The sequence below is a fragment of the Pristis pectinata genome, chromosome 8 (assembly GCF_009764475.1).
Source record: "Pristis pectinata isolate sPriPec2 chromosome 8, sPriPec2.1.pri, whole genome shotgun sequence".
NCBI classification, from domain to species: domain Eukaryota; kingdom Metazoa; phylum Chordata; class Chondrichthyes; order Rhinopristiformes; family Pristidae; genus Pristis; species Pristis pectinata.
In genome coordinates, this window is record NC_067412.1 from 41,488,878 (window position 1) to 42,581,250 (window position 1,092,373).

At 41.2% G+C, this 1,092,373-nt stretch overlaps 7 protein-coding genes across 19 annotated transcripts; 3 read left to right on the forward strand and 4 right to left on the reverse strand.

Moving 5' to 3' along the window:
• Positions 1 to 3,388: 3,388 nt before the first annotated feature.
• On the reverse strand, positions 3,389 to 829,989 carry mad1l1 (mitotic arrest deficient 1 like 1). 4 transcript variants are annotated; one of them, XM_052022015.1, is made up of 18 exons: positions 829,896 to 829,989; positions 820,944 to 821,105; positions 816,394 to 816,534; positions 814,364 to 814,543; positions 812,589 to 812,713; positions 811,644 to 811,725; positions 810,371 to 810,501; positions 806,673 to 806,787; positions 805,869 to 805,930; positions 756,131 to 756,217; positions 630,796 to 630,940; positions 569,079 to 569,216; positions 524,997 to 525,053; positions 473,591 to 473,673; positions 448,450 to 448,540; positions 384,105 to 384,309; positions 310,240 to 310,430; positions 3,389 to 5,057 (listed from the first exon to the last, which is right to left on the reverse strand). In XM_052022015.1, the coding sequence occupies exons 2-18, from the start codon at positions 821,091 to 821,093 to the stop codon at positions 4,899 to 4,901; spliced, it is 2,142 nt and encodes a 713-aa protein (XP_051877975.1). In that variant the 5' UTR covers positions 821,094 to 821,105; positions 829,896 to 829,989; the 3' UTR covers positions 3,389 to 4,898. The 4 variants fall into 4 exon arrangements, with proteins under 4 accessions (XP_051877975.1, XP_051877977.1, XP_051877973.1 ...); XM_052022013.1 differs by having other exon boundaries at positions 3,407 to 5,057; positions 829,835 to 829,967; XM_052022017.1 differs by lacking the exon at positions 569,079 to 569,216 and having other exon boundaries at positions 3,396 to 5,057.
• A 13,317-nt stretch (positions 829,990 to 843,306) lies between these two features.
• On the reverse strand, positions 843,307 to 850,416 carry mrm2 (mitochondrial rRNA methyltransferase 2). Its single transcript, XM_052021863.1, has 3 exons — positions 850,170 to 850,416; positions 848,911 to 849,199; positions 843,307 to 843,964 (listed from the first exon to the last, which is right to left on the reverse strand). The coding sequence occupies exons 2-3, from the start codon at positions 849,182 to 849,184 to the stop codon at positions 843,540 to 843,542; spliced, it is 699 nt and encodes a 232-aa protein (XP_051877823.1). The 5' UTR covers positions 849,185 to 849,199; positions 850,170 to 850,416; the 3' UTR covers positions 843,307 to 843,539.
• A 637-nt stretch (positions 850,417 to 851,053) lies between these two features.
• nudt1 (nudix (nucleoside diphosphate linked moiety X)-type motif 1) lies at positions 851,054 to 855,303 on the forward strand. 4 transcript variants are annotated; one of them, XM_052021280.1, is made up of 5 exons: positions 851,054 to 851,075; positions 851,179 to 851,299; positions 852,851 to 853,056; positions 853,682 to 853,827; positions 854,282 to 855,303. In XM_052021280.1, the coding sequence occupies exons 3-5, from the start codon at positions 852,905 to 852,907 to the stop codon at positions 854,470 to 854,472; spliced, it is 489 nt and encodes a 162-aa protein (XP_051877240.1). In that variant the 5' UTR covers positions 851,054 to 851,075; positions 851,179 to 851,299; positions 852,851 to 852,904; the 3' UTR covers positions 854,473 to 855,303. The 4 variants fall into 4 exon arrangements, with proteins under 4 accessions (XP_051877240.1, XP_051877241.1, XP_051877239.1 ...); XM_052021281.1 differs by having other exon boundaries at positions 851,060 to 851,075; positions 851,176 to 851,299; XM_052021279.1 differs by having other exon boundaries at positions 851,063 to 851,299.
• Positions 855,304 to 855,522: 219 nt separating this feature from the next.
• On the reverse strand, positions 855,523 to 902,838 carry snx8a (sorting nexin 8a). Of its 4 annotated transcripts, none has more exons than XM_052021276.1 (13): positions 902,634 to 902,838; positions 892,165 to 892,292; positions 891,278 to 891,410; positions 888,791 to 888,978; positions 887,368 to 887,485; positions 880,745 to 880,866; positions 879,852 to 879,932; positions 876,788 to 876,948; positions 872,143 to 872,275; positions 869,437 to 869,505; positions 869,127 to 869,276; positions 864,423 to 864,572; positions 855,523 to 863,261 (listed from the first exon to the last, which is right to left on the reverse strand). In XM_052021276.1, the coding sequence occupies exons 1-13, from the start codon at positions 902,653 to 902,655 to the stop codon at positions 863,187 to 863,189; spliced, it is 1,530 nt and encodes a 509-aa protein (XP_051877236.1). In that variant the 5' UTR covers positions 902,656 to 902,838; the 3' UTR covers positions 855,523 to 863,186. The 4 variants fall into 4 exon arrangements, with proteins under 4 accessions (XP_051877236.1, XP_051877235.1, XP_051877238.1 ...); XM_052021275.1 differs by having other exon boundaries at positions 879,849 to 879,932; XM_052021277.1 differs by having other exon boundaries at positions 859,630 to 859,810; positions 879,849 to 879,932.
• Positions 902,839 to 914,595: 11,757 nt separating this feature from the next.
• Positions 914,596 to 964,534, forward strand: iqce (IQ motif containing E). Its single transcript, XM_052022224.1, has 22 exons — positions 914,596 to 914,714; positions 915,212 to 915,259; positions 916,783 to 916,825; positions 917,681 to 917,827; positions 921,751 to 921,882; positions 922,396 to 922,466; positions 924,409 to 924,522; positions 925,615 to 925,665; positions 930,045 to 930,115; positions 933,773 to 933,845; positions 934,090 to 934,139; positions 936,573 to 936,736; positions 939,064 to 939,119; positions 944,431 to 944,639; positions 946,576 to 946,668; positions 948,260 to 948,395; positions 953,678 to 953,701; positions 958,002 to 958,115; positions 959,547 to 959,674; positions 961,723 to 961,808; positions 962,979 to 963,098; positions 964,199 to 964,534. The coding sequence occupies exons 1-22, from the start codon at positions 914,679 to 914,681 to the stop codon at positions 964,273 to 964,275; spliced, it is 2,043 nt and encodes a 680-aa protein (XP_051878184.1). The 5' UTR covers positions 914,596 to 914,678; the 3' UTR covers positions 964,276 to 964,534.
• A 16,872-nt stretch (positions 964,535 to 981,406) lies between these two features.
• On the forward strand, positions 981,407 to 1,026,660 carry LOC127573740 (transcription factor 20). Its single transcript, XM_052022222.1, has 5 exons — positions 981,407 to 981,755; positions 1,005,560 to 1,010,901; positions 1,023,159 to 1,023,252; positions 1,024,419 to 1,024,468; positions 1,026,371 to 1,026,660. Exons 2-5 carry the CDS (start codon positions 1,005,586 to 1,005,588, stop codon positions 1,026,392 to 1,026,394), a joined length of 5,484 nt encoding a protein of 1,827 aa, XP_051878182.1. The 5' UTR covers positions 981,407 to 981,755; positions 1,005,560 to 1,005,585; the 3' UTR covers positions 1,026,395 to 1,026,660.
• Positions 1,026,661 to 1,028,332: 1,672 nt separating this feature from the next.
• On the reverse strand, positions 1,028,333 to 1,076,771 carry srebf1 (sterol regulatory element binding transcription factor 1). Of its 4 annotated transcripts, none has more exons than XM_052020885.1 (19): positions 1,076,491 to 1,076,771; positions 1,073,787 to 1,074,200; positions 1,070,365 to 1,070,534; positions 1,069,078 to 1,069,233; positions 1,066,322 to 1,066,540; positions 1,065,165 to 1,065,279; positions 1,064,159 to 1,064,343; positions 1,062,003 to 1,062,201; positions 1,056,736 to 1,056,917; positions 1,051,932 to 1,052,193; positions 1,049,158 to 1,049,324; positions 1,045,037 to 1,045,205; positions 1,043,987 to 1,044,095; positions 1,043,046 to 1,043,155; positions 1,041,285 to 1,041,417; positions 1,038,592 to 1,038,754; positions 1,035,671 to 1,035,856; positions 1,030,507 to 1,030,621; positions 1,028,333 to 1,029,838 (listed from the first exon to the last, which is right to left on the reverse strand). In XM_052020885.1, the coding sequence occupies exons 1-19, from the start codon at positions 1,076,621 to 1,076,623 to the stop codon at positions 1,029,618 to 1,029,620; spliced, it is 3,408 nt and encodes a 1,135-aa protein (XP_051876845.1). In that variant the 5' UTR covers positions 1,076,624 to 1,076,771; the 3' UTR covers positions 1,028,333 to 1,029,617. The 4 variants fall into 4 exon arrangements, with proteins under 4 accessions (XP_051876845.1, XP_051876846.1, XP_051876847.1 ...); XM_052020886.1 differs by lacking the exon at positions 1,076,491 to 1,076,771 and adding an exon at positions 1,074,895 to 1,075,199; XM_052020887.1 differs by lacking the exon at positions 1,076,491 to 1,076,771 and adding an exon at positions 1,074,895 to 1,075,198 and having other exon boundaries at positions 1,030,510 to 1,030,621.
• Positions 1,076,772 to 1,092,373: the final 15,602 nt, after the last annotated feature.

Here is a 1,092,373-nt window from a genome sequence, read left to right on the forward strand (position 1 = left end):
AAAGTTGGGTGGAGCATTGGCAGATAGAATTTCATCCTGACAATGATTATTCTATTTTGCAATATGATGCAAATAGTGGTAGAATATATGCAGTAAATGATAGAGACCTAAGGAATATTGATGAACACAGACCTAGACATTCAAGTCCATAGTTCTCTGAAAGTGCCAACACAGGCCGGCAGGGCAGTGAAGAAGGCACAAGGCATACTTGCTTTTGTAGGTTGGGGCACAGAATATAAAAGCTGGAACATTATGTTGCAACTTTACAAAACACTGGTTAGGCTGCACTTGGAGCATTGTGTGCAGTTCTGGTTGCCACACTGTATGAAGAATGTGGTTGCGCTTAAGAGAGTTCAGAGGAGATTCACTGGAACATTGCCTGGATTGGAGGACTTCAGTTACTGAGAGAGTTTTGATAGGCTGGGCTTGTTTGCCCTGGAATGATGGAGGCTGAGAGATAACCTGATAGAAGTATATAAGATTGAGAGGCATAGATAGGGTAGATTGTCAGAATCCTTTTTTCCTCTGGCAGAGGTATCAAAAACAAGAGGGCATAACTTTAAGTTGAAAGGACAAAGTTACAGGGGATCTGAGGGAGAAGTTTCCTTTTACAGAGTGGTTGATATCTTGAAGTCACAGCCAGAGGTGGTGAAATAAGATAAAATCACAATGTTTAAGAGGCATTTATATGGGCACTAAAATAGGCAAGGAACAGTGTGATACGGACCAGATTTGGGCAAATGAGACTAATGTAGATGGGCAAAATGGTCAGCATAGACATGATGAGCGGAAGGGCCTGTTTCTGTGCAGTATGACTCTGGGGAGATTATATGGAAGGTGGGGTGAGTGAGGGATGTCTAGTGATGATACTGCAGCCATCATGAAATGGGGCCGGCTCAATGGACTGGCCAATCTTTTCCTGTAATTCAATTCAGTATATTTGTGAGCCTAATATACTGCAATCAGTTACACATAAATAAGTCAACTAATTATATTCGCCTGCTCCAACTCTTGCAAATAAATCTCGTCCCCCCACTATGTCCGTAGATGAGCCCGTAGTTGACATCTGCTCACTTTCTTTATTGTTAATACATTCTTAATCTGTTCAACATCAGCACAAGAATGTTTCCTACCTTATATCTGCTCCAGCAGCTGTTTAGTGGATGAGAACGAAGAACCACATGATAGCAGATAAAAAATTTAAAGCATTCTCTGAGGGACTCGATACTGTTCTTTGTGAAGGGGTTTGATAAAGCAGTTGCAAAGTGGATGTTTCCACCTATGCCTGACTCCAAAACTAGGTGACATGAGATAGTCTATAAAAAAAAATGTGCCCAGAAACTAGATGACATAATACTGGTATCCTCAGCTTTGTCTGACTGAACATCAGTTTAGTAAATCCCGTGGAGTTACTATTTCTGGGTTGAATTATGCCAATTATGAAATTGTCTGGCACTTCCTGTTGTCCCTTGTAATTCTAATGGGAGCTCCGTATCAAGGCTGCACAAATTAACGTCACTCCCTGTGCAATGCACTGCTGGGGAACTTGGAAGCAAATTGTCCCGGGAACACCCAGTGCAGGGCACCCCTGGGAGAATGTGCTCTTAATCCTGCAGAGCCAGAAAAGAGAGCTGCAGGTAAAAGAGCCAAGTTCCTCAGGCCACACTTCCCTTCACTGGACCCAATCCAATCACTCCCATATCCCCTACTTTGCTGCCATTGCCGCCATTCCTGACCTCTACCTTTTCGAGCACCACACCAGCCTTCAGCCTTAGTTGGGGCTGAATATTAGGGCAACCCCTAGACATCAGTTGTAGTGTGAACTGAGCGGTTGAGATGGAAAGCAAAGATTTATTTAAATGGAGGATGGGTAAGTACTTGAGGGAGCAAAGAAAAGATATGCAGATGTGGTTAGATGAAGGGAGGTGGGAAGAGGTTTGCCTGGATGACAAGGTGGTCAAAAGGCCTGGCTCTCTGCTATATTTTCCATAATTGCTGTTGGAAATTGTGTCTGTTTCGATGTTAGCAGTTCTGCCTTTTATTATCCTTTGTCAATTAGGATGTCTACAAGGACAAACAGAAAGATTTGCAGTTATATAATTTTTCACCAGCTTGAGGCATACTAGAGTGCTTTAAAGTCATTTAAATACCTTTTGCGTTGTGTTCACTGTTGTTGTGTTGGAGGATTGAATGGAATATATACATGGGTATAAATCAGATGGACCAAACTGTTTCTGTCCTATACTGTAGATAATGTATAGAACTTGAACACACTATGAAGCAGATGTAGATCTAGATTACTGTTTCTGGCAGTCAGCATAATGATCAGAAATTAGGCAATTGCCATTATGTAGGAAGTACCACCTGTTCAGTATAGATTTATCACTTTAAGTGCTAAGGCTGCTGTTTGCTTTTGCAGTTATTTTCTCCCCTCCTGTCACTGGTGCTGTGAAACCTCCCTGCCTGGGGCTGTGGGCCAACAATCACACAATAAGCTCCAAAGCCTCTGCCAGTGCCATCTGAAGCCAACTGCAGAGTCTGGAGGCAGTTTACTCAGTCACTGCGAGCCATGTCTACAGCCCCTCTCACCTCCCTTGGACATCCCAGAACATTTTGCAGCCAATAAGGTGCATCTTCTCAAATATAGTCGTCGGTGCAGTGCAGGAAAGGTGGAAGACAATTTATGCACAGCAAACTCCCACAAACACCAGAGCAGCTGCTTTTTGTGGTGAAGTTGACTGAAGGATAAATAGTGACCACAGACTACAGAAATAACACCTGCTCTCCTGTGATGTAGTACTAAGGGTTATCTTATGTCAACTTGAAGGGGAAAAGCAGAGCCTTGGTTTGATACTGAAAGACAGCATACTGAACAAGTGCTTTGGGAGTGCAGAGACTGAGGGGACATGAATTCACCAGCTCTAATCTCAGAGGTAGGAGTGTCACCCAGTGAGCTGTGGCTGGCACTGGATAAGGTGATCCATCAGTCCTTTCCCACAGTTATGTGCTGCCATCACAACTCATGCATTGACAGGATGGGATGAGAATGACAGAGGACTCACGAGCCACCGCCAACATACTGGAACTGCACTTCCTACTTCTGAAGTAGTGTCTTAACCAGGTTTCCATCAGATGTTGCCAAACTTACCGGGTAACTAGAAACAAAACCCTTCTGACCATTTAAGATAACTCATAAAAGTAAATTACAGAAAATGAACACATCTGTTCGCCTGTAACAGTGCATGTTCTGTGTTTGGGAAGTCAGGCCATTACAGCTACATATACGCAGAAGTTAATTATCTGCTCAATCCTTTTAATTAAAAATGCAATAACCCATTCACTTGTAAACTTTCAATGTTATAGCGCTACTTAAATAAAAGAGTCATTCAACGTTTCCATCCCTGCATCTTTATTTGCAACTAATCAAACCTCCGAAAAATGACAGCAGTGTTTTATTGTATAATGTGATGTCCTCATAGAGCAGATAGATTCATCCAATCCTTGTATAAAGCAGACACACCACGAATTACAAACTTATGTATAATTTTGCTCCCTTCAATCAATCCTCAGGTCAGTTAGTTAACTTATTGCAGGCAAGGCAGAAGGAACCTTTGGGTCAGGAAGAGATGAGGGGAACGATTTCACTCAATCACTGTTCAGTGACCTATGATAAAATGGCATGAATCCGGTTGCTAGATCAGGACAGCAAGAGGATTTGTTTATCCCCATGTGGTTGAATTAAGTTGCTGACATTCACACAGTTGGAGGAAAAAACAGAAATTTAATAAAAAACCTTTTACACATTGTTGCCTAAAACTAAACATTCAAGTTAATAAAGTCACTAAGACTTACTGACACCATGATACTTAATCTGGATTGTAAATCAACCACAGTTCAGAGAAAAAAAGCAGTGATACTACTCTCCCTCCCCTGTTCCCTTCTCCACTCATATCTCCTGCCCCCACCTTCCTTTCCTTTCCCGTCCCCTCCCTCTAGCCCAAGCACAAAGTCTATCTTTAGCTGAAATATGCACAGTGAAGCAAGAACCTTTTTTTAATTTTGGTCAACTGGTACCAGAGCTTTAGTAAATTCTACCTTTGACTTCAATCATCTCTGCAATGTGCTTTAACCCCTAACTCCTGTGCTACCAACCTGGGCGCAGTTCCACATTATGGATCACCTGCCAACTTGGAGACAAAAACGAGTCAGAGAGAGAGCGAGAGAATGTATCCTGCATACCTCTGCATGGGCCTGACCTGTCAAACATACACACTTCCTGCATTATACTCAGGCACTGTATATAATCCTGAGCTATTAACTGGTGTGATTGGATATCTTTGTTCCATCACACAAGACAGAACAATGAGTAGTAAGAGGGAGTGCAGCAAGTATATCCTGATGGATGTTTTGTTGGTAAGAACTTATACCAACAACAACAGGATGCTCTGATTTGCACCGGGAGTTTTGCCAAGGACAGCAGGATAGCCTGGCACTGCAGTAGCTAAGCACTTGTGTTTTATGTCAATTGGTGAGAAGAGTTTCATCATTTCTTAATCATGTCCTTCACTCTGAAGTCCTTCCATCTGAAAAGCCAGCATCTGTCTCGCTCCCTGCATGAGAAGGAGACCCCTGAAGGCAGCATTGATATTGGCAGCTGCAAAGTTCATGCTCTGCTCACTCTCCTTTCCAGCTGCCAGGAGATGAATGAAGGCGAAGAAATTAATTAAAATCACAACTAAAGCAAAAATAAATGTTTGGAAAACATATTAAGCAAACATCCCGTCACAAATCTACTGAATGTTGAATCGGTCTCTAATTAACACTGCTAAATTAAGTTTTCTTGCAGTGTAACAAAGTATATTAAACAGTCTCTTCAGTGACAGAGATTTCCACCTCTACTATGCACAGGTCTGGCGACTGAAGAGGTCGAGGGTGATGGCACTGAGGAATGCCGGAATACTGTTCTGATGATGCAGGTGAAGGTTGATCAGCTCGGTGAGGGAACTGGAGAAGTCCGTCTCCAGGAGTTGCATCTTCGCTCCGAGACTGTTGGCGGCCTGTGGGGAAGGAGGAAGATAATTCAACCATTGACACAGTGAAAACGTTATTGAGTTTAAAACAGTTTCCTGCCCTTCTTCATTCATTGTTTCCCCTCTTATTTTACATCCCTCAGTCCCCCATCTAATCCACATGCATACAGACAGTACTTAAGTCTCCCTAAATGACAAACTCCAGTTTAAAGGGATTTAGAACTTTAATGGAAACCAGTGCAGACCTGGGACACACTATTTACTCTCTGAATATCACACCCAAAAACTGAGGGCACTCATAGTCATGTGTTCTGTTTAATATCATTTTAGGCAAACAATTACATTAATAAAAACTGGATTGGTGGTTCTGCTGACATTTGTTTGACATTATCTCCATGAAACACCAACCTGTCTTTGGACCAGTAATCACTGCAAGTCTGAGATCTGTTCCAAGGCAACTTCATTTGTCACTTCAATAGTGGAAAGCCAGCTCACAGCTCTCACCATCTCCAGTATTTTCTCATTGATGGCCCCTGGACCCTATAGTGTCGCAGTCCTGAAAATGAGTCATGAGCCTTTTTCTGTCGACATCTCCCTAAGGCCTTGGAAAATGCCACTAGTGAGATATCAGCTGATGTTGCCGGGGGGGGGGGGGGGGGGGGGGGGGGATAGTGGTGAAGGGGTAATAATCAGGAAAGAACACCTCCCTCCCTCAGCACCATCAGACTTATAATAAACGTGCAGAGAGACAGCCACCATCGTAGATGTCGTTTACAACATGCTCCATCCGCTGTGTATTGCTTTGTATGTGTGAAATCTGGCCAGTCCCTTTGAACTACTCATACCTTGTGTGAGTTCATTGAGTCTCATGTGAATCAGTTTGTACACTCTGCAGTGCCCTTCATTCCAAGGTTAGAACTCGTATTTTACACTGGCAATGAAGAAGAGGTGGCAAAGAATCACAAGCAGCAACAATACAGCTATTATGAGCATTGAATGGTGATATGATTGCATTGGGAGGGTGGGGCTGAGAAACATGACATGTCATAGCAAGTCCGATGTACAGTCAACCATATGGTGGATAGGGTGGGGAAGGATTAGAGGATACACTAGAACAAGATGACAGCTCAGTACCAAAGAGGTGATATTGGGAATGTTGGTGGTTAAGACCAAGAGCAGAAATGCTTCTGTTTGCGAGTGAAAAGAATGAAGATATTCTTTAGGGCAAATAATATTCAAGGGTGAGGGCAAAAATATTTGAAATGCAGCCAAATGTGAACGTCAAGAAACATTCATATTGATACTGATGCCTGCAGAGAGATTCATGTCTCATTTGAAGAAGGAACAGACACATTGTAAAAACCAATTCAATCCAGTGCCAGAGATTGTTGTACCAATGCCAGTACCAGAGGAATCAAAAAGTGTTTTATTATCTGAATGAAAGAGGCTGCAGAAGAGTGAAGCTCTCAGGCAGGTCCAACAAGTAGTGAAAGCGAAAGCATGTTAGTCTTTATTGTGAAGGGCTTGGATTTTAAGAGTAGGTAGGTTTTGCTTCAGGGTGTTTGGCAAGGCCAAACCTGGAATAATGTGCACAGTTTGTTCCCTTACCTAAAAAAGGATATGGCAGCATTGGAGACAGTCCAAAGGAGATTTACCAGGCTAATTTCTGGGATGAAAGCTTGGGTCTGGACAGTTTGGGTCTTTAATCCTTGGGGTTTAGAAGAATGAGGGGTGATGGGGTGACCTTATATAGATCCTAAGGGGTGCTTGACGGGGTAGATGTTTTCTTTCCATAGTGGGAGAGTCACAAGCAAGGGGACAGAACTTCTAAATAAGGGGTCGGTCATTTAAAACTGAGGTGCACAGAAATTTCTTCTCTCAGAGGGCACCAAGGGTGGTGGAGGCCAGATCATTAAATATATTTAAGGTTGAGATAGATGAATATTTAAAAGATTGAGGAACAGTGGATTATGGGGAACTAGCACAGAAGAGGAGATGAGGCCTGTTGCAAATTATACAATGGCGGGGCAGGCTTGAGAGGTCTGATGACCTACTCCTGCTCCTACTTTCTTGTGCTTGTGTTATAAAGTTTGGAAGTGGTAACTGGAGGTGAAAAGAGGCTATCTGCAATGATATTGTCACTCCAATAAATCTGTTGAAGAATTGTAACTTCGGTGATTTCTGGACTGCTCACTGCAAGGTAAGTTTGTTGTGGATTAACTGATAAGCACAGGGAATGTTCCATTAGATTGGAACATTGAAAACGTAACTCCTTTATTCAAATAAGGAGGAAGATAAAAAAGCAAAAAAGTAAAAGCCAGTTAACTTTAATGTCTGTCCTTGGGAAAATCTTAACTAAAATTAAAGTCATTACAAGAGGGCGCTTAGAAAAATTCAAAGTAATCAAGTAAAGACAACATGGTTTTGCAAAAGGGAAATCATGTTTGACCAATTTATTGCAGATTTTTGATGAAATAGCACAAAGGAAGATAGTTGTGTTTGTTGGAGGTCAATTATTTAGCCAAGGATATGCTGTAAGAGTTCTTCAGGGCAGTGTCCTACATCTAGCCATCTCTAGTAGCTTCATCAAAGACCTTTCTATAATTATACATATGGGAATGTTTGCTGATGATTGTATAATGTATTCAATTCTATTTATTTCTCCTCAGATAATAAAGCAGTCCCTGCCTGCATGCAACAAGACTGGATAACAAACAGGCAAAACCAACATGTGGCAACTAATATTTGCATAGCCCATCTCCAACAAGAGAGAATTTAACCACACCCCTTTCTGCAAGTCTTCGACCTGAACCATTAATTTGGTTTTTCTTTACACAGATGCTGCCTGACCCGCTGAGTTTCCTCCAGCAGTTTTTTTGTTGCAAGTGACTCACCTGGTTGCAAATCCAATTCACTGCAGTCAGGAGCACGATGAAATGCTCTGTATCTCTCAAAGTGATTACATGTCCAGCAACACATAGGCTTGAAACTACCCAGTTTGAAGCAGTGTGTATTCATTCCTTCCACTACGGGGACAGTGTGGATGTAATGTGTACCATTTACAAAATGCTGCAGCAACACACCGTCTCCTTCAAAGTTAATTACTTCCACCATCTAGAACAGAAAGGATGGCAGGTACATGGGAACACCTATATCTGTAAGTTTTCTACAAGCCTCAGTGCATCCTGGCATGGAAATATATTGCCATTTCATCATCATCATCACTCAGTCTAAATCATGGAACTCCCTACCCAACAGCACTGTGGGAGTCCCTTCAACATACTGCCTGCAGTGGCTCAAGAAGGTGGCTCACTGCCACCATTTCAAGGGCAATCAGGGATGGGCAATAAAAGTTGCTCTTGCCAGCAATGTCCACACCCTGCAAATTAATTTAAATAAAACTTGCATCTTTACTGTTAGAAACCGGTCCTGATAAATAATCAGAGGTGACTACTGATTTAAAAAGTTTAGTCTATGAAAAAATGCTAAAGTCACTTGGCAGCAGCTCACAAAGCTTTCAGAATGGTTGCTGCGTTCAAAGATGGGAATGAAATGAAATGAATGAAGGAGGGAACCAATAGAAAATAAGATGCAAACACAGTAGCCAATAAGCAGAGTTCATGTATTTACACCTGTGACTGATCTGTAATCCCAGCGACCGATGTCACCCTGCTTATTTTGGGCTTTTTGATTTATTTTGTCATGTCAAATAAACAAAAGAGAAGTTGGGCAGGGACGTAGTACTGTGGAAGAATTAAAGAACCTATACTGTGTATTTCAGTGCCTTTAAGTGTAACAAATTATTTTTGATATGAATTCAAGTGTGGATCTCAATATCAATTCAGCAATCTCAGATAAATAGCTTTCCTTGTCTATGTCAGAACTTACAAGTTCTGATGCAAGGTCATCCTCTTTAATGCAGTTTTTTTCTCTCCATAGATGCTGCCTGATTTGCTGAGTATTTCCAGCATTTGTTGTGTTCTGCCTCTCACAGTTCTAGCATATTTTGTTATCTCTCTCCTTACCTGGCCAACTTCAAAAACATTACATCACCTGGACAACTTTGGTTTCCACCCTATCACAGACTACCTGCTATTGTCTCCAACCATATCCCACCCACCCAACAACGCCTCTTCAACTTAAAACTGATGGAGGCTCACTGACCTGAAATGTTACCTCTTTTAAGTTTTTTTTAATTTCCAGAGTATTTTTCATTTTCAATTATGATTGACAACAAATTGTAGTTTTGGTGTTGGTTAAAAGCATAGTAAGAAATCTCCACTCCGAATAGTGCCACGAGTCTCACATTTGAGCAAATACTTCAACCTCTACCCTTCTGACTCAGAGACTGGAGTGTAGTCAAAGTTATACAGCATGGGAGTAGGCCCTTTGGCCCAACTTGTCCATGCCGACCAAGATGCCTAAGCTTGTCCGATTTGCCAATATCCCTCTAAACCTTTCCTATCCATGTACCTGAAGTGTTTTAAGTGTTGAAATTGTACCTGCCTCCACCACTTCTTCTGGCAGCTGCTTCCATAAACCCACCACCCTCTCTGTGAAAAACTTGCTCCTCAGATCCCCTTTAAATCTTAGCCCTGTCACTTTAAACCTATGCCCTTGGTTTAAACTTCCCTACCCTGGGAAAAAGACTGTGACTATCTACCAGACCTGTGCCCCTCATGATTTTATAAAGTGTAGGCAATGTGTTGAGCTGACTCTTGGTATAATTTTTGGTTTGCAGTTGATGCCAATCCATTAGTAATCTAATAAGTACTGTGCAAGCACATAGTGAGGAAGTGAAATGAAAAAAAGAAACCTTGATTTCATAAACGAAGTTGTTGCACATTTTACAAACTTCCAGTTAGTCCACCTGACAAAGAACTGCCCGGTTCAAAGCCTTTTTTTGTGCCTTCTGGTTTGTGAAACGTTGAAGCTCACTATCACTGCGGCGGTCACTTCTAGTGAATAAAAGCTATCTTCAAACCACAGTCTTCAGTATTACATTACTGCAAAGAATTCATAATTCTACTCAAACAGTTTGTAGTTGAACAAAGAAAACAAAAGATAAAGGGACAGAGCTTATTCTGGATCATTTTTTTGCTGTTGAAATATTACACAAAGGGAATAGTTATCAGCTCCCCACACTATTCACCTGCCTATCACAGCCTGCTTTAAGGACATGAAAGCCATACACTGGAGAACTGCCCTGATCGCTCTCTCTTTCTCTCTCCTGTAACCATCTGGAAGCAGCAGCAAATGAACAATGATACGGGATATTAAGCACTCAGATCTAGAAATCTCTTTTGTAGCCTTGAATGACGAGCTGCTGCTAACTGAAAGTCCAAAGTTTACTGGCAGAAGGGAACTATAATGATTAAAACCAAATTTAGACTTGCATGGGCGATCAAAAACCAGTCCCTTATATATCGAATAAGGAAAAAACTTTTTTTGTCTGGAGAGTGGTCAGCTCATGGAACTCGGCACAACAGGGGTAGTAGAGGTGAGTAGTCCAGAGGCATTTAGAGAAAAAGGAGAAGAATTGATATGCTGTTGGCATTAAAGGGATAGAGCTGTGATAATACTTCTGTAGAGCAAACGCAACATTAACTAGTTAGGCTAAATGGACAGTTTCTATGCCTTAAATATTAAGTAATCCAATGAAGTATGTAATTTGTGGAATGAAACAAGATGTATAATAGTTATAGAATATTAGAAAAATCCTATTAAAAGAAGTACTTGCACAGGGGGACCTTCTCCTTCTCTGTTAAATCACTCCAAGGGTGTTTCACATCAAATACCAACACAGCAATATGAAACATCAATTGTCCAGCTGCAGAGTGAGAAGTGTAAAAGTATTTGAAATTGAAATTGGTTTTCAAAATAGAAACTTCATTTTATAACTTAATTTTAATTCTGCACCTTATAACACAAAGACATTTGTTCTGCAGTCTGCCCAGACATCAAATTGCTTATCCCTCCTGTGCTGAAAATGAGAATCCAGGCAAACTCCCCACAGGAGGGAAATGTCCTAGATTATTCTCAAGCAAGACAGGCCCATGAACATCCTAGACCATGATTTATTTTCACTTGCTAGTGCTGCCTTTAGAAACTCTTCAACCTCTTACTGTAGCCTCTCTTCATTGTCAAGTGAAGCCTGTACAACATTCCTGGTCTGAAGACTGATAGGTTCATTCAAATAGGGAGCAGAATACACTCCCGGAACACACCATTACCAACTCAAATCACAATTCCCAAGAGGCATGAGCGTCATTGGACTACAACTCCCAGAATGCAACAGCACCACCTCAGCTACAAGTCCCATCTAATGTCGAACACATCTGATATTATTGAACAGACGGACATTTTAGTGGAAAAGAATGTAAAACAAAAAAAATGCAAGGAACCTTTTGGTTATAGGTGGTCATAAAGGTGGTCAGTCATAAAGTAGATTAAGACTTGTGAGCGACACACTTTCCTCCATCCAACTACGAAGAAGGGTGGGCTGCACTAATACCAGGTCAACAGCAGATCATGTGAGTAACTATGATAATTTGGGTAATGTTTAAAAGGAAGTTCACTATGAACTTTTCAATTCACTTTGAGGTAATTTCAAAACAATGTGGGCCAACCACACACATGATGGTGCCAGCACATCATACAGATGTTCTACCTCTGACATCAGAATCCACTACTTACCATCCCAACCAGTCACACAACCAACACACTCTCCACCTCAGCCCATTCACTGCATCCACTCCCCACTTCAGCCCATTCACTGCCTCCACTCCCCACTTCAGCCCATTCACTGCCTCCACTCCCCACCTCAGACTATTCATTACCTCTGTTTCACCTCCAAGCCAGCACTGCCACCACTCCTTACCTCAATCCCAGGATTGCTTCCTCCTCTAAACTCAGCCCCATCATCATCTCTGCTCTCCATTTAAGCCCCAGTATTGCCTCTGCTCCTTGCATCAGCCTTTAATGTGCCTTTGCTTCATATCTCCAGCTAAGAATGTTGCTGCTTTCAGTTCCCTGATAACTGAAAACATCTCAACACCTTGGCACCACTCACCTAATCTGTCCCCACTTAATCACGTCTTGGCTACAGGTAAACAATGCCAAAAGAGATCTTGTGGTAGTGTACATGGTTGGACCTGTGGTATTGAAACTGTAATCTGCAGTGATTCAGCCTCTCAGTCTCAAATCTCTTAGACTCAAAGTGTGAGCACCCTTCTATTCTTTACCTTTATCTTAACTCTGAAATCTAAGTAAATATAAGGATACCCAGTGAGCTATTGCCGTGTATAACTTTGAGTACCATGAACGGCAAACAGCATATTGAAATTTCCCATTTTACAGGTAGGCTCTAATTGATTAGTGCAGCACTGATGTTGCAGCGGTTTTTATGCCCCTATTGTTTGTTAACTGATTATAGTAATTACAACTTTATTATGGTGTTTTCAATTATTCATTGCTCTCATATTAGAACTTCTTCTGATTAATTAGGTGGCAATAGTGGCCATTTAAAAATCCATTTCCATAACGTGCACTAGAAGATGACTGCCTCTTGATGAAACAGGGAGCCAAAGTGGTGCCTGTGAACAGCTTCACTTATTGGACTTCAATATTTGGATAACAGAGTGACCATGAACTGGTTCGCCTCGAGACGTGAGATTTTTCTGCCAACATTGAATAGTTCACTCTGGGGGATTCATAACACAGCAGGTCGCAGTTGTGTCGTTCAACAGTGTTAACTGCACTCCTGGGACTGGACGGTGTCTCAAGAAGTGAATGTAATATTCATGATTCCTTGCTCATGGACTACACTATATTGTGCAGCACTGTCCAAATGTCTACACATGGGAATCAGTCTCGTAAAGAGCATAGACCTGCATTTAAATACGCATTTCAAATGTTCCTTTCACGAGCTCAGAGTACTGGAAACTGATTTACAGTTAATGGAGGGCAGGTCCCACTTCTAGTGTTGGAATGTGGGGAACGTGGAGGCTGATAGGTACACAGCAAGATTCCATAGTGGTCACGAGGCAAATTATAACATAATCTGCTTTAGGTGTTGGTTGGGGGGAAAGGTTGTCCAGAATAATGGGGAGAGCTTCTCTGAAACAATGTTATGGGATCTTTATAATCAACAGTTGGGATCTTGCATGTATCATTCAACAGAGCAGCATTGGCTCAGTGCCACACCACAGCTACCAATGTGGATTTTGGCCTCAGTAAGATGAAGTTGAATCATTCACATTTCTTACACAGAGAGGAGAGTGTTCCCACGGAGACATGGCTAGCAAATTAGAAAGGATAACGAGCTGAACCCCTTTATTAGATGTCAATAGCAGACAATCAATAGCAATAACAAAATGAAAATATAAAATGCCAGAAATGCCCAGCAGGTCTGGAGAAACTGTGCACAGAAGAGAAGTTAATGTTTCAGGTCAATGGCCTTTCATCAGAACTCACCGATTTGCAACGTAAACTTTGTTTCTCTCTCCACAGGCGTCCCCAACTGCTGAGCATTTCCAGCATCCATATTATTTTGCCTTTGTAACAGAAAAGACCAGCTAGGCTCTATTAACATGTGTTCCAGTGTGAAATGAAGCCTGTAATTACATAATGCTGTTGGCTGAGGTTCTGGCAAAGTGGTGCTCCAGCAAGGGGTTGTGACTAAGTCTGGATAAATACAGTGGCTTCTGCATGCATTTCATGGAATGTCAAAATGTTCCAAGGCCAATGAAGAACTTTTGAAATAAAAATGCTGTTGTAACGTAGGAAATACCGAAGCAAAATTAACACACAAGATCTCAAACAACAATATGGTGACAAGATTTTTTTTAACCTGTTTAAGGTTGAGGAATAACTTGGCAATAATGCACCCTTCCTTTCTCTTTGAAACAGTGTTGTTGGATCTATCACACCACCTCCAGGGGCCAACGTTAATGGCTCATCTAAAAGGCGGCAGTTCAACAGTGCAGCAATTCCTCGGCATGGGACTGGGAGGGGCGGCCTGGATTTTGCACTCATGACATTCTAACACAGAGGCAAGTGCTACCCTGCTGTATCATGGCCAACACAAGGCAGGAGAGTGGAGCTCAGTGGGAGAGCTAGCCAAGTAGGAGAATTGCAAAGCAGTTCAGGGAACCAGAACAGGGAATCAAACTATGAAGCAATACATGGACATTGAAACGATGGATTAGAAGACAAGCCTAATGCTACGGTGGGGGAAATTTACCATTGGGTGGGTTATCAACTCAGCTGAGCGCTGTTCGGCAACTTGGTCGGCATGGACCAGTTGGGCTGAAGGACCTGTATAACTCTGTGAGCAACACATGATACCTAACATTCAAAATTAATGGGTGAGTAAATCAAGTGAATGTTGCCATGGGAACCTGTGCTTGTCTTTTTGGGGTAGGTGGAACATTATTTGTTCCAGTTGTACTCTGTTCCCTTCTCTCTTGCAGTACATTGATGACTCTATCAGAGCCATTTTCAGGTACACTTTAACAAATTTTTAGTTTCACTCTTCCCTCCCCTTCACATGGTCCATCTCTAGCTCTTCACTTCACTTCCTCAACTTCTCTATCTCCATTTCTGGGAATGCAACAGTAGCCAATATCCTTTAAAATTTCACTTACTCCCACAACTATCTTCCCCACCGTGCTCTGCATACCTGACCTGTCCATGCAGTTTTCATTCTGGTGCTCCGGGTGGATCCTCCTCTTCCATCAGCTGAGGATCCCCTGCCACTGTAGCTGACAAGGCCTTTCACCATGTCCACCCACTTTCATGACTTAGATCAGTTGATTTTTGCCCAGGAGAGTCACCAGTTTTGAGTCTGGGCAGGAAAGTGGATGGGTTCCAGGGTCAGCCATGATCCCTGGCAGAGCATGTTCCTTGATCTATTTCTTATGTTCTTATTTCTGCACCTCTGCTTTTACTCTCTCCCCAAACCACAATTGGGTTCCCTTATCCTCACTTCCCACCCCACCAGTCTTTAGATTCAACAAATTATCTACTGCTAGCTTGGGTCATGCCACCATTAAAAATACCTTCCTTTCCCTCCACTTCCAATGATTCTGCTACATTCTGGCCCACCTCAAACATTCCAGCATCCCCTTCACGTCCCACAGCACCTTTCCACGCAAGTGCAACACCCGCCCTTTTACTTGCTCCTTTCCCACCATGAAAGCCCAAACATTCCCTCCAGGTGTAAGAGGTGTACTTCTTTCAGTTTAATACACAGCATTTACTGATCACAATGCAGTCACCTCTATTTCAGAAAGACTAAATCCTGATTGGATGGACTCTTTTACGAAGAACTACATCTCGTTTGCAAGTGTAAGCCTGAGCTTCCACTTGCTTGTTATATTTATTCTCCATCCCAACCAGGACCTCTCTGCCTGAGGTTGGGTCCTCAAGCTGAAACATTAACTCTGTTTCTCTCTCCACAGATACAGTCTGACCTGCTCAATATTTCTGGCATTTTGTGTTTTATTTCAGACTTTCAGCATCTGCAGTGTTTTGCTTTTAATCCCCCTCTGCTCTTCATTCTAGCAAAGCTCAAAGTGAACTGAAGGATCATCACCTCATCTTTTGATCGGATGGACTACAGCCTAACAGTCACTCAACGTAAGAGTGAGTTGAACAATTTCTGATCATACCCGGTGCTGCTATCTCTCCAGACAGTGCCTGTTAAAGCATGCTCTGGCAGTCCACATTTAAACCTCTGCTGAACCCACCTTTATCCTGCATCAAAGTCCATCCGACATTTTATTTCTAATGTCTTCTGCCCTCATGGCAGACCTTCCCTTTAATTCCCTAGAATACTGATTGACAACTCTACATCAGCTGATGAGTTCGAGACAGAGAGAGATTTACTTTAACCAAATACTCTATTCTGCAACAAACAAAAGCAATTTACTCAAAAAAATCTATTATAAGAGTGGAGGAAACAGAAACTACAGCAACATTTGCCAATAAAAGCAGGATAATTTCTCCAGAAAAATACAGTGAATGGAAGCAAGGTATTTATAAATTATGCCCACAAATTCAAAATCAGTCACCTATAGAGAAGTTCTTAATAAGCTTGACTAACAGGAATTATCCTATCGTCTCCACTCTATGTGGTCATAGCATGTACACCCCTTTGTGGTTCCCCTGTCTATATTCTGATTAATTTCTAATCTCTTTCCAACTGACTATCATTGACCTGTTAACACTATTTTTCTATTTTCATAGATGCGACTTAATAAACTGAGCATTTCCAGCATTTTCTGTTTTAATTTTGCATTCCCAGTATCTTCTATATTTTCCATTCATGGCCACAAACTCAGTTCCCTTCAATACCACAGACTCATGATTGCAATTCAATGCAAATTTATTAACAGTAGGCGTCCTGTCTATAAACTATCGATTGTTCTGAGCATTAAAATGGGAAGTTTGCATTTTACCCACCAATTTACAGAATGTTAATTAAACATTGATTAAAGTTGGAAGTGTATTAATTTGTTCACTAGATTGATTCCTGGTATGCATTTGTGTGTGCGTTTGGATGTGTGTGTGGGTATGTGTGTATGCTTGGGTGCGTGCGTGTGGACATGTGTGTGTGTGTGTGTGTGTGTGTGTGTGTGTGTGTGTGTGTGTGTGTGTGTGTGTGTGTGTGTGTGTGTGTGTGAATTCTCTATCATCGTTTATGAAGAACCTTTCACTACATTGAAATATCTGAATTGCTTTGCAGGCAATTAAATAACTTTTATATGCGTTCACTATAACACTGTATGAAGCATGGCAGCCAATATACACACAGAAAGATCTCCCAATGAGCTAATGACCAGATAATCTGCTTTGGAGAAGTAAAGTGAAGGACAATTATAGGCCAAGGCAAGTGAAAATTTAAAAAAAGGCAGATGCTGGAAACCTGAAATATAAACAGAAAATGCTGGAAACACTCAGCATATCAATGTAGATCTGTGGAGAGAGAAACAGTAAATGCTTCAGGTCCATTCCCTTCATCAGAACAGAGAGTTGTCAGGGTTGGTAGTGGAGGCAAATATGATAGAGGTGTTTAAGAGGCTCTTAGATCAGCACATGAATGTGCAGAGAATGGAAGGATATGGACATTGTGTAGGCAGCAGGGATTAGTTTAGTTAGGCATTTGATTACTAGTTTAATTAGTTTGGCAAAACATCATGGGCCGAAGGGCCTGTTCCTGTGCTGTACTGTTCTATGTTCTGTTCTAATGTTCTGAAAGCGAGTTCTGATGAAGGTTCTTGTACCTGAAATGTTAACTGTTTCTCTTTCCACAGATGTTGTCTGACCCATTCAGTGTTTCCAGCACTTTCTGATTTTGTTATTGGTGAAGATACCAGAGAAATCCCTGTCCTAATTAAAACATTACCACAAATTCGATTACAACCATTTATGACGGTGCCGTGTTCCCTCAGTTCTGCCATGGGAACGTCAGTCATGATTGGGTGCACAATTCTCTGAAATCAGTCCAAAAAAGTTGCAGGAGTCATTTCAAATGCATATTGACAAATCTGACAGATGGTTAATAATCCTGATACCATCGGTGCGGTGTGCAGAAAAATAATCTGCACTGATTTGCAATGAAATTCCAATGGTGTGTTGTAACAAGATTATAAATAATGCAATTAATCCAGTCCAGAAGCAGTTCACTGTGTGAAGCGACTGGAACCATTTTAACCACTGCTGTGGCAATATGTGAATGCAAGTGCGATTATTTTTGCAGCTTGTAACTTGAATCACTCAGGGAAGATTGAAGTTAAATTGTCTGCCTGCTTCTGTGCAAGACTTTTGATGACTGTTTTCATCACCAGCTGCAAAGGAAACAGGAGGAAACTTTAATAGGAACGGTGAAGTAACACAGCTGGAAATCAATGCCCTGTTTTTGTATTATGCTGCTGAGCAACAGCATGCAGATGGCAAGTTGCAGGCCAACAAGGATAGTTCATGAGACACAAGAAATCCTGCAGATGCTGGATGTATCTGGAGCAATACACAAAAAGTGCTGGAGGAACTCAGCAGGTCAGGCATCATCTACGGAGGGAAAACAGTCAACGTTTTGGGCCAAGACCCTTCATCACGAACTTATGGATCAGATCGTCGTGGGATCCCAGAAGTAACGGTGCAAGTGCACAAAGGAAGGCCAGTGCAGGTGACTAGTTACAATCTGGGTCAATAAGAACATGACCAAACCAAGGTGGCCCTAGCCAAGTGGATGATGATAGAAAAGTTCTGGGGGATGATTTTCAACGATTCAAAAGTTGGAGGCCACTGGCACCCAATGAAAGGGAACAACATTTGCTGCTTTATCCAAGCTCTCGCCCTTCTTAGATTTCTGTGGAAAGATAATCTGTGCATATAGATAGTAAAAACAGAAAATGTTGGAAACACAGTAGGTCAGGCATCATCTGTAAAGAGCAAAACAGGGTTAATGTTTCAGGTGAAAGATCCTTCCTTAGGTTTATGGAGCTGAAACATTACACTGCTGCTCTCTGCACAGATGCTGCCTGCCCTGCCTTGTCTTTGGCATTTTCTGTTTTTATTTCAGATTTCCAGCACTGGCAATTTTTGTTTTGATTTCTGTTTTCTGCACACATAGATATTTGCATATACATACACATTCACACCACTACCACTCATTAAGTATCTGTTGTTTTTCCTGGAGCCCATGAAAACATCTGACTAACTATCAAACATTTCACGCTCAGAGGAAAGAACTTTCAAGTTGAGTCCTGGAGCAAAAGTAGGGTTGTGACAGTCAGAGGCTTGTCTCCTCCCCTCAGTGGCATTCGCTGTGATAGCCTGCTCACTCTGCCCTACACGGCTGCAGCTAATGCCTCAATCTAATGCAAAGAACACTGCTCAGCACCAGGCACTTGGAAACTTTTGAAGATAAATATCTGAAAAAAAGCTGTTCTTTTTCCCCTCAATCTTCCTCACCATATGATGCTGTGATCCAGAAACTAATCAGCATTCAGATATAGTCTGATAACTTGTGAATTCTTCTCTTTCAGCTGTGATAAAAGAATTTTCAATGTACAACACTGGTCACATAGAAGCTACTTAAATATCAAGGTGGGCGACAACCTTTGCCTTTCCACATCAATGACAACTGTGTGAATGCTTCTGGAAGCTGAGCCAATCTTCCAGCAGGATTCAGCACAGCATGAATGCAACATAGAGAAATGACTCACATTTGGTGGTGGGAACAACTACAAAGGCTGTGCAGATCCAGGAGGATCCAACATCCAAGAGAATTCAAAGTATTAACAGCTCAGAAACAGGTCATTCAACCTCTGCAGTGTGGGTCCTCCATGCTAGCCTTTTCCCACTCTTTTTACTACTGCTCGTCATATCACTTTTCACTGCTTTTTAAATCTTTGAAGGATATTTCCCTCAACTGCTCCATCTGACAGCAAATTCCTCATTCTCACCACTCTCTGGGTAAAGAAGTTTCTCCTGAGTTGGTAACTGGATTTAATTTTGATTTTTTTATATTTATGGCCCCTCTTTCCCAGTTAAGGGAAATACCTTACTTCAGTTTGGCAAGTTCTTGTACAATTAAATGCAGCACTGTCAGTAAGGTATTCCCCAGAGTGACAATGGCATCAAGGCATGGAGACATACTCGATTTTTTTTCATCTATTGACATTCTCCCTATTGATTCCCCTTGCCAACATTTGATTCATGGGTGCTGCTTGCCTGAGGCAACTGGCCTAAGTGTCAACCTTAACACAAAACATGGGCCTCCTCTTCTTCGGCTCCAACTGTCCATCATCCCCTACCTCACCTGGTTCCACCTATCACCTATCAACCCTTGTCAGCTAGTACCAGAATGGGACAAGCAAGACTCATATTGTCCAAAGCCTTTACACAATCTACAAAGCACAGGTCATTGAATAATACAGTGGGAAAACGGGCCCTTTGGCTGACCAAGTCTGCACCATCAAACACCCATTCACATTGATTCCATTTTATTCTCCCCACTTTTTCCAGGTTTTACTAATCACCCACAAACTAGGGGCAATTTACAGCCGCCAAATAACCTACAAACCCGCACGTCTTTGGGATGTGGGAGGAAACCGGAGCACCCAGGGGAAACCCACACGGTGACAGGGAGAACGTGTAAGCTCCACACAGACAGCACTGGAGGTCAGGATTGAACCCGGGTTGCTGGAGCTGTGAGGCAGCAGCTCTACTAATTATGCCAGGTCTGTGATGAAGTTCTCTGGGTACACAACTGAGAATCAAAGTTTCTAAATGGGTTGCACTTCTTGCTTTTCCAGAAGTGATGGTGGGTTTAGATCCAGAAACAGAATGGTTCAGACTCCTGGACACTGCCAGTAGTTTCTGGACCCTCACCTTACTTCCAGAGGATCAGCATCAAACTCTATTGCTGTGGCCAGAGTGAGGTGTTGTAGGATGCCTTTGCCACAGGAATATCCACAACTCCCTACCCTGCAGTGAAACGGACATCATATTTTATCCTCCGTAAGACTACATCATCCATATAGAGTGTCCATCCAATTCTTTGTGACCATAATTGTTTCTCGAGTAAGAAAAATTTACAAACGGCAGGATGTGTGTGTGCCATTACACAGGGCCACAAAGAAACAATTGTAGAACTGAGTCTACAATTGAATCTATGTCTGAATCTATGGATTCAGACTGATTTTGATGGATCTTTGTCTAAGGTTTGGAAGAAAGGCCTTTGGTTGGTTGCGGTGGGTATTTTCACTCTGGGTAAAGGAGCTTTCTACATCAAACCAGACTAGTGCCATAGTTCTGGGTTTCAGCAAAAGAAATCCTTGCATGCCAGTGATTTTTGCAGCTGATTAACTTGAATGATAGGGAGGAGCTCAAAGAGATTAATGAATCCCATTGAAATGTCATATTCCGTATAATTTTCAGGCAGCTGAGAGATATCAACTGCACTCTTAAACCAGAGTTATTAAAAGTATGCAATCCAGAGGGGAAATGGGCTACCCTTTGACATTTATTCTCATGCAAATGAGGCCATAAGTGAATGGAATGAGGGAGATGTCACCACACGAGGCTTTGCTAGGCTGATCCATGCCAGTGTAAGAGAGATCATTTGTACCTTTGGGCCTGAGTCTGACAGTTGCGATGCCACTCAGCTAGTAGATGCTTTGTGAGCCGCATAGTCACATGCTGCTGATTTGTCCAGCTAGAACAAAGCAATGCTTTGGGCAATGCTCAATGCAAATTCTTAACCTAATATGACATGGGGTGTTTAATTTTCCCCCAAGCATGATCTCCAGTGCTGCTATACAGTGCTAATGACATGTTTCATAATATTTATTGGGGATTTGCCAGTTAACATTGAGCATATTTCTACAATATGTTGGATAGGTGATCAAGCTATGTCTAATTCAGGTTATTCCAAATGCTCTTCCAGAATAATCACTTTTTATTTTGTTCCTAATTCTGCCATATTCTCTCAGCAGTTTTACAGTGCTTTGATTATGTTGCAAAAGAGGTATACAGGGGGTCGCTGGGTTAGAATGAACTAACTTGGGGAAATCCAGCTTGAAGCAAATTCTCCCACACATTTCTAAAGCTTTTTTCAAGCTTGTAATAATAAAATGAAAATGGTATCCATTAATGACTGGATACAATAAATATTCCATTAGTTTAATTATGGGTAGCGTTAGGGTGATTATTCAATGAAATGCAAGTATATGTAGAGCAAAACACTATGGGTAGCTATAGAAAACGGACACTTCTAACACAGAGAAATCAATTTATGGACAGTTCTCAGGAACATAACCCCAGTGTAACCTGGGGACTGCCTGTATCTTTGAAGGCATGGTTTATCATTTGACATCACTTTGGATCCCTGGGCACTGGCACCAAATGTGTTAGAGGAGGAGATTTTTAAGAATAAGTTACTGGCAATGAATGAAGGCTGAAACAAAGGGACAGCAATACCAGATTATAATGATTGAGGACCAGAACATCCTAACCAATGCCTTCATTAATCTGATCTGAAGACCCACTCATTTTGATGGCTTTAGGGAAATTAATGATGCAAGTGTTTAAAGAGGCAGTGTGATCCAGCCTTTGCTGAAGTGTTTAAGTGGATGAGTTGGGAAGGAATATTCAATCAGAATTTGCTGCTGGGTGGCTTATACAACCCAAGGAACATCTGAGCCTAAATGGGTTAAAACTCGCTTAGGAGACTCAGTTCTACAGTTGTTTCTTTGTGGCCCTGTGTAATGGCACACACACATCCTGTTGTTTGTAAATTTTTCTTACTTGAGAAACAGTTATGGTCACAAAGAATTGGATGGACACTATATAAATATAAATAAATAAATAAATAAATTTAAAATAAATAAAACAGCTTGTGGGTCCTGCTCAGAAATCGATTTGAGATTTTGCTGATAGTTTGACACGCATATATGCGATAATATTCATCAAAGTAAGAGTAGTTTAATGCCCTTTATGGAATTATCTCACTTAAGCAATGCTGAAGATCATACATTAAGTGAATACGTGATTGTTGAAAAGGGTTTGAGCAATTGTTTCAATAATTTGCTATTGTAGGATGGCTTTGGTGTCACTGACGACCAAAGGCAGATATATATTTGTTGAAAGCGGCCCCCACACATTTATTCCATCCCCACTGGCCAGCAAAAGATGTGCTGGAACCTGTCAAGCCTCCCACAGTCTGCACACACCAGGCACCATCACGTGGGAGACTGAAAATGTCACCAAGGTTTTCTGGAGGATGTTTTTACACCTGGGGGACAACCTGGGAGAGGCTGAATGATGCGGCTAGTGGGTGGAGAGAAGGGAACAGCAAGCATGGGATAGTTAGAGAAAGAGGGAAAGGGAAGTCAGCCCAAGGGAGTAGATGAGTGAGGGGTGTGTGTATGTGTACACACATGTGTGCTCAGAGTGCATCTGGATGCACTCACTGTGTACAGGCGTCTGTGTATGTGTGACCACATACGTGCGTGTAAGTCCGTGCAGCAGAGACTAGTCTCCATTCGTCTTGGACCTTCTCACTCTGTCAGGCTGGCACAATAGCTGCTGTTCAACAGCCACTTTACATTAAATTACTTTGCATTCAGGCATCTAGCAATCATGATATTTGGATGTGGTATTTTATTGCTCTAATCAATCTCTTCTAATTGTTGAGTGTGGTAATTAGCAATTTTATCAACAGTCACAGATCAGTGCCTTTTAAAATGGCATCCGCAGAATCTCAGTTTTCTCTAACTTTATTTCAACCTTAATCATGCTGCTACTTAAAAGATAGATGTGGATATGGATCACAAACTTTTGACAGCTTCAGAATTTGAATCAAGCAATTTTTGAGGCCATTAATCATCTCAGCATTGAAAATGAGAATGTTTGCACAACTTTGGATTACATGAAATGTATATGCAAAAGACAGTCACTGTCTGGCCGGATCCCAACAGCTACCAGAGTGATAAATGTAATAGTACACTGACTTCTAACACCAGTGTTCCGTTCTGTATTTGTGCCAGTAGTTTGATTTCATTTGAATGGCATGTTGGGAATAAGGGCAACAACTGGGTACTGTTGTTGAATTCACTAAAATAAATGCACATCTTCCTTCAACTAACTCCCGGCCACAAGGACAGAGTGAAGAATTGAGGGAGGGTGTGAAGGAAAGACAGCATTACCTGACCTCTATGTCCTGAGCAACCTGCAGGGTCAATGCGTGGCGAATGGCAACAGCATTTGGATGGGCATGTATGATAACCTATGTTATTATCAACACTGTTTAAGACAGATGAATTTCTACAGCAATAAAATAGTTGGAAGAGACTGAAAGGGCAAAAAGGATCAAAAGGACAATATAACAATGTTTGTAAACTGATTAACAGAGATTATCATTCAGTGTATCATGCTTGCCCACAGCCACATTAATCTTTAATGGTCATGTGGCTCCCATCGACTCAGAGGCCTGTGCCACCAAGGCAGTGCTATGGACTAGCTGAGGGTCGCCCGACAACTGCCCAAGCTTGGTACCATTTCCAGGGGATCAGAGAGTTGTGGAAGCAGCTGAGAGCCAGGTATAACGGGAACCCGGACCAGGCTAGAAATTTCCATAATGCACCGGATTACATGTGGAGAAAGAGGTGAGGTGTGGAGAGTGAGGTGATGTGCGGAGGGAGAGGTGAGGTGAGGTGTGGAGGCAGGGTGAGGTGCGGAGGAAGAGTGTGAGGTGCAGAGGGAGAGTGAGGTGTGGAGCGAGAGGTGAGGTGCTGAAGGAAAAGAGAGGAGAGGTGAGGTGCGGAGGGAGAGGTGATGTGGAGGGAGAGGTTGAGGTGCGAAGGGAGAGGAGAGGTGAGGTGCAGAGGGAGAGGAGAGGAGAGTGCGGAGGGAGAGGTGATGCAGAGGGAGAGGTGAGGTGCAGAGGGAGAGCAGAGGTGCAGAGGGAGAGCAGAGGTGCGGAGGGAGAGCAGAGGTGCAGAGGGAGAGGAGAAGTGAGGTGCGGAAGGGGAGGTGATGCGGAGGGAGAGGTGAGGTGCGGAGGGAGAGGTGAGGTGCAGAGGGAGAGGAGAGGTGAGGTGAGGTGCGGAGGGAGAGGTGATGCAAAGGGAAAGTGTGAGGTGCGGAGGGAGAGTGTGAGGTGCAGAGGGAGAGAGGTGAGGTGAGGTGCGGAGGGAGAGGTGATGCAGAGGGAAAGTGTGAGGTGCGGAGGGAGAGTGTGAGGTGTGGAGAGAGGGGTGAGGTGTGGAAGGAGAGGTGATGCGGAGGGAGATGTGAGGTGCAGAGGGAGAGGAGAGGTGAGGTGCGGAGGGAGAGGAGGGGTGCAGAAGGAGAGGTGAAGTGCAGAGGGAGAGGAGAGGAGAGGTGCGGAGGGAGAGGTGATGTGGAGGGAGAGTTTGAGGTGCGAAGGGAGAGGAGAGGTGAGGTGCAGAGGGAGAGGAGAGGAGAGGTGCGGAGGGAGAGGTGATGCAGAGGGAGAGCAGAGGTGCGGAGGGAGAGCAGAGGTGCAGGGGAGAGCAGAGGTGCAGAGGGAGGGCAGAGGTGCAGGGGAGAGCAGAGGTGCGGAGGGAGAGCAGAGGTGCAGGGGAGAGCAGAGGTGCAGAGGGAGGGCAGAGGTGCAGGGGAGAGCAGAGGTGCGGAGGGAGAGCAGAGGTGCAGGGGAGAGGAGAGGAGAGGTGCGGAGGGAGAGGTGATGCAGAGGGAGAGCAGAGGTGCGGAGGGAGAGCAGAGGTGCAGGGGAGAGCAGAGGTGCAGAGGGAGGGCAGAGGTGCAGGGGAGAGCAGAGGTGCGGAGGGAGAGCAGAGGTGCAGGGGAGAGCAGAGGTGCAGAGGGAGGGCAGAGGTGCAGGGGAGAGCAGAGGTGCGGAGGGAGAGCAGAGGTGCAGAGGGAGAGGAGAAGTGAGGTGCGGAAGGAGAGGTGATGCGGAGGGAGAGGTGAGGTGCAGAGGGAGAGGAGAGGTGAGGTGCAGAGGGAGAGTGTGAGGTGAGGTGCAGAGGGAGAGTGTGAGGTGAGGAGGGAGAGTGTGAGGTGAGGAGGGAGAGGTGAGGTGAGGAGGGAGAGGAGAGGTGAGGTGCTCAGCTTCTGATCTCCAGCTTGTTCAGTACTTCCATCTGACAGTGCTGAAATGCACACTGCACCTAGCTGGCAGTTCTGTACAGATCACAGGCTAACTGACAGCTCATTCCTGCCCAGCTTCTCTGTTTCACCAGATATCTATGTTTTACTGGTACATTTGGAAAGCAGCAATCAAAAGGGAAGTTGGTATTTCAGATAGAGAACAATTTTTTTTGCACCTGTAGGAAGAATCACAAGAATGTTGTCCAATAACATCCAAGCCCTATACCACTGTGTAGACTCTGTCAAATACAAATTAGAGCAAGAATGCAGTCCAACAATATATAGCACCCAGCACAAAGCTGCCCAATTGACTGGCACCCTGATCTCTCACTCCCTCCAGCAATGGCACAGCACAGTGTGCACTATCTCCAAGAAGTACTGCAACAACTCACCAAGGCTTCTTTCACAGCACCTTCCAAACCTGTCACCTCTACCACCCTGAAGGACAAAGGCAGTAGGCTCTTGTGAACAGCAGCAAGTGCAAGCTTTTCTCCTAGATATGCACCACCTTAACTTGAAAATATATCACTGTTCTTCAGTCATGCTGGCTCTGCATTAACATTAGGTAACTTTACCTTTACCCCAGGGACTACAAGGGTTTGAGAGTGAACCACTGCCTGCTCAAGAGGAATTAGGGGATGGGCATTAAAAGCTGGCCTTATGACCATCGCTTCAAGCCCTTGGGAGAATAAAAACACAAACAGCAAGGTACGGTATGTGGGAGATCAACTACTCCTTGGCCTCAGTCTGTCAATGGATCAGTTTGTTGAGCCATTAGAAGATATACATGATCCGACCACTCTAATAATGTTGAAAGAACAGCAGGAGCTTCCTGCAATAACAGCAGTTCCAGAACAGTTCCTCCTTGTGACTGGGAAAACAAATTCCATCATAATACTCATTACATAAACAAAAGCTTTATTCTTCAGTAAAAACCATTCTCCACAATCGCATTTCTATTTTTACGGGATTTATTAACAGCATTTGCCTTAAAAAATCATCTATGCTGACACACATAACCAGTGTAATTACCACTTGTAAATTCTCATTCACTTGCCTATTTAATGGATTCCTGGCTGGCTTCCCTCAAACTACTTTGCACAAACTTGAGGTTATCAAAAGTTGTGCAGCCAATGTTCCAAGCCCATGCGTTTGATGAGTTACACTGGCTCCTCATCAAGCATTGTTTTCAGATTCCTCCAGGACCTCATGTTTCCCTATCTCAAGCCAGTTGTCCTAAGAGTCAGTGGTGAACAGTCCAAACTCATTGCTGACATAAGAGGTGAGATCAGGATTGCTTTCTGAAGTCATCCTGAAACCAACTTGCTGAAAAACACCAGCTCCCAACTAACTCACTGGAAAGGGAGGCTTCTTACTCATTAAGACATTGACTTTGTTTCTGTCTCCACAAATGCTGCCTGACCTGATGAATAATTCTGGCATCATCTGTTTTTATTTCAGATTTCCATAGCGAGCAGTACTTTTTTTTTGCTCTTCCACTCTGTAATCCCACCTCGTGGGTGGAATGTGGGGTGGTGATCAGAACATGTACCACACATAAAAATACTGAGAATAACTTGCACAGTGGTTAAGCCACACTCTTGCATAGTTTTCTGCCAATGCTTTCAAAGTGAAGTGAATATTCCTGACATTCAGAAACAGTTTAAAAAAGATCAGAAGAAATTTAAAAAACAAAAGCACCTTTAAATGAAAAACAATTAATAATCTAGAAATACTAACACAGCTTCATCTCTCACAAGTGTCTCCTCCACTGAGGTCCACTGGAGTCTATCAATGGAATATGATTGGGAAAGTCCCAAACAGGGGCCATCAAGCAACTACACCTTCAGCCACCACAGCCCTATGTTAAAGGATTTGCTCCCTGCCTCTCTCTGCTCTTTTAAGATGCACATTAAAACCTCCCTCTCTGGCAAATTTATTGATCACCAGCCTAACAGCTGCTTAAGTGGCCAGGTATCAAAGCATGGGATGTTGTTTGCTATGTTAAAGGTACGACCTAAACGCAAATTGTTGCTGATGTTAGTGACTGACATCAACTGTTTTGGGATAAGAAATCTGATTATTAGATGGATTCTCGTTAAACTGTTTCTTGGGTGTGCTGAAAGAGATCCTTTCATTCATAGTTTCCTGTTGAAACATACAAATACATTTGGTTGTTTTGATCTTAGATTTTGCTCTGGAATAACAGAAACTTTGATATTCATGAGGGAGAAAGGAATTAAAAGATAATGCTGAGAGGGTGAGGTGTAATGTGGAAAGAAGCTCATGAAGAGCATGCTCTCCAGCAGAGGGCCAAATGGCCTGTTAATGTGAGACACAAGAGACTGCAGATGCTGGAAGTTGGAACAAAAAACAAACCACTGGAGGAACTCAACAGGTAAGGCAAAAGGATAATGGACGTTTCAGGTTGGGACCCTGCATCAGGACTGACAGTGTAGACAGAAGATAGCTGGTATATAGAAGTGAGAGAGAGGAGTGAGAGAGGGGTGGTAGGTGATAGGTGGAACCAGGTGAGATGGGGGATGATGGGCAGATGGAGCCAGGTAGGGGAGGGAGGAGGAGGGGGTAGTTGAGAGGCATGGGGGGGGGGGCGTGGGAGGTGATTGGTGGAAACAGATAAGGAAAAGAAAAATTTGGCGGATGGACCCAGATGAGGGGAGGGGAGAGGGAAGGTAGAGACAGAGGCTGGAAGGTGACAAGTGGAATCAAAAATGGGAGGGATGATGGGCAGATGGAAGCAGATAGGGGAGGGGGATAGAAAGGGTAGGCCAATGTAGAAGAAACTGAGGTAGATAGGTATGTGGGTGATGGGTAGATGGAACCAGGGTAATGGGTCTTGGTAATGGGGAGGGGGCAGAGGAATGAAAAAGGTGAACAAAGGAGAGAGAACCTGGGGGGAGATTGGTAGGAGTGTAAAGGAACACATGGGGAGTGGGTTACCTGAAACGAGAAAATTCACGTTCATACCCTTGGGCTGTAAGCTACTCAAGTGGAATATGAGATGTTGTTCATCTAATTTGAGCTTGGCCTCACCGTGGCAGCTGCTCTGCAAAACGGTCACCTAGTCTACTTCTGGTCTTGCTAATGTTGAGGAGGCCACATCAAGAGCACCAAATGCAGTAGACGAGGTTGGAGGAGGTGCACATGAATTTTTGCCTCATCTGGAAAGTCTGCTTAGGTTCTTGGACAGCGGTGAGGGAGGTGGTACAGGGACATGTGTTATACCTGCTATGGTTGCAGGGGAAAGTGCCAGGGGACAGGGGAGGGTGGGTGGGAGGGATGAACAGACCAGTGAGTCACAGACTGGTCCCTGTAGAAAGCAGAAGGGGAGGGAGAGGGGAAGACATGACTGGTGCTGGGATCCTATTGCAGCTGGCAGCAATGGCAAAGGATGATGTGCTGGATGCAGAGGCTGGTGGGGTGAAAGGTGAGGACTCTCTGTTCTGTCTGGGAGGAGTTGGGGTCAGAGCAGATATCTGGGAAATGGAGGAAATGCTAGTGAGGGCTCCATCAACCCCGGCAGAGGGGAAGTCATGTTTCCTGAAAAAGGAAGACATTTCAGACATCTTGTAACAGAAAGGCTCACCTTGTCAAGGTAGCTGTGTGAGTCAGTGGATTTACATCCACGATGGAGACAGAGGGATCCAGTAAAGGGAGAGAAGTGTCAGAAATTACACTGACACTATTTACATTGGGCTACCGTGTACTCTTAACACACGAACTGGAAATCAGGTAAGGAGCAGGGGTAAACCATATGGCCCTCCAGGCAGCTTTGTCATTCATTCAAGTACCATTCTATACTAATTCCAAGCAAGATGGTGCCAGAGTGTGACGACTTGTTGTAAGCTGCTCTCTGCAGATCTACTCACTACTTTTATTATAGTTGTTCTACCTCAATGCACTGTTGTAATGAAATGATTGGTATGAATGGCATGTAAAACAAAGTTTTTCACAGTACCTTGGTACATGTGACAATAATAAACCACTTTACCATTTCTGTGCAAAAGAAACTTTCACTTCAAATCCCCTTTATAACTCCTTCCTCTCATAAACCTATGCACTCTTGTTTGGTACACCTACCATGGGAAAAGGTTTTGACCATCTCCCCTATCTATGACTCTTATAATCTTATATACCTCTATCAGGTTATCCCTCAACCTCCTTTGATCCAGGGAAAACAAGTTCAGTCTACTCAATCTGTCCTGATAACTAGTCTTCCAATCCAGGCACCATCCTGGTGAACTTCCTCTGCACTCTCTCCAGCACAACCACATCCTTCCTTTAGTGTGGCAACCAGAAGTGCACACAATACTCTGTGTGGTTTAACCAGTGCTTTATAGCGTTGCAGTATAACGTCCCAACTCTTACATTCTATGTACCAACCTATGAAGGCAAGCATGCCATATGTCTTCTTCACCACCTTATCGACCTGTGCTGCCACTTTCAGGGAACGAAGGACTTGAACCTCAAGATCCCTCTGTTTATCAACATTCCTTAGCGTGCCAAACCATTTACTGTATATCCCTGTCAGACTTCCACCTCCCACTTGTCGGGATAAAATTCTATCTGCCAATGCCTTGCCTGACTTTTCATCTGATCTCTATCTTGCTGACTTTCCTCCTGATCTATTTGTTCCTGTCTGATCACCGTGCAATAACTCCTTTAAAAACACACACACGTAGACATATGAAGACTAGTCAATGGGACCAAATTAGGATGAGATACTGGACAACTGTTAATGCTTCTGAAATCTGACCTGATTAAGCATGTACCATCAGGAGAGGTGGTGGGAAAACTGGCCATTGAGGAAGGATACACTGATACTGGTGGGGATATAGAAGAGAACTACACCAGCACCAGTACAGTTAAATTACAAGAACAGGCTGAACATTCTGGGCTTGCAATCCCTCAAGAACAGAATGGCTGAGGAGTGATCTAATAAAAATGCTTAGGACATTTGACAGGTTAATAGAAACAATTTCCTTCAATGTGACTGTGGTAGAGGGGAGCATATCAAAATTAGGGCAAGCCCACTCAGGAATATTGCAAAACCAGAACTCCCCATCCTCCGTAAAACTGTTGAGGCTGGGTCAATGTAGTAAAAAAACTAAACTGATACCATGCTTTTTACCACCTTAGCACATCCCAAGGTGTTCAACACCCTGAAGAGCTTTATGATGTAGTAAATGTGGTAACCAATTTGAGCACAGTAAGCTCATTCAAACAACTGTTTGATAATGACCAGATCATTTGATTATGTATTGTTGATTGAGGATAAATATCAGCTGGAACACTAAGGTGAACTCCCCAGTAGGTCAAGGGCAGCTGTTAATGCCCATGAGCGTTGACTCTAGACTGAATGCTCAATTCTCATTCCAGAACATTAAGAACATGTGATCATCTCCCTCTAAAACCTGGCAAATTCTTTCTGTACATGCACCTGACTATGGTGATGATACCGAAGGAGAGTTCACTAAGGTGCTTTATGTGTTTGCAGATTGTTGCAGGTAACAGCTCATTAAGGCATCAATGTTCTGGACACCAAAATCTGAGGAGAATGACACATCTGATCATGATTTGCTGTTCCAGGAAGTGTCCCCTTAGGCTTTAATGGGAGTTTTACTACAAAGGTTCGTCTGATGTTATTTGAGTCAGAAGATGAAGAGAGATTAAAAAAAATCAATAGGACCCAATGCCAATGAGATGAAACACTTTTCCGCTTTAATTATTTCTTTTCTGTGCAATGTGCATGGATAAAGACAAAAGTGGTTTCATAATTTAAGAGGACATAATACAGCCAACCATGTTATTTCCCTTTGGTCTAGTTTTTTTAAACACTTGCTGATTTTTTTTACATTAAAATTAATGAATAAACTGCAAACAGAGTGAAGGTATTTCATTTTAAGGTGTATTAATTACCAACAGACCACCCCAAAGTTTGCTTCTGCAGCAGTGTATATAGGATCTTGCTGCCATTTTGAAGTCTAAATATGCAGCAGCATGCTGAAGGGAATATGGCCAAACTAGGAAAGTTATAGAAGTAGTTGGAAGCCACTCAGACAAGGCCAATTAAAAATACAGACAATTATTGTTGCAGGTGTAGGGAGGTAACAAGGTTGGAAAAAGAAGCAAAATGTCTTTCCTGGCCTTGGAAATATTCCAGTCAGCTGCTCCATGACCTTCTGTTACCTCCCATCAGCCACCTGAGCCCTGCTGTCTGGGAGATCTGATGTCTTGGCTCTATTGCTGGATTCACTCCACCCTGTCACTCCTCCACTCAACTATCTGTGAACATAGTTATGGATGTCCAGAATCTTTCAGGTTTTAAACAAAAACTGCACCCCCATTTGCTCCTTTACATGAATTTAAAAGATTCCACAGAAATATTTTACACAATAATAAATGAATTATCTCCAGTGCCACCATCAATATCTTGCCTCCAAACAGTTTCAAAGACATACAGATTCTCTTTACACAGATGCTGCTTGACTTAAGTTTTTCCAGCATTTTCTGTTTCTGTCACAGAATATCTCGACGCCTTGAGTTGGAACTGGCCCTGTATAAATTGGCTGCTGTTTCTCCTACACTTACAGAAGGAGCTACAGAGCAAAAAATCCTTGATTAGCTGTAAAGCATTTAGAGATGTCTTGAAAGCAACATGAAAAAAATGCCATAGGAATAGAACTATTCCTCTTCACATCTAACAATTGGAAGTGCTCCCTTCCCTACCCCCTCTTCTACTTTGCAAAGAGATCTATACATCAAATGAATTGTTGAGAATTTTACAGTATTGCAAACATAAAGCACAGTGTGCAAGACGTTTCGAACTCCAACACAATGTATGCATTGCCTAGTCCATCAAATTCCCAATGACTGGCAGGCGTGTGTGTGTTGCAGCTTTCCATCAGCCAAAAAACAAGTGTCAATTTTCAATCCCTGTTACAATACTCCAGGGTGCCTGCCTTCTTTGAAACACCAACACATGCCATGGCAGACTGGTGCACTGCACTCCATTGCCTCTGGTGATTAAAGAACTCATGCGGGCACAATTTCTCAATTACACTGAGTAACCAAAGGCACACCAATATTACACAAATTGGTGTATTTTGCTCTTAGGGCTGAATCACAAATGCACAGCAGCATGCTTTACAGCTGTCATGTAAAAGCAAATCTGCTTTCAGAGAAACAGAAGGTTTTTGTTAATCCCACCCCCACCTCTATTTTCTCCTGCACACTATTCGCAAACATATATTAAGGATTCTTTGCCATTCTATTCCTTCTTCATGTGTCAGCACATGATTGGCGAGACTCCTGTGGGTAAGTTGAGGATATCAGCTGTCTCTGGACTGCCTTTGGCAGTGCGATTAAAAATTAATGTGATACTCCTTAGGCAATGCTGTGATAATTAGAGGCGGCTTCTGAAGAGAAGCACTATGCTAACAGGCAGGCTTTATTCATGATTTCGCTGCTAATCCAACCATGACAACACCAGGACAGACTGACAGACAATGACAGCAACTTCCATTTATATAGCATCTTTAACATAGCAAGACACCCCTAAGGCCTTCCACAATAATATTATGAAACAAAAACTGATGTTGAGCGATAAAAGGAGACATTAGAGCAGAGACCAAAAGCTTGGTCAAAGATCCAGGTTTAAGAGGGGTCTGAAATAGATAGGTTTACATATATGGTTGGTTCAGCCACCATAGGGAAGCAAGTAGATTCAAGAATGATCAAATGGCCAGAACAAGAAGATCTTGGAGGGCTGTAGGGGATTACAGAGAGTAGTACAAGGTGGTGCGATGGAAGCATTTTAAGGTAAAGGCAATGCTTAACAGAGATAAAGTAAGTCGACCACTTAATCTATGTGTCTAGACAATGTAGCAACATATACTAACTAAAGAATCAGAGTCATACAGCATGGAAACAGCCTACTGAGTCCATGCTGAGCATCAACCACCCTTTATGCTAATCCTACATTAATCCCATTTTTTATTTTCTCCACATTCCTAATTACCTCCAAATTCTACCAATCACCTACACACTAAGAGCAATTTACAGTGGCCAATTAATCTTCCAACCTGTATATCTTTGGTATGTGGGAGGAAACCAGAGTACTCAGAGGAAATTCACATGGTCACAGGGAGAACGTGCAAACTCCACACAGACAGAGTGGGAAGTCAGGATCAAACCTGGGTCTCTGGGGCTGTGGGGAAGAGCTGCACCACTAAGAACTCCTGTATAATTAATTTTTGATCACTGTATTCAGTTCCTATTTGAAAAAAAAACATCTTCATCAAAAAATCACTACTTCTACAAAAACTTCCCTTTTTAAAACAATGTAAGTTCAATCTAAGTATGACTTATATATCTGTGTTATATATGCACTACTAGAAAAGAGGTGCTATAGCCTCAATGGGATAAACAATGTAAGTTTGGCATTAAAACATCAGACACATAGCTTCTAAAATAATGTTGGATGAAATTCTAGCTAAAAGCCAATCTGATCTTCAGGAGCTCAGAATTCGGAGGCTGAAGAAAGGTTGGCACAAAACACAATTTTTCAATTTCCATATTGAGACACAGTGTTCACTAATTGTCAAATTAAAATATCATTACACAGAAAATAAGGTTAAAAAGAATAAAAACGGGAAACACTGGAAACACTCAGCAGGTCAGGCAGCATCTATAGAGAGAGAAATAGAGTTAACATTTCATATTGATCTGAACAGATTCCAGGTCCTCAGATGTTGCCCAACTTGCTGAGTATTTACAGGATTTACAGTTTTTATATCAGATTTCCTGTTTTCGCAGCATTTTGCTTGTAGATTAAAGAAAGGCATCAGGCTGTTTATTTAGGAAACTAAAACAACATGTCCTTGCTCTTATTTAAATTGAGAGAAACAATTCTCTCATCAAAGAGTTTTCGGGTTCATTTTATGCATAGGTAATGCCCCAAACATGCTTCTGTGGGCTTTAAATATTGACATAGAGCAAGGGGCATTCCAGTAAAGAACCAAGAGAGTTCTACACTACCAAATATCTTTAGAAGTGAGACATTTAAAAAAGGCTCCATCCCTCACTTGCGAAAACACCAAATATCCCATGGCTCTGTTTCAGGGGAAAGCTTAATTCCGGTGTCCCAGCCAACACCTCCCTCTTTATCAACATTACTAAGAACAGATTAGTCATTATCATGTTCCCTACTGTGGGGCCTTGTTATCCACAAATTATTTATTGTATTTGGTATTGGTATTGGTTTATTATTGTCACTTGTACTGAGGTACAGTGAAAAGCTTGTCTTACAAACCGATCGTACAGGTCAATTCATTACACAATGCAGTTACATTGAGTTAGTACAGAGTGCATTGAGGTAGTACAGGTAAAAATAGTAACAGTACAGAGTAAAGTGTCACAGCTACAGAGAAAGTGCAATGCAATAAGGTGCAAGGTCACAACAAGGTAGATCGTGAGGTCATAGTCCATCTCATTGTATGAAGGAACCGTTCAATAGTCTTATTACAGTGGGGTAGAAGCTGTCCTTAAGTCTGGTGGTAGGTGCCCTCAGGCACCTGTATCTTCTACCCGATGGAAGAGGAGAGAAGAGAGAATGTCCCAGGTGGGTGGGGTCTTTGATCATGCTGGCTGCTTCACCAAGACAACGAGAGGTAAAGACAGAGTCCAAGGAGGGGAGGCTGGTGTCCGTGATGTGTTGGGCTGTGTTCACAACTCTCTGCAGTTTCTTGCAGTCCTGGGCAGAGCAGTTGCCGTACCAAGCCGTGCTACATCCAGATAGGATGCTTTCTATTTTTCCCCATTACGACATAATTTCAGCTGCAGACCTGATGCTGCTGACTGTCGGCAGATCATGGTTATCTGGTGCACTGTGAGTGGGTTAGTGGATCCCAGTGCACGTTCTGCCGCTGATGGGACTGATTTTTCCTGTGTGATCAGGACCATCTCACCCGGCTGCTGCTATGTTTGCCGGAAGCCACCCTTTCAGATTGGAATGGCCATCTAACAGCTGAAAATCAGTAAGGCCCTTTAGCAGACAAAATCCACAATGATGTAGTAAAACAAAGTATATCTGGCACAAATTCATGATGTCTCTCTCATCTGTGAAGAGGTCTCTATTTAAGAAAGGAAACAAGTCTGACATTAGCAATTACAGAGGGGGTCTCTCTGTTGCTTGCCACAGGGAAAATCAGCATAAGGGTCTCTCAAATGTGTCCTCCTTGAGTTGCAATGCAGACTGTCAATCAAGGAGCATAATTGCACATGATTTTCGCAACAACTCTTCACATTAAAGTGCAGCACTAACATGGCCTTTCTCAAAAGCCTTCAACTCCATCAACCGAGAAGGATATGGAGAATCTTTCTCAAATCTGGCTGCCTTCAGAAACTCATTACCATTTAACATCTGCTATAAGATTGCATGCAAACAGGTCCACAACAGACCAATTTCGGTGTAGACAGAGGTCAAACAAAGCAATGTCATTGCTCCAACCCTCCCTCAATCTTCCTTGCTGCAACACTGTATCTCACCTCCAACAAACTTCCCATTGGAGTGGGGCAAATCTACAGGATGAACAGGAGACTGTTCAATCTCTGTCATTTCTATTCTAGAATTATGATCACTGAACGTGAGTCATTAAATTACAATATGAATCAATTCTTATGGCAGTGCATATTTGGAGTCCAACCTTCAAAACATCATTAGCTCCTCCAATGAAGAATATGAAGGAACAGGCCTTACACTAAACATCCAAACTACCTTCCCCCACTGCTGCCAACAATAAACACCCATACAGAGGACCTGGAAAATATGTGGGTCACATTGCACATCTCTGGACACATCTCACCGTGATGGCAGGCAGTGCATGTTGAAACTTAATAACACTCTCAATGCACTACACAGTCTGTTCACCCCAGAAACCTAACTGGGTGCATCATGGTGTGGTATGGCAATTTGAATGCACAGTAATGTACAAAGCTGCAGAGAGTAGTTGTTTCAGCCCAATACGTCACGGGCACATCCCTCCCCACCGTCAAAAGTATCTACATGAGGCATTGCCTCAAGAAGGCAACAACTATCATCAAAGATCCCCACTATCCGCACCATGCCATCTTCTCGCAGCTCCCATTGGGCAGGAGGCACAGAAGCCTGAATTCCCACACCATTAGGTTCAAGAATGGCTATTTGGTTTTTGAACCAACCTGCACAACTTTAATCACTACCTCTTATAGCAACACTATGACCGCTTTTCACTATAATGAAAATTTTTTTTGTTCGAGTTGTGCTCTTTCTTGAATAATTTTGTATAATTTATGTTTTTCTTGTGAATGTTGTGTCTGTAAAGTTATATGCCTGTGACTGTTGCATGCAAGTTTTAATTGCGCCTGTGCATACATGTACTTGTGCATCTGACAATAAACTCTCCTTTGACTTTGAAAAGCATGATCAAAGACCAAGATAAACCTGGCAACAAACTTATGGTTTACCAACGCGCAGTGACTCTCACCCTCAGGTACGGCTCAAAGACATAAACAACCTACAGTAGGCACCTCAAGCTACTGAAGAACCACCAGCAATGCTGCTTCCACAAAATCCCCCACAAATACACTGGCAGGCTTGGCGAAGTACCGTTATTGTCTTCAGCATCAAGAATCTGATCAGGCTCAACTAGCTCCAGATCACCACATGCCCAACATGGGTAAGATATTTTACACCAAGTGATTGATATCTGGAACGTGCTACCAGAGGAGGTGGTGGAATTAAATACAACTATGGCATTTAAGAGGCACTTAGACTGGCACTTAAATAGGCAAGGCATAGAAGGACATGGTCCTAATGCAGGCAAATAGGATTAGTGTAGATGGGCAAAAAGGTCAACAAGGAAGTGGAGGGCCATAGGGTATGTTTCTGTGCTATACAACTCTATGATCAGACTCCTAAAAAAAGGCTCTCTACGCTGAGCTCCAGAACAGAAAAAGATTACCAGGAGGACAGAAGGAATACTTCAAGCATATTCTCAAAAACTTCCTTGAACAAAATGTAACACTTATACTGACCCTTGTGAATCCTTGGCCTGTGACCATTCAAAATGAAGAAGGTGAATCCAGGAAACTACTGAGCACCTTGAGTTTCTATGACTGGAGCATGCAGAGGCCATGAACAAACAGTGGAAAGAATGCAGAAAATCCCACAGTTATGTACCACCTACCCTCGCCCTGTGGCTGAGTCTGTGGCCTTGCTTTGGATACTTCAGCCACCTCAGAAATGAAGTGGAAGCAAGTATCCTCAAACACAAGGGAGTGCTTGCGATGACAACGATATAAATTACATTTGAAAAAATGCTGCCTTGTAAAAGGCACTTTTAGTCTTTCTTTTCAGATGGTGGAAGAAGTGCTCTACTTAAGAAGTCATTTGCCTGGTGAGTATTTTGTATTTGTCTTTGAGTTAAAATGGTACCTCATTAGTAGAGTGGGGAATTGGCTATAAGGAGCCATTTGGTCTACACCACTGCACTGTGACAATCCATGCTTATTGGGTTGCAACGTTTCGCACTCAACCATTGACTGAGAATGGGTGCGTGCTTGCTCATTGTTATTCCTCCAGCATGCCTTTCCAGGTAATCTTTAGTTTTCAAGGTGCTGCCCTTAGTCTGGTAGCACAGCATCTTATCAACGTCTTTCAGTGCCCAAGCGAATTATCAACAACTTACCTTCTGCCCTTTTCATTCAATTGTTTTTCACATATTTATTCCTATGCATGCTCTGTAGTTTGATTCTTTAATTCTCAGAATTTTCCTTCTTTCTGCTATCCTCATTTTATGCCTTCTTTATTTTAGCTTTTTCAGTTTCAATTAGATATTCTCATCCCATAAGCCTAAAATATTCTTAGATCTCCCAGTGACAAATGATGGTGATTCCTGGTCCAGCAGTGGGAATCATGGTTAATTTTCCCATTGTATCTCTGTAGGCAATAAACTAGTGCAGCATTTCCACTGTCAATCGTGCAGGGATTAGCTATCTCCACACTGACCTGTGATCAACACAGCATCAATGTCAATTAAAAGCTCAGAGTGTCATGCACCTGAATAACTTTGGTGAAGGTATAGTGCAGGTGAAATCAAACAGACCAGAATCAAATCAAAAACCAGACAAGTACAAGACAAGTTAAATCATAAACTGGTGATAATGGGCTACATGGGAGGAATGGAAAATGGAGGGAGACAAATAGTTCTTGCAAAGAATGGTCTTTAGCTGGTATTGTTCTAAAGGACTTGATTTCAATGCTGAGAATGTAGCGAGGGGAAGATGACATGATATTATGTTTGTAGTTTAGGAGGAATAAGAGAGGAGTTCAGAGGATGATGAGCAAAGCTCATTAGAAATGGGCAAGTGAATTTGACTGTGCATTAAGGCCATCTGTGACATCTGTTTTGAGAGCCCATGCTCTTTACTGCATTGCAACCAGATAAAGTCAGTACCAAAATCTAATATCCTGAACTAATTGGAAAGAAATGAAGAGTGTAGCCTTTAGGCAGAGACAATATTACAAATGAATCCAATCTGAATATTAACAATCTGAAAAATATTTTTAATTACCATCTTTTAACGGGCAAAGGTGGCATAAGCCCTTTGGCTCATCAGCAGAAAGAGAGGGGCAGGGAGGAGAAATGTGGCTCTGCTGAAAGAGGAACCCAACAGATTAAAGTTACAAATCAAAAGAATAAAAAAGATTGAAGCAATGCCGACTTAATGCAGAGCGCAAATCTTTCTTGAGCAATGTAGGCTGCTACAGCAAAAAAATCAAACAGAAATATATGACAACTAAGAAGGCAAGGTTTAAATTAAAACACAGGGGATTTCAATCAGCCCTCTTTGATTTTGTACTGCAAGAAGAGGCAGATCAAACTAAACCATGAGAAGAAGCTGTTTAACCCCTTCAACCATCAGATAGGAAGTGATGACAGATGTTTTGTCACATATCTGTTAAACATGGACAAGCTTCACTTTTTTTTCTTGTTAACAGAGAAGATTTTGTTGGTGGCAAGGCTTAAATCCTTTGGTAACAGGTCTTGAATCCACTTGTATTAATAGACTGAAAAACAGTCTTGTTTCTGCTAGACAAGCTAAATCGATTTTTGGGCATCTTAAACCGAAGAGTACAGGCCCAGAATATAAAACTACCCTAAATTAGGGGTGGAATGGCAGTAGAGAGTTTGCATTTATATAGCATCTTTCATTTCCTCAGAAAAACAGAAAGCAGTTTACAGCCAATTAAATTATTTTAAGTGCAATCACTGTTGTAGAAAAGGTGGTTTGTAATTTGTGCTCAGTATGCTACCACAAATAGTAATGTGATACCGTTCAATCTATTTCTCATGATGTGAACTCATATACTCTACTTTGAAAGTATACCACAGGATCTTTTCTATCCATCTGTAGGGCAAACATGGTCTTAAATTAACATCTGATCTGGAGCACAGAGTTCAGAGATGGAGAATGTCCCACTGGCTGGCAGCTCTATTGACATCCCAAGATTGAAAAGAAGACAACAGGAATGAGAGATTCTGAAAAGATTCATGGGACAGATCAGAAGTTGGACGTGAGATAATGCATTTGAGATGCTTCAAAGTAATCGAAGGCTTGGTTCTATTGGTCAGGTTCTAAATGCTGTGAAGATCATACCCTTTAAATAGCTGCCGGATGCATAAGTATTACAGTAAGGAAACTTACAAGGAGTAGGGGTTTAGATGGTAGTAATACCTGCACAATCATTAAATTCAACTCCCTATTAAGAGCTTTATTGATATAAACTGCAACCATACCTGGTAACGAGATCAATGAACACAAGAGGGATAATTTTCCCACTGCCCGCTAACCAGCAACCTAACCATGAAGAAGTGGGAAGCAGATGAGAATGCATCACTTCCAAGCTATACACTATTCTGAATTAGATACAATGCAAAACTTGCATTACATATAAATTTCCAAGACTTCCATCACAGCCAATTTACACACAGAAGCTCCTACATACAGCAACATGATAATGATCAAGTAATCTGTTAGTTTAGGAATAAAATCTGGCTAGGATAACAGGCATAACATTTAGTCAGTTCTGATGGAAAGCCATCAAGCTGAAACATCTGTTTCTCTCTCCATAGATGATACCTCACTTGTTGATTATCACCTGCATTACCTGTTTTATTTCAGATTTCCAGTATCTTGGCTTTGTTCTTCAAAATTGTGCCAAAGAGGACACAGTAAGTGGCTTGCCATTCAGCACTGAGATGAGGATAAATTTCAATCTTAGTTGTAGAATGTGTTCAAGGCAAAGACCTATAGGTTGTTAGATATTAAAGGGATCAAGGGATATGGAGTTAGAGCTGGAAGGTGGCACTGAGGTCAGCCATGATGTTATGGAATGGCACAGCAAGAACCAGGACAAATGGGGCTTAGTTTCTTATGATCTTTTAAAAAACATCTGAGAAAATTGGACCACAGTTCAAGATCTCAACTAAAAGCACGTCATGAGGAAAGTGCTATTTGCTTAAATACAGCAATAGATGGAATAATAATACAGTAATAGATGGAAGCCCTCTTGCACAAAGTCCAGAAGAAGGTGAGATTGCTATCTGACATATCTCAACAAGAAGTGGTATCTAAACTATGGAGGTTAGATGATGGTGGGGTAGTGGGGGAGGAGGCTTGTTTAGCCAATAACTGTATCTGTTTGTACAAAGAAAGAAAGGGGCAAGTAGATTCTTTTGTTCCCTGCAATGCCCAAACCATTTCAGACGATATCACTTCAATCTGATTGCAGAGGCTTGGCATGCTATTTGGCTACCATTGGTTAGAGAAAGTTGCCAAAAAAAAAAATTCTGAGGTTGGAATTAACATTTTGTATTATATATGAACAGTTTAGGGATTGTTTTAAACAAGTTGCCAATGTAATGTGTACCCCACTACCAATATGTAAAACAGGATTGAGAGATGCCAGCACAATGAAGCCTAACTTTCTGTTCCCAGAATTACATTCACAACCTTGGTTTGATTTTGAATTTTATAATGCTGATCTATATTATATTGCTGGTAGTAAGAATTATTAATGACAATTTGTTGTTCTGAGCATGATCATCTGAGATACAGAATGCTGACACTCCCAGTGATGGAAAAAATAGTTGTCATTTTTTATATTGACATATTCAGATTCAAGAGGCATGACATTGACCTGTCAATGTTACAAGCGGCATTTATCATCAACAACAGGAGAGCAACCTTGTGAATAGGAATGTTCTTAATTTTTAATTTTAATTCTGAACTACCAAAATTATTAATTTTCTTGTTCTTTCCTGAATAGTCTTCCTTCCTATCATTAAATCACTTTGCACTAACATGGCCTGTTTTTTTTTGTTCTAATAGTGTTCTTTCTTGTAAAAATTGTGTATAATTTATGTTTTCTTGTGAATGCTGCTTATATGATGCTATGATGCTGCTTTAAAGTAAGTTTTTCATTGCACCTGTGCATACATGTACTAGTGTCTATGACAATAAACTCAACTTGACTTACATCAAAGTAAAGGACTAACACTCGCCTGAACTGTACATGTGAAGGATGAGATTTGTTGTATTACTTCATTAGACCCAAGGGAGCTGCAGTTTTCAGGCAAAAAAAATTACATTCAGGTTTATTAATCTGATAAGAACATTGGAGACCTGACAATTAAAAGATGATGAATGGACAATATGAAGCCAGGAGAGCACTGTTTTACCCTACAATGTGTCAAATTGAAAACAGGTACTTTGAACCTGTCACAGGGGACAGCAATAATTTTAGGCCATCATAAACTGAACTGGGACATCAGCTGTGGCTAATAACTGATTTCAATCATAGTTATGCTACACATATCAAGAAAGAATCCAGATTACTCACCCGGTCAAGACAAATGTCAAATTTTATTTGAAAGTGAATTAATATTCATCATTAATGCTTTTGTCAGTCAATAAATTTATAAGACTTGTCCAAAAGGAATAATGTCACACTCGTTTTGAGTATTTTGTTCGTTCTGCCCAGTGGATTCTTTGATGCAAAGGAGTGATGGTGTCACACAAGATCATGTCAGAACCTCTCTAACCTATACCACGACTAAACTTCAGAAATGCTTCTTTGACTTCAAAACATTCTGGGATGATCTGAGGTCATGAGAAACCCATACTATTATGTCCTTGTGCACATTTCATGGTGTGCATGATTTACCACATGGGTCTACTTGTTGACAATTCCCCATTCCTGTGTGCTGGAGTCCCAACCTCCTCCTAAGGTCGCCCAAAATTGAGAACTCAGTGCTTGGAAGTCAACACCTGCTCTAGATTTCTCAAAGAGCAGTCAGATTTATAGATGAATAAAACTATCTAGTAGTCTTGTTCCTCTATAAATCTTATCTTGCATCAAATGGGGTTAGGTTGCCAATCTCTTGTCCCTGTTGGAGCTTTGTGTGGGTTCAAGCCGATACAAATTGCTCAGGCAAGTACTGGGAGAATATTGTTCTAAGACTGAGACATAAATATAAAAATAAATATCAGCTTTTTTTTTACTTATCTAGATGTTCAGAACTGGACCACAGACTTGAGCATTACTGGTGTAGCCATGCACCACCAGATCTTGCTCCATCCCACTCCTCTGCCCAGAATACCACCCTCAGATTTACTAATCAGAGAATATGTTTTATTTAGCTTTTGTTTCAATTCCTTTTGTCACCATCATCCCATTTTCCACAGCAGCCCTTTCAGGCCTCTGTCAATGCAAGTCTGTAACCAGACACACAATAAAGCCACAGGAGTAACTTAGCTTGATTCAGCCCACCATGTCAGTCCCCAACCCTCCCTCCCCAGCTTCAGAGATGCTTTGTTGTCAGCTCCCTGCTACAGGGATCCTGAAGGAGTTGACTAAATTAATGAGTTCAATTACTTCAACTCCCTCTGCATAAAATGGGCAGAATTCAGATCTGAGGTATTAACCCCATGTGAGTGTATCTGCGTAAAAGAGGATTTATTACAACACCTGCACAATTCTAATGATAATGTTAGTTAACAATTAAAACTTGCTCTTTGTGGAATGTCAGGTCACAGATTACTAATGACACTGGCTATGGCTCAGTGGGAAACTGTGTGGCTCTGACTCAGTACAGTTAAACCCCACTCCTGGGATTTGAGTTTAGTAATCCAGGCTGACACTCAAGGAGGTGCTGCACCATCAGAGGTGCATTTAGCTGGATAAACTGTTAGATCAAGGCACGGTCTGCCCGCTTGGGTGATTTAAAGATCCCATGATACTGTTTCAAAGGACAACAGAGGAGTTCTTACAGTAAGGCCACGGTTGGGGGGTGGAGGTGGGGGGGGGGGGGGGGGGGGGGGGGAGAGTGTTGGAAACAGACATGAACCGTGCCACCTTCCTCACTCCCCATAATAAGCCATTCAGGAAACACTCATGTGTTTAACTTGACCCTCAAGAGAGGGCAAATTTAAATTCATTCACAGGTAGCTAACGCATTAGACTTTATTTTTTATACCTAATATTTATACCTCAAGCAACACCACTAAAGCCTAGTCATTATCACACTATGTGCAATGGAGACACAAGAGACTGCAGATGCTGGAATCTGGAGCAAAAAACAACCTGCTCGAGGAACTCAGTGGGTTAGGCAGCATCTGTGGAGGGAAATGAATAGTCAACGTTTCAAGTCCAGAGGAAGGGTCTTGATGTGAAATGATGACTGACACTGCCTGACCCACGGAGTTCCTACAAAAGTTTGTTTTGTGTTGTGTGCAAATTGGCTGCTGTGACTCCTACAACAACAATATATTTGTTAAGTGCATTTAATGGAACAAAATTTCCCAAATTGTTTCACACAAGGATTATTAAACAAAATCTAAAGCTGAATAACACTTGGCAATTTCAGTATAGATAGCTAGGGGCACAGTCAGAAAAATAAGGTTTAAGGAGTGAAAGAAATAAAAAGAGAAGATGCTGGAATCACTCAGCATTCATGGAGAGAAGAACAGGCAATGTTTCAGGTTCACTACCTTATGTCAGAACTGGGAATGAGAGAAAAATTTTTAAGGAATGTTGTGAAGAAGGAAAGATAGGTAAAAGTTTGAGATTTTTAGGACAGAAATTCTTGAAAAGATTTTGCCATCTGAAAGTTGTGGCAGCCAACAGTGCAGTGATCCTCCAGAGAACTGAACTGAAAAAGTCAGGTACCTCAGAGGGTTCCAAGGGTAGAGATTCTAGAGGTAAGGAAGGGTGAAGCTGTGGACGGATCTGAAAACTAAGACAGGAGTTTTAAACTTTAGGCGTTGCTTAACTAGGTACCAAAGTAGGACATTAGCGATTTAGAGCGAGTTTCGTCATAGGTAGCAGAGGTTTGAATGACTTGAACTTTACTGAGGGTAGAGTGTTAGCCTGGCCAGGAGCACAATGGAATAGAGTAATAAAGGCACAGACAAAGGTTTTGGTAAAAGATGATCTGAGACCAGCGTAGAGTCGGGCATATTTATGGTAATGGAAATAAACAGTCTTAATAATGATTCCATATATTGTCTCAAGCTCAGCTTAAAGCAGTTACAACACCAAGACTGCAAACAGTGTGGTCAGTAATTGTGACTATACCTCAATACACTTTAGAACATTCGGAGCTATAAAAGGTGCTGTATAAATACAATCTCTTTCTTGCTTCTTTCATCCCATCTCAGTGGAATACAAGACAGGGCTGATACAATGGAGAAACCAATATAATTCTAATTATAGAGAAATCAATTTACGGAGAATGTGATCACTCTCTGGTAAAACTCTCATAACCTCTGTCGTTTATCTCCCCGATGATTGTATCCCTGAGGAGAGTCAACATTTCTTGGTTATTATTCATTCACCACGGTTCATCCTGTGCTGGTCTCTAGCTTCCCACCTTTGGCTGTGACTTCTTTACCATTCCATTTGTTAGTGCCTCAGACAATCGATAACACAAGGCAACATAGCTCCTCTTAAAGACACATCTTTTCTAACACTTAAAAGCTTGTAAATGAGCAGGTGTGCAGGCAATTTGTTACTTCAATTGCAAAATGAATTTCTTTCTTTCTCTCAACAACTACCATTAGACAATTATGTAGCTTGCAATCCAGTTATAACATGCTAAATTCATTCATGTATGGAATAGGCATTCAAATCAGTCTGGTTAAATCATGATGTTCTCCAGGCATGTAACAAAGCCCAAGAAGAAGTCTGAAATCATCAAGACATGGTTGAAATGGCTCAACTGGGTGGAAGTCCTGAATAAAAGTTCAGGTGTTGGTAATTGGTTGTCTTATAAATGTATCCAACTGAAAAATGGAATGAGTTTGTAATATACATTCAGTGTATAAATACTACGCAGAAAGGATCAGTGCACTGCTTTTATTATGGAGACACAAGGGATTGCAGATGCTGGAATCTGGAAGAACTCAGTGGGTCAGGTAGCATCTATGGAAGGAAATGGACAGTTGATGGTTCAGGCCAAGACCCTTCATCTGGAATGGAAAGAAAGGAGGAGGATAGGGATGGAGCAAGAACTGGCAGGTGATAGGTGGATCCAGGTGAGGGGGGGGTGACAGGTAGATGAGGGCAAGAACAATGTCAGAAGCTGGGAAGTGATAGGAAGTGACAAAGGCCTGAAGATTTTCCTATAGATGGAAGTGAAAATAAAAGTTCCAATTCTGAAATGGACAGTACAAATAGATGAAATTAAAGGGCAGGGACAGTCTTTGAAGCCGGACCATTCCATGGCACGAGCAACCTGAACAGATGCTTTTTCTCTCTGCTCCGTCTCCCCTTCATTCAGACTCACCATGGATGCATGCAGTGATTGTGATTGAAAAATTCACTCTTAGTTCATAGTTTGTTAGTGATCTCTGAGTTGTCAGAATCAGATTTATTATCATGACACATGATGTGAAATTTGTTGTTTTACAGCAGCAGTGCAAGGACACAAAAATCTATAAATTACAAAAATAAATAAACAATGCAAAAAAAAGGAATAATGACGTAGTGTTCATGGACCGTTTGGAAATCTGACGGCCGAGGGGAAGAAGCTGTTCCTGAATCACTGAGTGTGGGTCTTCAGGGTCCTGTACCTCCTCCTTGATGGTAGTAACGAGAAGAGGGCACGTCTCTATGGTGAGGGTCTTTAATGATGGATCCCGCCTTCTTGAGGCACTGCCTCTTGAAGATGTCCGTGATGGTGGGGAGGGTTGTGCCTGTGATGGAGCTGGCTGAGTCTATAAACCCTCTGCAGCCTCTTGCGATCCTGTGCATTGGAGGCTCCATAAAAGACTGTGATGAATGCTCTCCACCATACATCTATAGAAATTTGTAAGAGTCTTTGCTGACATCCCAAATCTCCTCAAACTCCTAACGAAGTAGGGCTGTTAGCGTGCCTTTGTGATTGCATCAATGTGTTGGGCCCTGGATAGATCCTCTGAGATGTTGACACCCAGGAACTTGAAGCTGCTTACCCTTTCCACTGCTGACCCCTCAATGAAGACTGGTGTGTGTTCTCCTGTCTTCACCTTCCTCAAGTCCACAATCAGTTCCTTGGTCTTGCTGACGTTGAGTATGAGGTTGTTGTTGCGACACCACTCAACCAGCTGATCTACCTCACTCCTGTAAGCCTCCTTATCACCATCTGAGATTCTACCAACAATAGTGGTGTCATCGGAGAATTTATAGATGGTGTTTGAGCTGTGCTTAGATGCACAGTCATGAGTGTAGAGAGAGTAAAGCTAAGCACTTTGAATTTGAGTCACTGGAGGCGCATTATATCTGACTGAGGCAGAATTCACATCCACTCATCGGAAGGACGATGCAGATGTATACAACAATTAGCATTTAAGTACCATCTGTAGACTTGTGAAATACCCCAGGTCATTGCAGGAGCCTTATCAGACAACATCTGACATATCAAGCTATATGATATATTGAGTCAGTGGCCAAAGATTTGCTGAAAGAAACATCTTGAAAGAAGAAAGAGAGTAGGAGACACAAGAGACTGCAGATGCTGGAATCTGGAGCAATAATCATCCTGCTAGAGGAATTCAGCAGGTCAGTCAGCATCTGTTTGGGGGGGGGCAGGGGGTGGGTGGGGAATAGAGAGTCAATGTTTTGGGTTGAGGTCCTTCATCTGAAAGGCTGAGAGAGGATTTTCAGACCTTCAGGCATGAACGACTAAAGCCACCAATGGAGAGGCACAAAATCAGAGATGCAGATAAAGCTCAATTAGAAGAAGGCAGGGATCTTGAAGGAGTGCTGAGATAGGGAGATACAAGATCACTACGATAATTGAACACAATCTTGCATCAGTCTAATGGTCCATGATATCTTCGTGATGTAAAGCTTTTTGCATTAATCTGATATTTTGCAAACTATTTAATTAACTATCCACTGAATTTGGTCAAAGATCAGCTTCTTGTTTTGTAGTGTTCTAATGAAAGGTCTTTAACCTGTAATGTTAACTCTGTTTCTTCTTCCACAGATACTCCCTGATCTGCTTACTATTTTTATTTCAAACTTCCAGTATATGCAGTTTTTCTCATTTTCAACTCTTATTCTCTTGGTTAGCTGTTTCTAGAAGAGCTTTTAAATCCACGATGGACCATTTGGTCAGCTGAGCCCAATAAAGGCGTAAATCCAGACATTCCACACTAGATAGGCAAACCCATATGTATAAATTTCAATTAACATGTGCTTTATGTTCCTTGTTTTTCTTTTTAAGAGAGTTAGCAAAGTGCTGAGCCTCACATTACTTTTATTTTTGAAGTGGCTTATTAAAAATTCTGTAGCCCAAGTCAGATCAACTTAATTGTGGTTGTTTGACCTTCATAGATAATAAATGTAATTCATAATTTAAAACTTCAGCCACACAGTCTGATGAGTATTTATTCTTCCATTATCCAATGACTAGATCATAAGAACTATTCATCAATTTTGTGAGCAATTAAAGCACAATTTTTTCTTCAAGTGCAGAGAATGAGGAATCACTAAAGAAGGAAGCCTCATGTTGTTAATGCCTTTCACGTACTGTACCTTTCAGGATATCCATAAAGCAGTACTTTTGAAAAGTAGAAAGCATAGCATCTAATTTACACACAGGTAAAACAGTACAAATTTTGCCCAATATTGCTTTGGAGAGTCAGTCTGGAATTTTATGCTCATGTTTATGAAGTGGGACTTGAATCCATGGCATTCTTACTGAGATAGAAATACAAGAAACTGCAGAATCTGGAGCAAAGAAACAAACTGCTGGAGGAACTTTGTGGGTCAGGCAATGGATGGTTGACATTTTGGGTCGGGGCCCTTCATCTGGACTGAAAGGTCGAGGGGAAGTATAAAGAGGCGAGGGGAAGGGGTGGAGTAAGAGCTGGCAAATGATAGGTGGATCCAAGTGAGATGGGGTGATTGGCAAATGGAGGAGGGGAGTGTGGAAATAGTGACAGAGGATGGGAGGGGTAGGTTGAGGCAATAGAGGGCTGAAGATGATGGAATCTGATAAGAAAGGAAGGTGGAGCAACTCAGTTAAAATTGAGATTTAGATCATTGATCTTTGATGTTTAGCATGTAAGACATATCCAGTAGCACCCCTGAAAACACAGCACAACACAAATCATGTGCTCACAATTTAAATGAGAAGTCGTGATTAGTCGTGTCGTGCTGCCACACTGTGACCATGGGGACTACTTCATGTGCTGAGGTTATGTCCTTAGCTGATTGGTAGCATTGTGGTTGCTAAGGCAACATTTAATGTTTAGTGAAGCCTTTTCTGAGCCCTCTGCTGAATCTCAAGCACCATGCATCTCCTGCTGCAGCCTGTACAAGGAGGAGTTTTGGAAATTCTTGATCAGGCTCTTAAACAGTGCACCAGACAACAGTAAAAGTATGTTTTCCTTCATAGGACTAATTTCTGTATCTATTGAGATACTGCATAAAGAGACAATTTATTCCATTCCATTCTTATTCTCTAGAACTGCCTCAGTTAATATATCCAAGAGAGAATATTTTAATAATCTGCCAAAGCGCCAATGTAAATACCTACCTTTGAGACTCACTGACACTATAAATATATGTTTTAATTGGCAGGTCAAGAAAGAGATGAAGCAGAAGTGTCTCCGTCACTGATGGTTAACAGTCTGCTGCATGCTGGCACTGATAACATTGATTCATATTCATGTTAATATTTAGGGAGCCAAAAGTCAAGACAGCCAGAAATTGAAGTGAGCTCTTTGACAACTTCTTAAAATATATGACCAAAAGAAATATGCCAACTTACTAACTCAGCTTTAACTCCTGCTGAGGGAACTTGTGAGATGATGGAATATTCTATTGGAAACATCAGAAGTCTCTACACCTAAAAATATGTAATTAGGTACCTCTGATCAGAATGATTCACTTTAAAGCATTATTCACTTAATAGATTTTATTACAAATTTGTCTGAAAATTTGTTATAATCTGTCAATTTTCTCCTTAGTTTGTTGGTACCCAGCAAGCAGAAGATAATGATAACTGTATACAAATTTGCTAATGGACCAGTAACTCAAAAGCACTGGCAGAAAAGCAGTATTTGGGTTCGGTCTTGGGGCTGCAGGCCACAGCCACTGCACAGTAGTGTAGTGGTTAGTGTAACGCTATTACAGCGCCAGCGACCCGGGTTCAATTCCGGCTGCTGTCTGTAAGGAGTTTGTATGTTCTCCCCGAGTCTGCGTGGGTTTCCTCCGGGTTGTTGGATTCGACTGTTTTAATTTAGTCTTTTTAACATGTGTAGTGTTAAATACACCTCAAGTGGCTGCACAAGGAATGGCCGCTTACTAGCTTATTGGTTCGTCCATCAGGTGAATAGGTGGTTTTTTCATTGGTTGGTTTGGTCACAAGTGGCTAATAGGTTCCCTGATTGGACTATTGTTAGCTAAAGAGCATCTCTTATCTCAGGTATAAAAGGTGTCACTTTTTGTTAATCTTGCTCTTGCTCTTCCTCTCCCCTGGCCTGAGCTTTCATTTGTTCCTTTGTCTCGGCTCATCAAAGCTAGTGCCATGTGCTCTGTGACTCTTTCTTTGTTTTAAACTTTTTTGTGAAGCACCAAGTTGTTTTCAACTCATTCCTGGACTCCTGAAAGAACCTGTGGATTTGAAAATAGCCGGATCCGACAGGGTGCTCCGGTTTCCTCCCACATTCCAAAGACGTACGGGTTAGGAAGTTGTGGGTATGCTACGTTGGAGCCGGAAGTGTGGCAACACTTGCGGGCTGCCCCCCAGAACACACTACGCAGAAGATGCATTTCACTGTGTGTTTCGATGTACGTGTGACTAATAAAGATATCTTATCTTATACTTTTGATTATTCATTGACCATATGTGGGTAGCCTCAAGCCCCACACCACCAGGTTCAAGAACAGTTACTTCCCTTCAACCATTTGATTCTTGAACCAACCAGCAAATCCCTAATCACTACAGTTTAGCAACATGATGACCACTTTGCACTAAAATTGACTTTTTTTTTGTTCTAATTGTGTTCTTTCTTGTAAAAACTGTTTAATTTATGTTTTTCTTGTGAATGCTGTTAATATGAAGCTATGTGCCCGTGATGCTGCAGGAAGCAAGTTTTTTGTTGCACTGGTGCATACGACAATACGTGGCAAGGTAGTATAGTGGTTAGCGTAATGCTATTACAGTGCCAATGACCTGGGTTCAATTCTGCCACTGCCATTCTTCCCATGTCTATGTGAGTTTCCTCTGGGTGTTCCAGTTTCCTCCCACATTCTAAAGACGTACAGGTTAGGACCTGTGGGCATGCTATGTTGGCGCTGGAAGAGTGGCAACACTTGTGGGCTGCCCCCAGCACATTCTCAATAACGCAAAAAGACGCTTTTCATTGTGTGTTTCGATGTATATGTGACCAATAAATAAATACCTTAAACTCAACTTCGACTTTGATGTCCACTGCAAGAAGCCTCTGACTCGACTTGACTGACATGCCAAGCCATTTCAACAATAGTGCTGTGAGACTGGAGTCCCGAGTAGACCAGGCCAAGAGCAGCAGGTTTCCTTCCCTACAGGACCTTATGAGTGAACCAATTAAGTAGTCTCCCACTGTGTTTTTAACAACAATCCATCACCTTCACAGTCACCATTTTTGATACCATTTATTTTTTTTCATTTCTGAATTTATTTAATTAAATTGGATTTAAATACCCACATCTTTAGATATCTATTCAGGCTTATGGATTGCTAGGTCACTAACCAATTCCATTTATATGACACCATTGCCAACCTCTGGATGCCCCAGAATGCCTGAGAACAGACAGCAATGTCCTTTTTTAGTGCATTCACTTTTGCAATAGAGGAAATACAGCAGCCAATTAGCACATACAAGATCCCACCAACAACAATGAGGTATGTGACTGGATAATGAATGAAAAGGAAATTGATATTGGTATTAATATCAATTGTTACTGATTCTGATAGTGATGTTAGTTGAGACTTAAAGTCTCTGTGGGCCATAAGGTGCCAGACGTTGGGTTGTTAGTTGATCTGAGTTAAGGAGAGAGTCACACACACAAAATGCTGGAGGAACTCAGCAGGTCAGGCAGCATCTATGGATGGAAGTGAACAGTTGACTTTTCAGGCTGACACCCTTCATTAGGACTGAGTTGAGTGGTTTCAGCTGGTTTCAGAGCTACACTTCCAGCTGCTTATTCCTTTCCATGGTGAACCAGCCTGGGGACCTTCATTGCCTTTGCTCATAAAGAAAGAACAACCACTTCCACGAAACATTCACCCATGCTTGCAGAACTGTACTCCAGTAAACTTCACCACCTTTGACAGAATGAGCAAGGTTCAGGGCAAGAAAATAGTGGGGAAAACAAATATATGCAGTAGGATGCCAAGATATGCAAAAAACCATGGGCCAGAGACTTCTTCACAATGCTGCATGTTTTCTTTTCATTTTATTGCACATAATAAGTTTTAGTGCTCAAAAGAAAAAAGCCAAAATCGAAGAAAAACTCAGTAACTCACAGCCGAGCTTATCCAATTAAAAGGATCTCTATGTTCACAGTCCCCTGTAAGTCACCTAGTACTATCATGAGTTAGGGAAAAAACATCATACATAACGTTTGGTTCTCTCATTTCAGCCTGACCTGACCAGCTTTTCCAGGATTTTCTCTTTGGATTTCTGCTATATCATATGTGCTTCCCTCTTTCTCATTTAAATGAAATCAGGGAATAGGCTAGAACATTTCATTTGAACTATAAGTATCTAAAAGTATGCGAATCCTGAACAGTCACTTCTATGCATACATGCATTCCATCCTTTATAATCCAGTGAGATGGAATTATAATTGTAAACAGCCAACCTTTAGCTCTTTACAGCCAATTAGACAGTGGACTGGACCCAATAGTAAATAAGAGCAGCTGAAAAAATTAAATTCCAAAAAGTTTTTGGTTTGGAAAAATGTAATCAACACCAGTGTGCATCAAACCAACCAACCACTGTAGCAAGCAGTGGATTATTCAGAGACATCCACCCACCTATGCTATTAACTGACTGAACAAAAGTACTGACAAATACTGCCAACCACACTTAACCTGCAACATGAGAAAATGCCAGAATTTTAAAAGTGAGTCAAGATTTTTGGCTGACTTGTCTACATGGGTTAAAATAAAACAAGAAACTCAAAAAAAAGGGCACTTAATTCTGTTTATTTAGCAGTTTTATAACCAGATATTCCATCCTTTATAAAGGAGAAATGTTATTTATTCCATGTCCAGGTAGTAAAACAACTCCATTGCTTTATACATAAGGAAGAAGACTCTATCAGCTGTTATTAAGAAAAAAGACTTACAGTTATGTAGCATCTGTTGTCTCCCTTTCAGGACAGACCAAAGCATTTTAAAGCAAATTAACTCTCTTTGATGTGTAGTTGCTGGTGTGATGTAAGAAAAGCAACAGTAATTCACCAAAATAGCAAGCACCCAGCAATGTGATAAGGATTAGATCATTTGTTTTAATAGTGTGAGATGAATATAGGGCAGGATACCAGGGAGAATGTTCATTCTCTTCTTCAAAAGTGTGCTTTGAATCTTTTGCTTCCACCTAAGAGAGCAGACAGGTGTTTGCTTAATGTCTTACACAAAAGAGAGCATCTCCAACAGTCAGTGCAGTATTCTCTGTACAGAACTGGAAAGACAGCCTAGTTCCTTGTACTAAAGTTGTTGGAGTGGGATAAAACTACAACCTTCTCATTCATAGGCACGGGTTCTTCCCATTACAATGAACGCGATGTGAGTTGATGGCACAATCATAGTACTCTTCACTACTTGTAGCAGCCAAGCTTCTGTGAGCTTAATTTGGTCATTAGATAAAATAGCAGTATATACCTGTCAGAACCTCATTTATGGTGACTCGAAACTTGGCAAAGGAGCCAATCTTCCCAATACCAATTCTAGTAAGGTGACTGGATAATATTGTACCAGCTGCTAAAGTTTTGCCCACCTTTGATCTGGGGTCCACACCAACACTTAAAGACAACATCACATTGTTCACTCCCCTGAAAACCTCATCTGTCCAGACATTGGTATATGACGGATAGCCAAAAGAGAAAGATGTGTCAAAACAAAGGTTGCAATTTTGGCAAACCATCTGTAGTGCTTCTTTTTAAGAGGTATTTTTAGCATTTTCCTTTCTCTGTTTAACTAATCCAGCAATAGAATTTGTAGAAAACCAACTTCAAAGATGCAATTACTGCATCTTGTGAGGGATATTTTCAATATAAACATTTACGAACAAAGCTTCTACGATGGGTTCACTCAGGGATGCAACAATTACGTGGTCCATGTCAAATTTTGCCTGACGTACCTTGGAAATATCTACTCTTATAAGTATAGTAAAAATGCAAGTTACTATTGCCTTGAAACTATAGGGCATACATTGCGGCATCTTACAAAGACTAAGGCTTGGACACTCCCATGTTCTTGGAGCTCCCGGCAAGTAGCTATATCTGAATATGCATTAATTGGCCTTGATAGCAGTGAGTAAGGAGCTTCTAAAGGCAGAAGCGCACTGTGGCATGAAAATCTGGAAGCGCAGAAAACTGAGAAAGAAGAAATTAGAAAACTTTTAATCAATTTTAGAAAACAGAAAACACCTGGGTGTTTTGAAAAGCATAGTCAGCAGTGAAAATGTAAAAACATTTCCACTGACTGCTGACATCCTGTGATATCTTTCAAACTGTAGATCTGAGCCATCACTGTACAAGCTGTACTGTCACCCAGACTGACATGAAAGAAACTCAGACAATGACTGTGCTGAATCTCATTTCTATTACCCTGCACAGGCCACAGTGCTAACAGCAGGCTCTTGTTCACATTCACGATACAGGAAAACAGCATTATTGTATTTTAACCGAATTGAAATTACATGTAATAACCTTTTGCACAAATCTTCTAGCATGTATGCTAGAATGTACATCGTCGTCAAATATTTAAAAAATTAATTTCAATTTTTGGGACTTTTATGTACTCAAGGAGCTTGTCTGGGCATGAGGCTAACTGTGCCAGAAAATGGAACTTTTTTTCGTATCACAGTCACTGACAATATCAAATACTCACAAGTCAGACAAATGTGTGGTTCCTAATATATTGTCTAATAGCAATTTAGCACCAATTGTGGAGAGCATCCCTGTTGAACCAGTATTGCTTATTCCAGTTCTTACTTGTGCCAGCCTTAATCTTCTTTACAGGTAGATGAATCAATCCTTAAACTATTATTCAGTCCATTAATATGCTGCTGCCTGAAGTCTTCTCTCCTCTCATCAATATCTTTATTGAACACTTGACTATAAACAAAATTAAATCTTTGCTTTATTAACAACCAAACCTTGCTTATTTTACAATGAGAGCATTGATAGTTGGAGGCCTCCACAACAGCATTAAGTGGGAGAGGCTTCATCAGCTGGGAAAGGTATGCACGTATTCCCTTATTAGAATTTCCAAGGCAGGGTATGGCTTCTACAGTTGTCAGCAGGTCTGGCATGTTAACAGCATCTAAGACTAACAATATTGTTAAGGCAAAGCAGTTTTAATGAAGTATTTAATATGAGGTATGGTGGTACCTCTCAGCTCCAAGTTAGAAAGCTATGGAATCTGGTCCTACTCCAGAGATCCCAGCTCATGGTTCTAGGCTAGCACAGCTAGAGCAGGGCTTAGGGAGTGTTGCATTGTCAAATGCTTCATCTTTCTGATAAGGTATTTAGCAGACTTCCCTCTCGGGTTAAAGATCCAGGCACTATTTTGCAGAAAAGGTGACAAATTCCCTCCAGTAGACTGGAAAGCAAAGGCAATGTAGCTGAAACAGATCATCTGGGCGTTATCACATTGGTGTCTGAGACACCTAGTTCTGTCTACTGTCATTTGTTTTCCCCATGTTAAAACAATCTTTATTTCAAAAATTACTTCATTGGGTTCAAAGTGAACTGAAACCTCTTGAGGCAATGAAATGCAGAATAGAAATACAAAAAAAAGTTCTGTCCTAAAGTCACATTATCAAATATGATGAAGCTCAGTAAGATAAAACAGCCGAGAAAGAAAGCTAACTCTCAGATCTACAGCATTGGCAAACTAACTCAACAGTTTGCATGAAAACACCTTTATTAACTGGTTAGTACATTTTTGTTAAAATAGTAATCATAAAAGTTCACTTTATCTCAAATCAATGAGTAATCTTCCAGAGGAAGGCAATCCATTATCTCAAATCCTGGCTTTAATTGAATCTTACGTGGTTAAGGACCCACAATGGTAATCACAGACTCTCCTGCAATTGATTTTATCCTCTTCACCTTTAATTTCTGATACTCATCAGTAAATTTGCAGTCTTGACATTGGACTCATAGAAGATGCTGCTTAACCCACTCACCAGCCAACTAATTTTTTCTGATTTTTCTTCAGATTGCATGAAATTCCGCGAAACTCTTATCTGCCAAGTTTCATCAGCTCATTGCTAGAACGCTAAATGAATGTTAATACTGCAGTACCAAAGCTACCAAAAATGGGAGGATTGATGTTACGATGTAGTTAGGAGAAGTGCCAGATGATTGGAGGGTGGCAAATGTTGATCCTTTGTTTAAGAAAGGGAGTAGGGATAACCCTGGGAATTACAGACCAGTGAGTCTTACTTCAGTGGTGGGCAAATTACTGGAGAAGATTCTTAGAGACAGGATTTATGGGCATTTAGAGAAGCATAGGCTGATTAGGGACAGTCAGCATGGCTTTGTGAGGGGCAGGTCATGCATCACGAGCCTGAATGATTTTTTTGAGGATGTGACAAAGCACATTGATGAAGGTAGAGCAGTGGATGTGGTGTACATGGATTTTAGTAAGCTGTTTGATAAGGTTCCTCATGGAAGACTTATTCAGAAAGTCAGGAGGCATGGGATCCAGGGAAACTTGGCTGTGTGGATTCAGAATTGGCTCGCCCATAGAAGACAGAGGGTGGTTGTATGGAGTGTATTCTGCCTGGAGGTCGGTGACCAATGGTGTTCCGAGGGATCTGTTCTGGAACCTCTGCTCTTTGTGATTTTTATAAATGACTTGGATGAGGATGTGGAAGGGTGGGCTAGTAAGTCTGCTGATGATACAAAGGTTGGTGGTGTTGTGGATAGTGTAGGAGGTTGCTGTAGATTACAACAGGATATTAATAGAATGCAGAGCTGGGCTGAGAAGTGGCAGATGGAATTCAACCCAGATAAGTGTGAAGTGATACACTTCCGGAGATCGAATTTGAAGGAAGAATACAAGGTTAATGGCAGGACCCTTAGCAGTGTGGAGGAACAGAGGGATCTTGGGGTCCACGTCCATTGATCCCTCAAGGTTGCCATGCAGGTCGATAAGGTCATTAAGAAGGCGTATGGAGTGTTGGCCTTCATTAGTCGGGGTATTGAGTTCAAGAGCCGCAAGGTGATGTTGTAGTTCTATAGAACTCTGGTCAGACCACACTTGGAGTGTTGTGTTCAGTTCTGGTCGCCTCATTATAGGAAGGGTGTGGAAGCTTTAGAGAGGGTGCAGAGGAGATTTACCAGGATGTTGCCTGGATTGGATAACATGTCTTAGGTTTTTCTCTTTGGAGAGGAGGAGGATGAGAGGTGACTTGATAGAGGTGTACAAGATGATAAGAGGCATAGATCGAGTAGACAGTCAGAGACTTTTTCCCAGGGAGACAATGGCTAAACATGAGCGGACAAAATTTTAAGGTGATTGGAGGAAGATATAAGGGGGATGTCAGGGGTAAGTTTTTTACACAGAGAGTTGTGGGTGCTTGCAGAGGTTGTGGGGGCAGATACATTAGGGACATTTAAGAGATTCTTAGATAGACACATGAATGATAGAAAAATAGGGGGCTATGTGGGAGGGAAGGGTTAGTTAGATCTTAGAGCAGGATAAAATGTCGGCATAACATCGTGGGCCAAAGGGCCTGTACAGTGCTGTAGTGTTCTATGTTCTACAATGGGATACTGCTCAAGACATTTTTCTCCTTTGGCACAAACAACAGTAACTAACACTTCCAGAAGTGCTTTTTTTAAAACTAGTTTGCTATAGCCCAACTTGATTTCATAGCTCCCTTGTTTATGATTATAGATTAATTCTGCCCATCTTAACAATGGGAACCTTAAAAATACATTAAGTAGTAGTTAAAAATCAAAAGTCATGTTCAATACCTACCACAAACTTTGTACTTGGTTCCATTCTTCCCTCCCTGGTCACAGTCTCGGGCTGTGTCAAGGCTATTTGCAGCTTCAGCCAAGCTTGAGCTGAGTTTATGAATCCATCGAACACCACCTACCTTAACCTCCGTAACATTGCATGTACCTGGCCTTAACTCAAGCCTTCTACTACTAAAATTCTCTTAAGTATCTTTTTCTCCTCCTCACGCTTCTGTTCCAATGCCTTCCTACACGGCCTTCCACAGTCGAGTTTTAAACTCATCCAAAACCCTGCAGATCATAATCTATTTCATCATTACACTCACTGCTGACCAACAGTGGCTCTTGGTCACATAAATCTCAAACGTAACAATCCTTTTCTTGGATTTATAACTTTTCATTGCCTCTCCCTGTTTCTGTAACCGAAAGTCTTACCATCTTATCTCAAAATGTCTGTTGTTGGGATACTAAACTCTTATGGATCCCTCTAAACCCACTGTTAGTAGCTATATCTATACCCATCTAAATTGTGCACTCTAGAATTCTTTCCCTACACACTTCTGTTGTCCTTCAAGATCATTAAAATTCATGCTTTCAATATAACTTTTGGTCATGTCCCAATTTCTCTTTGCTTAGGTCAACATCTACTTTTTTCTGATTATATGTCCATGAAGATCTTGCAATGTTTTCCTATGATAAGGATGCTAAAAATAAGTGAATTGTTATTTTTGTTTGGATGTGCCTTCTGTTTCAATAGGTCTAATTCTTTGTTCCCACTCTCCTACCTTTCCTGAAGGTATTGACTGTTTCTGGGGAATAGTCCTGGTCTATACTGGATGCATCACTTAACCAGCCACTTTGTGTCAGCCAGAAGCTGAGTGTCATCAATCACTTCAAATGCAGTGAGCATCAATGTTAACTTCAGCTTGTCTTTCATTGGCACCCAAGCTAATGCAGTTTACAATTAAAGGCATGGACTGTCATCAAAATGATACAGCACCAAGGCAGACCATTTGGCCCTTTGTCCCTGTGTCAGAATCTTGGCTCCCATTCTCTTCTTGATCACAAGCATTAAGATCACATGGTGTGCAAGGTCTTCTCCACATTAAGTTAGATTATGTAACAAGGACCAACTGAACTGGTGCTCCTTGTAACCAAAATATCTCCCTACTTTCCCAGAAAAGAGGCTGCTTTACGTCCTTGAAATATTCTGCTGGACAACTGTGGAGAAAAACATTGCCTATGATTCGAACTAGGCACCTTGCAACAGGATGCACAGGAAGAGGATAGACTGCGCTTTTTAATGAAGTGCTTGAATGTTCAGTAGTTAAAAGGTTAAACCAATTTAAATCAATTTGTAGGAAAAGACTCCCATGTTTGGTAAATTTGAAAGAAAACAAAAGTAGCTGCAAAAATGTTGACAGGTAGAGAAGCAATTCTGTGAAAACTATTCATTAGCTCAAACCCCCATTTTAATCAGTCCATTGTACATATTTCAAAGACCTTACTACAGCACTAATTGCTGCTTTCTTGGATGTTAAATTCAGTCTTGTTTTGTTTATCTGAGCAAATTTTTGACAACAATTTCATTAAAATCTTGGTTCAACTGTGATTGATTTTAAAGCATTTTTCACAAAGATTTCACCTGCATCAATCGGAGAAGGTCACGTAGACAGCTTGGGACTGAACTGACACACTTGAGTAACACTTCCAGCTCTTTTCTCAGGCTGATCTGAGAATACATGTAAAGTACAAGCAGTGGGGTAACTCCATTCAGGAGAGAATAGTAAAACATCTGAAGAGATATACAAACGTAACAAGCCCAAGGACAGCCATGAAAGACAGTCTGTGGGAAATAGGCAGGGAGATCCTGGAAAGCATGGGAAATGAGGACATTTAGGAAGCATCAAGGAATACAAAATATAATGAGGCTGTCATTGAGGAATTTTGTTCAAATCTCTGTGTGCTGCCCCGGTGGTGGTGAAGTCATTGTTTTGTACTCAATGCACCCACGACAAAAACTAGGGACCCTAGGGCCAACAGTAGCCTAGATCCACCTCAGTTCCTGACCATCTCTGCTGTCCTATAATGACTTGTAAACTCAGATGGTATTAGTGCTGTTCTTGGTCTTGACTACACTCGACATCTTGTACATCCTTGCTATTGGACAAAGATCTTGCTTTGTCAGGACCATGAGGTAGCTGGCGTGCAACGGTCACCCTATGTTAAAAGGAATCATGCTCAAGGCAACTTCCACTCTTCACTGTAATGGAAGTAAGTCATCCTCGACTCTGAGAGATTGCCTGGATATCCCACAGTGACTCATGTCTGGCATACTTCACTGGTTATAAGGATCTTTCAGAAGATTTGAGATTCTGAAGGGCAGACAATAAATACTAATCTACCTTTTTAATATCATACTCATCTGAAAGCGAAACACCCACTTTGCAGCAATTGAGACCAGCTGTCCTAGTAGGAAACAGATAATTTAGGAGAGTCAGGAAATTGAGCAAGGCCCTTTATGACCTCCACATCTTGCTACTACATCATATGAAACATATGGCCACTGAGAGAACATATACTTCTATCAACAGTCACATCCAAAATGGTGGTAAGCATTTAAAAAACCTTCAAGGGAAGTTTTTGCCTAGTTTTCCACATAAAATATTCAATTTGTGGTAATAACTTTTTATTGGTGCCATCACTGTCCTGTTCCCCAACCTCAATGGAGAAGCATCACAAGATCAAAGGTCACCTAATAAATTTTGACAATTCCTAACTGCATCAGCCATAATTACCCAAAAGAAAATAACTTACACTGGCAGTGATTAGGAAGTCTGATAAATATCTGGTAATGTGACCTTAGAATCTGTGAGGACGTAAAATGAATGTTATGATTCAAGACAAACCAATGAAACAAACATTAGCTGTCTAGAAACTGGCTTGAGCGTAAACCTAAAAACTAACCTAACCACAGCTAGTCTGAACCTGACTGAAATCTGAGCACACAATTTTTTTGGGTACCCAAACCCAGCATCTACCATTGCATCCCACTGTGCTCCAGTGATGGGGAGAGACGCTAAACAAAATAATTATGGAAGAAAAACTGGGAAAAGGATTAGTGCATTTATTTATAAGCAGTTGGTTTGGTCTAATCTGTCCTAAGCTCAAGGACTTGTAACTCTTCCAATACCCAACCCAAACCTGACACAGACGCTGTGAGGTCCCGTCAGGCTTGAGTAGGGTAGCTGTGCTCTGGTAAAATCAATATAAGCTCAATCTGTTTTCAAAATAAGTTTGCCCATGAGAGATGACATATGAACGGAGCCATTTTCAAGAGATGCTCTGAACCACTATTCAGAAAACCTAATCTTGTGTGCTTATGAAAATATAAACTAACAACATGACACTGGAATGTATCATCGTGTCACTTGCACACAATGGCGACAAGCTGATGAAAATGACACAGGGCACTCAAACTCTGGCTCAGAAACCCAAATGAATTATGATAACATTTCTTTTGTGTTTTTGTCCTCTCCTCTCTTTCAACCTTTGTGTGGTGCTGGTCACCCACTTTGGAGGTATGGAAGTTGCAGAAACCATCGAGTGAATACCAATGTCAAGGCCAGGGCTGACTTTGTACAAATAATAACTTAGTCAAGGGCAAAATTACACATCCACTACAATTAAATACAGAATGAGTCAAGGTTTGTACTTTGGAGGAGTTACAGGGAAGCAGATTCCTGCCCCAGTAACTGTAGGGTTTGCTTGTTGAACTTCCCTTCCTCATTACATAGAACAAACAGTGCAGTACAGGAACAGGCCTTTTGGCCCACGATGCTGTGCCGAACTAATTAAACGCCAAACTAAACTAATCCCCTCTGCCTACACAATGTCCATATCGCTCCATTCTTTGCACATTCATGTGCCTATCTAAGAGCCTCTTAAACATCTCTATCATATTTGCCTCCACTTCCATCACTTGGCAGCACATTCCAGGCACCTACCACTCTCTGTATAAAAAATCTGCCCTGCACATCTCCTTTGAACATACCCCCTCTCACCTTAAATGTATGCTGTCTAGCATTGGACATTTCAACCCTGGGAAAAAGATACTGGCTCTCTATGCCTCTCATAATCTTAGAAACTTCTATCAGGTCTCTGCTCAGTCTCCACCACTCCAGAGAAAACAATCCAAGTTTGTCGACCTCTCCTTATAGCACATGCCCTCTAATCCAGGCAGCATTCTAGTAAACCTCTTCTGCACCCTCTCCAAAGCCTCCACATCCTTCCTATAATAGGGCAACCAAAATTTAATGCAATACTCCAGATGCTGCCTAACCAGAGTTTTATAAAGCTGCAACATAACTTCCTGACTCTTAAACTCAATGCCTCGACTAATAAAAGCAAGCATGCCATACACATGCTTTACCACCCTATCAACCTGTGCAGCCACTTTCAGGGAGCAATGGACCTGGACGCCTAGATCCCTCTGTACATCAACACTGTTAAGGGTCTTGCCATTCACTGTGTACTGCCCCTTTACATTTGAGATCCCAAAGTGCAACACCTTACACTTGGCCAGATTAAACTCCATCTGCCATTTCTCCACCCATATCTGCAACTGATTTATAATCCCATTGTATCATTTGGCAACCTTCTACACTATCGACAACACCACCAATCTCTGTGCCATCAGCAAAGTTATTAACCTACCCATCCATGTTTTCATCCAAATCATTTATATACTGTATATCAGAAACAGCAGAGATCCCAGTACGGATCCCTGTGGAACACCACCAATTACGGACCTCCAGCCAGAATAAGTCCCATCGACCACTACCCCGTCTCCTGTGGGCAAGCCAATTCTGAATCCAAACGGCCAAGCCACCGTGGATTCTATGTATCTTAATCTTCTGGAATCCTCATTGAAATAATTTCTCATGCAAGTCTCAAAAAGCATTTCCACCGCAAAGCCATCACAACTATTCCTTACACATACTTCTAGAAGAAAGTATTGGGTAGAAATCGAAAGTGGATTCCTTGGTTGATTTCCCCTCTTTAAGTCATTGAGATCAACTGCAAGACATCATCTGGGCTCAATGAACTCAATGAAGAGACCTGGAATGTTCTTGGTTTATGTGGCTGGGATAAATGCAACAAATTAATAACATCCACCTTAAGTCAATAATTACTTCTCAAAGTCAACAGTCTGAGGTCCCAAAATCCAGTAGGTAAAAGAACTATTCAACATTGAACCAAATCAGAAGCTTCTAAATTTAATTTCAATGAAACTGGAGCTCAGCAAAATTTGAACTGAGTATGTGAGAAAATGAGAGAAAAAAGGGTAAACAAGTAAATAGATTAAAAGAACAATGTGCTATTTTTTCCCCTCCTTCATTGACATTGCTGACCCATAAAGAACGATTCCTTAGTTCTCAGCTGCCTCAAAGTACCTCACCTAAATAAGCTGCTTCCTGCCTTGGCATGCTGCCTGAGTTTAATCCAGATGGTAAAAATAACAAAGAACAGTTGAGGAAAAAAATATTCCTCTACCACACCGCACCCCCCCCCCCACCCCCCCACCATGGCTGAGATTTCAAATATACTGCATCATTGCATTTAAATAGGGACCAGATAAACACCTGAAGTGCTGTATACGGGGTGGCAAGCTGGAATCTGGGAAGTAGGTCACCACTGAACACAATGGGTTGAATGGGCTCTTTCAGTGCTGTAAATACCCATAATTTCATCAATGTAGTTTATCACAATAACTTGGATGATAAATGAAGGCAATAAAAACAAGGATTAGGCATACAATCTGAGTACAATCTCAATCTCATGGCACCTCTTTGGACTGAAAATATAAACTGACCACTCAGATGCAAACCACAATTATTTCTCATTAAATATCTTGAGTCTGAGATTTGTTGCTATCAATGGAGACTCAGATATCTCTCAATTTTATATTACAAATTACATAAATATAGTTTATAGAAAAGCCAAGCTTTAATGAGTAAAATGCAATTTGGGTATTTATCTCATGAATTAAAACATTTACTGTTTCTCACTCCACAGATGCTGCCTGATCAGCGGAGTATCTCCAGCATTTGCCATTTATATTTTATATTTCCAGCATCTGCAGTGTTTTGCTTTTCAATTACATGCTTATCACTTGGCACAGTCTTCATTTTCTGAACTTTCTCATTTTTACAGTCATCTCCTGCACTCGAAATAATTGGAGCCAAAAACTAAAACCAGACTGTTGCCAACAGGACAATAGAAATATAAAAAATTCTTACAAGTGAATGGTAAAGGATTCTACTTGAAAGGAAACTGGTTCTAAAAATACATCCTCCTCCCGACCCCCTCTCTGCGGTGCAACAGGTCTAGCTCGAAGCCACACTGTTGCAAATTTAGGCAGATTAAAGAGCACTCAAACATGGAGAGTCAGGAAACAGTAAACAACAGTTAGCATGGACACATGAGTGTCTCCTTTGGGCAACATTAACCGCAACAAATAAAGAGAAAGCCCAGAGCCACCTGCATGTATCTACATTTTAACCTGAAACTAGAAGGGCCAAGTGAGGATCAGCTTGCTGCTATGAAAACAAACATAAATCAGGCCTTGCAGCTTCAGTGTGCTGAGTATCTTCTTGTTTTACTGAGGCTTGGAAAAGAGTACCTGAGAGTCCATCACCAAGCTCTCCTGCTTGTTCATTTCAGGCATGAAAGCTTCATATAGAAAACTCACTCATCCCCATTGCCCCCTACCCACCATCTCCACAGGAGCAACACTCTCTGTAGGAGAGTCCCTCAAATCTCAATGTATTTTTGATTAACTTAAAGAAAATGAGAGCTATGCACGTCTTGTTTAACTTGGCTTAATGAACAGCTATGCATTAGATATGATTAATCAATAATTTTGTAACATAACTTGCTGAGATTAAAATGCACAATGTAAATTTATGTCACAGGATTATTATAATATTGTAGAATGTCACCAATACTGTAATTTCCCATACATGTAATTACATCACTACATCAGAAAGGCTTAATTTTTGTTTAAAAAAGTATACGTCTTCGTGAAGGACTTCTGACACAAGGTGTTAAGAAATTGACTGGCAGAGAAATTGACAAGGCAGAGAAGCTTATAGCGAGTATCTTCATTTCCCTTTACATTCCAAATCCCTCAAATTTAGTAATGAATAGACCAGTGATTCAATGGTTTTTATTCATTGTCCACTGATAAAAATCAAGTATGGCACTTATAGCATCAATTACCCTCCAATTTTGCATATTTTTAAAAATTAAGGCATTTACATTAGAATTCCCAGGCCCTGCACCATACCTGGCTGACACTTCCAAGCTTCTCAGCAAACACGAAACTTTTAAATTATCAACAGCAATTTCTAACACAAATCCTGTGTCTTTCTAACAAATCACACTAGCTCTTATCAGAGATACTTACTACATTTAACTTGGTTTCTGTGAAGTGAAACAAAGTATGAGTCAGCTGAGTCCTTGAGAATTTTAATTTATTTTTATTAATACTGACTAAAGGATTACTTCAGGGCCCAAGATTAGCCATAGGCTCTTTGCTAGATTGTGTCAGAATCTCATTTTTTCAATTAGCTCGGCTCTGTGCAGCAGCGCAACAGCACTAACTACGGTCCATCTTTCACTGAACAAAATGCATACACTATAGATGGGTCGGGAGGGGCTGATAAAAGTTTGAAAAGGAGATGATATAAATCAAGAAGTGATGATTAAAAAAGGAAGACCTACAGCTTTCACCACCTCAGGGCACTCTAGTGGATCTTACGGCTGGTGTACCTTTGAAATTTTAGAATGTAAGGAACATGGTAAGTCTCCACAAAAACCAAAGTGAAAATGGCCAGATAAACTGAAGTGATTTAGATGTGGATATATATAGAACATGGGATCATTTTAGCAGTAAGCACTGAACTAAATTAAAAGCAAGACCTGAAAAGGACGATGAAGCTTTGGCTTAATCTCTCTTCTGAAATGTAGCATGTCAAGCTTGGTTCTCAGAAATCATAAATGTAAGGAGTAGGGTGAATGAGAGAAATGTCTGCATAGAATAATGTAACATAATATATCTCAACTTGAGCAGTGAAGATTCTGGAAAGAAGAGAGTGTTGTCATGGAGTAATACAGAATGGAAACAGGCCCTTAGGCCCAACTCATCCACGACAATCATTTGTCCGCATTGGGCCCAAATCTCTCTAAACCTCTCCTATCCATAGTCCATTGCTATTAGAGCTTAGGATGAACAAAAGTAAAAATCTCAAAACAGTGAAGAAAATGCTATCGACAAAAAAAAATAAGGAAAGATGTGAAGGGGAGAACTTTAAGGTAGCAGATGGAAAAAGAATTGAGTATTAATGAAAGTCCTGATGAAGGGTCTCGGCTTGAAATGTCAACTGTTCATTTCCCTCCATAGATGCTGCCTGACCTGCTGAGTTCCTCCAGCATTTTGTGTGTGTTGCTTGAGTATTAAACTATAAGCTGCTGCTGCTCTCGGTAGTGGGAGAGAGAAACAGGAGACATCAGAGGATCAAAAATTATACCAGGGAGAAAAATGAAATTTGAGATAAAAGAGGAAACTAAGCTGTCAGGAAGCACCTTCAAAATTAAAAGAGGGATGGGAGTTCCAATTGAGGACAGAGGGCATGAATGTCATGGATAAAAAAAGACAAAGAGTGAAGTCATTAAAATTGAGATGTGACACCTGATGGCTGAATTTGCAGGAACAATGCAGAAAATAAGTCTTTGAATTGATGTCCTTGGATTCTTTTAGTCCCCAATGGGCATTTATTAGGTTGCCAATCAGATCCAATATAAGACTTGACCTCATGAATATCACGTGAAGGGAGCAAGCAGAGTGGATTTCTGCAGGGCTATTTTCTCTAAAAATGGAATTACGCACAGCTGAAATATTTACTATCCCCCCATGGGCTTTATTTTGTCCACAACTTACTTGCTACATTACAGTTAATGCTGATATTTTCACAACAGCCTGTTCTTGAAGATCTGGAGTGTAATGGGAATTGTAGTAGAACTTTTCCCAAATCTCCATGCTGTTTTCTCAAGTAGTCTGGGCTGTCTTTATTTACTGGACTGGTTTGTGTGGATGAATGTATTTGCATCAAAACTCTGCTGTAGTTATACTGAGGTTTACACGAAAATGAAGCTGGTATAAAGCTAGTATAAAGCTGGTGTTGGAGAGGGGCCATCTTGTGTAGGATCCTGTTTTATTTTATAATACTGAAGGCACTCATATGCCATTCTATTTATTTTTATTCTTCAAAAGGCACGTAACCAAAATGATTATTTTTTTAAAAAAGGGATTTTGCTTGCATAAATTTTCAGGATTAGGGTTACAAATTGCGGGAATTAAATGTTTTCACAAGCAGCACCTGGAGGAAAAATCATTAGATCATTAAACAAAATTGTTTTTTTTTCTCTCATTTTTATATCTGTAATAAAGGAGAGATCACTTCTCCAACATTGCTCATTTCTGGCCCCCCTCAGCTCAGCTGCTGCTCATCCCCACCTATGTCATCTCCAGAACTGATATCATAATGGGCCCTTGGCTGGCTCCCCTCTTTCTAGAATATCGAACACTACAACACAGGAACAGGCCCTTCAGCCCATTATGTGTATGATGACCAGGACACCAATTTAAACTAATCCCATCTGCCTGCACGTGGTCCAAATCCCTCCATTCCCTACCTGTTCATGTGCCTGTCTAAACGTCTCTCATATGTTGCTTTCATATCTGCTTCCACCACTTCCCCTAGCAGTGCGTCCCAGGCACCTACCAGTCCACGTGTAAAAAAAATTTGCCTTGTAAATGTCCTTTAAACTTAATCCTTTTCTGCCATTTGCCAACTGAAATCTGACATTTCTCTGCCCGCATTTCTAACTGGTCTATATCCTGCTGAATCCTTTGACAACACTTTGCACAACTCCACCAATTTTTGTGTCGTCTGCAAACTTACTAATCAGCCCGTCTACACTTACATCCAAACCATTTATATATATCATAAACAACAGCAATCCCAGCACTGATCCTTGCGGAAAACCACTGGTTACAGTCCTCCAGTCAGAATAATGCCCTTTCAGTACTACCCTCTGTCTTCTATTGCTAAGCTAATTTTGAATCCAATCTACCAAGTCTCCATGAATCCTATGTACCTTAATATTCTGGATCAACCCACCATGAGGGACCTGGTTGAAAGATTGAATAAAGCCCATGTAGACAGCATCCACTGCCCTACCCTCATCAATCATCTTCATCATCTCCTCAAAAGACCCAATTGTTTGTAAGACACGACCTCCCCGTATCTGAAGTCATCCAGAACTCTGTAGCTATGTCCCAGCTCTCACTAAGTCTGTGCTGTATTGGCACTTGGTTTCAATACACTCACTCTTCAAATCCCCCTATGGATCACACCTGTAATTTCCTCCAATCCTGTAAAGCCTAGATATCTCCACTCCTTAAGTTCTGATTTCTTGCTTTAGCCCAAACTTAACTACTCCACTGTTAGCAACTGTGCCTTCAGTTGCGGAGATGTTAAACGCCAGAACCTCCTTTGCCTCTTTTCTCCTTAAAAATTACCCTTTAGGCCAAGCTTTCAGTCATCTGGCCTAATATGTGCCTTGTCAATCATTTGCTTGATAATTCTGCAAAGCACCTTGGGAAATTTTCATTACATTAAAGGTGCTATATAAATGCAAGCAGTCACGTTCATTTGGTGACACCTCCAGGAAGACACCCAACAAGGGGTAGGAACTCTATGTGCATACTATGCACTGAAATACCTTTCCTCTTTGCACACCTACATTATTTTGAGTACTCCTGGCAAAGAAATTGCACAAATTATATGCAGTCTGGCTTCGGGCTTATCAAAGCAACAGCATTTCTGAGGGCAACTGAAGGTTAGTTTGCGTAGATGGGATAAACTTAAACAAAGCGACGATTATACACAACTGGAAATAATTGAAACCCATCAGTGTGGGAAGGGGCGGAGGGTGTGCACAATACTGGTGTGAGATTATGTGAATGTGTTAGTTAACAAATGGGCAATAAAACTAATGCTGGAAAAATACTGGGTCTGACTCTGGTGCAGGATAAGTCATCGTATTTATTGGTTGTCTTTATTTGCCAGTTATTGCCTATTTTTGGAAGAGTGCTGATAATTGACCCAGGCAGTCTAGACTGAATAGTTTCTTTTGGTACTATATCATTCTGTGGTCAAAAGCATTAATAATTAGGAGCAATCAACTTTCCAAAGCCATAGCCATTTAACTCTGTACTAATACCATTTGCGCAGAATTGCATGTGATACGTTCTTTAGTCATTCAGCTTCCAATCTATTTTGAAAATCAGTTCTTCAAACTCAAGCATTAACTCTGTTTCTCTTTCCACAGATTCTGCCTGACCTGCTGAGCGTTTCCAGCATTTTCTGTTTTTATTCCAATCTATTTTGATTCTTTCATTAATTTCTACCTGGTAAACTTATCACCTGTGTGCTCGAGGCTACTGCATCAGCATTGTGAAAAATCACACACACACCTCCACATGACATTAGATTTTATAAAACATTGACTGGGGAGAAAAAATTTTAATACAAACTGACGGACAGCAGCGTTGCTTCACCTGAAGCTTGTAATATGGAACAAAAAGCCTCAAGCTTTTTGGAAACCTATGCGTCTCTTATCAGTATTCATTCATTGTCCTGGCATTCAAATGAACAACAGTAATTTATTTTTGCAGATACCTGGTATTTGCACTTGCTCTCTCTTTCAAACCTCATTTACAATTCAAGCTGCCCTGCATCATTTATCATTAAATGTTGTATTGCTATTTTTATTGTTGAAATCTTCTGCAAATGATCCTTTTAGTACAACAAAATAGACTGATAATGGGTGTTAAAAAAATGTTGTAATTATGTTAGTGTCATCTCTTTCCACCTTTAGGCATGATATTATGCTGTCTGTCCCATGGCAGGAATGAAAAAGGCTCATAAACGTGCACATTATTGTTACATAAATTAGGATTAGTAAGCACTCTGTGTTGGGACTACAAAACCTGAAGCTTCAGGCTGAGGGAGATCACTGTCGCAACAACTCTGTCTTCTATGAAAAGCAGAGAGTCTGTTCCACAATGCTTGCAGTTCTGGCTTACTATGCTGGAAGGCTTATTTAAAAAAAAGGTTGATTTTCAATGAAGAGCTTCCGAACACCCCAACTAACAAACAAAAGGTGACATTGCGTATGTGACACCACCATCTCATCTTTTTTGTGCCCAAATCTTACAGTTATGGTATGTGGAGTGTTCATGAGATCTGTACATTGTTAATTTTAATGTCCTTCACAATCTTTTTTACTTTTTGAAACTGTACATGGTCTTTTATTCCTCTTAAATTTGCTTAATTTGAAATTAAATCAAACAAAAATGTCTGTGCAACTTTATTTAAATTACTAAATGAGTGATGAAGCACAAATGTAGAGGCCCTCAATGTGAAATAGTGGCCCAGGAGTTTACTGAGATATTTAAACAAAACTCTGTTACGCTTTGAAAGGTTTGAACATGGAACTTGGTACCACCATGTGTAAAATTTGAAAAGTAGATGCATTGAAGGGGAAGCCAGATAAACCATGGAGAAAGGAAAAAAATTATCTGGTGCCAAGATGTGAAAATGTCGGGTGGGAAGAGGCTTGAGTGGAGTATTAACAATGTCATAGACCAGTTGGGCTCAAGGGCTGGTTTCTGTTCTGTAAATTCAATGACCTCTGCGTAATTCAAAATTTTGAAGACAGAGTTCTTTTAAATAGCAGGCGATATTCAAACAAAAGTAAACACTTTACACTGTTCAGTTGTTCTACATAAATGATTCACTGCGGGGATCTGGTTCTACCTCTTTCAGTCTGTTCCACTGGCGAGCTATCTTGTATATGATCCCACAAAAGGTGGTACATCTTCCATACCACTGTTATCTCCTCTGGTCCTATAACCCTCTGCCATCCTGGTGATTCTTCATTCTGGCCTCGGACATATCCTCATTTTCCTACTTCCACTTCCTGCCTATACCTTCAGCTGTCTAGACCTCAGGCTCTGGAACTTGCATGAGCCTCTCATTCTTCTTTTAAAACATTCCTTCAAACCTTCCACTTCAACTGACCTTTGGCCAACATGTCTAAGTATGTCTTTTCTATGGCTTTAGTTCGTGTTCATCTGATAATACCTCTGAAATGCCTTTAGAATTTTCTATTTAAGCTATTATATAAATTCAAGTTGTTCTTCCAGGGTTTAGATATAATTGTAATCGTCCAACTTATATATAGCCAAGGTATCCTTTCCAATCTGAAGACTTCATACAAAACATGGGAAATTGGAAATTGAACATTGGGAAAACTGGTGATGTCATAGATAGGGCTACAGCATGATACAGATCAACTAGAAAGTTGGGTGGAGCAATGTGCAATGGACTTTAATCCTGAGGTGATGCATTTTGGAGGATAAACAAGGATCGGACATACACTGTAAATGGTAGGGCCTGAGGGAGTTTTGATAAATAGAAGGACCTTGGATACAAATCCATAGATCTCTGAAAGTGGCAGCACAAGTGGATAAGGTAGTGAGAAAGGCAAATGGGATGCTTGCCTTTATCGGCCATGGCATAGAGTATAGAACTGAGATGTCACTTTATACACTATTGGTTAGGCCACACCTGGAGTATTGTGCGCAGTCCTAGTCACCACACTATAGGAAGGATGTGGTTGCACTGGAGAGGGTACAGAGAAGGTTCACTGGGATTTTGCCTGGATTGGAGCATTTCATATATAAGGAGAGACTGGATAGGCTGAGTCTGTTTTCCCTACAGCAGGTGAGGCTGAGGGGTGACCTGTTCTGAGGGAGGTAGATAGGGTAGATAGTAAAAACCTTTTTCCCATGCTGGGGGTGTCTAAGATGAGTGAGGTCATAGGTTTAAGGTGAGAGGTAGGAAGTTTAGAGGGGATCCGAGGGGGAATTTTTCCACTCCGTTGGCCGAGGAAATGTATTTCTTACTGAATTTACCAAGACAAGGCAGCCAACAACATTACACAGACAAAGAAACAATCTGAATCTAACCGTTATATTTACTCTTTTAGTCACAAGAACATAAACATAAGAACATAAGAAACAGGAGCAGGAGTAGGCCATCTGGCTTGTTCCGCCATTCAATAAGATCATAGCTGATCTGGCCATGGACTCAGATCCACCTACCTGCCTTTTTTCCAACCCTTAATTCCCCTACTATGCAAAAATCTATCTAACTGTGTCTTAAATATATTTAATGAGGTAGCCTCTGCTGCTTCCCTTGGCAGAGAATTCCACAGATTCACTATTCCCTGTGAAAAGCAGTTTCTCCTCATCTCAGTCCTAAATCTATTCCCCTGAATCTTGAGGCTATGTCCCCTAGTTCTAGTCTCACCTACCAGTGGAAACAACCTTCCTACCTCTATCTTATTTATCCCTTTCATAATTTTATATGTTTCTATAAGGTCCCCTCTCATTCTTCTGAATTCCAGCGAGTATAGTCCCAGGCGACTCAATCTCTCCTCATAGGCTAACCCCCTCATCTCTGGAATCAACTTGGTAAACCTCAACTGCACCACCTCCAAAGCCAGTATATCCTTCCACAAGTAAGGAGAGCAGAACTGCACGCAGTAACATTGTTCCTCATCCAAATGCAGCGTGAAGAAAGTCGTAAGGCCCTAGTGAAGTTGTGTGCACCACAGTGCTTGATCAATATTGTTGAACAAAATGTTGGCAAGTGAAGTGATGGTGAGTCAGATTAATTCATTTTTTGTGCAACTAAGATCAGTGTGTGAGCCAGCAAAGCTCAACAGTGGGAGGTTGTGGTAAACTTATGATTCAAGATAATTCAGAACCACTGAAGCTCATTGAAATTTAAATTCAATACCATGAATTGAAGTGAATTTTGATTTCAATGGAAATAAAGTGACAGCTATCACACAGGATCAAAATTTTCTGCCAAGTCTCTGCTAGGTTTTGGTGGCACTTGGATGATAGAACATGGTGGGCTCTTCACATTAGAACATAAGAATCGGGAACAGGAGTAGGCCACCTGGGTCCTCGATCCTACTCCACCATTCACCAAGATCACGGCTGATCTTCTACCTCAACTCCATTTTCCCACCTGATCCCCATATCACTTGACTCCCTTAATATAGAGAAATCTACTGAACTCCATTTTGAATGAACATGATTGAGTTCCCACAAACTTCTGAAGCAGACAATTTCAAAGTTCACCGCGTACTGAATGAAGAAACTTTTTGTTATCTCAGCCCTAACTGGTCTACTTTGTCAGCTCTGGTTCTAGACTGCTCAGCCAGGGGAAACAGCCTCCCTACACCCATTCTGAGGAAGTCTGTAAGAATTTTATAAACTTTAATGGAACCGTTTCTCACTTTTCCAAACTCTAAATAATACACCCCTCATCTACTCAAACCCTCCACATATAGCAAGCCTTCTCTCCAAGGAAGCGGTCTGGTGAATCTACCTTACACTCCCTCCATGGCAAGTAAATCCTTTTTCAGGTAAAGAGAACAAAACAGTATACAATATTCAAGGTCTGATATAATTAAGCAGAACATCTTTACTCCTGTACTCAAATCCTTTCATAATAAAGGTCAACATACCACTTGTCTTCCTGATTGCTTGGTGCCCCTGCACATCAACTTTCAAGCAGGGTCCTTTGGAAGAAATTAATCTTCAATCTTTTTTTAAAATTTTATTTACAGCATGGTAACAGGCCCTTCCGGCCCAACGAGTCCACACTGCCCATTTTAAACTCAAATGAACCTACCCGTATGTCTTTGCAATGTGGGAGGAAACCGGAGCACCCGGAGGAAACCCACGCAGACACGGGAGAACGTACAAACTCCTTACAGACAGCGACGGGAATTAAACCCCGATCGCTGGCGCTGTAATAGCGTCGCGCTAACCGCTACGCTACCGTCACCATTTAAAACATTTCTGGTTATTTCTGGTTTTTATGTATTGAAATATGTCATTTGTTCCCTTCAACCAAATTTGTTGATATGAATTGTGAATAACTGGGGCTCAAGCACCTATGCCTGCAGTATCCCACTAGTCATAGCCTGCCAACACGAGAAAACCCTTTTCCCACTCATTGGTTTCTGCACTCAACCTGTTCTTAACCCATGCCATATAATATCCCAATTCCATGAGCTCTAATCTTGTTTACCAACCTCCTGTGTGAGAACTAAAGGAAGTCTTCTGAAAATATAATTACACCACTTCCACTGGTTTCCCCCTACCTTTTCTCAATACATTAGTCAAACATGACATCTCTGTCATAAATTCGTGTTGACTTGACTCATCTCTAATATGCTTTTCAAGGTGTTCTATTGTTATCTATTGTATTCTGTGTACACTTCCCACTGCCTTGGGAAAGATGGCAACATAATCAAAGACCCCTCCCACCACAGACATTCTCTCTTCTCTCCCCTTCCATCGGGCAGAAGATAAAAAAGCTGGAAAACACGCACCACCAGGCTCAATGACAGCTTCTATCCCACTGTGATAAGACTCTTGAACGAACCTTTTGTACGATAACGATGAAGTCTTGACCTGATAATCTACCTCGTCATGGCCCTTGCACCTTATTGTATACCTGCACTGCACCTTCTCTGTAACACTACATTCTGCATTCTGTTATTGCTTTTCCCTTGTACTACCTTGATATGCTTTGAAATGATCTGAATGGATGACGTGCAAAACTTAGTTTTTCACTATATCTCAGTACATGTGACAATAATAAACCAATTACATCCTTCATTACAGATTGTAGTATTTTCCCTAATACTGATGTCAGGCAAACAGGTTGGTAGTTTCTAGTTTCCTCTCTTTCTTAAATAAAAAAGGGGTCACATTTTCTACCTTCCAGTCTGCAAGAACCTTTCCAGAATCTATAGAATTTTGAATGATAATATAGCATGCACTAATTCGCGAGCCACCTTTTCCAAAGCAGACCATCAGGTTCTTGGGATTTTTCATTTTCAGTCACACCAACTTCTTTAGTGCTTTTTTTAACAAATTATTTTCCTCGGTTCTTTATTTTCTTAAACCCTTGGTTCTTTAGTATTTCTGGTATATTTTTTAGTTTGTCTTCACAGAAGGCTCCTTTAGAAAAAAAATCATTGATTTAACCCTTTCTCACTGCATAATATTAGATCGAAAATAGCCTTTTCTCTGGTAGGATGTATTGATTCCATGAATTCGTTGTACACATTATTACCAAATTGTCTTCTTCAGTCTCTGAGTAGATTACATTCCTTCATGATTTCTATACTACCCTGTTACATGCACCTGTCCATCATGTCCACCTGCCTGGACAAAGTTGCATACAGCTGCAACATGACTTGCCAACTTTTATACACAATGCTCCGACTGATAAAGGAAAGTATGCCGTCTATCTTCTTTACCTCCCTACCTACTTGTGTTGCCACTTGCAGGGAGCTGTGGACTTGCACCCCAAGGTTCCTCTGTACATCAATGCTCCTAAGGATCCTGCCATTTACTGTCTACTTTCCTCTTACATCTGACCTCCCAAGGTGCAACACCTCACAATTGTCCAGATTAAATTCCATCTGCCGTTTCTCCGCCCATATTTCCAACTGATCTATATCCTGCTGTATCCTTTGACAACCTTCCTCACTATCCACAGCTCCACTAATTTTCATGTTGTCTGCAAATTTACTAATCAGCCCGCCTATATTTTCATCCAAATCATTAATAGATATCACAAACAATAGCGATTCCATCATTGATCCCATGTGGAACACCACTTGTCACAGATTGCCAGTCAGAATAACACCCCTCCACAGCTAACCTCTGTTTCTGTGGCCAAGCCAATTTTAAATCGAATCTACCAAGTCTCTGTGGATCCCATGTGCCTTAATCTTCTGGATCAGCCAAACATGAGGCATCTCATCAAATGCTTTACTAAAGTCCACATAGCCAACATCTACTGCCCTACCCTCTTCAAACATCTTCATTCTCTCCTCAAAAAACTTATTCAAGTTTGTAAGACATGACCTCCCCTGCACAAAGTCATGCTGACTATCCCTATTAAGTCCATGCTTTTCCGGATGTGAGTAGATCCTCTCTCTAAGGACCTTCTCCAATAATTTCCCTATCACTGATGTAAGACTCACTGGCCTATAATTTCCTGGTTCGTCCCTATTGCCATTCTTGAACAAAGGAACAGCATTGGTTATTCTCCAGTCATCTGGGTCCTCTGTGAATAAAGAGGGTACAAAGATCTCAACCCAGCAATTTCCTCTCTTGCCTGTCTCAATAACCTGGCAAAGATTCTATCAGGCCCTGGGGACATCCACCTTAATGTTCTTCAAAAGACCTAACATATCCTCCTTCTTGATATCAACATGCCCTGGAATATCAGCATATTCTAACAAGCTGATCTCACTATCCTCCACGTCTTTCTCCTTGGTGAATACTGATGTGAGGTACTCATTTAGTACTCGGCCCACTTCCTTTGGCCTTGAGTGGTCCTACCCTCTCCCTGGTTACCCTTTTGTTTTTAACATATGTGTAAAATGCCTTGGAATTCTCCTTAATCCTACTCACCAAGGATACTTCATGGCCCCTTTTAGCCCTCCTGATTCCTTGTTTAAGTTCTTTCCTGCTTCCATTCTTCCTCAAGCGTCCTTTCTGTTATCAACTTCCTAAACCTTACATCTGCTTCCTTTTTCTTTTTGACTAAATTTACAACATCTCTCATCATCCAAGGTTCCTGAACCTTACCATCCTCGTCTTTCTTCCTCACTTGAACATTTTGGTCCTGAATTCTGACCAGCTAAACGACTCCCACATGTTAAACTTGGATGTACCCAATAACAGCTGCTCCCAATCTAGTCTCCCCAGCCTTCCCTCAATTTAGCACTTTACCCTGAGGTGCAATCTTATCCTTATCCATAACTTTCTTAGATCACCTGGCGAGGCTCATTTCCCAATACAAGATCTAATATGGCCCCTTCCCTGGCTGGTCTATCTACATAATATTTCAAGAAACCCTGCTGGATGCACCTACCAAATGCTGCCCCATTTAAGCCTCTGGCACTAAGGAAGTCCTAGTCAATAGTGGGGAAATTAAAGTCACCCACTACAACAACCCTATTGCTTTCAAATCTTTCCATGATCTGCCTACATATCTGTTCCTTTATTTCCTGCTGGCTATTGGGAGGCCTGTACTATAATCCTATTATAGTGATTGCACCTCTTTATTCCTGAGCTCTACCCATATTGCCTCACTGAATGAGCCCTCCAGATATCCTCTCTAAGTGCGGCTGTAACATTCTCTCAGATCAGTAATGCAACTCCCTCACATCTTTTACATCCCTGTCTATTGAACTGGAAACATGTAAACCCTGGAATGTTGACCAAGTTTCAACCAAGTCTCTGTAATGGCCACAACATCATTGTTCCAGCACTAATCCAGACTCTGAATTCACCAGCTTTACCTGTAATACACTTCAGCCCATCAGTCCCAGCGTGTCCATTAACATGGCCCTGCCTGTCCTTCCTTTCAGAGTTACTTGACCTAACCTCTACCTTCCCCTCAATCCCTCCACTAGCTGACCTACTGCTCTGGTTCCCAGCTCCCTGACCTGCTAGTTTAAACCCTCGTAACTATTGGACAGGTTAATCATCCAGTGGTTGGGGTGCAGGCAATAAATCACATGCACTGACAGAAATATGCATCTTCTGCCACAGTTAATGTATTCTCTATTAGGACAAGTGAATCTACTAATCAAACTGAAATATTAGCTGTTAAAGGCCTTGCCAAATTATTAGGATAATCACAGGAGTGTTTCAGTGAAGTCAGGGATGATTAGTGCGGCATGTGTGTGTGTAAAAATGATCCACTTCTATCAGGTTTTATAAAGCACTACAGGGAAACTACAAATAATAGTATTTGTACTCCTGAAAAAGTTGATGATACTTGGCATAAACTGAAACATACAGAGAGAGGTGGGAGAATCAGTAGCATTCAGGGGCAAAGCATAAATGTTTCTTCAGAGGGCAAACTTCCAGCCACTGAGTGGGAGGACAAATGTTACCTGCTCTATCTAAAATTATATTGTTTAATAATGAAAGAATTTTTCATTTGTTACTGAGAATACATTAACTGTGGCTACTGTTACCCTACTATGATCAAACAATCACATTCCTATCCGATCACCTCCAGTTAATATTATGGAGATAATATCTAATCATTATCTTTGTGAAATACACACATAACCACACATGCAAAAAACCCAGATGTCTGTGATGCTGCTGCATGTAAGTTTTTCACTGCACCTGTACATTCATGTACTTGTACATATGACAATAAACTCGACTTTGAAAAATTGACACTGACGAAACATGAATAACACAGAACAGTACATCACAGGAATAGGCCCTTTGGCTCATGATGTCCACGCCAAGCATGATGCCAAACTAAACTAATCCCACCTGCCTACACATGGTCTATATCCTTCCATTCCCTACGCAAATGCCTCTTAAATGTCACTATTGTATCTGCTTCCACCACCTCCCCTGCCAACGTATTCCAGGCAACTATCACTCTCTGTATGAAAAAATTGCCTCGAACATCTCTTTTAAACTTTCCCCCTCTGACCTTAAATCTATGCCCTCTAGTATTTGACATTTCCACCCTGGGAATAAGACTCTGATTGTCTACCCTAGCTATGCCTCTCATCATTTTATAAACTTCTATCAGGTCACCCCTCAGCATCCGATGCTCCAGAGAAAACAATCCAAATTTGCCCAAACCTTGCCTTATAGCTAATACTCTCTAATCCAGGCACAATCCTGGTGAACCACTTCTTCACCCTCTCCAAAGCATCCACAACCTTCCTGTAATGTGGTGACCAGAAGTGCACACAATACTCCAAATGCAACCGAAGCAAAGTTTTATAGTTTAGAACGAACTGCTGTAAAAACGATTTTGTTACAAAGTTTAAATGGGGTGTGAATACAAATCTATGTACAATCACTAAATATCAAAGTTCCGTTGCAATCCTGGGAGAACTCAGACCGTGAAGCTACCTGGTAAAGAGCTAAAGGTTTGGCACAGGGTTCTGAATATTGCATTTCAAAAATAAGGGACAATTCTTTTGCTGCTGCTCCTCCTCCTCTCTCTTCCAGCCCCTCCCTCACTCCTCCAATGGAAAAAGCAGCAGGTAAATGTCAATATTTGGCAGCATCGAGAGCTGGTTTGATTAGGAAAAAATACACATTCCAGGACAAATACATAACATGAGCGTACCTTTAAGAACTGAGCATACCATATAGTATCAGTTTTGATGCACTGTTGTACCAGCCACTGCTGATGGTGACTACTGTTCATAAAGAATGTTTCTTATAATCCAGGATTTGTTAATGCCTTAGTGAACTGCAGCACAGAAGAGCCTAAGGATATTACAGTACTGTCCACAAGACGTTACACACGAGGCCAGTCCGGGATTGAATCTTTGTAGGCTGGGAAAATTACATAGAGAACAGACATATGGGGAATATGGGGAGAATAAAGTAGATGTAAAAATGCATGCTTAACGTCTGTGCAGACTCAGTGGGCCAAAGGATCTGTTTCTGTGCTGTATGTCTTTACTGTTCTACAATATTCAATATGGTAAATTCTTCATTTAAATTTGGGGCACTTTGGTAATTCCATGACTAAGAAGCAAGAGTTCACCAAAGGGTCAGTCCAAAAAGCAAAGGTTGCCTTGTCTGAGATGCAAGATTTCAAAGAAGCCTTAGGCATGCAGCTGAAGGACTCTTGGTTCGAAATGTGCTTGGCAGCCCTTTGGAGAATCATGCAGCTACTGCCTCAAGCTGACAGGATAAATTGTACCAAGCACATTTAAGTACCATGTGCTTGGCTCCATATCTGTAAGGTTCTTTAGAAAATGACTACCCAGCAAACCACATTAACAAGATTGAGCTGTCCCTGTCAGCAAGAGCCACACTTGCTGAATAAAATGAAAATGGAGGCAAGTATCATAACAAAGACTCTTACTGAAGCTTTACCTTAACACTGGTGAATACTGGTGAACTCCTAACAGTTACAAGCTTGGCTCTTGTCAAACAATAAAGGCATTTTACTCTCAATTGACTGCATCAGCTACCAATCTTATGCTCCCACCACCATGTATCCACCTAAAACTCTGCTGCCCCATTCTAACCCATCCATGTCCCATTCTCTCATCATCCATGTTTTTTTGTCCATTGGGTCCAGTTCCAGCTACACTTTTATAAAAAAAATTATTTAGAAATCATTCCATATCTTACCTGACTCTATGTAACTTCCCTCCAGTTCTATAATCCCCCGAGACCTCAGCATCGATCCAATGCCTTTCTCTTGCACATCCCTTATATTTATTGCTCCCTTAGTTCCTTCAGCTGCCTAGGCCACAAGCTCTGGAAATCATAAACACTGCAGATGCTGGAAATCAGAAATAAAAACAGAAAATACTGGAAACACTCAGCTGGTCAGGCTGGCATCAGTTCTGACAAAGGGTCTTCAACCTGAAATGTTGACTCTGTTTCTCTTCCCACAGATGCAGCTGGACCTGTTGAGTGTTTCCAGCATTTTCTGTTTTTATTTCACAAGTTCTGGAAATTCCCCTCCAAGGGCCTTTTCTCCTCCTTTAAGATGCTCCTTAAAACTTACATCTTTGATCAAGCTTTTGGTTACCTGTCCTTGTGTAGAGTTCAGTGCCTCTTTTTTACGTATATCCAGTGAAGTGAGTTGTTATTGTTTATTGTGAGGGAAATTGAATACAGAAGTAGGCAGATTATCCTAGAATTATATGGCACATTGATGAGACATCTGGAGTATTGTGTACTCTGTTGGCCTCCTTCTTTAAGAAAGGTCGTCAATGCAGTGAACGCAATTCAGAAAACTTCATTAAATTAATTCCTGGCATAGGTGGGTTATCTAATGAGGAAAGTCTGGACAGGTGAGGCTTATATCCATTGGAGTTTAGCAGGTTGAAAAGGGAATTGTTGAGAAGGGAATTGACTGAACTTATCACTCCTGAGGGGGATAAGGATGTGGAAAGGATGTTTGTGTGAGAAACTAGCACCGGGGATCAGTGTTTATAAATAAGGAGTTTCCTGTTTAACACAGCGATGAGTTAACAATTTTACCTGTCCAAGGACTGTGAATCTTTAGAACTCTCTTCCTCAATGGATGGTGGAAGCAAAGTCTTTAAAAATTTTTAATTTCAATTTCATCATTAATTGTAGTTGATGCATTTCTGTTAAAAGTTTAGACAGCAGCTGAAGGACCTTTCAATCAGAAATATATTTACAATTATTGAAAAAATACACTCAAAATTTAGCTTTTTGGTTGTCGTGTTTCTTGATTCATACCTCAACCTACATGCTCTCTGTCACCACTCCTGCCTTCCTTTGCCTCACCTTAGCTGTTTCCATGGCTAGTAACAGGAGAAAGGATGTGCTGACATCAACATAGTACACATAACAGCAACATAACAGCAGAGGGAAAGCAGGTGATACAGATTAGTATTATGGTGAGATTAATCACACACATGGGAAAGACCATCTGGTATCGGCAGGATGAGTGCGTAATTGAGTCAAGCACCTGAGCTGTGCGTGTTATTGTTTGTAGGCATTCAGAGCACAGACAGAGACACAGTTTCACAAAGCCTGCCATCAGCAAAGTCCAGTTTTTTGCATTCTCTTCTCCAGTAAACAGCGGATTAGGCAGGGAGACCCAATACTGTTTTGCAGATTTCTGCACGTCACTGATCTTCCAACCCCTTCCATTAAAAAGCTCAGACTCATAAACTACCCAGCCCAAAGGAGGGCTGTCATCTTTAATTCACGGTTTCAGTAAAAGCAGATGTTTCTCTGCCACCACAGGGACTGAGGCTCACTAATAAAGAAGGTGTCCCTCATGAACACTATCAATATAGTACTTTCTCAATTATACTCCTACAATGTCATTTTACTTAAGCTGCCTTATTGCACACAGACACTTTCTCCACTGAAGGTTAAGATATTATTCCAAGACAAAATTGAATAGGAAATTGAGCAGAACAGTAAGGTACCAAGGACAGCAATTTATATGAAAGAAAAACTCTTTTCTTGGTCTTTTTGGGCCTTTCCCAGTTCCCCATAGAGCTAAAATCTTTGCAAACCTCTATCAAAGTGATAAGCTATATTGTTTTGTGAATTGGGGTGTTATCTTTGCTGAATTTCTGAACATTTGCAAATAAACATTATCATATAAACTCATGTATAAAACCCCCAGCTTTGGTTTCCTTTCTCTCGCTTTGCAGAGAAGTTCAACATGTGACTGTGTGGGTTTCCCCCAAGCCTGGTTTCTTCCCACGTCCCAATGACGTTTAGGTGTATAGGGTCATTGGCCACTGTGTTGCTCCTATTGTAGGTGGGTGGTAGGATTGTGGTGAGAATAAGTTACAGGGAAAATTAGTCAGGGAGTGAGATTGCTCAGTAAACCAGCATAGACTTGACCGGCTGAATGGCCTACTTCAATGTCAAAAGGAAACGTGGAAAATAAGGCACATTTAAAATCTATTAGTGCTCTCAACTTTGAAATAACATGATTGTATGTATTCATCCACCCAAGAGGACAGATCAGGTCAAGGTGCAACTAAACTAACAACCTAAAAGACGTCATCTCCAGGAGTTCAGCAGTCCCACAGTACTGTACCCATGTCAAAGGGAAAAACTAGCAGTGCTTTCTTTGTTCTTTTTAATGTCAACTTTTTCTTTCCTACAAATGCATTAAAAAAAACTGCACTGATATAACGGAAGATGATCCTTTCATCAACTCAAATGTCGATAAAAAAATCAGATTTTTAATTTAAATATTTGTGTAATAAAGGTCACCTCAATTAGGTGGCATTTTAGAAATTAAATGCATCTTTCTTCTTCCAAATTGCAGCTACTTATTCTGAATGACTGTAATTAGAGTCAATATCAAGCACAGATTTTAAGCATCAATACAGCATTTAAATATCTTGTGCGCTTTTGCAATGCAGATCTTCTGCAGTTCAGGACATACATCCAGGTATTAATGGTCTTTAGCATTGATATCACGTGCCATGTTTCATATCCTCTCTGTCAAAGCCTGATTACTATGGTCATTGAGTGCTACTTTCGGCTGTTTACATGAAGTGTTGATAATGCAGTGTGAATATAAAATACAACCCCATCACTGTGGGGTCAATGACTTTAACTGGGTGAATCTCTGTACTCTTAAAAAAACATCACCTATGTCTCAGAATGGGCTATTAGCTCAATATTTTCCTCCTGGAACATTCAATACTGGTTAATGTTATTCCAGATAGGAGCTTGAAATGTTTATTTGAATTATCGTTATTATTACAATAAATGAAGACAACAAAAAAGTGCACTGAAGTAGCTTGCAAAGGCATCTCCTGTATTATCTGCCAGGCCCATGACATCCACCAGACGGAGGGAAAAAGGGACAGGGAAATAGCAACACTTTCAAGTTCACCTCTAAATCACACACCATCCTGATTTGGAAATATATCCTGATTCTTCACCTTCCTAGAACTCCCTATGTAATACCAATATTTTCACCACAAGGATTGCAGCAGTTAAAGAAGATGACTCAACCCCATCTTCTCATGGCTAATTAGAGATGGGCATAAAACGCTTGCCTTGGCAGTGACACCTCCTGAAACCCTTCCCCTGCCCCAACACCACATCCTACAAGTAAATAAAATAAATAACAAGAAATCATGAATGACAGGAAGGTAGAAAGAGAAGTCATGCAAACCTAGTAGCTTGGAATGCCAGAGGTAGTTCGTACATCCTGGCTAGTGAGTCTCCACACAATGAAGCTCCTTAAAGGGATCTGAATTCCTCTTGTGCACATGGGTCATCTCCTACTCTTCCCACTCATGTCACATAAACCTTGCAAAAATCTTTCTTCTGAAAACTAATGCCATTCAGCTATGTACTGGGGGATGGAATGAGTCTAAAAAGCCCTAGTGGTTTGTTATATGTCCAACAACAAATGGCAATTCTAATACCCGTCAGTTTTTTTAAAAATAAACATGATAAGAAACTATTAAAAAGGATGCTTCAAAACAAAACACATATTTCTTCGAAAACATTTGCAATATTCCTTAATTTCATTTCTCTATTTCGTAGTACGGCACAGTAGCATAGCGGTTAGCGCGACGCTATTACAGTGCCAGCAATCGGGGTTCGATTCCCGTCGCTGTCTGTAAGGAGTTTGCACGTTTGCCCGTGTCTGCGTGGGTTTCCTCTGGGTGCTCCGGTTTCCTCCCACATTCCAAAAGACGTATGGGTAGGTTAATATGGGTTTAAAATGGGCGGCGCAGACTCCTTGGGCCAGAAAGGCCTGTTACCACGCTGTAAATAAAATTTAAATTTAAAAAATTTATACAGCACATACAAACTAATTGCATTTTATTTCATTTCTTTCCTCTGTACTAGTTTGGACTGACTAAATGAACACAATGGTAACAACAGCAGCAATAAGTTGCAGTAATATAAAGTTGTTAAAATAAAATCTCATATAAGTGTTGGATATGACAGTGTGAAGATAAAAACAGAGAATGATGGAAACACTCAGCAGGTCAGGAGGCGGAAAGAAAAATAAAGTTGATGTTTCAAGTCAAAAGGCTAACTCTGTTTCTCTTTCCACAGACGCTGCCTGACCTGCTGAATGTTTCCAGCAGTTTTCGTTTTTATTTCAATTTTCCAGCATCTGCAGTTTATTTACTTTCACGCCGTACATCAGACTCAATGGAACAATATAATTACAATTGGACATGGAACAGTGGTGTTGCGTTTTACGATTAAAGAATAGTGGAGCATCTATGAATGAAGTGAGGGAGTGTTTTGTTCCACTTCAGATTTCTATCCGTATCATCTGCAAGGAACGAATATTGTATGAACATTTTGACTGAAACAAAATTACCCACAAGTGATTAATAAATAATTCAAGTGATTAATCTAATAAACATATGCAAAAGGAACAATTAACTACAGCAAAGAACCAATAAATCAAGAATCAGAATCAGGTTTATTATCACTGACATATGTTGTGAAATTTCTTATTTTGCGGTAGCAGTACTGTCTTATTTGTGCAAATTAACCTTGGAAGTGAACAATTAAGGCATGGGAAAATGGAGTTTTTACCAACTGCTGGAGAGCTCAGCAAGAGAAAAATGGACCTTCACATCCTCCTGTATGAAGATGTTGTACAATTATAGCTTTATACTGTATATATCAGGTATAGGGTGTATATAAGCTGTACAATAGTAGTTAAATTGATGGACTAGTAACTGTAGGGACACAAGACACGGCAGATGCTGGAGTCTGGAGCAAATGACTGCTGGAGGAACTCAGCGGGTCAGGCAGCATCAGTGGAGGGAAATGGACGGTCGACATTTTGAGTCGAGACCTGAAATGTTGACCATCCATTTTCCTCTACAGATGCTACGGACCCTCTCAGTTCCTCCGACTAGCATCTGTAGTCCTGGATAATTGATACAAACACTTGAATTTGAGTCCCACCAACATAACTCGGAACTTAATTTGAAGTATTTAAATAAATTTGCCACAAAATAAGCTAGTATCAGGAACAGTGACCATGAATGTATTGTATTATCTAAACCTACCTGGTCCACTAATGTCCTTTATGGAAGAAATATGCCCTCCTTACCTGGCCCAACTGTATATGACTCCAAGCTTACAAATGTTGTTGACTTTTAACTACCTTCTAAAAGTGGACCAGCAAGCCACTCAGTTCATAGAGCACTTAGGGATGGGCAACACCTAAATCCCATGATTGAATAAATAAATAAACTTAACCACGTTGTGAATGTCTTACTTGAAGTGCATCCCTGTGAACCACAGAAAGAAAGAAATGGTTCACAGGCTTGTATGGCTATCACAACTAAAGACAGAACTCCAGAAGGCGGGTGCAGAGTGGCTACTGAACAGCACCTGCAGGAGTGCATCACTGCATAAACAGCAGCAGTTCAAGAAGGCAGGTCACTATTATCTACTCAAGTGCATCTGGGGATGGACAACCAATGATAATCTTGCCAATACTCTAAGAATGAAAACGAACTGACTGATGAGCATTCGATAGCATGGCAGAATAATCCAGAGTATGAGGAATAGAAGGTGCTGTCATAGGTTTAAAACAGAAGTTTTGTTAAGAAAGGAAGGAATAGAACTGCAGATGGAAGCATAGGCAATATTCTTAAGATAATTCACTGGAAGTCAGAATAGCATGGTAAGGACCCACAGGGGGACTGGGGTTGTATTCAGCAGTCACCACAAGCATAACTGGACCAGCCACATGAACATTTTTATTACAAGAGCAGGTCAAAGGCTGGGCATCCTATGGTGAGAAGACTGGTGGTGAAAAGAATAAGTTGTCTCCTTGTTCAAAAATGGCAATAGGGATAAGCCTGGAGACTACAGGCCGGTGATAGGAAATCAGTGGTAGGAAAGTGATTGGAGAAGATTCTAACGGACAGGATTTATATTCACTTGGAAAGGCAGAAACTGATTAGGAAGAGTCAGCACAGTTTTGTGCAGGGAGGTGTCTCACAAATCTGAGTTTTTTGAGGAGGTAACTAAGGAAACTGATGAAAGCAGAGGGTAGATGTTGTCTATGTGGACTTTAGTAAGGTCCTTGACAAGGTTCTGCATGGTAAGTTGGTCCAGAAGGTTAAGGTACATGGGATCTGAGGTGTGTTGGTGAACTGGATCCAAAAATGGCTTAGTGATCGGAGGCAAAGGGTAGTGGTGGATGAATGTTTTTTTCTTACTGGAAATCTGTAACAAGTGGTGTACTGCAGGGATTGGTGCTGGGACCTTTGTTGTTTGTAATATATATAAATAATGGATAAGAATGTAGGGGGTATGATTAGTAAGTTTGCAGACGACACCAAATTGGTGGAGATGTAGATAACCAAGAAGGTTGTTTAAAGATACAGTGGGACATAGATCGGAGGCGAAGTGGAGGCAGATAGAACTTAATCCAGATAAGTGCAAGGTAATGCACTTTGGCAGGTCAAATTCTGTTAGGTCATTTAAAGTAAATGGCAGTGACCTTAGGAGCGCCTTGGGTTGCAAGTCCATAGCTCCCTGAAAGTGGCAACACAGGTGGATAGGGTAGTGAAAAAGGCATTTAGTATTAACCTTCAAAGGCTGAGGCATTGATCATAAGAGCTGGGACGTCACATGGCAGTTGTACAAAACATTGGTTAGACTGCACTTAAGAGTATTGTGTACAGTTCTAGTCACCACACTATAGGAAGGATGTGGTAGCAACAGAGAGAGTGCAGAAGAAATTTGCCAGGATGTTGCCTGGAATTATAAGGAGAGATTGGATACACTGGATTTACTCTCACTGGAACGTAGGAGGCTGAGGGGTGACCTTATGGAGGTTTATAAAAATTACGAGGAGCATAGATAGGATAGATAGTCAGAATTTTTTTTCCCAGAGCAGGATAGTTTAGAACTAGGGTACACAGGTTTAAGGTGAGATGGAAGAAATTTAAAGGAGACCTGAGGGCTAAGTTTTTTCACACAGAGGGTAGTTAATATTTGGAACGAGCTGCCGGAGAGGTAGTGGAGGCAGATACTATTACCACATTTAAAAGGCATTTGGACAGGTATTTGGATAGGAAACGAAGGATATGGGCCGAACAAGAGCAAATGGGATTAGCCTAGATAGGCATCATAGTTGGCATGGACAAGGGGGGTTGTTAGGTCTCGTTTCTATGATGTGTCTCCTATCTTTCTACCATCTACAATGCATAAGGTGCAGTGTACTGGAATACTGTTCTATCAACTTGGCTAAGTATTGCTCCAACAACACTCAAGAAGTTCAACAAGATCTAGGAGCAAGAGCTGGGACGTCACGTGGCAGTTGCACTTGACTAGCTCCCCAACTACCATATCAACCATTTGTTCCCCACACTTTGGCTGCAGTGTGTGCCATCAAAAAATGCAATGCAACAATTCACCAAAGCGTCTTCAATAACACCTTCCAAACCCACAATCCTAACAGCTAGAAGCACAAGAGCTGAAGGCGTTTGGGAACATTGCCATCTACAAGTGCCCTTCCAAGTAACACAACATTATGACTTGAAAGTATACCAGTGATCCTTGTTTCTTCAAAATGTTTAAACTCCCTACTTAATAACACCATGGGAGTATCTTCACCAAAAGGCTGTGGCAGTTCAAGAAAATAGATAACTACCACCTTCTCAAGGACAATTAGGCAAGTGCAATAAATACTTGTCTTGCCAAATCTTGCCATATCCTTTCAAAGAAAGAAAAGTAAAGGCTGAAAGTAGCAGGTGTGCAGGAGGATGAGGAAAGTGAGATATATTCACAAGCATAACAGATGTCTTTAGTATCTTGGTGTGATCAAATTGTGCAGATTATAAATAACCTAATAGCTGAAAAAATAAAGGAATGGAGGGTTGCTCTTTGAAAGAGGGTGGTGATGATAGCTTGGGTGGTTCTCTTCTCAGTCTGCAAGAAGCCAAGAGAACAAAGCTGGGCTCTTCACCAGCATAAAGTCAGCACAGCAGCAGGATGGCTTCACTGAAGAATCACGTTCAATGAGAACTGGGTGGGGAGATGCTGCAGAGCGTACAGTGTAAAGGAATTGAAGAAGAATGAAGAGATAAATGAAACTGGGAGGAAATGATGACAAGGGAGATCGGGAGTGCAGGTGGTGAAGCTGTTGGATTGTGGAAGGAAGCAGCTCATTAGTTCTGCTGTTATTATCAGAGGTAAGAATATGAAAGCATAACTAGAACATCAGTAGGCTAAATGGCCTCTTGAGCTTGTTCCATCATTCAGTTTCATAGCTGACCTTGCACCTCTTATACTCCCATCCCCATCTGCTGCAATTCCAAAAATTAACTGATCTTAGCCTTGAAAACACTTAGTGACTGAGCACCTGCAGCCCTCTAGGTGGAGAATTACAAAGAGTTACAACCCTTTGCATGAAGAAATTTTTCTTAATCTCAGTCCTAAAAGTCAGAGACCTCATCTGGAGATTAGCCCACAGTTTGAGACTCCAGCTAAAGGAAGCAGCCTCTCGGAAAAACCTCATAAATCACAGTGAGCTCACCTCTCACTTTACTAAAATTCAATGAGTTGACCTATTTCCAAAGATCAACCTGCTCATCCAAGTTAATTTTGTTAATCTACATTGCAGATTCCAGGGTACTTCTATCATTATTTATGACACGGAGGCAAACAATACAATGGTTCTCCATATGAGGCCCTGTGCAATCTCAGTGCGATGTTCTTAGTTTGGTAATCCAAACCTGTTTCAATCAAGGCCAACATACCATCTAACTTCCTAATTGCCTGCCATACAGGTATATTACTTTCTACATCTCATGAACTACATACTAAGATCTCTCTACGCATCAATACTATGCATAATAGTTTCCCACCACATAAAAAGTATTAAAATTTTTTATTATTTCTATCAAAGTCAATAACCTCATATTTTCTCACATTATACACAATGCTGTTTTCTTGTACACTCAGTAATCTGTCTGTTTAGAGTCATAGAGTAATACAGAACAGAAACAGGTCCTTCAGCCCAACTTGTCCATGCTGACCAATGTGCCCACCTAAGCTAGTCCCACTTGACCGCGTTTGGCTCATATCCCTCTAAACCTTTCCTATCCATGTACTTATCCAAATGTCTTTTAACTATTGTTATTAATTTCTTTTAAATGTTGTTATTCCCATTGGTGACTATTTGCTAGCTTCTCACAGCTCTCCTTCCCAATTAATGAAATATCATCGACCTAAAATGTTAACTCTATTTCTTGTTTCACAGATGCTGTCTGACCCACTGAACATTTTGGACACATTCTACCTAATTTCACTCCCAAACCCTCAAAGGCTTGGTACTGTCAGCAAACTTGGATAAGGTGAACTGTGTTTTCATCCAAAGTCATTAACATATAATGTAAATAGCTGGAGTGCAGAAAGCACTTACACAACTCCAGTAGTAATAGTGTTCCAACCTGAACATGTATTCATCCTTCAGTGATTATCCATGCTAATATACCGTCCTCAACATGGTGAGCCCTTGTTTTATATAATCACCCTTTGTATGGCAGGTTATCAAAAACCTTGCCAGTTACCAAGCTAGTTACATCCTTGAAAATCTCTTGTCAGACATGATTTTCCTTGCTCTCTGCCTAATTATTTTAGGATTTTCTAAGTGCCCAAGTACCACGTATTAAATTATGGATTTTAGCTGATATATAGTTCTCTATTTATCACTTCCTTTGTTTCTTCAATAATAGTGACACATTTGTGTCTTTTCAATCAATTACAAATGTTTCAGAATCTTGGAACTTTGCAAGATCATCACTAATGCATCCACTATATTAAGTCACCTCCTCATGTTGTTGCGACAAAGGCCATCAGATCGAGGACATTTGTCTAGTTTTAGTCCTCTTTCTCCAATACTTTCCCATTAGTAATTGCTTTAAATTCCCCATTTATAATTTGTGTCATTGTTTCTTTGGGACCCACATTTGTTTTGCTATTTTCTTCCTTTTTTCCATAGTTATAGATGCTCATGCAATCTTTGTCCTCTCATTTCATTTATTAATTGCTGCTTTCTAAAACTCCCCCAATGATCAGGTTTTCATTGTAAGACTTTAATCCACCACATCCTTAACCTTTATTATTCACAAACAGATCATTTTATTACTGGAAGTTTTACCTCTCAATGGAATGCAAATGTGTAGAAAAATCTGAAATAATTCTTTAAATGCTTTCCTTTTATTACCTATTGGCAAAATCCTTTCCCAATCTACCTATGCAAATTCACTTCCCTGACTTAAATTACTGCCTTTAAAGTTCAGGACTTTATTCCAGAAAACAATCCCAACTGCATTTTTAGAATTAATCTTTAAAACTACCTTTCACAATTTGATTTGCCTGTTATATGACATTTAAAGCTCCCCCGTGATTATTATATTATCTTTGCTACAATTTATTTTTAAATTCTCTCTCCAATTGTACTACCATTCTTCTTTGCTATCTCTTTCCACCCATGTTGATTCTACTTCCTCTTTCTCTGGGCCAAGATCATTCCTCACAGCTGCTCTTATGTCATTCTTTATCCAAAGGGCAAATGCCCATACCCACTTTCATTTTGTCTGTGCTATCTAAAAAAATAAATATCCATCCTGAAATATGTGATTCCCTATACTGGATATCATGCAGCTATATTTCTATGACAGTTATAGGCTATACCCAATTGTATTGTTCGTTCATCTAATTTGTTATGAATACTTCACCCATTCAGATCTAACATCTTTAATTTTAACTTTTGAATTGACTTTAGTTTTGAATTGACTTTGTTTGCCATACGCTGTTAAACTCTACTGTTCCCCTCTCACTCTGTTTTTCTACTTCTATGGTGTTTGACCTTTCTCTTTAAAATCCATCACCTGACACCTGTTCCTCCTGCCTTCTGCTATCAGTTTAATGCTTTTCTACTTCCTTAGTTATCTGATTCATCAAGATTTGATCCAAACCCAATTTAAGTGCAGCATTCCAATGGAAATGCTCTCTCCCCCCAAAGAACTGACGCCAATGTCCCAAGAATCTAAAACCTTCCTCTCACATAACTTTCTGTGTCAACATACAGATATAGAGTGACAGAACACAGAAACAGGCCCTTCAGCCCATCATGTCCACACAGACATCAAGAACCATCAGGTACCCACCTAAAGTAATCCTATTTCTTCAATGTTTAACACTTTGATCTGTTCAAACCCACGCCAATTTGGGCAAAGGTAATAATCCAAGGATTATTAACTCTGAGGTTCTGAGTTTTATTTTGACCCTTACTCCTCAAAGCTGTCAGCAGCACCTCATCCCACCTCATTTAAGACAAAAGAGACTGCAGGTTCTAGAAGAACTTTGCGGATCAAGCAGCATCTGTGGAGGCAAAAGGTCTAAGGCGACGTTTTGGGTCGAGACCCTGCATCAGGACTGGGAGGAAAGATTGCCAGTATACAGCAGTATGGGGGTGGGTTAGAGGCTGGTAGGTGATAGGTGGAATCAGATAGGGAGGAGATGATGGGCAGATGAACAAGGTGTATTGGTATTGGTTTATTATTGTCACTCGTACCAAGGTACAGTGAAAAACTTGTCTTGCATACCGATCGTACAGGTCAATTCATTACACAGTGCAGTTAGATTGGGTTAGTACAGAGTGCATTGATGTAGTACAGGTAAAAACAATAACAGTACAGAGTAAAGTGTCACAGCTACAGAGAAAGTGCAGTGCAATAAGGTGCAAGGTCACAACAAGGTAGATCGTGAGGTCATAGTCCATCTCATCCTATAAGGGAACTGTTAAATAGTCTCATCACAGTGGGGTAGAAGCTGTCCTTAAGTCTGGTGGTACGTGCCCTCAGGCTCCTGTATCTTCTACCTGATGGAAGAGGAGAGAAGAGAGAATGACCCGGGTGGGTGGGGTCTGGTTGGGACAGAAGCTGGTAGGTGATAGGTGGAACTAGATGGGGAGGGGATGATGGACAGATGGAACCAGGTGGGGGGCGAGGAGCAGAATGGGAGAGGTGAACAAGAGCTTCCAATTATATGTCACTTTAGCTTTCCTTCCCAATCCCACACCAACCTGTCTGCCTTTGGCTTTGTCCGTTGCTACAGAGAGGTCAAATGCAAATTGGAACAACCTCATCTTATACTCCAGTTGGGTAGTTTACAAGTGGTGTGAACACTGACTGTTCCAATTTCAGGTAACCCACTTCAGTCTCCTCCACACACACTCACCTGTCCACCTAGCTTTGTTCACTTCTCCCATCCCCTACCCCTCCTGGTTCAATCTGCCCATCATCCCCTCCCCATCTGGTTCCACCTATCACCTACCAGCCTCCATTCCACTCTCCCTTGTACTGCTACATACAGGCAATCTTTCCTGTTCCCTCTCAGTCTCCACCCAAAATGTCGACTTACACCTTTTGCCTCTGCAGATGCTGCTTGACCCACTAAGTTCTTTCAGTATTCTGTTTTGTGTACCACCTCATTTAATGGTTGCTTTGTGGATCACAATTGGATCTTCAGTTCTCACAGTTTGTCAGCAGCTCCTTGGAGATGACCTTAACCCTGGCACTGGGCAGGTACTTTGGGACCCCCACTAGAACTGAAATAATTAATCTCTATTCCAACTCCCCCATGCAACTATATTGCTCTATATAAATATCACATTCTTTTACAGCCCTACATTTCTGTACCAAAAATGCTAATGGTGTAATTGTTCTATATGTAACGAATATTTCTATTTTATCGTATTTGTTTTTCTAAGCAGCATCTATTGACAAGACTAAGATAGTATCTCAGAGTGTAACCTTGGTGTTACTAAAAGCTCAGATGTGATCAGTGGGGCCAGCTTTATCCAAATTCTTAACATATATGTAGCACCTCTGATCAGTTGTACTTAAAGGCAGCGCATAGTTACCGTTTAAAAGATGCAGAAAGCCGTTAAAAGGAAGCTGCCTCTAAATACACTGAAGTGCTATTTCAGGTTGTTTACTTTTATTTAGTTACACCCTTTGAAAATGATGACAATTACTGCAAAATATCTGAGGGGAAAAGGGGAATCCTTTTGTATAACAGACACTACGGGGGAAAATTGTTCAAAAGGATTAAAATAAATCAATGATACTGAAAATCTGAAGCTGCTGGGATTAACGAAGGGTTGCATGTAAAACAGGAGCCCTTGTGCTACTAGAGCTGATTCACGTGTACATTGAAACAAGAAGAAATTATGGAGCATAGGTGGGCTCAACATAGCTTGTTATCACTTAGCAACAATCTCATCTCACTGGCCGACATCGGTATAAGCACTGATAAATCCTGCACACCAGGTGCAGCAACAGGGCCAACTTGTAATATGCAGTGATTGAGTGGCAGTCAGCCGATTTCATTTGCCAAAGCTCAGGATTATTGCCTTACTGTTTGTCCTACAAAAGGAGCTTCAGGGATTTTCTTAGTTTACTCTCGTTCCTGATCCTTTAGGAAGATAACTCCTCATGGCACAAGGTCAATCAGAGGCTGGTGATGTTGGTAGTAACCTCACACAGGCACCAGTTTATCTCATTCACTTCAGAACAAAAGAAGAACACAGCCACATTGCCTCTGGGAGCTCAGGGGAAGAGTTTTATATGGATCAATGCTTTCTCATTGCCTTCTCTCCTCCTTACTATCACAGACACATGCAAAATGCGCTCATGGGACAGTGGCCCTGCCTGAAAGCTTGCACAAAATCTGAGATCTTAATATATTCTCCAGGTGGATATGTGCCTACAGTCTGAATGACAATCTGTTAGCTTCTGTGAAACGAAAGTTATTTTCAAACATGTTTCATAGTTTGTTTTGAAATCTCTCTCAAACTGTTAATACTGTGTGACACGCAACCTATAGGTAAAATTAGACAGAAACAGAAAGATTTCAGGAAACTCCAAAATGCTTTACAACCAATAAAATACTCTTGAAGTGTAAGCCTTATTGTTAGGTAACAAATGAGGTAGTACGTTTACTGCACCATCCACAAACTGCAGAGGGATAACTGAATAACCTAATGTTGCCTGGGGAATAAAAATTAGCCAGAAATCCCTTACATTTCCTTGAAATAGTACTGTGGGAGCTCTTGCATCCCTACCCAGAACCTTAGTTTAGCATATTATCCAAGAGGAGGCACCTTAGACAGTTGCGCACTGAAGTGTCAGCCTGATTTACAGGCTAAAGTCTCTGGAGTAAGGATTGAACTTGCAATCTTCTGACTCACAGATGAGAGTGATATCTTCTGATCCAAGAATAATATCAGTCATTATCACCGCCAGTGGATGCTGAGGGAGAGTTCGGCAATGTAATACTCAACTTTTGCGCTCTGCAGTCAAATAGCTGATGGACATTCAAGATCAAGGCTTGCCAGTTATAAATGGGCAATCACACAAAGAACCAGGGAGCTGCTGAAATCCACCACTAACAATAATCATCGCCACCAGGTGGGAAGAGTGGACCTTTATGTTTTCCCGATTGCAAGGAGATAATCTAACATTTTCCTGGTGAGTTGCTAGTCCAGTCAAAACTAAGGCAGAAAGCATATTTTGATATATCCACCTAATCCAGGATTTGACTGGGGCTGTGAAGGATGACATATTGCTGTAAACACAGACTGGCTTCAGTATGCTTCTGATTAAAAACTACAATGTTATTTAATGGGGTATTCTTTCCTTGATTGAAATGCCCACAGATAGAATGCAAAACTGAAAATAAAATCAAAACTCTGTATTCATGAACAAATTATACATTTCAACAACAAAATACTTTGCCAAGTATTAAATTAATCTGATGTGTTTGCACAAGAGAGAAACCTTATGGAGTTTAGAAATCTTTCATTGCACAAAAAATTGTGAAGTCAATTAAGGGCCATCTTATAAACATTACAGCCAACCACTAGTCCCTTGACATTGATATTGACACCATTGTTGGGACTGAAGTAGCTTAGCTTGTGGTCTCTGGATTGAAATCAATACAAAATAACACAGTTATGCACCAAAGTGCCACAGTCACTTCACATGCTCAGATTATGCAACACTCTCTTTTATTGTTGCCAGTTTTATTCCCCCTCAGTTAAACACACATTACTTGAGTGACCTAGTTGGTTAATTCAGTGAGCAATGGAGCCTTGAAGTCTACTAATACTCACACTTCATTCTCAGTCAGTGTGGCAGTAGAAACACAATGGCTTCTGGTTAAGGATGGCAAAAATAGGCCAAACTACCATTCAGAACGGTGCCTTTGTTGAGAGAACTGGGACCAGCAATGGCTTCAATGTTTACACTTAGAGTCATAGAGCTCTACAGCATAGAAACAGGCCCTGTGACCCATCATGTCTAAGCCGACCATCATGCCTATCTATATTAATCCCATTTGCTTGTATTAATTCTATATCCCTCTATACCCTACTTATTCGAGTACCCGTTAAGATACCTCTTAAATGTTTATACTGTTCCTGCCTCCACCACTTCCTCTGGCAGCTCATTCCAGATACCAACTACTCTATGTGTGTGAAAAATTTATGCCTCAGATCCCCTCTGAACCTCCTCCCTCTCATCTTAAACCTATTTCTTCTGGCTTTAGACATCCCTACCATGGGAAACAGACACTGCCTATCTACCCTATCTATGCTCCTGATAATTTTATATACCTCTATCATGTTACCCCTCAGCCTCCTTTGCTCCAAGGAAAACAGACTCAGCCTATCCAATCTTTCCAGATAACTCAAGCCTTCCAATCCAGGTAGCATCCTTGTGAATTTTTTATGCACCGTCTCTTGCTTAACCATGTCCTTCCTAATAGAGTGGTGACCAAAACTACTAGTACTCCAAGTACACCTAACCAACATTTTATAACTGTAACATGACGTCCCAACTCTTATACTCATTGACATGGCTGATGAAAGCAAGCATGCCTTATGCCTTCCTCACCACTTTGTTTACCTGTGTTCCCATTTTCAGGTAACTATGTACTTGTACCCCAAGGTCTCTCTTTCAACAACACTGCCCAGGGTCCTGCCATTCACTGTGTATGTCCTGCCCCGGATTAACTTCTCAAAATGCATCACTTGGCACTTATCTGAATTAAATTCCCTCTGACATTCCCTTGCCCACTTTCCCAGTTGATCTACATCCTCTTGTAACCTTACACAACCTTCTTCACAGTCCACTATACCACCACTTCAGGCAAACAGATGAAAAAGAAATATGTCGGACAGTACATTTTGATATGAAGAATAAGGACATGTATTCTTTAGAAAATATATCATAATGGGATACAGCACAGTAGCCCCAGAGTATGTTTGCTCAATCACTTAAGGAGTGATGCAACTTAAAAGAACGATATAAAAACAAAAATGAATTTATTTTTAGAGCAAGACAATTAAAAAGCAGAGGTTATATTAAGTTTATTTAGAACTTTGTTTAAGTCATACTTTAACATACTTGTTTAAGGTATCACGAACAGTTCTTTTCTCCATATGCCTGAAAGGTTAAAAAGACACTGGAGACCATGCAAGAAAGGTTGTTTATTTATTTGTATTAGGACTGTCAAGGCCGGTGGATGTTGTCCAAACTTAAACTGCCTTGAGAAACCTTGGCTGAGTTGCCTTGATCAGCTGCAGTCTGTTGGTGAAAGTACTCCCAAAGTAGAGCTTTCCAGTTTTTGCCCAAGAATTGGCAACATATTACCGAGTGCTGATGATGTGCAACCCGGAGGGGTATTTGGAAGTGATGAAGTCCCTGTACTTGCTGTCATTGTCCTTCTAGGAAGTAGAAGTTGCGGGCTTTGGAGATGCTGTTGAAGGAGGCATGGTGAGTTGGTGCAGTGGTAGGCGGCACAATGCAGCCAGGGAGACAATAGCCTGGATTGTGAATATTCAGGCTGATAGATGTGGGACCAATCAAGCTACCTGGTCCTGGGATCAGGAGGAGAGCCACTCCAGCTTGCACTCAAAGCTTCACTATTTCTGTGGCCATTCCAATTAAGTTTGTGATCACTGATGAACTGCAGCATGAGATGGTGGGGGATGTGACAATGGTAATTGTGATTAAAGCTGATCTGGACTCTCTCTTATTGGAGATAGTTATTACTTAGCACAATGTTGTTAACCATTGTTTGTTGCTTATCACTCTAAGCCTGAAAGTTGTTCATTCGGGCCTTTCTGTATGTGAGCACAGATTACTTCATCATCTGAGGAGTTGTGAATGGATATGAGGAGCTATAAATCTGGGAGAATGTTAGCAGGACTAAGCAGATATATCGATCAGAAAAGATCGACAGGCTAGGGTTCTTTTCTCTTGGGAAGGTAAGTCCAGGGTAAGACATGAAAGAGGTCTTTAAGATTATTAATGGGCATGACAGGGGACATGAGGAGAAGATGTCCTCATTTATGAGGAGAGCAAAATGTCATTAATATAAAAAATGAAAGCACTCATAAATCCAGTGGATAATTCAAGAGGAACTTCTTTACTCAGAAAATTGTTAAATGTGGAACTCATTATTGCTCAGAGTTATTGAGGCAAATGGCAGAAATGCATTTAAAGGGAACCTGGATAAGTTAATAAGGGAGAAAGGAACAGAAGGATATGCTGGAGAGATAGATAAAATATAATTAGGATATGTGCACTAGCAGTGGCATGTATTGGGTCTATCTTTAATTAATTTAAGGTGACCAATATTTGTAGAACCATAATCCATGAGCAGAAGGCTTGTGGAAAAGTGGGAAATATGAAAAGAAAAGCTTTATTAAAAATATTGACTGTGATATACTGTGAGCTAAAAGAGAGCCATATTGTGTATTCCTCTTTTGACTGCAATAAACAACTCCTCCTGCTAAACAATCAGAAACATTAAAGATATAACTGGAAAAAAGGTCTGAGGTCAGTCTGCAATTATTATGAGAATTATCTGTGGATTGCAACTTTGACTTGGTAGAGATCTTTCATGGTATCAATGAACCTGCCTGTGATGCACTCCTAAAAGGGTCGCTCACAACAGGAAGGTTAAAGAGGAGGGACAAATAGCAATCCAACTGAGACTGCAGTGGTAAAGTAGGAAGGTGATGAGGCTCATTTCTCAATAGCTGCAATAATGAATGAAGGCTGTAACAGAGGACCAATCTTTGATTGCTCTGGTTCACTCCTTCAGAGGATCTGAATTTGTCTTAGACCAAGGACTGTGGGATTTTTGGTGCTCATGAAAGAAATCACTGACAGACTGTTTCCATACTGTCAAACCCTTCTCCTGACAATCTTGTGGCAATGGATAGGTGGTGTTAACTGGGAATCCCCAGTCACAAATTCACACACTATTAGCGTTTGCTCAATGGTCTATGAGCTAGGCCTCCAGAGAGGAGTGCTCCTTAAGATCCCTATGACTCACCTCACACAGGGAAAGGGCTAAGATAACCTAAGCAGTCTCACTTATCCCCAACTGGATAACTGCCTCCAGCAGAATTACTACCAGCCACGGTCTGGAACAAGAGGTCTTCAAAACTTGGAATGTTTAAACTCTCAAGGATAACATCAGCAGCAACCTACCTGAACAAAGACAGCACAGTTGTACAGCATAACCTCAATGTTGCAACACTCAACAAGACAAGGTGTGTTGATGAGGGATAACTGACTGAAAGGGGTAGAGGCTGAACCTCCTCCCGGAAAGGAAAATCAGCACATGGGAATGCTTTTACTGCATAGGCGTTGTCATGAAGAACAAGCTCTTAAATTGGATGTTGGAACTATTAACGGGGAGATCAATGAATACCTCATGATGCTTACACTCAACTGGTCAACAATTTTAATGGTTACCAGTACATATGCTCCAGTTCGTGACTCTGATCTATGCCAGTCTGGAGGAACTTCTCACTTCCCACCTTTAGGAACACAAATCATCCTCCCCGGAGACCAGTGCAAGACTTGGTAATGACACAGACTTCTGGACCAGCAAAGAGGGAGTTGGCACCTCTTCCCTAGCAAATGCATTAATGTGACTTGTAATTACAAAAGCAATTTATGGACAATGTGACAAATACTAGACCACATGGAATCACCCATGTTTCAATCACTGGCATGTCCAAGACTACATCATTGTGAGAAGTTGGGACCCAGAGACGTTTGCATCACTAGAGTCATGAGGAGTTCTGGCAACTGCTGGACTGGTCATCAGTTTATATGATTCATTATGCCTTTCAGGGGGACTCCAATACAATGCGTCTCCAAAGGAAATTTAATGCTTGCTGCACCAAGATCCCAGAAAATACAAGGAACTTAAGCAATCCATGGGCAAAGAACTCTCCATGCTTTGGATTGATAATGGAGATCCTAACAGCAAGGTGATTGGAGGGTCCTGAAAACTGCCAGAACTGGCCTTCTCTGAGCCCTTCGACATCATTAGGATTGTTTTGATGACAATGATGCTCAGATCAAAAATACAAGCGAAAGAGGAAAGCCTCTTTCGTCTGACAAAATAACCCTGAATCTTTATAAACGCGCCTAATCCACTTTTAAATACAGAGACAAGAATCAGAGTAATCATGAACAAATGATGAAGCAGACTCCACACTCTCATGGTTAATATGACAGGAATTCCTGCTGATCTGAGAAATGGTGAAAATTAGAAGCTTCAAAAAAGGGGATTGATCTAATTGTGGAAACTACTATGGCTTGTCTCTCCTCTCCAATGCTGGGAAATTCCTTGCCTGAATTTACTTGGACAGACTTGTTGTTTCTGAAAAAATTCCTGCTGGATTCACACTACGATTTTAGTCTTGTGAAAATTGCTAACATGATCTCTGTGGCTAGCCAAATCCAAGAGAAATGTTTAGAGCAACACCGGGAAATGTTTGTAGTTTCCATTGATCTCTCCAAGCCTTCTGACACTGTTAACAACGTGGCAACTGCTGCTTAAGTGTGCCTACCAACAGAAAATCAAGAACCTCCTACATAATTGTCTGACCAGCACGGTCTTTGGCAGTAGTTCAGAGATGGACCCTTCTGTCATCTGTACCAGTCAAGCAAGACTATGCTATTCCCAAACTCTTTCTTGCATCCATCCTGTTCCTCACTGATTACCGCCGAGTACTAAGTAAATGGGAATCCCTTCAGCCTTGCCTGTCCAAAACGAAGAGAACATTGTTAAATCTAAGTACACTGACAATTCTGCCACTGAAACGCACACAAAGGAAGTCATGAAGAACACTATAAAACTCTTTGACAGTGTATATAAATGTCTGGGGATCAACATCAAAACAATGATGTTCTATCAACTAGCTCCTGGCCAACCAACACTACAACATGGATCAAGATTAATGCACAAAAACTGAAAACATGGCACACTTTGCTAACCTATGTAGCTTCCTTTCCCAAGAAGCAAATATTGACAAAGATATCTAGCACAGGATGAGCAGAGCAATTTAAAGCAATGGGAATCAACATGCTATTTTTTTCAACAATCAAGGCCTCCATACCCCCAGCAAACTTTCTATATACAATGCTGTGGTTACACCAACCCCACTCTATGGCTTACCAGACCACTTTGGAGGGAGGTAGTAAAGATTCAGCCACTTTGCTGCAGGCCCGAAGTTGCTTAAAGGCAGAGCAGGCAAGAGCAGAGGGTCTCTTAATGAATGACAATGAACCATAGAAATTAATTGACAGTGTATAAAAACTTACCCAAAACTAAATGTAAATTATATAAGCATCAACCAGACAGAGCTTCAGGCCTATACAGCTCAAGTATTTGCAACTAAATGTCAAGTAGGCCAATGTTAGCACAAAAGTATGAGAACCTAAGTAACCCTGAGCACAGACGAAAGTGTTCCAAATTCACTCTTATTTGCAAACAAGCTTTGACCAGTGGTTGAAGACCTGTGTGCCTTTTCATGCTTCTGACACAATGCTGGAGCACTGGGCTGTGCTGGCACCTCACTTCACTGCCCATCGGCAGGAGAACAGGTGCTGTCTGTCACCTCTGTGTGCAGCCTGTCATTATACCCAGCAGAAATTCACATTAAACCAGCAATGCCTCTCACATATGCCAAGTTCAATCACAATACAGCATTTATGAGTCCATCAAATTTGTTCTTATTACAACTATTGTACAGTTGGGTTTGACAACTAGGGCAAAAACGTTAATGCACCTAGAGTTTGGCAAATAATTCAGTGAAACAAACCATGCAGAAGGTTGTGAATGAAGATAAAGCAGCTAAGTGACTGTTTATTTTGTGGTTTCTCTGGGTTTATAAGTCATATGTCTTCTTAAAATTACTGGTGGATTAACAGTCTCTGTGTGTGCACAGTTGGATAATAAAAAAATACCAGTTGCATTACTGCATAATGCATAGAATTATATTGTGTAATACTAAAGTATTGTTTTGCTGCCAAAATGGAACTTTGCTTGCTGGCCTGTCCCTTTATAGCCCCAAAGGCAAATTACTGTTAAATTAACAATCTGAGGTCAATGCTCTTGATGCTTGGAAAGGGACATTTGCAATTCAGGAGCAAGTACATTTCCAACTACAGAAAAGCGATCTTAATTAACTGCCTTCATCTCCCTCATATTTAGTTACTTCAAAACACTGCAAATGCTTTTCGAGTTTGTGGCAAAGTCCAGAAGGAGTCATAGACACAATAGGGGTTTGGGAGCAGTTCATATATAAGAACATTTTTCAAAAGTATATGAAGCTATTTCAAAGATTTCTTCCCATTTATTGGTTAGGTTTGTTGCTCCCTTTTGTTTTTTCTTTACTGGCGCTTAGATTTCCTTGGAGCTCTCTATTTTATTGCAATTTGTCAATGCAGCAATCAATCAGACAAGGTGAGACAAAATACAGGTGCAATACAGCAACGTAATTTTCACTTACATAACCTCTTTAAAGAACATAAACTTAACAAGACCCTTTATGGGACCAAAGTACATGACCAGCCGTAAAAGTAGATAAAGAGCAAGTGATCTAAAGCTTGGAGGAAGAGTTGATTTTAAGGAGCATCTTAGAAAGAGGTGAGGTTTCCAGACCTGTGCCCCCTTCTGCATCACACCTCACTGACTTAAACTATTATTTAGACTATTACAAGATGTTATTTCTGCAATCTTCTTGAGTATAATAGGTCCCCTTTCACCCCATTCTCCAAACCTACAACTCTTTCTTCCTCTAACTATGGCCTTCTGTTCATTATGTCCTTTCACTGGTTTATGGAATGAATTTCAGAGTTTAAGGCCTCAGAAGCAAAATGTACCATTGACTCTGGTGAAGCAATGAAGTTCATGGATGACCAATTCAGATATTAACCCAGTACTGCACCATGATGGAACAGCCAACCCGCCTCACGCCTTGTTTCCAAACTGAAGATTTTCACTAAGTTTGGCAGAGAAGGTCAATTAATATCAATCTTTGCAAGAGATATGAAAACCAGTTTTCTCAATGCTGTATATTTCTTAATTTAGTTTCTTAGAAAGCACTTAGTACCACTAATAGTAATTACAATTGACAAATCTGTTGTCAAAATACTTTCTATTTGGCATTTGCTCTGCTACATGTAACACAGGAAGCACTTAATTAATTGCAAAGAACAATTAGCTTCAAAGAGGACAATACATTTTTCAAGGGGTCCAATCTGCATCTGCAGTAAATCTGTTATTTCATGAAGTTGGGGTACACATTAAAGCTCGTCTTTACATTGCTTTTAGGCAACACAGGAGAAATTCATTTGTTTCCGCTATCTCAGGGGCTCCATTCAAAAATTTATTGCATCATAATTAATGCCTTGGCACTTAGGTGTGCAATTAGGCAGAATAGAATCATAAACCAATGGAAGTCAAATAAAATGAAAGCAGGAATAAAGATGGAAGCAATCAGTTTTGATCTGATTCGTTAGAGTAGGGACCTGAATAGCCAATTAACTTCTATGTTATAGGAAAATATAATACTTCTAGATTAGCTTTCTACATTTAGACTTTAATAGTTTGGATTAAATAGTGCCTTTCATGTAGATAAATCTGCTTCACAGTTGCATAAGAAAAAGTGAATGCCAAAATCAAAGCAGCTAAAATGAGGAGGGCTGGTCGAAATCTTGATCAGCCAGCTAGACTTTAAGGGGGGCTTTAAAGCAGGAGAGGGAGGTGCAGGCAAAGAAATCCAGTCAGCAGGACTTGGCTGACTGGCTGAGAGAAGAGCCAGTCAGTCAAGCCCTGTTGTGGGCTGAGAGGTCAGAATGCTCAGAAGGCATGGTCAGAGGAAGAAAGATTTAGAGTTTTGGAGGTTGGAGTAGTGGCAGCCTGTTGGACTAATGAAGAATGGAGAAAAAGGGAAAGTCAAGATCTTATGGGGAGTAACACTTTTAAAGTGTTATTTTTAAAGTTAAGTCACTGGAACACAGTGCATGAGCGATCATGAGATAGGGGCCCCAGAAACCAACATAAAGAAAACAGGAATGATACATCAGAAGGACGAGGTAAAGATACAACAAAGTTGTGAACTTTATAGAGCTCGGAGGACAGATAGATGAGGGAGCATGAGCAAATAGTTGAGGACTAAGCATGAATGAATGAAGTGTTCAATGATGCACTAGCTAAAAGAAGTAATGTACTCCAATCTTATGATAAACTGCAAAGAGATACAAGGCCAGAACCTTCAGCAATCATTTATCCATTATTATGCTCAAAATATTTATACGCAAGCCAAATTTATGGTATGATGGGACATCAATACTAGTTCGGAGGGTATTAAAGTAAGTGGATAGAAACCAGAAACATAAGAAATTTTAGAAATTGGAAAAGTCTTAAAAGTAGTTTCTTTTTGATAGACTAATTCTATTTATTATCCTTCTCGCCCCCAAAGCATCCAATTAACTCCTAAATTGATTTTTACTGCAATTGCATCTGTTAGTAAAGCATTCAATTAGTCTATTATCCTTTGAGTGCAAGGAGGAAGAACTTGCATTCATATAGTTCCTTGCCATGCCCTCAGAAAATATATGCAATTGTTTCATACAGTGAACTGGATGAAATCCAGCCAGTCTGCACACAGCAGAGTGTCTCACTATTTTGCTGTTACTTGAAAAGGAAAGAACGTTGATGGGTTCCCAAGAGAACTTCAAGCTCTTCTTTCTTTAATGGCAAAGGCAGACACATATTCAGTTTTAATGCTTCATCTGAAATAAACCAGTCTGAGTAAGTAGAACTCATTCAATACATGACCTGAAGAAGATAAAGGTGTCACTGATCTAGCCAAGGTAACAATGAAAAGTCATATCCTTAAATGGTGGGATTTCTATTCCTCTTTTTCATTAAAAAAAACCTCACTTCCATTGGTGTTTGAATTCTGTAACACAATATATCTCTGGTTACAGATGTCAAAGAAAAATTCAAGCTCAAGTGGACATTTGTCCCAAATATTGCCTATTGCCCAATAGAAAGTGTTACTATGCACATACAATATGTGTATAGTATAGTTTGTTTGAGTTAGAGGTAACATAGAACTTTACAGCACAGTACAGGCCCTTCGGCCCACAATGTTGTACCGACACTTTATCCTGCTCTAAGATCTATCTAACCATTCCCTCCCACGTAGCCCCCCATTTCTCTATCATTTATGAGTCTATCTAAGAGTCTCTTAAATGTCCCTAATGTATCTACCCCCACAACCTCCGCAGGCAGTGCGTTCCATGCACCAACCACTCCCTGTGTATAAAACTTACCCCCTGACATCCCCCTTATACCTTCCTCCAAATACCTTAAAATTATGTCCCTTCGTGTTAGCCATTGTCTCCCTGGGAAAAAGTCTCTGACTGTCCACTCGATCTATGCCTCTTATCATCTTGTACACCTCTATCAAATCACCTCTCATCCTCCTTCTCTCCAAAGAGAAAAACCTAAGACATGCTCTCCAATCCAGGCAACATCCCGGAAAATCTCCTCTGCACCCTCTCTAAAGCTTCCACATCCTTCCTATAATGAGGTGACCAGAACTGAACACAATACTCCAACGGTGATCTAACCAGAGTTCTATAGAGCTGCAACATCACCTCGCGGCTCTTGAGGTAGTTCATACAGTACCAATAGGACAATCTTGGAAAACAAAGCTGGCCTAGTCCTTTGAAATTGGAGAATCCAGACACCAAATCCTATTTTATACTAGTATTAGGCCAACCAAAAAACACTTAAAATGTGTTACTAATTATTAGCTGGACAAGTAGAAGGAATTCTTGTGTGACTGTTACTGTTTGCGTGGAGGAAAAAGGGGGAAATTCAGAAAGGACCAATCACCAGTCTTGGTAATGTAGGCAGTTTATATCAGCCAATTGCAAGTACCAGAATAGGTAGGATGATGCATGATCAATAGGCCAAAAAAATCTCAGGAATATAAAATCTGAAGGAAATAGAATCAAATTCTGCTCTAGAGAAATGAAAAATAATAACTTAGCATTAATGCTCATAGTGAATATTTACACAATATGATCTGGAGATACTATTGGATATAAATTGTGTTGATTTTGAAAACTGTAAAGATTATTTGGTGTTGAAAGCTCTTGAGCAGAAATAAACATGACAATTTTACCACTGAATAGATAAGACAGTATTCTGTGTCAGTATGGCATGTATTTTTTAATTGATTTTTTAATGAAATCTGATAATGGGGCATGGAGGAGGAGGTTTGCAGTAGCACTGTTAATGTCACTGATTACATTTCCGTTTAATTTCAAGGATGACAGACATACAGCAGAAAGCACTCACCTGGTATACAGTTAAGGTCCAATAAAAATGCACTGGAGCATTCAAACAAATTTCAAATGGAGCTAAAAGGCACATTTTATCAAGAACAAATATTAACCATTCCAGTACTGAATTATCAAGGGCAGATTGCAGCATGTTAAAAAGTAAATTCTGTAGTGTTTGTAGACCTAAGGGAAATTAGAAACAACATTTAAGATGAAAAGAGTAAACAGTAACGCTGAAATAAAGATGAAAAGTGAACACTTGCTTGCAGGATAAATTCTAATATGCATTATGGCCTTTTCTGCTATAAGTTCGATGCATTTTTGTGAGCTCTCAGGGGCTTCTCTAGCTCATGGTCTGGAATGTACTGTCAGTTAAATTGGTCATAAAATAAACTGGTAGAGACAGTGACTGGCAGTCATCCTGGGTTTGTGTCAATTAATGGCCACTAAGGGGAAGTAGCACTTCCTGTTAATATGCTGGAATAGACCAGTATATTCCAGAGGGATTTAAATTGGAATCAGAACTGTAGGTTCTGTTCTAGCTAGCCCAAGGCCAAAAGAATGCCGGCAAAAATGAGCTTGAGGATCTAATTTTAAACATTAAAAAACAAGAACATCGCAGATGAGCATTGACCTTTTTATCTGACAAAAGGCACTTTACTTTGGAAAATAGGTATTATTTCTTGGTCATCTAACTAATTCTCTCTTTTAATTATTTGAGGGTTGTGCCAAACACTAGTGGGAGAACGTGGGGTGCCTGAATTGGAACCTCCAGGATTCATGACCAAAGTCAGGGTCAGAGAAAAAAATGCAGGTTCTTTCATTTTCAATTAAAATGTTATTTGTTTTAAAAATACTGGAGATGAGAAAGTTAGAGGTCAGAGCTGTTCAATTGGGTAGAGTGGTTGGAGGATCTGAGGAAACTTCCAGAGTATATCTGATCAGGAATGGCAATCCTATCTCAGTGTTATCACCATGTTACAAGCAGAGTTTTGTATGCAGTGGCCAATTTGTCCATGGATGCTTTGTCCATGACTTTCAGTGCAGTGACATGAATAGTTGGATAATATTAGGAGAGATGCCTGTGACTGATCAGCTGTCAGCTGCATGTGAGGCCCTGCCATGTGGCTGGAATGTTCTACGTATAATTCTCAAAACTGTCTTATACCAAAATTGTAGAACAAGTTGAGATCAATGAGAGGAACAGGACAGCTTCAGGATTCAGTGCAGTATTAATTCAATGAGCAAGCCTTAAGAACCCTTCAAATCTTCATTCAAACAACTTGAACCTTGGACTTGCACAAACTACACTATTGATCCTAAACTTACAACTTAGGATTTAAACATTTCACCCAAACTGGTAAAATTTTATAAGTATACATAAAGTCAATGCAAATCAGTAACAGTGCAACTAAAAAAGTAAGTAAAAGAGCAAAAATATTCAGCAACAAATTCATGGTTGGTCATATGGATAACATCCACATTGCCAAAACTGGTTGGTGAAGGGGTTACTGCTGAGAAACCTGCAACAATTTCTGTGGAAGTTGTTTATAAACCATCACTAACAATTTATCATTAGCGGTCAACTGGTGTTGTTCTCATTTATTTGTGCTATCAAGACTAAGAGACAGTTGAGATTATCCATCAAGCAAACATATTCAAAAGATGGTCCGCTTTAGACAATCCCATCAGTTAAAGGTTAAAACTGTCAACTTCAACAATGTGTTGGCTGACGGCCCTTACTAACAGACAGGAAATTCCTGCTGACAAAGATTTCTGGGCTACTGATGTTGTTAGAATTGTAGCATCTATGTACAAATATGACAATATACAGTCTGCAGTGTAATACAAGAGAGCAGAACTAAATTGGAAGGTTGAGATAATGTCACAGACAGTGAGATCAGTAGGCTTCCTGAGCAAGTATCAGCTGTGGCAGTTTAAAATGCTATTAACATGCATTCCTCATCCCCTTTAATGCCCTTAGAAACCTCAACTCAGTCAGTTTTTTAAAACTGTCCACAATGAGCAAAGAGTTATGTGGAATGACACAGATGTACGAAATTTCAATTTTAAGAGCAAAAAAACGTATGAATTGGCCAAGCTGCTAATTAACAACAAGCAATCCAGTTAACAACCTATAAGCAGATAGATATCAGAAATGTAGTCTTCTTGCTGTTTCTCTCCATGAGTAAATAAATTTATTGACCCAATCGGTGTTTGGTTTCTCCATCAAAGAGGAGACCACATCATGAGCACTAAATGTAAAACAACTAGAAATGAATCGCTGCTTCACCTGACATAACTATTTGAGTTCCTGGATGGTGGGAAGCGGGGTAAAAGAGCAGGTGTGGCGCCTCCTGTTAATCTTATTAAACTTTGTATCACCATGGAAACCCTGGCCTCACCCTTTTAGAAATGTTCCCTTTGTCCTATGCATCCCTCCCCCATACTCTCTGCAATTTAGAACAATCTAATTTTTCCAGTCCTGATGAGTTTCTTCAGCCTGAAATGTTAACTCTTTCCACAGATGCTGCCTGATCTGCTGAGTCATAGATATCATACACCATAGAAACAAGCCCTTTGGCCCACTAACACCATGCAAACATCAAGCACCCATTTGCACTGATCCTACACTAATCTCACTTTACTTGCCTCACATTCCTATTATCTCTAATGGGATTCTACATTCACTACTTGCTAGGAGTAAACCAGAGTACCCAGAGGAAACCCACACAGTCACAGGGAGAATGTTCAAAGTCCACAGAGACAGTACCAGGGGTCAGGAATGAACCTGGGTTGCTGGACCATGCTGCCCCAGCATATTCTGTATTCATACTAGATTTTCAGCATCTGTAATTTTTTGATTTTCTATTACTTTTGAACTCACTGCCACTTGTCTTGCGGGAAGGCCAAGCTTGAAGTAGTTCTGTTCCTATCTCTGATGGGATTTCCATGGCCTGCTTCACCCTCAGCAGTTTGTTTCCCTTCCTGACTTCGATAATCTGCTGGCTCAGACTCGCTTCCTCAGCCACATCTCTTTCCTTAGCAAATGTCTTCACCCCTGACTCATCTCACATGGACTCCAGCTGAAATTTCACCCTTCATAAATCAGATTCATCCAGGATCACAGGTATGTTCAAACTATCCAATATTTCTCACAGCACTGTTATCGCACCGTGAGATCCATGCCTATTGCCATGTGACAACACATACAAGTGCTTTGTCTCTTTCTGTAAAACATCAACTCACTCTATTTCAAAGTCTGCCGTTCTTTTTTTTAATCTTTCACCAGATTCGGAGCTGCAACCAAAGGCACTTTCTCCTTCCCTTCAAATGTCAAAGATTGCGAACTTCAAGAACTCTCTAACATGAATAATCATCCACCCACATCTTTCTCATTGGCCTTGCTTGTTCTCCACTTTCCTTGGACCCCATCTCTCCAGTTCCATCCCTTCTCGTCGTGAATGATCAATCCTCAGCAGAGGTCTCTGTTTTATTTCCCTGAGGTCTCATCTGAATGAATTCCGAACCCGACATGATACTGAACTTGCCTTCTGCCGCCTCTACCTTCGTGCCTATTTCTTTGACCAGGAGTCTTCTTCCCAGACTGTGGACCCTTTCTCCAACTGCAGTATTCCTGATCCAACCAGGCCCCTTCCTCTGGCACTGTTGCTACCTGCTGATGCAACAGTGACTGCCTTGATATTTGTACCCCACCCCCTCCTATTGACCTCTTTCTAAATTTGGAGCACTCCATTCACTAAGAATTGACCCCAATATCACCATGTTGTGGTTTGGCAAACCAACCTCTATCTCGCAGTGGCCAAATGTTAGATTTCTGACAGCATCTCATACGTCCCTCTGGATCATGATCCCACCACATTTCTTTGAGATATTCCCACCACAGCCTCCAGCCCTGTATTCTCCTGTCCCTGCACAGCCCACTTCTATCTCTTCTTCAAGGTATACAAACAGGATGGAGCCATTTTTTTCAGCTTGCTCTTGCCCCACCAAACTTAGTTCTTCTTCCTCCCACGACTCCATCCTTTCTCTCCTGGTGCAGTCCTTTCCCACACACGTTACTTTTACCATTGTGACCATTTCCATTTTCCCCTCACTTTCTTAGACTAATCGGAACTCACATGACCAAGCTGTGGCTGTCTTTTTATGGAACAGTCCTTGGTTCAGTCTTGCTCAAGCCCCCTCCTTCAACAGTGCATCAATGATTCCATTGGTACTGCTTCTTGCATTCATACAGAACTTAAGAATTTCATGACTTTTGTTGCCAATTTCCACCCTGTTCTCACTTTTCCAATGTCCATCTCTGACTCTTCCCTTCCCTTACTGGATCCATCTCCATCACAGATAAGCTACTGACAAACATTTATTACAAGTTTACAGACTCTCACAGCTAAATCAACTATACTTCCTCCCAACCTGCTTCCTGTAAGGACTCCATTCCATTCTCCCAGTTCCTCCATCTCCATGTTAATGATGAGACTTTTCACACATGTGCCTCTGAGATGTTCCTCTTCTTACTGAACTATGGTTTTTCCTCTACCATAGCTGACAGAGCCCTCAGCTGCATCTCATTTATTTCTTGCAATTCTGCTCTCACCCCTTCTCCTCCTGGCCAGGGCAAAGATAAAGTTACCCTGGTCCTCATTTTCCACTCCACAAGCCTCCACATTCAATTGATCATCCTTAACAATTTTTCCTTCATCAGGATTCCACCACCAGACACATAATCCTCTCTCTTCCCTTTTCAGCATTCTGATGGGACTGTTCCCTTCAGATCCCTGGTCTGTTCTTCTACGTCCACCGATTCCTTCTCTCACGCCACTTTCTCATGCAACTGCAGAAGATGCAACACCTGTCCTTTCACCTCTTCCCTTCCATCACCAAACAGTCCTTCGTCAAATCCAGCGCATTGCAAATGGTGTTCACAATGTTATCTCCTCTATGCTGACGAAATAAAGCACTGTTTGGTTGACCATTTTCCAGAGTACCTTCATTCAGTCCACTGAAGTTCAGACACTGAACATTCATGCCAGTCACTTTAATGCTCCATTCCAGTCACACTCTGATCTATCTGTCTGCAGTCTCAAGCACCATTCCCAAGAGGCCCAAAGCAAGCTTGAGGAACAGCACCTTATCTGAGCACTTTGCAGCCTTTTGGGACTCAGTATCAAATTCAACAATTTCAGGTGACTCACTTTCCCTGTTTGCAACAAAACTGACCAGTTCTACTCTAGATAGATTAACTATCATCCATCTGCAAGATTAACTCATTTTTTTCAATCTCCATAGACACTGCTTTGCTGGGCATTTCCTTTATTCTCCTTTAGGCTTCAGTTCTCTGCAATAGCTCTGACCTGCAATGCATAGCTTTTACATGTCTTTCTGTTTTGTCTTCCCTCTCTTTCTCCAACTGTTTTCATTAACCAAAGATAGGGCAAGGCCATGATTGTCCTGTTGATTCACTATTTTACATCTGTCCCTCCCTGACTCTCTCTGTGACTTAAAACTAACTTGTCTTCTCACTTTCTCAGTTCTGATGAAGGGTGTCCAACCTGAAACGTTTCTCTTTCCACAGATGCTGCTGCTCCCAGTGGACTTGTCATATTGCCACTGCTCTGTACAATGTGGATGAACTACTTTGCATTTGAAAACTACTACACATGTCAATGTTGATATAAGAGAGAGGGCTAAAAATTTGATATCAAAAATCTATACTGCCTGAAAAATTTTGTGCAAAGGGAAATTTTAAATGTTGCAACATGATATAGATCAAATGTCAGCTGGTATTTTGATGCTGCTCCCTTGGTTTACACACAAAAGTTCAAGTCCAGCTCCCTTTGTAACTAACAATTCTTTCTTAATACCTTACTGTGGTGTGAGAGCTGAATTACATCCAAGAAAGTTTTGTTGTGTAAGCTTGAATCTATCACAGGAAAACCTGGAAATAAAAAAAAGCTAACAGATACGAATCTGAAATGGACTGTGACTGGATTTCATTTCCTGGCATTGTTGATAAGCAGTTAATATTCCAAACTAACCCAGCACACCTGAGCACATTACAATAAGCAATGAATCACACATTCTCAGTACCAGATCTCTGGGGTTGGACAATCACAAGGAAAAAACGACTATGTAAAATATTCTCTGCCCTGGGATAGATACTGCAAAATGGATTATATACATCTGTACTCATGTTGTTGTTTTTCCTCTTGATAATTTAAATCCAAAAACAAAGCACTTAGTTTAACTCCCTGTTAATCCAGGGACTGGGAACTTTTATTAGACTTCCTCTCCTCAAGGCCACTGAGAACAAAGAAGCAACATCATCTCAGAGTAACTTCAGTTCTCAAACACAAGGAAGGTTTGCAAGGACAAATGCTGTGGGTATGGAAATCTGAAAGACTCAGCAGGTTAGATAATACTGTATCTGTCCCAAGTTAATGTTTCGGGTTGCTGACCTTTCGTCAGAGCTGAAAGTATGAAGACATTAAGATGTTAGTTTTTAAGTAAGTGCAGAGGTAAGGAAAAAGGAAGGAGTGATGTGGAAATGAAGCAAAAAGGAAAAGTCTATAGCTTGGTGGAAGGCACTGGGAGGGATAAGTAACAAAGGATGAAGCTGCAAAACTTAATTAAGGTTCCTTGGAGGGGAGGGTGAAAGAAGAGGTTTATGCAGTGGGATATAAAGAAACCAAATATAGCTCCAGAGAAGCTGCAAAGGTTAACAGCAAAACAAGAAGTGGGGTACAAATTACAACAGGAGATAGAAAAGGCATGTAAAAAGGGAAATAGTACGGTGGTCATGGGGGATTTCAACATGCAGGTAGATTGGGAAAGTCAGGTTGGTACTGGATTCCAAGACAAAGAATTTGTAGAATGACTATGAGATGGCTTTTCAGAGCAGCTTCTGATTGAGCCCACATGGAAAAAGGCAATTCTGGAGCTGGTGTTGTGCAATGAACCAGATTTGATTAGGGAGCTTAAGGTAAAAGAACCCTCAGGAGGCAGTTATCATAATATGATGGAATTCACCCTGTAGTTTGAGAGGGAAAAGCTAAAATCAGATGTATCGGTATTACAGTTGAATAACGGTAACTACAGAGGCATGAGAGAGGAGCTGGCCAAAATTGATTGGAAGGGGACCCTAGCAGGGATGATGGTAGAACAGTAATGGCAGGGGTTTCTGGGAGTAAGTCGGAAGATGCAGAATCAGTTCATCCCAAAGAAGAAGCATTCTAAAAGGAGGATGAGGCAACCGTGACTGACAAGGGAAGTCAAAGACAGCATAAAAGCAAGAGAGAGGGCAGACAATATTAAAATCATTAGTGGGAAACTAGAGGATTGGGAAGCTTTTAAAAACCAACAGAAGGCACCTAAAAAAGTAATAAAGGGAGAAAAGGTGAAATATGAAGGTAAGTTAGTCAATAATATAAAAGAGGATGCCAGAAGATTTTTCAGGTATATAAAGAGTAAAAGAGAGGCAAGAGTGGACATCGGACCACTGGAAAATGACGCTGGAGAGGTAGTAATGGGGAATAAAGAAATGGCGGATGAACTGAATAAATATTTTGCGTCAGTCTTCACTGTGAAAGACACCAGCAACATGCCAGAAATTTGAGAGAGTCAAGGGGCAGAAGTGAGCGTTTGGGAAGCTTAAAAGGCTGAAGGTGGATAAATCACCTGGACCAGATGGATTACACACCAGGGTTCTGAAAGAGATAGCTGAAGAGACTGTGGAGGCATTAGTAGTAATCCTTCAAGAATCACTAGATTCAGGAATGGCTCCAGAGGACTGGATAATTGCAAAATGTCACTCCACTCTTTAAGAAGGGAGGGAGGCAAAAGACAGGTAATTATAGGCCAGTTAGACTGACTTCAGTGGTTGGTAAGATGTTAGAGTCCATTATTAAGGATGAGGTTTCGGGGTACTTGGAAGCACATGATAAAATAGGTCGAAGTCAGCATGGTTTCCTTAAGGGAAAATCCTGCCTGACAAATCTGTTGGAATTCTTTGAGGAAGTAACAGGCAGGATAGACAAAGGAGAGTCGATGGATGTTGTTTACTTGGATTTTCAGAAGGCCTTTGACAAGGTGCTGCAGATGAGGCTGCTAAACAAGCTAGGAGGTCACAGGAAAGGTACTAGCATGGATAGAAGATTGGCTGACCGGCAGAAGGCGATGAGTAGGAATAAAGGGGGCCTCTTCTGGTTGGCTGCTGGTGACTAGTGGTGTTCCGCAGGGATCGGTGTTGGGTCTGCTACTTTTCACGTTATATGTTAATGATCTGTATGATGGATTTGATGGCTTTGTGGCCAAGTTTGCAGATGATACAAAGATAGGTGGAGGGGCAGGTAGTGTTGAGGAAGCAGAGAGTCTGCAGAAGGACTTGGACAGGTTGGGAGAATGGACAAAGGCGTGGCAGATGGAATACAGCATAGGGAAGTGTCTGGTCATGCATTTTGGTAGAAAGAATAAAGGCATAGGCTATTTTCTAAATGGGGAGTGAATTCAGAAATCGGAGGTGCAAAAGGACTTGGGAGCCCTAGTGCAGGATTCCCTAAAGGTTAACTTGCAGGTTAAGTCGGTAGTAAGGAAGGCAAATGCAATAATTTCAAGCGGACTAGAATATAAAAGCAAGGATGAGGCTTTATAAGGCATTGGTAAGACCACATTTGGAGTATTGTTAGCAGTTTTGGGCCCCATATCTAAGGAAGGATGTGCTAGCATTGGAGAGCATCCAGAGGAGATTTATGAGGATGAACCCAGGGATGAAAAGGTTAACATATGAGGAGCACTTGATAGCTCTTGGCCTGTACTCATTGGAGTTTAGTAGGTTGAGGGGGGGGAATCTCATTGAAACCTACCAAATATTGAAAGGCCTGCATAGAGTTGAAGTGGAGAGGATGTTTGCAGTGGAGGGACAGTCTAGAACCAGAGGGCACAGCCTCAGAATAGAAGGATGTCCCTTTAGAACAGAGATGAGGAGGAATCTCTTTAGCCAGAGGGTGGTGAATCAGTGGAATTCATTGCCACAGACAGCTGTGGAGGCTAAGTCATTGGATATATTTACAGCAGAGATTGATAGGTTCTTGATTAACAAGGGTGTCAAAGGATCTGGGGAGAAGGCAGGAGAATGGAGTTGACAGGGAAAAATAAATCAGCCATGATCGAGTGGTGGAGCAGACTCGATGGGCTGAATGGCCTAAAGTTGCTCCTATGTCTTATGGTCTTAAAACTCTTGTCAGCACCTGATCCCTGAGAAGATGGTAAGAAAGATTATGATCTGAGATTGTCAAACTTGACTCTGAAGTAGTTATAAAGTACCTCATCAAACATCGAGGTCCTTGAGAGTCCACAGAGCCTCAAGGAACAGAAAAGACATTCATTTTGTTTCTGTTTTCATAGATGCTACCTGGCTTACTGAGTATTTCCAGCATTTTCTCTTAACACTTAAAGGAACAATGCTAAGGGTGAGAGGAAGCGGAGTAAAGGATTAGCACAAACACTAGAAAAGACCAGCTGGACCAAATGGGTTGTTTCTAGGCTGTACTTTCTATGAATCATTGTGCCATTCTAAAGTAAATCACCTACTTCTTACTTAATGGAAGAAAAATATCAAGACCTTTGTTGCTTCCAGGCAATTTTTATAATGGTGTAATATTAATAGAGTATGTGAGACAGAACTGATTGCATTTATTCATTTTTTTTATGGGAAACAGAATTCTGAATGTTTCAAATTTGAGACACTTTGGATAAATTTGGTTTGTGTGACTTTGACAAGAATTATTTTATAAAAGTTCCCACATATAATCTGAACTACAAATGAATTATCTTCCAAAACAACAGGGATAATTTCAGTTGCAGCAGGCTGTCGAAGATCCTGCTGAAGAATACTGACACCAGAGATTTTGCAGATATTGGAATCTGGAGCAACACACACAAAATGCTGGAGGAACTCAGCAAGTCAGGCAGCATCTATGGAGGGAAATAAACTGTCGACGCTTCGGGTTGAGGCACTTCATCAGGTCTGGAAAGGAAGAAGGCAGAAGCCAGAATAAAAAGGTGGGGGGAGGGGGAGGAGCACAAGCTGGCAGGTGATCGGTGCGATAGTGGTTCTGCAAGGTACAAAGTAGCATTTGCCCAAGGTACTAGGGCATGGAGTAGGTGCCCAATGACTGCATTACAAGTGAGGAGAACAGATGTCTTTTACTTGGAAGTTATAGGAACACAAATAGGATATTTAACCCTATAGCTTGTCCTGCAATTCAAAGATATCATAGCTATTTTGTAACCTAACTTCATCTTCCCCACCTTCCTTGGGTTTTCAAAAGTCTATCAAAGTCAGGTGTAATGTTAACTTCATTTCAACTGCTATTTTCAGGAAGAAAGCTCTGAATTTCTCACATTTGCATGTAGAACTTTTTCCAAACTTCATTCCTGAAAGGGCTAGCTCTAATCTTTGGACCAGACTCCCTAGCTGGTGAGATACAAGAGATTCTGATGGTATCCGGAGCAACACACACAAAATACTGGAGGAACTCAGCAGGTCAGGCAGCATCTATGGAGGGAAATAAACAGTTGATGTTTCGGGTTAAGACCCTTCATCAAGTCCTGATGAAGGGTCTCAACCCGAAATGTCAACTGTTTATTTCCTGACTTGAAATCTTCAAAGACTTCTAACTTATAGACAACAGAAACCTAGTTTACAGGTGGAACAGACCAATGTAAGAATTATGGAGATTATGTGGGAAGAATAGTCTGAGTGCTCACCTGAAGGCCACTTCAGAAAAGTGAAGAAATAATAATATAGTTAATTCATTTCAGGAAATTAACAATGGTAATCATATACTGCCTATACCAGAAGTTCTTGTTCAGGTGAGCAAGAAATTAGTTCAATATCCAGTAGACTTCTAACCTTCATCTCTGATTTCTCCTGAATAGCAAATTTATAACTAGTCTTCCTACTTGCACTAGCACTGTCTTGAAATTAGGAATAATATCTCTTGGTTAGATTCCCCAGGAATTCAGAATCATAGACATCGTAGCCTTCTCCATCTTTCCTCCGAGTCTATTAAAATCCAAGCTTGATATCACCTGATCATTTCTACCTAGCTTAATTTCTTTCCTACCCTCTTCAACTCGAGCAGTACCAGGCGCTATGAAGACCTTGCCCTCATATCTAGATCTATCAGCATTAAAAGATATCACTACTCCTGATCCCTTACCCTTGTATGGAAGAGAGAATGTTTTTCAAATTAGCAATTTATTCTATGTAGATTATCATGTACCATTGACTCTGGAAAGATGGATCTTTATCATAATTTTTAATCATGAAACTGTGTACGTGGGGCCTGCATATTGTATAGAAAAGTGAAGAAATAACAATATGGTTAATTCATTTCAGGAAATTAACAATGGTGATCCTATACTGCCTATACCAGAAGTTCTGTTATATTCAACTAGACCAAAAGCAAAATACTGCAGAATCTGGAGATCTGAAATAAAACCAGAAAATGCTCGAAACACTCAGACTCCATGAAGAGAGAAACTGACTTAACATTTCAAGTTGAAGACCCTTCACCAGTTTGTTATTCTGCCAGGTCATGAAATGCCTAAACTTAAATATAACTAGGTCATTCAGGAGGGAAATCAGAAAACCCTTTTTAGCATGAATAGTACTTGGATCTCTCTCCATCAAGAGGATGCAGCTGCTGGGAGTCAATAAGAAATGTCAAGGCTAAATTAGTAGAACTTTTGTTTTCTGACAATATGAAAGTGCATAGGGAAAAAAGATGAGAAAATGGAGATCAGTCATGTTTCACAAGATTGCCAGTTCAGAGGGATTATTGGCATCCTCCTATGCCTTCATTACCTCAATTTTTTATATAACGGGGAAGATGAAGTTAGGTTACAAATCAGGCGTTAACACAGCAAAACATCCCAAGGAGCTCCAGAATAACATTGTCAAATAAAATCTGATAGTGATCTATGAGTTGGGGTATTTGATCAAAAGCTTGGTCAGAGAGGTAGGTTTTATGGAGCATCTACTGCCAGATCCTTGCTTTGGTTTATCTGCTGCTGAAACCCTTGTCCAGGCCTTTTGTTACACAGCCTCTCTTCTATTTTCTATAAATATGAGATCATCCCAAATTCTGCCCTTATCCTTTATCAAACCAAGTTTCATTTACTTATTACTCATACACTAGCTGATCTACATTTCCTCCTGGTTATGCGATACACTGGTTTTAAAATTCTCATCCCTGCTTTCAGATCCCTCTATAATCTTGCTGCTCTATACCTTCCTAATCTCTTCCATCCCCTAAACCCTTCACAATATCTCTGCTTCTCCAATTCTGGCTTGAGGACAAAGAGGTAGATATCAAAAATGCTCAGTAAGTAAACTCCAGAACTTAGGGCCTGGCAGTTCAAGGCTCAGCCACCAATGGTGGAGCAAATAAATTTGGCGATGATCAAGAAGTCAGAATTGGAGAAGCAGAGATATCTTGAAGGGTTTAGGAGTTGGAAGAGATTATGAAGGTATAGAGGAGCAAGATTATAGAAGGATCTGCAAGCAAGGATGAGAATTTTAAAACCAGTGTATCACTTAGCCAGGAGGAAATGTAGATCAGCTAGTGTATGAGACTTTGTTTGATAAAGGATAAGGGCAGAACTTGGGATGATCTCATAGTTATAGAAAAGAGAAGAGAGGCTGTGTAACAAAAGGCCTGGACAAGGGTTTCAGCAGCAGATAAACTAAGGCAAGAATGCGATCTGGCAGTATTATAGAGGAGGGAATAAGTGACCAATCTAATGTGCAGATATGAAGTTGGAAGCTCATCTCAGGGTCAAATATGGAAATAAGGTTGCAAACAGTCTGGTTCATGGAGTCGGTGACTGGGGAACCAAAACTGAGGGAGAGACCAAAGACAATGTCTTTTCAAAATTTAGCATCAAGACAAAATGGATTTGAAAGTGTGCACAGGGAGAAGAGGAAAGAAATCGAACACAGGCTGATCCGCCGTGCAGCATATCAAGTTCACAGAACATTTTTGTAAGGAGAAATGAAACTATGGCAACAGATACAAGTTTAAAAAAGTCAAGATAATTCTCTACCCACATGAATTGCAAACAGCATCAGATACCCTGCTGTGAATTTAAAGCACTAATCTAGCCTCAATGTTGAAACTACAAATGCTGACTTGCTTGTGTTTTGCCCTTGCGGTTTAGGATGTCATTGGAATGTATTGATTGGATTAATGCTTTGAAATTCACAGAAGGTATCACATGTTCTTTATGTATCTAATCTTACTGAATTACTCTTCAACTCACTGGCAAGGATGGTGGTTGTGCTGCAAGGTAGCCACTTTTTTGACAGGTGAGTTTGGTGATTACACACCCAAGGTTTCTGAAAATAATGAGTGCACTATAAAGTTTTTTTTTAAATGATATTTTTGTGTGAACCAGCATTCATTAATGGGAAGAAGTGCAAGGAGGTGGGTCAGAAGAAACAAAATTCCTAACTTTGAGCTCCCAGTGGTCCTTGGAACATGGTTGGGGGTCAGATATTCTCTTTGAGTTTATGGCAGCTTATAGAATCATTCAAGAATAATGCAATTCTTCAGTAAGAAAAAACACTGCATTTATCTGGTGTTGTAAAAGCATCCCTAAATGGTGACATACAATGAACTAGTATGGAGTGCAGTGACTGTTCTGTAGTTGAACATGGTATTAGATCACTTTGCACACAGATAAGTCTCACAAACAGCCACAAAGTGAAATAATAAAGGGTACACACCCTAAGTATCATTATCCATCTTTTCCCTTTACGAGTTGAGTGCATTAACTCTTGACTGCCCCTGGAATATTGTGTGCAGTTTTGGTTGCCATGCTATAGGAAGGATGTGCTTGAGCTAGAGAGAGTGCAGAAATGATTCACAAGTATGTTGCTGGGTCTGGACAGCTTGAGTTATGAGGCGAGATTGGATAGGCTGGGATTATTTTCCCTGGAGCAAAGGAGGCTGAGGGATGAACTTAGAGGTTTATAACATCATGAGGGGCAGAGATAAGATTATTGGTCACAGTTTTTTCCCCAGTGTAGGGCAGTCTAAAACTAGAGGGTATAGGTTTAAGGTGAGAAGGGAAAGATTTAAAGGGGAGCTGAGGGGCAAGTTTTTCCCACACAGAGAGTGGTAGGTATATGGAATGAGCTGCCACAGGAAGTGATTGAGGAGGGTACGATTACAATACTTACAATATATTTTGACAGGTTTATGGATAGGAGAGATTGAGAGGGATATGGGCCAAAAGTAGCCAAACAGGACTAGCTCAGGAAGGCACCTTGGTCAGGATGGATGGGTTGGGCCAAAGGGCATGTTTTGTGCTGTATAACTCTATGACTTTATTACTTTGCATGCCTGATGTTTATTGCTCAAGCGTTATATGAATGTTCAATTTGATAAATTTGAGATTACTTATCTCAAATAAAGTCTTTCATGGGAGGTCATAGCTAACAAGCAATAGGATCACGTTAAGATTGGTTAACCTGAGCATATTTTGCCCAGGTGGAACATTGTCCATTTCAGAACTAACAGATTGATGCTACAAACATGGACCATTTTGGAATTCCATGTTTTCCTCACGCTTGACAAAAAATATGGGTCCAGATAAATGGAGTGGAAGTTTTCTCATCCTACTGTTCAACAAGAGAGAGAAGAGTAACAATCCACAGCTAAGAAACCAACTTAAAGGGAATTATTTGATAGGCTTTACAGTACAAGATCTGGCCGTTTGGCCAAAATGCCAATAGCGATCCAGGCCCCCTTACACTCTTTAACTCATCCTTTTGAATATATCTTCAACTACTTTCTTTCTCATGTGCTTAGCTAGCTTCCCCTCAAGCACATCTAAGCTCATCAAAAGTCTTACTGAATTTCTGTATTTTCCAATGACTATATTATATTTATGGCCCCTAATTCTCCACTGCTATCTTCTCCTGGGCTACCCTACTAAGCCCCTTTATAATGTTAAAGACTTCTGTTAGGTCAATGCTCTGGTTCCAGGGATGGTGGTTCTGCTGTCTGAGGAGAGAGTGAATAGACGTGGCCTGTATACTATTGAGTTCAGAAGAATGTGGGGAGATCTCACGGAAATGTTCAAATTTCTAAAAGGACTTGACAGGCTGGATGCAAGGAGATGAGGAGTCCAAGCCAGGGGCCATAGCATCTGAATAAGTAGGCTGGTCAAGACAAAGATGAGGAGAAACTTTTACACTGAAAACTTTTAGATTTCTCGACCCAGAATCCTATGGAGGCTCAATCATTGAACGTATTCAAAATGGAGATCAATAGATTTCTAGACATAAAGGGAATCGAGGGATATAGGGATAGTGCAGGAAAATAGCATTGAGGTAGATCAGCCATGATTTCGTTGAATAACGGAGGAGGCTCAAAGGGTCCGATGGCCTACTCCTGTTCCTAAGTTCTTATGTCGGTGTTATTTTTTTCTAAAGAAAAGCACCACACAGTGTTCAGTCTTGTCTGCATTATAATCTCTTAGTTACTGTACCATCTTTGTAAACCTATTATTGCTCCTCTTCCATTTTCTCTCTACTGTTTATGTATCACCAAGACCAGTAGTGTGAAAAGCATTTCACAAGTGACACACAGATGTAGTTTGAATATGACGTGGTCCAAAGTGGTGCTATGTTGACTGTCTTCAACAAACAAGCTGTAACTGCTTGTTTCTATCATTAATTATCAATGAGTACACCTGCTCGGTAATTTAGTCTGGTATGACCAATGATAATCTTCCGAAATAATGAGGGGAAGAACAGTATAAATACCGTATGTAATGTAGAAATAATAAATGGATCTAGATAGAGTGTCACATTTCATTAATATAAGAGAATAAATTTTATTTAATACTTGAGCAAAGGAATTGAAAAATTCCAAATCATCATATCATGGTCTTAACTTGTTAAAATGGTGAAGACCAGGACAATGGAGAATTTCCTCACTTTTCCATTAGTAGCATGGAAATGAGATTATGCTTTGCAGCAGACAAGCCCTTAATTAAGCAGGTTGTGGGAGTCAATAGCTCCACTTTGAAACCACACCCCCACCCCCTCATTCCCTGACCACATTCACCGTGCTGTGCTGGAGGCTAACTCACTGCCTTGAGACACAAAAATCATTGGTATGAAACTATTCATTGGTTACACAAAACCAAATCACCTGCTACCTGTTACCTATAAGAAAGAATATCAAGCAATCTATCCACAACTAATTGAAGCAGCTTTGCTAGCATCACCCTTAAAACTGCAGCCCACATCCTTTTGTGCATTACAGCAAACAACAGAAGTAGGAGCTGCTCTGAAATTTAATAATATCATGGCTGGGTTGATTTTGGCCTTAACTTTAACCTTAGACTCCTTTGCAGTACAAAATCTACTTATTTCAGCTCTAAATACTTCCAATATTTTTGATGTCACTAAAATGGAGACAATTTTAAGTGACCCACAAAATATAAAGCAGATGGTTGTAAGAGTTCCTGAGAAAACTTGGTCACCATGCCCACTTATGTAGACCCAGTTCCACTATATATAAGAATATTTAAACATACCAAAACCAAGCAAAGACCTCATATTGGTGATAAAGAATACTCAATTCTCCAACAGGTAATATTGCAGGTGAACACCATTCATGGTGCTGATTATACAGCTGTTGACTAATCCTATAATCCTAATCCTTACCTTCCTCTGCCTCTTTGGAACCAGTTGTCTTCCACGTACAACCAGTGGACACCCAGCTGAATGCAATCATACAGATCACATCAGGAAGTGCCCATCTCACTCCCCCAGCCAACCATTTCTTCTACATCCATCCACTGGCATTTAGAGACATCACCAAAAGAAATGATGATCTGATAGCACGTGAGATCTTGCTCTACAAAATTTAGCTTCATTGTTTCCCTTCATTAGAATAGTTCCCAACCCTTCAAACATGCTTCATTAGTTATAAAATGCCTAGGGATATCCTGAGGTTATCAAACTCAATGTAAAAATTAAAAATCCTTTCTTCTTCTTATGTGTTCTTCTACTTGTTAGAAAATAAATTATTTCACTATGGATACAAAAGAAATCATTGAAGGAGGGCATCCTAAACAGAGATAACAAACGTTTGCCTGTTTTGAGTTGATATAAATAACTACTGCATCATTGTGACAAGGGGTCACAAGAAAGAAAAATTAGTTTACTCTAAAACAAATACTAGCTATGTATTCATGTAACTATCTGGTAATGAAGCTCCAGTGTTTGACTGCATGTAGCCTGAATTCAAATAGGAAACAGAGCTGATTAAATACACTGAGCTGTCATCTTGTGCTTTTAATCTGTGCTTAGTTCCTTCTTTCCACGCACGTCCCAATCAATCACACAATGCAGCCATCAGGAGGCAGTGTGAGCTCAGGGGTCAATCTGCATCAACTCAAACATTTGTTTTAACGAGGTTTTATTCTGTTACCTTACACAAAAATTTCATTGAAAAATAACATAATATGGAGTGATGATTCATTGCCAAATACCAGTTGCTGATTGCCTCACTTTCCCAGAATTAGATTGATTTAATCAAGGAATCAGATCAAGAAACAGCCTTAGTCTGTGACTAAAATCTAGTTGACAGATGAGCCAAGGTAAAACACACAACTGTATGCCTGGGCTGCATTTCAAAGCAATCCTAATAAACCTCTAGGTATATTATCCCTGCTCTCGAGCTGATTGAAGCAATCTACTCCATCTCACGGTGTAATCAGTTATCTGGCCTCATCAGAGTACAAACATGATGAAACATTTCAATGTGGATGGAATTGTTAAAAAGTGGCTAATTATAATAAGACAAATTCAAATTTATTTCCATGCAACAAGGTCATCATTTATTGCCCATCCCTTGAAAAGAACTGATCCAGTCCTCCCGGTGATGGTAATCTCACAATGTTGTTGGGGAGGGAGTTCCAGGATTTAGACCCAGCAAGATGTTTCCCATTGCACAATTCAAAAAAGCAGTTCTCCCAGTGCACCCTATGTTTCTTCCTGAACCAAAAGCATCAAAGACAGTTCAGCTGGTCCTCCACATCCTTTGCAATATCCAAAATTTCACAGGCTATGTATGTATGTATTTGGTTTGTTACTGGATGTAAAAATTAATCTAATTTGGGGTGCAACACAGCACCAAGGCCACAATAACTCTGCCTAATTATATCATGATTTTTGAAGTGCTCTATGAAATCCAGCATTTTTCTTGACAATAGGCTAACTGGCCTCTAGTTCACTACTTTCCGTTTTCCTCCCAAATTACATTTGTGTTTTACTTGCCCATGGGACCGTTCCAAAATTGAGGGATTAATAAAAACTCAACCAGTGCATTCACTATTTCTTCAGTCATTTCTTTGAGAATCTAGGATGCAGGCCATGAGATTCAGGGGGTTAGACGCCTTTATTTCCATTGGTTTACTTGGTACTTTTTCTCCTTAGAAAATGATTGTTTTAGATAATGATCCCTTCCTTTTGCCTCCTTATTTTCCATTATTGTTGTTTTGTTTCTAGAATATTTTATGGTGAAGACAAAAACAAAATGTTTGTTTAGTGTCTCTGCCATTTCCTTATTTCCCCTTGTTAATTCTCTCGCCTCAGCTACTTAGGGGTCCCCAATATATTATTTTGCTGCCTTCTTCCATTTTACAATCACACCATCTTCCAGCCCAGCACATTTCTTTTCAGGGCTCAAAACTGTGAAAATATGTTTTATCTTCACAGCTTTCCCTTTCTCCTACAATCTGCAGCTGTTTAAAAGCCAGGCTTTACAAACCATCACATTACAATTGATCCTATTTTTTTGAGTCTTCTCATGTATTGCACAATTCTCTGTTTAAGAGACCTATTGGACCTACCTCAGCTATGTCACTGAGACATCCACTATTTCCTGCATCATTAAATTTGAACCTGTCGCCTGCAGTTTTCTCAATACTTTGCCATCTGCTAAACCAAAGGAGTTGAAACTTTTGAAGAAGATCAAACATTAATGCCAGAGTAGAAATATGGATGCACAGCAATGCAGCAGGTGTTACACTGAAGCAAAAACAGATAGTTAATTAAAACAGATGATGAAAGCAATGGCTGACATCCCTGATGAATTACTAATTACATAGGTCAGCATAATCCAGAAGAAATAGCTTTTTTAAAAAAAGTGTTTTGATCTTTTTTTATTCACGGTAAAGAATTCATCACTTGTTTTTGAGAATGATCTTTTACTTCTCATCTCAGTCAGTCAGTCATTTGATAGGAATTGGATAAACGACTGTCTAATCTATGGTGGTGTTAAATGAGGGATAATTGTTAGTCCTGCTTTTCTTCAGTGAACGTCAAGGGACGTTTGCTGAACATTTCAGCAAGAAGACCTTCATTTGAAATCTCACTTAAAACAAATATTCCCTCAGTATCAACTGAAGCACTGACCAAGGCTACTGACAGAAAACCAAACCAAAAAATAGAAAGTAAAAGCTGTGGACTGGCCAATTCATCCCCGGTCTGTAGTGCTGAACTCAATGCACAGTAGCAGCCCCACGTTCAATTCTGCCTCTCTTCCACTTAATATACACATTTATCAGCATGTCATAAAGGGCTATGCAACAGATATTACTTCAAACAAAATACCTTTAATTTGTCAAGCTTGTGCCATTGAGGTACAGATGTTGGATTGGAACAACAGACAGAAAAGCACTCCGACCAGTTCAGTGCAAAAATGGCTTCCATTTCCCCGAGTGACTAAAATTGGGAACTCAGAGTGAGATTGAAAAGTTATGGGCTATTTTGTGTCCACAAGGAGCTGGGTTGGGATTAACTGCTCAAGATGCTTGGCTCTTTGATCTAGGCTTTGGTTATCTGCCTTAATATCTTTTTTGTAATCTGATAATTGCACATTTTGTCTGATAACACTTCTGTGAAGTGTTTGGAATATAATACTATTTACATGAAAACACAATAACATAAACATATAATTTGAAAAATTTAATTTAATGAGCTTGCATCCTTGAAATTTCACCACAGTTCAGTACTTCAGGGTGCAATGAAGAGTTAATCATAAAACTGTGGATACTTGAAGATGCTGCTCTTCAATACAGTTCCAAAGAAGACATTGCCATTCCAATGTTGATTCTCATTGGGAACAGTGGAAAAGAATAAAGGAAAGCTACAGCCAAATCCTGTCTTGGACTTCTCTCATTTGCCCCCAGAAGATATATTTCAAATTTTCTAACCACTGCAACCTCCTACTTACTCAGCTCCAATACACTGATGCTTAGTTGATGGCCTGCTTGTTACTGGGTCAGAATGCTGTGTGTTCAAGTGCTATGCCAGAGACTTAAGCACCAAAACCTAGACAGGCAGTATTGAGTGAACCATTGGAAGTGTTGTTAATCAGATAAGACATTAAACCAAGGCTAACTGTTATACCTGCCCCTACACCTCCTCCCTTTCCATCATTCAGGGCCCTAAACAGTCCTTCCAGGTGAGGCCGTCCTTCACATGTGAATCCATCAGGGTCATTTATTGCTTCTGGTGCACCCGGTGCAGCCTCCTCTACATTGGTGAGACCGGATGCAGATTGAAGAGATTGCTTCGTCGAGCACCTTTGCTCTGTCCACCGGAACAGTGAGGATCTCCCAGTGACCAGCCATTTTAATTTCACCTCCCATTCCCACACCGACATGTCTGTCCACAGCCTCCTCTACTGCAAAGTTGAAGCTAGACACAGATTAGAGGCACATATTCCACCTCGGTAGTTTCCAACCTGAAGGCATGAACATCAATTTCTCTATCTTCCTGTAATCACTCCCCTCTGTCCCCCTTTTGTTTTCCCTTATCCCACTGGCCCCATCACTCCTTCTCTTCTCCTCCCTTGCCCTCTCGATCTGCCGACACATTCCTCCCTCCGGTTCCCCTCCTCACCTCCTTCCCTTTATTCCATGGAAAACTGCCCTCTCCTATCAGATTCCATCTTTTTCAGCCCTTTTCACTTCAACCTATCGCCTCCCAGCTTCTTTCATTCTGACTCTCCCCCTCCCCCACCTGGATCAACCTATCTTGCTCTTGCTCCACCCCTTCCCCCGTTTCTTTTTACTGGCTATCTGCCCTCTTTCTTTCTAGTCCTGATGAAGGGTCTCAACCCGAAACGGCAGCTGTCCATTTCCCCCCATAGATGCTGCCTCATCTGCTGAATTCCTCCAACATTTTGTGTGTTGCTCCAGATTTCCAGCATCTACAGTCTTTCTTGTGTCTCCATTAAACCCCTCCACTCTCTTAGAAGGACATAAAAGATCCTATGGCATTATTTTGAAGAGCCACAAGTGAATTATCACTGGTATCCTGGCTAACATAGAGCCCTTAATCAGCACTGCTATGGCAGGTTACTTAATCAATTTCTTATTGCAGCTTGTGGTAGCTTCCTGCATGCAAACTGGTTGTCCCTTGCTCTACATCACAACAGTATTTCAAAAGTAAAATACAGAAGATCCTAGGAATCTGAAATAAAAACAGAAATGCTGAAAATATCCAACAGGTCAGACAGCAAACACAGAGGTAATTAACCTAAAAATGCAACCTTCAAATGCTTTATGAAATACTTCCCTGGCTGCAAAGCACCTGTAATGTCTTGAAATTGTGGTGGTTTTTCCTGCTTTGAAGAAAACTAAGCCAGGAGATCTGTTCAGAAAGAATACTATTACAGAAATGTGTTAAATATTTATTCTGATCCTTCTAAATACATCGCTCTAGGCAAAATTAAAAGATTTATTAGTTGAAATTTCCTTGGTGGTTCTGGAACTAGATAGTATTTGAGATAACTGTTAATAATTGTTTGTGGTAAAAGGTTTCTATTATTTTCATTTTTTTTCCTCTACCTTGTATTGCAATCTTCTAAGTATCCTCTTTGCTGCAGAAAAAAGCCTCAGCCTAATCAGACTTTTCTTATAGCTGTAGCTTTTTGGTTCTGGTATCATCCTTGTAAATGAGTTGGAAACCTGCAGCACACAATTTAAATTAGCCATTGGAATTATATGATTTAAACTCTCTGACAATGCTTTAAAATTGCTAGTCATTGACTGATTCTTAAGTAAACTGACTTCTCCACTGTTTCACTGGCTTGCAGTGGCTTGTATCAATGCATTAAAAGACCCTTAATTAATCAACAGGGTTCAGGAATACAAACAACAAAACTGTCTCACACTTTATCAGCACAGCAGTGTCAGGGATCATGAAAGAAAAGTTCTGATCACTGAAAACTGGACTGTGCACATATTGTTTAGTCCCAATGCAAGTATCTACACTTTACACAGGAGCTTGTTTCAGTGATAAGTCAGCATTGTAATTTATGGGGTTGCAAAAAAGTTGAGGCAAGTTGTAATGACTCAACTCTAATTGTTTTTGTTTAAGTTTTTAAAGAAACTTAAGGTTGATTTGATTTATATCTCTGTGGTTCCTTCTCACTGACAGTCATCCACTTCCAAGAATCAATGAACATACTGGGATAAAAAACTGGCTACATTTTCTACTTGGGAAAAAGACCCAAGAATTTGCGTGGGGAGCCCTTTGAGTTCACCCTATACCAACTGAGCTGATCTGGCTCTAATCTCTATTGCCTAGAAATCTGATCACATAATACTGTTTTCTTCAGTGTTACATGATGAGAATTGACTTGACCCAGAATGAAGCTCGGCATCACTCCAGAAATTTAAATGTGCACTTCCTGAAGTGATTCACCCTGACATGATATTCCCATCAGTAATGAACATGATGGCACTGTTCTCCATGCAACGCTCCTTAGAGTGTTGTGGGAGAATGTAGATAAGTGGCAACCCTAGGGTACTGTCAGGACAACTGGGTTTTAATCTACAATCAATACATTTTCCTAGCTTCTCTGCCTTTGTCATATCTACTTTGATGACCACAACCTCCACACCCTTGTTTCCAAAATGTATTCCTTTTCCTCAACAGTGATACCTCCCCACCCCTGCCATAGCTGATAGGGTTCTGTTCCATTTCCCAAACTTGGATACTCATCCCCTCTGCACTCACCCAGAATGACAAGAGAGTCCCTCCTGACTTCATCTTCTACCCCACTAACTTCCACTATCAAAGAATCATCCTTTTTAATTTCTGCCATCTTCAATGTTACATAACCACCTTTTCCCCCAATCCTAATCTTTCAGCATTCTGTTCATTCCATAATATTCCAATACCACAAAATTCTTCCATCTCTATCAACTATTCTCCCTCTCAATTCCTTCCCATGCAACTGCCTGCCCTTTTATATTTTCCCTTCACAACATGCAAGGACCCAAGCAGCCTTTTCATGTGGAGCAAATATGTTTTTCCAATCTCGTGTAGTGCATTCGGTGTTCAAGATGTGGCCTCCTCTACATTGGAGAAATCAAGAACTGAATGGGTGACCATTTTGCACAACACCTTCATGTTGAGCTTTCAGTTGCCTATCACTTTAATTCTCCACCCCACTCTGACTTCCTGTCTTTGGCCTCTTACACCTTACACTGCTCCAATGAAAACTAATGTAAGCTCTAGGAAGAGCATGCTATTTTCTAATGAGCATATTATAGGTCTTAAATCTGAATTTATTACATTCTAGTTTGCTTCAGAACTAGCCAGTTATGGTGAAAGGTCAACAATGTGAGACATTGACTCTGTTTCTTGACCTGCTGAGTATTTTCAACATTCTCTGTTTTATGTCAGACTTCCAGCAACTTTTAGTTCTTAACATGTTAGTGCTGGATTTTGATCCATTTGAGGTAAGTCCTATAGTTACCTTTGATCACTTGCACCCCCCCTCCCTCTTTCCATTGACCCAATCCTCTTTTCTCCCATGATTGACATGGCTGGACGCATGCAGTCCCAAACATTTTCATTTCCATGTGCCGACCAGATGGACCGCTGGTCGCCAAGTTCAGATGTATACCCACTTTTCTGCCCACGATTTCCTGAGGTCATTGATAAAGGCTCCAATTTACAACCTGCCCCCTGCCACCTAATTGATTCCCATTCCCTTACCACATGCCCCCATAATTCTTGCAGATCCCTCTCTTTAATTTAACTCTTCCTACAGACCCCACTGTCCCCATCACTTCTCCCCACCCCCTACTTTGATCCAGCTCAGGCACTAATCCTTGATCCACAACCTCTGGTTCTCTCCCTCCACCCAGACACAGTCTCAGTTATGGGTGGCACTTTTTCAGTTTTTTTTTATCTGCAGCAGTTTCAAGACAAAAACACCCAGTAAAACACAGCTGATTGTAAGGAAGAATTTTTATCCAAGAGATCTGCAGAAGGGAACTCTTTCCTGCCAAAGTTCAGCAACACACATAAGGAAGTGAAGGTGGATGAAAGCGCTGATAATTTCCTAATGGCAGGAGTTGTGCAAGAGCATTTAGGCATATGTACACTCAGACAGATTCCTATAACAGGTAGAATGAGTGATCAGCAAGGCTACTGGCAGTGTTTACCATTAACTCAAGGGTACTGGAATTCTGCAATAATGGAGTGATATATCAGTTGTACAGTCTTGTCCAGCATTTTTGTGCAGTGAAGGCCTGTACAGGGTACAGCACAGTTTGAAGAGAATGAAGCTTGAGCTAAAAGGGTCTTAGATCAGACTGCATAAATCTAATCTATATTTCCTTGAGTGGTAAACTAATCAAAATATTGAAAATGACAGAAAGAGATTACGGGGTATAGCCAAAGAAACAATTTCCTCTGGTGTGAAAATACAGAACCAGAGCACATAATCCCATTATAAGGGCTGGACCATTCAGTAGTCAAGCTGGGAAGGTTTTTATCCACATCATAGGGAATGGAAGTTTGTAATTCTCTCCCCTGAGAGGCTATGGATGCTAGGGGTCAACTGAAGCTTTCAACACTGAGACAAGTATTTGTTTCATAAGAAATTAAAGGATAAAGAGCAAAGGTGGGTAAATGGAAAGGTATTGATCAGACATAATTTTATTAAAGGGGGAAGAAGTTCAAGGGGCTGAATTGCCTCATGCTCCTTTGATCAATTGTACCGATGCTTGATAGATTATAAATTGCTTATATTCATAAATATACAGCAAATATATTGTTAAAAAAAACTAAGATTTCATCTCTTTTCCTCCTCATTTTATAATCCCTGAAAGTATGTTGGCAGCTTGTCTCAAGTTTAACCAAAAAGAATGCATTAGATATCCAACAAGACAAAATGTAACAAAGTCTATGCATCAAACTATCAAAAGCCTTAGCTCTACATCCCATGTGAATTGCATCTGCCACTGCTGATCAGTTCTTGTCACCAATGTTTCAAAATCATTTTCATCTTCTAACTCTAGTTCTTCAAAAGAAAGAGAACGGTAGAAAGAGGGACGGGGGGAAGACAGCACCTACTCAACCTACAAGATGCCACTCCTAAAACATGCCAGATTTTCACTCACGCCCCACCTAGATCTTGTTTCTTTTGCACCTTTAACAAGTGTGCATCAGAACCCGCCTAACTTCACAAATTCTAACTTTCAATATTGTCAAAGACACGTTGATGTATTCTGGCTGAACTATACTGACACAATAATCAAAATCCTATTTTTGAAAATATTCTCGAAATGGTCCTTTTGTGTGATCTGGTTTTCAAGACAAATATATGAGCAGTATCTAAAATGAGAAAGAAAACTGCAAAGGCTGTAAATCTATAACTGCTTTATCTGATTGTTTTTGGAGGCATGTTTCAAATTCTAGAGGTCTACAACGAGATGGGAATCTCTTACGTCAATGCAACTTTTCACACAGCACTCAAAATCATTAATAGCAGCTGAAATTGTTCATCAGCCTACCTGCAAAGGGACATTCATGAACCTTAAGGCCCAACAGGGTTTTAAACCCTTTTATTGACCAACACCCATATTTTAGGAGAATGCCAAATTTACTATCGAAGTAAGCTTGTTTTATGCAATACAATCTTTAAGCCTGCATCTTAACAATTGATTTGAAGTAATTAAATCTGAAGCACTGGAGTGCTTCTTTCAGTTGATGACTGCCTACCATGAACGAGCTGCTCAAGTGCAAATTTCCACTGCCTGTAAATCAATTGGTTTGTGGCTCTAAGTTACTGCTAGTGTGCTCACTCCCCTAACTTCAGAAGAATAATTGAAAAATTTGACAGGCTTTAATTTGTTCTTGTTTTTTAAACCTTAATGAAATCATTAATCTTACATGACTTTGATGGGTAATTTAATTAGTGCTTCTTTGTTATAAGTTAATATTGTCAATTACTTGGGCTGCCTCTTTCACATAGCTCATCTTCAGGGATTGCCAATAGGAAGCAGTGTATTTAATAATCACAACCTACTTCTATATGCCCCTGAAGCAAGTTTTGCCAGAGTGTGTTGCAGCTCACATTGTTCTGTTGATATATACAGGCATCTGAAGAGATTTAATTTTTACAACTATCAAGCAATAATTCTTCTTCCTTTCCTTCAGACTTGTATGTCAAAGATGCCCAACATCAATGAAAGGTCTGATACAATTCAAAATACTCTGTTCTTGTACCATGCATGTTTTTTGAGCACATGCAATTGCAAAAACATCAGCCGTTGGGCAGCAATAAAAGAAGAAACATGACCAGGGAGCTCCACAAACTGAATCATGTTGCTTTCAGCCGAAATGCAAAGTACAAAGGTGAGACAGCTCACCAGTGAAATTATGTCACAGTTTAGTTCAAGTTCTCTTGTACCCCTCTGCCTGACCCCATTCACCTCACCCCTTTGTCAAAACAGTGGTCCACAGGTTGAGCAGAGATATTGCTGACTGAAACTCATATACATCCTGACAAAGTCTCCCTCCATTCATGTGTACAGTTTCAGACCAATGCTCACACATTTTCCAATTCCTCCTTTTCTCTGACTCCTCTTGGCACTTGCTGTTCTTCTGAATCTCATCCAAATAATTATTTTCCTTAACTGGCTTTGACAGCAAGAATTTCAGGCAACCTCAGTTCTCTCATCACCTGATGCACATGGATACTTTCCAAAAGAACTCAAAGGCTATCAATCAAGACTGAAAGCCTATGTGATTTTCTCACTTTGCAGTCCAGAGAAACTGCTGCCATCTGTAACACTGTAATTGTTACTTCAGTAGAGATCAACTCATGCAGCACAGAACGTACCTTTCTTAAGGTTTTCCGGCCTTTTTAGTTCAGTATCCTGCCAGCAACAACTGGCATTTATTCAGTGCCTTCAATGTAGTAAGCACGTCAGACATCAAACTCCCAAAACAGAACTCTATCCTGAGCTCTGTCATGGAAGACATTACCAGGCGGACAGAAGAAAAGGTACAAGAATGTGGACAAAGCCTCCTGATCCCTGGGAATTCCTTGTCCATGAACACTCTAAGCAGAGAAGGAGCATTCCAGATGGATCTCAAGTCCATACTTTGGAAGCACACAAAGCCCAGCATAAATGGCAGGAGTGCACCACCTCACAAACTACCCACCTGCTCAATTAGGCATTCCCTGTCCCTCCTGTGGAAGCGTCCGCAGATCCCACAAAGAACTCATAGGTCATCTCAAAACCCAGTAGCAAGTCCCAAGGGACTACTCAAGAAGAAAATGAAACTGGAACATGGAGTTCAACAGGAGCATATTAAGACAACCTGACATTCAGCAACACAAGATAACCTTAGGACTTCTGATCAAAGAGATAGGTTTTAATGAGCGCATTGATTAGAATGATTAAAAGGAAGGAAATATCAAAACAAAGATATGGCCATCAGTGGTAGAGTGATGAATCATGTTGAATTATTCGCTGAGTCATTGAGATGAAATTCACCCTTTGCAAAAATGAATGAAAGAACATACAACATTGCCACAGAAATATTTTTTAAAAATCATACTATTCCTCTCTAACATAATCAATGCATTCAACTGATCAATGAAAATCAAAAATTGCAGGCGCTGGACATCTAAAATAAAAGCAGAAAATGCTGGAAAACTAAACAAGTCAGGAAGGATATGTGGAGAGAGAAACAGTTAACATTTCAAGTCCAAGACCCTATGTCATTTAATTGATCATCTGAATCTATCATGGAAGCACAATTGAATGAAACTCGATCATGTTGGTCAGATGAATTCTAGTGACATTATGCTGCATCCAGTACTTTCACCAATGATCCAATGACTTGCTAAATGCTATAATAAATAAGCCAAACTACCATGTTTGTTTTCTTTCAGATTCTAGAAATTGCTGTCTGTGGCAATTGGGTTAACTTTCCAAATTTAGAGGGTGAGAGATTTTATCGCATTTGGAGTAAAATACCTTGATCCCAGCAGATGACTGAGGCGATGTGCACCATTTGAACAACTGACAGATGAGTACTTGCAAGAATGAGAATGTGATTTCAGACTGACATCCAATAAGCATGAACAGGCTTCATACATTACTATTAGCAGTAAAAGATCACTTAGAAGTGGATTTTTTTTGAGTGAGAATTGAACAGTGCATAATATAACATCGCCTGGCTCTTCATTTCAAGGCAGGCACAATACTTGGCTTGAAATTTTCCCTATCTCTTACTGACAGCCGTGAAAGTCCAAACAAATGCATTTCACAAGTTTCAAACACCCACAGTCAAGCACACAGCCACCTGTAATTCGTCACTAATTAGTCAATCTCTTTTACAGACTGAATCAACTTCAGATATCAATTGTGGATAGGACATTTGCCTCCAAGTTAGAAGGCTGTAAATAAACAATCACTCTGGAGAATTGAGCACTAAACGCGTGCACCATCAAAGATTTAACCTCTTAACCTGAACACATCTAAAACATTTCTTACTGCACTGCTTTTTGGGCTATTTGTCTGCAAATACCTGGCTCATTTCATACAACAGCCAAAATGACTTCCTGGACTGCAAGGCACTTCTGGATGTCCTACGTTGGGAAAGGTGGTACATAAATACAAATCCATTATTTTTCTCATTTCAGTGAGAAAGATAAGTGATAAATGACAAACTTGTGTTAACATGAGAATTCATTCTCAAAGTGCTTCACATATAATGAAGTGCTACAGAATTTGATTTTCCAATGCAAAGGAAAATTTGATATTTATACCAGAAACATAACAAACTTAAGTTTGACAACAAAAAAATAACTCATGAAGTTTGATCATGAAAACACTTGGAACAGTCCAGCAGGTAGACAATTACAAGGTACAGAGAAAATGACAATAAACGTGCCTTGATACAATACTATTCAAATCATTTATTTATTTCCAGCAAACAACAGGGATTTATTCAACTTCAAATGCAAATATATAATATTATGGCATCCATCTAGTAGATGATCTATTTATAATATATGCACAAACTATCATTTATTTACTGATGTTTCAATCATAAGAGGAATTCCAGTTTAATTGTGTGAACTAGAAAAGGTTTCTCATTTAGATTCTTTCTTGCACATCTCCAGTTTCCCTTGATGCACTACCAACTCAACTGCCAGGGTACAAAGCTTGAGAATTCACCCCCCACAAACCTCTCTCTCTCTCCTCCTCCAGGACATTCCTTGACTAAGGATAGAATTTGCAATTAGCAGAGAGCCTATAAAAAAATTGTATTCAATTTTTGCAACTGCTCTGATGGGAACTTGCAAAAAGAACTTGGTCTGATCCTCATTAGTAATACAACATCTATGATATGGATCCCTTCATGTGGGTGGGATGGGGGCTGGTGGTTGATGTTAAGAATATTAAAAATAATTAAAATATGAAAACATTGACAAACATTTAAATAAGCTCAATTTAAGAAATAAATAAGTCTTTTGCAGCTATCCTCTTTTACCGAAATCAGTGGAGAAATTGCCCTTGTTCTAAATTGCACTGCATTTCCCACCATAAGTAGTGGGGTAGGTAGAGGGTTTTTGACAAGATGGATGTGGAGAGGATGTTTCCTTTTGTGGAGGTTTCTAGAATGAGGGATCACTGCTTAAAATGGGGAACGGGGATGCCCATTAAAGCAAAGATGTAGTGTTTTTTTTCTCTTGAGGGTTGTAAGTCTTTGTAACTCTCTTCCATAAAGTACTGTGGAAAAGAGTCTTTGAATATTTTGAAAGCAGAGGCAGATCCATTCTTGATGAGCAAAGGGTGAAACAATACCAGGATAGGCAGAAATGCTGAGTTGAGGTTACAATCAGATCAGCCATGATATTAGTGAACAGCAGAGCAAGCTCAAGAGGCCGAGGAGCCTAACCTTGTGCTTATTTCATTGCTTATATGCAACTTCATGTTTCAATGTTGGATTCCAATGAAGATTTCAACGCTGAAACATATTTGGGAAATATGCTTCAGGACTTACACATTTATAAAGAAAGCAAAGTACTGCAAAAATATAGGTGCAGCAATAGGCCATATGTTCCCTCAAGCCTGCTCTGCCATTCCATTAGATTATGGTTGATCTGATCTTTGTCTCCAATTCCATTTTCCATCCCCTTAAACCTTGATCGTCTTGGAAATCCATAAATTTATTTACCTTAGTCCCAAATATACTTAGTCAATTAACATATACAGCTCACTGAGGTAGAGTATTCCATACCTTGCCAATCCTCAGAGAAGAAATTCATCCTCACCTTAATCTTAAATGGTTCAACCCCAATGCTGAGACAATGGCCCATCATTCTAGAGTCCTCAGCAGAAGAAACATTCTCTAATGATCTACATTATCAAGCTCCCACAGAATCTTAAATACCTCTATAAGGTCACCTCCCATTGTTTTGAACTCCAATGAATACAAACTAATCTGCTCAATCTTTATTGATAAGATAACCTCTTCTTCCCACGAATCAATCTTGTGACCTTCTTCTGAACTGCCCCCGATGTAAATATATCCTTCTGTAAATAAAGAGAGCGAATCATACACAGTATTCAATGTGTGGTCTCACCTTCGGCCTGTACAGTAGCAGCAAAACTTCCCTAACTTTTGTATTCTATCCTCCTTGCATTGAAGACCAAGATCTGACCAGCTTTCCTAACTACTTGCTACACCTACACATTAACTTTCAGCATTTCTTATAAGAGGATACTTTGATCTCTCACAGCAGCAGCATTGAAATCATCTCAGTCCATTCGAATATTCTGCTTTTCCATTCTTGCTATGGAGAATCTCAAACTCTCCACACTGAATTTCCTCTTCTATTTTTTTCCCATTCACTTAATCTGTCTCTATTTGTCATAGGCTCCTTTTGGCCTCCTCACAACATCTAACCTTGTATCATTCACCCAAATGGATGAAGGGACCTTAATGTAAGGTGTAAAAAGCCAAGAATCCAGCACCAAACAATGTGGCATTACACAAGATACAGCTTTGCCAACCTGAAAATTACCCATTTATCATTACTGTGCTTTATGTCAATCCATCAATCCTCTATTCATGGTAATATACAAACTCAATACCCTGAGCCCTTATGTTGTGCAGTAATCTTTTAGGCAAGAGTGCCTCTCCCACATAGAAGCAGTAACAACCATTGTGGGGGGACGGGGGAGATCAGCATCTGTAACTGCTGACTATGTGAGAGCCCACTTGTTGGCAAAGCTGGTCGTTCACTCCTTTCTGTAGCTAAATATCCTCGCCCTCACAAAAGCAGCCTTTTTTCCAATAATGACCAAAGCTCCACCAAGAATTTTTGGGGCACCTGGATAACTGTGATGAGAGAGACTGAGTGAGATCTTGGGTAGGGAAAGAGGGTTTGGCCTGGGACCTGGTAATAGGGTAAGGGGTGGGGGAGTCATTGGGGGGGAGGGCAGGAGAAATGGTGTAGGGGAAGTGTGTGGTGGGGTTGTTTATCATAAAATGAGAAAGATGCTGGAATGTTTTAGAGTTATTCTTGTCTAATTTTGTCAAAGAGACTTCTGCAAAAAAAATTAGTTTTAACGATTTTATTTTAAATCAACGACAGTCAAATCACACCGACAAAAGAAGTGGTAAGGGTGGTTGGTGTTAAATGAACAATAATGCAGTTTCTCCAAATATTGCTAAAAGAGAGCAGCTGTTAACCTGTCTCAGCATTTGAGCTCACCCACTGTGTTGGGAGGTCTTGCTTCACAGCAGAAAAGAGGGTAGGGCAGGATCATACTCGAAGGCCTGGCATAAATGTCATATCTTTTAAATGTCCTTTTCCACTTGCGGATGAGATAACACAAACCAATGTTTATTAACCTATGTGTAACCATTAATATAACTCAGCAGAATGGCACTTATTGTACTTAAATGTGTTTAAAGATAAATCTTACTTAAGATTATTATGTTTCTAGCTTTTATCAATTTATCTAAATAATATAAAACAGCACAGTTAAATATTTTTGAACTGCATTATTTTATACTTACAAATTAGAAAGACACAAAGGGCATGCACTTAAGGTGAGAGGGCGTAGGTTCAGAACAGATGTGAGGGGTACATTTTTTACTGAGAGAGTGGTGGATGCCTGGAATGCGTTGCCTGATAGGGTGGTGGAGGCAAATTCATTGGGGGCTTTTAAGAGGGGCTTAGATGGGCACATGAATGTGAGGAAAATGGAGGGATATGGACATTCTGTAGATAGGAGGGAATAGCTATGTTGGCACAACATCGTGGGCCAAAGGGCCTGTTCTGTGCTGTACTATTCTATGTTCTAAAGTAAAAATAAAGTAAAATTCCATTGAAAATGCATTATGAGAGCAATCTATCTGTATTTAAAATTCTTTGCCATGAAAAGTTGCATTATCACAGACATTTTTGCCCATCTACATGCATCCCATTTGCCCAATTTAGCTCTGTATCATTCTAGCCCTTGCCTATTTAAGTGTTTGTTCAAATGCCTCTTTAACGTAGTAACTGTATCTGATTCTACCACCTCTCTATGTAAAAAACTTACTCCTTCAAAACTCCTTCCTCTCACTTTAAACCTATCCCTCTTATTTTTGTTACCCCTACCATGGGAAAAAGATTTTGACCATCTACCCTATCTATGTCTCACATGATCTTAATATACTTCAAGCAGGTCACCTCTCTGCCTTCTTTGCTCTCTGGAAAACAAGCTCATCCTTTGATTCCCATAATATCTAAAAATCTATCGACCTATTCAGTGTAGCCAATTCTATTTCTTGTCTACATCAACTACAAGAACGCCACATTGAAGCCAGAACATCATCAGCTCATATAGCATTGGTTGAGATAATATTTTCTGAAATACCACATTCTATTCTATAATCTATCCATTATATTATTCTATAATCTATCCATTATATCTTTGCTGTGGCTTTCAATTATATTCTTACCATTATAGATTATTTCAACACAATTACATATTTTGTTGCATTCCTTAGTCTGCAAGCTATTTACAATATTTGCTGTGCATTTCCCCTTCTAAACAGGTGACCGACCAGACAGCTGAGTAAAATTATACCAAGTCAGATGCCAGGAGTAACAGAAATGACCAACATAATATCTCACTTTGATTCCCTCCCGTCTTTTTAGAGGCACATGCCCATCTTTCCTTGGTGCCTTCACACTGCATGTTAGCTCTTCACTTCAGCCTTAATCTTATCATGAAGTTTTGGTACTTGGGAATCAACATGGCAAAATGTGTATGCTACTGGATTGAAAAGCAGAGAGGCAGTTAATTTAGCATGGCTTGTTTTATTTCATTGGCCAAAGCACAAATAGTAATTGAAGTTTAGTTTATTGTCTGGTTAGCTTTAAAGTGCTAATCTCAGGAGATCACTCTGACCATTACATTGATACTGTATCATCTCTGGGAGAGAAAGTAGGGACTGGGAGACAGAGGGAAGACTGGGAGAGAGAGGGAAGACACACACACAACACTGGAGCAACAAACAAGATGCTGGAGATGCATTTCCTCCACAGGTGTTGCCTGACCCCAGACAGGGGGGAGACCGGGAGAGAGGGTGGGAGACTAGGAGAGAGGGTGGCTGGGAGAGGAGGGAGACTGGGGGAGGGGGGGATCTAGGAAAGTGAGGGGATGCGACAGAGCAGAATGGGCGGTGGGAGGTGGAAGAGGTAAGAAGGGGGTTGGAGGGAGAAGGGTCATGGGAGGGAGACAGGGGAGTTGGGACATAGGGGCAAGCAAGGGACTTGGGAGTAAGCCAGATGGGATATAAAGAGAGCATACATCAGAGAGCAGTTAAGGGGATAGAGAATCATAGAATCATAGAACAGTACAGCACAATACAGGCCCTTCGGCTCACCATGTTGTGCCGACCTTTAAACCTCACCTAAGACTATCTAACCCCTTCCTCCCACATATCCCTCTATTTTAAATTCCTCCATATGCTTATCTAGCCATGTCTTGAATTTGACCAATGTACCTGCCTCCACCACCACCCCAGGCAGCACATTCCATGCCCCAACCACTCTCTGGGTAAAAAACTTTCCTCTGATATCTCCCTTGAACTTCCCACCCATTACTTTAAAGCCATGCCCTCTTGTATTAAGCATTGGTGCCCTGGGAAAGAGGCGCTGGTTGTCTACTCTATCTATTCCTTTTACTATTTTGTATACCTCTATCATGTCTCCTCTCATCCTCCTTCTCTCCAAAGAGTAAAGCCCTAGCTCCCTTAGTCTCTCCTCATAATCCATACTCTCTAAACCAGGCAGCATCCTGGTAAATCTCCTCTGCACCCTTTCCAACACTTCCACATCCTTCCTAAAATGTGGCAACCAGAGCTGGACACAGTACTCGAAGTGTGGTCGAACCAGAGTTTTGTAGAGCTGCATCATTACCTCGTGGCTCTTAAACTCGATCCCACGACTTATGAATGCTAACGTCCCATAAGCTTTCTTAACTACCCTATCCACCTGTGAGGCAACTTTCAGGGATCTGTGGATATGAACCCCCAGATCCCTCTGCTCCTCCACACTACCCTGAATCCTGCCATTAACTTTGTACTCCGCCTTGGAGTTTGTCCTTCCAAAGTGTACCACCTCACACTTCTCCGGATTGAACTCCATCTGCCACTTCTTAGCCCAGCTCTTCATCCTATCAATGTCCCTCTGCAATCTTCGAGAGGGCGGGGAAAGAGAGGGCTTGAAATCTTAATAACAAGAATGCCTCTATCAAAGCATTTCTCTTTATTCTGACAAGGATAATTTCAATGATAATAAGATTGGTGGTGTTGTTGACAGTGAGAAGGGTAAGACGACTACAGGATGACATTGATCAGCTGGTCAGATAGACACAGCAATAGTAGGTGGAATTTAATCATACCTTCTACATTCATATCCAAATCATTAATGTATATAACAAAGAATAAAGGCACTTTCTCTGTAAATGTAACACTATATTCTGCATTCTGTTATTGTTTTCCCTTTTGCACTAACTCGATCTGTTTGATCGTTTGATTGTTTGATTGTTTGAATGATCTGTTTGGATGGCAGGCAAACAAAATCTCAATACAAGTGATAATACTAGCACCAGTCCCTGTGGTACACCACTGGTCACAGCCTTCGAATTACAAAAACAGCCCTCTGCGTCCAATGCAAAGCCTATTTTGGATCCAATTTGACTACTTGCCCTGTACTCCTTAGGCTCTAACCATTTGGACAAGTGTCCTACATGGGAACTCTGAGGTCAATGTAGACTACATCAACCATGCTGCCTTCATCAATACATTGTTACAAATTTGAAAAAATTCAAAGTGGTCGGACAGGATCTTCCTCTAACAAAGCCAAGCTAACGATCTTTGCACTAACCTTGCCAAGTGAGGATTAATTCTGTCCCTCAGAATTGTGTCCAATAACTTCCCTACTACTGATATTGGACTCATAGGGATGTATTTACCTGGCTTATCCTTGCTGCCTTTCCTAAACAAAGGTACCACATTTGCTGTCCTCCAGTCATCTGGTACTTCCCCTCTAGCCAGCAAAGATTTAAAAATCTCTGTCATGGCCCTAACAATTTCTTCCTTTGCCTCCCACAGTGGCCTGGGATACATCAGGCCTTGGGGATTTATCCATCTTTAAGGTGCCAAAGATATTGAATACCTCCTCTGTACTAATGATAACCATGTTCTAGAATTTTATCCTCTCCCTCCCTGAATTTTCCAAAACACTAACCTTCTCCTTACTGAATACAGATAAACAGTGTTCATTTAAAATCTCACATGTCTTTTGGCTCCACACACAGTTTGCCCCCCTTGATCCCTAATGGACCTTACTCTTTCTCTGGTTACCCTCTCCCTCTATGCCCGCTTAATTTCTTATGAATTCTTCACATAATATTTGCAAAGAAGTATTGGCCCTTGAGAATCAAGTGAATCCCGAGAGGAGTATAAGGGATGCAGGAGTACACTCAAGAAGGAAATCAGAAAGGGAGAATGAGATAGCTTTGGCAGAGAAGATTACAGAGAATCCAATGAGATTTTATGTATATTAAGGGAAAAAGAGTAACTAGAGAGAGAGAGAATGGGGTCCCGCAAAGACCAAAGGGTATATCTTTGTGGAGTCGCAGGAGATGGGCGAGGGCCTCAATGAACATTTCTCCTCTGTTTTTACCATGGAGAAAGACATGAAAACTGGACCTTCAGATAGTTAATGGGGAGGTCTTGGGGATAGCTTGCATTACAGCAGAGGGGGTATTGGATGTCTCAAACCGCATGAAAGTAGATAAATCTCCAGGGCCTGATCAGGTATATCTAAGAACACTGTGGGAAGCTAGAGAAGAAATTGCGGGAGCCCTTGCAGAGATATATGCATCATTGTTAGTGATGAGTGAAGTGCCAGAAGACTGGAGGGTGGCTAATGTGTGCCTTTATTTAAGAAGGAATGCAAAGAAAAACCTGGGAACTAGAGACCAGTAAGCCTAACATCTATGGTAGGTAAGTTACTAGAGGCGATTCTGAAGGATTAGATATACAAGCATTTGGAAAGACAGGGGTTGATTAGGGATAGACAGTATGGCTTTGTGCATGGGAGATCACGTCTCACGAATTTGATTGAGTTTTATGAAGAAGTAACCAAGAAGGTTGATGAGGGCAGAGTGGTAGACATGGTCTATATAGACTTTAGTAAGGCCTTTCATAAGATTTTGCATGCTATAGAAAGTTAGATGGCATGGGATCCAGGGAGACCTAGCTAATTGGATACACAATTGGCTTGATAGTAGGAAGCAGAGGGTGAGAGTGTTTTTCAGACTGGAGGCCTTGACACATGGTGTTCCCTAGGGCTCAGTGCTCAGCCCATTGCTATTTGTCATCTATATCAATGGTTGGACGAGAATGTACAAGGCATGGTTAGTAAATTTACAGATGACGCTAAAATAGGTGGTGTTGTTGACAGTGAAGATGGTTATCAGAATTTACAGAGGGATCTTGATCAGTGGGTGAATGGGCTGAAGAATGGCAAATGGAGTTTAATTTGGATAAGTGTGAGGTATTGCATTTTGGTAAGACAAACCTGGGTAGTACTCTCACAATGAACTGTAGGGCCCTGGAGAGTGTTGTGGAACAGAGGGACCTAGGAGTACAAGTACATGGTTCCCCGAAAGTGGCATTGCAAGTAGACACAGTGGTGAAGAAGGCTCTTGGCGTGCTGGCCTTCATCAGTCAGGGCATTGAGTATAGAAGTCGGGATGTTATGTTGCAGTTGTACAAGATGTTGGTGAGGCTGTACTTGGAACATTGTGTTCAGTTTTGGTCACTTTGCCATAAGAAAGATGCTATGAAGCTGGGAAGTGTGCAGAGGAGAGTTACGAGGATGTTGCCAGGACTTGAGTTATGGAGAGAGGTTGAGCAGGTTGGGAACTTTCTCATTGGAGTGTAGGAGAATGAGGGATGATCTTAAAGAGGTGTATAAAATTATGAGGGGCATAGATAAAGTCAATGTGCATAGTCTTTTTCCCAGGGTTGGAGAATCAAGAACTAGAGGGTATAGGTTTAAGGTGAGAGGAGAGGGATTTAATAGGACTCTGAGGGGCAACTTTTTCACTCAGAGAGTGGTCAGTATATGGAATGACAAAGAAAGTGATTAACGCAGGTACATAAACAACATTTAAAAGGTACTTGGATGGGTACGTGGATAGAAAAGTTTAGAAGGATGTGGGCCAGACGCGGACAAATGGGAGTAGCTTAGATGGGAATCTTGGTCAGCAAGGACCAGTTGGGCTGAAGGGCCTGTTTCTGTGCTGTACGATTCTATGAACATCACTGCTTCCAATCCTCCAACCTGGAAAACTTGTAATGACTCTCCGTTTTATGTCCCTTAGCCAATGTTTTATATACGCTGGCACAGATCCTTTTATTCAAATTTGCTAACCCACCTTTTGTGTGGGACTTTGTCAAATACCTTCTGAAAATCTTTTCAGGCAGTACCTCTTTCATTCCATACATCAACCTTCTCCGTCACATCATCAGAAAATTCAGTTAGGTTAGTCAAACATGCAATAAAAACAGAAAATTCTAGTTCACCAACTAGAAACATTAATTGTTTCTCTCTCCATACATGCTGCCTGACCTGCTGAGTATTTCCAGCAAATTCAGCTTTTATTTCAGATTTCCTACATTTGCAATATTTTGATTTTTGGTTACCAATCAAATATGATTAGCCATTAATTGCAGATTTACTTCATTAATTTAAATTATTTGCTTTTTCATTTTTTCCCCTCATGATCATTTCTAAAAGCTTCCCCACCACTGAGGATAAACTGACTGGTCTGGAAGTCTTTTCATTCCTTTTTCATCAAGGGTTTGCATTTGTCATTCTCCAATCCTCCCCTGTACTTGAGAAGGATTGAAAGATTATGCCAAGCCCTTCTGCAACCCCTGCCCTGACTCTATCCAGCAGACTAGAATGCATCCCATCTTACTTAATTTTAAGTATAGCCAACTTTGCTAATAGCTTTTCTTTATCAATTCTCACCTCATCCATCATCACTACTACCTCTCCTACTGAGATTTTGGCAATATCCTCTTCTTTAATAAAGACTAATGCAAAGTATTGATTGAATATTCCAGCCCTGCCCTCCACCATTCAACCTTGATTACCTTCTTCGTTCCTTGTCAGTCCTAGCCCTACTCTTGCTATTGGCTTTCTATTCAAGTGCCTAAAGATCTCTGGGTCTCTTTGTCTGTTAATGGCTATTTTATCCTCCTATTCTCTCTTTGCCTGGACCATCACTTTTTTTCCCTCCTCTCTCAGATTATTACATTCAACCTGGTTCTCACTTGATTAATTCACATGATCACATATCCACTTTTTTAATTTCATCATATTTTCTGTCTCCTCCATTGTGTAACTCTTCGAGGTATTGTTCTCCTGTTCTATTGTTCCAGTACACTGTCTCAAAGGTATTTGTTCATGAATTGGTCCTCATGATTATCTTTGCTAAATTGATTCACCCAATTTAAATGAATATCAAAGTCACCCATGATTATTGCAAGACCCTTGTCACAATCTCCGTCCAACAGAAAAACAAGTGTTAGTGGTTCCACAGACTACCAATGATTTCTTTCCTTTGTTATTACTCATCAGTACCCAAACTGATTCCACTTCCTGATCTGCTGAGCCAAGATCATTTATCCTCTCTTCACGTTTATTAATAAGCTACCCCACCTCCTTCACTATTCTGCCTATCCCTTCAAGAACTCTATAATACTCTGTTCCCAGCTTGGTCACCTCCACAATGGCTATTTAATTATAGCTATTTATCACTGATTGTGCTAAAAAAAAATCCTTGTTATGAATGCTTCATGCATTCAGATACAGAACCTGTAATTCTAACTTTTTACCATTTCCCCTCTTTGCTGCTATACTCATATTATTTAAAGCTCCATCCCTTTTAATCACGTCCAGGCTATCAATACCCATATCTCTATGCTGCACAATAACATTGTCCTTTCCCTTTAAATTTCCAAATATCTCTCAACCCCAGACTCACCAACTCCCTACCCCTATTCCCAATTCATTACTTTATAGCCTTGGTTATTTGATTCCCCAGGAGACTGGCCCCAGCCCAATTCAAATGAAGCAACACACAAAATGCTGGAGGAACTCAGCAGGTCAGGCAGCATCTATGGAGAGAAACTGTCAGTCAACATTTTGGGTTGAGACCCTTCATCTGAACTAAAATGTCTTTCTACCACACCAGCACTGAGCTGCATATTCAACTCCCTGATCCTGTCGATCTGAACATGGCTTAGGTAGCAAACCTTTGTAGATTTACTTATTAATTTAGCTCCTCACACCTCATCCTCCCTCTTAGTTTCTTTCATGGTTTTAGAAATATTGTTGGTTCCAATATGAACCAATGACAGCTTGATCTTCACCCTCCATTCCAAGTTGCTCTTCAGCCTTGAGATATCATTAACACCAGCATATCATCATGCAGCACATAACAGGCCTTTTAGCCCATCAAGTCTGTGCCATCAACCACCCATTTACAGTAATCCTACACTAATCTCATTATTATTCTCCCCACATTCCAATTCCCCCCAGATTCATCCAGCCACCTACACACTACGAGTAATTTACAGTGGGCAATTAGCCTGCCAACCTGCACATCTTTGGGATGCGGGAGGAAACCGGAGCACCCAGAGAAACCCACACAAACAGCATCAGAGATCAGGGATGAACCCGTGTCACTATAGTTGTCAGGCAGCATGGTACCAACTGCACCACAGTGCTGCCCCAAATTGCTGCTACTTCCCAGCTGCTCTTTCTTGCTGCTATTTCCCAGCAATCCAGGGCCAATAGCTCTCTATGTGGCTCAGTACCAAATTTTGTTTGCTGATGCTCCTATGCAGCACTTTAAGAACATACAAACATTAAAAATATAAGCATGACTCATATATATGGCCCGATGTGCATGTGCCACCATTTAGTAAGATCACGGATGATCCCGTGCCTCCAGTCCACTTCTCCTGATCCTTTGTCCTCAGATTACCTTAATGTCCGAAAGTCTATTGACCTCAGCCATGAACATACTCAATGACTGAGAATTCTTCATCATCTCCTCTGAGATAAAGAAGATTTTAATCAAGATTTTAGTAAGGGGGGAGACAGTTAAGGGTTACAGGGAGAAGGTAGGGGAATGGGGTTAAAAAACTCAGCTATGACTGAATGGCAGAGCAGACTCGATGGGCCGAATCACCTAATTCTGCTCCTATATCTTATGGTCTTAATGCAGGTGTAAAGAAACTTCCCCTTTCAGTCCTAAATTACCTGCCCCTTATCCTGAGACGATATCTGTAGGTCCAGCGGTAAGAAACAACCTCTTTGTGCTCATCTCCGTTGAACTACTGACCTTCCAATTTCCCTGTATGTCAATCCTACCAGATCCTCATTGGGTCCTAACCGCCCATGCATCTCACTATCCTAGGGGAATTTCCCAGTCCTTGCACAGTGGATTGCAGTGATCCAACTTCACACATGCGAGTGGAGAAAAACCTCTGGTTCAGTAGGACCCTGAAAAGGGATATAGTGTCTCTGACTGTGCCTGAGCTAACCAGGGTCTCAGCAATCCTATTCATTTTGCATAAAAGTCTCTATTTAAATCCAATTAATTATTCTGAATATTTATTTGAAAACAGCTCCTCCTTGGTTTAAATTACTTTCTCTTCCCACAGGACTGTCCAACTCAACACATTCCTGTTACTGCACTGTTTAACAAGTCACTCTGTTTAGTAGTTCTCCCACCTCTGTCACATAGTTCTAGTTAACACAATGGGTTTATAAAAAAAAGCATACATAATGAACAGCATTTATCTGCTTTGGACAAAAGCGACCGGCGAGTGATCCAACTCTCAACCAACCATGTTCACAATGATGAATTGCACCACATCTGTTGGGCTTTGGTTGATTCTGTGATGCTGAAACATTCTGCTTGGAATGTTATCTAAAGTGCAGGTTTCATTCTAGTGAATGGCGTCTGACTAACGTAGAGAAAGGTGATGAGGTTCAACAAGAAAACGTCCTTTTTAGCCGTCAAATATATTCAAAAGAAATGGCATTGAGAGTGATTGTAAAACATAATTTTGATACATGAGGATTTAGGGACAAGAAAAGGACATATTAGTAAAAGTTCAGGACTGATGTCAAGAAGCACACCTTCACAAAACGAGAGATCAATACTTAGAATGATCATCAGTTTATGCAGTGGAGCCAAAGCTGGATGTTTTGATGGAAAGATTTTATGTTTCTATGGAAAGATGAGTTAAATGACGTGCTTTCATTGTACTTTGTGACAACTGTTAGCAATTGTTTTAATGTTCTATTTTAATAAAATTACACACATTAACTTGAGGACAGTATGCTACCTGGAAGCTTTCACACTATTGTAAAGTAATTTACAACCAAGTGTCTGAGTTTGAAAATAACAGCACAGAACCATGAACTAAAAAATTTGTCCAAATGAATGAACTCATTCTATGACTGAGTACGAGCAGATATTGTTCACTTGAAATTTTGTTCATTCCACTTAATTTGAAAGTAATTCTGTTGAATTGAGTCTTAGCTGATTGCTTTCATTTCAACCCTTTCCACTGTGACTGCTCACTTTCTACATCTTCACTCACAGGGAAAACATCCAAACCCTCATTAATCTTTCCCCTTATATTTGTCCACAACCTTTAATACGTCCTGGGACCCCTTTCCATACCACCAGTGTCAGAGAAACATACATGTAACATTACACACACCCACCCACACCCACATGTGATCAGCAATGTGAAAACAGTCATATGGTCCTGGGCAGCACAGTGGTGCAGCTAGTGGAGCCGCTGCCTCACAGCAATAAAACCTGGGTTCAATCCTGACCTCTGGTGCTGTCGTGTGGAGTTTGCACATTCTGTTGCCACATGATTTTCTTTGCGCATCCCAAAAATTAGTGTAAATGGGTGGTTGATGCCCTTGTGGACTTGGTGGGCTGAAGGGCCTGTTTTCATGCTGGGTTTCCGTCCCATGAGACACCCCGATCATGTTGGAGCTGCACTAGATTCAGCAGACAAGCTTACTACTGTATGCCATCAGGAGTTTGACGTGGACAGCAAAGGGCAGGTGAATAGTGAACACTGCAGATGTTAGTGCTCAAGAAATAGCTTGCAACTGGTGTTTCAGTAGATTCGGGCTCTTGTTTTTTCATCAGTAATAACACAAATTATAAACAGCTGACAGCCTAGGACTTAATTCTGTGGCATCCCATCAGTTATAGTCAACCAACATCCCATTTGTTACAGTCCACCAAACTGACAACAAACTCTTTATTAACATTTTGTCATAAGAATCCTCTGTCTGTACTAACATGTTACCCTCCCAATTCTGTTTGTCCTTTTTTTCTGCACTAATGCATCTACTATCTGTGTAGCCAGCTCTTTTAGAACCCTGAGATCCAAGCTATGTCCAAAGCATTTGTCTGGTTTTAGTCCTCTTAATTTCTATTCTACTTTGTATTGAATGATATTGTCGTTAAACTCTTTTTCTGATACACTTACTGCGGCTTCTCAAATGAAGAAAAACAAAAATAAAAAATATTTGCTTAAATTTCCCTGCTTGGTTTTTGTTCCCCACCACAATTTCTCCTGCTTTTGACCATTTGGGAAACACATTTTTCTTGCTGCTTTGTTACTTTTTACTGAATTGTGGAATATCTTGCAAAAGATTTTTTATATTTCTTGTTAATTTGCTCTCATAATCTATCTTCTCCCTCTTTATTAATCTCTTATTCATTTGTTGCTGCTTCCCAAAATAGAGACAAATGGCTAACATGGTCACCAGGCAACCTTCCCTCTGTATTAGCCATTTGTCTCCATTTTTGGCATTGATTCATCCACTTTGTAACAAATGCTTTGTGCTTTCATATTCAACCCTTTCAATTTTAACGACTCACTGTTTTACCTTGATTTGACTTTGTTTACTGATGCACTATTATGTTAAATGTTCAAGGATATACAGTATTATTACATTAAGTTGGTCTATAAAAACAGCAGCTTTTGTTGCAGATGCAAAATTAACCAAAGTTCAAAATATAGTAAATAACTGTACTATGGAGTCTACTCACCACATCTCTGCCTCAGCCTTCTACCTCTAGTTCCTCAACTGCCTATCTTACCTCCATATACAGTTTTAAGAATATTAAAGTACACAAATTCATCACAAAGGCATAGTACATGAAACTCTTTGAAATAGTTAGATCCAGCTCAATCACAGAAGGTTGGCTCTCATTTTATGTTGCAGACTCAACAAATGTATCAGAAAATGAGTCTAATGACAGATAAATGAGAAGTTTGCACTTATATTGCTTGAGAAGCATGTAGTACTCAGTGGGAGGTATCAAGTGAGGTCTACAGTCACTGTGACAACCTGAATTACCTCACTCTCCTCCCTATGCTCCAGAGAAATACTTGAAACTTCTGATCGCTATCTCTTGCATAAAGGCCTACAAAGATAACCGTAGATGTAAAAAACTCAGATTTTAAAAGAAAAACAAAAAGAACTTACTTGGCAAGTCCCAGGAGACTGGAAAAAACTTCTAAAATACCACATTCCTGCTCGCCTGGCTGTTTCATTTTCTCTGCCTGTCAGCATTTTCACTCAGGAATTCTAAACCTGATCAATATTCCTGCTTTGCCCACAGGACAGCAAAATGTTTATTTCATCAGTAACTTTTCTGCCGCTTTAACTCATTTTAATCGTAGAATTTTGTATTAAACTTACTTTTGAATTTCAAAGTATAAAGAATAAGGAGGTTATTTTATCACACTTCCTCACTTGCTTTGGGTGAAAGAAAATCAGGATTTACCCACAAGTCTAAGCCATAATAAGAGCATCGGCCTCACTATTTCATTACTGGGCTGCAGTCCTTAAATAACAACAGCTATATATCCACTGGAACTGCTTCCATTATCAATTTTTTTGTGTGTTTATCACCATAAAGATTTGAGGATATTAAAAATAAAATCCCTTTCCTGGATTTTGCATTTATTAGTGGTTTCTTGATGCAGCCAGCTCAGCAATTTCATAAAGCAATCCACTGTGTAATACATTAACATCAGAAAAAGTTTCAAAACATTTTCATTGGTAGCAAGACCCTTATGTCTCCTGGCTGAAATTTATCCCTCAACCAACAACATTTAAATAAATTATTTGGTCATTATAACATCGTTGTACACACACTGGCTGCCGCAATTCTTATATTCTGACACTGACTTCCTTGGCTTAAAGTACTTTGGAATAGCCTGAAGTTGTGAAATGCACAAGAATAACTTAATATTTTCTTATTCTATTCTCCAAAATCATTCAGAGCTCTGCTATGCTTAAGACCAGCACCACTGTGCTTGCTGGCTGACAATGCCTGCTGGCAAAGCAATGCTTTGATTTTAAAATTCTCGTTCTTCTTTTTCCAATCTCTCCCTGACCTTTCAACCTTACCAAATCTCCAGAAACCCCAACTTCTAATCTTCTGAAATCTTACCATCTGCCAAGATAGCTGTTGCTCCTTAATTCTAGCTTCTTGACCATCTGGATATTTGACCATTCCACAGTGGCCCTGCCTTCAGCTATCAAAACCGAAGCTCTACAGTTTCCTCCCTCAAACCTCCAGTGTTCTTACCTCTTTTAAAATGTTGTTTAAAACCCATTCCTGCACCAAGCTCTTGCTCATCTCTTAATATGTTCCACAGTGTCATTATTTTTTTCCATAAATTCTCTGAAACACCTTGACATACTCTTATATGTTAAAGAAACCCATTTGGATGGAAGCTGCTCCTATTATAGAGAGTCATACGGGTAGAGAAACAGGCCCTTCGACCCACCATGTCCATGCCTACCATCAAGTTCCATCTAGGCTAAAGCCCATGCGAAAATGTCCCCATGGTCACCCGGGTTTTACCACAACACCCTCCCCGCAGCTCAACAAGCTACTGTCTCCTTCCCAGTTCTGACGAAGGGTCTTCGACCTGAAACATTAATATTGTTACTCTTCACACAGATGCGGTCTGACCTGCTGAGTAATTCCTGCATTTTCTGCTTTTACTTTTATTCCATTTTCCACCACGTTGTGACAGGTGCTACAGAAACGTGCTTTTTTTGTTTACCTAAAATAATTGCTGCTGGAGAGGTGGTAGAAGCAAGTACGATAGCAACATTTAAGATACATTTTGACAGGCATATGAATGGGCAGGGAACGGAGGGATGCAGACCGAGTGCAGGCAGATGGGATTAGTTTTAGTCATCGCAGACATTGGGGAGGGATGAAGGACCTATTCTTGAACTGTTCTGTTCTATCTTCTAAGCAGAGAGACATACAGAGGAAACAAAAGGGAGAGAAAATAGAGAAGGTCAGCAAAAGTCAAGCCAAAAGTCCTTTACTGTAAGGGACTTTGATACTTCAAAGGGAAATAAGCTGTCGTTCTGGGATCAGCAGGGGTCATTATGTTGTCCTACAATTGAGTCCTGAGTCAGGAAAGATCCAATGTCCAGAATTTTGCAGTCAGCAGAGAAGATAAAATACTGTTGTCTTCATGCTGACTAAAGATACTTAGTCTGCAGGGATTCTCCAAGCAAATTTCTGGGAACAGCTGGGGAACCTTGCATGGGGAGGCAGGATAACCCTGTCCATGGAAATATTACTAGAAACTCAATAGTCACAAGTCCAGCTTTGACATCTGTGACTGTACTGCTGGGGCCTGCCGGAGCAGGAGGAGGAGGGAGAGGAAAGGAGAGGGGACCGAGGTGAATACAGGACTGATGAAGGGAGAGAGGAAACTGGGTTGGAGGGAAGAGTAGTTGCCAACAATCCCATATTGGACAGGATCCTTTATAGTTCAATGGGGAATTGGTTGCCACACAGGATATCTGAGACATCTAGTTCTCAGATATCCTGTGATATCATAAGAGACATCTAGTTTCTTATGAAATTTTCCTAACTCAGGCACCCAACCTACAAATATTGAGGCCAGGGTTTGATTTGAGATGAATGGTCCTGACTATTTGTTCCGAAGGGAACCTGAGAGGGCACTGTTGGTTCCCAAAGACCTCAATTAATTTAAACTTACGGATGAAGACTTTCAAGAACTGCCAGAATTTTTGGTGACAAAACAAAATCAGCCCTGCCCTCAATGTCCCACTCACAAGTGGTCCCTTGTGCTTGAAGTGTAATGTTGGCAACTCCAGGGACAAGGGACACACACAGAGAAGGAGAAAAAGGAGGGTGAGACAAAGTCGGAGATAAAAAGACAGGGTGAAAAAATATAGAGAGAAGGAGATTAGAAATTAAAAGAGATGGAGCTGGAGAAAAGAGAGAGTAAAGAAAACATGCCAACCAAAAGCAACAGAAAGGTAAGTGAAACATCCAAACCACTCCCAGCACTGCCTGGAGCAATCTGCCGGCATTTTAATTTTCACAACAAAAACATACTATTTTTAAACCGTCTGTGTGTACGATTCAGGCTTTAAAGGAGCTAGTCTTCATAAATACACTGCTGCTGGCCTTTTCTCTGGTGGTTATTTTATATCAAAGCTCACTAAGGACTGTTCTAATCTGAACCCCCTTGACTAAATGCTGTCACACATACATCTAGTATTTTGATATATCAATCACATATATGAATCAAAATATCACAGCAAAATTAGGAAGTGAGTGGTGCCTGTAAACAGTCAAAATCCTGGAGTACATGAAGCCTGAGGAAATGAGCCAAGTTCAGGTTTCTGTGCTGTCTTCCACAACTCTGGGGTCAGATGTGAGGCACTTGAAGAGGTCATTCTTGAGTTATCAGGTCAGGCAGGATCATCAGACGGAGGGCTGTGTGATGGTCTGACTGAGACACCGGTTGGGGAGTCAGGGCAAAGATTGGGAACGGTATCTTTTCAGGTATTAGGGTGGGCAGGGTCACTGTGGGAGTTAATTAGTGATCTGGCCAAGAGACAACTTGAGGAGTCATAGAGTAATACAGCACAGAAACAGGCCCTTCGGCCCAACATGTCCATGCCGACCACAGCATCCTCCCTGCTGGTCCCAGCTGCCCGCGTCCGGCCCATAACCCTCCAAGCCCCTCCCCTCCATGTACCTATCCAAATGCCTCTTAAATGTTGCAATTGTACCCTCCTTGACCACTTCCTCTGGCAGCTCATTCCAGGTACTCACTACCCTCTGTGTAAAGAAGTTATCTCTCAGCTATCTTTTAAATCTCTCCTCTCTTTCTTGTATCTGTCCCTTTAGTTTTGGACTCGCCTACCCTGGGGAAAAGACTATTACCATCCACCTTATCCATACCCCTCCTGATTTTATAAACTTCTATGAGGTCACCCCTCATTCTCCTACATTGCAAGGAGTAAAAATCCAACATGGCCAACCGCTCCCTATAACTCAGGCCTTCTAGTCCAAGCAGCAAGCTCGTAAAGACTTGTGGACAGCTTCTACCCCACTGTGATAAGACTATTGAACGGTTCCCTTATACAATGAGATAGACTATGACCTCACGATCTACCTTGTTGTGACCTTGCACCTTATTGCACTGCACTTTCTCTGTAGCTGTGACACTTTACTCTGTACTGTTATTGTTTTTACCAGTACTACATCAATGCACTCTGTACTAACTCAATGTAACTGCACTGTGTAATGAATTGACCTGTACGATTGGTTTGTAAGACAAGCTTTTCACTGTACCTCGGTACAAGTGACAATAATAAACCAATACCAATACTAATACCAATACCAATAAATCTCTTCTGCATCCTCTCCAGCTTGACAATGTCTTTCCTATAACAGGGTAACCAAAACTGTGCACAATACCTGTGCGGCCTCACCAACAACTTATATAACTACAACATAATGTCCCTACTCCTACACTCGATGCCCTGACTGACGAAGGCCAGCATGCAAAAGCCTTCTTCACCACCCTGTCTACTTGCACAGCCACTTTCAGCGAACTGTGCACTTGTACTCCCAGGTCCCTCTGTTCCACAGCTCTCGTCATTCACTGTATAGGTCCTACTCTGGTTTGAATGTCCGAAGTGCATCACCTCATACTTATCCAAGTTGAAATCCATTTGCCATTCCTCATCCCATCTCCCTAACTGATCAGGATCTCTTTGCAATTCATTTTAGCCTGCTTCACTATCAACAAGATCCCCTAATTTAGTATCATCAGCAAACTTGCTAATTGTGCCACATACATTCATATCCAAGTTATTTACATACATAATGAATAACAGAGATCCCAACACTGACCCCTGGGCCACCCCACTAGTCACAGGCCCCCAGTCGGAGAATCGACCTTCAACCATCACCCTCTGCTTCCTATCGTCGAACCAATTCTGAATCCACCTCGCTAACTCTCCCTGTATCCCATGCAACCTATCCTTCCAGATCAGCCTGCCATGTGGGACCTTGTCAAAGGCCTTACTAAAGTCCATATAGACAACATCCACTGCCCTACCTTCATCTATCCCCTTAGATATCTCTTCGAAAAACTCCAAAAAATGCATCAGACATGATCTCCCACACACAAAACCATGCTGACTATTCCTGATCAGGCCTTGACTATCCAAATAATGGTAGATCTTGTCCCTCAGAGTTCCCTCCAGTAAGTTCCCTGCAACTGAAATCAGGCTCACCAGCCTGTAGTTCCCTGGCCTGTACTTGCTACCCTTCTTGAACAATGGAACAACATTAGCCGCCCTTCAGTCTTCTGGAACTTCGCCAATAGCTAACAACGAAGCAAATATCTCTACAAGGGCCTCCGATTTCTTCCCTGGCCTCCCATAAGGTCCGGGGGTGCACTTGGTCAGGCTCTGCGGATCTGCCCACCTTAATGCGCTTCAAGGCTGCAAATATCTCCTTCCTCGTAATATGCATATGGTCAAAGACTTCACTACTTATTACCCTCATTTCTTTGGCATCCATGATATTCTCCTTAGAAAACACTGAGGAGAAATAGACATTAAAAATCTCAGCCGTCTCCTGCAGTTCCACACATAGGCGGCCCTGATAGTTGTTATGAGGACCTAGTCACTCCCTAGTCACCCTTTTACTGTTCATATAACTGAAGAACCTCTTGGGATTTTCTTTAACCCTGCCTGCTAAATCCATCTCATACTCTCCTGATTTCCCTCTTAAGCCTGTTCTTAAAGTTTTTATATTTGTTGAGGGATTCATTTGTACCTAGCTGCCTAGATGAGATGTACGCTTCCCTCTTTTGCCTGACCAGAGTCTCGATGTCTTTCGTCATCTAGGGTTCCCTGAACTTGGTATGTCTACTCTTCACCCTAACAGGAACATGCTGCCCCAGGACTGTTGATATGACAAGCCTCCCACTTGCCAACTGTTTCTTTGCCTTTAAATAGAGTCACCCAGTCGACCCCAGTTAGATTCTGCCTAATGTCCTCAAGTTTGGCCCTGCTCCAGTTTAGGACTTTAACCTGTGGATCTGTTCTATCTGTTTCCATAACAATTTTAAAATTAATAGAATTGTGGTCACTGGATCCAAAGTACTCCCCAACTGCTACTTTAGTTACTTGGCCCACCTTGTTCCCTAAGAGGAGGTCCAGTATTGCTCCTTCCCGAGTAGGTTCCTCTATATATCTCGTGAGGAAATTGTCTTGAACACACCGCACAAATTCCGCCTCATCCAGGCCCTTTGCTCTCTGGGTGGCCCAGTTGATACTGGGAAAATTGAAATCTCCCAGTAGGGAGTCAGGGCAAAGGCTGGGATCATAAGCAGTTTTCTCAAGGGTGGGTCTTGCGATCCACAGAGCATTGAGGCAAGAATTGGACTGGGATATCTGAAGTAGGCTCATGATGGGGTGGGGGGGAGGGGCTTCCTGAGGGAAGGCTGTTGTGATGGGCAACAAATACATTAATTACTGATTTCTAGTCCTCGCCTTCATCAGGTCCTCTGATGCAGTGTCCCAGACCTGAAAGGTTAACTGTTTTCCTTTCTGCAGATGCTGAGAGTTTCCAGAATGTTCTGTTTTATTTCAGATTTCCAACATCTGCAATTTTTTAAAAAAGTTCCCTCTAAGTAAAGCTGAGGTAGGGCTCACAAGCGTCCTAAGGACCTGCTTTCAGCTGAATAGACTATACCATACGAGTGCCTTGCCAGCATGGACAAAAATCATTGAGGTGACATCCAGTGAACATGCCCAGGTGTTTGTGCATTAGCTTTTGAGGTGCAGGGGGCCCAGAAGGAAAATGAACTTTGTAGAACTGAATGTCCACTATTTGGGTTTTGTGAATGGGCTTTCTATTTAAATTGAATTTCTTAGGACACAAAAACAGTTGAGACCAAACTGTTTCCTTTCTACAAAAGTGGGAGGACGTTATGGACCAGGTCCTAAACTGTTGACATGGCAGCACTGATAAACACCACCACAGGCCACTTCACACCTCCAGTTTTCTCTGCTTTTCTAATGTGTTCCATTGAACCTATCTATTGACAAAACTATTGGAAGCCTGTCCCAATGCTTTCTGCAGCGGCTTGATGATAATTTTAGGCTGATTACACTACAATGAAAGGTGCTTTATAAATGAAAGTTATTCTTTTTGTATACAATAATCAGACTCTAAAGCAAGTGAGTTGTACTTTTTAATGCCTGGATTCCAATCCACAGAACTAGTGCAGGGTGTTCAATTGGCCTTAGAACCTCCAGACTAAAGAGTTTGATATAACTAAGGTGCCTGCTCATAGTTTCTTCCCAGTAATTCTGGCTAGAAACTATATGTGAATGTTGGATGAGTTTAGGATCAGGCTCACTTGGTCTGTGTAATTCAGTCCTAACTGAGGAAAGACTACTTACTAGTGGCTAAGGGCAGCTGTACCAGTGGAACTGGAGTCAGTGTCTTCAAAAGGCAGCATGTGGATGCATGGGTTCAGGAAAACAGAACACTAGTCTACGATAACAGAGAAAGATTCCCTTGCATTTAAATTTCCTTTCATAATATCAGGACGTTCTAAAATGTTTTGCAGCCCATAAAATATTCTGGAAATTTGGTCATTGTATTAATTTAAGCAAGGAGGCACCCAACTTGCACACAGCAAGCTCCCACAAACTACAATGTGATAATGACCAGATGGCTATTTTCATGATATTGATTTAAGTCTAGATACTGGGCTGGATAATGGGAATAACTCTTCCGTTCTTCTTTAAAATAGCACATGGCATCTTTAATGTCCAGTTGAGACAACAGATTGGACTTCAGTTTAATTTCTCATTGGAAAATTGCACCGCCAAAAATACCACGTTCCCTCGGTACTGTATCCTTGTGATCAAATCTCTGGAGAAGAACTTGATTCAGAGCAAGCATGTTACTGTGAAAGAACTATTGTTGAACAAGGAAGAAACAGTGGTTGGCATTTATTGATTGTGCCTAATAGAAACTAGGACCAGTGTATAGTTAGTTTACAGGTCTGCACAACCACAATAGCCCAGCTTCAATATAGGCAATCAGTTTTTAATGGCTAGGTTTGCAACACCTTGACTTTAGTGGGCTGTTGTTTCAGTACACCCAATTAGCTCTATTTCTAAGTCAATCTGAACTGCTTCCAGTCCCCAGTGAATGCAGCGGGCTGGGTTAATCAGATGTGTGCTGCAGATGTCAAGTCAAACACCCACCTACGCGTCCATATAAATGCAATGTTTAAACAAGGCAGAATGCCAAGTTGAAATTTCAGATCATCTGGGCTCTTATTTCAAAGCAACTCTAATATTTCAGCATACGTTTCCATTTGTGTTGCCTTTATGAGAAAGAAATAACCTATAATGTCACAGGTAAATGCAAATTTCTTGTTTGACAGTCACTTTACAAAGGCTTTCAAGGAGAGGAAGCTTCTTTTGTTTCTCAAAGTACAATGGAACTGATATTCATTTAAAAAGCTCAAACAATGGCACATTTTGTTTGTACAAAGGAGTACAACAGAAAAAGAACAGAGTGAAAAGAAGAAGAGAAACATAGCAAAACTACACAGACTTTACAGGGCAGGAACTGCACTTCAGCCCATCTGGTCTCTGCTCATTTAGCTTGCACAAAACCCCTGCTTCCAGCTACAATTCCTTTAATTCCCTTCTCTCCCAAAAATTCATCTAACGTTACCCTAAATGCACTAAACCAGAAAAGGGTCTAAATAGCATAATAAACATCAAGCAGAATATTCTCCAATACATTGAAAATTTAATCATTTGAACCAACTTTTCACATCTCCGCACCATCATGAATAAAATAGTTTACTCTACAGGTAGGATTAGTTAATTAGATACCTTTACAGTAAATATTTTTATTTTCCCTGACTTTTTCTCTCTCTGATTTGGAGTGTTTGAAAGATAATGGTGGGGGAAAATAAAAATACACTTGGAAAATTAATTAATGATGGACTTCATGTGTTTAAAGCAGCATCCTGCATTGAATATTTTTCCTGAAAGGTGAAATAATTAATAATTGTGCATAGGCATATCTAAAGGTTAATCTGCATTCCTGAGTTATCTGACTGATTCTCTGTGAGGGAGGGTTTAAGAGTGAGAGAAGAGAGAGAAGGTGCATAAGGAGAAAGAGAGAATGTGTGACAGGCTATTGAGAATCAGAGAAACATTGTGCATAGATTACAAATTGTGGCTGGTGTAGGTTACACGTGAAACAGGGTGTGATGTGTGATGAGGAGGGGTGGATGGTATGTAAGAGACAACATCACACAAGAGATGGGTATGTGTTAGAGTATTGAGATGGATGGGGAACATGCAAAAGGATCAGGATGGGAGGATGTGTGTCAAAGGGCCATGGATGGGTTAGGGATGTTGAAGAGAGGCTTGTGTGGACAAAGGGGAGCTGTCCGAGAGAGGACTATGCTTAGGGTTGAAGGGGATGGTGGGGGGGGGGGGGGGGGGGAAGGGGGCCGGGGGAGAATCCCAAAGGGGAACAGAAGATCATAGAGGATTGGGGGGTGAGTGTGGGGAGGGACAATATAGTGAGCAGCTTATGGAGATTAGTACGTGGGCAGGCTTAAAGAAAGGTATCATGGTGGGGGAGAGAAGTGTTTGAATGGGTCACTTTGACAGATCTTATAAAAAAAAGATGGGAATAAGCCATTTGAATGTCCATATTTCCAAATCATATTTCAAGGTTATTATATTTTCCTTTGATTCTGACATTACCTTGGCTCTCTCAAGCAGCAGTAACCAACAGAACTGAGCTGCCACTGTCAACTAAGCCAACCTGTGCCATTTGCTTCATTAAATAGAATAACGCTGTTCTTAAAAAGCATTCTCCTTTCCTGCCTCATTGCTCCACACCATTTATTTTTCAAACCCCTGGAGTAAAACTTCCCACAGTATGTTATTCTTCTCATCAACGTTGAGCCATATAAACATGTATTAAGGTTAGTGGCGAAAAGCAAGGGCATAGATAGTGTTATAATGGATGAGAGGGAGCTCAGCAAACAAAATTGCATAGTATAGGGTCTAAGCAACTGAAAGAGCAGACCCGAGTATTAGAGTGACTAAAACTGGGGCTTTTACTCAGGGATGCACAATACTCTAGAACTATAAAGAGGTAGAGATCTCCAACGGTTGTAAGGTATGGCACAGATTTCAGAGATGAGGAATTTGAAAATAGGAAAACAAATTTTAAATGGTAGTGCTGATGGGCCTTATTGAGAAACTGTGGAACCTTTCAGAATTAAAGCCAACAGATTGAATGGCAGGCAGCTTGGGATCTCAAATTGGCTTCCATTTCTTTGGAAAACAAGCACTGTTGCAATTGCCACAGGCTGAATAACCGAGAACCAGCAATTGCTACAGCAAATGTTTTTCTACCTCATTTAGTAGATCAGAAATGTGATTTGCTTCCAATCCAAAGTCTGGCCAACTTAAACACATATAATAAAGAAATTTTCAAGTTTTAAGGAGGGTCAGGTCTCAATTTAACAAAGAAACTGCAACATTTACTTCCGTAATTCAAATCAGTAAAACTTAAATTAGTGGAACTCATCCACACATAAACCTTCCATAAGCTGTTGAAAACCCAGATTCATTTAATAATTAGCAGATGGAATTACAATCATTTGCCAAAACCATCCCATCTCTATTAATTCTTATGATGTAAGACCTAATTCCTGAATACTTAAACTAGCAATATTTTTGGTTCCTTGTGTTATCTTCAGTGATTGTTTTTCAATATTGTGTAATAGAAATGTTAGTTTTCTGAAATCTGTTTCACAAGAAACCATTTCAAAAAGAGCTGCAATGAAAGAATCAATACTTATATTTTCTTTTTGAGTTTTATTTATTTTTAAAATCTTCTACACAGAGATAACATTATTTAAAATCATATTTTGTGTTATGAGTGTTAGAATTATTTAATTTTTGATACCTCTTAAGTAACCTACTGTTTCTGAAAACATTTGATGAAGTTTCCATTCTTAATTGGCAGAAGTAAACAACTTCATTCAAGCCCAACCAGATTTCAGGCTACTTGCATTATATAGCACCTTTCATGGAGTAAAACACCCAAAGGCATTATGTAGGCATGAAGGAGACATGGGGACAATTGACTAAATGCTTTGTCAAACAGGAAGATTTTAAACAGTGTCCTGGGGTAAAAAAAAGTGGAGGCGGAAATGTGTAGAGAGAAACTTTGAGAGCTTAGGGCTGTGTGGCTAAAGGCAACAATACCAATTGTGAGATGAAGGACGTGGAGGATGCTCAAGAGGCCAGTGATGCAGTCCCTTGAGAGTTGTAGGGCTGGAGGAGCTCACAGAGCTAGGGAGGAAGGAGATTATGGAAGAATTTGAATACAAGGATGATTTGAGACCAATTTTGTACTCTGCTGCATTTGTAAACCGAGTAAAAACAGAAACTGCTAGCAGAATAGAAACCCATTAATGAAATGAGAAAGATACAATTAATGTTTCAAGCCTTACAACAAAATCTGAATTTTCCACTTACACTCAATGATCCAAATCTGTACATAACTATGGCTGAGATCAACAAGATCTAGGCCTCTGTGAACAAATAAAGACATTCCTGCATCCTGATTATACACCAAGCCAGCCAAACACACGTGTACATCTCTCCCACACCAGCCCTCCCATTTATTACATCCAACTGAGCAAATCATTCTGCCAGTTTAAGGCCAAAATGGCCTTAAAATTGCTCTTTAAACCTAAACTATCCAAAAAACCACCTCTTTTTATTTATAATCCTGTTGAAGCTTAATCCCATCCAACTAATGCAGATTTATCACAATTAGAATTTGCCATTGCAATCATGCGATCAGATTAATCTACTGCTGTAAAGTGGCCTATTTAGTCTATCCTCATCAGCAACGCATTATATCTACCTTTTGCATAAATTCAATGACTGGAAGTGTTGAAAAAGAAAATTGGCTTGCCAAAAAAAAAGCATTTAACTCATCGTAGTACGCAGGCAAACATTGGAAAAACAAATACCCATGACAACAACAGGAATAGTTTTTCTTTCAGGTCGATTGCATTTGCTGCCCCAGTAATAGTATGGAGCTGGAGGTAAGTGTAACAGGACAACAGCCTAAAGGGCAAGTGAAGAGCACAGAGACATGGGTATAAACTGCACTTGGGTTTACAATGGTTTTAGATGACAGCAAACAGGAGAGTCTGGACTGGCTACTTCCCTGAAGTTCTATCCATTCTTGAGATGAGGAAAACTAACTGAAATGATGGCTTACTAGCCAAGGTGTATTGAGCCCAGACCTGCTGGAAGAGTACAGTGCTCTGCTTCTGGCACACAACATGACTAAATCCATGGGCAAGAGCATCACCACCCTGCTCTACAAGTGGAAGGGGGAGAGGGAGGACATCAGAAATTGGCAACCCATCTCACTGTTGTATGCGAATTACAAGATTCTGTCCAACATCATCGCCAATCCATCAAGTCTGCTCTGGGGCAGGAGATCCACATAGACCAGACCTGTGCTATACCCAGTAGGAAGATCTCTGAGAGACTTGCGCTGCTCAGAGATACAGTCACCTATGTGTGGGACAGGAGGGTAGACATGTTTCTGGTCAGTTTTGACAGAATATGTACATGATGGATGGTGCTGTCCAAAATGGGCTTTGGGAAGCAAATCCGGAATTGGATACAAACACTTTGCATGGATATCAGTAGCACAGATCTAATTAATGGCGGTGGGGGGTGGACAGGAAATTTCCCCATTAAATATGGAGTTAAACAAGCTGCCCATTCTCCTCTGTCTTGTTCATGTGTTGTATTGAGCATTTTGCTAAATCTGTCAGGAAGAACATGGACATAAGAGAGGCAACAATCCCAGGCAGCAGAGACATGGATCAGAGCCCCCCTATACATGGAAAACATTGCCATCTTCTGCTGGGACCCACTGTTGGTCCACAGATTGGACAGCATCTGCAATCAGTCTGAACTGGCCTCAGAGGTCACAGCAAATTCATGGCCATGTTCTTTGGCAAATGATCCTTTGTGTCCTTTATAGTCAGGTCTGATTACCTGAAGGTGCTGGGAATCTGGTTCAGAGGAGGTGGGACGTGTAACAAGAGTTGGCTGGAGTGGATAGCCAAGGTGAACCAGAAATTGGGATTGTGGGAGCAGTGCTGTCTCCCAATGGAGGGAAGAAACTTGGTCATCAGGTACAAGATGCTCTAGGTATTGCTGTGTGTAGCAGGATTATAGCAGTCAACTGAGCCATCTTCCATTTCATCAGGAGATCCAAAGTGGATCGTGTCTATAGGGACATGATGTACAGGTCTCAAGAGAAACAAGAGAAAATCACCTTGAAGGCCACCTTTGTCTGTGGCTACATTAAGCTGTGCGTGAAGATAAGATACGCAAACACCAAGTGTCACTACATGCTGAGGTTCTACGTCCCAACGTTGCAAAGGATGGGCCTGTTCTCTTTGCTGCAGAACATCCCATTCAGTTGGACCATGCTGCATGACCTGTCCCTTGTGAAAAGGTCTCTCTGGAAAAACACATATGACCACAAGTCAACAAGGCAGTGGTCTGCATGGAATAACCTGAAGGCTCTGTATGAGGAGGAGATAATAGATCCTACCAAATGGTTCTCCAAGCATACTGTCAAAATCATTTAGGGGAAGGTCTTATCACCAGAACTCTCAAACAGGCACCAAGACCTTGCTTAGCTGGATGTGAGAAGGGCCCTCCTAGTCAGATCTTTCATGCACAGCTGGAGTATCAATCCTGAGGCACGGTCCCACTGAGGTGGCTGTGGTGCTGATGAGAATGTCATCCACATCCTTGTGGACTGTGTGTTTGCCAATGGTTCTAATGAAGGTTTGCCCCAAGCAACTACATAATATAGGACTCTATGATCTACAGTCTGTTCTTAGCGGCACACTCTGAGAAAAACATCTGCTGCTGTAAAAAGATCACCAACACAGTGTACGATGCGGTTTGATTTGCCTGAAACTTGTTAGTCTTCTAGGAGATTCCGCAAGCAACTGTTGCTGACTGGCACATTCATGTGCAGGAATACATGCTGAGGGATGCACTGATGCTCAGTTCAGCCAGCACAAAGTCTATGTGGCGAAGGACCATGGTCTAGGCTCCTATTGCCACTGGACACTGAGAGACAGAGCCCTGTGTAACCACCTCTCAAATGTTTCACTGATGCAATGTTTAGGGATAAGCACATTGTAAATGATTGCTTGGTACAATGTTTGATATTATGACATGTCCTGATGGTCTTACTGTATATTTTGGGGGAAAACAATAGACTGGCGCATTGCAGATTTCCAATAATCATCTGTATGCCTTGGTGACCTGGTTCACTATTCAACCATATCAATCACCCCAAAAGAAAGTCCTGCATTCTCACAGTAAATTTTAAGGGTCTAATGTGATTTGGCACTCTTGTCCCTTGAGACTCCTGGACTTTGAGTTATTTGTCTACTTCTAACCTATGTTTCCTGTAACTCTCCTGCATTCCTTCTCACAATTTGTCACGTCATCGAGTTCAGATGAAGAGTCTCGACCCGAAATGTTGACTCTTCATTTCCCTCAACAGACACTGCCTGACCCGCTGAGTTCTTCCAGTATTTTGTTTGTTGCTCCAGATTCCAGCACCTGTAGTCTTGTGTCTCCATTTCAGATATCCACTTGTTGCATAAAACTCCAAGAGGGAGGGACACTTAAAACACAATCACCTCAGCCCCATTAAACATTATACTTGCACAACAGGAACATAACCTCATTACTTTTAAATTCAGTAATATTTAAGTATAAAGCCAAGAAGCCATTTTCCTTCTTATGGTCTTTAGCTTAAACTACACTCTGACTTCTAGCGATCTTTGCTTTCACCTCTCAATTGCTCAGTGCTCTCATTCAGTTTGGAAGCTTATCATTTACATTTATAACAGAAAATGCTGGAAAAACTCAGTGGTTTAGGCAACATCTACAGAAAGAGAAACAGAGTTAAAGTTTCAAGTCAAAGGTCCTTTGTCAGAGCAAAATATCTGCACATTTCACTATTAATTTTTCCTTAAAAGGTAGTTCTCATCTCTCTGCAATGTTCTTTATCTTCTAGCTATTTGTCTGCTTCGAACCTCTGTCTTCCCTAACCTCCTGCATTCTTCCTCACAATTTATCATGTCTCCCGATTTGCTACTGGCAAAATGTAATGCATTTCTTCTTGAGGCCTTTTCATTTATACAGCAGATCTGGTGCTTAGGGTAGATGTGTTAAGAAGAAGTGAATGGCCAATATAAAATAATAGGGCTTTTATGGTTTTCAAATAAAAACAAGAATGCTCTTTCAGTGTAGTGACCTTTTATTTCTGGGAATTTCCATCCCCACTCATTAAACTGCTCAGCATAAACTATATCCCCTTCCTACTTAGGGGAGATTGCAAGGACAAGTACACAAAAGATAATTGAATGTTAACGAGGTATTATTTGCATGGGTTCCAGCATTCAGCACATCTTAAAAGGATGCAAAATAGTGAATAAGCAAAGCTGCTTCTTTTCTAAGCAAATTGAGCTCTTAAGTCAATGTAACTGGCAAGTCAGAAATTAATGTCAGTATCAGTAAAGGCCTATTTGAAACTGGAATGAAAACTGATGAAAGCTCATTGACCTGAATTGTTAGCTCAGTCACTCCAAATATGTTGCCAAACCTGATGACTATTTCCCACATTTTCTGCTTTTATTTAAAATAGGACCCTGCATGGATCTATGGACATATTGTTGCTGATGTTCCACAAATCTAAAAAAGCCAACAATTTTTCTACATTTTTGTTTAACCAGCTTTCTATTCATTCAACTTACATCCTTCAATACCATAAAATAAGGGAAAATACAAATTAAGAAAACACAGCAGAAATGTGAATGTAAAGGCTCCTCAGAAATCTACTGTTACCCTAGAAACCATGATTGCAAAAGGAGCCAACAAATGCCAGTTCTTTGACAAATTGAGGGAGATTGTGTAGCTGTGGGCATCTTGCAAGATAAAAAAGGCAACATTCATTTAAATGTATTAAGTATAAGATCAAGAAAACTTACTGAAGACTTGTATTCATAAAGCTCCTTTCACAATATGGGGACATTCCAATGAAGTTTTGAGCCAATTAATTTTTTTTGAACAGTAGTGGTGTTTGAAATGGAAGGAACACACGCAGCAAGATCTCACAAACAGCAATCAGCATGTGGTTTCCAATTAAGACAACAAAGGTTAAACACATATTCTACAGCTTTTAAGCGCATGTCAAAAACTGGTAAAATATTCAGAACTGAGTAGAATTGCCCAACACAAGATTGCACAGTTGTTTGGAACAACTGGTTGTTTAAATAGCAAAAGCAAAAGTGAAAGCTAGTGAGGTAAATCCAGAGACACTGACTGCTTCTTCAAATTCTGAACTCAGTGGAATCAGCTTCAGGGTTATTAAAATTACAATGTTAAATATAATATTGCTAGAATACCTGATTGATAGGTAGATGTAGATCAACTGAGAAAGTCTGCCAAGGAATGGCAGATGGAATTTGACTTGAACAAGTGTGTTGTTGCATTTTGGTAAGTTAACCAGGGCAAGACTTACAATGTAAATGGCAGGGTCCTGGAGAGTGTGGTAGAACAGGGAGACCTTTGGGTACAAGCACATAGTTCCTTGAAAGTGGCGACATAGGTAGACAAAGTGGTGAAGAAGGCATTTGACATGCCTGCCTTCATCGATCAGGGCATTGAGTACAAGAGTTGGGACGTCATGTAAACAAGATATTATGGAGACCACACCTGGAATGTTGTGTGCAGTTCTGGTTGCCCAGCTACAGGAAGGATGTCATTAAGCTGGAAAGGGTGCAGAAAAGATTCATAAGTACATTGCTGGGGCTGGACAGCTTGAGTTTTAAGGAGAGACTGTGGATAGGCTGGGACTGTTTTCCCTGGAGCAAAGGAGGCTGAGGAGTGACCTTATAGAAGCATATAAAATCATGAGGGACATAAATAAGGTGAACAGTCACAGTCTTTTTCCCAGGGTAGGGAAGTATAAAATATGAGGACATAGGTTTAAGGTGAGAGGGGAAAGATTTAAAGGGGACCTGAGAGGCAAGTTTTTCACACAGAGGGTGGTGGATATGTGGAACGAGCTGCCAGAGTAAGTGGTAGAGGTGGGTACAATTACAATGTTTAAAAAACATTTAGACAGGTACATGGATAGAAAATGTTTAAACGGATATGGGTCAAATGAAAGCAAATGGGACCAGTTTAGATCATCATGTTGTCGGCATGGATGGGTTGGGCTGAAGGGCCTGTTTCCGTGCTGTATTACTCTATGACTATAACTCTGTGTATAAAGATTCAAACAAATTGCTCCACCAGTAGATCATATGCTGGAGCAAAAAAAATAATTAAAATGCTTGCAACTGTTCAGAGAAGGTATTTCAGGACTCATACTGACACAATAGCGAAACCCTACAGTGCTCTAATTACTGGTAAAGCACAGTATAATATGGCATGGTTCATTGTTAAAAGCTGTTGCAAGCACTATTCGATCGATGATAAGATTGGAAAATTGCTAGCACTTCACAAGAAAATCATCTTATTCACAATTTCAAATGGATTGTTAAACCCAGAGTCCTGAATTATATGAGCTCAGATCATACAAACATTGGGGCAGAATGAGGCAATTCTGTCCCACAACCATGAGCCTCCATTTAGCATAACATGATTTATCTGTGACCCAAGTCCATGTGTCTTCCTTAGCCCCTCACCTGATGAATTAAAATTGATCAATCTCAGATTCAAATTAACAAATAACCTCGCCTTAATTTCCATTTGTGGAGGGGAGTTCCAAATCTCTACCACCTATACTAGAAATGTTTCATAGCTTCATTACTGTAAGGCATGGTTCTAGATTTTAGACTATGCTCCTTTCCCCTCCATTATAAACTCCCCAACCAGCTGATATCATTTCTCTTTATCTATCCAATCAGTTTCTCCTGATATCTTGAAAACTTCAATCAAATCATCTGTTAACTCTGGAGATAAAGCTTGAATTTCTGTAATCTCCTCTCATAAATACCTTTCCAATAAATCCATACTGCACTGCCTCCAAGGCCAACAATAGAGTGCCCAAAATTGTTCATAGCTCTCCAGATGTAACCTAACCAGGGCTTAAAAGTGCTGTGGTATAACACCTATCCCTTATTCTCTGGGTATAAAGACCATCAATACTTTCAATTATTTTCTGTACCCGTCCACAACATTTTAATTATCTTTATTCATAGGTGTCAACAAACTACTGATTCTAAGCTTCCCACTTTTTATAGGGTGCTTTGTTTTTACTATTTTAGGTTCATTGTGGATTACCTCACAAATGCCGCCAATGAAATCCATTTGCCACAGTTTTGCCCAATTTTAATAATTTAATCCTTCAGTCTCCATCATTTATAATGCCGTCCATCTTTCTCCATATAAGTAAATTTGGACAAATGGCTTTCCATCCCATCAACAAGCCATTTATACATTTGGTGCAACGCCAAATCAGATCCCTGTGGCACACTGCTAATGTACTGCCAATTGGAGTACCTGTTCATAATCCCTAACGTCTAGTGTCTGCCTTTCACCCAAAATCCTAATCATGTCAATAATATATCTCTAATTCTTTAAGCCACAATTTTAGCTAACGTACTTTTATGAGAGATGTTATGAAATGCCTTTTGGAAATCCTTGTAAATAACATGCATGGATATTCCCTTGTCTATAACTAAAGGAGTGACAATGGTTACCTCTTCAAAAATTTCAATCAGTGTCATCATCTCCTTTACATAAAAACTACCTCTCTCTGATCAATTGAAAAGTTTCAAAGCCTTCAGATACACAATCCTTTAATGTATTATCCACTAATCTCCAGAAAAAAAGATGTTGAACTTAATGATATATAATTCCTTGTATTCATCTCTCTCCTCTCTTTAATATTGTAGCAATATTTACAGTTTTCCAGCATGTAGGAACAGTTCTCAAACTTTGGAAAATTATAATTGGACAACTGCAGCATTCTTACCTTCTTTCTTTAAAATCCTCTTGCTAATTTTGTATTAGTTTTCTCAGTAAGCCTTGGAAATAAATACTAAAGTCATACAATTCCCGCTCTTGTCTGGGAACAATTAACAGGGAAAAAAATGGTCAAATTTGCACAACCAATATGCCACCCTTGCTAAATCCAAAATATGTAACATTAGATTAAAATAGATAACAATAAAATACCTTTCAAGATGACTGGTTGCATCACAGCCTGGTAATGGAGGTTCTAATACACAGGATCGCAAGAGACTGCACAAGGTTGTAGACTCAGCCAGCTCCATCACAGGCACAACCCTTCCCACCATCGAGGACATCTTCAAGAGGAGTGCCTCAAGAAGGCGGCATCCAACACTAAGGACCCTCATCATCCAGGACATGCCCTCTTGTTACTACCATCAGGGAGGAGGTACAGGAGCCTGAAGACCCACACTTAACGATTCAGAAACAGTTTCTTCCCCTCTGCCATTAGATTTCTAAACAGTCTATGAACCCATGAACGTTATCTCTTTATTCCCTTTTTTTTGTAACCTTTAATAATTTTTATGTCTTTGCAATGTACTGCTGCCACAAAACAACATGTCATATAAGTCACTGATAATGAATCAGTTTCTGATTCTAAATCTGATTCTGACTTATAAGAAAAAAATGAACAAGTAAAAATGTTTGCACCACATTAGTTTGAGTAGCTATTTTGTACAAATAAAGGACAGTGTGTCGGTAGGTTAATTTGTTTGTGAAAGAGTTTCAACACCGCAGTTGTATTCATAACATCTCAGAGTTGTGACACATTTTCCAACACTGAAGAAACTTACCAACACATTCAACAATGCAATTTTGTTGAATGGTTACTATAGTTTGTGCTGATGGAAATAGATTCCAAGGGTTTTAGGAGACTTGCAAATATACTGTAGATGCTAATGCAATATCTACTCATTTCAATGTGTTTTTTTAACAACAACTTTGGACTTAAGAGAAAGAAATAAGTTTAGCTTTAAACCATGCAGTGCAATAATGTACCACTGGAATACTTTGCTGTGGAGTGGTAGAACTTGACTTTTGTATGATGAGTTGCAAATTTATGTTGTTTCACACCAACAAGAATGTCAGTGAAGATTCATTTCCCAAGACATTTTGCCAGTACTTCCTTGTGGGTCACTACACAGCACATCTAGGGGCCTTGAAGGTGTACCCTAATCACTCAGATTAATGGATGATGGGGTAACTGCACAGGAAATTAAACTGCAACAACATCACTGATTCTTGTTCCCTCAAACAAAATGGAGGATTATGAGATGGATGGTGGAATGTATCATAAAAGACAAATGCAGTATAAGACACAATGCAGTTAATTTCGCTGGCGTTGTTAATAGAGTCAGGTTACCCTAAGCTGCCTGCTAAGAATATTAATGAAGAATTGTTTGTGCTAGTAACAGAAGCATCAAACATAGAGGGATGAAATATCTGCTCTGTAACAGTACAATAACCACTGTTTGGAAATTTGAGCACCCATCTATTGGAGTTTAGCCATGTTATTATTCAAGTCTGGTGTACTGTAGTTGCTGCGTACAAGATTCATAAGATACACTACAATAACCCAGTAAGGTTACTTCAACAGCACTTAAATAATTTGTACCATCAAGAAGAACAAAAACAGCAATACTGGGAGTGCAGCAACTTCTTTTACCAGTGGAGAGTAATCTCCCAAGGCATTTTGCCAGTATTCCTTTGCAGGCCACTACCCAACAATTCTGTGGAAGCCTTGAGATGTATCCCTGGTCTCTCAGATTAATGGAGGATGGAGGATTGCACCTCCAAGTCACCACCGACTTGACTGGGAAATACATGAGTGTTCCTTTCCTGGGTCCATGTCTAGGAAATTGCTTACCTCACTCCCCTGCAGGAGCACTTTCACCACCAGCACTCAAGCTCTGTCTTTGAATATTTAGTTCAACACTACACTTTGGATGAAGCAAAACTGCCTGAAGTTTATTTTGTCTCTCACTAGGTTTTTAATTCAATTCTTTATTGAAAACCAGCAGTGTTTCACATGCAGATGGACACTGGCAGAAAAGAGACAGCGTAAACCTTTAGTCCACCATTTCAGCCATTAGCCCCAGTTTAAGATAAGATATCTACATGTACATCGAAACACACAGTGAAATGCATCCTTTTGCATTACTGAAAATGTGCTGGGGCAACCCGCAAGTGTCGACACTCTTCTGGCGCCAACATAGCATGCCCACAACTCCTAACCTGTACATCTTTGGAATGTGGGAGGAAACCAGAGCACCCGGAGGAAACCACGCAAACACATGGGGAGAACATACAAACTCCTTACAGACAGCGGCTTCTGACACCAGTATTTTTTAGATGAGAGTTGAGTTAAAAACAAATGAAATGTTTGGCAGCCCAAGACAAATCTGAAATAAGTAAGCATGCTGGACAAGATTTCAGCAGGGTCCATTCAATGGTCCGGTCATGTGTGTTGCGTGACTGAAATGGGAAGTTTACAGTTATGAAAACATTTTTTTTGTTATTGATTAAACCAACTTAGAATGGACAAATGTAAAAAAGAAACAGATGATGAAAGTTTTAAGTTTTTTGAATGATCCACTGTTGGCATGGTAAACAACAATTACAAATTTCTACATAAAACTAGTCTTCTCACAGGGAACAACATAAACTGCTGGATTTCATCAAAGACGAATGAAAAACCAAGTGGCTAGAAAACCTAGTCTGATTTATCCAGATTTTGCAGGAAAATTGATGTAGGCCATTTGGCCCTTCATACCTGCTTTGCCAGTCAATCATGGCTGATCGTCCAACTCCATACCGTAATCCCGCTCTCCTCCCCTTCCCCTTGGTGCTTTTTCTGTCTAGAAATCTCCCTATCTCGTTCTTGTATACATTCAATGATCAGGCCTCTATTGCTTTTTGTGGTAGAGAATCCCACTGGTTCATCAGCCTCCGAGTGAACAAATTTCTCCTCATCTCAGACCTAAATGTTATTCTCTGGTTCTAGATCCCACAAACAGAGGAAACATCCTGCCTGTACTCCTGTCATTATGTTTCTATGAGAACTTCTCATTCTTCTAAACTCTAATGAATAGAGGCCTAGTCAACCCAAGTTCACCTCATATAGCAGTCCCACCATCCCAGTTACCAAGTCTGGTGAGCCTTCATTGCACTCTGTCGATGGCAAGTATATTTCTTCTTCGGTAAGGAGACCTAAACTGCACACTATACTCCAGGTGTTGCCAAGGCCCTGTATAATTGCAGTCTGCGCTCAAAACCTCTTGCAATTGAAGCCCAACACACCGTTGGCCTTAGCTGTTTGCTGCAGCTGCATGTTTGCTTCCAAGTCCTTTGTAAAAGAACATTTCCCAATATCACCATTTAAATACTCTGCCTTTCTGTTTTCCAACTGAAGTGGATAACTTTGCCTTTATCCAGGTTCAAGTTGTCTAACTCACCTTGAAGTTTCTTTGCATCCTCCTTGTAACTCACAATTCGACCTAGTTAGTACCATCAGCAAATTTAGACATATTGTCTTTGTTTCCCCTATCCGAATCACTGATATATATTGTAAGTAGCTGGGAGCTAAACACTGATTCCTGTGGTATCCTGCTAAAGACTCATTTATTTCCACTCTCTGGTTCTTTTGTCTGTTAACCAATTTACAATCCATGCAATCAATTTACATCCCATCCCACATGCTGAGGTAAATATTCAAAGAAAGTAGCAAGAATCTGTGAAAGGCTTCCTGGAGATAAAACTAACATGGAAAGTCTTTTCTTTCCTTCAAATTAACAGAAAATTATCATATCATTTCAATAGCTATATCAGTCTACAACTTAAAAAACGTATTATCATAGCACCATCTATTAATTCAACAATGCAAATTACTTTATAGCCAATTAATTTCCTCTTAGCAACAATTACGGCTGCAAAGGAGGGAGCACAGCAGCCAATTTACACACAGCAAGCTCTCACAGGCTGCAATAGGACAAATGACGAAATGTTTGTTTTTGGTTTTGGAATAAAGATTGGCTGGGATTCCAAGGAGAACTTCCCAGCTCTTCTTTGAATAGTATGAGGAGATCTTTCATGTTTGTACAAAAGAACAGACAAGATCTCAGCTTAACATCCCACCTGGTTGCTGCCAGAAGTCATGATCCACTCACTTCAGATTCAATAAATGAATTTAACCCCATTAGTGATTTGGTGCAGTGTGTGTGACTGACTGCAGAAGTGACAGCTTCCTCTTGTTAACATGGATGCCGTGTAAACACAGTCAAATTCTAGAGAAAGAAGATAACCTAGACCCATGAAAATATGGGTCCATTATTCTCCTGTCAGTCTAATGAGTACCAGTAATAGCAACAAAAGTACATGGAGTTACATTATTGTCTATGGATCTTTGTGAAAGTACAGAACCAGCTCTTCAGGGCAGAAGCACAGGTCAGGGAGAGAACAAAACTATTGCTAGATATGGTGAAAGTACAGAATAAACATTCTGCAAAAGTATCATTAATGCCACCACTACATCTTTAATGATTTTGTTTAATTCCTAACCATTATAGAACCATGATTTAATTTTCCCCGGGGGTTTGAAAACCATGTCGCACATCAATAATATTTAAAGTTGGTGAGTTCAGCATAATAGTGGTGACTGAAGTCTCAGGAAATAAGAATAAAATTTGAAACTAAACCACTTTAATACTTGTTTATAATTTTATCTGGTTTCAGTATGTTATAAATGAAATCCAATATAGCATAGCATTTATTAATTCATGGAAATTAAAAAACAGTGAGGCAAAAACAAGAGATCAGAATGGGAAAAACCCAGAAACAGGAAGCTCAATATAGCCATCCAGAAAGAATATACAGGCAGGGTGAGATAATTCAGATATCCAGCAAGGACATACTGTTAGAGAGAAGGGATTGAGTCAGAGGTGCAGAAAGGACACACGGGCAGTGAAAGAGAAAGAGTAGGTGTGTATGTCTGTGAGTGTGAGTGTGTGTGTGTGTGTGTGTGTGTGTGTGTGTGTGTGTGTGTGTGTGTGTGTGAGAGCAGCAAGTTGCAGAAAGGTAGTGGCAGAGGGAAGTTACAGACATAGCAAGGCAGAGGAGGAAAGAGGTGCACACAGAAAACAGCTAGGCAGAGAACAGTGAGACATGTTTACAGAGACAAAGGAAGAAGTGTGGCACATGTACAGAAATTATTACAGGCAGTCAGTGGAGTGTGACGTACACACTCATGGGCATAACAAGTCATTCGTCAGGAGGCAATGTGGACTCAGTGCAGCAATCCTGCTACGATCTGTTGTCTGACCATTCAGAAATCCTGATGGTTCAGCACCTGGCTCATCAAGTAATTTTGATGCACTCCCTTCCGAGTCCTGGGGCCCCAGTTCCCACACTCCCACCCATTCACCACGGCCCCAGCTCCCACCTCCCACCCATTCACCACGGCCCCAGTTCCCACACTCCCACCCATTCACCACGGCCCCAGCTCCCACCTCCCACCCATTCACCACGGCCCCAGTTCCCACACTCCCACCCATTCACCACGGCCCCAGTTCCCACACTCCCACCCATTCACCACGGCCCCAGTTCCCACACTCCCACCCATTCACCACGGCCCCAGCTCCCACACTCCCACCCATTCACCACGGCCCCAGCTCCCACCTCCCACCCATTCACCATGGCCCCAGCTCCCACCTCCCACCCATTCACCACGGCCCCAGCTCCCACACTCCCACCCATTCACCACGGCCCCAGTTCCCACAGCCTCTATCAAGTGACCAGGATCCTGTTTCCTACGCATCCTTTAAACTTACCCTGTTCACAGGGAAATTCATTATAATGTTGGATAATAACTAAGAAAAGTGATTTAAAAATTGTGTTAGGGTATGAATGCAAATAACATCTAACAGCCTGGAAAATGTATGAATCCGGCATCAACAAAGGCCAGAGGATGTCAGATTATCACAGTCTGCCTGGATATGGTATTCACCATTTACTCAGCCTCCTACATGCAGGAAGCAGCCCCTATTATGTTAGTACTCACATTGCAGGCACTGGAGGTATTTAAAAGGACATAAAGATGGTCTGATGGTGCGATGATCAGCAGCAAGCAAAAGGGGACTAACAGCTGGGCAAAATTTGTTGATCAAGAAGACGCTCAGATTCTCCCACTACTGGAAACATCTCAATATCTACCCCATCACGTCCCTTCAAAAAGATCACCTCCCATTATTCTAAACTCCAAAGAATATAGATTTATAGCCACATATTCATTTGAACTGTTCTCCTATTTCTACACTCACTAGTAGGTGGTACTGAGAGTAATCCAGAGATCCTGCTCCTTAATCTAATAACTAGCTCCCTAAATTCATGTTGTTGACCCTCATCCATGGCTATTTACCTCCCTTTTTTAAAATGTCCTACAACCCCTTTGTGGCATTCTTGATCCTGGCACCAGGGAGGCAACACACCATCATGCATTCTTCTATCTATTTCCTCACTATCGAATCGCAGTCAATTACTGTCCTTGGACACTTGTTCCTCCCCCTTTGTGCAGGCGAGCCACCCACAGTGGTTCCACAGATTTTGGCTTTGGCTGGACTCCTGGAAGGTCTATTCACCCCCACCAATTTTCCAACAGAGATATTATTCTGGAGTGAGGTGCATTTTGAACTTTCCCTGACTACTTACCTACCTCACTTCCTCTGAATGGTGAGGAGGATTGTAGTAGGCTGAAAGAGAATGTAGATAGGCTGGTGGAATAGGCAGACAACTAGCAGATATAATGCAAAGAAATGCAAAATAATTCATTTCAGCAGCAGACAAAACAAGGAGAGACATTAGGGTGTAAACAGCCTACTTCTAAAGGGAGAACAGGAATCGAGCTGTCTGAATGCATAAATCTTTGAATCTTTGAAAGATATAGGAGCAGAATTAGGCCATACAGCCCATCGAGTCTGCTCTGCCATTCAATCATGGCTGATTTTTTTCAACCCCATTCTCTTGCCTTCTCCCCGTAACCCTTAACCCCCTTACCAATCAATATAATCATAAAAAAATTTTAAATGAGGCACATGCTAATGATACAAACATGGATAAGGAGGGAAGTTTATGTTTATATGTTGAACATATAAGCATGGTAGCATAGCGGTTAGCATAACGCTATTACAGTGCCAGCGATCGGGGTTCAATTCCTGCCGCTGTCTGTAAGGAGTTTATAAATTCTCCCTGTGACTGCGTGGGTTTCCTCCCACATTCCAAAGGCATATGGGTTAGTAGGTTAACATGGGTGTAATTGGGCGGCGTGGGCTCATTGGACTGGAAGGACCTGTTACCGTGCTGTATAAATAAATCTAAAAAAAATTACATTTCTAAAAGTCTGGTCAGGGCCACAAATGGAGAACTGCACCCAGTTCTGGTTATCACACTTCAGATTAGATGTGAAGGTCCCGGAGAGGGTGCAGAGGATTTAGTAGAATGGTTCCAGAAACAATGTATTTTAGTTACGATTAGAGGGAGATGCTGGATTTTTCTATTCATGACAATGAGAATGGAAGGTAAATTTGATGGGAGGTGTACAAGATCACGAATGATTTAGACGGAGTGAACAGAGGGAAGCTTTACGTACTAGTAAGTGGTTTAGATTCAAGGAGACTGGCATTTAAAGTGATGGGCCAAAAACTTAGGCAAATATGAGAAAGTTCTTTTTCTAATGCAGAGACTGGATATGATTTGGAACACACTGCCAATAAAGTTGGTGGAAACTGTCAATCAGGGGAATGGGATTGAATGTATTGTTCTGTAAGATGCTGGCACAGCTTTGATAGGCCGAATAGGCTCTTTATGTGCCAAAACTATTCTATGATTCTACAGTACCACATTGCTGGATGAGGCTCTAATAGCCACTTTGGGTACCCCAAAGCTTTGAGTTGCTGCAAACACTGCACTTACTCTATTTGGATATAAGGAATACCAGTAAATGAAATAATGAGATATTTTCCATATTAAAATCCCTCTTTCTTGAACAAAATTATCCAGCTTCTCTTCAAATGCACCTGTGTTCCATGCTTCAGCACTTCCTGTTCTACGAGTTCAACACCCTAACCGGTATCTAGGTAGAACAATTTCCCCTGAATTCTTTCTTGGACTCATTAAAGACTATCTATAGTCTGTATCTTTAGAACGACTCACCACCAGAATGAACACAGAGAAATTTTGTCCATCAAACCTTTTCATGACTTATAGTGAAATTCCATTTGCTGGAGACTGGTGATCTATAAACTTCTGTATCCAAATAACTGTTGCTGCTTAATTCACAGATTTCAAAGACAAAGTAGGTGTATTACAAAGTACTTCAAATTTTTTGATTCATAAACTAATGTTAAATTAAATATGCAGCATATGCTAATGAGACAAACACATGGAAAAATTCATAAAATTTACTGCAAGGAAATCACATTAAGAACTCCACAGCACACCAGGGTCTCTCATTTCACTGCTGAGAGTATAACAATCAAGGGATTATTTTTGTTACACCAATCAGAGTCAGTGTTCCTGAAGCTCTTAACACAATGCCGATATTAGCTGTGTTTTTATCCTTAAGCAATCAGGTCATTTCAGTCTAATGTGTTTCTTCTATCAGTTTGTGGAGAATAAATTGAATATACTTCAACATCAATGAAGTTTCTACATTACATGTAATCTAAAAATGATGTTGTTTAATGTTAAAAGGCACAGCACCTGTTTTATCCTTTTACATATGGAGCAACAAACTGTCATGAGTTGTTTCTCTATCTGCATTAAAGCTTGTGAATCCAATAATAGGATCAATCACTCTTATTACACACATTTTATAATCAATAGAAAATGCTACATCCAAGTGGTTGTGGAAGGAATGGTGTTAACCAGTTCTTTATTGCACACACAAGGCAGAGATCAGTTCCTCAGCTTCACTTTCACATCTTCACACCGTTTAATGATTTAGCAAAGATGGCTGTGAAATTACAATACCACCTGGGGATGTGTTATGGCCAGGAGATAAGATCAGTGTAGCTGATGGTAAAAGAATAAAGAAAGCCTAGAAGAGAGGCTTTTCGTACAACTTACTCTTCTACCCTACTAATTGGAAATATCCTCGACTCAATAATGTATTTCTGTGGCCCAGGTACTTCTAGTCTCCTTGTCCTGGTCTTGCTCAAGTAAGTTAAATTTATAGTGTAGTCCACATACTTACTGGAGGTAGGTTTAGAAAATGGAACAGGGATTCGACTTGAATTAAAAGCTCTATCCTTCCTTCAACAACATCCTATTTAGAAACAAATTAAATGGAGTTGCTGATAAAACATTAACTCTCTCCACAGATGCTGCCTAACTTGCTGAGTATTTTTAGCATTCTCTGTATTTCTTTCACATTTCCAGATCTGCAGTGTTTTGATTTTTGAAACTGAGCGCTTCTACATAATAATAGATGTCGAGAAGAGAGAAAGAAGGAAAGTTCGTAAGAATAGTATTAAACTTTGTTTGATTCTTCAATATTCAAACAGCTTGTTATGGACACACAAAATAATATCTCCCAACAATCAATTGCAATTTATTTCTGGAGAACATGAGAATTAGAGCATATTTAGTAATCTTAAATGGTAGACAGTGAAAGGGAAAAGGACTCGCTTTAGCAGCATCATTAGAGGAAAAGAGCTAACCAATCATTCAACAACAGCAAATGGCACAGAACACCATTCCGAAATCCATTTCCACTGCTGTTAATTAAATAAAATATGAATAAGCTAAATATCAAAAGAGCAAAGTGTTGATTAAATTAAAGCTGCTGGGTGCTTCCACTTAAACATTATTCCTGAAGTCAGAATTACTTGAAATTTCAATCTCATAAAATAATTTTTAAAATTTTTACATAGAAGATGCCAAATTCAATTTATCATGTTATTGCATGGTCTTTAAAAGACCCTGAAGTTATACAGTTACACTTCTGCTTGAGCATTGTTTCTGCAGTCAGCATTATCTAAAATTTTAACCAGATAAAATCATTAAAAAATGCAATATTGAAGATGACAATGTGGCAAACAGTGCTAGGGTGAGCTTCTTATAAGAGCCTGCAGTTATACAGGGTTTTCCAGGACCTCAGCATATTCCAAAGTGCTTGACAATCTTAATGCACAGATTAACATGTGAAGAGCTACTGGAGGGCAGATTGTATGCGAAGAATCAGACTCCAACATGTCATAACAATATTGGATGGTGCGGAGGGATCACTGGATAGGATGGAGGATAACTTGGACAAATTCATTACTTTGTTTTACTCACTGCTGTTATCATCTATAACAAAGAACTGATAGCTATAAAGTGGTTGGCACAGTTTCAGATACATCAGATGCTTTACAACTCCAGATCTCTTGTAATAATTATCAGAATTACAATTAAGCAAAATACAGTCAGGTAGGACAAACAGAGATAGCAATCTTGTTTGTAAAATGAGTATCCTAAAAAAGGATCAATGAGACTTGAGCCAGAAAACTGCTTTATCACCAGTATTATGTTTAATTAAGCACCATACTTTTAATTCCCACTAAGTGTTTTGCCCTTGAGGTTTATTAAAATCAGAAAAAGGAGATCCCAGAGAAAATTAAATATAGCACTAAGCCTGCAGGTTGTTCATCAAACCTCAGATTCACAGATATGAAATATCTAAACCAAGTAATTAAAACAATCATAGCATATCATGCAATATTTCATACATTCTTTATATGCCATTAGTAAAAATTCTAGATTTAGTACACAGAGCAGTTAAATATTGATTGTTCACATGGCATTCAAAAAATAGCATTGCAGACACCCAAGACAGAGTGCTCAAAGTAATTAATTAACTAGTCTTAAGGACAAGGAAAATAACAACTGGTCAACCAGATCCAAGATGCTGAAATGCCCTATTTTTGTTTTCTCATACACAGGGCGAAGGTAGCTTGGACAAATAGAGAAGACGAATAGAGATTATGCTGTGTGCCTCATTCCACCAAAGGAAACACTTCAACTGACAATCTTGTATAGTATTGAGGGAGTACTGCACTTTAGCACGTAGAACCATACAGCGCAGGAACAGGCCCTTCGGCCCACGACGTTGTGCCGAACTAACTAGGCTAATGACACCTAATCCCTTCTGCCTGCATCTGGTCCATGTCCCTCCATTCTCTGCACATCCATGTGCCTATCCAAGAGCTTCTTAAACACCTCTGTCGTATCTGCCTCCACTACCACCCCTGGCAGCGCATTCCAGGCACCCACTACTCTGTGTAAAAAACAACTTGCCCCGCACATCTCTTTTGAATATTCCTCCTCTCACCTTAAATGTCTGCCCTCTGGTATTAGACATTTCAGTAAGATTCTGCCTGTATACTTTATCAATCCCTCTCATAATTTTATAAACTTCTATCAAGTCTCCCCTCAGCCTCCACCACTCCAGAGAAAACAGCCCAAGTTTGCCCAACCTCTCCTTACAGCTCATACCCTCTAATCCAGACAGCATCGTGGAGAACCTCTTCTGCACCCTCTCCAAAGCCTCCACATCCTTCTTGTAATGGGGTGACCAGAATTGAATACAATACTCCAGATTGGAGTTGGGCTGTAGGTCTGTCATTGTTTGTGTTCTCCCTCCTCTTAGACAAAGTGGGGTTGTGTCTCCAACATGCTTGAACTATTCCATAAGCTGTAGACTCATGGAAAATTTAACCAATACATCCACTGTTTCCGTGGTTTCCTCCTTTAGTACTCAGAAATGCAATTATCAGACGCTGGGATTATTATCCATTAATTTCTCCATGCTGTTTTCTCACTAATTTCCTTTAGTTTCTCACTCTCCATGGATTCTTGTCCTCTACCATTTCTGGAAAGTTCCTTTTGTCCTTCTGAAGATGGAACCAAGGTATTTGTTTAATTATTGCCTTTCGCTATTCCCCATGATGAATTCTTCTCTTTCAGACTGTAGGGGACCTACAATTGACCATTCTTTATAGCTTTTAGTCTCAGTCTTAATCGCCGGGGCCCCCGCACAACCCACAGCAGGGCCTCTGCGTAACCCACAGCAGGGCCTCTGCATAACCCACCCCGGGGCCTCTGCGTAACCCACTTGCAATCTTTTACTCTCTATGCAACAGTCCCAGTCTCTGTTGCCGTCTGTATAACACCACTGTCTCTGGTAATCTTTATATAACACACACACAGTCTCAATTGCTCTTTATACACCACACACCAATTTTCTGTTACTCTCCACATTACACTATATCATTCTGTTACCCCTCCCCCCATATACACACTCCCAGTATCTCTTACTCTCTGTATAAAATGCTCCCAATCTCTTTACTTTCTATATAACACTCCAAGACTCTGATACCCTCTAACACCTGTAAAATCCATTAATCTCCACATCACATTCCATCTGTTACTCTCTGTACATAACATGCTCATTGTTTGCTGTATTTTCTCTCTATATACACTTCCAGTCTCTCTTTTCCTGTATATAACATACTCTCTGTGACCCACTATGTAACACACCCACTGTATATAACTTTGCATATAATATTCCCAGCTTTTGTTCATCTCCATTTAACACTTCTCTAATTTCTGTTGCTTAGTACATAACGCTCCCATTCTCTATTCCTCTTTATGTAACATGTTCCCAACCTCCTTTACCCTCTATGTTATAATTCGCAGTGTCTCTCCATATACAGTGGCATGCAAAAGTTTGGGCACCCCTGGTCAAAATTTGTGTTGCTGTGAATAGCTAAGCGAGTAAAAGATGACCTGATTTCCAAAAGGCATAAAGTTAAAGATGACACATTTCTTTAATATTTTAAGCAAGATTACTTTTTTATTTCCATCTTTTGCAGTTTCAAAATAACAAGAAAGGAAAAGGGCCTGAAGCAAAAGTTTGGGCACCCTGCATGGTCAGTACTTAGTAACACCCCCTTTGGCAAGTATCACAGCTTGTAAACACTTTCTGTAACCAGCTAAGAGTCTTTCAATTCTTGTTTGGGGGATTTTCGTCCATTCTTCCTTGCAAAAGGCTTCTAAATCTGTGAGATTCTTGGGCCGTCTTGCATGCACTGTTCTTTTGAGGTCTATCCCCAGATTTTCGATGATGTTTAGGTTGGAGGACTGTGAGGGCCACGGCAAAACCTTCAGCTTGTGCCTCTTGAGGTAGTTCATTGTGGATTTTGAGGTGTGTTTAGGATCACTATCCTGTTGTAGAAGCCATCCTCTTTTCATATTCAGCTTTTTTACAGACGGTGTGATGTTTGCTTCCAGAATTTTCTGGTATTTAATTGAATTCATTCTTCCCTCTACCAGTGAAATGTTCCCCATGCCACTGGCTGCAACTCAAGCCCAAAGCATGATCAAACCACCCCCATGCTTAACAGTTCTTTTCATGAAATTTTGCACCCTTTTTCTCCAAACATACCTTTGCTCATTGCAGCCAAAAAGTTCTATTTTAACTTCATCAGTCCACAGGACTTGTTTCCAAAATGCATCAGGCTTGTTTAGATGTTCCTTTGCAAACTTCTGACGCTGAATTTTGTGGTGAGGACGCAGGAGAGGTTTTCTTCTGAAGACTCTTCCATAAAGGTCATATTTGTGCAGGAGCCGCTGCACAGTAGAACAGTGCACCACCACTCCAGAGTCTGCTAAATCTTCCTGAAGGTCTTTTGCAGTCAAACGGGGGTTTTGATTTGCCTTTCTAGCAATTCTATGAGCAGTTCCCTTGGAAAGTTTTCTTGGTCTTCCAGACCTCAACTTGATCTCCACCATTCCTGTTAACTGCCTTTTCTTAATTACATTACCAACTGAGGAAACGGCTACCTGAAAATGCTTTGCTATCTTCTTATAGCCTTCTCCTGCTTTGTGGGCATCATTTATTTTAATTTTCAGAGTGCTAGGCAGCTGCTGAGAGGAGCCCATGGCTGCTGATTGTTGGGACAAGGTTTGAGGAGTCGGGGTATTTATAAAGCTTTGAAATTTGCATCACTTGGCCTTTCCTAACGATGACTGTGAACAAGCCATAGCCTTAACAAGCTAATGAAGGTCTGAAACCTTGGTAAAAGTTATCTGAGAGCTCAAATCTCTTGGGGTGCTGAAACTTTTGCATGGTGCTCCTTTCCTTTTTTCACTCTAAAATTGTACAAAACAAAAATAATACACTAATCTTGCTTAAAATGTTGAAAAGAACGTTTCATCTTTAACTTTATGACTTTTGGAGATCAGTTCATCTTCTACGCCTGCTCCGATGTACCTGGTGCTCGTGGAATGGTGTACTCAGAGAAGCTGTTTTTTTTAGATGAGAAGTTAAAGTAAGATTCTGTCTGCTCTCTTACGTGAAGATAAAAGATCTAGTAACAATATCTGAAGAATATAGGAGATTCATACCCAGTCTCCTGGCCAATATTTATCCCTTATTTATCGTTTTTAAAAGAATAGATCATTGAGTCATTTTCATGTTGCTGTTTCTGAGACTTACTTTGTGCAGATTGGCTGCTGCATTAGATTTGTCTCTACATTTCTGAAGTACTCCATCAACCATAAAGTATTTTGAGACACACAAATAAGTGCCAGAAAGTTGCAATATCCATGTGCACAGCTCTGCCATATTCCTCTATGGCTGTTCCTGATTTCTCATTATTAAATTTTACAGTCAGTAACGATCTTTCCTTTGACAACTGAGTGATGCACAGACAGAATTTCTTCTCCCCCAACACAATCAGCCTCAAAACACATCCCTCTGTAGTTACGTTTCTTACCCAACATATGGCTGCTGTGTCATAATTTAAATGTTTGATCCATTTTAACTCAAATTCTACAATCTTGTCAAAGCTACTATTTCTGAAATGATTCCAGAAACAACATCTCCACCACTCTACCTGGAACTTCTACCCACTCTCTTTCCTGACTTGTCCTACTTTTAAGCACTTTGGGATATTTTTATTATGTTAAAGGTAATATATTAACAAAGTAGTTGTTGCAAATTTGACTTTTATGCTGAAGTACATTTTATATATTAGTAAAATCACCTCATGTTCACCTTCAAGAGTAATTTCTTCCAACTTCCATTTTATAATCCAAAACCAATGTCCACCTACAATTATTCTATTTATCATCAGCCCAAGTTTATGTTGCACAGCAAAAATTCTATTTTGCCTAGATGCAATCCTGCAATATATTTTCCCCACTACATTTGCCTCCTGATGTTATTAGTAATCTATTTTGTCATACTATATTAAATACAATGGACAGGGTATGTAGCACACAGGTGTTTCTGCACTGCAAGAGCCTTTCCCACCTTTATTCATCCAACCCCCTCAGCAAAATCATGATTTAGAAATCTTTACAAAAATACAAGTGGTTGCCACCAAGGCGGGTTCTGTTGAAACACTGACAAACTGGTTGACAGCAGAGTAGCGGCTGAATTAGCATGGCTCATAGAACAATATATAATAGTGGTAATGTCCCTCTCCAGAATCACCTCTGTCAAACCTATCACTGTTATTGAATGATATGTAAATCATAGAATGGTTACAGTACAGGAGGCCATTCAGCCCATCACTGGTTCTCTACTAGCACAACTCACTAGTTCCAGAACTCTACTCTTTCTCTGTAGCCTTTCACGTTTTGCTCACAGTGCATTTATCCAGTTTGCTCTTGAAGGTACTATGGAACCTGCCTCCACCACATCTTCAGGCAGTGCATTCCAGATTCCAACCACATGTTGCATAAAAAGTGTTTTTCCACATATCGCTCTTCATTCTTTTACTCTTTATTTTATACCCATGACCCCTGCTCCTCAACTCTCCACCAACAGAAACAGCTTCTCACTGTCCACCCTGTCCATAACCCTCATCATTTTATATTAGATCTACCCTCAGTCTTCTCTCCTCAAAGTAAACAGCCCCAGCCTCTTTAATCTATCTTTGTAACTGAGGCCCTTCATTCCAGGAACTATTTTGTAAATCTGCACTGGATCCTCTCCAGTGCTTCCATCTCTCTCCTATAACATGGCCAGAAATGAATACAATTGAGGCCTGACTAGTGTCTTATAAAGGTTCAGCATGACTTCCCTGCCTTTATACTCTATGTCTCTTTTGATAAAGCCAAGAATTGAGTATGCCTTGTAGACCACTTTCTCAACCTGTCACGTTCAATGATTTCTACACCCATATTGTCAGGTCTTCTGCTGCTGTACCCCTTTTAGAACAGTAACCTTTACCCTACATTATCTCCCTTCATTCTACCTATCAAAATATATCACCTCACATTTCTCTGATGCCTTCGACATTCATAAACATTCGAGAACTGATAAAAAAATTAAAAGATCAATTTTTTTTACATTCAACATGTTAAAACAAATGTATTTAAAAACAGAAAGGTAGATAACAAAAAAAAGCTGAGCATGAACTGTCTGGGCTGAATGTCCCACGTCTGTGCTGCTTTCTTCCTATAGTCCTATGCATGCGAATTCTATTTATTTGCTTGCATCACGTCTAAATGGGTAGGCTTCCCATTGATGGCAGAGAAGACTATGTTGCCATCTAGATCCACACTGGAAATCGGCACCCATGGGAAAGGTATAAATCCCCACATTAGCACTGGCGAGTTAGAAGATCCAGGCCATTATAAATGAGAAGAAAATGACAGTCAGATTAAATAATTATGTTTACAGAGGAAGAAGCATATCAGACCTACACCTTTGATAAGATTTTGGTCATCTGCCCGAAGATTTATAAATCCACAGGGAGTTTTTAACTTAATAAAGTGAGAATAATTCACTTCATAATATAATTTACATGGCATTAGTCTTTTTGAAATTACTTCAGGACTACAAATCAGAACCTAGACTGCATAAGTAACTAGCAACTAAATGTGAACATCCAATAATTGCTGAAAATGCTTCAGGTTTAATTGTATATGAAACACTCAGAGGGGCAGACTGCTGAAATGTGAATAGTGCAATCAAAGGGCATGTTCATTTTCACAGAATTTCAAATGTAATACTTTTTCAAATGAATGTTTTCTGAATACTGACTGTGATGCCTATTGCTGATATTCAGTCTTTACAGAGAATATGTTCTTCTTAAATCATGAATTCAATGAGATTATAACTCATTGACATGAAAGCTTTTTTTAAGGATTTATGTTCTGATGTTTGAATGGAATAAAAGTACTTTGTGTTCATGGTGCAGATTCTACTGAAAATTATACAATAACGTTAACAGTATTGTACAACTCTGAAGTAACATTATTTTAGAAATTCAGTAGGGGTTGCTTCCTGTATCCAGGCGATGTCAGTCATAGCTCAGAGGTAGCACCCTTCCTCTGAATCAGAGGTTGTAGGTTCAGCTTTGGAGATAAGCACAAATATCTAAGCTGATCTTCAGTATAGTGGTGAGGGACTGCTACAACAGTGAGGTGTCATCTTTTGAGTGAGATTTTAAACCAGACCTTCTTGCTCCCTCAGGAAGAATAAGAATATAGAACAGTACAGCACAATACAGGCCCTTCGGCCCACAATGCTGTACCGATCTTTAAACCTCACCTAAGACTATCTAACCCCTTCCTCCCACATATCCCTCTATTTTAAATTCCTCAGAAATGCTTGAATGGATGGCATGCAAAACAAAGTTTTTCCACTGTGCATGTGACAATAATAAACCAATTTACCAATTATTCAGTTAAAGAGCCTTCAATGTTACCTTTTTACGATCTTTTCCCAGCTCTGATTCCAATTATAAATGTTTGTAGCTTGTCTCTTCCTGTCAGACTATGGTTACCTTGACCCATTTCACTATCCTACACAATTGTCTTATACTTTAACTTTTTAAACTTCTCCCTCACCAGAACTCTCCTGCACACCCTCTCCAAACCTAATTATTAAGCTTAAAGCCTCCATTTCTCAGTGGAATACATTTTTACTGAGACTTTCCTTAAATGTCTGCCCTTGCTTGCCTACTACTTTACCCATCCATTCAGCCTCCTCTGCTTTCATATAATTGTTTTTCTTTCCATTACAGAGACTAGGTTTGGACCCAAGTTTCTCACGTTTAACTTGAATGTTCTGATATGATCATTTTTCCTTGATGATCCTTTCCTGTGAGATCACTAATTAATCCAGTCTCATTATATATGCTTAATCCCTGGTTGGGTCCACAACATATTCTTCGAAGAAACTGCTCCAAATTCATCTTATGGAGACAAAAAGACTACAGATGCTGGAATCTGGAACAAAAAAAAACAGAATGCTAGAGGAACTCAGTGGATCAAGCACCATCTGTGGAGATAGAAGGTGTATGCCGATGTTCAGGACTGAGAAGGAAGAGGAAAGATTGCCAGTATTCAGTAGTACGAGGAAGGGGTGGGACAGGGGCTAGTGGGTGAAAGGTGAAACCAGTTTTGGGGGGGGGGGGGGGGGGGAAGAATGATGGGCAGATGGAACCAGGCAGGGGGGTGAACAAAGGGAGAAGAAACCTTGGTTGACAGGGTGGGGAAGAGATCATTTTATGAACGTGTCCTGAAGATTAACTTTACTAATTTGATTTTCCCCAATCTAAAAAACTAAAGTTACTCACAATTATTGTAACATTTCTTGGAAATTTCCAAATTTCTTGACTTATACTTATGTGCACCCAAACTTTTTCTATACCTGATATTCCAAGCCAAAATAATTTCTCCCCACAATAATGTCATCATTTATTTACAGAGCTGCCACACCGGCTTTCCTTTTCTGCCTATCCTCTTGAAATATCAAGTTTCCCAAAATAGTTAATTACCATCTTTGGTCCCATTGCGACGATATCTCCATAATGACAACAAGATCATATTTCTATTTGTGCCATCAAATTGCTCTAATTGCTTTGTACATTCACGTACAGAGCTGTCAGTGTTTATCTTTTTACCATCTGATGGTGCACTCTTATCCCTTCCTGTCAAACTCTGTTTATCATTACCCACATTGCTATCACCCTACCTTCTTAACTTTCTAAGTTTCCCACCTCTTGAGCCAATCTAAACTACTATTTAGTTTAAAACCCCATCTACATCCCTAATTATCTGATTGGTCAGAACAATGGTCCTAACCTGATTCAAGTGAAGTCTGCTCCAAAAGAAAAATCCCCTCTTTCTCCAGTTTTGGTGCCAGGGCCCCACAAATTGAAATCAATTTTTCAGGGCACTGAATACAGAAGTAGGGAGGTTATGCTCCAATTTTATAAAACTTTAGTCATACCTCAGCTGGACTACTGCATGCAGTTATGGTCACCATGCTGTAGGAAGGATGTGACAGTGCTGGAACTGCAAAGGAGATTCACCAGGATGTTGCCAGGGATGGAGCAGTTCAGTTATAAGGAGAGAGTGAAGAAGCTAGATCTCCTTGGAGTGGAGATTAAGAGGGGATATAATTGAGGTATGTAAAATTATGAGGGGTATACCTGGGGTAAACCACAGGAAACATTTCCTCATATCAGAGGCAGACAGAACTAGAGGACAAAGATTTTGGGTAAGGCAGAAGACAGGGATCCAGAAGGGCAGTTTTTGAAGAAGAGCAAATCAATATTAAGCCCTAAACCACCTGGTCACTATCACAATACTGTGGGAGCTTTTGGAGTGCAAATTGGCTGCCATTCAGAATCAGAGAATTGTGCAGCAATTAGAATTAAGTGTATGGTAGCCAAATTTGCTGATGATGTAACAGTAAGTAGGCAAAGCAAGTCGTGAGATTACAAAGAGCCTGCAAATAGACATAAATATGTGAATGAGAAAGAAGTTGGCAGATGTGGCATAATGTGGGAAAATGTGGTGTGATCCAACCTGGGAGCAAGAGAAAATACAAATTACATAATATTGTGACACAAAGAGATCTGGGGTCCTAGCTCGTGAAACACAAAGCATTATAGCAGATAATTAGGAAGTCTAATGTAACATTGACCTTTATTGCAAGAGAAAGAGTATAAAAGTAGGAAGGTTTCAATGTAATCTTACAGGGTGTTGGCATGACTGCGCCTGGAGAGCTGCATACAATTTTGTCTCCATATTTAAGAAAGAATATACTTGCACTGAAGACAGTGCAGGGAACATTCACTTGGTTGATTCCTGGGGTGAAGGGTTTGGGGTGTATGAAGAGAAGTTGAGCAGGCTGGGCCTACATCCATTGGAATTCAGAAAAATAAGAGGTGATTTTATTGAAATACATAAGATTCTGGGGAGAACTGACAGGTTGAATACTGAGGGAGGTAACAAGAACTGGGGGGCACAGTTTCAGAATAAGGGCTCACCCCCTTAAGACAGAGATGAGGAGGAATTTTGTTTCTCAGAGTGCTGTGAATCTTTGGAATCCGAATCAGCTATCCAGAGAGTTGTGGAGATCGAGTCATTGGATATAGTCAGGACAGAGACTGGCAGATACGTGAACTACAAGGGAGTCATGTGGTGTTGAGGCCAAAATTGGATTAGCCATAATCTTACTGAATGTTTGAACAGGCTCATGGGGCCAATTGGCCAACTCCTGCTCCTGTTTCTTAACCTAGATGAAACAAGGACTAGAAATCTAGACTGATAGGTTGGATGAAAGGATTTAGGGGAAGGCTCACAAGGATATGCAACAACATGAATCAGATAGGTGTAAATACCATACAATTCTATGTAAGATTGGTCCATAATGTTTTTCAAAGGGAAGTCAAGGGATTTATTTCAACTGATTATACAATTTCTGAGATGAAAAAGCATGACATTAAAAAAAGAATGCAAGAATGGTAGAATTTAAAGAGATTGAATAATATTTTATGTAAAATTAGCAAGATTGAATATTTAACTCAATATTAAAAACATAAATCAGAGGATCATATTAGTGTGCAGTACTACTAAGTTTAGGACATTTGTATGTTCTCATCTTCTGACACTATTTTAATTATTGATCAAAAAGAATTGGAGTTTCATTGTAAGTAAGTCAGTGATTTGTGACTGAAATGCACATGCGAAAAAAGTTAAAGAAGAGAAAAGTTCCATCTGTACTATCCCATCAAAGACTCCCAGGGCACAAGTTAGGTAAAGAGTAAAGATCCCTCTGCATTGTCCAGAGCAGGCACAGTACCAGGGATGAAGGCTAACTTTCCATTGGTAATGAAATTTGTTAACAAGAAGAAAGCACAAACTTTAATCTTATCAAAACTTGCATCTTATTCTGTTCTGACCAAGGGCGGGGTGGTAGATATTGATATCATCTTATATGATGCACTGGAGATGGGGAGAATCAAATCCTAAAGTTCTATTGAGAATCTAAGCATTTTCATACTCCAGTGCACTATGGATGGTAGAGGAGATCCCTTGGTTATCATGGGGATGTAACACCCTCTTTTTGAACAACCTCCAGTCATTAGTCACTAGCTACTCTTGCATTTCTGTAACCACCATCTGTAATATCTGGGCACTCTATGACCCATCACCCCCTCCCCACACCAAAAAAAAATTCAAAATCTTATAGTGAGGACAGAGTTAATCCATTCCAAATCTTCAGGAGCATATACAACCACTGCTAATAGTTACAAACCAGGCACTGTATAAGCACAGCTTGAATAGTAATTAAAAAAAGCCGTACTGAGCCTGTTAGGACGCTCTCCTGCAATTGGACTGAGGCTCAGTAGAAGCAGAATCATTGTGCACTCAATTGAATTAGAGCTGACCGGGCTTTTATTTCCAATAAATATCTAAAATGAAAGCTATTCCACTTGGAAGAAATAACATCCTATAATATCAGGAATATAAATATTAAATATAATATAGTTTCAAGTTTTGAAAGCTAACATCCTTTGGTAAGACAAATGGGACACAAAAGAAAGTTTCACATTGCCTTGAAAACTAGATTGATTGGGGATTTTGCACTTGAACAATCTGTTCAATAGCAGGAGAGCTAACTGTGTCTGTAAGGCACTCCAGTGACACAAAACGTCATTAACCCAAAGGTTAAATGCTTTTCAAACAGCTGGAATTCAAACTGCCTAATTACAGACACACAGCATCTATAGTGAATCAATACTTGGTGAATTAAGATGTGGAGCTGGTAACTTAACACTGTGCCCTCCACAAGAAACACATCACGCACCTCTGCATCAGTTGAAATGCCGTTAATTTGAATAGAGAGAGCAGAGAGAGAGAAAGGAGAGAGAGAGGAGAGAGAGAGAGAGCAGAGAGAGACGGAGAGGGAGAGAGAGAGAATGTAATCTATATATTGCCATTCAAAAGCAAAGATTTCAAAAAGTGGAAGAAGAAAACTATTTTGACAATCTGTTCTTCAATATCAAACCCAGTGCCTTCGACATCATGACAGATATTCCGATTACAAAGCAGAGAAGTTGAGCTAAGCCAGCAACTTTCAGCAAAGTGATGGACCTGGTAAGTGTAACATTGCAGTAGCTTAATGCATCAGCAACCTTGAATTGAGAACTAGAACACCTTCAGCATTGTCATCATAACAAGAACTGGTTTTGTAGAACCAATAGAATTGACTCCTATTTACAGTACCACATGTAGATTTCTTGCCAGTTATTCTTGAGCTCCAGATGGAATAAATAAGAACATTCAGGTGACATGCACCCACAACAAAAAATGGGATAATTTCGAAGGTTGATGACTGATCACACAGTCTCGCGGAATAAATATGTTGTCAGACTGGTTAATACCAGAATAGTTCAACAGAAAATTCAGAGTACATTATGTCAAAATGATATGTTATACCAGGTGATCAGCCATACCTCAGAGATACCAGAAGGGGTTGGTTCAAGTCCAACCCCAGACACTTGAGCACATTATCTAGGGTGGCAATCTGGACACAGGGCTGAGGGAGTTCTGCATTGTTGTAGTTCCCAGCTTTTTAAATGATTTATTAAACACTCTGTTTCCCCTGCAGAAGGACATAAAAGATCTACAGAGTGATTTTGAAGATCAGAAGAATTCTCCCTTATGTTCTAGATAATATTTATAGCCTCACAGAGTTATGTAGCTCAGAAACTGGCCCACTGAGTCATGCTTTTCAAGCATCCAATCAGAGAAATCCTATTTTATTCTCCCCATATGTCCATAACCTCCCACCACCCCCCCCCCCCCCCACACACCCCCCTTGATTCTAATGCTCACATCTGCACTTGGGGCAGTTTACAGCGGTCAATTAACCTACTGACTTGTACATCTTTGGGATGTGGGAGGAAACCAGAGCACCAGGGGAAAAATACTCATGTGGAAACAGGGAGAATGTACAAACTTTACACAGACAGCACTGGAGGTCAGGTTGAACCCGTGTCACCGGAGCGGTGAGACAATAGCTCAAGTGACTGTTGTATTTGATTTTTTTTTATGTGACTAGTTTCAAAGAAGAACTTTGGGATCTTCTGAAGTTGTAATATGCATAATGTACACAACCAAGTCTGCATCAAGAAGTGTGAATAAACTGTACCTCTATTAATGAAGCTCTGCAGTTGAACAATAAAGACAGTTTATAGCCCACATACCCAAATTATGACCCAAGTTTAATATCTCAGCATGCCATATGACAACTAAGGGCTCTGTAAACCTGTAAAAGTATAAACTGTGATATGAGATAGAGAGAAAGGAAAGAGAGAGATGTGTACTTACTAAGATTAGCAAGGCACTAAGAACCTGGGCTCCAATTGTCCACTTCCAAATCTAAAGCCTTGAGAATTGTTAAATAATCATAGGTTGTTGACTTAACCACCATGTCAACTAGCCAAGCAAATAAAGAGCCACTACAATCAAATCCCCATATGTCTATGAACTATTGTTTACATACAGCACTTCATGTTCAATATGTGGTGATCTCATTTCAAAAAGGAATACAAGAGGAGGGATACTTTGGAATTTGTATTTTCCTATCTGAAATGTTACCCCATTATAACTACATTATAACAATCTTCCCAATTAAAGTGAAACACCTATTGTAAGTAGGCCTCATTATAACTTTTGAAATTATGTTTTACTGCCTAAAATGTAATTCAAAATTGTACCAAAAAGCTGACACAGATACCAATCAAATGAATTAAAAGGCGTTGGGGGGGGGGGGGGGGGGGGAAGAGGAGTGCAGTGTAAAACTTCGTGTTACATCGCATAGATCAAAGGGGAAGCTGCAATTACAGCTGATAGCAACTTGCACGATTTTACCTTAAAAATTAGTCATTTCAGCCATAAGGTCACTGCAGTTATTGAAGGATCACCTGACCAATGCCAGCCGAGGATGCAGTCAGGGAACCATGACCTGATCAATCACCATAAGTCATGCCACACCAGATTGTTGGTGGTCTGACCCCAGGGCATGGGGCTCAGCTTGTACATAGTTGGGCAGATTACTATAATCTCTCAATCTCAAGTAATGATATTTTACCAGAGAATGAGGAATCCTGGTCTATGGCCAATTATTTAATCCCTGTATTGGACTTTCACACAACCATCAATGGCTCATTGCTGGCTTGTTGTAACTATAGGATGGGGAAGAGGAAGACATCAGGCCTACACTTAAAAGCAACTCTTTCTTTTCCTTTTAATTTGATTTGTATGATGCTGACATCCTGATAGGATAAATGCTAAACTAGTGGACATGGCATCTTAAATCTCACCTATCTCTCTCTTTAGGCAATGCACTCTACTGACAGTTTTTTTGAACTAAAGAGCAATACTGACCAGGTTTAGTGTAAGGAATGTAACAAGTACAGATTGTTGGGGTGAAACCCTAGTACACTTACAACAGGAGGTTTTTCAATTTAGAAGATAAACACTGAGATTTTGTGTCCAGAACACAGTGTGCCAACTATCTCAAGCAGTCAGAATGATTATATTTAAGAGTTATTTTCTATTCCATAATTCTGTGGGTTTTTCCCCACTTAGTTAAAATTCTTTCCTTTTTTCTTCACAAATTCCCCCCTTCATCTCCAACAAATGCCTTTTTGTGGAATAAATTACTGTATGCAAGGCATCCTGACAGTTCCTCATCCAATTAGCCATGGTAAACGAGCCTCAGCAGGCAAGAGGAATTATGGCAGGATTCCATCCTTTAATGGAAGGCATCCCAAAATACTTCCCAGAAGTATTATCAGACAAATTATAACAGCAAGCTTCTTGAAGGGTTATTCGGACAGGAACCAAATGCTAGATCAAAGAGGCAGGTTTAGAGGTGGATAAAAGAAGTACAGAGGTTCGGGCAGGTAATTTCACAGTTTAGATCCTAGATAAGGACCTGCAATTGGTTCTGGCTTGAATGTTGCAACTACTCTGACTAATGTTTTCACTCTCTATTCCACTTGGGAACATTTAACCAACACCTCTCTATCACAGAGTGTACTATTCCCTGAGCAAGACAGCAACCAAATAATCTGCTCTGTTTCTGCCATTGCAGAACTGCATACTAGGCTAGGCTAAATATCCACATCGCTGTTTCCCATGCACCTTCTTCATCTTACCATATCCCAGCCTGAACCGGAACCTTGCAATACAGACATATACAGTCATAAAACCTTGGATTATCACTCTTTGGTGCAGTGCAGTATATTGAGATTCTACGTGATTAAACCACTAGTATTGTAAATTTTATTTCTTTAGAGTCATAAAGTCATAGAGTTGTACAGCACAGCGACAGGCCCTTTGGCCACCACATCCCTGCTGACCATTGTACTAATCCATACGTCACATTTACCGCATTCAGTACTTGGCCTTCTATGCTCTGGCGATTCAGGTGCTTGTCTAGATGCTTCTTAAATACTGCGAGAGTACCTACCTCCACCACCTCCTCAGAAGCACATTCCAGATTCCAATCACTCTCTTGTGAAAAATTCCCAGCCCCAGACCTTCTACCTCTCACCTTATATCTGTGTTATCCTGTTTAGATAACCCACACCCACCCCATGGGAATACGATTCTTATTATCAATGCTCTCACAATTTTATATACCTCTATCAAGCTCCCCCTCAGCCTCTTCCACTCCAGGGAAAAGAACTGAAATGCTCCAAACCAGACAACATCCTGGCGAATTTCCTCTCACGCTCTCCAGCACAATCACCTCCTTCCTAAAGTGTGGCCACCAGAATTGCACAAAATGTTCCAGGTGTGGCCTAATCAATGTTTTATAAAGTTGTAACATGATGTCCCAGCCCTTATATTTTATGCCACGACTGATAAAAGCAAGCATCCCATATGCCTTCTTCACCACCCGATGTATCTATGTTGCCATTTTCAGGGATCTCTGGAATTATACCCCAAGATCCCTCTATTCATCAAAACTCCCCAGGGATCAACCATTTGCTGTGTATGTTCTATCCTTATTTGACATTTCAAAATGCATCAATTCACCCTCAACAGGATTAAATTCCAGATTTTCTTCACTTAAAACCCACATATTTCATAGATATAGATGCACAAAAGGATGGGTAGTAGGGACGGTACAAGGGTGCTACAGAAGCATCAATTTCAGCTGATATTTAAAATATTTGATTTACAGATTGAGCCTGTCCAAATGTAGTTACGGGAGTATTTGCTGGTATTTACCTGTTCTGTTATTTTTGGGGGGATTTGGGGGTTTTGCACTAGTATTGTGAAGGTTAGGAAAACAGCTATGGAATTCCACAGCCATTGATAAGCTGTCTATGATTTTGAAAAGTGTATAGTTACTCTCTCCAAGTGAATTTTAATGTAGTTGCAACCCTTCTTGTTTAATGTAGGGATGAAGTTTCACTGCATACCTATTTAGAGATGAACAAATGAGTTACGACTATAAATTGGTTGAACAATCTCTGATTTCAAATGCAATGTTCAAAATTTGAATCTTAACATCAGATTACTACCCTACATTACCGAGCAGTATCCAACACCACTGACACTTGAAAATGAAACTTCAATGTGAAATATATCTTTATTTATTAATAATGGAAAATTATGTGCCTGCAGATACCACACACCAGGCATTACACCATGTGACAGATGCAAAGAATCTTTAACTGCTTGGTGCTTCTCAGCTCAGCCTGGGCCTTGCAAAAAGCCAGAAACCAGAGTTTCCTGACTAACAATTTCAAGCAAGTACTTGTATTCAGAGAGTGTCTCCTTAAATTCAAGATATGCCAAAGTGTCTACACACAAGTAAATTCTGAAAGGATCTAATTAAATCAAAGCAATCTGTGAATAAGAGAAACAGAAAAACTTAGTCACATTGTTTGAAGGATTTGGTCAAAATCGTGGAAGAAAAGCATATCGTTCTACTAACTTTGGCTTGGCCATCTTTTATATTCATCTGAGAAGGCAGGTAGGATCTTGTTTAACATCTCATCTGTAAGACGACATCTCCAGTATGAGAAATTGTACTCTCTCGATTGTGCATGGGGAGTGTTCAAGCCTCTGGAATTGGACTGGAAACCACATCTCCTCAGAGACAGGGGAATAATTCACTGAGGAAACTCCATCAGCCAGTTTGATTCATCGACCTGACCTTTAATTATAAAGGAGTGGCCTTAGTTATACAGATAATAATATCTTCAATGATATTATCTACCAGAAGCTAGAAGCTTTACAACATGATATTAAGAGTGATAATTATCGGCATTGTAGAAGGTCTCAGGGATCTGTGGAGTACTGGGAAAGACTTTCTGGGAGGGACTCAACAGAACCTGAACTATCCTTTGCTCCTTAAGAAGCAAATCTACCATTATAATTCCATCTGCCAGCCCTTTTTCCTTTGTTAATTGCAATCTCCTGATCTCCACTATTCCTTCACTAATTTTCTACCTTTGCATTCCTATCTTAAAGTATTCAAGGACAGATTTACTGCCTTTTAAAATTAACTGATAGAAACGCTTGGGCTGTGGATGAACCACTGCTCTTTAGTTAATTTGCTAAGCCTGTTAATAAATGTCAATTGCCATAAAAATCACATCACAGTTTCCAAACCTGTACATATAAAATTCTTTAAGCTCAAATTGCTCAAGTCTTTTTAGAATCATGTTTAATAAAATCTATTTGATAAACTATAATAATAGCACGGACCCTCACTGTAATTGTAAAAACAAATCTAATCAGAGTCCAAACTTTTTAAATAGGCTTTGACCTTGACGTATAAACATTTAAGGATGTTATCAAAAAATACAAGGCTGAGTCACTTTGTTAAAAAAAGTTTTCATGATGGAATGGTTTATCAAATATAACAGATACATACTGATAAAATAATTACAATGATAAAAATGGGACATGAAGAGAATTATAGGAGTGTACTGGATGCAATGGAGATTGTGCCATATATTTTCTTATATAGAGACATTGGTTAATCTTTCATTAGGTTCCTTTGATCTGAACATATACTGCAAAACACATTCACATTTGAGATATGTGTTACCAGTAAGTCGAGGAGGCCACATGACGGTGTAGTAATTCCAGGGAGCACAGTATCTGGGGATCTGCTTCCACTGGTATGAGAGATTTGGCATTTTGTAATAATGAGGGAGGTGCTGGAATTTGGGAACATCATTGTGGATTGATCTTACAGTGCATAGACTAGTCTACAGGAACGTCCACATTCTGAAAGAGATGTAAGGCAGCCGAGTTTAAGGAAGGTCAATACTGAAGTTCATAAATCTATGCATACTGGGGGAGCAGAGGAAGCAAGGGATGGGATGCTAAGACCTTGGTTTGGCATCTCTTTGTTTTATAAGACTTTGCTCAGGAAGTCATAATAAATGTGCATCGAGTTAACCCATGTAGTTTCCATTCTACTTGTATTCAAAGAAATTCATAATGAAAATATAAAAATAAGCACAGAAGGCATAATGTTAAAATGGAAAAGAATTTAATCTATTGTACCCAATCCTGTTGTTCCATCAGGATCTAATCCTTCCACATCTTAAGGGTGGGCTTGGTCTAGCATAGAATTTACAGTGCAGAGAGGCAACAGGTCTATATTGGTGTTTATGTTCCAGATAAGCTGCTAGCTCCCAATTTCATCTCACACTATCTGCATATTCTTCTTTCCTTTCTGCCTCATATGTTTAGGTTCACTGTTCTTCTTATCTACTCTATGTGGTTGCAAGTTCCACCTTCTAAGCTTCAGGAGTCAAAGAAGTTGTCTCTCTTAAATTTCTTATTCCATTTATTAGTTATACCCACTCTCCTAGATCTGAATTCCCACTGCAAGTGAATCAACTTCTCTATGTTCTCTATCCTTAGGTATTTAGTTCACACATACAGCACCACAGGAGATGAATGTTCCAGTTTTTCTTCATTTGCAAGATCAGGTACCATTCTGAGCTTAAGGACGATCATTTCTGGAATACAAAACCTGCTGTGTTGTCAGATTATAGTGATCTCCAGAAAATCCATTACCATTTATATTTCTAAATAAATAGTCTGCTTACATCTCAGTTTGAAAGCTGACCTATGCAAGGATTTCTGAAGTAAAATCAGTACAGTTATTTATGTCATCATTACATCGTGACTCAACAAAGCCAATAAAATGTTCAGAGAAAAGATCTAAGACTTCAGGGTCTTTCTGACATTATTAAACACGCATTTCATATCTATTTTGGGGAAGTGATTTACGGGCATGAGGTTAAGAAGAAGGGTAGCAGAAATGAGTTCCAGGTGTGCTAGCATAGGGTATTTTATTTTTGTGGTTGCATTTATTATTATTACTTCCAATAATTTTGTATATTCCTTTAAAACAAAGACTCTAATAAAAACAGGGAGCCCCCAAACTGATGGAAATTTGAGCAAAGTCATGGACAAGGAGGCTCAGCTGAAGGACTCGTGGAATATTACTGGGCTGGTTTCTGCCTGGGAGCAGGAGGTTACAGCTGGGGACCCTTTGTATGTTGGTAGAAGCATTGTAAATGGTCTTACTTTTGTGTTAAAATTAAAAGAGGCAGCACTGAGTAGCTTGATCCTTCCCTCCCATAAACTATTCATTGCCTTTTGCAGAGATCAAATTGATCTGCTGCTCCCAAAGTCATTGTCCATTCTTTTCGGTGAACATTTTCCAGGAAACTTGGCAACCTTGGATCTGAGTTGCCCGGTGGTTTGCTCCTTTACAGGAAGAGCATTCTCACAATATTTTTTCCAACAGAACAAAATGCTGTATTTTCAGGCAAAAGACACTTTACAGTGAACTTCTCAAAGGCATCTTCTTGACCCTCTGTGAAACTTTGATTGACAATATATTCTAAACTAACACTGGGGTCATATGGAATGGGAGCACAGAAGAGTAGCCTGTGTGCAAAATGTAGATTATGCCATATTCCATGTATGACTGGTATATTAGCAGAGGAGGACAGAGACATTCAACTCACCAACACATGTCAGCTGTCTGCAGCAAGTTTAATGAACGGGGAACATTGTTGAGGCACTGTCCTTCTTGTAGGAAAACTGGGGCATAAAGCTACCCTTCAGGGCTCATATCTAACAATCTCATGACAGTCATCACCAGTGGGAATCTCAATATGCAGTTGATCTTGGAGACACAAGAGACTGCAGATGCTGGAAGCTGAAGTAACACACGAGATGCTGTTGGAACTCAGTGGGTCAGGTAGCATCTATAGAGGGAAATGGTCAATCGATGTTTTGGGTCGACACCCTTCATCTGGACTGCCCTTGATCTTGTTCACAACTACTACCAGGAATAACCCAACACAGTGGCTCTCTACCTTCTCTGCATGTTCCCTATTAAAGATCCAGATCTGGATGTAAACCCGAGATGCTTTCTGTTTCTTTTAGCCTTCTAAAGTTACCCAGCACCAGCATAAATAACTGTACCTCCAGTTAGCTGCAATCAGCTATGTAAGATTAACTGCACACCTTTAACCCTTCCCAGTATTAACAAATGGTGAACGGCTGTTTGCTTTACTGCACTCATTATAGATCATTTCCAAGGTATCATGACTCTGGTAAGTCACACAATTAGAATCACATTGAATAATGAAAGCACAAGAACTCAAATCAATCAAAATGAAATAGAACACATGGCAAAGTTGCCACTTGGGAGAATTAGAACTTAGGGTTTCAGTACAGACATTGCTCTCCTCTGAACCTAATAAAATTGGTAAATCAGTGATGCTATGGTTGAAGGTAAGTCTCCTTTCTGAGAACGTGAAATCTGGGCAAAGAAGAAAATTATTAAGTCTTCCCACTGTACCACACAGGTCAGATAATTGATTCCTGTGTACTCTCTGTTGGTGTGCAGACCAACAGTTAGAAAGTAAAATAATTCTCAACGACAATGACAGCTTTTAAAAGATTTTTCCTTATCAGCTTTAATAAATCTGCACAGGATTAAATCATAAGAACAGATAAACAGCCAGCAGCTACTCTTTCCATAATGACTATTTAAAGGTAGGGTGAAGTTACTACCTGAAGGAAGTCAAGCAAAATCTACAGCATACAAGTCTAGCAGCCTGGTTTGGAGGCTCCAATGCACAGGATCGCAAGAGGCTGCAGTGGGTTGTGGACTCAGCCAGCTCCATCACAGGCACAAGCATCCCTACCAACTGAGGACATCTTCAAGAGGTGATGCCTCAAGAAGGCAACATCCATCACTAAGGACCCTCACCATCTGAGACATGCCCTCTTCTCGCTACTACCATTGGGGAGAAGGTACAGGAGTCTGAACACTCACACTTAACGATTCTGAAACAGCTTCTTCCCCTCTGCCATCAGATTTCTGAATGGTCCATGAACACTACCTTGTTATTCCTTCTTTTTGCACTATTTATTTGTTTTTGTAACTTTCTGACTTTGCATTGTACTGCTGCTGCAAAACAACAAATTTTAAGTCATTTAAGTCAATGATAATAAATATGATTCTGATTCTAACAATAAAACAAAAACAGAAAATGCTGGAAATACTCAGGAGATTAGGCTGCATCTGTGGGAAGAGAAACAGCCTTAAAGTTTCAGGTCAAAAACCCATTATCTGACCCAAAATGTTAACTTTGTTTCTCCTCCCACAGACACAGGCTGATCTGCTGAGTATTTTTAGCATTTTCTGCTTTTTTTATTTTAGATTTCCAGCATCTGCAGTTTTTTTGATTTTCAAACCTAACAATAATACATTATAACAATATAGCATCTACGGAGAAATAAAATATCCCAAGACACTTCACAGCACAATAACTAAACACTGAAAAACTGGATTGTACCCATGACTGGTGTCCCAATGAGTGTTGCTTGTATGATTAGCACCCACTGGGGGATCTCAAAAGAATTGCAGTATTGGTGAAATTTACCTTTAAAGATTATTAATTACTTTTTCCCATCTTGGTGCATTATAATGTGACCTGCTTGATACCTGAATGCAGCTGCCTGCAGAGTTTGCAGATTCCATAACTGTTGTTGCAGAAATAAGATGCATGTCAGAACCTTGAAGTTAATTACATGTCAGCTACATCAACTCTACAGAGGCTGCCTTGGAGGGAAGGGAGTTATAGAATCAGAGAGATATAGCACAGAAACAGGCCCTATGGCCCAGAGAGTCCACGCTGACCATCAATCAAAGGGGAGATGCAGAAGTGTGATTGTCATGATCATGTGTTGTCATGGTTTGGTTTGGTTTGGTCTGGTTTATTATTGTCACTTGTACCGAGGTACAGTGAAAAACTTGTCTTGCATACCGTTCGTACAGATCAATTCATTACACAGTGCATTGAGGTAGTACAGAGTGCATTGAGGTAGTACAGGGTGAAAACAATAACAGAATACAGAATAAGGTGTCACAGCTACAGGGAAGTGCATTACAGGTAGACAATAAGGTGCAAGGTCATAACAAGGTAGATTGTGAGGTCAAGAGTCCATCTCATTGTATAAGGGAACCGTTCAATAGTCTTATCACTGTGGGATAGAAGCTGTCCTTGAGCCTGGTGGTATGTGCCTTCAGGCTGCTGTATCTTCTGCCTGATGGGAGAGTAGAGAAGAGAGAATGACCCAGGTGGGTGGGGTCTATAATTATGCCCGCTGCTTCACCGAGACAGTGAGAGGTATAGACAGAGTCCAGGGAGGGGAGGCAGGCTTTTGTGAATGGGCTGGGCTGTGTCCACAACTCTCTGCAGTTTCTTGTGGTCTCGGGCAGAGCAGTTGAAATACCAAGCTGTGATGCATCCAGATAGGATGCTTTCTGTCGTGCATCGATAATAGTTGATGAGTGTCAAAGGGGATATGTCAAATTTCTTTAGCCTCCTGAGGAAGTAGAGGTGCTGATGAGCATGGTCCCCACCTGTGATCATACCCATGCATCCATTCTCATGCCCCAGGTGGCTCTGAGCTGCTGTGAGATACATGATCATAACGCAGGCAGAGACAAGAGCAGTAAAAACCTGCTGTAAACAGTGATACAAAAAACTACTCAATGATCAGTCAGGCAGGCACCATGAAGGAGCAATACATCCACGTCCCAGGGGGACCTTATTAAAGTACATTTACAAAGTTGGCAACTTGATGTGTGGTTTGTTTCTTGTTTGACAGCTCATAGGTTGCACATTTTTGCCCCAACATTGCGCACACTGATGGCATCATTAAATGCCAAATGACACCAGGGAAACACCATTTCCAGTAGGGTGAATTAGAAGGCAACTAGGGATGGGCAATTAAATGCTGGCTCAGCCTGTGAACTCCACATCCCTTGAGTGAATATAGATTCAGGAAGTGCCCTGTCTAATTTCTCAATGGACTAAACTTCAGCCAGAAATGGGTGCAATTGTACTAAAATATGTGCAAAATGATTTTCATGTGCTTTATATAAATAAAAAGATGCAAATAGGTCCATTCTAGGCAATAGTTTAACAGGCAGAAATTAGAATATGCGACCAAAAATTTGTTTAAATTGGTAAACTTTAAGAAGCAGCTTTAAAGGGAAGAGAGAAATAGAAAGACAGAGAGGTTTAAGGAGAATGATCCTGAGACTGGGTCCGAGGCAGCTGAAGAAATCAGCAAGAAGGTGGAGTGATGAAAATCCGGGAGGTTTAAGAAGCTAAAATTGGAGTTATGAGGATTCTTTTATTCACTCAATGGATGTGGGATTTGCAGGCTGAGTCAGCATTTAATTGCCCATCCCTAGTTGCCCTTGAGAAGGTGATGGTGAGCTGCCTTCTCGAACCGCTGCAGTCCTTGTATACCTACAATGGTGTTACGAAGAGAGTTCCAGGATTTGTACTCAGCGACAATGACGGAACAGTGATATATTTCCAAGTCACGGTACTGTGTGGTTTGTAGGGCAACTTCCAGTGTGTACTCACATTTTTGCTGCCCTTTCCTTCTAGCTCGTAGAAGTCATGGGTTTGGAAGGTGCTGTCTAGGCAAGTCAGAATGTGATCAAAGGGAAAGGGAGGCCTATGGTGATACAGAGCATTAAGAATGAAAAAGAGAATTTTAAAGATGATGTGTTGGCTAGATTATGAGAGAACATTGATAAGTTAAAGTAGTTCATTGGAGATTGAAAGAGAAGGGTGGGTTGGGGGGGTGGGGTGGGGAGAAGATGCATTTTCATTCCTATACACTCATGACTGTGTGGCCAGATTCTGCTCTAACTCCACTTACAAGACTGCAGATGATACCACCGTTGTAGGCCGTATCTCAAACAGCGATGAGTCGGAGTACAGGAAGCAGTTAGAAAACTTAGTGGAATGGTGTCATGAAAACAACCTCAATGTCAACAAAACAAAAGAGCTGGTCATTGACTTCAGGAGAGGGGGCAGTGTACATGCACCTGTCTACATCAATGGTGCTGAGGTCGGGAGGGTTGACAGCTTCAAGTTCCTGGGAGTGAACATCACCAACAGCCTATCCTGGTCAAGTCACGTAGATGCCACGGCCAAGAAAGCTCACCAGCGCCTCTACTTCCTCAGGAGGCTAAAGAAATTTGGTTTGTCCCCTTTGACTCTCACCAACTTTTACCGATGCACCACAGAAAGTATCCTATCTGGATGTATCACGGCTTGGTATGGCAACTGCTCTGCCCAGGACCGCAAGAAACTGCAGAGAGCTGTGGACACAGCCCAGCACATCACGGACACCAGCTTCCCCTCCTTGGACTCTGTCTTTACCTCTCGTTGTCTTGGTGAAGCAGCCAGCATAATTAAAGACCCCTCCCACCCAGGCCATTCTCTCTTCTCTCCTCTTTCATTGGGTAGAAGATACAGGTGCCTGAGGGCATGTACCACCAGACTTAAGGACAGCTTCTACCCCACTGTGAAAAGACTATTGAACGGTTCCCTTATACAATGAATGGACTATGACCTCGCGATCTACCTTGTTGTGACCTCACACCTTATTGCACTGCACTTTCTCTGTAGCTGTGACACTTTGTACTGTAATTGTTTTTACCTGTACTACATCTATGCACTCTGTGCTAACTCATTGTAACTGCACTGTGTAATGAATTGACCTGTACGATCGGTTTGCAAGACGAGTTTTCCACTGTACCTTGGTACAAGTGACAACAATAAACCAATACCAATACCATTAGGGGACCCCTCTACTGATTACCAAGTACTATACTGGTTTATCATACAGACATCTTATTAATATTCCACCCATTTGACAAGATCATAGGTCATCTCATTAATAGTTATTGCTATTATTGGTCCCTTAGGCTACAATTACACACATACTAACGCAGATAAAAAGCTATTTCTCTTTGTAACAATAGTAAAGTTGTTGTGCATACCAAGGATGGGTAACCATAGTGGTCTTGTAGTAAAGAACATTAAGATCTAATGTATTTCACCACTTCATTCAATCATAAGGACAGGCCTCAACTAGTAGATACTTGATGTGAAAAACAACACTGCTCCAGTTTCTAAATAAATAATCTGCACATTTTCTATATTGCAATAGTACTTCAAAAATTGCTGCATAATACTTTGTGAAAAATGCTTTCTAAATGTATATTTTCTTTATTGCTGTTTTCTGCCCATTGCAAAATTATTTCCTCTTTCCAATCCTATATGTCAATAACTGTGTCCCTCTCCAAACCACTGTCCAGCTAAAAAGTGCACTGAACCAGCCCTGTGCAAAGCAATTCAGCCTTGCTGGGAAGTGCTGATCCTGTGCTTGCTGCCACCTCATTATTTTATGAGAGCTCAGGATTCAAGGTGAGCCAAATGGCCAGTCCTTCAATAAGCATGCAAGTGTGATTTTGCAAGGACTTCCAAATTTGTTGAGACTGCAGTAAGGAAAATCATTTTTGTTTACGTGTGAAAAGAAAATTGTGAAGCATATTGCCTGTTCATCATCCAATGCTCGGCTTTGGGAGTATTTCTGTGATGAATTGCTGGGCTCTGGCGAAGAAAGTAATTCTAACAACCCCTGTGCATCACCACCACCACCCAATCACTCAGCTGATCAAGTGTGAATGAATCACGCAGCAGCTCTGCATATCAGCTGATCACAGCACCTGTCAGAATTTGATGGGATGATAGATTGTAACATCATAAACTTCTGACTTCGATATTTACAGATAGGATCACTTATCTTCCTTGGAGAGGATCTATTACCATTAATACCATATTTTGTTTTGGAATAAACCCATCCAAATAATTTGAAATAAAAATAATCAAACATAGAGAAGAGTAAAAAGATTATTTTGTTTCTGTTTTAACAGTTTAAGTTCTAAAAGCAGACATTAGATATTCAGATCAGATATCTAGATCTTTTTCATGAGCCTTCTCTTTTTCAAAGTGTGGCAGCATCCACAGGCTCATTGTGGATAAAGAGGGACATCAGTTATGCCATATTTTTCATTCTTACTTTCCAAAATAAATATAAATGATTGGATATAAATTAAGAAAGATAATAAAAAAGTTTGCAGATAAAAAATGGCCACGGGGTTATCAGTGCGGAGGAATAGAGATAGAGATGGCCTGGTCAGATGGCAGAAAAGTGGCAAATGGAATTTAATCCTGAGAAGTCATCTTCATTACAGACCATGTTAGGGAACTGGAGCTGGATGACCTTTGGATCATTCAGGAGACTGAGGGGCTGATAGACAGGAGTTACAGGGAGGCAGTCACACAGGGGAGCAGACAGGAAGTTCTGTGGATGAGAATGAGACTCTTGGATGGCATGTTGCCTCCCGGGTGCCAGGGTCAGAGACATCTCGGATCGAGTCCACAGCATCCTTAAGGGGGAGAGTGAGCAGCCAGTAGTTGTGGTCCACATTGGTACCAATGACATAGACAGGAAAAGTGACAAGGTCCTGCAAAGTGAATTCAGGGAGTTAGGTGCTAAGTTAAAAGACAGGATCTCCAGGGTGGTGATGTCAGGATTGCAACCCGTGCCACGCGCTGGTGAAGCAAGAAATAGGAAGATAGTGCAGTTTAACACGTGGCTAAGCAGAGGGAGGGCTTCAGATTTTTCTATCATTGGGTTCTCTTCCAGGGCAGTTAGTATATATGTACAAATGGGACGGTTTGCACCTGAACAGGAGGGGGACCAATATCCTTGCGGGAAGGTTTGCTAGTGCTGCTCGGGGGGGGGGGGGGGGGCGGGCAGGGGGTGGGGGGAGAGGGTTTAATCTAGAGTTGCAGGAGGGTGGGAACCAGAGCGGCAGGACAGCAAATGGAGAGGCTGTGGGGAAAGTAGAAGTTAAGACTACAAGCAAAGACAGAAACAGAAAGGTTGAGCATGGTGGGACTAATGTTCTGAGTTGCATCTATTTCAATGCAAGGAGTATTGTAGACGAGGCAGATGAACTTAGAGCGTGGATCTGTACATGGAATTATGATGTTGTAGCCATAAGTGAGACTTGGTTGCAGGAGGGGCAGGACTGGCAGCTCAACGTTCCGGGGTTTTGTTGTTTTAGTGTTTTAGCTATCTTAGAGGGGGAGGGGTGGCATTACTCATCAGGAAAAATATCACGGCAGTGCTCAGAGAGGACCTACTGGAGGGCTCAATTACCGAGCCAATTTGGGTGGAACTGAGGATTAAAAAAGGGACGACCATGTTAATGGGACTATATTATAGACCTCCTAATAGTCAGCGGGATTTAGAGGAGAAAATTTAGAGAGATATAGCAGACAGTTGCAGGAAATATAAAGTTGTGATAGAAGGTGATTTTAACATTCCACATATTGACTGGGACTTCCATACTGTAAAGGGACTGGATGGGATGGAGTTTGTCAAATGTGTTCAGGAATGTTTCCTTAATTAATATGTGGAGGTCCCAACTACAGAGAATGCGATGCTGGATCTCCTCCTAGGGAATGAGACAGGGCAGGTGACAGAAGTGAGTGTAGGGGAACACTTTGGATCCAGTGATCATAATTCCATCAGTTTCAAAATAATTATGGAAAAGGATAAGACTGGTCCTAAGGTTAAAGATTCTAAACTGGAGGAAGGCCAATTTTGATGGCATCAGAAGGGACCTGGCAGGTGTGGATTGGGATAGGTTGTTTTCAGGAAAAGGGATGCATGGTAAGTGGGAGACCTTCAAGACTGAAATATTGAGAGAACAGAATGTGCATGTTCCTGACAGGATAAAAGGCAAGGCTAACAGGTTTAGGGAACCATGGTTACCGAGGGATATTGAGGCCCTGGTAAAGAAAAAGGAAGTCCCTATCAGATATAGGCAGGTAGGATCAAATAAGGCGCTTGAGGAGTAAAAGAAATGCAAGAGGAAACTTAAGAGAGAAATCAGGAGGGCTAAAAGAGGACATGAGTTTGCTCTGGCAGACAAGGTGAAAGAGAATCCAAAGGATTTCTATGGCTATATTAAGAGCAAAAGGATAGCAAGGGACAAAATTGGTCCTCTTGAAGATCAGCGTGGTCATCTATGCATGGAGCCGAAAGAGATGGGGGAGATCTTAAATGGAATTTTTGCATCTGTGTTTATTTGGGAGACAGACATTGAGCAACTGAGGAGAAAGAGTAGTGAGGTCATGGACCATATCTGGATTACAGAAGAGGAGGTGCTTGCTGTCTTGAGGCAAATTAGGGTGGATAAATCCTCAGGGCCTGACAAGGTGTCCCCTCGGAGCTTGTGGGAAGCTAGTGCAGAAATTTCAGCGGCCCTGGCAGAGATATTTTAAACGTCTTTAGCCACGGGTGAGGTGCCGGAGGTCTGGAGGATAGCTAATGTCGTTCCGTTGTTTAAGAAAGGCTCTAAGAATAAGCCGGGAAATTAAATGCCGGTGAGCCTGACGTCAGTCGTGGGCAAATTATTGGAAGGTATACTGAGGGACAGGATATATAAGTATTTGGAAAGACAGGGCCCGATTAGGGACAGTCAACATGACTTTGTGCATGACAGGTTACGTCTAACCAATCTAATAGAGTTTTTCAAGGAGGTTACCAGGAAGGTTGATGAAGGGAAGGCGGTGGACATTGTCTACATGGACTTTAGCAAGGCCTTTGATGAAGTCCTGAATGGGAGGCTGCTCCAGAAGGTTAAGTTGCTTGGCATTCAGGATGAAGTAGTCAACTGGATTCAACATTGGCTTAGCGGGAGAAGCCAGAGAGTGGTTGTCAATGTTTCTCTCTGTGATTGGAGGCCTGTGACTAGTGGTGTGACGCAAGGATTGGTGCTGGATCTGTTGTTGTTTGTCATCTATATTAATGATTTCGATAATAATGTGGTAAACTGGATCAGCAAATTTGTAGATGACACCAAGATTGGGGGCGTAGTGGACAACAAGGAAGGCTATCAAAGCTTGCAAAGTGATCTGGAAAAATGGGCTGAAAAATGGCAGATGGAATTTTATGCAGACAGTGTGAGATGATGCACTTTGGGACGACAAACTAGGGCAGGACTTACACAGTGTGCGGTAGAACAAAGGGACCTGAGAATACAGATCCATAATTCTTTGAAAGTGGCATCACAGGTAGATAGGGTCATAAAGAGAACTTTTCGCACACTGGCCTTCATAAATCAGGGCACTGAGTACAGGAATTGGGATGTTATGTTGAAATTGTATAAGACATTGATGAGGTCAAATTTTGAGTATTGTGTGCAGTTCTGGTCACCTACCTACAGGAAAGATATCAATAAGCTTGAAAGAGTGCAGAGAAAATTTACACAGATATTACCAGGACTTGAGGACCTGAGTTACAGGGATAGGTTGAATAAGTTAGGACTTTATTCCCTGGAGCACAGGAGAATGAGGGGAGATCTTGTAGAAGTATACAAAGTTATGAGGGTTATAGATAGGGTGAATGCATGCAGGCTTTTTCCCCTAAGGTTGGGTGACACTAGAACTAGAGGTCATAGGTTTAGGGTGAAAGGTGAAATATTTAAGGGGATCTGAGGGTGAACTATTTCACTCAGAGGGTGGTGCGAGTGTGGAATGAGCTGTCAGCGGAAGTGGTGGATGTGGGTTGAATTGTAACATTTCAGAGAAGTTTGGATAGGTACATGAATGAGAGAGTTATGGACGGCTATGGTCCGGGTGCAGGTAGATGGGACTAGGCAGAAGACCAGCCTGGCATGGACTAAATGGGCCAAAGGGCCTGTTTCTGTGCTGTAGTACTCCAGGACTCTAAGTGTAAAGTAATGCACATGGAATATGCCCGAGGCAAAAAAGTATACAATAAATGGCAGGATATTGAATGGTGTGGAGGAACAAAGGGAGCTTAGAGTGTAATCCACAGATCCTTAAGATCCACAGCTCAGGCCAATGTGATTAGAAAGGCTTGGAGGAAGCTTTATTTTATTAGCCGAAGCACAGAAAAATGAGAGGGTAGGGGAGATTATGCTAGAACTTGGTACAATATTAATTAGACCATAGCTTGAGTGCTGTGCACAGTTCTGGTCACCACATCACAGGAAAGATGTGATTCGACTTGGGAGGGTGTACAGGGAGGATGATGCCAGGACTGGAAAAGTGTAACAATGTGGAAAGATTAGAAAAACTGGGATTGTTTTCTTGGGGACAAAGGAGGCTGAGAGGGAACTTAATTGAGATGTACGTATATAATTATGAAGCACCTAGACAAAATACATAGGAAGGACCTTTTTCCCTGGGTAGGAGGGTAAAAATAAAAGAAGGGGGCATAAACTTAAAATAATTGCAAGGATTAGAGGGGAGAAAAGGAAAACATTTTCACCCAGTGAGCAAATAGGGTCTGGAACTCACTGCATGAAAGAGCAGGAGAGGCAGAAAACAGTACTTGGATGGGTACTTTAAGAACCATGACCTACATGGTTATGGAACTAGTGCTTGAAGGCGTGGTTAGGCTGGGCAATTCTTTTACAACCAGCACAGGAACAATGGGCCAAATGGCTTCTTTCTGCATTGAATATTTTCCGAATGATTTTATTTAAGAACAAAACCCTAGAAACTAAAGTTGTGGAAGGCCAATTCTAGGTCGGATATCAGAATGTGGTTCTTTCTTTACTTAATGAGTATCTGAAACAGGTTGCCAGCTAGCACAATGGAAGCAGCCTGACTGAATTCTTCTCTTTGAGAAATGGACAAGACTCTAGCAAAGATTACAATTTTTAACAGGCAGGCAGTGTATAATATCAGTCAGAGACAGAATAATCGCTTGCACTTGTTATTCTCGAGAAAGGCTGGGGAGGAATGTTGTAGGTTATTTCCCTCACCACCCCCCTCCCCCACCGCATATTGGCCTGTTAATCCAGGTTTCCCACTTCTCCCAGAAACTACACAATTTATTAATGAATTAGAGAGTGCATATATTGTGAAGCACAAAGCATCAGAACACTGAGGGAAAGGGTGGTTGGATCACAGGGTCCTTATATATCCATAACTAAAATTTAGTTATTACCCAATCAGCATATCCTTCCATTCCTTTCTCCATCATGCAATTATCCAGCTTCACATTAACCACTCATTGTTTCTTAGCAATCCCTAGATCAAGAAGTTTATTCTGAATGCCTTATTAGATTTTAGGTTTATTAATAATGATCATACATTCAAAGTTCCTAGTTTTGAACTCTCCTGCAACTAAAAAGATATTTTTCTCTGTGTCAACCTGTCAATCTCTTCATTATTTTAAAGACCTGTAAGACAGCTCATATTTCCATTTGAAAACATATCATATAAATTGTTTTAAACATTTAACCTGCTGGTGGTAACCACCAATAGCAGACAATTTTTTTAAGGCCCCTTTATCCTGGATGGATAGTACTTGAATGGATAGTCTTTGTATCGACAGTAAAGACCGAACTGAATTTGCAGAATGTCTTGCGGACCTTCACAGTAGCAACTGCTCCAATATGCTGTGACCAAGAACATGAAGACTTGGAATTATAAAGCATCTTTCAGGACATCCAAAAGTGCTTTCAACAGCAAATTGTAAAGCTACATTTTAAAGTGTGGTAACTGTACTTCTTGTGTCCATCTATCAAACTCATCAATCCTCTCCACAGCACAGAGGTTCGATGAAGAGTGATGGCAGGGTCAACAGTAAGACTCACATGACAAAAGAGACTGCAGATGCTGGAATTGGGAACAAAAACAGAACAATGCAAGAACTGTGGCCAGGACTTGAGGACCTGAGTTATAGGGAAAGGTTAAATAGGCTAGGACTTTATTCCCCGGAGTGCAGGAAAATGAGGAGAGATCTTATAGAGGTATACAAAATTATGAGGGGTATAGATAGGGTGAATGCATACAGGCTTTTTCCCCTAAGGTTGGGTGAGACTAAAACTAGAGGACATAGGTTTAGGGTGAAAGGTGAAATATATGGGGAATCTGAGGGGGAACTTCTTCACTCAGAAAATGGCACAAATGTGGAAGCTGCCAGCAGAAGTGGTAGATGCGGGTTCAATTGTAACATCTAAGACAGGTTTGGATAGGTACATGGATGGGAGTGGTTTGGAGAGATATGGTCCGGGTGCAGGTAGACAAGACTAGGTTGAAAATCAGGTCAGCATGGACTACATGGGCCGGAGAGCCTGTTTCTGTGCTGTAGTACTCTATGACTCCAACTCACCAGGTCAGGCAGCATCCGTGGAGGCAAAGGGTGTAAGTTGATGTTTTGGGTTGAGATTCTGTATCAGGGCTGTGAGGGAACAGGAAAGATTGGCAGTACATAACAGTACATCAGGGGGTGGAATAGAGGATGGTAGGTGATAGATTGGACTAGATGGGGAGGGGATAGATGGACACATAGATCCAGATGGGGAAGGGGGTGGAAGAGAGACCACTTACCAGCCTCTGCCCCGTCCCCTCCCCCACCTGCTTCCATCTGCCCATCATCCTGCACCCTTGTACTGCTATATACCAGCAATCTTTCCTGTTCCCTTTCAGTCCTGATGCTTGGTCTCAACCTGAAACATCAACTCACACCTTTTGCCTCAACAGATGCTGCCCAGAGTTTTTCCAGCATTCTGCTTTTGTTGTAGTCAGACTCACAATGTGAACAATTCTAATATAACAAATGTGCCAGCCAAGTTGGATTTAAAACACCCATCATCAACAACAACCTGATATCTCTTTACTCAGGAGCAACTTCTTAATGATGGCAGGCATCAATAATAAAATTCACCATCTCCTTCAATGCCCCATCACATAGCCTTTGTTTAATTAAGGAAAATCAGGACCTCAGACCAAGCACAAACCTCAGTCTACCTGCCCTCTTCAGTACTTCTGAGATCTAAACTTCCTAGAGCAGACACCTCAAGGTACAGGAAAAATACCACCAACACTAGCTCTGCAAAATCCTCCAACCTCAATGGAAAGAGAGGCGAACCAATATCAGAGTGCTTCCCCAGGCTAACATCCCTACTGTCAAGGTCTTAACTACACACAGTCAGCTTGGTTGGGCATGCCACATTGTTTGCTCGACCAACACCAAACTCCTAAACAGACACTCTATTCCAAGCTCACTCTCTGGAAGAGATTATCAGGTGGATGGAGGAAAAGATTTGAGGAGGTACTCAAAGTCTTTTTTGAAAAAATGGAATACCCTCATCGACTCTCAGGAATCTCTGGCCCATGACCACTCAAAACAAAGAAGGAAGATTAGGGATGGCATTGAGCACTTGAAGTCATGCACACAGAAGCACTATGTAAATGGCAGAAGGTCTGCACAACCTCACTAGTTACCACCTGTCTGGCCCATTGGTTATCTCCTGCTTCATCTGTTGAATACTCTCTTGTTTCCACAATGGCACCATCAGTCAACTGAGAATACACAACGTAAGTCATGCCAAGGGACTGCTTTAGAAGAAGGATCTATTTCAGTGATGTTGGTTGAGGAATAAATATTGATCAGGATACTAAGGGTAACTTGTCACATTTTCTTCAAAATAGTACGATGTGATCCTTTGCACACATGCTAGAGGGCTGATATGGCAGACAGAGTTATAGACTCTTATAGCAATGAAACAGGCCCTTTGGCTCACCTTATCCATGTTGACTATGTGGCCCATCTACACCAATTCCATTTGGTATCCTGTGATGCCTATCTCATCTAAATATCTCTTAAATGAAGTAATTGTATCTAATTCCACCACCTCTTCTAGCAGCACATTCCAGATATCAATCATCTGTGTCAAAAACAACATTTTCCCCTGAGAACCCCTGTAAAAAGTCCTACCTCTCACCTTAACCGATGCACTCTTTACTTTTCTCCCCCTACAACGAGAAAAGGGTTCTAACTATCTACATTGTCTACCTTACAATTTTATATACTTCTATCAGGTCATCCCTCAGCTTCTTTCATTCCAGGAAAACGATCCCAGCCTATCCAATCTCTCCCCACAACTAAAGTCCTCCATTCCAGGCAACATCCCAGTGAATCTCCTTTGCACTCTCTCCAGCACAACCGCATCCTTCCCATGGAGTGGTGACAAGAACAGCTTTCACATCCTTCTCCTTGATGAATACAGATGACCAGTGTTCATTTAGGACCTCGCCCAGATCCACTGGCTCCATACATTGATTACCACATTGTCCCTAAGAAGCTTAGAGGGATATGGGTCAAATCAGGCAATTGGGACTAGCTCAGGAAGGCAACTTGGTCAGCATGAATGAGTTGAGCCGAAGGGTCTGTTTCTGTGTTGATTAACTCTGTGGGCATGCTATGTTGGCACCGGAAAAGTGGCGACACTTGCAGGCTGCCCCCAGCACATTCTCAGGAACGCAAAAAGATGCATTTCACTGTGTGTTTCAATGTACATGTGACTAATAAATAAATATCTTATTTTATCTACAGCACTATTTCCCTGGCTACACTCTTACTTTTAATACACTTATAGAATATCTTCTCCTTAATCTTACTTGTCAAGGATATTTCATGGCCCCTCTTTGCCTTCCTAATTCTTTGTTTTCTCCAACACCCACTATACTCCCTAAGAGACTCCCTCAATTGCAATTGCCTATACCTGTGTTATGCTTCCATTTTTTCCTAATCAAACCATCACTATCCTTTGTCATCCAAAGTTCCCTAATCATACCATCTTTGCTTTTCAATCTTACTGCAACATGCTGGCCCTGAACTCTTATTAACTCTCCTTAAAAAAAACCCACCAGCTAGCTATCAGTTGATCCACAAGCATCTACTCCCAATCTACTTCCATCAGGTCTTCTCTTACACTATTGAAATTAACCTTCCCTCAATTTAGGACCAACTTTATCCCTTTCCATAACTATCTTGAAACTTACGGAATTATGGTCACTGTTCCAAAAGTGTTCCCCCAGTGACACCTCTGCCATATGTCCAGTTTCATTTCCTAAGATAACATAATGCCCTGTCTCTAAAAGGACTATCTCAAAAAATTGTCTCAAAAAGTTCTCCTGGATGCACTTAACAACTTCCACTCCATCTAAACTCCCTGCACTGTAGCAATCCCAGTCAATACTGGGAAAGTTAAAATCCCCCATTGTTATGATAGGTTTGAAAATTGGCTGCAACGTTCGGAGACATTGAGGTTGTGAAAGGTACCATGTAAATACAAACCTTTCTTTGTTCTCACCTACTCTACTGTGTTTTCAATCTCACTGACATTTGGCACTGTTCAGCATTAGCCCTTCACCTGGACTACCAAATAGTAAGAAAATTAAAAACCCCAAACTTTTCTAAATCAGAGCAACTTATTTTGAATGAAGGAAACTGGAAACCTGCACACGCAGCCAAAGGAAATGAAAGGAGCAGCATCTTTCAAACACTTTCGGATATTAAGTTATGAGAGACTAGTGGACTTGTAAACAAATCTCTAAATCTGCTTCTCATCCTGACTTCCGAGAAAAATTCAGGTCTGATGACAGAAGAAAATTCAGACTGCTGCTTCATTGTTTCACTGAGTGAGTTCTGATGTGAAATTGCTAAGATTTATGCACATTTTAAAACCTATGTCACAAAGCTGTAAACTCAGAATATATCATGGTACAATATGCAGTAATTCAAGAAAGAAAAACACTGAAATTTTACTTGAGTTATAATTCAAGGCTAAAGAGAATATAAAAAGCATAAAACAATACCCTGCTATTGCATTTTCTATCAAAAGAAAGGAAAATCTGATCAACTTACCCCAAATCACACTGTTACAAGGAAGCCCTTGGAAGCTGAGCTTCCTAAATGGGTTGTGGCATTAACAACATGCCCATTTCCCAAAACCAAGCAATTATCATATTGCAAAGCTTAATGGGGATGGCAGGTTACTGAAAATCATTAGCGTAATATCGAGCATAATAAAGGATAAAACTTATGGAAACATCGCTCTTCACAATGTAACCATATCATGACTAACAGAGTTTCATAAATTGACTTAAATCTAAAGAACCCGGTTAAACATCTCTGCACTTGCTTCTTCTGACTTCTCAAGAAAAATGCAAGTCAGGTGACTTACCTACCAAGGCTATCTTCCTGTTATTTGATCACTTCAGATGGCCAATAAAAAAATGCAAGGGTAAAACTCACATTCCTATAGCTATTTCCCATCCAAAACTGCATTATAACCAATGAGGAAATTCTGAAGTGCGGTCACTGCTAAAATGCAGCAAATGCTTTTGCAAATCTGAACACAACTCCTCCCACGAATGGCAATCTGTTAATGACCAGATAATCTATTTTAGTGAGGTCAATTAAGAAGCAGATATTACTTGGACATGAGATAACTTCTCTGCTTCTGTTCTTAAATAGTGCTTTGGTAAATTTTACTCTCACCTGAAAGAACTTGGTTTAACATCACATTCAATCGGTACCACCTCCAAAAGCACAGCACTCCCTCAGTAATGCATTGGACTATCAGCCAAAACATTTAATTTGAACCAGGAATCAGTGCTACAAATTGAGCCACAACTTACACTTTGCTCCTTCTATTCTTCATCACTTACTTCTTGGCTTCATAGTCTAACTGTTAGAGTGTTCCCAATATCTTTGACTTAGAACCTCTTTATATCTTTAAAACTCTTTTCAATCATGCTTTTGCTACTGCCTTATCTTCCTCCTTACTCCTCTTCTTGCTCAGGGACCCTGAAATGCCCAATTCTACACAATAATTGCACCTCATTTGAGCCATAGTTGACAATTAAACAAAATGTTTACACACATTGCCCAATTCCAAGTATTGTAATTGGTCTTCTGTGGCATATGCCATGAAGTATTTCACAAAGCAAAAGATTTTACAATAGCTTCTTAAACAGAGTTTACAGATTTACAAAAGAAGACAGGACTCCTCCCCATGGTGCTCAGCCCTTGAGAAGTGATTCTATGATTTCTCTTTGCAGGGGGCGGCATGGTAGCATAGCGTTTAGCATAACGCTATGACAGCACCAGCGATCAGGGTTCAATTCCCGCCACTGTCTGTAAGGAGTTTGTACGTTCTCCCCATGACTGCGTGGGTTTCCTCTGGGTGCTCTGTGTTTCCTCCCACATTCCAGGGACATATGGGTTAGGAGGTTGATATGGGTGGAATTGGGCACATGGGCTCGTTGGGCCAGAAAAGGCCTGTTACTGTGCTGTATAAATACATTTTTAAAGCTGGGGTCATGCAATGAAAGCTGCAAAACAGATTCTGCGGCAGTTAGAACAAGTAGAGAGGATCTGTGCATTTATAGTTGGTTTGACGTTCTGATTCACAATCATGAGTATGATAGGTCTGCATTTATTGCTAATCCCTACTTTCCAGAAGATGGTGATTGTTCTTATTCTTGAATTTCTGCAGTCCATGCTATGAAGGAAGGTGATGGCTACAGAGTCTCCAGAGCTTGACCCAGTAATGATGATGTATTTTCAAGTGTGGATAGTGGAGGAAATGGGTGTCTCCATGCACCTGACACCCATGATCTTCTTGGAAGTGGAGTCTAAGGGTTTGGGAGTTGTCTAAGAATCCTTAGTGAGTCGATGCAGTAGACCCAGTTGATGGCGTGCACTGCCATGGTGATCAATAGTGTAAGGTGCGGACCTTTTAAGTGTTTCTTACTTACAACTTCATGTGTTTGTGGGGGGGGGGGGTGGTGGTGGGGGAGCAGTCTTTGCTGCTCATCTGCAAATGACCAGAAATTATGGCCATGTCTGGCAACAATGTTGGCCATGGGCAGAATCACCACTAAAAGCATGTGGAAGTCACTTACATACTTTGCAGTCAGCATAACTATCTTAGTGCCATAGTATTACTGAAGTCAAGTTTGCCATTGAAGATGGCATGAACAGAGCAATACAAGACAGGAAGGAATTGTGTAAAAAGCCAGGTGTGCAAGTTATACACGTTTAAAGGTTAATGTTTCAAAAAAATCAAATAGGGGTAGGACATATGCAGTAAATGGTAGGGCATTAAGGAATGTTGATGAATAGAGAGACCTTGGGTCCAAGACCATAGTTCCCTGAAAGAGGCAACACGGGTCAATAGGTTGTTGAAATTGGCATATGGCATGCTCGCTTTCATAGGGCAAAGGAACAAAACATAAGACTTGAGACGTTATGTTGCAAATGTACAAAGCTCCGGTTAGACCACACTTGGAGTAATGTGTGAAGTTCTGGTCACCACACTATAGGAAGGATGTGACTGTGCTGGAGAGAGTGCAAAGGAGATTCACCAGGGAGCTGCCTGGATTGGAAGACTTTAGTTATTGGGAGAGACTGGATAGGCTGGTCTTGTTTTCCCTGGAATGAAGGAGTCTGAGGGGTGACTCAGTAGAGGTATATACAATTATTAGAGCAAAGATTAGATAGAATCTTTTTTCCATGGTAGGGGTATCAAAATCAAGAGGGCCCAGGTTTAAGGTGAGGAGTTTTAAAGGAGATTTCAGGGAAAAGATTTTCCTTACACAGAGTTGATATTTGGAAGGTGCTGCCAGAGGAGGTGGTGGAATCAGATATCATCACTCTGTTTAAGAGGCATTTAGATAGGCAGTTGAATAGGTTAGTCATAGAAGGATACTAAATGAGATGAGTGTAGATGGGCAAAATGGTTGGCATGGACATGATGGGCTAAAGGCTTTCCAACTCTATGACTCCAATGCATAGAGTTATAGAGTTGTACAGAGCTCAGAGATTATGTAGAAGCTTATAGACTAATGGTACAAAAAATCATTGCAAGTTGTAACTTTTAAAATAATTGAGATTTTCTAATTTGAGTGAATGATCATCAGTTCTTGTGTGAGGCTATATCTCTCATGACCAATGATCCACACTTCTTCTGCCTGTCAAGCACATGAGGAATACTTTGCAGAAAAAGAGCCCTTCAGTAATCATTTGTGATAAAATAATTTCCAGACTTCACAGGTTGAATACAGAGAATTAACGAAGAATCCTTGTTTGTACTACTATTAGGAAGACCAAGTAAAGAAAGATAAGAATAAAGGAAGAGAAAAAATGTTTATTATAAATGGAAGAGATGATGATGAATAAGAGAGAAAAGAATAGGAATGAAAAGGGATAATTATGACAAGCACAGTATTTGACTATCCCCTGTGGTACATGAGGGACAAATGCTGCAACTACGAACCATGTTATTACCTTTTTATGTGAAGCAATGTCTCAGGTGTAACATTCACAGTTCAAAGTTTTGAGCTCAACATTTGTTCGCAGTTGACAATCCTTCAGGCAAGGCAGTTACAAGATTTTTTATTATTGACACTCTCTTTGATTAAAATCATTAATGTACCATGTAACTGCAAAATAAGGATGTTAAAGAGGGTGTCGTTCCCTCTGCATTCTAATCATATTGCCACTGGGGCTGTGCAACACACCAGCCATGGATGGGTGTCTGAATTCTTGATGAATGTAAGTGCTAGGGTGTCTCCTTCTCATTAAATCAGATTATTAAAAAGCAAAATGAAAATCAGTTATCCACTTTATAACATTAAATATTAAAGTTTTATCCATTATTAAAACTGTTATTCCACAAAGAATCCTCCATATTTTTTATGCCCCTGTCAGATTCAGCATTTTTTATTCATAAAAATTAAAACTTGTAACTAGAGTTCCCTCATGATATCCCTGTGAGCTTTTGGGCTCTTTTATTCTCCCAGACTGTAAATCCTTCTGAGGCAATGCTTGCTATTATTGTGTTAGGGCAATCCACTGTGGGTTTAGCTTCATTAAACAGAGAGGTGGGATTTTTCTACTGATTAATTAATTATAAATAAATAATTTCTCTTGACACTTGAGCTATGATCTTTGATTACATTCTTGATTAACACTGATGGAATTCCACACAAGAAAAGATTTGATCTCAAGAGCTGCCAAGTGGAACCAAAATTAAGAAAGCAAGAGGAAAAAAAATGATTGAACAAATGTTATTAGCTGGGATCCTGGACTGTTGTTAGCCCAGTTACCTCATACTTCACCTGTAATTATCTCTGCTTCACTCAAACACTGTGGTTCCAATTTGAATTCAGGCCAGAATCAGCGCCCAAAAAGGGCTGTCTCTCCAGTCGCTCTCTGCAGTGTGAAGGGAACCATAACTCTCAGGCCTCATTTGGAAGTGCCTAACCTCACCCAAAGCTGATACACATGTTTAAGACTTCCCTTTATACTTTTTATTTCTTTTTTTCATCACTTTTTAGTTTGATAAAGTGGGTACTGTGGAGGATAAGAAAGATTTACAGCTCCATGCAAATAAATCAATAAAAACTAATGGACAGATAAGCAGAAAAAGTAAACAAAAAACCAACTAGAATGTTGGCTTTTATCAGTCAGACCTGTCGAGAGAACTGCAATCAGTTCTGGACACTGCACATGAAGAAGAATATAGACCATAAGATATCAGAGCAAAATTAGGCCATTCAGCCCATCGAGTCTGCTCCACTATTCAATCATGGCTGATTTTCTTTCAACCCCATTCTTCCAGCTTCTCCCCATAACTCTTATCCGCTTTACCAATCATGAACCTATCAATCTCTGCCTTAAATACACCAAGTGACTTGGTCTGCACAGCCTATTGTTACGGACTCGGTGAATGTCCCTTTAAGATAGAACATAGTGGTGTGTGTGTGTGTGTGTGTGTGTGTGCGGCGTGCTTATGTCAACAGAAGATAAAGGACGTAATGACGTTGTTGAAGAAGTCAGTCAGAGAGAGAGAGAGAGAGAAGGGAGAGAGACACCAGCCTGCTAGTTTTCTCTATCGATGGATGAGAAACAATAACTGTGTCTGCCACAGAAATCCATGTATGGAAATTGGAAGTAATCCGGTGGAGTTCACTTTGTTGCTGACCTGTAGAAGGAAACAGGTATTTGTGTGTGGACGACCACGATTCGGATGCTTTTCGGGGTGAGGAAGTCACTACCGAGTAAACACTGAAGTGTCGTTTGGGTTCCATCGTGGAACATTTGGATTTCGTAATTACTCTCTCTATGTTTCTCTACATCTACGTCTTATCGTCAGACAAAGGTGGTTGTTGAAGAAGCCTTTGCTCATGTTTCACCTTATGGCTTGCGGAACTGAACTTTAAGAACCATTCCTGAACTTGGAGTTTGGGACTTTTTTTTTATTCACTAAAAGCACTACAAAAGACAACCAGTGTCAATACACTACATCTAATACAGAAAAGAAGAACCTACGCAACGACATACTACGATAGAGAATGCAAACTAATACTAACGAAACACACACACGACGCTACACCCGTTAAACGCGACACTTCAAATAAGAATCACGTTTGTACCGTCCACGACACACACGATCCCCTGAGGGGCCCACCGAGCGCGGGACTCAGCTAGGGTGCCCGCGGAAACCGCGTGCTCCCTCTCTAAATGCACCCGCCAGTGCACGTAAGCACGGAAGACGGGCAGGCAGGCCGACCTGCCGGTAGCCTCGGCCGCCCGCCGCCGTCAGTACCGCCCCTATTTTTTTTAAATAATAAACGTTTATTCACTAAAAGCACTACAAAAGACAACCAGTGTCAATACACCACATCTAATACAGAAAAGAGAAACTACGCAACGACATACTACGGTAGAGAATGCAAACTAATACTAACGAAACACACACGCGATGCTATACCCGTTAACACGACACGCGACACTTCAAATAAGAATCGCGTTCGTACCGTCCACGACACACGCGATCCCGAGGGGCCCACCGAGCGTGGAACTCGGCTAGGGTGCCCGCAGAAACCGTGTGCTCCCTCTCTAAACGCACCCGCGTGCGCACGTAAGCGCGGAAGACGGACGGGCGGGCAGGCAGGCCGACCTGCCGGGACCCTCGGCCACCCGCCGACGCGTCCCGTGGATGGCCAGCTTGGCCAGGCCCAGCAGGAGACCCACCAGGAGATCCGCCGCACGCCCCTCCCCGCGCCGCACCGGGTGCCCGTAGACCAACAGCGCCGGGCTGAAGTGCAACCAGAACTTCAGCAGCAGCCCCCGCAGATACTCGAAGAGGGGCTGCAACCTCTCGCACTCCGCGTACGTGTGGTACACCGTCTCCTCCCGGCTGCAGAAGTGACAGGCGGCCAGGGTGTCGGTGAACCGGCTCAAGAATCTGTTGCACGGCACGGCCCGGTGCAACACCCTCCACCCCAGGTCCCCGATGTACAGCGGGAGGACTCCCGCGTAGAGAGACCCCCACCGGGGACCGCCCTCGCCGCCCGCCGGCAAGATGGACCGCCATGGCGTGTCCGGCCGGCAGACCAGGGCGAGGAAGTGAAAGGTGTGCAGGAGCAGCCCATACAAGAACCACCTCGGCGCCTCGCGGAACGGCACCGTCGGCGTGTCTGCCAGGCGGCTCAGGTTGTGCCGCGCCGCCTCCCGCGAGAGACGCCGGGCCCTGGGCCTGACCAGCAACTCTGGCGGGGCCGGTGCGGGCGGGACACCCCCGGCGCCCGCCGCGAGTTTGGGACTTTGCCACACACACACGAAGAGTTTAGTTTTTGGGGTTAATGTTCAAGGTTTAACATTTTTGAATTTTAACATACCAACATTTTTACTTTTATTTTACGATTTATCATAAGTAGTGATTAATAAAATAGTTTTTAACACCGAATCATGCTCAGTATGTTTCTTTTGTTGCTGGTTCGTGACACTATAATAGCTTAACAGCTTCCAGACTAATATATCAGTCTTGAAGATGGCACTGTTAGGTTCACTAGAGTTATGTCAGAATGCAAAAAATTAGATAAAGGAATAGGCTGCATCAATGTGCATTTAGGCAATCTAGAAGTGGTGTAATTGGGGTATTTACAATGATAAATGGATTCTGTAGAGTGGATGCAGAGAAATTATGTTCTTATAGAGCCACACAGCATGGAAATAGGCCCCTCAGCCCACCATTTTCATGCTGACCATCAAAGACCTATCTATGCTAATCCCATTTTCTAGCACTTGGTCCACAGCCTTCACGCCATGGCAATTCTAGTACTCATCTCGATACTTAAATGTCGCCAGAGTACACCACCAACTCATGTGGTAAGTACCGTAGTCTAACCACTTTCTCAGTGGCAAAATTCTTCCTTAGATCCCGTTTAAAATTCTGCCCCTTATCTTAAAAGATTCCCCTGGCTTCATGCACCTCTATGAGGAAACGTTTCTTAATATCTTCTCTTTCTACATCCCTCATAATTTTGTATACCTCAATCAGATCCTCTTGCAGCCTTCTCTGCTCTGAGGAAAACAAACCCAGCTGATCCAGTCTCTCCTCATAACTGAAATCCTCCATCCCAGGTAACATCCTGGTGAACCTCCTCTGCACTCTACCCCATGCAATCACATTCTTCCTGTAGTGTGGTGACTGAAATTGCAGAGTATCCCAGCTCTGGCCAAACCAAAACTGTACTATAAACTCCTTACTCTTATATTCTGTGCCCTAGTTAATGAAGTCCAGTATCCTGTATGCTTTCTTCACCAACTTATCTACTTGTGCTGCCACCTTCTGGGATCCTTGGACATGTCCCTCGATTGCTCAGTACTCCCAAGGGCCCTCAAAACATTATTTAGTACGTCAAAACATTATTAGTTCTCCCAAAGTGCACTCTGATGGAGGCATCCATAACAAACGAATAGAATGAATAAAATCTTAGTTACACACAAGGGCAGTGAAATAATGGAACTCTTTCACAAAGGCTGTGGCTTTGAGGTTAATTTAAATGTTCAAGCCTTTTGACGGATTAGTGTTAGCTGAGGGCAGAACTGAGACAGACAACATTTTCAAGATCAAAAGAGACTTAGAGAAAGAAAATCATGGAAATGCTCAGCAGGTCAGGTTCTAATGAAAGATCATTGACCTGAAATGTTAACGCTGCTTTCTCTCCATCGCTGCTGCCTGACCTGCCAAGTATCACCAGCATTTTCTGCTTTTATTTTACTTTTCAACCATCTGTGGGATTTTGCTTTTGGAGCAGACTTGATAGGTTGAATAATAGCTGCTTCTATTCCCATGGGTTTTACACACTTTGTCATGCATCTCCTCCAACCTGGTTTATCACATTCGGTGCTCTCAATGTGGCCTCCTCTACATTTGTGAGACCAAGCACAAACTAGGCGACCACTTTGCTGAGCTTTGGCCTTCTGGAGTGCCCAGCTGCCAGTCATTTTAATTTCCTTCCCCATTCCCATACTGACTTATCTGTCCTTGGCCTCCACCACTGCCAGGATGAGACTAAACTCAAACTAGAAGAACAGCACCTTGTATTCTACCTGGGTAGTCTACAACCTGACGGCATGAACATTGAATTCTCCTATTTCAGGTAAACTACTCCCTCTCTGTCCCTTTTCTCTCTCATCCTGATCTACCCAGTTCCTCCTATACCCCCGCCCTCCATCATCCAGTTTCTTTCAACTTCCACACCCACTCCATCTGCCCATCACCTACACACTCCCCTCACTGTTCCCTTCTACCTATCCTACCTCCCTTATTTGGTTCCATGTTCCACATTCCTGTCCTATCAGATTCCATCTTCTTCAGCCCTTTGTTGCCTCCACATCAACTCCCAGCCTCTGTCACTATTTCCACTCTTCCCTCCTCAATCTGCCTCTCGCCCCTTCTCATGTGGATAAACCTATCGCTTGCCAGCTTTTGCTCCAGTTCTTCCCCTCACCTCTTTATATTGACCATCTGCCCTCTATCTTTCAGTCCAGATGAAGCGTCTCTACCGGAAATGTTGACTCTCCATTTCCCTCCACAGATGCTGCATGACCTGCCGAGTTCCTCAAGCATTTTGCTTGTTGCTCCAGATTCCAGCACCTACAGTCTCCTGTGTTTACACTTTGTCATCTCTTGGTTTGTGCGTGAATCCTTAACCAATTCTTTGATATAAAAGAGCATCCACTTTTATGTTACCTTTTTCCCCTATATTTCTTATTCTTTTCTTACCCTTTCACATGCTATCTTACTGCATGTCTTAAACCATGTTAATGAATGATCCCACTTATACATTCCAGTAACAGGGAATAAGCTATTCCAAATATATAGTCACACAGCACATAAAAGGGCCCTTCAGCCCATGATGTCTATGCCAAACTTTTACAACTTGCTATTTTGATGCAAGTGAGAACAAATGAACGAATAAAAAATATTACCCATCAACACTTCTTTCCAGCAATAATCAACTGAAACAACTGAGAAAAGTATAAGCATGCTGTATTCAATTACCTCAAACTCACCTGACTGACACTTCATCAATGGTGTGGAACTTTGTGTTTAAAAGTTTATGCAGAAAATTTCTCAAGGCACGTTTCCAAATTCAGCCACATTATTGTGGGAGGAAGATTCTGCTGAGCTTCTCCATAGCTTCCAAAGTTAAGTCAAACAAAACTTTGGAATATACTTCTCAAACTGCTGGCCACTTTAATGCAAACTTGAACCAATATCTGGTTTCTGAATTCTCAGCAGCGTGTGACAGAAACATCATTCAATTATCTTTGTGTGTGTTCATTTTCACAAGCCTTCAAGCAATTCTTCATCAAATAATCATCCTTTTGTTAGAAAGGGTAATAGTTGACACAGCACTAATTATTTATAGTTGGAGGTCAATTTCACAGATTCATTACTTTTGAAGGAAGGGTGAAATTCCTTCCTCCCAAGATCTTATTTGAATCTTGTTATTTTTATCTTGTGCCCTGAGAACCTGGCTTGGAGAAATGGGAAAAGCTCAATCTCGCTGTCTAGTTATTTAGACCAGAGTTGAAAACTCATTCATAATATTTTCCTCTCCTCATACTTTTTCATTGAGATCAAATCCCTCGAACTCAATTAAAATGCACAATCTGCCGATCCTTTACTGAGTGTTTTAACCAGGCCTGCAATCACAGCTTATTAAATTACACCCGTAAGCGTGAATTTCTCCCTGCTATTAAGTTGATGGGACTCTAAACTTTCAATTATATCCTCCTCGATTCCCCTCATCCCAGTGGAGATTTGCAATTTCCATCCCACCAATAACCTTCATAATCAGCCATCCAAATTCCTCCAGTTCCTGTGCTTGCCTTCAGAGTTTAACCACCTAAGACACAGAACCATAAGGAAAGTGGAAGATGTACATTTCTTCCCTTCTTAATTATCCACTTAGGACACTATGTTGGTATTTATTGCCCATCCCATTGCACTACAAGGACTGGCACTCCCATGCATCTGTTGCTCTTGTCCTTCTTGATTGCAGGGTTACTATCTGGGTCAACTTAGTAAGTTAACTGCAGTGCAACTTGTAGATGCTACACACTGTTGCGACTGAATCCTTAGGATGGTGGGTGCAACACCAATAAGGAGGTTTGCTCTGTTTTCAATCATATTGAGGCTCCAAAGTGTTGTCAGAGATGCACTTATCCAAGCTGACGGACAAATAAGAAATGCCTTGCAGATGGTAAAAAGGTTCTGGGGAACCAGGAGCTGAGTTACTCACCACAAGATACCCACCCTTGGACCTGTGGCTGGTCCACTTACATTTCTGGTCACAATGTTAACGATTGAGGAACTCAGTGATGATAAACCAGCTAAGTGTCAAAGCCTGTTGCTGAAAAATCTTCCTCATTGGTCACGGTCATCATCTAGCACTTGTGTGACACGACTGTTACTTGCCATACCTACATTGGCCTGAACTTTGTCCATGTCTTGTTGCACACAGGCACGGGCTGCAGCATTATCTGAGAAGTTGTAAATGGAATTGAATCATAAGTGAATATCTCCATTTCTGATCAATTAATAGGGCACTGATGAAGTGGCTGAAGATGGTTGGGTCTGGAACACTGCCTGGAGGAACACATGCTGTGATGCTTTGGCGGAGATGATTGACCCCAACAATTACAACTTTATGCAAAGTATGATGACAGTTTGGAGACCTGTCTCCTTTGTTCACTGACTGTGCCTCGATGTCAGATGCATTCACCCGCATCTCTGATAATAATTTGGATCACGGCTGTGAGTAGAGGAGCTCTGCCAAATCACAATCTGAGAATCTGAGTTTCAGTGAGCAGATTATTGGTAAATTAGTGCCGATTGATAGCACTGCTGATGGCACTTTCCATTACTGATGTTTGTGAGCAGACTGATGGGATAGAATTAGATTCATCTTGCTTTTTTGTGGACAGGACACACCTGGGCAGTTCTTAACATCATCAGGTAGATGCCAGTGTTGTGATTATAAGGCAATACGTGGCAAGAGGCACAGCTAGCTCAGGACCATTATTCTTCAACATCACAACAGGCATGTTCTCTGATCTCATGACCTTGGCAGTATCCAGTGGTCAACCATTTTCTGACACCAGCAGAAACTTGGTAGAAACAGGTTTTTCCGATTGTGGTGACCTCAGGCTGAAATGAATCATTAATTCACCACTTTTGGCTGATGATGTTTGCAAATGTTTTAGCACTCATCTGATGATAGGGTAATCCTTAGAACCCCTCCTTCCATCATACAAAGCTGTCCTCAACTATTTGTTATTCAGTGTGTAGAACTGTATGGCTTTGATCTGATGTGTTGGGTTGTGGGATCAGTTAGCACAATATATTCAGGCCGGCTTTTACAGTTTAGCACACGAATAGTCTTGCTTTGAAGCTTTGCTGTGAAGGTGTCTCATTTTCAGGTACATCTACTGCTGATCCTTTCATGCCATTCTGAATATGGTGAATTGAGGGATACATTATGCCTATGAGATAACAGATTGCACTGGAATTCGCTTTTACTGGTACTGATGGCCCACAGTAACTCAAGGTATGTTCTAACTCCCTCACACTTACCATCATTGTGACTAACTACTTTCAAAATTTTGAATAATTTAATTAACTGAGTTTAAATTTTCTACCTTGAATGTTGAACTCATGTCCCTGGATCTTTAGCCAAGGCCACTGGACTACCAGGCCAGTAATTTAGCCACAGTTCCTGATATGTAGTGCCTTCCACAACCTCAGGGTGCCCCCAAACCACTTGAAAGTCAACAGCTTATCTTGCAATTGCAGTCACATAATGAAGAAACCGCAACCAATAAACAAAAAAAACAGGATAATGATTAGTTAGTCTATTAACCTTTTGCATATTTATTGATAAATAATAGTCAGGGCATGTCCTCTGCTCTCCTTTGAAATAATGCCACCTAAGAGCGCAGGCAGGTTCTCAGTTCAATGATTCAACTGAAAGTCAGCACAGCAGTACTGCATTGCCCCAGTACTAGACAGGACAGTCACAGTTGTTGAAGATCCACTCTCAGAAAACCTGACTCTTTCCAGAGGGACATCCACTCTCAACTTTATATCTCACATAAAAATGTAGTGTCAGCTAAGTAATGGATTGGAGCATTATAATTTAATTATTAAGCACCACAGGTACATTTTACCTGCATGACTCTTTGAACATTAAAACAATTAAAACATAAAAAAGTTTCACAGTATTGCTCATTAACAGGTTGTTAGCATCTTGTTGAAGACAACAACTTGAATTTATTCAGTTCCTTTGATGCAGTAAAATGTCTTTGGAGAAACATTAACAAACAAAATTTGACAATAAAGCAGAAAGGGAGAAGTTAAGTGGGTGGATAAAGTAAACTTTCAAGAGGAAGGAGCACCTTAATGGAACAAGGAGACATTGAGAGGTGGAGAGGTTTAGAAAGAGAATTCCAGGGGCAGTTATCAGTGCTGGAGGGATTAAAATCGGGGATCCACAAGAGGTTAAAAACAGGAGTGCAGTAATCTCAAAGAGTCGCAGGGCTAGAAGAGATTTCAAAGGTAGCATGAGGCAAATCCATTGAAGGTTTTTCACACAAACAGTGGAATTATAAATATTGAAATGAAGGTGGACCAAGAGCAAAAGTAGATCAAAGAGTTTTGGGCTGGTGGGTGAACATGGCTTGGTGTGAATTATTCCATGGACAAAAGCCCAAAACTGAAGATCCACCTTCAAGCACACCAACCAGTTCAATAGTTACAGTGCTCTATTCCACCATAACTACTCCATTCATTTGTAATCGAGAGAGAGCGAAATACCATCAACATCATACACTGCTGCCACAGTGCTTGTTGTGTCCAAGCAATCAGTGATATTAATGGCTATTATAAACCCGTCTGCTGCCATAAACCCTTTCTCTCTCTTTCAGAACAAATAAATATTTAATGAACATGTTACCTCATGGAAAACTGTAGGATAAAAAGAAACTTTTTAATTCTAACACTATCCTTAACAAAAAATAAAATCATATCCCCTCTAGAGTTTTTCAACTCAGCTATCAAAATAAATTGAGGTGTCAGGTTTATACAGAACTGAACCTCAATAACTGTTTCTATAGCAACAATTGTCATGAATCTGCTGCTAATTCTTGTGCTAATTTCACTGAACCTTCACAGTAATTCCCACGAGCCTCTTCTAAAATAGAGGCCTCTCTGTCATTCAATACATTGGTTCTACTTTAAAATGATTGAAAGTCAAACTTGCAACTCTTTTTAATTGTGTGCCAAGTTTAATGCTCCATGTAGTACAACATTTTACATGTAAAATGCTAATTGTGACCTAGGGCCATCTTTCTGCTGAAGAATCATGTCAAGCAGTGAATTGTGCAAACCCCCTTGCTTTAAAATTACACAGATTTATTTTTTTTAAATGATGAGAATAGGTGAAGTCGTTATAACCTGGACATATGCCTAAAAAGTGAAGGTATTTGAAAGATTCTATAAAAATTCAGCTGAATACAAGAACTGACTAATCCTTGAAAGCTCAGAAGAACACTAAGGCAAGCTCTGAATCGTTTAAAAATAAAATTGTTACTTTGGTCAAATTTTCAATCAATTTCAACAGGAACGATTCAGGAATTAATCAACTGCACTTCCTTCGGAGAATACAGTAACAGAGAACAACCTATATAGGTATTGGCAGAGATTATGAGTTAATAAAATTTTAATAATATTTAATCTGTCAGTCAAACTTTAAGAGGCAATGGAATGCTGGTCCAAAATTCAAACATCTTCAGAGATGCACTTGATGTGATTCTATTTTTCCTTAATGCCGTTAAAATCGAATCGCATTCCATATCCCTGAGCACAGCAATTCATCCTCAATTGCAGCACTCAACATACACCAGAGCAGCTGCATGGAGTACTCCGCATCTGAAATCCAGTTCTACTGGAGTCTATGGAATCAAAGTTTAGAAATGAACTACAACCCACAGTCTTGAGTATGCACACGCAACCAAGGATGAATTCTACCTCCATGCCCCTTTCTTCACCTAAGGATCCTGATGCACATTGCAGAATTTATTAAAAAAAAGTAGTCATTTAGGGCAGCACAAGTGGCACAGGCCGTAGTGACCCAGGTTCCATCCTAACATCTGCTGCTGTCTGTGTGGAGTTTTTACCTTTTCCCTAGGCTCACACTGGTTATCTCAAGTGCTCCAGTTTCCACCCACATCCCAAAGGTGTGTGGGTTGGTAGGCTGGTTGATCACTGCTCTGTATGTAGAGTTGTGACAGGTGAATTGGGGGTAGTTGATCGGCAGGTGAGAGAAAATAGATTACAGGGAAATAAGCAGGGGAATGAGATTGATGGGGATTCACAGACAGCTGACTGAGGCTCAATGGACCAAATGGCCTCATATGAGAAATGTTACCATCATTATTTTCATCTGCCATTATCCACAGATTGTAAGCAATTTGGGAGGTTACCATTAAATATAACAATGTTTTAGTACCAGAAAAACACACATAGTTATACAGTGACTTTTATGGCTTCACCAGGCCCCAAAGCACTTTGCAAAATATTATTTTTTAAAAGTTTTTTGCACTATGGTTATGGGGGCAAGGTGGCAGACATTTTAGGTGAAGGAAGCTCCCACAAATATAATTTGACATTGAATGATCTGTATTTAGTATCTTTGATTGAGGGATAAACATTGGCTAGGGTACAGAGCAGAACTCCCCTGTTGCTCAATAAATTAGTGCTGGGGGTCTTTCACATCTCTCAGAGGAAGCAGTTAGGTCTTGGTTTAATGTCCCAAAACAAAAAGACAGTATGTCCATCTGTTCAGTTGCTCCTCAGTTAATGTCCAGGAGATTCAGGGTTGATTTTTACATTCAAGTCTCTAGAGTGGAACATGAGCTTAAAACTTACCAATGCACAGATAAGGGTGCTACTAATTGAGCCATGGCTGAGTGCTTTTGAACTGTATACTCATGATTGTAAATATGTTGCCTGTTTGTCCTTCTTTTGAGCTAATTTCAACAAACTTTTTTTATTTCTAAATATCTAAATAATGAGCTTGTACATTTCTCTGCATCATTCAGAAGCAAAGCAAATTGGAACAAATTAGGAGAAGAGGAGCAAATGGATTTTCTGCAACAGAAATATTCTTCTTTGCTTTCATAAAATAGGAATTTTGGTCTAGCTGTACACAAAGAAATTTGACATGGAGCAAAAAAAATGCAGATTATAACTATACAGGGGAGCTAGCCACTAATGTACGGAGTACTTTCTTTCATTTATTAAATGGGTATACATATAGCGATCAAATACCTTGGAGGCTTCATGCCATGATTATGATTCAGATGGCATAAATACAGTGAATGATTTACCTTTGTTTTTTTCTGTGTAGTCTGAGGCCTATTGAAAATATATAAAATTTTAAGCATAAGTAAAACTAAAAACAGCATGCTTTGTATTTTATAGCACACCAGCAGGTCTTGCAAAGAATTTTGCATATAACAAATTATTTTGAAGTTTATTTTATCAGGATGGATGCCAAATATTGGTATCACAGTTATCCTACGATACTGCATTGGTTACAATTTGAATACAAAGGTCAAGTAAAGAAGGAACAAACCTCTATTTATAAAGAAGCAAGGTAATGGAAACGGTAGGAACCAAAACTAACAAGAAGATGCAGAAATACTCAGCTGGCTGGGCAGTATCTGTGAAGAGAGATACACTGTATATGCTTCAGGTTAGCGAACTGTTCTTTCATCAGATTGAGAATTTTGAGATGCAAGCATGCACAAAGACATGCATTCTGTGTGCCAGATCCTGCCCAAGAGCTAGGAAACAAAGGACAAAAGGAGAGGTCTGTGATAGAGCTAACAGCAGGAATGGCCAAAATGACAAAGGGGATGATGGTACAAGACAAAAGAAGCTGGTAGTGAGACATGAAAGGAGATAAAAGATGGATCGAGAGGAAGTATGAATGGCAACACCAGGATTATTACTAGTCTGTTCAAAAACAAAATGGAAATAGCAGTAATTAATCTGAAAATTCTTGATTTAGATGTTGAGTCAGTAAGATTGTAACGTGTCACATTAGGAGATAAGGTGTGACTCCTCAGGATTAAGTTGAGCTTCATTGGAACAGAATGGGAGGCCAAAGTCAGAGTAGGAATGGGGGTGCAGATTTATTCTATTATATGTTTACTATGTACTACAATATGTATATTTACTATATTCAAGTTCTAATATTCAACTTTAATTGTTTATCAAGCAACACAGGAGCCTGTATTAGGGCCTGGAAGTGAAAATTGAGTTCTCAGAAACTGTTAGTGTAACCATCTTGAAAATTTCATTATTAATATACAAACAAAACCAACTTTTCTATACTACTTTTGACATTGTACATTGCCCTGATATATTGTGATTGTTGGACCACAGAGATAAATCTTGGAAAACCGACAATCTTCTATAAATCAATTAGAAGAGAGACTATATAGCTTCCAATCTTGTACCAATGAATGCAGTTTAAAAAAAGAACACTTTTGATGTTTATTACTTGTTCTTTTTACGGACTTCTGGCATCTAAAAAAACAAAAATCCTATGGAATCCTAAGTGGAAAGAACAAGGGAGTAAAATTAGCTGAATTGGTCTTATATTGAGCTTGTACAGAAATGATGGGCCAAATGACCTTCCTCCTTTCTGTAGGCATTCTGTGAGTCTGTGAAACTAATAAGACATGCCACGTGTATGCTCCAGCAACACTGTGCACTTTGCATTTCATCAAATCTACAGCTATGTGCTGGATCCACACCATCCCCTAACCCTTGGGCTGGATTTGTGTGATTGGTAAGCACTTGTCACACCAGCAGTCTCATGAGATCTGCTTCTTTCCCATCTGAATATCCACCACAGTATATGTCCCCACCATTGGCTTGCTAATAGTTCCCAAAGCTGCCCAGGACAACCTCAACTCTATAAAAGGACCAAGCCCTAATGTCATCTGACAAAAGCATATGGCATCCAGGGTCAGTGCTAGAGGCCAGAAAGCAAAGACAACCCATCCCAATGACCTCAAATGTATTGGGTTCAAGGACCATTCAGGCCCAGGATCTTCAGTGTAGAAAATGGCTGATCTTCAGTATAGAATATGGCACCTCAGCAGTTTTGGCTGAAAATCATCAGGGAATGGACAGTAAAGTCCTCCATCCAGAGTACATTCTGAGCTTTTGCTACTCTGTACTCTTTCCAAAAGATGTCAATCTGGAGGAGCAGTGATGCATCAGCTAAGAAAGGGCAGTCAGTGGCAATCAAGAGGAGGTATCCTTGTCAACTGTGACCTGATACCATGAGATTGCACGGAGTCCACACAACCAATCCCTCTTCCTTGCAACAATATAATATTGTGCCACCTTTAGAAAGGATGGAACAGTCCATGAAACCAATTTTTTTTCTTGTGATTGAGGCAAGCAAAGACAAACCAAGATTAAAGATATTTGGGACTGGTAGATGTCATTGATTTATATAGATGGAGGTGACAGAATGATTGACACAGAGGCCAGAACTTCAGAATCAATAAGATTAATGTTTGAACAAAAGAGGGATAAAGGACCATTACTTGGCAGGAGGGTAAAACCCAAAACAGCTAATCAATAGATCATTCCGATTTTGTAACACATGCCATGTTACAACATGCACCAGTCTACACTGGGGGATTGGCAGTGGAGAGGGTCAGCAGCTATAAATTCCTGGGTGTTAAGGTATCAGATGATCTGTCCTGGGCCAAGCACAGAGATGCAATCATAAGGAAAGCGCATCAGCATCTTTACTTTCTTAGGAGGTTAAAGGGGTTCAGCTTATCATTGAACACTCTAACAAACTTGTACAGATGCACTATTGAGAGTATCCTGACTGGTTGCATCATGGTCTGGTATGGCAATTCGAATGCACAGGAACACAAGAGGCTGCAGAGAGCAGTGGACTCAGCTCAATATGTCACAGGCACATCCCTCCCCACCATTGGTAGTATCTACAGGAGGCACTGCCTCAAAAAGGCAACATCTATTATCAAAGATCCCCACCATCTGGGCCATGCCATTTTTTTGCAGCTACCATCGGGCAGGAGGTACAGAAGCCTGAAGTCCCACACCACCAGGTTCAAGAACAGCTACTTCCCTTCAACCATTCAGTTCTTGAACCAACCAGCAAAACCCTAATCACTGGAGTTTAGCAACACTATGACCACTTTGCACTAAAACGGACTTTGTTTTTTTGTTCTAGTTGCGTTCTTTCTTGAAAAAATTGTGTATAATTTATATTTAATTTATGCTTTTCTTGTGAATGCTGCTTATATGATGCTATGTGCCTCTGATGCTGTTGCAAATAAGCTTTTCATTGCACCTATGCATACATATACTTGTGCGTATGACAATAAACTCAACTTTGACTTTGTAATTTTGGCATGATTCTGTCCGACCTTGCAAATGTTAACAATTCAGGACAAATATCTTTTTATGCACAGGCAAATTGTCAGACTTAAAATAATGTGAAAACCCCATTGACAAATAATATGAAAAGCCCCAAAACTCCAATGAGTCAGACTTGGCAGTGACAGCAGCTCACTCCTGCAACTTTCAATATTCTGAGAAATCTGCAGCAATGACTGTTTGAGAACAAGCAGTAAGGTGAAATATAGTGGCCCAATCCTGACACCGTTCTCTAGTCTAACTCCATCTCAACGATTTACTGCGGAACTTCAGTATGATAAAAAATCAATTATCCATATAGACTAATATACTGTTCTCTCTTTTGAGAATGATACTGCAGTGTGTTCTGCAGTGGTACTTTGGGTGCAACACATGGTGTTGGTGTATCATCCCACTGATACAAGCATGCATAGAATGAAAAACAGAATGAAAATCTAATTTATTTGAAGGATCTAGACAGCACTCAGATTGATTGCGACTGGTTTCTTAAGTCCCCAATTAAATTAACACTTCACATTCCTAACCTCCTAGCTATTCTCTATTATTTCTGAATTAACATTCTATATGGGCTGCCTTTAAATTTTAAATTAAGGTGTGTAAATTTCTGGAAAACTGAATTTAACCTTGCAGCAATATAAATTTTTAAAAAATCCCACACATAGGTACGAAAGTTCCAAAACATTTGAGAGGAACGGACATAACAAACCCATAGACATTAATGCTAGAAAAACTGGGCTTCTGCCGAAGGGTGGGACAATTAGATTTGGCCCAGCCCTGCCACAGGAAACCTTTTTTTGATATCTTCTGCAGCTACTTGAGAAGACAGATAGGACCCTCATTTAAAAACTCTTCCAATAGGCAACACCTTTGATGTTCACTGTAAATGACAACCTCAGTGCTGAGTAGCAGCAAGAATCTAAATTTGGTATTTATGTATGCTAAGCAGAACTTATAACAGAGACACAAGAGACTGCAGGTGCTGGAATCTTGAGCAACAAACAATCTGCTGGAAGAACTCAGCAGGTCGAGCGGCATCTGCAGGGGGAAGGGAATCATCGACATTTCAGGACTCTAATTCGGGGCTTCAACTCGAAATGTCAACAATTCCTTTCCCCCCCCCCCCCCCCCCCCACAGATGCTGCTTGACCCGCTGAGTTCCACCAGCAGATTGTTTGTTGCTTGAACTTACAACCTCTGATTCGGTGGCTACCAACTGTATTGAGCCTATCCTTCTGATGCCACACAACTGAGGGGAATACTTCATAATGCATTTCATGGTCCAGGTATATTGAACACTGCTTGAGATGCGGATGGGTCCTTGACACCCAAGGTGACATCGGAAGGTGGGCATGGGGAATGCAGAAGTTTCCAGAACGTAGAACATTACAGCACAGTACAGGCCTTTCGGCCCACGATGTTGTGCCGACATTTTATCCTGCTCTAATATCTATCTAACCTTCCCTCCCACATAGCCCTCCATTTTTCTATCGTTCATGTGTCTATCTAATAGTCTCTTAAATGTCCCTAATGTATCTGCCCCCACAACCTCTGCTGGCAGTGCGTTCCACGCACCCACCACTCTCTGCTTCCTCCAATCACCTTAAAATTATGCCCCCTTGTGTTAGCCATAAATTTATAGATTGAAAATAAAAAATGTGCATTTTATTAAAAAATTGCCAAGACTGTACCCAATGTCCCCTTGGTTAAATTACTTCACAGCCAGGCTCTGCCATAATGTCCTTCCTCTAAACTTCATCAGGCACTCAAGGAAAATGCCACATCAACACCTTAAATAACTGATTCTAGTTTAAAGAGATCTGGCTGCTGTCAGAAATGTACAGAATGGCTGCCTGGAAGGTCTGCCACTGCTGCACCTCTAACAGCAGAATAGGGTCATAGAGTAATGAAACAAGTCTTTCAGACCACTGCATCCATTCCAACCATCAAGCATCCATCAATACTAATCCTATATTTTCTCTTCATCCTTATTAACTCCCCTCCGTGACTTCTGCTACCCACCTATACTAGGGTCAATTAACCTACCAACCAGCACATCTTTGGGAAGAAACCAGAATATCTGGGAGACACCCACACTGTCATGGGGAGAATGTGCAAACTCCACACAGTCAATACCCAAGGTCAAGATCGAACCCATGTCTCTGGAGTTATGAGGCAATGGCTCTAAATTCTGCATCACTGTGCTGCCTTGGTCTGAGATATAATCCTTCAAATCTGACAAGTTCATATTTAGGAATTGGATGGCAGGTAAACTTTTCACAACTGTATTAAGAGGTGCGTTCTGTAGGACTGAATGGACAATTTCTTGCATTCCAAATCCTTGGGAATAAGAAGAAAAAGAGTGATATACTAAGAGGAGGAAACTGTCAGTTAAGGTCTGGAAAGAAAGCTCCGTAAAGATTTCCACCCATCCACCCCTCTCCTTCCTTCCCACCACACAACCAGATCAAAATATTACCATACCTCTCCCTTCAAATGATACCAAAAATTTACAGCTGTTTCTTGTTTGTATTGCAGTCCTACACATGGATTGTGCATGTGCTTTTCAGCAATACGTTTAGAATTTGGGGTGGGGTTGGGAAGAGGATGTGGATTGAAATTCTTCAAATCTGGATTAAATTTCAAGAAAACGAAGATAGAATATTGTACCTCATGTATAGTATTGCAATTATTGCTAATGCAATCACTGAGCCAGATCATATTTCCTTTGGTCAGCAGTATTTAAGTTGAGTCAGTTGGTGTGTAATCTTTGTTCTTACCATCATGGTGTGGAAAAACTGAAAGCATCCGAACTCTTGCCTTGCCACTGGACTCATCACTCAGTCTGTAGTTGGTCCAGATCATTCTCAACCATGGGGATGGAGATACTTCATATCTGGCCCCTCAGTTCACCCCAGTCATTTGAATTTGAATTATAAGGCAAATGAAGGCTCAATTTTATATTTATTTTTAAATTAAATATATTTAGAAATAGGATACTGGTTTGGCCACACCTGGAATAGAACACAGAACAATACAGTATGGAACAGGCACTTCGGCCCACAATGTCTGTGCTGACCCTGATGCCAATCTAACTAATCACATCTGCCTGCACATGGTCTGTGTCCCTCTATTCCCTGCCTGACCATGTGTCTTTCAAATGGTAGTGTAGCAGTTAGCATAGCGCTTTACAGTGCCAGCGACCTGGGTTCAATTCCGGCCACTGTCTGTAAGTAGTTTGTACATTCTCCCCATGACTGTGTGGGTTTCCTCCCAGTGCTCCGGTTTCCTCCCACATTCCAAAGACGTACAGGTTAGGAAGTTGTGGGCATGCTAAGTTGGCACCGGAAACATGGTGACACTTGCGGGCTACCCCCAGAACACTACGCAAAAGATGCATTTCACTGTGTGTTTCGATGTACATCTTATGTCTTTTAAGCATTGCTATTGTATCTGCTTCTACTACCTCCTCTGGTAGCATGTTTCAGGCACCTACTAATCTGTATAAAAAAACTTTTCTCACACATCTCCTTTAAACTGGCCCCCTCTCTCCTTAAAGCTATGCCCTCTAGTATTTGACTTTCCCTAATAACGCCATGCTTTTCCAAATGTGAATAAATTCTGTCTCTAAGAATCTTCCCCAATACTTTCCCTAGCACTGATGTAAGACTCACCAGCCTATAATTTCCTGCTTTGTCCCTGTTGCCCGTCTTAAACAAAGGAACAACATTGGCTATTCTCCAGTCTTATGTCACCTCACCCTGGCTAAAGAGGATACAAAGATCTCTATCAAAGCCACAGCAATCTCCTCCCTTACTTTCCTCAGTATCCTAGGATAGATTCCATCAGACCTCAGGGACTTAATTCACCTTTAAGTTTTTCAAGATACCCAACCCTTCATAGAATACTACAGCACAGAAAGCAGACCCTTCAGCCCATCTAGTCAATGCTGACTTGATCTCCTGCCTAGTCCCACCTACCTGCACCCAGACCATATCCACCATATCCTTTTTGAAAGTGGTAACACAGGTGGATAGGGTGGTAAAGGCATATGGCATGCTTGCCTTCGTAGGTTGGAGCACTGAATATGAAAGTTAGGACATTATGTTGCAACTTTACCGAACACTATAGGAAGGATCACCACACTATAGGAAGGATGAGGTTGCATTGGATAGAGTGCAGGGGAGATGCATTAGGATGTTGCCTGGATTGGAGGACTTTAATTATGGGGAGAAGTTGGATAAGCAGGTCTTGTTTTCCCTGGAATGAAGAAGGCTGAGGGGTGACCTAACTGAAGTATATAAAATTATGAGAGGAATAAACAGGATAGATAGTCAGAATCTTTTCCCCATGGCAGGGGTAGCAAAAAGGGTGACATAGATTTAAGATGAGAGGAAGGAGTTATAAAGGGAGTTCTCAGGGAAAGTTTTTTTTTCACACAGGGAGTGGTTGATATCTGGAACAGACTGCCAGAAGAGGTGGTAGAACCAGATATAATCACTATGTTTAAGTGACAGTTAGACAGGCACTTGAATAAGCAGGGCATAGAAGAGTACTGGCCTAATACAGGCAAAAGGGATTAATGTAGATGGGCAAAATGGTCAACATGGACATGATGGGCTGAAGAGTCTGTTTCTGTGCGGTACAACTCTATGACTCAGTATTTGAGCCCATCAAAAATGCTCCTTACAAAGACCAAGCACAAATTTATTTACCATGGAAATTATGAGTTATTTAATCTCCTTTAAAGTGATTGCAACTATTTCCTGCATCTTAAAAACAAGTTAAGCAAAATTTAAGCCTACATCAAGCACTACTGGGCACCAGTCAACTTTAACCAAATGACACAATACCCCAGGAATATCCTGGACAGCAAAAATAATGAGATTTTTTTTCTCAATAACCAATCTGCTTCTCCTGCCACCAATTCCATTCTCAGTCTCTGCATCTTATTCAATGTTGTGACCAGTTTCTGATCCCACTCCATCTTCACCAGAAATACCATCAATTTCCAAGTCCTTACAGCACCACTCCCCCACTTACATCCTCACCTCAACCAATATTACTGCTTGGTACTCTTACCATCTCACAAGCACACCAAACTTTGCCAATCTTGTTTTCTTTACCAGTAATCCTTCTCTTGAAGCAGATTCCCTTGGTACAAGATAAAAAAAAAATTGACTTCTCAGTGTTAATTTTCACAATCAGGAATGCTCCAGTTACAAGTTGGATTTATGAAATGCAGGTAATATTGTGGTCAAAGAATCAGAGATTTCAGTACAAAAGAGGATCATTTGGTCGTTGACATGGTGAAACTCTTTATCAGAGCTCTCCACTCAAACTCTATTTTCCCACTTACTCTCTGTACCTTGTAATAACTCTGTCATTAAGAGTTTCTCTATTTGCTTTTAAATGCTGTAATTGATTGTGCTTCAATGGACACTTGTGGAAATGCAATCCATATTCTAACTATAATGATTCTGCCATTAGCAATTTGTTTGATGTTATTGTTTTTGTTTATTTGGGAGGTTAAAATTTCAGGCTATGCTGGCCTGGCCTTCCATTTTAAAAGTTGGCACACTGCAGGGATTTTCAGCTGAGATGGTTCCAGCCATGCTTAACACACCTGCTACACAGAAACTCATTACCTCAAGCGTGTTGGGGACTATCTCTTTGAAAGTCCTATCCAGAGGTTCAGTGGAAAATTGTTAGGTGTGACATATCCATCATAACTAAATAATCTGCTGACCTACATTGTGAAGTCAAACAAGGGGAACTTGGAAATGTCAAATTAGTATTAGCTTAAGGTGAGAGGGAGAAAGTTTAAAGGAGATTTGTGAGGTAAGTTGATTTTTTTTACACAGAGTGGTAGGTGCCTGAAACGGCTGCCAGAGTTGGTGGTAGAAACAGATATGATAGCAACATTTAAGAATCAGTTAGAGAGACACATGAAAGGGCAGGGAATAGAGGGATATGGACCACGTGCAGGCAGATGGGGTTAGTTAGATTGGCACCATGGAAGGCATGGATATGGTGGACTGAAGGGCCTGTTCCTGTGCTGTAGTGTTCTAAATTTATGACCAGCAGCTGACTGGGTAACATACCAGACAGGACCGGATGCCTGTGAATATTATTCCAATTCCCAGCAAGGAATCAGTGTTTAGAAACATAGAAAAACTACAGCACGATTCAGGCCCTTCCGCCCACAAAAATGTGCTGAACATGTCCCTACATTACAAATTACTAGGCTTACCCATAGCCCTCTATTTTATTCAGCTCTATGTACCTATCTAACAGTCTCTCGAAAGACCTCCACCTCCGTATCCGCCAGCCCATTCCATGCATTCACCACTCTCTGAGTGGAAAACTTACCCCTGACATCTCCTCTATATCTGCTCCCCAGCACCTTAAACCTATGTCCTCTTGTGGCCACCATTTCAGCCCTGGGGAAAAGCCTCTATCTAACCCATCAATACCTCTCATCATCTTATACACCTCTATCAGGTCCCCCCCATCCTCCATCTCTCCAAGGAGAAAAGGCCGAGTTCCCTCAGCCTGCTTTCATAAGGCATGCTCCGCATTCCAGGCAGCATCCTTGTAAATCTCCTCTGTACCCTCTCTATGGCTTCCACATCTTTCCTGTAGTGAGGTGACCAGAACTGAGCACAATACTCCAAGTAGGGTCTGACCAGGGACCTATATAGCTGCAACAATACCTCCCGGCTCCTAAATTCAATTCCCCGATTGATGAAGGACAATACACCATATGCTTTCTTAACCACAGAGTCAACCTGCGCAGCCGCTTTGAGCATCCTATGGACTCGGACACCAAGATCCCTCTGATCCTCCACACTGCCAAAAATCCTACCATTAATACTATATTCCCCCAACATACTTGACCTACCAAAATGAACCACTTCACGCTTATCTGGGTCGAACTGCATCTGCCACTTCTCAGCCCAACTTTGCATCCTATCTATATCCCTCTGTAACCTCTGACAGCCCTCCAAACTATCCACAACACCACCAACCTTTGTGTCATCCGCAAACTTACTAACCCATCCCTCCACTTCCTCATCCAGGTCGTTTATAAAAATCACAAATAGTAAGGGTCCCAGTACAGACCCCTGAGGTACACCACTGGTCACCGACCTCCACTCAGAATACAACCCTTCAACAACCACTCTTTGCCTTCTGTGGGCCAGCCAGTTCTGGATCCACACTGCAATGTCCCCTTGGATCCCATGTCTCCTCACCTTCTCCATAAGCCTTGCTTAGGAAAGGTGGGGGGGGGGGGGGGGGGAGAAAAGGGTTAAGAAAATGCATCATGTTCAAATAATCTCATTCGTTCACACCATCTCTAGTATCTGCGTCATACTTGTGGCTAATTATGGAAGGCTACTTTATATTTACTAATTAAATTTTATGTTGAGGCTTTTTTTAGGAAAACTTAGGCACAACATTCATGGACACATCCTTAGAAGGGACCTTTTGATTCAGATTAGTTAAATGATTTCAGCCTATTTCCAAATACTCCTTTCTCCTCTCACCCAACCATTAGCCATCATCCTGAATCTTCCCTGAAACTCTTAGCAACCAGGAACTCTGTACAAGAGTTCAAAATTGTGTACTCCCTAATTGTGTTTACTTACAGCAGGAGGTAGAGCTGTTATTAGTTTATACATTTCCATGTGAAAATAAAGCAAGAATTTGATCCATCATTAAGCAGCAGTTTGATGTGCCAGGCTAATGACAGTAATATCAGCGTTTCAAACTATCAGTGCACAAAAGCAGCAACCTTCTGTTCCAAGCTTCCATTAGCAGCCAGAGATCTCATTTACAAATATCTGCTCAAATCAAAATACAGACTATTAGGCTGACTGGTACAGGAAATTGACACAACTGCAATGTGGGGTTCTACAATCTCATCTGCAACAAGACATCCATAAATACTGGATTAGCAGAGATAAACAGAATGTTGCCACTGCCCTACACCTACAGTTTATAATTTGAGTTATTATGGCATGGGAGGGACACCATATCAGGCACATACAATTAATGTCAATTCTGAGATGAAATCAGCAGGAGATTCACATATTAGCTTAGGATGAGCAACCATTAACATTTTCTTCCTTTTACAGCCTCAAATAATTTGAGGTCAATTTTTAGCAACAACAACTTGCAACATAACAACTTACATAGACCCTTGTAAATATGCCAAGGTGCTTCACAAGGGCTTTATCCTGACACCAAGCTGCATGAAATTTCTGGATGTATCCAAAAGCCTGGTCAAAGAAATACGTTTTAAAAAGCAAATTAAAGCTTAGAGAGATGCAGAGGTTCACAAAGAAAAGTTAAGGGCTGTTGTACTGAGTACACACAGCCCATGAAGTCAAATTAAATAAATGCACAGCAGAATCATTTTCTGAAACTGTAAAGCATCTTCACATAAAGAATGGTCAAATGAAAAGGCAATAATCAGAAAGCAGTATGAGTCTTCTCTTCCAACCTTAGCTGTGTTGATATTGCCTTTGGGCCTTTGAGACTTCTTCATGTGGCCAGACATGGTTCCGAGCAATGTCACAATACAAGGATTTATATATCAGAGCTGGTTTCCCTTGCTGACCCTCAATAATATCAACCTGCTCACACGAAAACATATTCAAGGATTACAAATATAATGACAGGGTGCCAATCAAGTCACCTGACCTTTGGACGATGATTTAGTCACCACAAGTCCCTCAGCTGGATATGATATGCAGGCAACTTTGTACTGCTCCTGAGGTAGAAAGCTGTGCGAGTTTTTAGTTGATGTTGGTGGAGATTTTGTGAGCCATGGAGTATAGATTTTATCTTCTAGTTAGATTAAAAAAGAACTAATATTTATACAGAACCTTTTAAAATCTTAGAATGTCCCAAAGAACTTTACAGGCAATTAAAAGGACTTTCTGAAGTGCATTTACTGTTGCAATAAAGACACAGTCAAATTGTGCACAGCAAGGTTTCTCATACAGCAACAACTGAATCATCTGACTTAGTAATGGAATAATTCCCATGCTCCATTCAAACTTTCAAGTTCAACTGACAGAACAGATTGGGCCTCAGTTTAACATCTCATCTGAAAGACGGCACCTCTCAAAGTGCTGCACTCCATAAGCACCACACTGGGAGTGTCAGTGTAGATTTTTGTGCTCAGGTCCACAGAGGGTATGATGTGTAATGTTCTTTAATCAATCCCGCCCTACTAGTATTCTACCTAACCTCTCAATGGATTGCTTGTTGGCAGAACCTGTGCCTCTGCACCTGAATGAATTGTACTTCAACACCCTTCCAACCAAGACAATCCTACACTGAATTAAACAGCACACTGAGCTTTTCAGACAAGTTAAACGCATAGGTTTGAAATTCTAGCAAAAGCAGACATCAACATAAAGGCAAAGTGTGTACATCAAAAAAATATTAACTGGGGCAGTGTGGGTCAATTGGATTCCAAAGGGATTGACAATTTTTTTTAAACCAAGGGAGGACAATAGAGTTGAGATACTGGTTGTCCGTTATCTAACTGAATGGCAGAACAGGCATGAGGAGTTTATTAGCCTACTCCTGCACCTACATATGATCTATAATTTTCTGCATGTCACTATATGCTTTTCTAATAAAATTACATTTGTTCCTTATCTTGAAGATATTCAGTTCTTGCTCGGGTCTTTATAGATATCTAACTTCTTTCAATGTCACATCCCTGGCTACTCTACATGTGTTGTAACATAAAAACATCAAATATATGAATAAATATCATGACCCTTCAAGTCTACTCCACAATTCAATAAGATTATGCCTGATCCAGTGTCTCACTCAGTCAACCCCATGATATCTATACCCTATGTCCTTATGCATCTTAAAATCCACTGACCTCAGCCTTGTACATGCTCAATGACTGTGCAATTCCAAGCTCTACAACTCACTGTGCAAAAATGTTTCTACTCAAGTCAATCCTAAATAGCTGGGCCCTTTGCTGAGATGGTGCCCCAAGTTCTAGACCCTCAAGCTAGAGAGAACAGTGTCTCGGCACCAACCTTGTCATTCCCGCTCAGGATCTATGATGTTCCAGTGAGATCACCTCTCATTTTTTTAAACTCCATTGTACAGATGACAATCTTACTCAATTGCCCATGGGTCTAATCCCAGGAATCAATTCAGTCAATCAACATTGACTCCAAGGAAACATATAATTCCTAAAACCGAGTGAGATCTCTTCAAAGTGCTCTAAATTCTCAGCAAAGCTTTCTTACATTTGTATTTAACACCCTTGCAATAAGAGTCAACAGACTCAATTGTCTTTCATCATCCTGACTGTATTTCCTGCATTTCATGAACCAGCACATCCAGATCCCTCTAAATCAACAATTACTTGTTTCTCACTGCAATTTTCTATTCTTCTTACCAAAGTGAATAACCCCACATTTTCACACATTTTACTACATCCACACTGAAAGAATTAGAAAATGTTTACAGCATGGAGGAAGGCTACATGGCTTGTTAAACCCAGACTGGCTCTATGTAAGAACAATCCAACTGGACTTACTCTCACATCCTCTCCTGATAGCCCTGCAAATTCTTTCCTTTCAGATACTTATCCAACTTCCTTTTAAACGCAAAGCAAAAAGGCCAGAAGAACTCAGCCATTTAGGGAGAGTCTGTGCAAAGAGAAACCAGTGTATGTTTCAAAACAGCAACCCTTCCTCAGAATGAGGGGAGAAGTGGAGGGCTGCTTTTTTGAACAAAGGGTCTCAACCTGAAAGGTCAACTGTCCATTTTCCTCCACAGATGCTGACTGGCCTGCTGAGTTCCTCCAGCATCTCATGTGTTGATGACCATTAGCAAGACATTTTAAAGAAGAGGGTGAGAAAAGGACCTAATTATGATAATGGAAAATGATGAGAGGAGAAGCTAAACAATGGAGAAACCAAACATAGATTGGGTGACCCAGATGTACCTGGATCCACCTATCCACCTTGCATCACCCCTTCCCTCCACTTTTTTTTTTATACTGATTATCTCCCTACTTTCCAGTCCAGATGAAGGCTCTTGACCCAAGACATCGGCTGTCCACTTCCCTCCAGAGATGCGGTCTGACCCACTGAGTTCCTCCAGTGCTTTTTGTGTTGCTACAGATTGGGTGATTGCTTTGCAGACTACCTTTGCTCAATCTGAAGAGGTGATCCTGAGCTTCTTCTTGTCCCCACTTTAGTTCTCAATCCCACTCCCATTCCAGATGTATGGTCTCAACCTGAAATGTTAACAATCCTTCTAACTCCACAGATGCTGCTTGACCCGCTGAGTTCCTCCAGCAGTTTGTGCTTTTGCTCCAGGTTACAGCATCTGCAGTCTCTTATACCTTTTTTCCATTCCGACCTGCCCGTCTGTAGCCTCCTCCACTATCATAGTGAGACCCAAAATAAACTAGAACTACATCTTATCTTCCATCTGCCACTTTCAACCTTCTAGAATGAACACTGAATTCTCCAACTTCAGATGAAATGCTCTCTCATCGTTTTCCATTGTCATAATTATGCCCTCTTCTCCCCCATTTCTTTAAAATGTCTTGCTGATGGTCAGTACTCATGTTCCTTATCATCTGACATATCACCAGCAAACCTAAGTATTGTTTTCATCTGTTACTGAGTGTAAATTAGCACAACTGTGACCAGTACTGACTGCTGTGGTCTCCTACTAGACTGCTAACCTGAAAGCCATGTTTATTATCAATTTCTGGTTTCTGTACCATGACAATGTACAGTGGTATGCAAAAGTTTGGGCACCCCGGTCAAAATTTCTGTTACTGTGAATAGTTAAGTGAGTAGAAGATGAACTGATCTCCAAAAGTCATAAAGTTAAAGATGAAACATTCTTTTCAACATTTTAAGCAAGATTAGTGTATTATTTTTGTTTTGTACAATTTTAGAGTGAAAAAAGGAAAGGAACATCATGCAAAAGTTTCGGCACCCCAAGAGATTTGAGCTCTCAGATAACTTTTACCAAGGTCTCAGACCTTCATTAGCTTATTAGGGCTATGGCTTGTTCACAGTCATCGTTAGGAAAGGCCAGGTGATGCAAATTTCAAAGCTTTATGAATACCCTGACTCATCAAACCTTGTCCCAACAATCAGCAGCCATGGGCTCCTCTAAGCAGTTGCCTAGCACTCTGAAAACTAAAATAAATGATGCCCACAAAGCAGGAGAAGGCTATAAGAAGATAGCAAAGTGCTTTCAGGTAGCCGTTTCCTCAGTTCGTTATGTAATTAAGAAATGGCAGTTAACAGGAATGGTGGAGGTCAAGTTGAGGTCTGGAAGACCAAGAAAACTATCCGAGAGAACTGCTCGTAGGATTGCTAGAAAGGCAAATCAAAACCCCTGTCTGACTGCAAAAGACCTTCAGGAAGATTTAGCAGACTCTGGAGTGGTGGTGCACTGTTCTACTGTGCAGCAACACCTGCACAAATATGACCTTCATGGAAGAGTCTTCAGAAGAAAACCTTTCCTGCGTCCTCACCACAAAATTCAGCGTCAGGGTTGCAAAGGAACATCTAAACAAGCCTGATGCATTTTGGAAACAACTCCTGTGGACTGATGAAGTTAAAATAGAAATTTTTGGCCGCAATGAGCAAAGGTATGTTTGGAGAAAAAAGGGTGCAGAATTTCATGAAAAGAACACCTCTCCAACTGTTAAGCATGGGGGTGGATCAATCATGCTGTGGGCTTGTGTTGCAGCCAGTGGCACGGGGAACATTTCACTGGTGGAGGGAAGAATGAATTCAATTAAATACCAGCAAATTCTGGAAGCAAACATCACACCGTCTGTAAAAAAGCTGAAGATGAAAAGAGGATGGTTTCTACAACAGGATAACAATCCTAAACACACCTCAAAATCCACAATGGACTACCTCAAGAGGCACAAGCTGAAGGTTTTGCCATGGCTTTCACAGTCCCAAAACCTAAACATCATCGAAAATCTGTGGATAGACCTCAAAAGAGCAGTGCATGCAAGACAACCCAAGAATCTCACAGAACCAGAAGCCTTTTGCAAGGAAGAATGGGCGAAAATCCCCCAAACAAGAATTGAAAGACTCTTTGCTGGCTGCAGAAAGTGTTTACAAGCTGTGATACTTGCCAAAGGGGGTGTTACTAAGTACTGACCATGCAGGGTGCCCAAACTTTTGCTTCGGGCCCTTTTCCTTTTTTGTTACTTTGCAACTGTAAAAGATGGAAATAAAAAAGTAATCTTGCTTAAAATATTAAAGAAATGTGTCATCTTTAACTTTATGCCTTTTGGAAATCAGGTCATCTTTTACTCGCTTAGCTATTCACAGTAACAGAAATTTTGACCAAGGTGCCCAAACTTTTGCATGCCACTGTATATAGGCAGTCTACTCAAGTATGCTTTGCCACATGGCCAGAAATGACAACCCAACATCCACAAACACACTTTTACCAACAGGAATCAACAGACATGATGGGCCAAATGGACTCCTCCTGTGCTGTAAATTTTCTATGATTCTGTATTCATGCTGAACTTCTCTCTGTAATCCCTTGAACACAGTGATTATCTGTAACATCCATCCTGAGACTATCTAATGCAACACAAGCCCTGCAAAACTCATTATCAAATGAATAAATTCAGTGAGCCATACAGTGGCATACTCACCCATTGAGAACACTGGCAAAACATGTTGAACATTGACAGCAGAGGTTGTAGTGAGCTGCAACCATCCTGCAGCACCTTCTGGTGTCAGAAACTGAGAACTACAACACTACACTTTTCAAGCTACTTTCCACCAATATTTTCAGCAATAAGCTTCTTTCTACTTCAGATTCAAACCATCTGCAACATATCATGCCCTGTACCTGCAGCATTTAAATCATTTACAGAGATTGCAAAAATAATGTTCTTTGCTTATTTCATTTAGCAGTGAAAGTAATAGTTTGTTCATTACATTTCATGACTTCAGAAAGACCAAACTGCTTTCCATCAGTTCTATGATTTTGGAAGTGTAGTCATTGTTGGCAGAGCATAATCCCACAAACAGTAACATGATAGTGACCAGATAATCTGTTCTTTATTTAAGTGATCTTGGTTGAAGGACAATTGTTGACCAAGACATCAGAGAGAACATCACCACTCTTTGAATAGTATGGTGTGATTGTTTACATCTACCTGAAAGAGTAAATAGGTCTCATTGGAGAGATGACAGCTCTGGCAGTGCTGCACTCCCTCAGTTCTGCTTAGAGTGTCAGCCTAGATTATAGCCCGTAACAGAGAAACTCACAACCTTTTGCTGCAGTCAATAAGAGACCGCTTATTGATTAATATGCCCTATTGCACATCAATTCTACCCCCAATCCCCCACACTTTCATGTCCCCAAGAATACCCTTCAGTGAGGACAATAACACAATTGGCCCAATGACCTTCTGGAAACGTGTTGCTTGGTTGAATTGCTCTATGATTTGTCAGATGTTCACTCATTATATACAAGTATTCTATTATTTCAGTTCAGGGATCAGAAAGAATAAAGGGCTGGTGTTTACAATAGCATTTTTAAGAAACATCTCTAAGTACTTCAACACATGCTATTTTTTAAATGACCTCACTGTAAAACATCATGCTACATAAGTAAATAACCCCTAAAAATCAAAATAATATCACTTTGTTTTTTGATTCTAGGATCCAATTTGTGAATCTGACATTCTGATCTGGCTGCAACCAATTCCTCATTCATACTGTCAGTCCTCATTATGCCTTTTTTTGCACTATTTGTTTACTTCTGTAATTTCTCGATTTTATTGCCTTTTCATTGTACTGCTGCTGTAAAACAACAAATTTCACATCATATATCAGTGATAATAAATCCGGATTCTGATTCATTCCCCTACACCTTCACAACATATGGGGCCATTTTACACAAAATGGCTGCTCTCAAGCTACTTTTGATCAATATTTAGGATCATTTGAAATGTAGATGCAGGATTAGGCTACTCAAGCCTGTTCAGTATAAATTAAACAGATTAAGAAGTGACAGAATGTCTATTTGGTGTGCAGCTCAGTTACTTTAACTAAAACAATGATTCAAAAGCATGGCCTACTAGACCTCAGAGGGAAAATGTATTAAAAATAGGAAAGAGTTCCTTTCAATTAGAAATTTGTTATTTGTTGTCATCCTAACAATCCTCATATACTGAAACCTCTCCATTCAGGAGCCAATAGATCAGTGGAAAAAACACAGACTTGCATTTGTATCACATTTTTCACAACCTTAGAACACTCTAAATAGCTTTATTGAGGGGTAGTTACAACTGCAATGTAGGAAGCACATCTATTAATTTGAAGCACAGGCTCCCACAAACTGCAAGAAAGTAGAAAACTTGTATGTTTTTAGCTGTGTTAGTTGTGGGATAAAGATTGACCAAGACACTGAAGAATGCCACTACTCATCAATGGCACCTTGAATGTTTATGCCAGTCTGAAAAAGGCCTTGATTCAATACTTACAATCACTGAAATATTCAGTACGGAAGGAGGCTATTCAGCCCATTGTCTGTACCAGTTCCCTGAAAGGATTATTAAGCAAACAGCCCCACTTGCCTGTTCTGTAGAGTAGCGGTCCAGTTCTTGCTTGTACATTACTACTGAATAAGATATCTTTATTAGTCACACGTACATTGAAACGTACAGAGAAATGCATCTTTGCGTGGAATTTTCTGGGGGCAGCCCGCAAGTTTCACCATGCTTCCGTTGCCGACATAGCATGCCCACAACTTCCTAACCTGTCATGGGGAGAATATACAAACTCCTTACAGACAGCTGCAGGAATATGCTCTCACGAACCTTTCAGGTAGAGCATTCTGGATCATAACAAAAAACTATTTAAAACAAAATGCCCCTCATTGACCCTTTGTGCTATTCAAAAGATTTTATGGCAGGTTGATGGGCAATACTTCAGGCAAGAAGTGAAACTGTGACTAATACTATTTCTCTCCAAACAATTCCATTTTCAATTTGAATTATTCATCTTTGTTCCACGTTCATCAAGTGATACCAGCAGCACAGCCATCAGATGGCACTGGAACAAGAATCCTGTCTGAATGAAATACTGCATGTAACTTAATAAAACAACATGCTCCTCCCATTATCAATTCTTCAATGGACAAACCAGTTTCACTGTTGTCCACTGCATGTGTCCGGGAATAGGTGAATTCTGAGCTTCATTTACAGGTTGCCAGTATGCTATCATTCATGTTCACAACAAAATGCCAGGCAAACACTAAAAATCTTTTTTTTACAGCATGGTAACAGGCCCCTCTGGACCAACGAGTCCGCGCCGCCCATTTTAAACCCAAATTAACCTACCCATACGCCTTTGGAATGTTGGAGGAAACCGGAGTACCCGGAGGAAACCCACGCAGACACGGGAGAACACACAAACTCCTTACTGACAGTGACGGGAATCGAACCCCGATCACTGGCGCTGTAATAGCGTCACGCTAACCGCTACACTACTGTGCCGCCCATCCCCTCTTCTGAGTCAATCACAGTTTTAATACCACTGTTGAACAATAATAATGATCACAGAATATGAACATTTTTAAATGGTACAAAGAAAATTTGTAAAGGAGAAGAAAGTGGGAGAGGAGAGGCAGTCAAGAGGGAGAGCAAAAAGGGGGAGAGAGAGATGGAGGGAGAGAGAAAAAAAGAGGAAGGAGAAAGAGAAAGGAGAGAGAGAAAGAGGAAGGAGAGAGAAAGCAGGGGGAGAAAGAGGGAGCAGGAAGTGGGAGCCAGGGGAGAGAGCAGGGAGAAAGAGGGTGGGTGGAGGAAGGAGCAGGAGGGAGGGAGGGAGGAAGGGATGGAGAAGAGGAGGTAGAGTTGGTAAGAATGATAGAAATCTGTAGAAAAGGATGAGAGTGAAAGATTGGGAAGGAAAGGGGGTAGGGGATGTAGATGGGTAGGGATGAGGGAGTGGAAGTGAAGCGGGAGGGATAATGAAAGGGACAAGGGAAGAGAAGGTGTAAGGGGCAATACAATGGGGAGAGGGAAGGGGGAGAGCAGCAGGGTGAGAAGTCAGGGTGATGGAGAAGGAGAAGTATGACAGAGATGGGTAATAGGGGAGGGAGATGGGGAGGAGGAGAGGTGATAGGGGAGGGGGATGGGTGATAGGGGAGGGGGAGAGGCAGTGGGAGGGCCATGAGTTAGAGAAGGGAAAGGGTACGTTAAAACAGATATGGGATGGGGGAGAAGGGGGTGGGGAAGAAAAGACAGTAGGGAAAGGGGGAAGGGGAGAAAGTGGAGAAGGGGAGGAAGGGGGGAAGAGGAAACAGAGGAAGAGGTAGTGCTCAATGAGGATACTAAGGAGGAAAGGCCAGGAGAAAGAGGACAAGGAAAGAGGGAGGATGAAGGGGGAAGGGGGGGTAGAGGAGGAGAGGAAATGGGCAGAGAGGGGAAAGGGGTGGTGAAAGGAGAGGGAAGAAAATTGAGAGATGGGGAAGAAGGGGAGGATGGGAGTGGATAAGGGGGTCAGGGAGAGGGGATGGGAAAGTGGGAGGAGGATTGGGAGGAGGATGGGGAAGGGGATGTGTGGTAGAGAAAGTATAGATGGGTTTTAAGTAGGGGGAGAGAAGATGAGGGAGTGGAGTGGGCTGGAGGAGGTCTGTCACTAGCCAGTGTCAGTAAATCAATTCAAGATTGGACTTTCAATCAGAGAAATTGCACTGGACTTTGTCCATGAGAATAGGACTACAGCATGTCAATTTCCTTCTATACATTACCCTCTGAACCTCCTTCCCTTCCTCCTACCTCAGCCCTCTTCACCCCCATTCCCTGTTCCATTTCCGTCACCTCCTACATCAACCTTGTCCTTCTGGGCAGGCATGGTAGTATAGTGGTTAGCATAACGCTATTACAGCGCCAGCGACCCGGGTTCAAATTCGGCCACTGTCTGGAAGGAGTTTATACATTCTCCCCGTGTCTGCGTGGGTTTCCTCCGGGTGCTCCAGTTTCCTCCCACAATTCCAAAGATGTACAGGTTAGGAAACTGTGAGCATGCTATGTTGGCGCCGTAAGCATTGCGACACTTGCGGGCTGCCCCCAGAACACTACGCAAAAAGATGTATTTCTTTGTGTGTTTCGATGTACATGTGACTAATAAAGGTATCTCTCTCTCTCTCACTCAGCCATATTCTTCCCCTCTCTTTAATCCCTTTGTCTCCCCTCTTTCTCACCCCACCCCCACCTTTTATCTGTTTCTGTTCCAACTCCATCTGCCCCAACTCCCCCCACCACCTTCCCTCTCCCCTTCCTACCCACTCTCTATGTGGATTGGGGAGGTTACCCGAGAGTCGAGGCACCACATCAGGACATGTTTGGCCTGTGGAAGGTGCTGGGAGGCATTTATTTAATTATAAATTCCTGTGCAGTTTTTTTTTACCCTGTTGCTGGATGTGGTTACTGTTATACAAATTAAGGCACTGATATGCAATCACAGTAATCATGCATATTAACACAATTAATTGCAGCTCGATGCATTACCTAGAAATCCATCATAGTGCTTTAATCCTATTATACTCAAGGAGATTATGCTTCCTGTCAAAAATGTTCACTCTTCCACTCTTTCCTGAAAACTTCAATCATCAGGAATATCTGTGTTACAGTCATGTAATTCACAAATTCAAGGAACAATCTTGACAGTTGATGTTACCTGAGAATTAGGCTGTGACTTTACCTGTTTGTTTGCTTTATGTGTTCATAGAAAAGAGAGAGTCGACATGGAAATCTGCACCTGGTGATTGAGTTTATTATTAAATACTGTCACTATATGTCTGGCTTTATTAAACTGCTGCAATACACACAAAATTTTTGCATGGCAAATTCAAAATTCCTGAAATAGTCTGTAGATCCCATGAGTCTGGCCTATTTACATGCATGATCCAGCAACTCAATACTTCCCTTAGTTAATATGAAATATAGATATGAACCACAAATGAAATCAAATTCTGCTGAAAAATTGATTGGTTCATTAAATTTTCAGAAACCAAGGGTAAGCACAATGAATGAATGGTGGAAACTGTGGCTTCTGACCATGAGACTCTTGGCCTTTTAAACAAACTTCTTTCTCCAGAGACCGAAAGGCTTCTGAAGCCAAAGTAAAAGTCTCCATTTTGTCAACCTCCTTTTGATACTCAGATTTGTATAATTAACTCAATACTAAAACAACAGGTGATTTCAGTCTAATGTCTGAGTGCTGCTGTTTGCTGACAACTAAAATTCAGTCACCAATCCACACATTCACAAATGACTCAGCACCACAAACCCACTGACTTACATCTTGAATCAACAGTGCTACTATTAGCTCTGTGTAGTTCATTACACTCAACAGTGTTATGGGTCTCCAACTCCTGATGTCTGTCTTCTTCTCCTTCTGCTTGCAGATGAGGGTGATGATGCCCTCCTTCACAGATTCTAACATGTTGCCAGCATCGTGTTGTACACTTCCAGCAGGTCTGGGTCCATCTAGTCCCACACAGCCAAGCACAATTCAACTGGTAAGCTGTCACTTCCAGGAGTTCTATTCCACTCAAGGGCATGGATGGAGTCTGTTCATTCCCCTAGGGTCAGTGACTGGTCCAGAGCCTCCTTATCACTGTCATCTAAGACCTCCGTGATAGAGGACAGGAAGGTCTGGGATGCTATGCTAGCTGTGTCCTTTCTGTCATACAGACCAGCATAGAAGGAGTTACAAATGCTTAATATGTCTGTCTGCAAGAATATTACTGAGTCATCCTCTTCCTTAAGGCTGTGGATCACAGAGCTCCTTGTGAACCTTTTGGAAGAAGTAACATGAATACATCTCATCCTGCTCCAAGGAGCAGACCCTGGATCAAAAGAAGATCTTGGAGGATTCAGAGGCAAAGAACGTCCACTCCCCTCGACCACAGAAGAACATTTTGCAAGGTTGTCTAGATCTCTGAACTTCTTTTAAGAAAGAAGAACATTTTGATGTTCTCCTTGGTTGCTTCCCACCAGTGCACTGTGGAGTCAAAGAGGGGCTTCACGGTCCTCCAATATGCATAGTCCCTCTTTAGCTCCCCAATGTTCTCTGGGGTCAGCAGCTTTACGTTCAACTTCCATGTTCCCTGCCTGCCTTCTAGTCTTCCTGTAAGTGGCAGTGAGCCCGAAGGAAGCAGTGGTCAGAGAAGAACACTGGCGTGACATCAGTGGATCTAACCCTGACTACCTTTCACTGCTGAGCCATCTGATCTCGACCAGGTGATATCAAGTGCTGCTGGAACATCATCAACTTGGTGAAAGATGAACTTTGGTCTGCCTGGAACCTGTTGGTCTTCCAGTACATCAGGATCTTTGTAATGGAATGCTGCCATATGTTACATTCTAGGCTGCAAGAGTACATACTGAAGGATGCACTTAAGCTTGGTGCAGCCAATGGAAAGGCTTTGTGAGGAAGGACAGCAGTCTACAATCCTTCTGCCATTAGACATTGAGGGGCTAAGCCCTGTTCAAAAGCCTCTCAAACACCATGTTTTGTATCACTCAAAGCAGGCCACAAGGGTGGTAGTGGTGCTCTGTATACATAATGTGCTCACACTACCAATGAATAGAACTGATAACACTAAATGTATAGATAGAGTGACACTATGAATGAAATGAAAGCCACGCAGTGTTCTTTTGTATTTCTTGTATATATTTTTATGAATAAAGTATGTAGTTCACTATAAATTTCCTCTCATATGCTGGATTAAAATACATTAAAGCAAAAGTCATTTTAAAAAGAAATATTTGGTCTGGAAGTGAATTTACCACATCCAAGATCAGCGTTCTATCTTCAATAAGTTGCGAATGTTACCCACTAGCACATGCCAAGGTGCAGGAGTATGTGCTGGAGCACAGTGCAGCCACCACAAAGGCTCCATGGGGAAGGACCACAGTCTAGGGTCTTGCTGCTGAGGGGCTGGGCCCTTTGTGATAGTTTCTCAAACACTTCATTGAAGTAATGTTTAACGATGGAATATTAATGGCATTGGTATATTGCAAGGGAATGTAGTGAATTCATGTACGGTGAATGCAGATAAAGACATGTCCCAATTGTATTCACATAGATGCCACGGCCAAGAAAGCTCACCAGCGCCTCTACTTCCTCAGGAGGCTAAAGAAATTTGGTTTGCCCCTTTGACTCCCACCAACTTTTACCGATGCACCACAGAAAGCATCCTATCTGGATATATCACGGCTTGGTACGGCAACTGCTCTGCCCAGGACGGCAAGAAACTGCAGAGAGTTGTGGACACAGCCCAGCGCATCACGGACACCAGCCTCCCCTCCTTGGACTCTGTCTTTACCTCTCGTTGTCTTGGTGAAGCAGTCAGCATAATCAAAGACCCCACCCACCCGGGACATTCTCTCCTCTTCCATCAGGTAGAAGATACAGGTACCTGAGGGCACATACCACCAGACTTGAGGACAGCTTCTACTCCACTGTGATAAGACTATTGAATGGTTCCTTTATACACTGAGATGGACTATGACCTCACAACCTACCTTGTTGTGACCTTGCACCTTATTGCACCGTACTTTCTCTGGAGCTGTGACATTTTACTCTGTACTGTTACTGTTTTTACCTGTACTACATCAATGCACTTTGTACTAACTCAATGTAACTGCACTGTGTAATGAATTGACCTGTACGATCAGTTTGTAAGACAAGTTTTTCACTGTACCTCAGTACAAGTGACAATAATAAACCAATACCAATACTGTATATATTTAACAGAGTACATTTTTGGCAAAAAAAATTGTATTGATTTGCTTTTCCCTCCTGAAAATTTGAAGCAAACTCGGAACTAAAATGTTAAGGTACTGCAGCTTGGTCAACTGAGAGCTTAAGCATATGTGTACCTTTCAAGTCAGCAGCTCTTTTGATATTCCAGAGTCGTATCAATTTGAATTCTACGCATCAACAGTTGAACAATAAAATACAGTAATTATGAAACTTCTAAAATAAAAGTGCTGATATATCATTCTTACACTCTTCCTATCAAGGAAAAAAATCATGAGCAGCTCAAATAACTGTACAGCCTTCCTTATTTTTCTTCTCAGTAATATACAGGCTGTCCACAGGTTACTAACACCCAACTTTTGGACACCCCTACGCATGAACGAGCTCCCATGATGTTGTTTCATTCAGAAGTCCAACATACCTACAAAAGGCAGAACTATTTTCCCCTCTCTCTCCACTTTTAGTAATTGTCTTTCTTATCGGTCTTATGCTTTTGACGCCATTTATTACAATACTGTGAAGGTATGGTTACCATATTGAGTGATTTTTGTGTACTTTCCAACTTAGGGACAAAATCGACTTATGGATGTCTGTAAAAACAGAACCTGCTCATTACTTGGGGACGGCCTGTAGAATCTACTCTTGTGCAACCCATCAATTCTCAAATTACTTTCTGCCCATTTTATCAGGATGAATCAAGGAAAAACTTGCTGCTGTGCAGGCCCCAAGATATGCAAATGCCATTTTGCCCAATAATGGGCTGATGAGAGCAACACTTGCTGATCGAGAGCCTCCAGTTCTACATCATTTACATATCCTTGCCAACCTTTTTAATTTTTATTAATAAACTATTCCAATGTCCAGGTGCCTCCTGTAAGATCATTAACTGATCTGAACTCTCTCCTTCTTTTCCCAATTTGCCTTCATCAGTCTTCTAAAATCGGCCACTATAATTAGTGTGTATCACTTTTGATAAGGCACCTCATCCAAGCGGTTAATGCATATTCATCTTTCAGATATCGAGGGAAGTGTCATGTTCTATTTTTGATTTCCTATATTTACAATGTGTACTTGTCTAAAGCAAATATATTCATTTTAAATCAGAATATTTTCTTGACAACTTAAACGTCCTCGTGGCCTCTGCTGCCTGAAATTAATATGGCTCTTCCCCTACCTGTTTTTCACATCTTTTAATGCTTGTACAATGTTTAAATCTTTCAATGCTTGTACAATGTAAAGAGCTCATATCCTCCAGCTATTTACCAACCCTCCAAATAGTGGGTTGGTCATCCAAGATCTCAGCGAGTCGATCTCCCCATTTTCTACCATTGTTAGTGACACCAAAGATATCTGAGCTATTGCTTCCACCTAAGCTTTCCTGCTAGGTTGGTGATCACATGATCTGGGAACAGATTAGAATTCGGAAAAATGCCAGTTATAATATTACTCAGTGCAACATTCCTTCCAATGTCAATTCTAGCTGCCGGCCCATATTTTACACTGTTCAGCAAGTGTTTGTGTGTAAGCTTACGTCTGCATTTTAACAATGTTACATAACAATTCATCCCTCCTCATTCTTACCCTGTCATTTTAAAAGTCTTTGAGCAATGAAATCCATTTTCCACTTTGTCCTTAAAATAGCAGGATTAGAGATTTATTACATTATTATATTCCACTGCTTTAGAAAACCAAGAAAGACACATTTCTACAACACCTTTCTTTTATCAAATGCTTTAAGAGATTATATATATCATGGAAGTAACCCTCAAGTTGGAGCTGAGGAAAAAGAACCAGAACCATACAAAAGCATGGAGTCAGAAAATGTTTTGCATTCCATATGTTCCACAAAAAATGTACAACTTGCCTGATCACTTTCTTTAATCCAGCTATTGAATTTCCTAAGTGGGGGGGGAGCGGCCACAAACCACAGCTAAAGCCCCAGTGAAGATAGAGCTCTTGCTTATGTTCTTCCCAGCCCTTAAAGTATCCTGGGACCAGGCATCCACACTTCTTTCTTCAATGACCTGCCTCCCTTCACAGGGTCAGAAATCCGTCTGCTTACTTCTGACTGCACAATGTTCACTTTCATCACAATTCCACAGAATATGAGGCAGTCTATGTCCATGTAACCAAGACCTAGACTAACTTTTCCTTAGTACAATCCCGGTTAAATACTATGAATATTTTGCAAAGCAAAAAATCAGTTCCTCTGGCAATGAAAATATCAAACTAAAATTAAACTGTCATGGGACAAGTAGCACAGAATTCAGGTCCATGGCAGCTCAGTTCCTAGAGAATATAAAACTTGGGATTTTGATGAGTGAGAGAATTTTAGGGGTTGAAAATTATTTCTGGAATTTAATTAAGTTTTGCAGTTACCCTTTAACTCAGCTGTGACCTTAACTTGCTGTTTCTCTCATCATGTTAGTCAGTGGTAAACAAGCTGCTTGCTTATAGATATTGTGTTGTTAATGTGGTGACTCGGTCTGTCATTCCATCTGGTAACAGGAGTGCAATGGCAATCTTGCAGTAAAAGAAATCATACACTGGCATCTTCCACTCCTCAACATAAAGTTCAGGATCTGTAACATTAGGACCCTCATGGGCAATCCCAACAGCAATAGACCTAAGTGTCATTGCTATCCTAGCACAGGAACTCAAATATTCTCACATTGACACTGCTGCCCTGAATTAACATCATAAGTTAGAAAAGGCTGAATTAAAGAACAAGGCAGTGATTCACCTCCCTCTGGAAGGGCAATTCAGAAGATGATTGCCATTTTATGGGGGTGGTTTGCACTATTATGAATGAAGTAATCTGGTGTCTCAGCAACTGCTGAGAGGGATAACCAAACTTCGCACAACTTTCTGGCTCACTCAAATGTGGAACCACCTGCCACAGCCATCAATGCATCAAGTCACTGATGAGGCTAAAGCGATTTCTACTCCATCATTGAGACAACAGAGGAACTTCAATACCAAGGTATGAAAGGACACAAACTTCTGCAAAAGTGTGACTACAAAGACTACAAAAGTGTTCTTGATAGAACATAACAGAAACTTGCCATAATCAATGCCCATTTCATCAGAGAGTCCCCCTTGTCTCTCACTAACTTTTATCGATGCACCATAGAAAGCATCCTATCTGGATGTATCACGGCTTGATACGGCAACTGCTCTGCCCAGGACCACAAGAAACTGCAGAGTTATGGACACAGCCCTGTGCATCACGGACACCAGCCTCCCCTCCTTGGACTCTGTCTTTACCTCTCGCTGTCTTGGTGTAGCAGCCAGCATAATCAAAGACTCCACCCACCCGGGTCATTCTTTCTTCTCTCCTCTTCCATCGGGTAGAAGATACAGGAGCCTGAGGGCACGTACCATCAGACTTAAGTACTATTGAACGGTTCCCTTACATGCTGAGATGGACTCTGACCTCACGATCTACCTTGTTGGGACCCTGCACCTTATTGCACTGCACTTTCTCTGTAGCTGTGACACTTTACTCTGTACTTATTGTTTTTACCTGTACTACCTCAATGTGCTCCGTACTAACCCAATGTAACTGCACTGTGTCATGAATTGATCTGTACGATCGGTATGCAAGACAAGTTTTTCACTGTACCTCCATACAAGTGACAATAATAAACCAATATCAATACCAATAATGGCAACATCCCCAAACCATGTGCTGGTGCCTATTAAACCATGTCATCAACTGAGCATAAAGTCACAAGGATGTCCACATCGCTCACGCCATCACAGGTGCTGTGACCATTGCCTGATCACCTGCGTTATCACCTCAATGTGATCCCAAAAAACATCTGCAGCAACAGAAATGCTGCTGCGAGAAAAAATGATGTTGAAGGTCTAAGGACACTCTGCTCAATCAATGCCTCACAGACAACCTGACAACCCCAGACCAGTAGGAGTCACAGAGCTTCCACAGTGCCCAAATGCCTTGAAGTCTACAGTAATGAGGACACATGAAAAGATTCTTGGCTTCCCTACTAGAAAATATAACTGGTTTGATAAGAATTTGCCACAAAAGTAAAATGTTCTCATAATGAAAATTTATCATGCCTCAAAGAGAAGGAAGCAGCTTTATTGGTATATGAGGCAGAAGTCAACTACGAAACATTTGACATAAAGAATACATGGTGAATGGAAAAATCAAGAGATAATCATACCATGTAAGATTCCTTAGTACTATAATGGCCCAAATGACCAAAGCCACATGAGAATTAAGGTAATTAGCAGAAGGATCAGTAGGGAGAGGAGTAAAATTCTTCTGATGTAGGTGGTGATGGAGTTTGGGAACTCACTGGCCTAAAAGCTGGTGGAGGCAGAATCTGTCATCGCATTTGCCTGAGAAACCGACCTGAGTGAGGACCAAGTGCTGGAATATAGGAATAGCCTAGGTAGCTCATTTTTGACTGCTGTGGACTTCATGGCAATGGCCTCCCATCCGTTTCTGAGATTTGCTGTTATTCTATGCCAACATTCAGGCAGGAGCTACAAAGTGAGAAGAAGCATTCATATAACAGAGAACCATCTCCAAGAGGGAAGGTCTGACCAACTAACATTGATTTTCAATGGCATAACTATTTTTGAGTCCTTCAGCACTGACCAGAAACCCAACTGAACCTGATATAAACAGCAGAATAGCAAACCAACACAAGAAGGGTTACAGGGTTCAAAGCAGTGGCTGACATTGCCTTCTCAAGGGCAATTAAAGATGAGACTGAAATAATGCCCTCACCAACAATGGTCACATCCCATAAATGAATGAAAAATAAACTGCTCCAATTTACCCAATTTTGCGCTAGTTAGTTATATTCCCTTAATGAATCATTCGTAGAAAACTACTTGTGGATTAGTTTTTTTTGCTTCATAAACATTTAAACCTCAAATTTAATTCTTAATCACACCTGTTCAAGGTCTGCTTTGTGTGTGGGGGTGGGGCTTGGCTATTCCACACTGATTCACAATTCTGTGCAGGGGCTAGCAGAGAGAAGATAAATCTGAATCTCTAATCTTGTTAATTGAATTTTGATTACCCGTAGCTCTCGTCAAAGGCTTGTGTCAAACCCCTCAACAAAAATCAATTGCATTCAATACCATGATCTTGTGACTTTCTAATGTTATCGTGGGATGCAGGGCAAATATCCATATTTTCCAAACAGATGTTCAGAGCTGATTAATTTTGACTTTTGCCATTCCTAATCTAAATGTGTTTTTAATGTCAGGATGGAATCAGTGACTCTATGCATATATTTTGCCATCCAAAATCAGACGCATTTTCCCATGGGTAGCACAGTTCATGCATTTAACCCAAGAATAGGGGAAAGCAGCCTGAATAACTTCTCCAAACGGTGAACAATAGCACAACGAGGTGATTTGAAGTAGAAATGTTGCACAGAATCAAAATTAGCTAACTAAAGAAGGGATATAAAAATAATATGTATACCTTCAGTGCATATTTAATATTTGGCAAGAAAGCCTCCATCTCCATATGAAAAATGATGTGACTGAAATGCTCCCGTAGTCATTCCATTCACTATAATGTACATATCTAATTTAAAGTACAGGCTGCCAGCACATTTATTGAATAATATTACTTTCTCAGGGATATAAAGGTTGCTCTCAACTGGTCAGCAGTTAAGCAATGATTTATAAATCACTATTTATAGCAAGTATGTGGCAGGACTGCTTTATTAGCAATTCCTAGCAGCCTTGGATTTAAACCGTCATCAGGCAAATTACAGCAAGAGGGAAATCTATATTGCAGGCTTGTCTGCAGTGTGCTTCCTTCCCTGACACATGGTTCACACAGCTCCCCTGCTGATACAATACTTCATGCCACATCAGATTGTACCAAAAATTGCAGTCTCCACCACAAAAGGCAATTCTGCGGAGCCGTTCTTTTTACATGCTCCCAACAGAATCACAGAATGGTTACAGCACAGAAGGAAGCAACGTGGACCATTGAACCCATGCTGCAATAAGATGGAAGGTTGACGATGAAATTACTCATCTTGTTTGCTCATGCTTGCTCCAAACTGCAACTGTACATTGTGGCAGCATGATGCAGAATGAAAATTTCACAGCTATTTTTATAATGGTGCTTGCTTGGGTCACATTGTGGGAATGTGACATCCATAACATGACACTTGGCAAGAAAATATTAAATCCAGATCTGTTATTCTGGTGGTAGATTGCAGATTTGGCATATCTATGGATGTTATTGGATTCAGCTGGACAGTCACTGGCAACTGACTGTCAATTGGCATAGATGTGTTTCCTCATGAGTTGTAAGTGAGACATGGTTTATTTTATAGTAGTCTATTTACTCAGCAAAAAGCAAAAGAAACAAAACTCTGTTTGCAGAGTCTATTTAAAGAATCTTCAGCAATCATGAATGAAACCTCTCCTGATAAAAGCAATGTTATTTATTAAGCAAAATATGGTGAATCATGAAATTAAATAAATTGGCATACGAGGGGGTTATTCAGCCCATCAGTCTGTGATAGCCATAAAAGAAACCAGACAGCTTAATCCCATTTCCCAGCCTATGGTCTGTAGGTTATGGCACATCAGGGGCCTGTGAACATGTAGTCTAAGATCCATCTATTCCTCTATACTTCTTAATAACCCACCATTTCATGGTTTCCTAGCCCTGCTCAAATGCATTACCTCACATTCCTCCAAATGGAATTCCATTTGCCACATTTATGGTCGCCTAATCAGTGCTTGCAGGGAAATTGTATTATATAAATTATGTGCATAAAATTATCCCATCATTTAAGAAATGCCATCTCCAGGCATGATTGGCAGGATATTACTTGATAATCTCCATTCTAGCCATGACTTGATCTCACAAATACACCAGCCTTAAACGTGTCCCTGGGAATTGAATCCAGAAAAGTATCTGAGTGAAGCAAAACTGTTTCAAGAAACCTGGCAGTTTATCACCCACAGTGTACAGTTAGTGTGATTGTTCTACAGTTTAACCTGACCTCATTTACCTCAACTTTTTCAGATCAGCCTCAGAGCACTCGTTTCACAGGATTCTTCTTCTTCCACTTAAATGTAAACTGCTATCCCAAAATGTGATAATACATCTTTCACAGTAAGAATAAATGTTTGATAATCTTAATGAAAGAGCTGGCATAATTAATAAGTACTTTGTTATTTGTTTTTACTAATGTAAAAATCATAACCAAATTACCATAAAATGCTGCTGTATTTAAACAAAACCCATCCAAAATGCTGAACAGATCCTGACCACATATGTGACTAAAACAAAGCAAGCCTCCATTCATTCTTTGCTGAAGTGACAAAGCAAGACTCTGTGAGATACCTTCGTCAATGACACTTGTCCAAGTAGTGGGTTCAGTGGTGGCAGCCCTAAACAGAAGTGGGTGTTTTTGTTATTGTATCAAGACTCCAAGCAGTCATTCTCAATTTACTATTAAAAGCAAACAATCTGTTCATGTTCACTAATAATTTCACATTTCTCTGATCTGCTTATACAATTAGTATAACAATAAAAGGGAAAGCATAGAGGTTAGCAACCTATATAAGACCTGCATTGTTTATAAGAGGAAACTTTTTGCATGCAGCTGCTTTTATTAAAATAAGAACATAAGGAATAGGAGCAGGAGCATCTGGTTCCTCCAGTCAGCTGTGCTTTTCAATAACCTCACAGCTGATCTCAGCATAAGCCTCAGCTCCACTTTCCTGCCTGTTCACCGTAACCCTTGATACCCACGCAGGCCAAGAATCTATTCTGGCCTTGAATACACAATAACTCAGCAGCACAGCTCTTTAGAATAGAGAAATTCAGATATTTGCAAAGAAGACAGAGAAGAAATTCCTCCTCACTCTTTATGGGTGCCCTGTTATCCTGAGCCTGCCCTTGAGTTCTAGCCTTCTGGAGGATCATGTCTAGCACAGGCAGAACATAGAAAGTGAAAAACAAAAGTGCAGATTGGAAGACTGAAGATATCTTGGAAAGTTTTAGGGATGGAGGAGATCATGGAACCGAATATGGAGAATTCTGAACCCAAGCATGAGAATTATGAAGTTAAGACATTCAAGGGCTGGGAGTTTTTGTAGGTCAATAAACAAGCTCACAAACTGATTAGCAAGTGGTTCTGGGAAGAACAAGAGAATGGGCAACAAAATTTTGGATGAGCTTAAGTATGAGATACATTTAGTTTGCTGATTCTATTGTGCATGATGTACCATATACTAAATACCACAGAACTTCATTCGGCACATTGAAGTGAAATTGTTGAAGGTAACATTTTAAATATCAAGGTAGATTTGTTACTTTTTTACATTTCCTATTTAAACAAATTTTCCCTTCTTTAAAGTTTTATATTAAATCTGTACATAAGCTATTAAAGATAAAATCTGATGAAAAAGCATCTGAATGGAAATAGAAAAGATAAACCTCTGTAAATAAAGGATACTGCTACATCAAAATTCGATCCCACCATACTGTTTGGATTCTGTAGGTTCTGAGGTGATGAATGAGGCCAATGTGGGAACCTCAAGACTCTTCCACAGATGGGGGCTGGACGTGCCTAACGGAGGGAGTGGGCAGGGGTGTAGCTTGTGACGGGATGGGCTTCTGCATGCTCCTGATGCATGGACTCGAGGTTGTCAACAATGTCCTGAATGCCAATTAATATCAATGTATACATTGGGAGAAGAGTAGGACTAAACAATGTGGAATGGCTACCTAATTTCTTTTCAGAAAGCAGCTGGCATATATCCAAGTTTCCTTCCCTGAACTTCCAATGCCAATATTGTTCACAGTCAATTTGTCCCATTGAATCGCACTTTAGTTCCCTGCCTAATAACCTCCTTTTATCAGCCTTGCTGCACAAATAATTTCAGATAGCACATTAATCAGACAACAGGTTCCAGCCAAGCACTCAATAAGCATGGCATTGTGCATGTAATTAGCTAGTCAATGGGTCCCAAAAATAAAAAATGACAATTTTATATAATTTGGTCAAGTTGCAAATTAAATTTAATGCATTTTTCAGAGAGCAGTGTAGTCAAATATTAATTTGAAGCCTGCTGTGGGCTTTAACAAAAAATTGTCTAACACTAGCTGCAGTGATCTCATAGCAGGTGAGTGGCGAGTCCATTCTCAATTTAATTGCTCTAATCATATCATTCACAACATGCTGAAAACAAGTCGGGTTTTGTAAAAAGCAGCAGCCCCTAATTAGATTAATCATTTTCAATCAGTAAGAAATCAAGCACCAATTGAATTACTCTGCAATTTATAAGGCTAGGCTTGGTGTTTTAACTGATAAAATTATGATCTAACAATGTTGCACATAAAATAACTCACCTTGTGCATGTCATCACACTCTCTGGTAGTCTTACCTTCCATTTTAGCACTTCAGGCCAGTTGAGAAGGCCGTTGGCAACCCAAATAGTTAAGAAGTTTGTACTTACACAGAAATATGTAACTTCAAGTTAGTGCCTTAGTTGGTAAGAGAAAGGTTCAGAATGTTTAAGGAGAGGAGTAAAAGAGAATTTAGGGTCAAGACATGGCAAACAATACTAGTTGCTTCCAACAACCTACTACTAAACACCCGTTTTTCCCCAAAGACCTTTCTTCTATCTGTGAAGTCCAAGTCCACACAAAACCTAAGAAGAGCTTCCATATCTCAGGAAACTCATGTAACAACCAAAATAACCAAGCTCTTGTCCTTTCTCACATCATGTCTCCCCCATCATAATCTGTTTCTACTTTGTGGATAGCACTTTATGGCGCTTTGGTCTTTTTCTCACAAGTTCAGAATAAAATATGGTGTCAGCTGTGGCTAAGTGGAGCTCATTTCTATATCAAAATAATTTGGGCTCAAATTCCACCACTGGACAAATTCCAGTGCAGTGCTGAGAACGTTGCACTGCTAGATGAAGAATAAAACCAAGGTCCAATTTGCCCTCTTATTAATAGATCCAATTGCAGTTTTGAATGTGCTCTCATGTCCAGGGCAATATTTATTCTTCAACTTATTAACAGAGTTAATACAGAAAATATTGAAATACTCAGGAGGTCAAGCAGCATCAGTGAAGAAAGAAGAGTTAATGTTTCAGGTCAATGATCTTTCATCAAAACTATGAAGTTACAAATTAATTTTGATAAAGTTGTATTGAAGGGGGAGTGGTGGAGAAAATCAAGGGAATGTCAATGATAAATTGGAGAACAAGAGAGATTGAATGAAATTAATGGTGGTGCTACCAACCAAGGGAGAGTGGTTATGGCTTGTTAATCACAGTTGATCTGGAGGTGATGTAAATAGAAGGAGATTAATGAGAACAAAGGAGAGAAAACAAAACAATGCTGGAAATGAGAGATACAAAAAACTGCAGTAGCTAGAAAGTGAAATTAAAGAGAATGCTGGAAATACTCACAGGTCAGGCAGCACCTGTGAGGTTATTGTTACAGGTTATGGCTTTTCACCAGAACCGGCCATTTCTCATACAGCCTGATTATCTGAAATTGGTGAATTCAATGTTGAATCTGGAGGGCTGTAACGTGCCAACTCAGATGAGATGCTATTCCTCAATCTTACACTGGGCTTCATTAGAACAGTTTAGGAGACAAAGGACAGAGAGGTCAGATTGGGAGTAAGATGCAGAATTAAAGTGATAGGCAACAAGAAGCTCAGGGTCATACTTGTAGACTGAAAGGAAGTGTTCTGTACACCAGTCACCCAATCTATGTTTGGTTACTCAAGCACAGAAGAGACCACTAAACTTGTAGTACAAGGGGCTGCTGTTTCACCTGGAAGGGGCATTTAGGTTTTTGGAAGGTGGAAAGGGAAGAAGTATGAGGCCAGGGGTTGCATCTCCTGCAGTTACATGGGAAGGTGCTGTGAGACGAGGGAGATGGAAGATTAATCCAGGGAATCCAAGAGGTAATACTGAAAGAGAAGGGAGGGAATGATTTGTCTGGTGTTGATATCATGATGAAAGGGATATAAATCACAGAGAAAGATCTGCTGAATATGGAGACTGATTGGGTGGATGGTGAGGACAAGGAAAACTGTGTCATATTTCAGGTTAGAGAAGAGTGGGTTACAGGGAACAGATGTGGTTCAGAGCCTTGTGACTGTACTGTATGGGAAGTCACAGCTGAGGGAAAAAAAGAGCTCACAGAAGCACTGGTGAGGAAGGTGTCATCATTAGAACAGTTATGAAAGAACCAGAGAAATTGCAAGAAGGCAATGGAGTCCTTCTAGGAAGCAGGGTGGAAGGAGAGGTAGTCAAGATAACTATGGGAGTGTGTGGGGTTGTTATAGATATTGGATGCTAACCTATCCCTTGAGGTGGAGTTAGAGGTCAAGAAAGGGAAATGAAGAATCACAGATGGAACATGTGAAAGTTGGAACTGGATGGGAATTGGCAAGAGATGTGATGAAACTTGAATTGTTCACAAGAGCACGAACCAGTCATCAATGTACCAGCAAATAAGGTGCAGGAAGGGGCATAAGTAGGAGTGAAATGAGTATTGTTCCATGGAGCCCAGAAAGTGACAAGTGTAGCTTGGATCGATGCTGGTACCACTTGCTACACATTAGTTTGGTGGAGGTGAGTGAAATTAATGGAGAAGTTGTTCAGGCAAGGAAGCTGCAATGCTGGAGTGATGGGTTTACATTGAAGAGAAAAGGGTGGTGTAGGTAGTGGGAGATAAAAGAAAGACTGGAATAAGGGAGACCTTATACAAGGAAAAGAATACTTAATAAGGAGGAGGACTGCAAAGCCAAGAAATCAACCCAGCAGAGTTTGGGTGTATAAAACACAAAATTTGAGCCTCTAACTTCCACTCACTAATTACTCCTGTTTGTCAACCTGTCTCTCTCTCTGTTCCATTCTTTCTGGCTCTCATATAATTGCTCTTGTTTCTATCTGCTGAATTCAAACATTGCTGACACAAGTGTAATCCATGTAGCTTTACTCAGATCGAGGGTTGCTATGGCATTGACTAGCAATTGGTCCAAACAGAATTTTGTTGGCAAATATGCACTGATACTGTTATCTGATCTCACTCCTCATCTGTCTCATTGCGACTTTGCTACAAACTAGGCCTATCGTCACCAGAATTTTAAATTGGAAGGATGGCATTGACACCTTGAGTCCAAGGTCTAAATCCATCCAAATTGTTCAAAAGATAGATTGCATAAACTATCATCTCTCTCATTATGTGTTACAGAACTGTCTTTCTGGAAGATGTTGATTCATTGAGCAGTCAATGCAGAGTTAATGGATCAAGAAATAACACAAAAACTAGTTGGACTGACTGGAAGGAGAAGACACACCATGGTCTGCATCATTCAGGGAAGAACTCACTTAATGTGAGGAATAAAGGCAGTTTACTCAGAGGGAGTATAGGGAAGATTAAAAATGGAATAACACCCAGGTGGAAAAAGGGACTTAAAACTCCTAAAAGTTCTGGAGGTAAGCTGTTTTACTGGGCATAGCACTTGCAGCAGGCATTGTGATGCCACCTGCAGAAATTAGTTCAATTGGTGTTGGTAATCCGTAGCCTGAACAAGCAGAGAACAAGAAAGTGCTGGACTGATGATGAGTTAAATCTTTCCATCAGAAGCATGATTAAGCAACAGTGCTGATTGTCATTTGCCACTGTGGGAATTTGATTATTACTGATACAGTTGGCACACTGATGCAACATACAGTTGGCATGGACCGATCAGCAATCAGTTGGAGGACCAATACAATACTGCAACCTTACCATAATGGAACACACAACCTAAACCATTTCTTTTAATGTATCTTAATATAGGTCATTAGCTTGTTTTAAATCTGATCCTCCAATGTTCAGAACCTAGGTGGCTTTTAAAGTTTTACAAGAACAAATCATTAAAAAGACAAAATGAAGGAATGAAATAACCACCATTGTATAGGAGTTAGACACAAAAATAATCTTTATACCATGCCCGAGGACTGAGAGGCTGGTAATAGATTAGCTGAACAGCTGTTGTGCAAAAAGTATTCATCTGTTGACAACACACTGTATTGGGAGGCATTACAAAACAACAAAAAAAGGTTTTAGCATGAAGAGAGAGTGGGATAACACTAGCTGCAGTTTTTTAAATAGCAAAGAACTGCCTTCCTCCCTCTCACCACATATGAGGGCTTCGAATGGACAGCAGTTTTGCAAAAAAGCCTCAGCAAATAGATGCAACTATACTGGTTCCTATAACCCTGGAAACAACAGTGTACTGCTGTAATCTGCAACTGCTGTTACTTGTATAATGTGTGCACCTCATTATACAAGTCACTTGCACTGAGACTGAAATAGCTAGGAGTGAAATTCACCCATTAGGCTCAGTGTTGGGAAATACAAAAAAAATAAGCTGCTCCTCTATCAAGCCTGAGCAATAATATAGTTAGAGAGAGCCATTTATTCTCCTGTCGAATATAATTCCAAAACATAAGCTTGCAGCCATTTTGTTAAGATTCTTCTCTCAGTGAGTGGAAAGACAGACCCCATTCCCCAATTGCTATTAATGTAATTTCAGGGATTGATTTCTGCTCTTGTAATAATAGGCTCATTAACTAGATGCATTACTGGGCCTAAGGTGCATGATGTTTTTTTTTGTTGCTGATACACCATTTATCTAGGTATTTTTTAAAGCTTTTTTGAAAATTGCAGAATAACGATCTGGCAGCTTGGTGACTTGTTTAAGTAGGCTGCTGCAGGAATCGAGACAGCCAGAAAAATCTCTAATGACCCAACATCGTCTCTTCCATAACACAATCAATCATTTTTATCATCTACTCTTCCATTATAATGGCAAGTAAAGTAAGTTTAAAAAGAAACAACTTTCACAGAAACTTCTCCAATTTTCACATTTGTTGAACTTCAAGTTCATCAATGCCTGTTATGCCAGCAGTTTATCTGCACACAGTAAGATCCCACAAGAATCTATGAGATAAATCTCAACTAACTGGTTCGTAATACTTTGTGAAGGGTTGTGTGTTGGTTAGGACACTAGAGGGACTCATTCTTTCCAATGTCATGGGATTTTTAAAATCCCCCATGTACAAGTGGATAGGGCTTCAGTTTATCTGAAAGATTATTGCTTGGAAAGCAGGTGGCATCTTTTTTTGTGATGCATTGAAGCAGCATCCCACACAATGAGGCAATCTTGCAAGAAATTTAATGACCTCTAAAGGTACGGCAAGGTGAGCTCCATTTGATATATATACTGCTCACTTATACAGACTCACATCCACTGAAACACACACACACACACACACACACAAAGTCAGTCACTCCACACCCCCATCCTCTAGTACCACTTACACATCCTCAACCCTACTATTAACATTGTACTAACTCCCACCGAGGTTGCGTCCACATATAGGACAGTGAACAAATTATTCAGTGTCCTTTATACACTTCCTTTAATCCCCATGGTACAAACTATCCAGCTGATAGGATAATGACTTGCCATCCTCACAGCCCTGCCTCTGTCCCAGCTCAATATCACAGCTCTTATCCTGGAATCCTCAAAAGAGACAGCCATTTAAATGGAGTGGCTTATAATGGCTTGAGGAATAACACGGGGGCTGTGACTGAAGACCCAGGGTAGGATGAGGCACTCCCCATCCAGATATGATGCTGGCCCTTTGGGCTTATCCAATACTGAACTCAACAATACCAGGATCTGAACCAGAAACCCAGGGACGAGATACCAAGGATCAGTGTCAGACCCAATCTCGCCCTGTGAAAGATAGCTGAGAATGCAGGGGTTAACGACTGGCAGTGTAAGGGTTAATAGTATGCTCTTTAGTATGGTTCTTTTAGGATTTTCAAGGTAAAGAATGATCTCATTATGGTGTGATTTAGTTATGTCTAGCAGGTGCAAGTGGGAAGAAGTAGTTTTTTCCTTATATTTTGTTATGTTCAAAACTTTATGTAAACAATTGCCTGTGTAAGAGCAGTTTCTCACCTAGCATTCCCACGAAAAAGGATACAAAAATACACTGTAGCCGAGCCTTCTTTGAGTGGGTCTCGGTATAGAGTTAGAGTTATATGGTTACCCTGTCTCTGTATTTTCCCACTCCCGCTAGCGAAAGCTAATAAAGCATTTATCGAAGTTCTTTGGTTCTGCTGTTGGCTGATTCTTTCCAGAAGCGCGGGTCAACTTTGACAGTCCAGATCCAGATGCATGTCCAGATCTAGACCCAGCTAAACTCTACTAAAGGCCACAGGTTTGTTGGCTGGGGCAATGAATGCAACAGTGACAGGGCAGTGAGCAGAGCAGCAAGGGAACAGGTATGCCAGTGAACAGGCAGAAACTGAAACGGGAGGATCCAGTACAGAGAGTCATGCAATGCTGATCTGAGGAAGCAGATGAGCTCCTACGTGACTGCTTTGAGACAGTGGACTGGTCCATGTTCAAAGACTCAGCTGCCAGCCTAGATGAGTATGCAACCACCATCACAGACTTTATCAGCAAGTGTGTTGAGGATTGTGTACCAAAGAGGACCATGCGGGTGTTCCCAAACAGGAAACCATGGATGAACTGGGAGATCCACTCCCTACTGAAGTTAAGGACGGCTGCACACAAATCTGGTGATCTTGATCTGTACAAGAAATCGAGATATGACCTTCGGAAAGCTATCAGAAATGCCAAGAGGCAATACCGACTCAAAATAGAGTCCAGACCAGCTGTCAGTTATGGCAGGGCTTAAATGCCACAACAGGCTACAAGACGAAGACGGGCTGCATAGTTAACAACAGTGCATCCCTTCTAGATGAGCTTAATGCATTCCATGCGTGTTTTGAACAGAAGGGAAGTGGATTGTCATCAGCTTCCAATGCAATTGAACCCATGGTCACTGTTAGGGATGAAAGATCAGTCTTCCGGAGAGTGAACATGAGGAAAGCATCTGGCCCAGATGGTGTCCATGGCCGTGTGCTCAGATCTTGTGCTGATCAGCTGGCAGGAGTATTTGCAGACATATTTAACCTCTCCCTGCTTCAATCTCAGGTTCCCACCTGTTTTAAGAAGACCACTATCATCCCGGTACCGAAGAAAAGCAAGATGACATGCCTCAATGACTACCGACCAGTGGCTCTGACATCCACCATCATGAAGTGCCTTGAGAGGTTGGTCATGGCACGCATCAACTCCAGCCTCCCAGACAATCTCGACCCACTGCAATTCGCCTATTGCCGAAACAGGTCTACAGCGGACACCATCTCCCTGGCCCTACACTTAGCTCTGGAGTATCCGGACAGTAAAGACACCTGCGTTAGACTACTGTTTATTGACTACAGCTCTGCCTTCAATACTATAATCCCAAGCAAACTTGTCACCAAACTCCGAGACCTAACACTCAACACCTCCCTCTGTAACTGGATCTTTGACTTTCTAACCAACAGACCGCAATCAGAGTGGATAGGCAGCAATACCTCCGGCACGATTATTCTCAACACTGGTGCTCCACATGGCTGTGTCCTCAGCCCTTTACTCTGCTTCCTATACACTCATGACTGTGTGGCCAGATTCTGCTCTAACTCCATCTACAAGTTTGCAGATGATATCACCGTTGTAGGCCGTATCTCAAACAGTGATGAGTTGGAGTACAGGAAGGAGATAGAGAGCATAGTGGAATGGTGTCATGACAATAACCTTTCCCTCAATGTCAATGAAACAAAAGAGCTTGTCACTGACTTCAGGAAAGGGGGCGGTGTACATCCTCCTGTCTACATCAACGGTGCTAAGGTCAAGAGGGTTGAGAGCTTCAAGTTCCTGGGAGTGAACATCACCAATAACCCGTCCTGGTCAAATCACATAGGTGCCATGGCCAAGAAAGCTCACCAGTGCCTCTACTTCCTCAGGAGGTTAAAGAAATTCGGTATGTCCCCTTTGACACTCGCCAACTTTTATCGGTGCACCATAGAAAGCATCCTAACTGGATGCATCACGGCTTGGTATGGCAACTGCTCTGCCCAGGACCACAAGAAACTGCCAAGAGTTGTGGACACAGCCCAGTGCGTCATGGAGACCAGCCTCCCCTCCTTGGACTCTGTCTTTAACTCTCGCTGCCTTGGCAAAGCAGCCAGCATAGTCAAAGACCCCACCCACCCGGGTCATTCTCTCTTCTCTCCTCTTCCATCAGGTAGAAGATACAGGAGCCTGAGGGCACGTAGCACCAGACTTAAGGACAGCTTCTACCCCACTGTGATAAGACTATTGAATGGTTCCCTTATACAATGAGATGGACTCTGACCTCACGATCTACCTTGTTGTGACCTTGCACCTTATTGCACGGCAGTTTCTTTGTAGCTGTGACACTTTACTCTGTACTGTTATTGTTGTTACCTGTACTACCACCATGCACTCTGTTCTAACTCAATGTAACTGCACTGTGTAATGAATTGACCTATACGATCGGTATGCAAGACAAGTTTTTTCACTGTACCTTGGTACAGTGACAATAATAAACCAATACCAATACCAAATTAAGGGGACAGGTGTGATGTAATGAGAGGCAGATGTGATACAGCAAGGGGTTATGAGTGAAGCCGAGTGAGGCAGAAAGTGAACAGTAGCTGTAGAGGGTCAGTAAATAGCCAGTAAGTAGCGCAACAAGGGGCCAGTGAGGGAACAGAAAGGAGAGAATGAGGAGGCAGTGAGCAGAGCAATGAGGGGGCAGCAAGTGGAGGAGTGAGTGGAGCATTGAGAATGATGGTCTAGTCATGACCAAAAATATCAGAATCTGGTCAAAAACAAAATGCATTCCTATGGAGTCCCAGAAATGGTTTGCATTGTAATTCCAAATATTTTGAAGAAGCATTGAAAGTAGAACGGGAGAACATACTGTGGGTGGGAATCTCGATATCCCTCACCAAGAATGGTCAGAGGCATCATCACTAACTGAGGTGTTCAAGTCTTTAAGAACATCACTGGCAGACTTGGCTTGTGGCAGAAGCTGAGATAAACAACATGAGAGATAAACCTATTGGAACTCATTCTCACCAGACTATCTCTAGCAGATCACCTGTCCATGACAGCATTGATGGAAGTGACTACCACACAGTCTAGGTGGAGACAAAGTCCCGTCTTCCCACTGAGAATATCCTCCACTAAGTTGTGTTCCCTACAATTGTGCTAAATGAGGTAGGTTCAGAACAGTTCAAAGTTGGGCATCCATACAGTGATGTGGAGCATAAGCAGTAGCAGTATGTATAGCACAATATGTAAACTCAAGACCTAGTATATCCCTCAGTCCATTGTTATAATCAAGACAAGGGATCAGTCCTGGTTCAGTGATGAGTATAGAGGGACATGCTAGGCGCAGCACCAGCATTACCTAAAAATGAAGTGTCAACCTGATTTCACTTTGTTAGAACCAATTTTCAAGATTCAAGTGAAGTTCAAAGTCATTGCCACTTTGGGCACATAGTATCTTTGTGCAGAGAGAATCAACAATGGTTTGGCAAATGCTGACAATACTGGGATGTTTCACCGAGTAAAGTTGCTAAAGTCATGCACTTCAGGTCAACATTCTTGAGGTAAGCCATAACTGCCGCTTGCTACACATGGATGCTGTTCAAATAAAGAATGGACATAATGGTAAATATCCACTGATGTTGACGAACAGGTTGAAGTATAGAAGTTTTCAACCACTATAAACACCTGCAAAGTGGAGCTCTTCTGAAAAAAATGCAAAGTGCTTTAACTGAGGAGCCGTTCATCAGGAAATATAGAGGCTCTGTAGTGAACCATTTAAGTAATTGGAGTTGGGATTAATTCATTGATTTTATGAGCAGAGGAGGTGGAATTGAAAAGTAACACATGGGGAAATGTAACATTGCATCTTGCCTTCCTTGTGTGTTAATTGATGCACTGTGTGGTGGTAACACATGGACTGTGGAGAGGGTCATTCAGTTTGCATGGGGGCAATCATTGTTCAGGCTGTTCAGAAGAATCATCTCTCTGAAGTAATCTCTTATTGCCAGTCTGGACATTCGTCTCCCTCTTTTAATGAGCTGGATGATGAAACGTCATAGAAAGCATCCAATCTGGATGCATCACGGCAACTGCTCTGCCCATAACCACAAGAAACTGCAGGGAGTTGTGGACACAGCTCAGCACATCATGGAAACCATCCTCCCCTCCATGTCTACACTTAACGCTGCCTCAGTAAAGCAGACAACATAATCAAAGACCCCACCCACTCCAGTCATTCTCTCTTCTCCCCCCTCCCCTCAGGCAGAAGATACAAAAGCCTGAAAGCACGTACCACTAGGCTCAAGAACAGCTTCTATCCTGCTGTTATAAGACTATTGAACAGTCCCCTAGAACGATAAGATAGACTCTTGACCTCACAATCTGCCTCATCAGGGCCTTTCACCTTACTGTCTGCCTGCACTGCACTTTCTCTGTAAAACTTGATTCTGCATTCTGTTACTATTTTCCCTTTGTACTACCTCAATGCACGGTCGTAATTAAATGATTTGTATGGATGGCATGTAAAACAAAGTTTTTCATTGTACTTCAATACATGTGACAATAATAAACCAATTTACATCCTGATGTTGAGCATGAATATTCCCCTTGAAAACTTCATCATCCTCCACTTCTTGATCCTGCTAGTCATGTGTTTTCTGGCCCTCAGGCTTTATATCTCCTGGCTGCCTTTCCCCAGGCATCAGCTTCCATCTTCTGTTTGGCAGATTATATAGAATGCAGGACACTACAGTAAAGTCTCTATACCTGTTAGGTGTGCACTGATGAAGGCAGCACAGTCTTATTTTCAGGAGACCAGCAGAATTTTTCACATACATCTGGTACTTGCACAGCAATTGTAATGTTACTCAGCTGGAGTGTGGACAGGAGTCAAAAGCCACAGAGGAGAGCACTTGCCTCCCAAGATCTGTCCCCCAGGGCTGTGCTGGCAAATGAAAACATAAAGCAATGCAGACTCTTGAAGGATAAAGGAGTTGTGAAAGCTGACAGAGATTGATACGCTGACCATCATTTTTCTAATAACCCAATGTCCTGGACAACCAGGAAGTGGAAACCCTTTCTATTGTGAACAGATCCAGATTATTCAAGAAAGCTGTTATGGGAATGTGAGGTCAGCCAATGGCTGCCTGCTTTCCAGAGAAGCAAGCAATGCTGGTAAAATCCACCACCCAAGGTTCTAACGTCTCTTCGCTGAAATGATAGCAAAGGAAGTCATTCCTCAATGAACACAGAGCCTGGTGACCTCTCTAATGCTGTAAACTGAGAAATGTGGTGATAATCAGCAGCAGCTGCTTGGAATGAGCTGAAGAAGATGAAATTGTGAATTGCCATGACTTTGACTTCTTCAGCGAGACCACCCAGGCATGAGAGTGCAGCCAGAGATTGTCCCCACAGAATGTCACAGATCTCTGTCACTACTGCTTTAGAAACCTTGAGACTGTAAACACATTGCTCATCAGAGAGGCAATTTGGAGTCTTCAAAGACTATCTGTTCGTAGTGGCTTTTCAGATGAACATTTCTGCTCTGTAGCCCTCAACCCACCATGAGTCACTTATCCCAAAGCCTCAGTAATTAAGTGCTGCCAATGGTATTACCTGTTGAATGAATTCCCAGTAGCAAATGCTCCAACAAGCATTTCCTGCTGGTATAAGTACACTCTGTTGACTTAAAGGAGGCTTTTGTGAGGCTGCAGCCAGTCCTGGAGCTGCCTTGTGAAATGGCCCAATGCTACTTTAACCCAAATAAATCAAGAATATAAGTATACTCTGCTTTTAGTCCTCCTGTGACTACTCCGTGATGGCTGTTTTCTGGAGCCAAGAGCTCTAATTTATGTCAAAAGGGGCTAAAAACGTGTGTTGCACGTAGACAAACATTATCAGGTGCATGTCTGGCATTGTGAAAATGTCACGTACAATAAAGCAGAAGTGCCTGGTCTAATTTCACAATTGGTATGATTTCACCTGGAAATGATCGCTAATGTTATTTGCTCTGCCTAAAATTGACCTTGGATTGTGTAGTGTTGGAATAAAACAGCGCTTCACAATCCAATTTCTGAACAAGTAATTTCAACGTTACGAGAGCAGATTCAACAACTTGTGACCATATTATTTTCTTATGTATTTACTCTGCCAGTTCCACTAATGTAGTATTCCCTTGGTCCTGCACTGGTGACATTGCCAGACTATGGTACTATTTGGAGGATCAAAGCCCTCATTCCCCTTTCCCACAGGTAAAGAACACTGGCTTCCGAGACAAGGCCTAATTCCAAGAAATATTTCAACAGCAAGAGTTTAGCATGTAACAGTGTTATTCGCATAGCAAAAAAGGACTGTAATTTAATGTTAACCTATTGACAGTACAATTCAGTTCTACCTAAGAGGAAACCTTCATTTGTTTTTCCTACAATTGAGGCTTTGCCATTGCTAACAAATTACAATAGGATTTGTATCAATATTCAACACAAGGTGTACTTTGATTATTTTTTACAGCTCAATTGCAGTGTTAGTACATTGGTTACATTTGACTTTATTCCCAGTTCTCCTCCACCATCTGCCCAAACTCTCACAGCAATAGCACGAACCACAAGAATACTATAATTGATTTACTGAGATGTTTGTTGAGTGGTTTGAAGAAACATAGCTAGCAGAATTTAAACAGCTGAGTTGTTTCTTGGACATCTTTATTAATTAATATAGTAATTAGACATCTTCATTGCAAACCCTTTGATTTTACCTCCTTTCTTTGTAGTCAGGGCTTTGAACCCTCAGTCAGAATTATCATCAAAAACATGTATGGTTGGGGTGCAGTGGCTGGTACCAGACTCATAACCCAGAGGCATGGACTAACAGTCCAGATACGTCAGTGCAAGTACAATTGTGGCAGTTGTGGAATTTAAATTCAATTAATAATCTGGAACTTAAAATAAACTCATGTTAGTAATGATGATTGTGAAACTACCAGATCATTGTTAAAACCCACCCAGTTTGCTAATGCCCTACAGGGGAAGAAATATATGTCATCTTTATCCTGTTTGGCCTTGGATGACACCAGGCTAGTGGCTGACTATTGAATGCCTTCCAACAAACCATTCAGTTGCGACACATTAAAGCTGACCAAGTATGAAACCAGATGGACCATTCAACATCAAATTCGGACTCAGCAAAGTCTTTCACAGTCCAGATGAGCTTGCAAGTTCCTCCTCACATCAGGAAGCTGTTGTCTAGATTGGAAGAGTTCTCCACACACTGTTCAAGCAACAGCTTGACATAGGTGTCCTCACAGAATCATGTCTTACAGACAACACCCCGGACTTGTCCATCACAATCCCTGTGTTCTTCCTGTTTCACAGCAGGACAGAATCAACAGATGGAACAGTACAGTGGGAAACAGGCAGGAAGGATTAGCACCAACAGTCCTCGTCATTGACTCCAAACCCCACAAACTTCCATGGCATTAGGGCAAGTGTGGGAATGGAAATCAGCTTCTTATGAGTACCTATATTCTTTTCTCAACTGATGGATCAGTGTTCCTCCATGCTGAACAATGTTTGGAAGAAGCACCAAAAGTAACACGAGGAACAAATGGACTCTGAGTGGGAGTCTTGAATATCCATCATGAAGAGTGGCTTGATAGCATAATCACCAAGCAAGCTGACTAAGTGATGGACATAACTTCCAGATTGGGTTGGTGGCAGGTACAGAGTAAAGCAACACAACGGATAAACCTACTGGAACTCATTCTCATTGATCTACCGCAGGTTTTAAGTGACACAGCTAGCATGAAAGTGTCCACCACGTAGTCTGTGTGATTAATTGGAATTGGTTTACTATTGTCACATGTACTGAGGTACGGTTAAAAACTTGTCTTGCATGGATGGGATTAAAGTCCCATCCTCACAGTGAAGGTACCACTGGGCTCATGATAAATCAGGTAGATTCAGGAGAAATCTGGCTGTTCAAAGTGGGCATCCATGAGGTGCTGTGAACCATCAAGCAGCAGATGATGTACACCACTATGACCTGTAACTCATGGGCTAGAGGATCGATCTGTATGGTTCAATGATAAGGGCCATGCTAGGAGTAGCACCTAAAAAATGAGGCTTAAACCTGGTGAATCTGTAACACAGAAATGCACGCATGTTGGACACTAATAACAGCATGCAATAGGCAGATTCAAGTGATTCCTGGTTCATTCTTCCACCTCCACTCTTCTCCCAACACCATGCCCTTGTAACTGCAGGTGAAGTGCAACACCTATCTTTTACCTCTCTCCCTTCCTCCTTCCAAGGACCAAATCACTCACACCAGGTGAAGCAGTGCTTCACATATTTCTTTCAATTTAGTGTAATGCATTCTGCACTTGTAATGTGGTCTCCTCTGCACTGGAGAAATCAAACATAAATCACTTTGCAGAACAATTCCATTCAGTCCACAAGGGCTACTCTGAGTTTCCAGTCAGCTGTCACTTTCATTCTCAATCCCACTCTGACATCGTCTTTGGCCTCTTACACTGTTCCAATGAAGCCCAACACAAGCTTAAGAAACAGAATCTTCAATGAAGCATATTACAGCCTTCATGACATCATATTCAAGAATTTCAGATACCCAGCCTGGCCAGAGGTGATGAAAGGTCATCAACCTGCATGGTTGACTCTGTTTTCTCTCTCTCTCGCTATGTTCTCTGATACTGAGTATTTCTGGCACACTCCTTTTATTTCGGATGTATAGAGCAACTGCAGTTTTTGCATCTCACAATTCCAGCACTGTAACAAGGCATGGGCTGCTAAGTGGCAAGTAACATTCACGCCACAAAGGGGCCAGGCAATGACCAGCTCCAACAAAAGAGAGACTATCCATCTCCCCTTGACTTTCAATGGTATTACCTTGCCGAGTCTTCCACCATCAATTTCATGGGTAGGGATTCGCCACTGAACAGAAACATAACTTGATATCACATACAAGAACAGGTCAGAGGCTGGGCAACCTCTACTGAGTGCCTCAACTCCTGCCATTGCAAAGCCTTTTCACAATCTCCATGTCACAAATCAGCGCAATGATACCCTCCACCTACCTGGATGAATACAGTTCCACAACATTCAGGAAGTTCTAACAACACTTAGGACTATCCACCATTCAAAGCATTCACTCCTTCCACACCGGTGTGCTGTGGACCAGCTACAAAATTTACTGCAGGTACTAGTCCAGGCTACTCTGACAGCAACTCCACCATCAAGAAAGACAAGGGAAAAAGATGCACAAGAAACCTGCAGGTTTCCCTCAAACTTGAACACCATCTTGACTTGGAAATATGTCACCAGTCAATCATCATTTCTGGGTCTAAATCCTGGAACTCCCTCCCCAATAGCTCTGTGGGAGTAACTTCACCAGAAGGACTGCAGCGGTTCAAGAAGGTAGCTCACCCCCAGCATTCTGAGGGTAATTAGGGATGGGCAATAAATGCTGACCTTGCCAGCAACAACCACATCCTGATAAAATGATAAAGAAATAAATCACTTACTGAAAGTTATGCAAGAACTGGTAAGGGAGTTACACCTGCTGATCTTTTGCCCTTCTGGTGCCTGGACCTGCGGACAGTAATTGATCAGCAGAACAGTGATTCCAAATAATCTTCAGGACAGTTATTCCAGATGGACCCTAGACAATATTTCCAGCTGATCAGCAAGGCACTAATCAGCAGTGTAGGAATTCCAGTTTCCTGTGGGCATGTATTTGGCATCAATACCAGAATAGATATCCGGAATGCAAATACTCTTCAGGTTTGATCCTGGATTCTTCACTCTGTATGCATAGAGACCATAATGAACATTCCCTTAATAATTCTGATTCTAAAAAGAGATTCTGTGCAACAATAATAACGAAACACAATAATAAAAATCGATAAAATCAAATGATCTAACCAGAATTTTAATATGTAAAAGTCTACACTCAAAAAAAAACTTTTGAAGTTAGAACTCCTGTATCATTGTCCACACTTCATTACAGACAAGGCACCTAGATGGAACCAAAGTACAACAATAATGTTCTGCCGGAGACAAATGTGGTTCGATTTGCAAATTGTATACAATACTACATTTGTTAAAAGAGCTAATGACAGCACATTGATGCTGCACTTCCTTTTTAATTTATAATGACAGGTTATCCAATTTGGATCACTTCACTTACTTCTATTATGTGTAATTAGAATGTCAAAAGAGTACTGGACTTACATGGCTGGATCTAACTCTGTTATTAACTGTAATCAAAATTGCCCATATCCCTGCAGCTCCACAATAATTAGATTTTTGCCTCCAAGGAACAGGGTCAACTTTTAACATATCTATTCAAGTCCATTATGAATTTTTGGGTTTAGCCAGCAAGAGATCCTGGTGCACAGTACTTAATTAAACCATTTTGCCTCCTGAAATCTCAGAGGCTAACTAAAAAGTGCAGTGTAATCCATACAATATCTGGAGGGTTGCAGCTTCAGAGTCTTTGATGGACTGAGTTAACAAGCCTTAGCTGCGGCAACTGTCCAGAAACCACAGGACTTTCCTTTGCCACATCCAATAGAATGGATAATAACATTTTTCTGCTGGCACAATTTGAACAACAAATCTGTTTCCTTGGAAAAGATATTAAATTACATTTAAAATACCCAGTAGATTTGAAGACCATAGCTTTGCGTCACAAGAAATATGACATTGGTTTGAGGATCTGTAAGAAGAGCAGAAAGGTGTGCAGCCACATTCTGTGCAGGGAAGCAGAGTGAGCTCAGCTGTATCAATAGCAGCTCAGAAGAGTTTGGTTCTTCAGGTGCCACACTATCCTTAGTAGACTTTTTACCCACATCGAAAAAAGGAAATGATGTAGGCCATTAAAATGCTTGCGGGATCTGTCATTCAGTTAAATCAAGACTGATCCGTGACATAACTCCATCTAACCATCTTAGACAAGCTTCCACAAATGGAAATCTTGAAGTCTGTCATGGTGACATCCAGAAGTGTATTAGAGGTAGGTAAACGACCTACCTCTGATTTTGATATGCCTTTTTGTTCTGGTCTCCCATTTAATAAATGATCAGAAATAGTTTCACCATGTTGACCCAACCAACTCTTTAAATAATCTTAAATAACATTAAAACTAGATTCAATCACTCCATAATCTTCTAAGTGAAGGGGGTAAAGTCATCATAAGTTAACCCTTCTGATCTCAGAACCTGCTCACCATTCACTCAAGATGTCTGTCTTGGTAATGAATGAATTGCCTGATTGCCTTCAATTTATGAGCTTGATCTGTAGCTATCGAGGGGTTAAGAAGAAGCGTAATGTGGATTTTAGTCAAAGCCATTAAGATGGCAATGAAAGGCAAACTTCGAAGTCACTAATGGAGCAAAGTAAATAATGATTAGTTATCAAATCATTCCAAAATGCAAGAATGACAATTTGGCTACATTAGAATATTAGATAAATATTCACATAACGTAGAACTTTTCAGGTTTAATGGTTAACCAATAAAGAAGAAGTGATTAAAAAGTTAAACAGGATAGGCTTATTAACACTGCAGGAAGTCAAAGAATTATGTAGTAATGTGCTGCTGAGTAAAAGCAAATCATAAGCTGTAAAATTCCTGCAATTTTCTCTTCAATATTTACTTTGCTAGTCATGGTATATATATGCCGGTATTTTCTTCCATGTAATCACCTAATCTAATTCCACAATACTACTTGATCCACATAATTTTTAATTTTTTTTATATAAGCCATTAAAAAAACACTGATTCTGCTTCAATGTTTTTGGCAGTGAAATGCTACAATCAAACCATCTGCTATGCAAAAACATTCCTGAAACCTCCACTTGGCAGTCTTTTTGTGATTATCTTCAATCTATGCACTCTTGTTGCCATTTCATTGAACATGACAACCCAGCAAAATCATAAAGGCTTCTGTCAGGTCAACCCTTAAACATCTCAGTCTCAGCAGAACAAAAACCCCTATTCCTCATCCATCTCTTCATTAGTGCAACCCTTCATCCTTGCTAATAACCTCATCAAACCTTTTCCATAAGGAACCTAATCCTGAATATAACAAGCAGTGAACAGGATCCTTTCAGATATCCAACCTGTTATCCCAAAGCAATTCTCATTGCACTTTGCCATTTTAGATTCATTGACCAATTTTACATTACAATCATTCCTTTCTAAAGTACATATTCTTTTCTATATACTAAGGATGGCCTACTCAACACATATCTGTGGAACATTACTATACATTAGTAAAATGTAATTCTGAACTCTGATTTACTGTACTTTCAATACATAACCTATAAACAGAAGGTAGATTAGGAACAGGAATGGGCCATTCAGTCCCATTTGTTTGCTGCATTATTCGAATGATCATAACTAATCCATGCATGAACACTACAGTCTAGAGGTTGAATCTTGAAATTCCATTCAATTAAAATAAAATACAATCAAAAATACTATATGTTTACTGAAACATAATTGACAGCAGTGCATGAACATTATGCAAACATTTTCTGGTAGACAAATGTTTTCTGGTACAAATTACCACAAAAATGCATGTAAAACACACTTTACACTAGCAACCTGTCAACTACACTAACAGATCATTCATGGATGGTTTATTCCAGAGTGTGACCCACTGGAGCAAGGGAAGGAATGGAGCCCAGACTGAACTGAAAGTGGGCAGCATGTAATTGCCATTCTCTGATGATCAAATGCATCTCTGGAAACGAATCACAAACAATCATAAATTATTTGTATTAAGGCATACTTAGCCACAGAGCAAAGGATCACAGGAACCGCATGAAGCCAAAGGGTAGGATAATTACCAGCAACTCAACTGGGAACTGCCAACTCAATAATGACCTCATAGACAGGACAGAAGACAATATTAAGAACAATGGAGCATAGGTGCCAAAAAAGAGAGTAATAATCTTTCTTGCTGGCTGACTTTCTTTCGCTAACCAACCTATTATTTGCAATTTATGATATACCAGTTGCAACTTTGCTCATAAAACGCTGACTGAAAAGCAAAAGTAATTGATTAAATGTCTCATGGATGTGAATGTGCTGCATAAACCAAAGACCCAAAAATTATTACGTGGAGGGATGGGGAATGTATGATGTCCTGCTGCAAAGTTCTGTTGCTTATAGATGGAGCTATGCACTCATTTCAGTGGCTTCAAATCCAGCTGGGCAATTTCACTTTCAGCCTACCTGAAGCAGACCTCATATTCATTGCAAAGACCAGCCGCTGCAGAAGTGGGTTATGTCACTTGTAGGCCATAGGTGAACAACAGAATTTGCAGATGTGGCATTAAACAACATTTTATGCCATTGGACATCTCTGCATATAACCAGGCCAAGCACATCATTGAGTACAAGGAACGTGAAGTAATTTAGTATCACTTGAGAGCTGTGCAGTAAATACTTGATCACCTTTCTTCTAAAATACTATAATGTGGCACACTTAAAAATTGTGCCTTGCAATAGAATTTCCAGGCTAACTTCTTTCTAATTCCCATTGAAACCCAAGTAACATGTAACCAACTGGCAAGGTTTCTCAATACCAGCTAATAAAAAAACATCAAATGTTCTTACCTTCAAAATTATGCCTTTGCCTCCTGTTAGAGGGAGCTTTAGAATGCAAAGTGTGGGCAAGTCTGGAATCTTTCATCCATTATTTTGAGATGATTTGGCAACATTGTAGAAGAGGAGGAGTGAAAGGAGTCTCAAATTAAAGCAACCTTCCCCTCAGGTGGTTTTCTTCCTCAACAACACAATTTTTCTTTTCACAAGGAACCTGCTGGAGTGCCATTAATTTTAGGCTGAATGCTGCTGGGGGGATAATACTCGACTAATATATTTTACTGGTCTTTAATGGGCAGAGTTGCGCCTTGCCAATCTTTAATGGTACTTCTGAAGACTCAAAGCAATTTTGAAATTTATACCACCTGGACAATTCCAGTATTACAAGGCTGGCACCTCCCTTTACAACACCACAGATGCTAATAAATGATTCCAGATGTTTCACAAATAAGCTTGAGGAGAACAGACGACAAGCCTTGACATGCAGAAGCAATGGCTGCAAGACTGATAAGAATCTTGAGCAATTTTTTGAAAGTGGGGACAGAGTGCTTTTGGGAGGGATTCTCAAGATTTAATATTGAAAAGACTAAAGTTTCTGCCACTGGCGGTTGGACAAAAAGTGGCCGCACGTTATTTAAAAGTCCACAGAAGAATAAAATATTTGCAATGGCAGATTAGGATACAGGGGATTGAATGGGGGCAAAGTCAGGGTGAGATTTTATAGATCCAAAAAAAAGACTTGCATTTCGATAGCACCTTTTAGGCCATCCCAGAGTGTTATACTGTAAATGAAGTACAATAATAATTACAGGGAAAATTAAATGTGGGATATGAAGTAGCCACTTTATGCAAAGCAAAATCCATCAAACATCAATGTGATAACAAACAAGTAATTTTTTAAAATCTTGTATAATAAGGGCAATTATTTTGAAATTAATGTGTTAGGGGACAAGGAGTCAATGCAGATCAAGAAAAACAGAAATAATGATAAATTGGCCAATACAAGGCAAGATGTGCGGAGGAATTATGGACCAGATTGTACCTGTAATGGGTGCCGGATGGGAGATCTGCAAAGATTTAGAGGATTCAAGTATTAAGGTGACAAATACTTCATCATTCTAAATGTTTAAGGATTACGTTCTATAATTCTTCTCCATGTTTTCAAATCACAACATGGACTTGCCAATTTGGCCTCTTATACATTCTATTTTTCATTATTCCACTATATTATGTGTACTTAGGCCCTAAGTTTTCACTTCTTCTTTAAGATTTGGCAGTTTGGTGTCAAATATTTTAGCTAACACTCCTGTGATACTTCATTATGTTAAAGAGGCTATAAAAATGGAAATGGTTGGCGTTTTAGCTATGATTGGGTCGATGTATGATTGTAAGTAAGTGGCTTTGACATTAAGATTCAAGTCATACATATAGCTGAGTGGCCAGTTGTCTCTGCTACCACCAACCTAATGACTTTCACAACAGATCCGAGCAGTAACAATTTACAGGTGTACTCCAGCCTTCTTGACATTTTTGCCAGGGAAATGGAATCAAATGAACAAAATGTAACTTTGGCCTTATTAATCACCATCTGCATTCTTGGAATACCAGATGGCGTGCATCCTGTTGGATCCCACATCCACTGTTCAAACATTACAGCCTCTGAGAAATACCACTGACTGGGACAACTTCTTGGTCAAGGCCAGTGAGCCAACAATTCATGTGAAAAAGACTATGGCTGGAAATAAATTCAGAAATCCACCTGGCCAGGTACATCTGGAACAAGTGAAGGGAGGGAGGAGGTGGAGAGAGGAGGGGATAGTCAAAGACAGTCCTCAGCTAGAGTGTGTTCCTTCACATTCAAAAGGTTCAAAAGCATGAGGAAGTAAAGGTGATTAAAATTGAAGGAGCTTCCTTCAGCTATGGGAATATGTAGAGCTTACAGTGCTTATTATGGTTAGCCTTGGCTGGTATTTATCCAAAAGGGATGCTATGTAACGAGTGTATATTGAAACTGATTTTGTTCCTGGATGCTCAGGCAGATGCATTTTCTCTGGGAACATCTTGTGCTCAGCCATGGATGGCAAACTTCCAGATTTACCATCCGTGTGCTTCAATGTTAGTTCAGTTTTCAGCTGTTCTTACATGGGGGGGGGGGGGTGGCGGGGGGAGGAAAAGGATGGCCAACTTGTCATCTGGGTTGAAAATCAAAGTAAGTGCAGATGTTGGAAATCTAAGATAAAAGTAGAAAATGATGGAAATATGCTAAGTTAGGCTGCACCTGTAGTCTTCACCCTTAAACGTTAACTCGGTTTCTCTTACCACAGATGCAACCTGACCTGTTGAGTATTTCCAGCATTTTCTCTTTTTATTGTCATCTGGGCTCATGGAAGATGTACATGGGTAAAGAAGGTGAAGGGTCAGAAGAAGTGTAAAGATAAAAAGGTGAGGCATAATTGTACTTTAACACATCAAATTAATTCTAAGAGTTAATTTCTTTGAAAATGTACAATAAAGTCTTGATTACAGACCACTGATAAGTATTCAAATGCTCTTTATGTTATCCTGTTATTTCTTTCTGATCAAAAAATTAAATTAAAACTAATGCTAAGCCTCATGCATAAAAATATTTAGTGGGGCACTCAGCCACATTGATTAAAAAGCTCCAGGCTCCTTCAGCTCTGACCTCTTACATATCCCTGATTTTCATTAGTCCATCATCAGCAGTTATTCCTTCAGCTTTCTAGACTATAAGCTCCATAATTTCATGAAACACCTCTCTCTCATTCTTCCTTTAAGATACTCCTTAAACTTGTCTTTTTGACCAAGTTTTAATCACCTGCCCCAATATACTGATGGAGCCTCAAATGGAGGATTATGTTCAATTCTAATTGGCTCATTATAGGAATGATGTGAAGACACTAAAGAGGGTTCAGAAAAGATTGAGAATGGCAATTGAGATGAGCGACTTAGGTACAGGGATAGATTGGAGAGGTTGTAGCTGTTACCTTTGGAGGAAAAAATGGATGAGGGAAGATCTTATAGAAGTATATAAAATGATAAGTCATCCGGACAGAGTAGATAGTTTCTGACAGGTGGAGGGGTTGAGGATTAGAGGTCACAGGTATAAGACGTAGGGGAAGAGAATTAACAATGACAAAGGAAAATCTTTCTCATGCAACATGTAGTTAGAATCAGCCGGCTGATGTAGTGGAGGTAAATTCCATTATGGCCTTCAAGAGAGAATTGGACTAGAATATGGTGGAGTAAAAAATATGCAAGGCTGCAGAGAAAGGGCCAGTGGGTGGAACTACAGCCAGTATAGACATACAATGAGCCAAACTGCCTCCTCCTGTCCTGTAACCATTCTATGATTAAATCTCTTTACATGGTTTGGTGTCAAATTTTGTCTGAAAACCTAATTTGAATTACCTGATAATGGTTTACTTTGTTAAAGATACTATTAAAAGGTAACACTGTCCTTTTGAACTACTGAATGTGTTAATTGATCTCAGCTTAACCAGGGGTAATAGAATCGTTATAAGTGCTCTTGAGGAAAAGAGTAGGAAGAAAGTTAAATCAGCGACGGACTCCTCTCTTGATTAGCGTCTATTAAATCATTAAATCTGGCCATGGAGAGTTAATAGAAAAGACTCGACTCCAACTGTGACATTACTCGTGGCTGAATGATCTTCATTTACCCTCAAATTCCAGACAAAGATCAGTTGTATGCATTGGAACACAGTTGAAATCTGCAAACCATATCCCAGAAAAGGTGAGAGAATAATGGAAGTAAATGCAGGCGATTATAAGAAATCAAAACATAATAAAAGGACAACTTGAGTGAGCTTGAAAAAGTTTCTTTATATTAAGCAGTTTCTTTATATTTACACCACTCAATATTTAGATCATATTTGCAAGGGAAAAATAATATTAAACACAATAGCCTTTTGCTCCAACATACCTCAGCACAGACCTATTATTAAGTTAATATTTTCAATTCTGCCTGGTAATTCCCCAAGCAGTGGGTTAAATTGGCAATCATCTATCTTACTGAGAGTCTACATACACCTGGAGTGTTATTAATTGAGATGACTTCCAACACATTTACTGGCAAAATGAAACTAGATTGCATATTTATTTTCATAACACTTGATTAGCTAAATAGGGTTAACAAGTTCTTCAGTTACTTTAATCTAGTGGATGTGAGGCTGTCTAGTTTGTATATTCGACTGATCTCTGAGGCATTCAGTATACTGCATAAGGACAAACTTTTATTATCATTAAGGCAAGAAGCAGCATTGGAGAAGCCACAGTGGGCATGTTATACCCGCTACAATGGTTAGTGACCATTAATAATTTAGTGATCACATTACAAGGTTTTCCAGGAGAATTAGATTGATTTATAAAGGCTTCAATTTCTCCTTTAGATCAGGGAATTTCAGCCTACATCACAAAAACAGATTCTGGGTCATCATCACATTGCTGCTGGGGGAAACTTCCTGTGTGCAATATAACTGCTGCATCTTTTTACATTATGACACCTCAAAAGTTATTCATTTGGTGATCAGAAGCTGGGAAAAGCATTAACTGGAAGTCTCACTTTCATTTCCTCATCACTAAGAAGCTTTTCTTTTCATCTCTGTCTCAACAAAATGCAGGTCATCTGTTTTTCTTCCCAGACAACACTTGTGAGGGTTACAACCCCAGCAAAAGACTTGGTCCTGTGTGCACTAAATCAACACAGTCAATTCCTGAATCTTTCAAGGACAGCAATGGGTGTTTAAATAGAACTTTGCACTTGAAGACTCCTCCCAATTCCCAAATTTAAAATTGTGGCAGAAGCAGAATAAAAACTGCAACTAATAAAATTTGGTTACTGGAACACAGAATGCTTTTCCAGAAAGAGGAAATTATGTCCAGAATTTCTACCAAGTTGTACTTGGTTTTCAGGAACTACACAAGCAAGTTATAGTACAAAGTATATAATGAACCATAAAGATAGACTAATCATAGAAATCACACTACGCAAAAACTTTGAGCATTTCTCTGTATGTGACATGCGAACATCAGGAGCATGCCAGAAATTGGTAATGTTTCACAGAATGTCGTCTTCAAGACCCTTTTGAAATTGTATCACATAACTGTAATCAACACACAGAGTAGGCCATGCAGGGAAGAAGGCTACAAAAGCAGGGTTATGCTGCATTAAAGGGATAATTAATCACTTGCAACTTATAGCAGAGTTATTTGGAACAGAGCTCAGTTTATTTCATAGGCCAGAAAAATGAAGTTGCCAAGCTGCTCCTGGTGTACAACACTTCATGGAATAGCTGGACCGATTCCCAGGTCTCAGGAGCCATCTTTCAATGAAGACAAGCGTCCATGATGAAATTCACTCTCTTTCAGCGTGCTAACATGGCCTATGACCGTCTAAGGATAGATAAACATCTCAAACCCAACACAAGCCTGTGGTCTACTGGTTAAGTGAATCACTATCAACATCCTCTATCAAACCAACATCCCCAGCTTTGATATCACATTTACACTCCATTGTACAGGCCACATCATTCGCATACCTGACACCAGATTCCAAAAACACTCTATGCCTAGCTATGTCAAGGCAAGTTGAACTTGTCGAATGAAGGAAAAGATTCAAGAGTGTTCTAAAAGTGTAAAAATTTCACTGACGCATGACCACTCAGAATGGACAAGGAGCATTCAGGATGACATTGAGGACCTTGATTTCATTCATTGGGAGCACACAGAAGTGCAATGTAAACAGCAGCAATGCACCAACTCCCAGTTACCCAGCCACCCCATCAAGAGTCTGCAGGTTGCGCAATGGACTCATCAGCCATATCTGAACACTCAGAACTGGAGAAGAAGAAAATCATCTACCTGAAGAATAAGACAACTATCACTGTACAGAGTAGGTCAACTTCTTTTAAGAAATGCAGCTTTGATGTCAGAGTTTACTGATTTCAGCAGAACCACAGAATCTGTTGCTTCACAACTCCATGGTCCACTCTTCCATCCTTACCTACCACTACCTGTCTTAGGGCATTTTTCCATGCAATGGCAGGAGGTGCAACACCTGAGCTTTCACCTCTTGACTTCCTACCATCCAGGGACCCAAGCAGTCTTTCCAGGTGAAGCAAAGGTTTGCAATGCACTCCTTCCAATCTAGTGTACTGCATTCAATATTCACAGTGCGGACTCCTCTACACTCGGAAAACCAAACACAGATTGGGTGATCACTTTGCAGAGCACCTGTGGTCAGTCTGCAGGTGTAACCCAGAGCTTCCAGTTGCCTGCCACTTCAGTTCAGCATCTACTCCCACTCTGATCTCTCTCCCTGAGTGCAACCTCCTGCACTGTTACAATGACACCAAACACAAGTTTGAGGAACATCTCGCCTTTTGCGTGGGCACATTGCAGCCTACAGGACTCGATATTGAGCAACACACAAAAAATGCTTGAGGGACTCAGCAGGTCAGGCAGCATCTATGGGGGGAAATGAACAGTCGATGTTTTGGGCCAAGACCCTTCTTCAGGACTGCAAAGAAAGAGGGCAGAAGCCAGAATAAAAGGGGGTGGGGGAGGAACACGAGCAGGCAGGTGATAGGTGAATCTTATCACCTCCAGCAGTTCCTCCAGCATTTTTTAAGTTCCTCCAGCATTTTTGTCTGTTACCCTCTCACCTGGATTCACCTATTACCTGCCAGCTTGTGCTCCTCCTTTTATTTGACTTTCTATCCACTCAACCGAGATCACCAACAAAGAAAAAAATCTCAGCAGGTCCTTTCATTTTATCAGTTAAAAATCTGGGAGGACATTGCAGTCCCAAAATGTAATGCCCTCACATCGGCATTAACATTTTGGGACTGGGATTGGCTGGCTGATTTAGTTAGAATGGAAGTCTGAAATTACTCACTCTCAAAATTTCCAAATTATAATAGTATTACATTGATATTGTTAAATTGAGACAGAGTTAAAAGCTTCCCTGTTTCAACTTGCAGAATTTCCATACTTTGTTCTTTCACTGAAATAACGTTAATGTTCTTGGTTCTATGTTACAATAACTACATTGCATTCCCTACTTGCAAAGTAACCACATTCCAAAAGTTCTACATTGGCTGTGAATGTTTTTTTTGATGAGCCAAGATTGTGAAAGGTGCTATTTACTGACAGTTACTTATTTCAGCTGTGATAGCTTCTGTCTGAGATCCCGTAGCCAAGTCAAATATATGTCTCCACCTGGATATAGAACACATTAACAACAAAGTAACAAATTCCTGGAAAGTCTCTTGGAGTGACCAATAAATATATACCATTTGGAATGAGCAAAATTACAAATTGCTAACTGAGTTAGGATTGCTCATGTCATCTTAAGGCGGAAAAGATTGGGAACAAAATATTAAGAGCATCTCTAAAACACTGTGCTTGGAAGGAATGTCAAAACTGCATTACATCAGGTGCAATAAGGTTCTGTTAGGATACGTTCTTGCAAGTTGTACATCTTGTATTTAATATCATCATAATTATAAATTACAACAATGACTCTTAATTAAAGAGCCATGCAAGCAAGAAAAGTTTTATTTAGCGCCTATGATAACCCAGTCCTTCCCAAATCATTTGATATATGGAGTTCCTTGCATTATCTTTTCCTTCTTTTAAATTTCAGGGTTCTGAAACTCTTTTTGAACCCTACTTAAGCACACTTCAGGATTCAGCTCATCTTTTCAGAGTGTGTTGTTCAATGAGCCTTAAACAAAACTGTTCTTTGCAAATGAAATGCATCACTTATTTTAGCATTATACCATATTGCACTTCAAGTGCTTCATGGCAAAAAAAAAGCCACCCAGCTTCTCTTCTGACACACTGCATGACAAGATGGCAAACATGTAGAGAGCCAGACACCAATGTCAGAACTCTGAAACAAAGGCACACAATGCTACAGGTATGTGCATGGGATACAGACTGCAAAGAAAAATACACAGCACTTTTCAGAACTTCAAAACATCCCACAAGCTTTTTTTACAATGAATGTGAAGTAATCACTGTTGTAATGTAGCAGCAAATTAACTGAAGATCAGGAAACTGCTAGACAAACTGAAAATGCTGGAAACACTCAGCAGGTCAGACAGCATCTGTGAAAAGACAAACAGAAAAAGGTCTGAAGAAGGATCTCGTACCTGAAATATTAACTCCTCTTTCCACAGATATTGATCTGCTGACTGTTTTTGAGCCAATTTACTGGATTCACCCTAAACATGTCAGGTCTGTGAAAACCAAACAGGTAAAACCAGCAGCCAACTTATTACAGCAGTGCTCCCCACACACCAACATGATAATGACCCTAAAATTACTTCTTAGTGATAGATAATAAAACGGTACCGAAAATAATGATTAACATGTTATACAGTTAAAACAAAGCAGTTAATGGCATATTAAACAACTTTGCAATACATTTACATTGTCTAGACATCACACTTAATGAATAACAATACATTCAATTGACCCATGGTGATGAATAATTAAACTGACATTAATCTCCTCTGTGCTCAATGCTGTACAGATTGCAAAAATTATATTTTACCATAATAATCATCCTTGTATGCCTAAAATAAAGCCTTCTTCAGAAAATGATTTTAACTGTCCAAAATTGTCCAGTTTATGTATTAAAGATGAGTATCACCTCAGGATATACACTCAGCAAACAAACAAATTACATTTGCAATGCTTCCTACATGCTTAAATTTCTTGGACCTGGGGGTTATGAAACTGCTGTTTTCAGTCCATTCACTCTAAACACTCGGTCTTTCCAAAGAGTTGGACCTGTGAGAACCCAACCAATAAACCAGGAAAGTAGCAAATGTGAATACTAAACATAAGTGGGGAGTTGGAGCCATGCCAGGCAGCATGGAGCTACCATGTCTCAACCTTTAATGTAATATTTCCCAAGATGCTTCACATGAGTGTAATCAGACCAAAAAGGGGGATGTTAGGATAAGAGACCAAAAGTTCCATTGAAAAGTTAGAATTTAAAGAGCAGCTAGGAGGGTTGTGAAGTCAAATTTTATCAGAACAACGCTCCAGAAGTTTAAAGGGACACCCTGAAATCAATGGGAGGAAGGAAAGTCAACAGACATCCTGAATCCTGGAGAACAGGTCATAAGTCAGAATCTAGGAGAGCAATTCAGGAGAATTAGGAATCACAAGCAAGAGGATGGGAAAGTTTGGGAAAGCTTGAAATTGAGTTGAGCCCTTGCTTACTTGGCTCATGCCTGATGTTGCAAAGTATCTCTATTTATTAAGACCGCTGGCAAACAGCCCCATTATACTTCAAGGTTACATTGTCAAACATCTTGTCAGATGCATTGCTACTAATAGCACTACTGTAACTAAATTCAGCCTTCATTTCTAAAACTAAATCTAGCCTATTTAGAATGCTTCTGTACTCCTTATAATCAATATCACAGCATTAATTCTGTATCAAAGAAGAAAACAAAGCAGAGAATTTTCAGAACAAAATGTTCATTAATCTCTAACTATCCACTTCTACAATTTCAGGAAGAATCCTGCCTGTATTGAGCACAATCAATATGCTGACCATTTCTATATATAGATGTTATCAATACCAAGATGAAACACTAAACCATTTTAAAGATTTACAACAATGAAAAAAAATCATTGGACAACTTGAATTGGTAGAAGTAAGAGCTGCGGCTTGTTCAATGTGGTAAAAAGCAAGCCTTGAACTTTTGGCTATTAATATTTGATATGCAGAAACATACCTGGAAACATACATAAAATTTAATGACAGTTCAAAAAATATTTTAAAATACAGTCGCATGATTCACAAGCAACAAAAAGATTCCAAAAAGCAGAATGAAAAGTGATCATAATTTGTTTTCAAAGAATATTCCCTGACGAGTGTAAGTAATTCTCCTTGTAAAAAATTGACACTAAGACTTATTCCTGCAGAGTCTAGACAATAATGAGAAAATAAAATCTGTTTGAGCGATTGAATAAGGCCTAAGGATAATGCTCAATCAAGCACTTCACAAACACCCATCATTTGAAACCTATCGATGTTCCTCCAGAGCAGATCGATTTGCAGAGATGCAGCTATTCACTTGAATTATTCTGTAATAGCCTGCAATGTTAACCAGTTCGCTGCATTAAGTGGAAGCACAGCTATCTAATCCAAAGACGTGAGGTCACAATTTGTTAAGAACCTTCGGGAAAACATCTATCTCCAAACTGAAAGCTATTCTGAAAAGGCTACTATGTTGTTCAACTTTGCTATGGGATCAGTACAGAAAAACTTTCTAATGCTTTAATCCAGCAGTTCCCTAACTCCAGCACAAAATCTACAAGAGAATGCAAGAAGTAACTAATTGAATGCAGGTTCCCTCATAGTAATCAGATCAATGCATTTTCATTAACGCTTTATGTCCTGACCTCATGAACTCCAAACCTGGCATTAACTCCCACCAATTTAGACTTCAGATTAAGCTTCGTTCTCATTTCTTTCCCACTAGTTGTAAAAGACAGAAAGGGTAAGAAAGGGTCATGTTACAAGCTTTAGGGGGCAGGCTGGGTGAGAGGATCAAGTTAAATGTAATTTGAGGGTGCAACAATTTTTAAAGTAGATTCTTTTTTGGCTTCCCATCTTGCCTTTTATTTCAGAGGCTCCAAAAGACAAGGTATAATAGCTTAGAAGAATTTTAATCAACGGCAACTTGGAAGGATTATACCCAGTGAATGAGTTTCCAGTAAATGACTTGAATGCTACTGTACTCATAAAAATTATTGATTTCAATTATTTTGGTGCTTGCAAGATCTAAATGACGACCACTAAAAGCACTCAACCAAATGAAGACTTGACCATAAAGTATCTTCTACACTGCACGCCAATTTATAGCTAGCTAGATCTCTACTTCACACTGGACACAACAAAGTCAGCGACAAAGATCCATAAAGCTTCATGCTATATTCCAACAGAAACAAGGAACTAAATGCAAGTCAGCAAGTTCCTTCAGCTAACAAGCCCGATCTATAGAAGTCTCAACAAAAAGAAACCTCTTTTTATGGAGGAGTATTAAGAATATGATCCTTTAAATTTTGTATGCAATTTTTACATTGGGTCAGGGATTGGAGCTAGTTTTTGAAGCACACTGAATAATCCTGAGGTACACATCTGTGGAAATGATCTCTCATATTTCCTTACAAACAAATGCCCCTTTCAAGAACTACCGTTCAAGTACATTAATGAGTCTCAAGAGACACAGAATCTTTGTGGAATTTGCCAAACAGAAATTTCACATATTCCAAGTGATTAGGCTCACATTCATTAAAAAAAAGACAAAAAATTGAAGCATTAGAACATTATTGGTATATTAATTACTTAAAGTGTGCTTTTTAACTGCACTTTCTGGATATATCTGCAGCCATCTGGCTAATTCTTGGTCTATCAGACCTCCAAAGCAAAACTTATCCCTAATTACACATTTATATTTCAAGACAGAGCAAGTCCCAGGACAATGATACTTGCCAGCACATTAATATCTTAACAAAATATGTCATTTATTTGAGAGACAAGATATTCTGCAGATGCTGGAATCTGGAGCAATACACACAAAATGTTGGAGGAGCTCAGCAAGTCAGGCAGCATCTATTGAGGGAAATAAACAATCAACATTTCGGGATGAGACCCTTCATCAGGACTGGAAAGGAAGAGGGCAGAAGCCAGAATAAGAGGTGATGAGGTTGGCAATGGTGCGGGAGACAATGGCCTGATGCTCCTTGATGGGGTCCTGGTTGAGGGGTAAGTAAGAGGAGGTGTCCAAGATTATTCTGGCTGAGGCAGAAAGAAGTAGGAGCAACATGACAGGGATAAATCACAACCATAAAGTGCATTATAGAAATGCAAAGAGGAGTATATTGATAATGGCCATATTTTCCAAAAGAATCATAGGACTAGAAATTGTCCAGCATAAAAATTCATGACAGGTGCACCCATGCTACTTTTATTAAAGGTCTCAAGGGACCAATATTCTGATATGGATAACATTTGTAACACAGTGAGCATTAGAATTAAACACTAGGGCCTGCAGCAATTCACTCTCCCTTTTCTTAACTTCATCCACTCCGATTCAGCAGGTTCTGAGGCGGCTGCTGAGACCAATGTGGGATTCAGACTCTGCCACAGGTCGGGCAGAGTGTGCTTAACAGGGTGGGGACAGTGAGTAATTTGGGAGGTGGTATGCCCTGCCCACTGTTCTCAATTGGCTTCCAATGAAGAGATTTGAAGTCACAGTGCTAACCCAGATGTTTCTTCACCATTTTGATTGGTCACAGCTAGAAATTCTAACAAGCCAATGAGGATGGTACACTTCTTCAAGGAGGTTTTAAGAATATTCTTGAAGCATTTCCTCTGTGCACCTGGTAACCTCTTGCTGTGATAGAACTTCGAATTGACTGCCTGCTTTAGGATCCTGCTGTTAGAGGTGATAATGTGGCTGCTCATCAGAGCCAGCTGAAAGCATCAGAGGCTCGATACTGGGGATGGTGGGTTGGAAGAGGACAGACATCAGTTTGCTTATCTGGACAGATAATTTGGAGAAGTTTGTGGAGATCTCTCCAGTGTTTTTAGATGTCTGCTGCAAGGTAGTTCATGTCTCTGAAGCGTACAGGAAGGCAGGATCACTGATAACCGTTAGATCATGAGCTTTGAGTTTGATCTTCAAACACACTTTTCCTCAGCCAAAGACTGTTGGTGTACTGAAGGCAGTGGTGAATTTCATTGTTGTCATCTGTCTTCACTGAAGTGGCTCCCAAGGTATGGGAAGTAGTTCTGGTTATCCAGGATCTCATAGCAGATCTTTAATTTTTTTTTGTGGGGGCTGGTGGTGGTTGTTGGGGAAGGGAAGAGTGCCAATGGTGGGCAATGGGCAGGTTGGTGGAGGACCTTTCTTAAATGTAAGGCTTCGGTGTACTCATGCACAAACTGTCAGTAAGCCCTGCACCTGCTCCCACTATGGCACAGATAGAGCAGACACTCAAGAATGGGGAAGGGAAATGATGGGGAGTGGGGAAGAAGATCTATGCAGCCAGAAAGATGCAGGGTGAGGAGGGAAGGATGGGGATTGTTGAGGTCAAAGTTAGGAGAGGATCAGCAGGAGATCAGTAGGAAGAAGGCTCTTGAGGGAAAGGTTGTCTACTTCCATTGCCCTCTCACACAGTGCAAAATACTCAAATATTGGGGATCAGTATGACAAAAATAATCTGGCAGAGGCTTGATCAGCCAAACGGTGCTGCAACTTGCCAGGGTGCTAAAACAATCAATTTTCAGCAACATATGTACTTTATTTAAGAAAGAACCACTACTGAAGAAGTGTCAGTTATGTTGTATTCATTTCATCTTTGCAATATTTTGAAGGTAATGCATATCATCTCAAAAAATGTAAATTAGAATCAACAGTTCTGCCACTGCACACTGTGACACCGCAATGAGATCCTTTCAGAATCGAGCTATTTATAGACACTTTTTAGAACATTTTTTTTTGAAAGCTGAAGTTAAATTGGATGCAGCTTGGATGCAGCTTCAGATCTGTACAGATGAATCCAATTCAACTGAATATTATTCAGTTGATATTCAAGTGGAGACAAGGAAATGTCATTATATTTTGTGGACTGCGAATTAGAGTCAGCACACTTATTGATGTCCTTAGAAATGACACCATAAAACAGACAGGAATAAAATGCAGGATGAATGATCAAATACAACACATTTCATTGAAGGAAGTTAATCTCTATGAAAATCAGGTTACCGACAGCTTTTCTAGTAGAGGTATAATTCTGGGAAAGAGAAAAAATGAGGCCATTTATTTAACTGAATAAAAGCAAAACTAAAATGACCCGCTCCATTGCTATAATTTATAAGGAAATACAATAGTAGGAGATTGTACAAATAGTACATCACCATGTGGGTTGATGCTACAATATTGTGATGCAAGTTGTTTGAGTTGAAAGTATTTCATTTCCATGGGACCATTTTAAAACACTGATACTTTCAACAAAAATGAAAACATGAAACATTCCAGTGTCAATGACCTGTGCCTTGGATTTAGACACTAACAGAAGACAAGCTAGCCTCTGGTCACTAGCACTAAAGCTCTTCCACAAGTATTGGCCATCAATTATATTCATTCTCACAGATCCAGCATCAATGAGTTCAATGGAGCCGAATGCACAAAGAGTACAACAGCAGTGAAACGTTTCAAGATATCTCACCAAAGCTTCGTAAGACCAAAACAGACACCTAGCCACATATGGAGACATTATGATAGGTGATCAAAAGCTTTATCAAATGGGGTCAGTTTCAAGGATTATCTTAAAGGAAGGAAAAGGGAAAGAATGATCAAGATTTAGGGAAGGAATTTCAGGGCTTGGGCAGTGGTAATTAGGGCTGTACAGGACCGAATTGGAGGAAATAAGAAATATGGCAGGCGTGACAATAGTGACTGCCTTCACAACTAAGAACAACATCTGGGAGCACACATGAGAGTCCTTTCCATCATCAGGGAATGTCTTCTGTTAGGAATGCCAACTATTGAGATCTTGTATCACATTTCATAACCCTGACAGATTTTTTAAGCAACTTCCTTGTTATATAATAGAAGGACCCATTAAGGGCATGGTGGTGGCTCAGTAAGAAACTACTTCATAAAAAAATCACCGGATAGTCCTTGAAAGCCACCTGGTGTTGACCTAGGCACTGACTTCAGAGACAGCAAAGTTACCCCCATACCTCCTCATGAACATCTAAGAAACTGGAAGAGTTGCCTCACAGAATGGTCAAGCAATAGCCTGACATACTCACATTCACAGAATTAGATCTTACAGTTAACGTGCCTGATTTCTCCATCACAATCCCTAGATATACCCCATCCCACTGGGTTAACACAGTAGTCTTGGCATGGGAGGGAGTGGGTCCGTAGCATTGGCTCGAGATGCAGGAATTCTCAAGGCATTAGGTCAAACATGGGAAAGGAAACCTTCTTATGACTAACGCCTACATCCTTCCTCATGAATCAGTGCTCCTCCGCATTGAACATGCAAGGAATACTGATAGTAGTAAGGACACAGAATGTATTCTGGGTGGAGACTTCAACGTCCACCACAAACGGGCTTGGCAGCACCACTACTGATCGAGTCCCAAAGGATAAGGCTGCCAGATTGGTCTTGTGACAGATACTGAGAGAACCAACATGAGGAATCTTATCTTCAATAATCTGGCAGATGCAACTGTCCGTTACAACAGTGGAAGAAGTGATCAGAGCACAGCTCTTATAGAGACAAAGTCCTGTCCTCAGACCAACACCCTCTATCATGCTACTGCAATCGTGATTCAGAAAAGATCTGGCAGCTAAAAGCTGGGCATCCATGAAACACAAAGGACCATCAGCAGCAGCACAAATGTACAGCAACCTCATGGGTCCAGTTTATCCCTTGACTTACCATTACAATCAAACCAGGTATCAACATAGCTCAATGAGGAGTGCAAGAGGGCAAGCCAAGGGCAGCACCAGAGCAACAAAATGATGTAGCGTCCTGGTAGAGTTACAACAGGACTGCAAGTGTGTGAAACACTAAAAGTAGCATGTAATAGACAAAGCTAAGAGATTTCATAAAACCATAAGACATAGGAGCAGAATCTGGCCATTCAGCCCATTGAGTCTACTCTGCCATTCGATTTATGGCTGATTTATTTTTCCCTCTCAACCCCATTCTCCTGCCTTCTCCCCAAAACCTTTGATGCCCTTACGAATCAAGAACCTATCAACCTCTGCTTAAAATATGCCCAATGACTTGACCTCCACAGCTGTCTGTGGCAATGAATTCCACAGATTCACCACCTTCTGGTTAAAGAAATTCCTCCTTATCTCTGTTCTAAAGGGACGTCCTTCTATTCTGAGTCTGTGCTCTCTGGTCCTAGACTCTCCCACTACCAGAAACATCCTCTCCACTACCACTCTATTCAGGCTTTTCAGTATTCAGTAGGTTTCAATAAGGTCCTCCCTAATCCTTCTACATTCCAGCAAGTACAGGCCCAAAGCCATCAAATGCTTCTCATGTTAACCCTTTCATTCACAAGTAATGGGTCAGATCAAAGCCTTGTATTCTTGCTATATCTAGTTGTGAATGGTGGTGAACATTCAAACAACTAATGGAGAAAGGCTGCCTGAGAATAACTTATCTTCAAAGGTGTTGGGCCCTGCATTGGAGCACTAAAGACAAGTTTGAAGCACTTGAACCATGTTCAGCCAGAAATGATAAGTGGATGCTCACCTCAGCTACCTCCTGAGATACCCACCATCACAACAAGGCAGCTTCAGCTCACTCCTCATGATATTATGAAATAGCTTTGAGCACTGGATGAAGTAAAGGATCTGGGACCAGACAATCTCCTGGATGTAGTACTGAAGGCCTGTATTCCAGTACTTGTTGTATCTCCAGCCAAACTCTTCCATTACAATTATAAAAGTGGCACCCATCCAACATTGTGGAAAATTGCCCAGGTATTCAGTTTTCACAAAAATCAGGACCAATTTGATTTAGCTAAATATTGCCCAAACAGTCGATTCTCAAAGGGTTGCTAGGTGCTATTGTCAGTGTTACCAAGTGTCACTTACTCAACAATAACCTGCTCACCGATGCCCAGTTTTAACTTGCCAAGACCACTTGGCTCCAGGTCTCATCACAGCCTTGGTCCAAATGGCAGTCAATGGGCATCAAAGGGCAAACACTGCAATGGTTGAAGTTATACTTCACACAAAGGAAGATGATTGTGTTGTCACAGACCATCACTGCAGGAGTTCCTCAGAGCCTAACCAACCATCTTCAGCTGCATCAATGACCTTCCTTCCATCATAAGGTCAGAAGTGGGTTAGCCTGTATGGAAGACCTCAATAACATTCAGAAGTCAGCTGACAAGTAATGTTTGCATGACAGAGGTGCCAGAAATATCTACATAATAAACTAAAAGTGATTATGTTAGGATACAACTCATCAACAAGAGAGAGTCTATCCACCTGTTTATGATTTTAACAATACTGCTATCAGTGAATTCCTGACCAACACATCCTAGGGGGTTAGCACTTACCAGAAACTGAATTGGACTGGCCACATAAATATCATGATTATAAGATCAGAAACTGGGTATCCTGTGGTGAGTGATTCATCACCTGACATCCTAAAGCTTTTCCACCACCTACAAAGCACAAGTGAGGAGGTAATGGAATACTCTCCACTTGTCTGGAAAGGTGGAGCCAACTCCACTTGAGAAGCTTGACACCATCCAGGATAGAAAAAGCCACTTGATTGCCATCCTAAAACATCTATTCCAGCGCACAGCTGGCTGTAGTGTATACCATCTATAAAACGCACTGCAACTTCATGAGCCGCATAAATAGAATGGTTACAACTGTAGGTCAGAGGTTGAATATCCTGCTGTGTAACGAATATCCTGACACCCCAAGGACTTTCCACTATCTATAAGGCAAAAGTGAGGAGTGCGATGGAATACTCTCCATTTGTCTGGATGAGTGCAACTCCCAACACTCTCACAGAGCTTAGCACTATCCAGGACAAAGAAGCCCACAAGGTTGGTACTCAATCTGCCATCCAGAACATTCAGTTACTTACCCTGGCTACTCCAACCAGCACCTTCAAAACCCACCTACTCTACCACCAAGAAGGACAAAGGCAGCAGCTACATTGGGACACCACCACCTGCAGGTTCAATTCCAAGTCACGCAGCATCCTGACTTGGAAATATATCAATAGTCCTTCATCGTCACGGGGGTCCATATCCTGGGACACCCTGTCCAATAGCAATATAGGAGTACCTCCACCAGAAGGAATGCTATGTTTCAAGAAGGCAGCTTGTGAACAACTTTCTTGAGGGCATCGAGGGATGGGCAATAAATACTGGCCTTGCCATCAACATCCAGATCCCAGAATTGAATATAAAAAAGACCTTTAGATTCCCCCACCAGAAGAAACTTCCTCTCAGCATCTACTTGTCAAGTCCCTGCATTTCAATAGAATCACCTCTTTTTCTTCTAAACTCTAGGGAGTATTGGCCCAATCGCTTCATCTTTCTGTAGATAACATCTTCATAATTGGAATCAATCTGGTGACCTTTCTTCACCTAGTAAGGAATTATATTCTACCTTAAATAAGGTTTCTAAAACTGTATTAGCAAAGTACTCCACAGTTACACTAAAGCGTCCCTACTTCTGTACTCTGCCACCCTTTTGCAAAAAAGCCAACATCCCAATTGCCTTTCTAATTGCTTGGTTTACCTGCATGCTAACTTTGTATTTCTTGTATGCAGACACAAGGATCTCTCTGAACACCAACATTCAATAGTTTCACACTTTGCTCTGCTTTTCTATTCTCCTCTATCCTTTCACACCTTCCTGAAAGATACAACTTTCAATTTTGATATCACCCTTGTGATTTTTTGTTTACACGTTCTTTAGTGCCTCTCTATCTTATATGCATGCACCTTAGCACTTGGACAGGTACATGGGTAGGAAAGGTTTGGAGGGATATGGGCCAAACATGGGCATATGGGACCAGCTGAGAAGGGAATCTTGGTCGGCATGGACCAGTTGGGCTGAAGGGCCTGTTTCCGTGCTGCATTAATCTATGACTCCTATGATCTGCTAATGCTGCACTCTTATTATAGAAAAATACATTTTGATTGTACAAAAAAATCTGATCAGACTGCCATGCTAGCTTCACTTCACAGCACATCATCCTTTGCCATTTCTACCAGGTGCAATGCAATCCCACCACGAGCCGCATATTCTTCACCCCACCAGCTTCTGCAGGGATCACACCCTCTGTGACTCCCTGGTCCACTCATCCCTACTCACCAACCCCTCCTTGACCCCTGGCACTTTTCCTCTGCAACACTGGTCCTTACACCTCCTCCCTCACCACCATCCTGAGACCTAAACACCATTCCAGGTCAGGCAAAGATTCACCTGCAACTCCTCCAACCTCGTCTACTGCATTCAGTGCTCCTGATGTGGCCTCCTCTGCATCGGCGAGACCAAGCGCAGACTCACAGTTCTGCAGAACACCCACGCTCTGTCACAGTGGCTAGCCCAAGCTCCCAGACGCATGCCATTTCAATTCTTCTTCCCATTCCCACACCGACCTGTCCATCCTCTGTCTCCTCCACTGCCAGGGTGAGGCCCAATGCAAATAAACCCCTCCCCTATCTGCCTGGACCTGCCTGTCATCCTTCACCCCTCCTCAGTCCACCAATCACCTTGGGCGTGTGTTTCACCACTCTTTATACTGGCGATCTCCCTTCCCCACTCTTAGTCCTGATGCAGGGTTTCAACCTGAAATATCAACAATTCCATTCCCTTCCCAGATGCTGTTCGACCCGCTGACTTCATCTGTTTAAAACTTTATCAACATTCAAGTCATGGAAGTAGGAAAGCTAAATCTAAGTAAACCATTATTCTCTGTTCAACTGACTTCCATCCATTGATCCAATAGTGGATCAGCTGCAATCCTGCCAAAGAATTGTGTTCATAAAAATGTAATAGCAGAACACATCTAGACTGTCCAAATAAATCTAGCTAACTTTATTGAACCCCTCAATGTTTGTTCTAAGCAGATGATCATGAATTCAGTGGAACTGGACCCAATCACATAGTCCACATGGTATTTACATCCACACCATCCTCATTGGTCCTTTCAGCTCCATTTGAAAATTTTTCCAATGGTAAAGATTAGGAAACAGAAGTAAAGGCACTATGATATTGATCCTTTCCATCAAAGCACAAGAAATTCCATTAATTCATTAAATCTTGTGCCGGCCATGAAACTGAACAGGTGGTTAAGGCTGAATTTACTCCGCTAATGCAAAGAAAAAATCCAGATCAGTGTGTTTAAAAAAACTCTTTAACAGGGCAACCTAATTAGCAGAGTTCTAAAATAGACTGGATTAAAATGGTCGGTGAGCTCACTAAATGTTTCTCAATGGATATGCTCCCGCTGACTGAGATACATTAATTATACAGCTACAAACTTACAAACTTAAGATTAGAATGTTGAAAAAAAATTACACTGAAAAGCCTTTTACCAGCTTGACTTGACAGGGAAATGGATGTATCACTGGTTGTGCAGGGGACTTATGTTGACATCATCATTCTTGTCATTTCAGTTGTAATATTTGTTCAGGTAAGCAAGAGCCGAGAAAGAAAAAGAGTGATAAATTTGAGAGTATTTAGTGGAGCACTACATTGAAGTGCCATTGTTGTATTCATGATGTGGTGAAATCCAGGTCTTGTCATTCATCCCACACATATTGAAATAAGCAAGAAGATTAAAAATCTTGATATCAAATTGAAGCCGTCAGTGAGGTCCATTGCCCAACATGTCCACGCCACCATCAAGTATCTATCTAAATTAATCCCACTTACCAGCATTTGATCTGGTAGCAGAGCAAGGGAATACAAATTTGATTTACCTCATTCTTTGGTTTTGTCAACGTTCACAGTTACCTGCTTCTCCCTCATATATATGTCACCTTGAACAAATTGAATAAATGTATCTGCAATACTCAGTTTACTTATACATTATATGAGATTTCTTTAACATAAAAAAGTCATTACACATCTGACACCACAAGAACTTGACAGAATAAGGTCTTGATCGAGGAATAGAGGAGTGCAAGACGATTGGAGCGACATGGACATTAGCACACATACACAAGTAGGCATGCAAGTGGTCATCTGTCAGAACATTCACACTCTTGTGCACACACGAGTGGGCCCAGGCACAGATCGTCTTACCCATGTCATACTCCTCATGGACAGCCCCAAGAGCTCCAGGACTGTACATGGCTCTGATTTTATAGCTCTGGAAATCGAACACTTTGACATTACTCCCCTAAGAGAGACATGATGCGCAGGAGATGGCCAGGTCAAAGGACAGGATGAATGATGAATTTAGGAGAAGAACTCCATCTTTCTAAGGTTGGTTTTGCTGTCAAGAATGAGTTATTTTGTCATCTTAGTTTCTGCACCTGTGCAATATGTCAATGTCTCATGACTCTCCAGCTCACCTGAATGAAAAACCAGCACACTACATTAATCAATACATAACCAAAACATTGGAAACAATGGATATGGGCAATGAGGAATTCTACCCCAATCTGGATAAACCCTCCCGCGCATCCCAGAGAGAGACAAATTAATCCTCCTCAGTGATTTTTAATGCCTTTGGAAAGATGTGATTGGCAAGAAGGAAGAGAGGAAGGCTACTCCAGGGGAGTCTACCTCCTTATGAAATGTTTAGAGCATGTTACTGTCATAACTAATACCCTGTAACACCAGAGAGACAAGCACAAGACCTCATGATATCAACTTTGATCTGGGTGCAGTCATCAGTTAAATAATAGCATCTTCTGAGCAAGTACGTCTACATCAGCTCCACCATGACAAGCACCTATGATTGTTGGATTGATCACCAGCTAATCCATTCTATCACTTCCATCAACCTGGCCCCAAAAGAATGGCAGCAATAGAAGCATTGCCGCAAGAAAATAAATGTTGAAGTTTCAAAGATCCCAGAAAGATAGCTCTTCTCAGACAGCCTTATGATACCCAAGCGACAAAAGCTAGAGTGTCCATGGCGTTTGGGCTTTTTGAGGTCTACCATAATTAGGATCTATGAAGAGATAACAGCATCCTCTCACAGGTCAATAACCCCAACATTGAGGGCCCTATTACACTCATTTCGTTCCAATGGACATACCACAAATTCGCAGCCCAACACCAGATACCCAAAACAAACATGATATTCCAAGCTCCATCTTGGCAAGAGATTACCAGGTGAACAGCGAAAAGATTCAAGGATGTAATCAAAGTTCTCACAATAAACTGCAACATCTCCATTGATTTGTGGAAACCCCTAACCCATGATTGCTCAAAATGGACAAGCAGAATTCAGGAAGACATTGAGAACTTCTGAGTCTATGTGTCGGGAGCATACAGAAGCTCAGTGTAAATGGCAGAAGGAACAGCGCCTCCCAAAATACCTGCCTTGTTAAACACCTCCTGCGCCTCAGCAGCCACACAGCCCACAGAACTGGAGGGGAAGCAAGTTATCATCAATATCCATTGACTGCCTAAGACAGTGGACTTTGTCCAAGTTACTTGGTGTTCCCAGAGTTGCTTCTTCAAATCAGCTGATCAAATTATTGGTAACTTCACCAATTTGCATTGAATATCTCAATCCAAGTCATTAATTTAAATCATGCTCCATGGTAGTCCCAAAAGCAATTGCTGGGACAATCCACCCATCTCAAAGGTCTTATGCTTTAAATTCCATCCACTTTATTTTTCATTCTCCGAGACGCATCTTTAATCGTCACCACTTTGAACTCTAAGTGCACCACATTGTAAAGATTTCCACAGCCCATATAGGTTGTCATTTCTTCAAAATGCTATGTTTGGTTAAGTGCAATTTCTTTCCTTTTATGAGTGTTTTATAAGGTTGCTGTTATACAGATAATCACTCAATTTCATCTGCTAAGTGGTGTCAATTTGATCAGTCCTTCCTCAGTCTAAAGCAAGTTTAGTTCATTCTGCCACCTTTTTTACAGGAGGAAAATGAACTAATTTTTTTCCAGGTGTAATATGATTGTATTAGTTAATTTCAGAAAGATGTAGAAATTTGATTTCAGATTTCCACTGTGAGAGGAGGTGTGTAGTGTCTAGTGAGTTACGAACCAAGCGAAAAGCTGAGTAAAGGACATTGCAGAATTTTAAAAGTCATTATTTCTTAGTTTCTCTTGCTGAGAAATGCTCTAACAATAAATCACCTTTTATTACTTTGACAGAATGGTCTTCCCACTCAATCCTCGACAAGTGGGATTAATTTTCTCTCACATATGTGCATCTGCTTCAGATTTTAGCTCTTCTAAGAATCAAACTTCCATGGATACGATTTTCAGAAAGATCACTTTTTAACAACAATAATTCTTGAGCACATGTTCCAGCATTCAACAAGCCTTAGAATCAGTCTCATCGGTGTCAACCACGGCTGAGTACTAATGTTGCTTAGATATATGCCACTTGATCCTTCCCTAACAATTGGTGTAATATAGACTGGCAATACTATTAGAATTAATAATTAATGAATTAAGAGTCATCAACTACTCCTTGGGAAACGATCAATGATGATAACGACAGTCAAGGATCTACGAAACATAGCAGAACCATGAAGGGTGGATTAGAATGACAGACAGCCTTGGGACTATAACTGGTGGCAATCCTGAAATACAAGCTCCCATGTAACAACCTGCCACTGAGAATCACAGAGCAATTTGAATCAACAGGAAAGGAAACCATAAACAAATAATCCTTATTAAAAATTAAATTCCACTATTTTGTGATAAGCATGATGAATCTCAGCTGGAAACTAGTCTGTGACAAAGAGAAATAAAAACATTGCTTCAAGTGCAACCTGTTCTGGCAATGCTGCACTCTCCCCACTCCTTGTGCTCTTACCTTGAACATCAGACAGTCATCCTGGTGTTCTGCATACATCGACGACAGCTTGTACTGGTTCTCTGTAGTAACATCAATCTTGTAACCCGTCAGGGTGTAACAGACAGCTCGGAATTCCTGAATCTTCTTCTGGAACACCTCCTTCAATCGTTGGTTCTTCAACTCTGCGCTGTTCACTTGCTTGCGCATCTCTGAAGACAAAAATTGGAAAATATTATTTTATCATTACTAAATGGTGGACATAAATCAATTTTGTGATTTAATGAAAGCTCCAATGGCAATCAAATCTACAACATTTCGAAGGAGTTATAAATCTGCCATCAAATTGGATGGGCTCTGATAGATTTTATGGAATAAAATGGATGCAAAGCTTTAACCTTATGAGCGGTTCAGATAACACATGAAGCAAAGAACATAGACTCATTAACCAACTCAGTGTTGTCAATAAAAGGTTATTGTTACATTTCAACAATAGGTTATTAATCACATTGCAGGACTTGAAAGCATAAAACATCCTCCAATCAGTCACAATTTTAATTTGGTTGCAGTTTCTACGGGACCCAACATCCTTCTAAAGAATAAATTTCTTCCATTTCAGCACTGTGCCTTCAAACAAATGTCACAGATGCTTCCACTCAAATAGTAAAAACTAGAATCATATTTTAATTACAGCCAAAGATGGTGATTACCCCAAACCACTGCAGAATTCCTTTATTGTTCGGCAACTTTGCGCATGTGCTAAGAAATGTGTGTTATATGAACACAACTCAGGGCTATAACAAGAAAGTGGTTCCTAGATATTAGAAACATCACAACGAGCTAATTTCCATGAATTAATCTTCGGATCCATAAATAAGTGATGATCATTAATAAATCCAAGAGGAAGTTAAAGAGAAACTCCTTTACCCAGAGTGGTCAAAAAATGGCCCTGATGCAGGTTCTTGACTTGAAACATCGACTACATCTCTGTCTCCACAGATGCTGTTTGACCTGCTGAGTTCCTCCAGCGGTTTGTTTTTTGGCTGGAATATGAAACTCAGTACCACAAGGCATTGCTGAAGCAAGCAGTATGGTACATTTCAGATGAACACATAAGTAGGAAAAAGGAATAGAAGTATATGCTGACAGTGAACAATGGGAAGGACAGGAAGCAACTTATGTGGTGCATAAAACCAAGGAGGACCACTTGGGTGGAATAGCCTGTGGGACACATATTATGTAATTTTATGCAGTAAAGTGACAGATAGATACAATCTGCTTTAAGACTACTTTCAACATGATGCTTCCAAGACCTTGATTGTTGTGCTGTTATTGATAGCCTGATAAAATATAAGAATCAGGAGCAGAAATAGGCCAAATTACACTGGATTCTCCCAGTGCCACGTGCTAGCAAGGTCAGAAATAGAAAGATAGGCCAGATAAATTTGTGGCTGAGGGGCTGGTGCAGGGCGCAGGGATTCAGGTTCTTGGACCGTTAGGATCTCTTCTGGGGTAGAGGTGACCTGGACAAGAGGGACTTGAATGAGAGAGGGACCAATATCCTTGCAGGGAAATTTGCAAGTGCTTCACAAGAGGCTTCAAACTAGATTGGCAAGGGGATGGGATTCTGAGCAAGAGAAAGTCATGGGATAAGGCTGTAGCCAGTAACAGCAAGCTTAGTAATCAGAATAGCCAGGGCACAGTAAAAGGAGGGAAAGGAATACCCAGTTAAACTGCATTGATTTCAATGCACGTTTAACACGTAAGGCGGACAAACTCAGAGCATGGATTGGCTCCGAGGATTGGGATTTTATAGCCATAACAGAGACATGGCTGAGAGAAGGGCAGGACTGGCAGCTCAATTTTCCAGGATACAGATGCTACAGGCGTGACAGAGGTACAGGTAAATGAGGAGGGGGTGTTGCCTTTTTGATAAGGGAGGACGTAACAGCAGTGCTTAGAGATGACATTCTTGGGGGATTGCCCAGTGAGGCCACATGGGTAGAACTTAGAAACAAGAAGGGGAGGGTCACTTTAGTGGGACTGTATTAATGGACCTCCCCAATAGTCAGCAGGAACTTGAGGAGCAGGTGTGTAGAAAAATTGCTGATAGTTGTAAGAGTAATAGGGTTGCATTAGTGGGAGATTTTAATTTGCCTGGTATTGACTGGACTATCCAGAGTGTTATAAGGGCCTGGACGGGGTGGAATTTGCAAAATGTGTCCAGGAAAGTTTCCTGAGTCAATATATAGAGGGCCCTACTCAGGAGTGTGCAATACTGGACCTTCTCTTAGGTAATGAGATAGGGCAGGTAACTGAATTGGCAGTCAGGGAGCACTTTGGCTCTAGTGACCATAATTACATTAGTTTTAAGATGGTGATGGAAAAGGATAGGACAGGTTCACAGGTTAGGGTCTTAAACTGGAGCAGGGCTAATTTTGAGGGAATAAGGCAGGATCTAACAGAGGTAGATTGGGTGAGCCTGTTTGAAGGGAAAGGAACGAATAGCAAGTGGGAGGCTTTTAAGAGTGTGATATCAAGAGTCCAGGAGCAGGGTGAAAAGTAAATCTGGCAAGTTTAGGGAACCTTGGTTGACAATAAATATTGAGGCTCTGGTCAAGTAAAAGAAGGAAGCATACATTGGGTTTAGGAGGTTGGGGACGAGTAAATCCCTTGATGACTATAAAAAAAATTAAGAGTAGTCTTAAGAGGGAAATCATGAGGGCAAAGAGAGCGTATGAGATGGATCTGGCAGGCCAGGTTCAGGAAAAATCCAAGAGATTCTTTGGCTATGTTAAGAGTAAAAGGTTGGCCAGAAGAGAGTAGGTCCCCTTAGAGATCAGCAGTGCCACCTATGTCTTGAGCCGCAGGAGATGGGTGGGATGTTTAATGACTATTTCTCTTCGGTGTTTACTGAGGAGAAGATGGTGGTTGCTCAGGAGATGAGGAAAACTAGTGAGGATGTTTTGAAGAACATTCATATTACCAGGGAGGAGGTATTTGCAGCTTTAAAGCACATTAAGGTGGATAAATCCCCAGGGCCTGACCGAGTGCATCCTAGGACTTTGGTGGGAGGCTAGAGGAGAAATTGCAGAGGCTCTTGTGGAGATTTTTGCTTCATCATTAACCACTGGTGAAGTTTCCGAAGACTGGAAGGTGGCTAATGTTGTTCCGTTGTTTGAGAAAGGTAGCAAGGACAAGCCAGGGAACTACAGGCTGGTCAGCCTGACATCAAGTAGTGGGGAAGTTACTGGAGGGAATTCTGAGGGACAGGATCTACCAGCATTTGGATAGACAGAGTCTGATTAGGAGGAGTCAGGATGGCTTTGTGCATAGAATGTCGTGCTTGATGAACCTTTTATGGTTTTTTGAAGAGGTAACCAAAAAGGTGGATGAGAGTAGGGCAGTGGATGTTGTCTATTTGGACTTCAGCAAGGCCCTCGACAAGGTCCCACATGATAGGCTGGTCTGGAAGGTTAGGTTGCATGGAATCCAGGGAGAGCAAGTTAGGTGGATTCAAAATCGGCTTGGAGGTAGGAAGCAGAGGGTGGTGGTTGAGGGTTGTTTCTCTGAATGGAGGCTGGTGACTAGTGGGGTGCCGCAGGGGTTGGTATTGGGACCCTTGTTATTCGCTATTTATGTAAGTGATTTGGATGCACAAGGCTTGGTTGGTAAGCTTGTGGATGACATGAAATTAGGAGGTGTTGTTGATAGTGAAGAAGGTTATTGTAGATTACAGGGGATCTTGATCAGTTTTTGAAGTGGGCCAAGAAGTGGCAAATGGATTTCAATACAGATAAGTGCGAGATGATGTATTTTGGAAAGTAGGACTTATACTATGAATGGTAGGGCACTAGGGAGTGTAATGGAACAGAGGGTCCGAGGAGTACAAGTACATAGTTCATTGAAAGCAGCGACAAAGGTAGACTGGGTGGTGAAAAAGGCATTTAGCACACTGGCCTTCATCAGTTAGGGCATTGAGTATAGCAGTTGGGACATTATGTTGCAGTTGTACAAGTTGTTGGTGAGGCTGCACTTGGAGTACTGTGTATAGTTTTAGTCACCCTGTTATAGGAAAGACGTGGTTAAACTGGAAAGAGTGCAGAAAAGATTTACAAGGATATTGCCACAACTAGAGGGCCTGATAGGGAGAAGTTGGCCAGGCTAGGTCTATACTCCTTGGAGCGTAGGAGAATGAGTGGTGATCTTATAGAGGTTTATAAAATCATGAGGGGCATACATAAGGTGGATGGTAGCAGTCTTTTCCACAGGGTAGGGGAGTCCAAAACTAGGGGGCATGGATTTAGGGTGAGAGGGGAAAAATTTTAACGGGATTTGAAGGGCAACTTTTTCATGCAGAGGGTGGTGAGTATATGGCTGAGCTGTCAGAGGAAGTGGTTGAGGCAGGTACAATAGTATCAGTTAAGAAATACTTGGATAGGTACATGCAGGGCTGGGCTTAGAGGGATATGGGTCGAATGCAGGAAATTGGGACTAGCTGGGTTGGCACCATAGTTGGCATGGACTTGTTGGGCCGAAGGGCCTGTATCCATGCTGTATTGCTCTATGACTCCAAATAGACTCTCAAACTGCACTGACACTGGAGAAGATCATGGCAGATCTAAACCTGGCCTCAATTCCACTTATATGCTACTCCCCATAATCCTCAAACCCCTCAATACCCCAAATCTCCTTTCTCAGTTGGACATATTCAATAACTTGGCCTCCATATCTGTAGGATAGGGATTACCAAAGATTCAGAACCCTCTAGAGAAGATATTCCTCATCTCAGTTTTAAGTAGAAAGCCTCTCGTTCTGATACTATGCCCCTTAGTTTTAGATTCCCTAAGAAGGAGAAACAGTCTCTCAGCATGACCTCAGAGCTTTCTATATTTCAATAAGATCAAACAGTATTGGTCCCAACAGTTATAGCAAGGCTTCTCTACTTTTATTCTATATCACTCTTGTAGTAAAATCCATTCCATTTACCTTTTTCATTATTGGCTGTATCATCATGGAAACACCGACCCTCCCTCAACTGCAACATTTTGTAGTCTGTTTCAATTTAAATTACTTTTCTCTATCTCCTACTGGTAAATTACGTCATCTTTCCCACATTACACCTCATTTGTCAAATTTTGTGCCCACAGTCTCCCTTTTCAGACCCTTTGTGACCTCCTCACCAGCTGGTTTCCCACCTATCTTTGTACTTCCAACAAATTTAGATACAATATACTCAGCCGCCTTAAGTCATGAATATAGATTATAAATAGTTGCAGATCCAGCACTGGTCTTGTAGGACCCCACTGGTGAGAGCTTGCAAAGCTAAAAATGACCAATTTTCCAACTTCCTGTTTTTTTATTGGTTAGCCCACCCTACATCCATGCTGTTACAGCCAATAACCTTTTATGTGGCACATCATCAAATGTGTTTTGGAAATCCAAATATACCACGTTTACTGGTTCCCTTTCATCCACCCTGCTCATTACATTCTCAAAGAACTCAAACACTATTTCCCTTTCATTAAATCACCTTGACTCTGTTTGTATTATGACTTTCTAAATGTCCTGTAATCACTTGCTCAATACTGCATTTTCCCAATGACAGGCTCCCCTACATTTTACTGCTCTCCTGTGCACTCATCCACCACCTTAAGTAAGGCTGATATATTTGCAGTTTTACAATGCCGTGACATCACGAGAACCAATGTAACTTTCTAAGGTAATAATCAATACATCCACTATTGTTGTAGACACTTCTTTTAAAACATTAGGATGCAGGCAATCAAGTCCAGGGGACTTGTTAGCCTTTAGACCCATTTGTTTGGTTAGAACCTTTTCTCTAATGATAATTCTTCAAAGTTCCTCTTCTCCTGCTTCCTCTGATTCTCTATTACTAGAATGCATTTCACCTTCTAACTTGATGGACACAAAATTCGAATTCTCTGCCATTTCCTTATTTCCCATTATTAATTCCTCATTCAACCTCTCACTCTCAACTTCTTATTCTCTTTTCTTTAAATATTCATGTAGAAGCTTCTTTTTTATATTTTGCTAGTTTACTTTCATAATCTATTTTAACTTTCTTCAGTTCATCTGAGTCACCTTTTGCTGGTTTTGAAAAATTTCCTAACCATCTGGTACACTATTAAATCTTCACAACATTGCATACCTTTACTTTTAATTTGACACTGTACTTAATTTCCTTTGTTAGTTACAGATGAATCACCTTTCCCTTAACAGTATTTCCCAATTAAATATTTACTTATATGTCTTCCAGTTCATCAACTTTTAATCTACTTTTCCAGTCCACTTTAGGCCTTTGCTATTACCTTTATTTAAGTTTAAAGCACTAGTTTCTCACCCTCAAAGTGAATGTGAAATTCTATCAGGTTATGATCACTCTTCCCAAGAGGACCATTCTCTGTAACTTATTCTGACTCGTTCCACATGACCAGATCTAAAATGGTCCATTCCATTCTGTAATGTATTTTTCTAGGAAACTGCCCCAAATACAATACCAACTCACCTTCGAGGTTGACTAGGCCAGAAACATTTATTTTAAATATAATACTCTGCCTTTCCATGCAATGTATAAACAATATTTAAACTCAATTAACATTTTTTGTAAAGGGGTTGCCCATTGACAGAAATGAAGAACAAATTACATGCATTTTTATATTGCAGATTCTGTGCAGTCCAAACATTGAATATTTTATTTCAAAGTACTATGAATTTTGTTTTCCATTCTTCAGATATTTGAAATGAAATATTAATGCAAGTGTTTTTTAATAAATAATTAACAAAACATAAACTGATCAAAGATATTTCCCCACATTCTTAGGATGCAAAATCCAGAAGAAAAATTAGTTAGAAACTGTGATTAGTAAACATAGGATTATATTTTACGACAATACACCATCACAGTGACAAGTCTGATGAAAAGAATTTATAATACAAAAACTTGACATAAATAATGTCAACAATGTGACAACAGGATGTACATAGACGAAAGATTTTAATATGTTATAAAAGCACCTGCATGCAATTCCAATTTGCACAAACTGATATTCTGTCACAATTTATTTTACAGTACTGGTGTCATTTCCTCGAATGAAAATTTTTATGTCTGGTTTACAGTGAAAACAATGCATTTAAGCATGTCAATTTGTAAAATCTTGTCACTGGGTTCCAAACAATGGTTGTTCCAAACAAACTTTTTCCCTGAGTAACTGAAATTTCTAATATCCACAGTTATAATTTAAACCAAATTGAACATTATGTTTCTAAAAGTCTAAATTGATTTATCCATTCAGTGGTCACAGCCTTAAGATTGTTTCATACAAAGTCCTCTTACGGTTTCCCAATTGTGAAGCTGCTCATGTGAAATTGGGGCGGAGACATGATATTTTGACAGACATTTACACTTTTGTGAGCAAATTTGAATGCAAATAAAACTTCACTGTTCTAAGTGGAATGGAGATTATGGAATTCTACCCCTATCTATTACGTCTGGATTAAATTGTGACGGGGACTGATTTTAAATATATTTCTAACATGTATCTAATCTCTGCTCACTCCATTTTGTTGGACATCCCCACTCCGCCTACCATTTATTTAATTGATACGATTGACGATAAGACATCTTTATTAGTCACATGTACATCGAAACACAAAGTAAAATGCATCTTTTGCATAGAGTGTTCTGGGGGCAGCCCACAAGTATTGTCACGTTTCTGGCACCAATATAGCATTCCCACAACTTCCTCACCCATACATTTTTGGAATGTGGGAGGAAACCAGAGCACCCGGAGGAAACCCATGCAGACACGGGAAGGATGTACAAACTCCTTACCGACAGTGGCCGGAACTGAACCCGAGTCCTGGCACTGTAATAGCATGACACTAACTGTTACACTGCCATGCAACAGAGAGAAGGGGAGTGGGGTGGAGCTTAAGGCAAGACAGCACAGAGGTGGAGAGTGGGGGTATGGATGAAGGTGTGGGGAGGTGAGAGGAAGGAAGGCAGAGAGGATTGAAGGGAGATTGGTACAAGAGGGAGGGGGCTGGCACACAGGGGAAAGGGACAATAGTAAGTGGGAGGGAGGTCAGCATCACGTGGGAGAGGGGGGACAGAGTAGGGGGAAGGAAAGGAGGACTTAGGTGTGGTCAGTGGAGGTATCAATCTAGAAGATTATTGTGTAGAAGCTCACATGTAGAATGCGTCAGAGAGATACTTGGATGGAGGTGAGAACATCATAGAATGATGGATCGAGGAACCAGTTGAGGTTGGGTGTCAGGGGAGGATAGGATCATAGGAAGACAGGTGGAGAGGATGGGGATCTTTCAAAGAACTGGGACATCAATTGGTAGGCGGAAGCATTCACTAAGAAAAAACAAAATTTGCAAGACCCAGTGGTCTTGCTGCATCTGACCTTCATTCATATTAAGTACCTAGAATAAAAAGAAGTAGCTTATGGAGAGGGTACAGAAGAGGTTTAACAGGATGCTGCCTGGATTGGAGGGCACGTACTATAAGGAGAGGTTGGACAAACTTGGGTTGTTTTCTCTAGAGTGTTGGAGGTTGAGGAGAGACCTGATAGAAGTTTATAAAATTATGAGAGGCATAGAGTAAACAGTTAGAATCTTTTTCTCCAGGTCGAAATATCCAATACTGGAGGGCATGCATTTAAGGAGAGGGGGAAAAGTTCAAAGGAGATGTGCAGGGCAAGTTTTTACACAGAGTGGTGGGTGCCTGGAATACGCTGCCAAGGGCGGTGGTGGAGGCAGATATAACAGAGGCTTTTAAGAGGCTCTTAGGTAAGCACATGAATATGCAGAGAATGGAGGGATATGGACCAAGCGCAGGCAGAAGGGATTGGGTGTCATTAGTTTAATTAGTTCGGCACAACATCATAGGCCAAAGGGCCTGTTCCTTAGCTAGTGCATTAAGTATCCGATTGCATTTAGTGGTGGGAGAAAGAAAAGTTCTGAAGCTCTTAATAGGCAAATCCTGTACCATATTATAATACTGATAAACTGTCCCATCCATAGAGCCACTGGATGATCAATGGTACACAGAGGTACAGACTTCTAAAAACTTATTTTTGTATATATGGATGACAGTGAGAGTTCATTACAGTTGAAGAACATTGAACTAATTGGCCTTAAATAGTTTATCTCAGTAACACATAGATGTGTCTCATGTCTCACATTTCATAATCTAGCTAATCAATGCAATCCATGGTGGTTCCACTTTACTGCAGAAGAAATCACCCGATTTGGCTTTCTTGTAAAACCTATACAATTTAGTGCTGCTGGTCGATGGGAGTAAATAACTGCAATTACATTGGAATCAAGATGTGATGAAAGAAAATATTACTCACTGACATTCAGCACAGCCATTTAATAGTTAATCAATCGGAGGTTTGGAGCCCATAATTTACTCTAATAGATCTTACTTCAGTCAACATTTCAGATGTTAATAGCTCCAGCCTTTTAAAGAGACTTTATCCATTTATCTTGTTCCTGTACTAATGATTTCTAACCCATTAAACACTTTTCCACAAAATCCAACAGCTCAGGAGGTACACTTGGCCCACTGTGCCTGTGCCAGCATTCTCCTCTTCTTTTCCTGGCTGCTCTTCTTGGGTCTCCAGACTGTGCTCCTACATTAGATATTCCAGCCCTCAAAGTCAGCAGCAGAGCTAATAGTTGTGCATTTCCCCAGCCCTTGCACACAAATCTGGCTGTAGAACCTGTGCCAAATTAACCTGGCACAGAACATCATCTCTATTCATTGGAATAGAAAGGGATAGCTGAGGGAGCAAGGAATTTAGTTGATGTATATTTTTTTTCCAATCAACTGAACCACATGATTTAATTGTTTAAAAGTGCTAGGTATTATTATGTTGCAGTTTTCTTTTACATTTCCAATAACTTTAAGGACTGATTCTTTGTTTTTCATAGCTTGTGGATGATTTTGAATGTTTCAGAAAATCAGAAACATTATCTTTTTTGACAGCTGACTAAGCCCAGGTGGTGGGGGAAGGGTTGATTGGTATGGAGGAGATGGCTTAGCCGTCTCTCAACATATTTTCAGCTGTCTTATGGGTAGAGTTATTTTTGCAATTCCTTCACCATCCACTCACCAGACTGATGGTGTTTACCACACAAAGCCTTGTCATTGAGGACTGGGCTGACTTGGGAATTCAAGCTGACAATGAATCTGCAAAAATTAATCCAATTGGCCACTGGCAAAGTCAACAGCAAGCATGGGTACCTAGTCAATGGCAACAAATTCTGGTCCACTAAGTTTTTCCTGAGTCAAGCAACAAAAACATACTGTTATTTCCCATGAAAAAACAAGAAAAAGAAAAGGATACAAAGCACGTGATTGCACACAATACTGGGTGAAGCCTCATTTGAGCATGTATTGTAATAGGTGACAAAATAAAATACTTGCAACTTTTGCTTCCTTATTACAAAGTACATTTCACTAAGATCATAGTCATCCATTTCTCCAAAAGACTGCATTAGCTTTATTTCTTAACGTTATCCAGATTCATAAACATACAGAAATATATACATATGACAATTATTAAAGTAAAATTAAACTGTGAAGTTCGACTACAGAGATGAAAAATGTAACAACTTTTAATGAGACAGATTTGGAAAATCATTTTTTTATTAGTCAAACCGAAATTTTGAATAATTATTCATTTCTGAAGATTTCTTCTGCCGTGAGAATAAATTGTTTCTCAAGGACATAATGGCTTTATCAGCTCCAAATTAATTATGATTTAAATTTTATAATGGCTAGTAAAATAAATGAAAGTTGGACCCAAATGAATACTAATTGCATTATTTTTCAGATTAGTATCTTATCACAAGTCAACTATGAGAACATTCAAATCCTCTTAAATAAATAATCAGCTTGCCAGAAATATTTTCCAACTTATGACAGGTAATCAGTTTATATTAATTCCCAATTATCGCAACTCCAAGTGCTACATTAATTAATTTTTAATACAATCCCTCTTTCAGAAAAAGTAAAGTTGAGCCTCTCTCTATTTATTTGTGCTGGTGAAGAATATTGACTCTCCATTCCAGAAAACCTCCTCATTTCAAGCACTTAAGGTCCCCACCAATTATCTCTAGAGTTAGTGAATGGGGTTATTCCTTAAGATGGTAAATTTCAAAAGCTTTTATTATCCATCATTGAGATAAAGGAAATGATAATGATTATTGACAGTAATGACACTGTTAGTTCACCTAATACAATAGCTCACTGGAAAGTTCACAAAATATTGTTCTCAGAATTAATAAGATGGCTGACGAGGTCATTCTGAAATACCATTTCCAAGTCTAGGTCAGACCTAGCAAAGTTTGCTGTAAAATAGAACAATTTCAGCTCTGAACCTAAAACACATCTCAAACAACACCTTCAGCAGTACAAGCATATTGCATTATATAGAATAGGGCTTACTTTTTAAGTGCACTCACTTCTATGGACACATGAGGAAAAAATGAGAAGTGACCACTTATCCAATTTCTGATGCAGTGAAATTTCTGCTTTAGGCTGGATTATACCTAGTCTTGTTGACAAAAGCAGTTATCTACCATTGAGATAACCAAGAATTCTTTATTTCCTATGACAATGGGCCCATTAATATGGCCTTAAGATTGACAGCATATATAGATGGACCCCAAATTATGAAGAATTATCGAATAAGGGTAGGTGAATAAGTATTTCATTATAGCTTAGATAAAGACCACAAAGGCAAAGAGAGGCAGGATGGGTTTGAAGAACTGCTCCAGACAGAGCAGAAATCTCTGCTCACAACTTGCCAGCTAGACTGGAATCCGCCATTGTTACTGGGTGAGGATTGAGGAAATTGAATCATGTTGTTGTGAAATATGCACTTTGTTTAACCACGTGTTGTCTTTTTTTCTTGCATCATAGCCACCATTTTCTGCTTTGAATCATCAATAAATCATTCCTGCCTCTCACCCTGTCACAGCATTATTCCATTGATTTTGTCCTGGCTCAGTAATGGCTGAAAAAGTTAAATCTTTTGGCTGTGGCTCAAGTTGTAGAATGGGGCTTGAACGCACAACATTCCTCTGATTCAGAGTAAGAGTTTTATTAAGTGAGCCAATTTGCTTCTGAAGACTGAAATAGTAATTGCAATAATTTGATGCTGCGCACCCATTTACCTGAGCTGAATCCAAACTCGGGTCTTAGAATTGTGAAAGAAAAATGTGTCAATTCACTGCATTAACTAGAGACTCAAAAGAATCTACCTGACTACTCTTCTTCATATTCCCATGCCTTTCAAGTTAATTATATCAATATGTTTCATTATATGGATTAATATTGGTAGAATCTGAATACACACTTCAAATAAAATTGTTCATCATTCTAAAGCAGACTGCCTGAAGAGTGAGTGAGATAATATCATGTCTTACTGAACAGAACCCTATAACTACCACGATCAGATTACATTAATAATGCATTTAGTCATAAAATCCTTTATTAAAAAATCATTTTAGTAGCACTGCCTATCAGGTAGGCTTGCTTCCTATCCCAGACTTGCACTCCTGCCAAATTTATCAACTGCTCTCTTTATTTAACCTGTTTCTTAGAGCTCTCCTTGTTTCAGGAAAGTCCAGCCATAGCAATATCTTAATAACACAGTCTTCAAGAACCATATCTTTATGTTGCAGTACAGAAACAGAACCTAACAATGACCATTAAATTTGAGAAAGCCAATAGCACTACAGCCATTTGATGCTTCTCACAATGGATTTAATCACAATCTCAAGTGATATTAAGGGTTCTGATGAAGGATTCCAAAACTGAAATGTCAACTGGAGATACAAGAGATTCTGCAGATGCTGAAATTAATCACATAAAAAGTGCCAGAGGAACTCAGCAGGTCAGGCAGCATCTATGGAGAGAAATAAACAGTTGACGTTTCGGGTCAAGACCCCGAAATGCCTAACCTGCTGAGTTCCTCTAATACTTTTTGTGTGTGTTGCTTCTGAAATGTTAACTGTGGCCTGACCAGCTGAGTGCTTCCAGCATCCTCTGTTTTTTGCTTAAGACTTCCAGCAGTATTTTCATTTACGGTTGAGTTCACTGCAACTTCTCTTCCAGGAATGCCAACTTGGAAATGCTCTCCTCTGTTCTCTGGTAGGAATTCCACCTGTTCCTCTTGCCTTGTTCATTCTCAGTGGTTTCTCTTACCCATCAAGTTTTCAATGAGGTGCTAACAAAAACTCCCTTCCATAGACATAGCTATGATGAAAGGTCCCGGACTCAAAATGTTAACTTCCATGGATGCTGATCGACCTGCTGAGTTTTTCTAGCATTTTGTGTTTTGTCTAGTGCTATTAATCTTGTTCTGCAATACTGGAAGTTTGATAACAGTCTCCTAAGGGTTCACCTTATAAAAAGATCCTTCTCATTAAGAATTCCAGGGCATTTTTCAGACTGTTTTCATTATGATGCAATTACACAACAAATCGTTTTACATTCACCGTTTTCCTGGTTGGGAGGTCAGGCTGTAGTTTAATACCCAGCAGCTACATCCCCCTGACAGCTATCCAGAATTACCCTACTTGGGTGGTGATAGTGGTTTTACAAGCCGTTATATACTACAAAAATGCAAAAAAAAACAAAGTAACATGCATGGAAGCAAAGCACCACCTCAAATATTTCAAAGTCAAAAATTCTCATTTTTCATTCATGGTCTGACATTGTGGCTGAGACCCACACTCTACCTCTTGCACGTTTCAGCAGGGTCATTATACATTCCTGGATCCTTACATTATGCTTACCTTATTTTCATCCAAAATCTCTCCTTCCTGTGATTTTCTTTCTTTCTCAGTGTGAAACCCAAGAAAACAATATAAATGGCAAAGTATTTATAATTTATCTGGCTTTGTTGAAGATTAAAAATTGCCTTATTTGGAATAATCAATTTGGCCTTGCATTATGCTACTATAATTTCATTGGAATGTCAAGCATTAGCTTTAATTAGATTTTGCAGAGGGAAGTATGTTCATTTATAAATCAATATTGAAATGAGGCAAAAAACTTTGACACATACTATAAATATAACCCAAAAACGTACTTATACCAACATTATTTTGCATAAGAACACCTTGTGATAAACAGTTCCAAAAGAACACATTTTTGGTTGCTGGTATGGAGTCTCAGCTTTTCGCTCTTGGTGTAATGAATTGTAATGAAATACATCCTTTGAAAAGAGATTGGAAATTAAGCATTTTTTTCTAACTGATTATAAGCATAGCATAAACTGCAATATTGTTTTGGAGAACTAGTTTTAACATTTCTGATACTTTTGGATATTGCTGTTAATTAAGAAAACAAAACAATCAGCAATCAAAATGTATCAGTGTCTGCAAGTGTCACTCAATGCATCAATTTTTTCAATAGGACCAAAAACAAAGGCTTAAGAAGCATTAACAATTAGAACAAAATTAATGACGTGGTCACAGGAAACCAACGCTGCCAATCATGGATCAGATGAGACCATCAGCCTTATTTAACAGTTTAGTTTATATTTTAAAAAATCATGCTTCAGTTTCCATTACTTCATACTGTGGTACAATTCAATACATTTCCACCTCACATCACATCACTGCCTCCAAATCACTACACTTGACAGCTTGACTATTTGAACCTTCTACTCACATGAAGCTTTCACTTAGTAATAACTAAAGTTCCTTTAACATTGTTTGTTTTAAAAACTCAGTTGTTGGGCATACCGAGGGAATTTTAAATAACCCACTACAGGTGAAATCTAAGGGCTAGTAGAACTCATGATTTACATTTTGCCCATTGATTTTAATGTAGTGTAAACTTAGATTGTTAAACCAACATTCACATGGGCAAGATTCCTTCTGGTTCCTTCAGACACACAGATTAGGATTTCTTGTTTGCCTAAGAAGAATAACCCAGATGTTCTATTATCAGTCCAATGCTTGTTGCTGAGCTGTTCTTAAAACATATTGTTGACTCATGACCAAATACTGCCATAAAGGTTCTCTCCCCAAACTACTGCATTTCCACTATTGAAGCAGAAGTTACCATGGACGCTCAAAAGTCATCACCAGGGTCCTCCACTACTGCCTCCTCCCAGTGGTAGCAGTGGTTCTGAATCACAGTGTGAATTCCATCCATCTACAGGCACAACAGGCAAGATCTTCACCATGCAACAACTCCAAGAGAAATGCAGGGAGTAGCATCCACCATGATGCTCGCCACTTTTGACCTCCTAAAAATCCTTGGCTCCGGCAATCAACACGGAGTGTAGAGTTTTCTACTCAAATTTCATAGACTGGAGAAATGTATCTCAATTTTACATCTAATCGTGTTGTGCTCTTAACCAGCAGGTTGACAACAGACCCAATCTCACTGTAGACTGGTGTCAAGCAAGGCTGTGTCATGGCCCCAACACTATTTTCATACATTCTCACATTTTCACCTCCAACAAGCTTCCCACTGTAGTGGAGCTAATCTACAGAACAAGTAGGAGAAACTGCTCAGAACAAGTTGCCTCACTTCAGATACAAGATTGATCTCCAATTTCAGTCATCAAGTTATCTGCACAAGTTTGGAGGCCAAGTCACTGTTAACTCATTCACTGAAGCATAAGAGAGAATAGGCACTTAAAAACTGCCAAAGGCCTCCAACAAACATGAGCCCACTGAATAATACTGCCCTCTGACAACAGAGGTCTACGACAAGAATCTGGAATACATGGACAATTTCCCCTATTTCAGGAGCCACCACTTAGCAAAGGTAGACACGACTGATGAAATATTCCATCACCCTCATTGCATCAGCAGAGTCTTTCGCCATCTGACAAAAAAAATGTTTTTGGAGAAAGAAAACTGAAAACTTCAAACTTCGCGCAAAGCCCATTGCTTACCAGGCTTCAATGATCGTTCCAGTACACACCTTAAAGCACTTAAGAGATTCCAGCAGCTCACTGTCTGCAAAAATCCATTGGTAGGATAAGTGAACCAATGTCAGTGCCCTTTCCCGGGCCAATGCATCCAGCATTGAGGCACTGATTACACAGAACTGGCTCTGGTGGTCAAGTCACATTGTTTCATGTCTGACGCCAGATTCTGGAAACAGACACACTAGTGCAAGCTCTGTCATGGCAAGAGATCATCATGTAAACAGAGAATAAGACTGAATGGTGTTCTCAAAGCCTTCTTGAAAATGTGTAACTTTCCCACTGATCCATGAGAAGCTTTAGCTCATGATCACTCAAGATAATATAGAGCATTCAGGCTGCCATTGACAACCTCGAGTCCATGTATCAGAAACACAAAACAGCCCATCCCATGCCAAAAAAGAACAGCCATCCCAAACTACCCTCACCCAGTAAAGCACCTCCTGTGATAGTGTCCAGGGTCCCACATTGACCTCATCAGCCACCTCAGAATTCACAGAAGTGGCATGGAAGCAAGTCATCCTTGATTCCAAAAGACTACAGAAGCAGAAGCAGAAGCAGAAGAAGAGAAATAAATAATGCAACTGCAAAAGTCCCTGCATGAAAGAACACCAAACTCCCAACCTGATGTTTATTTTTAAATCACAAAGGAACATTGACAAGAAAGAATAAAGTATGTTTTGGAGAAGTTGCAGGTTCAGAAATGCTTCAAATAGCATCGTGACAATGGACCAGTCATTGACAATGACACCCAGCAAAGAACATATAACTATTTCAAGACCCAGCAAGGAGTGCCGATGAAGAAAGTGGCCATTTGTGATGGGTTTCAATGCATTCCTTCTCACCCATCAAGTGATGTCATATATGGCTTTTGTCAGAATATGTTTTATTTTTCAGGAGCTAGCTTCAAAGGTGCAGCAAGAGATCCCAGCAGGTGTCGCAAAAGAAAGAAAAAATGTTACTGCTTTTCACTTTTAAAATCAAGAGCATCAATTAATTGTAAATATCATAACTGAAGTCATGATATTTTCAAATTTGCAGAGTTCTGGATCAGGAGGATTATGGTGACATCAAATTGATTATCTGTGCAGACTGTGGTTTGACTGTTTAGCACCATTAGTAGCATGATACAAACAAAATCTTTTTCACTTTATCACTGAAAACACTTGTAATGTTATTGATTTAGTCTTTGCAAATAAAGATTAAATGAATACAATGGAACACAATAATAACTGATCAAAAACAAATGCAAAAGTCAAATAAAAAATTGTAACAAATGGAATCTAATAAAATCCTGAAATAGAGTCACTGAGTCATACAGCAAAGAAAGAGGCCCTTCAGCACACCATGTCCATGCTGACCTTCATGTACCTATCTACACTAATCCCATTTACCAGCACTTTTTGGGTTGGCAATTAAGTGATCATCTAGATACTTCTTGAATGTTGTGAGAGTACTTGCCTCCACTACCCACTCAGGCAACATAGGCTAGATTCCAACTATTCTCTGGGTGAAAAGTTCTTCCTTAAGTCTCCTCAAAACCTCTTACCCTTTACCCTAAACCTATGTCCTTCAGTTTTAAACAACTCTAGTATAGGGAAAAGTTTCCTACTATCTACCCTATCTGTGCCCTAAATAATTTTATACATCTCTATAGTCCCCTCTACTACAATAAAACAAGCCCAGCCAATACAGTCTCTCTTCATAACTGATGTTCCAACTGAGGCAACATCCAGTCAATCTTTTCTACACCCTCTCCAATGCAATCATTCCCACAATAGTGTGGGGACCAGAACTGAACACAGTACTCCAGCTATGGTCTAACCAAGCATTTTATAAAGTTGTACTATAACCTTCCTGCTCTTATATTCTATGCCCCAGCTAATGAAGGCAGGAATTTCATATGATTTCTATACCACCTCATCTACCTGTGCTGCCACCTTCAAGGATCCTTGCATTTACTCACCAAAGTTCCTCTGTTCCTCAACATTCCAATACTCCCTAGCACCCTATTCATTGTCTATGTCCTTGCGTTAGTTTTTTGTGATATGTATTAATGATTTGGAACTGTGTGTACAGAACACTATTTCCAAATTTGCAGATGACGCAAAACTAAGAGGCAGAGTGAACAGTGAGGAGATGGTAATAGATCAGGGAGACACAGACAGGTTGGTGGAATGGGCAATTAAGTGGCAGATGGAATTTGATGCTGAGGAATGGGAAATGTTACGAGGAAAGTTTGTACAAGGAAAGTTTGTACAAGAAAAAAAGAGGCAAAATACACTTAAGAGCCTAATTCTAAAAGGGGTACAAGAACAGAGATATATAATGGCACAGTTTATTGAAAGTGGCAGGACAGGTTGAGAAAGTGGTTAAAAAGAGCATATTAGAATCCTGGACTTTACAAAAAGAGACACAGAGTACATGAGCAAAACCATCCTCATTTTAAGTCACACAGCATGGAAACACACCTTTTACTCCTCCCGAATCGACACCCACCATCATAATTGCCTTAAACAGTTGTGATTTTTGATATGCCTTGCAATGAATCAGACACCTGAAAATAAGAAATTCATCCCCAGTCATCAACATTAATAGTGTACAATGATATTAACTGCCAGATGTGCTCACCTCCACAAATTCAGTTCCAAAGAACTCAATGTGTAGAAGTGTACAACTGTCTGCTAATATTTGCAGTCGTCTTTAGCACCTCCTCACAGTTCACTCTGCCTCATAATTTTGCGTCATCTGCAAATTTGGAAATAGTGTCCTTTGCATATAATTTTATAATGTTACAAAAAGCAATCAATCCCCAAGGAACTCCATTGTTCACTTCTCTTCAGATGGATAAACAACTTTCATGGCGACTTTATTTTCTGGTACTTAGCCAATTTTCTGTCTATGCTGCTGTAATCTCTTTTATTCCATGGTCTTCAATCTTGACGTCCAACCCATTATGTGGTACTTTATTAAATGTCTTTTAGAAGTCCATATATACATTAATTGCATTTCCTTCATCAATTCTATGTTACTTCATTTAAAAAAATTATCAAATTAGTTATATAATCAACCATTCATGCTGGCTTTCTTTAATCTGCCCACATTCTCTAAATGATTGCCTGATTACTGTTTCTAGAATTTCCCCCACCACTAACATTAAGTAACCCTTTTTTGTTTACAGACACTGGGCTCATCCTTACATGCTTTTGTAAACAAGGACATAACATATGTAATTCTCCAATCCCAAGACATGACACCAGAATCAATATATCTGCAATTTTGGAACAAAGAGATTACAGAATTTTTTTTTACAGTTGATGTAATCAATTTAAATGCATAGATTCTTTGTCCTAAAGGTTCAGGATTTATCCTTTCAGAATGTGATCACTTTGCTGTGCATTATCCTATAGCTAAAATGAGTCTTGAAATAGGTGGTTGTGGCTAGATACGTCTATTTGTACAAGCAAGCTACTTTATGAAACATAATAAATTCAATTTCAGTGTAGACATGTAAACTTTAGCCAATGAATAGTGACAATTTCTTTGACCAGAACAATAAAAAAAATCATTATTGTGATGTTTGGCGATTCACTAAATAATGATTGGCGAATGAACATGTTTAAAGCACAAATTTACAAAGCCTTGATTATCATTTATTATGGAACAAAGGAACAGAATCCATACTTGCCCTGTCTCTTTGATTAAATTGGATAGTGTTGATTGCTTCATTATACTTTAACCTGGCGTGTACAGGAAAGGCAATAAGTTGTTTTATTATTGTCACATTCCAAGGTACAGTGAAAAACTTTGGAATACCTACATGTGTGCCCACCTATGTGGGAGCATTAATAACCCAGGCAGCAGAGGTTAGTTTCCAGTAGTCTTGGGTATCATTGCCACAGGACCACGAATTTACTGATGTGAAGCCTGTGGAGAAGTCCATGGAAACCAAGCACAGTCAACTTCCACTCCACGATATGAAGTTCATCATCAGGAAAACTCTTGGACAATCCCAAAGCAACAGACCTGAAGGTTACCATTGACCAGCAGCTGAACTGGAGGAGCCATATATACAATGTGGCTATAAGAATAGGTCAGAGCTTAGGAATCTTGTGGCAAATAACTCACTTCCTAACTCCCGAAAGTCTGCTCACCATCTACAAGGCTCAAATCAGGAGTGTGATGGAATACTCTCCACTTGCCCAGATGAATACAGCTTCAACAACACTCAATAAGCTCAACACTAATCAGGACTCAGCAGCCCGCTGGACAGGCACCCCATCTACAACCACTGATGCACAGTAACCACTTACAGGATGCGCTGCAGCAACTCACCAAGACCCCTTAGACAGCACCTTCTGAAGTGATGAAATCTACAGTTAGAAGGACTAGGGCAGCAAAAGCATGGGAACACTACCAAGTGGAAATTGCCCTCCAAGCCACACCCTATCGTGACTTGGAAATATATCACTGTTCCTTCACCACTGCTGGGTCAAAATCCTGGAACTCCCTCCCTAACAGTATTGTGGGTATACGCTAATCCCCAGACTGCAGCGGTTCAAGGTGGCAGCTCACCAACACCTTCACAAGGGCAATTGAGGATTGGCAATTCAGTGCTGGCTCAGCCTGCAAAGCCCTCATTCCATGAATGAATAAAAAAGACCCAAATACTGCTTTGCTATCAGAGTTCAGGAACTCAGATGATTTGACATCAATATCACTCTACTGAATGAGACACAACAGCCAAGACACTGCCAATTTAGAGCAAGTTCAGTGGTGAACCCTGCTTTTTGAGAAGCAAATGGGAAGCAGGATGTTGCCTTTATAGAGTGAGCTTCACCATCAAGGCTGAGCTAGTCCAGAATCTCTCAGGGACTCAACCTGCCAAGAGAACAGCTCATGACCCTTCAGTTCATTCTAACACAGAACCAGCATCCCACAGCCATCAGTGCATGTGCCCAAACCCCGGGAAGCTTCAGATAAGGCAGAGAGGACTACTACTATGACTATAGAAATATTCTGATTTACATCCCAAAGGGGAACTAACTGATCATCCTGGGCAAAATTCAATGTCAGAATGGGAAGGGATGCATCCTCTGGCAAAGCATGAGGGCAGGAAAGGTGAACTCCAACATGGCAAACTTCACAAAATGCTTGGAGCATCGCCTCATCATAACAAATGCCCTGTTTCTTCAGAGAGGCAAGCAGGTGGTGTCATGACAACAACACCGATCCATGAAGTAGCACCTGCTACATCAATAATGGGGGAGCCGCAAAGATGTCCACATCACCAGCCATGATGGACAACAATAACTTCTGGACTGTCCAGCACCTAATTCACTTTATTATCTCCTTCAATCTGGCTCTAAAACATCAGAAGCATTGTCACTAGAATATCAATATCAAAGATCTGAAGGACTCCACAAAGCTGACTGTTCTTAGAATCTCCTCACTCAAATTCTAACCAATAGGAACTGCAAAGTGTCTACAACTTATAGACTGCTCTGAAGTCCACTATAATTGACACCTGTGAAGAGACATTTGGCTTTTCTATCAAGAATCACTTGGATTAGTTTCTTGGGAATGACCAGGAGATTGAAGAGTTAATTAACGGCAAATGTAATGCATTTTAGAATTGGAAGCACCACCTTTCCTGAAGGAGAGAGAGACAGCTTTCTGGGCAACAAATAGCAGAGGTCCAGCAGAAACCCAAAGACCAAAAGAAGATGACTGATGGATAGAGTGGAGAAGGTTCAACAGCTCACCGATAGCCATGGCATGTGCAGATTCTTCAGCACTGCAAAAGCCATCTACACCCCCAACATGCAAGGCCTCCACCCCACTGAGAGCTGGGATCGGGGGCAAACTCATCAGGGCACAGAGGCAGTGAACAACTGCTGGAAGGAACACTTGAAAGACCACCTCAACTATGACTCTTTCCATGCACCTTGACTCCATCCCAAACTATCTGTCCAAGAAGGCCACATCACAGATAGTTCAGTCATACAACATGGTAACAGGCCTTTCGACCCAAGATGACGATCTGTGCTAATCCCATTTGCTTGTATTTGATCCATACCCCTCTAAACCTTTACTATCCACATACCTGTCCAAAATTCTTTTCAACACTGTAATTGCACCTGCCTCTACCACTTCCTTTAGCAACATGTTCCATATACCCTCCACCCACTGTGTGAAAAACATGCCCCTCAGATCCCCTTTAAATCTTTCCCCTTTCACCTTTAGCCTATGACCTCTAATTTTAGACTCCCCTACCTGGGAAAAAGAATGTGAATATCTACCCTATCTATGCTCCTCAAAATTTTATAACCCTCTATAAAGTCACCTCTTGGCCTCCTTCACTCCAGGAAAAACAGTATCCAATCTCTCCTTATAACTCCAGCCCTCCAGTACCGGCAACATTTCTGTGAATCTTTTCTGCATCCTCTCTAGCTTAATTACCATCCTTCCTTTCACGTAGTGACCAGAACTGCACACAATACTCCAGGTGCTGTCTAAGCAACATTTTGTACAATTGTAACATGACATACAAACGCTGATACTCAATAGCTCAGCTGATGAAGGCAAGTATACCAAATGCCTTCTTCACACTCTGTCTACCTGTGCTGTCACTTTTAAAGAACTATGTACTTGTACCCCAAGGTCTCACTGTTCAGTAACACTCCCCAGGACCCTGCTATTCAATGTGTATGTCCTGCCCTGGTTTAACTTCCCAAAATGCATCACTTTGCACTTGTCTACGTTCAATAACATCTGCCATTCACTTACCCACTTTCCCAGTTGATTTAGATCCTGTTTTAACCTTAGACAATCTTCTTCATTGTCCACTATGCCACTAATTTTGGTGTTATCTGCAAGCTTACTAATCATGCCACCTAATCTCTTCCAAATCATTACAATATATGATGAATAATAAAGGACCCAGCACCAATCCCTGTAGCACACCAGTGGTTACAGGTCTTCAATCTGAAAAGCAACCCTCCACTACCACCCTCCTACCACCAAGCCAATTTGCTATCTAACCCTGGATCCCATGTATTCTAATCTTCCGGACCAGCCTACCACGTGGAACCTTATCAAAGGCCTTGCAAATGTCCATATAGACAATGTCCACCACTCTTCCCTCATCAATTCTTTTGGTCACCTCCTGAAAAAACTCAATCAGATTTGTAAGACATGATCTCCCATGAACAGAGTTGTGCTGACTATCCCTAATCTGCCCTTGCCTTTCCAAATGCCTATAAATCTTGTCCCTCAGAATCCCTTCCAGTAACCTTCCCACCACTGAAGTAAAGCTCACTGACCTGTAGTTCCCTGGCTTGTCCTTGCAGCCATCTTCTTTAAGTAAAGCCATCTTCCAGTCTTCTGGTACCTCACCCATGGCTAATGAAGGCACAAAAATCTCTGCCAGTGCCCCAGCAATTTCCTCTCTTACTTCCTACAATGTCCTAGGATACACCTGGTTAGGCCCCAGGGATCTATCCACCTTTATGCGCTTCAAGACCACCAACACCTCCTTCTTCTCAACATCAATATGCGTCAGGATATCGCTATCTCTTCCCTGAGCTCACCCTCCTCCACGATAAATACAGACGGCAAGTATTCATTTAAGACCTCACCCATCTTCCACGGCTCTTCACATAGATTCCCAAACTGATTGTTAAGGGGACCTACTCTATCCCTAGCTACCCTTTTGATCTTAATATACATAGAACCTTTTAGAATTCACCTTTACCTTATCAGCAAGGGATACCTTATGCCTCCTTCTTACCCTCCTAATTTCTTTTTTAAGTGTACTCCTATATCCCTTAAAAACAGGTATGGTAGTGTAGCAGTTAGTGTGACACTATTACAGTGCCAGTGACCCGGATTCAATTCCGGCCGCTGTCTATAAGGAGTTTGCACGTTCTCCCCATGAATGCGTGGGTTTCCTCTGGGTGCTCCAGTTTCCCCCCACATTCCAAAGGTGTAAGGGTTAGGAAGTTGTGGGCATGCTATGTTGGTGCTGGAAGCGAGGCGACACTTACAGGCTGCCCCCAGAACACTCTACGCAAAAAGATGCACTTCACTATGTGTTTCGATGTACATGTGACTAATGATGATATCTGATCTTATCTTACTCAAGGGACTTGTATGACCCAAGCTGCCTATACCTGACATATGCCTCCTTTTTCCTGATGTTACAGACTCGGTGAATGTCCCTTTAAGATAGAGTTAGTTGTGTGTGTGTGTGTGTGTGTGTGCGTGCGTGCGTGTGTGTGCATGTGTGTGGTGTGCTTACATCAACAGAAGATAAAAGTACGTAATGACGTCGTTGAAGAAGTCAGTTGAAGTCAGTCAGAAAGGAGAGAGAGAGAGAGAGAGAGAGAGAGAGAAGGGAGAGAGACACCAGCCTGCTAGTTTCTCTATTGATGGATGAGAAACAATAACTGTGTCTGTCACTGCAATCCACGTATGGAAATTGGAAGTAATCCGGTGGAGTTCACTTTGTTGCTGACCTGTAGAAGGAAACAGGTATTTGTGTGGACAGCCACGATTCGGATGCTTTTCGGGGTGAGGAAGTCACTACCGAGTAAACACTGAGGTGTCATTTGGGTTCCATCGTGGAACATTTGGATTTCGTAATTACTCTCTCTATGTTCTCTACATCTACGTCTTCAGACAACGGTGGTTGTTGAAGAAGCCTTCGCTCATGTTTCACGTTATGGCTTGCTGAACTGAACTTTTAAGATTCCTGGACTTGGGAGTTTGGGATTTTGCCACACACACACGACGAGTTTAGTTTTTGGGGTTTTTTACTTCTAACATTCTAACATATTTACTTTTATTTTTCTTACTATCATAAGTAGTTATTAATAAAGTAGTTTTTAAACACTGAATCATGACTCAGTGTGTTTCTTTTGTTGCTGGTTCGTAACACTGATTAGAGCATCAGTGTGCCTCGTCAACCAGCATTCCCTAATCTTGCCAACCTTGCCCTTCACTCCAACAGGAAGATGCTGCCCTTGAACTCTTCCTATCTCATTTTTAGAAGTCTCCCACTTGGTAGACATCCCTTTACCTGCTAACAGCCTCTCCTAATCAACTTTTGCAAACTCCTGTTTAATGCCATCAAAATTAGACTTGCGCCAATTTAGGACTTTAATGTAGACCAGTTCTATCTTTTTCCATAACTATTTTAATACTAATAGAATTATGGTCTCTGGTCCTAAAGCTCCCCCCACCCACCCCCCCCCCCAACACATCAGCCACTTGCCCAGCATCATTTCATAAGAGGAGGTTGAGTGTAACCCCTTGTCTAGTAGGGCCATCTACATACTGCTTCAGAAAACTTTCCTGGACACCCTTAATAAAATCTGGTCCATCTAATCCCTTAGCAAATGCAGTCCCAGTCAATACTAGGCAAGCCAAAGTCACCTACTATTACAAACCTCTCATTCCTACAGCTACTTGTGATTTCCCTATATATTTATTTCCCTATTTCCTGCTGTCTATTGGGAGACCCATAGTACGATCACATCAAAGTGATCACCCCCTTCTTATTTCTAAGTTTTACCCATGTTGCCTCACTGCACTATTGTTAAGTTCTCCTTAATCAATATTACAACTCCCTCTCCTCTCTTACCTCCAGCTCTTCACCCATCAGACTTTCTATGCTCCTTTCCACTCGCCCTCCCCATTTTCTCCAACTGCTCAGAAACATCCTGGCACCAGGGAGGCAACATACCATCTTGGAATCTCATTTGTGTCACAGAATCTCCTGTCTGTCCCCTAAGTATTGATTCTCCTATCACTGCAGCTCTCTTGGACCCCACCCTCCCCTGCCGTGCATCAGAGCCAGTCATGGTGCCACATGGCTGTTGCTGCTCTCTTCTGAAAGGTCACTTCCACAAAACAGTATCCAAAAAGATATCCTTGTTATTGAGGGAAATGGCCACAAGGGTATCCTGCAATCCCTAGCTACACCTTCTACCTTTCCTGGTGTCATCCAACTACTTGTTGCCTTTATCCGCAGAATGACCGTCTTACTGAAGCTCCTGTCTATGATGCTCTCATATCCCAACTAAAAATCGCCTCAGGAGCAAATGGTATCCCTGCTAAAATCCTAAAACTCAGTGGTGAAGTGCTTCAAATGCATGTCCACCATTTCTTCATCCACATTTGAGGAGGATATTCCAGGGAATCTCAGATGCTGAAACATGCTCAAGAAAGAAGACAAGGTTTAATGTGGTAACAAAAAAGGGATCTTGCTGCTGTCTGCCACAGGGAAAGTCATCACCAGGATCCTCTCAACCAGCAACTTCCAGTTGCTGAAGAGCTACTCCCCAAATTAGTGTGGATTCTCTCCATCCAGAGACAGTGGATACGACTTTTACTGCACGACAACTCTAAGAAAACCACTGGGAGCAGCACCAGCCACTACAGTGCATTTTTTTGACCTCACTAAAGACTTTGACTCCATGAGATGGGAGGGATTGTGGATAACCCTCCTCAAATTTGCAGCCCACAGAAATTTGTTTCCATCTTACGCTTGCTCCGCAATGGTATGCAAGCCGTGATAGTACCAATGTGTGCACACATGAATCAGTCTCAGTGAAGGCCAATATCAAACAAGACTGTGTCATTGCCCCAACACTATTCTCAATTTTTCTTACTACAATGTTGCATCTCACCTATGACATGAGTGGCGCTAACCTTCAGAACTAATGGGAAGTTGTTCAACCTACAGTGACTAGACTTCAGAACCAGGGTTACCCAAACCTCAGCAGTCGAGATGCAAATATACAGGTGATGCATTCGTCTGTGCATGCTCCATACTGACCTGCTCCTGCTGCAATACACTGCCCTCTGACAATAAAGAATCACCAGGAGACACCGGAAAATGTAGACCACTTCCAATATCTCAGAAGCCACCTCTTAGTGAAAGTAGACATTAGTGACAAAATTCACTGTTGCTATCAGTACACCAGGATAGCCTTTGGTTCAATGAGGAAAAGGGTGCTTGAAATTGACATCTCAGATCTTGCAGAGAAGCAGTGATCCCTGCCCTCCTATACAGTTCTGAGACTACCTGCAGCAGGCATCACTGGAAAAATATCACCAATACTATCTCAACAAAGTCATATTTTCTTATGACATAAAGGAGCTCATTCAGCCTATCAACTATATACTGGCTTTTAGAGTAAATCCATCAATCCCATCCCCCCACATTTCCCTGTAACCTATTCTCCTTCACATGCCCATCAACTTCACCCTGATTGTCCTATTGCCCCTCCTATATTGGAGTAATTTATAGTGGCCAATTAATCAACACATTTTTGGGATGTGGGAAGAAACTGGAACACCCAGAAAAACCTGTATGGTCACAAGGATAACATGCAAACTCAAACAGACAGCACCAAAGCTCAAGTGGGAGAGCTGTAAGGCAGTAGCACCACAGATGCCAGATTTGCTGGAAGGATAAGCAACCAATGTGAATGCCCTCTCCCAGACTAACATCCCCAGTACTAAGGGCCTAGTTACTCTCAGTCAGCTTTGTTGGGCCAGCCATGGCATTCACACGCCCAACACCAGATTCCTGAGACAGACACTCTATTCCAAGCTCTGCCCTGGAAAGAGATTACCAAGCAGACAAAGGAAAGCATGTGCCCAAAGCTTCCCTCAAGAAATGCAAATATCCCCATCGAGTCCTGCGAATCTCTGGCTCATGTCCACTTGAAGTAGAGAAGAACCACATCATGCTTCAGGAGCATACCGAGGCCCTATGTAAGTGGTGGAAAGAGTACACCATCTGTCAAATTTACTATGCACCCACCAATCAGCCAACTCCTGTCCCATGTGTTCTCACACTGGCCTCGTCAGCACCTCAGAACCCACAAGACCAGATTTGTCATTGTTAACCCCAAGGAACTACCTGAGAAGTTGCTGTTTGATTATGCAGGGAAATATCGGCAGTTCTAGGCAAATGCCAGCAAATTCAGTGCTTGCATGCGTAAATGCAGAAGTCCCAAATTTGTCCCCAGATGTTTGCCAGCATTCCAATGACTGCATCTGATACTGAATTCCTCAATGAGGCTAGAGTGTAAAGTTGCATCAACTTCCTACCACTCATGGTTGGGCCTATCCTAGATGTTCTCTTCCATTAACTTTACAATAGTTTTGTAATTTTTGTGATAGATCATTTAAGATTACAATAGGGTCCATACGAACTGGGGAAGTGGCCAAGAAGTGGCAGATGGAATTTAACTCGGACAAATGCAAGGTGTTGTATTGTGGCAAGTTAAACCAGGGCAGGACTTGCACAGTAAATGGTAGGGCCCTGAGGAGTGTTATAGAACAGAGTGATCGAGGGGTAACGGTACATAGTTCCCTGAAAGTGGTGACACAGGTAGACAGGGTGGTAAAAAAGGCGTTTGGTCTTCATCAGTCAGGGCATTGAGTAACAGGAGTTGGAATGTCATGTTGCAACTGTAGAGGTCGTTGGTGAGACCACACTTGGAGTATTGTGTGCAGTTCTGGTCGCCCAGCTTTAGGAAGGATGTCATTAAATTGGAAAGGGAACAAAAAATTTATGAGGACATTACCAGGACTGGAGGGTTTGAGTTATAAGGAGAGGCTGGATATGCTTGAAAAGTAGGAGGCTGAGGGGGGATCTTATCGAGGTATATAAAATCAAGAGGGGTGTAAATAAAGTGGATGGTCAGTCACATTCTTTTCCAGAAAGTAGGGGAGTGTAAAACTAGAGGAGTAAGGGGAAAAATTTTAAAAGGACCTGATGCGAAACTGTTTCACACAGAGGGTGATGAGCATATGGAACGGGCTGCCAGAGGAAGCTGTAGAAGCGGGTACAATTGCAATGTTTAAAAGGCATTCAGACAGGTACATGAATAGTAAAGGTTAAGAGGGATATGGGCCAAATGCAGGCAAATGGGACCAGCTCAGAGAGATAGCTTGATCAGCGTAGACAAGTTGGGCTAAAGGGCCAGCTCCTGTGCTGTAAAAAACTATGACTCTGACTCCAGATTAATTAACTTTCAGTACTTCTGGGATGCTTCTGAATGTTTCTGAGGGAGCTTTGACAGTCAGCTGGGCCTGGAGTTTGGCTTAGCTGGACATCAAAAATGTTTTGCAGTGTCTTTTTTCCCAGAGAGTGCAGACCCTGTTCTGGACCCTTACCATCCCCACATGCTCAAGTCCCAATAACTCCATCACTGACAGCCGTGCTTTCAGCTGCTTTGATATGAAGTTCAACAACTGTCTCCCTTAAACTTTCCACCTTTCCTTTTCTTAAAACCTAATTACAGCGGAGAGTTGTTGGTGTCAGCAAGAGGCCACCAATCTATCCTGCCTGTGGGGCACCCTGATAGCACTACTAATTATTCACATACCCCTGGCTTTTCCTCATGGTCATGTTAACTCTTCCCGAGGTTTTCATCCAATCCCCTTTTGAAAGTTACTGAATGTGCTTCTACTGCCCTTTCAGGGAACTGTATTCCTGATCATAACAACTCGTTGCACAATGCATTGTGCACATAAGTAACAAATATCACACATTTTTGTTTTCCAGTTGTATTCGAGTGTTGTGTAAATTGACCAGTTTCATGGACAATGAAGCATTCACTGTCATGTAGCCATCACCAGCCACATCATTTTCATAGAATTGGAAAAAAAATAGGTACACATTTTATTGAGTATTGCTCGTCTTGGAATCCAAAGGTTGTGGATTCAAACGTCATTCACAATGTGATCAGATTATATGGGCCGACACCAAGGGGATTCAGTTAAAAAGCAAGGAAGTTTTGCTGCTGTAATAAAGGGCTTTTGTGAAACCACATAGGGAGTGCCTTGTGGTTTCTATGCAAGGATATACTTACCTTGAAGATGGTACTGTATAGGTTCACTAAATAGTCCTGGTATGAAGAGGTTATCCTGTGTAAGATTGGCCAAAGTGTGGTCTCATTAAGACACACAAGACCCTAAAGGGTAGATGTTGAAAGGCTGATTCAGGTTGAAATGTTTCAGACTGAAGAATCTTAAACCAAGGGCATGGTCACAGGTCAATACAGAACAGACATGACAGAAAATTTATTTGTAAGCCTTTGGAATTCCCCACTTCAAAAGCTTTGGATGCTATCACTGAGTATGTTCAAAGCCAAAATGAATACATCATACTCAAGGAACCAAGTGATGTGGGGATTGGGCAGGAAAATGGATGAAGTGCAGCATCACCTATGATTTTACTGAATGCTGAAACTGGATTAATGAGACTTGATGGTCTACCTGTGTTACTATAAATTTCATGTATTTCAATCCAACATTGACAGCTCAATCCACCATCACAGACGCCGACTTTCAGAAGATTGTTAAAACCATCTGCCAACGCCAACTACTAGGATGAAAGAGATCATATCAGGAGAAAACAGTCTGGGCTTTTAAATTACTTTGGTTTAGGAGACAGAAGGGTACGTTCTCCTTTCCAATTAAACATTTCCATTCATTTAGCCCAATGTGTCTCCAAGGAGAAAAAAAAGCAATATCTACTGGATTCCAGACAGAACACCTATTGGAAGCCATGTATGAAATTAAGACCTCTTCTTTAGAGCTGTCAGGCAGGGAGAACATTGTGAGGAAGCATCAACCTGTGTAGTTCCCAGCAAATGCTACATTATCAGCCCAACATCAACAAAAGAGCAGAGAAGAATTTCTTGACTGATCTTGTGTATGATGTACAAACAAATCTCAAAAAACATGGGGTGAAGAGAGCTTGATCCTTTCCTTTGAGTTTACAGAGTAGCGGCAAGGGGAAAGGAATTACTACAGCACCAAAATCAAAATGCTAACCATTTCCCTGTTTGCGACTTGACAGTGGCTTCATTTATGAGCACCAAGTCTTTCTCAGTGCTAGACAGAAGGGTGCACCAGAGGCCCGAGTTTAGCTGACACTCTGTAGAATACTGAGGGAAAGCTGCACTGATGGATGTGTTATCTTCAAGATGGTTTTTAAGACACAGATATAAAATATAAAATCTCCTATCTTGGAGAAAAAATCAGGATTTAGCGAGTTGGCTTCATCAACATTTATCATTCAGATAAACATTACTATATTACCTGATCATTGATTTAATTGTGCAAACTTGTTGTGCACAAACTGATTGCTGTGCTTCCCTACATTACAACAATTATCTCTTTGAAAGCCTCCAGCTTCCCATGACGCAGTTTAGCAGATCCTGAAGATACAGCAGATATTTTGAATTCCTCCTTTGAATCTGAATGCAGTCTGTATCAAAATGTTGCTCCAAAGCATAAGCTGAATTGATTCCAAAAACTTTTCCCAAAGCATTTGAATTGGCACTTGTGCTGAGTGTAATAATTCTTACAAAGAAGTAAAAGTAGCTGATTACATCATGCTTTGAAAGCAGCTGAAAAGCTCACTGATGTGAATATATAAGTGTAAATGTACACTCTGAGACATTGGCCAATAGATAACCTGAATAGTTACAGTAAACCCAAAATATGTGGACAAGAAAACCTTTTTAAAACCTCTCCCATTGACTTTCCCATCTCATTGGAGACCTGTCACTGCATATCTCTTCTCAGTAAAGAAATGCTCAGCTTATACCAGCCGTGGGAACATCAGCAGTTAGTTCCATGAGCAACTCTAAAGATTACCATTTTAAAGACCTGGGTGCCAATCAGGATTCAACCAAACCAGAAAAAAAAATCAGTGCTGGCTGAGAACTTGAGTGCACACTGTCAAAATTATCAAAAGTTGGGTGTTCAAATGTTGAATTTGAGCAGAAAGAGAAAAATTTTGTTCTTATTATTGATCCAAATCTTATGTTGCAGTAACAATTTACTTTTTCCTGCATCCTTACTATTGCTCTGTCACTGGACAGAACAATTGCATTTATAATGCAACTTTCATATTACCAAGGTGCTCCAAAGCATTTAAAAAAATTAATTTCTTGCAAAACATCTTTTTTGTGTGAAGGCAGTCAAAATGTGGATAGCAGGATCTCCAAATGTTTCTGAACAAACAATGAGAAAGGAAGAACTGCATTTATCAACATGCAACCAATTCAGTAATTTTGAAAGCAGACTGTTGTAAAGATAGAAAATATATTTTGCTGTCTTGGCTGAGGCTAAATGTTGATCAGGATCACAGGAAAAACACTTGCTTTTTGTTTGAAAACATTCTGCTTCCACTGTCAAGACCTAACAAGCCACTTTTAATTTGCTTCAAAGTCCTTGAAAGGACTATCCCCAGGTTGACTATTTTCTTACTACTTACTTACCTTTTAAAAAGTTTTTAATTGTCCTTGATGCATTTTGGTTATCCTCTCTTCTTCGTTAAACTTTGCCTAATTAAAACAACGCTACCTGCAGGTTGCACACATCTGAACTTGGAAATATGCTGCCATTTTGTCATTACTGGCCTAAATCCTGGAACTCCCTCCCCATTAGCACTGTTGGAGTACCTTCACCAATGGTTCACAGCTCACCACTACTTTCTCAAGGGCAACTTGGGATGGGTGATAAACGTGGCCTTGTCAGTGAAAAGTGGAAAAATAAAAGTCCGATCAAATTCTTTAATCGATATAGCATTTCAATAAAGTCACCCTTCAATCTAAAAGAAGAGGAGATTTGTCCATTCAATATTCACATTACTTAACACTTTCAATCTTGTTACCACTCTGATGACTATACAGAGCACCAAGACGAATCTATCCTGTCTGAGCTGTGACAGTCAGAAATTAATGCACTATGTCAGATGGGATCTAATCAGCTCTTTTGAGTCTGAGGCTACATTCTATTAACTTTGTTTGTTTATTTTTGTGCTTGTCCACATTTATTGATTTCTGTTCTTAGACCACCGACATGTAGCTGCTGATCCAACCATCCCATCTGCAAGAAACTACCTTGATCTATCAAGATTGATGACCGCACACTTAATCAGATTGAACTCAAATCAGCTTTAATTTTAATTAATGTTACAAATTTCTGCTACCACTTACTCTATTCACTATGCCACCTGACATAGCATTGCCAACAAACCTGGATAAACACCCATCTACTCCTTTATCTATGGAATGTTTGGACATACAAAAAAGCTATCGACTAGTATAGATTCCCAAGGATGGGTGGAGGGGCTGATGACAGTCCTCAATAATGTTCTTCCACTTTAACAACACAACCATTTTTCCCATCTATTTCTCCAAATTCCTAACCACTTCATTATGCAAGCCAATAGCCTGCCTCCAAATCCTAGTTCTCTTTTTCCCTGGGGCTTTTATGTGAATGTCTCCTGGAAGCCCACTGGAATAATATTTGCAGATACTCCCTTATCTATGTCAGTTACAATTGTAAAACATTCGACTTATCTTTTTATGTGATTTAGATTTTACAAATCCATTCTTATTCTTTCAAGCAGATTATATTTGTCCAAATGTTCAGTCATCACTTTCAACAACAGCTTGCCGGAACTTCCTTGCAACTGATGTTAGATAGAGAGGGGTATAATTTCTCCCTCCTACAGCTTTAAACAATAGAGCAATATTAACAGAATTCCAGTCTAAGGGACAATCCCTGAATCAAGCGTGTTTTGAAAGATCATAACCAATGCAACAGTAAGTTCCTCCTCTGTGCCTTTTCATTCCATTGGATGGAAGCAATTCAATTCTGGAGTATTTGCTCTTTTAAAAAGTTTTCTGGTTCCCGAACCAGAAGACCTGGATGAACCAGGAGATTCGCAGTCTTCTGAGGGCTAGATCTGTGGCGTTCAAGACCAGCAATCCAGAAACCTACAAGAAGTCCAGGTACGACCTACAGAAGGCCATCGTGAGAGCGAAAAGGCAATTCCATGTGAAGTTAGAGACACATTTGGATGCACGACAGCTATAGCAGGGTTTGCATGCCATTACTTCCTAAAAGGTAAAACCTTACAGCATAAATGGCAGTGATGCTTCACTCTCCGATGAGCTCAATGCCTTTTATACACGTTTTGAAAGGGAGAATAATATTACACCTGTGCGAATCCCCACTGCATCTGGTGACCCTGTGACCTCTGCCTTGGAAGCCGATGGCAGAACATCCTCCAAGAAGGTGAACCCATGGCGTCAGGCAAGGTATCAAAAATCTGTGCCGACCAACTGGCTGCAGTATTCAAGGACACCTTCAACCTCTCACCTGAGAGGTTCCCACCTGCTTCAGTAGGGCAGCAATCATACCAGTGCCCAAGAAGAGCAGGGTGAGCTGTCTCAATGACTGTCGACTGGTCGCACTCACATACATCTACTGTGATGAAGTGCTTTGAGAGGTTGGTTATGGCTAGAATTAACTCTTGTCTGAGCAAAGACCTGAACCCACTGCAATTTGCCTACCGCAACAACACGTCTACAGTGGACACAATCTCACTGGCTCTCCACTTGGCTTTGGAACACCTAGACAACAGCAAAACATATTTCAGGCTGCTGTTTATCGATTACAGCTCAGGGTTCAACACCATCATCCCCTCAGTACTAACCAACAAACTTCACAACCTTGGCCTCTGTACCTCCCTCTGCAACTGGATCCTCAACTTCCTTATCAGGAGACCACAGTCAGTGCGGATCGGTAGTAACATCTCCTCACTGACAATAAACACAGGCACACCTCAAGGATACATGCTCAGCCCACTGCTCTACTCTCTCTACACTCATGACTGTATGGCTAGGCACAGCTCAAACGCCATCTGTATTGACGCCGATGACACCACTGTTGTTGGCAGGATCTCAGGTAGTGATGAGGAGGCGTACAGGAGTGAGATAGATCGGCTGATTGAATGGTGTCACAACAACAACTTCACACTCAACGTCAGCAAGACCAAGGAATTGATCATGGACTTCAAGAAGGGGAAGTTGTGAGAACACACACCAGTCTTCATTGAGGGGTCAGCAGTGGGAAGGGTGAGCAGCTTCAAATTCCTGGGCATCAACATCTCAGAGGATTGATCTTGGGCCCAACACATCATGCAATCATGAAGAAGGCACGCCAGCGGCTCTACTTCGTTAGGAGCTTGAGGAGATCTGGTAAGTTACCAAAGTCTCTTGCAAATTTCTATAGATGTATGGTGGAAAGCATTCTGACTAGTTGCATCACCGCCTGGTATGGAGGCTCCAACGTGCAGGATTGAAAGAGGCTGCAGAGGGTTGTAGACTCAGCCAGCACCATCACCATCACCATCAAGGACACAACCCTCCCCGCCATCGAGGACATCTCAAGAGGCAGTGTGTCAAGAAGGTGGCACCCATTATTAAGGACCCTCACCACCCGGGACATGCTATCTGTACATTGCTACCATCATTGAGGAGGTACAGGAGCCTGAAGACCCACACTTAATGTTTCAGGAATAGCTTCTTCCCCTCTGCCATCAGATTTCTGAAAGGTCCATAAACCCATGAACACTACCTTATTATTCTTCTTTTGCACTATTTATTTACTTCTGCAACTTATAATCATTTTTATGTCTTTATGTCTTGCACTGCAGCCAAAAAACAACAAATTTCACGACACGTCAGTGATAATAAACCTGACTCTAATTCTGAAGTTTCTATTTTTTCCCTCAGTCAGAACCTAGTTAATTACTCTTTTTATTTTTACTTTAATCTTTATCCTTTACTGCAGGGCCACAGTATGCCTCATGGCAAGTCTCGCACTGGCATTGAACAGCCTTCAATATCATTGATTCAAGACTACATTGTTCTACAAATATGTCCTAAACAGCATAAGGAAAATCTGCTGCCCCGGAACTCAACTTAACTGACCTCCTAATCCATGTAGTAACTGAAGGCTCCTTTTATAACTATTGGGCTTTTGGAATAAGATATTTTGACTCCACTGTTAATTTTTCATGCTATCTGGAGATCAATAAACAACTTCTATATCTTGTACCTTTTTCTATTTTGAGTATAGGTTTCATTTCTATTATCTGTTTACACATTGATATCTCTCTTTCCCTCTAATGTAGGTTTTGTAATGTTTTATTTATTCATATTCCTGAATGGAAGGATGAAACCATGCTTTATATACATCCAAAGGCATATTTATAAATATGAATGACTCACCAGAAATACTGTGTGATGCATTGTAGCCTCAAAAGACTTCACAATGAAGAATTTTTACCATATTTAATCATATCCTGCAGCTATCGTTAAGCTCCTCATAAACAATTACTTGTTTTTGAAGAGCAATTGCATTTGTTATATGAACATATACATGAATTAGCAGCAGGAGTGGGCCACTTGGTTCCTCAAGCCTGCTCCAGAGTTTTATGTAATCATGGCTGATCTGATTGTAACCTCAACTTTGCATTCCTAAATACCCACAGGAACGTTCATCTCCCTTGTTTATCAACTCTCTCCCTTTGCCTTAAGAAATATTCAGACTCTGCCTCCACCACCCTTAGAGGAAGAGGGTTCCAAAGACTCAAGACCCTCTAAGAGAAAGAAACGTGCCTCAGCACTGTCTCAGAATGACCAGCCCCTTATTTTTAAACGGTGACCCCAAGTTCTAGATTCTCCCCCAAGAAGAACACCACCTCCACATCCACTCTTTCAAAAACCTTCAGGATATTATTTGTTTAAATAGCTTCCTCTCAGGCTTCTTTACTCCAACAGATACAGGTCCAGCCTGTCCAACCTTTCCTCATGAGGAAACTCACCCATTCCAGGTATTAATCAAGTAAATCTTTTCTGAACTGCTTCCAATGCTGAAACTTCCTTCCTTATAGAAGCAGAACAATATAGTACATAATACTTCAGATGTGGTCTCACAAATACCCTTTATAACCGAATCATAATCTCCCTGCTTTTGAATTCAATTCCCCTCACAATAAACATTATTCTGTTAGCTTTCCTAGTTATTTACTTCATGAATTATGCACTGGGTCACGCAGGTCCCTCTGCATCCTCCCTGTGACACTCGTTGCATCTTCCCAACCAGAAAAAGGCTCATTTATTCCTGTTAGCCACCCACTCTTCCATCCACCCCAATATGTTACTTCCGACATGTGAACTTTTATTTATGCAATGAACTTTGATGTTGCACCTTACAAACAAGCAAAGCCAATTTTTTTTTTAAGTATAAAGAGTTGTTCAGATTTTACTGTTCATATAATACTTTTGATTCGGTGAATTTACTTATTGCTGTGGGTATATCGACTAAGAATGAAGACTTCTTGTAGCATTCAAGAAACACCTGACTATTGTTTTGGTAAAAGTGAAAATGCACGATAGCATTCTCATATCATAACTACGGGATTTAGAAACAGGATTTTCCCCTCCACCATCAGATTTCTGCATGGTCCATGAACCCACAAACACTACTTCATTATTCCTGTTTTTTTTGCAGGATTCATTTATTTTGTAATTTATAGTAATTTTATGTCTTTACACAGATTTCACAACATACAAGTCAGTGATAATAAACCTGATTCTGATTCACGTATGAGAAACTATACTCAGGTGGACAATGCAAAATGAGGATCAAGTAATTTTCTAACATGAGCTAGAAGCAAAAATTCTATAATTTTTCAAAGGTATAGGAGATTAAATGCACCTTTCAACTCATTTTCTTCTTTCTGCAGCAGTCCCTCTGCTCACTATTCCTCTAGCTCTTTCTCCTTTTACCTTATCATCCAGTTCCATCTGTATCACCTCTTATATCCTTATCTCCATTATCTATGCCAGTACCAGATTCTGCACCAAATAACTTCTCATTCTCAACAATTTCAATCTTGATCTCAATTTATCTTAATATCCAAGTCCACTGCAACTCTATCCTTCCTCAAATCTTCCCCTATATGCATACCAACCCATATTCATGGACATACTCTAGGCCTTGCCACTAAACAAGCCTTGCTCAGAGAGGACAATATCTAATCAGTCCCTTGAATCACTTATTTGCCTCTGCCCTACTTTCTATGTTTACCCATATAGAATAGTCTCTCCCAATTTGTTAACGACTACATGTTCTAAACCTCAGCTCCCTTGTCAGTGATCCTCCATCACAACATTTCTACAACTAACAATCTGCTCAATTATCTGTGTCCACTTACATAAAGACCATTGCTCTCCCATCTTAGCCAGCAATAACACCTGTAAGAAGTCCAGCCTATAAAAGATTATGGCAGATAGATGGCTTAATTATTCATGGCCAGTTCTAACTGGACCATAGACATGGTTCTATTTTTATTTGCCAACACCACTAGTATCAATTGCTTTATTGCAAACCTTCCTTTTAATCCCTCTTTCCTTCCACGACCAAACACGGTGACTTCCTTAAGATCAACACCACCAGATGAGCCACTTTTGCAACTCAAGGCAAAGGTTCCTGCAAGTCTCCACCTATCTCTCATTTGCCCAACATCAGTTGCTGGCAAATGGAGGAATCCCTTATTATGGAGGTAGTAAATGGATCTTAAGAAAATCCTAATATGATCAAGCAAAGTCAACATGGAATTATTAAAGGAAAATTATGCACGACAAATTTAACAGGAAGATATGACTCTCAGAATAGATAATAGTAACCAGTGGATATTTGAAATATTGGAAGGTGTTTGAAAAGATGCCACATGAATAAAGTAAAATAAGGGACCAAGATTTAGGACCATGATAAAGAGAGGCTTCTTTCACTCTGAAGGTTGTGCAGCTTTGGAATCTTCTAGTCAAGGGCTATGGATGCTCTCTTCCTTAAATATATTCTAGGATTAGTTCAATAAATTTTAGACACCAAGGGACATGGGTATTGGGAAGGAAGGTAGCTGAGATACAGAACATGCCATGATTTTACTGAATGGCACAGTATGCTTAAAGGACCATATGGGCAACTCCTACTTCTGACTTTTATGTTAAAGTGTGGCATAATCCACAGAATATCCTTGTCAACTGGGCGAGAGAAGGAAATATTGGATTCAGAGGGAATTAAAAAGAAATTCTTGAATAATAATTAAAATCTTAGGGAGGACTCCACATAGAATAAGTTAAACTTCAATATCAGTTGTGTTACTTGACACTAATTACATCCTATCATGCTGCAAGAAGCTAAATCCAGCAGTGCACACTGTTTGATACATTTGGATGGCAAGTCAATTGACAAGATTCCACTTCCATGAAGGTTTTAAAATATGACCGTAACCTGGATAGCACACTTAATGGCAAGTGTGCTGTCATCAAACACTTCAGTTTGATTTCCACATCAATAACACTCAGTGCTATTAATACTAGAGCAAAATCCAGACCATTATCTTCCAATCCTCACTTATGAAGCATTTGGGAAATTGAAAGACAACCTGCAAGTGCAGAACATACATAAATGTTAAATGCACTGATATATTAAAAAAAAGGAATATTTTTAAAGTACTGGTGTACAGAAACTTTTACAGTTTCCTGCAAGTGAACTTATTCGGTACAGCTCACACATATTATTAATTTTTTGACAGATTTCAACAAAGCCTTGAAATGGAGAATGCCTCCCAGATTGACTTGTTAAATTTACAAGGGTTGTCTGCTCAATATTAGATGAATTTCTCAATCTTATTATCGATGTGGTGCCCCATTAAATTTACTAATAAGTCTAGAAATGTATTCATATTAATTTTAATGAACATAAGAACTGAGGAGATCATTCCCAATGGATATTTAATGCTTTTTGCCTGATGTCTATTCAAAGAGAAACCTACAAGAGGAATTAACTAGATAGTCTGCAACTGATTATTTCCAAGATTGCTCTTTCTACCATCATGGCGTCCCTTGCATGAAACTATAGTTAAAGTTTTCATTTGTCTCACCAACATTATGGAAAATGATATTCAACATGAACATACCGGCAATGCAAGGGGTCACATGGGGGAAACAGAAAGTGGCTGTAAAAAGAGAGGGAAAGCAAGCCAGGCTGGTGTTGGTTAATAAAAATGTTCAGATGTTAAACCCACACGAAGATGAAGAACAAACATAACATGGTGTCAGAAGTTGGAGTGAGGTCTGAACAGGGAGAGTAGATGAATACTGTGTGCAATTGAAAAAGAGACTCAGTGAGGTCGAACGAAAAGCTATAATAAGACGGAGAAAAAGCTGGCTGGCGTGGCAAGGGAGCACATTGTTCCTGAAGATCAGGAATCATGGGATTTGCCAAGAGAGATTCAGGTGAGAGGCCGAGAGTTCCAGTTATGGATAAGCTAAGTCCTCCCACGCCAATGCAGTTTACTGGCAATGATCGGAAATGTTTCAAACAGCGATTCAACATATATTTACATGCTAGTGGAGCGTGAAGGAATGATGAAAAATTGAATGCGTCTATTTTCTGCATGTGATTGGCGAAGATGCTTTGGACATCTATAACGGCTTTCAAATTAATGAGACAGCTTTTGAGTTGGGCACTTTGATGAAAAAATTTGAGAATTATTTTATCCCAAGTAAAAACATCACATTTGAGAGATATAAATTTTTTTTCCTGTGACCAGAAACAAGGTGTTAGCTTCGACCAATACTTAGCTGAGCTTCACACACTGAGTAAGTCTTGTGAATTTGGAGATTTGAGAAACTCACCAGTTAAAGATAGAATAGTTTGTGGAATTCCAGATAATGGACTCAGAGAAAGACTGTTGCGTAAATAAGATTTGACCCTGGAAAAGGCAGTGAATATGTGTAGGTCAGCAGAAACCACACAAGCACAAGCTAAGGAGCTGCACAGGGCAGACACAACAGTGCAAGCTGTGAAAAGAGAGAAGCAGCACACAAGGCATTTCCGACAGCAACAGCAAAGCAAAGAGGAAGGCTCAAACAGAAAATGCAGCAGATGTGGAGGTAGACACATTCCAAAGATGTGTCCTGCTTATGGGAAGTCCTGCAATAGCTGTGGAAAGAAGAATCACTTTGAAAGGTGCTGCAAAGCCGGGGCTAACAAGAGAAAGGTGCACACAGTTGATGAGGAAATGGAGGAATTCTTTGTGGATTCTGTACAGACTGTGGCTGCTGGTAAAACAGAATGGATTGTTCCAGTAACTGTGAATGAGACAGTAATTCCATTCAAGCTTGACACCAGAGCTCAGGTGAATCTGTTATCCATGGATGATTATAAGACTGTCACAGTAAAGAGTAAGATTTACCCTGTGAAGTTAAAAGTGACAGGCTCCACTGGAGAGAAAGTTCCAGTAAAAGAGGGTTGTATGGTGACCTTTAAGCACAAGGGTCAGCACTTAAAATCACAGTTACTGATTGTAGAAAAGAGAGTACAGCCAATAATAGGTCTGAGTGCATGTGAAAAGCTCAACCTAGTGAAAAGAGTTTTCACAGTAGCTTCACATACCAAAGGTGACCACACAACGCTCATGGAAGAGTATGCAGATGTCTTTGAGGGGTTCAGATGCTTACCTGGTGTACACAAAATTCACATAGATGAGGCAGTGGCTCCTGTTGTCCATGCATGCAGGAAAGTTCCATTTCAACTTAGAGATAAACAAACAAGAACTAGCACGCATGGAATGGATGAATGTCATTGAAGAACCAACAGATTGAGTGAGTTCACTGGTCATTGTGCAAAAGGAAAATGGAGCATTGCAGGTATGTCTCGACCCAAGAGATCTCAATAAAGCCACCAAGAAAGAGCATTTTAAATTGCCAACACAGGAGGAGATCATGTCCCGATTTTCAGGTGCCAAATGGTTTAGCAAGCTCGACGCATCATCTGGGTTTTGGCAGATGAAACGATGAGGCAAGTTCGAGACTGTGTACTTTTAACACACCATGGGGAAGTTATCGCTTTCTTCGGCTGCCATATGGGATCCTATCTGCACCAGAAGTCTACCATAAAACCATCCACATGATTTTTAAGGGCATACGTGGTGTTGAGACCATGATGGATGACATCATCGTCTAGGGGTCCACCAAGGAGGAACATGATACTCGACTGAGACAAGTGCTTGCTGTGACAAGGAATGTCAATTTGAAATTAAATAAAGAGAAATGTGAGTTTGTTCTTCATAGGAGATGTCATAGCTGAAGGGGGAGTGAAGCCTGACCCAAGAAAGACGTCAGCCATTGATAACATAGAGAGGCCTCAAAACAAAGAGGAGGTCAGACATTTCTTAGGGATGGTGACTTACCTGTCTAAGTTCATCCCTCGACTGTCAAAAGTGTCAACACCACTTAGGTCACTCTTTGAGCAATAAAATGAATAGATTTGGTCTCATGAGCAAGAAGAGTGTTTCCAGACATTGAAAGGGTCCTAACTGAAGAGCCCGTGCTGAAGTTTTATGATCCAGAAAGGCGTATCAGGATATCAGCTGATGCGTCCCGGCACAGCCTTGGATCAGTGCTACTGCAGCAGCATGATGGCACATGGCAACCTGTGGCCTATGCATCAAGGGCTTTAACAAGTGCGGAAGCTAACTATGCACAGATAGAGAAAGAGCTTCTCGCCAATACATATGCATGTGAAAGGTTCCATCAGTACATCTATGGGCAAGCTATTGAAGTGGAGACAGACCATAAACCATTGGTCTCAATTATGTCCAAACCACTGAATGACTGTCCCATGAGGATACAGCGCATGTTGATAAGGCTGCAGAAATATGATGTGAAGATGATCTACACACAGGGAAAATATATGTTTGCTGCTGATACGCTGTCTCGAGCAGTCAACAAGACAGAAAAGAGTGACCAACAGGTTAATTCAGATATACAGGCCTATGTTGACGTGATTGTCACCTCTCTTCCAGTATCTCAGGATAGAACAGAGCAGATTAGGAAAGCAGCAGAGGCAGATGAAACAATGAAAGTACTCAATGATAAAATACACAAAAGGATGGCCAGCAACAAAGGATGACTGTCCAATATGTATTCGGGATATGGTCTTCAAAGGGAACAGGTTTGTGATTCAAGCGTCACTACGCAAGGAGATGCTCCAGAAGATACACGAAGGGCATCTTGGGGAGGAAAAATGTAAACGTAGAGCATGTGAAGTGATGTACCAACCAGGAATGAACCAAGGCATCAGCTGGACCACTGCTTCATGTGAAATAGGCCTTACCTATAGACCAAAGCAGCAAGCAGAACCACTTACACCACACCCTGTACCAGACAGGCCATATTTCAAAGTTGGAGTGGATTTGTTTGACTGTAATGGGAAGAGCCATATTGTTGTAACAGACTACTTTTCCAATTACCCAGAGTTTGCGACACTGCAATCAACGCCCAGCAAAGCAGTTCTCACGTTCCTGAAAGCTGTGTTTGCGAGGCATGGAGTTCTACGTGAAGTAGTATCAGACAATGGTCCACAATTTTCGAGCTGTGAATTTGAATCCTTTGCCAATGTTTGGGGGGTTTTGACATATAACCTCAAGCCCACATCACCCAAAATCTAATGGCCTAGCAGAGAGTTCAGTTAAGGTGGTGAAGGGACTCATGAGGAAAGCGCAAGATGGACGAGAGAATTTCCACATAAGTCTAATGATTTACAGAAGTGCACCACTGCAGAATGGCCTTTCACCAACCCAAATGCTGATGGGTTGACGCATACGCACTAACCTTCCAATACATGAAAACCTGTTGACACCTGAAGGAGCACACAAGGTCAAACAGGCTACAGAGGAAGGGAAAGAAAAACAGAAACAGAATCATGACAAGACAGCAAAAAGCCTACTGTCCTGAAGCCTGGGGATCAAGTGCGAATCCAAGATCATGATTGTGGCACATGGTCCATGCAAGGAGTTATGAAAGAGGAAGTAAATCCACATTCATACCAAATCCAGATGGAGCGAGGGACACCTCTGAGGAGGAACCGCGTGGATCTATGACCACAAGCTCCAACCCATGACTGTGACCCGTCCCCTGTCAGGACACCAAAGGGGCCAGCATATGGCGAAAATGAACATGTGGACCAGAGTTCCCAGAAAAACACCAACAGCAATGCAGCAAATGAAAGCAACACACCTGTGAAAACAAGTACCAGACCAAAAAGGACCATCAAACCACCTTAGAGACTGATTGAAAGCTGCTGAGTGGACAAGGGTTCTTGGCAGGTTTATAAGGACAAAGTATTGTGTTTGTTTTTCTTTAAAGGGGGAAGATATGTTATTATGTAGTTATAATAAAGAACTACAGTTCCCAGTAGGCAATGCAAGGGGTCACATGGGGGAACAGGAAGTGGCTGTAAAAAGAGAGGGAAAGCAAGTTGTCTGTTGTTGGTTAATAAAATGTTCAAATGTAAAACCCACGCAAAGTTTATCTCTTGATGAAGAACAAACATAACAGCGGGTGCATTTGTTCTTAATTTTAAAATCAACTAAACATTAAACAGATGACCTTTGTCAGGGTTGCTGACTAAAACAAAATATATTTTGCCCAGAGTTTCTATGCAATTGGTAGATTTCATGTATTTACAAAGCCATGAGTATCAAGCAAAAGTTAAAGAAATGAAGAATACTTACATTTTTACAAAATGAATAATTATTTATAAAATAATTTTCAGACCAATCAGTGAAAGAGGATAGGTATTGTCATAGGTGTCAATGTTCCGTAGATCTTTCTGGTTTAGCATCAGTTCTGTTGATTTCTCAGGATAACATTGCTCAATTGTAAACAAATATTTCCCATTATCTACCAGGGTGACAGAGCTTCCATATTTTTCTTTCAACTCACTCAAAAGAATTTTACTGAGCAAATCAATTTCCCCAACACCTCGCAGCCAGTACAGTCTGTGAAATTTTGCTAGTCACAAACAGGTGGCTAGCCAGAAGAGTTCTCAGATCAGTAGTGGGATGCCTGTCAGCCAGCTTCATGTCACTGTTATGCCTTGGGCAATTCTAAAAGGACAAAGAGAAACTGTAGAAGGGAGATAAGGTTGGCAAGTGACAGCAAGCTTTCAGATATATATTAAAATATGATACACTGCTGACATATTTCTCTAACCAGAAATATGCTTGTTCTGTCATATTAGTGTACTCATGGGTTACCATGTAGCCTGGTTATATTCCTTTATCAAAGAGGTCAGGACAACTTAGTATCTGGCACAACACAAGTTTTCCATAGCATCCATTATTTGGGAAGAAGTGGGTGAGCTTTAAAAATAACTAAACTAAAACCAGAAAATACTGGAAACACTCAACAGGTCACAAAGCATCTGTGACAAAAGAAACAGAGTTAATGTTCCTGGTCAAAGATACTTCGTCAGAACCGTAAAAGAGAAAACACAATTTAAAACTAGCCTTCTTTCTATTTTGCTCATAATTCATGATTATTTTCAGATCTGACTTCCATATCTCACAGTTAATATATGGATCATTTACAGCTATGAACGGCAGAGCTTCCTTCTTTTGACAAAGTGCTGTGGCTAGGATGCGACATTTTCAAACTCTAGTTCTAAATAAACAGACAAATAAGAAATAAGATATCTTTATTAGTCACATGTACATTGAAACACACAGTTAAATACATCTTTTGTGTCGACTGTTCTGGAGGCAGCCCACAAGTGCCGCCACGCTTCCGGCGCCAACATAGCATGCCCACAACTTCCTAACCTGTAAGTCTTTGGAATGTGGGAGGAAACCAATGCCTGCTTTTTTATATAAAAAGTAGGTGTGGATGGGACTAGTCACCTGAAAAAATTCAGGAAAAGTGCTTAGCTGTAAAACAAGTTATCTAGGTAAAAGCAGTTTTATTTAAAAAATCATTTTTTTACAGCAGTAGCATTGCCATTAGAAGTAAAATTGAGCCAAGAATTCAAGAAACGTTTGTTTTAGTGAATGTTTTTAACAAAGTTAGAGAGGTTGAATAACTTTCAACTACTAGTGAGGTTTATAGAAGACTCAAACTATTTAAACTCCTTTGGTTTGGCTAAAAATTGCAACAGAGTGCTAGTTAGCTACTATTCTGTGCATCAAACAATCTGCTGGAGGAACTCAGCGGGTTGAGCAGCATCGTCAACAATTCCTCTCCTCCCCCACAGATTCTGCTCGACCCACTGAGTTCCTCCAGCAGATTGTTTGTTGCTCCAGATTCCAGCATGTGCAATCCCTTGTGTCTGTCACTATTCTGTGCATAATGTATTCGTAATTATAAAAGGAATCATTTCTCCTTAGATTACAGCAATTTCATTGAATCACAACATATTCATCACTCAGATTTAGTAAAAAAACTGGGCTACTTGCTTTTTGATTAAAGTTACCCTGATTACACTATAGATGCAGATCACCTAGTAACTTGGAAACTCCCAAGGCTTTCTACAAGAATCCCTGAGGTCTTCGCTGTACCACAGCCCAATGTGCATCTATGTGATTTTCCTAGATGGAAGACACTTCCTGGGCTTGTAAATAATGAAGTCAAAGTACAGAGAGGGTATACCACAGGATAAAAGGATCTGGAGAGAGCAATCCAAATTCTCTCACAATAAAAGACAGTTGGACAGGTACATGGTAGGAAAGGTTTAGAAGTTTATGAGCCAAATGCTGACAAATGGGACTAGTTTGGCTGGGCATCTTGGCCGGCATGCACCAGTTGGGTTGAGGAGCCTGTTTCTACGCTGTGTGACTCTATGACCTCTAATAGCTGAGAAATTTAAGTTCAGTTAATTAAACAATCTGGAGCTTGCAAAAAATATTTTCAAAAACATCTGGGGTTTCGCATCTAACTTGGGGTAGCTGTTCCACAAACTCATCAAACAACTGCTGATTCACAAAATCATAACTTTCAACCAACATCTCCAACATGATACACAATCCCTCAGTAAGTCTTATCCCACTAGTAGTGTAGGCCTTCAGGGGTAGTTGCACAGTGGCAACAGTCAAGGAGGAAAGGCCCAACAAATTCTGAACATTGACTCAGAACCCTTCAGATCTCATGGAATCAAGTCAAAAGCAGGAATGGAAATCTCCCACTGACTACCATCTACCCTCCTCCATCAGCCAATGAATCAGTGTTCCTCCATATTGATCTGGAAGAAACATCACAAGCAGCAAGGACATAGAACATATTCTGAGTGGGGGAATCTCATTGTCCACCACCAAGATCGGCAGAATGATCACCAATCAAGCTGGCCAGGTCCTGAAGGACACAATTGCCAAACTGGGTCTGTGGTGGGTGGTGAGGAATAACCTACTTGATCCTGACCCCACCAATCTACATGTTCTAAATGCTTCTGTCCATGGCAGTGTCAATAGGAGTAACCGTTACACAGTGCTTGTGGAGTCAAAATCAATTTTTGCACATAGGCACCCTCCATTGGGTCATCTGCCACTACTGGGTGTACTGAATGGGATAGACATACAACAGATCTGGCATCTCAAAATGGTCATTCATGAGGATCTGTAGGCCATTACCAGAAAGAGAAATGTACTCCACCATAATCTGTAAGCTCATGAGCTTTGTCTCCACAAGCACTGTTTGGCCATCAGTCCTATCATGACAGCTGTCAACAGATTCATTTGGAACAGTTAGATGGGTGAGGTCGAGGTTAAGATCAAGAAGATTCAACCTTCACCGACTGCCACAGACCCAGTCTGGCAGCTATGTCCTTCAGGGTATATCCCATATCAATTCAGGGAACAAACTCAGTGAGCTGGGTTTACGGTATAACTAGGAAATCAAAAAATGAGGCATCAAATTTGGCAAAGCTACATGCATGTTAAATAGTAAATGCAGCATGTAGTATTCAGAACTGAGCAATCCCCTACCAATGATTAGATCAATCCTCTGCAGTCCTGCCATATCCAGTTGTGAATGGTGGTAGATAATTAAACAGCTAACTGGAAGAAAAGTCTCCAAACAATTACCATCCTTATTGATGGTGGAGCCAACATTTGAGAGCCCAAGATAAAGCCAAAGTATTTGCAACTATCTTCAGCCAGAAGGATCCTGAAGATGGCCCATCTCAGCTTCCTCCTGAAATATCATCAAAGCCAATCAACATGATTCACTCCATGTACTGCCAAGCTGTGGGACCAGATAACCTCCATCAATGGCATTAAAAATTTGTGCTTCAGAATTAACAACACCTCTACTCAAGCTATTTGTATACAACCACAAAACTGAACCCTACCTGAACAGTGTAGAAAATTGCCCAGATATGTCTGGTCCACAAAATGCAAATCCATTCAGGTAGCTTAACACCTCATCAGACTGCTTTCAATCAAATCAATGAAAGGTATCACTGACTGCACTCTCAAGCAGCACATGCTCAGTAATAAATCACCCACCAAGGCCAGAGATTCAAGGCTGCAGTTCAATACCAACTCCTTGAGGGCAATTAGGGATGAATAAAAAATGGCCACCCCTTGAGTAATGCCTAGATCCTGTAAAATGGGAAAACATTACAGGCAACCCCTGTGTTATGAACATTTAGGTTACATAAATTCCCCCTCACAGAATTCACAAATCACTCACCAAAAACTTGAGAAATGGAATAAAACTTGCTCGAATTTGTGTGAAAAGGAAGTAAATAAATCAATGCAGAATGTATTTATTTTCAACTCGTGTTTCTTGTGCATGGGTAGATAGCATGGCTCGATATGGAGCATTTTTGTTAGGAACCAAAACTTCCCCTGTACACTTTGTTGGAGCTTGCTGCATAAAAAGTATGAATCATAAGGACAAAAAATGGCTAAACACTACGGCTGAGAAGTGCTTGAAATTTGTAGGGGACACCAACAGATACTGTAGAAACATATATTCTTCTCTTTCTCACGAATCTGATGAGCAGCCAGCATCAGAAATGCAGTACACACAAGATTGAGGAAATACAAGGTCAATGATAACATACAAATGATGACTAGACATTGGTGGAGAGGCCACTTAACTTGCACTGTGTTTGACAAATAATCGTCTCCTAGTGTTTTGGTTGGTAAGAAACTGACAGATGTGAGCCCAGAGGGTAGTGAGCCTCTTGAGTGGTATGCACTGCCTTCACCAAGCAGTTTGTGCCAGTTTAATGCATTAGGGCATTACAGATCCCGGATTGTTTTGATTGTCCAAGGGAGCTGGAAAGGAATTGTCAAGAGTGGCTTTCCCATCTTGGCCCCGGATTTATCCTTTTCCCAGCAGATTACATAGCTGAGGGCCAAAAGTTATAAGTGACATTGTTTCAGCTATTGAGAAGTTTGAAGGACCAGCAAATGCTTCAGACATTGAGAAAGTCTCCAGTTTCGATTTGCTGTAATCCTATTGAAACATACAAAATTCTCAGAGGTTAGGGTTAGATGGGGTAGATGCTGAGAGGATGTTTCTCCTCATGGGGTAATCTAGAACAGAATAAGGGATTGCTGATTTAAGATAGAGATGAGGATTTCTTCTCTTAGACTATTGTGAAGCTTCAGAATCCTTCACCACAGAGAGCTGAGAAGGCTGAATCATTCAAGGCTGAGCAGACAGGTTTAAAGGAGTTGAGGTTTACAAAGAACAAACAGGAACTACATCCAAAATCAGGACAGCCTCCATCTTTCTCAATGATGGAACAGGATAGCCTCTAATTCTGTATTTTTTAATCTATGCTCAGTTAGCTACTCTCACAGCTGGTACATTGTTGAAACTACAATTCATTTCAATGATCTAAAGACAAGAATCAGAATCAGATTTACTATCACTGTCTTATGGCATGAAATTTGTTGTTCTGCGGCAGCAGTGCATTGCGAAGACATAAAATTCTATAATTACAAAATAAATAAACAGTGCAAATAGAAAGGAACAATGAGGTAGTGTTTATGGATTCATGGATCATTCAGAAATCTGACAGCGGAGGGGAAGGAGCTGTTTCTGAAACATTGAGTGTTGGTCTTCAGGCTCGTGTACCTCCTCCCTGATGGTAGTAATGAGAAGAGGGCATGTCCCGGATGGTGAACGTCCTTCGTGATGGATGCCACCTTCTTGAGGGACCACCTCTTGAAGACGTCCTCGATGGTGGGGAGGGTTGTGCCCGTGATGGAGCTGGCTGAGTCCATAACCCTCTGCAGCCTCTTGCGATCCTGTGCATTGGAGCCTCCATACCAGACTGTGATGCAACCAGTCAGAATGCTCTCCACCGTACATCTATAGAAATTTGCAAGAGTCTTTGGTGACATACCAAATCCCTTCAAACTCCTAACGAAGTAGAGCCACTGGCGTGCCTTCATTATGATTGCATCAATCTGTTGGGCCCAGGACAGATCCTCAGAGATGTTGACACCCAGGAACTTAAAGCTGCTCACCCTTTCCACTGCTGACCCCTCAACAAGGACTGGTGTGTGTTCTCACGACTTCCCCTTCCTGAAGTCCACTATCAATTCCTCGGTTGTGCTGACATTGAGTGCGAGGTTGTTGTTGTGACACCACTCAACCAGCCAATCTGGGAAAGTATATTTAGGAAATGGGAAAATAAACTCGATCTAAGTTTTCACCTTGTCACTAGCTGGTGGGAAATGCTAGGATATTGCATGGTGAGTCAGCTAAAATAATCCTGCCAGAGGTTAATTAACATTGATCTCCGGAGACTCATATGATCATTACTACTTGAGTGAGATACTGGAAAGTTGACGCTATTATTGCAAAGAAAGGGAAAGAAAGATTTTTACAGACATCAGTTCATTTTGCAAGTAACATAAAGGCAAGGATAGTAAAGCAGATTAAATGTATTTCATATCCTGTACATGTAGCAACGGTTGCCTGGCAATAATTACAATTTACCACAAAAGGAAGAATTAGAGCATTCCTTTTTCCTAATGATAAATACACAAGGAAGAACAGAAACTTGCTTTCAACACTGACAAAGAGAAACATATTTGGAAACAAAACTGCAAAAAATTGAGGAATGTGGGTGGAGAATGACATTCTTCTCGATCAAACAAGAAACTTGAAAATAAAATCAAGTCTCACTCAATAAGAAATCTGAGTAGTCTCATGTGTATTAACCCCACTCTCCTTGCATGTTTCTGCTCTACTACTAAACTTCTCCTTTAATCATTTGTGAACCTGTCATTTCCTCTTAAGTATATTCCACCTGCCCCACAACACTGTTGTAATGTCTCCATCAGGTTTATGTTTCTCCCTGGCATCAAAATGGTCCAAAATGAAATCGTACACATTTTTTGTCACCGTGGCCATACCACGTCTTCCTATAATTTTGACATGATTGATCATGCCATACTCCAATTTTTTTCCATTGATCAAATTTGTGGGATTGTTTTCAATTGATTCCACTCTCACTTTATGGTTCATAGCCAGAGCGCCTTCTACAATATCTTCTATCTCCAGCCAACCCATTTACTTTTGGAGTCATTGAAGGACCTTTCCAAGGAACCCTTCTCTTTGACATCCAGACCAGGAGAGGTATAATTTCCTTAAAGAAAGCATTGGGAAGGAAGGAACTATCATCTTTAATAGACTTTTATCACTGATTTAATAACTCTGTACATCTAATACCTTAGGATAATCCAAATGGCTAGCAACCATGGCATTCTTATTCAACCATGACCTTCAAGACAAACATTCAAGCCTCTGACCCCAAACAGTTTCCATTACAAAGATTGCTTATTTCCAGCTCTATGGTATCACCAGCTCTACGTTTCCTTCAAAAGAAACACTTATCAACGCTTTTGCCATCTCTTGATTTGATGCAACTCTCTCCCAGCATTTAAATTTGCTTTGTCATTAATCTGCATTTCTACCAAAGAATTATTTGTCTGGATTACAGGTTGCACAAAGTGGCACCCACACCTTGCTCCTGACCTTTCCAGATGCAATGACAAGTGAGCCCCTAATGACCTTAAACTAAGAATTCTCAACCTTGTGTTTAAGATCACCCACTGTCTATTATAAGACACGGTTCCGGCCTTATACTTCACTTCCAAAATGCACATTCCTTTGCAAGGATCATGTGGCCACAACCCCCATTCCTGCCTTCAGTTTCCTCAAATTCATAACTTGCAATTCTCCCCACTGCACCCACCTCCCAGCCTCCTGTCCTTCATTTAAGACATTGTCAAAAAAAATTCAGCTTTCACTTACTTTGGTTACTCCTCTGGCATTCTTATTTTGATTATACTTCTATGAAGTAGCATGTTTTTCCAAATTAAAGGTGCCATGAGAATGTAAATTTTCATTTAAACAGTGCTCACTTTACTTTGGGAGTTTTGAAATGTGGAATCATGACAGTTCTGTGAGATTTTATCAGCAGCAGCACTGGAAATAAGTGTTTTTCTTGTTCTCTAAAAACTATATAACCATATGCTGCATTTGACAAACTAATAAGGGCAGATTGTGCACTAAATGTTCCCTGCTGATAAACTACTGGTTCAATATAGTTGACGGTGCTTAAGCAGCAACTTGTTATTCCAATGAAGCTGGAAGCAGACGTGCTAAAATAATTAAAATAAGTTGCTTTCTTTATGTACAATTCCCCTGCCTTAAATTAAAACGAGAGCAAGCATTTAATATAACAAATTCTTTAAGCTTTGTCTCACTACAATGATTAATACATAAAACACTTTAAAACATAAGAAAAAGAAAGCACAATTTAGAAGTTGGTTATGCATCTCAATAGACTGCCTGCTAATGCATACCATACTTCGGTTAAATGTCAAATCAATTTTTTTGCATTCACTCCAGTAATTAAGCAAACATTTCTAATTTTATTGTAAGTTTCGAAAAACCTAGTTTCTGGATAACTATCCTTTCAAACAAGAGGCAACTTGCATTTTCCACCGTTATATTAATGTTTACTACTCTACCTCTAGAAAAGATGTTCAGTAAATGACTTGTTCTTTTGTCATCAGGTCCACAAATTTCAAGTGACTATATTTCACAACAGAAAGTAAAAAAGAAGCAAGTCTTTGTCAATTACATTTTACTCCATTATTTACACAAGTTTTAAAAAAAGCTCTCCTTTCTTCCTCCAAATTTTGATACAGAATTTTTACTGAAAAAAACTTCTGCCCTCAACCACTACACCAATGACTTCCAATCCTCAACTTTCCTAAAAGTTTTTAGTTGATGCACCAGTCTTCAATTTAGACCTTTAAATGCACATGCCCGAATATCGTTCAATGAAGACGTCCTGACCAAGCCTCACCTGTCAGCCGCTTAAATTCTCATATTAACAGAACAACTCCTGGCAGATTCTCCGCTCCACCAAGCTGGGGGCCAGCGTAATGGTAAACTGAATCTAGCCAATTCAAAGTGCCTACTTCCTGATTGCTTGTTGATGATGCTGTGCATGATAAATGAGTTACTAGCCTTTCACCTTGGTTACACATTTGTCTTTTAATTCCAGCTAGAGTTAGCTTTCCCAACAGATTCTGGTATTTTTGTAATTTTTCCAAAAGTATCCAAAAGGATACTCTAGACAATATCAAGACCTTAAGAAACTCACCATGTAAATTAGCGATTCCAAAAGGTACGGTTTGCATTTCATGCTCAAGATTTAATAAGCAAACATAAGGGAAATGGATTTAGCAATCTAGCAATAGCACAAGATATGTCCATGATTCAGTGGTTGTGAGTTCACATTCCACTCCAGTAGTTGAGCACATAATTTAAAATATCACTTCAGGTGAGTAACAAAAAAATACTGTACTTTGTATTTTGAAGACCATGGCCAAGAAATTCTTATGCTACATTTCTGCATGGTCTGTGAAATAATTTAATCAAAACCTAATTACATACATACATACATATAATTCTTAGATGATGATAAATTGCTTCCAAGTCCTCGATGCATATGATCTATCATGTGGAGATGCCTGGGTAAGCAGTGCATTACAGGTGTCACATCCTTACATTCTTCTCCACATGTATGGCGAACAAAGAGCACTCACACCAAATCCAGCCCTTGGAAAATACATTATTTGTAATATATGTTATACAGTGTATTCAAATGCTGCCATTCATAGTACAAAATATATCTTTCCATTTTCTTACAAGATTTACACTATATCAGCATAATATCAATTCTTCTTTCACATACATTGCAAAAGCAAGAGGTTTCTACACAGGCTTCAGCCTCTTAGTGTGCAGTGGCAAGAGAGTCTAGAAATGGTTGGCCTTCCCTCATGAAGCCTTTACAGCAGCTATACCAGTTTCAGCTCAGCAATACCTTAGGACACAGTCCTGGAATTTGGAATGTGCTAGTCTGCTGGTTGTGGGCAGTTCCTAGCACCGGAAGACCAGCAAGTGTCAGGAGGCCAAGATGCACCTTTCAGTGAGTTGATGATCTTCCAGCAGCAGTTAGCATTTGTTCCAGTGTGTCCCCTGGGAACAGCCTGTAGAGTCTTGTGTTCTGCAGCCTTCAGAATGAACCTTCACAAAGAACACAGCTTCTCTTTCCAGATCTTCTTGGCAAGAGGTGATGGATAACAGTCTCATCCCCAATGATCTTGAGTGCAGTGGTGCTACACTCCAACTGTGTGTGAAAGATCTAACAAGGAGGGACCTTCTAACCAACAACCAAAGTCTTCATGCTTGCTTGAAAGTTCTGACGATGAGGCATTCTACCAAATGACTGCAGTCCGTTTGAGGAACCATACAAAAACTTCAACCATCTCTTATATATGCAGGGCCTTGAGAACATTCCACACTGACCACTGCCTGATTGTTTTATCATTTTTCTGCAAACACTTATCTACAAGGGGACAGCTGGAATGGCATGGTCTGAGGCAAAATGCTCTGAGGCAACATGGCCAGACCCATCCTTTGCATCACCAGCGACATCACAAAGTGACATTTATGCAGGGTCTATAAATAGCTTGACGTAGCCAAAAACAAAGATAGCCACCAGGATGAGGACCACGATGGTTACATTTTTCCCCCTTTCTCTTGAGTTTTGTACACTGCATCTCTGCAAGCACTATCCCCTTTACAAACTCCAGAGAAAACAGAAAATCGCTCAGGCGATTGTTGCAACACAAGAACAGGAAAAGGCTAAACCTGAACAACACCGAAAGCATCTCACAGCTAATGACCAGGTGCTTCCCCACAATTAAGAGGGCATCACTCCCAAAAATCGCAGTTTCTGCCTCACTTTGGCATAACCCATTCTGTTCTTGCTGCAAGCCCCAAATCCTCCAAACAATATCTGGTAATCAGATCTGAAGATGAAAGAAACAAAGAATCGGTTGAACCAGCTGCGAAAGAACATGGCCTTGTTTTTGCTGTGATTAACTTTGCTCCCACCCCAACACCCCCCACCCTCAAGGAAAATAGGTTCAACAGTTTACCATTTGTCCTGTTGGATAGAACATGGTACAGCACAGGAACAGGCCCTTCGGCCCATGATGTTGTGCCAAACTAATTAAACTAGTAATTAAATGATTAACTGAACTAATCCCTTCTTCCTATACAATGTCTATATCCCTCCATTCTCTGCACATTCATGTGCCTATCTAAGGGCCTCTTAAATGCCTCTATTGTATTTGCCTCCATTACCACCCCAGGCAGCACATTTCAGGCACCCACCACTCTCTGTGTAAAAAACCTGCCCCATACATCTCCTTTGAACTTTCCCCCTCTCACCTTAAGTGCATGCCCTCTGGTATTAGACATTTTGACCCTGGGGAAAAGATACTGGCTGTCTATCTATGCCTTTCATAATCTTATAACTTCTATCAGGTCTCCCCTCAGCCTCCCCTGCTGCAGAGAAAACAACCCAAGTTTGTCTAACCTATCCTCATAGCACATGACATCTAATCCAGGCATCCTGGCAAAGCTCGTCAGTACCCTCTCCAAAGCTTCCACATCCTTTCTATAATGGGCAACCAGAATTAAATGCAATACTCCAGATGTGGCCTAGCTAGAGTTTTATTGGTAGTTCCACTTTAATGGAAATATTGTTAGGTATACAGTGCAATACTTGTTTCATGCAAGATTGAGAGTAGTGCTGAAGGCATGCTTGACACCAATCTGCACTGACTGGGTCTGTTTATGCATTTGTTAGTTAAGATCATGGCTTGCACGCTGTCATGGAGCAGGTGTAAAATGAGGTTGAATTTCTCAAGGCAGCCACATTTGAAAAGGATACTTCACAAGCCCTCTCAATTGATGGCTGAATCAAAGGCTCTTGCGAGGTAAAAAGAAAACATTTATAGTGGTTGATGTAGCTTCGTGGATTTCTCTTGGACTTGTCCAAATCACAACACACAAGAATATATCCTCATATTTTAAGAAACCTACAGGATTCAGAAAAATACAGTTTCAGGTGTAAATACTTGTCTGAAGCAACTCTAGACACAAAGGTTAAATGGGTTTTTGGAATCTGGGAAATGGTAAGCTGCCAGCTTTGGCTGGAAGATGATTAATTTTTATTCAACTTGAACAAATATAAAAGTACTCAACAGGAAATAATGGTCACACTTCAGTGGAGCTCAGCACCCTCTACACTATTCTTTCTTAATCTTAAATGACTTGAAGCAGACACACTTGCTATGGAACATGGATTGTCACACACTGTTCAACTCTAATTGTCATTCTGACTTCATTACTTCCATTACTGTACTAAATTCATAAATATCTAATTTGGTTACTTAGTCTGAACTTCAAATCCTGATTAATTAGCTTCTGAACCCAATAGTCAAAAATACTACAGATTACATTTGGAATATACCAGAAACCACTAAGACATGGCATTTAGGTAATTTTATTAAGTGCACACTATAGAATAGATTGAATAAATGTTGGAACAAGTGTGTCTATGGATGGAATTAAAATGTTATGTTAATGTCTCTTGCAGATTTGACAAATTGCAAAAATGGAAGAAAATAGAAATTCTGAGGGGAAAATTTGGAATCATAGAAAATTTACAACACAGGAGGCCATTCTACCATTTGTGCCCATACCAGTCAAAAAGCTCTCCTATGTAATCCCATTTTCCAGCAGGTCACTGTTCTTCAAGTGTACATCTAAGTACCCTTTAAATCCAATGATAGTTTCTGGCTCTACTGCCCTATTGAACAGTGAGTTGCAGACCCCTACATCCTGTGAGTGAATTTTTTCCCCTCTTCTCTAATCTTTCAACCAATTATTTTAAATCTATGTCCCAGTTTCTGACTCTCTGCTGAAAGAAATAGATCCTTTCTATTTACCGTATCTAGGCTGCTCATAATTCTATACACAGATCTCCCCTCTGTTCCAAAGAAACAACCCCAGCCAACCCAGTCAGTCCCCCCAGCTACAATTTTTCAGTCAGCATCCTGTCAACATCTTAACAAATTCCATGTGCACTGTCTCCAGTGTGATCAGCTCTCTCCTGTAATATGGTGACAACAAATGTGTAAAGTACTTAAGTGTGGCCTAACTAGGACTGTACACAGTTCTACCATAACCTTCCAGCTGTTATATTCTATGCCTTGACTAATAAAGGAAAGCACCCACATGCCTTTTTAACCATCTTGTTGACTATTTCTGTTAATGATCTGTTACACTTCAAGGTCCCTCTATTGACCTACACCAGCAATATCCTCCCACTTATTGTGTATCGTCTTGTTTTGTTGCACCTCTCCAAATGCACTACCTTACACTTCACTGGATTAAATTCCATTTGCCATTTTTCAGTCCAATTAACCAGATCACCTTTTCCTCCCAGTAGTCTGAAACCTCCTACTTCACTGTCAAACATGCAGCTAATTTTTGTCTCATCTGCAAATTAGTTTATCATGTTTCCCTGAATTTAGGCCTAAATCATTAATATATATTACAAAAGTTGACTGAGTCCAGTGGAACTTCATTGCTAATAGTCTTCAGTCACAAAACACCCAACAACCATTACTCTTTGCTTCCTACTGCAGTCAACTTTGGATTCAATTTGCCACTCTCCTCAGGATCCCCTGGGCTCTAACTTTTTTGACCATCCTGCCACATGGGACCTGTCCTTGGTTTATCCCCAACTCCCTCTTTAAACAATGGTGCAACATAAGAATTTCTGCAAACCCCCAGCTGTATTCCCGCAGATAATATTAAATAAAAATTGCAGTCAGCACCTCTGTACTTTTTGCCCTTGCTTCTTTGAACACTCTAGGATATATTTCATCCAGGCCAGGCAATCTACTCATTTTCATAGACCTTTTACTGCTTCCACTTTACTATGCCATCACATACAATATTTCACACTACAACTTTGCCATTGCCCAATTCTTTTGTGATAAAATTGTAAAACCTGACCCAAATCTGCTGTCACAATGCACTGGTTAACTTTTGATCCCTAACGGGGTTTCCTTAGTTATCATCTTCCCCCTTATACCTTTGATTTTACTTCCTAATGTTTCTTCACACCCTGTCATTTGCTGTCCAATTTCCAGGCAATCTGGTATATTCATATCCCATAAGCTCCCTGCTTTTTCTCTTATCCTGTTCTCTGTATACCTTGGCATCTAGGGTCACCAGATTTGGCCATCCCACCTTTTTAAATTTGTGGGAATATGTTTGCCTTGAACCTTTTAAATCTCCTTCTTAAATATTTACTATTGCAAACAAAAATTAAAAAAATGCAGATCTCAAATAAAACTGGAAAATGTTGGTAACACTCAGCAAGTCAGGCAGCATCTTTAGAAAGAGAAACAGTTAACCTTCATCAGAATTGGAAAAAGAGAGTTTTAAATTGTAGACCGGATGTAGAAGCAATGAATCGGACAAAGGGAATATCTCTCAGGGGGCAAAGCCAGGGTTGCCAGAGGATAAGCTGTACAGATCATCTCGTCAATGGATTAACTGTGGCAAATGAAGAAAGATAGAGGGAGGGGGAAAAAAGTCTATGATAGGAGAGCTGTTGGAGTGAACACACAATCAAAGGAATGTAAACGTTGAGAAATGGCGAGTTCTGATAGAAACAGTTACCCAAAATTAGAGGATTTGATAATGAGTCTGGAAGGCTGAAATGTGTCTATATCGAAGACAAAGTTCTGTTCCTCAAGTTTACATTGAGCCTTATAAGAATGCAGCAGGCCACAGATAGGTCGAGTGTGAGTGGCAGGCAATAGGAAGCCCTGAGTCACCCCTGTAGACTGAATGTAAGTGCCCTGTAAAGCAATCAACCAATCTATGCCTGGTTTCTCCAGTGCAGAGGAGACTACATTGTGAACATCAAATGTGGAACACTAGATTGGAAGAAGTGGAAGTGAGTTGCTGCTTCACCTGGAAGTACTGTTTTGGGTCTCTGGGTGGTGTGAAAGGAAGAGATTAAAAAGGAGGTAAAGCATGGGAAAGTTGGTGGGATGGAAGAGCAGACCTGGAAATCACAATGGGAATGGTCCCTTTTATTGAAAATGGGAAGATGGGATCTCACTGAAACTGGCAGAAATTGTGAAAGATGTCCTGTTGAACGTGGAGGCTGGTTGGGTAGAAGGTGAATCCGAGAACTCTATTCTTGCTCTGTCCAGGATGACAGGGGGTAAGAACTGAAGTGTGGAAATTAGATTAGCTGTGGTCAGATCTCTGTTAAATATGGGAGGAGGGAAGCCACAGTTTTTTTTCTTTCTTCCTATCTTCCTTCTTTCTGAATCATGGCTCCCCCTCCACCATCGATAACTGAGCCCTTGACTACATCTAATCTATTTCCCACACCTATGCTCTCACCCCTCTCCATCTGTACTGTACAGATTAAATTAAATAACTGCTTTTCCTAAACATCTTCTGTTTAATTTGATGGTCATCTTGGTTTTATTTGAACCTTTCATCATGTTTCCAGACCAGTTTGTACTGAGTCTTATTCTGGTCAGACTGCGCCTTAAATACTGTGTTGTGTTTTGGTTATTAATACCAAAGAAAATGTTCAAACTTCAGGGTGACATGGACATTACTTCGTGATTCTGGGTGCTTTTACATAGTTTGATGCTGAAAAAAATTAAGCAAACGTGGAGATGTTGTCTCCTTGACATGTCTATCCATTAAAGAGCAGCAATCATCAAAGCCGATGGTTGGAATTGTTTTTGTTGCATTCAACCTCATTACCAGTTGAACAAAAGTACTGCTTTATGTGCTTTTAAAGCTGTTTGCATATCTAATGAGATAAGCATCATTCTTCATGTGCTGTCAGTTCTATGATAAATTACTTATCTAAGTTTGTGCACACTACATTTGATTCAAATTAAATATTTTCCAACAATGCTATTATTATTTTGAGGAAGTAACTTACGAATTGAATTAAAAATAGTATTAACTAGCATCAGTTTTAGAAGGCGACAAAAGACTTTAAAAAGTGTAGCTCAAGTAAAAGCAGTTCCAAAGTAGCTCCTGCACAACCATAACTGCCATCTTAGCTGAAGAGATATACTGCTTAGGCTTTGAAGATTCTCAGTTTATATTAATGCTATCTGAAACTCATGTCTGCCTACAATTCCTGGTAATGAGGTTGAATGCAACAAAAACAATTCCAACCATCGGCTTTGATGATTGCTGCTCTTTAATGGATAGACATGTCAAGGAGACAACATCTCCATGTTTGCTTAATTTTTTTCAGCATCAAACTACGTAAAAGCACCCAGAATCACCAAGTATTATCTATGTCACCTTGAAGTTTGAACATTTTCTTTGGTATTAATAACCAAAACACAACACAGTATTTAAGGCACAGTCTGACCAGAATAAGACTCAGTACAAACTGGTCTGGAAACATGATGAAGCATCCTATTTCTTATTATTGTTTGATAATTATTTTACATGGTTGGTGAATTTGTAACTACCCCTATACTGGTTTCCAACTTTACCTTGGCACACTAAACTTAAGACATTAGTTTTTCATTCCATTTAGTTATTTTGTACATTTCTGGATAGAATTTACCTTAAACAGATTTATCCATTTTACAGATGTTATCAAAGCACAGTGGGATTCACTGGGCTTGTCATCCAGACAGACACTATGAAGAAATTATTTCAAACTGCACAACAGCACCAGGGGAATTTAAATAAATAAATCTGGAATTAAAGTGATAGTATGAGTAATGGTGATAATGATGCTATCAAATGGCCATGAAAAAGCCATCAGGTTTACTAGTATTTACTGTGAGCAATTACGGGCCCCGTATCTAAGGAAAGATGCACTGGCCCTGAAGAGAGTCCAGAGGAGGTTCACAAGAATGATCCTGGGAATGAAAGGCTTAATGTATGAGGAGTGTTTGATGGCTCTGGGCCTGTACTCAATGGCGTTCAGAAGGATGAGGGGGGGATCTCATTGAAACCTACTGGATACTGAAAGGCCTGGATAGAGTGGACGTGGTGAGGATGTTTCCAGCAGTGGGAGAGACTAGGAGCAGAGGGCACAGCCTCAGAATAGAAGGATGTCCCTTTATAACAGAGTTGAGGAGGAATTTCTTTGGCTAGAGGGTGGTGAATCTGATATACTTTAATGGAGACTACAAAAGCATTACTCATAATATTTAACAAAGTCTGAAGTATTTACTAATAAGTTGGAGACTTCAATAAAAATGCAAGTCCCAAATAAAAATCAAGTAATACCGCGACACAAATTTTGTTGTTAGATACTTTTTATGATAAGTTTATCAAGGTTTCAAGATAGAAGCTGGAATTTACAGCACTCTGGTGCAAATGTGGTCGTAAAAATTCTAAACACTTTGGTTATCAATAATACGTTACTTGCTTTGTTTAAGTTTCCCACAACATTAAAAATAGAATTCTATCTATGAGGAGAAAGTGTTTTATTCAATCATTTTAAGCTGGGTGTTTGTTGAACTAATATCAGAAATAGGAAGCACTTTTGCTGTATCAACAATAATTTGCATCCCTTTCAATTCAGTATCTTAATTCAAAGTACTCAATGGAAAGCTATTCTTCTGAATTACCACTTGCAAGGGCAGTTTCATTTGAACATGATCCCATAATTTCTTGTCATAATGTGGCTACACCATAGTCCTTGATAGTTATCATATCAGACTGTGATCATCTCGTATAAGTGGTAAATTTTAATCAACTTCTTTTGACATTAGATTTAAGTGACACACATCCACAAACATTTGGAATTCACAGAGAAAATTAAAAATCTCAAGGGTTAATTATTCTGACTTTCCAGAAATTAATTCATTCATCTCTTTCCCATTTACCCAACGCGCTTCAGCAATCTGTCCATCCAAGCAATATAGAAACTCACAGTATCAAGTGAATATGTTGCTGATTGCAACATTTATTCAAGAACAATAGTTTGCAAAAATTCAACAAATTGCTTAATTTACTGTGGATACCACTCATATCCTCTATAAAAACCTGGTGGGAAGAAAAAGTGACTGGAGTTAAACATCAAATGCCACCTCTGCTGTAATTCCACTTTTATATTGATTAAGCAGCAGAAGTCTTACAACATTAAAACTGCATCTTATTACTGTAAATTTCTGCTTGGTGCAGCAGTTCTATTTGTCTATATTATTTTCTACTTCAATTTCTACAATGCTATGTTATAAATAGACACTTAATACATGAATGAGCTAAACACAAAAATTAAAAGGTAAAAGCATTCAAGCTATTTAAATTGCTATTTTTACCTATTAATTCACCAAAGAGATGCTTGATTTTGGCCCTTGCAAACATGCAGTCACCAACGTAAGTGGACAGCTCACCCACTATTGTGGGGGGTGTGAAGGAAGGAAGAAAAATATAATGACTTACCATAGAAAATAATTAATTCATGATGTCACCAAATAACTTGAAAGACATACACACAAGAGACTGCAGATGATGGAAATCTGGAGCAACACACAAAAAGCTGAAGGAACTCAGCGGGTCAGGCAGCACCTATGGAGGGAAATGGACAACCAACGTTTTGGGTCGAGACTCCTCATCTGGACTCAAGTTTGTGATTTGTAATTCTCTTTAGACTAAAAGTGCCAAAGTTTAGGTACATAGCACACAAGCCACAGATAAAGCTCAACTCATTGTTTGGAATGATGTACATGGTAGTTGCAGCTCTAAAACCCCCCAAGATCTATGTCCTCCTCTAATATCTGCTTCTTTCATCTCCCTATATCTGTTGTGCAACTACTGGAAGTTACGCCTTCAGATGGTTAGGTCTCAAGCTCTGGAATTCTTTTATTAAACCAATTCACATCTCCCTTCTCCTCCAAGATGCTACACGGGCCAAGCTTTTCTGTATTAACAAGAATTTGCATCCCTTTCGGTTCAGAATCATGATTCAATGTGCTCAAGGGTAAGCTATTCTTCTGAATTACCACTTGCAAGTGCAGTTTTGTTTGAGCATCGTCCCATAATTTCTTGTCACAATGATTAAAACCTGGGGAATCGAGGAGTTCAGTGCAAGTGGCATGAACAATCAAGAAAATCACAGAGTGAAGTACCTGCGCCCTTACAGCAGGTACTTCTGGGGTCCAGGAAGTAGATAGAAGGGGGACTGTCAGGGGAGAGAAAAGGAAAAAGAAAACGAACAGGCAGATAGTGCAGAGACCCCAGAGGCTGTTCCCCTCAGTAACAGGTTTTCTGCTTTAGAAGCTGTTGAGGGGGATGACCTGCAGGGATCAAGCAGCAGTAGCCAGGTCTCTGGCACTGGGACCGGTCCTGCTGCTCAGAAGGGAAGGGAGAAGAGGAAGGTAGTAGTGATGGGGGACTTGATAGTCAGAGAAACAGATAGGAGGTTCTGTGGAAGTGAGCATGAATCCCAGATGGTATGTTGCCTCCAAGGTGCCAGGTCCGGGATGTCTCTTATCAGGTCCACAGGATTCTTGAGTGGGAGGGAGAACAGCCAGAAGTCGTGGTTCATGTTGGTACCAATGACATAGGTAGGAAGAGAGATGAGGTCCTGAAAAGTAAGTTTAGCAAGCTAGGCAGAAGGCTAAAGAACAGGATCTCAAGGGTAGCAATCTCGGGATTGCTGCCAGTGCCACGCGATAGTGAAGGTAGGAATAGGAGGAGATGGCAAATGAATGCGTGGCTGAGAAGTTAGTGCAGGAGGGAAGGTTTTAGATTTTTGGATCATTGGGATCTCTTCTGGGGAAGCTGGGACCTGTGCAGAGAGGATGGGTTACACCTGAACTCGAGGGGGGGCCAATATCTTTGCAGGGAGGTTTGCAAGGGTGGTTCGGGAGGGTTTAAATTAGTTTGCAAGGGGGATGGGAACCAGAGGGGTAGGTCAGAGGAAGAAGTGGATGGGGAAAAGTCAGATCTAACATGTAGAGAGGCTTTGAAGAAGGAGAAACAGAGTACAGGGTATAAAAGTAGAAAGGTGGATGGGCTAAAGTGCATTTACTTAAATGCAAGAAGCATCAGGAATAAGGGTGATGAACTGAGAGCTTTGATAAGTACATGGGACTATGATATTGTGGCTATTACAGAGAGTTGACTGTCACCAGCCAGGAAGGGATATTGAATATTCCTGGATTTCAGTGTTTTAAAAGGGATAGAGAGGGGGGGAGAAGAGGAGGAGGGGTGGCAATACTGGTCAGGGATACTAGTACAGCTGCAGAAAGGGTGGACAATGTAGAAGGATCCTCTCTAGGGTCAGTCTGGGTGGAAGTTAGGAACAAGAAAGGAGCAGTTACTCTACTGGGAGACTGGGAGTATTCTACAAGCCCCCTGGTAGCAGCAGGGATACTGAGGAGCAGATTGGGAGGCAGATTTTGGAAAGATGCAAAAATAACAGGGTTGTTATCATGGGAGACTTCAACTTCCCAAATAGTGATTGGCACCTGCTTAGTGCCAAAGGTTTAGACGGGGCAGAGTTTGTTAAGTGTGTCCAGGAAGAATTCCTGTCACAGTATGTTGACAGACTGACTAGAGGGAATGCCATATTAGATCTAGTATTGGGTAATGAACTGGGTCAGGTGACAGATCTCTCGGTAGGTGAGCATTTGGGGGACAGCGACCACTGCTCCTTAACCTTTAGCATTGTCATGGACAAGGATAGAAGCAAAGAGGACAGGAAGATATTTAATTGGGGAAAGGCAAATTATGAGGTTATAAGGCTAGAACTTGAGAGTGTAAATTGGGATGACATTTTTGAAGGGAAATGTACTATGGAGATGTGGTCGATGTTCAGGGATCTCTTGCAGGATGTTAAATTTATCCCAATGAGGGAGAGAAAGAATGGCAGGGTGAAGGAACCATGGGTGACGAGAGGTGGAACAACTAGTTAGGAAGAAGAAGGCAGCATACATAAGGTGTAAGCAGCAAGGATCAGGTAGGGCTTGTGAAGAATATAGAGTAGCAAGAAAGGAACTTAAGAAGGGACTGAGGAGAGCAAGAAGGGGACATGAAAAGGCTTTGGCGAGTAGGGTTACAGAGAATCCCATGGTTTTTTTCTCGTACGTGAAGAGCAGAAGGATGACGAGAGTAAAGGTAGAACCGATTAGAGGCAAAGGTGGGAAGATGTGCCTGGAAGCTGTGGAAGTGGATGAGGTTCTCAATGAGTACTTCTCTTCAGTATTCACCATGGAGCGGGGTCTTGATGACACTGAGGACAGTGTTGGTAAGGTTAATGTTCTAGAGCACATAGATATCAAGAGAGAGGATGTGTTGGAGCTGTTAGAAGATATTAGGACAGATAAGTCCCCGGGGCCTGATGGAATATTCCCCGGGCTGCTTCATGAGGCGAGAGAGGAGATTGCTGAACCGTTGGCTCAGATATCTGAGTCCTCGTTGTCCACGGGAATGGTACTGGAGGATTGGAGGGTGGCAAATGTTGTCCCCTTATTCAAAAAAGGTAGTAGGGATAGTCCAGGGAATTACAGACCAGGGAGCCTTACGTCTGTGGTGGACCAACTGTTAGAAAGGATTCTTAGAGATAGCATCTATGAGCATTTAGAGAATCATGGACTGATTAGGGACAGCCAGCATGGATTTGTGAAGGGAAGATCTTGCCTCACAAGCCTGATAGGGTTCTTTGAGGAGGTGACCGGGAAGATTGATGAGCATAGTGCAGTAGATGTGGTCTGCATGGATCTTAGTAAGGCTTTTGACAAGGTTCCACATGGTAGGCTTCTTCAGAAGGTCAGAGGGCATGGGATCCAGGGAGGCTTGGCCGTGTGGATTCAGAATTGGCTTACCTGTAGAAAGCAGAGGGTTGTGGTGCAGGGAGTGCATTCAGATTGGAGGGCTGTGACTAATGGTGTCCCACAGGGATCGGTTCTGGGACTTCTACTTTTCGTGATACTTATTAATGACTTGGATGAGGGGCTGGAAGGGTGGGTTAGTAAGTTTGCAGACGACACAAAGGTCGGTGGTGTTGTGGATAGTGTGGAGGGCTGTCGAAGCTAACAGAGGGATATTGATAGGATGTAGAGCTGGGCTGAGAAGTGGCAGATGGAGTTCAATCTGGAGAAGTGTGAGGTGGTACACTTTGGAAGGACTAACTCCAAGGCGGAGTACAAGGTTAATGGCAGGATTCAGGGTAGTGTGGAGGAGCAGAGGAATCTGGGGGTTCATATCCACAGATCCCTAAAAGTTGCCTCACAGGTGGATAGGGTAGTTAAGAAAGCTTATGGGATGTTAGCTTTCATAAGTCGTGGGATCGAGTTTAAGAGCCGCGAGGTAATGATGCAGCTCTATAAAACTCTAGTTAGACCACACTTGGAGTACTGTGTCCAATTCTGGTCACCTCATTATAGGAAGGATGTGGAAGCGTTGGAAAGGGTGCAGAGGAGATCCACCAGGATGCTGCCTGGTTTAGAGAGTATGCATTTTAAGGAGAGACTAAAGGAGCTAGGGCTTTACTCATTGGAGAGGAGGAGGATGAGGGGAGACATGATAGAGGTATACAAAATATTAAGAAGGACAGATAAAGTGGACAGCCAGCGTCTCCTTCCCAGGGCACCAATGCTCAACACAAGAGGACATGGCTTTAAGGTAATGGGTGGGAAGTTCAAGGGAGATGTCAGAGGGAGGTTTTTCACCCAGAGAGTGGTCGGTGCATGGAATGCGCTGCCTGGGGTGGTGGTGGAGGCTGATACATTGGTCAAGTTCAAGAGATTGTTAGATAAGCATATGGAGGAATTTAAAATAGAGGGATATGTGGGAGGAAGGGGTTAGATAGTCTTAGGCGTGGTTTAAAGGTTGGCACAACATGGTGGGCCGAAGGGCCTGAATTGTGCTGTATTGCTCTATGGTTCTAAATCGGCAAGTTAGCTGAACTGGTAAAATTTGGAACTAATTCAGTTGGATTTTGAAGAAAGGGAAGGCTGCCTGAAATATTAACCGTGTCTTTTCCCACGGATACTGCTTGACCTGTTGAGTGTTTTTGTATTTTTATTTCAGCTTTCCAGCATCTGTACATTTTTTATTTCTTTAAAAAAAAATTCAAGGTATGTAGTACGTGTAATCATGGTTTTAAACAATAGTTGTTTCTAGTTAGGATTGTATCATGTGACTAACCTGTCTCTGAATGACAGCAATGCTTATAAAATGTTGCAGATAGCCATTCTGCAAGGAGCCCTTGAATAATGAGGACACACCTTGTGCACACTCTGTAAATGGATGACAGGAATCCATGCAGAACACATATCACAAAGTTTTGAAAGATTTCCAGGACACATGGATAGTACGGTGGCACTGGAGATAAGACATAGGAGCAGAATTAGGCCATTTAGCCCTTCAAGTCTGCTCCACCATTCAGTCCTGGCTGATTTTTTTTCCCTCTCAACCCCATTCTCCTGCCTTCTCCCTGTAATCTTTGACACCCTTATTAATCAAGAACCTATCAACCTCTGCTTTAAATATATCCAATGACTTGGCCTCCACAGCCATCTTTGACAATGAATTCCACAGATTCACCACCCTCTGACTCAAGAAATTCCTCCTCATCTGATGTTCTAAAGGGATGCCCTTCTATTCTGAGGCTGTGTCCTCTGGTCCTAGACTCTCCCACTACTGGAAACATCCTCTCCATGTCCACTCTATCCAGGCCTGTCAATATTCAGTAGGTTTCAATGAGACCCTCCATCATCCAAAACTCAAGTACAGGTCCAGAGCCATCAAATGCTCCTCATATGTTAACCCTTTCATTCCCAGGATCATTCTCATAAACCTCCTCTGGACCCTCTCCAATGCCAGCACATCCTTCCTTAGATATGGGGCCCAAAACTGCTCACAATATGCGGTCTGAGCAATGCCTTATAAAGCTTCAGTATTACATCCTTGCTTTTATATTCCTGTCCTCTCAAAATGAATGCTAACATTGCATTTGCCTTCCTTATTATCGACTCAACCTGAAAGTTAACCTTCAGGGAATCCTGCACTCGGACTCCCAATTCCTTTTGCACCTCCGATTTCTGAATTCACTCTTCGTTTACAAAATAGTCTATGCCTTTATTCCTTCTACCAGAGTGCATGACTATACTCTTCCCTACGCTGTATTCCATCTGCCATTTCTTTGCCTATTCTCCCAACCTGTCCAAGTCTTTCTGCAGACTCTCTGCTTCCTCAACACTACCTGCCCCTCCAACTAACTTTGCATCATCCTCAAACCTGGCCACAAAGCCATTAATTCCGTCATCCAGATCATTAACAGATAATGTGAAAAGTAGCGGACCCAACACTGACCCATGCAGAACACCACCAGTCACTGGCAGCCAAACAGAAAAGGCCCCCTTTATTCCCACTCTTTCCCTTCTGCCAGTCAGTCAATCTTCTATCCATGCCAATACCTTTCCTGTAATACCATGGGCTCCTATCTTGTTTAGCAGCCTCATGTGCAGCACCTCATCAAAGGCCTACTGAAGATCCAAGTAAACAACATCCATTGACTCTCCTTTGTCTATCCCGCCTGTTACTTCCTCAAAGAATTCCAACAGATTTGTCAGGCAAGATTTCCCCTGAAGGAAACCATGCTGACCTTGGCCAATTTTTATCATGTGCTTCCAAGTACCCCAAAACCTCATCCTTAATAAGACTACCAACCACTGAAGTCAGTCTAACTGGCCTATAATTTCCTGTCTTTTGCCTCCCTCCCTTCTTAAAGAATGGAGTGACATTTGTGATTTTCCAGTCCTTCAGAACCATTCCTGACTCTAGTGATTCTTTAAAGATCACTACTAATGCCTCCATAATTTCTTCAGCTACCTCTTTCAGAACCCTGGGTGTAGTCCATTCGGTCCGGGTGACTTATCTACTTTTAGACCTTTCAGTTTCCCAAGCACCTTCTCCTTAGTAATAGTGACTACACTCACTTCTGCCCCATGACTCCCTCAAATTTCTGGCACATTGCTGGTGTCTTCCACTGTGAAGACCGACGCAAAATACTTATTCAGTTCATCTGCCATTTCTTTGCTCCCCATTACTACCTCTCCAGCGTCATTTGCCAGTGGTCTGATGTCCACTCTTGCCTCTCTTACTCTTTATATACCTGAAAAAATTTTTGGTATCCTCTTTTATATTATTGACTAGCTTACCTTCATATTTCATCTTTTCTCCCTTTATTACTTTTTTAGTTTGCCTTCTGTTGGTTTTTAAAAGCTTCCCAATCCTCTAGCTTCCCACTGATTTTTGCAATATTGTATGCCTTCCCTTTTGCTTTTATGCTGTCTTTGACTTCCCTTGTCAGCCACAGTTGCCTCATCCTCCCTTTAGAATGCTTCTTCTTCTTCAGGATGAACTGATCCTGCGCCTTCCGAATTACTCCCAGAAACTCCTGCCATTACTGCTCTACCGTCATCCCTGCTACGGTCCCCTTCCAATCAACTTGGCCAGATTCTCTCTCATGCCGCTGTAGTTACCTTTATTCAACTGTAGTATCGTTACATCTGATTTTAGCTTCTCCCTCTCAAACTGCAGGGTGAATTCCATCATATTATGATCACTGCCTCCGAAGGGTTTCTTTACCTTAAGCTCCCTAATCAAATCTGGTTCACTGCACAACACCAAATCCAGAATTGCCTTTTCCCCAGTGGGCTCGACCACAAGCTGTTTTGAAAAGCCATCTCATAGGCATTCTACAAATTCTTTCTCTTGGAATCCAGTACCAAAGTGATTTTCCCAATCTACCTGCATATCAAAATCCCCCATGACCACCGTAACATTGCCCTTTTTACATGCCTCTTCTCTCCCCTGTTGCAATTTGATGAAGACATGCTTGAGCATAACTACAGCAAAGGTAGGGGTAGGCTTAAGCAAGGTTATGGAGTAAGTGCACAGTTGATGTATTGGTAAATGGCAGGGTTGGAAGCTCAGCATATAGCCAGATATGATGTCCATAATAACTGTCTCACTTGGCCTGAGATACCAGCCAGCGCTGAGGGTATGAAGTTTAGGGTGGGCCAAAAACTAGAAAAGAAATAGGGATTCAGTTTGCAAGACCTTTGGGTTTAAAGGTTTGTGAGAAGATAAGCCTTTACAGAATGGAGCCTACATCCCTTCTTAGTTTGGTATATACATGATTCTGGTTCAGATTAGTTTATTATGCAGCAGCTTAGCAAGACACTCAAAGTAAATAACAGCTGCAAAACAAAAGGCTCCATCACAGAGCAACATAAAATCGTCAATAAACATGCCTGGGCCACATTCTGTGAACATTATTGGTTACAATAAGCCTCTTGTGTTTGATCAATGGTTTCATGTAGGCCCTTGTTCATTTTCTGAAACTACTTTGTAATAACGCTATTCCCTTTCACATTTAACAGAGAGTAGAACGGTGAGATGGAAAACTAGCATTCCCCTAATCCCATTGGTTTCTCAATGCAGAGCTGAACTGAAATTACTCCCTTGGTACAGCAGATCTGTTTTACAAAATGTTGCCACATCAATTTCAGATGTAATATTTGAGTAGAAAAGAAGGATATTCCCATTTTAGATAATATATTCTAAGAACAGAATGTGTCTCCTTCAAATAATTTAGTTATTTATATGTGATTTCCTGTTTAATATAGTTTACAATGTAACAGTGTGAAGTTAGAGAAAGGAGAGACTGGGCAGATGTATGCATTACAGGTAGACCAACCAAACTGCTAAACTACACAAAAAATATTTATTTTGATAACATCATTTTATGTTTAAAATTAAGTGTATATCTATTCAAGGAAAAGGAAACATATAGCTATTGAAAATAGAGATTCAAGATTAGTTTTGGATTGCTCTAACAGAGAGCCTGTCACACATAATAGGCTGACCAACCTTCAATGATGCCAAAATCCTTAAGTTGTTATTTTGGCTTAGTTAGTATTATTTTTGCTTCTTGAGCTCCATATCCCATAATGATTAGACGTGCTAAAATGATAGACCTTTGAGGTACATTGGAGGAACATTAAAGATTCCATGCACTACTGAAAAGGATGGCGAGGTGTCTCACAATCTAGGTCAACATTGCTCCTCAACTGTTAAAACAGTATTGTTAAAATGGCTTTTGTTGTGTGCACAATGACTGCCATGTTTCCTCTCATAGATCACTGCACCTCAAAATAACTCATTGCAAATTGTTTCATGGAGTTCATGGAAGACATGATAAAGTGCAAATAAATGCAAGTCTTCCTTTCCAAATCCTTTCTTGAGCTTTCGTCTGTATGCCGACAATTTCATCTACCATCTCAACTGATACAAATCTCACAAATAGCAACTACCATAGGCAGTTCTATTTAAATATACATTGTTCGATGATTAAAATAGATGCCCATATTTATAATGACATAAATTAAATACAATTTAAAATCATTAAGATTGAATATTAATGTGATATCTGTAAGAGGAACTGTTCAAATGAAAGATAGCTTCTGAGCCACAGATTTACAAAGAATTTATCATACAAGTAACTTGTATTCTAAGAAGCAGTTAAAATTTTCTTTTTATGCCCAATTTGTAAATCCAAGGAGAACTTCTGTCACATATTCCGAAGTCTGAGATCAGCCGAGCTTCTGCATCACAACCAACGCACAAATCTTCCCTCAAATTACATATAGATGTGTGCAATAGAAGAGACAGTGAAATAAAAAAAAATGTTCACATCTGCTATGTATTCCAAGCAGTTTTCTGTTTCAGACAAGTATTAATGAATCATGTCAATCAATGAGCAAGGCCAGGCATGACTAAAGATGGGAATGAGAGATAACAAGGAGCAAACAGAGCCTGTGCACGACAGGAAACAGATCCCATGACCAAAAGTGAGACGATTCTGCAATGAAAGCTGAATTGTTTTTGTGGTAAAGTGCAGTAAATGGAGGAAAGATATAAAATATGCACTCTCCAAGCATGACTGATGAGAAATCCATATCAATACCATCTATCCTGCCATGTAAACTTAAGTTATTGGTTCTGATGTCAGATCAGTAACGCAGTATAAACTCACCAGTCACAGGCAATAAAGCATTGTCCAACTGATCATGATCGGATCTTAATAAAGAAAATGAGCAGTTAGCTAGCCTCAGTACCAATGCTCTTGGGCAAGTCAGGCTGTTTTGAATGTAAGGCTTTGACTACCAAACGGAGAATACTGCATTTACAGAGCAATGTCAAAGCTGCAATGGAAAGATGATTTATGTTCTAGAACAATGACATCAAGTGGCTGAACCTAGCCTGGTCCCTGTGTTTAAAAATAACTTCATTCATTTGCTATCTTTCATGTCAAGATAAATAAAAAAGATCATTAAAGTCATGTGGTATAAACCAAAAGAAAATGAAGCTTAGGAAATTAGAGGTACCTGAGCATTTCCAAATGTTAAAACTTTTCAGCCATATATAGATCTACAAATCACAGACATGTTCATTAACTAACTAACTCTGAAAATACTGATATTCAGCAGTACCTGGATAGAAATAATTATGACAAGAGCTAAATAATTAACAAAACAAAATACATAAGCTTACGTCTTGACAATTTTCTAAATCCTTAACAGTTTCCATGTGCTGTTTCTGTAAAGCTTTCACCAGTTTTGCTTTTGTTTGTCACTTTAAGCTGTTTATTATACTTACAATACAATGACTGCTTTAATCTGCATTGTGTCGATTCCAAACACGCTGTTGTAGTCCTGATTAAATGCTTTTCAATGCAGCTTATTAAAAACAATCAGAAAATGCAAGTTCATTTCAGAGTTGGATTTTCCTTTTAATCAGTATAAACCTTCAGCAATGAACAACTAATTGCTTATTTAAGAAAATATGCATTGACTCTTCTTTGCAAACAGTCAGTGCTGATAACATACACCAGTACCTCCATGACCAAATCAATAGCACAAATTTGCAGGTCGCACTCTCAGGTATCAAGCCATCTCTATGAACTTGACCTACTCAGATCCTGCAATGAATGGGATAAGAAGTATCATTATATTGCAGCTGAATGTGACCAAGTTTGGGGAAAATTTGGGGATCTGGTCCACAATATTTTTTTTAAATTTACTTCACATTTTCTCACATTTTTCGTTATTCGTTGTTTCCTGGATTATAGAGCTTTGCCCAGATGATTGAGTACACCAATCATTCTCAGGTCTCTTACAATGCCATTTCTCATCATCCAGTAGTTCTGTGAGAGTAAAGTGGTTCCTCTTCTGAAGAGGGAAACACTTGACTCTAATGCAACAAATAAGGTTGGGAAATCACTGTGTGGAAAGTTAAGGACCTAGGTAGCTGAAGATGGTCACTGATGTTGGGCGCATCAAAAATCCAGAATATATATGGTGACAAAAATAGAGAAACACAGAAGTCTCAGGGTTGTGGGGCTGGGAAGGTTTTAGAAATAGAAAGGGGTAAAGTAAGGCCATGGAGGAATTGGAATGCAAGATAGGAACATGAAAATCACATCATTACTTGTCCAAGGAGACCATTTAGGTCAATGAGTGCAGGAGTGCGCAGAAATTGGTGTGAATTAGAATATTATGCTCTGGATTATGTCAAATTGAAAACTTGTCAAGTGGAAAACTGGTCAAGACAACATTGGAAAAATTAAGCATGGTGTATGAAAGGCACAGCTAAGGTCCTCAGCAGCATATGGCTTGATGGCTTTTCTGATATCAAAAGATACCTGCAATTTCCTGAGAAGGCAGCAGATTGCTGACTGACCCCATCTGTTCAGGGGCTGCGCCTCCCTCCAGGATCCGCACTCTTTCTCTGAGTTGCTCACATTCTTCCTTCAGACTCTTTAGCTCTGCTATACGATGCTCCTTTGCCAAACTCATGGGGTTCATACTCAGGTGAAGCACCTTTGTTTTGCTGGGATCGTAGTCACCCTGAAATACAGGAAGTATCTTCATTAGCTTTATGAGTAAACTGGTTCTGGTGCCACAGCATAACAAATTGCCTTCCAAATGCATGTTAGGTATCAAAGTAATGCTGTCCAGAAAAAAAAAACAATGCGCATATTACAAGGATCATAGATTCAATAATTAACAAATGTGATTTATTCATAGCTCATCTTATAGTTACTTGAGTAATATGATTAGTTTCCAATTAGATTCTGAATTGATACAAAACTCTTTCAACCCACTTGGTAACCCTTATTCTTAAGTAGCCACATTATATTTATGTGTCAACGAATGAAGAGCAACTTTATTTTTTTTTGTAAATAATTCACGATATAGACCATTATTTATTGTAAATTTACTATTCTGCAGGTATTTACTTCAGGATGGCACAGGTCATCTGCTGAAACTGCACATCACAGTTAATCCAAAGGAAATGTAATTTAATCTAGAAACCCTGAAGTTGGTGTCACTGATTCAGCACAGGCTATTTTTCACTTTTTCCATTACAGTCAAAGGAAATCACTAGAATAGTTGTGACTTTAAAATGCACTAAAAATCTTGAACTTACTTTCATGAGGATCAAGTGAGTTTACAATGATATACTAAGTCTTAAGCACTGGTTCACAAATGTCTAAGAGATTAACTTTATTAAGTGTATATTAGTTTCCTCAATGAATATTTCAAAATCTGAGATGAAATAATTGTTAATTATAATAGTGTTATATTTTAAGAAAGCTTATTATATTTTATCTTTTAACATAATCACGTCCTTTTAATTTTTATTTAGCATTCTGTATAATATTTTAAAAAGTTAAGTAAATAAGCATTTCTTGAAATTGCTCCCAGGTGTGCTGTGTGATTTCTTTGTGATTGGCTGTTCTTCCAGCTTGATAAAATTACTGTTTTGGGAGTGCAATATTAATAAAAATATAGTGTTAATTTTACCATATTTCAGCCAAGTCTGTTGGTGTGACCAACAAGAGGCCTCTATCATTGCCAGAATAGCTCTGTAGTCAAGTGGACAGAGTCAGTGAGGAGGCATGAGAGTGAGTCACATCTTCAGCAGTTTAAATAACTTAAATATTTCTGTTTATTAATGGAAACAAAATGCATAAATAAGCACTTGTTAACTTAAGTTACAGAAGTAATTATAAAAATACACAGGGTAATCAATCAAAATGATAGCCCAGGCAATACCAGAGGTAAACAAGGAAAGAAATACCTCCCACATTTCAGAGAATGATCTTTGAACCACATGTGGATCCGGAGAGGTATTAGGGGAAGCAAATGAGTAGATATTCAGTTATGCTATTTTCCATTGTGCTTTAAAAGTACATTCTTCAGAAATTGCACTTAGATGCAGTATTCAGTAACCGAATGTTTGGATTAAACGTAGAGATGTAACTTTCATTCAAAGTACAAAAAATCATTATGCAACCCAATTCAGAGTGTCCAAACCATAGCAGTTCATCAACAAAGCAACAGAAGCATTCTCAGCAGTGCTCTGAAGTCACACCTACTCTCCAGTACCTACCAGTTCAATTTAGTTATGGCTGAGTCCACTTGGCCTCATCACAGCTTAATTTTTGAGATGATGTAACAGTGACTGCCCTTGACATAAAGGAACCCAGGTAACACTGAAGTTAATAGGCAAAGGAGAAACACCCCAATGGCTGGAGTCATACCTTGCATAAAGGAAGATGGCTGTGGTTGCTGGAGGTCAATCATCCTAGCCCCACCCAGGACATCATTGCAGGGCAATGTCCTGGACCCAACCATCTTCAACTGCCTTATCAATGATCTTCCTTCCATCATAAGATCAGATATCAGGATGTTCACTGATGACTGTACAATGTTCATTTCCATTCGCAACTTCTTAAGAAGTTCAACATGATTCAGAACTAAGCAGTCCACTTAACAAGTTCCTCATCAACTGCCCAACATGTCCATTTCCATCACCATTGGTACATAGTGTGAACCATCTACAAAATGCACTATGGTTACTTGCCCAGGCTACTCCAACAGCATCTCCCAAACCCACAACCTCTAACACCAAGAAGAGGAATGGCAACAGGAACATGAGAACATGACCACCAGCAGGTTCCCCTCCAAGTCACACACAATCCTGATGACAATATATTGCCTGTCCTTCATTATCACAGGGTTTAAATTCTGGAATTCCTTCCCCAGCAGCACTGTGGAAGCACCTTCAGTAGAAGGATGGTTCAAGAAGAAATCACCATCTTCTCAAGGGCAGTTAGGGATGAACAATAAATGCTGGCCTTGCTGGCAACACCCAGATCCCAAAAATGAATATACACAGATACTTCAGAGGAGAGGGTGGAGAGGAGATTTACTAGGAATTTGTCTGGGATGAAGTGTTGCAGTTATGAGAGGAGATTGGAAAGGTTAGGTCTGTTTTTCCTGGAGCAAAGAAGCTAAGAGGGGACATGATTGAGGTATTTAAAATTATGAGGGGTATACATAGGGAAGACTGCAGAAAATGTTTCCCCCTATCAAAGGTGAATAAAACTAGAAAACATAAATTTAGGGTAAGGGGTAAAAAATTTAGAGGGGATCTGAGGGGGACCTTTCTCATCCAGTGAGTGGTGAATACCTGAAATACACTGCAGGTGAGAATGGTGGAAGCAGAATTGCTGACAGCATTTAAGATGAGCACTTAAATTGCCTAGTCATAGAAGGCTACAGGCCAAGTGCTGGAAGATGTGATTAACACGGTTAGGTTTCCACTGGTCAGCATGGACATGATGGACCAAGTGGCTAGTTTTCCTACTGTATGATACTGCTACTTGATTTATTGTAAATGTTAACAGAAATAAATCTGAAAAAAACTCCCAAAGTCCAGATTGCTTCAGTTCTTAAATTATTTTCAAACTTCATTCATATTTTTTATTTAGGAAATATGAACAGATTATACTCAATTAGATTGACATGTTGTTCCAATTCAGTGTGTGATGTAACTTATTCGTCTATTCCTAAAATAAATCAAAGGAAGCAACTAAAACCTCCTCTTTAAAAAGTTAGAAAATTCCAACATCAATGCAACTATAAAACAACTGGGTGGTGATTCCACCAAGGTTAATAGGGATGTATTATTCAGAGTTGTCTGAAAGAACCTAATAGTAATAGGTATGGAGTTGGCCATTAACCATCAAGGATTTTGCAGATCCTTCATTTCAAATGAGCATGATAATCTGGGTTCCCTTCAAACCAAGTCACTTCAATGACAGCAACACTCAAAATTGGAAACAGATATTTAAAATTGATAAAGTAGGTTGAAGTTAATCAAAAAAAGTTGATGCTGCTTGAAATTCTCCAAAGTAATACAAAAGCCAAATAAGGTCTCTGGGAATCTGGGCAGTGTTCACTTTTTTTTAACAATACACACTGTTCCAATATAAACACCTGTAACCAGGAAAGATGCTGATTGATGTTAACAAAATGACAGCCATTTGCTGTGTGATCTGCTGCATACATCAAAGGATCCTGGCTTTGAAACTTTACATCTAAAGATCTCCAGCAAGCTGTCAGAAAAAGAGATTTCTCCTGAATAGTAATGTTTAACAATTTTTCTGCAACTGTATATAAAGCAATTCTTCCCTTTACCACCTCCACTATAAAACCCCTCTTCTTTAAAACCCATCTTAATTTTGATCATGCTCATCCCAACTATGGTTCCAAGCTAAACCTTAGACACTGGCTAGCTGATCAAGATTATTCTTACTAGTCAGTTGACTTTATGATTAGTTCCAATATCAAATGAACTTGGCTTTCGTGTTTCATTTGATTTGTTCTATTGTGATAATAAGTAGGTTTTTGATTGGAAAAGCATCCCAACTGGAAAGCACTTCCAGTTTAAGAAAATAGTTTAGGCTCCTTCAACAATCAGTAAGTCCTTTGTAAATTTTCACTGTACATTGTGCATGTTTGACAGATGGAATCAGCTGTTCAGAATTTCACATGGTAGAAATGATGCTCTTGTTTTGCCAACATGAGGAAAGAAACCCCTAATTTTGCTAAGATAATCATTACATAATTGATCACCCTTTCACCAGCTGTTAAATTCAAAACCTTCAAACAAATCCTTCACATTTACCAGACGTTCTATTTTTAGACATATCTCCATTTTACCCATTTTCTGCTCTTCAGTCTCCCTCACTTAAATTTAGTCTGGGACTTTTTAGCTGGCATAGCTAGGTCAAACAACACTACTCTTTATGCCATTGTTATACAATCTGCCAGTTACCCTTGGATACATCTCAAACAGAACCAGTGCTACCAACAGCCTCTGAAGTGCAACTACAGCTTGTGTAAAGAGTGATTCTCAATATATTAAGACATGACAGTAGGCCAAAGTGGCTCACTGCTCCATAAATAGTAGAATGGTAGCATGATAGTAATGTTACCAGACCTGAAGTCCAGAAGCATGGACCAAGTGATCTGGACAGATCCCATCAGGGCAGCTGTGGAATTTTTCAGTTACCAGAAACTTAGAATAAATGACCATAATTAGTAATGGTGACCACAAATTGTGACCACATTCACAGCAATAGTGTTGTTTCTTAATTGCTCTTTGAAATGGTCAAGTAAGCTACCGGGTTATAGCAAATATACCAGCATTGTGGGAATATCTTCCAATAAGAGGACAGGCATGGCTTCTGAATACCTTCTCAAGTGTAGCAAATTCTGATGGGTATTCAATGCTGGGCTTGCCAACAACATCCAGATTTTACAAATTAATAACAGATGATTTGAACCCCGGAAACTAATTCATAACCGCTTGACTATTATTTTTAATGGAATTCTACACTTCAGAAATAATTCAGACGATAAATCAAAATCATTTACTTTCCCTTTGCAGTGCACACTATGATGCTTATAAAATGAATGAAAACACATAAACCTTTGCAGATACTACTGCTGAACATTAAGATGCCAATGCTTTATTAAACCAAATTTTCTTTGCAGAAAATTAGTATGTTGCACATTATATGAAGAAAACCTCTGATAGTCTGAGGTTGTGAAAGGCACTGTCTCTTTACACTTGATAGCAAATGTTGAACATGAGAAATAGAAGCAGGAGTAGGCCACTTGGCCCTCATATCTGCTATGTCATTCAGTAAGATCATTGATAGATCATCGCTTTCCTCTACTAACTCCAGGTTCCCTCAATATCCATAAAGTTATCAACTTCTGTCAAATATACTCAATGACTAAGCTTCCACAGCCTCTTGGGTACAGAATTCCCATAATTCACCACCCTCTACGTGACACAATTTCTCCTCATTTCTGAGTGATTGACCTCTTATTTTGTGTGGGTCTAGATACTCAGTCAGAGAAAACACCTTATCTGCATCCACCCTGTCAAGCCCTAGAAAAGAAGATTGTGCATTCCAAAGAGATCACTTCAAGGCCCCTGATGTCACTTACTTAATAACTGATTCTAGCCTTTGACCTACTACTGATGTCAGGCTAAGTGTAATTTTCTGTTTCTATCCCTCCTTGTTTAAACAGTACAGTTACATTTGTTACCTTCATTTGGTGGGAACCACTCCGGAATCAATGGAACCAATATGCTATCTCCATTGCTACCTCTTTGAAAACCTAGCAAATAATTTTTTGTTGTTCTGTGCTGATTTTAAAAAAGGCAGCGATCCACCCAAAACTCCTTAACTAGATTTCTTCCTGTTACATGTTTACTTTTTTTTAGAAGATATCCTCATGCCATCATGAAAACTAGCTTGATGGAATTATTGAATTTAAAATTGTGGAAGAGTGTATCAACAGAAACAAACAACCAGACCTTACTAAATTCTATTAAGAGGATCTTTTTTTTTAAAATAGGAGCAAGATATAGCAATTGCTCCTATAGAATAAACATTAATTTTAAAGAATTTACTTTCTGTTATTCTACAGGAGCACAAAATATGTATAATGACGTACTAAACTAATCTTAGGGATAGGCTGAAAGTAGAAATGAAATAACGATTGTTTCAGCTTTCTGATATATTGAGTGCAATCTGTAAAGCAAGACAATTGGCAACACTGAACACACTCTCTGAAATTTCAATGGAATCCTGCAAAATTTGAAAGACATTGTTGAAAGAAACTATAAAATGGTCTCACAATCATTGCCTTGATAACATCTGAAATAAAACTAGTCAACAAATTCATTTAGAGACACAAGAGGTTGCAGATACTGGAATCTGGAGCAACAAACTCACTTAGCCTTCCCATGAAGGAAAGCTATGATGATTGACGTTACTCGTACAAGAGGTACATCAACAATGCAGATGTATTCATGTACAAAATACAAAATTAAGATCCCATTCTAGTGTTCTTAAGTGGTGGGGCAGACTCCATTTCACAGTCTAACATGTGAACCTTTCCCATCAAGATGACAATGAAAAGAGCTGGCTCTTAAAGGAATTCTAACAGATTTGAAGATTATGCTCCTCAGTGCTGAAAGTACTCTAAAGTGAATTGTTTTTTTAAAAAAATCCTTAAAGTAAGATATTTGGGCGTATTAATTTAATTGAAGTTGACAGTGCTGTGGGACTGTACTAAGCTTACTGTACATATGGGACACCAAGAAATGCAACAAATAGCTAGAGAAAAGAGCATGATTTCATTTAATAAGGTTTTTAAAAGGTCGATCATTTTATCCAATTACAAGTGTAAATGTCAAAACTGGAAAGCCTGAAATGTTAAATTCTCCCAATTGACTCAAATTTAGAACCCTGGTTTGATCAATACCCACCTGTTTGTGCTGATTTCCATGAAGTTATTTACTATTTTGGAGAGGTACAAAAGGTTCCAATATTCATTATTCATATTTTTGTGTTCATTAGCATTATTGATGCATATGACTTGATTAGCAGCTAGGAGAGAAAGATATTAAACTGGAAACAGCTACATCATTCTAATTGTTTTTCAACATTTGGACCATGTCTGGGAGAAGTAAGGGCACAGCTGGTTGGGAGTAATGACCTGGGCTACCAGCAGGGACATTTTCAATTCCTCCACTCTATTTCATCCATAACTTCACTGGCATATGAAAGGGAAGATATTTAATATGATTTTTTATTTTGATGAAATGAAAACAATAGTTAGGTTTCTGTTTAAAGATCCACATTGAAGCTACTTTGATAATGAACACTAGAATCTAGGGCACCAGTATGTTCTTTCAAGTGTTTCTCTGATCTCTATTACAGAATCTCTCTAAAATTCCCCCAGCAGTCTACTCTCTCTCAGAAATATCCAAACAGGTACAAATCTTATTGAAACTTTACCTTGCATATCTATACAAGAATGCAGAAACTTAACTCACCCTGATTCATCAAAAGTTTTATATATACACACACACTTCAGTAACAGAGATTTGTATAGGTCAAATACATTTCAACAAACCGGCTACCTAGTCATTAATATTTAAAGACAAAGAAAGCTATAATGGCCATAAAGAGTTAAATAATGAGGATAAAATGGAGAGACCAGTTGTATGGTCCCATGACTTAACTGAGATGTTTGATGATGAGAGAATCCCAGAACAGGGAGGAACACACCACAAAATCAGGAAGTATTTCTCACACAAAGCGTGATGCAAACTTGGAACTCTGCTCTCAGAAATCTGTTGAAGCTCAGCCAATTGAAAAATGTCAAAACTGAGAATGACTTTGTTCCATGGTGGTATTAAGGGATGCAGAGCCAAAGCAGACTGGAGGAGCTAGAATACAGGCCTGTCTGCATTTAAATGAATGTAAACTGCATCGGGGATCTGAGGGGTACACTTTTCACATAAGAATAGTTGGTATCTGGAATGAACTGACAGAGGAGGTGGTGGAGGCAGGAACAGTAACAACATTTAAGAGGCATTTGGACAATTATGTGAATGAGCAGGGCACAGAGGGATATAATTAATAAAGATAACTGGCAATATAAAATGGGTTAATGGGGGCCAGTTGTCCGCTGAGAGTGACATGATCTGCCAGCTGACATGCCCGCAACTGAGCTATTCTAGAGTGGAGGCTCTAGGGTTTAATAGGTTTTTTATTGGCAAATATATCCTTTGATCTAACTGAGATCCTATTTTGTTTTGAGTAATTATCTCAAGCTCACCAGCCCTACCCCCAGTAAAAAGAAGCACATTGTGGATGCTGCACTGAAGCTTCTGCACCAGTTAAAATCAATTTTCATCACAGTTTATCTTGCCTCATTCTCCTCAGGAGCTGTCTTTATTCAATACACAGATCCTGCTGAATATTCAAAATCAAAAGAAACTGCAGATGCTAGAAATTCAAAATACTAACAGAAAATGCTGGAAAATATCAGCAGGTCATGCAGCATCTGTGGAAAGAGAAACAAAGTTAATGTTTCAGTTGAAGATCCTCCTCAGAATTGGAAGAGAAAGAAAATAAGTTAGTATCAAGCTGTAAGAGGGTGGAATAGGGATGAATAGGACAAAGGGAATACCTTTGATAGGATGAGACCAGGATTTCCCTGGGAATGTAAATGAGGTCATCTGGTCAATGGGTAGTGGGGACAATTAGGATGAAAGAACACGGTCTTTTGTTCATAAAAGAAATGAAACAAGGCCAGCAGGAGATTGGCAGCAGGAGGGCAGCAAAAATGCAAGAATTGCAATTGCAGGACTATTGGACACGTGCAGCAAGTCAGGCTGTGCTAATAGGAAAAAAATTAAACTAATATCACAAATGGAAGTCCTGACCTATTCTGTTTCTCTTTCCACAGATGCTGCCTAACCTGCCTTGTGTTTGCTGCTGAATACTACTGCTTTTGCAACAGAAATACCATTAAAAACACAGATAATTGTGCCCATCAGTCCACAAAAAAATCAATTTTGGCTTGTTCATCTGTAACTCAGTGGATGTATTCTGCAAGGATTGTCCCCACCCACATGACTTCCATCGATATAAAGCCTGTCTTTCGACTTCTCCAGACAGAAGCTACTCTTCAAACAGGGAAAAAGTTAATGGCAGGGAACACAAATTCTCGAGTCAACACAGTTCATTGATTTCAGATAAACACCATCTTCTGTATTTTTATTTCAGAGTTGCAACATTCCCAACATTTTGTTGGATAATTTCAGATGATGATTCTACTTACTCTATTTAACCTCATCTGGTTCTTTTACTTGTCCATTACCATTCACTTTTACCCTTACACTATCACCTTTCCTACCTATCACAAACCTACTTTTTGTTCTCTGCTTCCACTTCCCTCTTCTCTTGCATTTTAAAACCTACCCTAACTCTTCCATTTATATAAAAGGATGTCAACCTGAAATATTGACTATGATTCTATTTCTACAATTCTGTGAAACCAGTTGAGTATTCCCAGCATTTTATACTTTGTTTAAGATCTACTATGCATAATATGCCTGCATCTTGGTTAAAAGTAATACAATAAGGTTAATGCAGTTGGGAAACATGTTGTTGAAGGGGAAAGCAGTTACATTTGATTACTGGATGTCTGCACACTGGAATCAAAATCACAGATCATTCTCATGAGAGAGTAGAAATTATGGCAGGGAAGGTAAGATTATGGTCACCAAGGCAAAGAGTTCTCAGCAAAGCAAAATGATTCAATTCCCACATTGAGCATCCAATATCAACGAGATAAATGCTCAGGTCAAGAACAAAACAGACTAGATGAAAAGCAGTGTTCGACACTGTCCATCTCAGCGCCAGTACATATCATCTCCCCTTCTTTCTGGCCTGTGTAACCAGATCCACATTTACATTGATCCAGTAACTGAAATACCAAAATCCTTACTGAAGATTTCCAATAAATGAAAAAAAAGAATGGCAGAAGTCTTATTCTGTGGTGAAATGCCTTTACCCAAGGTGAGGAGATTAGAGCAATGTTAACCTTACAGTAAAATATCTTTCCCTTTTTCTCTACCCATCTCTGCTGTAAGCTGAACCATGCAAATACACCCTACTGTGCTAGGGGGTCTATTCACTGACAATCCAATGAGGCACATCTTCTGCTGATTAACTAGGCCACCCTTTCGTGTGACTGTATCTTTGTGGCAGAGAGTATTATTTTAAAAGTAAACCTCTGTTTGCCATAAACAATTATAACTGCAGCTTCCCTTCAGATCTAACACTAAGTTTCACAGCACCACCCACTCATCCACCTCTGGCCTTGCTCTTTTCACTCTCCTGCCTAGTACCTTTGTCAGCCATTTGATGCAATTTTTCATGTTACTAAGTCATAATTTCTAAATTATATTCCAAGTGGTCAAACAGAATTTTAATTGTTACAATGGGGATACAAGTGAAAAATTAGATTTAATAAAATTATATATCCATATGCAGTCACATGTAAGATGTGTAAAATAAAAAAAACTTGTAAAATTTCCATGAACTTTTCCTCTGCTCAAACAAAACTACCCACATATTGACATGAAATGCCATTTGTAAACAAACAATTCCATTAAGCACTCTTTCTGAAGCTTTTAACTGACTTCACAAGTTTTGACCACTGACATTTTTAAACGTTCTAGGAGTGAACTCCAGATGTGAAATCTAAATTTTACAACAGTATTGCAAAAATTATAGCTCAATGGACAGTCAAAAAAACCACAAGGGGTTAAGGTTTATGACTATCCTCAGTTGGTACATACAGTGGCATGCAAAAGTTTGGGCACCCCTGGCCAAAATTTCTGTTACTGTGAATAGCTAAGCGAGTAAAAGATGACCTGATTTCCAGAAAGCATAAAGTTAAAGATAACACATTTCTTTAATATTTTAAGCAAGATTACTTTTTTATTTCCATCTTTTACAGTTTCAAAATAACAAAAAAGGAAAAGGCCCAAGGCAAAAGTTTGGGCACCCTGCATGGTCAGTACTTAGTAACACCCCCTTTGGCAAGTATCACAGCTTGTAAATGCTTTCTGTAGCCAGCTAAGAGTCTTTCAATTCTTGTTTGGGGGATTTTCGCTCATTCTTCCTTGCAAAAGGCTTCTAGTTCTGTGAGATTCTTTGGCCGTCTTGCACACACTGCTCTTTTGAGGTCTGTCCACAGATCTTCGATGATGTTTAGGTCAGGGGACTGTGAGGGCCATGGCAAAACCTTCAGCTTGTGCCTCTTGAGGTAGTCCATTGTGGATTTTGAGGTGTGTTTAGGATCGTTATCCTGTTGTAGAAACCATCCTCTTTTCATCTTCAGCTTTTTTTTTTACAGACAGTGTGATGTTTGCTTCCAGAATTTGCTGGTATTTAATTGAATTCATTCTTCCCTCTACCAGTGAAATGTTCCCTGTGCCACTGGCTGCAACACAAGCCCAAAGCATGATCAATCCACCCCTGTGCTTAACAGTTGGAGAGGTGTTCTTTTCATGAAATTCTGTATCCTTTTTTCTCCAAACATAACTTTGCTCATTGTGGCCAAAAATTCCTATTTTAACTTCATCAGTCCACAGGACTTGTTTCCAAAATGCATCAGGCTTGTTTAGATGTTCTTTGCAAACCTGACGTTGAATTTTGTGGTGAGGACGCAGGAAAGGTTTTCATCTGAAGACTCTTCCATGAAGGTCATACTTGTGCAGGTGTCGCTGCACAGTAGAACAGTGCACCACTACTCCAGAGTCTGCTAAATCTTCCTGAAGGTCTTTTGCAGTCAAATGGGGGTTTTGATTTGCCTTTCTAGCAATCCTACAAGCAGTTTTCTCAGAAGTTTTCTTGGTCTTCCAGACCTCAATTTGATCTCCACCGTTTCCTGTTAACTGCCATTTCTTAATTACATTACGAACTGAGGAAACGGCTACCTGAAAACGCTTTGCTATCTTCTTATAGCCTTCTCCTGCTTTATGGGCATCGTTTATTTTAATTTTCAGAGTGCTAGGCAGCTGCTTAGAGGAGCCCATGGCTGCTGATTGTTGGGACAAGGTTTGAGGAGTCAGGGTATTTATAAAGCTTTGAAATTTGCATCACCTGGCCTTTCCTAACGATGACTGTGAACAGACCATACAAGGTCTGAGACCTTGGTAAAAGTGATCTGAGAGCTCAAATCTCTTGGGGTGCACAAACTTTTGCATGGTGCTCCTTTCCTTTTTTCACTCTAAAATTGTACAAATCAAAAATAATACACTAATCTTGCTTAAAATGTTGGAAAGAATGGCCCAAAGACGGCCCAAGAATCTCACAGAACTAGAGGCCTGTTGCAAGGAGGAATGGGTGAAAATCCCCCAAACAAGAATTGGAAGACTCTTTGCTGGCTACAGAAAGCGTTTACAAGCTATGATACTTGCCAAAGGGGGTGTTTACTAAGTACTGACCATGCAGGGTGCCCAAACTTTTGCTTCGGGCCCTTCTCCTTTTTTGTTATTTTGAAACTGTAAAGATGGAAGTAAAAAAGTAATCTTGTTGAAAATATTAAAGAAATGTGTCATCTTTAACTTTATGACTTTTGGAGATCAGTTCCTCTTCTACTCACTTAACTATTCACAGTATCAGAAATTTTCACCAGGGGTGCCCAAACTTCTGCATGCGACTGTATATAGGCCCTCATTTCGCTTTGGGTGTGTTGGGATATTTCTGGATTTATGGGCTACAAACTTTCTTTATCATACAGCTGCCCTATTAGTATAGGTATACCTTGGCCATTCTTCCTGAGTTATTGCTATAGGTCTTAGTTTGTAATTTCACATTGGTGTTCACTAACAGGTCTCTCTGTGTGGTTAGATTCACATCAACTATGAACTGGGTTGAGACATCCAACCTCATTTAACAAATAACAACAATTAGAATTAGAGCAGATTCATAGAATTTTACATCACTGGGTGGCACAGTGACACACTACTAGTGCTGTTGCCTCCCAACTCCACCAACCCAGGTTCAATCCTGACCTCCACTACTGTCCGTGTGGAGTTTGCACGTTCTCCCTGTGAACTACATGGTTTTCCTCCAGGCACTCCAGGTTCTTCCCATATCCCAAAGACATAAGGGTTGGTAGCTTAATTGCCACAGTAAATTGCCCCTTCTGAACAGTACAGCCTAGGGGGCGTTGATAGGAATACAATAAGATTAGTGTAATATTATTGTAAATAGGCGTTTGATGGTCAGCATGGGCTTGGTGGGCTGAAGGGTTTGTCTCCATGCTTTATGACTCGATAACTTAATGAAGGAAGCCTGTGCTGGCTCTTTGAAAGAGCTTTTCTTCCTAATCAACCTGTAGTTAAACTCAGTAGTTAAAAAGAAATCATTAAGTTCCAGCCCATGAGAAATCAGAACATGGCAACATAAAATATTTTGATATCTTTTAAAATTACAGTTTTTATTTTTCCTTCTCTTTACTTTTCATGCTTATTACAATTGTGCATTCAAGCTAAAATCTCAACAGTTTTTTTACTCTGCACAGATGCTGCCTGACCAGCAAGTTACACGACCACTTACCTTTCTTCCTGTTAAAATGGCCTACAATGGTGACTTCTATGAATTCCCTTTGGCACACGGTTCTCACTCCTTTAATCAACAACTAACTTCTTGCATAGTCAAGTATAGTAGTTTATTTAGTATCAAGCCAGTTCAATATTTGAACAATGAGCAACTTGTGAATCTTCAGTACAACCAGAAAAAGGCAACGATTTAAGATGTCCGATTTGGTGACCAGAATCAAAGATATTGGCTTTCATAGCCTAAAAATAAGCCAAATGAAAAACCCTGCTGTTATCGTGTTGTGAAGATAGAGGGTTCATGCTGATTTCACACCATAAAACTATTCATAAACCAAACATTCTCTATTAATGTCACTGGCAATCACTTTCCCATTCTTGCACTTTGCTTGGAAAAAAGAAATAACAGAAACCTAAGCAGCTTTGCAGCAGGCAAATCTTGCAGTTATAAATGAAACCAAAAACATGGTGCCTCAAAAAATATTATTCTTTCAATACTACTCTTGAAATCTTGTTTACGCAGGCACTTCGCAACTATTCATATTTTTTTCAAATTCATAGAACAGGATTACAAGAACAGTCATTTAAAAGGCATTAGGAGTAAACGTTCTTGACAGAAACAGAATTCCTTGGCTGTAGAATTATACAGCAGGATCCTGTCTCTATCAGCACCATCTGCATAATCCAACATTTTAATTAACTCTGATATTACTAATGCCCAGCTCAAAAGATTAGGTCCAGTTTTCCCTTTAAATTTACATTCTTAAAAAGCAGCTTTTGCCTATAATGTAATCACCACTACAATACCAGTCATTTGAACTGGATATCCATTTTCCTTTCATTGCAAAGTAAAATTTATAGCATATTTTATTCATTCAATAAAATTCCATGGCAAAAGAGTTTCATCAATTGAAATTGTTCCTTTAACAGAAACTGTGAAGCAAAGAAATCAATGCTTTAAGTTTAACTCAGTACTTTAAATGCATTTTCCTGTAAATTCAATTCTAATTATAATTCATAATGGATTTATCCTTTCATAGAACATGTAAACTTCAGTTCTTATTTATGTTTACATTTTATTTGTACATTTTTAAAAAATTAAATACTGTTCCCTATAAAGCATTTCAGGGACTAAATTTCCCTCATTGGCATTTATGACAGAGTAGGAAGTCATTAAGCTCATCTTGTCCATTCTGGCTGAAATTCAGACTAATTGTACTTCCAGTTCTTGGAGTTTACAGTATTTCCAGTGCTCATCAGGTACTTTTGGACTGTGATGAAGGTTTTGCCCTCCCCGACTGTCTCATACAGTGAGTTCCCGACCCAGGGAAATAAAATTACTCAAAACCTCCCTAATCCTTTTACCTAGTGCTTTAAATCTGTGCATCCTTTTATTAACCTCTCTGCTAAGGATAAAAGGTCCTTCTTATTCACACTATCTCTAATATGCACCTTGATTAAGTCTTCCCTTGACCTAAACAACCCCAGCCTAGCCAACCTCTCCTGGTAATCAAATCCCTCTGGCCCTGGCAATACCCTTGAAAATCTCCTTTGCGTGTTCTCTTGTGCAGCATATGCTTCCTGTAATGTGTCATAGCCTAACTAGTGTTTAAATTGTCTTACTCTGACCAGAGTCTTTTGTTTCCAGTGGAAAATCCAGTGGACCATCGCATTTTACTCTATTTTATCCAGTGTATCAATTCTGTTACAAGTACAATACTTTACAGAGAATTGTGAACCTACTACACAATATATTCCAATTATCTATTTCAAACCTGCCAAGCTAATGAAGTCAATTTAATTGCAAGTCAGTTTTACAATTTAAAAGTCTAATTACTTGCGTGTGGTGTATATTTTAGTTGCTTCTTTTATAAGCAAAACTAAATTCTTAGATGAATAATTAAACAAGACTTGCCTTTGGACTATTTTTATCTGGCATTCATTATAATTTTGATTCAAATATGGAATTTCTTCATTAATTGGCCCAGTTTTCTTAAGACTTAGTTGAGTGGCTTTTTTCTCCTCTTTCCCTGTGGTATGTTTGGACTGTTGCTAACATTTCGTAGTCTTGCATTATGATGTTGGCTAAAATTCCACCACTTTAACCAAGCCTTTGGCTAACCTACCCAAATATCTTTTTACATGGTATAATGTCAAATACCATTTGTTAACACCGAGAAGCACATTTGGTTACTTTATCACGCCACACAAATACAAGTTGTTATTCAAAGTTCAGGAATAAAGAAAATGCTTTCAAAGCACGAGAGGTGTATCATCAGTTGTGCTCATTGTAAATGAATACAATTTTGAACTGAATTTCACTCACCACTCAGATTTTAAAATCCAAGAATACCACTGAACAGGTTAGCAACCAAAGATTCTTATTTGTTTTGTAGAGATTGGACAATACTGTTCTACCATACAAGCATGTTATGTATATTTACATAAACTTTGTCCAAATATGCTTAGCATTATAAATGAAATACATTTATAACTTTCAATTCAATTCATCAATTTATAAATGAAACTCAGCAAAATACTCCTACTTTTGAAAATAGAGTTATGATATACCTCTCATTCTGATATACAATTTACTTGTCTCATGTCTTCAATATTTTAAAAGGGATATTCATCCAAATTCTGAAAATAAATTTAAGGGGGCTTGACTTGAACAGGTCTTACTTTATCAACAATTTCATCAAAACAAAAGTTGTGAAAGCAGTGTCCCAATGCCAAGAGGGCAAGTTGGAAATCTGTGCCAGTAACAATGCTGTTGTGTAATTGGCAGCTAGTGTCTATATGAGAAAAGACTAGTCAGAATTATCCCCTGACTGTGGGAGAGAGTAGGCAGTTTACTCTTTAGTCTTTTCCCCTCAAGACAACAAAGACTGAGGGCTCAGCATGTGTAACCAGGGAAGGGAGGCTACAATTAATGAGTAAATTTGTAATTAGTCATTCTGCGTCAACTTCATTGGAGATCCAAAGTCATTGCAGAAATTCATCATGACCGGAAAGTACAGAGCAGCACATTATTTAAGATGAACTATAAATTCAGAGCAAAAACAAAACAAGTGGTAGATTAATAAACCAATTGAGAAGTTGCAAGTTCTCTTTTCCCCTTTACAAAATAATGGCTATGTGAAAATGTAAACAAATAAATAACATTTGGAAATGGTAAAGAAGATTATTATGAAATGTGCATGAGAACAAGTTGTTTCATGTTGAAGATGTTGTTGGAAGTCAATCTCCATCCTGCAAGTCTGTACAATTACTCCACTGAGTTGATGTGTAGAATTAAAAAGCAGAAAATACTGGAAACACTCAGCAGGTCAGGCAGCAACTGTGGAGAGAGAAACAGAGCTAACATGAAACTTTAACTCTAATTCTCTTTCCACGGATGCTGCCTGACCTGCTGAGTTTTAACATTATTTTTTGTTTTTACTTCAGATGTCCACCATCTGCAGTTTTTTTAGTTTTCATTTACTGAGGGGTAGAATTATGCTCCTGGATATAAATGGCTAAATGGAGAAATAAAACTCATGGAGGAAAAGTGCAGAAATGTACAGTTGTGGAAACTTAACTTGCAAGGATCTTAAAATATGCGAGTCTGTGGTACAGCAAGAATTAGCTCCCAAGTACCAGAAGAACCAGCCTCAGTGGCGATTCAGGAGCTAATCACACATCTGTAGTGGTGGACAATGAAGAGTAAGAGGTGCCAATAATCAGGGCTACAGTGATAGGACTGGTGACAAAGCTGACCTGAAACAACTTCTTATGGGATGGAGTCAAGTGCACTCTCATAAGGGACACAGTTATGGTTGTGGCAGTCTTTGATTCCTTTAAATGGGCTTTGACTGCCTGTCTGTCCCTGATGAGTTCACCCCAGTTCCTGGCTCTCAGTGGGATGGGGCCTTGGGTGTTAAGGCAAAAGACACACTGCTTCTTCTTATAGGTGACAATTATGGTGACTTCAGGAGGGCCCATAAATGGTAGACACTTAGCAGTGCTGTTTGTCTGTGAGTTGACAGTTTGTTCGAGGTGCTGTCCGAGAACAGTCAGCTTTATGAAGTCCTTAAGACTTCAATATTAATCTTCTTGCAGCAACACTTCTGTTGACGCTGATATTTTGGGGCTAGGTTGTTAGAGATTAATGCAGAAGTTAAGAATGCCATATCCCAACTCAAAATTAACAAGGCCTTGGGAGAGATGGCATTTGCACTGAAATCCTAAAGAGTTTCAGTCACAAATCCAGAATCTCATTGCCCACATCTAGGAAGAGGAGGATATTCTAGAGGATCTAACGAGCTGTTGTAATGGCAACCATCTTCAAAGCTATAGTAACAATAGAAGGATCTTCCTATCATCCACCAGAGAGAAAAATCATCAGCAGGATCTCCTCAACTACCTCTCCACAGAGACCAAAGAGCCACTCCCTGAATCTCAATGGGGAATCCTTCCATCCAGAAGCACAGTGGATCTGACCTTCACCATGTGACAACTCCAAGAAAAACGCAGAGAACAGCACTAGCACTGACCTCACTAAAGCTTTGACTCTATCAACTGGAAGGGATAGTGGAACATCCTCCTCAAATTCAGATGCCCACAGAAATGTGTCTCCATATTACACATGCAAGTTGTGATATTAACACAAGGGTGGACAACTCTCAGTGAAGGATTATGTCCAACACTTTTCTTAATTTTTCTGGCCACAATTTTGCATCTCACCTTCAACAAACTTCCAACAGGAGTGGAGCTAATCTTCAGAACTAATGGAAAGTTGTTTGACCAATGGTAACTTTGCTCCAAAACAAGTAGTCGAACTGCTGGATGCAGACGATGCTTTGTGTTTGCACAACTCAGAGATGGAGCTCCAAGTCATCATTGGCACTTCCACTGAAGCACATGAGAGGATATTGAACAAGTGCAAGTCCAAGGTCTTCCAACAGACTGCTCCCACTACACCACATTGCCCTCTGATTTTAAATAAGACTCTGGAAAATGTGAACCACTTCCCATATTTCTTCAGTGACATCGGTGATGAAATTCACCACCACCTTCAATGCAGCAGCACAGCCCTGGGCTTATTGAGAAAAAGGGTATTTGAAGATCAAGATCTGGCACAAAAGTCATGATCCATTGAGCTTCAGTGATTCCTTCCCTCCTATATGCTTTTGAGGAATGATCAACAGCAGGCACTGGAAAAGTACCATCAATGTCATCTCCACAAGATCCTCCATGTTCACTGAGAGGATAAACAATCAAACACCAGTGTCCTCTCACAAGCCATCATCTGCAGTATCAAGGCCCAAATTACACTCGGTCAAATATGTTGGGCAGGCCAGGTCAGGTCAGTTACATGCCTAACACCAGACTACCATGGAAAGAGACTACTAGGCAACAGATTCAAGAATGTTCTCAAAGTCTTTTTGAAAAAAATAAAACATCCCTATTTGACTCTTGGGAATCTCTGGTCCATGGAAATGGAGTTTTTGCCATGCTATTGAAAATCTGAAGGTACACATCAGGGCCTGGGCCTGAAGTGATGAGACCCTGGGCAAATGGTGATAGAGTGGACCACCTCACAAAGCGGAAGTCATGCTCAATCAATGCCCATGAAGAACTCATCATCAACTTAGTCATTCGGTTGGGGAAACAATATTCGGCTCAGACTGACCATCTGAGGAACATTTGTACGCAACAATTATCAACTAAATTGGGAACCTGTAAATTGATAGTGGCTTAAATGGTGTGAGAGTAAAAACAGTGATGTCTGATCTTAAAGCAGTTTAAGTGATTTATAAAAGTGCTAAGAGCATTGATAATATCTGTAATACAATCTCAATAAAGCTATAAAGGTAAAACCTGGTCTGGCTGTCTTATAAGTAGCAAAACTGAACTTTAGGATGGAAGGTTTGAGAAAAACTCAAATTCTACTACCAGCACGCCAACTGAAAAAAATAATTTGACCTGTAACCAACAGGACTCCTGACAGTTGATATATATTTAAGGATATATACTGAGGTCTGAAATTTGGATTTTAATGAGGAAGATCACTTTTCTCTGAAGAGAGGTGAACTGGAATGGACCACTGGAATGCTGCATTTCTCACTTTAGAGCAAAGTTTGAAGCTAGCTCAAATACAGGAGTTATTCATTTTACTGATGGCACCTGGTTTTAAATTCCTTGTAGCTCTGAAACCCCAGTTTCAATTCAGCTCTAGGAGATGGGATGGAATTTTTCTCAATCGAACAGCTGTCAAGAGTTAAAATGAAGTTAGCATTTACATTTCTTACCAAACATGAGCAGAATGCAGAAAACTGAAGAAAATCTTTGGCAAATCTGAAGGGTCTGAATGTTGGTTAACAGGTTGTCAATGTATTCCCGTGAACTAACACTTTGTATGTAAGAGAAAATGTGCATCAAATCAACTTCCCTTTATGTAGAATCTTTAACATAGTAAAATTTCCCAAAGCACATTGCAGGAGGCTTACCAAACAGAATTAGAAACCAAACTCCATTAGATGAAATCTCACTGGATATTGCTGGTGAATGTGAATGGAACTACTAGTGTTTAGCTGTTTTATCAGCAGTAAATCTGTGGATGTGCTGTCAAATGTGGAAGACACAGACTTACTGGCAACTTGGAATACTAATCTATTATTTGCTTCTCCTTTGGACTCCACATCCAATCTAGTGGCTGAGCCAGTCTTGCTGAGATTCTCCAGCACTTGTGCTGGGAAATCAGATCCAAGACCACTTTTATTTCAGTGCAAGTTGTTGGGATGCAGATTGGAAGGCAAAGTGAAGTTGGATTTTCAATTATTTTTAGGTTATTTAGTTAACTTGCAACTATAATAATTTTTAAGTGTTTCTGAATGTAATGTATGTTTTAATACTGTCAAATCGTCCTCTCAGTTTTTGCCATTAGCAAAACTGGAGTGGGACTTTTGCTAACTGGCAAAGTAGGCAGATGGGGGAACGGGGGGCAGTGATTCCTTGCTGGAGGCTTGTCCACTATCCAGGTGATGCTGTGCAGAGTGACCATGGAGGGTGATTCCAGGCCAGGAGACTGATCCAGCAAGATCTGATCCATCAGCACAAAGATGTATATTTTGAGAAGAGTTTTTAGGGTTGAGAGATAGATGATAAACTTGATGGAGATAATTCTACAATTTATGGCAAAGCTATCAATGGGAGGGCAAAGAAAATGGGGAGTGCACAAGAAGTCAAAATTAAAGAACCTGGAAGCAGATATTTGTCAAGGATGAATAGCTCTTTTTGGCATGCCGAAATGCAGGTGAGAATATTGGGAGAACACTCTTCCTTCAACAATTCCATTGAGGGCTTGGTCCAATATTTCAACTGAAAGGCAACAGCATCAACAGTTTTGAACTCACTTTATCTGGTTATGTGGCATAAATGCAAATGTTCTGGTAGTGTGAAAAATGCTATCAAAGCTCTATACAGCCTAGGGTACAATGGATGCACAGAAATGCACATGATTATACATAGCAAGCAGAAGTCAAAATATGCACAAGCAAATTAGGGTTACAAGAAGGTGGATATCTGTGACACGCAAAAGGCAACCAGAGCAAGAAAACAGACTTTCATTTGTATAACAACTTTAATGCCCTCAGCATGTCCAAAAGCATTCGACACCCAATGAAGTATTCTTAACTGAAATTGGCTGATAAACATGACAACCAATTTGCACACAATAAATCCCACAATTAGCAATACTGATCTGATGATATTGGTTATAAAAGAAAGATTGACTAAAATACCAAAGTGAACTTCACCACTCTTTTTCAAGAGGGCAAGAGCAGCCTTGTTTTAAAATCCCGGCATTGCGCTGGAGTCCAAGAGAGGGAGAAACGTTTATCAGAAAGAGCACATGAGCAAAAGAGTGGATGAGAGAAATGGATAGAAGAAAAGAGAATGGATTAAAAGAAATCTTATTTTCCCTTGGGACTTTGCTTGCACTGTCAGTGTTTTCAGTGCATCATCTGCCACATAGTAATTAATTCTCCTTTTACTATATATTTTAGTGTACAGCAGTGCTCTTAGAATAAGCAAATCGTGCAATAAGGCAGTTCCTGAGTGCAAGGTAGAAATGATGGCTTGGAGGGTTTTAAATGATGAATCTAGCTATCTAAGGACAGCTTTCTGACATGGCCTTTACATAATGGATGTTTTCAAGAGAAAAGAAAAATGTTTGCAGTCCCAGTGGTGCTGGTAGCTCAGCTGTTCCACTTCATCGATTTCCGGAGAAGTATTAGAAGTTGTTTGAAGTCAATTCTTTCCATACAATTCCACAGGGGATTTACTAAATGAGGACTACAGGGAGATTATGCTTATCTCGTTGACAGACACTAACTGCACTACTGGAATGGACTTTCACACTCACTGAACATACAATCCTACAAGTTTAACAAGACCTGTGCCAATAATTTGCATTTTCAGTTTCAGCACTGAATTTGTTTGCTGCATTTCAACTTGATTTGTTTTGTTTCAACAATTAGAACTTTTTCCAAACTTGTATCATAAAAGTTCTGAAAGCAAAATAATAGTTGAGCTTCATGCTTGCATGGCAACATATTTCAGTCAAAACTTATCCTATTGCAGTTCCAGACTGTAATGCATGCTCCAGCAAGGCATTCAGAAAGATCTAAGTAATAAACATTGCTACCACAATGAGACATACAACTTAGAGAAGGGAGTCATACAACAATAAAGTATGGCAATCTGAAAGTATGAAATAGAAACTAAATTATATAACACTTTCATATTGTCATACCTCTCATTCTTCTGATGAATGGGAGGTTGAATTAGGGGAAAAAAAAATTATGAGGCTAAACTTGCTAGAAATTTCCAGGAACTTCTTGGCTGCACAAGCATGCAGTAGTGACATGTAAATTTGCTGAATTCTTCATCATGTACACTGGGGAATCTGCCTACAGAACCTGTGTGTGGTCAGACTAGTGCAGGATCATGACGTTTGAATGGAGGGCAAAAAATGCAAGAAAGAACAGTTGTAAGATAAATTAGAATTTATTTTCATAAATTGGTTATAAATGTTTTAGTTACTTTGTATGATTTAATTTTGATTTTATTAATGCATTCTTTTGAATGTCGGGGCAATCAGAAACATTCATAAACATGACAACTTTGACAGATGACAAAGCTATGGCTGTGCCTTGGCCTACTGTCAAAGTTTTTATTCCCCCAACTGTTTCAAGGACAGGGTTGATTCAGCTCCCTGCACCCTTACCCCATCCCCACAACCATGTGACTGTTTTACTGCTCATAAGGCGCAGCACTCCTCTATGGATCTCAGATTCCCTTATAGAGAGTTCATGTAGCTGGATCTGGATGAGAGCAATTCCGTTTTTAGTTTCAGCAGTGAATGCAGGCAGTGAGCCATGCCATCAAGACCCAGACCAATAATTCTGAATTGATCAGCTGAATTTACCCCAGACGTTTAGAGAGCATTTTTGCTTCAACTGATTGAAGTTTGAAAACCAACAATAATTAGACATTTGATATTATCATCTGTGCCACACATCTCAACAAAATGTGCTTCACAGTTCAGGAAAATTTAACAAAAATAGAGAACCATAATCAGCATCTCAATACCACTGACAGTTAAAAATCATATTTGCATTTAACTTTATATATTTTATGATGTAAACACATTAGGATGCAGGGGTGAAAAACAAACAATGCCAAAATCTGAAATTTTATACAATAAAAGTCTGGGAAGATACAGTGGTACTTCTGGTAGTTACTGCCTCATAGCTCTGGCAACTGGAGGTTCAATCCAGATCTCCAGTGCTGTATGTATGGAGTTTGCACTTTTTCCCTGTTACCACGTGGGTTTTCTAGGGATGGTCCGGGTTCCTCCCACATCTCAAAGGCGTGCATGGTGGTAGGTTAATTAGCCACTTGTATGTAGTTGAGTGGTAGAATCAGAGGGGAGTTGAGAGCAATGCGGGGAGAATAAAATGGTATTGGTGCTGGGTTAATACAAATGAATGCTTTATAGATGGTGTAGACTTAGAAGCCAGAAGGACTGATCTCACATTGTTTAACTCCATGACTCAATGTAACAAAACCTATTTGGAACACACAGCAAGTCGGTCACCACAAGAGTGGAACACATTCAGATTACCATTTCCAAAGATCACCATCTTGCTGTGAATACTTATATTCTGTATGAAGAGGTAGCAAAATGTTTCAACTAATTTTCACTTGTGGCATTGATATTAACTCACTTAAGGCCATCGCCTGTGAGTTCTCACATCAGCTACACATGGGAGGTGATACTTTTAGGTCCCTTTACTGTTTACTTTAATCACACCTAGTCATAATCCATTACAGGTTTTACTATTACTTCTATTTCATGTTATATTTTAAAAAAACATTATGCCTCATATTTCCATTTAGCTGCAAATAGATACAGTATATTTGCTTTTAAAAACATCTTGGCTCGTGCCTAATATACACCTCAGTAATATGTCAGTAAGCGAATCACTCCTCATAGGGCAACTTTCATTCCACAGGATCATACATTTCAATCAGAGAGAGATAATAGATTGCAGAGACAATGTCTGTTTAACAGAACTACCATGACAATGAATGAAATACACATTACCAACAGCCCATATATTCCCTAAGCAGAGAAACAGCAATGCTTGCCATTGGAGCAACAAACAATCTGCTCAGTGGGTTGTTCAGCATCTGTGGGAGGAAAGGAATTGTCGACATTTCGGGTCAAAACCCTGCATCACGACAGCCAATGGCCTGGAGGAATTGCCCACTAAATTCTAACAATCACTATGGAGTGGATTTCAGTCTTTTTGACAGTGAGGCCCCAGCTTAAGGGACTTTCAGCATCCAGTGCCGTAATAGTGACAGCATAAAGTGAGCAGAGCAATTAACAATACAGAATACACCATAACTCTTTAAAGATCTGATACAACATGAAACAAAGAGATTAAAAAACTGAACTGATTTTTTTTTAAATTATTTATCTGTACATTCCATCCATTAAGTTACCAGAGCTCACAGCTCATCTGCCCTTGGTCCACACTGCTCCTTCCAGCATGGTTCTGGGTGCAATGTTTCTCAGGGATGCTATTTCCCAGATGATCAGCGAGATCCAGCACAGTATACAGCACAAGGGCAGGCTATGCTCCCAGAAAGGCCTGGACAGATGGCCCTAGGTTCACCAGTTGTCATTTAAATTGAAATACCCAAGAGGTATTAAAAAAATTTATAAAATGTTCTTTTCTGATTTCAAGAATTAAAACACTGAAGAACATTTATATACAAGTAAAGATAATTAAAGGCATTTACACCACTGAATTAAATCAAAATTAAAATCTACTTAGCTTTTCCCTGGAGGTTTACCCTTCATTTTAATGGGATCACTGTGCTCCCTCAGCTCATCTTCATCTTTGGCCAATTACCTTCATTCTATTTCCCCTGGTCCATGGTCAATGGAAATAACTTCTCTTTATGCTTCATGATTTCAAGTATTTCTGTCAGGTTTCCTCACAATCTCCTCTGTTCCAAGGGTGGCACAGTGGCTCAGAAGGTAGTGCTGCTTCCTCACAGTACCAGAGACTAGGTTCAAACCTAATTGCCGGTGCTGTTTGTGTAGGGTTTGCTCGTTCTTCCTATGACCTCATGGGTTTCCCCCACATGTTCCAGTTTCCTCCCACATCCCAAAGATGTGCCAGTACATTAATTGGCCACTATGAATTATGCTTGGTATGGGTGGGTAATAGAAGAATCAAGGAGGAGTTGATGGGCATTTGACAGAGAATAGGTTACAAGGGAAATATACGTGAAGGGGATAGATGGGATTGTCTGAGAGCTGGCATAGACTCGATGTGCTGAATGGCCTCCTTCTTTATCATGAGATATATTATGTAATGCAAAATAAACAGAACAATCCAATCTTCTCCAGTATATCCATGTAGTCCCACATCCCTGGAATCATTTTTTGGAAATCTATTCTTCATCCTTCCCAAAGTTTTTACATCTTCCCTAAACTGTGGCATCCAGAACTGGACATAATAGTTTAATGTGTTATCAAACTTCATGATGACTTCCTTGCTCTTCTATCCCATGCCTTAACATAAAGTCCAGAATCATATATGCTTCCTTTTTTAAAACGTGCCTTGCCACTTTCAACAGACTATGCACATGTACTCCCAGAACATGCTGTTCTCTACCCTTTAGAACCCTGCTCTCTAATTTTTATTGCTGCTTCTCATTCTTCCTAACAAAATGCAACACTTTGCATATCTCAGCATTAAATTTGGTCTGCTGCCTATCTGCTAATTCCATCAGCCTGCTCTATCTTCTTCCTCTATTACTGCCCTCCTCCACAGTTCACTATGCCTCCAGGTTTTATGTCATCTGCTAGTTTGGAATTTCTATCTATAGACCCAAATCCAAGTCACTAACATGTATGAAGGAAAGCAATATTCCTTAAACCACCTCCTGGGAAAAAACTATTGTGTCCTTCACTCCAATTCACTACTACTCTCATCGAATCATAAAAATATACAACAAGGAAAATAGCTTCTTACAGCCCCACCACATCCATGCCAACCGTGATACTTATCTACGGTCATCTCATTTGCCCACATTAGGCATATCCAATCTTTCCTTAAAACCACAACTCTCCAGTCCATGCAACATCCTGGTGAATCTCTTTCTAATGCCTCCACATCCTTCTTGTAGTGTGGTGACCAAAACTGTACATGATCCTCCAAGTGCAGCCTCAGCAATGTTTTGTAACTGCAACATGAAGCCCCAACTTTGATGTTCAACCTCTCAGCCTATGAAGGCAAGCATACCGAATGCTTTCTTCACTACCCCATCCACCTGTGTCCCCACTTCTAGGGAGCTGTGGATTTGCACCCCAAGGTCTCTCTGTACATCAATGCTCCTAAGGTCCCTTACATTTACTCTATATACGCTCTCTATATGCTCCTGACAAACAGACTGCAATCAGTAAGGATAGGCAGCACCACCTCCGCCATGATTATCCTCAACACTGGTGCCCCACAAGGCTGCACCCTCAGCCCCCTACTCCACTCCCTATACACTTACAACTGCGTGGTCAGATTCTGCTCTAACTCTATCTACACTTGCAGATGATACCACTGACGTGGGGCGTATCTCAAATAACAATGAGTCAGAGTACAGGAAGGATATAGAGAGCCATGACAAAGGTTGGTGTCATGACAACAACCTTTCCCTCAATGTCAGCAAAACAAAAGAGCTGGTCATTGACTTCAGGAAGGGAGGCAGTGCACATGCTCCTGTCTACATCAACGGTGCTGAGGTCAAGAGGGTTGAGAGCTTAAAGTTCCTATGAGTGAACATCACCAATAGCCTGTCCTGGTCGAACCATGTTGACGCCACAGCCAAGAAAGTTCATCATTGGTTCTACTTCCTCAGGAGGCTAAAGAAATTTGGCATATCCCCTTTGACCCTCACCAAATCTTATCAATGCACCATAGAAAGCATCCTATCCAGATGCAACACGGCTCTGCCTGTGACTGCAAGAAACTGCAGGGGGTTGTGGACCCAGCTCGGCACATCATGGAAACCAGCCTCCCCTACATGGACTCTCACTGCCTCAGTGAAGCAACCAACATAATGAAAGACCCCTCCCACCCTGGACATTCTCTCTTCTCCCCCCCCTCAGGCAGAAGATATAAAAGCCTGAAAGTACGTACCATCAGGCTCAAGGACAGCTTCTATCCCACTGTTGTAAGACTATTGAACAGTTCCCTAGTATGATAAAATGGACTCAACCTCACAATCTACCTCATTATGACCTTGCATCTTACTGTCTGCCTGCACTGCACTTTCTCCGGAACTGTAACACTTTATTTTGCATTCTGTTATTGTTTAACCTTCTACTACCTCAATGCACTGTTGTAATGAATTGATCTGTATGAACCCAAAGCAAGACAAGTTTTTCATTGTACCTCAGTACATGTGACAATAATAAACGAATTTACCAATTTATATTTTATATCACCCAAAATGCATTTGTCTGGATTAAATTCCATCTGCCACTGCACTGCCCAACTTTCCAGCTGATCTATGTCCCTTCTTCATTTTTTTACTACTCCACCAATTTTTGTGTCATCTGCAAACTTAATAACACCCCCTACGTTCTTATCCAAGTAATTTATATACAGTGGCAGCCCCGGTCAAAATTTCTGTTACTGTGAATAGCTAAGCGAGTAAAAGATGACCTGATTTCCAAAAGGCATAAAGTTAAAGATGACACATTTCTTTAATATTTTAAGCAAGATTACTTTTTTTATTTCCATCTTTTACAGTTTCAAAATAACAAAAAAGGAAAAGGGCCCAAAGCAAAAGTTTGGGCACCCTGCACAGTCAGTACTTAGTAACACCCCCTTTGGCAAATATCACAGCTTGTAAATGCTTTCTGCAGCCAGCTAAGAGTCTTTCAATTCTTGTTTGGGGGATTTCTGCCCATTCTTCCTTGCAAAAATCTTCTAGTTCTGTGAGATTCTTGGGTTGTCTTGCATGCACTGCTCTTTTGAGGTCTATCCACAGATTTTCGATGATGTTTAGGTCAGGGGACTGTGAGGGCCATGGCAAAACCTTCAGCTTGTGCCTCTTGAGGTAATCCATTGTGGATTTTGAGGTGACCATGCAGGGTGCCCAAACTTTTGTTTTGGGCCCTTTTCCTTTTTTGTTATTTTGAAATTGTAAAAGGTAGAAATAAAAAGTAATCTGGCTTAAAATATTAAAGAAATGTGTCATCTTTAAGTTTATGCCTTTTGGAAATCAGGTCATCTTTTACTTACTTAGCTATTCACAGTAACAGAAATTTTGACCGGGGCGCCCAAACTTTTGCAGGCCACTGTATATTACAAACAACAAAGGTCTCAGCACTGATCCCTGTGGTATACCACTTGTTGCAGACTTCCAGTCAGAAAAATACCCATCCACCACTGCCCTCTGCCTCCAATCACCAAATCAATTTTGGATCCAGTTCACCAGCACACCTTAAATTCCTTGTGCCTTAACCTTATGGACAAACTTACCAAGCGAGACCTTGTTAAATACCTTACTAAAGTCCACAGAGACAACACCTACCAACCAGACATCAATATCCTCAAAAAAAAGCTCAAGCAGATTTGTGGGACATCATCTCCCCTGCACAAATCTGTGCTGACTCCTCCTAATCAGTCCCTGCCATTCCAAGTGAACATAAATCCTGTTCCTGAGAATCTTCTCCAACAACTTTCTTACCACTGTTGTAAGACTTACCAGCCTGTAGTTTCCAGGCTTATCCCTACTGCCCTGTTTGAACAAGGGGAAAATATTAGCTTATCCTCTAGTCTTCTGGTACCTCACCCATGTCTAACAAAAATGCAAAAATCTCAGAGCCCCAGCAATCTCCACTCTTGCTTCTTGACATGCTGAAATAGGTCCTATCCATCTCTGCAGATTTATCGTCCCTAGTGTGCTCCAATTTTTCTAGCACTTCCTCCTTCCTAATACAGATATGTTCCAGAATATCAGGGACAACAGAGCAGAAATGGATGGAATTTCTACAAGAAATAAGGAAAATGCAGGATAGATATATTCCAAGAAAAAAGGTTATGAATGGAAAAATGGCACAAATGTTGAAAACGAGAGAGGTGAAGGCTAAAATAAAAGCAAAAGGGAGGGCATACAAGGAAGCAAAAATTAGAGGGAAAATGGAAGACTGGGAAACTTTTAAAAACTTACAGAAAGAAACTAAGAGGGTCATTAGGAAAGAAAAGATGAATTATGAAAGGAAGTTGGTGGATAACATTCAAAAAGATACCAAGAGTTTTTTTAAATATATGAAGAGTAAAAGAGAGACATGGGTTGATATAGGACCAATTGAAAATGGTGCGGGAGAGATTATAATGGATAACAAAGAGATGGCAGAGGAACTAAATGAGTATTTTGCATTGGTCTTCACTGTGGACGACATCAGCAATATACCTGATAGTCAGGGGTCTCAGGGGACAGAACTGAATTCAGTTAAGATTACTAGAGGGAAGGTGCTAGGGAAGCTAAATGGACTAAAGACAGGTAAGTCTCCTGGACCGGATGAGGTGCACCCCCAGGTTCTGAAGGAGGTTGCAGAGGCATTGGTGATAATTTTCCGGGAATCAATAGACTCCGGCATGGTTCCGGAGGACTGGAAGGTCGCAAATGTAGATCCACTGTATAAGAAGGGTGGGAGGCAGCACAAAGGAAATTACAGACCTACTAGTCTGACATCGGTGCTGGGAAAGTTATTGGAATCGATCCTCAGGGATGAGGTTATGGAATACCTAGAGATGCAAGGCAAGATAGGCCCAAGCCAGCATGGTTTCGTGAAGGGAAGATCCTGCCTGACCAACCTATTGGAGCCTTTTGAGGAAATCTCAGGTAGGGGGGATAAGGGAGAGGCTGTGGATGTTGTGTATTTAGACTTTCAAAAGGCCTTCGACAAGGTGCCACACAAGAGGCTGATTAATAAGATGAGAGCTCATGGAATTACAGGTAGGATATTGGAATAGGTGGAGCATTGGCTGGTAGGCAGAAAGCGAAGGGTAGGAATAAAGGGATCCTGTTCTGGTTGGCTACCGGTTACTAGTGGTGTTCCGCAGGGGTCAGTGTTGGGCCGAATGGCCTACTTTGGCTCCTTTGTCTTGTGATCTTGTGAGAATATCAGAGTACTCCTCCCTGAACTCTTTTTACTTTGCACATTAATGATATGGATTATGGAGTAAATGGTTTTGTGGCCAAGTTTGCAGACAACACCAAGATAGGTGGAGGAGTAGGGAGTATTGAAGAAATAGGAAGGTTTCAGAAAGACTTAGGTAGTTTAGGAGAATGGACAAAGAAATGGCAGATGAAATTCAATGTTGAGAAATGTGCCGTTGTACACTTTGGAAAAAAAAGAAATAAACGGGCAGATTATCATCTAGGTGGGGAGAAAATTCAAAGTACAGAAGTACAAAGGGACTTGAGGGTACTCGTGCAGGATACCCTTAAGGTTAACCACCAGGTCGGATCGGCAGTAAAGTAAGCGAATGCTATGTTAGCATTCATTTCGAGAGGTATAGTGTATAAAAGTAAGGAAGTGTTGATGAGGCTCTATGGGGCACTGGTGAGGCCTCATTTGGAGTACTGTGCACAGTTTTGGGCCCCTTATCTTAGGAAGGATGTACTGATGTTGGAGAGGGTTCAGAAAAGATTTACGAGGCTGATTCCCAGAATGAAAGGGTTTACTTATGATGAGCCTTTGTTGGCTCTTGGACTGTATTCATTGGAGTACAGAAGAATGAGAGGTGACCTCATAGAAACATTTAGAATGTTGAAAGGACTGGACAGAGTAGATGTGGTTAAGCTGTTTCCCCTGGTGGGTGAGTCCAGGACTAGAGGGCACAATCTCAGAATTAGAGGGTACTGGTTTAAAACAGAAATGAGGAGAAATTTCTTTAGCCAGAGAGTAGTGAAATTATGGAATTCTTTGCCACGTACAGCTGTGGAGGCCCAATCATTGGGGTTACCTATCATTGATAGGTATCTAATTAGTCAAGGTATCAAAGGATGTGGGGATAAGGCCGGAAATTGGGGCTAGATAGGAATAGTATTAGTTTAGCTCATGGAACAGACTCAATGGGCCGAATGGCCTACTTTGGCTCCTTTGTCTTGTGATCTTGTGAGAATATCAGAGTACTCCTCCCTGAACTCTCCAGGTCCTCCTCCCTGGTGAACACCAATAAGAAGTATCCATTTAGGATCCTGCTCATATTCCCTAGCCCCACAGATGATCCTTCTGGTCCCTGAGGGGATCTATTCCTTCCTTAGCTACCCTTGTGATTCTAATATACATAACAGGTTTCAGGATTCTCCTTAATCTAACTTGCCAGGGTTATTTCCCTCTAATTTCTTTACATTTTCTCCTATATCCCCTCTAAACCTCAAGTGACTTGTTTGATTAACAATTTCATATACCTGACATATGCTTCCTTCTTTTCCCTGGTCAAACCTTCAAAATCCTTTGTTAACCAGAGTTCCTTAAACTTACCATCTTTGCCTCTTACCCTTACAGGGACATTCTGACTCTGGGCTCTTACTATCTTGCTTTTAAATGCCTCCCACTTACCAGATGTTGTCCCATCCACCCCCCCCCCCCCCCAGTAGCTGCTCCCAGTCTAACTCTCTCCCAGGTCCTGTTTCCCTGTATCAAAAAATGGCTTCCTCCAGTTTATTTCCTTGAGGACCAACATTTTCCATGACAATTTTGAAGCTGACCAAACTACAGTCACCATTTCCAAAGGCTTCCTTCATAGACACTTAAATCACTCGCCCATCCTCCTTCCCCAAGGTAGGGTAAAAACAGCCCCCTCCTTGGAAGGACTCTCTACACCCTGCTTCAGAAAACCCTCTTGAATGTATTTCATGAATTCCTCCCCATGTAAGCCCCTTGTACTAAGGTAATAGATAATCTCAGTCAATAGTGGGAAATTTAAAATCCCCTACTACTATCTATTGCTTTTACATTTTTCTGCGATTTGCCTGAATATCTGCTTTTTCCAATTCTTTTTTTTCTTTTTCAATCTTTTTATTAGTTTCCAAATTAATACAGATTAATATATAACATCGATGATTGTACATGTAATACAAAGAGATCAAGAGAACAATCATGGCATAGATAATCATAAAGAATAATAAAATATAAAAAAAATTTAGATCTCGCGATCTCTTAGTAGATGAATATAATGTAAAGGAAAGAAAAAGATTTGTGTATATAAAAGAAAAAAAAACAAATCAATAAAAAATTGTAAATAATCAAACCAAACTAAAAAGAAAACTTCAAAAAAAAGAGAAAAAAAAACTGGACTGAAATTTCTCTCTTGAAACAGAGCAATATTATGTCGTCAACTCTGTTCCTCTAAATTGAAAAGTTATTGAAAAGGGATCTATATCATATGAAAGTATTGAATAAATGGACTCCAAATGTCTTCAAATTTAAGTGAAGGATCAACAGTACCACTCCTAATTTTTTCCAAGTTTAAACATGATATAGTTTGAGAGAACCATTGAAAAGTAGTAGGGGGTATTGGATCCTTCCATTTAAGCAAAATGGATCGTTTGGCCATTAATGTGACAAAAGCAATCATACAGTAAGCGGAAACAGATAAATGGCCAGACTCTATCCTTGGTAATCCAAAAATTGCAGTGATAGGGTGAGGTTGTAAATGAATATTCAATACAGTTGAGATAATGTTAAAAATGTCTTTCCAATATTTTTCCAAAAGAGGACAGGACCAAAACATATGTGTCAGAGAAGCCACATTCGATTTACATCTATCACATATAGGATTTATATGGTGATAAAAATGGGCTAGTTTATCTTTTGACATATGGGTCTTGTGAACTACCTTAAACTGTATCAAAGAACGTCTGGCATACATTGAAGATGTATTAACTAAATGAAGAATTTTCTTCCACGTCTCTGTAGGTAAAGATGTCTGGAGCGTTTTTTCCAATTCTTGCTGACTATTGGGAGACTTATGGTATAACCCCATCAAAGTGATTTATTCCTAAATTCCACCCATATATCCTCATTGGCCAATCCTTCTGGAATATCAGCCCTAAGCATTCTGTTTCCTGTTACTTAGCCAACTTCTATCCATTCTGCAATGGTCTTTTTATATCATGGCCTTCAACCTTGAAGGCAAGACTGTTGTGCAGTACTTTATTAAACACATTTTGGAAGACATGGGCAGAGTCACATTGTAGGATTGGTCCACTTCCGCCATTCAATATGATCAGGGTTAATCTTTCCTCTCAATACCACATTCTCATTCTCCTTATCCCTCTCAATCCCTTTTATGTCCAAACATCTATCTCCTTCTTAAATATATCCAGAAACTTGATCTCCATAGTCTTTTGTGGTAGGGAATTTCACAGGTTCACCACTGTCTGAGCGAAGAAATTTCTCTTCATCTCAGTCCTAAAGATTATGAGACTAGACTCACAGACAGGGAGAATCATCTTGCCTGAATCTGACCTGTTGAACTTGTCAGAATTGTGCACTTCAATGAGATCTCTTCCCATTCTTCGAGAGCTTGAGTCAACCACATCTCTTCTCATAGGATACTCTGTCATACCAAGACTTAGTCTGGTGAACCATCTTTGCACTCTCTCTGTGGCACAATATTCCAGGAAAATGAAAATTCAAAAAAATTGCAGATGCTGGAAATCTGAAATTAAAAGCAGGAAATGCTGAAACACTCAACAGATCAGATAGCATTGGTGGAAAGAAAAACAGGTAGCATTTCAAGTCTGGGACCCTTCAACAGATTGTGTGGTAACTCATCAGATTAGATTTGTCCCGCTTACCTGGACAATTTTCCATATTGTCTGATAGATGCCTGTGTTGTAATTGTACTGGAACAACTTGGCCAGAGGCATAGCTAGCCTGGAACGTAGGTCCTTAGTACTACCCTCAGAGAGCTGTCTGGTCCCTTAGTCTTTGCTGCATCCTGTGCAGAGATGGAGTACCTATTCATATATTTTGGCTGAACATGATTGTAAATGCTTCAGCCTTGTCTTTACAGGCTGGGCCCCACAATCTCTGCCGATAGTGATGTTCTTGAAGTCTCCTCCTCCTCCTCCCATTAGCCGTTTAACTGTGCACCACCATTCATGACAAGGTGCTTTAGGAATGCAGCATCAATCTGATCAATTGTTTGAGAAATCCCTTCATTCTATCTACGGTATGCTGTTTGGCATGCATGTAGCCTTATGTTACATTTTTCGATGTTGGTGCTTCATCGTATTCTTGTATGCCTGATGCTGGTCTTGGCGAGCCCTTCTGCATTCTTATTGAACCAGGGTTGATCCTCTGATTTGATAATAATTATCAAAAGGGGGATATGTAGCACCATGTGGTTATAGATTGTGGTGGTATACATATTATTGCTGGCAATAATTCATAGCGCCTCATGGGTACCCAGATTTCAGTGGCCAGACCTGTTCTGAGTCTATCCCACTTAGCACAATTGTAGTGCTACACAATATGATTGTGTCCCAGGTACGAAGATGAGTTTGTCTCCACAAGATAGTCACTTCTACTAATGCTATCCTGGACAGAAGCATCTGTTGCAGGTAGATTGTCACAGAGAAATATGTTGGTTTGTTCACTAGCTGCAACAGATCCAATCTGGCAGTAATATCTTTCAGAACTAGGTCATTGCTAGTGCTACAAAGCTGCTCACAGTGATGGGCATTTCATTCCCCCATCCAGACTTTGCTACCTTTGCAAAGTCTGGATGGTACATTCCATACTTTGCTACCTTTAAGTCTTGTTCAACATAAACACCACCAACATGGAGAAACACATAAACACCACCAACATGGTACATTCCATACTTTGCTATCTTTAAGTCTTGTTCAACATAAACACCACCAACATGGAGAAACACATTCATGAGTTGGAGGTTGACAGCAAGTTATAATCAGGAGGAGCTTTTTTTGTTACCCATGTGTGACCTGGTGTCATAAGACTTCATTGGGTCAGGGGTCAATGGTGAGAACTTTAGCTGCTTCATCAATGACTTTCCATCAGTTGCAAGGTCAGAAGTAGGGTGTTTGCTGATGATTGCACAATGTTCAGCGCCATTCGTAACTCTTCATAGAATATAGTCCATATCCAAATGCAGCAAGTGCTGGACAATATACAGGCCTGGGCTGATAGGCAGCAAATAACATTCATGCCGCACAAGTGCTAATCAACGATGATAGCCAAAGAGAGAAAGTCCAGCTATTACCCCTGGCATTCAATGGCATTACCATTACTGAATCCATTACTATCAATATCCTGGCAGTTACCATTGGCCAAAAAGTGAACTGAAGTACCATATAGTCCAGTCAGGTAGGTCAGAGGCTAGGAATCCTGCGGTGAGTAACTCGCTTCCTAACTCCCCAAAGACTGTACACCATCTTCAAAGCTCAAATCAGGAGTGTGATGGAATTCTCTCCACTTGCCTGGAAGAGTGCAGCTTCAACAACACTCAAGAGACTTGACACCATACAGGACAAAGCAGCCCACTGGACAGGCACCCCCATCGATAACCATTCCCTTAATCCATCACCTGCACACAGTAGCAGCAGTTTGTACCATCTATAGGATGACCTGCTGGAACTCACCAAGACTCCCTAGACAGCACCTTCCAAACCCATAACCTCTACCAACTAGTAGGACAAGGGCAGCCAAAAGTGGAAGTTGCCCTCAAAGCCATGTTGACTTGGAAATATATTGCCATTCCTTCACCGTCACTGGAACTCCCTCCCTAACAGCATTGTGGATATACCCACACCTCAACGACTGCTGTGGTTCAAGAAGGCAGCTCACCACCACCACTACCTCAAGGGCAATTAAATGCTGAATCAACCACATGCTAGAAGTAATAAACAGAAAAAATAAACTCACGGGCTGCTCTTTCCCAAGGAGGACCAATGAGGGCATTGTTTTTGATGGATTTTAGCAAGGTGTTTGGCAAAAAGTAAAAGCACTTGGGATCCAAGATAAAGTGGCAAATTAGATCAAAAGTGGGCAAATGTAATAGCTGACAGGTATTTTTTATGACTCTGAGTATTTGGTCCCTGACTTTTGGTTGCATATTCGTATATTCAAATCTAATGATTTCAATTTGTGTGAGCAGAGAAGGATAAATTGTTTGTAGATGATGCAGAACTATGGTTGGCAGTGGGTTTTAGACGCTCAGATATGGTCTGGATAGTTGGACCAAAAAGTAGAAAGTAGAATTTAGTTTGGAGAAGTGTGAGACAATGCAAAAAGGCAATGTAATAAATGGGAGGATACTGAGAACAATTGGACCTTGGAGTACATCCACTGATCCTGAACAGTGGAAGGACAGGACAATAAGTCGATTAAAAAGGAATATAGGTTGTTTTGTTTTACTAGTCGAGGCACATAATCTATGAGCTGGAAGGTGATGTACACACCACTAGTTAATCCAAAGCTTCAATACTACATATAGTTCTGAGCACTACATTATAGGAAAAATATGAGAGGGGGCAGAGAAGGCTTATAGTGTTGCTGGGACTGCAATATACTAACAACTGAGGTAGATAAAGTGATGAGGGGCCTATGTAAATAGGAAGACCTATTTCCCAGTCTCTCTTCTCCCCTCTCCCATTAGGCAGAAGATACAGGAGCCTGACAGCAAACACCACCAGGCTCAAGGACAGCTTCTATCCCGCTGTGATAAGACTGTGGAACTGTTCCCTTATATGATGAGATGAACTCTTGTCGTCACAATATACCTTGTTGTGACCTTGTACCTTATTGTCTACCTGCACTGCACTTCCTCTGTAGCTGTGACGCTTTACTCTGTATTCTGTTATTGTTTTTACCCTGTACTCCCTCAATGCACTGTGTAATGAATTGATCTGTACGAACGGTATGCAAGATAAGTTTTTCACTGTACCTCGGTACAAGTGACAATAATAAACCAATACCAATACCCTTAGCAAATAGATCAAAAGCCAAGGGCAGAGGAGGCAGAGATTTTTTTAACGTTAGTAAGATTAGAGGAGAGATGAGGAGGTGGAGAATATTATCCAGAGAGATTGGGCTCACTGCCTAAAAGGGTGATTAAGCAAGAAAAATTTATCACATCACTCTTGAGGTGATAGCAAGAGTCCAGGAGCAGCATGTTACTGTTAGGGTGAAGGGTAAACCTGGTAAGTTTAGGGAACCTTGGCTGACAAAAGATATTGAGACTCTGGTCAAGAAAAAGAAGGAAGCATACATTGGGTTTAGGAGGTTGGGGATGAGTGAATCCTTTGATGATTATAAAAAACTAAGAATACTCCAAAGAGGGAAAACAGGAGGGCAAAGAGAGGGTATGTGATGGATCTGGCAGGTAAGGTTGAGGAAAATCCCAAGAGGTTCTATAGCTATATTAAGTGTTTACTGAGGAGCAAATCATGGTTGCTCAGAAGGTAAGGGAAACTAGTGGAGATGTTTTGGAGCACATTCGTATTACCAGGGAGGAGATAATTGCAGCCTTATAGCACACTAAGGTGGATAAATCCCCAGGGCCTGACCGAGTGCAGACTAGGACTTTGTGGGAGGCTAGAGGAGAAATTGTGGATGCTCTTGCGGAGATTTTTGCTTCATCGTTTGCCACTGGTGAAGTCCCCAAAGACTGGAAGGTGGCTAATGTTGTTCCATTGTTTAAGAAAGGTAGCAAGGACAAGCCAGGAAACTACAGGTCAATTAGCCTGACGTCAGCAGTGGGGAAGTTACTGGAGGGAATTCTGAGGGACAGGATCTACCAGCATTTGAATTATGAGTCAGCATGGCTTTGTGAGTGGGAGGTCGTGCTTGATGAACCTTTTAGAGTTTTTGAACAGGTAACAAAAGAGGCAGATGAGGGTAGGGCAATGGATGTTGTCTGTTTGGACTTTAGCAAGGCCTTCAACAAGTTCCCACATGGTAGGCTGGTCTGGAAGGTTAGTTCACATGGAATCCAGGGATAGTTGATAGGTGGATTGAAAATTGACTCGGAGGTAGGAAGCAGGGGATGGTGGTTGAAGGTTGTTTCTCAGAATGGAAGCTGGTGGCTAGTGGTGTGCCGCAGGGTCGATGTTAGGACCCTTTTTTTTGTTATTTATATAAATGATTTGGATGCGAATGCACAAGACTTGGTTAGTAAGTTTGCAAATGACACGAAATTAGGAGATGTTGTTAACAGGTTATCGTAGATTACAGGGGGATCTTGATTAGTTAGGGAAGTGGGCCAAGGAGTGGCAAATGGATTTCAATACAGATAAGTGTGAGGTGATGCATTTTGGAAAGTCAAACCAGGGTAGGACTTATACTATGAATGGTAGGACACTGGGGAGTGTAATGGAACAGAGGGACCTGGGAGTACAAGTGCATAGTTTGTTGAAAGTGATGTCAGTACTAATCAACAAGCTACAAAACCTGGGCCTCTGTACCTCCCTCTGCAACTGAATCCTCAACTTCCTTATCGGGAGACCACAGGTTGAGGCAGGTAGAATTTAAGGAGGAGCATTTAAGAAGCACTTGGATAGGTCTTAAAGGGATATGGGCAGAATGCAGGAAATTGGGACTAGCTAGGTAGGCACCATGGTTGGCATGGACTCATTGGGCCAAAGGGCCTATATCCATGCTGAATTGCTATATGACTCTATTTAACAAAAATTTCATTGTGTCAATGAAGGGTGACTTGCGGAGCAAGAAATGCTAGATAAACTCTTTTTTGACTAGCACACACACACATAATGTTCCAAATGCTCCCACTTCAATCTGATGTCCCCAACAGCTCTAAGAAGACCACTATCATCCCAGTACCTAAGAAAAATAAGGCAATGTGCCTTAATGACTACCGCCTGGTGGCTCTGACATCCAGCATCATGAAGTGCTTCAAGAGGATGGTCACAGAACACATCAACTCCAGCCTCCCAGACAACCTCGACCCACTACAAGTCTCCCACTACAAAAACAGGTCCACGGCGGATGCCATCTCCCTGGCCTTACACTTATCTGTGTAGCATCTGGACAGTAAAGACACCTATGTTAGACTATTGTTTATTGACTACAACTCCACCTTCAATACTTAATTCCAAGCAAACTCATCTCCAAACTCATCGATCTGGGACTCAACATCTCCCTTTGCAACTGGATCTTTGACTTCCTGACCAACAGACCACAATCGGTAAGGATAGGCAGCAACACTTCCACAATGATTATCCTCAACATTGGTGCCCCACAAAATTACATCCTTAGCATCCTAATCAATTCCCTATACACTCATGACTACGTGGCCAGATTCTGCTCTAACTCCATCTACAAGTTTGCAGGTGACACCACTGCAGTGGGCCAAATTTCAAATAATGATGACTCAGAGTACAGGAAGGAGATAGAGAGCCCAGTGGCAAGGTTTCCCTCAATGTCAACAAAACAAAAGTGCTGGTCAGTGACTTCAGGAAGAGGGGCTATTCACATACTCCTGTTTACATCAACGGTGCTGATGTCGAGAGGGTTGAGAGTTTCAAGTTCCTAGGAGTGAACATCATCAATAACCTGTCCTGGTCCAACCATGTGGATGTCATGCCCAAGAAAGCACACCAGTGCCTCTACTTCCTGAGGAGGCTGAAGAAATTTAGCATATCCCCTTTGAACCGCACCAATTTTTATCAATGCACCATATAAAGCGTCCTATCCAGATGCTTCATGGCTTGGTATGGTAACTGCTCTGCCCGAGATTGCAAGAAACTGCAGAGACTTGTGGACACAGCTCAGCACATCATGGAAACCAGCCTCTCCTCCAAGGACTCTGTCTACGCTTCTCGCTGCTTCGGTAAAGCAGCCAACATAATCAAAGACTACACCCACCCTGGACATTCTCTCTTCTTGCCCCTTCCATCAGGCGGAAGATACAAAAGCCTGAAAGCACATAACACCAGGCTCCAGGACAGCTGCTATCCCACTGTTACAAGACTATTGAACGGTCCCCTAGTACGATAAGATGGACTCTTGACCTCACAATCTACCTCGTTATGGCCTTGCACCTTATTGCCTGCCTGCACTGCACTTTCTCTGTAACTGTAACACTTTATTCCGCATTCTGTTATTGTTTTCTTGTGTACTACCTCAATGCACTGATGTGATGATCTGTACGGATGGCATGCAAAACAATTTTTCACTGTACCTTTTTTCCTTGAACCTTGGTACATGTCACAATAATAAACCAATTTACATGGCCTCCTTCCATGTTGTAAATGTCCTATAGTACTATAAACTTCTCCTCTGAATACTGGGGGCATTGGGAATGTATTCTTCTCTTCCGGAGAGTGAAGTTGCTGATTCATTAGCTATGTTTGAGATGAATGATTTTTGGAGTGCACAATTATGGAGTTCAGGTTGGGAAGTATAATTGAAGTAAGAAGTTAGATCTGCTATAATCTCACTGAATGATAGAGCAGGCTCAATGGTTATGTGGCCTACTCATTCTTCTGTGTCATAAGATTCTGGAAATGAACTTTAATTTGTTAGCAATGAGATGGAGCCTGGGAAGATGGATGAAGTATTTGACAAAAAGAACACTAATTAAAGGAGAAAAAGTATGAGACGTGAAAGTTGCATCAGTGTAAACACAACAACCCTCGACTCACCAATTCTGAAGTTAAAATAAAAGAATTTTCTGATTGTCAGATGTAACACAGAGCAGGCCTGGCTTCACACAGCAATTCGCCATTCATGAGTTACAGTTCATCAATGCCACCTTTTGGTTGTTAAGATGGCATCTGGGATTTTGTGGCCAGAGTTTACAGTGGCACTGAATTATTACTTGCTGCCATAAATTGCTTTAGATCATTCAGTTCTGACCATTATGATTTTTCTCATCTTTCAATGCAAGAATAGGGGCAATGGTCCTTACAACCACGACAAATCAAAGGGGAAGGCATAATTATAGGGTGCATTGGGCCTGTCAATTTTCTCTTGTATGAGACAAATGATTTCAGTTCCTCACTTTGGTTTGGTTATGAGCCAGGTGGGAAAAGAGGAAAAAGAAAAAGTGGCATCTGATCATGGGAGCTGGATTAGAATAGGATAGGAATGTTGAATTTGAACTTGTAATGTTTCAGTCTGAAGCCCAGTAATCTGCTGCTAGAAAATGATTGGTTGCTTTCATTATTTCTCGATGACTGGCACACAAAATTATAAACCAGGCTGTGCAGAATCACTTTGGAGTACAAGAGATCTCATCAGTGCTCCTTCATGTTCCTACTGAGTAAAAAGTCTTGAAAAGAGCCATCACAGGAACAGAATTAAATCTTGAAAGCTCTGCCCTGGTGACATTGCCCTGTGCCATATCTTATTGTATTCTTGCATTCTACCAGTGATTATTTATTCATTGAAAGTGCTGAAAGCCCCACTGCTCAATCATTTCCCACTTCCCCAACATCTGTCCACTGCAACAGTAACACAGAGACACAGAAAAGTACATCAGTTTTTTTATACCCAGAAATGAAATCAAGACCAGTAGGCCGTCAAACATAGCTTACTAAGAGAGAACAAAGCTTTGTTTCATTGACAACATAAGAATACACTCATGCTTTTTAACATTTGTGTCTACTTTTATACATACACAGGATTTTTTTCTGTTTAAAGGCCACTATCTAAATTGGAAGTTCCTTACCACAAACCAAGCCTATTGTTCTGACTTAAGCATAAATGCTGCTAGTATCTGCAAAATGCCACCCAATTCCAAATGGAAGTTCCATAATAGTCTGTACGTTACAAGCATTTATTTTATAACCAACATATATACGTCTGTGAAAAGTTAAAAAAAAACTGCAGATGCTAGAAATAAAAACAGAAAATGCTGGGAACACTCAGCAGGTCAGACAGTATTAATGGAAAAAGAAATCAAGTTAACGTTTCAGGTCAAAGATCTACTGGAGAGTCGGTAACCATTGTTAACTCTGTTTCTCATTTCACAGACTGTGTCTGACCTACTGAGTGTTTCCAGCATTTTCTGTTTTCATTGCACATCCAACTTCTGTTGCTTATTTTCTTCACACTTAATATCAGACTAAGTGTGCTACAAATTGTATAAGGGTGACACAAAAGCAAACTTAGATCATGCTAACATTGGACTTGAGCCAGATTCCCTCAGGTCCTCAAAGAAGGGATTTCATACGTGACATTTAAGGAGCACACGTAAGTAGCACAAATCTGGAACCTTTGGTATGGTTACACAGAGTAACCGCATGAAATTCTGTGGGAGAAGTGTCAGCATACTTGCATATGTATGCTGTTGACAAGGCCAGTGTTTATTGTACATCTCTAATATCCCTTGAGAAGTTGATGGTGAGTTGCCTTCTGAACTGCTGTGGTCCTTCTGGTTAAGGTGCTATCATTCTACTGTTGGGTTGGGAGTTCTAGGATTGAGCCACAATGATGCTGAATGTGCAACTATATATTTTCAGATCGGATCATTGTATGATTTTCTGCTGTGTACACCATAGAGTGCGGAGATGAGCATTTTGCAGATAGCACAATATGTGGCCACAGTGCAACGGCGGCAGAGGAAATGAATATTTAGGGCAATGGATGAGATGCCAATCAAGTGGCTGCTTTTCCCTAGATAGTGGTGATCTTGAGTGCTGCTGGAGGTGTACTCATCCAGGCAAGTTGACAGTATTCTAGGACAATAGCTCATGAAATAGCAATTCTCAATGGGATCCACCACTTCTAGCAGTGGAACTGGCTTGGGACAGCCAAATCAGCAGTGACAGGATAGAGACAGGATTGAGCATGCTGTAGCACTGATGGATGAAGGAATGCCATGACAGTATGGATGGATATTGGGGCAAGCATTGGAATGGTCAGGGATTTCTCCCAAAGAAAGAAAGTGGCCTTACCTGGTACATGAAGGTTTATTTTCCTTTGAGTGAGATTTCATGCCTGCCTTCAGTGGCACATTCCCCCATCAGCAGCTCAGGTTGCCTTCTACAAGGCCTACTATCATAGTCGAGGACAACACAGCTTCCTTGGGATTTATTCATGCGCCAACATCATAATTGATAATTAAACTACTTCATACAACAGACCAGCACTGATATTCTGTATCAAGGGGTCATCATTTATATTGCAGGAAGAAACACAAACAACATGAATATCAGCTTTGATTACTAATTGTTGATTTATACTATTTACTGGAGATAAGATTATTTGGCGAGGTAGTGGGGACTGAAGAGGAAAAAGTTATCTTGGAAGTATTACATCAATTCATATTATTAAAATAATTGCATTTCTCGACTGAGCAAGCCCTGATTATGCCACAAGTCAAGGCCAGTTCAATTCCTGAAGAGTTTACAATAAGTGTCACATAGCATTAATTATGTTCAAAATTAATTATAGTGTCAGAATATCTACATTTTTCAGACAATCTTCAGACTGGGTAGATCTGTATTCCAAGAATACAAATTAACGACTGAAGCCTCAACCCAATTCCAAAAGCCAGTCTAATAATTCATTGCAATATCTTGCCCAGTACACTATGCAAATGTTTATTGGTCTTTTGAGTATTTTGTTCACCTTATTGCCTGTGATATTTTCCTTGGAAGCCAAAGTCCAATTGAATTCCCCAAAAAAAGCTAAACGTATTCTACAGATGGTAATTATAAATCCCAAATCTATAAATATTTCCAGACTGCATAATAGAGACACAAGAGACTGCAGATGCTCGAATCTGGAGCTAGAGTAACTCAGCCGGGTGCAGTCCACATGAAGGGTCTCGATCCAAAACGTCGACTGTCCATTTCCCTCCCTAGATGCTGCTCGACTTGCTGAGTTCCTCCAGCAGCTCAATTTTTTTGCTTCAGGCTGTTTTCTGTTGATCAGTGTTATCAACCTTTGTCTCCTTTGTAGATTCCTACCTCTATATTTACTAACTGTTTTGCCCATGTCACTCTTATTGCTCAAGCCAGTCATCTTCCTCAAAATACTTTTCGGAACTTGTTTCCACCACTGCCACTCTTCTTAGTAAATAAAATTACTAACAGCCAAAATAAGGATTTAAAATTGAACAATTACTTTGGTCAAAAATCGTTGCTTAAATTTTGCACAGAATTATCTTTTGTGACTTTCGATTCCTTCATTAAAAGTTTTCACTTGAATGCTTTGGCCTCTCCAAAGTCTTAATATTGTTGTTCAAAACTCAAGTTCTGCAATCTTGATTTAATATTGTTGTTCAAAACTCAGGTTCTGCAATCTTGATTTAGATAAGTGACCATCTGACTATTAAAGCTATACCAATCACCTCAGCATATATCAGCATTGTCCATTCATTTAAGGGAAAAACAATCTTCAGTTTCAAGGAATTTGAGAAGCTTCATTCAGATAAAGTTTACAATGAATGCATACATTCTAAAGCTTTCAGTGAAGAATTTGTGGGGAAATATTGCTGAGCAGCTAAATTGTGCTTTTACAGGTTGATACATTTCTGCATAACTGTATAATTTAACTATCTATAAGGTAGTTTTTATAATAACCATTCCTGCCTCCACCAAACTAATAAAGCATTCCTACCCATCTTCAAATTTTAAAAGACATTATTGATTCTTGAATCTAAATTCATTACAACCAACAGGAAGTCCAGCAACCAACCTCTGTATACACATATCCCAAAGCTCATTTCCCCCAAATAGGTACCTCACAGGTACTCCACCTCAAATCTTTTGATCCACGTTTTTATCCTTTCTCATATTATTCTGAATTCACAAGTTTTTAATTTTATCAGGCACTTCTCATGTGGGATGTTTTCCAGAAGAAATGCAACTTTATAGACAGTTAGGCGCTGCTGACAGATAAAATATTGCATGTACCAATATCAGCACTGAAATCATAGCTCCACAAACCTCCAGGCCAACAAACATCGATCTAGAAAAACCAGGGGAGCTAGACTAGCAGATGAAATTACTGGGAATAGGTTTGTCATTCCTGAAGCAGCCAACACAGGAAAGTAAATATGGCATTACAGGGAAAAACTATTCATCTAGGGAAGATGAATTCACACGAACGCAATGTCTCTCATTTTTCACATGCCAGTTTTTCAGTATTACTAAACAGCAAAGGCAAAATATCTAGAAATTATGCGATAAATTGAGTGGTAGTCAGAAAAGATAAAGAAACAAACTCGCATTATTAACTTGTTTCAATTTGTTTTTATTCAATTTCAGGATGTGGCATAAGTGGCATTTATTCCTCGTTTTTAATTGTCCTTGACAAGGTGGTAATGAGTCACTTTCATGAACTGCTGCATTTCTTCTGGTAAAGATCTCCCACAATGCTGTTGGGTAGTGAGTTCCACTACTGAGACCCAACAACGATGAAGGGAACAGGATTGTGTGCAACTTGGATGGGAACCTGCAAGTGGTGGTGTTCTCATACATCGTCTTCAGTGATAAACATCATGGATTTAGGAGCTTCTGCCTGAACAGCCTGGAAAAGTAACTGTAGTGTATTCAGTACATGCTGTGCACAACAGGCATGGTGAGCCAATGCTGAAGTCAAGGGATACTTAAGATGGTGGATGGGACACCAATCAAACAGTGGTAGATAAGATGCCAATGGAACATTTTGCTTTGTCCTGCTGGTGCTAAGCTTCATGGGTATTGTGGGAACTGCATTCATCCAAGAGAAGAGTATTTCATCACATTCCTAGCTTGTACATTAAAGATGGTGAAAATACCTTTGGGTTTCCGGAGGTAAGTCACTCGCTGCAGCATACCAAGTCTTTGAGCTATATTAGTAGCCATAGCATTTATGTGATTGGTCAAGGATGGAGATGGTGGCAGACTCAGCATTCAATGATATTACCATGAATAGAGTAGGTGGTTAGTTATTGCCTGTCATTTGTCAGGTACATGTATTAGTTGCCACTCATCCATCCATGCCTGAATACTAACTGGGTCTTGCTGCAAGCAGGCAATGACTGCCTATTTTCTTGAACATTGTGCAATCCCCACTTCTGACATCATCTTGGAAGGTCATTGAAGAATGTTGTGCCTAAGATACTGCTGAGGTCAAAACACAGAAAATGCTGGAAATATTCAGCAGATCAGGCTACATTTGTGGGAAGAGAAATAGAGTCAATGTTTCAAGTTGGAGACCCTTTGCCAGAACTAAAAAGGGGACAAAAGAAGCAGGGAGGGTGGGAGAGGGGGACATCTCTGATAGGGTGAAATTGGGGTGACCATGGAGATAAGCTGTAAACAAGGTTATCTGGTTAATGAGTGAATGGGAGCAGCTTGAGAGTGAGAACGTAGACAAAAGACTGTGGGAGTTGCAGAATTCAATATTGAGTCCAGAAGCTGCAATGTTCCCAAACTGAAGATGAAGTCATGTTCCTTAAGCTTGCCTTGGGCTTCATCGTGACAGCACAGGTGGCCAGAGACTGATAGGTCAGAGTGGGAGTGGGAGTGGGATGGGGAATTAAAGTGGCAGGAAACTGGAAGTTCAGGGTCATTCCTGTGGACTGAACACAGGTGATCTGCAAAGCAATCGCCCAATCTGTGTTTGGTTCTCCCACTCTGATCCATCGGTCTGTGGCCTCCTGTATTGTCAGAGCAAGGCCCAGTGCAAGCTTGAGTTTAAAAGAAACATGGGAATGGGCTTTGGTGAGTTTTCAGGGAACAGGGACTGGTGAGTTTCAAAGGCGCCTGAGAACAGGGCTTCACTGAGTTTAAAAGGTGTGGAGGTGAGCCAGATGCTGAACCACTGGCATCTCTGAAAAATTGGATAGCAGATTATTGGAGTTTTACTGTATGTTCCAAAGTGCCTCTGCTAAAGTGTACTAAATTTATTGGCATGGATCTTTTGGATGAAAGTCTGCAGTTCCACAAAGAATTAATATGTTTTGGATAATGAACAAAAGCTGAAGTATTGAACTTCAAACATTCAATCCCTGACAGCCTGCAGGTAAAGTTTCACTTCCTCAAAAGGTATCTCAGGAGGCACGGCCTCACTGATCAACAGCAAGCCAGCTTCCAAATGGAAGGAGGAGGATCCGCTCCAAAGTAAGGGCCGGAAACTGGCAAACTTGGGCAGCTCACAAGCCAGTGGGAGATTTGGCCTATGTGGTCAAATCTGTTAACTAATTTACACAGAGGTCATTCCTATAAAAGGAAATTGAGATAAATGCACTGTAAATTTGATTTTTGATGGTGTTAAGAAAATATTTGCCACGACATGCCCTGATTTATTTTAAATAGTGCTATGAGCTGTTTTGTCTCTCTCTCGGAGTAGATGGAGATCTTAGCATAATGTTTCATTTAAAAGACCTGATCTCTGACAATGAAGTAAGCTCGCCAACTTCCCTCCAAACTCACACAACTCAATCTTTCACACACCCATTCCTTACATACTAAGATAAGATATCTTTATTAGTCACATGTACATCGAAACACACAGTGAAATGCATCTTTTGAGTAGAGTGTTCTGGGGGCAGCCCGCAAGTGTCGTCACACTTCCAGCACCAATGTAGCATGCCCACAACTTCCTAACCCATACATCTTTGGAATGTGGGACGAATCTGGAGCAGCCAGAGGAAACCAATGCAGACACACGGGGAGAACGTACAAACTCTTTACAGACAGTGGCCGGAATTGAACCCAGGTCGCTGGCACCATAATAGTGTTACACTAACCTCTACACTACCATGCCTGCTAATCAGGGATAGTCACACTCAGCCCCATCCACTCCATCCTCCAGGCGACCACTATCCCACTTGCCCCACAACCCTCCTCACACACACACACTTACAGTTATCACCCACTATTTTGAATGCACTCTCTTAACATGTACATACAGATATTTACTGTCATATGTTCTTACCCTTGCCCACACAACCATACATACCTTGCCTCACCCAAATAGCTACACACACACACACACACACACACACACACACACACACACACACACACACACACACACACACACACACACACACACTCACGTGCATCCATAAACCTACCTCACACACGCATCTTGTCACAGTCATGCAGCACAGGGAAAGGCCCTTTGGCCAACTATGTTTATGCAGACCACCAAACACCTATCTATACTAATCCTATTTACCAACATGGTTCATGGCCTTCTATGCCAGGGCAATTCAGGTGCTTACCCAGATCACTTTTAAACTGTTGAGTATTGCCTTCACCACTTTCTCCGGCAGCGCATTCCAGATTCCAGCCATCCTCTGAGTGAAAAAAATCTCTTCTTCAGATCCCCTCTTACTCCTCACCTGAAATCTCCACTTTTGAAGTCTCTGTTATAAGGAAACGTTTCTCAGTATCCACCATATTTATGCCCTCATACTCTTGTGAAACACCATCAGGTCCCCCCTCAGCTCCTCCGCTCCAAGGACAACAAATCCAACCGATCCAGTCTCCTCATACCTGAAACCTTCCATTTCAGTCAACATCCTGGTACCAAACTTATACCATTGAAGACCAACATCCATATCCTGCTTTACCTTCATCCTTCTTCCACATACGAATTAGCAGGGAGAAGGTATCCACATACGAATTAGCATGGAGGAGGTATTGGAGACCTTAAAGTGCATTAAGGTGGATAAATTCCCAGGGTCTGACCTGGTGCATTCTTGGACCTTGCGGGAAGCTAGAGAAGAAATTGTGGAGGCCCTTGCAAAGATTTTTGCTTTATCTCTTGCCACAGGTGAGATTCTGAAGGACTGTAGAGTGGCTAATGTGGTACCATTGTTTAAAAAGGGTGGCAAAAACAAAGCTAGGAAACTACAGGCCAGTGAGTCTGACATCGGTGGTGGGTAAATTGCTGGAAGGGATTCTGAGGGACAGGATCTACCAACATTTGGAGAGACATGATCTGATTAGGGACAGTCAGCATGGCTTTGTACAAGGAAGTCCTGTCTGAGAGATCCCTTGGGAGTTCTTCAAGGAGGCACCAAGAGGGTAGATGAGGGTAAGGCAGTGGATGTTGTCTATATGGACTTAAGCAAGGCCTTTTACAGGGCTCTCATGGCAGGCTTGTCTGGAGGGTTAGATTGCATGCCATCCAGGGGAAGATAGTGGATTGGATTCATAATTGGCTCAGTGATAGGAAGCAGAGGGTGATGGTCAAGGGTTATTTCTCAGACTGGAGGCTTGTGTATAGTAGTGTGCCACAGGAGTCAGTGCTGGGACCTTTGTTGCTTGTAACTTCTATAAACGATTTGGATGTGAATGTAGAAAGCATGGTTAGTAAGTTTGTGGATGATACTAAAATAGGTGGCGTTATAGATAGTGTAGAAGGTTACAAAAAATTACAGGGGGATCTTGATCAGTTAGGTATGTAGGCTAAGGACTGGCAAATGGTTTTCAATCCAGATAAATGTGAGGTATTGCATTTTGGGAGATCAAACCAGGATAGGACTTATACAATGAATGGCAGGGCCCTGGGGAGCGTTATGGAACAGAGAGATCCATTGGTATTGGTATTGGTTTATTATTGTCACTTGTACCGAGGTACAGTGAAAAACTTGTCTTGCATACTGATCATACAGGTCAATTCATTACCCAGTGCAGTTACATTGAGTTAGTGCAGAGTGCATTGAGGTAGTACAGGTAAAACAATAACAGTACAGAGTGAAGTGTCACAGCTACAGAGGAAGTGCAGTGCAATGAGGTGCAAGGTCACAACAAGGTAGATTGTGAGGTCAGAGTCCATCTCATCGTATAAGGGAACCATTTAATAGTCTTATCACAGTGGGATGGAAGCTGTCCTTCAGCCTGGTGGTACGTGCCCTCGGGCTCCTGTATCTTCTGCCTGATGGGAGAGGAGAGAAGAGAGAATGACCCAGGTGGGAGGGTTCTTTGGTTATGCTGGCTGCTTCACCAAGGCAGCGAGCGGTAAAGACAGGGTCCAAAGGAGGGGAGGCTGGTTTCCGTGATGCGCTGGGCTGCTTCGACAACTCTCTGCAGTTTCTTGCAGTCCAGGGCAGAGCAGTTCTAGGAGTGCAAGTGCATAGTTCACTGAAAGCAGCGTCACAGGTAGAAAGGGTAATGAAGAAAGTGTTTAGCATGCTGGCCTTCATCAGTCAGGGCAATGAGTATGTGTTGTAGGAGTTGGGAAGTTATGTTGCAGTTACATACGACATTGGTGAGGCCGCACTTGGAGTATCGTGTACAGTTTTGGTCACACTGTTATAGGAAAGATGTTATTAAACTGGAAAGAGTGCAGAAAGGAGTTATCAGGATGTTGCCTGGACTTGGGGGCCTGAGTTACAAGGAGAGGTTGCATAGACTAGGACTTTATTCCCTGGAACGCAGGAGATTGAGAGGTGGCCTGATAGAGGTATACAAGATCATGAGGGGCATAAACAGGGTGAAAACAAATAGTCCTTTTCTCAGGGAGGAGGTGCTCAAAACAAGGCGGCATAGGTTTAACACAAGAGGCAAGAGATTTATAAGGGACATCAGGGGCAGCTTTTTCACACTAAGGGTTGTGCGAATTTGGAATGAGCTGCCAGAAATAATAGTTGAGGCGGGCACATTAGCAACATTTAAAAGCCATCTAGATAAGTACATGGATGGGGGGCGGGGTTTAAGAGGGCTATGGGCCAAGCTCACTGGGCAACAGTCAGCATGGATGAGTTGAGCCCAAGGCCTGTTTCCATGCTATGACTCTATCACCTTAATTATCTCTACTGTCACCTTTCTACGGACTTGTACAGCAAGGTCCCTCTGTTCAATACTCCTTTGGGCCCTACCATTCATGGTGAATAATCTATCCTTATTAGCCCTCCCAAACTGCAAGGTCTCTTCTCACCCTTTCCCATTTCCACCCTAATACGCAAAGACATACCTCCCACAGACACAGAAACATGGCTGTTCACACATATCCGGCTATTCTACACTCACCTCTGGACAACAACTCTCATACCACCAGACAAACCTCATTCTCAAAAATGTGACCACTCACTCATGCCCTCCCACCTGCACATGCAAATGTGCTCACTCAAATGCCCACCAACCTTCATTCAAAATTCACACTAAAAATCTGCCCTAAGTCACATGCAGGAAAATAGCTACATTCGAAGACACCCATTCCCAAACATACATCTTCACAAACACAAAGATACCCACTTTCAGACACCCACCCTTAGAAATGCATGCAAACACTTGCATTTTCTCACAAAATGGTTAAGGAAAATATTCAAATCAAGTAGGAATGATTAAAAAATGGAAAAAAATTAAACCAATTATTGTCAAACACATTATACCTTATTCAACAATATGAAGCTATCACATCATAAAGAAGAATTAAACCCAGTCAATTATAATTTCATTAGTCTACTATCAAAGACCAAGGTGATGGAAGGTGAGTTAACATGGTATCAAGTGGGATTTGCTCACCAAACCATTGCCCTGAACGTTGACACCCTCACCACTTATGCATTGAGGCCGCAGCTTGCACCATCAATAAAACACACTACCATTACTCGACTCAGCGCCTCCAGCTCCTGCACCAACCACATCCTTGACTGAATATCACCGCCTGCAGCATCCTCTCCCAGTAAACACCACCCTGACTTGGAAATGCAGTGATATTCTTTTCATGTCCTGACTGTAAATCTTAGAACACACAGCCCAACAATATTGTTGGAAAACCAGAGGGATTGCAGAAGTTTACTATCATCTTCTTGAGAACAGTAAGTAATGGTAGAAATGCTGGCCTTGATAGCAGTGTCCATATCCCATAACTGAATAAATATTTTAATAAAGCAAAATCTTGCTCTGCGTCCTCAGTTTCCACTACAGCCACAATTCCAGACTTCATTACAACCCTGTCCAAACGTGTACAAATAAAAGGCGAATTGGGAATCATTACCATTTTTTGATAGAGTAACCCATCAAGTACCTTATTAAAACTAGAATCTATGGCAATGCAGAGAGAAAAATCTCCATTGGCTCAAATCATACCTTGAACAGAGGAATGCGCTGGAACCTTTTGGATGCCACAGATCTCAGCCTAAGGACACAGGTCCATGACCTCCTTAAGTACTTCCAAGGGCCAACATTATGGGTTACTTCATCAATGATCTTCCCTCCACCATATAGTCAGAGGGTTTGCTTGCTGATACAATCTAGAGCTCCAGAGTCAAACAATTATACTGCATGGAAACAGGCCCTTTGGCACACTGAATATGTGCCAACCATTAATCTCCCATTTACACTAATTCTGCACTAATCCCATTTTATTCCAGCATGGTCCAACAGACAGAAGCACCCAGAAACCCATGCAGTCACAGGGAGAATGTGCAAACTCCACAGAGACATAGAGCACTGGAGGTGAGGATTGAACCTGGTTTGCTTGAGTTGTGAGGCAGCAGCTCTATCACTGTGGTGTCCTCTCTCTCTCAGGATCATGCCATTTATGCTCTTTCTACTGGCAGACTGACAGTGCGCTCCTATTTGTCCCACAACCAGACTGCTACAGCTTGTGTTTAGACAATGCAATTGTGAGCTGGGCTATACAGACACAGAACTGCTCACGAACACCCTTCATGCTGCCTACCCCAATGAAAGGGAGTAACTTTCCCTTGGGAAAGGGAGGAGCGCTGTGAAGAAGTAGTAGGCCTACCAAGCAATAAGGGAAGTACAAAGCTGAACAATCAACTTTTTCACTTTAGAATGCAGAGGTTTCTGTTGCTTTGAACTGTTAACTTTTGTTTTATTAGATGCTGACATAACTCTAAGCTATCAGTTTTATTCCACAGTTTTGATGAACGGTCATCAACATATATTGTTATCCCAGTTATCACCCTCCACACATATGCTGCCGGGCCAGCTGAGAATCTCCCACACTGAATGATTTTAGTTAAGTCTCCAGTTATTTTTTTGTTTTTTACCATCAGTTTTAATGGTTTGTGCTGCAGGGATCACACAGATGAGCACAGAAGAAGAGAGCACAACATGGTAATGCAGTCATTGTATGCATTTGTTTTTCTCCTTATCAGGAAGAGAGGTTGCTATGATTCTGTCTAATCCAACATGATTTTCCTGGTCAGTCTCGTTCTATATCCACAACGGTGCTTGATCATAAGGAAAGCTAACATCAGCTGATTGGGGCTTGTGTCAGCACGGACATACACTGAAGAATAAAGTTATTCCATCATGATAGATGCATTATTTGGGTGCCTCATGGTATTTCAAGTACCATGCCACAATTACTCATGGTTTAGAGATCCTGATTATTCAGGGCTTTCTAACACAAGTCCTTGACTTTTCTAGTGCATAAGGGCATTTGCTGTACACATGGAGTACTGGATTGACTGTAATAACTGCTGAATTTGTCACATTCAACTTTAACCACGCAGTACAAACTTCTTCCTGTTGTGAAAAGCACTCAGAGAGTCAAGAGTATTAATGTAACTCTACTTGCAAATGCTCTTTTACATTCTTTTATGATGCTGCGACCAGCAATCTTGCAGCCAATTGCTCAGCTATAACCGGTTTCCTTCATTCCAGTGAAGACTGGCTTGCATCAATACTGTGCACATCTATCTAGGAGAGACACACTGTCAACCTGAGGAAGCTATGCCGTGAGCACTACATTGTCAAAATTCCATGTGCAGCTGCAGAAAGCAGAAGTCTGGAACTGGTAAATCTTGTGCCCTGACGGCAAAATGCTTGCACATGGAGTCTGGGGATTGTTCATACTATGGATACCCAAGTGTAGATGATGACTATTGCACTTTATGTAGAGGCTCCTAAACAGACACTGCAATGCTATTACAATAATCCCAAAGTCATATGGTGTCTGAGTAGGCCATCATTACCCCAATTATTGCATGGAAGTTAGTGGAGCATGGTTCTCAGGTGAACCTCTGGATCTGGGGCACATTCTGACAGTGTGTCCAGAGAAGCTGTCTGTCTCATAAAGTCTGAGAGAGACACTGCAAGGAAACAGGCCCTTTGGCCCCACCGAGTGCATGCTGACCATCAACCATCGATTAACACTAACCCTATATTAATTCCATTTTTTTTTTAGTCTCCCCACATTCCCATCAACTCTCCCCATCACCTACAAACTAGGGCCAATTTACAGTGGCCAATTAACCTACCAATGCACATGCCTTCAGGAAAATGGAAGGAAACCAGAGCAACCAGAAGCATTCCACGTGGTCACATGGAGAATGTTCAAACTCCTCACAGACAACACCCAAGGTAAGGATCAAACTTGGGTTTCTAGTGCTGTGAGGCAGCAGCTGCATCAGTGCACCACACCTAGTCATTGTTTATCCTTCCTACTGGAAGGATTCAGGAAAGAGTCATCACAATAGGTTATCTTGCAGGGTGTCCAGCAGGTGACAGCGAAGAGTACCACAGAGCACACATGACCTCATACACCAGAATCTCCTTTTGTGGCCTGTGACTGCACCTTTTGCTTTGTTCCTGGTAGCTCGATCCCCTTGGACATACCTGCACTCTGGTTCATAAGCAGGAGCACAAATAAGGTCGAGAAGGGGGCAGCCCTGCTCTCCTTATAGCAAGGATGTTGAAAATTTGGTGGGTTGTGCAGACTGGCTGAGAATAAAGGTTCCTACAAGAAGCTTCACTCCATAGAGAGAAAGTAGCTGTATGTATAGGTTTGGGGATTGATAAGACTATACTAATGGTAAATAGAACATAGAACACTACAGCACAGTATAGGCCCTTCGGCCCATAATATTGTGCCAACGTTTTACCCTGCTCTAAGATCTATCTAACCCTTCCCTCCCACATAGCCCCCCCACTTCTCTATCATTCATGTGTCTAAGAGTCTCTTAAATGTCCCTCATGTACCCCCACAACCTCTGCTAACAGTGCGTTCCACACACCCACCACTCTCTGTGTAAAATACTTACCCCTGACATCCCCCTTATACCTTCCTCCAATCACCTTACAATTATGTCCCCTCCTGTTAGCCATTGTTGCCCTAGGAAAAAATCTCTGACTGTCCACTCAATCTATGCCTCTTATCATCTTGTACACCTCTATTAAGTCACCTCTCATCCTCCTTCTCTCCAAAGAGAAAAGCCCTAGCTCACTCAACCTATCCTCATAAGACATGTTGCCTGCATTGGAGAACATCCTGGTAAATCTCCTCTGCACCCTCTCTAAAGCTTCCACATCCTTCCTATAATGAGGCGACCAAAACTAAACACAATTCTCCAAGTGTGCTCTGACCAGAGTTCTATAGAGTTGCAACATCACCTCGTGGCTCTTGAACTCAATACCCCAACAAATGAAGACCAACACTCCATACGCCTTCTTAACAACCCTATCGACCTGTGTGGCAACCTTGAGGGATCTATGGATGTGGACCACAAGATCCCTCTGTTCCTCCGCACTGCTAAGAGTCCTGCCATTAACCTTGTATTCTGCCTTCGAATTCGATCTCCCGAAGTGTATCACTTCACACTTATCTGGGTTGAACTCCATCTGTCACTTCTCAGCCCAGCTCTGCATTCTATCGATATCCTGTTGTAATCTACAGCAAGCTTTTACACTATCTGTGGTCTACTCAAGGAAAAGTACACAAAACAGATGACTGAATTAATGCAATGCAATGGTGAATAAGTTGGCTGTGGTTCCTGGTACCCGGAATGGTCAATAGGCTAATATGTGCAGGATGACAGTGACGCCCCCCCCCCCCCCCCCCACAACTTGATAAGTGGAATTTTCCAGATACAGGTGTATGGTGGATTATTGCCTGCAGTACAAGACAGAAATGTGTCACCCCAACCTTGAAAATCATTGGAGACAAGGGTGAGTTATCCTATCGGTGATTTAGAGAGGGTCTGTGGGCATGACTGATACTCCTTCCTTATCCTCTGGCACGTCTACATTGCCCATGACTTCTCGTGCATGGCTACAATTTGATCACCATTTAAACACTGAGAGCAAAGAGGTAATGAATTTAAGGCTCAGAAGTTAATTCACCACCTCAGACTACACTTTAGTGGTCCTACAAGCTACAACAGTCAAGTACCAGTGATCCTCACCTGAAGCAAAGATAAAAGTGGTTGACCACCTCTTTAAATTGCAACGGTGGTGTACATAAAGACAATTAAATGCCCTTTTTTTTGTGCCTGGCCCATGCTGTTACCTACTCAAACAATATCAGTAGGGAGCTTCAAAAAGACCATTGCATGAGAATTCATATATTCCATGAGTATTTTATGTTCAGCATGGATGGAAGTGCCAGCAAGAATTTTCACTGTTGTACAAAGCACAATTTTGCTTTTCTAGCAAGGTATGGGGTAAAACCGGGAAATTCAATTGTGTGACACATAAAGACACTTGGGACAAAAAAAATAATTTTACACATCCTTTTCTCTTTACAAAGAAATCAGGAATTTACAGGAAATGTGTTACTTTTACTGTTGGGATTAAAAACAACATAGATTTTTTCTGGCTTTATAGGGAATCCACATCAACTTATAGCTAATATGATAAATTAAAAGTTGTTTCACCAAGACTATAAACAACACACAATTTGTTAACATGCATTGGTAACTGAAATATCAGCTATCGCCATTTCTTCCCTGGCTATGAATCAATAATAGGACAGAAAGGATCCTTTAAAATTGCCCAGCTCTTCCAATAGAGAAGTTGCTGAAAAAATTCAATAGATCAAAATGTAAATGGCTCGATCAACCAAGTAAAGTTGGTTAATGTCAAAGTTGAGTTGTTTGTCATATGCACAAGTGCAATGAAAAACTTACTTGCAGCAGCATCACAGGCACATAGCATCACATAACCAACATTCACAAGAAAAACGAAAAATTAAACATAAATTATATGCAATTTTTACAAAAAAACACTTAGAAAAAAAAGCAAAGTTCCATTTTTATTGTAAAGTGATCAGAGTGGTACGACCGATGGATGTGCCCATGATGTATTGGACTCTTTAGTGTTGTAATACAAAAATATAGTTGCAAAAATTGACCTAACTGTGCTGAATATTTTTGTCTCTGTATGTTCAGCTGTAGAATCAAAAAGCTCAATAATTCTAAGCAAGTTTTGCCTCATCCAACAATAACATTGTCCACCATTCAAGAGGTTGGAGAAATACACATGCAAACATATGGTTAGCCATTTCAAGTCTCAATAAGCCTTTAATGATGACTGTCATACAAGTAGATATGGGGCTGTGTGAAACAATCCTCATAAAATTTTGATGTCAGGCCACATCTGAACAATCAGCACCCCTAACCCTTTAATACTACCTACAGCTGATATGCATATAGGACACATAGTAACAAAATAGCACCTTGATACAGGAAATCCCCGCATTATGGCCATTCGGGTGACTGAAATTTGCCCTTACAGAATTCACAAACCACAACCCAAAAATTTGAAGTGCAGAATATATGTAAAAGAAAGTAAATAAATAAACACATCTATTTATTTACTTAGTTAGTTTCTTGATGCATGCGCAGATTACGCAATTTTGTATTACAGAAAAAAGTGAAACAGACCATTTTCTAGGAAAGCAACCCTCCCCAGTAACACAGGGGGTTGCCTATATTCCCATTGACAAATGAAACTTGCAAGATTTGAGAGAAAGTCTTCTTCTTCGTGTATGCACATGGGTGCTCCAGTTTCCTCCTGTGTCCCAAAGATGAGCACGTAGGTTAATTGGTCACTGTAATTTACTCTGACTGTACCTGGGGTGATAAAAGAATTAAAGGGAAGCTGATAAGAGGGAATAAGTTGCAGGGGTATATGGAAATGAAGAGGGGAAAGGGACTGATGGGATTGCTCCATTGGGAACCAGTATGGATTTGATGGGCTGAATGAGTCTCCTTCTGTACCATAGCAAGAAGGATTAATCAACAATAGAAAGCCCTGGAAGTATCAGCTCAAGTGGCATCTTTCTGTCACATGACCACTGGACCCATAGTGGGTGAACCACACAGATCGTGATTTCTTTTACCTTGCACTTTCTAAACTCCGATACAAGCAACTTGCTCTAAGCCTTTGAATTACCCTCTAAAACTTATACAGTGGTACTTGGCATGTCCTTTTCCTTGTTGATGGTCACATGTACCTTTTATGGCCACACAACTTACTACAACCTCAAGGCCTTAATGTGTGGCCAACCCATGAGGTGGAGTGGTCCTATAGGCAGCGATTGGAACCTCAGCTGGCAAAGCCCAAGATCCTACCTTGTGTCTCAAGCTGCATCAAGCAGAGAAGCCGGATACAAAGAGTATCTGGTCCCTCAGCTCAGTGCAATATGACACTCTGAGCAGTAGTCGAGTGCAGGGCAGACATCTGACCTCCAACACATTGCAATGCACGTGTGGAAGTATGGAAGGGCTGAACTGCATGTAGTGTTTCCTTGTCAGGTCTGTTCCAAACTCTCAGCAAACAGGAAGTAGTATTTGGGCCATTGTGACTCATTAACATGGATATGTTAGCTCCATTGCCCATATAAACTTCTCTAATGTTAGCAGTAGCTCAGTTGGCAGCATTCCTACCTGTGAGTTCAAAAATCCCCCTACGTACCCAAGCATAAAATTTTGGTTAGACAACATCTGGAGTACTGTGCGCAATTTCGGTCACCGCATTACAGGAAGGATCTGGAGAGGGTGAAGAAGAGGTTCACCAGGATGTTGCCTGGATTAGAGAGTATTAGCTATAAGGAGAGGTTGGACAAATTTGGATTGTTTTCTCTAGAGTGTCAGAGGCTGAGGAGAGACCTGATAGAAGTTCATAAAATTACGAGAAGCACAGATAGGGTAGATATAGTCTTTTTCCCAGGTGGAAATGTCAAATACTAGAGGGCATAGCTTTAAGGTGAGAGGGGGAAAGTTTAAAGAAGATTTACAAGGCAATTTTTCTTTTTTTACACAGAGTATCTGGCCCCTCAGCTCAGTGCACTGTTGTACACTGTGAGCAGTAGTCGAGTGCAGGGCAAAGCACGAGGTCAGAGGGCACACGTGACCTCCCACACATTGCAATGCACGTGTGGAAGTATGGAAGGGACTGAACTGCAAGAATTCAACTGCATGCTAGGTGTCTAGAATCCGCTGCCTGGAGAACCAGGTACGATTGCAATGGTTAAGAGGCATTGAGACAGGCACATGTGCAGGCAGGGAATTGAGGGTATAGACCATTCTTCTTCCTCATCAACAGCCCCTTGGGATCAAGGATGATGCCTCCATTCCATATTTGAGGTGGATGATGCAATGATACCAATGTGGGATGCTGCCACAGCTGGGGAAGGGGGTGCTTGGCAGGTGGGTGGTTTGCCAAGTTACACACTCCTCCCACTCTTTATGAAGGCTTCAGTGTACTCCCAACAAATGGGCTTGAGATTCTCCATTCCATCCCAAATGGTTAAGTAGTTGTGGGACAGGTTATTAATTACAGGTTATTACACCTTTTCAAGGAGGTTGTCCACTGGCTGAGACAGAGCTTGGAATATATTGTCTGTAGACACTCACATGCATGTTGCAGACACCAAGGCAAATCTACAGAACAAAGACTCAGCTGTTAGTTTTTATATTTCTGGGGTTTGTTTCCCTGATACGATTAGTGGTATTTTGTTTGATTGTAAACAACTAGTTGGTTCCATTGTAAAGATTTTATATTTGGAACAGCATTAAGATTCAAACAGATAGAAAGATTATGTATTGGTATTGGTTTATTATTGTCACTTGTACCGAGGTACAGTGAAAAACTCGTCTTGCATACCAATCGTACAGGTCAATTCATTACACAGTGCAGTTACATTGAGTTAGTACAGAGTGCATTGATGTAGTACAGGTAAAAACAATAACAGTACAGAGTAAAGTGTCACAGCTACAGAGAAAGTGCAGTGCAATAAGGTGCAAGGTCACAACAAGATAGATCGTGAAGTCATAGTCCATCTCATTGTATAAGGGAACTGTTCAATAGTCTTATCACAGTGGGGTAGAAGCTGTCCTTAAGTCTGGTGGTACGTGCCCTCAGGCTCCTGTATCTTCTACCCAATAGAAGAGGAGAGAAGAGAGAATGTTCCAGGTGGGTGGGGTCTTTGATTATGCTGGCTGCTTCGCCAAGACAACGAGAGGTAAAGACAGAGTCCAAGGAGGGGAGGCTGGACTCTGTGATGCGCTGGGCTGTGTCCACAACTCTCTGCAGTTTCTTGCGGTCCTGGGCAGAGCAATTGCCGTACCAAGCTGTGATACATCCAGATAGGATGTTTTCTATGGTGCATCGGTAAAAATTGGTGAGAGTCAAAGGGGACAAACCTAATTTCTTTAGCCTCCTGAGAAAGTAGAGGCGCTGGTGAGCTTTCTTGACCGCGGCATCCACGTGATTTGACCAGAACAGGCTGTTGGTGATGTTCACTCCCAGGAACTTGAAGCTCTCAACCCTCTTGACCTCAGCACCATTGATGTAGACAGGTGCATGTACACCACCCCCCTTTCCTGAAGTCAATGACCAGCTCTTTTGTTTTGTTGACATTGAGGGAAAGGTTGTTGTCATGACACCATTCCACTAAGCTCTCTATCTCCTTCCTGTACTCCGCCTCATCACTGTTTGAGATACAGCCTACAACGGTGGTATCATCTGCAAACTTGTAGATGGAGTTAGAGCAAAATCTGGCCACACAGAGTATTACGCTAAGAGTTCATGACTTATTTAAACATTTAATGATGTGCAAATTGAATACCTGAAACGAATGATGACTTTGCATAACACTGCTGTTGTTTTAAGTCTCCTGACTCATTATGCGAAAAGAAATGGGGGTTCTGTTTGTTTATTAGCATCCTGCTAGGCCACTATTTGAAATATTGTACCTTCATGTACTTTCTTTCAATTGGTAAGAGACTATTATTTCAGTGTGATATTTATATATATATATATATATATATACAAGCAGTCACCATCACAAATATGGATATAGGAACAATGATCGTAATGGTAACGTTTCAATGGACTAACAATCCAGAACCTGCACTAATGATACAAAAACATAAATTTGAATTCCACTAAAGCAGGCGGGGAACTTAAATTCCATCAATTAAATAAATTTGGAATGTAGAGCAAGTATCAGAAATGATGCCCATGAAACTACCAGATTGTTGTTAAAAAAAACAATCTGGTTCATTAATGTTCCTGAGGGAAGAAAATCTGCCAAGTTTACCTTAATTGGTCAACACACACCTCCCCACTCACAGCAATGTGGCTGTCTCTTAACCACCCTCCGTAATGGCCTAGAAAGCTACTCAGTGACACCAAACCTAAATAAGGCACAAAGGCAGCTCACGATCATCTTCCCAGGGCAAAGAGGGACGACCAATAAATGGTCAGTCACACACATCAGAAGAAATGAATAAAATAACAAACCAAATGTAACAATATGGTTTTAAAAAGTGAGAAAAGAGACAAACACATGTCCTTGTCCAATTACTTTCCTGATATCTTATGTGAATGGAATCCAGAAATGGCATTTTTGGGACCGCAAAGCGATAAGTCCACTTATAGGAACATCCGCTCAAGAGATGATTGCAGAAAATAACGAAGAGACGCCTTTAGCTGCATGGTATTATTAGAACATTCTGCACAATTAACTCATCGGCTTGAACCAAAAGCAAATATTCATCTCTACTTGACAGGAGACTGTAGACTTACCAACATCAAAAATGTTGCTTCTGCTACTTCTTTGGCACAATGTTTAATATATATCCAGCTCATAATTTAAAATGATGGCCTGCATGCTACAAAACAGTCATTAAAGGCTAACTTCACAAAATGTTTAACTTTTATCATTTGGCACTAGATCACCAATTAAATAACCACTCAGCGACATATCTGTGTGCTAACACTGAATTGCAAGAAGCTAAGTGCTGTCTTTCCTCCCTTTATGTGAACTGCCAGCAAACTCTTCCCCAATATTTGGTAATAAAAGAAGATTGGATACAGCCCTGATAGATGCTCAGATAAAATCAATAGGCCTCTTGAGTCACAGGCCACAGTAAATTTATGCTTTTCTGTCAAAAGCTCAAATGGAAGATTTTCTAAAAGGTTACAAGTATGAACATTTACCTGTGGAGACAGCAATATCATTTTTAAAAAAGCAGTCATTTTGTACTTTTCTTTAAAAGAATGCCTGTACTTGGGCAGGCTAAAGATTGCAACTACATTCACCACTTTTCAACTATCAACAGCATTGATAGTATCAGGGTCTGGTGCAATATGAGCAAAAAACAATGCTAAATTCCAAATGGAGGCAAGAAGATTTTACTTCCAACAAATATGTCAACATCTTTTTTTCTAGTGGGAAATTAAACAATATGAGACAAGAAAAAAATATTACCCAAATGTCCGTGTACAGCATGCACAAATTTCACACTATATAAAAGTTTTCTATTTAGTAATACTCTCACATCCCAAGGTGCTTCATAGTCAATAAATTACTTTGAAATGTGGTCACCCGTATTAGAAAGCAAATGAGACAGGTAATATGTGCACAGCAAGTGAGATGACTGACCAGTTAATCTGTTTTCTTTTGTATTGCTTATGAGATATATCTTGCTCACCGAGTAGTGAGTGAATTCCTGACCTATCTTTAAAACAATATTGTGTTTTTTTTTTGATATCCATCAAAGGAGCCTCACAGGGTATAATAGAGATTAATATATAATCTCAAAGGTAGAATGCCCAACAATATAGTATTTCTTTAGCCTACTAAATTTCCAGCCTACCATATCAGGTCCTGGAGTTTTTCATTTATGGTGCTGCCAACAAGACAAGCTGATACATGTTAAAATAGCATTAAAAATTCAAGCGGGTCGCCTAGGCAATACTCTTGGTTAGTAGGGAGAGCTGTAGCATGCAAATCCAAACTAATATTCTGCAGTGCAGATTACATTTAACCACCTACCTCTTTAAGATCATGGCTTAACTGGGACGGCACAATGGCACATGTAACAGAGCTGCTACCTCACAGCTTCAGTGACCAGGGCTCAATACTGATCTCTGGTGCTGTCTGTGTGGAGTTTGCACATTCTCCCTGTGACCTCTGTGGGTTTCTTCCAGGTACTTTGGTTTCCTCTGACAATCAAAATGCATGTGGATTGGTAGGTAATTGGCCACTATAAATTGGCTTTACTAAAACATAAAATCTGGGGATAGTTGATAGCATTGTGCAGAGACTAAAATGGGATTAGAGTAGGATTAGTGTAAGTGTGTATTTGATGGTCAGTCCAGATTCAATGATTTTAAGGGACTATTTCTGTGCTGTATGACTGTGTGATTGACTAAGAGTTAATTGTTGTAGATGCTTCCGGTCTGGCAGGATATTGTAAAATTCTTGCCCAGGAAAAATCTGAAATGACTGTCTTGAAGATTTTTTTTTACTTTTAAATATACTTTTGACACCTCAAAATGTGATCTTGCAAGTTTGAATAGAAAAGACTTTGCAATTTATGCAAATATTGGGCATTCTTGATGCAACTAGTTGGAAAGTCAAAGTAACACCAAACAATGATAGAAGAAGTAAAGTGAAAACAAAAAGATATTCCCTACATGTGAAAGAGAAGAAATATTTTAAAATCAGAGTAAAGGCAAATCAGGTGGTTAACATTTGGCCCACTGTTCTTTTGCCAGCTCTCTGAAAAAGCTATTCAATTAGTTTATCCTCACTGCCCCAAACTCATAGCCCTGGATTTATTTTGGCCTTCGTGTCCATTTACTTTCTCATAGCAAGTTCAGAATCTGTGGCCATCACTCTTTCGAGCAGTTCCTTCCAAGTCACAACAGTGCCACATTAACAAAAAGACCCCTAAGTGGATAATGCAATTCACTCCCTTTTTACATTTTTAGTACTGATCTGCAATGATATCCCACCTGCCCCGGAGAATAAATCTACAATTTTACCCTCAAGTGACAAATTCACTTTACTGACACTTGCTGGCCATTTCCTTCTGCTGTCTTTGCTAGAATAAGTAAGTGAAAGCATGTGCTACCATTATGCACTTCTCCCAACGCTCATATTTCTGTACCTGAAGAGTGCACCTCTCCAGTTTCATTTCCAAGATCTTGTTTGCTTCATCAAGACGCCCTCGCTCAGCCTCCAACTCTTCAATCTTCTGCCTGCAACAGAAAAGAATGGGGAATTCACATCTATACATCCATGTGTTTTCTTTTGATAGGCATTATTGCAGTTTTTAATTAATATTGTAACCAAGAAAATCTAAACCTTTGATATATATATAAAACAGTTTATACAATTCAGAGGTGGAAGGGAAAATCCACACAAACACTAGAATGCTTTGCAAGTTTTAGTTTAAAAAGGAGATGCAGCAGAACACCACTGGAGAATATAACATAGACCTTCCCATATTTACCTCTGTCAAGATTCTAATATCAGGCAATGAAAGGACACCAAGCTATTGTATGTACCTCATATGAAAGAAAAGAAAATATTCACTGCAAGTCACCTTTAAACACACGTTCACAGTTAACTACTTGACAACTGATCACCACTGTGCAGACTTGGAGCAGTTTCTCTCCTCAGCCTATTAAATGATAATGGCACAGTCAATTTGGTTCAACTGGCAGCACTTCCATTTCATATCACACTCCAAGACTACATAATCTACATAAATATCTCAGTGCAGTGCCCAAGGAGTGCAACATCTTTAAACTTCTGAATAAGATTTGAAACTGAGAAATTGAGCCTACTGGTTCACAGAGATATTAAGGACTTCAATGCATTGTTCAAATAAGCACAGGGAGTTCTCTTGATATACTAGTCACCGTCCCTACCTCAATCAGTATCACCGGCCAATGACCATATTGTTGTATGTCATTCATAGAAATAGGAAATAGGAGTAGGAGTAAGCCGTAAAGGCCCTTTAGCCTTGCTCCAAAATTCAACATGATTATGGCTGATCATCCATTTTAGAACCCTGTTCTCACTTTCTCCCTGTATCATTTGGTCACTTTAGCATTAGGAAATATATGCAGTTCCTTTGTGAATACTTTTAATGACTTGGCCTCCACTATCTTCTGTGGATGAAAATTTCACAGGTTTACCACACTCTGGGTGAATAAATGTCACCAGATCTCTTTTTGAAATAGTACAGCCCATATCCTGAGGCTGTGACCCTTGGTTCTGGACTCTTCAGCCATTGGGTATATCCTCTCTACATCCAGTCCAATTACAATTTTGTTCCTGTACTCAAATCCTCTTGAAATGAAGGCCAATATACGATTTGCCTTTCCAACTCCTAGCTGCATTTGAACAGTTGATTTTAGTGAATGGTGTAAATGGACACTCAGGTCTCATTGCACCTTCTGATTTCCCAATCTAACTCATGTAATAATATGCCTTTCTGTTTTTTTCAGGACAAAAGTGAATAGCCTCACATTTATCCACATTAAACTGTATCTGCATTTGTCTGAATCACATTGGAATCTCTGCATCTTCCTCACTTCCCTCCCCCCACCAGCTCTGTCATTTGCAAACTTGGAGTTTTCCCACATTCAAAACATTGATGTACATTGTGAACAGCCGGAGCCCAAACCCTACTTGTCACCATCTGCCACCTGGAAAAAGATACCTTTATATCTACTCTCTCTGTCCTGGCCTATCACCAATTTTTAATCCATGCCAGTATGCAATAAAACTTGGATAATCTGCCATCCTATTATGCAGAAATCCTAATGGTTCAATCTCTGACTCACCAGAGGTTGATTCCCACATTCCCTTTAACTCACTGAGACCCCAGTTCTACTGCTCCCTTGAAACTCACCAGGTACATTGGAAAATGTATTATACTACCAGATAACATCTAAAATAAAAATTGGAGTATTAATTGGAATAACATGCAATAGTCTGGAATTTCTGCCAGCACAGCACCACCAAGAGACTGAGCCTGCTGGATTAACAGGGTATTTCTGTATTAGATCCAATCCTATGTGCTTTAATTTTGCACGTCTTATTTCTGGGATGGCAGCACTGATATATAAAAAGACATTGGATTGGTTAGGCTTATATTCACTAAGTTTAGAAGAATGAGTGGGGATCTCATCGAGACCTACAAGAATCAAATAGGCCGGATTGATTAGACACAGGAAGGATGTTCCTGATGACGAAGTAGTCCAGTACTAGCAATCACAGTCTAAGAATAAGGGGTAAGCCAATTAAATATGGTGAACCTGTGGAATTCTTTACCACAGAAAGCAGTTGAAGTTTTCAAGGAGTTTCATATTTTTCTCTGGGCTGGATCAAGGGAAACAAACAGCTTCTGCATTTGCTAACATAACAATTGTGATTATATTTTAAAAAAAATAGAAGACTTTATAACAAGAGGAAATTGGGATTAGAAACTCGGGATAAAATAGAATATAAAGAGTCTGGTCCAACATGAGCTAGTAACTCGGAGGGCGTAGGATTAGGACAGAGAGTTTGTTTTACAGATTGTTTAATATTAGTATCTTTCAATTGTTTTACTCATATCTGAGATATGATGTTCAATGAACAGAATGAGAATACAGAGGCAGAAAACAGGTTGAGTGGGAAGCAGCGTGAGACTGATCAACACATTGATGTTGATACATCATCAATGGATAATCTAAGAATGGCAGCAAAACATTGATTAGAATAAGGATGGGGTTGGGGAGACAGTGCAAGGGTAAGAAAGGAGTCATTGGTGGAGTTACTTTGATCATAATCAGATAAACTAATGATCTGAATAACAGAAGGTTGGTCTTGGTGGGTGATAGCTTGGTCAATCATGACAAAGAGATCAAGGATAAGTGATAATCCAGCATGGTTATCCGGTAGATTGGTTAAAAATATATCCATAGGCACTGACTTTGAGGGAAAATGCAAATACCAACATCAGCTGAAAATTCCATAGTACACTAAAAGTTTAACTAAACAATGTTCAAAGAGTTTCACTGCACAATGTTTCCATGCTACGCTCTTGTAATTAGTGCAGGGAGCAATTCTGTAGTCAATCTGGATATTCGAATCTCCCCATGGGTCAAAGAGAAACTTGTTTCATTGTTATAACTCACTAAAGTGGCACCTTGTGCCATCCTAATTTTTTGGAAATTATAAGAATGAGAATGTTAATTTCATTCAACCATAGAAAGTTTAACATAAGGACTTTAGACAAACATAAATAATCAGAACCAACACTTAACATTCTGCATTATACTGAACCTAGATCAGCATTAGTAATACAGAACTCAAATGCGAGAATATGCCAAAACTACATAGAGCCTCCAATCTCTAACTTGAAATGTAATGGTCATTTCTTATACTCAGAAATGCCAGACGCTGACCACTGAACTGTTCATCGTGACTTTGAAGGATCTCCTCTGAAAGCTGTCACATCTTTCAACTGTTGTCAAGATAAACTCCAGATGCAAGTGCCTTCAGGGGCAACTCGTGACAAACAATGACAAATGTTTCAGTTCTACAGCCAAGTAAATAACACTGATAAGAACTTGACAGTCATAATCATCTAACCTTGAAGACATATTTAGTATCTTAGACAGCAATATGCATCCTCTCCAACGTGGTGAAAACCGTTCACAAGAGTATAGACAGCTTAATGCTGCGTAAAGTCCACAAGGGTTGTTTATTTATCAATTGAATTGTGGGTATCCAAGGTATCAGAGTAGTACTGAATAGTGATATACTGTATATGCAGTGGATAGTGATGTGGAATCAGTTTGGGTGGAAATAATTAGTAAGCAGGGGAAAGAAAACAAGGGTGTTAACAGTCTACAGGACCCCAAGTTTTGCTTCTCGAATAGGACAAAGGATAAATGGGGAAGTATCAAAGGCATTAAGGGAACTGCAATTATCAGAGGTGATCTTATTCTGCAGATTGGATGGACAAATTTAACCAGTAACTATATGATGGATGAGGAATTTATTGGGTGCATCAGGAATCGTTTCTCAGGGCAGTAGGTTGCAAAATCTATCTAAGAATGGGTTATTTTAGATTTGGTTATGTAATAATGAGGTAGGATTAGCTAGAAATCTTGTGGTTAAGGATCCTCTAAGAAGTAGTGATGATCGTGTCCATTGTGCAGCTAGACAGATATAATCCACTCTGCACTTTAAGAACAGCTCTTCAGCCGCTGGCAAGAGACAGGAAGACTCGAGTTGGACAGCAGGGAGACTCTTCTGTACTTACTGCAGTCAGGTACCTCCTTTCTTGTACATGATCATGATAATCACGGCTTTCAGGTCATCTGGTATGTCATCCTCTGCCCGGATGCAGAAGATGAAGTTACAGAGACACAAGTGACTGGAATCTGGAGCAACACACAAAGCGCTGGAAGAACTCAGCGGGTCAGGCAGCATCAATAGATGGAAATGGGCAGATGACATTTCAGGTTGAGACCCTTCATCTGGACTGGATGTGGGTACAGATTTGTGACTGGCCTTGTTTTTCAGTTGACATATGGCCTTTTGAATTCTTGTCAGTCAGGTTTGGCTGGATCATGTCATAAAAGGAGTCACAGAGAGTTTTTCCCCAAAGTGCTTCTTCCAGCATGCACTGACTGCATCTCTGCCCTTGATAAATTCATCAATGTTCTTGGCTCTCTGCGGATGTCAGCCCTTGAATCTTTGGACCATAGATAGCTTTGATAGCCCTTAAGAATCCACACACGTCATGGTTATCAGTGAGTTGCTGGAGCTCCTGCCACCACCTGTTCTTTGGACAGTAGCTTGTGGGTATCTGTAGAGCTATTTCTTTACCTTTACAGTGTGGTGGAGCTTCCAATTAATGAACACATTGTGTTTGCAGTTTATTAGCTCCTTAATCTCCTCATCATCCTCATCAAAACTGTCTTGCTTCTTTTTGGCTGAGAACCCAAGAATCTTTTCACAGTTCCAAGTTATTATGGACTTCAGGAGAGTCCAAACATTGCAGTTCCTGATGGTTGGGAGGTTGTCTGCAAACTATATTTGAGAGGTCCTTCAGACCTTCAACGATGATTTTCATGCAGCAATTTTTTTGTTGCATTGGTTGTTTTGGGCATAGGCTGATGGAGGTGACAAAGCAGATTTGGCATGACTGCATGTGAACCATTCTCTTATTCATCAGGTTCACAACAGACCCGACCAGATTGACCAGGACATCGCAGATTGGCATCAGACAAGGCTTCATCATCACACAACTATCTTTTTTCACTTCAATGCTCACCTTTAGTCCAAAAGCTTCCTGCTGGAGTAGAACCAATCTATGGGGCTAATGAAAAACTTTCAAACTTCATTGTTTCCCAATCAGAGTACTAAAGTAGGATAGTTGAAATCAATATGCGGCTGGGGAGATGATGCAAAAGGGAGGGCTTTAGACTCCTGAGATTTTGCGTCCATTTCTCAAGCAGGGGGGTCATGTACAAATCAGATAGGACAGATGAAGCAAGAGGAAGGGATGAAGAAAAAAGTTTGATGAAGGGAGTACAATCTAAGTGGAATTTCAGAAAATATTTGATGAAGTCTCATATAAAAAGCTGGTTAGGAAAACTGAGGCCCTCAGGACAAAAGATCAATGGTAAAATGTATGAGAAATTGGCTGAAGGACAGAAAACAGTCACAGTAATTAGTTTTTTCTTCCGAGAATGGCAGATGGTGCTGTTCTGTGGCCATCAATGAGTACCATTGCTTGTTATATGTTGTTGTCATGAAATAGGCATTTGGGTAATAGAATCACAGAGTAGTATAGCACAGAAAACAGTCCTTTCAGCCCACCTTGTCCATGCCAACCATAATGCCCACCAATGCTAATCCCACTCTCCCATATTAGGCCCATATCCCTCTACTCTTTTCCTATCCAAGTATCTCTCCAAATGCCTTTTAACTGCTGTAATGATGTCTGCTTCTAACACTTCCTCTGGCATTTTGTTCCATATAACACCACCCTCTATGTGAAAAATATGCACCTCAGATCTCCTTTAAAAAGTTTTCCCTTTCACCTTAAACCGGTGCTCTGTAGTTTTAGACTCAGCTAGGAAACCTATCCAATCTCCCCCCTTATAAGTATAGCCCTCCATTCCAGGCAACATCCTGGTGAATCACTTCTGCACTTTTTCCAATGCTACCACATCCTTTATGTAGTGTGGTGACCAGAACTGCACATAATATTCCAAGTGCAGCCTCACCAACATTTTGTACAGTTTCAACATGACATCCTAACTCTTATACTCACTGTCTCAGCCTATGAAGGCAAGCATGCTGAACGATTTCTTCACTGTCCTATCCATTTATGTCACCATTTTCAGGGAGCCATGAACTTGCACCCCAAGTTCACTCTGTACATCAACACTCCTGAGATCCCTGCCATTTAATGTATATGTCCTGTTAGGATTTGACACCCTAAAATGTTATACCTCACACATACTTGGATTAAAATTCCATCTGTCACCTCTCCACCCAACTTTCCAACTGATCTATGACCCTCTGTATCCTTTCACAGCCTTCTTCACCATCTGCTACTCCAATTTTTGTGTTGTCAGCAAACTTATAAATCAGTACACCTACACTCTCATCCAAGTCATTTATATATGTGAAAAATAACAATGACCCCAGTACCAAAGCCTGTGGTATACTACAGAAAATCACCCCTTGACCACTACTCTCTGTCTTCGATCACCATGCCAATTTTGGATTTAGTTTGCCAAAGCACCTTAGATCTCATGTGCCCTAACTTTCTGGATCAGCCTACCATGGAGGACTTTGTCAAAAGCCTTACTAAAGTCCATGTAAACCACATCTCCTGCTCTGCCCTCATCAACTATCCTCGTCACCTCCTGAAAAAAGATTGAAAAACTTGGAGTGTGGTCAACTATGGGGATGGTAATAGAATGCAAGAAGATAGCAATAGTGTAGATACATTGTGAATTAATACATTTTGGTAGAAAGAATACAGAGAGGCAATATACAGTTACTATCACTGTTTTAAATGGTGATAAGAACAGAGGAACCAATTATGTGCAAAAATCTTCAAAAGTGACAGAACATATTGAGAGAGAAGCTAGTAAAACTTATGAAATGATAAATAGAGAGATATAGTACAAAAAGCAGAAAGTTATGTTGAACCTTTTTAAAATTCTGATTAGGCTGCAATTAGATATCACATCCAATTCTCTTCACCAGAGTTTCAGAGGGATGCCGAAAATAATGGTCCAAGGGTGACAGTTTCAGGTGTAAGGGCAAACTGGAGAAGGTGGAGGTATTTTCCTTAAAGCAAGGAGGGTTGAGAAATTATTTGTTAGAAATATACAAAGTCATGCTGGTATTGGATAAGGTAAAAATGGAGAGATGTCTCCTGTTAGTTCAAGCATCAGGGATCACAGATTTAATGGGTAAAAAATTCACTCTCAGAATCTAGAATTCACTATCTCTGGGGATGGTGGAAGCAGAATCAATTGTGGATTAAATAAAAATTGCTTAGACACTTATGAGGAAATACTTAGAGGGCTTCAGAGAAATAACAAGAGAATGGAACTGATTAGACTGCTGCAAAAGGAGCTGGCATGAACATGGGGTGAATGGTCATATGCTGTAATGATTTTGAGGTGCTATATTGTTTGCACAATGATAAGGCTTGGCATTAAAGAAACACTTCCCTGAGAGTTAATTCCTGAATGTTGATGCAAATATTCTTAAAATCTGTTGTATTTCATGAACTGTTATTCCACTTGCTTTTTCTCTCTGCACATTACTTCATTATATTTTTTTCTTGAAATGTATGAGATGCGTGACAATTATTGAAGTTGGGGGCCATTGGGATTAAATTATATGAGGATTTGGAGGAAGGACGATTTGTTCAGTTTTCTGTATATACCAGGAAATAGAAAGAAGTGAGGCAATGTACTTGAAGTCTGAAGGCAGATTTAATATTAAACATTATATGTGCCCCTCACAGCAATTGTAGGTGGCTTCCGTTGCACATATTGGCTTAAGTGATGAATTGGAAATTTCAGTGCTATTCTTCAGTTCTTGTACAAATGGTTTATTTTAAGTCCTTCAGCTGTAAAACTTTCATTGTTTTATCTCTTGAACCTTTCCAATGTCCTGACTGGCAATGTTGTTCTTATGAGAGGATTTATTGGAAATGCCACATTTTGCAAGTAATTCTGTGCAGTATATTACAGTCAGAATATCAAATTTAGAAGATTATTAGCTCAATATCATGTAGTGATAGAAAGTATTAGGCATGGAGTACAAGACTGTAATCTCATTTCAAGGTTTGAAATGGCTCTACTCTGCTTAAATTTCTCACTCTTTACGACATCATTTGAAGAGATCTGGTAATCACTCACAGAAACATTATTCTTTACAGCAGGTACTGTAGAGTTCATGGAAGTAATGGTGGCTCCTGTTTGGTGCCAATATACTGTGTTTATTAATGCATGGTGATATACTCAGAAGTAATGATTGTGATTTAATTGCCATAGGATCATTTGTAGGTTATCATTGTGAAATAATTTTACGTGTCATGTGATTTTAATAACTGGTAAGTGAATCTCCTGTGGCTGTGAAGTGACAAGTCAGAGGCTGTGCTGGTATATTATTGGATTGTAATGCCACATAATGCATATTATCATAACGACAAGGAGCCATAAAATAATCTTTAATAAATTCAGGATAGAACAATTTACCCAGAGAATGTTTGAATGTGGGCTACTACTCATTTTGGAATGGCTGAGACAAATAGAATAAAGGGGGAAGCAAGATTAGCATGATGGAATACGTAATTAAAGGTTGGAAGAAGAGGCTTTTGTACAGTATAAAACTCTTACAGAATCTGTTGTACGAAATTACCTGTTTGTGCTGCAGTTTCTATGTAGACATTGATTTACGGAGATAAAGACTGAAATTTTCTTTCTATCAGCAATAACTATGATCATGAGAGGCTGCATTTTAATTCTATGATGTGAGAACTATTGTACATTGATGAAGTGAATGGTCAGGGAGGAAACTAAAAATGCTGAGAACAAAGCTAAATTTTTCTCTTAATTTCATTTAATGTATATTTTTGAATGATATTCTAGAGTTCTTTATTTCAGTGTGACAATTTAATTTGGGAGTCATATATCAGCTATAAACTCCTTTGCGCTCTAACATAACATGAGGACACCACATAAGAAATAAAAACAGTAGACCATTCAGCTCCTTGTGCCTGATCCACTATTCAACAAGATGATGGCTGATCTGCTTCCTAAAGGCCATTTGCCCTCCCACCTGCCTGCTAACTTTATGTGACTCATGCACAAGAACACCTCAATCCCTTTGTACTTCAGTCATTTCCAATCCCTCCTCATTTACATACAGATTGTCTTTTAGTTCCTCTTACCAAACTGCATGATCTCATACATTTTCCATAATAACCTTCATCTGTCAAGTTTTCACCCACTCATTCAACTTGCTGAGAGTACAAATATCCTCATCACAGCATTCCCTCCCACCTATATTGTGCCACTAGCAAACTCAGATACCTTATACTCTGACCACCCCTCCAAGTCATCAGTGTAGATAATATAGAATTGAGGGCCAATTGATGCACTTGTTTGATGTACTTGTTACATCCCACCAACCAGGAAAAAGATCCATTTATTCTGACTCTCTCTCTTCTATGGGATAATGTGGCGTCAATCCATGATTACACACTTGTCCCAATATCAAAATCTCTTATCTTGTGCACCAGCCTTTCATGAGCTACCTTGTCAAATACCTTCTAAAAATCCAAATACAATACATCAACTGGTTCCAGTCAATCACTCTGTTTGTTACATCTTGACAGAACCATCAAATTTGTTAAACATTATCTGCCTTTCATAAATCAATGTTGATTTGGTTTAAATGCACTGAGCTTCTTTAAATGACTGGCAATTTCTCCTTGATAAGAGACCCCAGGATCTTGTCAACAATAAATATTAAACCATACGACCTGTAGCTTCTCACTTTTTGCCTCCCTTCTTTGTCTCTGAGCAAAGGAGTCATATTTGCTATTTTCCAGTCTGGTGGTACTCTCCTGGAACTCAGTAAGTTCTGAAAAACTTCAAACAATGGCTCTATTATTTCTGCAGCCACTTCCCTTAAAACCCTAGGGTGCAGGCCACTGGGTGCTGATGACTTGTCTGCCCTCAGTCACATTAACTTTTTCCAAAAGCTTATCCCTCATGATATTAATTACTGCAAGTTCTTCCAGGCCATTTAAAATTAGCCCACCTGTTTTTGCAAAGTATTGATTTAAATCATCTGCTGTTTCCTTGTTTCCCATTATTAATTCCCCATTCTCTCCCTCTAGAGTTCCCATGCTTTCCTTCATGATCTTTTTCCTTTTTATACATCCATAAATCTCTAATTAATTATTTTAAACAGTCATAGAGTCATACAGCAGAGAAACAGGCTCTTTGCCCAATGTGTCTATGCCAACCATCAAACACTTATCTATACTAATCCCATTTATCTGTACTTAGTCCATAGCCTTTTTTGCCTTTGCGATTCAAGTATTCATCCAGCTATTTCCTAAATGTTGTGAGAGTCTCTGCCTCCACCACTTGGTTGTAAATGTAGGAGATGTGACAAGTAAATCTTTGGAAAACATGAAAATTGGCGGCGTTATGGATAGCAAGGAAGGTTATCTAAGGCTACAGTAGGATACAGATCAGCTGGGAAGTTGGGCAGAGCACTGGCAGATGAAATTTAATTCAGTCAAGTGTGAGGTGATGCATTTTGGGCAACAAAATAAGCGTAGGACACATACAGTAAATGGTAGAGCACTAAGGAATGTTGATGGGATCCAAGTTCATAGTTCCCCGAAAGAGGCAACACGTGTCGATACAAAGAATAAAAGAGTTGGAACATTATGTTGCAACTTTACAAAACACTGGTATTGTGAGCAGTTCTGGTCACTACACTCTAAGAAGGATGTGACTGAGCTGAAGAGAGTGCAGAGGAGATTCATCAGGAAATTGCCTGGATTGGAGGACATTTCCAATGGGGAGAGGTTGGATAGGCTGGGCTGGTTTCCCCAAGAGCGAGGGAGACTTGAGGGGTGACCTGATAGAAGGTAATGAGAGGCATTGATAGCTTAGATGGTCAAAACATTTTTCCCATGGTAGGGGCATCAGAAACAAGAGGGCATAGGTTTAAGGCGAGAGGTGAGGGTTTTAAAGGGGATCTGAGGGTTAAGATTTTTATTTTACATAGAGAGGACATGATTGTGGCCTAACCAATGTTTTATAAAGTTGTACCCTAATTTCCCTTCGTGTTCTGTGCCCCAACTAACAAAGTATTTCATATGCATTCTTCACCGCCTTATTCACCTGTGCTGCCACCTTCAGGGATCCTTGGACTTGTACACCAAGGTCCCTCTGATGCTCAATGTTCCTTTGAGTCCCATCATTCACTGCGTATGTCCTAACCTTATTAATCCCCCAGAATGCATCATTTCTTTCAGGATTCAATTTAATCTGCCATTACTCTGCCAATCTCCTTGCTCTTTGCCCTTCTCCATTACCAATCTAGATAAAATAGTATCATGGTAACTGCTCCCCAATCTGGATTGCCTCATCTTCGGACTGAAACCATCCAAATCAAGGAACATTTCCCGAACATATAACAGTAATTTCTCCCCTTCATCACCATTTTCTCTAATTGTTACTTCAATCAACACTGGCATAACAGATGCCCTGTCCACACACCCCCTTCCCCCATTATCACCAGTCTACAGTTCTTGCAAATATCTGCCATTCCCCACAGATCTGCTCCACCATCTCCCTCACAGGGGGAAGGCAGCACCACCTTGCTTCTTTACCCAAACTAACTGAATTCCATCCTTGAGCTGACAAGGGCATTCTTTCACCAGCATATCTTCCTTAAACGGTACTGTCACCCCATCATTTCTGAACAATTTTTATCTGGGAGCACCATGCTCAATCCTGCCCTTTGTTGATCATTTGTAAGCTTCACCACTTCAACACACATGTATGCAGCTATTTCTGGCTGCAGCTCAGCAGCCTTATTACCACTATTTTTGCATTTAAGTATGTGCATTATTAACCTGTCTTCGTTTTTCTCAATAGATCTGACCATTACTAAGTGCAGATTTTCTTTATGCCAGTGTACTAACTGACCGCAATTCAGAAATAGTTCATTAGAAGCTTGTAATGTGATCAATTCACAATTTTTGAATTCCTAAACTGTCTGTGAAAGCTTGGTACTATGCACAGTTTTAAAAATGCTCACATCACAATATATATTTCCATCACCTCAATATCCTTACTAATAGCTGGACTAAGACCTTCTTCTGCACTATAACTGTTGATTTCATAACTAATCCTATGCTGCCACCTGTACCCACAAGAAATTTAACTTGAGTGGAAAAAGAAACCTCACCCATATAACAAGATAAATAATAAAGGAGGTTCATAGCATGTATGATTGTTGAATGTTCAATAATAAAATGATTGTCAAACTCAGCAATATTAGTATTCATCAGCAGTGACCTGTAGTCAAGAACTGCTTCCAATAAAAACACAGGACTGTTGCAATTTGTTGCAATTAAACTGCAACCTCAGATGAATGAATCATTGTCCTCTATCCAGACATGAGGCTGAATAATGCTGTGTTTGTGAATGCAACATAAGACATGTCAACTTCTAAGGAGGTTCCTTCTATCAACAGTTTATCATGAGTGGCTTCATATATATTTTAGCTTTGAATCAAGGCAGAATTTCAAATGTTATGTGACATACAAAGGTATAGGATTATGCAGAAAAATATTCATTATTGAATAGGAAGTTGTTAACAACAACAGCTTACATTTCCACATAGCTTTCCAACGGCAGTCCCTCAGGATTGTGGGTGATTTCCACTCAGGGTATATGGGTTCTGAGGTGCCTGTTGAGGCCAGTGTGGGAACCACAGACTTCAACAAGTGGGGAGGAAGTGGCTGATGGGATGGGAGGGTAGGTATTTTGTGAGGTAGTGCAATACTTCTACTGCTTAGGCAGGGTGTCTATGTGCTCCCGATGCAAGATTCACAATACCATCCTGTCTGCTTCATCTCCACTTGGAGTGGCTACATGCCAGAGATTTCTAGGAATCAGTAACATAGTACCAAATCTCAAGGCGTCTCACAGGAGAACTCACAAAAATTGATGTCGAGCCTCATATAAGGTTTGGACCTTGGTCAGGTTTAGTTTTAAGAGCATCATAAAGGAAGAACGAGGTAAAGAGGTCTAGGGAGAAAACTCTAGACAACAGGGCCAAGGCAGCGGAATGCATGGCTATCAAAAGTAATGTGATTAAAATCCAGAACCAGAGATCATCCTTTTGGATTTTATGTCCCATGTCAATACAATATGCATTCACCAGTATGCTACCCTTAAAACTGAATATGGACTTCATCCACCCCTGCCTCTGGACAATGGATTCTATTCTGTGCAGATTCTATCCTACAGCAACTTTATCCTACCACTTTTTCCATGCTTTTTTAAAAGAAAGGACTTCCTTTGGCTTTTCCTTCTTGGAAGCAGGACATGTCAGTAGACCTCCCTTCGTTCACCCTTTTTGGGTACTCTGCCCTCTTAAATTCCTACCTCACACTTCTCAATCTTCTTATTCTCCTGCTGCCACTATAAGCTAGCTTCTGCCTTGGTAAGCTTAAAAGTTTCCCTCTGTGCCTCACTAGGCATCCTCTATCAACAAGGCACTCATGGCTATCAATGTACAGCAGAATCCCAACTGCCCCTTCCTACTCTCTCACCAATGTATTCATAGGGTCAAGAAGATTGGGACCATCAGGTCATCTCCAAGATCATTATATCTGAGAAAAACACTTTCTGCTCCCTCAGCCCTAGTGAAAAGGAAAAGATTTAACAGGGACCTGAGAAGCAACTTCTTCACAAAGAGGGTGGTACGTATATGGAACCAGCTGCCAGAGAGAGTGGTTGAGGCATGTACAATAACAATGTTTAAAAGACATATGGCCAGATACATGGATAGAAAAGGTTTAGAGGGGTATGGGCCAAATGCAGGTAAATGGGGCTAGCTCAGATGCACATCTTGATTGGTATGGGCATGTTGGGCTGACTTACTCTATGATTCTAGCACTGCTCAGGAGTCAGCAGTTTAGCTTTGCTTCCCAACCCTTAAAGTTACTGATATTGTTAACTATTCTGCACCCTTGAGTATTATCCTTCTTCTTCAAATACGTTACCACCCTCTCCTCAAAACTGAACCCTTGACTGTTCTTCCCTTACATACTCATCCCATTTCCTCTTCTGTTTCACATCATAGAACATAGAACAACCATAGAACAATACAACACAATACAGGCCCTTCAGCCCACCATGCTTCCTGCACATCCTGCTGCTTCCCAAATATGTGTCCATCTTCCAAATAATTCCATGCTTCAGCCCTGCCACAGTATCAAAACACCTCTAATCAAAGTCACTAATGGCATCCGAAGTGTCCGTGGCAAAGATATTCAACCCCTCCTTGTCATTCTCAACAATTTCACTGAAAAGGTTGACTAAACCTTCTTCATCCAACATCTCTCCAGCAGGGTCAAATGGCTTTTGCCTGATTTAATAGTTGTCTCTACAACCTCAGCCAAAATTTCTTCTGCAGAAAAGTGAACTACACAGAATATTCTTAGTTTCAATCCATCAACTTATTTTACAGTGTACTGATGACCTTAGTGGGGTGGCTTCCTGCTCTCGCCTGGAACCGAAAAATCTCATCAGTTTTGCTGCTAATTTTTATTTTGCATAGTCTATCTCCAATTCTTTTCTTCCCTTCCTCAATTTCTCTACCTCCACTTCTGCTGTTAGGCGTTTAAGGTATTGCATTAATGCCTCAGTTAAGGTATCAAAAAGGTGTTTGGTACCAATGTGTTAATTCATGCAAGCATATCTCAGCATTTATTGCTACCTAATGCAATTAAACAAAATAGTTTATACAATTATATTCCACTGTATGAACAATCTATTAGTACAGTACCATATACCATATCATAAATCTTCAAATCTTACTTCATTATCTCTCCTTTAACCCACAAAACATTTTCTTTATTGTCACTCATTATGCCAACTATGCAACAATAAGTCAAAAATAAAATGTCATTTTTGAAAAGGAGCTATTCAATACAGCTGATAAAGAACTACATACCTAGCAGCAAATATAAAGCAGTAATTAAATCTCAGGGCTCTACTGACATTCACAGACACTTGAGATTCATTCTTTTTAAAGACATCACCACAACCATTCAATTGAATTACTGCAGTACTTCTCACTGCAAGACATCCAAGTGAGGCACAATTTTCTTGTGACAAATATTCTTTTGTATTTGGAAAGTTACATACTCTTTAAAAGAGTTAAAAGTCAATTTATTTAATATCTTCATTATAGAATTCCCACCTATTATTTCAGTATTGCATCCTAAAATCTCACAATAAATAACACACAAATCAAATCAATTTACATTCATTATTATGATAAAGTTACACGGACAAAATGTTTTGCAAAGCTACAGCCCAAGGATTTAAAAGTGTCAGTAGAAGCAATGGACAAGAAATTGACAATGGCAGGAAGTAGATAGTGGTAAATGGTTGCTTTTCATACTGGAGAATGGTCGACAATGGTGGTCCCCTGGGTTGAGTGGCAGATACATACTGCAAAAAGACCTAGCTGGGCTGCCAAAATTGGCAAACAAATGACAGATTAAATTTAATGCTGACAAGTATGAAGTGATACACTTTGGCAGAAAAAGTAAGATTAGACAATATAGGTTTTACATCACTGTTCTTAAGGGAGTGCAATAACAGAGGGACCCAGATACATACATGCCTGTATCATTGAAGATGGCAGGACGTGGAAAGAAAGTGATTGGTAAAGCATATGGGATCCTACACTTAATAAATAGATGCATAAAGTACAAAAGCAGGGAAGTGTAGTAGATATATAAAACACTATTTAAGTCGCATACTGCATCCACAAGATTCACTAAAATAGTTCCAAGGATAAGAAATCTTAGGTATAAAGTTAGACCAGGGAAGCTGGGATTCTTCTCCTCATACAAAGAAGGTTGGGAAAGTATACAAGACCATGACTGGTTCAGATAGGGTAAACAGAGGAAAGGAGTTCCTATCAGTGGATCATTAAAGGTCAAAGTCAAAGTTGACTTTATTGTCATATGCACAAGTATATACATGTAGGCACAGGCGCAATGAAAAACTTACTTGCAGCAGCATCACAGGCATCATACACAAAAAATAACAAATTAAACACATTTTTTTTTACAAGAAAGAATAGAAAGAAAACTTTTATTAAGAAGAAAAAAAAGCCCATTTTAGTGCAGAGCGATCACAGTGTTGCTAAACTGTAGTGATTAGGGTTGTGCTGGTCATGTTGTGCTGGTTAAGAACCAAATGATTGAAGGGAAGTAGCTGTTCTTGAACTTGGTAGTGTGGGACTTCAGGCTTCTGTACCTTCTGCCCGATGGTAGTTGCAAGAAGATGACATGGCCTGGATGGTGGGATTCTTTGATGATGCATGTTGCTTTGTTGAGGTAGTATCTCCTGGAGATAGCACCAATGGTGGGTAGGGATGTGCCCGTGATGTATTGGGCAGAATTCATTACTCTCTGTAGCTTCATAGTACATGGTTGAGAGCAGAGAAGAGGGTGGGAGGAGAGGAAAAGCTTTAATTTTGGGCAAAAGATAAAACAGGAATGGGAGAAAACACTTTTTATGCGGAGGATAGTTATGATCTGTGAGAGTAATTGAAACAAGTGCCTGTCTGTGAGAGTGATGAAAACAAAATTAAATCAGGGCTTTCAAGACTGCTTCTATGTTTAAGATATGCTGATACTGAAAGTTAGCCCTGGTTCAGATAAATTAATAAACTAGATGAGTATCCAGGTTTAAAAATAGTCTCCTTGATCACACAATCTTACAAATATTCGTTAATTGCATAGATATACAAAGAGGACAAGAGGAGAGCCTCTGCCTTGTCATTACTTGCTACTTTGATGCCACATAATTGTCCTCATCAACACCTACTCTGCCTCAGCAAATACAAAACTACAAAACCAATCTTATTAACATTTTGAAAAATTTCTTCCACACACCCAATGGCATTGAGTACTGGGAAACTGTGACTTTCCATGAGAGATCATAAGTATGAAAACAAAACTAATCACTGCACCATTTCACCCATCACTTCACCTATGACATGTTCCTTAGTTAAGGAGATATGATCTGTACACAATATCCAGCAGTCTGTTAAGGCCACTACCTAATTGGAGCATGAATCTACACGTCCATACTCAAATCCTTTTGCAATAAAGGCCAGCATACATTTTCCTAATTGCTTCCTGTAAGTACTCAATAACTTTCTGTGAAGCATGCACAAGGACATACAGGTACCTCTTAAAACCAACACCCTAAAACCCGCTCTGCCTTGCTATTTTTTCTGCAAATGTGATATCTCGCATTTTTACATGTTATATTCCTTCTGCTATTTTCTGGCCCATTCACTTAATCTGTCCGTATCCCTCTGAAGCCTCTCTGTATTCCCTTCATACTCCACACTGCCGCCCAGCTTTGTATCATCAGCAAACTTTGATACATTATACACGATTCCTTAGCCAAATTACTGATATAGTTTGTGAACAGCTAGGGCCCCAGCACCATTCCCTGCAGTACCATACTAATCACAGCCTCCCAATCTGAAAATGACCCTTTTATTCTGATTCCATTTTCTGTCCATTAACCAATCCTTAATCACACTCTATATTACCATGCATTCTAATTCTGTTTAATAATTTTTGGTATGGCATTTTTTGAATATTTCCCTGAAGTCCGAATACACCACATCAGCTGCCTCCTCTTTGTCTATTTTGTTACTTGTAACATCAAAAATTCCAACAGATTTGTAAACATAATTTTCCTTTCATAAATCCATGCTGACTCTGCCCAATCCTTTTATTATTTTTAAGTACCCCATTACCCCTCTGTCAAGAATAAACTCTAATATCTTCTCCATTACTGATGTCAGGCTAACTGGTCAATATTTTCCTGTTTTCTCTCTTCCTTAAACAGCTACCTATTTGCCCTTTCCAGTTTGCGGGAACTTTTCCAGAATTTTGAAAAATGACAGCCAGTGCATCCACTATCTCATTAGTCATTTTGTTCAAAACTCTATGGTGCAGGTCATCGTGTCCTGGGGACTTATTTCTTTTCAGTCCCAATGATTTCTCTGAATTCCTCTTTCACTCTAGACTTGTAGCTTTCCATTATTTCCAGGATGTTTTCTGTGTCTTCTTCTGTGAAGACAACTATACTTTTTAAAAAATATATCAGCCACTTCCTTATTCTCCAATATAATTTCTCCCTTCAGTCTATATGTGATCCTCATTAACTTTTAGTGATCTTTTCCTTTTTACATATCTTTAGAAGCATCTCAATCTGCTTTTGTTCATCAGTCCACTTTCATATCCTGCATTCCTTTTTCTTTATCAATGTCTTAGCCCTCCTTTGCTGAATTCTGAAATTTTCCCAATCCTCAGGATGATTGCTTTTCTGTGACCATTATACACCTTCATCTTATATGACCTTTAAATTCTCTTTACTCCCACAATAGACCAACTTTCCTGTTGTTTTTTGCCTCAAGAGCATATATATTAATTGTAAACTATACATGCATTCTTTCAATGTTAGCCATTGCTTGTTCACCACCATACTTCCTAATATAGTTTCCCGATGTAACATGGCAACTCATGCTTCACGCCTTTGCCCTTTGCTTTATTTAGATTTATGATTTTGTTTTCAGGTCAAAGTAAATCACTTTCAATATTTATATCAAGTCCTATCATATCATCGCTGTTCCCCAAAGCCCATTAACTATCAAGTTATCAGTTTTTGACACAACATTAGATCTAACATACCCTGTTCCTTCATTTTGATCCACTCCACTGCACTCCATAAATTTGCCCTCCACATTATTACTGCTAATTTGGCTTTCCCAGTTTGCATATAAAGTCCCCTGTACTTACTGTACTGCACCTTTACATGCTCCTCTAATTTCCTGTTGTATGCAATATCTGTACTATTTTGGGCCTATATACAACTCTGACTAATGTCTCTGCCCCTTGTAGTTTCTTGGCTCCACCCAAACTCTACTTGAGTTTCTGAGATGCTATTTGTCCTCCCTCCTATTATTTACATCAGGGCTAACCCACTTTCTTTTCTATTTTGACAATCTCTTCCCAAAAGACAAGGATCTGGAATGTTTAATTCCAAAACTTGGTCACTTTGAAAACATTTCTCTGCAATGGCTCTGGATTACACACATTCATTTCTATTTGTACCATCAGGAAAAATTGACACTTTACCAGAACAAAATCAATTTATAGCATTACTTAAGGCAGAAACATTGAAGGAGAACAATCAGAAGATTCCCAGTAAAGAAATGAAAATTATTATAGTTGAGTACACCTGAAAAGTCAGATAAACACTATCCAGTAACTGAAACTGTTAGATTTCACGTACAAGAAAGAGATCCACAATTTTTGCTTTGCAATGTGAGGCATTTATCAAAATTGAGCTAGACATAATCTGAAGGAGGGTACGAATAAATTGCACCCAAATCTGATTGCACAAAATGTGGAAAGAACTCAGTTTCACTGACTATCACAGCTCAACTTAATAAGAATGTACTACAAAGATCTGGAAAATATTATAGGAAAGGACATGCATGTCAGTTATCATACAGGAAGTGCATGATCAGCTCTCAAAGTTTCAAAAGGAAAAGTGAATTTGAGGAATTAGAAAAGAAAAATTCAAACTTTTGGAGAATTTTAAAATTGGACATTACAAGATCTGATACAGTCAACACCAAGAAATTGCAGTTAAGTTCTGATTCACTACTCTCACTCCTGTTTTTTAGCCTTGTTTACAACTTGCTCCCATCCAATCTATATCTTTCATGGTCTCAGCTTATTCTACCTAATTATTCTACCTGCCATTTATTAACCATGCCATGTTACTCCAGTGCAAAACTGCAATCAGTTCATTATTATCTCTTTCCATAAAATACTGAATATTTTTAAATCTTGCTATGCCTAAGATTGGGACTAATTCTTTGACAAGAATATAACAAGGATGTAATAGAACTATCAGCAGTTAGAGGTTAATAAGATTATACTTTAGTTACCTGAATAATTATTTGTTCAACTTCAGCACCTAGTACCTAACACTTGAACATAATTCAGGCAATCCTCGGTTACAGAAGTATCTGCTAAGTATAATACTTACAGTAAAGCCCACTGACTGGCTTGTACTTTGCGTCAATTACAGCACAGAAATTGCTCCATGTTTTTTTTCTCAACCTCCAATTGAGCCTCCTCCAACCCATCATCACGTACCCCCATCAGAATAACTTTCTTTTACTCCCACCCTTGTGTTTTATCTGACTTTCCCATAAACACATCTGTTATTCATCCTAACTACTTTTTGTAGTGGCAAGTTCCACATTTTAACCATTCTCTGGTTAAAAAGGTTCCTCCTGAACATCCCATTGATATTTCACCATAAGATATTAGTTAAGCCACAGCTAGAGAACTCTGGAAGGGTGCAGACAAGATTCAAAACAATGTTGACAGGGCTGAAACAAAGGAGGCTGAGAGGAGATTTAATTGAGATGCACAAAATTATGTAAGACCTTCAAAGGATAAACAGGGCAAACTTTTTTTCTCCCCAAGAAGTCAATAAACTAAGGGACATAGGTTTAAAGTAAGTGGAAGAAGATTTGGAGAAGAGTGAGGTAATGTTTTTCACCAAGAAGGGTGAGGATCTTGAAGTCTGACTGAATTGCTAGTGCAGGCACAAACCCTCAACACTTGGATGAGCATTTGAAGTTCTGTCACCTGAAGCAATGGACTGAATGCCAAGGGGTGGAAAGAGGGAATACTTTATTTTTTTGACATGGACACAATGGCTAAATGGACTCCTTATGTCTGAAAAATTCAGCGATTCTATAAAACACTTCCACAATCTTAAAGGCCTCAGCGGGACTCCCCTTTCCTGAAAACAAGATCCCACCCTGTACATACAATCCATGAGCCTGGGACACAGCCTATAACTCAATAAACTATTTACTTAATAGGTAAATCATCCTCCAGGTGCTCTGGTTTCCCCTCACATTCCAAAATACATACAGGTTAAGAGTTGTGGGCACACTATGCTGTCGCAGAGGAGTGGCGACACTTGCGGGCTGTCCCCAGCACATTCTCAGTCATGCAAAAAGACACATTTCAGTGTTTCGATGTACATGTGACTAATAAATAAATATCTTATCTTATAATGGCCAGCATTCCATAAGGTAGCACTGGCCGGCAAGTATCTATCTATATCTCATCCCATTTTCCAGTACTCAGCCTTGTTCCCTTCTTCCATCATCAATTCTTCATTACCACCCTTGGGGTCCCACACTTACTTTAGATACTCTCTTCCTCTTTATACATCCACGAAGTTCTAATCAAGAAATCCTATTTTAGATTGTTAAAAAGCCATACAGCACACAAGCAGGCCTTTTAGCCCACCATGTCCATGCCAAATGTCAAGCACCTATCTGTACTAATTCCATTTATCAGCACTTAGTCCGTAGCCTTTCACACATTAGCAATTCAAATGCTCATCTTGATGCTTATTAAATGTTGAGAGAGTCACTGCCACCACCATTCACTCAGATAGTGTGTTCCAGATTCCAGTCATGCTCTGGGTGAAAAATTCCTCAGATTCCCTGTAAACCTCTTACTCCACGCCTTAAACTTATGCCCTCTGGTCTTAGGCACCTCTGCCATGGGGAAAAGTTGCTTGCTTACTCGTAATTTTGTACACATCTATCCAGTTCTCCCCTCAGCCTCCTCTGCTGCAAGGAAGACAAACCCAGCATATCCATTCTTTCTTCAAAACTGAAATGCTCCATCCTAGGCAACATCCTGGTAAATCTTCTCTGTAACTTCATCAGTGTAATTGCATCCTTCCTATAGTGTAGTGATCAGATCTAGACACAACTCCAAGTATGGCCTAATGTTTTATATAGTTCTACCATAACTTCCCTATTCTTATATTCTACACCCTGATGTTTGCCATCTCTATTTGTGCTACTACCTTCTGGAATACTTGGAGACGTACACCAAGGCCCTTCTTTTCCTCAGTATTTCATGGGATCTTACCATTCATTGTGTATCTCCTAGCCTTATTAGTCCTCCCAAAATGCATCAACTCACATCTATTGAGGATTAAATTCAATGTGCCATTTCTCTGCCCATCTTACCAACTCATCAATATTGTTCCATAACCATTGACCTGATATTGTTCTAAAGACCATCCTCCTCACTCTCAATGCCACAAATTTTTGTGTCACCTGTAAACTTACTAATCGTACCTCTTGCATTCACATCCAGTTCAGTAATGTATATGACAAAGAGCAAGGGTCCCAAACATTGATCCCTGTGGTCTACTAATTGGTCACAGGCTTCAAGTTGCAAAAACAGTCATCAACCATCACCCTCTGTCATCTATTACCAAACTAATATTGAATCCAATTTGCCAAATTGCCTTGGATCCCCTGGGTTTTTACCTTTTGGACTAATCTCCCATTGGGTCTTACTCAAAGGCCTTAATGAAGTCCATATGGGCTACATCAACCTCGCTGCCCTCATTGACATATTTAATTAGATCCTCAAAAATTTAAATTAGTCAGATAGAATCACCCCTTTGCCTGATTAATCCTCATCTTTCTATATGCAGATTAATCTTGTCTCACAGAATTTTTTCCAATAGTTTCCCTCAAGTCACTTTCTCTAATTACCTGGCTTATCCTTGCTGCACTTCTTAAATAAAACTACCACATTTGCCTTCCTCCAATCATTTGGCACCTCTTCTGTGGCCAGAATGAATGTGAAAACCTCTGTTAGAGCCTCAGCAATCTCCTCCTATGCTTCTCATAATAGCCTGAGATATATCTCAGCAGGCCCTAGGGATTAAACCCGCTAAGATATCTAATACCTCCTCAGGCACGGTGGTGTAGCGGTTAGCACCAGCAACCCAGGTTCAATTCCGGCCACTGCCTGTAAGGAGTTTATACGTTCTTCCCATGTCTGCCTGGGTTTCCTCTGGGTGCTTGGGTTTCCTCCCACATTCCAAAGATGTACAGGTTAGGAAGTTGTGGGCATGCTATGATGCCGCCGGAAGCGTGGCGACACTAGCAGGCTGCCCCCAGAACGCTCTATGCAAAAGATGCATTTCACCGTGTGTTTCGATGTACGTGACCAATAAAGATATCTTTTCTATTATCTTATCCCTTTTCAATGGTAATTTGTTCCAGAATTCCCCAACAACAATGTCCTGTTCCTTAGTGAAAATAGATGGGAAGTATTCATTTTATACCTCAACTATGTCCTCTAACACAGATTGCCACTTTGGTCACCAATGGGCCCACTTCTTTCCTTTGTTATCAGCTTCCCCTTAATATACTCATAAAATGCTTAAGGATTTTCCTCAATCTTACCTTTCATGCTCACTCTTCTCCCTCCTCATTACTTTTTTTTAAAAGTACTCCCTCCACTTTCTATACTGTTATAGGCCTTCCCTTTCATTCAGTTCATTTTGAAAACTACCTTTTTCTTTATCCAACCCTCAATATCCTTTGACATCCAGGATTCCTGGAACTTATTGATCTTAGCTTTCACCCTAATGGGAACATTAATAGGAACCCTAATGGCACTGAACTTTCACTATTTCATTTTTGAATGACTCCACTGGTCGCCTGTAGACTTGCCTACAAGTATAGATTCCCACTCTACTTTTGCCAATTCCTGTCATATTGTTCTTTTTATTACTTTCTGCATTTGCCCAGGACATTTTACATACAAATCTATGTACATCAAAAAATACAAGCAGGGACAGTCCATTTAGCCCTTCAATAAAATTAAGGCTACTCTCCGTCTTCATGCACTTTCCCTTGATTCCCATAACATTCAAGCGTGCATGGACCCAAGTCTCCTTGAGATGTAATGACCATGTATTATTCAGCTAAGGTGTGACAACATTTAACCAGTGTGCCCCTTCAAGGCCAGAAGTTGTATCTGCCGCAGCATCTGCTGCCAATTTGACATGGTGCATCATCAAGAAGATATTGCAGCAGATAATCAGTTAAAGATGTAGATTTTAAGGAAAAACTAAAAGGAGTTAGAAAGACAGAGGATTTAGGGAAGAAATTCCAGAACTTGGGGTCTTGGGAACGAATGAAGGAGAGATTAAATTTGGGGCATGATTAAGTTGTCAGATAGGGAAATTTGATATATTCAAGGGTTGCAGTGATGGAGGAGATATTGGGAAAATTACTCTGTGGGGGTGGGGGGGAGTTTGTAGACAAGGATGAGGATTTTAGAATCCATGTGCTGCTTAATCAGGAATCAATGCATGTTAGCAGGCACAGGGACAATGGGTGCACACAAAGTTGAGGCTTAGAAAAACACAGCCTTATAGAGGGTAAAATGAGGGACAATGGTTGGAGTGGTTTGGAATTTTCAAGTCAAAAAGTAATAAATATACGTACAAAGGAGGGTTTTATCAGCAAATGAGCCAAGTCAAGGCTGGTCATGCAATGCTGCATATTTGGGAACATGCTTTCTTATTTGATGGTATGGAGATAGGTGCTCCAAAGGTCATCTAAAGGTCAGATGTTACCCCAAGGTTGTGAATAGACTTGTTTAGTTTCAGACCTTTGCCATGAGACGTGTTGAGTCAGTGGCTAGTGAATAGAGTCCGCAATAAGGATTAACGACAATGGCTTTGGTCTTTCCAGTATTTACTTGGAGAAGATTTCCGCTCATCCGATAGGAGACATTGGACAAACAATCTATCAATTTGAAAACAGAAAGGATCAGAAGAACTGGGTGGGGTAGAAAGTGAAGTGGGAAAATGGCAAGTTATCATGATGTTACATAATATCCATATATATTTCCACATCTTTGTTAAAAGTCACAGCTGGCTATCAAACAGCGACTATCTTTACAACAACAAACCAAACTGTAATTAGAAAGATCATCTTCCTTTTCTATTATGGATGCCGTCCTGTTCTCCTACCTCAGCACATTCCCCTCATCATTGGTGATACTCTTGTCAGTTAAAGCAAGCTGGCTCTGAAGAGCACTCAATTCTGCTTCAAGCTGTGAAAATAAACATAAGTATATGTCAATTTATTTTTCCAGATGGAATGTTGTAGCCAGCACACCAACAAAAAGACCATCACTGTTCTGCATATTGTCAAGTAGAGAAATAACAGTGCTGCAAATCAACCACTTCCCGATCTATGATTATGTACAAAGTCCTTAATAACTAACGGAAGCAGCACATTGCAACATGTGGTGTTGTCAGCTTGGGGTCTCCAAACACACACACCCAGCAAAATGCTGAATTTGAAATATAGGCTTTGCTGTGAATTTGCATTAAACATTGAAAAGCACAAGACTTTACTGATGGAGAAAAGACTGTGAGAAGACAAGAACATTATATGTAAGGTCTAAAGACGATTTGAAGAAGCTATCAATAACTGCTCTTTATAACTCTTAACATATTAAAATCTATTAAATTGTGCATTCATTTATTTTTTGCTTTATTAATACAAAGAGAATTCTTGCTAAACAGAGCAAAATGTGAAAATGTATTTTTATTTAATGCTGAATGCAGTTTGTAATTAATCACCATCACTCCTTCCAGCAAATTGCACTTTAAGGAAAGCACATTTCTACTGTGATTTTTCCTATAATTTATGAAATGTAGACTGCAAAATACACTTACGTATGTTTTCCATGTCTGTATCTCTGTGAAACTTGTAGAGCAATAAAACCATATAACAGTCATGAGATGAGAAAGTAATTTCTACAATGTATCAACACTACTGTGTAAAGCATGTGTGGCTATTTGCATCCAAAACAATTAATGTGATGGAAGACTCCACCTTCCCTGCATTAAGATTAGGACTGTAAAGAAGTCAAGAATAACTAAAAATGTAAAAGATTGACTCTCAGAAGTGACTGGATTGGGATTTTTTATCCATGGGAACTAAATCTATGAACTAGGATTTCTTCTTGTTTTAGAACAGATACGTAAAACAGGTTCAGTGAATTGAGTGCAGATGGTGCCACCTCCTGCTCAGAAATGTGGCCAGTTGGAAAAATTTTCAGTGCTACTTAAATCAAGCAGCTGTGTTTACTCAATAATTAAAAGGAACCAAAATTTGGGGAAAAAACCTACTGCGTTGGCATTACAACTTCTTGTTATAAGGATACTACTTCATCTAAAACAAATGCCCAGAAAATTTTCTGTGGCCAGTACATCAATAGAACTTGATTTCAGAAGCTGAGTGCATCACATTCCAGCTATAGTACATTCAGCATTTCCAACAAAAGATGAATTTATAGGTATTTGAATTTTATCAATAACACTTCAAAAAAGGTGTAAATTCTAAACAAAGACAACATTTTTAGCTTCAAAACATCTTCATTATAATGCAAAGTCCAGAAAATCATGATGAATCTTCACAGCATTGTGCGTTTTATTCTTACCACATTACCAACACACAGATATTCTGTTCCAATAACTGAAGGTTTACTTTATGTCCCAGTCCACAAATTGGGATGAAGTTCACCACATCAATCTCTCCCTTTCACTATCCTGAATTTAGAAGGCCAGACTTTTTATATTCACTTGATACTTTTGTCTTGAACACCCACATTAAGCAAGACACATGCTTACTCTCTGCTCTTTGCCACAGATTGACTGTGTACACTAACTCAAATTTAATGCAGAAAATCAGAATGATTAAGTGGTATCTATGCTGTCCCACACTATTCTTTTCTAGGTGAAGTCGCAATACTTGGTACAAGGAAAGCACTCCACACAAAAATAGCACATTGAAAGGACTTCCTCAAGGAACGTTGCTACTTCAGGATCATTAAAGTGGTTTTGATTTTATTATTATAAAACAGATAGAGGCCCAATCATATTTTTACATGTATCAATATTTACAGTATTTACGTCTTTGTGACAACTGAGGTGCTATTTTAACCCAAGCAATTTCAATGCAATTGGGCTTGCTTAAAAATTGATATACTCAACATTATAATAACTAAATTAAAACATGTATGATTTGCAATTGCCCAATGGTGTAACTTATTAGTTTTTCTATAACATCAGAAAATGGTAATTTGTCAACAGTTCAAAAACATTTTCCTTCAAGTTGAAAAAAAACTTCAGAAGTCAGATATACAACCTTAAACTATTGATCCACTTAAACAGATTCAATGCCTGGTAAAGTAGCAGCCTAACATATGTACCAAGGCTTGACATCACAAGACAGGAGTCAGCGACATAAATGACAAGCAATGAATCATATCTCAGTGTCAGCCATGATGTTTCATTTATATTATGTATGCAGGTTTATTAAAATCATGTAGAAGGCATGCAATTGTTATCCACAAGATTTACTTCACATCTCCTAATGTTCAGCTTCATTTAATATCAACATTTAACACAAAATACCTATGTAACCATTTAAAATATTGAGAAAACATACAAGAAAGGGAATTAAGTGTATCCAAACAGTAAAGTAGTGTGGGGAAAGGAAGGAAGCTAAAGGGTGCTGGAGTAGAGAACAGGGCAGTGGGATGGGAGCAAGGAGATGAGACAGGGGCATGAGGGGGTGGGTGAGCTGGGAAAAGCAGGAAGCAGGGAATGCAGGGTATGGGATGAAGCGAGAGGGCAGAAAAAGAAGCAGTGAGAGGGGTGGAGCAAGAGGGTCAGGGAGGTGAAGGAGAGAGGTAAGGCATGAGGGAAGGGGCAAGAGAACGTGAGAGGGGCACAGGGTGGGGGGCAATTGAAATGTTGAGGGGAAGATGTATTATGGAGAGAAGATGCTGGGGAGGGAGAGTGATCAGAAGAGGGAGGAGTGATTGGGGAAGGGAGCGTGATTGGGGAGGGATGGATGGAGGAACGAGGAGGCAAGCAGGGGCAAGGGGAGGCACAGGGTGAAATGAGACGGTGGGGGGCGAATAGGGAGAGAAGAGTTGGGGGTGGTGGAGGTGTTCCGTGGAATTTATACATATTAGAGAGACACCACTGACAATCAGTGAAAGATATACTTTATTTGAACTCTAAGTTGCAAGGACAAAGTGGAAGCTGGGGTGTGATGGGCAGGGAGGGGCAGCTGGGGCTGGGTTGACAAGAAGGAAAGAAAAAAGATGAGCAGAGGAGGATGAGCGAGACAAAGGAAGCACACAACTTTGAAGCAAACTTCCGGCTTATTTTTTTCCTGACCTTTGCAAGGCATCAAGGACTTACATTCAGCAGCTTTTTATAATGCAAAACACTTGGCTTAAGTGTGTGCTTATTACAGCAATTAAAAGAGTTAAGACATAGATTTGACTCAGCAGCAGAATAATATGCTGTGCTTAAATATTATAGTCCTCCTTGCTGCAGGAAATAGAATGTTCCAAGTTACTGCAGGCAGCTCACCAAGATAGATCACAGTATCAAACAGAGAGGAAAATCAACACCTTACAGAATGATAAATGTAGAGTTTTCCATTCACTATTTATTTGTAGTATTAAAAACAAAACATACTGCCTATACCAGGGTCACCTGACATGCTCACTATTTCCAGCATTTTCTATTCTTATTTCAAATTTCTAGCAGCACAACATTGTTTTTGCATATATATTTGCAGCATCTCTATTTTGAAGAAGATAAAACTTAATAATGGTGGAAAGAAACTATAATATTGATCTAGTGAGCTACATCTTGGAAGCAATAACTTTAAAGTGGAATTCCAATAAAAATTTCAATGAACTACAGTAGCAGGGCTTGCAATTAACACACATCACTTCCTTTTTAAATTCAATGAAATTAAAGTCCACATCAATGCAGAATGAGTTACAAGACATTAGTTGGAACTGCTGGAGTATTTACGTCAAACAACATTTCTTACAAGATAAGCACTTGTCTTTAATATTAAGTGACAGAACTATTCACTCACACAAGATCACATTTTCAGCAACGATTACTACCTGGGCTTGAGAGTCATGATTAATAAACCAAACAAGCTTTGCTCTCAGACAGGTAACCACCTGAAGAATAGCGTGCCAGTATGCATGCCCACTCTAGTTTAATGGAACAATACATTAGAACATAGAAAAGTACAGCACAGGAACAGGCCTTTCAGCCCACAATGTCTGTGCCAACTATGATGCTAATTTAAACTAATCCCATCTGCCTGCATATGGTTTATATCCATCCATTTCCTGCCGATTCATATGTCTGTCTAAATGGCTCTTAACCACTGCTATCCTATCTACTTCCATCGCCTTCCCCGGCAACACATTCCAGGCATCTACCACATTCTGTATAAAAAATCTTACCTTGCAAATCTCCTTTAAACTCTCCCTTTCTCACCTTAAAGCTATGCCCTCTAGTTTTTGACACTTCCACTCTGTGAATAAGACCCTATGTATCCCTTTTTAAGGCTCTAATAATTTTCTACACTTCTATCAGGTCACCCCCTCATCCTCCGACACTCCAGAGAAAGCAATTCAAACTTGTCCAGTCTTTCCTTTTAGATAATACACTCTCATCCAGACAACATCCTGGTGAACCTCTTCTGCGCCCTCTCCAAAGCCTCCACATCCTTCCTGTAATGCGATGACCAGAACTGCACACAATTCTCCAAATGTGGCCTAACCAAAGCTTTATACAGCTGCAGCATGACTTCCCAACTTTTATACTCAATATCGTGACCAATAAAGACAAGTATGCCATATACCTTCTTTACCACCTTATCTACTTCTGTTGCCATGTTCAGGGAGCTATGCACTTGCATCCCAAAATCCCTCTCTGCCATTTACTGTACACTTTCCTCTTACATTTGACTTCCCAAAGTACAACACCTCACACTTGTCCAGATTAAATTCCATATGCCATTTCTCTACCTACATTTCCAACCAGTCCATATCCTCCTGAATCCTTTGACAACCTTCTTCACTATCTACAACTCTGCCGATTTTTGTCCACCTATATTCTGCCCACCTATATTTTCGCCCAAATCATTTATATATATCACAAACAACAGAGGTCCCAGCACTGATCTTTGCAGAACACCACTGGTCACAGACCTCCATTCAGAATAACATCCCTCACCACTACCCTTTTTTCTATGGTCAAGCTAATTTTGAATCCAATCTACCAAGTCTTCATGGATCCCTTGTGCCTTAATATTCTGGATCAGCGTACCACGAAGAACCTTGTCGAATGCCTTACTGAAGTCCATGTATAAAACATCCACTGCCCTACCTTCATCAATCACCTTCATCACCTCAAATACTCAATTGTTTGTAAGAGATGATCTCCCCACCCAAAGCCATGCTGACCAAAACTAATAAGTCTATGCAATTCCAAATGTAAGTAGATCCTATCCCTAAGAATCTTCTCCAATATATTCTCTACAAGTGATGTAAAGTTCACTAGTCTATAATTTGCTGGTTTGTCTCTATTGCCTTTCTTAAACAAAGGAACAACATTGGCTATTCTCCAGTCCTCTGGCACCTCGACTGACTAAAGAGGATAACGAGATCTCTCTCGAGGCCCTAACAATTTTCTCTGTTGCCCCTCTCAATCACCTGGGATAGATCCGATTAGGCCCTGGGGACTTATCCACTTTAATGTTCTTCAAGAGGAACAACACCTCCTCCTTCTTATCAACGTGCCCTAGAATATCAGCATACCCTTCCCTTGATCTCGCCATCCTCCATGTCCTTCTCCTTGGTGAATACCAATGCAAAGTACTCATTTAGTATCTCCTCCACTGCCGGGTCAAGTCTAGATGCAGATTAGAGGAACAACACCTAATATTACACCTTGGTAGTCTCCAACCTGACAGTATGAACATCAAAGAACAACACCTAATATTACACCTTGGTAGTCTCCAACCTGACAGTATGAACATCAAATTCTCTAACTTCTGGTAACTGCTCTTCTCTGCCCTCCCCCACACCTACTTTTTTTTCTCCTGATCCTACTGGCCCCCATCATCCTATTTATTTCCCCTCCCCTCTCCATCTGTCTATCACCCACACATTCCTCCCACTGGTTCCCCTCCCAACATCCTTCCCTTTATTCCATGTTCCACTGTCCCCTTCTATCAGAATAATCTTCTTCAGCCATTTGTCACTTCCTCCTATCGCCTCCAGCTTCTTACATCATTCCCACTCTCCTCCCTCCCTCACCTGCCAGCTCTTGTTCCACCCCTTCCCCCCAACTTTTTATACTGGCTACCTCCCCTCTTTCTTTCCAGTCCTGATGAAGGGTCTCAACCCGAAATGTCAACTGCCCACCTCCCTCCATAGATGCTGTCTGATCTGCTGATTTCCTCCAGCTCCTTTGTGCGTTGCTCCAGATCCCAGCATCTGCGGTCTCGTGTCTTAATTTAGTATCTCGCCCACTTCCTCAGGCTCTAAGCATAAATTCCCTCCTTTGTTCTTGAGTGGTCCAATCCTCTCCCTACTGGCCCTGCTGTTTTAATGTATGTACAAAATGCCTTGGAATTCTCTTTAATCCCACTCGCCAAGGACATTTTCATGGCTCCTTTCAGCCCTCCTAATTCCCTGCTTAAGTTCTTTCCTGCTTCCTTTACATTCCCCAATGGCCCTGTCTGATTTCAGTTTCCTAAGCCTTACATATGCTTCTTTTCCTCTTTGACTAAACTTATAATATCGCTTGCCATCCAAGTTTCCCAAACCTTGCTATCCTTGTCTTTCTTCTTCACAAGAATTGAATACAGGTCCTGAATTCTGACCAGCTGGCTTTTAAACAACTCTCACGTCAGATAGGGAACTTAAGCCAATAACAGTTACTCCCAATCTAGTCTCACCAGCTCCTGCCTAATACTGTTGCAATTAGCATTTTCCTAAATTAGCACTTTCCCCCAAGACCAGTCTTATCCTTATGGATACCTTATAACTTAAGTAGTTATGATCATTGTTCCCAAAATGCTGTCCCACTAAAACTCTGATCACCTTTCCAGGCTTACTTCCCAATACAAGGTCTAATTTGGTCCCTTCCCCGGTGGACAATATACAATCAGAGACCCTCCTGGCTGCACCTAACAAACTCTACCCCATCTAAGCCTCTGGCACTAAGGGAATCCCAAACTACAACTAACCTGTTGCTTTTACATCTTTCCATTATCAGCCTGCATATCCATTCCTCAAGGGTGCTAGAAGATTAAGATCTTAAACCTAGCACAAAACTTATGGTCTACTGGGCAATAGTGATCCCTGCTCCCCAGGTTACAGATAACCTGGCCAACGGAAATCTGACTTTGAACAAATTCTCCCATACACTTTTAATCATTTTCAAGGTAATAATATCAACATGTTTTGTGGTATTTATTAATAACTGAATACAGTATATATTCTATTAGTTTAATTATGGGTAGCGTTAGGGTGAATAGTCAATGAAATGGAATTAGGGCAAGTGTAAGTACAGCGATACAATATGGATAGCTATAGAAAACAGACTTTTCTGATTTATGGAGAAATCGTCTAATAGACAATTCTTTGGAACAGAACCCATATGTAACCCAAGGACTGCCTGTATAGCAAGCACCTCAAGGTAGGAGATCGATACCACCATGGATACTTCTGCAAAGTCCTCCAAATTCCCAGGAAGGATAAATGAGAAAACATCAGTGTCTTCTCCCAGGCTAACATCCTCAGCATTGAGGCAATATTTATATTTAGTCAGGTCTGTGGAACAGGGCACACCGTTCATTTGCCTGACATTGGACTCTCAAAAGACAGACTCTATTCTGAGCTTCGTTATGGGAAGAGATCACCAGACAAAAAAAAAATTCAAGGATGTGCTCAAAGCCCCCTGAAAAAAATGCAACATTCCTATTGTCTCTTTGGAATCCCTGACCTATGACTGCTCAAAGTGCAGGAGGAGTATTCAGAATGGTATTGAGAGCCATGAGGCCATGCATAGGAACACAGAGAAGCCCTGAGTAAATAGCAGAACAATCACACCACCTCCCAAACTACCCTGACATTCATTCATTCAGGCTACTCCTGTCACATCTGAGGAAGGGTCTGTGGATCTCCTCAGTCCATCAATCGCTCCTGAATCCTTTCTTGCCACTTCCCTTCTCCTCTCTATGCTGGCCATTTCGCCTCTCCACCCTCAGTCCTGATGCAGGGTTTCAACCCGAAATGTCAACAATTTCTTTCCTCCCACAGATGCTGCTCGACCCACTGAGTTCCTCCAGCAGATCGTTTGCTGCTGTGGATCCCATGTTGTCCATATCAATCAGCTCAGAACACACAAAATGGAAGTGGAAGCAAGTCAACCTCAATCCCAAGAGACTGCCTAAGACTATACGACACAAGTTATGGACCATGGATTCAAACCATGAATTCAAAGCCTGGACTGTGATTAACCCACCTAGGATGGTCCAGTTCATGTTACTGCCCTTGCTCATCAATGCAAGTTATTGTTGAGAGAGAAATTAATCAGGAATCCTGCTCCTGATTTGTTTGTTGGTTGGTTGGTTGGTAGGTAGGTAGGTAGCATGAAACACCTGCATGGATATCTGTTGCGGGCAGACTTAAGCCTGGTTCTCATTCTTTCTGCAACTAAAAAGCAATAGTCAATCACGATAAATGGGAAGGCAAACAATGTACTAAAGATCTGCCACTGTCCTCTGGAACTGTCCCCTGGAACTGTCCCTGGCAAGAATCAGCATATTGAGAAAAACTAGAAACAAGAAGAAATGGCAAAAACAGAGAATTACTAACCCCTTATTTTCAATAACTCATTCTTTCTTTCTGTATGCATCAGATCTAGCCACTTCTGCTGGTCATCCATCTGCGATTTTGGCTCAGTTTTTCTCTTCCTATTTGTAAAGCCTGGCCTGCTGGACATGTCCCACTATCCTGCTAATAGCAACACAACACAGACGAGGAAGCAGGATCTGATTCTGCCACATCATCCCATTTGTTTTTGCCCAATCCAGGACTTTCCTTCGTCCTATCCATCTCTACTACTGAAAACAACTTTATTTGTCTCTTTCCCAGTCCAGACCTGAAATGTTAGCTCTGCTCTTTCCACTGATGCTGCCTAATCTGCTGAGTGTTTTCAGCTTTCTCAGAGTACAGGAAGCATTTTCAAGTTGCTGGCATTGATGGCCAGTGATACTGCTTCCTAAAACAACAAAGCTCAAGCATATGATAAAACAAAGTGCCAACCCAGTTCCCTGTGGTACAAATGATTCAGTATCAAATATTACAGGAGACAGTTATTTCAAAGGAAAAGGATGCCTTTCATCAAGCTGACAGGCTCTAATTCATAAGAGTTAAGGGAACCAATTTAAATATTATTACACAGGGATAGGGGTTAATTTGCATTTTTCACTTCTTTATCAATTACACAAAAATGCATCAGACAGAATTTTATCTTGGAAAGGCTAAGAAATTAAGAAATTTTTAAAAAGTAATACATATAATGAAGATAAATATGAAACCATTTATCGCAATGCGAACAACAAAACTGAATTTTGTACGCTCTACTGAAATTAATAGAAGTGCCACACTACTGTCAGACAATATTATAGGACACAGACTTAGTTCCTAGCCAAAATAAAATTTGTGACAAGGATGTGACTGTTTGCATCTGTCCCATTCATATGATCACAAGTTTTTCCTCAGGGAAACACCAGGCAGGGTTCCTGCCTCCATTGTTATTCAGTAACATCTGCCTGAAGTGCACGTGTGGACACCAGATATGCAACAGTTTGAGCTCTGCTTCAATGCTTTCTGTGATCAGTCAAGGGGAATAGAAATCAGGCATCCTACTTGTGGATGTGCTCCCTAAGAATAACTTCATGACAAGAGAAGGAACAACGAGAAACAGCACAATGCTTTCTGTACTCTGTCCCTCATTCTAATCAGAAAGCCATATCCCCAGTAATTTCATCTGCATGATGTACTTTCATGTAAAACCACCTGCATTGAATTTCTGATATTTTTTCAAATAAAATTTGGCAGTCAAGAAGAAAGCCTACTTCTAAGAAATTCCCAAAAATGCCAATTAACTTTTGGCTTTCCATCTGCTGAGTAATAAGGAACAGATTCGGCCCATCAAGTCTGCTCCGCCATTCAATCATGGCTGATTTAATTTCCTCAACCCCATTCTCCCACCTTTTCCCTGTAACCCTTAACCCCCTTACTTATCAAGAACCCATCAATTTCAGCCTTAAATACACCTAATGCCTTGGCCTTCACACCCTCTGTAGCAACAAGTTCCACAGATTCAACACCCTCTGGCTGAAGAAATGCCTCCTCATCTGAGTTCTAAGCTTTCCTTTATTCTGAGGCTATGGCCTTAGATCCTAGACTCTCCTACTAATGCAAACTATCTTGCTACATCCACTCTATCTAGACCTCTAGGCCTTTCAGTATCCGGTAGGTGTCAATGAGATCCCCCCTCATCCTGCTGAACTCCATCGGGTACAGGCTCAGAGCCATCAAACTCTCCTCATGTATTTGGACATTTATTCCTGGGATCATTCTTGTGAACCTCCTGTGGACCAGGGCCAGCACATCTTTCCTTAGATACGGGGCCCAAAATTGCTCACAATATTCCAAATGCAGTCAAACCAATGTCTTATAAAGCCTCAGCAGTACATCCTTATCATACAGTCATAAAGTCATATAGTCTCGTCTCCAATAGTTCCTAAAGCATGAGATCATGACTCTCAGACTAGAAAGAGTGGAGTTCAGGCTTCTCTCATCAGGATTACAGCTGATAGTGTAATTTAAATAAAACAAGGAATCTGAATAAGCATTGGAAGGGAGGAAGGAACTCAAGAAAATTTCAACCACCAGGAAGTGGCACGAAGCAAACTGTTTTATCTGTAGACTGACAAGTCTCCAGGTCCTGATGGAGTTCATCCCAGAGTCTTAAAAGAAGTGGCTGTTGAGATGGTTGATGCATTGATTTTAATTTTCCAAAATTCCATGCATCTGGGGAAGATTCCATTTAGATTAGGGAAAATAACAAATGTAACTATTTTATTCAAAAAGGAGACAGAATGGAGAAAACTTCAGGCCCATTAGCTTAACATCCGTCATGGGAAAAATGTCAGAAGCCATCATTCAAGAATTTAAAATGCCATGGGTGATGTACCGCAGGAATCAAGAGATAGATAGATAGATAGCTAGCTAGCTAGCTAGCTAGAGATATGATGGAGGCACCTAAAGTAAGGTTGCTAAATTTGCTGATAACACAAATATGAGTAGGTAAGTTAATTTGTGGGATGGACTTAATTTGGCTATAAATGGATATGGATGGATTTACCTAGCAAATCAAGTATCATGTGGGGAAAATGTGAAATTTTCTCTTTTGGCAGGAAAAATTAATACGCATATTATCTTAGTAAGAGAGATTGAAAAGCTCCGAGATGCAGAAGGATTGACGCATCCCAGGGCATGATTCGTAAAAGGTTAAGATACAGGTTCAGCAATTAATTAGGAAAACTAGCATAATGTTTTTGCTCACTGTGAGGGGAATACTGATGTTTAGAAGAGTGACCATAAATTTGATTGAAAAATACAAGATTCTGAGGGGTCTTGAGAGGGTGGATATGGAGAGGATGTTTCCTCTTGTAGAGGAATCTAAAACCGGGTCAATGTTTTAAAATAAGGAGTCATCCATTTACAACAGAGGTGAGATAAACTTTTTCGCTCAGTGGATTGAGAGTCTTTGGAACTCTTTTCTTCAAAGGGTGTTGGAAGTAGAGCCTTTGAATATTTTTAAGGCAGAGGTAGATTGATAAAGCAGGGGGTGAAAGATCTTAGTGGGTGGACAGCAATATAGGTTTAAGGTTGCAGTCAGGTCAACTATCATCTTATTAAATGCTGGAGCAGGCTTAGAGGCACCTGCTCCAAATTCGTATGTTTGTAGGTATCTTGGCAAATTTGTTGTGCGACACTTGTGTCTCATCAATTTGGTTTTATTTTTAAAGAATGATTGTTGAGAATTTTAATTCCTGAACTTTAAAGTATTGTCAATGTAAACACAAAATTGACATAAAAACTTGCATTCAACTTTACGAAAATTTGTTGAATTAGTACTTCTAAATCTTGAAAGGCACCAAAAAACTGCAGGTGGACCCAAAGAATGCTTTTTATACTCTTTCACCATACTTACATAAGCAATTTTTTTTTATTCATTCTCTAATCACAACATATCTGATGTAATCTTTCATTACTTCAGAAACTGCCAGCCATCAAGCACAGGAGCAGACCATCAGTAATTAAAATGCCTAACTAATCTCTTCTGCCTGCACATGGTCCATATCCCTCCATTCTCTGCAATATTCATGTGCCTATCTAAAAGCCTCTTAAACACCTCTATTGTATTTGCCTCCAACATCACCACTGGCAACACATTTCAGGCACCCACCATTCTTTGTGCAAAAGAACTTGCCCTGCATACCTCCTTTGAACTTACTCCCTCTCAGCTTAAATGGATGCCCTCCAGTAATAGCATTAGCTGTTGTGTTCAGCATTCAGTGTCAAACACTGTAGTTCAAGATGAATTGGTGGTCAGATGCCAATAATCAGATTGCCTGCTCTGCTGCTGAACTCACTACTGAGTCCAGCAGCAGAGCACTGAGAGCTAGAGGAGAGGAAAATGATGCACTTCACATCGATCCCTTCACCTTTACACCAGGGAGAGTCAGCAAAGGAATAGGGTCACAGACCATGTAAAAAAACTGAGCTCAGCTAACTGGACAAAGGCTGTCAGGGTATTTGACAGCAGGGTCTCAGTGGTGCAGTAAATGAGCTTATTCGTCACTTCTAGCCTGCTCCATTTCACAACGTGCCTCTACATAGAACATAACAGCACAGTACAGGCCCTTTGGCCCACAATGCTGTGCCAACATTTTATCCTGCTCTAAGATCTATCTAACCCTTCCCTCCCACATAGACACATGAATGATAAAGAAATGGGGGGCTATCTAAGAGTGTCTTAAATGTCCCTCATGTATCTGCCTCCACAACCTCTGCTGGCAGTGCGTTCCATGCACCCACCACTCTCTGTGTAAAAAACTTACCCCTGACATCCCCCTTATATCTTCCTCCAATCACCTCAAAATTACGTCCCCTCATGTTAACCACTGTTGCCCTGGGAAAAAGTCTCTGACAGTCCACTCGATCTATGCCGCTTATCATCTTGAACACCCCTATCAAGTCACCTCTCATTCCTCTCTCCAAAGAGAAACGCCCTTGCTCACTCAACCTATCCTCATAAGACCTGCGCTCCAATCCAGGCAGCAGCCTGGTAAATCTTCTCTGCACCCTCTCTGAAGCTTCCACATCCTTCCTATAATGAAGCAACCAGAACCGAACACAATACTCCAAGTGTGGTCTAACCAGAGTTCTACAGAGCTGCAACAACACCTCGCAGCTCTTGAACTCAGTACCCTGACTAATGAAGGCCAACAAACCATACGCCTTCTTAACAACCCTATCGACCTGTGCGGCAACCTTGAGGGATCTATGGACGTGGACCCCAAGATCCCTGTTCCTCCACACTGCTAAGGGTCCTGCCATTAACCTTGTATTCTTCCTTCAAATTCGATCTCCTGAAGTGTATCACTTCACACTTATCCGGGTTGAACGCCATCTGCCACTTCTCAGCCCAGCTCTGCATTCTATCAATATCCTGTTGTAATCTACAGCAACCTTCTACACTATCCACAACACCACCAACCTTTGTATCATCAGCAGACTTACTAACCCACCCTTCCACATCCTCATCCAAGTCATTTATAAAAATCACAAAGAGCAGGGGTCCCAGAACAGATCCTGTGGAACACCACTGGTCACCGACCTCCAGGCAGAATATGCTCCATCTACCACCACCCTCTGTCTTCTATGAGCGAGCCAGTTCTGAATCCACACAACCAAATTTCCCTGGATCCCATGCCTCCTGACTTTCTGAATAAGCCTTCCATGAGGAACCTTATCAAACACCTTATTAACCGCTGCTCTACCTTCATCAATGTGCTTTGTCACATCCTCCAAGAATTCAATCAGGCTCATGAGGCATGACCTGCCCCACACAAAGCCACACTGACTGTCCCTAATCAGCCTATGCTTCTCCAAATGCCCATAATCCCGTCTCTAAGAAATTTCTCCAGTAATTTGCCCACCATTGAAGTAAGACTCACTGGTCTGTAATTCCCAGGGTTATCCCTACTCCCTTTCTTAAACAAAGGAACAACATTTGCCACCCTCCAATCATCTGGCACTACTCCTGTGGCCAGTGAGGATGCAAAGATTGTTGCCAAAGGCGCAGCAATCTCTTCCCTCGCTTCCCATAATAACCTTGGATATATCCCATCCGGCCCCAGTGACTTATCTATCCTAAGGTTTTTCAAAAGTTCCAGCACATCCTCTTTCCTCACGTCGACATGACCTAGCGTATCAGCCTGTCATACACCATCCTCACAAACGTCAAGGTCTCTCTCTCTCTGGTGAATACTGAAGCAAAGTATTCATTAAGGACCTCCCCTTCCTCTTCCAACTCCAGGCACATGTTTCCTCTTTTATCCCTGATTGGTCCTACCCTCACTCTAGTCATCCTCCTATTCTTCACGTACACATAGAACACCTTGGGGTTTTCCTTAATCCTACGCACCAAGAACTTTTCATGCCCCCTTCTAGCTCTCTGAAGTCCATTCTTAAGCTCCCTCCTGGCTACCTTGTAACTCTCCAGAGCCCTGTCTGATCCATGCTTTCTAAACCTCAGGTAAGCTTCTTTCTTCCTCTTGACAAGATATTCTATGTCTCTTGTCAACCACAGTTCCTTCACTCTACCAACCTTACCCTGCCTCAATGGGACAAACCTATCCAGAACCCCATGCAGTACTCCAAAACAACCTCCACGTTTCTGCTGTGCACTGCTCCAAGAACATCTGTTCCCAGTTTAAGCTCCCAAGTTCCTACCTATTAGCATCAATATTCCCCCTCCCCCAGTTAAATACTTTCCCATATCGTCTGCTCCTATCCCTCTCCAAGGCTATGGTAAAGGTCAAGGAGTTATGGTCACTATCTCCAAAATGCTCTCCCACCAAGAGATCTGAAACCTGATCAGACTCATTGACTAGTACCAAGTCCAGTATGGCCTCTCCTCTAGTCGGCCTGTCCACACACTGTGTCGAATCCTTCCTGGACACACCTAACAAACTCCGTCCCATCTATCCCCTTTACACTAAGGAGGTGCCAATCAATATTAGGGATGTTTAAATCACCCATGACAACAACCCTATTATTTTTGCACCTCACTAAAATCTGCCTCCCAATCTGGTCCTCAGTGTCTCTGCTGCTATTGAGGGGGTCTGTAGAATACTCTCAATACAGCAATCACTCCTTTCCTGTTTCTGACTACCACCCACACTGACTCAGTGGATCATCCCTCCAGGACATCCTCCCTTTCTACAGCTGTGACACTGTGCCTGATCAGCAAAGCCACTCCCCCACTTCTTTTACCTCCGCCCCTGTCCCTTTTGAAACATCTAAACACCGGAATATCCAGCAACCATTCCTGCCCTTGCAACAGCCAAGTTTCTGTAATGGCCACCACGTCACAGTTCCACATACTTACTTTTTATTTTATTTACAGCGTGGTAACAGGCTCTTCCGGCCCAACAAGTCTGCGTCGCCCATTTTAAACACAAATTAACCTACCCGTACATCTTTGGAATGTGGGAGGAAACCGGAGCACCCAGATGAAACCCATGCAGATGGGAGAACGTACAAACTCCTTACAGACAGTGACGGGGATCGAGCCCCGATCGCTGATGCTGTAATAGCGTCACGCTAACCGCTACGCTACCGTACCGCCCATGTTACCCATGCTCTAAGTTCATCATCCTTGTTCCTGATACTTCCTCGTATTAAGGTAGACACACTTCAGCCCATCCAACTGACTGCAATTTTGCCCTTTCAAATGCTTATCCTTCCTCACAGTCTTTCTACACTCTGCATCTACTTGTACACTAAGTGAACCAACCTCTGACCTGTCAGTCTGGTTCCCGTCCCCCTGCCAAACTAGTTTAAATCCTCTCTAACAGTTCTAGCAAACCTGCCCGCAAGAATATTGGTCCCCCTCCAGTTCAGGTGTAACCCGTCCCTTTTGTACAGGCCATACCTTCCCCAGAAGAGATCCCAATGATCAACAAATCTGAAACCCTGTCCCCTGCACGAATTCCTCAGCCACGCATTCATCTGCCAAATCATCCTGTTCTTACTCTCACTCCAGATATAGTCCACTTCACTGCTTCCAGAGAAATTAAGTCTGGGTAGGTGGGCTCTGTGGCTGGTGAGTCCAAGCAGCAGGCTATATATATCCAGTACATGCCAGCTCAGTACAACTTAGCAAGTTAATGGGAACACACTTAAGTAGTATTGGTCCAAAATGTCAGTCAGCAACAACATTAGCATTCATTGAAGCCAGCATCCAGAGAGCCTGCTGTCCTTAACCTTGACTACTCAGCTGCCAGGCTTGCTAAATCCTCCCCAACTATCTGGGGACCAGTAATTTCATATATGGGTTCTTTCAAAATCAAAGCAAATGATCTGTTGACTTGGTTCACTTGTTGGGTACTCTCACCTCATGGTCAAAAGGTGATGAATCCAAGTTCCATTCCAGTGTCTTGCACACAAAGTGCAAATTAATGTGCTGGTGCAATACAAAGGGACCAATGCACGTTTGGAATTGGAATTGGTTTATTATTGTCACATGTACCAAGGTACAGTGAAAAACCTGTCTTGCATACCGTTCATACAGATCAATTCATTACACAGTGTATCAAGGGAGTACAAGGTAAAACAGACACAGAATGCAGAATAAAGCGTAACAGCTACAGAGAAAGTGCAGTGCAGGTAAACAATAAAGTGCAAGGTCATAACAAGGTAAGGTCGAGAGTCCATCTTATCTTACTAGGGAACCATTCAATAGTCTTATAACAACAGAATAGAAGCTGTCCTTGAGGCTGGTGGTACGTGCTTTCAGGCTTTTGTATCTTCTGCCTGATGGGAGAGGGGAGAAGAGAGAATGTCCCGGTAGGTGGGGTCTTTGATTACATTGCCTATTTTACCGAGGCAGCGAGAAGTGTAGACAGAGTCCATGGAGGGAAGGCTGGTTTCTGTGATGTGCTGAGCTGTGTCCACAACTCTCTGCAGTTTCTTGCTGTCGTGGGCAGAGCAGTTGCCATACCAAGCCATGATACATCTGGATAGGATGCTTTCTACGGTGCATCGATAAAAATTGGTCAGGGTCGACGGGGACATGACAAATTTCTTTAGCCTCCTGAGGAAGTAGAGGTGCTGTGAGCTTTCTTGGCTGTGGCATCTACATGGTTGTACCAGGACAGGATGTTCACTCCTAGGAACTTAAAGCTCTCAACCCCGGCATCATTGATATAGACAGGATCATGTGTACTGCCTCCCTTCCTGAAGTCAATAAGCAGCTCTTTTATTTTGCTGACATTGAAGGAAATGCTGTTACCAAGGGCAAGGAGTTACGACGTCTTGGATAACTGGTTAAAATGAGCCTCCATCTGCTATTTCAGGAGGACATGAAAGATTTTATAACATGCTTTTGAAGGTTCCACGACACTGTTTTGCAGAGGAGCAGGGGAATTCATTCTCATGACGACACCAATATTTACAGATGATTTGGCATAATCATTTTCCTATATGTGGGATCCTGCAGAGTGTAATTTGACTGTCAACTTCCCTGCATTACAACAGTGATTCAAAACACTGTTTTTGATTCAAAAAGCTGGAAAATGTGGATCACTTTCCATATCTCAGGAACCACCTCTCAATGAGGGCATGCATTGATGAAAAAAAATCTACCATTATTTCCATTGAGCCAGGACAGCTTTTAACCAAATGAGGTAAAGAATTTCTGAATACTTCAGACAGGCACCAAGCAGTTATTAGCAGTGATGTCTGCCCTTTGTATGCTTTGGAGACATGAACAATTCGAGCACTCAAAGCACTTGTTTCCAATACTGAACCAACTGTTGTTTCCTCTCATCAATGCTCTGATCATACTGAATTAGCTCAGAAGCATCCTCCACATGGCTGTCACCAGACTCACAAAACAAGTGTTCCACTAAGCTCCCGCAAGAGATTTCCAGAAGGACAAGGAAAACACCATGGATTTTTTCCTTTTGAAAAAATGCAACATCCTCTTCTGTACCACGTGAAACCCTGTTCTATGCCTGCTCAAAATGGAGAAGAATCCACCAAAGTGCTACACAATCTTAAATCTCCTTGATAAGAGCATGCACAAACAGTAGCAGTGGCAACATCCTAAACAACCCAACACCCATCAAGTACCACCTGTGACAGTCTGCAAATCATGTACAGGACTCATCAGAACTTACAAAATGGAGTGGAAGCAAGTCATCCTTGATTCCAAGGAGCTGCTAAGAAGAAAAATACAATAATGACCTCATGAAAAAAATAATTCATTATCTTTAAAGTGCTTTAAGATATTGCATTGTTGTGCAAATCTCCAAATCTAAGGAATTAAGGGAAACGAACAGGGATGTCTTGAAACAAATCCACATTACGAAAGAAGTGGTGTTGCCGGACTTAAAACATATTAAGGTGGATAAATTCCCAGGGTCTGACCAAGTATATCCTGGGACATTGTGGGAAGCAAGGAAAGAAATTGCAAGGGTCCAAGCAGAGATATTTGCATCACCTTTAGCCTTGAAGTGAGGTACTGGAAGGCTGAAGGGTGGCTAATGTTGTGCCTTTTTTTAAAATGAATTGCAAGGACAAGCCAGGGAACTACAGGCTGGCAAATCTAACATGTGTGGTGGGAAAGTTTCTGGAGAAGATTCTGAGGGACAGAATCTACCAGCTTTTGAAAAGGCAAGAACTGATTAGGAATAGTCAGCAGGGCTTTGTGCATGGGAAATGAGGTTGTACAAATTTGACTGAGTTCTTTAAAGAGGTGACGAAGAGGATTGATGAGGGCAGGACGGTGAACATTGTCTACATTGACTTTGGCAAGGCCTTTGACAAGGTGCCACATAGTAGGCTTGTCTGGAAGGTTAGATCACATAGGATCCAGGGTGAGATAGCTAACTAAATATGGAGGGTGGCAGTGGAAGGCCGTTTTTCAGATTGGAGGCCTGTGACCAGTAGTGTGCCACAAGGATTGGTGCTGGGTCCACTGTTGTTTGTCATCTATATTAATGACTTGGATGAGAATGTCATTAGTATGGTTAGTAAGTTTGTGGATGACAGCAAAATTGGTGGCAGAGTAGACAGTGAAGAGGGTTATCTAAGAGAGCTATCTAAGATTACAAGGGGATCTAGATCAACTGGAGAAGTGGGGCAAAGAATGGCAGATGAAATTTAATTGGACAAATGCAAGGTGTTGCATATTGGTAAATTAAACTTGGGCAGGACTTAGAGTAAATGGTAGGGCCATGGAGAGTGTTGCAGAACAGAGGGACCTAGGAGTTCAGGTACACAGTTCCCTTAAAGTGGAGACACAGGTAGACAGGGTGGTGAAGAAGGCATTTGACACACTTCTCTTCATGAGTCAGGGCATTGAGAACAGGAGTTGAGATGTTATGTTACAATGAACAAGTCGTTGGTGAGACCACACTTAGAGTATTGTGTGCAGTTCTGATCACCCAGGTATAGTTAGGATGTCACTAAGCTCAAAAGGGTGGAGAAAAGATTCATAAGGATACCAGGACTGGAGGACTTGAGTTATAAGAGGCTGGATAGGCTGAGATTTTTTTTCCCCTTGAAGCATAGGAGGCAGAGCTGTATAAAATCATGAACAGCACAGATAAGATGAGTGGTCACAGTCTTTTTCCCGGGGAGGAGAGTCTAAAATAAGAGGGCACAAGTTTATGATGAGATGAAAAAGATTTAAAAGGGACCTGAGGGGCAACTTTTTCACACAGAGGGTGGTGGGTGTATGGAACAAGTTGCCAGAGGAAGCGGTAGAGGAAGGTACAATTACATTTAAAAGACATTTAGAGAGGTACACAGATAGGAAAGGTTTAGAAGGATATGCCAATGCAGGCAAATGGGACTAGCTCTGGTAGACAACTTTGTAGGCATGGACAAGTTGGGCCAAAGGGCGTGTTTCCACACTGTATAACTCCATGACTCTAAACTTCTCTATATTATCACCATTATATTGAAATATAAATTTCTCCAATAGTTTCTACTGTCATACCACTTTCATAGGTCCTATCAATTCAGATCAGACATGCATACTCTGATATACACATCTGTGTGTGTGTGTGTGTGTGTGTGTGTGTGTATATATATATATATATATATATATATATATATATATATATATAGTGTATGTATGATTAATTTTTAAAACAATGCAAGCTATTTTTCCTCTCAAAATGATGATTAATTCCTATGGATGCATTCCTGCAGCTTTCCCCATTCCCTCATTTGCTTACTCACAATCCCTCATCCCCCACGTTATCTGATTTGGCCTTTATTGACAGATAAAACTATTTTTGGTGCAAACCTGCCTGAGCAGAAAACCAATATATCATTCTGCTCACTTATGAGTTAAAAAAGATGGACTCTCGAACCAAACTAGACAACTCTGTCCAAAAATGAAGTGAAAGGAAACTCTAAACAACTGAGCACCTGAGAGAATCGATGAATTATGCACGAAGACCTCTGCAGCTTGGAACAACTCTCCACTTCCAGTTAACTGTATCAGCTTCAGCTTTCCTACCTAATTTTAGTTAAGGTTTATAATCAGAAGGGAAAAGTTCAATGTTAGCTTCAATACACTCCTCCTGAAACAGAATTTTTTTCTTCCTGTCCTTCCCAAATCAATATATTTGTGGATTACACAATGGGTCCTAGGATGCTGCAGGGAAGGTTAATAAAGCATTCATAACCAGCACTGCAATTCTAGTTTTGTGAAACACTCTCCAGTTCTACACTGACAACGGAAGATGAATAGGCTACAGCTGAATGCCCTGTGGGCTGCTAGTGTACTGTCTAGCCAAGAATTCAAACACCCGCGTATGATTTTTACTTCTGCACAGTAATTTTGGAATACTGCAAATATCATCAAAATTCTTTTTTGAACACAATCTTCAAATAAATAAACTTATGGATTTACTGTGTTTTTTTAATGTTGTCCTATAGACTGGACAAAAAAATTAAATGTACATGAGACAAGTCTTTCACTGTTAATTACAACCAAGCACTTCAAGCCAGTGTCAGGTTAGCTTTTCATCTGAAATATTTCTGCAGTATGTCACAGATTTCCAAGGTGCTGAGTACCAGTGGAATTGGAAGCTGCTTGTAAATCTCCAAAATGCAGGCTTCATTACATCTCTCGAACTGTTTTGATCTTTGAATTTGACTAGGTCTGGATGGTAACATTGTTTTTGATTGGTCAACTATCTTCATACCTCTTGGGTCACCCAAAATTGCTGAAACACTTAGCAATTGAGATGTAAAAGATTAACTCATGCATTTATTTGATAGAAGTATGGGGTTCAGTTCTGTTTGGGATGGGTCCCAATTACATGTCTCAAAAATGAAGCTGTGTACAAAAATATTAGATCAAATCTTTTGAACCATCAAACAAATGTATAAAGTAAATTATAAATTCAATATAGATTATGTTGAATATTAAGTTCAATATAAATTATATTGAAAATTGAGAAAAGTATTTTTACTTAGGAATCCCTTAATGTAACATAACATTTAAAATTGTATTTAACAGCTAATACCTTTTTCTGCTGCATCAAATAAAAATTGCACCAACTCCCATATTACTTAACTCTATCTGACAGACACTTCCCTTAGATCAAGGAGCGCACAGTCCCATAGGTAACCCTTGGCTCTGCTCTGTCAATTCTATTACATCCCAATTTAGCCATTTTTATTCTGCAACCCAGAGTCATGGTTGCTCACTGTGTTGACTCTCAAGGATTTAAGGAGAACTTTGTCCAAAAGCAAAGAAAATGAACAGATGAAAAAAACTTCTCCACATAATTCATTTCCCAATTACTGTATCCAAAGTTTCCGATAGCTCATTGTTATTGTTCCTGTCTGTGAAGGAGGTGCATCTAAAATGCATCAAAATTAATGTGTTTTATAGAGCACCTATATTCTGTCTGTGGGGGCAACTTAGAGCTCCCTTTTGCATGCCACATTAATTCTCCAACCCACTCTGACCAATCTGTGGCCTCCTGCATTGTAATAATGAGGCCCAATGTCAGCTTGAGGAATGGCACCTTATCTTCCATCTGGGCATGCTGCAGCCTTCTGGACTGAATATTTATTTCTACAACTACAGGTAACTCACTTTCGTGTCTGCATCTGTACATTTTTACTATAAATCAACTATCTGCATAATTGTTCAGCTTTCCTCTATTAGCACAGCTGGGCTTGCAGGGTATGTCCTACAGCCCTGTATTTATCATGTTTATACTTTCACTCTCTACTTGCCCTCATCTTGTAGCTTTTGTTCCATTTTGTCTCTAACTGCCCCATTAGCCCATTGACTGGATGACCTCTACACGAGAACCCTGGCCTCACCCCATCAGAGATGTTCACTTTGTCCTACACATCCCTCCCCATCTTCTCTGAAGCTTAACTTGTTTGATCTCCTTCTGACAAAGGTTCTTCAACCTGAAACATTAATTCCGTTTCTCCTTCCACTAAGACTGCCAGATATGCTGAGTGTTTTCAGCATTTTTTATTTCAGATTTCTATCATCTACAGTTTTTTTTTATTTTTGAGATTACTGTGTTGATAGGGTTTAGATGAAGGATGTCAGAGGCTCCAGCACATTGGCATAACCAGTTGAGCCAAATGAGTTGTTTCTGTGATACAAATGTTAAAATATAACATGCATTAATAACAATAGAATGTATGGTTTTTAACTTTTCAGTCAAACTCATCCATTTGAATGGAATAAATTTTAATCTGGTTTTCTGCTCATTCTAGTTATAAATTTTACAAATTAGGCACCTGTGCATTTCAACACTATTCCTCATGTAGATCAACAGAAACTGTGGGTAAATCTTTGGCAGAATAACTATACACGCACTCTGGAGAGAGTTGCCTTAATGAAATGAACAACTGTCATGCACTCTTGATTTCAAGCATCTTTCAGTTCTGAAGTGATTACTCAATTCAGGTGGGTTGAAACACAAAGCACTAAATTGTGAGTGTTCTACTAAAATTCTCATATTTAAAGATATTGTAGCATAATGAATTGTGGAAACAATCCATTTCAGCATGGCTACATTAAGCCTTCTGTGCTAATTTTAGTTTTAACTATTTGTACTTTCAATTTCACAATATCATATTATGCTATGAATAAATAATATTCCTAGTTTTGCTTGACCTACATTTGTCCAATTTTGAGCTATTTACATGGAAATATAAATAACAGGCTTTCAGCCTGAACACCTTATCTCTCTTCTTTGCTACATAGCAAAGCCCTTCCTTTTTCTTTTGTTTTAATATATTTAAAATAAAGCTTGATAATTATATCTGTTATTGCCTTATTCACCCTGTGACTGGAGGTATCACAGACTAACTACTTTGAGTTATTTACTACCTTGTGAAGAATGTGGTATGTATCCAAAGTGATCACTCATATGCTGTAATGTAATTTGCTGTGCATTACATCCAGCACTGTAACTGAGAGTTTTGGCCCTCTAAATCTTCAGTCCACTTCAGAAAATGGTTTGTCTGATACAAGCACAAAATTAAAGCGTCAGAGGTACGGGCAGAAATTTCAAGCAAGGATAGCTAAAATACTTCATTCTTCAGGCTTTTTTGTGCCATATATCATCACCATTTTTTGCTTACATAATGAGCTTCAGAAAGAGAATACATGCAAAAGTAAGATTCAGAAGTGGAAGATGAAAAGTCTATTCAAGATCTGCAAACACTGCCACACTTAGTGATATTTTGCTGTTTTAGATTTGGACTGTTAAAGGCAATAATGGCAACTTCACAGATAAATGATCCAGGATCAATGAACAAAAGAATTTTGTAGCTGCTTGGAACCTTCTCAAATCACCTCCTGTAAAAGTAATTAGTTGTTTTGGGGTATTAGGGACAACCTTCACCAGGAAATGAAAATAATACAAAAACTATAGATGCTGGAAATCTGAAATACTGAAAGAAAATGCTGGAGATACTCAGCAGGTCAGTCAGCATCTGTGGAAAGAAAAACAGCTAACATTTCAAGTCCTGAATCCTTCATCTGACAAAGGGTTCTGGACAGAAACGTCAATATTGTCCAACCTGCTATATTTCCAGCATTTTCTGTTTTAATTACAACTTTCACCAAGATCTCTTTAACATTCAAATAAAGTGGTCTCCATAGACCCAATAACATTTGATAATCTACAAACAATAAGTCGATCCAACCACCTGTAGTATTTTGATACCCTGCTCAAGTGGTGGTCTCTTCCAGTTCTATTACTGCATTAATTTGATTTTTGGGTGCAGTCACGAGAATCAGTTTGGTATTTTGGACACAATGTGAAGTAGGTTTGAATGGTGCAGTCACACCATTCACAAAAATAGTAACAGGATGGGTTGTAAAGGAAAGAATTCTTATCACTTAGAATGTGAGAAAGAATGAAAAAATGTTTTCTTCCTTTTTATCCTCAGAATATGATGGTATTATCTGCAACACAAACGGCGCTGGAGGAACTCAGCAGGTCAGGCAGCATCTATGGAGGGAAATGGACAGTCAACATTTCAGGTCAAGACCCTTCATCAGTCCAGATGAAGGGTCTCCACCCGAAAAGTCAACTGCCTATTTCCCTCCAAAGTTGCTGCCTGAATCGCTGAATTACTCCAGCGCCTTTTGTGTTGCTCCAGATTCCAGCATCTGCAGTGTCTTTTGTCTCTCAGTATTATGTGTAACTAGTGTCCATTTAAGTGAGGGGCTAATACTCACTGACTGTACAAACAAAAGCATAGCCATTCACCCAACTCCAAATGAAAAGCAAAACAAACAAAAAAGTGCTAGAAATACCTTGTAGGTCATTGAGTATTTAAACAAAAGGAAACCGAGTTAATGGATCCTGATGAAGATATTTCATCAGAACTGGGAAAAGTTAGAAATCAAACAAGTGTTAAGTTGCCAAGAGGGAAGGTGTAGAGAGAAGAAAAGAGGTGGTCTGTGACAGGATGGAGAACTGGAGATACTGAATGATACATGAGGCAGTGGTGCCTGCTGAAGGCACACAAGGGAGGAGGAAAATGAAATCTTCAATAGCAACATTCAGTTTCTCTTTCTTTTTCCTCTTCTACTCTTTCAGATTTCACTTTGTTTTATTTCTCAGTCTAGGATTGCCTTCTATTATTACACAAAATATTTTCTCACACATAGCTTCACTGGGTATGCTTATCAGTGGAAGATCCATATCCACAGAAACAATATCATTACACAAGGGTTGCAGCAAAGAAATTCTCCATCAATAACTCAACGATATATCCAACAAATGACTTGTCCACCCAGATGGACAGTATGAAAAAAAGGCAAAGTGGATCTTAATCTGGTCAAGCTCGATCTAGGAATCGGTCATTCAGGTCGCTCTGTGCCAAGTTTGCACATGGTCATAAAGATGAGGAATGCACTGAGGAAGGGAAAGTATGAAGGTTAATTCGCCACTGTAAATCGCCCTGAACGTGTGGGTGAGTGATAGAATTTGGGGGAGTTGATGAGAATATGGGGAGGATAAAAAAAAACAGGGACTAATGTAGGATTGATTTAAATGAGAGGTTGACTGTCAGTGTGGACTCGGTCGGCCGAAGGGCCTGTTTCTGTGTCATATCTCTAAGAAAAGGGATCAGAGACAATGAAGATTTGCTAAAGCACCAAAGTAGAAATGACAGAGTGCCTGTATTTGTCAACACCTACAGAAAAAAATTCTTAACAAACTTAAAAATTTTCTATATTCTTTTCTGTGTTACAAACAAGCAGTGGAACTACTTTGATTTACCAACATAAAGCTTTATAAAATAGGGCAGAAAGAACCATAAAAGATATCCAGAAATAATCTGTTGTTCAAATGACAAAGTTCTGAATGCCTTATACTAGAGTTGCAATTACATAATATAAACGATTTATATCCATATCACTCCCAGATATCACAGTTTCAATTCTATTCTGATTTCAATCAGTTTTTAATGCTGGCACTAGTCGGTGTGCATTAGAACATAGAACACTACAGCACAAAAAACAGGCCATTCAGCCCTTCTATGCTGAAACTTTATTCCGCTAGTCCCATTGACCTGCACCCAGTCCATAACCCTCCAGACCTCTCCCATCCATGTATCTATCCAATTTATTTTTAAAACTTAAGAGTGAGCCCGCATTTACCACGTCAGATGGCAGCTCGTTCCACACTCCCACTACTCTCTGAGTGAAGTTCCCCCTAATGTTCCCCCTAAACCTTTCCCCTTTCACCCTAAAGCCATGTCCTCTCGTACTTTTCTCTCCTAATCTAGGTGGAAACAGCCTACTCGCATTTACTCTGTCTATACCCCTCATAATTTTGTAAACCTCTATCAAATCTCCCCTCATTCTTCTACGCTCCAAGGAATGAAGCCCTAACCTGTTCAATCTTTCCCTGTAACTCAACTCCTGCAGACTTGGCAACATTCTAGTAAATCTTCCCTGCACTCTTTCAATCTTACTGATATCCTTCCTATAGTTAGGTGACCAGAACTGCACACAATACTGCAAATTTGGCCTCACCAATGTCTTATACAACCTCACCATAACATCCCAACTCCTATACTTTGATTTATGAATGCCAAGATGCCAAAAGCCTTCTTTACAACGCTGTCTACCTGTGACACCACTTTGAGGGAATTATGTATCTGAACTCCCAGATCCCTTTGTTCCTCCGCACTCCTCAGTGCCCTATCATTTACTGTGTATGTCCTACCTTGATTTGTCCTTCCAAAATGCAACACCTCATACTTGTCTGCATTAAATTTCATCTGCCATTATCTGGCTCATTTTTCCAGTTGGTCCAGCTCCCTCTGCAAGCTTTGAGAGCCTTCCTTGCTGTCCACAATGCCTCCAATCTTAGTGTTATCAGCAAACTTGCTGATCCAATTTATCACATCATCATCTAGATCACTGATATACAGTGGCATGCAAAAGTTTGGGCACCCCTGGTCAAAATTTCTGTTACTGTGAAGAGTTAAGTGAGTAGAAGATGAACTGATCTCCAAAAGTCATAAAGTTAAAGATGAAACATTCTTTTCAACATTTTAAGCAAGATTAGTGTATTATTTTTGTTTCGTACAATTTTAGAGTGAAAAAAGAAAAGGAGCACCATGCAAAAGTTTGGGCACCCCAAGAGATTTGAGCTCTCAGATAACTTTTACCAAGGTCTCAGACCTTCATTAGCTTATTAGGGCTATGGCTTGTTCACAGTCATCGTTAGGAAAGGCCAGGTGATGCAAATTTCAAAGCTTTATAAATACCCTGACTTCTCAAACCTTGTCCCAACAATCAGCAGCCATGGGCTCCTCTAAGCTGCTGCCTAGCACTCTGAAAATTAAAATAAATGATGTCCACAAAGCAGGAGAAGGCTATAAGAAGATAGCAAAGTGCTTTCAGGTAGCCATTTCCTCAGTTGGTAATGTAATTGAGAAATGGCAGTTAACAGGAACAGTGGAGGTTAAGTTGAGGTCTGGAAGACCAAGAAAACTTTCCGAGAGAACTGCTCGTAGGATTGCTAGAAAGGCAAATCAAAACCCCCGTTTGACTGCAAAAGACCTTCAGGAAGATTTAGCAGACTCTGGAGTGGTGGTGCACTGTTCTACTGTGCAGTGACACCTGCACAAATATGACCTTTATGGAAGAGTCTTCAGAAGAAAACCTTTCCTGCGTCCTCACCACAAAATTCAGCGTCAGAAGTTTGCAAAGGAACATCTAAACAAGCCTGATGCATTTTGGGAACAAGTCCTGTGGAATGATGAAGTTAAAATAGAACTTTTTGGCTGCAATGAGCAAAGGTATGTTTGGAGAAAAAAGGGTGCAGAGTTTCATGAAAATAACACCTCTCCAACTGTTAAGCATGGGGGTGGATCGATCATGCTTTGGGCTTATGTTGCACCCAGTGGCACAGGGAACATTTCACTGGTAGAGGGAAGAATGAATTCAATTAAATACCAGCAAATTCTGGAAGCAAACATCACACCGTCTGTGGAAAAAAAAAGCTGAAGATGAAAAGAGGATGGCTTCTACAACAGGATAACAATCCTAAACACACCTCAAAATCCACAATGGACTACCTCAAGAGGCACAAGCTGAAGGTTTTGCCATGGCCCTCACAGTCCCCCGACCTAAACATCATCGAAAATCTGGGGATAGTGCATGCAAGACAGCCCAAGAATCTCACAGAACTAGAAGCCTTTTGCAAGGAAGAATGGGCAGAAATCCCCCAAACAAGAATTGAAAGACTCTTAGCTGGTTACAGAAAGCGCTTACAAGCTGTGATACTTGCCAAAGGGGGTGTTACTAAGTACTGACCATGCAGGGTGCCCAAACTTTCACTTTGGGCCCTTTTCCTTTTTTGCTATTTTGAAACTGTAAAAAGTGGAAATAAAAAAGTAATCTTGCTTAAGATATTAAAGAAATGTGTCATCTTTAATTTTATGCCTTTTGGAAATCAGGTCATCTTTTACTCGCTTAGCTATTCACAGTAACAGAAATTTTGACCAGGGGTGCCCAAACTTTTGCATGCCACTGTAAGTGATATTTGTAGTGATCATTTTTGCCACCATTATTGCAGATGGTTTCTGTTACATATCAGCACCTAATTTGGATGTAAAAAATGGCTCAGATATTACTACTAATCTCTATTTGGTAATCTATCGTTAAATTGAAAGATACAAGCAGTAGAATGAGCAGTTCGTGGCTTTGAATATGACAGATTTTACGACAGAACAGAAAAAAAATGGTGGAAGTGTTTTGGATTTGGTCTGTTTTCCTCATGATTGAACACCTCGTTAAACAAAAGTTTAAGATGTTTGGGTCTGTTTTCAGATGGATGTTAAATTGATGCCTGGGGTGTCCTATCAGGCCCCTCCCATGATTTTGAAGGAAAGCAAGGGAATATATCAGTGTCCCAGTCAATATCTCCCTCAATGCTATGGGAGTTGGCTATGTTGAAATCAACTAGTTGACTTCCCACATTCTGATGCTGATTACATTTCTAAAGCGTTTTATTGCAGGGTATAAAATCCTTAAGTACATTCTAAGTTCCTAAAAGCACAGTACTACAGATGCTGAAAATCTGAAATAAAACAAAAATTGACAGAAAAGCTCAACAGGTCTGGCAGCATTTCTGGATGATGAAACTTAATTAACTATTCAGATCAATGACCTTTCAACAAAACTTTCTTAACCTGGTTCTGGATACTCCAATGAGGGGAAACATCCCCTCAACACTTAGTCTGTTCAGTTCCCTCAGAATTATAAGTGAAAATCAAAAAATCTGCAATGCTAGAAATCTAAAATAAAATCAGAAAATGCTTTAAATACTCAGGTGGTCAGGGGAAAGGAAAAAGGTTAATGTTTCAGGTTGAAGATGTTCTGATATTGGATCTGTGACTCAAAACATTTGTAGAATGCCTACGAGATGGCTTTTTAGAGCAGCTTGTGTTAGAGCCCACTAGGGAAAAGGCAATTCTGGATTTAGTGTTGTGCCATGAACTAGATTTGATTAGGGAGCTTAAGGTAAAGGAACCCTTAGGAGGCAGTGATCATAATAGAATACAATTCACTGTGCAATTTGAGAGGGTGAAGCTAAAATCAGATCTATCAGTATTACAGTTGAGTAAAGGTAACGACACAGGCATGAGAGAAGAACTGGTCAGAGTTGATTGGAAGGGGACCCTAACTGGGATGACCCTAGCAAGGATCAGTTCATCTCAAAGAAGCAGCAGCATTCGAAGAAGGAGGGTGAGGCTACCGTGGCTGACAAGGGAAGTCAAAGACAGCTTCAAAGCAAAAGAGGGCATACAATGTTGCAAAAATTAGTGGGAAGCTGGTGGATTGGGAAGCTTTTAAAAAACAACAGAAGGCACCTAAAAATGCAATAAAGGGAGAAAAGATGAAATATGAAGGTAAGCTAGCCAATAACATAAAAGAGGATACCAAAACCTTTTTCAGATATATAAAGAGTAAAACAGGGGCAAGAGTGGACATCGGACTGCTGGAAAATGACGATGGAGAGGTAGTAATGGGGAACAAAGAAATGGCAGGCGAACTGAATAAGTATTTTGCATCATTCTTCACTATGGAAGACATCAGCAACATGCCAGAAACTCAAGTCAGGGGGCAGAAGTGAGTGCAGTCGCTATTACTAAGAAGGTGCTTGGGAAGCTGAAAGGTCTGAAGGTAGATAAGTCACCTGGACTGGATGGACTACACCCAGGGTTCTGAAAGGTAGCTGAAGAGATTGTGGAGGAGTTAGTAGTGATCTTTCAAGAACCACTATAGTCAGTAATGGTTCCAGAAGAGTGGAAAATCACAAATGTCACTCCACTCTTTAAGAAGGGACGGAGGCAAAAGACAGGAAATTTATAGGCCAGTTAGCCTGACTTCAGTGCTTGGTAGAGTGTTAGAGTCCATTATTAAGGATAAGATTTCGGAGTACTTGGAAGCACATGATAAAATAGGCCGAAGTCAGAATGGTTTCCTTAAGGGGAAATCTTGCCTGATAAATCTATTGGAATTCTTTGAGGAAGTAACAGACAGGATAGACAAAGGAAGTCATGTTGTTTGCTTGGATTTTCAGAAGGCCTTTGACAAGTTGCCGCACATGAGGCTGCTAAACAAGATAGAAGCCCATGCACATCTCAACTTGAACAGGTATTCATTACTACTGGGCGAAAGTCCTGGCAGATGTTACCATAAACATTTTGGTAACACCATGACCACAAATCTGGAACAGACCAAGATAGAGGCTCATTTGTCACCCTCTTAAAAGAACAAAAAGAAAGCATTAACACCTACATTCCAAGATTGATGAAAAAAAATTCATTCATAGAAACAAACCTCACATAACCTACCTCACAAGAAATTACTCTGCAAGTCAAGCAAAATCTATCTAGAGAGAAGCTACAGAAACAAAAATTGGCAATAATAACTCTGTTTTCTCTCTCTGACGCTGCTTCTCCTGTAGAACATCTTCAACATTTTCTGTTTTTATTTCAAATTCCCACAAACCGTAATATTTTTTTTCTTTTATTATAAAACTTTGTTTCTCTAAACGGCAGAAACACAATGAATGAAAATATATATCACTAATCTGTTAATTTTTATCCATTGAAGAATATAAAATCTTTTTGAAGTTAAGTAAACACTGAACAATTCAAACATTAATGCATACCCAAGTTGGCAATAAGAATTCTGGCTTTGTTAATGGCAATTAGAACTCTCAGTAGCTTTGTTCATTCTGTTGGAGTTTTTCTCTAATTTGCAAATGGCTGCCTTTTTTCCTGCGTAAAATTTTATGCAAAAAGTCTGCTTCTATTCACCCTATTCCAACCTTTCATATACTTAATGCATATTTCACATTACCCAATAACCTGTTTTGTCTTAATGAAAAATACAGACTTTTAACACATTTATACATATGCTTCTCCATACTAGGTAGCATTCTAATGGATCTGTACTATACTCTCTCTAAAACCTCAAAATCCTTCTGTGTGTCACAATTTATTGCACAAAGTACCTTGAGGTTTCACTAATAATTTATGCGTGTTTATTACTTCACCACTTTTATACTTACACCTTACACGTTAACACTTAGTAATCCAATAGCTTTTGTTTTTAAGAGTTGTATTAACATTCAAATTGCTACCATTAATGTCCACTAAGTCATTCTGCTCTTTCAAGCTTCCAGCTGAAAATAATTTCTGGTTTACTTAAAATTAAAATGCATCTATAAATACAACTAAAAGACACATTAACACAGAATTATATCTGCCATTTTTCAGCTATTCCACTATCTTAGTGATATCTATTTACAGCTTCCTCTGGTTTGTAAGTAATTAACTGTCTCCTTATTTTGATTTTCACAAAATTTCAACAGCAACCTCTGAAGCCTCTATCCAAAATGATGCACAGGTGAATATAATCCAACAAAGTAATCATGTCAGATGACACAGATACTTACAAACACAGAAAGACTTCTCTAACTTTGTTTCCTGGTTAATCTGAAATCCTGTTTTTGATCCCTCACTCCAATTCTGCATGGTAAAGTCCTCTGCAACTAAATAATTTCTTAGAATACTTGTGTACTACACCATATTCTCAAAGAATTCTTTGTTGTCTGTCAAACTCTGAGATGGCTACAAGCAGGTATTTCTGTGTACATTGTTCCAGCATTTTGTAATATGGCTATAAAATGCAGTTACTCCCTCCTTATGGAAAAAAGAGAAAGAGGCATTTAGACAGACACTTAAATAGGCAAGACATAGAAGGATAAAGTCCTAATATGTGTAAGTGGGATTAGTGTAGATGGGCACAATGGACAGAAGGGCACATTTCTGTGTCGTACAATTCCATGGCTCTAAAGCACCTTCCTTGACCTCCAGATGTCTCAAAGCACTTCACAGCCATAGTCAATTGTTGTAAAAACAACCTACTTGAGAAATAAAAAATTTTAGCAGCTGGAAATATGAATCTTTGACATTTCCTCTCTTAGCCTCCATCCAGTACTGCACAAGCAGCTTCTCGAGTGTGTTCCTGCCCTTTCAGCTGAAGCACAGCATTTGAAACATTGATGTTGATCAAACTGTGCATTTTCAGTATTTCTCTTTAAAATCTGTTTCAAAATTTATGATCACACTCTCTGGCCCCAAAGGAGCTGCTCTAGAAAAGTTATGTACATCAGCTTAGCTGAGAGAAAAGCCTTACATATGTAACTGACATGTGTTATCAACACAGTGACTCACATTGCAACCATCGGCATGTAAAGTGAAAAAAAAATACTGACATCAGCTCTTCACTCAATGTTTCTCCAGTTGGTGGAGTGGATAAACAAATTTAAATGTTTCTGACTTTTTAATTAAAGCAGCTACTTACTGTAGCCGAGCAGGAACCTCGACCAGTATTCAAATCAGGAGCATTAAGCACAAAGATTGGCAGGAATGCAGTGAAAAATCCTTCATTTTAGCTGGAGATATTTCATTTTAAATTAGTGCTCCACTCACCCTGCTAATCCAGGAGAGCTGAAATCATCCTTAATGTTTCCAAACCATTGTGACTAATTGCTGTTTGCTTGCTAATTTTAATATCCAAAATGATACAACTCCATTAAAATAAAATTGTGGCTTCTCTTTTACAGCAGTTTTGAAATTATTAGACAAATGACTTAAACAATGGGAGTAGGGTAACAAAGTCCACTCTGTCCACAAGTGACATCCTCAAGCCTTCATAACACATCAGTTCAACTTTACCTAAGCATGAAAAAAAAATCAATAATCAATACTGCTGCACATTGGAGTTTCAGTGCTAATCCTGAAAACTGAGCTCACTACAGCATCTCTATTCCAGTTCTCTTTGTCAAGGGTGCCCCTAGGGTACTTAGGTATGCATTAACCTGTCACCCCTGATCACCCCTACCAAACATACACTAACCAACCTGACTTCTCCCAACGTTGTGCCATTATCTATTGACTCTTTCATTACCACAGTGAGGATTAAAAATATTTACATACCAAGCAAAAGTGATATATTGCCTAATTTCCAAATTCAAAATGGGCAAAAGGGAAAGGAAGAAAGCTTCATCACTAAAGGGGCTATTTTATATTGAAAATAAGATGACCTACAAGTGATAACCGTGTTTGGAATTATGAAAAGATTTGAAGGGTAGACAGAGGCAGCGTGCTACTGCTTGTGGAAAAATGAACTATAGACCATCATTAGAAAGCAATTACTTAATAAAACCAATAACACATTCAGAACAAACTGTTTTATCCAGAAAGTGACAAGAACACAGAACTTGGTAGCACATGAAGTGGCTGAGGTGACTGGAATGGTAACACTAAATGGAAGCTAAATAAGCGCATGAGCTAAAATTCAGTATCTGCAGTATTTTGCTTTTTGCTCAATGTCAGTTACGGATTTTGTATCTTTAAAGCATTGGAGAAGATAAAGGGAACTTGCAAAATAAATATAGTAAACTTACTGAACAATAAGCAAGTACATTGCCCCCATTTGCAGAGGATTCATCATGTTGATACAACACTGAATTGTCAATTAACCATTACTGCTGCGTGCACACCTTGTATTTGGAAGAAGCTCACAATATAGATGAAGTCACAGGTTAATATAGCATGGAAACAGGCCCTTCAGAACATCGTCCATGCTAGCTATCAAGTACCTAGCAACACTAATCCCATTAAATTGGTAAATTGGTTTATTATTGTCACATACGCCAAAGTACAGTGAAAAATTTTGCTTTGCATGCCATCCATACAGATCATTTCATTACAACAGTGCATTGAGGTAGTAGAAGGGAAAACAATAACAGAATGCAGAATAAAGTGTTACAGTTACAGAGAAAGTGCACTGCAGATAGACAATAAGGAGGTAGATTGTGAGGTCACAAGTCCATGTTATCATACAAAAGGATTATTCAATGGTCTTATAGCAGCAGGATAGAAGTGGTCTAGCTGTCCTTGAGCCTGGTGGTACGTGCTTTCAGGCTTTGTATCTTCTTTCCAATGGGGGGTGGGGGGGGCGGTGGTTGAGAAGACAGAACGTCCGGGTTAGGTGGGCTCTTTGATTATTTTGGCTGCTTTACCGAGGCAATGAGAAGTGGAGGAGAAGCTGGTTTCCGTGATGTGCTGAGCTGTATCCACAACTCTCTGCAGTTTCTTGCGGTCATGGGCAGAGCAGTTGCGATACCAAGCCATGATGCATCTAGATAGGGCATTGATAAAAATTGGTGAGGGTCCGAGGGAACATACCAAAATTCTTTCGCCTCCTGAGGAAGTAGAGGCATGCTGGTGAGCTTTCTTGGCTGTGGCATCTATGTGGTTGGACCAGGACAGGATATCAAGTGATGTTCACTCCTACGAACTTGAAGCTCTCAATCCTCTCAACCTCAGTACCGTTGATGTAGACAGGAGCATGTGCACCACCCCCCTTCCTGAAGTCAATGACCAGTTCTTTTGTTTCTCTGACATTGAGGGAAAGGTTGTTGTCATAAACCATGTCACTAAGCTCTCTGTCTCCTTCCTGTACTCTGACTCATCATTATTTGAGAATAGACCCCCTACAGTGATATCATCCGCAAACTTGTAGGTGGAGTCAGAGCAGAATCTGGACACACAGTTGTAGGTGTATAGGCAGTAAAGTAGGGGGCTGAGGACGCAGCCTTGTGGGGCACCAGGGTTGAGAATAATTGTGGCAGTGGTGTTGCTGCTTATCCTTGCTGATTACAGTCTGTTGGTCAGGAAGTCAAGGATCCAGTTGCAAAGGGAGGTGTTGAGTCCCAGGTCTAGGAGTTTGGAGATGAATTTTCTTGGAATTATGGTATTGAAGGCGGAGTTATAGTCAATAAACAGTAGTCTAATATAGGTGCCTTTACTGTCCAGATGCTCCAGAGATGAGTGCAGGGCCAGGGAGACCCAGCACCCAAGATGTAGTCTTCTGTGCCATGGCACCTAATCCAAATAATTCTTAAGTGTTGAGAGAGGACCTGCCCTCATCACACACCCAGGTGGTGCATTCCAGATTTCAATCACCCACTGTGTGAAAAAATTCTTCCTCAGATTCTCTCTAAATCTCCTAACCCTTACCTTAAACCTATACATTCTGGTTACATATATTTCTGAAGGAGAAAAGTTTCTCACTATCCACTGAAACGTATCAGCAAGTTCTGCTGAAATTTGCCAGCACTTTTATGTTGATGCTAATATTTCATTAGTACAGATCACCAAAGACTCTATAGCCAATTAACAATTACACATTAATGAAGTTTGCAATCCAGACTTGTGAATGTGTTTAATTTCAGCTTTAGTGAGCTGTATTTCAGCAAAGATAATCCCCTCAGCCAAGATGCTGTTTGATTTTTTTTAAACTACTTTATACTGAATCTCTTGGGTTCCATGACCTAGAATACACCAAGACCACTTTATTTTTCTACACACATTTGTAGTTGTTTGAAATGGCAAAGATAGTTTTTGAATTTTAATAAGTACTTTGACATGATGAAATTATGAAGTCTTCCTAATTAAGGAAGAACTCACTAATGAGGCCCTTTCATAACCTTTCACTGTCTGATGGAAATGTGATTGGAATAACTTATTGAAGAATTTTTAATTCAAGTGTTGGAAAACAAAGTCCATCATGTTTGATTGATCTTGTACTTTGGTATCTGTGTACATTTGTCACTTGTAAATGACAAAGACTTTTTGAAAAAGGGTGATGGTTGCAATGGGACAAATAAGGCCTTTCCAAATGTGATGATATCTAATTTCTACCTAAGTGGCTAGAATTCAGAGATGATAGCTGGATTTGAAGAAAGTTTGGTCACTTCTAGACAGAAACCAACTCCCCTCAAGTAAGTTGGTCATTTCACTGCATCCTGAACATCTTATTCAAAATTATTCTACTGTTATTTTTTTGTGCTACCATACATTCTTTTCATTAACAATATCTGGTCATGTATAAACTGAACTCTGATTCTTATTCAGATCACATCAATTTAATGAGGTTGCTCGCAGGAAATAAAGTACTCTTTACACCAGGTGCACTAACTTCAGTGTAGCCATTTAATATTGCAGATTCATTGGAGGAAAATGATTTGTCATTATAATCCAAATGGCCCAAACAAGTAAGAAAAGAGATTACGCATCTCAGAAGTGAAAGGTAAGAAAATAGACACAAGCAAGCAGGGCAGATTTTGCTCTTCTACGATTTGACCAGTAAAACTATTACTCTCTGTTTATTGGCTGTCCATGATCCTTTGCTAAGTTAGAGTGTCAAATGAAGGTGTAAGCTCAACTGGTCTTCTGTTGGCATTTTCCTAATCATTTTCTACAGTTTTAGCTGTTATTTGTCAAATATGTAAAAGCACAATATAGAAAAAAACAAAGTGAACCTCAAAACATCTCAGACCAAAGCATGTTTGCAATATAGTCATTTCAAAGGTTTTTCTTTTAACACAGTTAGCATGAGTATTTATACCTAAAATTAGAAGTTCATTAAAGTTAGAAGCAGATTGAAGGCTACCATGCTAAGAAAAAATGCCAAGTTGAAATAATGGCTGAACTTTTGGATTCTGCAGCACTGAAACATTAAGGAAAGCAGTCAGATAATGTCAGGAGTGTGTAACAACATACAAGTTGAGACAGAAATTCTAGGGTTCCAGTTTAGAAGACAATAAACTTTGCACAGTATGTGCCTGGGAGATCAACAGTGTTGCACACTGCGTAATATGACAGATTACAATTTATTAAGTAGAAAAATCGATGACAAGAGCCTTTCATATTCCTATTGTTGGTTGTGTTTTTTCCCCACAAAATGGTAACATAAACATGGGAGTGAGGGGAATTTTACCATTATTTTGGTCATCAACGTAGCAAATTGTTCTGAATTTACACAAGACTGTTTATAAACCCCTTGGCAGCTTGTAATACTTAAGACAGAGACACTATTTCTCAGCTTCCCACATTTGGAAGTTTGGACAATTGGAGAAAGAAGCTGATGTTGCCAAATTTTACAGTGAAATTCAGAATGCAAAATGGATGAATCAAGTTGGCATTCTTAGAATTTACAATATCCCACATCTGATGCCAAGAAGTTTAACAATCAGATTGCTGGAAATCTTAAAAATAAAAATGCGTTCAAGCATTCTTCGAATGACTGAACTACTGTATCAATCAAAACAGAAATTAGGAAAACCATTTAAGCAAGAAATTCAAATATTTTTCATGATCTTTTATTCATGATAGCGCTCAACCAACCCAGATACCAACTGCATGGAATGAATATAGAGTTTCAGAGCTACCTGTTGATGCATTCACGTTGTATTACTCAATAAACTTTGAAAATGTAAACAGCCCACAATTTATTGAGAGGCAATGGGAAATGTCTAAACACTGATCAGCGAAGAGAGGATCACCCCGAAAATGTCTACATGACCTTACACTGTCTTGGGACCTGAAACATTAACTGTTTCTCTTTCTACTGATGCTGCTTAACCTGCTAAATGGTTCCAGCATTTTCTGGTTTTAGTTATGTAAGATCTTTGCCCAGTCACTTTGTCCTTTCATAGCTTACTTCCCTCACTACCTTTGTGTCATCAGCAAATTTACCAACTATACTTTCAGAGCCTTCATCCAAGTCATTTACAGTGGCATGCAGAAATTTGGGCACCCCTGGTCAAAATTTCTGTTACTGTGAATAGCTAAGCGAGTAAAAGATGACCTGATTTCCAAAAGGCATAAAGTTAAAGATGACACATTTTTTAATATTTTAAGCAAGATTACTTTTTTATTTCCATCTTTTACAGTTTGAAAATAACAAAAAAAGGAAAAGGGCCCAAAGCAAAAGTTTGGGCACCCTGTACTTAGTAACACCCCCTTTGGCAAGTATCACAGCTTGTAAACGTTTTCTGTAGCCAGTAAAGAGTCTTTCAATTCTTGTTTGGGGGATTTTCACCCATTCTTCCTTGCACGCACTGCCCTTTTGACATCTATCCAGATTTTCGATGATGTTTAGGTCGGGGGACTGTGAGGGCCATGGCAAAACCTTCAGCTTGTGCCTCTTGAGGTAGTCCATTGGGGATTTTGAGGTGTGTTTAGGATTGTTATCCTGTTGTAGAAGCCATCCTCTTTTCATCTTCAGCTTTTTTTTCCACAGACGGTATAATGTTTGCTTCCAGAATTTGCTGGTATTTAATTGAATTCATTCTTCCCTCTACCAGTGAAATGTTCCCTGTGCCACTGGGTGCAACATAAGCCCAAAGCATGATCGATCCACCCCCATGCTTAACAGTTGGAGAGGTGTTATTTTCATGAAACTCTGCACCCTTCTTTCTCCAAACATACCTTTGCTCATTGCAGCCAAAAAGTTCTATTTTAACTTCATCATTCCACAGGAGTTGTTTCCAAAATGCATCAGGCTTGTTTAGATGTTCCTTTGCAAACTTCTGACGCTGAATTTTGTGGTGAGGACGCAGGAAAGGTTTTCTTCTGAAGACTCTTCCATGAAGGTCATATTTGTGCAGGTGTCGCTGCACAGTAGAACAGTGCACCACCACTCCAGAGTCTGCTAAATCTTCCTGAAGGTCTTTTGCAGTCAAACGGGGGTTTTGATTTGCCTTTCTAGCAATCCTACGAGCAGTTCTCTCGGAAAGTTTTCTTGGTCTTCCAGACCTCAACTTAACCTCCACTGTTCCTGTTAACTGCCATTTCTTAATTACATTACCAACTGAGGAAATGGCTACCTGAAAGCACTTTGCTATCTTCTTATAGCCTTCTCCTGCTTTGTGGACATCATTTATTTTAATTTTCAGAGTGCTAGGCAACTGCTTAGAGGACCCCATGGCTGCTGATTGTTGGGACAAGGTTTAAGAAGTCAGGGTATTTATAAAGCTTTAAAATTTGTATCACCTGGCCTTTCCTAACAATGACTGTGAACAAGCCATAGCCCTAACAAACTAATGAAGGTCTGAGGCCTTGGTAAAAGTTATCTGAGAGTTCAAATCTCTTGGGGTGCCCAACTTTTGCATGGTGCTCCTTTTCTTTTTCACTCTAAAATTGTACAAAACAAAAATAATACACTAATCTTGCTTACAATGTTGAAAAGAATGTTTTCATCTTTAACTTTATGACTTTTGGAGATCAGTTCATCTTCTACTCACTTAACTCTTCGCAGTAACAGAAATTTTGACCAGGAGTGCCCAAACTTTTGCATGCCACTGTAGGTAAACTGTAAGAAGCTGAGGCCTCAGCACATCCGTTACATCACTCGTTACATCTTGCCAACTAGAGATGGACCTATTCATGCCTACTCTTATCTGTTAACCACACAATTTCTATCAATGCCTATATGTTATCTCCTATACAATGAGCTTTTACTTTCCACAGTATTCCTTTGATGCTCCTTCTGCAAATCCAAATATATTACATCCACCAGTTGACCTTTATCCACGACAAGTTACTTCTTTAAGAAACTCCAATGAATGTGTCAAATATTATTTCCCTTTCACAAAATCATGATGACTTTGTCCGACTACCTTATATCTTTCTAAGTGCCCTGCTATAAGATATCTTTATTAGTCACATGTACATTGAAACACACAGTGAAATACATCTTTTTGCGTAGTGTTCTGGGGGCAGCCCGCAAGTGTCTCCATGCTTCCTGCGCCAACGTAGCTTGCCCACAACTTCCTAATCTTTGAAATGTGGGAGGAAACCAGAACACCCGGAGGAAACCCACGCAGACACGGGGAGAACGTACAAACTCCTTACTGACAGTGGCCGGATTTGAACCCGGGTCGCTGGCGCTGTAAAGCATTACGCTAACCGCTACAGCGTTTTTAATAGAGTTTCTAACATTTTCCCTAATGACAAATGTTCCCTATGATGCTTCCTGCTGTCCGCCTCACTTTCTTCTTGAATAGTTACATTCACTATTTTCCAATCCAATGGACTCTTTTCCAAATACAAGGACTTCTGTACAATTTATTCCAGTGCATCAACTATCTCACCAGCAAATATGCCCATCATGATTCAGTTATCATTTCATAAGCGTAAGGCAGGCTCCAAGGGTCAACAACAGCAGAACTAGTACCTTTCTGAATGTGTACCATTCAGCAAGCAACAGTACCTCGGACATATGTATGAAACTGACCTTAGAGGCTGAATGCTGATGTCTCACATCTATTACAGGCTCCCATGTGAATTTGCCGTTCAAATCACCATAACTCATACCATAAAAACTGTTTATCTTGTTGCAGTAGCACATCAATACTTCATATAGCTGCTTGCCAGCATAATGTTCCTCCTCAGTGTGCTGTACCCTTGATGGTATCTTGGACTGCTATCTTATTGCCACAAGTGATCAAAAGGCTTATCCAAGATGGTGGACACCTGCAGTTCAACAACACCATCCAAATGAGGCTTGTGGAAAAATCTTCCATGACGCTCCCACAGCTTCACTGACCATGTCAAACATGCCCTGTTCCAGGGTCACACATTCACTTGGACATGATCCATTTTCCATCCTACTTAATCCCAAATGTTTAAATCTGTTCTGCATCTACAAATAAGATATATATTCAGCCAATATTAAACCAATGCCTTACTTACAAGTGATCACGTGCAGTTTCAAGGTCGTTGTGCTAACCTGCTCTAATCACAGTAGAAAGTAAGACTGAAAGTAACTCCTATCTTTCCGATTGATAGATAACAAAGAAAGTAAAGACCTATCACATTTGATATTTATGGGGATGCTTAGCCATTTGAAGTAATGCTGTCTATTGCCGATCACAATTTACCTTTGCCATTAGTTTGAGATTTTCAAGTGTATATGTACCAGACTTTATATGTCTGACAGAGTGTTCTCTATATCCACTTAAGTGGCTTTGCTGAATCACATTGCACAGGATTTGATCACAGCCGACAGGTAGTTATTCCAGCTGAATTGGACCCTCTGCCACACTTCTGCTAGGTTCAATTGAGAAAAACTGATGATGAAGTGGAATGTTCTCCACCACCAAACCACTCCAAACCCAGCAGACCTCACAGCTAACCAATCATCACCATTCCCTTTCAAATATTTTCATAAAGATAAATTAATTTATCCAATCAGTTTTGGGGAAGGATATGTACAACTTCTCTTTAAAATGCTCACACCTCACAGAGAAACTACACGTTACTTTCTAATTAAAGATCATTGATCTGAAATCTGTGTTTCTCTCTCCACAGACTCTGCCATTTTCTGCTTTTATTACAAGCCACCCAACTTGGAAGATCAAATGACCAACAGTACTAGCAGTCTTCTACAAACTATTATGTATAATGCTGAAGCACTTATGATTAATTATAGCATCTGTTCAACTGGTTAACAATTAACAAGCAATAGCAACTTCACACTCAATCCTCTGGTCAGAACTAAATGCTAACAACTCGAGAGAATCCTCAGAAAGGATTCATCCCACATCACCTTTTTTGTGATCCCTCTACTCCAGCCTTTGCCTCTCTTGCACGATCACCTCTATCATTTTTCTTCAAATGTGTTAACTGTTCTGCCAGGCAGCCACTTGAGTCAAGTCATTGCACTGGAATTCATTAAAAATGTGACTTTAGAGTTTCCTTCTCTTCTTCCTCCTTTCCAGGAAAATGCTATTGTTAAGTGATGTTATTCAGTGAGCCAGGCTGATAAAGCATCATGACTTAAGTTACTCTGAATCAGTAACTGTTCTAGAACCAAAACAGCTTTTTCAGTGAGGGTAAGAATATCTTGATTTGTAATTGGAAATGGCAGTCCAGTCATTCAGCAAAATCAATAACTCATTCAGAACCCTGTCCATGCACCTGAATAATTTGCAACCAACCAATGCTGTGGGATCCTGAGACCCTCCAGCACTTCCTCTTTGATGTGTTGAGCCTCCTCTTTGACCCTCCAAAACTCCTGGACCTGGGACTCAACACCTCCCTTTGCAACCGAATCCTTGACTTCCTGACCAACAGACCGCAATCAGCAAGGATAAGCAGCAGCACCTCAGCCACAATTATCCTCAACATTGATGCCCCACAAGGCTGCGTCCTCAGCCCCCTACACTCCCTGTACACTCACAAATGCATGGCCAGATTCTGCTCCAATTCAATCTACAAGTTTGCAGATGACACCAATGTAGTGGACCCAATCTCAAATAATGATGAGACAGAGTATAATGAGATAGAGAGCCTAGTGGCATGATGTCATGACAACAAACTTTTCCTCAATGTCAGCAAAACAAAAGAGCTGGTCATTGACTTCAGGAAAGGAGGCAGTGCACATGCTCTTGTTTACATCAATGGTGTTGAGGTCGAGAGGGTTGAGAGCTTCAAGTTTCTAGGAGTGAACATCACCAATATCCCTGTCCTGTGCAACCATGTTTTTCACAATGGCCAAGAAAGAGCACCAGCACCTCTACTTCCTCAGGAGGCTAAAGAAATCCAGCACTGACCCTCACCAATTTTTTATAGATTCACCATGGAAAGCATCCTATCCAGTTGGCATCACAGCTTGATATGGCAACTGCTCTGCCCGAGACCGCAATAAACTGCAGAGAGTTGTGGAAACATCACAGAAACCAGCCTCCTCTCCATGGACTCTCTCTACACTTCTTGCTTCCTCGGTAAAGCAGCCAACATAATCAAAGACCCCATCTACCCCAGACATCCTCTTTTCTCTCCTCCCCCCAATCAGGCAGAAGATACAAAAGCCTGAAAGCATGTACCACCAGGCTCAAGGACAGCTTCTATCCTGCTGTTTATAAGACTATTGACCCTTGACCTCACAGTCTACGTTGTCATGGCTTTGAACCTTATGGTCTTCCTGCACTGCACTTTCTCTGTAACTGTAACACTTTATTCTATGTTCTGTTATTGCTTTTCTCTTTGTTACGGACTAGGTGAATGTTCCTTTAAGATAGAGCTAGTAGTGGTGGTGTGTGTGTGTGTGTGTGTGTGTGTGTGTGTGGTGTGTGTGTGTGTGTGTGCGCGCGCGCGCGGCATGCTTACGTCAACAGAAGATAAAGGACATAATGACGTTGTTGAAGAAAGTCAGTCGAAGTCATGTCAGAGGAGAGAGAGAGAGAAAAGAGAGAGAGAGACACCAGCCTGCTAGTTTTCTCTATCGATGGATGAGAACAATAACTTTGTCTGTTACTACAATCCACATATGGAAATTGGGAGTAATCCAGTGGAGTTCACTTTGTTGCTGACCTGTAGAGGAAAACAAGTATTTGTGTGGACGACCACGATTCGGATGCTTTTCAGGGTGAGAAGTCACTACTGAGTAAACACTAAGGTGTCGTTGGGTTCCATTGTGGAACATTTGGATTTCATAATTACTGTGGCGACTCACCGTCTAGTCGGGCGAACCGGCTCGGCAGTCGGATCGCGCGGTGTCGGAGCGACGAGGCCCAAGATGGCGGCGGCCTCGTCTTTCCGAGCGACGGGGAGAACACGCGCGCGGGTAAGTCCTGATGACATAGGACTTACGTCATTGCCGGTTTTTTTGGGCGGGAGTTTTCTCCCTTAAAGGGCCCGCGCAAGGCGGGAAAATAAAACCAGTTCTGTTTGGCATCCTCCGAGTGAGTCTTGTTTTATTCCGCGGTACAACCGCTACATTGTTGACCCCGACGGTCCAAACGGCTTTTGGACCCGCGAAATGGACGACAGCGCAGCAGCCAATGCAGTGGCCCTCAAGCTGCCCACCTTCTGGACACTTCGGCCCAGCATCTGGTTTGACCAGGCCGAAGCGCAATTCCACATTCGGCAGATCACCTCCGACCTCCACGAAGTACTACCATGTGGTTAGCTCTCTGGACCAGGAGACAGCGCCCAGGTTGGAGACTTCATCCAGTCGCCTCTGGAGGAAGATAAGTACCCGGCTTTCAAAGACCTTTTGATCCGGACCTTCGACCTCTCCCGTCGTGAGCGCGCCGCCCGCCTGCTTCATCTGGATGGCCTGGGGGACAGATCCCATCCGCCCCTAATGAATGAGATGCTGGCATTGGCCGAGGGACACAAGCCATGCCTGATGTTCGAACAGGCCTTCCTCGAACAGATCCCCGATGACGTCCACTTGATGTTAGCTGACGCCGACTTCAGCAACCCCCGTGAGGTGGCCGCCCGGGCAGATGTCCGGTGGAGGGCCAAGCGCATCGAGAGCGGTTCGTCGTCAGTCAAATCACCAGGCCGCGAGCCCAACGCCCGCCTCGCCCGGCCCCAGCAACTGAGCAGCCACGCCCCAGGAATGCAAACGACGACCCGGGGTGACCAGCTGTGCTTCTACCATCAGTGGTGGGGTGCGGAGGCCTGTCGATGCCGCCCACCCTGCAAGTTTCAGGTAAACGCCAGGGCCAGCCGCCGCTGATGGCTACGGCGGCTGGCCACCGACAGAGCCTCCTCTTCGTTCAGGACAAGAAATCTGGACGGCGGTTTCCTCGTTGATATGGAGCGGAGGTCAGTATTTTGCCCCCGACAGGCCACGACACTCGTGGACAGGCCACCAGGTCCTCTACCTCAATGCCGCCAACGGTACAACGATACGGTCTTTCGGCACCCGTACCCTTCAATTACACTTTGGCGGCAGCCGTTTTACCTGGGACCTTTACCCTTGCCACCGTCGCCCGACCACTCCTAGGAGCCGATTTCCTTCGGGCCCACAACCTGTTAGTCCGACCTGCGAAGGAAGCGGTTAGTTCACTCTAGCACTCTCCGGACCTATCCCCTGGGAGAAATCAGCCCACCAGCCCGCGCCTGGACTCCATTTCCCCTTCTGGCGACGATTTTTGCCAAGCTCCTAGCCGAATTCCCATCGATTTTGGCACCTTCGTTTACAAATTCTAGGCCCACACATGGGGTACGACACCACATCATTACCACAGGGCCACCCCTTCATGCCCGAGCACGGCGATTACCTCCAGACAAGCTCCGCCTGGCAAAGGAAGAGTTCCGTCACATGGAGGAGCTGGGATTGTTCGCAGGTCAGACAGCCCCTGGGCCCTCCCCCCTGCACATGGTCCCCTAAGCCACCGGAGGTGGAGGCCCTGCGGTGACTACCGCAGGCTGAATGACGCCACCACCCCGGACCGCTATCCCATCCCTCACATCCAGGACTTCTCAGCGAACTTACACGGGGCCCGCATCTTTTCCAAAGTGGACCTCGTTAGGGATACACCAAATCCCGGTCCATCCGGATGACGTCCACAAAACTGCGATTATCACCCCATTCGGCCTGTTCGAATTCCTTCGGATGCCGTTCGGGCCTTAAGAACGCCGCGCAGACCTTCCAGCGGCTGATGAACGCGGTAGGCCGAGACCTGGACTTCGTGTTCATTTACTTGGACCGACATACTGATCGCCAGCCGTAACCGCCAGGAACACCTTTCCCACCTCCGCCAGCTGTATTCCCCGCCTCCGCGATTTCGGCCTCACGATTAACCCGTCCAAGTGCCAATTCGGACTTGACTCTATCGATTTCCTCGGCCACAAAATCACCAGCGACGGGGCAAACACCCCTACCCGCCAAGGTGGATGCTATCGCCATTTTGCCCGCCCCGACACAGTCAAAGGCCTACAGGAATTCCTTGGGATGGTCAACTTTTACCATTGTTTCATCCCTGCAGCAGCCCGTATCATGCGCCCTCTGTTCTCGCTGCTGGCCTGGTAAGGGCAAGGACATCATCTGGACTGACGAGGCTGCGGCTGCTTTCGTTAAGGCCAAAGACGCCCTGGCAGACGCCACGATGCTGGTACACCCCAGGACTGACGTCCCGACTGCCCTCACGGTAGACGCGTCCAACACCGCGGTGGGTGGTGTACTGGAACAGCTACTTGAAGGCCGCTGGCAACCCTTGGCATTTTTTCAGCAAACACCTTAGACCGCCCGAACTGAAGTACAGCGCTTTTGATCGGGAACTTCTAGCGCTGTATCTGGCGGTCCGGCATTTCCGATACTTTCTAGAAGGCAGGCCTTTCACCGCTTTTCACCGATCATAAGCCTCTGCCCTTTGCCTTCTCCAAGTCTCCGATCCCTGGTCAGCTCGTCAGCAGAGACAATTATCCTACATTTCCGAGTTCACAACTGACATCCAACATGTCTCCGGAAAGGATAATGTTGTTGCTGATGCACTTTCCAGACCAACCATCCACAACCTATCCTTGGGTGTCGACTACACGGCCCTGGCTGACGCACAGCAAGCCGACGACGAACTGCCCAGCTACAGAACTGCAGTCTCGGGTCTACAGCTCCGAGATTTCTTGGTTGGTCCAGGTCAGCGGACCCTACTTTGCGACGTTGCGACTGGTCAGCCCCGCCCTATAGTCCCTGCAGCCTGGTGGAGAAGCGTTTTTGACTCGGTACATGGGTTGGCGCACCCGTCCATCAGATCTACTGTCCGACTGGTCCACCAGCAAGTTTGTCTGGCATGGCCTGCGCAAACAGGTCAGTGAGTGGGCCAGGACTTGTCCGCACTGCCAGACGTCAAAAATCCAGCGACACACCAAGGTCCCACCACAGCAGTTCGAGCCTACCCGTAGGAGGTTCGACCACATACACGTCGACCTCGTGGGCACTCTGCCGGTTTCAAGAGGAGCCCGGTACCTCCTTACTATCGTGGACCGGTTCACGAGGTGGCCTGAGGCAACCCCCCTGACTGACATCACAACTGATTCCTGCGCCCGAGCGCTGCTCACAACTTGGGTCTCACGTTTTGGCGTTCCGGCCCACATCACTTCAGACAGAGGCACCCAATTCACTTCCAGTCTCTGGGCTGCATCAGCGAACCTGCTAGGGACGCAGCTGCACACCACCACGGCCTACCATCCTCAATCAAACGGGTTGGTGGAACGTTTTCACCGCCATCTAAATCGGCCCTTGATGGCCCGCCTGAAGGGTCCTAACTGGGTTGACGAGCTGCCTTGGGTCCTGCTCGGCATACGCACTGCCCCCAAAGAAGACCTCCGCGCTTCGTCAGCTGAGCTTGTATACGGGGGCGCCACTAGTTGTCCCCAGGGATTCATACCTTGCCCTTGGGACCAAGGGGAACAACCCCCAGCAGTCCCTACAAAGACTGCACGAGAAGCTCGGCGCCTTGGCCCCGATTCCCACCTCATGGCACGGTCAAGCCCCATCCTGCCAGCCCAAGGAACTACGGGACTGTAAGTTTGTTTTCGTTCGCAGGGGCACACCCTCGGGCCGCCATTGCAACGACCATATGAGGGACCATTCCGAGTCATACGGAATAACGGATCCACTTTTATTTTGGACATTGGAGGCAGGGAACAGGTTTTCACGGCGGACCGCCTCAAACCGGCCCATTTGGATCTGCAACAGCCTGTCGAGGTTTGCCACGCCGCGACGCAGAGGCCGCCCCCCTAAGCGGCAGCTGGCACAGCCCACGGACCTTGGGGACTGTCTCGCCGGTTCTGGGGGGGGGTTGTGTGGCGACTCACCGTCTAGTCGGGCGAACCGGCTCGGCAGATCGGGTTCGCGCGGTATCGGAGCGACGAGGCCCAAGATGGCGGCGGGCCTCGTCTTTCCGAGCGACGGGGAGAACCCGCGCGCGGGAAAGTCCTGATGACATAGGACTTACTTCATTGCCGGTTTTTTGGGCGGGAGTTTTCTCCCTTAAAGGGCCCGCGCAAGGCGGGAAAATAAAACCAGTTCTGTTTGGCAATCCTCCGAGTGAGTCTTGTTTTATTGCGCGGTAGCAACCGCTACATTACTCTCTCTATGTTCTCTACATCTACGTCTATCTTCAGACAACGGTGGTTGTTGAAGAAGCCTTTGCTCACGTTTCACGTTATGGCTTGCGGAACTGAACTTTAATAACCAGTCCTGGACTTGGAGTTTGGGACTTTGCCACACACACACGACAAGTTTAGTTTTGGGGTTAATGTTCAAGGTTTAACATTTTTACTTTTATTTTTCTTATTATCATAAGTAGTTATTAATAAAGTAGTTTTTAACACTGAATCATGACTCAGTGTGTTTCTTTTGTCGCTGGTTCATAACATCTTGTACTACCTCAATGCACTGATGTGATGAAAGGATCTGTATGGATGACATGCAAAACAAAGTTTTTCACTGTGCCTCGGAACATGTGACAATAATAAGCCAATTTACCAATTTTGATGCAAGCTGACACAGATAGTTGAATATTTGAGAATCACAGTAGGTCCAAATGCTGAGTCCCGTTTCTCAAGTTGAAAAGATTCATTGATCCTACATTGCCGCATACTGCGCATGTACCTAGATGGAATTGCAGTGAAGTGAAAGTACGGAGAGAAAAAATCAGAAAATAGAAATAGTTGAGTGAAAGCAGGCTCTAAAATCAGCCAAACTTTCAATTCATTAATTGATGTTCAATTATTGCTGTGATCATCAGGTAATAAAATGACAAATTCTTTCAGATGATTATGTATCCTCCATAGTTCAATTGAGACCAAGCTCAACCAAGTGTATCCAGCAGTTTCTACACTCCCCTAGAGTCACAACCTCCCAATACCAAGATCCAAAAAAAGAGAAAAGAGCACTTAAACACACTGCACCAATAAAAGCAGAATATATATATATATATTCACCACTGGCACACTATCGCAATGCAGCAATTTGTCATGCATCTCCCAAATCCACAATCTCTACCACTGAGAAGAGGGGAAGAACATTATGAAAATACTGCCATCTGTAAATTCCCCTCCAATTCACACACAAGTCTGACTTGGAAACACATTGGCAATCCTTCATCACCGCAGATTCAAAATCCTGAAACACACTATTCAATTGCACTGCGGGAGCACCTTGAGCAGTTCTCAAGGGTAATTAGCATGTCCATTAAATCATGGACTTGCCAGGGAAGCCCACATCCAATGAGAGAATATTTAAAAATCTAAATGAGAAAGATAGGTTAATATTCAGGTGAAGACCTTCGATCTGATGAAGTGTTGGCACCCAAAATATTAACTAATTTTGCCTCTATCAAAAGCTGACAAGGCTGCTGTGTATTTCCTGTACTTACGTTTTCAGCATTCTCAGTTGTTACTTTCTTAATTAGCAACTAGTCCCATACCTGCTCATTTAGTTTAATTATGCGTTGAATACATCACAACAAATCTGAAATTCTGAGCTTAATAATGTTTAAATAAAAATTCTGCATTGATCCGTCATAGACGTTCTTAATTCAGAGCTGAAATCTAACATGATCACATTTTCCCCATATCAATCTACTGGAAGCACCATCTACTTTGTGTTAAAATGCAACTTCCTCACCAATCACCTATCTAATTGTTCATGGCATCAGGGCAATAATTATTAAAAGCATTTAGGATCTTAGGCTTCGCAGTGGCAGACACAATGTGAAACTCTGAGAGATGGTAATTAAGGAGAAGCAATTTTGGATAAAGTTCCCCTCACTTTCGGAAGGATGTGAATGTTTTAGAGACGGTGCGGAAAAGATGTACAAGAATACTGAGGGATTTCAGCTGCAAAATTAGACGGAAAAGGCTGAGGTTGTTTTGAAGCGAAGAAGCTTCAGAGAGGATCTGATGGCAGGTGTTCTAGATCATGAGTGGTAAATGCAGGTGATTCAAAGGACTAGTGAAACAGCTTTAAAGTGGTGGGCAAAAGGTACAGTGGGCATGCAGAATTATTTTTTAAAGCGCAGGGACTGATAAAGATCTAGAACTTACTGTATGTAAGGGTGCTGGAACTTATGATTCAAGGCTTTCAAAAGGGATTAGACAGACACTGAGAAAATACTTTGCAGGGCCACAGGGCAAGTGAGGGAAATTGGACTGACGGATTGCTCTACCAGGAGCCAGAATAGAACTGGTTGACTGAATGGGCTTCCTCCTGTAATATAATAATTCCATTCACTTCAAGTAAGGATACATGTTCAATAAACTAACAAATGTTCACGTTGTTTATTGATCCCAGAATGATGGGAACTTCATCCAGAATTACTGCTCCTTAGCGTCATCTGGCACCCTCTCAGAGCTTCACAAGTTGAAGGGAAAATGGAAGTTGGGATAGACCCAATGGTGTGTTACTACTGAAACTCATTGTTCATACTCAGGCGTAAATGATTATCGATTGGGTAGTACTGGATCAATGAATACACAAAACAAAGTTACCAGGAGTCAAAGTCTCTAAGTAAAGAAGAAAATTAGCAACATAAAGAAAAGATTTGAACTTCTCTAAGATATTTTAATAATTTTATGGTTTTAAGATTTTAAATTATAAAATTTTTGGAATTGTTAGCAGTGACTGTATTTCTGAAAAAAATCAAACTGTACATCCCTGAAACATATCCAAATACATTTCAATTCATATTAAAACAAAATCCAAATGGTCTATTTAATAACCCCCAGTGGGTTTATAAAGATTTGATTAGAATGTAATCTTATTTTATGGTTTCTGAGAAAATTGGCACCCTTTGCACTATGCCTCACAGAATAGCACGTCACAACTCCACCATTTCAGATTGAACTAAAAGTCCCTTGCTCATCCACATCAATTCAGATATGCAATGCAAGAAGCTTCCCCCTCTAGGGGCACTCAGATAGTCGCTGCAACATTAAAGGCTGGTGCTTACTGTCTGTGCTTTTAGCTTGTGATTGCCAACGTCCTCCAGGGCCTGCGATAGCTGGTTCTGAAAAGAAAAAAAGAAACCCATCAGTCTTACTACAGTCCGATATAGTGAGAGAACACTATGATAACACCATTATATTCACTAACACTATAGTCTGCATTAACACTATAGTCTGCATTAACACTTTATTCTGCATTCCGTTATTGCTTTTCCCTTGTAGTACCTCAATGCACTGATGTGATGAAATTATCTGTATGGATGGAATGCAAGACAAAGTTTTTTCACTGTACATCAGTACATGTGACAATAATAAACCAATTACCAGTTACCAAATTGAGAATCAATTATTGAAATTATCATGTGGTTGCTGAGAATCTTTAAAATAAGAATTTGGACACAATAGTTAGCAACTACATATAAACCAAGACAGAGTTTTTAATACAACTTAAAACCACAGTGCTTCGATGGAACTTTCCAATATTCCTACACTGCAAAAATCAGCAAAGATTCTGTCAAGTTTTCCATCTCCTCCAGAAACCATGCTCTCATAGTATCTTTCTGTACTTCTGTCTGAAAATCATTTGTGCCAAGACTAACCAGCTCTTTCTCAAAACCAACTTCCCCAGTCACATCACCATCTCAAAGTTGTCATACAGTTTGTTTTCATCGAGCAATGGAAAAACTGATATAACTCCAACTAATGAGTGGTAAAATTGAAGTCTTCGATTGTCTCCATCAACTCCACTCCACAGTCACTGATTCTAACACTCCTATTTTGGCAAAGGCTTTTTGCCTACAAGCTTAGCATCTTACTTGACCCTGATCTGCACTTTAAAATTGCTACATGGCTTCACCCCTCCTGATATCCCAAAGCCAGATTCATTCCTCCCTTGATACCCCATATCCCTCATCTGGCTTCATCCCTTCCTATATCCGACACCCGGGTTCACCATTCCTTATACCCCGAACCCAGCTTCACCCCTCCCTGCATCCCACACCCGGCTTCACCTTTCCCTGTATCCTGCATCTGGCTTCAATCCTCCCTATATCCCCAATCTGGCTTCATCCCTTAAAAATCACCCTCTTCATTTTTTAATAACTCCATTATGGATGGTCTTCAGCTGCCGATGCAATGATATAGAATTCCCATTCTGCGTCTCTCTACATGTCTATACCATTTTAACCACTCCCTAAAAATTTGACTCTTAGCTAACATCTCATTTATGTTAGCATCATAAGAGTGCATGGAAGCACCATGTAATAATTAGCCACATTAAAAAGGATAGAATAATACAAGCTCTTCACATTGAAATTTATCAGAAACAGTGCATTCTTTTCAGCAACCTGTGAAGTACTATTTCTCTGAAACTGTAAATTAACTTTTATAAACGTAGTCTCAGTCTTCAAATCTGACAACTGAAGGTATCTTTTGTTTTATTAAAGAAGACCTTTCCTTTAACCTTTCTCCTAATCTTAAACTTTTTCTATTTCACTTATATATGATTTTAAATTGAAATAACTATTATTGCACATTGATATACAACAAATGCCAGCATTTCCCAAAGATATCCACATCCTCTGAACACATAAATTAATCTGATTGGTTAAGGAGATACACGGTTGACCATAGTGATCACACAGGCCGTAGTCTGCCAGTGGAAGACCATGTGCAAAAATAGCCTCCTAACTGCAGTAAGGTCCAAATTCCTGTGCAAAACTCCATAGAGTCATTGAGGAGAATGAACAACAGTCACTATTTGTTCACCATCAAGAACTAACAGCAGCATATTACTTTCCAGAATCCCTCATTATGTAGGCATTGTATAGCTGTGGCTCAGACTCTGTTAAACCAAGCACGTGGAGAATTGATAGATAATGCAAAAGACTTCTGAGATCTGACAGCAGATGTCTGAAGAAATTAATTCCATTATTTGCACAAACCAATAAATTCACTCAAAACCAGGATTTTCAAGTGATGTTTTCACTCTTCAGGTAGTTCTCTGAGTACACAGCCCTCAACCAACATCATTTCGATAAAATTTGAGGTAATTTATTATTTCATTGCTACTTGTCGGATCTTTATGTAAATAAGCCTGAGCATTTCCTAAATTAAATTGATACCACTTGAAAAATACTTCATTGATTATAAAGTTCTTTGCAATGCCAATCTAAGGGTGCTGTTTAGCATATCTTTTTCTTTCTTCTTCATTCAATGTCTATTCCCATCAAGTCATCTACTACAAAAAAGGCGGCAAACCAAGTTTTACAAGGCCAATGATAAGTCTTCATGGGGAATTTTTATTTCAAGTTTTATACAGTCCAATTCATCAGTTATTTAACAAAAGGTTTGTTATATTGCTGTAACAAAAAAAAATTATCAGGTGCTGCCATGGGAAACCTCAAAATACCTGTTCTTCAGGATTTAAAATCAGTCAATTATGAAAAAAGTGAAAACCAAATTCCATTCCCTGAAGAAAAATAATCATCACTGGTATTATTACATTTTCTTGAACATAATCAAAGACATTAAGCAGGAGGAGGTCACGTACATCCTTGAGGCTCTGCCATTCAATATCATGACTGATCTTGGGTCTCTTTTTCAGTTTGCTGAACAATTTCTGCGTCCTCTGATTACCTTAGTGCTCAACCTTGAATAATCTCAACGTGAACATCCACAGGCCTGTGCAGCACAAAATTCCAAAAAACTTTCAACACCCTCTGTAAAATTATTCCTCTTCATCTCGATGTTAAATCCCTTATCACAAGATAATGGCCCCTGATTCAGACTCTCTAGCCACAGGAAACAATTGACAAGCACCTACTCTGTCAACCCTTTTCACTTTCTTTTCATCTCAATTTATATCATTCTTCTAAACTTCAGTGAGTACAGACCAATCTTATTCAGTCTTGCTTCATAAAACAAATTCTCATCCAAGCAATCAATCTTGCAATACAAACAGAAAATGCTTGAAACATCCATCAGGATAGGTCAGGCAGTATCAGTGGAGGATGCAACAGAGAGAAACACTGTTTTATTTCCACATACATTGCATGACCCACTGAGTGTTTCCAATATTTTATGGGTTTTTTTTTCCAGATTTCTAGCATCTGCTTATGTTTTTGATTTTTCAATCAATCTTGTTGAACTCTCATCTTTCTTTGGGTATGGAGACCAAAAACTGTACATTGTACTCCAAATGAGGTTTCACCAAAGTCCTAAACAGTTTCAACAAGACATACTTACTTTAGTACTCCTTTCCCCTTATGATAGGGGCCAACATATCATTTCCTTTCCTAATTACTTGCTGTTTGTGTGTGTTTAAGTTACAGATCTCATGAACCAACATACCAAAATACTTCTTTAATATTTACCATCTTTATACCATTTTAAAAATTATTTCTCTATTCCTCCTTCCAAAGTGAATGACCTCGTATCTGTCCTCATAAAATTGCATCCACCACCTTCTTGCCTAATTGCTGAACCAGCTCATTTCCTTTTGAAGACTCCTTGTGCCCTGGTCTCAGTTCACTTTTCCAGCTAGGGTTTGTAATATAAGCAAATTTGCAAACCTTTCACAAATTTTTCAGCAAATTCATTAATATAAATCATGAATAGCTGAGGGCCCAGTACTGATCCTTGTGGCACCCTGCTAATATCAATCTGCCAAACAGAAAATTACCCCTTTACTTCTACTCTCAGTTTCCTGTCCTTTAACTAATCTTTCATCTATGCTAATAGCTTATCACTGATGTCATGAGTATTTACTTTAATATTCATTTATGTGGTATCTCAATAAATTACTTTTGAAAATCTAAGTACACTTCATCCACTCTTTGCCCCAATCTGTCCTATCAGTAATTCCTCAAAGAACTATTCGATATATCAAATTCAATTTTCTCTGTATAAAACCAGATTGACTCTCCCAAATTATATTATGATTTTCTAAGAGTTTTATTACGACATTCTTAATAATGGATTCCTCATTTTGCTAACAAGATGTCAGGTTGTTTGGTTAATAGTTTTCTAATTAATCTCTTTCTCAACTTTCTTAGATAGCTACCTTAAATCTGTTGGCACTTTTACAATCTATTGGGATGTTTGGTAGATCATCACAAATGTATCCATAATATATACAGTCACCTCTTTTAGAACTCTAGGATGCAAGCTATCGATCCATAGGACTTGTGCCTTCATAGTCCTCCTACTTACTCCTGTATTTTCTCTGTGATGATGTTAATTAGCTCTTGGTGCTCCTCACTTTCTACAATATTATGCCTTCTACGGTAACAACAGATTTCCTTACAGGTCATTTCCAGCTTACTTACTTTAGTACTCCTTTCCCCTTATGATAGGGGCCAACATATCAACTTATGTACAGCCTGTACATACAAACAAGCAGTTGGGAGATGGGCAGGATGGATTTGCCAGCTGTTGCCAGGTGGGAACACGGTTCGGAGCCACTTTTCAGACTTGCGAACAGTTCACAGGAACAGAACCCTGCCATAACCTGGGGAAGACCTGTATTCTCATAATAAATTCTTTTGTCATGGTATCTGTGGAAGCCACATATAGGTGGTCCCCATTTTATGGCAGGGCCCAACTCTTGTGAACTGTCCATAACCCAAACAGTTTGCAAGTCGGAAGTGCAGACACGAACTGAGTTCCCACATGGCAAAATGTGTCTGCAGCCCCACAGCAGCAGGCAAATCCAGACCACCAGTCTCCCAAATACTCATTATTATATATGGGCTATACATAAGTCGGGTGTTTGTAAACTGGGGAGGACAAGTATATATTTTTCCTCTTTTCCTTTGGCAAAGTATTACATACAACTCCATCTTTCATTTTTAATGTCCCAAATTGTCCTGAGTGGGGCTGTTGCTTAGATTCTCCTTTCGCTCAAACTTACCTTCTCCAAGTCCCAAGGCTCTTCTTGACAGCCCAAATAATACTGGAGCTGAGAACTGTGCCTCAAGTGACAAGGGCAATCCAGGGCAACTCCGTCCTTGAAACCCTCCATAAAACATTGAAGGGTGATAAAGTTCCACTCCATCATTGCCATCTCTCAAAACTGTCAATATCTGATTGACGTTCAGAAATAGGAAATAAACAACTAAAATATATTGAAATATTTTTAAAGTAAATCACCTAAAACAGTTTTGACTAATTAAAAGTATTAAACAAAACAAATATTTTAAAAAAAAGTTAATTTTCATACTTCCCCTCACCTCTACCATCCAAATCCAATTCTTTTAAATTAGGGTTTTAAGGTATTCTCAGCAAATAGAAGCAGTAAATGACAGAACCCAAAGAGATCAACTTCATTAGGGTAGTGAAGATCATTAGGGCCATGAACTTAACACTCAAACCAGCGGCCACCTGCACTACACAAATGTACTCAGCTTCCATTGCAACCACAATGCATATATTTATAAACAGGTTTGTTTAAAATCACTCTACTGACCCTCAAAAGAAAATCACTGACAGTGCATATACTGTTAAGTAAATCTCCATGTCACTTCTACCAACAAAACTGTTGACAGATTGGTTCCAAAAGTGTGGAAAGCCTACAAAACATTATGATATTCTAGCTCATGAATTGAGCTTCAGTCAACAATTTCATAAACAAAATTAATACTTCACATTTCCCTTCCCTACCTCAATTCAAACTAAGTTAATGGATTTATTGTCATTGTTTGCTCACACTGAATTACAGTCATCTCCAATATTTTCAGTGTCACTGAGAGCACAGTTAGCAGATCTAGCTAATTACTTCATTACAAGTTACATTACTAGATTATTAATTTGCTTTGGGGCCAAGGATTGATTAGGTGTCAGACTATTTCAGTACTTTATCATTCCAAAAACATTCATATATCCTAAAATACCACCCACTCTATTTTTTAATTAAATGAAACATCCCACAAATATTGAATAAAAGACAAATTTTAATTAGACAATCAAACTAGAGACAATCTGCACTACACAGGTGCACTCAGCCTCCATGGTAACCAGAATACATATAGTACGAACAGGTTTGTTTAAAATCACACTACTGACCCTCAGAAGAAAATCACTGAGAATGCATATAACCATACACCTAAAAACAAAAATACTCTAGCATGTGGTTGAACAACCCCCTGGCAACTACTGTGAGGAACAAAAGTAGACCCTTCATCCTCTCAGGGCCTATTCCATTAATTAGATCATGGGTGGTCTGCACCTTAACTCAAACCTACCCTACCTTTGGTACAATAACCTTTAATATTCTTATTGAAGGAAAACCTCAAGTTTGTTTCTATATCATTCTTTGACCTTGACCTCACCCCTCATGGCACTCATCCATACCCTGCTACCCATTCCTTCCTCAAGCTTCAAATATGCTTTGGGAAAAGAAGCTTCTAATTTCCACAGATTTTCTACGAGAGGTTTTTGACATCAAAACTGAATAGCCCAGTTTCTGTCTTATATTTGGACTCACTTTAGACTCATTTACCCAGGAATTAATATCTTCCTTTTCAGTCATTGTAGTGCAGTAGTCTGCCAGTGGCTCCAAGTTATCAATGACTGGAGTTGAGTTAGGGACAACTTACTTTTACATTGAAATGGAAACACATCATGTACTTCAAAAAACAATGGCAGATTCAACCCTTCAACCCCAATTATAGTCATAAGGTTTCTTTGAAATACCTGATAGTCTCAGACAGATGAATTGGAACAAACCCATTCAGTTTAATGTTGGACAACATCAGTCAAGTGCTGTTGGAATGTTTGGAACAAGCTGGAAGTACTGAACTGGATTTTGCCAATGACTGCTGGTTGCCAATGTTTATCCATTTAAAAAGGAGTAAATCACAGCCTAGCAGTCCATACCACATTGTTTCTCCACCCTGTACCATTAGATCTCCCTATTGGTATCAATGTAGATTGTGGGGTTTTGGATTTGGAGACAAAGGGAATGTAAGTTATTTGCTTTTAAAAAATTTGCTTTACATTATTGTTTTAACTATTTATGCACTTTAGGTATATTTTTAATTATTTACTTCACTTTTAATAGTTAATAAATATCGTTGAATCTCAGACATATAAAAACTGAAAAAAATCATTAACAACTTTGACAACCAGGAAAGCCATGGACTGGGTGCCTTGTCATCTCTCAGGCCGCACCACTGGCCTTCAGGTTGGATACCAGCATTGAACCAGGTTGGTATGGACAAGGGGGGATGGAATTGGAATTAATTTATTATTGTCACATGTACCGAGGTACAGTGGAAAAACTTGTCTTGCATACCAATCGTACAGATCAATTCATTACACAGCGCATTGAGGTAGTACAAGGTAAAGTTTAACAGCTACAAAGAAAGTGCAGTGCAGGTAGACGATAAGGTGCAAGGTCATAACAAGGTAGATTGTGAGGTCAAGAGTCCATGTGAGGGGAGCATCAAATTGGAACACATTTGGCTACGAAGACTCTATGTGTTGTATGCCCAGGTTATCACAAATAAAATTTAAAATAAACATAGCATGGTATGTTGTTAGCCTCATATTCAAGTGACATTCTCATTGCACAAAAGGAAATATAACAATGAACACTTTTTATTCTATAGAAATATTCAAAATTATTCCTTTTTAATCAGTGCAAATGATTAAAAATCTGTCATTTTCTTTTTAAAAAATCTGAACTACCAGTAAGGAAGCAAATATGACTAAATAGAGATCAGTTGGTAAGTACATCAGAAATATGGGACCCAGTAGAAAATGTACTCAAAAAAAATACAACTACAAGATGAGTAACATAGGATGAGATACATTGATCTTTATCCAACACCTTTGGAAAGGAAGACTAAATTGAAGATAATTGAGGGCAGCTATTAAATTCAGTCATCTATTACATTTTAAACCATACTATCCATTAGCTACAGAACAGTTTCAGAGCAAGTTTTCAGTTTATCATGGCCCAAGCTAATTCTTTGGAAGTTCTATCCAATTTGTCACAATCACTGTGCTTATGCAATCATATTATTTAAACTGATTACTTAAAAGGGACGGAGAGAAAGTGTTGTTCTCATGTGGAGTGCTTACACATTGTAATATTCCACCAGCCTGTGACAATATGGATGTGCCCATGGTTTTTGGCCTAAAATGAAAACAACTAAAGAGCCTCATTGTGGTTTTTATTTTGTGTGCTGCAGGTCAAATCGTACACATTATGAGAAATAAAAAAGTCCCATCTGAAGCATCTTCCTGTGCCGTCCTAGACTGCAGAAAGGAAGCTGCATTTAACTTACAACACTCTAAACAGCTTCAATAATAAACTTCAAAAATGAATGATATGATATTGAATAATCAAAATTTGTAAAGCTATGGGAAAGGCATTATGATTAGATTGCCGGATAGGTCTCTCAATGGCACAATGGCCTGAAAGTGTGATAAATATCTTGTCAATTTCCACAGAACTCTGAATTCCACATTTGTGTGAACACTTCATGACTTAGCCAGAAACATGTTAACACACTAAAAAGAGGGCAGTTGGGAGATGCTACACGAGTAAATCACTTAATGAAGTACATCAAGATTGGCATCAATGCTTGGTACTTGAAGTAAGGTTTAATGAAATTTGTCTGAGTGCACTGAATAATTAATGTTTCCTTGCCAGGACATGTGCTGCAGCAATATCCTCCCAATTGCATAAATGGAATGCCTTGTGGAACTTCTTGCTTACAAGCCCAATGCGTGAAGGACCACTGTAAAAGAAAAACAGGCTGGCATTTATAAAGCACTTTTCACAACTTTAGGATATCCCAAATCTAGTTTCAACTTCTAGTTTCAACTTCTAGTTTCAAGTGAGCTTCAAGTTCCTAGGAGTGAACATCACCAATAGCCTGTCCTGGTCAAATCATGTAGATGCCACAGCCAAGGAAGCTCACCAGCGCCTCTACCTCCTCAAGAGGCTAAATAAATTCAGTATGTCCCCTTTGACACTCGCCAACTTTTATCGATACACCAGAGAAAGCATCCTATCCGGCAACTGCTCTGCCCTGGACCGCAAGAAACTGCAGAGAATTGTGGACACAGCCCAGCACATCACGGAAATCAGCCTCCCATCTTGAGACTCTATCTTTACCTCTCGCTGCCTTGGTGAAGCAGCCAGCATAATCAAAGACTCCATCCACCTGGGTCATTCTCTCTTCTCCTCTCTCCCATCAGGCAGAAGATACAGGAGACTGAGGGCACATACCACCAGGCTCAAGGACAGCTTCTATCCCACTGTGATAAGACTATTGAACAGTTCCGTTATACAATGAGATGGACTCTGACCTCACAATCTACCTTGTTGTGACCTTGCACCTTATTGTCTACCTGCACTACACTTCCTCTGTAGCTGTGACACTTTACTCTGTACCGTTATTGTTTTCACCTGTACTGCCTCAATGCACTCTGTACTAACTCAATGTAACTGCACTGTGTGATGAATTGACCTGTACAATCAGTATGCAAGACAAGTTTTTCACTGTACCTTGGTACAAGTGACCATAATAAACCAAAACCAAAGCACTCTACCGCCAAAACTGTCAACACTATGATAATGTAGGACAAAATCCAGAGGTCATGCTAAATACAACGTTATGTACTGTAACCTTAGAAGGCAACACTTTCAAAATATTTTCAATCCCTTGGGCTTAAAAATGGCTGGCCAGAGGTATGAACAGTGCCCTTCAGTCTACTCCTTAGTTCTAGAAGCTGCTGTATTATTCTTTTTCTCTCCTATAGAATATTTATATATTCAATTCATGTATCCCTGAAAAAAAGCCCAGCAAAATTCACTTCCCAAAAATGGATTTTGTACATTAGCATCATACATATGTTAATATCTTAATTAAATCTTCTCAAACTAATGTAGAATTCTCTCTACAGTTGGATAAGTTGTAAATATCAGTAAATTGATCAAGTGTAAACTGAAAACTATTAAAAGCATAATAATCTCAATGCTATGGATAAAAACAAGACACGTAATTAACTGGGAAATGACTTCTCTTGCACATTATATTACCTGCTGGTTTATTCAGCAAAGAAAAAGCTGAAGATAACTAAATGGGAACATAGAAAACAGTTGTCACAGATTTTATTCACAATGCAAGCATTCTTGCAATTCCTAGTTGCTCTGTTAAACTTATTCATAGCAGGTGATGATGCATTTGAAAAATTAATTAAACATTAATAGATTCATATGAAACTCAGCTAATACTTTTCAATGTCATCCTATTATTACAATAGCAATTCAGTTTAGGTTATTGATCAGGACAATCCTTGACCCAAAATGCCAACTCAGTTTCTTTCCCCACTGACACTGCCTGACTGCTTCTGTTTTTGTTTCAGATTTCCAGCATCTGCAGTCTTTTGCTCCAATTACAGTACTTCACACTTGAGTTCATATCTATCTCATTCACTATGTTGATGGATGGTTATCCTGAAACAGTAACTAAAACTCAAGACAAAGACACTCAAGTGTAATCGTACAATCATTGGGAGTTTACCAACCGTAAAATATGCCACAAATAAATGTAATTCTCAGAGTACAGAAATTAGTTAAACACTGGAGAATTGAGAAAGGGATTCTTCTGCGGCCTCAGCACATCTGCATACCTCAGGCATTTCATCAGAATCTTTAAGAGCCTGATTTTAAATGCAATTAAACATGGCAGTCAACTTGAACAAACCATTTCACAAATAATTAGTTCACCACACGATATGAGCTTTTACAGCCGGTCAGAATTCAGGAATGCCCCGGAGACCATATAAGCAGAACTTCTATTCACCTGCTCCCACATCATGAGGAATCCCAACAGCTTTCCTATTGATTGATAAATAAATCTGTTCCATATAAACTTATCACAGAACTCATTTACTGAACAATTTTACATTTACTTCTACCAACATTTTGAAGTTAATGGAAGATAGTGATCTGAACACACAGCAAATCTTTTCAAACTGCTTGTTTTGTAACAACTCACCTTCAAATCCCTTAACAGTATGTGGTAGTTCTGTGTATTCATCTATTTCTTCAACAATAGCTAGAAAATATGGCAATCTGCACTTTATTCTAGTCTTTATTCTGATAAGGGGAACAAATCTAAGATATGTTGCTCCTTGCATTTTAAAGCGGTGTTAAACACATACAAAGACTTAATTGTTCCTATTTTGCAGCTGATTCTCTCATCTGTTCTCTCGCCTAAGGTCTGTTCACAAAGACCAACAACCATGTGTATTACTCATGGCTACATATTTCGAACCATTGGTGTCCATGTACTGGGAGTCAAATTTACAACAAAAATCAAGAGAAATGTTTACAGCTTTAAATAATCCAAAGTTTCTCAATTCAAATTATTCTACTCAATTTTTAATACCATAGCTCCATTTTTTATGATATTTGCACAAAAAAGATCCTAAATCAAGAACAATCTATACCCAGCCAATGAATATAGTTTGGACAAAGAGTGTTTGACCCGAACATTAACTGTTTTTCTTTCCACAGATGCTGCCTGAACTGCGAGTATTTCCAGCATTTTCTGTTTTTAATTCAGATTTTTCACATGTGCAGTTTTCTAATTTTTCTATATTCAGGTAACCCTCATTCAGAATTGTGGTATATCCAAAATAAATATACCCTAATTGGTATCCACCGGTGTCAATCTTCATTTTTTAAAAGTAAATCACTTTGAGTATTATGAATGTAAGCTGTCATCAAAAGCTACACACTTGCATTAATAATGAATGGATGATAATTATTCCTTCAAAATCCCTCTTATTAAATTTCTTTGCCAAAAGAACACCAACTGCAAGTATATAGAGTAACTAATTAATCCCTCCTTACCAAAAATTTTCTTCAGTGTTAGTACAACTCATGATGTACAAGTTGACACAACATGAGAATAATAATCAGCTCAGTAAAGGTTCACAGACAGTTCTGCAATGCAGTACTTGATAAAGAAATACTTGTAGCGGTTGCTACCGCGAAATAAAACAAGACGCTAGTCGAAGGATTGTCAAACAAGAACTGGTTTATTTTTCCCGCCTTGCGCGGGCCTTTTAAGGGAGACTGTTCCCGCCCAATGCAACCAGCATGACGTAAGTACTACGTCATCAAGTCTTTACCGCGCATGGGTTCTCCCCGTCGCTCGGGAAAGACGAGGCCGCCGCCATCTTGGGCCTCGTTGCTCCAACGCCACGCGACCCGACTGCCGAGCCGGTTTGCCTGACCGGACAGTGAGTCGCTACACAACCACCCCCCCCAGAACCGGCGATACAGTCCCCAAGGTCCACGGGCTGTTGCAGCCGCCACTTAGGGGGCTGGCATCTGCGTCGCGGCGTTGGAAACCTCGACTGGTTGTTGCAGATCTAAATGGGCCGGACTGAGGCGGTCCGTCGTGAAAACATGTTCCCTGCCTCCAATGTCCAAAATAAAGGTGCATCCATTATTCCTATGACTCGGAACGGTCCCTCATATAGTTGTTGCAACAGCGCCCGAGGTGTGCCCCTGCGAACGAAAACAAACTTACAGTCTCGTAGTTCTTTGGGCTTGCAGGATGTGGCTTGACCGTGCCATGAGGTGGGAATCGGGACCAAGTTGCCAAGCTTCTCGCGCAGTCTTTGTAGGACTGCTGGGGGTTGCTCCCCTTGGTCTCGAAGGGCAGGTATGAAATCCCCTGGGACAACTAGGGGTGCCCCGTACACAAGCTCAGCTGACGAAGCGCGGAGGTCTTCTTTGGGGCAGTGCGTATGCCGAGCAGGACCCAAGGCAGCTCGTCAACCCAGCTAGGACCCTTGAGGTGGGCCATCAAGGCTGATTTCAGATGGCGGTGAAAACGTTCCACCAACCGTTTGATTGAGGATGGTAGGCCATGGTGGTGTGCAGCTGCGTCCCTAGCAGGTTCGCTGATGCAGCCCAGAGACTGGAAGTGAATTGGGTGCCTCTGTCTGAAGTGATGTGGGCCGGAACACCAAAACGTGAGACCCAAGTTGTGAGCAGCGCCCGGGCACAGGAATCAGTCGTGATGTCAGTCAGGAGGGTTGCCTCTGGCCACCTCGTGAACCGGTCCACGATGGTGAGAAGGTACCGGGCTCCTCTTGAAACGGCAGGGGGCCCACGAGGTCCACGTGTATGTGGTCGAACCTCCTACGGGTAGGCTCGAACTGCTGTGGCGGGATTTTGGTGTGTCGTTGGATCTTCGATGTCTGGCAGTGCGGACAAATCCTTGCCCACTCACTGACCTGCTTGCGCAGGCCATGCCAGACAAACTTGCTGGCGACCAGTCGGACAGTTGATCTGATGGACGGGTGTGCCAACCCATGTACCGAGTCGAAAACGCGTCTCCGCCAGGCTGCAGGGACTATCAGGCAGGGCTGACCTGTTGCGATGTCGCAAAGTAGGGTCTGCTGACCTGGACCAACCAAGAAATCTCGGAGCTGCAGGCCCAAGACTGCGGTTCTGTAGCCGGGCAGCTCGTCGTCGGCTTGCTGTGCGTCAGCTAGTGCCGCATAGTCGACACCCAAGGATAGGTTCTGGATGGTCGGTCTGGAAAGTGCACCAGCAACGACATTATCCTTTCCGGAGACATGTTGGATGTCTGTTGTAAATTCGGAAATGTAGGATAAATGCCTCTGCTGATGAGCTGACCAGGGATCGGAGACTTTGGAGAAGGCAAAGGACAAAGGCTTATGATCGGTGGAAAACGGTTGAAAGGTCTGCCTTCTAGAAAGTTACTGGAAATGCCGGACCGCCAGATACAGCGCTAGAAGTTCCCGATCAAAAGTGCTGTATTTCAGTTCGGGTGGTCTAAGGTGCTTGCTAAAAAATGCCAAGGGTTGCCAGCGGCCTTCGATTAGCTGTTCCAGTACCCCACCCACTGCGGTGTTGGACGCGTCCACCGTGAGGGCGGTTGGGAAGTCTGTCCTAGGGTGTACAAGCATCGTGGCGTCTGCCAGGGCAACTTTGGCCTTAACGAAGGCAGCCGCAGCCTCGTCAGTCCAGGTGATGTCCTTGCCCTTACCAGCCATCAGCGAGAAGAGGGCGCAGAATATGGGCTGCCGCAGGGATGAACCGATGGTAAAAGTTGACCATCCCAAGGAATTCCTGTAGGCCTTTGACCGTGTCCGGGCGGGCAAAATGGCGGATAGCGTTCTACCTTGGCGGGTAGGGGTGTTGCCCCGTCACTGGTGATTTTGTGGCCGAGGAAATCGATAGAGTCAAGTCCGAATTGGCACTTGGACGGGTCAATCGTGAGGCCGAAATCGCGGAGACGGGAATACAGCCGGCGGAGGTGGGAAAGGTGTTCTTGGCGGTTACGGCTGGCGATCAGTATGTCATCTAAGTAAATGAACACAAAGTCCAGGTCTCGGCCTACCGCGTCCATCAGCCGCTGGAAGGTCTGCGCGGCGTTCTTAAGGCCGAACGGCATTCGAAGGAATTCGAACAGGCCGAATGGGGTGATAATCGCAGTTTTGGGGACGTCATCCGGATGGACCGGGATTTGGTGGTATCCCCGAACGAAGTCCACTTTGGAAAAGATGCAGGCCCCATGTAAGTTCGCTGCGAAGTCCTGGAAGTGAGGGATGGGATAGCAGTCCAGGGTGGTGGCGTCATTCAGCCTGCGGTAGCCGCTGCAGGGCCTCCACCCTCGGGGCTTAGGGGACCATGTGCAGGGGGGAGGCCCAGGGGCTGTCTGACCTGCAAACAATTCCCAGCTCCTCCATGCGACGGAACTCTTCCTTTGCCAGGCGGAGCTTGTCTGGAGGTAAACGTCGTGCTTGGGCATGAAGGGGTGGCCCTGTGGTAATGATGTGGTGTCGTACCCGTGTTTGGGCCTAAAATTTGTAAACGAATGTGCCAAAATTGATGGGAATTCGGCTAGGCGCTTGGTGAACTCATCGCCAGAAAGGGAAATGGAGTCCAGGCGCGGGGCTGGTAGGCTGATTTCTCCCAGGGGATAGGTCTGGAACGTGCTAGAGTGGACTAACCGCTTCCTCGCAGGTCGACTAACAGGTTGTGGGCCCGAAGGAAATCGGTCCTAGGAGTGGTTGGGCGACGGTGGCAAGGGTAAAGGTCCAGGTAAAACGGCTGCCGCCGAATTGTAATTGAAGTGTACGAGTGCCGAAAGGACCGTATCGTTTTGTACCGTTGGCGACATTGAGTACCGGACCTGGTGGCCTGTTACGAGTGTTTGCGGCCGGTCGGGGGCAAAATACTGACCTCTGCTCCAGTATCAACGAGGGAAACGTCGTCCAGATTTCTTGTCCTGAACGAATAGGAGGCTCTGTCGGCGGCCAGCCGCAGGAGACATCAGCGGCGGCTGGCCCTGCGTTTCCCTGAAACCTGCAGGGTGGGTGGCATCGACAGGCCTCCGCACCCCACCTCTGATGGTAGAGAAACACAGCCGGTCACCCGTGTCGTCGTCTGTGTTCCTGGGGTGTGGCTGCTCGGTTGTTTGGGACTGAGCGAGGCGGGCGTTGGTGCTCGCGGCCTGGTGATTTGGCCGACGGACGAACCGCTCTCGCGTTTGGCCTTCCACAGGACATCTGCCCGGGCGGCTACCTCATGGGGGTTGCTGAAGTCGGCGTCAGCTAACAACAGGTGGATGTCATCGGGAAGTTGTTCAAGGAAGGCCTGTTCGAACATCAGGCATGGCTTGTGTCCCTCAGCCAATGCCAGCATCTCATTCATGAGGGCGGATGGGGATCTGTCCCCCAGGCCGCCAGATGAAGCAAGCGGGTGGCGCACTCACGACGGGAGAGGCCAAAGGTCCAAATCAAAAGGTCTTTGAAAGCTAGGTACTTATCTTCCTCCGGAGGCGACTGGATGAAGTCCCCGACCTGGGCGGCTGTCTCTTGGTCCAGAGAGCTAACACATGGTAGTACTTCGTGGAGTCGGAGGTGATCTGCCGAAGGTGGAATTGCGCTTCGGCCTGGTCAAACCAGACGCTGGGCCGAAGTGTCCAAAAGGCGGGCAGCTTGAGGGCCACTGCGTTGGCTGCTGCGTTGTCGTCCATTGTGTGGGTCCAAAATCTGTTTGGACCGTGGGGGTCGCCAATGTAGCGGTTGCTACCGCGAAATAAAACAAGACGCTAGTCGAAGGATTGTCAAACAAGAACTGGTTTATTTTCCCGCCTTGCGCGGGCCTTTTAAGGGAGACTGTTCCCGCCCAATGCAACCGGCAATGATGTAAGTACTACGTCATCAAGTCTTTCCCACGTGCGGGTTCTCCCCATCGCTCGGGAAAGACGAGGCCCGCCGCCATCTTGGGCCTCGTCACTCCTACGCCGCGCGACCCGACTGCCGAGCCGGTTCGCTGACCGGACGGTGAGTCGCTACAATACCAAATTTTCAAAGTTTTCAAGGTTTATAGTTCAAATCCCATTTAAGACAACATGACATTATTTGTCTCCAAAAATACAACTTAGTATTTTACTACCTATTACAGAAGCCTTAGACACATACCAAGGGTACAACAATAATCTCTACATACACCATTACAAATGAGTTTCATTATGACACCAATTACCAGAGTCTAATAAGCCTTGTTTCTAGCCATCACCAAGGAAGATGAGTATGTAAATAAAAAAATCACTGACAGTAAACAGCAGAGAAACTTGTGAGTGCACTATAATTTGGAGAACAAATAGGAATTGCCAACACAAGTAGGGCATGCACACAAACTTCATTCACATACTGGTTTAGCTTGAATACATAAGGTTTTTGTAAAGCAATCAAAGAGAAAATACAGTAAAACCAGCTGTCTGTGAACAATATTAACTTGTAAATATTTTCAGTTTAACTCTTTCTTTCTTAATTATTGGATGTCAGTGTTTATAAAAGGCATCTTACAGGCACACAACTGAACAGTTCACATGGTGCTTCAAGGACTTGTTAAAATTGACATTGATGTGGGTCTACAGTCATAGGCCAGACTGTACAGGACAGCAGGCTTTCCTCAATCAACTTGAGTGAATCAGTTATCTTTTTACGACAATGCGACTGCTTTTGACACTGATTCCATACAGGTTTTAAACCAAGTTCAAATTATCAACATTCCATGGAGGGATCAAATCTTGCATTTAGCTGATTATTAGTTGAGGCATCTTGATTATTAATCCAACAACACAACCACTACATTACTTTTTTAGTAAAGTTTCAAACTTAATTTTAAGATAGTAAATGATGTAAAATATAGGAACAATAAACCTGCAAATGCTGGAAATATGAAGTTAGAAAATGCTAGAAAGCACTCAGCAACCCAGGCAACATTCTTGGAGATAGAAACAGAATGAATGTTTCAGGCCAGTGACCTTTCATCAACTGATTGACTTGAAACATTAGTTCTGTTTCTCTCTCCAAAGATACTGCCTGATCTGTTAAGCACTTCTGACATTCATGTTTAATCCAAAATATAGATTGGAAAGTGACTGAGAACCAGGTGGAGAAAAAATATTCACAAAAAGGCAGAACTTCTGCTGCCCTCAGATTGCCGGTTGTCTCTGCTTTGGACAATACTATTTCTTCTCAGATGGTTCCATGTGCAGTCTTCTGCTGGGAGATCAGCTTAGGCAAACACAAGAAGCTCAACACCATCCAGGACACTAGAGTGACTCAGTGATGCATCAGGTAGTACCGCTGCCTCACAGTTCCAGGGATCAAGTTTCAATCCTGACCTCGGGTGTTGTCCGATAGAGTTTGCACTTTATTCCTGCAACCTGGTGGTTTTGCCCGAATGTTAGTAACGCTGGAGGGAAAGACTGTGGAAGAGGAGTATGATGACCTCTCCATTGAGCTCCCTCTCTCCCCCAGAAAACATTTGCACATCCAAGAGGGGTTCTTGTGCATCCAAGAGGGGTTGCTGAAACAGAATGTGGAGAGTCCAACTGGAGAAGAAAACATACTGGACCTAGTTTTGGGAAATGAGCCAGGCCAGGTGACAGACTTGATGGTGGGTGAACATTTTGGGAATAGTGACCACAACTCATTATGTTTTAAGATAGTTATGAGTAAGGATAAAATTGGATCTTGCGGGAAGATACTAAATTGGGGAAGAGCAAATTATGGAAAGATAAGACAGGAGCTAAGGGGCATTGATTGGGAGCAGCTACTGTTGGACAAATCTATGTCTGACATATGGGAGTTATTTAAAGACCAGCTGATCAGAGTGCAGGATTGGCATGTTCCGATAAGGGGTAAAGACAATAATGGCAAGGTAAGAGAACCTTGGATGACCCAAGAAGTCCTAAACTTAGTCAGAAGAGAAAGGAAGCATATGTATGGTTTGGGAAGCTAAAATCAGACTGGGCCCTTGTGGAATATAAAGACAGCAGGAAAGTGCTCAAGCAGGTGACTGGATGGCCAAAAGGGGCCATGAAATGTCCTTGGTGAGCAGGATCAAGGAGAATCCCAAGGCATGTTATACTTATATTAAGAAAAAGAGGACAACTAAGGACAGGGTAGGTCCACTCAAGGATGAAGGAGGGAATTTGTGCTTGGAGTCGGAGCAAGTGGCTGAGGTACTAAATGAGTACTTTGCTTCGGTATTTACCAAGGAGAAGGATTTGGAGGATAGTGAAAACAGAATGGGGCATGCTAATGTGCTGGGACATTTTGAGATTAAGTTGGAGATAATGCTGGGTCTTCTGAAAAGTGTTAAGGTGGATAAGTCCCTAGGGCCTGATGGCATATATCCCAGAATAGTGAAAGAAGCAAGTGAGGAGATTTTTTGACAAGGATCGCTGTGTCCTCACTAGCAACAGGTGAGGTCCCAGAGAATAGCAAATGTTGTGTCTTTGATCAAGAAAGGAAATGGGGATAATCCAGGTAATTATAAGCCAGTGAGCCTCATGTCAGTGGTCGGGAAGCTATTGGAGAGGATACTGAGGGATAGGATTTGTGCACATTTGGAAAAGCCTAGCCTACTTGGGGACAGTCAGCATAGCTTTGTGTGGGGTGTGTCATGCCTTACAAATTTGATTGAGGTTTTTGAGGTGACGACAAAGGTGCTTGATGAGGGTAAGACAGTGGACATTATCTACATGAACTTCAGTAAGGCATTTGATAAGGTCCCTCATAGTAGGTTGATTCAGAAGATAAAGGTGCACGGGATCCAGGGTGAATTGCAAGTTTGGATTCAGAACTGGCTTGCCCATAGAAGACAGAGAGTAGGGGTGGAAGGCTGCTATTCTGGCTGGAGCTCTGTGACCAGTGGTGTTCCGCAAGGATCGGTGCTGGGACCTCTGTTGTTTGTAATACATATCAATGACTTGGATGAAAAAATGTAGATGGGTGGATTAGCAAGTCTGCAAATGACACCAAGATTGTGGACAATGTAAAGGACTATCAAAGAATGCAGCAGGATATAGATCAGTTACAGATATGGGCAGAGAAGTGGCAGATGGAGTTTAATCTGGGGAAGTGTGAGGTGTTGCACTTTGGGAGGTCAAATGAAAGGAGAAAGTATACAGTTAATGGTCAGCCCCTTAATACCATTGAAGTACAGAGGGATCTTGGGGTCCAGGTCCATACTTCACTGAAAGTCGCTATGCAAGTGGATAGGGTGGTAAAGAAGATGTATGGAATGCTTGCCTTCATTGGTGGGGGTGTTGAGTATAAGAGAAAGGAAGTCATGCTGCAGCTACATAAAACTTTAGTCAGACCGCATTTGGGAATATTGTGCCGTTCCGGTCACCCCAATATAGGAAGGATGTGGAGATTGTGGAAAGGCTGCAAGAGGAAGTTTACCAGGATGCTGCCTGTATAAGGGGGTATGAGCTATAAGGTTGGACAAACTTGGGTTGTTCTCCTGACAGCATAGAAGGCTGAGGGGAGACCTGATGGAGGTTTTTTTAAAAAAATTATGAGAGGCATAGACAGAATCTTTTCCCCAGGGTAGAAATGTTAAGCACCAGAGGACATGCTTTTAAGGTGGGGGGTGGGGGGGGGGGGGTGGAGTTTAAAGACGAAGTGAGAGGCAAGTTTTTTTTATTACACAGAGAGCAGTAAGTGCCTGGAATGAGTTACCACAGGTAGTAGTGGAAGCAGGCAGTTTGGAGGAGTTTAAGAGGCTTTTAGACACATGAATATGAAGGGAATGGAGGGATATGGATGACACACAGGAGGACGACATTTGGTATAAATTGGCATCAAGATCAGCACAACATTGTGGACTGAATGGCCTGCCAAGTGCTGTACTGTTCTGTGTTCTAATTTCTTCTCACATCCTAAAAAATGCACTGATAGGTTAAGCAGCTACTGTGGAGACACAAGAGACAGTAGGTGCTGGAATCTGGAGTAACAATCTGCTCTAGGAACTCAGCAGTTCAATCACATCTGTGGGAAGCAAGGAATCGCCAGTGTTTCAGGTCGAATCCCTGCATCATTGACTACTGTAAATTGCCCATAGTGTGGTTCGATGGCAGGAGAATTAAAGTGAGTTCATGGGTTTATGAGAGAAAATAGGTTGCGGGGGATATGTGGGAATGGTAATGATTATTGTGTTCTGAGACTTAATGGGCGAAATGGTCTCCTTCTGTGTTGTAAAGAAAAATGACAAAGCAACCTGCTCGTCTGGCACACCATCAACCACCCTAACTATTCATTCCCTCCACCACTGGTACAGTGGCTGCAGTATGTATCATCTACGAAATGCTCTCTAGTTATTCACCCAGGCCACTCCAACAGCATCCCTACCACCAAGAAAGACAAGGGCTGCAGGTGCATGGGAACACACCAGCCTGTATTGGAAATATACTGCCAGTCCTTATTCAATGCTGGATCTAAATCCAGGAACTCCCTCCATAACAACGGTCCAAGGCAGTGACTCACATCCACCTTCTCAAGGGCAAATAGCAACAAGTATTATGTCATGGCCTTGCCGGTGATAGTCAGAGCCTGAAAATGAATTTATATGAACAAAAATCTCAAAGCATGTGGAAGTAAAAGCAAGCAGCCAATACCTGCAGGTAATGGTTATCATCCATGACTCATGCTAACTTGCAATCTGAGGGGGGGGGGGGGAGGAGAGGAGGGGGGAGGAGAGGAGGGGGGAGGAGAGGAGGGGGGAGGAGAGGAGGGGGAGGAGAGAGGGGGGAGGAGAGGAGGGGGAGAGGAGGGGAGGAGGGGGAGGAGAGGAGGGGGGAGGAGAGGAGGGGGAGGAGAGGAGGGGGGAGGAGAGGAGGGGGGAGGGAGAGGAGGGGGGAGGAGAGAGAACAAACACAAGTGGCAGACAAGTGACACAGAGAACGGAAAGACTGCCTCCACCTCCTGCTTGCTGATTGGTTGGAAGTCTAGGTTATCTTATAGACTAGGCTGCTTATTCCTGGGAAGTGCAATGCACAAGTCCAAAGGAATCTTATATGCATGCCAAAAGGCAGCATGAGTGAGTTTGGGTTCCACTACAGTAACAAGTATAAAAACCTGGATTGAAACTACAGTGCTGTACTCAGGAAGTACTGCAAAGTCATACGTGCCATCTTCAAGCTTCCATCCGGTCTCCTCTATCAGACGGATGTAAAAGGTCTCAAACACTCCTCAAAATTTACTCTGGAGTTCTTTTCTGTCTTTATCCATTAGCTATCATCATTATAGTAAATATTCTGGTTTACATCACATTACAATTTACAGTATATTGTTCTGTACCAGTTATGATTTGCTTGACTGCTGCCACTTTTGATTGGGGTCATATGGAATTTCATGTATTAAATGGGGTCACATTAGAAACATTTTGGGAAGTCCTGAGTTAGGCTAGCAAAGAAATGAACTCTCCCCAAATATTTCTAATGATTTCTAGTTCTAAGTGAATGCTACATCATGTATTAAAAATAAGAGCTAATAAAATTAGCAATACTATCATAAGTTTCCAAAATAAATCTATCAGAACAATCAATCAATAAATAAGTGTATACCAAGGTTTAAAAATGCATGTACCAAATTGATCAAGTCAATGTGTTGGAATAGTTAATAAAACTCATGAGGCTTTAAAAGACTGAAATTAATATTTCCTAAAGAAATCTTTCAAATTATGGTGAGGAACATATAGTTACAATACAATATATGATAAGGAGCAGTTACAATATACAAAATCCAAACTGTCACAGTATAATCTCTCCATGCCACCTCTCCATCTGCCCCCCAACCCCAATCTTGCCCTTGCCACCAACCGTTATCTAAAAGGGGTTTTGTGGAAGTTGGGAGCTGGAAACCTTCTACCAACAACAAAAAACTTTAAAGGAAAATAAATTTCAAGAGACTAGAGTAATTGAAAGATATGCTCCCAGTACCAAGCCATTCTCAGGAACTTACTCAATGCCTATTTTGATGTTTGGAATGAATCCACAGCCATATCCATTCTGAGAACTTGTTGGAGAGGTTCACAAATTGCTACAAAACAATTCTTTTACAACATCTAACCTACTTCTGTGTGTATGTAACTGACTCTTACATCACTTCCCCCTTCATTTCAAAGGCATCTATCAAATCTTTTTGAAGTCAATGTTTTGCTAGAAGAAGAGACTCACCTCTTTGAGCCTACCATGGTAATTGAGGGACAATAAATTATTTATCAAAGTCTACTGAACTTTTTCTACAATGCACTGTGTTAGAGCATCAAATCCAGATAAAACATTGTGCAAATGCCAACCTTTAGTAGCTCAATATTCAGTCCCATTTTTTTGCCTTGTAATTTCAACATGAGGCAAGTGATTTCATACAGCTTAATCTATGTTAAATCCACAACCAAATAATATGTTTTCTCTCCTGCTTCATGGCACCAATGCAAGATGGAATTTATCAATGATAAGAGTCCCATTTTGGGAGAACACAGTTTTGAAACTGCCCCATAGGATTGCATTCTTGGTCACAGGGTATGGAATGGTGATAGAAATCAAAATTTCGCTGCAATGGAGCATAAAAGTTCTGCCTAGATTGGCATTAGCGTGCATTTTTAGGCTGGTATAGGTTTGACTTTGCATTGAACACACACATGCACTCTTGATGTTTGTGCTAAAAGTCTTGACAAAAAGCTCAGAGAATTCATAATACATAAAACCAAATAACTGCTGGTGCTGAGTGTTACCATGCTAACGTTAACTGTACAGATTCCTTGTTTTTTCACAAATCTATTAACAGAACTTGATCTGGGAGAAGGAAACTAAAGCACATTAAGTGTGAGATTTAACAAGAGGTAGGCACATAAAGTCATACAGGCATCTTGCAGGAGGAGAGAAATTTTAAAAAATCATGAACACAGAATAATGTCTATTGGTAGGTCACAGTGTTGTGTTTTTGAAGGAACGTTTAATTTCAATACATTTAGTTAGGGGAGGGAAGAGGAGTAAAAGTAGAATTCAAAATCAAATCAAGTTTATTAGGAAAACATTATAAAGAATTGCTTTAGCTGAAAAGCAAGAGCAATCCTTTTCTTTACAAATAAGCCATCTGATTTTATTTTCACAAAGCAATTCATTCAAGTCTACAAGAAATTCCAATGTAGTTTTCTGAGTTATGTGGAATCAGCAATAGAGAAAGAATTCTCATAATATTAGTTCAACTTCAATTGACTGTGACCTCTTACCAAATCAGGAGTGAAGGCATCTGGAATGTCGTGCATTCTAGCTGTGATGTCACTGATAAGGCAACATTGTTGAAACTTTAATAGTGGAAGTGAAATTAAAATGACAAAAAAAAGTTACATTAAAATCAGACATCTGTTTAATGTAAATGAGTAAATGCTTGGCAGCATGGATTTCAAATTAGTGCTTTCATTGATTAGTAGCTGCCAAGCTTGACAAACAATACAAACCTGAACAAAGTTTAAAATCATTTCAATAAATAGAACAACATTTTATATTTTAATAAAAGAAAGATTACATAGTAACTAGGGTAACTCATCTGATTTAATTCAAATGTGAATCATTTCCACATGCCACAATTTTGTATCGGAGTCAGAGAAAGGTTAAAGGTATAACTGCATGAGCAAGTGCCAAGTCACGGGTCCGACACAATGGGATTCTTGTACATCGCTGCTGTCAGACAATAACTAACTTTCAGACTGTCAGCTAACTTAAGGAATCTCAAGTATTGTTAGATCTAATTAAATTTTTCAAGGAGGTGACTTATTATGTCCATAAGGACAGTGTTGATGTAGTCTACATGGATTTTAGTAAGGCCTTTGACTAGGTCCCAAGTGAGAGACCAAAAGGTAAGAACCATGAGACCCACGACAATCTAACAAATTGGATCTGAAAATGGCTTGATAAAAGGAGGCTAAGGATGATACTCGAGGGTTGTTTTTGCAATTGGAAGTCTGCATCTAGTGGTGTATTGCCAGGATCAGTACTGGAAAATTTGTTATATATATTCATGACCTGGGTGTTAACATACGAGGTATGATTAGTGAACTTTGCAGATGGCAAGAAAATTGGTGGTGTCACTGTAAGCAAGGAAGGTACTCTTCAGCTACAAAATGACATTCATCTATTGATAAGATGTGAAGAGCAATGGCAGATGAAAGTTCATCTTGCAAAAAATGAAGGGATGTTTTTTGGGAGGACAAATAAGGCTGGGACATGCATAATGGACAGTAGGGCCCTACAAAGTACTGAGGAACAGAGGGAACTATGTGCACATGTTCAAGAATCTCTGAAAGTACAGGTGAGAAAGCACACATGATACTTGCTTTCATTAACCAGGTCATGGAATACAAGATCAGGGAAGTTACGGTACAACTATATTAGACCTTAATTAGGCCACAGCTGAAGTGCTATGTGCAGTTCTGGTTGCCGCACTACAGGAAGGATGTGAATACACTAGAAAAGATAAAGATCCTCCAGGACATTGCCTGGGATGGAGAGTTTCAGTTATGAGGAGAGACTGGATAGGCTGGGTTTGTTTTCCTATGAGTAAAGAGGCTGAGAGGGGATGTGATAGAGGTATACAAAAGTAGAAGGGATGTTGACAGGGTAGACAGTGAGAAACATTTCCCCTCAGCAGAGGTGTCCATAACCAGAGATCATTGGTTGAAGGGGTAGGAGATTTAGTGGGGATCTGAGGAACATTTTTTTCACCCAGAGGATGGTTGAAATTGGGAAGATACTTCCTGAGGGGGTGCTGGAGACAAAAACTCTTGCAACATTGGAGAAGTATTTAGATGAGCAGTTGAAATAGCATGGCATAGAAGGCCGTGGGCTGGAAAATGGGATTAGATAGCCGCAAGGAAACAGTTTGCCAAAAAGCCTGCTTTAATGCTGTATGACTCAATGATTTGCAAACCTTTGTTATACTGGTATCCACACAAGAAGGTGGCCCAATATCTGCCCGTGGTTCTCCGGGTTGACAATAGAATGGTGGATTATTCCAAACTACTGTCACAGATTAGTTTACTTACAAAAACAAAGCAATTTCTCGATATCATCTGCCCACTACCTTGCCAAAGAAAACAGAAGTAGTGAATAAAATAAGAGGCCAATTTACAATTGACTCTGAACCTTCCAACAACCTTTTTAAGAATTTTAATATAATGGATTCCCACAACTTTGATTGTAAATGCTGTTCATTCACTATTATTATTACAGGTGTAATGTAAAAACAACCACAGAGTAAATATTCAAAAAGAGTTATTGTTGAACCCTCCCTCTGTAGCCTTCATTTCAATACCCTTTAAAAATTATTATACATTTATACATTTTCAATCCATTTTTGCAAAGCTATCTTTGTGCACAATTAAACTATTGAAAAGTACTCCATGCTTTGAGCTTTTTAAAAGAATTATGCTCTGCCTGAGTACTTTGCCACAATAAACATATTTTGTTTTCTCAGTTAGCTACATGGTATAAGTGGCCACATTCACCAGATCAGAGAGTGCTGCTGTTTTGTAAAAGCACAAATGCTCAATTATATATGAGGGGTATCCATAAATAGGGCTTTCATAACCTGGGGAGCACCTGTATTTGCAGGGTAAAGAATTGAGAAGCTTGAGAAACAAAACATCATTTGTGAGACTGTACTTCCAGACTGAGAACATTTGTCAGGCAGGGCTTTGCAATATATACAATTCTGGAGACCATGAATAGCAACCTCCCACCACCAATCCCTGTCCAGCTAGAATGAAGCCTTCCAAAATTGCCCTGACAGTGAAATAATGTATTTTTCAAACCAGAAGAAACAGATGGATTACAATGGTCCTTTGTGCCTTGTATCTGATTTTACCATTTGGTCACATCGTCACGTACTGCTGAGTCTTATTTTATAATCATACTTCAAATAATTTGTTAACACCATGTTTCAGGGTTCTTATTTTTAGGCCTCTCATTGTCCTAACTCCCAGATGCACTGATGCTGCCCAGTGCAGCTGGGATTGACAAATACAGCGTTCTTGGAACAATGCCAAGAACAAGCTTCAGCTGAAATACTGAATCCTACAGAGAGCTTAATGCTGCAGCACAGGCATTCCAGGATTGGCATCCAGTAATTTGGAAGATTGGCACTCAGGACCAGAATGTGCCCATGCTGGAGTGCTGAGCTTGAGCTGACAACCGCAGACACATGTAACTTCCATCAGCACTCAAGAGATCCAGTTTAATGAATCTAAGCAATGCTCCAAACATGGATTTGAAGATATTTAAGGGAAGCCTTGAATTCCCTCATTGGATGCTTGCCATCACCATTGTGAAAATAGAGCCACTACTAATACACAACTGAAAATTTAGCTAATACATTAGACAATCTAGAAGAGCCTAGCATTATGCTTCTAGTTTCCCTCTGGTATTGGTATTGGTTTATTATTGCCACTTGTACCGAGATACAGTGAAAAGCTTGTCTTACAAACCGATCGTACAGGTCAATTCATTACACAGTGCGGTTACATTGAGTTAGTACAGAGTGCATTGATGTAGTACAAGTAAAAACAATAACAGTACAGAGTAAAGTGTCACAGCTACAGAGAAAGTGCAGTGCAATAAGGTGCAAGGTCACAACAAGGTAGATCGTGAAGTCATAGTCCATCTCATTGTATAGGGGAACTGTTCGATAGTCTTATCACAGTGGGGTAGAAGCTGTCCTTAAGTCATTTGCTCCTGGATTCTTATTTCTTGCTACACAAAACTGCAATCTTTGCCCGCATTGCTTTTACCATGTTTCCTCTTCTTTTCTCTTGCTGTACAGGAAGACAATGCTACAGAGATGGGGGCTACCCATCTATACACATTCCAAATGATAAAATTCTACTCAAGATATACATAAAAGCACAAAGTGCTGGGGATACTCAGTGCAGCATCCATGGAGAAAGAAATAGAGTTAACATTTCAGGTTAATGACCCTTCAGCTTCATCACTACTGAAAGTATTGCCATATAACTTCATTAAATTCAATGCAAACCATCTTTTAACAATACACATTTACTGTTAATTGTTGTTTAAGTTACTGCTTTGTTGTTTCCTTATTAGTTTCCAAATTATTTCAGAACTGTTTTTGAAACTATTCCATAAATTAGCAAGATACACATTTAGTGTTACATTCAACAATGTAACCTTTTTATCATCACTCTAAATGCAGATTGCAGTGTGAGTACGCTGATTTTATTCATGCCATGCTAGATGGGAGTACTTTGGCTCTACAGCAATTTCCTGCTGGAATACAGGACAAAACAGAAAAGCTGCATGAGTATGAGAAACCAGGAATTCTCAACACAGTGCATGCAAACGGTACAAACTTTTTATTTGCTTGAGTGGCATTAACACAGCAGAAGATTAACTATTTAGTAACTATCGTGTTAATTAATCGATATGATGCTTCCAAATCCCAAAACCATTACCATTGGTTCACCACCAAGACAATAAAACTGCATTTTCAAATGAAATCCACCACAAATTCAGATTACAAATATCCTTCAGGCAAAGCCACTTGTTTCTAAACCTCAACTACAGGGCATCCAAAACCAGTGATCAGCCCATTTTGTAACAGTCCAATGAACATCAAAACCTCAGTTATCAACAAAGTTATGGTACAAATATTACAACTCAATGACTAAACAGGGGTGCTGCACAACTTGTAGTTGAGAGCAATTTATAAACTATACTGCAGCCACAAGTTCATGCAAGCTTCAATGTTGATGTATAATTGCAATACCAGTTAATATCAAATTACAGGTGGTATTCTAATATCATCTCTGAACTCTCAATCTCTATTACCAAGGGCATCAGGCCTGCAAGAACACCACAACCTACAGGTTTCTCTCCAAGCTGCACACCTTCCTGATTTGCAGCTATATTGCTGTTCTTTCATTATCAGTGAGTCTAAATTCTAGAACTCCCTTACTGACAGAACTGTGGGACTACCTCAGCAGATGGATTGTAGGCAGTCACGAAGGCAGCTCACCACCAGCTCAAGGGCAATTTTCAATTCACAGTAAATGCTAACCTTGCCAGTGACACCCACATCCCGATGAATCAATAATGAAAGAAATGGCTTTGCAAGTTGTATATCTGTATTGTTTATGATAGGATCGTACAAAGAACCAACCTCAATAATCTAATTGCGCCATCTTCTTTACAAACCTGCCATTAGCAGCAGTTCTAACTTCAGTGCCAACAGGTAGGTGCTATGGAATTGGTATCAAGTTATAACACTCCTTGATCAAGAGAATTTGGGAAACAGGGCCTGATGTCACCGGACAAACAACAGGTGTCTTTCTCAATACATTAATACAGCCAGAAATGCTTTTTATTTATAGCCTGACACAAAAAGAACCCATAGCTGTGCCTTTTAGTCACTCACTTCACCATTCATTAATTTTCTTCCCACTCAAATATTTCAATGCTCTCATGGCTGGCTATCATCCCCTAATTTTGCACTTACAGTATCTACATGTACCCTAACTTGCATCAAGACCCATGCACCCATTATTTCTGTACTCGCTAAGCTGCATTGCCATTCTTCTTTCCAAATCGATTATTGGCCTCATCCCTCCATATCTCTGGTACTTCCATTGGTTCTACAACACAGCTCCTCTCGAATTGTAGTCTTGTGCAATTTTTATTATTCTGCTCCCAACAGTTGAAATTCTCTCCCTAAACCCTTTACTTCTCCCTTCCCTTCAAACTCTCTTTTGGGATTTGTCCTAATTTTGGTTTAGCATCAACCATTGCTTCTCTGCAATGATCCACTGAAGCACCTTGGGATGTTTTCACAGGGTTTAAAAAAAACTTTGGGAATGCAACAGCTTCCTTCTGTGATTCCCTGATTCACTATTTCATCTCCATCAACAACTCCCCTTCCCACAGTACTTTGCCATATATCCATGGGAGATGTTTTTACTTTGTTGCCTCCTATCATCCAGGGACCCAAATTGTCCTTTCAGGTGAAGAACTCAGTCATTTGCATTCAGTCATAGACTCATATAGTCCACCAGCCATTACCTACAGAACGTACGTATCTATCCAAATCCCACTTCCCAGCACTTGGCTTAAAGTCTTCAAGTACTCATCTAAATACTTATTAAATGTTGAGAGAGTACCAGCTTCTACCAGACAGAGAGTTTCAGGTTTCATTCATACTCTGGCAAAGAAAAGAATATTTCTCATATTCCCTCTAAATCTCCTCTCCTTACCTTAAACCTCCGGTCATACACATTTCTGCTCAGGAGAAAAGTTTGTATCTACCCCTATCCATGCCCTCATAATATTATATATCTCATTCAGGTTCACCCTCAGCCTCCTCTGCTCCAATGAAAACAAACCCAGCCTATCCAGCCTCTGCTCAGAACCAAAACACTCCATCTCAGGTAACATCCTGGTGAATCTCTACTGCATCTCACCAGTGCAATCCCATCCATCCTATAGAGCGGTGACTAGAAATGTGCATAACATTCCAGCTGTGGCCTAACTAATGTTTTATATAGTTGTACCATAACCTCCCTGATCGTATTTTCTGTGCCCCAGCCAATGAAGGCAAATACTTCTACCTGTGCTGCTACCGTCAGGGATCCTCAGACATGTACACCATGTCTGTTCCTCAGCAATTCTTAGGCTCCTACCATTTTTGTATATATCCTATCTTAATAGTCCTCCTAAAACTCCTCACAATTTTTAGGACGAAACTTCATCTGCCTTTTCTCCATCCACCTTACCAACTGATCTTTCGGGTTAATGCACTGCATTCTGTGCTTGCAGTGTGGTCTTCTTCGCAGTGGAGAAACTGTGCAGATTGGCCAACTGCTCTTCAGAGGACTTCCATTCAGTCCACAACGGTAGCCCTGAGCTCCCAGTCGCCTATCACTTCAATTTTCCATCGCATTCCATCTCTGACTTTCTCTGTCTTTGGCCTCCTACCTTACTCCAGTCATGCTCAATGTAAACTTGAGGGGCAGCATCTCATCTTCTGTCTGGGCACATTGCAGCAAAAGACATGTTTGTCACAATGTTTCAATTTGTTTCTTTCTTTCCTCTATCTCTGGCTGCTGGTATTTAAAGTCATCAACGCCTTCTCTCCATACATGTGGCTGTAACTTTGTTTAAATTTGCTTCTCTTGTTTCTCTTCTGTCTCCTTGTCAACTTTGGTCCGCACCATATCCCAGGCATTCCCTCTGTCCTCTTCACCCCTTCCCCTCTCTGCAATACAAAAACCCACTTGTTTTCTCACTTTTTCAGATCTGATTAAGAGACCTTGACCTGAAATGCTGATTCTGTGTTGCTCACCATCAAGGCTGGTTCACTTGCTGAGCATGTACAGCGTTTTCTATTTTTGCTCCAGAAATATTAGAAGTTGTACAGTGGTTAGATTGTTAGTGAACCATAGACAGGCACCAGCACATTTCAAGTTGAAGCAATTCTGTACTATAAACATGGCATAAAGGTTTAAGCTGTTTCAAACCTTCTGAGAAAATGTTTCTTTCCCATTTCCCTCATACATGATGCAAACTACAAAGATATTATAATTAGCTTTGAATGTCAGTCAGCCAATTACAACAAGCTTTGTGCTTCTCTTTACATTTTCCTCCCCTGAAAGCACTGACACTAGGCTTAAAGTACAACTCTACAGACAAGAGTTTCTGCTTGAGTTTTTCACCGAAGTAGTTATTGTTGACTTATGAACTTCAGCAATTATTGGGCTTCTGGAGCTGCACATCTACATTTTGACAAAGACAACTGCAAATAATTGGAATTGGTATAAATTAACAAAAAGGCAATCAGTCACTGTGACTGAAGGAAACCCATAATTCAACTGTGTTTCAGATGGGCAGGGCATCTTTCAACATCATACTCATTGTGAGACATCTTTTGTGACCTCTCCAAAGGAATGTACCAGAGAGAAGTGGTGCCAGATTTAAGAATTAATATCATATTGTAGAGACTATTATGAATGGATTTTGTTTAATTTTTCTATGGTGTATAACGTATATACTGTCCTACTGGCACTTCACATTCAAGCTGTGTTGCAATCAGCACTGTGTCACATCTCAATTAAACTCTGCAGAAAAGGCTCTTGCTCCACTGGGGAATAATTTCATCCTCACTTGTTTAATACTTACTATGTTCCACATTGTCCCTGCACACCCAGTCAGATGTGCAACTAAAATCTTGTGCAGAAGCTTTTTAATGATTGTTAACACAATGATACAAATGAGTGTAATGCACTTTAAAAGATCCAAAAGTTGCAAAATGTTTTTTTAAACTTTTCAAAGATCAATTTATGGGAATTTAGTAACAGTAACCTTTTTAACCATTTAAAAAAATTCACATTTCAATTCTGGGAACTTCTTGATCAATCTAATTCAATGAATGAACTATAAAAACAAATAAAATAACATTCCCGTTTCTATTAACAAATACAAAGAGATTCAAGTGAGCCAATTCCTGATTTGAAAGAGTTGTCCTATCACAGGCAGCTAAAGAAATTAGATCTACATTCTTTGGACTTTAGAAGAATGAGGGGTGAACTCATTAAAACATAAAATATCCTGAGGGGCATGACAGAATAAATAGAGTCATAGAGTAGTAGAGTCACGGAGTCATAGAGCACAAAAATGGGCCGTTCATGCCAACCATGATGCCTGTGTATACTAATAGCATTTGCCCATATTAGGCCTGTGTCCTTCTATGCCTTTTCTATCCAAGTACCTGTCCAATGCCTTTTAAACATTGCAATTTTATCTGCCTATACCAACTCCTCTGGCAGCTTATTCCAGATATCAACTACTCTCTGATATAAACACGCCTCAGATCCCCTTTAAAACTTCTTCCTCTGACCTTAAACCTTGTTTTTGATATGCCTAACACGGAAAAAGATTTTGACTCTTTACCCTATCTATGCCTCTCATAATCTTATATACTTCTATCAGGTCACCCCTCAGCCTCCTTAACTCCATGGAAAACAAGCCCTGCCTCTCCAATCTCTTCCCATAACTAAAGTCTTCCAGTCCAGACAACATCCTGGTGAATCTCCTCTGCACTTTCTCCAGCACAATCACATCTTTCTTATAGTGTGGTGACCAAAACTACACATAAAACTCCAAGTGCAGTCAAACCAGTTTGGTAAAATTGCAAATGTTTCAACTCTTACAAATATCGAGATGTTTCCATTTGAGGGAGAATCTCAAACAAGGGATATAGTTACAAGATTAGGGGAGTCATTTTAAACTGAAGTGCGTAGGAACAATTTCTCGCAGAGGCTGGTAAATCTCTGGAATTCTCTGCCTTGGAGGGCTTTGGAGACTAGATCATTTGTGATATTTAAAGAGGAAGTTGATACATCTCTGAAAGATCAGGGAATTGAGGGCTATGGGGAACTGTCACAGAAGAGAAGATTAGTCCTAGGGTAGACCAGTCATGACCATACTGAATGGCAGGGCAGGCTCAAGGGGTGAAGTAACCTATTCCTGCTCTTATTTTCTTCGGTTCAATGCTCAAAGGAAGCCACACTGAGATCAATGGGTGTTAAAAGGAAAAAAACTCCCATCATCACACCTCACTCACAGCAAGATAGCTATGTTTGTTGAAGGTCAGTTTTCCCAGCCTCAGGACATCACTTAAAGAGTTCCTCAGGGAAATATATAAGGCCCAACCATTTTCAGCTTACCTGTTTTCCATCATAAAAGTCAGAAATGGGAATGTTCACTAATCACTGCAGAATGTTCAATTCCATTTGTAACTCCTGAGCAAATAAAACATGCATAAACAACATTGAGGCAAAGACTGAAATTGGCATTTAATATTCACACAACAAAAGTGCCAGGCAATAACCATCTGCAACAAGAGAGTCTAAACAAATATGCTGGAAATTCAATGACATCATCATGACCAACTTCCTCACCATCAACATCCTGGGGAGTCAGCAATAACCAGAAACTCATCCAGACTAGCCACATAAATAGTGGCTACAAAAGCTAAGTATCCTGGGTGAGTGATTCATCTCCTGACAATAAAGCCTTTCCACTATCTACAAGGCACAAGTTAGATGTATGATAGAATACTGCTCACTTGCCTGGATGAGTGCAATTATAACAACACTGAAAAAGCTCTATATCATGAGACAAATTAATGCACTTGACTGGTACCTCACTCACCATTCGAAATATTCATTCCATCACCAGCACAAAGTGGCTGCAGTAGATACTATCTACAAAATACACTGCCATTACTCACCTAGTCAACTCTGACAGCACCAGCAAAACTTGCAACTTTCTACCACCGAGGACAAGGGCAAATGGTGCATGAGAACACCAGTACCTGCGTTCTCCTCACTAACCATCCTGACTTGAAATGGTATTGCTGTTTCTTCATCATCGCTGGGTCTAAATCCTATAACCCTCAACCCAACAGTACTATGGGAGTAATGTCACTATTAGGTCAAACTGTCAGCTCACCAACATCTATTCATAGATAATCAGGGATAGACACCCTGATCCCAAAAAATAAATAAAGTTTAAAAAAACAACTATTCTCAGGTTAAGCAGAAGGAAACAAAAAACAGGTTCTTGCATCTCATCATGTCATAGAATTTTATCATATTTCATCACAGAAACAGGTTATTTGACTCAATGGGTCTATGCCCCTCCAAACCTTAACCAATCATTACATCTTTCCATTGTCTACTCCCTTTGTGTACTTACACAGTTTCCCTTATCTGCATCAACACGATTCGCTTCAACTGCTGCAGTGGGTTAAAAAGCTCGCCACTCTTTGGATAAAGAAGTTTCTCAATAATTCTTATTGATATAAAATTATTCTGATATATCGACAAATATAAAGCTCACCTCTGGACCTACCCTATTTAAAGATTTCATAATTTTAATAATTTTTATTTATTTATAAGATGTGGGTATGGTTAGCCAGCATGTATTGCCCATATTAAATGTCCTTGAGGAGGTGTCATTGAGCCACTTTGAACAACTTCTGACGGTAGTACTCCCACAGTATCAGAATTTAAACCTGGTGATGATGAAGGAACAATGATATTTTTCCAGGTCAGTACTGCGTGTGGATTGGAGGTGAACCAGCAGGTGGTGGTGTTCCCATGCACCTACTGCCCTATATCTTCATGGTGGTGGAGGTTTTGGAGTAACCTTGTGGTGTTTTCCGTACATTGTACGCACTGCAACCACATTGTGCTGATGGTGGAGAGAGCAAAAGTTAACAGCAGTGATGGAATGCCAATCAAGGGGGCGACTATGTCCCAAATGCTGGCAAGCTTCTTTAGTATTGTTGGTGTTGCACTCATACAGTTTTCAATCACAATTCTGACATACTTGTAGATGGAGAAAAGGCCTTAGATAGTTGTGGATGAGACACTAACTGCATGATACCAGCCACTAAACTGTGCTTGTAGCAAAAATTAAGTTACTAATAAATGGTGACCACCTCCACCTCCCTCAAGATAGCAGTGGAAGACTCAGCAATAGTGTGTCACAATGTTGAGCGAAGAGCGAGCTCATGGTGAACCCAAATGCAGTGCACTGGTACGAGACTGGAGTCGGGATGCTTCCTCAGAACCAAACGCAGACAGCAACCGGAAGGAATCTTGCCTCAGGGCTCTAAGGTGGGGTCCCAACACGAAAACTAGATATCCTAAGAGGAACAGTAAAACCCGGACTACTCTAGAGTTAACAGCTCTAAGCAGCCAAGAGACAAAGTATACCCAAAGGCTGACCAATACTCTGGCAACTAGTGCTAGTGAAACCAGGGCTCTTATGCTAGTCTCCTGATGGGGCTCAGGTGTGTGTTGTTATGCTATTAGTAGTGCATGGAATCCATGTGCTGCACAACGAGGCACCATCAATGGAGCCAAATCGAGGGCCAGCACTCGGAACCATGACATAGTGAAGTTGTTGAAGGTCAAGCATAGCTGTCTTCCTTGAAAAGATTATTGCCGAGCAATTGTGTGGTAGAAATGTTATTTGCTACTTATTTGTTTACACCTGAATTTTATCTGGGTCTTGATGCTTGCAGGTATGGTCTGCCTCATTTTCTGATGACTGCGAACTGAGTTGAAAATCGTGCAATGATCACAACTTCTGATTTCTTGATGGAAGGTAACTGATGAAACAGCTGGAAGTCATTGAGCCTAGCGTATTGCCCTAAGCAGATCCTGCAGCAAAGCCCTGGGGTTGAGATGACTGACCAACAACCATGCCTATACAAGGTTGGACTCTACCAATGGAGATGTTACTCTTGATTCCTACTTTAATACACAGTGGGTTCATATAGGCTTGACATTAAGGACAGTCACTTCACCTTCTGTAATTTGGATCTTCTGTCTAAATAGAGCATTGACAAGCAGATAATAAGTGCCACTTGACAGCACTTTTAATGACATCTTCCAACTCATTCTTCAACAAAGACTGAGTTCACTGATGGGGTCTCACTCAGCCAGATTAGATTTGTCCTATTCTTTGTAAACGGCACATATCTGAGCAAATTTCCACACTACCAGAGTTACAGAACATAGAACAATTACAGCACAATTCAGGCCCTTCAGCCCACAAAGCTGTGCTGAACATGTCCCTATCCTGGAAATTACTAGGCTTAACCATAACCCTCTATTTTACTCAGCTCCATATACCAATCTAACAGTCTCTTGAAAGACCCTATCGTATCAGCCTCCACCACCATTTCTGGCAGCCCATTCCACGCACTCACCACTCTCTGAGTAAAAAACTTACCCCTGACATCTCCTCTATATCTACTCCCCAGCACCTTAAACCTATGTCCTCTTGTGGCCACCATTTCAGCCCTGGGGAAAAGCCTCTGACTATCTACCCTATCAATACCTCTCATCATCTTATACACCTCTGTCAGGTCCCCCCTCATCCTCCATCTCTCCAAGGAGAAAAGGCCGAGTTCCCTCAACCTGCTTTCATAAGGCATGCTCCTCATCCCAGGCAGCATCCTTGTAAATCTCCTCTGCACCCTCTCTATGGCTTCCACATCTTTCCTGTAGTGAGGCGACCAGAACTGAGCACAGTACTCCAAGTGGGGTCTGACCAGGGACCTATATAGCTGCAACAATACCTCTTGGCTCCTAAATTCAATTCCTCGATTGATGAAGGACAATACACCATATGCCTTCTTAACTACAGAGTCAACCTGCGCAGCCGCTTTGAGCGTCATATGGACTCGGACCCCAAGATCCCTCTGATCCTCCACACTGCCAAGAGTCCTACCATTAAGACTATATTTCACCAACATATTTGACCTACCAAAATGAACCACTTCACACTTATCTGGGTTGAACTGCATCTGCCACTTCTCAGCCCAACTCTGCATCCTATCTATATCCCTCTGGAACCTCTGACAGCCCTCCAAACTATCCACAACACCCCCAACCTTCGTGTCATCCGCAAACTTACTAACCCACCCCTCCACTTCCTCATCCAGGTCATTTATAAAAATCACAAATAGTAAGGGTCCCAGTACAGATCCCTGAGATACACCACTGGTCACCGACCTCCACTCAGAATATGACCCCTCAACAACCACTCTTTGCCTTCTGTGGGCCAGCCAGTTCTGGATCCACACTGCAATGTCCCCTTGGATCCCATGTCTCCTCACCTTCTCCATAAGCCTCGCATGGGGTACCTTATCAAAACGCCTTGCTGAAATCCATATACACTACATCTACTACTCTCCCTTCATCGATGTGCTTAGTCACATCCTCAAAAAATTCAATCAGGCTCGTAAGGCAGGACCTGCCCTTCACAAAGCCATGCTGACTATTCCTAATCATATTATACCTCTCCAAATGTTCATAAATCCTGCCCTTCAGGATCTTCTCCATCAGCTTACCAACCACTGAGGTAAGACTCACCGGTCTATAATTTCCTGGGCTATCCCTACTCCCCTTCTTGAATAAGGGAACAACATCCGCAACCCTCCAATCTTCCGGAACCTCTCCTGTCTCCATGGACGACACAAAGATCATCGTCAGAGGTTCCGCAATCTCCTCCATCGCCTCCCACAGCAACCTGGGGTACATCTCATCCGGTCCCGGTGGCTTATCTAACTTGATGCTTTCCAGAAGTTTCAGCACTACCTCTTTTCTAATATCTACATGCTCAAGCTTCTCAGGCCACTGCAAGTCCCCACTACAATCACCCAGATCTTTTTCCCTGGTGAATACTGACGTAAAGTATTCAGGTCATTATGGCACATGCCACCTAGTTTCTTATTGTACCTGTACAAGAAACTTGCTTGGCATATTGCCACCTAGTCAAGAGGGCACATCATTTTTAGTTTTGTTTAGTACTGTTCCTAGTATGCCCTCTTTAAGTCATGTCAAATCAAGTCAAGTCACGTTTACTGTCATATGCATAAGTAAGGTGAGGTACAGGTACAATAAGAAACTTGCTTGCAGCAGCATCACAGGCACATAGATTCAGACAACACACAGAACATAAATTATACAAGACAGTGAAGAAAAAAGACTGCAAAACAAGACACTAGTGCAAACAAAAAACAATCAGAGGCAAGTCCATGGTAGTGCAAGAGGTTGTTTGTAGTGTTCTGTTGCTGAGGTAGGAATAGGGTTACGCAGGTTGGTTCAAGAACCTGATGGCTATAGGAAAGTTGCTGTTCCTGAACCTGGTGGTGTGAGACCTCAGGCTTCTGTACCTCCTGCCTGACAGTAACAGCAAGAAGAGGGCATGACCTGGATGGTGGAGATCCTTGATGATGATGTCACTCTTACACTCCTTGTTGAACCAGAGAGAGCCCTTGGCTTGATGATAATGATAGAGTGGGCAAAACACTGAGCCAAGAGATAACAAATTGTGGTGGAATACAAATATTGCTACTGCTGATGGTCCTCATGTATGCCCAGTTTTGAGCTGGTATATCTGTTCTCAATCACTTGCATTTAAGCAATGAAAGCAATGGATGACAGGACAGAGGATGACCCCCATGTGAAAATGGAACTTTGTCTCTACAAGGACTGTATGTTGGTTACTCCTTGGAGTACTGTCATAGACAGATACATGTAAAAGTGTTCAGGATATAAAAAAAAAAGTGCTGGAGAAACCTGTGGAGGCAGAGGGATAGTCAATGCTTCGGGTCAATCTTGCCAATAGGACAAGATCTACTCAGGGATTTTACTGAAGTACTGTAGGACATTAGCTGAAAAAGTATGATATTGTGAGTACTACTTAGTTAGATTGTTCATGACAATTCCCCCAACTGGGACACTAATCCCAAGATGTTCCTGAGGTAGACTATTTGAGGTCAACTGGATGGGAGTGACTTCCTTGTGTTCAAATTCAGTGCAATGATTCATATTTTCCCTTTCCCTGAAAGACATGAATGAACCAGGAGAGCTTTTACAAATTCCATTCATATTGCATTAGTGACTGTAACCTTTCTTAAAAAAAATTCTTTTTTTTGGATTAGCTGCAATTCCCCAGACTAATCCTGAGACCTGAACTCTGCACTTCGTCATTGAACTCAATGAAATATAAAAATTCTGATAGGGCTAAATAAACTGGATGCAAGGAGGATGTTCGGGAATGAGGTATCTAGAATTAGGTGTCACAGTTGGGATATGAGGTAAAACATTTAAAAGAAATGCATAGAAATTTCTTTGCTTAGAGGGTGGTGAACCTGTGGAATTCTCTACCAGTGAAGGAAATGGAGGTCAAGTTTCTGAATACACTTAAGGAGGAGACTGATGGATTTCTAGCCTCAAAAGGCATCAAAGAGTATGAAGTGAGAATATGGTATTGAGATTAAGGATAAGCCATGATTGTATTGAATGGTGGAGCTGAACTGAAGGGACAAATAGCGTACTTCTGTTTGTATTGCTATGTGATCATCTGTCCAGGTATTGCATCATTAGGGTAATAATGTAACCAGAATGCCTTTCCCCATGACTCCTTCTGAAAATTGTGATGTTGGGTGTGACAAGCATGGGCTCAGCTGTGATGTATCCCACTGCTGAATAAATCTATTAACATTCACTGTTTGGGCACATACATGTGGAATGGGAACATACATGTGGAACTGCCACTTAGGCCAGGAATTTAGGTGGGTAAGTTATTACCAGCCTTCAGATGAGCAGTGAAGAAAATAAATGACAAAAAACGTCAACTGTTAAATAGGTATGAAATTGTTTGTTGAAATAGCACTGGGTTTCATTTTGAAAGCCGAATAGCAACATATTTCAGTATCTACATTAACAGTCATCAAAGTCTGCCTTATCTCAGCTTGTGCAAGGATTCAATCACCTATAACACAGCTTGGCTGGTAAGAAGGTTAATATGAAAATTGCACTACATTTGAGCTGACGTGATTTATGTCTTAACGGAGCCATATGTGCACTCAGATCAGTTAATTGGAAGTATGACAAAGTTGGCATATTAAATGCCATATGTTCAGCCTCCAGCTGTGGAAACAATTTCTAACCTCAAATGCACTGTATGTACAGAAGTTTGAAGTTGATAAAGCATAACACTAATAGTCCTTTATTGATAATAGAGGTCATAAGCTCAAATTCCAGACTTCTCTGGAACTCTACTCATCAGACACAATTAAAAGTAGTTTCAGCAGCTTAATATCAGTAAAACATCTTGTAGTTGAATAAAATGAAAACTAGAAGCACTCAACACACCAAGGCAACTCGTGGGGGGGAGGAAGCACTAGTTAACATTTTAGGTCAATTACATCCAGCGCATTATACAGAATGCAGAATACAAAGACAAGATGCTTCACAAAATATTGGGAGATCCATTTTCTGGTAATGATTCTGTTTCTAGCTCTCCTGAATTTTGCTTGCTACCAATCCCAGCTGAGAGCAAAAGCAGGCAGGGAGCTGTCATCAGGCCACTGTTGCATACCTCCTACTGACAAGCTAAGAATCATTTTGCGAACCTGTATTTAAGTTGCTTGACTCCTGGTCTCAAGAGACAAACAGAACAGTAAGTTTTGCAGTGATAACAGAAGAGAGAAAGATGTATGAAATAAATAAATGATTTACACTCTTATACTAAAACAAATTGTGCAAATATTCAGTTCATTCAACTCTCATCACCAAGAGAAAGGTTTTTAAATTCAGACATGGGCAAACATTGAAACAGTTGTAGTTTTATTACCCATCCTTCCTTTCGCTATGGAAATGTTGATGGGCTACCTTCCTGAACCACTGCAGTGCATGTGGGTAGAAGTGCTCTTACAGTGCTAATCATGAGGGAATTCCTGAATCTTGACCCTAAAATTAAGTAAGGAAAGAACAGATGATATATTTCCAATTGAGTCTTCTGTAACATTTGGAGCAGTGCTTGGAGGTACAGCCTTACCATTATGCCTGCTGCCTTTTTCCTTCTCAGATTGTGTACGTCATATTCTCTGCATTTTTACTACCTTCTTAAAATAATTTATTTCACACTTTTGCTGAATCTAAGATTTTCTGTAGGGGAGCTTCACATTGGCTTCACTTTTAACTTCTAACACCTGCAAAAATTCGCAGCAACTAAATCCAGCAATGAACACCCCCACTTCTTTAACCGGGCATCAAGACCACTTCTTTCAAGCCAGTGAACCCTCCTTAAACGTGCTGATTGGATTGCAATATCTTTGGCTACTTTGATCCTTGCTCACGATTGATCTTTTGTATTCATCTTCAGGAAGCAGCTCAAAGATTAAGAATTAGGGAACAAGTGAAAACTGCCAGAACAAGCTGAGGCACTAAAACAGGAGTATGCCACGGCAATATAACAACAGCATTGGTCTTGGGATAGGATACAAAGGCCAAGCACTGTGCGTCTTCCTTGTTTGCTAGCACTCATTCCAAATGCATTAATGTCCAGCCAAATCCCACAATGCATGCTACTTACAATAATTTAATAGCCACTAATGCTGTGCCAACATAGCTCCTCCAGATATTCATTGGAACAAAGTTCCATTCAAACAGGTTATCCAGATGAATAACAACCCAGACCTCCCCACCTTTAGAGATTTAATGCATGTCTCAGCTCCCTGTCTGGTCTCCCACAATTCTTGTAGACACATGCCCAATACCTCATAGAGCACAACATGCAGAGTCTAGATGAATGTGTGGAATATAACTATCATCCAGAATAAACACCTAATCTCTAAAGCAACTGTTAAACCTGCATAACACGGAGGTTCTAATCCTAATCCAAATGGGGTATAACAGCTGCGGCCACTTGATGCACAAAATGGCACATTAGGAGTTATGTAGCATGTGACTGTGACGATATAACAAATATTTTGACCTTTATGGAAAGTTTACAGTTACAGTACGTAACACAGGGTGGAGGAAACGGCAGGAAAAGACAATATTCCCATTACAGAAACTGAAGTACAGTACTAATTTTAATACTACAGATTAAGATCTACAGATGTAAACTGTGATCTGAATAAGTATCTGGTTGGTTTGAAGAAAGACTGGTTTAAAATGAGGGAAAAAAATTCATGAAGCAAGGAGCTCATTCTAAAACCGACAGCAGAAAATTGAAGGCTAATATTTGGCATAAATTTGCATAATTGCCTCAACTGGCAGATAGTCTTATGGCAGAGACACAAATCTGATGACAAAGTCATCCAGCACAACTATTTTATTTTAGTAAGGAGGTGGGGTGGTGAGGTAGTGGATGCACAACAGAACATTGTTAATTGAAAAATGTTTTGATCCAAGCTTGTCTAATATTTGATGAGGGAAATGGAGCTCACTATGGGATATTAATTAGGCATCTGTGCCAAGTAATTGGGATCTGTTCTGCAACACATAAAACATTCCAAGTTCTACTTCAAAGTATGGAAAGTTCAAGATAAATTTTATCACTTGGTTGTACCTTTACGATAATAATCAAATGATTTTGTATTCTGTACAAAAAGTACCTTCTCACTTCATCATTCAATATTTTTGCTGAATGTACCTCATGCATAAACATAATTGCAGAGACTACTGCAAACAGAAAGATCTACAAAGTTCTTTTGCTCTGACAGAATGCCCAGTAAAAATGACATTTTAGCAGATCTAAAGCTCTGATTGCTAAGTCTTGATTCCTAATCAAAGCAAATTCAGTGGAAAACTTTAACAAAATAAAAAATTCTGACGTCCCATTCTATCATATAATAAAAAAACTGCATTATTATCTGCCTACTCAAATTACTCCGAGTTAATCTCATGTTTTAAAATTCCTGGTGACACATTTTTTTTGTCAGGCTCCCTCAGATAGTGTCAGTGGCCAGGAGTGAATATTCACCAGCATGATTCTCATATGATTCCAGAATTCAATATAAAAGCCACAAGTGATCACAGAAATCGTGCAAGCATCCTTAGATGAATTTTGAACATTTTACAATACATAGTAAATTTCCAATTTATTGACAGTTTCTTGAAAATACTTTCATGATGAATTACAATTCTAGGTTGCATCAAGCTGCCCTCCCCAAATCTATAACTTTAATAGAGTTTTGCAGATTGCACCAAATTACAAAATAGATTTGGCTGAAGAAAGCTTTTCAGCCCATTGGATACTATCTTTCTCAAATATTATTCCTGTCACCTTCTAAATAGAAAACACAGCCACAATCTTTCTCCTCAACAGTCCATTCTGATTGTATGCTGCCCTCTGCATGAAGAACTACTTCTCAACATCTTTCATAACTACAAAAATGACAAAGAAGTGCAATTATCAAAAAGCTTATGGTGTATTTAATACTGGACTCTTTTAAGGGTTCTACCTGCACAACATGCACAGCAAACATTCAACCTGCCATTATGTACCAATACATAATTACATTTCAACACAATTTCTAATATAGAAATTTAGAGCAGAGAAACAGGCCAGTTTCATGAGCATATGCCTCTGTTTTTGCTTCATATCACATCTTATTTCATCTCATCTTATCAATCTTTTTTTCTTTTCTCCCTAATGCACCTTTATGGGCTTCCCACTAAATGCATTTATATTGTTCCCCTCCACCAATTCCATGTGGCCTTTAAGTTCCACATTCTCACCAGGCTAAGTGCAAAGATGTTTCTCCCGACTTCCTCACTGGATTTAATAGTGACCATCAATGTTCTGATGATTATAAACTATACATTCTATAACCTACATTTACAAGTGATTAAGGATGCACAGTGACACAGCTAGTAGATCTGCTGCCTCACAGCTCCAGCAACCCAGGTTCAATCCTGATCTCTGATGCTGTCTGTGTGGAGTTGAACATTCTTCCTGTGACTGTGTGGGTTTCCCCTGGGTACTCCAGTTTCCTCCCACATCCAAAAGATGTGCGGGTTGGTAGATTAAATTAGCCACTATAAAGTGCTCCTGATTTTTACATGAATGGTAGAATCTGGGGGTAGTTGGTGGGAATGTGGGAGGAATAAAATGAGATTATTGTAGGATTTGCATAAATAGGTGCTTGATGGTCAGCATACACTTATTGGGATGAAGGGCCCATTTCTGTGTTACGTGACTCCATGACTCTAAATATTCATAAGGACTGAGTCAAAGAAAATTCTAAACTCTTCAAAGTCCCTACAATTGGGAATTTCAATCACTCCAATGGTTGTCTGACTCAGAATGCTTGAGCCAGTAGCTACTTACCTCCAGTTCTGAAATATGAGCCTGCAGACCCTGGGTCACGTTCTCCGCTTCACGAACCCTCCGGTTCAGCTGTGGTGAATAATTGGCAACCAACTCATTGTCATAGGAATCCAAGATGCATTTCATCCCATCGCGAGCCTAAATGTATCAAATACATGGATTAAAAAAACTGAAATCTTCCTTGAATGTTCTTCAAATGTGACCTAGTTGGGAGAATTGTCAGTTACCAGGAATGCTTAGCTACAGAGAACAATAGTTACCATGACGGTGATCCTACTGAGCCTATAAGATTCAGACAAGGCCACTGGATCTGTCACTCCACTCCACTGCAGGACTCGACAGGTCTTCATAGGTTCCCCCAATATCATGCTGGGGCAATTGCCTCCCTGATTTCCTACCAGGTCAGAGTTGGCACTAGAATATGTAGATTCTCAGGCTGGAGAATGGGACATATATATTATTTTAGTGCAATGTTTTTATTAATTTGTAAGTACATTTGTGCTTCCATATGCTTTTAGTTTAACACTTTTATTTTTTTAAATTATTTACATCACTTTCAGCAGTTTTTATATGTCTCTGAATATTAGAGTTATCTAAATAACTGTTTAAAAGACTCACAAACTTTGACACATGGCAAAGTTCCAATGCCAACTTTGTCTTCTGGCAAAGGCTGTCAGGGCAGTCTAGAAACAGGACATAAGCACTACACTGACTGGAATTTAGTAAAGTGTTTGACAAGGTCACACAAGGGAAAGTGGTCCAAAAGATAAGAGACTATGAAATCCAGGGCAAATTGGATCCAAAACTGACGGTGACAGGAAGCAGAGAGTGATGGTTAAGGACTGATTTTGTAAAGTGGAGGCCTATGACCAGTGGTGTACTGCAGGGATCAGTGCTGGGACTCCTGCTGTTTGCTGTAGGCATTAAAGACGTGGTATGACTAGTAAGTTTGCAGGTGACATGACAATTGGTCATGTTATTTACAGGATAATCTTCTCGGCTATAGAACAATATTGATGAGTTGGTAAAACAGACAGACCAATGTCAAATGAAACTTAAAAATGAAAAATCTGAGGTGATTCACTTGCAAGGACTAATGAAGCTAGGGCATACAGAATGTATGGTAGGACCCTCTGAAGTACTATGGAACAAAGAAATCTTGGTGTACATATCCGAAGATCCCTGAAGGCAGCACAGAGGTAGATAAAGTGGTTAAGAAGGCACACAGGATACTTGCCTTCATTAACAGAGCACAGAATATAAGAGCAGGGAGAAGAACAGAAAATGCTGGAACCATTCAGCAAGTCAGGCAGCATCTGTGAGAAGAGAAACAGTTAACATTTCAGGTCTGGGACCTTTCAACAGAATTGGGAAAGACAGAAAACAAGTTAGATTTAAACTGCAGAGAGGGTGTAGAGGAATGGGTAGGACAAAGGGAATATCACTGATAGGTTGAGACAAAATGAGTAAACATAGCAGTTAAATAGCAGTTAGGATCAGATTATGCTTCTTTGTCTGTGTGATGTGTTACTAATAGTAAGGCTGTGGGGCATGCCGAGCAGCCAGACTATACAAATAGAAAAAGAAAAACTGAGTCAAAATGATGACTGGCAGAAATGGCCAGTTCTGATACACCAGGATGGTCTGAGGTCCTTCCACTTCTTCTTTGAACAGAGGCCCAACTAGTTCCCTCCAGCATCACACTCAATCATCTGGCTGAATTCATTCTTACATTGAACTACTTCTTTTACTCCACTGATCTACTCTGATCTGGTATATTTTCAACTGCATTGGTGCTGCTTCCTAAACTCATGTTGAACTCAAAAATTTCATAACTCTAGTTACCAATTTCCACCCTGTTCTCACCTTCACATGGCTCATCTCTGACTCCTCCCTTCCCTTTCAGAACTTTTCTTGTCTCCATCTCAGCAACTAGGTAGTCTATAAACATCCATTACAAGCCTAGATATGCCTTCAGCTACCTCAACTATACTTCCTCCCACCCTGCCTCCAATAAGCAGTCCACTCCAGTCTCCCAGTTGTTCCATCTCAGTTGTATTTGCCCTAATGATGAGACTTTCCACACAGATACCTCTGAAATGTCTTCCTGCTTCCTGAACTTTGGCTTTACCACAGTTGACAAAGCACTTGACCACCATTTCATTTATTTCCCCACCTCTGCTGTCAGACCAAGGATAGAATTCCCCTGCTTTCATCCCACTAACCTCTGCATACTTTGCAACATCTGCCAGCTTAACCAAGATTTTACCTCCAGCCTCATCTTCTGCTCTCCTCCCCTTTCAGCATTTTGAAGGGATCACTCCCTTTGTATCTCCCTGGTCTGCTCCTCTGACCCCACGAACCACTCTCTTTAAGGCACTTTTCACATTGAAAATGCAAAACCTGCCTTCTGCTTCTTCCCTTCCCACCATCCAGGGATCCAAAGTCCTTCCAAGTGAAGCAGAGATTCCAATCCAGTGTACTGCATTCAGTGTTCACAATGTGGTCTCCCCTACATTAAAGAAACTAAGCAGATCAGGTAACCATTTTGTGGAGCTCTGCATTCAGTGTGCAGGGGAGATTTGAGTTCCCTGTTGTCTGTCACTTTAATTCTCCATCCCACTCATACCTGTCCTTGACTTCCTTCAATGTTATAACAAGCCCCAATTAAAGCTTGTGGAACAGAACCTCATCTTCCATAATAAAGGCAGAAAATGCTGAAGATACTCAGCAGGTCAGGCTACATCGGTGGGAAACAGAACTAACATTTCAGGTCAAAGTCCCTTCGTCAGAACTGATGTTCAACCTGAAACGTTAGCTCTGTCTCTTTTCCCACCGATGTGGCCTGACCTGCTGAGTATTTCTGGCATTTTCTAAGTTTATTTTAGATTTACGTCATCTGCATTTTTTTCGCATCTTCCATCTGGGCCAGTTGTACCTTTCAGGACTAGCCATTTGTGTTTTAAGTCATTTGTCTGTGATATTGGCTTAGAATTTTTTTCCCATTAGCACAGCATGAATTGCTGGGCTTACTCCATAGCTCTGAACTACACAATTATTATATTCCTTTATTTCCTCTCCCTCTCTGCCACTATTAAGCATTCAACTGGATTACCTCTTCAATTTATCCCCACAGCAACATTGCCCTCACCCTATCACAGATATTCTATTTGTCCTATCCATCTCTCTCCTACCCTCTCAGCAACTTAAATCTAACATTATCTCTCTTCCTCCTTTCTGACAAAGGGGCATCAACCAGAAAGGTTAACTCTATTTCTCTTTCCCAGATGCTACCTACTCTGCTGTGTGTTTCCAGTGACTCAGTTTCTACTTCAGACTTCCATCATCTGTAGTTTTTTGATTTTCATTGGTACTACACTGTCAAGTTATAGCCAACATTTAACAACAAAATAAAGTCAGTACATGGTATACAGCCAGAACAGATCTGCATACTCTATTATATTTTCAGATCAGCAGTCAAAGCAAAGTATTAGGTTGCTCTCACAATAGTCACTTTTATTTACTATCTCTTTTTCAGCTTTATTTGCAAATTAGGAATATTGAATGCCTCTAAAATTCAAATTACCATAAGGTTCCAGACACCACAAACTTGTCTCCTTACCTATATCCCTTAAAGTAGCTACGGTTAACAATAATCTATCAGTTCAAGGTTTTAAATTAATAATTTACAAAGCATCACCTTCTTGGGTGAAATGGATTAATGAATGTCTACCACCTTCTGCACATAGAGGTACTTCCTTACCATAATTGGCTCAGGTTTTTGGACTCTACTCTTTAATTCTAATTTCCCCAACTTGTAGGAATGATCGTGCTCAATCTACCCTATCAGTTCTCAATATTTTGAAAATTTCAATAATTAGCTGAATTCCAGAAATCACACGTGGTAGTCCTCATAATATTGGTGATTATGGTCCAAAAGGATAAGTAGTACTACTGCAATATCTTTGTCATAAACACATACAATGTTATTAGTGACTTCCATTGAGTATTTCAGTATTGTGCTGTGGACAGGAACCTGATACAAGCACCAAAAAAAAAAGTTTGGGGTAAAATAGGCATGAATTTGAGAGGCTACAAAATGTTCAGGGACTTTGGTAAGGAAGGGCCAATTGCAAATGAAGTTGGTAGTTTGCAAGGATTGAGAAGGCAAGAGTTGATTTATTAAGGAAATGTATGATGAAAGTAAATTGGCTCTACTTACCATGTGATCATTTCTACCTCCACTCATATAAATTATTTTGTTAGCAGAAAGATATGTGACATTTTCCAACAGTTTTTTTATTTAATCCTAATTCAACTGCTTTTGATAAATTAGTTTATTTCGCTATCAGCTGCTCTTAAGTAAGTCCTACTTGCAGTTTTAGGAAGTAATTCATTGCAAAATACATACTCAATACCAGTTTTCCCTACTGACTTGTACTGAACTTCGATAACAATTACATTTGTTAACAATTTTAAATAGCAGGCAATAATTACTGTCCAAAATAACTGAATGACCCAGGTGCACTAAAGTGAAATTATATAAGGCAATCTTTGGCACAAAATAAGTAAAAACATACAATGGTTGTGTCACAATAGAGGTTTAATTAATTAAAAGGCAAACATTCACAGATGATGGAGAAATACGCTAAAAATACTCTCAGCAAGTCAGGCAGCATCTGTGGAGAGAGAAATGGGGCTAATCTTTTGGTCAATGACATTTCATCAGAACTGAAGGTATTAAACCTTGCAAAACGGAATACAATTTGGTCTACAGTGGCCATGATAACTGGAGTTAATCTATGGATAAAGAATCTTTTTCATACCCCTTACATTTTTTCCTCATTGTGTTCTCCAGACTGAAATGAAAATCAATGGTTGCACAATAGCTACATCTCTGATTGTTTGAGAGTTAAAGTACCATCTGAAATATACTGAGCTACATTGGCAACTGCATCCCCAGTCCAGATTTCATCAATCTCAAGAGAAATAAGAAAATTCAGAGAGGTTATTTAAGTGGAGAAGTTCGATAAAACTAAATCCTACAAGTTAGTGATTCAATTTTCTCATCCTCATTCAAAAGTATATTCTGTGCCATGAGGGGTTTGTAATTTCACAATTGCCAACACATTGGCTCAGAGTCCACGACATGTGCCACTGACTGATGAAAATATTTTGCGCTGACCTCATAACAGGAGCAGAAATAGGCCATCTGCCCCTTTGAGTCCGCTTCATCATTTATGAACATCATGGCTGATCTTCTACATTAGCATCATTTTCCAACACCATTTCTAGATTCTATTGCCCAAAAATCTATTTATCTGGTTTGGATGAATACAGTAACTGATCTTCCATAGCCATCCTGGGTAGAAAATTCCTAAGGCTCACCATGTTCCTGAACTTCTCTTCAATTCTAAACAGCCCATCCTTGATTCTCAAACTGTGGGTCATAGGCCTAGACTGCTCAGACAGGGAAATATCCAGTTTTCACTCTAGGAATTTGGTGGGAAATGCCAGCCTAATCTTTAAGAGCAAGGCTGCATGCCAATGTAAATAACCATGTGGGGAACCAAGGTCAGCTGAAAAACAACTGGTTATAGCACCCCTGCTGGCTTATCAACTATCAAAGCTTGCAAAATCATTTGAACAATGTTTTATCAGTTTCAATTTTTTTTTAAAAATTACTTACAAATATCAGTAATTTAAAATTACTCAAGTAAACAGAAAAGAATTTTTAAAATCTAACATTATAAACCCTCCCAACCATTTTGTTCCCCAATGAAAACAAGAGAGAACTGAACATGAATAAACTGGCAAGCACTGATCAGAAGGATTTCCCATCGTAAGTGATGAGGAATCTCTGCAACTTCGTGCTTCCATGTTGGTAGTCCAATGTCAAAGTGCACTCAGGAAAATACTATGATCACTCCACAGCAACTTTAGGACTTGCATGTTCACTTGGAAGCCTCAAAGTTGTTCTCAGCTACAAGTAAAATTTTGGTATTTAAATGGGAAGCTGATGGCTCCCTTCAAAACCCAGACCAATAATTTAAGTTTCCCTAATGCTTGTAATACGTTCCAACTAACAATATTCCATGTCCTCCACACCTTATATGAGAAAAATGAGAACATTTCAATATTGCTACTGTTGAATCGTAATTCATATGTTCATAGCATAATAATAATTTTCACGTCAAACTCCATGTATAATGCATGTTTTGTCAATTTGCATCTCCATCCCTGGACCTCTTATTCAGATGATTTCTGACCCCTACCCCAAAACCACTGCATTCCCTTTCCCTTGCTTAGGGTTCAAATCAATGTCAATCAAGGGTAAAATAAGTCAATTCAAAAATACTTTGTGTATTAATATTTAATCATTGTGGAGTTTAGTTATTCATAACATTTGATAGCCTTGAAATTGCACTACAATGAAAAAACAAAGTACATAACCACCAATATTGCTAGCTTATTATAGTTATAGTATAGGACATACATTGCTTTAGATATCATGATGCTGGCTTAATTAATAAACTGCTAGTTGTTACATTCTAGCCAAGAAGTAATTTTGCAATAATCATAAATTTATTAGTAAATAAAGGGATTATCTCATAAATAACAATACTAATATATAATATATTTATAATTTTTTTAATAAGCAATGCTTCAAGCTGCCACTTGCTGCACTCGGACCTTTGCATGTACTTAACTGAGGTTGAAGTGAAACCAATGAGCTAGTTAATGTTGTTTTGGTGTCCACAGATGCTGCCTGACCCAAGTACTTTCAGCATTTTTTGTTTTTTATTACTTAAAAGTAAATTGTGGAAAGATTTGTGTGGTTTGATGAAAAAGAAACTCCTCAGAGGTTTCACTATTAGATGAAAGATTCTTGTATTAAACCCAATGATTATAACACAATTTCAATTTAAAAATACATCCTTGGATATTTCATTATGACTTTCACCTAAATTTCCTTGCTGAAGATTTATCTCCAATTACCCTGTTCACGGAATTAATCATGCACTCCATACCAATTACCTACCATTTTGTTGGAGGAAGACAGCTAGATTTGCCTCCTGTAAAATAGCCCATGGACTTCTCAAAGGGTGTAATCCTGACATAGAGCAGCACATCAGGACAATGCTGGCTCCCAGAGAAACAACCCCCTTAGTCCCATTCCCCCTCTCCATATTTCCCTGTACCCCTGCAGCATTTTCTCTTTCACACATGCCCGTCAATTCTGCTTTCAGTCTTTGTCCTTAACCTGCACTTTTGGGTAATTCAGTAGCACTTAACCTACCAAGAAGTTGTTGTATGTGAAAGGACACCAGAGGAAAACCATGTGGACACAGAGAGAACACATAAATTCCACAGAAACAGCGCTCAAGGACAGGATTAAGACCTTAGTCTAAGTTCCTCATGAATGCCTGCAAGTTCTACCTCCATTCAAGGCAAAGTAACAAAACTGAAACTAGTCCAGTCCTGTTCCGTGGAAATAAAACTTTCCAATGGGAAATTGCTGAATAGTAAACAGAATAGGGACCCTCTGTATCCTGGCCTACTAAGGATAACCAAAGTGTCACACATTCTACACTGCCCATGAACAGTAATTTCAGTGCATATCAGAAGTCACACTTGGATAACTGCTTGATCTACACAGCAAACCATAAAACAAACAGCCAGAGTTAAAGAAAAATACAATTGCTATTGGCGCTGGCAATTTCTTCTTGGGGCATTTAAACACTCTCAAAAGCAAACATTACCCATATGTTACTATCAGCAGCAATAAAAACCAAGTGGGCAACTAGCCTTGATTTCCCAATATCATTTTTTCACTGAAGTTTGGGAACTGGCACCTGAAATCTGTGAAGTCCAGTGGTGACCATAAACATGAACATTAGTGCAATACCTGGTACAATGATAAATTACTGCTCTTCAAAATCAGCATCTTCATGCTAACAGATCAGCTAAGAAGTAATAATAATTACAGATAGAACTGTAATTCAACATTCTAGGGATTATAAACCATATGCAGTGCAGAACTATTCAGACTATATTTCATCGAAGCAGGCAACAATAGATGTAGTTATTATAGTATTATTCCAAGATCCGAAAAGTATATTTTAATCTAGGGATGGATTAACTCATTTACTATCAGAAAACATTAGTCCTTTTGAGATCCAACAATATGCTCCTATGTTTCTCTGTTGTATAGTAATATTTCCTTGAAATATACCTCAATAGCTGTCTGCACTTTAATCTATGTGCTCATCAAGGCAGACTGAAAGACGTTATCACTTTTACCACTAAATGTGTGTCAAGCGTTCCTGTGCTGTGCGAATTAGATGCAATAGAAATTTTTCAAGGCATTCCCACAAGACAAAAAGCAACCCACACGACACTAACATTCTTTCATTTCTGACATAAATGACCAGCTTTAAGCAATTGAGCAAGGCTACTAAATTTATTGAATTATGACTTTTACACTGCTAATGCCACAAAGAATTAGTTTGTGAATATCCCAAACTCAACGTATAGAGCCATCCCAACAAAATGTGAAATATCACTCTTCAACTCCACTATGGCAAGGGCAATGATGTACAACACAATTTTAATGTTGTCTTTTATGAATTACAAATCAGAAAAAGGCATTAAATGAATAATTAAATAAAGTAAATCAGTATTGTGAAAGAAAATCTAAGTGGTAAGAGATAGTAAAAAATAAATAACAAACAGGGTGCTAGAAGTGAATTAATAAAAACAACTCACAAAACAGAAAGGGAGTGAACACTTTCCAGGGAACTGATAGCAAGAATGATCAAAACGGGTACTGAAATTGGTGGGCTAACAGAGGAGGGAAGGCGGGCAAGAGTTAGGGCCGAGAAGGAGCAGCAGAAAGCTGGAGGAAGGCAGGAGAAGTATTACAAACACTAATGATAGCTGGTGTATAATGGCTGCCCCACTAAAAGAATTTCCACAGAGACATCATCCACTTGTTGGAGGTGGCAGCTTGGTTGAATGGGATAGTGTGGGTCTGGAGCAGGTAATCAGGAGGACAGAGTGGGAGAAGATCAGGGTGAGGAAGAGAGTTATGGAGATATCAGGCTGGGGAGGGATGGAGAGATGGAGAGAGGGAGAGAGAATATATGGGGAGATCCATATGGAGAGGAAGAAAGCATGGGGGGAGGGTAGAGTGGGCTGATAGAATACATAATGTGGGAGGGGGTATGAGAGATGGCTGACTAGCAGATCCTATAACTTTCTGTAGTCACTCTCCTTTTAAGTTACACCCTGCTTTTCTAGTTCTCTTACCAAATCCTACATTACCAAATCCTATCCTTATACTTCATCTGCGCGTGTTTGCGCTTAAGTGCACTTGTGTGTGCATGCAGTTTGCAGATGTTGCAGGTGATTCCAAATTTGGTCATATGGTTGATAATGAGGATGGAATCCTGAAGTTTAAGATGATACCAAGGGACTTGCTAGGTGGGCATCTCGATACATTCCTGAGAAGTGTCCAGTAATGACTGGGGGTGGGGGAATGTAGTGGTGGACACTGGGTAATGTAATATGTGCTAAAAAGTAGGATATTGAGAAATGCATCCAACTATGCAAGACTTACCAACAATTCCACATTTCAATGTGTCTAATCAGATCATGCCAATTTGGAAACAGCCCTCAAAAGTCAAAGATGATATTTTTTGCAACTGTGGTAAACCACTGTTCTTCATCTACCTCAGATTACATTATTTAGTATGTTATCCATTATCTCGGAACATGACTGCTCAACTATTTCCATTCATACCTATCAAATGGCAGCCAGAGAATCAGCTCGTTACATGTCTTTTTAACATTTTGCTACATTAAAAGTGAAATGTAAATGTGAGATGTTGTTAAAAACATAGAAAAAGGAGTTGGTAGCCATTCAGTCCTTCAAACATTCCCCATCATTTAATATGATCATGGCTGATATCCAAAATGAGTACAGTGTACCCCAGCATTATGGAGGGGTTGTGCTTCCAGAAAACCATCTGCATCCTGATTTTCCATAAAGTGAATCCTTTTCTCCCCACTGAATCCCATGTTATAAGTGAAGATGCATTCCTACGGGAAGTATTTCTTTCAACCGTAATGCCCCCATGAGTGCGCTGCCTGCAGGCAAGGGAATTCTGATTGTATTGTAGGCAGAAGAGAAAGGAAGTATAAGTATCAATAGGGGAGATTGCCTTGTCAACTTCCAAAGCAAATCTTTTAATTGGCTTTCCACTGTGAACTGGCAGCCTGCAAGCATTGTCCTTTGTAAACTACTTGTGTCCTCCGTATACATTTTGTGTTTATTTTTCCCCACATGAATTCAGTAATCACCAGTTTTTATTCCGTCTCAGATTTTTTAATAGTGATTTGTAAATTCCATAAGGGTGAATTTTTGTTACCTGAACTGCCATATCACGGGGGGTACACAGTATCTTATTCCAGATTTCTTCCCATATACTTTGATCCCTTTAACCTGAAGAACAAGAGGTAACTTCTTGCATATATTTAATTAGCTGGCATTTTGTTGTTGTCACTGTGATGCAAGAACCAATGAAATTTTTACACAGCACAAAATTATTTGGACAGAAAATAGAGACCGCATCACATGGAAGTTTATATTCCACAGCACAGCTTTACATTTAGGTATTTGGGGTTAGTGGTTATAAGATAATACAATTGAAAAGATATACATATATTACTTCATGGAAATTTTAATTTGTCTTTTACTCAAGGGAATGAAAACATTCAAAAAGCAAAAATGAAAAAGTGACAGTTAGTTGTTTTTACAGTTTTTACTCTTAGTCTCCCATTCTCCTTCAAAGATGGTACTCATTCACACAGGTATTATTTGGGTGCTTTACCCAAATGACAATTCTTACCGTGACCTTAGTCACTCACCCTAACAGCCATTTAAAATAAATAAGCAAAAACAAAGGCATACTTCTACCAAAGGTCACCAGACCCAAACAGGAACTACTTCCTTTATCCACATCAGCAATACTAATTCTAACCCTGCATTAGCTATTACAATACTGTAAGAAATAGAAACTATCCAGTATGTACTGTATTTTGAACTAGTCAATTTGGTGGAAGGACACAAAATTAATGAAAGGAACTTAGTTCAATTTTTATAACTTCTTCCCTCGATACAAAAACCATTACTAAATAACTACATGAGGCTGATTCCATTGGACGTCATCATATTTTGAGATATTGATGGGTTGAAGTAACTGAGTGATGGAAAAGATAATAAATACACGTATAGAGCTTTCCCCACAAACTGAATCTGCACTGAAGAATATTAAAGGAGTATATGTCTACCATCTGATGATTCACTTCAATCAAATCTTATGACATCTTGGATTTCCAGGATTATGATATGGTTAAAACAAGGGAATTTATGAAATCAAGTGCATAGGTTTCACATGATATTCTTATAAATATGGAACTGAAAATTATCTAGAAAGATGCAAGGTTGCCTTCTAATGCTCCTATCAACACGACAGCACTGTGACAAAAAGATTACAGGTAAGTTACTGCAAGAGAAATAACGTAAATAAAATACTCATTTGATTATGAAGACTGTTTTGTGTTTGGTTTCTCTAATACATGTAGTATTAGTTGCAGAAGGTTAATTGATGTTTTAAGCTATTACTTGAGAAATAGAAGCAAGAGTAGGCCATTCGGCCCCTTTGCTTGCTCTGCCATTCAATATTATTTGACCATTCACATCAACATCATTTTCCTGCACAATTCCATATTCCTTGATGCACCTGATATCCAAAGAACTATGAAATCTCATGTCACAAATACATTCCATGACTAAGTCTCCACAGCCTCTGAGGTAAAGAATTCCAAAGATTCACCACCCTCTGGGTAAAGAAATTTCTTCTCACCTCTATCCTGAATTAACCAACCCCTTATTTCAAGACCATGACCTTTCCCAACTCTAGTAAGGCATCTCCACTGCTGTTACTCAACCAAAGTGGCCAACTATCATTTGATTTCCTAACTCCTTGCTCTACCGACATATTAATTTTCAGTGATTTATGAACAAAGGCATCCAGGTCCCTCTGAGCACCAACGCCCTTGACAATCCATTTAAAATAAAACAGTCTGCCTTTCTAATTTTTCTAGAAAAATGATCCAGCTACCATGTCCTCACCCATTCATAAAAACTGCGTACATCCCCATCACGTCTCTCTCTGCATTCTCCTCACAGCCCATACTGCCATCCAGCATGTTATTGTCAGTAAATTGTATATTATAACATTTGATCCCATCATCCAAATTATTCATATAGATACTGAAGTTATTGTCCCATTGCTGATTCATTTGGCACCCCACTAATTACAGCTTCCCAACCTGAAAATGACCTAACTACTCCTGTCTTTTCTCTCTGTCAATCAATCTTCGATCCACACCAATATATTAACCCCTGTATATGTGATCAAATTTTGTTCAATAATACCTTCTCAAAGGTACTGCACAGAGAGGACGGGTTTAGACTGAGCCCGAGGGGGGCCAATATCCTTGCAGGCAGGTTTGCTAGGGTGGTTTGGCAGGGTTTAAACTAGTTTGCGAGGGGGGTGGGAACCAGTAGGGGTAGGTCAGAAGAAGTGTATATGGAAAGTCATATCTAACATGTAGAGAGGCTTTGAGCAAGGAGAAGCAGAGTACAGGGTATAAAAGTAGAAAGGTAGATGGGCTAAAGTATATTTATTTAAATGCAAGAAGTACCAGGAATAAGGTTGATGAACTGAGAGCTTGGATAAGTCCATGGGACTATGATATTGTGGCTCTTGCAGAGACTTGGCTGTCACCAGGGCAGGAATCGATATTGAATATTCCTGGATTTCAATGTTTTAAAAGGGATAGGAAGGGGGGCAGAAGACGAGGAGGGGTGGCGTTACTGGTCAGGGATACTATCACAGCTGCAGAAAGGGTGGATAATGTAGAAGGATCCTCTCTAGAGTCAGTATGGATGGAAGTTAGGAAGAAGAAAGGAGCTGTTACTCTACTGGGAGTATTCTATAGGCCCCCGGTAGCAGCAGGGATACTGAGGAGCAGATTGGGAGGCAGATTTTGGAAAGGTGTAAGAATATCAGGGTTGTTATCATGGGAGACTTCAACTTCCCAAATATTGATTGGCACCTGCTTAGTGCCAAAGGTTTAGACGGGGCAGAGTTTGTTAAGTGTGTCCAGGACAGATTCCTGTCACAGTATGTTGACAGGCCTACTAGAGGGAACACCATATTAGATCTAGTATTAGGTAATGAACCGGGTCAGGTGACAGATCTATCGGTGGGTGAGCATTTGGGGAACATGGACCACTGCTCCTAACCTTTAGCATTGTCATGGACAAGGATAGGAGCAAAGAGGACGGGAAAATATTTAATTGGGGAAAGGCAAATTATGAGGCTACAAGGCTAGAACTTGGGAGTGTAAATTGGGATGACATTTTTGAAGGGAAATGTACTATAGAGATGTGGTCGTTGTTCAGGGATCTCTTGCAGGATGTTAGGGATAAATTTGTCCCGATGAGGCAGAGAAAGAATGAACCATGAGTGACAGGAGAGGTGGAACAACTAGTTAGGAAGAAGGCAGCAGCATACATAAGGTGGAAGCAGCAAAGATCAGATAGGGCTCGTGAGGAATATCGAGTAGCAAGGAAGGAACTTAAGAAGGGACTGAGGAGAGCAAGAAGGAAACATGAAAAGGCTTTGGCGAGTAGGATTAAGGAGAATCCCAAGGCTTTTTTCATGTAAAGTGAAGAGCAGAAGAATGACAAGAGTAAAGGTAGGACCGATTAGAGACAAAGGTGGGAAGATGAGCCTGGAAGCTGTGGAAGTGGGTGAGGTTCTCAATGAATACTTCTCTTCAGTATTCACCAAGGACAGGGGCCTTGATGACGCTGAGGACAGTGTTGGTAAGGCTAATGTTCTAGAGCACGTAGATATCAAGAGAGGGGATGCATTGAAGTTGTTAGAAAATATTAGGACAGATAAGTCCCCGGGGCCTGACAGAATATTCCCCAGGCTGCTCCGCGAGGTGAGGGAGGAGGTTGCTGAACCGTTGGCTAGGATCTTTGAGTCCTCGTTGTCCACGGGAATGGTACCGGAGGATTGGAGGGTGGCGAATGTTGTCCCCTTATTCAAAAAAGGTAGTAGGGATAGTCCAGGGAATTACAGACCAGTGAGCTTTACGTCTGTGGTGGACAAGCTGTTAGAAAGGATTCTAAGAGATAGGATCTATGAGCATTTAGAGAATCATGGACTGATTAGGGACAGCCAACATGGCTTTGTTTAGAGAAGATCTTGCCTCACAAGCCTGATAGGGTTCTTTGAGGAGGTGACCAGGAAGATTGATGAGGGTAGTGCAGTAGATGTGGTCTACATGGATTTTAGTAAGGCGTTTGACAAGGTTTCCACATGGTTGGCTTCTCAGAAGGTCAGAGGGCATGGGATCCAGGAAGGCTTGGCCATGTGGATTCAGAATTGGCTTGCCCGTAGAAAGCAGAGGGTTGTGGTGCAGGGAGTACATTCAGATTGGAGGGCTATGACTAGTGGTGTCCCACAAGGATCAGTTCTGGGACCTCTACTTTTCGTGATATTTATTAATGACTTGGATGAGGGGGTAGAAGGGTGGGTTAGCAAGTTTGCAGATGACACAAAAATCGATGGTGTTGCAGATAGTGTGGAGGACTGTCGAAGCTTACAGAGAGATATTGATAGCATGCAGAACTGGGCTGAGAAGTGGCAGATGGAGTTCAATCCAGAGAAGTGTGAGGTGGTACACTTTGGAAGGACAAACTCCAAGGTGGAGAACAAGGTTAATGGCAGGATTCCAGAGAGTGTGGAGGAGCAGAGGGATCTGGGGGTTCATATCCACAGATCACTGAAAGTTGCCTCACAGGTGGATACGGTAGTTAAGAAAGCTTATGGGATGTTAGCTTTCATAAGTCGTGGGATCAAGTTTAAGAGCCGCAAGGTAACGATGCAGCTCTACAAAACTCTGGTTAGACCACACTTGGAGTACTGTGTCCAGTTCTGGCCGCCTCATTATAGGAAGGATGTGGAAGCATTGGAAAGAGTGCAGAGGAGATTTACAGGATGCTGCCTGGATTGGAGAGTATGGATTATGAGGAGAGACTAAGGGAGCTGGGACTTTACTCTTTACAGAGAAGAAGGATGAGGGGAGACATGATAGAGGAATACAAAACATTAAGAGGAATAGATTGAGTAGGCAGCCAGCGCCTCTTTCCCAGGGCACCAATGCTCAATACAAGAGGGCATGGCTTTAAAGTAATGGGTGGGAAGTACAAAGGAGATATCAAAAGGAGGTTTTTCACCCAGAGGGTGGTTACTGCATGGAATGCGCTGCCTGGGATGGTGGTGGAGGCAGATACGTTGGTCAAGTTCAAGAGATTGTTAGATAAGCATATGGAGGAATTTAAAATAGGGGGATATGTGGGAGGAAGGGGTTAGATAGTCTTAGGCGTGGTTTAAAGGTCGGCACAACATGTTGGGCTGAAGGGCCTATACTGTGCTGTATTGTTCTATGGTTCAAAGGCCTTCTGAAAGTTCAAGGAACTTTCAGAACTGTTCAACCAACTGCATCACCCTCAACTATTTCTAATGTCAAAAACCTCAAACAAATTTCACAAACATGATTTATCTTTCATAATTCCAGCTGTCCCATCCTATTATTATTTTCAAAGAACCTTGTCACCACTTCCTTAATGATAGATGCCAACATTGACCCTACTATTGATGTCAGTCTTAACTGGTCTACCGCTCCCTTTTTTACTTCTTCTTCCTATCTTAAATGTTAAGGTTTCATATTCTCCCTTGCAATCTGAGCAACATTCTGGAACCTACAGAATTTCCCTGAGACAGGTACATAGATAGGAAAGGTTTAGAGGGATATGGGCCAAACGCAGGCAAATTGGACTAGCTTAGGTAGGCACATTGGTCAACATGGACAAGTTGGGCTGAAGGGCCTGTTTCCATGCTGTGCAACTCCATGATTTTATGACAACAATGCATTAACTAGCCCATAACGATATCCTTCAAAACTGTAGATCATCAGATCGTGGAGACCTTTCAGTACGATTAAATTCTCCAATACCTTTGTGTACAAATACTAATTTCTATGAACTCCTCCTTAACTCTAGACTTCAATTCTCCACAACTTTGAGGTGACTTTATGCTTCTTCTGCCTTAAAGGCAGACAGAAAACATTTAAGTTCTCTGCCATTTACTCTCCAATAAATATGCATAATAAATCGTTGGCTGCTCTCTGGATTGTGTTGTTCAGATAACCAGTCTGAATGAGTCACTGAAACAAACAACCATGTTTGTTGGAGCTCCCGAGTTCTGGTGAGTTTATTTAGCGATTCACACTACAGTCTAACAGAGAACCTGGAATACAACACTGGCCAAGACGATACAAAGTTAAACAACTCATACTGCAGAAACAGAAAGTGAGTGACTTTGGGAAGCTCACAATTACACCAGTCTAATGAGCACAGTGCAGCTTTAGTGAGTATAGAGGCAAATAAAGAGCTCAAGATAACGGCAGGCCAGACTCAGGATGGATATATTGGAAGATAGGTAGCTGGGATGAGATAAGCAGTTAACGAACATCTGGAGTGTCGGGAGATATTTTTCTGTGCTAGCAATGTTACAGAAGTAGCATTAAGACTTAGTGTAATGAACAGAAATAAATCATTTGTTAGCAGCAAAGCTGTTCTTTCAGTAAAAATAAAGTCATATACCTACACAATCAATATCTCTTTCAATGAGGTCACTGGGATACTTTGAAGCCAATTTAACCCAACATTCTCAGAAATTTTCTAAAGCTACAGATTTGTTAAGTAGAGTCAAAAACCTGGAAAAGCTATCAAGGAGTACAGAATTAAAGAAACTGTAATGGCATTGTAACTTCCGAATGTTCCCATACTGTGTACCAAAGGATCTCTTTGCATGTGTAACTCCCAAATGAAGTGCAATCGGCCCAAAAGATTTTCCATGTTGCCTTGGACCATGTGCTACAGAACTTTGTAACTAAAACAATATGCTGATTGCTGCAGTAAGTGAGAAAGAACACTTGTGAGTGCTTGCAGACATTTTAGAGAGGTTCCATGGGCACAATGTCAAATTGATAGAAAGCAAGTGTGCACATCTGCAAAAAGAGATCATGCTTCTAGGCCTAAAGGTGGATAAAAATGGCTAGCAGTCATACAGAAGGCAGTCACACTTAAGATCCACAGATTAGGTCCTTCCTTGGAAGACTTTAATATTATATCGGGTTCCTACCAGCTTTGTCACAATATTAATACCTTTCCACTAATTACTAACAAAGGATGAAATGGCATTCAGATAATGCCAGGATGCCATGCTACTGAACATTATTTAAGAAGCAGATGGGTAGATTTCTCACACAAAAGGCATCAAAGGGTTAGTATCGAAAGTAGAAATATGCGATTCAGAGAGAGGATCAAAAATATCATATTAATGGAACAGGCTTGAAGGACCAAATGGCCTACTCCTGTTCCTAACTGACCTATGTTTTTTGTCTCCAAGAGCAACAGAGGGTGTATGGCAAGTTTAGGCAAACCTTAGCAAAGAGTTATTATTGGTTCATTGTGTCAAAAAAGGGCACCACAATTTTCCTATGGAGTCTCAAATTATTGTGTTAGAACTATCATGATGTTATGGGTATGAGTCACAAGTAACCAACAGTGTATGCTTCTCATGTGTTGAAAGTGAAAAAGGTAACGCTCGGATCTAAAAGGAGACATGAGCTACCATCTTTGGTGTTACTCATTTTCACAAATTCCTACCAGAATAGCCCCTCACACTTGTAATAAACCATAAGCCCTTGATGGATGTTTTTGGGCCAAAGTTAGCCACCCTCAGTGGCAGAAGAGACTACAAAGATGTAACTTACTCAGTGTGAATATAAATTTCATACCTCAAAACAGAATTCCATTACAGGTGTCCCCTCAAGGCTCCATTACAAAGAGGCCACAATGAACTTTGAGAATAATAATATTAGAAATTAACAACTATTTTATGCTTTCACATGATATTGAAGGACGTCATTTGTCCCATTGAATCTATACTGGCTCTCATAGCATTCCCATTGAGCCCATTCACATATTTATTTCCCTGCAACTCATTCTCTCTCATATACAAATTACAGCACAGAACTGCAGTCTTTCTACTAACATATAGGTTAATAGCCCACACCACTGGCTGAGTTACTGATGAATTGCTGTTCCAAACAAGCTTAAACACACCACTTGCTTTAAGAATTCAGTGGGTCAGACAGCATCCACAGAGCGAAATGGACAGTTGACGTTTTAGGTTGAGACCCTTCATCTCAACTAATGAAGAGTATAGACCCCAAACGTCAACTGTCTATTTCTCTCCATACATAGATGCTGCCTGACCCGCTGAGTTACTCCAGCAGTTTGTGTGTTGCTCCAGATTCCAGCATCTCCAGCATTCTGTATCTCCAAAAAAAAGATTAAGCCAATTGTAGGGGGAGTGGAGGAGAGGAAGTGGAGCCAAGACATTTCTAGGCTAAACAGAAAGACAGATAGTTTTGAAAGGTGTCAAGGCATTAATACTTTGACCTACTGGCCAGTCATTAATTTCTAGTCTACAGTGGACACTACAGGGATATCAGTGAAACCAGTAGCACAAAATATTCATTGTGCAAATCTGTGAAAATGCCTATTTCTGATCTTATCATGGAAGGAAGACACTGAAGTCATTGAATGTAAATTTGTAGCTTATTTTCATAATTGCCCATCCTTAATTGTCATTATGAAGGTGACAGTGAGGGGAATGGGCAGGTGATGATGTTCCCATGTGCCTGAAGCCATTGTCCTTCTTAGTGGTCAAGATCATGGGCTTGAGAGGTACTGTCAGATTAGCCCAGGTGATTAATTGCAGTGCATTTGGTAGATGATGCACATTGCAGTTACTGTGTACTGGTGGTGGACGGAATGAATATTTAAGTGGTGGGTGAGGTATCAATCAAATAAACTGTTTTGTGCTAGATGGTGTTGTTTTTGTTGGAGCTAGTGGAAAGGCTTTGGAGAGTCAGGAGGTGGGTCACTCACCACAAGATGCACAGCCTCTGACCTGTTCTTGCTGCCACAATATTTATGAGGCTGGTTCAGTTGAGTGTCTGGTCAATGGTGACCCCCAGGATGTTGATGGTGTGGGACTCAGCAATGGGAATGCCATTGAATATCAAGAACAGGTTGTTAGAGTCTCAATTGTAGGAGATGGTGATTGCCTGGCACTTCTGTGGCATGGATGTTATCTGCATGAATGTTGCCTGGGTCCTTCTGCATGTGGGTGCCAGCAGCTTCAATTGCTGAGGAGAGGTGAATGGAAATAAACATTGTGCAGTCATCAAACACCTTTACTTTCAAATATATGATTGAGGTGAAGTAATCAATGAAAAAGAAAAGGAACTAAAAATGGTTGGACCTATGACATTAATTTGGGGAACTCCTTCAGTGACATCTTGGAGATGGAATGATTGACTCCAACCACCACAATTATCACCGTATATGTGAAACATGACTTCAGCTACTGGAGTGTTTTTCCCTTGATGCCCACTGACTTCAGTTTTACCACAGTCAGTCAAATGCTGCCTTGATGTCAAGGGCACTCCATGTTTGGACCAAGGCATGATAAGGTCTGCAACAACTAAAGATCAGCATCTGTAAGCAGTTTATTTGTGACTACATGCTGCTTCATTGCAAAGTCAATAATACTTTCCATTTCTTTGCTGATGCTTAAGAATAGATTGATTGGATGGAAATTAGCTGGATTGCATTTGTCCTGATATCTGTGCATGGATCATACCTGGGCAATTTTGCGCATTATTAGGTACACACCAGTACTGCAAATTTATTAGAACAGCTTGGCTAAAGACGAGACCAGTTCTGGGGCACAGGTCTTCAGGATGCCGTCTGGTCCAGTAGCTTTCGATGCATCTGATGATCTCAGCCATTTCTTGATATCACATTTTGTCAATTCATATCACAAGTATATATGAAACGTCTCTTTGAGACGTTTACCCAAAAGCTGCTTCTGAATTGAAGCCAAACTACTGCCACAGAAAAAGTCAGAAGGATAACAACTCTTCAGAAAATTCTCCAGAAGAGCTTTCCCACACTGATAATTTTATTGAAAGAGTACGTCCCTTTGTTGACTTTAGTTATTTAAGATGCAATCACTGTACATTAACTGCTGCTCTGGCACACACTTCAGAAGGAGCTTGAGGGATACAGTGGGGGGTGGCAATGGAGAGAGAAAAATACTACTCAGTGCAAGTAATTGGTTTCCACATTTAAGCCATAAATATTCAAAATGCACACCTGCTCACTGAATCAATTACATCAATTTTGCAAGGTTATCATGGTTTATCTTAAAAGCCATTTGGATCCAAACAATTTTCAGATAAGAATATTTTGAAAAAAACTTTCATTGCCCAATTGTAAAGGGAGAAAATGCTTTTGGGGAAATGCTAGCAGAAGTGAGAGGAGAGATATCAGAGAAAGGAATTATTGCAGCACTGTGTGAACCTTGACAATGGAGCTGAAAATGGAAGCTAAAATGTCTCACTGAGGCAAGAGTGCAGTAACCTTAGTCAAACTAATGCACATTAAATGAAATAAAGCAATAAGCTTTTGCAATAAGCAAATGGGAAGATTCAAGTTTTAAGGCCCACGCTTCAAACAAAAAAAAATCTTTAATTAAGGCAGGGAGAATTTAATAATCTTTGAATCCATCAAGTTCAACTAATCAATTTCAAAACCATGACAAGTGTGCAAATGAAAAACTATTGTAAGAGAAAATCATGTTGGAAGTCAGCTATTTACAGTTGGTTCTGCTCCACCATACTTCACAGATGCAGTTACAATTGAGGAACAGGTCATAGAACAATAGCAACAAATGCAATTTTCTATCTTACCCAATCTAGATGAGAGATAAATTCTAGGAATGTAATAAATGAACTGGCATTGCATCAAATGCACAACCATAGCTAATCCAGAATTTAAAGAGGTGCTAGTTCGTAATCAAATAATTTCTTAAACTCAGTCTGAATGTAGCAAGACAATTTCAAATCTGAATCAAGCTGACAGCTCTTTGGGATTTGCTTCCTATAAGATTTTTGCACACTTTGGCAGCAAGAATAGCAAGTTTAGTTGATTCACCAATGTCAAAATTTTGGTGTCTCAGCTTGAAAAAAGATTAATTGATTGCCCTGCTGTATCATTGTCAAAACATCAACTGTTTTTCTCTCCACAGATGCTACCTGACTAGCAGAATACTTCAAACATTTCATTTTTTCCCTGAATTTTCCATATCTTGCATTAGATAAGTTGGTAAGAGTATAGCTGGGTCCATTTGCATGGTAAATGCAAATAGAGGTCAGGTAAAGATCACAGAAATTATTGAGCTGAAATATAAACAAAACCTTCTGACTAAAACAAGGAGATATAATTTTGTTTCTTTAAATCATGATTTGGTGATTTTTTTTAACTCACCAAATGATTCCTTTCCTCAAGCAGGTAGTAAGAGTTTTTAATATACATTTAAAAAGAGTTAACAAAGAGAGTGTGGATTCTATGGAGAGCAAGTCTGGGGAATTAATAACAGAAAATAAAGAGATGGTAGATGAACTAAAGATGAGATAAGATAATATTTCACAGTGAAATGCATCTTTTGCGTAGAGTGTTCTGAGGTCAGCCCACAAGTGTCGCCACGCTTCCAGTGCCAACATAGCATGCCCACAACTTCCTACCCCTTACGTCTTTGGAATGTGGGAGGAAACCAGAGCACCCAGAGGAAACCCATGCAGACACGGGGAGAATGTACAAACTCCTTACAGACAGTGGCTGGAATTGAACTCGGGTCGCTGGTGCTGCAATAGTGTTATGCTAACCGCTACACTACCATGCCGCCACTGTTAGAAAGAATACAAGTAACATCCCAGAATTAGCTGTAAATTGGAAATTAAAAGGGAGGAAGGAACTCAGAAAAATTGCAATAACCGGAGCAAATTGCTAGAATGGCGGGATATGTCGTCTCAGGTTGCTGATGGACTATATCCTAGGATCTTAAAAAATAGTTGCTAGTAAGATTGCTGATGTTATTTCAAATGATATATTCTTCTACAATTCCAGAGATTTGGGGGGTGCCCATTAGATTGGAAGACAGCAAGTGTAATTCATTCAAAAAGGAAAATTTAAGTCAGAAAATCAGGCCAGGTAGATTAACATCTGTCATAAGAAAAATTTTATAAACAATTATTGAAGATGTAAGGGTAAAAATTCAAGGTAATTAGGAAAAGTGAACATGGTGAAAGGAAATCATGTATTGGGGAACCAATGTACACACTATACTTAGATTTCAAGAAGGCATTCGATAAGGCTAAGGCTACTGGGGAGAGTTTAAACTAGAATTGTTGGGGGGTGGGATCCATACTGGAGAGACTGGGGAAGAGGTGTTTGGCTCTCAAACAGAGGAGGCTAGGAGTAAGTCCATAGGCAGGTGATAGAGAAGGGACATGTTCAGTTAGCACTGGAGAGGGATAAGAACAGACAGGCTAGAAAGGTGTTTACTTGGAGTAAAGGGAATTATGAGGCTCTCAGGCAGGAAATTGGAAAATTAAATTGGGAACAGATGTTCTCTGGGAAAAGTACGGAAGATATATGCCAAATATTCAGGGGATATTTGTGTGGAGCTCTGCACAGACATGTTCCAATGAGACAGGGGAGTCATGATAGGATACAGGAACCGTGGTGTACGAAGGCTATAATAAATCTAGTCAAAAGGAAAAGAAAAGCATACAAAAGGTACAGAGAGGTAGGTAATGTTAGAGATCTGGAGGAGTACAAGGCTAAAAGGAAGGAACTTAAGAAAGAGATTAGGAGAGCCAGAAGGGGACATGAGAGGGCCTTGGCGGGCAGGATCAAGGAAAATCCCAAGGCGTTCTACAAGTATGTGAAGAGTAAGAGGATGAAATGTGAAAGGATAGGGCCTATCAAGTGCAGCAGTGGGAAAGTGTATATGGATCCGGAAGAAATAGTGGAGGTACTTAATGAATACTTTACATCAGTATTCACCACGGAAAAAGATCTGGGGGATTGTAGTGGGGACTTGTAGCGGCCTGAAAAGCTTGAGCATGTAGATATTAGAAAAGAGGTGGTGCTAAAACTTTTGGAAAGCATCATGTTAGATAAGTCACCGGGACCAGATGAGATGTACCCCAGGTTGCTGTGGGAGGTGAGGGAGGAGATTGCGGAGCCTCTGACGATGATCTTTGTGTCGTCCATGGAGACGGGACAGGTTCCGGAAGATTGGAAGGTTGCAGATGTTGTTCCCTTATTCAAGAAGGGGAGTAGGGATAGCCCAGGAAATTATAGACCGGTGAGTCTTACCTCAGTGGTTGGTAAGCTGATGGAGAAGATCCTGAGAGGCAGGATTTATGAACATTTGGAGAGGTATAATATGATTAGGAATAGTCAGCATGGCTTTGTCAAGGGCAGGTCCTGCCTTACGAGCCTGAAAGAATTTTTTGAGGATGTGACTAAGCACATCGATTAAGGGAGAGCAGTAGATGTAATGTATATGGATTTCAGCAAGGCGTTTGATAAGGTATCCCATGCAAGGCTTATGGAGAAGGTGAGGAGACATGGGATCCAAGGGGACATTGCAATGTGGATCCAGACTGGCTGGCCCACAGACAGCAAAGAGTGGTTGTTGAAGGGTCGTATTCTGAGTGGAGGTCGGTGACCAGTGGTGTACCTCAGGGATCTGTACTGGGACCCTTACTATTTGTGATTTTTATAAATGACCTGGATGAGGAAGTGGAGGGGTGGGTTAGTAAGTTTACGGATGTCAAAAACGTTGGGGGTGTTGTGGATAGTTTGGAGGGCTATCAGAGGTTACAGAGGGACATAGATAGGATGCACAGTAGGGCTGAGAAGTGGCAGATGCAGTTGAACCCAGATAAATGTGAAGTGGTTCATTTTGGTAGGTCAAATATGTTGCGGAATATAGCATTAATGGTAGGATTCTTGGCAGTGTGGAGGATCAGAGGGATCTTGGGGTCCGAGTCCGTAGGACGCTCAAAGTGGCTGCGCAGGTTGACTCTGTGGTTAAGAAGGCATATGGTGTATTGTCCTTCATCAATCGGGGAATTGAATTTAGGAGCCGGGAGGTATTGTTGCAGCTATATAGGTCCCTGGTCAGACCCCACTTGGAGTATTGTGCTCAGTTCTGGTCGCCTCACCACAGGAAAGATGTGGAAGCCATAGAGAGGGTGCAGAGGAGATTTACAAGGATGCTGCCTGGAATGCAGAGCATGCCTTATGAAAGCAGGTTGAGGGAACTCGGCCTTTTCTCCTTGGAGAGATGGAGGATGAGGGGGGACCTGATAGAGGTGTATAAGATGATGAGAGGTATTGATAGGGTAGATAGTCAGAGGCTTTTCTCCAGGGCTGAAATGGTGGCTACAAGAGGAAATAGGTTTAACGTGCTGGGGAGTAGATATAGAGGAGATGTCAGGGGTAAGCTTTTTACTCAGAGAGTGGTGAGTGCGTGGAATGGGCTGCCGGAAACGGTGGTGGAGGCTGATACGATAGGGTCTTTCAAGAGACTGTTAGATAGGTATATGGAGCTGAGTAAAATAGAGGGCTATGGGTAAGCCGAGTAATTTCTAGGATAGGGACATGTTCGGCACAGCTTTGTGGGCCGAAGGGCCTGAATTGTGCTGTAATTGTTCTATGTTCTATGTTCTAAGACACCTCATCAAAGGTTATGTGGAAAATAAATGTTCAAGGTGTAGAACATATATTAGATTAGAATAGATTAGATATCTTTATTAGTCACATGTACATCAAAACACACAGTGAGATGTATCTTTTCCATAGAGTGTTCTGGGGGCAGCCCACAAGTGTCGCCACGCTTCCAGCGCCAACATAGCATGCTCACAACTTCCTAACCCGTACCTCTTTGGAATGTGGGAGTGGAGCCTTGAGGCTTTGGCTCAAGAGGCTTCGGCGAGCAGAGGCTGAGGAAGAGCTAGCACCCTGAGAGGTAAGGCTGGTAAGTTCCTTTAAGCTAATTAAAGTCGGATTGGGTAATGAAGGCAGCAGCTCGGGCAGTTGTCTGCTCTGAATGCAGTATGTGGGACGTTAGGGACAGCACTCTTGTCCCTGATGATTACACCTGTAAAAGGTGCATCCAGCTGCAGCTCCTGGCAAACCGTGTTAGGGAACTGGAGCTGGAGCTGGATGAACTTCCGATCATTCAGGAGGTAGAGGCAGACATAGATAGGAGTTTCAAGGAGATAGTTACACCTAAAAGTCAGCAGGCAGGTAGCTGGGTGACTGTTAGGAAAGGGAAGGAGATTAAACAGAAGGAGCGGAGCACCCCTGTGGCCGTTCCCATCAACAATAAGTATACCATTCTGGATACTGCTGGTGGGGACGACCTACCAGGGACGAGTTGTAGTGGTCAAGTCTCTGGCACCGAGGCGGGACCCTCATCTCAGATAGGAGGGAGGGTAAAGAGGAGAGCAGTAGTGATAGGGGATTCAATAGTTAGGGGGAGAGATAGGAGATTCTGTGGGAGAGATCGAGAATCCCGGATGGTCTGTTGCCTCCCTGGTGCCAGGGTCCGTGATATCTCAGATTGAGTTCTTGATATTCTCAGGAGGGAGGGTGAGCAGCCAGATGTCGTGGTCCGTGTTGGGACCAATGACGTGGATAGGAAGAAGGAAGAGGTGCTGAAAAGAGAGTTTAGGGAATTAGGTGCAAAGTTAAAGGACAGGACCTCCAAGGTTGCAACCTCAGGATTGCTACCTGTGCCACGTGCTAGTGAGGCTAGAAATAGGAGGATCATGCAGCTAAATACATGGCTAAGGGGTTGGTGCAGGAGGGAGGGCTTCAGGTTTCTGGATAATTGGGCTTTGTTCCAGGGAAGGTGGGATCTGTTCCGAAGGGACGGTTTACAACTGAACTGGAAGGGGACTAACATACTTGCGGGTAGGTTTGCTAGTGCTGCTCCGGTGGGTTTAAACTAGGTTTGCAGGGGGAGGGGAACCAGAGTGTTAGAGAAGAAAGTGAGGAGGAAAATGATCGTGCGAGGTCTGCAGGTATGGACAGAAATCAAAGGTTTGTACATGATAGAAATGTTCTCAGGTGCATCTATTTCAATGCAAGGAGTATCGTAGGTAAGGCGGATGAACTTAGGGCGTGGATTGGCACGTGGGATTACGATGTTATTGCTATTAGTGAGACTTGGTTGCAGGAGGGGCAGGACTGGCAGCTTAATGTTCCAGGCTTCTGTTGTTTCAGACGTGATAGAGGGGGAGGGATGAAAGGGGGAGGAGTGCCATTACTGGTTAGGGAACAGATCACGGCTGTGCGTAGATAGGACAGCCCGGAGGGCTCGTCTACAGAGGCCATATGGGTGGAGCTGAGGAACAGGAAAGGTGAGGCCACACTAATAGGGTTGTATTATAGACTGCCCAATAGTCGGAGAGAATTGGAGGAACAAATCTGTAGGGAGATAGCAGACCGATGTAAGAAACAGAAAGTTGTAACAGTAGGGGATTTTAACTTTCTACATATTGACTGGGACTCCCACACTGTGAAAGGGTTGGATGGCTTGGAATTTGTCAAATGTGTTCAGGAATGTTTTCTAAATCAATATATAGAGGTACCAACGAGAGAGAATGCAATACTTGATCTCCTATTAGAGAACCAGGCAGGTCAGGTGACAGAAGTATGTGTAAGTGAGTATTTTGGGTCCAGTGACCATAATGCAATTAGTTTCAAGATAATTATGGAAAAGGATAGGTCCTTGAGTGGAGGTTCTAAATTGGAGAAAGGCCAATTTTGTGGAAATGAGAAAGGATCTAGGTAGGGTGGATTGGGATAAGTTATTTTCTGGCAAGGATGTGCTCAGTAAATGGAAAGCCTTCAAAGATGAAATTTTGAGAGTGCAGAGTTTGTATGTTCCTGTCAGGATTAAAGGCAAAGGTAACAAGCATAGGGAACCATAACTTTCAAGGGATATCGGTGAGCTGGTTAAGAAAAAGAGAGAGGTGTATAGCAGGTATAGGCAACTAAGAATGGATGAGGTACTTGAAGAGTATAGGAAATGTAAGAAAATACCGAAAGAGGAAATCAGGAAGGCAAAAAGAAGACATGAGGCTGCTTTGGCAGATAATGTAAAGGTAAACCCAAAGGGGTTCTACAGGTATATTAAGAGCAAAAGGATAGTAAGAGACAGAATTGGTCCCCTAGAAGATCAGAGTAGTCGTGTATGTGTGGAACCTCAGGAGATGGGGGAGGTCTTAAACAGTTTTTTTTGCATCAGTATTTATTCAGGAAACTGGCATCGTGGATATGGAAGGAAGGGAAACAAGCACTAGTGTCATGGAACATATAGAGATTAAAAAGGAGGAGGTACTTGATGCTTTACAGCGAATAAAGGTAGATAAATCCCCAGGGCCTGACAAGATATTTCCTCGGACCTTGAGAGAGACTAGTGTAGAAATTGCAGGGGCCTTGGCAGATATATTTAAAATGTCCTTAGCCACGGGTGCGGTGCCACAGGACTGGAGGATAGCTCATGTTGTTCCATTGTTTAAGAAAGGCTCGAAGAGTAAACCAGGTAATTACAGGCCAGTGAGCCTGACATCAGTAATGGGTAAATTATTAGAAGGTGTTCTGAGAGATAGGACATATAAGTATTTGGACAGCCAAGGGTTGATTAACCATAGTCAGCATGGCTTTGTACGTGGTAGATCACGTTTAACGAATCTTATGGAGTTTTTTGAGGAGGTCACTAAGAAAGTAGATGAAGGTAAGGCTGTGGATGTTGTCTGCATGGACTTTAGTAAGGCCTTTGACAAGGTCCCACATGGGAGATTAGTTCAGAAGGTTCAGTCAATGGGTATCCATAGAAAGGCTGTAAACTGGATTCGAAATTGGCTGAGTGGGAGAAGACAGAGAGTGGTTGTGGGTGGTTGTTTCTCAGATTGGAGGCCTGTGACTAGTGGTGTGCCTCAGGGACCTGTGTTGGGGCCATTGTTGTTTGTTGTATATATCAATGACCTAGATGATAATGTGGTAAATTGGATTAGTAAGTTTGCGGATGACACTAAGATTGGAGGTGTAGTGGACAGCGAGGAAGGCTTTCAAAGCTTGCGGAGGGATCTGGACCAAATGGAAAAATGGTCCAGAAAATGGCAGATGGAATTTAATGCAGACAAGTGTGAGGTGTTGCATTTTGGAAGGACAAATCAAGGGAGGACATACACAGTAAATGGTAGGGCACTGAGGAGTGCGGAGGAACAAAGGGATCTGGGAGTTCAGATACATAATTCCCTGAAAGTAGAGTCACAGGTAGACAGGGTTGTAAAAAAGGCTTTTGGCATCCTGGCATTTATAAATCAAAGTATTGAGTATAGGAGTTGGGATGTTTTGGTGAGGTTGTATAAGTCATTGGTGAGACCAAATTTGGAATATTGTGTGCAGTTCTGGTCGCTGAAGATTGTCAGTAAGATTGAAAGAGTGCAGAGGAGATTTACAAGAATGCTGCCGGGTCTTAAGGAGTTGAGTTACAGGGAAAGATTGAGCATGTTAGGTCTTTATTCCTTGGAGCAGAGAAGAATGAGGGGAGATATGATAGAGGTTTATAAAATGATAAGGGGCATAGACGGGGTTAATGCAAGTGGGCTCTTTCCACCTAGATTAGGAGAGATAAGTACGAGAGGACATGGCTTTCGGGTGAAGGGGGAAAGGTTTAGTGGGAACATTAGAGGGAACTTCTTCACTCAAAGAGTGGTGGGAGTGTGGAATGGGCTGCCATCTGATGTGGTAAATGCGGGCTCGCTCTTAACTTTTAAGGGTAAATTGGATAGATACATGGATGAGAGAGGTCTGGAGGGGTATGGGCTGGGGGCATGTAAATGGGACTAGCGGAATAATGTTTCGGCACAGACTAGAAGGGCCGAATGGCCTGTTTTCTGTGCTGTAGTTTTCTATGGTTCTATGGAAACCCACACAGACACGGGGAGAACGTACAAACTCCTTACAGACAGTGGCTGGATTTGAACCTGGGTTGCTGGTGCTGTAAAGCATTACGCTGCTACACTACCATGCCTGTACATTGATAAAAGATTGTCTTGCTTTATAGGAAACACAAAGTGGCTCTTTCTTCAGAGTAATTGACAAGACAGAATGAATGTGCACTACAGGGATTAGTACAGAGGCCTCAACTTTTTGCAATTTATATAAATGACTTGGATGAAGCCACCAATGGTATGGCTGCTGAATTTGCTGACAATACAAAAGTAGGTAAGAAATTTGTGAAGAGGACATAAGGAGGTGAGAAAGGAATGTAGATAGGTTACCAAAGTGAGCAAAGATCAGTAAAATGTGAGAAAGGATGAAATTATCCACATTGGAATGAAGAATTTAAAAAATGCCTATTACCTAAACAGTGAAAATTGCCAACATCTGAGATAGGGGAGGTTTCGAGGCCTATGGGCTAAATACGGGCAGATGGAACTAGTTCATTGGGCAACATAGTTGGTGTGGACAAGTTGGGCCAAAGGACCTATGTCCATGCTGTAAAACTCTATGACTATGAGATGTAGATGGACCTGGGTGTCCAGTGCATGATTTGCAAAAGGCAGCGTGTACATTAGAAATGGGGATGTGTACAGGAACGAAAGATAGATCCTTTGGCACTTTAGAGACCACATCTAAAGTACTATATACAGTTTTCATCTCCTATTTAAGGAAGGATGTTAATGCATTGGAAGCAGTTATTTAATATATATTTTCATCAACTTCCTCAATAAAACTATGAATCAGGTTGGTAAGGGCATTTCACATCACACAACTCAATTTAAACTGAAATAATCAAAACTTCTAAAGGCTGCAACAATTCTACAATACTGAGAACATGGAGGTTTTATATCTGTGGTGGAATGCCTGCTGAGTCTGATTAATTGGGATCAAGGGTTGGATAAATATGCTAATCTCCCAGTACATGCATGCACACTTGTGATAATTTGCCCTCAGTCATAGGCGTAGATGGAAGAAAGCCATCTTCTCTGTTAACAAGGAAGCATAACATTAAAACTGGAGATCAGTCACAGTTAATGATATAGGAAGGGATTGTTAAAGCAGAGTAAGAATTTAGGAAGTTCTCGCCAAAATGCAACCTAGGTTTTTCCTGCATTCATTAGGCTAAAGCACAGTTACCTATTTGCATGCAGTGCTATCTATTTGAAAGGGAAGGAGAATAAGGACATTTTGCAACTGTTGGAGTTCTGTTATAATTATTATGAAGCAAAATCAATTCCAAACAACCACCTCACCTTGCTAACTTGAACAAACAAGAGGAGCAAGTTCCAATACAAAACATCTTTGGCACCCAGACAAGAAGAATTTAACAAAGGTATCAGCACTCAGATCAATTCATTTCAAATAGAGATCATGGGAAAAAAAATGCGCTTGATCCATTTCTAATGTATCGCCAACCTGGCAAAATACATTTCAAAATGTTTTGAATGTATTTTTCTATTGATAATTTTTAAGTTCTTATTCATATTTTTCTGTCAGTCACAAATAAATCAATGAGTTTCCATTGGATCAGTAACCAATTTATAGGTTTAATAGGCAACATTTACTTGAATTCAAAGTTTACCAATCCTTTGGAGTTTAGAAACTGAGGGGTGATCTTATTGAAACATACAAAATCCTGAGGGGGCATGACAGGTAGATATCAAGATGTTACCATCAGCAGAAGAATGATCGGGAGGTGGTCATTTAAAAATGAGGTACATAGCAACAAATTCTCGCAGAGGCTGATGAATCTCTGGAATTCTCTACCCCAAAGGGTTTTGGAAGCTAGATCATTGGGGATATTTAAAGAGGAAGTAGATAATTTTTGAAAGATTAGGAAACTAGCATAGAAGAGGAGATGAGGCCCGGAGCAGATCAGCATGATCATATTGAATGGCAGTACAGGCCTGAGGGGCCAAGTGGTCCACTCCTTCACCAATTTTCTCCTCGCTGACAATCACACAGGCGCACCTCAAGGATGTGTGCTTAGCCTACTGCTCTACCCGACACTCGTGACTGTGTGGCCAGGCACAGCTCAAACGCCATCTGTAAATTCACCGATGACACCACTGTTGTTGGCAGAATCTCAGATGGCGATGAGGAGGCTTACAGGAGTGAGGTAGAGCAGCTGGTTGAGTGGTGTCACAACAACAACCTCGCACTCAACATCAGCATGACCATGGAAGTGAATGTGGACTTCAGGAACAGGAAGTTGGGAGAACACACACCAGTCCTCATTGAGGGATCAGTGGTAGAAAGGATGAACAGTTTCAAGTTCCTGGATGTCAACATCTTGGGCCCAACACATTGATGCAATTATGAAGGCATGCCATCGGCTCTACTTCATTAGGAGTTTGAGGAGATTTGGTATGTCACCAAAGACTATTGCAAATTTCTACAGATGTACGGTGGAGAGCATTCGGACTGGTTGCATCAGCACCTGGTATGGATGCTCCAATGCGCAGGATCAAAAGAGGCTGCAGATGGTTGTAGACTCAACCAGCTCCATCAAGGGCACAACCCTCCCTGCCATCGAGGACATCTTCAAGAGGCAGTGCCTCAAGAAGCCGGCATCCATCATTAACAACCCTCACCACCCGGGACATCATGCCCTCTTCACGTTACTACCAGCGGGGAAGAAGTACAGGTGCCTGAAGACCCACACTCAACATTTCAGGAACAGCTTTCTCCCTTCCGCCATCAGATTTATGAACGGTCCACGAACACTACCTTGTTATTCCTCTTTTGCACTATTTATTTATTTTTGTAACTTATAGTAATGTTTGTCTTTATGTCTGATACTGTATTGCTGCCGCAAAACAACAAATTTCACGACATATGTCAGTGATAATAAACCAGATTCTGATTCGAAGTTCTATCCCAATTAAGACTTGTCAAACAGAGTGACTGGAAACACTGAACAGAAACGCTGACTTTCTACTTCTGTGAAATCTGCGGGATGAGCCTTTCCAGCCCTTATATCAGTAATTCACCTTTGTTATCTCTTAACTTATCAATTCCAATTCATTTCAGGATGTTGATCAAATACAATAATCTTCTGAACGATGAAAATCCAATTCTTATCAAATTATATTTTTACATGGATTTCAATTTTTTGAGGGTATGACTGTTATGGTAAAATGCTGGTTTGTAATTGAACATGATTTCGCTGAAAAATACTGGCACAGTCTAACAACGCTGTCCCAACCTGGGTAGAAAAAGTCAGCTGTCCAGAAGAACATGAGAAATAAAAGCAGGAATGCCTGTTCCACCATTCAATAAGATCATGACTGACCTTTTACCTCAGTGTCATTTCTTGTACTAATCCCATATCCCTTGATTCCCTTAATAGCTAAAACTCTTATCAATCTTTGTCTTGAATATACTGTGTGACTGAGCCTCTACAACACTCTCGCTGAAAATAAATCAATCAATGAAAGCAAAAATTCTAGCAACAATATGTTCCTAGCATGCTGAACAGATTGGTGATTCCACCTTGAGAATTCTTCTGCTCAAATACTGCAAATAACAGAAATTTAGTAAAAAAATACAGAAATTCAACAGGTCAATCAGTTGTCAAATTCAATAATCCTCAAAAGGAACCTCTCATATGTTGGTCTTTTAATATACAAGAGTTAATATACAAGCTGGGCATTAGATATTTTCTAAAAGAAAATTTGGCCAATTCAGCATGCCAAAGCACACTTTCATGCCTGAATTCATTATCTGGCTCCTTACTTCTTAACAAGGCCTGAGAAACATAATGCACAAGAATGAATCATATGCAGAGTACAAGGTCATAAACTGGGTTCAGTAATCTAATCTTTACTGGCACATTAGTGGAACTGTCAGTGGTCATCTTTAATTGCCAGTGAGCATGCAAACTGGTGAAAAGTGGATAAGCACAAGACCTATTTCCATCAGCATTTAGTCAGAAAACTAAAGGTTAATTAGATGTGCACTTAAGGTGTAATGGTAGAAAATGTGAGGTCATTCAAGGAAGAATAACAAAATAATAACATTGATATTCGGAATGTTTGTTCATAAGATGCATAAAGTAAACATGAAGATTAAAAATACTATACAACCATAAAATACAATAAACAACATTCCATATATACTTCTGCCAGTGTGATATAACATGCAAAGGGACTGAAACAGTTCCAAATGATTACCTGTAACTTTTTGATTTTACATCCGGCTAAAAACAGCGTACTAAAAATAACTTCACACTGCTCCAGCTATTGTGGAGAACGTGATCAAATACTCAGTCAAAGAAAGTAACAGAACTCAGTACTGCTATTAAAATCTTATATTAACATAGACAATCGTGACATTTGCAATAGTTATTTTTTTAAATTGAATTGCTCCCTATAGCGCTGTACAATATTTAGGAAGGCACCACTCTACTTCAATGGATTGGCTTTCTTGTACATAACTACATTTCCTGAGCATTTGAAATGTTAAGCAGTCTGCGGTGTTTGAAGTTATTAAAGAGAGAGCAATTGATCCCGAGCAGTATTGTCATCAAAGGTTGAAAAACATGAAATTTCAACAATGGGTGTAACACTCAACTAAATCGCAAGATTAGACTATTGCCTTCTAAGCATATCACAATTGTACAAGATTATAAGTAAAATGGGTACAATAGTGTTGTGATAATGATACAGAATTAGCAATTCAGAATTTGAGTATTCATTTGCAACAATGGCAAAGGGTTTTCAAGAACTAATCAAAAAGCCCTCACTGATGCTTCAGTGATGAGAATTTGCCACCTGTTCCAAACCGACCAGCATATTACTCCAGTATACTAAATACATGCCCAACTTCTAATTCCTTCAGGAGAGGCCTAGTTGTAAAACAATTGCTATGGTCAAGAAATGTCAGCTGACTGAAGCATTGCAACAGGACCCCAGCAATCACAGACCCCAGTACCTCTTTACTTGGTAATTGACCCAGACACCAGACAAGGAATATATGTTTATGCTTTCAGTCATTTTTGATCAATGACAATTGAAAATTCTTTAGCATCACCTCTATGCATCACCTGGACCATCAGTAGCAACAATAGTATACAATATTATGCAAATGATCCCCAACTCCTTAACATTGTTTCCGGACAAGAGCAAAAAAAAGCCAACTTCCTTTCCCCCACTACCCAGCTCAATACTCCCATATATGGACAATTAATAACATAATTGTTATTTTTAGTTTTTTTAAGTATTTTTAGTAATTAAAATTATTAAAACTTTTAGGTATTTAAATATTTTACTGTGGTTATTAATGCACGTTAATACTTGTAGAACATTACAGGCATATTTACGTTTATTGGGGAGGGATGTTTGAGTCCATGGGAGAGGGCCTTAATGACACCCTTTTTTTTGTCAGTGCTACTATCCCACGTGGATAACTAGGACCGAGTATGGCTTACAAGCCTTCCGAAGTTCTTTGGAAACTGTACGTTCACTTTGGACCCTCTGAACATTAACAGCTTTCAATCTTTCACCATTTAAAAAAAACTCTACCTTTCCACTTATCGACCAAAGTGGATAACCTCACACTTTTCCATTTTATATTTCATCTGCCATGTCTCTCTCGCTCCTAGTTTCACTTAGCCTGTCTATATCCCGAATTGCCTCTATGTATCTTCCTCACTGCCCACTCTCCAAGCTAGCATTGTATCATCAGCAAACTTGGAAATGTTACACTTGATCCTCTCACCCAAATCACTGACATAGATTGTGAACAACTGGAGTCTCAGCATTAAAGCTAGTGGCACCTAATCATTGACAGCCTCCCAATTCAAAACTGTACTCTATAGTCGCTATCTGAATATGTCATGCTTCAAAAAAAAATGTTTCAGTTGATTAAAATTTTTCTTTACTTTGCAGCCATGCTACTTCTGCTGTTTTACATTCATTAAGAAATTCTCAGTTCACTCTGGTATGTTACCCCCACTACTGCATACTCTAATTTTGTTCAATCATCTCTTGTGTAATACCTCACTAAGAGCCTCTGAAAGACTAAATACACCATATCAACTGCTTTTCCTTTATTTATTCTGTTCGTTATAACTGCAAAAAATTTCAACAGATTTGTCCGATTTAATTGCCCTTTCATAAATCCATGTTGTCTCTTTCTAATCCTATTATTATTTTCAAAGTGCTTTGTTATGATTTCCTTACTCATAGATTCCACCACTAATGTCAGGCAAACTGGTCTATAGCTCCTCTTTTTATTATTCCCTCCTATTTTCATTTGATGCCACCATTTACCACTTTACAATCTAAACAAACAGGAAACCAAAATAACATATTTATGTCTTTAAAGATTTAAACTGCTAATCTGTTCCATCAAGGGCTTTCATCCAAATGTATGTTAACATGTCTTGTAAACTTCTTTTAATTTTTTTCCTGTCTCATTTCCCATTGTATGCAAAGTCATTTTGGTAAAATAACTAGACTGTAGCTTTTTTATGAACAGCTTTAATCATTCTGTTAATTTTCACACAAACTTCCCACATTTCAGCTTTCTCAAATGTGCTTGCAGCTGTTACACCGCATGTCTCTCCTTCTGCATAAAATTCTGTTTCACTGTCTAAATAAATAACTCTTGTTTGGCAAAGATATCAAAACAATTCTTTCCAATTTCAATTGCTTTTGGAGTTTTGATTTTAATACACCAAAATTGCTTTTTGAAAGATCAGTTCTTAACCCCAATCACAAAACAATAGCACGGTCACATAGCAAAAAGGTCTCCTCATAAATTGAAACATAAAACATTTTTAATTTTTTTTTGAAAGCATGACATGTTCAAATGTCAGCCATGGAGTATATTAAACTTTCAAAGCAGGAAAATTAAATCCAATTAAGAATTGAGTAAAATGTCATTATTCCATTAAAGAATCAAAACAGCTAAGTGATGAGAAGCTAAATGTGTACATAATTTGTTGTAATGCAATTTTATTTTGTATTGCATAAAGAGAAAAACATTACAACATAAACAATCTTCATTAGACTGATCAAAGCATCGAAATCTTTGCCATTTTTAAAAAATCACCATATTATTACTAAGCAGTTGTAATCAGAAATTTTTTTTAAACATTACCAGTGTTTCCAAGTATTGGCAGGTTCAACATTCTAGTGATAATCATAGAGAAGAACGATAGATAAAACTTCATGACTTCGGAACATCCCAATGTGTATTGCTTTACAACTAATAAGTATAGCTAATGGTTTAAAACTGGAAGGGTGGTGGTTGATTTATACACATCAAGGTCCAAAGAACAGCAAGATTTAGTTTTGTTGGCTGAGGGATAAAGTTTCGCCAAGAATCAAGGAAACCTCTACTTTCCTCTGAATAGTGATAAGAAGATTTTCTGCATCCACCTGAAAGGGAAGTCTGTCCTTAGTTGATCAACAGAGTGACTTTACAGGATGAGGCCATTCAGTCCAAAAAGTCTGTGTCAGCTCTCTGACAGAGAACTGTCTAGTTCCATCCACCAAACCTTTCTCCTCTCTGGCAAATTTTTTTCTGACATTTATTTGAGCTATTTCCTTCAGAAGAACAGGAAGGAACCTGCATTCCAGATTCCAACCACAAGTTCCATAAAATAACATTACCTCATGTCCCTCTCAATTCTCTTCCCCTTTATTTTACACCTATGATTTCTTGTCCTCCACCCATTCACCAAAGGAAACAGCCTCCCACTATACACTCTGTTCAGACTTCTTACCACTTTATATACCATCAAATCCTCTTAACCCTTCTCTTCTCTAAAGAAAACAATCCCAATCAATCTTTGTAACTGCAGTTCTTCACTGCAGGCAACATACTTGCAAATCTTCCCTTGACCTTCTCAAATGCCTTCACGTTCTTCCTATAATGTGACCAGAAGTGAACTCAATACTCAGCTGAGGCTGGACCAGTGTTGTGCTTACTGAGATTGAAAGATACCCCAGAATGATTTGAAATATGAACAAAATTAAGCAATTTTGATGAACACAAATAGAAAAACTAAAAATAAATCAACCATCAACTGAATCAAAAACCTAAATTTTTAGGCCCTATTTATAATCTATAAACTGTAGCTGGCTTGTCAATGTTGGTCTATTCAGGTATGCAAATTCAGGTATGACAATCTGAAAACAAAATACATTACCCCAAACCTAGAAGTTAGGAAGTTATTTTAAGCATTAGTAGTAATATTAGGACAACAAAGATGCTACCAGAAATAGAAATGAAAGGGACCCCATGAGTTTTCAAAAACTAAATACAAATAAATGAAAAATTACCTGCCTTTAAGCGTTTAAGAAAAGTCAAAAGATTGGGATACAAGTTGCTTGTTCTGGATAAACCAACAGATTGGACAAAATAAATTTTTTTTTAAAACTGCAGATGCTGGAAATCTGAAATAAAAACAGAAGATGATGGAAAGACTCAGCAGGTCAGGCAATATCTATGGAAAGGGAAGAAGAGTTGACATTTTAGGTCTGGGAGCCTTTGTCAGAACTGGGAAAGAGAGCAAACAAATTAGCTTAAATTGCAAGGAGAGAAGGAAGGAAAGGATAAAGGGACTATTATCCATTTGGGCTTGATAAACCAGTGTGATATTCCTTGTTTCCAACAGGAGCAAATCCATTTACCAAAACTCACTATCTACCAGACCAGGTTAATTGCATCAAGGTGTAGATCAGAAGTGTTACCTTAATGAATGAAGGAGCAGGCTTGGGAACTGAAGGTCCCACTCCTATTCTCTATCTTTTTTTACAACATTTCTAAAACCCATGTGCGAGAGATGGAGCCAAAAAGTAACATTTCATACAAAGGTCTGGAGTTGTGGAATTAAGAAGAAAAAGAGATTAATAGAAACATAGAAAAACTACAGCACAATTCAGGCCCTTCAGCCCACAAAGTTGTGCTGAACATGTCCCTATCCTAGAAATTACTAGGCTTACCCATAGCCCTCTATTTTACTCAGCTCCATGTGCCTATCCAAGTCTCTTAAAAGACCCTATCGTATCCGCCTCTACTACCGTTGCCAGCAGCCCATTCCACGCACTCACCACTCTCTGAGTAAAAAACTTACCCCTGACGTCTCCTCTATACCTACGCCCCAGCACCTTAAACCTATGTCCTCTTGTGGCCACCATTTCAGCCCTGGGGAAAAGCCTCTGACTATCTACTCAATCAATACCTCTCATCATCTTATATACCTCTATCAGGTCCCCCCTCATCCTCCGTCACTCCAAGGAGAAAAGGCCTAGTTCCCTCAACCTGCTTTCATAAAGCATGCTCTGCATTCCAGGCAGCATCCTTGTAAATCTCATCTGCACCCTTTCTATGGCTTCCACATCCTTCCTGTAGTGAGGCAACCAGAACTGAGCACAGTACTCTAAGTGGAGTCTGACCAGGGACCTATATAGCTGCAACAATACCTCTCGGCTCCTAAATTCAATTCCCCGATTGATGAAGGACAATACACCATATGCCTTCTTAACCACAGAGTCAACCTGCACAGCCGCTTTCAGCGTCCTATGGACTCGGACCCCAAGATCCCTCTGATCCTCCACACTGCCAAGAATCCTACCATTAATACTATATTCTGCCATCATATTTGACCTATCAAAATGAACCACTTCACACATCTGGGTTGAACTGCATCTGCCACTTCTCAGCCCAACTTTGCATCCTATCTATGGCCCTCTGTAACCTCTGATAGCCCTCCAAACTATCCACAACACCCCCAACGTTTGTGTCATCCGCAAACTTACTAACCCACCCCTCCACTTCCTCATCCAGGTCATTTATAAAAATCACAAATAGTAAGGGTCCCAGTACAGATCCCCGAGGTACACCACTGGTCACTGACCTCCACTCAGAATACGACCCTTCAACAACCACTCTTTGCCGTCTGTGGGCCAGCCAGTTCTGGATCCACACTGCAATGTCCCCTTGGATCCCATGTCTCCTCACCTTTTCCATGAGCCTCGCATGGGGTACCTTATCAAACGCCTTGCTGAAATCCATATACACTACATCTACTGCTCTCCCTTCATCGATGTGCTTTATCACATCCTCAAAAAATTCAATCAGGCTCGTAAGGCAGGACCTGCCCTTAACAAAGCCATGCTGACTATTCCTAATCATATTATACCTCTCCAAATGTTCATAAATCTTGCCTCTCAGGATCTTCTCCATTAGCTTACCAACCACTGAAGTAAGACTCACTGGTCTATAATTTCCTGGGCTATCCCTACTCCCCTTCTTGAATAAGGGAACAACATCTGCAACCCTCCAATCTTCCAGAACCTCTCCCATCTCCATCCACGATGCAAAGATCATCGTCAGAGGCTCCGCAATCTCTTCCCTCGCCTCCCACAGCAGCCTGGGGTACATCTCATCCGGTCCCAGCGACTTATCCAACTTGATGCTTTCCAAAAGTTCTAGCACCTCCTCTTTCCTAATATCTACATGCTCAAGCTTTTCAGCCTGCTGCAAGTTCCCACTACAATCCCCCAGATCTTTTTCCGTAGTAAATACTGATGTAAAGTATTCATTAAGTACCTCCACTATTTCTTCCGGATCCATACACACTTTCCCACTGCTGCACTTGATAGGCCCTATTCTTTAGCATTTTATCCTCTTGCTCTTCACATACTTGTAGAATGCCTTGGGGTTTTCCTTAATCCTGCCCATCAAGGCCTTCTCATGCCCCCTTCTGGCTCTCCTAATCTCTTTCTTAAGCTCCTTCCTATTAGCCTTACCTCTTCCAGATCTCTAACATTACCTAGCTCTCTGTACCTTTTGTATGCTCTTCTTTTCCTTTTGACTAAGTTTATTATCGCCTTTGTACACCACAGTTCCTGTATCCTCTCGTGACTCCCCTGTCTCATTGGAACATGCCTATGCAGAACTCCACACAAATATCCCCTGAATATTTGCCACATTTCTTCTGTACTTTTCCCTGAGAACACCTGTTCCCAATTTAATCTTCCAATTTCCTGCCTGAGAGCCTCATAATTCCCTTTACTCCAAGTAAACGCCTTTCTAGTCTGTCTGTTCCTATCTCTCTCCAGTGCTAACGTAAAGGAGATAGAATTATGATCACTATCACCAAAATGTTCACCCACTGAGAGATCTGACACCTGACCAGGTTCATTTCCCAATACCAAATCAAGTACAGCCTCTCCTCTAGTAGGCCTATCTACGTATTGTGTCAAGAATCCTTTCTGAACACACTTAACAAATTCCTCCCCATCTAAACCCCTCACTGTCTGGAGATGCCAATCGATGTTGGGGAAATTAAAATCCCCCATCACAAAAACTCTGTTATTCTCACACCTTTCTAGGATCTGCTTCCCTATCTGCTCCTCAATATCCTTGTTACTATTGGAGGGCCTATAAAAAACACCCAGTAAAGTTATTGACCCCTTCCTGTTCCTAACCTTAATTTAATACAAGTTTTAGTAATTCATACAAGTGTATCGTTTTCTGGGCATTAACCTCAAATTGAGATTCAATAAATTTTCAGCAATTATGCAGCATTCATTAATTCCTCAGTGAGGACTTCATTGTGAATCATCATGCATGAAGCATCCTGGCCAAAGCTTGCCATGACATCTGTTTTGCTACAAATAAGAAGACAAAACCACCAAAACCAGAGCAATAAATTATTTTTTAATGGATATTTAGAAGTGATTTTTTTTGGCAGCAATCACAGAAAAATCACAACCACAAAGTTCAACTTTCATTACTCAGGATGTTATCTGAATCTCACAATGAGGCAACTGTAAATAATCACTGGCAGATATCCATTACACTACATTTGAAGGCTTGGCTTGATGGAGCATTCACTTTAACCCTCCAAAAATTGAATAATGAAAAGTCTTGTTTCTCAACTGACAGCAGCTTCTCCTTCACTGTCCTTCTCATCCTTCCTGTTTGCATTTTAAATAAAAAATATGCTGACTATTAGGTTTTAGACAGTTCAAAATGACAATTATAAGCTTAAAATAATACATTACTACACGGATAAAGCAAATAGTGAAACAGGCAAGCAGCCACATCACCAGCTCATGGCATGAGAACATAAAAAAGCACATTAAAGTAAAATCCAACCAGATGGTGAGGGTGGAGCCATTGGCTGCTTCTAATAGAAACAGCCATCACTACAGTTCACCCCTTGGCACATGCCAGAGTTACACAGCTTGCAAATCAGTCAGGGAAAAGAGGTAATGTTTGTTTTCTCTTCACTTCGTTGTTGTTCACAGAACTATTACATATCCGTCTGTCAGAACCAGCACTCCACAAATCTTGTCATCTGCAGTGTTGTTGCATGCAGTTTGAAAAACAGCAGGGCTCACAATTAGTGCTTGCAACTTGCATATTTGACTTGTCTTTTGTTAAATGTTCCCTGACACATGGGATTCATTTTCTTAAGCATTAGGTAAACCATATATAAAATAACTTTTAAAACTCCAGTATCTTAAATATTGCAACCAAGTTCAGTCCACTGACAGATTGCATTATGCAGCAGTATCTTATTTCATGTTTATTTTTGGAATAATTTGTTTGTGAAGACAGCCAGAGAAAAGAAAGACCTACAAACAAATTAGTGGGCATTTATTACTAAACAGATGCAATTATTAAAGCATCCATACCGGGAACTTATTTGTTACACAGACTGGATTTTATAGTAGGAATAAAGATGAAATAACTGTTATTCAGGTGTTAATCAGGAAGCAATTTAAAATCTGCACATGAAAAGTTAAACAAGTTAAGCAGCTGCTTTCCAATTTGCCGCAAGTGTTGCAAAGCTAGAACCTCACCAAGAAATTGAGCTTTGAGTTACAGGGAGTGAAGTAATGGTACCCACCCACCAGTTAACAACTAACCACAGCAGAAAATAATAAGGCTTCACTATTTTAACACCATGATAAATTTTAATCACAACCAAACAACATCCCTGGCAATCCTTCATGTAGGGAATCTTATTCCTTTGGATTTTAATACAGAAGATTTTAAATTAGTTTTGAATTTTTTCTTCTTTTCTCTCCCTCTTAATAATCCCATCTTTCTGACACTCTTCATTTTGCTTTCTGATTTAAATGTTATATTTAATGGTTCAGGCATACAGAGCACTGGTAAAGATTTTCAGCCTTCTTGAGGACACACACTTGCTCTTTTCACATAGGTCTCAAATACCCTATATAAGACTCCCTGTGACAGTAGAGTGCGAATAAAAAGTGCACAAGAAATGTGCTGGAAGTCTAAGTAGCACCTAAAACCATCCAATATCTCAATACTGTGCCCTGGCTGTCAGCTCCACCTGTTGGAGAAATATTGCATCAATGCTCAATGTATCCCAGAGGTTTACTTTGGTTACAAATCAGAAATTTGACTCTATACATTTCAGAGAAGTTTGGATGGGTCCATGGATAGGAGGAGCTTGGAGGGATATGGTCCAGGTGCAAGTGGAAGGAATTAGGCAGAAGATCAGTTCGGCACAGACTAGATGGGCCGAAGGGCCTGTTTCTGTGCTGTAGTACTCTATGACTTTAAGAAAAGTGCAGATGCTACAAAAATGAAATAGAAACAAAAAATATGTGAGACCTACATGAAACGAGCTAGGAACACTCTTATACTGGCATCCATTGAAAGAAATACAAATTCAACAATTTCTGCCAACTTCCTTTCTCTATCTATCAGAACTGACCAGATCTGCTGTTTCCCACCTATAATATTAACTCAGTTTATCTCTCTCCACAGATACTGCCTGGTCTGCTGAGTATTTCCATTATTCTCATAGAATCAGATTCATACCACACAGAAACTGGCCCTTCAGTCCACCACATCCATACCAATCTTTTTGTCCATCTATAATAATCTATTTGCCTGCATTAGGTCCATATCCTCTGTGCCCTGCCTATTTAAGTGATTGCCTAAATGTCACTTTAACATGGTCATTCTATTTGATTCCTCCATTTTCTCTGGCAGGATGTTCCAGATATCAACAATTCTGTGTAAAAAAAAACTTATCCCTCATATATGAAGAAGGCATTTGGCACACTGCTCTTAATTAGTCAGGGAATTGAGTATAGGAGGCAGCCTTTTTTGCCATCTTCAGGAAACTATAGACTTGAATCCTTAGTGCCCTATCATTTATTGTATATGTCCTACCAAAATATATCACCTCACGCTTGTCAGGATTAAATTCCATCTGCCAGTGCTATGCCCAACTTTCCATCTGGTCTATATTCTGCTGTAGCCTTAGACAATCTTCCTCGCTATCCACCACCACAAATTTTCATGTCAATTTTCGTTCCCCTTTTGGTTTCAAATCTCAGCAATGGCTCTGTCTTACATTTCACAACATTTATATGCCCCTTTGTTTGTTTCCTCTCTGTCTAACGGCACTCATTAATCTTTCAACCAGCCGGCTCCATAAACAGCAGAATCATCTCAATAACCCTGGATTCACATTATACAAGATGTTCTCTTTGTCCTACATATCCCTCCCCATTCTCTCTGCAACTTAAAACCAACTAGTATTCTCACTTTCTCAGTTCTGATGAAGGGTCTTCAACCTGAAACATTAACTTTGTTTCTCTTTCTACAGATTATGCCTGACCAGCTAAGTGTTTCTGCCATTACTTTGGTTGCACCCTGGTGTCCAATGTTAGGCAGTCACCTGTAAGATTCTCTGCTGATATTTTCTGTTTCTTACAATACATAAACATAGACTAGCATTCTTGATCAGGTCTTTATGTTTCCAGTGACTTTTTCCTAAACCTTTCGCTGCACATTTTTCCAAACAGTTGCGCTCATTCCTTCTGGCTACAAGTGCAGGCTATCCCCAGGTTATGAATACCCAATTTGTGGACACCTCAAAATCTGTAGGAGCTCCCATAATATTAAATTGAGAAGTCCAACATACATACAAACGTCCATTCCTAAGAATGGCAAAACTAATTTTCTCTCTCCACCTTTAGTAATTGCTCCATCTTATCAGTAATACATGCTTTTGATGCCATTAACTACAATACTGTGAAGGAATTGTTACCATAGAGTGATATTTGTTTACTCTCTGACTTACGGTCAAAATCGACTTACGGATGTCTGTAAAAACAGAACCCATTCATTAGCCAGGTAAGACCTGTACTAAGACTTTTTCCTTACTTTTATCCTGGTGAGTATGATACTTGCTGTTCCTAGAAATTCAAGTGTTTATTCTTAAATCCTCTGTGTTCAGTGGAGTTCACGGGGCTTATTGTATTCTTTAATTCCAAATGCATTCCCTAGTGTCACTGCTTCATATTCACGGAGCATTGCAGGTCATATCACAGATTCCAATGATTACTTTTTGCTTCTGAACGGTAAAACTCTTAGGCATCTCTCTTGTTATAATGGTCTAGTTTTTAAATCTCTGATGACTCCTGGGTTTTGAGACCAAGAAATTCAAACTATAGGAACTGATTAGTTCGATAGCGTGAAAAATAAAAACTGTGAATACTAGAAATCTGAAATATAAACAGAAAATGCTGGAAATGCTCAGCCTTCCAGAGTCAACAGTGAATCAGGAGTAATTCTGAGCTTCTAGTTGCTTGCCACTTTAATTCCCCATCCCATTATGACCCATTTGCCTGTGGCCTTCTGTATTATTACACAGAGGCCCTTTGCAAAATTGAGTACAACAATTCGTCTTCCATCTGAGCATATTGCAGCTTTCGGGATTCAATACTGAATTCTCCAACTTTAGGTAACTCGCTCATTTCTTCTGTCTGTATCAGGAATGGCCAAATCTACTTGTCATCAAATTATGATTTTGGCTCCATTTTTCTTTTTCTGTTTGTATAGGCTGACCTGCTGCGCATGTCCCAGCCCCACTATTAGCTCTGATTTAACTCATTAAACATTTGGTCTCACCCTCTCAGAGATATTCCTTTTGTCCTACCCATCCCTCTCCCATCTTCTCTATTACTGAAAACTAACTTGTTTTCTCCCCCTTTCACCAGTTGTTACTTTCAGTTACTTGTCTATTATCTACCTCAATTTTTTACCACTGGGATACACAGAAACAAATATTTTCAAAACATTAGATATTATCAAAGTCATGCTAATTATTAATGAGACATCATACATTGTCAAATTATAATATAATATCAAAAGATAATGTGATATATGAGCAGAAACTTTTCAATTGCTTAGTTCTCCTCTTCAATGATAACTTATGGCTGAAGAGTAAGAATGGCTTGAATTCTGAATCTAGTAAATGACAAATATCTTGTTAAATCAGATTTCATCCAGTACCCTTCAAGTCAAGAACATCACAGATGCCCTGCAGAGTCTGAGGTGGCAAATTCTGTATGACATGAAACCAAAACTCCTTCAGTCTTAAAGACATAAACATCAGTTGGCACATTTCAAAAGCAGCAAAAGAGAGATCTCCCCACCTTGTTTTACTGATATTACTTATGGATAAATATTGGACAATCTGCTCACTATCTCACTGCCATTCATGGGACCTTGCCAGACACAAATTGACTTCTGTTTCCTTGTGTGAAGGACAGTGCGTTATTCAAGTCAATCTTTCTTTAATCATTCTTTCATCTTAACAGATGTAGTCTGCCCTGAGCACTTACAGAATTTTCTGAAAGTGAAATGCTGAACAAAAGGAACAAAGTTAGAATTAATATTGCAAACAATTGGCTTTCTCTTCTCTTGCCTCAATTTCTCGCTTTCTACAAAAATAATTAATTCCATGTCATGTGCTTCCAACTGCATCCTCACCTTGGTGGTCAGTAGTAATGTGCGAGAGAGACTTCATACACCCTGTCAGCTGATAATGAAGAAGAACTTAAGTGAAAGGGAAAAACTTGTTTATTAATACCTATATATAGTCCCCAAACATCCAGAGATTCTTTTAACCAAATGGAGAGAAAATATGGAAAACATGCAAAATGCTCAGTTACATTTCTTCTATAATATATTTTGGTTTTTTTTGTCTCAAGATATACCACAATTCACCAGCTGTTATCATTTACCAAGTACCAGCTAATCAGCTATTCAATATGTATTGCAACACAAGGCATTTCCGAAGCTCAATAAGTCTGGCAAATGTCAAATTAATTACACAATTCAAGTCTCTCTACAGGCCCCCAATTTCGTCTCACTTTTATGGGATACTTCCTCCTCCTCTGATGTGCTGTATCAGTCACTTTGTGTTTTCCCAACACAACTACTTTCCTCAAGAATGAAACAGAAACCTTTGCTCAAAAACAATGCTGGAAGAACTCAGCAGGTCAATCAGCATCCATGGAGGCAAAAGGTGTAAGTCAAGGATTCAGCTCAAGACTGCATCGGGACCAAGAAGGAACAGGGAAGATTGCCTGTATACAGCAAAAGGGGAGGTGGGATAGAGTTGGTAGGTGATAGGTGGAACCACATGGAGAGGGGTTAATGGAACCAGGTGGGTGAAGAGGATGGGACAGAGGCTGGTAGATGATAGGTGGAGCCAGATGAGGAGGGGATGGACAGATGGAACCAGGTGGGTGGAGCACTGAACGTGGCCTCCTCTACATTGGTGAAACCAAGTGTAAATTAGGCGACCATTTTGCAGCATTTACAACAGCCATCTCGAGAGTCCCGTGCAAGTCATTTTAACTCTCTTTCCCACTCCCACACCAACCTGTCTTTCCTCAGCCTTCTAATGCTATAGGGAGACCGAACACATATTCTATGAAAAACTTCTCATATTCTGCTTGGGTAGTTTACAACCCAATATTATGAATATTGAATTTGCCAATTTCAGGTAACCCACACCCCCAGTGTTCTCCTCCCACACACACTCACCTGTCCACCTAGTTTCTTTTACTCCCTTTGTTCATCCCTCTCACACTCTCCTTCACCTGGTTTCATCTGCCCATCATCCCCTCCCCTTCTGGCTCCACTTATCACCTAGTAGAATCTACCCTACCCCCCGCCCCCCTCATCATACTGCTATATACTGGCAATCTTTCCTGTTCCTTCTCAGTCCTGATACAAGGTCTCAACCCAAAATGACAACACAGCATTTCTCTCCATAGATAATGATTGACCCACTGAGTTCTACCAGTGCTGTGTTTTTGCTCTAGATTCCAGTACCTGCAGTCTCTTTTGTCTTCAGGAACCTTGGCTCAATGGCCTTTGTACATGGCAACTACACTTCCTCTGGAACACATCTTAGTTCTCTAAACACTGGCCTGAAGTCAGTCAGAAACAGAGCCACAGATATGCATACAGTGATATGGTTCATTGAATGAAATTGAAATTCCAGTCTCTTATCTAACAGCTCCACCTCTGTCACAAGTTTTACTTGAACTTGGAGCTGAACCATACACAAGGTACCTGTTCAGCTTTTAGTGCCACATTCCAGAGGGTCTTCTTAAAGTTCATGCTGTTTTACTGCAACAGCTCCTTCCCTATAGATTTTTCTATCCTTGGTCAGTATAAAACAGCAGGCACAGCAATACTGAAAATATCAACAATAATTCTCAAAATATTTCAAACAAGCATAATTACAAAAAAAACATTTATTAAGTAAGTAAATATTTATTTCCAGACACAAAGTGCAATCATATAAATCATATCAAAATACATAATTACAGTGTTAATATGCTGCATCACACTGAAAATAAGACACAGTTCTTGAGCTTGTATACTTTCCTCTAAAACAAATTGCCAAACACTGTTTCATGTTTATTCTCAATTAGATAACTTGAAGCCGATGCATCTTTGTGTCAGGTACAGATCACAAGAAAATGATCTTTGCTGCACATTCTGTATACATTTTTTTTCTAAATTATTGCAGAAAGATTGCCAAATCTAATTTTTTTTTAATCAGAAACAGTCTGCTGTTTACAATAAACTTCTTATTGTCCAGATCACAATACAAGAAAACATAGGCACCAACAAGCAATGCAGTCCATTGTCTGACAAACAACATCTAATGTTGGGAAAATGATTGATTCGACTGATGAAGAGAATGCAAAAAATGGATTTTAATGGATATTCATAAGATCTCACTGAAGAGAATTGTTAGAAAAATTCAGGCATGTAATTTGAGAGGAAATTGTAGCAGGATGGATAGAACATCAGCTAACAAGCAGGAAAGAAAGGATTAGGGACTGTGCCTTGATTAACTTCTGAAAGGAAATTAAGTCTGAACTGCCAATCATAACCTCTTACCTCATAGCTCTGCACCTTTTTGTTTGTTTACTTCTGTTGACCAATTCTGTTGTTCAGTAAGCAGATTTGCCTTTTTACGACAAGATGGAAATGTTAATCAATTATATACGGAAGGGTTAACACTGAGAGGAGAATGCCATCCTGGTTCCTTAATAGTGACCTGCTCCAGACTATCCACATACCCCTCCCTGAGCTCACTATCTTCCACATCCTTTGCCAGTAAATACGGATGACAAGTATTTGTTCAGGACATTGCCTGGCACAGACATTAGCCCTTTGGTCCCCAAGGGTGCCCACTATTTCCCTGGCTACCGTCTTTGCTCCTGATATGCTTATAGTTTCTTGGAACTCTTCATTCTTGCCAAGCATATTTCATGACCTTCTTTTCCCCTCCTAATTTATTTCTTCAGTTCTCTCCTATATTCCTCAAGAGTCTCTCTTGATCCCAGTTGTCTGCACCTGCCATTTGTTTCCTTTTGTTTTCCTGATCAAACCTTCAAATCCTTTGTCATCCAAGGTTCCCTAATCATGCCATCTTAGCCTTTCACCCTTACTGGGACTTGCAGGCCCTGAACTCCTACTAACTCTCTTTTAATAGACTCTTTTTTTAAAATCTATCTTATGAGCATAACCATTTTAAAAAATTGCTGCCACCGAAGCCAGAAATAAGGTAGCAGAAGCAAAAGAATCTGATGGAACAAATGCATAAATCATTCAAACCAGTAAAGCAGTTAGTAAGGTTTTTTTTTACAATGCAAGTCAAGTATCATGGATCGTTTTTCAAGATAGTATGAAAAAAAAGCATATAGGTTTTATATTAAGTTTGTATAGTGTATTGGTTAGAGCACAAGTAGTTGAGGTGAATACAATAGATACATTTGAGGTAAAGCTAATAAATGCAGTAAGGAATAATGAACATGGTGAAATATTGATATGGTTAGATGAAGTAGTTGGGGAAGAGACTTAGCTGGAACATAAACATCAGACAGCAGTTGTTTGACCTCACGATCTGTTTCTGTTCAATGCATTTGATAGTATTCTTATAAATTAACTCTGTATCAAACAGAAATTGAACCTAGAACCTCATTGATCAGACAATTCTATTCTATGGTGAACTTAAGAACCAAGCTATCAAATACCTCTCTATATTGCTGAACCGTGTATCCTATTGAGGGGAAAATGGAGAGAGTCTTGTTTTCCAGCTTGGTATGGTCCCACATGGTAGGCTGATCCAGAAGGTTAATGCACGTGGGATCAAAGGTGAGCTGGTTAATTAGGCTGGGATGTGAATGTAGGAGGTACAATTAGTAAGTTTGCAAATGACATGAAAATTGATGGTGTTGTGGATCGCAAGAAAGATGGTCAGCAATGCAGCAGGATATAGACCAAATGGAAAGTTGGGGAGAGTGCTGACAGATGGAGTTCATTCCCAACAAGTGCAAAGCGATGCATTTTGGAAAGTTAAATATGGGTGGGACATATACAGTAAATAGTAAGACACAAAGGAATGTTGATGAATAAACTTGAGGGGCAAGTCCATAGTTCCCTGAAAGTGGCAACAAAATATATAGGGGAGTGAAGACATATGGCATTCTTGTCTTCATAGGCTGGGACATTAAATATAAGAGTTGGGGTGTTACGTTGCAAATTTATAAAACACTGATTAGTTCTGATTGTGATTCCACTGCAGAGAGTGTAAAGGAGATTCATTAGGATGTTGACACAGATGCTGGCTTGGAGGACTTGAGTTATGGGGAGAGACTGAAGAGGCTGAGCTTGATTTCCCTGGAGTTAAGGAGGCTGAGGGGTGACCTGAAAGAAGTAATTAGGCAGTTAAATAGTCATGGTATAGAAGGAAGTGGACCTAATGATGGTAGGTGGGCAAAATTGTTGGCATGGATATGGTGGGCTGAATGGCCTATTTCTGTGGTTTATAACTCCATGACATCAGAAGAGACACAGAGACTGCAGATGCTGGAAAATGGAACAAACAACAATTTACTGGAGGAATTCAGCAGGTTAGGCAGCATCCATGGAAACAGAGGGATAGTCAATGTTTTGGGTCGAGACCCTGCATCATGTCCTGATGCAGGGTCTCGACCGGAAACATCAACTATCCCTCTGCTTCCACAGATGCTGCCTGACCTGCTGAGTTCCTCCAGTAGTTTATTCTTTGTTTTTTGCCTCTATGACCACCTGCTCTTGATCATCTCCAGTTGGAAATAATGTAAATAGATAAACTGGACTGGAGATGGCTCAGATGCTAAAACAAAGGGGAAAAAGACTTGCTGTTGTATAATACCTTTCCCAGCCTGCAGATAATCCAAAAGGCTTTAGAGCCAATGAAGTTCTTTCGAAGTTCAGTCACTGCTGTAATACAGGAAACATGAGGGCAGCTAAGCTGTACACAATAGGTTCCATAGTCATGAAGCAAGTGACCAGATATCTGCTTTAGTTGCTGCTGATGAATAACTACTCGCTGAAAATTCAGACAGTAGCTTCCTCAAGTGATGGTGTTATATATGTTGTGGCCACCCAAAAGAATAATTTAACATTTCATTAATAAGACAATATTGGAGACTGTGTAATACTCATTCAATACTGAATTACTGGAATCTGTGTTCATATCTCTGAATCAGGGCTTGAATTTCTGCCCAACTAATCCAAAGGTGGGAGCTCCACCACTGAGCTACAGATGAATAAAAATCCCTTCAGTGTTTAGTGATGCCAATAGTACAAAAACTCAGGGACTACAGCACATCAGACACTACCAAACCTTTATCCTCAGGAGGCTGACCTTACCCTAAAAATTAGCTCATTTATACATTTTTAAAGGTTCTTATTATGTGTGCATGTACTTTTGTTCCTTCCTATAAATCCCAAGCTGTCTTATGATAACATTCATTTACACACAGAAAAAAAGCACCCTCATTTCACATCTTATTATATAGCACAGATGTCAAGGCAGAAGCAAATTTGACAGTCTTTTTGCTCTCTTTGTCTGAAAGATGAGGGAGAAACTGTCACATTCAGTGGCTGGCTAATCAGGGAATGGTTCCTTATGACGCAAGTTTCATTTGCCCAAGCCAGTCTTCTTTTCTTGAAAAAGATGCATGAGTTTTAAGGGCTGCGTTTTTCATAAACACTATTTTTAGAAATGAGATTTTGCAATAGCTTTGTAGACTGTTATACTTGAAAAGAAATGGAACTGAAACATAGCAAATGCCTGAACATCAGGTAGCACATTACATCATTATATGTACATCCTATTTGCAACAATGTCAACAACCAAGGACAAGGGCTATGCGCTACAAAGAAAACGCTGCAGAATATCTTGCACGTAACTATTCATTTGTTGAATTTCTACCAAAGGAAAACAAACTTTAAACTCAGCAACAACCACAGTTACTCACATTCATGGTGAAACATGAATCGGCTTACGAAGGGGAAAATGGAGTAATGAACAAAAGAAAAACAGAAATAAAACAACAAATGGCAAATGGTGGCTTGGGTGCCATCATAAGTCTTCCATATCTCTGAGATGCAAGGACGAATAGAATTCTTACCATTACACACTATCACTGTTATTCCCTCGATCCCCATCAGAAAGTAGGAGAGCACATGATAACAGAATACACACCGTCATAATTTTGTTTCCATCTCCCCTCCACTGATTCCACCTCTCTCTATTTCATTCCTGGAGATAGCACTGGTATGATATGTGTGGCAGGGAAAATGACTTTGGGTTTCAGAGAATTTCCAAGGCAACATGGTCAACATTTGGTCCCTAAACCTGCATCACTCTCTCATACACCATTGCCCACATTTTGCTCCAATCTAATCTCATTCACATGGCCATTGCCACCCAACTTTAAATTCATTCCCCTCACCATCCCAGCCTCCCTTTTCTGGCGAAAGATCATTGACCCTGTTTCTCTCTCCTCAGATGCTGCCTGACCTGCTGAGTATTTCCAGCATCTACTTTTATTTTCAAACAGTCTCCAAATCCCTTTAACTCATTTGCTTAATTGTCATTCATTCAGTCTTAACTCATAAACCACTTCTCCATCTCCCCCACCCTCAACATCCTAGGGGAGATGGTGATGGATAAGCTTACTCGTTTTCAGCCATTTTCCTCCCTTACCTTCCTGTCTGTCCACCCAAAAGTCTCCAATTGCATTCAAAGTTTACCTCATTAAAATCAAATTAGAATAAGTTTAAAAAAATCCCCTTCTTTCTGTCTCTCTTTTCCATGTCATAGGTTTATTACACATAACTCTTTTTAACCCTTAACAAAACAAATGGTTCATTTCAAAATTCCTTTAACACAGTAGAAGTAGCATCACAGTGGACACTCCCTCTCCCTCATTTCTTTTCCTTACTAACTTATAACCCCAGCCCCCCTCTCACTTCCTAGAGATTATAAAACACAAATTTCCAAAAGATTTTGATTCAGGAATATGTATTCTCCACATAGACCAGGTTTGCTTTTTAAAATGAATGCTCCCTCAGTAAAGTCTTTGAAATTGTGCAGGAGATTCATAGCATAGATATGTAAGATAAATAAAATTGCATCATTCTTCAAACTTTTTATCAAAAACTGCAAGAAGTTAAGGAAAAGAGCTGGAAAATTATCCTCAAAAGGAAAAAAAGCCAAACTATATTTTTTTTAAAATGTGAAGGCTATCTAAAATTATTCAATTCCTACCTGGCACAGGAACTAAACTTCTCCAAAAAAAAAATTCTTAACATTTCCCTACATTACCAATGCTCAGAATCAGCAAACACTGTGGAAAATTCATTGGGAGTATTGAGTATGAACGCTGAGAGTCTGGACGTACAGTGAGGAGATGGATGGGGGAAGGTTGGTAATCAACAGCATTGACCCTACATTGAAATGTTGATCAGCTTCAATACATCAACACAAGTTAAAATTTCAGCTCTGGGGTAAATGGCACTTAGGGAAACATATTATATCAATGCAAGCAATTAGACTCTTTTAATTTGACTCTCACATATTGCGTTATGACTCAAAAGGCAGCCAGTCAGCCCATCAAGTCTATGCCGGCTCTCAGAGCAATCCCAGCAATCCCATTCCCTCACTTGTTTTCCCTGTTACCCATTCTCTCACACAAGCCTATTAACTCCCCCGATTCTCCAGTCACCCACCTACACTAGGGGTAATAAAATGTGTTTAAATTATTCAATATTCTTACTCTGTCTTGTTATCAACATTGGGGAAAAGGCATATTCACTGGCAGTGGAATCAACCTCAGATGAAATCGTTCCTGTAGGGACATGACTTGAGTTCTGATTTACACGAGGGATGATTATTTGTTGGCATGCTGAAGGCCAACCAGCTCCTCTATGACAGTACCCAGTAAAAGACACTGTCTTCAGGAGAGGCAGTAACAATAAATCATTTTTCTTCTTCCAACATTTATTAAATACTTAAGCCTTCATGCAACATTCTAAATTAAATTAGCTGTCATCCTTAATTTTATGTGCACAACCTGTTTTGTAGCTGACAAATTAAATGACTATATTAATACACAATGTATAATACAGCATAATACCAGACATAAAAAAATAGTTATCATTTGTGATTGCCAACTCATTCCCATACCCTTGGGACATTATTAACATTTGTTAAGATTTCACCTTTATTAATTCAATTTTATTTCTTAAAATCCACTGAAATCTTGCATTCATGGGGCACTCTTCAAGACAAAACTGAAGCAGATGCTGGCCAATTAATACTTCAACTAAACGTGTCTTCAATACTTATAACAATGCATGACTCAGTACAGTATAGACTAAGGCCCCATTATCCGCTAGGGAAAGGGCATGGACTTGCCACAGGTAACAAAAAGCACAGATACTACTAATGCCCTCTCCATTGTATCCAATACATTCTCCCAAAATAAACATAAACATGCCATAAATGTTCAAAAAGTATTAACAACATTAATAAATGCATTAAAATGTTTAAATACCTCAAAAGAAATGAGATTAGATAACTACTATTGAAACTTACAAGTTGTAATCAGTTTTGAAATCACAAGGTGCAGCTGTGAGAACAAACTTCTCTATTAGAACAGGGTACAAGTGGTCTGGAAATTGATCACCATATCTGGACAGACAATGATTCGTTCCTCAATATGTACATGTACATAGATATACTTGGTGGAAAATTTCAAGATGGGGTCTGAAATGACCTTGCAAGCATGCAGATCCACAGACTGCAAATCACCAGATAACAAAGGGCTGGACGTATAGAAAAGTAGCAGACTCAAGCCTACCTTACTCCCCAGCTATCACTGCACTCAGATTGTCCGAGTCCCTTACCAGATTTCTGCAGGTATTGTCATAATTTGCTAATTTTGATATGAGTGGTTTGGTTGGCGGAATAAATGACCAGCTCTTTAGTTTTGTTGACATTGAGGAAAAGGTTGTTGTCATGACACCATTCCACTAAGCTCTCTATCTCCTTCCTGTACTCCGACTCATCGCTGTTTGAGATACGGTCTACAACGGTGGTATCACCTGCAAACTTGTAAATGCAGGAAAATGCTAATTTTCTCCCATGGCTAACAGTGGCTTAATCATTACCAATTGGCACTGCCATATAGAGCCCCATGCTTCATAAATACAAGGTAATGCACAATCATTCTTGAAATAATATGCTGCCAATGAAGGTACAGTTCAGACTACCAATGAGTGGTGTACTACAGGAATCTACACTGGGGCTTCATAGTTTTACAATTTGTATAAATGTCTTTGAAGACGACATCAAAGTAAGGTTGGTAAATTTGCTGATGATACAAACTGAGGTAAGAAAGTGAGTTTTGAAGATGGCAAAAGGAAACAGAAGACCTATACAGTTAGGGGTATTGTGGGAGATAGAGATCCAGCAGGTTTGAGACACAGGGAGACAGAGATCCCATGGGTATGATGGCATTGTATACATTGAGTGATGATGGCGGCTGAGTGAAATACTCCCATTCCTGATAAACAAATTTGCCTTCATTGGCCTGGAAATCACACAACAGGGCCAACCAACCCCTCCACAGAACTCTGGGAGACTGGAATCTGCCAACAGCTGGCAGCACTGGGCAAGTAACTGGAGATTCTTCCAAGGTTGCTTGGGAGAGGTCCCGGGGTGGCTGGGCTGCAGGCTTCAAGCAGCATGTCACTGAGACTGGGTGTGGGAAGGGAGTGAGGATTCAGCAGTCATGGAGTGGGTGAGCCTCTGAGTGAGTGAACTGGCAGCCACCATGGAGAAAGTGGAGACCAGGTTTGGGGGTATGGAAAGTGGGGGGAATCAAAAGGGAGTGAGTGTACATCCACATATGTATGCATGCCAAGTTTATGCAGTAGCAGTTAGTCATTTTAAATCTCCTTGCTCTGGACTATTACCTCACTCCATTAAATCCCTGTGATAGCTGGTGCAAAATAGCCACCTCACATTGAAAGAATTCATCATAGTCATCTTCCATTCCTCAGAGCTGGAGTTAAAGTAAGTCATCCTCAATCTTGAGGGACTGCCTAAGAAGAAAAATAGATAAACAAGTGGGCAAAGACTGGCAAATAGGGTATAATGTGGGAAAATGTGAAACTGTCCATTTTGACAGATAAAATAAACCAAACATTACTTAAGCAGTGACTGCAGAGATCCGAAATGTTGAGAGATCAGGATGACCTAGTACATAACTCTGAGTTTGAGGTTTCAGCAAGTAATTAGGAAAGCTCACAGAATATTATAGTTGTTTGCAAGGGGAACTGAATACCAGAGTAGGGAAGTTGTGCCTCCCTTACCCAAGGCTCTGGTGAGACCACATCTGGAGTCCTAGTACAGCACTGGTTGTCTTTTTTGAGGAAGTACGTAAGTGCGTTCAAAGCAATTCACAAGTTTAACTGGACAAATACTTGGAATGGGCGGGTTGCTTTATGAGGACAGGTTGGATGGGCTTGGCTTGTATCCACCAGAGATTAGAAGAGAGACAACTTGCTTATTTATTTACTTATTACAGCATGGAAGGAGGCTATTCTGCCAATCAGGTTAATGCCAATTCCCAGCAAAGCACTTACTTCAGAGATGACCTACCAATTTGCCCACCGCCACAACAGGTCAACAGCAGATGTGATTTCTCTGGCTCTTCACTCTGCTCTGGACCATCTGGACAACAGGAACTTGTACATCAGGCTGCTGTTTATCGACTACAGCTCAGTGTTCAACACAATTATCCCAACCAAACTCATCATCAAGCCTCAAGACCTGGGCCTCTGTACCTCCCTCTGCAACAGGATACTCGATTTCCTTATCAGCAGACCTCAAATAAGTGAGGACTGGTAATAACATCTCCCTCTCGCTGCTCATCAACACAGTGGCACCTCATGGCTGCGTGCTTAGCCCTCACTCTACTCTCTATACTCACATGACTGTGTGGCTAAGCACAGCTCCAATGCCATCTTCAAACTCGCCGACGACACTACTGTTGTTGGATGAATCACAGGTGGCAATGAGTCAGCTTACTGGAGCAAGATAGGTCACCTGGTTGAGTGGTGCCGCAAAAACAACCTCTAGCTCAACATCAGCAAAATTAAAGAGCTGACTGTTGACTGAAGGAAGGGGAAGGATGGCGAACATACTCCAGTCTAAATTGGGGGAAATCAGCAGTGGAGAGAGTCAGCAGCTTTAAATTCCTGGGCATTAACATATCGGATGATCTGTCCTGGGCCCAGCACATAGATGCAATCACAAGGAAAGCACACCAGCATCTTCACTGTCTTAGGAGGTTGAGGAGGTTCGGCTTGTCATCAAACACTCTAACAAACTCCTACAGATGTACTGTTGAAAGTATCCTGACTGGTTACATCATGGTCTGGTATGGCAATTCGAATGCGCAGGAACATAAGAAGCTGCAGTGAGTAGTGGACTCTGCCCAGTACTTTTTTTTTAAGCTAATTGTGTTTTCTTGTAAAAATAATGTATAATTTATGTTTAATTTATGTTTTTCATGTGAATGCTGCTTATATGATGCAATATGCCTGTGATGCTGCTGCAAGTAAGTTTTTCATTGCACCAGTACATACATGTACTTATGCATATGACAATAACTCAACTTTGACTTTCAATACCATGCTCCCCTTATTTTAATTTTCTCATAGTCCTGCACCTTATTCTCTCTTACCTGCCCATCAACTCTCCTATGATTCTGTTACCCACATGGGGGTACTTTACAGTGACAAATTAACCTTCCAGTACAACTTCAGGATGTGTTAGGAAACCAGAACACCTGGCATGAACGACATGACCACAGGGAGAACATACAAACTCCACACAAACAGCACCCAAGGTCAGAATGAAACCCTAGTTCCTGGAGCCATGTGGCAGCAGCACTAACTGGCAGCTACACCACTGCCAACCTAATATACAAGATGCTGAGGTGCCTTGACAAGGTGAACGTGGAGAGGATAATTCCTTTCAAGAGAATCTAGGTTACCTGATTAAGACAGGGATGAGGTAAAATGTTTTTTCTCAGAACGTCACTAGTTTCTGTAACTCTTTCTCAAAGGGCAGTGGAAGCAGTATATTCAAAACATTATTAAAGTAGAAATAGATATGCAGGGCACTGAGGGCCAAATAGAAACCCCAGGTAGACAGGAATGCGGAACTGAAGTTACAATCAGATCAGCCATGATCTTAAGGAGCACCTTGAGGGCCCAAATGCAGGAATTCCTCATCTGCTACCTCAGAGGTCCAACAATCCAAGTATGATACTGACCTCCAGCACTGTGTGGAGGTGGCACATTATTACTGTGACCACGTGGCTTTCCCCAAGGTGCTCTGGTTTCCTCCCGCATCTCAAAGACATCATGGTGGTAGGTTAATTTGCAAGCATAGGTGAAGGGTAGGAGAATCAGGCAGAGTTGATGGGTATGTGAGATAGAATAAGTTGAAGGGAAATAAGTAGGGACTGGGATTGATAGGATTGGTCTGAGAGCTGGCAAATACTCATTAAGCCAAATGGCCTCCTTCTATGTTGTAAGGAAGTATCAGAAGGTCTCCTATAAAACAGTGGCTACAAGAGGAAGTGAAAGGCTGGGTATCCCACAGCAAATCACAATGACCTCCCTAAAATCTTTCTGCCATCCAGAAAGCACATCAGGATGGAACATTCTCCTCTTACCTGGACAAATGCAGCTCTAATAAGCGGCTCAACTCCATTCAGAACAAACTAACCTGCTTGACTGGCATCCCATCCACTATTCTAAACATGCATTTCCTCCAACGCCAACAGCCTGTGGCTGCAGTGTGTACTATCTACAAAATACATAATATTTACTCATCCAGACAGCATCTCCCAAACTCATTTCTTCAACCAACATGAAGAACAAGGAAGCAGGTGCATGGGATCACCATCAACTGCAAATTCCTCTCCTGTCACAAATCATCCTTAACTTGAAAATATATCCCTGATCCTTCATTGCTGTTGGGTCTAAATCTTGGTACTCCCTACCACTGTGAGAGTAGCTGCATCAGTTGGATTGTAGAGATTCATGAGAATATGCTGGTAAGTCGCTTCAAGGGCAATTCAGTATGACAATAAACGTGGCCTTGTCCATAATGCCCGAAAGTAAAGAAGAATATTAATTTCTGGAAACAGCCAAAGCTGATTTGTACTTAGGCTGTGTTACAACCTTCCAACTAACAAGAATGAACTTTAGTCTATAATATAACCATCTAGTGGTTATATAGAAAATAATTAGGAAGTGCAAATGTGTTTTCCTGTCCTAGAAGATAAAACCTAGTTAGTCCCATAAGTGTGTAACAACAAAATACATTCACTGCAGTGTATAATTGTCAATAACATAAAAGGTAGCAAATGATCTAATGAAATGATTATTGTGGGAGGGGGTGGGCTCCTCTGCTCCCTCCCCCAACATCCACTATCCTGAAGATATATGGACTAAAAATCTTTCCAAAGAGTTCTCTTGCAGCCAATTATAAATTAAACAAAAATCATTGGAAATACTCAGCAAGTCAAGCATTATTTGTCACTCCACAAAACCCTCCAAATTCACTTGAAGGATAAGCGTACCCACATCATATCTCCCAGGCCAACATCCCCAGTATTCACTGCAGTGTATGATTGTCGATAGTATTCCCAGTATTACTCTCTCAAAAATCTTCTGAGATGAGGGTCAATTGAAATGTTCGAGTTAAGACTAATAAATTTTCATTAAAGAAGGATACTAAGATTTGCAAAACCAGGGTAAGTTTAGAACTAAGTGAATTGCAGAACAGTTTCTCACTTACTCAAATCTGAGATAAATAAGTAACCAGCTCTTGATGGTGTTCATCTGAGGATCTGGGAACTTAAATAAGAATATATGAAATTAAAGCATCACAGGCCATATGGCCACTCGAGTCTGCTCCGTTATTCAATAATTTCGGGATTTCAGAAAGTCAAGGAAGTTCATTGGTGGCGAGGCTGTGGAGAGAGTCTCCAGTTTTAAATTCCTGGGGGCATACATCACCGAGGACTTTTCCTGAGCAATACACACCTCAGCTGTCATTAGGAAGGCACAGCAATGCCTCTATTTTTTGAGGAAATTGAGGAGAGCCAGACTGTCTCAGAACATTCTGGTGAACTGCTACCAGTGTGCGGTGGAGAGCATCCTGACATACAGCATTACTGCTTGGTATGCCAGCTGCACTAGGAAGGAGCAGAAGGCTCTGCAGAGGGTCATCAAGACGGCCCAAAACATCATTGGGACTCAGTTACCAGCAGTGGAGGACATCTATCAGGCTCAATGTCAGAGCAGAGCTTTAAACATCATTCGAGAACCAGCTCACCCTGCTCACTACCTTTTTAAACTACTCCCCTCTGTTAGGCGATACAGGACAATATATGCACACACTACAAGACTGAAACACAGCTTTTTTCCCAAAGCTGTTAAATTGTTGAACATGGACTGACACCTCCTACACATACATACATACACATACTATGTCTTCCTCCCTTTACCGGCTGGACTCATCATGGTGTTATTTAATATATTGATATTGATATGCTGCTGATTATCATTATTATTATTATCATGGTTCATTTGCACACTGCCTTTTTATATTTTTTTATACTTTATATTTGTGTAAGTATGTTTGTTTTATTTTATAGTTATAATTGCTCTTATCAATTTACTGTTTTGGTTTTTATTAGGCAAGGGAGTGCCATCGTAATCTCGTTGGGTTGTTACAACAGCACAATGACAAATAAAGAAATAATCAATAATCAAATCAATAAGATCACAGATGATCCAATCTTGGCCTCAGTTTCACTTTTCTACCTGTTCCCTATAACCTTTACCCTTACAAATCAAAAATCTGTCAATGATGGAACAGCAGAGACTTGTACTTTCATTTTCTATTTTCTGTTTGGAGAGCAAAATTGATTCACAGGACTGGAAGATGGTAAAATGCGATTCTTCTCATCAAAAAAAAACCGACAATGTTAAACCAGAAATTTTGACACCCACTGATTTAATTCTGTTATAGATAAATTACTAGAGTCCATGACATGGGATGAAATTGCTTTGCATTTAAAAAATTATAAATTAATTTAACTGCCAGCACAGATATACAAAAGCCAGATCATCGTTGACCAACGTGGAAATAAGAACAGAAGATAAAGCAAATGCTTTATACAGATTTCTAAAGTGATATTTGATAACTTACAATAGTAAAGACTTTTGAAAATGAGTCGAAAGAATTCAGGGAACATGGCAAAATGGATGAAAACCTGGCACGTTGCAGAAAGCAGAGGAAAACAGTACGAGTAGCTTCACAGATTAAAAAAATATAGTGGCTGGTTCACTTTACAACTACCTTTATATTCATCAAACAAAAATCAACCATGAAATGAGGGAATAATACTAATATTAGCCAATATCTCCAAAATGGAATACATGGTAAACTGGTACCTAGGGCTGTGGAAAACTAGAAGAGAATCTAGGTATATTCAGCAGTATGGGCTGAGGTATGGCAGTAGCCATTAAATGTAGAAAAATATTGTAAATTATAATATCTTAATTAGAATAGAAAAGAGAACACTTGGTGCACAAGCATACACATCACTACAAGATAGCTGCCAGATGGCTTAACTGGGCAAACTAAATGCTGATTCCATGCAAAGAATACACATAATGCCTTGTTTATATAAAAAAAAGACCCTGTACACATACAATTATCCACAGAAGTACCTTGATAAGTAGAATATTGCGTTTCTCCATGCGTCGAGCATTTGCTTCCTGTTGCTCCCGCTTTTTCTGTTCAGACAAAAGCTGGGTCCGCAAGTTCAAAACTTCATCCTGAAGCTGCCGTTGAGTTTTTTCCAACATTCGAGCACTGCAACACAACAAAAAGGATTAGGAATGCACCATAGAAAGGACAGAAAGCATGAGGTTTCCACACAATATTACATTCATTATTGTTTCCAATGAAGAGGAAGACCAGCAAGAGTTGACAGACAGAAAGTTTCAGACAACCAAACTCTGGGGCCACTGCTAAGATTTTGACCAATTTTTTAAGCTCCATATTCACTCAATGTTTCCATGCTTTAAGGAATAGTAAAAGGCACATTTTTAGTGACCTTTTCCTTACATACTAAGTTTCTAAAAGCCCAAATAAAAACAAGTAGTAAATGATTTGGTCTCTGCAGTACAACTCCTCAACAGTCGTTTACAAAGAAGAATTGCCAGAAGCCTCAGAAAACCTTTCAGACTGAAAACCATGAATGGAAATGGGAAAAGATATTAGCTCATATAATTACAAAGAAACTGATTGGTTTTCATAGAACGTGCTGCTGGAGGTCACCTATTTCATCTTTACCAGCTCTCAGCAATGATGGTCTCAATTCAAACGGCCATAATGGTATTTAAAGTTTAAATGTTAACAACCATAGGGTTCTTTGAAAAAAGCCAGTAGGCTTTTTGCAAGGTGAAACAGCAATGGAAGTACTTCATTTCTTGAATTTTCTTCCTGTGGCAATGAACTATTCTTAGAATTGAACAGTTGACTCTTGCTTATTTTTATTTTTTTTTACTTACAGCGTGGTAACAGGCCCTTCCGGCCCAACGAGTCCACGCCACCCATTTTAAACCCAAATTAACCTACCCGTACATCTTTGCAATGTGGGAGGAAACTGGAGCACCCGGAGGAAACCCATGCAGACACGGGAGAACATACAAACTCCTTACAGACAGCGACGGGAATCGAACCCCGATCACTGGCACTGTAATAGCGTCGTGCTAACCGCTACGCTACCGTGCCACCCCAATGGTTATCCAGGATAATGAAGAAGAGCACCTACGTGGATAATCTAAAAATATGGATGTTGTAAAGGATAATGCAAAGCACAATAAAATCCAAAATTTTCACAGTACTGACTTTGCTTATTAAAATACTCAGTCATGTTTGTTTGCTTCATTGCCCTCTTCTAATATTTGCACACGTTGAAATATTTTGTCATTCAAGGATACAGCATTTTGCTTCTCCATAAAATCAAGATGTCTCTCAACACAGGTTGCACTTGGAGAAATGTAAAATCAAATCTTCTACCTCTCCTTAATTTTCACTAAAAATGGTGTCTGTCCATATGCAGACTATACAAAGTCACTGTCAGAAAGCTCACATCAGAGTTCTTGACAATCAATGGCCAGCCACCCTACGATACTTTTACCTTCATCTACTGTATTTGCTACACAAATTCTGCCAGGCTAGCTGCTAAAGTTTTGCCTTCATTCAAGTTATCTCTGAAAATACTTTTCTCTATCATCTAATATGCATGCTTGATTTCACTGCTCTCCATATTTTGGCCACTAAATAAATAACATCCCAAACAGTCAGCTTCTTCCAGAAAGATTTCAAAAACCATTTTCTTCACCATCATATGTCTGCAACAGTCCAAGTACTGTTAATACATGCAACCACTCCATAGTCCATAGAAAGGATTGCGGAAGTCACATTTGGTTTCAAAAAATTTTACAGAAAAGATTCCGTCTTCTGATGTGAGAACACTTCATGAGCACGAGAAGGGATGTTACACAAGAAAAAGAAAGCTAATTTTAGGCAAGCTCTTCGTTCACATGTGCATCTGGATGTGGAGAACAAACTTCTGGTCAAAATATTCTTAGAGAAAATCTTAGATTCACGCATGACATGTAGCTGAAATAATCCACTGGCATATTAGTGGTTTCAATTTCTTTTTGGAAATCAGCAAGGATTTTTCACTTCACAGAGTTTGAGTTTATGCAAGTCAGTTGCATTTGCATGGCACGAATTTCAGCGTTTAATACACTTGCAGCCTGGAACAGGTCATTTGGTCTTGAGTGCCGAGGACTTTGTCATAAGAATTTCCAATGAAGTTCAATTTCACTTGCATTGTAAATTTGTTCTGAAAACCTTAAAGAAAAAACTTTTTAATGTAAAATCCCAAGCTTTTTAAAACTAACAACAGATGTTCGTAAACCTCACATGGTTAATCTATAAACTGGCAAATCAACCGCTGGTTAATCAAGACTGTGGTTTAACCTTAACATTTAATTAAGAATACCAAATGTAGCTGCTATTGTGAATATTTAACATATGCATTCATTTTTTGCCAAACCGATATGCATGCAAATTACCAGAACAAGCAAAGAAAAACCAAATAATGGGCACATTTTTCCACACAAATCCATTAGTATCTTGTTTAATAATTGGCTGTGGTGGTATTTGTGCAATGGAAGTAAAAATAAAGCTGATATTGCTGTTTCATCAATTTCAAAAATGAATGCCAGGCACAGTCTTGCCATTCTTTCAGCTACAAAATATCAGTATCCTCAAAGGAAGCAGTTTGAAGGGCATCCTTCCAAACACCTGGAACTTTACAGTCTCATTTTCAGTTAGTCTTCTCTGTCTCCATCACCTGAAAGAATCTGCTCTGAAACACTGCTTTACCATCTTGGTGAGAAGAGACAGCAGAATCATCAAGGTACAGTGCAAGTAACTCAGAACGTAAATATCAAAATCTGATGGTTTCAACTGCCAACTGGTGGATCAAAAATTAAAAATAAACAATCTAACATTCTTCTTCATTTTGTCATTCTGTCTGTATTATTAAGGTTAATATGTTCAAACACTGAGTGACTGAGTTTTTAAGACATAAAGGTTCACATCCATTTAAGTCCATCTTTTTCCATCAGTACAGACGTAAATACTAGCCTTGGTGAATGTTCATCTTGCAAAGCTGACAAATACATAACAATCACAATGTAGCATTCTAGCAGAATAAAGTCATATTCTCACCAAAGGGCATTTTTTTCTATCCAAAAAGGTCTGACGTTACAATGCAAATATGGTATACAGATTACAGCTTAAAAAAAGCTATTTTATATTAAAAGACACAATAAACAATGAAGAGGAGAATCAAGGATGCAGACTCCTGTGCATGGTTTGGCAAATGTATAAATATAAATTTCCCTTGTTCTTCCCTCTATTGGTATTCTCTGTTCTGCTGAAAGCTATTTACTGTAAGGATAATAAAACTGCACAGGTCGCAGATATGTGCCAGTAATAAATTTAATGCTTAAGGAATTAAGATATCCACTCTCCAATAAAGTATGCAGTTATGGGATCAAGGGCCCATGATTGATGCTCAAGAATAATAATAGCACATTTGACATGTTTCATTTAGCTCCCAGCTTTGGTGTGGAGTGAAAACGACTACCGATGAGAAATACCCTTGGGACAATTCTCCTCCTACTGCAGTCAGAGCAACAGAGTTAAACTAAGGAAATGTTTATCTTATAAACTGTCAGCCACAATTAATTGTTCTCCAGGATAAAAAATGTGGAACTTTAATCAGCTCCTGCTAGCACTGGCTAGTAGCACCTGTTCTGTAGCTTACACCAATAACTGAAGTTTCAAGTTCTGATAATATTGTTTCCATATGTAACTTTGCCAGTTCCAACACCTTCCTCCTGCAGCAGGCTGCCTCATATTACAAAATCTCTCTTCCCAGAGGATAAATAGGAAGCCCACCAGTTTTACCAATGAGACCATTTGGTACAGTATATTGATGAACTTTCCTTTTTTTTCTTATAATAACAATGGTACAATTTCTCACAATTCTTCTGTACTACACAGGGTAAGCACTAACTGCAATAAGGTGGCCCAAATGGCATCTTTCATAAATATCATCCTAAACTAAAAGGTAAAAGGGATCAAAGCAGCTGAGAGATAGCTTTCTTGGAAAATCATCTCCTTGTGGTTTGATGGCATCCATTTAGCATCACCTCTTTTGCCCAAATGTCATATTAATCAGTTGGTGAGATGGGCAGAATAATGGCAAATGGAATTTAATCATGAAAAGTGTGAGTTGTTGTATTTTGGGAGGACGAATAAAGCTAGAATATACACAATAAATGGTAGGACTCTCCAAAATACTGAGAAACAGACGGACATTGCTTTAAATGTCTAAGGTTCCCTGAAGGCAGCAGCACAAGTAGATAAGGCAGTTAAGAAGGCATACCGTAGTCTTAAATAGCCAGGGCATGGAATAGAAGAGCAGGAATATGATACAATTGCATACCTGGAGTACCTTGTGCAGTTCTGGTCTCCACACTGTAAGAAAGATGAGATTGCACTGGAGATCATGCAGAGGAGATGCAAAGGATGTTTCTGGGATGGAGTATTTCAGGTATGAGGAGAAACTGGATAGTTTGGGTTTGTTTTGTTCAGAGCAGAGAAGACTAGGGATAACCTGATTGAGATATACAAAATATGAGGAGCATAGAGAGTGGGAAACTTGTCACCTTAGCTGAGGCACCTTTAACTAGAGGGCATACATTTAAGGTATAGAAAAGGAGATATGGTAGGGATTTGAAGAATATTTTTTACGCAAAGGGTGATTGCAATTTGGAATGCACTGCTTAAGGAGGTGGCACAGCCAAGTACTCTCACACATTTAAGAAGTATCTAGATGAATACATAAAACACTGTGGCACAGAAGGCTAGGATTGTGCGAGAAGATGGAACTACTATAGACACCAATGATGATTGGCACAGTGGTCTAAGGGGTCTGTTTCTGCCTATGTGACTCTATGATATCTTTCAGCAATACAAAGATGAAACTTTTTAACATGGTTTACTACATTCTTCCATATCATTGCAACAATATCTTTAGCATAAGAAGTTCCAACCTTCAACACACTTTGAGCTCCAAATTCTGAATGCACATGTTCTGTGGTTCATTTCTGATTGTGCAATACAGCTTTATGAGACACACATAAAGTTTATTTATCTACATAAAACTCGAAACCTATTAGATGTTTGCATTCCTGTTTTAGATTTATTTACCAATTACAATGCAGCTCCAAGAATAACCCATTAACATCAATCAAATACGACTATGCATCAAGGAAGAACCAAGACCAAATAGAATAGAACTGTTTGGTATCTTGGTAGGACTAACGAGCAATGTGTAACTTCTCAGTTGCAGTTCGCCCATCCTTGTGTTGCTGCTTAGTGAGGGAGGGGAAAATTGTTTTATAACAAGCAAATAATGAGTTATTGGAAAATTCAGAGGAATTGTTTGAGGATTTGGGCAGATCGGGTCTTAGCAGTGGAGTTTTGGCAGCAATGTCAGAATCAAAGCGTGAACATAACAAAATAACGAAGCCATGGATTAAAATTATGAAAATGAAGAGAACAGGCTGAAGTAGCAATCAAGCTAAATATGAGGAGGGGAGAACATAAAATTCTGAAACCCTTCAGGTCAGGAAACATCTGTGGAGACAGAAGCAGAGTTAACATTTCAGATAGAAGAGGTAGTACTGAGCAGGTAGAGTTTAAAAGTTATAAAAGGGGGAAAAGAGTATAATATCAGATACGTGTAAAAATAAATTGTAAAAATAACTAGGAAGTTTGTGGTGGATAAAGAGCTAAAAAAATGAAGTAAAATAAAATTATATTAGAAATAAATGAGAATGAAAGTAAATATAAACCCAAGTCGAATGTAAATAAATGATTATGAGAGCATAAAGCCAGATAAAAATGAAAAAACTGCAAGGATGGACTGTACCTTTGAAGAAATAAGTGAAGGAATAGTAGGTATCTACATGAAAACTAAACTAAATGAGATGGTGCCCAAGATTAAGTATAACTGAATATACGGCCATGCAGAGAAATGGACAAATTCACTGTGGCAGGAAAGACTACATTATTTTGACAGCTAGAGAGTTTACATGGAGAGGGAGGGAGGAGGCTAAAATTCTACTCACTTAACTGTTGGCAGTACACCAAATAAAATGGTACATCTGAAGGCAATGAAAATCATCAGCGACATCATCAAAAGCAGACAGACGTGATCAACCCAGACCAATGGATGAAAATTAGCTATTTTAGTAACAGGATATTCAGAAAACTGGAAGACAGCTTTACCCGTGATGGTCAAACTGCAATGCAAAAGCTGTCAAGTTCAAGTTTAGGGAAAAGCTTTTGTCTAAACCTGTGGACAGATATGTCAAACCTGCACAACATTTTTTAAATGTTGTTATTGCCAAAATAAAGTGAATGTCTCATCATAAAATTATAAGACTAGGGAGTAAAAGATGGGGAAGTTGAGCAAGGCGAATACAAACTGGGAAAGACTTGAATTTGTTAATGCACAGAAACAGTCACAATGTCTATCATGGAACCTGTACTCTTATGCACAGGATTTTTAGGCATGAAAGAAGCATTATTTATAAAACAAACAGAGTGAATTCAACAAGCAATAGCCATAACGCACATTGGTGTAGCTAAAAGAGCTGCTGCCTCTCAGCTATCAAAGTTCAACCCCTTCTGTATGGAGTCTGCATGTTCTCCCTGTGACCACATGGATTTTCCCCAGGGATTCAGTTTTCTCCCACATCCCAAATATGTGTGGGCTGATCGGTTAACTGGCCACTGTAATTTCTCCCTACTGTGTCAGTTAGTTGTAGAATGTGGGGGAGTTGATAGAAATGTGGGAGGAATAGGTCACTGGGAAAATTAGTGGGGAATGGGATAACTCCATCAGCTGCCATAAACTTGATTGGCCAAAATGGCCTCCTTCTATGTCACAGAGTCATAGAATCATACAGCACAGATACAGGCCCTTTGGCCCAACTAGTCCATGCTGACCAAAATGCCCATCTAAGCTAGCCCCACTTGCCCATATTTGGCCCATATCCCTCTAAACATTTCCTATCCATGCACTTGTCCAACTGCTTTTTAAATGTTACAGTACCTGCCTCAACCACTTCCTCTTGCAACTCATTCTATCTACAATCCACCCTCTGTATGAAGTTTCCCCTTAGGTCCCTTTTAAATCTTTCCACTCTCACCTTATCCTATGCCCTCTTTTTGATCCCCTTTCTCTGGGGAAAAGACTGTGCATTCGCCCTATCTATGCCCTCATGATTTTATATATGTCTATGATGTCAATCCTCAGTCTCCTATAATCCATGGATTAAAGTCCTAGCCTGCTTAACCTCTTCCCATAACTCAGACCCTCAAGTCCTTGCAACATTCTCATTCTATGGACTCTTTCCAGCTTAATGATATCTTTCCTATAAAGGGGTAACTAAAACTGTACGCAATACTCCAGGTGCAGCCTCACCAACATCTTGTACAACTGCAACCGAACATCTCAATTCCTATACTCAATGCGCTGAGTGATGAAGGCCAGCACGCCAAACCCCTTCTTCACCACCCTCTCTACCTATGACGCCACTTTCAGGGAACTATGTATTTGTACTCCTCAGACCCTCTGTTCTACAATACTCCCCAGGGCCCCACCAGTCACTGCGAAAGTCCTATCTTCATTTGTCTTCCCAAAATGCAACACCTCACATGTATCCAAATTAAATTCCATTTGCCATTCTTTGGCCCCTTTACACAGTTGATCAAGATCCCTCTATAAATCCTGATAACCACTTTCACTGTCAACGACACCACCTATTTTAGTGTCATCTGCAAAATTACTAACCATGTCTTGTACATGCTCATCCAAATCATTGGCATAGATGACAAACAGCAATGGGCCTAGCACAACCCAGGATCCTACCACTTACTGTGAAAGTCCTACCCTGGTTGACTTCCATCAGGAAATATGTGCACAGCATATTTTAATTTGAACATAGAACAATACATCACAGGAACAGGCCCTATTGCCCATGATGTATGTGCCGACCATAATGCTGAATTAAACTAATCCCAATTGCCTCCAAATGGACTATACCTCACCATTCCCTGCCTATTCGTGTAGCTGCCTAAAATACCTCTTCAACGTTGCTACCTGCATCCACCCCCTCCCCTGATAGTGTGTTCCAAGCACCTACGACTCCCTCCATAAAAAATAAACTTAGAACATAGAACAGTACAGTGCAGGACAGGCCCTTCAGCCCACGATTTTGTGCCAAACTAATTAAACCAATCTCCTAATTAACGTTATCCCTCTTCCCTACACATTAACTATATGCCTCCCTTCTCTGCATATTCATCTGCCTATCTAAAAGTCCCTTAACCACTCCTATGCTATCTGCCTCTACCACCATCCCTGGCAGTGCATTCCAGGCCCCACTACTCTGTGTAAGAAAAACTTGTCTTGCACATCTCCTTTGTACTTTCCCCTTCTCAACCTAAATACGTGCCTTCTAAGTACTAGACATTTTAATCCTGGGAAAAAGATACTGACTGTGTTCTCCATATAAACCTCGCATAATTTTATAAATGTCTATCACATCTCCCCTCAGCCTCTATGGCTCCAGCAAAAACAGCCCCAGATTGTCCAACCTCTTCTCATAGCACATCCTCCAAACCAGGTAAACCAGCATCCGGGTAAACCTCCTTTTCACCCTCTCCAAAGCCTCCGCAGCCTTCCTATAATGAGGCGACCAGAATCGAACATAACACTCTACATGTGGCCTAACCAGTTTTACAAAGCTGTAATACAATTTCCTGGCTGTTACAGGCAATGCCTTGACTAGTGAAGGTAAGCATGTCATACACCTTCTTTACCACCCTATCAACCTGTGCAGCCACTTTTAGGGAGCCATGTACCTGGACCCCAACATCCCACTGTTCATCAATGCCGTTAAGGATCCTGCCATTAACTGTGTGCTCTCCCTTTATGTTGGATCTCCCAAAATGCAGCACCTCACTCTTACCCAGATTAAACTCTATCGGCCACTTCTCCACCCATATCTGCAAGAGATCTATATCCTGTTGTATCCTTTGGCAATCTTCTATGCAGTCCACACGACACCACCAACCTTTACTTGCTTCATAAATCTCCTTTAAACTTTGTCCCTTTTAAACTTTGTCCTTTTGTCCCTTCTAACCATGCCCTCTAGTATTTGACATTTCCACCTTGGGAAAAAGACTCTGACCATCTACTCTATCTATGCCTCTCATAATTTTATATACTTCTATCAGGCTGACTTGGGAACAAGATGCATAGCTAATCAAACCCGACATACAACCTAAGATGGGCAAATTGATAATGAACCTGGGAGCACTAAAGGAGAATATGCGTCACAGAAAAACAGATCACCCTTCAAAGCCTTTGTAGGAAAATCAAATAGAAATTCTCCAAAATAATGATAAAATTAAAAGAAAAATCTGGAGACTGGTTAAAGCAAAATTGCAAAGCTCAAAGGAAGGAGATATGTATAGATTATAGAAGCAGGTATGTAAAGAATAGCAGGGCTACCAGAGAAAACTAAACCAGTTATAGTTATAGATGCACCCACTCCACCAATAAAGAACTCATTTCTTGTACTTGTGTGACCTCAGTTCATTTGACATTACTTACCTTAAGTTCTATCAATATATCATTAAACACATATGTGACATGCCTTGCGACAAATTCAGTAGACATTCCAGCTGGGGTTAAGAAACAAAAAAAGCCTCAGGAATATAAAAGCAAATTAGTAAATCAGAGCTAGCCTAATTTAGTGTTAATAAACAGTTGCAAAACATTAGAACATGTACAAATTTAGCTCCAGTATTCTAAAACTTTTAGAGACATACAAGGCAAGTCATGAATGCTAGCCTCACTTCAATAAACAATAGATTAAACAGAATTAAAATAAAACACTAAATAGAAAATAAGCAAACAAACAAAATATGTGGTGAGAAGCCTGGGTCTCAGCTAACAAACTAGAGACATATTTTTAAAGTGGTGATATCTCAAACTGACAAGTGAAAAATAAATATTCTGGTGAATCCAACTAATTCCACTCAACAGTTCATATCTGAGACACTCTTAATATGCATGGCTCAATTCAACAATGAGCAATGCATTTTACAACTAACCTATCAAAGGGGAGTGCCTCAAGTATTTTAATAGCTTACTGCACATTGAAAATTCACTACCTTATTTCATCTGAAGACGATCCATTAAAACAAAAGACCTAACAAAAAAGCTTATTCATGATAATGTATAAGTAATGAGCATTTTCTCATTTTAATCTATAACAAACTTAAAAGACAGGTAATTAAATGGACTTGTAATTCATAGAAATTCTGATAAGGACAATCTTGATCAATATATGCATTATTTGGCAAATAATTTATGCATTTATTTCTAGCAAACTGCATAAACAACCAACTGACTGACATAGCCTTTTATCAACAAGGATGTGGTCTACCATCAAGGATGAAATATACTGATTTGATATGCTCACAATGCTATTTCGCTAAATTATCCTTTAATAACATGTCACATTTCCACATCTGAAGATTTTCTCACTCTCCTCCTCCTCACATAATCTCCTCACAAACTGAAATAGAAATTTGAACCAAACCACAATACTCATTGCAAGTAATCAGAACAATATTTTCAGTTACCTGAAATATAGAATTTGTACTGAGTTACATATCTAAAAGATAATGAGCTGGATCTTCCATGCACAGACAAGCTGTCTGAGCTAGCCAGTCACCTACCTTTGGAACCCACCCTCTGGGAGCAGGCCCCAGGTGGGGTCTTCTACTGAGAAGACAACTCCCAGCTGATTAGCAAGGCTCAGTGTAGCACAGAATCCCTCTGAGCTCCTGACAGGCCCTGCCCCATAACTCCTTGAACAGTCGATAATGCCCTCTCCAATCTGATTGCCAAATCTGTACCTAAATTTGAAACATTGTGATTCCTTTGACAACATTCAATTTAAAAAAACGTAAAATTTTAAATATCAATTTAAAAAATGCAATTGAAAACAAATAAATTTAGATCAAAGACTCAATTAACTAAAATACCTTGCACTAACCTTTCTGCCCATAGCAATTTCTTCCCATTGAGATCATTTGACCCGCATCAGGTTCAGCAGGAAGATTTCCCAGCCTCACAATGGGCTGAGAAGAGAAATACCGTCTCCGTAACAGTATTTGGAAATCTACACATCTCACTGGATTCCTCAGAGTCCAACAGTGGAATGCAGCCACCCCAGCATCATCAACTGGGCAAGCGGGTGGCAAAATTATTGTCTACACTCAAGAGTCCAAACTTCTGCCAGTTAAGTAGTGAAAACCTGTCAATTCTGAATAGAACTGCCAGCATTTAAGCAGAAGATTGTTCCTACATTTAAAAATATAGCTGTTTCAATTATTTAAACTAATTTTGCACCATTAAATAGCAAAAAGCAAAAAGTGGAGAAAAGATCTGAATTTTTGCAAAAATAAACTGTGATAGGAGACAGATGAGTAGCTTCAATTTGACTGGACCATAAGGCCTAAACATCTACTCCCATGAAATTTTGTTAATGTAAATTGAGAACAAATTCTAAAGTGTTATGTGTAATGCAGATTTACAGTTAGAAATCAGATTACTCTACTAAAATATGCAAACCAGCAGAGTTAGAATAGAAAAAAACTGCATCTCAATATTTAATATTCCTTTGCAAAACTATATTGAGCCCTATAATAAATAGAATAGGTAAGAAATTAAGGTTTGTTGAAAATCTTTGGAGAATCATTTAGCCCTGAAAAGTGCAATATGAAGTTATGTATGGCCTCATCACAGCCAGAAAAACAATCTAATAGGAGCTTGAAAAGGTGCCTCTTCTAGCAAGTTGTCTCGGAGGGGGCACATTCTGCTCAAACAAAGGATAGGCGAAGAGCCATTTTCTAGGACCCCTGCACTGAAGGCTGGAGGAATTCACATTGTGCATGTGTCTTTGTTTAGTTGGACGCTTACTTAAGTTGCTCAAATTGTTTAGGAATTTAATTAAAATATTGATTAATGTTAGGGCCTCAACAGCTCCCATCTTGAAAAATATACGAGGTAGGGGAATACCAAGAAATAGAAAGAGAGAGCAAGTAAAGAGGTATTAATACCCTTCAAGGCATTAAGCTTTTGCTTGGCACCATGATCGCCTCAACTGAATAGAACCAATTTCTGTCAACTAATGAGTGTCTGCAGATTGTCTGAGAGGGAGAGAAAAAGAGAACTGTTACAGAAACAGTGTTTCTGTTCTCAGCTATCTGCCCAATGTGAGGCTGGTAAACACTTCATTTGCTACGAGTTATATTATAATTTCCTTAATCCTTTGGGTAATATGAGAGTCAAGGGGAACGTTATCTTGCAGCCTACATTGACATAAACAAGAAAGTACATCACCGTTGAAACACACTTGTCAATCCATTAGCACCTTCACTGAATTCAGCTAATCAATCATCCCTATCAAGGCAGTCAAAGAAAGCATGTGTTTGAAGATAGATCAGGAAGGGTTCAGCACATCAAAAATCAATATTATGGAACCAAAAAGAATTAATTAATTTGGGCTATTTGAGTCTAAACAACATGTAACAAAGACAAAAGAGCACATGAACATGCATCAACTCAGCACATTGTAGCTGTGAAATCTCATGCCTCGTCTAGCAGACTAATCAGACTTTCTTCAAAAGAGATTGAAACATAATCCCATAGAGACATTCAATAAGTTTGAATGATTCCATGTAAAGAAGATATAATTCAAAATTACTGATCATTAATAAAAGATGGGCACTGATAAATCCAATATAGAATTCAGAAGTAATTTCACTACCCAGCCAGTGATCAGAATATGCTGTATATAGTTTTGAGGTGAACAGTCTGGATGTCTATGGGGCAAGCACACAATGAAGAAAGGAAGGCTATGCACCTAGAGTCAGATGAAGGAAGATGGGAGAAAGCTCATGTGATTGTATAATCATAGCAGATTTCTATGTGGCAAATTCCACAAAATTATACACATAACCAAATTGATACCTAATCAAGTAGTCTGCTAAGCATTAATTGGGGAAACAAGTAGTCTGCTAAGCATTAATTGGGGTTGACACACACATAATGAGTATAATGACATGGTTCTGAGCTGATCATTTTTTGAATCTATGAAATTAATCCCATAACTGAGTGTCAAAAATCTAAGAAAAAATATACAGGTTATACCCAGCATTCCAGAAATCAATCAGCTGCTCACTCTTCTGCTTCTCTCTCCTGATATACAAATAAAACCAATAATGTCAGTCAAAAAATTAACATAATATAATCAGCTAAAAGAAAATGTGCTGCCATAACTCAAATTACATCAGTAAAATAACACATTGCAGAATGCAAAATTTATAAATTGTGGCTCTTTAGATCAAGATCATACTAAAAACATTTTCCTGCACAAACAATGAATCAAGCACAGCAGTTTGGGAAGGGCCACCACACACAACCTGAAAATTATACTTTGTTTATATGAAACCAAAAGCAAAATGCAAAGGATGCTGGAAACCTAACACAAAAACAAAGTGCCAAAAATGCATTGCAGTTCAGGTGTGTTTGCCTCTCCCAGGAGAGAAATACAGACCGAGAAATTCAATCTTACTTGTGCTCTGTGATCAGATTAAGTGTAAATCAACTGTAAAACGCGATTTGCAGTTTTAAGACTGCATAATGTAACTTTGAATCCCAGACTTCTGTGCAAAAGCATCACTGGATACACAGGAAAAATGCCTCCCTTACTGACATTTTTGAGAAATCTGCTGCAGAAAGATGATTCCTCTCCAGTGCAATAATGAACAATAATTCACATCACTTTACAGTTGAGGTCCTTTTACCTGAGCAGCTTGAGGCCTGTTGACCGCTTCAGTCCTTTCCCTAACTGTACACCTTAATATTGCCACCACAATATTGTCAAAGAAGTAGGATGACTGACTGCATGCCTGCCCCAGATCGTGAAACTGCCCTCTACATCCAGTAGCAGTTACAATTAAGAACCACTGTTTTAAGAGCTCTCATCATGGCAGGACACGGTTTGTACATTGCACGTGCCTCCGATACTAATATACCTAATGCATGCATTTTCATGCAAGGTAAGATCTCAAGCTCATTCAGTGAATTAATGTTACAAGTCAATGATTCCTCTTCAGAATATTCTGATGATTTATGATGAGATGTGACTGACCCGAAACGTTAACTGCTTCCCTCTCCATAGACAGTGTCTAACCTGTTGATGCCAAAATTGACCTCAGCAGGATTTGTATCAGACTGAACTGCAACTGTTTATGCAGTTAAAAGTGCTGGAGGGTGCACATTAGCCAATAAAATTCTCCAATCACATCAGTGACCTCACACTGTCTTGGCTCATTTGTGAAGAATGACCATTCCACAATGGCCTGCTGATGGGAGTACCTCACATTAACAAAACAAATATGTAAAAAAAACAGGTACTGCAAGTGAGTCTTGGTTATTTGATATCCACGAATCCTGTAGCATGGAAAAAATCTTAATCAGACTGACGAGAACAAAATTAGAGATAATTCTAAAAATCCTGCAGTCCTGAAACAGGTAACTTGGACCAATAGGTCTATGCCAGTACTTACTTTCTACCTGAGCAGGCTCCCATCTTACTACTTCTAACCCTATAACCATAGGCTTTCCCAAAATGCCTCTGCATCATTCATCTCAGCAACTCCAAGAGGTATCACGTTTCACATTCAAACTTGGATTTCTCCCAAAATCTGGAACCAGCCCAACACATTTTTTCTCAAACTGTTTTTTCTTAAACTGGTTTATTTAAAGCTTTGGTCAATCATCCCCATTTTTTTTTAACCCTGCTTCACCTGAAAACTGCACATAATCTTAAACCCAAACCACCTCCATTACCAACCCCATAATAGTTTCTCTTTGGAAATCAGTTAGTAAAAAAGTTAAATATATGCAATTATATTCATACCAATTTAGATTATCAGTAGTATCCTTTCAGTCATCTAGAGATAAAATACACAGTGAGATTGCATTGGTATGAATATATGAAACAGAAGGAATATGCCATATGGCCCTTTGAGTCTCCCCTGATACTCAATGAGGTCATGGCTAATATAATGTTAATCGACTCTATTTTCCTACCTGATCCCAATAACCCTCAATTTTCAAGTCTCACATATTTGTAGTTTGCTTTGTTTAGACTTCACATCCTGCTTTCAGATTGAACTAAAGGGTGTTCAATCTTAATGCAAGATTCTTAACTAGCTCATTGTTAACTAACCTTTACTCATTACACAATATTAAATACAAAATATTAAATATAAATATAAAATATTAAATATAAAATTCACTCGTTTGCTCCTCAACAAACTGATTTAGAAAACCACCTCTTAAACACTCCATGAATTCAGCTGCCACACTACTGCTGCTAATTTGTTTTGTCCAGTCTATATGTAAATTGAGGTTCCCTGTGATTGTTATCCTTGTTACATGCAGCTCTAATTTCCTAACTTATGTCCTACACTACCACTCATATTTGGGGATATATAGACAACTCCCACCACTATTTTCTGCTCCTTGCTGTTTCTTAGCTCCAACAAAACAGGTTCCACTACTTGATTTTCTGAACTAAGATCCTGTCTCTCCACTGCCTTTATCCCAAGTTTTACTATCAGTGCTACCCTGCCGCCCACTTTCTATTTTGCCCTTTTTATTTCTATTTGCACATTAATTTACCTGTCTTATTACATATGTTGCACATATTCAGATGCACAAATAACGATGTTAGAGTGCAGGAAGGAGAAAGAGAGCCTAGTGACATGGTGTCATGACAACAACCTTTCCCCCAAATGTCAACAAAAGAGCTGGTCATTGATTTCAGGAAAGGGGGCAGTGAGCACGCTCTTGTTTACGCCAACAGTAATAGCCTGTCCTGGTCCAATCACAAAGACACCTGGGACAAGAAAGCCTACCAGCGCCTCTACTTCCTCAGGAGGATAAAGAAATTTGGTACGTCCCCTTTGACCCTCACCAATTTTTATCGATGCACCATAGAAAGCATCCTATCCTGATGCATCACGGCTTGGTATGGTAACTGCTCTGCCCATGACTGCAAGAAACTACAAAGAGTTATGGACACAGAAACCAGCCTACCCTCCATGGACTCTGCCTACACCTCTCGCTGCCTCGGTAAAGCAGCCAACAGAATCAAAGATCCCTCCCATCCCAGACATTCTCTCTTTTTGCCCCTTCCATCAGGCAGAAGAATCAAAAGCCTGAAAGCACATAACCACCAGGCTCAAAGACAGCTTCTATCCCGCTGTTATAAGACAATTAAATGGTCCCCTAGTACGATAAGTTGTCTCTTGACCTCATTATGGCCTTAAACCTTATTGTCTGCCTGCACTCCACATCCCCTGTAACTGTAACACATTATTCTGCATTCTGTTATTGTTTTCCCTTGTACTACCTCAATGCACTGTTGGAATGAAATGATCTGAATGAACATAGAACAGTACAGCACAATACAAGCCCTTCGGCCCACAATGCTGTGCCGACCTTTAAACCTCACCTAAGACTATCTAACCCCTTCCTCCCACATATCCCTCTATTTTAAATTCCTCAGAAATGCTTGAATAGATGGCATGCAAAACAAAGTTTTTCCACTGTGCATGTGACAATAATAAACCAATTTACCAATTATTCAGTTAAAGAGCCTTCAATGTTACCTTTTTACGATCTTTTCCCAGCTCTGATTCCAATTATAAATGTTTGTAGCTTGTCTCTTCCTGTCAGACTATGGTTACCTTGACCCATTTCACTATCCTACACAATTGTCTTATACTTTAACTTTTTAAACTTCTCCCTCACCAGAACTCTCCTGCACACCCTCTCCAAACCTAATTATTAAGCTTAAAGCTTCCATTTCTCAATGGAATACATTTTTACTGAGACTTTCCTTAAATGTCTGCCCTTGCTTGCCTACTACTTTACCCATCCATTCAGCCTCCTCTGCTTTCATATAATTGTTTTTCTTTCCATTACAGAGACTAGGTTTGGACCCAAGTTTCTCACGTTTAACTTGAATGTTCTGATATGATCATTTTTCCTTGATGATCCTTTCCTGTGAGATCACTAATTAATCCAGTCTCATTATATATGCTTAATCCCTGGTTGGGTCCACAACATATTCTTCGAAGAAACTGCTCCAAATTCATCTTATGGAGACAAAAAGACTACAGATGCTGGAATCTGGAACAAAAAAAAACAGAATGCTAGAGGAACTCAGTGGATCAAGCACCATCTGTGGAGATAGAAGGTGTATGCCGATGTTCAGGACTGAGAAGGAAGAGGAAAGATTGCCAGTATTCAGTAGTACGAGGAAGGGGTGGGACAGGGGCTAGTGGGTGAAAGGTGAAACTAGTTTGGGGGGGGGGGGGGGGGGGGGGGAGAATGATGGGCAGATGGAACCAGGCAGGGGGGTGAACAAAGGGAGAAGAAACCTTGGTTGACAGGGTGGGGAAAAGATCATTTTATGAACGTGTCCTGAAGATTAACTTTACTAATTTGATTTTCCCCAATCTAAAAAACTAAAGTTACTCACAATTATTGTAACATTTCTTGGAAATTTCCAAATTTCTTGACTTATACTTATGTGCACCCAAACTTTTTCTATACCTGATATTCCAAGCCAAAATAATTTCTCCCCACAATAATGTCATCATTTATTTACAGAGCTGCCACACCGGCTTTCCTTTTCTGCCTATCCTCTTGAAATATCAAGTTTCCCAAAATAGTTAATTACCATCTTTGGTCCCATTGTGACGATATCTCCATAATGACAACAAGATCATATTTCTATTTGTGCCATCAAATTGCTCTAATCACTTTGTACATTCACGTACAGAGCTGTCAGTGTTGTCCTTTTACCATCTGATGGTGCACTCTTATCCCTTCCTGTCAAACTCTGTTCATCATTACCCACATTGCTATCACCCTACCTTCCTAACTTTCTAAGTTTCCCACCTCTTGAGCCAATCTAAACTACTATTTAGTTTAAAACCCCATCTACATCCCTAATTATCTGATTGGTCAGAACAATGGTCCTAACCTGATTCAAGTGAAGTCTGCTCCAAAAGAAAAATTCCCTCTTTCTCCAGTTTTGGTGCCAGGGCCCCACGAATTGAAATCAATTTTTCAGGACACTGAATACAGAAGTAGGGAGGTTATGCTCCAATTTTATAAAACCTTAGTCATACCTCAGCTGGAGTACTGCATGCAGTTATGGTCACCATGCTGTAGGAAGGATGTGACAGTGCTGGAACTGCAAAGGAGATTCACCAGGATGTCGCCAGGGATGGAGCAGTTCAGTTATAAGGAGAGAGTGGAGATTAAGAGGGGATATGATTGAGGTATGTAAAATTATGAGGGGTATAGCTGGGGTAAACCACAGGAAATATTTCCTCATATCAGAGGCAGACAGAACTAGAGGACAAAGATTTTGGGTAAGGCAGAAGACAGGGACCCAGAGAGTGGTAAGTACCTGGAATGCATGCCTGAAAGAGTGGCTGAAGCTAGATCACTGGGTGCATTTAAGTGCCTAAATGAACACCTTAATCCCTTTGGCAAAGAAGGCTAAAGTGCTGGGAGATGGGATTAATACAGAAGGTTGGCAACCTGTCAAAATGGATGAGTTGGGCCAAAGGGCCTGTTTCCATGCTGTACAATTCTATGACTCCATTCAAGTTGAGGCAGTAAAAAGGAAAGTTGTTGTGGTTACTGTCCCTAACCCATACAATGTTCCTTTTTATTCGCTCAACTTGAATGGCTCTCTGTGCCACAGTGCTGTGGCCTGTTTGCCTCGGCTCTCATCCTCACAAGCTACAAGAACCTTACAATTGTTGGACAAGTGCAAGAGCTGAATTTCTTTCAATGCCATCTTCTAGATCCCCGTGCCTGCTACGTTCATCGTCACACACCCCCAGCCTCTGACCAAATTTACAGTAATTAACCTTGGGGGTGTGACTGCCTTCTGAAACAAAACGCCCCACATAAATTGTCTCCTCGGGCTGCTGCTATTGTACAGGAGTTCCCCTATCTCACTGATATGGGAATCAATTTTCTTGTAAATTCAATAAAGAATGTGGAAGCAGAACCAGGATCCCTCAGGACAATCAGGACTCTTTAAAAGGACCAACTAGTGATACAACCCTCAAGCTTACCCCAAAGAGCACAAGGAGCTTTGGAGTAAGGACTCAACTCCTTCACTGGCTGCCTAGTCCCTGGGGCCCTTCTGATGCTGTGTTAAGATCCCCGAGTCCCTCCAATATTAGGCCCATGACACCTGGGACCAACCTGGGCATGGCCCAGAGACTAGCCACAGCTGTAAGATTATTTGAACTATCATTACTGCCACCAATTTTACTCCTGTTATAACAGCCGTATGTAAGAAGATGAGAGATTCCCTGATAAATTTTATTGTTGGAAAACAATGTTGGCAATTCTACTTTCTTCCCCCATTACAGAAAAATTGGATCAGCCATGACCTTATTGAGTGATGGAGCAGGCTCAAGGCCCAAGTGGCCTAATTCTGCTTTTTGTGTCCTTAAGATATGTAGTAGCTTAGACTCCAGATCATCAACTGAGCCGAAGAGTTTGTTGCAAATGGGATCTGAGCAAATACCTACTAAGCAATTTGATAAAACAGGCCAGATGGCTTTTTTTAGCACAATTTTAATCTGAATTAAGTGATGGTGCAGTGGTTAGTATAATGCTATTACAGCGCCAGTGACCCAGGTTCAATTCCCGCCGCTGTCTGTAAGGAGTTTGTACGTTCTCCCGTGTCTGCATGGGTTTCCTCCGGGTGCTCCGGTTTCCTCCCACATTTCAAAGACGTATGGGTTAGGAAGTTGTGGGAATGCTATGTTGGCACCGGAAGCATGGCAACACTTGCGGGCTGCCCCCAGAACACTTTACGCAAAAGATGCATTTCACTGTGTTTCGATGTACATGTGACTAATAAAGATATCTTAAATTAAGAGAAATAGACTTAGTAGAGTTTTGCACATAAACTTTAACAAGTTTATTTTGCTTGAAAAAGTCTATCACCTGAACTGTTGTAGATGAAATCCATTTCAAGGTCTGTTCAAGCACCCTGCAGAGATCACATTTGAATCTTCTGTTCTACATTAATGGGAATTTGTGGCAATCTCTAACCAAATGTGCAAATGCCAGCATTAATATCTTTCCTTAAAATTAATACTGTGGTGTTGTGGGGAGTGAAATAAACAGACTACAAAAACGCATCTTCTGCAATGCATCAAGGTAGCTAGTTAATATTAATCTGGTGGAGAAAGAGAACGTTGATTACAATTTTATCAGACTATGTGTAAAGCACATTAAAATGTTCTTTGTTAAATGTGTATTCATTAAATCACGGAATGAGTTGCTGAAATACTATATTCATCCAGGCTTCACATGACAGAGAATAGTAACTAAATGTAATTACAGGAATCTGAACCTCTTAAATTCCTGAAAAATGCCAGTTGGGAAATAACTCCTCTTTCAAGCATCCTGTTCAGTAGGAGTGATATAGGGATTTTAAGGTGATTCTATATCATTTCTTCCCATTTCATTCAAACTTTCATTTTACCTCGTGCAAAAATAAATAAACACAGTAATCTAAGGCTAGCTATTGCCTGAAGCTGTATTATCTTTAAATTCTTTAACTACGAAGTCCTTCAATTTTTCCCTTTTGATAAAATGAGATAATTCAAATGTAGCTGTCCTGTTGTCAAATCAGACTACACACAGTCACAATAATGAGATTTTTTGTTAAAGAAACTGTTGAAAAGAATCCTGAACATGTGGATTCTTTCTGGCTTTTGTCAATGCTTGAACATTGATGACCAACGCAGATTCTATACTTCTTAAGGTTTCCTGTCTTTACACTCCTGGCTAACATATCTTACAAAAAAATCATTTCTATTACAGTACACACAATCAACTTTAGAGTCATTGACCGAAGACCGACTTAGCAAACCTCAAGTTTAGGAAAGAATAACTGATGAATGACAGCACTTGTTCCTGTTCTCAGGCTGAGGAACTGCACACAAATGGCTTAAATGGCCCAAATGGTTGATAAATGATATTTTTGCAATAGGTCAAGATGGAAACCTAGATCATCTTGTCTTGGTGGCGCAGTGGATAAGAACAATGTCACTTTACCTTGAGGGCCTGGGTTCAAATTATCCCATACAGAATTCAATTGAAGTCCCAAGCCTGTTGTCTTTCATAATCTTCTAAGTGAAATAAATTTAGAAGTTCTTCGTAAGTATTAGCCCACAGCATATGCTTGATCCTACTTAACTCCTAAGTGGTATGAAATTGTGGACCATACTCGGTTGCTGCAGGATGACTGATGTGGCAAATGAAAACACTGGGTCAGTGGAGGTTTCTGAGGCTGAAATAAATTGGTAGGGCAGGGTTGAAAAGGTTTTATCTGAATGCCAATATGGTACATCTGACCAGGAAGCATTTGATGCTAACACTGACTTAACTATCTATCACCTTGATGCCATAAGATGTAATTCTAATAACAATGCTCCTCCCACAATAAGACCAGAGTTTGAAGTTCTGGGGTTTAGTACAAACTCTTCAATTTGCTTGTATGTTACACCTCCCACCACAAAGATTTAAGAAAATCTAAAGGAGTCACCATATATTGACATTTTGTTGAAGCTTTCAACAGTAACAAAGGTGTTGTATTATTTGTCAAGTCTTAAAGTAAAAAATAAGCTGAATAAGTGAAATGGAGCTAATGCAGTCCTGTTATGCAAGGACTGAAAAAAAATGGCCAATATAAACACTGCCTACCATCCAATTTTGCACTTTCTGAGAAAAAAGCAAGATTATGGGACCCTAGACAAGTAAAGCCCTGGTCCAAGAACTGTCTGAAGAACATTAAACAATGAAACTAACAAATCCAATAAGGATCTTTACCCAAAACCATTTGTGCAATCCAAACTTTATCCCAAATGGCACTTTGCCCATACAGGATATTTTCTTGGCCCTCTGCTCCAATTTGCATGCTAAGCTGAAGTCTTAAGTGCAGGCATTACAGTAACCTAACAACACATCTTACCCAAACTTCAGAAGAGAATTTCCCACAGCACCTGTAACACAATTTAATTTCCAACTTTCTTACATGCCTTACTTTTATAACTCTAAGGGTATGAATCTCACGTCTAATTCATATTCTCCCTAGAATGACTGAGATCAAGGAGTTTCCTTCTCTCCCTCAGCACACCCAATCCCAACCAACTTCCTCACAGGATCAATCAAAACAAATTCCACATTTTTTATGACCTACCATGCAACTCATTCTGTATCATCCTATGATTCAACTTTGACTTGGAGAGTTTGGAATTAGAGTCAATATGTACATCAAGGTGACTAAGCAATTTTCTGCAGTGACGGGGAGGAGATGGACTATCAAGGCAGCTATAAATCCACTTTGCAATTGTCACTAGGTCAAGAATCAATATGACAAAGTGGGGATACTCCACCAGACTTGAGACAGGTGACAATGGCAAGAATTAAACCATGTAACACCCTTTGGTCTGTCCACTAGAAACAGATGGTCTCCATATGGTGCAAGACATTGCTGTCACCAACTTGCAACATTGAAATGCATTCATCACCAGAGAATGAACATGAAAGACAATGAATTTCCTGCATCTGATATGACTATAATAAATCTGAATTAGGCTATTCAGCATATAAACCAATCATCAAGTATCCCCATCTTCTGAGATTTCTGTAAATGGAAATCTGAACAGGATAATACAATTTTAAATTTATTACAATGAAGTTTTCCACATCTAGCTGATCTCAAGGGTAATTCCAAAAGTGAAAATAGGACAGTTTAAAATTTCATTGATTATCTTATTACACAGTAATTTCATTTCTATAAAAAAGATTTCTTCAAGTTTCCATTAAGTGCAACCTTTTCTGTGATAACATTTAACCTTGCATGCAATTTTTATTGTTCAAGCTCAAAAAGTTGATTTGAATATAGTCTAAATACTATTTTAGAAACAACCTTATGAATATATCTTGCATACTTCCCATTACATTGGAAAAGGAAAGGAAACTAATCTCGAAGGAGAAGATGACAATCAGACCCTCAAGTCTGTTGCTCCATTCCATTAAATCATATCAACAACAAAGTGCAGAGTGGTTCTACTGCAATAGCAACTCCCAAATCTACAATTTCTACAAAGACCAAGGAGAGAAGCTGCATGTGAACACCGCCACTTGCAAGTTCCAGACTTAAAAATTCCTTCATCATCATTGGATTTAAAACCTAGATCTCCTTCCCCAACACTGCTATGGGAGCACTTTCAACAGAGCTTTAGTATTTCAAGACAGTGAGTCACCCCATCTTCTCAAGGCCAGTTAGAGATATACAATATATACAGGTATTGCCAGCAATTCCTACATCGGAGAAAGGAATATATTGAAAACAAAGACCTATAATAAATTCATAGCTGTATAACTATCTTTATATATTTTATATGTATTAGTTAGCTAAACAAATAATGAATGTGCTAAAGAATAACTAAGTCTGAAATCACACCTGAGTTTTCAGAGAATGTGAAAATGTGCAGATGTTAATGATTTCATCAGAATCCCATAGATGACTAAGTTAGCTGTGCCCTTTTTTGAGATGAGAGTGAGAATGGAGAAGAGAGGAGAATAATAATTCAGCTCTCAACCAGCTCCTCGTATTTAAATTTCAGATTGTTCCAGAATTAGCATTGATCAGTTTTTATACTTCACCTTTTCCTTTCTTTAAAACAAGGTTTTGGAGAAAGAGAAAATAAACCAAAATAATGGAAAACGGGTAGGGACATCAATATACAGTGCTTTGCAATACTCCAAAAAACAGCAATTATGCATGTCAACTATAATTCTTTCACATGCTATCACCATTAGCCCTCAATTCTCAAATCATTTAATCGTGGCATACACTTACCGCAGTAAAACCTTTGACGACCTTGGAAGGTGACACAGAAACTGCTCTCAGCAAGTTCAATTCAAGTTACAATAATGAAGAGTCAATGAAAGTCGCATAAAACTCATTTACGTGTAGCTATCAATAACATTTGTACTTATGAACTTTAAATAGCTATCATCTGACTTGGGATAGCACAGGCTTTTTCAGTTTTCTGATTTTTCATACTTTGACGATATCCTTGAAAATAATTTGCATGGTATAAAGATAAACCACATCACTCTTTGATGAATAAATTTGCTTTGGAGCTTTCAAGATACAAATTGACATTTTTTTTCCATTCCTTTCCTATTTATTTTCTGCTCTGAGATAAATCTTTCAGAATACAAGGGGGGCAGTAGTAACATACAGGAAGCACCTTGGCAAAAATAGGTTATTAATGAAGTTCTTTAATAAGTTTAACACAAGCTTCTAGTAAAAGAATTATGGAAGCACAGGTGTACATAACGTGATAATATAACTTTTCAACTCTTTTTTTCTGGAGCAAAGGAGGCTGAAGAATGACCTTATAGAGGATTATAAAATTATGAGGGGCATAGATAGGATAAATAGTCAGAGTCTTTTACCCAGGGCAGGGGAGTCTAGGACTAGAGGGCAGAGGTTTAAGGTGAGAAGGGAGAAATTCAAAGGAAGTATGAGGGGCAAATTTTTCCCACAGGAGGTGGTGGTTATCTGGAACAAGCTGCCAGAGGAGGTGGTAGAAGTGGAGACAATTAGAATGTATAGAAGGTACTTGGACAGGAAAAGCATAGAGGGATACGGGCCTGATGCAGGCAAATGAGATTAACATAGACAAGCATTATGGTCAGCCCAGACAAGGTTGGCTGAAAGAGCCCATTTCTGTGCTAAATGATTTTATGAACTCCATTCCCCCAGTCTTTCCCCAAACCCCTGTGATTTTTTTCCCTTCAAATATTATCTAATTTCCTTTAGAAAACTATACTGCACTGATAGAAGAATTATATCGTGGAAAACTAGCTCAATTCATAAGGCAGACAAGCTGGATGACAGTATAATGGGACTGAGATTTGGAACAGACGAACTGAAATACAATTATTGCCCAAGTCCAGAGCCTCACAGCTCCAGTGACTCAGGTTCAATCCTAACCTTGGGTGTTATGTGGAGTTTGCATATTTTTCCTGTGACTATATGGATTTCCTCTGAGTGCTCCGGCATCCTCCTACATCCCAAAGACATGTGGGTTAGAAGGTTAATTGGCTGTTAACTATTAATTGCCCCTCCTGTGTAGGTGAGTGGTAGAAAGTTGGGGGCAGGGTGGGAGTTGATAAAAATTTGGAAAGAATATAAAATGGGATTAAAAAAGGATTAGTGTAAATGGGTGGCTGATGGTCGATGTGCACTCAGAGGGCCAAAGACCTGTTTCCGTGCTGTGACTCTGTTGAAAAACTCCAAGAGTAGGACAACTATTTTAGCTTGAGGCTACAAGGTCCTGGCAGAGATAATTGTTTTACTGGTCCATTGCTAAGAGCATCTCTCAGTATGGCCCAAAACTGTAGTTTACTCTACTGTTGATAGAACACTCATTCGAAGTGACAGAGTAACTTCAGCCAAGTGAGAGCAACCAAAATTTAGGATCCAATTAAAAAGTGATAAATGTTCTGTTTAAAAAAATAGAATGGCAGATTATTCTAAACAGAAAGTACTTCCCTAGGTTTTCTTTGCAATTGATTTCTATCAACAATGATGTAATATACCAGCTCTGTTCATCATTCAAACCAAGGCAAGGCATTAACATGATGCCATCATGAAAAGCAAATTAACATGTGCCTTAAAATTAACTCTTGTTCCAAAAAGGTACATCTTCAATTCACAAGTTCATAAGTACAAGTGTAATACAGATATTTCTTTCAAATCTCCAAAAGTTGTTTCATGCCTCTCAACAACCATTGCCTTTTTTTAAGCTACAATCACATCATTTTACCTGCACTTATTTCACCCTGCATGTTTGTAATCAAGAGTCAGGAGAGCTCTCAAACTTTGCCTTTTTTAGGGCCTCAAACTGTGATCTAGATTTCCTCTCTCCACCGTAGTCTTCTGGCTACCTTAGCTTTTAGAACGAAGGACCGCAGTTGTCAATGCACTACTTTGTCATTTACACCACCTTCTCTGTCACCTCAACCTTGATGGTGTTCTGTCTTATGGATCTTGGCCTTTTATTTATGTTTCTCAATTAATGAGGAAAATAGTGCATTGGATAGAAAATTATATTACAAAGCAACATGGGTTAAAACCAGATTTTCTAAAAATAGTTTTGAAAACTGTATTGATCCAAAACATGATTTTTCATCATTTGGGTGAGCCTTCAGCAGGATTCTTAAAAAGAATGTTTGAAATCTACCAGCAACTGCAAAATGACACCAATAATTTCAGAGATTTGGATAAAGTTCTGCAATATTTCTACAGTGATTTAAAAAGGAGTGCAGAATAACTTAAACTAAAATTGTTATAAAAGCAAAAATTGAAGATATTGGCAACACTGAACGAAACTACATTGTAAAAAATCCATAATATCATTTTTTTTAAAAGCATATCCTGCCAGAGCGCATAAAGCTTTCAAAGGTTTACACTATATTACAGAATGGTGACCACACTTGTAACCATTTGGTTTCCAATGTGTAATGACTCAAGATTCTATCAAAAGGATGACTCAACTCTCAAACAGTATAACACGAGCTATATAATTGCTATCTGTACACATGCAACAGTGGAGCAGAGTATAAAGATTCCTGTTGCAAAATTGTTGTTACTGAATAAATGATGGAATAAAATACTGCTGATTGCTTTGTGAGTTTGGGACACTTAGTATAAAAATGGGTGCCACAGATTTCACCAAGGATATTGCTATTACTAATTCAATTTTAATGCACTTTAATGCATTATATAGAATGAATTTTCACTGGGGAATGTTAGAAAGAATCCATTGTATTCTTAACTTACACCTTAGTGTACAAGTCACAACCATACATGATATATTGTGAAGGAATGTGTAAATATGGATTGCTTAAACCCATTAAGGTTTAAACGATCCATATTTACACATGTGATAGCAATTAGACAAAACTAAACCAAGATAAAACAGCTTAACAAAAATTACACAGGTAATGTGGAATTATGCAAGATAGATGATACATTCAAGGATCACAAGAGAATAATAGTCAATTGAATATTTTCTTGCAAAAAGCAAGCAGTATTACAGACTGAGATCACTAAATCGTTCCTGATTAAAAGAATTACTGTGGTTAATAAACAGACAGTGAATATTGCATCAACAAGAGGTTGCAGGTCTGCTTGCCCATATATTTCAACAAAACAAATCCTGCAGAATGCATGACAGTACGTGGATGAAAATAGCAACAGCTTATCAAGGCAGACAAATGGGTCTGTTATCAGACACAGACCACTTCGCTTGAACCATTAATCACAATTACCCTAACTCATTCCATCCTAGCAAGTGGTGACAGGTGGCAATACCCAATTTCCAGCTAATACAAATCCAGAAAAAAGCACAATATCTTTAGCTGAGTGTATCTGCCTACACTCATTTCTTCTCTGACTTTTCAAAACAAATAAAATTTCCTTAGCTCACCAACAACAAACAAACTATAACTTTGCCCTTGGGTGACAATATTATTTTTCCCCCGGTGATAAATGCTGCAGTGGTCACTTCATTTGATTTATTAAAAAGTTATTTCAGGCTCAGGACATAGAGTTCACAACTGCAGAAAGATTTTTCCTGCTCTAAGACAAGAAGAGATACACTGCAGTTCTATAAAACTAAAGTCTTCCTGGTTTGAAGTATGATCAATTATTCTACTGCACTTGCACCAAGGTTTGAGTCTAAGTATCAAAAATGAAGATTTTAAAAATCTGTAAGAACACCAAAGTTTCTTATGTAAAGTTGATTATGGAGGGAGGAAAATGACTACAATGCAGAGTGACTGATCGATTCAAAAATACTGACCGACAATTAAACACTCTGATCACACCACAGCGGTTCAAGAACAATATCTAGCTTACACTCTAGTGTACTGTCAGGGAAGTGCTCTATGGATGAGATTTTAGACCAAGGTTTCATTTGTCCTCCTTGCAAAATATGTGAATCACTCTTTGATAATCTTCCAAACAACAGGGAAAGCTTTTTTCTGATTTTTCTGCACACTCAGCCAACATCAATAAAACAGAATTGTCAAATTGTGCCGGAAACAGCATGCTATCCAGTCACATCACCAGTGGTGCACACCTACTCATATTTACTTACACAACTCTGGAGGTCCAGACAGGCTCATCTTCCACACCCAAGAGCTTCATGAAGCTGTGAGCTTCATGTAGGCCTCAGATATCTGACCTCCACAGCTGGTCTCAGATTTCCACATTAAGCTGAGATGGACAGACACCAAGATGTGTTGAAGCCCTAATGGCTAACAGCTGGTGTTCACCATGGAACTTGCAAGTTGTCACCAAGCCCTATTCTCCCAATATCTAGCCACAACCTCAAGGCAGTTTGTGGAAGCTTGCCATCTGTAAAGTGGTTGTCACATTTCCTATTATAAAAATGACAATTCAAAAAATGTCACTGAATGCAAAGCAGTTTGGAGAGGCCTAAAGTTTCATAAGGTACTAAATAAATGAAAGCTCATTCTTTTACATGAAACAGTTAAAATAAAAAATAACACCATAAACATAAAATGGCATTTTAACAGCCTCAATATGTCAGTCTGTTAAAAAAAAGTTTCCATCTTAAGGGCAGATTTGTGCTGCGTCCTAAATTCAACAGCCAAGAAAAATCTGTTCTGGTATTCTTGTAGAAGTGATATTATAATTTTACATCTTCTTCTTCATGACCTCTGCAGACCTGTCTTTGATATTAGCTTACTTCTTTGCCCCACTGCTGTATGCTAATTATTATACAAGAGACATATCCCACCTGGTCAGGAACAGACAATGACCAATAATTTCAGAAAGGTAAGCTGGGCAGACACAGATCACCTTATTTTTGTTCTATAACCCATTTGCAATCAACAAAACTACGTTAGTTACTCAACCTTGTTCCCCCAACCAGCCCCACAAATAAAATCATCAACTTTAACACAGGGAGAAAGATACATTAGCATGTGCTGCAAGGTGTCTACAATACCACTATGCTTAAGTTCACTGAATGGATTTCCTATGACAATGCTTTATATGATTAACATGTGCATATTATAAACAAAGCAGAAGGATTTCTACAAATGATGGTATTGTAGATAGTGAAGAAGTTTATCAAAAATTACAGGGGAATCTTGATCAGCTAAGTGGGCTGGGGATTGCCAAATGGCTTTCAATTCAGATAAATGTTGCATTTTGGGAAGTTAAACCAGGGTAGGACTGAAACAGTGAATGAACAGGCCCTGGGGAGCATTGTGGAATAGAGGGCCCTAGGAATACACAAGCAGCATTGCGGGTAGACAGGATGGTGAGTATAGGAGTTGCGACATTTTGTTGCAGTTGTACAAGATGTTGGTGAGACCGCACTTGGAGGTATTGCGTTCAGTTTTGGTCACCCTATTATAGGAAAGTTATCATTAAACTAGAAATAGTTCAGAGAAGATATATGAGGATGCTGCCAGGACTCAAGGGCCAGAGTTATAGGAAGGCGTTGGGCAGGATAGGGCTTTATTCCTTGGAGTGTAGGAGATTGAGGGGTGACTATATAGAGGTATATAAAATCATGAGGGGTATAGATAGGGTGAATGCGCTTAGTCTTTCTTCCCCAGGGAAGGGGAACTAAAAACTAGAGGGCATAGGTTTAAAGTGAGAGGAGAAAGACTTAAAAGGAACTTGAGGGGCAACTTCTTCACACAGAGGCTGGTGAGAATATGAAATGAGCTGCCAGAGGAAGTGGTTGAGGCAGGTTCAATAACAACATTCAAAAGACATTTAGATAAATGCATGGATAGGCGGAATTCAGAGGAACATGGGCCAAATGCGAGCAAATGGGACTAGCTTAATGGGCACCATGGGTCATAGGGCCTATTTCCATGCTGTATTACTCTAATGACTATGACATGAATGTAAAAGTCTCAAATGCTTGCAATTTCAAAATAAGCAAATATTTGAATGACATTCATATTTTTGTGCATCATCAAATGGCTAGTAATCTGAATTTTTAAGGTGCTTACCCAGCCTTCTTTATTTCAAAAATGGCACTTTTCTTTTTAGCCTACAATCCATTCTGCCTCATGCAGTACATGCTATCCTACTTTAATATTATAGTCTCATTTGACTGGCAAAGAAATGGTCATTCAATGCCACACCAAAATAAGATACCTCAAAAAATCAGACACAGCTAGGTCAATTCTTGTCAAAGACACACTTATAAATGTTGAGCTTTCACTTAACAAGTGTGCAAATCCATAACCAGCCTCTGCATTAACTGAAGAAAAGGCCTGAAATTTGCACATGACTGATCACTCCACTGGCAAAGAATTGCCATGTAATATTGAAATAGAACAGCATGTACAAGGGAGAACAGACTACCAGCCAAAAAGGACAAACTCTTTTTGGAAGGAAGCAAAATAATTAATAATACAATATATTATAATAATATATTTATGTATTAGTCACATGTACATCGAAACACACAGTGAAAGGCATCTTTTTGCGTTAACAGCCAACACAGTCTGAGAATATGCTGGGAGCTGCCCGCAAGTGTTGCCACGCCTCCGGCGCCAACATAGCATGCCCACAACTTCCTAACCCATACGTCTTCTGGAATGTGGGTGGAAACCAGAGCACCCAGAGGAAACCCACACAGTCATGGGGAGAGCATACAAACTCCTTACAGATAGCGGTGGAATTGAACGCGGGTCGCTGGCACTGTAATAGCGTTACACTAACCACTACACTACCGTGCTGTAGAGTGTTAATGACATTGGGAATGCTATTTAAAAATCCATACCCATGATCATCTGGCAATCCAGAGAAAATGTTATTTTCATTTACGTGACCAAACTCTAGCGCTCTCCAACATAAACAATACCATTACTGTTGCACTTCATACTCAAGATCAGTCATGCACATTTAAAACCACAATCATTCAGCAAAACCAGTGCCAGGCTGAGCTCTGTATATTGTAGGCATAATTCTTTATCAATGCTACTAAATGTATTCTTACTCTATATTGCAATGCAGTGTAAATTCAGCAAGACTGGCAGTAGTGGTGTGGTACCACCCTACTGATGATGGTACTCCCACAGATAAGAATTCCAGAATTCAGACTGAGCAACAATAAAAGAACAGTGATTTATTTTCTAATCAACATGAGACAAATCTGTTTGGGGTGTAGAAAGATGGGGGGTTTGTCTTTTCCCCATACCTCTGATCCCCTTGTCTTTCTTTTCTTTTTCAATCTTTTTATTAGTTTTCAAATTAATAAAGATTAATATATCAGTGTTTATACATGTAATACAAAGAGATCAGGAGAACAATCATGACATGGATAATCATAAAGAAGTATAATAAAGTATATTAAAAAATTTGTAGATCCAACGATCTGTTAGTGAATGAATATAATATAAAAGAAAAAGATTTATTATAAAATATAAAAGAAAGAAAAAAAATCCCCCAAACAATAAGAAAAATTATAAACAATATATCAAACCAAACTAAGCTAAAGAAAAAAAATTTTAAAAATACTGGACTGAAATTTCTCAATAGAAACAGAGCAATATTATGTCGTCAACTCCGTTCCTCTAAATTGAAAGGTTATTATAAGGGGATCTATATCATGTGAAAATATTGAATAAATGGACTCCAAACTTCCTCAAATTTAAGTGAACCCCTTATCTTTCTTGTTGATAGAGGGCGGGTATTTGGGAAGGTGCTGTTAGAGTAGCCTGATTGAGCAGCTGCAGTGCATTTTATAGTTGGCATACACTGCAGCCATGACGTGCCAGTGATGGACAGGGTGCAAATTAAGTCAACTGTTTTGTCCGGGATAGTGCTTCTTGAATATTATTATGTGCTACATTCAAACAGGCAAGTGGAAAGTAGTCCATCAAATTCATGACAGAGGTTTTGGGGTGACAGGTGGTGAGGTTTTGAGGCGAGTTAATCTCTATAAGATACCTGGTATGAAGTTAAAAGACATTGAAGATGCTGGAATCTAGGAAAAAAAACAGAATGCTGGAAGAACTCAGCGGGTCAAGCAGCATCTGTTGAGGCAAAAGACATTTCAGATCAAGACTCTGCATCAGGACCAAGAGGGAACGGCTAACTTGGCCATACCTCCTCCCACCCCGCCTCCTGTAAGAATGCCATCCATTTTTCTCAATTCCTTCATTGCCACCGCAGCTGTTCTTAAGATGAGGCCGCCTGCTCTGGAGCTTCAGAAATGTCTCCTTCCAGAAGCATGACTTCCTCTCTGCCATAGTTGACAGAGCCCTTACATATATTTCCTCCATTTCCCACATGTCCACTCTGACCCCACCCCATCTCCCCAGATAGAACAGAGTTCCCTTGGTCCTCAGCTTTCACCCAGCAGCTTCTGCATCCAACACATCATCCGGTGCCATTTCTACCAGTGCCAACAGAATCACACCACTAGCTACATCTTGCCCTCTTCCTCTACCCCCACCCTTCCTGCTTTCTGCAGGGACTGCTCTCTTTGCAACTCCCTGGTCTGCTCATCACTTCCCACCCACCCCTCCCTATTCCCTGGCAGTTTCCTCTGCAACTGTAGGTGTAACACCTGTCCTTTCAACTCCCCCTCACACCATCGAGGGACCTAAACAGCCCTTCAAGGTGAGGCAAAGGTTAGCAAAACAAAAGCAGTTGCCAGAGATGGCCTGAAGCTTAGTCAGGGCTAATACTTAGCAAACTTTGTGAATACTGACCCAGAACATCCATCTCAACACTAGAACGAATGCTGGTGTTCACCCACAATTTCCCATGAACTTCCGTGTTAGCAGGGCCCGAGATTGGTTGCAGCATTTTCTACACGGCCTCTCCTGTCAACTCACAAGAACACAAGAAAATAAGAGCAGTAATAGACCTCAAGGCTCCTCAAACCTGCCCTGCCATTCATTGTCTAATCTCTGTTGGCCTCAACTCCTCTTCTGCGCCAGTTCCCCACAACCCTCAATTTCTTGATCTTCAATTTCATGTTCTGGAGTTCAACAGGACAGTGCAAACTCCCATAAGACACAGGAGCAGAATTAGGCAATTTGGCCCATCAAATAGGCTCTGTTATTCAATCATGGCTGATTTATTTTTCCCTCTCAACCCCATTCTCCTGCCTTTTCCCCATAACCTTTGATGCCTTTATTGATCAAGAACCTATCAATCTCCACTTTAAATATACCCAATGACTTGGCCTCCAGAGCTGTCTGTGGCAATGAATTCCACAGATTCACCACCCTCTGGCTAAAGAAATTCCTCCTCATCTCTGTTCTAAAGGAACATTCTTCTATTCTGAGGCGATGCCCTCTGGTCCTAGACTCTCCCACTACTGGAAACATCCTCTCTATATCCACTCTATACAGGCCTTTCAATCTTTGGTAGGTTTCAATGAGATCCCCCCACATTCTTCTGAACTCCAGCGAGTACAGGCCAAGAGCCATCAAACACTCCTCATATGTTAACCCTTTCTTTCCCAGGATCATTCTTGTAAACCTCCTATGGACCCTCTCCAATTCCAGCACATCCTTCCTTCGATAGGGGGCCCATAAATGCTCACAATACTTCAAATGTGGTCTGACCAACACCTTTTAAAGCCTCAGCATTACATCTTTTCTTTTATATTCTAGTCCTCTTGAAATGAACGTTAACATTGCATTTGCCTTCCTTATTATCGACTCAACCTGCAAATTAACCTTTAGGGAATCCTGCACTAAGATTCCCAAGTCCCTTTGCACCTCCGATTTCTGAATTTGCTCCTTGTTTAGAAAGTAGTCTATACCTTTGTTCCTTCTACCAAAGTGCATGACCATACACTTCTCTACCCTGTATTCCATCTGCCACATCTTTGCCCAATCTCCCAACCTACCCAAGTCCTTCTGCAAACTCCATTTTCTCAACACTACCTGCCCCTCCACCTATCTTTGTATCATCCATAAACCTGGCCACAATGCCATCAATTCCCTCATCCAATCATTAACATAACGTGAAAGATAGCGGACCCAACACTGACCCCTGCAGAACACCACTAGTCACCAGCAGCCAACCAGAAAAGGCCTCCTTTATTCCCACTCATTGCCTTCTGCCAGTCAGCCAATCTTCTATCCATGCTAGTACCTTTCCTGTAATACCATGGGCTCCTATCTTGTTTAGCAGCCTCACATGAGGCACCTTGTCAAAGGTCTTCTGAAAATCCAAGGGTGACATGGTAGTGTGGCAGTTAGCGTAACGCTATTACAATGCCAGCGACCCGGGTTCAATTCCTACCACTGCCTATAAGAAATTTGTATGTTCTCCCCTTGTGTCTGCATGGGTTTCCTCAGGATGCTCTGGTTTCCTCCCACTTTCCAAAGACGTACAGATTAGGAGTCGTGGGCATGCTACGTTGGCACTGAAAGAGTGGCGACACTTGCAGGCTGCCCCCAGCACATTCTCAGTAACACAAAAAGATGCATTTCACTGTGTGTTTCGATGTACATGTGACTAATAGATAAATATCTTATCCACTGATTCTCTTTTGTCTATCCTGCCTGTTACTTCCTCAAATAATTCCAACAGATTTGTCAGGTAATATTTCCCCTTAAGGAAACCATGCTGACTTTGGCCTACTTTGTCATGTGCTTCCAAGTACCCCAAAACTCATCCTTAATAATGGACTCTAACATCTTATCAACCACTGAAGTCAGGCTAACTAGCCTCTAATTTCTAGTCTTTTGCCTCCCTCCCTTCTTAATGAGTGGAGTGACATTTGTGATTTTCCACTCCTCTGGAACCATTCCTGAATCTAGTGATTCTTGAAAGATCACTACTAATGCCTCCACAGTCTCTTCAGCTACCTCTTTCAGAACCCTGGGGTGTAGCCTATCTGGTCCAGGTGATTTATCCACCTTCAGACTTTTCAGCTTCCCTAGTATCTTCTCCTTAGTAATACGACCACACTCACTTCTGCCCAGACTCTCTCGAATTTCTGGCATGTTGCTGGTGTCTTCCACAGTGGAACCACGCATTGAACTCTCTGATCTTACTGATCCTGTGGCAATTTGCACATGGTAGCAATACAGAGATTATTACCTACTTGGTTCTACATTTTAATATAGTCCCTAGCTGCTTAAATTCACTCAGCAGAACCTCTTTCTTTGTTCTACCTACGTCATTGGTACCCACATGGACCACAACAACTGGATCTTTCCCTTCCAAATTCCTCTGCAGGTCAGATGAGATGTCCCGAACCCAGGCACCAGGCAGGCAACACAGCCTTCGGGACTCTCAATCCTTTTGACAGAGAATTGTGTCTACTCTTCTGACTATACAATCCCCAATTACAACTTCATTTCTCTTCTCTCTCCCCTCCTGAATGGTTCCCTGAACCACGGTTCGGTTGTTCATCCTTCCTACAGCCCCCACTCTCATCCACACAGGGAGCAAGAATCTCAAATCTGTTGGACCATCTCAAGGGCTGAGGCTCCTTCAGCATTACCTCTTGGATCCCCCTACCTGCCTCACTCACAGTCACACCCTCTTGTCCCTGACCACAGACCGAATTTGAAGTAGTTCATCTGATGGGTGTGACTGCCACCTGAAACACAGCGTCCAGGCAACTCTCCCGCTCCCTGATGCATCGCAGTGTTTGAAGCTCAGATTCCAGGTCATCAACTTTGAGCCTGAGTTCCTCGAGCAACCAACACTTGCTGCAGATGTGGTCACCTGGAACCACAATGCGTTCCACCAGCTCCCACATCATGCAGCTACAACACATCACCTGATCCTGCATCCCTACTTTATTTAATTAGTTGTAAATTTAACTACTATAAAAAAAACTTACCTCTTCTTACCTGCTACTCACTTGTGCCTCCTCACTGAAGCCTATTGAGCTAAAGCGTCAGATTCCCACTCCTACACTGGCCCACTCACACAATGGCTGCTCCACTGAACACTACCTTCCTTTTATTGGCTGAGTTGCCACACACTTAGCCAATCACACAACTTTTAAAAAGCTGCTAGCTCCTCCCCTCTGCTGCTCTGTCTACTGCAACTGAAGAAAAACCAAGCCTCAGATTCCCACTCCTACACTGGCCCACTCACACAATGGCCACTCCACTACACCCTACCCAGCACCAACACAACAGACCCTATTCAAATGAATGGGAAATATCAGCAGCCAGAAGATAAGCAAAAAGTTATTTTTCACCATTTGTTAACGTCAATATTTTTAGATTTTTTTTTGAAACAGAGGGTCTCAAGTGTTCTTGAATGTTGGTAAACATCAACTACATTCTGAAACATACTGCCCGAGGGAATGGTTGAGCCAAAGACTCTCACAAAATTTAATTGGTATCTAGACCTAGTGCTTGAAGTACTTGAATCAACACACTTAAGAAAGACTATGGATTAAGTGATGGAAGATAGGATTGGTAGAGGTGTGTATTTAATGGTCGGCATGGACATTATGGGTCATGGACCATGATTCACAAACATTCAAAGGACTCAACAAGAGACATCTGGCGTCCATGGGCCCACACATGGTCGAAGATTGCCTGTGAATGCAGCCAGCTGTCTCTGTTGACCAACAGCCAACTGACCACATCAGAGCAACAGAAGATCTGCTCTAAAACCTTGGATTTGCTACTTGCAAGTACAGACTGCTTTTTAATGAGAAGAGTTGGGAATTTGTGCTGAACATTGTTCATTCATCAGGAAACATCCCAATTTCTGACCTTATAGTTGAAAGAAGGACACTGGTAAAGCAGATGAAGAAGGTTGGATATAGGGCACTGCATTGAGCAACTCCTACAGTGATATACTGGGTCTCTAGTAATTGACCTCAAATAAGTACAACCACATTTCTTTCTGTAAGGTATAGCACCAAACAGTGGAGTGTTTCTCCACAAGGTGGCAACTCTTACAAATGCTTTTTTGGTAGATGCAACAAATGTTGGCTTGCTCCTCACCTGCAGCATGGCAGATCAGTATCCATCCACTTGCCATGGCTTCATATCTTTTAATTCTCTTGGCTGGCAAAAATCTATTAACCTCAGATTTAAAACTATTAACTGATCTAGTCGACTAGCATCTGCTGCTTTTGCAGGAGAGAATGCTAGACATAATAACCTTTCCTAACATCTCCTAGATGGCTTGGCTTTGATTTTTTCATTACATCCTTTTGTCCCAAATGCCTCAACTGATAGAAAGATTTCTACCTACCCTGCCAATTCTTTTCAGGATCCTAAAAATATCTATTAAATCACCAATTAACTTTCCATCTTTTACAGGTGCCACAATTTAATCTTACTGTGCAATTCTCATGTTCAGACCTATATTCTCATTCTTGAAATGGGCTTAATTAGCCTATCTGACCCACACAAAATAGGTACAGATGCATGAGTGCAAGCATCCTGGGTCTCCTTATCCCAATGTGACATGGTGAGGCCTTTGACACAAGGCAAAGCAGGAGGTGGAGTTCTTCCACTTGTCAGAGAAGCTTTATATGAGTTACGTGTACTTCTGATAATGAAGAAATTTAAAAATTAATAATATTAACATAGAACATAGAAAACGTACAGCACAATTCAGGCCCTTCGGCCCACAAAGCTGTGCCGAACATGTCCCTACCTTAGAAATTACTAGGCTTACCTATAGCCCTCTATTTTTCTCAGCTCCATGTACCTATCCAAAAGTTCCTTAAAAGACCCTATCGTTTCCGCTTCCACCACCGTTGCCAGCAGCCCATTCCGTGCACTCACCACTCTCTGAGTAAAAAAACTTACCCCTGACATCTCCTCTATACCTGCTCCCCAGCACCTTAAACCTATGTCCTCTTGAGGCAACCATTTCAGACCTGGGGAAAAGCCTCTGACTATCTACCCAATCAATGCCTCTCATCATCTTATATCTCCCTATCAGGTCCCCCCTCAACCTCCGCTGCTCTAAATAATTGCTTTAAATAAATTAAATATAAAAGTAAAATGAAAATTTTAACTAAGCTCACATAGCAGGAATGAGTTTTCAGAAGGATTATCACACAATGCAACATACAAAGTGCTATGTATTCTATAAAAACAAATTTCTCACTTCCACACCAGGGGCATGGAAACAGGAACAGCTTTTCTGAGTTTCCTGGTGTTGCAGTTGGTGGATTCCAAACTAGAGGGAAATCAGTAGAATTCAGGTGATAATGGTGAAAGGAGAAGGTAGTGAATAATAAGGCAAGAGGGGCACAAAACAGGGGCTAAGCTGAGCACAGTGGCAATGGAAATTAACAGGTAACTTACCAAGGCAGCATTCGAGGTACGGGTTAGTGACTCCAGACCTTAAATTCTGAGCACGAGAGCCTTTCACCTCCACCAAACTACTCCCTAAAAAATCCCTATTACCATTACCTGACAGTGCACTCTCCTCAGAATCCCCCCAGAAAACTTAAATATGGTAAACTTTCTTCTCAAGTCTTCTATATCACACAATTTGCATTGACCCATCACATAATGACCTAACATCTTTGGATGCAGGTTCAGCAATCCATACTGTTATGTCACATCTCTTTTGGGACCTTAATATACATCACAGAACGCTCCCAAAATCCTCTTATAAATTGGTGCTCAATTGAAGGCATTTCCAGTGATCTTATCAACCACTGTCCCCAGTTGCCCTCAATTCTTGCCCCTCTTCTGTGCCATCAATTTTCACAGACATAATAACTATTCTCAGTACACCAAGTCATTATCCATGAGGGCTTGGGGCATGGACCCGCTGTGGATAACAAAAAAAGGTGACTACACCAAGGCTCTCTCCTTTGTACCTACCATCCTTCCTCCTCAAGTAAACATTTATATATTCTATAATGTTCTAAAAGAATTAACATACATCAAGATGTTTAAATACCTAAAAGTAAACTTATTAGCTGCAAACCACACTCATTGAAACTTACAAGTGGTGATTAGTTTTGAAATCACGAGTTATGGCTGTATAAACAAGGACCACTCTCTATTGGAACATCATTCAGCAGGAGCAGTTTCCAGACCACTCTATTTATACAGACAATGATTGGTTCCTCCATGTGTACATATATGCAGATAAAATTGGTCCAGATGGGGCCTGGGGCTGGACTCCCAAAGATGCAGATAACGAGGACTGGGCATATAAACATCAAGCAGCGTGCTCACTCTTCCCTCCACTCAATTTCCAATATTTTTAAAAATGACCTACACCACCTTTCCTACTTTCTTCCATAGTGGACCTTGTCATGCATATTTGTAGTTAAATGAATGACGAATCGTTTGAGTATTCTGGGTTTAAAATGGTGATAAAATGAACTTGTAGTACAAGAAACATTTAGTGGTGATAAAGGTCACTGATTTATAGTTTCCACTCAAGTAGATACGCAGCCATATTATTTGAACCCGAAAATATCATAGATATTAAAATAAAAATGAGCATTATAATTCTGTACCATATTGCACATTACACAAAAACGAGAATATACTCTTAAGTCACAACAAGCAACGTAAACCAGAATCATGTCTACAAACCAGTGAATTGCTCTTGCCTTTTTGCAGGATATGACTTTCTATGAGAATATGGACATAATATGTTGTGCTCTACAAAATAAAGCACAACATATTATGTCCATGAATGATTCATTGTGAATTAACAAATCATCTTTATTATGACATACTGGAATGTTTAGCAATGTTTTGAGGATTGAAATGAATAATGTTATTTGAAAAAAATGAAACAGTAAATGCAGACAATAAGCAATAACTTGAAAGGGTTTAAGTGAGATGAATTAACACAGAGGGCTGAAATGACAATCAATGAAGCACACTGGATAATCATGCTGGCTCCCAGTGTCGACTCAGCTTCCTCACGAAAGGATTAAAACATATCTTCTAATCAGTTTCCCCACTGATCACTAGCATTTGTTATTAGAAATATTTTTATAAAATCTGAAATACGTGGCAAGTTTTAAAAATCACTGATTTTTTTGCATTCTTTTTGTCAATTGTTCCAGACAAATTTCAGAAGGCTGCAATTTGTGAGACCAATGATTCTAATGAACTTGGTCTAACAAAAATACACTGGTTTCAAGGTATTTCAATAGGCCTCTAAAAACGTCAAGGGATATGACTGCAGATCGCTCAAGAAAATCTCATCTTTGAGTCATTGTATATTGTCTGGACAAGGGCCTACAGACAGCCACATGCAAAACATTATGCAAGGATCACAAAAGAATTTATTCTGAAAAAACAGCAAACTTCATTGCAATATTCTTAAAGAATACCGGTCAGTTTCCTGTGTTAGCTGTCAGCACAAACCCTTAAAGTGAACCAAAAATCAGTGTCATAAAGAGCTTAAGGACCTGATGTACAAAGTTTGGAAATAAAACCTTCGAGTTTCTGAAACAATATTTTAATATTACTACAGGACAAATTTAGAAATAACATTTGAATGAACAGGAAATACATTGGATGCCGAAAGAAGAGTGTAAGCATTATAATTGAAAGAAGCTTTTTCTTTATCAACAGTTGTGGGAGGAATTAAGTTATGATACGTGTATGATTTTAGAAGTACAGATGAAAGACAGGAAGCAATCTACTATAACAATTAACAACACTTTTTAAAAATTCATTGATTTCAGTGCAGGATAACAAGTACATAACAGCTTCTCAATGATTTCATTACAGTCAAATTTGTAAATGTTATTTAGATTTTATTACAGCAATTTGTAGTCAATTTTGCAGCATAATTAATTAATGCGCTATTCACAGGGGAATAAGTTTGATTTAGCAATGATCCTGCAATATATGACTTTATTAATTGGTTTATAATGTGTTACTAACATTAGTAAACAATAGTAAAATAAACAATAGTAAAAATAAAAAGCCAGAAGAAATATTTGCTAGGTTTCAAAATCTATTATGACATTTTATGATCAATTATATTACACAGAGTCAGGTCTGCAAGCTAACCATATCCATTCCACCACAAAGACAAAATTTATAGCACAATATGCAATTTTGAGTGCAATTTCAGATTTAAAGTTTTAAGCAGACACAGCAATTTTATCAGCAGGACCTTCATATCAATTTGATTACTGGGTATTTTATTTTCTCAAAGAAAGTAGTTCCTCCACTAATTTTGAGATTGTAATTTTGCAAGGGAAACTTAGTATTATAGCCCAGGTTCTTCCAAATCAGCCCATTGTTCAAATGAGCAGAGAATTTGGCACAAGGAAATTGTCAGTCACACCCACACTGTCAGGTAAGATTGAGAATGAGTAGGTAAGAGCACAATTTTCCCAATTTTACCCATAACTGCTCCTATGATTTTCATCAAAAGTTACCATGATAAATGACAACTCCTACTTATGGTCATACCTCTAAATTACAGATAATATTGATCGACTGAAGGAACATAACAAACAGACCATTTAAATTACAACATGAATAACTCCATTAATATAATTCTTAAAAAGAGCATCAGATTTTGGTGACCTCTGTATTACCAAATTCTGCAGTTGCTACTGAGTTTATGATACATGAAAGACTTTGGCCTGAGTATTACAATAATTTCTTAGACTCATTTTAACTTGTAATATCAGATTGCACCCCAGCGCCACAAGAATTCAATTCTGGACTATTATATTAATAATCACAATGCTTTCATTGCAAAATAACTCAATGCATTATAGAAATCCTTATAATTAGGAGGATGTTTAATTAGAGGCGGCAATTATGTTTCCACTTGTGGAGGAGTCATAGTACAAGCATATCAGTAAATCCAAGGAGGAATTCAGAGAGTTATTATAAAGTGTAATTTGTAACCCCATGAAATAGTTGAGGCGCAGAGCATAATTGGATTTAAGGCTAGGCTAAATAAATCAATGTGGAAGAAGAATAGGTCATTGCTATAGGGTAAGATAAAGTAGGGCAGGAGGAGGGTCATTTCAAGATCTGAGATATAAATACAAGGATAAATCAGCCAGGTTGAATGGACCAGTTTGTGCACGTTTCTGATTTGCGAGATCCATATAATGCCCTGCCAGAGTATTCAGAGATAGAGTGTAGAATATAATTTCATATTACATAATTTCTGTCATTCAGCAAGATTAGATTAAGAATGAAAGTTGACAGCAGAGGAGCGTGCCAAATGACATTGGTTAAGCAAAAACACTTGACATTAACATAAAGAGAGAAAATTGCAAATGCCATGAATCTAAAATAAAACAGAAAATGTTGAAAACAGAAAACATTGGACAGAAATAGGTCAGTGAGCAAAGAAAAAAAGACATCTTGTGTGTGCACACCAATCAGCAGAATTGCCATAAGCTAAAGTGGCTGTTCAGTAAAGCGGGAAAAAGAGGGAAGAAGAAGAAAAGGCATACGGTTAACACCAACTACTGAAAAAAGTGTTAAGTGACCAGGGATGGTGAAAACAAACTTGATTGAGGATCATTTATGTGTTACAAAATGGTGGCAGGCAACAGAGAATTGTGGGATATGAGGATAATGGGACCCTACTGTTACTGAGAGAGATAAGGAAGGGTGGACAAACAGAGATCCACAAAACAGGGCGATCAAGGTCAAAGGCTGTGTTGACAACTGTGAGGGAGAAACCTATTTTGTGGAAAAGACAGATATTTTAAAAGTTCTAGTATAGACGGTGGAGTAACAGAGTAAATGCAAAAGAAATGGAGGAAAAACATGATAATGCTGGAGGAACTCAGCAGGCCAGGCAGCATCCGTGGAGCAGAACCCTCCTCCCCAAAATCCACAAGATGGACTGTCCTGACAGACCTATTGTCTCCACATGCTCTTGCCCCACGAAGCTTGTATCCTCGTACCTGGACACTAACCTGTCCCCCCGGTCCAATCCCTTCCCACCTACATTCGTGACACATCACACGCTTCCCAACTCTTCCACAGCTTTAAGTTCTCCGGCACACACAACCTCGTCTTCACCATGGACATCCAGTCCCTATATACCTCCATTCCCCATTATGATGGCCTCACCACCCTCTGCTTCTTTCTTGACCAGAGACAGAACCAGTCCCCTTCCACTAACATTCTCCTCCACCTAGCTGAACCTGTCCTCACGCTAAACAACTTCACTTTTGATTCCTCTCACTTTCTACAGACCAACAGCATAGCTATGGGCACTTGCATGGGCCCCAGCCATGCCTGCCTCTTCATTGGCTATGTTGAACTGTGTCTGTTTCAAGCCTACTCCAGCCCCATTTCTCAACTCTTTCTCTGCTATATCGATGACTGCATTGGTGCCACCTCTTGCACCTGTGCGGAACTCAACAGTTTCATAAATTTCAACACAAATTTTCACACTGCTCTCCAATTCACTTGAACTATCTCTGACACCTCTCTCTCTCCTTCCTCGACCTTTCCATCTCCATCTCAGGAGACTCCCTATCCACCGACATCTTCTACAAACCCACTGACATCTTCTACAAACCCACTGATGCCCACAGCTACCTCGATTACAGCTCCTCCCACCATCTCCTGCAAGGATGCTATTCTTTTTTCTCAATTTCTCCGCCTCCACCACATCTGGTCCCATGATGAGGCTTTCAACTCCAGGACGTCCAAGATGCCCAACTTCTGTACTAACTGTGGCTTCCACCCTACTGTGATGGAGCGAGCTCGCACCCACATCTCTGCCATTTCCTGTACCTCTGCTCTCACCACCCCTCCCAGACCCAACAGGGATAGGGTCCCCCTTGTCTTCACATTTCATCCTACCAACCTACGTATCCAACACATTATTCTCCGCCACTTCTGCCATCAACAACAGGACCCCACTACCAAGCATGTCTTCCCCTCCCCACCCCTTTCTGCCTTTCGCAGGGACTGCTCTCTCCGCAACTCCCTAGTTCACTCCCCCCCCACCCCCAATCCTGCTCCCACCCCGGGAACTCAGGAACTTTCCACTGCCACCACTATAGGTGCAACACCTGCCCCTGCATCACCTCCATCCAAGGACCCAAACAGTCCTTTCAGGTGAGACAGAGATTAACCTGCACCTCCCTTAATATCATCTACTGGATTCGGTGCTCCAAGTGTGGCCCCCTCTACAATGGTGAGACCAAACGCAGACTAGGGTGACTGTTTCACAGAACACCTGCACTCTGTCCATAACTGCAATCTGCATCTCCCCATTGCCAGTCATTTCAACTCCCCCTCCCACTCTGTCACAGACATATCAGTCCTCGGCCTCCTCCACTGCCAGGGGAATTCCAAGCGTAAAGCGGAAGAACGGCACCTCATTTTCTGTCTTGAAACCTTGCAGCCTGATTCCATGAACATTGAATTCTCCCACCTTAGGTAATCCTCACACTCACCCCACCCCCACACCCTCCTGTTTTCCTCCTTATCTTTGACCCATCCCTCAGTGTATCTGCTTTCCCCTCCTCCCCCGCACCTGCCTATCACTATCTCTTACCTGCATCTACCTATCACCACCTTATGCCCACTCCGTCTCCTCTCTTCTGTCCACCTATCACTGCTCTGCTTTTCTCTCCTATATATTGGGCTTCCCCTTTTCCTATCTTCAGTCCTGAAGAAGAGTCCTGACCCGAAACGTTGACTGCCTGCTTTTCTCCACGGTTGCTGCCTGGCCTGCTGAGTTCCTTCAACATAGTGTTTTTCATCCAGCATCTGCAGTCCTTTGTTTCTAAAGAAATGGAGGAACTATGAGAAAGAGATGGAGACTCATAGGATGGTAGGAGAAAGCACAATAAAACAGTGGGTTTGTGGTTGTTGGGTTTGTAATAAATGTCAATGAGAAACCAGTTGTCATTAGTGGAGAGTAGGAAATAAGGAAATAATCATGTGAAGAACGGGAATGAATAGAAATCAGAAGCACAGTTAATGATATTTTCCAGCTCATGGGAAATTACACCAAGACATTTGTCAATATATAGAAAAGGAAATTATGAAAAGGGCCTGGAGTAGAAATGGAAGAGAGTATATTATATCAGGCTTTGCAGACACCCATACAACTTCCCAAAGCTTTCATCTGTTTTGATGACTTCTCAAATTCTCAGGATGTATTGAAGTATTTCACAACAAACTAAATACTTTCAAAGTGAAGTCACTGCATTTGGATGCAACTCTCTGCTTTGCAGCAGGACAGCACTCTCACCTTGAAACAAAGTGATGAAGCTAGCTCAATTACATTTTTAATACTAGTGAAATTTTAAATGGTAAATTTTGATGGCTACAGAAACAAGTAAGTTGGATGGACTTAAGAAACATATCAGCCATGATTAAGCTGGTTGGCAGAGCAGATTTAAGGAGCTAAACAATTTGTTCCTTTTTCTTATATTCCAATATGCAAGCTCAACTCCAGATTTCTGAGCACATAATCTAAGCTGAAATTTCAGTACAATTTGTTGCATCATGCTAAAAATTATGGTCAGGGCAGCTGAAAACCTCTTTGTCAGCACCAGTGGGACCAGGGCCTCAGCTTCAGTCACTGCTTGCAGTCCATTCCAATTCAGTGAGGGCCTGCAGATGCAGAAGTTGTGCAACTGCAAGAAGCAATCACAGAGGCTGCGAGCCATCTGGAACATGATTTTGGTCAATGTCTTTGAAACCAGTCCTTTCACCAACTTAGCAATATTAATTTTTGCTGCACCAAAATGCTCAACAACTATCACTTTACCACCTTTGAATGAAACCCTTGAGTTGTCTAAGGTTTTCATTTCTTCCTGGCAGGAAACTGCTCCCCTGAATGTTTCTTTTCAGTTCAGCTGATCCAGCAAGATGATATATCAGTATTTTGGAAACTCAAGGACCGTTATTCTACCTTTGTCTTTTCTGGCATCACCTCTAATTGACAAAAAAAACTTCCACTCTATCTCATTATTGCTTTAATCTCCAAATTATGTGCCATTAACAGAACATATCCTATTATCAGGTTATAGATCCCCATAATTAGGGGACAGCTAAACTTTCATTTATATAATGCCTTTCACATCCTCTTCAGAATGTCAAGAACATGCTTTGCAACTTCTGAAAGGACTTTTGAATTGTAATATTGGAAACAGGGCAAGCAGTTTGCAGGAAACAAGGCAAGCAGTTTGCAGAAAACAAGCCCCCACAAACAACTATCTGTTTTTCTTTAATGAAATTCTAAATATCATGCAGGATATTACTGCAAATCTTCTGCTATTCTTTGAAACAATGTCATGGGAATTTCATTTATACCAGTCTTTAAAAGCAATGGAGCCGTGATTGAGCATCTCATTTGAAAGACAGTTAGGCTGTTTTTGTGGTCACGTGACTGGAATGAACTATAAACTAGAACTTACTGCTACCAATTTAGCCACAGCTACCACATCAGGAGATAGAGGACTAGTTTCTCTTCCAACAATTTGGCACCATTTAAGGTGAAGAAATCACATACCAATCCTGCCTCTCCCTATAAAAGGGCTGTAAAATGGGAATGGATTATTTGCATCTCCCTGTCACCCATTAGGCCTATTGCACACGTACATGATTGATGTGCTCTCCAAAATTGGCATCAGAAATTGGATTCAAGTGCTGTACACAAACATCAGTAGTGCAGTCCAAACCAATGGGTATGAGCCAGATAGCTTCCTCATGAAGTCTGGAGTAAGGCAGGGTTGCCCACTCTTCTGTTTTATTTGTGTGCTGCATGGAACCCTTTGCCAAATCCATCAGGAAGGACAAGCAAATGAAGGGTGACAATGCCAGGCAGTGGGGGCATCCAAATCAAAGACTCCCTATACATGAACAACGACATCTGCTCAGATCTAAGGTCAGTCCACAGAGTGATCAGCATCTGCAAACAGACTGAGCTGGCCTCAGGGGCCAGAGGCAACAGCAGGAAGAACGAGGCCATGTTCTCTTACAACTGGCCCAACCAGTCCACTGTCCCCTTCACCATCAGGCCTGACTACCTGAAGGTGCTGGGGATCTGGTTCGAGGGGCCAAGGCACATAACAAAAATTGACTGGAGCGGATAGCCAAGGTTAAACAAAAATGACTGTTAAGAACCTGGATATCAGGTGCAAGGTGTTCTCGGTGCTGCTGTATTTGATGCAGGTGTGACCTAAACTCCATCCGTCCACTGAGTCAGTCACCTGAGCCATTTTCCTTTTCATCTGGGGATCTAAAATGGGACTGTGTCTGGCAGACCACAATGCACAAGTCCCCAGGTAATGGGAGGAAAAGTGTACCTAGCATAGCCCTGATCCTGATGGCTACCTTTGGATGTGGCTGCATCAATCTGTACATAGAACCGAAGGACAGAAACACCAAGTGTCATTATGTACTGAGGTTTTACCTTTCCCTGGTGTTGCAAAGGATGGCTCTGGCCTTGTTTCCGCACAACGTTCCATTCAGTTGGACCTTGTTGCACTACCTGTCCTTCATGGAAAAGTTCTTTCAGGAAAATGCCTTTGATAATGTCCATCAGACACAGAACATCCTTCAGGCCTTGCAGGAAAAGGACACAATAAATCCTGTGGAATGGTTTCCCAAGCCGACTGTCAAAAACATTTGGCAGAATGACTCATTGCAAGAACTCACCAACAAGCACCAAGACCTCACATGACTGGCAATGAGAGGGACCCTCCCGCCTGATCTTTCCTGCACAGTCTGCATCTTACCCACAGTGGATGATACCCTTGACATGGCTGTGATGAGGATCACCCCTTTGTGGACCGTGGATTTGCAAAATAGGTCTCGAAAAGAATGCAAGATTCCTTGTCGAGGTTCATCCCAAACAGCTGCATAACAGAGGACTCTCTGATCTATGGGCTGTTCCCAGGGTCACATACCGATACAAACATCAAATGCTGCTAGAAGATCATCAACTTGGTAAAAGACACACTTTGGTCTGCCCAAAACTTGTTGGTCTTCCAGTAAGATGAGATGTCTGTAAGGGAATGCTGTAGACTGGCACATTCCAGGCTGCAGGAGTACTTGCTAAGGGACGCACTAAAGCTTGGTACAGCCAACGCAAAGGCTTTGTGTGAATGGACTGCAGTCTAAGGCCCAACTGCCACTGGACGTTAAGAACCTAATCCCTGTGTAAAAGATTCTCAAACACTTGAAGTTTGTATTGTCCAAGGAGGCCACGAGTGGCAATGATGATTTGTACACAAAAGGTGCTTACACTACAAATATATCGAACGATAACACTATGAATGCATAGAATGAACAACACCGTGAACACACTATTTTTGCATTTCTTATGTATATATTTTTATGAATAAAGTTGATTTTTGAAATAAAAAAATTAGACTGCACTGTTTCAAAAATCCTTTGTCTTTTAATATGCAAACATAAGTCATGACAAAGGCCACTAAGAGGCTGAGCCCTCTGTAATAGCCTCTCAAATGCTTCATATGTGCATTGTTTAAGGAAGAAACATGAGTGGTTTTGACACATTGTAGGCAAATGTATTCAATTTATTGGATAATGAACCCAGATAACTTGCCCCAACTGTATTTAATGCATATATTATGAATAAAATACATCTTCGGAAAAATAATTCTACTTAAATTTAATATGACTTAATGAAGGGGAAGGGGAGTCAATATAACTAAAGGAAATCAACTCACTAAAATAACAGGCATGACACATACTCACTTATTGAAAATCAAGGGATTATTAAGACAGTACGGTCCAATCTACATTCCCTTGCAGCACAAAATTAAATAACTGCACAGTCTTCCTCAGGTAAACAATGAATATAACATCTTTTCAAGAATGGCTATGAATTAAAACCACAGCAAACTGACTGCAGGGTATGATTTTTTTTAAATGAGTAATGGTCTCAGTTCCAAAAAACATTCAATACAGATTTAAGAAAGGAATTTCTCACTATGCACATAGGGATGGTACCTGCCTGAAATCAATGTCCATTGATTTTATCTAAAAATACTCATGGCAAAATACAAGTCCAACTGAGAAGATTAAATGAATAGAGAAACATTCTACTGTTACAGTACTTCAAACAAATTGTAGAACTTAAAGATTAAAAGAGACCTATTTGATAAAATAGATTACTATTGGTAGATTATTCTGGACTTGACCTAGGAGTTGTACCCAAAATCCTTTATCATCTATGAGCTACACTCAGAAATAAAAGCATTGCATTCCTGCCATTGTTAACAACCTGTAGTCAAATGGTAAACTCCATTTTCAGAGCTACATCTTGCACATCTAAAATGTCTAGGGTCGAGAAGTAGCGCAAACTTTGTAAACCTATCAGCAAACCATCCAATTAAACTAATCAATATGAAGCAATCTCAATACTCTCACTGGCACAACAATGCCATGAAGTTTAAACTGGATGTTTAAATCAGAAAAATCGTTCCTGCTTATATCATTTGCATGCAGAAGATTATATTTAGAAATACAATCTCAGTAAGAAATGTTTAAAGAAATGTTGAAACATAATGTTTGAATAATAACTTGTACTCAAGTTGAGTGATAACCACTTCAACCAACTGAAAAATCAAGTGGCTTCGTCAGGTGCACCCAGCCATAAAATAGCAATTACATTCCACCTGTTTCTCCTAAATTAAACATCACTGTTCTGCGCAACTTTAATTTCTTAACCTCTCCATTCTTTGGTCCTCAAATGAGATTTCCAAATTAACCCCATTTATGGATGCAGAAGTACCTGTACAAAAGATGCCTCAAACAAACTTAACTGAGACACCAATTGAGACTGGATAGAAATAAAGTGCTAGAAATTAAAGGAAAATTAGTTGAACTACTGTAAATCCAATCACATCAGTGGAAATTAATAAACTACAGATGCTGGAAATTATGAAATAAAAACAAAATGTTGGAAATACTCAACAGGTCAGCAGCATCTGTCCAAATATAAACATAGTTTACTTTTCAGTTCAAAGACTGTTCATCGGAACTGTCAAATAAAAAAAGTTAGACTTTAAGTTGCAGAGCAAGTGGGGGAGGGATGGATGAACAAATGGAACAGCTGTGATGGAGTGAGACCAGGATTGTCATGGGTCAGCCATCAATGGATTAATGAGTGTTTTCTGCATCTTCATTTGTATTCTCACCCATCAATTAAAGGGTGAGAATACAAATGAAGATGCAGAAAATATTACAAAATGCAGGGTTGTGGGCCATGTCCAGGAGGTCAGGCTGTGCTAATGGGGAGGGAAAAACTGAGGCAAAATTACAGATAGATAATTTACAAAAGAAATATCCAGTCTTACTTCAGACAGGGAAAGTTAGCTGAAGTTATATAACTTGATATTGAGTCTGGAATGTTACATGTACTTAAATGGAAGATGAGATGCTGTTCCTCAAACTTGCATGGCACCTCTTTACACCATTGCTGATAGATCAGAGAGGGAGTGATATTGTGAATTGGAGAGGCAAACAACCAGGAGCTCAGGGTCACTCCTGTTGACTGAACACAGGTGTTCCATGAAGCAATCACCCAATCTGTGCTCGGTTTCTACAACAGAGAGGAGAACATAGAATGGAGTACACTAGATTGAATAAAGTGCAAGTGAATTACTGTTTCACCTTGGAAAAAGGTTTAGGTTCCAGATGGTGGGAAGGGAAGTGATAAATGGATAAGTGTTGCATCTCTGCATTTAGTGCAATGAAGGGATTGGGATGGGTCCATGTGGGAAATCAGGAAAAAAATATATAGACAATAAAAATAGCAAAATCTAGCCAACCCTCAGTGTCTGTGAGAGTGCTTTTGGCCAAAAAAACTACTCTTCTTCTGTTTTCAATGTTATGTTGTATGACATAGCCACTGCCTGATACTTGCTATCTATCAGGCCATACTTGAACATTGCCCCAGTTTTGCTACATTCAGGCATGGGCAGATTCATTATATGAGGAGTTATGAATAGAATTGGGTATCATACAATCACCAGCAAATATCTCAAGTACTAACATAATCATGGTGGGTGTATGAGTATGTAAGTAATGTAAAATCTTGTAATTATAAAATGGAGCGCTGGGAAACAGCCTAACAGAAAAGCTAATTTTGAATTGCTGACACATTTAAAAATTCTGATTGTGTGAATACAAACTGCTCCTTAGCAGTCAATAGATAAGGAAATGTCTTCATAGTTAGAAGACAGTTTCAGAGAATATCATGTCTTTGCAGAACCAGAGAGAATAAATTATTGGCCATGTGGTTAGCATTATCTGATGGCTCTGAGGGGAAACCATGCTTTTTTTTCACTTTTTATTTAAGCTTATTTCAGACAGAAATTTTGGTATAAGTTTACAGTAATGTAGCTTCTTGTAGTTGAAATCCAAAGTGTTAAGCTTGGGCCATGAAAGGGACATTAATGCAAGCTGGAGCCCAATGTACCTTGAGCCCACAAGGAAGAGGCAAGACTTGTTCGGCTCTGCTAGGACACAACATTTGAAATACACAGATAAGCATCATCGGCATGAGGGGTCTCTGGCCAGCATTGAGAGGTAATATGGCCTTATGGAGACATAAGAGACTGAAGATGCTAGAATATGGAGCAACAAACAATCTGCTGGAGGAACTCAGCGGGCCAAACAGCATCTGTGTGGGGAAAGAATTGTTGACATTTCAGGTCGAAACCCTGGATCGGAACTGAGAGCAGAGATGGTCAGTACAAAAAGGAGAAAGGGTGTGGTAAGAAAGGATTCCAAGGTGATTGGTGGACTGAGGATGAGTGTAAGATGACAGGCAAGGCGTGGCAGGTAGGGGAGGGTGGCGGGGTGGAGCAGAGAGACAGTGGCAGGCGAATGATAGATGGAGACAAACAAAGAGAGGAAAAAGGAAACAAAAACAGATGGAGCAAGGTGGCCTAATATTGGTTTCCACATTGGTAAATATGATTTAAGTACTAGTGAATAATAATTTAGTGTTGAAAAATAAAAATAACTGCTTTTAGTTAAATTACAGTCAAGTTGAATCACTAATCAAAACATACAAGATCATCAACAAAGTTAAAGATATCTGGGCTAGGACGCTACCATGGAGAATCTGCAGGGGAATCCTGGGACTGAGAATGAATAACCTCAAACAACCAGAGACATCTCACTTTGTGTTAAGATTATACAGTGGAGGGGGTTCCCCCTGGATTTCCAGTCTCTTTTGGCAGGCTCCTTACTGCCACACTCAGTTAAAAGCTGCACTTTTATTAAGGACAGTCAGACTCACCTCCACATGGAATTGAGTTCTTTTGCCCATGTTTGGATTAATGTAATCAGATTAACAGCCAAATTGTTTGGATGAATCCCAAACTGGACATCAGTAGGCAGGTTATTTATGAGAAAGTGCAATCTCAGATATTGTCAGGTTCCACAGACTTTGCTACATCCAATGCTCTCTGCACTGTCAAAAACACCTTCCATCATTTTGTTCATGATGGATGGTAGATGGATGAGACAATAATTAGCACAATTGGATTTGCCCAATTAATACGCCAATTTTCCAGTAGATGTCAGTTTTGCAATTATACAGGAATGGTTTAGCTCAGGGTGCAGTGAGGGCTGAAGTAGGTCTTCAGTCCTATGGTCCAGATATTGCCAAGTTCACAGCCTTTACTATATCCAGTGCTCTCCCTGATTCTTGATACCATGTGGAGTTAAACAAATTGACTGAAAAACTAGCCTGTATTGATGGGAACCCCATGAGGAGGCCATTTTTGGATTATCAACTCAGCATTTCTATTTTTGGATTATCAACTCAGATGATTCCAAATACCACAGCCTCTTTTGTATCACATGCTGAACTCCACAAGTGAGGATGGGAATGTTCACAATTGCAAGTGGCTAGGCTACAGAGCTTTGATATGATCTATTGGAATGTAAAATCACCATTGCCACTAGTACTTGGTACTTGGAACATATGTAGTCTTGTCACAGCTTTAAGCTAGGGTTAGCCCCTTGGCTTGATGGTAACGATACAGCAAAGGCTATACTAGGCCAATTTACAAGCCATGGAGGAAACTATTCTGCCGATTATGGCTCAATCTATCCCATTTATCATAATGATCATGTCAGACATCACAATGAAGGGTATCATCTGAAAAACCATGCAACTTTGCCTCCACAAGGATTGAATGGTGGTGACTCCTGATAGTGTCACTGGTGAAGACATTGTATCCCTCGTGTTTGCTCTCTCACCCTCTGATGCAAATCACATCTGACAGCTGTGTCCTTCAGACCCAGGCAGCTACCAAACAACCCTTGACAACAAGCATTAAAACCCCTCACCAGCACATTTTTGTCCTTGCTACTCTCGGTGCTTCTCCCAAGTTCTGCTTAACATGGGGAAGTCAGCTGAGAGAGGATGATAGGTGGTAATTAGCAGTTGGATTCCTTACCAGAGTTTGACCTGATACCATGAGACGTCAAGGAGTCCAGAATCAAGGCTGAAGGCTTTCAAAGGCATTCCTTTCTCACTATATACCAATCCACCACTACTCCTGATGCGTCTCTCAGTGAGACAGAACATATCCAGGGAGCATGATGGAAGAGTCTGAGATGCTGGCTGAAGGATATGATTCTGTGAGAAACTTTCTGAGGCTTATGCTTAACTGGTCTATGGGAGTCCTCCCAATTTGGATACCTATTCCCAGATGGTCAAGGTTTAAATTCCCTGTGCCTAACTCCAGGATAAAGATCAACAATTGTACAATCGTATTCTTCCAATTGCCTTTCACCATTGCAGTTTAACACAATTATGTCACTTGCTGGGCCATTTCAGAGACCAAATAGGAGTTATATCCTTAGGGTCTGGATTCAATACAAGGAAGAACAGTAGATTTCCTTTTAAGAAATTAATGAACCGGGTATATTTTTATACTGATGGGTTTTGATGACAATTCACTTGTTTACTGGTATCAATCCAGATTTACTTAACTGAATTTAAACACCCCAGCTACCATAGTCAAATTTGAACAGTCTGTTGATCATTAATCCAGAACTTTACATAATTCATCCAGTAATTTAACCACCATGCTACCATTTCCTCCTCCATTACAAATGGAGCCCATCTTCAGCTTGTGCTTTACAATAAACTGAGATAGATTCACAATTAGTACAATGAGGAGTTGACTGGCTCAATTTCAAGAGTAATTTGTTCAAATGAATAACATATAAAAATCAAGAGTGGGTTTGATGAATTTTAAATGAGTTAAACTTTAAAAATTTTGTGTTAAATTCTCATTGGAAAATCTGCCACTAAAATGATAAACAGCTGCTGCCAATACAAGAAACTGGAGAACATTTGAGACCCAACAGTTAGAATTTTATTAAACCAACCAGTGGAAATGCCAGCAATAAAACCATGAATGTTCTAATGGATTATTTATCTTTTGAAATACTCAACCTAAAGGCTATTGGTCATCAGCTAAAGTTGAAGTGACCTTTTTGTTAAGGATGGTGGAAGCTGTGGATTACAGCATATATTAATAAATGAAGTTTTCAGTACAACAAAGCTGTCTAATAGTTCAATCTACAAGTTATCACTCTTAGAGCACTGAAGTTTTAATCTGCTTGTGGGTAACCAAAATCCTTTTTTATTCCGATTTGATATTCTTATTAGCCCAATCTTATTTGCATGTCAATATGAATGAGCTCCCTTTAATTGGCACTTGCATTTATTTCCCTGATGAGACACCCACTACAGAGCAAATGGTTTACACCCTGCTCATCTGCCTCTCTTCGTTTCAAATTGTTTGAGTGGTTGTCAGTTTTCATTGTCAAGTTATCTATAACACAGATGAAAACAGATTCAGGATCTCGTATTCATCTCAATAACTGCAACTGAAAACATAGTATTTCAATCAAGATAATAAATAATCATTTTCATAATTCCTATGTCACATACTTGGGCATTTTTAAAACAATTTGGCAGCAACATGTACACAAAACCAAAATACTTGCATACTGGAAACCTAAAACAGAAATAGAGAAGAGAAAAGCCTGCATTCATATAGTGCTTTTCAGGTTCTCCTCATGACATCACCAGGTGTCTCACAACCAATGAGATACTTCTAAAGCAAAAACAGAAAATGCTAAAAGAACTCAGCAACTACATTTTTGCTGGGCTGCAATACAGGATCACAAAGCCAATTTGTACACTGCAAATTTCAATACAAGTCACAATACAATATTTAGTCAGAGATAATAACTATTTTAGAAATAACTATTTCTGAGATAATAACTATTTAACGGTTAATCATCAACTCCTTGGCTTTCGTCCAAATAGCGCCATGGGATATTTTGCATCCAGCTAACAAAGCAGACAAGGCCTCAAGTTGACAGTGCTACTGATGAACCACAGCACTTTCAGCAGGTTCTGAAATGTTACTCTCCTCCTTAGAGTCCCTCATGGTCGTTCTATCAGGGTGGCGGAAAGTTACCATTCCAGGAGGCTGTCACACCCCATAGAGAACTGCCATGAAGGACAAGAGGGTCTAATTATAAATGAGGTAGCTATAGGGAGACTCAACCCTCATACTTGTCCAACTGGTATGAGGTCTATGCACTCTATGTGAATAAGAGCAGAGACTGCAAGATGGATCAGCAAACTGACCACAGCACTGTGGTACAGGAGGGGAATTCAAGATGGGGGAAGTGAAAAAGAATGCAATGTAATAGGGATAGTAATTAAGGGGATAGATACTGTTCTCTGCAGCCAGAAGCAGTCATCCCCAAGGTTGTGTTGCCTGCCTAGTGCCAATTTAAGGACATTTCCTCAGGGCTGAAGGATTCAACACTTCCCTCTGTAACTGGATCCTTGACTTTCTAACCAACAGACCGCAATCAGTGAGGATAAGCAGAAATACCTCTGGCACAATTATTCTCAACACTGGTGCCCCACAAGGCTGCATCCTCAGCCCTCCACTCTACTCCCTATACACTCATGACTGTGTGGCCAGATTCTGCTCTAACTCCATCTACAAGTTTGCAGATGACACCACCATTGTAGGCCGTATCTCAAACAGCGATGAGTCGGAGTACAGGAAGGAGATAGAGAGCCTAGTGGAATGGTGGCATGACAACAACCTTTCCCTCAATGTCAACAAAACAAAAGAGCTGGTCATTGACTTCAGGAAAGGGGGCGGTGTACATGCACCTGTCTACATCAATGGTGCTGAGGTCGAGAGGGTTGAGAGCTTCAAGTTCCTGGGAGTGAATATCACCAACAGCCTGTCCTGGTCAAATCACGTAGATGCCATGGCCAAGAAAGCTCACCAGTGCCTCTACTTCCTCAGGAGGCTAAAGAAATTCGGTTTGTCCTCTTTGACTCTCACCAACTTTTACTGATGCACCATATAAAGCATCCTATCTGGACGCATCATGGCTTGGTACAGCAACTGCTCTGCCCAGGACCGCAAGAAACTGCCAAGAGTTGTGGACACAGCCCAGCACATCATGGACACTAGCCTCCCCTCCTTGGACTCTGTCTTTACCTCTCGCTGTCTTGGTGAAGCAGCCAGAATAATCAAAGACCCCACCCACCCGGGTCACTCTCTCTTCTCTCCTCTTCCATCGGGTAGAAGATACAGGAGTCTGAGGGTACGTACCACCAGACTTAAGGACAGCTTCTACTGTGATAAGACTATTGAACGGTTCCCTTATACAATGAGACAGACTATGACTTCACGATCTACCTTGTTTGACCTTGCACCTTATTGCACTGCACTTTCTCTGTAGCTGTGACACTTTACTCTGTACTTTTGTTTTTACCTGTACTACATCAATAGACTCTGAACTAACTCAATGTAACTGCACTGTGTAATGAATTGACCTGTACGATCAGTATGCAAGACAAGTTTTTCACCGTACCTCAGTACAAGTGACAATAATAAACCAATACCAAATCCAGTTGTTGTGGTCCATGTGAAAACCAATGACATTGGCAGCACAAAGAATATGGTTCTGCTGAGGTATGTTCAGTAATTACTGCCCAGTATAAAAAGCAAAACCACAACAGGTAATCACTTCTGCACTAGTACTCAAGCCACATGCAAACCGGCATTGGGTAAATAAGATCAGAGAATTGATTGCTTAGTTCAAAAGTGCTGCAGAAGAAATGGGATTCAATTCACAAGGCTGTGGCACTAGTACTGGGAGGAGGGACCTGTTCCATTAAGATGAGTTTCACTTGCATCAGACCAGGAATCAAACAACCAAGGCTGTAGATAAGGCTTTAAATTGAATGGTCAGGATGGTATGGTGCAGGTAAATCATGGTAATAGGGAATATTTGAAGTTAAGGAGAAAGGACAAAACAATGGTATGGGGTAGGAAAATGTAATGTATCCAGAATCTGTCAGGAATGGACAACGCATACAAACACAAGTATATATCCAATTAAAAAGTGTACGGAAAAATGGTTTAAAAGAAAAACAAAATGAAGGCGCTTTATCTGAATGCAAGCAGTACCCATACAAGGTAGGTGAATTCATGGCACTAATATGACTAAATGGATACAGTCTAATAGCTACTACAGAAACATGGTTGCATAGTGACCAAGGCTGAGATGAATATTCCATGATATTTAACAGCATGCCTGCTCTGCCATTCGATAAGATAATGACTGATCTTTCATCTTGGTACCTTCAAACTGACTATACTTGATTTTCTGAGCCAAAACCTTTCCTCTCTGCTACTTTTACCCCAATCTTTAAAATCAGGGCCACCCTACCTCCTTTTCAATTTTGCCTAACTTTTAGAAAAGTTGATTCATGGAATATTTAATTCCCAACCTTGGCCAATTTCCAACTACATCTCTGTAATGGTGAGATTCTTCATTGACGTCTAAATTTGCTGAAAGGTAACTCCCAAGAAATGGAAAACAGTCCACATTTCCCAATTCTGTTTCTCTCTCTACACTTTATGCTTAATCTCCTTTGAACTTTTTTTTTGATGACAACATTTTCTTGCGTCACCTAGGCACAGATGTCTCCAAGACATTATTAACCTACATTTTGATTTGCATTCCACTTCCATTCTTGCATACTCAATTAAATCTCACTGCTTTGGTGACTGTATATGAATAAAAATACATGAAATTACTATAGCATAATGAACATTAAAAGCTTACCTATATTTCAGGCAATAATAATGGTAGTTGCATTGCAAAGATTAGGTAGTTGTTAAAATTAATCAATCAAACTGACATCATTAACTACAAACCAACAATGACACAAAAGCCTTGTGAAACAGAGATTGAATTTAATATTCACAGTAATTATTCAATGAATTCCTTGTGGATATTCTATTAAATGCTTAATACTCATTCATTTATCTTTGCATTCATTGTCAGGCAGGGCAGGTAGCTTTCTTGGCACAAAAGTTAAATTCCAAGTCTGGAAATTTTCCTCATTCACTTTTCTCTCGATTCAGCTGCAGACACAAAAATATTCAATCCAAGAGGAAGAGAACTACAGAAAATTGCCACGAAGCTGTCAGCTATACAGTAATACAGCTATAAAGACGAGCAATAGGTTGCCTACCTAAAGTCTGCAGGTCAGGTCTCAACCATATAGTGTTTTCTCAGTTGGACAAGCAGCAGCAACAAAGTGTGAGCAAGCTGTTGATGCTTTAACCAATCAAGTTTTGATGCACATTACAAAGAGAACTGCTGGACTGCTTGGAGAGAGATGCCTCATTGGACCACAAGGCAGGTGTCAGGCAGCTGTTCGCCAGGGAATGATCATCTGGATTGGCAGGGATTTGGAGGCTTCCATGGCATAAGTCTTAAGTATCTACAGATACATCCACTGTTAGCCACCTGGTCCTGCAAGAGTCTCATGGCATTGTAGACTTTGAAAGTCCTATCCTACCTCAGGTGGTAAGGATTCCTCCACCAAAACAGACTTTTATTGCAATATCCTTGCCTGTGTCCCACAACCAGCTTTCCTAGACTGGAGGCAATTATGGTAGAATGCAGCAGCCCTGCCATGGCCCATTTTCGGTGTCCAGAGTGGACATTTGGCTCATCCACGAGTGAAAAGGGGCAGCTTCCTAACAGACTGGCAACAGTCAGAAACACTCAAACACAGAAGAACAGTGGGCTCACATGACCGGCAAGCAGAATGTAAACAAAGCACCTCAGTTTCCAAAGTAGTCAATCAATTAATTTCCCAATAAATTCCACTTAGCCATTAAAGTTTTGTTAATTTTATCTAAAAGGAAAAGAGTGTTTAGGCTGAGACCTTTGAAAGAATCTTTTTCATTTTTTATGCTAAACAAAGCACCTTGCTTTCAGCTTAAAATCCCATGTGAAACAAAAATTTTGTAGAGGATTTAGAAGCCATGCTCAATATAGATGAATTAATCCATTGTGCAGCAGTCCCTTACTCCAGGTTCAGCTCTTGCAACAAGAGCAACTCACTGCCAACTTTCAATCTAACCAGTTTCCTACGTCCATTGAGGTGCAGGCCAAAGCCACTGCCTTCATGCCATTGCGAAGTCTCAGGCTGATTTATTGAGTCATAAGTGTTAAGCTGGTGTCCTAGATTTTAAGATAGTTTCATGGAGTATCTTCACAGCACCTATTGATGGTGGGGTGGGGGGGGGGGGTGGAGAGGTACAGGGGGAAACTAATATCTTCCACTGCATAAGGGCACGGAAGGTTAAGTACATTCATAGGTGGTTGAGAGAATGGAGTAAGGAGCAGGGATTCAGCTTTCTGGATCATTGGGGCATCTTTTGGGGCAGGTATGACCTGTTCAAAGAGGACGGGTTGCACTTGAATCCCAGGGGGACCAACATACTGGAGGGGAGGTTTGCTAAGGCTACTGGGAAGAGTTTAAACTAGAAGTGTTGGGGGGTGAGATCCGTACTGGAGAGACTGGGGAAGAGGTGTTTGGCTCTCAAATAGAGGAAGCTACAAGTAAGTACCGTAGGCAGGTGATAGAGAAGGGAAGTGTTCAGACAGGCTTGAGATGTGTCTATTTTAACTCAAGGAGCATTGTGAACAAGGCGGTTGAGCTTGGAGCTTGGATCGATACTTGGAGCTATGATGTGGTGGCCATTACGGAGACTTGGGTGGCTCCGGGGCTGGAATGGTTGATTCAAGTGCCGGATTTTAGATGTTTCAGGAAGGACAGGGAGGAAGTCAAAAGAGGTGGGGGAGTGGCACTGTTGATCAGAGAAAGTGTCACAGCTGCGGAAAAGGTGGACGTCATGGAGGGATTGTCTACGGAGTCGCTGTGGGTGGAGGTTAGGAACAGGAGGGGATCGATAACTTTACTGGGTGTTTTTTATAGGCTGCCCAATAGTGACAGGGTTATTGAGGAACAGATAGGGAATCAGATCCTAGAAAGGTGTGAAAATAACAGAGTTGTTGTGATGGGGGATTTTAATTTCCCAAACATCGACTGGCATCTCCAGACAGTGAGGAGTTTAGATGGGGTGGAGTTTGTTAGGTGTGTTCAGGAAGGGTTCTTGACACAGTATGTAGATAGACCTACAAGAAGAGAGGCTGTGCTTGATTTGATATTGGGAAATGAACCTGGTCAAGTGTCAGATCTCTCAGTCAGTGAACATTTTGGTGATAGTGATCATAATTCTATCTCCTTTACGTTAGCACTGGAGAGAGAGAGGAACAGACAGACTAGAAAGGCACTTACTTGGAGTAAAGGGAATTATGAGGCTCTCAGGCAGGAAATTGGAAGATTAAATTGGGAACAGATGTTCTCAGGGAAAAGTACAGAAGAAATGTGGCAAATATTCAGGGGATATTTGTGTGGAGTTCTGCATAGGCATGTTCCAATGAGACAGGGGAGTCACGAGAGGATACAGGAACTGTGGTGTACAAAGGCGATAATAAACTTAGTCAAAAGGAAAAGAAGAGCATACAAAAGGTACAGAGAGCTAGGTAATGTTAGAGATCTGGAAGAGATAAGGCTAATAGGAAGGAGCTTAAGAAAGAGATTAGGAGAGCTAGAAGGGGGCATGAGAAGGCCTGATTGAATTTTTTGAGGATGTGACTAAGCACATCGATGAAGGGAGAGCAGTAGATGTAGTGTATATGGATTTCAGCAAGGCGTTTGATAAGGTACCCCATGCGAGGCTTATGGAAAAGGTGAGGAAACAGGGGATCCAAGGGGACATTGCAGTGTGGATCCAGAACTGGCTGGCCCACAGAAGGCAAAGAGTGGTTGTTGAAGGGTCGTATTCTGAGTGGAGGTCGGTGACCAGTGACCTGCTCGTAAGGCAGGACCTGCCCTTGACAAAGCCATGCTGACTATTCCTAATCATATTATACCTCTCCAAATGTTCATAAATCCTGCCTCTCAGGATCTTCTCCATCAGATTACCAACCACTGAGGTAAGACTCACTGGTCTATAATTTCCTGGGCTATCCCTACTCCCCTTCTTGAATAAGGGAACAACATCTGCAACCCTCCAATCTTCCGGAACCTGTACTGGAACCCTTGCTCTTTGTGATTTTTATAAATGACCTGGATGAGGAAGTGGAGGGGTGGGTTAGTAAGTTTGCGGATGACACGAAGGTTGGGGGTGTTGTGGATAGTTTGGAGGGCTGTCAGAGGTTACAGAGGGACATAGATAGGATGCAAAGTCGGGCTGAGAAGTGGCAGATGCAGTTCAATCCAGATAAGTGTGAAGTGGTTCATTTTGGTAGGTCAAATATGTTGGCGGAATATAGTATTAATGGTAGGACTCTTGGCAGCGTGGAGGATCAGAGGGATCTTGGGGTCCGAGTCCATAGGACACTCAAAAGTTGCTGCGCAGGTTGACTCTGTAGTTAAGAAGGCATATGGTGTATTGTCCTTCATCAATCGGGGAATTGAATTTAGGAGCCGGGAGGTATTGTTGCAGCTATATAGGTCCCTGGTCAGACCCCACTTGGAGTATTGTGCTCAGTTCTGGTCGCCTCACTACAGGAAAGATGTGGAAGCCATAGAGAGGGTGCAGAGGAGATTTACAAGGATGCTGCCTGGAATGTGGAGCATGCCTTATGAAAGCAGGTTGAGGGAACTCGGTCTTTTCTCCTTGGAGAGACGGAGGATGAGGGGGGACCTGATAGAGGTGTATAGGATGATGAGAGGTATTGATCGGGTAGATAGTCAGAGGCTTTTCTCCAGGGCTGAAATGGTAGCCACAAGAGGACATAGGTTTAAGGTGCTGGGGAGTAGATATAGAGGAGATATCAGGGGTAAGTTTTTTTACTCAGAGAGTGGTGAGTGTCTGGAATGGGCTGCCGGAAACGGTGGTGGAGGTGGATACGATAGGGTCTTTCAAGAGACTGTTAGATAGGTACATGGAGCTGAATAAAATAGAGGGCTATCGGTAAGCCTAGTAATTTCTAGGGTAGGGACATGTTCGGCACAGCTTTGTGGGCCGAAGGGCCTGAATTGTGCTGTAGTTTTTCTATGTTTCTATGTGATACAAGTTGACATACACTAACCCTGTATTTATACATACATGTGTGTATGTATATGAAAACACTCAATAATAGCATTAGCCTCTGATCTTGACAAACAATGAAACTTCTTCCAGCCATGGTCATGTACTGCATTACTTGCACATTGACAGTTCAATACTAAAACAGTCACAGCCACCGTTACTATGGAACTGAGAAAGCTTGATGTTGCCCTTCTATTATAGACATAAAATTCAGGGCATGGTATCTTGCATTACATTTCCAGAACCCCTTACCATTGGAATAAGATTTTTTTTAAAACAGAAATTGAACCATCACTCACTACATTGGTTTCACTTCCAACACTATCAACTACATCTCTTTAGAAAATGTTAATGATACCTGTGCATCTACACTAGCATACAAATTAATAGATCACCTTTCAGCAGATCCTTTATGATCACATGGAGTGCAATGCTTCTGTGACTGCCTCTCTGGTGTAAAACTGATGCTGCATATTTGACTGACTTTAAATACCTTGTGACTTTTCCTCCAAAATTGTCTGATCCCACAGAGGTAGCAATGGTTGCAAATTGGCAAGGTCAACATTGGCCCATTATACTCCAGCACACCATTAATTCCAACACAGAACTAACAGCAAGGTTACTATTCATTTTTTGGAGGGCGAGGTCTTTACTGCTGAAATTGCTCCTGACCATGAATTTATTGAGTCAGTTAGTCCAAAGCTTTCTGTGTCACACTTGATTGAGATATGCTAGGATGCTTAATGAAAAGAGCTACTTGCCATGAGGGATCTGGGAAGTTATACCAATTACAATTGTTGGAATGGACATCATTTGTTTTTTTTTAAATATTCTATCACTAGGTACCTGGCACATTGATTTCACATCCATGAACAAAAATTACACACTAGGCAAGATGAACCTACTCTCTCAAAAACAGTATTTACACATTCATTCATTACAGATGTGGGTGGTACTGGCAAGGACAGTACTTATTGCCCACTCTAATTGTCCTTGAATTGAGAGGATTGTTGGCCATTTCAGATTTCAGGAGTAGTTAAGGATTAATTTCATTGCTGTCAGTTGAGAAACGAATAGATCAAATTAGTCAGGATGGCAGATTTTATTTTTCTGATGGACATTCATGAACCATGTGGTGTTTTGCAACAAATTAATAGTATTATTGATAGTATTCATTACATACATTTATTAATTAACTGAATTTAAATGCCCAAACTACCATGATGAGATTTGAATTCATAACTCCAGATTTAGTCCAGTCTTCTGGATCATTACAGCAGTAACCTTATCAGTGTATTTCTCTATTTACCCCCAACCCTCCCTCAAAGCTTCTAAAAATAAACTATGATTCACAGAAGCTTTATTATGCAACTTTGGCTAACTTCCAAACAGGAGCATGTATCATGTATAGTATATCCAAAATAAAGAATTTGTGCCACTTATGCAATCATTCAAGTTTATTGAGTAATAAATCAGCTAATTATGATATATACATCTATTCTGAAATTATCAGTAAACAAGCAAAGAGCAAAACTTTTAATACATATTAGAATAAGCCGTAGTTATGCTTTTATTTTTACCTCTCCCCAGCTTTGCATTTTCATTTGTTCTGCAGGTTTCTATGGGAACTTTACATTTTCTTGCCCAATGTTGTCCCAACAGTTTAGCACAGAGTAATTTAGCAAAAAAAGATGTTCTGCATAGCAGGTTTAAACAAAGCATCCATTGTAGTTATCTACCTTCACTCCCTCATTCCTAATCATTCATTCAACTATTGATATATAAAAATCACTATTCACTAAATCACTATTCTTGTCTTCCACTGTGTATGCAATGATTCACGTGTAATTATGTTAAATAACCCATTTCAAAATTTAATTTCAATTTGAAGAATTAATCTGATGCCAAGAGCACAAATATAAAATTACAACAGGGAAACAATAGCTTTTAAATAAGTCTTTCTGATGTAAAAATAATTTCCCTACTACTGTAACTTGCTGCAGCTGTATTTAATTTATTTTTCTCTCTATCCCTGAAGTTGCAAATTAGAAATTAGAAAGTAAAAATAAATTACAGAGTGCTGCGCTAACAAAGAAACAGGTGGATTCCTTAAAGTGGTGCAGATGCCAGAAACCCATTATAAAAAAGGGCAGATTTCTTCACAATATGAACAGACACAGAATTACTGAACTGAATATTTACAACTCTATGCAACTAAATTTGTACTGAATCTCTTGTAAATTGCAAGCTTGGTGTTTGGTTCAGATAACACTTCCTGTTCAGTGTAAAACAATTTTGCATGCTTTCAAGAACCTCGGCTTAAATAGTCTGCCTTTTATTAAACAGCTGGACTATGGTTTCATTTTCTGAAAATTTAAGAATTTTGAAATCCTGAACCTGCATATCAAATTTGTCTTGTGAATTCCCTTGGGGGCGGGGGGGGGGGGCAAAAGGGGGAAGGGGGGGAAGGGGGAAGGGGGGGAAGGGGGGAAGGGGAGAGTGGAAGGCAGATGGGGGGGTGAGAGGGGAGGGAGATGGGTGGGTGGGGGGAGATGTGAGAACCAGCAAGTTAAATGTGTGGTAATGACCAGATGGAATCAAGTGGGGAATGGGATTGAAACTGGGGAGGTAGTGGGGAAAAAAGGGAGGATGAGAGAACCTGATGGATCAGGAGTGAGAAAGGAACACGGGATGAGGGTTACCCAAGTTTGAAACATTCTATGTTCATATCAATGGGTTTGTAGACTATCCAGACGGAATATAAAGTGTTGCTCTGCTTGTTTGCATTTGGTTACCCTGGCAGCGGAGAAGATCAAGGACAGACAGATCGGTGTGGGAATGGGAAGAGAAGGGGAGTTGAAATAACTTGCAACCAAGAACTCAAAATGGGCACTGCAGACAGCGAGCAGGTGCTCTGCAAAACGATCACCTAGTCTACACTTGGTCTGCCACATCGAGAGCACAGAATGCAATGTACAAGGTTGGAGGAGCTGCATGTGAATCTTGAGCGGGGTTGTAGGGACAAGTGTTGCACCTCCTACAGTTGTAAGGGAAAAGTGCCAGGGGATGGGGAGTGTTTGGGTGAAGGGGGGGTGGAGGGGAGAGATGAGTGAACCAGGGAATCACAGAGAGAATGCACTTTGTGGAAAGCAGAAAGGAGTGGGAAGGGGAGATGTGACTGGTGATGGAATCCCACTGCAGCTGGCAAAAATAACAAAGAATGATGTGCTGGCTGTGGAGGCCGGTAGGATGAAAGGCGACGACCAAAGGAACTCTATCTCTGATCTTCTTGGGTGCGATTTTTCCTTCTTTTGGCATCCAGTGCCAACTTTCTGAGAAACTATAAATTCAATATGGAATAAGAAAAAACTCATACAAAAACAGAAATGCTGGAAGAACACAGCCAGTCAAGCAGCATCTGTGGGAAGAGAAACCAGTCAACATTCTAGGTCAGTATTTCTGTTTTTGTTTCAGGTTCTAGCATTTACAGATTTATTTGTTTTCCAGGAAAAGAAACTAATTTTGAATTCTGGTTTAAGTTTTGATATTAAACCATTTGTCATTGGTGGTTAACACAACAGACAAGAGAGATGTTCTTGCTCCTGCAGCCAGGAAATCTATTGTTGGGATCCACCAACAACTGCACAACACCTGGAGTACTAAATACCCCAACAGGATCGGAAGCGATAGGCGAGTAAGTGGAAGCAGCCAAGCAGTTCCAAACAGATAAGTTTTTTTTCTCTCTAACAGTTCGGGGATAGCAGGGAGTAACTGCGCAGGCGCATGACGTCAGTCAGTAGCACGCGAACAGTTTAAAAAGAAGACTGCCATAACCAGCGGGCAGCGGAGTGAGAAGGAGCAAAGTGATTGGCTTTGCCTCAAGGGCTTCGGCGTAAAGGGGGAAAGTAGCGGTAGGTAAAGGTAAGGTTTCCCAGTTATCTGTTATAAATCTTTAAGTAGAATAGTTCAGATGGAGGACATGGTGGTGTGCTGCAGCTGCTTGATGTAGGAGCTAGCAGACCTTGCTGTGGTGCACGGTGACCACGTCTGCAGTAAGTGCTTGAGGCTGAAGAACTTCGGCTCAGAATTGATGAGCTGGAGTCACAGCTTCAAACACTGCGAAGCATCAGGGAGGGAGAGAATTATGTAGATACTGTGATCCGGAGACAGTCACCCCCCTTAGAGCAGGTACTTCTGGAGTCCGGGAAGTAGATAGAAGGGTGACTGTCAGGGGACAGAAAGAAAAGAAAACAAACAGGCAGATAGAGCAGAGGACCCCGGAGGCTGTTCCCCTCAATAACAGGTTTTCCGCTTTGGAAGCTGTGAGAGGATGACCTGCGGGGATCAAGCAGCAGTAGCCAGGTCTCTGGCACTGGGACCGATCCTGCTGCTCAGAAGGGAAGGGAGGAGAAGAGGAGGTAGTAGTGATAGGGGACTCGATAGTCAGAGAAACAGATAGGAGGTTCTGTGGAAGTGAGCATGAATCCCGGATGGTATGTTGCCTCCAAGGTGCCAGGGTCTGGGATGTCTCTGATCAGGTCCACAGGCATTCTGTAGCGGGAGGGAGAACAGCCAGAAGTCATGGTTCATGTTGGTACCAACAACATAGATAGGAAGAGGGATGAGGTCCTGAAAAGTGAGTTTAGGGAGCTAGGAAGAAGGCTGAAGAACAGGACCTCAAGGGTAGCAATCTCAGGATTGCTGCCAGTGCCACGTGATAGTGAAGGTAAGAATAGGAGGAGATGGCAGAGAAGGTGGTGCTGGAGGGAAGGTTTTAGATTTTTGGATCATTGGGATCTCTTCTGGGGAAGGTGGGACCTGTACAGAGAGGACAGGTTACACCTGAACCCAAGGGGGCCAATATCCTTGCAGGCAGGTTTGCTAGGTGGTTCGGGAGGGTTGAAACTAGATTGCGAGGGGAATGGGAACCAGAGGAGTAGGTCAGAGGAAGAAATGGATGGGGAAAAGTCAGATATAACATGTAGAGAGGCTTTGAGGAAGGAGAAACAGAGGACAGGGTATAAAAGTAGAAAGATGGATGGGCTAAGGTGCATTGACTTAATGCAAGAAGTATCAGGAATAAGGGTAATGAACTGAGAGCTTGGGACTACATGGGACTACTCCTACATGGGACTATGATATTGTGGCTCTTGCAGAGATTTGGCTGTCACCAGGGCAGGAATGGATATTGAATATTCCTGGTTTCAGTGTTTTAAAAGGGATAGGGAGGGGGGGAAAGAGGAGGAGGGGTGGCATTACTGGTCAGGAATACTATTACAGCTGCAGAAAGGGTGGATAATGTAGAAGGATCCTCTCTAGAGTCAGTATGGGTGGAAGTTCGGATCAAGAAAGGAGCAGTTACGCTACTGGGAGTATTCTATAGGCCCCCCGGTAGCAGCAGGGATACTGAGGAGCAGATTGGGAGGTGGATTTTGGAAAGGTGCAAGAATAACAGGGTTGTATCATGGGAGACTTCAACTTCCCAAATATTGATTGGCACCTGCTTAGTGCCAAAGGTTTAGACAAGGCAGAGTTTGTTAAGTGTGTCCAGGACAGATTCCTGTCACATTATGTTGACAGACTGACTAGAGGGAATGCCATATTAGACCTAGTATTAGGTAATGAACTGGGTCAGGTGACAGATCTCTCGGTGGGTGAGCATTTGGGGGACAGTGACCACTGCTCCATAACCTTTGGCATTGTCATGGAAAAGGATAGGGGCAAAGAGGACGGGAGGATATTTAATTGGGGAAAGGCAAATTATGAGTTTATAAGGCTAGAACTTGAGAGTGTAAAATTGGGATGACATTTTTGAAGGGAAATGTACTATCGAGATGTGGTCGTTGTTCAGGGATCTCTTGCAGAATGTTAGGGATAAATCTGTCCTGGTGAGGCAGAGAAAGGATGGCAGGTGTGAAGGAACCATGGGTGACAAGAGAGGTGGAACAACTAGTTAGGAAGAAGAAGGCAGCATACGTAAGGTGTAAGCAGCAAGATCAGATAGGGCTCCTAAGGAATATAGAGTAGCAAGGAAGGAACTTAAGAAGGGGCTGAGGAGAGCAAGAAGGGGACATGAAAAGGCTTTGGCGAGTAGGGTAAGGAGAGTACCAAGGCTTTTTTCTCGTATGTGAAGTTTTGACAAGAGTAAAGGTAGGTCCGATTAGAGACAAAGGTGGGAAGATGTGCCTGGAAGCTGTGGAAGTGGGTGAGGTTCTCAATGAATACTTCTCTTCAGTATTCGCCAAGGACAGGGGCCTGGATGACGCTGAAGACAGTGTTGGTAAGGTTAATGTTCTGGAGCATGTAGATATCAAGAGAGAGGATGTGTTGGAGTTGTTAGAAAATATTAGGACAGATAAGTGCCCGGGCCTGACGGAATATTCCCCAGGCTGCTCTTGAGGTGAGGGAGGAGATTGCTGAACCGTTGGCTAGGATCTTTGAGTCCTCTTGGCCACGGGATGGGTACCGGAGGATTGGAGGGTGGCGAATGTTGTCCCCTTATTCAAAAAGGTAGTAGGGATAGTCCGGGGAATTACAGACCAGTGAGCCTTACATCTGTGGTGGACAAGCTGTTAGAAAGGATTCTAAGAGATAGGATCTATGAGCATTTAGAGAATCATGGACTGATTAGGGATAGCCAACATGGATTTGTTTAGGGAAGATCTTGCCTCACAAGCCTGATAGGGTTCTTGAGGAGGTGACCAGGTAATTGATGAGGGTAGTGCAGTAGATGTGGTCTACATGGATTTTAGTAAGGCATTTGACAAGGTTCCACATGGTAGGCTTCTTCAGAAGGTCAGAGGGCATGGGATCCAGGGAGGCTGGCCGTGTGGATCAGAATTGGCTTGCCTGTAGAAAGCAGAAGGTTGTGGTGCAGGGAGTGCATTCAGATTGGAGGCTGTGACTAGTGGTGTCCCACAATGATCGGTTCTGGGACCTCTACTTTTCGTGATATTTATTAATGATTTGGATGAGGGGGGTGGAAGGGTGGGTTAGCAAGTTTGCAGATGACACAAAGTTGTGGATAGTGTGGAGGGCTGTCGAAGCTTACAGAGGGATACTGATAGGATGCATAGCTGGGCTGAGAAATGGCAGATGGAGTTCAATCTGGAGAAGTGTGAGGTGGTACACTTTGGAAGGACAAACTCCAAGGTGGAGTACAAGGTTAATGGCAGGATTCCAGAGAGTGTGGAGGAGCAGAGGGATCTGAGGGTTCATATCCCACAGCTCACTGAAAGTTGCCTCACAGATGGATAGGTAGTTAAGAAAGCTTATGGGATGTTAGCTTTCATAAATCGTGGGATCGAGTTTAAGGGCTCCGAGGTAATGATCCAGCTCTACAAAACTCTGGTTAGACCACACTTGGAGTACTGTGTCAATTCTGGTCGCCTCATTATAGGAAGGATGTGGAAGCATTGGAAAGGGTGCAGAGGAGATTTACCAGGATGCTGCCTGGATTGGAGAGTATGGATTATGAGGAGAGACTAAGGGAGCTGGGGCTTTACTCATTGAAGAGGAGGAGGATGAGGGGAGGAACATGATGGAGGTATACAAAATATTAAGAGGAATAGATAGAGTGGACAGCCAGCACCTCTTTCCAGGGCACCAATGCTCAATACAAGAGGGCATGGCTTTAAGGTAATGGGTGAGAAGTTCAAGGGAGATATCAGAGGGAGGTTTTTCACCAGAGAGTTGTTGGTGCATGGAATGCGCTGCCTGGGGTGGTGGTGGAGGCTGATATGTTGGTCAAGTTCAAGGGATTGTTAGATAAGCATATGGAGGAATTTAAAATAGGGGGATATGTGGGAGGAAGGGGTTAGTTTGTCTTTAGCATGGTTTAAAGGTCGGCACAACATGGTGGGCCAAAGGGCCTGTATTGTGCTGTATTGTTCTATGGTTCTATCCAGGAGCACCAGGAGAGCAGCTCAGGATTTATCCAAGTTCTCTGGAAGAGATCCACATTTCTGGGCTTGGTCACCAGCTTCAGACCATTCCAAGAGAGTGACGGAAGAGGGACGAGACTGGTAAGTCACCGAGAAGCAGCCATGAAAATGGCAGGCAGCAGGGTTTGGGCACAGTCTCACTCTGGGAGAAAGTGAGTGGCTCGCAGCCAACTTTCACTCCTCAACTTCAAGAATATTATTCTGCTTGCTAAAGCCTCATAAGAGCTTAAAAAGTTAATTTAATTGGTTTTCTAATGTGCAGAGAAATAAACCTTTCACCTCAGTTGTCCCAAATTCAAAATATCATGGTTCACAAGTCCACACCTCCTCCCAAATGCCAGATCAACACTCAACACTCATCAGGTTTTGTCACAAGGTGAAAAAATGCTATCAAAACGTTTTAAACACTACATTGACGCACAACAAGAAATAAAAAAAGAACAATGTACGTGGACTTTAGATCTCTCTAATACAACCCAACAGTGGCAGTCTTGGGGAATGGGGGAAATGAAAGGGGAAGGGAAGAAGTGGGATGAATGCCAAGAGTTCTGAAGCATACTGGCAATGTTGCACAAAGTGGTGGAAAGAATACTCAATCTTCCATACTACATCAACGGAAGAAATAAGAGGAAAAGTCACAGAATCAGATAACCAGACCATAGCAGCACATCAGGAAGTCAAGGGTCAGTCTGCTCACCTAAATGGGCAACAAGTAGAAATAAAAAACATCTGTACTTTGATATAGTAAGTCATTTTTTGTAAGATCTGCAGTACCGACATTAGGGGAACCCCCAATTTATCAAGTGTTGTGTCATCTTGACATTTTAAAAAATAAAAAATAGCTATCAACATTTCCTCCAGTGGTATATAAAAGAATATTTAATGACTGGCACAGAATCTGCAGCAGTAATTCATGGTTGAGGCTCTGCAGATATTTATAAACAACTCAAGTACTGTGCTCAGCATTTATTGTACCAGAATTGATCAAATCAATTACTGCCAGGACATCCATAATTTAACATAATAGGCACCAGTTATTGTGGCACAAAAACACATGGCTTCTCTTCAATGGTAAGAGGAACCTTTAAACTGGTACTTTAATATGCTTAAACATTTAATTGCACCAAGATGTGCAGAGCCACATCCATGACTTACTGTGGCAGCCTTGATACCAGACTTAAAAGAAAGATTAGTATTTATATAGCAACTTCCACATTCCCCTTGAGGCATACCCGTGTTCTGCAGCCAAGCAAGAACTTCTCAGGTAAAATTCACTGTAGGAATGTAGGAAACACAGCAAACAATTTATACACAGGAAACCTCCCAACCACATAAATGTGATACTCACCACATAATAAGTCTTAATGGTACTCATATTGGCATCAGTGAAAATGTCCTTGCTTTTCTTTGAAAGAGTTTCGTGGTAACTTCATACAAGTTAGAGAAATGGAAAGGTTAACCGGTGCACACATCATTTAAAGGTTATTAGAGCCTTTAAAAAATAAAGCATTGACCTTCATTTCTAGAGGGATAGATTTGAAAAGCAGAGATGTTAAACTTGCACTGAATACTGGTTAGAGTTCATGTTGTACCAAGAAATAGAGTGAGAGATTGTATCTGTTAGGAAAATTTGAACAAGGTAAAGCTCTATTCTTTATAATATCTGAAGATTTAGGAAAAACTGAAAGGCAGCTTGCCACAAAAAATGATTCAATTTGTAAAAAGATCCAAATGAGCCTCGCAATAATAAAATGTTCACAACAAAGTAAACAAAAAACAGGTAAACATCTTTTACCTAACACCATATGATGCAGGCTGTTAAGGAGTTGGTTGCAGACATAGTTGATGTATTAGTGACGTACCATTAAAAATTTCTAGATGCTGGAAACAGTCCCCAGCAGATTTAAGGGCAACAAACATAACACTAGTATTTGAAAGGGGAAAAGGAACTATTGACCAGTTCGCCTGACATCAGCTATCAGAAAGATGCCAAAATCCATCATTGAGCATGTGGTGTCGGGTCACTCAGAAAATTGTAATATGATTAAGCAGAGTCAACGTGATCTTATGCAGGGTTAATCTTGCCTGATGAATCTACTTGGGAGATTTTGAGGATGTAACCAACAGGGTAAATAAGGGGAAAATCATTGGATGTGATTCACAAGAAACTTGATGAGCCAAAGACCATTATGTAAAGTATGTGGGTAAAATATTTGGGAAGGTGGTGAGGTAGCGAGATGGTGTACACATTAGTTGGACTGCAAGATTGGTTAAAAGAGCAGGTCTTAACAGGTTGCCTTGAGATACACTGCCCTCAGCTAATCACAATGGTTAATGACTTAGATGAAAGTCAGAGTACAGCATACCCCAGCTTTGCTGATAATACAAAGCTTGGTGGCAAAATGAGTTTCGTGGAGGATGCAAATGTCTGCAAAAGATACAGTCTGGTTGAACTACATGTCGGAAAATTATTTTAGTAGGAAAAAAAAATAACCGTTACTTTTAAAATTATGAAGATCAAGTAAATGTTGATTTACCTGGCTCATTAGATGCACAAAGTATAAACATACAGGTACAGCAAGCAATTAAGGTAAATTACATATTGAGCTGTATTGCCAAAGATGTGGAGTACAAAGTGATACAGTCTTGCTGAGATCATTCAGAATTTTCACTGAGCCCTCATTTGGAGCACAGCCAACTCTAGCCAACTGCAGCTGATTTCTACCTTGGGAGTTAACCAGTGGAGTCTACAAAAGATCTCTGTAAAACTGGTAAAACCTGAGCTATCCACTGAAAAAAATCAACAGTGAGATTTTAAATAGCACAAACCATGTAAAGATCCCAGAGTTACAGATTTAAAAGGCCTATGTTTCCAGGCTTTAAAAGGACACCTCTCGAGAGCCTCCAAGGAACGTTGCAAGAGTAAATTAACTGAATTGATTAAATCTTTGCTTATTGATGTTTACAACATTTACAAAGCAGAACTATATCCTAGGGGGTCATACTGTACTGTAAATCTACCTGAAATGAAAACCTGTAGCTTGAAAAGAAACATGGAGTGCTAAAGGGCTTGGAAGAAGGTAAAATAACTGCAAAATGTGAAATAGGTACCAGATGTTTCATGGTTTAACAAACAATAAGCCAGCAGAGATTTCTTACACAATTAGCTCACAAAAATTCACATCATATCTCAGTGATAATAAATCTGATTCTTGCTCTTCTTCAAGTGATGTGTTGAATAGAAACTCAATGACTATGGAAGCATATGAAGATTTGGACAAATTGATGCTGGATAAATGATTCCATCAATAAATGTGAGGCTTGCTTATGCTAAACAGGTCAAGCTTTTGTTTTGATATTCTGTGAATGAAGGGAAATTTTAGTGCTTCACCACAATGGCTGACTTGGTTTAAAAATCAACATGGCATCTGTTGGACCTGCATTGAAAGGGAGAAATCCAAACAAGTATGCTGCTGAAAGCTGCCAAGAAGAATTTGGAGTATTCATTGAAAAAGAGTAGCTGTATCCATGAGAGAAATATAGTGCAGGTATAAAGACTTCACTGGAAATGCTTCTCTAATCAAGACCAAGCTATATGTTCCAACCTACAAGAAAGTCTCACATGAAAAAAACTGAAATCACAAAAATACAATTGACTTGTTTCAGCCAAAAATTGGTATGAATGGATCACGTCATTTTTCCAAAACTGGTGGTGACAAGGAGTCTGTTGCTGACATCCAGGGCACCTGTGATCAAACGGCTTGCCAGGAAAGATTGGCCTGTCGGTTAGATAATGGCCCTCATCCTCATCAGAGTGTTCATACTGTAAAGATGATAAATTTTTCCAATCAACAAACATGACTCTTGTCATCCAACCAAGAAATGATTGCACGCATTGGCACATATTTACAATGGAGATACTTGCAAAAGCATGCTAGTCAGCAGATGATTTTAAATCTTTTGGAAATGGCCAAAGTACAGAGGGCAGTGAAAACAATCATGCTGATTCAGATTGTGGAGGAAAATATTTCTGAGAGAAGCAATAACAATAACTTGGACAAGGAGGAAACTTTAGCAAGAAGACAAAAGAGATTGCAGATGCTAGAATCAGAAATTGCTCAGCAAATACATAAAGGTGAAAATGTCAATATGGAAAATATTGAGAAATGCCTGACCATTGAACCAGGATACGAGCTGTTTTCTGACAATGATGGGGCATTTACAGACAGGCCACAGAATCAAGCAAAAGCAAAGGAAATGAAGGAGACTTTATTCTACAGCATTGCATTCCTCAGTGTTGAGACACTGCTTGATTGTGAAGACCAGCAAGAAGCCATACACTTGAATGGAAACAATTTCTGCAAGTGCTACAATTACTTGAGAAAAGGCCAAGCCAACCAATGGTCCAAATATATATGACTGACTATTTTATTGGACAATAAATTACTGAGCCACACGTAGAAAGCCTTTTAATGTGTTTGATATGTTTGGTATTATCCTTTGCATTATCCATGAAGAATCTTGCCTCCATTACCCTGGATTATCAAAAGTTGATTGTATTGGTCTGCACACACAAAGGAGTATTTACTTGGAACCAGTGCTCATAGATTCACTAGACTAATCCGTGCAATGAAGTTGTCTTTTGAATAGAGGTTCTGTATGATTGGCCTACAGTAACTTTATTTTAAAAGACTAAAAGATAATTTATTGAGACAAAGAAAATTCTGGCAAGTACTGACATGGTGGTGCCAAGAGACTGTTTCGTCCAAGTGAAGAATTCGGATCTTAGGAAGCGTAGTCATAGGATAAGGGATAAAGGTGACTTTAGGAATGAGATGAAGAGAAAATTTCTTTGTACAGAAAATGGTAAACATTTAATATTCTCTGCCTCAGTGGGTGGTGGATGCTCAGTTTTTGAGATCAATATTTTTGGACACAAAGGGAAACAGAAAATATGGGGATGAAGTGCCAAAGTGCATGAGGCATAGGATCACCCACAATATTACTGAATGGTGGAAGAACTTCTCGGGGGCATATGGCCTACTTTATTCCTTTACAATATAAAACATAGAGCAGCACAGTAACGCAGTTAGTACAGCTGCTACCTCACGCTCCAGCGATGTGGGTTTAATTTTCCCTTCCCATGCTGCGTGGAGTTTGCTCATTCTCCATATGACAGTGGTTTTCCCCTGGGTGTTCCGGTTTCCTCCCATATTCCAAAGAATTGTGGGTTGGAGCTTAATGGCAACTGTAAACTGTCCCTAGTGTGTAGGTGAGTGGTAGAATCTGGAGAGAGTTAACAGAAATGTGGGGAAAATAAAATGGGTTAAAGTAGGATTAAATTAAATGGGTACTGATGGTCAGCACAGACTTCATGGGCCGAATTGCCTATTTTTTATGCTATATGACTCGGTTTGATTCCTAACTTTCTCAGCTCTAATCAAAGGTCATTAGTCCAAAACATTAATTCTCCTTCTCTCTCCACAAATGCTCCTTGCCTTGCCGACAATTGGTTTTGTTTACAGAACCTGCACTTTTTTTTTGCTTTTCTGTTTATATTCTTGTTCTTATATCCACCAGGAATTCAGGAACAACTTCTTCATCCAGAAGGTGGTTAAAAAGTGGAACTCTTAGCACAAATAGCTACGATGAACAACACAGATACATTTAAGGAGAACCTGAATAAATGAGGCAGAAGAGAATCAATGCTTATGGAGCTAGAAGAAAGGTGATAGAGAAACAAAGGACTGCAGATGCTGGAAGCTGGATGAAAAAACAAGGTGCTGGAGGAACTCAGCAGGCCAGGCAGCATCCATGGAGAAAAACAGTCAACGTTTCGGGTCAGAAGATAGGAAAAGGGGAAGACCAATATGTAGGGGGGGAAACGGAGCAGTGATAGGTGGACAAAAGAGGGGAGATGGGGTGGGCACAAATTCGTGATAGGTAGATGCAGGTAAGCGTGGTATGGAGGCAGGCGCCACATGGGGGGGAAGGGAGGAGAGAAGATAAGGAATAGGCGAGGAGAGAAAAAGAGAGATAGGCTAGGAAGGGGAAGAAGAGGCGTGGTGCAGGGTGGGACGGCTTGGTTTACTTAATGTCGGAGAATTCGATGTTCATGCCATTAGGCTGTAAGGTCCCAAGACAGAAAATGAGGTGCTGTTCCTCCAGTTTGCATTTGGACTTCTCCTGGCAGTGGAGGCAGCAGAGGACTGACATATCAGTGATGGAGTGGGAAGGAGAATTAAAGTGACTGGCAACGGGAAGATGCAGATCACGGTTACAGACAGAGCGCAGGTGTTCTACGAAACAGTCACCTAGTCTACGTTTGGTCTCGCCAATGTAGAGGAAGCCACACTTGGAGCACTGAATGCAGTAGATGATGTTAGAGGAAGTGCAGGTAAACATCTGAAAGGACTGCTTGGGTCCCTGGATGGAGGTGGTGTCAGGGCAGGTGTTATACCTATGGCGGGGGCAGTGGAAAGTCCTGGGGGCGGGAGTGGGATGGGTGGGGAGGGAGGAGTGAATTTGAGAGTCACGGAGAGAGTGGTCCCTGCGAAAGGCAGAAAGGGATGGGGAGGGGAAGATATGTTTGGTGGTGGGGTCCTGCTGGAGATGGCGGAAGTGGTGGAGAATGATGTGTTGGATATATAGGCTGGTGGGATGAAATGTGAGGACAAGGGGGACCCTATCCCTGTGGGTCTGGAAGGGGTGGAGGTGAGAGCAGAGGTGCGGGAAATAACAGAGATGCTGGTGCGAACTCTCTCAACCACAGTAGGGGGGAAGGCATGGTTGGTAAAGAAGTTAGACATCTCTGATGTTCTGGAGTAGGAAGCCTCATCATGGAAGCAGATGCAACAGAGGCAGAGAAATTGAGAGAAAAGGATAGTGTCCTTGCAAGAGACAGGGTGAGAAGAGCTGTAATCAAGGTAGCTGTAAGCGGCATTGGGTTTGTGGAAGATGTTGGTGGATAACGGATCTCCTGAGATGGAGATGGAAAGATCGAGGGAGGAGAGAGAGGTATCAGAGATAGTCCAAGTGAATTGGAGAGCCGGGTGAAAATTAGTGGCGAAATTTATGAAACTGTCAAGTTCCACACCGGTGTAAGAGGTGGCACCAATGCAGTCATCGATATAGTGGAGACTGTTCAACATAGCCAACAAAAAGGCAGGCATAGCTGGGGCCGATGCAAGTGCCTATGGCTACACCCTTGGTCTGTAGAAAGTGAAAGGAATTGAAAGAGAAGTGGTTTAGAGTGAGGACAAGTTCAGCTAGGTGGAGGAGAGTGTTAGTGGAAGGGGACTGGTTCTGTCTCTGGTCGAGAAAGAAGCGGGGGGCAGTGAGGCCGTCATGATGGGGAATGGAGGTATATAGGGACTGAACGCCCATGGTTGTGTGTGCCAGAGAACTTAAAGTTATGAAAGAGTTGGAGAGCATGTGAAGTGTCACGGATGTAGGTGGGAAGGGATTGGACCCAGAGGACAGAATAGTATCCAGGTATAAGGATGCAAGCTCAGTAGGGCAAGGTCTGCCAGAACAGTCCTTCTTGTGGATTTTGGGGAGGAGATAGAAGCAGGCAGTCCTAGGTTACAGGACTATCATGTTGGTAGCAGTGGGGGGGAGATCTCCCGAAGTGATGAGGTCTGTGATGGTGCGGGAGATGATGTCGTGGCAGTCCTCGGTGGGGTCATGGTTCAGGGGTAGGTAGGAGGAAGCGTTTGAGAGTTGGCGTCTGCCCTCTGCAAGGTAGAGGTCAGTACGCCAGAATAACATGCACGATCTTTGTCGAGTGGTTTGATGACCACATCAGGGTTGGTGCAGAGGGAGTGGAGAGCAGAGCATTCAGAAGGGGTGAGGTAGGTGTGGGTGAGGGGAGCAGGAAAGTCAAGACAGCTGATGTTACACTGACAGTTGGCTATGAATGCTAGGAAAGGGTGAGAGGATGTTCATACTGAACATTTATTAAAAAAAGGGATATCAGTGTGCTAACAAGGCCATTATTCATCGCCCATCCCAAATTGCCCTCAAAAAGGTGATAGTGATCCGCCTTTTGAATCAATGCAATCCTTCTGATGAAGTTCTTTTCAACAATGACAATGAGTGGGGGTGACATCTCTCTGCCTTGTCCATCAAGTGCTTAAGATATTTAAATTCCATTTCATTAAAAACCATTTCCATCTTTCACTTGTACTTGTTGCACATGTGCACTCTGGTCTTGTATGATTTAGACCTAGCGATGAGAGGTGACTTGGAGGGCAACTTGCAGTTGTTGGCATTCTCATGAGCTGTCCAAGTACATCTTGGTGGTAGAAGTCACAGGTTGAGGAAGTATGGTCCAAGTAGTCTTGGTAAGTTACAGCAGTCCATTCTGCAGATGGTTCCCACCATAGCCATAGTGTGTCAGCAGTGAAGAGAGTGTATGGGTGCCAATCAAATTGTTCTGGATGGCCTTGAGCTTTTAGTGTACTTGGAGCTGTACTCAGCTGGGCAACTGGACAATATTCTGACAAGTTTCAATTTGCCTTGTAGAAGATGGAAAGGCTTTGGGCTATGAGGAAGCAAGTCATTCATTGCAGAATGCACAACCTCTGACATGCTCTTGAAGTATGCAAGTGGTTATGCTAGTTAAGTTTTTGATCAATTGTGACCCCACCAACCCTCTAGCCCTGACCTGACATCCACCCCTCTCCAAAATGTTGATGGTTCAGGTGTCCATAATGAAAATTCTGTTAAATGTCAAAGGTAGCTGGTACAATACTCTTCATAAAGACAATCATTGACAGGCACTTATGTGGCATGAATGTTACTTGCCACATGGCAGCCCCTAACTAAACATGTGCAAGCATTTTCTGAAGACATCAATTAAACTGAACATCACACAAATATCCCTTCTTCTGACCTTATTACAGAACAGCTGAGGATGATTGGGCCAAGGACACTGTCAAGAAACTCCTGCAGCAATTTCTAGAGGCCGAGATAATTGATCTCCAATAACCACAACCATCTTTCATGTAAGTAATGACTCTAGCCACTGCAGGGTTTTCCCATTAATTCCCGTTGACTCCTCAATGTTATTCTTGGCCAAAGCTCCTTTGTTAAGGCTTAGACCAAGGATATAATGAGAACTACAACTGAGGGTCCTGGCTAAAGAAACTTATGTCTGCCATTAAACAGCACAAATACCCTTTCTGTTGGTGGTGAAGTAGAAATGACAGGGGAGAAAATCCAACCTTTTCAATTTGTCCTGCTTTCTGTGGGCAGGATGTAACTGGGCAATTTTCTGTACCATCAGGTAGAAGCCCATATCATAACTGTACTAGATAAACCTAGTAGGAGCCTCAGGTAGTTCTAGAGCGCAATGTTCTCAACCTACAAGAGCAATGTTGTCCAGATAACTTTCAACCATTTCTTGATGTCACATGTTTCAAGTCAATTTGACTTGAAACCAGCCACTGTGACAGTGGGGTTCTCAGAAGTCAGAACAGATAATCCACTCTGCTCTTCTGGTTGAATTTTGGTACTCCTGAACCAGAATTTGCCATTGAAGATGGGGATGCTTTTGGAATCTTCTCCTCCCATCAGTTGTTTAATCGTTTACCACTTTTTAGACCTGCCTTTATCAGGACAGCAATGCTTTGACCTAAATCCCTGGTCAATTTGGTTGGACTACTGCATGCTTCTTTTTCTGTTATCATCCACATGTTGCAGCTGGAGTTTCACACCTCATTTTTAGTGCTACTCCTAGCACACTATATTGCCACAATATTTCACTTTAAGCCCTCTGCTGGAGTGAAATTTATCTATAGGATAAATGGGGAAACTCTTCATCACCTACACTCCAAAACCAAGATCACTCGAACCTTAATCACCGAGCTGCAGTACACAGACAATGTTTGCTTTTGTGTGCACTTGGAAGCTGAGCTTCAAGTTAACATTGATTCATTCACTGAAATATATGAGAGAATGAGCCTCACATTAACCATCCAAAAAAAATACAAAAGGTCATCTGCCAACCTGGACTCACTGCATAACATGGTATGCTCCCCACCAATAGGTACACAACAAACCCCTGCAAAAAATGGATCACTCTTCGTATGTCAGAAGCCACCTTTCAGTGAAGGAAGATGTGAATGAATGATGAAATTCACCACCACTACCTCCAATGCACCTGCTTACCTTTGGCTGTGCAAGAAAAATAGTATTCAAAGTTCAGGACCTGAAATACAACATTAGTAAGATACCACCAAAGCTGTCTCTGCAAAATCTTCCAAATCCATTGAGAGATGAACAACTTGACATAAGATGACAAACTACTTAAGTTTTAACCCAAGCCAATTGTCCAAACAAGCAGACCATTCCAACATCCATCAAGGCAAGAAGAGTACCAGGAGAACAAAGAAAACATTTCAAGGAGTTCTCAAAGTTTCTCATGAAAAAGATGTGACATTCTAATCAACTATTGGGAATCCTTGTCTATGGCCACTTAAAATGACAGAGCAACATCTAGAAAATGACCAACATTGAGCATCTTCAACAGCAGCCAAACAAAAATGACATAACTGTGCGCAGAACCTCAGCCCACCTCTTATTCAGCACCATCTAAACTCTTGTGGCAGAACCTGCAGGTTACCTGAGGGTATTAACAACCTCTTCAGGACATCCAAAATTGCAGTGGAAATGTCATCCTCAACCCTAAGGAACTGTCTTCAACCAATGTTGCTTCCCTACGTTAATGGTAATAGTACAATGAGGGATCTGCCAGGCCACGGGGTTCTAGATTGTGGTGCAGTACAGTTCTGCTGCTGTTAATGGCACTCAGAATTTCATGAATACCCAATTTTAAGCTGCCAGATTTGTTATGGGTCAATCTCATTTATCGCAATGATAGAGAACACAATACAGGCAACTCCCATGTTGTGGAGGGGTTGCATTCCTAGAGGACAGTCCATTTCGCAATTTTCTGTAACACGAACCCCCTTTTCCCATTTAATCATGTTATAAGTGGAGATGCATTCCTACCGAATGATTTTCGCTCATAATAAGCCATTTTATTGGTGATGACAAAGTGACCCGCTGCCATTACTTAACATCTGAGGCCAACGTTAGACTGAAGGGATGAACAAGGGTCATGCGAAAGAAACAACTTTTGTCAATTTATATTTTTAGTCACTCAATATAGTGGGACAATATGATTTGGATATGAGTCACCGTATTGATTAGGTTGACAGCCACAGCCCAATCCCTCCTTTTTGTCCTCTCCAGTTCTGAGACACGTGAACAGACGTCTCAGAGTGCAGCGCTACTGCGTTCTTCATTTCCAAGGCATTTCCTCTGACATGCAAGTCTCATGGATTTGGAAAAGGTTTAGGAAATGGGGTTATCAGGGAAAGGGATGGGATTTGAGGATTGGGCTTCATGGGAGAAAGGTGATGTAGGAGGAGTTCAGGGGGCGCAGCAGGCAGTGAGTTATCGGAGGTGGAGGACAGACTGAGGGATTACTTTAAGAGAGTAGTTTTCAACCTTTTTCATGCTGCAGCCCCCCCCCCCAGAACATGTCCTTGTTAGATCGCAGACTCCAAAAGCCCACAGAATCAAACAATCAATAATTCATGCATACAACACTTAAATTACTGCATATAGGCCCACCGATAATTACCAGCCGTGTCTTTCAGTGTTCAGTTCAATGTGAAGGTTGTGCCTGTTTTGCACTGAAGAGTTTGTCCAAACATGGTGGTATGTGCGACAAACATACGCGTATGTCATCCTCAATATTCAGTCTTGATCTGTATTTGGTTTTCATGGCAGTGACTGCAGAAAATGCTATTTCACACAAGTAAGTGGTTGCAAACAGTAACAGAACATTGATGGCTTTGCCGGACAGCAGTGGATACTCCTGGGAACATGCTATCCAGAACGACAACAGTGACATTCGGTTGAACTGCAAGCGCAAAGTCCTGTCAGATGACAGTTCGGCCAATTCTTCTTGTTCACGTCCAGTTAAATCAGTAAGCATGCATTCAAACGGATTTCGAATCCAATCAAACATGCTCGTGTCATCGTCGTCGAAATACTCATGGAAATAATGTGACAACTGTTGAATATGGTTTAAAACGGTGCTCGCAATGGCCTCTGTCTTAGTCTCATTCACTGTCAGAAAGTCAGCCAGCAACGGAAACATATCATAGACACCTTGCTTGCATCTTCCCTTCCAGATACGGAGATTTTTCTGGAAGAGATTGATTTTGTCACGCATTTTCAGAACATTTGAGCCAGGTCCTTGCAATGATAGATTTAAGATGTTCAAAATGTTGAAAATATCTGCAAGATAAGCTAATCTGGCAACCCACGTCTCATCTGTCACAGAATGTGCCAATGATCCGTTATGCTCATTTAGAAAAATGAGCAATTCATCTCGCAATTCATATACACGCTGCACAACCATCTGACTTCTGTATGTAGCAACAAATGCTTATGCTCGGCTTCCATTTCACGGCATATGTTTTCAAACAAACGATGATTGAGCAGGCCTGGCTTTGATAAAGTTAATGATTTTAATGCATGTGGAAAACACATCCAGAAGATTTTCATCCATATCCTTTGCAGCCAAAGCCTCATGGTGAATCATGCAGTGGGTTGCTGCCACATGTGGAGCTACTTCTTTCACTCGTGCGACTAGACCCCACTTCCGTCCTGTCACTGCAGCAGCACTATCTGTGCATACTCCAATACACTGTGTCCACGCCAATGCCAATTGTACAAAAAAAGTTTCAAGCACACGGTAAAGTTCTTCACCGGTTGTATGCCCTGGGAGCGCCTTGCAAAACAAAAAGTCTTCCGAAGCCTCTCCTTCCCGGCAATATCGAACATAAACCAACAACTGCGCAGCACTGGCAACATCAGTACTTTCATCGAGCTGAATCACAAATCTGACTTGCTGAAGACGTGCTATCAGCTGGCTCTGTATATCTTCCGCCATATCGCCAATTCTTCTGCTGTGTTATCAGACAGTGGAATGGCTTTCAGTTTTTGATTGGATTCTTTTCCCAGTACAACTTCGCACATATCTACTGCTGCAGGCAGTATAAGCTCTTTTCCAATTGTGTGAGCTTTCTGGAACGTGATATTTGTAATGCTACCAAATATAATGCGCGAAGAGCCTTCTCATTTACAGTGGCACAGGATGTCATTTTGCCTTTCTGCTTGAGGTATAGCTCCTTTTGCCGCTCAAAACATTCCTTCGGCTCACTGGCAATATCTGGATGCACTGTTGTTAAATGGTGCTTTAATTTCGCTGGTTTCATTGCATCGTTGGACAGTGTTTGCAAACACACAACACAGAGAGGTTGGTCCGCATTTGTCCCCACTGCGATGAAGCCATATGGAATGCATTCTGGATCGTATTTGCGTTGTTTTCTCTTTTGGTCACCCTTATCCCCTTCGTCATCAGAATCTTCCGGTTTCTGGTCAGCTTTTCTCTTCAGAAATTTCTCCATACTCAGCAATACACGCTGGACAGCTCAATTACTATTACTGATAACCAAAATTATCAAAACTAATCTAAAATTTACACGCTTGCGCACTTTTCATTTAACAGTGACGTCACTGTGGCATAAATGCACTGTAAGTTTTAGTTTTAGGAAATGAACCGGGACAGGTGAAGGATCTATTGGTGGGTGAGCATTTGGGGGACAGTGACCATTGCTCCATAACCTTTAAAATTGTCATGGACAGGGACAGGTGCAGAGAGGACAAGAGGATTTTTAATTGGGGAAGGGCGAACTATGAGGCTATAAGGGGAGAACTTGGGAGTGTAAATTGGGATGTCCTTTTTGAAGGAAAACGTACCATGGAGATGTGGTCGATGTTCAGGGATCTTATGCAGGATGTTAGGGATAAATATGTCCTGGTGAGGCAGAGAAGGAATGGCAGGGTGAAGGAACCATGGGTGACGAGAGAGCTGGAACGACTTGATAGGGAGAAGAAGGTAGCGTACATGAGGTATAAGCAGCAAGGTTCAGACAGGGCCCGTGAGGAATATAGGGTAGTGAGGAAGGAACTTAAGAAAGGGCTGAGGAGAGCTAGAAGGGGACATGAAAAGGCGTTGGCTAGTAGGGTTAAGAAAAATCCCAAGGCCTTTTTCAAGTACGTGAAGGGTAGGAGGATGGCTAGGGTAAAGGTAGGTCCGATTAAAGACAAAGGTGGGAGAATGTGCTTGGAGGCGGCAGAAGTGGGAGAAGTTCTCAATGAGTACTTCTCTTCGGTATTCACCGAGGAGAGGGGTCTTGATGACGCAGAAGGGAGTGCTGGTAGGGGTAATGTTCTCGAGGTTGTAGATATCAAGAGAGAGGATGTGTTGAAGTTGTTAAATAATATTAAGACAGATAAGTCTCCGGGGCCTGATGGGATTTTCCCCAGGCTGCTTCGAGAGGCTAGGGAGGGGATTGTTGAACCGCTGCTAAGGATCTTTGAGTCCTCGTTGTCCACGGGGATGGTGCCAGAGGATTGGAGGGTTGCGAATGTTGTCCCCTTGTTCAAAAAAGGTAATAGGGATAGGCCAGGGAATTATAGACCGGTGAGTCTCACGTCTGTGGTGGGTAAGCTGTTAGAAAGGATTCTAAGAGATAGGATTTATGAACACCTAGAGAATCATGGACTGATTAGGGACAGCCAGCATGGCTTTGTGAAGGGAAGATCTTGCCTCACAAGCCTGACAGAGTTCTTTGAGGAGGTGACTAGGAAGATTGATGAGGATAGTGCGGTGGATGTGGTCTACATGGATTTTAGTAAGGCGTTTGATAAGGTTCCTCATGGTAGGCTTCTTCAGAAGGTCAGAGGCCAAGGGATCCAAGGAAGCTTGACTGTGTGGATTAGGAATTGGCTTGCATGTAGAAAGCAGAGGGTTGTGGTGGAAGGAGTGCCCTCGGATTGGAGGGCAGTGACTAGTGGTGTCCCGCAGGGATCGGTTCTGGGACCTCTACTTTTTGTGATATTTATAGATGACTTAGATGAGGGGGTGAAAGGCTGGGTTAGTAAGTTTGTGGACGACACTAAGATCGGCAGTGTTGTGGATAGTGTGGAGGGCTGTCAGAGCTTACAGAGGGATATTGATAGGATGCAGAGCTGGGCTGACACGTTGGAGATGGAGTTCAATCTGGAGAAGTGTGAGGTGGTACACTTTGGAAGGACAAACTCCAGGGCAGAGTACAGGGTAAACGGCAAGGTACTTGGCAGTGTGGAGGAGCAGAGGGATCCCGGGGTTCATATTCACAGTTCATTGAAAGTTGCCTCACAGGTGGAAAGAGCAGTTAAGAAGGCCAATGGGATGTTGGCTTTCATAAATCGCGGGATTGAGTTTAAGAGCCGCAAAGTGATGATGCAGCTTTACAAAACTCTAGTTAGGCCACAGGAGTACTGTGTTCAGTTCTGGTCGCCTCATTATAGGAAGGATGTGGAGGCGTTGGAGAGGGTGCAGAGGAGATTTACCAGGTATTGAATATGAGAAGAGGCTTAAGGTGCTAGGGCTTTATTCACTGGAAAGGAGGAGGATGAGAGGAGACATGATAGAGGTATATAAAATATTGAGAGGAATAGATAGAGTAGACAGTCAGCGCCTCCTTCCCAGGGCACCAATGCTCAAGACGAGAGGGCATGGCTTTAAGGTTATGGGTGGGAGGTTCAGGGGAGATGTCAGGGGGAGGTTTTTCACCCAGAGGGTGGTTGGTGCATGGAATGCACTGCCTGGGGTGGTGGTGGAGGCAGATACATTGGACAGGTTTAAGAGCTTGTTGGATAGGCATATGGAGGAATGTGAGATAGAGGGATATGCGGGAGGAAAGGGTTAGGTAGTGTGAGGGTGGTTTGATGGACGGCACAACATGGTGGGCCAAAGGGCCTGTTTTGTACTGTATGGTTCTATGGTTCTAAGTAAGCAATATTATTAAGGCACACCAACAACGTCACTCAGTCACGCGAACACTACAGTGCACAACAGAATAGTAGTGAGTAGTGAACACTACTGACTACTCTGACTACACAAATCGAATATTAAGTAGCAGCTTACCAGAAGGGAACACCGTCTAAGTCTCTAATACTGTCGCCTACAACAGATAGAATAGATATGACTGATTTTCTGAATAGTGGAAAACTGGAGCAAGCAAGTAAGCTACATCTTTGCAACAGGTCGCTTTTCCATTTTTTTCTTAGCTTGCTCGCGGACCGCCTGGCAACCCGCCACGGACCACAGGTTGAAAACCTATGCTTTAAGGGACTGGCCATGGCTGGTGTGGCTTCCCACAATGCAGCACATCAGAGAAAATGCCTGGGTAGGGTGTGGCAAAGGAGAGAATCAGCTGTGACTGCTAACCCAGTCAACGTGGTGACATCATAGCCAAATCTTACTGCCCAACGGTACTGAGTGACTAAAAATAAAAATTCACAAAATTTGTTGTTTCTTTCGCATTTTGCATTTATTTTTTCCCTACATGAATTCCATAACATCGAATTCTATTCCATATCTCAAATATTTGGGTAATGACTTGTGACTACTGTGAAGGCAAATTTCTGTAACCAAACAGCTGTATTGCAGGGGTCACCTTTAAAGAGTCTCCTGAGTATAAAGAATGGTATTCTGCCTCCACAAGGATGATCAAGTGATTGCTCCCATTAATAAAAAGGTGTATCCACGCAGATTGGTGAAGAACATTAGTGCTCACATTGGTTTTACCCACAGACTCAGATCAGCAACTATGTCATTGAGGACTCACAAAGCTCAGTCAATGGTTATGCTTCTGAGTCACACTTTGTGACAGACCTTTAAAACCCCACACTAGAGAACATCCTGTGCCCTTCCTATTCTTTGCACTTCTCCCGTAGCATCCAACATGGTAGGGTATTGGTTCATTAGCTGAGGCAGGAGGTTCCCTTGCCTGGGTTTACCAGATACCAAAAGACAAGTCATAATACTTCAGATGTTAACACGGACCTATTGGGTCATATAGTCCTTCTCTGAAAGTAACTTGTAATAGCAATATATTAAACATGTGAGGATGACCAACTTCTCTCTTTATATGTAGAGAAAATTGTTTTGATCAGATGCAGATGATAATATCACATTTCTAAAAATCATCAGAAGTTGGTATTTAAAGAAAAAGTTTCTCCACCTTGCGAACTCTTGGGCTTGAGAGATTGTGAAAAGCCATACAGGGTTCAAAATTCAATAAGAAATTTCTTGGAAGAGCTTGAGAGTCAGTGAGTTGGGGTTTATGGTCAAGTGGAGCTTTGTATGAGGAAGCACACATGCAGCTAAGTTTTGGACAAGCAGTATTTTTGAGTAATGCCAGACTACAGAATAGATTATCAGCAAGTGTGTGGAGGACTGTGTACCAAAGAAGACAATACGGGTATTCCCAAACAGGAAACCATGGATGAACCAGGAGATCCACTCCCTACTGAAGGAGAGGACTGCTGCACACAAATCTGGTGATCCTGATCTGTACAAGAAATCGAGGTATGACCTTCAGAAAGCTATCAGGGATGTCAAGAGGCAATACCAACTCAAAATAGAGTCCCACACCAGCCGCCAGTTATGGCAGGGCTTACATGCCATAACAGGCTATAAGACAAAGTTGGGCTGCATAGCTAACAACAGTGCATCCCTTCCTGATGAACTTAACGCATTCTATGCGAGTTTTGAACAAAAGGGAAGTGGATTGTCACCATCCACCCTGACAGCCACCAATGCAGCTGAACCTGTGATCGCAGTGGAGGACGTAAGATCAGTCTTCCGGAGAGTGAGCACGAGGAAAGCACCTGGCCCAGATGGTGTCCCAGGCCGCATGTTCAGATCTTGTGCTGATCACCTGGCAGAAGTATTTGCGGACATATTCAACCTCTCCCTGCTTCAATCTCAGGTTCCCTCCTGTTTTAAGAAGACCACTATCATCCCGGTACCGAAGAAAAGCAAGGTAACATGCCTCAATGACTACCGACCAGTGGCTCTGACATCCACCATCATGAAGTGCTTTGAGAGGTTGGTCATGGCATGCATCAACTCCAGCCTACCAGACAACCTGGACCCATTGCAATTTGCCTATCGGCGAAACAGGTCTACAGCAGATGCCATCTCCCTGGCCCTACACTCAGCTCTGGAGCATCTGGACAGTAAAGACACATATGTTAGACTATTGTTTATTGACTACAGCTCTGCCTTCAATACAATAATTCCGAGCAAGCTTGTCACCAAACTCCGAGACCTAGGACTCAACACCTCCCTCTGTAACTGGATCCTTGACTTTCTAACAAACATACCGCAATCAGTGAGGATAGTCAACAATACCTCCGGCACAATTATTCTCAACAGTGGTGCCCCACAAAGCTGCGTCCTCAGCCCTCTACTCTACTCCCTGTACACTCACGACTGTGTGGCCAGATTCTGCTCTAACTCCATCTACAAGTTTGCAGATTGTAGGCCGTATTTCAAACAGTGATGAGTTGGAGTACAGGAAGGAGATAGAGAGCTTAGTGGAATGGTGTCATGACAACAACCTTTCCCTCAATGTCAACAAAACTAAAGAGCTGGTCATTGACTTCAGGAAAGGGGGTGGTGTACATGTACCCGTCTACATCAATGGTGCTGAGGTCGAGAGGGTTGAGAGCTTCAAGTTCCTGGGAGTGAACATCACCAACAGCCTGTCCTGGTCAAATCACATAGATGCCACAGCCAAGAAAGCTCACCAGCGCCTCTACTTCCTCAGGAGGCTAAAGAAATTTGGTTTGTCCCCTTTGACTCTCACCAAGTTTTACCAATGCACCACAGAAAGCATCCTATCTGGATGTATCATGGCTTGGTGTGGCAACTGCTCTGCCCAGGACCGCAAGAAGCTGCAGAGAGTTGTGGACACAGCCCAGCATGTCACGGACACCAGCCTCCCCTCTTTGGACTCTGTCTTTCCCTTTCGTTGTCTTGGTGTAGCAGCCAGCATAATCAGAGGCCCCACCCACCCGGGACATTCTCTCTTCTCTCCTCTTCCATCGGGTAGAAGATACAGGTGCCTGAGGGCACGTACCACCAGACTTAAGGACAGCTTCTACCCCACTGTGATAAGACTATTGAACGGTTCCCTTATACAATGAGATCGACTATGACCTCACGTCACTTGTGACCTGGCACCTTATTGCACTGCACTTTCTCTGTAGCTGTGACACTTTACTCTGTACTGTTACTGTTTTTATCTGTACTACGTCAACGCACTTTGTACTAACTCAATGTAACTGCACTGTGTAATGAATTGACCTGTACGATCGGTTTGTGAGATAAGCTTTTCACTGTACCTCGGTACAAGTGACAATAATAAACCAATACCAATACCAAGACTACATTGGGAGGAATCATCTTAAAATTATCAGCAGCAATGGGGTGAAGGTCGACATTGACACAATGAAAATAAATTATATTTGTCATGGAAAGGATGTGGGTTCTGAAATTCAGCTTAGGATGATAAATTACTCAAGTTTTAACCCAACCTGATTTATTAATTTGGTGATCAAAGAAGTAGCTCACTACGTTCTCTGTTTGAACAGGTTCAATCTCCACACTCCAGACATCAGCTAAAGGCTACTTAAGGATTTTATAAAGTATGTCATCTCTGAAGTGTCAATCCTATCAATTTATATTATTTTCTCATTTTCCCTGTACTATCTTGATTAATTAATCTAGGTATCAGCAACAATTATCAAACAGCATTTTTTTTCTTGGAGGCAATTCTGCCATGAAACTAAGCAATATAAAATCTCCAGCTGAGGACTTAAGACAATAATTAAGCCTTTTGGACTCCAGGGATAAGGCAATTATTCATACTTGCACTAAATTTAAATATAAACTTAAAAACGTGAACATATCTAAAAAGAGGCAAATTGGTTGTGATTGATTGGGAAACTACAGTAAAAGTATGACAGTAGACACGCAATGGTTAGATTTAAAGAAATACAGTTTTTGCAAAAACAAACCTTTGAGGCATAAAATCTTTAAAGATAGTACAAATTCACATGCTTATAAAGTTGCCAGAAATAGCCGAAGGTCTGAGGATTAGGAGCATCTTAGAACTCAGCAGAAGACCAAGAAACTGATAAAGAAAGGGAAGATAAAGTACAAGAATAAATTGGTGAGACAGAAAAATGCACTGCAAGTGCTGCTATAACAAAGTAAAAAGGAAAAGACTAGCAAGGACAAATGGGGGTCAGAGATGAGAGATCTTATTGTATCCATAAAGAAGTCACAGAGAACTTAATCAAATATGTTGAGTGTTTGTCTTTATGAAAGAAGCACAAACTAACCTACCAGAAATACTAGAGTACCAAGGATCGAGACAGAATAAAGAACTTAAGGAAATAAGTGTTAGTAAAACAAAAAGAGCTCGAGAAGTTGGTGAGAAAAGCAAAGATCCAAGGCATCTGATGATCTACGTACACCCAGCATAGAATTCCAGTGACAGAGCACAGCCATAAAATCACAAGCAGAGTTCATTTCCTAATTTTGGGGTTTCAACATTCATGTTAGAATTCCAAAACTTACTGTGAAAAATAGCCAGCAAAAGCCAAAGCACTATTACGAAGCTAAGAAGAAACGGGTAGCTGCATACAATTAACTAGCAGCTGGTCAGAAGCAGAGAAAGATGAGCCACAGCCCTTCTAATTCATAGAGTCAAAGCATGGAAACAGGTCCTTCGGTCCAACTCGTCCATACCGACTGTGTTGCCCGGCAAGCTAGTCCCATCTGCCCACATTTGGCCTATACCCCTCTAAACCTCTCCTATCCATGTACTTATCTAAGTGTCTTTTGAACGTTGCTAATGTGCCCACTTCAACCATTATTTCTGGCAGCTCATTCCAAATACGCACCATCCTATGTGTGAAGAGGTTCCCCATGATGTCCCTTTCAAATCTCTCGCCTCTGATCTTTATCTTAATAATTAGCAAACTTCCAAGGATGGCACACAGTCAAAATTTGTTCCTCTGAACCATGATGCAATGGTGTAAGAGTTTAGTGAGCATTTCTTTACATTCAAAATAGTGAGACATCAATAAAATATTTACCATATGCACCTAAGTTTTTCAACCCATTATCTTGGCGTCTTGTGCACACCAATTCCAAATTATTCTGATACAAAACCTGGACTGTAGCTTCTTAATCATCACTCCCCAAGATTACATGTCCCTGAAAAGGAACTCAAATACCACACAGAACAAGAGTTCTTGAGGCGTTAGTCCATCTTGCTTATGAAAAGCCAACTTTAGACCCAGGCTTCAAAAAAATCACTACAGAGATAGTTATCAAGAAATTGCAGTGCAACAGAAGAAAAATTACTCCCATTCCCTGCTATACCTGAAGAATCTGAAGACACTCAGGGCAAAGTTCATTGCAGGGATCTCATTCAAGAGGGTCTGTAACTTGGGGAATCTGAAGACACTCAGGGCAAAGTTCATTGCAGGGATCTCATTCAAGAGGGTCTGTAACTTGGGGAGAATTTATGCCAGAAGCCCACACGCTGTTGCGGTTATAAACGAAATACTGATAGAAGAATTGTAGAATTCCTCGTTTCTGCAAAATTTTTGCCTGGATGTTATTCTTGACTGGCACCTTATCCATTGTGAATAGAAAGTTAAATACAGAGTTATCCCTGGGTATCAAATTACAAAAGCTGGACATAAAATAGGTTATTAGCAATTCATGATTTTTCCATTGGTGCAACTGTGTAATTCTGTAAAATCGGCACAAATTCTTGAAAACATCACTAAAAATAGGATCCTTTTCATCTTACAAATCATGAGCCGTCTGTAAGAGCAGAATACACAAAATAATTAGCCTCTCAATCATAGGAAATAAGATCAACCTGTAGGAACACACATGAGTCTACTGAAAGTGTGAATAGTAGTCTAAAGCTCCTCTTCAGCAGTAAGGATGGAAAACGTGCTTCTCAGATTTCACATTGAACCAATCATGTCTATTTTAGATAGCCAGGTAAACTGCACCTCAGTCAGCTCTTCTGTCTTGTCCTCCAATTTCCCATGAGGAAGTGCCTTTCAATAGAAAATATTAATCAAAAAAAACCTGAAGATTCTGGAAATCTGAAATAACAACAGAAGATGCTGGAAACATTCAGATCAGGCTGCATCTTTGGAAAGATTTTGGAAAAAAAAAGCAGAGTTAATGCTTCAGGTTAAAGACCCTTCGTCACAACTGGGAAAGAGAGAAAACAAGTTAAGGGTGCGGAGAAGTTGGGGAAGGGATAGGAAAGGGAATATCTGTGATAGGGTGAGGCTTAGAATGCTGTGGGGATAATGAAGAAGGCAACTGCTCTATGGTTTAATAGAAGCAGTTGGAAACTAAGGTTCAGCTGTGCAAATAGAAAGAAAAAATACCGAGTAAATTGAATGATCAGTTAAATGCAAAAGTTGGTGGGATGGGAGGAAGAAATCCAAGGTGGTGAGAGCAGAGACATATGAAATAAATAACAGAAAGAGAAAAACTGAGCTAGTATTACAGATGGATGACTGACAGCAAAAATGCCAGATCTGATGCAGACTAAGTAAGCTACCTGAAGTCCTTGTATTTGAAAGAGTGCCCAGAAGATGAGCTACTGTTCCTCAAGCTTACACTGGTCATCATTATAACAGTGCAGAAAAATGTAAAGAGATAGGTCAGAATGCAAATGGGATAGAGATATAAAAGAAACAGGAAGCCTGGAGTAGCCCTTGCAGACTGAACTCAGGTGCTCCACAAAGCAATCACCCATTCTGCATTTGTTTTCTCCAATTTATGTCCCCTCAGCTTTTCTCTCATCTATTTCTGCACATCAGCTCTCACCTCCTCTCCTCCTGGATAGAATAAGGATAGAGTTCCACTGGTCTTCATCCTCCACCCTATTAGCCTCCACATTCAACAGATCATCCTCTGCACTTTCTGCCATCTTTGTCTCCCCTCCCCTTTCAGCATTTCAAAGTGGAAGAAAGACAAAGCTGCATCTCATGGTAGAATATTCCAGGTGCAGTCTCATTAGAGTCCAATATAATTTCAATAAGATGTTTTCCCTCAAATTCTCTCATAATGTCCTCCGAATTACTATACTTGATTTCCTTGTACTGGAATGACTGAAAACACTTGTTTTCCAGTACAAGGAAATCCAAGTCCCTCCAAACACTTGCAATTTTCCATCCCTCACTACTTAAATTAATATTCTGCTTTTTCTTCTCAGTGTATGACCCCAAATTTTTCCATATTATACGCTAATCTTCCATGTACTTGCCCTTTTATTGGTCTGCCTATCATCTTGAAGCCTCTCTGCAACTTTCTCAAAACTCACTGTGCCACCCAGCTTTGAATCAACTGAATTCCTGGACATATTACACTTAGAACGTAGAACAGTACAGTACAGGAACAGGCCCTTGGGCCACAAGGCTGTGTCAAATAAGTTAAACTAGTAATTAAACACCTTACTAACTAATCCCTTCTGCCTACAGAATGTCCATACCTTCCATTCTCTGCACATTCTTGTGCTTATCTAAGAGTCTTTTAAGTGTCTCCATTGTAGCGGCTGCTACCGCGATGTGCAAGCAAGACACTAGTCGATGGGCTGCAGAACAAACTGATTTATTTCCCCGCCTTGCGTGAGCCTTTTAAGAGGAACGGTTCCTACCCACCAAAAATGGAAATGACATACGCGCTACATCATCAAACTTTTCCCGCGTGCGGGTTCTCCCCATCGCTCAGGGAAGATGAAGGCCCAACGCCATCTTGGGCCTCGCCGCTCCGACGACGCGCGACCCGACCGCTGAGCCGGTTCGCTTGCTCGGATGGTGAGTCGCTACACTATCATATTTGCCTCCAATACCACCCCTTGCAGCACATTCCAGGGATCCACCACACCCTGTTTAAAAAAGACTTGCCCCACACATCTCCTTTGAACTTACCCCCTCTCACCTTAAATGCATGCTCTCTGGAATTAGACACTTCAACCCTGGGATAAAGATATCTATACCTTTCATAATCTTATATACTTCGATCAGGTATACGACCTCAGCCTCCGCCACGCCAGAGAAAACAACCTCTCCTTATAGAACATGCCTTCTAATCCTGGTAAACCTCTTCTGTGTCCTCTCCAAAGCCTCCACGTCCTTCCTCTAATGGGGTGACCAGAATTGAATGCAATACTCCAGATACAGCCTAAGCAGAGTTTTATATTGCTGCAACACAACTTCAAACTCATTGCTTGACTAATAAAGGCAAGCATGCCATATGCCTTCTTTGACACTCTACCAACCTGTGCAGCCACTTACAGGGAGCTATGGACTTGTACCCCAAGATCTCTTGAGCCCCTTTTCTAAATACTGATATAGATTCTCATCAGCTAGGCTCACATTACCAATTCCTGCAGCACCACACTGGTCACAGCCTCCCAACAGAAAATAACCTGTTTCGTCCTTAACTGTTTTCTGTCCATTAAACAATCCTCAATCCAAGTCAGTACCCAAATCCCACGTACACTACTGCTGTTTAATAATGTTTTGTGCAGCACCTTATCAAAGGTCTTTTAAAGGTCCAAAAACACTACATTCACTGATTGCTTCTTATCAAACACGATTTCCATTTCATAAATCCATTCCACCTCAACCCAATCCTATTATTTCCTAGGTGCCCTTTATCACTTCCTGGCATGTTCCCTACCAGTAACATTAGGCTAACTGGTCTGTAGTTTCCCATTTGCTCTCTCCCTTCTTTCTTCAATAATGTTATGACATTAACAACCTTCAAACCCCATGGAATTTTGGAAATGACAAGCACTGCATCCACTATCGCTAAAACCACTTCTTTCATAATCTCGGGCTTCAAGTTCTGGGGATCGACTGACTTTCAGTCCAATTAATTTCTCCATTACTTTTTTTTTCAGCTCTTATTCTCCATAGACTTTCTGCTTTCCACTATTCCAGAGATTTTCCACAAAAACAGACTCAAAATTGCCACTTTACTTCTCTGCCATTTCCCTATCCCTCAATGCAATCTCTCCTGTCCCAGTTGGTAAGCAACCCACATTAACTTTTGCTATTGTTTTTCCCTTTTAAGTATCTGTGGAAGCCTTCGCATTCAGTTTTGATGTTTCGTGCTGAATTACTCTTTTATCGGTTTTCTTACCAAGTTGTCTGTCCATCTTTGCCAAACTCTGATTTTCTCCCAAATCTACGATGAGGTACGATAAGTACGATGAGCGTTTGTCGGCTCTTGGACTGTACTCGCTGGAGTACAGAAGGATGAGAGGGGACCTCGTAGCGACATTTAAAATGTTGACAGGTAAGGATAGAGTAGATGTGGCTAGGATGTTTCCCTTGGTGGGCGTGTCCAGGACCAGAGGGCACAATCTTAGAATTAGAGGGTACAGTTTCAAGACAGAGATGAGGAGAAGTTTCTTTACCCAGAGGGTGGTGAAATTGTGGAACTCCTTGCCACGCACAGCAGTGGAGGCCAGATCAGTGGGGGTGTTCAAGGAGGAGATAGACAGATATCTAAATAGTCAGGGTATCAAGGAATATGGGGATAAGGCTGGCAAATGGGATTAGAATAGTTTTTTTTTTCTCTCTCTTTTTTTCCCACCCCATTTCTTTTTCCCTTTTCCTTGGAGCAGACTCGATGGGCCGAATGGCCTGCTTCTGCTCCCTTATCTTGTGATCTTGTGATCTTTTCCCAATAATTCACTGACTAACCTCAATCATTTTTCATATTCCTCCTGACCTAATATCACAAAAGAGTACAAAAGAAGGCAGCAATGGGCTGTGGTATAAATTTTCATTTTAATATGAATTGATTACATTACTGAACTTGTAATCCAGACTTCTACACAAAATTATCTGGAGGGTTGAAATCCCACCCCAGCACATAGGGAATTTAAATCTAGAATAAAATAATGGTACCCATGAAATCAATGTAATAAAAACCCATCTAACTTGCAAAATTCTCTTTAGGGAAGGAAATCTCCCATCTTACCTTTTCTGGGTTGATGCATGGCTCTAGCTTGACTCTGAAATGCCCTACTAAACTATGGCAGGCACGGTAGTGTCACGGTTAGCGTAACACTATTACAGCGCCAGTGACCCGGGTTTAATTCCGGCTGCTGTCTGTAAGGAGTTCGTATGTTCTCCCCATGACTGCGTGGGTTTCCTCTGGGTGCTCTGGCTTTCTCCCACATTCTAAAGACGTATGGGTTAGGAAGTTGTGGGCATGCTGTGTTGGCGGGAGCGTGGCGACACCTGCGGGCTGCCCCAGAACACTCTGTGCAAAAAGATGCATTTCACTGTGTGTTTCGCTGTACATGTGACTAATAAAGATATCTTATTCAGATTGAGGGCAATGGCCTAATAAATGCTGGCTTTGACATCAATACCTACATCCATGAATGAAACAAAGATCTGTCAAGACCCTAAAGTATAATGTTATTGTCAGAGATAATTGCCCATGTGTTGCACAGTTTGCACATGCCTGCCCTCATCTCCCACACCTACATCTTGAGTTGCAAAGAACCCAAAGTGTCTATGGTCCATTTGGATTTCTGTGTAAAGCAGCTTGGATTGCACTCTGGTAGACTGAGCACCTCGTTGAACAGTTATGAAAGTAGAGTTATGAAAAGCAACTCCATGAAATTATTCCTTTATTCCTCACTCTGTAGTAGTTATAGGAGGGTTACAATCCATAAATCATGGTGGAAACTATGAATATCAGGATGCATCAAGAGGAAAAAAAAATAAATTTTAAAAGGATTCATCTGTGCAGTGTTTGAAATGGAAATAAAATTCATGAAATTACTCCTCTCAATATCTACCACATAGTTCGTCACCAACACTAACAATTTTGTTTCCTTTAAAATATTTTAGTTCTTAATTTAAAGTTAAATGTGTCACTCTCCAGTTCTAGTAATGATATCCCTTTGTGATATGTGAAAGCAGTATCCCTACCTGACACAGTCCATAAGCAATATAATGGGAATTCAGCTTCTACTGTTTGTTTTCAGGATACTTTCTCAGCAGAATCAAGAGTCCAACTGACACTGACATCTAATCTCACATACCAACCCTTTAAGAAACAATCTTACTCATAGAATAATTTAAAATGTAATCTGTGCTTTGAAAAATTATGTGCTCTGATTAACAACTTTGAGGTGCTCTATGCAATTTCCATGGATTAAACACACATCCAGGTGTTTCAACTACCAATCAAGTATATTTGATGAGGTACAGCATAATGGACCAGTGGAGTTAGAATTGTACCATTGTACTCTTGTGTTATGCGAAGAATATTACAATCTGACTTCTCACTGCGGAATTACCAAAGTAGCTTAAAAAATTCACAACTTTTCAAATTTTAATTCCAGGCCTAAAAGAGGATGTGTCTTTCTATTCAATGTCAGAATTGGTCAGGGTTAATCTCAGGAAGGAATTTTGTAACTTTCAAGAAAAACAATGGAGGAGAATATTTCTTTCTTCTACATTTAAAATATTAACTGTAAACAGTATTAACCTATGTTCAAAATACAAAAGGAACTTGCATGGCTAAATGACAAAGTATAAAGCCTATCAGTCCTATTGGTTTCAGCAGATCTACTCTTTGGAAATGTTTGACTGAAGTGCTGAGGTGTTTTTTCACCCTCCAAAATTTGCTGATATAGAGGGAAATTAATAAAGCTGCATTTAGTAACTCAGCACAACTGAGTAATTGAATCCTTATATATGCAGAAAATAATGACCTGGTAGCTATCACACAAAAGGATGCAATCTCATTTAACAAAACAAAGCTAAAATCTCACTGATATAGAATTCAACATCATTTGCATTCATATAGCAACTTCTATGGAGCAAATCTGCTTGACAGGAGTATTACTAAAATCTGACATCAAGCCATGTAAGGAAATATTACAATAAGCTGCTTTCCCAGGAGCGTCCAGCAGGTCAGAGATAGAGAAGCAGTGTTTCATGGAGGGAATTCCAGAGTTTGTGGCTTAGGAAATCAGTACCATTGTCAGCAAAGGTGGACCGACCAGCTAACTTACATAATTCTTGCAAACTTTAGGTTAATGGAGACGTTAATCCATTCACAGAGTTCAATGAATAGCAGCTACTATTGCAGCCAGATAGGAACACATCACCCACTTAAATGGACCTTTTGCACATCTTTCAGGTCTTCTGAAAAGTACTTGTGAAATGCATTCATTTTACTAATACAGGTAACTTCACAACTTTACACAGAGCAACCTCCAACAAACTCAGCATCTGTGGAGGGAAATGGACAGTCGACATTTCTGGTCAAGATCGTTCATCCGGATCTGCTTTACCAGAAAGGAGTTGAGAGGTAAGTCCCGGTGTCACAACAGAGGCCCTAGCTAAATCTTCAAATGGACACTGTAGACAACACCGTCATGGTGGGATGGTAAGCAAAGGGCTAGAAAGAACAAGGGTAGGGATGAAGCAAACCTAAAACCACTGAGAGCAAGAATGGGACACAAGCTAGAGTGCTCAAAAGAATCAGTTAGGGAGCCTCAAAAAATGAAAATAATTGGAGGTCAAGAACTTAACCTTTACCAGACATTGATTAAATGGAATTGAACAGTACATTTAATTCTATAGGGTCTATGCTTCTTATTCACCTTGCAATCTACTTCATCTTATCTGACCAATGTACCCTCTCTTTCCTTCTCCCTCTGATTCTTACTTTGGTTTCCCTTAAATATACCTATGCTATTCAACACAGCCTACAGTAGTATGTTCTACATTCTAACAGCTCTGAATAGTTTCTCCTGAGTTTCTAATTGGATTTATTAGCAATCACCTTATACTTATGACCTTGGGTGAAGGAATGGGATGGAAGAGGCTGCTGAGCCAGACTGAGAGAGCTGAGTCTGTTAGAACAGAATGGGCAATATCAATTGGATGGGCATAAGAATATATTAAATAGGACTAGGAGTAGGCCAACCATTACCTCAAGCGAGCCCCAATAGTCACTGGGATCATGGTTGATCTAACTTTGGTCTCATACCCTCTCCACTGCCTGTCCCCCATACCTTTTGTAAAGTCCAAATTTTTATTTGCCTTTGAAGTATTCGGTGGCTCCTTGCTGACAATCAACACAGATGCACCTCAAGGATGTGTGTTTAGCTCACTGCTCTACTCTCTCTACACTCATGACCGTGTGGCTAAGCACAGCTCAAACGACATCTATCAATTCATTGATGACACCACTGTTGTTGGTAGAATCTCAGATAGCAATGAGGAGGCATACAGGAGTGAGATAGATCAGCTGGTTAAGTGGTGTCACAACAACAACAACCTCACACTCAACATCAGCATGACCATGGAATTGATTGTGGACTTCAGGAAGGGGAAGTTGGGAGAATTCATTGAGGGGTCAGTGGTGAAAAGGGTGAGCAGCTTCAAGTTCTTGGGCGTCAACACCTCAGAGGATCTATCCTGGGCCCAACATATTGATGCAATCATGAAGAAGGCATGCCAGCGGCTCTACTTCGTTAGGAGTTTGAGGAGATTTGGTATGTCACCAAAGACTCTTGCAAATTTCTACAGATGTATGATGGAGAGCATTTTGACTGGTCGCATCACAGCCTGGTACAGAGGCTCCAATGCACAGGATCACAAGAGGCTGCAGAGGGTTGTACACTCAGCCAGCTCCATCACGAGCACAACTCTCCCCACCATTGAGGACATCTTCAAGAGGCAGCGCCTCAAGAAGGCAGCATCCATCACTAAGGACCCTCACCATCTGGGACATGCCCTCTTCTTGCTACTACCATTGGGGAGGAGGTACAGAAGCCTGAAGACCCACACTCAACAATTTAAAAACAGCTTCCTCCTCTCCACCATCAGATTTCTGAGCAGTCCAAGAACTCATGAACACTACTTAGATATTCTTTTTTTTTGCACTCTTACTTATTTTGTAATTTATATATTTTTTTAGATCTTTGAGCTGTCCTGCTGCCGCAAAACAACAGATTTCACCACATACAAGTCAGTGATAATAAATCTGATTCTGATTCAGCCTCCATCGCTGCCTGGGGTTGAGAACTCAAAGATTCGTGACCCGGTGAGAGAAGATAATAGCATAAAGTTACCAAGGTGACCAAAAACAGATTCAAATTACTTCAAATTCCCCTTGACCAAACAAATTTCAGCAAAATAAAATTCAGAGAGGAAAACCATTTGATTTCCCAGCGCATTCAGAAATATGCTGTTCTTCTTGGACAGTCTCTCAGGACGAAGGATGATTTGCTTCCACTCGAGCTCTGTGGGTGTCTGATGAGGCCAATGTTGGACTCACAGATTTTGCCATAGGTGGGACAGAAGGTGCATGGCAGGTTAGGCGGTTGGCATGCTTCTTCCACCTTTTACACTGGGGCTTCTGTGTGCTTCTAATGCACAGACTCGGAGTTCTCAGTGCCAACCCAAATTCTCCTCCACTTTGAGCAATCATAGCCTAGGGATTCCATTGAGATGCTGGAAAGCTACATTATTTCAAGGAAGGTTTCAAGAACATCACTGAACGTTTTGCTTGCTCGCTCAACCCCCCCCACCCCAAACATCATCTCTCCCTATGATAAAGCTCAGAATAATGTCCATTTCAGGAGTCTGGTGTTGGGCATGCACATAACACAATCTGCTCAATGGAATAAAATGCCTCAATGCTGGGAATGTTAGCCTGGGTGAGGACACTGGCCTTGGTTCAATTATTAGCGGACAACCTCTCCCCCCACCAATCTATCTGTATCAGAAGCATTTGCCGAACGCCCTCAGAACACCCTCCAGCATATTGTATGGCATAGCAAACATGTTAAAGGGGGTATCCTGAGAACAGATATGGCAGCTCAAAAGTAGGCATCCATGAGGCACGGTGCACCTCATCTCCAACAAGCTTTCTGTTGGAGTGGAAGTAATCTGTAGGACTAATAGGAAACCATTCAATCTACTCGCTTCCACTCCGGAATCAAAGTGATCCCGATCGCAGTAGCCAAGTAGTAGTATGCAGGCATTTGCATATGCCCGCCTTTAGAAGTCAATCTCAAGTCATCAATGACAGGTTCACTGAAGCATACAAAAGCATGAGCTTTAAACTCAAAATATGTATAACGGTCCTCCACCAACCTGCCACCGCTGTACAACACCTCCACATAACAAAAATCTTTAAAGGTCCACAATGAGGCCCTGGAAAACATATCATGAGAGCCACCTCTCAGCAAAGTCACATATTAGTGATAAAATTTGCCATTGCTTTTAGTGTATCAGCAATGCCTCTGATTGTTTGAGGAAAAGGGTGTTTGAAGATTAATGCCTGAAACTTGGCAAAAAAACTCAAGGTCTACCACGCAGCAATAATGCCTACCCTCCATATACTTCAGAGAAATTATATCCAGTTTCACCGCCAATTCGTTCTTAAATGATTCTAGGGTTTTTGTTATCATTAATTTGTCTAGAAAAATCCATGTGTTTATCAGTGTAAAAAAGTTACTGATATTTAAACTTTCTTTTCCAAGTATAACGTGATTCACCCAGGGATGCCCACTGCAAAAGATTAAATGTATATAAGGAAAAGTGCACATATAACCCTCTCCTAATAATTAGCAATGACTTTTTGACTACAAAGATTTTCAATAATTTAAAAAATTGCAAACAATTTTACTAAAACATAAACTACACCCTTGGAGTTAATTGTTCTTTTGCTAATTAACAGCAGATATTGCTTGGGAATCAGTGATTTATAATACATTTTCCACACATGATTTTAAAGCTCCTTTGGTATCCTTCCATTCGTAATGTGCCAGGTTGCGTTACAATGGGCTTACAGCGCCACCTACAGTGCAAAGGCACTTAAAACATTCCCAAAATCTTGTTCTATTCATTTTCGTTTAAAACAATATTGACATGAAAGAATCTCATTCAAAATTCCGGTGCAAACAAAATAAATTTGATATAGAGGGAGGCTTGTTAAAGGGAATTCCTAATCATCTTCTGGAAAGGCAGTGAACTTATCCAATAGCCAAATTACCAACATGAGGCAATAGCAGACAACCTCTACCCTCACCAATCTATCTGTATCAGAAGCATTTGCCGAAGACAGCATTGGTAGAAGTGACCACAACCCAACCCTGTCTTCATACCAGCAACACCCTCCATCATATTGTACGGCATAGCAAACACGTTAAAGGGGATATCCTGAGAACAGATATGGCAGCTCAAAAGTAGGCATCCTTGAGGTGTGGTGGACCATCGGGAGGAACAAAAATATGCACCACCACAACCCATAACCTCATGAATCAGCATATTCCCCACTCTACCATTACAATCAAGCTGGGGGATCAATCCTGATTCAGTAAGAAGTGCAGAAGGGCTTTCCAGGAACAGCACCAGGCATATCTAACAATGAAGGAGTGTCAACCTAGTGGCGCTCCAGTATAGGACCACTTACATGCAAAACAAAAAAGGCAAAGAACAGAGGAAAGCAATCTTATAACTAACAGATCAGATTAAAGCCCTGCAATTCATGAATAGTGGTGGACAACTAAATACCTAAGGGGAGGAGACGGTGCCAAGAACATCCCCATCCTCAAAAATGGCAGAGCCCAGCACGAGTGCAAAAGAAAAGGCTGAAGCATTTGCAAGTATGTTTGGCCATAAATGAGACTCCAGCCATCAATGTCATTACCATCACCAGATCCCCTACCATCAACATCAGTGGGGTTACCATTGACCAGAAACTCAGTTTGACCAACTAAGTAAATACAGTGGCTACAAGAGCAGGTCTACAAGATGACTCTACCATCTGCAAAGCATAAATCAGGAGTGTGTTAGAATATACTCCACTTACCTGGATGAGTGTAGTGCCAACAACTCTCAAAAAGCTCAACATTATCAAGGCCACACAGCCTACTTGATTGGTACTCCAAACATTTCCTCCTTCACCAGCCCAAGCTACTCTAATAACACCTCCCAAACCCACAACCTCTACCACCTAGGAGAAAGGTTGCAGGCATGAGAACATGACTTGCAAGTCCCTCACCATGTCATATACCATCCTGACTTGGAAATATATTACTGTTTCTTCAGTGCCACTGGTCAAAATCTAGCAACTCCCTACCCAACAGCACTATGACAGTAGCTTCACAAGAAGATTACTGTAGATCAAGGCAACCGCTCCCCACCACCTTCTCAGGTGAAATTGGGGATGGGCAATAAATGCAGGCCTTGCTGACCATGTCCTGATCCTGCAAATGAATATAAAACAAAACACTCTTTGTGTGTGCTGTAATACATGAAAATAACAGAGGCAAATCATCCACAACCTTTTAAGAGTATAATTCTGGACAACACGGATGACTGGCATCTGACAAAAAGAAAATAAAATGGGTAATGATTTCAAGTAAAAGACAACCCTGGAACATCTCCTGCAGTTGCTAAGTAATTGACTATGGATTTCCAGCATTTTTCAGTTTGACTCTTAATTAATTTAATCTATTTTAAGTAATAAAGAGTAATTTGCAGGTACAAAGTTTTAAATTGGTACACTGAAATTAATAAGTGGCTACTCTTTTATTAAGTTTGAATTATCTCTTGAAAATTTTCAAAAAGATCGATACAAATCCAGACCAGATATCCCTATTGAGATTTCTGACGAAAGTTACATCAGTATCTTTTTATCAGGATACATTCCATCAACCAATCAAGAATAGACAGTCCCTTTGGCAATGAGTAAATTATTTATCATTTCAAATAGATTTTGATATCTGTCATTCTGAAGTCCTTTACCTACCTAAAGCAATTCATATACATAGCATTTTGGATTCTATATTTCCTTTTTTAAAATTTAGTGAAGACGATAGAGAAGAACATGAAAACAATCAGCACTTTGGTAGCACATTGAAAAGTGAATCTTCACAAAGCAATTTATTGAGGCTCAAGAGGTTATGTCAGGAGAAGAGGAAGAATGAGGAATTATGGCAATATTAGGAAAGAGTGGGCAAAAATATTATAAAAGATTTATCAAAGATATGAAGACGGAACAGAAATCAAGAAGTGGAGAAAAGGCAGAACAGAGGCATTCATCAATCTGAATAGAAAGTTATTTGTAATACTTTCAATGCAATTACTGAAAAACACAATACCAAAAGCATAGAGAAAAGAACAGAAGATGCAATCTAGGCTGGTATTGCAGAGACAATAGTAGTGGAAAAAACTCCAGAAGCACTTCATCAGAATTGAAAACTGGTGGTCAAGTCATATGGATCCGGAAGAAATAGCTGAGGTACTTAATGAATACTTTATGTCAGTATGCACTACGGAAAAAGATCTGGGGGATTGTAGTGAGGACTTGCAGCAGGCTGAAAAGCTTGAGCATGTAGATATTAGAAAGAGGAGGTGCTGAAACTTCTGGAAAGCATCAAGTTGGATAAGTCGCCAGGACCAGATGAGATGTACCCCAGGCTGCTGTGGGAGGTGAGGGAAGAGATTGCGGAGCCTTTGACGATGATCCTTGCATCGTCGATGGAGACGGGAGAGGTTCCAGAAGATTGGAGGGTTGCGGATGTTGTTCCCTTATTCAAGAAAGGGAGTAGGGATAGCCCAGGGAATTATAGACTGGTGAGTCTCACTTCAGTGGTTGGTAAGCTAATGGAAAAGATCCTGAGAGGCAGGATTTATGAACATTTGGAGAGGTATAATATGATTAGAAATAGTCAGCATGGCTTTGCCAAGGGCAGGTCCTGCCTTACGAGCCTGATTGAATTTTTTGAGGATGTGACTAAACACATCGATGAAGGGAGAGTAGTAGATGTAATGTATATGGATTTCAGCAAGGCGTTTGATAAGGTACCCCATGCAAGGCTTATGGAGAAAGTAAGGAGGCATGAGATCCAAGGGGACATTGCAGTGTGGATCCAGATCTGGCTTGCCCACAGAAGGCAAAGAGTGGTTGTTGAAGAGTCGTATTCTGCGTGGAGGTCGGAGACCAGTGGTGTACCTCAGGGATCTGTACTGGGACCCTTGCTCTTTATGATTTTTATAAATGACCTGGATGAGGAAGTGGAGGGGTGGGTTAGTAAGTCTGCGGATGACACGAAGGTTAAGGGTGTTGTGGATAGTTTGGAGGGCTGTCAGAGGTTACAGAGGGACATAGATAGGATGTAAAGTTGGGCTGAGAAGTGGCAGATGCAGTTCAACCCAGATAATTGTGAAGTGGTTCATTTTGGTAGGTCAAATATGATGGCAGAGTATAGTATTAATGGTAGGACTCTTGGCAGTGTGGAGGATCAGAGGGATCTTGGGGTCCGAGTCCATAGGACACTCAAAACGGCTGTGCAGATTGACTCTGTGGTTAAGAAGGCATATGGTGTATTGTCCTTCATCAATCGGGGAATTGAATTTAGGAGCCAAGAGGTATTGTTGCAGCTATATAGGTCCCTGGTCAGACCCCACTTGGAGTACTGTGCTCAGTTCTGGTCACCTCACTACAGGAAGGATGTGGAAGTTATAGAAAGGGTGCAGGGGAGATTTACAAGGATGCTGCCTGGAATGCAGAGCATGTCTATGAAAGCAGGTTGAGGGAACTCGGCCTTTTCTCCTTAGAGCGACGGAGGATGAGGGGGGACCTGATAGAGGTATATAAGATGATGAGAGGTATTGATCGGGTAGATAGTCAGAGGCTTTTCCCCAGGGCTGAAATGGTGGCCACAAGAGGACATAGGTTTAAGGTGCTGGGGAGTAGGTATAGAGGAGACGTCAGGGGTAAGTTTTTTACTCAGAGAGTGGTGAGTGCGTGGAATGGGCTGCCGGCATCGGTGGTGGAGGCGGATACGATAGGGTCTTTTAAGAGACTGTTGGATAGGTACATGGAGCTGAGAAAAATAGAGGGCTATGGGTAAGCCTAGTAATTTCTAAGGTAGGGACATGTTCAGCACAGCTTTGTGGGCTGAAGGGCCTGAATTGTGCTGTAGTTTTTCTATGTTTCTCTATGTTTCTATACCCCATTCAGCAGATCAAGAATCCTGCAATCTCTCGCCACAGAAATAGCTCAGTGGTATGATTCCCCACACTGAAAAACTCTCAATTCCTTCAAATGAGTCTAGCATCTTTGTGGAGAAATTCCTTAACCAAAAATTCATCTTTAGTAAGTAATGTCTGGACAAAAGAAATTTACCAATATTTTTTCTCTAGATTTATTCAACAATATAAACATGGACAAGAAGACATATTATTTAGCCTATTTTACCACATTAAAGGGTCATTAGTTCATGTCAGTTCAACATAATATCTTTATTATGCAAAATGTGGACCATTATCCTGCCCACTACCTCTCCAATGCAGTTTATGAATACTTCGGTATGCAACTTTGTAGACTGCGAACAGTTAGCCTTCTGCATTTTGCTTATATATTGAGTCAGTATTATACTTTAAACATTTCTGGAGTTAAATTAAGCATGCACACGTTTAGGTTTCTTTTTCCAAAAGGTAGATACACAGAGCACTGAACCTAAAAGATGCCAGATTACCCACTTAAGTTTTTATCACATCACCTGATTTCAAAAGACTTGCAAGAGAATCAAATCTTGATCACTTGTTTTGATGCTCATCAGAAACTGTTTCACATAAAAATTTATGACTGATTTAGTATGACAGAGCTATGAATTTATCATATTAGTCCTGAGATAACATGAAAGCATTTTAAGATAATTCCCAAGCAAAAGTTGAATACAGATTCACTGCTGTGTAAAATAATGCAAGTTCATAATCTGGTTAAAGCAATGCAAAATATAATAGCCCAGGATTTATAAAGAGTGGTTTGCCAATCTATGACAGAAGTTCCCAATTACCTTTTGTGGCTTCCCAGCAAGAAGTTGCCTGATCCACAGCAGGCCCCTCTGACACAAACAACATCGAATGAGGCAAGATCATGCCCTACCCACAAAACATCTTCTCTATTGACAAGGCAGACAGAGTTGACATTTTCTATTGATTGAGGTGTTGAGAACCAAGGATCACAGGCTCAAAATAGGGGGTCAGTCATACAGGACAGAACTGAAATTACTTCACACAAGGAGTTGTGAATCTTTGCAATTCTCTATCCAGAAGAGGGTTGGAGGTTCAGTCACCCAGCATTATCACAATAGTGATCAACAGATTCTTAGACATTAAGGGAATCAAGAAATATAGTATTAGTGCAGGAAAATGGCACTGAGGTAAAAGATCAGTCATAATCTCATTGAATGACAAAGCAGGTACAAAGAGCCGAATGGCCTGCTCCTATGACTACCACCTGGTGGTCTGATATCCACCATCATGAAGTGCTTCAAAAGGATGGTCATGGCACACATCAACTCCAGCCTCCCAGACAACCTTGACCCACTACAATTCACCTACCACTGAAACAGGTCCACGGCAGAGGCCATCTCCCTGGCCCTACACACATCTCGGGAGTATCTGGACAGAAAAGGCACCTGTGTTAGACTACTGTTTATTGACTACAGCTCCGCCTTCCATACTATAATTCCAAGCAAAATCATCTGCAAACTCCTCAACCTGGGACTCAACAACTCCCTTTGCAACTGGATTCTTGACTTCCTGACCAACAGACCAGAATCAGTAAGGAGAGGCAACAACCCTCCGCCACGATTATTCTCAACACTGGTGCCCCATAAGGCTGCATCCTCAGCCCCCGGCACTACTCCCTATACACTCACAACTGCACGGCCAGATTTTGCTCCAAGTCCATCTACAAGTTTGCAGATGACATCACCGCAGTGGGCTGTATCTCAAATAATGCTGAGTTGGAGTACATGAAAGAGATAGAGAGCCTAGTGACATGGTGTCATGACAACAGTCTTTCCTTCAACGTCAGCAAAACAAAAGAGCTGGTCATCAACTTCAGGAAGGGGGGCAATGCACACTCCTGTATACATCAATGGTGCTGAGGTCCAGAGGTTGAAAGCTTCAAGTTCCAAGGAGTAAACATCACCAATAGCCTGTCCTGGTCCAACCATGTTAATGCCATGGCCAAGAAAGCACACCAGTGCCTTTACTTCCTCAGGAGAATAAAGAAATTTGGCATGTCCCCTTTGACCCTCACCAATTTTTAATCGATGCACTGCAGAAAGCATCCTATTTGGATGTATCACGGCTTGGTACAGCAAATGCTCTGCCCGCTGCCACAAGAAACTGCAGAGAATTGTGGACACAGTTCAGCACATCACAGAAACCAGCCTCCCCTCCATGGACTCTGCATGCACTTCTCACTGCCTCAGTGAAGCAGCCAGCATAATCAAAGACCCCAACTACCCTGGACATTCTCTCTTCTCCCCCCTCTCATCGGGTAGAAGATACAAAAGCCTGAAAGCACATAGTACCAGGCTCAAGGACAGCTTCTATCCTGCTGTTATAAGACTATTAAACAGTCCCCTTGTATGATAACATGGACTCTTGACCTCACAATCTACCTCATTATGGCCTTGGACCTTATTATCTGCCTGCACTGCACTTTCTGTGTAACTGTAACACTTTATTCTGCATTCTGTTATTGTTTTCCCTTGTATTATCTCAATTCACTATTGTAATGAAATGATCTGTATGGATGACATGCAAAACAAAGTTTTACACTGTACCTCGGTACGTGCAACAATAATAAACCAATTTACTGATTTATTAAGTTCAAAAAACAGCAGCCTAAGCTGTCAAATAAATGTTTCTGACATTCAGAGCATTATTGGCATTCAGAAAGCTTCAAATATTAATATGCAGTTTTATTAAAATATGTTTATACTATTAAATAAAAGCCATTTAAATAAACTAAACTTTTTACAGAAAGTCTACATCTACTAATACCTAAACCCCTTGCAATCAATCTACTCCACTGAAATCAACGAAAAAGCTATCCCGATGCAGCTTGTTCAAGCGAATTCCCCATTTCAAGTGTTTGGTTACTGTGAGAACTTCAAGCTCCTGCACTGGAATCCATGAGCCTTACAACAGCAGAATCCAAACTAGTGTTGCTATAATAAATCTAGTTTACCAGATAGTATAACGCAAGCCAAAATGCAACCCCCCACCCCTAAATGAAATCAATGCACACTATTATATTAATTAGCAGTTTTACTTCATTGTTCAACCTTTATACGAGACACTCAATTCCAAATCCGATTCCAAATCTGCAAATGCAAATTGAAATCATGAAATCTCAGGGAAATGTTAAATGATTTTCTGTTGATTTTTGAACAACTTTAATTCAAATTATCAGTTAACTGGGATGTTTACTTTGATTGCTTCTGGGCACTCAATCAAGAGAGAAGTTGGACACTGCAGCACATGGCTCACCTCCAGATCTTTTCTGCAGCGTACAAGGTTCAAATCAGCAGTGTGATCCTCACCAATTCACTTGGATGGTCATCGATGGAACTACACAAAATGCTCAAGAGAATTCAAGATCAATATATTAGATAAAATAAAAGGGACAGAAATAAATAATTTCTGCTGGATATGGTGTCTAGAACTGGGGAACATTATCTAATAATTAGAGCCACGTTATTTAGAAGTGAAGTTAAAAAATACACACACAGAAAGTATAAAAATTCAGAGCTCTCCTCTGCAAGTGGGAATAAGCTGAAAAGCCATTGACCTAAAGGGTTAACTGCCTTTCTTTCTCCATATATGCTACTTAACCTGTTTTTTCACCATTTGCAAGACATGTCAAAACTGTCTGGATGAGCACAAGTCCAACAATAGTTAAGAGCTCAACACCATCAAGGGCAAACAACTTGCTTGATTAGCACCTCATCCATCATCTTAAACATTCATTCCCTCCATCATCACTGTCTACTGTGTGCACCATCTACCATCTACAGTAACTACTGACGATATTCTGACAGCATTTCCGCCAATGAGGACAAGAGGACTTCCCACCTGTAGATTCCCCTCCAAGTCACAGACCATCCACACCTGAAAATGCATCACCACTCTGGGGTCTAAAACATGGAACTCCCTTCACAACAACACTGTAGGAGTACCTTCACCTGGTCTGCAGCAGTTCAGGGTGGCAGCTTTCTCATGGGCAATTAGGGAATGGCATTGCTAGCATTGCCCAGATCCCAGAATATGAATACATTTTAAAATATAAGACTATTCCCTACTCCTCAGCAATACATGTCACAGTGCACACCAACAGACATCTTATCTCACATGGTTCATGTAAACAAACATCCATGTTACAGGATTAAAAATTATAATATTGCTGTAAATTATCGAGCAATGATATATAAATAATACCAAAGAATGGAAGGATAGCTTTAAATTTCACACTTTCTACGTACTTGCACATTCCATTTACTCTGTAAAATGCCAGCCAAAACTTTTTTTTAAGAATATACTCTATTCATAAAAATATAAATACAGAACACACCCATCAATGTTTTCATCACGTCATGTTATTCTAATTACATAATGTTAGTGTAACCTGAGTACATAATTTATGGGATTTTAACACATACTTCAGCCATATAGTGAGCAATGGCAAGAGGGCCTAAAGCCAAGGCCCTTCCCCATAGACCCTTTGCAATGACAACACCTAGCTTCAGCATGTCCTTCAGCAGATTGCCCAGGATCTCGGAGAGTGCCAGTTAACACCAGTTGCTGTGACAACTACGAGCACTGGTATATCAGCAAGCTTCAGGCAGACCAGAGGGAAATTTCACCAAGCAGATGATTCAACAGGAGCAGGTGATATTTACCTGTATCTTGGTGAAAGTGTCTCAAACAGTCTGTACAGCATATCTTGTGCAATGCAGTTGTTCAGATGTACTTTCTCAAATACTGCTCCATCTCTGCCTAGATCTTCCTGGCAAAGGCACATTTTAAAATGAAATGAATGGTAGGCTTGCTTTCAATGCAGCCGCCACAAGGGTAATGTGCCATACGGCCAATACTTTCAGAGGACACGAAGAATCTGAGAAGAAAGACCCTTCTCACTAGCCAAGGACAATCTTCATGCTTGTTTGAAGGTCTTCATGATGAGGCATTCTGCCAAATGACTCTGATAGCTCTACCCAAAAGCAAGCAGAATTAATGCCAATTAAAGGACTGTGTTACGAGCCAGGATGCTACTTGGTAAGTGTCCCTTTAAGGCACCTGAACAGTAGTGAGTGTGGCTTTGTCTGAGTAGTACAAGTGGAAGCGGGGGGGGGTGAGAGAGAGAGAGGGGGGGGCGAGAGAGAGAGAGAGGGAGGGACGAGAGAGAAGGGAGGGCGAGAGAAGGGGGGGACAGGAGGGTGGCGGGAGAGAGAGAGGGGCGAGAGAGAGAGCGAGGCGAGAGAGAGAGCGAGGCGAGAGAGAGAGCGAGGCGAGAGAGAGAGCGAGGCGAGAGAGAGAGCGAGGCGAGAGAGAGCGAGGCGAGAGAGAGAGAGGCGAGAGAGAGAGAGGCGAGAGAGAGAGAGGCGAGAGCGAGAGAGGCGAGAGCGAGAGAGGGACAGACAGAGAGAGAGGGACAGACAGAGAGAGAGGGACAGACAGAGAGAGAGGGGCAGACAGAGAGAGATGGGCAGACAGAGAGAGAGGGACAGACAGAGAGAGAGGGACAGACAGAGAGAGAAAGGAACAGACAGAGAGAGAAAGGAACAGACAGAGAGAGAAAGGAACAGACAGAGAGAGAGGAACAGAGAGAGAGAGGAACAGACAGAGAGAGAGAGGAACAGACAGAGAAAGAGGGGGACAGAGAGAGAGGGAGGGACAGACAGAGAGAGGGAGGGACAGACAGAGAGAGGGAGCGACAGACAGAGAGAGGGAGCGACAGACAGACAGAGGGAGCGACAGACAGAGAGAGGGAGCGACAGACAGAGAGAGGGAGAAAAGAGTTGGTAGCACTGACTGCCAGTCTCTGTATCTACGAGTGAAGCACAATCATTGTGACTGTCACTTTACAATCCATGTATGGATTTTTGGAGCAATTTGTGGTGTCCACTTTGTTGTTAACCTGTACCAGGAATCAGGTATATCTGTGGGCGGCTAAGTGTCGAGTGCCCTCGAAGTGGCAGATATCTCTGACTAAAAACAACAGAGATCTTTGGCGATTGGGGTGTTGTATTGGCTCCATCATGGAACTTGTGGAATTCGTAAATTCCTTTTTTCTCCAAACATACCTTTGCTCATTGTGGTCAAAAAGTTCTATTTTAACTTCATCAGTCCACAGGACTTGTTTCCAAAATGCATCAGGCTTGTTTGGATGTTCCCTTGCAAACTTCTGACGCTGTATTTTGTGGTGAGGACGCAGGAAAGTTTGGAGAAAAAAGGGTGCAGAATTTCATGAAAAGAACACCTCTCCAACTGTTAAGCACAGGGATGGATCGATCATGCTTTGGGCTTGTGATGCAGCCAGTGACACAGGGAACATTTCACTGGTAGAGGGAAGAATGAATTCAATTAAATACCAGCAAATTCTGGAAGCATACAGCACACCATCTGTAAAAAAGCTGAAGATGAAAAGAGGATGGCTTCTACAACAGGATAACAATCCTAAACACACCTCAAAATCCACAATGGACTACCTCAAGAAGCACAAGCTGAAGGTTTTGCCATGGCCCTCACGGTCCCACAATCTAAACATCATCGAAAATCTGTGGATAGACCTCAAAAGAGCAGCGCATGCAAGACGGCCGAAGAATCTCACAGAACTAGAAGCCTTTTGCAAGGAAGAATAGGTGAAAATCCCCAAACAAGAATTGAAAGACTCTTAGCTGGCTGCAGAAAGCATTTACAAGCTGTGATACTTGCCAAAGGGGGTGTTACTAAGTACTGACCATGCAGGGTGCCCAAACTTTTGCTTCGGGCCCTTTTCCTTTTTTGTTATTTTGAAACTGTAAAAGATGGAAATAAAGAAGTAATCTTGCTTAAAATATTAAAGAAATGTGTCATCATTAACTTTATGCCTTTTGGAAATCAGGTCATCTTTTACTCGCTTAGCTATTCACAGTAACAGAAATTTTGTCCAGGGGTGCCCAGATATTTGCATGCCACTGTAGAGAATAAAAGATTGCAAGTGTGTTACGCAGAGGCCCTGCTGTGGGTTGTGCGAGGGCCCCAGCGATTAAGACTGAGACTAAAAGCTATAAAGAATGGTCAATTGTTGGTCCCCTACAGTCTGAAAGAGAAGAATTCATCATGGGGAATAGCGAAAGGCAATAATTAAACAAATACCTTGGTTCCATCTTCAGAAGGACAAAAGGAACTTTCCAGAAATGGTAGAGGACAAGAATCCATGGAGAGTGAGGAACTAAAGGAAATTAGTGAGAAAACAGCATGGAGAAATTAATGGATAATAATCCCAGCGTCTGATAATTGCATTTCTGAGTACTAAAGGAGGAAACCACGGAAACAGTGGATGTATTGGTTAAATTTTCCATGAGTCTACAGCTTATGGAATAGTTCAAGCATGTTGGAGACACAACCCCACTTTGTCTAAAAGGAGGGAGAACACAAACAATGACAGACCTACAGCCCAACTCCAATCTGGAGTATTGTATTCAATTCTGGTCACCCCATTACAGGAAGGATGTGGAGGCTTTGGAGAGGGTGCAGAAGAGGTTCACCATGATGCTGCCCTGATTAGAGGGTATGAGCTGTAAGGAGAGGTTGGGCAAACTTCGGCTGTTTTCTCTGGAGTGGTGGAGGCTGAGGGGAGACTTGATAGAGGTTTATAAAATTATGAGAGGCATTGATAACGTATACAGGCAGAATCTTACTGAAATGTCTAATACCAGAGGGCAGACATTTAAGGTGAGAGGAGGAATATTCAAAAGAAATGTGCGAGGCAAGTTTTTTTTTTACACGGAGTGGTGGGTGCCTGGAATGCGCTGCCAAGGGTGGTAGTGGAGGCAGATACGACAGAGGCGTTTAAGAAGCTCTTGGATAGGCACATGGATGTGCAGAGAATGGAGGGACATGGACCAGATGCAGGCAGAAGGGATTAGGTGTCATTAGCCTAGTTAGTTCGGCACAACATCGTGGGCCGAAGGGCCTGTTCCTGTGGTGTATGGTTCTACGTTCAACACTTCCACCAATGGAAACAGCTGCTCTATTCATTTTGCCTCATCCCTTTGTAAATTTTCAGCACTTTTATCAAGTCATCCCTCAACTGTCTGTACTTCAAGCATAACACTCCCTGCTTCACTACTTAAATTATTTTTTTCTGCACCCTCCCTAGGGCATCACATCCTCCCTACAGTAGTAACAATCAGAACTGGATGCAACAGTCCAATTAGAGAGGCTTAATACCCCCACACCTCCATTTATAAATACCCAAATCATGTCAGCTTTCTTTCAAAAATCAGTTCCGCAACTTGTCCTGCAACATTCAAGGATTTGCAGCCAGGTATCCCAGTTACTATATCCCCCTCTAGAATTGTATCCCTTATGTTACATCACCTTTCCTCATTCTTGCTACCAAAAAGGATCACTTCACACCTCTGTGCCCAAATCTTCTGCCACTACTACATTCTCTTGCAAATCTATTATCCTCCACACTGATACCTGCAGTTTCCAGTTTTATTTTTTACAACTGTGCTATTTATGCCCAAGATCAAGTCATTGATATACATCAAGAAAAACAGTGGTCCTAATAACAATCCTTGGGGAACATTACTGTCTTCTTCCAGCTCGAGCAACAACGACTCACTATGACTTTATTTCCTGTACAAAATCCAAATTTGTATTCATGTTGCCATTCCCAATTTTATTTCATGGACTTCAGTTTTGCTGACAAGTTTATTATGTGGCACTTCATCAAGTGCCTTTTTGGAAGTCCATGTGTAACATCAACTGTATAACTCTCATAACTCACCCTTTGATATCATTCAAAAACTCCAGTTAAGCAGAATTTGCTATTCACGCATATGTGTTGATTTTTCCTTTGTAATTCCATACTTGCCCGAATGACTATTAATTTTACTTACTTATTACAACACAGGAGGCCTTTCAGCCCAGAGTTTATGCCAGCTCCCAGCAGGGTAATTCCATCATCCCATTTCCCTCTCTTCATTTCCTGTAGGCTTGCAACATTCCCTCTCAAAAGCCAACTCACTTCCCTTTGATTTTTATTTTGCCACTTACTTCAAGTGAGAGGTCATTTGCAGTAGGCAGTTAACCTACCAATGTATAAAGATAGTCATGGTAAGAACATGTAAACGACACACATCATCCAAGATCGGGATCAAACCCTGGTCCCTGGACCCCATAGGGAAGCAATGTCATTTCATCCCTGGTTCTCTTTTCTGGAAGCTTTCCCACTATTGAATTAAAAATGACTGGACTGCAGTTCTGTGTTTACTTTTACATTCTGTTTTGCTGAATATGGATATAACAACTACAATCCTCCCGTCCTCTAGCGCCACCTAATATTGAATAGCATTGGAAGAATATAGGACACACAAGAGACTGCAGATGCTGGAATCCGGAGCAACAAACAATCTGCTAAACATAGATAAATCACTAGGTCCAAATGGTTGCTGAGTATTATCTTTAGTTGATTCTAACTATATTCTTCCACTAAACAACCTGCTGGAGGAACTCATCAAGCAGCATCCGTGGGAGGAAGGGAATTATTGACATTTCAGGTCAAAACCCTGCATCAATCTTGAACAGATCTGAATGAATATACCACAGTCGTTACCGACTTCATCAAGGCCTGCGTGGATGAGTATGTGCCCACAGAAATGTATTGGGTCTTCCCAAACCAGAAGCCCTGGATGAACCAGGAAATTTGTGGTCCGCTGAGAGCTAGATCTGTGGCATTCAAGATCGGTGATCCAGAGATCTACAAGAAGTCCAGGTACAACCTCCAGAAGGCTATCGCGAGAGCGAAGAGGCAATTCCAGATGAAGCTGGAGACACAAACAGATGCTCAACAGCTGTGGCAGGGCTTGCACACTATCAGAGGTTGATGTCAGAACATCCTTCAGGAGGGTGAACCCTGACAGCGTACCTGGTTGAGTGTTTAAAAACCTGCGCTGACCAACTGCCTGCAGTGCTCGGGGACATCTTCAACCTCTCACTTCCATGCTCTGAGATTTCCACCTGCTTCAAGATGGCATCAACTGTACCAGTCCCAAGTAAGCAGGGTGACCTGCCTCAATGGCATTTATACATGTATGCCCATGACAATAAACTTGAATTTAAAGTCTTGGAATGTGTGTTTGGATCTCTGTTTTCAAATCTCTAGAGGGTGACTACTGACAGGGGTGAGAATATGACTAGTTTAGCATTTGCTGACATTGATAACAGGGTCTTGCCTTAACCAACTCAACGAAAGCCATAGCTTCCCCTTTTCAGGCAATGCCAAACCCATGTATCAAAAAAATTGTTATGCATGCAACTGGTGGCATGAACTGTGAAGGTGCAGAGCAGCATCACTGCAAATTCAACAACTTTATTCTCTACAATTGTAGGGTCTAGAAAAGTTGATTCCTGCAGTTTTCCACCACACAGAAAACTTTTCTTTCCTGCTGCAGGGCACAACAAACATATCTACTTGTGATAAAAGGAGAAATGCTTCTCAGAATGAGTCATATGTCATAGACAGTTAATGAGACAAAAGCAATTAAAGATTACAGAATAGGAGGCCATTCAGCCCAATGATTTATTGCTAGATCTATTCAAGAGTCATCCAGCTAGCCCCACTCCCCTACACTTTCCTCAAAGCCTTGTAAATTATTTTCTTGAAGTGTTTATCCAGTTCCCCTTTGAAGGCCATGACTGAATTTGGTCCATTATTTCCTGGTTATGAATTTTTGTGCACAGTTTAATAAACCACAGATAGTGTCAAACTCTGTGTTGCCCTGAAAGATATACAGAGGGAAAATAAACATTCTACATTGGGATAACACCAACAAACGACAAGAATCCAAAGTCTTCTATGGGCACTGTAAAAGCAGAAGGATTGTCAGAGGAACGACAAGATCAGGAAAGGATCCAAATGGAGATCTGTTGCAGGAAGTACACGACGTGAAAACTTCAGAAATGCTGCCACAACTTCCCTATTCTCTAGATACACAACAGTTCCAGAGAATTGGTAGATGGCAAAAAGTTACTCTTGTTGAAATAAATAGTAGATATGGAGTAACCTTAACACATGGGGGCATTCTCTGGAATTCATTACTATGGCCACTTCTATAATTAAAAATAAAAATTTTGGAAACACTCGGGATATCAGGCAGCATATCAGAATTGAGAAAAAAATGGAGATAAAAGTTTTAAGTTGCAGAGAAAGGGAGAAGGGGTGAGAAAGCTCACCAACGCCTCTACTTCCTCAGGAGGCTAAAGAAATTCAGTTTGTCCCCTTTTACCGATGCGCCATAGAAAGCATCCTATCCGGATGTATCACGGCTTGGTACGGCAACTGCTCTGCCCAGGACCGCAAGAAACTGCAGAGAGTTGTGGACACAGCCCAGCGCATCACAGACACCAGCCTCCCCTCCTTGGACTCCGTCTTTACCTCTCGTTGTCTTGGTGAAGCAGCCAGAAAAATCAAAGACCCCACCCACCCCGGACATCCTCTCTTCTCTCCTCTTCCAGCGGGTAGAAGATACCGGTGCCTGAGGGCACGTACCACCAGACTTGACAGCTTCTACTCCACTGTGATAAGACTATTGAATGGTTCCCTTATGCAATGAGATGGTCTGTGACCTCATGATCTACCTTGTTGTGACCTTGCACCTTATTGCACTGCACTTTCTCTATAGCTGTGACACTTTACTCTGTACTGTTATTGTTTTTACCTGTACTACATCAATGCACTCTGTACTAACCCAATGTAACTGCACTGTGTAATGAATTGACCTGTATGATCGGTATGCAAGACAAGTTTTTCACTGTACCTCAGTAAAAGTGACAATAATAAACCAATACCAAGGGACCCAGAGAACAAAAGGGAAGGTCTGTGATAGAGTAAAGTCTAGAAAAGATCAAACAATATGTAGCAGCAATACCAGCTAAAAGTAGCTAGTGAGATGGAAAGAGGATAAGGGAACATAATCCTTGTTCTGGGTATAAGAAGGGGCTGAGAGCAGAAGTGAGTAACTGGAACACACACAGTTGCAAGCCCCCCTCAAGCAATACAGAACAGAAGCCAGTCAAGGAAAAAAAGCTAAGCACTCGTTAGGACTGGAGCATCTTCAGAACGATAGAGCCAGAGAATGTGGTAGAATGGAATGGTCTTACAGAAAGTAGTGTGGGAGGAAGTGTTGTCAAAGTAACTGTTAGTCTATACGGGAAAATGGCCACTAACCTATCCTCTGAAATGGAGATAGATAAGTCAAGAAAGGGTAGTACTGGAAACATCATGATCAGGCTGGACATTAACAGCAAAGGTAGTAAAACATTTGTTCTGGTACAATAGAAGGAAGCCGCTCTGAAACAGTCTCAAAGTAAGGAGTATCATTGAGTATGACTGAACAAAGAATGCTCCACTTATCTCACAAATAGACAGCATATCTTGACACATGAAATTACCATTGTTATATCTTTTATTTGAAGGAAGTGAATGAAAGTTATTCAAGTGAGGAAAAGTTCAGCCAGGCAAAGGAGGGTGGTGGTGGGGAAAACTGATCTGATCTCTGTTCAGGAAGAAGCATAAGTTTCTCATGCTGTGGGATGGAGATGTAGAAGGATTAGACTTCCATAATGAAAATTCAGTCATTTGAGGACAGGAACTGGCAGCTGTTAATGCGGCAGAGACTCAAAAGTATTGCAGACATAAATGGATAGATAATGGACAAAGGAGAAAGAACAGAAAAACAGTAAAGGCTCTGTGAGATGAGAACAGGCTAAAAAAGCAAGTTGACTGGGATACTACTGCTTGTGGACCTCAGGGAAGAGGTAAAGTGGCTTGCTAGTTTAGAAAACTATCAGGTTGTTGGCTATGATAACTGTCGCTTTTACATAGCATTTTGTAGCGGTTTGCTACCGCGGAATAAAACAAGACTCACTCGGAGGATTGCCAAAACAGAACTGGTTTATTTTTCCCGCCTTGCGCGGGCCCTTTAAGGGAGAAACTCCCGCCCCAAAAACCGGCAATGACGGTAAGTCCTACGTCATCAGGACTTACCCGCGCGCGGGTTCTCCCCGTCGCTCGGAAAGACGAGGCCCGCCGCCACCTTGGGCCTCGTTGCTCCGACACCGCGCGACCCGACTGCCGAGCCGGTTCGCCCGACTAGACGGTGAGTCGCCACACATTGATATTTCAGGACTTGGGTACTAGACACAATTTCACAAATCTGTAGATGATGTGAGATTGCATGAAGTATCAGGAAGATACTAATTAACCCAAAGTTGACATTGAAGGCTCGAGGAAGGAGTGAGCACATACCGGATGAATTCAACATAGAAAATATGAGACAATGGTACATGTGATATAATTGGTAGGAAGGATGAGGAGAGGCAATGTAAGCTTAGTCCAATGTTAAAATGAATTAAGCAACAAAATGAGATAGGATAACACATTGAAAGATATATTAATACACAATGTCTCTTCAGGATTTGTGCCAAAATCTGGGGCATCTTGGTTTAGAAAGGTCATGAAGACTATGAAGAAGACACAAAGGAGACTTATTGAATGGTTCCAGTGACAAGAGATCGTAATTACATGGAAAACTACTGAAGGTGGGTAGAACAGAAAAGATGGTGGAGATCTGCTGGGACATTTAAAATCATGAAGGGTTTAAACAGGGTAAACAACAGAAACCATTTCCAAAGGACTCGTCAATAACGTAGATTTAAATTGATTGGCGAAAGAACTAGACATGACTAGGATTGAGTGCACTGTCTGAAGGGGAAGCAAAAATAAATTCAGCAGCAACTTTCAAAGAAGAATGGGATAAATTCCCTTATCAAAAAAAGAATTGAACAAACACTGAGCATAAAAAATACAGGAATTCAGGGAAAGTAAAGAAGGAGTTGGACCAATTGCTATGCAGGAGCCAGCACAGGTCCAGAGCTGAACTGCCACTTCCTGTCGTAGTTTTTTTTTACAAGGCTATGAATAGGCATTTGAATAAAGTTGAACAGATGTTTTCTCTGCATCCCCCTGCCCCCCAAACACCTTGGTTGCACACAATTCCATTAAATGATGTCCAAGCTCGATTCTGATGAACACATTTTCCCTTTACAGATGTTGATGGACCTGCTGTTTCTTCCAGCAATTTTCATTATTTCATGCCATACTTAATGTCCCTGAAATAATACTGATGAGTGATGCAAGACAGAAAAACTGTATCAAACAGTCCATCAAGTTTATAATGTTTCAAAAAATTTCTAGAAGTTAGATATAAATGTTAAAAGGAGATAACAAAGATCCAGAGATTGCATGGTGATCTGTCTGGCAAATTGTTAAACAGGCTTAGTCTCCTCCTCTTCCACCAACACACTCTTCCCACCCTAAGGCCAACCTTGAGTTTCACCCTCTTAGCCATGAGGACATCCTCACCATTCGTCAAAAAAGTGAAATTTACATTAATGCCTATTGCTGAAACATGGAGGAGAAATGATAGCATTTAACTGCACAAACAAAATTCTTGGAAGGATATTTTGCATGCAGGGAAAAAGAAATATCACCCAGACAACAATACAATGTTAACTACTGCACATGTCTTCTGGCTTTTAAAATTTGATCTATGTCTGTACATTTTAATCTGCAACTTTTCAGAAAGGATAAATAACATCACTGAACACATAAGAGCTTATAGTTTTAGTACAGTGGCAGAGCCAATTTATCTCTGGGACAATTAGAAGACAACCATACACTTGAACAGACACACAGCAGAACAGGACAAAACATTTACATATCTGCTTTCCTTTAAAGTTTTGTGATTTAGTGGCACTTAGGTATCAAAATAAATATGAATGCAATAAAATTAAAACTCGCAAAGTCAATGACTCAAATGGTCAATGGTTACTAATGCTGGGCTTGCAAGTCATTTCTGCCCTGTACTCCAAATTACATTCCGATTGATCAAATCAACTAAAATATTTATGTAAATTGGCTCTGAGGCTACTATATTTTTGAAAAGCAGAATAAATATGGCTTGGGAGTAATAATGGCATTACCTGATCCTGATGTCACAAGTGATCCATTAAAAACTAACTTTCTCTTTCAACTTGAACTTCAACAAATAAAGGAATATTAGAACCTTAGAAAATAGAACAAGAGTAGGTCATATGGAAGTCTGAACCTCAACTTCCTTTCCTGTTTGATCCCCATTCTCAATTTCCTTGGCCTAAAATTTTAAGAAAAGGTTGCATGATATTTGACAGTGATGAGCTCTATCCTGTGTTCTTTTTAAAAAATGTGTTAGCAAAGACAATGCTCTTCTTTGAAAATGACCCTCAGGATTACTTGCATGCATCCAAGAAAGCAGTTCAATGTCCCTTCTGAAAGATAACAGATGCAACAGTGCAGCACTCACACAGTATAGAACTACAAAGTCAGCAAAGACTTTTGAGCTCAGTCTTTGGAGTATGACATCACACCCTTCTGAAGAAAAGGCCATCAACTGGGCCATAGCTGTAATATTATTAAGGTCTACCTAAACAATCAGGTTGATTAGCTGGACAACTCAGGCTTTAAATATGTATACCACTGAGTCATGAGATATTATTGTTAACAATTATTGTAACAATTGTTATTGCATCTGCAATATTTTGTTTGATTTTCATCTCTCGTAGAAAAGGATCATATTAAATTTCCTGCACTCTGCACTGTGTGCAAAAAGGTGCTGAGCAAGAAGTATTGGAGAGGATCAAGTGTTGAGAAGGTAAAGACATGTTTTAAGTTCTCACCATTTTTATCTGTGGAAGAAAGCTGTGGATATAAATAAGCAAGGTTTCAAAGACTGAAGAAATTAGTCTCACCAGCTGATTAAATGCAAGGTAAGAAACCCAGATTAGAAATGAAGGACATACCAAGGTTGCACACACCAGATTTAATCCAAGTCAAATAACAAGTCCAGAGGAATTTGGATACTGGCAGGAACTAAGAAATATAGTTTTGATTTTGCTTATATTGTCAAAAAATAACAATTAACTAATCATATTTAATATCAGATAGGATCTAAAAATTCATGTGTCAGATATCAAGAGGTTATAGATTACTTGCTCACTACACTGATTGGTGGTCCTTCATGCTAATATTTACATTCACGATCTATGTACATTTATTTTTCTCTGAATTTACATTCATAATCTGAAACTGTATACCTCAATATCACAGCTTAGATACTTCAAAATATGCTCCTAATGAATTCATCCACTGGTTTCATCAAGAAGTCTTGAAGTCAAAATGAACCTATATTTAGATTCAAACTGCTATTTTCTTCTCTTTGCAATCTGTCAAAATGCTCAGCTATACAGTGAAAAACCATTCAACAGATGTTATTCAATAGCCATCTTAAAGATGCTCTTTTACTAAAAATGCTCAATGTGCCATTATCATTTGCAGTACAAAAAAGAAACCAGAGATAAATACTACACAATAACTTGAATACCATATGAAGGATATACAAGAGATCTCTCACCAGAAATTTGAGGTTAAAATCAATTTTAAAAATAGTGTTCTGCAATTTAAGAAATGTAAAGGAACTGCTGTTTCATTTATGATGAATGACATCTGTTATCCTAAGAAGGAAATGTCTTTCCTCTTTATTTGTCCACTCAAAATGCTTTAAACAGGTCATAAGTATTCAGATTTAATAAACTTTATCCAAAAGTTATTTTGTATTTTCCAACTATAATTATAGAGGAAGTTTGATATTTGTGACGTAGTAAAACCTTCACTTCCAAATTAAATAATCAACCTTCACCCATCCCTAAAGAAACACGAAACCAAATATCAATAGGAAGTGCAATTGCACAATTAACATTGCAGACAAAAATCATTAGGTTTCAATAGCCCTAGTAGCATTCCCAAATGACAAGCAATTCCATTTTCTACTTCATCTCTTTATCAAATATTACAGAGGCCTTTTTAATTGTGTTCAGTTCTGGTCGCCTCATTATAGGAAGGATGTGGAGGCGTTGGAGAGGGTGCAGAGGAGATTTACCAGGATGCTGCCTGGATTAGAGAGTATTGAATATGAGGAGAGGCTTAAGGTGCTAGGGCTTTATTCACTGGAAAGGAGGAGGATGAGAGGAGACATGATAGAGGTATATAAAATACTGAGAGGAATAGATAGACAGTCAGCGCCTCCTTCCCAGGGCACCAATGCTCAAGACGAGAGGGCATGGCTTTAAAGTTATGGGTGGGAGGTTCAGGGGAGATGTCAGGGGGAGGTTTTTCACCCAGAGAGTGGTTGGTGCATGGAATGCACTGCCTGGGGTGGTGGTGGAGGCAGATACATTGAACAGGTTCAAGAGCTTGTTGCATAGGCATATGGAGGAGTGTGGGATGGGGGGATATACGGGAGGAAGGGGTTAGGTAGCGTGAGGGTGGTTTGATGGACGGCACAACATGGTGGGCCAAAGGGCCTGTTTTGTGCTGTATGGTTCTATGGTTCTATAGTTCTATGGTTAAGATGCATGTTAATAAACAATGCAAAAGTATCACAAAATGACACCTGTAATGGAAATTACTTCATTAAAGCATCAAAAACCAATTTCCTTTACTTTGTCTGAAAATCCAGGTACACTTTAGCAATTATGAGGTTACCTTTTATTTGATTAAAAAAAAACATCACTTTTTCCCCCTGGTCTTGATAACATGACCAAAATAGAGAAAATGATGAAAACTTTGAATAGTTGCATTACAATTCAGCTGCTCTAGCTTAATTTCCCAAGGCATTCCCTCATAATAATCACTATTCATTTAGGAATGATAGAACGGTGCTAGATTTAAATCAAATCCTCATATAACGAAGCCAATGGATGCTAATATTCCAAATGCATCAAAACAGATCAAGGATGTTGCAATGAGCCACATTGTCAGAATAAGCAAAATTTAGTTATTGACGTTACTAAATTTGCTATAATTTTTGCAAGTTCTAAGACGTACATAGAAAGCACTGAGAGAAGATAATACATTAAAAACTTTACTTTAAAAATAATCAACTCCTAAAAGTCAGACATAACACACTCAATAAAATCACAGTTTTCCATTTAAAGTTCATCAAGACAGAAGTATAAGTGAAATATCATCTTTTCAGAATCTTGCCAACCTCAGAAAATTGTTACTACCAAAGGCCAAATCAATCTATCATAAATAAATAAAAATCTTTCAGTCCATTTACTTGATGTCTTCTATGTCAAAATGCAAGAGAATTCGCCCAAATAGATTGATTGTCTCAATCAGCTAATCCTGTCCAAATAATTCATCCAAAAATTTCTTGTTTTTTGTGATGGTTGTGGAGGGAGGGGTAATGCTAGTTTCAATTTTTCCTGTGGGCCAACTGTGTGCCAACACTATATACTTTAACAAATGATCCTACATTATATTTCAATATTGCACAACAAACAATAATTGCAGGATGGATTCCACTGTTGTTTCATTTATGCTGCCAATAGGTCATGGAAAAGTATTGTTTTGGCAATTCTCAGACACAAACATTTTAGAAATAAAGTTGGCTGCCTGCCCTGGAATTCTACCCACCTGCTGCTGATGGAAGAATTTTGTTGCTTGAGTACAAGTTCACGTTGCTGCAACAGAATAATCTCCCGTGACAGATCTTCGGGACTCCTTAAAAATACAAACAGCAGAAGAGTCAAGCAAGCAATTTAAAAATTTTTGCAATAAAAACAAAGGTGCTGGAAACACTCAGCGAATCAGGGAGATGCTGTGGAGATGGGAACAGAATTAATGTCTCAGACCAATGACTGTTCATCAGAAGGCCCTGACGATCCTGAAATATTAACTGTTTCTCTCTGCACAGATGCTGCCTGACCTACCAAGTATTCCCAAGACAATGTTTTTAACTTCAGATTTCAATCTTCAATCTTCAGTTTTGATTTCCAATTAAAAAATGCATTTTTCATGCATTTTCAAATAATGTCAATAACCCCCTAATCTTTTCACCATCAATAATAGCTCATTCTATTGCATGAATGACTTCTTTAGCTCTCAATTTCAACTAGATAAAATAAGAAGCATTTACCAGGCTGAAAACTGAGCTTTAAAAATAAATTTCTTCAGGAATGCAAATGACTAAAACAATAGCACTAGTGAAACTTGCAATGTAGGGGTAAAAAGAACTTTCATCAAATGAGAAATTCAGTCAGATTCTCATGGAATTATTTCACAGCCAGTGATCCCTCATGTTATCATTACATAAAATGAAACACAGCAAGACAATATTTTCAACTATATCAAAATAAACTGTTAAAATACTTCTGATTGAAAAAGCCCATTTGTTGCTTCAAAATAGCAGATCATAAATTAATAAAAATTGTTACATGTCCCAGCTTGCCTTGAAAAATTCTCAGGGATTAAACCACTGACTCCTCAATTTCAGCTGTTAGTTATCCGCTCTTTTTAATGTCATTGGCAGACTTGAAATATTTTGCACAAATATTGAACATACAATGGAAAATTAGTCAATTCAGAGACATCAAGTTACCTTCCTTTGTAGCATGCTGATAATAAAAGTTTACAGATTATAACATAAATATTGTGCATGTGATTGAAAACTGGCTTTTCAATGTTCATTTAAAAGCCCTATGATCACTCAAAATATTACACTATTAATCAAAATACTTTGAGAATAACACCTAATCAAACTGTTTGGGAAGACTTTTTTTGTAAGATTAATTTGGTTAGTCTTTCAGGTTTTCAACTTATTCAGAAAATGTTATTGGAGCTATTCTTATTTACATATTTCAGTAAGCTGAGTTTTCCTCTGTAATACCGAGTACAAAACCGACAAACTTTATGCTCGTTAACAGTATTAACAAAGCCAGCAGTACACCATGCAATGTAAATTTAATCAAGCAGGGTTATCAATTTTAAGATAACTGGCTAAGGAACCAAGAGGGAGATGAGAACATTTTATTTTCACAAAATTACATATTTATTGACCTAGAAGGGTCGTGGAAGGAGGTTCAGTCGCAACTCACAAAATGAAGTCGGATACATATCTGAACGTAGGGCAAGAAACAAACTGCTGGAGTAACAGGTCGAGACCCTTCATCATGTCTTGATGCAGGCTCTCAACTTGAAACGTCAACCATCCCTCTGCCTCACGGATGCTACCTTACCTACAGTGTTTCCCCAGCAGTTTAGTCTTTGCCCTGGATCACAGCATCCGCAGTCTTTTAATTCTCTATATCTGAATATATTTGCAGCACTCTGAAGAAAGAGGGAAGTGGATCTAATTGGATGGCTCATGAAGAAACCTTGGACTTCTTCTGAATGGCGCAATGAAATTTAACTGGCAACAAAAAATTACTTCGACCAGGTAGCAGAGTTGAGGCCAACTTCAGATCAGCCAACTTAATAAACAACAGCACAAGCTCGAATAGCCACATGGCTTGCTCCTGGTTCCTAATTTTTATGGCTTTATTTCCCAGCAACCATGTCCCTCATCATGTTGAGTAAATGATTACACTAAAACTAAATGTCATTGTTTTTAATAAATGATCAGTTGGTAAAATTACTAAAACACTCATACTTTGGTTTGGGTACATTCTACAGTAAAGAATTCAGTTCATCACAGCAGATGGGCTTAGGCTTGTGTTATTTGACATTCTTCATTGAACTTTCATCTGTTTTGCACATTAGTTCCATTCAATGCACTCCACACAAATGTAAAGTTTTACTGATGGCAGCAAAACTAAATTTGAGCTAAGACGTAGAATTCCTTCCTGTCAATTTTTATCAAAAATTAAATGAAACTTTTATCTACAGCTTACAGCTTTCCTGAAGGCATATCTAAAATTGGCTGGCAATTAGCTTGCAATTCAAAACTTAGATTGAAGTGCACTTAAAGAAACCTTTGTAGAATGAGTGGAATGCCTATCCAAACATGTGATCATTCCTAAACATCTGTAAATAAAAGCTGCATGTGTAACGCTTCACCTTTGCCTATACTTCTACACATCAAACCTGACGAAGGATTCTAACTGGATTCAAACATTCTTTATTTTTAAACTCATTGCTATAAATTGTTCTCAATTAGAAGTTTATACAAAAACATTCTTCATTCATAATATAATTAATTTTTCTCATAAAAGTTGAAATTATAAGACATTTCTCACAGAAAAATTCAGAACATATTGCCTCAGCAACCTATTCTGCTTGGCACGTGCTATCTGCATTTGTTGATTGCAATGGGTATGATAATAATGCCCTCTTCATATTCATTAAATCGACACTGAAAATTTCAAATATCACATGTACTCTGGCATAACTGTGGATAATGTACTATTTAACAATGTTGTGCAATGGCCAGTAGACTCAACAGAACTCCTTAAATACAGCACAGTGACACCTCTTGACATAACCAGTCCAGGCAAACATTTTTGCTCCATTTCAAACTTTTCACACATTTTATCTAGTTCTAAATATAAAATCCTCTATTCAAAATAGACAGTAAAAACTCTGATAAACCACTATCCAACCATTTGGAAATCCCAATGGCTCAGCATCTGGCTCAACAAATTATATTTGCACGCTCCCTTCTGACTCACTGAGGCCTAGCTCCTGCGTTCCCTTTCCACTCACTCGGCCCCCAGTCACATGCATGCTCTTTCTCATCACCAAGGCACCAGTTCCCATACTCTTTCCACTCACCGAAGCCCCAATTTCTGCACTCCCTTTAATACACCAGAGCCCTGGTTCCCATACTTTCTTGTAAATCAGTGAGGCTTTGGCTCCCATGCTCCCTTCCAACTCACCAGGCTCTGGTTCCCTTTAATCTCAGCTGGTTCATTTTCCCACACTCCCTTGAAACTTGCTCAGACCTCGTTTCCTGGACTCACTTGAAGCTTACCAGGTTCACTGGAACATTTATCTTTCTACTGTGGAATATCTATCAGAAAATTAATTAAAATTGTGTTGGACCACCAGTATTAATGACATCCAATAGTCTGGAAAATATGCTACTCTGGCACCACTGAGGTTCCAATGTGCCAGATTATCAGAGTTTTACTGCACTGTGGAGATGCAACAGAGTCAAATAAATATTGCTTAATATTAAACCAATATATTTACCCCACAATGATAGAGCCTCTAATTGGAATGGAAAAGTACCTCCCACTCATCCCACCAGTAGTTGTGCTCAAACATTCTGCCAAACTAAAGCAATATTTTGAAGGCTTAGAAGTCATCCGTCAGTAGGCAGGTGGCCTGCCCAACTCAGTCTGACAATTACCCACTTAAAACTTCAGTGCATTATTGTGGGAGTGCATCATAATCAAGGATGTCACTCTTAAGTTGGCTTCTCTCCCTGCTCAAGTGTTCATAAAGAAACATAATGCACATTTTTGAAGGGGAGCATCCCTTCTCTGTGGTCATTAGTCATCTCACAGTTATGGAATTTTGCTGTGCACATTTATTTTCTATAAAGCAATAATGACTAGGTAGTTTATAGCATGAAGGACTCTGTGGAGATCCTGAGCACGTAAAATATAGTTATAAATGATTTGCGTAGATGTATGATAGAAAAGTTCAGACAGCAGGGCATGCTTTAAATTCATTACTTGGCTTCATAAATTAAATTTCAAAGAGGAAATTAGATAAATATTTGAAGGAGCAAATTTGCAGAGCCAAGGAGAAAGAGCAGAGGTGTGGGACTAATTGAACAGTCACTAACCAACTGTGGGGACAGGCATGATAGACTGTCCTGAGATGCTGGATTAGTTCTTTCTGATGGCAAACCCCACCTCATGAAACCTGTCTTGCATGATTCTGTGAGCACAGCACAGACTCAGCAACTGTACAACACATCATGCCTAGTGAACTGTAAGTATACGTTCCATTGTCCCATAACCTTCAACAAGTGAGTCAATAATTACTTGGAACTTGATTTTAGAATATGTTCTGACATCTAAAGGTTGGACAAGCTTGGGTTGTAGGTTGGGCAAACTTGGGTTGTTTTCTCTGGAGCAGCAGAGGCTGAGGGGAGACCTGACAGAAGTTTACAGGTTTATGAGTGGCATAGACAGGGTAGAGAGCCACTATCTTCTTCCCAGGGTTGAAATGTCTCATACTAGAGGGCATGCATTTAAGGTGAGGGGGGCAAGTTCAAAGTGGATGTGCAGGGCGAGTGTTTTACACAGAGAGTAGTGGGTGCCTGGAATGCGCTGCTAGGGGTGGTAGCAGAGGCAAATACGATAAAGGCATTTAAAAGACTCTTAGATAGGCACATGAATGTGCAGAGAATGGAGGGTTTTGGACATCGTGAAGGCAGAAGGAATTAGCTTAGTTGGACATTTAATTAGTTTGGCACATCATCGACAACATCATGGGCCGAAAGGCCTGTTTCTGTGCTGTACTGTTTTATGTTCTATGTTCTATGTGAATACACTGAGTGAATACCTTCCAAATCTACACCTTACCTTAAATTTATGCCCCCCAGTTATAAACACCTCTGTTATGGGGAAAGTTTGACACCAATTACCAGGGTCTTGATGCAGTGGCAAGTGGCTGTAAGAAGACTGGAGACTATGAAATTTGGCAAATTGATCTGAAATTGGCTTCTATCCTATCTATACCCATCATAAGTTTGTGTACCTCAATCAGATCCCCTTGGCCTTTTCCTCTCTAAACTAAACAAATCCAGCCTAAATGGTTCATTCCAGGAAACATCTTGGTGCATCTTCTCTGCACCATCTCCAGTGCAATCACTCAACCAGAACTGCACTCAGTATTACAGCTGTGGCCTAAACATCCTTGGTCCCAGCTAATGAAGCCAAGCATCCCTTATGCCTTGTTAACCACCTCCTCTGTCCGTTGCTACTTTCAAGTATCCTTGGACATGTACACCAATGTCTTTGTTTCTTAGCACTTCCTAGGGTCCTACTATTCATTTTATAGATTCCAACTTTATTAGTCCTCACAAAATGCATCACCTCATACGTTTTGGGGGTTAAATTACATCTGCCACTTCCCTGCCCATCTTACCAACTTATCAACATCATTCTATCAACAATACCATCAATCTTTGCATCATCTGCAAACTTACTAATCATGTCTTCCACATTCACATCCAGTTCATTAATGCATATGTCAAACAGCAAGAATATCAGCAATTCAAAAAATGTAAAACAATTAAAATTTCCCTCAATCCCTCACAGTCATTCCTTTTCATTCAACTGAATGGAGACTCTATTCCTGTAACTGGTCCACCCTCATGCACACTCTTCAAGTGCTTTTTCTCCCCCATCTAAATGAGGGGAACTGACACCATTGAGCAGGGTCAGAAATTTCTGCTGAACAGTTGTCAGTAAATTCAGAGGCCTCCACATTCACAAACTTATGTTCAAAAGTCCCCAAACATGCTGACACTCGGAAACAGTACTGGCAACATTTCCCCTCTATTGTGACTGGTGGTGCTTACATCGGAAACCATTTTACAGTCCAAGAGCTACAAGAAATAGTAACAATAGCAAATCATTCTTAGCATACACGCAAGATTATTAATATACGAAATTTGATCAATGTCAAAACTGCCTTTAGTTTTAGAGGTTTTACTTTATCACCACGGCTGCACGTAAATCAGAAAAGGTTTCATCAGGAAAGTCAAAAATGATTCACAGGATATAGATCCATTATTGCCTACACTGGGTACAAACACTACATTAGAAATGTATTACTCAACTAAACAACATACCATTAAGACTGCTATGGTAGAAATGGACTTTAAATTTGAAAAATTGGTCTGTCCTTTAGATATCAATCTGGCTATGTCTCAGATAAGTACAATTGCATTGGTATGTGTAATTTCTATTCTGTCTAGATTTCAAGTGAATCATCTGAGGAAATAAATTTAAGCACTGAAATAAACAGGAGATAAGATAATGGAGTTGTTTTAGTGAGATTACCTTAATCAGTTGTTTATTTAAAATGAAAACTGATTTAAAATGAAATATGTGAAAGAACATTGAAAAATAGTTGTGTTTTGGTGGTCTGAGTAGTAAAACAGTTATATTATCAGCACATCACAAATGCTTTGATGTATATGGCATTCATTTGAATTTCTCAACAGAGAAGTTCACACTGGAGCCCATCAATGCCCAGTGTTTTGAGTTTATTTGATTTCCGTTAACTGGGAGCATTGGAAAGGTGAAAAAACAAGGAACAAATTTTATCCAAGAATAAGCAAACACAGAAGCATTACAAAATCTGACAGAATTCATGGAGTTAATTTCCCAAAGCCACTAATTTGCCTAACTCAGGAATGCTAGTTATGGAGAGGTGCCAGAACTATCATGCCCAAACCCCAATGCAATGAATCCTTTATGTTTTGTGGTCAATAAACAAGCCAAAGAGGAATGCTTAATTCCAAAAGAAATACACTTAGGAAACTGAACAAAAAGACTTCCTGGTTTCAGTGCATTCAATGACAGATAAAAGCATGAGTCAACCACCAAAGCTTGACCCCAACATTAGCTGATATCGTTCACGGTTTTCTCACTTTCAAATCTGCCATCATTAACCCAACCTTTAAAAAAAATTCTTGCTCCCTCCCCTTCCAACCTTGCAAACAACTGTCCCCAATGCCAATCAAAACAAAAATACTGGAATCACACAGCAGGTCTGTGAGAAGAGAAAAAGAGTTAGCATTTCAGTTCAAAGACCCTTTGTCAGAAATGGAAAAGAGAGAAAACAAGTTAGATTTACATTCTAGAGAAGGTGGAAGAGGAATAGTAGGACAAAGTGAATAACTGTGATAGGGGATAAAATGTCAAAGTAATCTCTCAATGGGTTAATGGGGCCAATTAAAGTATTAAAATACAAGCTAAGTACTTTAAAATTTACTAAAATGCAAGATGATAGGGCATGCCTAGCAGATCAGACCATGCTTCTGGAGAGAGAAAATCTAGACCAATATCACAGATGGATGACTTGCAGCAGAGGCGGCCAGTTCTGTTGCAGACAGAAAATGAAGATGTAGAATTTCTCCAATGTAAAGGAGGCCACACTGTGAACACTGAATGCAGTACACTAGATTGGAAGAGGTGCAACTGAATCACCACTTCACTTAAAAGGACCTTATGAGTCCTTGGTTGGTGTGAAGGAGAGAGGTGAAAGGATAGGTGTTGCATTTCTGTGATTGTGGGAAAATGCCATAAGGAGAGTGGTTAGTGGAGATGGAAGATTGGGCCAGGAAGTCTTAAAAAGAACAGTCCCTTTTAAATGCTGACAGGGAGGAGAAGGGATGATCATTTGGTGTTGGAATCTTGAAGCTCACAGAAATTGCAAAGGACAATTCATTGAATGCAAAAGCTGGTGGGGGTAGAAGATGAGGACCATGAGAATCCTCGTTCTGTACTGAAGAAGGGATGAGAGCAGATGTTCAGGAAAGAGATGAGATGTGGTCAAAAGCTTTGTCAGCTATTGGAGACAAGAAGTTTCGGTTCAGGAATAAGGAAAATCTGAGGCATCTATGTGGAGTCTTATCATTGCAGCAAATACAACAGAGACAGAGGAACTACGTGAATGGGGTCCTTACAGTAGGTAGGAAAGAAAGGAAGACTAATCGAGATAGCTATAGGAATCAGCGGGCTTGTAATGGATGCTTGTCATGAGTCTGTCTCCTGGGATGAAAATGTAGAGTTCCAGAAAGTGATGGGAAGAGTCAGAGATGAACCACATGAATGAGAGTGTAGGATAGAAATTGACAGCAAAAATAATGAAAATTTTGAGATCTGTATGACTGCAGGAGGCAACATCAACACAGTTGTCAGTGTACTAGAAAAAAAAAGTTTGAGGGAACAGGCCAGAGTAGGACCGGAACAAACCTGTTCCACATAACCCAGAAAAAGACAGGCAGACATTGGACCCATGTGAGTTTCCATAGCTACTCCTTGAAGCTGGAGAAAGTGAGTGGAGCTGAAGGAGAAGTTGTCCAAGGTGAACACAAAACATAAAGCTGACATAGAGGTTTGACAAGGGCAGGGTGGTGGACATTGTCTACAGGGGCTTTAGCAAGGTCTTTGACAAGGTCCCACATGGTCAGCTAGTCTGGAAGGTTAGAATACCTGGGTTCCAGGATGGGTTAGCAAATTGGATACAAGATTGGCTTGGTGGTAGGAGATGGAGGGTGATAGTGGTGAGTTGTTTTTCCAACAGGACACCAGTGCCCAGCAGTGTGCCACAGGGATTGGTGCTGGGTCCTCTGTGGATTTGGATGAGAATATGGGTAGCATGATTCATAAGCCTGCAGTCTGCAGACAAAATTGGTAGTGGACAGTGAAGAAGGTCATCTAAGGTTACGACAGGATATAGAACATAGAACAGTACAGTAAAGAAACAGGCCCTTTGGCCCACGATGTTGTGGCGAACTAATTAAGCTAATGACACCAAATTCCTTCTGTCTACACAAGGTTCAAGGTTCGAGTTCCTTTATTGTCATTCACCCAAATGCTATAAAAACACATGGAGGAACGAAATGTCATTTCCCCCAGACTCACACAACAGAGGACATACATAAAACAGAAGACATACAATAAACACAAACAAAAAATTTGTGCAAGTACAAATAGTGCAAAAAATGGTATATACAGAATACAATTTAGTGCAGAGTTAGTGAAAAACCGAGTTAGACAAAGAAAATACAGAACTCAGTGTGTTACACTAATTGTATAAACATGTTCAGCAGCAGCCAAAGTTCTTATGCGCCGTTGTGCAAACCAGGGCTTTTGACGCGGCATTTGTCTGAAACTGTCTCCAGGGTATTCAGAAGCCTGACAGCCTGGGGGAGAAAACTGTTGTACAGTCTAGTAGTTCTGGCCCAGATGCTCCGGTACCGCTTGCCAGACGGCAGTGGGACAAATAGGTCATGGGAGGGAATGAGAAGGGTCATCTATCACTCTGCAGACCTTGCTTGTGCTTCGTGTATTGTAGATATCCACGATGAAGGGAAGAGGTACTCCAATGATCTTTCCAGCTGTACTCGTAATTCTCTACAAAGACTTACGGTCAGAGATGTTAGTTACCATACCAGGCAGAGATGCAGCTGGTCAGGACACTCTCAATGGTACCCCTGTAGAATGTGGTATGGGTGGGGGAGGGCAGGTTTGCTCTCTTCAGCCGCCATAAAAAGTGGAGACGCTGCTGTGCCTTCTTGGTGAGAGAGGAGATGTTGGTTGACCAAGACAGGTCGTCTGCTATATGTATTCCCAAGAACTTATAACAGCTGACTCTCTGTACAATGGTGCCATTGATGCACAGGGGTGAGTAGTCAGCCTGGGCCTTTCTAAAATCCACAATCATCTCTCTTGTTTTGTCCATGCTCAAGGAGAGATTGTTGACTGAGCAGCAATCCGCCAGCATCTCCACCTCCTCCCTGTAAGCTGTTTCATCGTTCCTGCTGATGAGGCCCACCGCTGTTGTATCATCAGCAAACTTGATGATATGGTTGGAACTTGAGTTGGCAGAACAGTCATGGTCAGCAGCGTGAACAGCAGTGGACTGAGCATGCAGCCCTGGGGGGCTCCAGTGCTCAGCCTGGTGATATTTGAGATGGTATTTCCCATGCGAACTGACTGTGGCCTTTCAGAGAGGAAGTCCAAAATCCAGTTGCAGGTGGAGGTGCTGAGGCCCAGTAGGTGTAGCTTCCTTATGAGGTTCTGTGGGACGATAGTGTTAAAGGCAGAGCTGAAGTCTATGAAGAGCATCCTAACATAACTGTCCTTCTGATCTAGGTGAGACAAGGCCAGGAGGAGGGCAAAGGACACTGCATCTTCGGTTGACCGACTGGGGCAGTATGCAAACTGAAGGGGGTCTAGTGAGGGAGGGAGAATGGATTTGATGTGTTGCAAGACTAACCTCTCAAAGCACTTCATGATGATTGGTGTCAGTGCCATGGGGCGGTAGTCATTTAGACAGGTTACAGGCGTCTTTTTAGGTACTGGTATGATGGTGGTAGATTTGAAACATACGGGGACAACTGCTTGGCTCAAAGAGACGTTGAAAATGTCGGTGAATACATCTGCCAGCTGGTCTGCGCAGTCCCTGAGCACACGGCCAGGTATGTTATCAGGTCCCGCTGGTTTCCGAGGGTCAACCCTGGATAATATCTTCCTCACACTAGCTGAGGACAGACAAAGTACCTGGTCATTGAGCGGTGGAGGTGTCTTGCTCGCAGGTCTGTTGTTAAGTGCATCAAACCGAGCATAAAAGTCGTTCAGCGCACCTGGGAGGGGGGCGTCATTGTCGCAAGTGCGAGGTGGGGGCTCGTAGTCTGTGATAGCCTGGATGCCCTGCCACAGACGTCGTGTCCTTGGTATCAGAGAAGTAGCCCTGGATCTTCTGGGCATAACTCCTCTTTGCCTCCCTGATGCTGTGGGACAGGTTGGCCCTCGCTGTCCTGAGGGCTGCCACATCACCTGACCTGAAGGCAGCATCTTGGGTTTTCAACAGTTCATGTATCTCTGCTGTCAGCCATGGCTTCTGGTTGGCACGTGCGGTGATGGTTTTCAAGACAGCGACATCGTCAATGCACTTGTTGATGTAGCCAGTCACCACAACTGCATACTCCTCCAAATTGATGGTATGGTCATAGGTGGCTGCTTCTCTAAACATACTCCAGTCCGTGTTTTCAAAGCAGTCTTGTAAGGCTGACATTGCATTCACGGGCAACATTCTTATCTGTTTCTGAAATGGTTTGTAGCGTCTAAGGAGTGGTTTGTATGTCGGGATCAGCATAACAGAGACGTGGTCTGAGTAGCCAGGTGGGGGCAGGGGACAGCTCTGTATGCATTCTTGATATTTGTGAATACCAGATCCAATGTATTCTCTCCCCAGGCTGCAAAGTTAACATGTTGGAAAAATTTTGGAAGCACCGATTTTAAGTTAGCATGGTTAAAATCGCCAGCAACAATGAAACAGCCATCAGGGTGAGCCGTTTGAAGTTCGCTTATTGCTCCATAAAGTTCACACAGTGCTTCCCTGGCATTAGCATCTGGAGGGATGTACACAGCCACAATAACAATGGCTGTGAACTTCCTCGGCAGATAGTATGGCCGGCATTTAACTATGGCAAACTCCACTAGCGGCGAACAGTGCTTTGAGACCAGCAGAGCGTTATTTCACCATTCGCTGCTTACATAAACACACAAACCACCTCTACGGGGCTCACCAGACACTGATGCTACCCTGTCTGCTCGGAAGGAGGTCAGTCCATCCAGCTGAATAGTAGCGTCGGGAATGTTGTTATTGAGCCATGTTTCCGTAAAGATAAAAGCGCTGCAGATTTTCATCTCCCGGTGGACTGCCATTCATAGTCGAATGCAGTCCAACTTATTTTCCAGGATGCGAACATTGGCGAGCAACATCGACAGGAGAGCTGGTCTGACAGGGCGAGCCTTTAGCCTAGAACAGATTCCGCTCCACTTACCCCGCTTCTGTTTCCTCTCACACCGCCTGCAGCATCTCCTCACTGGGACAACCGAGGAGAGCAGCACGTTGGTGAGGTCAAGCTCAGGTCTGTGCAACAAGCCAAGGTTACTCAACCCTGCTGTTCGTATCCAGGCAGAGTAAAGTAATGTTTTGCTGCCGATGTTCAACAGTATTTGTCGATTGTATGAGTAATTCCATACTTTACAAGTGATCGCTTGTAGTTTATCATTGTTGAAAACATCAGGAATGACACTAACATGTAAACAATTGTGTGAGTCGGACGAATACACCGCTGCATGAGTGCGCCGCCATCTTAAAAAGTCCATATCCCTCCATTCTCTGCATATTCATGTGCCTATCTAAGAGCCTTTTAAACACCTCTACCGTAGCTGCTTCTACCACCACTCCTGGTAGCGCATTCCAGGCACCCACCACTCTCATTGTATAAAGAAAACTTTTCCCGCGTATCTCCTTTGAACTTTCCTCCTCTCCCCTTAAATGCATGCCCTCCAGTAGTATACATTTCAACCCTGGGAAAAAGATACCAGCTCTCTACCCTATCTATGCCTCTCATAATTTTATAAACCTATGAGGTCTCCCCTCAGCCACTCCAAACTTAATTTATCCAACCTCTCCTTAGCACATGCCCCTAATGTGCCCCTACAGCATCCTGATAAACCTCATCTGAACCCTCTCCATAGCCCTCCATATCCTTCCTATAATGGGCCAATATAGATCAACCGAGAAAGTGGTCAAGGGAATGGCAGATGGAATTTAACTCAGCTAAGTCTGAAGTGATGCATTTTGGGAAATTAAACCAGGGCAGGGCATACACAGTCTGGGACATACAGAGCCCCAGAAGTATTCTTCAACAGAGAGACACTGGGGTGCAAGTATATAGTTCACTGAAAATGGGAACACAAGTAGACAGGGTGGTGAGGAAGGTAAATGGTAAGTTTTCTTTCGTCAGCCAAGGAAATGAGTACAAGAGTTGGGGCATCATGTTAAAGTCGTACAATACATTGGTTAGGCTGCACTTGGAGTACTGTGTGCAGTTCTGGTCACCACACTATAGGAAGGAAGTGATTTAAGGATGCAGAAAATATGCACAAGGATATCACCTGGATTGGAGGCTGGAGTTATCAGAAGAGATTGAACAGGCTGGGTCTGTTTTCCCTGGAGCAAAGGATACTAATATACAAAATTATGAGAGGCACAGACAGGTTAAATAGCCAATGTCTGTTTCCTATGGTAAGGGTGTCTAAACATAAAACAAAACAGCACAGTACAGACACTTTCATCCCAAGATGTTGCATCGACATTTTATCCTACTCTAAGAGCTATCTAGATCTGCCTCCATCACCTCTGCCGGCAGTGCATTCTATGCACCCACCACTCTTTGTGCAAAAAAAACTTAACTCTGACATCCCCCTTATACCTTACTCCAATCACCTTAAAATTACACCCCCTAGTGTTAGCCATTGTCGCAGTGGGAAAAAGTCTCTGACTGTCCACTCGATCTATGCCTCTTATCATCTTGTACAACTCTATCAAGTCACCTCTCATCCTTCTTCGCTCCAAAGAGAAAAGCCCTAGCTCACTCAACCTATCCTCATAATATGTGCTCTCCAATCCAGGCAGCATCCTGGTAAATCTCCTCTGCACCTTCTCTAAACCTTCCACATCCTTCCCTAAACCTTCTACATCCTTCCTATAATGAGGCAATCAGAACTGAACACAATACTCTAAATGTAGTCTAACCAGAGTTTTAGAGAGCTGCAACATTACCTCACAGCTCTTGAACTCAATACCCCGACTAATGAAGGCCAACACACCATACGTCTTCCTAACAACCCTTATCAACCTGTGTGACAGCATTAAGGGATCTATGGACATGAACCCCAAGATCCCTCTGTTCCTCCACACTGCTGAGAGTCCTTTAACTGGGAGCATTAGAAAGGTGAAACAACAAGGAACAAATTCCATCCAAGAATAAGCAAAGACAGAAGCATTAGCCTTGTATTCTGCCCTCAAATTCAATCTTCCAAAGTGTATCACTTCACACTTATCCGGGTTAAACTCCATCTGCCACTTCTCAGCCCAGCTCTGCATTCTATCAATATCCTGTTGTAATCTACAGCAACCTTCTACATTATCCACAACATAACCAACCTTCATATCATCTGCAAACTTACTAACCCACCCTTCCACATCCTCATCCAAGTCATTTATAAAAATCACAAAGAGCAGGGGTCTCAGAACAGATCCCTGCGGAACACCACTGGTCACCGACCTCCAGGCAGAATATGCTCCATCTACCACCACCCTGTCTTCTATGGGCGAGCCAATTCTGAATCCACACAGCCACGTTTCCCTGGTTCCCAGGCCTTCTGAGTTTCTGAATGAGCCTATCATGAGGAACCTTATCAAACGCCTTACTAAAATCCATGTACACCACATCCACTGCTCTACCTTCATCAATGTGCTTTGTCATATCCTCAAAGAATTCATTCAGGCTCGTGAGGCACGACCTGCCCCTCACAAAGCCATGCTGACTGTCCCTAATCAGCCTATGCTTCTCGAAATGCCCATAAATCCTGTCTCTCAGAATCTTCTCCAGTAATTTGCCCACCACTGAAGTAAGACTCGCTGGTCTGTGATTCCCAGGGTTATCCCTACTCCCTTTCTTGAACAAAGGAACAACATTTGTCACCATCTGGCACTACTCCTGTGACCAGTGAGGATGCAAAGATCATCACCAAAGGTGCAGCAATCCCTTCCCTCACTTCCCATAATAACCTTAGATATATCCCATCCGGCCCCAATGACTTATCTATCCTAATGTTTTTCAAAAATTCCAGCACATCCTTTTTCCTCATGTCAACATGCTCTAGCATATCAGCCTGTTGTATGCCATCCTCACAAACGTCAAGGTCTCTCTCACTGGTGAATACTGAAGCAGAATATTCATTAAGGCCCTCCCCTACCTCTTCCGACTCCAGGCACGTTTCCTCTTTTATCCCTGATCGGTCCTACCCTCACTCTAGTCATCCTCCTATTCTTCACATACCCATAGGACGCCTTGGGGTTTTCTTTTATCCTACTCGCTAAGGCCTTCTCATGCCCCCTCCTAGCTCTCCGAAGTCCATTCTTAAGCTCCCTCTTGGCTACCTTGTAACTCTCTAGAGCCCTGTCTGATTCTTGCTTTCTAAACCTTAGGTAAGCTTCTTTCTTCCTCATGACAAGATATTCTATGTCTCTTGTCAACCATGGTTCCTTCACTCTACCATGCTTACCCTGCCTCAATGGGACAAATCTACCCAGAAACCCATGCAAGTACTCCCTAAACAACCTCCACATTTCTGTTGTGTACTGCGCCAAGAACATCTGTTCCCAATATACGTTCCCAAATTCCTGCCTCTCAGCATCATAATTCCCCCTCCCCCAATTAAATACTTTCCCATATCGTCTGCTCCTATCCCTCTCCAAGGCTACGGTAAAGGACAAGAAGTCATGGTCACTGTCTCCAAAATGCTCTCCCGCCGAGAGGTCTGAAACCTGATCAGGCTCATTGCCTAGTACCAGGTCCAGTATGGCCTCTCCTCTAGTCGGCCTGTCCACATACCGTGTAAGGAATCCTTCCTGTACACACCTAACAAACTCTGCCCCATCTATCTCCTTTACATTAAGGATGTGCCAATCAATATTAGGGAAGTTGAAATCACCCATGACAACAACCCTGTTATTTTTGCACCTTTCCAAAATCTGCATCCTGATCTGCTCCTCAGTGTCTCTGCTGTTATTGGGGGGTCTGTAGAATATACCAATAGAGTGATCGCTCCCTTCCTGTTTCTGACTTCCACCCACACTGACTCAGTAGATGATCCCTTTCTACAGCTGTGACACTGTCCCTGATCAGCAAAATCTACTCCCCCCACCTCTTTTACCTCCATCCCTGTCCCTTTTAAAACACCTAAACCCCGGAATATCCAGCAGCCATTCCTACCCTTGTGACAGCCAAGTCTCTGCAACAGCCACAACATCATAGTTCCATGTATTTACCCATGCTCTCAGTTCATCACCCTTGTTCCTGATACTTCTCGCATTAGACACACTTCAGCCCATCCAACTGACTCCAGTTTTTCCCTTTCAACTACCTGTCCTTCCTCACAGTCTTTCTACACACTGCATCTACTTGTACACTAAATGCACCAACCTCTAACCTATCACTCAGGTTCCCATCTCCTCGCCAAACTAGTTTAAACTCTCCCCAACAGCTCTAGCAAACCTGCCCATAAGAATATCGGTCCCCCTCAAGTTCAGGTGTAACCCGTCCCTTTTGTCCAGGTCATACCTTCCCTAGAAGAGATCCCAATGATCTACAAAGCTGAAACCCCACCCCCTGCTCCAACTCCTCAGCTACACATTCATCTGCCAAACCAACCTATTCTTACCCTCACTGGTGCGTGGCACAGGCAGCAATCCAGCAATTACTACCCTTGAGGTCCTGTTTTTCAGCTTCCTACCTAGCTCCCTATATTCCCTCTTCAGGACCTCATCTCTTTTCCTACCTATGTCATTGGTACCAATATGTACCACAACTTTTGGCTGTTCACCCTCCCCCTTCAGAATGCTGTGGATCCAATCCAAGATGTCCCAGACCCCGACACCCGGGAGGCAACATACCATCCGGGGATCTCTTTCACATCCACAGAATCTCCTGTCTGCCCTCCTTACTGTTGAATCCCCTATCACTACCACTCTCCTCTTCTCCCTCCTTCCCTTCTGCGCCACACAACCAGGCTCAGTGCCAGAGGCCTGGTCACTGCAACTTTCCTCTGGTAGGTCATCCCCCCCAACAGTATCCAAAGCAGTATGTCTGTTATTCAGGGGAACGGCCACAGGGGTACTCTGCACTGCCTATTCTCCTTCCTTCTCCTTACAGTCACCCAGTTACCTGCCTCCTGCAGCTTAGGAGTGACTGCCTCCCTGTAGCTCTTATCTATGAACTCCTCGTTCTCCCATAGGAGCCGAAGGTCACCCAGCTGCAGCTCCAGTTCTCTAACACTGTCTGTAAGGAGCTGCAGCTGGATGCACCTCATGCAGATGTAGCTATCAGGGAGACTGGAGATCTCCCAGAACTCCCACATCTCACAAGATGAACATACCACTGGACCTGAAGCCATTCTAGCTACTCTAGCCTGGCACTAAAGGAAAAATCAATGAAAAGAAACCTACCTGAGATTTACCTTAGCATCTGCCTCCTCTCGCCAAAGCCTCAGTTCCCTAACACTGGTCCAATCCAACAATGGCCACTCCAATTGACCCTACCTTCTTTATCAGCTGCTGTTAATTTGCCAATCAACTACTAACATGTTGCAAATGCGCCTCATTTAGACTCCTGCAAGGGGAAACTCACAAGCACAAGCATAGAGACTCATCTCTTTTCAAAGCTCCCGCTCCAAAATCTCAGTCCAACTCCTGACTCTACAAGGTGAAACTCACAAGCACCAACACAGAGACTCACCTCTTTTCAACGCTGAAACTAGAGGGCATAGGTTTAAGGTGAGAGGGAGGAGGTTTAAAGGGCATCTAAGGGATAAATTTTTCACGAAAAGAGTAGTTGGTACCTGGAATGAGCTGCCAGAGATGCTGGTAGAGGCAGGAACAGTAACAACATTTAAGAGACATCTTGAGAGATACTTGAATGAGCAAGGGATGTGGAATTAATGGAGGCAAATAGGATTAGTACAAATAGGACTGATGGTCGGTATAGACACGGCGGGCCAAAGGTCCTGTTTCTATGGAGACACAAGAAACTGCAGATGCTGGAATGTGGAGCAACAAAAATCTGCTGGAGGAACTCAACAGGTTGAGCAGCATCTGTGGGGGAGAAAGGAATTGTTGATGTTTTGGTCGAAACCCTGCATCAAGACTATCAGTGGAGAGGGGAGGAGGCTAGTATATAAAGGAGAGGGGGTGTGATGAGACAGAAGCACCAGGTGATTGGTGGACTGAGGGGTGAAAGATGATGGGTAGGTTGCGCCAGGTGGGGTGGGGTGGGGAGGGAGGTGGAGTTGAGAGACAGTGGGAGGTGGAGTTGAGAGACAGTGGCAGGTGGATGATAGATGGAAGCAGACAAAGGAAGAAAAAATGAGAGGCAGATGGAGCGAGGTGGGGGAGGAGACAGTAAAGGTTGGAGACAGCTGCTGGAGGGAATTAATCAGGAATACAAAGAGTTACCAATGTTGGAATCTGATAAGTAAGATCACTACACACTGTGTGTGTAGTGGCTGGATAGAACCGGAGGGGGAGGGGGAGGGGGGAGAAAGGTGACAAAAATGGGAAGCCTGGAGCAAGATAGGGAGAGAGAGGCGTGGGGGTGAGCAGAATGGAAAAACCAATCGGAGGGGGGATTACCTAAAATTGGAAAACTCAATGTTCATTGGGTTGTAGACTACCCAGTCCTGTTTCTATACTGTATAACTCTATGACACACTTTCTGCCTGGTAAATGAGTGTGCTGGTGGAGGCAAACTAGTTGGGAATCTACTCAATGAAGCAGAGGAAGGACCCTCTGACCATCGTGGTGTTGGATGGAATTGCGGGCGTATTGTACGTACATGGTAAAAATAAACCAGTTGAAAACAGGGGAATTGAAAACCCAAGTGGCGGATGAATCAGAGATATTACTGAAGTAAGTGGGCAAGGAATGGACCAGAGAAGAAAGCAGAGAATCAACATCAGAAGAAATAAGTTTGGTGGGCAAGAGCAAAGTGGAACATTGGGTCTCCTGCACTGCGATTGCAAGGGCTGATGTAAGCTTGAGGAAAATCACATCTTCTTCTGTCTGAGCATATTGTAGCCTTCTGGAATCAATATCAAATTCAACAACTTCGATTAACTTGCTTTTTCTATTTTTATCAAAAAGGGCCATTTCAGCTGCAAGTCATCCAACGGTGATAATGGCTCAACTTTTCTTTCTCTTTTAGTACAGCCTAATCTGCTGGGCATGTCCTACAACCCCACATTTTGTAATTTTTTTTTTTACAATACTTTGTATTCTCATCTTCCAATTTTGCCACTAACATCTTATTCGCACAGCAACCCTGGCCTTAACTTATTACAAATATCTCCTTGTCCTATTCATCCCTCCCCCACCTTGTCAGGAACCTCAAAACTAATTTGTTTTCTCTCGTTCACAGTTCTGACAAAGGGTCTTTGACCTAAAATATTAACACTGTTTCTCTTTCCACAGATGCTGCCTGACCTGCTGAGTGTTTCTAGCATTTTCTAATTTTACCCAGAACTTGTTATAATCATGCCACAATAACAAATGGCTCTTAAAATCATTAATGACATCCTTATTAACTGTGACAAAGGCAGTCTATTCCTCCTCATTCTCCTTGTCACGAACCAGCAACAAAAGAAACACACTGAGCATGATTCAGTGTTAAAAACTATTTTATTAATCACTACTTATGATAATACGTAAAATAAAAGTAAAAATGTTAGTATGTTAGAATTCAAAAATGTTAAACCTTGAACGTTAACCCCCAAAACTAAATTGTGTGTGTGTGTGTGTGTGTGTGTGTGTGTGTGTGTGTGTGTGTGTGTGTGTGTGTGTGTGGCAAAGTCCAAAACTCCCAGTTCAGGAATGGTTCTTAAAGTTCAGTTCCGCAAGCCATAAGGTGAAACATGAGCAAGGGCTTCTTCAACAACCACCGTTGTCAGAAGATAAGATGTAGATGTAGAAAAACAGAGAGGGAGTACATACGAAATCCAAATGTTCCACGATGGAACCCAAACGACACTCCAGTGTTTACTCGGTAGTGACTTCCTCACCCCGAAAAGCATCCGAATCGTGGTCATCCACACACACAAATACCTGTTTCCTTCTACAGGTCAACAACAAAGTGAACTCCACCGGATTACTTCCAACTTCCATACATGGATTTCAGTGGCAGACACAGTTATAGTTTCTCTTCCATCGATAGAGAAAACTAGCAGGCTGGTATCTCTCTCCCTTCTCTCTCTCTCTCTCTCCTTCTTCTGACTTCTTCAACAACGTCATTACGTCCTTTATCTTCTATATTGACGTAAGCACGCCCCACACACACATACACACACACTCTCTATCTTAAAGGGACTTTCAGAGTCCGTAACACCTCCCACCTAAAAAAATATTTTTCCCAAGAAAAATTTAACCGCGTATACAGTTAGTAATGTTAATAATTATCATGCTACACAACTACAGACTATCAGATTAGTACAGATACATGTTTCCCATTTAACATCGGGAAAGACAATCAGCAATCACATTATCTTTGCCTTTAATGTGAGTCATCATGAGATCAAACTCCAGTTTAACAGCCTTCTGTTCTTGTTTTTGACTCGGCTCAGAAACACCAATGGGTTATGATCTGTATATACAGTCAATGGTTTCTGAACAGTGCAAACATATACACTGAAATGTTGCAAGGCTAAAACAAGCGACAGTAATTCTTTCTCTATGGTGGAATAATTCTTTTGATGCTCATTAAATTTCTTTGAAAAGTAAGCTACAGGATGGTCAATATCATCAAGGTCACCCTTCTGCAATAACACAGCTCCTGCAGCTTCATCACTGGCATCTACTGCTAATGAAAATGGCTTTTCAAAGTCAGGTGTTTTGAGCACAGGATGGTAGCATAAAATGGCTTTCAGCTTCTCAAATGCTTCTTGACAAGAATCTGTCCAAACAAACTTTACTCCCTTCTTCAGAAGATTAGTTAGGGGAAGAGCAAAATTTTCGATAATATCCAACCATTCCCAAAAATCTTCTAACAGTCCTCGTACCTGTGGGAATAGGGAACTCAGATATTGCTTGAACTTTTGCCTGAACAGGAGCTTGCTTGCCTTGACCTACAACATAACCAAGATACGTCACAGTGGCATGGCCAAATTCACTTTTAACTGTAAGGTTAGCCTTGGAAAGTCTTTCAAACAACCTTTCTAACGCAGAGATGTGATCCTCCCATGTATCATTCCCAGTCACTAAGTCGTCAATGTAGGCATCTGTATGTTTTAACCCATGAATCACTGAATTAATCATTCTTTGAAATGTTGCCGGAGCATTTTTCATTCCAAATGGTAAAACATTGTATTCATACAATCCAGAAGGGGTTACAAAGGCTGAAATCTCCCTTCCTCTATCTGTTAATGGAACACACCAGTACCCTTTTAATAGGTCAATCTTTGTAAGAAATTTTGCCTTTCCCACTCTATCTATGCAATCATCCACCCTAGGAATAGGGTAAGCACCTGACTTTGTTACAGCATTCACTTTCCTGTAATCTGTGCAAAATCTAACAGTTCCATCAGGTTTAGGTACAATAACACAGGGCGAACTCCAATTTGAAGTAGAATGTCTAATAATATCATTTTCCAACATGTATTTTATTTCCTGATCAACAAGTTTACTTTTTTCCACATTCATTTGATATGGGTGTTGTTTGATTGGTTTTGCATCCCCAACATCAACATCATGGGTAATTATCGATGTTCTGTTTAGAACATCTGGGAACAAATTTTTAAATTTTAAAATTAATTCTCTCATCTGTTGTTTTTGTGAAACTTGTAAATGGTCCAACTTTGTTTCAAGGTTCTCCATGATATTTTGGTTTTTTAGTTTTGATGGAACAATATTTGGTCTAAATTGGCCTTCCTCAACATCAACATCAGGCATTCTAGAAACAACCTTTACATCATCCACCAAGGCCACAACTGAATCCCTCTCATAATAAGGCTTTAGCATATTTACATGACAGAGTTGTGTTTTCTTGCGTCTATCTGGTGTTTTGATTATATATGTTAAATCAGTCACTCGAGATTCAATAACATAGGGTCCAGAAAAACGAGATTGCAAGGGATTATTTTGGCTAGGGAAAAATACCAATACCTTTTGCCCCACTGCAAATGTCCTAGGCCGAGCACGTCTATCAAAATATGTCTTCATTCTTATCTGGCTGGTTTTCAAATTCTCTCTCGCTAGCTGGCAGACTCTCTCGAACCGAGTTTTAAATTTTTGGACATAGTCCAACAGACTCAAGTGCACTTCTTCATTAACCGATTGCTCTCTTAACAACTCCAAAGGTCCTCTCACCCTATGTCCAAATACAAGCTCAAACGGACTAAATCCTATTGACTCTTGGATTGAATCTCTAACAGCAAACAAAAGTAAATGAACGCTTTCGTCCCAATCCTTTGTGTTTTCAAAGCAATAAGTCTTCAGCATATTTTTGAGAGTAGAATGAAATCTCTCCAGAGCTCCTTGAGATTCTGGGTGATATGCAGATGATATAATCTGCTTTGCTCCCAGCTCATAGACTAGTTGTTGAAAAAAATTTGACATAAAATTACTACCTTGATCAGATTGGATTTCTTTTGGCAAACCAAACAAGGTAAAAAATTTTAAAAGAGCCTTTGACACCATCTTGGCCTTAATATTTCTAAGGGGTATTGCCTCTGGAAATCTAGAAGTGGCACACATGATGGTTAACAAATACTGATTTCCAGTCTTAGACTTTGGTAATGGGCCAACACAGTCCACAACCACCTTCAAAAAGGGTTCACCAAAAGCAGGAATTGGTTTCAACGGAGCCACAGGGGGTTTTTGATTTGGTTTACCTACCATCTGACATATGTGACAGGTTCGACAAAACATCACCACATCTTTTCTCAAACCAGGCCACTAGAATTGTTTCAAGATCTTCCCTACAGTTTTATTCACCCCAAAATGACCACCCAAAGGCATACTATGGGCCAGGTTTAAAATTTCATCCCTATAAACTTTTGGAACAACAACCTGATGAATAACTTCCCATTCCTCAGTAACAGGAACATGAGGAGGTCTCCATTTCCTCATTAACACTCCATTTTTGACATAATATCCACTTGGCACTTTTTCAATCTCCTCACATGAGAGTGCTTTTTCTTTCAATTCTGTCAACTCAGGGTCCTTTGTCTGTTCCACCATAAAATCCTTCCTCGACAAAGACAAATCTTTAAATTCAGGCTCACTATAAGGATGTTGATCCTCCAGTGAAGACAGAAAAGTCTCAGATAAGGCATCATAATTTTCTTCCTGTTTAGGACTGTCACAAGGAACCACATCAGACTGCACCGGACTGTCTGTCTTGGTTAATTCTTTAGCTCTAGCTTGAGTCACCGCACATGATGGGTAAACATCTGGATCATTCTCAGACTCATCAATCCTTGGTTTGGTCGTTAACCGTACCACAGGAACAATTTCTCCATCCGCAAGGTCATTTCCCAGTAACAAAGAAACTCCTTCCACTGGCAACCTAGGTCTTATCCCTATCTCGACTGGTCCTTCTACGAACTTTGACTTTAAAATCACCCTGTGTAAAGGGACAGATATGGTGTCATCTGTAACGCCTCGCACTAGATTTACCTCACCAGTGTCACTTTCTTCACCAAAATTTAAAACACTGTCCAGCAAGAGAGATTGACTAGCCCCAGTATCTCTAAGAATTTTCACTGGCACCTGGGGTGACCCATCATTCAGTGAAACAAAACCCTCTGATACATAAGAACGGAATTCCTTTCTCACCTCCTCCAACTTTTCCGCTTTTCCCTCTTGCAAGGACTGATCTTTAACAGCATCTCCTAAACCTTTTTGATTTTTAATTGCCTGAAAGCAAGCATTGGGCACAGCTTCCTTCCTTTTTTTCAAAAGGGCACAATTAGATATCACATGGCCAGGTTTCCTACAGTAATAACAAGTACGCTCAACAGGTTTCTCCAGCCCTGGCTTCTTTTCATCCTTTCCTTTTTGATTACCTCCCAATTTAATATCCAGTTTACCTGGATTGTCCTTGTAACTCTTTTGAAAAGTTTTAGGTTGTCCCCATTTAGATATATGGATTAAAGCATAATCACCTGCCAACCTAGCAGTTTCTTGTAAAGTTTCCACTGCCTTTTCATTTAAATATGTTGTTAATTCAGTTGGAACACATCTTTTAAAGTCTTCCACTAATGTCAATTCTTTCAATTTATCAAAATCCCCATCTACATTTTTAGCCATGTACCATTGTTCAAAACATATTCTCTTTCCATTGGCAAATTCCATATAAGTCTGATCTGCAGATTTCCTCAAGTCTCTAAATTTTTGTCTATAAGCTTCAGGTACCAATTCATAGGCCTTCAATATAGCTTGTTTTACCTTGGTATAATCAGCTGCATCCTCAGCAGACGAAGCAGAATAAGCTTTTTGAGCTTTACCTTTAATCACACTCTGTACCATAAGAGCCCATCCTTTCTTTGGCCAGTTTGAACTCACAGCAACCTTTTCAAAATGTTGGAAATACTGATCAACCTGATCTTCCTCAAAAGGAGGGACTAACCGAACCTCTCTGCTGGCTGAAAAACCATCATCAGAATCAGATTCCAAACTCTTACGCTTCATTTGTAACTCATGCTGCCTCTGTTTCTCCTTCTCCTCACTATCCAGCTCCATCCTCTTCAATTCCATCTGCTTCATTGCTAGATCAGCCTCTATATTCATCTGAGTTATCTTTTGTTCGGCCTCTAATTTCTCTCGTTCAGCCTCTATCTTTAACTGGGTCTGCTCTCGTTCGGCCTCTATCTTTAACTGGGTCTGCTCTCGTTCGGCCTCTATCTTTAACTGGGTCTGCTCTCGTTCGGCCTCTATCTTTAACTGGGTCTGTTCTCGTTCAGCCTCTAATCTCTTTTGCTCTCGTTCAAGCTTCTAATTTCTTTTGCTCTCGTTCGGCCTCTATCTTTAACTGGGTTTGCTCTCGTTCAGCCTCTATCTTTGCCAGCTGCACCCGTGCCTCAGAAATTGCTATTTCACTGCCAGGAAATTGTTTTAACACTTCCTTCTCAAACACCGTCTTTTCCACATAATGGCCAGCTATCAGTCTCCGAATATCTGCCTTTCTCATAGACTGCTTTACTTCTGTAAGGTTTAACCTTGTAGCAATCTTTATCAAATCATCCTTTTTCGCCACCTCCAATCCCTTTTGGGTTGGTGACTCCAAAAATGCCTTAATATCCATTGCTGCTGGTTTCCACACACACAAGCCAACTAAAAAGAATTTATCAGACCTCCCTCAACAATCTTTGGATTGGATCCCGGACGAATCTCGTTAACCTTGGGAACTATCCCGGACGAGCCCCCAATTTTGTCACGAACCAGCAACAAAAGAAACACACTGAGCATGATTCAGTGTTAAAAACTATTTTATTAATCACTACTTATGATAATACGCAAAATAAAAGTAAAAATGTTAGTATGTTAGAATTCAAAAATGTTAAACCTTGAACGTTAACCCCCAAAACTAAATTCTTCGTGTGTGTGTGTGTGTGGCAAAGTCCAAAACTCCCAGTTCAGGAATGGTTCTTAAAGTTCAGTTCCGCAAGCCATAAGGTGAAACATGAGCAAGGGCTTCTTCAACAACCACCGTTGTCAGAAGATAAGACGTAGATGTAGAAAAACAGAGAGAGAGTACATACGAAATCCAAATGTTCCACGATGGAACCCAAACGACACTCCAATGTTTACTCGGTAGTGACTTCCTCACCCCGAAAAGCATCCGAATCGTGGTCATCCACACACACAAATACCTGTTTCCTTCTACAGGTCAACAACAAAGTGAACTCCACTGGATTACTTCCAACTTCCATACATGGATTTCAGTGGCAGACACAGTTATAGTTTCTCTTCCATCGATAGAGAAAACTAGCAGGCTGGTGTCTCTCTCCCTTCTCTCTCTCTCTCTCCTTCTTCTTCTTCTGACTTCTTCAACAACGTCATTACGTCCTTTATCTTCTATATTGACGTAAGCACGCCCCACACACACATACACACACACTCTCTATCTTAAAAGGACTTTCACTGAGTCCGTAACACTCCTCAAGCTACCTGCAGCCTCTGATATTGTTATCCATAAATCCTCCTACAATGCATTTGTCACCCACTTGTGCAGGATAGCACACACTAGTTCCCATTTTTACCTAATTGAACACAACCAAAGAATCAGCTGGAACAGTTTCACTTCTCACAGGCATACTGACACTCCGGTATCCCTAACAATCTATCCTTAGCTATCTTCCAATTCCCATCAGCATGCATCCCCACGGAAACTTTATCTGAAAACACAGCATCAGTGTGCCCTGACACTCAGCTGTATCTCACCACCACCTATCTTGTCCCTTATTCCTGAATGACTCTTTCATTCTATTTTTTCGGACTGTTTATCCAATATCCAGCACTGGATCAATGAGGAGAAATTTCCTCCAATTCAATACTGTATTGCTTAACCCAATGTTGAAATCTTTCACCCATGTGTTACCTTGCACCATCTTGGTCAAACATTTCCTAAACCAAGCTGGTCAAGCAACACTTCAACTTTAAAATATTTACCCTTGCTTTCAAATCTTTCCTTGGCACTATAGCTACTTCCAGCAATCCATGCCCATCAAGATGTGTTTGATCAATTCTGGCAGATCGATCATCCTTAATTTTAGCTCCGTACCATTAGTAACCATGCCTTCAATTGCCAAGACCCTAAGCTCTAAAATGGCCTTGTGAAATTCTCAGCACTTTCATCATTTCAAACTACCTCCAAGAAATAAGCTTCTGCTCAGTTGTCCCAATATTTCCTGAACAGACCCAGCCTGAAATTGTATTTAATATTGTTTGTTAATGTTCCAGTGTAGTGCCTTGGACTGTTCTGTTACATGGAAGGAACAATATAATTGCAAGTTGTCGCTGTTGGTATTGACTTAACAAAGAGGCCAAATTTTCCTGTAATTTTCATTCGGTGGGTAATAAAGCACTTCAGTAAAATTAACAAGCTCTCAGCATAACAATAATCAGTGTTACACATTAATATAGTTTAATACAATGCCATCTCAATGCAAAAAGCTGCCAATATCTTTAATGATATTAGGACATTTCACCTGTCGGACTCAAGTTAGAAACTGCATCAATCTCATGCAAAAATAATTAACACAAATTAAGTTAAATAATAGGCGTCTTCCTTAACAGCAAGAAATAAATCCAATTTATAATGCTTACAATGCTCCAAGAACTAAAATATGTACATTTCACAGATGGATTTTTGACATTTTTTAAAATACAGATCATTTCAGATAATCCGTTAAATCATTTCTCTCAAAATGAAGTTTGACAGACAAGGTTATATGTATCTATTAAATTTCTGGTTAATTAGTTGAAAAAGCAGAGTCACAACAGCATTCTCGCCAGATCTTCCATCAAATAGGCATAAATTAAATCTCCACAATGAAACAGGTGTTGAGCATGTTAGGAGTGGATAGCACTCCACATTAACCTATCCACCATCTGTCAGCAACCCATACAGCTGGCATCAATCGCATCAGAGAACCTCTGTCAAATTCAAATAAAACAATGTTTTTGCCCCAGAATAATCGATTATACACGCTTCTGACAGGTACAAATAAAACAAGGATATCCAAAGTTTACAACAGGAATGTGCAATCACGTGAAGGATTAAATAAGGGCTTGAAAGAGGCTTTTACATCAATTTAACCAGCAGAAAAAGGCATGGGACACAAAATATTCTTTTCACTTTATCTGCATACTGTACAAGATACTTAACCACCAGTGAACTGAGTAAGACTGTGCATCAACAAGCCAGAAGAAACACTGTCACTGTAAGACTTGCAATAGCAAGTATAGAAGTCCATTCTTCAGAAGTATATTTTTAAACTTATACAATTTTCCATTATTAGCAAAATGCTATTTAAATGCTGATGACAGAAATGGATTAGACACTTTGAAAACCAGCTATATAGAGGCACCTAATGCTCAGAACCATAACAGCAAATAAATGAAGCTTAATCTCCATGAGAAATGCCAACAGTTCCATGTGTCAGGAACCTCAGGACACAAGAATTTGAAGAGTGAGCAAACACAGAATTCTGATCTATCTCAAGGGTGCTCACCAGAACTTCTCTGAATGTGTTCTGTGTTGAACTGCTCGAGATCCAGTGGTGGAGTCCCTACAATTCCACAGCAGCTTAGACCAGGAGGCAGATTTGGTGACCCTCTTCATTTAATTACAAGGAAAATCTCTAAGGGTCTTAGGAAACTTACATTTACTGAATTGATTGATTTTACTTGAATTTTAGCTTGTGTGTTTTAAATGATTTTAAAACACTCACGTTGTTATCATATGGTAAATTTGTTTAATGCTCCTGAATATTTCTGAATGTCGGACACACAAAGTTTCAATCTGTACAACAGTTTTCACCGCAAATTTAGGTAGTTGCCTTATTGATCTTTCCGAGGTGGAGTTTGTTCAGGCCCCAGCACATAACAGCATTTACGACAAGGACGCACAACCCTAAAAGTTAGCAGGTTCAGGCCACTCAGCCCCTCAAGGGTCTTCACCCTTCGATAAGATCCTGGGTGATTTTATTGCAATCTCAACTCTGCATTCTGTTCTATCTGCAGTAACCTTTCATCCCCTTGTTTAACAAGAATCTATCCATCTGTGCCTTAAAAATATTCCAAGACTTTGTTTCAACTATTCTTTGAGGAAGAGTTTCAAAGATTCACAATCTTTGGAGAGAAAATGTCACCTAAGCTCTGTCTTAAGTGGATGACACCTCAGTTTTAAACAGTGACCCAGTTCTGGATTCTCCCACAAGAGGAGATTTCCACATTCACCCTGTCAAGACCCCCCAGGATCTTGTGTTTCAGTCAAGTCCCCTCTCATTCTTCATAACTCCAGCAAACACAAGCCTATTCTGTCCAAAACAACCCAACCATTCCAGATAATAGTCTAGTAAACCTTATCTGAACTGCTTTCAATGCATTAACAACCCTCCTTAAATCAGGAGACCAACACTGTGCACATAGAACATAGAAGAGTACAGCACAGGAACAGGCCTTTTGGCCCATGACGTTGTGCCGAACTAATTAAGCTAATGATGCCTAATTGAACTAATCCCTTCTGCCGGCACATAATCCATATCCCTCCATCCTCTGCATATTCATGTGCCTATCTAAAAGCCTCTTAACAGAGATACCTCTGTCATATCTGCCTCCACCACCACCCCTGGCAGCGCATTCTAGGCACCCACCACTCTCTGTGTAAAAAAACTTGCCCCGAACATCTTCTTTGAAGTTTCCCCATCTCATCTTAAATGCATACCCTTAGTATTACACATTTTAACCCTGGGAAAAAGATACCAGCTGTCTATCTATGCCTCTCATAATTTTATAAACTTCTATCAGGTCTCCCCTCAGCCTCTGCCGCTCCAGAGAAGACAACCCAAGTTAGTCCAACCTCACTTTATAGCACTTGCCCTCTAATCCAGACAGCACCCTGGCAAGCCTCTTCTGCACCCTCTCCACAGCCTCCACATTCCTCCTTCAATGGGGCAACCAGAATTGAATGCAATACTCCAACTGCGGCATAACCAGAGTTATATAAAGCTGCAACATAACTTCCTGACTCTCGAATTCAGTGCCTCAGCTAATAAAGGCAAGCATGCCATATGCTTTCTTTACCACCCTATCGACTTGAGTGGCCACCTTCAGGGAGCCATCGACTTGGACCTCAAGATCCCTTTGTACATCAACACTGTTAAGTGTCCTACCATTATCTGTGTACTTTCTATTTACATATTATCTCCACAGTGCAACACCTCACACTTGCCCGGATTAAACTCCATCTGTGGCGACTCACCGTCCGTGCAAGTGAACCGGCTCGGCGGTCGAGGCGCACGTCGTCGGAGCGGCGAGGCCCAAGATGGTGCTGGGCCTTCATCTTCCCTGAGTGACAGGGGAGAACCCGCACGCGCGGAAGGTTTTGATGACGTAGCACGTACGTCATTTCCGTTTTCGGAGGGCGGGAACCGCGTTGCTTAAAAGGCCCGCGCAAGGCGGGTAAATAAATCAGTCTTGTTCTACAGCTTGCAGACTCGTGTCTTTATTCTCGCATCGGGGTAGCAGGCACTACATTGGTGACCCCGACGGTCCAAACGGATTTTGGACCCACACAACGACAGACAATGTAACTGCACACCACCACGGCCTACCACCCTCAGTCAAACGGGTCGGTAGAACGTTTCCACCGCCATCTGAAATCAGCCCTGATGGCCCGCCTGAAAGGTCCTAACTGGGTCGACAAACTTCCTTGGGTCCTGCTCGGCATACGCACTGCCCCCAAGGAGGATCTCCACGCTTCGTCAGCTGAACTCGTGTACAGTGCACCCCTGGTCGTCCCAGGGGAGTTCATACCCGCCCTTAGGGGGCAAGAGGAACAACCTGCGGCAGTCCTAGGAAGACTGCGCGAGAGGCTCGGCAGCTTGGCACCGATTCCCACTTCACAACATGGTCAGTCCCCACCCTGTGTGCCCAAGGAACTATGAGACTGTAAGTTCGTTTTCGTTCGCAGGGGCACACCACAGGCACCATTGCAACGACCATATGAGGGGCCGTTCCGGGTCGTCAGAAGTAATGGGTTGACCTTTATTTTGGACATTGGGGGTAAGGAAGAAGTCTTCACGACGGACCACCTCAAACCGGCCCATTTAGACCTACAACAACCGCTCAAGGTCCCAACACTGCAACGCAGAGGCCGACCACCCAAGCAACTACTAGCACAGCCCGTGAACTTTGGGGACCGTATCGCCGGTTCTGGGGGGGTGGGTTGTGTGGTGACTCACCATCCGTGCAAGCGAACCAGCTCAGTGGTTGGGTCGCGCGTCATCAGAGCAGCGAGGCCCAAGATAGCGTTGGGCCTTCGTCTTCCCCGAGCGACGGGGGAGAACCCACACGCGCGAAAAGTTTTGATGACGTAGCGCGTACATCATTTCCGTTTTCAGAGGGCGGGAACCGTGCCACTTAAAAGGCGGGTAAATAAATCAGTCTTGTTCTACAGCTTGCAGACTCGTGTCTTTATTCTCGCATCATGGTAGCAGCCGCTACACATATGTCATTTCTCCATGTGGAGTTGAATTCAATACATCTACTGCACCATGTGGACTCATCGATTCCTTTTACAACTGAAGCAAAACTTTAGCAATAAACAATAACATTAACTTTCCTAATTACTTCTATACCTGCATGCAAGACTTCTGTAAATCATGCACTAAGACACCAGTTCCCTCTGCATCTCAGACATAGGCGATCTCTCACCCTTTAGTTTATATGCTTTTTATTCTTCCTGCCAAAATGGACAACTTATCACATTATACTGCATTTGTTTGATCTTTATACACTTATTTATCTACTTCCCTTTCAAGGCTCCTCATATCCTCTTTACAAATGAATTTATTTTACTTTTGTGTCATCAGCAAAATTTGCAACAAAATTTTCAGGGTCTTTATCCAAGTCAACCTGGTTTCTATTTCTTGTCAGCCAATCAATCTTCTATCCACTTCAAATATTACACCATGAGCTTTTTTTTTCCCTGCAACAACATTTGTTATGGCACCTTATCAAACGCCTTGCAGATAACCGACTACAGTATATTCATTGGTCCCCCTTCACCCGCAACCCATGTTACTCCAATAATATTGGACTGCAGGGAACTTTGATGTTTCAAGCCCGATTCAATGAAAGAATGATGCACACACCCAGCAGTAAGTATAAGCAGGTTGTCAGTGCCATTTGGCACTGACAAAAAATATTCCACCTTTTTCTATTATTCTTTCTTTCCCAAAAAATACATCAAAAGCTGTGTCAGCTGGTCATTAGAAACTAGTAGGACACAGTCCCAACAAGAAATGATGTTCCTACCAAAACCATAAACCCAATCGACAAATACAGCAAAAAGCAAGTTACCTTTTTTTTTATATATTTACTTTCCAGACTTATTCATTCTTAATTGCTCAAGTGCAAATACTAGGCTGCAATAAACAAAAGCACAGATCAGTCCTGAGCTTAAGTATCAAACGGGTTGGGATCAAACCTCACATTCTGTCTGCTAACCATGGGATTCAAGTAAACAGGGAAGGCGGCAGGTCGTGATAGGAAGCCAGGAGTAGTGTTGGCAATGGGGTCACAACGGTGGATAGGACTGTAAGCACAGCCCTGTCTCCGGCTGCATGATAAATGGATGCCCTTGATCAGCTATTGGGCCTCTTCTCACCCAAGGGGCATTGGTTTCAGCTCTTTATCCAGCTGCACAGGCTCACATGATTCATGGTTACTAGACTGGAAATATGCCTGGATATTTAGTGGAGTGGAGCAACAGCCACCAACAGACAGAAAATAATGGAAACTGGAGAATAACTTCCAACCACAGTGGTTGCATAAGTGTCAGCGCACCACTGGTAAATCAGGTAGAGTGGATCTGTTTACAATAGGCTTACACACATCAATATTTTAAATCACAACCCATCACTGTTCAAAGGTGACATCTTTTGACCTGCCTTGCCACAAACAAGATTTTAAATGCAGTTCACTGGAACTCTGACAAAGTACTGCCTATTATCTTCAATCCACTGATGCAAGACAGTAAATCAATGATAGTGCACCAATAATTTTTAAGCTGGGACCCACTTAGCATGACACCCCACTCGTGTTTCAGTCTTGGACAACTCTTCACATTTTGCAATATGGGATCACTGTAATGTACAAGATCCCAGAAGACTTACTACAGAATCACTCTTCTCAAGCTGCAAAATTTGGTTATGCTTGCTCAGCAATACAAGAAACAACAAACAAGACTGGGCAAGAGCAAGGTCAAAAGAGCAGAAGAGATAATTAGTGCATATTAAATCACAAAATGACAGCAAACAGCTAAGGAAGGGTGAGAAACAAAAGCTGGAAGAATAAGTGAAATAAATAAAGATATAAAAAAGAGAAAAAGCACATTTTAAAAATCAAACTTTATATTTAGAACTAAAATCCTAAAGAACTACAAATCAAAATTACTAGCAATTATAATGGAAAGTGTATGCACCTGTATATCAACATTACCCTTAAATTCAACATCCCACTATAAACCAATCAAATTTTATTTTAAATCTATCCAGCTACAAACAGCAGCAGTTTCTTTTGTTCCCTCTTCTGAAATGGTGCACCCAATAATTTCTCAATTTTTTTTGGTTCATTTGCAGTATGCGAGCATGGCTACAAATGCCAATACTAGTTGCTCTTCACTAATCATTTGTTTCATCTCCTCTGATGTTTCACTGAATATAAGCTTTATTAACATCAATGTTTCAGTCTATCAATATTATTTAATCCCACAGACCCCAGCACCAACTAAAAATGGGTCGTATGATATTAATTTTAGTTTCCTCCCGCTCTCCAGTAACTTTAGAAGAGTTTTATCACAACTTATAAAGAATATTCAAGCCTGCACAGGATTACATTGTATTTGAAGAGCAAGGCCTTTTGGCCCAAATGCCCATGCTAGGATTTATGATTCATCCGAGTATCTTCCCACATATTTTGATCTCACCCATTACAAGTGCAAGCCTTGTTTGCTCTGAAACTGAGATACACACAATACAAATTGCTGATAATGTGAAAACCTAATAGCTGGCTAGATAAATTAGTCCTCATCTTTACAGGTACAATTTAAAGGCAGTTCATAACTCAAGAATACCCTGAATAAAAGACAAAGCCCAACAATCTCGTAAATTGCTCTTTACAGACTGAGAAAGCTCATTCATAATTCCTTAGATAAAGCCATTACTGAAAAATGTCTGCTGTGCTACTGAAGATTCAATAACATGAACTGAGGTAATGAAACACCACTTCCATCATCTAAATGGCTTGAAATAAAATGCAAGAGCATTTGCATTAATCAAAACAAACTAAATTTAAAGTTCCTAACTGCTTTCATAAAAATATACAAAAGTTTCAGGAACGTACATACCGCCTACTTCATTAGGCCACCCAACTCTGGCCAGACACCCTTGACCCCACCTGGTGGGGTCTCTTGGGAGGATACATAAGATGATGAGAAGCAGGAACCGGAGTAGGCCAATTAGACACTCAATTCTGCTCTGCCATTCAGTATCATGGTTGATTCGATCTTGCCCTCAATACCAATTTCCTGCTCCCTCACCATACCCCACAACTCACTTGTAGCTCAAATGCCTGTGAGTCTCTGCCTACAATATATTCAATAACTTCATCTTCACAGCTCTCTGGAATAGCAAAGTCTAAAGAGACAATACCCTCTAAGAGAAGAAGCTGTCCTAAATGGATCACAATGCCCCTACATCCTGGATCATCCCAGTAGGGGAGACATCCTCTAAGTATCCATCTATTTAATTCTCCTCAGAATCTTAATGTTTCAATAAAATAATTTCATGTCTCATTCTTCTAAACTCCAGTGAATATAGGCCCAATTTTCTCAATCTCTCTTCAAAAGTCAATGCCTTCATCCCAGGAATTAAGCTAGCGAACTTTCTCTGCACTGCCTGTGATGCAAGTTTATCCTTCCTTAAGTATGGAGACCAAAACTGTAAACAGTACTCCAGCGCCCTCTAAAGTTTCATCAAAACCTACATACATTTATACTTCATACATCTCGCAATAAAAGGCAACTCTCCATTAACCTTCCCAATTACCTGCTGTACCTTCATAACTGACCCTTCATGTACTTGGACACCCTTCACCAACCCCACCTCCACTCAAGATCGCTGCATATCACAACATTTTGTATTCTTATGCCATTTAAATAATTTCCTTTTTTTATTAGAGTCATGGAATAATACAGCACAGAAACAGGCCCTTCGGCCTAACTTATCTATGCCAACCAAGAAGCCTACCTAAGCTAATCCCATTTGCCTGTATTTAGCTAATATCCCTCTAAACCCCTCCTCTCCATGTACTTGTCCAATTGTCCTTTAAGTGTTATTACTGCACCTGCCTCAACCACTTCCTCTGACAGCTCGTTCCATATATGCACCACCTTTGCGTGAAGAAGTTACCCCTTAGGTCCCTTCTAAATCTTTCACCTTAAACCAACACCCTCTAGTTTTTGATTCCCTTTCCCTGGGAAAAAGACTGTGTGCATTCACCCTCATGATTTTACATGGTAACCCCTCAGTCTCCTGTGCTTCAAGGAATAAAGTTCTAGTCTGCCCAACCTCGCCCTATAACTCAGGCCCTCGAGTCCTGGCAACATTCTTGGAAATCTTCTTTGCACTCTTTCCAGCTTAGTAATATCTTTCCTATAACAGGGTAACCAAAACTGTTCACAATGCTCCAGGTGCATCCTCACCAGCGTTTTGTATAACATAACATCCCAACTCCTATACTCAGTGCCTTGACTGTTGAAGGCCAGCATGCCAAACGCCTCATTCACTACCCTCTCTACCTGTGACGCCACTGTCAGGGAACTATGTACTTGTACTCCTAAGTCCCTGTGTTCTACAACACTCTGCAGGGCGCTACCGTTCACTGTGAAAGTCCTAACCTGGTTAGACTTCCCAAAATGCAACACCTTACTCTTATCTGGATTGAACACCATTTGCCATTCCTTGGCCCACTTCCCTAGCTGATCAAGATCCCCCAGTAATTTTTGATAACCTTCTTCATTCTCCATGATACCATCTAGTTTAGTATCATCTGCAAACTTACTAACCATGCCTTGTACATTCTCATACAAATCAATTACATAAATAACAAACATCAATGGGCCCAGCAGCAATCTCTGGGACACACTACCAGTCAAAGGCCTCCAGTCTGAAAAACAACCTTCTACCACCTACTGTCTGCTTCCTGCCATCAAGCCAACTTTATATCTACTGAGTTAGCTCTCCTGGATTCCATGCGATCTAACCTACCAGACGAGCCTTCCATGCAGGACCTTGTCAAAGGCCTTGCTAAAGTCCATATAGACAATATCCCACTGACCTGCCCTCATCAATCCTCTTGGTTACCTCTTCAAAAATCTCTGAGATTTCCCACGTGCAAACAATCCCTAATCAGTCTTTGCCTATCCAAATGATGGTAGATCCTGTCCTTCAGAATCCCCTCCAGTAACTTACTCACTACCAACATCAGGCTCACAGGCCTGTCGTTCCCTGGCTTGTCTTTGCTGCACTTCTTAAATAACGGTACAACATTAGCCACCCTTCAGTCATCCAGAACTTCACCCATGGCTAAAGATGATGCAAATGTCTCTTCTGCAAGGGCTTCCCACTAGGTCCAAGGATGCATTTAGATAGGACAATACCTCGTCTTTGATAATCCTTCCTTCCAAATTGGATAATCTCACATTTTCCCACATTATATTGTCATACAGCACAGAAATAGTGTCATTCAGCCTACTGTGCCCTCAATAACCATCAAGCACCCATCTACACGAATCCCATTTTTCCTCTCACCTCCCAATCAATCCCAATGCAACAACACATGTGGAAGGAAACTAGAGCACCCAGAAGAAACCCATGCAGTCATAGGGAGAAAATGCAAACTCTGACGTAGATGCCACCCAAAGTCAGGATCAAACCCAAGCCTCTGAAGCTATGAGGCAGCAGAGCTATCAGCTGCACCATTAATGCCCAATTATACTCCAACTGAACTTTTGCCCATTTACTTCACGCATTCACTTTACAGGGTCCTGTCCTCCTCATGACTTTCTAACCCACCTATCTTTATATCATCAATAAATTTGGCACCTTCATCCAAGTCATTACCACAGATTGCAAATAGCTGAGGGTCCTAGCAGTGACCCTTACAACCCCACTGGTTACAGATTGACAATCCAAAAATGATCCATTTACTTTGACCATGTTTTCTGATAGTTGCTGGTCTTCTACCCATGCCAACCTATTACCAATCCCATGAACTTTTAGTTTGTGCAGGAATCATTTTTGTGGCAGCTTAGTGAATGCCTGATGAAAATCCAAATACACTGGTTCTCCTTTATTCACCCTGTTTGCTACACCCTCAAAGAACTCCAGTAAATTTGTCAAACATGATTTCCTTTTCATAAAACCATAATGACTCTGCTTAACTGAGGGTTTTTTTTGAATATCATGCTATCACTTCTTTAATAATGGATTCCAGCATTTTCCCAATGACAGATGTTAGGCTAACATGCATATAATTTCCTGCATTCCACTTTCTTGGCATTACATTTATGGTTTTCCAATCCTCTGGGACCTTTAGTGAATATATTGGTTATTTTGGTAGACTACAACCAACATATTCACTATTTCTGCAGCCGCAAGATCATGAACAAAAACAAGAACATGAAGGAAAGATCAAAGATTAAACATGATCATATTGAATGGGACCAAATATCTACTCCTGTTTTTATTTCTCATGTTTCAAGATCTAACACAGGAAACATAGAAGCCAATTTAAAAATAGATGGAGTTCCCAGCCATGTCTTCAGATCCTGAGTGTACTAGCTGGCAGGAGTATTCGCAGACATCGTTAACCTCTCCCTACTTCAATCTGAGGTTCTCACCTGCTTTGAGACCACTAACATGCTGGTGCCAAATAAGAAAAAGGGTAACATGTCTTAATGACCCAGTGGCTCTGACATCCATCATCATGAAGTGCTTCAAGAATCTGGACAGGGCATACATCAACTCCAGTCTCCCAGACAACCTTGGCCCACTGCAATTTGCTGAGATAGGTCCACAGTGGACGCCGTTTACCTGGTCCAACACTCATCTCTGGAATAACTGGATAACAAAGACACCTACATCAGACTCATATTTATTGACTATCACTCCACTTTCAACACCATAATTCCAAACAAGCTCATCTCCAAACTCCTGGACCTAGGACTCTGCAGCCCCCTTTGCAAGTGGATTCTTGACTTCCTTGACCAACCGCAATCAGTAAGGATAGGCAACAACACCTCTTCCACGATTATCCACAATAACCTTTCCCTCAATGTCAACAAAACGAAGGAGCTAGTCATTGACTTCAGGAAGCAGGATGGTGTACACGCCCCTGTCTGTAACAATGGTGTTGAGGTGGAGATGGTTGAGAGCTTAAATATCATCAACAATTTGTCCTGGTCCAGCCTCGTTGACACTAAGGCCAAGAAAGCACACCAACATGTCTACATTCTCTGAAGGCTAAAGAAATCTGGTATGTCCCAATGATCCTTACCAATTTTTACAGATGCTCACCATAGAAAGCATCCTATACAGATGCATCATAGCCTGGTAAGGCAAAATGGCAAGATATCGCAGAGAGTTGTGAACACAGCCCAGTCATCACAAAAACCTCTCCTCCACTGACTCTGTCCACACTTTCCACTGCCTCAGGAAAGCAACCAACATAACTAAGGACCCCTCCCACCCCAGACATTCTCTCTTCTCCCCTCTCCCATTGGTCAGAAGATACAAAAGCTTGTAAGTACGTACCAACAGACTAGAGGACAGCTTCTATCCCACTGTTATCTCTTCATCTTTAGCATATGAGAGGTCTGTTCAAGACTCTTGAACAGACCTCTCATATGCTAAAGGTGAACTGCTGATCTCCCAATCTACCTCGTTGTGGCTCTTGCACTTTATTTGTTTACCTACACTACACTTTGTGTAGCTGCAACACTATATTCAGCATTCTGTTTTTCTTATTACTACCTCACTGTACTTACGTATGGCATGATCTGCCTAGATGACACGCAAACAAAAGCTTTACACTGCATCTCGGTACATGTGACAATAATAAACCAATAGCAAACGTCCATAAACAACGTGATCATAAAGATGGTGATCTGTGCTTCAAGATAAACACTGGCCGGGATGCACCGATTCCTGTTCAGAGACATATTAAAGGAATCTTTTATGTTAGCCTGAGAAAGCAGACAAGGCTTTGATTTAACATCCCATCAGAAAAATAACACCTGGGACAATCCAGCACCCTTTGCTTCACCACTGGAGCATCAGCCTAAATTTTAATACCTGAATCTCTGTCGAGAGATCTGAATCAACATGCTCTAAATAAGATACAGTGGCTGTCCTTTGAGCAGTCTGAAACGACATGGATGTCTCAGTGTGCTGGTATAAAATTAATGTGATATAGAATAGGGTAGTCTATGAAACTATGTTTTATTTTTAAACTAAATACTATTGCACTTGGCAGTGCCAAGTTTCTTTTAAACACTGTACATAACCCCTGCACTAGCAGATTGCATCTGGTGTCAATTATGAAAGCAATCTGTTTTAGAACTTTGACAGTTTGAAGAGCCTTTGCTTGAGGTCTGCTACTTTAAAAAGCTATACATTTAAAATATTAGGTACTCCATAACATTCAGCTTCAAAACTTTTTGGAAAAAGTCCTGCACCTTGCAAATTTAAAAAAATCATTCTAAAAAAACCGGCCCAGGAAACGTTGGAACAGTGGGACCCTCTCAGGTACGGTGAGAGTGTTTGAAAGGCTTGTGTTTCCATGGGCTTTTTTTCTCTAGCAGAATTTAGAAGGGCCAATAAAAAGCAGGTACTGTCAAGCGGAGCCTCCATTTTGGTGCGGCCATTGTCGGAGTGGACAGAGTCGGAGTGCGTGGCTTTGGCACAACAGGCTTTGGCATCAAGAGGCGGAGGCCATCTGCAACAACACTGGTGAGTAGCTGGTAAGTAAAGATAAGGTTTACTGTTATTGTTATAACTTTTAAGTAGACTACAGCTAGGTAGGAAAAAAATATAGTTCAGATGGAAGGCAAGGCGATGTGCTGCAGCTGCATGATGTGGGAGCTAGTGGACACTGCTGTAGTGCACAGTGACCATATCTGCAGTAAGTGCTTGAGGCTGGAGGAACTTCGGCTCAGAATTGATGAGCTGGAGTTGCAGCTTCGGACACTGCAAAGCATCAGGGAGGGAGAGAGTTATGTTGATGCTGTGCATCGGGAGACAGTAAACCCCCCCCCTTAGAGCAGGTACTTCTAGGGTCTAGGAGGCAGATAGATGGGTGACTGTCAGGGGAGAGGGAGAGAGAGAGAGAGAGAGAAAGCAGTGCAGAGGACCTGGGAGGCTGTTCGCCTCAAAAACAGGTATTCAGCTTTGGATGCTATTGAGGGGAATGGCCTACAGGAATCAAGCGGCAGTAGCCAGGTCTCTGGCACTGGGACTGGTCCTGCTGCTCAGAAGGGAAGGGAGGAGAAGAGGAGGGCAATAGTGATAAGGGACTCGATAGTCAGGGGAGCAGACAGGAGGATCTGTGGGCATGAGCGAGAATCCCTGATGGCATGTTGCCTCCCAGGTGCCAGGGTCCAGGATGTCTCTGATCGGGTCCACAGCATTCTTGAGCGGGAGGGAGAACAGCCAGAAGTCATGGTACATGTTGGTACCAACAACAGAGGTAAAAAGAGGGATGAGGTCCTGAAAAGTGAGTTTAGGGAGTTAGGCAGAAGGCTGAAGAACAGGACCACAAAGGTAGTAATCTCGTGATTACTACCTGTGCCATGTGACAGTGAGTTTAGGAATAGAATGAGGTGGAGGATAAATGTGTGGCTGAGGGATTGGAGCAGGGATTCAGATTTCTGGATCACTGGGGCCTCTTTTGGAACAGGTGTGACCTGTACGAAAAGGACAGGTTGCACTTGAATCCCAAGGGGACCAATATCCTGGCGGGGAGGTTTGCTAAGGCTACTGGGGAGAATTTAAACTAGAATTGTGGGGGGATGGGAACCGAACTGAAGAGACTGGGGAAGAGGCGGTTGGCTCTCAAATAGAGAAAGCTTGTAGACAGTGCAAGAGGGAAAGAAGTGCGAGGTGTTAGAGAAGGGATGCACTCAGACTGACAGTTTAAGATGTGTCTATTTTAATGCAAGGAGTATTGTGAACAAGGCGGGTGAGCTTAGAGCGTGGATCAGTACTTGGAGCTATGATGTGGTGCCCATTATGGAGATTTGGATGGCTCAGGGACAGGAATGGTTACTTCAAGGGCCGAGTTTTAGATGTTTCAGAAAGGACAGGGAGGGAGACAAAAGAGGTAGGGGCGTGGCACTGTTGATCAGAGATAGTGTCACGGCTGCAGAAAAGGTGGATGTCATGGAGGGATTGTCTACGGAGTCTCTGTGGGTAGAGGTTAGGAACAGGAAAGGGTCAATAACTTTACTGGGTGTTTTTTATAGGCTGCCTAATTGTAACAGGGATATCGAGGAGCAAATAGGGAAACAGATCCTGGAAAGATGTGATAATAACAGAGTTGTCATGATGGGAGATTTTAATTTTCCAAATATCAATTGGCATCTCCCTAAAGCAAGGGGTTTAGATGGGGTGGAGTTTGTTAGGTGTGTTCAGGAAGGTTTCTTGACACAATATGTAGATAAGCCCACAAGGGGAGAGACTGTACTTGATCTGGTATTGGGAAATGAACCTGGTCAGGTGTTAGATCTCTCAGTGGGAGAGCATCTTGGAGATAGTGATCATAATTCTATCTCCTTTACAATATCATTGGAGAGAGACAGGAACAGACAAGTTAGAAAAGTGTTTAATTGGAGTAAGGGGAATTATGAGGCTCTCAGGCAGGAAAATGGAAGCTTAAATTGGGAACAGATGTTCTCAGGGAGAAGTTCTCACGGAAGAAATGTGGCAAATGTTCAGGGGATATTTGTGTGGAGTTCTGAGTAGGTACGTTCCAATGAGACAGGGAAGTTATGGTAGGGTACAGGAACCGTGGTGTACAAAGGCTGTAATAAATCTAGTCAAGAAGAAAAGCTTACAAAAGGTTCAGCGAACTAGGTAAAGTTAGAGATCTGGAAGATTATAAGGCTAACAAGAAGGAGCTTAAGAAGGAATTTAGGAGAGCCAGAAGGGGCCATGAGAAGGCCTTGGCGGGCAGGATTAAGGAAAACCCCAAGGCATTTGAAGAGCAAGAGGATAAGACGTGAAAGAATAGGACTCATCAAGTGTAACAGTGGGAAAGTGTGTGGATGAGGAGGAAATGGCAGAGGTACTTAATGAATACTTTTCTTCAATATTCACTACGGAAAAGGATCTTGGTGATTGTAGTGATGACTTGCAGCAGATTGAAAAGCTTGAGCATGTAGATATTAAGAAAGAGGATGTGCTGGAGCTTTTGGAAAGCATCAAGTTGGATAAGTCTCCAGGACTGGATGAGATGTACCCCAGGCTGCTGTGGGAGGCGAGGGAGGAGATTGCTGAGTCTCTGGAGATGATCTTTGCATCATCAATGGGGATGGGAGAGGTTCCAGAGAATTGGAGAGTTGCAGATGTTGTTCCTTTATTCAAGAAAGGGAGCAGAGATAGCCCAGGAAATTATAGACCAATGAGCCTTACTTCAGTGGTTGGTAAGTTGATGGGGAAGATCCTGAGAGGCAGGATTTATGAACATTTGGAGAGGTATAATATGATTAGAAATAGTCAGCATAGCTTTGTCAAGGGCAGGTCGTGTCTTACGAGCCTGATTGAATTTTTTGAGGAGGTGACTAAACACAATGATGAAGGAAGAGCAGTAGATGTAGTGTATATGGATTTCAGCAAGGCATTTGATAAGGTACCCCATGCAAAGCTTATTGAGAAAGTAAGGAGGCATGGGATCCAAGGGTACATTGCTTTGTGGACCCAGAACTGGCTGGCCCACAGAAGGCAAAGAGTGGTTGTTGATGGGTTGTATTCTGCATGGAGGTCGGTGACCAGTGGTGTGCCTCAGGGATCTGCTCTGGGACCCTTACTCTTCGTAATTTTTATAAATGACCTGGATGAGGAAGTGGAGGGATGGGTTAGTAAGTTTGCTGATGAAACAAAGGTTGGAGGTGTCATGGATAGTGTGAAGGGCTGTCAGAGTTTACAGCGGGACATAGATAGGATGCAAAACTGGGCTGAGAAGTGGCAGATGGAGTTCAACCCAGATAAGTGTGAAGTGGTTCATTTTGGTAGGTCAAATATGATGGCAGAATATAGTATTAATGGTAAGACTCTTGCCAGTGTGGAGAATCAGAGGCATCTTGGGGTCCGAGTCCATAGGACGCTCAAAGCGGCTGCACAGGTTGACTCTGTGGTGAAGAAGGCATACGGTGTATTGTCCTTCATAAATCGTGGAATTGAATTTAGCAGCCGAGAGGTAATGTTGCAGCTATATAGAACCCTGGTCAGACCCCTCTTGGAGTACTGTGCTCAGTTCTGGTCACCTCACTACAGGAAGGTTGTGGAAGCCATAGAAAGGGTGCAGAAGAAATTTACAAGGACGTTGCCTGGATTGGAGAGCATGCCTTATGAAAACAGGTTGAGTGAACTCGGCCTTTTCTCCTTGGAGCGACGGAGGATGAGAAGTGACCTGATAGAGGTGTATAAGATGATAAGAGACATTGATCGTGTAGATAGTCAGAGGCTTTTTCCCAGGGCTGAAATGGTTGCCACAGGTTTAAGGTGCTGGGGAGTAGGTACAGAGGAGATGTCAGGGGTAAGTTTTCTACTCAGAGAGTGGTGAGTGCATGGAATGGGCTGCCGGCAACGGTGGTGGAGGTGGATACGATAGTGTCTTTTAAGAGACTTTTGGATAGGTATATGGAGCTTAGAAAAAGAGAGCTATGGGTAAGCCTAGTAATTTCTAAGGTGGGGACATGTTCGGCACAACTTTGTGGGTCGAAGGACCTGTATTGTGCTGCAGGTTTTCTATGTTTCAATGTAAAAGGACTGAACAAATGTGCTTGCAGTTCCTGTTAAAACAGGTGATTCTGTGATGGGTATTTGCAATGTTATGCTTATTTATTTGTGTTAACATTCATTTAATATGTACTAGAATATGTTAATAACATGGGATGTAAGAGCACTAAAAGGAAGGCAAAAAAAAAATTACATGGTAGCAGACTTAAAGGCAATGACAAATAGGAAAACTAAACAGACTCTGCCTCTTTCCCCTAGAAAAATCATGTATCCAGGGAATTCAAGAGACTATTAGAAATGGAGAAAGAGGGAGTTATAAACCTTGTAAGGAATACTGATAAACTCTAGGATCAGGCCACCTGTTTCTTCTCAAATGAGGTCATACGAGAACTAATGAAAAAGCAAAAAACGTTACTTTGAAGAAGGGAAGATCAAAGCAGAGCAGTCATTTTTGTTTTACAAATCATCAAGGAAAAAGCACAAACTACTGGTATTGTAGAATACCCAAAATATTTCCTCAACCAAGCTCAGACAAAGGCTAAAATCCCAATTCAATTCTATTAGATAGCTAGCAGATATGACACACCAAACTCTGAGATAAGCCAATAAGCTCACTGGGAAATTGCCATATATCTCTGGAATATGTTGAAGCCTTACTGAGATATTGTTGCTTATCTATTGTATATTCATCCATCAGATCCATGCAGAAGCTAACCTGACTCCTGAATAAGACCTATCATTTAACTACTACACATCTTGACAAAGCTTTAAAGATAAAAAAAATCTATAAACATAATTTAGTCACAGAAATTGTTCTCCATGCCCCCTCCTCTTCCCCCATATTCAGAGTAAATAAAAATGTAATTATTTTTTACAAGGTTACAAAGGAACTTTGGGTCAAAACACTTGCAAATGACACTGGCTCTCAAGTTGTAGGTCTCACATAGTTGGCTAAAACCTTAAAGCAAAGGTCCTAAATTTTCCATGGAAGGTAACCAAAAAAGAATCTCCACCCAAACCAAGCCTTCCTGGTCTCCAACTTTAATAAATTCCAAGATACAGTCAACTGAGCAAGACTTGTCAATTGAGAACAGATACCACTTGATCCTGTAGTAAAGGAACAGCCTAATAGAAAAATATCTTCTTTATAATGACACTGCTGCTAAAATTGTGATGTGATTTCTGAGGCCATTCATAACCACATAAATGTTCCAAAAGCCTTCCAGATTTTCCCAATTTAACATATTCAGTAATAGGTGCAACATAAAGCTTTCATTAATTTAAATGAAAGTCAATTGCTCTGAATATACTATCTACTACAGGTAGGCAATGAATAGAAATGCTGTATATATTAAAAGCTTTGCTTGTGAGCCAGATAGTATTTTGTTGATAGTAAGCTCTATCAAGCCAAACAGAGTTGCTGAAACACATATTCTGCTGCAATGACAACACTGACCTCTACTGCAACAAATGAACACTACAGTACATTTTACTGAATTGCTGGTACCAGCATGTTTGGTGAAAGTGAGAAAAATCCAAGCCATTTGCTTTCCACATCTCATCTTTGCACCTCCCTTAAATTACAAAGTCACTCGTGGGACACAAGTGACGCACCTTCACTTGTTCAGCTACATTCATCCACATCTTCATCACCTTAAGGAATACATTCTCTGGAAATGCTCTGCCCACCTGTAATCGTGCATGTATTTTGACTATTTCAAAACTCTGCATTCCGAGTTCATCATTCCTATTCTCCCCATTGCACCAAACCCTGTAATTGCATAAAACTGATTTTAAGATTGATCCATGGACTCACACCCGTCCCCTGGTCCCCATCTCATTGCAATTTATGGGGTCTTGATATGCCTGTATCTGCTGCCATTTCTAACACCATTCCACGATCAACATTGCAGAAGTACTTCAATGGGATATACTGAGACTGTTAACGTTATACTACAAATCCAATTTTTTTTTCCCTTGTTTACCCACTAAAACTTCCTAGAAACTGATCATTCACACTTTGATTATTCCTTCAATCACCAAACCCCTTCCGAGCTTTCTTAGTGTGCTCTTCTTCCCCTGCACTCTGACACATCGGTGTTTGTAATAAGAGAAATGCAGGGCACACTTGATTCTTCAAGTAACCAGACAGTCCAACTGAATCCTAAGGCATATTTTTACATCAACAGTTCTTGGTAAACCATTCCAATGACGTGCTAGAAAAATTTTAACCTTCCTGTCTACTTGAAGAAGGTAGTGAATGTTTACAACAAAAGTTGTCTTAAAAAAATCACTACATTATTCAATGTTAGGACCAGACAGAGCATGCAATCATCAATCACAACACATCCAGTCCTAAACCCACAAGATGTTTTCCCAGTCCCAAAACAGCACAAGGGTGCATTCATCCATTAATACATATCATATGCTAATGTTCCAGCACAGAATTTGTTTAGGGAATACTTCTGATAAATGACTCTAATTTAGTGGAAAATAGGTTATTTGCTGCAAGAATTGACTATGCTCCCTTTTGCAATCTGAACAGGGCCATGGCTCATGGTTCATGGTTCATAGGATTTAGATCAAACATAGCAGTTTTCTAAATGCTAATACTCAACAAAGTTTGTAAAGTATTACAGTATTTTCAGAAGTTCAAATAAATGCCCCTCGAGTCTTCACAAGGACATGTCAATGCCAGCAGCCAAGTTGTTCATCTGAAAACTGCACGTGACTTCTTCACCTCCAAAATTTGCCCCTTTTAATTTTCCCTTTCCTTAACAAGTGCAGTTCTAGGGAGCTGGCAGTCCTTCAAAATCTTACCCACATGGCCACTTTTCAGGTATGAGCCTGGAGAATAAACATCAGCAAGATATTCAACCTTTGTGAAAGGGAAATAGTAGTGACACCAAGAGCAACACACAAAATGCTGGAGGAACTCAGCAGGTCAGGCAGGATCTACGGAGCAAAATGGACAGTCTATGTTTTGGGCTGTTGGCTGTCCACTTCCCTCCATAGATGCTGCTCAGCCCGCTGAGTTCCTCCAGCATTTTGTGTGTTGCTCCAGATTTCCAGCATCTGCATTCTCGTGTCTCCTAGTAGTGACACAGATCTGACCTCAACTGATAGCCACACAGCAAGGACATTTGGTAACCGTTAGGAGCAGATAAACTGATTCATTTCACTTCTCTATAACCTAGGGATGCCATCCACCATAGCACTTTAAAAGCACTCACAGGATGTTGAAAACTTCATAAGATTTTTCCACGGTGATTCCTATAATTTTTATGCTCATTTTTGAGAAGGAAGTAATTTAGCCCAAATGACATTCTCGCCAAAATCGAACTACACCAAACTCTTGTGATTTCCTCCCTAAACCTCCATACCTCGCTCCCTGTCTTCAATCCTTTTTGACCAGTCACTTGATTATCTGCCCTTATATAGTATTGTATGGCTCAGTACTGAAATCTGGCTATTTACACTCCTGCTATAGTATTCTGATCACTTTACTGCATTAGAGGTGCTATATAAATGCAATTTTTGGATATTAAGATTAGTGCAGGAAACTAGTACTGAGGTAAAAGATAAGCTATGATCTTTACTGAATGACATTTCTTATGTTTGATCATTGAGGTGTTTCAGAAGAAAGTTGTTAATTGACCACTAGTAAGTTACGTATTTTATTTCAACATCAGGTCCAAATTTAAAAGAGAGAAATCAGAACATGGGAGTTTTTAAGGAGTTGTTGCACAAATGGAGATAAAAATCTCGATCTAGACTCTACCTGAACCCTCTATGAAGAATCACATTCAAATACTGATTTTTTAGACACTTTACCGATGCCTCAAAATATAGACAACTTAAATAACAAATGACATCCTTTTGGTGCTTTATCATATGAATAAATATTATATTCACATTGGTCAACTCATTTGAAGAACTTCTCACTCACTGAACCAAGTTGTATTGACATATAAAATATACTGAAGCACTTCTTGCTCAGGTAGTATTCTTAAGAATAGAATAAAAGGATTACTCCCACACTCAGCTTCAATCTGTCATATTGAACTATCCAACCAATTCCTTTTCAGGTTGCTGCAGTAACATTGCAGTTTAGCCCCTTTCTTTGAGGAGGTGACCAGGAAGATTGATGAGGGCAGTGCAGTGGATGTGGTCTACATGGATTTTAGTAAGGCATTTGATAAGGTTCCTCATGGTAGGCTTCTTCAGAAGGTCAGAGGCCAAGGGATCCAAGGAAGCTTGGCTGTGTGGATTAGGAATTGGCTTGCATGTAGAAAGCAGAGGGTTGTGGTGGAAGGAGTGCCCTGGGATTGGAAGGCAGTGACTAGTGGTGTCCCGCAGGGATCGGTTCTGGTGAGGGGGTGGAGGGCTGGGTTAGTAAGTTTGCAGACGACACTAAGATAGGCGGTGTTGTGGATAGTGTGGAGGGCTGTCAGAGCTTACAGAGGGATATTGATAGGATGCAGAGCTGGGCTGACAAGTGGCAGATGGAGTTCAATCCGGAGAAGTGTGAGGTGGTACACTTTGGAAGGACAAACTCCAGGGCAGAGTACTGGGTAAATGGCAAGGTACTTGGCAGTGTGGAGGAGCAGAGGGATCTGGGGGTTCATATTCACAGTTCATTGAAAGTTGCCTCACAGGTGGAAAGAGCAGTTAAGAAGGCCAATGGGATGTTGGCTTTCATAAATCGCAGGATTGAGTTTAAGAGCCACGAGATGATGATGCAGCTTTGCAAAACTCTAGTTAGGCCACACTTAGAGTACTGTGTTCAGTTCTGGTCGCCTCATTATAGGAAGGATGTGGAGGCATTGGAGAGGGTGCAGAGGAGATTTACCAAGATGCTGCCTGGATTAGAGAGTATTGAATATGAGGAGAGGCTTATGGTGCTAGGGCTTTATTCACTGGAAAGGAGGAGGATGAGAGGAGACATGATAGAGGTATATAAAATACTGAGAGGAATAGATAGACAGTCAGCGCCTCCTTCCTAGGGCACCAATGATCAAGACGAGAGGGCATGGCTTTAAGGTTATGGGTGGGAGGTTCAGGGGAGATGTCAGGGGGAGGTTTTTCACCCAGAGAGTGGTTGGTGCATGGAATGCACTGCCTGGGGTGGTGGTGGAGGCAGATACATTGGACAGGTTCAAGAGCTTGTTGGATAGGCATATGGAGGAGTGTGGGATGGGGGGATATGCGGGAGGAAGGGGTTAGGCAGTGTGAGGGTGGTTTGATGGACGGCACAACATGGTGGGCCGAAGGGCCTGTTTTGTGCTGTATGGTTCTATGGTTCTTCCCATGAGATGTTCCATTTAAATAATTAATTCACAAATTACTTAGTTCTCTCTCTCACTTCCTTTTCAACCTTTGTGGCACACTGTAGAGTTGCTATTGGCTCTGATTATAGATTTTGCAATTAAATGATTTAGGTGGCTTCCTAAGAACACACAATACTTTCCAACTTTTGTTTTTAGTCAGACTATTTACGAAGATAATCATCACTCACAAGTAACAAAACTATGAGCGGTTAATGGTCTTCTTTCATCACAAAAAAAATTGTCATCTAATTATTTATTGAATGTTTTGAGATTTGAACCACTAGCTTCAATACCCCAGTACAGTCTGCAGCAAAATAAACAGAGAAAGATGGGGCAAATCTATTCAAGAAAAGTTGATAAATCAATATCGTTAGAGGTTAAAATGGTAAGCAACAAATAATGTAAATCTGGACAAGATATAAAAACATGGGAAGCTAACGACATGTATGACAACCCATAGAAAAAGTTGATCCACTTAAAACAATAACATTGCCAAGAACTGATGGAACAAGCCATCTGGAACACCACTGTCCTTTTTTTCAGAGGCTGACTAGCCCGTTGTTTATTCCCAGTATTTTCTGTTACTATTTTGTTTCTTTTTCAGTTCATAATATCACTAAGGCCACTTGTGAGTTACAATCGTTGAAGTGCAATGAAATCAGCACAACAGATCATGTAACTAGATTGTCCTGAAGTCTTAAGTTCACTTTGCATTGCATCAGCAAAATCCAAGCAGAACAGGGTCAATCATGAACAAATGATGGGCACTGCATTGAGTCTGTCCAACTTAACCTAGTATGAAGCATAGAGGTGAATATTCATATAGGAGAAACACAACAAAGGAAACAGATATAATAAATTGGGAACAAAAGTAGAAATACTATTAGCTGTGCTTTACTTTTTTTTATAGAATCTTACCGGATATTTAGTCCTGAGGTTTGTTCAACATTTTCCCAACTTTGCAATTTTGACAATAACTTCTAAAATAAGAAAAATAGGTAATATTACCTGAAAAACATATTTGTCAAAATACCTTCAAATTAATAGAAATAAAGCACACAATATTCACAGGTTTGAGGAACCAGTCTCAGATTCCCTTCCCCTCTCTCCTCCATTAAAATAATCCTTAAAGACTACCTTCATGTTCAAGCCATTGATCAATTGAACTGATACTTTGACCTGTGCCCCAGTTTCAAATATAGAACCATAGAGCATAGAAAAGGGCCCTTTCAGAACACCTCGTCCATGTCAACCATAGTGCCCATTTATGTTAATCCCATTTACCTGCATTCAGCCTGTATCCCTCCATGTCTTTCCTATCCAAGTACCTGCCCAAATACCTTTTAAATGCTGTAATTTTTCTGCCTCCACCACCTCCTCTGGCATCTCTTTCCAAGTGACCATCATCTTCTGTGTGAAAAACTTACCCCTCAGATCTCCTATTATCTATTTGATAGTACAACTGTTAACTGCCATCAGATGTTATATCACATTACAGGTACAATATAGATGCTACTGAAAGCAATTTTATCTGAATACTCATTATAGAATTCTACTATGTTAAAAAAAAGGTTGTTTTATGTTGGAACCCTTGTCTTAGTATACACTCAAACTCACCAGTGGCATAAGTAAACAGGAGATTCTGCCCTTACAAGAAATGAAGACTTTTTATGCAGGACATAAGAAAAGCAGAACCTCAAATTTACAAAAAAAAATACAAACCTCTTTCTCCAACTCCAAAGTAACATTCTCTTCCTTTAACTTCTCAAGACGTTCAAGTTTTTTGCGAAGACTTTCCATTTCTTCCTTAAGAAGTGAATTGTTATCTTCCATTTCCCTGTTCAGAGAATAAAGGATTAGTTCATACTTGGCATGCTTCATACAGTCATACAGCATGGAAACAGGCTCTTCAATCCACTGAGTTCAAGTCAACTATCAAGCACCCATTCGCACCAATTAATTCTCCCATTATTCGCATCAACTCCCCCTAGATTCTAGTACTCACCAACACACTGGGACAATATATAGTGGCCCATTAACCTATCAACCCACATGCCTTTGGGATGAGAGAGGAAAGTGGAGCAACTGGAGGAATCTTACGCAGTCACGGAGAACATGCAAACTCCACACAGAAGCACTCAAAGTCAGGATCGAACCTGGGTCACTGGAACTGAGGGAGCAGCTCTACCAGCTGTGCCACTGTGCTGTCCTGCATCCCACTTCAATACTGCAGACTACAACTTTAAACCAGCTCAAGCTCCTAAATGTTTAAAATGACACTTCACACTCCACTCAAAAGCATCTGTACAAAGACCTGGATGCTGTAGCAGCAGATCCTTTGCAAGGGAAGTCAGTGTTTATATTTCAGCAAGATACAGTATACTAAAGATAGAGAAATGTCTGAAGTCAATCAAGGTCCACCTAAAAATGACAAGTTGACAATTTCACTCAAAAATGCCATTGCAATAAAGTTACAAGAAAAGCACAGCGAACTTCAGCGTGATTGATGAACTTATTTAAAATGAGAAAGAAATGTTTCCAGGAAATGGGAAGGTGATGCTGTTCTGGTCAGCAATAAAGGGACTTCTAAAATTTGCCACACATTGTAACCACAATTCTACCCCATTATGCATCGTGTCTCGTACTTTGCTCTGGACCCTTTGCTTCAAATTCCTCTCAGTAATTTCTAGGAAACTTTCTATGAGTAAGGATAGTCTGTACCAAGGAACTGATAATTGAGCATTGTGTATAAGCTTGATATGAATTAGCCCTGTTTCTCATATCTCCCTGTGAACCATATCTAATCACCTCCTCTGACCAGCAACATTAGGACCTAACTCTGTGAGGAATCATACCTATATGTAATCTTATTATTCAAGAGACCATCATCCATCAGCACGGACAATGATCACATGATCAAATAAAGTAGTCTTTACAGACAGCTTTATGGTAGTCTTTGTGGAGAGCCAGAAGAGCTATTTGATAAAGAATGTAGATAGACCAATGAGGGAAAGAGCATCACAGGACCTTGTCTTGGGGAATGCAACCAATCAGGTGGGAACATCAGTGGGGGAACATTTTGGAGATAGTGGTCATAACTTCATATATTTCAAAGTGGTTATGAAGAAGGATTAGTATAGACCAGGAATAAAGCTCTTAAATTAGGACAAGGCCAATTTCACTACAATAAGACAAGATCTGGCAAAGATAAACTGGGAGCATCTACTTGCAGGAACATCTTCATCTGCACAGTGGGAAGAATACCAAGGAGAAAAAACTCAAGGCCATCATGTTCTGTAAGGGTGAAATCCAAGAGTAACAAGTACAGAGAACCATGCATGTCAAGGGATATCAAGGGCTGGATAAAGAGGGAATAAAGGGAAGCACATGGTAGGTATAGAGAACTAAAGACAGGGGAGGCCCATCAAGAGTATTAAAAGCTGTGGGTGACACTTAAAAAGGAAATTTGGAAGGCAAAGAGGGGTCACGATATATCACTGGCAGACAGGATTAAGATAAATCCAAAAGGCATTTATAAATATACAAAGGATGAAATAACAACCAGGGAAAGACTAGGACCCATTCGGGACCACATGGACAATCTGTGTATGAAGCCAGATGTATAGCTGAGGTCCTAAGTAAATAATTTTCATTGATACTCACAAAGGAAATATATGTTGTAGTTGGAGAACTCAGCAAAAGGGAAGGTAAAATTCTCATGCAAGTCTCCATAAATAAAGAGGAGGTAGTCAATGCCTTAGCAGGCTGAAAGGTGGATAAATCCGCAGGGCCAGATGAGGTTTTATCCCAGGTACTATGGAAGGCAAGGGAAGAGATTGCTGGGGTGCTGGCTGAGATTTTTACATCTTCACTGGCCACAAGTGAGGTACCAGGTGACTGGAGGACAGAAAATGTGGTCCTCTTTTCAAAAAGGGCGGCAGGAAAAAGCCTGGCTATTACAGACCTGTGAGTTCAACATGGGTAGCAGGGAAGTTATTGGACATAATTATGAAACAAGATTAATGATCACCTGGAAAGACAGTGACCACTCAGAGATAGCCAACATGACTTTATCAAAAGCAGATCTTGTCTGACCAATCGGATTTAATTTTTCGAGGCAGTAACAAAGTGGCAAGGACACTACAATAGATGTGGTTTACGTGAATTTCAGTAAAGCCCTGGACAAGGTCCCAAATAGGGAAACTGGTCCAAAAGGGTAGGGCAAGTGGGCAAATTCGATCCAAAATTGGCTTTGCAAAAGGAGACACAGGATGATGGTAGACTGTTGCTTTTGTGATTGGATGCCTGTGAATAGTGGTATCCCACGGGGATCAGTGCTGGGACCCACGGTATTTGTAATATATGTAAATGATCTGGATGTGGATGTAGGTAGCACAATCAGTAAGTTCACAGATGAAACTAAGATCAGTGGAGCTGTTGACAATGTGGGGGGTAGTCTTACGCTACAGGATGATATCAAGGTGTGGATGAAATGAACTAAGAACTGGCAGATGGAACTTAATCCTGACAGATGTGAAGAGAGGCATTTTGGGAGTAGTATTGAGGCTAGGACATACACCATGAATGCTAAGGTCCTGGGGAATACTGAGCAACATAGGGACCTTGGTGTGCAAGTCCATTGATCCTCAAAGGTGGCAGCGCAGGTAGATGGTTAATAAGCCCTGTGGGATAATGGCCTTAGTCGAGGCACTGAGTACAAGAGCAGGGAGGTTCTGCACCAACATTATAAAACATTGGTTAGACCTCAGTTGGAGTATTGCATGCAGTTCTGCTCACCACACTATTGCGAGGATGTGATAGTGCTGTAGATTCACCAGGATGTTGCCTGGGATGAAGTGTTTTAGCTTTGAGGGGAGGCTGGAGAGGCTAGGACTACTTTCACTGAAATGAAGCAAGTTAAGAGGGGACATGATTGAAATATATAAAATTATGAGGGCTATAGATAGGGTAAACTGCAGGAAACATTTCCCTTTATCAGAGGTGAATAAAACTAGAGGACATAAATTTAGGCTAAGGGGTAAGAGATTTAGAGGGGATATGAGGTGGATCTTTTTCACCCAGAGAGTGTCAAGTACCTGGAATGCACTGCCTGAGAGAGTAGTGGAAGCCGAGTCGCTGACAGTATTTAAGAGGTGTCCAGACAAGCATTTGAATTTCCTGGGCATTGAAGGCTATGGGTCAATTGCTGAAAGATAAGATAAATACGGATCGGTGCCAATTGGTTGGCACAGACATGGTAGCACTGAATGACCTCTGTTTCCATGTTGTATAACTCAATCTGCCCTTAAAGGTCACTGTATTTTTATTCAGACCACTGTTTTATAAAGAAATAATGCGCATCTTATGGATCAGTTTCACAAGAGTAGATTAACATGACAAGCTTTGGTTAACAATCCTACCTGTAGTAGTCATTTTTCTCCTTCAGCTGACGGAGTTCTTTCTCTAGCTCAGGAACACGAGCCAGATCTGACCGCATATTCTTCACTATTACAGAATCCTGTTCCTGTTGGATAATTTTATTCTCCAACTCCTAAATAATAACAAAAAACAAACAATTAAGATTCTAAGTATTTATTTCTTACTCTTGGTCTCTATTTTTTCCCTCCTCCTCTCCCAGTGTTACTGAGAACCATTTTATGGAATCCAGCATTCAGTTCAAGTGGTCAGTCTTCACATGTGATCACCCTAATGCAAAATATGACAACCTACATGACTGCAGGGGCCCAAAAGCACAGATTAATCTTTCAATTAAAAATAACAAGGCCACTCCTGGAGAACTGTGCATAATTTTTATCTTTGTACCCAAGACAGGATAGCACAGATTCAATAGGTTGACTCTTAGAAATTATTCAAGTAGGTTGTGCCTATACTCACTGGAGTTCAGATAAATGAGAGGTGACTTCATTGAAACTCACAAGATCTTGAGAGGCTGCTTCCTCTGACTGAACCATCTGGAACAAGACTGTCTCAGGATGAGGGGTCAGTCATTCAGAGCCAAGAGAACTGTGACTCTTTCAGATTCACTACCTAAGGGAGCTTTGGATGCTCAGTCATTGAATACATTCAAGCTCATAAACAATAGATTCTTAGACACAGAAGGAATCAAGGTACAATCAAGGTGCATGGAAAGAGCCTGGGCAGGAGAGTAGGTAAGATAGATCCACCTATGGATTTTAATGAATAGTGGAGCAGACTACAGTTTCTAATTTGTATATTACATTCCAATAAATTAAGCAGATTGCATGCTTTAGAAACTAATTTTAATATTAAGTGAGAATGATCATTACACCTATTTGCATTTCTTACTTGTAATTTAATGCTGCATTTCTATCTAATTTTCAACATTAGTCAGCAGGTAACAACTGGAAGCAGCACAAATTTTGAATGATTTTCCTTTTCGCCAATCTATGATTCTGAACCCAACAAGCCAGGATCCCAAGGTGGGTGAAAATTAACAGTAATTGAAACAATTGGGATTTTGGTTAATGGTTTAGAAAAGTATGTTTTAATTACAATAACCCCATCTGAAATCTCCACAAAGTCCAGAACTCATTTACCACCTCATCTTTCAGGAAACTGAGGTGATAATGCCTAGCCCTCATCCTTTACAATGAAGCATATGACAAACTGTTCACTATGCTGAACAGACTATCTGAGGAGAGCATGGTTCACCTTCAATCTCTGTTCATTCTCAGCACTGGCCACTTGAGCTGCCTCCAGTGCCTGAATCTGGTGTACAGCCTCTTGCCACTTCCTGTTTATGAAAATGAAACAAGAATTAGCCCTGTTAAAATATACTGGAATGAGAAAAATTGGGAGGAAAACACAGCCGCAGTCTTGAAGAACCAAAGAATGCCCCATGAAACTATTTCCTTTCCTTATAACCTTACAGAATTTTTCTCATCAAGTCTGTAAATGTTTCCCACTTTGCTGTGTCAATAGAGGAATAAGGAAAATATTCATCTCTCGGCCATCTAGACAAGCAAAACTTCAGGTCAGTCTCCGTTTCATGTGCAGCTTAGTACACTTGGCCAAAATTCCCCTTAAGTGAGGAGTTGAAGACTTATCAGAGTTCCATTCCCAGTTCCTATACCTCCAAAGAAAATTATAAATCTGGTTTTGTTGTGAAGCCCTTGTGGCCAAGAGCTTTCTTGACACTTACCAACTTGGCTCATGTGTGAATAGCAGATACTTGGATGAGGCAGCTAACAACAACCACACTTATAAATTCAGATCCAAGTGATAAGAGTTGATAATTTCAACAAAGGACAGAGCATTATAGATCTTAAGCAAAGCCAGGATGCAATTATACATTGTGGTTTAGCCTAATGGCTAACAGAAGCTAATGGGCAGTATCTGGATTTGTAATGCAGTTTACTGTCTTGGGAAAACTATTCAAGAGCTGTTACTTTTTAAATATTAGTTTACACTGTTAAATAGCAAGGGGAGAAAAGTTGTTGCTGGGAGATCAAAAATTAATATCTTTATAAAGAAACAATTATGGTTGTCTTCAAAAATTCTTTTTCCATCAAGAAATCTTAATAAGTGACAGAGTGGGGATGAAAGTAACCACTACGAGAGTGTATATCCAATAATACCCAATTTTTTTTGACATACTTATGCTGTACTTCTACTTGCTCAAGCAGCTCCTGACGCTCTGTGGTCAATGTCGCTAGCTGCATCTCCTGGGTCATCTGTTTCCGTTGTTGCTCTGATATCTTGGCCTTCAAGATTTCAATTGTCTGCATTACAATAAAGAGAAAACACTACCATCAGAAAAAACATGAAGTTACTCGAGCTGCTTTCAAAATTTAATTTGGAAGATTACATTCATAATGTCTCCTATTTCCTTAACCATGTCAATATTGTACTCAAGAGGTACAATTTTGAACTGTAATTTCAAACAATACACAAGTTCCATCATATGATTGATAAATGATTTACAGTTGCTGACATTCAAAAAACAATCAGAAATAAACTACACACTTTCTTGTTGTTAGCATCGTTGAAATAAACCTTAGAGGACACATAACATACAATTAGCAACTAAGTACATGTACTTGATAGCAGGAACTCCAATAGAGAAAATCCCATCAGAGAAAGTAAAAGGTTGGCAACTTAATTAAAAAATACAACTTAAATTATTTCTATAGGAAGATATTAAACAGTATGAACCCAATTGGGTACAGATTTGAATCCTCAGTCTATATCTAATTAACATTTTGGTACTTTAGTGTGAGCAGTTATAAAAGATGATAGATAGAAATTGGTCACTACTCCCTATACTGACTGCTGTCCAGTGACTCACATAGAAACTATACTTGAAATGGCCACAAAATCATGCTTGCTTTTGTCATCTTACTTGTTCCAGTAACTCAACACTACCAAACAATCTAAGCTCACACATGAAGAATGGCCTCTATCAGAGGGCAGCTGCTGCTCATCTCCGCAACAAAAGTCAATGCCCTCAACAAAATTAAAACTAAAGAAAAAAAGTACTGGAAGTAATAGACACATTGACTTCACAATATTATAGTAGTAATAACACCAGTACCAACCACAAAACTATATGCTCAATATTCTGAGTTTGTTCAGACTTTTAACTTTAGAAGGAGCAATAGTAGTCACAGCATCCCAGTAATATTGCATTACATTATGGAGGCATTTTTGGCTAATTCAGTTATGTCATATCAAAATAAAAACTCATATAAAAATCATTCAGTATTATAAAATTATTTAAATGGAAAATTAAAGTTTAAAGATTGAATATTTACTGATGAATTGTCTGATGCATCAATGCAGAAAAAGCAATGTTATTAATTGTGCAGGTAAGCATTCTCGTCCAGTAAAAAAATGCCAAAACTGTTTGAGAGGGAGTTCAGAGTTTCTTGTATTACACTCCAGTACTAGGTTTCCACCATGAGAGGTCCTCACCATGCATGTAAAGAGCTCAGATCCCTTGTAGTAAAAGAATACAATACTAGAAAATTACTCGATGTCCTAGGCCCAAGAAAAGGTTCAAGTCCCACAAGTCATTGTCAACATTTCAGATGAGATATTAAACTGAGGTGACCAGGAATATCACGGAGAAAGCTGTGGCCGAAAACCAAAGGTAGGACACAACTATCTGCTCAATTCCAAGGGCCCAACTAATGTTGGACCTCTCTCTACATGACAAAGCAGGACATTGCAAGAGTTAATCCATGGCCCCCAACCTACTATTAACAGATAAGGGTTATCAAAGGTGGAATCGATAATGGCATGCAGTGAGAATTAAAATATCTATGTGTTTTAAGAAAATACATTCTTTCCCTGGGAATCTGAATAAGCAAATTAGGTTTTATGCAGCCTGAAAGACCATATCGTTTCATTTTGTTGCATAATCAATTTACCTGATTGGCTTCAGCAAGTTTTTCTTCTCTTTCTTGCAGCTTCTTATTCTGGAGGACAAGATCCTCTTTCAATGAATTATTCACATTAATCTGATCCTTCAATTTTGCCTCAGCCTCTGCTTCCTTTTCCTGAAGTTGTTTCATTCGGGTAACTAACTCCTGGTTCCGATCTGCCTCTCGCTACATTGGGAGAGGAAAAGAAGATATTAAAAAAGACAGATCACAGCAAAAATAGTCACAGAAAATATTAAAAGCCACAATTTGAAAATCTGTGCTAGCCTAAAATTGATTACTTTCGTGCTTAGTAGAATCACAGAAATAAAAGAATAAAAATAGAGGGAGACCATTCAGCCCACTAATGGCCATGTCAGGTAAAAAACAGTATTTTAGACTTTTCCAGCCTCTGGCACCACGACCTTGCTTCAAGTTCTACACCATCATCATGATTTGTATGAAATTCATTCCTCTCAATTTCCATTGCATCCTTCTACTTTAAATCTTTGTCCCTCTAATTATTGTCTTCTCTGGTCACTAGCCCAATGCCTCACATAATGTTATACACAAATAAAAGCCATCCTCCTTCTAAAAGTCACAATCAGACAAAGGCAAATGACCCAAATTTTAAAAAAAACAATGCTCATAAACAAAAAAAATTACAGCCCATAGCTGTCATTATTTTCACACCTTAAATTAGACCATAAGACATAGGAGCAGAATTAGGCCATTCAGCCCATCCAGCCCATCAAGTCTGCTCCACCATTCGATCATGGCTGATTTATTTTTCCCTCTCAACCCCATTCTCCTGCCTTCTCCCCATAACCTTTGACGCCCTATCAAACTTCACTTTAAATATACCCAATGACTTAGCCTCCACAGCGGTCTGTGGCAATGAATTCCAGATTCACCCCACTCTGGCTAAAGAAATTCCTCAACTCTGTCCTAAAGGGACGTCCTTTTATTCTGAGGCTGTGCCCTCTGGTCCTAGACTCTCCCGCTACTGGAAACATTCTCTCCACATCCACTCTATCCAGGGCCTTTCAATATTCGGTAGGTTTCAATGAGATCCCCCCCCCCCCCCCCCCCCATCCTTCTAAACTCCAGCGAGTACAGGCCCAGAGCCATCAAACGTTCCTCATACATTAACCCCTTCATCTTCAGGATCATTCTCGTAAACCTCCTCTGGACCCTACCCAACACCAGCACATGCTTCCTCGGACATGGGGCCCAAAACTGCTCACGATACTCCAAATGTGGTCTGACCAATGCCTTATAAAGCCTCAGCATTACATCCTTGCTTTTATATTCAAGTCCTCTCAAAATGAATGCTAACACTGCATTTGCCTCCCTTACTACTGACTCAACTCAAGTCAACCTTTAGGGAATCCTGCACTAGGACTCCAAGTTCCTTTGCAGCTTCGATTTCTGAATTCTCTCCCCGTTTTGAAAATAGTCTATGCCTTTATTCCTTCTTCAAAGTCTACGATCAAACACTTCCCTAAGCTGTATTCCATCTGCCACTTCTTTGCCCATTCTCCCAACCTGTCCATGTCCTTCTGCAGACTCCCTGCTTCCTCAACATGACCTGTACCTCCAACTATCTTTGTATCATCCACAAACTTGGCCACAAAGCCATCAATTCTTTTTTTTGACAATTTCCTTGTAGGCTATGGACCAAGTGCTGATAAAGGGGATTAATATTGATGGTCAGCATAAACAGGGTGGCCCGAAGGGCCTGTTTCTATGCTGTGTGACTCTATAATATTGTGAAGTATTAAGGATTTGCAATTTGATTGACAGTCTGACAGGTTGTAGACTAGCCATTCTTTCCTTGATGTAGTGGTTATGCTGATGATCTGGTAATAAGGTCTGAACTAATAATCCACAGAAAGTAAATAAAAATCTCATAAGTCTTGCAACTAGTTACACTGTAGTTCTAGCAAAAGGAGGCTGGCAAGTAGCACAGAACAACACGAAGTACAAAGAATGTTTTGTGCCAGAGAAGTTTACATTTTGCAACTACCTATACAAACCTCATAGTTCCAGGAGCTGGTCTGTGCTGCCTTCTCCAGCTCAATTCTGGCTCGTTTATGACTAACTTCCATCTTCTGCTTTTCCCGTTCCACCTCTAGAATCCGGGAGTGGGAACGAATATATTCAGCCTGCTCTTCAGCCTGGAAAACGCACGCCAAGCAATTTTTAATTTTAGTTCTTTAGGAATTGTGAGGGGTTGGGGCAGATTGAGAGAAAAGTTTGCAAGAACGAGAGAGAGGGAGAGAGAGAGAACAATATCAGCACATCAAACACTAAATTTAAATAAGTGGTGTTTATATCCATGTGATAGCGTATTTTGATTACGTATATTTTAATGATATAAATATTCTTTAGTTTCAGAGAATACATGATCTTTACAATAAATGTGCATTTCATGAAATACAAACCTACTTCATGACCTAAAAGAGCACCATCCAAAATGAATAAGCATGACACTACTCTCGACACAGATACAAAAGATTTGGCTTCAAAGCCATTGCACAAAATGTAATTTGTATTCCCAGTACAACAGTTTTCTGCTTGGAGTCCCTCAACAAACTACATTACTCAGCTGCACCAAGTAGAAGTTTAGAACATCCTGAGACTTTAAAGGGCACTATATACACACATATACAAATCTTTATTGGCATAAAAATGGTTTGTACATTCATGACAAATATTTTTCAAGAGATAGAATTGCACCTTATGGTGTGCTGGATTGATAGCCCCATCTTTGAGGGGCAGATAACATGAAACTGGAAAGCTACAGGAACACAAAAACACAAAAATTCTGGGTTCAGAAACAGATCAGGGTTTTAAAAAAAAATCAGAGTTCTACTCTTAACTACTGTATCTTGCCGAGGTGCGAATGCAGAAAAGGATTGGGCTGTGCTGGTCTTGTTTAGTGTTCCACTGATTGTTAAACAAGGATTCCTGGATTGTACGTTGTTCTGGTCTACTTTTCGCATCGCATTTAAAGGCAGATGAGATCATTATCATATGCCACTATATATGGTTATCATTTCATTTTATTAACTTTCAAATAGTTTTAATTGTAAGCACTTGAAGACCCAGGAAACAGCTGGTACACATAAACTGTGTACCTTAGAACACAAGATGTAGGCCATGTGGCCTTTCAAGCATGCTCTGCCATTCAAGAAGATCATGGCTGATCTGGTCATTGGCCTCAGTTCCATTTTCCCAATGGTCTCTCTGTCCAAGATTCTACTCCAGCCTTGAATACAATGACTTACTATCAACAACTCTCTGACTGGGAGAATTAAAATGAATTACAACTGTCACTTAAGAGATTCTTGAAAAAAATGAACACGAAACTTTATCCTGAAAGTATATCCACTAGTTTTAGGTTCCCCCACCAGGAGAAACATCCTATCAAGCACCCTCAGAATTTATGCTCTTCAATATGTTCATCTCTCATTACAAAATCCAGGCAATATAGGTCTCATCTACTCAGTCTTTACTCATAAGACAACCCTTTTATAGCACCAATCCAATGAACTTCTCTGAACCACCTCTTAGCGTAACCTTTCCCAACTAAGATGATCAAAACTAAAGACAGTATTCCAGGCATAGTCTCAACGAAATGCTGTCCAGGTGTAGCAAGACTTCCTGCTTTTGTAAAGGTTAACATTCTCATTGCCTGCCCAATTAACAGCAGTACGTACATACAAATGTGATTTTTTTTAACCGGCAAGGACACCAAGATCTGCCTTGGCATTCTTTAGTCTTACAACACTTACATAATCTGCTTTTTTTAAATTCCAACTGAAGACAAGGTATTGCACAAATGTGAGGGGATGCATTTTGATAGGAGGAAAGAGAAGAGGTAACATAAAATAAAGGATACTTTTCTCAATGGGGTGCAGGAGCTAAGAGGCCCTAGGGGTATGTGTACACAAATCATTAGAGATGGCAGGGCAGGATGGGAGAAAGGTTTATAAGACGTACACAATTCTAGGATTTATCAATAGAGGTGTAGAGTATAAAAGCAGGGAAGTAATGCTGAAACTATATAAAACACGAGTCTGACCTCAGCTGGAATATTGTATTCAATTTGGCTACCACGTTATAGGAAATGATAGAAAGGAACCTTTTACAAGAATGGTTCTGGGATATAGATTGAAGTCACAGGTATAGATTCAAAAAGTTGGGACTGTTTTCTTTGGCAAAGAGAAAGTTGAGCAGAGATTTGATAGAAATATATAAAATGATGAAGGGTCTGGATAGTGGGAGACTGTTCTTTGATTGGTGTTGAGGACTAGAGGTCACAGGAATAAAAAAAATGGAAGAGAATTAAGAGTGACATGAAGAAAACATTTTTTAGAATCTGGAATGTATTGCCTGCAGGTATGGTGTGGAGGCAGGTTCCAGAGCCTTTAAGAGGGAATTGGATAAAAGTATGGTGGAGAAAAATATGTAAGGCCACATAAAAAGGACTCTTGGATGGAACTGGAGAACTGCTCCAGTTGAGAGCTGGTATAGACAATGGCCTCCTTGGTATCGTTATCATGTTGGCCTGATCAAGTCACTTAGAAAACAATATGATTGAGCACAGTCAGCATAGACTTTCATATGAAAAGGAGATCATATCAGCAATATGATTGAGCACAGTCAGTTTAGACTTTCATATGAAAAGGAAATCATGTTTGACTCAGCTATTGAAGTTTTTTGAGGATGTATCTAGAAGAATAGATGAGGGAGAACCAGTGGATGTGGTTTATTTGGACTTTCAGGTGGCTTTTGATAGGTTTCGAAAGGAGGTTTGAAAACAAAGTTAAGGCATATGAAATTGGAGGCAATATATCAGAACAAAGAACAATGGGAAACAAACATTTGGAATTAACTGTTCTTTCTTCTGTTGGCTGGCTGTGATTAGTGGGGTACCACAGAAAACAGTGCTTGGCATAAATGTATCACAATATGTTTCAATGACTTAGCTCATCCAATTAAATATAACATTTCCAAGTTTACTGGTGACCAAAACTAATTGTGAATCACCAGTAGTGATAAGGATGAGATAACACTGCTCTAAAAAGGACAACTACTCTGGAATACTGCCTACAAAAAGATTCCTCAGTTAAATCCCAAGGTCCTTTATTGTTTTGTCTTCCTGAATATTTATTATTTGAAGAAAAAAAATTTCAAAAATGGGGGGAGGGTAAAGCAATGGAGCTAACTGGATAACTCAAAGCTAGCAAAGTCATGTTAGTCTGAATAGCCTCCTTATATCCTTTTCCCATCAATGATCTCGTGGCTTACCCACTTCCACTGAAAGAAGAAACACTCACCTATGGCCCAAGATATTAAGCACTTAAATATTATTGCTTTAACTGAGCATGGCCATGAATGAAACTTTGACTTGTGCTTTCTCAAGACTGGCATCACGGTGCTACAGGTAGTGCAGCCGCTGTACAGCTCCAGAGGCCTGGGTTCAGTCCTGACCTCCAGCGCTCTCTGTGTGGAGTTTTCATGTTCTCCCTGCGACCATGTAGGTTTCCTCCCTCATCGTAAATTGTGCCTTGTGTAGGCGGCTGGTAGGAGAATCAGGGGGATATTAATGGGCATGTATGGGAGAATAGGTTGCAGGGAAGAAAGAAAGGGAATGGGATTGCTCGAAGAGGTGGCATAGATTTAATAAGTTGATTGGCCTGTTTCTATGTCCTAAGGAAATATGAACAAAATTGTTCATCATTGGCAGCCATTTAATCAGCTCTGGAATTTTCTCCCTGTACGTCTCTAACTTAGCTCCTTTATGGCACTCCTTTAAATACAACTCTTACCATGATTTTGTGCATCTACACCGACATCAGTCTTCTGAGGCTTGGTCTCAATTATCTTTTTCATAGCACTCTTTTGAAACATCTTTTCATTCATGCAAATAAATGTGTTATTGTTGAACCTAACAAGAGGATCTATCACCAACACTCAGAGATGAAACTGTACTTCAGGCAATGCTGCACTGGTTAATTACAGCACACCTTGCTAACTTAATCTGTTTGTTTCCCAATTGCAAGTGTGTCAAGAAGTGGTTACAGCATATCCCAAGGTGGGGGAAAATAAAAACATTTCGAGGAAGAGAATAAATTAATCAAGTCTTTGAAAAACGTGGCATTACCAGCAACCTCAAAGAGGAAACATGCCTACCAATCCTCCAAGAAAATAGATCAGTGCCTTGGACAACTTTTTTTTCCACCTTTCTCCTCATCCCACCCCTCAAAATCTGGCTCCCTTTATTTCCTCCCCTCAAAGCATCACCTTACATACATTACTTAATAAATTTCGAGAACCCATAACTCCTAGTAAATAAAAATTAACAATCTTGGCTGTCAGGTTCTGTGGAGGTCCACAGGGTTCAGCCACTCATTGGATTAATTTTCTGAATAAGCACTATTTGAGCCACAATACAATTTGAAATATCTGCTTTGCACTGGGATGCAGAAATGTTTAATTAAAAGAGAAAACTTAAATACAAAGTAATGTTTACCATTATCATCAGTACCACAGTGACACTGCAAGACAATGTACTGACCTCAAGTCTCTGCTGGTACTGCAACTGCAAAAGTCGTGAAGTAGAGCTTGGCTCACTTGTGCTGGGTACAGATGCCGAACTTTGTGACAAAAAGTTGTTGAAGGAACGTAAAGTGGAGAACACAGTGGTATTCTCTCCTAGATCATCCATTCTGACTTTGCCCTGCAACAATTAAACCAAAGAGAAGAACTTAATTTATCAGGAAAAATCTCTTTTATTCAAAGGTATTTACATCCACTGTATATCTCACCAAACCTGCTAAAAACACAAATAAAAACAGAAAATGCTGGAAAAACTCTGCAGGCCAGACAGCATTTGTGAAAAGAAAAACAGTTACAGTTTCAGGTCTCGGACCCTTCATCAGAGCTGAGAGAGAAACAAGTTAGTCTAGGTGGCAGAGAGGATGGAGGAGTGCAATGGGTGGAACAAAGGAAATTTCTCTGATCGGGTGAAATAGATAGCTAATAAAATATACTGCTAAAGAACAGCTTGGAGGATTTAGAATCATAGAATTGTACAGTACAGAAACAGGCCCTTCAGCTCAACTCATCTATGACAACTATGATGTGCACGAACATTCGTCCAATTTGTCTGCACGAGGTCTGTATCACTCTACCCCTTTCCTATCCAAGTACCTGTTCAAATGCCTTTTAAACATTATAATTGTATCTGCCTCTAGTACATCATGGCAGCTCATTCCATACCAGTACCATCCTCTCTGCGTGAAAAACATGGCCCTCAGATACCCTTTAAATTTCTCCCCTCGTTAAACCTATGCCCTCAAGTTTTAAACCCCCACACCCATGGAAAAAGATCTTATCTATGCCCCTCATAATATTATAAACCTTTATAAGGTCACACCTCAGCCTCCTAGTTGGCCAAGAGTATGTTACGGTAGCGTAGCAGTTAGCATAATGCTATTACAGCACCAGCGACCCAGTTTCAATTCCGGCCACTCTCTGTAAGGAGTTTGTACGTTCTCCCCGTGTCTGCATGGGTTTCCTCTGGGTGTTCCGGTTTCCTCCCACATTCCAAATACATATGGGTTAGGAAGTTGTGGGCATGCTATGTTGGCACCAGAAGCGTGGCGACACTTACGGGCTGCCCCCAGAACCCTCTATGCAAAAGATGCATTTCACTGAGTGTTTCAATGTACATGTGACTAATAAAGATATCTTATCTTATCCTACATTACAGTGAGAAGCCCAGCCTATCAAATCTCACCTTATAAGTAAAGCCCTCCATTCCAGGCAACATCCTGGTGAATCATTTGTGCACTCTCAGTTACTGCCACATCCTTCCTACAGTGCAATGACCAGAACAGTACACAATACAACAAGTGCAAACTCACAAATGTTTTGTACAGCTGCAACATGACATTCCAACTTTTATACTTAATGCCTCGGCCGACGAGGCAAGCATGCCAAATGCCTTCTTCACTACCCTATATACCTTTGTTGCCATTTTCAGGAAGCTCTGAACTTGCACCCCAAGGTCTCTCTGTATATCAACACTCCTTAACTTCCTTCCATTCACTATTTATGTCCTGGTAGTATTTGACACCCCAAGCTGCTTTACCTCACATCTGTCACTGCTCCACCCAACTTTCCAACTGATCTATGTCCCCCTGTATTCTTTTACAACCACCTTCACCATCTACTACTCCATGAGACCTCCAGGCAGGGCAAGAAAACCTTTGACCACTACCCTCTACCTCCCATCACCAAGCCAATTTTGGATCCAGCTTGCCAACACATCTTGTATCTCATATACCCTATCCTCCTGGACCATCCTACCATGTATGGCTTTGTCAAAACCTTGCTGAAGTCCTTGTAAACCAGGTTACCTTCATCAAATTTCTTAGTAACCTCCTCAAAAAACTCCATCAGATTTGTAAAACAGGATTTCTGCAAAAACCATGATGACTCCTCCTAATCAGTCCCTGCCTTTCCAAATAAACACAAGTCCTGTCCCTTAGAAATGTTTCTAATAATTTCTCTGTTTTTAATGCAAGGCTCACCAGCATATAGTTTCTTGGCTTATCACTATTGCCCTTTTTGGAATAATGGAACAAAATTACCTACCCTCCAGCCTTTTGGTACTTCACTCGTGGCTGACAAAAATGCACAAATCTCCATTAGAGCCCCAGTGATCTCCTCCCTTGCTTCCCATAGCATTCTGGGATAGATCCCATCAGGCCCTGGGGATTTATCCACCTTAATGTGTTCCAACATCTCTAACATTCCTCCTTCCTGACACAAATATATTCCAGAACATCAGTGTATCCCTCCCCTAACTCTCCAACCGCACGTCCTTCTCCCTGGCAATTACCTATGAGAAGTATTCAGTTAGGATTCCATTCATGTCCCCTGCTTCCACACACAGGTTTTCCTTTAGGGCCCTGAAGGGAACTATTCTTTCCAACAGCTACCTACTTGCTTCTAATATAGTTATAAAAGGTTTTGGGATTCTCCTTAATCCTGTTTGCCAAGGCCATTTCAAGTCCACTTTTTACCCTCCAAACTTCTTCCTTGTTCCCTCATACATCCCCTATAAACCTCAAAGAACTCACTCGATACCAAATGCCTATACCTGGCATAAATTTCCTTCTTATTTCTGATCATATCTTCCATTTCTTCTGTTAACTGAGGTTCCCTAATGTTACCATCTTTGCTTCATACTCTTACAGGGACATGCTGACTCTGAGCTCTATTTCACCTTCAAACTCATTCTTCATTTTAGTTTTCATTAGCTGGTTTGACAGGGGTAGGAGAGTAGCAGTGGGAAGATTGGAGAATCTGTCTTTCTCTCAACAATCAGTAATGTACCCTGCCCTGCCCCTTTTAAAATACATCCACAGCAAAATAATGATGATTTAGTATATCATGAAAACAACTGAATTTAGATGCTTCCTGTAAAACTTCCAAAGTGTCTATTTCACAAATAGACTATTTCGAGGATTTCTGAAGATTCATAAGATCTGGACATTGGTAAAGAAAAAGTGCTTGATGTCATAAAGTATCAATGAAGTACTTAACAGGTGCAATGAGTGTCAAAATGCAGATAACATAGCAGCCAACTTGCGTGCAGCAAGATTCCACAAACACGATGTCATGATAACCAAATGTCTATTTACGTTATGTAGTTGAGCGATAAATATTGCTCATATGCAGGGTAACACTACTGTTCTTTCTCACAATAGTGGATTGCATGTGGTCCCAGTTTAACATGTTATCCAAAGACCAACACTGCTAACAGTGCAGCATTCCCATATAAATCAAAGATATATCACCCTAGACTACAAGGTCAAGACCCGAAGGAGAAATGGCGACTTAAGGTAATCCGACAAGAATATTTCAAAACTAATTGCATATAAAGCTTATCATTCCAGAGCTGCTGTTTATCCAATAGCTTTCTTTTTAAATGAATTGATTCACTTCCACCCCAGGCTGTCATTCTCAGGCCACTATTGATAATTTGTTTACCATCTCCTGTTCTGAGATGTTAATTTACATGCTAAATATAAATACAAGCTTTAAACTCTAATTAATCACCGCAGCTAGCATTGAAACAACCTAACGGTGAATACTTGGATTTAAAAGAACTCAGTACCATAAGTGACAGAACCTAATGTTGTCCAGCATCTCCAAAGGGAAAGTAAATCTAAGACAATTGACAAGAGTGCAATTATTGACTAATTTGAACACATATTACCAAGGCTCTGAAAGATGCAAATGCAAACACAGCAAATGAAAGCATAGAAAGGGAAATCAAGACATTCATGACAAGATGATGAGTTGGCTGCACAAATAGAAATAAATGGGTATGATCTAAAAATCATTAAAGAGACATGGCTACAAGGTGACCAAGGCTGGGAACTGAATACTCAGGGTTTCTGACATTTTAGAAGGACAGGCAAGGAAGAAAAGGAGGCGGGCCAGCTCTATTAATACATCATAAGACTACTATGGTGATGAAGAATAATTCCAGCACAAAAACTCAAGATGTAGAATCAGATTGTGTGGAGATAAGAAGTAGTAAGTGTAGGAGGTCACTGTGGCTGCAGTATGCAGATCTCCTAACACCAGCTATTCTGACAGAGTATCAATCAAGAAACAATTGTAAAAGTAACTGAGAATGTAAGGGTTAATGTTGTTCAGCTTGCTATGGCGACTAATGTGGAGATGCGTTGTGTCCAGGTGTCTTGTGTAAATCAAAGAAGTAATAAGCAGTTATCCTTGGAGCCTAGAGCTGTCTGTGACTTCAGATTATAACATGATGGACTGCTGAGTGCTTAAAGATAAGAAAAAATAGCAGACAATTATAATGATTTACTTCTTCCTTCTTGAAGAAAAAATAATTAAGTAACTTGGCACGTAGGCTTCTTTGTTTTAAGTATAAAAGAGGGACCCTAGCATTTGAATCTTTGAGTGAGGATCAATGCAGAGCTCGGGTTACACTGTTTACTCTTTCTCTGTATTCCCCCACTCCCGCTAGCGTACAGATAATAAAGCATTAATCATAAGTTCTTTGGTTCTGCAGTTGTCTGATTTATAAGAGAGCGCAGGTCAACTTTAACAGAATTGAGGCTTGCAAGAAAGATAAGGCAATAATCATGGGTACTTTTAATAATCATATAAATTGGACAAATCAAATTAGCGTGGACAGCCACGAAGACGAATTCATAGTGTATTCGGATGGTTTCTTAGAGCAATGCATTGAGGAACCAATCAGTGAGCAAGCTGTTTTGGATCTGCTATTATGTAATGAAACAGAACTAATGATATGGTAAGGGATCCCCTGGGGAAGAATGACCATAGCATGGTAGAATTTTAAATTCAGTTTGAAGTTGAGAAACTTGAATCTGAAACTAGTGTTCTAAATTTAAGTAAAGGTAATTATGTAAGACTAAGTCAGCTAAACTGAAATTGGAAAGTACATTAAAAGGTAGGATGGTAGCGCCAAGCTGTACCGGTATAGCACAGTTACAATACTGGCATCTACCCCCCAACTCCCATGTGGAAAATTGCCCAGTTGTGTCCTGTTAACAAAAAGTAGGATAAATCCAATCCAGCTAACTTTCCTAACCTCAATCATCAGCGAAACAACGGAAAGTGTTGTTGACAATGTTATTAAGTAGCACTTTCTCCCCAATAAACAGGAAAACAGTATCCATAGTAAATCAAGTGTCTTCACAGTAGATCAACTTCATACCTATTGTTTCTATCAAGGAAGGTCCAGGATAATAAAAATTCCACCACCAATAATGCATAAATGGATGCACCTACTTTAACCCCTCTCTATAAACACTCCACATTCACAATCTAAGAGCTAGTACAACTCATCCAATGACATAGAACATAGAACAATTACAGCACAATTCAGGCCCTTCGGCCCACAAAGCTGTGCCAAACATGTCCATACCCTAGAAACTACTAGGCTTACCCATAGCCCTCTATTTTACTTAGCTCCATATACCGATCTAACAGTCTCTTGAAAGACCCTAACGTATCAGCCTCCACCACAATTTCCGGCAGCCTATTCCACGCACTCACCACTCTCTGAGTAAAAAACTTACCCCTGACTTCTCCTCTATATCTGCTCCCCAGCACCTTGTGACCATCATTTCAGCCCTGGGGAAAAGCCTCTGACTATCTACCCTATCAATACCTCTCATCATCTTATACACCTCTATTGGGTCCCCCCTCATCCTCCGTCTCTCCAAGGAGAGAAGGCCGAGTTCCCTCAACCTGCTTTCATAAGGCATGCTCCACATCCCAGGCAGCATCCTTGTAAATCTCCTCTGCACCCTCTCTATGGCTTCCGCATCTTTCCTGTAGTGAGGTGACCAGAAGTGAGTGCAGTACTCCAAGTGGGGTCTGACCAGGGACCTATATAGCTGCAACAATACCTCACGGCTCCTAAATTCAATTCCCCGACTGATGAAGGACAATACACCATATGCTTTCTTAACCACAGAGTCAACCTGCACCGCCACTTTGAGCGTCCTATGGACTCGGACCCCAAGGTCCCTCTGATCCTCCACACTGCCAAGAGTCCTAACATTAAGACTATATTCCGCCAACATATTTGACCTACCAAAATGAACCACTTCACACTTATCTGGGTTGAACTGCATTTGCCACTTCTCAGCCCAACTCTGCATCCTATCTATGTCCCTCTGGAACCTCTGACAGCCCTCCAAACTATCCACAACACCCCCAACCTTCGTGTCATCCGCAAACTTACTAACCCATCCTTCCACTTCCTCATCCAGGTCATTTATAAAAATCACAAATAGTAAGGGTCCCAGTACAGATCCCTGAGGTACACCACTGGTCACCGACCTCCACTCAGAATACGACCCCTCAACAACCACTCTTTGCCTTCTGTGGGCCAGCCAGTTCTGGATCCACACTGCAATGTCCCCTTGGATCCCATGTCTCCTCACCTTCTCCATAAGCCTCGCATGGGGTACCTTATCAAAACGCCTTGCTGAAATCCATATACACTACATCTACTGCTCTCCCTTCATCGATGTGCTTAGTCACATCCTCAAAAAATTCAATCAGGCTCATAAGGCAGGACCTGCCCTTAACAAAGCCACGCTGACTATTCCTAATCATATTGTACCTCTCCAAATGTTCATAAATCCTGCCTCTCTGGATCTTCTCCATCAGCTTACCAACCAGAGGTAAGACTCACCGGTCTATAATTTCCTGGGCTATCCCTACTCCCCTTCTTGAATAAGGGAACAACATCCGCAACCTTCCAATCTTCCAGAACCTCTCCCACCTCCATGGATGACAGGAAGATCATCATCAGAGGTTCCGCAATCTCCTCCGTCACCTCCCACAGCAACCTGGAGTACATCTCATCTGGTCCCGGCAACTCATCTAACTTGATGCTTTCCAAAAGTTTCAGCACCACCTCTTTTCTAATAACTACATTATCAAGCTTTTCAGGCCACTGCAAGTCCCCACTACAATCCCCCAGACCTTTTTCCGTGGTGAATACTGACGTAAAGTATTCATTAAGTACCTCCGCTATTTCTTCCGGATCCATACACACTTTCCCATTGCTGCACTTGATAGGCCCTATCCTTTCGCATTTCATCCTCTTACTCTTCACATACTTGTAGAACACCTTGGGGTTTTCCTTGATCCTGCCTGCCAAGGCCTTCTCATGTCCCCTTCTGGCTTTCCTAATCTCCCTCTTAAGTTCCTTCCTTTTAGCCTTGTACTCCTCCAGATCTCTAACATTACCTAGCTCTCTGTACCTTTTGTATGCTTTTCTTTTCCTTTCCTTTTGACTAGATTTATTATAGCTTTCGTACACCACAGTTCCTGTATCCTATCATGACTCCCCCGTCTCATCGGAACATGTCTGCAACATGACTGCAGGCAAACACCAATGTCAGGTAAAAGTTGGATTAGAATGCACATGTTCCATCCTCAATGGGATATCTGAATTCAGCTGCTAGAACAATTGCACGTTTGTAATGAGCAAAATAGATAAGGACAGATCAGAGAACATAACCTTTAAGTGACCTTTGATAAGATGCCACACAAGATTATTGAACAAAACCGGAGCACACAATATTAGATATAACATACTCACATGGGGTTAAGGATTGGCTAACAGACAAAAAACAGCATGGAATAAACAAGTCATTTTGGGTTAGAAGACTGTGACAAGTGGGGTGTCAAAGAATTCAGTGTTGTGACCCCAGCTGCTCACAATTATATCTGCATCAATGATCAAGTTGAAGGGATCAAGAGTAATATATCCAAGCCTGCCAATGGCAGTTTGGGCCCTCTTACACCAAGCTTCTCTTCTCATATTACCAAGTACCTGAGGGAGCATAGTGCCTCTAAGTAGATCAGTTCTCAAGTACAGCCTTGGGTATCTCACCCTAAAGCATCTCCTCCACTTTATGGAGAAAATGCTTTAGCACATTGTTGCCTTCAACTGCCTTGTCAGAATTTGTTATTGAGATGTAGAGTCACAGTACATCTAATCTGTATAGAGCTTTTTGTATTGCAAGTACTTTCTGATTCATTTTCATCTCTTATTTTGATTGCTCATGTAATGCTCATTTAATAGTATTCTCAAGCTGTTATACATGAATACTATTTCACACCAGACATGTATTTAATAAATCTTTGGAAAGTGAATGTTATTTATTATGTAACCTAAATAATATTTTAACCACTCCACTTGAGAGGGAAGTGAGATTACCAAGCCAGTAGCTACCTCACCAGAGCCAAGAAAATCCCAAATTTTCAGTTAGGATGAATCAAGGTGCAATGGGTTCTTTTCTTAGCTCCTCCTAATAATAATACAGCATAGCCAACAACATTGGTTACAAAGCAGGAATCTAAAACCAGGGTCAGTCACAAAATAAGGAGTCAGCCATTCCGGACGAACAAGACAGAGGATGGTGAATCTGTGGAATTCTCTACTCTGGAGGGCTCAGTCACTGAGTATATTCAAAACAAAGTTCAACAAATGTTTAGATTTTAAAAGATGTTGGGTTAGTGCAGGAAAGCCAGGCTACAGTAGATCAGCCGGGGTGTCACTGAGTGTTGGGCCAAGCATGAGGAGTCACTTGGCCTTCTCCTGCTGCTGTGTGGAGAGCATACTGGTCCACGGGCTCCCTGCAGAGGGTAAAGGGGCGATTCAGTAACGCCTCTTCATAGGGGCAAAGGAGCGGGCACAGTTACCGCTGCAGGACGGGGAGAGGGGACCTGCTGGTGCCCTGGTGCCGCACTGTCGCCGGGACTCCGATGTTGGTTGGAGCAACTGGCCGCAATGTGAAGGTGGGTCGGGAAGCTGAGGGCCGGGACGGGTACCTCACACACGGTCTGGGGGACCCCAGTGGATTGTACCTCCACTAGTGTCTCTCCTGGTGCGGCCACTTTAGGCTGAATGCCCTTGGACTGTAGTCACCTGCTGACCGGCGTCCTCCTCCACTCCAGCCGCCACTCTGCCGCCGACCCCCTGCTCGCACTTAGATCTCCCTCCTCGCCGGCGCCCGCCTCTCCCCAAGTCTCGCGAGATCTCCCAGCGAGCGCCCAAACTCTTACCGCTCTCCCCATAAAAGCTGCGCCTCAAAATTCCCGTAATTTCCGTAAATGAGTCAAGTATTTTCGAGCTTCCTCAACCTTTGCCAAGAGTGAAGTAGAACTTACAACACAGAAGGCAAACGTTCAATCGTGTTATTCTTTTTTCTAATTTATTCTAATCCATTTAGCATAAGTACAAGTGTCTGCACCACCTTTCAAAAAGATCATGACTGATTTTTAACCTCAGCACCTTTTCTACACTAGGATCCCTTGAATCCCATACTATAAAAAATCTTTTATCCTCAAATATAGTCAGTGAATGAGCCTCCTCAACCCCTTCCTCGAATTTAGGGGAGGAAATTGGGAAGAAATTGGAAAAAATTTCTTTCCATTTTCAGTCCTGAAAGTGCAATGTGTAGCGGTTACTACCGCGATGTGAAAGCAAGACACTAGTCGGTGGGCTGCAGAACAAAAACTGATTTATTTTCCCGCCTTGCACGGGCCTTTTAAGAGGAACAGTTCACGCCCGCCGAAAATGGAAATGACGTATGCGCTACGTCATCAAACTTTTCCCACGCGCGGGTTCTCCCCGTCGCTCAGGGAAGACGAAGGCCCAATGCCATCTTGGACCTCGCCGCTCCGACGATGCGCGACCCGACCGCTGAGCCGGTTCGCATGCTCAGACAGTGAGTCACTACACAAACCCCCCCAGAACCAGCGATACGGTCCCCAAGGTTCGCAGGCTGTGCTGGCCATTGCTTAGGAGGTCGGCCTCTGCGTCGCAGTGTTGGGACCTCGACCGGTTGTTGTAGATCTAAATGGGCCAGTTTGAGGCGGTCCGTCGTGAAGACCTCTTCCTTTCCCCCAATGTCCAAAATAAAGGTGGACCCATTATTCCTGATGACCCGGAATGGCCCCTCGTATGGTTGTTGCAACAGTGCCCAGGGTGTGCCCCTGCGAACGAAAACGAACTTACAGTCTCGTAGTTCCTTGTGCTCACAGGATGGGGCTTGACCATGCTATGAAGTGGGAATCGGTGCCAAGATGCCAAGCCTCTCGTGCAGTATTTCCAGGACTGCCGCGGGTTGTTCCTCTTGGCCCCGAAGGGCGGGTATGAAATCCCCTGGGACGACCAGGGGCGCCCCGTACACGAGTTCAGCTGACAAAGTATGGAGATCTTCCTTGGGGGCAGTGCGTATGCCGAGTAGGACCCAAGGCAGTTCGTCGACCCAGTTAGGACCCTTCAGGTGGGCCATCAGGGCTGATTTTAGATGGCGGTGGAAACGTTCCACCAACCCGTTTGATTGAGGGTGGTAGGCCGTGGTGGTGTGCAGCTGCGTCCCTAGCATGTTCACTAATGCAGACCAGAGGCTGGAGGTAAACTGGGTGCCCCTGTCTGAAGTGATGTGGGCCAGAACACCAAAACGTGAGATCCAAGTTATGAGCAGCACCCGGGCTCAGGAATCAGTCGTGATGTCCGATAGAGGGGTTGCCTCTGGCCACCTTGTGAATCAGTCCACGATGGTAAGGAGGTACCGGGCTCCTCTTGAAACTAGCAGAGGACCAACGAGGTCAACGTGAATGTGGTCGAACCTTCTACGGGTAGGCTCGAACTGCTGTGGCGGGACCTTGGTGTGTCATTGGATTTTTGATGTCTGCCAGTGCGGACAAGTCCTGGCCCACTCACTGACCTGTCTGCGCAGGCCATGCCAGACGAACTTGCTGGCAACCAGTCAAACAGTTGATCTGATGGACAGGTGCGCCAACTCATGTACCGAGTCGAAAACGCGTTTCCGCCAGTCTGCAGGAACTATAGGGTGGGGTTGACCTTTTGCCATGTTGCAAATGAGGGTCCACTGACCTGGACCGACTAAGAAATCTTGGAGCTGCAGGCCCAAGACTGCGGTTCTGTAGCTGGGCAGCTCGTCGTCGGCTTGCTGTGCATCAGCCAGGGCCGTGTAGTCAACACCCAGGGACAGGCTGTGGATGGTCAGTCTGGAAAGCGTGTCAGCAACAACATTGTCCTTTCCGGAGACATGTTGGATATCCGTTGTGAATTCGGAAATGTAGGACAAATGTCGCTGCTGACGAGCTGACCAGGGATCGGAGACCTTGGAGAAGGCGAAGGACAAAGGTCAGTGAAAGCGGTGAAAGGCCTGCCTTCTAAAAAGTACTGGAAATGCCGGACCGCCAGGTACAGCGCTAGAAGTTCCCGATCAACAGCACTGTATTTCAGTTCGGGTGGTCTAAGGTGCCTGCTGAAAAATGCCAAGGGTTGCCAACGGCCTTCGATTAGTTGTTCCAGTACTCCACCAACCACGGTGTTGGATGCGTCCACCGTGAGGGCGGTTGGGACGTCTGTCCTAGGGTGTACCAGCATTGCGGTGTCTGCCAGGGCATCCTTGGCCTTAACGAAGGCAGCCGCAGCCTCGTTGTTCCAGGTGATGTCCTTGCCCTTGCCAGACATCAGCGAGAACAAAGGGCACATGATACGGGCTGCTGCAGGGATGAACCGATGGTAAAAGTTGACCATCCCCAGGAATTCCTGCAGGCCTTTGACTGTGTTGGGACGGACAAAATGGCGGATAGCGTCTACCTTGGCGGGTAGGGGCGTTGCTCCTTCGCTGGTGATTCTGTGGCCGAGGAAATCGATAGAGTCAAGTCCGAATTGGCACTTGGCCGGGTTGATAGTGAGGCCGAAATCACAGAGACGGGAGTACAGTTGGCGGAGGTGGGAAAGGTGTTCTTGGCGGTCACGGCTGGCAATTAGTATGTCACCTAAGTAAATGAACACGAAGTCCAGATCTCGGCCTACCGCGTCCATCAGCTACTGGAAAGTCTGCACGGCGTTCTTAAGGCCGAACGGCATTCGAAGAAATTCAAAGAGGCTGAATGGACTGATAAGCGCAGTTTTGGGGACGTCCCAGGGTGGACCAGGATTTGGTGGTATCCCCGGACGAGGTCCACCTTGGAGAAAATGTGGGCCCTGTGTAGGTTCGCTGCGAAGTCCTGGATGTGAGGGATGGGGTAGCGGTCCAGGGTGGTGGCATCATTCAGCCTGCAGTAGTCGCCGCAGGGCCTCTACCCGCCGGTGGCTTTGGGGACCATGTGCAGGGGGGAGGCCCAGGGGCTGTCTGACCTGCGAACGATCCCCAGCTCCTCCATGCGGTGGAACTCTTCCTTTGCCAGGCGGAGCTTGTCTGGAGGTAGTCGTCGTGCTCGGGCTTGAAGGGGTGGCCCTGTGGTAACGATGTGGTGCTGCACCCCGTGTTTGGGCATCGAATTTGTAAACTGAGGTGCCAAAACTGATGGGAACTCAGCTAGGAGCTTGGTGAACTCATTGCCAGACAGGGAAACGGAGTCCAGACGCAGGGCTGGTAGTCTGGCTTCTCCCAGGGGGTATGTTTGGAAAGTTCTGGAGTGCACTATCCGCTTCCCTCGCAGGTCGACTAACAGGCTGTGGGCCTGAAGGAAATTGGCTCCCAGCAGTGGCTGGGCGACGGCGGCAAGGGTAAAGTTCCAGGTAAAACGGCTATCGCCGAATTGTAATTGAACTGTACAGGTACCGAAAGTCCATATCGTTGTGCCATTTGCGGCATTGAGTACAGGACCTTGTTGCCTGTTACGAGTGTCGCGGCCGGTCAGGGACAAAATACTGACCTCTGCTCCAGTATCGACAAGGAAACGACGCCCAGACTGCTTGTCCCGAACGAATAGGAGGCTGTGTTGGCGGCCAGTCGTCATAGCCATCAGCGGTGGCTGGCCCTGGCGTTTCTCTGAAACTTGCAGGGTCAGCGGCATCGACGGGCCTCCGTGCCCCACCTCTGATGGTAGAGACACAGCTGGTCGCCAGTGTCGTTGTCTGTGTTTCTGGGGTGTGGTTGCTCGGTTGCTGGGACTGGTTTAGGTAGGCGTTGGGCTCGCGGCCTGGCAATTTGGCCGACGGACGACCTGCTCTCGCGTTTGGCCTTCCACAGGACATCTGCCCGGACAGCTACCTCACATGGGTTGCTGAAATCGGCATCGGCCAACAGCAGGTGAATGTCATCGGGTAGTTGTTCGAGGAAGGCCTGTTCGAACATTAGGCAAGGCTTGTGTCCCTCAGCCAAGGCCAGCAACTCGTTCATTTGGGCTGATGGGGAGCTGTCCCCCAGGATGTTGAGATGAAGCAGGCGGGCGGCACGCTCACGAGGGGAGGGGCCGAAGGTCCGAATAAGAAGGTCTTTGAAAGCCGGGTACATATCCTCCTCCGGAGGAGACTGGATGAAGTCTCCGACCTGGGTGGCTGTCTCCTGGTCCAGAGAGCTGACCACATGGTAGTACTTTGTGGAGTTGGAGGTGATCTGCTGAAGTTGGAATTGTGCTTCCGCCTGGTCGAACCAGACGCTGGGCCGAAGCGTCCAAAAGGTGGGCAGCTTGAGTGCCACTGCATTGGCTGCTGCGTTGTTGTCCATTGTGCAGGTCCAATATCCGTTTGGACCGTCAGGGTCACCAATGTAGTGGCTGCTACCGCACTGTGAAAGCAAGACACTAGTCGGTGGGCTACAGAACAAAAACTGATTTATTTTCCCGCCTTGCGCAGGCCTTTTAAGAGGAATGGTTCCCACGCACCGAAAATGGAAATGACATATGTGCTACGTCATCAAACTTTTCCCGCACGCGGGTTCTCCCCGTCGCTTGGGGAAGACGAAGGCCCAACGCCATCTTGGGCCTCGCCGCTCCAACGACGCGTGACCCGACTGCCAAGCCAGTTCACTTGCTTGGATGGTGAGTCGCTACAAATGCCTCATTTTGAGAACATGAACCCTGGTTCTGGAGAACATCATCCTCACACCCACCCTGTCAAGATTTGTAAGAATATCATACATTTCATTTGATTTGTTCTGAAACAAGTTTAAATGTTAAATTTAATGATGATCTGCTGAATCCTCAATCGCAGGAATCAATCTGCTGAACTGTTGTGGTACTTCCTCTGCTGCAAGTATATCCTTCCTTAGATTGTGTAAATAACCTGTACAGAAGCTGTAGTCTCATCAGGAACCTAAAAATCTATATGAGACAAGACCTTCTGCAAATTTGTCTCTTCCATTTACTTAGCTTCCCCTAAAATGCAATTTTCTCAGATCCTTGTGGCAGCAAGTTCTCCTTTCTTAACTGCAGGTATGGATATTTCTATTGAATAACATCCTCCTGTCTGAAAAGCAACCATTTAGCCCTACACTCTGTCTTTTGCAGATCAGTGGGCTTGTAAGTTTATCTAGCCAGGCAGGAAGTGTACTGTCAAATTGGCTTACCTATAGAAGACAGAGGGTAGTGGTCAATAGGACTTATTCTGGCTGGAGGTCCTTGACTCAGGGATCTGTACTGGGACCTCTGCTGTTTGTGATACACATAAATGACTTGGATGAAAACATGGATGGGTGGTTTAGGAAATTTGCAGATGATACAAAGATTGGTGGCATTATGGAAAGTGCAGAAGATTGCTAAAGGACACAGCGGGATATAAATCAGTTGCAAATATGGATGGAGAAATGGCAGATGGAGTCTATTCCACCAAAGTGTGATGTGTTGCACTTTGGGAGATCAAATGTAAAGGGACAGTACACAGTTATTGGCAGGACCCTAAACAGTATCGATGTACAGAGGGATCTTGGGGTCCAACTCCATAGTGCCCTGAAAGTGGTTGCACAGGTTGATAGGGTTGCAATGCTTGTCTTTATTAATCAAGGCATTGAGTTCAAGAGTCTGGAAGTTATGTTGCAGCTTTATAAAACTCTGCTCAGGCAGCATCTGGAGTATTGCATTCAATTCTGGTTGCCCCATTTTGGAAGGATGTGGAGGCTTTGGAGAGGTTTACCAGCACGCTGCTTGGATTAGTGGACATAAGCTGTAAGGAGAGGTTGGACAAACATGGGTTGTTTTCTCTGGAGTGGCGGAGACTAAGGGGAGACCTGATAGAAGTTTATAAGATTTAGAGAGGGGAGATAGCTGGTATCTTTTTCCCAGGTTCCAATCTAGAGGGCATGCATTTAAGGTGAAAGAGGGCAAGTTCAAAGGGGATGTGTGGGGCAAGTTTTTATTTTACAGAGACTGGTGGGTGCCTGGAATACACTGCCATGGGTGGTAATGGAGGCAAATGCAACAGAGGTGTTTAAAAGACTCTTAGATAAACACATGAATGTGCAGAGGATAGAGGAATATGGACATTGTGTAGGCAGAAGGCATTAGTTTAGTTAAGCATTTAATTAGTTTGGCACAACATCGTGGGCTGAAGGCCCTGTTCCTATGCTGTACAGTTCTATGTTCTAAATTCAACCTACCAATGGTGGGTTGGTAGAAGAGAGAAATTTGACGATTACTGTGTTGAATTTATTTGTTTTTGGGTGCTATAAATTATGTTGTTCAGTTTATACACTGCTTGATATAGTAATAGCATCAAACTTTTAAGTAGATTTAGTCCATTTTATATCACCTGTCATTAAGTTAGCTCCACGTTTCGTTACTGCTCATCTCACTTTGCAAACAAATTTTTATGCAATTTTGGTTTTCCTAACCATTCTGACAAATAAAAAATCTTTCGTGCTGATTTCCAACCCAATCTACTGCCAACACATTCAACCACTTCCACCATATTAAAATGAAATGTCAGCCCAAATTTTGAACTCAACTTTCTGGATTTGAATCCATGACCTTTTGACTCAAAGACAAAGTTGCTGCCGACTTAGCCATTACTTACAGCCAACAGGTGTGAACTGGGAATTGGGAAGGAGGAACTCAAAAAAATGACAATCATCAGGAAAGTGGTACTGAACAAATTATTGGAGCTGCAAGCTGACAAGTCTCTGAGTCCTGAAGGTCTTTATCCTCTGGTCTTAAAAGAAGTGGCTAATGAGACAGTTAATTTTAATTTTCCAGAAGTCCCAAGATTCAGGGAAGGCTTCATCCAATTGGAGAACAACAAATGTAACTTCTTTATAAAAGCGAGAAACTACAGGCCAATTAGCTTAATATCTACCATAGGGCAAATGTTAGAAGCTATTACTAAAGTCATATAAGGCACTGGAAACATTTAAGAATATTATGGGAAAATGTGAAAAATAAAGCACATAAAGTTAGTTGTGAGAGATTGCGTAGCTCTGAAATGCAGAGGGATCTGGGTGCACCAGTGCATGATTTGCAAAAGGAGAGTAATTGGGCACAGCAAGTAATTTCAAAAGATTACAGAATGCTATCATTTTTTGTTCTAAGAATTGAGTACCAAAGTAAGGATAGAGGGCGCTGGTGAGATCATATCTGGAGTGTTGGTCTCCTTACTTAACAATGTACCAGACTAATACCTGGAATGGGTAAGGAATCTGATATAAAAAAAGGTTGGAGATGTTAGGCTTAGACCCAGCAGAGTTTAAAACAGGGATACCCAATTTAAACACAAATCCTGAAGAACCTTGATGGGGTGGATGTGGAGAGGACATTTGCTCTTTTAGGAGAATACAGAAAAAGTGTTTACAAATAAGAGGTTACCTATTTAAGACAGAAATGAGGTGATGTTATTTCCCTTAGAGAGGCGCAAGCTTTTGGAACTCTCTTCTTCAAAGCGTGTTGAAAGCAGAATTTTAAAGGACTTAACGGATGAGATGCAAGAGGTTTCCCCTGACTGAGAAATCTAGTACCGGCGGCACTGTTTCAGAATGAGGGTGCAGGCTGTTCAGGACTGAGGAGAAAATTGTATGATGAATCTTTGGAATTCTCTACCCAGGAGGGCTTATGGAGGCTCAGTCATTGTGTTCATTGATCAATAGATTTTTGGACAGAAAAGGAATCAAGAATTATAAGAGATGGAAAACAGCACAGAAAACAGAGGTAGATGATCAGCCATGATCTTTACAAATGGCAGAGCCAGCTCGAAGAGCTGGATGGCCCACTCCTGGTCCTACTTATGAATGTTTTTAAGAAAGAGGTAGAAAGATCCTTGATAAGGGGTGAATAGTTATTGGAATATGGAGTCAAGGTTACAATCACATCAGCCATGATGTTATTAAATGGTGGAGTAGAGCTGAGGGGCTGATTTGTATATAACAAGACAGCAATGTGAATTCTGCAGCTCTCAACATCAGAAAAATGACCTGAAGGTTTTTAGAAGCATTGTGTATGGTTATAGATATAACAGTGCCCCAGTGTAATCACAGCTGAGTCTGAACCTATCTAACCTAACACCAACACATTCCAGCACAGTTTATTAGACTGAATTAACCCACCCAAGGGCCAGAGGTCAGCTCAGATCTGGATTATACACAACACAAGAAGAATCCATATATCATTTGTTTAAGTAACTGATGATGGCATCTAGATAACTGCAACATGTGGGCTTATGGCCTTGCTGTAAGGGCAGCAGAAACCATGCAGCAATGCCCATCCTAGAAGGTCAGTGTTTTTGCCGTTATTTTTCTTCCCAGCAAAAAAAAACTTCGGCGGTTTCGTTTTCAGGTCATTTCAGCGAACTTTGGAGCAGCTAAGTTTATTGTTTACTCTAATCGGGAATAGTGGAGCAGGACTGCACAGGCGTGTGACGTAAGTGGTTAGCGCGCGAGCAGTTTAAAAAGCAAAAGAAAAACAACTTCAGCGGTTTCATTTTCGGGTCGTTTCGGCAAACTTCAGACTTCGGAGCAGCTCAGTTTTTTTTCTCTCTAATCGGGAATAGTGGAGCAGGACTGCGCAGGTGCGTGATGTAAGTGGGTAGCACGCAAGCAGTTTAAAAAGAAAACTGCCATATCCAGCAAGCAGTGTTCGGAGCGGGTAGCGGAGTGAGAGGGAGCAGAGTGATTGGGCTTTGGCTTAAAAGGCTGAGGCGGTGATGGGGTGAGGCAGGTGAGTAGCTGGCAAGTAAAGGTAAGATTTAACTGTTATTGTTATAAATCTTAAGTAGATTAAAGCTAGGTAGGGAAAGAATAGTTCAGATGGAGGACATGGTGGTGTGCTGCAGCTGCTTGATGTGGGAGCTAGTGGACCCTGCTGGGGTGCACGGTGATCACTTCTGCAGTAAGTGCTGGAGGCTGGAGGAACTTTGGCTCAGAATTGATGAGCTGGAGTCGCAGCTTCAAACACTGCAAAGCATCAGGGAGGGGGAGAGATATGTAGATGCTGTGCATCAGGAGACAGTCAGCCCCCCTTAGAACAGGTACTTCTAGGGTCCAGGAAGCAGATAGAAGGGTGATTGTCAGGGGAGAGAAAAAGAAAAAGAAAGGGAACAGGCAGACGATGCAGAGGACCCCGGAGGCTGTTCCCCTCAGTAACAGGTTTTCTGCTTTGGATGCTGTTGAGGGGGATGACCTGCAGGGATCAAGCAGCAGTAGCCAGGTCTCTGGCACTGGGACTGGTCCTGCTGCTCAGAAGGGAAGGGAGGAGAAGAGGAGGGCAATGGTGATAGGGGACTCGATAGTCAGGGAAACAGATAGGAGGTTCTGTGGAAGTGAGCATGAATCACAGATGGTATGTTGCCTCCAAGGTGCCAGGGTCTGGGATGTCTCTGATCAGGTCCACAGCATTCTTGAGCGGGAGGGAGAACAGCCAGAAGTTGTGGTACACGTTGGTACCAACGACAGAGGTAGAAAGAGGGATGAGGTCCTGAAAAGTGAGTTTAGGGAGCTAGGCAGAAGGCTAAAGAACAGGACCTCAAGGGTAGCAATCTCAGGATTGCTGCCAGTGCCACGTGATAGTGAAGGTAAGAATAGGAGGAGATGGCAGATGAATGCATGGCTGAGAAGTTGGTGCAGGAGGGAAGATTTTAGATTTTTGGATCATTGGGATCTCTTCTGGGGAAGGTGGGACCTGTACAGAGAGGACAGGTTACACCTGAACCCGAGGGGGGCCAATATCCTTGCAGGGAGGTTTGCTAGGGTGGTTTGAGAGGGTTGAAACTAGTCTGCGAGGGGGATGGGAACCAGAGGGGTAGGTCAGAGGAAGAAGTGGATGTGGAAAAGTCAGATCTAACATGTAGAGAGGCTTTGAGGAAGGAGGAGCAGAGTACAGGGTATAAAAGTAGAAAGGTGGATGGGCTAAAGTGCATTTACTTAAATGCAAGAAGTATCAGGAATAAAGGTGATGAGCTGAGAACTTGGATAAGTACATGGGACTATGATATTGTGGCTTTTGCAGAGACTTGGCTGTCACCAGGGCAGGAATGGATATTGAATATTCCTGGATTTCAGTGCTTTAAAAGGGATGGGGGGAGGGGAGAAGAGGAGGAGGGGTGGCATTACTGGTCAGGGATACCATGACAGCTGCAGAAAGGGTGGATAATGTAGAAGGATCCTCTCTAGAGTCAGTCTGGGTGGAAGTTAAGAACAAGACAGGAGCAGTTACTCTACTGGGAGTATTCTATAGGCCCCCAGGTAACAGCAGGGATACTGAGGAGCAGATTGGGAGGCAGATTTTGGAAAGGTGCAAGAATAACAGGGTTGTTATCATGGGAGACTTCAACTTCCCAAATATTGATTGGCACCTGCTTAGTACCAAAGGTTTAGACGGGGCAGAATTTATTAAGTGTGTCCAGGATGGATTCCTGTCACAGTATGTTGACAGGCCGAGTAGTGGGAATGCCATATTAGATCTAGTATTAGGTAATGAACTGGGGCAGGTGACATATCTCTCAGTGGGTGAGCATTTGGGGGACAGTGACCACCGCTCCCTAACCTTTAGCATTGTCATGGAAAAGGACAGGAGCAGAGAGGATGGGAAGATATTTAATTGGGGAAGGGCAAATTATGAAGCTATAAAAGTCTAGAACTTGCGAGAGTAAATTGGGGTGACGTTTTTGAAGGGAAATGTACTATGGAGATGTGGTTGTTGTTCAGGGATAAATTTGTCCCGGTGAGGCAGAGAAAGAATGGCAGGGTGAAGGAACCATGAGTGACAAGAGAGGTGGAACAACTAGTTAGGAAGAAGAAGGCAGCATACATAAAGTGTAGGCAGCAAGGATCAGATAGGGCTCATGAGGAATATAGGGTAGCAAGGAAGGAACTTAAGAAGGGGCTGAGGAGAGCAAGAAGGGGACATGAAAAGGCCTTGGCGAGTCGGGTTAAGGAAAATCCCAAGGCTTTTTTCACTTATGTGAAGAGCAGAAGCATGATGAAAGTAAAGGTAGGACCGATTAGAGACAAAGGTGGGAAGATGTGCCTGGAAGCTGTGGAAGTGGGTGAGGTTCTCAATGAATACTTCTCTTCAGTATTCACCAAAGAGAGGGGTCTTGATGACGCTGAGGACAGTGTTGGTAAGGGTAATGTTCTGGAGCATGTAGATATCAAGAGAGAGAATGTGTTGGAGCTGTTAGAAAATATTAGGACAGGTAAGTCCCTGGGGCCTGACAGAATATTCCCCAGACTGCTCCACAAGGCGAGGCAGGAGATTGCTGAACTGTTGGCTAGGATCTTTGAGTCCTCGTTGTCCATGGGAATGGTACCGGAGGATTGGAGGGTGGCAAATGTTGTCCTCTTATTCAAAAAAGGTAGTAGGGATAGTCCAGGGAACTACAGACAAGTGAGCCTAATGTCTGTGGTGGGCAAGCTGTTAGAAAGGATTCTTAGAGATAGGATCTATGAGCATTTAGAGAATCATGGACCGATTAGGGACAGCCAGCATGGCTTCGTGAAGGGAAGATCATGTCTCACAAGCCTGATAGGATTCTTTGAGGAGGTGACCAGGCAGATTGACAAGGGTAGTGCAGTAAATGTGGTCTACATGGATTTTAGTAAGGCATTTGACAAGGTTCCACATAGTAGGCTTCTTCATAAGGTCAGAGGGCATGGGATCCAGGGAGGCTTGGCCGTGTGGATTCAGAATTGACTTGCCTGTAGAAAGCAGAGGGTTGTGGTGGAGGGAGTGCATTTGGATTGGAGGGCTATGACTAGTGGTGTCCCACAAGGATCAGTTCTGGGACCTCTACTTTTTGTGATATTTATTAATGACTTGGATGAGGGGGTGGAAGGGTGGGTTAGCAAGTTTGCAGACGACACAAAGGTTGGTGGTGTTGTGGATAGTATGGAGGACTGTCAAAGATTGCAGAGGGATATTGATAGGATGCAGAGCTGGGCTGAGAAGTGGCAGATGGAGTTCAATCCAGAGAAGTGTGTGGTGGTACACTTTGGAAGGTTAATGGCAGGATTCTGGGTAGTGTGGAGGAGCAGAGGGATCTGGGGGTTCATATCCACAGATCCCTGAAAGTTGCCTCACAGGTGGATAGGGTAGTTAAGAAAGCTTATGGGATGTTAGCTTTCATAAGTCGTGGGATCAAGTTTAAGAGCTGCGAGGTAATGACGCAGCTCTACAAAACTCTGGTTAAACCACACTTGGAGTATTGTGTCAAGTTCTGCTTGCCTCATTATAGGAAGGATGTGGAGGCATTGGAAAGGGTGCAGAGGAGATTTTCCAGGATGCTGCCTGGTTTGGAGAGTATGGATTATGAGGAGAGACTAAGGGAGCTGGGGCTTTACTCATTGGAGAGAAGGAGGATGAGGGGAGACATGATAGAGGTGTACAAAATATTAAGAGGAATAGATAGACAGCCAGCACCTCTTTCCCAGGGCACCAATGCTCAATACAAGAGGGCATGACTATATAGTGGGTAGGAAGTTCAAGGGAGATATCAGAGGGAGGTTTTCTTACCCAGAGAGTGGTAGGTGCATGGAATGTGCTGCCTGGGGTAGTGGTGGAGGCAGGTACGTTGGTCAAGTTCAAGAGACTGTTAGATAAGCATATGGAGGAATTTAAAATAGGGGAAATGTGGGAGGAAGGGGTTAGGTAGTCTTAGGCGTGGTTTAAAGGTTGGCACAACATGGTGGGCCGAACGGCCTGTATAGTTCTATGGTTCATCCTGGCTAATACTTGCCTGTTGGCCAACATCTGAAACAGACTATACGACCATTTTAAACATTGCTGAAAAACCTTGAATTTAGTAAAAACTCTGGTGAACTGCTCAAGATAGCCAACAATTACTTAACTCTACAATTTATACCATATATTTCTGCTTTTTGTCACACTTGTCTTTTTTCTTGAAATGGGAGCTCCAACCTCGATAATTATTTTCACTTTGAAATGAGGGATCAAACTGTGTTTAAGTTAACTGCAAATTTCCATCTGTATAATAGTGACACCATTTCAAAAATTTTTAAACTGTTTTTCACTATCTCAATACGTGACAATAATAAGCCAATACCAAAAACACTTAATTGCAATGCTACGAGGTCAGGAATGGTGCTGTGTAAACGTCTTTCTTTCAATAATTTAGATTTTATTCAGTTGGCTTACTAAACACCAATTTTTATTCTTGATAAAACAAAACATCATAGATTCTTGCACACAACCTCAGAACAGATTACTGCCAATTGTGGTCAAGAAATGGATACTGACCATCTGCCTGGGTACAAATGCTGGCACAAAGATACAGAGAAATTATAAATAGGTAATAAATCCTACAAATAGTTACATTGCAATCAAAAGTTCCTTGTACATTATCATCCTTTGCCAATTGGCAGCATCAAGTTCTTCTGAATTTTTTTGCTAAAAAGTAGATCTCTGACGAATCCTTTCTGCTTGCAGATGGTTTTAAAATCTTCACCTCTCCAAACAGTTTGGCAAGTCGCTTTTGGAGGAGGTATGTGTTTGATCCATCCCAGAATTTACAAAGTAAGGTACCACTGGGACTCAGTACCCTTCCAGCCAGGTCGAGGATACAAAGGAACAGTTCAACAAATTGCTGCTGGTCCAGCTCACGGATGCCACTTGCGTTTGGTGCCACATCGCTGAGGATAACCTGAGCCTCTCCCCCCGGCAGTGACTCCTGTATTCTGGCTTGAACTTTAGGCTCCAGGAGGTCACAATGAGACAGGAATACTGCGCCCTCCAGCAAGGGGATGTGCAAAAGGTCAACTCCCACAACTGAACCCACCGGAGCCTTCAGATCTGCAAAGAGGGAAAATGGAATCAAAGTTACCAACAAGCCAGAATTAATAAGATATTTTGTATTTAGAGATGCTTCCCCCCCCCACTGTTAACTTCATTATTATCACGTGACATGTAATTTATTTCCCTTATTTAAACTAATCCAAGTCTTAGACACATCTGTATTGATTCAAAAATCAAAGAACGAGGAGTGTAACAAATCTGCTGACTGGTACTTCACCCTAGAGACAGTCCAGGGAGGCACCCTCAAAAGGCAAGCACTAAGTGAATCCTGCACTATAGGAGTACCAGCTTCCTTGTACAATGGCCCAGGTGAAGGTTCCCACAGTACCAATAGTTGAACAACATGGTTGTTATTCCCAGTGTCCTTGGCAGTACTTATTCCCCAAAGTACTTTGAAGAACAAGTTACATAACCAATATCCTTGATATTGAGGCTGTGCTTGATTTGATATTGGGAAATGGACCTGGTCAGGTGTCAGATCTCTCAGTGGGTGAACATTTTGGTGATAGTGATCATAATTCTATCTCCTTTACGTTAGCACTAGAGAGGGATAGGAACAGACAGTCTAGAAAGGTGTTTACTTGGAGTAAAGGGAATTATGAGGCTATCAGGCAGGAAACTGGAAGATTAAATTGGGAACAGATGTTCTCTGGGAAAAGTACAGAAGATATGTGGCAAATATTCAGGGGATATTTGTGTGGAGCTCTGAACAGACATGTTCCGATGAGACAGGGTAGTCATGATAGGATACAGGAACTGTGGTGTACGAAGGCTATAATAAATCTAGTCAAAAGGAAAAGAAAAGCATACAAAAGGTACAGAGAGCTAGGTAATGTTAGAGATCTGGAGGAGTACAAGGCTAAAAGGAAGGAACTTAAGAAAGAGATTAGGAGAGCCAGAAGGGGACATGAGAAGGCCTTGGTGGGCAGGATCAAGGAAAACCCCAAGGCGTTCTACAAGTATGTGAAGAGTAAGAGGATGAAATGCGAAAGGATGGGGCCTATCAAGTGCAGCAGTGGGGAAATGTGTATGGATCCAGAAGAAATAGCGGAGGTACTTAATGAATACTTCATGTCAGTATTCATCACGGAAAAAGGTCTTGGGGATTGTAGTGGGGACTTGCAGTGGCCTGAAAAGCTTGAGCATGTAGATATTAGAAAAGAGGTGGTGCTGAAACTTTTGGAAAGCATCAAGTTAGATAAGTCGCCGGGACCGGATGAGATGTACTCCAGGTTGCTGTGGGAGGCGAGGGAGGAGATTGCGGAATCTCTGATGATGATCTTCATGTCACCCATGGAGATGGGAGAGGTTCCGAAAGATTGGAGGGTTGCAGATGTTGTTCCCTTATTCAAGAAGGGGAGTAGGGATAGCCCAGGAAATTATAGACCGGTGAGTTTTACCTCAGTAGTTGGTAAGCTGATGGAGAAGATCCTGAGAGGCAAGATTTATGGACATTTGGAGAGGTATGATTAGGAATAGTCAGCATGGCTTTGTTAAGGGCAGGTCCTGCCTTACAAGCCTGACTGAATTTTTTGAGGATGTGCCTAAGCACATCGATGAAGGAAGAGCAGTAGATGTAGTGTATATGGATTTCAGCAAGGCGTTTTGATAAGGTACCCCATGCGAAGCTTATGGAGAAGGTGAGGAGACATGGGATCCAAGGGGACATTGCAGTGTGGATCCAGAACTGGCTGGCCCACAGAAAGCAAAGAGTGATTGTTGAGGGGCTGTATTCTGAGTGGAGGTCGGTGACCAGTGGTGTACCTCAGGGATCTGTACTGGGACCCTTACTATTTGTGATTTTTATAAATGACCTGGATGAGGAAGTGGAGGGGTGGGTTAGTAAGTTTACGGATGACACGAAGGTTGCGGGTGTTGTGGATAGTTTGGAGGGCTGTCAGAGGTTCCAGAGGGATATAGATAGGATGCAGAGTTGGGCTGAGAAGTGGCAGATGCAGTTCAACCCAGATAAGTGTGAAGTGGTTCATTTTGGTAGGTCAAATATGTTGGCGGAATATAGTCTTAATGGTAGGACTCTTGGCAGTGTGGAGGATCAGAGGGATCTTGGGGTCTGAGTCCATAGGACGCTCAAAATGGTGGCGCAGGTTGACTCTGTGGTTAAGAAGGCATATGGTGTATTGTCCTTCATCAATCGGGGAATTGAATTTAGGAGCCGTGAGGTATTGTTGCAGCTATATAGGTCCCTGGTCAGACCCCACTTGGAGTACTGCGCTCAGTTCTGGTCGCCTCACTACAGGAAAGATGCGGAAGCCATAGAGAGGGTGCAGGGGAGATTTACAAGGATGCTGCCTGGGATGCGGAGCATGCCTTATTAAAGCAGGTTGAGGGAACTCGGCCTTCTCCCCTTGGAGAGACGGAGGATGAGGGGGGACCCAATAGAGGTGTATAAGATGATGAGAGGTATTGATCGGGTAGATAGTCAGAGGCTTTTCCCCAGGGCTGAAATGATGGCCACGAGGACATAGGTTTAAGGTGCTGGGGAGTAGATATAGAGGAGATGTCAGGGGTAAGTTTTTTACTCAGAGAGTGGTGAGTGCGTGGAATGGGCTGCCGGAAATGGTGGTGGAGGCTGATACGATAGGGTCTTTCAAAAGGTTGTTAGATTGGTACATGGAGCTGAGTAGAATAGAGGGCTATGGGTAAGCCTAGTAACTTCTAGGGTAGGGACATGTTCGGCACAGCTTTGTGGGCCGAAGGGCCTGAATTGTGCTGTAATTGTTCTATGTTCTATGATGCTTCTTTGTGGCAGCTTGCAGTGGACAATTTGGCTGCTGCATTTTATTTTCTCCATCACTAACAAACAGTGGCTACAATGTGCACATCTACAAAATGCACTGCAGTTACTCACTCGGCAACACTTCCCTAACCCACAACCTCTACTGCCAAGGACAAGGACAGCAGGTGCATGGAAACACCACCACCTGCAGGTTTCTCTCCAAGACACTCACCATCCTGACCTGGAAATATATCACCAGGGTCAAAATCCTGGAATCCCCTACCTAACTGTACTGTGGGAGTACCTTCACTAGAGAGACTGCAGCAGTTCAAGGTGGCAACTCATCACCACCTTCTGAAGGCTAGTTAGGATTGGGGAAAAAATTCTGTCCTTGTCAATGGCACCCAAATTCCAAAAATTAATTTTTAAAAAATCTTACATTTAATGATTGTGAAGTACTTCATCCTAAATACTTCATACTTTTCCCTCAACTATGAAATACTGAACTCCTGGAAGTACTGATATACTAGTCTTTCAGTGGGTCATAAGGACCCACAGAAAGACTAAACACTCTGGGGAAACCTCCGAATACAGAGTCAGCTCTGAGGCCTTTGACCTAAATTTCAAACAATGTTGCCAACTATATGTTCCAAAATATTTATCCTACTGCAACAAAAATTAATACATTTTGAATCAGAATCAGATTTATTATCACTGACAACTGATGTGCAATTTGTTCTTTTGGGGCACCAGTACAGTGCAAGACAAAAATAACTAAGTTACCAAAAGAAAAAGTGTAAAAGAGGAATAACGAGGTAACGTTCATGGACCATTCAGAAATCTGATGGCAGAGGAAATGAAGTTGTTCCTAAAATGTTGAGTGTGGGTCTTCATGCTCCTGTACCCCCTCCCTGATGGTAGTAATGAGAAGAGGGCATGCCCGGATGGTGAGTGTCCTGAATGATAGTTGCCTTCTTGAGACACTAACTCTTGAAGATGACCTCGATGGTGGGGAGGGTTGTGTCCTTGATGGAGCTGGCTGAGTCTATAACCCTGTGCAGCCTCTTGCGATCCTGTGCATTGGAGGATCCATACCAGGCAGTAATACAATCAATCAGGATACTCTCCACCATAATGCTATAGAAATTTGTAAGAGCTTTGGTGACATACCAAAGCTCCTCAAATTCCTAATGAAGTAGAGCTGCTGGTGGGCCTTTTTTGTGATTGCATCAAGGATAGATCCTCTGAGATGTTGACACCTTGGAACTTTAAGCTGCTCAACCTTTCCACAGCTGACCCCTCAATGAGGACTAGTGTATGTTCTCCCGACTTCCCCTTCCTGAAGTCCACAATCAGTTCCTTGGTCTTGATAACATGGAGTGTGAGGTTGTTGTTGCAACACCACTCAACCAGCTGATCTATCTCACTCCTCATCGCCACCAGAGATTCTACCAACAACAGTGATGTCATCAGTGAATTTATAGATGATGTTTGAGCTGTGCCAAGCCACACAATCATGAGAGTAGAGCAGTGGGCTAAGCACGCATCCTTGAGGTGCGCTCGTGTTGATAGTCAGCGAGGAGGAGATGTTATTGCCAATCCACACTGACTGGTCTCCCTATAAAGAAGCCAAAGATCCAGTTGCAGAAGGAGGTACAAAGGCCCACGTTTAGATGCTTGGTTATTAGTACTGAGGGAATGATGGTGTTGAACACTGAGCTGTAATCAATATATAGTAGCCTGACATACGTCTTGCTGCTACATTTTGCAGCAAGATGTGCACACATTGCCAGATGGAGAGGAACCTGATCAGTTCATGGTACCCCAAACTAAGGGGTTCAAAAAGGTATGGTGGTTATGTTACTGAGTTAGAAAAACACAGCAGCTGGAATATTTAAATTCTGCCAATTATATAAACTGAAATAATAAGCTGGCATCACTATTCTGGTGACCATTAAAGTAGCATGCTGTTGTAAAAACCTATATGGTTCATTAATGTTCTTTAAGGAAGGAAATTCTCCTACCTGGTCTGACTTGTATGCAGCCACAAACCTATCGAAATGCAGTAGGCTCGCTACTACTCCCTAAGGTATGCCTCACAAGCCATTCAGTTCAAGAGCAATTAGAAATGGTAAGTAAATGCTGGCCTTGGGAGTGACACCCACATCCTGTGAATGAACAAAGCATTTAGTTCCACGTCACTCACCAGAACCAGTGGCATTGACCCTGTTAACTGCAACCTGACTCCAAGCACCTGGTGCTGCACCACAGTCAAGCACACTGATCCCAGGCTGCAAGATACCATGCTTCTCATCGATCTCCAGCAGCTTAAATGCACTCCGGCAGCGATAGTTTTGTTGCTGAGCAGATTTCACAAATGGATCCTGCAGCTGTCTTGACAACCACCTCTGCTCAGCTGGAGTCTTTTTCAGCAGTTCTGTTGCTGCATGAAACAGACGACACTGGACCCGAGAGATCATATCGCCTTATAAATACTGGGGAGAAAGAACAAACAATACTTTCAGAGGAGACAAAAGAGACTGCAAATGCTGGAATCTGGAGCAATAAACAATCTGCTGGAGGAACTCAGTGGGTTGAGCAGCATCTGTGGGAGAAAAGGAATTTTCACCATTTTGGGTTGAAACCCTACATCAGGACCTACATCACAAATCCTGATGCAGAATTTTGACCCGAAACGCTGACAATTCCTTTCCTCCCACAGATACTGCTTGACCTGCTGAGTTCCTCCAGCCAATTGTTTGTTGCCCCATACTTTCAGAGGGCCCTTTTTTAAAAATCAAACAAACATCTCTCCCTAATTTCATTCATCTCCCACACTTCCCCTTTACCTTCAGTCAGGTTCTACTCAATGGCAGGTCAAATGGGCCTGTTCCTGTACAGTTCTATGTTGTGAAGTCACGACCACCAATTTATAAGAGTCAATAAGGACAACTGCAATCAGGAATCAGTGAAGCACTTGTTCAGAAATGTGTGGTTCTTACTCAGTTATGAAGAGGGTACAAAAAATAGAGACTTCCATAATTGTAGAAGGTGGAATGCGAGAGGCCAGCAAAAGTTGGGGATCAGAAGTACCAGAATAATGAAACCTGAAGAGGAGAGTACAAGCAACAGTGGGAATGTGAGAGGGGTTGAGCAGTCTTGTTAAATATATACATGGAGACACAGAGATTGCGGATGCTGGAATCTGGTGCAACACACAAACCGCTGGAAGAACTCAGCAGGTCAGTCAGCATCTATAAAGGAAAATAGATAGTCGACGTTTCAATCCAGATGAAGGGCCTCGACCCGAAACGTCCATTGGCCATTTCCCTTCACAGATGCTGCCTGACCTGCTGAATTCCTCCAGGTTTTTCTGTGTTGTTTAAATCTGTAGTTTGACCGCTGAGAATCCACTTTGTCGTAAGTGCACAAGCTCTTAAGTATCCCTGAAACTCCAACTCTCACCTCTTAACGACCACCACCTTTAATCGGCGCCTTGGGCCAAGGCTCTCACTCCCCAGCCTCACTCTACAGCCTCTGTCAACATTTAATTCGTTCCTGACAATTTTTCCTCTTTCATCATCTTTCGAAATCTCTCCCAACGTGTCTCGCTGTCACCTCGATCATACGAAGCTACGTTACAGGCGTTACATGGAAACCTGTCGAGGCAAGGCGGGGAGGGGGAGGGTCTGTTGGGACGGCGCGGTGGAGGGGGGTGGGGTCTGTCGGGACGGCGCTGTGGGGGACGGGGAGGGGGGGATCTGTCGGGACGGCGAGTGGGGGGGGGTCTGTCAGGACGGCGCGGTGGTGGGGAGGGGGGGTCTGTCGGGACGGCACGGTGGTGGGGAGGGGGGGTCTGTCGGGATGGGACGGTGGGGGGGTCTGTCGGGACGGCGCTGTGGGGGATGGGGGGGATCTGTCGGGACGGGAAGGGGGAGTCTGTCGGGACGGCGTGGTGGGGGGTCTGTCGCGACGGCGCGGTGGGGGGGGGGGGGGTCTGTCGCGACGGCGCGGTGGGGGGGAGGGGGGTCTGTCGGGACGGCGCGGTGGGGGGGAGGGGGGTCTGTCGGGACGGCGCGGTGGGGGGGAGGGGGGGTCTGTCGGGACGGCGCGGTGGGGGGTCTGTCGGGACGGCGCGGTGGGGGGGTCTGTCGGGACGGCGCGGTGGGGGGGTCTGTCGGGACGGCGCGGTGGGGGGGGAAGGGGGTCTGTCGGGACGGGACGGTGGGGGGGGGGTGTCTGTCAATAAACGCCCAACAGGGAAACGAGCTTCAGCAGCGCACAGCGGAAGGACGTCCTACCCTCGGTCGGGTCCGGCCGGAAACTTTTCTCTTGGCCCCGCCCCCTCCACGCTTGGTGTCTCGAGCTCGGGTACGGCGGGAGGAGGGGTCACGTGGGAGAAGGGTGGCGGGAAGCGAGCTGTCAATCACCCAGGTATCTGTCTCACTGTCGCAAACCCTTCATTCACCAGCAGCCCGGCTCCTCACCGGTCCGCCCAGCTCCCGGCGCAGGGGACACTGACCCATTCACGTAGCCTTGATCGCGGCGTCAGGTCTGGTCGTGCCAAAGTGCTTCATAGCCTGTGAACAAGAGCAGTAAGTAACTACTAGTTAATAACTAGTTTACTAGCAGTAAGTCATACTTAGTAACGACAGGAGCAGAGAGTAACAACCCATTTCCACTCTGACATGTCTGTCCGCGGCCTCCTCTACTGCCAAGTTGAGGCTTAGACGCAGGCTGGAGGAGCAACACCTCATATTCCGTCTGGGTAGACTCCAACCTTGACTTCTCGATCAACATTGATTTCCCCCACATCCGGTAACCACCCCTCTCATCCTCCCTCCCTCTGTTTTACCTTATCCTTCTGGTCTCTTTACCCACTTCTTTCCCCTCCCCCGCCCTCATCACCCACACCTTCCTCTCTCTGGTTCCCCACCTCCTTCCCTTTATTCCATGGTCTACTGTCCTCTCCTATCAGATTCCACCTTTTTCAGCCCTTTGCCTCTTCCACCTATTACCTCCCAGCTTCTCACATCATTCCCACTTCTCCCCTCCCCCACCCACCGACCTACCTTCCCTTCCTCACCTGGATTCACCTATCACCTGCTGGCTTGTGCTCCTTCCCCACCCCCTTTTATTTCTGGCTTCTGCCATCTTTCTTTCCAGTCCTGATGAAGGGTCTTGGCCCGAAATGTCAACTTTGTTCCCCTCCATAGATGCTGCCCAACCTGCTGAGTTCCTCCAGCATTTTTGTGTCTTGGTCTAGATTTCCAGCATCTGCAGTCTCTCATGTCTCCTTTCATGTCTAATCACTTTTGTTTTAAAGTTTAGTCACTGTTGTAGGAAATACTGCAGTCAATCTGTGTGTGCAAAATTACCAAAAATAACCATGTGATAATGCTGAGACGTACTCCTGGATAGAGAGCAAATATTGCTCAGGACACCAGCATACACTGCAAAATAATGCCACGAGACCACTTGAGAGATCATCAAGAGCCTTAGTTTAACATTGCTTTTAAAAGGATAGCATCTCCAATACTCCTGCACTTCCAAGTCTGGTCTCTGGACTAGGACTACAGACTGCAATCTTCTGATACAGAGTAGTTGTCAGGATACCACATATCTGTTGCAGAGATTACAATGCAATAGTGCCTGCCCATAAAAAGTACCACTTTAACTATAAAGCCTTTAAAATGCTCTATAGTCCTGAAAGATGCAATACAAGGGCTTTTTTTTATATACCTGTCACTCTCCTGCTTTCAAGAGATCAGGGGGAATTTCTCATTTTTCATAGTTGCCCATTGAAGTTTTGGAATTGCACTTCTGTAGCTGCTAATTGAATTTGCTGCACACCCTAATAATTGCCACCTTCAGTGCTGTAGTCTTTGAGAATTATGCATTCCTTGAACTGTGGGGTCTCTGACTGCTTTAAACTGTACAATCCCTATCCTAAATCTCTCTCTCTCTTGCTCTTCTTTCAAGACACTTCTTAATGCCTGCCTCTTGGAGCAAGCATTTGATCATTTGTTCTAGTCTTTTTTTGTGTCCAATTATGCTTGTGACACCTTGGAAAGTTTTACTGCATTGAAGGTGCTGTGGAAATGCAAGTTGTTGTTGTACATTGCCATACTAAAGCTGTTTTCTAGTTGTTTCCTCTTGGCTGAGACTCGCCAGCTGTTGAACAGCCGTCGACGTGGAAAATGGTCACTACGAAGCTGTTGACTCTTGTGATGGTGGTAAAGCAGCAGCAGATCCTACTAGGAATGAAGAAGCGGGGATTTGGAGCCGGACGGTGGAATGGGTTTGGAGGAAAAGTGCAGCCTGGAGAAACCATTGAGGAAGGAGCAAAGAGGTAAGGTTTTTGAAGCTTTTCATGAATTATTTTTCTTCTTCTGCAACCCAAGGAACTTGACTCTGGTTGGGGTACAATTCCTCAAGTAAGCATTCAGTCACTATATCTCCGAGACTAACAGTGAATTTCAGTTTGTTGTTTAATGAGAAAATGTATCACAAGTAAAGCAAATCCTCTCCTGATCCAGGAACGTGCAGTTTTTTTGGCAATTTGAATCTCCAGCCAGCAATTAGTAGTGAATATCCTAACTGATTCCCCACTCCAGGTGTAATGAGGCTCTTTGTTAAAAGCCCTGCTCAAATCACAGAAACATTATAAAGGAGGGAATCAAGTCTGGGCCGTCTTTTCAAATGACCTATGATTAGTCCCACTTGTGTTATTCTTTCTCGATGTTTATTTGTCCAGATGAATCTGCTCTATCAGATCATAACAGCACATTGATTAATAAAAAAAATTCTCATAATCGGTCTCTGGTCTTTTTCCCAGTATTCTGAAATCTGTCCTCTGGTTTGCAAACCACCTGCTGGCAGAAATAATTATTTATTCACTCAAGTGAGACCCCTCCATTGTATGGTGCACATTCCCAATATCCTCTGTTTGTCTCTAAAGACGCTTCCTTTCTCAGGGAATTATTTGAAGAGAGTGGTCTGACTGTACAGAGCTTGGAAAAAATCGGACAGATCCACTTTGAATTTGTCGGTGAGACTGAACTCCTGGATGTTCACATATTCCGTACGGACAGTTACCAAGGGGAACCAGTAGAATCGGAAGGTAATGACTATGCTTCAGGAACAATTCATTGATCATGAATTGCTTTAAGACACAGTGGACATATGCTCAGATCCTTCCCTTGCCTAGTCCCATATTGTCCCTCCAACCTCCTCAGCCCTAGTCCTCCAAGATTTGCACTGCTGCAGTTCTAGCCTCTTGGTTCTCTGATTTATTCCATCCAACATGATCCATCATGTCTTCAACTTATTTGGATTCTTTCCTTAAATGTGTGTGACTCTTTATCTTCCTTGAGATGCTACTTAAAACCAACTACTCTGATCACCTGTTTTAACAATTCATGTTCTCTGTCTTTATCTGCTATCATTTTGCAAAGTTTACCATATAAAAACAACCATACAATCACTCAGCTTTTCCTTTTTTTCAATTTCTCTTCTGATTTTTATAAAAATATGAATTGTTCAGTAATGATCTCCTTCTCATCTTTGTGTTCCAGAGATGCGCCCACAGTGGTTTGACCTGGCCAAGCTCCCATTCACTGAGATGTGGCCCGATGACATCTACTGGTTCCCCCTGATGCTTCAGAAAAAGATGTTCAAAGGCTATTTCAAATTTGAAGGATACAACAACATTCTAGACTACACACTTAAGGAAGTAGATGACTTGGCAGCTGATAAGGGAATATGATTCTTCCACTCAAAGATACACAAATGGAGAGTGGGTGTGGTTAACTTATGGTGAAACATAGTATTGCAAAACTGCTACCAGCAATTATTATTTTTCAGTAGTTTTCATTTCTCTTAATGGGAGAGTTGAATCCTAGCATTTTTTAAAAAAATTCTTTCTTCAGGGTTTTAATAGATGACACAGCTTTCAAATCTGTTTGGAGACTCTGAAAGTTCGTCCTCCCATCTTCAAACATCACACTCCCATCATTGTTTCCACAAAATATTCATCCTTTCTGGGGCTAATTAAGGAACATAGCTGTTGCCCCTTTGGAGGATCTTTGACTTCAGTTAAACAGCTTATCTTTTGACATCAGTTAGGCAATTCCACATCCAACTCCCCAATAATTTTCCATCCAAGCTGTTTACAGTGGTGACATTTAATTCCTTGAATTAAGATAATTTTCAACCATAATTTATCCTAGGTTTATGCTTTGTTCTTGATGCTTCAGTTCAACAAATTGTGTAATCAGGTTGGGGTTGGTACATGCATCTCTACATCTGATTTTCTGATATTCCTTTCAACCAAATGATCTGTTGCACCTCATGGACAGACCCAAGAAAGTCCCTTACCCTCAACATCCTCCAGTTACAAACTACAAGCTTGTTGGATAATTGGTTGTTGGATATTGTATATTGCCATACTACAGCTGTTTTCTAGTTGTTTCCTCTTGGCTGAGACTTGCCAGCTCTTAAACAGCCATCGACGTGGAAAATGGTCACTACGAAGCTGGTGACTCTTGTGATAGAAGAACATTGTCATAATTAAAAACTTACACTTTGTACTATATAATGGGGTCTGCTACATGGTGATATCTCTAATCTACAAGAATCCTTGCCTTTCTCTGCATGAAATCTGCATACTGACATGCAAAACTGTTACCAGAGTAACTTCCAACAATGTGCAGGGATTGTTACTGGATTTCAGTAATCTGATGTTCAGATTTATTTGAACAATTAATTCACTTTGATACAAAGCATTAAAAAGTAGACTGATTTGTACATGTTTACCTTTAGAACTTTTATTTTAAGGAAAACTCCTGAGTAGGAATGTACTTTTTTTTTTTGAAAAGTCAGCTATTTTGACTTGTCTGCTGCTCCGTAACTGCTGATTTGGTGGTATCAAAGAGCAAGCTTTTTGGTCAACAATCTAATTCCAGAACTGACGGCAGCAATCTCTGAAACTGCCAAGTCTCTGCAAAAAAAATATGGAATGAAAAAGTCAGCATGGAATGAGACTCTGAGCTCCCTAAAATAATCAAAGAATCTTGTGATGCATCAGTAGTTCTTAAGTGGCTTTTCTTGCATTAAATTCCAATTCTATGGTTCTCTTTCTCATAATGATTTACCATGGGATGGAGGGAAATAAGACAGCTGAATTCCAACTGCAAACGTTTGTGCTGTATTCTGTCTTGAAGCAATGAAAACAGAGTTTGATCCAGCTCCCTAAAAATCAGACCATCTTCAGTATATGAAATAAATCTGGCTGGGTAAGAGGAGCAAATTCTCTGTTTGCTGTAACCTTGCCTGAATAGTTGCAAACAATAGCTCATCTTTGGACTTTCTCTCGAGTGAATTGGATAGACAACATAGAGCAAAGGGGATTAGATTAATGTTGTTCACTCTATCTTGTCATGAAGGTACAAACCTGCAACACGCAGGGAGGAAGGAGTAGATATAGGTTTGTCCTGCCATTTCATGCCACTTGTCCTTAACCAGGGCATTTCCCTTCCTTTCAGTCATCAAAATTTGGGAAATACTGAAAGTAGAAGCAGGGCACTTGGAAAATAATAGGATTAGGCAGAGTCAACAATGATTTATGAATGGGGTAATCACATTTGACTACTTTTTTGGTAATAATTAGCAGAATAGACAAGGGTGAACTAGTTGATGCATTTGGCCTTTCAGAAATCCTTTGATAAAATGCCACAATAGATTATGAAACAAAATTATCAAGCACATGGTAGTAACAGTAATATATTAACATGGATTGAGGGTCAATTAATGGCCAAAAAAAACCCAGGAGGAATAAACAAGTTATTTTCAGATTTGTTGGTTGTGATTGGTGGGCTGTCACAGGTATTGGTGCTGTGACCCCTGCTATTCATAATCCATATCAAATGATTGGTATGAAATCAAGTGATGCCTGATAGCCTCCTGGACACTCAAAACAGATTTGAAAATATATCACTTGTTGTTGGGTATAAATTCTTGCAATCTTTATAAAACTGCACTTTGGGAGTGCAGCAGTTCAAGAAGGCGGTGCATCCTCAAGGGATGGGCAATAATTGCTGATATACAGAGTATCAGCAAGAGTGGGTCATTCAGTCCCTCACACTTGCTTTGCCATTCAATGATAGCAATTTTATTTTAAAAACATTTGACACTTTCCAACACTAACCCCATATCCTTCAACTCCCTTAATATCTAAAATCCTATTGGTATCATGAATATACTCAGTGACTAAACCTCCACAACCGTTTCAGGTGCCCGCATTTTAAGCAGTAACTTCTGGACCATAACTTTGCATGTAAAGAGTTCACATCACCCCTCTGATTACATAGTTTTTTTTAATCAAAAGATTCGTTAGATTCATCTTCCTCAAATTATGAAAGCCACTTCCGACTGCAAACTTATGTTATTAAGAGAAATGCTGCTTCCATCACAGTCAGATTCCACAAGCTGATTTGATGAAGTAGGGTACTGATTGGAACTAATTTCTTTCCACTTTTCAAGTGTCTATACTCCAGTCCTTGCTGTTTGTGCATCACTGATTTTAATTAAGCTGCCTTTGGGAATTGTACACCAGCTGTTTGGACTTAAAACTCTGGAATTTTCTCCATAAACCTCAGCCTTTCCTCCTTTAAAAGACTCATCTTTAACCAAGCTGTTGGGCATCTGTACTAACATCTGATGGCCAAGTATCCAACTTTGTTTGGAAAGGCTTCTCAAAGTACATTGGAACATGTAACTATATTAGAGGCACTATACGAATTGAAGTTATTGTTTTTTTGGAAACGTTTTTAAATCCTTTAGTGGATCCTCTACATTTAGCCCCAGAGGTCTCCCTCCACAAGCAACCACAGACCTCCAGTCCCACAGACCTGGAAGAAAAGGTCTGAATCAAGCTTACTCTTGCTGTTCATTGACCCTGGAGTTTGAACAATGTAATTGTCCAACTAACAGTGATTCCCAGTCCTGGACATGTGGTTTCAGTGGCTGGAGAGCTGTAAGCCAACCTTCAGGATGTGGGGAAGAAATGTCCCATATGGTCAGAGAACAGAACACATTTTAACAAACTCACTGCCAGGTGGTTGGAGATCAGAAGCCAAAATGTCTGCCATTTCCATTATTCTCAGTGATGAACCTGTTGCTTTTGCCTAAGGGAAAGAACAACCTCAACCACTTTATCTTGGGATTAAATACTTCCTTAAACCTCCCTCAACTTTGTGTCACAAGATAGTTCTTCAATTCCAAAGATGATGAGTTTGTAGCTTTCTGCCACCCACTTTGAATTCAGCACTCCAGGTTTGATGCAGTTTTACCTCCTGGATTCCTCAACCATCTCCTCTCCCTCTGCCAACTATCCTCCCCAATTCCTATGCTAATTGAAATAATTGTTCCTTTAAAATTGCCAGCAGCAGATAAAAAAACATTTCAACTTGATGATCCTCTCAACTGTCCACTGCTCTAAAACACCGAGATACTATTTGCCCCATTTATCCTTTCTGCTTATTGCCAATCTCTCCAAGAACCTCCCCCTTGGCAGGACCAAGTTAGGAAACTTAGCACTTAGTCTGTGGGCAATGTAATCAGGTTTTCCTCCTGATACCAGCATGTGTTCCACAAACTTAGTGATGCATCCTCATACTCATGTGTTCTATCAAAACTTTTCTTTAGAATTGTTTTTTGTTTAAATCTATACCCTTGGCTCTGTTACTACTGCTTAGAACAAATACACTATTCCAAAAGTATATTTGTACAATTTATTGTAGATATAGTTCTTATACACAGTAAATACATATATAGTAAACCATCAGTTTGCTTCATATTTTGTAATACTTTAATAATCTGCAAAGATTTTAACAAATGTTATAAAGTGCGCCAAATATTAAATCACTCCAATTGAATATAGATAGCACGTTTATAAGGCTAATTTTACAATGATTATCAACACTTAATTTTCCAGGTTTTCCAGAACCATTTATACTTCAATGTTCTTCCCTATAAACATCTTCCATAAAATTTCCTGTGCCATCAACTTTTTTCCTTCCTCCCCACAACCACACACAAGATATCCATTGCTTTTAAAGGAATAACTGACCCCAAAGCACAGCAGTTAAACCAGTTACAGTGCCTAACCCAAAGAGTCAACCCCAAGTAGCGCAGTTTAATTGATGAAAATCACATTAAAGGTGGTAAAGCATATTACTCAGGAAGCATATCATAGGGCCTTTTCCCTTCTACAAACAAGAATCCCAATTGATAGATTTTTTTATTCTGACATTCTCATCCAAGGACTCTATAAAGCACCCTCTCTCTTGATGCCACTTAGCCCCTCATACTACTTAAAACATCCATTTTTAACCCCTCCCACCCAAAATCTTGGAGAAACCTCATTAGTTGCCTGTCAAGTATTTCTGGAGTTATACCTGGGAACTGGTGTCAAGCGCTCCAAGGTAAGGTATCCAGCCAGCTGCAAGTGAGGTCCCTCTACCCAAACAGCACAAGTTACAGCTTCAGCCTCCAAAGGAGACCACTACAAGCTGCACTACTGTAAGCTTACAATATCCTTCCTTTCTAGGACCTGAAGCAAGGTCGATCAATTCTTAATGCTAAATTAAATGTACTTTCTATTATTAACTGGATTAAGGCTGCCCAAACTCATTTCACATTCAATCCAGTCTAGAAAGTGTAATAGAAGTCTCATTGGAAAACTGCAACAAATTTCAACCTCAGCCCCAAAGGGACAACCCCCCAGTAGAGGAAAACATGGCAACTGGAGAAGCTTACTTTGATTAATGAAGACTTCATTTAATGACACCAGTATTACCAACCAGAATGGAGAGAACTGTGCACCATCCACCACCCACCCCCCCTCCCCAAATTATGGCTGGGATTGTTTCTATGTACAGAATTTAAGTAATGCAATAAGCCACAATTACTACAACTTGCTGGAGAAGTAATTCTTTTATCCAGATATACTGTTGTATTTTCAGTCAGGAGTTCTGTTTCCTATAGTTCATAGAAATTCTAAATAGAAACTCAATAATCTGGAAATACTCAGCAGATCAGACAATCTGTGGAGAGAAAAACAGTAAATGTTGTTTCATTTTGATGACCTTTCATTAGAACTTCGATCCTTTTCATTAGCTTTTGCTTACTGCTCAGATGCTGCCTGGCCAGCAGGGCGCTTCTAACATTTTCTGATCTGTTTCCCCTCTCCACAGATGCTCAGTATCTCCAACATTTTTCAGATTTCCAACATCTGCAATATTTTACTTTTAGACTCTTTCAACAATCGAATCAACCATTTGCCAAGTAACTTAAATTGATTGTAAAAATAAAATATTTGCTGAGAACCCTGCCTCATCTCCACTGCGGTGTCGGCAGACATACTGATTAAATGGATTCTGTTCGAAATAAAACTGACATTTCAATTGGCATGTAGCGAAGCATCTGCTGGTTTGAGGGCTCTGCAAGCAGTTATTTAAAAACATGCTCTGCCTCTCAGACTTCCCATTCCTGCCACTTATCAGGTTCCTGTCTGCTAAGAGCAACCACTGACTTAGTGATGAAAATACTTCTTCACGCAGTTTCACAGTCATCCTGCCACCACAGGGTAGAAACATTAAAAATATAAGTGGTGAAAGGTCAGAATTGCAGACACATTTGTAGTCAAGAAACAGCAAAGTACAAAAAAAAACAAATCAACTTTTACTAATTCCCAGAGGACACCCTGTGGCTTAATGTTTAGTGTGTCAATAACCCTCTCCCCTCACTCCAGCTTTCAACCAGTAACATATTCATTCACAGTTACGCAATAAAACTTAGAAATGGTGTTCTGCAAGGCTGCTAGCCAGCAACTGGGAAAACATTCATGTGCTTTTTCCACTCTCATGTAAAATAGGCTCACATTTGTAAAAATCATATTACATCCATTTACATCTAATGAAGTGCCCTTTTTTGTTTGGAGTGTAGTCACTGTTGATAAAAAAGAAACAGCTAGAGTAGATACAGCATTCTGCCACAATAGCAATATGATTATGACCAGATGTTTGTTTTACACAGAAGAAAATGTCTGAGCAATAAATACTGCCAGAACTCCCCTGTTCCTCTTTAAAAAAATATCCCTAAGCACTTAATTTTCAACAAATGTTGGAAACAGGGTTTCAATACTGTATAAAGTAGAAATGGCATTACCCCGTCGGCAAAAATAGAAAATTCCATTTCAAAATGGCAGCTTGACAGAGCTACATTGGTAGAGCATGGGAAAAACAAATCAATTTTGGCCAGCAAATCCCATATGGATTGTAGGAATATAAACTACATAACTCTTAAGATCATTGGTGAAAAACTTATGCTGGCTGCCTGCATCAATAGACAAGTAAATAATCTAACTGTTAATGTGAAAGACATGTAGAAGCCACCTCGTCTTTCTGCTGCCACCACCCCTCTCAATTTCCTACTGTGTGCAAATGGCCACAGTTACTAGCCAATGCAAACGGAGACAGTTGAAAATTTCAGGAACTAAGTAGTGGAACAAGAGAATGGACTCCAACAGTACCACTTTGGAGAACAAAAGAGCCCATTCTTTGCAGTTCAAACCAGGTCAGCTTATGTCTTCACTCTGGCATACAATACAACATAATGTCAAGGTGCCATCAATCTATGTATTGCTGGTGTTTCAAACCAACAAACACAAGCTTTGTTACAAGCTATAGTCAACAGGTACACACACACAAAGCTGAAGGGGGAGCAGGGCATGGGAACAACAGAGTGCAGGCACCAGCAGGAAAATAATGGAAAGTACACTCACTCACACTCTGTCACTCAAACATGGATACTCTGGTCCCAATCTAGGGCTAATTTTGGTGTTTAGTTAAGTTTTCCCCTGTAATTTGGAAAGAATGATTTGGAGATTATGAGTTTGACTCTATTCTAAACTAGTGATAGAACAAGAATATGATAAATGGTATTTCAGGAGTCCAACTTTATAATCCAATCCTCAAGGACCTTCAAACATTAGAATAGTTTTACATGCACCTTCATAAGCATGTGTGGTTCAATACCCAAGGCAATAAAGCATTTCAATTAGAACAAGGTTATGCAGTGCATCCTCACAAAAGCCACCGCAAGTATATCCAGTTCTCACTGAACCTTTAAATCGATGTCAGTTCATGGGTCATGGAAATGCACAAGACTGGGTAGCTTTTAAAAGCAGCAAGATACCTAACCCCATTTTTAAACCACGCTGCTTTATGCAAACCTAGAGCCAACGCTATTTCTGATCAGATCCTTCTACTGTTTACTGGTGTAATTAAGGACCACTAGGTGTTTTACAAAACAACACATCAAGCTCTGTTTTAACACAATCTCAGAAGACAGCAATCACAAATTTTGAAGCCTCTCATCGATATAGATTTACGTACATTAAGACAGCCAACTGCCATTTACAAGTCAGAAAATCACAATAGTAAATTATAGCAGTGTAGGGTCATTTGTACCCTATTCCCAGTTTGACAGGTGAAGATCCCCCAGAGTCTACCTTTACCAATAATCCTCTGCCCAACCACTGCCCCTTTCAGGCACAGTGGACACATCAGAAGGACCAATCTAAGTGATTTAAATCAAACAAAGAGAATTGGCTCCCTGTTTCAATACAGTCATCCTCAAAAATTACATCAAATTTTGGTCATAAATCTAAAGCACAACAGGTCAAAGGGGGACCAAAACAGGAATGCTACAAGAGTGCAGCATCTGCGGAAAGAGAAGCCAGTTAATGTTTCAAAAAAAGCAAGTTAATCTAAGTTATAGAAGTGAAGCAGAGGGCAACAGGTGGTACAAAGGGTATGTCATTAATAGGATGAAATGATGGACAGCCATTGAATGGACAGCCAAGTTCTTTTACATCAGGACTGGCCATTTGTACATCCCATTCCCCTCCCCCTCCTCTTTTTCTCATCACCTTTGTTACACTCATTGCCCTCCTCTACCTTTTCTGTTACTTGGACTAACTCGCCTTTTCAGTTTTGATGAAGGATCTTCAACCCGAAACTTGATTTTCTTTTCACAGATGCTGCTCAACTGGCTTTTCCCTCGATATATCCAAATCGATAGTGATCATGGAAATCCTTGTTTCATTGTAGTAGGTTAGAACACTTTTGAAACACTGCATTGAATCAGCACTCCTGTTTGTGTTTCAGATTCCAGAATGTGTAGTTTTGTTTTCCATATCAGAGGGGGAAAACAGGTTATTCTGACGGCCCAGTATCAGCATAGCTCACTAGCATGCACACACATGGCAGTCCCTCACATGTAGCCATACATTTCTTTGCACCCTTGGTAGGTGCAATTCAGGAATGTTTTCTGGAGGAGAAAAAATTATATATTGAATTGCGAGAACGACATGTCACTATGGGAACAGAGGAAATTGGACTATAGATTCCCTACAGCCTAAGCAGATGATGGCATTCCATTGGGCAAGAGGCCTCTCAGCTTCGGTTTCAAGTCCTTCCACACTTCACTCATCTAGAATGAAAAAAAAACACTCAGATTGGAGGTCTTGACTGACAATGCAACCAACAATTCATGAATTTTTATTCATATAACAATCACTGGGCATCAATGGATATGCAGGGCTTATTTCCTTTGGCAGAGGTCGTTCTGAGAGTTTAGACATAATGTGTTGGAAGAATTAGAGAAGAGTTGAGAAGAATTTTTATCCTGAGGATGGTGGGGATCACTTTAAGAAGCAGTGAGCACCTGATCTGCTGTAACCCCCGAGACTACTGATTGACAGAGAGCCCAGATGTGGAATTAGCCTGAAAAGTCTTTTTGGCTGGCATAGATACTCTGAACTGATCGGCCTTTTCCTGTCCTGTAAACTCTTATAAATTCAGCAGCGTTTCGAAAGTGTTTTAACCTACTGCAATGAAACAAGGATTTCCATGATCGCTATCGATTTGGATATATTGAGGGAAAAGGCACATTGACAAAACAGTACAGAAAAAGTGTACAGTTTTGGTCACCCTGTTATAGGAAAGATGACATTAAACTGGAAAGAGTGCAGAGGAGATTTACGAGAATGCTGCCAGGACTCAAGGGCCTGAGTTATAGGGCAAGGTTGAGCAGGCTAGGACTTTATACCTTGGAATATAGGAGACTGAGGGGTGACCCTACAGTGGCACATAAAATCATGAGGGGTTTAGATATGCACATAACCTCCCCCCCCCCAGGGAAAGGGTACTAAAAACTAGAGGGCATAGGTTTAAGTTGAGGTAAAAGATTTAAAAGGGACCCAAGGGGCAACTTTTTCCTCCACACAGAGGGTGGTGTGTATATGGAATGAGCTGCTAGAGAAAGCGGTTGAGGCAGTTACTTTAATAACATTTAAAAAGACATTTGGAGCTTGAAGGAATATAGGCCAAATGGGACTAGCTTGGTAGGCACCATAGTTGGCATGGACAAATTGGGCCAAAGGGCCCCATTTCCATGCTATATTGCTCTATGACTCTAAAACTTCAGAACTGGATCTTCAGATGCCACATGCAGCTGAATGCCCAAACATACTTGAGTTTGTGTTCAAATGGTCATGTGGGCCAGAACCAGAAGGTAGGAGTGGTGCTTGTCAAACTGCAATCATGTAAGAGAGGACAGAATATTAAGTTACTCTTGCTAAACTAACTGTACCTCGTGGTGCCCTTGGATCTGGGAATCGATGAAAGCAGTCAGCACATGGGAAGTGATTTGCAGGTAGATGTGGATGAGCTGAGTCTCCTGGTGCAGGCAAAACAAGGAGAAGTAGTTCCGGAGTTCCATGGTCAAGATGGTGTTTTCTTGCTAAAAAAGATCGCAGATGAAGGATGCACCAATAGGAAAATGAACATTCCAGGTTAACAATACTCCTTCCCTGCCACCCCCCTCACGGAGAACATAGTTTACCAAGGAGGTCACCATCCTTTTGCCGATGCTGTTTATGGCATTGAAAGGCCATGAGCAGAGGTTTAGAATGATGACACAGGGGAGGTAATAAACCTGATGGACATAACATCCCCTGCCCAATTACTCATGGATTAGTCTGTTGGCTACCAGCATCTTCTAATACTTCTTAAAATAATCAAATGTCACCCAAAATAATTTAATCTGTTTTCCCGAGACATGAAAACTTATCACCATCACTTCCTTCTCCACCCTTCCACAATCCTTCATCCAACATTGGCTGAATACAAAATTCCTCCCCCCACAGGACTGTAAAGTGTCAACTCTATTACTGTGGAGCTGGAGTCACTTAAAGATGGCAGTTTTCCTTTAGAAAAGGATACTGGTTAGCCACATTTTAAAAGCAATTCTCTAGCATCATGGTGATCATTTATTTCCAGATCTGATTTAAATGCCCCAGTCACTGCAGTGGGATTTCAACTTTCACATCTCTTTCAATCAGCCACTGGTGGTCACATATTCAGCCACCTGGATCCAAACTACTGGGAAGAATTGATGAAGGTAGCACATGAATTTCAGCAAGGTGTTTGACAAAGTTTGACAAAGGGTCGAAGTTAGTAGAGAACTTGATGAAATTGATGAGTTCTGTACAGGTGCAGGAGGCAGCACCAAAGCAGGCATCAATGTAGCAGAAAAAGAGTTGGGGAGTGGAGCCAGAATAGGTTTGGAACAAGGACTGCTTCATGTAGCTAACAAAGAGGCACCCATAACTTGGGCTCTACCTTTGCTTTGTAGAAAATGATGAACTAAAAGAGAAGTTGTTCAGGGTGAGCACCTGCTCAATTCTTCCAGCAATGTGTTTTTAGCTCATGGATTTGAAAAGGTCTAGCTTAACCAATTTTGTTGATTTTGTTTTAAAGTAAGAGAGACAATAGACTATAATGGTTAAGTATCTAGATTTTCAAAAGACCTTTGATAAAGCACCCCATTATTGATACACAAATTAAGTGAGAAAATACAGACTTTGAAAGATCATTGACCTAAAATGCCAGTGTTTTTCCTGCACGTCCAGTATTTTCTGCTTTAATTTCAGAGAATGCAATATCAGTCAACAACTAGCAGAATGTATTGCCAATTTGCTTCAAGACTGAACATGGAGAATGGGAGTAAATAGTAACAATTCACAGCAGGAGATGGCAAGTACTATTGTTCCACAAGCATCATTACTGGGACCACTGCAGATCACAATCTATGTCAGCAAGTTAAGACAATTTCTGAATTTGCGGATGATGTCAAACCTTGAGGGGGGTTAGCTTGGTGAAACAGTCAAAAATTAAGCAATGCAACAAATTACAGGAAGACATTAATAACAGAATGGGCAAATAATTGGCAGACAAGTTTTAACACAGATAAATGCAAAGTAGCATATTTGCTAGGAAAAATAGGGAGGTCACTATTACATGGAAAGTGCAAGCCTGGATGGTGTAGAAGAGCAAAAGGATTCTTGTAATGCAAATAACCTAATCACTAAAGTTGCACCACAGCGTACAAGCCCATTACAAAAAAAAAGCAAACTAAGCTCTCTGGTTTGCTTCCAGAGGGAAAAAATTGAAAAGTACAGAGGTTATTACTAAATCTGTATTGAACCTTGATTACACATGGAGTATTGTGTGTAATTGAGTGTGTTCAGAGAAACATCAGTAAAGGGCACACTTCTCTTGAGTAAAAGGTAGCTGTACAACACCTGACAGAGGTCTTTAAAATTATGAAACTGTTTTGATCATGAGAATGTTTCCTCTTCTGAGGAAAAGCATCAGGAGAGAACAACAGTACAAGATAATCACCAAATCCAACAGAGAATGCGGAAGAAACTTTTATCCAAAGAGCAGTGAGAATGTGGAACTTACCACCATTGCAGGACAGGTAAATAAGGTAAACAGTTAATCATCTTTATAGCTAAGATATTGAATAAAGAGCAGGGTGATCTTGCTAGAATTATGTAAAACCTCAGTGGTGTTTCATACGGATTTACACAGGGCTGGAAAATTTTAACAATAAGGAAAGACTGGGTAGGCTAGTGTTATTTAACACAACCCAGGGAGATTTAACCAAGGTGCCTGGACAGAGCCAATAAAAAAAAAGGCCCCATTTCCCTTCGCAATGAAGTCAACTGAAGGAGACAGGTTTAAACTTATTGATAAAAGAATTAAGAACATAGAACAGTACAGCACGAAGGTTGGAGGTGTGGATAGTGTAGAAGGTTGACGTAGGTTACAACAGGATATAGACAGGATACAGAGTAGGGGCCCTTCGGCCCATGATGTTGTGCCGACCTATATAAACACATACTCCCTGATCAATCTAACCCTTCTCTCCTACACAGCCCATAACCCTCCATTTTACTTTCTTCCACGTGCCTATCTAAGAGTCTTTTCGATGTCCCTATTGTATCAGCCTCTACCACCACCCCCAGCAGTGCATTCCAGGCACCCACCACTGTGTAAAAAAAAACCCTCTGACATCTCCCCTAAACTTTTCTCCTCTGACCTTAGACTAATATCCTCTGGTATTGGCCATTGCCATCCTGGGGAAAAGGTGCTGGCTGTCTATTCTATGTCCCTCAATCTTATACACCTCTTTCAAGTCACCTCTCATCCTGTGTCACTCCAATGAGAAAAGCCCTAGCTCACTCAACCTTTCCTCATAAGACATGTTCTCTAATCCAGGCATCATCCTGGTAAATTCCTCTGCATCCTCTCTAAAGCTGCCACATCCTTATAATGAGGTGACCAGAACTGAACACAATACTCCAAGTGTGGTCCAACCAGAGTTTTATAGAGCTGCAACATTATCTCGTGGCTCTTGAGCTCAAACCCCCAACTAATGAAGGCCATCATACTGTACGCCTTCTTAACCATCCTATCAACTTGCATGGCAACTTTGAGGGATCTATGGACTTGGACCCCAAGATCCCTCTGTTCCTCCACACTGCTAAGAATCATGCCATTAACCTTGTACTCTGTCTTGAAGTTCTTTCTTCCAAAGTGTATCACTTCACACTTTCCTGGATTGAATTCCATCTGCCACTTCTCTGCCCTACTCTGCATCCTGTCTACATCCTGTTGTAACCTATGACAACCTTCCACACTATCCATACCTCCAACCTTCATGTCATCTGCAAACTTACTAACCCATTCCTCCACTTCCTCATCCAAGTCATTTATAAAACTCACAAACAGCAAGGGTCCCAGACAGATCCCTGAAGAACACTGACCTCCAGACAGAATACTCTCCATCTACTACCACCCTCTGCCTTCTGTGGGCAAGCCAATTCCAAATCCAGGCAGCCAAGTCTCCATGGATCCCATGCCTCATGATTTTCTGGATGAACCTACCATGGGGAACCTTGTCAAACACCTTACTAAAGTACACCAAATCCACCATTCTACCTTCATCAATTTGTTTTGTCACCTCCTCGAAAAAATCAATTAGGCTCATAAGGCACGACCTGCCCCTCAAAAAGCAATGCTGACTGTCCTTAATAAGACTATGCTTCTCCAAATGCTCATAAATCCTGTTCCTAAGAATCCTCTCCAATAGCTTGCCCACGACTGACAAAAGGTTCACTGGTCTATAATTCCCAGGATTATCCCTATTACTTTACAGTCAAGGAAAATATTTTTGACCAAATTAGTGGTCTAGAACTCTCTGCCTAAAAGGATGTTGGAGACAAAAGTTCTCCTCACATTTAAAAATCACCTGGACGAAGAGATATGATTCACAAGGCTCCAGACTCAGAGATGGGAAGTGGGCACAACCCAAAGAGCTTTAGTTCTGAACAGCAGAGACATAGTAGACTACATAGTTTCTATGCCCAAATTTCTACAATTTCAATGAATTCATTCCTTAAATTTCTTTCTTCAGCTTCATTAAGGTATTCCTTAAAACCTACCACTTTGACCAAGCTATTGATCTTCTGTCCAAGATACTCAGCATCAAATTTTGTTTGGTAATGCTCTCATAGCATATCTGGGGCACCATGTTAAAAGGTACTATACAAATGCAGTTTGTTGTTCTTTGAAACGCCAGCCTGAAATCATCTGACCAACCTCACAGATTTAATTTCTTGGATAAGGCCCAAACTTGGGGACCTCAAAAAACACAAGACCTGCTTTTAATTGTTCTTTTAAAATCAAGGATAGACTTGGACTGAGAATTTACTTTAACCATCCAGTGTGCTCACAGTGCTCCCAGCACAATCATTAAATCTTCAACTCATCCCCACACTTCAAAATAACCATGAAGATCCTGTTTCTGTTCTTGTGCATCTAAACAACTACCACCTACCATTATTGATGTGAGGACAGTCCTCATCCCGTATAGGAGCCAGACAATACTCACTGATAAGGTATTGAAGAGCTACATTCAATAAAATTTTCCAAAAATTCCAAGCACCTGCATGATTCTCGATTCCAGTTGCTCCACAGAAATCTGCTCCTTGCTCTGCACAGTTACACTCATCATCTGCCGTTTCATAGATGTGTATTTCTGTAACGCTCGCTGGTGCTCGTGAAGGACACCTTTCTCATGACGCTCACACAAGTCCTGGAAACAAAGGTTGAGGGGAGGAGGGGAGGTAATGTTAGTTACTGGCAATAGATCCAAATAAAGGCAATTCAGCTCCAAACTAAAATCCCATTTCCTATTTTCAAGTGCTGGCTGACATATTTGGATTACAGCTTGGATCTGCTTCAGTATCACTGACCTTGTAGGACTGCAATAAATCCAGAAAGATATTGAGTTTTTCCACCACTTCCTCCTCTTCTCGCTTACCCTATATAAGAAATGGGAGCTATTTTAATGATCTTGGAATATATATATATTTTTTAATGTATATCCAATAACTCATTTGTTCTTTCTTCTGCATCTCCAATCTATTCATGGCTGATTTACCGTTATGGGTCCAACCACATTACCCTTGATCTGGCCAGTGGGAGTGCACATAAGTTCTCTCCAAACAAAGAGTTTTTGTGTAAGGGCAGTCAATAAGATCAATGGACCTCCAATCACAACATTGTTCACCATGGTAAAGTAGCTTCTAGAAGCACAGATATAATTGACCCTGCAACCTTAATACTAGCTATGGTGCAGAGTATAGTCTTTGATCTTGAAAGTTGTTGGCTCACATTCCTCCAAACACACAAGTACATGACCTAGGCCAATACATCTGGAGCAGCAATGAGAAAATGATTCACTGACAAGATGACAGTCAATCATCCAGCGTGGAAACAGGCCCTTCGGCCCAACTCGTCCATTCCGACCAATTGCCCCATTGCCTGCATTTGCCTCATATCCCTCTAAACTCTTCTTATCCATAAACCTCTCCAAATGTCTTTTATACGTTGTAATTGTACCGACCTCTACCACTTCCTCTGGCAGCTCATTCCATATGCCCACCACCTTGCCCCTCAGGTCCCCTTTAAATTTTTGCCCTTCTCACCTCAAACCTATGCCATCTAGTTTTAGACGTCCTTATCATAGGAAAAAGACTGTGACCACGCACCTCATCTATGCCCCTCATGATTTTATACACCTCTATAAAGGTCATCCATTAACCCTTCCAGTCTCTCCTCATAACTCGTCCTCTAGCCCCAGCGACATCCTTGTAAATTTTTCTGCACTGTCTCTAGCTTAATTACATCCTTCCAATAATATGGCGACCAAAAGTGTGGTTTCACTAACATCTGGTACAACTGTAACATGACATTTCAACTCTTGTACTCAAGAATCCCATCCAATCAAAACAGGTGTGCCAAACTCCTCCTTCACCACCTTGTCAACTTGTGTCACCATTTTCAGAAAATTATGTACGTATCCCTGGGTTCTCTGTTCTACAACATTCCCCAGGGCTCTGTCATTCATTGTGCATGTCCTGCCCTGGTTTAACTTCCCAAAATGCATCACTTCGCACTTGTCTGAGTTAAGTAACATTTGCCATTCCCTTACCCACTTTCCCAGTTGATCTAGGTCCTGTTGAAACCTTGGACAACTTTCTTCACTGTCCACCAGACCACCAATTTTAGTGTCATCTGCAAACTTACTAACCAGGCCATGTATATTCTCATCCAAATCATTAATTTATATGACAAACAACAAGGGTCCCAGTAACAATCTCACACAGGCCTTCAGTCTGGAAAAACAACCCTGCACCACCACCCTCGGTCTCCTTCCAGCAAGCCAATTTTGTATCCAATTGGCTAGCTCACCCTGGATCCCATGTGCTCTCACCTTCCTGAGCAACTTACAATGTGGGACCTTGTCAAAAGCCTTGCTAAAGTCCATGTTTACAACATCTGCCACCCTGCCCTCATCAATCCTCTTGGTCAAGTCTTCGGAAAAAAAAACTCAATTAAATTCATGAGACTCAATTTCCCATGCACAAAGCCATGCTGGCTATTCCTGATCAGTCCTTGCTTTTCCAAATGCAGATAGATCCCATCTCTTAAAATCCCCTCCACTAACTTTCCCACCACTGATATGAGGTTCACTGGCCTGTAGTTCCCTGGCTTATCCTTGCAGGTCTTGTTTAAAAACCACCCTCCCGTGGCTAATGAAGATGGAAAAATCTCTGCCAAGCCCCCAGCAATTTCTTCCCTTGCTTCCCAAAATGTCCTAGTATACACTTGGTCAGGCCCTGGGGATTTATCCACCTTTATGTACCTCAAGACTACCAAAATCTCCCCTTTCGATGTATTTCAGGACATCACTGAATTCCCTAGCTTCCATGACCTTCTCATGGTAAACACAGATGAGAAGTATTCATTTAGCACCTTGCCCATCTCCTGTGGCTCCACACACACATGACCACACTGATCCTTAAGGGGACCTATTCTCTCCCCAGTTACCCTTTTGTTCTTAATATACTTTTAAAATTTCTTAGGATGCTCCTTTACCTTGTCTGACAAGAATATCTTATGTCCCCTTTTTGCCCTCCCAATTTTCTTTTTAAGTGTACTCCTACATCCCTTACACTCCTCAAGGGACTCACTTAATCCCAGCTGCCTATTCCTGACAAATGCCTCCCTTTTTTCAGACCAGAGCCTCAATATCCCTCATCAACCAGGGTTCCCTTATCCTACCAGCCTTGCCTTTCACTCTAATAGGAACATGATAAATGAAAGCATCACCCAACTCCATCTCAAGTAGATGCAAGGTCCATGACACTACTCCAAAGAGGAACAAAGGGGTTCCTGGACCTATTCTCTGAAACAAATATTAAATTATAATCCAGTAATTATTTAACTACCATCCCTGGGACCTTGCTGTGCAAATTGGATGCTGTTTTATTACTTCATTAAAAAAGATAATTAACTGAAGACCTTTGGGACATCAAGGTTTTTTTTAAAATGAAAATGCCAGACCTATCCTTACGTTGGCCAGTGGTGCAAGACTTCTTAATTACTAGACCTACCTGCCTTGCAGCTTTATCAGCAAGTAATGCAAACTCCACAGATAAGCTTTTAAGGGTTTGCTTCAAGGTACCCCACATGCCACTTGCTGTTGATGCCCACGATGGAACCGGTGTTGTGTCAGAGCCCAGAGTACTGAAGCACAGGGAAGGAGGGGAGGAAACAAAATTTCAGTTACTGGAGCTAAGATTGTTTAAAAAAAACACCGTCACATTCTAACATAATATGAACACACCAGCCATTGGATCAAAATACTAAATTTCTAACCCTAGAACAACACGGAAGTAACTTTGTCAATCTGGCAGTAGCAGTTTAAACTGGCAGTTCAGCAGAACATTTTAGGCAATTAGGGATAAATTACAAACATTGGCATTGCTAGCAATGCCACCTTTATAAAATCAGAATCAAGTTTATTACCACTGACTTGTGTGACGTAAAATTTGTTGTTTTGGGGAAGCAGTACAGTGCAAAGACATGAAAATTACAAAAAATTGCAAATAAATATAGTGCAAAAAAAAACCAAGGTAATGCTCATGGACTGTTCAGAAATCTGCAGATTAAGGTAATCAGTCAAGTAAACAATTTTCACAACTGCTTCAATTCTGGCCTCTTGTTTTTGGTAATTTTAATTGGTCCATTATTGGCAACCAAGCCTATAGCCATCAAGGCTGGGCTCCGAAGTTCCCTTCAAACTCTTCCCTTCTTTAAGGCACTTTAAACTATTTTTTTAAGCAAACCTTCAGTCACTTCGCAGCTCAGCAGCAAGGTTTTTCTTTGAAAGTGCTCCTGTGAAGTGCCTTGGGATATTTTTGCTACACTAAATGTTATAGCCTATGAACCTATAGCAAACTATTTATTTAACATTGGCTACATTTCAAGAGTATTTCAGTGGCCGTAAAAACATTGGAATAGCCCAAGCTTGAAACAGATATTATACAAATGCAAGTTCTTAATTTGAAAGTGACATACATAGGTTAAAGATAATTGGACCTTGTTTACAAAGTGAAAAGCTGTGCACCCAATTCAATTTTCCTCAGCTTCAATCAGTTCCCTTAAGTCTGCAGATTTGAGTTCCATTAGCAAAAACATTTCCTTCCTGTGCTATGCCAGAACTATTTTCCTGATCACAACAAGATGGCCCCCCCTAACCTTCTCCTGGGGAAGGTGGGAGTGCTGGAGGGGGTGGGGGGAAGAAGAGGGTTGTTGCTATTTTAAGTCTTATTCAGTGACCAACCCAGCAACTTCAAGCTCTCCATAACCCAATCCTGACCCCTTCCAGCAAAAACTTGCAAGCTGCAGCTGTTTCCAATCACACTGACTGGTGATAAACTAACAACTAACTTCGTATTCTTCCTGATTCTCTGACCTACTCTTTCTAAATGCACATGTTGCCACAAATCATTATTCGAGCCTCTGACTTCTTGATTAAGTTAACTTCTGCTCACTCTTTGCTGAAGGAAACTCGAGGACCATTTGCTCACTGTGTACACTCTAAAAATAAAATTGAATAGCAAAGTAAAAATAATAATTAACAACAACCTCTTGCCATGCATCCACCATTCACCTTGTATCCTTAAACTTTCTGTAAATTCTGCAAGATCACAACTCCCAGCCTGCCATCACCTACAGGATATACCCCAACCAACTGTCTCCATTTTCTACTGTAGTTTTCCCTTTGTGCTGGCTTTGTAACGAAGAAGACTGAGCTGTTCCACATGGTCCTTTGAAGCAGCTACCTCAGCTCAATTCTCCTCTTCCCTCCGCCTTCCCCCAAGCATAGATACAATAGCAGCAGAGATGCTGAGGAGCAGATTGGGAGGCAGATTTTGGAGAGGTGCAAAAATAACAGGGTTGTTGTCATGGGTGATTTCAACTTTCATAATATTGATTGGCACCTCCTTAGTGTAAAGGGGATAGATGGGACGGAGTTTGTTAGGTGTCCAGGAAGGATTCCTGACACAGTATGTGGACAGGCCGACTACAGAAGAGGCCATACTGGACCTGGTACTAGGCAATGAGCCTGATCAGGTTTCAGATCTCTCAGTGGGAGAGCATTTTGGAGATAGTGACCATAACTCCCTGTCCTTTACCATAGCCTTGGAGAGGGATAGGAGCAGATGATATGGGAAAGTATTTAACTGGGGGAGGGGGAATTATGATGCTATTAGGCAGGAACTTGAGAGCGTAAATTGGGAACAGATATTCTTGGGGAAGTGCACAGCAGAAATGTGGAGGTTGTTCAGGGAGTACTTGCATGGGGCTCTGGATAAGTTTGTCCCATTGAGGCAGGGTAAGGATGGTAGAGTGAAGGAACCATGGTTGACACGAGATGTCGAATATCTTGTCAAGAGGAAGAAAGAAGCTCACCTAAGCTTTAGAAAGCAAAGATCAGACAGGGCTCTGGAGAGTTACAAGGTTGCCAGGAAGGAGCTTAAGAATGGACCAGAGAGCTAGAAGGGGGCATGAGAAGTCCTTGGCAAGTAGGATCAAGGAAAACCCTAAGGCGTTTTACATGTATGTGAAGAATAAGAGGAAGACTAGAGTGAGGGTAGGACCAATCAGGGATAAAAGAGGAAACATGTGCCTGGAGTCGGAAGAGGTAGGGGAGGTCCTTAATGAATACTTTGCTTCAGTATTCACCAGAGAGAGAGAGACCTTGACGTTTGTGAGGATGGCATATGACAGATTGATAAGCTAGGGCATGTTGATGTGAGGAAAGAGGATGTGCTGGAACTATTGAAAGACATTAGGATAGATAAGTCACCGGGGCTGGACGGGATACATCCAAGGTTATTAGGGGAAGTTAGGGAAGAGATTGCTGCGCCTTTGGCCACGATCTTTGCATCCTCACTGGCCACAGGAGTAGTGCCAGATGATTGGAGGGTGGCAAATGTTGTTCCTTTGTTTAAGAAAGGGAGTAGGGATAAGCCTGGGAATAACAGACCAGAGAGTCTTACTTCAGTGGTGAGCAAGTTACTGGAGAAGATTCTTAGAGACAGGATTTATGGGCACTTAGAGAAGCATAGACTGATTAGGGACAGTCAGCATGGCTTTGTGAGGGGCAGGTTGTGCCTCACGAGCCTGAATGAATTCTTTGAGGGGGTGACAAAGCACATTGATGAAGGTAGAGCAGTGGATGTGGTGTACATGGATTTTAGTAAAGCGTTTGAAAAGGTTCCTCATGGGAGCTCATTCAGAAAGTCAGGAGGCATGGAATCTAGGGAAATTTGGCTGTGTGGATTCAGAATTGGTTCGCCAATAGAAGACAGAGTGCGGTGGTAGATTGAGCATATTCTGCCTGGAGGTCGGTGACATGTTCTGCATGGGACAGTTCTGGGATGCCTGCTCTTTGTGATTTTTATAAATGACTTGGATAAGGATGTGGAAGGGTGGGCTAGTAAGTTTGCTGATGATACAAAGGTTGGTGGTGTTGTGGATAGTGTAGAAGGTTGCTGTAGATTACAACAGGATATTGATAGAATGCAGAGCTGGACTGAGAAGTGGCAGATGAAGTTCAACCCAGAAAAGTGTGAAGTGATACACTTCAGTTGATTGAATTCAAAGGCAGAATGCAAGGTTAATGGCAGGACTCTTAGCAGTGTGGAGGAACAGACGGATCTTGGGGTCCACGTCCATTGATCCCTCAAGGTTGCCACGCAGGTCAATAGGGTTGTTAAGAAGGCGTATGGAGTGTTGGCCTTCATTAGTTGGGGTATTGAGTTCAAGAGCCACGAGGTGATGTTGCAGCTCTATAGAACTCTGGTCAGAGCACACTTGGAGAATTGTGTTCATTTCTGGTCACCTCATTATAGAAAGGTTGTGGAAGCTTTCGAGAGGGTACAGAGGAGATTTACCAGGATGTTGCCTGGATTGGAGAGCATGTCTTATGAAGATAGGTTGAGCAAGCTAGGGCTTTTCTCTTTGGAGAGGAGGAGGATGGGAGGTGACTTGATAGAGGTGTACAAGATAAGAGGCATAAATCAAGTGGACAGTCAGAGACTTTTTCCCAGGGTGACATGAGAGGACATAATTTTAAGGTGATTGGGGGAAGGTATAAGGGGGAATTTTTTTTTTAATACACAGAGTGGTGGGTGCATGGCATGCACTGCCGACAGAGGTTGTGGGGGCAGATACATTAGGGACATTTAAGAGACTCTTAGATAGACACATGAATGATAGAACAACAGGGGGCTACGTGGGAGGGAAGGGTTAGATAGATCTTACAGCAGGATAAAATGTCGGCACAACATTGTGGGCCGAAGGGCCTGTACTGTGCTGTAGTGTTCCATGTTCTAATAGGTGCCCTTCTAAGCATTGCTAGAATACAGTGCAGCAGATATCACACAAATGTCCGGCTGTGCTCTGTGACAAAAGCTGTTGGTGGTGAAACACAGCAAGGGTGTAAGATACTTTCCCATTGAGGGGAGGGATAGGATGCATTAGCAAGAGTGAGAATAAGTAATTAAGCATTACTCTCTTATGCACACCATTAAGAGATATACAGTACAATGCTTTTACATTAATTTCTTGCATCTTCCGCAAAGGGGCGAGGAGCATAAGTTGCTCTGGTCAGGCTGGCACCTTTGGCAGATTTAAAAAGGAGCACATATTAGGCGAGTTGGATACATAGAATATCTCAACCCTTGCCTCAACTCCTTGCCGAACAGTAGGAGATCAGTAGCATTCTCAGCAGATCTAAATGCCATTCTCTCCGCCCGGTCCCTCAGTTTATGGAAACTGCTGTAAATGTTTCGGATCAGCTCCCTGCTGGCACCAAATTGAGCCTGGATATCCGGAGGGAGAAGTTCCTGCGTTTTGGAGGAAAAGGCAAAATAAAACAATGAAACTGTTTGCTTCCTTCAACAAAATAAGAGAATGTTGAGCACTTTGTTCTGAAACATGCACTAATAGAAAATGCTATGGATGTTATATATGCTAGGATAATCAATTGTCCACATTCCCCCCATTGTCTTCATCTCCTCCTCACTGCAACTTAAAACAAGCTCGTGTTCACTTTTCCAATTCTGATGAATCCTTGACCCAAAATGTCAACTTTGCTTCTTTCTTCACAGATACTACCTGACCTGCTAAATACCTCCAGCACTGGGTTTTTGTCTCCATGGTACCAAATTAGAATTGAATGGGTTCTAGTTCCATTGTAAAAATCCAGACAGGGACACAAATACAATACCGAAGAGTGCCACACAGTTGGAAGTATTGACTTTTGAATGAAATGCCCCGCATACTCTTTCTGGTGGACACCAGAGAACCTGTGGAGGGAAGTTCTCCTTGATGCCAATACTTAGTCCTTAACCAACTTCAATAAATAATCCATAGACACAAGAGACTGTAGATGCTGTAATGTGGAGCAAAAAACAAACTGCTGGAAGAACTCAGCAAGTCAGGCAGCAGCTATGGAGAGAAAGGGATGGTCAACATTTTGGGTCAAGACCCTCATCAGGATTCAGATGCTGCCTGACCCAAATTCCTCCAGCAGTTTGTTACTCATTAAATAATCTAATGATTTTATTAAAAGCAATCTTCCCCCTTTCAAAATAAAAAGGTACACATTTGAAAATTATATCTCATGAACGATGTACAGGACTGTTGGGAAAGAACATCGGGGAAATAGATCAAAGGTGGACAACTGGAACAGAGATACAGATTAGCCTTGATCTACATAAATGGAAGAGCAGGCTTGTGGACCATCCTGTGCACCATTTGACTAGCCTGAGTTCCGAAAACCAGAATACAAATCCTTTTATTGATTTATGCTAATTGTATAGAACCTTGATTTGAAAACTTCATATTGTTACCAGTGTGATCCACAGCCACCAATACAATAACTCCCCAGCTATACTGATTACAGCTCTTACCATCCTGCTTCATACAAGGACTCCATTCCATTCTCCCAGTTTCTCGGGTTCCATTGTATCTGTTCCAGGACTCTCAACAATCGCTTCTATTTGCTACATCTCTGCTTTCGCCCCTCTCCCCCACCCCCAAAAGAAAGTTCACCTCATCCCCATCTTCCACCCCAAATGCCTCCACATTCAACTGATTACCTTCTAATTTGATTGAGATTCAAATCAGCAGACACATCTTTACCTCCCCTTTCGGCATTCTGAAGAGACATTTCCACCCCCTTCCCCAACTTTCTGGTGCCCTCTTCCATCTGCATCAATTACTTCCTTTCTCATAGAATTTTCCCATCCAGCTGCAGGAGATGCAACACCTGCCCTTTCACCTCTTCCCTTCACACCACAGCATAGAACAGTACAGCACAGCACAGGAACAGGCTCTACGGCCCACAACATTGTGCTAAACTAATTAAACTATAATTAAATGCCTAATTAAACTAATCCCTTCTACTTACATGGTCAATATTCTCTGCACATTCATGTGCCAATCCAAGAGCCTCTTAACACTTCTATCATATTTGCCTCCACGATCACTCCAGCAGCATATTCCACACACCCACCACTCTGTAAAAACTTCACCCCCACTCACCTTAAATGCACGCCCTCTAATATTAGACTTTTCCCTGGGAAAAAGATACCAGCTGTCTATGCTTCTCATAATCTTATAAACTTCTTTCAGGCCTCCCCTCAGCCAGTCCAGAGAAAACAACCCAAGTTTGTCCAACCTCTCCTTATAGCACATGCCCTCTCATCCAGACAGAATCCTGGTAAACCTCTTCTGCACCCTTTCCAAATCCTTCACATCCTTCCTATAACAGGACAACCAGAATCAAAATGCAATACTCCAGATGCAGCCTAAGAATTCTATAAAACTGCAACACAATTTCCTGACTCTTGAACAAGCAGCCTTCCAGTTGAAGCAGCAAATATTTCCAATCTAGTGCAGTGCATTTGGTGCTCACAATGTGGCCTTCTCTGCATTGGAAGATTGGATGTAGTCTTATGGAACACCTCCATTAAGTCCACAAGAATGACCCCAAATTCCCAATTGTCTGTCACTTTAATTCATCATCCCCCTCTGACATCTATTCCTCTGCCCTCCTATATTGTTGTAACAAAGCTCAAAGTAACCTTGAGGAAGAGCACTTTATCTTCAATCCAGGCATGTTGCAGCCCTCAAGACTCTATATTGAATTCAACAATTTCAGATTACCAGTCTTTCCTGTTTGTAAGAAATGGAGAGTTGTGAAGCAAGGTCATCTGTAATATTAACTCAGTTTCTCTCTCTACAGATGATAAATGATCCAGTATTCTACTTTTATTTCAGATTTCCAGTGATTGCTACATTTTACATCTCACATTTCTAGCATTTTTCTTTCTCTCTACTGCCCTCAATTCATCATCTCCAGACAAATCAGCTGTAATTAACAAGCATTCTTCACCCTCTCTTACAAGGAACCAGCAGGATTTGTGTCACCTGGAAATCCATGCTGTCACAGACATTCCGTGTTCTCTCCATCCCTCCCCTTCTCTGCAACTTCAAGAGATGCTTATTTTCTCATTTTTCTGGTTCTGATAGAAGGTCATTGACCCGAAACATTAACTCTGTTTATCTCTTCATAGATGCTGCCTGACTCACTGGGCAGTTCCATTACCTGCAGTATTTTGCTTTCCATAGTAGATGCAACATAAAGATCATATTGTCACACCTCACTGAAATCCTTGCAGCAAAACCAACAGTGCGCCAGCTGAGGAATTTACAAGTTTAATATCAGAGCTCAAAACACTACCTTGGCTGTCGGTGCTATTCCACATGTCAGGAACTCATCACCCACTCCTCGCAATGATTCACGAATTTTATTTTGAACATCCTTTTTAAAAAAAAACAAAAAAGAACTTTAAAACCTTATTTCAAGGAGTCAATTTTAATTAGCATTTTATAAGAAAAATCAAAGGCAGCATTTATTGAATATTTCTTGTTGGATGAGGCAGTCGCATGAAAGTAGTGCAGTGGTTCTGTGCACCGGATGTTAGCTTCATCATTCTGGAAGTCTGTTAAGAGCCGCCTACAATGATGTAGGACTAGGAGTCACATGGATCCAGACTGGACATTTGGGCACATCAGAAGTGCAAAGGTAGGAAATGCTTTTATTCCCAAAACAAAGACACTGGTCATCAAACATTAAACTTACAGAATGGAAGCTCAGTGAATTATTTCCTATTATTGGCCAATAGAACCTGAGTGATATACATGAATGGAAATGTTATTCTCAGCATACTGACTGTGGTGAGGCAAAATGGGATGGGATGGAGCAATTCCACTTGTTGTCATGTAAACCTTTTCATTATCATGGCATCAATATATTACAAAACATTTCTATTTGACTGCATCAATTACAGATCTCTGAGATTCTCTCACTTCACCCCCATCCTACCCCGGGATCCCATAAGACCAATGTGACCTTTGCAAAAGGACAGAAGTCAGTAGCATGCTGTGCATCCAGAAGAATTTCTTTTCCCCATCCTCCGTAGGAGGAAGTGCATGGTCTTTCTTCAACACAATAACATTGAAGGGTTCTAGGCAGAGAACAGTTCTTATTTCTTCCTCAGATTCATTTTAAAGATGAGGAAACATTATGTGAGAACCAACCCAACCAGTGGAGACACTTTAGTTAATACTCACAGGACCACTAAAGCACAGGAAAATTTGCAGAATATCATCTTTGGAGAAAAATGGGTGACGAGCCACCAAGTTAACAAAACGTTTCAGAGCTCGCCGCCGAGATTCAATGAACTCCCTGTCAGCTGTGTGAGAGAGGGAGAAATTCCAACAGTTTACTACAAACCAGAGTAAACACAAGGCAATACTGATAATTAGATGAACTGCAGATGCCAGAAATCTGAAATAAAAGTGCTGAACACATTCAGCAGGTCAGGCAACATCTCTTGAAAGAGAAATGTTGCAAATGTTTCAGGTCGAAGACCCTTTGTCATATGAAATTCTGACAAAACGTCTTCAATCTGAAACATCACCTCAAGTGTTGAATGTTTCCAGCTTTTGCTTTTTGTTTTATTCCTGAAGCTGCAACATAACTAGGTACTGTACATTTATTTTGTCTTTAAAAACACTTCCCAAAAGTTTTAAGCATTAGGCATAACCATTGTCATTGTGCTAGAGCTTAGTCCAGTTCTGCACCCATGACTCCCAATTCTAATCACCAAATGGGAAGAAAGTTTTGTAACAATCGGAGAAGCAAGATTAGTATCCCAATGCAGCAATACAATGCACTACAGTGAGCAATATTTTAGGTAGCCATTTGCTCACCTCCAATAACAATTCTAAGAAACAGGAGCAGGAATAAACCATACATCCCCCAGAGCATACTCTGCTATTTAATAAATTTATGGTTAATTATTGGTCTCAATCCAACTTTCCTGCCTGATCTCCAGAATCCTTAATACCTTTAATTCTTTGTCAACTTCACAATAAATGAGAGACTCTTTGTCCCCAGACAGTGTCCTCTCATTTGAGATTTCCCCACCAGGAGAATTGCCTTCACAGCATCTCCCATTTAAAGACACCCGATTAGATCATATTTCATAAATTCCACGGTAGAGGCCAAACCTACTCAATTTTTGGAGGCACAAGAGACTGAAGATGCTGGAATCTGCAATATTTTCCTCATTAGACAACCTATTTATCCCACCAGCCAACCTAATATCTTCCTGAAATGAGGCAACAAAATCTCCCTGCAGCATTCAGTCTTTACAACACCTTGGACAATTGTGGGAAGATTTTCCCATGTTTATACTCCACTCCTCATAATGAATACCAACATCTTTTTAGCCTTCCTAATTACTTGCTGTCCCTGGATACACAGCTTTAAGATTCACATATGGTATCTGGCATCTCTCTCCAAACACCAGCATTTATTAATGTCACATTTATTTATAAGTTCATACTTATTCACACTATATTGCATCTGCCATGTATTTGTCCAACTTTTCAAAATCACCTTCAAGCTACTCAGCATCCTCCTCACAACCCTTAATCCCACCCAGTTTCATATTGTTGGCAAATTTATAAATATTACATTCAAGTTCCCTCAACCCACATTCATTTATATTATGAATAACTGGTGCCCCACCAGTCATCACCTGCCAACTGAAAGACTCATTTTGCTCCTTTTCTGTTTCCTGTCAGTGAACCACTTTTCATTCCATGCCAGTGTATTACCCCCGCCTGTGTATATTTTTAATTATGCACATTAAGTTGCACAGGAATTAAAGATTATGTGGAACTGGCACAAAAGAGGAAATGAGGCCTGGGGCAGATTAGCCACAATCATATGGAATGGCTAAACAGGCTTGAGGTGCTGGGTGGCCTACGCCTGGTCCTAATGTGAGACTTTATCAAAGGCCTTCTAAAAATCCAAATACATCACATCCACTGGTATTCCCTTATTTATTTTCCCAGTTACATAAAAAACCTCGTTAAACGTGATTTCCCTTCCACAAATTCCTGCTGACTTCAATATATATATACACACACATACATATATATAGCATCTTCCTCACTCATGATAGGCAACTGGTCTGGAGCTCCCTGTTTTCTACTAACTGGGCTAAGCTCTCTCCCCCTTTCATGGACACATTTCACAAATTCCAACCCATCTAAGCCCTTAACACTCTGGGTAGTCCAGTCAATACCAGGGAAATTAAAATCTCCCACTTACACAACCCTATTATTCTTACAACTATGAGTAATTCCCCTACACAACTTCTCAAGTTTCTGCTGACTATTGGGGGTTCTATAATGCAGCCCCACTAGAATGACCCTCCCCTTCCTGTTTCTAATTTCTACCCAGATAGCCTCACTGGACAATCCCCCAAGAATGTCATCTCTAAGTACTGTGTTACATCCTCCTTTATCAAAAAGGCAACACCCTTTCCTCACTTACTTGTGCTTCTGTCATGCCTGTACCATCTGTATCCTGGCAAATTGAGCTGCCAGTCCTGCCCTTCTTTCAGCCATGTTTCTGTTATGGCTATAACATCCCAGTCCTCAGAGCCAATCCACAGAAGTTTGTCCACCTTACCTGTTAAACCTCGTGCATTGAAATAAATGCAGTTTAACTGGGTGTTCCTTTCCCTGCCTTTACTGTGCCTCTGGCTACCCTGATTTCCAAACTTGTTCTTGCTGGCTACTCCTATATCCCATGACTTGCTCCTGCTCAGAGTCCCACCCCACTGCCAATTTAGTTTAAACCCTCCCATGTAGCATTAGCAAGTTTCCCTGCAAGGATATTGGTCCCCCTCTGATTCAAGTGCAATCTGTCCCTCTTGTACAGGTCACTTCTACCCCAGGAGACATCCCAATGGTCTAAGAGCCCGAATCCATGCCCCTGCACTAGCTCCTCAGCCATGAATTCATCTGGCCTATCCTTCTAGTTCTGACCTCGCTAGCAAATGGCACCAGGAGTAATCCAGAGATCACTACCCTCAAGGTCCTAACTTCTTACCTAACTCCCTATACTCATTCTGCAGGACCTCATCCTTTGTTCTACCCACGTCATTTGTACCAACATGTACCTAGACCTCTGGCTGTTCACCTTCCCGAGTACTTTCTGCAGCCATTCAGAGATATCCTTGACCCTGATGCAACACACCACCCTGGCATCTCTTCTGCGGCCACAGAATCGCCTGTCTGTCCCCCTCACTTTCAAGTCTCCTATCACTATCACCCTGTCTAATTGCACTTTTTCCCCTCTGAGCCTCAGAGCTAGTCACAGTGCTAGAGACCCGACTACTGCTGCTAGCACCTGAAAGAACATCCCGCTCAACAGTATCCAAACTGTTTGTAAGGGGAATAGCCACAGGGGAACCCTGTACTGACCGCCTATTCCCCTTACTGTTCCTGGTGGTCACCCATCCATTCGAAGCCTGTACTTTGAGTGTGACCACCTCTGTAAGTCTCATATATGATGTTCTCAGATTCCTGGATGATCCTGAGAACATCTAACTCCAGCTCCAGTTCCTTGACCCAGTCTGTCAGGAGCTGCAGCTGGGTGCATTTCCCACAAATATAGTCATCATGGAGACCTTGAGGTTCCCTGACTTCCCACATCCTGCAGGAGGAGCATTCCACTGCTCTGACTGCCATCCTGCCTACACCGAAACAAGTGTTAAAGATTAACAACAAAATAAAACCTTACTTGTTCTTATCTGTGCCTCCTCACCAAAGCCTCTGCAAAGATACGAACTCACTCCCACACCAGGCCCAGTTACTCAGCCTCCTCACACCAAAGCCTCCCCACTCCTACACTGGCCCACTGTCACAATCGCTGCACCGCTTGATCCTACCTTCTTCTTACTGGCTGCTGTTAATTAGCTAATTAGACAATCAACTATTAACTAACAATTAGCAAATTTGCCTCTTTTAAGAGTCTTGTAAAGTGAAACTCACAAGCAAGCCCCAAGACCTACCTCTTTTAAACTCTCCTGCTCTCGCTCCAAGTCTTGAGCCCTGTAAATACTCTGGGATGCAAATGATCAGACCCTGAGAATTTACTAGCTTTTAATATAATTTCTCCAGCACTTGTTTCCGCCCCACTAATATTAATTTCCTTTAAATGCCTCTTTCTCGTTACATTCTCAATTACCTACCATTTCTGGTAAGTTATTTATGTCCTCCTCCATGAGGATGGAACCAAAGTACATTCAATTGCTCTGCCATTTCATTATTTTCCATTATAAATTCTCCTACTTCTGACTGCAAAGGACCCACACTTGTCTTCACTAATCAATTTTCTTTTTACATACTTTTAGAAGCTTTTACAGTCTGCTTTTATGCCACTTGAAAGTTTACTTTCAAACTCTATTTTTGCTCTCAATTACTTATTTCTTTTTGCTCAACTCTAAGCTGTTCCTAATCCTCAGACTTGCTACTTTTTCTGGCAACTTTGTGACTTTGTTTTAAATCTAGTACTATCCTTTATTTTGAGGAATGGTTGGGTTACTTTTGTATTTTTGTAAAAGGAACGTATAACTGCTGCAGTTCTGTATTTGTCCCTTAAATATTTGCCATTGCCTATCCACTGTCATGCCTTTCAACGAAGCTTCCCAATTTCTCTAAGCCAACTCATCCCTTATACCTTTGTAGTTTCCTTAACTTAGATGTAGGATCGTAGTAAGTTTTTCTAAGTTAGCCAATCCTTGATGCAAAGGTAGAAAGAGATAATGAAAAAAAATTAAGCAGATGGAGTCAGGCGAGGGGTGGGGAAAGAGAGGAAAGGGGAAAGTAGAGACAGAGGCTGGAAGGTGATAGTGGAACAAGGGAGGGATGATGGGCAGATGGAACCAGGTGGTGAAGAGGATGGGAAGGAGGAAGGGCAACAAGCTTTGGTTTGGGGAGGTGGTTTGGGATGGAATGGAATGGAAAGGGTGAATGCATGTAGGCCTTTTCCCCTCAGATTGGGTAAAACTAGAACCAGATGTCATAGGTTTAGGGTGAAAGGTGAAATATTTAAAAGGGTAATCTGAGGGGGATCTTCTTCACTCAGAAGGTGGTGAGAGCGTGGAATGAGCTGTCAGCAGAAGTGGTAGATAGGGGTTCAATTGTAACATTTAAGAGAAGTTTGGATAGGTACATGGATGAGAGAGTTATGGTCCGGGTGCAGGTAGATGAGACTAGGCAGTAAACCTGGTCGGCATGGACTAGGTGGGCCAAAGGGCCTGTTTCTGTGCTGTAGTGTTCTATGACTCTATGTGAGCAAAAAGGAGAGAGAACCTAGGTGGACCAGTAGGAGTGGTAAAGGAACACTGGGGGTGTGAGGTACACAGAACTGGAATCCTCCATTTCCCAGACATCAACTCTCACCACCTCCCCCTTCCCCCCACCAGACAGAACATAGAGTTTCCTTTGTCCTCACCTTTCACCCATCTAGCCTTTGCATCCAGCATATAACCCTTTGCCATTTCCACCAGCTCCAATGGGATCCCACCAATAACATCTTCCCCTCCCCACTCCTTTCTGCTTTCCACAGGGACCACTCTCCGTGACCCCTAGCCCACTCATCCCTCTCTGACCCCTGGCATGTTCCCCTGCAGGCATAGCAGGTGCAACATCTGTCCCTACACTACCATCCAGGGACTCAAACAGCCCTACCAGGCGAGGCAGAGATTCATCTGCACCTCCTCCGACCTGGTCTACTGCATTTGGTACTCTCAACCTGGCTTCCTTTACATTGGCAAGACCATGTGTAGACTAGGTGACCATTTGGTGGAGCACCCGTGCTCTGCCTGCAACAGCATCTTGAGTTTCCAGTTGCATGTCATTTCAATTCCCTTTCCCGTTGCACATCAACCTATTTGTCCGCAGCATTCTTCACTGTCACAGTGAAATCAAATGCCAATGAGAAGAACACCACCTCACATTCCACTTCGGTGGCCTACAGCCCAATGGTATGAACACTGAATTTTCCATTTTCAGGTAACCCACTCCCCTCACATTCCTTTCCCAACAGGTTCTCTCTTCCTTTGTTCACCTTTTCCATTGCCTTTTCTCTCACCGCCCCCCAGTTACCTAGATTTGTTACCCTCCCCCACCTGGTTCCATCTACCCATCCCCCACTCACCTATGTTTCTTCTCACCTGGCCTACACTTCCTATCCCCTTCCCCACCTGGCCATCATTCCTCCACTATCTGGTTCCACTTGTCACTTTCCAGTCTCCATCTCTACCTTCCCCCTTCCTCAACTTCCCATATCCGTTTCAACCCGTCACCCACCAGCCCTCATCGATAAACTCACTCCCCTTCCCCCACCTAGCTCTATCTGCCCATCATCCCCCACTTCACCTGGTTCCATCCATCACCTACCAGCCTCTCTCTCTAATCCCTTTAGATTGGCTACCTTCCACCTACACCCTCAGTCCTGATGCAGGGTCTCAACCCAAAACATCATCATCCCTTTACCTCCAGCAGTTTATTTTTTGCTCCAGATTCCAGCATCTGCAGTCTCATGCATCTCTACACTGGCTATTTGATCTCACAAATTCACCTGCATTTGTGCTATCAATTCAGTTATCTTTTCAGAACTGCTTCAAGAATTCAGGTACAGAAATTTTTATTTTACCTTTTTAAACCATTTTTCCCTACTTTGACTTACTTGCTGCTATGTCTTACCATTATAAATTCTGTCCCTTTCTGTCACATTCTGTTTAGCTATTATTATATGATATACAGCACTATCACCCCTTTCATTTCCCTTTATTTTTCTGTGTCTTCTCTTACTTGAATGCCTTTACCTCTTAGCATTCTCTTTGGCGGCAGTGCTGGCACCATCCTATATGGGAATCGCTGGAGCAACACCTCATGGAACACCACAAAATCATTGTATCGTCGATAAACAGATGACTTGAATCGCTGAAAAGAAAAAACACTATGATTGGAGTTTTCTTCGTTTTATATCATCTTGATTCCAAACTCCTAAGTCATGAATTTACACATCAAGGATCCAATTGCACCACTCAAACACAGCCAACTGGATGGAAATAAGCAGACTTCCCCTCAATCATCAAATCTATTCTCTTCTCATCTGACATTAATTGCTAGCTGGAACAAGAATTCCATTTTATTACCGATCTATTTCTGAGACTCCATTTGGCTGCCTTGATCAATTATAAGGAAATTATGGGTTCATGTATCCTTCCAGAGGCTTGTGCACAAAACCCCAGTGTAGCACTATGGTAAGCCTGTGTGCACTTTTGCAATATTTACCCCTCATTTAACCAGTTAAAAAAACAATCTAGTAATTTATTTAATTGTTCCTGTGGTATTTTGCCGGGATCAAAGCATCTGTTGTATTTCCCCAGTGAACACACTTAAGAAGTACTTCACTGGCTGTAACCTGATGTGGGCTGTTCTGGCGGTTGAAGAGGGCAAACATAAATGCCAGACTTCCTCTTTTCAAACTTAAGAAAGAAATTCAATATACATACCAGAATCACATGTCATAAAATAGAGATATGTGCATGGCAATTAAATTTACTGGCAACCATTCACAAAGCAGAAACAGCAAAGAGAAGGGATCATGATTCATATTGTATTGGAGGGTTCAGTGATACCAAACATTGTCTTTCAAATTAACTCACATTTATGTGATGTCTTTTTCGTGGATAAACTTTCAAGACTGTTTCACAGGTTAGGTTATCAGCGAAAATTTGACGCCACTTCAAAAAGAACAGATATTCGGACTGGATGCCAAAGCACGGTCAGTGAAATAGACTTTAAGCAGAGTCTTAAAGGTGCAGGAGATTTAGGTAGGGAATTGCTGAGCTTAGAGCCTGTATCAATGAAGTTTGGTCACCAAAGGAACTGGGGATAAAAATAGAAAATGCTAAAACATTCAGCAAGTCAGGCAGCATCTGAGGAGAGAAAGAGAGTTAATGTTTCAAGTTGATGACCTTTCATCAGGGACCAGACTTGGAAGACTGCACAAATGCCTGAAGCCTGTAAGACCGGAGGAAATTACTGATGAAGGATGTGCCAAATTTAGGGAAGAATTTGAACACACAAACTGAAATATTAAAATTAAGACTTTGGGGAACTAAGAGCCAATGCAAGTCAGCAAGCGCGGGGATTGAAGCTCAAGGATTGTGGAAGACTAAACAAAAAACCTAAGAACACTATGGCTGGCCAATGATGAATTAAACCCTTGGCCAAACTCACCTGACTGGAAACCTCATATTCCACGTGTTTTAGGAATAGACCCTTCTTCTCCGGAATTAGCTCCACCTGCACCATGTCGATGTGCAACAGGTCTTGTAGAGTCCATGACAGGAGAATGGCATTCCCCCTAGCCTGCATCCGGAGCGACTCCAGCTCACTCACGTCACCCAATTGAGGCTTTGGAAACTCTTGGGAAGAAGTAGCTTGTTATAAAGCAATACAGGGAATCCCAATCACCCTTGGTCTCACTCTTGGTTTAGAATATTTTGTGCACATCCCTTTAACCCGCTAGACACTAACAGCACACAGTCGATGAAAGACTATTCACTTCCACAAGGTACCATATTCTTGGCAATTATCCATTATAAAACTTTCTCCTCAAACTACTTTTCTCCCCAGTCATATACATGCCTGCTATAGCCCAGTGGATGGGCCTCAGACCACAGAGTCAGATGAAGAAGGGTTTGAGTTCCACTCCAAAGACACGATACAAGTCAACAATTTCAGTACAGTAATGAGCAAGCACTTTATTGCTGGTGATGCAGTCCTTTGTATGGGTCATTATGGGGTGTGATAAACAGAAGTTACATTCCAGCACAAGTAAACAAGAAACCTGGACTAGGGATCTGGAGCTACAATTTCGAATCCCACTTCAGCAGCTGGGAAATTTAAATTTGGTTAATAAAGTAACAGTAGAATAAGAAGTTGGTATTGGTAAACACGACTTAAATCACTAGATTGTTGTAGAAATCCATCTTGTTCTCCCGAGAAGTAGAGATTCAATGACATAATTTTAAGTACGATTGTTCTCATAGGTGTCCTGGCTATGATTTCTCTCTGAAAAAACATTACTGAAACACAGATAATCTAGTCGTTACTTTATTGCTCTTTTTAAGATTGTAATGTAGCCTGAACAAGGATTACACCTCAAAGTACTTCATTGGCTTTGTGACATCCCTAGATTGTGAAACATACGACATAAATGTAGGTTTGTTCATTTTTATTGGTCTCTCATCATTATTTCAGTCTCTAAACACAAGCTTCCTGGAACAAAGTAAATATATAAAACTCAAATCATTTCCTGATACTTCCTCAACTTTATTTTCTGCTATTATTATACACCATAAATGTGCTCCCCTGCTCAAGTTTACTCCTAAGTGAAGATGCTGGATACAATTACTCACATATGTATTCAACTGGTTGGTCCCACCCTAGTCCCTAGGGTGCTTAGGCTAAATGTAGGCATGAGCCTCTGGAAGTAAAGAAACAGGCAAGAATCAAGGCTTTTTTTTTAATTCACGAGGTGTGAGGAGCTTTAACCAGTATTTATTTCCCATCTCTCACGTGCTTGTTCTGAGTAACTTCCTAGAACATTTCAAAAAAGTGAAGTATCAATGAAATTACTGTGTCTAGAATTGGATATAAACCAGACCAGGAAAGGATGGCAGATTTCTTTCCCCAAGGGACATTACAGAAGCTGATGGATTTTTACCAGTTACAGTCACCATTACAGGTAACTTTGTTTTTAATTCCAGACTTATTTAACAGAATTGAAATTCCCCAGCTACCATTGTCCAGGCCAATAACAAGGCTTCTCTTCTGCACTTTTACTCTGTGTGACTTCATATCAGAGCAGCAAATACCTTCAATCACTGCTCCTTGTGGGCCAAAGGGATGTGAATAAGAGTAGAGGCTAAATCGAGGGTAAGATACCATATAAATAATGTGCCTGTTTTGTAGAAATGCACAATACCTCTATATATTCTAAGTACTATGGTGTCCAAATGCCCAATTTCATACAGTCCGGTGCTTGAATATTCATAGAATAGAATCCTATGACAGTACAGGAGTCCATTCATGCCAATGGCCCTGTACCAGCTCTTGGAAGGGCTAAGAGGATTAACCCCACATTCCTAGACTTTCCCTAGAGCTCTGTAAATATCGCCTCCTGACTTCATAAAACATTTCAAGAGCATGAAATAGGGGTGAGATACAAATTTGTATTACAGCAGAATTGCCAATTCTCAGATAAACTTCTGCTACTGGATTGCAAAGGCTTCATCAGGATATGATCTCATTTACCCTCTAACAGCTAGTACCACACATTGGACATTACCTGGATTCCCTGAGCCAGCCCCGAACTTTGCAGGACATACTAATTCTAATGTGGAAGGCACTCACAACATGGGACTAGTAAGATGGGTATGGCCAGAAAAGCATAAAGTTACAGATGAGTATTTTCAGTAAAATGCAATCTGTACTATTACTCTGGAATCTTACCAATATTGCAGGAGCACCTTCACCCCAGGGAGTGCAGTACAGCTATTTAAGGTGGCACATTCTCAGGGGCAAATGGAGACAGGCAATAATTGCTGGTTTTCCCAGCAACACCATCATTCTAAGAGTTAACTTAAGTACTGGAAAGTCAAAAGCACAACTTTGCACTCATTGACTATGAAGCTTTGCACTGGGGAGAACTCAACTTACCTTGTGCAATATTGTCCAGCAGTTTGGCCGAAGGCTGCTTCCCTTGCTGAGCCAGGGCAATCAACACCAGACCTTTGTACAGAGCAGACTTTGAGAGAGGCTCCTCCTTTGACGATTCTACAAGTTCAGCAATCTGGAACCACAGCACACAGAAATAAGTCAAACTGTTAAAGTGGGAAATGAAAATTTTCCAATTTTTGGTACAGTGCCAATGAATTCTCCCCAGGTCAGATAAATTTAGCTGTTTGAGAGATTGATGCATGAAACATGACAACTCATACATGTAAGTTTCAAAACACATTTATTGGCTATAAAGTGCTTGGAGACATCGTAAGACCAGTTACTATTACACATTCACAGGCAGCTATCAAGGTGATGCAACTTGAAGACTTTACAATGCAGTACCACTGGTTAACTTATCAGTTTTACATACTGCAGTAAAACACTGATAATTCCCCTATTCAATCCCATTAGTTCAGCATCTCACTCACCGGGCTCAGGTTCCCATACTCCTTTTCCACTGGGTTCTGTTGCCTGCTCTTCCTTGAAACTTATCTGATCCACTGAAAAATATTTTATTCTACTGTGTGCCATTTTAAAAAAAGTGAATTACAAATATATTGGAGTATTAATAGAAAAACATCCAAAAGATTGGAAAACTTACTAGTCCAGCAAACATGCTGGATTAACAGCATTTTACTACTCTATAACTCAATCTCCAGTGTCCAATATACAATCTGCTTAATCCACCCCGGTCATTAACTCTCCAACTTTTAACACTCCCATGTATCTATTAACCATTCAAAAAGGCCCTCCAATAATTTCTGTTCTATATCCTATATCCTTTATAGATCACGTCACTTCATGCAGGGAGATTGCTGTATTACCTGATTCTGTATAACAGGTGGCAATTTGGTTCTATTCAACAGCTTGTGAAAGACACTTCCCTGCACTCGGTCCTCCTGCTTACAGCAAATTGCTTCATATACTTCTCGGTAATAGGGCGGCACATCACCTAGAGTAAAAGAAGGATGGATTGATAGAATAAAAATAGCAAATTCCAATGTGGAATTTTCCAAGTTGTATACTGCCCATCTCCCCTCCATCTTTCAGTCCAGGTAAAGGGTCTCGACCCAAAACATCGACTGTCCAAAACACAGACCAGAGCTTAAGGCAGCAGAATCCAATACTTCCCTGGGCAATAAAAGTTGACATTGCATTCTAAGCCCATATCCTGCTAAAATGAATTTAAAATATTGTCAAGTTGTGAAACCTTGTAGGATTTTGTTTTAAGAACTCACTGCTCATCCCACTCTGGCCTCCTCCAATTCCAATCCCTTCAGACCTTAACTTTTCTACTTAAGACAAAGAACAGTACAGCGCAGAAAGAGGCCCTTTGGCTCAAGGTGTCCATACTGACCATGATGCCAATCCAAAGCTACTCCCATTTGCCTGAACGTGGTCTATATCCTTCCATTCTCTGCCTGTTATCGTGCCTGCCTAAATACCTCTTAAACATTGCTATCATATCTGCTTCCATCAGCTCCTCTGGCAGCAGTTTCCACTGTATAAATAAAAACTTGCCTTGTAAATCTCCTTTAAACTTCCGCCCCTCACCTTAAAGCCATCTCCTCCTCCTCAACACTGTTAGGCACTACTGTATCCCTATAACCTAGCAATCTACCACTCACGCATTCCAGTCAGGGTCAACTTTTAATCTGATTATGCTTTTGGAACCATGATTCTCAAAAATCACACCATCAATTTTCATCACTTCATTTCTGGTTCTGCTCTGGACTAACTGCTAGAGATCGATTTCCATGATTAATCAAAAATTCCATTGTTTGATCATGCTACTGCTAAGATGGTATACAGTGAATTAGGCAGTCAAAAAAGAAATCACAAAATCCTCATCAGTATCAATGCCTTTAAGGCAGTTAAGAAACTGGGGAAAGTACACCAACAATGCAATGTCTATGGCTGAATTCATCTTTGCAAAACAAGTAATATTCCTTGTACTTTCGAGGAAACACTAAACCCAGATATCATCTTTTAATACAAGTTCCCATACAATGTTTTCTCACTAGCCATCCTTAAGACAATGCACATAGACTAAAATACCTTTTGTTTTTGAAGAATACAGGCACAGTGGTGTAGCGGTTAGCATAATGCTATTACAGCACCAGCGACCCAGGTTCAATTCCAGCTGCTGTCTGTAAGGAGTTTGTACGTTCTCCCCGTGTCTGCATGGGTTTCCTCCGGGTGCTCCAGTTTCCTCCCACATTCCAAAGACATACTGGTTAGGAAGTTTGTGGGCATGTTATGATAGCACCAGAAGCGTGGCAACACTTGCAGGCTGCCCCAGAACACTCTATACAAAAGATTCATTTCACTGTGTGTTTCGATGTACGTGACTAATAAAGATATCTTAGTCGAGACGAAAGCTGAAAAGAAAATCCAATGTGGAAGCTGTGTGGTGATAAGGCAGTCCCTACAATTTACATCCACTCCATACTGCATCAGCTCTACATTTCCTGTGAATAGGTCTGCAAAATTGAAAGGGTGTGAGCAACTGTTAATCAGCTACCAAATACCTGGGCTTTTGCACTCAGATCACTCCAGCTTCACCAATGTGTTACAATAGGTGAAAAGTCAATTTATCAGTTGTAAGCATGCATTAATCAGCACAGATGCAGCTGAAAGGGGTCATCTCTAACAGCAGGAGAGATCATTACACCTCAAAGCTGGACAGCCCTAACCAATAAGGTGTTTTCCCATTAAATTCTGTTCCTTAATTTCACACCAACTATCAAAAAGAATTGCAAAAGTAAAGCTTCCAACTCTAAAGAGGGGAAAATGGAATGGGCCCGGGTATACCTGATGGTTTACAAATGACTGACAACACAGCACTGCTGAAACCAAATCCAAAATCATCCTTCTACTACAGACCTGACTCCCAGTCACTGATTTCCCGGAAGAACAAAACTTTAATCTAATGCAGTTAGGAACCTGTGGAAATCAGAGAGCACAGTGTTGGCTTTACAGTCACAATCGAACCCACAAAGGATCCAACTGGTCATTGGCACTTCAAACCATTATCATCTCTGATCCATCAATCCCTTGCATGCATATGCCTACTTCTGGATGGATTGCTTCATCCAGGTCCAAGAACTGTTCCAAAAAGAGTGCCCTAAAACCAGCAATATTACCCAAATGAAAAGCTCTCCATGAGACCATAAGACATAGGAGCAGAATTAGGTCATTTGGCCCATCAAGTCTGCTCCACCATTCGATCATGGCTGATTTATTTTTCACCCTCAACCCCATTCTCCTGCCTCCTCCCCATAACCTTTGATGCCCTTACTAATCAAGAATCTATCAACCTCTGCTTTAAATATACCCAACGACTTGGCCTCCACAACCATCTGAGGCAATAAATTCCACAGATTCACCACCCTCTGGCTCAAGAAATTCCTCACCTCTGTTCTGAAGGTACGTCCTTCTATTCTGAGGCTGTGCCCTCTGGCCCACTACCAGAAATATCCTCTCCACATCCACTCTACCCAGGCCTTTTAATATTTGGTAGGTTTCAATGAGATTCCACCACCCCCCCCCCCCCCCCCATCCTTCTAAACTCCAGCAAGTACAGGCTAAGAGCCAAACACTCCTTATATGTTAACCTTTTCATCCCTGGGATCATCCTCATAAACCTCCCATGGACCCTTTCCAATGCCAGCACATCCTTCCTCAGATATGGGCCCAAAATTGCTCACAATACTCCAAATGTGGTCTCACCAATGCCTTATAAAGCCACAACATGACATCCTTGCTTTTATATTCTAGTCTTCTTGAAATGAATGCTAACATTGCATTTGCCTTCCTTACTACCGACTCAACCTGCAAATTAACCTTTAGGGAATCCTGCACTAAGACTCCCAAGTCCCTTTGCATCTCCGATTTCTGAATTCACTCCCCATTTGAAATAGTCTACGCCTTTATTCCTTCTACCAAAGTGCATGACCGTACACTTCTCTGACGTATTCCATCTGCCACTTCTTTGCCCATTCTCCCAACCTGTCCATGTCCTTCTGCAGACTCCCTGCTTCCTCAACACCATCTGCCCCCCCAACTATCTTTGTATCATCCACAAACTTGGCCACAATGCCATCAATTCCGTCATCCATATCACTAACATATAACATGAAAAGTAGCGGAACACCACTGGTCACCGGCAGCCAACCAGAAAAGGCCCCCTTTATTCCCACTCTTTGCCAGTCAGCCAATCTTTTATCCATGCTAGTACCTTTCCTGTAATACCATGGGTTCCTATCTTGTTTAGCAGCCTCATGTGCGGCAACTTGTCAAAGGCCTTCTGAAAATCCAAGTAAACAACATCCACTGACTCTCCTTTGTCTATCCTGCCTATTACTTCCTCAAAGAATTCCAACAGATTTGTCAGGCAAGATTTCCCCTTAAGGAAACCATGCTGATCTTGGCCAATTTTATCATGTGCTTCCAAGTACCTCGAAACCTCATCCTTAATTATGGACTCTAACATCTTCCCAACCACTGAAGTCAGTCTAACTGGCCTATAATTTCCTGTCTTTTGCTTCCCTCCCTTCTTAAAGAGTGGAGTGACATTTGCGATTTTCCAGTCCTCCGGAACCACTCCTGAATCTAGTGATGCTTGAAAGATCACTAATAATGCCTCCACAGTCTCTTCAACTATCTCTTTCAGAACCCTAGGATGTAGTCCATCTGGTCCAGGTGACTTATCCACCTTCAGACCTTTCAGCTTCCCAAGCACCTTCTCCTTAGTAAAAGCGACTACATTCACTTCTGCCCCATGTCTCTCAAATTTCTGGCACATTGCTGGTGTCTTCCACTGTGAAGACCGATGCAAAATACTTATTCAGTTCGTCTGCCATTTCTTTGTTCCCCATTACTACTTCTCCAGCGAAATTTTCCAGCGGTCCAATGTCCATTCTTGCCTCTTTTACTCTTTATATATCTGAAAAAACCTGCTATCCTCTTATGTTTTGGCTAGTTTACCTTCATATTTCATCTTTTCTCCCCTTATTGCTTTTATAGTTGCCTTCTGTTGGTTTTTAAAAGATTCCCAATCCTCCAGCTTCCCACTGATTTTTGCAATATTGTAGGCCTCTCTTTTCCTTTCATGCTGTCTTTGACTTCCCTTGTCAGCCATAGTTGCCTCATCCTCCCTTTAAAATGCTGCTTCTTCTTTGGGATGAACTGATTCTGCATCTTCTGAATTACTTCCCAGAAACTCCTGCCATTGCTGCTCTACCGTCATCTCTGCTAGGGTCCCCTTCCAATCACCTTTGTCCAGCTCCTCTCTCATGCCTCTGTAGTTACTTTTACTCAACTGTAATACCGATACATCCAATTTTAGCTTCTCCCTCTCAAACTGCAGGATGATTTCTATCATATTATGATCATTGCCCCCTAAGGGTTCCTTTACCTTAAGCTCCCTAATCAAATCTGGTTCATTGCACAACACCAAATCCAGAATTGCCTTTTCCCTAGTGGGCTCAACCACAAGCTGCTCTAAAAAGCCATCTCGTAGGCATTCTACAAATTCCTTCTTCTTGGGATCCAGTACCAACCTGATTTTCCCCCAATCTACCTACTTATTGAAGTCCTCCGCTGTAGTTTGTACCCCACATCCCAGCTGCTAGGCAGAGGCCTATATACAACTCCCAACAGGGTCTTTTTACCCTTGCAGATTCTTAAGTCTACCTGCAAGGATTCTACATCTTCTGATCCTATGTCACTCCTTTCTAAGGATTTGATTTCATTTTTTTTAAACCAACAGAGCCATCCCACCTCCTCTGCCCACTCGCCTGTCTTTTTGATAGGATGTGTACCCTTAGATGTTTAGCTCCCAGCTGTGACCTTCTTTCAACCACGACTGTGATGCCCACAACATCATACCTGCCAATTTCTAACTGCGCTACAAGCTCATCAACCTAATTTCATATACTGTGTGCATTCAAATATAACACCTTCAGTCCTGTATTCACCACCCTTCTTCTCAAATTTGTCTCCATGTTGCCTGAAGTTAAATTCTTATCCCTTTCCGTCTTATTCTTTATTCTGGTAACATCAGTAACTTCCCTTGCACTCTTTCCCTTTTACTTTATCCATACTTTTCCAATCTGTTGAACTCTTTCCCCCCTCCCCCCCATTATTTAGTTTAAAGCCCTATCTACAACCCTAATTATGCGATTCGCCAGGACCCTGATTCAGGGTCCAGGTTTCAGGGTCCATGGTTCAGGTGAAGCCCGTTCCATTAGAACAGCTCCCTCCTTCCCCAATACTGGTGCTAATGTCCTATTTGAGAACATCATCATTGGCAGGAAGGGTTCTGCCTGACCTCATTGAGAGTGTTGGCAAAACTGGTAAAGTGGACATCTGCTCAAGCTATGTTCATTCAATGAGCTACATATAACAAATGTTTCTACTGATGTGGAGACAACACAAATTATCAGCGCCGCCCACAATCTGAACTCTGGCATCAATAGAACTTGGTATTGGTTTATTATTGTCACTTGTACCGAGGTACAGTGAAAAACTTGTCTTGCATACCATTCGTACAGATCAATTCATTACACAACAATAACAGAATACAGGGTAGTGTCACAGCTACAGAGGAAGTGCATTGCAGGTAGACAATAAGGTGCAAGGTAATAACAAGGTAGATTGTGAGGTCAAGAGTCCATCTCATCGTATAAGGGAACTGTTCATTTGTCTTAATAACATTGGGATTGAAGCTGTCCTTAAGCCTGGTGGTATGTGCCCTCAGGGTCCTGTATATTCTACCTGATGAGAGAGGGGAGAAGAAAGAATGACGCAGGTGGGTATGGCCTTTAATTATGCTGGCTGCTTCACCAAGGCAGCGAGAGGTATAGACAGAGTCCATGGAGGGGAGGCTGGTTTCTGTGATATGCTGGGCTGTGCCTACAACTCTCTGCAGTTTCTTGCAGTCCCAGGCAGAGCAGGTGCCATACCAAGCCGTGATGCATCCAGATAGGATGCTTTCTATGGTGCATAAAAACTTGATTGCAACTCGCCTACAAGCCATCCATGATACGATTATGTGATCTGATCAAAGCGCTGGTTGTAACCCTGATCATTCATTGCTTCCTCAGAAATTGTAAAAGAGCTGTAACTAAATGTATGGAAACTACAGCTACAAAATTTGCATATCAAATCTCTCTCAGGGGCTCTAGTATTTCTTAATCTATTTAAGACTATTAAGCAAAAATGGGATCAGTTCAGAGGTGTCACTAAAGGACCTTGCACTCTTACAGTCCCTTTAAATCATAGCTTAAAATGATTGAGTTGTTTAAATACTGAATTAATTCTATGCACAGGAAGATGTTCAGCTTGCAAAAATAATAAGATACATCTTAGTATGTTCAAAAAGCAAAATAATTCATATACTGAAAAACTGAAATGAAAACAAAAAATTATTGTGAATACTCAGGTTAGACACCATCTGTGGAGAGAGAAACCATTTCAAGAGAGCCAGGAAAAGTTTAAAAAAATGTTTTAATTTGCAGAGAGGTGGAGAGAATCTCTAATTAAGCAGAGACCAAAATGACAAATAGTGGTGGTGCTGACTGAGCAAGGGTGCTGAGGGTTTGTTAACTGCAGCTGGAGAGATGGACGAGGACTGACAAGAAGAATGTCTGTTCATTCATAGGCAAATGGTCAAAAATGATAGTGTCCAGTTGTGTGAATGTGATCAAAAAGCTGATCAAGGTGACAATCAAGCAAAGTGTGGGAAGATCTGTGCAATAAGCAAATGGCTCAATATACTGAATATTCACTCAGAATTTTCTTCATATGAAAATGCAGTAACTCTGCTCTCTGAACACTTGACCTCACAACACTGACAGGATTTGACCATGAACAAACTAAAGAAAAAAAATCCACTGATCAGCTCTTTGCAGCAAAGCCCCAGGTGTAGACTCCATAAAAGGTAGTTTTTCAGTGTAGCAAACCTAACCTCCTCCCCAATCTATACAAACTAATATGCAGGTTTAAGTGAAGGTGAAGTTTCTCAAGACATGAAAGATGCAGGCATAGTCCATACATAATAAACATCATAGATGTGAGCAACTGTATTAACTCTTGTGGTATATCCCTGCTTACTATCACTGGAAAGCTGGTATGCCAAAGTTTTCCTGTCAAGACTAGAGACTCTTGTTGATGTGGTGTGCCTAAAGTCTCAAAGATCTCATATTCAAGAGGCTGGTACAAGAAATGTGTCATGAACAAGGAAACCTGTTTATAGTAAAGCTTTTGACCTCACAAGCTGGAATGATTTTGTTTTCCAAAGCTTGAATAAGATGGGCTAACCATCATCAAGTCTACATTATTTTACAGTTGAATTGATCATGTCAAATAGAGCTGTTCCCAACTCAGATTCTCTATTATTTTACCTAAATATTCATTCAGTAACTTTTCAGGAGAATATCTTCAGACCAGGTCCAATGCAAAACGCTTTAATTCTAAGTGAAAATAAAACCCAAGATGGTCTTGATTATTAAATATGCTTTGTCAATAATGTAGCACTTATTAGTCTTTCAAAGGACTGCAAAATTTCATGGATTGCTTCTCTTGTGCTCGTCATGGTTTCAGCCTAAATACTGCAATCACAGGTCAACAAGTTAATTGCCCTTGTGAAGTTCAAATAAAGGGGGAAAGCCTGGAAACATCTGAAATGTTCACTTACTTGGGCTCCACCATTTCACAAAATCTTGACTTGGAATCTGAAATCAGTGCCACTTTGGAAAGGCAAGCAACAGCATGACAGCCTCAAAAGAGTTTGGAAATACACAACATTCATTCTATTGACAAATTGATCCACCTATAATCCTTGCATACTTGTCTTCCTATCAGTGAAACATCAACCCCTTACTTCAACAATGAAAGAGAAGGGAACAGTTCATCATCTTCAATGCCTCTTCAGTATCCTAGACATAATATGACATGACAAAGTCTCCAACTGGAACTGGACAAGATACCCAGTATGTTCCTGCTCCCAAGAATGAGAAACCTCTTTGGTTAAGACATGTAAATTTATCAGCACTGGCCAAACCTTCAAAGTCTAAAATGGACTTGGGTATTTTTTTTGTTCTAGTTGTATTCTTTCTTGTAAGAATTGTTTAATTATTGTTTCTTTTGTAAATGCTGCTTATATAATGCTATGTGCCTGTAATGCTGCTGCAAGTAAGTGTTTCATTGCACCTATGCATATGTGTACTTGTGCATGTGACAATAAACTCAACTTTGACATATCCCAAATTCCATTTTATTTGCAAAAAAATCCCTTAGGAATCAATCGCTTTGGACCAGTAAGTGGAAAGCGGAAATGGACTTCAAGACGGAGGGGATCAATAGTGAGACAGAAAAGAGACACTACAGCCAGGCAAGATAAAATGAAACATCATCAATACCGAGTTTACATGCACAACTTGCCAAAAGACCCATTTGTCGAGCAAGATTGCCCAGCCGCTCAAATCTGGCAACTCACCAAAGTACAATCATGATTTCCTGAGCCTTTGGTTGCCAATGATGAGTCACCACAATAACCGTATTTAAATTTTTGACTACTGTATTGCATTATGCATTAACCATCACAATGTTCAATAGTACATAGACAATAGTACAATGATACAAATTTAAAACAAGTGTATTGTTCAAAATTGGATATGACACTCCAGTTTTAGCTCAAGTATTGTTTTATAACATAACATCCCTGCTTTTGTACTCCATCCCTCCATTTACGAAGCCCCGTATCCCATAAGCATTGCTACTCCCTCATCATGGACAGCCACTATCAAAGATTTATGCACATAGACACATTCCAGATCCCTTATCCTTCTACAAATTTTAGAATTGTGTTGTTTAATCTAGGTTGTCTCTCCTCATTCATTCTCCCTGAATGCATGTCCTGACCCAAGTGTGCATCAGGTTGTAAGACAAGTTTTTCACTGTACCTTGGTGCAAGTGACAATAATAAACCAATACCAATTTCATTGAAAGGGGAAGAAAATAATGTGGCTTTAAGTAGTAAAATAACAACAGGACACAGATCTAATAACTAAGAAAACTGTACATATTTCAGCACATAATTCAAGTTGACATTCTAGTCTAATACTGAGGGAATGCTAGATTGTCAGAGGTAATGTTTTGGAATAAAACATTAAACCAAGACCTCTTCTATCTGTTCACCTGAACAAGAAAGTTTCCATAGCATGATCTGAGTATCAGAGAATCCTTCAAAATAGCTGGAACAATATTTAAGCACACAATCAACATCACCCTTTGTCAGATCATTTCACCCTTTGTTCATATTTGGTTAAAAGACGGTCATCTTTAACAGTTCAAAGAGTCAATTCATTGGTTATGTGGCAGTTTGGGGCATGAGAAACACAAAACAAACACCAGCTCTCCTTCAATGCAACGTGTAACCGACAGGAAATTACAGCACTCGAAAAATGAGGGGAGCACAATGTACTTTTCTTTCTCCATATTCCAAAGTGATGAAATAAAAGGCAGATTAAAAGAATATTTTAAACTTTATTTAATAGTCGAACGAGTATACAAATTATTCTTGCGTTGATGTAAAAAAGGAACTTGCTACCCACAATTCTATGCAAAGCTGTGAACTTTTAAGAATTACAAATAACTACATTCCAGATCACTGAATACAGTCCTGTACATAAATAAATGTGGAGACAAAGCGCAGTGATCGATTCACAATCGATATTATTGATATATCATTGCCAATGTGATAGAAAATAAATGCATAAAGCGGTTTTATATTGTCTTGAGTTCTAAAACTAATTATATTCAAACTGTACAATTAACAGGTTATATAAGCTGTTATTCAAAGCGCACAAAATTGTCAGCGGAAAAAAAAGTTTCCTTGAAGGACTGTGCACTGCAGAGTGCCACAGTAATACAAGTCGGGTCTATGAAGGGGGCAGAGGGGTCTCGATCACCAAGAGGGTTGGAGCGAGAACAAGGGGACCCCCGTTGAGGGGACGAGGTGGGGACAAGAGGAAGATGGCGAGCGGTTGCTCGGGGAGGGGAGGAAAGGAAGAGGGTTTGGGGAGGGGGAAGGAGTGCGGGTGGGCTCGGGTCCGGAGGAGGGGCTCGGGGGTCCCCCGTGTGCCGCATTGCCCGCTCCCGGGCATTTCCATCCATGACAGCCCCCGGCCGGGGAAGGACTGCGCACAAGAACCTGGGAGCTCAGCCCCTTAGGTCCGAGCGCTCGCCCTCCCGCCTGGCGGGACAAGTTGTCCTCCCTCTCTCCTACCTTCGGTAATCTCCGTCTCCATGGCCGGATCATGTGAGCCGGGCAACGGCCGTCTGATTCCCTCAGCAATAAACGCGGTTCAACATTAATAATGTCCTTCAATTCCACTCCCGATATTTTAGTTAAACCGCTGTCTTTCCTACATTCTCCCGCCTTTCACCACTTCACTCCCGTTACTTGCCCGTGGTTTGCGCCCACGCTCCAATTTTGCCCCCCTCCCCATGGGGTCCCCTGCGCATGCGCCTCCATCAGATATCGCCTGCGATACCGATCAGGAGAATCGGTTTGATCTCGCGGGCCGACTGAAAGCGGCGCGAAGTGAACATCGAACGAGGTCGCCGTGCGGACTCCATAGGTTCAACACAAGTTTCAAAATTAGGTTTATTACTACTGACATATGTCGTGAGATTTGTTGTTTTGCGGCAGCGGTACAGTGCAATACCTAAAAATTACTATGTTACCTAAAAGAATAAATAAATGGCGCGAAAGAGGAAGAATGAGGTAACATTCATGGAGGGCTCAGAAATCTGAGGGCAGAGGAAAAGAAGCTGTTCCTAAAACATTGAGTGTGGGTCTTCAGGCTCCTGTACCTCCTCCCTGATGGTAGTAATGAGAAGAGGGCATGTTCTGGATGGTGAGGGTCCTTAATAATAGATGTCACCTTCTTGAGACACTACATCTTGAAGATGACCTAGATGGTGGGGGAAGGTTGTGCCCATGATGGAGCTGGCTGAGTCTGCAACCCTCTGCAGCCTCTTGCGATCCTGCACATATTAGTGCCTCCATACCAGGTGGTGATGCAACCAGTCAGAATGCTCGCCACCGTACATCTGTAGAAATTTGCATGAGTCTCTGGTGACATACCAAATCTCCACAAACTCCTAATTAAGTAGAGCCACTGGCATGCCTTCTTCATGATTGCATCAATGTGTTGGGCCCAGGATATATCCTCTGAGATGTTGATGCCCAGGAACTTGAAGCTGCTCACCCTTTCCACCATTGACTTCTCAATGAGGATCGGTGTGTGTTCTCTGGACTTCCCCTTCCTGAAGTCCACGATCAGTTCCTTGGTCCTGCTGATGTTGAATGTGAGTTTGTTGTTGCGACACCACCCAACCAGCTGACCTATCTCACTCCTGTGATTCTCAATCTGAGATTCTGCCAACAACAGTGGTGCCATCGGCGAATTTATAGGTGGCATTTGAGCTGTGCCTAGCCACACAGTTGTGAGTGTAGAGAGAGAAGAGCAGTGGGCTAAGCACGCATCCTTGAGGTGCGCCTGTGTTGATTGTCAGCGAGGAAGAAATGTTATTACCGATCCACACTGACTGTGGTCTCACGATAAGAAAGTAAAGGATCCAGTTGCAGAGGGAGGTACGGAGGCCCAGTTTCTGAAGCTTGTTGATTAGTACTGAGGGGATGATGGTGTTCAATACCAAGCTGTAATGGATAAACAGCAGCCTCACATATGTATTGCTGTTGTCTAGGTGCTCCAAAGTTTTACTGAGATCACTTTGCCTTAAAATCTCCACATTGCAACCATGATTGCAATTTTTCAGAACGCCTTTATCTGATCAAGTCAATTCCAGATTTGAGTCCTGCCCTTGGAACTTCAGAACAAAAATGTAGACTACTGAGCGGTATTGCTGGGTGAACTGCTGAACCAAGACTCTACCTACTCTCAGAGTCTTAGGTGAATATTAAAGGACCCACTGCACAATTTTAGAGAAGAGACTCCTGGCCAATATTTATCCCTCATTCAATATCACTAATCGTAGAATGGAGACTCAAGAGCCTGCAGATGCTGAAATCTGGAGTGAAAACAAAACACTAGACCAGATGAAGGGCCATTTCCCTCACAGAGGCTGCCTGACCTGCTGAGTTCCATCAGCAGTTTGGTTTTTTGCTCACTAATTGTATAATCTGCAGGACAGAAGGCAGCCATTTGGTCCCATATCAGTGCCAGCTCCTTAATGATTCTAATTGGTCCTACACCCAGCGTTTCTCCCCAGTAATCTTGAAATTTAATGCTATTCAAGTATGTCCAAATTACTTTTGGAAGTCCTTATGGAATTTAATTCTACCATTCTTTCAGGTTGTGTCCTCTACACCTTAGCATGATCTGGAGTACACAACCTGAAAGGATGACCTAAAAGACCTACTCTCTAAAACATTGATGCTACAGGTCGGGTTTGAACTTTCTCACTTTGAAACAGGCCATATTTTCGGAGCAAGTTAAATAGCATTATTATCTTAACCTTTTATATTGTCTACTTCCAATAAAAATTTATTTTAGACATAAAGTCAATGAATTAAAGATTACTAAAATAAGATCAGGATATGCTGGAAATATCCAGCAAGTCAGGTAAGATCTGTGAGGCTTTGGGTTATCTGAAATGTTCACTTCAATAACTCAATATTAAATTCAACAATTTCAAATGTAAGCTTTTCCTGTTTGTGTCAGCACTGGCCAATTCTGATGTAAGTTCGTCCACCAGTAACATTTACTGAGTTTTTTCTTCTCTCCACAGATGCTGTCTGATCTGCTGAGTACTAATTTTTATTTGAGATTTCCAAGATGTTTCTCTCTCTACTGCCCTCATACACCTCCTTCTATTCCCACTTCTGCAGACAGAGAGCCTGCAGAATTAACAATCATCGACCACCCCCTCTTAGTCAACATCTTCACTACTTGTGTCGTTCAGTTTTCTCTTAAGAGTTTCTCTTAAGAGGTTTTTCAACTGGGGAAGGGCGAACTATGCGGCTATAAGGAGAGAACTTGGGAGTGTAAATTGGGATGTCCTTTTTGAAGGAAAATGTACCATGGAGATGTGGTCGATGTTCAGGGATCTTATGCAGGATGTTAGGGATAAATATGTCCAGGTGAGGCAGAGAAGGAATGGCAGGGTGAAGGAACCGTGGGTGACGAGAGAGGTGGAACGACTTGTTAGGGAGAAGAAGGTATAAGCAGCAAGGTTCAGACAGGGCCTGTGAGGAATATAGGGTAGCGAGGAAGGAACTTAAGAAAGGGCTGAGGAGAGCTAGAAGGGGACATGAAAAGGCTTTGGCTAGTAGGGTTAAGGAAAATCCCAAGGCCTTTTTCAAGTACGTGAAGGGTAGGAGGATGGCTAGGGTAAAGGTAGGTCCGATTAAGGACAAAGGTGGGAGAATTTGCCTGGAGGCGGCGGAAGTGGGAGAAGTTCTCAATGAGTACTTCTCTTCGGTATTCACCAGGGAGAGGGGTCTTGATGATGTGGAAGGGAGTGCTGGTAGGGGTAATGTTCTCGAGGTTGTAGATATCAAGAGAGAGGATGTGTTGAAGTTGTTAAATAACATTAAGACAGATAAATCTCCGGGGCCTGACGGGATATTCCCCAGGCTGCTTCGAGAGGCTAGGGAGGAGATTGTTGAACCACTGGTAAGGATCTTTGAGTCCTCGTTGTCCACGGGGATGGTGCCAGAGGATTGGAGGGTTGCGAATGTTGTCCCCTTGTTCAAAAAAGGTAATAGGGATAGGCCAGGGAATTATAGACCGGTGAGTCTCACGTCTGTGGTGGGTAAGCTGTTAGAAAGGATTCTAAGGGATAGGATTTATGAACACCTAGAGAATCATGGACTGATTAGGGACAGCCAGCATGGCTTTGTGAAGGGAAGATCTTGCCTCACAAGCCTGATAGAGTTCTTTGAGGAGGTGACCAGGAAGACTGATGAGGGCAGTGCGGTGGACGTGGTTTATATGGATTTTAGTAAGGCGTTTGATAAGGTTCCTCATGGTAGGCTTCTTCAGAAGGTCAGAGGCCAAGGGATCCAAGGAAGCTTGGCTGTGTGGATTAGGAATTGGCTTGCCTGTAGAAAGCAGAGGGTTGTGGTGGAAGGAGTGCCCTCGGATTGGAAGGCAGTGACTAGTTGCGTCCCGCAGGGATCGGTTCTGGGACCTCTACTTTTTGTGATACTTATAGATGACTTAGATGAGGGGGTGGAGGGCTGGGTTAGTAAGTTTGCGGACGACACTAAGATAGGCGGTGTTGTGGATAGTGTGGAGGGCTGTCGGAGCTTACAGAGGGATATTGATAGGATGCAGAGCTGGGCTGACAATCCGGATGGAGTTCAATCCGGAGAAGTGTGAGGTGGTACACTTTGGAAGGACAAACTCCAGGGCAGAGTACTGGGTGAATGGCAAGGTACTTGGCAGTGTGGAGGAGCAGAGGGATCTGGGGGTTCATATTCACAGTTCATTGAAAGTTGCCTCACAGGTGGAAAGAGCAGTTAAGAAGGCCAATGGGATGTTGGCTTTCATAAATCGCAGGATTGAGTTTAAGAGCCGCGAGGTGATGATGCAGCTTTACAAAACTCTAGTTAGGCCACACTTAGAGTACTGTGTTCAGTTCTGGTCACCTCATTATAGGAAGGATGTGGAGGCGTTGGATAGGGTGCAGAGGAGATTTACCAGGATGCTGCCTGGATTAGAGAGTATTGAATATGAGGAGAGGCTTAAGGTGCTAGGGCTTTATTCACTGGAAAGGTGGAGGATGAGAGGAGACATGATAGAGGTATATAAAATACTGAGAGGAATAGATAGACAGTCAGCGCCTCCTTCCCAGGGCACCAATGCTCAAGACGAGAGGGCATGGCTTTAAGGTTATGGGTGGGAGGTTCAGGGGAGATGTCAGGGGGAGGTTTTTCACCCAGAGAGTGGTTGGTGCATGGAATGCACTGCCTGGGGTGGTGGTGGAGGCAGATACATTGAACAGGTTCAAGAGCTTGTTGGATAGGCATATGGAGGAGTGTGGGATGGGAGGATATGCGGGAGGAAGGAGTTAGTGTGAAGGTGGTTTGATGGACGGCACAACATGGTGGGCCGAAGGGCCTGTTTTGTGCTCTATGGTTCTATGGTTTTAATCTCCATCCTATCAGAGACATTCTCCCTAGTCTCTGCACCCCATCCCTCCTCTGCAACTTAAAACAGGTTTGTTTACTCTTCTGGTGAGGGGTAATTCATCTGAAGCATTAATCTGTTTCTGTCTCCACAGATGTTTCCTGACCTGCTGAGTATTTCCAACATTTTCTGTTTTAATTTCAGATTTCTAGTATCTGCAGTTATTATGCATTCTACAGCTATATTTGAAAGGTTGATCTCAAATTCTAAAGCTACATATCTAAGGGGCAGTTAGATGTGCGTAAGATGGGAAAGAGAACAGGAGGATATGGTAATAGAGTGAGATGAAAAATGGTGGGAAGAAAATTTTTTGGAACATATAGAGATTCTTAGATTAATATCACATTACTCGAAATGGCATTTTGCTGTAATTTCTAATATAACAGCAACCACAAATGCTTTCTTGGTTGTGAAGTGGCTTGGAACAGTCTGAAAAACACCTGAAAAGTGTTGCATACATGCAAGTCTCACTTTTAAAATTAAATAACTCAATAAAATTCTAACAATCAGAAGTAAACACAGTGAACACTGTTAATGAGGCTAGATCAGCATGATGTGCTCAGCTGCACCATTTGTGAGAGGGTTTTAGTTTTCAGGTACTGTCCAATCTACTGATTTTCTTTCTCAATCCTAAACAGTATTACATTTCCATAGATTTCATTGTCAATTTGCACTTCCTAATTCACATCTCAGTGGAAATAATAAAAAAATTCACTCACTCACACATACAAGCTCACACTTACACTAGATCTGACCCTCTTAGCTACTAATTCTGACACTTGTCATACCCATGGTGACACCTATTCTCACACTATTCACACCCTTTCACATGCATTGCCAAAATTCTTTCTCAGTTATCCTCTTCTTAGGTGATTCCTCAGGATCGAGGATGACTTGCTTCCAGTCCAGTTCTATGAGGTGGTTGATGAAGACAAATGTGTGACTCATGGACATGCCCAATGAAGCAGGTGGGTGATAGTCTGTGAGGTGGTATGCTCCATCTGGTAGTTACATTGGGCTTCTGTATATTACAATACATTGGACTAGGGATTCTTAGTGCCAGCCATGTTATCCCTCCATTTTGAGAGGTCATGAGCCAGGGATTTGCCATTCTCATGGCTTTGAGAACATCTTTGAATCTTTTCTTCTATCCAACCAGGAAACTGTTCCCCTGACATAATTCAGAATAGCATGTATGTTTCAGGAGTCAGGCATGTGAGCCTGCCCATCAGAGCTGAGTACAATTGGGCCTCAGCGGTGGTAGTGTTGGCCAGTAAGAGGACTCCAATGTTGGTTTTCTTCCAGTGGATTTGGAGGAGTTTGCAGAGAGAGTGTTGCAGGTATGAGGGGGGGACCTGATAGAGGTATATAAGATGATGGGAGGCATTGATCGGGTAGATAGTCAGAGGCTTTTCCCCAGGGCTGAAACGGTTGCCACAAGAGGACACAGGTTTAAGGTGCTGGGGAGTAGGTATAGAGGAGATGTCAGGGTAAGTTTTTTACTCAGAGAGTGGTGAGTGCGCGGAATGGGCTGCCGGCAACAGTGGTGGAAGCGGAAACGATAGGGTCTTTTAAGAAACTTTTGGGTAAGTACATGGAGCTGAGAAAAATAGAGGGCTATAGGTAAGCCTAGTAATTTCTAAGGTAGGGACATAGTCGGCACAGCTTTGTGGGCCGAAGGGCCTGAATTGTGCTGTAAGTTTTCTATGTTACTTTGATGTGCTGCTTGTAGATAGTCCAAGCCACATAAACATACAGGGTGGCAGGGGTCACTGCTGCCCATAAGACTAATAGTTTTGTGCTGGGTTTAAGGTCTTGATCTTCAAACACCCTTTTCCTCAGAAGGTCAAAGGCTGTGCTGGCATACTGAAGGCAAAGGTGAATTTCATCATCAATGGCTGTGTTCACTGGGAGGTGGTTCCAAGAAAACCAAATAATTCACAGAGACTGCTGCTCACTGTTCTCTCTGTTTTGTATGGTTCCTGTCATGTTCTGAATTCTGAGAGCCATTTCATGGCTTCTGGTTACACTTTGATGCCAGCAGTCCCCTTGTGGGTGCCTGGATAGGACAATTGTTCACAATCTTGTGGATTACCAGAATTTCTTCTCCACATTTGTATTTTGGGCTGTCCACCATCATCCAATTGTAGATATACTGTCAGTTATCCTAATGCAAACTATCACCCCTACAGGAGAAAGAAGCGAAGGAGCTCAGTCTCTAGATCTGTAATTAAATTATTGGTGGGAACACAACTGTCCAACCATTGTCTCATCTTTCTTCTGATTCATTACTCCATTGGGCTACAAACTTTAGACAGCAGCTTTTAACCCACTTCCCTCTGAATACATTTGGCCAGAGTGGCTTGAGCTGAATAATTGTGTAAGGATAGGATGAGTTTAATGGAAATTTGTTGCATTCCCAATGAATCACACCTTCCATGCTATTTGTGATTGGGTGATGTTTCCAAACACTGGTTACCACGTTAAAAGCATTGATTTAAGCTCATCTGACACTATCAGCAGTGCGTCATATATCTGGGTGTCAACTATACTAGTACCAGCTGCTGACCATGACACATCCAATAATACCAAATTGCTGAGCTTACAATTACCAGTGCAGGTGTTGTTAATGTCTAAGCACCACATTCATAGTTGATGCTAGTTTGTTTATTCTGTCATTTCATTGGTTAGGCTACAGCTGGAATATTGTGTGTATTTCTGGTCTCCACACTATAGGAAGGATGTGACTGTATGGAGGGGATGCAGAGAAGATTCATCAGGATGTTGCCTGGGATAGAGTGTTTCAATTATGAGGAGAGACTGCACTTGTTTTCCTTGGAGTTGAGGAGACTGAGGGGGAAACCTGACAGAGATATACTAAATTATGAGGGGTCAAGATAGAGTAGATAGTAGGAAACTTTTCAAGAGCGCTTAAGTTTAGGGCCAAGGATAAAGGGCTTAGAGGAAATCTGAGCAGGAATTTTTTCACCCAGAGGGTAATTGGAATCTGGAATGCATTGTATGAGTGGGTAGTGGAATCAGGTACTCTCACAACATTTAAGGAGTATCTGGATGAACAATTGAATCACCAAATCATAAAAGGCTATGGACCTAGTGCTGGTACGTGGGATTAGTTGGTTGGCTACTTGATGGTTGGCATGGGTGTGGTGGGCTGTTTCTGTGGTGTATGACTCGAAGATTTCAGTTAGCCAGCACCCTGGATGAAGTGAGGATCAATCTACAACTCCAAGTTATAAGTGTTTTTGTTTTGGAAGTTAATTTACAGGTCCTTTCTTACTCCCATGGTGATGAGGTAGAAAGCCAAGCCCACTTTTGTTGGGTTAGGCTTTGGATGCTATTTTGAAAAGTCTTCCTCCATGATCTGAATAAAGCATGAACAGGATGAACCCCTGGGGAAACCTTTTTGTAGACACCCAAGGAGCTGTGCTGATCTCCAAGGTATACTCAATAACAACATACAAATTAGGAGCAAGAGTAGGTCACTCAGTCCCTTGAACCTGCTCTGCCATTTAATGACACCATGACTAATCTGATTGTAATCTCTATTCCAAATTCCCGTCTACTTTGCTTATAAAGAATCTATCTACCTCAGATATTAAAAACAACTGGGCTGACAACCAAGTATTGTACCCCAGATAAATGATGCCTTAAAACAGTGGTTTTCAATCTTTTTCATGTTGCGGACCCCCAGAACATATCCTTGTTAGATGGCGGACCCCCAAAGCCCACAAAATCAAACAATTGATAATTCATGCATACAACCCTTAAATTATTGCACATAGGCCCTATTGAAATAGTGACTATTTCACTATTTTTGACTATTTCATGATTGACTATTTCAATCACCGATAATTATCAGTGGTGTCTTTCAGTGTTCAGTTCAATGTGAAGGTTGTGCCTGTTTTGCACTGCAGAGTTTGTCCAAACATGGTGGTATGTGCGACAAACATATGCGTATGTCATCCTCAATATTCAGTCTTGATCTATATTTGGTTTTCATGGCAGTGACCGCAGAAAATGCTATTTCGCACAAGTAAGTGGTTGCAAATGCTAACAGAACATTGACGGCTTTGCTGAACAGCAGTGGATACTCCTGGGAACATGCTATCCAGAACGACAACAGTGACATTCGGTTGAACTGCAAGCGCAAAGTCCTGTCAGATGACAGTTCAGCCAATTCTTCTTGTTCACATCCAGTTAAATCAGTAAGCATGCATTCAAACGGATTTCGAATCCAATCAAACATGCTTGTGTCATCATGGTCGAAATACTCATGGAAATAATGTGACAGCTGTTGAATATGGTTTAAAACGGTGCTCGCAATGGCCTCTGTCTTAGTCTCATTCACTGTCAGAAAGTCAGCCAGCAACGGAAACATATCATAGACACCTTGCTTGCATCTTCCCTTCCAGATACGGAGATTTTTCTGGAAGGCATTGATTTTGTCACGCGTTTTCAGAACATTTGAGCCAGGTCCTTGCAATGATCGATTTAAGATGTTCAAAATGTTGAAAATATCTGCAAGATAAGCTAATCTTGCAACCAACATCTCATCTGTCAAGAACTGTGCCAATGATCCGTTATGCTCATTTAGAAAAATGAGCAGTTCATCTCGCAATTCATATACACGCTGCACAACCATCTGACTTCTGTACGTAGCAACAAATGCTTCTGCTCGGCTTCCATTTCACGGCATATGTTTTCAAACAAACGATGATTGAGTGGCCTGGCTTTGATAAAGTTAACGATTTTAATGCACGTGGAAAACGCATCAGCAAGATTTTCATCCATATCCTTTGCAGCCAAAGCCTCATGGTGAATCATGCAGTGGGTTGCTGCTACATGTAGAGCTACTTCTTCCAGTCGTGCAACTAGACCCAACTTCTGTCCCGTCATTGCGGCAGCACCATCTGTGCATACTCCAATACACTGTGTCCACGCCAATGCCGATTGTACAAAAAAAAGTGTCAAGCACACGGAAAAGTTCTTCACTGGTTGTACGCGCTGGGAGCGCCTTGCAAAACAAAAAGTCTTCCGAAGCCTCTCCTTCCCAGCAGTATCGAACATAAACCAACAACTGCGCAGCACTGGCAACATCAGTACTTTCATCATGCTGAATCACAAATCTGACTTGCTGAAGACGTGCTATCAGCTGGCTCTGTATATCTTCCGCCATATCGCCAATTCTTCTGCTTACTGTGTTATCAGACAGTGGAATGGCTTTCAGTTTTTGACTGGATTCTTTTCCCAGTACAACTTCGCACATATCTACTGCTGCAGGCAGTATAAGCTCTTCTCCAATTGTGTGAGCTTTCTGGAACGTGCTATTTGTAATGCTACCAAATATGATGCGCGAAGAGCCTTCTCATTTACAGTGGCGCAGGCTGTTATTTTGCCTTTCTGCTTGAGGTACAGCTCCTTTTGCCGCTCAAAATATTCCTTCGGCTTACTGGCAATATCTGGATGCACTGTTGTTAAATGGCGCTTCAATTTCGCTGGTTTCATTTGCATTGTTGGACAGTGTTTGCAAACGCACAACACAGAGAGGTTGGTCTGCATTTGTCCCCACTGCGATGAAGCCATATGAAATGTATTCTGGATCATACTTGCGTTGTTTTCTCTTTCAGTCACCCTTATCCCCTTCGTCATCAGAATCTTCCGGTTTCTGGTCAGCTTTTCTCTTCAGAAATTTCTCCATACTCAGCAATACACGCTGGACAGTTTAATTACTATTACTGACAAACAAAATTATCAAAACTAATCTAAAATTTACACGCTTGCGCACTTTTCGTTTAACAGTGACGTCACTGTGGTGTAAATGCACGGTAAGTAAGCAATATTATTAAGGCACACCAACAACGTCACTCAGTCTCACTAACACTACAGTGCACAACAGAATAGTAGTAAGTAGTGAACACTACTGACTACACAAATCAAATATTAAGCGGCAGCTTACCAGAAGGGAACACCGTCTAAGTCTCTAAGATTGTCGCCTATAACAGATAGAATAGATATGGCCGATGTTCTGAATAGTAGAAAACTGGAGCAAGCAAGTAAGCTACGTCTTTGCAACAGGTCGCTTTTCCATTTTTGTCTTGGCAAAAACTCACCAGCGCCTCTACTTCCTCAGGAGGCCAAAGAAATTTGGTTTGTCCCCTTTGACTCTCACCAGCTTTTACCAATGCACCACAGAAAGCATCCTATCTGGATGTATCATGGCTTGGTATGGCAACTGCTCCGCCCAGGACTGCAAGAAGCTGCAGAGAGTTGTGGACACAGCCCAGTGCATCACGGACACCAGCCTCCCCTCCTTGGACTCTATCTTTACCTCTCGTTGTCTTGGTGTAGCAGCCAGCATAATCAAAGACCCCACCCACTAGGGACATTCTCTCTTCTCTCCTCTTCCATCGGATAGAAGATACAGGAGCCTGAGGGTACGTACCACCAGACTTAAGGACAGCTTCTACCCCACTGTGATAAGACTATTGAATGGTTCCCTTATACAATGAGATGGACTATGACCTCACGATCTATCTTGTTGTGACCTTGCACCTTATTGCACTGCACTTTCTCTGTAGCTGTGACACTTTACTCTGTACTGTCATTGTTTTTACCTGTACTACTTCAATGCACTCCGTACTAACTCAATGTAACTGCATTGTGTAATGAATTGACCTGTACGACCGGTATGTAAGACAAGCTTTTCACTGTACCTCGGTACAAGTGACAATAATAAATCAATACCAATACCTCATCAGAGGAAAGATTAAGTTAATACATCAGGTCAAACATTGGACCACTCACACACTGTCACTCTGATTTAATCACAAATTTATTTTCACAGTTAAGCATATTTTTATCCAACTGCGCATTTAATCAGTGACTTGCATTCAGCACTCAGTCACAAACTCTCATATTCAGTCCCTCCTCCCAGTGGCTGCAGCCAACGCACATGCCATCACTCCGGGAAGGTTGTATGTCGGCCAGCGCTGTGTGGGGCTCCCTCCGGTTGCTATAGTCCCGCCGTCAAACACCCGGAGTCGGGGCTCGGTCTGGCTGTGAGCAACGAGAGGTTGCGGGGAATAAAGATGTCGCTGAGTGACGGGACCGAGGAGGATGTGGGGGTGAGAGGCGGCGCAGAGCCGGGAAACGGCGGACTTCCCCCAGCCCCGGGTTTGCCCCTCCGGCCTTTCCCTCTCCTCTGTCCCCCCTCCCCATTCCGCTCCGGCCTTCTACCTCTCCCCACCGCTGCTTAGCCTCCAGCCTTGTTTCTCCCCTCTGGATGTATTCTCTCCCCCCCCCCCCCCCCCCCCGACAGTTCCCTACTTGCTCCTCCCCGCCCTCTGTCCTCTGGCTGTGATTTCCCTGCCTGCCCACCCATAGCTGGCCCTCAGATTCCAGCCACCCCCCACCACTTGTTGTCACTTTCTGTTGCACGCTTCTCCTCGGCCTTTCCCCAATTCCCTTCTCGGGTCTCTGCTGCAGAACTGGAATTAACCATCTGATTCAAGGGGAATTGTAACACCTGTGCTGAAACGTTAGTGAGAGGGCCTGATTCAGCTGTATTCTAATAGAATGAAATTTAGTCTAAGTTCAGTGATATATTACCTTTCTGTTTCAGGGCGAGGATGGATTGTCCACTATTACATATGAATCTGAGGTAGAAAAGGTAATACAGTATACATTCATCCTTTGTGCTGCCGTTTGATCACCAAGGTTGATACACTGTCATAGACTCCACTCCTTATTGCCAAACTCCTGGGAATCTCCTACCAACATAAACTCACTCCCAGAAATCACTCACCAGCACCCTGGGGATCACTCATAAATAAAATCCTGGAAGTACACTACCACTTCTTAAGAATGCCTACAAATATTGCCATGCACCTGGGGACCACCAATAAATATTGACACTCTTGAACAACAGCCACAAAATATTGACACATAATGGCAATCTACACAAACACTGGCACACTCCTGGGGTTTAACTGCAAATACTCAAACAGCAGCTAGAAATTCTCCACCCTGGCAAAGCTGACACATCATCCCACGACTGTTTTTGAATTCCAGTTACACTAAAGGAAGATATTTTTATCATTGCAGATGACAGTTTTTGCTAGGTTAGAATACATAAACACTGTGCTCATAGATACGATATGATATCTTTATTAGTCACATGTACATTGAAACACACAGTGAAATACATCTTTTTGCGTAGTGTTATGGGGGCAGCCCGCAAGAATCGCCTTTGGAATGTGGGAGGAAACCGGAGCACCCAGAGGAAACCCATGCAGACACGGGGAGAATGTACAAACTCCTTACAGACAGTGGCTGGAATTGAACCCGGGTCGCTGGCGCTGTAAAGCATTACGCTAACCGCTACACTACCATGCCTGCCTGATCAACAAGTACAGAATAAGATCTGAAATGCAGGATTCTGAGATGATATGCTTATGACTCTCAGAGGAACACATGGTCAGGATGAAATCTAATGGTATTGTAACACACAAGAACGAAGTGAGATAGGAGTAGGGGTTAGGCCACCTGTTAAGGCTTGCCCCACCATTCAATATGATCATGGCTGATCTGTGCTGGCCCCAACTCCTTTTCTGTGCCAGTTCCCCATAACCCTCAATTGCCAGATCTTTCCAAAGTTTTTCTGCCCCCTCTTTAAAAATCTCCAGTGATCTAGCCTCCACAGCCCTCCAGGGCAGAGAATTCCAGAGATTCACCACCTCTGTGAGAAGAAATTGGATGGAATCTCATTGCACTTCCGCACACCAGGCCCTAATCTGAGTGATGCATTATAATATGGTTCACAGGAAGAGGTCAACACTGAAAGTGAGGGGATTTGGCTTGGTTTTAGGAGCTGATCACAAATATGCTTGTGGCAACTACGGGAGAATTTGCAGATCACATTTTGAAATAATTTACAGTTATTTAAGAACTTTTAAATGTAGTCACTGTTGCTAGGTTCTCGCAGTGATCATGTGCTCAGTTTTAGTGATTTTTGGTGTTGTATAACTTCAGCAAGGATACAAGAGGAAGCTCTCATACTCTTTGAATATTGCCGTAGGATAATTTTTGCATCTACCTGAGAGAACTGATGGGACCTCAGTTTAACATCTTACCCAACAGTGCAGTACTCATATTTAAAGGTTAATTTACTGAGACAATTTATTTTCCTTTTAGAAATCTAGAAAGAAGAAATCAAATAAACCACCCATGTCCCCAAGTAAGTAATACTTTGAGTTCAGCAACACAGCTGTTTTTATGTTCTAACTGTGCCTATATCATAAGTTTGTATATAAATTGTAATGTTGAGCGAGGGGCGGGGGGATAAAAATAGTGATGTTTTATAAGTCACTGATTCAAAGGGACACTCACTGATTCAGGTTTAATACTTATTTTGAACTCCATCCAACATTGCTTTCCATTGACTTCAGTAGAAAGTAAAACTGGATAGTTTCCAAAACGTGGCTCCACGAATGTATTTAGGCAGTAAAGCTTAAGTACGTTTCACAATCTTGCATCCTGCAGCAGATATGCTCCAGCCTGAGTTTTCCTGTTTGTGGTTTAAATCCTTATTTAAATGACATGAAGAGTCACATCTATAAAGCACCTTTCACAATCTCAGAGCGCTCCAAAGGGTTTTTCAGTACATCAGTATAATAATAAGTCTGGTGGTCAGCTCGTACACAGGATCCTATAAACCCCACTCTGATGATTACTAGATATTCTCCCTTTAGTGATTGTAGCCAAAAAATAAATTTCACCAACATTAGAAAACTCCCCTGCTCCTCAAGTGATGACATTTAATTCTATTTGATTAAGATGACAGTTTCAGTTTAGTTTCCCATCTGAAGGAGGGCACCAATATCAGTGTTACATTTCCTCAGTACTACAAATGGAGTACCAATCTGGACCATTATGTTTAAGTTTCTGGAGGGATATTTGAACCACAGATCTTCTGAATCAGATGAGAGTATCTGCAGATGGAGAAGCTACATTTTTTTTTGTCCAGATACCTCTAACCAGAACATCTTTCATCCCTGCTTGATGACCAAATCTTATCTCATCCTACTTTCAGAATCTCCATATCTTTCAAACACATACCTACATCCAAAAAAGGCAGCAGTTTGGCGGTCATTGAAGGGCACAGGAACCATCCACATTGAAAACCCATCAATCAAGGTGCCTAGGGAGATGTGGGTGGCATCACTCAGACATGGTTTTGGTAAGTGACCGCAGTAAAGATTCATCCAGTTTCCTACTCTTTGCCGCTTCTCTCCTCCTTTTCAACTGGGGTTGCCCATTTGCCATTTTATAAGGTGCTTTGTATTCAAAAAGACACTTAGCTCTCCCGTATAATTTTGATAGGTAATGCCAATTTTTGCACCCAGCCAGCAGAAGTTGTGGGGGCATGACCAGGAACCCCAAGACCAGCACTCACACCTTAAAGGATCATCCAGTGATATAATCTCACAATTTACTGACTTAGAAGCCCTACTCCATGCTTGGTGACCAAGAGTGTTGCAGAACAGGGCTGGCTGCAGCTAAAGACCAGACATGAAGACTTGATAGACTCCTCCCGATGTCAGGCCTGATCTGAAATTCTAGGCCTGAGTCTGTAATGCAATCCCAGATCCAGGAGCGTGGTACTGGTGGCACATGTGTGACAGTGTATAACACGTTACTGGTGGAGATAGTTGGGCATGTGATAAAACAATTCTGTGCCCTTGCGTTGTACAAAGTGGTGCTCTACAACTCTCACGTACTGGGTACAGGTGTGTTGAGGTATAACACAGGGCACAATACTGGTGGGTTAGGTGTCACTGGAACTAAAATCTCTTTTCTAAAAAAACTGGTGCAGGCCTATGGGTTAGAAAGCTTCTTCAAATTAGCATCCTCATGTTGGCTTCCCTTCCGATTTTTACTCTTGTTAGAGAATGGCATGTTTACATGAACTTGGGGAACTCCTAGGTACACTGTTACTTGGAAAAATAGTGACTACCAAGGATGTACAGGGAGGGCAAGTGTCCAGCTTCCAAATTTGGGGATTATGGAATTTTTGCACTTTGAGAGACACATGTGAACAGTTAGCTTTTATATCTTTTTCTGAAAATCCCGGAGTAATGTGTTTAGACCTTGGCTCTGAATGTAACAGCCCCCACTTTGAGGACTACTATACTTTAAAAAAAATGGCTAAAGATCATAGGATGGAAGGAGGCCTTTTGGCCAATTGAGTCCCGACCCACTCTATGTAAGAGCAATACAGGTCATTCTACCCCTCTGCCCTTTCCCCTTAGCCTTATAAGTTCTTTCCTTACAGATAGCTATCTGGTTCCATTTTCAATACCTCAATTGAATCATTCCAAATTCTAGTTATTCATCTTATCAAACACAAAAGTTTCCTCATGGTCACTTAACTTCATTCCATGTCCCTTGGTTCTTAAGCCCTTTGCTAATGGGAACACCTTCACCTTCCTTCTCTGTATCCTTCATTACTTTAAATACCTCTATCAGATCCCCTTGCAACCTCCACTGTTCCAAGGAGAAGAACCCAGCTTTTCCAGGCTGCCCACAGAACTAAAGTCCCTCATTCCTGGATTATTTTTATAAATTCCTCTTCCAAAGTGTGGAACCCAGAACTGGACACTACTCATTTGTAGCCAAATTAGTGTTTTATGAAGGTCCATCATGACTTCCTTGCTCTTGTACTCTTATGCCTCTATTTATAAAGCCCAGGATCCTATCTGCTTTCTTTAACCACTTTCTCAACCTGCTCTGCCACTTACAATGAACAATGCACACCTAGCCACAGATCTCTCTGTTCTTCTACCCATTTTAGAATTGTGCTCTCTAGCTTGCATTGCCTTTTCTCATTCTTTTCACCAAATGAAATCTTAGTCATTTCTTAGCTTTAAATTTCATCTTTTTGCCCATCACACTAGCCTATCTATAGCTCTATGACCTGACCACTCATTGTGATTCCAACTTTTGTGTTTCCTGCATATTTGGAAATTGTGCCCTTCACACCCACATCCAAATTATTAATATGTTTTAAAAATAGAAGTGGTCCTAGTATCAACCCCGGGGAACTCCACTGTATACTTACCTCCAGTTCAAAAACAACCTTTCACTGCTATCCATTGTTTCCTGTTACTTAGCTAATTTTCTGTCCATAGTGCCCCTTTTATTCCAATTACTATTATGTTGCACATATCAAATACCTTTTGAAGGTCTATATATACACATCAACCACATTTTCATCTGTTACATTCTCTGTTAAATAAGCAAAAAACTCAGTTTGCTAACCGGATTCAATTTGCCTTTAACAAATCTATGCTTTCTCTGATCAATCTGCACTTGTCCAAGTGATTGTTATTTCTGTCCTTGATGATTGTTTCTAGAGCTCCTTCCCCACCACCAAGGCTAAACCGACTGGTTTGTAGTCACTGGGTTTATTCCTATACTTTTATTGAACAAGGGTACAACATATGCAACTTTCCAGTTCTTAAACACCACCCCTGAACCTATAAGTGTTTGCAAGGGAGCCTGCAATTTCCTCCTGTACTTTCCTCATCAATCTAGCTTGCATCTGTCTGGAACAGGTGATTGAATTGCTAGTGCTGCTAGCCTTTCGAGTGCCTCCTCTACATCAATTTTTAGCCCATCCAGAATCTCAACTAGAACTTACTTTGCTGATACTCCAGCAGCATCACCTTCTTTGGTGAAGATTGATGTGAAGTACTCATTTAATACCTCAGCCATATCTTCTAGCTCCCACTAGATTTATTTATTGCCCTCCGATAGATTCTACCTTTCTTCTTATAAAACTTTTCCTGTCCATGTGCCTATTTTTGGATTCCCTTTTAAGTTTGCTGCCAGTCCTTTCTTCAATTTTGTTATCTATCTTTCTTGTTATCTAGGGAATCCTGGCTCTAATTTCCCCTACCTTTCTTCCTTATGAAAATATGCTTACACTGTAGCTGAAATTTCACCACCTTAAAGGCCTTCCATTGTTCAACTACAATTTTATATACCAAACTTTGATTCCACTTTACCAGGTTAAATCTTTTCTCATCCCATTGAAATTGACCCTTCTCCAAATGACTATCTTTAACTTGGAATAGTCCTTTTCCGTACCTTAAATTATGATTGATGTTTCCCCCACTGACACTTGCTTTGGCTTGGCTCATTTCCCAGAACAATGTCCAGTAATATTGCCTTCGTTGTTGGGCTAGAAGCATACTGATAAAGTTCTTGTCAACATTCTTCAGAAACTCCTGTTCTTTGCCTATTATGTTATTGCAATTCCACTTTATATTTGGATAGTTGAAGTCTTCCATTATCACTAGTCCATGGCTTTTGCACATCTCTATAATTTACCTGCAAAATATTCCTCCCATTACTTGGCAATCTATAGAATTATTCCAGTGATATGAACGGATCTCCCATGTTTTATTGTTTCAATCAAGAACTTTAAGTGGAAGATCCTCTAATTTTTTTCTCTTTCACTTACTTAAGGTCATATCATACATTGTCAATGGTTACAGGAACCTCTTTGGCCCATTGAATAAGTGCTGATCCCAGGATTTCCTGTTGTGCAGTAGAATTTATTGTGATCCCATCCACAAGTCCACCCCTTATTGTCAGAATATGGTTTTAGCAGCCCTGTTTTCAACTCAGCTTTTTTTCTCACCACTTTCCTCTCATTATCTCACCCATCCTTTTCTTTCAATGTTGTTTGTTACTTAATGTGAAGAAGAGTGCCTTTCTGGCACCTTTGCTAAATGGCTAAGTTTTGAAAGCATTCATAGAAAACGTCAGTTACATATCCTGCCCTGTGAAGCACAGTAGTTGGACCTGATCCTGTCATTGCCCAATTTCCCCACACCTTGGGTTACAAGGCTGCAGTTTAAACATTTTGGCAGGACATTACCAGAAACACTTCCTATGGCTTAATTTAACTCGTGGTGGGAAATCTCATCTCAACAAGTGTGTGGTTGTTTCTTTCTGCAAATGGGTAGATTAACCCCTGTGTTATTATATGTACCTGTGTACACTGTATGTGGTTCTCAGGCTTCAGGGTGAAGTCAGCATGTGAATCCAGATAATTCTCACTCTTTTCCCTTTTAAAAATATTTGTTCCCACAGCTGTGTCCCAGTCACTGAAATCTGAGTGTGACTCTGGATGTAGTCGGAGCTCAGGCTATACAAGTACACCAGAATATTTGAAAGAAGCCCTGGGTATGAAGAAACCGAAGCATTCACGGTCAGCCAGTAATGGTGAGTTTTCTACATGAAGCTATTTCCTTAACTTTGGACACAAATAGTGAAAAGTAACTTTCCCAATTACCTTTCACTTCAAGTAGATGTTTTACAATAGTTTATTATGCTGCTGTTCTCCACTCTCTAATGTGTCCTCTGAGTGAGTAACAACAAATACGGTCACAAGGCAAACTCAGATTGTGGTGCAAGAAGTTCACCTTGCTGAACCATTGACGCACATCACTACATCCAATCTGTTTCTTAAAAGGTTCACTGCATGGCCCAGGAACCTCAAGAAGGTTTGAGAAGCCCTGTAACTTAGTTCAGTACTCGCATTTAATTTCTGCTTGTTAATTCTTCCAATTATATTTTCCTCACCATTTTCTTTCATTTTCTGTCTCCTTCCCCTTTCATTTTCTCTCTTCTCTCAGTCCCTCTTTACCTCTCCTCTCCTGACTGCTCTCTCATTTTCTTTCTCTTGTCCTCACTCTTGTTTTCTTTTTCTTTCATTATTCCCCCTCTCTCCCTCAGGTTATGTCCCTGGCACCCCTGACTACAAGGAGAAAGAAGACATGTATGATGAGATTATTGAACTAAAAAAGGTGAGTGTTGCGCTATCCTTGACGGAGTTGGTGGTCACAAGAACATGACCATTTAACAACTGAAGAGTTTCTTTAACAAAAAAGAATGAAGTTGGCTACTGGGTACTTCTAGAGACTAAAGTGGGACCCTTACCTAAGGATAACACTGCTGCAAGGACCTTGTAGTGCTGGATGCCTTCATTTTATTTATGGGCCACCAACCTTATATCAATGAACTATAGCCTTTTTGTTTTAGAGCATCTATTGACAATGCATTGAAAACAAATAAATCGAGGTGAAGCAGGACTAATGACTGAGCATGCAGCTAATAGTCCACTCTACAACAAACTTCTGATGACATTTTTGCTTTTCATACAACAAAGTTTTTGCTCAGAAACCATTTATATAAAGAGCAAAGGAAGTGGAACATGACCTAAGCAACAGTAATTTCTTCCAATAAAAGCAGACTAAATATTCCTTAAAATACAAGGAATAGAAGACAGTTACAGACACATTATCTGTATAGTGTCAATCTCAGTTACTAAGAACTGTATGATCACCAAGCTTTGTTGACAAGGGAATTCTCAGAGTCACAGGGTCATACCACATAGAAACAGGCCCACACTGACCATCAAGCACCTATGTACTCTAATCCCATTTTATGCTCCTCAGGTTCCCATCAACTCCCCCCAGATTCTACCACTTACTTAACCATCAGGGACAACTGAAAGTGGCCAATTAACCTACCAAGCCGCACATCTTTGAGATGTGGGAGGAAACTGGAGCACCCAAGGGAAACCCACGTAGTCACAGGAAGAACATGCAAATTCCTCACAGATAGTGCTGGTGGTCAGGGTTGAAACCAGATCATTGAGGCTATAGGGCAGCATCTCTGCCAGCTTCAACACCGTGCCACCTGTTTTAATTTCCATTCCATTAATTTACATCTGACTAGGACCAGCATTGTCATGAAATGTAGCTTTTAATCTCTCAACAAGGATGATCAGACCATTAAAAGAAAATTACTTGTACTTCTTTAGCACTTTTCACAGCCTGGGATATCCCAAATACTTTACAAAATATTTAATACTTTTGAAATATAATCCCCATTTAGTGTAGGAAATTTGCACAAAGCAAGGCCCCACAAAGAGCAGCATGGTAGGAGTCTGATAACATTTTAATGATTTTGGTTGGGGAATAAAAATTGCTCAGAATTTCCCTGCTCCTCTTCAAGATCCTGTTGGAGATGTTTTGCCTGTACTACTACAACAATATTATTCTTACCTAGCAGACAACTGGGTCAAACTATTGCAAGCCCCACAGCCCCCGCCCCCCCCCCCCCCCCCGCCAAACACACACCAGAGCAGTTGATGAAGTCCCCCGCCACTATTTTCTCAAGGTGGCATGGATGAGGAATAAATCCTAGTTTCACTGGGGCATCTACAATGCCAAGAAAGATGTGTGAAATGTAACATACTCAGCTGTACTTTGCCACCCCTCTGATCCTTTCTTCTCTGCCCCCTCCCTATTCTCCTTCCTGTTGCATCACTTGCTGTCACTTAAGAATGAGAAAAATTTGAGAGGGCCACAGAGGAATAATGTTACCTTTGGCAGAGCCCATCAGGTTTACAAAGACATATTATATGCTGAAGTCCCTGGAGTAGGGCTTGAACCCACAACTTTCTGCTGTGGATGTGAGAGTGCAGGCCTTTGACCTACAGCTGACACTAATTAAAGCTCTTATGGTGTTACTGAAAGAAGAGCGGCTTCCTTCCTCAGGCAATGCAACCTAAAGAACAATACAATGGAATGGAGTCAAAACCTTTGAGAGCAGAGATAGGAAAGTATCAAAACTAAAAGTAAAATTGTTGCTGTAGTTACAATAAGTCTGTCAGACCATACATTACAAACAGTTAATGACTAATTTCTTTTGGTGTTCTCCAAAATGTCTTGGCCCTTTCAGATTATTCAAGCTCATAAAGCCGATAATGATATCCTGAAAACAAAACTGAGACGATCAGAGGAAGAGAACAGCAGAAAAAAGAAGCAGATTGAACAACTGTTGGATCCTTCAAAGGTGAATGGAATGCATTAAACAGTTACTGGTCTAATTAGTTTGTAAAGGAATTCCTAGAACGTACAACACAGAGGCAGGACACCTGAACCCATGCCAGTATTTCTACTCCACACTAACTTATTTACAGTCTTCTGATCCAACCCAAACTCCATAACCTCATACCCTTTTGCTTGCGGTTATAACTAGCTATCTCCATAAAAGCATAAATGTATTTGTTGCAACAATTCCATGTGGCAATAAGTTCCACATTCTATCCATTCTGGTTGAAGAACTTTCTCCTGAGTTCACTGGATTTATTATTCATGATCTTATATTTATGGTCTCTGATTTAGGTTCCCTCCATAATTAGGAATATCTTCTCAATATCTACTTTATTTAACTATTTTTTAAGTGTTCTATAATTTTAAAGGCCTAGTTCAGATTAGCCTTCAGCATCCTCTTGAGAAAAGTACCCTCGTGCTGAAATTTGTAGTTCTCAGTTTTGGTATTAATCTCTAAATCATTTTTGCACTTTTCTGCAGTGCCTCTGAAAGCTTTATTTCATAGAACCTGTGAATCATTTCCCAAGTCCATGTCCTCTACCATCTAGCAAGAAATGAGTACATTATCCTGGATTGGACATTAATAGCATCATTTCATTGTTGTTAGGTCTGAACCCTAGAATTCTCTACCTAACAGCACTGTGGAAATATGTTCATCAGAAGGACTGCAGCATTCAAGAAAGTAGCTCACCTTCTCAAATCAATCAGGGATGGGGAATAAATGTTGTCATTGCCAATGGTGCCACATTTGACAGAGCAACACTGATCTATGACAGAAAATGAAGAGCTCACATCCAGTGGCCCCTCAGCAGAATGTTATTAAGTGGACAGATTATATCCTTAAATTTCAGGACTTAATCACTTTTGGCAAACAAAACATTCAACTTGTGCACAAAAAATCCAGCAAATAAGAGATAAACATCCAAATGATATGTCAAGAGGAGCTCTTAAAAGTACATGACAAACATTTTACAAAGAATTATATAATACTGTATTTTAGCAAATTATATTGTTTGTATTCACGTTGTAATGTACTTTTCTTGTCTTACAGAGTTCAGAGTATGCCAGGAGCTTGGTTGATAAAAAGAATGATACTAGTGGGGTAAGGCCTTCCTTAAAGTCCTCAGCACTTGGCCTTTTAAACTCTATGTACTTGATTATGGTTGTGAATTATATTTATACATCTCACATGTGGGTGTATAACTTCTACCAAAACACAGATGACTGTCTTCTCATCTTCTTGATCATCTTTGATTTTTAATTAATTTTCAGGATATAGAACTACTGAAATTAGTTGCCCATCTCCAGTAGCTCTTAAAAGATGGAGGTAAGCCTCCCTGAACCACTGCAGTCCAGTGGTGAGAAGGTACCCCCACAGTGCTGTTAGGAAAGAAAAACAACGCTGTACTTTCAGGTTGAAGATGCTTCACATCAGAATATCCTGGAGAAGTTGTTCAAAACAAGTTGGAAGAGGATGGTGGTGGAGGAGAAGTGGTTCCAGGATGTTGATCCAGTGACAATGAAGGAACAGCTAATATATTTCCAAAGTTGCTAGATCTGGAGGTGAATGAGGATGTTCCTACTCACCTGATTCTCTTGTCTCTCCAGTTGCTGAAAGTAAACTAAAGTTTCATCCATTTTCCCCTAAAATTATAGCCCAAGGGCCTTCTGCTTCTTCCTTGAATTGAGGCCAAACCACTTCCCTCCACCACCATCCTCTTCCAACTCGTTTTGAACAACTTCTCCAGAATATTCTGATGTGAAGGGTCTTCAACCTGAAAGTACAGCTTTGTTTCTCTTCCTATAGATGATGTCTGTCCTGCTGAGTATTTCCAGCATTTTCTGTTTTTGCTTCAGACTTCCAGCATCTGCTGTTGTTTGATTTTAATTTCCTGAACAACTTCTCCCTTGACTCCATTCAGTTCCTCCATATAAAGGTATTTCAATGTGAACGTGCATGGGTTCTAGTTATGCCTGACAGTTTTTGGGGAAATTCTTTACTCCAGTCCCATTCAGTATCTCCCCTTCATCTCTCTTTCTGGTATATTGACTGTATTGAGGCAACTTCATGTTTTCACGCTAACTGGAAAATTTCACCAACTTTGTTGTCAATTTCTGTCTTTTGGTAAAATACATAGGATCCTGCCCTGCTACTTTCCTTTCCCTCCTCAACTGCCATTTATTTGGGAGGACAAGCAACTAAAAATCCCACCAACTCCCACAGCTATCTTAAGCACACGTAACCTCTCATCCAACTTCCTGTAAAAACTCCATTCTATTCTATCAGTTTTTTTGACTCTGTTGCATCATTTCTGACTCCTTGATACCAATCCTTCCAGTATATTTTCCTTTTTCTTCAACCAAAGACTTCCCTCCATCATCAGACCCTCAGCTGTGTTCATTTCCTGTACCTTTGGTCTCACTGCTTCACCCCTTTACCAGAATAATGATAAGGTTCCCCCGAACTCATCATCTTTATGTTCAACAGTTCATCCTCTACCATTTCTGGTACCTCTGTAGTAATGTCAATACCAAAAACATCTTTCCCCTTCCCTTCCATTTCAGAATGCACTTCTCAATCATCATCAACCCCAACCTCCTTTTCCTGCAGCATGTCCTCATTTCAACCAAAGGAGATGCAACACTGGCTCTTTTACCGTATCCTATCTTGCCTTTTACTTTCCAAAGCCCAAAAAAGCTTCCAGTAGCATGTCATTTTATTCTTCAGACCTTCCTGCCTTGGCCTCCTATATTGTTCCAAGAAAGTTCAAGCAATAGCACCTCATTTTCCACCTGTTATAGCCTTGAATTCAACAATTTTGGATAAATGATGCTGCTATTCCTATTTACACTGTCTCTAAATATATCTTTTAACATCCTCTTTTGATTTATACCATTGTTCATTTTATCATTTGATCTCTCTTGCAGTATACTTTATCTTTCCTTCCCCCCCCCCTTCCCCCTTCTCACATGTTAAAATATGTTTATCTCTAACTATTTCCAATCTGTTTTTCTTTCCCAACCCACTTGGTACTTCCAATACTTTCTGTTCTTGTTTGTTCATTTTTGAAAAATTCATTACTTGTAGTTGCAAAAGGTATATATACGTTCTTGTACAAGTTTGAGAAGTGTTTATTTTCTTTATTGAGCTGAAAGGACCTCAAGATTGCAATGCCATTGCTGTGATGTGCCAGCAGGTGGAACAAGAGAGCACCTGGTGGAATTATTTCCTCCTGCTCAGTAATCCCGGCTATCTGAACTGAATGCAACAGGATCTGACTATATGAAAATCAAATAAACTGCAGACGCTGTAAATCTGAAATAAAAACAGAAAATGCTGGAAAAACTAAGCTTCTCAGGAAATAGAAACAGTTAATTTTTCAGGTCAAAGGCCCTTCATCCATATATGCCCAGGGTTGGTATAAAAAATATTATAAGTGCTTTGATTTGCAATGGTCATGTTAGGGTCAAGTTTTAAATATATCTAAGGAGACCTCTACAGATCGTACCCAAATCACTGGGAATGAGAGTTCCTGCTGTATTAAGCACATACTCGTATTTAGCTAAGCATCCCTAAACTAATCTTTTAAATGTATTTTTCAAATATTCATATTCTATATTTTCATATTAACCAACATAGATCTCAGCATGTGTTTTACACATATAAGAAAATTATTCCAAGATTGAAACATTACGATGGTAGAAGGAGTGCTAGTAAGTTGCAAAGTAACAGTTCAAATTAAACATATAAGCACCTAACCAGGAAAACTTGCAACAAGTAGCCTTTCTGTTGAATTTAAGTCAAGTTACAAATGTTGAGATTACCTGTTCTGTTTTTGCTATGGCTTTACAAACTGTCATCTAGCTTGCTCCACCCTTCTGAATGCACCCATTCTATTCGAGCTAAAGTCCAATAGCCACTTCAGTTGCCTGTTCTTCACTTGAGCACAAATCTGGTCATTGAGTGTTAGCAGGCTGTTTCATTATGAAGTGCATCACGTGCCCCACCCAATCCAGTCACAGAATCATTACATAATGTAAGGAAGCTATTTAGCCCAGTGTGCATTGACCCTCTGCAACAGCAATCTAAGCTCTTTCCCTGTCCCCCTGAAAATCAAGGGACATCATTTTTTCCCCTTTTGAGAGTAGTAATCGAATCTGCTTCTCAGCCCCTTCCAGCAATGAATTCTAGATTATAACTACTTGCTGTAAGAAGAGGTTGTTCCTCATGTCCCCCACTCTCTTTCATCAGTCGCCTTAAATATAGGTCTCCTGGTTCTCAATCCAATGAAAACAGTTCCTATATATACCCTTCATGATTTTCAGCAATTCTCAATTAATTTGCTTTCCAACTCTGGGCCCTAAGCCAAGTAATCCGAGCTTCTCATCTATCTATTTAAGTCTCTTATCCCTGGAACCATTCTAATCTTTTCTGCATCTTTCTTGTTGTATAGATTCAAGGTCTTGTATACAATGCATTAGTTGCAGTCAAACCAGTGTTTTATAAAGGTTCAACATGACTGATTTGATTATAAATTTTGTGCCTCTATAAATTCCAGCATCCCATATGCCTTTTTTTAATTGCTTACTTGTCTGGCCACCTTCAAAGATTTGTGCATATGTACATCCCACTCAATATTAGAACTTTACCATTTATATTAAATTTCCTTATTCATCCTACCAGAATGCATTACTTTGCACTTCTTTAAATTTCATCTGCATTCTACCAGTGTATATCTGCTTGAAGTCTAAAATTATCCTCCTTGCTGTTTATAACACTTGCAACTTTTGCGCCATCTGCACATTTTGAAATCTTGCTGTACATTCAAGTCTAGGTCAATATACATCAAGAACATCAGGGCCATGATACTGATCTTGGGGAGCATCACTGTATTTCTACCATTCACAGTGAATTTGCTTTTCCTGCCTCAAAGCAACTTTCGTATCCATGCTACCACCACCTTTTATTCCAATGGACTTCGATTTTTCTGACATTTTTGTGACATTTCATCAAACTCATTTTGTTAGTCTTTGTGCACAATATCAACCACTGTGTTCTCATTTAACCTTCTGTTAGCTTATCAAAAGCTTAATCAAGTTAGTTAAGCACGATTTGCATTTGACAAATCCACACTAACTTTCCTGCCTTATTCCTTCACAAGTAAATTTGCTGCTGGATTGATCACTATAGTGATCAGACAATAAATGTGATTCTTAAGCCCTCTCTGGTTGCCTCAAAATATCCCACCTGAGATCACCTTAAGTGAAGATAATCCTCTGGTACTTTTAATCTCAGCCTTGCAGAACTATACCCCCATAATAACTTCAGCATCCATCTCCACAAAGCAAAGACAGGTTTTACAGCTCAACCGAAGGACATTTCCCCTTGTGTAAGGCAGAATTTGCAGAGTCTATATTCCCATACCTGCACTAAAAGAGATATTTCTCATCATTATCCTTGCTTTTTGTTTTTTCCTCCAGATTGTTAATGGATTAAAACAGAGGCTCTTTAAATTGGAGCAGCAGTGTAAAGAGAAGGACGGCATCATAAAGTAAGATACACTTCAAACCTCTTTCTTCATAAAATGGCATTAGTGATTTATTTAGCATCTGGTCTCTTTGTTCCTCTTAGTACTATGTTTTACTATCTTCATTCCCCACACCTCCACTTCCCGTCATTTTAACAATGAGAATTGCAAGCCCTCTAATGTCACTCTTGAGATTTTACCTTAATTATGTGACAGTTTCTCATAGAGGGAAGGAAAAATTGAAAACAGGAACATCTCCAACAACAATAACATGTTTTTGGCCTAGGGTTACTGACCCTTCAGGAAATTAATTTCACTCCAGGTCACTGTGACCAAGATTCAGGAGAAAAAAAAAGGATCAATAAATAAAATTGTGTTCTTTTTGATCTTCTTTGAATATTTGCTTTGATTATTTATAAATGAGTGTGGATGGTGACTATATACATGTCTTGGAATGAAGGCACCAGAAGTATGGTTGTTAAATTTGCTGATGACACAAAGATAGAAAGGAAGGAAAGTTGTGGAGAGGACATAAAGAGGCCAAAAAGGGGTAGAGATGTTGAGTGAGTAAAGATCTGGAAAATGGAGAAAATGTGAAATTGTCTATGTAAGCAGGATATCATCAGAATGGTGAAAGATTGCAGAGTTCTTAGATGAAGAGGAACAAAGTGTCCCTATGCATGATATACAAAAGGCCAGAATGCAGGTACTGTAAGTAGTTGGGAAAGCTAACAATATTATTGTTCATTGCAAGGTGAATCAAATAGAAAGACAAAACAATTACACTGCAGTTATACTGGGCATTGGTGCAACCATATCCAGAATTCTGTGTACAGTATTGGTCTCCTTACTTAAGGAAGAATGTTAATGTGTTGGAAGCAGTTCAGAGAAGGTTTAATGTAGAAAACAGGAACAGGAGTAGACTCTTCGGCCTTTTGGAGCCTGCTCCATCACTCAATGTGATGGTGGTTGATCAGTACTCCATTCTTGCCTTCTCCCCAAATCCCTTGATCCCTTTAGCATTAAGAAATACACCTACATCCTTCTTGAAAACATTTAATGATGACCTCCACGACCTTACATGGTAGAGAATTCCACAGTATCACTACCCTCTGAATGTAGAAATTTCCCCTGATTTCAGTTCTAAATGGCATGCCCCTCTCCTAAGGCTGTGATGCTTTGTTTTGAATTCCCCAGCCATGGGAACATATCCAGTCTGTTCAGTCCTGTTTTTATGAGATCCCCTCTCATTCTTCTAAACTCCCTTGCATGTAAGCCTAATCAACCCAACCTCTCCTCATACATTAGTCTTGCCGTACCAGGAAACAATCTAGTAAACCTGTTCTGCACTTGCGCCATGGTAAGCACGGTAGTGTAGCGGTTAGCGTAACGCTTTACAGTGCCAACAACCCGGGTTCAATTCCGGCCACTGTCTGTAAGGAGTTTGTACATTCTCCCCTTTTCTGCGTGGGTTTCTTCTGGGTGCTCCAGTTTCCTTCCACATTCCAAAGACCTACGGGTTAGGAGCTGTGGGCATGCTATGTTGGCGCCGGAAGCGTGGCGATACTTGCGGGCTGCCCCCAGAACACTATGCAAAAGATGCATTTCACTGTGTGTTTCTATGTACATGTGACTAATAAAGATATCTTATCTTATCTTATCCTTCCCCAGATAACAAGCAAAAACTTTTTTCTCTGAGGGTTGTGAATCATTGGAACTCTCTTCCTTAATGGGCATCAGAAGCAGAACCTTTGAATATTTTTCCCCGTGCTTTTTGATGGGACCTTAATGCATAATTTTGCTTTGCTACCACAAGTCCTCCCTGTCAAAATTGGGGCAGTTAATGCATTGAAGGTTTCTCTTAATTGAATTTGGTCTACACTTATTCTCATCTTATCTTGAATCCCTATTTCTACAAAGGATGCAGTTCCTCTGCAGTTGATTTGAATGAGACTGGCCACATTGCTAAGGAAACAAAAAAACAATTCACAGTTTCCCAACTTCAGACCCCCCCCCCCCCCCCCCCCCCGAGTACATTATAGCCAATGAAATACTTTTGAAGGGAGGTCAAAATGTAGAGAAGACAATATAAAATTTCTACAAAGTTTGTACAAGTTGCCATGTGAAAACCAAATCTATTATTCATAGAGATGTTGGCTAAATATTAGTCCAGAACAACAGAGAAAATGCTCCCACTTTTCCTTCGAGTAGTGCCATGGGATCTTTTAAGTCCATCTGGGAGTGCAGACAAGCCTTACTTTAATGTCCCACCAAAACATGGCACATCTGACAGTGCAGAATTCCCTCATTCCGTATTTTAGGGTTGAATTTTCTGGGTTTAAACATCTCTGGATGGCACAGTGGTGCAACTAGTAGAAATCCTCCCTCACAGCTCCAGTATCCTAGATTCAACCCTGATCTCTGATGCTGTAAGTGTCTAGTTTGCACATTCTCCCTGTCATCGTGTGGGTTTCCTCTCAAAGACGTGCATTGTTAGGTCAATTTGCTGCTGTAAATTGACTCTAGTGTGTAGGTCAATGGTAGGATATGGGTGGAGTAGATGAGAATGTGGTGAGTATAAAATGGGATTCGTGTAGATTTAGTGTAAATGGGTGCTTTATGATTAGCGTGGATTTAGTGGCTGAAAAACACGTTTCCATGTTGTATGAATCTGACTCTGTTTTTGTCAAGACTGACTTAGTTCAGTATCAGCAGTTCCAATGTTTAAACATGTGAGCCTGAGATTGCAAAAGACACCCCTTTAAGTATAGTCCCAGAATAAGGAATCAGTCTTTTAGGATTGGGTTGAAAGTTTGGAATACTCTATATTAGAGGGCTGTGGATGGTCAGTTGCTGAGTCAGGATTCTGATTGATAAATGTTTGGTTATAAAGGGAATTAAGGGATGGGGGAATGAACGAGAAGAGGGTCAGAGCACAATTTCAACCATGATAATACTGAATGGTGAATCCGGTTCAAGGTAATGCCTGGCATTCTCCTCCTATCGTTTATGGTTAGAGTTTAGAGGCTATTCCTGGTTCAATATGGTTTATTGTGGCACCCTAGGTCCCTGTCAGAATGGTGATAATTGGGTAAATCCCCTGTCAATTATGGTTGGTGACTACACTCTTGTTAATTGTGAGTCAGTAATGTTCCTGAGTAATCTGTATTCAGCAACTGTCCTCCACTTGCTGCATTTTACTGGAGAAGTATCCCTACCATACTAAATCCCACATTGTTTCACCCGTACCTACCAATATAAACGCCTCCAGTTCTATAACCATTAGAGGTTTCTAAAATCCTCTTTTTGATGACTGATCTTGCTAGTGACCTCACATCCTGTCAAATGTAAAAATAAGAAAAGGCCCTAAGTGTGGGATTTCCTTTTTATGCCTCTCTACCTCTTGATGACCCTCTTTAAAACACACCCCTTTGATTAACCACCCTAATAGCTCCTTAAGATGCTTGCATAAAATTTACTTTGATAATGTTTCTGTGAAGTGCCCTGGAATATTTTCCTATGTTAAAAGTCCTACACAATTGTAAGTTATTTGTGTACTTGACAGTTGCTGCTGTAGTTTAGGTCATGAATTTGTGCACTCTATTTACTGCTTCACACTCATTGACTGACACATGATGTCAACATTCACTCTGTATTTCTGAATGTCATCCTAATTTTCAGCAAATTCCAAAATGATTTGAAGACCACTAATATTGAGGAGATGAAGATTGCCATGGAGACATACTATGAGGAGGTGAGTGCACAATATGTTTGTGGCTTGTTATTTTCACTTTACTGATTATAAGTCAACAGGGTTCTGAGAGCAGACAATTTTCCCAACTATGCCTATTGTTCTCCCTGAGCAGTAATATATGAATACTGTACTCATTTGTTAGCATTTTTTGCTGCATTTAAAGAAGGCTCTTTCTGGTAACAAAAGCAACTTTTACAATCAACTCTTTCTACATTTTACACATGCATTTTTCTGTTTTTTTTAGATTCAGAGACTCCGACTTCTGTTAACCGACAATGATACAGTGGAGAAAAAGTAAGCCAAAGTCAAACTATTAAAATGGTCACTTGGGGAACCGGCACTTGGGAAGCTTTGTGTGAGCACAGTCTGTGACTATCTGGCACATCTTGTGATGTCATTCTTGGATCTGTGACTCTGGGCTGTGGCGAGAAGACATCACCCAAGTAGCTCCCTCCAGATTGTACAGTGACTGTTGCTGGCAAAGGGCAGGGTAGACCTTGGTGCCCTCCCTCCTACCCTGAGGTAGAATGGCCTGCCAATCCTCAATGCTAAGGATGAAATGGTCCATTTTGGAAGGAGTGCTTAAAGGTGTTTTGTACACAGAAAGCCCCCAAGTTGAGTCAAGAGATAGAAAAGAAAGGGCGGGATTGAAAATGGGTAGTAAAAAAATGTTGAAGTGGTTGACCTTTTCAGGTCCTCCCTATCCAAGCAGAGTTGCACAAAATAGTGCCTTGGTCCAAATCTACACTTCACAAACCCTTTTACTGCCTGTCACATGTTCAGTAACAACTCCAGATTATTTTGCACTCATGTTATTATCAGCATTCATTATTTGAAGAAGTGAAGGAATAACATTTGCATTTAGTATTCTTCATGACCTCTGGATGTCCCAATGCTTTACAGCCAATGAAGTATTTTGCACTATACTCACTGTTATAATGCAGGGAAACAAAGCAGCCAAAATGTACATGGCAAGGTCCCTCAATCAGCAAGTAATAATGATCAGATATGTTGTAGTAATGCTGGTTGAGGAATAAATATTGGGTAAGATACCCATTATCTTATGGTGCACAGGTTAAGAGTAGTGGACTCACAGTTGAAGTATGTTAACAGAATTTCATTGGAAAATTAATGCGATCAGTTACTAGTTGTTGTAGTTTGCAGTTTTGCCTCTGGGTCCTCCTTACATTTGGCACACTAATGCACAGAGATGCCCAGACAAGCACAGAGGTATGCAGTAGAAGGCACAGGATCCCTGAGCAGAAGCAGGCTTTTACGATAACCATGGTTCGATGATACTGAAAGGGAACCTGGACAAGTAACCTGGTTGGTGGAAACTAGTTGCAGTTCAGTGCCTGTTCTCCCTCCCAAGTCCCCAACCACAGGATCACCCCCACCACATCTCCCTCCTGATTCTCCCCACCCCCACTTATTGCCACCACCCAATTTTCCCAATTGTGAATAACCTTACGTTCCCCACAACATCCCACCATGTACTTCAAGATCCTAAACCTTTCCTTCAAGATCCTAAACCTTTCCAAGACAAGGAAGGGCCTTCATGTGTTAAACATGTATGAGCTATTCCAGTGTACATAGTACCTCAGATGTTGTACAGAATAGAATTTTGCAGAGGGGCACTTTGCACAAAATGTGGTCTAACCACAGTGAATCATATATTCAACATACCTTTCCTGATGAGGGAGAACTTCGTCCCCATTGGTGCAGCATATCCTCAGTAATGCTCGAAGTGTCAGCAGCACGATTTAACTCAAAACCAGGAACGTTGCATATTTAATTACTGAGTGATTTGTTCTCAGTCGAGTAATGTTAATAAATAACGGCCCTAGGCTGAGATTCCTCACGACTCCAGCAACTCTGAATGGAAAATACACAATGAGCTTTTTAAAAATAATCCAAAAACCTCACTGCATTGTAAAAGATGTGGATGGAATCATGCTGTGATAATTCCACATAAATAATTTTACAGATAACACAATCAAGGCCCATGTTTAGAGAATGACTAAGCTATTGAGTTAGGAAAGGAGAGATGACTGAGAAAGGTCTTGGTGTAACAATGATTCCTTAGTCTGGTTGGCCATATTGAATTCAACTGTGGGCATTTTGATGTTCATTTTCTTTGACAAAATGCCAATCTTACAAAGGAATGGCATTTCTATAGCGACTTCACAACCACTGCAATTCCCCATATAATGTACAGTCATTAAGTACTTCCTGAAGTTTAATCATTGTTGCAAGAAATGTGGCAGCAAATTTGAACTTGGCAAGATCTCACAGATAGCAATAAAATAATGATCATATAATCTGATCCACTGCTATTGACTGGAGAGAAGGGGCATCGTTAGCCAAGATACCAGGAATAATCCTCTTTATAGTAGCCCCCTGGGATCTATTATATTACCCTGAGAGGGCTTTGGTTTAACCTATCACCTGGAAGACAGCTCCTGCGACCTTGTGGCACTCCCATACAATTGTATTGGAGTTTCTACCTGGTTTGCATGCTGTGATACCTGGGATGGGACATGAATCCATAACTTCCTGACCAGAGGTTTAGTGCTACGCATAACACCACAAATCTTTCATCTAACATATCTGTGGGGAAGTTTTGGGTCTCCACTCCAAACCAAAAGGGAGATGGAGGGAAAAAAGAAACAAAAGAAAACATGTAAACATTTAGTAATTCTTTTCTGTATTTTTTCCCTTTTGTAGATCAATAATGGAGAGCAGAGAGTTGCAGAAAGAGATAAAAGTGCTCAACTCAACTATCCTCAGGTTATCCAAAAGCCTCAAACAGTTACAAGAGGAGAATAAAACCCTGAAGGCCAACCTGGAACAAGAATCCTTCAGCTCTTCCACATCCAGTACAGCCCGAGGCAGGCATTGCATAAATTTTTGCTGCTTCTCACTACGCAATGTACAGATATAGGGAGCTCAACTTTCCATTTAGTGCTGTGTTTTCTTAGCCCTGCTGTGCTCTCTTAGCCCTATTGTGCTATGAATATTCTGGATTTTGCTTTCAAGGAACAAAATTTGGCCATTCTACTCCTCAGGTTTATTCTATAGTTCAATTATATCATCCCTCACATAGGGTCATAGAGCAATACAGCATGGATACAGGCCCTTTGGCCCAATCAGTCCATTCTGACCATGATGCTGACCATGGTGCCTACCCAGCTAGTCCCAATTTCCTGCATTTGGCCCATAACCCTCTAAGCCCCGCCCCTCCATGTATCTATCCAAACGCTTCTTAAATGATACTATTGTACCTGTTTCAACCACTTCCTCTGGCAGTTTGTTCCATATACTCACCGCCCTCTGCATGAAAAGTTGCCCCTCAGGTCCCTTTGAAATCTTTCCCCTCTCACCCTAAACCAGTGCCCCTAGTTTTGAACACCCATACCCTGGGGAAAAGACTGTTACCGTCCACCTTATCTACGCCTCTCATAATTTTAAACATTTCTATCAGGTTGCCCTTCATTCTCCTACGTTCCAAGGAATAAAGACCTAGCCTGGCCAATCTCTCCCTATAACTTAGGCCCTCTAGTCCTGGCAACATTCTTGTAAATCTTTTCTACACTTTTTCTAGTTTAACCACATCTTTCCTATTAACAGGGTGACCAAAACTGTACATAGTACTCCAAGTGTGTCCTCACCAACAGCTTGTATATCTCAAATCCGTCTTGTTCCATAAACATTACAGGTCCTCCCCAGATTACAAACGCCTGATCTATGGACACCCTGTACATAGGAATGAGCATTTGAGAGACAAGCAGAATGGATTTGCCGGCTGCTGTGGGGCTGCAGGCATCTTTTGCTGGGTGGGAACAGGGCATCTCCACGTGTCTTCTCTCCCCACCTCCCCTACCCTACCCTCCTCCCTCCTGAGCTGCCACAACCGGGGGCTGAGTCGAGCCAAGGCAGAGCTGGGAATGCTGAGCAGACACACTTGCTCACTCACTGAGTTAGTGAGACCAGCTGGTGGTCGCTCTTCCTGCACCTGCTCACTCTCCCACGCACTGTTTTTGTTCATTTCAGACTTACAAACAGTTCAGGTTACGAACAGTTCTCCCCTGTCGTAACCTGGAGACTGCCTGTATATATCCTTGTTCAACAGACATCAAAGAGCTCTATGTTTCCTTCATCTGACAAAATGATTCCTGATATCATCCTTAAACAGTCTAAATCTAATTCTGGACATAAGAAATCATTTCTGTCTTTCTAACACACACTTAACACAATCACAAACACACACTAACACATTTGTTAACTCCATTAAGCATCTTAAATGCCTCTAGAATATCACCTCAACTATAGGTGACACTTTGTAGAACATCTACATTCTGTCAAGTTTCAATTGACTTTGATTCTCCCTGCCACTCTCATCCTTCCTGTCTTTATAATCTGCATGGTTGCAAAGCGTTAGTGTGAGATCAAGAACAAAATGTCATCCTCCATCTAGGATGACATTTTGGTTTGACATTACAGCTTCCCAGATGCAACATTTACTTCAACAATATCACATAATCAGCAATGCCTGCCCTTGCATTTAACTCTGTTTCTCTTTTTACAGATGTTGCCTGACCTACTAAGTATTTCCAGTGTTATTTGTTTTTATTTCAGATTTGCAGCATCTACAGTTTTGTTCAGTTTTTTGCAGCTTCCCTTTTGTTTTCTCTGTCCATCCCTCCCCACCCCCCCAACTAGGTAACTCTGCATTTTAAAATTTGTATCCTTTGACTTTCGTCAGTTCTTAAGAAAGGCCACTGATCTGAAACAGCAACTGTTTCTTCACAGTGCTGCATGACTGCTGAGTATTTCTGGCATTTTCTGTTTTATTTCAATTATCTCACCCCTTAATCTTCAGCAGGATATAAACTTAGTCTATGAAACACCTTCTTTATGTAAGCCTGGTATCATTCTAACAGACCTGCATTACACTCACTCCAAAGCCAATTTATCCTTCCTGACATGTAGTGCCCAGAACTGAAAGCAGCATTCAAGATGGGGCCTAACCAGTGCTGTGTACAAATGTAACAATGATCAATAGTGATAAACAATCAAGCTGTAATGTGTAATATCAATAATGAACATCTTAACATTTTCTATGTATTTCTGGGTCTGCTATTTAATTTCATAAACCTTTGTTATCCAGGATACACAATCGCTAAGTACTTTTCTCACTACAGTTATTCTCTTTCAGGCTATAATGAATGGACCAAAAGTAGGCTAGTGCGAAGAGTCCTTGAGCTGGAGAAGGTGAGTGTAACATTGTGAGTGTTTAAGGGAGAGCAAGGCCTCTGTCCACTGACATTTGCAAGTGTTGATGTTAGAACATAGAAAACCTACAGCACAATTCAGGCTCTTCGGCCTACAAAGCTGTGCCAAACCTGTCCCTACCTTAGACATTGCTAGGCTTACCCATAGCCCTCTATTTTTTTCAGCTCCATGTACCTATCCAAAAGTCTCTTAAAAGACCCTATCGTATCCGCCTCCACCACCGTTGCTGGTAGCCCATTCCATGCACTCACCACTCTCTGAGTAAAAAACTTACCCCTGACATCTCCTCTATACCTACTCCCCAGCACCTTAAACCTATGTCCTTCAACCATTTCGGCCCTGGGAAAAAGCCTCTATCTACCTGATCAATGCCTCTCATCATCTTATATACCTCTATCAGGTCCTCCCCTCATCCTCCGTCGCTCCAAGGAGAAAAGGCTGAGTTCCCTCAACCTGCATTCATAAGGCATGCTCCGCAATCCAGGCAGCATCCTTGTAAATCTCCTCTGCATTCTTTCTATGGCTTCCACATCCTTCCTGTAGTGAGGTGACCAGAACTGAGCACAGTATTCCAAGTGGGGTCTGACCAGGGTTCTATATAGCTGCAGCATTACCTCTCGGCTACTAAATTCAATTCCACGATTGATGAAGGACAATACACCATATGCCTTCTGAACCACAGAGTCAACCTGTGCGGCTGCTTTGAGCGTCCTATGGACTCGGACCCCAAAATCCCTCTGATCCTCCACACTGCCAAGAGTCCTACCATTAATACTATACTATGCCATCATGTTTGACCTACCAAAATGAACCACTTCACACTTATCTGGGTTGAACTCCATCTGCCACTTCTTAGCCCAGCTTTGCATGCTATCTATGTCCCGCTGTAACCTCTGACAGCCCTCCATACTATCCACAACATCTCCAACCTTTGTTTCATCAGCAAACTTACTAACCCATCCCTGCACTTCCTCATCCAGGTCGTTTATAAAAATCATAAAGAGTGCGGATAACACTAAGATTGGAGGTGTAGTGGACAGTGAGGAAGGCTTTCAAAGCTTGCAGAGGGATCTGGACCAAATGGAAAAATGGTCCTGAAAATGGCAGATGGAATTTAATGCAGACAAGTGTGAGGTGTTGCATTTTGGAAGGACAAATCAAGGGAGGACATACACAGTAAATGGTAGGGCACTGGGGAGTGCGGAGGAACAAAGGGATCTGGGAGTTCAGATACATAATTCCCTGAAAGTAGAGTCACAGGTAGACAGGGTTGTAAAAAAGGCTTTTGGCATCCTGGCATTTATAAATCAAAGTATTGAGTATAGGAGTTGGAACGTTTTGGTGAGGTTGTATAAGTCATTGGTGAGACCAAATTTAGAAATATTGTGTGCAGTTCTGGTCGCCGAACTACAGGAAGATTGAAAAAGTGTAGGGGAGATCTACAAGAATGCTGCCGGGTCTTCAGGAGATGAGTTACAGGGAAAGATTGAGCATGTTAGGACTTTATTCCTTGGAGCAGAGAAGAATGAGGGGAGATATGATAGAGGTTTACAAAATGATGAGGGGCATAGACAGAGTTAATGCAAGTAGGCTCTTTGCACCTAGATTAGGAGAGATAAGTACGAGAGGACATGGCTTTAGGGTGAAAGGGGAAAGGTTTAGGGGGAACATTAGAGGGAACTTCTTCACTCAAAGGGTGGTGGGAGTGTGGAATGGACTGCCATCTGATGTGGTAAATGTGAGCTCGCTCTTAACTTTTAAGAGTAAATTGGATAGATACATGGATGAGAGAGGTCTGGAGGGGTATGGGCTGGGGGGCAGGTAAATGGGACTAGCAGAATAATGTTTCGGCATAGACTAGAAGGGCCAAATGGCCTGTTTTCTGTGCTGTAGTTTTTTATGGTTCTGTGGTTCTAGTAAGGGTCCCAGAACAGATCCCTGAGGTACACCACTGGTCACCGACCTCCATGCAGAATATGACCCTTCAACAACCACTCTTTGCCTTCTGTGGGCCAGCCAGTTCTGAATCCACAACGCAGTCCCCTGGATCCCATGCCTCCTTACTTTCTCAATAAGCCTTGCATGGAGTACCTTATAAAGTGCCTTGCTGAAATCCATATACACTACATCTACTGCTCTCCCTTCATCGATGTGTTTAGTCACATCCTCAAAAAATTCAATCAGGCTCGTAAGGCAGGACCTGCCCTTGACAAAGCCATGTTGACTATTCCTAATCATATTATACCTCTCCAAATGTTCATAAATCCTGCCTCTCAGGATCTTCTCCATCAGCTTACCAACCACTGAAGTAAGACTCACTGGTCTCTAATTTCCTGGGCTATCTCTACTCCCTTTCTTGAATAAGGGAACAACATCTGCAACCCTCCAATCCTCTGGAACCTCTCCCGTCTCCACTGATGATGCAAAGATCATCATCAGAGGCTCCGCAATCTCCTCCCTCGCCTCTCACAGCAGCCTGGGGTACATCTCATCCGGTCCCAGCGGCTTATCCAACTTGATGCTTTCCAAAAGTTCCAGCACCACCTCTTTCTTAATATCTACATGCTCAAGCTTTCAGCCTGCTGTAAGTCCTCACTACAATCACCCAGATCTTCTTCCATAGTGAATACTGATGTAAAGTATTCATTAAGTACCTCTGCTACTTCTTCCAGATCCATACACACTTTCCCACTGCTGCACTTGATAGGCCCTATTCTTTCGCATCTTATCCTCTTACTCTTCACATACTTGTAGAATGCCTTGGGATTTTCCTTAATCCTGCCCGCCAAGGCCTTCTCATGTCCCTTTCTCGCTCTCCTAATTTCTTTCTTAAGCCTCTTCCTGTTAGCCATCTATTTTTACAGATCTCTAACATTACCTAGCTCTCTGAACCTTTTGTAAGCTTTTCTTTTCCTTTTGACTAGATTTATTATAGCCTCTGTACACCACGGTTCCTGTATCCTATCATAACTTCCCTATCTCATTGGAACATGCCTATGTAGAACTCCACACAAATATCCCCTGAATATTTGCCACATTTCTTCCGTACTTTTCCCTGAGAACATTTGTTCCCAATTTAAGCTTCCAATTTCCTGCCTGAGAGCCTCATAATTCCCTTTACTCCAACTAAATGCCTTTCTAGTCTGTCTGTTCCTATCTCTCTCCAATGCTATCGTAAAGGAGATAGAATTATTATCACTATCTCCAAAATGCTCTCCCACTGAGAGATCTGACACCTGACCAGGTTCATTTCCCAATACCAAATCAATCACAGCCACTCCTTGTGCAGGCTTATCTACATATTGTGTCAAGAATCCTTCCTGAACACACTTAACAAACTCCACCCCATTTAAACCCCTCACTGTATGGAGATGCCAGATGACATTTGGGAAATTAAAATCTCCCATCACAACTCTGTTACTATTACACCTTTCTAGGATCTGCTTCCCTATCTGCTCCTCGATATCCCTGTTACTATTGGGCGGCCTATAAAAAACACCCAGTAAAGTTATTGACCCCTTCCTGTTCCTAACCTCCACCCACAGAGACTCCGTAGACAGTCCCTCCATGACGTCCACCTTTTCTGCAGCCGTGACACTATTTCTGATCAACAGTGCCACTCCCCTACCTCTTTTGCCTCCCTCCCTGGCCTTTCTGAAACATCTAAAACCTGGTACTTGAAGTAATCATTCCTGTCCTTGAGCCATCCAAGTCTCTGTAATGGCCACCACATCGTAGCTCCAAGTATTTATCCAAGCTCTAAGCTCATCCGCCTTGTTCACAATACTCCTTGCGTTAAAATAGACACATCTCAAACCATCGGTCTGAGCACATCCCTTCTCTATCACTTGCCTATCCCCTCTCTTGTACCGACTACAAGCTTTCTCTATTTGAGAGCCAAACACCTCTTCCCCAGTCTCTCCAGTTCGGATCCCAGCCCCCAACAATTCTAGTTTATATTCTCCCCAGTAGCCTTTAGTAAACCTCCCCGCCAGGATATTGATCCCCCTGGGATTCAAGTGCAACCCGTCCTTTTTGTATAGGTCGTACCTGCCCCAAAAGAGGCCCCAATGATCCAGAAATCTGAATCCCTGCCCCTTACTCCAATCCGTCAGCCACGCATTTAACCTCCACCTCATTTCTATTCCTATGGCACAGGGAGTAATCCTGAAATTACTACCTTTGTGGTCCTGCTTCTCAACTTCCTTCCTAACTCCCTATAGTCTTTTTTCAGGACCTCATCCCTTTTCCTACCTATGTCGTTGGTACCAATATGTACCACGACCTCTGGCTGTTCTCCCTCCCTCTGCAGGATATCTTGGACGCGATCTGAAACATCCCGGACCCCGGCACCTGGGAGGCAAACTTCCATCCGAGTTTCATTCCTGCGTCCACAGAATCGCCTGTCTGACCCCCTAAATATAGAGTCCCCTATCACTACTGCCCTCCTCTCTCCTTCCCTACCTTTCTGAGCCACAGGGCCAGACTCTGTGCCAGAGGCACTGCCACTGTTGCTTCCCCCAGGTAGGCTGCCTCCCCCAACAGTACTCAAGCAGGAGTACTTATTGTCAAGGGTTACAGCCACAGGAATACTAGACTCTTCCCCTTCCCCCTCCTGACTGTGACCCACTTGCCTGACCATGGCCCCAGTGTGACCACCTGCCTATTTCTATCACCTCCTCATTCTCCCTGACCATACAAAGGTCATCGAGCTGCATCTCCAGTTCCCTAACGCGGTCCCTCAGGAGCTGCAGCTCGACCCACTGGTGCAGATGTGGCTGTCCCGGAGCCTGGGAGACTCCAAGACCTCCCACATCTGACACCGAGCACAGAAAACTGCACTCATTCTACTTCCTTTCCTCAAATCACCTACCTCGCCTCACCCCATTACTGCCTAAGCCCTTTGAGCCAAAGCCCAATCACTCTGCTACCTCTCATTCCGCTGCCCGTTCCGAACGCTGCCCGCTGGTTATGGTGGTCTCCTTTTTAATCCCCTCACGTGCTACCTGCTTACATCACGCGCCTGCGCAGTCTTGCCCCACTATTCCCGATTAGTAAAAAAAAACTTAGCTGCTCCGAAGTTCACTGAAATGACCCGAAATGAAACTGCCAAAGTTTCTTCTTTCTCTTTTTAAACTGCTCGCGCGCTACCCGCTTGCGTCATGCGCCTACGCAGTCTTGCCCCACTATTCCTGATTAGAAAAAAAACACTTAGCTGCTACGACCCAAAATATCTTTATTGAGGGAAAAAGAACTACCATTGAAGATGTTTCTTTCTTGAACTTCACAGAAAATCAGCAATCCAGAGCCTTTGAACTCCAAAGCAAGTAGCAGGGATTTGGAGGAAAAGCTTCCACATGCTGAATGCATCAGAGACCAAATACAGCAACAGGAGCAACAGCAAGTCAGCCATCAGCAGGAGTGTAACCGCCTCCGGGAACTAATAAAAAAACTGAAGGAGGACCGCAGCAATTTGCAGACCCAGTTGGCCAAAAAGGAGTAAGTAACTTGGAGAAAATGAGCCTAGGACCTCATTCAAAAAAACCCGAATTCATTATTAATGGTGACTGTCACAGGGCAGTACTGAGAATGTGCTGTACTGTCACCAATGCAGTCGTTTGGATGAGGTGTTAAACTCTGTTTGCCTGCTTAGGCAGACTTAAAAGATTCAGGAGAATGATTTAAACTGTCCTGGAAATATACTTATCCTTCAACCGACTCCTTAAAAAAAATATGGTCATTGTCATTTTACTGTTTTAGGGAGGTTGCTGTGTGCAAGTTGGTTATTGTGTTAACTACATTACAACATTGACTTTTTTTTACATTTGTTTTCTGGATCTGGATGCCATAGACAAGGTCAGCATTTATTTTCCATTCCTAATTGCCCTTGAGAAGGTGGTGGTGAGTCATCTTCTTGAACTGTTGCAGTCCTTCTGGTGAAAGTGCTGTTGGGTAGAAAGTTCCAGAATTTAGACCCCGAAATGATGAAGGACATGTAATCTATTTCCTCCTCCATGTTAGAGGTTGCTGGTTTGGCAGGTGCTGTCAGAGTAGCCTGAACACAAGAAAATAGGACCAGGAGTTGGCCCTCAGGCCCTTCAAGGCTCTCCCACCATTTAATGTGATCATGGGTGATCTATGTTGGCCTCAACTCCTCTTCTGTGCCATTTTTCCATTCCCCTTTATTCCTTAATCTATCAAATATTTATCCACCTCCACTTTAAATACTTCCAAGGATCCAGCTTCCACCACCCAAATGATCTGTATCCTGCTGTAGCCTTAAACAACCTACCTCACTATCCACAACATCCAATATATGTGATCCACAGACTTATTAATCATACTTCCTACATTTACGTCCAACTTGTTTATATTATATATATATATATAAAATTATATATATATATATATATATATATATAAAATTTTATATAAATATATATATACACACACACACACACACACACACACACACATCACAAAGAGCAAAGGTGCCAGCACTATTCCCTATGGTACACCACTAGTCACAGACTTCCCATCAGCAAAGCAATCTTCCACCCTCTGCCTCCTATCACCAAGCCAATTTTGGATCCAGTTAGCCAGGTCACCTTGGATCCCCTGTGTCTTAACCTTCTGAACCAGTATACCATGCAGGGCCTTGTCATATGCCTATCTAAGTCTATATAGACAATACCTATGCCCTGCCTACATCAATCTCCTTTGTTACCTCCTCAAAAAACAAATTACTGAAAGAGAATTTCCCCCTTGCAAAACCATGTTGACTATCCCTAATTAGTCCGTGCCTTTCCAAATGTACATATATCCTGTCCCTTAGAATTTTCTCTAAATGATTTACTCAATGAGTTTCTAGTTAATAGTGAACCCTACATTGTTGATGGTTGGGGACTCAGTAATGTCATTGAATGTCAAGGGTGGGTGGTAAGACTCTCTTTTGTTACAGGTGGTCACTGTCTAGCACTTTTATGTTATGAATGTTACTTGTGACATCAGTTTGTGCTTGAATGTGGTCTTGCTCTTGCTGCATCCAGGCATAGACTGCTTTATTTGTTGAGGAGTTACGAATGGAATTCAATATTGTGTAGTCAATTCAAAAAGTAAATCATTAGCTGTAAACCTCTTTGGGATGTCCTGAGGTCATGAAATATGCAGTAAAAATGCCAGTTCATTTTAAATTGACTTGGGGGATAAGTTCCTTAATACCTTCAAGGAGTGAGGAATAAGGAACACTGATAAACATTTGGAATTGGGGGCCAAAGTCTGTGAGACTAGTTGTAGTGCTCAGTCAGCCAGCCCAGTGTTTGTTTATTTTTCAATTGGATATAAAACCATAAAAATCCAGGAGATGAGAGGACAGTATATGCCCAGCCTTAATACCTTTACATCCTACTGACCTCTGACTGTGTTTGAACTGCAGTGCTGAAGTAAAGCAACAGCTTCAAGAAAAAGCAAAACTGGGAAAAGACTTGCAGAGATTAAAGGAAATGGATAAACCCGCTGAAGAGTACAAGTGAGTGCACACTTTCTAAACATATTGATGAATCTTTCTAATAGCACAAGTACCTCTTGGACAACCATTAATGAACTCCCATTAACTGAATGCAATCATTCAGAAGGTCTTCCATCTCAGAAAAGGACATCCAACAAGTTTGCTTTCTACTGTTCGGTAGTATTATGATACAATGATAATGGAAATCCTGAAATGGAACAATACAATTGACTGATCTTGTTGGGCTGATTCCTTGAAGGAGCTATCAAGTGAATCCCCTTTCCTTGTTCTTTATCCATAGCCATACAATTTCTCTTTTCAAAAAAATTCTCTGTTAGGAATTACTGCTAAACCTTCTCCCACAGCCATTTCAACTCATCCATTCCATATCATAATGGCTCACTGCTGTGTTTTTTTAAAAAATCTCACCTCTGGTTTCAGAGGTTGACTGATCATAACAATCTAGCTTTATTAATTAGCAGATCTAAACAAGAGGCAAAGAAAATTGCATTAATGGAAACCTTAGGCAATTAGTCCCAAAATCACTCATTCTTCCTGTTCTAATGTAAGATCATTGACCTGAAACATTGTCTGTTCCCCTCTCCACACGTGCTGTCTCATGTGCTGAGTACTTCCACTTTTTTCTGCTTTGATTTCAGATTTCCAACATTGCATTATTTTGCCTTTGTATCTATTTCTTGTATTTCCTTACAGCATTGATGGAGGCTATTTGGCCCATTGAGTCTATGCCAGCTCTCTTGAACAACTCCATCCATTCCATTCTTCCGCTTGTTCCCCTGTAACCCATTCTCTCTCACATGGCCATCAACTCTCCCTCATTTTTCCACCACCCAACTGTACTATAGGTAATTTACAGTAGCCTCCCAACCAACACCTGTTTGGGATGTGGGACGAGACCAGAACTTCCTGGGAAACACAGCAGTTACTGGAAGAATGTGCAAACTCCACACAAAGAGCACTGTTTACTGGAACTATAAGGCACCAGCGTTATCTGCTGTGCCACTGTGGCACCCACTAATTAGTACTTTGGTAAAGATGGGTGCTTTAGTATTTATGGGTACTGGATGGTTGGCATGGATGTGGCAGACCAAAGGGCCTGTTCCTGTGCTGTGTGATTATGACTCTATCTCACTGTGCTCTCCACTTTGGCATGTCACATCCTATGATAGCTACATTTTAATGAATCATTAACATCTGTTTCTACTGTCACAACTTTCCTCCCATTGTCCTGAAATGGGCCGGTTTCCATTTTTGGCCAACTTGTACCAGTTCATCACTTGATTTCAGTTGCAGTGTAGCTTTGAAAAATTCATTCAAGGAAAGGATACCAGTACTTGTCTTGTGCAGTGAGATCCAGCCTCCACAGGGGCCAAAGCCAATTCGTAAACATGTTTGAGCAAAGTCGATTAGCTAACTCCACTGGCAGTAATATTGAAGCACCAGTAGAGACCTCTTTCTCCTGTGGGCATGTTGTATATAAGTTAGAAAAAAAACTGACAGAGGTACAAAAGGACTGGGATTATAATCGCTTAACATATAGTGTTTAATCTCCCATTCCAAGTGCAGAAAATTGATCTGTCCTGTGCTGCAGGCATGAGGTTAGTACTGTGAAGGAAAGGATAAGAAAACTGGAAGCAGAGCTGGAAGATCATCGGCGAATGAAGAAACGACTTGAAGCAGAGCTGGAAGATCATCAGAGAATGAAGGCGAGGAATGAATTAGCTGAGGTAAAACTGGAGAGGGGCTAGTTAAAAAGAAATTTTGACTGTTGTGATAATGCATTGGTTGTTACTGGGTTAGTAATCCAGAAGCTTGAACTTTCCATCCAGAGACCCGAGATAAAATCTCACCACAGCAACTGTGGAACTTAAATTTAGATCAACTGGAATTTAGGAAAAAATTTGTCATTTGTAACAATGAACACCAAACTATAAGATAGTCATAAAAACGCACTAATGTCCTTACCTACTCATGCCTGTATGCAACACCAGACCTATCTATGTGGTTGACTGTTAAAAGCTGTCTAAGCAAACTACACAGTTGCTCGATTACTCCTGTGCTGAATGAGAGAAATAGAACTGCACAGAGTACTCAAGATTACTAATTTGGACATGGCAAAATCGTTCCTAGCCCATTCAACCTTGCAAAATCCTTCCAGATGCCTAGTCTAAATAGGGAGACTATCCCACAGACTAGTTGAGCAACAACCCAACATAGTCATCCACAATCTTACAGACAAAGTGCTAGACTCCCCCAACACAATCCATCGGTAGATGCTGTCACAACAGCAAGACTGATCCACTGGATGTGACAATACAGTGGTGTACAGGCAGGAAAGGGTAGGGCTTTGTCTCCATGGAGTCTCAGCATCACACATGAGCAAGGAAAGCTCTTGATTACCACCTACTCCCCTCCTTCAGATGATGAATCAATACTTTCTCATATGGAACAACATTTGGAAGAAGCACTGAAAGTAGCAAGGTCACAGAATCTACTGCAGATGGGCCACTGAGCTTGTTACCAGAGAGAAATCTCTGGGCTGGAGAGAGCTGTGCAGCCAAACAAGGGGAGTGGGGGCAGATAGGCAGGGCAGGAGGTACTAAGAGAGACCACAGGATTCTCATGGTTCAGCTGTTGCAGTCTCCAGCAATGGCCAGCACTCACCTTATGAGCCAATGAATACCATATTTCAGTGCTGAGAACTTTACTGCTCACCATAGCCCACTCATTCCAACACTCACAGACAGCCTCTCCACATTGAGCAGTAGGCAATTCATTGTTGTAGGAGTGCCAATGGAGGGCAAGGATTTGCATCAGGTTCCTGGCACTGATTTATGTTATTGACTTCTTTTAGAGCTAATTCCATGAGCACTCTCGCTCCTGGGAAAATGAATCCTGACTGCTAAGTGAGGTACCAATGTAGTGGGTGATCAGATTGAGGGATAAACTACTTGACCTCCTTGCCAATCTACCTGTGATAGAGGCATCTATCCATAATGTCATTGGTGACCACTTCAACAGTCCTGTGGAGACAAAGTCCCATTCTTTACATCAAGGACATCCTCCATTTTGTATGGCACTACAATTGTGCTAAGTGGACTGCGGACCATCAACAACAGCAAAATTGTACACCACCACAATTTGAAACCTTGAGGCCCAGCATATCCCTCACTCTACTGTTAGAGTCAAGCCAGGGGATGAATGGCGAATGCAGAATAGCATGCCAGGAGCAGCACCAAATGTAGCTAAAATGAAGTGCAAACTCAGTGAAACTGCAACACATGACTACTTGCAATCATAAACAGCAAAAAGACTCTGCAATAGAGAGCAGTTCCACAACCAACAGATCAGATCAAAGCTCTGCAATCCTGCCACATCTAGTTGTGAATAATGGTGGACAGCTCACAGGGGGAGGAGGGTCAATAGGGTCATCAAGCACAGAAACATGGTTAACTATTTTAAAGAAAAACATATAGGAACAATGGAGGTGGAGATATTAAAGCAGAGAATACCAGAACTTGGTACCTCAGCATGTAACAGCACAGCCATTAAAACTGGGTTTTTTGATTTGTCAATGCAGTGTTTTCTATACATCAATGCTTGTTTATAGACAGATAAAAGTTGGAAGATTCCTTATCTGTCAATGAGTCATAAAGCACATACACAGGCCCTTTGTCCCACCACATCCATGCCAACCATCAAGTCCTATTTATACCAATCTCATTTACAGCTCTTGGTCCGTAGTGTACTTCACGATTCAAGTGCTTGTCCAGATGCTTAAATGTTGTGAGAGTACCTGCCTCCACCACCACATCAGGCAGTGTGTTCCAGATTGGAATCACCCTCTGGTGAAAATATTCTTGCATGGATCCCCTCTAAACCTCTTACTCCTCACCTTAAACCAATGCCCTCTGGTCTTAGATACCTCTGCCATTGGGAAAAAAAGTTTCTTACTATCTACCCTCTTCATGCCTCTAATCATTTTGTATACCTCTATTGGATCCCCCCTCAGCTTTCTCTCCTCCAAGAAAAACAAACCTAGGCTATCCAGTGTGCCCATATAACTGAAATGTTCCACCTCAGACAATATCCTTGTGAATCTCTTCTGTACCCACTCCAGTGCAATCACGTTCCTTCCTGTAGTGTGGCAATCAGAACTGCACACAGTATTCCAGCTGTGACCCAACCAATGTTTTATAAAGTTGTATCATGATCTCCCTGGTCTTATACTCTAAGTACTGGCTAATGAATGACAGCATCCTGTATGCCTTCTTTACCACCCTATGTCATCTTCAGGAATCTTTGGACTTGCACACCAAGATCACTTTCATCCTCAAAACTACCATTCATTTTATATGTCTTGCCTTTAGTAGACCTCCCAAAATGCACACTTGTTCCATCTGCCATTGCCTTGCCCAGCTTACCAGTCAATCAATATCATTCTATTGTCCAAGACTACCCTCCTCCCTGTCAACAACATCACCAGTTTTCATGTCATCTGCAAACTTACACTTCATACCTGTTACACTTGCATTTAAGCTGTTAATGTAAATGACAAGCATCAAGGGTCCCAGCACCAATCCCTTTGGTACATTTCTGGTCACAGGCTTACAATCACAAAAATAACCCTTCACCACCACCCTCTGTCTCTTATTACCAAGCCAATTTTGGATCCAATTTGCTAACTTGCCTTGGATACCATGGATTCTTAAGCCTTCCATGTGGGATCTTATCAAAGGCCTTACTGAAGTCAATGTAACTACGTCAACTGCACTACACTCATCAATATGTTTAGTTACCTCTTCAAGAAACTCAATTAAATTAGTCAGACAGGATTTCCTACCAACAAGTCCATGCTGACTATCCCTGTTCAGTCCCTGCTTTTAAGTGTAAATTAATACTGTTCCTCTGATTTTTTTCCTAATAATTTCCTGACCTTTGACATTAGACTACCTGGTCTGTAGATACCTGGCTTATCCCTGATGTCCTCTTGAAAAAGGGTACTACATTTACTGGTTTCCAGTCATCTGGCACCAGCAATCTCCTTCCTTGCTTGGGGTACATCTCATCAGGCCCTGGGGATTTATTGCTACCACACCTAATACCTCCTTTTTAAAGCTAATGTGCTCTGGATTTTTCCATCCCAGCTGAAATCTCCAACTACGATGTTTATCTCCTTTGTGAATACAGGTGAAAAATGTTCACTTAAGACCACCCACATCCTCTGGCTCCACAAACAGATTTTGCTTGAATGGGTGCCACTCTTTCTCCAGTTACCCACTTACTCTTAATATACTTGTAAAATGCCTTGGGATTTTCCCTAATCTTATCTGCCAGTGATATTTTGTAGCCATCTTTTGCCCTCTTAATTTCTTTTTCAAGCATCCCCCATTACACTCTCTATACTCCTAAAGGGCATCCCCTGTTTTTAGTTACCTACTAAATATTTACTTTTTTCCCGTTATCAAACCGTCGCTATACCTTGATAGCCAGGGTACCCTGCACTTCCCAACCTTATTTTTGCATTAATGAAGAAGACAATCTTTAGTTTACCACAAGTAACTTTTGGATACAAGACCAATTTAATGAGACTCTGACCTCAGATTATAGCCCAGCCAGATTGAAGTATAATTTGGGATTGCATTGTCCCTAAATCATACATCCCTGAAATGATCCCCCAGAGGTCCCTAGCTGCAGAAAGTACCTGAGGATGTTCTTCAGATTAAAGCACTTATTCTGCTCCAGGAATTTTCTCAGAAATCTCTTGGAGGTGTCTGTGTTAACAGTGAACCCAGGAGAACCCTTCTTGGAATAGGAGTTTTAACATTCAGCCAAGAAGGGAAAAAGAAACACTATTTAATGACTCATTTGAAAGACAGAACCTTCAACAATGTCATACTTCACTGATGTTGTGTGCTCAACTTTTGAAATAGAACTTTGAAGTCTAATTCCCCACTAACTAGCTACCTATTTAACTAATCTGTTAAAATGCTTTTTACACGATCCTGAGATCTGATAGACCAGGTAAATAATTAAGAACTGGAAAGTTTTCTCAGATCCTTTTAAAAGATTTACAAGAATTATAGCTGAACCAAGAGGCCTTGACAATCAAGCTTTTTCTTATTCATAAGGAACATCAAAGAAGTGACCTACCCATAGGTTGGTTTGTGGAATAGTTGAGATGAAGAGCATTGATGAACTTGAGAGAAATCTAGATATCAACAAAATCATGTGAGAGAAAGGGCTAAAGGGACAAAATTTGGGCCAGAAGGCTTATTTCTGCATTGTAAATTAATTGTATTTCAGTGTGTATAAGTTTTACATAGCCAAGTTACAGTATGACCAGAAAAGCTATGTAATCTATGTCAATCTGATCTTAGAGTTATTCAGTATATCCACTCTATTAACTAATTAAGAAATGTTGGAATGGGTAAATTACAAAGTCAGTAATCCAGAGGCCTGAACTAATGGTCTGGATATTAAATTCAATCCCACCATAACAGCAGCAAAACTTGAAGTTCAATTATTATTTTAAAGAAAGTAAAGTCAGCAATGTTACTATGAAACTATGGGATTGTCATGAAAATCCATCAGGTTCACTAATATCCTTCAAGGACAAAATATGCACCCCAGCTCGGTCGAGCCTCTTTGATTGACTGGCTCACCACGACCACCTCCTCAATGGTATTTAAGGATAAGCAATAACTGCTGGCCTTGCAAATGGTGTTTGCATCCGTAAGTGAATTTAAAAAAAACTCGTCTCTCGTGGACCTCAGAATACAATGTAGTTCTCACCAATTTCAAACTTTGTAGTTTAGAACAATTATATTGATAATTAATATTTAACAGTGATGCTTATCAACTCAAAGCTGTGTGTAGCACATTCTTTTAGCTTTATCAAGATGGAAGACGTATTTTTTGGAAGTTACAAATTGTAAAAACAGTTTAATTCATCTCCTGTAATTTTAATCATATTTCAATTATGTTTGTTTTCTTTTAATACATATAGAAAGAAGACATAGAGATGGAGGAGGTAGGTTTGCCCCCATTCTCTAAAGCACTGGTTATATTTAAAATAAGAAATAGCACCATGAATAGGTGACACAATACCTTGAGCCTGATCTGTCATATGAAGAGATTGTGATAGATTTCTGTTTTTATTCTACTTTCTTAACTTATCATCATATCCTGTGATTTTCCTGGGTTCAAAAAATCAATCTCAGCTTTGAAAATACTCAATAATTAAGCATCTATAGTTCTCCAAGGTAGATAATTCCAAAGAATCACAATCATCCTGATGAAGAAATTCCTTCTGATCTCAGTCCTAAGATAATACCCCTTAGAACTAGAATTTCCTGTCAGCATCTACCCTGCTGAGTGCTTCAGACTTTTACATGTTTCAATGAGGTCACATCCAATTCTTATAACAATAGAAAATATAGGTCCATTCTACTCAATATTTCCTCATGGGACAACTCTCTCACCACAAGAATCAATTTAGTAAGCCCTTGTTACACTAACCACAAGGCAGGTATATTCTTCGTTAGATGAGAAGACATGGTCTTGCCAAAGCTTTGCACAAATACACCAATACTTTATTACTCTTGGACTTACATGTAATATGCCTTCCTAATTCCTTGCTTTACCTGCATACTAACACTTTGAGATTCAAGTATAAGGAGATCCACATCTCTTTGAATATCAACATTAAATAGTTGCTCTCTATTTTAAAAAATATTCTTTTTTTTTACTGTTTTTCCTACAGCCTCTCATTTTACTACATAATACTCCATCTGTCACTTCCTTGCCCACTCATTTCACCCCTGTAGCTCTTTGCATCCTCCTTACAGAGTACTTTCCCACCTGGCTTTATATCACCAACAAACTTGGATGCAATCAGTCTCTTCAATTAAGTCATTAATGTAAATTCTAAATGACAGAGACTGAAGCAGTAATTATTGCAGCACTTCATAGTAACGGCTTACCTCCTGAAATGACCTGTTTATTCTTAATTCTGTTCTCCAGCCATTAACCAATCCTCATTCCATTTTGGACTATTATCCACCAGCTCCATGAGTAACTTGCGTGTGACATCTTATCGATTACCCTTTTATCTATCACTGCCGTCGCATCCTCGAAAGCCTCTAAAAAATTTGCCATACATAATTTCCCTTTTGTGAAGCCATGTTGACACTACCTAAACATGTTATCTTTTCTAATAGTTCTGTTACTGCTTCCTTAATAATGGGCTCCAGCACTTTTCTGTCAATTGTTGTCAGGTTTACTGACTTGTTCCCCGTTTTATCTCTTCCCTCCTTTCTTGAATAATGGAGGTTACACTTGCTGTTTTCTAAACCATTGCAAGCATTCCAAAATCTGGGGAATTTTGAAAGATCACAACGAAGTATCCACCTATGCAGCTACCTCTTTTAATCAGTACTTTTTTCTTTTCAGATGTTAACCCATTGTTTCCCCACTATGTCTAGAATGCTTTTGGTGTGAAGACAGACATGTAGTGTCTCAGCCACTTTCCTTATTCTTTGTTTTGGCCTCCTAACTTAACTAACTTACCATGCTTACCTTCATTACTGAAGACACAAGAGAATAATGGAGCAAAAAGCAAACTGCTAGAGGAACTCAGTGGGTCAGGCAGCATTTGTAGAAGGAAATGTCCAGATGGAGGGCCTTGACCCGAAACGTCAACTGTCCATTTCCCTCTATGGATGCTGCCTGACCTTCTGAGTTCCTCTCGCAGTTTGTTTTTTGCTTACCTTCATTACTCTTTTTTTTATTGCATATTCATACTAGTTCAAGTGTTTCTTATTTCACTACTTGTTTTTTCTAGTTCATTCTTGTTTATAATTATTTCCCCTTATCAATTTTTGGTCATCATTTTGGTATTTTAAAAAAAATTCTTCTAATCCTTTGTTTCACCACTTTTCTTAACAACAGTCTAAGTAGGCCTTTAATTTTTCAATATTTATTTTATTTAATTTGGCTTTTAAGGGTTTGGCCAAATGACTTGATTTTGATTATTATAAAACTTCAATGCATCAACTTTCTATCTCTATCTAATATTCCAATCCACCTTAGCTAGCTTGTTACTCACACTCATGAAGTAAGCTCTATTTAAGTCTAAGACACTTCACAAGATCACAAGACAAGGGAGCAGAAGTCCAAGGGAGCCATTCGGCCCATCGAGTCTGCTCCATGAGCTAAAGGAAAAGAAAAAAAGAAAAAAGAAAGGGAAAAAAGAAAAGGAAAAAAAAGAAAAAGGAAAAAAGAAAAAGAGAAAAAAAGAACTATTCCTTTCTAGTCCCAATTTCCAGCCTTATCCCCATATCCCTTGATATCTTGACTAATTAGATACCTATCTATCTCCTCCTTAAACGCCTTCAATGATCGGGCCTCCACTGCTGTACATGGCAAAGAATTGCATAAATTCACTACCCTCTGGCTAAAGAAATTTCTCCTCATCTCTGTTTTAAACCTGTACCCTTGAATTCTAAGAGTCTTAGAATTTAACTTGATTTAAAATTCTGACATATTATGACCGCTCATCTCCAGAAGATCCTTTCCTGTGAGATTAATAATTAACTGTTTTATTATATCAGATCTAAATTAGCCTGCCCCTGGATGGTTCCACCATGTATTTTTCAAGGAAACTTTCTTAAAGACTCATCCAGAAGACTTCACTTGCCAACTTGATTTCTCCATGTGAAAATTAAAATTCGCCATAATTATTACATTAACTTTATTACAAGCTCTTATTTCTTTGACTAAGACTCTTTCCAATGGCCTGGCTGCCATTAGGTGGTTTATAAACTACATCCACCAGTATTACCTTCCCCATTTTACTTGTTTTCTCCACTGCATCATCTCTATTTCCTAACCCACTTAACCTAGGTAATTCCTGATTACTGCTCTTATATTATCTTTATTATCAGGGCCAATCCTCCTTTAATCACATCTGACTCACCAACCTTTTCCATTCTTCTTGTCTTTCTAAGTATATTGTACCCATAAATATTCAGTTCCAACCTTGTACTTCTCCAACCATTTCTCTGTAAAAGTGGAGAGCATTATTTGGAGTTAAGTCAAAATTTTTAACTAAGTAGAACATTGAGCTAAAATTTTAAGAAACCTAAACTTTGTATGAAATTCTGAATTGCAATGAAAGTGATATATTTCATGTGATACCTGATCCCTCGCTTTGCCCTGTACTTTGTGTCAGTGTCACAACGCAAGAGATAGTATACCAATCTATAACACCATAGAGCAGTGTGGCAATTGAACCCAGTCACTTCTTTGTCCCCATACACACCTTGTTGAGCTCCTGATCTAAGCCATGTTACCAACAAGTGGAGATCAGGCAGAAGCTGTCCCACGTCATTGTTCCGTAACTGTTAGAAGTTAACTCACAGTAGGATGCTTGTACTTTTAGCTATAGGTGATGTTAGTGTTGGGAAGACAAGAAAATGAAATGATTATGCTGAATTTAAAGTAGAATGTGCATCGTTGTGGATTCTTGTAAAGAAATAACACAGAATAATTAGTCTGGGAAGGATTTATTACTCCTGATTGTCATGAACATAATCATGTAATGGTCACTTTTTAAAACGTAAGTTACCCAAACTACTGATGTCAAATTACTCTGTACTAGGTAAAGGCAGACATTTTTGCCTCCAAAGCTAATCCAACCCACTGCCTGACCCGCTAAATTCCTCCAGCAGTTTGATTTTTGCTCCAAACTTACTTGAATCTTTCCAAAGTTGGCTTAAACCACACATTAAAGTGATTTTTGCCTTGCCTAGAAGCAATGTTAAATGCCTAGCAGCGCTGATCTGCTCCAGCTACGGGACATTATTGTTGGTTAGTGAACCAAGGTGGATGGATGGAGTTAAGGTACAGATCAACTAAATGTCAGAACAAGCTTTAGGGCCTCAGTGGCTGCCTCTGTAGCCCACTGCTTTTGAAGAAATGGAGGTAAGATTTGCTCTCTCAATAAGTTAAACTATTCATAGTTTGTAAGGGTGACAATAAGGTTGTGAGATACTGGGACAGAATACAAAAATTTACTCTGTAGTTGACCTGAAATTTACTTGCGATGCAAGGATATAACCATCAGTGGTCATTAGAAGTGAAAATGTTCCATTTCCAAGCATTAATACCTTAATAAACAAACTTTTCTTCTTAAAAAGAATGCAACATCTGAGATTAAAGAAGTTCTTTTACAATTAACAGCAGCTGGGGTGGAAATTCTGTAGGTTCTACTTTGAAGTGAACCTGAAGCTTTTTGGATCTTAACACCTAATCCTTCTGGTTGTTTTTAGGCAATTAATATGATTCAAGCATGTGCACGGGGGCATTTAGCCCGGCAGACATTCGAGGGCCTGCACTCTGTAAATCTTAAGCAGATGCCTGGAGCATCCCCTTGGCAATATGAGGTATTTAACACCACTTGAGAATTTCCACAAACTTGTTATCTTAACCAGACTCATTAAAGTAAGAAGAATGTTACCACAACCATTGTTACAGAAATAAAATATAATTGAAGCTAGAAATTTGAAATATAAGCACAGAATGCCCCAAATACTGATCAGATCAAGCAGCATCCATGAAAAGAGTAACAGAGTTAAAACATTACAAGTCAGCGACATGTCATCAGAACATCAATGACTTGTTCTGATGAATGGTTATTGCCATGAATTGTTAACTCTTTTCGACAGATGCTGTCTGATCGGTTGAATGTTTTCCAGTATTTGTTTATATTATCATTTTAACAGATATCATCATTAATATCAAGTCTTAAGAAGAATTGCTGAATGCCGTGTTACAATTAATCTCAATACAATTTGCAAATTCCAATGTGGAATGAATTTAAGGTGTGAATGATTTCGACATAGCAAAGCAGGGATTTGCATGTAGGAATAGGTAATATTTCAGGACTAAAAGGCATGAATTTCCTGATGGTCCTACCCTAAGAATTGGATGTGGAAAAGATGTTCCTACTTGATAAGGACCATCATAATAAGTTACTAATAAATCATATAATGAACAGAGGAAATGATTTCACCAAGCAAGTGGATGAGAATGTAAACCTTGCTACCACATGGAAAGATTGGTAATTGGTTTATTACTGTCACATGTACTGAGATACAGTAAAAAAAAACCTTATTTGCATGCCATCCATACAGATCATTTCAAAACATAACTATATCGGGGTAGTACAAAGGGAAAAGCAATAACAGAATGCAAAATATAGTGTTACAGTTAGTCACAGAGAATGTGCAGTGCAGGTAGACAATAAGAGCCACAATGAGGTAGATTGTGAATCAAGAGTTCATCTTTATTGTACAAGAGGTCCATTCAAGAGTCTTGTTTCAGCAGGATAGAAGCTGTTCTTGAGCCTGATGGTGTGTGTTTTCAAGCTTTTGTATCTTCTGCCCAACGGAAGTGGGGAGAAGGAGTGAAGAGAGGGGTGTTTGATTATGTTGGCTGCTTTCCCAAGGTAGTGGGAAGTGTAGACAGAGTCCTTGGAGGGGAGGCTGTTTTTCATGATGGACTGAGCTATGTCCAGAACTCCCTGCAATTTCTTGCAGTCTGCCCAATTGGCATATGGGACAGTTGCCATATCAAACTGTGATGCATCCGGATAGGTTGAGGCAGATGCCACTGATACACTTAAGGAAAATCTGGATAATCACAAGGTTGAAAGGAGACAGTGGAAATGTTGTTAACTAAAATACAAGTGGGGTGGGGTTGTGGGGGGGTGGTTGAGGGGAAGATGATGTTGAGCATAAACCAGTTGTGCCTAAGGCTTCTTTATTATGCATTTCATGCAACTGTGTGTATTTTGCATTACATCTTGATTTCAGAGTCCTCGAGTTTCTCACAACACTATTCAAAAGCAAATCCTGACATGGGATGAGAGAGATGAAGCCATCTCTTTAATCCAGTCCTCCTTCAGAGCTCATCTGACTCGGACACAGTATCTCAAAGGAAGGTAAGACTGGGTAGATTACTGCTGAAACACCTTTCATGCATTGTGCTATCCCATTTCTATCAGTTGTCACCACTGAGAAGCTCTAAGAAAGATTTGTCTGGATTGAAAAACGCAAGCTTCTGAAGGAGCCCATACTGTACACCACACCACCTACCACCTCCCCGATGCCCAACACCCAACCACCCAGTAATCAAGAAAACCTCTTTGCAGATCTATTGAACTGCTGCCCATTAGAGATCCTTTAACAGTTTGCAGACAGACCAGCAAATTTTTTCAAATATTTTGGAGCCCATCTGTAGGAAAAGGGTAATTTTAGGCCTGTACCAGAATTTTTCTATTGTGAAATAGACAAATCTCCAGGACAAGTTATGTTTATTGCTAGAGGACTAAGAGGAACTAGGGAGAAGATTTGTGAAATACTGTAGATAATTATGGTAGAAAAGTCATTAACTACTGGGAAGGAACTGGAAGATTGGAATCAAGAAACATGGTGGCTTATATACAAAGGAGTGTCAAATCCAGACCTACTGCCCTACTTTAGTTCTGTGTTCAACAATGAACTGTTATAAAGAGTAAACAATGACTGCAATAATCTGATAACCAGCAGTCAACATGAATTTGAAAGGGAAAGGTCTTACCTGACCAGCTCCTTTGAGCAATTGGCATCTCAAAAAGTCCTATGATGCTGCATCTTTTGACTTCCAAAAGACATTTGATAAAGCTTTAGGTGAAGTTTTTACCTGTGATGATTTAAGTAATTTGTAGGAATGAGTAAGGACCCGGCCGAAAGTAGGAATCAAAAACTTATGAGTGAAGTTGTGGAGGGATTAGGGATTGCTATTGAGCTTTACAAATTTACAATGAATTGGACACATATCAAAAGCAAATCTGTCAAATTTTCAAGGTATCAAACCAGGAAGGGCGGTGAAGGCAACAACTTGGATATTCAAAATAAATAAATGAGAAATGAAAGAGAAATGAGAAATGTCATCTGAAATTTACTGAATAGGACATGGGAAGTCAAAATGGTGTCAAAGGAGCTTAGAAAGGAAACATTTTCCAATTAGGTACACTGTATAGCCAAACGTATTAATACTTGCAAGTAAAAGCAGGTGGTTAAGTTGGGCATGTCCAACCACACTGAGTCCATTTGAGGTTAAAATCGGCATTTTGAGTTTTGGAGATGGTGCTGAAAAGCAGCTAGAATTGTGTTCCAAAGATTAGAATAATTGGTAAATTGGTTTATTATTGTCACATGTACTGAGGTACAGTGAAAAACTTGTCTTGCATACTGTTCATACAGATCAATTCATTACAATAGTACTTTGAGGTAGCACAAGGTAAAACAATAACAGAATGCAGAATAAAATGTTACTGTTACAGAGAAAGTGCAGTACAGATAGACAATAAGGTGCAAGATTATAACAAGGTAGATTGTGAGGTCAAGAGTCCATCTCATCAGAGTACGGGACCGTTCAATAGTCTTATAACAGCAGAATAGAAACCGTCATTGAGCCTGGTGGTACATGAAAAAAGACTGGAGATCCTTTGGCTTTTCAGCCATGAAATATGGCAAAGAACAGTGATCTCAGAGGTGCACAAAGACACAGAAAAGTTGCTCTCTACTAAATTGTGGGAGCAGAGCAAGGGATCACTTAACCTATATATAAAACAAAATAGGTATGTAATTCAAAAATTCTTCTGAGCATTAGTTGATCAATGATTAGTTGGTGAAGCTAAAAGCACACATGATGTAACAAATAATTCTGTAATGAATGAACTTCAGACTTTTCCTGGCTCTCACAAACTGAGATGGCTGAATAACCTTCATCCATGGAGAGAAATAAGAACCTTTCTTTCCGATGCATTTTACCTACACTACTAGGACTGAAATAACTGAAGCAGTCAAACTCTTTCTGTTTTTTCAATGCTGACAGACCTTCTGTGTGTTGTCTATCGTCATGTGTTATTTTTTTAATTGTGGATAGACTAAAGGTAGTTGCCATTCATTTATGTTTTATCTTTGTCTTTCATGATGATGTGCAAAGAAAGAACATGTCTGCTGGAGACAGCAGGGATACCTCAGTCAATGTGAGGAAATCTAGTGATTCCCAGCTCCAGGCAAGGTATTCAGGTAGGTATAAAAAGCTCCTATGTCAGAGGCTGGCAGCCTTTCTTTTTCTAAAATTAGATGGATTTATTGTGACTTAATAAAGTTACTCAGCAGCTTGCATCTAAAATAAACATTTTCTATCCCTGTCCCATTCTTACAAGGGAAATGGATTCAAGCTGAATGTATATTTCTGAATTTAATTAAGGGATTACCAAGCATTCCTACCAAGGTTGTCAAGGATTTGAGAAAAAATAGTGACTTAGCAAAAATTTAATAAATGTTAAAGTCGTGTAAAGAAAGAGCTTGTATCCTAAGCATCTTCCAACCAATGGCTCACTTTCAGTGTTGTCAGTGCTGTTACTTGGACAAATACAGCAAGGTCCCCCATGTTACAAACACATGCTCTTTTGGGGGCATTGGTTGAAGGGAGAAGGCTCCAGAAGAACTCCCTGCACCTTTTCCAATAGAGACATCAGTGAGAGAGACAAATCAACATCTTATCTGAAAGACAGCACTACAATAATGCAGCACTACAACAATGCAGCACTTCCACAGTGCTGGCCTAGTTATTTGCCCAGGTCTGTAATGTGGTTTGAACCCATGGCAATCCCACTTCCAAGATGAGAGTGCTATCAACCAAGTTAAAATGACAATTGAAATTTCTTTATTTCTGTTCCTTTCCCTTTTCTAAAATCCTGTATTGAGTTTCCCTGAGTGAAACCAGAATAAATATTCACCCACTTAGCACTATTCCTTGCCATTGGAATACATCTAGAGAACACAATTGATTGAATCCTTCATAGTCTAGACTACCATGTGTAGCTCTGACAAAAAGATTTGACAGAGTAGAAACAGAGAATGTTTTCTCACAACTGGGAGTCTAAAATTAGGGGCCATAAACAAAAAGCAGTCAAACATAAATCCAAAAAGGAATTAAAGGCAAAAATTCTTTATCCAGAGTATGCTTAGAATTTGGAACTCACCATCACAGCAGTAATTGAGGTGAATAGCAAAGAGTCATCTAAGGGAGAAGCTAGATAAACATAGTTGGGGGGAGGGGGGAGGAAATTTGGAGCCAGGTATAGAAAAAGAAGGATGGGAAGAGGCTAGTACACAGTACAAACATGAGGATTGATCCAGTTGGACTGAATTATTGTGTTCTGCTGCAAATTCTATATGTTGCTATTATAGGGTTCTGGAGGGATAATGAAAGCAGTGATGAAATAGAAGAGGATATATTCAGGCATGAAGACCCAGAAGATGCAGAATATTTGAAGAAGCTTAAAATCTCACCAAACCGTCCTTCATCAAGTAAGAACACCCATATTCAGGCCACACGTACTTTCATTTCCAATTCCTTTATAAACGGCTTCTTCCTCTTGTCTCAATTTTTGCCTCTTCTTGTTTTGAAGACATTGATCCTTTTCTAATATTTAGCTCCACAGGCCAAGACTGGTAAAGAAGGTGAGGGTCTTGAATACTAAACAGATAGTAGACAAAGGAATGAGAAATTAGGCTTTACACAGGGTGTTAAAGGGATCTGTGAAAACTTTTGCAGGGTCCCAGATTGCTTAAGGGACTCTGTTATTGACACTAAAGACGTGAAAGCAGGCCATTGCTATGGAATTAGTGCGGGTCTTGAGATGCTGGGACAGGAGGACCTTTTGTAGGTTCAGTGATGGAAAAAGAACTAGAAGCTACCCAAAAACAGAAATGTTTTCTCCTCAGGATAAGCCCACATGTCAACAGCTTCCCTCCTGCATTGTGGGTGAGAAAATCAAATGAATAATCCCTCTCCCACATTCCTCAACTCCAGCAGCCGTTGATGGGAGTAGGCAGGAGCCTTGAGGAGGGGTCAGAATATGGGGCAACCCTCATCCAAATGAACAGCAAATCAAAATGCTGGCTACAACTGTCAATGAGTTTGCATTTCATGAATACATTGTAACAAATTTTAAAATATAAATAGATAAAATTGGTAGGCAGGAAAAAATCAGTTGTTCCTTCAGGCCTGTTTCTCACTATGACCCTTCTTCCCTCCATCTGCCACTTTCCATCCCCACACCTATAGTATTTTCCTGGGAAATTAGGGAAAAAGGCCCATAAATTTGAAGATTCTTAACATTCCTCTCCAATCCGCTTCTTCTCCAACATCTTCTGGTCATCAAAACCAGTCTAGGAGGTCACATACCGGAGGTTATGAATATGACATTCTGTATGATGAGAGTTCAGCCCTCGTTGGCATCTCGTCCAGTTCCAACCTGAAGGGACAGACTCTGCACACACAACACCAAGTGGTAAAATATTCCAAAGGATTCTCTGAGAAAGGAGGAACTGCCCAATATGCATTTTTTCCAGGTTCAAATGAGTGTTTGGTATCCAGTAACAAATGTAATTTTCTTCTCTTCCAGTGAGATCCAGCCAAAGCCTGTCTCAGATATCAGGAGCAGTGGAATCCGACGATTCTGATGATGTTATTTTGTTTTAACTTCAAGGCCACTGAAGTGTCAAGACTAACTTTTAGAAGAGTTCCACTCCAGGAGTCTGCTAACAAAATGTGTAGAGAGCTGAGGGGGGAGTAGCCAAGGAATTGGATTTTGTGTGATAGATAAAAATACAGAACTCATGGTGCATTAACAAAAGGGCTAATTGTTAATGGTGAACTTAATACTGCTTTTACAAAAACTTACAATAAAAGTGATAAATTGCTAGATATACTCAGCAGGACAAGTAGCAACTGCAGATGTAGAGGTAAGTTTTCAGAAGACTACCGAGTGCTATCTACAAAATGTATTTCAGTAATTCACCAAGGCTTTTTCAGTATAACTCGTTACCTCTGCCACCTTGAAAGAAGAGGGCAGCATCCACAAGCGTAGGCCACCACCAGTAAGGTTCCCTCCAAGTCGCACACCATTTTGGCTTAGAAATACATCAACTTTTCATTGCTGCTGAGTCAAAATCCTGAAACTCCATATCTCACAGCATTATGGGAATATCTTCACCAGACATTCTGTAGCAGTAGAAGACAATAGCTCACCACCAGCTTTTAAGGGGAGATCAAGATGAAAATTAAATGCTAGGCTTCTCAGCAATGCCCACAATCCATAACGGAATGAAAAATAAGGACCAATCATCAGAATCCACATAAGGTTTGATAGTAGATTTTTGACTTGAATTATTATCCTGTACGATCGATATGCAAGACAAGTTTTTCACTGTACCTCGGTACAAGTGACAATAATAAACCAAATACCAAAATCCCCTGTTTCTCTCTCCAAGCTGCTGAGTATTTTCAGCATTTTCTCATTTTACTTCAGATTTCCAATATGTATATATATTTTTTTTACTGATCTACTCATCCTGTTTTGCCATTGCAGTTTGCAGCCTGGAAACTGTCCATTGCAATGTAAATTGGTCAGTTTCCTGGGCTTTGCACCCTTAGCATCATACAGCATCACTTCACTTTGAAGAGGAGCAGTTCTGCGGTACAATGCAGCGATAAATGCTGCAGATTCACACCTTGTACAAGCCCTTACTCCGGATGGCGTGCATTGAATCAGAGAGGGTTTAACTCTAATGTTGAGGCTGGAATCTCACAAAATATTATCCCAGTTCTTATGGATCACCTTTTTAACTCAATAGTTGCTGGATACTGGATTAATTCCAAAACTATGGTCCAAATGTAGCTCATTATCCCTCAATGGAATGAGAAGTTTTACTCCATCTTTTACCCCCTGTTGCTTATTTGGATTTTACACTAGAGTCTTATTTTTTTCAGTGATACTTCTACTTAAGAATATTTGAAGATGTTGAATTCGGACAGCTGACATCTTAATGTTTGAATCATGTCTGTGGAGGATGTGTGTCTTTTCCACCTTGGGAAACAGTCCACGGTGGCAGCCATGGGCTTCCTGTTGCATGCCATTTTAATTCTCCATCCCACCCCCACTCTGATCTGTCTCCGTGTGGCCTCCTTCACTGACTTATTGAGGCCTAATGTAAGCTTGAGGAACAGCATTTCATCTTTCATCTGGGCACATTCTAGCCTTCCAGACTCAATATTGAATTCTACGAATTTGGGCGACTTATTTTCTCTGTATCAAAATGGGCCAAGCCATTCATCTGTGATATTGGCTCAGTTAGCACTGCTCTCTCCATTCGCAGAACTTAACCTGCTAAGCATGTCCTACATTTCGCAACACGTACATTCCTTTGCATTAAGGACCTCTCCCTTAGTGCCCCAATTAACCTATGAACCAGATGACCTAATTTACAGCATCCCCAGGACAACTCTGACCTCGCCTTATGACAGTATTCCCTTTGATCTCCCTGCAACTTAAAATTAACATATTTTCTCTCCTTCCCAATTTTGACAAAGTGTTTTCAACCTGAAACATTAACTATTTCTCTTTCCACAGATGCTGCCTGATCTGCTGAGTATTTCCAACATTTTCTGTTTTGATTTGGGAAGCAGTTAGTTGCATATGTAAGCAAAGCCTGAGTGAGTATTTACATCACTGTTGACCAGTTGTTTCCATTCTGGCCATCATGTTATTATAATAAACATCCCTTATTTGGATAGTCCCTACAATCCGCACCAAACTGAAATCTTTATATTTAGAAAAATGGAATGTGGAGAATGTGCTGGATCGATGTCTGTAACTTATAGCAGTGCAGTCTCCAGGCACCACTGATTGGTGTATCAACCAGTTATCACTATATAGGCAGAGAATAGTGTTGTCATCACTATGCAGCTTTTCAATAGATCTTGAGTTTTGGTCCACAAACTGCAATCTGAACCAAACCGTACAAAGCCAGAATGCTATTTGAAAAAGTTACATATGACTTTAATTACCTTGAATTACATACCTGTCACCAGGAAAGCCATGCAGCTTTAACACTTAAGGCTCAATGGGGCCTGACATGTATCTGAATTATGTATAAGCCACACATGTCAGCTCCCTGCATAGGATACAGGAATTTAAACACTAGTGCCAGTTGGGCTATAAGACTCAACATTCCAAAATCAGTAGCAGTGCAAGATTTAGAAATGTACTGGGGAGAAAACATTTTACATACCTATTATTACATGGTAATACATTTGGCCAAAAAAAAATGTCTGCTACCTTTCTCATTTCTATAAAACAAAAAGATCATCCTGCGTTCTGGATATCAAAATAATAATGGATATACTCATTGGGTGAGACAGTATCTACAGAGAAGCAATATCCTTTCACCAGGTCTTTATTCGCAGATGTTGCCTGATCTGTTGAGTGTTTCTACCATTCACATAATTCTGGAAAATGTATGACACAGAAGGAAGCTATTTGGCCCGTGGTGATTGTGCTGGTTGAAGAACCTGACTACTTCCAATATTGGGTCCATTGCCCTGCAGATCGCAGCTCTTCAGGTGCACATCATACTTTCTAAATGTGATGAGGATTTTTGTCTTTACTATCCTTTTCAGCATTAATTTCAGCATTAATGGGTGAAAGTTTTTTTTTCTCTCCACTCCCCCCACCCCCTCATGGGCTTTTCCTTTATTTAACTACCTGTCATCTGTTATCTTGTCAAAAGTCTTCCTAAAATCCATTTAGGATTTACAATACACAACCCTCAATAACCCCTCCTTGTATCTTAAGATATTCTCATAATTGAGCTTTTACTTCTCACTTCTGTACTTTATGCCTTTTCTTCTGTTTTAGAAGTGTATACTATATGTCTTTTAAATCATTCATGGATATAAATGGCTAGTCTGGCAGTTGGTTCCCAAGTATAATTTCCCATGGAAAGGTGACCTTGGAGTTTGAACTGTCGCAATGCTGTTAGATAGGGAGATCTAATGAAGATGTAAAGCACCTTATCTCAAACTGGGATATTGCATGACTTGGAGAAGAACCCTGAGATGGTTTACCCAGGCATCTGCTGCCCTCATCACTTCTAGGCCATGGAGGTTGATAAATGCTGTGAAGAAGCTTTGACAAGTTTTTGTGGTGCTGCTTGTAGGTGCCACGCACTTCAGCCACATGGTGAATGAGCTGCCAAATGAATGGATTGCTTTATCATAGCTAATGTTGAGCTTCTTGAGTTGTAGCTGAAGCCATCTGGACAAAGTGGACAGAATGTTATCACACTCCTGACTTGTGCCTTGCAGGTGGTAGAGATGCTTTGGTATTGTTTAAGAGCTATGTATTGGTATTTTAGGGGAATTTGCAGTGACAAGTTTGGTTTAAGAAATTGATGTCATAACTTGTGAATAATGTGACCTCTCTGAATATTTTGATAATAACCTCTTCCTTGCATTTTACATTGGAAGAGAGGATATTTATGATCTTTCCTGATTCTTCTCAATATTATATTTATAATGCATAATTTGTAGGGTATTTTTGTAATATAAGATATATATTTTAATTTTAATTGTCAATATAAATTTGAAATAAACTTTTTCATATTTTATAATTCTTTGTGCTGTTATAAAAAGTTTTCTAAATATTTAATATGTATATTCAAATTGAACCTGAGCTAATTAATCTCTGAGTATGGGTATTCTTAAGCCATAGAAGGAGATATGGTCTAGATGGAGAGATCCCATCGTGGTGATTAAAACAAAAAAAAACATGTATTTCTAGAGCACTTTTCATGACCTCTGAATATCCCAAAATACCAAGAATTGCCATAGCCAAAGAAGTAATTTAGAATTGTAATCATTTTTATTTGGGATTCACTTTTGGTGCCCTTCCTGGACATTTTACTCCAAAGATAATTCTTCATGTAGTCAATGAGTACCAATAGGCAATTTGTTTGAGGGCATTCTAACCATAGGTAACATCACTTGGAAAATCAGTAGTTCATTTGGTCCTATATCTCTCTGCTGTTTATTGGATATTTAAGGTGCTTCGACATGATTGCACCTATATTGATGGACTATTCATATGTTGTACATTGTCAGAAAAAGCATGGTTAAGTCATTTTTACAACTTTTTGAAGAAAGGCGAGCAATTTATCAAGATATGATAACTAATCCTACAAGAATCATTACAAATTAGAGAATGTTTTGTGCTGCATTTACTTGAGGAACAAGCACTTGGGTTTTGAATACCCAAAGAGCATAGTGGTTTGTAAAATTTATAATTTCCCACCCCTCCCCCAGACCAAAGGGAATGTTAGAAATAATTGCCATAAAACTTGAATTATTGTCTGATTCAAATACTTTGGTAGGAAATTATATTTGTCCACACTCAGTAGTTGGAGCAGTCTAGTTGCTCTCAGTAGCTGACTGCCATCTGCATCCACATATTTTATGTGATAAGGGTGGTACATTTGGTAAATTGAATGCCTGTGATTATTTATGTGGAGACCATCTCACTGGTCTCCTGCAGGTACTGATTGAAATAGGAAAAGGTACCTTTGATACTGATGAATGAACTTTCCAGGCAGTAGTTGAACAATTGGGCATTTTCCCAAAGGACCTCGCATGTAGAGGGAATATTGGTGGAAATAATTATTTGGGTTCGCGATCTTATCTTGGTACACTGAGATCAACTATATAAACAGATGGTAAATAAAAAGAAATATAATGTTACTTTCATGAGTATTTGTTTATTAAATGGCTTTTGCTTCTGCGATTGTAAACTATGGATGGTCGAAGGCATTGTTACTATAACTTGCTGTGCAAGATTTTGATTCAGCAAATGCAGCACTGATTTCAACTTTTTGCAGCTTACCTTGGGGAAGACAGTGTAGATGGCTTGTAATCTGTAAACAGTCATTGACGATGAAGTTGAACAATTCTGCTTTGCAGGTCCTCAAATGATTTGGATGCACCCCAAATAGGAAACTTGCTGTCTCTGTTTTCTCCATTTGCAGCAAACATGTATGCCAATTTGCATTAAGTTTGATGTGACAAAAGGGGTGCAGAGAACTCAGCCTGTTATCTACTGTTCTGTCCTTGTAACAGTATAATTATGAGCAAGACAAAAAGCAATGAAGGGGGTAATAAAGATCTGCACAAAGCCCAACTTGAATTTGCTTTATCATCATGTTTTTGATGGGTAGATTTAATGTGCTGAGCAACCCTCCCCCCTAACTTTATTCCCTTGAAGAAAATTAATTTATTCCAACATAAAGAGATAAAGAATAACTAAAAGCAATAAAACCCTGATGGAAAATAGTAATGTTGTTGGATAAAATATTGATTGGGAAATGATGGAAGTTCACTAATCATGGGGGACTGTAATCTTAATATAGACTGGCAAATGAAAATGGCAAAGGTAGTCTTGATGGCAAGTTCATGGAATGTATTCAACACACTTTCCAGAACAATATATTGTGGACCCAGAAAGGAGTTAGGCTACGTTAAATTCAGCCTTGTGTAATGAGACAAAATTAATCTAGAAGATGATGTTATACCATGTGAAATAGAAGCAGAAGTAGTCCATTTGGTCCCTCAATAAGATCATACCTGATCATCTACTTCAGTGACACTTTACTATTCTAACCCCATGTCCCTTGATTCCCTTAATATTTAGTCATCAAAAACCTGTCTTGAATACACATTACTCAGAAACGGAGCTTCTACAGCACTCTTGCACTAATGGATCTTCCAAAGAATTACACATTCAGTTCGAAAGTGATAAATTTATCCAAGACTAGTGCCTGAGACTTAAAGGCAATTACATATGTATGAAGGGTGAGTTGACTAAGAATATATATTCCATTGAAAAATAATGATTCTACGGGAATAATGATTCTGTGGCTAACAAAAGAAGTTATGGATGATACTAGACTGAAGGAAAATGCTTATAAAAGCCTGGCAATTGGGAGAACTTCAGAATGGATAAAGAGGCAACAAATACAATGTGAGGGAAAACAAGAAAGAAATATAAAGACAGATTTTAAAAGATTCTACAAGTACAAAAAAGAGAAAAACAAAAACAAAATAATAACTATTGGTCCCTTAGTAGCTGAGTCGAGTGAATTAATAGTAAATAAAGGAAAAGGCAGAAAAACTACAACATTCTGTATATCTTCACAGTAGAAAATAACAAAATCATACTAAAAATAGTAGGTAAGCAAGGAACAAGAGAGTGAGGAAATTGAAACAATGAATGTCAATAGAGAAAAAGCGTTAGGTAAACCAACAGAATTGACAAATGACCTGAACTGGATCACCTGCATCCTACAGTGCTAATTTCCTGACATTCTGGAAACGTCCCAACAGATTCAAGAACTGCAGAAATTACAATATGATACAAGAAATAAAGGAACTACAGACCAGTTAGCCTGTTGGGAAGATGTCAGAATTCATTATGAAGAATGTGATAGAACATAGGAAGAATCAATGGGGGCGGGACAGTCATGAAATGATTAGGGCTGCAGCGTCATAGCTCCAGAGATCTGGACTATCCTGACCTTGTGTGAAGTTTACATGTTCTGCCTATGACAGCGTGGATTTCCTCCCAAAGGCCAAAGATGTACTGGCTGATAGGTTAATTGCTCACTGTAAATTGAAAGAGACTACTTGCACCGGGGGCAATGGTACAGCACCTGCCCCAGTAAAGAAGCCCATTTCCAATTAAAGGGCAGAGAGCCACCAAGCCTCAAATCACTTAACATAAAGTGCAATCAGCCAGGAATTCTAGGGATCATGGTAAGGGGTGATCCAGAGGGATCCATACCACTCCAGAGGGCTCTGATGAGGATTATGATTGGGATGCTGACATTACAAGGCTGATGTGAATGCCCATGAGATGGTTAACACCTTGTTAGGGCTACATCACTGAAAGTAGGAGATAACAAGAAGCGGAAGACTACACCCTCGGGAGGCTATGTGGAGCCAGGAGACCATGACCTCTCTTCTGGGAAGCCATGGACACTTCGTTTTTGAATATCAGTGATAATTTCATCATACACCCCCTACTGGTTCAGGTACAGCTGGCCACAAAATACCTTGCTGCTTTCATGAGTCTCACACTGACTCAGCCTAGAAATCAGAACGCTGCCACATGGAAGCAGCTTGGAAGAATCTGGGATTCATTGACAAGGCCAGCATTTATTGTCCATCCCTAAATGCCCATGAGAAGGTAGGGATGAACCATCTTCTTGAACCACAACAGTCTTCCTGGTGATGGTGCTCCACAGTGCTATTTGACAGAGAGTTCCAGGATTTAGACCCAGCATTGACAAAGGACCACCAACACATTTCCAGGTCAGGATGCTGTGGTAGTGTTTTCCTGCATCTGCTCTCCTTGCCCTTCTTGGTGACAGAGATCACAGGTTTGGGAGGAGCTGTCATGGGAGCCTGGGCAAGTAGATAGTGTACAGTCAGTGTGTGCTGGTGGTGGAGGGAATGAATGTTTAGGGAAGTTGACAGGGTGCCAATCAAGGGGGCTGTTTTATCCTGAATGGTGTCTGGTTTGTTGAGAATTGCTGGAGTTGTACTCATCCAGCAAGTAGAGGGTATTCCATCACACTCCTGACTTGTGCCATTGTAGATGGTGGAATGATACCCAGCCTCTGACCTGCTCTTCTAACCATGGTATTTATGTGGGTAGTAGATGTTGATAGTCAGTTACTCAGCAATGGCAATGTCATGGAACATTACAGGTAAGTGGCTGGAGATGGTCATTGCCTGGTACTTCTGTGGGATGAATTTTGCCGTTGAAATGTATCCTCATTTATGGTAAATTACACCTTTGATTGTGTAGAGATAAAATGCACTGGTATGGCAGTTGTTGGCATTACTGCAGATCCTGCCATACCTCAGACTGAAAAGTTTCTAAAGCAGTGTTATGAACAGTGGCAGGTCTAAAACACCTATTAACACCCTAATATTCAGCACCCTGAAGCACACCAGCAGCTCTACTTCATTAGGAGTTTGAGGAGGTTTGGTATACCAGCAAAGACTCTTGCAAATTTCTACAGGTGTATGGTGGAGAAAATTCTGACTGGTTTGCATCACCGCCTGGTATGGAGGCTCCAATGTGCAGGATCAAAAGAGGCTGCAGGGGATTGTAGACTCAGTCAGCTCCATCATGGCCACAACCCTCCCTGCCATCGAGGACATCTTCAAGAGGCAGTGCCTCAAGAAGGTGACATCCATCATTAAGAACCCTCACCATCCAGGACATGCCCGCTTCACATTACTACCATCAGAGAGGAGGTACAGGAGCCTGAAGACCCACACTCAACATTTCAGGAAATGCTTCTTCCCCTCCGCTATCAGATTTCTGAATGGTCCATGAACCCATGAACACTACCTTGTTATTCCTCTTTTGCACTACTTACTTATTTTTGTAACATAGTAATTTTTATATCTTGCACTGTACTGCTGCCACAAAATGACAAATTTCACATTTGTCAATGATAATAAACTTGATTCTGATTCTAAATCAACATGTCAGGAGCTAAATGCTACAGAAAGCACTCCCGCTTATTTTTTTTCTTCTCATACTGAGCTTAAAAAGTGCTTGTTGAGCTGGCAGTGAGTTCAGAAGATGCCCAGTCAGGTCTCCCAATGTCAGCAATGTGTCCCTTTTTTGATTGTTGAGAACAGGAAAGTGAAGTTGAGGCCAAGATCATAGCAGGAATAATACTGAAATACCAGGAGAGCTCAGGGGTCATAGGGACTACTCCTTTCCAATGCCTATATTCATATCTACCAAATATTAGGAATTTATAAATCACTGATTAAACATCAAATGGAGGGAGAAAGACACCAGTTAAACTTAATGTCAGCAGTAGGCCAATACAAATCCTTGAATATAAAGGATGTAGTAATAGGTACTTAGAAAATAATAATAGCAGGAAGAATCAACATGGAATTATGAAATGGAATATCATATTTGATACATTTTTAGGAATTTATTGAGGTTGTAGGTTGCAGAATAGATTAGGGTAAACCAGTTGATGTGGTGTATGTGGCCTTTGACAAGGTACCACGGAAGAGATTAATAAAGAAAATTAGAGTACAGGGTAATGGGGATGAATAAACAGGTTATTTTCTGAATGGGGGGCTGTAACTAGTGGGTTCTGAAAGGGATTGTACAGAGGCCCCAGCTGTTCACAATCTATATCAATGATTTGGATGAAGGGACCACATATAATATATTGAAGTTTGCTGAGTGGCTATGAAAATTAATATATATTAAAAAGTAAAAATTTGAAAGATTATGAAAATGTAAAAAAATAGACAGTAGCTTGGTGTCATTCATGGCCTCCCAAAGCACTTTATAGCCAACATAATGTTCATGTAGTGCAATTACTGTTGTAGCATAGGGAAAATGGCAGCCAATTTGCAACAATAAGACCCACAAACCACAATGTAGCAATAACTAAATTCCCTCTTTTAGTACGGTGAATGAAGGATGAATATTGGCCAGAACACCAGTGAGAACTGTGCTGCTCTTCTCTGAATATTCTTGTGATGTCTTTTGTGTCCTGCTGAAAAGAATGATGTTCAGTTTTAACTGATGAAAAAGACAGAATATCTTGCAGTGCAGCACCTCCTCCTAGTGCACTGAACTATCAGTTTCATTTTATATGCTTGCTCAAGCCTCAAAGTGGGGCGTGAACCTATAATTGTCCACCCACTTAACCCCAACTGAACGACTGAGGGAAAAGCAGAGAAAGGAAGCAACTGAAAACTCCCTGAAAGATCTGTATAGTTATAATGTGCTCAGTGATTCTCTAAGTGGGAGCCATGGTGCATCAGTTAATACATGCACAGTGAAGCAACCTGTATGGGAGTAACAAGATGAACTTATATTTCTGCAGGCTCTTTCACGGCCTCATATTATTCCAAAGCACCTTATAGTCAATTAGGTATGTTCTTTGAAATGCATTCAATGTTTCAATAGAAGAAACATAAGAACCTAAGAACTAGGAACAGTAGGCCATATGGTCTTCAAGCCTGCACCGAAATTCATCAAGATCGTGGTTGATCTTCCACTTCAGTACTATTTTCCTCCACTTTTCCCATGTCCTTTGATTTCCTTAATATTCGGAAATATACTGATCTCTATTTTGAATGAACCCAATGATTGAACCTCCACAGCCCTTCAGAATAGGGAATGCCAAAGATTCATCACCCTATGTGAATATATTTCTCCTCATTTCAGTCCTAAATACCTACCACTTATTCTGAGCCTGTGACCTCTTCTTCAGGAATCCTCAACCAGGCAAAACACTCTTCCAGCATGGAGCCTGGTAAGTATTTTGTTAGTTTCAATGAGATCTCCTCTCATTCTTCTAAACTCTAGACAATAGAGGCCTAGTCCCCTCATACAGCACACCTGTCATCCTTGGAACCAATCTAGTGAATCAAATCCTCTCGTAATAAAGGCCAACATACCATTTACCTTCCAAAATGTTTGCTGCACCTGCTTGTTGGCTTTCAGTGACTTGAGTACAAGGATACTTAGGTCCCTTTGAACATCAACATTTACCAATAACTCGCCATTTTAAAAAAAATACTCTATCTTTGTGTTTTGTGTACCAAGTAGTCACAATTTTCTGCATTTGTCATGTTCTTCTCACTCACTCAACTTGTCTACATCCCCTTTAAATGTCTTTACATCCCTATTCACAACCTTGTCTAGTTTTATATCATCAACAAATGTGGAAATCAGACATTTGATTCCTTCAGCCAAATTGCTGATAAAGATTGTGAATAGCTGGGGCCCAAATGCCCATACCTGGGGTACCCAACTAATCACAGCCCACCAACCTGAGAAAAATCCTTTTATTCCCACTCTTGGCCCTCTGTTCAATAACCAATTCTCAATCCAAGTCAATATATTACTTCCAACTCCATGTGTGCTAACCGGTGTGGGACCTTATCAAAACATTTCTGAAAATCCAAATTTACCACATCCCCTGATTTCCCCTTTTCTACTAGTCACATCCTCAAAGAACTCCAGTAGATTAGGCAAGAATAACTTTTCTTTCACAAATCCATGCTGTCTCTCCTCAATTCCATTATTCTTTAAAACGAGTTCTGTTATTATATCCTTCACTTTCCATCACTCCTTTACTGTCTCTAATGTTACCACCTTCAAGCCTCTGGGATGTACATTGGGTCCTTTGGGATTTATTGGCATTGATCTCACCAACTTCTCTTTCACTATTTTCTTACTAATACTTATTTCCTTCAGTTCCTTGGTCTCACTAAGTTCTCTGGTATTTCTGCCAATCTTTTTGTGTCTTCTGTAAAGACAAGTATAAAGTCATTCTTTAATTCGTCTGCCTTATTTCCAATTATAAATTCTCTCTCTGTGAGGGATCCACACTTGCCCATGTGATTCTTTTCTAGAAACTCCAGTAGTTAATGTTTATGTTTCTTGCCTGTTTAGTCTCTTATTTTAATTTGCCTATTCAATTTGTAGAGAGCAAGGTCCCACAGACAACAATCACATAATGATCAGATAATCTGGTTTATTTACTGATGTTAGTTGAGTAATAAATATTAGCCAGAACACCAGGCAGATCTCACCTGTTATTCTTCAAAATATTTCCATGGGACCTTTTAAGTCCACACTAGAGGGCAAACAAAATCTCAGTTTAATGAGATATTCAAAAGGCATCACCTCTGACCATGAAAAGCTCCTTCAGAACTGGTAGAGGGGTGTCAGCATCTCACTAAAGTATTAATTAGTTTGCCTTTTGGAACTAATTAGTCCAACTACTGGAATTCAGGAGAAACGTGTGAAATTATACTGTTTAGTTTATTTAATATAAGATCTTACTATTAGGGTTGCCAAGTCATATTGGCATACAACTGGACATAAGCCACCACAAGAAATTGTTGAATGTAAGGGGTGTATGATCCACTTACTAGAGAGGTGCTAAGCATACGAAGATTTCTAGACCAGGCTTAAAATTTGCAAGAATGATTTATTTATAAAACCAGACTTGCCATAGTATTCTTCAGCAGTCAAAATTACTTACTTCACACAAATGGTTGTGGAACTCTGGAAGTCCCTCCCCAAAAATACTTGAGGCTCAAGGGTCAATTTGATATTTAAAAATGAGAATGGTAGATTTTTGTTAATCACTACCATACAAAACCTAAGTATGCAGAGTTGTATCTTTTTTCCAATATAAAGATCAACTATGAACTAATTAAGTGGTGAAATAGCTCAATGGGTTCAATTGTCAAAATTATTAATATTTAGGCTGATATCTAAAATAAAATTTAGAAGTGCAGGCATGGAGCAGAAGATTGGTTCGTACAGCTTCTAGTTACCACGAAACTGTAATCTGAAATGCTCCGAAAGAGTTGAGATAGAATGGAGGAGACATGGAGCATAAGCACCAGCACAAATCAGATGGCTTGAATGGCCAGCTTTTATGCTGTAAAATACACTGATGGGACAAAATTAAAATGAAAATACAGCTCCACTGGACAGCAAGAACAGAAACACTGTTTCATAATGTGAGACATTTCACCAGTTTTATCTCTGCAGGTGGCAGTGGCTTGGCTTTTAATCAGAAATCTCTAATGTATTGTTAGCAGCTTGTGATCTGCCTGCTGTTGCCTAGTTCCAACCGGAAGTTTCTATGGTAATCTGTAACCTCAGTAAAATGAAAACTGAGGAGCACACATGAAGAGCAGCAAAGAAACGGGGCTTATGTGACAATGCCACATCAGGGGTCATTCTGCTAAAGACAGCTCACTGGAATTTTTTTCCATCACGTCAATTGGACAGTTACATCTTAAGTATTTAGTGCTTTTTAAACATTACCCGAAGGAAAAATGCTGCTGGAAATGATGATATTACTGTGGGGTAGGTAGCTTAGTTTACTAAAATGAAATCCTATCATCCCGAAAGAGGTAATGAAAATAATGCTTCGTTCTATTGGAGGGTGCAGGAGCCTCCTTAGTTAGTAGCACATTTGCTTCAGAGTCAAAATGCCTCAGGTTCGGAGACTTGAGACAAAATCCATTCTGACATTTACAGTGTGAGGACAGGCTGCACTTTTAGAAACAGTTCTTTCAAACAAGAAATTAAGCCTGGCGGGAAGAACTGCATTGTTATTTGGATACTGCTGAGGGATCTACAACTGAGGTACAGCCAACACCTTCAAATAGAAAGAAGGACTGTTCTCGTTACCTCTTGCTGGATAATAGGGTTTTAATTCAATAAACTAAGACTGTAATATTACCATGGTCAATATTTAGCTAATGTCACTCACACAGTTTCCTTAGTCATTACTATTTTAACAGTTGTAGGAGCTATCTGAGTGCAAATTGACTACTGCATTTTTTGAATTAGAATGGTGATAATGTTTCAAATGTGTTTCATTACTGAGCTTGTGAAAAATGCTGTAGAAATGAAATTAATTCCTTTCAACAGAAAGATCTTTTTCTGTGCTCCTCTTTTAAAAGCACTGATCTTTATTTGGTACAAGGTTCTGTGGGCATTGGCAGGCTGCCAGTATCGCACCTAATAAGCTCAATGGTAAAGCATCAAAAGCACGAGCTATTTGGCTGTTGCAAAGATTGCCCGAGTCTAACACAATGCTCTGCCAGCAACTCTATGTAGTCTTTTTTCCCCTGTTGGATCAATGGACAGTGATCATCTTGAGCTATTTTCTTCCTTCCTCTCATTAGCCCACGGTGTCCTTAAACTAATTTAGGCCCAGTGGAGGTTGCTTGCCTTTCCATGAGACAAGGAATGAAGCAATTCACAAGGCTTCAGTGAAAGCCTCTCCCACACCCACCAGGTTCACCACCAGGGAGGTCAAGAGCTGTAGGTGCATTGAAATACCATTACCTGTGAAGACCTCTTCTAGTCACACACCACCCCAACCTTTTGTCATCAGTCTTTTATCAGCAATCGATCAAAATCCTAAGCACATTACCCAACAGCATTAGAGGAGTATCCTCATCACAAGAGTTGCAAACAGTTCAAAAGGGTTACAATCTTCTGAAAGAAGTAACATTAAATAATAGTCTTGCTGGTGACATGCACATCGTGAATGAACAATAAACCAATACAAAGTGGAAAATTAGAAAGGTAAAAGAAAAACTTTCATGTTTTATTGCCTCAGGATTTCAGCAGGTACTCCTAGAACTATTGAATTACCTTTTAATGTGTAGTTATTGTTGTAAGAGACACAGTGGCCAATTGCACATAGCAAGCTCCCATTCAAAATAATGAGATTTTTTGAGTGTTCGTCTGAGAGATATATATTGGCCAGGACACCAGAGAGAAATGGTTTTCAAAATAGTGCCATATCATCTTTTATGTGCACCTGAGTGGGTAAATTAGGATTGAATTTAATTTCTCAGCCAAAATGACAATGAAATGCTTCCTCGTACTACTTCAGCAAGTCAGTATAGAGTGGTTTATAAACCCCTGACATTCTGACTTAGAACCAAGGCTGATTCAAATGAGTCAATGCTAACACCATTTCTGTCTTCGTCTGAACCTTGCACTTATCAATGTATAACATCATGAATATCATGGTAAGGAGCTTCACCCATGTTATCAGAAACCATAAGAACACAAAAGGACCAATGCAAAAACAAATAGGCTAAAATATCTTAGGTAGAAAATCAGATTGTGTCAATGATATAAGAATTTGAAATGAGATGTCTCCCTATGACAGCTTTGAACCCTACCTTCTCACCATTTTCCTCAATCCTTCTGTATCTAGAAATACATCTGACTGTCTTTGAAACATACTTATGTTTTCTTTTGAGTGGTCCAACACTAAATGTGGCAGCAATTTCAAACATTTCAAGAAATAACAAGCAGCATTAAGATGAAGGTGCAGTTAACTTGTTTTTGATTTAAATTAATTGATGAATATTGGTTGAGCTAACTGAGTAATCACATTGCCATTCTTCTAATGTGACGTTGGGACCTATAATAGCACAGCGCATCATGGACACCAGCCTCCCCTCCTTGGACTCTGTCTTTACCTCTCGTTGTCTTGGTAAAGCAGCCAGCATAATCAAAGACCCCATCGGGTAGAAGATACAGGAGCCTGAGGGCACATACCACCAGACTTAAGGACAGTTTCTACCCCACTGTGATAAGACTATTGAAAGGTTCCCTTATACAATGAGATGGTCTATGACCTCACGATCTACCTTGTTGTGACCTTGCACCTTATTGCACTGCACTTTCTCTGTAGCTGTGACACTTTGCACTGTACTATTATTGTTTTTACTTGTACTACATCAATGCACTCTGTACTAACTCAATATAACTGCACTGTGTAATGAATTGACCTGTACAATCGGTTTGTAAAACAAGCTTTTCACTGTACCTCGGTACAAATGACAATAATAAACCAATACCAATACCAATAATACAACCCTGAATCACTGAAATGGGCAAACCTGGTCGCATTTTTATACTTCAGTTGATGAGCAGTGCCCCTGCTCCCCCCGCCCTCCTATGGATAGGAAGTGTTAATCAATGTGAAACTTCTAATAACGTCACAAGATAACATTTAGAAGTAACAATTCTGATTCTGGCCAGAAGGAGTTTGCATATTGAAATTCTGTGCGACAAGACAAGCTGAGAATGGATTCATCCATTAGAAGTCTATGGGACAGAATGGGAAGATGAGTGATCAATTTGAATTGCGTGCAATAGGAGTGGAGAAAGGTTTGGTCCTTAAATTGTGTACGGAGGGGTGAAGAAGAATAAAAAAGACTTGAATTTATAGAGCTTTTCATGTTTTCAGGATATCCCAAAGCATTTAACAATCAATAAAGTACTTTCAAAACAGTCACTGTTGTAAAGTAGGAAATACAGCAGCCAATTTGCATATCACAAGCTTCCATAATAGCAAGAGAGGCTAAATGAGGGGTAAATATTGGCCAAGACACTGGGAAAACAACCTTACTCTTAAATTTGGTATTGTAGGATCTCTTCCATTCACCTGAGGGCAGACAGGATCTCAGTATACTATCTCAGTTGAGGGACACCATTATCTGTTTCCTCATTACAACACTGGAAATATTGTCAGCCTGTTTCTTAACGTATATTGGTCTGCTTGAAATATGTAATGTGGGTAACTGAGAGGGTAATTCATCCATAAATTCTATACTATAGGAATAAAATGGAAGGGATCATCCATTTGAATCATGTCTGATAGGAGTGAATAGAAAGTGGTGTTGGTCTTCTTTAATTGTATCAGAGTGAATGGGACCAAGGGGTTTGATCCTATGGAATCCTACTTTGAAAAAGGAATATTGAATGTAAGGAACTGGATCTGCCTCTAAAAAAATTAATTAGTTTTCACAGTGAAGAGAATGTGCCATTTTTAGAAAATGTGACAGGATGATACTATTTTTTCCTCACAATAAATCCCCCTTTTCTCTCTCCTTGTGGGCACCTATTAGCATTTTAAACAAATCCAGTTATTGTGGATTAACGATGAATTAATCTAACAGGCCTTACACTTCTAATTAAAACATCTATAATTCATTAAGAAAGAGTACTCATTAGGATGGAGAGCTGGTCATCAGCTTTTGGAGCAGGTCCCGATGTGAGCTCCTCCTCTCTTCCCATATTCCCAACACAACCGGACAGCTGCCAGCAGAACTGCATCTGTGAGAGTCTACCTGACAAGGGGAAGTACCTCTTCACAAGGACCTCCCCTGCCCCAGCTACGAGAAATCTACGATTTAGCCATGTGAAAAAAAACTGTACTGGGTGGACTTCAGAGATTAGTACCCATCTATTTAGATGTCACTGGTCTTTAATTGTTTTCTCTCTCTCTCTCTCTCGTGAGTTGGAACAACATGGCTGCTGAGATTGCGCAGAAAGAATGAAGAGTTAATAAAAATTCTGCATTTTTTCCTCTCTCTGGATTTCTGAAGGATCTAGATTGTGTTTTTTGGAGTCTACCCCACCCCCCACCCCCGTCTTTTTCCCCTCTGTCTCACTCACACACATTCCCTGTGGAACAGATAAAGAAGACCTGGGAAGCAGAAAATGACTGCAGGTAAATCTTGCAAGATATTAACAGTGCCCGCAACAAAAAACAAAGCACCTACCCGAGGGCAGAGGATTGCTGTGAATTAATGCGTCTGACTTGATCTAGTGAGCGGGAGGAGGCGGGACTGGGGGGGGGGGGGGGTTAATGTGGGGGAAGATCGGAGTCGATCCTGATTCCGATCGGCGTCGCAGAGCTCAGATCCGAAGTGGCCAGTGGTAGCTGGTTTTCCTGTCTAACGCATGCTTTGGATGTTCGATTTCTTTCTGCAGCAGGGAGACTGGACAGGATCAGCTGGGCATTTTAGTCCCTGATATTTTCAATTCCAAACTCTAATATCTTTTAAGAGGAGGAGGGAAAAGTACTGTTTGCAGGGAGAAATCTTTTCAGAAACTGAAGAAGCAACATCCGATGTAAGTCTACTTGGCTTTTCAATTTTTTTCCTCTGCAATGCTTTTCTCTCTTATTTCTCTCTCTCTCTCTCTCTCTCTCTCTGTGGCGTGTCTTTGAAGAGAGGAGAGGCCCCTTGGCTGACTGCTGATGCAGTCTCTATTGCCGGGTATATAGAAAGCTCGAACAGGATAACCTGTCTGCTAGTATCTGGAGGTCTGGCAATGCAAATTGCAGCCCACGGATTTTTTTTTAAACTGGCTTTAAGTGTAAGGCTGCCTGTCTTGAGAGGCATTGGCAGAGATCTGGAAGGGAGGAGGATTCAATGTAAGGAATGATTTTATTTATATGTGCATGTAAATATTACATTTGGAACTGTGTGCAAGGTTTTAGAATTACTAACCTGACTGATAGAAATACAGGGGCAACATGTTACTAACAGGCTGCTACACACTCTGGGATTTATCTGTGTCACTCTTGGTGTGGGGTATGGGGGGAGAGTGATCCTCGTGTCTCTTCTGTCAAATTAGGTGATGAAATTTCAGCAGCTTAACGGTTTACCACAGGTTATAAATATGTGATGTCCTGGCTGCATATCGACATTAATGTACTTGGATAGTACTCTTGATAGTTAAGCTCAAACCCCCAGTGGATGGTTGAAAGGTGGTGATAGCACTCTTGCCCCAGTCAGAAGGTTGTGGGCTAAAGTCCTGCTCTGGAGACAAACAGGACAGTGGAAGTATTGAGGGAATACAAAACTGTTTAAAGAGGTGTCTTTCATGATAGAAAATGTAAATGTAAAAGATGTTATGGCAAGTATATTACTGAAGAATTCTCCCAGCGTCCTGGCCAAAATTTATACTCCAATCTGCATCTCTAAAAAAAGGTGGCCTGGTTATTATCATATTGTTGTTTGTGGGAGCTTACTGTGCAAACTAATTTCTAATATCATAACAATGATTACACTTCAAAAAGAAATCGCCATTGAATGATAAATGCTTTGTAATGCCTGATGTGATCACAGGCACAAGATTTTTTTTTAACCATTAACCAAGCAAAAAAATGCAGTAATTTGTTAATTCTGTCATCAACCTGGTTATAAGGTTGAAAATTTATGCTGTCCATTCCAAAGATGCATGTCTTCCCTCTACCCATGGATAGTTTTGAACTGAATGACAGTTGTTTTCTCACTTCCAGGGTCTGCAATTTATGGGATTCCACCAATTTAAAACAAAAGCAGAAAATGCCGGCGGTTTTACCTCTTAAGGGTCATTGACCTGAAGTGTTAATTCTGTTTCCATTGCAACAGGTTTTTTTTGTTTTTCAAATATAAAACAAATGTCACATCCTGTTCTCACTTTTCCAATTGCAAGGAGGGAAGGGCTGGGGCTTCAGAGATGGTGACTGGTCCGTTGGCCATTAATCAAGCGTGGTTCAAGCCAGTGAGTGTCTGATGGACCATGGGGAGAGTCAGTGGAGTCCTACTTCCATGTTCCTATTCCTACCATGGACCAGACAAAGAAGAACCATGTTCACATCAAACCTACATTAAAATCACAGAACTACAAATTGATTAACTCAAAATAATTCACTTTGTGATTGTTCTGAAATGTGAAAAAAAATCCCTTATACTGATAACTCACTTCCATGGGACAGCTCAAAATAATTTGCCATCAGTAAATTACTTGGAAGTCATTATTACACAGGCAAATACAACAACCAATTTTCACCTAGCGAAGTCCTATAAATAGAAACAACATAATAATGCTTGTGGACAAATAAATGTTGGTCATGACGCTGGAAGTAGTCTACCATCCATTTTAAATTATATATTCAATATTTTATGTACGCTTTAACAGATAGTGTTTCAGTTCAACATTTTTTAAATCTGAGAAATGGCTCCACTGAGTATAGTACTCCCTCAACATGGCAAAGAAATTGGTTTAAATTGTATGCACAATTCTGGAATTGTGCTTGAACACATGTCCTTCTGATAGAGCTCAAACAGAGAGCCAACACATAACTTCACTCCTCATCCATTTCCACTAAATTCCTGGTCCTAGAAGTATTGTGTGGAGAATTAGCCTGCTTCTTTGTTGCAATTCTGAGCAAAAACAAAAATGTTTAAGGAAAACTAAGAGTAACGATCCTGGATGGTCACTAGCCCCAATGTGGTTGAACGTAGAATATCTTTCTCTTCCTTCTAATATGTGGTTATCTGCCTAGATCCTTGTATTCTAAACCTATCAGCACTAGTCTTTAGTAGAAAACCTGTATGCCCATAATTGCCCCTTTCCCTGACTGAGACTATTTGAGATTTCCTTGGAGACATATCACCATGGAGACAGCACAAAATGTATAATGGTTATCTTTGCTTTTTCCTTAGAAAATTATTAATGGCTGATTTTTGTTAATGCTGGCTGGGCTTTGTAGTTTTGCACACCCAAGAATTCTCAACTTTATTCTTAATTGTATATCACTAATACAACAAGAGTTAGGGTGATTAGTGTCGACAAAATCATGCTGAATACATTTCTGGTGATTTTACCTTGTGACTTCCAATTTCCTTGTCTTTGGTTCCCAACACATCTATAATTGTGAACCACAGCCAATTGGGTAGAAAGCAGATACAAGAGCCTGCAGATGCTGGAATCTGGAGCAACAAACAATCTGCTGGAGGAACTCATCCTGATGCAGGGTTTTGACCCAAAGCGTTGACGATTCCTTTCCTCCCACAGATGCTGCATAACCTGCTGAGTTTCTCCAGCAGATTTTTTTGTTGGATAGAAAGCAGAATCTATTACCAAACTGGATGATCCTTGACTCTCATGCAACCATTGTTCCCCATGTCCAATGATTTCATAACTAATAAACACATGTTCAAAGGGAAACAAATGAGTGTTTTTATGATTATTTCCCCCAAAGTTTGTGTGTTTTTAAAGTCTTTCTGTTAACTTGCATGATAGGAGCTGCCACAGGACACTTTTCTGTAAATATTTGTTCTTTCACTTCTATGATTCATACCAACTTTATTGGAATCTGATTATACTTATAAAATAATGACCAACAAAACATCAAATATGCTATGGAGACATTTTTTCTGCCTGTCCTCTCAATAAAACTAACTTAAGTAATTCCTTCCCCTACATGATTAATGAAATTCTGGTGTTATTGGTGACACACACAATCAGAGAACCATTCAGAATTTGGAGAGACCACAGTAGGTCAGATTGTTTTCTTAAAAAAATAAATAAAATAATTTAAAAAAAAATTGTTTCCACTACCAGGAACATATTTAACCAAAAGAACACAGATATAACTAATTCACCAAAGAATCAAAAGTGAGAAAATATCACATGCACAATAGCCATACAGCATGGAAACAGGCCCTTCTGCCCAATGAGTCCACCCCAAAGATCGACCATCCATTTACATTAACTCTACAATAATCCTTTTATTTATTCGCCTCATTATCATCAACTCCCCCTGATTCAAGCACTCGCCTACGTATTAGGGGCAATTTACAGTGGTGAAATAACCTGCCAACTTGCACATATTTGGGATTTGGGAGGAAACTGGAGCACCTGGAAGAAATCCACACAGTCACAGGAGAACATGCAAACTCCACACAGGCAGCACCAGAAGTCAGGATTGAACCCAAGTCCCCAGTGCTGTGAGGCCTGTTATATGGAGAATGTTTGAAATTCATACAGGCTGCAGGTTAGCCCAATCCACCTCCTTGACATCAATCAAACGTAAATTATTGTGCGAACCCTCCAAAGGACAGACTATCCGATCACACAGCACCATAATGAAACACAATCCTTGCCTCACCCAACATGGACATGCACAACAAGTGTCACTGCCAGGAATAAGAAGAATGAGAATTCCCTTCCCATAAATCGGGGTGCTAAACCTAACCATGTGCCCTAGCTGTTACCCTGGAATCAATCAGTCAAGAAACCTGCAAATCCATAAATTATTATGATTTGGAATTTGGTGTCTAAAAGGATCTTGGAAAAAATTCAGTAGTAACTTTCAGAAGGAATTTGGATAAATTCTTGAAAAAGAAATGTTTGCAAGAAGCAGAACTAATAGTTTGCACTCTCAATGAGTCTACTCAGGCATAATGAGTTGAGTGGCTGCCACCTGAGGTGAATTAATCTATTCAGTATCTAGAACAAATGAATGTTCTGGTCTCTACTCTCAAAATCCAGTGATTTATCATAGGAACAGGTGGAGGCCACTTTGAGCCTCCAGCCAGTTCTCCCATTTAATGAGATCATGGCTAATCCATGATCTAACTCCAGATACCTGCCTTTATAGTATCCACTGTTTCTCATTTTCCACCTTTTGACAAGTATTCTGATTTGTTTAGGACCATTTAACTATATGGAATAATATTTGCCACGATTTTATCCAATTGATTAATTTATCTTTTTTATAATTTATTGCTTTCATCCACTCTACTCACAGTTCTGCCTTTCTTTCATTATTACATTTAATAAATATACTGAGTAACTAAGGCCTCAACATAGATCCTTATGGTACACCAGTTGTCACATTATAGCAATCAGATGGGACTTCCACAATCTTCTCAACCATTTCTTTCAAAGCAATGGGAATAGGTGGGACTTGGCACTCATTAGTGCCATTATTTTCCTTCTTGTTGTGACTTTGCTTCTTTTAATTATGTCCCCATCCCTGATCCAATATTACTTGGAATGCCCCTGCCTTGAATCGGGGGGAATTCCGCTGCTGTAAATACTTGCACAAGTAATTAATCAACACAACTGCTATTGCTTTACTTTCATTTCAACATCAACTTGATGCATTTTAAAGATGGTCTATTTTGCTATTGACTACCCTTTTTTAACAAAAATTGTAAAGATTTTTGTTGATTTTAGTATCCTTTTCAAACTCCCTTTTTGTCAATGTTATTATGTCACTGTTTGCTAAATATGATAGATACAAAGAACAGTCATGCCAGCTTTTGCATTAATTGTATATTTTCCTTTAGTTTTATTTTGTTCCTTTTCTCATTAGTTGTCCATGACTGGCTTTCATTTGGAAAGTAGAGTTACCAGTATTAACTATCATATAAATAAATAAATAGATTTATTTGAGCACCTCCTACTGATCTTGTAATTCTGCTCATTGACAGAGTTTTCCAGTTTATCATGTCGATGTCTCATTAAAGAAATTCTTACATAAATTTAGAAACATAAGAGGCATTTGTCATTTTTCCCTTTCAAACGCAATACCAAATAGCTATGCTATTAACCAACTCTGGCTTATTACTCATTAATAAATACAATATGACCTGCTCCCTTTTAGTTTCTAGGACCTATTGTTGCAATAAATTTGCTGAATTCGCTTGAGAACATGAGCTAGAATACATTCAGGAAAAGACCTGAGTTAGTTTGTTTGTCTCAATCTTTGAAAGTTAAAATCCCTCATTTAAACTATAATCTCTTTCCTTCATGTTTGTCTAATCTCTGCACTTATATGTTCTACCACTTTATAGCTGTCATTGGAGCCCTCCAAACCACTCCCACTGTCGTCTTAAATCCTTGCCTATTTCTTATAACCACTTGTAAACTCTCCATTATCTGCTTTCTCAAATTATGTTATTTCAGTGCTGTGATATTTAATCCTCAATCACTGGTGCTGTCCATCTATCAATTTTCCTATGTTTCCTACCAATTGTGTAACCTGGATTTAGTTCCCAGTCCTGACCATCTTGGGGCCATGCTTCTGTAATGCTCACTATGTCATTACCCTGCAGTTCATTCAGTGCTTTGTACACGGTGATTGTGTAAAAAGTGCATGTCATGACCTCACATTTTAACCTATTCTAATTATTTTAATGGTGTACTTGTTATTTCTTTCTCCTGTTTCAATTAATTTGTCTTTTTGCTGAATGATTTTGCTTTGGTTTTGATATTTATTAGGAAAGCACAGAAGGTCCTTAGAAAAATATTAGCAGGTCAAATCAAGGAAAATGCTAAGATGTTTTATAAATACACAAAGGGAAAGAAAGTTAACAAATAGTAGGAGCTGTTGCCAACCAAAATGGTACCTGAGTATGGAGGTGAAAGAGACGTCGAGTGCTAAAAGAATACTTACCACCTGTTTCCCTGAAAGAAGGGAGTGTTAGACATTGATACTGAAGAGAAGAATATGAAATGTTAGAAATGGTAAACAAGGAGAAAGGACATTTTAAGGGGACCAGCTTATTTAAAAGGGAATAAGTTGCCAGGCCTGGATAAAATGTATCCACATTCTTAAGGAAAACAAGGTGGGGAGTGGCAGAACTCATCATCTTGTAGTCCTTCCAGGCTATGGGTGTGTTGCCAGAGGACTAGAAGACTGTGAATATGGTATTGTCATTTAAAAAGGGAGAAAGAAGTAAACGAGATAGTTGGCCTAACATTGGTAGTGAAGAAATTATTGGAAAATATTCTGAGACTGTTAATCAAGGCGGGGTGGGGGGGGGGGGGGGAAGGAGCAGACGTAATTGAGGATGAAATTAGGGAGTGATGAGGGGGATATAATGAGAGAAAGCAGGCTGTGGAGAGGTTATGGATGGATTTAAGAAACAGGCAAGGATTTAAGACTGCAGTGGGAGTTGAATATAGGGCCTAGGCAGCAGCTGTGAAGTAGCACAGGTTAATCAAGGGTTTTTTAAGGGAAGGTTCTGTCTGACTAATGATTCACCCTCTTTGTTACCTCCTCAAAAATTCAATGATGGAAGTGCATTTGATTTTAGCAGGGCTTTTGACATAGTGCTACACGGCAGACTGATCAGGAAATTAGCCCATGGGATCCAAGGGAAAGTGGCATGTTGCATTCAAAATTAGCTCAGTGGGAGAAAGCAAAGGATAATGGTCAAGGGGAGTTTTACTGAGTGGAAATCTGTATATAATGTGGTTCTGCAGGGCTTTGTTATAGATCCCTGGCTTTTTGTGTCTATATAACTATCTAGATTTAAATGTAGGGACAATGTTTAAGAAGTTTGCTCCATACTGATCGCTGGAAAGTGGGATTAACTTAAAAAGATCCTTTTTGGGCTGGCATGGATATGGGAAGCCGGATGATCACCTTTCTGTGATTTTTCTATGATTACTTTTTCCATTTGAGCCCTCTCCCACTTAGTCATTTAAAGTCGTTCTGACTAACCCATTCTTTCAACATACAGTATACCTGAAGCTGAGGGAAGACCTAATAAAAGTTTATAAGATTGTGAGAGGCATAGATATGGTAGACGGTCAGAATTTTTTCCCCGGGTAGAAATGTCAAATATTAGAAGAGATCCATTTAAGGTGAGAGGGGGTAAGTTTAAAGGATCCAGCGCAGGTGCTTGGGACGGACTGCGAGGGGTAGTGGTGGAAGCAGGTATGGTAGTGGCATTTAAGAAGCTTTTAGATAGACACGTGAATATGCAGGGAATGGATCATGTGCAGGCAGAAGAGATTTAGCTTAATTTGGCATTGTGTTCAGTGCAGACATAGTGGGCCGAAGGGCCTGTTCCTGTGCTGTTCTGTGTTCTAGGTACCTGATTCCAGCTTGCTTCACATGGAGACTGTCTTAACGTATACTTCCTTTCTGTCGTAGTACTGGTGGTAGTATCCCACAAAAGGGATCCTTCTTTCCACAATACTGCTTCAGCCATGTGTTTGCCTCCTTAATCTTTATTTCTCTGTGCTAATTTGCATATCCAGAGATTATGGAACTTGTATGTTGCTTTATGTTAGTTCCTGGCTCTTGGCACTCTCCAGACTAGATTTCTTGCCTATTTTCTCCCTATATTGTTGGTCGCAATGTGGATGACAGTTATTTGATCCTAACCCTTACCACTTGAATAGTCTAGTTTGGACTGTCTCACATGTTGGCATCAGGCATTCATTCATAGGATGTGCAGGCTATTGGCTGGCCATCCCCCTGTGGGCCTGAAGTGGCTTCCTATCAATTTCAGAAGGGAGTCAGTGGTCACCTGCATCGCAATGGGTCCAGAATCACATTTGGACAGACCAGATAATAATGGGAAATTTCCTTATGGGTTTTTACAACAATCCGGTTTCATGGGCACCATTGCAGATTTTGGACATTTTAAAAATTTCCAGTTTCATTTAGTTACTTGAATTTCAATACCTTAACTCACATGGTAGAATATGAATTTGTGTATTCAGATCAGTAGTCCAGTAAATTAACCGCTGTGCTACTGTGCCACACACAGTTGGGCAACATCCAATGTGGTGCTCCATGTTGCTTACAAATAAAATATTTATCTCCCTTCCTCCTAATTGTTAAATCTGCTACAACTACAACATTATGCTGTAGTTCATCTCTCCTGCTCCTGAGTGCTATGGTCAGCTTTCTAGTTACACTTCTGACAGATTCACTCTATTTTCTCACAGATAGCAAATAAATTGTTATCTGTTGGATAATATCATTTCTGAGGTTTCTCATATCTGGATTCCTCCACCAGTTACACCAACCCTGTTCTGATCTTACACCTCTGCAGGCTGACTGAGATCTGGAACCAACTGTATGGATGTTCCTGCCTCTCTTATGTACTGTGGTGTCTCCAATTTACAGCCCAGTGCAGTGACTGAGCTGAAAAAATTGAGGATCCCCTTTTGCAACCTCATTTATATGGGATATTCTCATTGCTCACAAATTTGTTGCCTGGACACACAATCTGTATTACAATTTCTTCTTCCATATTACTTATAGATGTACATTTTTAAACAATACTTTTTAGCTTTAACTGGTTAGATAACAAAAAAAAACTCCAATCAGTTCTAACCATTGTCTGCTCTCATACAATCTCTGCCTTCAATTCTCCCATTTTCACAGGCTGTTTTCTGTCAGGCTAACTCCCCTCTTCCTTCCCTCATTTTTTTCAAGTAGAGAAAAATACCCAGTAAAAATTATGAATGATACTGCAGTCACATGGTGATATGGGAACTTCAAGTGATGACTAGGCTGATAATGGGAGGCTTAATGAATTTGTTTGTAGTCTTGCCCAGTACGTGGGAATGTTGAGTGAAGTAAAAGCAGAAAATGCTGGACTAAGGTTATCAAGCTGAGATGGAATGTTGAATGCTCCTCACTCCAAACATGCTATCTCAGCAGCTGAACATTTACAGCATATTCTGCTTTATTTCTTATTTCCAGCAACTGCAACTTTTTGCTTTTTGAATCCTCAGTGAAAGTTTGGGATATGACTTTGCTGCTTGTGTTAGATTTTTAAGATAGATGGATGATTAATAAAATTGCCACCTTTTATTTGGGTGAATGACAGACTTGTCCACAAAGGTCATCACGTCCTGCTTGGTCTCTGGCTTTTACCAAGTTACCTGACCTTAGCCAAAACAATGTGATGGGTATTATAATGGGGCTCAGAGAACCTGAAGTTTGGAAAGGGAAACTGTGATGCTCTAGTGCAGTAAAAGGTGCACATGTGTTTATCATGGGAGGTTTGGGTCACACTAAGCATCAGTGTCCTCTTTTACAGCTCTGTCTCATCCCTAGTCACATATCCTGACCTCAGTTACTAACATAGAATAGTTTGGAAGCAATAGAGGGTTACAGGCATGTTGCAAGAGTCAAGTGCCCTGAGAGGTGAAGAGAGAATATAAATCAGTATATACATAAGATTTCAGTGGAAAGAGCAGTATGGTTCCATCGCTAAGTCTGCATCTGTCTGTTGCTGATTTTATTACGTGCAACAGATGGCTCCATTCTGACATCCAGCAGGCTAATGAGGAAGAGACGTGATTCTTGGAGCATCTACAATGAGGAAGAGATGTAATTCCTGGATCAGTTCGACTATAGCGATGTGTAAATGCAGAGGGAAGAAAGACAATGACAGACAGTGAGAGTAGAGGCTAATGAGTCTGACAGTCAGAAACAATGGGAGTCAGAGAATACGAGGGCACAATGTGAGCAAGAAGGGAGGGAATATGAGGGAGCCAGAGATGGAGACAACAGAGATAGATGCAGAGAGTGAGTGAGGAAGGTGAGCACTCAGAATGACTTCATGAGAGAGGAGCCAGAAACACTTGTCACTTGGGAACATAGTGATGTATTAGACAGAAAAAGAGAGAAAACCTGAGATCAGCTGCCAAATGGAAAGAGCAAGTCAGAAAGAAATACAATCTGAAAAGTGAGAGAGCATATAATCTGTTTTTCTGCTGGTGCAGTTTTTAAACTGAAGTGGTTTTAGAATTTTTTGTAACATTTTGGGCAATGCTTAGTCCACGAATGTGTGATTCCCTCATTCCATCTCTAAGACCACCTAATATTCACCTCCATAATATCATCTGCCTCTAACACTACAGCCTGTCTGCTGCTTAAACCAACATCAATGCTCATGTTGCCTCCCAACTCAATTATTCAAATGATCCCTTGACCAGTCTCCCATCCTTCACCCTCCATCAACTAGCTCATCCAAAATTCTGCTCATATTTCTTTGTGACATAAAAGGAAATCATTTAGCCCATTGAGTCTATGCCACCTCTCAGAATAATCCCATTCCTCCACTACACATTAATTCCCCCTGTTTCTCTTACCACCCATATATGAGGGATACATTTACAGCAGCTAAATTAACCTAAACCAGCACATTTTAGGGGTGTAGGAGAAAACTGGAACACTCAGGAGAAATTCACGTAGTCACAGGAAGAGCATGCAAACTCCAGACTGATAGGCTCAGAGGCTGGGCTTAAACCTATGTTCTGGAAGCATTGTGGTAATAGCACTGCCTGCTTCATCACTGTGCCATCTCTGCTGCTGCTGGTTTGTATCGAGTCCACATATCACCATATGTCCTTACTGACACCTAGTCTACCAGTGCCTTAAGTTACATTGTCATTCTTGTGTTCATATTTCTCCAGACTTCTGCCACCTCACCCTCCCTCTTCCTGTCTCTCATTAATCTTCTTCCAATGTACACCTCAAAGAAGTTTACATTTCTTCATATCTGACCATTTGAGATGGATATCAACACTGCCAACCATGACTACCTACCCACAGCTGTTTTGTCCCTCAATTCTGAGAATTATTTACTAAAACTATATTTTCTATCCTCCCCAAGACACCTTAAGATCTACCCCATGACCTGGCCTTTGGTCTTCTTTTGCTTGTTTTTTTTTGTTTGATTATTCTCCTGTGAACCAACTTCAAGCATTTTCCTATATATTAAATTTGCTAAATAAGTGCAAATTATTGTCAATTCCTATGTAAGATCAGGCTGGTCAATGTTTTGCATTTTAGCCTGCCATTAGCCTGCTCCTTCCTTGGTATTGTTCATAGCTTGAATCTGGGATCTTCCCCATTTGTTGCTTGAGTATCACGCAGGACAATTATTTGTTGTTGCAAATGTGAATCTAGACTACCTGGGTCTTGTTGCTGAGGTACACAGAATCGGTATTGCTATAGGTACATGCAGCTATTTTTAAAGTATTCCCGAAAGACCTTCTGTCCATTATAAGTTGCTTGAAAAAGGCTTTCTCAATGATGCTTGATACTTTTGTCATCAAGTAGGGGTATACATTGATTTATAGAAGTGGGGGAGGGATTAGCAAAGAATATGAAAAAATTCTTAGCAATAAAGGCATTTAAAAAAACCCAGCCTCCTAGCAACCAGGCTCCACTGGCAACCATGGAGAGGATTATACTCTCTTGCATTGTGATTCCTGGGTTGGATTAACTGGTGTATGGTTGGTGGTATTTTGAAATGTTAAAGCTTTTAACCCTCGCTGGTCAAAAATGATCTTTGGTTGTTCTATCCTGGGAAAAAACTTTTAAAAAATTGGTTGCTGGTATTGGAAGATGTTCCTCTCTCATTCAGCAATCCCTATTTTCCACCCCCTACTTCAATTTCAAACAACCCTAAACCATACCAGCGTCCCTAGATGCAGACTAACATTGGATATTGTTTTGACGGGCTGGACTGAGGATAATCTTAACACTCTTTTTTGACTGTCACCATTATTTGAGTGCTATTTAACAATAGCATCAGGGTCAAACTCAATGGTCACCTAGAGTCCATCCAGGACAAATTCCATGGTCCCCACAGTCCCTCCAGGACAAACTCAAGGACCATTCACCGTCTGGGACATTAACCTAATTTCAGCCCCTTCTCAGCACAAAGGAGCAGGATACTCTTCCCCCCTGCCAACCCCCAACTTTCCTGACCAGCTGAGCTGTGGCCCAGCTGTGCCTGAGGAACTGCCCTGAGGGAGGTAACTGAAAAACAAAAGGCGGGAAATGCTGGAAATCTGCAATAAACCCATAAAATGCTGTAAATATTCGGCAGGTCAGGTAGCATGTATGGATTGAAGTGCAGTTACCGTGTCGGGTCGGTGCAGGATGACTGTTCCTGTCGGTGGCAGGGTACGTCCGGCCCGCCCCTCTCTGTCGGCTGCCCAATTAATTTGCCGCAAATGCAGTTATTTACAGCACTCTGAGCCTCTGTGAGTCTGAACGTTGTTCACCCTGCACTTCCCCTCTCCCGTTACTGACCCGTGAGAAGCGGCCGCCTTCCACAGCAGCACGCCCCAACCCACCTCCTCCCCATTCCTACCCGCACTTCGCCTGACCCCCCCACCTCCCTCCTCCCCTAACCCCTCCCCCTTCCCCCTCCCCTCCCTCCCCCACTCCCCTTTCCCCTTTCTCCCCTCCCCTCTCCTCTCTCCCCCTTCTCTCCATCCCCCTACCCTCCCTCTTGTCCCCCCTCCTCCCCTCCTGTCCTCCTCCCTCCCTCCCTCCCCCTCTCCCCCTCCCTCCCTCTCCCTCCTTCCTCCCCACCTCCTACTCCCTCCCCTCTCCCCCTCTCTCCCCCGCCCCCCCTCTCCCCCCTCCCTCTTCCCTCTGCCCCCCCTCGCTTCTCTCTCTCTCTCTCTCTCCCACCCCCCCCCCTCCAGAGGTCAGGACTGAACCCTTTTCTTTTGTCCTTTCAGTTTCTTGAAGGCTACTCTATGAATGGTCATAACTTTTTGTTTTGCAGGAAGTTACAATATTTGCCCATATGTAAAAGCTAATTTGGTAGAAATAATCATTCTCTGTGGGGGTGAATGATAATTTGAAATCTGTTATTTCCCTTTAGCGAATATTTCTGTAAAGCGATTATTAATTAGGTTCTGTTGGGAGTTAAAAATAGTGGTTTCTTTATATATATAAGAAAACTATTTGGTATATGCTGATTGCATGTATAGTCTCACTGTTGACATTGCCTGTTTTTTTTACTGCACTGTTCTCCAGTCACTTGTTTTGTGATAAAGGTCAGACATTTTACTGGTAATCTTTGCTGGGGAGTGGGTGAGAGTTCAATACAGAGTTTGGGGATTGGGGGCGAGCAACAAATATACCTAAAACATCTGCCCCCACCCAGCAAAGCAAGGTGGCAGATAGAGCTGCTGGATTCTGTGTTCTATTTGGGAGATAATGTAGGCTGGGTGGAAAGATGAGGTAGGGGAATGTCAAAGTTTCATCCACTGCATACAGACCAGGTCATTTCACCCTCCTCTGTATGTGAATTACATGCCAGTCTTTGTCAATAATTATTTTCTCTCTCTGTCTCTCCCTCTTTCTCTGTCTCTTTCTTACTTCTCTTGCCTCACTTTTACTGATGTGGTTTTGTACTGGATATTTTTTAAATTGAACTCAAACTTTAAATCTGGCATAGATTTAAACCACACTCATTGGATTATCACTCCTCCCTCTTACCTCTTTCTACTGGCAATCGTCACTGTACACTAAGAGTCCTGATGCAGGATCCCGACCTGAAATGTCAACCACCCCTTTGCCAGCACAGATGTTACTTGACCCCCTGAATTCCTCCAGCACTTTTTTTTGCATTGGATTATCAGTCCAGTCCTCTGGAATACTGATCCAATAATATGCACCATCTTACTTGATAAGATAATGAACATTTTGGCTGATTTAGTTCAATTTCATTCTTTCCGCCCAATGAACAGGACTGGAAGAGGGATCTTTTAAGCTTGCCAGAGATTATTTTGCATTTCGTGCACTCAGGCAATTTTGTAACCAGCCTCCTGAACTGAATGAGTGGTTTCATCTGTTTTGGGTAAAGAGCTAATGCTGACTTTGACCTCACACTGTGTGACCATTATCTGCATTGGTCTGACTGCAGCCCAACATTGTGTGTTACTCAATTGAGTTAAGGGGTATGCATGCATTTTCTGTGACGCAGCTTTTGACAATGAGAAGGTGAGGGTGCAGGGGGAGTATGCAGGGTGGTTGCCCTTCAGTTTCTCAGAGTCAAGAATAACTTTCTTCCGCATAGTGGAAGGTGCCTTTGTCATTTCTTTTGACATGTTTTCCACACCGGCCATTCCACACCAGAGGTCTTGGGGCAAGGAGATCCAAGACAATTGGTGACAAGCTGTGCTGCACGGACTTAACATGCACACTCACGTGTGATTCTCCCCCCACACACAGATGTACTCCATCCAGACACACATTTTTATCCATGACTGTCACATTCCCCCCTCCTATTTCCCACTCACCTAACCCTTCCATCCTTCCTGGTCTCCCCCTCTCTTTCTCAAAATACTAGCCTCACTCAGCCTGCTCCCTTCCATCACTTCTCCAACTTCCATGCACTTTCACCCCATCACTCCCCTTTCTCTCTCACCTGCTGTCTCTCTCCAATTTCCTCCAGTTCTCCTCTTTCCCTCCCACTTTGCCACCCACTTCTCCATTTCCTTCCTGCTTTATTTGCTCCATCCCCTGCTTTCCCTTTTACTTCTATACCGCAGCCCCCTCCTCCAGTCTTAAGCAGCTCATCTGTTCTTGGAGTGAGGTACACACACTGTTCAGCTGCATGAATTGCATGTCAGTGCAAACTGCTCTATGGCCCACGTCACCCAGAAACCACCATTTGATTTGCCATGACAGCTCAAATGCAGGTAGCAGTGAACATGTAGAACAAAGGCATCATAAGTGCAGCCCAGATACTGGGCACTGACCTGCATGATTTCAAACTTATAGTTGGGACATCAGCTTGACTCTGAGGGAGTGGAAACAATTTACTTCCAACATAGGGCATGGTGAGGAAACAGCACCTTGCACCATTGGAAGCTTGCAATCCAGTAAAGCAGAACAACCAAACAAAAGGGAATGAAATATTGTGGGTTCCCTGAATAAATAGCATCAATGATCTTCCGATGGAACTGTGGATAGAAAACAATCAGATCTTAAGGATATCACCAGACATCAGCTTGGAAGAAGGCATTTGAAAATAGAGAGCTGTTGCCCCTCAGCTCCAGAGACCCTGAGCTCTGGTACAGTCAGAGTAGAGTTTCCGTGGGTTTCCCCCTGGATGCTTCAGTTTCCTCCCACGTCCTAAAGAGGTGCTGATTGTCAAGTTAATTAATACTGTAAATTATCACATGTAGGTGGGTGATAGGAGAAGAAGGAAGAGTTGATGGGCATGTGAGAGAGAATAGGTTACATGGAAATTCGTAGGGGAATGAAATTGATGGGATTGTTCTGAGAGCCAGCATAGTCGTTCTTAAGTATGAACTCTGTTCCTCATTCCACAGTTGATGCTTGAAATGCTAAGTTCATAGACATAGATGTACAGCATAGAAATAGGCCCTTTGGCGCACTGCTTCTATGCTGACCATCATGCCTATCTATACGGAATCCTGATGCAGGGTCTCGACCAGAAACATTGACTATCCCTTTGCCTCCACAGTTTCTTTTTTGCTCCTATCTATACCAATTCCACTTGCCTGCATTGATTCTATGTCCCTCTATGCCTTGCTCATTCCACTACCTGTCAAGCTGCCTTTTAAATGTTTTCACTGTTCCTGCCTCCGTCACCTCTTCTGGCAGCTCATTCCAGATTCTAAATACTATTTGTGTGAAAAAGTTACCCCTCTGATCCCACTTAAACCTCCACTTTGTCACCATAAACCTATGCCCTCTAGTTTTATACACCTCTACCGTGGGAAACAGACACTGATTATCTGCCCTATCTATGCCTATCATAATCTTATAGACCTCTATCTTGTCAGCTCTCAGCCTCCTTTGTTCCACGGAAAAAAGACCCAGACAATCTGATCTTTCCTGATAACTCAAGCCCTCCAATCCAGGCAACATCCTTGTGAATCTTTTCTGCACCCTCTCTACCTTAATTAAGTGTTTCCAGCATTTTCTATTTTCATTTTATATCCTTCAAAGAGTTGGCACAGGCACAATGGGCCAAACTGTCTCCTGCTGTTCTGTATTCTATGATTTATGAGGGTATTTTTGTTTATACAGACCTTGGGAGGTTTGTGTGTTGCTACAATTTTCTAATAAAGTAAGTACTCAGAAGGTCAGGCAGCATCTGTGGAGAGAGAAATGTTGTTAACATTCCAGGTCAATGATTTTGCATCAGACTGAACGACCTGAAACATTAATTCCTTGTTGCTCTCTGCAGGTGCTTTGTGATCTCTCAGGTACTTCTAGCGTTTTTGTCTAAATGTCGATTTTCCCTGATCTGTATTATTTTGCTTTTGCCACTGCAATAATGTATTGTTGACGGGGAGGGGGAGAAAAGAGAAAATAGAGGGAAAGATCAGAAATGAAGGGTTGTATGGGATGAAGTAAAAATGCCCATTTGGGTGGAATATTGGGTTGAACATGATTTCATTTTTCTTAGTGCTTTCATCTGAGTCTAATTTGGATCAACATTCCTTTGTTGCTTGCAAGTGCTCCTCCTGAAAGAAATTGCAACTATCTCAATTGTGTTACATTTGGAAGTAGCCCAACACTGTAAACTGCTGTATTTGATGATAATTGATTCTGAGCAGGGTTCCTACTCCATATGCTTCCTGTCACCATGGGTACCTACCTTCACCCTGTAACATGGTTCACCTCCATCACATCTGCCCTACCCCAGCACAAATGCAGTGGAAATTTTCATCCATGCCATGTGTCAGCATTCTCAATTACTCCAACACTTCCTATAGCTTGATCTCTATTCTCCATGTCCTACCTGTCCTCCCACTCACCCATTAATTCATCTCTCTCACTCTATTTTACTCCCTGTCCCTGCTTTGAAACTTCAGACCCCTCCATGCCTTGCCTCCTCCTTACCTCTGCCACCTTGTTCAAAAGAATGAAAGGACCTCCATTAATATGCCCAATTTCATAGCTTCAGGATGTCCCAGGGTGGTTCACAGGCGATGAGCTGCTTTTAAGAGAGAATCAATATTGTGATGTGGGGAATTGCAGAAACTGATTTGTTCACAAATAGTAATGTGCCAGTGACCTGATAACATTAGTTATGGAGTCATACAGCACAGAAATAGCCCTTTCAGCCCACCAAGTCCATGTCAACTACCAAGCACCCATTTACCCCAATCCCATTTTCTTCTCCCCACATTCCCATCAATTTCCCCTAGACTCTACCACCCACATACACACTAAGGGCAATTTACAGTGGCCAATTACCCTATCAATCTACATGTCTTTGGTAGTGGAAGAAAACCTGAGCAGCCAGTGGAAACCCACACGGTTACAAAGAGAACATGCAAACTCCACACAGATAGCACTGGAGATCAGGATTGAACCTGGGTCACTGGAGTCTGAGGCAGCAGTTCCACTCACTGCAGCATTGAATATGTTCTTAATCATGTTGTTTGAGGGATAAATGTTGGCCAAACACCAGTAAGAAATCTGCTGTCCTTTGAATAGTGTTGAAGGTTCATTTTTATTCATTCATCACATATGATCATCCTTACAATGTTTATTGCCTGTCCCTAATTGCTTTTGTGGTGTATAAGTGACCTGCTTGTATCACTGCAGTCTGTTTGGTAAAGGTAACTATGTAGTGCTATTTGGTATGTAGTGCTAGGAATCTGACGCAATAGCAAAGTGGGATGGGCAAGATATTTCCAAGTAAGGATATTGCTTATGAATTGGAGGGGAATTTGGGGGGTGGTAATGTTAGCATGTGCCTTTTTTACTTGTCCTTCGAGGTGTTAGAGGTTGTAGGTTTGAGGAAGTGCTTTCAAATAAGCCTTGGTCAGTGGTAGAGAGCATAAATATTTAAGGTGCAAAATGGGATGCTGATTAAGCAGGTTGCTTTGTCCAGGATGATGTTATGTTTGTTGGGTGTTCTTGGAGTTTGGGTGTTTTTGACGTGTGCCTTGTTGATTGCAGAACTTTGAATGGTGAGGAGGTGACTCACCACAAAATCCAACTCTTGTAGTCATAGTATTAACGTGCATAGATGGTCAAGTTTCTGGTCAAAGCTGACTCTCAGGATTTGCAGAGTTGGAGGAGGTGGTGGTGGGAAAGAATTTCACAATGGTAATGTCAATGAATGTGAAGTCTCTTGATTTTTGGAGATGGTCACTTGTGCAGCATTAAATTTACTTGTTAATTATCAGCCCAAATTTGAACGTTGTCCAAACTTGCAACCTGTGATCACAGACTCTTACATTTGCTGAGAAGTTGTTAATGGAACATCTCCCCACCCCTGTCCCCTCCACCTCCCCCCCATGGAGAAAGTCATCTTTGAAGCAAATGAAAATGGTTGGAAAGAAACTTACGTGCAAAGGGAAAGAGGAACAGAGCAAAAGAATTTCTGTGGCAGTATTCTGGGACTAAAGTGATTAGTTTCCAACAACCATAGCCATCTTGTGCCAGATGCAATTCCCACCAATGAAGATTTCATTTTCATTTTCACCAGGGCACCTTGATATCACACTCGATCAAATGTCAAGGACAGTCGCTCTGACCTCTGATAATTCACTGAAATGAAAGGTGGAGCTGGTCATGGTAGATCCCAAGCTGAGCATCTGTGAACAAGTAATTGCTGCTTGAGAGCACTGTCAATAACTCTTTTCATCACTTTGTTGAATATATATGGATTGCTGGGATGGAAATTAGGAAACGTTTGTCCTGCATTTTTGGGCAACTTTCTGCAGTGTTGGGTTGATGCCAGTGTTGTAGCTATACTGGAACAGCTCAACTTGAGATGGGGATAGTTCTGGAGAACAAGTCTTCAACACTGAGGGACGTTGTGGGGTCTCACAGCTTTTGCTCTAAACTGGTACCTTCAGCCATTGCTTGATACACAGAGTGAGTCAAGTTGGCTGAAGGCTGGTTTCTGTGATGGTGAGACCCCTAAGAAGAGGCCATGTTGGATCATACACTCAGCTCTCCTGCCTGAAAATGGTTGCACTTATGAATGTGCTTCCAACACTGAGCTTTTATAATGTTTGAAGAGCTTTCTCCTAATGTTTGTTTAATTATTCTATTCACAATAGGAGTAGGAGTATGCCACCAGGCCCCTCAGACAATAGCTCATCTATGTTGGCCTCAACTCCTCTTCTGTGTCAGTTCCCCAGAATCCTCAATTCCTTGATCTTTCAAATATTTATTTATCTTCATCTTTAAATATATCCAATGATTTGATCTCCACCACCCTTAGAGGCATCACTACCCTCTGAGCGAAAATTTCTATGCACCTTATTTTTAAATGACTGGCCCTTAATTTGTAGCTATGTCCCCTTGTTCATAATTCTCCCACTGATGAAAACATCCCGATGTCTATCTTGTCAAACCCCCTTAGGATCTTTTATGTTTAAATAAAGTAACGCCTCATTCTTCTAAACTTAAGGAATACAGACTCAAGTTGTCCAGCCTCTCTTGATAGGACAGTCCTGTCATTCCCAGAAATTAGCCTGGTGAATTCAACACTGGTAGTATTGCAGAGCTTTGATCTATGTTGTTAGTTATGGGACTTAGTTCTATTTGTTACATACTTCTTTTGGTGTTTAGCATATCTATAATCCTGTATTGCAGTTCAAAAGGTTGACCACATTTGGTTCTACACCTACTCATTGGTTCCCCAGCTGACACTAATGGTATAGTGGTTAGTATATTAGTCCACGAGGCTAAAGATTGTGACGGAATGCAATTTTGCTGTTTCTGATGACCACGATATTGAATCTATTCCATTGGTATTGCCACAAACAAAATGGCAAGTGATCCTCCATGTAAAACTGGACCTCTGCCACACAACAATTGCGTGGTGGTCACTCCTTTCATATTGACGCAAGGCAGATGCATTTGCAACAGATAGATTGTCAGATCAAGGAGGTTGCTCCCCTACTGCATACTGGCCCTGGCAGCGGTATCCTTCATGACCTGACCAGTTTAATCAGTGATGCTATTGACCTGTTCTTGGTGATGAACATTGAAGTTCTCCAGAATAAATTCTGTGGCCTTCCTAATCGCATTGCTTTTTTTCTAAATGGGGTATAACATGGAGAAACAGGAGGACAGTAGATGCTATCAGAAGGACTTTCCTTGCTCGTATTTGATCTGGGACTTCATGGAGTTTAGATTCAACAATGAGGACTGCAAGAAACACTAATTCTGCACCACATTGCTGCATCTCTGCTGAATTTGCCCTGCTGTTGAGACAGATCATGTCCAGGGACAGAATAGTTGTCTAGATTGTATGATTATGTGAATTTTATCAGGTTGGCCTGTTGCTGGACTAGTCTGTGGGGTAGATATTTCCATTTTGGTACATCCTTTATTATCATCGAGGAGGATTTTGCTGGATCAACTGGGCTGTCTGCATCACTGTTTTTGTTGAATACAATGTCTGAGTTGATGATGGGTGGTCCATTCATTTTATTCTTCTTGTGCTTTATCAGAGTAGTTTGCTACAACTGAATGGCTCACTGGGTCATTCAGGGACTAGTTAACATTCAAACACATTTTACATTAACTTGAGAGGCCTGATGGGGTCTTGGTAACATCTCAAAAATTGTTCTTATTACTTTTGCCCATTGCAACATCAGCCATCTCTAGAATGAGACTTGAACTAGTAACCTCCTGACACAAAGGTGAGAGTGCTATCTATTGAGTCACTGAGGTTTCTGCTGTTTTGTATAATGTATGGTACCCTGCCATTTTCAGCCATGACATCAGCCCTAAATGTTCCAGGCAATTTTCTCCCCTTTATACCTCTCTCATCTTCTTTATGTCTCTCCTTATAACCCACCTATTTAAGCTTATGGTGACCTGTCAAGACATCCCAGAGAGCTTGGTATCTATTTTATGCCTGATTACATTCCTGTGAAGGAACATCTTTCAACTTTAATGGTACCATATAAATGCAAGTCTCTATTGTCAATCTCATTCAAGACAGCATATGAGCTTTAGGATGGAAAAAAATAGAAACTATCTAATTGGTTCAGCATCTTTCATACCATGACCAAAGCACTTCACAGCCAATTAACTATTTTTTAGTGATACGTAGTCACAGTTGTAAAGAGAGAGTAATGTAGCTTTGAGCACAGAAAACTTCCACAATCAGCAAAGTGTAATGACCAGATAATCTATTTTTAATGAGGACTGAGGGATAAATATGAGCTGGGACACCAGCAAGAACCCCTGCTAGTCTTTGAATTTGCGTCCACAGGAGACCAGACAGAGGCTCGATTGATATCTCGACCAAACACTCCCTCAGTATTGCACTGCAGCAAGAGTCTTGAATTTGTGTTAAAATCTATGGAGTGGGACTTGAACATTCTGACTCGGAGGTGAGCACAATCCACATTCCCACTGGTGACAGCTCAAGGGATCCTTGTAAGTTGTTGACTTGTTGACCAGTGACACATACCAAAATCATCTTCTCTTTCCCTGAACTCGAGTGTATCCCCACAGAGGGCAGCAGATGAGGAGGATCTCCCGCTGATGCAGCAGAGGAGACTGTACCTCCCTGAGTGGAAACTTTACTGTGTGTTGTACCTGCTGAACCCTGGCAGTGTTGTTATCACCTCCCACTTTTCTCACAGCACAGAAATCCCTTAACTCTGATCAACATGAAACAAATATGAAAAAGAACAATATGATCTAAAATAATAAAAACAAATTGTCCTTCAAACCTGCTGTAAATCTCTGTTCTGTGAGGTTTAAATGTGACTGGGGGGGGGGGCTTCATTCCTGGCTGCCTACTTCAGTGCCTGTGGTTGGTTATCACTGTCAGCACGATCCTTCTCTCTGAGCGCACATACTAATATACATTGGAAAGATTAAAATGCTAATGATGCACACAAGCAGCTGCACAGTGACATGGCAGTGAATGCAGCGATGTGTTCCTGATACCAGGCTTCAAGGAACGGAGAGGAATCTGACGAATTTGGGCACAGCCAAATTGTGATATTGTAACATCTGGGATCAGCAATCATATTGTAATAGGAATCATGCCTGCTATCTCCATAAGAGGTGCAGAGGATATGTTATCCTTCAGTAAGAGATACAGGTATTCTTTGTATCTGCAGGGGGATTCTGCTCATTAATAGATATTAGTACAATTTGCCAGACCTGTGTGTGAATTGCAGAGAGTAGTAAAGATGGTAGGAGCAGTGTATCAATATAGCAAATAACAAAGACTGCAGGTCATAATATATATTATACACAACCACAGGGATCACAGGTCTCAGTGTGTATTGCAGAGAATAGCAGAGACTGCAGGGCCCTGAAAAGGAGAGAGACTGTAGATGACTGTGTATGTTGTACAAAATAGGAGAGAATGTGTGTATATTACAGGGAAAGGCAGAGGCTGTAGGTGGCTCTCTATTTTACTCAGAATAGTAGATTCTAGGTGCCTACAGATAGTGTACCGAATTTCAGATACTGCAGGTGCTTGTGTATATTCAGTATAAGGACAGAGACTGCGGGTGCCTGTGTGTATATACAAAATAGCACAGCCTGGCAGTGTCTGTTACACAGAATACCGGAGACTGTTGATGGCTGTGCGTATTAAACCGTATAGCAGAGACAGCAGGTGCCTGTGTATATTGTACAGCATGGTAGAGACTGGAGGCATCTGTATATATTATGCAGTATGGCAACGATTGGAGGTGCCTGTATATATTGTATAGAGATACTGTAAGTGACTATATTACACAGTATAGCACCGACTATCAATGTCTGTGTATTATACAGAATTGCAGACACTGTAGATGGTTGTGCACATTATATACTATTGCAGAGACCGTGGGTTCCAGTGTACACTGTACAGAATCAGATCCTCTTGTATTATTGTACTGAATAGCGGGGACTGCAGAGCCCAGTATATTTCGGAGGAGTGCAGTGTCTGCAAGCCTCGTAGTACACGATGTGAAATAGTGGTGACCGGAGGTCGCGGGGTGTCCGTTATTGAACAGCAGGATTTGCGAGCCAGCGTGTTTTATAGCAAACATTAAACTATAAAATTCTAAAGCCAGCAGCGACCTGAGAGTGAATCGAGAAGCTTTACACTCGTTGTAGCCAGTACCATTTGAGGCAGACTCTGCTTGTTGTCTTATGGTCTGATATTGATTGTCGCTGAGGCTTCCTTGTCTGATTCTGCTCTTGTCGGTTCGCAGGGCTCAGTAGGGCGAGGTAAGAAGACATGCAGTCCTTCCGAGACCCCGGGGGCTTCCAAGGCACCCAGCAAAACTTCCAGCAGGTGCGGGCCGACTCCGCCCGCCTGGACACCTACAGGCAACAGAACTCGGTGGCCCAGACCTACGAGACTCATGGGATCAGTTCAAAGGAGTATTACAACCAGCAAACCTACCAGGGTTACGGGAACAACGCCGCCGGCGGTTACTTCAGCGGCACTAAACAAGTTTCTGCCCAACACCCGCAGGGAAGATCGTCCAATTATCAGAGCGGCGGTTACTCCAGACAGTTTCAGAGCGAGGGGCAGCCCTCGAAATGGGGGTCTCCGGCCTCTTCGGTGGGAGGACTGTCCCAGTACGTGCAAGACTCTTTCAAAGGTTCCGTCCCTTCCACCACCGCCTACCAACAGCAGCACATGGCGGGCGGCGCCGCCCAGAACCCGCCAGGCCCGCACACCCATTTCATGCAGCAGCCTCACCACAAGCCTCTGATGCAACAAGCCACCTCCTATGTCCCCAGGCCAGCCCACTTCAACCAGGCTTTTCAGTCCTCGCCCAGCGCCTACCCCGCGGTCCAGGATTACAGCCACTCCTCCCGCTCCTACGAAGGCTTCGCACAAGTGTCCGCCAGCTCCCGGTACGACCAGCAGAGCGGGGCCGCACCGGACTATTCCACCCAAGCCGGCTATGGGTACAAAGCGGCCGTCGCCAAGTCTGGGGGTTACGAGCAGAATAAAGTGGCTCACATCAAGCAACAGAACCTCCAGTATCACAACCAGGCGAAGATGCACCTGTTAAACCAGTCCCCGCAGGTCTACTACCAGCCCGATGCCCCTGTGAAATCCCCCGAGCAATTCTATCAGACCTTCAGCCCAACGTCCACCCACTCTCCCGTCTCCACCGTGGTCAGGTCCCCGTCTTACAGCTCGACCCCGTCTCCACTCATGCCCAACCACGAGGCTCTGCAGTTCGCGCCGCCCTCCGAAGGGAGTTCGGTAGCGCCCGACCTCAAGAGCAATGTTTCTCACCTGATGCCCACCGCCGCCAATTCCACCAGCCGGAGTCCCAGCAAGACCCAGGCTGACGCTTGCAAAGTCTTCCTCAAGGATAAAATTCCCGAGAAATTGCTGTCAGACGGAGCTTTCAGCAGCCTGGTGGCGCTGAGCTCACAGGTGGAAAACATCCCCAGGACGGTCCAACAGCTCTTGCTCTCCAACACGCTGGCTCCTCACCGGAAGATCCCCAAACGCCTGCCCAAGAAGGCGGAGTTACCGAAGGAGCTGAAGAGCCCCAAGGAAAGCATGTATTCGGAAGAAGCACTGGGCACGCCTCAGTCGGTACAAGCCGACCTGCAGGAGGGGGACTACTCCAGCAGCCCTGAAGATCAGATGGAGAAGATACATTTCTTTCAGAACCACTCTGCGAATCTGGACGCACTGAGGAAGAACCTGGACACCATCCTGGCTTGCTCTGTAGCCTCTCCCAACGAGGTGATGGCCGAAACCAAATCGGATGACCCGGTGCTGAGCGGAGAAAGCTGTCCAACTTCTTCGGGCTTGTCCAAGCTGGCGACAGATGGACAGCCGGCCCTGTTTGGGAAAGAGGACGCGAAGTCCTCCAGTGTCATTATCCTCAAGGACTCCTTCAAGGAAAGGTTGGAAACGGAACTTAAGTTCAATCATCTTGAGGAGGACAAAGAAAGCAGGGGCTCCCCGTTAAATTTGGATAGCGCCGAGAACTTTTTCGGCCACCTCATCCGGCCGAAGCGTTCGGCCCAGACTCTGGGCTCGGACTGTAACGAGGGGAGAGTGAAGGGTGAAAACCCAATGATGACAAAGAGGTTTGGCGATGATAGTTGTAGCGAATCTCAACTTTTTCCTAGTAGAACGGACTCCACAAACCTGTTACAGCCGTTGGCAGGAGATTACAAAGATAACCTGGTCCCCTCTCTGTCCGGCAGTAACCATCAGTGCTGCTCTTCGCTGATATCAAGTGCCTCGCAGGATCTGGAAAAGCTGAATCTTTTTGATTTGCCCGATAAGAGAGGGAAGGAGCAGTCGGGGGAGTGGGGGGAACTGGAGGCTGACACCCCTGAGTGTGACCTTCAGAAACAGTGCCTCCAGACCGCACACGCCAACTCCAAAGAGCAGAGTCCTTTAGAGGTGGACTTGACTCCCGCACAGTTCACCCAAGCGGTGGAAGGGCCGAGGGAAGCCGACGAGGGAGATCCTGAGGACGGCGGCGACAGGGATTCCGAACTGAGACACCGGGCCCCAGAACAGAAGCCGTCAGAGATCGGCCTGGCGGGTGACGAGGAGCCAGCAGTGGAACCAAACGATTCCATGGCCCCACAGGATCACGCTGCTGCTTTATCTGAAAGAAAATCCGTCATCTGCGATGTCTCTCCGACGCGACCCGCCGCCAGGGAGGTGGTCTCTCCACACACACACGGGAACAGCGGCGGGGCAGAGGGAAAACAGAGTGGGGCAGAGAGGGGCGAGGAGGAAGTGGGTCCGAATGCAGGTCCCCGCTTGCTGGGACATTCCGTTATCCACGTGGGACCGGCGATAGCGGCAGAGTCAAAGGTTGACCAGGAGGAGCCCCCGAGAGCTGAGGGTTACACGGACCATCTGACGCAAGAGGTCCTGGAGTCCACGGCGGCAGAGACAACCGACCTGCCGGCGCTCTCCTCCGACCTTATCAGCTCGGCGCTGACCGAGATAGAGAATGGTCCCACCAAAGTGTCGGCGAGCAGAGGCGCCCGGGTCCGGAGGCTGTCGGCCAGAGCGGCGCAAGGAGCCGGGCCCAGGGGCAAAGAGCATTCGCCGCCACAGCCAGAAGATAACATCCAACATCTAAAGATGGTGCCCAGCAAACTGAGGTGTTTGGGGCCTCAGAGGGACCGAGCTAAAAGCAAACCCCCGCAGGAAGGGTACGCTGTCGCCGAGCCCGTGGTTAACACCCCTACCAGAATGTGCACCCGTTCCTCCACCGCCCTGCTGGACTCTGAACTGACCCTCCAGTCCCGGGCTCTCGTGAGGAGGAGGATGAGCTCTCAGCGAGAGGACGCGCCACGGGAGATGAGCTCCAGGCAGCGGTCGCACTCGGATTCGGACAAGTGTCTGATCCACAGGCAAGGTACCAACGCAAGTGTCCGGGCGCAGCACCTCGCCGGCTCGGTTGGCCACAGTCGGCCCGCCTGCACCACCCACCCCGACCAACAGCTGAAGGGCCGCGACCCCTTGAGCCAGGAGCCCAATTCGTATAAATCCGTGGTGCTAAGGGCCAGGACCAGGGCTCAGGGAATGATTTTGCACAAAGATGTGAAACAACGAAAGAACTGCGATCTTACTCCCAGCCGTTGTTTCACCACCAGAAATAATTCATCGGTGACGAGGACTCAAAAACAGTTAACCACCAGGCAAGAGGCGCTGGATTACATCGAAGGGGAGGTCGCGGTCGAGAAGTTAAAGACACGAAACTCGGCCTCAAGGCTAGAGGAAGCGGAGGACCAAAGATTTCCCCTGTCGCATCCTTTGAAACGAAAAGGTTATTGCTCGTTTCCGTTAATCCCAGCCAAAAGGCAACATCAGATGTTAAAGGCGAGTGATACCAGGACGGAGAAACAGAAACAACTGCCTGGCTCTTCCTCGGACACTAATCCAAGCAGCGCGGAAGAACCCGCTCAAGGTACCAGCTGCGAAGGGAGTTCAGAGTTCGCCATCAGCAAGGAAACCTTCCAACCTGACCTCAACTGCCAGTCCGGTATTTCTCTCAAGACCCCGCCGAAGACCAAAATTCTCCCTCCCCGGAAAGGCAGGGGCCTCAAACTGGAGGCCATTGTGCAGAAGATCACCTCTCCAAACTCCAAATCATTCGCCTGCAGCAACTATTCCGACAGCAACGCGCCCTGCCTGACCCTGGATGAGATCCTGTCCCTGAAGGAAGAGAAACTGAGCGAAAACGCCAGCGACGAGGCATCGTCCGAACAGAATAAACTGGCGGCCAAAGACGCTGCTCCAAAGATTGCCCTGGTGGATCTAAGTAAAAAATGCCTTATCGCTTCTAAAAGACTCAAAGAGGACAATGAATACAGGACACAGGAGAAGGGCAGTCCCCATGCAAAGACTGATGTGAAGGTGACCGCGGAGCCAGAAGTTACCGAGGCGGGAGACCAGACCGCGGCAGAGGTGAAGGAGGGGGAGGTCACCACCGCTCCTGACGATTCACCTCAGCTCTCTTCCCCCTCCTCGGGTTTGGCTCCCGCTTTGGATCCGGGCGCAGCGGCGGAGCTGGAGGGTGGTCAGGACCCCGTGGAGGCGAAGAGGCAGGCGCCAGCCAAGTGTTGCCTCCCTCCCGCAAAGAGGCGCAGTCACCCGGCGGGGAATAAGGTCAAACAGACCAAGAGTAATTCCAAAGTGAAGAGGCCCAGCGGACGAGGCGGCAGGAGGAGGAGGAAACACCTCAAAGGGAGCAAGACCACAAAAACTGCCCACAGGCGCAAGAAGCAGCTGAAGAGAAGGAACCTCCCGCTGGTGGACAGCAAGGAACCGGTGATCCGCCTGAAGTACGTATCGTACAAGATGCCAAGAGCGGGCAACAAAGCCATGGCTTTTTCCCCTTACGTTCGCGTTGAGAAGAATAACGCGGTCTCGTCCATCTGCACCATCATCAACACGTTGTCAGAGGAACAGTCCAGGTTCCAGAAGATGAAGAAGAGGTCCACGGCTTCACAGGCCCCTCTGTCGGTGAGCAAGACGCTGCCAACGTCTTCGGCGATGTTACCGGGGCCTGTGGTGCTGGATTCCGCCAAGCAGGGCTACCTGCTCTGCTGCTTGTGTGGAAGAGCCAAGAATCACAAGGAACTCGGAGACCTGTTTGGACCTTATTATCCAGAGGACTACGTCCCGCCAGTGACGAAGAGCCAACACGTCCGGGGGAAATTTGAGATCAAGAATGGGATTAAGGAAACGCCCAGCAGGTTGTCCGTTGAACCCAAGGTTGTGGACTCGGAGAATGAGAGCACGGTCAGTAACAGGGAGAAGGGAGCCGAGGTGGAAGATCAGAGCCCGCTCCGGACCAGCTCAAGAGAGAAGTGCAAAAAGCTGAGCTGCTACTGCTGCGAGAAGACGGCCGAGGACACGGAGCTGAAGAAGGCGAGGAGGAGAGCTGGTGTGGAGGAAGAGCCGCAGCCGCCGGAGCTGCCTCTGGACCCGCAGGAGCGTTGGCTGCACGGGGCGTGTGCGGTGTGGACCAGCGGCGTGTACCTGGCCGCCGGCAAGTTGTACGGTCTGCAGGAAGCGGTGGAAATGGCCAGTGAGATGGTGAGGGAATTAACCGGGTGCGCGGGTTGCAGCCTTCAAGAAGCCCGGCAGAAATTACTAACACAAAATAAGAACTCCGAAAGGGAAAGCGCTGCTAATACTCAGCGGGTCGAGCAGCGTGTGCGGAGAGAGGAGGCAGCGTTAGCATCAATTAACGCCGTAAGCCAGTGTGCTGCCCGACCCGCCGGCTGTTCCCAGCGTGTTGCGTGTCCCAGCGATTAGCGCTGCTATATGGTTGTATGAAATGTAGCATTCCTTATTTCCGGGCCTTCATTTAATTCACTCACAATCCGATTTTGAGGGAAACGGGCTTCCAGCACGAGTCTTCTATATCGTGAGGACCCTGTCTGGAATGATGGGTCAAAATGTGCTGTAATGGAAGGGTGTGAACACGGCCTCAGCCTATTCCCTCATCAAACTCTGCACAGAGCAACAGGACTACACTTCACAGAATGGTTAGAGCACCAAAGGCCTTTCGGACCATTGAGTCTGTGCTGACTCAATGTAGGATCCAATTAGTCTCACTCCCTGACCCTATCCCCAGAGCCCTGACAAGAGTCTTGGTACAGCATAGAAACAGGCCCTTCAGCCCACCCTGTCCATGCCAACCACTGTACCCATCTATACTAATCCCATTCAACAGCACTAGGCCCATAGCCTTCTCTACCTTGGCGATCCAAGCGCTCCTCCAGACACTACCAAAATGTTATGAGAGCCTCTGCTTCCACCATCAGATTGCAATCATGCTCTGGGTGAAAAAAGCAGCTCCTCAGATCCTGTCTAAACCTCTTACACCTCAGCATTAATTCTTTCCCTTCAGATACCCATCTAGCTCCCTACTGAACACTACAGTTGAATCTGCTTCCACCACTGCTACTGCCAGTGCATTCCAGACACCAGCAGCTCACCAAATGAAAAAGTCATTTTTTTCTTATTTTTTTCACAAGTGTCAAGCAGGGTGAGACAAGATTGCTTGGTCTAACAAGATAGAAGTGAGGTCTGGAAAAAGATGACAACACCAGAACCTCTTCACAAAACATGTGAATGAGTCAAAGTTTGTCTTGCAGCGCAGTTTAAACTTGCTTGAAAAGAAAATGTGCGGGGATATGGGGAAAGAAGGAATGTCCTGGCCCAGAGAGGGAAATGAGTTGAGGTTTTCCGTCTCTCCCAATTCTTCAGACAGTGGATGAAAAAACTTAACCCTGCATCAATGCTGTATGGTTCTGGTTCTGAAACTTAGTTAAATTATTTCAAGATTTGCAGTCCAGTACACATTTTCTCTTTTATTTAACAGTTGTAGCAACTTTGCTTCCTACTTGTGGGGTAGTAACTTGCCAATCTGTCCTCTATAAGTCTTATAACTCTGATGTTAAATCTTCAAACCAACAGCGTGTGCAAAGATATTTCTCCTTTTGCCAGTTCATTAAGTCCTAACAGGTTCTCAGTTTCGGAATGATCTATTCCTATTCCCTTGCCTTGAAAACCCATGGTTTTGTTCCACTTCACAGAATCACAAAATGATTTACCACTGAAGGAGGCCATTTGGCCCACTGTCTCTGCCAGCTGAGAAAGAGCTACTCAGCCTAATCCCACCCTCAAGCACTAGGTCTGTACCCTGTAGGTTATGGCTCTCCAAATGTGCACCCTAATTTTTTTTACATGTATTGAGAGGTCCTGGCTCTACCACTCTTTCAGACAGGGAGCTCCAGACTGCTACCACCCCCTGGGTGAAAAATCTATTCCTTGTCTTCTTTCTAATCCTTTAATCCTCTAAATGCAAATTTTAAAAATATATTGATGCTGGACATTTAAAAACAAAGTGCTAGAAACAATCAAACAGGTTAGACAGTGTTTGTGACCTGAAGAGTGTTTCCAGCATTTTCTGCTTTTACTTTAAATCTCTGCCACTTGCTAAAGGAAGAAGATCTATTTTATTTACTCCATGTAGACCCCTCAATATTTTATGCACCTCAATTAAAATGCCCCTCAACCTCCTCTTTCCAAAGAAAGCAACACCTCATCCTCATAAATTTCCTCTGCACGCTCTCCAAGAGCCCTAGTCTTTAGATATTCACGTGGTCTTTCTGTAATTATAAAATACATTTGGATTCATGCCTGCTCTTTATTTTCCTGATTTCCCTTTTAATTCCCTACATTTTCCACACTCTCCTCACCCTCTGCAGTCTCAAACTCTGTGCATCTGAATAAACTTCCTTTTCTTCCCCCTATCATATTCCACCCAGGAGGGCTTTAGATTAAGCAGTCCCCACCCCTCCCAACCCACCTCCACCTTTTCTTTGTGAGGACATATTTATCCTGAACTCTGAATTACTGTTCTGAACGCTGTGACACTGACTTACTTTCAAGTAGCTTCCATTGCACTTTAAGTCACTTTGCATCCCAGTAAAATGGGTTTTTCCCCAAGTTATAATCTTTACTCTTATTTTATCTTTGCCCTTTTCCATCACTATGGTAAATTTGAGTTATGACTCCTACCTCAAAAACACTGTCCCTCTGATATTCCATCCACATGCCCAACCTCATTGACTAAAATTAAACCCAGAATTGCACCCTTCTTGTTGGACCTGCTACACATTGGATAAGAAAGTTGTTCAAAATGCAGTTTGAAAATTCCCACCCTGTGCCTATTACACCAGCTGTATCTTGTTAATGTTAGAATAACTGCAATCCTCCACTTTTATTACCCTGTTGTTGTGTGAAATCATTCTTTTCTGTCTTAAGGATCAAGGACTCTGAACACGAGCTTTGTAGACCAAAACTGGTTTAATCACAAAGGCAAACATGGGACAGAATGGATGGGAACAGACGCACGCTCACTCACACACAGGATACCACAAACACGAGAGGGGATTGCAACTGGGGTAAAATACACACACGCACTGATACAAACAAGCACACAATAACAATGTACAACTTCAGGATATAACACTTCAATGCCTGTCCCACACTAGTATTGGCCCTTAATGCTCCCTGAGTCTGAGTGAAACGCTCCCTGACTATGTGGTGATGCACTCTTACCAATGATCTCTGCAGCATTGTTTCACTACTCCTGGGATCATCAGAAGAGGAAGGGCTAGTGGATGCAGCTCTTTTTATGGTGCTAGGAGGCTGGGTGGAGCCTCACTGTTGTGATTTAAAGGAGCCAATGATGTGGGAGTCCAAGACAAAGATTCCTGTCACAGCCAATGGTCAGGCAGGTTCAGAGACAAAAGGTACTCTCACACCTGAGGGCTGAGTGGAGCCGCACCTTGATTGACAGTAGTATCACTTTCGATCAGAGGAGCAACGCTGTCCTCCGGTCAGCGGGGGTCATTGTTGTTACTGTCACGTGACAGCCATGTGGATTTCTCACAACATTCCACCCCTCGGAAGTTAGACAACTTGCCAATCAAGGGGGGAGCTATCAGGGTACACAGAAACCATAATCAACAAAAGGAGGGCAATAGCCAGTGGGTGACAGTAGCCCAACATCCCCCAGTGACCCAAACGGCCACTTGTTTCCCATTAGGTGTCGTGCTGGAGGAGCTGGTCCCTTGGTTCTGAGTTTTGGCCACCGAGTTGCCGAAGCGAGCAGCCAGGTTGGAGGGGTTGCTGGGTTTATCAGAGATAAAGGTGCAGCACTCCTTTGTAATCACCGCACATGTACCACCATTTGCAGCGAGTGGACCATCCAGGGCTGTCTGATTCCACCAGGTTACCAGCCTGACTGCAGCCAGCTCTGCTGCTGTCGTCGTTTCTCATGGGACAGTCTGGCCATGCAAGACGGGGGTCAGGCTATCCTCTCGAGCCTCTCCACCTCCGCGATGGCCCTGCTGTCGCTGTACCCGCTGTGTGCTGGGTGCTCCCCCTGTTCATCGAGTGTGGATTCAAGGCACCATCAAACACTGGAAGGCAGCAACTGTACCAGCCCGTGGGGAGCCACGGGTAAGTACTGGAGCCGGAGATCCAGTGAGTCACATTTGGAGTTTAGAGAGCCCCAGCTTAGCGGCACCATCAGCAGTGGTCATGGGGCACCTGGACACCAGTCTCGCTCAAACTCACAACGGCCAACTGAAAAGGTGGAACCGTACTCATCCTGGAGTCTACACCAGCATTCCCCTGGCATGCTCAGTAACTGCGGAATACTCTTGAGGGTCGGGACTCGCATGGAGGTCAAATTGTATGAAGGGAAATACCAGCTCCTGAAACACCCACCCCATTCAGAATCTCTGGAAGGAATGTGCAATGGTGGAGGAAATGATGAGGAACTGCCATCCAGCCCCCCCCCAGAACACGGACATAATGAGCCCGACAGGTGCAACAGGGAGACCGAACCGCGCAACACCGACGCAACAGAGATGAAAACTAATAAAAACAAGAGAGTCCATGTAAACAGTCCATTCTGACAAGTAGCCAAAGGAATCATCGTCGATGGCAAGGCTTCAACAGCGTGTGCCGGGATTCAGGGGTAGATTCAACCGTTCCACATGCTCCACGGTTCCGTCTTTGGACATGCTGGCGGATCCATGAGTAATTTCAAGGGAAGGTTGAGCAGACATCTCGTCGATCATCACAGTCAGCAGAAAGAGATGGAGGGAGGAGGGAGCAGTGCCAACGTCCTGTAGCGGGGGAAACAAACTTATTCCCGGCGGGTCAGGTGTCGGGTATGGAGACAGGACAGGTTAGTTCGACCCGGAATCGCGACACAACAAGTATCCCCAGGACCGCACGCAACGATTTCCCCCTTCTGAGGGGGGCCTTGTGGCTGTTGGACCCAGACCCTCCCGGACTCCTCAGTCCCGGGGGATTTGGGGTCTCGCAAGTTGGATGGTGGGGAGTAAGCCAGATGGCGGGATAATGGAGACCCCCCTTGGCCAGTGGGCTGTGTGTTCAGCTGATCGACGGCCTGCCCTAGCACGCCCGACCACCCCTGCAGTGTGCGGGAGGGTGTCAGCGTGCATATCGTCTCCTTCAGCAGGCTAGTCATCCTCTCGATCAGGCCCGATGCCTGGGGATGGTAGGGGATGTGAAACAGCCACGAGATTCCCTCCTCTGCCGCCCAGTTTTGTACCTTGACCCCCGTGAAATGGGAGCCCTGATCGGACTGTACCTCCCACGGTACTCCATAGATTGAGGAGAGGTACTGCAATCCCTTGGTGGTGCTGTTCTGGTCAGCCCTTTCACAGGGCACCACCACCAGGACACCTGAGTACATGTCCACCATCGTTAGGGTGTATTGCTTTCTGTTATGGCATGGGAGCGGTCCAATATAATCTATCTGCCACACGTGACCTGCTCCCGTGCTGTGGCAAATATGGCCTGGTGGCCCCATCGGTCAACCTCGTGGTTTTACCTGCTGGCAGATGGGGCAGTTCACGACTGTGGTCTTACACTGGTCCATTGTCAGAGCGACCCCGAACCGTTCTGCCCAGCGACGTGTACCATCGGCCCCTAGGTGGCGCTCTTACCGTGCGCCCATACAGCTAGGGCGCTGAAGTCAGGTTCATCCGGAGGAAGGGTAGCACAATATATCTGGGCAGCCTGGTCCACCGCGGCATTATGGATGGCCTCCTGTATGGGCATCCACGTGGTGGACCGATATGCATCTCTGGTCTGCTTGGTCCCAGATATAGCGCCAATGTTCCTGGCCCCAGAGGGGGCATCCGTGAATTTCCCACTCAGTTTCGTGCCACCGCGCCATCCACACCGCCATACTGTTGGCCACTGCCCAAGAGTCGGTATGGATGTGGACTGGCCCGGTGGAGTTCTGTAGCGTGAGTGTCACTGCTGCTGGCTCGGCCAATTGACTGGACCCTCCCGCTCCCTCTTTGTCACTGTTTTCCCCGTGGCGGGATGAAGTGCCGCCGCCTTCCAGTGTTGCTTCCCATTTTTCCAGCGGCTGGAGCCGTCTGTGAACCAGGCATGCCGCTTCTGCTCAGGATTGAGGGAGTTGAAAGCTTGGCCCTAGGACACGGGGGAGGGCGCGATCTCGGGAATGTCTGGGAGTGATTCCTGGGATTGGGGAAAGGACATGACCTCTTCATAGAGGCGGCTGACCCCTTCCGCGATGTACCTCTTCCATTTCACCACCGAGGACCTCTGGGCTTGGCCCTCTTTGTGAGTGGAGTTGGGGGACTTGATCCATCGCATGATGGGCAGATGGGGGCGAAGGATGACGGGGTCAGTGCCAGTTTGGTGTTCTGTGGTGAGAAGCGCCAGGTAACAGGCCAGCAGCTGGCGCACAAAAGGGCTGTAGCGGGCAGCAGCCTCCGGCAAGGACTTGGTCCAGAAGCCAAGCGGAACTCTGCGCCCCTGGGCCCTTTGCCAGAGGCTCCATTCAGCGACCGACTTGCTATTGGAGACTTGTAATTCAAAGGGGACCCCTTCCTGACGGGGGGCAAGGGGCAGGGCTTGCTCCACAGCTTGCTTCGCTGTCTCAAAGGCAGCCTGCTGTTCAGGCCCCCAGGAAAAGTGGCCTTTTTTCGGGAAACCCTATGGAGGGGTCTCAGGATCATAGTAAGGTGCGGGATATGCTGTCTTCAGTAACCAAGGAGTCCCACAAACCTGTGTGTGTCGGTTTTGTTCTTGCGGACGGCAAAATTCAAAATCTTGTTCCGTGTGGGCTCAGGGATCTCTCTCCTGCCAGCGTGCCATCAGATTCCTAAGAAAAATACATCCTGGGCTGGGCCTTGCACCTTTTCCATATTAATGAACCAGCCCCGCTCTCTGAGAGAGGAAATTACCATGTCAAGGGCTTCTGCAACAATGGCCTTGGAATGGCCTTGCAGCAAGACTTCATCGATGTAATGGGTGGCTATCACCCCCGGGGGGGAGTTCAATGTTCTGCAAATCCCGTGCAATTAAGCCATGGCAAATGGTTCGACTGTGGATAAACCCTTGGGGGAGGGGTCTAAATGTATATTGCCTCCTGTCCCAGGTAAAGGCAAACTGATCCTGGGAGGTATCGTGGAGGGGGATGGAGAAGAAAACATTGGCCAGGTCTATAACGGCGTACCATGACTTGTCTGGGCGCCCTGACACATTCTCCACACGGGTGACTATATTGGATACTGAGGGAGCGGGGGGGTGGGGGTGGGGGGGCAGCCTTCTTCAGCTGCTGGTCGTCCACCGTCATGCGCCAGGTCCCATTCTTTTTCCGGACGGGCCAGACTGGGCTATTGAAAGGGGAGGCTGCGGGCCTAATAACTCCCTCCTGCAGCAAGGCTTGCACAGCCTCTGTGATATCCTGGTGTCCTCCTGGTACCCTATACTGTCGACTGTAGACTACCTGTGAGGGAGGGGGGGTCGACAACTGGCTCCCATTTAGCCGCCCTGACTACCACCGTGGCTCGGGCGACTCCGAAAGTAAACTTGCCCCGACTAGTGTGTAGGGACTGTCTCTTTAGGACATTTATCCCCAGTATACACTTGGGCGAGTCCACAATTAAAACGGCCACTGTTCGGGGGGGGGGGGGGGGGGGGGGGGGGGGGGGGGGTTGGTTCCTGACAGCCATGCGAACCTTCCTTTGCTGACCCCCAACCCCTCAATTTGCATCTGTGGCCCCTTCCAAATCATGGGGTTCCCATGTACAGTGGTGTGCTGGGCACCCGTTTCGACAAGTGCCACCCACCTCTGTATGTTCCCTTTTCCCCAGTGTATTACTACAGGTATGTGTGGCTTCAGATCCCCCGGGCGTGGAAGGGTGACGGAGCAGACACACTGGGGACCCTGGCCTTCATCCTATGGGAGGGGGCTGGGGGTCTGCCACTCCGTGGGTGAGGGCTCTTGTGGGCGGAACTGGGCCATCTCCTGCCACAACAGGTCCCGTAGCTGAGCTATGAGTGCAGGAGAGGCCGTTTCAGGTAAGGGAGGAGCAGAGGCAATGTCAGCCTCTGCAGGGGCAGCCCACGTGGCCCGGCAGTTGGGGGCAGCCCCGAGTCAGGCTTGGAGCCGGGGTGGCCCTGGGTCTTTCTGTGGCCAGGCTTCTCCCCGCAAAGCTCCTTCCAGCGCACGTGGAGAGCAGAGGTCGGAGCTCCATCTATACTCGCGCCATCCACCCCTGCGCGCAACAGATCTAAGTACAGCTGCCTGCGCGTGGGACGGGGGGAGGTGTCCCTGGCCCTCGTCTCTGCTCTGCGGACCTTGGTGGCATCCCCCACTTCGTGTACTCCAATCCCTCCAGGAGGGTGATGGCATCCCGTACGGTTTTCCCCCCGATCGGTCCCATGAGGGGCAGGACCACTGGTCTCAATTCGGGGCGCGCGGTGGCAACTAGGTAGCTTGCTAGCGCGCTGGTCGCCACGGTATTTTCTAAAAGCTCCAGGTCACCTGTCCTCTCGTAAATACCTATCACCAGCGCCCACTCTCTAATGACCCCTGTGCCCTCGCGGACCGTACTCCACTGGGGTCTCCTGAATAGGTCCCATTCTAGGAGGGTAGGGTACCAGGTCCTTACTGTGGTCACTACCCGGTTCCACAGCATGGCATCGTTCCCAGCCCTCCCCGGTGGCACCCGCAGGGCATTGTTGATGCTTTGCTGGTCGGACAGGCTCCCCAGGGCACACGCCTCCTGGTGGGAGAGGCTCACGTTGGAGGCCCCCCCCCCATCCCACAGCCGGAGCAACCACGCGGCCAGGTGCTTGCCCGGCTGCTGGCGGTACCGGTCCACCAGCTGCGTTAACTCCTTGATGGAGAACTCTGTGACCTCGGAGGGAGTCCGTGCATTCTCCCCCGGGGCTGCCTCATCCCCATTCCCCTCCCTCGTGGAGAGGACCTGGGACCATGTTCGGATGGGTCGAGCCTGCAAGGGCTCGGGGGCACAGGGTGGTGGTCGGGCTTGGAGGGGCTCCTGCTCTTCAAGCACCCCTTCCTCGTTTAAAGGGATCTGGCTGCCAGCCGGCTCTGCGGGCGGCTTGTGCCTGCTGCACCTGGACCAGACGGCAGGCGACCTCGGTACCCCAGACCTCAAGGTCATTGGCCCGGGTCTGGGCAGTTTGGACCACCTCCTGGAGTGTGCAACACCTTTGTCAGAGGGTCTCTCTCTTTCCCTTACTGAGCAGGTATCCTGCAACTGGGCAGTAATCTTGACCTGGCGCCTCAGGAGGGATGCTAGGAGCCAGATGGCACCCCTCAGGCTCCCTCTGACACTGGGGAACCCTGACTGCTGGAGGAGGGCCACCACGTGGTGTCCTAGTTTCTCACCACGTGGATCTAACTGCTCAGCCCAGTCCACAGGCTTGCCGTAGTTTGCCAGCCGGCTGGCCAAGCTCCAAAATCCCTCGGTCTCGTCTGTCCACCCCGGGATCCTCTCCTCTGTATCTGCGCTAGCCTTGTATCCCCAATTCCAAAACATTCTCCCCGCGTTTGTATCCAGCCAAAATCCTCAAGACCCTGCTCACAGCGCCAAATGTTGTGTGAAATCGTTCTTTTAACTGTCTTAAGGATCAAGGACTCTGAACACGAGCTTTGTAGCCCAAAACTAGTTTAATCACAAAGGCAAACACGGGACAGAATGGATGGGAACAGACACATGCTCACACACACACAGGATACCATGAACACGAGAGGGGATCACAACTAGGGTAAAATACACACACACGCTGATACAAGCACACAGTAACAATGTACAACTTCAGGATATAACACTTCAATGCCCGTCCCACACTAGCATTGGCCCTTAACGCTCCCTGACCATGTGGTGATGCACTCTTACCAGTGATCTCTGCAGAGTTGTCTCACTACTCCTGGGGTCGTCAAAAGAGGAAGGGCTAGGGGATGCAGCCCTTTTTATGGTGCTAGGAGGCTGGGTGGAGCCTCACTGTTGTGATTTAAACGAGCCAATGATGTGGGAGTCCAAGACAAAGATTCCTGCCACAGCCAATGGTCAGACAAGTTCAGAGGCAAAAGGTACTCTCACACCTGAGGGCTGGGTGGAGCCGCACCTTGATTGACAGTAGTATCACTTCTGATCGGAGGAGCAACGCTGTCCTCCAGTCAGTGGGGGTCATTGTCGGTACTGTCATGTGACAGCCATGTGGATTTCTCACAACACCTGTTTATGCCAGAAATTTGCATTCAGATTTGTCCTTCTTTCTCCCTTGGACTGTTCGGAAGTATTTGGTACACACCACAATGTTATTCCTCCTGGTGCACTTTAATGAAAACAGAAAGAGCTAGAAATATTTTATTTCAGATTTTCAGCATCTGCAGTTTTTAATTTTTTTTTCTTTCCTGCCTATCTAAGCCATGTTTCAGGAATCGTTACGATATCGCACTTCAGTGTGACCATCTATGTCCTCAGTGCTTTTGTCTTATTCACTAAACTTTTTGCATTTATCTATATCCCATTAGGCACAGCCAACCTCCTCCTCTGCCTATATTCCAACCTCTATCCCACTGGTTTTACCTCACTGCTCATTATCAGAGCCCTGAAACCCCCTCCCACCACTCTTTTTAACTATTTGTTCAATTCCCTTTTGAATCTTGCAATTGAACCCAAAGTGATTTCTTAAAACTTCTCTCCTTCAAAATTGTTGTAAATTCCCAAGGATATGAATTTGTTTGGAGCTATTTTAATAACTTCTACAAAGCTTTAAATATTTTCCCCAAGTAACTCAACAGGATTAACCATTTGGAAACAGTTTCTATCTAATATTGCATTTAATATCACAGAGATTAATGAAAGAAATTACACCCAGTCACATAAGGAGATATTAGGGCAGATGATTGGAAGTTAAGTCAAAGATTTTAAGGAGAGTTTTAAAGAAAGAGAGAAAGTAGAGAAGTTTATAAAAGGAAATATCAGAGTTTAGGGCCTTGGCAATTAAAGGTATGAGGTTAGAATTAGAAGAGGATAAATATCTCAGGGAGTTAGGAGGTTACAGAGAGATAGAAGAATAAAAGCCACGGAGCACAACTCCAGCCAGACTCAGCCTCCGCCAGCAAACAGTGATGGGGAATGGGATTGGGAACCGGATGTTGCTGCAAGTACCAGCATTTATTGTCTATCCTCATCGCCCCTGAACTCTGGAGGCAGGTAAGTATCAACCACATTGGTGGGTTGAAGTCCCATACAGGCCAGACTGTATGACAAATTTCCTTCCTAAAGGATATTAGCAATCATGGTGGGCTTTTCTGAAAATCCAGTGGATTACTGAGGTCAGCTTTTTGTTTATAGTCCAATTTAATTAAGAAGTGTCTCTGGAGCAGTGGTCCAGACATCCAGTTTAGTGACTACTATGCTATTCTTTGGGTCACATTAGTGTCACAGAGTTAGAGAGAGATACAGCACAGAAACAGGCCATTTGGCCCAGAGTCTGCGGCAACCGACAATCAAACCATACCCTTACACTAAACCTACATTGCTCCCATTTTTTATTCTCACAATTTCATCAACTTCTATCAGATGCTACCACTCACCTACACACCAGGGGCAGTTGATTCAATAATTTGTGATGTCCAATGGATCCTTGATTTCGGTTTAGGATCTGATAAAGGGAAGGCTGGGGTGAACTTTGTAATCAAAAAAGGATATAAGGTCTGGCATCCAGTGACGAGATCCAATGAAATATCTTTTGCATCACTGGGTGATTGTCTGCTAAATAGAAGTGTATCTTTAGCTTCCTCATCGTCTTTAGACTGCTTTTCTATAGTGTATCCTAGCTCATTTAACTCTTCAGTCTAATCGCGAATTGTTACATCAGCCAAGCATCCATTAGCATGTCTGTAAAATCTCGCAGTGGGGATCCTGCAGCTTGGCAAAATTTCACGCGAGGAAAATTCCTTGGTTCTTCACAGGAATATAATCTGATAAATTGGCCATAGGAGCATTAGCAATGCAGCTGAGCCTTGGGGTAGCAAGAATAATAATGACTGGAGCACCCTTAACAAGCAAAATGTCCCAAAAGAACTTCACTGGAGCAATTATAAGCAAAATTTGACACTGAGATAAAAGGTAACTTCAGGATAGGTTTCATAGGTTAGAGGAGGGGAGTGGGGGCACGGCAAACAAAAAAGTTTTAGGGAAGGAATTGCTGATTTGACAGTAGAAGGTGGAGCTGCCGTGGTGGGACAAGGTGCCTGAAGTTGGAGGAATGACAAGTTCCCAGAGACGCTGAAGAACATGGCTTTTGCAAGTTCTTTTTTGGAGAGTGAGAATTCGTTTCATTTTGCTCTATGCAAAGAAAAATGGGAGATAATCCTGGAAATTATAGCTGTTTAGGGTCAGTATTTATTTATCTTTTTTCTTTCTCTATAGAGATGCTCTATGTGTGAGCAGACGGGTGCCACTCTTGGCTGCTACACCAAGGGATGCAATCAGAAATACCATTATATCTGTGCCATTGAATCGGGTAAGGAAACCAGCATCTCACAGCAACTAACTGTCAGTGTGGTTTTCTATCTAAATGGAGATGTTTAAGATTATGAAGGAACTTTGATGGATGGGCAGAAACAGTTCATTGGCAGGAGAGTTGGTAACCAGAGAACACCAATTTAAAGATAACTATCAAAAGGTGCAGGGAGGAGATGGGGATGTTTGTAATGCAGGGAATTATTGATCTAGAATACGCTGCCTAAAAGGTGATGGAAGCAGATTCAATAATAATTTTCAATAAAGAACTCAATATATACTAGTAAAGGAGAAAAATAAATGCTTTTTTGTGAGAGGGGGAGCAGGGACACTTTGAAGTGTCGATATAGGGAAGGCAGGTTGAATAACCTCCTGTGATCATTGAGAAATAGTAGGTCTATTCATATTAGAATACATTTTAAATTATCTCTAAAATTAAAGGGAATGATATTGAACTGTGTCTATACAGAGGTCAGACCTACCTAGTTTCTAGTTCAGGTACAGATTTAGATTAAGTTGTCTGTAGCTAACCTCAATAATGCATTCCATGTATCATTAACCATAGACAATTGCATTTTCTCTGTATCTTCAGGACTGTACAATGTCAGAAGAGATGAATGTTTAACAAGCCTGATACTGCTAGAAAATTACAGAAAGAACTTTCACTTTTATAGCAACTTTCACAACCTGAGACTGTACTAAATTGTTTTACAAATCAAGTACTTTTTGAAGTGATTTGTAATGTAGCAATGGCAAGAATTGATTATTCCAGATAAAAGTTCCACCAACAGCACTGTAGTAATGACCACATTGGTCAAATTGGTTGAGGGGTAAATATTAAGTTAGAGAAGCAGAAAACTCCTGCTGCTTTTTGAAAAAATGTCATGTTTTTTTCTCTCAGTTCACTTTAAAGGGCTTAATATTGAAGGGTGGTGCATCGAACTCCACTCTCACTGCACTGCATTGGAGTTCAGGCTAATGCATTGCACAAGTCCCTGGAGTATAGTTTGAATCCATATCTTCTGACTGTGACACAGTTAATACCAACTGAGACACAGCTTACATTGTACCCCAAAAATGTTTCCTCATGTTGCCTCTTTATAAATACTAATAGACCTGTGCTAATTACTGCTCTCCTGTGTTTTCACACATCCCGTCTCCCTGCAGGATGCCAATTAAGCGAGGAGAATTTTTCAATGAAGTGCTCAAAGCATAAGGTAAGAAAGAAATGTGTGTGGGGAATCTTGCTTCAAAAACAGCGTAATTTCCTTTCAGCTTTTTCTTCGGAGTGAAGATTACAATATACAGTGGCATGCAAAAGTTTGGGCACCGCTGGTCAAAATTTCTGTTACTGTGAATAGCTAAGCGAATAAAAGATGACCTGATTTCCAAAAGGCATAAAGTTAAAGATGACACATTTCTTTAATATTTTAAGCAAGATTACTTTTTTTATTTCCATCTTTTACAGTTTCAAAATAACAAAAAAGGAAAAGGGCCCGAAGCAAAAGTTTGGGCACCCTGCATGGTCAGTACTTAGTTGGAGAGGTGTTCTTTTCATGGAATTCTGCACCCTTTTTTCTCAAACTTTCCTGCATCCTCACCACAAAATTCAGTGTCAGAAGTTTGCAAAGGAACATCTAAACAAGCCTGATGCACTTCAGAAACAAGTCTTGTGGACTGAAGTTAAAATAGAACTTCTTGGCCACAAAGAGCAAAGGAATGTTTGGAGAAAAAAGGGTGCAGAATTTCACGAAAAGAAGACCTCTCCAACTGTTAAGCATGGGGATGGATCGATCATGCTTTGGGCTTGTGTTGCAGCCAGTGGCACGGGGAACATTTCACTGGTAGAGGGAAGAATGAATTCAATTAAATACCAGCAAATTCTGGAAGCAAACATCACACCGTCTGTAAAAAAGCTGAAGCTGAAAAGAGGATGGCTTCTACAACAGGATAACGATCCTAAACACCTCAAAATCCACAATGGACTACCTCAAGAGGCACAAGCTGAAGGTTTTGCCATGGCCTTCACAGTCCCCCGACCTAAACATCATTGAAAATCTGGGGATAGACCTCAAAAGAGCAGTGCATGCAAGACGGCCCAAGAATCTCACAGAACTAGAAGCAAGGAAGAATGGGTGAAAATCCCCCAAACAAGAATTGAAAGACTTTTAGCTGGCTACAGAAAGCATTTACAAGCTGCGATACTTGCCAAAGGGAGTGTTACTAAGTACTGACCATGTAGGGTGCCCACACTTTTGCTTCGGGCTCTTTTTTGTTATTTGGAAACTGTAAAAGGTGGAAATAAGAAAGTAATCTTGCTTAAAATATTAAAGAAATGTGTCATCTTTAACTTTATACCTCTTGGAAATCAGGTCATCTTTTACTCGCTTAGCTATTCACAGTAACAGAAATTTTGACCAGGGGTGCCCAAACTTTTGCATGCCACTGTATACATAAGGTGTCTATGTTGTATCAAACTGCAGGAGAGAAACTGCTTCAGTATTAGAATTACCTTTCTATATTTTTATATTGCCTCTAAATTTATTAAAAACTTTCAAGAAGAGATTCCTCTCACTGGAACCTTTTTAAAATATAAAACTATTGCTCCCTCCCTCCCAATGGCCCGGTGCAATGCTTGGTGTGGTGGTGAGACAAACATGAGAACCAAATGTGCGGAGGTGAGTACAATTCGTGGCTGATAGTCTCGTGCCTATTTAGTGCTGTAACCACATACTGATTCCTCCCTCTAGTGAGTCTCAGGAGTTGCTGTTTAAGCTTCACTTTGGAATATAACAATGGAGGGAAATGTAGTTATTAATTTCTGCAAAGCAAGGAATCATAAATAGCAATCAGTGATCAGACAAAATGTTTTGTTACTTCAGGATTGAGTACTGGCTAAGATGCAGAACCCCCCAGAAAATCTTTCAGTAAAGCAATGGGGGCAATTTGTTACTTCCATTGTTTCATACATTATTGGGAATACAAAACCACGGCCTATCCTTAAATAGGGTATTATGTACTTGTAAGGTACAATGCTCCTGTTCATATATAGCCCTTCAAATGCTCTTGTATATATTTTTGTAATTTGTAACTAATTTCTTATTTCTTTCTCTTTTTAGAGCATATTGTCTAAAATACTATAACAGCAGGAAAGCTCCACTGTGCCAAGTGACGTTATCCCATAAGTAGGTGTTATAACAGACTGCAACCTGACAACAGTAAATGAATGTATTGTGAAACAGTGCAGTTAAAAGGATGGAACGATCAAACATCTTAAAGCAACATCACTTATCCCAAAATGCCAAGAGGATACCAATAGATTGACAGTCTCAGTCAATGTATGTTCTCCTCCAATGAATCCTTGCTGTATTTTTCTCCGAGGGGTGATGGGGGTGGGAGGGGGGTGGGTTGGGAAAGGAGGGGCAGTGGGTAGCTAAGTAAAAGGTTTCAAGTTTCTTTGAACAGCAAGATACCTGTGTCATCACCTAATTCAAGAAACTCCAAATCATCAGTTGTCTTAATGTTGCTGTGCAGATAATCTTATGAAGTGGGATCCAGGGAATCTTGCAAGGGAATGACAGAGGAGTGCGGATCAATACTAACCTGCAGTCTGCTATTAAATGTTAAAAAAAGCTTCGTGAATGAGCATAGTCTAATTTGTTAAAGTTGGTAATGAAACACATTTTGAAACAAGGACACTGCTGAATGCCTCACTATGTTTTTTTTAAAAGTGGTTCAGCTCGCAGTAAGAGAGTGATACTCATGGCCCTTCCAAAGGAAGTACTATGGGAGATTAACTGTATAGCTCAAAAGGCGCAAGTATTCCCTTTATCACACTTGGCAGTGTTTGTTTATTGATTTTTAATGTTAATTTTTTTAAAGTTTGTTTTTAAAAAAGGCAAAGGAGGCCAACAGACATTGTTATGGAGACATTTCCAATACGTCAACTTTGGAACCAGGAGGAACTATTCTTCCTGAAATTATTCATGCATCCAAGTGTGAAGATGATTATTGAAAATTAATGGCGCCGGATATGTCTGGGCAGTTTGATACCTACTGGGAACCGATCCATAACTCTTAAGCTTTCTTTCAATGTGTAATGTACTGTACATGTAATGCAATGCCAATTTTTAGGAATAAAAAGCTGCAGGAAGCAATCTGGCCCATTGGGATAATTGAATGGTCTTTGTAATTAACTTTCTCCTGGACTTCATGGAATTGCCGGATTAAAGAGTGGCGTAGAACAGGAAATATGCTTAGTTGTAATATCTAGAATTTCTTCTCCCCATGTGTTGCAGTTGCTGGGGGTTAATCGTGTCTGAAATGATGGATTTTTATTAAGCAATTAGGAAGCATAGGCAAATAAATGGAGTTGGCTATGATCTGGTTGAATGGTGAATGCAGTCACTGGCAGGGCTGAAGTTTGCTCCTGTTAGTCGTAGAATCACACAGCACCAAAGCCCATCACTTCCATGCCAACCATCAAGTACCCATCTATATATATAATCCCATTTGTTAGCATTTGGTCCATAGCCTTTTATGCCTTGGCAATTCAAATACTTGTCCAGATACTGAAATGTTGTAAGAGTACCTATTTCCACAACCCACTCAGACTGTTCTTAGATTTTACTGGTGTCTAGAGACTCCCATGAGGAACAAATGTGTGGCTATTAGGTGATTGTGAAGATAGCATTATATAGCCCAGCCTAATTCTAACTGCTAAACTGCCATCAATTCACACCAGGCTCAAAGAACTAGATATCTGCTGCACAAATGGAGCTATAATCGAGGAAGAAGTGCAAAACAAAACTGACTCCATGTGACAACCAGAATGGTGTAAAAACTATTTTCAGCATGGAGCAGAAATTTCTGTACCATACTTTTTTTTTACTGGTGAATAGTTATTGCTGACTAACACTAGTGTGAAAATAGGGGGAGGAAAAACATTTATTCAACATGAGCTTAGTTGAATAAGAATGTACATCCTCAACTTGACTGCTTTTTAAGGTAAATAACAAATAGATTAAAGCTAAAATATAAATAATCACCCCAGTCTTCAGTCAAACTTGCTCTTGAAATGTTACAGTACTTTGTACAACATTAATTCTTCATTGTCAATTCTGCTTAAAAAGATGTGTGCAGCAAGACAGAGGCTGTGAAAAGGCATCAAACAGTAGACAGGTTTCATTCATTCAGCAATGGAAAGACCAAGTCCAATCTTGTGGGAGAGACAAATTAAAGAGAGATGTGATCCAACTTTTTAAAACACTTAAGGGAATTGTTAATACAGATGTAAATTTACAAAACTGAGAGATGCAAGAGAATAACATAGGTGTGGGATTACCTTACAAAAGTAGGCAAGTTGAGTTTGTACATTTTGTTCAACCAAGCTCATGTTGGAATAAATTTGTTCTTTTCCTAAACTACCATATGTTTTCCACTTCAATGATCAATGTGGCACACAGTACAGAAAGAGGGTATTCAACCAAATGAGCCGTAGCCTCCCTCGGGTTACTCCAATGAGGTAACTGGCCAGCAGCTGCATTCAATTCCAGAGGAGACTGCTGGGCACATTTGATTAGCTGATAAATTAATAATAGTTTAACTTCAGACAGTTTGTACAATAACCATTAGAGTAAGAAGTATGACAAGAGTCTCCTTCAAATGATACAGATCCTCTCATTCACAGGAGTATAACCGAATTTACCAAAACAGTATAGGTGAGGATATTGTGAGGTTGTAACCATCTTCCCTTTGCGTCTCTGACTCTGCTCGATCAGAATCTCAGGTTAAAGCCTTGTTGAAAAATTTAAGCTACAGCTCTCTAGAATTCCCTCAGTACAATCACTTTTCCAAATCATTTGTGGCACAGACCCAACAGACAAGGAAAACATATTCTCAAAGCATCCCATCTCTCCAAGCGACTGAACAAAGGAAAAAAATCTGGAGTGCCCTGAAAAATATTGTGCTGGTACATGCAAACAATTTAGTGTGGACAAAGATAAACTGCATTGTATACTTTCATTTGGGTTATTTTAATTATATAAAAGTATATTGCACAGAATATAGCCCAGAATGGCTTTGTCACTGGTGCAGTATTATAGAGGAAGCTAAGCTTCTAGACAGACAAGTACTTTTAATTCTACAAAAAATGAATTTGCTGCATCCCAACTTTTGACCTTAAAAAATTATAAATATTTTTATGTACAGACTCTTTAACCTATGAAAATATGATATTTATTTTACCAAATTATTATTTTAATATGAAATTAAAAGGGCAGTGCTGCTTCATCAGGGGCACGTACACTATACAGTCACAGTGCTTTCAGGGTATAGGCGAGGCCTTTCTTAAAAAGTACTACCACTTTAACTTGTGGTGACTGTGGTGCCACTGCCCAGTTTCATGATCATCTGCTGGCAGTCATGAAGAGTCCTTTTGTCGCCAATCTTTTCCAGTGTGTGGGCTGCCTCAGCCAGCATGCCGACTCGCTGGCCTGGTGCAGACAGGAAGCTCGGTGGAAGATAGCGACATGCCAGTAGGAGAGCTTCAGCATGCTCCCGCCGGCCAGGGTGTGTTTCAGTCTCACCTTACAATGAACAAAAAAAAGAAATAAGCTAGTGATCAGAAGGGAATGAAAATCAATCTAATCAACTGACTGATTACTAAAACCTCTGATGAGCCATCAGTGTTGCAGAGAGCCAAACACATTGGAGAGATCACAGTTTCCATTTCCACTGTAGGTTGAACCAGTCTGTGTAACTGACATGATCAACCTTAATGCATCTGGGCCAGGGAGTGGAGAAAATGTTCTCAACCAGGCTTCCCATTACCCATCAATTTCTGGTGTGATCATGTGATGTACTACAGTTCAGCAGCCTGCTAATAATGTGTTCAGCAAATTTTCCCATTAAAAACAGCCACTTGAGCAAAGTACAGACAACAAACTGACCTCACTAAAGTCAGGGCAAACAGCTATGCAACAGCCCACAAAACCAGGAGCGAGCACTTCTCGTGCACAACTTCTCCAAACACCTGAAGGCCCAGTTACCCAAGAGAATGAGCGCTTGCCCTCAAACAAAAACCTAAAGCCCACATCCAATGTACCTTTCTAATAAGAAAATGCCGTGAAAGAAGATTTATCCATTTATGGTTTTCATATTTAAAAGGGTTTAATGCAGGCTGTATGAAAGCAGTGCTTAACAAGCAAGATTAAAAGACTATTGCAAAACATGTTTCCTAAATGTAGCCGCTCACCACCTTTGGGCATTGGGTTTGTGACCCGCCTCCTGAGACTACGATCTAATAGCTGGTGAGTACGGGTTGGACTGGCTCCTGCCATTAACCTGGCTGTTGCTTCATGCAGGAACACCTGAAAGATAAAGACATTAAACTGCATGTTATCCACCTCCCCATCTCATTCCACCATGCTTCCTCCTCCATAAATTGTCACTGTGCTGAGATTAAACTTGCTACACCAGCTCTAATTCCCACAGTTCACCCTCACCCCATCACCAGAAAATACAACTTTGTAGATCTTTTGCTCTGAAGCCATAATCCTGAGGGAGTGCTGTACTGTCATTGTGCCCATTCTCAGTTGAGACTTTAAATTCTGTCCTCCCTGGTGAAAGACAACGAGCCTTGTAATAAGTCAGAGTTACTCCTGGACAATATTTATCCTTGTGACACATCGCTACGTCCAAATTGTCTTGCACATTACAGCAGTGGTAACACTAAAAAGATCACTTTGTTGGCTGCAAAGTGTTTTGGAAGATCAGAGGTTGTGAAAAGCAATTTTCAATGCAAGGCTTGCCTTCTCTGCTGGGATTACACACCAGGGTCAACACTATTATTGTGCTCTCAATCTCATCTGTGTACACAATTTCATCCACTACAAGATCCAAAACGAAATGCTGTCCATAATAAGAGGCCAAATATTCTAGAGTCCAACCAAACAAGAGAGTTAAGATGAAAAGAGTATAGTAGCCTAAAAGGTGGGTGTGGTACCAGAAGTGGGTCACTTGACCTCATGCACAGAATTGGTCATTCTCCTCAGCACCACCTTCCCGTACCAACCTCTTAACAGTCAAAGATCAATTGAGCTTTGCTTTGAATTCTTCTGATTCACCACCCTCTGTGTGAAAAAAAAATGCCTAGTCTCAGCCCTGAATTTTGAACCCCTTATTTTGAAACTGTGATCCACCCCCCTACCCCCAGTTCCAGACATCCCAGCTGGAGGAAATATTAACTCTGTTTCTACTCTGTCAACCTGCAAGTATCTGATTTCTAGAGTTACAGGCCCAGAGTGCTTAGTCTCTCCATATAGGTCAAACCCATTCCCTGCCCCCACCTCCCTTCCCCCCCCCCACACCCCCAACCTCCCTTCCCCCCACCCCCACCTCCCTTCCCCCCCCCCACCCCAAGCCCCTGCAGCTTCCCAGGAATCAATCCAAAGAACCTCCTATCACAATATATCCTTAGATTGGGAGACCAGACTCAAACGTATTTTCCCAGGTATGGTCTCACCATGGCTCTATTTAATTGTGTGAGATGTCTTTAAATCTTGTATACAATTCTGTTGCAATAAAGGCCAACAAACTGTTTACCTTTAATTGCTTGTTAAATACCTGAATGTCAAGTGATCTGACTACAAGGACACCCAGGTTCCTCTGAATTCCAACAACTTTCAATTTCTTGCTACTTAAAAAAATGCTCCATCATTCTACTTTTTCTTAATTATTCCACGGATGATCTTTGCTATTAAATTCTGTCTGCCATACACTTAGCCTGACTATAACTCCTTGGTCTCCCTGCATTCTCCTCACAACCCACAATGTCACCCAGCTTAATATATTCAAGTTTGCTGTTAACATTATCCTTGGCCCTCTCAACCAAACAGTTAACATAGATTGTGAACAACTGGGGGCCCAGCACCAGTCCCTGCGCACCCTATTGGTCACAGGGTCCCAACCCAAAAATGACCCATCTATCCCTACTCTGTTTCCTGTCTGTTAACCAATCCTTAATCCACATCAATATATTACACCCAAAACCTTGTGCTCTAAACTTTATTTAATAACCTTTTGTGTTTTGATGTCTCAAAGTCTTCTGAAGATTCAAATGCATTACATTCACTGCTTTCCTCTCATCTATTCTGAAAGTTACAGTCTCAAAAATCACTACTACATTTGTCAACGAGGATTTCACTTCCATAAATCCCTGTTGACTCTGCCTAATCCTATTATTATTTTCCAAAATGCCCTACTGCCACTTCCTTAAGACTCCAGTATTTTCCTACTGACTTTAGTTCCCCTTTTCCTTTCTCCTGTCTTAAATAGTGGAGTTTCATCTGCTCCCTTCTAAACTGTGGGAACCATTCTTGAATCTATGGGATCCTGGAAGTTAATAACCACTACCTCCCTAGTCACCTTGTTCAAAACCCCTGCCACTCTATTTTCAGGCCAACAGGGATAGGGATCAGGTCAACATCGGTAGGGAGATTTTTTGGCTTTCACTCTCATGAATTTCTCCAATACTAATTGTTTTCACTAATGCTAATTTCTTCTAGCTCATTTTTACTCTGTCCTCCACTGTTTCTGCGTCTTCTTCCATGGTGTCAGACTCAAATTATTTGTTTCACTTCTCTGCCATTTCCTTACTCCCTAACATAATTTCTTCTGTCTCAGTCCACGAGAGACCCACATTAACCTTTGCTAATCTTTTCCTTATTTATAGAAGCTTTCAGGGTCAGCTTTTGTTTCTTGCTCGATTACTTTTGTATTCTACTCTCCCTTTCCTTATCAATTTTTTGCCCCCCCCCCCCCCCCTTTGGTGAAATCTGAAATGTTCCTAGTCCTCAGGCTTTTAGCTTCTTCGATTCAATATCACCTTTAACATCACTTATTAGCCACAGTTGGACTACTTTGCCTATTGAGGTTTTGCCTTAAAGGGATATATATTTGCTATAAAATATGTATTAATTCTTTAAATGTTAGCAGCTGCTTGCGCACCACACCTTTTAATATTGTTTCCCAATCTACCACAGCCAAATCAAACATTGAACCTTCAAAGTTTAGATTTAAGACCCAGGTTTTAGATTGAATTAAAATCACTTCCAAGCTTGATACAAAATTTTATGATACTATGATCACTAAGAACCCCTAATCTACAATTATTAACTCTTTTTCATTTCACAATGCTACACTAAAATAGTCTGTTCCCTCATTGGTTGCTCAACGTACTGATCAAGAAAGCCATCTCTTAGGCACTCCACAAATTCATCCTCCACTCTATCATTGCTAACTTGGTTTGTGCTGTCTATACTGTAGCATCTATTATGTTACTATCCTTGTCAAGTGCATCTCTCATTTCCTGATTCATAACATGCCCTACATTATGCCATAATGTGTCCAAGAATAAAAAGAGAAAAAAAGAATTCTCTGGAGCAGTGGAGGCTGAGGGGAGACCTGATAGAGGTTTATAAGATTATGAGAAATGTCCATGCTGACTGTCAGGTACCTACCTACACTAATTCCATTTAGCAGCACTTGCTCCTTAACTTATTATGCCTTGGCAATTCAAGTGCTGGTCTAGTTGCTTCTTAAACATTGTGCAAATACCTGCCTCCACCACCTTCTCAGGCTGTGCACTCCATATTGCAAACCGCTCTTTGGGTGAAAAAGTTCTTCCTCAGATCCCCTCTATGCCTCACCTTGAACCCATGCCATCTGGTCTTAGATATCTCTGCCATGGGGAAAAGTTTCTGACCATCTACTCTCTGTCTCTCAAATTTTTTATAAATCCATCAGATCCCCCGTCAGCCTCCCCTACTCGAAGGTAAACAAACCCAGTCTATCCAGTCTCTCCTCATAACTGAGGCATTCCATCCCATCCCTGATGAATGTCATCTGCATCCACTCCAACACAGTCACCTCCTTCCTACAGCAACTGCACACAGTATTCCAGCTGTGGCCTATGCTATATTTTATAAAGTTGTACCAAGATTTATAATTTATGCCCCAGCTAATGAAGGCAAGGATCCTATATGTCTTCATCATCACACTTCTTCATGACCTGCTGCCACCTTCAGGGATCTGTATGGAAAACCAAACAACCTCCTCCCTTGCCTCCCAGAGCAGCCTGGGATGCACCTCATCTGGCCCTGGGGATTTATCCATCTTTGTCCCTGCTAAGGCAAATAAAATATCCTCCTTTTCAGTCTTAACATTCTCGAGAACCTCACCACCTCAAATAAAATCTCCAACTACAATGTCTCCAAGGCGAATACAGATGAGGAGTATTCATTTAAGAGTTCACCCTCATCCTCTGGCTCCACGCACAGATTGCCCCTTTGGTCTCTAATGGGCTCCACTCTTTCCCTGGTTACCCTCTTCTCTTACTATACTTATAAAATTCCTTTGTCATCCAAGATTCCCTGGATTTACCTCAGTGGTTCATTCCACACTAAGCCACGAGGCAATGAAATCATTTCAGCTGTTCCTTAGTTGTGGGAGTACCAGTAGAGGGCTAAACCATCAGTCATGCATCTCTAGTGGTGGCACAGTTGAGCAGCTAGTATAGGCGTTGCTTTGCAGATCTGATTCAATCCCAACCTCCTGTGCTGTCTGTGTGGAAGTCTCTACACTCTCCCTGTGACAAGCTTCCTCTGGATGCTCCATTTTCTTCCCACATTCCAAAAACGTGCGGTCATTATGTAGGGTGTGGCAAGGGGTAGAATCTGGTGGGGGAGGGGCTAATTGATGTGAATGTGGGGAGAATAGGTTATGGGGAAAAATACAGTGAGAATGGGATTGCTCCATGAACTGGAATAGACAATGGGCTGAAGTGGGCTCCTTCTATGTCATAAAATGCTGTAATGACCCCTTCACAAGCCGATTCCCCTGACGTTCTTGGTCCTGGGAACACATTATGAGCTCAAATGAGGGGCCAGTGTATTTGTTTCTGGTGACACCTGCTGGAAGAGATACTGGGAGATTAACCTTTCTTTTTAATCAGAGCTACAACTTCTTAGAAATCCACCTGAATAGGTGGATGGCACCAAAGTTGAACACTTCATTCAAACTTCATTGAGGTTATATTCACCATTCTTTGAATACTATTTCACAAATTACTGATGTGATTAGTGAGTGTTCTGAAGTAGGTTTCCTGGGATATTTCTCCTATGATGGTTCCTTCTTCTGTATGCAGTCTTTGACTACTATTAGCCTTTCTCCCTTCAGTACCACAGGCCAAGATTAGGAATTCAACCAGTAGATGATACTGCTCACACTCCAGATATCACGACTGAGTTAGCAGTGGTTTTATTTTATTTGTGGCATTTCCCCAACAACAAATGCATCCGATTCCACCGCCTGCACCGGTGCTCCTCCACTCTCAATCCACGAAGTCACAACTTACTTACCCTACGGAGGGCAGGTCTGAAAGTCTGGGATAGCTTCCTGAGACTGCTCAAGTCCTGCTGAAAGCCTCTCAGCTCGAGTGGGGATGCCTGATGCATGCCACTCGTGAGCTGACTCCCAGTGAACTGTTGCTGCCATACACTGGTCCTGGTGACGAGCAGGAGATCACACAGCAACAGCTGCACTGCCTGAAAAGATAACAGATAACCTGAGACACACAGCCTCTCCTCTAGTGGTAAATGAAGCAATAGATTTAGCACTAACTAATTAGTTTACAATGTTTCTTTATAGAACTAGCTCCATTTACTCACAGACTTTTCTTTTAAACTTTACTCAAAACTTCCATCAGTCTGCCTTAATGTGGCTGTTTTCAACATGACCCAAGTTCCACAGGCATAAGAAATTACTAATCTGGGCACCCATTAGGGTAATGGGATCAAAAGGTTGCAGCCACAACTTTCCACATACAGGTGAGCCCCGGCATTACGGGGCGAGAAGGATTGGAGTTCCAAGAAAATGGTCCGAATCGTAATTTTCTGCAATGCGAAGCACTGCGCATGCATCAAGAAACACAAGTTTAAAAAAAATACCGTTTATTTATTTACATTTCTTTTCAATGTAAATTCAGAGAGAGCAAGTTTTATTCCATATCTCAAATCTGTGATTTGTGAATTCAGTAAGAGCGAATTTCCATTACCCGAACAGCCATAATGCAGGCATTGCCTGTACTAGTTTCTAATTCAGTAAGCTGTTAACCAACGGGGAAAAGGGAGATAGGGCAACAGATTGTTTTAAAAAATATACATCAGAGACATAAATACATATAAAGTGAGAATCAGACAAGAAATGGGAAGAGATTAAAAACGGCAGAATTGGGCTGTTCCAAACAATGCACTTCAATCACGATGCTTTAGCCAGCACTGATTTTAAGGTTTTTGCAGCTTTTCCTCTCAGTCAGTGTGCAGAACTGGTGTCAGGGTCTGGCTCTGTATTGCATTGCAGGTGCATTGCACTTATGAGGACACATGCAATGCAACTACAATGCACCACAGCTGCAGCCATTCATCCAGTAGAGTAGGGTCGGTGAGGCAAGGAAAGGTACCAAATGTTTTGACCATTGCCAAGCAGATTCTACCCATTTTTTATTCTGTCCTCTAATTGTTTCATAAACTTGCAGGAGTGAAAAAGTATTATTCCACAGAACAATATCTGTAAGTGCAAAGAGGTCCTATAGTGCAAATCTGCATCTCTCTAGGGTTTAAATTAACTGAATTAAAAAGGTCAGACTTTTCTCAGTCAGTTTTGCACACACAGCAAAGGACACTAATATACAGGATAGTATTTACAGCAAAGCTAACTTTTCTCTCCACACTTATGATCAGCTGATGTGTACTGGAGCAATACAGATCAGTAAAGTCCCAGGTCTGCCCCTCCAGCTGATTTCAGCTTTGATGGCACTAGGGTGCTACCTCCTGCTTCAGTGACCTTCAACTCCAGTTGCAGATCACACCCAGTGATCTTTTTTGGTTGTACACGAGTAGGACAGGATGAGAGTGTGCCGAGATGCTTAGTCTAAGATTTAACCAAAATAAGATGCTTATGCCCTTCCTCACATCTGGACTGTGACCATGAGCCATGTATCAAGAGAGCTAATGAACCTGTAGAATCAAAGCTTTCAATAAACCCCAGTATTTGCAGCGGAAAGACAAACTGTGGTCTGGTGGGTGGGTGTGAAGGACATACCTACCTGAAAAGGCTGCCCAACTGCTGAAGAAAATATAATCCAATGTTCATTAGACTTCAAGAAATGTCAGTAACTGTCCAGTCCCCTTATCCCACACACCAATAGGCACAGTTCTTCAAGTGTCTACCAGACCTTTCAGATCTTTGCAGAATCCTTCCGGTGGCCCAAGACAATATGTAACCAGAACAGATGCTGAACCATGGAATAGAGTGGTCAGAACTAAAGTTGGAGTGCAGAGGGGGTAGGAAGAAGTAGACAGAAGAATGTGAAACAAAATGGCATGGGATGGCAGATGCCCAATACTGCTGAACTATGGAGCAATGGAACCCTGGAGGCTTTTCAAAGCAGTAAGACTTGCCAGACACTTCTTTAAAAAGCACAGAGCAGTAATTTCTGCTTGACATGGATGTTCAGCATTACCATTTCCATGCTGAAATCTCCCACTGAGATTTGATTTCATACCCCACCCTCTCCATCCATCCATCCATTTCCCAAGCAATGCCCTCTTTCCCTCCCTTTGTGGAAAAAAACTACTTTAATCAACCAGTGAAAACATATTTTAAAATTTTAAATGAAGCAAGCACAAGGCATTAGGCTCAAGTATTTTATTCTGTAAGTGCTTCCCCCCCCCACTAAACACTCTTTAACACTTTCCTCCCTAAACTCATCCATACACAAGAAGCGTTCACCTCTTAATGACAACTGCAAGCTGTTTAAAGACCCAAATTGAAAGGTGATGAGCACAGGCTGCAAAGCCTCCCAGCAGGGAGCAGTGAAGATTACAAGGCTGAGTCACACTTGAATAATCTCTGATACCACTTGGCAGTCAGCCTGCCAGCAGATTTGCAATTTAGGAATAAAAAGTACATTTCTTCTTCCCCCCACCCCCTCAAATAAATCATAAAAAAAGAAAAATGTTAATTATTTATTCAATTGCTAAAGAAGATCATTTAAATTTTTTTGGTCAAATGGATTAATTAGAGAGAGAACTGGTTAGTATATCGCATTTCTATTAGGATATATAAGGAGCATACATCAAGGTTTCTCCTACTGCCATTATAATTATTCTGTTCATCATAATAAAGAGCCTCAGCAGTAGAATCAGAGTACACCCAGTATTTTCTCTAATTTTACTGCATTCAACCATCCGACACATGTTAGGTTTCCTTCTCTCCATACCTTATCAATGCTGTTGCTGGTGGAGGATGCCATATTGAGACTGTCCCTCAGGTACCCACTGGCCTTTTCACAGTGCAAGAGGCTCATCTGGCTGCCGTCCTGCTTACCCAATATGGCACGCACAGCCTTGAATGCAAACAGCGCTGCTCTTGGCAATTGGCTCCTGCAAGAAGTGAGCATTTAAAAATCAGGTGAGGTGGCAAAACAACCACTAATGCAGATTAAACTCTTGGAGACTGTGTTTCATTTACCTTTCCATCTGGTGTGAGTAGCCTATGAAAGGTGTACAGATTAACTCTTTAACTGCTCAATTCTGTATCTTGAACAAGGTTCAACCTTCATAACTAAACAACCTGATGCCACTCATTGTTACATGGGAAATACTTCTAATCAAAGATCTTCCTTTTCCCACTGGCCATTATTTCATCTGTGTTCCACTTCTGCCCTAATTCCTTAAGCAAAAAGGCCTCTGTAGGTATGTTTCTTGAGGACACCAGATAACTAAAGGCCAAACAGTTATAATTGCTGGTTGCCAGTCAAACTTAAACAAACACACAGCAGATCCTGGGCATTCTGTGGGGAGCAACTCACCTCCTAACTCCTAATGTTTTCATATAAACTAAAAAGCACAAGTCAGGAGTGTAAGTGCACAGAAACGAGCCCTCTTGGCCCACCTCATCCGTGCCAACCATGATGCTATCAATGTTTATCTATGCTAATCCAATCTACTCACATTAGGCCTTTTCTAGCCAAGTACCTGTCCAAACGCTTTTTAAACTTTGTAACTCTACGTCTTCACCACCTTGTCTGGCAGCTTGTTCCAGATATTCACCACCTTCTGTGAGGAAAAACTTACCCCACAGATCTTGGATCCAGTTTGCCAACACACCTCAGATATCTTGTGCCTTAACCTTCTGGACCAGCCTACCATATGGGACCTTCTCAAAAGCCTTAGTAAATTTCACATAAACCACATTTACTGCTCTGCCTTCATCAATTTTCTTTGTGATTGAAGAATCTCCACTGTTCCATTAGCTTCATTATCTGCCACCTATAAAATGCACTACAATTCACCAAGGCTTTTCTACCAGGACTTCATAAACTCATACTCTTGAGCACACAAAAGGATAAGGGCAGCAAGTGCAAGGGAATACCACTAAGTTACCCTTCTGTTTTGACTAGAAATCCATTGCCAGTCCTGGATAAAAATCCCAGAACTTCTGAACAACAGTACAAGTACCACACAGACTGCTAATGTCCATGAAGGCCTCAGTGCACCACCTTCTTAACAGATGAGCAATTAAAACATAAGAAACAGATGCTGGACTAGGGCACAGAACTCTTCAAGTCCACTTCATTGTTCAATAAGACTAATTGATTCTGTCCCTTGTGTCTGCGCTGCCAGATCCCCATATTCTCTGATATCCTTAGTGCCCAGAAATCATTAATCTCAACCGTGAACATACACAGCCCCGTGAGGTAGATAATTCCAACGATCTACAACACTTTTCTCCTCATGTTAGTTCTAGACAGCCAATCCTTTACACTACACCCTTAGCTGTGTTCTCTCCAGCTGAAGGAAAAGGTCACCTGGCATCTAGCCTGTGAAGCCCTCATGGAATTTTGCACATCCCATTGAGAATACATAATTGTTCTTCTAAATATAGGCGTCCCCTACATTGCAGGGGGCTGTGTTCCTAGAAAACAATCCCTTTCGTGATTTTCCATAACATGGAGCCACATCACTTGTGCGTGCACCAAGAAATGAGTTGAAAGAAAATATTATTTACTTTCTCCCCACCCACCCCCACCCCCACATAGACAGTGAGAGAAAATTTTATTCTGTATCTCAAATGTTTGGTAGTGATTTGCGAGTAATGGCGAATTTCTATAACCTGAACAGCCGTATCACAGGGGTTGCCTGTATCAGTGAGGACCGACCAATCTTTCCTCATGTCATGACTCATCATCCCGGGAATTAATCTAATGAATCCATGCTGCACTCACATCAAGGCATGTATTTGGCAGAGGCAATAAATGCTGACCTCACCAACAACACCCATGCCCTGTGAATGAAGAAGCAAGATTTTTATGTCCCTCTGCACAGTGATCAGCCATCTAGAATACTGACCATATTCCAAATAACATATGGAGAATCCCTTGCCACCTTCCCCACAAACCCCAACTCAATTTGAGAGAATTAACCATCCCAAACAGTAACACTGCAATTCCAGCACTAGAACGAAATTTTAACATAAAATTACAAATCTACTTTGTGGTAGAAACACCTGTACTATAGTTATCCACACAGTTAAGTTAGTGGCTTTGGCATCACACAGTTTGCACTGATACTAGACTTCACAGTTTTGGAACCATTAAACAATCAAGATAATCGGTTTAAGAGCAACAAACAATCTGCTGGAAGAACTCAGTAGCATCTGTGGGAGGAAAGGAATTGTCAACATTTCAGGTTGAAACCCTGCGTCAGTCCCTGAGACCCTGCTCGACCTGCTGAGTTCTTTCAATAAATTGTTTGTTGCTCCAGATTCCACACCTGCAGTCTCTTGTGTCTCCAAGATATCAGTTTAGTTTATCTTCCAATACTCTTGGCTAAAACAACATAGTTCAAGCTACTTTGAATGCAGACATTGTAGAAGAGATTCTATGGAGCGAGTTCAGGCAATGGCACCTACTCTGTTGCATGCAGAGGCTTTGGCATGCATTCCACCACAGGATACAGACGTTCTGCTGCATCATCATCACCTTGCAACCAGTTGATGGCAACAACAATCATGGAAGCCCACCACTTTGCGACTGGATCAGTACCTATGCATGAAACGAATAGAAGGCATTATAATCATATATACGGGAAGGTGGAAGGTTTATTCTGGGCTTGTACAGAGTTGTGAAATCTCAGGGAAGCAATGACTGCCATCCATGTCCCAATTTGGGATGCATCTCTTGCTTGCCAAAGAAAACATCAGGTATAGTGATTGATATCATTGAATATCAAACAGCCTCCCACACTACTGTCAGGGATCACACATAAATTACAGCTTCTTGGCGAAGTAGAAGAAATCACTGGCACTGTTGCAACTGAACTGCCCTAATACAAAAGGCAAAATGCCGCAGATACCAGAAACCCAAAATAAAAACACAAAGTACTGGAAGTACTCAGCAGGTCAGGCAGTGCCTGTGGCAGGGAAAACAAAAATAACATAACAGGTCAAATAAGTTTAATCAAAACTGTCCTTAGTGGATGGAATGCTGCAAGTTTAGGAGGTGAGGATGTGGGTTAGTAAGTAGAGTTGAAAAATTAAGATGTCAATGTCATGCCAGCAGATTGAGATGAACAGATCTAGAAACCATGAAGCCAAAGAGATGGAGCAATACACAAAAAGTGCTGGAGGAACTCAGCAGGTCAGGCAGCATCCATGGAGGGAATTTCAGCATCTGCAGAATTTTTGTAAGCCTAAGAGATGGGTCCAGGTGGATTAAAATCCACTGTCTGGGGTGAACACTTCTGGCCAAAGAAATAGCTACAAAAGCAAAGACTTTGGAAAGGATCAACATCTTTCAGCATAAAAGGAGGCCATTCAGCCCACTGAGTCTATGCCAGCTCTCAGAGCAATCCTATTCCCTCACTTAATTCCAGCCAACCTATTCTCTGTCACATGCTCATCAACTCCTTCCCAATTCTCCTGCCAAACACCTACACTAGGGGCAATTTGCAACAGTGAATTAACCTACAGGTATGCGTTTAGGATGTGGGAGAGAGCCTGAGCACCCAGGGGGAAACCCACACTGTCACAGGCAGAATATGCAAACAGCACACTCACTACCAGAGGTCAGGATTGAACCCCAGACACTGAAGTGTGCTGCATAAGCACTACCTGCTGCAACACTGTGTCGCCCTATTCCAGAACCATCATGTTGGGGGCATGGAAATCACTGAGATAGAGACGTAGTAGGTCTGATCATTCAGGACTGTAAAAGGGGGAAAAATCCAAAGGGATAATGAAAATGCAGTAAGGAGTAAGTTTGGGAAGAGTGATGGAATCAGAGAAAAGTGAAGGGGGAAAGATTTGGACATGTGTTTGCATCCAAGAATTATTAAAGCTTATGATCTTTTGGCACTTGAAAAGATAAAAATAAAGTACATCAGCAGATGCAGTGACGGTTGAGGTAGAACTGCAGATCAGGACAACTCTGAGGAAGAGTGAACCTGGTTGCTGGAGAGAGAGGCCAAGAGCTTGTATTAAGGCAGAGCTTGTAATAAGGATTTCAGATGAAATTTAATTGTTTTATTGAAAGATCACTGATCTTAAACATTAACTCCATGTTTCTATCCTGATTCACACTACTGTAATAAATGAAATCATTTGAGTGATACAATATCCAAGAATTGCAATAAGAATATCCAAGAATTGCAATAAGAATAAACAGAGACTGACCTGTGACAGTTGCCATACTTGAGCCAATAGCGAAGGTTTGCGTGGTGATTGCAGCAGCATCAGAGCAACTATTCAGCAGTTGTAAATACTCAAGAGCATCTGAGAACTCTCTGCATCAGAAAATTCATGGAAGGGTAATAGGCATCTGCACAGGATCTTGCTCTATTCTCCAATATCACAATTTAATACATTTGTAGAATTGCTTAATTATTGTATAATAGACTTAACAGCTACATTTCTATAATGGAGAAAAGGAGCTATTATAATAAATACAGAATGCCAGATCTCAAACAATGCATTGTTCTTCAGTAAGAATCTTTTCCTTCTACTATACCCCTGATTGAGTAACAAATAAAGCAACATGCTTTCCTTGCCTTACCACCCCACATAATCTCAGTGACCACACGATATCTACATTAATTACAAGCTCTGAAAGCAGAACTCCCAAAGGATTAATGCTAAAACAAGCTCAGCATACAGAAGTGAAACAAAACCAGGTTTGAAAGGAGGTCTGAGCCTTTCCTGATACTATCACTGAATTCATTGATCTCACCATGACAGTTAAGTATATCAGAACTGGCCTTTATACCCCTAGGATCATTCCTATGCAGTATATTCATGCTCAGCCTCTCACCAGTAATGCACACAAAGCTCAGCTGATGCACCAAGGCATTGAATTGCATGGAAACAGTTCCAACACCACTAGCAGTTCCCTCCCAAGATATGAATTCTTTGTGCTTGAGCCCAATCTATGCACACTGATAGATAATTTGTCCAGAATTGGTGGTCATCTTTCTAAATCTAATCAATCAATGAGATGCATGCTGTAAAATCTTAAAGCATTGATCTGGCTTTTCACATCCTTTTCTCTTGCAGCTACTGCAGCATGTAACAATGTACCACCCCAACAGATTACGCAAGCTCTAGTAATTGTTACTCACACTCCCTCCCCAGTCACTGGCTTGCTGTTTTCCGGTTTGGCGATGCAATATAATGCCTTTTCCAGCAGGTGTTCTCGGAAAGCCTGAGTTACCTGAGCCAATGGATCAACTAGGAAGAGAAAAAGAGCTCTGCATCACTCATTTAACATTGCAGCAAACCATTGCTGATACTTCAAGGATCGGGGGAACAAGCACTTACTGCTGATTATTGTGGGCCAAATTATCCAGCTTCCATTCTAATGTCCCTCTTCCTTGTGACTAGTTTGCTTTGTACTTATTTATTTTCTTGTGGCCTAAAGTCATTTTGCTATGTTAATGCCACTATATACTGCTGGGGGCCTGGAAGAATCAGTGTTCAGATGGCAGTGATTTACAATCTATGTTAATAACTCAAATGAAGGGATTGAATGTACTTTGTGCAAGTTTGTTGATGGTACAAAGCTGGATAGGAAAGCAAATCAGAAGGTGGATGCAAAGAATCTGCAAAGATATGCAGACAAGTTGAATGAGGATATACGATGATAGGTTAAATATAATGTGATGACGTGAGATTACAATAAAAATCCAATAATCCATCATCTAACTATTTGGTACTCCTGATGTTTTGGCATCTGACTCATCGGGACCCCCAACTGTAAGGGAATCAAGGAATCCAGGAAACAGGTGGGAGAGAGGCAACATAGAGGATCATTTAGGATATTAGTGAATCATGGAATTGGCCAATGGAGCTATAAGGCTCACAACTGCTCAAATGTCTTGTACTTTAAGAGCTGCTACACCTGTGACCAGCAGCTAAGGTCTGGGGACAGATGGAGAGAAAATAAGTTCCTCTACGTGCCCACATTTCAAGAGTGAGCTGCTGGAAGATTGCTGTGGCTGTTCAACTGTAACCAAGAATGAATCAGGATCTTCAGGAAAGAAGAAATGTGGGAAAACACAGATTGCAGAAATTTATAAACAACGCAGTGCCTGGTGCCATTATGTTCCCCCCTATTATCACGACTGGCAGCATTATACCAAACTCTTTTCTGCCAATAAATGAAGTATTACCTGGGTTCCCAGTAACACTATAAATGCTGTCTTTGGGGGTGCTTTTGACAGTCCAATCTTCATCAACAAAGAATCTGTGGCCCTGAGGGTGGCACAGCCATTTCATTGCAGGTGGTATAGTTCCGCTCTGTGACAGACAGATCTGCCTGGCACTGCTCAGGAAGACACGCTGCAAGCAAAGGTAAATACAGAGGAGAATCAAAAACCAAATTGACTAACAAAACGCACAAAGTGTTGAATAAAATGTGGTTACTCCATGCTGAGTTAGCTCATCTTAATCAAGCCATGGTACAGAGAAATCATCATGGTTCCCGCTCCTGATCACCATCCATCATCAATCTCAATAAGGCAGGCTTTGGCTGTGACATCGTTGCTTACACTAAGCTCACCAGTCCCTACCCTCACTCTCACCCCAAAGCTTCCCAAGTTAGTACAAGGGTACATGCAATCATAAACAAACACTTCTCCCAATATGTTAAACAGACATTGTCAAGATCATAAGAGCTTCCAAATAAAGCAGACAAACTTGCTGGCATCCAGCCACTCCTCATTTTAAATATGATTGTGCCCTTAAGAATATACCCCAATGTAATCAATGCTTTCAGCAGAAACATTTAAAAAAAGTTATACAAGAAGCTTTCATGAACCCAATGTACTTTCTCACTTTTGTACCCCCAATATTATAAACTAACAGGGAGTATAAGAATGTAATCTCTCAAAGATCACTTCTTTTAACCAATTTGCTGGCAGTCTCCACAAGGGATCACTAAAATACTCCAGTATTGAGCCACTTGTTGCAGAACAGAGGGGCATCTTGTTAATCCCCAAGTTTAGAATATTAATAGGGAGCTCCCATTATAGATACATGCATTGTAAGAAAGCTGAAGTGGACGGACATCTTCAGTGGGCTTTTATTTTTTTGTAAGCCCTGTAATAGTTATCAAGCAACAAGAATTGTTTAAGTCTAAGAGCCTTCAACTGCACCATACAGACAGTGGAGTGCACTCTGCCTCCCTCCACTGGACAGCAACAGCAAGGCACAGATAGCCATTCGAGGAGGTGATAGAGGGACAATCACTCTCTAAGACAAACAGTATGCTCAAGTAATCTGTTATCGTTTCAATTTACTTTCCTGATTTATAGCACTGCTGTCACCATCCAGTTGAAGTTCATTCTGCTTTTTTTTCCCCCATTTCTGCTGTTTAACTGTGCATGTATGATGGCCTATATGCTATTTAACACCTAACCAATAAAAGAAAACATTTTGGGCCAGATCTTGTAGAGAAGCCTCTGTTGCCTCCTCACAAGCATCTTATTGTCAATAAATTTGGATATATCTGACTCAGTTCCCTCCTCTGAATCATTAGCATTGATTATAAACAGCTAAAGCCCAAGCATTGATCTTTGTAGCATCTCTCTAGTTACACCATGCCATTCCAAAGATGACTTCTATTCTTCCTACCCCCTGGATTCTCTTTGTTAACCAATTCTCAATTACCCCAATCCTAATCATGAGCAGCACCTTACTGAATGCTATGTGAATATTCATATTTACTACAGCTACTTGTTCCATTTCTGACTTTCCCTGCCTCATTTTTTTCCAACATGACTTCCCTTTTTATAAAGAATTGTTGGATTGCTTAATTATAAACATGTTTGAGATGTCTGCTACTACATCCTTAATAATAGATTCTAATAACTTCCTCAGTATTGCTGTCAAGTTAACTAATCTATAGTTCTTATTTTTTTCCATTCTCTCCTTTCTGAAACAGCAGTATTGCAGTTTCTACTTAATGAATCCATTATTTCTATAACTTCCTCTTAGGTCACCAAATCCAGGAGAGTTTCTTTACAAATAATAATTACTTTAGGATCTTCACTCTCATTAGAACTCTTGGCTCCCCACAATTTCTTGTACATTATTAGCATCTCAAATAGGCAAAATGTTTGCTGATAAACACCATCATTTCCTTATTTCCCTCTTCACTTCTAAAGCAATTCACTTCACTTATCCTTTTCCATACTGAGTGAAAAAAATAATAGATTTTGTACGTGATGCTCATTTACTCATGTATTTTGGTTCCTATTTTTTTTAAATCAATTTTTTGGTTATTCTTTGCCAGTTTATAAACCCCAATACAAAGTATCACCATTTTTTTGCAACCATGCAAGGTTCTTCCTTTAATCTAACACTTTTGATAACTTCTCCAGTTGGCCATTGGAGGTTTTACTTCTTAAGAATTTCCTTTCTTCATTGTGAATTTGTAGTTATTTCTTAAAACGTTTGTTTTTATTTATCTATGCCCTATCTATTAATCTAATTTCCTAATCCACCTCTGCTGGTTTGTACCTCATGCCTCTTTAGGTTCTTCAATTTAAACAAAGCCAATTAGTTTCTGATTTAATCTCTTTGTGATCAAACATTAGTAAATTCTATCATATAATGATCACTCTTACCCAGGATTATTTATTGCAAGATTATACTAACCATCAAATCTTCACAATTCTAGACATAATCAGTTCCTGAATTTTGTTCTTCTGACACAATGTACCTGAAAATCAACTAAAATGTGTTCCATGAATTCATTCTCACTATTTTTGCCAATTTGTTCCAGTCTAGTCTACTTGAAGATTAAAAACTCACTGTGATTAATGCATTACCCATGCTCTATGCTCCTCCAAATCCACTGATTTTAAACTCTGTTCAACATTTTGATTACTACTGATAAATTACTCCCACCAGTGTTTAAGAATATAGAACAGTATGGCACAGGAACAGGCCATTGTTCCTCCCACCTCTTTGAGGGACTTAAAATTATGTTGCTCCAGCCACATCAACTCTGCCATTCAGCTGCTTAACCTACTACTGCTACCTACTCAGCACTCTGTCTTTGCTCTTATTTACATTTTGTCTATCTTTCCTAAATGTTGGGAATCCTGGAATATTTAGCACCTAAACTTGTCACTCTACAACCTTGTTTCACTAGTTACTACTAGATCAAATCCATTTATCTCAGTTATTTGCTCATATAACTACAGTGGTCACACCAGTTGTTAAAATATATTTTTATGGTGGCATACCATAACAAAATGTGTATTCAACAACTGGTGTGTTAAAATCCAGTCTCCTCTCCCCTTTAATATCTCACTAAGTCTGATCCCACTCTCCCCTCACCCTTCAATATTTTATCAATTCCACTCTCTTCAAATCCATTGAAGATAGTACCTCTGGGACCCTGCTCTCCAGCACTACCATGCTCCTGTTCCCTGTCTATGGGGCATACATCACCACTAACCAGGGCCCTGCTTCAATTATTTAAAGTTTTGTAAAGCAATAAACTATAGATTCTGTAAATTTGAAATAAGAACAGAAAATATTCATCTACTCAGAGAGTATCTGTGGAGAGAGATAGAGAGTCAATGTTTCAGATCAATAACTTTTCACTGGAACTAGATACAGTTAGGAAACAAGTGTGTTTTGAACTGCAAGGAAGGAGGAGAATTTCCAACAACTACAGTGTTCTATATCCCACAATACCAGCACTGTGTTTTCTCTCTCTCTTTACTCATCTTCTAGTTGCATCTCCTCCAGATGGATCATTTGTAATTAACCTTCTTCTTTCAGCCTGCAGAACCACTGCTGCATCATAGTCTCTGCTGGTCTTCAGCCTATCAGACTTTCCCTTTGCTCTGTCCACTCCATTTTTCTGAGATTTACTACCTTATTTAATTCTGATGAAAGGCCATGACCTGAATCGTTACTGTTTTTCTCTCCACAGATGCTGTCTGGCCTGATGATTACCTTCCGCATTCTCTTTCTTTATTTTAAGGTTTCCACCACCAAGTCACATCAGGTTTAATCAAGTGGCCATGAAAGCCACCTGTTCACAGGCGAGTCTTAACAGTGTTAACAGGTTGAGGGTGGAGAGGCTTCAAAGCCAGACACAACTGTATTCTAATCTGCTGCATTTCAAGTACACGCATGCATGTGCACACAGACATGGTGCATTCTGCAGCAAACATCAACAGAAAGCAGGGACCGTGGCTGATTTCTCTTTTATTTAGTTGATTTCTCCAACAGATATGTATTAGGGAACACAGGAAATCTAGATGCTACTCACAGTCATGAAATGGAGTCTTCTGTGCAGACTGATTTTAATGCGGATTGCCGCTGCCACATACATCTCTGCCATAGTGGCAACAGAGATGGCATCTCCAGCACATTCACCAAGGTTTACTGCACTCAGTGCCATGTTAATTGCAGATAGGTAGCTGCCACCCAATTTGCCTAAGAGTTACAAGAAATAAGATAGCGGTTAACAATGAATCCAAACTTGTGAATAAGATAATGCATGGAGATATCACTAAAATACTGGTTAAAAGAAAACAAAAATTCAGAGTATCCTTTATATAACCAGCACTACCCAGCACCCCTATCCTGTCACAGGCCTGCATTATTCTTAATGCAAGACCATGATTTGAGAAAGCTAAATGTGGTGTACAACTTAATTTTTACCAGCAATTCATTTCTTTCACAATAAAAAGGAGAACTGCTTTACTCAAAACGCTCTTCAACTCTCAACTCCCAAGCAGAGGGTTGTGGTGGAAGGAGTGCCCTCGGATTGGAAGGCAGTGACTAGTGGTGTCCCGCAGGGATCGGCTCTGGGACCTTTACTTTTTGTGATATTTATAGATGACTTAGATGAGGGGGTGGAGGGCTGGGTTAGTAAGTTTGCAGACGACACTAAGATAGGCGGTGTTGTGGATAGTGTGGAGGGCTGTCGGAGCTTACAGAGGGATATTGATAGGATGCAGAGCTGGGCTGACAAGTGGCAGATGGAGTTCAATCCGGAGAAGTGTGAGGTGGTACACTTTGAAAGGACAAACTCCAGGGCAGAGTACTGGGTGAATGGCAAGGTACTTGGCAGTGTGGAGGAGCAGAGGGATCTGGGGGTTCATATTCACAGTTCATTGAAAGTTGCCTCACAGGTGGAAAGAGCAGTTAAGAAGGCCAATGGGATGTTGGCTTTCATAAGTCGCGGGATTGAGTTTAAGAGCTGCGAGGTTATGATGCAGCTTTACAAAACTCTAGTTAGGCCACATTTAGAGTACTGTGTTCAGTTCTGGTCGCCTCATTATAGGAAGGATGTGGAGGCATTGGAGAAGGTGCAGAGGAGATTTACCAGGATGCTGCCTGGATTGGAGGGTATTGAATATGAAGAGAGGCTTAAGGTGCTAGGGCTTTATTCACTGGAAAGGAGGAGGATGAGAGGAGACATGATAGAGGTATATAAAATATTGAGAGGAATAGATAGAGTAGACAGTCAGCGCCTCCTTCCCAGGGCACCAATGCTCAAGACTTTATGGCTTTAAGGTTATGGGTGGGAGGTTCAGGGGAGATGTCAGAGGGAGGTTTTTCACCCAAAGAGTGGTTGGTGCATGGAATGCACTGCCTGGGGTGGTGGTGGAGGCAGATACATTGAACAGGTTCAAGAGCTTGTTGGATAGGCATATGGAGGAACGTGAGATAGAGGGATATGCGGGAGGAAGGGGTTAGGTAGTGTGAGGGTGGTCTGATGGACAGCACGACACGGTGGGCCGAAGGTCCTGTTTTGTGCTGTATGGTTCTATGGTTTATTATTTCCTTTTCTTTATGTTTAACTTTTCAAACTGGAATACACTATAGTACAGTGCTCTTCGGGAAAGAAAACACAAAAACAAAAAAACACAAGAAAACAGGAGCAGGAGTAGACTACTGGCCTTCAAGCCTGCACTGCCATTCAGTATGATCAAGACTGATATATACTTGCCTCAACTCCTCTTCTGTGCCAGTTCCCCAGAACCCTCAATGTTTCAAATATTTATCTAACTCCACCTTAAATATATACAAGAACACTGAGGGACATGGGTTAGAACTCTTCCCCACTCCCTGGTTACTCCAGTGAAGCTCCACTACCCAGGCAAATTGCGAAGTGGAAATGTCAATTCTAGAGCAGAGTTGTGCCCAGTCATGAGTCTAAATGGCAATGATGACAGCATCAATCAACAGTCAGTCCTGCCAAGTCAACCAAGAGACTAGAACCAAAAGTAAATGCATTCACCTTTTTAAAAAAAACTGGAGCTCTCAAGTTGAAACTCGTTTCCTGCCTATATCTACAATTGTTTACAGTTCTAAACACAACAGGAAGGAGGCCTGAAGGCACTGAGGGAGTTGAAAACTGGATTAAACCTGACCTCTCAAATGAACTTGAAAGATGCATAGCCTCATGGAAGAGCACGAAATTTCTGCTGGTTTTCTTGCCAACCCTCCATTACCTTGTATTATCTCACTTGCTGCTTTTGGGACCAGATGTACAAGCTGGTTGTGTGTGTCCTTCATTACCACAGCAACCACACTTCAAGAATAATTAACTGTCTATGGAGCACAAGGCACTATACAAGTGCAGTTTTCTTCTTTCACCTACAAAAACAAAACTTGGCCTCATTTAAAATTGACATACATTTTCTGGCAGGGGCCACAGGTGTAGGAATCCAGCTTCACTGAGGCCAGCTGTATACCAGAGTTAGCATTCTATCTGGGAACTGTAAACCCACCATCGGCTAGAGTCTGACACTGTCCTGATCTCTTTGACATTCTAGTGCAGTATCAGTTCCATTGATGGCTGAACCAGTTCTATCTCAATATTGTCTAATATCTTCTGCATGGATTCATAATACAGTGAACTGGCTATCAATTCTACATTTCTCTTGTTCCTCTGAAACATGGATCATAATAGGCTGTCAGACTAATTTCAGAATCAACTGTGGACTATTCTGATGCAAAACTGTATTTGCCTTGGTCACTGTACACTCAATATTATTCAAAAATTCTTTCAATTTTGTAAGGATCACATACCAGTCATGTGAAGCTGCTGCAGCTTGTGATAGACCAACGCAGCCTCCCGAGTGCACTTCCTCATGTCATCCTTCAGCTCTTGGTTCTGCCTGAAACCACCAGCTTGTGCTGCAAACCAGCGCCCGATCCAGAGTCGCTGCAGGATATGCCGGATGATGTTCCACATCAGGCTGCAGGCAAAATCTAAATTGGAAGTTGGCAGAGGGCGCCCCAGTGCTTTCAAACAAATCCAGAGGTTCTGGGAAGCCTGTGCAAAATCACCCTGATAAAAATATCGACTGTTAATTTTCCAGAGATTTCAAAATATTGCTGCTCTTTGAACAAAATAATTGCCCCTCTTTTTTTCCCTTTGCAACTGAAACCACAGAATTCTACTGACATGTAATTCCAAGTACAACATTTCTCCAAGTGAGCATGCTACAGACAGACTAGCCTGGTCACGGTAAGTATCAGTGGGTATGGTGGCATCACAGCCTGGGTAGACTCTCGCCTTCCTCTCTACTTTTGAGCATGAGCCTGCCTCAGCACATGGAACTCCGGACTGCATTTGGGATTGCAAATCAATCTGGTTTTCCCTCTTTGGACCAGGACTGCTGAAGTCCACTGATCCATGTACAGTTTGGCGCACCAAGATAAGCCATAACTTGAACTATTCTTACAACAGAGATCAAATTATTAAGAATCTTTACACCAGGATAAGTAGCACGAATTATATTGAAAAAGACAGCAATATAACTAACTGATTGGAGGTAAATTTGTTACTCTGAGTGGATGACATCCAAGCAGTTATGGATCCTCAGAATGTGATTGTTCTAAAGGCGAAGAGAAAATTCTTCATGAATCCAATGCACAGAAAGAAATAAGCTGATTCAAGTGCAAAATATTAAACCTTTAATATCATACCTTTAATATTATAACCCTAATTTTCTCAGATTTGGGATGAGCAAATGCTAACATATACTAGTGTTATATCTGTTGGCTTACCTATAGGGAAGATCTTCCTGATGTTCTAGCCCATATTTATCCCTCAATCAATAGATAATCACAGTGCTGTCTGTGGGAGCTTAAATGTGTGCAATCTGACATTTCCTACATCACAATAGGAACTGCATTTCAAAGATTACTTCATTTAAGTCTAAAACTCTTTGGGACATTCAGAAAAGGATATGAAGGTGTTAAATAAAGGTTTTCTATTTCTTCACACGGGAATCATAGGCTTCTGCTCTGGCTTGATCTTTATCCTTGGGATATACTAGTCACTGAAAATGTCTGAAGTGATGCAAGGCGGCAATTCTTCACAAAAGCAGAAATGCAAAATACTACTTGTGGCAACTGAACAGTAATAATTAACGTGCTTGGAGCAAGGTCAGGGAGTAAAGATGATGCAGAAAAATTGTTTCCGAATGGCAATGAATCCATGACAGATTCAAAAAATGTTGGTCTGGAAATTCTTTGCCTGGCACAACATTTTTATGGCCACTTAACTGAATTTGACTGGAAACTTGATTATATTTACTTTATGCAAGTAAGGCACACTTCTGTAAATAATAGGATCATGCTCCATACCTATGGAGACCACTCAGCAACACAATAAACTGGTGTACAATTACAACTAATGCCATGTGGGCGATTTTGTAATGTAACTCAAAGGCATAGCTTGCACAGGCCTCTACTGCACAAGCAGGTCATAACAGGAGTATTAAAGCCTACTTTGTATTGCTTAATTTCTACCTGGGCCACTGCCAGGGAGTCCAGCAATGAAAATTCTTTCAGGATGGATCGCTTGCTTACTGTACTGCAAGTTCCTCTTAACATCCTCAACAATCCCATCTCCATTGATGACCTTCACAGCCCCACCTCCTGCTATCACGCCCACCATGATCTTTCCCAGTAACCCCAATTAAAACTTCCACTCTACCTCATCTTCCCCAATGCCCCTCCTAACCTATTCTTCCATTTGCCCTCTTCCTAATCTTCTCACTGACTAGCCTCATTCCCATCCCACCACCCTGAGATCTTCTTTCCATCCTCGCAACCCTAATCTCTTCCCTCTGACATTTCGTTTTAGCATCAATAAACCTGCAAGTGCAGAAATTGCAGTTCTAATAATGCAGGATGTTCAAAGTGTTAGAAATACATTGGAATTGGAACAAAACACTGCAGGTACTGAAACCTGAAATAAAAACAGAAAATACTGGAAATACTCAGCAAGTCAGACAGCATCAGTAGAGAGAGAATCAGAGTTAAAATGTTTCAGGTCAATAACCTTCATCAGAACTGGAAGTGAGAAAACAGCTTGTTTAAAGTTGCAGAAACTGGGAGATGATGTGGAGAAAACAAAGGGAATGTCTGTGATAGGGTGGAGACCAAAGTTGTCCAGGAAACAATCATTTGCAGGACCATCACAATATACAAGGGCAATCAGAGAGAAAAATGAAACAATAGATGTTGCTGATCTACTGAATGTTTCCAGCACTCTTTGCTTCAGATTTCCAGCAACTGCTGTGTTCTGCATCTCACTGTTCCAACATGTTCTTTTGTTTCTTTTATCTAAATGCCCTAATTTAACTATCAACTAAACAACACAAATTTAAAAATTTTTTTTTTTTTAAATTTTATTTACAGCGCGGTAACAGGCCCTTCCGGCCCAATGAGTCCGCGCCGCCCATTTTAAACCCCCAAATTAACCTACCCGTATGTCTTTAGAACGTGGGGGGAAACCCACGCAGACATGGGAGAATGCACAAACTCCTTACAGACAGTGACAGGAATTGAACCCCGATCGCTGGCGCTGTAATAGCGTTGCGCTAACCACTACACTACTGTGCCACCCATTATGCTGCTCGGACAACCTCGTTCACACTGGATCACAGACATTCCCTTTGTTCTCTCCACCCCCTCCCTTGCTGCAACTGAAAACAGGCTTGTTTTCTCGCTTTTCTAGTTCTGATGAAGGATATTAACTAGAAATATTGACTCTGTTTCTCTCTCCACAGGGCAGTACTGTACTAGGTAGTACAGCTACCTCACAACTCCAATGACTATTGTTCAATCCTGATATCCAGTGTTGTTCATGTGGATTTTGCACATTCTCCCTGCGACCACAGTGGGCTTTCCCAGATTCTGTGTTTCCTCCCACAACCCAGACATGCAGGCTGTTAAGCTAATTAGATGACTGACAATTGCCCCAGTGCAAGCAGGTGGGTGGTAGGAGAATCAGAGTTAATGGACATGTGTGAGAGAATAGCTTAAAGGAAGTAAGTGGGGTAACAAGACCTATGGGAATACTTTGGGAGCTGGCAGCATCCTGATGGCCTGAACATTACAAACTTGATTGAGTTTTTTTTTTGAGGAGATGAGGAAGGTGATTGAGGATAGGGCAGTGGATGGATTTTAGTAAGGCATTTGATTAGGTTGTTCCAGAAGATTAAAATGCATGGGATCCACAGTGATTTGAATTCAGAATTGGTTTGCCCAAAGAAGACAAGAGGGTAGTGATGGGAATGTGTTATTCTGGCTGGAGGTCCGTGGTGTTCTGCAGGGATCGGGGCTGGGGCCTCTGTTTGCGATGTATATAAATTGCTTGGACGGAAATGTAATGGGTGGGTTAGTAAGTTTGCAGACGGCACAGAAGTTGATGGAGTTGTGGACAGCATAGAGGGCTGTCAAAGGATACAGCAGAATATAGGGCAGAGAAATGGCAGATGGAGTTTAAACTGACCAAGTGTGAGGTATTGCACTTTGGGAGGTCAGATCTTGGGGTACAAGTTCATAGCTGACTGAAAGTGGCCATGCAAGTAGATAGGGTGGCAAAGAAGGCATATGGCATGCTTGCTGTTATTGGTCAGTGCACTGAGTAGAATAGTCAGGAAGTCATCTTGCAGCTATACAAAACTGGTAGGCCATATTTGGAGTACTATGTTCAATTCTCATTGTCCATTACAGGAAGGACATTGAGGCTTTGGAAAGGATGCAGAAGAGGTTTACCAGGATGCTGGCTGGATTAGAGGGTATGAGCTGCAAGGAGGGATTGGACAAACTTGGGTTGTTTTCTCTGGAATGTTGGACGATAAGGGAAGACCTGATATGTTTATAAAGACTATGAGGCATAGATAAGGTAGACAGTCAGAATCCTTTTCCCAGGGTAGAAATAGAGGAAATGCATTTAAGGTGAGGGGGGAAAGTTTACAGGAGATGTGCAGGGCATTTTTTTTAAAAACACAGGTAGGTGCCTGGAACAGGCTGCTGGGGGAGTGGTGGAAGCAGAAACGATAGTGACGTTTAAGAGGCTGTTAAGACGGACACATGAATATGCAGAGATTGGAGGGATATGGATCATGTACAGGCCGAAGTGAATTCAGCACTGTTTGGTGCAGACATTGTGGGCCAAAGGGCCTGTTCCTATGCTGTATTGATCTATATTATAATGGCCCTCTTCAATGCCTTAAAGTAATATGAAAAATAATTAGGTGCTGCCCGACCTGCTGAGTGTTTCTGGCATTTTCTGCATGTTGGAATATCAAATTCCCGGGGCTTCCATGAAACTGGCAAAGCACCCTTATGGCCACCTATCCCTGTGTCCCATCAATCTAACACATGGGAACATATGCTAAAGATTTTAAAATATATTATTCTTTTGGATTTCATAAATTAATCAAAGGTTTTAACTTAATTCTAGTGAATAGGAAGAAACAAATTTGAAGCAAATGCAGAAAGAGAGGGAATGCATCATTTTTATCCATAGTAAGTTATCCTTACAAGGTTTAGGCCAGCCTTTTGTTTAGCCAAAGTAAATCATCCTTACCCTCGCTAGGTCCAGATCAGCCTGCTTGCGGTGCCTCCAAAACAGGACAGATGATTCAGAGTGCAGCCGAGTGACTGGCTCACCGTATACAAAGATCTTAATGAATACGATCAGGACAATTATTCCATTAATTAACCAAAGGATCAGTGTTGGCCAGACCCAGGAAAACCAGCTGGAAGAAGCTATTGGAAAAAAAATTACCTAAATTTACTTGCTAGGCAGATGAGTTGTTGATGCAAACAGTAACCAAATATCATGGAACAAAATAAGGGATCACTGAGCCCACCAGAACTTCTACCTCAACACACACTTACTTGGATTAATCTATTCAGGGAAACTTGCACAATTATTTCCAAAAGCTTCCAGAACAAAAATTGGAGAACAGTCGTCCATCCTCACTATAGCATACCAATAGCAGAGAAAGCTCTTTTACAGGTCTGTTAAATAAAGTTAACCTGCTTACTCAATAAACCACTGGCTTCAACTAAAGTGAAAATAATGCAAAATGCTTTTCCATATTCTCAATGTCATTCTTTTAAACTTTCTGCAAGGAAATAGTGCACACCTCAATTAAACACTGACAAACTTGCAAAAGAAAGACAAGATATTTAATTTACAATTATTGAAAGAATACAAAAAAATGTATTAATAGAAGCCTAGCAAAATTAAAACTAGCAAAGAGAACTAACAAATCCAGCACTTAATAACGTGAGGAACAGTTTTTAAAATTGAAAAAATAATACATTGATGCTGAGCTTTGAAGTATTATGCTCCATGGTACAAAAGAAATGATAATGATGCAGGCTTAAATTACGCTCTACGAGTCCCTCCCAATCCCTATTTCATAGAACCACAGAACAATACGGCACAATACAGGCCCTTCGGCCCACCATGTTGTGCCGCCCTTCAAACCACACCTAAGACTATCTAACCCCTTCCTCCCACATATCCCTCTAACTTAATTCCTCCATATGCTTATCTAACAATCTTTTGAACTTGTCCAATGTATCAGCCTCCACCACCACCCCAGGCAGCGCATTCCATGCACCAACCACTCTCTGGGTGAAAAACCTCCCTCTGACATCACCCTTGAACTTCTCACCCAATACCTTAAAGCCATGTCCTCTTGTTTTGAGCATTGGCACCTTGGAAAAGAAGCACTGGCTGTTCACTCTATCTATTCCTCTCAATATCTTGTATACCTCTATCATGTCTCTCCTCATCCTTCTTCTCTCCAATGAGAACAGCCCTAGTTCCTTTAGTCTCTCCTCATAATCCATACTCTCTAATCCAGGCAGCATCATGGTAAATCTCCTCTGCACCCTTTCCAACACCTCCACATCCTTCCTATAATGAGGTGACCAGGACTGCACACAGTACTCCAAGTGTGGTCTAACCAGAGTTTTGTAAAGCTGCATCATCACTTTGCAGCTCTTAAACTCGATCCCACAACTTATGAAAGCTAACATCCCATAAGCTTTCTTAACTACCCTATCCAGCTGCGAGGCAACTTTCAGGGATCTGTGGATATGAACCCCCTGATCTCTCTGCTCCTCTACACTGCCCAGAATCCTGCCACTTATCTTGTACTCCGCCTTGGAGTTTGTCCTTCCAAAGTGTACTACCTCTCACTTCTCTGGATTGAACTCCATCTGCCACTTGTCAGCCCAGCTCTGCATCCTATCAATATCCCTCTGTAAGCTTCGACAGCCCTCCACACTATCCATAACACCACCAATCTTTGTGTCATCTGCAAACTTGCTAACCCAGCCTTCCATCCCCTCATCTAAGTCATTAATAAATATCACAAAAAGTAGAGGTCCCAGAACCAATCCCTGCGGGACACCACTAGTCACAGCCCTCCAATCCGAATGCACTCCCTCAACCACAACCCTCAGCTTTCTACAGGCAAGCCAATTCTGAATCCACACGGCCAAGCTTCCCCGGATCCCTTGGCCTCTGACCTTCTGAAGAAGCCTACCTTGCGGAACCTTGTCAAACGCCTTACTAAAATCCATGTAGACCACATCCACTGCACTACCCTCATCAATCTTCCTGGTCACCTCCTCAAAGAACCCTATCAGGCTTGTGAGGCAAGATCTTCCCTTCACAAAGCCATGCTGGCTGTCCCTAATCAGTCCATGTTTCTCCAAATGCTCATAGATCCTATCTCTTAGAATCCTTTCCAACTGCTTACCCACCACAAACGTAAAGCTCACTGGTCTGTAATTCCCTGGACTATCCCTACTACCTTTTTTGAATAAGGGGACAATACTCGCCACCCTCCAGTCCTCTAGTACCATCCCCGTGGACAATGAGGACTCAAAGATCCTAGCCAACAGTTCAGCAATCGCCTCCCTCACCTCACGTAGCAGCCTGGGGAATATTCCGTCAGGCCCTGGGGACTTATCTGTCCTAATATTTTCTAACAGCTCCAACTCATCCTCTCTCTTAATATCTACATACTCTAGAAGATTATCCTCACCTACACTGTTCTCAGCATCATCAAGACCCCTCTCCTTGGTGAATACTGAAGAGAAGTATTCATTGAAAACCTCACCCACTTCCACAGCTTCCAGGCACATCTTCCCACCTTTGTCTTTAATCAGACCTACCTTTACCCTAGCCATCCTTCTGCTCTTAACATACGAGAAAGCCTTGGGATTCTCCTTAACCCTACTCGCCAAAGCCTTTTCATGTCCCCTTCTTGCTCTCCTCAGCCCTTTCTTAAGTTCCTTCCTTGCTACGCTATATTCTGCACGAGCCCTGTCCGATCCTTGCTGCTTACACCTTATGTATGCTGCCTTCTTCTTCCTAACTGGTTGTTCCACCTCTCTCATCACCCACAGTTCCTTCACCCTGCCATTCCTTCTCTGCCTCACCGGGACAAATTTATCCCTAACATCCTGCAAGAGATCCCTGAACATCGACCACATCTCCATAGTACATTTCCCTTCAAAAATGTCACCCCAATTTACACTCCCAAGTTCTTGTCTTAAAGCCTCATAATTTGCCTTTCCCCAATTAAATATCTTCCCATCCTCTTTGCTCCTATCCCTGTCCATGACGATTCTAAAGGTTATGGAGCAATGGTCACTGTCCCCCAAATGCTCACCCACCGATAGATCTGTCACCTGACCCAGTTCATTACCTAAAACTAGATCTAATATGGCATTCCCTCTAGTCGGCCTGTCAACATACTGCGTCAGGAATCCGTCCTGGACACACTTAACAAACTGCGCCCTGTCTAAACCTTTGGCACTAAGTAGGTGCCAATCAATATTTGGATAGTTGAAGTCTCCCATTATAATAACCCTGTTATTTTTGCATCTCTCCAAAAACTGTCTCCCAATCTGCTCCTCAGTATCCCTACTGCTACTGGGGGGCCTATAGAATACTCCCAGGAGGGTAACTGCCCTTTTCTTATTCCTAACTTCCACCCATATTAACTCTAGAGGGGACCCTTCTACATTATCTACCCTTTCTGCAGCTGTAACTGTGTCCCTGACCAGTACTGCCACCCTGTTGTTCATCCAGTTGTTTATTCTGAAAGGGAATTACAGAAACATTAAAGGGCAAAGTTATCCCTGGATCACAAATTATAGGGGGGGCAGTGGCCAGGAAGAGCATGTGTGTCCATCCTCTCAGTTCTAGGCTTCTGGCCAAACATGAAGCAAAAGTACACCCATCATGTTAGAAATATGCAGTAAGTAAACAGGTCATTCAGGCTAATAGATCAGGCCTGTGTTTTTGTTTCATATCCCTTTTCACCTAACATCAGGATAAATTTTATTCCAAAATAATGCATGTTAAGTTAGAACTGTTCAATAACCATGCTTTCAAAATATATAGTTTATTACTTTTACTTAGAGTTCAGGGATGTGTCCATCAGCTGAAAATATCTCCTTGATAGCATTCATTACCGCATTATGGAAATGCCTTCATCAGAAGGATGGCAGTGGCTCAGGAAGGAGTCTCACCTTCACCTCCTCAAGAGCAATGAGGAAAAGGCAATAAATATTGGCCTTACTGGCTGGTGCCCTGAAGAACGAATAGATAAAATAACTGCACATTTCAGCTGCTGTAGTCAGTTTGTATATGAGGTGTTGCAAGATGTCCTCTGTTCACGATCACAGGTCTCAGATGGAAAAACATTTTGCAAAATAAAAATTTGTTCGCACATTCATACCAGGTTTCCCTTCCGATAGTGACCATTGACATTCTAAATAGTTGAAGCGAATGGCAGTTAGTGCAGTGTACAATTTCATCAGACTTTTCTGCACTGCCAAACTGACTTTCTGATAAAAGAATATTTTTCCAGAGGTATGCAATTTTTTTTTGCTGCAGTTGTAGAAGGTGGCGCGTATGTGGAAGGAGCTGCCAGAGAACGTGGTTGAGGCAGGTATGATAACAACATTTGAAAGACATTTGAACAGGACATGGATAGGAAAGGTTTAAGAATATGGGCCAAATGCGGGCAAGTGGGAGTAGCTTAGAGGGCATCATAGACCAGTTGGGCCAAAGGGCCTGTTTCCATGCTGTATTACTCTAGGGCTCTATATTTCAAAGAGGGATTTTTTTCTCCTGCACCCCCCAGCTTAGTCACACTGAATAACTGGGCCCTCCCTTCTGCCACCAACCCCTTTCCCAATTCCAGCAGAGCCCACAACTCCAGTTCTCAAAACATGGGGTTTACTCAAAGCTAAAGTTAATTATTAGCAGACAAAGAGGGCAGATTATGCTGATGACTACAAATTGAACTTCAACAGATTATGATTGCATTCAGATGACCAATTATCTTCTAATATCTCTGAAAGCTGTCTGCAGTCTAGTCTATCTGAAAACACTCAATTGTTTCACTTATCTGATTTCTGTTCACATTCCTGGCACATCTGGCTGTATCCAGCTACCTCCCTGTTTCTGGTTTTAATGGAATCTCAACCAGATATTATTTCAATAGAGGCACTCTAATCAAATGAGTTCAATTCCCAAATAAAAAAAACCTCAGATGCATATACCTTTGCCCCAGACACTAATGTATTCTCTCATTAATTAACACAAAAAAAGTGATTAAAATAAGTGGTGTTTCTCCAAATACAGTTTTTAATTATGCTATCCTTTATTTTGGCTTGTGCAGGGATTTAGTGGGGCTGGCTGTCCTCTAGCAGTTTGCCCTAATGGTCATCCTTCATATGCAAATCTAAACTGCAGAAGGAAATGAGAACAGACTTGTACCTGTGTTTATTTGATTTTGATCAAACTCCTACCTTCTACAGAAAATCCCAACATGCTTCTGCCTGCTCCGTGGTATTCTCCATTCTCCACCAACCTGATGTCCGATCCACCCATCAATGATGCCAGAGGGTTAAAGGAGAGGCAGAGGAATACAAAGGTACAAAGTACCATCCTGGATCGATCCAACATGCCAACACTGGTTGGCAGTGTTTGCTCTTGTTTAACAGACATCTAGAAGTCAACAGAATTCACCACGGTCAAAATGCACATCAGACTAATCACTGCATCCTTGCACACTTTCAGGGCTATCAATATAACAAAGTACAGAATGAGAATTTATTGTTCTGGTTTTTACACACTATCTTGAATCTTATTGCAACTGTAGCAAGTAATTTCACCTTTCAAAGGATCAGGGAATAAACTTACTCAAAATAAAATATGTAATGATAACCATAACATCACAAAAGGGACAGAGGATACAAATTCAGAAGCAGATCTCCACTTAGTGCAAGAGTAAGGGAAATGGAAAAGAGACAAAACTGAAGGCTTTATATCAGAGTGCACACAGTATGCATAACAAGATGGGCAAACACATGACATGAACACAAATAAAGGAACACAATTACAGAGACAATTTACCGGGTTGGAAATTAAATATTCCAGGATATTCAACTTTTATAAGAGTTAAGCAAATGGAAATAAACTTTTGTTTCTTTTGGGCAGAAGAATAGTTGTAAGGGAATATAATAGGAAAAACAGGAACATTACCTGTGCAGTAACTTATTATAAAGCACTTTATTGAATGCATTTTGAAAATCCAAATACACTACGTTTACTGGTTCCCCTTTATCCACCCTGCTCATTAGATCCTCAAAGATCCATCAAGCAATTCTGCTCCATTATTTGTGATTACTCAAAATGATCTGCCACTATTTTCTTGTTAATGATTCTAGCATTTCCCCAATGGCAAATGGCATAAAGTTTCTTACTTTCCATCTCTTTTCTTGAATATGGAGGTTATGTTTGCAGTTTTCCAATTTGCTAAGACCTTTTAAGAACCTAGAATGTTTTAGGAGATCACAACAATGCTCATTACATCACTTCTTTTAAGGTCCTAGGATACAGATCATAAGACCCAAAGGACCTTTCAGCCTTTCATTCAATTAAACTGATTGCTTCAAGTTCCTCCCCTGACTATTTGCCTCCTTATTTTCAATTATTAATCCCTAAGAGTGTCACCAGCAAGCCTCAGTATAGTGCTGAACTGTACCAAGCCTCAGTATTGTGAACTGAAAGGGCAGATTTCAAGCCCAAGCCCCTCAAAAAGTATTGAGCTCACAGTCTGCCTCAAGGCAAAATGTTACCATCAAACCAAGCTTAAGTTGTTTTGGAAAATGAAATGGCACAGTTTAAACTTTAATACATTTCCACTTTCAATTATGATAGGATCACAAATGCATTTTCATTGAATTTTTACATTACAATATTGAGATTTCTTTGGGACAAGTGAGGCAAGTTTGCTCACTGTTGGCTCACACATGGAATAGATTAGGGAAAGAAATGAGAATGTTTAAAAAAATTAGTGATGTACAGTTGTTAAGTTAACTGATCTCAGTTAGGATGTTTGCAGAACTATAATGATCTCTGGCTATCTAACCAAGGAAATGAAAAATATTTGTGCCAAAGTTAATCCTTGTCCTTACCCAGTTAATCTAGTTGGAAAAACTAGTTCATGGAAAGTGATAAGGATGCAGAATGGACAGCCCAACAGAGCTAGCCAAACAAGGTCTATAAAGAAGCAGAAAACTACTCAGGATAAAAATTTATTCAGGGACATGGAGTAAAAGCAACTATACAAATAATGAAGTAGTAAAGGAAAGTTCAGTGGCCTGAATGATCCTCCTTTCGCTATTTGCTATAATGGGGACTTGGCCCTGTTATGCTCCCCAATTAAATAGCCAGCTGACATCACTAGCCAGATGAATATATGAATAGTAACTTAATGGGCAATGTATCAAAAGCAAAGGGCAACTGTGAAACTTAAATTCAGCAAGCAATGGGGGAGGAAACAGTATGTTAAAAGAAACAAAGAGCTAGGAAGACAGGGACATTAATCTTGTGACAGTCTTCTGTTTGAACTGAGAACATGAAAATAACATAGCCAGCTCCTGAGAGCAATCTTAAGTACCTTGGTATCATCAAAAAAGGGACTGTCTGTCTCAGAATCACTGCTGCTGACAGAGAACGGGCTGTTCTGAGGCGGTGAACCGGCATCAGATGGCGGTGGGCTGAGCAGATCAGGTTCTTGCTTGAACCCATGCGACATTGTATCCAGACCTATTCCAGTGGAAGCCACAATGTCTTTCAGAGACTCTGAAATTGGACAAATTGTTTTCTGTAAATGAGACCCATTCGAATAGCTGAAGTATGCATCTACTAATTCAAATTTACAATTTCACAAATATATATTCTTTAGATTCAGAATAGAAAAATTAGGAATGAAGATTGATAATATCGCAACTGAAGTATCACTAACCCATTCATTTAAAACTTTGCAGCTTCATGGATTCTTCATTTTAAATTTCTCTAAGTTTACACTATATCATTATAAAATGTAGCCATACAAATTTAGATCAGAACATAAAAATAAGGACACATCCAGTTATCTGTCAGTATCTAATCAGTTTAAAATACTCATCTTCACATCCAGACTGCCAAGCCATCTTGGCTATCGTCAAATATCTGGTAATCTGTACTCAACAAAATCTGCATTGTTAAGAAACATTTTCCAAACAAAACCCAAGTGAGAACATTTTACAAAATAACTACTACTTAGTTTTCTGCAACTCCTTGGAGCCATTCAGAAAATAGGTAAGCTAAGTTTTCTGAATAATTTAACAACAAAGTGTGGAAGAACAGTGCAGGATGATTCACAAGCAAACCATCCTGTGCCTTGAGAGTTCGTGGGGGGAGAAATTATCTACGCTTGTGAAGTCCATGTGACAGGGCAGCAGGCATCTCACACACACACCATAAAGGGCCTCACGAGCATGCTTATGTCCAAAATATCAAACTACAGCAAACATAAACAAGTATATTTTATTTACATCCTAATCGGTACAACAGACTGCCCAAATTTCTAGTTTCATCCTTTCTGATCAGTGAAATGTGTGTGCCACACACAGAGTACTTACGGTTCTTCTGGGATGCCATTCTTAAGACCATGTTCTCCTGCTTCAGCTTCTGATTGGCTTGTTGCAAGAAGCGGATATAATCAACAGCCTTCCTCAGTATTGCTGACTTGTTCAACTGCCAGGGTGAAGAAGGTAAACAAAGATTTTCAAAGATTACACATACATGTTTACAAAATGGGGGCACACTGGTGGCTCTAGTGACCTGGGTGCCATCCTGACCTCCAGTGTTGTCTGTGTACAGTTTGCAACTTCTCCCTGTGACAGCTTGGGTTCCCCCGGTTGTTGCTGTGTCCTCCCACAACCTGAAGATGTGCCGGCAGATTAAATGACCACTGCAAATTGTCCCTAGTAGTGTTGGGTGGCAGGAGAATCAGTGAGGAGTTAACGGGCACGTGAGAGAAAATGGGTTACTGGGAAGTAAGTGGGGAAATAAGTTTGATGGGATTCCCCAAGAGCTGCCATAGACCCAAGGAATCGTTCAGCCTATGCCATGTCATAAGGAAATATATGAGAAATAAAACCGTGGTGCACCCAATGAACCTCTGCTGCAGTTTCTTAGAACACCCATACTGATACTCAAGTGGAAAGCTTCCAATTCTGAGAAGCCAATTACAACAATTAGCTTTATTGCAAGAAAAAGATTGGAGAAAGCGAAGGCCAAGACTATGTTTGCGTGATTAACCACAAGGTGGTAACCAAGCAGCATCAGTGGCTTCACACTAACTGCTTGACACACCTCCTTCAGTCAGGGCTGGGTATATGCTGAGAGGGGAAGGAGCAGTATCAAAGGGAAAAAAAGTGAACTAAAGTTAGGACTACGTTTTGGTTTGACAGCAAGTGCCAGTCAGATATATGATGCCTCAAGTGGCACCCACATGTACATAGCTGGATCATATGATAATAATTAGTAATGGGAATGTTGGCTTGTCTTTCCCTTCTAAACCAATAACTAACTCCGTATTGACCAAGGTTCTGATTTAACCACGCCAACCACCATATTCTATCATCAATGTGAGAAACATTTATCTGGCAAGATACAAGGAATTATTTTGTTTTTAAAGAAAATACAGATTAAAAGAATCACTTGCTCACATATGAAAATCTGATCAAAGCATTTAATTTTAGATTACTGACAAATGCAGATTAGACTCTTTTACCTTTCCTTCAGTGCCAACAACAAGGTCTTTGAGCTCCACAATCTTGTCATTAATGGATGACCTGTAACGTTTCTCAATAGCATTATGTGCTGTGCGTTTTTCCCCTTTGTTTGATGCATTGCAAGATCTGCCACTTGCAGGCATACGATTGATGGGAAGTTTGTCTGTATCTACCATCAGAGGGACTGTGGTCAGGATTGTGTTCCCACTTACCAGAGCCTGAAGAATACAAGTGTATAATCTAACTCAGTTCACATTCTTACAATAATAGAACAAATTTACAATCAATATGTTAAATCAATACATTAACTTTATGAGATAGTAAATATTACAAACTTCTATAATCATTATTCCATTATGGAATCCATTATATTTGTTCCATTGATGAGACTTGCCATACAGGTGCCTCTGAAAAGTTTTTATCCTTCCTGAGCCATGGCTTCCTCTCTAACTTATTAACAAAACCCTTGACTGCACCTCATCCATTTCCCACACCTCTGCTCTCACCTCCACTGGGACAGAACAAAGAGTTCCTTCATCATCACCTTTCACCCCACCAGCATCCACATTCAACAAATAATTCTCCACAATTACTGCCACCTTCAAAGAGATTCTACCACCAGACATCTTCTCTGCTCCTTCCCTTTCAGCATTTTGCAGGGAGCATTCCCTTTGCAACTCCTTGGTACACTCTTCATTCCCACCAATCACCCTCTTCTGATAGTACTTCACCGTGCAACCATAGGTGATGTAACACCTCTTCCCTTCCCACCATCTGGGGATCCAAACAGTTTTTCCAGGTGATGAAGTGATTCATTTGCACATCTTCCAATACAGTGTACTGCATTCAATGTTCACTATGTGGTCTCCTCTGCACTGGGGAAACCAAATACAGATTGGGTGACCACTTTGCAGAGCACTTGCATTCAGTCCACAGGGCAATCCTGACCCTGTTGCTTGCCACTTTAATTCTCCAGTCCTTCATCTGTGATACTGACTCAGCTTGTCTATCTTTTATTCCTTTTCTGTCTCTGGAAGTGGAGGACATGCCCAGCCTGACTCGCCAAACATGTTTTGCTGCTCTGCATCTCAACTCCTACATTTTTTTGTCGATGTTCTCACTCACTGACCAGATAACCCAGTTTACAGTCTATCAGAGACATCCCCCTCCAGCTTCCCTGTAGCTTAACAAGCTCATCTCCTTCCCAGTTATGATGAAGGGTCTTTGTTCTCAAACATCAACTCCATTTCTCTTTCCATAGATGCAGCCTGACCTGCTGAGTATTTCTAGCATTTTCTGTTTTTATTTTACAATCATTATTCTTCTGGTTTTTCCTCATTTCTCAAAATCCCTGATAACTCAGCAAGCGTATGAAGTAGCAGCACTCAAAAAATAAGAAGCAAAGTCGAAGTTTAATTCATGGTCTCAGAAGAGTTACACTATCACAGCTGGGGCAACAATCTGTTTACTACAACTAACCTTGGTAGCTTCGATTTGCTGAGAGCTGAAAGGTGCATCAAGGTACCGTTCCTTAATTGTTATCTACAACTGCTTGCTGACAATGGATGTGGGATGGGGATAGTATTAGGCTTGGCTGTGAAGCAACTGAATTGAAGAGCAAGCAAAAGTTGCAGGAAAAATAGCTAATATATAAACAAAACACCAAAGTCTTCTTGTTCCTTCTAAACTCTAAATACACCATTGAGTCTACTTTAAGATCAACTTCAACTTTAAACGGTCTGCTGCACTATAATCCATGGTCCTTCAAATAGTTTTTTTTCCCCCCTCAATTTAAAGAAAACGTTGATGGCTCTTTTGTGACGATGCTGATTGATAACATCTACCAGAATCCTGGTGACAACGGACAACTAACATGTCTTGTCTGTTTAAAGCCATTGCTTTCCTCTATCATAGGAGCTTCGATGCTACTTTTCTTGAGGTGGGGTCAGACTACCTCAAGCTTAGAGAAAGTGGCAGGAAATGACTGACCTGTTCTCCAAATGGGAGTATATTTTACATAATATTCAGTTGTAACATGTTGGTATTTGGCACAAAGTGGGACAAAGGGATTGAAACATATTCAAAACCATCACAACTATATTTAAATTTGTGTCATGTCTGAATCTAATTGGCTTTAACTTTACATGCTTAAAATAGCAATAATTCAAAATGCACTTTAATCATGTGGTATGGTGGAACAGTAGCTATGTTCTGGGACTAGCAATCAGAACTATAATCCTAATTCATAGGATCAAGTCCTCAGGGAGCTGGGAATTTAAATTATATGGAACGAAAAGTAATTGGCAATGGTGGCCATGAAACAATTGGATTGTCTTAAGAATCCATCTGATTCACAAATATACTTCAGGAATTAAACCCACATTTTTATTTGGTCTAGCCTATACTGACATTAGACAGACGTTTATGCAGTTAACTCTAACTTTACCATAAAGTACCCCAGCAAGCCAACATCCAAGGGCAATTGATGAAGGACAATAAATACTCTTTTCCCCAGTGAGGTATCACTAAATAAAATACGTAACTCCTTCCAGGACCACTGCATCTTAAAACAACTTTGGTAAATTAACATAGCATTCCTTTCAGCTGTAGGTACTAAGAAGTCTTCTGAAACAATAGAATCCAGAATAGTAATTTAATTATCCTTCATTTTGTCAAGATGTATCAAAACTATTATCAACCATCCACTCTCTCAATCAATGTAACACAATGATTATAATCGTTATAGTAGATCTACCGGCATTTGCAGGGATGTAGTTTGAATGGGAGTAGTGGTTGTTGGCAAAGTTGATATGGTAGAAGACTTTACTGATGTCACAACAGTACATCCATCTGGCTTCAAAGCCGTCAGAAGCAATGAGTCAGCTTTAATGAACTGAGGCTGGAAAAGAACCTACAGAGAAATAAAGATAAATTTTTATATTTTTTATTTGATCCACTCAATATTCCCTTCTATTGCAATGCTGTCTCTGGGCTTTCATCAATGGGCATATCAGTCAAACATATTTTAAGAGTAAATAATGAAAAAAAACATGATGTTCTTCAGAATCACACTTGCAAATTTTGCTTCTGATCTAGACAATCCATGATAGCATGAAATAATTCCGTCATTAAAGCAAGATACTCAACAGAGAGTCAAATGTTGACTATTTTTGCCTCTTCTGTCATTCTGGGCAATTGTACTATTTTACTACATTCTATGACATATTATTTTACTACATATTATTACAGACCTGAGTGAGAATATTACTCCAGATCTTACTGTTCATTTTGATCAAGTTCCCAATGGCAAACAAAAGGCTAATATTAAACAAGTCTTCAGCTTGGATTGACAGCAGGCAAAATGTTGGACAAATCATTCACTTAACAGGTGTACAAAATACTCTTATCTACATGGCATTATGAAAAATTCTTTCTGAAGTTGCTATAATTTGATCATTCAATTGGTGATGAAAATGTGAAGTGCAGCCAAACAACAGATTTTACTCCTGGATTCAATACCATTAAAACACAGTTTATTATTTCATTCACTTGCTAGTTTTGTAGCTGCAACTCAATTGACAATCCAACTTTCATACAATTTTCTCCTCATGAACCTCCAGCAAATTCACCAAAGATAAACTGTCAGCCATTCACAGAATCAGGGTCCATGCCAGTGTGCCCTTAACCAACCTTGCAAACTCCCTGCAGTGATCAGAAATGTGCCTCAAATAATGCAGTACATTTTCCTTTCCTACAACATAAATGCCAGAATAGGGAAATCATCTGTACTCCCAATGTCAACCAAGTTGTGGTTCAGAATGGAGGAAACACAGCAAAGGCAGAGGTTGATGGGTACAAGAAAGAGAACAACAACATCAACACAGAAATTAACCAGTGATAATTTCTGTAACTCTTGGGTATTCAGATGAGTCCGGGTGTGCAAATACAATTTCCCATAAAACTATTATGTTTTCTGAAACATCCAATTCTTCTCCATTTCCCCCTCTCAAGACTGCCTTTCTCAGCAAATGAATTTACTTACTGGTACTTGCTGGAGCTGTGCTGATACAGTTGGAGTAGAACTGGCTGTTGCAGTCGTTAGAAGATGCTGGGCAGAAATATTCTGTACCTGGGCCTGAATGGTCATGGGCTGCATCTGCTGAGGAACTGCAAGTCCCTGAAGCTGCTGGGTAGGTATCCCCTGCTGTAGTGCTGCACAAATTAAAATAGGAGGAAGATATAAAATACTTTACTGGAGGCAGGTCTCAGTTTTGGTTCAGTAGTAGCGCTCTCATTGGTATATCAGAAGAATGTGTGTGCAAGCCCTAATATCCTGTTAGTGGAGTAGTGAGGAAAGATTGAAACTTGTGTCTCCATACAAGATATTAAGCAAAGGTTGTGTACGCAGTCCAAGGTAGCTTTGACAGATCACTTGGTATTATTTAAAGATCAGGGGAGCAACATAATTTCTTCAAATCATAATTATCAAGATCAACTCCCAATAACAACTACTGCTTCTGGCTAAGTACCAGCTAAAAGACAATAATTCAGCATATTTTTAAATGCGCAAAAGCTAGCCCATGCTAAGCAAGTTATCGTAAATTGGAGAAAATCAACCCAAATTAATTTTGTGCAACATCCCAGTGACAGGTTTGAAACAGATTGATTTAAACATGCTACACACAAACTGCTTTCTCACCCCACCTGTCCGTGAACTGTCCTTAGTATGTGGGGAAATGAAGAATACTCTGTCAGTATTTCCTATTTAATTTTGAAGAGACAGGTACAAGTTGATACACAACAATGACCTTCACAACCATATCTTCAAATCCACTTCATCCCCCTGAAGATTATGACCTTTCCTCCTATAAGACGTCCCTCACCTTCAAACAAAATTTATAATCTTTGGTCCTAATTTGAGACTCAGCACCAATTTTTGTTTGTTATTGCTGATGTGAAACACTTTGGAATGTTTTGCCAGGTTAAAGGTGGAGTACAGATGGTTCTGTTCTTATCTTATTCCTTTATTGTACTTTAAAATTCACACAATTGTGTTAGGTACATTTTCAAAATAATCCTGCTCAAGTAAACTAAAATTAAAAATATCTTTCCAGCCAGTGCTACTGAAATGAAGAAGCAGCAATAGAAATACTTCCAGTGTGGGAGGATTCACTAAGAAATAATCTCTGTTCAAGTATTTTGTTTAGTAACACTGCAACTAATAGCCGAGATGACTCGCCAATCTACAATTAACGCATGCTGAGTTTATTCAAACAGTGATCTTAAGCTCTCTGGGATGCATCTCACGCTGAAATTTTGTAATTAATATTTAGCCTTAATTTTTCAATCCACTTTAAACTTTGTTTCCATTGAATTTAGAAAGTAGCTTCTGTTGATGGTTTTGTATGTACTGGGCTTGCATGTGCCATGGCAGCTGGTGTTAACTTCAAATTCGGTGCCACTTTTCCCAGGAAGACACAGCTTTTTTTAAAAAAAACCCAAGAGCAGGATATATTAAGATCTCTACTGTGCACAAGTCCATACATCAGGAACTAGTCATGCAAGCATTCTTCTACATTTAAACAGCTTTCAAGGAAATTCAGGCAAAACATCCAAATCACACTAATCAAGTACTTCCAGCAAAACTCAGCTGGTAAATCCGTTTTGCTCGTGGTGAATTAGGACCCAGCTTAACAGGAATGCATCAGACTCAATCCCCTTCATCTATCTCAGGTACAGTGAAAGTAGGGTAGTTGGCCTTGACTGTACTGTCGTGCAATTTGAAGAAAACATCAGGGCTGTACTTCTAATTGTATCTCCTGTTAGAAAGGTACAAATGTCTAAACCAAAGCAAGTCCCAGCTGTATCAAGCAGCTTGGATGGATTGCTTCATTATTCTGGCACCACAGTTCAGGTGGCAGAACAATAGTACGGTGAGAATTATATTCTTTAGGCATCAGTTCTGAGACCCATGAAATTTTCCAACCCATTGACTTGAATAAATTATTTTAATCAATGAAGATACCTTGATCCTGGAATTGATGATGATATTTTATAGCAGATAATGAATCCAGTTAGCCCAACCCCTTTTGCAGCTTCCACTTGGTCCTAAATCCCTGTCCATTCTATAATCTTTATCAGATCTTATTACATAATTTCCAACATTGTGGATTCTGATTCTATTTTGCTTTAGGCAAGAAGGCTATTTGTGAAAAAAATTCCCATATTTTCTCCATCTTTTTGATACTTTTCAACTAAAAACAAAGAATGTAACAAAATCAAAATAAGCTGTGAGAAGAGCTTTCCTGACATTCTGTCACCTCTCAACCACCTTTGTTCTAACATACAACAATTTCACTGGTCTCCTCATAACTATCTCTGCAGCCCTGGTAAGAGACTAGTGAATACCTTCTGCAGTTTTTGCATGACCTTAATGTCTTACCTAAAACTAGAGGGTGGAGAGTATATGGAATGAGCAGCCCGGAGCTGTAGTTGAGGTGGGTACAAAGCACTTGGATAGGTACATGGAGAGGAGGGACCTGGAGGAATATAGGCCTAATGCAGGAAGTTAGGACTAGCTAGGTAGACAATATGGTCTGCATGGACTCGTTGGGCCAAAGGGCCTGTATCCATGCTGCATTGCTCTATGACTCTAGATTCAGCATTCCAGCTATATACTAATGATTTATGCAGCTTTAATCTTATCCTTTAATATGCATACTTTTGTTACCTACTGTGCAAATGGACTGTGCAGACAAAAAGCTTCAGGTATAGTCCTGGGCTGTGCTGAATTAATTGGCACCAGAAGAGAATGATATAACAACTTTAAGGCAAGGGAGATTAATTTTTTTTTTAAAAAGGGAGCCACGCACTTTCCGCTGTTTGAGACTTTACAAAGGAAATGTCAGACCAAGAAACATTGGACTCAGCTGTAATAGTCCCCTATATTCAAACATGCTACCAACAAAATCTCAGATGAAGAATGACGAATTGGGTGGCATACTGGACAGTGGCTCCCATGGAACCATACAACAACACAATTTAGTGCCTTCAGAGGGAAGGATGAAAGAGGAAAACAGAGGTAAAATACAAGTGACTATGCAATACTGCATAGCTTAACACTATTCCCAATATCTAAAACAATCAGTAGGACATCTTCCCTTTTGGCACCTGCGGTGAACCAATCTGAAGCTAAGCATTTGCGTTTTAATTTACACTAACTATACATAAGGCAAGAAATAACAAATGCTGGTGTAATTCATGCTTAAAAGCATCAAACATACTTTTTATAGTTTACTCATAGATTATCATAATGTAAACTTGGGTTAGGACAAACATACAATTATAAACATGCATAGAGGATTAAGTTTCAATTAATAAAATTTATATTTAATCATCCTCATGCATCAAACCATTAAAATCACACTGTTTTTATTCAATCTTATTCTAATAATTATCAATTACCTGTAAATCCATTGGAGTTCTGATACCCCAGTAAAGGCTGCTGTTGCTGCTGCACAAACTGTGGCTGTGATTGTGGAGAAGCTGCAAAACTCTGTGCCATCATGAGAGGCTGCTGTTGTTGGCCCTGTTGCAACTGAACAGCCTCTTGTTTGACATGTTGTGTAGAAGGGGCCTGAAGGAGTTGTGACTGCTGCGAATGTTGAAGCTGCTGTTGGAGCGGAGGCCCCTGGTACATTTTCGCAGGGGTTTGTGTCTTCCCACTATTCCCCAAGAGGCTATCAAGGGACATGTTCAGTGATCCTTGGTTAGGCAGGACTGATGAACTATTATCTTGCAGAGGGGTGCTAGTGCCAAAGTGGTTGTCAAACAACCCAGGGAACTCTCCATCCTGATTGTTAATCAGCTGCAACATATCTGTAAATAAAGGAGAACACAAAAGACAAGACTTGATAAACAAGTTGCTATCTTTGCATGTGGCAAAAAAGGGAGCTGATGAGATAGTTATTGTAAATTTAAATGCATATGCTCTGCACTTTTTTTTGTTAAATTAGAAAACTTGACTGCACCAATTAAGTAATGTGACTATCTATTACAACTTTACCATACTGTATCCATGCAGCACCACATGAAAAGTGGTGCTTTGTTAATTAAAATCTGCAAAATAAAAACTGAAGCTTTGATTTAAAATTAATTAAAACTCAATGAGTTTCAAAGTATTCAAATAATGTCAGAGAGTGCCATTGTCATTAATTGTACTTACACTATGTAATTTGGATTGTTTTGAGATTTTGAATATTTTTCAAGTACAAGCAATTTTCATTGATAGTAATCTGTGCATTTTCACAAAAGGCATTTCTTAAAGTCTTGCACTTTCAGAATAGTTAATGTTGTTTGTGAAGCATTCAGATGTACATATTAAAGTATCTAAAATAAAAACTTCCACAATTTATTGGTAATGTACAGTAATCATAAAATATGCTGAGTATATATATTCTGAAAGTTTTCAAACATTTTTCCCCCACAGAAGTATTATCATAATGGAGGTAACCTCAGATTATTGCATCCACATGTTAATCTTTACAATAAATCCACATTTTAATAGTCTTACCTTCAAACGTGCAATCCATTGCTGCAACCTCTTCAAAACTTCACAGAAGGTTTATGTTGGTTGATTTGGGGTAAAGATTTTCACTCATGTACACATATTTTTAAGATTTTATCCAGTAAGCGTTTCAGGTCAGCGCATGTATGAAATCACATTGCAGAGCAGTAAGGATATAGAACTGCTTTACTTCTTGTCTACACCACCTCCTTCCACGAAAAATATACACTGACTGTATTCAAATTTAGGGGCGGATATTGGAATTTTTTTTTCCATGAGGTGATCTGGTTGAGCCAATCACTGCAGGTCCCAGTCCCTCGCTGTGTTTGGCTTAGCTCTCAGACATGAAAGAAAGAATTTGTTTAACAGTCTACACTGCCAGGAGCATTGATTAATTCAGAAAGGTGAATAAACAGAGGTTACTATCGGACATCTATTCATAAAGTTCATTCCGTTGCATCTGCAATACATTTTGCGCATTTAAAGCTGTAATCTAACATTCTGACACAATTCCATTTTCAGAAAGTGAAAAGATTATTCTTTCAAAAATCCTCAAATAGACTACCTTTTAATATAGTGAAAAATTATAGTTTTTTTTGTTTTAAAAATACATCAGGAGGAGCTTCATAAATTAGCATTTTATTTAAAAAGTAATTACACATTAAAGATACTACTTTGGTTTCTACCAGCTTGATTTCCTAGCTGCTGTAATGACTGAGAGTAGATGAACTTGAGAAGTCCCCTGCAGCAGAAGGCAATAACCGCTAGTAACCCTGGCATGATGTCACTGCCTGAGAGGGTGAAAGGGGCTTGGTTCAAGCAGAACACACGACTCAGCAAGTACAATCTTGCCAAAGTTGCAGCATTGCCATGAGGGCAAACAACATACCTATTTTCCACGTTAAAATAAAATTCAGCTGAAGTCAAAACTTTTGACGTGATCAATATTTTGATTAAATCTACAAATGTGTTCCTTTACCAATAACCCAGAGCAAATATCATTTTCCATAAACTTATTTCTTCAATTGAAAAAGTCTGTGCTTTATGCTATTGTTTCAAATACGTATCATTTCCAACATACAGACTTACAAGCTAACTTATAATAATCAAAGAGCAGCCAGACAGACAAGATTTGGAGTTAGTTGCAACTGTTTGCAAATGTGATTCTTCACATGAAGATGTTTGCAAATCTTCATCTGTTTAAAGGCACACAAAAAGTAATATGTATAGAAATAAATACATTTGTGATAAATAATGAGAAAGAATCCACAACGTAACATTCATTTCATCTATATTAGAACTTTACAGAGTTACAGAGAATAAAGTTCTAATACTAAACAAATAAGATGCTATCAATTGTTTTCCAACTTGCTACTACCCAATCCTAATTCTACAAGTGCCCAGACCCAGCAGCAGTGGATACAGATGCCAACTCCAGATGTGGATTCAGCCCAATGTCCCACATCCCCCATTACCCAATGGCCAGTCCACACGCTCGTTGATGCCAGCTAACAAGTATACCCGCTCACTATCCCCACGGACGCCGTCTGATGCCAATCCTTGCTCCACCGACCCCTGTCCCAGGCCCTGCCCATCACTCACCATCAATGTCATTGAGCAGCGCGTTATCGATTTCGCTGCCCTCGGTCAGGGACGGGACCAGATTGTCCAGGGACGAATCCTCGAACATCATGCCCGCGTCAGGGAGTGGGTGGTGATGCCCCCCGTTATTCATGTTAACCGTACCGGACGGGGCAAGGGGAGCCGACCGGGGAGGGAGGGGTGCCGGGGGATTCCTTGTTTACAGCAACCCCACACGCCGCGACACCATGTCAATACACGGCACGATCAAACCAAACTCGCTACCAGACCTAGAAGCGGCCAATCATACTTCTGACACGCCCTATATGTATGATTGACGTCCAATACGACCAGTTGACGATCAGAACCGTGGAGGGCACGGCGAGCGCGGGCTGCCCGATTCCACCAATCAGACATCAGGGTTCCCCATGTTCGGTTGAGTGGGCACTTCTGCACGCGGAGGAGGAGCGGGTCCGCATGCTGCTAGAACCAGAGAAAAGCAGCCAATCAGCGTGCAGACTGTGATGTGGGGTGATCAGTCGTCATTACCTCAGGTCCCGCCCCTTTCTCTCTAGCGATTACATCATCTCATTGATATAACCTCCCAATGTGGAGTCTGGGATGATGATTTTACGGTTAGCAGTCTAGTGTTCGTAGAAGATTGGGAAGTAGGAGGGCGCGGTTCATTTTAGTGTTTGAATGTATAAAATAAAGCAGCACAGGAAAAGAAAGCTACTTGTATGAAATAAACAAGTTTTTCAACTCAATACGGAAGTTAAGCAGGTATTAAATTGAAAGAATAGGTATACATAGCAATGATTAGTGGTAGGCTACAAGTTTATAAAAAGGAAGCGTGTAGCTAAATGTTGGTCTCTTTGAGGATGAGACGGGGGATTAATAAATGGGAATAGGGAAATGGCAAGCATTCTGAATAAATTATATTACACCAAACTGCAGAAGACAATAAAAACATCCCAATAATGTTAATGAAGAGCAATTAGGTAGGAGGAATTTAAAACAATGTCTATCAGTGGAGAAAAAAGTACCGGGAAAACTAATGGGGCTTAATACGAGTGCAATTGGAGGCTGCAGAGGGGAGATTTCCAGAGGTGATAGTACGGGAGACAATGGCCTGATGCTCTTTGGTGGGGTCCAGGTTGAGAGATGTGTAAGAGGAGGTATCCGTGAGTTGACGTCTGTCCTCGGCAAGGTAAAGATCAATCTGCCAGATTACAACAGCACCACCCTTGTCTGTGGGTTTGATAGATTACGACTAGTACGGAGAGAGTGGAGTGCATTCAGAGGAAGTGAGGTTGGAATAAGTAATGGGAGTGGTGAAGTTGAGACGGTTAATGTCCCCTTGGCAGTTGGAGATGAAGAGATCCAAAGTGGGCAGAAGGCCAGGATGAGGTGTCCAAGAGGAGGAAAAGGGTTTAAATCAGTGGGGGGTGGGGTATCTTTGCCAAAGAAGTAGGCCTAGAGACAGTGATAGAAGAGCTTGGCGTCATGGTGGGTGTGGGACTCGTTGAGGTGCAAGCACAGGGGGATAAAGGTAAGGCCCCTGCTAAGGACAGAATGTTCTGCCTCAGAGGGGAAAGTTGGAGGGGTTAGTGAAGGGGTTGGAGGTGGGGTTGAGAGGGTAGAGGGTTGGCGCTGGGGTGAGAGGAGTGTTAGAGGGGTCAGGGAAGGTGGGTGGGAGGAAGATGGAGGATGAAGATTCACTGGGTTGATTTCCAGTTTAAGGGTGGTTGTGAAGGATTTACTTATTTGATTTTGAAGACTGAGAGGTGATCTTATTGAAACATAAGATTCTAACTAGTACTGACAGGGTGAATGTTGAGAGGATGTTACCTCCAGTGGGAATATTTGGAATTTGGGTTATAGTTTCAGAAATAAGACACCCATTCAAGATGGAGATGAGGAGGAGTTTCTTCTCCTGGGCTGTGAATTTTTGGAATTTTAGAACCATAGAACACTACAGCACAGAAAACAGGCCATTCAGCCCTTCCAGTCTGTGCTTAAACTTTATTCTGTTAGTCCCATTTACCTGCACCCAGTCCATAACCCTCCAGACCTCTCCCGTCCATGTATCTGGCTGTGTCAGGATACTGGGAAAGGCAAGGGAGGAGATTACTGGGGCCTTGACAGAGATCTTTTTATCCTCTTTAGCCACAGGCAAGGCCCCAGAAGATTGGAGAATAGCCAGTGTTGCTTCTTTGCTTAAGAAGGGCAATAGCGAAATCAAGGAAATTATAGGCCAGTACATCAGTAGTAGGGAAAGAATTGGAGAAGATTCTCAGGGGGAGGAATTACTTGCATTTGGAAAATCAAAGATTCATTAGGGATAGTCAGCATGACTTGTGCGGGAGAGATCCATAGAACCATAGAACACTACAACACAGAAAACAGGCCATTCAGCCCTTCTAGTCTGTGCCAAAAACAGTATTCCGCTAGTCCCATTTACCTGCACCGTCCATAACCCTCCAGACCTCTCCCGTCCACGTATCTATCCAATTTATTTTTAAAACTCAAGAGTGAGCCCGCATTTACCACGTGAGGTGGCAGCTTGTTCCACACTCCCACTACTCTCTGAGTGAAGTTCCCCCTAATGTTCCCCCTAAACCTTTCCCCTTTCACCCTAAAGCCATGTCCTCCCGAACTTCTTTCCCCTAATCTAGGTGGAAAGAGCCTACTCGCCTTTACTCTGTCTATACCCCTCATAATTTTGTAAACCTCTATCAAATCTCCCCTCATTCTTCTACGCTCCAAGGAATGAAGTCCTAACCTGTTCAATCTTTCCCTGTAACTCAACTCCTGAAGACCTAGCAACATTCTAGTAAGTTTTCTCTGCACTCTTTCAATCTTACTGATATCCTTAGGTGCAGTTCTGGTTAGGTGACCAGAACTGCACACAATACTCCAAATTTGGCCTCACCAATGTCTTGTACAACCTCACCATAACATCCCAACTCCTACACTCAGTACTTCGATTTATGAATGCCAGGATGCCAAAAGCCTTCTTTACAACTTCATCTACCTGTGATGCCACTTTCAGGGAATTATGTATTTGAACTCCCAGATCCCTTTGTTCCTCCGCACTCTTCAGTGCCCTACCATTTACTGTGTATGTCCTACCTTGATTTGTCCTTCCAAAATGCAACACCTCACACTTGTCTGCATTAAATTTCATCTGCCATTTTCTGGCCCATTTTTCCAGTTGATCCAGATCCCTCTGCAAGCTTTGAAAGCCTTCCTCGCTGTCCACAATGCCTCCAATCTTAGTGTCATCAGCAAACTTGCTAATCCAATTTACCACATTATCATCTAGATCATTGATATAGACAACAAACAACAATGGTCCCAGCACGGATCCTAAGGCACACCACTAGTCACAGGCCTCCAGTCTGAGAAACAATCATCCACTACTACTCTCTATCTTCTCCCATACAGCCAATTTCGAATCCAGCTTACCTAGCGTCTGAACTTTCTGAACTAACCTCCCATATGGGACCTTGTCAAAGGCCTTACTAAAGTCCATGTAGACAACATCCACAGCCTTTCCTTCATCTACTTTCTTGGTAACCTCCTCGAAAAACTCTACAAGATTCATTAAACATGATCTACCACGCACAAAGCCATGCTGACTATCCCTAATCAGCCCTTGGTTGTCCAAATACTTGTATATGCGATCTCTCAGAACACCTTCCAATAATTTACCTACTACTGATGTCAGGCTCACTGACCTGGTTTACTTTTAGGGCCTTTTTTAAACAACGGAACAATATGAGCTACCCTCCAGTCCTCCAGCACAGCACCTGTGGCTAAGGACATTTTAAATATATCTGCCAGGGCCCCTGCAATTTCTACACTAATCTCTCTCAAGGTCCGAGGAAATACCTTGTCAGGCCTGGGCGATTTATCTACCTTTATTCGCTGTAAGGCAGCAAGCACCTCCTCCTCTTTAATCTCTATACGTTCCATGACACCACTGCTTGTTTCCTTTCCTTCCATATCCACTATGCCAGTTTCCTGAGTAAATACTGATGCAAAAAAACTGTGTAAGATCTCCCCCATCTCCTGAGGCTCCACGCATAGACGACCACTCTGATCTTCTAGGGGACCAATTTTGTCCCTTACTATCCTTTTACTCTTGATATACTTGTAGAAACCCTTCGGGTTTACCTTCACATTATCTGCCAAAGCAACCTCATGTCTTCTTTTTGCCTTCCTGATTTCCTTCTTTAGTATTTTCTTACTTTTTCTATACTCTTCAAGTACCTCATTTGTTCCTAGTTGCCTATACCTGCTATACACCTCTCTCTTTTTCTTAATCAGATCACCAATATCCCTTGAAAACCAATGCCTGTTAACTTTGCCTTTAATCCTGGCACGAACATGAAAACTCTGCACTCCCAAAATTTCGCCTTTGAAGGCCTTCCACTTACTGAACACATCCTTGCCAGAAAATCCACTCTTCCTAGATCCTTTCTCATTTCCACGAAATTGGTCTTTCTGCAATTTAGAACCTCATCTTGAGGACCAGACCTATCGTTATCTATAATTAACTTGAAACTAATCACATTATGGTCACTGGACCCAAAATGTTCACCTACTCTTACTTCTGTCACCTGCCCTGTCTGGTTCCCTAATAGGAGATTAAGTATTACATTCTCTCTCGTTAGTATCTCTATTTATTGATTTAGAAAACTTTCCTGAACACATTTGACAAACTCCAGCCCTTTCACAGTGTGGGGGCCCCAGTCAATATGTGGAAAGTTAAAATCCCCTACTATTACGACTTTCTGTTTCTTACATCGGTCTGCTATCTCTCTACAGATTTGCTCCTCTAATTCGCTCTGACTATTGGGTGGTCTATAATACAACCCTATTAGTGTGGTCACACCTTTCCTGTTCCTCAGCTCCACCCATATGGCCTCTGCAGACGAGCCCTCTGGGCTGTCCTGTCTACGCACAGCTGTGATATTTTCCCTGACTAGTAATGCCACACCTCCCCCTTTCATCCCTCCCCCTCTATCACGTCTGAAACAACGGAACCCCGGAACATTAAGCTGCCAGTCCTGCCCCTCCTGCAACCAAGTCTCACTAATAGCAATAATGTCGTAATCCCACGTGCTAATCCACACCCTAAACTCATCTGCTTTACCTACAACACTCCTTGCATTGAAATAGATGCACATGAGAACATTTCTATCACATACAAACCTTTGATATCTGTCTATACATGCAGTCCTTGCATGACCTTTATCCTCCTCCATCTCACTATCTGCTCTAATACTCTGGTTCACCTCACCATGCAAATCTAGTTTAAACCCCCAGGAGCACTGTAGAGATGGAGTCATTGAATATATTCAAGGCAGAAACTGACAGATATTTGAACAACAGTAAAACTTCATTAAACCAGAATGCTCTGAGCTTTGGTACTGGACCAACAGATTTTCTGAACTACTGATACTTCAATACACTTACAGTATAATTCACATTTTAAAAAAATATGTTACACATCAACATTTCAGGGAACCCAGTAAGTTTAACAGGAGCGTGGGAAACAACCAGGTAAGCTTCAAGGGAGGGTGGCCAATAAATAAGCTGATTTTAAAGCAAACGTGGGAACCAGGGCCCCTGCAAGTGGATGGGCAGGACAGGTAGCAGGGACCTCCTGAGTAGGAAGGGCATGTAGCAAATGCAGACCTGATGAGTGGAGGGGAGCATGGGAACCATGAATAGAAAGTGCAGATGTAACCTGGAGAACCAGAGACTGAAGGTATTGGTATTAGTTTTTTATTGTCACTTGTACTGAGGTACAGTGGAAAAACTTGTCTTGCATACCAATCGTACAGATCAATTCATTACACAGTGCAGTTACATTGAGTTAGTACAGAGTGCATTGATGTAGTACAGGTAAAAACAATAACAGTACAGAGTAAAGTGTCACAGCTACAGAGAAAGTGCAGTGCAATAAGGTGCAAGGTCACAACAAGGTAGATCGTGAGGTCAGAGTCCATCTCATCGTATAAGGGAACCATCCAATAGTCTTATCAGTGGGGTAGAAGCTGTCCTTAAGTCTGATGGTGCGTGCCCTCAGGCTCCTGTATCTTCTACCTAATGGAAGAGGAGAGAAGAGAGAATGACCCGGGTGGGTGGGGTCTTTGATTATGCTGGCTGCTTCACCAAAGACAGCGAGAGGTAAAGATAGAGTCCCAGGAGGGGAGGCTGGTGTCCGTGATGCGATGGGTTGTGTCCACAACTCTCTGCAGTTTCTTGTGGTCCTGGGCAGAGCAGTTGCCGTACCAAGCCGTGATACATTCAGATAGGATGCATCCTATGGTGCAATGGTAAAAGTTGGTGAGAATCAAAGGGGACAAACTGAATTTCTTTAGCCTCCTGAGGAAGGAGAGGTGCTGGTGAGCTTTCTTGGCCGTGGCATCTACGTGATTTGACCAGGACAGGCTGTTGGTGATGTTCACTCCTAGGAACTTGAAGCTCTCAACCCTCTCGACCTCAGCACTGTTGATGTAGACAGGTGCATGTACACCGACCCCTTTCCTGAAGTCAATGACCAGCTCTTTCGTTTTGTTGACATTGAGGGAAAGGTTGTTGTCATGACATCATTCCATTAAGCTCTCTATCTCCTTCCTGTACTCCCGACTCATCTTCCTTTGAGATACAGCCTACAACGGTGGTATCGTCTGCAAACTTGTAGATGGAGTTAGAGCAGAATCTGGCCACACAGTCATGAGTGTATAGGGAGTAGATAGAGGGCTGAGGACACAGCCTTGTGGGGCACCAGTGTTGAGAATAATCGTGCTGGAGGTATTCCTGCCTATCCTCACTGATTGTGGTCTGTTGGTTAGAAAGTCAAGGATCCAGTTACAGAGGGAGGTGTTGAGTCCTAGGTCTTGGAATTTGGTGACAAGTTTGCTTGAGGTTATTGTATTGAAGGCAGAGCTGTAGTCAATAAACAATAGTCTAACATAGGTTCCTTTACTGTCCAGATGCTCCAGAGCTGAGTGTAGGGCCAGGGAGATGGCATCGGGACTTTCATGTGTCAGATAGCAGATTATCAAAGTTTTGCTCTACAGGGTATTCTAGGGATGCGGGGGAAGCAGAGGAAAATGGTGTTGAGGCCAAGATTGGATTAGCCTTGACCACCTTGTATGAACATAGAACATAGAACAGTACAGCACAGGAACAGGCCCTTTGGCCCACAACATTGTGCTGAATTAATTAAACTAGTAATTAAAAGCCTAACTAAACTAGTCCCTTCTATGTACACATTCATATCCTTCCATTCTCTGCACAGTTGTGTGCCTATCTAAGAGCCTATTTAACACCTCTATCGTATCTGTCTCCATCACCACCCCTGGCAGCACATTCCAGGCACCACCACTCTGTGTAAAAACAAAAAAAAACTTGCCCCCCCACATTTTCTTCATATTTTCCCTCTCTCACCTTAAATGCATGCCTTCTAGTATTAGACATTTTGATCCTGGCAGAACAGACATTAAGGACCGATTAGCCAAATCCTGTTCATGTGCAAAAAGGTGTATATTCTAATCTTGCCCACCCTTTTAGATTTAAATTCATTAGAGGGAGACTTATGGCTTCAATTTACCAACTCCAAGGCCTGGGGTAACATTCCATTTTACTTCAATACCTTTCATACTCTTGAAAAGATCTTTTGGGTCACCTTTTAAACATTTCAGTTCAAGTTTTAAGTAATGTCAAAACTTCTCAAACCTCATCAACAATATTTGCATTTAAATCACGCTCTTAAATTGGATCAAGTTTCCAAGGTTCACAATTTTATTTCTGTTTGTCACCATTCCCTAAACATGTTTGGGTGCATGACCTTCAATCAACATTTGCCTAAAGGTCTGGCAAGAATTTCCTATATTTGAACTGTTAACTGTGGAATAGCTTTCTCATCTTGGAAAACATGTTGAGTTTACCAATCTCAAATGTCTATTGGCTCATAAGGGAGAGAGAGGGATTAAATATTTAAAGATTATCCATCACCAATCCAATATCAACCCATTCAGTGAAGTTCCACTGCCAACCTGTGTCCCATAGTCTTGTAGTTTCCTTTGTTCAGATTCAGGACCCCAGTTTCTGATTCTACTACTTCACTCTCCATCTTAATGAATTCTGTCATGTTGTGTTCACTCTTCCCTAAAGGACCACAGTAAACAAAGTTGTTGATTATTCCTTTCTCATTGCACAATACCCTGTCTAGTTGGCTCCTCTTTTTAAAGAAAACATCATATACACTCTCCAGGAGTTCCTCCTCCATGATTTTGTTTCTACTTTTTAAATACATAAATAAAAGTAACCTAGGATTAGAGTTGTGCTGTTCTTGCTATGCATCTCTAATTTCCTGTTTAATTCCAACCCCTATATTATCACTACTGTTTGGCCCTTGGGTGTTTTTTGCCCCAACCATAAAGATTCCACATGATTTACCAAGCCAATATTCTTCTTTGCCGTTGCATTGATTTCCTCCTTGACAATAACATCACACCAACTTCTTTCCCTTTTTGACTGTCCTTCCCAAATATTGAATACCCCTGGATGTTCATTCCCCATCCTTGGTCACCCTGCAGCCTTAACTTTCATAATAGCAACAAAATCATAACCATTTACTTGCACTGTTAATTCATCTGTTTCATTATCTGTGCATTAACTCACAATACCTCTAGACTTGTCATTTTAACATTATTAGAACCCTTGGCCTTTTTGCACTGTTATCCTACTTGCCTCTCATCTTTGTTTTCTCTGCCTTCTATTTTGCTTCTTCCATGTCTGTTTTTTAAGAGACACTGAAAGACACAAGTGGTGATGGTGCTGGCTGAGAGGGTGGTGAAGGCTTGTTAACTGCAATGGTTAATCACTTCTTAAGGCGTGGTACTTTCACCACTGTCATCTCAATTATTCAGTTCTCTCTCTGTCTTCAGCCAAACACTGACACTCCCTTTGTTCTTTTTTACCACCACCCCCCACCCCCACTACATGAAACATTCTTGATTTCTAACTTTTCCTGGTTTGGGTGAAAGGTCTTCAACCTGAAGCTGATTTTCTTTCCACAGATGCTGCCTGACCTGCTGAGTATTTCCAATCTTTTCCTTTTTATTATCACTACTAAATTATTATTTGGTCATTACTACAATTGTGTTTGTGGGAGTTTGCCATGCATAAATTATCTGTATTACATAGCAACTTCTTTTCAAAAGTACTTAATTGGTTAGCAGGTCACCTTGGGATAATATATTGTGAAGGTGTTGTATAAATTCATGTTCAAAAGACTAAGTTGCATGGGATCCACGGTGAGATGGGAAGTTGGATACAAAATTAGCCTGATCAAAGAAGACAGAGGGTAGAGGTGGAGGGGTGTTTCTCTGACTGGAGGCCTGTGACCAGTGGTGTTTTGCAAGAATCAGTGTAGGGACCTCTGTTTGTAATATAAATTTGGATGAAAATATTGGTGGTTTGATTAGTAAGTCTGTAGACAACACAAAAATTGCTGGAGTTGTAGATAGTCAGGAAGGTTGTCAGAGGATACAGCAGGGTATGGATCAGTTCAAAATCTAAGTCCTTCCTATTCAATTTGTTGAAGTCTGTTTTACTGCAATGTGGTACATCATCAAAAACCTCATCACCTCCAAAACTCTGGCTGCCCAAGCTCTTGACGGCATGTAGGTAGCATGTTGATCGAGCAGTTAGTGCTGCTGCCTCACAACTTCAGGGTCCCAGGCTTGATCCTGACCTTGGGTGCTGTCTGTGTGGAGTTTGCATGTTCTTAATGGTGTTAGTGTTCCCACAACCCAAAGACAAGTGGGTTAGTTAGTTGGCTATTGTAAATTGCCCCATAGTGTTGGCTAATGGCAAAAATAATCAGAGGGGAGTTGATGGGCATATGGGAGAAAAAGTTGGAGGTACAGAGAAATTAAGGAGAGTGGGAATGGGGCTAATAGCATTACTGCAATGGGTACTGGCATGAATCTGATTGGCTGAATGACCTCATTTGCATCGTTATAAGACACAGGTAATGGTGAGGCCCATTATGACCAGAACAGAACAGGATTTTTGTTGTGATAACCTCAAGGTAGAACACTCCTTTGTTTGATCTTCCACAATGTTGATGGCATCTCCACTGAACCTGCGCAAATCATGCAAAATGTAGACTTGGAAAATTATAGACTTTTCACTTACTGTGGTCCTGTAGAATAAATCACGGAACAAAGACTCCATGGCACAGCTCTGAAGGTGTCACAGTGATACATTGCAATGCCTGATGTAGTTGTTTGGCTCAGCTACCTATATGCACCTTCATTATCACTGTTCTACATCTAGACCATACAAAATAATAAGATACTTCAAAGCATCAACTCCCATCTTCAAAGTATAGAAAGATAAGGGTTGATCTAACAGAAGTATTTAAGGTGGCCAAAGGAGTTGTAAGGGCAGATAGAAAAACAAACCGCTGAAGGAACTCAGCAGGACAGGCAGCATCTGTGGAGGCAAACAGATAATCGGGGTTTTGAGTGGAGAACCTGCATCAGGACAGCTATAGGGCATGACCTGAAACACTGACTATCCCTTTGCCTCCACAGATGCTGCTTGACCCACTGAGTTCTTCGAGCAGTTTGCTTTTTGCTCTAGTTTCCAGCATCAGTGGTCTCTTGCCTCTCCAGATAGAGGAAGAATCAGTTCCTCTGATAGGGCAAGTTCAGAATTATAAAGCTCTCCAAAGAAAAGGAAGCACAGATCTTCTTTCACAAAGGCTAGATTAAGGCCAGGGGGTGGGGTCCTTAACTGAAAATTTCACAATTGCAGCTGATACATCCTAGTTAAGTAATGATTTCAAGGGAAATGAGGCAAGGTGGCTAGATGAAGTTAACATATAGATCTGTCATTACTTATTTTAGTAGAATAGATTAGAGGGGCTGAACGGCCTATTGCCCTTATATTTATATGGGATAATGATACGAGTTGACAGGGAGAAATGTGTCCCATTGGTGGTAAGGTTAGAAACTTGATGATCTGAATTTAGAATAGTTAACAAATAGAACAGAAGGGAGAAGGCATTTTATGACCTGATGAGTTGTTCTGATCCTGAAAGAGTGGTGGAACTGACTCAACAAGGACTTTCAGAGTTGAAATTCAATGGAAGAAATTGGGGGCTGGGACTAATTGGTGGTGTTTTCAAAACTCTGGTACAGGCAGACCAAATGGCCTGTGGTGCAAGGTCCCTGTCCTTTTGATGGTTCAATAAAGACCAATGGAACACTTCTGAAGACAAAAGGACAGCTGCACATGTAGGCTGAGTGTCATTCCCTATTCCTTCATTGAATCAGTTGTAGAAATGTATAATCCAGAAGGTGACAATTCAGGTTATTGTGTCAATCCATTACCATTCCAAATAGTGATAGACCTTTCCTGGTTCCAACTCTCCACTAAACTTTTTCCATATAACCTTAAATCTATGCCTCCTTTCAGCTTCTAAAGGAAATAGGTCCTTGCTATCCACCCCATCTACTGGCAACCTGCATCTGTGATATGGACTTCATCTCTCATCAAGAAACTACTTTTTTGCCTCTACTATATCACTGAACATAGCACCATAATCAGTTAGAACCATTCTTGGGCAAAATCAGAGCAACCAGGTGCTAAAGCTGTTTATGGAGTTGATAAGTAATTGGTCCCAGTGAGGAGTTAGCACCCAGTTCCAGTTCCAGCTGGTGCAGACGAACAGATTGAAGGGGCAACTTGGCAGTCAATTTTCTTGTGAAAACATGAAGTCTCTACTCAATAATTTCTGTGCATATCAGAAGCATGTCAGTTATGGATATTCTCCTGCAATGGTAGCTGTATTAAAATGCTTGCTACAAGGTTTGGTAAAAATAGGAGTGAGAGCATGCAAAATATTGGGAGCAAACCGCATAATACGGATGGATAGGAGAGAGAACAAAGAAAACTCCATCTACTTTATAACCCTTAATTCAATTTCCTCAGGCTCTAAGTAAATCCAATTCATCTCATCTTTCTTTGTAAGTAAACTTCTCCAGCCCTGGCTATGTCCTTGTAAGTCTCCTCTCCACTCTCTGTACTGTAATTGGATCCTTCCAGTTGTGTGGTGATCAGAAATGTGCACTGCACTCTATTTGTAGCCTAACTACTGTGCTCCTTATACAGTTCCAGCATTACCTCCCTCATCTTGCAGTGCATGCCTCAGCTAATGAAGGCAAGCCAGCCATGTGCCTTCTTAACCGCATTATCTACCTGATGAGGGATAAATGGATTTCAAGGCCCCACTGTTCTCTACACCTCTCAGTAGCTAACCATTTATTGTGTATTCTTTGCCTTTGCAATTGGTCCTTCCTGCAAAGACCACAAATTTAGGAGATGCTGTCAGAGCAATGAAAGTGAGTAACTGCAGTGCAAATGTCCTAATATGTGTAATTCAAATAACACTATTACTGTAATCTCTCATATATGCAAACGATTAATGTTAAGACCAACATTCATTGTAATACACTAAACAATTCTATATTTAACAATACAATCTGTATGAGATATATAATGATAGAGTCTGACAGCACAGAAAAGGGCCCTTCATCCCATCAAGTCCACACTGACCATTAAACACTCACTCACACTAAGCCCTTTTTATTCTCCCCACATTTTCATCAACTCCCTCCAGATTCTACCACTCATCTACACAGTAGGGGCAATTTACAGCAGCCAGTTAACCTACCAATCTGCACGTTTTTGGGACATAGGAGAAACTGGAGCACCTGGAAGAAAATGCAAACTCCACAATGGACAGCACCCGAGGTAAGGATTGAACCCCTGGAGCTGTGACGCACCAGCTCTACTAGCTGTCCCAGCGTGCTGACCCTGAAAGGTTATACTTAGCAGGTAGATTAAGCTGAAAGTATTATTCCCTTCCCTGAATTTCTCAGTAAAGTTTCTGCTCACCATGGCATTGTCTTGCCAATTTAAAATGCCATTTTTTGTCCAGTTTCAGTAAGATATACCAGTTATAAGATTAGTCTCTGCTGAATATGGGATCCAGTGGAGATAAAAACAGGAAATACTGGAATATTCAGCAGATCTGGCAGTATCTGTGAAAAGGGAAACAGCGTTAACATTCCAGATGGAAGACCCTTCATCAGAAACTTCTATCGAGGGGTCATCAACATGAAACATTAACTCTGTTTTTCTTTCCACAGATGCTGCCTGACCTGATGAGTGTTTCCAGCATTTTCTGATTTCCAGCATCTGCAGTTTTTTGATTTTCTGATCCACTGAAGATATTGACTTCAAACCTCAGATTAAATCTGAACCACGTGTCTTCTATTTAATGCTTAACTGTTACTTTATTTTATTCACATGCCCCCAAAAACCTGTGAGACAAATGAATGAATCATTGGGCAACTGCCTTTCGTATGTTGTCTTGTAATTCATTGTTGTCATTCATTTCAAAGACATGTTTAGAAAGAATTTCCTTATTTTACTTGGAATAATGAACAGTCAAGAGGAGAATTACAGGACCGTTAATAGATCTGTCATTTTGGAAGAAGTTGAAAATAATAGGCGTTGGCTGGTTCTTAACTGGAAGTTAAATGAATACCAGTAATCATTGGCATATTTTTTTTAAAAAAAGCAACATTAAATTAGAAGAAATAGTTACTTTAATTACTTCTTAGAAACCTTTTGGTATAATGTCTGTCAGATAAACACTCAATAAAGGGTGTACATGTGTTTCATTACTAAGGAGACCTTCACAATGTACTTTATTATAACTATCAGATGTAATAAATGACCAATTCAGTATGTACTAACTGGCTTCAGGACATCCAAGCTAAGAAAGGAGAGATGGTTAGCTTTGGGGGTGGTTATCTTGGAGGTGGTGAAGTCAGGGTCAAGAACGGTTTTCATTCCTGATTGCTGGCTTACAGTTCCCTCCCAAGTTCTATACTCCCATAAGAAAGTACCCACAGAGACAACCAGACCTCCACCCAATCAAATACCCTGGTGCTTCTACCACACAGGCAACATCACCCCATCTCCTTTTCCTTTTTGCCTATTCTTTTGGAATGTTGAATTTTCAGTCCAGGTCACTCAATGTAACCATGTCTCTGTAATAAATTTTAGACTAAACTCATTTGTTATAATTTGTCATCAACTCGTCAACTTGTTACAAGTGTTACCTGCATTCATATAAAGAACCTCAAGCTTTGACTTTTTACATTTGTTACTTACTCTGAATTCACTTTCTGCCACACACTTCTACTTATTTTCCTGCCTCTACTATTTTTATTCACCCCTTCACTACCCTGTGTCACTACTGTTTTTTTAAAATTAAATTCCCAGCACTTGAAAACCTCACTCCACTATACCCCCTCTAATTGGTTTAAAGTCCTGTCTATAACTCTAGTTATGTTATTTGCCAGGACATTGTTTCCCCATGGCACAGCTCCCTCTCGCCCCAGTACTAGTGCCAGAGCCATATGAATTGGAACCAATATTTCCCACACAAAACTTGGGTCACACTTAGCATTCCAGAAACCTGGAATAAATGAGATGAGTTGCTATCCCATTACAGCCACAAAGGAATTTAAATGTAGTTCATTACATAAATCTGGAATTAAAAGCTACCTGGAAGTAATCATGGAACTGCTCTTCTGCTTCACTAGTGTCTCTAATTTTCTACTCTGGCTTTCCGAAGTGGCCTACTTCGTCACTTACAACAAGGTAGGATGAACAATGCCAGACATTCACAATCTGTGAACTAGTAAATTATAATGTAAAACCTTAGTCAACATCTTATATAAATGGTGTTGCTGATCACTCTGTGCTGTTAAATACTGATGAGTGGTGTACAAAACGTTGTTTGCTTCATTGTTAATGGGAGCATATTTATATGGCTGTAGAAAAATACTTTGAGGGTTTCAGTAAAAATGAAATATTGACTTACAAGACAACATACGAAAGACAATTCCCCAATGATTCATTCATTCTAAAACTAAGGTGATGCGACAAATTCATTTACATTTTGCTAATAAATGCAATACTAAACAAAGTGCTCAACCAATTTCTAAAATCATCAGGTCACCACTGACATCTGTGGATGCCAAACTGAGCATATTCCACTCCTGTTGCGATACCCTCATGATCCAAATATCTGTTGTGTGTTTATTATTCTGACTTGTATGTAAGGTCCTGTTAGTGTAATAAGGTAACTGAAGGTTGGTTCCCTTGGAACCAGAGGAAGGTTAAAGGGAAAAAAAGGGGCACTGGTGGTAGGGAGAATTACATTGCTTCACAATCCCTCTATAATTCTTATATCCAACATTGCCGTCTTCTGGTTGCTGTCCTTACTGTGTTGAAAGCTGCTTCCATGTCCATCAAACACCTCACCTCCCCTCTCCCCCACCAACCATTCTTGTTCCCAATATAAGATACAGCCCTCAGTGCAGTTGAAACTCTGAGGAAATAGCAAGGCTTGAACATCTGCTGCAGTCTGCATTCAAACATCAACCTTTAGTTCAAATGTAGAGCATTAACCACTGGTCTGTGCCTTAGGTGAGCAGTGTACAGAACACCAGGGGAGGAAAAAAATAACACAGATTTATACACACATCAGTAGTGTTTATTTATAACAACATGCAAGGATCATGCACTGCAGAATTTAATCAGTAGTGACAGTTGAGTACAAACCATATATTCATATCATTCTTATACATACGGCTGATAAAATTCACATCTGCAGAAACACAAAGTCGGTGAAATGCCAGGACATAGGCACAAATATGGAGATTTTGTATGTGGAATCTAAACTCAATTGTTAATAAATATTAAACCATCCCTGTCCTGACTGACT

What these genes read in the sequence shown, in the direction of transcription:
- snx8a (XM_052021275.1), bottom strand. Translation starts at nt 902,655, where the DNA reads ATGGAGACGGAGATTACCGAAG. An exon ending in GGAGACGGAGATTACCGAAG is followed by an intron (nt 892,293 to 902,633) that starts GTAGGAGAGAGG and finishes CTTTTACTCTAG; the next exon opens with GTGATGTGCCGCCCTATTAC. An exon ending in TCCTGTGCTTTAGTGGTCCT is followed by an intron (nt 879,933 to 880,744) that starts GTGAGTATTAAC and finishes TTTTTTAAAAAG; the next exon opens with GATGTTCAAAATAAAATTCG.
- mad1l1 (XM_052022015.1), bottom strand. Translation starts at nt 821,093, where the DNA reads ATGGATGATCTAGGAGAGAATACCACTGTGTTCTCCACTTTACGTTCC. An exon ending in AGAATGAACAGAGATTGAAG is followed by an intron (nt 810,502 to 811,643) that starts GTGAACCATGCT and finishes GTTATTATTTAG; the next exon opens with GAGTTGGAGAATAAAATTAT. An exon ending in ATGACTGTCTGATGTTCAAG is followed by an intron (nt 5,058 to 310,239) that starts GTAAGAGCACAA and finishes CCTTCCCCACAG; the next exon opens with GCCGCCAACAGTCTCGGAGC.
- nudt1 (XM_052021280.1), top strand. Translation starts at nt 852,905, where the DNA reads ATGGTCACTACGAAGCTGTTGACTCTTGTGATGGTGGTAAAGCAGCAG. An exon ending in ATTGAGGAAGGAGCAAAGAG is followed by an intron (nt 853,057 to 853,681) that starts GTAAGGTTTTTG and finishes TTCCTTTCTCAG; the next exon opens with GGAATTATTTGAAGAGAGTG. An exon ending in GGAACCAGTAGAATCGGAAG is followed by an intron (nt 853,828 to 854,281) that starts GTAATGACTATG and finishes TTTGTGTTCCAG; the next exon opens with AGATGCGCCCACAGTGGTTT.
- iqce (XM_052022224.1), top strand. Translation starts at nt 914,679, where the DNA reads ATGTCGCTGAGTGACGGGACCGAGGAGGATGTGGGG. An exon ending in GAGTCCTTGAGCTGGAGAAG is followed by an intron (nt 939,120 to 944,430) that starts GTGAGTGTAACA and finishes TGAACTTCACAG; the next exon opens with AAAATCAGCAATCCAGAGCC. An exon ending in AAACCCGCTGAAGAGTACAA is followed by an intron (nt 946,669 to 948,259) that starts GTGAGTGCACAC and finishes CCTGTGCTGCAG; the next exon opens with GCATGAGGTTAGTACTGTGA.
- LOC127573740 (XM_052022222.1), top strand. Translation starts at nt 1,005,586, where the DNA reads ATGCAGTCCTTCCGAGACCCCGGGGGCTTCCAAGGCACCCAGCAAAAC. An exon ending in TGGAAATGGCCAGTGAGATG is followed by an intron (nt 1,010,902 to 1,023,158) that starts GTGAGGGAATTA and finishes CTTTCTCTATAG; the next exon opens with AGATGCTCTATGTGTGAGCA. An exon ending in TATCTGTGCCATTGAATCGG is followed by an intron (nt 1,023,253 to 1,024,418) that starts GTAAGGAAACCA and finishes GTCTCCCTGCAG; the next exon opens with GATGCCAATTAAGCGAGGAG.
- mrm2 (XM_052021863.1), bottom strand. Translation starts at nt 849,184, where the DNA reads ATGATCTCTCGGGTCCAGTGTCGTCTGTTTCATGCAGCAACAGAACTG. An exon ending in GGTCAATGCCACTGGTTCTG is followed by an intron (nt 843,965 to 848,910) that starts GTGAGTGACGTG and finishes CCCTCTTTGCAG; the next exon opens with ATCTGAAGGCTCCGGTGGGT.
- srebf1 (XM_052020885.1), bottom strand. Translation starts at nt 1,076,623, where the DNA reads ATGAATAACGGGGGGCATCACCACCCACTCCCTGACGCGGGCATGATG. An exon ending in AATGGCATCCCAGAAGAACC is followed by an intron (nt 1,064,344 to 1,065,164) that starts GTAAGTACTCTG and finishes GTCCAATTTCAG; the next exon opens with AGTCTCTGAAAGACATTGTG. An exon ending in CCAGTGACTGGGGAGGGAGT is followed by an intron (nt 1,043,156 to 1,043,986) that starts GTGAGTAACAAT and finishes TTTCTGATGCAG; the next exon opens with AGAGTTCTCAGATGCTCTTG.